The 1138997-nt window shown below is 43.6% G+C and overlaps 16 protein-coding genes, 1 long non-coding RNA gene, 1 other non-coding gene and 3 pseudogenes across 49 annotated transcripts; 10 read left to right on the top strand and 11 right to left on the bottom strand.

The window, feature by feature from the left end:
- The first annotated feature begins 9646 nt into the window (after positions 1–9646).
- Positions 9647–41448, top strand: EIF2B2 (eukaryotic translation initiation factor 2B subunit beta). 4 transcript variants are annotated; one of them, XM_060135995.1, is made up of 9 exons: positions 9647–9894; positions 10014–10134; positions 10275–10423; positions 11382–11545; positions 12603–12698; positions 13320–13457; positions 13595–13767; positions 14536–14602; positions 39435–41448. In XM_060135995.1, the coding sequence occupies exons 1-9, from the start codon at positions 9732–9734 to the stop codon at positions 39447–39449; spliced, it is 1086 nt and encodes a 361-aa protein (XP_059991978.1). In that variant the 5' UTR covers positions 9647–9731; the 3' UTR covers positions 39450–41448. The 4 variants fall into 4 exon arrangements, with proteins under 4 accessions (XP_059991978.1, XP_059991882.1, XP_059992152.1 ...); XM_060135899.1 differs by lacking the exon at positions 39435–41448 and adding an exon at positions 15900–16459 and having other exon boundaries at positions 9648–9894; XM_060136169.1 differs by lacking the exon at positions 13595–13767 and having other exon boundaries at positions 9648–9894.
- On the bottom strand, positions 27152–55290 carry MLH3 (mutL homolog 3). Of its 4 annotated transcripts, XM_060135488.1 has the most exons (12): positions 50469–53817; positions 47926–48024; positions 47137–47222; positions 46281–46385; positions 45178–45250; positions 40237–40308; positions 38843–38954; positions 37676–37835; positions 30753–30776; positions 30569–30647; positions 28516–28667; positions 27152–27554 (listed from the first exon to the last, which is right to left on the bottom strand). In XM_060135488.1, the coding sequence occupies exons 1-12, from the start codon at positions 53752–53754 to the stop codon at positions 27432–27434; spliced, it is 4371 nt and encodes a 1456-aa protein (XP_059991471.1). In that variant the 5' UTR covers positions 53755–53817; the 3' UTR covers positions 27152–27431. The 4 variants fall into 4 exon arrangements, 2 of the variants coding, with proteins under 2 accessions (XP_059991471.1, XP_059991558.1); XM_060135575.1 differs by lacking the exon at positions 47926–48024; XR_009537780.1 differs by lacking the exons at positions 27152–27554; positions 28516–28667 and adding an exon at positions 55188–55290 and having other exon boundaries at positions 37676–37758.
- A 1725-nt stretch (positions 55291–57015) lies between these two features.
- ACYP1 (acylphosphatase 1) lies at positions 57016–69733 on the bottom strand. Of its 3 annotated transcripts, none has more exons than XM_060135182.1 (3): positions 69487–69733; positions 64805–64902; positions 57016–57426 (listed from the first exon to the last, which is right to left on the bottom strand). In XM_060135182.1, exons 1-3 carry the CDS (start codon positions 69647–69649, stop codon positions 57211–57213), a joined length of 477 nt encoding a protein of 158 aa, XP_059991165.1. In that variant the 5' UTR covers positions 69650–69733; the 3' UTR covers positions 57016–57210. The 3 variants fall into 3 exon arrangements, with proteins under 3 accessions (XP_059991165.1, XP_059991258.1, XP_059991339.1); XM_060135275.1 differs by lacking the exon at positions 69487–69733 and adding an exon at positions 65220–65374; XM_060135356.1 differs by lacking the exon at positions 69487–69733 and adding an exon at positions 65311–65335.
- A 1167-nt stretch (positions 69734–70900) lies between these two features.
- ZC2HC1C (zinc finger C2HC-type containing 1C) lies at positions 70901–79838 on the top strand. The gene is made up of 2 exons (XM_060135767.1): positions 70901–72223; positions 78990–79838. Exons 1-2 carry the CDS (start codon positions 70901–70903, stop codon positions 79251–79253), a joined length of 1587 nt encoding a protein of 528 aa, XP_059991750.1. The 3' UTR covers positions 79254–79838.
- Positions 79839–81029: 1191 nt separating this feature from the next.
- NEK9 (NIMA related kinase 9) lies at positions 81030–119829 on the bottom strand. Of its 2 annotated transcripts, none has more exons than XM_060134959.1 (22): positions 119455–119829; positions 116852–117029; positions 115083–115138; positions 114463–114533; positions 112718–112823; positions 110639–110770; positions 108723–108833; positions 107609–107673; positions 105247–105297; positions 104603–104795; positions 102813–102957; positions 101986–102186; positions 101044–101090; positions 99708–99863; positions 98216–98324; positions 97546–97707; positions 93613–93783; positions 92838–92897; positions 90238–90446; positions 89170–89331; positions 87444–87653; positions 81030–85210 (listed from the first exon to the last, which is right to left on the bottom strand). In XM_060134959.1, the coding sequence occupies exons 1-22, from the start codon at positions 119671–119673 to the stop codon at positions 85088–85090; spliced, it is 2937 nt and encodes a 978-aa protein (XP_059990942.1). In that variant the 5' UTR covers positions 119674–119829; the 3' UTR covers positions 81030–85087. The 2 variants fall into 2 exon arrangements, with proteins under 2 accessions (XP_059990942.1, XP_059991028.1); XM_060135045.1 differs by having other exon boundaries at positions 89218–89331.
- A 6545-nt stretch (positions 119830–126374) lies between these two features.
- Positions 126375–171089, bottom strand: TMED10 (transmembrane p24 trafficking protein 10). Of its 2 annotated transcripts, XR_009537634.1 has the most exons (6): positions 170809–171089; positions 152104–152215; positions 146728–146801; positions 130002–130128; positions 129352–129566; positions 126375–127744 (listed from the first exon to the last, which is right to left on the bottom strand). XR_009537634.1 is itself a non-coding variant. In XM_060134679.1 (5 exons), exons 1-5 carry the CDS (start codon positions 171031–171033, stop codon positions 129445–129447), a joined length of 660 nt encoding a protein of 219 aa, XP_059990662.1. In that variant the 5' UTR covers positions 171034–171089; the 3' UTR covers positions 126375–129444. The 2 variants fall into 2 exon arrangements, 1 of the variants encoding a protein (XP_059990662.1); XM_060134679.1 differs by having other exon boundaries at positions 126375–129566.
- LOC132511556 (aurora kinase B-like) lies at positions 162426–163570 on the top strand. Its single transcript, XM_060134833.1, is given in 2 exon segments — positions 162426–162832; positions 163051–163570. Coding segments are annotated over 2 exon segments (912 nt in total). The 5' UTR covers positions 162426–162440.
- Positions 171090–246731: 75642 nt separating the features above from the next.
- FOS (Fos proto-oncogene, AP-1 transcription factor subunit) lies at positions 246732–250177 on the top strand. Its single transcript, XM_060134596.1, has 4 exons — positions 246732–247038; positions 247821–248072; positions 248502–248609; positions 248733–250177. Exons 1-4 carry the CDS (start codon positions 246898–246900, stop codon positions 249372–249374), a joined length of 1143 nt encoding a protein of 380 aa, XP_059990579.1. The 5' UTR covers positions 246732–246897; the 3' UTR covers positions 249375–250177.
- Positions 250178–305159: 54982 nt separating this feature from the next.
- Positions 305160–306530, bottom strand: LOC132527717 (glutamine synthetase-like; annotated as a pseudogene).
- Positions 306531–361365: 54835 nt separating this feature from the next.
- JDP2 (Jun dimerization protein 2) lies at positions 361366–402550 on the top strand. Of its 2 annotated transcripts, none has more exons than XM_060166384.1 (4): positions 361366–361546; positions 371145–371368; positions 392948–393052; positions 401437–402550. In XM_060166384.1, exons 1-4 carry the CDS (start codon positions 361366–361368, stop codon positions 401620–401622), a joined length of 696 nt encoding a protein of 231 aa, XP_060022367.1. In that variant the 3' UTR covers positions 401623–402550. The 2 variants fall into 2 exon arrangements, with proteins under 2 accessions (XP_060022367.1, XP_060022376.1); XM_060166393.1 differs by lacking the exon at positions 361366–361546 and adding an exon at positions 361815–361951.
- Positions 402551–452723: 50173 nt separating this feature from the next.
- On the top strand, positions 452724–473718 carry BATF (basic leucine zipper ATF-like transcription factor). The gene is made up of 3 exons (XM_060166369.1): positions 452724–452836; positions 455140–455244; positions 473251–473718. The coding sequence occupies exons 1-3, from the start codon at positions 452774–452776 to the stop codon at positions 473458–473460; spliced, it is 378 nt and encodes a 125-aa protein (XP_060022352.1). The 5' UTR covers positions 452724–452773; the 3' UTR covers positions 473461–473718.
- A 26314-nt stretch (positions 473719–500032) lies between these two features.
- FLVCR2 (FLVCR choline and putative heme transporter 2) lies at positions 500033–567521 on the top strand. Of its 3 annotated transcripts, none has more exons than XM_060133837.1 (11): positions 500033–500966; positions 530402–530543; positions 531635–531709; positions 533052–533192; positions 542995–543062; positions 544261–544364; positions 554898–555008; positions 555816–555921; positions 556072–556183; positions 556767–556822; positions 567255–567521. In XM_060133837.1, the coding sequence occupies exons 1-11, from the start codon at positions 500298–500300 to the stop codon at positions 567279–567281; spliced, it is 1611 nt and encodes a 536-aa protein (XP_059989820.1). In that variant the 5' UTR covers positions 500033–500297; the 3' UTR covers positions 567282–567521. The 3 variants fall into 3 exon arrangements, with proteins under 3 accessions (XP_059989820.1, XP_059989729.1, XP_059989908.1); XM_060133746.1 differs by lacking the exon at positions 567255–567521 and adding an exon at positions 560833–562494; XM_060133925.1 differs by lacking the exons at positions 531635–531709; positions 567255–567521 and adding an exon at positions 560833–562494.
- Positions 552738–553375, bottom strand: LOC132529615 (ras-related protein Rab-15-like; annotated as a pseudogene).
- On the bottom strand, positions 564486–571267 carry ERG28 (ergosterol biosynthesis 28 homolog). 5 transcript variants are annotated; one of them, XM_060134235.1, is made up of 4 exons: positions 570343–570822; positions 567963–568053; positions 565353–565471; positions 564486–565229 (listed from the first exon to the last, which is right to left on the bottom strand). In XM_060134235.1, exons 1-4 carry the CDS (start codon positions 570473–570475, stop codon positions 565150–565152), a joined length of 423 nt encoding a protein of 140 aa, XP_059990218.1. In that variant the 5' UTR covers positions 570476–570822; the 3' UTR covers positions 564486–565149. The 5 variants fall into 5 exon arrangements, with proteins under 5 accessions (XP_059990218.1, XP_059990297.1, XP_059990386.1 ...); XM_060134403.1 differs by lacking the exons at positions 564486–565229; positions 565353–565471 and adding exons at positions 565487–566609; positions 567310–567466 and having other exon boundaries at positions 570343–571267; XM_060134314.1 differs by lacking the exon at positions 565353–565471 and having other exon boundaries at positions 570343–571267.
- A 2060-nt stretch (positions 571268–573327) lies between these two features.
- TTLL5 (tubulin tyrosine ligase like 5) lies at positions 573328–881784 on the top strand. 6 transcript variants are annotated; one of them, XM_060133277.1, is made up of 34 exons: positions 573328–573466; positions 574772–574940; positions 581076–581182; positions 593132–593214; positions 594936–595042; positions 606426–606556; positions 613831–613913; positions 620697–620766; positions 621208–621292; positions 630560–630661; positions 632474–632565; positions 633334–633441; positions 644982–645063; positions 646663–646724; positions 647891–647985; positions 650758–650799; positions 658645–658758; positions 659034–659125; positions 671081–671143; positions 676313–676351; positions 683792–683949; positions 684877–685183; positions 689710–689830; positions 692509–692655; positions 693764–693867; positions 695387–695514; positions 698022–698105; positions 698674–699075; positions 705819–706006; positions 732984–733138; positions 782300–782495; positions 800066–800283; positions 823233–823315; positions 881130–881784. In XM_060133277.1, the coding sequence occupies exons 2-34, from the start codon at positions 574867–574869 to the stop codon at positions 881150–881152; spliced, it is 3945 nt and encodes a 1314-aa protein (XP_059989260.1). In that variant the 5' UTR covers positions 573328–573466; positions 574772–574866; the 3' UTR covers positions 881153–881784. The 6 variants fall into 6 exon arrangements, with proteins under 6 accessions (XP_059989260.1, XP_059989346.1, XP_059989524.1 ...); XM_060133363.1 differs by having other exon boundaries at positions 705822–706006; positions 881130–881538; XM_060133193.1 differs by having other exon boundaries at positions 573330–573466; positions 574752–574940; positions 881130–881538.
- On the bottom strand, positions 588299–625157 carry LOC132511351 (uncharacterized). Its single transcript, XR_009537603.1, has 4 exons — positions 624978–625157; positions 621491–621580; positions 620186–620310; positions 588299–588364 (listed from the first exon to the last, which is right to left on the bottom strand). It is a non-coding gene; the product is annotated as an uncharacterized LOC132511351 (long non-coding RNA).
- On the bottom strand, positions 750894–751608 carry LOC132529612 (small ribosomal subunit protein uS5-like; annotated as a pseudogene).
- A 1349-nt stretch (positions 881785–883133) lies between the features above and the next one.
- Positions 883134–998279, top strand: IFT43 (intraflagellar transport 43). 3 transcript variants are annotated; one of them, XM_060132978.1, is made up of 12 exons: positions 883134–883685; positions 885033–885150; positions 885486–885581; positions 891082–891172; positions 912571–912663; positions 942649–942713; positions 974041–974073; positions 974723–974769; positions 996898–996970; positions 997221–997296; positions 997814–997876; positions 998008–998279. In XM_060132978.1, the coding sequence occupies exons 4-12, from the start codon at positions 891170–891172 to the stop codon at positions 998128–998130; spliced, it is 576 nt and encodes a 191-aa protein (XP_059988961.1). In that variant the 5' UTR covers positions 883134–883685; positions 885033–885150; positions 885486–885581; positions 891082–891169; the 3' UTR covers positions 998131–998279. The 3 variants fall into 3 exon arrangements, with proteins under 3 accessions (XP_059988961.1, XP_059988874.1, XP_059989045.1); XM_060132891.1 differs by lacking the exons at positions 883134–883685; positions 885033–885150; positions 885486–885581; positions 891082–891172 and adding an exon at positions 909746–909808; XM_060133062.1 differs by lacking the exons at positions 883134–883685; positions 885033–885150; positions 885486–885581; positions 891082–891172 and adding an exon at positions 909862–909996.
- TGFB3 (transforming growth factor beta 3) lies at positions 884594–912841 on the bottom strand. Of its 3 annotated transcripts, none has more exons than XM_060132754.1 (7): positions 904202–905622; positions 896660–896823; positions 896238–896367; positions 891042–891149; positions 889115–889283; positions 886762–886915; positions 884594–885824 (listed from the first exon to the last, which is right to left on the bottom strand). In XM_060132754.1, the coding sequence occupies exons 1-7, from the start codon at positions 904686–904688 to the stop codon at positions 885666–885668; spliced, it is 1371 nt and encodes a 456-aa protein (XP_059988737.1). In that variant the 5' UTR covers positions 904689–905622; the 3' UTR covers positions 884594–885665. The 3 variants fall into 3 exon arrangements, with proteins under 3 accessions (XP_059988737.1, XP_059988715.1, XP_059988652.1); XM_060132732.1 differs by lacking the exon at positions 884594–885824 and adding an exon at positions 912498–912841 and having other exon boundaries at positions 885833–886915; positions 904202–905420; XM_060132669.1 differs by lacking the exon at positions 884594–885824 and having other exon boundaries at positions 885833–886915; positions 904202–905628.
- On the bottom strand, positions 918573–918645 carry TRNAE-CUC (transfer RNA glutamic acid (anticodon CUC)). The gene has a single exon. It is a non-coding gene; the product is annotated as a tRNA-Glu (tRNA).
- A 69976-nt stretch (positions 998280–1068255) lies between the features above and the next one.
- On the top strand, positions 1068256–1128952 carry GPATCH2L (G-patch domain containing 2 like). 6 transcript variants are annotated; one of them, XM_060132140.1, is made up of 10 exons: positions 1068256–1068317; positions 1070972–1071643; positions 1085256–1085320; positions 1089740–1089916; positions 1091440–1091519; positions 1094804–1094871; positions 1095865–1095919; positions 1097844–1097929; positions 1114672–1114766; positions 1127058–1128952. In XM_060132140.1, exons 1-10 carry the CDS (start codon positions 1068256–1068258, stop codon positions 1127216–1127218), a joined length of 1521 nt encoding a protein of 506 aa, XP_059988123.1. In that variant the 3' UTR covers positions 1127219–1128952. The 6 variants fall into 6 exon arrangements, 5 of the variants coding, with proteins under 5 accessions (XP_059988123.1, XP_059988208.1, XP_059988295.1 ...); XR_009537313.1 differs by having other exon boundaries at positions 1068280–1068333; positions 1097903–1097929; positions 1127058–1127189; XM_060132225.1 differs by having other exon boundaries at positions 1068280–1068333.
- The last annotated feature ends 10045 nt before the right edge of the window (positions 1128953–1138997 follow it).

Here is a 1138997-nt window from a genome sequence, read left to right as displayed (position 1 = left end):
ACCCCTCAAGACCATTCCTCCCACTACAACATGAAGGATATAGACGTTGTGGAGTTAGCAGGCACTGTGGAAGTCACTGGAGAAGACCAACCTGGGTTAGAAGCTAAGCTCTGTCTCACTGGCTATATGCCTGGGCATGGCATTTAACCTCTCTGAGCCTTGGTGCCCTCCAGTGTAAAATGAAGAAGTTAACATTTACCTTGGAGAGACTTGGACGGTTTCGATGTAATTAATACACAGCCTCTGGCACAACGCAGGTGCTTAGTAAGTGGAGGACACTGTGATTCTTATTACTCAAGCCCTAAGAAGTGAAATTAGCTGATATTAGAAAGAACTTTCTGGGACTTCCTTGGCGGTCCAGTGGTTAAGAATCCGCCTTCCAATGCAGGGGATGCGGGTTCGATCCCTGGTCAAGGAGCTAAGATCCCACATGCTGCGGGGCAACTAAGCCTGCGTGCCACAACTACTGAGCCCACGTGCCTCAACTAGAGAGAAGCCAGCATGCCACATGAAGATCCCGCGTGCTGCAACTGCAACCCAATGCAGCCAAAAATAAATAAATAAATATTTTTAAAACAATAATTAAAAAAAGAAGAAAGAACCTTCTGATCTCAGTACTCAGTTCAGTTCTCCCCATCTGCCACATTCTGCACAATGTAGACAGCACGCTTGAGAAGCCTCCTTGCCTCTCCTTTTTCCACTCTGGTCAGGAACCAGTTAATCAAACTACCCTCTGCAGTTAGACAATCACTGTCTGTTGTTAAGGATGTTCCTGGCCACAGGCCTCAAACCAGGGATAGAAACTATTCCAAGGAAAGAAGGAGGGGAGCCAGATGGGAGACGGTGGGCCTTGGGCCCCTGCAAGCCACCAGCAGCCTCTGCCCATAGGTTAGTTGTTAAGTGTCACTTATGCCCCAAAAGTGGTAGGAAGTGCTAGCACCCAGGACCCAGGCTTCCTGACTGGGCTGCCCCATCATGCAAGGTCTGTAGCTGTTCTGAAATACTCTCAGGTAGTTACACTAACTGATTCATTCTTGAAGAGAGGAGTTATAGAAATAAAAGCGAGCATTATTTTTGTCTGGACTATCTGGTCTTCAAAATTCTAAGTACACCAGAACCACCTTTTATTAGAGATTTAAAAAATTCTCTTGATTACGGGTATGGGTATCCAGACCTACTGCTTTAAAGATCAATAGTAGTACAATGTCTCTGAATCTTTAAGATCACTACCCTTTATCAAACGTCACTGTTATTATCATCTCCACTGACAGATAACATCACTCAGTTTCGGAGGGGCAGACCTAAGATTTCAACTGCGATTTACATGACTTCCAAGCCCAAGCATTTAAACATTTAACATTCCATTACACTGCTACCATAGCTAAGAGGATAACTGTGGGCCTTGGTCTCCACATTTTTTCCCCCAGAATCACAGACTATTTGATTTTGTCTACCTATGTGCTTGGTACAATTCTCACTTAGGATGGACCTGTCAATTGTGGAATAACTGATCTCTTGACCAGAGCCAGCCCACTTCATAGGGGTCTTTAGAGACCAAAAGAGATAAGGAATATGAATATCTTTAACTAAAAGGCAAGATCCTCTAACTGTAAGGGATGCTGCTGCTTATTATTACTGAGTCTCCCCTGCTACAGGGGCTATTTTCCAATATGCGATGTGGTGCTTATATTTATTTATATGCTCGATAAATATTTGTTGCCTATTGAATATGTTGTTCTATGAAGAGCAACTGTTAATACAGTCTTAATAACAATAGTGGTAGTAGTTTCTTCTAATCACACTCTCTGGGACTACCACTGTGTCTGTCAGTAGAATTTCCCTCCAAATTCCTAGCAACGAACCACATTTAAGTGCCAGGGAATCTCAAGAACAGAGCCAGTTTCCAAAAAATATAAATCCACATTTAGACCAAGACTAGTTTCTAGTCTAGCAGAATCAATCAAATAATAATAAACTCCTACCTTAGCTGAGAATAGGGTTGGGTCTCTTGGAGGACAAAAGAGAAACATACTCAAGGCTCTAGCAACTCAACAATTTAAGCCAAAGGGGAATATGTTGAGAAGTCCAAGGGTGGCTCCACCTTCAGGCTCCATTTGCTCTTTCCCCTCTCGCTCTAGGACTTGGCTCTGCTTACTTCTGCTTCTCCTGGAGCAGTTGCCTGACTTTCTCCTTCAGACAAGCTTTTCTCCATGACACAGGAAAGCTGGCCACTGATAGTCCAAGCCAACTTCCCTAGAGCAGATTTAGAGGAGAGAAACCTGCTGTCTTCCAGGTCTGTATAGCAAATCACAGGGAAGAACTGAATGGCTTTGCAAAACCAGCCATCATGGAAGTGGGTGACTAACTAGACCTGGGTGGTGTGTCATCCCTGTGGTGAGGGGCCATGCTGGACACCAGGAGACCCTGGGATTGACAGTTTCACCTGAATGACATGGGATGAGGAGGGGCAGTTCCCAAAGGAAAGGGGGTGCAGGGCAGACAAAAACAACAGGTGTCCACTACAATAGCACTTGTTCTCAGGTTGCGTAGAGACATGACTTATCCACCAAAACAATCAGAGAAGGATAAAAACAGTAGTGCATTCACATGCCCAAGCCTTGAGTCAAAGCCCTTCAGGAAAAGGAAGTGATCTGATGGCCTAAAGGAGATTCTTTAGAACAGGAGAAAGACACAAATATTTTGGTCAGCTTCCCTCCCCCTACTTGAGAATTATCATCATAATCACCTTATTCTCCAAATTAAGTTTGGAAACTGCATTTGATAATCATGCAGACAATTAGCCAGAATGTTTGAGATTGGGATCCTTTGGGAAAACCTGGAAGATTTGGTCAACATAATCTTACTCATTGAGAGAACGGGCCTGATGAAGGATTTTTTTCTTTGACTTACAAATAACTTTTCTTTCTGATTATAAATGGGTGTGTTTATTGCAGAAATTTTGGAAAATACAGAACAGTACACAAATGAAAATAAAAACCACTCTTGCATTTGTTAGGACTGGGTGTGACTGCAAGTGAGAGGAACCCCAAGATAACAATGGCTTAAACAGGAGTGAAGTTTATTTTGCTCAAAGCTACACGAAGTCCAAAAGTCCAGGCTGGCATGGGAGTTCTCACGGAGGCCTCAGGATGCCCAGGCTCCTTCCAGCTCACTACTCTGCCTTCCCTGCAGTGAGGCCTGCATCCTCATAATCTAAGCTAGCAGAGCAGAAAGGAAGCAAGAAGAGAAAAGGATAAAGAGGCCAAGGACCCATGACGGCTATCTCCTAGGGAAGGTTCTCATAAGTAGCAACACAACACGTCCATACCATCCCATTGGTAAGAATGTAGTCACATGGCCACATCTACCTGCTGGGAAGACTGGGAAGTGTAGTCTTTTTTCTGGGTGGCTATTTGCCCAGGTAAAACCCTATTATCATAGAACAATGGCTTTTGAGGCAACTAGGGGTCTCTGATAAACCTGTAACCATTAACACCCAGAGATAACCACTGTTAACATCTTGGTATACGTCATTTATACACACATACAAAACCACACACACACCTGCACATAGAAAAATAGATATAGGTATATGTAGACATATAGATAATGATACTTGATGTATATATGTGTGTGAGTGTATAGATGTGTGTGTGTGTAAGTATATATGTGTGTGTATTTTTATAATTTATATGAACATATAAATATTTTAAATGAAATTGAGATCCCACCAATTATACTATTTTCTCATCCTCCTTTTTTGAAAAATTGCAGACCTTAAATAAATTCTCTTTTATTATCTATTTTAGCACTGAGTCATTTAATAATTACAGTTAGAATAATGTAATATTTTATGATTTTCTTTTAAATACATGTTTTTCCTTTATAAATCCTGGTTCATGAAGTTTTATTTATTTTGAAATCACTGTAGATGCACAGGAGGTTGAAAGTAAGGTACACCAAGGCCCATGCATTCTTCCCCTGCCTCCTCCAATGGTAACATCTTATACAGCAGTGGTACAGTATCAAAGCCAAGATATTGACACTGGTACAGTCCATAGAACTTATTTAGATTTCACTAGTTATACATGGACTCATGTGTAGCCTTACATAACCATCACCACAATCAAGAAACTCAGTTCTACTATCCTTTGTGTCATGCCTTCAGAGCCACACCCATCCCATCCCCCCACTCATCCCTAACTCTTGGCAACCAGGAATCCATTCTTTATCTCCATAATTATGTTTTATCATTAATGTTACACAAATGGAATTAGGTAGTATGTATACTTTTGAGATTGGTTTTCACTCAGTGTAATTGTCTAGAGGTTCATCTAAGTTGTTGCATACACCACTAGTTCCTTCTTACTGCTGAGCTGTATTCCACGGTATGCATCCACTGCAGTTTGTTTAAACATTAACCAATCGGAGAACATTTATTTGGGTAGTTTTCAGTTCGGGGCTATCATGAATAAAGCTGCTATGAACATTCATGTACAACTTCCTATTTGGACATAAGTGCTCATTTCTCTGGGATAAATGACCAACAGTGTAATTGCTGGGTTGCATTATAAGTCCATTTTCAGTTTTGAAAGGAACTGCCAAACTATTTTCCAGAGTGATTGAAACTTAACAGTATGTTGTCAACAATTCTCCTTATCATTAAGCACTTCCTATGTCATTAAATATTCTTCTAAAACATGATATTCCATTGCATGGCCATACTATAATTTCCAAACAATTTCCTAATTTTGAATTTTAGGAATATTCTTATTTTTGTGTTATAAATAATAAAGTGAAAAATATTGTGGATAAATCTTTGTGCCTATTTCTGATTATTTCCTTAGGATAAATTTTTAGACATAAATATGCTGGTTTAAAGGGTATGAAAAAAAATTTTAAAGTCTTTTGCTTTTTTTTTTTTAATTGTCCTATTAAAGGTTTCAATTTACAATCCCACAGCAACATATGAGAATTGGGCAAAGTTTCTAAAAATACTCATATTTCAACATAAACTGCAGTCAAACAGTTGGTATCCTTAATATATAAATATATCTTATAAGTCAACTAGAAAAAATAAATACCCAAAATCAAGATGCTTTGGGCTGCAAATGACAGAAAATTCCAATTAAAATTATATAAGCAATAGAGAAATTTATCACTTCATATAATAAGAAGTCTAAAGGTAGGGCAACTTCTGAATTTGTCGATTTCACACAACTTTAAGAAAAAGGCACCACGATATATAGACTAATGGTGCAGGCTCTGAAGCTAGATTGTTGGGTTTACATCCCAACCCTTCCATTTACTGAGTGTGTGACACTGAGCAAGTTACTTATCTTATTTATGCCTTAGGTTCCTCTTTTAAAAATGGTTATATTAATAGTATCTGTCTCAAAGGATTGTTTTAAGGATGAAGAGTTAATATATGTAAACTATCCATTAAGTATTGACATTATCAAGAGTCTAGGTTCTTTCTGTTTTTCTGTTCTGAAATCCTCAGAATGTTAACATTATCCTCAGTCTTAAGACCTCATGGTCACAAGATAGCTGCATTAACTCTAGGAATCTCATCCAAGAAGTCCAGAAATAGAAGAGATTACGTAGTCTGTTTCTTTCTTAAGAACAGGGAAATCTTTCCAGGAAGTCCCAAACAGATTTTCCTTACATCTCACTAACTAGAAAGTGTGTTATTCTACACCAATCTGTAAAAAAAAAAAGTAGAATGGAATTACTATGATTGGCTTAGACCAATCAGGATTTATTCATAAGCTAAAACCACCTTCCCTGTGGGTAGAAACAAAACAAAATCAGTTATTTTTAACAAGGAAGAGAAAAATGGATATTGAATGAACAATCAGAATGTCTGCTATACATCATATTAGAAAAATGGGCAAACCACATGCACCAGTAATTCATAGGAGAAGCAATGCAAATGGTAAATAAACATGAAAAAGGCTCATCTTGATTAATGAGCAAAGGAATGAAAATTAAAAGGAGTTTCTGTATTTTCTCTACCAATTTGGCAATGATGAAAAAGAATGATAATCATCTACAGTAGTGACAAATATATAAGATGCCTAGGAATAAATTTTATACACAAGATGTGCAAGACCTAAATGGAGAAAATTTTAAAATTTTACTGGACAACATTAAAGAAGACCTAAATAAGAAGAGATATACACCACGTTCATGGATAGTAAGACTCAGTATCTTAAAGATGTCAATTGTCCTCAAATTGATATAGAGGTTTAAAGCAATGTCAGTCAAAATCTCAATACAGTGTTTTGGTTTTTGTTTTGAGAAATAGACAATTTATTTCTAAAATATCTATGAAAGAGCAAAGGCCCAAAACTAGTCAGGACACTCTTAAAGAAAGGAATATGGTAAGGGAGTTTTTCTTACCAGAGAGCAAGACTTAAAAAAAATAAGACAGTAATAATTAAGATAATGTAATACTGCCTCAGGGATAAGCAAATTTAGCAATGGAACAAAATACAGGGCCCCAAAACAGACTCACACAATATACAAACTTCACATAGTACAATGGTAGCACTGAAAATCACTGAAGAAAGAATGGAAAAAGAAAATAAAATTGGATCCCAGCTCTTACCCTACATAGAAAGTAATTCAAAATTATGTGTAAAGGCAATTTTTAAAATACAGGAGATTATCTTTATGCCTTTATATTAGGGAAGGATTTTCTAAATAAAACACAAAAAGCATTAACTATAAAAGACAAGATTGATACATTTAATCACATTAAAATCAAGAACTCTGTTCAAAGACATCTCAAAGTGAGTAAAAAGACAAGCCATAAACTAAGAAAAAAATTAGTATTCAGGATATACAAGGAACGCCTACAAATCTATTAGAAAAAGATTTTTTTTTAACCAAAAGCAAGTAGGTAAAAGACACAAGTAGATATTTCACAAAGCAGAAAAAACACATGGCCAATAAACATATGGAAAAAGAAAAAAAAGAACAACCTCATTAGTAATCAGGAAAACAAATTAAGATTCCAATGATATATCCTTTTATATCCACCTGATTCCACCCCCACCCCCCAAAATAGTTGATAATACCAAGTGTTGGTAAGCTAGAACTCTTTAAGCCCTACTGCAGGGAGCATAAATTGATTTAACCACTTTGGAATACTAGCACTATTTGTAAAGTTGAATGTTCACATAGCCTATGACCCAGCTGTTCCACTTGTAGGTATGCCAAGATATACAAAAGAATATTTATAGTTTATATTCTCTCACCCCCCAAAAAGATTGGAAACAACCCAAATATCTGTTGAAGGAAAATGAATACATAAATTGTGGTATAGTCACATGATGGAACATTACACAGCAGTGCAAACAAGAGAACTACAGATACATATAACAAGATGGATGAATTTTAGCAACATCATACTAAGTAAAAACAGCAACTTGTAGAAGATTACATTATAATACCATTTGTAAAAAAACTCCAAAACAAGCAAGATTAATCACTATGTTGTTTAGGAATTGTAAATATAAATTATTTTTTCATAAAGCAAAGGAATATCAATCAAAATTTAGTTTAGTGGTTATCCTTGGGTGTGGTAGAAGGCAGGGAAATGGGTTAGGAAAAGAGCACACACATTGATGTGATGGTACTGGTACTTTCTGTGTCTATGAATTTGAGATTTTTAGTTTTCAAGTTGACAGATGGGCCCATGGGTGTTCATTTTGTTGTCAAGTTTCATAACTTGCATATACATACGCACATATTCTTTTGTATGTATAAAATAGTACGTACCTTATTTTTTAACGGCTTTATACCTGGAAAAATAATGACAATATCCAAAATTGGCCAGAACATAAGTGCCAGCAAGCATGTAAACGCATAGAATTTTTTGGACATTTTAAACTTAACACACAGTAAAATTGACAAATATTTTATGGCTTTTGGGAGCTACTATGTTTTCAATCTTGGTTTCTGATTATTCATCAGTAGTATACAGAAATATGATAAATTTTTGTGTGTTGACCTTGTATCCTTGCTAAATTCATGTATTAGTTCTAGGAGGCTTTTTCTTATTATTGTTGATTCTTTGGGAATTTCTATGTAGACAATGATGTTTTCTGTTAATAGGGACAGTTTTCTTTCTTTCCAGTCTGTATGTTTTTAAAATTTCTTTTTCTTGCCTTATTGCACTGGCTAGATCTTTGAGTATAATATTAAATAAGAGTAGTGAGAGTGGACATCCTTGCCTTGTTCCTGATCTTAGAGAGAAAGCAGTCTTTCACCATAAAGTATGACGTTAGGTATAGGATTTTGTAGATGTCCCTTATCATGCTGAAGAATTTCCTTTCTATTGCTAGTTGTCTGAGAGGTTTTGTGTTTTTTTTTTTATATTCAATGGCTGTTGATTTTTGTCAAATGCTTCTTGCATCAATTGATATGATCCTGTGGTTTTACTTTTCAGAATATTAATATGGTTTCTCAAATTGATTTTTGAATATTAAAACAGCTTTGCATTCCAGGTTTAAATTCTACTTGATAATTATGCATTAATCTTTTATGTATTGATGGATTTGGTTTGCTAATAATTTGTTGCAGATCTTTGTATCTGCATTCATGAGGGACACTGGTCTGCAATTTTCTTTTCTTGTACTATCTTTGTCTGATTTTCGTATTGATATTTTTTTTGGAGGGCAATTTGTCAACTGTAACAACAGTCTTAGAAATGTGTGTGCCCAAGGACTTCACTTCTAAGAATTTATCTTAAGGAAATAGAGATTCTCATTACACACAGACTTTGGGTTCAGACACACCTGGATTTAAATATAAACGCATTCCCTTACTAACTGCTTAAGTTCTGTGGCTCTGTTTCCTGATCTGTAAAATGAGGATAAGAGGACCTACCTCACAGAGATGCATTAGATGAGACAATTCACACACAGTATCCAACACCTAGTAAGCTTTAGGTAAATGGTAGCTCTTGGTGTTATGTTATACTCTCTAGTCTCTGTAGTCTGTCCAGATGGAAGGATATCATCTTTGCTCCCATATTAACTCCCACTCTGAATCTCCTTATTGGTGGGTATTCGATCTCCTCATCCCCGATTCCTGTCTTATATTATGCGTGCTAGACGTTTAAAAGGAAAGGGCAAAGGCAAACAAACAAACAATATATATATTGTCCCTGCCGTCAGGGAGCTCAATCTATTAGAAAGACAGAGGCGCAAACGAACCAGTAACACGCAGTGTAACAGCATTATCATGGGGCGTCGGCCCATGGGGTAGCTGACCCTGGACGCACACTCTGAGCGTCTGTGTCTGGAGGCTGGGCCGTCACCGGAGCTGAGGGACCGGGAAAGAGGGCGGCAACTTCTCCAGCGTAGCCTCGGGTAGTGGTGGGGGTCGTTCAGACTGGCTGTTTCCACAACTGGTCTAGCCACCCTCTTGAGGCCTCACTTGCAAGGTCTTCAGCGTCTGAGGAAGCAAGAATGGTCACTTCCGGTCCTCCAACCTCGGAGGCGCGCGGACGCTCGGCCGTAACTGAACAACTCGAGCTCCAAGTCTCTGATTGGCTCTGGCAGGTGTGGGGGCGGGATGTGGCAGCGAGAGGCGTGGCCCTGCCGTCTCCCAAACTGGAGTCTTCCTCGCAGAGCGGAAGCCGACCTCTCCTGCCCCGGAAGTGCAAGTCTGGAGGTCGTGCAGGTGTGGATTCCGCCGGCGAGGCGGGTTTTTTCGAGATGCCGGGGGCTGAGGCCAAGGGCTCGGAGTTGTCCGAGAGGATCGAGAGTTTCGTAGAAGCACTGAAGCGGGGCGGCGGGCGGCACAGCTCCGAGGACATGGCCCGGGAGACCCTGGGGCTGCTGCGCCGGATCATCACGGACCACCGCTGGAGCAATGCAGGTGAGGCAGGCCTAGCTCCATCGCCTCCCTCGCCACTTTCCGTTTCCGATCCCCGGGCGGAAAGTCGCCCAGGCCCCACCGCGCCCTTGCCGCGCTTACCCTCTCTCTTTGGACGACAGGGGAGCTGATGGAATTGATCCGCAGAGAAGGCCGGAGGATGACGGCCGCTCAACCCTCAGAGACCACTGTGGGCAACATGGTGCGGAGAGTGCTCAGGATCATCCGGGAGGAGTATGGCAGGTCAGGCCCACGTCCTGGGCCGGGGGTTGGACCCAGTGACGCTTTTTACATGGAGCCTTTATTGGAGCTGAGCAGCTGTTGTTACCTTAATGACCACGTCTCTTCCCCACCTCCCTCTTTGGGTCTTGTTGCCTCCATAGACTCCACGGACGCAGCGACGAGAGCGATCAGCAGGAGTCCCTGCACAAACTCTTGACATCCGGGGGCTCGAGCGAGGATTTCCGCTCCCATTATGCTCAACTCCAGTCCAACATTATTGAAGCAATTAATGAGCTGCTTGTGGAACTGGGTGAGTCCTGATCCCTAGGTGGACAGGACAGGTGGCAGGCAGATGAGGGAACAGAAGACCCTGGAAGTTGTCATCAGCAGAGATGGGAGATTACCAGTCCTCTGGTGCTCGGAAGTTTGCCCTCATCCTGATTAGGAAGGGTTGGAATAGGTGGCAGACTAAGATAACCCTCTTTACATTTCCTTACAGACTAACCCCTTATCGACTGCAGATCTGCTGTGGCGGAGACTCTATTTGGGAGGAGCTTTATTTTTATTTTAAAGATGAACCCCCGAAAACCACAGTTGATAGACCCTCCTTCACTAAACTTCCTCTTGAATTTTTATACAGACACACATACACATATACATACACATACACATACACACAGGCCACCTTCACCCACTTGTCTATGTGACTCGGGAGAACTGTAGATACTTATTGCAATCAGCGTTCCCAGGGGAGGAAGAAGCCGAGTCTGTCTGTGCACTGAGCTGCTGCTTCCAAATCCACCCCCCCACCCCACCCCCAGTTTTTCTACCGTGACCTCCCTGTCAGTTGGAGGTGTTGTGGCCACCTTTTGGAGGAGGAGTTCTTTGGGGGGAAGCTCTGTTTACCCCACGCTCAGCACTTTAGAATTTCCCAAATTGGACCATTTCTTGCCTAAATTCATTGTCTTCATAGTCAATTGTAAAGAGCTGGTGTTGGGACCCGGCAGGGGCACAGGGAGTAAGTTGATGAATAGGGGTACTGCTGGGCAAGAGGGTAGGCTGAGAACTTGGGAGATGGAAGATCGTGGAGGAGCAGGGCTTTTAAGGAAAGGTGACATTCCACATTAAGTCCATTGACCACATGTTACGAGGGTCTGCTAGGTGGGCAGTCTAGAGAAGGGTGCACATCCCTTTCTGTTTTCTGTAGTGTCTGTCTGTGTTGTAGCATAGCAGTGTCATATTTTTCTTGAAAAACTGGCTTCTTGCAGAAGGGACAACGGAGAACATCGCAGCCCAGGCTCTGGAGCACATCCACTCCAATGAGGTGATCATGACCATTGGCTTCTCCCGAACAGTGGAGGCCTTCCTCAAAGAGGCTGCCCGAAAGAGGAAATTCCATGTCATCGTGGCAGAGTGTGCACCTTTCTGTCAGGTACGGGGACTGCTGGAGTTGCTAAGAAAAATTTAAAATAAGGAGAGAATAAAGGAGGGGTAGGTGGGCTCCATGCCATCTTTGAATTGATAAGCAAGGCACAGTGAAAAGACAAAGTAAAACACTAAGGGAATTTTCAAGTTCATCCTGTTAACATTCTTAAACATTGGTTTAGGAAAGTTGGGTGACATATTTTTCATACCATATAAAGAATGAAACCTTTGTTTTTAACCTTCAAGACCCAGTTTAGATATCATCTCCTCTGGGAAACTGTTTTTCACGGCTGTTCTTCTCCCCCTTCTCCCCAACCCTTCCAATAGTAAATGAATCAATTCTAGCTCTATACTACTTCCTACTTCAGTACCTCTATTATTATATCTATTACTGCATGTTAAAGTTTTATATATATATATGCCTCTCCTAAAAACTCCTTGAGAGAGTCAGCGGTATTCACTTCTGTAAAATAAAGGCTCAATAAATGTTTTCATAGAACTGGGTAAAAAAAGAAAAAAAAAATAAGAAAGTTGGGTGAGCTGCTAGGCCCAAGAAAAAAATAAATATTGGTTGTTTTAGGAATCAAAATAGGGTAAATTACCTTGAGGATGACTGATGCTTGGTCTAACCTCACTCAATCTTTAGGTAAATAATAGGTCTCCAAAAAAGTAAGTATGTAGGGAAGTATGTAAGGATGTAAGTATGTAAGGATGCAAAGGATGTAAATAATAGGTCTCCAAAAAAGGAAGTATGTAAGGATGCAAGTATGTAAGGATGCAAGGATGTTGTAAAATAATGAGCTAGGATCTGTCTTGTCAGCTCTGCTGGATTATGCAAGCAAGTCATATTTCCAGTTTTGTGGCTGTCCTAGTGCTGCTGGGGAGTAATAAACATTTATTAGAGTCCCCTGGGCTTCCTCCTGCTTCCCAGAGAATACCTACCAGATGAATTAGTTATCTGTTGGAAATTGCGCGTTGGATATGCCCAGTATCACAGAATCCCCAGAGCTCTTTCATTCTCTCTCACTCTTCCTCCCAGCATCAGCCTTTCTCTCCTATTGCAGGGTCATGAGATGGCAGTCAATTTGTCCAAAACAGGTATTGAGACGACTGTCATGACGGATGCTGCCATTTTTGCTGTTATGTCAAGAGTCAACAAGGTGGGTGTATTTAGGTTATAGTGTGTCGAATTCATGAAGATTATACTTCTAAAATGTTGGTTCTCCACCCCCACCCCACCCCTAATATCCATGAGAAGGGAGGAAAGTTTCTAGCACCTTTTAAAAATATATACATGGGCCTTTTTAATCTATTAACTGATTTTGTTTCCCCCTTTATCTGAATCATTATTCCTCACTTGGAGGAGCCTCATTTTGGTTAAAGCATTGAAAAGAATTAAGTGGGACTAAGGTAAGTGTGTCAGCTGCTAGGGATCTGGTAAAGGGCTGCTCACTTCTGCTCAGAGAGCTTGGCGGTGGAGGATGGTGGAAGAAAGGCTCCCTGCTTCTCAGGAGGTATGAAAGATAGATTTCCAGGAAAGACAGGGCTAAGAACAGTAGATATTGCAGTTTCCTGTCCTGTACTATGTTCATTCTTCCCTTGCGAACCCACTTTTATGCTAGAACTTGTGGTCTGAGCCTAGACTCCCTTTCCCTTGGGTGTACCAGCGTGTGACCCCCCAGTACACCAAGACTGAGGCTGAGCATTCCGGCTCTTGTGCCTAATGGCCTGTTTAGGGCTCTATTCCTAGGATGGCTAACATTTTCTTTCCTGTCCCAAAGGTGATCATTGGCACAAAGACCATCCTGGCCAATGGTGCCCTGAGAGCTGTGACAGGAACTCATACTCTAGCACTGGCAGCAAAACACCATTCCACCCCACTCATCGTCTGTGCACCTATGTTCAAGCTTTCCCCACAGGTATGTCTGTCTGTCTCCATCTGCTCTCTCATCTGTCTCTAGCCAACAGAAGGAAGTCAAGGTGTAGGTCTGAACTGTGGGCCTTCAACCTTATCACTCTGGGGCTTCTCTTTGTCTGCATTTACTCAATGGATTAGACCCAGTGGAGGCTGGAAAAAGCCACAGAAGTCTTGATCCAGGAAAAGCCATTGATAGTTACAACCTGTCAGCTTCAGGAAGTCAAAATTGTAAGGTCAGGACAATATGCAGTTGGGGAAGGCCCTTTGTTTACATTGCCACCACTCGCTGACACCATTTCTGAAAATGCCAAGTAAGTTGAAACTAGAAACATAGAATTGGTTTTATTTGTTCCAGGGACTGTCCTCTGTAGCCTGAATACAAGAAGTTACTAAGTGAAGAGCAATTTCACCAGTGATAGAAACTACTTGCTTTGAACATATCAGCCTATCTATAGGTGTCTACGTTTTTAAAAATTGAGGTGAAATTCACATAACATACAATTAACCATTTAAAGTTGTATAGTTCAGTGGCATTTGCTACATTCACAGCATTGTGCAACTACCACTCTCTAGTTTCAAAACTTTTTCATCATCCCAGAAAAACACTCTGTACCTATTGAGTAATCACTCCCTATTCCTCCTTCTCCCCATCTCCTAGTAATTGCTAATCTGCTTTCTGTCTCTATGGATTTGCTTATTTTTGATATTTCACATAAAAGGAGTCATACAACATGGACCCTTTTGTTTCTGATTTCTTTCACTTAGCATAATGTTTTGGGGCTTCATCTGAGTTGTAGCACAGTACTTTGTTCCTTTTTGTGGCCGAATAGTATTCCATTGCATGGATATACCACAATTTAATTATCCATTCATCTGTTGATAAGCATCTGAGTTATTTCTACCTTTTGGCTTTTGTGAATAATGCTGCTGTAAGCCTTTGTAATCAAATGTCTGTGGATGTATGTTTTTTATTTCTCTTGGGTGCATACCTAAAAGTGGAAGTGTCAGATGAGCTGACACTCTCTTTTTTTTTCTTTTTCCCTAATTCTTTTTTTTCTTTTTCCCTAATTCTTTTCCAGTTCCCCAATGAAGAAGATTCATTTCACAAGTTTGTGGCTCCTGAAGAAGTCCTGCCTTTCACAGAAGGTACAGAAGTTGCTTGAATGTATGCGGCACACGCGCTTGTGTGTTTTGGGTTTTTGTGTATGTGTGTTTCGGTCTTTTGGTTTTGGTTTTGGTGGCCAATGGGATTGAATGCCGTCAGGTTGTGGTTTTTTTATCATACTTCTTGTGGGGACTGTTCTCTTTAGCAGCTTAGAGTGCTTGGGGTCCTGATCTAGTCGATGTTCATTTTCTTCTAAAACTAATATATTTTAGCTGCGTTATTGGGGCCATGGCGGGTTGGATCACCCAGCACTGACTGGGTTTGGCCTTGAAAGTTCTTTGAGACACAGGCGACAACCCAATGAGAAAATGTTCTTGTTTTCGGCTGCTGCAGGGAGTCATTTTGGTAACGTGACTGCCAAAGAAAGCAGGCTCTGAAATGTTACTTCTGAAACTCGCCTGTAGCCTGGACACCTTTGTGTGTTGGGGTCCATTTCTCTCACATATTCTGAAGGCAGCTTTGCTCAGTGAGCCTGCTGCCTCATCAACAGTTCGCATGGGCTTTAACACCCTCCTGGAGCAAAGCATAGTACTTGGGGTGCTGATTCTTCTTGGAAATTGAATAACTTCACCATTTATCCAAACATTCATTCTTTCAAGAAATATTTATGACTATTGAGTACCCACTGTGTATCCAACACTATTTCAGGCACTAGGGATATAACAGTGAATAACATAGATAGGCCCTGCTCCCCCAGAGTTTACATTATGTTGCAAAAGACAGACAAGAATATGTCAGGTCATGGGATGTTTTAGGAAGAAAACAAATACGAAGGATGAGATGGAAAGTGACGAGGGGACTACCTTAGTCCGGGGAAGGGACTTAATGAGATGGCATTTCAGCTGAGTCCTGAAGGAATACAGCCTGCTATGTGAAGATGAAGGAAAGAGTTTTCCAGGTGTTGGTGCAAAGGGCCTGATTTAGGTACATGCTTAGCCAGTTGGAAGAACATGGCCATGTGGCTAGAGAGTAATGAGCAAGAGAGAGAGTAATATGAACTATAATTAGTGTAGTGTGGTGGCGAGGGGCCAGATCTTGAAGGTTGCAATCCCAAATTTGAATATTATTCTAAGGGTTATCTATGGAAAGGCATTAGACAGTTATAAGCATAGGGTGTATCATGATCTGAAGTCATCTCTTCTGGTTTGTATGTTGCTGCAGTTTCCCTTCCTTAGGGTGGCGAGTGTACTTGCATTACTGAGCCTAGAATCTATAAGGTACTTAATTATTAGAACAGGAGCCTTGGTTTTATCTTTCGCTCATGTGATTACCTTTCAGGGGACATCTTGGAGAAAGTCAGTGTTCATTGCCCTGTGTTTGACTACGTTCCCCCAGAGCTCATTACCCTCTTTATCTCCAACATTGGTGGGAATGCACCTTCCTACATCTACCGCCTGATGAGTGAGCTCTACCATCCTGATGATCATGTCCTATGACCACCACTCGTCCTAAGCAGAAGCTGCTTAGGCAAACACAGAATGGAGTGGAGACTTCAGTGCCACGGCTGAAACACATCTTCCTTGTAATGGGGGAGTGATCTGGAGTCAAGCTGAGAAAACTTGATACTGATACTGTTCCCCACCGTTTCAGTCATCCTATAACCAGGATGCAATCCAGGATGATTTTTTGCCTTTCAGGTCTCAACAGAGCAGCAGGGCTTGACCTATTGATTTTGTAGCCTCTTAGTGACTTGGGGCGTCTGTTTCAGGAACTTAAACTTTCTGGTTCAGTGGTGTGTTAAACACAACACTGCAGACCTTGGTGGGCTACAGGTTTTTGCTCAGAAATGACTACCACGCCTTTTCTGAGGCTGTGCCAATAAAGGCTGCTCGAAGGTTCCTGAGTTGGTTTATTTACTGTCCTACTCTGACTGAAGCGCCTGCAACAGCAGAAGCAGAGCCCTTTGGTGTTTTCATAGAGGGCAATAATCAGAGGTAACAGCCTAAAACAGAAATGCAGATGAAAGTGTTTATGATTCCTTTATAATTGACTGGAATTCATCCCAAACAACTTGTTAATAATCCAAGACAATGGTTCCAAAATCACTGATCATCAGAATCATCTGGGAGTTTGAGAAAATATACAATCCCAGACCTACTGCATCTGATCTCTGGGATGGCACATGGGAATCTACTTAGAGTGCCCCAGAAAAGGACGCCCTCATGTACTGTTAATAGGATTGTAAATTGGTACAACCTTTTCCAGGGCAATTTTGAGTCTTCTAGAATTATTTTTACAAGCACACAAAGACACAGACAAGAATGTCCATTGTAGCAGCTGTAATGTCACAGCCTAAGTGTCCAGCAATATAGCATTTTGTATTCTGTTAGTTAAAAACAAGACAGGTTTTAAAATAAGTATGATGTACCATGGAACATTATGTATACACTGCAACAGAGGTTTCTAAGGGTGGCTTGAGATCAGTGTCTGGATTAGACATTTTAGATGGTTCATCTAGTATTTAATTTGAATTATTTACCAGTATTTTAAAATCTGGAGGTTACACATTAAACAAATTCAGATTTCTTGCTACTCCTGAAGATTTGGCAACTCTGGGCCCACATTACCAAATGGCAGCATTTGGCTATAGTTGGGTAGCTTCTAATTCCATTAAATGGAAAACGCCCAGTTTTCTGCTGTTCCAAGCCATGTCCACTAAACTCATTTATGTTGTCTGCCGAACCCTCGTAGGCATCTGAGTGGTGACCCTTGTGTTAATGAATGGGATAGATTTGTAAGCAAGTCTGTTTTATATTCTGTATAAAACCAAAATCAAGCTGGGAAAACAAGCTGCAGAGCAATCTACATGATATGACCCTAACTAACTTCCTTAAAACAAAATATATGCATGCATAGGCTAAAAGTCTGGAAGAATAACACCAAACGGTGGCAAGAAGGAGGACAGCTTCTAATTTTATTTAGTGTGTTTGTATATTGTTTCTATTTTTTATGTGTACTACTTTAGTAATTATGATTTCAAAAAGTCTCCCCAGGTTATCCAGATGATCTGGATGCCATGTTTGGGAAGTTTGGTCCAAAACAGGGGTCCAAGGTCCACTGAGTGTGCAGGGGGAACCCCCTGGGATGCTTGTCACAAGCCAGCCTCCTGCCTCTTGCAGCAGTGTCTATGAGGTATGGGAGGAAGTTCTAGGAATCTGCATGTTTAACAAGCAACCCAAGGGATTTTAACAGGGCATTTGATAACCTTGTTTTGATAAACGCTGGCCAGAGGTAGACATGAGGGAAAGGGCTCTACTCTCTGTTAGCTACTTGACATGGGCAGATCTTTTCCTTAGGATTCTTATCTTCCCTGAGACAGGGAAGAAGCAAGACTGAAGAGGGTCAGTCTAAAGGACTGACCTAAAAGCTCTCTGACACAGAAGAGCCTGGCTCACTTAGGTCTCTGTCAGTTATTTCTTAAAGCATCTAAGACCCCACGCTTTCTCAGTGAAGTGGCTTATAGCTACCAATTTCGAGCAATTGTCTCCTCTGAAGGCACCAGTTCTTGACGGCAGCTCACTTGGGTACGACCATGTGCTCTGGGGTAAGAGCAGCAGTGAGTCAAGGAACTTAAATCTGTTTCTGGCTCCAAAAGTGCTTTATGATACTTGTCCTTTGTGCATCTTGGTCCCTGGGTCTAAAATTAGCACCAACATCCTGCCCAGGCAGAACTGAGATGGACGAAGTTTACCAGGGTAGAGGCTGTCTCTTTGGTCAACACTTACAGTGCCTAGAACAGAACTGCACAAATGCGTACTCTTTAGAACCTCAGTCAAGTAAATCCCACAAAGCTGTTTATATGCCTGGTTTTTCTATTTCTCTCTCTCCCTTTTCCCAGTTGAGGAAGAGTAAATATTGGAAAGGGAGAACCTGATCTGAACAGGGAGAAGCTAAGGTGTTTGTGTCAGCTTCCTACCTTATCAGCCTTTGTTTGGGCTTGCCTCTCACCCCTGCTTTTGCAGCAGAATCCAGAAGCTCATTTAAAAACTGTTGTAGCTTGGAAAATTAATAGAGGATTACATGGACGTGGAAGTCTTCCTGAATATGCTTAATAAACCAAGTTAGATCACTTACTCAATACAGTTGTAAAGACGCTTTTTCCCACGGTTTATGTCTTCCAATTTGGACGGAGGGCAGGAAAGGCACAATTCCTGGAACTCAAATAAGGAATAGAAATTCCCAACATAGCCTCTTAAGAGAAGTCTCTGAAAAATACTCTACCAAGAAAAACTGAAGTGTAAAGTGATACCTCAAAGAAAAAAATGCCGTTACTCGTAAGATCATAAGTTTCACAGATATGCTTCAAAGCCATTTCTCAAAGTAATCTGTTGCAGCAGTCTTTGGGTTTATGAAGGCTGCCAGGCTCACAGTTCCACCATTGAGCTCAATGACTCTGTAATACCACATATGTAGAACTCAGTACATCAGAATGCTTTGCCATAAAGATAGTACCAGATGGTGATGTAATTATTGTAAAGGCCTACACTATCCACCTGTCCTTGCAAAAACTCCCTCTGCAGACATGCATCTAGTTGACACAAAGGAGCTATTTTGAAATGTGGTTTGGAAATGTTTTTTTATCTCTGCTTTGGATTATCCTTTCATTCACCAAACAGTTGTTCCAGGATGTTGTGCAATGGCTAAGTGATTACAACCAATAAAGAGCTATAGTCTAAGCTTTCAGTCTTCACAACACACAGCAGAGGGCTGCCTTCAAACCTAACCACACTTGAAACGACGATCGCCTAATGTTTAAATTAAATATTGTGCTGACGAGAAGGGGCCTTTCAGTAGTGTTTTTGCAGGCATGTTAGTTACATTTATTTATTTTATAAATTTATTTATTATTTATTTTTGGCTGTAGGTCTTCGTTGCTGTGTGCGGGCTTTCTCTAGTTGTGGTGAGCGGGGGCTACTCTTCATTGTGGTCCACGGGCTTCTCATTGTCGTGACTTCTCTTGTTGTGGAGCACAGGATCTAGGCGCACAGGCTCAGTAGTTGTGGCACACGGGCTTAGTTGCTCCGCGTCATGTGGGATCTTCCTGGACCAGGGCTCGAACCCATGTCCCCTGCATTGGCAGGCGGATTCTTAACCACTGCACCACCAGGGAAGTCCCTACTTACATTTAGAATTAAGACCTGCCTAGAGAAGAAGGAAGCTACTTAAAAACTTGACAAGATTCCAAAGATTCATAATTTATATGTAAAATTCTGCAGTTAACTACTATAAAAGAGAGGTCATGAAATACTTAAGTAATGATAAACTAATAGCAGTAGCTAACTCCAAACTACCATTTTTTTTCTTTTTTGATCTATTGGATGCTCCTTAGAGCAAGTTGTTTAGTCAGGCAAGTTGTACAGGGAAAGTCTGGCCAAATCCAGCTTCTTCACACCGCTACTTGAGTCATGCTAGCTTGCTGGTTCGATAGATGGAGACACTCAGATGTAAGACACTCAGATTCCCACAGGCTTTGATCAGGTTGCCTGAACTTTATCAGATGTTTCTGGATAAGATTGAGTGCTCTGTGACAAATGGGCATGGGATGAAAGTGATTCAAGGTCTTGAAAAATCCTAAACCATAAGATAACTTCTTTTTTCTTTATCTCTTCCATAATTTCTGCCTCAATACATTTAGAAGGGACTCACTACATGTTACTGAATGATAAATAAATGAATAAATGGAGAGATACAAGGAAGGAAGTGTTTATTTCATGCAGATTATCCAGATTTTTGGTTTCCCAGACTTTCTTTTCCTCTCTTCTGAGCCCACCTTTTTGCCATCTCACTGTTGATGAGCAACTTCAGCTGAGAAGGGGTGAAAATTGGCACGATATACAGTGGCAAACATACCAGTCAGTTCTCATTGTTAGCTTGCTTTTGTGAAGGGTTTTGATGGAAGGAGGTGCACTTCAGTGGAAAACAGGTAGGGAGAGTCTAGTTCTTTGTGCCAGAAACTGCTCTTCCCTTCCTTCAGATACGCCGGTACTGGCCCCCACCTGAAGCTCGGGCTGAGCCTGGTCGTCAGTGCTGTCTAGGAACTGATGGGCTGCATCTGTTCTTACTTGGCATGGCTTCCTCAGCCCCCTGCACATCTCTAGAACTTGGCCTTGGGCCCCTTCCTGCTCTGACCTGTTATGGTTGCCTTGTTGTTTTTATGATCTGTTAGGCTCAGATCCCAGCTGTTCATTTGTGTCTGACCTTTTGCCTTGCTCTGACGTCTGGTTGCTAGACCCTCTCCGTTCTCAACTACTCATGGAGTTCCAGATCCCCAGCTGGGTTCTGGACTTTGCCCTAGCCCCCTCCCCAGACTCTCCTTTTCCTTCTAGCCTACATTCTAAGCTTCGCCTTAAGCTTTTCTGATACTAGCTCCTATTGCCATCTATATAGCCTTAATTCTGACGGTAGAATTGTTAATTTCCATTTATTTCAATAATAAAGACATAGCTGTAACTCAGGGTGATCCCTACACTTAGAGGAAGTTACCTAGTCTATCATTAGTTTCCTTGTCTCTCTCTCTGACTGAAGCTAAGCTTCTTGAAGGTATGCACCTTTATTTCTCAATACAATTCTGATGAGTGTTACTGACAAAGGAACTCGTTAAGAATGGCTTCGTTACACATCTCATCTCTCAAGTTAACAAAGCCTCCGCTAACCAGAATCAAGTACAGTTAAACCACTAGGTTTACAAACTGATAAATCCCTAATAAATTAAAAAGATATAGGGCAGTGTGGGTAATGATGGGAATGTGTGCAGTGTGAAGTCCTACAGACCTGGGCTGGAATTCTCCCTCTCAGCAAACCGGTTAACATCTCTGAGGTTTAGTAGTCTCACGGCAAGAGAGAGATACTAGTTTCCTAAGAGGACCGTTGTAAGGATTAGAGATCATGTATACAAGGCATTTGGTATATAGTGAGCCCTCAGTAAATGGAATCTAGTATCAGGACTTCCCTGGTGGTCCAGTGGTTAAGAATCCACCTTCCAGTGCAGGGGATGCAGGTTCGATCCCTGGTCAGGAAACTAAGATCCCATATGCCGCGGGGCAACGGAGCCTGTGTGCCGTGACCACTGAGCCTGCACGTTCTGGAGCCCACATACCACAACTAGAGGAGCCCGTGACAAAGAGCCCGTGTGCCACAACCGGGACCCGACACAGCCAAATAAATAAATAAACATTAAAAATAAAGTAACATCTTTAAAAAAAAATGGTAGCTAGTATTCTTGTTCTTGGAGCCAGAAAACTTGGATACCACTCTCAGCTTTACTTATTAGCTATGTGATCTTAGAGAATATTTTTCAAACTTACTTTCCCACTTTGTAAAATGGGGAGAATAATACCACCTTACCTCATGGGTTGCCAAGAAATTCAAATAAGTTATGCAAATATTATTTGTAAACCTTAAAACACCATATAGGTGTTAATGATTACCGTCATGTGTTTGAAGATTAAATGTATCTCTGCTCTTATGGCACCTGAGTTAAAAAACAAAACAGAATGAAACAGAACCCTGACAGGCAATAAAAGCAATGTTAGATATTTTTGGCTAATTGGTTGGTTTTATGCTGATACATGCTACTGAGTTCATAAATTATTAAGATAGGATAATTATCTCTTGCATTGCTAGAGTCAGGCTGGGCAGGATGATTGGTTACATGATTTTTGGAGAACTTTTTCTAGTCCTCTGCTCTTCTCAAGAACACAGGGGTTTGAGATTATTAGCAAGACCTTGTGAAATCACACCCCATCACCCTAATATAAGAGGTATCGTAACGCTTTTTTTTAATCGTACAGATTGGTCTGACCTAAAAAGATTTTTAAAACTCCTGGGACAGCTGACCTCCATGTAGCTCTGGAGAGGGGAGACAGAGGTCCAGAGGCCACGGCACCCCACCGGGCCTGGAGGCTGAGCCCCTGAAAATACCCTCCTTTCTAAGGCTAGCCCTCCCAGTCTGTGAAACCACTTATACGTATTTAGAAGAATAAAGGCCAGTGGTGCCTATTCTTCAGGGTTCCAATTACGTAATTCTACAAGGATCTACGAGGATCCCCTTGAAAACCAGTGAAGGCTTTCCCTAAACCTTCTGTGAATGCACTACTTCATCACTCCCGTAAGATTCACTGCAGGGCTGCCGGCAAACGAATTTTCTCCCGTAAGCACAAATTTGTTTCCTGTATTAAAAAACGAAGAAAATCATTCCATTTGCTACAAAGACCAGTGGGAGCAGGCTGGTCAGGAAATACAAAAGTAGATATTCTCATTGCAACATCTTTCTCATTGTATGGCATCCCAGATGCAAAAAACATTACCTGCTGTTTTTTTGCTTTTTTTTTTCTTTTATAGGACTTTAGTCTTTTGAGTCTTAGTAACCAGAAATCAAGTCATCTAAAAAGGTAGGGGGAGTACGGATTAAGAGTGGCATAACAAGCATCTGCAGAAAGATCAGTCCCGGTCCCAAATGAAGTTATGAGGCCATTAGTTAGGCATACTGTAATGCAACCAAGATACAATTGGAAAGGGACCAAAGTAACATTTATCTCCTGAAAAAGTGTAGAGAATACATCTGGCTAGGTTGAAAGAATAAATGCTGCATTTTTGATATGAAGATTGCTTTCACATAGATACTTAAGTACAAAAAAATGTTTTCTAAAACAAGTTCATAGTACTTTCACCATTTTACTGGTTTGGGATATGAACAATATCAGTCTCTGAAAGGAGGTTTATTTATTTTCTTGTCTTACATTCTTTTATTTTTTACATATATGCAAATATGTTTTATGTACAATAATTGGTTCTACCAAATCATTAGACCAAGACATTCTATTGGTAATCTTCCCCAAAATAGATTCAGGTGAAATCAGATATTCGTGCATTTCGTGGACTACCAGAACTTGAGACTTCATTATTGATTTCAGTTTTGAGATCATATACATAATTCAAAATATACATGAACTGGGTTAAGGTGATAAATGTGGGCTGAAAGAAACCACAGGATTCAGAACAATTAAACTGTGTATTTTGCTGGCATTTGAGCCACACTGTGAACAGCACATGTGTGTATCCCATAGTTCTTTTACTGTGGGAGAGGGGAAGCAAACAGCTGATACGACCTGGCAGAGGCTTCTTCACCAAGGGCTCCTTTCTTCTCCGCCTCTGCCCCCTTGGGTTCTTGTTTCCCTGTGTCATCCGCCAGGGCGGCCTGGGCTGCACCTTCAGCCAGCAGGGAACAGTGCAGCCACAGGAGGAAGGAGAGTTCCTTGGCTATGCCCGTGTTTTGTTTTTTTAAAAAATTAATTTATCTTATTTATTTTTGGCTGCGTTGGGTCTTCGTTGCTGCGCGCGGGCTTTCTCTAGTTGCGGCGAGCGGGGGCTACTCTTTGTTGCGGTGCACGGGCTTCTCATTGCGGTGGCTTCTCTTGTTGCAGAGCACAGGTTCTAGGCGTACAGGCTTCAGTAGTTGTGGCTCGCTGGCTCTAGAGCACAGGCTCAGTAGTTGTGGTGCACGGGCTCTAGAGCGCAGGCTCAGTAGTTGTGGCGCATGGGCTTAGTTGCTCCGCGGCATGTGGGATCTTCCTGGACCAGGGCTCGAACCCGTGTCCCCTGCATTGGCAGGTGGATTCTCAACCACTGCGCCACCAGGGACGTACCTATGTCCGTGTTTTGTTTTTTTTTTCTTTTTAAAGGAATTTTACCTTTTATTTATTTATTTATTTTTATTTATTTATTTATTTATTTATTTATGGCTGTGTTGGCTCTTCGTTTCTGTGCGAGGGCTTTCTCCAGTTGCGGCAAGTGGGGGCCACTCCTCATCGAGGTGAGCGGGCCTCTCACTATCGCGGCCTCTCTTGTTACGGAGCACAGGCTCCAGACGCGCAGGCTCAGTAATTATGGCTCACGGGGCTAGTTGCTCCGCGGTATGTGGGATCTTCCCAGACCAGGGCTCGAACCCGTGTTCCCTGCATTGGCAAGCAGACTCCCAACCACTGCGCCACCAGGGAAGCCCTATGTCCGTGTTTTGATGGTCAAGTCTTCCTCTGCCGGTTCCCTTTTACCCACGGGGTGGCTCACCGGCTGGAGGCAATCGGAGCCACAGCCAAATCTTAAACCTGGCGCTCGTCCCCTTTTCATCCACTTGAATCTGGAATTTCATTACGTCACCATGTGTACAGCCCCCACAAATCCAGTCCCAACATGTTTAGATGTCTTGTCAAGGGACCCGTTTCTAGAATTTTCATATGATCAACAAGCTTGTGACAGAGCGGGGCTGGAGCTGACAGCTCCTCACGTGGGCAGGCGGAGGCTCCGGAGCTGCGTGCCACCTGGGGCGCCAGCTCCAGCCACCGCCCCTTGTGGGCTTGCACCTGCCTGAAGGGTTTTTTTGTTTTGTTTTGTTTTGAACATCTTTATTGGAGTATAATTGCTTTACAATGGTGTGTTAGTTTCTGCTTTATAACAAAGTGAATCAGTTATACATATACATATGTTCCCAGATCTCTTCCCTCTTGTGTCTCCCTCGCTCCCACCCTCCCTATCCCACCCCTCTAGGTGGTCACAAACCACCTAGCTGATCTCCCTGTGCTATGCGGCTGCTTCCCACTAGCTATCTATTTTACGTTTGGTAGTGGATGTATGTCCATGCCACTCTCTCACTTTGTCACAGCTTACCCTTCCCCCTCCCTGTGTCCTCAAGTCCATTCTCTGGTAGGTCTGTGTCTTTATTCCTGTCTTACCCCTAGGTTCTTCATGACTTTTTTTTCTTAGATTCCATATATATGTGTTAGCATACGGTATTTGTTTTTCTCTGACTTACGTCACTCTGTATGACAGACTCTAGGTCCATCCACCTCACTACAAATAACTCAATTTTGTTTCTTTTTATGGCTGAGTAATATTCCATTGTATATATGTGCCACATCTTCTTTATCCATTCATCTGCGGATGGACACTTAGGTTGCTTCCATGTCCTGGCTATTGTAAATAGAGCTGCAGTGAACACTGTGGTACATGACTCTTTTTGAATTATGGTTTTCTCAGGGTATATGCCCAGTAGTGGGATTGCTGGGTCGTATGGTAGTTCTATTTGTAGTTTTTTAAGGAATCTCCATACTGTTCTCCATAGTCGCTGTATCAATTTACATTCCCACCAACAGTGCAAGAGTGTTCCCTTTTCTCCACACCCTCTCCAGCATTTATTGTTTCTAGATTTTTTGATGATGGCCATTCTGACTGGTGTGAGATGATATCTCATTGTAGTTTTGATTTGCATTTCTCTAATGATTAATGATGTTGAGCATTCTTTCATGTGTTTGTTGGCAATCTGTATATCTTCTTTGGAGAAATGTCTATTTAGGTCTTCTGCCCATTTTTGGATTGGGTTGTTTTTTTGTTATTGAGCTGCATGAGCTGCTTGTAAATTTTGGAGATTAATCCTTTGTCAGTTGCTTCATTTGCAAATATTTTCTTCCATTCTGAGGGTTGTCTTTTGGTCTTGTTTATGGCTTCCTTTGCTGTGCAAAAGCTTTTAAGTTTCATTAGGTCCCATTTGTTTATTTTTGTTTTTATTTCCATTTCTCTAGGAGGTGGGTCAAATAGGATCTTGCTGTGATTTATGTCATAGAGTATTCTGCCTATGTTTTCCTCTAAGAGTTCGATAGTTTCTGGCCTTACATTTAGGTCTTTAATCCATTTTGAGCTTATTTTTGTGTATGGTGTTAGGGAGTGTTCTAATCTCATACTTTTACATGTACCTGCCCAGTTTTCCCAGCACCACTTACTGAAGAGGCTGTCTTTTCTCCACTGTATATTCTTGCCTCCTTTATCAAAGATAAGGTGACCATATGTGTGCAGGTTTATCTCTGGGCTTTCTATCCTGTTCCATTGATCTATATTTCTGTTTTTGTGCCAGTACCATACTGTCTTGATTACTGTAGCTTTGTAGTATAGTCTGAAGTCAGGGAGCCTGATTCCTCCAGCTCCATTTTTCGTTCTCAAGATTGCTTTGGCTATTCGGGGTCTTTTGTGTTTCCATACAAATTGTGAAATTTTTTGTTCTAGTTCTGTGAAAAATGCCAGTGGTAGTTTGACAGGGATTGCACTGAACCTGCAGATTGCTTTCCAAAGCTGAAGGGTTTTAAGGAGGCAATAAAACAAAGAACGAGGAGCAGTGCTTTATAGTTGCTCTATTCCATCCTGGTCCTTGCTTCTCTTTGTCAGCCGTTTTTATCCTTAAAATAATCCAACTATAGGCCTGGTGGAAGACTACCCAGCACGTTTTTAATGAGCATGGAGAAACTCTTTAAGGCTGAGATACAGAATGTAAAGCAGCAGCAGAGGGAAGTGGAGGAGGCTGGGGGGGGAAGGAGGGGCTGTGGGAGCAGGCTGTGGGAGGTCTAGGGAAGGCAGGCTTGACCCCTGGGAGTTCAGCCTCAGGTAGATCACATCAGTGCAAACTATGAGGCTGGAAAAAAATTGCAAAACAAAACCAAAAAACCCCATCCCATCCCCCCAAAATCCCACAAACAACCAGACAATCAAACAATTAATCACTAGATTTTATCCCCAAATAAATTACAAAAAGTAGATATTATAGGGCAACCTCCAGTGTCCATGGATGCCAATGAATGAACTGTCTTTAGGCTTGAATTCCATCTGGCTACTTAACTGGAGGGATCATCTGCTCAGGGAAGGTGGAGATGCTGATTGGTGCCCTGGGCCCATTCAGTCAAGACCTTGCCAGTGCCTGCTGCTCACAGTCTCTGCCCAGAGGCCTACAGTCAGCATCCCTTTGGTTCCTTAGAGACAATAATTCTGTTCTCATGGCAGCTCACAAGGAGGCGCAGATGCCTGCAGGCTTTGCCCTGTATCACATCCTTCTGCTTTTCCAAAGAGATGCCAGGCCTGAGCCATTCTGCGAAGTTTAGCAAGATTGGGTTTAATCTATGGGAAGAAAGAGAATAACTCCAGTTAGCAGTATGAAAAGCCAAGGAACATATAAGTATTTCCTAATTATGGCTACTCAAATCAGTTTTGATTTCTAATTTCTGGATTGGGAAAGGATTATAGATTTCCTTAGGATAAATGGGACTTAAAACTCAGTCTAGAGGCACATCTGTTTGGGAATGGAGACAAAACTTTTTTCATTTTTTTCACTGTCATATGAAACAAAAAGTTCTTAATGGAGTAAAATGTACTAGATGAGTCAGAAAACATTATCACCTGAAAACTCCATGCAATAAAAGACTTTATAGCCCTTGACAGGAAAGGTAAGCAAAATAAAAGATTTTGGAAAGTGGCAACATAGACATTCCTATGATGCTCTCACGTTCTGTTTCATTTAAGATTATAACAAGGACAGAAAATGCTCTTTAGTTTAAACCACTCGGTGCCTTTATTGCATTATCCACATCATTGTTCCTGGACTGCTGAGCAATCAGGGCCAAAGCATAATGTGAAATGTCCTAAGCTTGGTTTCCTGCCTGAAGGTCCTCAAATCGTTATTCTAGAGATCCCTGGAGATGGCTACCATTTCCAGTAAGTACTATCAAGCAACTGGCTGTTTCGGCTACATTTGCCAGCAGTGAATTTGCTGTGTTTCTACCAACCTTCTGTGGCCCCAGAGAGAACTTCTGCATCTTATCAAACCTAGAGCCCGTAGGCAACAAATGTTCAGGATACATCAGTCTGTACATGTGGTAAACTTATAAAATACAAAGGCATCATATGTATAATGAGATACTTCAGCCTAAACTCCATTTTGAATTTGAGCTACAAGATGAAATGGTGAGACTTCCAAGAAAACTTCCAATGCATATTTTTCAAAACTCTCATAATTGGGAAAGGATTAAGACAGATTACATTTGGTTAATAGGAGCTAGTCTCCTGTTAGTCATTGCTCCACCTGTTTGTCCTGCTCCAAGTGGTCAATGTCAGCTAATGGCAGCATGGAGGGCCTGCCATGAGCACACTGGAAAGGCAGCTGGCACCAGGACAGAGCTTCAATAAGGCGACAGCTCTCCTCTAGGCTCAGGTCGTCATTAAACTTAATGGCCCCTAAACAAAAGACAGAAACAAGAGGGTATGGTGTGTACGGTGGGAAACCGGTGCTGGCCCTGGGGTCAGAGCCAAATATCTGGGAAGAGCAGCGTGGTTCTGAGGCTCCTTTCATGTGACTTTAATACTGCTTGAAATTGGCTTCAGGACAGACCTGCGCTCAGCTTTTCCTTATGGAGTCACTGTCTGTCTAATCCCTGTAGCAGGCATCCCTTAACTTGTTAGGATTTTGCCTGCAGAGTTTTTTCAAAGAGGCAAGAGCAATATTTTTGCCTACGTCTTAGGTTTGTGAAATCAAGGTCATCTTTCATCCAGAGCCAATCTATCACCAAGATCTCTAATTGTTTCCCTACAGTGTCCATTTTATTTGCTGCTTTTTTCTATTCCTAGCATAATCTTCTTACTCTAAACTCTCATATTGTCAGAATCTGCCTTTATGCATACATTAATTCACTCAGTCAACAAATATTTATTAAGTATACACTCTGTGTTGGAGGTGTGCCAGGCAGTGAATGAGATGGATGCCCTGCACCCCCATGATGCTTACAATCTAATAGGTGAGACAAGCATTAAACAGTTACGCAATAGTTTAAATTATAAGTACTATAAAATATAGAATATCGAAGAATATATAACCGGAAGACCAAACCCAGTTTAGGAGGCTCAGGGAAGGCTTTCCTGACAAAATGATATTTAATCTGAGATCTTAGGTTAAGAAAAACATGGCTAATTGAAGAATGAGCAGAAGGGCATTTCAGACAGAGGAGAAAGGCAAGCGCAGAATTTAGCACACAAGACCAAGACCAAGGAAGCAGGCTGGAATGTGAAGGGCAAGGTGGAGAGGGATGTGAGAAGAAACTGGAGAGGCAGGCAGAGGCTGGACCATGAAGACCCCTGCAGGCCACGGTAAAGAATAAAATGTTCATCCTATGAGCAATGGGTAGTCATTGTCAGGCTTTTGGTAGAAGAATGACATGCTCAGAGGAATGTTTCAAAAAGATTCCTCTGGGTGTTGAGGGAAGAATGGCTTGAAGGGGAGCCAGAATAGATGTGAGGAGACTAAGTCAGAGGACTCAACAGCGGCAAGAACTAGGGATGCGGCAGTAGAAACCGATCACATCGGAGACATTTAAGATACACTTTGAAGGCAGAGATGATGAAATTGGGGATGGAGTGCTATGAGGAGTAAAGATAGGATAAAGGGGGGAAGGAGTTTGTGATATTCACAGGAGACAAACTAATGAGCGACTGAGGTTACAAAGCCAGAAAAGACAGGAAGTGAAGAGAGGAGAAGGTTGATGGGGAGAGATCAAATGGAGGGAGGGTGTCTGGAGTGGACACCCCACCATGGTCAAATGATAGTTGCAGGGGATTCTGTGGCTGTCATGATCCCTAAAGTAAGTTCCTCCAATACCGTTTTCTATATTTTATCATATTGCGCTACTCAAGAACCCGCAATGATTCTTGCCCTCTGTATAAAGTCTAAAGGTTTTGCTGTGACCTTCTAGGTTTCTGTGTTTCCTCACCAGCTTAATTTCCTGATATTCTTTGCTGCTCCTCATATAACTAATTTATTTCTGCCTCTGGATCTCTGCACAGGCTATTTCCTCCCCTGTAGTAATCTCTCCCTTCCTCTGAATCCACGTCCCACAGCTCATTCAAAACTTGACTCAAAAATGCAGTTACTGCTCCACTCATATAAGTCAGTCTGCACTATGGTCCAATATATATGGTGGTATTTTGCTTTGTAAAAGTAATTTTTAGTGTACTGTTTCCTGATCCAAACTGAACCCTCCAAGAGGCAGGTGATAATCGTGTCTTCTACTTCTTTCATAACTGCTGAACCCTGCCAGCGCGCAGCACGCAAAGGCACTCAATAGCTAGTGTGTCGAGAGTCTTACCATGGCAGGCTTGGGATGCCAACACCTTCTGGACAGTCAGTGGCAAAGTCCCTTGGATGCCTCCTGTGGTCTGGAGTAGCTAATGCATAAACACATCCTTTATTAATGGAAAAGCAAATGGGACAATGGAGCTTTCTGTGTGCGGTGTCTCTGTGTGAAACCCCAAAATAAGAGAAAAGCTTACCTCCAATTGTTCTTGAATAAATTCCTACGAGGAGAAAAAGGAAAACAGGCATTAATCGATTGCTATGTTATAATAGCCCTTTGATAATTTACAAAATATTCCAATTTTCTTCTTTAAAATATGCCTCCCGAAGAAAAGAATTCCAGCAATATAGCACCTAGATGCAAATAATTTACTTGTTGTAAGGCACTTTGAATACGAAATACCAAGACAACTGAAAGAACTCTTACTGAATGGAGAATGTATTTAGCTACTGAAGCTTTCTCCAGAGATAGCTCATCAACTCATGAGGTTATATAACTGGTAGCCTAATGACTCAACTGAATAGCAGGGAGGTTTCTCACTAAGAGGCTCTCTGTTTGCATTTATAATCTTAGCTAGAACATGTTTAATACTGCACATAAACAGAATAAATACACGACAATCATCGATACAACTATGCACTCAGTATAACACTTGTTTAAATATCATAAAAATAAGTAGTCACGTAGTTCCCACAGGCATTTTTTTGTGTGTGACAATTCCCTTCAGGTCAAAAAGCTTGCTCTCTGAGGCATTTTGTTGAGAAATTTCTCCTCCTTTGCATATCTCTGTCCCTAGGGTAGCCTTTTCAATAGTAACATCCCTGCAGATGTTAATATTTACAAAAGGACTAAAGAAATTTAAAGCAGACACTATTTCGTGCTACTAATTTGTTTACCCTCTGGAGGTTAAAAACTGTTTTGAGATATGGCATATTTAATAATTTCTTTATAAGAAAACACAGGATTTCTTCACTCCTAGAAATGGCTACGTATAAATTAGCTTCCTGGGAATACCCTCGTGGTCCAGTGGTTAGGACTCAGAGCTTTCACTGCTGGGACCTGGGTTCAATCCCTGGTTGGGGAACTAAGATCCCACAAGCCAAGCGGTGCGGCAAAAAAAAAAAAAAAAAAAAAAAATTAGCTTCCTAAGATTACAACATGATAGACTTCTTTTTAAACCAGACTCAGAAAGTTCTCTTCCCGAAAACTTAGGAAAAACACTCTTTGATATAAACCACAGCAAGATCTCTTTTGACCCACCTCCTAGAGTAATGAAAATAAAAATAAACAAATGAGACCTAATTAAACTTAAAAGCTTTTGTACAGCAAAGGAAACCATAAACAAGACGAAAAGACAACCCTCAGAATGGGAGAAAATATTTGCAAATGAAGCAACACACAAAGGATTAATCTCCAAAATATACAGACAGCTCATGGAGCTCAATATCAAAAAAACAAACAACCCAATCCAAAAATGGGCAGAAGACCTAAATAGACATGTCACCACAGAAGACATACAGATGGCCAAGAGGCACATGAAAAGCTGCTCAACATCACTAATCATTAGAGAAATGCAAATCAAAACTACAATGAGGGACTTGCCCAGTGACGCAGTGGTTAAGAATCCACCTGCCAATGCAAGGGACACGGGTTGGAGCCCTGGTCCGGGAAGATCCCACATGCCGTGGAGCAACTAAGCCCACAATGGAGCAATGTGCCACAACTACTGAGCCTGCACTCTAGAGCCCACAAGCCACAACTACTGAAGCCTGCATGCATGCCTAGAGCCCGTGCTCCACAACTAGAGAAGCCACTGCAATGAGAAGCCTGCGCACTGCAATGAAGAGTATCCCCTGCTCGCTGCAATTAGAGAAGGCCTGCACGCAGCAACAAAGACCCAACGCAGCCAAAAATTAATAAATAAAAGTAAATTTTAAAAACTACAATGAGGGCTTCCCTGGTGGCGCAGTGGTTAAGAGTCCGCCTGCCAATGAAGGGGACACAGGTTTGTGCCCCGGTCCAGGAAGATCCCATATGCCGCGGAGCGGCTGGGCCCGTGAGCCATGGCCGCTGAGCCTGCGCGTCCGGAGCCTGTGCTCCGCAACGGGAGAGGCCACAACAGTGAGAGGCCCGCGTACCGCAAACAAACAAACAAACAAACAAACAAAAACTACAATGAGGTATCACTTCACACCAGTCAGAATGGCCATCATCAAAAAATCTACAAACAATAAATTCTGGAGAGGGTGTGGAGAAAAGGGAACCCTCTTGCACTGTTGGTGGGAATGTAAATTGATACAGCCACTATAGAGAACAGTATGGAGGTTCCTTAAAAAACTAAAAATAGAATCACCATATGACCCAGCAATCCCATTGCTGGGCATATACCCTGAGAAGCATAATTCAAAATGGGCAGGGTGGGATAGGGAGGGCGGGAGGGAGGCTCAAGAGGGAGGAGATATGGGGATATATGTATACATATAGCTGATTCACTTTGTTATTCAGCAGAAACTAACACAACATTGTAAAGCTATTATACTCCAATGAAGATGTTTTAAAAAAAAAAAAAGACACATGTACCCCGAAGTTCACTGCAGCACTATTTACCGTAGCCAGGACATGGAAACAACCGAAATGTCCAACAACAGATGAATGGATAAGGGAGATGTGGTATATATATACAATGGAATATTACTCAGCCATAGAAAGGAACGAAATTGGGTCATTTGTAGAGATGTGGATGGACCTAAAGTCTGTCATACAGAGTGAAGTAATCCAGAAAGAGAAAAACAAATATTGTATATTAACACATATATGTGGAATCTAGAAAAAAAAATGGTACAGATGAATCTATCTGCAGGGCAGGAATCGAGACACAGATGTAGAGAACGGACATATGGACATGGGGGGGTGGGAAGGGGAGGGTGGGACAAATTGGGGGATTAGGATTGACATATATACACTGCCATGCGTAAAACAGATAGCTAGTGGGAACATGCTATAGAGCACAGGAAGCTCAGCTTGGTGCTCTGTGATGGCCTAGATGGCAGAGGGAGGTGGGAGGGAGGTCCAAGAGGGAGGGCATATAGGTATACATATAGCTGATTCATTTCATTGTACAGCAGAATACAACATTGTAAAGCAGTTATGCTCCAATTAAAAAAATAAAAAGAATTTAAAAGTTTAAAACTTCAAAACAAAAAAGAAAATTCTCTTCCCTGCCTCATTTACAGACTAGTCCACCATACTTATAAATGAGCACAGTTACCAAGAGCTAGTTGGTAGATACTATGTATTTTTTAAAAGCCACATATTTTCCCAAACAAACCTAAATAGAAAGATGTCTCATAGTACCTGGCCCACTAACAAAGTTTAGTGTGGATACAGATCAAACCTAACTTCTTTGCTCTTCTCTCTTGTGCTTATGTATCTGGGACTTGTAAAACATCAGTCTGTAAGCATGGAGAAGGGGAAACGGATCTTATTCTCTATTCATTTCACATTTCAAATGTTCGATTTCAAATTGAACACTAATGCTAGATAATTTAATATTTAAAAGGCTCATGCATTAGGCTAGAGGATAGAACTTTACAGAAAGATGTCTTAGTGATCTTTCAACTGCTAGATCCAAGTAACTACTGCTTTTTCAAGATACCAGAACTGTTCCAGCTTCTTTCAGAATCAACAAAATCTCTCCTGATCAGCCTGAATTAACATAATCAAGACTTGCTGAAACCATAAGCCTTGTTTCAGTTTGAGGTAAACTTCTTGCCAGTACTCTTTGAAGTCACTTTAGGAAAAGTTTTCATTATAATTTTCTCATTAAATACTTAAGGATTGAATTACTATAAAAGATTCTAACAGATCCTATCTCTTGGATTTAAGACAATTTGGAGGAGGAGCCTTGGAGAAAATAAGCTCTGTTGGGAGAAAAGAGCGCTGCTGAAAGCCAAGCAGAGGTGGTCTGATCAAAGGGCAATTCTGGGAAGGGTAAAGTCAAGATGATCCCAAAGCTGGCATGTTAGCTGCCTCTTCCTCTCAAATGTCTTCTCACACTTAGACTACAAACATGCTCAAGTCTCTCCCATCTGAAAAGAAACAAAAACCTTTCCTCCACCTGTGTCCTGCCCCACACTTCCTGACACCCTTAACCTTTAGCTGTCGCCCCCATCTCTTTGGTATGTAGCCGAAGTCCTGGAAAGAGAGGGCTCCTTAGCTCCCCTTTCTCCCTTCCCTCACTCCTGACCCCCTGCCCACCCCTAGGAACAGATTCCACAAGGCAGGCAGTGTCCCCTGACAGCCAAATCCAACTCCTCAGGCTTTACTCTCCGGCCACTGTTGACCATTCCCTTCTTGCTTAAAACTTCCCTTGGCTGTGGCAATATTACTTTTCCCTGGTTTTCCTCCTCCTTCTCTGACCAAATATTTTCAATCATCCTTTACAGTCTCTTCTTTTCAGCAGTAGCTTTCTGGACCTTTGCCAAAACATATACACCCTGAATGCTGGTGTTCCACAGCCTCCATGCTTGGCTCTCTTTTTTTCTTCATATTCTCCCTGAACAATTGCACGTCTGTTAGACCCTTCTCCAGATTCTGATATTATCAAAATATATACAATTGACCCTTGAACAACACAGGAGTTAGGGGCACCAACCCTCTGTGCGGTAGAAAATCCTTGTATAACCTTACAGTTAGCCCTCCGTAGACGCGGTTCCACATCTGGGAATTCAACCAACCGCAGATCCTGTAATAGTGTAGTGTGTATTTTTTGAAAAAAATTCGAGTATAAGTGGACCCGCACAGTTGAAACCCATGTTGTTCAAGGGCCAACTGTATACTGTTAACTCCCAAATAGATACTACAGCCCTGACTTCTTTCCCAAGTGCTAGATCTCAAAGTCTGTCCATCCACTGGACATCTCCATTTGAAGGCACATTCAATGTGTCTAAACTAAGGCTCATAATCTAACTCCCTAGCCAGGTGTACTTCTCCTCCTCTGTTTCCTTTTTCTGTCAACGGCACCATCCCTCTAGTCATCTGAGTGAGAACCCTCAGAATCATTACTTATCTTTTCTCCTTTATCTCTTTTATATTCTTTTGCTCACCAGGTCCTCTTGATTCTACCTTTCAAATATGTCCCTCCTCTCCATTCCCATTGCTACTGACTTAGTCAAATCTTCATACTGTCTTACTTGCACCAGTGCACTAGCCTCTCAACTGCTCTCTACCTCAAATCTTTCCTATATCCATGTATCCCACACTTTATCCACTAAATCTATCTTCTACTTTTTATTTTTAAATATTACTAAAGTAATTCAGATTTCTGGAAAAAATGATAGACTGAGTTGATGTGGATTTTCCTGTGCTCCAAACAGAAAGAGCTAAAGAAGGAGTTAAGAAACCACAATGAATAAAAAAGGACACCATGAAAAACGAACAGATAGATCTGAGAAAGAGCCAAATAAAACTTCTGGAAAAAAATAACAGTCATTGAAATAAACAACCCAGTGGACAAGTTAAACACCTAATTAAACAGTAGATGAAGAGTGAACTTAGTTTACTGGAAGATAAATGAGGAAATTTCCCAGAATACATCACAGAGAGATAAAACCATGGGAAATATGAAAGCGAAGGCAAAAGACATGGAGAATAGAATGATAAGGTCCAGTAGACATCTGATAGCATTTCTAGGAGGCAAGAGAGAGAAGGGGGGAAGAAGCAATGTTTGAAGTGATAATAACTATATTTTCCAAATTGAATATGTAAGATGAATCTCAAGAAGGAAATCAAAATAAATCCACACAAAGATATATCATAGGGAAATGGCAGAACACCAAAGACAGAGAAATCTTAAAAGCAACCAGAGACAAAATCAGGCTACCTACAAAGTAATGATAATAAAATTGACAGTGGACTTCAGTAGCAAAAATAGAATGTCAGAAGTAATAGAATATTTTTGAAATGTTTGAGGAATAAATAAGAAAATGGAATTCTACTTTTAGCTAGACAATCATGCAAATGTGAAGGTGGAATAAAGATGTTTTCAAAGATATTTTATTCTTGGACTCTTAACAAAAGAACTTTTAAGAGATTTACTTCAGTGAAAAGAAAAATGAACACAAAGAATAAATAGGATGCAAGAAGCAATAATGAACAAAGAATGGAAAACATTTTGGTTAAGCTAAATAAACATTTACTATAAAATTAAGGTCTACCAGGGGAATTAAAGACAAGGTGGAATTAAAACAGGCAACAAAATGGAAGATGGGAGAAAAGTGGTACAAGAGAAAGGGTGGTAAGGTTTGTGTACGGTTTATGAAGAGAACAGAAGAACAAATTACCTTTAAACTGTGTTATATATGCAAGCTAAAATTCCCCTTCTAAACCAGTAGAGGGGAAAAAAAGAGAAATAAAGAAAACTCTAATAGAAAACAGGAAAGGAGGAAAGAAAAGACAACAAATACAAAATAAATTGTTTTAAAAAAACGAAACACGTCAGTAAAGTATTTAAAATGCAGTGCTAAAGTGTATTTTGCTCTTCTTCACTGGCTGCCTACAGGATGAAATGCAAACTATTCAGCTGAATATGGTAAATCCCTTTATGAGTTGGCCTTGACAACCTATCTAGCCTCATCTAGGCCCACCACTACCTTGTGTGTATCTTAATTCGAGCCATGTGTACTGGTAGTTCCCTAAGCACGGGATCTGCTTCAAGTCTCTGATATCTGTTATTCTGTCTAGAATGACCTTATCCCCTCTTCTGTACTTGGCAGGCTCCTACTGTTCTACAAGGCTTTTCCTGAAACAAACAAACAAAAAAACAAATGCTTTTCTGTGATAGTTTCCTTGACCTCCACCCTCCTGGGCACAGTAAATATTCTGTATTTCCATAGCACTTTTGAACATACCTCTGCTGGCCAAATTTCATTATAGTATAATTATTTAAATGTCCTTCTCCCTCACCTTGAGCTAATTCATCTTTGAATCTCTGGCACCTGGCACCCAGCAGGTTATTTCATAAATGCTTGTTGAATAAAAGATGAATATAGAGAATTTCTGAACAAAGTAGGAGGTTATTAGCACTCAGCAGTTTTCTCGGCTTTTGCAGCTGTGTCTTACCTCCACAATGCTCTTGGTCACAGTAGATCTCCCTCTTCGAAGTTCACTGGCTTCTCTTTCCACAAAACAGAGTGGTACTTTTCCTACAAGGACCAGAGAATCACTAGTGTCTGGAAATATAATTTTAAGGCCCAGATCTTCCAGATTTTTGTGGTAACACCTAAAGAGAGAACCTCAAATGTAAAAGAATTACTTCATTCACATTTCAGTATCAGTTCCAAATGCCTGATAGTTTCTCAAAAGCTGCCAAAAGCTTTAAAACGTACAATATTTTTCTCACACTCATGGTTGTTTATTTAGATTTTATTATCAAATTTCCTTTTTGAATTACAGTAACCTTCATTTTTTTTTCCTCTTTTCCGTTGAGAGAATCAATTTGTTTCTATGTCTTGTTCCTAAATGTTTTATTCTTCACTGAGGAATTGCTAACTTCCCCTTGCTGGCACTTAAAGAAGTTTGGCACAAATAAAAGGGTTAAGAATGTTTTGAATCAGCATTAAAAGCAGGGAGAAATTAACAGTGGGAGGAACTGAGAAGTCCTAATTAACGGAATGTAAATAAATGGATCTGCCTCTAATATAAATTATACCCCAGGGAAAAAGATTTATTGGCAGTGGCATATCCCAAACTTTAAATAAATTTAGAGACAATTCTCTCTTTTTTATTTCCAATAATTTGTGCCACCCCGAAGTAGGAAAATGTCCTATCTTGTGACTCATTGTATGATTTGCCCCCTCCTTGTGGCCTGGTGTTTTACTTTCTTCCCAGTATGATTATGGTAACAAAAACTAAGAATCTAGAATGTACCAAGGCAAAGCAGAATGGAAGCAATTACTGCAGTAACTTCACTTTCAGAAACAGCACAGCATAAATATTGACCGTTCCAAGAAATGGTGAGAGTACTCTAAGCCAACTGCTGGAAAAAATTATCAGGGAAACTCTATCCTATACTCAATAGCTGTGATATAGTGGAAAGAACAGCATTTGGAGTCAGACGACCTGCATCTGAGCGCCTGCTCCACCACTTAAAACTTGTTATGACCTTGAACAAGTCATGTAACCTCTCTTGGTCTCAGTGCCTCAACTGAGATAAGCAACAATAGTTATGCTTATACCCTGGCCAGAGAATGTACATTAGCAACATCACAACCTCATGGTGGTACTAACGATAAGAGTCTCCTTTGTTCCTCTGTCACTGTTATCTCTAGTGGAGGACTTATAGTGGAAGACAGTAATTTTTTTCGACCAGAACCTTGTGGCTGTTGCTTCTCATAGGAACCTATTGAGAGAAAGATGAATGGGTTAAGAGCAGGAAGTGAAGTCTTCCAGATTCAGATAAAAATGAAGACACAGTCATGGAATTATTATAATGCTTAGCAGCATGTTCAGTGTTCAGTTTTAGGCTCTGAATTTCCATTATTAAAGTCAAACTAGTAAATATCTAGTTTGTTTATTCATTTTAGCAGTATTTTCTTAAATAAGAAATATAAGACTTAATCTTACATTCAAATGAACAATGCGATGTTCCTGTAGATAGTCAACAAATGTGGTTTCAGTAACAGAGGCTGACTAATATGGATTACTGGGGAGATAAAAGGGGTTTACTTCACAACCCGGTGGCTCAAGAAGGCTCCCTCATTCTTCCAGAAGGATTTCCCAGGCTCTGAAGAGAATCAGTCAGTACTATTCTCAAATGGTCCAGGGCCTAGAGCAAGAAAGTTTTTCTAACACTTTTTATTGTATCTTTCCCAACTCTTAGGTCTTCATTTTATAAGGAAAAGTGAACATGGAAGTAACATCACTGCCATTCTAGTCCATGAAATACCTCCCTAGGTCCTCAACTAACTCTACAACATTTGGGTTTTTTATTACTTGACCACAGGAGTAAAGATTTTTCTGGTATTTTACACCTTGGGGAACAGACTGCCTCATATGAGAAAAATGGGTAGCAAAGATTAAAAAGCACATATTGACTTTGGAAGAATCCATAACAAATCAGTGATACAGGTTGCCTCTGGGGAGAGAAACTAGGTTGGATGAAGGGCAAGGGTAGAAAAGAGACCTTATTTTATTCCCTTTTGTACCTTTCAGACTTGAGCCTATTGGATTATACTACCTATTCAAAAACAAATTAAATTTTAAAATAAAAACAATATATTGGACCTTCTGAGCTGCTTGGTAGTCTCTGCCTGATGGACTGTGAAGGTAAACCAAGATCACATGGGCATGTGGAGGGGCGTATCTTTGTGCTGAAAGTTGTAATAAAGTAGCCTTATCTTTAGGGTTGATGATAAGGATACAGCAAATATGCCTTTGACCATGTGTTAAGACCCACATGTTTGAATTAGTAAAGTGAACTACTACCTTCTTTCAGTTATAAAAGAAGCCATACCTGCAGGCTTCAGCTTCATTTTTTCTTTACAGTTTTTTTTTTTCAGCTTCATTTTTTAAAACGTACAATTCATCTTTTTTCACAACAGTCACAGTTAGAAAAACTCTTTCAGGTACATTAACTCTGCTGGGGCGTCTCGAATCTTTCCTAGTCCTCAGCAGATCCTTACCAATGGTCAGCTGCTCCAGTCGGATGCGCTCATGGGCAGCATGCTGGTCCACCAAGACTAGCAGGTTTCCACCTAGAAGACCAGCAAGCACCACCGGCTTTCAAATTCTCAGGTCAAGATTAAAATAATCATGTTGCGTTGAGGGAGAAAAAGCTTAATTCAAACTATTTAACAACATGAGCATAAGAGAAGCATACAAACTGAGCAATAACAACTGTATCTTTTATTTCCTACAAAGTTAAAGTTATGGGAAAAACGAAAACAAATGTATCCCTGATGAAAAACTCTTTAGTTCATTAGTATTTCATTTCTAAAACATGGTGAAAGCCCTACATTCTTAATGTTTAAATACTGATTTTGCTTTATTAATTCAAATTTGATACAATGAAGGATCATTAAACCACACATTTTATAGTCAGCTGACCTTGATTCGCAAGCTGCCCCAGAACCCATGAAGCATTCTACTACACTTCAGATCACAGGTCAGCAAGATTTTTCTGTGAAATGCCACACAGTAAATATTTTAGGCTTTTGGGACACATGGTTTCTGTCACAACTACTCAAATATTCATTCTGAACCAAAGCTGCCATAGACACGTGAATATTGTAGCTGTGTTCCAATAAACTTTTTACAGACACTGAAATATTAATTTCATATAATTTTAATGTGTCGAAAAACATAACTCTTCCTTTGCTCTTTTTTTACTATTTAAAAGTGTAGTATACCTGAAACTAATGTAACACGGTAAATTAACTACAGGTCAATTAAAAAAAAAAAGTAAAAACCATTCTTATCTCCCTGGCTGTACAAAAACAGGTTATGGCTGGATCCGGCCCCCGGGCCACAGTTTGCCTAGCTTTAGACTCAGGCTTTGCAAACTTTGAACAGCAGACAAATCACCTGGGGATCTTATTAAGATGCAGATTCTGATTCAGTAGGTTAGGGGTAGGACACAAGATTGTGCAAGTCTAACAAACTCCCAGGTGATGTTATTTACAGACCTTGATTTTGAGTAGCAAGGCTTTACACTCTCAGGTACAAGAGAGAAGCAGAATGTCCTGACCCCAAAGCCAAACCTACAGGGAAATAAATCCCTTTCTCACTGACAGGAGGACTGATTCTCTATTACATTAGTACATCTTTTTAGCTTGTAATTTTATTACTTTTGGCCAAAGGGTTGAGGTTTATTGTTACTGATTATATTGAAATAAAAGTTCTCCTCTTGAATTTGATCAAACTAGATAATGCCTGTTTTTCCTATTTCTACTAAAGATTAAAAAAATTGTTTGTATGACACCATCAAATTCATGGCGTAAGAGCTACTGACTTGAAAAATAAAAAGATTATGATTTTTCTGACAGCATGTTCAACCACAGAACAGGCCCCAAAATATTGAATTTTAAACTCCTTTGAGGATAGGAGGAGTTGCAGCTGGTTGTGATGAATACTGAACATCCTGTATTGGGCAGAACAATGGAATAAATAATAAATTATGAGGGAGTAACCTCAAACTCAAAACCTGAGCCAATGTGAATCACCAAGAGTCAGGGACCCTACGAAATCAATCCTGCACCTGACTCTGGAGGAATGATTTATAGTCTACAAAATGTTCATGGTATTTTCCATTCATTGAATGAAGCAGAATATATGAAGGTAATTTACTCATGTCAGAGCTGTATTTTTGATATTCCAAAATAACAGAATAGAATCTTCATCAGGGCAAGAATTTTTGTCTGTTATATTCCTGGCATGTATAATAGCACTAGGCACATAACAGGCACTCAGTAAATATTTACAGAATAAATGAATGAATCCTTATTCTTTAGAGGATCATAACTGAACAACTGTATTTTATTATAGGTGGAAACATGCAATAAAAAATGCCATTATATGGCATTAATTTCACAATAATGTAAAACAATAGTATATTTATCCATTAAAAATATGTGCAAATATTAAAATAAAAGTAACTCAATTATAGGAATAGGTTGCTTTTGGTATTTGTGAACAACAATAAAAATACTTACATTTTGATTTCGAAAAATTCTTTATATAAAAGTACTCCTTGATGGCAGCTAACCAATACCGTAACAATCCAGAATCTCAAGAGAAATTTAACTGTCTGGAGATTTTGTGGCTACACCCGTCTCAGGTGCCATTAGTAGAGATTTTGGTGTTAAACAACAAAGAATTCCAGGTAATCAAAACTTTAGGGGCTTCCCTGGTGGCGCTAGTGGTTGAGAATCTGCCTGCCAATGCAGGGGACATGGGTTCGAGCCCGGGTCTGGGAAGAATTCCACATGCCGCGGAGCAACTGGGCCCGTGAGCCACAACTACTGAGCCTGCGCGTCTGGATCCTGTGCTCTGCCACAAAAGAGGCCGTGACAGTGAGAGGCCCGCGCACCGCGATGCAGAGTGGCCCCCGCTCGCCGCAACTACAGAAAGCTCTCGCACAGAAACGAAGACCCAACACAGCCAAAAATAAATAAATAAAAAAAAAAAAAAAAAAAAAAAAACTTTAGAAAACAATCTATTCACTTTCTAGAAGTAGTAAGACTACTAGAATTTGACCTTCACTAATTCTATATTTATGATAATTACGACAAAACTTTTGGTTACTTTACCTTTGATCTGTGGTGACATTTACTAAATAAATTTATACTGTAAACAAGATAAAAAAGAATATTTTGAAGTACAAAGAGAATGAACTGCTTTCAAACTTTAGAAGCTCTCGCCTGCAGGTCTACCCATCGGGAGCCACCTCCTCCAGTGGTGCTCAGGACTCAGCCACTCAGGCCTTTTCCAGAGCCTGACAGGATCAAGCATTCCTTGTAAATGGCTCGAGAGTCTCCCAGTTAAAAAAAAAGCCTTGCACCCTCACTCTCCTTAGTCCCTCTTCCATGTCACAGATTTTGGAGTCTCTCCTGTCCTATGTCTTCTCTGAAACAGCTCTCATCTGAAGTCCCTGACCTCCACTGTCTGGAAACCTAACAGATAATTTTGGTCCTCATCTTAACCTCTCGGCAGCACTTAGTACAAAGTCTTGGCTTTGCAACACAACCTTTGCTTGTTTTCTTCCTATTTCTGTTGTTTCATAACCTCTCTTGCTGGTTCACCCTTTTCTACCCAGCTATTAAATGGCGGAATTACTCTAGATTCAGAATCTCTCTTCCCCTCCTCACTCTTCATTCTTCTTCTAGGTGATAAAATTTATACACATGACTTCAGTGACTGACTTTATGCTGACAGCTCAGATTTAGATCTCCATGTCAGAATGCTTCTCGCATCCTAGACCTGTAATATTCCTGACACATTCTTGAACATTTCAAAGGGATTTCAGACTGCACTCATGATTTTCACCCTTCTTGCCTGCTTCTTCTCCAACCTCGTCGTCCTGCAACATCATCCACTCAGTTACATAGGTCAGAAAACCAGGAGTCATCTTTGATATACCTTCCCCATATCCAATCCATCACCAAGTCCTGCTGACTTTATCTCCTAAATATCTTTCTCTCTAGGTCACCCTGATCCCAGCTAACCATCATTTCTTAGATATTGCAACAATCTCCTAACAGTCTCTCTGCAGTTACTGGGACTCCATCTCGACACGCGCTCCAGGCTCCACACTGCAGCCAGAGCAGTATTTTCAAAATGCAAATGTGATGTGACATGTGCCGCTGCGAAAACAAACAATAAAAAAGAAAACAAAAAGCCTTCAATTGTTTCCAATTGGTGTTGGGAGGAAGACAAAGCTTGTAACTGGTCTTTAAGATCTGGCTGCAACCTACTTGTCTAGCCTGTCTCCTGCTCTCACACAAGGAAGCGCTTGCCCTGCTTCCTATCACTGAAGGAGAGGAAAGCACAAATTGCATATTATTCCCTCTGCCCAGAATACTCCTCCCTCCTTTCCTTACCTAAACTTATACTTCAGATCTCACTTTACCCACAAAACCTTCCCTGACCTCCCTACTAAATCAAATCTCCCAATACAGATTCTTACAGCATCTTGTTTCTCTCCTCCATAACACTAGAGTTAAAATTTTAATTGTTTGTGTAACTATCTGTTTCTCTTGCATGAATATTTTCTCCCACCATTGTATCCCTAGCACAGTTCCTGGCATGCAATAGGCACTCAATCAATATTTGTTGAATGAGTTAATGTTATTATTTACAAATTCTTGTTGTTTTATTAAAGCAGGTCACCAAGAGATTATATGTAACTCTTGATAAATCTATCAGAGTTCATCATATAAACTTTCTATTATTATAAAGGGAACACATTAAAACATTATTAAAAAGTCAAAGACTATAAAATATTTTAAAGAGTAAAAGATGAAATTTCCCCTCTGCCCATTTCCATTCGCACTCCCAAGGTAACCACTCTTAATAGTTTAACATGTATATACATGTCTATGTATATAAAACTAAATGGACTTTAAAACTGTTGTTTCATAATATTAATTTAGATTGGTTTTTCCTAATCTGTCCAAATCATTGAAACTGTGTCGTATATAAAAAAAGTAACCTTAAAAGGAGGCTGTCAGAAGACCAGCTGGGGCTTCCCTGGTGGTGCAGTGGTTAAGAATCTGCCTGCCAATGCAAGGAACACAGGTTCGAGCCTTGGCCTGGGAAGATCCCACATGCTGTGGAGCAACTAAGCCCGTGCACCACAACTACTGAGCCTGCGCTCAAGAGACCGCAAGCCACAACTACTGAAGCCTGCGTGCCTAGAGCCCCTGCTCCACAACAAGAGAAGCCACCGCAATGAGAAGCCCACGCACCACAACGAAGAGTAGCCCCTGCTCACCACAACTAGAGAAAGCCTGCGCATAGCAACGAAGACCCAACGCAGCCAAAAATAAAAACAAACAAACAAATAAATTAATTAATTAAAAAAAAAAGAAGACCAGCTGGTTACTGAGGCTAAACCTCATTCTTACCTGCCTCGCCATTCTCTTCAGTCCTAGTGCTCATTACACAGGCAATAAACTTGTTATCCACTTGCTGGAGAACCTGCCATACATTCAAATAAGTGGTACAACACTAAATAAAGATTAACAAAGGCTTATCTGCATAGAGAGAGACAAAACTGTACTTAATTTAAAGTTGTTTGCATTATAACATTCATATCTAAGACTGAGGACAGGTGCTGATGAACCTGAGGGAGTCATTAGGAAGGAAAAAAGAATAGGCAAGTAGAGTGATCAGAAGACAAAAGGAGAGACTACAAGGAAACAGACTGAGGCATCTAAGAGGATTAATGCTAATAAAACTTTCAAGTAGATTTGAAATGTTCCCAACAGAATGACTCTTATTAACAGGTGATATGACTAGAGATTTATTAATACGACCAGAGATTGCTAACAAATAGGTCTGAAAAAAAATTGGAAAAATGTATGCAAAAGCAAGGAAACCCATCTTGTAGGAGCTAGTCCTTAAAGCAGTAAGTTAAAAGCCACCGGTGGCTTCAGACCTTGGTGGCTCTGCTCTGCCTAGATCGGTCTAACCTCCTGATTTGTTTCCATACTGAAAATAAGGAGATGAAGACAGCCTGAGTGGCGTAGAGAGAGGGCAAACTAGAAAAGCAGATGAGAGAAGGGGTCCCTTCTGTTAATGGAACTCCTCAATCTGGGGTCTCCTAAGCCATATCATTTGTAGCCTCATACAATAGAGGGTCATTTAAAAAGGGGCATTGTTGCACAGTTAAGGACAATTTCTCTACATTACTTGGTTGATTTACAAATACAAATTATTGTCAATATAGAAAGTCAATATATAATCCTTGAAACTGTGAGCCTGAATCCATAATTCATCCCTCCAAACCTGCTCACACTACAAAGGACACTTTTTTCTTTGTAATTATAATTAATCCTTCGCTTTTTCTTCTGATGATAAAAGTTTCAGTAAGATTAAAAAGAACACATGTGCCTTGACCAGGATGGTCTATATCATCCAATAAATCCAATTTCACAAGAGTTAGTCTAGCTTAGGTCTTATATATATATATACATATTTTAATGAGATTTTACAGTCAATCTTTTACCTGCATGGAGTGAATCATTTCTTTGGTGAAACGATAAGGATACAAGATGTTGTGAATTTTAACTGCTAGGCTCTCAGCCTGGCCGCTGCTAACGTCAACAGCAACCTAGAAAGACCCAGATCAAACGTCATTTACACTGTAATCTTTTATGTCTGCAGAACTGTTTTACCCAAGATCTCAAAGTGCCTTACAAACATTCATTTTCACAGAACCTATTAGAGGTGGGTTGAATTCACGGAACTTATAAAAATTCAAAAGGCTTTATGAATTATTACTCTTAAATAATAATTTTTGTTTATACAGAAAATTACTGACAAACACCAATACTTTCAGAATAACAATTTGCCTGCGCTTCATGAGCAAGTCCTTAAAGACATCTTAACTGATGAATCAGTAACAAATGCTCATATACTCTACACCTGTATCACAACACACAAAGCGCATTGTGTGATAACCCACTGAGGAGAGGATGCATACTCAGGTCCAGTGGTGAACTGTTCCTCTAGCAGAAGATCCACTGCTTTATCTAATGATAACAGTTTTTATTACCACCACCCTAAATACTTGGCCAAAGCTGCAAGTCAGGATTTCTGAGAGTGGTAAACACACTCACTATTCACTAACCACTATTCAAAGTGGTTACACGTGTATAATCCAAAATGTCCGAGCTTCCAAACTGCTATGAATTCTGATTCCTCCTCTCTACAGTAAATATTAATTTCCAAAAAAATTATTTGGAAACATGCTCACTTGCCATTCATAATTACAAATGAATATAGTCATTCGTGTCCATACCCAATTTAAATGAAATTCAAATTTTCAAATAACAAGCAAAGAAAAATTGCTGCAGACCTACCTCTGGATAACGGGCAAATACTGGGTTGTCCCATTCTGAGAACAAAGACTGAAGCGATTCGGGACCAACAGCACCGTCCCCAGTAGCTACAGCAAAAGGGGACAAGTAAAGTTGGCATCAAGAGCCTCAGGGAAGTGGGTGAATGGTGAATGGTGTCTCATGCTTGGTGTGGTGCAGCCTCAAGACCAAAGATCAGACACAATGTTCCCACATACTGCAAATGTGCAGCGTTTGCTGTATCTCTAAATTGTTTTGATCTGTTACTTTTTAAACTAAACTTGATGACTGTATCTTCTGGCACTATAGCTTTTTCTCCAAACTATTTGCACCAGATATTTCAGAATACAAGTCCAGAAGAAAAACCAGTTCAAATTAGTAGCCTCACTTCTTTTAGGTAAAAATATACCTTATCTATTTTTAGAAATGAAGAAAAGAAAAATGATAAATGTCTGTAGCTTTTTTTGCAGATAAGAATTTTGCTTATATAAAACTAATGCAATATGGACTCAGCTCCAATCTTTACAAATAAGAAACATTTTCTCAATCACAAGGCACCGCAGACTGCATGATCACACAGTATTGACCTCGTCTGGAAAAGTAATTTCTGATCTAAATGCATGCACTGAATTACTTAGTTCTGCTGTTAAACAGGACCGTGGGGAATTCCTGGTTCCAGGAAGGCACAGCTGGCACTGATCAAGCTCAATAACACAACCCTGCTTTGTTTTCTTTAAGCTAGGTGGCACAGTATGTACTAGGTGTTCTGGCAATCTCTGTTAATGCCCCTACCTCTGTTATTCTGTCTCATCACAGTCCTCTCTTCCCGGGCTCTAGGAAGGAAAGGAAGAACAAGGTCGCTTCTAAAAGGATGACACCTGTACTGAGATCCTAAATATAAAAAAGAAAAACGTAGACATTTGAACTCAAAAAATAAACTATTAAAAAATTAAGTTACATAAAATCTCTTTCTGCACAAACTGAATTAAGACATAAGGCAGACCACTAAACAACAGATTGAGTCAGAAGTTCTTTAATGAAATTATTCTGCTAACTTAGGAATCTGCATTAATGCTTAGTCCTATTAGCCATCTATATCAGACAGAATGAGGAAGAATAGATCCCCAATTTTCCTGCCTCTTATTCCCAATATATGTGTCTCTCTGTATGTGTGTGTGCCCAGTATGTGTCTAACATTTATCTCATCATATTATAATTGTTTAGATGGCTGTCCTCCCTAATAGACTGTGGACTCTTGAAAGCAAAGCCATTTAATCTGCAATGTGGCAGCTCCAAACACAGTGTGAATGACCAGCAAATGAGTGAATAAGTGAATAGATGAATGAATGAAAGGTTCTCAACTTAAATTCCAAAGTCCAGTAAGATCTGGCCCAAATTCTACCCTCCTCTCTGAAGGATGATAAGATTTGAGTTTTAGGAACAATGCTGAATTTGACAGTTTTCAACAGGGGCAAAACATGATGAAACTATTATTTCAAAAAGATAAACGTGTTGGACAAAAACTGGAGAGAGATAAATTCAGAATGATAAAAGTAAAGTGTGAGGTGAAATAAGGTTGTGTCGCTATTAACAGAAAGGACAGCGTTAAAGACATTTTAAAGAAAAAAACTACCAGGGCCTGGAGACTTGACACTATTCCTTAAAATTACCTTTATAGATCCTCTCTTCTGTCCAGTTAAATTTACCTCTTAACAGTTCATCTCATGTGATGTTTTATGGGTGGTTCAACAAGTCCTACTGTTCTGCTACGCACCAGCCATTTCCAGCCATTTCCTCCCTGTGAATGGAGGGTGCTCGGAAGCCATCTTTTCTTCGAACTAGTTTCTAGACCCTATAACTACTTAATTTCTCATTATGAATCTCTGACTTAACATGACTCAAAAGTTCACCACAAGACTTGCTAACGCAGGCGTTGAGCAGGTTGAAGTGTTTTACACATCTAGATTTGTTTAACAGGAGCAGATGTTTAGGTTGAGCATGGCAGCCAAGATTGCCCCCCTTTGTTTTAGCAACAACCATCTCAGTTTAATGTGATCCAGTTATTTTTTGTCACCACATCAGAAGCAGTTGCATTTCAGGAAGATGAGGTGCCAGTGCCTTAGATTTACCTCCGATAAGCATTCACTATAAATCAGGACACAAAACTACATACGTTGAAAAACACGTGTGTCTTTACGAGCCGCCTGCTAGTCTCAGGAGCAGTACTGAAGAAAAGGGTTTTCTTCTATTTAATATTTTGAAAGTTACTACAGTGATTATTTTTTTCACAAGGAAAAAAACTGGAAACCATTGAAAAATAAAAGCCTTATTTAACCTTAAATAAATCAGAGCCTCCTGTTAGAGATACTTATCCTAGGGAGAAATTATAAGTTAATTTGCAATTACCTTCATACTATTTACATTCTTTTGCAACATTCAAGACTTTTAATACAGATGAACATTTAGTGTTTATCATCCTGATGCAAAACCAAGATTATTGCCAGATGGAAATCAGTTTTACCATCTCCCAACATCTGGCTCTCAACACGCTGCCAAAACAATGTCACTTTTAATGCTGACTGAGACCTGGGAACTCAGAGTCCTAGCCTAGGCTCCAATGTGGCCTTGTGGTCTGATCTAAAAGCCACATTATTGTCTTTCTGAATAACAGCCACTTATACAGATCAAGATTATTAGCATATGTATTATAATAAAGTACATTTGAAATGTATGATTATAAAAATACATAAACTATATTCCCCAAAATTTATGGTCAAGTTTTTTTCTTTAAAAAAAAAAGTTTATAAATATACTACTGTACTGAGCCATAGATTTTCCTGGGAAACCTAGGATGATTACAGGATCATTCTGGCCCTTTACCTGGGAGCTGCAGAGAGCAACTTCCAGAAAAATACCACACTGGCATTGCAGGTGCCTTTAAAGACAAATTTCTTAGAGAGTTGTGTGTTTGGGAGAGAGGGGAAAGTGGGGTAGGGAAACACTATAGATCTTCTCAACTATCAATAGCACTGTCTCACCCTCTTGCACATACCTACACCCATAGGTAGGTATGTGCCCTCTTTAAAACTGTCTCACCCTCTTGCACATACCTACACCCATAGACACGTATACATACACTTCCATTCTGTATCATTCTTTCACTGTATTTTTATGTTTAAATAATAATAGACCTGGAGAATTTTCACATACATTTTATAATTAAGCTTCAAAATATTCTATCTGCTGAGATAATCTCTTTGAACATGATTATCTTACTCCTCAGCCATTATTCCCACCTTCCAAAGCATTCATGCCAGTGAACACCATCTACTTACCATTCTCAAGTAGAACATCCACAGCCATAGTTGTCAGGTCTTTAGTACAAGCAGCCCGAACGTCCTCAGCAGGAGCAGTGAATGTGCTAAGTCCTGTTAGCTTGTTGATGTAAACCATTCTTCCCAGGGCTACGTCAAAATGCTGCTGCCAATCCAAAGAACATGTGTTGGACTCTTCATTTTCAGAACAAGTTCTTGCTATAGATTCCTCACTCTGACAACAAGTTCCATTTTGGCCAGCTGTGGAATCTTCTCCGTGACTCACTAACATTCTACTTGGAGAGTCAGGACTTCCAATCTGTTGTTCTGAAGCTATAAGAACATCTGAATCCTTACCGATAACTGTAGAATGATCATAGGGCAGTACTAAAGGAGTTTCTGACATCACAGCGTTCTCTGTTGTATTGCTGTTAGCATGTGTTTCACTGTCTTTATTGAAGGGATTACCCCGTGTGACAGAGTCCGACACTGGGATGTTGCCACTTTCTGGTTTTTTATGCTCATTTTTAAATAACTTACAAGAATCTAGGGTTAACCCACTGGACAAGTCACTGTCTTTCCTACTTGAATCTGATTGTGAAAGTTCATTAAAATGACTCGTCATCTCCATTGTTTGGGTCTCTCTTTCGGAGCCTTTCAATCTGGATAATTTAAAGGCTAGTGATTCAGGTGACTTCTCAACATCCAAAGGCTTTCTGTTAAAATGAGATAACTCCTGTAGAGGTATAGGGCTTTCTCTTAAGCAAGGCATCTGTTCTTCCAAACAACTGTCTTCCTTGGAGAATGGTAACTTTTCTGAATAAAACATGTGACTTACTGGTTGACAACTACTATTTGAATCATCATGTTTCATAGTAGTGATTTTACAAATACCAGAGTTGTCTAAGTGGTTTTGGTCTTTCCACAGAATGTCAGGTTCAACCTGAGGACTGAGATCGGTAGTGATTTCTGAAGTGATACTTTCCTCCACTTCTGTATTCGGAGGATTTTTAACCTTCCCATATTGCCTCTTAAACTTCTCTAAAGATCCTAGTTGTGAACTTAAGCTTAGCTTCTTATGAGCTATGGGTTTGGCAGAACAAATCAACTTACCTGTTTTCTTACTACCATTTGAACCATGTCTACCCCAAGTGAAAGAGGATGTGTCAGGTAGTGAGCAACCTGTGTACGATGTTTTACTACTTTCCTGAAAAATAGCAAAATTTTTATAAGTTGCTGTAGGTTTGTTCTCTAGCCCATAACTTATATTTGTTCTGCACAATCTTTTGTTGGGCAGTTGAGCAAATTCTTTACTTAAAGTGGTGGTTAAATCTTTGGTGTTTGGAGTCTCAAATGAATGGCATGTTCTATTTCCAAATGTTTCTTTGGCACTCACAAAACCAGGTTGAACATAATTGTTAAATAAATGTTCTGTTTCAGTTGATTTAGTTTGCTCATTTTGTACCACATGAGTTATGAAGCCAGTGGAACATAATTTAACTTGCCCATAACTAAAAACATTTATTCTTCCACAATTACTAGGTTCTTCTTTTCTTTTCTCTTCTCTCTGAGCACCATGTGCTCCCGATAATGTTGTCTCAACAGGCAATGGTTGGCATCCCATTTCAGTAGCATCTTTAAATCTCTCTGGTTGATTCTGAATTCTATTATTTTTCAGGATGTTGGCAGCCATGCCATTAGCAGTAGTACTTACTTTCTGTATTTCTAGACCTTCTCCACTACCCTCAAAGTGAGAAAGTGTCTGAAAAGGGCTTGCAGACATTTCTGAACTGGCTCCACATGGATTTTCTGAAGAGTTAAGTTCCAAGCAAGACTTTTTATGTTTCTCATTTGCTCCTGATTCTGATGCTTCAGCTGTCTCTTGTTCTAAGATCCTTGACTCTGAGCAAGCGCTATCTTCGTTTTGTAAAGATGACTCCATTTTACTATGGGCTGGCCCATCGGATTTGTAAGTATACAAAAATGAATCATTTGTCTTTTTTCTGATAGCTTCCGAATCCCTAGAATTCTGTGTGCTTATGTTTTCTACAGGAGCTTTTCTTTTCACAGCTTTTGATTGCAAATTAAACATTTCACAGGAATCCAAAATATTATTACATGCTTCTTGGAAATTGACCTGGTCACACTTCTCATCAGAGGACACTTGCTTCTGAAGAGTGGCACTAAATAAACTAAACTCATTTTCTTCACTAAATTCCTTAAGGTCTTCACTTGATAATTCCACAAATAATTTTTCTTTCTTTAAAAATATTTTTATTCCTTCCTGAATACAAACCAAAACAGTATCCCAGTTCTGAAACTCAATCAGAGTTTTTGCTGGCTCCAGGCACACGTCATACTCACAGAAGTGGCACTGCATGTTGATTACATATATACCATGGAGTTCTGGGCTAGACCGAGGCCGAGGACTTGAATTCGTTTGCCTACTGGCAGAGCCGTTCTTTGGCTTGCATATAATGCTTTCTTTCCTTAATAAAAAGTCAATGAGTTTATGCAACTTTGTCCTTAAAACTAGCCTCTTGTTCACAAACAAAAACTGCATATTCTTATTATAATGTGCTTCAGAGCTGATATAGCCACTAAGCTCAAACTCCTTGTATTTAAAATCTATTTCTCTTAACTTTTGGGACTTACCCAGTCCATAGATTTGACAAAATCGGGAACATATGTCTTTGGTTTTAGGGAGCTGAAGAACCATGGAACCAGAAACATCATTTCTCAAAGAGAAAGAAATGGAAGGGTGCATGAGTGAGAGAGCTTCTATCCTCTGCCTAACCTTCTCAAACTCCAGTCTAGGATCCATGCATTTCCTCCTTACAGGTAACTGATAAAATAGGTTATATACGGTGACTGTTGTCCCAGCACTTGGTCGAGTCAAGTCAGCTTCACAAGCTTTCAGGACTTTTCCATTCTGAAACAGCTTCACAAAAGTTTTCATTGACTTGTTTTTCTTGGATGAAATTTCCACAGCACTGGCCATGTCAGCTATACTGGCCAAGGCCTCCCCTCGGAAACCATAAAACCTCGGGTTCTCCAAGTCCTGTACAGAGTCGCATTTACTAGTGAAATAACGATTTCCCACCTTGTCTACATCATCACTCCCCATCCCAAATCCATTGTCTATCACCTGAACTTGGAAGGTTTCCATGTTTACCCTGACAGCCACACATTTTGCCTCAGCATCAATACTATTGAGGGCAAGCTCCTCAACACACTGGCCTAAGGAGCATATAGCCAAACCAGAACGCAACCTGGCTTGTACTTCAACTGACAAGCACTTGATCATGGCAGGTAGAAAGCTGGTGAGAAAGCCAGGCACTGGTTCCCTTTTCTGACTGGAAATAATTGCCTATGGGAGGAAAAACAAAACAAAACACACACACACACATTTAAAGCTTCGGAGTTACACGGCATCAACCATTTCTCTCAAGCTTTATAAAGAAATATTTGAGGTAAATGAAATCTCTTACTAAACCACATTGTAAAACAAAACAAAACAAATTATAGCTCTGATCTCTAGGCAGATCACACAGCTCTTGTTTGGTGCAGTGATTTTAACATCCAAGACAGCATTCATAATTTCATAATTTTTATTGCTCCTCTCTAAATCCCATATGCCCTAAAGTGAAATCATAATCACACTTGAAGTTGACCTGCAAAGACATGTTCAAAATGCTAATCACTTCACCAAAAACAGATGCCTAAATTACGCTAAGAAACATTAGCTAGAAATTATTCATGAAAAAAAAGTCCAAGCTAGTTTCACAACATTTATACATTACACAATAACCATGACTTTTAGAAAAAACTTATAATGAAGTGTTAAGACACTGTAATAACTAGGGTGAAGGAACAAAAGGAAATAAAATCAAATTATGTCAAGAAGAGATTAAGATTAATAATAATAATTATTATTATTGGCTAAATGTAGTTATCTCAGGGGAAACAGACTAAGAATGGGAAAGGATAGGACAGGAAAATTCCTTGTCATTGTAAGCCGTTCTGTATTTGATTTTTAAATCTTGTTCATGTATTACTTTGATAAGTTTTCAGAAGGCCCTTACTATTATTTTGTATTTTGGTCTTTACAGATGGCTTCAAACTACCTTGGCAATAATCATGATGGCAAGGGGCTGTTTAAACTTGATTTTAACTTTTCTGACAGGTAAAAAAAATAAGATTATAGTGCAATTAAAGGTCCCCTCCCTTCACAGCTGAGAGCAGCATGGGGGGGACCTCTCGCAAGTGGTAGGGCTAGTTTTTCAAACCCGGTAAAATCAGAGCGATAATTGCAGATCTGACGATTTCTAACATCATGAACTTTGCAGCTGGCAAAAAATGAGAGGTAAACGTTTAATAAGTATTCCGACTGCTACCCAACTCAACGATTTCCTGATTATATCCCAGTCCTTTCAGGGCTCCTGGGACAAACGGGACGACTCCATCCGGGTTCCGAGCTAATAAGAAAGCTTCGGGGAGCAGGGCGGAGGCCGCCTACCCCGCCAGACCCAAGCTCCACCCCCATCCCCTACCCCAGCCGGCAACCAGAAACCCCAGCCTGCCCAGGCTCGGGCGCCCCGCTGAAGGCAGGCCAGGGGGCCTCCCGGAGCCCCTGCGCAGCTGGCCCGTAAAGTTGGCCCGCAGCGGTCGCCAGGGCCCTTCTAGTGGTAGAAGAGCTCCCGGAATCATCCTTTCGTCGCGTGCTTTTCCCCAAGTCACCTCGTATCGCGCCTCAACAACTCCCTGACACCAACCGCCTCGGACGCCGGACGCGCGCACGTTGGCTCGCAAGGCTCGTGCACGCGAGGCTCACGCACGCGCGATCCCGCGAGCATGCGCTTCTCAGCTGCCCCGCCGAGAACACCCTCTAGTCCGTGACACCCCAATGCGCATGCGCACCAGGTGTTCCCGGCTTCGGTATTCATGTGTCCCAAGGTCTCTTCTCCCTAGTACCCCGAATTCTCAATCCTTTTCCCGTTTTAGCATGGCGTGAAAAGCTGTTTCTAGCAATTTTTACTTGTTTTTTCTTCTTTCCCCTTCTCTTATCTCTCCTTTGCACGTACGACCATTTAATTCAATATGTATTTTATTTGCTTATCGTCTATCTTCTCTCACTAGAATGTAAGCTATATGAAGGTATGGATTTTGTCTATTTTTGTTTGCTGCTGTATCCCCATGGCAAGAACAGTGCCTGGCTTATGTTAGGTACTCAGTTAATTAATAAATCCAAAGCCTTCCATCTAGAGATCTATAGTATTATTTCAGAGCTGGAAAAGACCAAGAAACTATATAGCTCTATTCTTAATTTACAGATGAAGACAACAAGACTCCCTTCATTGACTTTTCTGGTATCTTCCCAATACCACCGCAGCTTTCTTTTCTAATGGAATGAGAGTGGAACTCTAAGGGCATTGTGAGAATAGGTGTTATGGGACTCGTTAACCAACCTACAGTTTTTGCTTTGTCCTGTTTTCATTGAAACCTTGTATTTTAAAAAACTGGAATTTATGATAAACTTGTCAAACTCAATTAGCATTTGATATATACTTTTTTTTTTTTTTTTTTTTTTTGCTCTACGCGGGCCTCTCACTGCTGTGGCCTCTCCCTCCCGTTGCGGAGCACAGGCTCCGGACGCACAGGCTCAGCAGCCATGGCTCACGGGCCCAGCCGCCCCGCGGCACATGGGATCCTCCTGGACCGGGGCACGAACCCGTGTCCCCTGCATCGGCAGGCGGACTCTCAATCACTGCGCTACCAGGGTAGCCCTGATATATACTTTTTTTAATGGCCGACTAAACCAAATCAGGAGATATCTAAGTCTGATGAAGCAAAATGCTTATTGCTTGTATTAGTTTGCTAAGGCTTCCATATCAAAGTACCAAACTGGGTGGCTTAAACAACAGAAATTTATTTTGTCACAGTTCTGGAGGCTAGAAATCTGAGATCAAAGTGTTGAAATGATGATTTCTTCTAGGGCCTCTTTCCTTGGCTGGTAAAATTGCTGTCTTCTCCCTCTGTCTTCACATGTTCTTTCCTCAGTGCACACAGGGCTGTGTCCAAATTTCCTCTTCTTATAAGAACACTGGGGCATATTGGATTAGGGCCCACCCTAATGACCTCATTTAACCTTAATTACCTCTATAAGAGCCCGGTCTCCAAGTGTAGTCCCATACTGAGGTATCCAGAGTTAGGACTCAACATATGAATTTGGGGGGGGATAATTTAGCCCATAATATCAATTTATGTGAATTCCTTACGCAGAGGACAGGGATGACAGCAGAAACTCCAGAAAATGAAAAACAATTGGTCCAAAATATCATTTGAACAGCTAACAAACTGAACTTGTGGTATTTGTTCTTATTAGGTACAATTTCCTGAAGAAAAGTTCATGGAAACTATTAAAAAGAAATGATTAAAAGTAACTGCTTTTTCTTTCAGACTTCTTTAAATTACCTCAAAATTCTCTTCCCAAAGATGTTTATTAAGTAAATACCTCTTATTTTGCCCAAAATGAAGTTTACCAAAAAGAAAATAAGTATCCTACACAGAAGGTTCTGTGTTTTTATTGATTAGAATTGTGTAGTTGTAATCCTTCATACACATAATATACAGTAACTATCAAATATCTGATACTAAAATAACTTACTTACAAATTCTAATATTGAACACAGAATAATTCTATCCCTATTAAAAATAAAAATACAAAACCACTGAGTATCTTGGAAAATTTAAATTCAGACCGTTATTTCACAATTTGGAAATCTGAGTAATCCAACTTTAAGATGACTTTCTCATTGTTGAAGCTTGCTCTATCAATGTGCGATTTGGGACTTCCTCTTGTCTCAAGCCATTCCTGCATATGACGTACTTTGGAGGTGGGACCTTGCAATTGTCCTTGCACTGTGCCCTGGTCAGTGTTCTGGACCCAGCCTACTAATCCGAGTTTTTTACCCTCAGCCTAAGGGAAAGAAAAAGACAAGAGAGAGAAATCCAGTGAGATTGAACAAAACAAAATTAGACTACAATCTCTTGCCAGAATCTTGGCCTAGAATCAAGCCACTGAAACTAATTTGATATTGTCCAGAACAGTCAAAACAGAACTACAGCAAGGAGAATCTCATTGCTGATCTTAACATGCAGTGTTGACCACTTGACTCCATTTCCTTCTTCCACCCTATAAAACCAGGCACCAGAATTTTTCACTATGTCGTCAATTTGGTTAAGTACTAAAGATTTAAGACCAAATCAGATGTTTTCAAAATGATTCCCTAAGGATGACTGTTGTTAGGATACTGGAGTATATCTTGTTCATTTTCCGTCTCCTAATCAAGAATCTACTGGGTATATTAAATAGAAAAAGCATGAAGCTATTTGATCCTTCTTTTTTTCTTTAACCAAGACCACACCTAAACAAATCCAGATGATTAAGTGTCCAATATCTCTTTAAAGATCATTCGAGAGTATTTTACAATTTCCTGGGCAAGGCAATCCACTGTTCTCACTGTGAAGAAACTGTCTAACCCAAGGTCTTTATGTTGCACCCAAAGCCCACTTTCTCTCATCCTCCTAGAGAAGGAAAAAGCAGCTGGTGATCAGCCTCTAAACACCAAAGTTTCATGAGGCTACATTAACTATTGTTTTCACTTGACTTTCTTCTGTCGAAATAATCACAATGTCTTTAATGTTGCATAAGCTTATGAAAATCATCTAATCACTGTAGTTGCTCTTTTCTTAGACTTTCCAATGCTCTTTCCTTTAAATCACTAACTGTGGAATGACTGAAAATTGGGGAAAGGTAGCAATGTTTTAGAGGCAATTTTATTTTTGTAAAGTTTCCAATTAAGGATATTATAAAAGTTATTGACTGTTACATTCTATCTAAATAGAAGGGGTTAGATTACAAAAGAAAACGGGAGTTAACTTGATTGCATGTCCAAATGCCAGAGTAGTGACCTAGTAAATATGGGAAATTGCTGGAGTTGGCCAAAGGAAATGTTATGCATAGCAAAACTATGTTTGATGAGGAACTGAAGTATTCATCAAATCAGTTACGTTCAAAGCAAAGACATGTTTGCATAATGAACAAGAGACTTTGGTCAAATAAATAACAGTTTAAAGGATACAGAGGAAATTAAGGAATGGAGAAAAATAAGAGATACCTACAGCATGATTGAGTGTTGTAGATTGTGGCATTAAAAAAGAATGCAGAGAATGGATTTGAATAAGACTCCACATCCAGCTGACTTTGTGTAACAACTGCACTCTTCTACTTCTTTTAACCTAGGGGAATGGGCTATCCCTAGTTCTTAGTTACCTTATATGGTAATTAGCTATAGGAATGATTGTGTTGAGTTTTGAGCAGGAGGTTATAACAGCACTGCTCAAAACTAATTTATTTAAATTTTAAATTGCAATATGATTTATCCGAACTCTGAGAGTGAACAAAACACTCCCAACTTTGACTGGTGTTGAGAATGGGGATTTCGTATGGGTTTTATTTGTGCACTCGATTCTGTTCTTATTTTATATATATATATATACACACATTTATATGTATATTTATTTATTTGGTTGCACCAGGTCTTGGTTGCGGCAGGTGGGCTCCTTAGTTGCAGCTCACCAGCTCCTTAGTTGTGGCATGCAAACTCTTAGTTGTAGCATTAATGTGGGATCTACTTTCCTGACCAGGGATCGAACCCAGGCCCCTTGTATTGGGAGCACAGAGCCTTATCCACTGTGCCATCAGGGAAGTCCCTGTTTTTATTTTTAAATAAGATAATGTTGCTGAGTCATGTTCAGTTTTGAATATATATCTAAACAAGTAAGCAGTGTTTTCTCCTACGAAAATTCCAAAAAGCTAATTCTCCCTCATAATAATATTTCTGCTTGGATGGTCATCTGGAAACATTTTTTTGTTTTTTTTTTGCGGTACGCGGGCCTCTCACTGTTGTGGCCTCTCCCTTTGCGGAGCACAGGCTCTGGATGCGCAGGCCCAGCGGCCATGGCTCACGGGCCCAGCCGCTCCGCGGCATGTGGGATCTTCCCGGACCGGGGCACGAACCCGTGTCCCCTGCATCGGCAGGCGGACTCTCAACCACTGCGCCACCAGAGAAGCCCCTGGAAACATTTTAACGAATATAATCACCAACTCTAGTCTCAATCTAAAAAGAAAGTACCCTCAAACCAATAACCTAGACTTCCACCTTAGGAAACTAGAAAGAGAAGAGCAAACAGAATCCAAAACAAGCACAAAAAAGGAAATAATAAGGATTAGAGCAGGAGTTAACAGATACAGAAAAAAGAAAAAAAGAAAGGAAGGAAGGAAGGAAAGCAGGAAGAAAGAAAAAAATAAATGAAACCAAAAGTTGATTCTTTAAAAAGACCAACAAAGTTGTCAAATCTTAAGCTAGCCCGATCAATAAAAAAAAAGAGAGAAGGCTCAAAGTACTAAAATCAGAAATGAAAGAGGGGACATTACCACCAACCTTACCAAAAAAAAAAAAAAAGGATAATAAGGGAATAATATGAACAGTTGTATTCTAACAAATTAGATACCTTAGATTAAAAGAGCAGATACCTAGAAAGACTCAAAAACTACAGAAACTGAATTAAGAAGAAATAGAAAATCTGAATAGACCTATAACAAGAGATTGAATTAGTAATTAAAAACTGCCCATGATATGTCAATGGACATTTAGGTTGGTTCCATGTCCTGGCTATTGTAAATAGTGCTGCAATGAACACTGTGGTGCACGTCTCTTATTGAATTATGGTTTTCTCAGGGTATGTGCCCAGTAGTGGGATTGCTGGGTCATATGGTAGTTCTATTTTTAGTTTTTTAAAGAACCTCCATACTGTTTTCCATAGATGTGGCACATATATACAATAGAATATTACTCAGCCATAAAAAGAAATGAAATTGAGTTATTTGTAGTGAGGTGGATGGACCTAGAGTCTGTCATACAGAGTGAAGTAAATCAGCATGAGAGAAACAAATACTGTATGCTAACGCATATAGATGGAATCTAAAAAAAAAAATGGTACTGATGAACTTAGTTGCAGGGCAGGAATAAAGAGGTAGACATAGAGAATGAACTTGATGACATGGGGTGGAAGGGCAAAGCTGGGGTTAAGTGAGAGTAGCATCGACGTACATACACTACAGAATGTTAAATAGTTGGCTGGTGGGAAGCAGCAGCATAGCACAGGGAGATCAGCTCGGTGCTTTGCGATGACTTAGAGGGTTGGGATAGGGAGGATGGGAGGGAGGCTCAAGAGGGAGGGGATGTGGGGACGTGTGTATGGGTGTGGCTGATTCGCTTTGTTGTGCAAATGAAACTAACATGGTATTGTGAAGCAATTATACTCCAATAAAGATGTATTAAAGGGCTTCCCTAGTAGCGCAGTGGTTAAGAATCCGCCTGCCAATGCAGGGGACACAGGTTCGAGCCCTGGTCTGGGAAGATCCCACATGCTGCAGAGCCTGTGCGCCACAACTACTGAAGTCCACGTGCCACAACTACTGAGCCTGTGCTCTAGAGCCCGCGAGCCACAACTACTGAGCCCACGTGCCACAACTACTGAAGCCCGCGCGCCTAGAGCCCATGCTCCGCAACAAGAAAAGCCACCGCAATGAGAAGCCCACGCACCACAACAAAGAACAGCCCCTGCTCACCACAACTAGAGAAAGCCCGCGTGCAGCAACTAAGACCCAAAGCAGCCAAAAATAAATAAATAAATTTATATTTTAAAAAAATGGGCAAAGGATTTGGAGACATTTCTCCAAAGAAGAAATATTTTCTTCCATGTGCCAATAAGCACATGAAAAGATGTTCAACATCATTAATCATTAGAAGGCAAACAAAACCACAATGAGGGTATACACATACACCAGAATATTACACAGCCTTAAAAAGGAAGGAAATTTGAACAGATGCTACAACATGGATGACTCTTAAGGATGTTATGCTAGTGAAATAAGCAAGTCAGGAAAAAAACCAAATACTATATGATTCTACTTATATGAGTTACCTGGAGTAGTCAAATTCATAGAGACAGAAAGTAGAACTGTAACTGCCAGGGGCTAGGGAAGGGGAATCAGGAGTTATTGTTTAATGAGTACAGAGTTTCAGCTTTGCAAGATGAAAAGAGTTCTGTGGATGGATGATGGTGATGGTACCATAACAATATGAATGTACTTAAGGTCACTGAACTGTATACTCAAAAGGGTTAAAATGGCAAATTTTACATTATGTATATTTTACCACAATTAAAAAAAATGTGTTCTATAGTTTCCAAATATTTGGGAGTTTCCCAGTTTTCTGTTATTGATGGCAGTTTAGTTTCATTATGGTCATAGGAGAACATGCTTTATATGACGTAAATCCTTTTAAATTCATTGATAACTCAAAACAAAACAACAAAAAAACACAATGAGATACCACTTCACACTCACCAGGATGGCTATAATAAAGCAGACAGACAATAACAACTGTTGACAATTGGGAGAAATTGGAATTCTCATGCATTGATAGTGGGACTGTAAAATGGTGCAGCTGCTTTGGAAAACTGCTTTGGCAGTTCCTCAAAAAGTTATACATGGAGTTATCATGTGACCCAGCAATCTACTCCTAGGTATATATACCCAAGGGAACTGAAAATAATGTTAAATAAAAACAGGTACATAAATGTTCACAGCATCATTATTTATAACAGATAAAAAGTAGAAACAACCTAAATGCCCATGAATTGATGATTGGATATATACAATGTGTTATATCCATACAGTGGAATATTTTTTTAAACAATTATTTTATTATTTATTTATTTGGCCACACTGCAAGGCTTGTGGGATCTTAGTTCCCCAACCAGGGATTGAACCCAGGCCCTGGCAGTGAATGTGCCGAGTCCTAACCACTGGACTGCCAGGGAATTCCCCATACAATGGAATATTACCCAGCCATAAAAAGAAATGAAGTACTGATATAAGCTACAACATGGATAAATCTTGAAAACATGTCAAGTGAAAGAAGCCAAACACAAAAGGCCACATATTGTATGATTCCATTTACATTAAATGTCCAGAACAGGCAAATCCACAGAGCTAGAAATGAGGTTAGTGGTTGCCAGGGGCTGGGAGGATGAAGAGTGAGTGCTAATGGGTGTAGGGTTTCTTTTTGGGGTGATAAAATGTTCTGGAATTAGTGTACATCTTTATGAATACTAAAAAACCACTGTATTATACACTTTTAAAAAAATAAATTTATTATTTATTTAATTGTTATTCTTTTTTGGCCACGTTGGGTCTTCGGTGCTGCGTGTGGGCTTTCTCTAGTTGCAGGGAGCAGGGGCTACTCTTCGTTGCGGTGGGCAGGCTTCTCATTTCAGTGGCTTCTCCTGTTGTGGAGCATGGGCTCTAGGCACGCGGGCTTTGGTAGTTGTGGCTCGCAGGCTTTAGAGCACAGCCTCAGTAGTTGCAGCGCACGGGCTTAGTTGCTCTGCGGCATGTGGGATCTTCCCGAACCAGGGCTCGAACCTGTGTCCCCTGCATTGGCAGGCGATTCTTAACCACTGCACCACCAGGGAAGACCTGTATTATACACTTTAAAAGGGTGATTTTAAAAAAATATTTATTTATTTATTTTATTTATTTATTTAGTTTTGGCTACGTTGGGTCTTAGTTGCCTTAAGCGGGATCTTCGTTGCAGTGCAGGGGCTCTTCGTTGCGGTGCGCGGGCTTCTCTCTAGTTGTGGCATGAGGGCTCTAGAGCACGTGGGCTCTGTAGTTGTGGTGCATGGGCTCAGTAGTTGCGGTGAGTGGGCTTAGTTGCCCCGTGGCATGTGGGATCTTAGTTCCCCGACCAGGGATTGAACCCATGTCTCCTGCATTGGAAGGTGGATTCTTAACCACTGGACCACCAGGGAAGTCCCAAAAGGGTGAATTTTATGGAATGTGAATTATATTCTAACTTTAAAAAAAAATCCCTTCAAGTATTATCACTCATTCTAGGAGTGATGGAGTTAAATTAAGAGGCTAGATGATATCAACACATAAAAAGACTGTAGCAAAACAAAATAATTGTTAAAATGAACATATATAATAAAATGATTATAAGTAGTCAAGAATAAACTACAAGTCTAATTAAGGGGAAAAAAGGATGACATTTTCCTTGCAGTTTTCCAAATCAATATTTGTTTTTCTGCATTCTTTTATTCTCTCTTTAAATTGAGGGGTGGGAGGCGCAGTAGAGAAAGATGGAGTATATTGTCATCTGGTCCTTTTCGCTCAACAACTTTAATTAATCTTTGAGGCTGCCACCTCCATTTACTAAATCACAGGAACTTACCATACGTAATTAGTAGCAAAGCTAATTGGAACATAGCTCTTGCTATGACTTTCTGTAATTCTTTTTTTCCAATAGGCACTTCACATATGAGCATGAAACAGGAGGAAATGATTTGCAAGTAATTGGAAAAAGAGGTAGTGATATTTAACATTCATATTTCAAAGATTCACGTTTGAATTTTAAGTACCACAGTCCCCGGAATGTGACACTTGGCAAGTTCTGCAGTCTTAACTCAGTATCTTTGGGGTTGGAGATACACTGGGAAGGCAATAGCCTGATACCCCTCTATAGAAGACAGAAGGCAAACTGAGATTGCATCTGTGTGTGCCCACTGAGGGAGGATTAGTGATATTAAGACAGAGGCTGTCAATAGTTTGTTCATCCCCTCAACTACTCCCTAATATCAAATAGGAATACCAGGCTCCATGTTCAATGTTACCATTACTTACCCTGGAATGGATAAAGTATTTTCATTAGAAAAGCTTCACCTGGAAAAGGTAATTGTTCTTTAAAAGCTAAAATGAGCGGAAAGGAATTACATAGGGGAATGGGAGAGGTTGAAAAAGGAAAGAGGTCTGAAGAAAATGCAGCAGCTGCAGAGGAAGCAATTAAATGTCACAAGGTCACTTAAATGCCATCTCTTTGATCAATGTTAAACTTTCCTACAAGAATTGTGACTTGGTTTGATGATGCCACAACAGGGAGACTGGGGAAGCCCTCTATTCCCCTTTGGAAAAGAGAAGCTCACCCATGTGTCTAGGTACTCAAGTACCACTGTTAGAAAAGACCAATAATAACAGCAGACAAATTTTCCATTTGCATTGTGTTTTATCCACTGCAAAGCATTTTCATACCCATTGTTTTACAAACCACCTCTTTGCCATCCAGCTACCAAACAGAAAGGTTCTCCAATGCATATTTTTCAGGAACATGTCTCTTGTTCCCATGCTCGTACCCTAGGTATGTCCCCAAAGCCTGTAAGCCACATACCTGAGTGTACTTGCGGAAAAACACACCTTGCACTTTCCCAAAAACTTCATAATCCACTGATATCAGGGTGTCCCGTTCTGCCATACTCACGCTCAGACCTGTCAGAGACCATGAAAGCAGAAAAGTAAAGGACTCATTATCCTAAACCCGGACCCCCAATCCTGAGGCAGAAAGGGTCACACACACACCTCTCCATCTTTAACCACTGTGACCTCTCCCTGACCTTAAGGTGCCAGTACTTCGGAGTAAGTAAGCGGTCACGTGTAAGCGCGGGTGTGTGAAGTTAACAGGAAGACACCCGGGCAAGGGAGCCCACAGAGGCCTCTTTTGGGGCAATTACCTGCTTATCCAGTTACCTCCCTACACCCATCCCCGGTCCCGCTCCCTCTCCATCCTTCCCTCTTCCCACGCGAACCTGGCTTCCGCGCCCCCACCAGAATGCCCTATTAATATTTTAGGGCTAATCGAACTGATGAGCACGCCCCGGGGCCCTGCCCCAGGCTCACTCTCCTGGTCCTCCTCTCCGGCGGACTACCCGGGAGACCAGCAGGCCAACTGTTTCCCCGGTTGCGTAACCGCCGCGCCCGGTAGCTTAGAACGCGGCTCCTCCTTCGCTGTCTCTCAGGCCCATCACCTGCGCCGGCCAATCACGCACGGCGCGCTCGGCCCAGAGCCCGCCTAGAGGGTGGGATTTCGGGACGCCAGTGTCTAGTAGCCCCAGAGCCTCCGATTGGCGGGGGGGCGGGATCTGTCCAGGGTCTCGGCTAGGATTCTGCACACCGAGCCCTCACCCCACCACTGTCACTAAGCGCACGCCTTTTTTCATTTTCTAGCGGGGACAAAGACGAAGAAACACTTGAGATAAATCCAATCATTCTGTAAATATTTACTGAGAGCCTCTGTGTGCCAGGCACATTTCTAGGTGGTTGACAGACGTTAATGAACAAAAAGGATCCCTGGACCGGAGGAGATTAAATTCTGGAGGCAGATGATAAACACTAAACATCATAAACAAACAGACAAACAAATTAAATAGAAGACATACAACTTTTCTGCCCTTTTTCTCAGTTCTCCTCCAATTCTGAGTCATGCCTAAGTCTGGAATTGGTAGCAGCGGAGATAAGTGTATAGGAGGTCCCAGTGGAGGTTATTTCTCCCTCTGTGATTCTGGAAGCGGCCCACCAGAGTCTACCTTACTAAGAAAACTACAAACAATGCTTATCTAAAGCAATCAATCCATCAATCACAAGCACAAGCAAAATAACCCATAATCACAACTGAATCAGTCAATCTAAGCCAAGTGACCAAGTTGCATAAATTTCTTTTGGGAGAAGGGAATTGTCAAGGGGAGTTGTGGGTGATGATTGTTAAAAATAGGGTCCCCTTGGGCTTCCCTGGTGGCGCAGTGGTTGAGGGTCCGCCTGCCGATGCAGGGGACACGGGTTCGTGCCCCAGTCCGGGAAGATCCCACATGCCGCGGAGCGGCTGGGCCCGTGAGTCATGGCCGCTGATCCTGCGTGTCCGGAGCCTGTGCTCCGCAATGGGAGAGGCCACAACAGTGAGAGGCCCGCGTACCGCAACAACAACAACAACAAAAAAAATAGGGTCACCTTATAGATAACTAATGAGAACATACTGTATAGCACAGGGAACTCTACTTAATGCACTGTGGTGACCTAAATGGGAAGGAAATCCAAAAAAGAGGGGACATATGTATATGTATAGCTGATTCATTTTTCTGTACAGTAGAAACTAACATAACACTGTAAAGCAACTATACTCCAATAAAAATTAATTTAAAAAAAAAAGTAGGGTCACCTTGAAGGCATTTGAATACAGATACCCTTAAGATTAAGAATGTGTATGAAGGAAAACTGTGGTGTTTATTGTTGCTCTTTGGAGTGCTTGTGTACCTTACATCCCTTCATAACATAAGATGCCATTTGTGAATATGCCAGGTTGGCAGACTTGGCAAGGTGAGATGGATTTGCAATGGGAGCCATTGAGATTCATTATTCCATTAGCTGCCCACGACAAAGTGAGGATCCAGATCCTGGAGAATCATACAACCTCAGTGCTGGCGTTGGGGTGGGAGTGGGGTGGGAAGCTGAACTGAATTGTTACGCTTGGTAATATTTGAAAATAATGCTGAACAGAGTAACTGGCTTATATTATTTAACATTTATTTTTTAAAAACTAGTTTCTCTGTAGAATTAACCTATTGAGTATCTACTATGTATATACACTGCAGGATATACAAAGATGGATGGTATATAATCTTTGCCCTCAAAGAGTTTTTTATTTAGTGTAAGGGACAAATACGCGTGCAAATGATGACAATACAATGCACAACATGCTAATTCAATTCCACAAGCATCCACTGAGAGCTCGTCATGAGCCAGCCCTGTGCTAGAACAAGGACAGAAAATATTATGAGAACACAAAGGAGCAAAGAGATTCATTCTGGCTGGGAAGAGTGGGAAAGCATTCTTGGAGGAACCAGCATATTACCCAAGGTTACACAACCACAAACAGTACGTGATGGAGCTGGGATCTAGTTCCAAGCAGTCTGAGTACAGAACCTACTCCCATGAATGCTATGCTCCACCACCTCCCAGTACGTGGAGCTTGGAGTAAGGCCACTGAGGTAAGAAAGTGCAAGTAGTCAGGTGTGGCTGGACCAAGGTTTCTCAACCCTGGCTGCACATTAGGACCTTGGGGAAAGCTTTGTAAAATCCTGATACCCAGGCCTCACTCCCAGAAATTGCTTTCTAGGTAGTCCTAAAGCACAGCCAAGGTTCAGATGCCCTGGACCAGCCTCTGGGGAGGCAAGGCTGGAAAGGTAGGCTGGACCTAATCTGGCAAGCTGAAGTTCCATGCTAAGTTACACATTTCAACTTTATCCTATAGGTAAAGAAGCAGCCACTGGGTAGGAGAATTATGGGGTCAGAAGTATTCAGGATAATTATTCTGGCAGCAGCCAGAAGGATAGGTTTGGGGAGCAGATGAATAGCAGTTAGGAGAGTGGTGTCATCCCAGTGAGAAGTGAGGGAGGAACTCACCTAGGGTTGTAGAAACGTAAAGGAGGGGACATATATAAGAGACATCGCAGGGTAACTTCAACAGAACCTGCTGACCAGTTAGAGAGAGGGGGTGACAAAGTGGGAGGAGTAGAAGATGACTGATGCTTTCAGCATGAGAGGAAACACTGGAGAAGTAGATTGGGGAATGCGGAGGTGATCACAACTTCGTTTTCTGTCATATTGAGTTTGTGGTTCCTGAGGAACATTCACATGCAAGTGCTACATGGGAATTTGGAAATTTGAGTCCGTAATTAAGGAGAGAGAACTAAGCTAGATACCATTTAAACATAGGTGAGACCTGAAATTTCAGCATTTGGCTGAAATCATTAAGGAAGAGAATGTCTGAAACTACATTTATATGAGAAATACGAGGGCCTTGGAGAACACCTACATTTGAGGGGAAGGTGAGGAAAAGACATAAATGCAAGGACATGAAAGAAGAAACCAAGAAGGCACACAGGAGCAAGTGAGAAGAGTTCCAACGGAGAGAAAAATCAATGTCAAATGAGTAGGCTGAAGAAATAGCAGCTTTTGTCTTTAGGGTCATTGGAAGGTCACTGGTAGCCTAGCAGTTAAATAAAGCGGACAGAGGGGAACCAGACCACAATGGACTGGACAATGAGGGGGAGTTGAGGAAGTGGGGGCAGGAAATGTAGAGTTTTCTATTAAGAAGTGGAGAAGAGGAGAAAGGAATGGGACCCTAAGGTGAAAGATGTGGCCAAGGGAAATGAGGCTTTTTGTGCAGGGCAAAGTTAAGCATATTCTAAAACCACAGAAGCGTGTGTGGATAGATACAACTTGAAGTTAACAAGATGCAGGGGTAAAGTGAGTCAGTTCCTGGAGGGTACTGAAAGGGACTAAGTCAAGAGAACTCAAGGAAAGACAAAGATTCCTCTTCCTCATAAACAAGAGGGAAAGAAGTCAAGATGGAGGGAGGCACCCTGGGAAATTCTGCCAGGCTGGAGGGGAGCTTCTGGAGTTGATGACAGGCAAGCCCCATGCTGAGATAACTGGGACCTTGAGAAGAGTGGGAAATGTCTGAAAATGCATACATAGAGAAGGCATTGGAGAGTCAGCTAGGAAAGAAAACAAGGCATAAAAGGACTGCCTTGGAACACCACCAAGGCATTTCTTTATAACATGTAAAAGCTGTATTATGACATGTTGAAGTATTAACACCGACCACTGCTGTCTATATTATTTTCCATGTGCATGAATCTTTTAAGTAGTTACAGGGAAAAAAGTAAGCTGCCTGTTCCAAACAGCTTACACAAATGAACTGAAGTATGAAGACAAATAAACTCTCTTCTGATGTTAGCAAGTTATGGAGTATCTTTAGTGTTGAAACCAGGTTATACTGAGCATTTTCGATCTGGTAGTTAACTTTATTATCATTACACTTGTCTGAGTCACTCCTGGGCCCTAAGAAGAGAGGGCCAGAGTTACCACGTGAGAGTAAAACATTATATCAAAATAATTAGATTGGCTACAAAAATTTCCCCCCTTCTGCGTAGCAAAACCTAGCCGACTTGCTAAAATTTGACGCAAGCTCCAAACTATTTGCGAGGAAAAGCATGGAGAGATAATATACAGCCGTACCTGGGGCCCGTACAAGGCAGCCGAACGTGCTAAGAAAGGCTATCAGCAGGCCCACTCCCGCTAAGGGGGCAGACACCGGAATCCGGCGGCAGAATGACTTGAGGGCACATCTAGGCGCTCCGTCTTTTGCCAGAGAAGGGCACACCCCAGGATCTGAGACCATCGCTCTGAGAAAAATCCAAGCTCTTTGATGGAGCCCCAGAAAAGCCTCTCCCACCCCATTCCCCCGTCCCCTAAGGGCAGAGCTGGAAGGAGCTGCAGAGTTGGCGGGACACCGGGTCAGGCGACACTCTGGTCGACCGCGCCCGCGCCCGGGGCGGCGCCCGGTGGTGTGCGGACTGCGCTTGCGCACGCCTCACCCACCCACCCACCGCGGAATTCGCGGCGAGGTGGGGCTGGGCGCCCACGCTCTCCCGTCTCCAGGCAACGGGAAAAACAGAGGCCAGCTGAGAGCGCCTGCGCGGCCGTCGGTGGAGGGAGGGTTCGTGGTCGGGAAAACTAAGTCCTGGGGTTTCCCCTGAGCAACAGCTGTCCCCGAGAGCCTCAGGTACGCGGAAGGGCGGGGAGACATGGGGTCAGCACCTTGACCTCCCAAGGGCCCGACAGATTGTAGAGCGAGGGCTTGTCCCCAAAGCGGAGTCTCCAGTAGAGGCTTCCCGGTTGAGCCCTCCAGGTCAGAATGCGACTTAGGCGTTACGGATCTAAAACCCGCGGCGGCCAGATCAGGTGGTCCCCGCCTCTCGGATTACAGACCTGCCGTCTGTGCCGCGGGGACTCCTTGGGTGAGGGTTTGCCAGTCAGGCACCTGCTGCAGGCCCTGAGCTGCAGCAGCTGTGCTCTTTGGGGTCAAGCATTGTTTCAGCAGGAGGGAAGCCCCGAGAGCTCTTTGTGCCAGTCACTTAGCAATGGGCCGCAGTTTTCTCACCTATAAAATGATGGGGCTAGACTTGGAGTCCTAAGGTCCCTAAATTCGAATCTTGTAACTCTGAGAGAACCCCTCAGTTTACAGGTGAAGAAACTGGAGCCAGCGAGGGGAAGCTGCTTGTCCTGTGTCACAGGCCTAAAAACTGACTTTCAGTCCAATAGCTCTTTCCACCTGCTACAGAGTATGCTGTGTATGGCAGCGGCTGGTACTGATACAAAGGAAAGCCAGGTGACAGGAACACCTGTATCACATTCCTTTTTCTATCCTCAGGACCTAATAAGCACCCGCAAGACATAATAAGTGTTCACCAAATGCTTATTGAATGAAAGCTCTGGCAGACCCAGCACCACTGTCCCTAAGAAGTCTAAGGGAAAATGTGGGTAGGACAAATGTAGAAACAGTTTACTTTAGCAGCCGACATGAACCTCAGACAAACTCCTCACATACATCTGGTTTAAATCTCCCCTAGGCTTTCAGTCCATGCCCTGAATGGCTGGTCTCCAGTTGGCACTGCCTCTGCCTGTGGGCATTATGCTCCCACATAATAAAACGGAAGCTCCAGAGCTCCACTCAGCTAAGCAAGACCCCTCTGAAAAAGGTGACTCTTCCCAGCGGTCCTCTATGGGGCACCCGAGGAACAATGTCCAGCAGAAGCTTTTGAGCAACCAAGAGCAGACGCTGGATAACCTCTACACTCACCCCAAATGGAACACCTGCACGAAAGCCCAGAGCTACTCTTATCCCTGCTGTGCTGGAATCAGCCAGCAAGACTCAGGAAGCAATCCCCAGGGCCAAGCAAAGTGTTTATTTTACTCACCAGGCCCTCAATCCCAGTATCCCAAAGCAAATAACCAGGAATTCATCCCCTTTACAAAGAAGCGAGTTGGGGTGGACCGGGCATACCCACTGAAACCTGTGTTTCACCGGAAGCTACATAGTACAGGTGAGGCTGGCACTGATGGGGACCCGAATGTCTCTCCAAGACCCCCTGAGCCAAGAAAGTTTTCATACAATAGCTTTGGTTCAAGGAACTGGGTGAATTCATCTGTGGTTGGTACAGTTGCTGCCAGTCAGGAGGACAGGGTCATGGCAAACCCCAACAGGACGGAGTGGCTGCAGATCCAAAGACTAGAGGCTGCAGGGGAGAGTTTAGAGGAGGAAATCTGCAGAAAAGAGGCTCTTCTGAGGGAAAAGCTGAAGAAGACAGAGGAGGAACTCAGAAGGATCCAGAAGGAAAAAGAACAGGCTGAGGAAAATGAAAAAAGAGAGCTGCAGAGAATGGTACTCCCCGGGAGGAGAGTTAAAGGCAATACCACATACAAACCTATCTTCTCCCCAGAACTCATGTCTGAGGAGGTCTTCAGTAGAGACACAGGAGAGGATGAAACTTGGGGACGGTCTCAAGAAAGATCTAGTCCATTCCAGTTCTCTGATTATGGAGTTCAGAAGCTCAAAAGGGAAAGACTGGTGGCAAGCAATAACAACATCCGAGACCGAGTCTCAGGGCGATTGAAGGAGACGTTTTCTCAAGCTTCAGAAGCGCCGCTCAGTGCTTTGCGGAGGTCCACCAGCAATTCTAGCTCGTCTAGGGCACCACACTCCTCGGGCTCTGGCTGTTCCACTGAAGAGCCAGAACTGGGTGAGTGCAGCCACTGTGGCCGAAAGTTTCTCTTGCTCAGGCTGGAGAGACACTCCAACGTCTGCCGCAGGATGCAGAGTTCCAAGAGGAAAGTGTTTGATTCCTCCAGGGCCCGGGCCAAGGGCACAGAACTAGAGCAGTACTTGAACTGGAAGGGACCAGCCTCAGTCAAGGTAACAAGGGCCTTATGGATTTGCCTTGAGTGGGGATCATTTTAAGAGCCTGTTATATACTCAACCGTTTTCTTTAAAAAAATTTCATGTGTCATATGGGGAGAAAGTGAGAATTAACGTTTGACTTATTGATTACTACTGTGTGCCAGTCACAGTGATGGGAGCTTTTCATATGATCCTCACCACAACCCTGTGAAGATTTCATTATCTTTTATCAGTTCAAAAATCAAGTGTCAGAGAGGTTAACTTGCTTGAGATCACAAACAGTCTTAAATGACAGTCAGCATATAAATCTGGGTCAGAATGACTCCAAAAATCTAGACTTAAAAAATATATGTCCTTGGGCTTCCCTGGTGGTGCAGTGGTTGACAGTCCGCCTGCCGATGCAGGGGACACGGGTTCGTGCCCCGGTCCGGGAAGATCCCACATGCCGCGGAGCGGCTGAGCCCGTGGGCCATGGCCGCTGAGCCTGCGCGTTCGGGGCCTGTGCTCCGCGGCGAGAGAGGCCACAGCAGTGAGAGGCCCACGCACCGCAAAAAAAAGAAAAAGAAAAAAAAATATGTGTGTGTGTGTGTGTGTGTGTGTCCTTTTGATTATAAAAGTAATAAACACTTACTTTAGAAAATTTAAGAGAATGAAAAATATAAAGAAAAATATTATGAAGCATTTCACTACCCTGAGAGAATTCTTCGCTCTCTGCAATATATTCTGCCCCCTCCCAAGATTAGGACTTGCTACCACTCCTATAAGCTGTATCTATTTTTTCAAGATTGGCTAATTTTGATATACCTTCTTAGTAAATACATGAAACACAATTGTTTGGAATTCTTTTTCTCCCCATTTAGAGAGTAAACACCTTAAGGTTAGAAGACTTTATTTTATTTTTTTAATAATTTTTATTGGGGTATAGTTGATTGACAATGTTGTGTTAGTTTCAGGTGTACAGCAAAGTGAATCAGTTATATGTATATATATATATATATCCACTCTTTTTTAGATTCTTTTCCCATATAGGTCATCACAGAATATTGAGTAGAGTTCCCTGTGCTATACAGTAGGTCCTTGTTAGTTATCTATTTTATTTTTTAATTTTTATTTATTTATTTATTTATTTTTTGCGGTACACGGGCCTCCCACTGCCGCGGCCCCTCCTGCCACGGAGCACAGGCTCCGGACGCACAGGCCCAGCGGCCACGACTCACGGGCCCAGCCGTTCCGCGGCACGCGGGACCCTCTTGGACCGGGGCACGAACCCGCGCCCCCAGCATCGGCAGGCGGACCTCCAACCACTGCGCCACCAGGGAAGACCTATTTTTATTTTTTAAAACTTATTTTTGGCTGTGTTGGGTCCTCATTGCTGCGCACGGGCTTTCTCTAGTTGCGGCGAGCAGGGGCTACTCTTCTTGCGGTGTGCAGGCTTCTCATTGCAGTGGCTTCTCTTGTTGTGGAGCACAAGCTCTAGGCACGCGGGCTTCAGTAGTTGTGGCACGTGGGCTCAGTAGTTGTGGCTCGTGGGCTCTAGAGCACAGGCTCAGTAGTTGTGGTGCGTGGGCTTAGCTGCTCCGTGGCATGTGGGATCTTCCTGGAGCAGGACCCAAACCTGTGTCCCCTGCATTGGCAGGAGGATTCTTAACCACTGCGCCACCAGGGAAGTCCAGTTATCTATTTTATATACAGTAGTGTATATATCTCAATCCCAATCTCCCGATTTATTCCCCCCCAGCACTCCCTCCTGGCAACCACAAGTCGGTTCCCTATGTCTGTGACTCTATTTCTGTTCTGGAAACAAGCTCATTTGTACCTTTTTTTTTTTTGGTTTAACCATATACCATTCTAAGTGCTCTAGATTACATATACTATCTCACATAATTTCCCAACAATACTACTACTATCCCATTTTAGATATGAGGCAAGAAGTTAAGTAACATGCCCAAGATGACACACACACACACATATATATATATTTTTTTTTCTATGTCATAATATTGACATTCAGTCCAGTAATCTTCCACTGCAACAGCTCCTTTACTTTGCAGTGAAAATTGATTTGTATATTTTTTGCCTCTGAGTCCTTGTGGGATTTTTTTTTTAAATTCAAACAGAAAGTCACTAAAATTATAATCATCCTCATCAGTTCACTCTGTCCCATGTAATTAATTTTTTTATCTTGATCTTTTGTTAGCACTTTTATGAGTTCATCAGTTTTCCATTAGAGTTCTGAAAATGCTTATCCATTCAGTTCAGCAGTATAGTCAGTTACCAGAAGCCTGTACTTGTCAGAGTCTTTTCCATGAATTCCTTGAAGATGAAACCCTTTTATAGGAACATTTTTGCAAAAGCATCAGAGTACACCCAGAACTCTCTGTAAATGACCAAAGACTTAAAAATGACCACGGTTAAAGATTTGATGAAAGTTCATAATAATGCAGTTGACAAGGAAATTTAGTTATTTCTGAGATATACATTTTAAAGTAATAACTAGAATTATGACTTATAACATTATACCAGAACATATAAGATTTTTAGAAATTTCATGTAATGTCTGAAACATTTATATTAACATATTTCCATACAAATAACCCAAAGAAAGTTTAGTATTAGTTGTTTTTTTGGTTTGTTTGGTTTTTTATACTGCAGGTTCTTATTAGTCATCAGTTTTATACACATCAGTGTATACATGTCAATCCCAATCGCCCAATTCAGCTTCCACATATAAGCGATATCATATGATATTTGTCTTTCTCCGTCTGACTTACTTCACTCAGTATGACAATCTCCAGGTCCATCCATGTTGCTGCAAATGGCATTATTTCATTCTTTTTTTTATAGCTGAGTAATATTCCATTGTGTATATGTACCACATCTTCTTTATCCACTCCTCTGCTGATGTACATTTAGGTTGCTTCCATGTCTTGGCTACTGTAAATAGTGCTGCTATGAACATTGGGGTGCATGTATCTTTTTGAATTATGGTTTTCTCCAGATATATGCTCAGAAGTGGGATTGCTGGATTAGAGGACTTCGTCTTTGGTGAACATTCCTAGCTGCAGAAAAATGTTGTGAAAAGTGACTTTGAGACACTTCCATACATTTGGGGGAACTTCATAGGCACATTTGGATAGTCAGATCTGGAGAAGATTGTCTGGTGAAGCTTCTACCACCTTGTCAAGGTTATAACACTGGGGTTGTAAATGAGTGTTTCTCAAAGTGTGGCATGCTGACATGCATTTTTTATTTCAGTAATTGTAATCTGTATTAGAAAAGTAAAACATAGTAAGCCCTTAATTTCTAGGAATCATGAATTTAAAGAAAAATAGTAAGGGGGATGAAGTGAAAGTGGTATGCAAATGATCAAAATATGCGAAAGCCTAGACCACATGATCTCAAAGCCCGTCCAGCTCTGAGTCTTGTAAACTATGAGAGTGTTATTCTATTTTCATTTCCTTCCAACCCTCCCACTGCCACGCTAACACCTCTTGTCCGTTAGCACTTTACAGTTTATGTGTGTATTTGCGGGGCTTTTAAAAACTCACCTTTATGTGGTGGCTGTTAAGAGAAGTCTTTTGTAGTCTTAATTATTTCTTTCAATACGATATGGGAGATCACTACAAGAAAGTCCTTTCCATGTTTAGCGGCGATCTCCCTGAAATCGGGTTTCCAACGAGAAGTCAACATTTTGCCCTTGCAGATAATGATATGATCATCAGTTCCTGTTCTATCCTGTTTTTTTTCTGGTCAACCCAATAATCCACTTGGGTATTCTCTGTCCCACTATAGTGGTTTATTTCTGGCCAGAACCTAAAAGAATCTTGTGTTTCTTAAATTCCCAACTACAGTAGCAATAAAGCAAAAAAAAAGGGTTTCTGAGATCAGATGCCCTAGCTTTGTGGAAACTAGTTTGAGGAAATATGTTGCATTGAGGACATCAAGGCAGAAAGGATCTGGATTGAGATGGACTCCTCTCCTTGGACCGTCCCAAGTTTTATTCCAAAGCTTTGTGCCTTTGTAAGCTGAGTGGTTTGTGTCTCTCTGTTATTCCTTCAGTGTACTTGCAAGAACAGGTGATTTTTCTTTTATCCTTTAATATTCACATAACTTCCAGCAGACTCATACTCTTGTCTACTAGACCTTATGTATTTGAGCATAGAGACTATATCTTTGTGCTTTGTGATTAATAAGTGTTAATTGAATAAACTTCAGTACAATGAAGAATCAAAGTATAAGTATCATATAGTTGAGGAACTTTCCCCTAATTCAATTCTAAAGGTTCCTAAATACCATCTCTAACACTCTGATTCTCTTGCCTTGTCTGTTTCAGTAAGATTTTCCTGATGGATCCTTCCTTTTCCTTTGATAACATCTCTTCCTATATTCATCACCAAGCAGCTACTTGCTTTTCTTTTTTCTTCTTTTTAAAATTAATATTCTTTTCATCTGTGTAGTATTTGAATACATTTGAAAAATCATGCAGTACTGAGTGACCTATAATGCAGATCAACAGTATTTTGCCTCATCCCTCTCTGGCCCCTCATCTGGCTCCCACAGGCAGTTCTGATAGATGGCTCTTCTGGTATGCATTTCCATATTTCTAAATAATATACTTATTTGCTTGATGTATCAATTTTGCACATTATCTGTTGACCTCTTATGGACACTCTGGGTTCTTATGCCCTCTCCTCCCACTTTTCTCCTTCCCTTATCCTTCCATTGTAGTGATATCACAGTTTGGGGTTAAACCAGTAGTCAGCTGTTTATGTGATAATAACCATATAAATTTTGTTCACTGCTGAGTGGACAGATTCTGCCCCTGCCCACATTCACCCAGAGTTAATAACTGACCCAAGTTTTAATTTGCTTGGTTTCCTACATACCTAATTGTGTTTTTTTCCCCCTGAATGATCTGCCCAGTATCAGACACCTGTTAATGTTTTTCTATCAGTTTGACTTCTTTTTCTTCTGGAACCTCCATCCCACCATTCTTTTTCTTCCTGCTCCAGTCCAGACTGGTTCTTCTCCAGGCCTGGTGCAGACCTGTTGTTTGGAACTTCTCTCTGCTTCTCTCCTGTTTCCAGCACCCTGTGTCTTCCTTTTTCTTGCTTTACTCCTTGCTTTGCTGAAGCTTTATTAAGAAAGGTGCACGGGAGGCATATTTTTTGTCTTGGGATGAATTAAAATATCGATATAATTGCTTTGTTTTTGATTGATGAATCGGCCAGGTAGAGAATTCTAGCTGGAAAATTATTTTCTGTTAGAACTTTTATGGCATTTCCCCACTAGCTTTTAGCATCCAATGTTACTGTTGAGAAATCTGATACCATTTTGATTTCTGCTCCATTATATGAAACCTATAGATTTTTTTCTTTTTCTTAAAACGTATAGGATTCTCTCTTTATTCTACAATGATTGTGTTGGATAGTGGGTAGGCCATTTCAATCTCAAGGGTAGTGATATTTATTTCTAGGAATGTTTATTGTCTTCTTTAATAATTTCCTCCTTGTGCTTTCTGTTTTTGGAACGCCTATTAGTCAGTGTTGGACTTTCTAGATTGACTTCCTAATTTTCTGATCTTTTCTACTTTCCATCTTGATCCTTTTTCCCATTCTGCGTAACTTTTCTGACATTATTTTACAACAGTTCTATTTTTAGCTATTGCAGTATTAATTTATAATAGTTCTTTCTGGTTCTCTCATTCCTTTTTCATAGTATATATATTCTTGTTTCATAGATAAAATCTCTTCTAACACTACTTTGATATTATGATTTTTTGTAAAAAAATTTCTTCTGCTACCTGCCTTGTTGCTACTTCCTGAGCGTGTATGCATGTGTGTTCCTGTACTTGTTTGGTCTCTTCCTTGTTAGAGCTTTACTGACTGTCCGTTCATATTTAAGCTTAAGTGGGGCTTGTTGACTGAGGGCTTTCATATTAGAGTTGTCAAACAGTGAGCCTTTTCATTGGGGTCCCTCAGAATCAGCATCTCAACTTTTCTCTCAACTGCTTGGTGCATCCAGAGAACTCCTGCCTCCTATGAGGGTGCCTGTGTCTGGTACTCTGGGAGCTGAGTGGGGGAAGGAAGCTGACAGTTAATTCCACAATACATTGCGTACACTTGCCCTTAATCTCCATTTTCAGCCCCTAGATTAACCCTGCTCTCCACTGTGCCTGGATGTCCTGAGTCTGAAACCTGTCTGGTTCAATTTCTCCAGAGAGGGTGCTGGAAGTGTTGGACACTTGGATGTGCAAGGTGGAGAGGAGCCCTGGGAGCCAACCTGTTCACCTCCCCCTTCCCACTACCTGTATTTCCAAGCACTGAGCCTCCCAGGGGTTCTGCTGGGAAATAGGCTTGCCTCTCAGTACTATAGGCCTTTGCAGGCCCTTAGTTTAAGTCAGCGGTCCCAGACTTTTTGGCACCAGGGGCCGGTTTTGTGGAAGGCAGTTTTTCCATGGGTGGGGTGGGGAGGGGGATAGTTCAGGCGGTGATGCGAGCAATGGGGGAGCAGCAGATGCAGCTTCGCTCGCTGCTTGCCCGCCGCTCACCTCCTGCTGTGCGGCCTGGTTCCTAACAGTCGGTGGACCAGAACCAGTCCGCAGCCCCGGGGGTGCTGGGGGCCCCTGGTTTAAGTGCCTCCACTCTGGCAAGTCAGTTATCATTGTCGCTTCTTTCCTGTTCTCTTTGACCTTAATTTCCTTACTGTCATTCTAATGGAGACTCAGGAAGGGGATGAGATAGACACCAAGTTAAATGATCAGTCTTCCTTCAACTTACAGGCTGAACCTCCTTGGAAGAGCAACTGGAAACAGAAGCACGAATCTTTCATCCGTACCCTCCGTCAGGCTCGAGAGGTCCAGCAGATAATTGCCAAAGGTGGAAACCCCTCCGACCTGCCTCCCATCCTGCCTGCAGAAAATCCAGACTATATTCAGTGTCCTCACTGTAGCCGCCACTTTGCTCCCAAGGTGGCAGAGTGGCACATTCCTAAGTGTAAGACCATCAAGAACCGCCCTCCACCTCCAAGGAAGCACTGCAGTTGAGCAGACAACAGTGGAAACTTCCTTGATAGTCCAGAAGGCTCCGCTTCTCTTCAGCAGTAAATGGGAGTAGAATAATTTGATGCAGAGCAGAAAGAACTAAAACTTTTACATCTCCCAGGTCTGCCTGCAGAGCTGAAATCGGTGAAGAGAGAGAGACCCATTGCTGAGCAGCAGGAGGCGACAGGAAGCCTCAGCTTCCCACTAAATCACTGCCTGCGGCTGGGGCGCCTCATGTTATTGCCCTAAGAACTGATGGGTGAGGGCACGTAAGAGTAGCGAGGCTACATTAAAGCTCTCTTCTTGCAAGCCTGATTGTGGTTTGTGCTAGTTAAGTGCCTGCATTTGCTGTGCCTTCTTGCCACTGCCTCTGCATGTATGTCTATGGCTTCTGTTAACTCCTCTTGTTCTTGCAAGAAGTTGGCTCGTTGGTATCAGAGGAGAGGATCATTGTATCTTATAAAAAATACAGTTTTGCCGTAAGACAAATGACCTCTCTGATACATGGTCCTGGCCAAAAGTCAATACAAGCATGGAAGATTCAGGCGCCAGTATGTCCTAAAGCCTCCCCACGTTGTACTGTGTAATAAAGGGAACCTCATCTTTATGTACAATACTTTACAGGGTAGGGATGGGGAAAAGCACACTATGTCTCTGCAGTTGTTCCTTCCTAATGGATTTCATATGTCAGAAAAAAAAAAGGAAGGAAGGAACTTTAGTTTCAGCTATTGCTAGCACTCTGCTTTCAAATCAGGTTGGTTTAATGACTTTTAAAATGAAGCAGCAAAATATACCATCAAAGCAACCTGGGACATTCTGGTGTCACATGTCCCTGCTGATCACATCACAGTAAACTTCTATTCTAGAAAGTAAACTTTGAAGGAAAAGATAGTAGATCTAAAATTTTCTCTGGGCAGAATCATGCCTACTGCAAGTAACCTTCATAATTAGGCCTTCAATAAATGGGTTTGGGGAATTTAAAATTAAACAAATAATAAAATGAGTGAGTCTTAGACTTGTCAAATGGGAGAAGTGATAAGGTAATGTCTGATGGGGGAGAAGCTATCAGTTCAGGTAGGATGAAGCTAACACAACAGATCTGAAATACTAGTAAGATTACTGTCCTGAGAGTATCACTCAAATTGTTAGCTTAAAACACTGGATAAGCTGTGACAAAGTGGCATGGACATATATACACTACCAAACGTAAAATAGATAGCTAGTGGGAAGCAGCCGCATGGCACAGGGAGATCAGCTCGGTGGTTTGTGACCACCTAGAGGGGTGGGATAGGGAGGGTGGGAGGGAGGGACACGCAAGAAGGAGGAGATCTAGGGACATATGTATATGTATAACTGATTCACTTTGTTATAAAGCAGAAACTAACACACCATTGTAAAGCAATTATACTCCAATTAAGATGTTAAAACAGAAAAAACAAACAAAAAAAACACTGGAGAAAAATCAACTAACCTGACCTGGGCAAAGGGGACTGTGCAGACCACAAAACCACATTTACTAAACTACAGATGGCCACTCACTCTTGTTCCATTTCCTCTGCAGCTTCTGCTGAGTGGCTGGGCTAACAGATCAGATCAATTTGATATGCAAGTTTAAGGCTTTAGCTGTGAAACTGCTAGACGCTAGGCTAAAAAAATGATGTTTTAAAAAACTGCATGTATTGCTTTATGCTCTTCATAACTGTTACAAAGAAAGAGAGGTATCACATAATAGGGCTTTTTGGTTGGTCATTCAAAGAAAACTCACAGAGAGACACTGGATATTTAACCCAATATATACATTCTCCAGTCAAGTTTAATGAGGTACCCACTTTAAGTTTCACACTTGATGGTAAAAGCAATAGGTGACTAGAATAAGTGGTGGCCAAGGTCACACAGTGGTAGCCTGTGGACTGCTTTGCCCCACAGGTATGTTTTATGTGACTGACATAGTATTAAAAATATAAGCTGACATTAAAAAATTGGGATATGGAGCATCTTTTGAGAAACTGGAAGTTCTGGAAACCCTGGGCCTGCACCCTGTATAGCACCAACTGAGTGGGATTTAGAATCAGTTGCTCCTTCCAGACGGGGTGGAGCACGATCACCACAGCCCTGCCTGGCATGCTTCACTTACTTGCCTTGTCTGCCTGGCCTGGAACCCCTGGATGACATTATAAAGGTCACAGACCAAGGGCCTCCAGGGAGAACAAATGTTGTGTGTGTGGGGAGTGCTTTCTTATGCTGCTAGAGGAACAAAGAATAGTCAATGCCATAGTGTTCCCTTCGATCTCAACATGTTTAGGCCTTTGATTATATCAGGAATATCTATTAGCCTTTTAAATTTAGCTTGATCGGATCTTTGGGAAGAAGAACCTTTTTCTATCTACATCTCTTCCTAGATAGCAGAGGATGACAGAGGATAAATAAATGCTGCTTGTTACTGTCCGTGTTTTATACTACTTTATCCAAGAAACTTCAGTGCAAGTAGATGTTATAAATTTTAAAGCTCAAAAGGTTAAGCAATGAGAAAAAATCTTACCGTGAAACTCACTTCGTTAAAAAGTATATGCAGTGTATTGAATGCAGCACAGCACCTTTGGCCAACATTTGCTTTAGGTCATCAGTTTGGCACTTTTCACAACTACACAGGAGGCAGCAGAGATGTGATATAGTGTTTTTCTCCCTAATGTTCGTAATTCTGTGAGGTTTAGTGCTCAGCATGTTTATTTCCATAGTTAATCACTGAAGCAATAAATGATTTTTTTGCTTTGTGGCAGGAAGGAACTTGTTTCGTAGTCCTGACTACAGCCCACTCTGCCCTGACACTATCATGAATAATATTTCTTTGGGGGCCCAAGGATGCTCATTTGAAATAATTCATTTACAATACATCCTTGCACCAGAGTTGTTCTATCATGAATGTTTCCAAATCTACAGCAAAATCAAATGAAATGTGAGTTAAGTCTGCTCTTGCTCTACACTTTAGCGAACTGTTCAGCCAAGAGAAGTCACAACTTGGCTGTGCCAGGGAGACCAAATACACTTCAGCCTTTGTGCGGGAAAACAGTTTTACAAACATAAACTGGCAGTACCTTGAAAAAGCCCACTGTGGAGATAAGTACAAGACATGACCCTTCCTCTTTTAATGGCTCATCTTTTTCTCCTTCTGCATTTTAAGCACTATATTTTAGAAGTTTGGGGAGAAAAAAAGTTGTAGCAGCAAAAATGACTCTATTAGTAAGAAAAAGAAACTGGCAAGAAGCAAAGATTATTTCTGTGCAAAAGTCCCTTGCATTGTTTCTGTTACAAGACCATTTATTTCTTTATTTATATAAAGACTCACTGAATCAAAAATTCACGAAGGCCTAGACTCTGTGTGTTTTATCCCCAGTGACTAAGGTCGATGCGTAGGCTCACTGAGGCATAGCACTGATTGAGAGTTTAAATGTTTATTTAAAACAGAAATGTCAAACTACTCCACCCTCAACCTTCCAAACATCTGGCTAACAATAAGCTAATTCTTCAGCAACAATGTCAGAGCAGAGGAGTAACTCAGGTTATACTATAACTCAAAAGCAATACTACTGGAAAACTTAAAACACCTAGCACTACATAAAGAAGAAAAGTAGGTTGCAATTTAAGAGAATTAGCTACAGAAAACCATTCAAAGGCATTTCTGCTGCCTCACCTTTTACTTTTCATCTGATGCATGGCTACCACCTTTGAACTGGTTTCTGTTTGCGTAGCTTTTTGGTGGGAAAAATCATATGGCTATCCCAGGCACAATTTGGCAAAGTGCAACTTGTCTCTAAGGCACAGAACTTAGATTCTCAGCCAGATTAACAGCAAACCTAGACTTCCCAAGGGAACGTGCTAGAGAAAACGACCCCAGCGTTCCACTGCTAGAGTGACTTCCCCTCCGGACCAAGAGCCCAGCTCTCACCCTCCCTTCAGTGCTCACTTTCATCCCATAGTCTCAGCAACATGCCCATGTTCCTCGGTTCCATGGCAGAAGCAATACTCATGATTAACACCCAAAATGACCCTGCCTCTCAGGCCTGCTGAGGTGGTGAGCATGAGGGATACAAGAACGTGAAAGGCCAGTCAGTCCTTAAAAAAAAAAAAAAATCAAAGTTGCATTTACATGATGAATCAAAACCCATTGTTAGGGTTTGTTGCAAACCCCAAGTCCCCAGAACTTGTAACTTTAATCCAGGGTTGGCCCCTTCCCTTATTTTAAGAAAAGGCTTCAGTGATTACATTAGTACCATTGTACTAGGCTTCCCAGAATTGAGAAAACAATGGGAATATTAAACCAAAGAAGATCCCATTGAATAGAGTTGCCCATCCCCAGCTGAGGGGTTTTCCCAGAGCAGCAGCCTTTACACCACCAGTTTTAGGGAAATGGCATAATTTTCATTGCACAGGTCCTTCCAAAATATTAAACAGATATCAAACATTCATTTTTGGTTGGGGAAAAATGAAACAAAAATTAATTTAGCTCTTTCTAGGGAGGTAGGATATGAGACTCATCAAGGCAGCTCCTGTGACTCAAAATACTAAAGGCTAGGTGGAAACACAATGCTCACATCCTTAAGTAAAACCATCAAACGTTTCTAGGACACTTTCTCTCTCCGGGAAAGCTAGCTTGCTCCTGTCTACAAGGACATGAAGACACGGGGATCAGAAGGGAGCTCTCAGCCAAATTCCTCTCACTTGGCAGGCTCCTCCTGTTCTGCTAGGCTTCAGGGACTACCTGGTCTGGGGGCTGGCTTTGGGCCACTCAAGTAGGAAAGATGATACAGATTCACTGATATGGCTTCATAAAACACCAAAAGGGGAAACACACTGACTAGACATACAGAAAGGGAGCGGTTGGAGCTGCTGATGTCAAGATTAGAACCCTAAGAGCCATGAAGGCAGAGGCACAAAAAATCTTCTCAGGGGCAGAAGACTCAGTCACTCTAGGCCCTCTCGAAGACACCGAGTAGAGGCAGCTGAAGGAGGGCCTCCCCTCACAGTTTCCTCTGAAGTCCATTCTTACTGCCCCACAGACTCAATTCTCTACGAGACGCCTCATCTCTCAGAGGAATCTTCCAAAGCTAGGAAATCCCACCCTGCGTTGGCCACAGCCTCACACTTCTGCTGTGTGACGAGGAGGGACCTACCCTTCTTTCTCTACTCCTCACTGAAGAAGTCTCACTCAACCCTCAGAGGAAAAGCAACCTAAGCCCACTGCTCCTCCTCAAGCATTTAGCTGCACAAAATAATTGAACTTTCTGAAAACAAGCTGGAGATTGACTCCACCAGACATACTTTCCTGGACCAAGGCTCCTGAGAGGGCTTAGAACACTTCACCACTCTCCAGATGACCCTGGATGGGCCACACCTGGTTCCAGCCCACTCCAGCTTTACACTTTAACCTCCTCCACCCAGAGGTGCAATGCCTGGTGTTGAATTCCCAAGGCAGCTTCCAATTAATGGTGAAAATGGTAAGTGGGATGTAAGCTGCTACCAGCAAAATTAAGGTGAGCATTGTGTCTCCTCTTCAAAGGTGGGATCACCAGATGAGGTACAGAGCTGCTGTTGCTATGGCAGTCACTGAGGACAAAGCCAGGGCCATGGGGCCCTTCCATTCTCCAACACAAAACCACTCCTAGATCCTATCTAATAGGCAATGCTACTCTCCAAGTGTACATGGAAAGTGCTTCAGAGCCTCCGCCTCGCGCTCCTTGTCTGCAAGTGAACGAAGCCAGGAAAGCGCTCTCTGCGTTCAGTAAGTGTGCTGTGAAGGTCTTTGGATTCCAGTTTCCTGGAGGCTATACAGGCTCAGGAGACTAGAGGCTGGGTCTACAGGAGTCTGTTCCCAGGAGGCACCAGGAATCTGAATCTAAATCAGGCTTTGGATCCATTTCCATCTCTTCCTTTGCTGTCTGAGTTCCTTTGGAATGCATCCCCACCTGTCCAGATAAAACACAGTTCCAGGTTAACAACACTGCCACCTAGTTACAGCATTTCAGGACTGGATTTTCAATGCCCACCTCTAAGAATGTGTAGCCATGGTTTTGTGAGAAGCTCATACTACTACCTTAATAATAGGACCTTAGATAAAGTCCACACCTGTACATTTGTTGCAGGTAGGGTGACCAAGTGTCGTGGTTTGCCCAGGACCGCAGGATTTTCTGGGATGCAGAACTCTTCAGTTTTAAAACTCAAACAGCCCTAGGCAAAACAATCCTCCTCCCTCCTACAGCTGCCAATCACTCCATGCTTACTTCAAGTGTGTATATTACTTTCCAAAGTACGTTCATAGACATTATTTCATCTAATTCTCAAAACAACCATACAACAACTATTTTCTTCTTTCAGGTGAGAACCAGGGCTCAGAGAAACAAAGTAATTTGTCCAAACACATAAACCTGGTAAATGGCAAAGCCAAGGTTGACAGTGTTTCCCTAACCTAGTTCACTCTATATAGAGCAATACTATGGCCCTTTAAGAACGACTCAAGGGCTTCCCTGGTGGCGCAGTGGTTGAGAGTCTGCCTGCCGATGCAGGGGATACGGGTTCGTGCCCCAGTCTGGGAAGATCCCACATGCCACGGAGTGGCTAGGCCCGTGAGCCATGGCCGCTGAGCCTGCGCGTCCAGAGCCTGTGATCCACAAAAGGAGAGGCCACAACAGTGAGAGGCCTGCGAACCGCAAAAAAAAACCAACAAAAAAACGACGCAAGCAGCATCACCGGTGAAGTATTTTTACCAAAAATGTTTTAACTTGAACCTAATCAAGCCTTAAGTCTAACTTCCAGTTTACAGAAATGACAGGGTGACAAAAGAATAAGATAAGCAATGTCTCAGGAAAATAAGGCAAATCCAGAATGTAGGATATTCTCTTAAACAACTGACCCTGTTTCTTCAACAAACCAATGCCATGGGAATTTTTTTAAAAAACAGGGGTAGATGACAACAAAAATAATCGCACAAGACTTCTAAGAAATGATAAAACTTTATGTAAGAACATAAAGGAAGACTTGAATAAATAACTATTCAAGGCTGGGAAGACTCAGCATTACAGACAAGTCAACTCTACTCAAAGATATAATTCAAAGCAAATCTAATAAATTCCAATATAAATACCAAAGGGAGTTTTGAGAAACTTCACTTTTGAGGAATTCTAAGATTCATACAGAAGAAGCAATGTGCAAAAATAGCCAATGTAACCCCAGAAAAGAACAAAAAGGAGCACAGGACTTTCCTTACTGGGAATCAAGACATTCAAAACTCTAGTATTTTAAATAGGACTAATTAAATAGCTCAAGGCAACAGAAAAGAGAGCCTAAAAATGAACCCGTGTGTATTTGGATATTTACAATATATTAAATGTGATCTTTCAAATCAGTGAGGGAAGTATGGATCACTGAATAAAACAATTTAAAAATGTTAAAAAAAAAAGGGGGGTAGAAGTGGTGATGGAATTGTTCTAGATTAAAAGAAATGAGAAACATAATAGTGTAAAAGGGGGTTCTTGACTGGCTTCTGGTCTAATAAAAACAGTTATAAAGGACATTTTTATGGGAAAACTGGGAAAATCTGAGTATCAACTGGGTACTAGATGAGAACTGAGAATACTAGTGTTATTTTTGTTAAGTGTGATAACAGTACTGTGGTTCTCCAGAAGAATGACGTCTTTATTTTTAGATATGTGTAATAAAGTATTTAGGGAGGCTATGTCATGACTTTCATAATTTACTTGAAAATGGTTTAGCAAAAAAAGAAAAAGGAAAAAATATACATGCACATACACACACTCATACTTCAAATACACAGATAAATACCTACACATATTTTAAACATACACAGACACAAACACATTTGAAATAATTACAGCAACATGTTAACAACGGTTGAACCTAGATGGTGGATGTATGGGTGTCCACTGAACTGTAATGTTTAAAGTTTTTCATAATAAGTAGAAGAAAAAGCAAAGGTAACAAATATACAATGGAAGTTAGGTGATGAAATGATTCAATCCAGGTGCCTGAAGAAGGACCAAGCATCTGGGATTAATTACAAACATTACATCATCAAAAGGTAAGTACTTGCAAAGAAGTAAGCCTATTTCAGGCACTGGTGTTTTGTTTCTGTGATTCTTCAAAACAGAATTAGAAATTCAATTATCCTTTTAATGCTCTCACCTGCTGCCCTCCTTCTAATTTCTTGTTCAGCTTCTGTAGCTGCGTAAAAATCTGAAGGTTTTCTTGCTGTAACTTCTGTTGTTCAGCCAGACACTTCAACACCAGACCCTGCAATCTCTCAACCTCCACCTGCAGAGTGCTGCATGCACAGGTAGGAGTCAAGGGTGTTCCCTTCCCAGCGCATGTTCCTGCGGGATTCAGCCGAGGTGGCTAGAGAGACAGGAGAAAAGGGTCATAGGAGGTTCTGCCCGGATGCTACAGCTCCCCAATCCAAATGTCCTCTAAGTGCTACCAGATTTTACTTTTAAAGTAACAATATAAAACACATATACACGAAGTAAATGGAAGAGAAACTGAAAACTGCTGGGATTACAATAGAACCTGGCTCATAACAGAGCAAGAGAACTCTCAGTGCCTCAGTCTGCATTATGGTAAGGTAAAAGAATAATCATCTATTTTGGAGAACTTTGTGAAAAATTTTAAAGTCATTGATATCTTCCTATTTAAAATGCTGAAGTGAGAGAATGCACAATTTGGTTTGGAACAAGTTTTTTTCTTTTTTTTTTTTTTTTGCATGCCAGCTTTCTCTAGTTGTGGCAAGCAGGGGCTACCCTTCGTTGTGGTGCGTGGGCTTCTCATTGCGGTGGCTTCTCTTGTTGCGGAGCATGGGCTCTAGACGTGCGGGCTTCAGTAGTTGTGGCACACAGGCTCAGCAGTTGTGGCTTGTGGGCTCTAGAGCGCAGGCTCAGTAGTTGTGGCACACTCTACTCTATGTGCTCCACGGCATGTGGGATCTTCCCAGATGGAACAAGTCTTTCTGATCACAGTGAGGGTACCATGATTCAAAGGGTCAATATTCATGAAATGTAGTGGATCACACTTTAGAAGAGATTTAAGAGGTGTTCAGTAAATAGGATCACCAAAACAATTCAAGACAGCTAACTGACAGAGGAATTAAAATGTTTACCTTGAAGTTTCAAAGGCTTTATTTCCTCTTCTGGGAAGTTTTTCAATTATCCTAGCCTGGATTTTTCTCCCTTCTTCTACTGTACTTTGTTTATAGGAAGGGTCAACAAATGATAGCCCATGGGCCAAATCCAGCCTACTGCTTGTTTTTATAAATAAAGTTTTATTGGAACATAAGCATGCCCATTCATTATGCATTATTTTTGGCTGCTTCTGTGTTATGATATCAGTATTGAATGGTTGCAAGAGACTGTATGGTCCACATAGCCTAAAATAATTACTATGTAGCCCTTTAGAAAAAGTTTGATGATCCCTGGTTTACAGTTTTGTTGAGATATTTACCACAATTTGATTTCTACCAAAGTTAGGTATACATGCATTGCTCCCCCAGTAGACTACAAGTATTATTTCTTACTTACATTTAGAACCTCCAACCTACCCTAGCAGTGTCATGAAAAGTTGGATTTGAATTTTGGAATTTCAGTTTTGGTACTTCTAAGGCAGAGAGGAAAGAAAGACAATCATCTGGTATAGAAAGATGGGGGCCTGTCAGAAATGTGAAAAGGTAGATACTTTTCCACAGAAATCAGTTTCGCCTTGCATACAGGCTTTAAGCACTACTGAACAGACAGTATGAGTTGATGCTGGGCAGCTGGGAAACCAATGAAGCTAGAGGGGAAGACAGTGATGCCAGGAGAAGTGGGCAGAGCTTACAGCCACTGTTTACCTAGTTGTGATTTAAAGGCAAAAGCTCAGTTACCCAGACTCCTTCTGGGGGCTTGTGTTCCAAAGGAGCTTCAGAGCCCACCTTGAGTCCTTGTAGCTCTTCGTAGGGCAGAGTATCTTTCTCAGATTCTGAAAAAGCTGCACTTAGGGGGGATGGGCTGTCAGGCATAGGGATGAATTCTGCATTTTCCAGCTCCTATGTATAAAAGAAAGAATCTCATCAGTTCTGTTTGAGCCATTTACTTTCGACCAAATTCCCTTCTTGCTATAGCTTTCACTCTGTCGTGACATCAGCACCCTCTAGTGGAGCAGGACAGTTGTGGTTACAACATAGCTCGCCCTACCTGTCAACATCCTGCCATTCCTTCCTCTGAGGAGTGAACAGTGAAGCAAATTCAAACTCAAATCCAAGAACATTTTGGAGTGTCTGACATGTTTCTCTAACACACTCAGTCTACACAGGCTATTCAGTAAGTTGGGAAGCTCTTAGGTAATGGCAGTGAGGCCAACTGCCAGGTTGCTAAAGGCTGACCTAAAGCTTTAGATAGAACTGTGTGCTGCTTCCTCCATTCATATTCCTATGTAGCTATCAAGTTTAATCTTATTATACAGGGAGCTTTAAATCTACACGCTCTCTCTTTGGTTGGGGGTGGGTACAAAATTTAAAATTTCTCTAACTATAAATGTTGACTGTAGAAAATGTGAAAATACAGATGGGCAAAGGGAGATGATAAAAATCACCAGTAATTCCATCACTCATAGATAACCACTGTTAAGCATTTCTCTACCATAAGGCATTCCAATTGCCCCAATATTCTACTTCTACGAACCACAGTACAAAATCTAGAAGCTTAACCTTTGCATGCATGCATTACAAAAACTGCCTTCAAGGAAGGCTGCATTAATTTCCATTCATTTAAGTAATACAGGTATGAGCACATCTTATACCTTTTCTTGTCAGGAAGAAAAAGGATTAGAGATTTGGTGATTTCGGTTCAGGTAGAAATCAGAAACCTAGATGCCTGCTGCAAAACGCTTGGATAGGACATGGGAAACAGATCCTTTCTAGTCCCTACAGAGGTACGTCTACCAAAGGAATTACCTTTCGAAGCCAGCCAGGACAGGAGCTGCTGGCCCCACTACTGATCCTCACGGCCTCCGTGGGACTGACTAAACCTTCCATTCCTCGGTCTGCTTCCATTGTTCCTCGGAAGCCTCCACTTGGATCAGGAGTTTCAGATTCCTGCTGACTGTCCTCCTCTTCTCCCCTACCGCCACCGCTGCCACCTCCTGGGCTAGAGCTCTGAACCACTGACAGATACACAGCACAGAAATAGAAAGCTTTGCTATGCAGCAAGATTTACCATCTAATAGCCCCACCGACCCCCGGAGAGGTTCCTAGAGTTGCGTGAAGCAGAACAGCAACAGTGTAAATCAGATACTTGGGACTAAATTTTTAGTTTTTATACAAGGTATTGTGTATCAGTATCTTTATAGCAATATTCACTTCTACTTTCCAAACTTGCTTATCCTTATGTCCACAGCAGATTATCAATGTTCTACCGCATTACTGAATACTCACCCCAACCACAGCATCCATGCCTTAACAGATATACCCAGACTCCAGCATCCTTCATAAGAGGTTCACCTTATATACAAAGCTTTTTCACATTTGAGCCAAACACCTCTTAAAGTTGCCAGATAAACTCACCATTAACTCCCTTTCTGGGGAAACACCTGAATGGAGAAGTCCTCAACCATTAAGTTCATTAAATTCTTTAATGACTATTCGTAAGAATTTTAAAAATATGATGGCTGGTTCTTTAAATATCATGCAGCATATTCCAAGTTACATTTAATGAAGATGAGCTGATGTACAGTCAGGAAATGACACTGAGCTTTAATATGAGCCAAAGAAAAATATAACTAAGAAAGTAATTTGCCAAAGCTAAAAGAAAAAAAAATTGCATGGTATATTCTAAAGTTAAATGTAAAAGCTTATTTACGATCACCAGCTAACCTGGCTTGAGGACTGACTATGCCACACTGTGATCCTACCAAAGCCGCAGAACTGTAGATGCCAAAATAACCTCTTAAGCTTGCTTTTTTGTTTTAAATGGCTTTTAAAAATTATGTTACATTTGACATACACATTAAGACTATTTTTAACATATGTGTAAGTTTTGATGCCTAACAAAATAACCATACATGCATCTACTACATGAAAGTACAATTAGTTTCCAATACGGTAGCCATTAGCCAAATATGGTTATTTAAATTTAAACAGAATGAAGAATTCAGTTCCTCAGTCGCAAGAGCCACTTTCAACTGCTCAACAGCCACATGTGGCTGGTGGCTATTACACTGGACAGCACAGACACAGAACATTTCCATTATCGCAGAAGGAGCTATGGGACAGGGCTGAACAAGAATAATACCTGTTTTGCTCCATCTGCCTTGTGAATTCCTTCCTTCTCTGGCCTCCTACCTATATATAACTACTCTGATTAATTTTGTATTTTTCATTTCTTCTTGCAAAAAAAAAAACTTTATCACATACTTAGGTATCCTTAAGCAATATATTATCTATTTTGCTTGTTTTTGAACTTTATAAAAAGGCATGTAGTCTGCTGCAACTTGCTTTTTACATTTCACATTATGGAAATATTTGTAGATGTTGTTCATTTTAACACATATAATATTCCATTGGATGGTTATAACATAGTCAACCAACAAATATTTACTGAGCATTTACCATTTGCCAGGCATTCTTCTAGGCAATGTGGATAAAATTATTGAATAAAAAAGACAAAAATCGTTGCCCTTACAGAGTTTATATTTTCCAGACAATGGACATGTGCTTTTAATCTTAAGTTTTTCCTTTAAATACTGTTCTAGTAAAACAGAGCTGTAATATAACAGCTGTGCTTAGCAAAAAGGTATTTTATCATTTGTGACAGATATTAATATGCACAAACAGATACTGAGCAATGGATTACTAAAGGAAACTAATAAAAGGTATGATGTGTGTTTGTGTAAACTAGAGCTCAACAAGTCTAGATCAGATTTTCAACTGTCTTTTTGGAGGATTAGTCTGCTTTCATTCTGGGTCTTCATCTGTTTTGATTGCACAAAACATCAGAATCCAGTTCTGAGACATCAAAGACTACAGGTACCCTAGCAAATGGAAAACCAGAAGGAACACAGATTCAATTTCCTAGCATGGCCCCAGATAAGAGAACCATGAAGAAAGCAGCCAAAGGAAAAGTATTAGAGAGGTTTGGGCTGATTTTCCCAACTACATTGAAAGTTCAGCCAACTTTTAATTCTAAGGGCTTATTCTGAAGGACTACTTCTATAGACTGGAATACCCCTGGGAACACTATGGAAGTAAAGGGTAGACAGAACCCATAGCCCCTAGCATTGAAAGGAAAGGAACAGTACGTAAGTCACAATACAATGTTGGGCAAGCCACGTAATTACTCCCACATGTGTGGTGGCAAAGATGTACTCTCCCTCTGACCGCAATGTAGAAGTCATAACTTATTGTGAAATCTACCAAACTATGACCTTCCCTCTTGATCACTGTATTCCTCATTTCCCAGAGATATTTCCTATTTCCTTTTTTGGGAGACTGCATGGAATTCAACCCAAAGACTCACACCTCAGAAAACCACTGGTACCTGAGATGCTGCTACTTACCAGTTCCGATGGATAAACCACTGCTATTCGAACGGATGGTCTTAGAATTCAATACTTTCTCTGAGGAAAAATATTCAGTAGGTAAGCATTGTTTACAGCCAGAGACAGGAAAAGTGACAGCCTAGGATAGGGAGTTAATCTAGGAGATAACTGCTATCTCTCATACCAGATAAAAATATTATAAGCCAAGCACCAATAGCTACTCTATATTCAACTATGTAGCAATTCTCCACCTTAACTATTCTTTGGAATCACCTGGGAAGCTTTAGAAAGTAGCAATGCCTAGGTCCCACCCCAGAGGTTCTGATTTAATTGGTCAGGACAATGGGATTTCTAAAAACTCCTCAAGGGATTCTAACGCGCAGCCAAGGTTGTGAACCACTGACCTAAAGAATGAACTTGTAAACCTTCACACAGACCTTTATAATTTGTTCATAACAAAGGAATCTTTATGCAGGAGGCAGTTATGATTTAGTTTCTTTTTAAAGGTGTACTGTATGTTTCTCACAAAAGCATGAGCACAGATAAACTAATTAGTGGACTACTAGAAGTAAATTCTACCGCGAGGGGGTCAGAGCCCTTATGTTATCATAAGACAGCAAACAATGTTCTATTCCTACCACTAGATATGGTATCACTGACAATTATTAAGACTTACACGAGTAGCTTCTTTTCTTCAGGACACTTCTGTTTGCCAGAATGTGACCATTAGTAACTTAGGTGTGGGTCTATCCTCTGTCAAAGCCATCCTAACCAACACATATGGAACCCTTACCAACAATGAGAATGGTGTGCCAGCCTCGGCAAGATAAGTCTGGGACGTGATGCAGAGATCCAAAGATAGGCCGAGGCCATGAAGTGCAGATATCAGAGCCATGCGGTCTCTCTGTGGGGGTCATTGCCAGGCGACCATTACCACCATTGCCCCAGGCAAAAATGTGATTATCTAGACAAAAAAAATTAAACAGCAGACAATTGAACAGAACACTGGCTTCCCAACTCTTTTGGGTTCCCCATCTTTATGCCCTAGAGCTAAAAAGATTTTCCACCATGTACAAAACAAGGGAAAGCTATTTATTCCCCTATATAAAGCCTAAACAACTCCTGATGCCACCCAGGTAAAAATGACCACCGCTCCTACATACTGCCATCCATTCATTCACTCATTCAACATTTTTGGTCATTCATTCAAATAATTATTGGGCATCTACTTCATGACAGGCACTGCTTGAGGTGCTAGGAAGAGAGCAGAGAACAAAACAAAGTTGCTGCCCTTGTGGAACTGACATTCTAGTGGGAAGAGACTGATAAATAAATTACTTCAGGTAGCATTAAGTGCTAAGAAGGAAGATAAACAATAAAGAAAACTGGAAATAAACAATAATAGTAGGGTATCATTACTTTAGACAGGGTAGTCAGAGAAGTACTTGTTGATACTTGAGCAGAGACCTGACTGAAGTGGGAGAGAACCAGGTGGATATCTAGGGGAAGAGCTTTCCAGGCAGAGGGAATAGCAAAGTGCAAAGTATGTATCACAAACACAACACAGAAGTCCTCTGCAGCTGGAGCAAAGTAAAGGAGGGGACGGTGGCCATAGAAGAGGTCAGGAGGTGACTGGAGTCTGGGTCATGCAGGCCATTCCAATGACTTTGGTTTTTACTGTTTGAGATAGGAAACTAGTAGAGATTCTGAACAGTAGGTATTTAAAAGGATCCCCTAGGCTACCATGAGGAGAACTGACTGCAGGGGCCCAAGGATGGAAGCAGGGAGATCAGTTGTAATAGTGAAGATGGTAAAAAGTGGTTGGATATATTCTGAGGATAATCTATAGAATTTGTGAATGGATGGGACGTGGGGTGTAGGATAGAGGTGCCATTTTCTGAAACAGGAAGGCTACAGGAGGAACAGGTTTGAAAAGAAGATCGGAAATTTGATTTTGAATACAGTAAGTTTGTTTGAGATGCCCATTACCTCTTATCCAAATCAGGGCATTTTTTAATGAAAAGGGGGTGCTATTAATGATTAAGCCCGGACAGTAGGCATGAATCAGGACCAACCTGGGAAGACCGGGCTATAAAGCCACTTTATCTTTAGACATCCAAATCAAGGGACTGTTGAATCAGTGAGTCTAGAAGTCAGGTACAGTAATTAAAGCTATCAGTGCACAGGGAAGATTTAAGGTAATAAGCTCAATTAGATAATAAAGGGAGAGGGACTTCCCTGGTGGCACAGTGGATAAGACTCTGTGCTCCGAATGCAGGGGGCCCGGGTTTTATCCCTGGTCAGGGAACTAGATCCCACATGCATGCCACAACTAAGAGTTCACATGCTGCAACCAAGGAGCCCGGGAACTGCAACTAAGGAGCCCACCTGCCACAACTAAGACCTGGTGCAACCAAATAAATGAATAAATAAATATTAAAAAAAAAAAAAAGGGAGAGGATTGTGCCCTGGACACTCCAGGCTTTAGACTTGGATACTACAATCATGGCACTGAACCTACCTGACTGCACTAATCTGTCTATATGTATGTCTCCCCTACCCTACTAGACTGTGAGTTCCCTGAGGACAGGGGCTTTCTGAAACTTTTTTTTTTTTTTTTGCCGTACGCGGGCCTCTTACTGCTGTGGCCTCTCCTGTTGCGGAGCACAGGCTCCGGACGCGCAGGCTCAGCGGCCATGGCTCACGGGCCTAGCCGCTCCGCGGCATGTGGGATCCTCCCAGACTGGGGCACGAACCCGTGTCCCCTGCATTGGCAGGCGGACTCTCAACCACTGTGCCACCAGGGAAGCCCCGTCACTTTTTTTTTTAATTGAAGTATAGTTGATTTATAATATTATATTAGTTTAGGTATACAACATAGTGATTCAATATTTTTATAGATTATATTCCATTTCAAGTTATTATAAAATAATGGCTATATTTTCCTGTGCTGTTCAATATATTCTTGGTGCTTATTTATGGTATACATAGTAGTTTGTATCTTTTAACCCCATATCCCTATCTTGCCCCTCCCCACTTCTCCTTCCCCACTGGTAACTACTAGTTTGTTCTCACTCTCTCTGTAAGTCTGTTTTTGTTTTGTCATTCTCATCCATTTGTTTTATTTTTTAGATTCCACATATAAGTGATAACATAGAGTATTTGCCATCCTCTGACTTATTTCACTAAACATAATACCCTCTAGGTCCATACACATTGTTGCAAATAGCAGAATTTCATTCTTTTTAATGGCTGGGTAATATCCCATTTACTGTATATATGTACCACATCTTCTTTATCCAGTCATCTGTTGATGGACACTTAGGTTGCTTCCATGTCTTGGCTATTGTAAATAGTGCTGCTATGAATACTGGGGTGCATGTATCTTTTCGAATTACTGTTTTCCTTTTCTTCGAATATATGCCCAGGAGTAGAATTGCTGGATCATACAATGGTTCTATTTTTACTGAGACTCACTTCTATAGTCCCAGAGCCTAAAGGAGGACCTGGAGCATAGCAGGCACTCAGTTTATGTCTGCTATGTGAATGAGGTGATCAAGTACAGTTTAAAGGAGTAGAGGAACATTTATCAACAGGTAATATGCCCAGACACAGAGTCTAATTCTATACTCGTCATTCTGAAGTTTAACTTGAGAAGTACACAGATACTGAAGAAACATTACCTCTCTGAGGACCTGTCAGAAAGTGCTACTGAACTTGCTATACTATTTTTAATCCTCAGTGACATCCTGATTCTGTCTTTCTAGGTACCATTTCCATTTATCTAACCTGAACTAACCAGTCTGTTCCCTAAAACCACTTGTTTTGGGACAAGCAGGGAAGGTTAATGTGCTACTCTGAAGGCTGGTTCACTTAATTAAATATGGTAAGAGATCACTTATCTGACACTATTGCTGGACCTCTCTTGTGTAAGTAACAGACACAGACTGAAAGAAAACAAAGATGTCCCAGAGCATGAGCAATAACAAAAAAAGCCAAAATGAGTCAAAAGATAAGAAGATGAAATATGTTTTTTTGTTGTTCACTAGTCACAAGAAAGAAGTGGCTACAAAAATCAAGAGAGTTTAGAAGGTGATAAAGGAAGAGAGAAAAAAGAAAAAAAGAAAGCACAAGAAAGAGGAAAGGGAGTGAAGGCTAGCAGAAGCTGCGATAAAGAAGAGAAGTGATAGGAGCAGGATGCTGAGGAGAAGAAATAGCTGAGAGGAAAGAGAGAAGAAAATTCCATTAGACCAATTCAGAAAGTTGAGAAACACTGGTATATAGCCCTTCAAGCCTTAGCAGTCCCTAAAGACATCACTGCAGTGCAGCTGACCCCAACCAAGGAACAAGGTTAAATTATGTTGTTCTCCTCTCTAGCCACCCAACATTTATTGGAACCAACATGGTACTGGGCAAGGTATATATATATAAGTATTTAATTATTCTTAAAACATTGTACCAAAAAAGTTAAAGTAAAAAAAGTAGGGATTTAAGAGTACTAATTTGCCATTTTCTAGAAATCTGACCTTTTTACAGCAATCACTATGTTGGACACATGAAAAGTTAATGAAGCTCCACAGGCACAAAAATTGGCCACCAATTTAACACAGAGAAAAAAGTAAACATATGATCCAGCTACACAAATAACCAGTCCACCTCTTTTACAAGCAAAAATTAAAATATAGCCATCCATCCAGAAAGCCTGAAATAACATGTACAGACTCACCATCAGTGGCAGCAATGGTAAACTCATCACCGCAGGAGACTCTGATCACTTGCTTTCCACCTAGGGGGCCCCCTAACAGGTTGATTCCTAGACGCTTCTTATAATTTCCAACACCCAGCTGTCCACACTTGTTGCAGCCAAAGGTCAGCAGCCGGCCTCGCTCTGAGACAGAAGCAAAAATAAATAACCAGGTACAAATGGGTCATGAAACAGGGAAAATGCAGACAATGCAGAGTCCCATAGACTAGCTTCTGGTTGTTAGAGTATTATACAAATATAAAGCTAGCTACACAATCCTGGACCTAGGGCAGCTAGGGCATCTAGAACTATGACCAATTAGACCCAGGAAGTGATTCAATATTATATATTTTATTTTAAATGTGGAAAATGGGTACTATTTAACTTAGAAAACTTATAGATGGTGCTAAATACGAATAGCAGTTGCCAGAAATTATAGGTGTGGTATTCTCATTAAGGAACGTATTGATTATATACTTATAATGATTACCAACAAAACATTTATTTGAATGCCCAATTTGTTAATGAGATAATACTGGATGATGGGGGAAATCAGGAGAATGTGTACATATAGTTAAGAAGCACTACTACTTGATAGAAAAAAAGAGCCTGAAATACTAAGGCCTGTGTACACAGTCGTACATCAACTCACCATCAATAGCAGCAGTGTGAGTCTTGCCTGGGGCAATTGTACGGATCTTATAAAAGGACAACTGTTTGGCCAAGGTAAAGGAGGTTGTGTAGGGGACTTCGTGGTATGCCTGAAACAAGGTAGAACACAAAGCAAAGACTCATGAAGTAAAAAATGGAGGGGAAACAGGCTGAAAATGTTGTCGTGGTGATCAAAAGGCCTTTCAAGCGAATCATGTTATTAAGAAGGTGCCAGGTAGCTTTTCATCTCCAATAGAACAAAAGAAGAAATAAGCTCAATATGTAATCAAAGAATTTAGTATGAGACAGGACTTTCTGACCACAAAAGTTTTATGATTCCTAAATTAGGGTATGCACAACATGAACTCTCCATCCCAGAAGGCATCTATATAAGGATAGAATCATTGACTTTTGTCTTGGTTATACACTCTACATACCTAACAAAAGCAGGGGAAGGAATTAAAATCCTGAAGACTCTGTCCAGCCCATCAGTTTACTGTGATCTAATTTTACCTACAATATTCTCAACTTGTTAAAAACGTTCCTTTTTTTTGTTTGTTTTTTTTTGCGGTACGCGGGCCTCTCACTGTTGTGGCCTCTCCCATTGCCGAGCAAAGGCTCCGGACGCGCAGGCTCAATGGCCATGGCTCACGGACCCAGCCGCTCCGCGGCATGCGGGATCTTCCCGGACCAGGGCACGAACCCGTGTCCCCTGCATCGGCAGGCGGACTCTCAACCGCTGCGCCACCAGGGAAGCCCTTAAAAGTTAATTCTTACCTTTTCCATTGAGACAGCAAACTTGTCTCAATATGACTCTTTAGAAAATGACAAAAACTCATCATACTAACACAAAGAGGGGACTAGTACTTAATATCAGTGGCGAATTTATGACATTCTTGAAGGAGGGGAATGGTAATTACATTTAATAAGCCTGTATAGGATCAGTGATTTGAGAGTAATCATAAAAACTCCCTAGAGAGGTGATACATGGAAAAATGTTTCTTTTCATAATGTTAATTTTCTTGTATCTACTTCAGTGATAAGGTAGAATTTGAATTCCGTCACTGATTGTTTGTAATCAATTTATTTATTGAGGTATAACATACTATACAATATTGTACAGCTTGATACATTTTTCTAAAGGTATATAAATGTAAAACTACCATCCAGATCAAGATATGGACCATTTCCATCACCCTAGGATCCCTCCTACTCTTTCTGTTAACACCTATGCCCCTCTTCCCAGAAGCAACCACTGTTTTGACTTTTGCCATCATAAGTTAATTTTGCCTGTTCTTAAACTTCATATAATGGGCATCATATAGTATGTACACTTTTGTGGCTGGCTACTTTACTGGACATAATGTCTGTGAGATCGTCACTTTATTCTTAAGTCAAATTCCACAGTCACAAACCAATAACAGCATTTCCAAAGAAATTCCAACCTAGAGAAGTTCTGATGATGTACTTAGGATACCAAACGGGGTACTCACTTCATGATTGATGATTCCCGACATGCACTGATTCAGACCCAGTTTGTTGAACTCATTGAGTCCACAGGCCAGCACTTTGCCTGACTGGGTCAGCAGAAATGTCCCATCACAGCCACATTGAACTGCAACAATAATCAAGGCCTTGGGAACATCCACCTGCAAGAAAAAAAAAAATCAGAAAATCTCCCAAACATAACTTGTATTAGGGAAAAACCCTCAAATTCTTTCAAAAATGATGCTCTGCATTTAGCAGAATGACTACAGGGAAATAAAGGTTGCTCTATTTTTTTCAGATTTGCCCAGAAGCTTAGAGGCTACTGTTTTCAACAAGGAGCTCAAGTTTTATAATAAAGTAAAAGAAGGCAATTCCAGGTCAGCTAAAAGTTTTAGCAATAGGTCCTACTTAGGAAGACTTCTCAGAAAACACTGGGAAAAGAGAAGCTTCGATCTATTACTGATTTAGTCCTCTGAGATGCAGAGATCCCATGATAGTTATAGAAGAAACTCAGTAGCCCTATGGGGTGCCAGTCTGGTCATATAATAAGTGAGGTGACCAAGGATTGAGGCAGCAGCCAAGACTTCTGAAGGCTCACATCCCTCTGCAGCTAACTAGACAGGGCTGAAGAATCGTGGGGGGACATGATGGATGTCTGTGAAACCTGAAAACTCAAACCTCAAACCTTCTCCTATAGTCTTTTCAGAAGAAGAGGAATAACTGTGAATCCTATTGATTGAGAATGGTCCCACAGATATACGTTAATTTTTAAAATGTAAATAAACATTGTTAATAGTGAACAGTGGGTGAGCCTGTGTCCTAGGGTGCATGTGACCGTGCTCTCTCTGCTTGTTCCAGCTCCCGTGCCAGCTCTCACAGTGCCAGCTCTTGCAGTACTGAGAGGAATTAGATATTACATTTCAGACAATATGACCCCTAAATACAAACAACTACTTCATTTGGTATCCAACTGTGGGAAGGCGAAGGGAAATGGCTGTGCTGGGTTAAGGGATACTCTATTGCTTTCCAATATTTCCCATCCAGGGTGTGTTTAGCTTGATGTGACTTTTCCGCTATACATTCTGATTTTAGTGCTCATCCCCAAGCAAGATGTGACTCCAGAGTGTCCACAGTGGCTGCATCTTCTTTCACAACTTTTTATGATTTACTCAGATGACAAGACCACATAGTGCTAAATTAGGAATCCCGGATTGTCAGTCTCCCAGATAGGAAATATTTCAGGGATAAACACCTTGATATGAGGAGTCAGGTAAAGAGGACATATTACTGGAGTCTGTGTGACCTAGATAGGCTCTAGGAAGAAGTTGCCTCTGATTTTACCTTTTGTGGTGTATAATAATCCTCTTCTGAATCCAAACCCAGCCTTCCTGAGACACACATAAGAAAGAAAATCATTAAAATGAGGGCTTCCAGGGACTTCCCCGGTGGTGCAGTGGATAAGACTCCGTGCTCCCAATGCAGGGGGCCCGGGTTGGATCCCTGGTCAGGGAACTAGATCCTATGTGCATGCTGCAACTTAGAGTTCGCATGCTACAACTATGGAGCTGGCGAGCTGCAACTAAGGAGCCCGCGAGCCGCAACTAAGGAGCCCACGTGCTGCAGCTAAGGAGCCGGCAAGTGGCAACTAAGGAGCCCACCTGCTGCAACTAAGACCCAGTGCAACCAAATAAATAAATAAATAAAAAAGAAAGAAATCAAATCAAATCAAATCTACTGTACCCCTCAACTTAAAAAAATAAAATAAAATAAAATGAGTGCTTCCTTCCCAACGAAAATAGTCTATAAGATTCTCTTTTACTGGACTTCCCTGGTGGCACAGTGGTTAAGAATCTGCCTGCCAATGCAGGGGACATGGGTTCGAGCCCTGGTCTGGGAAGATCCCACATGCCATGGAGCAACTAAGCCCGTGCGCCACAACTACTGAGCCTGCACTCTAGAGCCCGCGAGCCACAACTACTGAGCCCGCGTGCCACAACTACTGAAGCCCACACACCTAGAGCCCATGTTCCGCAATAAGAGAAGCCACTGTAATCAGAAGCTCACGCACCGCAACAAAGAGTAGCCCCCGCTCGCCACAACTAGAAAAAGCCCACGCGCAGCAACAAAGACCCAATGCAGCCAAAAAAAAAAAAAAAAAAAAGATTCTCTTTTACTGAATTAACACTTCTCAAATAGAGGCTGCATGATGTGTTTAGAGGCACACAAGCAAGAGGTCAGGCTGTCCGCCTGGGAATAAGTGGACAGAGTCAAGGCTATACCTACCATATTCACCACAGCCCCAAGAGTAGACTTCTTTGCTTCGTGTCAAAACCACCACATGATTATCTCCACAGGAGACCTGCTCCACTGGATTGTTCAGGAAGAAGTCCAGCTGCATGGGTTCTAATAGTTCAGGGCCAGCAATCTTGTCCATGCCCATGCAGCCATAATAGTCGGATCCAAACGCATAGAGCTGACCTTCATCTATGAAAGGAAGGAAAGCAGAACCCATCAAAGGAATGACTTATTTTGTCTCATCAGAAAGCTGGGCAGGGCTGGAATAAGGATGACCTCAGCCAATGAGCTCACATGGGATGATTATATCAGAGAAATCTGACAGACTGTCTATCAAGCCTAGAGTTGTTGGTATTTAGGGGGTCATGTGTACTGTTACAGTAACAGTTAAAAAAAGAATGGTGGGATGATATATTAAAGAGGCTTAAAATTTTACCGGGGCCATCTCTATTTTACACATCATAAAGTGAGTAATGGCAAGACCCAAACTAAATTTGAGCTCCTAATTCCTGACTCAGCGTTATCTACACCTGACTAGGTAGTGAGGTTATTTCTGTTCCCCCCACAACTGGGACATACGATATATTTCTCCTAATCCCACCTCTTCTCTGTTATCCACCTGCCTTCTCCTTGCTCATCACTACTCTAATGCTATAGCAAGTTGGGCATGTTGTTATTAATGTGTATAATATTTGCTCACTGTCTTTGGTTCTTTGGATACTGTCTTTCGTTGTAAAATCCCAACTAAAACTGCATAGAATTAACTAAAATACCCCACATTAAATGCACCTGGGTGCTTTCTGCTGCTGGCTTACCTGTTACACAGACAGTGAAGTCATCGCCACATGACACCTGACGGATAGCTTTGCCTTGCAACTTTTCCACGTGCTTTGGCTGTCGGTAGGAGGCTTTGTCTCCATGGCCCAGCTGACCATGGAGTTTAGTACCCCCTTGCATGTTCTGTGAAATAAATAGGTCTTGTGAAGTTTTAAACTTTTCACGCCAAATCTTTAACCTAATCTGTAGTATCACTTATTAAGAAAAACAGTAGGAAAAAAATCAGTTGGAAATATAGAAACGGGAAAAAAAAAAGGTAAGAGGATTAAACCTTTTAATGGTAGATAGTAAAAAACCCCTGCCAACAGATAAAGATTGTTAAAGTATCCAGACTGATATCCATCGGGCCTTAAAAGGACCCATTCTCAATTTTGTCTTTCTTCTTCAAGTCTAAGGTGAACTGTCTATTTAATTATGGGTGATGATGAAAAAATTCTTTACGTAGTCTAATTTGATTGTTTTTTTACAGGAGTACAGCCTCTTGGAAATCCTTATAAAAGTTTTACAAATTTTGGTCACAGTTTCCCTGAAATATGTAACAGTCATAAGGAATCTGGTAACATCAAAGACGCTGCTGTAAAGCACTGAGAATAGTCCTACATGACTTTTCAACAGTTCTAAAGATATAAGTAATTCTTCCCATCCAATAACTCAACTGTAAGTCCTTACACAAATGTTTTTTAAGGCACTAATTTCAATCCACCTCTGGCAGCCCCCCAGAAGCTAGTTCTTTAAGTGAGAGGATTTTAGGAAATAACAGCAAGTTAAAACTCTATAACAGAGGCCAAATCACTCATTCTTTCTCTTTATCAATCAATAGTTGAGTGTCTACTCTGTTACACACTGGGGATAAAGCCTGTCCTCATGGAGAAGTTATCTGAAACTACTGGAAAAAATGAGCTCCCTCAGGAAGGAGGAAGAGTGGGAAGAACCGAGAACCTAAGATAAGACAAGGTCAGGTAAAGAAAAAGCGGCCTGAAGTGAGCCTGAGAAGGCACAGCAGAAGAGACAGGAGCAAAGTCAAGAGAACATGCTCTTGCGGAAGCCAAGGGAAGACCAGGCTTCAAGGAGGGAGTGACCAACTATGTCAAATACTACAGGAGATCAAGCAAGGACTCAAGTGTACCTATCTGTTTTATTTTCACAATTTATAGGTCATTTTGTCAAGAGTAGTTTCAATTGAGTGGAGGGATGGAAGCTGCACTGTAGGTGAATGAGGAATGAGTGGGAGATAAGAAAAGAGACAGCAAATATTGGCAGTTTGTTCGAGGTGAGAGAGAGGATAGAATCTAGAGGGGAACAAAGGAAAATTCTACTCAAGATATTCCATCTTCAATCACTGATGGAAGTCTTAGAATTTTCCTGACATGGTACACTGCTTCATTTGTTTACAAAGCTATTTCACAGGTATGAGTTGCTCTGAAATGCATGGTAATAGAACAGAGTAATTAAGTGACCTTCTGAAATCACCCAGTGGTAAATGAGAATGCAATCTTCTGAGTCCAAGCCTTTTAATTCTTTCTTTCTTTCTCTCTCTTTTATTCATTCATTCAAAAAACATTTATAAGCGACCTAACATGTACCAGGCATTGGGGATACATCAGTGAACTAAACAGACAAAATCCCTACTCTCAAAAGAGCTTACATTCCATCATCCCATGCTGCCACTTCTGCAGCACATGTTCAACCAACAAAATTCTTAGACAGCCTGGGCCCAGTAAACAATGAGGCGCACGTCACTGTTCTAAAGTACGTAGCTTTCACTTACCACCCAGGTGTATAGTTCCTTCTCCACTGTGACCACAGCAAAGTGGGTATTCCCTGCACACACCTGCCGGGCACTACAGCCACTCTTGATGACATCCAGTTTCTGGGGAGTGGATTTCCCACCACCCCAAACATAGACTTCACTGGTTCGAGATGTTACCACAGCAATGGGTGCTTCAGTCACAGTGCTTGACCTGATGACAACCCCCAGAACAAAGGAACATTTAACATAAAAATTATATCAAAGAAAAATGCTTCCAGTCTTTTCCCTGAGAACTGCCAATTATGGTATGAGAAAGTATGTTCTTTCTCGATGACTTATTTCAACCCTCTAACATAGCAGGCTTTGCAATTCCTGCCTTAAGACTTCATCACAGCTCAGCCAGATCAGATAGCAGTCTGATCCATAACACCTACACTTTTCAACTTTTCAACATTCATCATGATAATGATGTCCACTTTAGCATGACGGTAAAATTATAGCTTTCCTTTTCTCTGAAATGACTATTTGACATTTAAGCAGATGTTGGCTTCTGAAAGGATGCCAAAGGCTTCTTACTGGGATCAAACAATGTCCAGACCCAAGAAAGACCCCCTGGTGGTAATTTAAGATATATTACTTTTCAAGAGTCTCTTGAGCATTACCTTGGTCTCTTTGTAGGTGCATTAAGCAGTGTGACTTTTTCCTCCATCTCTCTACCAAAAGAAAAGCAAAGATACATGAGAGAAATAATAGGTTCCTATATTGCACTAGTGTCTCTTTAAAACCTTTCACAGACTTAATCTTCTATAAACCATATGCCTCCCACAATGTTACAATACTTTTAAGAAAGTACTTCGATACAACTGAAACAGTTCTATAGGCCTAGCATTAGGCAATTCATTAAATACAAGGGGGACAGCAGTCTGGGGCCATTTGCTTTCTGTCTCTGAGGAATGTTCCAGGCTGGACCAGAGAACCTTGAGAACCTCTGATGCTCGTTTTTGGAACCTGCTGACATCTTCCTTTAGTCTGCCCGCCGACTCCCTAAACTCAACATCTCTAAAGCTCAGCTCATTGTCTTTCTCCAATACAGCTTTTCTTTCTGACTCTCCTAATTCTATAACTGGCACCCTCTATTCTCCCAGTGAACTAGGTTTAAAACTTCAGTGATTTTGGACTCAGATGTCGTCCTTTCTTCAATATTCAAGTTTTATAGATTCTACTTATACAATGCCCTTTCACTCACGTCTCCTTCCCAGTCTCACCACCTTGGTTCTGGGCAGCTTTACTTCCCAACTGGGCTGTGGTAGCACCTAATTGGTCTCACCACAGTTTCAATCCACTTTAATCAGTCCTATACTGATTTAACACTGATATTATGACTGCTAAATAACTCTTCCTAAGGCGCATCTCTCACCACATGAACTGCCCTCTCATAAATAACCAACACTTCCGTACTATTCCTTGAATAAAGCACAGATTCCTTCATCTGGCATTTAACATTCTCTGCCTACCTTTCCAGCCTTCCTTCCCTGTATCCACTCCCATGTGCTAACTCAGGGTTCTCATTCTGCCTAAATCAATTATAGCTGAAGACCTGGGGTGGTGCTTAAGAACAAGCATTTTCTTTAAAGTTCCTGAGGTGTTGCTATTGAGAACGCCAGGTCTAGAACCTCTAGCCAAACAGGACTTAGTGCTTCCTGAATAATTCCACAACTCCCTGTGTCTGTACTTTATCTTGAAAGTTCTTTGTCTTCTGTTTTTCCATCAAAGAACAAAGTTCTAACAAAGTACTACATGTAAATCTCCAACTCTCTCAATAAAAATTGCATTATCAATGGAAATATTTAAATAAGAGATTTAAACAGTGAATATATTGTTGGAAAATAAGCCAGATAAAGAATTAGAATATGCTTAACCAGCCCTAAAGGGTGATATTGCCTGAATACGAAAAGAACATAAATGGAAGGTTACAGTGCTGCATCTGGAGTATTATACATAATTCTATGCACTAAAACACTGGCTGGAGATCAACTGGAGAACCAGAAAAAGATTAATTTAATACAACAGAATAAAGGTTACTGACCAAACAGCAGAGATTATGGAATTAGGTATCACTTAATGCATCTAAGGGCAACACTTGAAAAAGAGCACAGTACATGTTTGAATATTGGGAAGATTCAAAAACAAAGAACTGGTAGAGGAGGAAGAAGGGTTGTTAGGCAAAAATAGTATAACAGAAAAAAAAATAGTATAACAGGATGAAATAGAGACTAGAGCATTTAACAAGGATGAAGAACACCTCTTCCTCTGAGTTAGGGTTTGAAGCCTCCTACAAAAAATGAGGGATAAAGGACCTTCTTCCTACCTCTAGAGATCTTTAACACTAAATAAACCTCAGGAAATAACCTGTCAGGAATCAATCAACCTCGACTACAGGAAATGGGCAAAAGGTATCTGAAGAGGACCCCTCCAATTGCAATCTACCATCTAAACAAATGCACTAAAAAGCAAAGACCTGGTCCAAACCCATACTACTATCCAACAATTGTTGAGCACCTTGTGCCAGGCCCTGGGCTTTATATGTTGAGCACTTTATATGCATTACCTTCTTTAATCCTCACCCTACCTCACTTTATAGAGAAAACGAAGGGACAGAGATGTTAAATAACTTGACAAAGGTAATGACACAACTCAGATACAAACATAAGGATGTCTGAGTCCGGAGCCCTCCTCTCTTAATTACTACACTCTAGTGCCCAAACTCTAGATTAGAACTCACAGAAGATGGGGAGGAGTGAAGGGCTCCAGGGTCTCATCAGTATTAATTTAGAACAAAGTAGCACAGGTTAAGGAGCTGAAAGTCAGGAACTACATCAAGCAATGAAAGCAGAGATGTTGGAAGAAAATAGCAGCAGAGTGGCAAAGTCAGGAAACACCACCCTCTCTTTGTAGTACTCTAGTCAGGCTTCTAATAGTCAGCCATCTACAGAAAGAAAATGAAGCAACTTCTTTGCTCTTTACCTTCTGCGTTTCCTGAGAAGGGGGCGATCCAGAAGTTCATCTGCAGTGGGTCTCTGCTCAGGATCCTAAAAAGTATCAATGGGTTAGTTTTAACTTAAAGGGAATGCGCAAGGGACTTCCTGGTGGTCCAGTGTGTAAGACTCCATGCTCCCAATACAGGGGACTGGGTTTGATCCCTGGTTGGGGAACTAGATCCTGCATGCATACTGCAACTAAGAAGTGTGCATGCCACAACTAAGAATACATGTGCCCCAACTAAGAAGCCCATATGCCGCAATGAAGATCCTGTACGTCACAACGAAGACCTGGTGCAGCCAAAATAAATATTTAAATAAGTAAATGGAATGGGCAAAATGGGATTTAAAGACGCATTTTACTTCCTCTTAGAAGCCTGGAGGTTTGTTATTCAAAGATCACTATATACCATCCTTCTGTTTCAAAAAACCTATTTCTTATGTCACATTCTATGCTTCATGCTCACTATCATCAACACTTATATGTGAATGAGAATGTACCTTCCTCACTTGTTTTAACTGTCAGGGCAGTGGTTCTCAAATTTCAGTATATATAGTACATAAGAATCTCCTGGAGTGCCTGTTACAAATAAAGATTTCTGGGCTTTATCCACAGAGATTCTGATCCAGTCAGTCTGGGGTGGGGCCCAGGAATCTTCATTTTCTTCTTGTAAAACTCCCCCATCCCCTGGCGATTTTAACGCCTGTGGTTCCTGGACCACCTTTGAATAATACTGACCTAGAGCTGCACTGCAAGGCAACTGTGACATTTAGAACTGTAAACATTCTGCACATTAGGAATTCTAAATTACCTCTATTATTTTATGAAATCAATTTAAAAAAATTAATCTTGATCATAAAAAATGGAGCACAATTTAGATGGTAAATTCATTTCGCAAATTAGTAAAGGAAGAATTTGTTGGCTGAAGCACACAACTATCATGAATTGCCAATGCCTATTCTCCCGGATACAGCCCCAAATACATCCTACCCTGGGGAAGTGGATGTGGTTTTGTGCAGGTTCATCTATGCCATACTCCAAACACTGAGGCTGGAAGGGAAAGCACTGAACTGAAATCAATATGTTAAGTCACACTTACCTGGTCAAGGCATGCATGGACCATTTGGATCAATTCCAAAGAGTACTGGTTAGAATCAACTTCCATGGCCCGGATTCCTTGTACAATCTTCACACACAAGTTGAGTGGGTTCTATGAGAAAATGATTATTGTATTGTCCTTGGTTATATAAAGATGACATTATAATCTACTAGCAGGGGCTTTGAGATGCCTGTGACTATCATATAAAGAAATGGCAATAGTTCTGAATTAGGTCTGACTTCTTTTTACAACCGTTGGTATATATCAGCAAGAAATGGTTAGGGGGGCTTCCCTGGTGGCGCAGTGGTTGAGAGTCTGCCTGCTGATGCAGGGGACACGGATTCGTGCCCTGGTCCGGGAAGATCCCACATGCCGTGGAGCGGCTAGGCCTGTGAGCCACGGCCGCTGAGCCTACGTGTCCGGAGCCTGTGCTCCACAACAGGAGAGGCCACAACAGTGAGAGGCCCGCGTACCACAAAAAAAAAAAAAAAAAAAAAAAAGAAATGGTTAGGGATGCATTACTGCTGTCAGAGAATGAAGCCAACTGGCCAACATGGAGCCAATAGAATAATATGCGACCAATAGAATAATACTCAGAGTATATTATAATCTGACCCTTCAACTGAATCCTAAGAAAAAGGAAAGCAAGGTTAGCTATGCTCCTTGGCTTTAAGTATGTCCTTTGCCAACTAATTTGCCTCCTAATTTATATATCCGAATAATGGTTATACAGGTGATACTCTGCTGTAACAGACAAGGCAATGAATAATAAGTTCATAATGATAAGAAATTATTATAACAGTGCCACCACCACCTTTACTGAGACCAATAGAAACATAAGTTGCACATATAATGTTTTTTAACCCTTGCAAACACCATGCAAGGTTATCATTACCAATTCAGAGACGTAAAGTAACTTGCCCAAGACTACACGGATAGTAAAAATGGAGCCATAATTTCAACCAAAGTCTATCTGACTCCAAAACTCATTTTCTTTCCACTATGTTATTTAAGAAAACTAGACGAAGATCAGAATAAACTTCAGCACTTAGAAAAATAAACAGGTCTCATAAAAGGCCAAAGAATTCTGCATTATCTTATATTTGCATTTTCATATACATTAGCAGAGCATCTCTATGAGAGGAATATGTATTTTTTCCCTTGTTATAGCTAATGAAATAGAGGATTAAAGACATGAAGTGATTTGCCTAAGTTCTCACATCTGGTTTGTAGAGGATATTGGATGTGAATCCACTTCTGCTACTCAAATTGTGACCCATGGACTAGTAGCATCGGCATCATCTGGGAGTTTGTCAGAAATGCAGAATATCAGGCCTAGCTCCAGACACACTAAAATAGAGTCTGCATTTTAACAAGATGCGCAGGTGATTTCCTATGTATATTAAAGTTTGGCAAGCACTGCTTTATACTGGGCTTTACTTAAGAGGAAAAGAAAAGAGACTTAAAGGGATTTGTTGTTTATAAAACAGTAGCAATCTTTAGTAAGAGTCAGGGTGTAATTTTTCATAAAAAAGATCAAAACACTTTAATGAGTATTATATAACTTGCCTTAGCTTTTATAAAATGATGTAGCTGAAGCATAAGAGATGAAATAGCTTATCTAAATTGCTGCATTACACAGTCGATCCTAGAGCCAGTTTTAAAATTATAGTCAATGGATTCAAGGACCGTGCTCAAACTACTTGATTATGATTATTTCAGTGGGGAATTCAAGTTGGAAATAAATCTTGTCTATAGAATTTTAGTAATACACTACTAAGCCAGTGCCTGAATACTGGTTATTTTTCCTACAGCTGATTTCTGTTCAAGAAATCAGAAGCTCAGGGATAAAGCTGATTCTCTCAACCAAGCTGTACCATTTGCAAGGACAATGCAGGGATAATACATCAACTTACTGTAGCATCAAACGTTCTCTTTAGCGTAAGCAGTTCAAAAATGACACAGCCCACTGCCCAGATATCAGACTTGAAATTGTATTTAACTCCTTGGCAGAGCTCTGGAGACATGTAATATGGAGTTCCCACAAGCTGAACAACAAAGAAAGCAATCAAAGAATAACTTCTTTTCTGAGGTAACTATATTAATATTTCAACAACTAAATTAAATTTCCTAGAACTAGTGATAACAATTACAAAACATTCATCAGCATATCCCAAAATGGTTGTTATGAGATGATGCCACTATGAAGAGAAATCTTATTCATATCTGATCTCTTGGGCCAATTATAAAGGGACAATCTCTGTGGTAAAGACCTATGGTAATTTGGGAGACAGAAAAGCTCTGTGATTCCTGGATCACAGAGGATTTAGGCATTCAAGACCCACTTAAGACTTCACAGACTTTATAAAAAGCATACTTGGTAAAAGTTCACTAATGGAAAAAAAAAACTGGTAGTGCAGAGATGGTAATTGAATAAACAGGTTAAAAGTTCTAACTGAAACGCATAGTAGTGAAACTTTGTAAATGACTCAATTTAACATTTGTAATACTAACACAGCTAGTGAATTTCTTCCAAATTTAAAAAGACCTTCTGAGTTCAAGAATGTGTTGGAAGGAAAAAAAATGCCCTGAATGGAGGTCATGCCTCTCCCAAGATGAGAGACAATGAGTACCCTGGAAATTCTAATAAAACTGACAGCCATCTTTCATCAGCAAGGCAAAGCAGTTTTTCAGATGGCTTACATATCGTTCCTTCTTTGCATTTAACTGGGTTAAAAAAGTTAAATCTTGGTTTTATCGGATTACTCTTGATGAGAAAAATCCATGCAACAACATGACTACTTCCTCAGAAACTCAATACGGCACCGTCATACAAGCAAACTGAGTCCCTGAAGCCGACTCCCAACCTTGGCTATCAGTATCCTTGGATATTTCTAGATTGCTTGTAGGCACATCTCAACATTATCAAAAATAATCATCAGGACAAAATTAATTTTATTAGTTTACATTTTCAAGTTCTTTTAAAGACAAAGCATTGTGAAACTAGAAGAGTAATAATTGGGTTTTTTAAGTCCTAAAAGGATCAGATTACTGTCTTTAAAGATCAGCTTATGTCTACTCTTTACAAATGGTCTTTCATAGGATCAGGTGAGAAGGGAGCTCTGCGGTTCAGACTGTGTATCATATTAAAGATGAGATTGGGGCTTCCCTGGTGGCGCAGTGGTTGAGAGTCCGCCTGCCTATGCAGGGTACATGGGTTTGTGCCCCGGTCCGGGAGGATCCCACGTGCCGCGGAGCGGCTGTGCCCGTGGGCCATGGCCACTGAGCCTGCGCGTCCGGAGCCTGTGCTCCGCAACAGGAGAGGCCACAACAGTGAGAGGCCCGCATACCGCAAAAAGAAGAGTGACAAGTACTAGTAGCAGCACCAGCAATGACAGCATCGCTCAAGGCAACAATAATAAAATTCTAGGTTTGCAAATATTTAAAAAAAAAAAAAAAAAAAAGATGAGATTGTTCTTTGGGCATCAGCCTTTATTTGTAATATAGGGTTTCTGAACCAGAAAAAACCAAAGGAAACACAGAGATGTCTAACACCCTAAGAACAAACATTAAATGAGAGATAAAGTGAAATCTACTAAAGATCCTAGGCTGGAAAAAATGGTAAAGTATTTTATTGCTTTTAGAAAAGTCTCTAGTCAGTGTTGGAAAGGCCAATGATGTCAGAGCTGTTATGTGGACAATGGCTCTTGAAAAAACACCTGAGCATGTAAATGACTGTTAGTGGGTCCAGGAAAAAGACTCCTGAAGACTTGCTTTAGAAGCATGGAGAACTTGTAAAAATATTGAGAAAAGTGTGCAAAATTTAGGGGGTACAGTTATATCTCACAGTGCAGGAAAGGAAAAGAAAAAAACTACGTTGGGAGGAATTCCCTGGCGGTCCAGTGGTTAGGACTTTGCTTAAGATCCCACATGCTGCATAGCGCCACCAAAAAAACAAAACAAAACCAACCAAGTCAAGGATAACACATACTTACCGTCTCAGCCATGGAATACTCAGAATTAAGTTTCTTTGCTAGGCCATAATCTCCAAGTTTTATCAGGTTTGCTTTGGTCAGAAAAATATTTAATGTCTTTATATCTCTGAAAAAAAAGATGCTGCATATTAAACCCATATACTCAACTATTTTATCTCATCCCCCTTCCCGCCCCAAATTATTACAAAATAAAAAGAGTGTGTTACCACCGCTCAGGTTGTTACGGGATCCCAAAGAGTGGTCATCACTTTCTCATACATTTTAACACTGAGAAGGGGACTTGGGGGAGTGGAGGCAGAGAATTAACTTCATCCTCCGTGGTTTTGCAGCACAGGCATGTCCCCCAAAACACTGAAGTCGTTAGGAAAAGTTGAGAGGGTCAGACCAAAAAAAAAAAAAAATCATAATTCCTATAAGGTGTACTGCCTCTTCAATTAACACTTGTGCCTTGACATAAGTGATTATCAAGGCAATTTTAACACTTGGTTGGTGCCAAAGTTTCAAATTTGTTAAGGCAAGAGAACAGAAGAGACAGAACAGAAGAGACAGCACATCCCAGCAGCAAAATGATTAGGCTATGCAGATCACCTAAATAAAATCACTATCTTTCTAAAGATGAACTGACCATAAGTAACACAAATAAACTGTGTCTAGTTCATACTCTGGCTTCCTTTACTGAAAGATGTGAAAAAAACAGAACAATATTCTTTGTAATTGTCGAAAAGAAAGTAACAATACACAACTGTAGCCATTCGACAGCTATCAAGAAATATATGGTAACTGAATGGACAAATCAATAAAAAGGGAAATGCTAGTGTATTAACATTAATCTCTAACAATGGTCCATGACTCACTTAAGCAGGGTATAATGACGTGGAAATGTTCTTATAATGGTTCTCTCCTATAGCTAAAAGTGAATAGAAAGCTGTTTCCCCTGGCCAAAGCTCTGGTAAAACTGCATAATTAATTGTACAAAGTGAATAAGCTTTTTACTTAAATTATTTATTTATTTATTCATTTATTTATTTTTGGCTGCGTTGTGTCTTTGTTGCTGCACGCGGGCTTTCTCTAGTTGTGGTGAGCGGGGGCTACTCTTCGTTGTGGTATGCGGGCTTCTCATTGCGGTGGCTTCTCTTGTTGCGAAGCACGGGCTCTAGGCGCGTGGGTTTCAGTAGCTGTGGCACGTGGGCTCAGCAGTTGTGGCTCACGGGCTCTAGAGCGCAGGCTCAGTAGTTGTGGCGCACGGGCTTAGTTGCTCCATGGCATGTGGGATCTTCCCAGACCATGGCTTGAACCCGTGTCCCCAGCATTGGCAGGCGGATTCTTAACTGCTGAGCCACCAGGGAAGCCCTTTTTACTTAAATTAAAAGACTTAATTATAAAATTAAAAACAATTGCCCATTTTATTGCTCAGAGAAAACATTTACTATGAGTTCCAACCAATCTAATACCACTTTTATTGTGGCTTTCTAGGCTTTACTGATGAATTAATGAACTCACCTCTAAAATACTTCTTAAAGAGATGACTGAGCAGTACTTAGCTACTGAGGAGATTCTTCCTAGATCACAGTTTACTTTAGGAAGTGAAGATAACGCCCCTCATTACTCACTGTTTCCTTCCTAAATTATATCAACGGAAAAGCCTTGACTGCTTAATCAAGAAAATAATAGTGCTGATGGGAGGTACCCAAGGTGAGGGTTGGACTGGTGGAAAGGAATACATCCCACATTCTTTCACTCATTACCTATGAAGGATTCCAGCTTTATGGATACAGCTCACTGCTGAAACAATCTGAAATAGGTACCATACCACCATCTGCAGAGAAAAAATAAATTATACTTGGACTGGAAACAAACCAAAAAAAACCATATAAATAAACACACACACTTGAACACACAAAACAAAGGAAGCTGCAACCAGAGGTTATGATTCAACATGACTTGACATTTCTTGCTTGTAGGTTGAGTAGGCAAAGAAAAGTGGTAGGGGTTTAAAAAAAAAAAAAAAAGCAGGTCATTATAAAATAGTTCCAATATTGTTATATAGTATGATGAAGCAGACTTGTGGAAAGAAATCCAGGAAGAATGCAAAGGTATAGAAAACTGGGCATACCAGTATGCAGTAACAGAACCAGGAAAGAAAGCTCATAGAGAATCATGATGTGGAGGTAAACCATTTAGGAAGCAGCTATAGTCAGCTTCCTTGTTAGAGGTTTCCTTTCTCATGAATATCAATCAGAGCCTGGAAGGAGTCTGAATAAAAGGAAAAAAAACACTCTTCATTGTTGTAAGCGTAAATACAGAACTAGAATGCAAGAATCACAACATTACAATTCTAGCTTCCTTCTACAGAAATATGAATTACCTCTTCCTCAAACAACTTGTCCTTCTGACGAAGGATTTTGTCATACAGGTTCCCTCCTGCAATAAAACAAGAAACAGGTTTGAATTGCTTAATAGAGATCAACGCTCCTAGGGTTTTAACAGGTGCCACAGTAAGTGAAGGATTCCGCTTCCTCTTAAAAGATACCCCTTCTTCATTCTCAGCTCTTGGGTACATGGGTACAAAACTCTTCCCATCTGTCAAGGACTATATCTAAAATATTCTTCAGAGATTCCCCTCCCTAACAGAAGAGACTCAATATGAAAATGGGAAGTACAGCATTTTTAGAAAAGATGAGAGTAAAGACACTTTCTATAGTGCCCTAATTTATAAAATTACTTTGAAAGTTTTCAAAATCAGATGATTTTCTTTTCCAAAACTGCTTTTAAAGGAATCTGCAATATTTTGGTAACAACTCTCTCAGTGTGACTATTAGAACATTTGGGTTACAGCTGTGATGTGATGTTTTGTATATACAGGTGTATATCATCAACTTCTTTTTCTTTCCACTTCACGCTGAAAAAGTTTCCCAAAATTTAGGGTAGACTCTATAGATTGTTTCCAATCATTACTCCCTTTACTAACTCCTTCCTGCAGAGTAAGTCTGAATTTGCTTCTCCCTTTCATTATCAAGTAATACAGACTGCAAATGATGATGGTTCATTTTATTTCCTACCTGCAGCTGTAACTTACACTGTAGTCCTGGTTAAGTTTCACAACTTTTTTCCCCTTGCAATTTAGTAACTCAGAGTTTCAATAAATACACCATTCATTCTAGTTCCTCCTAACCACAAAGGAAGTTAGCTACTTGAGGCTTCTGCTACTTCAAAAATTTCTAATATAATCTCATACATTTAGGGTTGAACACAGGAACAATCATGGTACACAAGAATCTAGTAAGAAAGTTAGAAGTCTAGGAGCTTTCTCTTAAGAGATTTAAGTGAAGAATATGCTGGGACCTCTTTAGCATGCAGCTCAAGAAAGGGCTTTGGGGGTTCTCTTACGTAATAAGGATAATAGCTTGTACAGTATTTATCAAAAATTTGCTACATATCAAGTACTATGCTAGGAGCTTTACATATTCATTTCATACAACAACCCTAGGAGGTAACTATTGCTTATCATCAAGCTCACTTAAGATAAGGAGGCTGAGGCACAGAGAGGTTAAGTTGCTAATGTAAGCTACAGAGCTAAAAAGTAGTGAAGCTTAGGATATGGGCTCAGGGTCTACTTTCTTAACAAACAGGCTATACTGCTATTTTACAAGCAAAAGTGTTCAAAGAAATCATTTTCATTTTCAGTCAGCTATGATCTTTGGACCACTTTTCAATAGGATGGCTTTAGTTGAAGTCAATATAAATAAATATTACCTATAAGATTTCATTATATATCAAGCCATTTCATTATATATCATATCAAGTGTCAAACCATGCTATGTCTCTAATGCCTGACTAATGTCATTTCATAAGGAAAAAACCTTGAAAAATGAATGTAAAATTCAACTGAACAAGTAATTTGAAGATGGAATTATCATCACAAAGGAGAATCTGAGTATGCAGGGTAAAAATCCCTCCCCTCATTTTGTAGATCATTTCAAAACTCTCCAGGGCCTGAACTATTTCTCTTAAACTCTAGAAATCCATTTAAAGTTCTTATTCTTTGTATGTGTATCTTCTTTTTCTCTCCTCCTTAAGGTAAGTATAAGCACAGGAATGTCTCACTGGAGGAAGTCCCACTGAATTCTACCTTACCATTACAATATTCCAGCTCAATCAGCAGGGTGGTGTTGTCCATGAAGTGATTGTAGTAGGCAATAATGTTGTCATGCTGCAGCAGCGCCAGAATAACAATCTCATTCAAGGCATCACGACGTTCCTTCTCAGACAGTCGGGTCAAATCAACTTCCTTCCACACGACCAATGAGTCATCCTGTAACACAGTAATACAGCTATCATGCTTTCCTCGCGCCTGGCAGAGAATGAATCCACACCCGGATCTGTAAGCCTAGAAAGAAAACTTCCTAGACTGACTCCTTTTTTTCCTTTAAACATGAACAGACTTTAAAGGTTCTGCATACAACCAAGCATCATAATTTACTGCAGGCCTGGGAAAGCATTAAGATGCTGTTACAGGGCTTCCCTGGTGGCGCAGTGGTTGAGAGTCCGCCTGCCGATGCAGGGGACACGGGTTCGTGCCCCGGTCCAGGAAGATCCCACATGCCGCGGAGCGGCTGTGCCCGTGGGCCATGGCCGCTGAGCCTGTGCGTCCAGAGCCTGTGCTCCGCAGGAAGAGAGGCCACAACAGTGAGAGGCCCACGTACCGCATAAAAAAAAAAAAAAAAAAAGATTCTGTTACATTGTTTCTACACTTAATTTACATGATGTCAATTCCAGGTAAAAAATATGGGATGGAGGTAGGTCTCAAAGATTCTATTGAGGGACATTATGAAAGACTGCTAGTCATGATGAGGATTGTATTGGAGAAATAGAGAACTGGAAAATGGTTACCTATGGCTGACCACAGTTTCTTGTAAAATAGAAATGTTAAAATTGCCTCTAATTTTATAAATTTAGATTTCTCTCTAGTGATTTTCATTTATCCTTTCTGGATAAGAATAAGCCAGGTCTAAGGGCTCTGAGTTCACTTTCCTCACCCTGTCCCATTCTGCAGCTCTCTTTCTACTGTCACTTTTATGTTATCATGTTTTCCTCTATTCATGAAGACTTACCTGTGTCTCCCAATATTCACTCCATTTTATAACATCTCTAATTCCTTACAGATACTGCTCCCCAGCCCAGGAGCATCCCCACCTAAATAACCCTCTCTATCCTTTAGAATGGCTTCCTTAGGCCTTTGAAACTTTGAGGGAAGATCAATGAACCTCCCACTGTGCATTTCCTTAACTTTCAGAGCTCATACACTAAAATATTTGTCCATTCTTTTCCCCTTATATACACATACAACTTAAACGCTATTTGTTACTAACAAGACTAACATGTCTTCCCAATGAAATATACGCTTCTTGAGAGAAAGGGCTGCTTCTAAATAAACCCTTGTAAGTTCACAGATGTAATAAACATTTGGTGTTATGGATAATACTGTGCAATTTTAGGGAAAGTGCAATCAAACTTAAAACAACCTTGGTAATCAAGTTCAACATGATAATAATGGAAAGGCATGGACAAGGAGATGTGAAACTCCATTCTAGCCCAGGATTTGCTTCTAATTTAAGTGGGCAAGTCCTTAAATATACTATCTTAGTTTCTTTAACTATAAAATAGGAATGCCAAAGCTCATCTCCTCATTCTCATATTTTGAGTACAAATAAGAAAACAGAATACCAACAGTAACTCTAACCTTATACATTAATCTTGCAACCACCTCTCTCCTCCTCCATCTTTTAGCCTTAAAAGTACCTTGGAACACACACCAGAACTGCAGACAGATAGATCACTGATAGATCAATCGCCTTCAGCAACCCCAGCAAGTTCTCATGGATGCTTACATATTCTAAAACTAGAGTTTTAAGACTTTAGTGATCAAACCCTGTTTATGATTAGTTTTTGGAAGTAGACTCCTCAGTATAGGGTTTTAATCAGTATACATTCTGAACTTGAGGGTCAGTAATCCACAAATCTCTTCAAAGGATTTGTATGTGCGCAGTAGTGGACTGGGGGGAGGGTATGTTTACATTAGATTCTCAAAGGAGTCCTGTCCCTCCCAAGGTTAAGAACTAATGGCTTAGAATATACCAAAAATAAAAAAGTATTTCCCACGCATAAACGCTGCTGGATAATCACTGAAGAAACTAACACGCTACAATCTTCCCCATGATCTTCAAGAAAAATCTCCAACTGCGTGTTCATATCTGAACATAAAGATACGGCAAAGGCAGAGGAGCTGCCACGGATGTGGGAATTTTGAAGCTATCCCCTCCTCTCCACCTCGACCTTGGAGAGCTGTACAGCACAATAGGGAGGACGTTTTGACAATACCTCACATTCATAAACTACTTTAATTTACAGTTTGCAAAGTATCTTTGTTCGATTCACAAAATAACCTTAAAAAGTAAATACTACGTTTAAGGTACGTAGCTATCACTAACTCCAATTTACAGATGGGGAAACTAAGGCTCAGAGAAGGTTCAATGACTTGTTCAGTTGCCTGATTTAAACAAAAACGACCAGTCAGTAAAACCAGTGCTCTAAGGAACTCCTAGTGCAGGAGAGTTGAACGAGTGATGAAGACCCCGAGACAGATACCCTGCGGGGCCCTAACACTAAGCGAGGACGACGAGCAGGGAGAGCAGGGCCGCGCAGGCGGGGCGGGGGCGGCCGGAGCCGGGGGCCGCTACCTCGGTGCGGCGGTACAGCGTGGCCTCCCCGAAGGCGCCGCGGCCCAGGATGCGGATGGGGATGTAGTGCAGCTCCTCCTGCTCCGCCGCGCCGCCGCCGGCTCGGGGCCCCGGACCAGCGCTGGGCCCCGGGCCCGAGTCCCCGCCACCCCCGGACTCGCTCCCAAAGTCCGAGTTGAGGGAATCGCAGTGTCGCTCGTATTCGCCCAGCACCGACATGGCGGCGGCCGCGGGACCCGCCTGCGTGTCCCGGGCGGCGCTGCGCCTCTCCCGCTTCAGACGCCAGCCCGCGGCCCCGTCAGCCCAGCCACCCCGCCACCCAGCGAGGCTCCATGGCGGGTCCTTCCCCCTTGACCCGGAAGCAGTTCTGGGTGCTTCCGGCCCAGCGGGGTTTCCTCCGCTTTCTCTGGTCGCTTGTTTAGCCTAGCGGCGAGGCTGCTTTTCCTCCAGGCGGTCTGGGAAGTCGAGGCCTCGGGCAGTGGTGGCGGCGCCTGGTGGAGACCGCGTGGAGTCCAGTGGCTCTGGCGGGGGCAAGGGCGTCATCGACGGGTCTGCAGACCCCTCCCCTGATTGCTGGCCAGGTCCCCAGACAGTTTTTTTTAAAAATAGATCTTTATTGGAGTGTAACTGCTTCACAATACTGCGCTAGCCTCTGTCGCACAACAAAGTGAATCAGCCACATACATCCCCATGTCCCCTCCCTCTTGATCCTCCCTCCCACCCTCTATCCCACCCCTCTAGATCGTCGCAAAGCACCCATTTGATCTCCCTGTGCTAGGCAGCTGCTTCCCACTAGCTAGCTATTTTACATTTGGTTGCGTATATATGTCCATGCTACTTACCCTCCTCCTACGTCCTCAAGTCCATTCTCTATGTCTACGTCTTTATTCCTGCCCTGCCACTAGTTTCATCAGTACCATTTTTTTTTTTTTTTAGGTTCCATATATATGCATTAGCATACGGTATTTGTTTTTCTCTTTCTGACTTCACTCTGTATGACAGACTCTAGGCTCAGACAGTTTCGATGTCCAGAGGTCATCCAGTCTCATATGGGCGCCAGGCCTATCTCAAGGGCAGTGACTGGGGAAACAGTCCCTTCCAACATCGCACAGCACTCTTTGTTTAGTAAGCAATTTATACCTTTTCCCCTCAATTTATACCTTCCCCGCCCCCGCCAGCGGAAATACTTACCTCCTGTCATCTCAGTCAGTGGGCCCAGTTGTTTCTTCCAGACCTACCCAGGACTACGCTGGGTCCCTCCAACTTCCACATAACTTAAAGAATATTTTAAGTCAACTCTCCTGACACTCTCTTTCCAGATTTCACATTCTCCTTCTACGTGTCTTTCCAAATCTTTGACCAACTGACCTCGTGCAACATTCTTTGCGCACTGCCAGATACTGTATCTGGAGGTGGGGAATCTGCAAAGGGTGCTCCCCGCCCTACAGTCACTAAAAAAATTGCAGTGCAGTGGAAAAACATATTCCATCAGTTATGTGACCTTGGGCAACTTTACATCTCCAAGGTTCCTTTTTTTTTTTTTTTACAGTACGCGGGCCTCTCACTGTCGCGGCCTCTCCGGAAGCGCAGGCTCAGCGGCCATGGCTCACGGGCCCAGCCGCTCCGCTGCATGTGGGATCCTCGCGGACCGGGGCACGAACCCGAGTCCCCTGCATCGGCAGGCGGACTCTCAACCACTGCGCCACCAGGGAAGCCCCAAGGTTACTTTTTAATCGTAAAATTGTGGGAATATGTCCTACAGAGATAACAACTAACATTTATTGTTATATTCCTGGCACTATGCTAAAGGTTTTCTTGGGACTTCCCTGGTGGTTCAGTGGGTAAGACACCCCACTCGCAATGTAGGAGGCTTGGGTTCAACCCCTGGTGGGGGAACTAGATGCCACATGCAGGCTGCAACTGAGAAGCCCACATGCTGCCACTAAAAAAGATCCGGCATGCCACAACTAAAACACGCTGCAACAAAGATCCCACGTGCTGCAACTAAGACCCGGACCCAGCCTAAATAAATAAATATTTTTTAAAAATTAAAGGTTTTCTTTCTATGTATAATCCCGTTTAATCCTCATAGTATTCCCATTCTACAAAAGGAACTGAGAGAGAAGGGTTAAGTAACCTGCTCTGTGTTACATAGGTAGTGAGGGGAGCTGGGAGTCAAAGCCAGCAACATGGCTCCAGATGTCTTTCAGAGAGCAGGATGTTTGAGGGCTAAGAGAAGGCAATGTGGCTGGAGGCCATGGCATATGTGGGGTAGAAGCAGAAGACAAGGCCTCAAATGTTTATTTAGAGAATTTGGCTTTTCCTGTGGGCAATGGAAAATATTGGAGATTTTTAAGCAGGGGAGTATATGATTTGTGTGACTATATGTCCTGATTTGCTGGGGGATGTGATGTCCCAATTTATACCTCCCCCCCTGCATAATTAGTAAGTCTTCTTTTGCTCATGTGCCCAGCACAGACAAAAACCAATATGATCACCTTACATAGACCAAAGCTATACTTTACAAAGAACTCTGATGACAATATGGAAGACAAAGACTGGAGGCTGGGAGACAAGTGCTGAGGTACTATCACTGTGAGTGGAAAAGGGACCCAGATTTAAGAAATCCATCTGAGGAACATTTAGAACTTTGTGCTCAGTTAGGATATGGTTGGTGAGGCAAATCTGCGTCCAGGAGACTCACATCTAGGTTTGTTTTTAGGTAGTGACAGCAAATAGAGGAGGAAGAGAATTGGTAGAATGGGGTGAAGGGTATGAGAGCTAATGAGCTCACATTCCTCTGACCTTTCTAGAATTCATCAATGTTCCTTTTTTTTTTTTTTTTTTTTTGGTACGCGGGCCTCTCACTGTTGTGGCCTCTCCCGTTGCGGAATACAGGCTCCGGACGCGCAGGCTCAGCGGCCATGGCTCACGGGCCCAGCCACTCCACGGCATGTGGGATCTTCCCGGACCAGGGCACGAACCCGTGTCCCCTGCATCTGCAGGCAGACTCTCAACCACTGCGCCACCAGGGAAGCCCCATCAATGTTCCTTTTAAAGTATGATATGCTACACTCTGCATAACCTTCCACATTGGGTCTGAATAGGAGGGTACAAGGGACTTCTGTCTTCCTTGATCTGGATCCATTTTTTCTATTATTGTACCAGACTTCATGATGATCTACTTACGCTGTGCTTGTATTTAACCAAACCTCTCTTTTTCACAGCCAATGTGATGCAAAGTAACACAGCTCTCCCACCAGATCACATCACCCCTTATTTTCTTTACAATGTTTATCTATAAAATTGTTGTCTTGCTTGTTTACTTTATTGATTATCACCATTCATTGGAATATAAGCTCCATGAGAGCCTGGATTTTGCCCTCTTGTTCACAACTATGTATCATCAGTGCCTAGAAAAGTGCTTGATATTATAGGCCTAAAAATTATTTGTTGAAAGAATATCAGGTCGTTATTATTTCATACATATATAACAGTTTTTAAACCAAAATGCAAGACTGACTGACTGATAACCCCTGTTAAATTTTTTGTTGGTTTCATTCCGGGGTTCTTAGATTGTACAGATAGTTTTCAACTTTCAATTCATTCATCCAACAAACACTGAGTACCAACTTGTGTCAGGTACAAGAGAACAAAATAAACATGGTTCCTACTCTCCTGGAGCTTACAATCCATATAACAGACAAATAAACAGGCAATTACAACCGTATATAAGTGCTATTAAAAGGAAAGTACAGGGCTTCCCTGGTGGCGCAGTGGTTGAGAGTCCGTCTGCCGATGCAGGGGACATGGGTTCGTGCCCTGGTCCGGGAAGATCCCACGTGCCATGGAGCGGCTAGGCCCGTGAGCCATGGCCGCTGAGCCTGTGTGTCCGGAGCCTGTGCTCCGCAACAGGAGAGGCCACAACAGTGAGAGGCCCGCGTACCGCAAAAAAAAAAAAAAAGGAAAGTACAATCTTCTAGAAAGGTATTTAGGAGGGGCACCCTTCCAAGCCAAACTAGCTGGGTTAGTGAAGGCTTCCTGGAGGAATATCCAAAATGTTAAGTCAGTGGTGGCTAAAGAAAGTACGGAGATCATGCTGGAGAGAGGACATTCCATCTACCTCCTCCTATTAATTAGAAGGCACTTTGAGTGAGGATAGGTATTGCTTCTTATTTATCTGGGTCTACTCCAGAGTTTAGTTCAGCACATTAAATAGAATAGATGATCAATAAGTGATTTTTGAGTTGAATGGAAAAAACAATTACTTATAGCTAGAAGTGCTGACTTTCATTCAGAGGAGCTGAGTAGGTTTCAGCCAAAGCTTAAAAATTCACTTTTCTGGCATCTTTGCAATATGGAACTAGACAGTTTTCTATAACTTGGTTAGCCTGATATTATGTTCTAGTTAATAACGCATCGATAAAAAGCTTAGCAATTATCCTGTTCCATCTTAAAGAATACAAAACAGAAACTCAAGTTCAGCACTTCATTGTACTAGATAAAAATGAAACTAAATATCTGACTTTGGAATATTCTTAAGTCCAGAAATACTCACCATTTTAAAGGTATAACTGATTTCAAAGTGCTTCTGGTAAAAAACAGTATTTCCATTTTATATTTTAACAAGTGAACAGTTAGGATGCTATATAGCAGAAGTTCTCACTTGTGAATGGATGATTCCCAGGGGCCATAGAGTTACTGGTAATATTAAAGAAACTACCAAAGTACTTAGCAAAGTCTATAGTTTCACTGTCCAATGTGGTAGCCACTAGCTACACGAAACTACTGAGCGCTTGAATTGTGGCTAGTCTGAAGTAAGACGTGTTGTAGCCGTAAAATGCACACCAAAGACTTTATATGGAACAAAGAATGTTAGATATCTCAGTCATTTTTACATTTTTATATTGAATTTTATGTTGACATTCTATTTTGGATATATTAGACTTAATGTATTGTTAAAATTAATTTCACAATATTTACAATAACCAGGACATGGAAGCAACCTAAATGTCCATTAACAGATAAATGGATGAAGATGTGGTACATATATACAATGGAATATTACTCAGCCATCAAAAAGAACGAAATAATGCCATTTGCAGTGACATGGATGTACCTAGAGATTGTCGTACTTTTAAAAAATATTTATTTATGCATGCATGCCGTGCCAGGTCTTAGTTGTGGCATGCAGGCTTCTTAGTTGCAGCATGTGGACTCTTAGTTGCAGCATGCATGTGGGATCTAGTTCGCTGACCAGGGATCGAACCCAGGCCCCCTGCATTGGGAGCACAGAGTCGTACCCACTGGACCACCAGGGAAGTCCTGAAATTGTCATACTGAGTGAAGTAAGTCAGACAGAGAAAGATAAATATCATATGATATTGCTTGTATGTGGAATCTAAAAAAAAAAAAAATGGTACAAATGAACTTATTTACACAACGGAAACAGAGTCACAGATGTAGAAAACAAACTTATGGTTACCAAGGGGGAAAGGGATAAATTGGGAGATTGGGATTGACATGCACACACTACTATATATAAAATATCAGTATATAACTAATGAGAACCTACTGTGTAGCACAGGGAACTCTACTCAATACTCTGTAATGACCTATATGGGAATAGAAGCTAAAAAAGAATGGATATATGTATGGGTATAACTGATTCACTTTGTTGTACAGCAGAAAAACACAACATTGTAAATCAACTATACTCCAATAAAAATTATTTAAAAAATAAAATAAATTTCAACTGTTTTTTTTACTTTTTAAATGTGGTACTAGAAAAATTCATATTATTCATGGGGCTCATGCTATATGAGATATCATTGTAGCAGACTGAATAGCTAATAATTTGTAGAACATGTACAACTATTCAACATATATACTGTTGAGACAATTAAATTTAAATTCACTTACACATTTTGCTGAATTCATTCATTATTTATGTTCTATAAAATATCAGTAAGAAGTAAGACATTTTTGATGTTAAAGTATTTACACTTAAACGTTGGGAACCACTACTTTATAAACTACAGATTCACTGACATAATTTATTAACTGTTTTTTGGGGGAATGGAGGTAGAGGGTAAATAAGAGGCCAGCTAGTCAATGTGTAAAGCACTTCAGGTTGACTCTTAAAAAGAATCTTTATGGGGCTTCCCTGGTGGCTCAGTGGTTAAGAATCCACCTGCCAATGCAGGGCACACGGGTTCGTGCCCCGGTCCGGGAGGATCCCACATGCCGTGGAGCAGCTGGGCCCGTGAGCCATGGCTGCTGAGCCTGCGCGTCCGGAGCCTGTGCTCCGCAACAGGAGAGGCCACAACAGTGAGAGGCCCGCGTATCGCAAAAAAGACAAAAAAAAAAACAAAACAAAAAACCCCCAAAAAACCAAAACTACAACAACAAAAAAAATTTAAAAAAAAAGAAGCTTTATGGAAAAGATTCAACTGCAAGTAAAAGGAATGGAGAAAATGGCCTTTACCTGCTGGAGTGGGGTTTTGCATAGATGTGATGGGTCAAAAAAGCAAGTCCTGGGGGGGTTCTAAATTGGGAGGGGTATTCTAAAGAATGGAGGGAAAGGGAGAAGACCCTCTGTAGGAATAATTCCAGTAGCAGTTTCTAAAACAGAGAAGCTACAGAGAATTCCTGGCTTACAGAACCCTATATGGTCTTTCTGAACATGTATAGTTATTATTACTTTAATATACATATTATATACAGTTTATACATTTATATATAAAGTATAATAAACTTTTACTAGCTCACATAAACTTTATCCATCTGGAGTAAATTACAAACATTTTTTCTCTAATTCGTCACATATAATTTGCCATACTTTAATACTGAGGAATATGGAGGAATTATTGCCAATCCAGACAAAGAGATACTCGAGTAACAGAAAAATACACCTAAAATAGTTTCTGCTAGCCTTTATTTGAGAAAATTTACACAAAAATCCCCAATCCAACACTTACAAGTGAATCTGTATAAATCCATAAATCCCACATGCCTCTTTCCATTAAACAAACATAAAAACAGCTTATGACAGGGGTTTATGACAATGGTATAACAAAGCTTACTTAAAACTATCACTTTCATCAATAATTTACAGGCTTTGTTGAATAACAGGTTCAAAAATGGAGGAAAGCAGATAACATCTTCGTTTTTAAAGCTGATTTGCTCTTGCACTAGTCTTTTATCAAAGGCAAATAATTTTACTTTTTAGATAAAATCAACCTGTGATATCAATGAACTTTAAACCAAAAGCACAAATTCCAAGTTTGTAGTCTTGGCATGAGTAAAAGGAAAGGACAGGAAAGAATTTCAGTTTCACAAAGTCACATGTGGGAACAAAACATCAGCCAAATAAAGTATTTTCCTCTCCTATCTTCTTCTTTGACATTTTGTCAGAACAGAAGACTACAACCAACTGAGTAGCTTTCATTGTTTCTAAAAAGGGAAAAGGCACCAGTCAGAAATATGAAAGTTTCTTGTTAGGCTAATGGTACAGAACAGTATTTCACCTTTAAATGTCTAAGGATGGATCTTAACTCACAAATTTGGTTATTCTCTTCCCTGCTTGGATGTATCCTCTGTTGTTTAGTATATGTAATACCACAGATAGACTTTCTCAACATCTGCTGCCCTTATGGTGAGATTTGGCTGCCAGGTTCTCAGAAACAGTATCTATCAATTCTTAACAGCAGATGGCAATGTTGCACAAATTAATGACAGAACTACTTTTATGCCACACCAGAGGAATGCACAGAGGGAGTCAAAAGGGGGGGAAAAAAGGCTTTTGGGTTCACAATAGCTAGAACATTTACAGAACAGCCTGGGAGTTTAACAACATAACTCACTCCCTCTTTCCCCTTTGTACTTTATCCAGGTCATGACAGCACTGTTCTCTGTTAATTCCAACATGCTGCTTCTTAACTGCAAGCTGCAGAGCCCTAAGTCCTGTAATGCTTGTCATTGCGATGGGACAAGCCCTGTAACAGTCAGCAGGGTTAAAAAAAAGAGATTACAGAAAGGACAAACTCCCACCCACTTTATTGCGAGAAGTGGGGCAAATATCAAGTGATGTTATTTTTTCACTGTTGTTTATGAACATGATCATTCGTGTCCACTCTTTCTCTTATTTACCTTAGTATTGGCCTTTAGGCACCTCATATTCCCAAAGTGATTATTGGATTTGCTTTTATAACATATATTTTCAGGTATTTACTCGATTCATGATCCTTCCAGATGTGTTACCTTTTAATACTTCATATGTCTTAATTGTCTAGATGGAATACATAAGAACAGAAATTAAGTCAGTGACTTGCCATGTAAGAAGACTTCGTAAATTTTACTTATATTTTCCTTTGTATAAGTTATGTTAAAAATTTAAGCAACCACATAACTGACAAAGGACTTGTATCTAGGATATATAAGGACTCCTCAAACTCAATAGTATAAGTCAACTATACTTCAATTAAAAAAAAACCTCAGTAGTAAAAAGAACACACAATCTAATCATAAAATGGGCAAAGGAACAGATATTTCATCAGGAAGAAATACAGATGGCAAATAAACACATGAAAGAATGTTCAACACCATTTACTAATAGGAAAATGCAAATTAAAACCACAATGAATATCATTACACACGCCTCTCAGAATGACTAAAAAAATTAAAAAAAAATAGCAAATACTGGTGAGGATGTGGAGAAACTGGATTGGTCATACATTGCTAATGGGAACGTAAAATGACACAGTCATTCTGAAAAAGGCAGGACAGTTCCTTACAAAAATAAACATGTGTTTACCAGATAACCCAGCAATTGCTCTTTTGGGCACTTATCCCAGAGAAATGAAAATTCATGTTCACATAAAAACATGTACATGAATGTTCACAGCAGCTTTATTAGTAATGGCCCAAAACTGAAAACAACAGTGATGTCCTTCAGATGCTGGTTAAACTGTGGTACATCCACACCATGAAATGCTAATGAGCAATAAAGAGGAACAAACTAGTGATATATGCAACAACCTGGATGGATTTCAAGGGCACTATGTTGAGTGAAAAAAGTCAATCTCAAAAGGTTATATCACATATATATATATGTGATTCCATTTATATAACATTCTTAAAATTACAAAATTAGAGAGATGGAGAACAGATTAGTGGTGCCAGAGGTTGGGGCTTGGGGTTAAGGAAGGAGGTGACTGTGGCTATAAAAGGGTACCCCAAGGGATCCATGTGATGAAACAGTTGTGCATCTTGTGGTGGTGGTCACACATCCATACATGTAATAAAACTGCATAGAACTAAACACACATAAATACACAAAAAGAAAGAAGTTCAAGCGGCTGAGCACAAATATTTTAATTCTCTAAAATGAAATTTTCTTTAAGAGTAATCTACAGTTCAAAGCTCATTTCTATGAGGTGTCACATCCATTACACTTTTAAGAGACATAAAATTGTGAAAGGGTATCACCAGAAGCTATCTAAACATTTCAGCTAAGGGTCAAGAGAAAGTTAATGGTATTGTCACACAGAAATCCAAAGAGGACAATCAGAATGAAACAATTTCAACATGGTCATACAAATGTTGGTAAAAGAACTAGAGTGGAAGCCCAAGCTGGTGAGCAAGTGGGAGAAGGAAAGAAAACATGGTTCAAACAGATCATACGAGGAAACCCAGTACAAATGCTGGCTTTGGCATTATCTAGGTAACCCCTATTTTTTGTCATAGGTGACTCTAATAATAGTCTTATTGTTGCAAAACCAGTCCAAATCCTACCAAGTTAAAAAGAAGTCCCTCTTTGACTTATTGGGTGTAGGTGGTAACCCACGTCCTCCCACACCAAAAGACATCAGTTCTAGCAAGAAAGCTCCAACGTGCCTTGATGGTGTTGCTGGTAGGATGTCTTAGGCCACGCACATCCCAGCGATGTTCTGCTGGCTAAGATACAAGGTGGGAGGAGACTGGGCTTTATTACTCAATCAACTTCTTGGCCTTGAAGAAGCGACGCAGGTAGAAGACCTGCCAGGTGGCTAGACCAATGAGGCAGAACATTGAAAAGATGCTGAAGTACAGGACCCGAGTGTTTGTGGACTCTAAAAAAAAAAGCAAAAGCAGTGTAAATGTAATGAAGTGAGGCTCAGTAGGCTAAATGGCCAGGGGGAAAAGGCAATTAATTAGCTTCACTCTGCCCCTAGGCCTTACAGTAGGATCTCAGATAAGTTTTTTTCTTAAATTTTCATTATCCTATACATAAATGTTAAAAATTACAAAGATTAGTACTATTAGTTTGATACACTATGAGCTGACTGAGAATATGGTCAACTGCTTATCACAGAAAAAACTGCTATTCCCTTGAAAATCTAACAAGGCTCATTTACCTGTAGAGCAACAACACGGAAGTAAGCAATTATCCTTCCACACAACCCCCTTTGGCAAATCTGAGAAAAAGGTACACCAGAATTTAAAGTTTGGGGATCTATCTCCTTTACAGTGCACGTACTGAGAAACAAGAGCTTCCCTCCCCTCACCATTGGTATCACGCATCTCTTCCTCTCGCTTCTTCATATAGGCAAAATCATTAACAATAGATTCTGAAAGGTCTTCTAGGCGTCGTAGCTCTACCTCCAAAGGTTTGAGCTTCTCAACTTTTGCAATCTGGAAAAGAAAGGAATTATGAACACACTCCCTGAAAAAACTGCTACAGTCAAGAACAACATAACAGAGGAGTCTTTTTAAAAGTTTCGCCAAACTTAAAATTTCTTCTGTCATTATTCTAACACATTTTAAAATTTGGGCTTCTTCCCTTCCCTACTGTCTATATGTTTCCATCTCAGACATTTTTTATACTTTAATTTTGATTAAAACCTCCTTAGTAGTACTATAATATGGTAGCCTATAAAATAAGATATATTATTTTTCCAAGATTTCTGACTTTAATAATGCATTTTACTTTGCCTTTCCACTTTTGTCTAAGAAATAAGCAATATTATTAGCATAAGTGTGAGCGTCATAGTATTAGTCAAATGTGGTTTTGAGAAGAAAACACACCAAATTCCCAATAGGGAATGCACAGGAATGAGAGAGTACATATAACTATAACATTAAGATAATAACTCAAACTGCAAAATTAGAGAATTCTGGTTTGCTCATTTAAATCCCACAACGCTTTAAGGTTTGTAACAGAGCTCTAGAACCCAGATGAATCCTAGCTCTGCTTAAAAAAAAAAAAAAAAATCCACTGAGTGTTTTTTTGTTTTTGTTTTTTAACATCTTTATTGGAGTATAATTGCTTTACAGTGTTGTGTTACTTTCTGCTGTGTAACAAAGTGAATCAGCTATATGTATACATATATCCCCATGTGTTTTGTTTTTAATTACACAGCCAGTTATCAAAATAAATCTCCAAGGACATCACTGTGTGCTAAGGAATGAAGGGTATGAGAAATAAACTGTCTTCCTTTTTCACCCCAGACCACTGTGAAACCTCCAAGAGTATCTAGTAACTAAAGGCATATATGATCAGAGAAAGGATTTCATATTCTATTTGTTTTTTCTTTATCAATCTTAGATTATGATTTGTATTAAAATGGGGATATAACACCAGAGCATTTCAGATCTTAAAATTCATATACCAGTTGCTCTTACATTTTTTCCACAGAGAACTCTTCAAAAAATATTTCTACATCTGCTTCTTTACTCCCTATACATTCTCTATACAACTCCCCACTTTTTCTTCTCTTCTGTTCAATTCACCTTCCTTATTATTTTCCTCTGTTAAATGTTAATAGCAGTTAATGTGGGATGAATGGGAATAGTTTGAGGGTGTTCTTGTGTTCTCTTCACTAAACTATATTCTTCATTGAACCTGTGAAGAACAAGACACAGTTATTTAAAATAAAAGAAAACTAAAAACTGCTGTTAAGATAGGGATATAAAAATTGAGTTTATATTTAAGGTACCTAATTTATTAATTTTTAAAAATTTATCTATTTTTGGCTGCACTGGGTCTTCATTGCTGTGCACAGGCTTTCTCTAGTTGCGGCGAGCAGGGGCTACCCTTCATTGCGGTGTGCGTGCTTCTCATTACGGTCGATTCTCTTGTTGCAGAGCATGGGCTCTAGGCACGTGGGCTTCAGTAGTTGTGGCGCGAAGGCTCAGTAGCTGTGGCTCGTGGGCTCTAGAGCTCAGGCTCAGTAGTTGTGGCGCACAGGCTTAGTTGCTCCGTGGCATGTGGGATCTTCCCAGGCCAGGGCACGAACCTGTGTCCCCTGCATTGGCAGGAGGATTCTTAATCACTGCGCCACCAAGGCAGTCCTAAGGTACCTAAAATATAGTGATGGATTTGTAATGATCCACCTAAGTTTTCTTTCACTGGATGTACATTTTCTTACAATTGTAAAATGTTGGATACAGTTAATAGCTTGACTGACAGCTAGCTACAGAACAGAATAAAGCTAACTGGGTATAAGATTTACAATGGTTAGTTAATACACTGAGCTAACACTCTTAGCTGAATACCCAAACACCAGGTTTTGCCATTAACCTACAATATATATCTGTTAATTGATTTCATATAGAGGTGCAGAGCAAAGAAATCCCCCCAGGAAAAAGATACAAGACATATATAATAAGCTGAACCTTTGGCTGTTTAACATTTTCCCTCCTGGTATATGCTTTCCCCTCCAAAGCTTCTTGAATGAGATAGTATGAAGGCAACAGCATGATACCTCTTTAGAGATAAGTGCTTTAAGGCTCCTTAAACAGAAACTTATAAAAGGAACTGCAAGTGAAACTATGGCTGTACCTCTCTCTGCCAGCTGAAAATAATATTCTTAAAAATTACTTTGAAGACTACTTCTAACTCCCCACCCTTTTTTTGGTTAAATGACAATAGCCCAAAGGCCTAAAACCCCAAAAAGGAGGATGGAATGAAAATAAATTTGGTACTGAGAATAGTCTTTGTAGAATACAGTCCCCCAAACCTGTCCCAATCCTTTTCCTTTCTGGTGTTTCATTTATTTTTTAGCTATACAAGAAACATATAAATATGTTCCCTTACTAAAGAATTTAAATTATTCAGAAGCAAAGGAAACAAAAACAAAAGGCCCATCTTCACAGCTCCTCGATCCCCACATCCACACATTCCTTCCCAGAGGTGGTTATGAACTTGGTGTATATCTTTCTAGACCTTGTCAGAAGATAACACACTATTTACGCCTTTGTATGTATATAAATGTACATAAGAAAATATAATTAAAAACATACTTATAAATGCGATCATAATGTATATGTTGTTCTAAGGCCTCCTTCTTTTCATTTAATAAAATCTTTCCAAAAACTTCAGTGCTGGGCTTCCCTGGTGGTGCAGTGGTTGAGAGTCTGCCTGCCAATGCAGGGGACCCAGGTTTGTGCCCCAGTCCGGGAAGATCCCATATGCTGTGGAGCGGCTGGGCCTGTAAGCCATGGCCGCTGAGCCTGAGCGTCCGGAGCCTGTGCTCCGCATGGGAGAGGCCACAACAGTGAGAGGCCCGCTTACCGCAAAAACTTCAGTGCTTGTAGATTCACCTCATACTTACTTCTTAACTGCTACATAGTACTCCATATGGCATATGGGCCACTGTTTACTTAATCATTCAATTTCCTAACCCCTTTTCTAGTATAGGACCTACTGTAGACTCTATACTTCTATTCATAACATATCATCCAAGTCGATTTCATTTTCTCAATGAAATCCCTACTCAATCCTGCCCTTATTTCAGTAAATTATTTGCAGACTTCCTGAGTGGGATGAAGGTCTCTTTCCCTAAAAAACATCTCTGCCTGATAACTACCTTTATTCTTGATATTAGTTTAAAATCCAGCGAACGTAAAGAATTGCCAAAAGACTAAAACAATATTGAAAACCAACTTGCTATTTCAACCATCTAACATATCATGGATACTCAGTGGAAATAACAAAAATAATGAATATATTTCTACATTTAATCTAAACCTAGAAATCAAAACAAATGTAAAAAGGTTTTTCTGTTTTGTTTTTTAACATGTTAATACCCTAACAGTGTTTTTTTGAGGGCTTATTATGTGCAAGGCACCAAGATAAATTATGATCTCTGCTCCTAAGAAGCTCAGAGTCTCGTGGAGAGGCTCACCTAAAAAGCTACAACCATAATATAAAGCACTATGTATTAACTTCTACAACAAAGGTACACATTGAAAGTGGAATGCAAAGAAAGTAGCACGAACTTAATAACAATTGGAAGAATAAAGGAAAGCTTAACAGGAAGTGGGGGAGTTGGGTCATACAAGGTGTACAGGAATTTAAGAGATGGGAGAGACAGATATTTAAGGCTGAGGGGAACCTGCAAACCAAAACATGTAGGGAAGAAAGTGCAGGCCCTGCTTAGGAGGCCATGAGTAGCCATAAAGTAGGTAGATGTGCGTGTGTGTGTGCGCATGCGAGCTTGTGGGTAGGTGATGGGTAACAGCAAATATAAGCCTCAAAAGTTAGGCTGGGGCTTCCCTGGTGGCGCAGTGGTTCAGAGTCCGCCTGCCGATGCAGGGGACACGGGTTCGTGCCCCGGTCCGGGAGGATCCCACATGCCGCGGAGCGGCTGGGTCCGTGAGCCATGGCCGCTGAGCCTGCGTGTCCGGAGCCTGTGCTCCGCAGCGGGAGAGGCCACAGCAGTTAGAGGCCCGCGTACCACAAAAAAAAAAAAGTTAGGCTGGAGCTAAATTGAGGATGAGGATGAAGAAGGTAATATAATGAATTAGACCTATTACTATATACCCAGAATGTGATCCGTATTTTATATCTTATACTCTCACTTAATCCTCATAACATAATCCTATATATGGTGAATATTATTATTCCTAAATTTCTCAGATGAGGAAATTAAGGCTCAGAGTGTTAAATAACTTGCCCAAGGTCTCAGAGCTTGGTTGAGCTAGAATTGCAATCCAAGTCTGAGTTTATATTTTATTCTGTAGGAACAAAAAATTTGGTGAAGAAAACCAGATGACTAGACTAAGTTTTATCTGGATCAAAAGTGAAGTGAATGTGCTATAGTAGACCACAAGGATCTGGGTAAGTTGTCCAGTTTATCAGTCAAGCTTCATAGGTTTCATACTGCATTACTCTAATTTTTATAACTAATAGAATAAAATTTTAAAACAAATTATCCTAAGTATTTTAAAGTAGACCCTCTTCGCTTGCCCAGGACTAAGCATTCAAAGAGTATCATCAAGGGACTTCCCTGGTGGTCCAGTGATTAAGAATGCGCCTTCCAATGCAGGGGACGCGAGTTCGATCCCTGGTTGGGGAGCTAAGATCCCATACGCTGCGGGGCAACTAAGCCTGTGCACCACAACTACTGAGCCTGTGCACTACAAATAGAGAGCCCACGCGCTGCAACTACCGAGCCCACGCACTGCAACTACCGAGCCCACGCACTCTGGAGCCTGCACACAACTAGAGAGAAGCCTGAGCGTCACAACGAAGATCCCACATGCTGCGACTAAGACCCAATGCAGTCAAATAAATAATAATAATAAGAGTATCATCAAGACTTTATATCAGTCAGTACAAAAAGCTAATAAGAAAACCTCTATCAATATCCCCACTGACTGTTATTCTGCTATTCAAAACATCTGATTCAATGTTCAAAGTGTCTGTAAGAATGTGAAATTACACATCTCACGAAGGCAGGCCATTATTCTGGTCTACTTTTCTCTTCCAAGGTTGGAAGGATGATGTGTGTTTTGCCAACAGTCTGATAAAAGCAAACCCTATTTGCCAATGTGTACCATAGGTTCTCCGCTAGGAGGTAGCATTTCCCTTGTAGGCTGCATTTAACCATTAAATAATCAAAAATATCAGAGCTACCAGAGACTTCATTTTACAAATGAGGAAACTCATGATTCCATAAAGTTATTCAGTCCTTTGAGGGGAAGACCAAGACTAGCAGTACCACGGTCTCTTGACTCCCTACCCAGGGTCACCAAAGCATTTAGCATCAAAACTGCAAAGCTCTGCTGTAAAATGTAAGCAAAAATGAATCCCTGACTTCCAAAAGCATACACACGCAGTGTATCCAAATGGTACCTATCTTTCCAGCCTTAACCATGAAGCCTCCTTTAACCACTACTGTTAACACTGATTCCCTCTTCCCTAATGCCCTACAACACTCAGACTGTGTCACACAATTAACACTCAATCATATACTGTCATATTCACATTGTTTTTGCTTTTTATCCTTTTCCCCCACACTAGTTTGGATCTTGAACTCAACAGAATTAGAATGATATACACCTTGTGTAGTTCCACATGCCTGATACATGGTACACACTTGTAGCAAACCCATTAGGTTCATTCTACGCCTTCTTTAAGGAGCCAACATTCTCATAGCAGCTATGTGCTGCTGGTCCCCTGAAGCACACACTCCCTGTATGTTAAGAGCACTCTGCATTTACTTTCACTCAGCATTCATCTTCACCAGGCACACTGCCTAGGAAAAAGTTCTCTCTACCACAATATCTATCACTCTTCATCTGTAATGGTAGGTATTGCTTGGAAAAGCTTTCCCTGTGTATCTACGACACCTCCAAAATAACCGTAAAATTACTCTTCTTAAACCATATCCAAATCTTCCATTCCTCTAATGATGATCTGAATCTAAAGAGTTCAGAGTTCTATGTAATTGTACCAAGGAAGGGTATTAAATCTGAAAGACTGCTTCTTAAAACACACATGTGAAACCAGCCTCTAGAGAATCACTAGATTCTTTCCCTTGGTGGAACACTGAGAAACTCAAGAGAGAAGCTTCTTGAGGAGAGCCAGATTCAGACAAATGACTCTGTTATCTCCACACCCCACTCCACAGCCCCTGCAAATTTTAGAAGCATAGCAATAAAAGTGGAGACCATCCAGTCTAACACAATCAAGATAATGAAGACAGTTGTACACCCAAAGGCAAGTCTACTTATACATGGGGGCATGTGAATCACAGGCTTCTTCAACGAAGGTCAAAAGGTCAACAATGTGCAAAATAAGTCCAGCTAATACTGCCAACCTTAGGGCTAAAGGAATGAAATTTAGAAAGATCCTATTTACTCGGTCATAGCCATTTGGCAGTTTCTAGAAGGGGTAGGAGAAGGGAACTAAAATCTACTGAACTGATCACCTATGTGTCAGGTGCCTTACCCATGGTATTTCATTTAACTTATGTCAAGAAACGGATTTTGGATCAAGTATATAAAACCAGAGTTCCTCCTTCATGAGGGCATTCAGAGAAACAGAACCTTTGGAAAGCCTTCAGCTGTTGCTCCAACAAGTGCAACTGTGTTTTTGGTGTATTTGTTGGTAGCAAATGGCATACTAATAGACCCCTAGGCAAAACATGACTTTAGTTGAGTTGAAAATGTGGACATCCAAGCAAGAGGGGACATACACAGCCCAAGAGTTAAGAGGATATGTCAGACAGCTCGTTCTTGGTGGGATAATTGCCTTCATTCCCACAACTGTAAGATTAGACAGTAAGTCCCTCCAAACCGCTGTTCTAGTTCACAGACCACAAACTAAAAAGAAATGGCTCAATTCACATACTGATTCTACAAAAATGCCACCCTCTGAGGGGCAAATGCCACCCTCTGATAGGGGTGAGAGGTCCTTAAAATACAATGGAGGGAATCAAAAGTGCTTTATTTCTGAGGAAATACACATTCTTTCTCTTTAAAGAATTCAAACTACAAGCCTATGCTTCTTTACAAAATGGCAACCATTCTGCCTTCAAATAATTTCACCTTACATTTGTATCGTGTTTACATAGCAATTCACATGCATTAACTAATCCTCCATAACAATGTAGTAGGTAGTGTGGTACTCTGTCCAGCTATTTAGACAGCGATTACTACTGAATCTTACAGGACCACATGGGATTTCAGAATTATGAAGTCCGCAAATGTGAGGGAGAGCTGTGATGTGAAAAACACATTAAAAGAAATGTGCCACCTTCCTGAATCTAAATACTGATGCTGAAGGGCCGCAATCCTCTGGAGATAAAGTCTCTCCCTTGTCTCAAGGGCCTGAAATTAAATGCCTCAAAACCTCTACATAGGCTCAGTGCTCTCTGGTAATTAACCACTCAACAAGTGCTTCTATTATCCATGTTCTTGTCACAGGCGTTAGCCCAGAGACAACTAATAGCTATTTCTGAGCAAGGTTTAAGGCAGTCTAGCCACAGACTGAGAAAAGGGCTAGTCTTTGGCCTGTGTAATAACCACTTGTCCTCCTCTGTCTCAGTCTGATCTGCTTTTTGTGGGGTGGGGGAGTGGGGAGGTAGACCACCGAAGAAAGCAGTGGGAGGAGTTTCTTGGTTAAGAAAGAGAATTTAGAGTTGTGTTGTAACCATGTGCGTAAAGAAAGGCTTAGGACGTGCCAGACTTCCGAAGCAGGAAGCAGGGAAAGGAAGCACTGTGGTTTCCTTTCTGCTAGGGATTCCCCTCTTGGGTTAAGTAAAAGGTCAGGAAAGATAAAGGCCCTTTCCCAGTGTCAACAAAGTCCAAGGATGATGGAAATTCCAGGAGGTATGGGGATTCTAAAATGCCACGTGGGGGGGGGGCGGAGTCAAGATGGCAGTGTGGGAAGACGTGGAGTCTGCGTCTCCCCAAAACTAGGGTGCCTGCGGGATGCTGGTGGGGGACCTCCACGCCCAAGGTGACGGGAAGAAACCCCAAGCGAACTGGTAGGATGTGGGGGGACTGAGAGGGGAGAAGTGGAGGCCAGATAGGACCAGCGCTCCGGAGGGGTGGCTGAGGGGGGAGGGTTTCCCACGCCTGGAGGGACCTTTGGGGGCTCAGATCAGTGGGGAGCATGCTATCCCCTGCCCAATCGGCAGAAGTCTGCCTGGCTCTCGGGCTGGTTCCTACCCCCTCAGAGGCCCCCTCGGGGCTGCGAGGGTCCTGGGGGCATAGGAGGGAGGCCAGGGAGATCAGGAGAGGCAGGTGGGAGGGGGCCCTCTGGGATGGCCCTGCCCACTTGAGCCCGGAGACCTGCTGAGCTCCCAGGTGGGGTCCCCCATCCTCTCAGCCCCTTCTGTTCCTTGAGCCTAAGCGCCCCCACTCCCACCCCAGGGCCTTTTCCAGCCCTAAGCATAAGTCCTAAGCATAGGTCCCACCCACCACCCAAACCCCGCCCCTGCTTAGGTCCCACCCTCCACAGCCAAGGCCTTTTCCACCTTTCTTTTTTTTTTTCCCTCTCCTCCTTTCTTACTACTGTGGTTCTGTTTTACCTTCTGGTTGTTTCAACTATATTTTAATTTTTATATTCTTTATAACATATCTGCTAGTTTCCTAGTCTAATTTTATTTTTTTTCTTTGTCATCGTTCTCCCCCCTCCCCTTTTTTTTGCCACTCCGTGTGGCTTGCAGGATCTTGGTTCACGAGCCAGGGGTCAGGCCAAAGCTCCTGTGGTGGGAACTCCGAGTCCAAACCACCAGACTAACAGAGAACCTCAGACCCCAGGGAATATTCATCGGAGTGAGGTCTCCCAGAGGTCCTCATCTCAGCACCAAGACCCAACTTTACCCAACAGCGTACAAAGTCCAGTGCTGAAAGCCTCAACCAGTAAGACAGGAACAATCCCACTCATCCAAAAAAAAAAAAAAAAAGAGGAAACAGCAAAAAAATATGTCACAGATGAATGATCAAGGTAGAAACCTAAAAGATCAAATAAATGAAGAGGAAACAGGCAATCTACCTGAAAAAGAATTCAGAGTAATTATAGTAAAGATGATCCAGAATCTTGGAAACAGGATGGAAGCACAGATTGAGAAAATACAAGAAATGTTTAACAAAGACCTAGAAGAACTAAAGAACAAACAGAGAAGAACAACACAATAACTGAAATGAAAAATACAGTAGAAGGAATCAATAACTGAGGCAGAAGAACGAATAAGTGAGCTGGAAAACATAATCGTGGAAATAACTGCTGAGGGGCAGAATAAAGAAAAAAGAATGAAAAGACAATCTCACAGACCTCTGGGACAACACTAAACGCACCAAAATTTGAATTATAGGGGTCCCAGAAGAAGAGAAAAAGAATGGGTCTGAGAAAATATCTGAAGAGATTATAGTGGAAAACTTCCCTAACATGGGAAAGTCCAAAGTCACCAAGTCCAAGAAGCACAGAGAGTCCCATCCAGGATAAACCCCAGGAGAAACAGACAAAGACACATATTAATCAAGCTAACAAAAATTAAATTCAAAGAAAAAATATTAAAAGCAGTGAGGGAAAAACAAAAAATAACATACAAAGGATACCCCCCTATAAGGTTATCAGCTGACTTTTCAGCAGAAACTCTGCAGGCCAGAAGGGAGTGGCAGGATATACTTAAAGTGATGAAAGAGAAAAACCTACAACCAAGATTACTCTATCCAGCAAGGATCTCATTCAGATTCTACAGAGAAATCAAAAGCTTTTCAGACAAGCAAAAGCTAAGAGAATTCAGCATCACCAAACCAGCTTTACAACAAATGCTAAAGAAACTTCTCTAGGTGGGAAACACAGAGAAGAAAAAGACCCACAAAAACAAACCAAGCAAACCCAGAACAATTATGAAAATGGTAATAGAAATATACGTATCAATAATAACCTTGAATGTAAAATGGATTAAATGCCTCAACCAAAAGACACAGACTGGCCAAATAGATACAAAAACAAGACCCATATATATGCTGTCTACAAGAGACTCACTTCAGACCTACGGACACATACAGACTGAAAATGAAGGAGTGGAAAAAGATATTCCATGGAAATCTAAAGAAAGCTGGAGTAGCAATACTCGTATCAGATAAAACAGACTTTAAAATAAAGACTGTTACAAGAGATAACGAAGGACACTACATAATGACCAAGGGATCAATCCAAGAAGATATAATAATTATAAATGTTTATGCACCCAACATAGGAGCACCTCAATATATAAGGCAAATGCTAACAACCATGAAAGGGGAAACTGACAGTAACACAATGATAGCAGGGGACTTTAACACCCCTCTTATACCAATGGACAGATCATCCAAACAGAAAATAAATAAGGAAACACAAGCTTTAAATGACACAACAGACCAGATAGATTTAATTGATATTCATAGAACATTCCACCCAAAAGTGGAATACACTTTCTTCTCAAGTGCACACAGAATATTCTCCAGGATAGATCACATCTTGGGTCACAAATCAAGCCTCGGAAAATTTAAGAAAACTGAAATCGTATCAAGCATCTTTTCTGACCACAATGCCATGAGATTGGAAATCAATTACAGGAAAAAAACTGTAAAAAACACAAATACAGGGACTTCCTGGTGGCGCAGTGGTTAAGAATCCACCCGCCAATGCAGGGGACATGGGTTCAAGCCCTGGTCCAGGAAGATCCCACATGCCGTGGAGCAATTAAGCCCGTGTGCCACAACTACTGAGCCTGTGCTCTAGAGTCCGCGAGCCACAACTACTGAGCCCTCATGCCACAACTACTGAAGCCTGCCTGTGCTCTGCAACGAGAAGCCACCACAATGAAGAGTAGCCCCTGCTCGCTGCAACGAGAGAAAGCCTGCACGCAGCAACAAAGACCCAATGCAGCCAAAAAAAACCCCAAAAAACCCACAAATACACGGAGGCTAAACAGTGCACTACTAAATAACTAAGAGATCACAGAAGAAATCAAAAAATACATAGAAACAAATGACAATGAAAACACGACAACTCAAAACCTATGGGATGCAGCAAAAGCAGTTCTAAGAGGGAAGTTTATAGCAATTCAATCTCACCTCAAGAAACAAGAGAAATTGCAAATAAACAATCTAACTCTACACCTAAAGCAACTAGAGAAAGAAGAACAAAGAAAACCCGAAGTCAGTAGAAGGAAAGAAATCATAAAGATCAGAGCAGAAATAAATGAAATAGAAATAAAGAAAACAATAGCAAAGTTCAGTAAAACTAAAAGCTGGTTCTTTGAGAAGATAAGCAAAGTTGATAAACCGTTAGCCAGACTCATCAAGAAAAAAAGGGAGAGGACGCAAATCAATAAAATTAGAAATGAAAAAGGAGAAATCACAACCAACACCGCAGAAATACAAAGGATTATAAGAGACTACTACAAACAACAATATGCCAATACAATGGACAACCACAAAGAAATGGACAAATTCTTGGAAAGGTGCAATTTTCCAAGACTGAACCAGAAAGAATTAGAAAATATAAACAGACCTATCACAAGCAATGAAATTGAAACTGTAATTTTTTGTTTTTTATTTATTTTTTCTTATTAGTCATCCATTTTATATACATCAGTGTATACATGTCAATCCCAATCTCCCAATTGAAACTGTAATTTAAAATCTTCCAACAAACAAAAGTCCAGGACCAGACAGCTTCACAGGCAAATCCTACCAAACATTTAGAGAAGAGCTAACACCGATCCTTCTCAAACTCTTCCAAAAAATTGCAGAGGGAGGAACACTCCCAAATCCATTCTATGAAGCCACCATCACCCTGATACCAAAACCAGAAAAAGATACCACAAAAAAAGAAAATTGGAGACCAATATCACTGATGAACAGAGATGCAAAGTTCCTGAACAAAATACTAGCAAACAGAATCCAACAACATATCAAAAGGATCATACACCATGATCGAGTGGGATTTATCCCAGGGATGCAAAGATTCTTCAATATACACAAATCAGTGTGATACACCACATTAACAAACTGAGGAATAAAAACTATATGATCATCTCAATAGATGCAGAAAAAGCTTTTGACAAAATTAAACACCCATTTATGATAAAAACTCTCCAGAAAATGGGCATAGAGGGAACCTACCTCAACATAATAAAGGCCTTATATGACAAACCCACAGCAAACATCATACTCAATGGTGAAAAACTGAAAGCATTTCCACTAAGATCAGGAACAAGACAAGGGTGTCCACTCTAGCCACTCTTATTCAACATAGTTTTGGAAATCCTAGCCACGGCAATCATAGAAGAAAAAGAAATAAAAGGAATACAGATTGGAAAAGAAGAAGTAAAACTGTCACTATTTGCAGATGACATGATACTATATGTAGAAAATCCTAAAGATACCACCAGAAAACTACTAGAACTAATCAATGAATTTGGTAAGGTTGCAGGATACAAAATTAATGCACAGAAATCTCTTGCATTCCTATACACTAACAACAAAAAATCAGAAAGGGAAATTAAGGAAACAACCCCATTTACCATCACAACAAAAAGAATAAAATACCTAGGAATAAACCTATCTAAGGAGGTGAAAGACATGTACTCAGAAAACTATAAAACACTGATGAAAGCAATCAAAGATGACATAAACAGATGGAGAGATATACGATGTTCCTGGATTGGAAGACTCAGTATTGTGGGAATGACTATACTACTCAAAGCAACCTACAGATTCAATACAATCCTTATCAAATTACCAATGGCATTCTTCACAGAATTAGAAAAATATTTTTACAATTCATATGGAAACACACAAGACCCTAAATAGCTAAAGCAATCTTGAGAAAGAAAAACAGAGCTGGAGGAATCAGGCTCCCCAACTTCAAACTATACTACAAAGCTACAGTATTCAAGACAGTATGAACCAGTTTTCAGGGCAGAAATAGAGACACAGATATAGAGAACAAACGTATGGACACCAAGTGGGGAAAGTGGCGGGGGTGATGGTGGTGGTGGTGGTGTGATGAATTGGGAGATTGGGATTGACATATATACACTAACATGTATAAAATGGATAACTAATAAGAACCTGCTGTATAAAAAAATAAATTAAAAAAAAAAAGTATGGGTACTGGCACGAAAACAGAAATATAGATCAATGGTACAAGATAGAAAGCCCAGAGATAAACCCACGAACATATGGCCACCTAATTTACAACAAAGGAGGCAAGAACATACAAAAGAGAAAAGACAGCCTCTTCGATAACTGGTGCTGGGAAAACTGGACAGCTACATGTAAAAGAATGAATTTAGAACACTACCTAACACCATACACAAAAATAATCTCAAAATGGATTAAAGACCTAAAAGTAAGACCAGACACTATAAAACTCTTAAGAGGAAAACATAGGAAGAACACTCTTTGACATAAACCATAGCAAGGTCTTTTTTTGACCCACCTCCTAAAGTAATGCAAATAAAGACAAAAATAAACAAATGGGACCTAATGAAACTCAAAAGCTTTTGCACAGCAAAGGAAACATAAACAAGACGAAAAGACAACCCTCAGAATGGCAGAAAATATGTGCAAATGAAACAAGGGACAAAGGATTAATCTCCAAAATATACAAACAGCTCATGGAGCTCAATATCAAAAAAACAAACAATCCAATTAAAAAATGGGTGGAAGGGGGCTTCCCTGGTGGCACAGTGGTTGAGAATCTGCCTGCCAATGCAGGGGACACGGGTTCGAGCCCTGGTCTGGGAAGATCCCACATGCCACGGAGCAACTAGGCCCGTGAGCCACAACTGCTGAGCCTGCACGTCTGGAGCTTGTGCTCCGCAACAAGAGAGGCCGCGACAGTGAGAGGCCCGTACACCGCGATGAAGAGTGGCCCCCGCTTACCATAACTAGAGAAAGCCCTCACACAGAAACGAAGACCCAACACAGCCATAAATAAATTAATTAATTAATTAAAATCATATGGGCTTCTAAGAAGACCTCTGCTTAAAAAAAAAAAAAAGAAAAATAAATGGGTGGAAGACCTAAATAGACATTTCACCAAAGAAGACATACAGATGGCCAAGAGGCATATGAAAAGATGCTCAACATCACTATTAGAGAAATGCAAATCAAAACTACAATGGGGTATCACCTCACAACAGTCAGAATGGCCAGCATCAAAAAATCTACAAACAATAAATGCTGGAAAGGGTGTGGTAAAAAGGGAACCCTCCTGCACTGTTAGTGGGAATGTAAATTGATACAACCACTATGGCGAACAGTATGGAGGTTTTTTAAAAAACTAAAAATAGAACTACCATATGACCCAGCAATCCCACTACTGGGCATATACTAAGAAAAACATAATTCAAAAAAAGACATGTACCACAATGTTCCTTGCAGCACTATTTACAATAGCCAGGACATGGAAGCAATCTAAATGTGCATCAACAGATGAATGGATAAAGAAGATGTGGCACACATATACAATGGAATATTACTCAGCCATAAAAGGAAACGAAATTGAGTTATTTGTAGTGAGGTGGATGGACCTAGAGTCTGTCATACAGAGTGAAGTAAGTCAGAAAGAGAAAAACAAATACCGTATGCTAACGCATATAGATGGAATCTAAAAAAAAAATGGTACTAATAAACCTAGTGGCAGGGCAGGAATAAAGACGTAGACATAGAGAATGGACTTGAGGACACGGGGTGGAGGGGGAAGCTGGGGCGAAATGAGAGTAGCATCAACATACATACACCACCGAATGTAAAATAGCTAGTGGGAAGCAGTTGCATAGCACAGGAGATCAGCTCAGAGCTTTGTGATGACCTAGAGGGGTGGGATAGGGAGGGTGGGAGGGAGGCTCAAGAGGGTGGGGACGTGGGCATGTATGCATGCATGTGGCTGATTCACTTTGTTGTGTGACAGAGGCTAGCGCAGTATTGTGGAGCAGCTATACTCCAATAAAGATATATTAAAAAAATAATAAAAAAGTAAAATGCCATACGATAGTGACGTCCACATCATTCTATATGTAAACTCACAATAATACCATCTGTTTTAGAGAAAAACAAGCTATGTCTAATATGCAATCTGAGGTTGAGAATATAGCAGCAGTACTCAAAAACTGAAAATCATTTTACCTATTCTTCTACCTCAAGATAATACAACATTTTTCGTAGTGTTTTATACCGTACAACAGTGCTTTAACTTACATGATCTTATTTAGATATAATTAGGATTCTTGGATTTTTCAGTTTACTCTTAAGTTCATCAAACAAAGAAGCTCTTGCTTTATTTCTTTTACTTAAACTAGCCTGGAGACAGAAACAAGCAAATCAAAGTCTCCACTAGGAATTGTCTTCCATTCACAACTGCATCACTTGCTCCTGTTTATTCCCTACAAATAACTCAGTCTAGTTTTGTTCAGTTGAACACACACATGAACTAGGAAAAAAAGAGGAAAGACCTGGAGAGCTGCAATCATTGTAGTACTACTTCCTGTCGTAGAACCAGCCAGTCGCTTCCAATCTTCCATTTTAGGATATTTCCCTTCCAAGTTCTGACCAAAGATAGAATAACTTCTCCTGTTCCAACATTCCTAGAAAATTCTCTTAAATCACTTAAAACAACTTTCCTTTGTTTATTCAGTTTACATTCTTCAAAAGCCATTTACATTTCCTGTACCCCACCTCTTCTTCATGCCTTCAGGTACTGCTGTAAAAAGACTGATCTTGGTACAAACACTCTTATCTTTCTGTAAAGATCAATCCTCCAGTCTTAAATAGTTCTTGTGGTTTTTCAAAGGTGCTCTTCATTTGAAGAACCATTTTGTGCTGCCCTCAGAGTCTCTCACAATAATTGAGATTAAAAGGGCTTGGTCTCCCTTCCCCTAATTCTATGCACACTTCCACCTCCCTACCACCCAAATAAATGCCTATTTTTATTCTCTACAATACTTCCTGTCAGCAAAACTGCTAGTCTCTTGCAGTTTTTTCTTCCATCTTGCTCTCTCTTTGAAATTATTTTAACTAAAAGCTACTTTTGATTATTGTGTTTCTCAAAGACAGCACAACTGTTCAAGTCTAAAACAGCACTGAATCTATGCCCTAGCTATATACATAGCTGTCAGTCGGGGAATAAAAGCCATAGGAATTTTTTTAAAAATCACTTTTCTTAACCTTGAACATTAACATAAATGAATTCCAGCTTTTAAAAATTATAAATATATATCTGGTTTCAGACGACTCAAGAGCATTAATGGCATATGCTTGGGTTTTATCACACCAACATTTCTATGGGACAGTTGGTCCAGTCATTTGGCTGACAGCACAGCCAGAATTATTATTCAAGGCTGTTAACATAACTTTTTATATCAAGCTGGTTATCACATGACTGCTGAGAAAACCACAGCCTCCCGGGCAAAGCACAGCCTGTTGGCCTGACTAGGTCACAGAAACCTCACAGAACAGCAAGCTACTGCCTCTACTGGCTGTTACAGCAGGACATACCTCTTCGTAATTTTTCGCCTCCACTCCATGCTTCATGTCTAGGATCACGAGTTGGTCAGGTATCCGCCCTGTTCCTGAGAAAGAAATCAAAGGATTCATTGTGCGGAATGTTTAAAATTCCGGGAAATCACCCACCCACCCTCCCTCTCCCTAAGCCCTACCCTCTCAATAGAGGGAAACAGCGGCAACTCCTCCCCCTACTCAGCTGCAGAAAATTCCTGGCTCTGGCTAAAAATCACAAGCATTCCAGACAAAGCCTCTATCTGTGTGGGGTGCCAGAAAGTGACAAGAACATGCTGCTGGCAAACATCTCTGAGGGAGCAGGACACAAGATACTGCAGCTGGTACTACAGAGGAACAGAACAGGGCAAGAGAAAACACACAGGCTCACTGGATTAGGAAATGAAAGTCACAACAGCACACAATTGAGTGGCATATAGACCAATAGGTAGAGGGCACCAACTTAGGCTGAAAAGGAACATTTCCACATCTGAAAAGGCTGACCTGTGAAATTCTGAGAGAAAGATTACTCGGTATATGCTAAGCTTGAATTTACTTAATACAAATATGAGTACTGAAAAGTACACAGGATTTGTCTACTATTCCACTTATTTCAAACATTTTGGTCAATGTAAGGCCATTTCAATAGGTAAATAAAGTGTTATGGGACTATTCCCACAAAGCCTTTAGAAGAGCCCAAGAAGAAACTTAACAGTAAGAGTAAAATTCTCAGGGATACTTCTTACAAACAGAAAAGTCTATTTGGGATAGTAGGACCAACAGAGCAATGTTCATATTAGAAAAGATAATCTGATTCAGCTTGATCAAAAGGAATTCTACTCAGGCTTCCCTGGTGGCGCAGTGGTTGAGAGTCCACTGCCCCGGTATGGGAAGATCCCACATGCCGAGGAGCGGCTGGGCCTGTGAGCCATGGCCGCTGAGCCTGCGCGTCCGGAGCCCGTGCTCCGCAATGGGAGAGGCCACAACAGTGAGAGGCCCGTGTACCGCAAAAAAAAAAAAAAAAAAAAAAGGAATTAATTCTATTCTTACCTCATCAAGTAGGAGAAAGGGAAAGATTCAAAAGAGGCCCAGAAAACTGCTCAGTCTCAATCTCCTGGAATTCACCTGATTACTTTTGTATAATTAAAAACTGCCTGCATGAAATTAGGAGTTTTGGGAAATATTGCCAGTTAAGCATCGTGGTTCCTGAGGCCATAAGCCATAGAGAATGGTACTGTACCCTGAGAAACACTGGAGATTTTCTGAAATGTCAATTCAAAAACTACTCATTGAGAACTCACAAGGCGCTAGAACAGAGATTGCAATCTCTGCCTTCAAATAATTCTATGGGCATCTAAGACATAAATATGCATACCAGCTACAGTAAAAATGCAAAGCATATAAAACTTTAAGGAAAAAACAAAAATGGTTCAGACAATCCCAGCTATGGAGCAAAGGTTAGAAGAGGGAAGAGATTAGTTGTGGACAGACTTCACTTGAGAGGTAGCACCTGACGGCAGACAAAGTAATCTGGACAGAAGGGAACACATGAACAAAGACAGCTATTGAAAGGATTGTGGCATGTTTAAAAGACAGTAAAGAAGTTCTTTTGGATAGACTAGAAAGATCAATTTGAAAGCTTATAAGACTGAATAGGTAGGATCAAGAAACTAAGCCAAGGACTTCCCTGGTGGCGCAGTGGTTAAGAATCCGCCTGCCAATGCAGGGGACACCGGTTTGAGCCCTGGTCCAGGAAGATCCCACATGCCGCAGAGCAACTAAGCCCGTGCGCCCCGACTACTGAAGCCCACGTACCTAGAGCCCGTGCTCTGCAGCAAAGAGAAGCCCCCGCAATGAGAAGTCTGCACATGCAATAAAGGGTAGCCACCGCCTACTGCAACTAGAGAAAGTCCGCATGCAGCAATGGAAACCCAATGCAGCCAAAAATAAATAAATACATTTATTTAAAAAAGAAAAAAAAGAAAAAGAAAGAAACTAAGCCAAGTCACAGATACCTTCTGAGCATTAAACCAATTAGGTTTCCAAAAAAGAAAGCAAAACAAAAAGTGACACCCAGAAAGGTATCTTCTCCCAAATATAATGTGCAATCCTGATCACAGCACTGCCCGTAAGAGATTCAATGCAAATATTTGCTTCTCCTTCCTCACTTAAAAAGTTGTGAAATCCAAGCAGCTCACAGCTCCGCCTGGTCGGAATGATCAAGATATTCTCTTCCTAACAGACTCTTCTCGCTATCTCTGTTTGCCACAGCACAGCTTTAGCATTATTCAAACACGAATGAAACCACAAAACCACAGACCATCTGAGTCCAGACCATACAATTTCTTGCACAGAACAGCCAGCCCATCCCCTTAATTGACATCATGGCCATAAAGGGTCTCCTTCGTAAAAACACCCTTTGAAATTTCTCTCTGCCTGACAAATAGACAGTCTTTTAAAGGTGCTCCAAAGACTATAAGGTATCAGGTCTCCACATCAGAATAAACAGCTGAATAAACACAAATGAAACTAGAAATTGAGCGCTGGCTATAACGTGTGTGTGTACACATACATTTATACGTATATACACACACATTTTTGAACTAGTTCCTAGGCATTTACATGCACGGCATCAGCATATAAGAAATTCAGAACAAAGGATAATCTCTGCCTTCAAAGAGTTCAAAATTGGGAATGTAAGATATATACACGAGACACTTAAACAACACAAGGCTGTGTGTGTGAGATATATATATATTCAAATACTTAAATAAACAATCCAATCAGTAAGTGATGCACTATTCAGAGGAAGCCACACTGACCTCCTTGCTGTTTCTGAGACATGCTCAACATCTTAAGGTGTTTGCTTTCTCTCCAAAGCCCTCATTACCATCTGACTTCTTTTTTTTTTTAATAAATAAATAAATAAATTTATGGCTGCATTGGGTCTTCGTTGCTGCACGCGGGCTTTTCTCTAGTTGCGGCAAGTGGGGGCTACTCTTTGTTGTGGTGCGCAAGGCTTCTCTTATTGCGGAGCATGGGCTCTAGGCGCACAGGCTTCAGCAGTTGTGGCTCGCGGGCTCTAGAGCACAGGCTCAGTAGTTGTGGCGGCGCGCAGGCTTAGTTGCTCCGCAGCATGTGGGAGCTTCCTGGACCAGGGCTCGAACCTGTGTCTCCCGCATTGGCAGATGGATTCTCAACCACTGCGCCACCAGGGAAGCCCCCATTTGACTTATATTTGTCTATTGTCTGCTTGCTCCGATGAAAATGTAAGCTCCACTGAGAACAGAGACTTCTGTTTTATTCACTGCTATATCCCCAACACCTAGAACAGTGATGGATGAATCAATCAATTGACTGAGATATCAAGCAGACTAGAACGGCTGAGGGATGCATTCTAAAAGAACTAAAGGTAGGGACTTCCCTTTGGTCCAGTGGGTAAGACTCCACACTCCCAACGCAGGGGGCCCAGGTTCGATCCCTGGTAGGGGAACTAGGTCCCACATGCATGCCGCACCTAAGAGTCCACATGCTGCAACTAAGAAGTCTGCATGCCACAACTAAGCACACCCCAACAAAGATCCCACGTGGGGCAACTAAGACTTGGCACAGCCGAAACAAACAAATAAATAAATATTAAAAAAGAAAAACAAAAAACCCCCAAAACTAAAGGTAAACCTATGTTCATATGGGAAGAGAGCATTCCAACAAATGAATAAATGTGACATGTTTAGAAGGCAGAGCAAACCAGAATGACTGGGGCCTGATGGGCAGAGGAAGATAAGGTTGGATGGAGCAAGAGTATAAAGACTATTAAAAGCCATAATGCCTAAAATCCCTTCTAGCTTGAAAATTTCATGATTCTGTGTTTCATTCTATAGAACAGGAATATTACTGCCACTACAAAGAAGGGAAAGCTTTTGAAAAAGGACTGACATAATGAAAGATGTGTTTTAGGAGATAAATCTGGTGGCAGTATTTGGATATATTAAAAGCAGGGATATCAGTTAGAAGGCTAATGACAAGATCCATGATTTGAAAGATTAGAGTTCAGATCTGTGTGGTGGCAGATACAGGAGGTATTTTGAAAGAAGTATCAGCATAACTTGATGACAGACTGGAAAAGACAAAAGTATGTAATTTCAAATATGTGAGCCCAAGTAACTGGAAGGATGGTGTTAATACTGATGAGTGAGGGGAACTAATTTGAAAGAGTAGGTCATGAATACAGTCTTAGATGTCTGAGTTTTGAGGTAAGAATAGCACAACCATGTGGAAATGTCTAGAATACTGTTGAGACATCCTGGAACTAGCAGGGGTGGGAGCAGGGAGAAGGGTATCAGTCATGAAATCACTATTACAGTCTTTTAATTTTCTATTCTTAATCTATTATTCCATTTACTTCAGGCAAACTCCCTTAGCTTTTAGGCTAAACTGACCCACTTTAGATCAGGGGTCAATTTCTGGTTAACTGTTAAAAGCAGCTGGTTCTTTTGCTATTCCTGGGAATATGTTGGAGGTGTTGGCAAAGGTGCTTGCTTTTCTTCTAGGATCGTATGTTCTGAACATTCTATAAATGTAAAATTGCCAGGAGTCCTTTTGCTACCATACGGAGAAAGCGTGAGAATAAAGTCAAATGGAGGCAAAAAGAGGAAGCACTAAAAACAATGTAAGGTTCCAATGATACCGTTAAAACCCCAAGATACAGCCCTGCCTGAAGTCAGTACCACACTGTAGACCTCCCTGTTCAGAGAGTCACATGGTCTTTCTCGTCTTCCTCTTTAAGCCAGTTTGAGTTATGTTTTTGTGTCCTGCAGCCCCTAAAGGGTCCCAAGTAATATAACAGGTATAAATGCATACAGCTTTTAGAGTCTGGTGTCCTTGAAGCTGAAGAATAGGGAGTGAAAAAGTCCCCAACCACTGAGCACAGAAGCCATCAGGTAATCAATCAGCCTAAAAGTTACTAAGGACTCTTGGCCTTGAGATGCACAGAAGAAGCCACAGCAAGTTATCAGGACTAGGAAATAGCAAGTGCCCTGGAGATCGAAACTGCTTCTGACGATACATTATTTGTCAGACAGACCCTACTTCTAATCCCAAAGAAAACATGTCACTAGCATATAAATGCACTATTTTCTAGCATCTATACCAAATTCAACTCTATCATTCAAGACAAGTATATCACAGGATTCAAGAAATGCCTTCTCCTGCACATGAAGAACTCTACCAATTCGCCAACTTTCACTTATATGTGTGTGCACTCCAGCAAATGTAGTTTTCATTTCCTCTTCTTGCCCAGACCAAGAGAGAAAGTTCATGCTCTAACTTGCTTAGAAGATGATGCTTAATTCAGGGAAAATACTCTGATTTACTTACCCTTGCTCTCAAAACACACTTCGAACATGTCATAATCTTCAGTGGTAAAGGCAAATTTCCCCTTGGTTGCATCTTCCTTGGAGTACAGAATATGGCCAGCAGAATCTGTAATCTAAAAGTAAAAAGTAAGTAAGAACAGGCAGCAAATAATACTTGGGAAGAGAACTTATAGAAATTGGAGAAATGGAAAGAAACACTGTCTATAAAAGACAGTCTAGGGCTTCCCTGGTGGAGCAGTGGTTAAGAATCCGCCTGCCAATGCAGGGGACACAGGTTCGAGCCCTGGTCTGGGAAGATCCCACATGCCGCAGAGCAACTAAGCTCGTGCGCCACAACTACTGAGCCTGCGCTCTAGAGCCCGCGAGCCACACTACTGAAGCCCACGTGCCACAACTACTGAAGTCCGCGCGCCTAGAGCTCGTGCTCTGCAACAAGAGAAACCACGACAATGAGAAGCCCATGCATCACAAAGAAGAGTAGCCCCCGCTCGCTGCAACTAGAGAAAGCCCGTGCACAGCAAAGAAGACCCAATGCAGCCAAATAAATAACATAAATAAATTTATCAAAAAAAAAACAACACAGTCTGTTATGATCACTATGGTCCAACCATTCCCAAAGAGAGGAATTGGATTAGAAGGTGAAACCCAAATACAGCAAATTTCACACAGTTGATAATAGTTGATATAAAGTGGGTTTATTAGCAAAAGTTCACTTTATAGAATGTAGATCAGTATCATTTCCTAGAAAGGGAAAATGGAAGTGGATAATTACTGAAAGAATATACAAAAAGGAGAAAGATACATATGAACACATTTCCTGTTTAAAACAAATCTTGACACACGGTTGGGGGGAGGGGTGGAGAGTGGAAATGGAGCACCTGACACAAGGAGTGAAGGAAAAGAAGGCATGCCTGGAGGAAAAATCTGGCAGAGCTATTCCTGCAGATTTTATGTGGATTATGTTAATGGCTACAAGGGGTGGGGGAAGGCAGGGGGATAAACAAGAAGTTACTCCTAAAAAAGACATCTTTGGCTTCCACAAATGATAATTCCTGTCTTCCAGGTTGTTGCCTCTAGTTTTCCAAACTTTAACCGCTCCATTCCTACAGAACGGCCTGTAAGCACAGACGAAGCGGCATATATTGGTAAGTGAACGGTCGCATATAAAGCAAGGGCTTGACACAGTAATATGACAGACCGGGTCTCAGGCTTCTTTTCTAGAGCACATGGTTGTCTTGGCAGAAGGCACATTTCATGACCTAAGACAGGAAGCTACTTGAAATGTAGAACACAAAAATAGTGGATTAATTATATTAAACTGGACGTTCTAATGCTGTTTGTAAAACAAGATTCAATTATAGATGAGATTTTAAATATAAAAATTGAATAGTATACATATAAACCTATATATTTAAAGCACTTTAATAACACTAGTTATTTCTGAGCAGTGAGATTTCTTTATAATTTTTTTTTCTACAAAGGCATGTATCACTTATGGTCAGAAATAAAGTTATTTCAGTTTTGTGAAGAAAAACATAACGAAAGAATAGTTACCACTGATAGACAAATTTGAAATGATGGGTTAATAAAAAAAATGATGGGTTAATAAATAAATGATGGGTTAATAAAAAATAAAAAATAGACAAATTTGAAATGATGGCACATCTAAATTCCCTAAGAGTAACAGCAGTAATATTAACCAAGTATCTTCTGCCATGAATGATGTTGATCATTCATTAATTTGTCAAACATTTAAGATGCCTGGATCTGCACTGGTCACTGGAGAAATAGGATGTGGAAGATGGTTCCCATCTTCGAAGGGCTTAAGAGTATAAATAGGAGAAGAATAAGAAATGAGACAACTTCGCTGCAGTGTGGAGAGTGCGTCTGTGCCATGGGATTATGGAGGGTCACAGAGTGTATCGTGGAGGAGGTGACACAGGAGCTGAGTCATGAAGGATGAGTTGCAATCAAGGGAAGAATAGGAGTAAAGACATTCAGGGTAGAAGAGACAGCAAATATGAAGGCTTAGGTCCAGAAAAACAAAACAGAACAAAAACATGGTATCATCGTAACACTAATAGCTAATATTTATTAAGCACTTACTAAATGCTGAGCACTGTGCCAAGGCCTTTATATGCATTTTTTACTTGATCTTCACTATAACCCTACAGGTAAGAAGTATTTTTTCTCCCATGTTCCACAGGAGGAAACTGAGGCACAGAGAGGTTAAGTGGCTGGAGAGATACTAGCCAGATCATGTAGAACTACAACATCATGCTAAGGAGTTTATTGTGCACAAAGTGGAAAAGGCAATGAAGAATTTGAAACCAGAGTGATGCGATTCAACTTGCAGTTTAGAAAGATAAATCTGATAACACTGTGAAGACAGACTCAAGAGGGACAATACTAGAGATAAGAAGATGTGTTAGGACACTAACCCAGTACTCCAGGTTAGAGATGATGAAGGCTTTGTGTATGGAGAGAAGGGGCCACATCTGAGGAATTTTAAAAATGGAGAAAAAAAATAAATTTAAATAAATAAATAAATAAATAAAATAAAAACGGAGAGCCCAGGGACTTCCCTGGTGGTCCAGTGGGTAAGACTCTGCGCCCCTAATGCAGGGGGCCCGGGTTTGATCCCTGGTCGGGGAACTAGATCCCGTATGCATACCGCAACGAAGATCCCGCACGCCTCAACTAAGGCCTGGCGCAAGCTAAATAACTAAATAAATACTTAAACAAACAAAAAAACTGGAGAGCCCACAGGACAAGACCAAAAAGTGAATGCCCACAAAGACCAAGCAAGCAGCATACACTGAGTCTAACGGGCCAGCACAAGTCCACGGGGTGTGGTGAACAATGTGGCAGACAGGAGATAGGCCGGTCTCAAGGGAGAAACCAATTACTACCATGGCATGCCAGCTTTTCAGACAATCTAATTCTCCAAAAGAACCTAAACGTTTTAACTGTTATTTGAAATCCTCACAACCAATCCCAACATTTGAAAAACTATCTCAAGGCCAAACAAAAAATGTCTATAGGGGCTTCCCTGGTGGCGCAGTGGTTGAGAGTCCGCCTGCTAATGCAGGGGACGCGGGTTCGTGCCCCAGTCTGGGAGGATCCCACATGCCGCGGAGCGGCTGGGCCCGTGAGCCATGGCCGCTGAGCCTGCATGTCCGGAGCCTGTGCTCTGCAACGGGAGAGGCCACAGCAGTGAGAGGCCTGCGTACCGCAAAAAAAAAATGTCTATAGAAACAACTTCTGGGCCACCGACATCTGACCTCTGCATAGGACGGGAAGAAAGCTGGCTAAAATCACACAAAAGAACTGTTGGGCAGCACTGAGGTGAGAGCTGAGATCAGGGACCATGGATTTCTAGTGGCCGCACCTAGCAGCCAGGATGCAGGAGCAAAGAAAAGTATTATATGATTTAGGTCTGGGGTCTACAACTGAGTGGTTTGGAAGGATACGGCGATTAAGGAATTATGTTATAAACTTTACCTACATAGTCTTTAATCCTCACAACAATCCCAGAGAGGCCAGTCTTATTATCCCCATTTTACTGAGGCAGAAACTTAGTAACTTGTTCATTATCACAGAGCTAATAAATTGTGTAGGTAGGTTTGAAGATAGGGTCTAAAACCTATGCTCTTTCCGCATTCCATGTTGCAGCCCCACAGCAGGAATGGCTGAAGGAAGTGGAATGCACAGAAGCCAAGAAAGACTAACAGAATCTGATGGATTCTTTGGGTTGGTGCAAGTCAGAGAGTCTGAGAGTCCTCTTGAGTGGGACATGGCACTGTTCAGTCTGCATTCTCCACCTTAGAGGGATTAGCAGGCAGCCACAAGGTAGAGGCCTTGAAGTCAGCAATAAATAAACAATCTGCATGGGAATATTTAGCCCTGAAAATTCCTAAAGGCCTCTTGTTCATGTGATACTTTTCCTGAATTATCAACTAAAAGAAAAAGCCAAACAAAGGACAATTCAACTTAATCAGACTTACAAGACTTGGCATAAATTTGCCCAACCAGGTTATTTCCTAGAAGAATAGCTTATGATCTCTTTGCATTCTCCTAAGATTTTTTTTAATACCTGTGCCCTAGAATACTTTTATTTATTTTTTATTTTAAATTTATTTATTTATTTTTATATTTTTTAATTTTTTGGCTGTGTTGGGTCTTCGTTTCTGTGTGAGGGCTTTCTCTAGTTGTGGCAAGCGGGGGCCACTCTTCATCACGGTGCGCGGGCCTCTCACTATGGTGGCCTCTCTTGTTGCGGAGCACAAGCTCCAGACGCGCAGGCTCAGTGGTTGTGGCTCATGGACCTAGTTGCTCCGCGGCATGTGGGATCTTCCCAGACCAGGGCTCGAACCTGTGTCCCCTGCATTGGCAGGCAGATTCTCAACCACTGAGCCACCAGGGAAGCCCCTCTCCTAAGATTTTAAAAGAGTTCTTCAAAAAAAATTATTTAAGGACAGGAGCCTCTTTAGATGACAAAGGATCCTAGGTACAGGTCAGAAAACTCTTATTAAGCAGTGGCAAAAATCCTTCATTGAGTACTTTGCAAAATGAATTAAGAAGTCTCCCATGTTTTTCTGAAAGACTCGAATACAATCCACACTTCCAACTGGTTCTCGGAAGGAGTAAAAATTGTTTAAATTGTCTTCTTCTACACTGTACTGAGGAACTATAGTCATGGTAGAACCACTTGCATTGCTGGTTCTTTCTATGACATCTGAAAATGTACTAAAGACGCAAATATTTTACAAGAGGCTGAAGGCAAAACACCCATCACTGCCTATACCATTTATCAGCATGAAATTTACCTCCTGGAAATAGTGTGTGATAATGATCACATTTCCATCAGTGTCTCCACATTTCTATACTCCCTATGACCTTCAGATGACACAACTATATAAGGGTATCTATCCAGATATCTGGAAATCCAGACAGGCAACTTGACAATTTAACCTTCATGTTAGGCTCTTATGGACAGTTGGGGATTCTAACAGATCCCAGAATTTTTCTGAAAATCAGAAGGTTTCCCACGTAGTTCATAACTTTGCAGTTATTAAGCAGCCAAGCCACTGACCTTAAAAAAGAAAGAAAAGGGCTTCCCTGGTGGCACAGTGGTTGAGAGTCCGCCTGCCGATGCAGGGGACACGGGTTCTTGCTTCGCAACAGGAGAGGCCACAACAGTGAGAGGCCCGCGTACCGCAAAAAAAAAAAAAAAAACTGGGCAAATCTCAGTGACTAGCCAGAGCCGGCAAAGTCTAATAGGCCAAAATAATGGTTTTAAATTTCTTTAATTAAAATGTTCTGATTACAGATCACTTTAAAAGATCACCTGGTTTCTCAAAAATTAAGAGATTTTATTTTTTCTTCTTAAATTCTACTAGAGAACCACCTTGGTAATATGATAACTGCCACTTTCACCTACTATAACAGCAAACCCTTAAAGGATTCCCCCTTAACAATAAAAACATAAAACTTACTGTAAAGTTCTTAACCAAAGGTAATATCAAGGCATAAAATTTGCCCATATGACATCAAGGAATGGGAAGTAATAAAGATTTCTTTCTAGATAACACCTTCTGAAGAAAAGCAAACCAAAGTTCACAACTTACAAAGTAGGGAAGAAAGTGTTAATTGTATGTATATGCACAGTAGCTGATGTCAAGAATATGTGAATACTCACACCAAAACCATCAAATAAGTGAGAATACAGGTCCACTGGGAAAACAAGACTTATTTAGAATTGGATTTTCTTGGACGATTCTAGGCAGTGGCCAGAGAAAACAGGTTCTTGAGCAGTTCTTCTGCTCCTGAAGCCTGCCCCCCTTCCTTGACCACACATTCAAGGTAATACCCTGCCTACTTCAAAAGGATCTTTAAGTAGCTTAGGCCCAAACACTAGGCAAATAAAGCAATTAGGAATTAAGGAATACAGTTCACCTGGAGGAAGAAACTAATAGGCACTATCAAGAACCTGAACTAAGCAAATGGTATGTGCATAATAAATTTGGCTCTCAGTTTTCTGGAAGCCGAGACTAAGAGAGAAACAAGTTGGGTTACACATCATTTGTTTCCTGATGAAAGCTCACAAATTTATCTTCAGAGATAATTTTCCTGGAACTAAACAAGAACAGTTTATCAGGAAGGTTCTTGTGAAAGGACTGTGACCAATATTAGACTCTCCACTTTCAACCACAGCCTTGCTAAAGACAGAAATACAATTCACATGGATGCTTTTAGTGACCCTCCATAACAATCTGCCTGACCTAATAACGCAGAGGTGGGACCTGAAGGAACTGGATGAACGCTCGCGAACCGCGGGCCTCTGCTCTTTAGCACCACTTCTCTCCCCATCCTAGCTCCTCTTGCTGCTCAGGGAATTCTCAGCCTTACTCTAAAGCTGCAAGAAGGCTGGGACTACTTTTGGCCACTTTCTACTACCACAAGTGTGTTTGAAAAAAAAAAAAAAGTGTCAGGAAAAGATACCTTAAAAATAATACTACCCATCCAGATCTTGGTTTCTAATACCATTCTCCAATAAAAGGGAACCAGGGCTCCTTGGAGAAATGGCTGACCCCAGGACTGGGACAAGAAATACACAAGATGAGCCTGGGGCATCTTGTAGTGCCAGAAAGTAAAGAAGTGCTGGAAAACAAAACAAGACAGAAACAACAGGGGTTTGTCAAAGGGACACAGGAGCCAAATGAAAGAGCTCCCAACAGCCAAAGCTGTAACAATTTGCGCAACAAAATAAAGCAGTATTGGATTGTAATTCAATATATAAATACCCAGGAATCCATAATGATATAAATGATTAAACAAGCAAGCAAACAAACAAACAAGCTGGGAGAGAAGAAGAAAATCTCCCATGCAGAACACTCTCAGATAACATATGAAATTTTAGAAAAAGCACCCTCAAGGAGGTCAAGCATACTCCCCACTCAAGTGTGGGCTGCACATAGTGACTTCCAAAGAGCACAGCATAGAAAGGGGGGGGGGAAGTAACTTTACAGTGGACAAACCTGACAAACACTACCTCTGCCAGATGATCAAGGTCAATATAACAGTGATAATTCATGTTGACAATATGCTCCCTTGGCATGATATGATGAAAATGACCCTTTACCTTTGTGGTCTTCCTCCCCAAAACCCTTAATTCCAGTTTCATCATGAGGAAAACATCAGACGAATCCCAATACAGGGGTATCCTACAAAATACTTGACCAGTACTCCTCAAAACTCAAACGGCTGTCAAAAACAAGGAATATCTGAGAAACTGTCATAATCTAGAGGAGCCCAAAGAAATACGACTAAATGTAATATATCCAGGGACAGGAAAAAAGGACATTAGGTAAAAACTAAGGGAATCTGAATAAAGTATAGACTTTAGTTAATAATAATGTATAAATACTTGTTCATTGTGACAGACAAAATGTATCATACTAACATAAGGTATTAACAATAGGGGAAACTGGCTGTGGGGTATATGGGAACTGTATTATCTTCACTGTTCTTCTGTAAATCTAAAACTGTTCTAAGATAAAAAGCTTATGTAAAAAAATACTATTCAGAAAGATGAAGTCAAACACATACATACACACACACACACACACGCACACACACACATATACACCTCCAGATTCTCAAGAAATTTATAATCAAAGCCAAGCAAGTAAATAAACATTTTCATATACTTTTTATGTTGTAAATACAAATAGTTAATTTGGACAAGTCTATACCTACCCTTATAAAATGACATATGATCTACGGTGGAGGTGGCAAGTCTGTGTATTTCTAATGTCACAGGTCACACATTGCTTTCATTTGCTGAATCAGCTCCATACCCCACCAGTCCAAGAATATGTTAAAAACCAAAAGCCAAATCCACGTCTTTCTGGGTGTGCTACCATAGCAGCAAAGGTCAATCAGCTTGCAGCTTTAGTGAAACTCTGAAGATATAATTTCCTTCACACAGGCTCCTACCTGCACTCTGTCTTCCTCAGGTTTATGACCAATCTGGGGTATAATACTGAGTATACAATGTGTACATATTATTTTAAGGCTAACCATAAACCTTGTAACTCCTGAATGACTAACTCAGGAATTCAGAAACAGCCAAGTCCCTTGGAGAAGCTCTATACATTGAACAAAAATGAACCAAAACAGAAACACCTACCCTTTTCTCCTTTTGAGAGATAGTACAGCATAGTAGTTAGGCTGAAGGCTCTAGAGTCAGGCCTCAGGTTGGTGTTCAAATCACAGTTGGGCCACTTACTAGCTGTAAGGCCTTGGATATGTTCCTTAACCTCTCTGTGCCTCATATGTAAAATAAGAACAAGAGTATGTACTTTACAAGGTTATTGTGAAAATTAAATTTAATAAAGGTAAAATTAAATTTAATAAAGGTAAAGTGCCTAGAACAGTGTTTGGCAGCTGGCAAGCACTCAGTAAGTGTAATTATTAGCATTGTTGTTGTTACTGTTAGCATTTTTGCTATTATGGTAACTGCTTGTCAGTGATAACTCAGAACTCCACAAACAATTAGGTCACTAACCATACTTTCAATCTAAAAGTGCTAATAGATGGCAAACTAGATAAAGTAGTCTGCATCGACTAAACCCAGGGGTGACTAGGGCCTAAATGGTTGTTGCATGGAGACAGGAAAAGACAGACAGGTAAACCTTAAGGAAGCAGCAGTAAGATTTAGAAACTGAAGAGATACAAAATGCCTAACAAAGCAGGTATTCAACGAATCATTTTAGCTGCTAACAGGGGATAGAAAGAAATACCAGATGACTTTAGCAATTCCTGCAAGTGTTTTACCCAATAAGTAATAAACTACATGAAGGACCCAATAACATTAAGTGTGGGGAGAGGAGAAGAGAGGACTGTGGGTGCATATATAATGATCAGGGGGTGTGGGTCTATACGCTTCATTTGGTAATAGTTCACGGTGAATCTTAAACTGTGGGGTCCAATCAGAAAGAACACCAAATCACTGAAGATGCTGTAGTTTTACACTAGAAAAATAGCATCAGAAATACTTGCAAGAGACTACCACAAGTACTACACACTAAGAACATGGACGACTGTCAGCCCAGAAGCTATATTTAATGGGCAGAAAACAAATTTACTCTGATCTTTCAAACAAGAGCAAGTACCAAGTCTACCAACAGCACCCCTGAAATCAAAGGATCACATCTAGATTTTACCCAGAACAAAGTCAAACTTAGAAAGGCCATAAGCAGCATTTAGCAACACTAAATTCTTTCAAATTTCCAACACAATTCAGCAATGGCAGAGCACAGCACAGAAGTAGTTTAAGAAGGCTTATAGAAGTACTGAAAACTAGACATGGAAGATTTCCAGGTACTGGTATGATAAAGGATAGATGCTCTCCTCCTGCTTCTATCAGCATTTACGACATTAACTCAACATAGGCAATACGTCATACTTGACCGGGGGGGTGGGAACTGCGGGGTTGCGGGGGTGGGCGGGGGGAGAAAGCTGGAGAAAGAGAGGGAGGAAGGGAGGGGAATGAGAAGGAAAGACCAGTTGCTGCCCTAACAATACTGCTGCGGGGGTGAAGCCAGATCAAATGTTTTTTTTCATACTGTTCCAAAGTTATTTACGGTAAAACCTCCAGCGTGACCCTTTCAGGCACAAACAAAGCCTTGTTCTTTCTTAACAACTAGTCCCTTGATTTCCCACACGTTGTGTTGAACAATGAGGTTGGGGGCACAGAATAAAGCAGATGACATCAATCTCCCTCAAGTCGGAGGCTTGTTTCAGAGCCCGAATTCTGGTCTGTGGCCAGCTGGCTGATTTCACAGAGGGCTCTACTGTCCAGGATGCCAGGCTGCATATGCATTTGGGGGCCATGGCTCAGGATCAACCACCAGTTAGCAATTCACACAAGAAACAACACAGAAGTCACTGCATCTCACTAGATTACCTTTATAAATCTGTTCCCTTTTCCTAGAAACTAGGCTCAGTCTTCAGAAGTCATCATAAAGATATGTATAGCAATTTCAAATTCTAAGCAGCCCCCTTCTCTAGACCAGTTGAAAAGAGAGAAGGCTGGGGACAATTGTTGAACAAGAGAAATTTAAATGAAGTAACAGAGGCAGGTTCAGTCATTTGCCAGTTTGCCAGTGGCCAGGGGCATGGGCTGTGCCATGGGCTCCAGTTCCCTCCCCTTTTCCCTCTAAGGATCCATAAGGAGACTGTCTATGCATGGCCCTACGGCCAGCAGATAGCTCAGTCTGGCCTCAGAGAGTCCTCCGGAAGGAGCCTGTAACCCCATCTGCACTTGTCCTCATGAGCCGCTCCAACGCCCAGCCCACAGGTGCCCCTGTCCAGAAGGTGGTGGAGAACAGCAGTGGGACCCCACACTTCTCAATGCGTTCCTTCCCAATTGACGACTTTGAGACTGGGAGTCCTCCGGGCAAAGGCAAGTTTGGAAATGTGTACTGGGCTTGGGAGAAGAAAAGCCATTTCATCGTGGTGCTCCAAGTCCTCTTCAAGTCTCAGGTACAGAAGGAGGGTGTGGAGCACCAGCTACGCAGGGAGACTGAAATCCAGGCCCATCTGCAGCATCCCAACATCTTGCGTCTCTACAGCTACTTCTATAACTGGCAAGGATCTCCTTGATTCTGGAGTATGCCCTCCCGGTGGGAGCTCTACAAGAAGATGCAGAAGAGCTGCACTTTTTTTTTTTTTTTCTTTTGCAGTATGCGGGCCTCTCACTGTTGTGGCCTCTCCCGTTGCGGAGCATAGGCTCCGGACGCGCAGGCTCAGCGGCCATGGCTCACGAGCCCAGCCGCTCCGCGGCATGTGGGATCCTCCCGGACCGGGGCACGAACCGGTGTCTCCTGCATTGGCAGGACTCCCAACCACTGCACCACCAGGGAAGCCCCCAGAGCTGCACTTTTGAGCAGTGTACAGCCACGACCATGGAGGAGCTGGCAGATGCTCTGATATACTGCCATGGGAAGAAGGTGATTCACAGAGACATAAAGCCACAGAATCTGCTCTTGGGGCTCCACGGAGAGCCGAAGGTTGCCGACTTCGGCTGGTCTGTGCACGCCCCCTCCCTGAGGAGGAAGACAATGTGTGGCACTCTGGACTACATGCCCCCGGAGATGATTGAGGGGCGCATGCACAATGAAAAGGTGGATCTGTGGTGCATCAGAGTGTTCTGCTATGAGCTGCTGGTGGGAAACCCCCCCTTCGAGAGTGCTTCCCACAACGAGATGCATCGGTGCATCGTCAAGGTGGACCTGAGGTTCCCCCCTTCCATGCCTGCAGGAGCCCAGGAGCTCATCTACAAGCTGCTCAAGCATAAACCCTCAGAACGCCTACCGCTGGCCCAGGTCTCAGCCCACCCTTGGGTCCGGGCCCACTCTCGGAGGGTGCTGTTTCCCTCTGCCCTTCAGTCTGTCCCCTGAATTGTCCCTGTCATTTTCTCAGTTGTGTCTGTATGTCTGCATATGTGTAATTAAGAGGAGGGGATCCTGGCCTGTTCCCACATCTATCTTCTACCTCCTCTTTATTTAATAAACGCTGAAGCTTTTTGTACTAAATAAATAAATAAAGTAACATATTGTTTAACTTTTATGGAGAAGGAAACACAGAGTCAGGTTTTAATTTAAAGCTAGAAATCTGTATATAATACAAAAATAAACTAGATTTTAATATTATTAAATTTTAATGTACCAATTAGCCTTCTGTACTAAACCATCTATTTATTGACCTGTTTCTAACCCACTGGACAACAGTCACATCAAATGTAAATTTGAAAAAGACATATTTTTCCTAACAGAAAAAGATCAGCCCTCAGTACAGACAACACTAATCATGAGCTGAAGTGTAACTGTTCCAAATAAAATCAATTAAAGCTATAGCATAGGGACTTCCCTGGTGGCGTAGTGGTTAAGAATCCACCTGCCAATACAGGGGACATGGGTTCAATCCCTGGTCCGGGAATATCCCACATGCCACAGAACAACAAAGCCTGTGCACCACAACTACTGAACCTGCGCTCTAGAGCCCACGAGCCACAACTACTGAGCCCGTGTGCCACAACTACTGAAGCCCACGCGCCTAGAGGCCGTGCTCCACAACAAGAGAAGCTACCACAATGAGAAGCCCGCTCGCCGCAACTAAAGAAAGCCTGCGTGCAGCAACAAAGACCCAGTGCAGCCAAAAATAAGTAAATAAATAAATTTATATTTAATAAAAAGCTATAGCATACACACACACAAACACTCTTTTCATACAGCTTTTAGTGTGAAAAAATGTTATAAGCCAATGGTTTCCCAACTGCCAAGATCCTTCTTGATAATTTTTATGCTTAAGTTGTGATAAGCGTACGACTCAAGGCTGAACTCTCCAAATGATCTTGTTTGGCTTTCTCATCTGTAAGCTAGCTGGGAAACACGGGGACCATAACTGAGTGTAATATCCAAATAAAAGATAATCTCATTTAGCAAAATGAATTATTAATAGCAACAGCACTCTTGAAGAATGACAATGAAAATAAACCTTAGACCAATAAGATTATTTGGAAGAGGTTAAAAAAAGTATAAGTGATCTAAATTACCAGTAGGCTTTTCTTTCCTTTCCAGTGATGATTATGACATCTCCTCACAATTGCTTTCTCTCTTTCTGTATTTCCAAAACATAAATCACCCTTAGGCAATAACTAACTCATCTCATCCCCTAAAATTAATTCATCCTCCAATTTTCACCATTAACAAGCATTCTAAATAATAAATGGTACTAGAATCTATTAAATTATTATGGTATCATCTAGTCTTTATGAAAATGTGGTTTTCAATTCACAGATTCTGAGTCCCTACAACGGGCTTTTATTATGGACCTGAAGTAATGAGGAAACTTCTACATTCACTATGAATGATGAGTTGGTACTTCCTGCTTCAATTCTGTGCAGCAGTCTTTAAACCTGAAACTATTTAGCCTGGTTTAGCCTCATTTTATGAAATGAGTAGGGAAGGGATAACCTCAATTGGAAATCTTAACACAAAACACATCCCAACATGGGCCTGAAGGAGAAATCTTTGCGGAAAGAGTCCCACCCATCATTTCAATCCATTTCTCTCTCTATTCAGAAAGGCCTTCGCTGGCCACTCAAATACTTTACCCCATTAATCACGCCTTACCACCTACTGCTTGATTTTTCATTATAGTACTTACCACTGCCTGACATTGTGTGTATTTTTTTTAACTTGTATTTTGTCTTTGTTCTCCACTAGAGCTCAAGGACCTTGTCTGCAATTCATTGCTATAATCCCAGCTATGTATGGCATATACTAAGTATTAAATAAATATTTATTGAATGAATGCGAGAATCACAAAAACTCAGAATTCCTCTCATTAAAATATTCTTTATGTGGTCACTGCAATGACATAGGGTGGGGGAGTCAGATAAGCAATTCAATTTTCATTCACTAGACAGGGAAGAAGAGTACCAACATCTATGGCCCACTACAATGGGCCCTGAACAATTAAAGAAACCACCTCCATTAGCCCTTCTAACAATTCTATGAAGTCTATCATCCCCATCTTACACATAAGAGACCCAAAGAGAAAGGTTAAGTAATTCCCCTAAGACCATACACCCTTTAAATGGTGGAGCTGATGGGATCTGAACCCAAATCTGTCTGATTCCAGATGCAGGCTCAATAAGACTAAGATATTTAACTCAGTTGTACAACAATGCCTACGTAGTATATTAAACCGAAGACACAAAGATGAATAAGACAGCAAGGAGTTCACAAAGTAAGCTGTGTCAAACAGGATGTAATGGAAGCACACAAGAGGGGTGTACAGGCAAAAACTGGTCCAGGTTAAGAGAACACTGTGTTCAAAGAACTGCAAGATATTCAGAACAGCTAGAGGCAGGAGGAGACAGGTGAAGAGGAAGGAAGAGGTAAAGATCAGAGATGAGGCTAGGACAGTGTCAATTCATTTGTTCATTCATTCCTTAAGTTGAAGTCCTACTATGTACCAGGCACTGTATTAAACACAGGCATTTCAATGATGATTGAGACACAGCCTCTGCTCAAGGAGCTTAAAGTCTACCTGAGGAGATGGGTAAATACAAAACTACAACACAGTGTGATACATGATAACACTGATGTATTCACTGGACATTAAGGTGCTCCTTGATAGGAAGATGATGAACGAGACAGGTCTATCAAGGCACTACACTCACAAAGATCCTTCTAAGAGAAACTGCCTCAATTAGAGCAATAACTAAATGCCAAGCCCAGTTGGCCAAGTTTTGCACTTCAGAAAGTGTCCAGTTCTCCAAACCTCAACCCAAACCACAGCTGCTTAAACCAGGGGTGGATATATGACCAAAGAGAAGATAAGCAACAGGCTGTTCAGAGACTTAGATATAAAAAAGGAGCTGAACCAATGAGATCCTTGCACTCTGGAGTCACACCTCAGAAGCTGAAATGATGCATAGAGAGAATCCTTGAGGCAGAGTCTGGGCCACGAGTGGTCAAAATTAAAGACAAAGCAGAACTAAGTGGACAGAGGCTATGAAAAAGTGGCAAACTATGCTAAGGAGTGGGATCAAACCACAGATAGGTCTGTGGCCTGCACAATATATTAAACTGTTAAAAATGACACCCCCCAAAAAAAAAAAATGACACCCAACTTAACGGTCTCTAAAATACCATTTCTCACAAAAAGGAACCACAACTTCTTGGAGGAATAGCTGCATCCAGGTCAGGGGTTTGACATACAAAAGATGAGCCTTCGGCACCTAGTTGTTCCACACAACAGGGCAGCTATCAAAGCCTAATAGGATTGTGTCAAAAGGATACAGGAGCCAAAGAGACAAGTGAGCATAGAGAACGAATGCAAATGACTAAAACAATGACTCCAAAAATTGAAATAAACAACAATAAAAAATGATCTCAGTATAATACTTAAAACAACAAAAACAACCTTCTTCAGACTACACTGGAAATGACAAGGGCAACTTCCTTACTCTGAAAACTGTCAATAAGAAGGAATAAACCCTGCACTTACCCCGACTTTCCTTCCTGAATTATAAATTTTAGGGTAACCAAATGGCCTCAAGCGATGAATTCTTTAATAATTCCACAACAAATATGAAAGGAACAACAATTAGAAAATCATCATTTCACAACCTTAATGAAACAAGTAATTTACATAAGTCATCAATGGCTTCCTAAGTGAAAGATTAATTGGAAGTTTTACATTGGAGGCTTCGGGCTGTTACCATCTTGGTAGGCAGGATAATGTCCCCACCCCCAAGCGATGTCCATAACCTAATTTCCAGACCTGTGAATATGTTACCCTACGTGGCAAAAGGGGTTTTGCAGATGTGGATTAAATTAAGGGTCATTATAAGGGAAAGAGGGAAGCAGCAGAGTCAGAGTAGATGAGATGATGGAAGCTGAGGAGGGAGACAGGTTTGGGTGGGAGAAAGGAAGAGAAAGTTTTGGAGATACTATGCTGCTGGCTTTCAAGATGGAGGAAGGGGTCACCAGCCAAAGAATGCAGGTGGTCTCTAGAAGCTGGAAAAGGCAAGTAAATGGATTCTCCCCTAGAACCTTCAGAAGGAACACAGTCCTGCTGACACCTTGATTTTAGGACTTCTGACCTCTAGAACTGTATGATAAATGTGTGTTGTGAGCCACTAAGTTCATGGTAATTTGTTATAGCAGCAGTTGGACACTAATACACCCAACTGAACCCACTGATCTATCTTCGCAGCACTAAGGGGTACAAAAAGTACTGTGTGCTCTGCCGTGATGCCACATGAGGTACACAATACCACCCTTAAAGTAACCTCACCAAAAGATAAACCTGAATCTAGTTACATCTTTACAGCTGATTCCTTTTACAAGAAATATGGGGGAAAGAACTCGTTAAATGACACCTCAAGGAAGCAGAGACAAATCCAAAATGTAGGACGTGATTTAAGGACCTCTGACTCCAACAATACAATTTCAAGCATATAAAAAAGGCGGGGGCGGGGAGGGAGAGTGGACTGCTATAAATTAAAGAGACTTGAGTGATACAACAAATTAATTTTAAATAGATATTTTTGAGACAAGTGGAGAAATTTGAATATGAATTGGGTATTATTAGATGGCATTATGGAATTATTGTTAACTTTGCGAGTATATTATAGTCACATACCATTGTGATTAAGTTCATAATTTTTAAGAGATTCATCCTGAAGTATGAAGGACTGAAATATCACGATATCTAGGATTTACTTTAAAACAGTTCAGCATAGGGACTTCCCTGGTGGTCCAGCGGATAAGACTCCGCGCTCCCAATGCAGGGGACACGGGTTTGATCCCTGGTCAGGGAACTAAGATCCCACATCCCACATGCCACACGGCGCGGGCAAAAAAAAAAAAAAAAAAAAAAAAAAACAGTTCAGCATAAAATGAGAAGGGAGAAATAGTTAAGATGAAACAAGTGTGACAAAAACCTGATAACTGTTGAATCTGGGTAATGTGTACACACTGGACTGACTGCACTCTTCTCTATAAAACTGAAAATAAACAAATGCCAAAATTGATTTGAATTAGTTGGTGACATTTTAAAATCAGGAGCTTTCACATAAAAATCTGGATTTCTGACTTCATTTGAAAAATCAGATGTGGCAACAGGCCCTCATCAAGAGATGAGTACTGGCTACTCCAAACTGACAGTTTCCACTACTCCCAATTATCTCCCATTTAACATCACCACTGTTTTTCTTATAGCTGGCCCAATTCATTCATTTACATTACCTACTTGGCGTTTAGGTTAAGGACCCCAGGAGTAGTCCGATTAAGCTGGCGAGTGGCAAGAGAACAGAGCAGACATGGGGAGAGCAACTGTGTGATGGTAAAATGCTAGTGCGTAGATGCACAGAGTCCTGCTGTCAAGGTCCCTTCAGCATCCTTGGATACAGATGTAATTCCCATAAGACTATGCTACACTATATGCTTTCTGTATTCAGTGCTTACTAGAAGCAAGGCAGTATGCCTGACATTCTGAAAAATACAAACATGAAAATAATTCCTGCCCTCAGGATACTAACAGTCTAATGAGGAAGACAAGATATAAATATAAGTAATTACAATGTAAGATGAAAATAAGTGAGTTTAGGGTACTGTTCAGGGAGGTTCATATGTAAAATGCAAAGTGAGGAGTGACAAAGCATACAAAGCTTCAGGAACAGGTCATGAAGAACGCTACAGAGTACGCTGGGAAATTTACATTTTACCAGATGAAGAATAATCAGCCAAGGGAGAGTTTTAAAACATAAGTACAAATCAGAGGGGGCAACACTAAAGATGAGAGTAAACTCTCATTGCTCAAATTCTCTGATTCTATGCACTACACATCCTTTGAAGAGCCAGAAGCACGACCCCCAAAATGTTGTATCTAAGCATATAAAATTATGCCATCATCTCTTTCTTGGCCAAAGGTGTTTGGTATCTGAAGAGAATAACAAAAGGCTGGCTCATGGTGCAACAGCACTGAAAATAGTTTATCTCTCTCAAATAAAGTTTATATAAACTGCATCTGTTACCACTACTGGGTTCCAATACCTTAAAAATAAACTATGGTCTTATTATACCTGAAGCTCTATTAAAATGTAAAAATGTTTCTTCCTGTTTAGTTCAAGACCCATTCTGTTAAAAACAAAAACCACGTGCTTATAATGAATGAATAAAATTACCTAAAATACAATCGAATCTTGACACATATCAAATTATATTAACGTTTCAAAGATCAGGCCCGGTCATCCTAAATGTAATATGGGACCAAACGGCACTACAGTAGTAGTTGTCACCATCCAAGAGTATCACTGAAATTTACTGAAAACTTGGCCAAGTCCAGACTCTGGGGTACCAATAAGGAAAGGACTAGAGACTGAAACCGTTTTGTGACCAGTAATCGACTTTAATCAATCACAGGAATTACAAATAAAAAACAAAAAGAGAATAAGATTGCAGCACTTTTCTGTCACCTTACTTAACTCCCAAACTAAGAATCAATTCCAGCTCTGACACCAATATGTTCTATTACCTCTATGAGCCTCAGTCTCCTCGTGTGTAAAATGAGGCTAACAGTATCTACTTCGTAGGGTAGTGTATGAACTAAATGGTAATATGTGTACAGTAGCACAGGACCTGACACACAGCTGATGCTCAAGAAATAACAGCTTTTTGTTATTCACAGTAAGCTTCAGTGCTTCCGTCGTTTTCCTGCAGGCATCCATGTGTCTTAAGATGCCGGTCCCTACACATAATCAGCATCCAAAGACTTCTTTGGAGACCCTAGTTACAGTTCAAGGTACCTAAGACCAAAACAGGTATAGGACCGTGACAAGGACCCAAAGTCAAGGCCGTCGCCGCTCAGCTGTCACCACATCCGCCAAGGCCGGGCGGCCCTTCAATGGGCTCCCAGCTTTGGCGCCCAGCCCCGCCCCGCGACAGCCAACAAGCGGGGTGAGGGGGCGGTCTCGACAGCTCGCCCTTTAGCGCTCCGGGAGGCCAGACCGCGCTCCGGGAGGCCAGACCGCCCTCCAGGCCTCCGCCCGCCGGACTCTCGGGTCCTCAGCTACCTCGCCGACGCTTTCAGTCTTCTCTCCCCGCCCCACCCAGTACCTCACCTTAAGATGGGTGCGTAGGCCGCCGGCGCCCCCAGACTGGTCGGTGATCTCGTACGCGCCCGTCACCAGCAGGTCCTTGTGGATCTCTTCGCGGAGGCACTTGCGGGAGTTAACAGGCAGATGGAAGGAGATGGCGAGGACCGAGGTGGGGCCAAGCAGGAGTAAAAGCAGCAACGCTAACGGGCAAGGGCCACGCTGGGCCTGTGGGCCAGAGAAACCAGACATCGTGCCAGAGACTGTTCACCACCCTGGGCCTCTATCGCGCCGGAACCGGGAGGGATCACGTAGCTCACCTCTGACCTTCTAACGCCGTCGGCGCCATTTTGGAGGCTGGCAAATAGATGAAAAATGTATAGTGAATCTTTTTAAAGGGAAGAAGGCGTATGATACCACGTAATGCCTTCAAATTAAAGTGGTTAAATGAGGTTTTCTAGAAGCTTCCGGAAAAAGTTTCATTTTTTTAAGCTCTGTGACCGCCCAGTCGACCATAGCAAGTACGGGCAGCCCAGGAAGCAATTCTCCTCGAACATCCGGAAGTAGCGCCCGCGAGTTTTAAGGTCGGTGATACCATAGCAACCAAGCCCCAATAGGAAACAGCCACAAAGCCCATCGCTGGGCCCGCCCACCAACCTCCCAGGCGCACCGGACGTGGGGCAGAGGGTGCGTTGTCCCAGCGCTTTGGTGACATCTGGGACATTGAGCACTTGAGAGGAAGACTTCGAGAGGCTGAGAAAAGATTCTAATTTGGCTATTAGGCGAGCGGGGGCCAGAACCTCAGAGAAGGGGTAGAGGTCACCTGGTGAATGTGAGCTGGAGGTGTCCAGTTCATGCTCCTGAGCCGGGTATTTGGGCTGGAATAACTGATTTCTTTTCTTTTTTTAAAAATAAATTTATTTATTTATTTTTGGCTGTGTTGGGTCGTCGTTTCTGTGCGAGGGCTTTCTCTAGTTGCGGCGAGCGGGGGCCACTCTTCATCGCGGTGCGCGGGCCTTTCACTGTCTCGGCCTCTCTTGTTGCGGAGCACAGGCTCCAGACGCGCAGGCTCAGTAGTTGTGGCTCACGGGCCCAGTTGCTCCGCGGCATGTGGGATCTTCCCAGACCAGGGCTCGAACCAGACCAGGGTTCCCTGCATTGGCAGGCAGGTTCTCAACCACTGCGCCACCAGGGAAGCCCCCCTGAAATAACTGATTTCTGAATGTGCATCTTAGTTAGCAAACATTGAGCACCTACTCTGCTAGGTACTATTCAAGCTAAATTTGGATTCTGTATTTAAATTGAATAAAACCTTGTTTTAGCCCACTGTGGGAGATGAACCTAATGCAGTTTACCAGATAAACGTTATGCAGGGAAAGCAAGTATTGGTGTGTTTTAAATGTTTAAATTACTTTAGGGATCAAATTGGCTAGGCTATAGTAAGAAAATTTACATGGTAATCATTCATGCTTTCATTTAACACATATTTACTGACTACCTACTGTGTGCCAGACACTACAGCATGCATGCATACTGACATGTTTATTGATTTAACAAACCATTATGGGGATGCTATCAAATATTCAGGGCTGAAGAAAATAGGAAGATAAAAAAGGAGTACTCCACAGCCTATGTTTAGAATTATCTACTTCGATTCATGTTTATTGAGCATCTACAGAAATACCCAGAAGATGGACTGTCTGTTCTTAGTAAATTAAATAATTGTTCTGTATTTATAACTTCTTTCAGTCTTTTCCTGGAACTGAAGTCCCACAAACAAAACAAGAACAAACATAAAGGAGCTGTAAAGCATTTTAAAATTTGACAAATGTCATATAATAATTACCTTATGAGGTGTCTACTTAGGAACATTTAGTTTGATTATTTTATCCCTGATCTAAGATATGATTGTTCATCTACTCACTACATCCTGATAAGCTGCACTGGCCTTTTCCCTGCCAGTGCAGGGAATCAGAACCAAGCCGTTATCTAATTCATTGTTTACTCTCAGTCCTGAGGCTCTGCTGACCATCAGCAAGAGATCTGCAACCCATAAAATACCTGTGTGTGTTTTCTTTAAATTTCTTACATTTAAATAATAGCTTATATGTTTTAAAATATTTTCACAAATACTAATGATCTCATTTGGCATTTTCAAAACCCATGGGACATAGGCTGGGGAAATCTGTTGATTTTACAGATGAGGAAACTGAGGTTCTGAGAGGCCAGAGAACTTTTGTACCCAAAGTCCCATAGTTTAAAAATGACAGAGTCAGTCTGAGGGCCTGAACCATCTTCAGAAAGGTGCTATTACATATTATTTTACAGGTGAAGAAACTGAGACTTAGGGAAATTGAGTTACTTTCCGCAGTCACAGCTCTTAAGTCCTTTCCTGTTCTATATTCTCGCTTATCCTGGCCCCCAGCTCTTTCCTGTCCCCCATTCCCTCCTTTATATTTTTCTCCTTCATACTCATCACTATCTAGTTTCTGCATACATTTTACTTATTTATCACACTTACTGATCTGTCTCCCTAACTAGGATATCTGTTTTGTCAGGGGCAGGAATTTTTGCCTATTCTATTCATTGCTTTATTTCCTGAATCTAAAATAGTGCCTGGCACTTAGAAGGCACAATAAATAATGGTTCAATGAATGTAAGATTAATTCCTTAGCTCCTAGCAGAAGGTCTAACAGCAAATTTCTTCCATTATTCCTTAGCTGTTTTCAAACAAATTTATTTAATCCATAATGTATCCAAAATGTAGGTACTAATTCAGTTTCACAAACAATGAGCATATTTTTTTAAATAAATTTTTTTACTTTTATTTTCTTACTTTTGGCTGCGTAGAGTCTTCATTGCTGCGTGCGGGCTTTCTCGAGTTGCGGCGAGTGGAGGCTACTCTTCATTGCCATGCACGGGCTTCTTGTTGCGGTGGCTTCTCTTTGTTATGGAGCAAGGGCTGTAGGCACACACGCTTCAGTAGTTGCAGCATGTGGGCTCAGTAGTTGTGGCTTGTGGGCTCTAGAGTGCAGGCTCAGTAGTTGTGGCACACGGGCTTAGTTGTGGGATCTTCCCGGACTAGGGCTAGAACCCGTGTCCCCTGCATTGGCAGGCAGATTCTTAACCACTGCGCCACCAGGAAAGTCCTCATATCTTTTTTTTTAATTGAAAAAAATGTGATCTTGTTTCCATATAAGGACAGAGGAAAAAAAATCTACCCTCTGTGCTGTGTAACTAGAGGGCAGAGTAGATATTCCTAGGGAACTAGAATTTTTGAACTCTGCATCAGCGTTAAACAAGGTACCATTTTACATCTGTTTGGGGAAAAGGCCTCATTCTGAATTGGAGAGCAAATGGAAAGTGTCCCTCAACTAGAGAAACTGTTTTTTCCTGGCCTAACAGTCCTCTGCCATCCCATCATCCTGAAACTTCCCCAGCCAGTCTCACCTAAGATTCCTGAACCCCCACCCCCCCACCCCCCAGACTGTGGAGGTGAAGAGATGTCACTAGGACACACCCTCCACCCAGTCTATCCTTAAGCCACAAGTTTCGCAAACTTTTGTTTGTATGAGAGGGAGTTGGTTTAAAACACACCTCACTCCAGACAGTGAATCAGAAGCTTTTATTAAAAATCTGCATTTGTAATAACCTTGCTGGGCAATTCTGTGGTTGGAAGTCCCTGGAAGAGCTATGGCCCTTTGATGCCTCCTTTAACCAGCCTAATCCTCTGGTGTGGCTTGAGGATCCCCAGCTCCAACGCAAAAGCTGTCAAGGAGTCCTAACTCCAGTGCCCCCGTCCATTCGTTGGTACAGTCCCACTCACAGGGTGTATTTAAATAGCTAAAACAAGATGCATTCTGTGAAGAGGCAAAAGACCCTTTTGGAAAACAATTTGTCATGTGTCATACTCTTTGACCCAGAGAGTGATTCCAAGGACCTTTTCTATGGGTCCTCTAAGTTCCAGAGTCCCCCAGGAGCTGGTTCTGGAACCTCTGCACTGCACTCTGTGTGATCTCATCCAGTCCATGACTTTAAATGCATCCATAGACCGATAACTCCCAAATGTGAATATCCAGCCCTGACCTCTCCCCTAAACTCCAGAGTCTATATCAGGCTCCCTAATTGACATCTCCACTTGAATGACTAATAGGCAACTCATACTTAACTCTTGATATCCCCTCTCCCCCTATTCCCAAATCTGCTGCTTCCCCATCTTAGTAAATGACACCACTTTTTACTTCTTCACTGAGGCCATCCTTGTTTCCTCTTTCTCTTAACCCTACCCCACACAGAGCAGTTCATCAGCAAGTCCTACCAGTTCTGTGTCCTAAATATATGCTGATCAGTTTCTACTTCTCTCTAAGCTAGGGGTCGGCATACTACTGCCCAGCTGGTCAGGCCTAATCCAGCAGGCAACCTCCTGTTTTTGTATCACCCAAGAGCCAAGAATGGTTTCTACATTTGCAGAGGGTTGTTAAAAAAGAAGGAGGAGGGGCTTCCCTGGTGGCGCAGTGGTTGAGGGTCCACCTGCTGATGCAGGGGACACAGGTTCGTGTCCCGGTCCGGGAAGATCCCGCATGCCGCGGAGCGGCTGGGCCCGTGAGTCATGGCCACTGAGCCTGCGCGTCTGGAGCTTGTGCTCCGCAACGGGAGAGGCCACAACAGTGAGAGGCCCGCGTACCGCAAAAAAAAAAAAAAAAGGAGGAGGATCAGGAGAGTGAGGAAGAGAAACAGAATGTGTGCAAGAGAGCTTAACATATGTACCATCTGACCCTTTACAGAAACGTTTCTTCTCTCACCTAGATAAGACAACAGCCTCCCTACTTACTGTTGTCTCTGTTTCCATTCTTGCACCACTATAATCATGTTCCTTAATACACCTCAAGTGATTTTCTTTAAAAAATATAAATCAGGCCAATCAGAATAAAGCTCAAATACCTTTCCACAGCCCCAAAGCCACTGCAGTCGGGCTCCTGCCTACCTCTCTAATCTCATCTTACCCAGTGATCACTTCTTCCTACCACCCACCCATTCACTCTCCTACAGTCACCTGGCCTTCCAAACAATGTAAGCTCCTACCTGCATCGGGCCTTTGCACTTAATGCCTACCTGGAACTCTCTTCTCCACATCTTGTCCCATGGATTCTGGGCTCTGCAAACTGCTTCTGCTGTTCAGGTCCCAATTCCAATGTCACCTCCCACCTTACATAAGTAACCCTGTCCCCAGGTTACTTTCTATCACATGATCTGGTGTTATTATCTATATAGCACTTGTGACTATTTGAGAGTATCTTGTCCTTCCTTTCTTTTTCTCTCTTTCTCTCTCTCTTTCTTTCTTTCTTTCTCTCTCTCTCTTTCTTTTCTTTCTTTCTTTCTTTCCTCCTTTCTTCCTTTCTTTCTTTCTTTCTTTTTCGTTTATTATCACCCAACCCGAATGGAACTTAAGCTCTAAGAGAGCAAGGTCTTTGCTTTGTTCCCTGAGGCCAGGCACAATGTCCTGTACACACTGGGTGGTCAACAAATATTTGCTGAATGAAATACTGCAACATAATATAAAGCACTTAGCACATTGACATAGAGCAGTTGCTCCATAAATGCTAGTTCCTCTATCTAGTACTTTAATTGTCATTTTTTCATCTGGAGAAGCTGAGGTCCAAAGCTGTTTAGTGACTTGCTTCAAGCCATATGATGAGTCAGTGTTAGAGCTGAGAATAGAAATGAGAGCTCCTAACTGCAGACCGGTTTTCAGACATAATTACATTTGATAAAACATGATCTTTGTTATTTAGTTCCCACTCTACTAAGAAGTTTTAGATTCTTCTGGGTTCTCTTTTTCTACCCTCACTTATATTCAAAATACAACTTTTGTGGGGTTTAAGTAAACTTAAGTCTTTCAGAAAATCCATAAAGATGTTAATAGTTAATGCAAAACTTGTAGCATCAATTAGCGTCTCCCCTCAATTCACTTTGCTTGAAAAAACAAGATTTATCTTCCTCTCCAGATTCCCATGATGCTGAATTTTTATCTTCCTAGTAGGAAGCATGACCTCCTCACCAACCCTCCATCACAATTAATGCCCTTCATCAGTGTTGTCTCTAGAACATTGTCGAGTTAAACTATCAGGACCCAGCCTTTAAGTTACAGCCTGTAAATCCTTATTGCCAGGATCAAAGTTCTTCTAGTGATATATATGAGCTGAGAACATTAAGTCTGGATTTAATAAAAAATTACGAGGAAGAATTTTAGAAATGATGTAAGCAAAAGATAAAAAATATGTCCCCAAAGAAGAAGTTCCAGAAAACATAAGAACCATGACATGCACTGTCACCACTACCCACATGTCTTGAGAGCAAACCAAAGCTGAAAAGAACAGGAATAGAAGGTAGGTGTCACCTCTGCGCCATCAGCACTGTTTGCTTATGGAGAACACCAGCCGCAGAGCCCAGGGCAGAGAGATGAAGTCCTGGAGGCCAGGAAGGCAGAATCCCAAGACAGGAATGAGATGAAAAGAAATCACTGGACCAGTTGGAGTGGAAGAACCTAGGGACAAAAAAAGAAGAGCTGTGAAGATGAGACTCTAGTGGGGGAAGGAGGTAGGTTCAGGGAGGTAAGATGGGAACTGCAGGGACCCCATGTTTACCTTATGTCTGTAGCCCCTTACGCTTCTGAGAAGAAATAAAAGTATTGAGAAGGAAAGAAAGAAATGGGGAAATTGCTCAGTGCTTTGTGGAAGTAGCCCCAGAGTTGAGGCACTCCAAAGGAGGATTAATAGAGAGCCAAATGGCATCTACCCCCAAACCCCTGGAAACAGCCATACCTGAAGCCTGTACACATGCAGATCCTAAGAGCACTTGGGATTACTTCAAAACTGTTTTGAGACCTTAAAGCCTGGTGACCTAGAGCAGAGGATTACACCATTTTGGGCCTTCACTCCTGGTTCTAAGGAAATTTTGTTTTCTCTCCAGTGCATTTTCCTTGATAGGCTACTAAGTGGTCAGCATCTGGTGTCTACCATCACCAGCTGTCTCTGAAATCCACCAAAACTCTTTCTCCCTCTGCAAAATCTCCATCTTGTGAGCGATTACAGACCATATAGATGGGGAAAGACCACCAGCTGTGGGCATCTTGATAATGCCCACATGCCTTTCCTTTTATTATTTACTTGAATCACCTTTGCACACTGAAATCACCTGGCAGCTTTTTAAAGACTGCCAGTGCCTAGGACCCACCTAGGACCCAATGCAGACCACTGAAAACAGAATATCTGGGTCTTGTCCAGGGCAATAGCGTATTTCAGTGGTTCCCTAACTTTGCTGCACACTGGAACCATCTGGGGATCTTTAATAAACACTGACGTCTGGCTACTTCCACTACACCCCCCCAGACATTCTGATGTAAATGGTATGGGTGCATCCTGGGCATTTGGATTTTTTAAAACTTCTCTGTGATCCAACATGCATCCGGAGTTGAAAACTAATACTCCACCTAACCCGTGGCCGTTCCTATTTCAATACCTAACCTTTCCACGCCTTCCAAGCAGTGTGCACTCAATAAATGTTTCTCAGTCTGACTTACATCCCTGTTTCTCCTGCTCAAGCACTGCTGTCCTTTCTCCTGGAACACGACATGAAATTAGACCTCTGGTAAGGAGAGTATCTGGAACACCAGCTTGGGGACAAGGTTCATTCCTGGGCCAGCCACGTTCTGCCAGCTCAAGTGTTAGCAAAGAGGGAGGAATGGGAAGCCAGGGCTTCAGATGAGGAGGAAGCTCTCTCCGCAGACACATGAGGGAGGCTCTTATTTTTTCTTTCTTGCACAAAATCATTGCGGCACGTGGGCAAAGGAAGTATTAATAACCTTTCTAAAGAGGTACTTCTCCAAGATTTGGTGTTTCACAGACCACAGCCAGTGCTGTCAGTTCTACAGATGGCCAACTTCTGCAATTTCAGATAGCGGCTTCTGAAGATAGCTCAACTTGCATCCCTAAAGCAGAAGACCCAGCAGTGTGGAAGGGAACCATCAGAGTCTCTAAGCCAGAGGTCAAAAGCCACTACCTACATGTTGGTCAGGGGCAAAGAGACTGACCACCAAGCAAAATCATTAGAGAGAATCGACTCTTTTGGAGTGAAATTAAAGTAACAACATTCCAGCATTACAATAACCAGGGCTTCCTGGCAAGCCCACACTGAGAGCCATGAACTGGGCTTCCCACGAGAGGTGTGTGCTCTAGATAGGGGTCCTGGCTCTGCCCTGCCACCCACTCACTGGGCGACCTGGGGCTAGAAATTACACCATCTAGGTGTTGACTTCATCCTTTGTAAAATGTGAAGCCAGAGACTGAGAACAGAGCCTTTCTTTGACTTCTTATAAGCATGCGTCCAAAACATAGTGGAGAACTCGCAGGCTCGCAAAGGTGAAGCTACCACGTCACTCGCTGCACTGTCTATGTGTTCCCCTCCCGCCTCTAGACCACCTGCATCAGAATCACCTACGGAGTCTCCCTTGCCCCAGCCCTACCACTCTCACTGCTGCCAGAGTCAGGTTTTCTGGGCATGGCGCCCCGGTGTGCACATTTTAGATCACCTCCCTGGGAGATTCTGGCGCAGTAGAGGTTTGAGAAGCCCCGTGCCTTGCTGTGTACTCCATGACCAGTTGTCTGCTGTATCTCTAGATGTCTTACATTTATTTAAGCAGATGAGAGGCAGGATGTAAGTGTGTGGTCCTGGAATCAGAATTCCCGAGTTCTGTTACCCATTAACTGTGTGACTTCAGTCTAATTACCCAAACTCTCTGCTTCCTCATGTAAATGAGGAAAAGTATAGTGTCTATCTCCTAAGCCTGTGATGAGGATGAAATGAAATAAAATATTTACAGCGTGGAGAATAGTTTCTGGCACATAGTACGCACTCAGTAAATTGAAGTTGTCATGAAACAGAATAGGCTGGCAGTGGCTTACTTCTTCGCTGTATTCCTAGCTTCCTCCCTCCCGGGAACATACCTCACCATCACCGACTACTGCTAACATTTATTGAATCTTTTTCTTTTCTGGGCACAGTGCTAAACTCAGTACATATCTCATTTTACCCCCTCAACAATGGTATAAGGCAGATGGTACTATTATCTCCCATTTTATGGATAAGGAAACTGAGGGTCAGGCGGGTTACGTAACTTGCCCAAAGTCCCACAGTCAGTGAACAGTGAGGCCAGGATGTGCAGCATCCGCTCGGGTCCCCACTCCCTCTGCTCCCCTGCACCTCTACTTTTGTGGTCCCCCCGAAGGCACACCCTGTGCCCTCATCAGGCCCAGCCATCTCTCGGAACAAGCTCCCCATATCAAGCTCCACCTTTTCTGATCCCTCCAAACCATGGTTTTCCATGCTTTGCCTCCTTGGTCTGGGGTCCTCCAAGAAAATATCTTCTCCTCAGAGGTGTTGGATCAAACCATATTTCTCCTGCATCTTCCTGGGGAGTACCTTCAAAGCATTATATCTGCCCCCAGCAGCTCCCAAACCCAAATCCCTTGCCTCAAACACAGCCACTCCCTCAACCCCCAGGTGGCCCTGGTGTCCACTGAGAGCATGCCTCCCTCTTCCCTCCCTGTCTCTGTAGCCCCTTTAGGTGGTGGAAACCTGTAGGCCTGGATGCCAGGGAAGCAAAGCCAGTCAACCTTTGGGATGCTGCTCCCGTCCTCCACTAAATCCTAGGTCTGTGGCCTCCCCCCCAGTACTCCCTTCAGCCGCTGTCAGGGAGGCGCCTCTCGCCAGGCTCCACTCTGCTGCCCACCCGCCCACTTCTTGTCCCTGGCCCAGGGCCTGGGGCTACCATCAGGCACACAGGCCTTATCACTACACAAACACTTCCTCTTTCCCCCAATGCTGTTCCTCACACAATAGGTAATCAGGGTAAACTTCCTCTGACAATTTACTGAGCAAACACTCACTACACCCCTGCTCTATGCTAAGGCTTGTGGGGAACCCCAACCTGGTCTCCACCTTGAAGAGCTGTGAATCTGGTCAAGATGAAGCACACACAGGAGCATCAGGTGCCCTGATGCTTTGTGGCCCGGCACACCTGGATTCTGATCCCTTTTCTGCTCTTTACTAGCTGTCCTTACGTACCTTGGAGTGAGCTACTTACCCTTTGTGATCCTGAGTTTTCTTAGCTGTGAAATGGGAATAATGCTGCCTAGGCTGACTGTGGGAATTAACTAAGATAAAAAGGCCTGGCAGAGCCCCTGAGATAATGACGTTAGCTCCTGAGTTCTCGCGGGAGGTGACAAGGCTCTGCCAGGAGCTGGAGGAGGCTTCCTTCAGGTGGGAGAGGATCGTGGTTATAGGAATGGCTTCCTCCAGGGACTGAGTTCTGCGGTGAAAGCAAAACAGCATAAAGAATGGCTTCTTTCTCTAGTCCCTGCTCTTTTGAGGTCTAGGAATAGGTGTGGTGCTACCTTTCAGGTTTCATTTGAGTGGTCCTGGTATACAGATCAGCCAATCAGTTAGTCAACAAGAACTCAATAGTAACTCAGATGTTGGGGAACACAGATGGAGTATAGAACATCCTCCCTCAGTTTAACATGAGTTGGTGGCAGTGGTTGGTCATAACATGTCCATATGCAACGACAAGAGAACATTACAGGGGCTTCCCTGGTGGCGCAGTGGTTAAAAATCTGCCTGCCAATGCAGGGAACACGGGTTCGAGCCCTTGTCCTGGAAGATCCCACAGGCTGTGGAGCAACTAAGCCTGTGTGCCGCAACTACTGAGCCTGAGCTATAGAGCCTGCAAGCCACAACTACTGAGCCTGTGCTCTAGAGCCCGAGAGCCACAACTACTGAGACCGCATGCCACAACTACTGAGGCCCACGCACCTAGAGCCCGTGCTCCACAACAAGAGAAGCCACTGTAATGAAAAGACCGTGCCACAACAAAGAGTAGCCTCTGCTCGCCGCAACTAGAGAAAGCCAGTGCGCAGCAACGAAGACCCAACGCAGCCAAAAATAAATAAATTCAATAAATAAATTAAAAAAAAAAAGAAAGAGAACATTACAGGATAAGCTGATTTCCTAGGTAAGTGCTAATACTGTGGGCAGAGCCTTTAAAGGAGAGATCATTGGAGGCCTGGAGCAGCTGGGAAATTTCCCACGGCTGAGGAGTCAGCATGCAAAATCATAGCAATGCTGGTAAAGCGATGGGCTACATGTCAAAACAGGAGTGAAACCAGTTCCCTCCCTAAGCCCTTGCATCAAAACATGCAAGCAAAATGGACAAATTTTCAACCTCCATGTTTGGGTTTTTTCTGAATACTTTAGGGCTTCTTCGTGCTCTGGAAATATGGTCGAGGAAGAGGAAAGAGGGGCCAGAAGAGGCTGGGCACTGGCAGAGGGCACCCAGGGAGCAGAGGCCCCAGAGTGATGGGCAATAGGTAGCAGGAATTGGAGAGCTGGCTCCTGGCCTCAAATTGGGTGACTTGGGGAAAAGGTGATGCTGATTATCCGTCTACCGAAGGAAGATTCTAGAGAAGGACACCAAGAGGGAGCATGGTACAGTGGTAGATGAAGGCTGAGCCCTGGGCACTGATCTGCCGTGTGACCTTGGCCAAGTTACTTTACCTCTTTGAACCTCAGTTGCCTAATTTCTCAATGAGAAGAACAGCATCTGTTCCATGGAGCTTTTGTGAGGACTGTAAATTATAGAACACAAAGCCTGCCAGAATGCAGTTGATCAAGTTCCCTTCCCCCTTCTCCAGCTTCTAGGAATGCCCCAGAAATACAAAACTAACTATATTTAGTGTCTGCTCCCTCCCCCACCCACCGGTAGTTAAGTTAGAATTAAGCTACTTATGCTAAAGCCCCTTCCAGTTCTCAAATTCTCTGGTAGCACGTGTGGACTGGGTGGGAGAGGACAGTCATCAGTTCACCTCCTGGTCACGTGTTCGCCACTGCTGCCACAAAGCTGGGCTCTGAGCAGCCTACACAGTATCCCCGGGTGCAAGAGCCTGTTAGATGGGGCCCCTGCAGGGGTGGGACGGGAGGGTGCCCAGAAGCCTGACAACTCCTTCTTTCCTATCCAAGGTTTCCGTACTTCCTTCACTCCCCTATGCCAAAATTTGCCTTGGGTGATGGTGGGTGTGGCGTGCAACAATGGGGGTGAAGGTGGGGGTTGGGTAGAAGAAAGAGAGTTGCTGACTGGCCCCCCAAGAGTGGGTGTACAGGGAAGCTACCCAGGGGCTGATTTTTAGCCTGCTCTGAAAAAGAACATCATAGTAATGGGATGTCAGGGAGCAGAGAGAACTTGGGCCCTGGAGAGTTCACCCAGCCACAATGATTCTCAACTCTGAATATATCCCGGGGAGTTTTGTTAAAAAAAAAAAAAAAAAAAAAAATTCCATTAACCTGGCCCCATCTTTGAGATTCTGATTCTCTTGGCCTGTAGTGGTGGCTGTGGATCCTTGAAATTTTGTTAGTAATGCCCCCAGCTGATTGTGCAGGTGGGGATGAGGACCTGTGTTCCCCAGGCTGGTGAGCCCCCCCAGTCAGTCATTCCTGCATATGCATCTCTGGACCAGAGCTCCTCTGCCCTCCTTTCTAACTCTGGGAGTCCACGTGTCCGGGGTGATGTGCTGTAGTCACGTGGACTTGCTTCCATCCTGGCCTCTTGTAATCCACTGAGACACAGCAGCCACAGTGATACTTTTTAAACATAAAATCGGATCCTATTCCTTTCCCACTTCAACATCTCTGCCCTCTGCCTGGGGTGCTCTTCCCTGGTCTGGTTGCAGGTTGGCTCCTCCTTGCCCTCTGGATCTCACAGGCCCCCTCTTCAGAGAAGTCTTCCCTCACCTGCCCAGTCCACGTGGCACTCCTCCGCCACACCTACGCCTCCCTGTCACATCACTCCCCTCCTAGAAAGTAGGACCCATGAGAAAAGGGAACTTGTCTAACTGGTTTAATCACAGTGCCTGGCGCAAATGGATTCTCAATAACTATTTGTTGAACAAATGAATGAATATGTAGATAGAATATGTTTATATATTAAAATCACTTGTTTTTATGTACATATACCAGTATATAAGGTGATTAGAGGTCCGGAGTGGAAATTAACAGATGTTACTAGGGAAGAGGGCGTTGGAGGAGAAGGGGAAGGAATACTTATGGAGCACAGACTCAGAACAAGGCACTAGGCTTGGCTTTTCATACGTTTGATCCTCATAGCAAAATTCCAATGATCCACAGGCACCACGGACCAACGGAATCAGAATCTTGGAGATGGGGGACAGTGTTATTGTGCCCATTCCACAGATAAAGAAACTGAGACTTAGAGAGGGAAAATAACTTGGTTGAAGTTAAACTACTAACAAGTGCCAGAGTAGGATATAAACCCCAGTTTACTGGACTCCAAGGTTGTCTTGTTCATTGCATCATTCTTGAAGGAGAAATTACCTTAATCATTACCTCTCTCCACTATCAGGGAATATAAAATCTCTGGTGAATGTGGCCCCAGATAGCAATGGCTAGTTGGTGACTGGAGCTAATAATGTTAGCAGAGGGACCAGGACAGATAAGGAAGGGAAAGAGAATTTGCTGATAGTCTTGCCACCAGTTAAGTTATTTTTTGTTAAGATCAGTTAAGAATTTTTTGTTTAAAAAAAAATTATAGACATCTTGATTTAAGTTCCCAGAACTGAGCACTTATGAGTAAGATTTCGTGGGTCATCAGGATGTCTTGATGGTACAAATAACCTTTCTGAATACCCAAAGGCATAACTCAGAGGATTATAATATATAAATCCAGGAGCATTTGGCCTCATTGAGCATCAGTTGGGCCCTCTATCTTAAACTTCCAAAGCTAATTCCTAGCCAAAGGAATAGGATATGTCCTTTAGTATATACTTTTAAAAATATCCCCAGAACTTGGTTGATACCCAGATTCTCTGTAATCTTAGTGTCTGGGAAGTATTTCTGCTCTGAGCCACAGGATGCCTTCTCTTACTTTTAAATGTCAGAGCTAGTTCTCAATTAAATCTGATCGAAATACGTCAAGCCATCTGGCATAGGACACAAATGAGTTAGACCTCGTTCTTGCCCATAAAATGCCAACAGTCACATAGCTAGCTCCCAGGGGATTGTTACACAGGGGCTTAAGCTTAGTTAGGGAAGGGCCATTACGTGAGATATAAACACAATGTGGAGAATCTGTAACACAGGATGAGAAGTTAACCTGCTTCATTCTGTAGATGATGGGGAGCTGTATCATTTAGGGCTCTTTAGCTTCAGAAGACTCTGTGTTAGCTGAAATGAAAAAGAGGACAATCTGTTGGAAGGACATGGGCGAGTTTACAGAATTGAAGGAAGAGCTGACCAAGCGAGAGGGGATCTCCAGAGGATGAATCTATGACTCAACTTCAAACCTCTCATCCCTGAATCCCCACTCAAAGTTTAAATTCCCAGGACAGAGTCTGATTGGCTTAGCTTGGGTCATGTGCTTACCGCAGAGGCTTTGGGACTGACTGTCCTACAGAATCCTGCAGAACAGGGAAAGGGAGAGATGGAAGAGATGCCAAAGGAAGAGATGCCAGCTTGACAGACCAGACAAGACATGTAGGCTCCAGTAGCCATTGAGTGCTTCTGAGCACAGAAATAATGTGATTAGCTTAGATTGCATGTCACTAGGTGTTTGAATCAATAGTTTTGTTTGATCCTTATAACAAACCAGTAACGTGGGCACATTTATTAACCCCTGTTTTTAAAGATGAGGAAAAGTGCAGTTTTGAGAGGTTACATGATGACTTTTCCCAAGAAGGAAAGCTCTTTCTGGACACTAAATCCTATTTCTCTTTACTGTATGATTTTCCTGTCCTTTGGAGTCATTGGTTTGGCTCTAAAGTGTTTTAAGATAAGAGAGGGGCAGGGAATGTGTTAGCGAGCTTTCAGTGTCAACCAACATGGAAGAAATGAACCAGGCTGGGCCCATGGGGAATGGAAGGAAGCAACGAGACACGAGTCACAAGGTCTCAAAAAGTAGTTTGAAAAGTTGATTGAACATCGGAACTGTCAGCGCAGCTTGTTAAAAACACCAATCCTGAGAGTCCATCTCTGACCTGAACCAGAATGCTCTCTGGGTGGTGACTGGGAATCTACAATCTTAAAGCACCCACCTATCCTATGGTGGTTATCATTTTGCCATATATAAGTATATAAATGAACATGTTGCACACCTTCAACGTACACAATGTTATATGTCAATTATATCTCAATAAAGCTGGAAAAAATATTTGAAACACTCATCCATCCCCCATTTATGTGATCATTCTGTAGCCAGCTGCACACTGGTCTATAGACCAGCATTTAGAAATCACTGACCTATTAGACCCTTTTTTCTAAATGTCCTCTAATCCAGTTTCTTGTCTTATCTCTCTGCTGGTGCAGTTAAGCTTTATCAAGGTATAGCTTTTGAGTAGTTGCAATTTGTACTCATTACATTTAGCGTCATACATATCTGCAGTATCTGAGGTTTGAGGGATGAAAACAAGGACAGAGAAGTAGGGTGGCTCCTGGATGTCCCCTTATTTTGTTAGTGTGTCTGGGGTTTGTGGCTTTTGACAGGGGCTCTTGGGAGATGACTTTGCCAGCTTTCCCTTTGAGAATAATCCTGGGTTCTTACCCTCCCTCTCACTGTAGTAAGTCTCCATGACAAACACACCCAAGTCTGGTATTTCTGAACTTATGGCTCTGTGCTGAATACACGCTGTTCCTGGAGCCAGGCTCATTCTGCAATCTCTCCTCCCCACCCCACCCTTTGGTTCCACTGATGGGCTGATCCAGCCTTGACGTGTGATAACCCGAAGGTTCTGGGTGTTCTCTCTGTGACGTTCCAGAGGAATATAGACTTTCCATCATATCTGGAGTGAAAGAGAATGGTGATCTTTGGGATGGGGCCTGGTATAGGTTGGAGCACAGGATTTATGGTCTCAAGTTGCTTCCCCTCATTCATACGGTGAGGGGACTCAAGAATGAGCTACTAAAAAAAAAAAAAAAAAAAAGAATGAGCTACTAGGAAAGGGTTTTCCAAACCTCAGTCACTTGAATACCGTCTCCGTGGTTTTTGCCAAATCTGTGTGCCATCTGTCTATTTTTCCTTCCTATTTTTCTTTAAATTAATTAATATATTTTGCTGGAGCTCTCACAATCCACTCTCACCTTCCGATAAGCAAGATATTCATGAAGTCAGTGATTCATGAAATCAGATTTGATATGCTACCTGTCCATTTTCTTCTAGAACATTTAAAAATAAATATGCATCCATTAAAACTGTGTAAAGTTCACTCATGTACTATCTAAAATCCTCCCATAGAGGGAGGTCTACGTATCATTAGAGGTATACGCATCACACCTTGGGAACGTTATCCTAGAAAAGCCCATATGCTAAGAGACATGTCGTTCCAGACCCCTCAATTCAACACAGTTTGGACGTCAACCCTAAGAATATTTTTTGAGTCTATTTAGTGAAAAACTATGCTTTTATATCCTCTTGCTGCAGAAGTTAAGGTTCAGAGCAAGAAACAGAAGCCACTCAAGGAATTTTAAACCAGAAGAAAATTAATAATTTTATAATTTTCTGAAGGGTTGGAGGACTGAGCTTCCTCTTGGAATGAAAACCAGAGCACTGCAGAACTGACCTGCTGGGGGAACCATGACTCCTCCGTAACCAGAAGGCTACTAATGAGACTGCTCGATTTAAGATACCATCATGGCTGTAATCCAGGGATCAGGTACCATCTCTGCCACCTCTGCCCCAAGTTCCACTTGACACTCATGGATCTGGAAATTGAACACTGGACTGATGCTGCTGTAGGTGTCTACATGGCTTTGACATTGCTCTTCAGCAGACATAGCCAAAGCATCAGAAAGGTGCCCCCTTCCTCTCTTCTGCCATTTAAATCTCTCATGAGTGCATTTAATGGATGGAGCCTAATGTGCATCAACCAGAACCCTAGCCACGAGGGATTCGGAGAAACAAAGTTTATAGCTCTCTCACTTTTAAGAAGACTCAGTAAAAAGTGGAACTGGATGCTGAAAGCCAATTAATCTCACCTAATACATTACCTGTCAGTGGCAGCTCTGCTGCTGATTCCCAGTGAACTAAGGAATCACTAAGCCCAAGGAAAAAAACCAAGATCAATGCAGGTTGTTAACAAACAGTTGCTCTTTTGTGAATTGGAGGGGTGGGTGTGTGTGTGTGTGTGTGTGTGTGTGTGTGTGTAAAGGCGGGTTTTGTATAATCTGAAAGTATACGTTTGCAAACGTACTGGCTAAGTCAATAAAAAGTGACCTTGGTAGCACAAACTGACATGCCGTGCCGAAAACCTCAATGGCTACTCACCGCCTGTGGAAGGGAAGTCCCATAATTGCCTTCTGTTCTACGCCTTTTATCAGTTGGCCTTGACACCCAGCATGTTCTGTGACAGGACACTACTCTAGTCGAAAAGGTCTGGTAATTGACAACAAGCCCCAAACCGTCCTCCTCCCTGCCTTTCCTGTCAACAGGGCTCTGCTTGGAAAGCAGTTTCTTCTTCTTCTCTACTTACCTGAATCTTAATCTTCCTTCAAGGTCCAGTTCTGTGCTTCTTCGCCTTCTAAAACAGGCTTTGCTCTCTCACTCTCTGCTCCTTCTTTAGTAAAAATGATTCCCCTCAGTTGGGACCTGATTTCCACCCTCCTAGGCTCCCTTTCCAGTCTTCCGCTCCCTGTAACCCACTAGGGGAAGGGCTGCAACCCTGTGCTCTCCCTATACTTGGCAAATCCACCCACAGCATGTGAAATCACCTCCCCCTTCACTGCCCTGGAAAGAAAAAGACTTGGGAGGAGGGTGGTCTTGACTTAAGGACTGAATCTGGTAGATCTTTACAAGTGGTGACACCAAAGCTTTAGCCAAATCATCAGCTGTGCAGAAGAAAACCTGGAGCTGTTGAAAATGGAATTGCTCTGCATATGATAAAGGGAGACATGGGGTTGGCTTCTGAGAGGCAGGAAGAGGTAAAGTAGTGCAGGATGGGAAGCTGGAGAGAGGAGAGAGAGCCAGTCATCATGAAGGGCCTCTAAGGAAAGAAATGCTTAGTGCTCTTGGGGGGATGATAGGGTGCATGTCTCAAACCTTGGTAAGGTCTGCTGCTCCCACCAAGGCCACAGTGAGTGTCTTTTTGGGCCAAGACTGAAGCGGGACTGAGCTCCAGATCTGGGCTGTCATGGAACAGAACAGAGACCCTTCACAGGGATGGCAAGAAGATTCACAGACTGACTTAGTTCAGGGGAAGGGGGAGCTTGGCCCCAGAAGTAACCATGACAACCAGAATCCTTCAAGAGATCAGATAAACCATGGGGTTTATGTGTGTGCAACCGCTGACTGTGTGCAATCGGAATGGTGCAAGGGCACACCTCCCGGGAGCTCATCAGAAGGCAGACTCCACTTCCACCCTCACCATAAGCCTCATGTGGAACAAAGACCTGCCAGTTAGGATTCCAAAACTCCATCTGATTCCTAGGTCCTGTAGTAGTCAGAATTTCTAAAATGGCCCCTGACCCCACCTCCACCCCCCCACAGAGAGCCTAATCTCTGCCTATGATGAGACATGACTCCTGTGATTATGGCATGTTATATGGCACAGTTGACCTTAAGACAGGGAGATTCTCCAGGTGGGCCTGATCTAATCACATGGTCTCTTAGGAGCAGAGAGTTTTCTCGGCCGGCAGCAGAAGAGGATGTTGGAAATTCAGGGCATGAGGGAGATTTGATACACTGTTGATGGCGTTGAAGATATAAGAGGCCACTTGGGTGGTGTCTAGAAGCAGAGAGTGGTCGACCCTGGCTGGCAGCAAGCAGGGAAACTGGAACCTCAGTTCCACAGCCACAAGGAACTGGATTTCGCCAATACCTGGATGAATTTGGAAGTGGGTTCCTCCCCAGGGCCTCCAGATAAGAGCCCAGCTTGGTTGATACCTTAACTTCAGCCTTGCGAGAACCTAAGCAGAGAGCCCAACCAAGCCTGCTGGGCTTCTGACCTACAGAACTGTCAGCTAATACACGGGTTTCATTTGGAGCCACTAATTTTGTGGTGATTTGTTATGCAGCGGTAAAAAATGAACACACTTCCTGTCCCTTGCCTAACGTTGACCTCGGCATCACCTTCTGGCCCTATGGGACTCATGCATCCTTTTATTACAGGATGATTTAGTTGGGACCCCTTTTCTTACCCACTCCATATTTGTCACACTCTACTGACCCTATGTGAACGCAGGTCTAGCCTCCCTTGGACTGTTCCATCTGGGGGATCCTTGAGCTGTACCTGCAAGGTCCCTGGTGTACTGTGCACCTTTCCCCTCCAGTTGTTTAGGTAATTGCAACATTTAACTGACCTGGACTAGAGTCCCATATCTAATGAGACCATGATATTTATTACCTATATGCCCAACACCTAGCACAGTGCCTAGCACATAGTTGGTGCTCAATAATATTGTTGATGATGCTGGTGAATACAGAGAGAAGGAAATCTCTGGATCTTCCCCATCATACATTCCCAGTGTTGGCATTTGGTGCTCCAGCCATGTTGCGCTATGTGCAGTTCCCAGGAGACACCATGGTCTCCCTTGCCCCTGAGTTCCTCCACCCCTAACCTGATTTTCCTCTGCCCTAACCCCCTGTACCTTCCTCCCTCTTTCAACTGGCTAAATCTTCTTATTTTTCAGTTCTCAGCTTAAATATGACATTGTAATTGTCATTTGGCTTGTCTTAAATCCCTGCTAGGTGGTTCTTTGTTCTATGACGGTGAGATATGCTTCCCTTTTTCTTTTGTGACTCCAGCACATTTAGAGGGTAGGTTCTCAATAAACATTTGCGGAATAGCCATGCTTCTTCATCACCTGGGAATCCGGTTACAGTGCAGATTCTGATTCTGGGTGGGGCCTGAGATTCTGTATTTCTAACAAACTCCAAGTGACGCTGATGCTGCTGGTCCGTGAACCACACTTTGAGTAGCAAGGTAATAGATAGGGTAGAGACTCCCACCATTACCCCATTGCGGCAAAAAGTTTGCATTTGAGAGAAGCTGAACGAGGTTTAGGGTGCAAATAATGGCCACAGGACAAAATTTTCCCTGTCACTGCTAAGCCGGCTGACTCATTGACAGAGATGGAGCCAATAACCTTGGCCTTATTAACAACTGAGCTAACTGCCACAGACCAATAAATAACAACATTTGGCTGATTTGCATTTCAAAATTGTTTCCTTCCCTTATTCACACTCTGCAGCAGGTGCTAATGAACCATGAAATGTCTGAAGCATTGGCAGCAAGGAAGAAAAGAGGAAGAGTTGACCCATGCCTAACAAATAATGATCCTTAAAAAACAAGAGCTACAAAATTCAATGTGGTATTCTGGATTGGATCCTGGAACAGAAGCGAGATATTAGCAGAAAAACTGGTGAAATCAGAATAAAGTAGGGAGTTTAGTTAATAGTAATGTACCGATGTTAGTTTCTTAGTTCTGACAAATGTACTGTTAGGAGAAACTGGGCAAGGGATATATAGAAACTCTCTGTATTATCTATGCAACTTTTCTGTAAATCAAAAATTAGTCAAAAATAACGTCTCGCGCGGGGCAGGCGTTGACAGACGGTCTCTGGCTGGATTTTGGCGGCCGGGACTGCGGAAGAGGCTCCTGAGGGCGGCCGCGATGCCCAGCCCACAGTGGATGCCTTTGGTGCTTCATGAAGAATGTTTCTAGATATATCACAGACATTAAGCCTTTGCCACCCAACATAAAAGATAGACTGTTCAAAATAATGAGCGTGCAGGGGCAGATGACAGATTCAAATATCAGTGAGATTTTACATCCTGAGTCCAAACTCTAGATCTACAAAGCTGTGATATTTCAGATACTGCTCTCCTGCACCTATGTAACTGCAGAAAACTGAAGAAATTAAATTCCTCAAAAGAAAACAGAATTTCCATAACTTCAAAAGGAATAAAAGCTGTGGCTTCACCTTGTTCTTACCTGCACGAAGCTTCTTTGAAAAGATGCTTCAATCTCACTGATGAAGGAGTCCTTGCTCTTGCACTCAATTGCCGGCTGCTAAAGATAGGGACTTCCCCTAGTGGCACAGCGGTTAAGAATCTGCCTGCCAATACAGGGGACACGGGTTCGAGCCCTGGTCCGGGGAGATCCCACATGGTGCAGAGCAACCAAGCCCGTGCGCAGCAACTACTGAAGCCTGCATTCCTGAACCCATGCTCCGCAACAAGAGAAGCCACTGCAATGAGAAGCCCGCGCACCGCAATGAAGAGTAGCCCCCGCTCTCAGCAACTAGAGAAAGCCTGCACAGAGCAACGAAGACCCAACGCAGCCACAAATAAGTAAACGAAATTAAAAAAAAAAAAGATCATTGACTTAGGTGGCTGCTTAGATATTACTAATGTGTACTTGCAGACATTAGGAGAAAGCTGCCCATTTTTGCAGAGTTGATTTTTCAGCTACTCAGGTATCTCACAGTGGTGTGGTTGTGCTTGTTAGTGGACCTTGTGCCAAGAAACTAGAGGAAACTCATATGGGGTATTGTGTGAATGTGACTGATAAGGCTGTAGAAGCTGTCCTTACTTGCTGTCCTCAGATATGTATATTACTCTTCCATGGAGGCCCCCTGATAACAGACCATTCAGGAGAAGTCTTGGAGCAATTAGTAGGTCCAAACAAACTAAAGCAAGTGATGTGGACTGTATATTGATGCTTATTGAAGCTTATCAAAGCTATGATCTTCATACTACTTTCCCAGGAAACAATGATGTAGAGATTGGCTTTCCAATAATATGATTTATGCTTTGAAGTTAACCAGACTCTTAAACATTTTAGTAGTGCTATTATTTCTAAGTTTGTTTGAGGAGTGATTGTTCTTGAAATGGCAATCCTAGCATGCCCTCTGATGTACTTGGGGAAGATAATGTGTTTGTTTCTTAAATAACAAAGTTTTAAATTCCATGTTTTCCCTGGAAATGTCCTTCTCCTACCTAGATATTTGAGCTGCTATAAGAGAAATTTACCAATATGGATAAACATTAGGAGAATTCTAAGTAAAGGTATTTCTAAAAGAAAAAAAAAGAAAAAAAATTAGTCAAAAATAAAAAGTTTCTTAAAAGAATCAAGAGCTAGACTGTATTGGTTTTCTTTACTTTGCATAATGGTATTATAAGTTTCTGAAAATGTAAAACAATTGTCATTGACTTAACAATAAAAAATTGGAAATGTGTGTTCATGGGAAAAAATCTCCAACTAAAACTCAGTGGCAGTCAAGTAAAGAGTTAGAGGATGGCTGGTCCCAACGGCACACCTGCAAGGCAGCATACCAGTGATACCTACACTCCAAATTGCTTTGCCGTACGTCATGACTCCAAGATATTCTGACTGCTATTTGCTCCTGATTCCTACCTTCATTTATTCAGCATATCAGGAGTTTCTTCCATTCCTGAGAAGCTCTTGATTCTGCACTCAGGATTCAGGGTATCTTTGTTTGTTTGTGTAACACTATTACCTTAAAGACTTGATCATGGTATCACATTTTGCCTCAACTGTGTTTGCTTATATACCAGAGATTCTAAGCCTGGTGAGGCCATAGACTTGAACTGATCCATCATTGCATGTCCAGCACGTGACTCTTAACTGGGCAAATAATGATTTGTTGGATGGATGAATAAAGGAGATGCTTCAGCACTTGAAGTGAATTCTTGCCTGAAAAACACAAGTTTTCCAATGATATTTCATTATGTAAATATATCCCTTTGACGGAACTTGATGAAAGTTGCAAGGCCTTCAGGTCTTGTAAAGGAACATCATCAGGCCTTTTTCCAACTCTGGTGAATTCATGGAAAGTCAAGAAGATCCTATTAACTCTTATGGAAACAATGGCTTTAGCTAGAACAGTGTAGAATGAGTGTGCTCTGGTTTCAAGGGGCTGCTCCCTGGGATCTGCACTGAGGCCCAGGGCCTGAGCTGGCCACAGAGGTATGGTCAGATGCTGTGCTGTCAAAGGTTTATATATGCATTGCTTTGTCTGTCCTGCAGTACCTGCTTCCCTAACTAAGCTGCTCTGCTCCCACTCCAATGTGCTAGGAAAGAAACTCACAACTTGTCTGTCTCCCTGGTAGGCCTGTGGCCCCTGCCAGTCCAATCAGAGACTTCTCTGTGGTTTTTACAGCTTGAAGCTGGAGAAGTGGCCTTTGCCTTTTAGAGCATGGAATTGGGAGGAGGTGATGCAAGGGCAGGTGTCAGCCTCCTTCCCTGTCACATGGAGAAAATCTACAGAAGGATAGAGGAGCCTCAGTCAAGATACAGAAATGCAAAGAGAAAAAGAAACCTAATATCCACGGTTAAGGGTCTGGTTCCAATTGCGCTTTAGGCCACCTCATTCCCTTAACTTCCCAGTTATGAGAGCCAACAAATGCCCTTTCTCCTTAGGCTGATTTGGGTTTTTGTCAGTTGCCATGGAGAGTTCTGCCATGGAGAGTTCTATAATCCTGGCGAAAAATGTGCAATTTCCTTCCCACACTTAATGGGGACTAGTACCAGCTCAGCTAGGGAGACAGCTCTGTGGGCCTCTGCAGAGAAGGCCAGTTGCCCTCCCCAAACTCAGGCTCTCCCTTCCCTTGCAGACACTGTCACTGGGGGATTGGCACCTCACACCCAGACTATACTTCCCATCTCCTCCTACGTTTAGGTGGGAACGCATGGTAAGCTCTCACCAAGGGAATGTGAGTGGAAGTGACGTGTCAATTCCAGGCTGGAAGGCAGTGAAGAAGCAGGGGTTCCTCACCATTCTCTCCTTTTTGTTGCTCATTAGCTGGATAAAGAGGGTTCTTTATAAAGAGGGTTCTGGATAAAGACCTTCAAGGATAGCAGAGCCACACTTGGAAGGAGGCTTGGTCCTGCCTTAAGGCCAGGAAAACCCCCCTTTGACTGTTATGTGAGTGAGAAATAAACTTTTATGGTGTAAACCACTGAAACGTTGGGGATTTGTTTGCTACAGCAGCTAGCACCACTCTAATACATTTCCAAGAGCTGGGTTTAGTTGAAGATTTTGTAAGTACAAAGAGTCACAAGCAAAGCTTAAGAGAGAGAGGCCCAGAGCTGAAACAAGAGCTGAATTCTATGGTCAAGTCCAAGGAATGATTTCAAGGATGGAAACAGAAGACAAAGTCGGATGGTCAGCCACCAGGTTGGCCCTGAAAGAAGTAGTGAGTGGGGAATTAGAGCAGGGACAGATACGAGGTGAGAGCCAACCAAGTGGGATGCCTCTGGCTTGGTTTTTGTGGCTGCCAGCAGCGTGGAACACGGGTGGGTCTTCCTGGTGTAGAGGGCCAGGGGCAGGGTGGACAGGAAGCACAGGTAGCCTGAGGGAATGGTGCCAGGTGTCCAACCAGAGGGATGAGTAGAATCCACAAACAGGAAGTCAGTCATCACATCAGAACCTTCAAGTCCTGGGAACATGTCGGGATGTAGAACAGGAAGCAGCTCAAGGTAAATGGTTTAGAACTAATGACAGAGCTATTTTGGAAGCCTCATTCTCTGTGGAGTCTTGGGATGGGCCTGGTAGGTAAAGGAAGGGGAGGTAGCAGGCCAGGTGGGGATGGGGCCAAAGGATGAGCACACACCCTGTCCAAAGGGGGCAGCTGTTGCTCAGCTCCTGCACATCATTGCAATGTGGACGTGGAACCCAGTGTCTTCAGATCCTCCAATTTTTCAAGAAAAGCAGGAAATCCGGATTTTTTTTTTCTTTTTGGTGGGGCAGGGGGGAGTGAAATCTCCTGATTTTTAAATGCCGGCAACTAATTCAAAAATTTGAAAAACAGCCTGTAGGCCAAAGAAAACACATTCACAGTCTGAACTGGCTCACAGGCTGCCAGCTTTGGGCCTCCGGCTTAAAGGAAATGGGCAGAAACAAAAACATGTAAAAAACAAAACCAGAAAACATGAAAATCATTCATAGTTTCCCCTGATTTCCAAACACCACAAGATACTACTAGAAGAAGAGCTTTGAGACAGCCACTCACAAAACCACAATGTGTTTGGTCTTCAGAAAAGCTATGGGCTTCTGGAAAGCTATGGGCTTCTGCCAGAGAAGTACCTTGTAGTTCCCCAAATCTGTAGCCGTTTTCTCAAAATTCGACCTATAGATTTGACGGAATGAGCTAATTTTCTTTCATCTTTCTCTCAGGCACACCAGGTTTTCTTTTGTTGTTTTTTGTTTGTTTTGGTATATCAGTTTTTAAGTTTACTTTCTTTTCTGAAAGGCCATCTACTCTATCTGGACAGCTGTGTTTCCAGTAAGAGCAATTACCTGAGTGAAGGCAATTTAGAGAAACAGTACGGGAGCCAAATAAGTGTTTGGCTAACGAAATTTTATGATAGGAAATGCTTCCAGGCCAAAAACCTCAAAAAGTGATCAAAGGTTTTCAAAGACTGGATCCAACTAGTTCAGTTTATTAACCTTGGCCTGTGTCCAAGCCAGGGTTTTTAGAGGATGCTCAGAGGATGTGGCAAATACAGAATCTGACTTTTTTAAGATGTGGTCTCTTAGGGGGTGTGTGTCTACATGACTGACTGCTGAACTCTTCATTTTTGATGCCCCAACTTAGTATCTAGCTTAAGGCTTTGCACATCCCAACTGTCATATTTGCCCAGGACTGAGATGTTTCCTGGGATGTAGAACTTTCAGTACTAAAACTGGGACAGATTGGGGCGAACTAGGACAGCTGGTCACCCTACACCCCAAGGTCCTTTTCTCAGGGTTCATGCTGTGAAGTCTTGACAACTTTTGACTGTCCCTTAAAAAAATAATAAAAAACAAAAAACCAACTACAACAGTGCTGCACTCTCCTGGTTTTCTTCCTATTTCTCTAGTTGCTCTTACTCAACTTCTTTGCTGCCTTCACTTCCTCCCCTTCCCCCTCAACTATGAATTGCACCTCAAGGTCTAGCCCTTAGGCTTCTGTTCTATTTTCTGCCCATGAGTCTCAGTGGACTCATCTTTACGTGGAAGATTTCCACATATAGATCTTGAGCTCATAGTCCTACTTGAGATTGAACCCTCCAGCTCCAACAATTTCACGAACAGTTTCCATTGGGACGTCCTTGATCATCTTCCAGCCCCATCCAGCTTGCACTCACTCACCTAGTATCTTCTTCTATTAGAAGCAACGGCGTCCTTGTCCTTTGCTGGGTGATGGGTACATTGTTATTTTCATGTGCTGTATATGTCTGAAACTGTCCACAATAAATTGTTTTTAACAATTAAAAAAAAAAGAAGAAGAAGAAGCAACAGGAGAGTGCAGCACTGATGTAGTTGGTTTTTTGTTTTTTATTGTTTTTTTAAGGGACAGTCAAAAGGTGTCAAAACTTCTTTTCAAGCTTTCAGTCTCAAATCCTAAAGATGCTAATCCCAAATTAGCATGCATGCACTGTATTATGTATCCACAGCAGATACTATACTGCCAGGCACATTGGAGGGACTCAGTAAATGCTTGGTGAACCAAATCAGATCTTGGGAAAGGAGTCCAAGGAGGAGGACATGTCATAGCATCCTACCAGAGGCTCAAGATATCCAAGGAAGTGCTCAAGATATCCAAGGAATTACCCAAGATTTCCAGGGAGAAGCCAAGCAAAGATCTGGCAGATGTGGTCCCTGCAGACATAGTAAAGTCAAATCTTCGCTGAGGCAACTTCAACGACAGACATTTGACCACCTATTAATTGAGTTAACTCAAGTGTTATTAAATTTCTAGTTCACTTTGTATTATGTTGATATATTTTTCAGGGGCATTCAAAGATATTTCCAAGGTTCCAGACAATGATAAATGTTAACATGACACATATAGATTCTATTCCTTTGCTTTACTTGCTGGGTTCCTGACAAAGAAGTCTGCCTTTAATTACCAAATGCTCAGAACCAGAGGAAGCTAGTGGCCAGAATCTAGGTCTTTCTCCTTCGTCCTCTGCTCTTTCCCACATTCTTTTTTCTTCTTAAAAAAAAAAAGTATTTATAAGGTAATAATTTATTTTTTGTTATAATTTCATGTTTTCTGATAATCTCTTTTTTTTTGGCGGTACGTGGGCCTCTCACTGCTGCGGCCTCTCCCGTTGCGGAGCACAGGCTCCGGACGCGCAGGCGCGGCAGCCATGGCTCACGGGCCCAGCCGCTCCGTAGCATGTGGGATCTTCCCGGACCAGGGCACGAACCCGTGTCCCCTGCATCGGCAGGCAGACTCTCAACCACTGCGCCACCAGGGAAGCCCTGATAATCTTTTTTATTGAAATATAGTTGATTTACAAGGATGTGTTAATTTCTGCTATACAGCAAAGTGATTCTGTTATACATACATATGCATATATATATATATATATTCTTTTTTTAATATTCTTTTCCATTCTGGTTTATCACAGGGTATTGAATATAGTTCCCTGTGTTATATAGTAGGACCTTGTTGTTTATCCATTCTGTATACAATAGTTTGCATCTACTAACCCCAAGCTCCCAATTTATCCCTCCCCCACCTCTTCTCCCCTTGGCAACCGCAAGTCTGTTCTTTATGTCTGTGAGTCTGTTTCTGTTTTGTAGATAAGTTCGTTTGTGTTATATTTTTAGGTTTCACATATAAGTGATATCATATGGTATTTGTCTTTCTCCTCCTGACTTACTTCACTTAGCATGATAATCTCTAGGTTCATCCATGTTGCTGCAAAAGGCATTATTTCATTCTTTTTTATGGCTGAGTAGTATGCTGTTCTATATATGTACAACATCTTCTTTATCCATTCAAGACAATCATTTATTTAAAACATACTTTTGAAATAGAGCTATACCATATTTTTTTTTTTTTTTTTTTTTTTTTGCGGTACACGGGCCTCTCACTATTGGGGCCTCTCCCGTCGCGGAGCACAGGCTCCGGACGCGCAGGCTCAGCGGCCATGGCTCACGGGCCCAGCCACTCCGCGGCACGTGGGATCTTCCCGGACCGGGGCACGAACCCGTGTCCCCTGCATCGGCAGGCGGACTCTCAACCACTGCGCCACCAGGGAAGCCCGAGCTATACCATATTTTGAGGGGGGCCAACAGCTTGGAAACATTGCTCTTATCTTTAGGAAAATCCTCCTCCCAGTGGGTCTTTGTTTTCCCCAAGTCCGGGGATTCCCCAGAGTCCTTTTTCTTTGCATCTATAACTCAGATAACAACCCTCAGACTCGAATTTCCCAAGGTTGGCACTATTGACATTTGGGGCTGGATAATTCTCTGATGGGGAGGGTGCTATTCTATACATTCTGAGATTCTCAGCAACATCTCAGGCCTCTACCCTCCACATGTCAGCAACACACACACACACACACACACACACACACACACACACGCACCTTCCAGTTGTGACAACCAAAATTGTCACCAGACATTGCCAATATCTCCTGGGGGCAAGCTGCCCATGGTTGAGGATCCCTTTCCTTGATTCTTTTACTCAGAAATGAAAGCAGGGCCTGTTAGCCTGCACCCCTGCAACTCTCTTTCCCTTCCGGCCAGGTCCCAGCCAGCTGTGTTCCCAGAGCTGGGAGGAGTGGATTTTCTGCAGGCAAGGTTCAAGGCTAGACTTGACAGGCCTATCAATCTAGGAGGCTCTAATTGGACTCATTATCTGAGCAAATTCTCCTTTGTAAGATCACCCCACTCCAAGTGCCTCTAGAATAATTTGCCTTTCCTTAGGGGGATGGGATGGAGTGGGGTGCTGGAGAAGGGCTGGGCTCTGAAATGCCATCAGAATGGGTGGCCTGAGTCAGTGGAGCTGCTCTGGGCCTCGGGGATTTCCAGGGGGAACCGTGTGGACAGAATTCCCCTTGGATGATGGTCTAGACAGGGCTCACGCTTCCCTCTGCTCACCAGGAGCTTCTGCTTCCCCTTTAGGAAGAGGAAACACACTGGCTGTTTATTTTGGGACTAAGGATCTGTTGTGAATAAGTCCCAGGATGGGCAGCAGGACAAGTCTCCCCTTACGTGGGGCATCTCAGGAAATAGCCTTGTCACAGCGCTCCAGGGGGACCATTGATCAACTAGGAAAATAAAGGAAGGACAATGCCTGAAATTAAATCCAGTAAATAAGAAAAAGTAATTTAAAAACCGATTAGAATTCTTGCTAATTTTCCCCATCCTAAAACCAATCTATTTTTATTAAAAAAAAAAATCCCACAGCCATTGACAGCCATTATTGAAGTAACTTCCATGAGCAAATTTTTTTTTAAAATAAATTTATTTATTTATTTTTGGCTGCTTTGAGTCTTTGTTGCTGTGCAGGCTTTCTCTAGTTGCAGCGAGCGGGGGCTACTCTGGGTTGTGGTGCGTGGGCTTCTCATCGCAGTGGCTTCTCTCGTTGTGGAGCACGGGCTCTAGGCGCGCGGGCTTCAGTAGTTGTGGTTCGTGGGCTCTAGAGCGCAGGCTCAGTAGTTGTGGTGCACGGGCTTAGTTGCTCCGTGGCATGTGGGATCTTCCTGGACCAGGGCTCGAACCTGTGTCCCCTGCATTGGCAGGCGGATTCTTAACGTCACCAGGGAAGCCCCTTCCATGCGCAAATTAACATAAAGGGCTGGGCTCATATTATACATACTGTTACCTAATTTTTTCCCACTGAAAAATATGTCTTCTAAACACTATTTCATGTTAATAATTATGTATGTTCTTTTTCATTTTTTAAAGACTAAAAAATTCATTTCTATGGTACAAATATGCCATAACTATTTTAAGTAAAATCTATACCTAAACATTTTAGTTGTTCACGTTTTTGCCATTATAAAGTATGCCTGAAACAAAAGTATTTGTCCATTCTTATGCTTTTCCCAACTGCCTTGTGTAAAACTTTTTTTTTTTTTTAATTTTTTGGCCATGCCACGTGGCATGTGGGATCTTAATTCCCCGACTAGGGATCGAATCTGCGCCCTCTGCATTGTAAGCACCGAGCCTTATCCACTGGACCGCCAGGGAAGTCCCTGCCTTTTGTAAAACTTTTAATTCATTTTCTTTCTTCTTTTTTCCACCTTCCTTCTCTCTTTCCTGCACCCTCCTCCACCCACATGAATGTTGACAGCATGGTGTATATATTCTACACCTTTCTCTATCCCCAAGCAATGATGTACAGTCTACATACACAGAGAAGGATGATTCATTTGGCCACTTGTTTATGAGTAATGGAATGCTGCTCCGTATTCTTAGTGACTTGGTTTCTCTCTCTCTTTTTTTTTTTTTGCGGTACGCGGGCCTCTCACTGCTGTGGCCTCTCCCGTTGCGGAGCACAGACTCCAGACGCGCAGGCCCAGCGGCCATGGCCCACGGGCCCAGCCGCTCTGCGGCACGTGGGATCTTCCCGGACTGGAGCACGAACCCGTGTCCCCTGCATCGGCAGGCGGACTCCCAACCACTGCGCCACCAGGGAAGCCCAGTGACTTGGTTTCTCTCTTGATGAGAAACCCTCTATCTCTACCCACAGGTTGTTTCCCAGATGCGAGCACCCAGGGTTTCAGGAGATCTGAAAAATGTCTCTTTCCGTGTCTTCCACTGCTACTTGGAGGCCTTGGATAGAAGCCATTATCTCCTCAGATTTTTAGTTTCCCTGCCTATGAGATGGGAGCTGCTACTGCCCCATTTACTTCACAGGATTACTCTGAGCAAAACTTTTGAGTGTATAAAATAAGCCTTTACTTGTTAGCCATTGGTGGTCAAGACACACTGTGTGCTTCATTTGCTAATTTTGAAACATCCCTTATCCTTTGCTGCCTCTGTGCCTTTGCTTATGCCATTCACCTTGCCTGGAATATCCTACCACCTGCTCCCTTTATCCCAGTCTGACCCACCCCTTAAGGCCCAGTTCAAACCCCATTTCTTGCATTGCCTCTGATAGGAGGCAAGTCATCTCATCCTCCTCAGGACCCTTTATTTTCCTCATTACTCACTCATTTCCTTGGAGTATTCTGCTTTAAGGGTTTTTTTTTAACATCTTTATTGGAGTATAATTGCTTTACAATGGTGTGTTAGTTTCTGCTTTATAACAAAGTGAATCAGCTATACATATGCATATATCCCCATATCCCCTCTTTCTTGCGTTTCCCTCTCACCTTCCCTATCCCACCCCTCTAGGTGGTCACAAAGTGCTTTAAGTTTTTAAAATCTGAATTTAAAAGCTCCTGAGGACAGGAATTGTATCTTATATGTCTGCTATTATCATAGGGTCCAGCAATCATACCCATTATGCACTCAAATATTTGTCAAACAAAAGAATGAATGCATCGAATGAGTGAGTGAATGAATGTTCTCTTGTCACTCCTGCACAAACAGTCCCCTTGGCCATGGCTTCAGGAACAGACTAGAATCGTGAAAGATATTTTAGAGATTCTTTATAATATTTTGCCCTTGTTGGAAAACGCTGCATGGTGGAAAATACAAAAAAGCACAAAGATAAAAATCACTCATAGTTTAGCCACCCAGAGAAAATTCATCTTTAATATTTTAATGTATATCTTTTTAGTCTTTCTATGCATATACATACTTATAAAATATGACATATATGCATTTATGTATATATACTCCCACACACACATACATATATAACTTTAAAAAAAAATCAGCATTTGTGTTCTGTGGGGGAGGAGGAGATGGGAGGAGCGACTCTTGGACGCCCTGGGCACTACTCAAAGGTTCTGGTTATGGGAGGTCCAGAAGTATTTCCAGTAAAGACAAGTTGAGGCAAGTTCCTGGGGCCCTTTGTGCTCACTGAGTCATTGATGGGTGGGGAGGGACCCTGAGCAAAGAACTGTGAGTGCCTGGGGTCCTGCGACGCTGGGTCCAACGTAGGACAGAGGAACAGAGCCCACAGTCGCCCCTCTTACTCCTCTCTCATTCTTACCCCTCTAGGGGGAAGTCCAGGTCCCCCAGGACTTCTGGATCTCACTCATCCGGAGAAAACCTTAGCCCTGGGGTGACAATTTCCCTGCTGTCTGCCCCAGCCCTTCCTACCGGAAGCACAAAAAGTACAGGAATTACCCAAGAAATGAGTGGGTGAATGGGTTCTCCCTGGGAATTGGGACACTCCCAGGGGAGGGAGAGATGTACACCCACTCCCCAGGAGGGAGCCTCAGACAGACTGGCTGGTGGGTTGGATGTGTCATTGGTGAGGCAGTAGATAGAACTCTCATTCACTGTGCCTTGACTCTGTGCCAGACACTGCTGGCCCTTCACACACTTTCTCATTTACCCTCCAAAACAAACCCTCAGGATTGTACCATCATGCCCATAGGACGGAAGAGGAAACTGAGGCTGATGCTGCAGCCTCTAAAGTAAAACTGTGTGAGCAAAGCTGACTCCACCTGGTGTCACGTATGAGCGCACTGCTATTCACCCGCTGGAACTCCCTGACCACCTCTCCCCTGCCACGGCCTCCCTCATTCAGTAAGAGTGACCTTTCTTCTCCCAGGAGTGTCTCTGACGCCCTCAACTCCACCTCCAGGCTTTCAGCAAGGCCTGTGGACTCTGGCTCCAAAGCATCTCCCGTGTCTTCCACATCCTTCCGTCTTCACTGCTCCCCAAACACCCCCATTCTCTCCTAAACGATTGCAGTAACCCTGCTGCCGGCAGGTTTATTCTCCACACCACGGCCCAAACTATCTTTTAACCAGATCATATCACCCTGCTTAAAAGCCTCTAATAGACTCCCAACAAGCCTTCAACAAAGTCCAAACTCCTTGCCTTGGCTTATAAAGCCCGACAGGATGTAGCCTGCTTGCTCCTGCCACACTGCCCATCTCCCCGTTCCTCCAGCAGCCTAGCCGGCTCCCTTCTCAGGGACACTACGGTTGTTTCTGTTCACATCTGGACCTCTGGACTCTTTCTCCCCTCAGCTGCCCATGTGACTGTTTCCTTCCTGTCACGCAAGACTCAGCTTAAAGGTCACTTCCTCTGGAGAGGTTCTCCCCAACCACCTGTTCTAAGTAGCCATTTAATCATTTGCTGTCACATCATTCTGTGTTAATGATGTGCATAGTACTTACCGCTCTGGGGTCCTTTAAAAATTTCATTCATTCATTCATTCCCTGTGTCCTCCCAGTTAGAATCTATTCCCAGTGCCAACAGTGCCTGGCATATAGTGGTTGCTCAATTAGTCTTTGTTCAATAAATTTGTGAACGAATGAATGACATTTTCCTCTAATTAATTAATGAAATGAACATTTATCCTCTGTTAGGGGTCAGATGTTTAGCTAAGGGCGATGTGAAAAGTAAAGATGAACAAAGGACTTCCCCGGTGGCGTGGCGCAGTGCTTAAGAATCCGCCTGCCAATGCAGGGGACATGGGTTCGAGCCCTGGTCTGGGAAGATCCCACATGCCGCGGAGCAACGAAGCCCGTGCGCCACAACTACTGATCCTGCACTCTAGAGCCCGCGAGCCACAACTACTGAGCCCATGCGCCGCAACTACTGAAGCCTGCGCACCTGGAGCCCGTGCTCTGCAACAAGGCAAGCCTCCGCAATGAGAAGTCCGCGCACTGCCACAAAGAGTAGTGCCCCACGCATAGCAACAAAGACCCAACACAGCCAAAAAAAAAAAAAAATTACAATAAAAGTAAAGATGAACAAGACACATCAACCCTCAAGAAGTGTTTGATTTATGATGCTTGTCTGAGATGTACCTTCAAATAATCTAGGGTGGGGAAAAGAGGGAGAACAAATGAAACAAGCTGGCCTAATGTTGATGACTGCTGAGGCAGCATGATGGGAAAAGGGTGGTTATTATATTATCCTCTTGACTTTTGTTTATCTTTGAAGATGTCCAAAATAAGAAGGGTTTGGTTTGGTTTGGTTTTTTCAAGAAACTATGATCAAGATGGGAGAAGTGTACACAAATAACTACTTTGCTCCAGACTGCTGAAAATTGGATACATGAGGGAGTTTGTCAGTGGATGAACACTTATTACATTGACCAAGCATCTGGTGTGTGCCAGGCCCCGTGCTAAGTGCCAGGGATATAATGATAAATGAGACACGTGGGGCCTGCTTTCATGCAGCACACAGTCTAGCCTACAGACATGGGGAGAGGAGCTGCATAAAAGGACAAACACAGTGTGTGGGGAGAGTGTGTAACGGGGAACACTCACTTGGGGTTCAGGAAATTGAGGGCAGGGACAGCCTCTCAGGCAGAGGGAACAGTTTACACGATGGCTCAGCAGTGTGAGAGAGCGTGGCTCATCCCAGGAACCAGGGAAGGCCAGCATTCTAGAGCAGACAGAGCAAGGAGGCAAGTGGAAAGAAAGAAGGCTGGACCAGTGAGCAGGGACAGACCCCACAGGGATATGAGGGTCCTATTGAACATTTGGGACTTTATCCTCTACCACTGAAGGAGCATGCAGGAAGGTTTCTTGAAGTAGGCGACCTATGAACTAGGCTTTGAAGCCTGCGAACAATTGCGACAGGCAAAGGTAGACCCAAAAGGCATTCCTGGTGAAGGCAACAGAGTGAACTCTGATCCAGAGGGAAAGAGTTCAAGGTCCTGAGGAAATAGTGGGTAGCCTGGCATGGGAGGGGCACAGGTGCATGCAGGGGTGTAGAGGGCAATAAGCCTAGGCAGGAAGGTCAGAGACAAGTGCCAGACCTGGTAGGCAAAGGAGTTTGGACTTTATTCCTTAGACAATGGGGAGCTGCGAAGAGTTTTTTGATTATCGGACGGATATGATCAGAGCTGCCCTTGGGAAGGATGGATTTGACAGGGAAAGCAGGTGAGAGATTATGGATGTGATAGGCAATGTGGGTCCAGCTTTAACACTCAACAATTTATTGAGCACGTACTACGTGCCAGTCATCAAACTGAAAGCTGGAGGTGCAAAGAGGACAAAAGGATTGCCTCTGTCCTGCCCCACCGAGTTCATAGATGGGTAAAGGGACAATGATAATACATAGTGACACAGTGACCTGACCAGTCTGTAAAGGAACCCTTAAGAAAGGGGGGCACTGAACTCTGCCTGAAGTGGGGGCAGTGGTCAGGAAAGGCTCTCAGAACCACATGAAGCCTCTCTGAGTCTTTCTAGAGGGATGAGTTACTGGAAAAGTGTGGAAAGCAGCGTTTCAGGCAGGAGGGGCAGCACAGCGTGAGCTTTAAGAGCAGAACGCCTGCAGACTTGGGCTGAGGATGGGGAGGCTGGTGCTGGGTCTAGAGAGAAGACCAGGGAGACGAGAGGGAGACAGGGTGAGGGCTTTGCATATCAAACTAGTTTGTTTCTTATCATTACGATAATGGAAATTGATTATCCCATATTCTTCCCTTTGTTCCCACAGCCCTGGGGGTGGGCGGTAACTCCTCCCTAGAGTTGCTGCCTCAGCGATACCTTGACCTTCTCTCTGTCTTTTCAGTTGACAACTTTAGACTTAGTGAACAATTGATCTGAAATTAATCTTAAATCTTAAATGGGCTCTGCTAGATCAGTTCCCTGGCTGGACCCTGACTGATAGAGAGGGCTTGAGGGATTTTTAAGAAGAGATTTACATTTTAGAAAGACCTCTCTAGGGGCAATTACGGAGAATGAAGCCTGAAGGCAGGGGGCCCTATCAGGCAACTGCTGCAGTACTGCAGGGGAGGTAGGCTGCTGAATGCAGACGGACTGGATGAGATCACGCAAGGAACATGTGGAGGTGGATGAGAGAAGAGCGCTGAGGGGGGAACCCCTGGAATCCCAGCACTTAAGAGATGAACTGAGGAAGAGGAACCCACAGAAAATCCTGAAGAGAAGCCTGGGAACCACAAAGATACTGGAGGGAGGACCAGGCGGGGCATTCATAAGGAGGATGGAGCCTCGGCACCCTAAGGAAGTAGGCTTGGCAAGGGGGGTGTTATAGGCACACAGATACATATGCAGTTTTAAAGTAATTGCTTCCCATACATTTGGAATATTAAGCAGAAAGTTTTTCACATCAACCCTGAGGCCACCGGTAACCTGGGTAACCTGGCCCAACCCTTCACCATTGTCCATGTGCACAGAGCTTTCAACATTGTACCTGTTTCTCAATGTACCTGCCTGTGTCGTTTTAACTGTTATTTGTTTTTTGCTGCTTTTATGTTTGTCATTTTTTATTTCAATTTCACTTATTGCTAATCAGCCTACAAAATATATATATAAATATGATTATTTACTCTGATTCTTATTTCCACTTATTAAATGGACTTGGAGAGAATAAATATATCTTCACACACCCACAGAGACAAACATCTGCCAATAGTTAATCAAAACTTGCTATCGTCCATAAACATCAATTGCATTTCTATATACTAACAACAAACATATGGAAACTGAAATTAAAGACATAAGACCATTTACAATCACTCTAAAGAAATGAAATGATTAGGTATAAGCTTAACAAACATATACAGAATCTGTATGCTGAAAAATACAAAATGCTGATGAAAGAAATCAAAGAAGACCTAAATAAATGTAGAGACTGTTGTGTTCGTGGATTGTAAGACTCAATAAAGATGTCAATTCTCCCCAAACTCATCTATGGGTTTACTGTAATTCCTATCAAAATCCCAGCAATGCTTTTTTGTAGACAGAAACAAACTTAATCTAAAATTTATGTAAAGGCAAAAGTTCTAGAATGGCTAAAACAACCTTTTTTAAGGAAATGTGTTAAGTGGAAGGAATCATCCCTACCTGATACTAAGACTTAATATATAGATATAGTAATCAAGACAGTGTGGTATTGATGAAGGGGTAGAGGCATAAATCAATAGGATAGAAGAGAGATTCCCCAAAATAGAGCCACACTTTTATTATGCAAAAGTTTCCTTTATTCTTGTGTCAAAATATAGCATTTTTGTCCTTGTCACTTTTTTAAGTCTACCTTACCCCCTTTTAGATGTTATAAATATGCTGTTCTATTTTCTTCTAGATTTTGTTAATATTTTTATTTTCATATTTAATTCTAACCCACCCAGAATTTTTTTGTAGGGTCTGGTGTGAGATACAAATCCAAGTTAATTCAAATAGTTTTCCCTATTCCTATTTTCATAGTGTTTCAAATCACTTTCTAGAATTTTTCCTATTCAGTTGCGTCAGGAGAAGCCACCTGGCAGGAAGGAGCCAGGTGGAGCTGACAGTCTTATAGTCAATAACCGGTGATAAGGCCGAATGTGTGGCAATATCAAATAATCAAGAACCAGCGTCATCCCAGCTAGCAGGTAGGGGTCAGCTGTCTTCAGCCAGGAAACAAGGAAGGGGTGGAGGGGTGTCGCAGATGCTTGGGAGGGGAAGTGGGAGGGAGCGCACATTTATGGATGGGGCAGGCTCTGTGCTAGGCTCTTTGTATGTTATCTCAATTAACCCTTCCAGAGCCCTACCCCTTTCAAAGATAAGGAAGCTGAGGCTCAGAGAGGTTGAATAATGTGCCCAGGGTCACATAATAACTGGGTGATCTAAGATTTGAACCCAGAAGGCCAAAGCCTGTGCTGTTTCAAATGAGCCCTTGATCTCCAACTAAATCTATTCCTCTGGTGACCCGAAGGGCCACGTTCTTTTCTATTGGGGCCACTGAAACAAACCTTCCCATTGCAGCTTGAGCTGAATGATGGCTCAGCGCCCGATCAGTGGCCTGAGGTCGGTGTTCTACATGAGTGGTTCACTGCTGGTGCTTGCTTCCAAACCAGACTTCCTGTTTCATCATTCACACCTATTGTCTCACTCCTGGGTTTCTTGCCAAACGCCTTCCTTGCCACTCCCAGTTTGAGGGTGAGGTGACTGGAGAACAGGCTGTCGTGAGGAGCCTGTCAGACCTACTTACCTTCCAGAGACCTGCTGAGCAACCAGTGGCTCTGGGGGCAGGCCTTCCACCCAACTTTTTAGACCCTGAAAGACGCCCTTTGAGCTTGATTACCAATCAAATCATGATAATAGCTAAAGGGCACTGGGTGGCTTTCTATGTGCCGAGATGTGAGCTGTGTGCCTTACATGCATTGTTTCATATAATCCTTAAAACAACCCCATGAGGTAAATATGATTATTACATCCTTTCGCACACAAGGGAGCAGGCTCAGAGAAAGGTGTGTACACCCAGTAAGCATCAGGAATGTCTGAATAAAAGGCACAGAGAGGTGCCTGACCCGTCACCCTCACTTCCTCTTCTGTCCCTGCCCCCAAGGCCTCTGGCTTAGATTCCCTCATCCGTGAGAAATCTCTCTTCCTTTTTTTCTAAGGCCAAGGAACGCTGACCAGCGGTGCACAATGGCGGCAAAGGAAATGTGTGCCTTGGGTGTACCCAGAGTCCCATTCAGGAGCTTTTACTCCATAAATCTTTTTACACAGAGAGAAATAAAAAGCTCTGTGCCCTGCTACAGGTATTTTATGTACCGGTGGAGCCAATAAAGAGGGGGTATGTGTGCATGCAGGTCTAGGTCTGTGCATGCACACACACATGTATATGAGGGTGGGGTAGCATTTAGGCAAACCAACCTCATAGAACTGTCCCATGTTTCTTTGGTCATATGTGGCTTCAGTGACTGCATTTTCTAAACCAAAAGTCAGAACATATGGACCGGCTGGTATAATTGTCTCTGAGGGGAAAACACAGCAACAATGAAACTGGTACCATCCGCATGATATATATAGGCTGTTGGCTAACAGTTCAGCAGAGATGCTCTGGTGTGTCTGGGGGATGTCCTAGAGGCCTCTGGGAGAGACAAGGTTTGAATAAGGGTTGAGACCTGGATATATGTAAGTAGAGGCTCTCTAGCAGCTCACAGTGCCCTAAGGGTCAGCATTATTATATGTGATTTTAAAGACGCTGTTATGGAGCATCTGATATTCCCAGAACATTCAAGAGAAACATTATAGTCTAAAGCTGGAGGGGAGATCTAAAACAATATCTTGTTTTAGGGGTATTATGGGATGCATTCCATTAATAATTGCATCTATTTATATACATACAAAATGTCATGGAGAATTGAGCCAGCCCTGCCCACAATGAGGTAAAAAAGATTACCTCTACTTAAAATAGCCAGTGAGTGGAGATAAAAGTGATCTTCGTTTTTGCATGACATGAATTCAACAAACGTATTACTTCCTACTATCACTACCTATTGGCTTCCAGATACTGGGTGTCAGGCAGGTATTTTATACCAAAGAAACATGGGACAGTTCTATGAGGTTGGTTTGCCTAAATGCTACCCCACCCTCATATACAGGTGTGTGTGCATGCACAGATACTGGGACTAGGATTGCAATGACAATGGGATGGCAGATGTGCAGGGGATTGTTATGATATGGTATGAGGAGGGTTATGATACTGGCAAGTACAATATGCTGTGGAGTCTGGAGGGTGATTAATTAGTTCATGGGTGGGGGCTGATATTAGTTTTCTATCGTCACATAACAAATTATCACCAACTTAGTGGCTTAAAACAACAAATATTTATTACCTCACAGTTTCTGTGCACCTGTAGTCCTGGCATGGCTTAGCTGGGTTCTCTGCTCAGGCTCTCATCAGGCTGTAATCAAGGTGTCTTTTGGGCTGCATTCCTTCCTGGAGCTTGCATCCTCTTCTAAGCACACTTGCTTGTTGGTAGAATTTAGTTCCTGTGCCTGTGTGATTGAAGTCCCTGTTTTCTTTGTAGCTGTCATTGAGGACCATTCTCAGCAACAAGAGGCTTCCCTTAAGTCCTTGTCAAATGGCTCCTTCCACAGGTTTTCTCACAACGTGGCAGCTTACTTCTTCAAGGTCATCAGGAGACTCTCTCTGATTTCAGGGAGGGTCCCAATCCCTCTTTTGAAGGACTCACCTGATTAGGTCACCTACCCAGGATATTCTCTATTTTGATTAACTCAGAATCAACTGATTAGGGACCTTAATGACATCTGCAAAATCCCTTTGGTTGTAATCAAGGAGGTGATATTACATCATCTTTATAGATCCTACCCACACTCAAGGGTATACAAAGGTATACAAGGCATGTACACCACAGGGTGGGAATCTTGGGGGTTATCTCAGAATTCTACCTACCAAAGGTGGGGGAGGGGGAAGGAAGAGGGAATTGCCAGGATAGGTAACCTTAGAGCTGAGTGTTGAAGAATGAATCTGAGTGCTCTAGGCTGCCAAGGTAGGGAGGGAAGCAGGAAGGGTGGAAAGGGCATTATGGAAAGACAGAAGACCACAGTCTTGAAGAAACCTGTTCAGTGGCAATGGAATTGTTCAGTGGGGCCATAGATTGGGGTGTGTGTGTTGGGGATTGAGAAAAGGTAGACAGAATATTAAGTCATGAAGACCCTGTTCTTTCAATGAGTTCTTGGCCTCAATTCCTGGTGACTGTACAGGGTGGGCAAGAGACAAAACCGTCAAACAACAAAAATTTCACTTTGAAGCTCCCTCCACTTGCATTTCTCCATCTCCACCATCCCATCTCCTTTAGAAAAGTCCTTTCCCCAGAGGTCTCTCTCCAGGGATTCCTGATCTCTTCCATCAGTGCACCACAGTCTGTTTGTCTAAAAAGATGGATATGCACACTCTTCCAGACCCTTATGTCCAGGCTTCCAAGGGGGAACAGCTTCTTGCTTAGAGTCAGCTTCTGTATGCTCCTTTTCTGTGGGTGGAGAGGCCAAACAGTGGGCAGACTGGGGAGGTCTAGAAGAAGTCAGAGATGCTAGTCAATCTACACCAAAATAAAGAGTTAAGAGAGAAGAAGCTGGGAGAGGGTGAGAAATATCCATGAGGGCTTGGTGTCTGGAAGTTTTAGGGGGCTCAGAGCAGCCATAACATTTAAGAAGGAGAAGAAAGTTTCAGAAGGGTGGCTATGTTTACTCATCAGATCCTTCTTCTTCTTTTTTTTTTTTTGTCTTCTCAGTATTTAAATAAAATGGGAATTAATTTTAAAAATAGTTTTTAATTAGTTTAGATTATTTCTCCTGTGTATGTATGTGTGGTTTTGTTTTGTTTTGGAAGATGATACTGTGCAGAGCCTGGGCCACATGGGAGCTCAGGATTTATTTGGGTTACCTTAAAAGGAAAGGGATCTGGGAATTCCATGCTTCCACTGCAGGGGACACTGGTTTTATCCCTGGCAGGGGAGCTAAGATCCCACAAGCCGCACTGTGCAGCCAAAAAACAGGAAAGGAAAGGGATTTGATAAATCATTGATACCTCCTTGTGAAATAGTTCAATATGTTACCACTCTGTGAAGTATTTACTTAAAAGAGAACTCCAAGGACAGAAAACTATCCCACCACCACCCCTAGGAAATGAATGTGTACTAGTAGAATTTCAGAGGTAATGGTATAGGATGATGACTCTTTCTTCAAAAAAACACACCCAGTTTCATGTTGTCTCATCTGTACTATCCATGTAATTTCTCTGGTCTCTGGTTCTTGGGGTCAGCTGTGTTTCCTCCCTTGGAGTTTATGTCTGGTACTCAGTGATCAAGACAACAAACTTATAACTATGTGCTGGTGTTGTTGTTGTTGAAATGAATCTTTTGCCCTGTCTTCCCGCAAGCAAAAAAGAAAACGAATCACCCAGTCTTAGCTGGGCAGCATTTCTGCCCACTACAACTGTGAGCAGGGATCATGGCTTCCATACGAGGTCAAGGCCCCGAGGTCTACAGAATGGTCAACTGGATCTACCCAGCCTTGTCCCTCCTTTGATTTCTTGGTACAACCTTTTAATATCCAGGTGTGTGTGTTTGATTGGGCTTAAATAAACACAGTGGGATTTGGTTTTGGTTTTTGTGTTTTGAAGAGTGGGGTTCTAAGCGGGGGTGGGGGGTGGAGGGAGCATTCCAGTCAACCTTGATCCCATATAGGCCAGAGAGAAGTGGTATGGAAGGAAGTGAAGAGGAACTGGGAGGTAAAATGGGGTCTAGTGTGGGAACTGACTTCCTCCGGAAAAGCCTGGAACATCCTTCTCAAAGCCCAGCACAGCCAAGCTCCTTGCACTAGCTCTCGGCCACTCCTTTGAAATGTTCTCTTTAGAGCAGGGCTCCCCGTGGTGCACACCTACAACCCATGCACAGGAACACACACACACACACACACACACCTTTGTCTGGTGATAGACTGGGCCCAAAGAATCTGGCAGTCTGCGTGGCCGATGGCAGAGTGTTGAGCCTGTTCCCACTGTCTCCCTGGAGTCCCAGTGCAGACGCAGGTGCGCGTCAGTGCCTGCTCTAATTTTATCCCTGGTTGATGGAGGAGACTAACTGAGCAGCAGGGAGGCTGCTATTTTGGGTCTCTCCGTGGCTCTGGGTTATATAAAGCCCATTGCTGTGACCTGCATTGCTTTGTGGCTGTGCCTCACTCCTGTGCGTTCTGTCACAATATGTCATCAGTTCAGACATTCACACACACCCCCCAGAGCTCTTGGGGAATGAGAAGGGAGGTGTGTGCTGGAGGAGTGTGTGTGTGTGTGTGTGTGTGTGTGTGTGTGCACGCTCCTGCCAGCTCACTGGGGGAGGAGGCCTGCTAATACGCCTGGGAGGGGGGATTGTACATGAAGGAGGTTTGTTTTCGAAGGAAACGGAAAGATCTCTCTGATGGAGGAACGTGAGTGTGCTGTGCTTTGAGCTTTAGGACAGAACGTGTTTGTGAGATGATGTTGTGGGTCTGCTGTTGGCATGGGGATAAGAATAACTTCTATTTCAGTAACTCTTTTCATTTTGAAGGAACCCGAGAGTTTCATAAATTATACACAAACGATTTTGCCTCTGAATGGCAGGGATTTTTTCCCCTCTGGAATTAGGAGCAAGCAGCTCGATGAACAAACGTGAGAGCCCGAGTTTAGGGATGGGTTGATGGCAGAGGATGGCATTTCCTGCATCACTGGGTACAAATCTTACTGGGAAAATTTTCCTTGTAGATCAAAAAACCCTTATAGTGCCAGTCCTGGGACTACTGTATAAATTAGGTGCTGGCTAATTGAGTCATGTATGATATCTAATTTATCTTTGTCTCCCTCGGTATTGAATCTTAATAAATATTTTTAAATATGTAAATTTTGATGGATGAACATACTACAGCTCATTAGTCTATGGATATGAAAGAACCAGTTTTCCCAAAATAAAATTATCCACCCAGAACAAGCCTAACAGAGCCTGATGAGCTTGTCACACAGGTATTTGTCCTGTCCCTCAATAAAGCAGGGGAAAGGAGATGTATTTTACTTGGTGAACTGCGTGTCTCCCATATATAATCTCAGGGTATATTCTGGTTGACATGATGGAGCCCAAAAGGCATCCAGTTCCCGGGGGAGTGAAGATTGGACATGGATACAGCTTGGCTCTTGGAGCCCAACAGAATGTGAGCTCTCAGGCTGGCGCTCGTGTTTCTGATTTGGGTTCTTCCATCACCGGCAGCTACCACAGCAGATGGGGCTCCCATTACTAGTAATTTGATTGCGACACTGTTTCTTAGCTGCTCTTTGAAAGGTATTGAAGACCCTTCTCTTCCACCGGTCAAGGCCCTTCTAAGGGATTTTAGAGAGAAGAACTCGGGAGCTCTCCGTGAAGAAAACCAGAAGAATCTAGAAGCCTGCTAACATGGGCTGAAGAGAACCGGCACCTCAGAGCCTTCCAGAGAAGGGAAGCAGGAAAGGGAACCCAACCAGAATCAAAGACAGGGCTTGTAGGGGCCGGATAGGGAAATGAAGCTAGGAATGGGGAAGGTATAAATGAATCACTGTGTGTTTAGTTTATTCATAATTGACTTAAGCAGACTCTCGACACTCATGCCCCTCCTCCCACCCCTGCCTGTGAGTACGAGCTCACTGCTCTGGCTCCTTGGTGGTCTCCTTGATGACCTCCAACTCCCCCTACCCGCCCCCCACGCCCCCCGCAACTGGTGTCAAAGTGACCTTTCTAAAACACAAATCTGGTCACCCAACTGCATAAACTTCTTCAAAGACTCTTTATTTCTCTCTCCAGAGAAAACCCAAATGCATGAGCACACCAACCTGGGGCCTGGTTATCTCTCTGGCTTAGGTCACATAGCAAGGCTCTCAACCCTCCTCAAAGTGGTCCTCCTCCCACCCGCCTCATTCCACTCCCCGACCCTTAAACCTTACCGAAACACTTCTAATCCCCTGAATGTGCTAAACCCTCTTGCCTCCTATGTGTTAGTGTGGACTGTTCCATCTACCTGGAATGCCCTTCCAGTCATTTTTTTCCCCCTGAGCTTCCCTCAGGCCTCAACTCAAGCATCAACTTCTCCAGGAAGTTGTGTTAACCCCTCCATCCCTGGATCAATTTCCTCTCCTCTGGCATTTTGCTCACCTCTACCCTGGTACTTAAATGCTCTGCAGTCTGTCTTGCCTAGACTATGGGTTTCTAGAGCACAAAGACTCTGCAGCTCCTGACCTGGCCTGCTGCTTGGTCTTCAACAGTGTTTGTTGAATGAACTACTGAATTTAAGCAGAAGCCACACTTCAGAATTAAAAGTTCCTCAAACATCATGAGAGACAAAGTTGGTGGGAAATGCCGATGAAGTTGAAGAGGAAAGGCCAGGTCCTGGGAAATCTGACCATGAACAATACCAGTGAGCCCGCGATTGTCTCTGAAGCCTAAGACAGAGGACTGCCCTGCCCCACTGCTGTGTCAGGCAGGTAGGACTGTTGCTAGGGGTAGAACAGTTAGTGTGATGCCGGTACCCCCATGATGATCGGCCATCACTGATCAGCATCTCTCCCACGGTCTACACAGGGTCTGCTTTTTCTGCCATGCATCTGTTGGGGGGGGGAGGGGACTTGCATATGGACCTCGGTGACTCTCATGGAGGAACCCAGGCCTCCAGCCACACCCTCCCCGTGGACACACCAAGAACCATCGAGGCAGCTGTGATTCCACCACAACCACCGGAACCTCACGGCTCCATCCCACTGGACTGGGTGCTCCTTTTGCTATGTCACACCCTGGAGAGGCTGGTCTGGGGCATAGGAGAGAAGCCAGCATGCTGAGCACCTCGCACTTGACCAAATTAGATTATGAGAAAGTGGAGACAAGTTTGGAGGTGGCCGCATACTATAGATCAGATCTCAAATGCACTGAGACAGGCTCTTTGATTAAATCCCTGATTCAGCCTTCACGTAGGAAGTACTTTTTTAGAAGATGGTTAGGGCTTCCCTGGTGGCGCAGTGGTTGAGAGTCCGCCTGCCGATGCAGGGGACACGGGTTTGTGCCCCAGTCCGGGAAGATCTCACATGCCGCAGAGCGGCTGGGCCCGTGAGCCATGGCCGCTGAGCCTGCGTGTCCAGAGCCCGTGCTCTGCAACGGTAATCACCACTTAGTTCATCTGTTTCAATATTCCCATTTTCATTTATTGGGCTTTATTAGAGTCTACATTTTCTACATTCTCAAGGCATCACTACCCCAAATATTTCCGTTTAACACTGAATTGGAAGCTGCCTACTGATCTTCCAAAGACAATTCTGTATGTGTGTGCACACGCGTTCTCCTGAGTCCTTTGTCCCTGTTCTCAGAATTGCCTCATGATAATAGAATAATAATGATGTGGACCCAGGAAGAAACTGGCGATGGGGAAGGTAGGAACATAACCTGCATTTTCTCGGAAACTTTCAGAATTTTAAACAGTGCCTTTTTTTAGGCTGATGAATCCTGCCAGACAGTCACCCTGCTGTGACAGAGAAGGAGTGGAGAGAGCCTGGGTGAATGGGAGCCGGGGGAGTAGAGAGGAAAGGAGGGTGGCTGTGAGCATGCTCACAAGTTTAGAACAGCTGTGGATGTTAGAGTAGCTCCCCCTGAATGAGATGACGCTGGGCCACTAAGGAGAAAGGAAAAGAAAGAAGATTCTGCTGCTGATGACGGTGACAAGGAGAAGAGGTACTTGGTTTACACAGTGGGTGGGTATTAAAGGATTATGTATATTAAGCACTATTCCCATCACCCAGAAAGGCCTGTACTTTAACTGCCAAGAAACCAGTAATGAATGGAACACCTTCCAGGGATGAGAACAAATTAAAACAATGTATTCTGTGCTCAATATGTAAGATATTTAGAAATCGGTAGCACATTTGGCCTCATGGGGCATTTTCAGGGAGAAATTGTAGAGAATCTCATGTTTGTCATTTCTCTCTCTCTTTCTTTCTTTCTTTCTTTACCACACAGCTTGCAGGATCTTAGTTCCCTGACCTGGGATTGAACCTGAGCCCTCAGCAGGGAGAGTGCTGAGTCCTAACCACTGGACCTCCAGGGAATTCCCTCTCATTTATTTTAGTTTCTATTTAAAAGTCACATTACAAGACTCTCCTTAGTGAAGATTTAGTTAATGTTTATTGAGTGCCAGCTGCATGCTTGTTGCTCTTCTAACTGTTCTGCGTCCATCAACTCAGGTAATCTTCACAACTTTATGAGCTGGGTACTCTTTTTTAAAAAATTTATTTACTTTTTGTACAGCAGGTTATTATTAGTTATCTATTTTACACATATTAGTGTATGTATGTAAATCCCAATCTCCAGTTCATCCCACCACCACCACCACCCCGCTTTCCTCCCTTGGTGTCCATACGTTTGTTCTCTACAACTGTGTGTCTCTATTTCTGCCCTGCAAACAGGTTCATCTGTACCATTTTTCTAGATTCCACATATATGCGTTAATATACGAGATTTGTTTTTCTCTTTCTGACTTACTTCACTCTGTGTGACAGTCTCTAGGTCCATCCACGTCTCTACAAATGACCCAGTTTTGTTCCTTTTATGGCTGAGTAATATTCCATTGTATATATGTACCACATCTTCTTTATCCATTTGTCTGTCGATGGGCATTTAGGTTGCTTCCATGACCTGGCTATTGTAAACAGTGCTGCAATGAACATGGGGTGCATGTGTCTTTTTGAATTATGGTTTTCTCTGGGTATATGCCCAGTAGTGGGATAGCTGGATCATATGGTAATTCTATTTTTAGTTTTTTAAACTAAAATGTAAGTTTAAACTCCATACTGTTCTCCATAGTGGCTGTATCAATTTACATTCCCACCAACAGTGCAAGAGGGTTCCCTTTTCTCTGCACCCTCTCCAGCATTTGTTGTCTGTAGATTTTCTGATGATGCCCATTCTAACTGGTGTGAGGTGATACCTCATTGTAGTTTTGATTTGCATTTCTCTAATAATTAGTGATGTTGAGCAGCTTTTCATGTGCCTCTTGGCCATCTGTATGTCTTCTTTGGAGAAATGTCTATTTAGGTCTTCTGCCCATTTTTTGATATTGAGCTGCATGAGCTGTTTGTATATTTTGAAGATTAATCCTTTGTCAGTTGCTTCATTTGCAAATATTTTCTCCCATTCTGAGGGCTGTCTTTTGGTCTTGTTTATGGTTTCCTTTGCTGTGCAAAAGCTTTTAAGTTTCATTAGGTCCCATTTGTTTATTTTTGGTTTTTATTTTCATTACTCTAGGAGGTGGGTCAAAAAAGATCTTGCAGTGATTTATGTCAAAGAGTGTTCTTCCTATGTTTTCCTCGAAGAGTTTTATAGTGTCCGGTCTTACATTTAGGTCTTTAATCCATTTTGAGTTTATTTTTGTGTATGGTGTTAGGGAGTGTTCTAATTTCATTCTTTTACATGTGGCTGTCCAGTTTTCCCGGCACCACTTATTGGAGACACTGTCCTTTCTCCATTGTATATCCTTGCATCATTTGTCATAGATTAGTCGACCATAGGTGCGTGGGTTTATCTCTGGGCTTTCTATCCTGTTCCATTGATCTATAGCTCTGTTTTTGTGCCAGTACCATACTGTCTTGATTACTGTAGCTTTGTAGTATAGTCTGAAGTCAGGGAGTCTGATTCATCCAGAGCTGGGTATTCTTAATATTCCCATTCTACAGATGGGGAAATAAAGCCACAGAGATTAAGTAACATGCCCAAGACCACAAAGCTAGTCAATAGAAGAGCTAAGATGTGGACTTAGGCAGTCTGACTCCAGATCCCAAACTTATAACTGCTTTTTTTTTTTAATTTAATTTATTTTTTTATACAGCAGGTTCTTATTAGTCATCCATTTTATACACATCAGTGTATACATGTCAATACCAATCTCCCAATTCATCACACCACCATCCCCGCCCCCCACTGCTTTCCCCCCTTGGTGTCCATACGTTTGTTCTCTACACCTGTGTCTCAATTTCTGCCCTGCAATATAACTGCTCTTCTATACCATATTTGTAATAGCTCATGTGCCCTTTTAAAGCTGTTGATGGTATGCAAGGTGTGTGTTTTACCTCAGTGCAAAAGAATGTGGGAAACGGTGTGGAAATCTTGTATAGACGACAGCATGACATCATTATTAATAAATGCTTATGGAACTAGGTCAGTCACGTCACCTTCAGGGCTTAGCAGCAACTCCACAGAGGACTCAAAGTGAGTCTTATTTCTAGATGCCCTGCCCCAAAACATTCAACAAGTGATCCCTTTATCTATTCACTTAATAAAATTTTATTTAGCACACTGTACTAGGCTCTGGAAATAAAACTGGGACTAAGACACAGTCCTTGCCCTCAAGGAGCATGTAACACGTGGACATCTCTCAACCAATGGCCAATAGGTTAGAAGTGCAACAATATCCTAAGGGCTGATCCTGTTGTCCATTTGTTACTTGCCTCAGATGTGTGGATAATCCTTGTTTGCTGGAGGCCTTAGGGTCAGCTCAACCACCAGCCAAGTGGGCTGTCATCCCTGGAAGTCACTTGTGTCCAGAAATGTTTCCCTAGCCTTCTGCCAAGAACTTGAAGTTCCCATTAGGGAACTGACATGGAATGATGTCAAAGATGGTAGTCAACTATTTGTAATGAGGTGGATAGACCTAGAGTCGGTCATACAGAGTGAAGTAAGTCAGAAAGAAAAAGACAAATACCGTATGCTAACACATATATATGGAATTTAAGAAGAAAAAAAAATGTCATGAAGAACCTAGGGGTAAGACAGGAATAAAGACACAGACTTACTGGAGAACGGACTTGAGGATATGGGGAGGGGGAAGGGTGAGCTGTGACAGGACGAGAGAGAGTCATGGACATATACACACTAACAAACGTAAGGTAGATAGCTAGTGGGAAGCAGCCGCATGGCACAGGGATATCGGCTCAGTGCTTTATGACCGCCAGGAGGGGTGGGATAGGGAGGGTGGGAGGGAGGGAGATGCAAGAGGGAAGAGATATGGGAACATATGTATAACTGATTCACTTTGTTATAAAGCAGAAACTAACACACTCTTGTAAAGCAATTATACCCCAATATAGTGTTAAAAAATGTTAAAAAAAAAAGATGGTAGTCAAGACAGATGACTGCGAAGCAGAATGTGTGACATTGTGAATGCATTGTTTAAATAAAATATATAGAATAAATATATAGAAAGGTTTAGGACTAGTTTCTAGGGAGCAGCTCATGGAACTGAAAAGTCCAGAGGAGTCTGTGTCAGGCAAGGCTTCATCTAGGAGCTCTAGGACTCATCTGTGGAGTGAGAGGTAGAGACAACTCCATTTAAAGCACAGGGATTGCGAGCAGGGAGGTGTGATTCCCTGGAGGAAAATGAGAGTTCAGCTGCCAGGAGAAGCAGGAATGAGTGTTGGGAGGCAAAACAAGAGGTCCACCACATGAACCTAGGAAGATGTATAGTTCAGAGGAAGATCTGATGGGGCCATATCACCTCAACTGATTTGTTGCCTTGAGAGTTTCCTTGTCAGTACCTCTCACATCCAGACCTACCTTGGAGTGGAGCAAAGAAATGACACACTTGTCTTCTGCTCAGGCAGATGATGAACAACTGTCTAGATCTGGGGTAGCCAGCACTAGTGACCTGGAAATTAGGAGCCTCGGGCAGGGAGGAATAGGTAGAAGTGAAGGCTTGAATATATGGAAGGCCAAACTCAAGGTGTCAGGAGCCTATGAGACCTTCTCCTCAGAGCGCCAGCTTTTTGACTGCCTTTCAGATACACAGGATGCAAGCCTGGAATCTCAAATGCCCCCGGGGCAGGCAGGTAAAACAAACCAGTGTGGTGGGCTACTGCACGGAACCAACGACACGTGCACCCCTGAAGGGGGCAGCTGTCACCACTATCACCATTTTCCCCCCAAGGGAAGCTGTAAACCCAGACTGGACATGCATGTGCACACACGTGAGAACTATTTCTAAACACTGGCAAGGAATCACATTTAAAAATACATTATGTGGGCTGGAACAGAAAAACATGTCCATAGGTCAGAATCTGCCTGTGGACCCCCAATTTGTGACATCTGATAGAGCCATAGTGTCATGAGCGAATGAAAATCCCTTCTCTGTTTGTGCAATATTGAATCTGTGTGTCAACCTATGTCCAAGTCAACAAATGCCCAGTGACAGCCCACTGCCCACAGTTCGGCCCTTTCATCTGCACTATCTAACTAAAATCTGAAAAACACCGTGTCAGCCACGAAAGGAGAGGGAACATCACTGTGAGAACTGTACTTTCATTTCCTGGCGGGGGTGTGGTTACATTCACAACTTCAACGTGATACTAACGGTCGGAGGGTTTTACATTCGATTTCCTGTTTCCTTTTCTTAATAAAGGAAAAGCGGCCCCCGCAGCAACGGTAGGCTGAGTTCCATAGGAAGACACCATGGGGGTTCCGACTTGGCCACAAGCAAAAACAAAACGTAACCCCCGAAAGCCGGTAAATAACAATATGCAGGAGAGCTGTGGGTCATACGGTTGCGTAGGATTGTTTTGATCACCTGCAGCAACTTTGCGTCTCACGCTCATAAGACCAGTGACCAAAGTCCTCTATGTTCGAGTTGCTGGAAACATTTCAAAAGGTTTAGAAAATAATTAATGGTGATGATGATAATGATAGTAGCTCTGGTGTGCCAATGACTGTGAGAGTTTCCTCGCATGTCTCTAATGTCATATAAACTCTCCAAGAATTATCCCCATTTTACAGACAAGAAAAGTTGGAGGAGACTTGGAGGAGTTAAGATAATTTGCCCAAGTCACTCCTAAGTGATGCAGCTGGAGTTTCATTCTTTCTTTCATTCCTTGAATATTTATTGGTCACCTATTTAGTGAGCCAGGCACTGCAAAAATATTTATGGCTGAAAGCATCTAAGCTCAAAATGATTCTCACCTGCAGAAAAGGACCTCTGTGTAGAGGCCACGTTTGGAATATTGATCTTGATCTTTCTTTCATTTGTTCAGACACTTTGTGAATATCTACTGTGTCCAGAGTTCTAGGCTGAGTGCTGGGGGAATACGCTGACCTTGACTTTTGGAAGCTTGTAGTTTAGTTGGGGAGACAGAGCCTAGGCAAGAAAACCTTTGAATAATAATATAATGCATAATGAAGTGCCAAAGGAGATGGTCCAGATGAAAAAACTCAGAGGGATGAAAGGCTCCTTCGGGCTGGGATGGTTGGGGCAGTGGAACAGAGGAGCCGGTCTTTGAGGGATGGATAGAGTGGAGACGGACACAGTACACACAGGTGTGCGGTAGAAAAGGGCAAGGCGCAGCATAAGCAAAGGAGGAAAGATATGGTGAGGCTGCATCCTTTGGTGTGTAAGTGCTCAGTTTGGGCAGTCACGTGATATGGTCTTGGGTGTGAAATCCGGAATTGACACCTTTCTACTTGTGTGATCCTGGATCAATTCCTTTACTTGTATTGAGCTTCAGTTTCCTAACCTGTGAAGTGGGCATCGTGAATGAAGGAGGCAGGTAAAACAGTGCCTAGCACCTGGCGAGCCCTCAGGGGCAGCTACTACTATGAATATGGTCTCTTGGTGGGGGTACCTCGCGGCCGTTCCATCTGAAGAGTGGAGAGAGATGTGTGGCCAACCCGAAACCATAACGTAAGAACCGAAAAGAGGACTGGAAAGTCTACAGCCATGAACTGAAAGCAGCGTGCCTCAGCCCTAGAATCGGATAACACAACTAAACCGCAAATGTGCTGCTCCGGGCTTTGAACTTCTACAGCAGGGCGAGACCCACTGTAACTTACTCTGTGATGGAGTCAAACCACATTTTTTTTTTTTTTCTTTTTCTCATCAGATTTCACAGGAAATACACTCCTTTATTCAGATTTGAGATAAGGTACCCCTCCACCTTAACTCTCCTTTGGGGCATTAACTCACCCATTAAGTGGCTCACTTTCTATCCTGGGCCCATATCATCATCAGCTTATATTTAATAGGCACGTGGGTTTGTATTGCCCTTATGTTAGAAGTTAAATCTATTCAGACATGGTTTGTAGTCAGACTGAGATAATAATCTAAGAAAAGGAAGGTGAGAGTCTCCTGGGGACACAGCCAAGGGGGGAGGGTTAGATTTAAAAAAAAGTTATTCTTCCATCAGTAATCACCCACATTGCTGTTGCTCAACAATTATTTTAGGCTTCATGACTTTCAGCCTCACCTCTGTGCCCAATAGGGAGAATCTATACCGAGGTGTTGGCAACAATTTCTCAGCAGCTGTTACAAATTAATAGCTTTGGCTGACTTCCCAAGTTGACCCATTAAAATTCTCAAGAAAATTGGCTTTAAGGAATTTCCCAAAGACCCCTGACCTAGTCTAAAGAGCCTTTTTCCTCATTCTAAGAGTACTCATTCCTGGATCTCTTCAGGAAGGGTAGGAGGGGTATAAACAATAGCTTAGTGAGTGTTAGTTTAGTCAGTTTTCAACAAATATGTATCCAGAGAAAGAAGGATGCAAAGAAATAATAAACTATCACAACAGTAATAATGCCTAACATTTAGTGAGCATTTGCCACACACTTTTATTATCTCAGTGTCCTCCCAACCACACTATAAGGAAGGTACTATTGTTATGCCCATTTTACAGATAAGGAAACTGAGGCACAGAAAAATTAAGTATTTTGGAAGATAAATACTTTGCAAATGAGTGGCAGAACTAGGATTAGAACCCAGGGAGTCTGGCTCCAGGGCTGGTGTTTTTAAACGTTCCAAGGTGTGTGTGTTTTATTGGGAGGAGGTGGAGGAAGAGGAAGCGCTATAAAAATGCCAGGAATAGAAGGGTGCCTTAGGGGTTTGGGCTTTGGCTTTGGCCTGGTATGATGCTGTCCCACTCACTGAACAGATGGACAAGGGCATATTCAGACAAATACCCAGAAATATGACATAGTTTTGTACCTAGTCTCTTCCCCTATCCTTTTCTGCTCTTGTAGGGTCAGCCAGTTTCCAGCCCAGTTTTAGACTTTTAGCATGGGACCTAGTTAGCCTAAGGGAATTACTGGAGCCATCCCTGGCTCATGGAGCTCCAGAGAGGTTAGTGAGAGCCTGGGGGCTGGAATCAGATGACACTTCTTGAGGTGTGGACCTAGTAGTCCCGAGGATCCCCAGGTAAACCGGACTTTGGGGCTTTGAATCCCCCAGTCCAATATGGAAATGTCTCAGAACTTCACCCTGGTCCCATGTCTCCACTGGCTCTGAAGGAAGGACCTCCATTTTGCTTTGGGTAATTAAGAGTACAGTCTCAGAAGTCAGCCAGCCCGGGTTTGAATTTCACTCACCACCTCTGCAGACTTGGGGAAGTTAACTTCTCTGTGCCTACATTCTTTCATCTGTCAAGTGGGGATAATAATAGAACCTACTTCATAGGGTTGTTACAAGGATTAAATAAATGAATCCGTACCAGCCACATAAGGCATGCTAAGCACTCCATAAATGTGGGCAGTGGTAATAAGCTACACCTTGTCTCCATTTAAGAAGTAATTCTAACTGTCTCAAGCTCACAGTGTACATTATCACACCCTGCAGGGAGCGGCCTGGTGAACAAAGCCTGTGGCCTTGCCAGGCCCTGCAGCCATGTGCTTGGGGCTCTCTTGAAGAGGAAATGGTTTCATCACCCGCTGTCTAGGCCAGGGCCACTTTCTTCAGGGAAGGGCTCTGTGGCCTTGTCTGCTGGACAAGGTTGGTGCTTGGTTACGCCCAGCACCCTAGCCTGGCTCTGCCACGCCCCCCAGCCTGCGGAGAGGCACGCACCACCTGCCCAGTAGAATGCTCCTTCATGCCAGGCTCTCTGGGGCAGGTGAGCCTCCTATGGAAGCTAGCGTGCTTCTGTAGGTCCTTCTATGGACCTGGCTGGATGACCATGACTGTCACCTTCACCTAGGAAATGCCTGCATTCAACAAAAGGTTATCCAAGGGTCCAGGGCAAGGGCAGTTTCTAGACTTGGTAGAAAGGCCCTTTTCAAGTTGACTTGGGAACCTCGAAAGTAAAGTCTGGAGATGACAGGGTGGGAACCGGGAACTATGTCTGTGCCTGTTCCCCATGGCATCTCTAGCCACTGCCATGGTGTTGGTTCTCTAGGAATGGCACTACCACACAGTGGTTAAGCACATCGGTTCTGGAGCCAGACTACCTGTGGTGGAATCCTGGCACTGTCTTATTAGCTGGGTGACCTCTGGCAATTTCCTTAACCTCTCTGTGCTTCTGTTTCTCATATGTAAAAAAGGATACTAATACCTCCTCACCTCTTTACGTTGTTTTGAAGCTTACATGAGTTTTCATAAAAATGCTTAGAACAGTGCCTGGCATGTGGTAGCATAAGTGTTAGCTGTTATTTCCCACATGCTAAAGATTTCAGTTCTAGATAGAGGCTCAGATAAGTAACAGGGCAAATCCAGAGTTCTAGACTACGTCTATTTGTCTTGAAGTCCACTCTCTTTGAATGCTACCCCCGTGTAAGAGAAGAATCCCTACTTTGGATGCTCTAAGAAAGTCCAGATTTCAACTTCAGGAACATGAGTACCCCAAAGTAGAACACAATTGTCAGACCTTGGATTTTTGTTTTATATCCAGAAGTTAAAGTGCCTATGGGTTGTAGGGACTTCGGGTAATCCAGCCCAAAGGAACATGATCAACCATCCCCTGGTCCCGGATCCCAGGGCGATGGAAGTCTGGTAAGTCTGCCCTTTGACCTGAATCTGGGTGATGTTAGTAATACAGGAATAGGTGAAATGCCAGCCACACTTGGCTGGCCCATAAAAAGGAAATACTTCCCACACCTTGCTTTTGCACACCGAAGGCCTCCAGGTAAAGGCATCCCCACTACAAGCCTCTGGCTTTAATGTCTGGGTGTGGCTGCAGGAACCACCCAGTACAAACTAGAGTGAACCTGCTGCCTTTTCCCTTCCCAGCTGCCAAGTCAAACAGAACACAGAGAACACAAATAGCATCGTCACAATAAACCAGTTGTTGGAGGGAGACACAGAAGAACCCACTCCTGGCACTGCCACCCCCTTCGGGGGCCCAGACACGAGGTGCTCCAAGAGCTGAAGAAGGTGTGGCCCATGGGCATTCCTGTCCAGCAAGAAACCCTCTGGCTTATGTGATCCCTCCAGGAGCTGTTTGCCAAGATGGGAGGGAGGAGGGTCTCCCCCAAGCCCTAGACCAGGAAATGACCTTCCCACCCACTCGACCTGACAAATGCCAAGGAGGGAGCTCTATAGACACTTTGAAATCCTAAAGGCATCTGAGGTTTGGAGGAATTCGTGCTGGACATGCTTCTTTGAAGGGTCAGGAATGGGGGAGGAGAGAGGGGAAGAAGGAGGGGCCAGGCCTAAGTGACAGCTTCAGATAAATCTGGGCAGAGCTCTCCAGGTGCTGGTGAACTCAGGTGGTGCCCTCCCTAACCTGGGGCTGGTCAGAGTCTCCCAGAACTTGCCCAAATCTTTCTGCTGTGTGTGCTCTGGGGCATGTCTCTCTTTGCCTCTTGGATTTTGAGCCAATGAGGAAACATAGGTAAAAAATATTGCAAAATATTTTACAGAAATAAATTTTGTGGGAATTCCCTGGTGGCGCAGTGGTTAAGAATCTGCCTGTCAATGCAAGGGACACGAGTTCAAGCCCTGATCCGGGAAGTTCCCACATGCCGTGGAGCAACTAAGCCTGTGCGCCACAACTACTGAGCCTATGCTCTAGAGCCTGTGAGCCACAACTACTGAGGCCCGCGCACCTAGAGTCCATGCTCTGCAACAAGAGAAGCCACCACAATGAGAAGCCCGCGCACCGCAACGAAGAGTAGCCCCCACTCACTGCAACTAGAGAAGGCCCGCGTGCAGCAATGAAGACCCAACACAGCCAAAAATAAATAAAATAAAATATTTATTTAAAATAAATAAATAAATAAATACATTTTGTGAAAAGGGGCTAGAGCCTCCCCGTGGAAAGGTAAACTTGTGAAGTGACCCAGGTGGAGGTTTTCTGTGCATTTCACCTCATCTCATTGGGATGTAGGAAGAGCAGATACTCTGAAAAAGGACACCTGAGTTGGAAACCTGGTTCTGTACCACATCCTTTGGCAAGTTGCTTAACTGCTTAAGCCTCAGTTCCTTGGGTTGTCAAAATGGGCACAAGAAGACCTAGTTCAGAGATGTTGGGAGGATAAAATGAGATCACATATATGAAAGCAGAGAACATTCTATATAGTTTGGCACATCAAAGGACTAGATCAATCTTGCCTTCAGTTATTTTCTTCCTTCACTTCACACTCTCTGTCAGTGGCTTGCTAGGCTCTTATTTATTTATTTATTTAAAAAATATTTATTTATTTGGCTGCATTGGATCTTAGTTGCAGCATACAGGATCTTCCTTGAGGCATGTGGGATTCTTTGCTGCGGCGAGCAGGCTTCTCTCTAGTTGTGGTGCGCAGGCTCCATAGCGTGCAGGCTCAGTAGTTGTGGCGCACGTCCCAGGGCATGTGGGATCTTAGTTCCCTGACTGGGGACCAAATCTGCATCCCCTGCATTGGAAGGCGGATTCTTAACCACTGGACTACCAGGGAAGTCCCACTTGCTGGGTTCTCGATTGGCCTGAAGAACTGGAAAAGAGATCTAGAGATAGAATCTTACAGTAAACAAAACTGTCTTATTCTAACTTAACTCTGAGTTTAAAGTAAGGAAGATAAGAAGGACTGCTACTCCACTTTCTTTCTAGAGGGTAAGGTAGGTTATTTATACGTCTGGGGGTAAATCATATCAATGCTTTACTTTCCCATCTGAAACAAAACACAAACCACTTCACTCCCACTCCCAAACTGATTCAATCTAATCTACTCTCAAGTCGGGCCTTCCCATTAACCTAACTTGAGGTTTCTCCCTTTACCATATGCTTTATGCTCTAGGTGGAGTATTGCAGGGAGGTAGAGGGGAGTATAACTGATACTCGCAAAGGGGTCTAGTTTGGCCATCGGTTGACAGAAAAAAGTAGAAACTATCATTACTTCCCTGAAAATGTCAGAATTAGTAAATTGCTGCCTTGCCCACAGTCCTGTGACAAGCGGAATCTGCATAATGCTTGAATATGTGTCATGGATCTCAACTATTATCTGGGGATTTTTTTTTAAAGTGCAGGTGATGGCTTTGTTCAGTTCACTATGCCCTTTCTCCTGTGTTTAGCCTACATCTGCAAAAGGCTGCAGTCTTTTTTTTTTAATTTTCTCTCATTTTATTTATTTTTAACATCTTTATTGGGGTATAATTGCTTTACAATGGTGTGTTAGTGTCTGCTTTATAACATGCAGTCTTTTATTAAGTAAGGACCAGACAGGAAAAACATTATGGTGGAGATGGGTGGGTGGGACAAGGGTTTGGGGAGTGCTGGTCAACTGGGTACACAGCTGGGGAGAGGCAACAGACCGCTAAGGGAGTTGAGGGAGAACTGTTTAGAGAAGGGTGTCAGGGAAGTGAGTAATAAGTAGGTCAGAGGATGGAGCAAAGGAATGTTGAAAGGGAACAGATATGCTCTGTGGGAAGGTAGTAAGTATCTGAATGGGAGCACAGGGAGGGCTAGCATGGAGTAACAGGGAGGGAATCCTGAGGTGCTGATTTGTCAGAGATGGAAAACGGGGTTGGATGTGTGTTGGTGGAGGAATGGAGGAATCCCAGAACAACTCCAGACACCATTCATTTTAATGAAATCCTTCTTCTTTATGCTTCTGCCATCAGAAATAGATGCTATGTGCTCACCACCATGGCTTATTTTTAATTCCAGCAACTCACATCCTTTTTGCTTTCCCTCAAAAATAAAAGACATAGTTTAAATTCAGCTAAGCTTGAAGATTATGATATTTGGAGAAAATTCAAAGTCTTGGACCCTTCAGCTGTGCCATATCATTCAAAGTTTACTTTCTGTTCCAGGTGGTTGCCTTCACATGGTCATCTCAACCCTTCACTCTGTTAGTTGATCTGGTTTTGCTTACCATTTGTTGCTGCAACATTCCTGTAACTGTTTCCAGAATTGTGTGAAGAATAAGGAGGCTGGCAGGCTATTTCTCACACTCAGCTATCTTGTCAGCTATAGTCAAGACAAAATTAAGCAATGTAGAAATCAAAGCTTCACTTCCTATTGACCTAGGTTTTTCAGGCCTTCCCATTTTTCAGTATCACAGTCCTCAGGGGCTTCTAAATTTTCTGTCCCTTTGAGAAGAACTCTTCTTGAACAGGCACCCCTCCCTCAAGTTCTTCAACGAAGCTCTAAGGAATGAAGGTCTAAAGTACTGCTGCTTTTAAACTATAAAAGATAAATCCAAACTTCTTTATGATTCCGCTTGATTCGGGGGCTTACTCCAAGAGTGGGGAAGTTTTCTACACTGGGTTTTGTTCCTGTCTCCTGGGCAAGGCAGTTTGGTCAGTGGTTGTTCTGTGGGCTGCCGTCTGGAGGAGACGGCGGTTTCGGAGGTCACCCTGACAATTATGGCCAACTAAGGGTGGAGGGAGTGGTCTGGGTTTGGCCCTCAGTCTGGAGTCCCAGGCGGCACAGACAGATCTTGGCTCAGGACCTGGGGCTGAGGCGTGTTGGGACAGCCTAGGGGGTGTCCTGGCTTTCCAGGGTCTGGGGAACCCTCTCTGGCCCGGGGGCGGGAGACGCTGTTCCAGAATCGGTTCTGGCTCCACTGCCGCCTCAGCGCTTTCTAATTCCAGCTCCAAACAACAACAGCCGCGGCTGCAGCCACAGCAACAGGCCCCGCCCACCAGGCCTGGCTCCCGGCATGGAGCACGTGACGGCGACGCCGGCGTCGCTCCCTCTGCCCCTGGCGCTGCGGGAGGGCGGGGAGACTTGGGCGGGGGGTGGATGACGTTTACTCAGTCGTCTCCATGGATATAATGCATAGACGTCAACGTCGCCCAGTGTTTAGTGTGTAATGTTCCTCCGTCTCCATGGGAACGTCAGGCGGCCAAACACCGGCCCCAGCAACAGGCTTCCGATTGGCCAGGAACTTCTAAAGGCGGAGCTTCATCTCCCGCTTCAGTTCTGCTGTGTTGCTGTTTTGGTTGTTGTCTCCCACTTGTTTATTTCTCTAACAGATCCTGGAGTCTGAGGTCTGGATCTGTCGCCGAGTATGGGATCCAGGAGAAAACGTGCTCAACGTGCAGCTTGCGCCTACCGATTACAACCCAACAGATGACATAGTTCCCTTATGACCAAGTCCCTTCTGGGAGTCCCGGCCCTCAGGCCCAGCATCAGTCACAGCACAATACTTGGCGTTTCACCCTCTGACCCCCCCGCCCCCCCCCAACCAGCATCACATCTGAGGCTATTTACCCTTTCAGCCTCATGCCAGAGTCTGTGTTGCCTTCACACTTACATTTGTTTATGCTCGCAAATCCAGACGGGGGGCGGCTTTCATAAATAATACCAGGATTCAGTGCTACTCCCTGCAGGATTTGGCTACATTTTCCCGTCTGGTCTTAATTCTGTTGAATGACATCATTTATCCGTATTCCCACCCATATATGCCCAGATTTCCTGCAGCCTGAGCAGTTTGTGGGCTAGTTGAATATTATGCTTTTCTCTCTGCCCATTTTAATTCAAAACAGGGGGCCATTTGACTTCTCCAAAAGAGATAGAAGTAAATCGAGGACAGAGATGGGGGAGTGGGTGGGGGAGAATTCTGGTCTTAAAACCCCCGATTTCTTGATGTATATTACCAGTATACGGATGAAGTTAAACATTCTGAGGCGCAAATGTCTCCAGAAACAGTTTTAACCTACCCTGGGCTCCATCAGCGAAACCAAGTTAACATCTGACAAGAGATAGTGATCTAGCCTCAGGGTTTTCAGTCAAGCTGTGCCTAAAAGAATTCCTTAAAATCTTAAGTTATGGTGTCAAATATAATAAATCTTTACCAGCTCATGCGCATACAAGTCTGAGATGTTTCATAAAAGGTTTAGATGACCCGATAATATGTTTTCAAAACCCAGAAAGAGAGAGAGAGATGCTGGTGCAAACCTCAAGTTAAAAACAAGAAAGTAAAATTATTTTTGTAGATTGGAATCGATAAGGAGTAAGGAGGGTATCTATTCTCTTTTCTAATCTTAACCTACTACCTCCTTTTCCCCTTTATCTACTCTGGTGAATAGCCTGGCTAACTGTCCTCCCCTTACCCCTAGGCCAGCCTCATAGCCTATAATTTCCTTCAGAGATGAGAGTGAAATTAAGTGAAATCGGGAGCATGCTTAATGCAAATAGGACCAAAGGGCACAGCCCTTTATCATAATGAACTTCATTCTGATTAAGTCACAGGGACTGCAAGTGCTTACTATTTACCCAGTAAATATATTAAATTGCCAGGCAAGTCTCCTTCATGTCCTGACACTCCCAGGGAATATTTGAAAATCTGATATAAGATCATTTTTAAACGATCAAACATCCCTTCCTAATTCTATCATCTCTCTTCACGTTTCCAGGAATACAGAGTGTCTTGGTCTCTGAGAGCCAATATATCTGGGTATATTCCTACGAAAAGAGGAATAATGAGGCACTCTTTGCATTGTACATTGAAAATGACCTGAAAAGCTGGAAGAGGTGGCTGAGGACATTTTCTCAGTGTGGATGAGGAAGAGGGGAGGAAGACGGAAGATGACAGTCTCCAAGTGCCTAGCTTTGACTCTAACACAGAAACTGGATTTTATGATTCTTTCCAAGGGCATCGGTTATAACCTTAGAGCTTCCATGTCTTTTTCCATCTCCCAGACTTGGCTCTTTTTTTCTTAGTTCTTTTTTTTTTTTGTTCTTTGGACCATGACCCAAACATGGTCGTGGGCCATGGTGTGCAGCCCACGGAGTGTTTAACCCAGGAAATACCAAATAGATTATAGTTTTGATGGTGCTGAAAGCAGCAGTTTGTTTCATATGTGCTTACGTGCACACACACATGCACAGACCCTTTCTGCCCAGTGGTTTGGCTGAGCTGCTCCATTTAGCTGACCAAGTTCAACTTAAGGACTGTGATGTCCTACTATGCTACTGATTTCTTCAAACCACAAGACAATTAATCTCCCCAGCCTACTTCCTCGTCTATAAAATGCGGTCTGGAGAACTCATTGACCCCACATGCTTGCTTTGACCTAAGAGCATTGCAATGATATAGTGATTATTAGTTGGTACTGTGGAAATACCAAATGGTATATAAATACTTGATTACTATTAATGGGTACGATTTCCCCCAACACCTCCTGCTTTAGTGCTGAGTGGAGCCTCCGCCCACCAGGTTTCCACAGCAAAGAGGCCTTGGCCCAGGCCAGGAGGTATAGGAGCAATGACCTACATTGTCTTCCAAGGCCCAAGTGCACACTGGGCCTCTTGCACACCCCAGCCATGACTGAACTCCAGCCACGACAGAATTCAGCTCTGCAGTTCATATTCCTCAAGTCTGGCTTTCCTCAGTTGTAAAAATTAAGACATTTCTATCTGCCCTGCTTACCTCTTAGGACTGTTATGAGGCTCACTCTAGGTAATTCTATTTTTTTTTTTTTTTTCGGTACGCGGGCCTCTCACTGTTGTGGCCTCTCCCGTTGCGGAGCACAGGCTCCGGATGCGCAGGCTCAACGGCCATGGCTCACGGGCCCAGCCGCTCAGCGGCACGAACCCGTGTCCCCTGCATCGGCAGGCGGACTCTCAACCACTGCGCCACCAGGGAAGCCCTCTAGGTAATTCTTGTGAAAGGGCTTTGAAAACTGTAAAGCAGAAGGCATTTTCAAGTTTAAAAATGTCTTATAAGATGAGTGACCTGTAAATGGATCAGTGTCAAGGTGGGCTTGAGGGGTGTAATTCACAGACAGGCCAGATGAATCCCCACCTGTGTGATTAGATACGTCCTATATCAAGGCATACTCCCTTACTGTCCCTAAAACTATCCATTTTCAGCAATTTATGCCTTTGGAGTAAGCATTTGCCTCTCTCTTCAGGTCTTAGTTTTGGAATACAGATTCTTTTATGAGTAGTAAGCTCCTAAAGTTGAACATAAGTGAAGTTATCAGATGGTACCACACAGGAGCACTGCGCTCTTGGGTGAGTCTGAGAAACAGCATGCTGGGAGCCTAGAGAAGACTATTCATCCTGTTCACAGCCAGCTGTCACAGTTGTGCCGGTTGCTGATAGAGGATCCTCAGAGCCCACCCAGCGGACCTGTAGCTCTACTCACACAGGCGTGGGAGATTTTTCTCCCTATTCTCACCCGAAACCTCGGAGGACACTACTGTACAGTAACCCAGGGCTTCCCACACTGTTGGATGTCAAGGGCCAGCAAAGTTTTTAAAAAGTTGGTGAACTGACATAGGTTGCCAACTTTTTTTTTTTTTTTTTGCAGTACGCGGGCCCCTCACTGTTGTGGCCTCTCCCGTTGCGGAGCACAGGCTCCGGACGCGCAGGCCCAGCGGCCATGGCTCATGGGCCCAGCCGCTCCGCGGCATGTGGGATCTTCCTGGACCGGGGCACGAACCCGCGTCCCCTGCATCGGCAGGCGGACTCTCAACCACTGCGCCACCAGGGAAGCCCGGTTGCCAACTTTTAATTCTACCAAATGATAACAATTACCATGTATTATTACTATCGTTTCATAAATGAGAGGGCATTTTAATACTCAAAAAGTCGAAAGGACATAGACTGGAGGACTGAATATATGTAGCTTTATGAAAACTCCTTGCTTTGTCTTTATTTCTCCTATCTTCCTTTGACAGTTCTATTCATTCTTCATTCTCCATAGGGTGGTATTGATAGTGGTGAAGAGCAGACAGAGAAACCAAGGAGAGGTAAAAATCTGATTCAAGAACCATTTGAGTTTCCCGATCAAACTGACTACTTCTTCTTTTTCTTTTTTATCATTTAGTTATCTATTTATTTGGTTGCACCGGGTCTTAGTTGTGGCAGGTGGGCTCCTTAGTTGTGGCAAGGGAACTCTTAGTTGCAGTATGCATGTGGGATCTAGTTCCCTGAGCAGGGGTCGAACCCATGCCCCCAGCATTGGGAGCGCGGAGTCTTATCCACTGTGCCTCCAGGGAAGTCCCTAACTGACTACTTCTTGCATTATGCACCTTTGGGTCACCAGTTTCTTTGGTAAAGGCGAGTAAAATAATCTCACCAGATGGGTTCCTGGTAGTGGGAATATAACATATTGAGTAATTCCCTTGGAATTACTTCCACTCTGGGACAGGTCAGTTTGTTTCTAGTTGGTCTGTTCCTTGCTTGGCCATGCCCCACCCACCCAAATACTTCTGGTTTTACTCGGGGAGGTGAGATTAGTGACTGTCTTATACCTGATTCAGCCAGATCAGATGGAGCTGAATGGTGGAGACTGGCAAAGTTCCCAGAGGAGTGAACAAGCCTGCCTTCCAACTGGTGTCACAAGCAGGTGCAGGAAACACTGGCAGAGCCAGTTTAACCAGCATCTTGGGCAAGATTTGACCAGTACTTTTTTCCTGTTTCTAATTTCCTCTGGCAGAAGTGGGAACTCTCCGTGTTCTGTGGTTGCATGTTAATCTAATACAACCAACACACTATCTTTTTTTTTTTTTGGCTGCGTTGGGTCTTCGTTGCTGCTCGCGGGCTTTTCTCTAGTTGCGGCGAGCAGAGGCTACTCTTTGTTGCAGTGCGTACGCTTCTCATTGCAGTGGCTTCTCTTGTTGTGGAGCACGGGCTCTAGGCGTGCCGGCTTCAGTAGTTGTGGTTCACGGGCTCTAGAGCACAGGCTCAGTAGTTGTGGCTCACGGGCTTAGTTGCTCCGTGGCACGCGGGATCTTCCTGGACCCGGGCCCGAACCTGCGTCCCCTGAATTGGCAGGCGAATTCTTAACCACTGTGCCACCAGGGAAGTCCCCCAACATTATCTATCTATCTATCTATGTATCTATGTATCTATCTATCTATCTATGTATCTATCTATGAATGATGTATAATACATATATTTCCCTCAAAAGCCCAATGTGAATAGAAGCTGAGACTATAATTTAATTCTAAGCAATTTAAGCATAATTAAGGCACCTGAGACTGAGTTTCTCTCTCATCAGCCACCAGAGAGTAGACACCTAGGGAAATAAATGCACTTATTCAGGTCCCAAGACACTACTTACTACACTGGGGAGAAAATTTAGTCCAATTATTATCTATTGCAGATTAGAAAATTATAAGATCATTTTTTTAAACAATTATTGAACCTAGTCAACCAAAATGGCATAATATACCTATATTATTGAATTTTGGTGACTATTAAATAACATAATATCTCTAAAGCACTGAACATAATTCTTGAGCAAGCACTCGGTAAGTATTAGCTATTGTTATTTCCATGCATTCAAGAAGTACTTTTTGAGCAGCCTTTATTCTGTCAGATGCTGTGTTAGGGGTTAGAGAGTCAATGATGAGTAAACAGGCAAGATTTCTGTCTTCCTCGAATGGGGAGCTAGACACCAAACAGTCAATCAACAGTTAACAGCTACCAGGGCTTTGCTAGATGCTTGAGGGTCCATCAGTGAAGAAAACAAAAATCTTTATCCTTGTGGAACTTAACTGTTTTTTTTTTAAATTAATTTTTTGGCTGCACCACACAGTATGTGGGATCTTAGTTCCCTGACCAGAGATCGAACCTGTGCCCCCTGCAGTGGAAGCATGGAGTCTTAACCACTGGACCACCAGGGAAGTTCCGGAACTTAGTTTTTAGATATTAGCCCAATTGCTTTCTTTTTATTTTATTTTATTTATTTATTATTTTTGGCTGCGTTGGGTCTTCGTTGGTGCGGGCAGGCTTTCTCTAGTTGTGGTGAGCGGGGGCTACTCTTCGTTGCGGTACATGGTCTTCTCATTGCGATGGCTTCTCCTGTTGTGGAGCACGGGCTCTAGGCGCGCGGCTTCAGTAGTTGTGGCGCACGGGCTTAGTTGCTCCGCGGCATGTGGGATCTTCCCAGACCAGGGCTCGAACCCATGTCCCCTGCGTCGGCAGGCGGATTTTTAACTACTGCGCCACCGGGCAAGTCCCCCAATTGCTTTCTAAATAAGTATATATTATTACAAATGGTGTTTAGTGCTATACATGCAAAGCCTAGGGTAGAATGAGGGCTTCTGAAGGGTTCCTAGTTCAGCCTGGATGCTCAAGGAAATTCTCTATGAGGTTATGACATTTTAAATTTGAGATCTGGATAAGAGTAGATCCAGTTGAGGAGCAGAGTGGGAGATGGGGGCAGAGAACATATGTATAATACTAGTAACTCATATTTAATTCATGCTTTCCATGTTATGATGCCTTTTCCCAAATGTTCTAGAGGCTGAGACTGCCAAAATTGGGAGACAGTCCCTGCATCAGAAGCTTGCTTCCAGATTGAATTTAGCTCTCAGTTTCAGAATGCACAGCAGCAGCTGCCTATAGTTTGCTCCTTCCCGGGAATCACTGACAGTTGACAGTCACTGCCTCAGCTTCCCTTGGTCTCATTGCCTGGAACAATTAGTACCAACTACAACAGGAATGACCTCTGAGAACTGAACTCCGCTTCTTTGACTTGCTGTAATGATCGTCACCCTAGTGCCCCCAGGAAGGTGTCAGCATACGTTTGCTGCTGGATTTAAATAATCAAGTTTGGGCTGAATAATCAATCTCTGAGGGTTGAACTACTCTCTTCCCCTGATACACGCGTAATCCTTTAGCCCACTTTTCTCTTTGCTACTGAATTTTCTCCCATTTAAGTTTTAACGCTCTTCTTCTGTCATTCCCATTAGCAGGTTTTCACAGTCTGGTTCGTATTCCAGCTCTGAAATAGTTCACATAGTTCTGTGCAGACATAATATTTATGGGAACTGAAGATGGGTGGATTCTGATAATGGCTTGTGGGACAGTCTCCAGTGCAGTGAAAATAACAAAGAATTCAAGAAACTAATACTATGAGAGTTTAGTCCCCTATAAACTTCCCAAATGTATTTGCTTAAACCCTGTGTAAGTATTAGCAGAATACAAGGAAATGTCACCCTGGGTGAGAAAGCTTGGTTTGTTCAGTGTTCTGTTTTACAGCACAAATTCTAAGCTGAACTCTGTTTATTGTCAATAGCTCTCTAACAAAGAGCAAAATGGAATGCGCCCGTTTTTAAATTCCTGTAAAAAAGGGCCCTGGAAGACCTCAAAGCCTGACTGAGGGTAATTTACATCACTATTTTTCAGTGCTTTCATTGAAGTCTCTCTAAGTTATTGAAAGAGAGCTTACCAACCATTGATTTTAGTGTGTAGCCATCTATAAGAAGGATCCATATGGGTTGTTATTGTGTGAGAATGGAATAGAACCATCCATGTCCTGTTTGAAGGATAGCGACAGCTAGGGAGGAAACTAAACTGGGAATAGCTGGGACATATCCAAATTTGGTAGCACTGATCCCAAAGTTGGTGTTTATGGTCTGGGGGAGGGAGAGATGGTTTTTGGTAACTAGGGCTTGAAATGCACCTTACAAAGACAGAGGGTTGCTGGGCTCAGTGATATTTCTCAATACTTTACCTTGGGAAGCATTTCCTCTACTCAGAATGCTCTGCTCCCTGTCCTTCTGTGGCTGGTTCCTTCTTGCCATTCACTTCTCATGACAAATGTCACCTTCTTCCACCTAATCCAAAGGAGCAACACAGTCACTCACAACATATCCCTCCATTTTAATTACCTGCCCAGCACTTTACTTTTATCTGACATTTGTTTATTTGTTATTTGTTTTTTACATTACTAGACTGTGAGCTTCATGTCAGTAGGAAGCTTGTCTGTTTACTATGGATTCCACTGACTGGCACATAGTAGGTGTTCAATAAAGGTACTGAATGAAGAATAAGGAATAGGATAATTGCCTCTGTACAATCTGAGTGATGAAAGGATTAACTTTGTAGAGGCCATACCCTAGTATCTGCAGGTAACTGTTTTTTCTTATGCAAGATAATAATAATTTGAGGTCTGTGAAACCCCTTTCTTTCCTGGACTGAATTCTGAAACCAATGGAAAAATGAAAAGCAGGATAGAGATATCTGATAAGAATATTAGTAAGTTAATCTCAAACCAGATGTGTGAAATTAACACCTCAGGGCTGCTCTTACGTAAAAATACAATCTAGGGAAGATCCCACATGCCGCGGAGCAACTAGGCCTGTGAGCCACAACTACTGAGCCTGAGCGTCTGGAGCCTGTGCTCCAGAACAAGAAAGGCCGTGATAGTGAGAGGCCCGCGCGCGGCCATGAAGAGTGGCCCCCACTTGCCACAACTAGAGAAAGCCCTCACACAGAAATGAAGACCCAACACAGCCAAAAATGAATAAATAATAAATATTTAAAAAAATATAAAATCACTTTATTTGAAACTCTTCCTTTTTCTCTATTATTATCATTATTATTATTATTACTATTATCATATATCTTTTTATGTGTGTCTCTGGTGCTTTTAGCATATGGGCCAGAAATGGATAAGAGATGTGGAAATATTAACTGTTTGTGGCTTGGAGCTATAGTTCTGTGAGTTTGTGGATTGGGGGGGCCAATGAATGGAGTGCTATTTGCATCAGGCTTTCTTCATTTCCCCAGCCTATTCACAACCCCTTGCTTCTCTCTTTTCCAGGTTCCAAAGCTCAGGCAGACACCAGCTGGATGAAGCCCTGGGTTCAAATAAACTTGACTTGGATGGCGAAGTATTAATAGCAAATGAAGTCCCAAATCCTCACCTACTATGAAGTTTCCCATTCCTGGCAAACAGACTAGTGGAAAGCAAATATTCCTCACCCACAGACACACCTCTGGGCAGGAGACCCTTGATTTATTCCAAACCACTTGATTAATCTGGAGAAAGAAAGAGACTGGTTCTGTCAAAGATTCAAATTAAGAATCCCATCCCTTGGTGCAAAGCATTCTGCACAGATCAGGAGCACATGGTGCTCTGTTTATAACTGCAGAGATCAGCTCCAGCCCAGACAGGGCTGATGCAGGTGCTGCATCCAGGCCTCAGGTGATCCTGTGTTATGTGGTACTCTAGTCCTGTCCAGTGCATGCCAAACAATCAGCGAATACTGACCTGGTGGCAGCCACATTCTCAGCCATGGCCGGATTGCCCAAGAAGCCAAGGAAGCCTGTGCTGGGGTCGGGGCAGGGGTGGGGGGGTGGAGAAAGATTCAAAGAAGAATCAGGAAAACTGTATTCATCGTTCTATGTATTGCGTGCTTGCTATTGTGCCAGGCACTGTTCCAGGCACTGGGGAGCCAGCAATTTTTCCATCCCTCATGTTGCGGCATGTGAAATCTTTAGCTGTGGCATGCGGGATCTTTTAGTTGCGGCATGCAAACTCTTAGTTGAGCCATGAGAACTCTTAGTTGCGCCATGTGGGATCTAGTTCCCTGACCAGGGATCGAACCCTGGCCCCTTGCATTGGGAGCGCGGAGTCTTAGACACTGGACCACCAGGGAAGTCCCAATATTGTTTTTATTTTGAATTACTTGGCAGGGTATCATAATCATTTTAGTATTGGTGCCATGAAAGTTTTATTATGGCCCTATTCCCAGTGCTTTTTTTTTTTTTGGCTGCGTTGGGTCTTTGCCGCTGTGCGCGGGCTTTTCTCTAGTTGCAGCAAGCGGGGGCCACTCTTCACTGCAGCGTGCAGGATTCTCATTGGGTGGCCTCTCTTGTTGCAGAGCACAGGCTCTAGGTGCGCGGCCTTCAGTAGTAGTGGCACTCGGGTTCAGTTGCTCCGCGGCATGTGGGATCTTCCTGGATCAGGGCTCGAAACCGTGTCCCCTGCATTGGCAGGCGGACCCCCAACCACTGTGCCACCAGGGAAGCCCCTCCCAGTGCTTTTAAACTAAAAAATTGGTTACGTTTTTTACCTCTATGCCCAAATATTTTCTAAAAAGTTGCTTGTGGTATTAGGCTGAGTTTGTGGAAAAGAAAGGATTTAGGGGGATAACCCATCCCAGATGAAATTTCTTTTTGTGCTGATCACTGTTTCTGGGCGGGATGGTTGTGGATTTAAAAATATAGCACCCATACCCTCTTGAATGGCAGCTAGTGGAAGCATTAATACGCAGATATGATGGGTCCATACAGTTCTAAGGATGGGTATACCCCTTGGGTTTATAAGCATCTAAATTATTATGCCTGGTAAAGAAGGTGCTGATCAGGATTTTGGTTCCCCTCACCTGAGAAAGATACAGGTAAGAAGTCACCCATCAAGCCCCTTTATCCAAAAAGAGAATCCATGCTGCCTTCTCAGCCACATGAACAATAGATGATGAGGTTTCTGTTTAATGTTCCTGCATTCCACAAACATTTATCGAGTACCTACTAGTGTCAACAAGCTAGGTCCTGAGGATAGATACCTATTGAATAAGACAGATAAGGTCCCTGCTTTGGTGGAGCTTGTGGCTTAGGAGAGGAAGACAGACAATGAAAAAGTACATAAATAAAAAAACAAGGTAACCTAGTGATAAGTCCTTGATAGAAAATAAAACCAAGTAATGTGACAGAAAGTGACTGAGGTACAAGGAGGAGGGATGCAACATTGGATGGGGGACAGGCTTCCTGGAGAATGTGAGACTGGAACAGATATTGATCATGAGGATAAGTCAACATGTCCAGATCAGGGGGAAAGAGGGAACAGTGAATACAGAGGCTCAGCTCCTGAACCAGACTGGCATATTTGAGGAATCGAAAGAAGGTCAATGTGGCTGGAGAGGAGTGAAGGAGGGAAAGTTGTTCAAGATGAGGTTGGAGGGTGAGGCCAGGCTGGGTCACACAGATGTGGTAGACCTCTGTAAGGAGTATAGATTTTTTCCTAAGTGTAATTCTGTATATTGACCACTAAACAGGTTTGGAGAGATTTATGATTTAGTGTTTAGTGTTAAGATTTAATTCAGAGCCCCACTAAGTGGGAGAGGAGATTTTCAGTGTGTGATCTGTCCTTATCTGAATTGATTACCTCACAAACTCGGGTGGGTCAGTCTAAAGGTGGAATTCTTCAGTTGAGTCAATTTGGGGATTTTCACAAGGGATCTGTAACTCATTGACACTCCAGTGGAGAAACATCAGAACTCAGTGGAGAAAATCAGAACTCAGCTGGGAGCTGCAACCAGAATTTTCTCACAGAATACAAATCAGATACTAAACTGAGACACAGAGTGTCCACATCTGAGGATGAAACTATGATCTGTAGATCAGAAGGCAGCATAATCTGAATTCCTACATACTGGTCAGCTGATCAGGATTCTCCTGGTTTGGGAAAGGGGATTTATTTTTTTGCATTACAATTATTAACTCTCTTTTAAAGAGCTTTCTTGCTGTTCTTGTTGAGTAAGGTGGTGGATAAAATGGTGTAAGCAATGCTTGAGATGTCTTAACATCCTGAAGCTCATCACGTGCCAGCCCATTTGAGCCATCCCCAGCCTTGCCGTGAGATTTCCCCATTGGATGGGAGCTCTGTAGTTGAGGTTTATTAGTCAGGGTGTGTTGTTGTCCTATAGGTTTAGTGACGTAGATGGGATTCCTTTGGAATTCTAGCAGCTAAATCCACCAGAGCCAAAGAAGGTCAGCTCAGGACATCTGGGGAGCTGACAGCCTGGACAAGACTTACTTGTCTGAGGATAGGGAACACTTGTTTCTGCAGCGAGGTTTGGCATTACTGACCGAATTGGGGGGGGGGGGGTCCGAAGCTGCTGGTGTGGTGAAAGATGCCATGAGCTTGGGCTGAAATACATCCTTCTTAGGCACCATAGCTGTTCCCCAGTTTCCTCAGCTCCAGAGGGAATGTGTCCCAGGGACCACACAGACCACCACTTTGTTTAAATGCTTACATTAGCAGAAGGATGGGGATCCCATTGAATCATTACCTCCTGTCAAAAAGCCAAGAGTTATTCAGAATGAAAATTTTTCCCAAAGAGGTGAAATCTCTCTTACTAATTAGTGGTGGTGATGGCGGTGTGTGTGTGTGTGTGTGTGTGTGTGTGTGTGTGTGTCTGGTGATGGTGGTGGTAGTTCTGTGCCTCCCACTGTTTTAAAGTAGGGACAGTCTTTGCTCACTGTCTGAGCCGTGGGGTGAGTAACCTTGACCCCTAAGCCCCTTCACTGGATTCATGCGAGTGTGTGAGTCCTGAGGGAAGTGTGGAACACTTCTCTTCCTTGGGTCTAGACATTTAGAATGAATAAATTAGAGGGCGGTGGTAACACGGCCATTGTCATTACAGACAACGTGGCATTTATGTATGGGCACCAGCTGTCTTTCTCATGGGGCTCAATTACAAGAGTAAGTTCGATCTTTCATCATGAACCACTGGAGTGTTCTTTACTGACAGAGGCTGCACCAGCTGAAAATAGCCCAAACATCTTGTTATTTTCTCTTTCCCAATCTTTGCATATTCACGCCCAAGAATAAAAGACTCAGCCTGTTCAGCCTTTTCAAAGAGTTAAAGAACATTCTCTATTTGACTTCTTAGTACCCAGAAAGGACAATAATATATACTTGCCTTGCTTGGCTGAGGGCATTCATTCATTCATTCATCTGTTCAATACATGTTTATTAAACACCTACTGGGCCAGGCATTGGGCTACGTGCTAAGTGAATATTTGCATAGGAAAAAGATAAAGGCCAAAATTATGTAGATGTTAAAACAAGTCTTAGAAGCGACTTCCCCAAGTCCCTGAAGGAGTTGAATCTGCTATGCGCATCTTTCTGACTTTTGGTCCCGTGCTCTGACCACAACCCTTCGCCACTAGACCACACTTCTCCAAATAAACAACTACTTCTGCATGCTGGGGACGGGTTGTGTACGGCAGCATTTACGTAGGCAGCATAGACAGTAGCCTTTCACTTAATGTTGCAATAACACCAGGCTAAACAATGTGCACTGACCTCCAGAGTTACTGAACAAAAGCTTGCTGTGGGTCAGGTCTCTTAACTCAAATGCCAGAGAAGTGCAAAATATGAAAAGTCTTTATCTGATAAGAAACAACTGCTGGGAAAGAATGAATCTGTGTTTAATCTGGGTTAAAATCGGATGTGGGAGTCTACCCTCCTGTTCACTTTTGGATCCTCAGATAGGGGGAACTCAGCACATAGATAATCACAAACTATGTAAGTTTTGGTTTTCCACGCTCAGGCTTGTCCAGAACGTGGAATCCCTGCCCTGTTGGAAGGCAGCACTGTGCTCACAGAGGCACACACACATTTGTCTTAAAGTTACCCTGACCTTGGCAGATGGCAAAGATAATTTCACAGGTTGGGTCAGATTTCCCTTTATTTTTTTATTATTATATTTAAAAATTTTATTTATATATTTATTTATTTATTTTGGGCTGTGTTGGGTCTTTGTTGCCGCACGCGAGCTTTCTCTAGTTGCCGCGAACGGGGTTACTCTTCATTGCGGTGCGCGGGCTTCTCATTGCGGTGGCTTCTCTTGTTGCGGAGCACAGGCTCTAGGCGTGCGGGCTTTAGTAGTTGTGGCACGAGGGCTCAGCAGTTGTGGCGCATGGGCTTTGTTGCTCCGTGGCATGTGGGATCTTCCGGGAGCAGAGCTTGAACCCGTGTCCCCTGCATTGGCAGGCAGATTCTTAACCACTGTGCCACCGGGGAAGTCCAGATTTCCCTTTATTTTAAGGCTACATCACTTGAGCTCCATATTAAAAATGTGATTTGGCAGTCCTGAAATGGATACCATGAGTATATTGAGATATGAGAGTATGTTGGAATGATTGCAGGTTCAGATATTAGCGGGGCAGGAGAGGAATTCTGAGATTATATCATCTGATACTACTGCTTTGGGTTGAGCACTTGCTTCCTAGATGATGCTCTGGCCCCTTTTGATCTTTATCATGTCATTTCCCAGAGGACTGTGGATCCAGATCCTGTCTCTGTATTGCAGTCATTTCCTCTGATAACTGTCCCCAAATCCTCTTCTGTGTTCAATAGCACCCTGTTATTAGCCCCGTCAAACCACTTACTGCTGTCCTGCAATTCTCTGATGACTTGTCAGTCCAGGAGGCTGGAATCTGTCTGACAGTAGGGGCAGGTCCACCCTGTTCATTACAGTGAGTGCCAGCCCCCAGCAAGTGCCAGGCCATAGGAGGCTCTCAATAAGTAAATTCTTCATTAAATAAATAAAAGAATGAATGAATGTGTGATTCTGTCCTTTTCAGAGGATGGACTTATTAAGTCTCCAACTCTCTAGTCATAATGTTGCCAGGAAGGAAAGAGTTAAGCTATGTGGAGGAGACAGGTTTATCCAAAGACCTTTTTCCTTTTTCATTGGCAAGGGCAGGATAAATGATATATGAGATAAATCCTGGATATAAAATCTTGACACATCCTTTGTCTGTTGGCCTGAGCTGCTTCAAGACTCTGAAGGGGAAGTAAATGAAATCATTCTAGGTTTTCTCTTAAGTGGCCTGAGATCCAGTTATGAATGCAAGGCAAGGCCAGACCCAGGAATTCAAAGCTTGACCTACTTTGCCCAAAGCTAATAAGAAGAAGAGAGATGGATTTGCCTTCTTAACTTTTTTTTTTTTTTTTAAAGAATCAAGTACAGTGAAGTAGCCTGACAGACAACAGAACTAGGTGAATGGAAGGCAGCAGAATTGCTTTAGGAGTCAGAGCAGCTCCCAGAAGTCTGTGTTTACGTATTATGTGTTTTTCCTTTTTTCTCCCCTTTTTCAAGTGAGAGAAAGAAAAAAAAAAAGCCGCCTAAATTCCCACCAACATAAACCAGTGACATACAATGATGAAACTCTGTTTTCACCTCTGCTTGTGACAGGGAATGCAAAAATAGCAAGTGGCCCAGTTCCACGAATCCCCGCCTCCCTGCCCTCCCAGCTCTCGCCGGGTTCGCATCTCTAAGAATGGAGGTTAGCGCCCAGCCGCGCGCAAGCCGCACTCAGCCCCCGGACTGGGCAGATGAGGTCAGGCGGCGGGAGTGGCTGCTGCCGGGCCGGGGAGGCCGAGGCCCCCGTGGAGCGAGGAGGGAGGGCGGCCTCGCCAGACCGACGGCGCGCCCGGCCGCTCGGCGTCGCCTGGAGACTGCCCTGGCGGCGCAGTGTTGCTGTAAACAGCTGCTTCCCTGTTTCTATCTATAGCAGGATCGCCTGGCTCTCGGGTGCGGCGGCGGGAAGCAGGTCGGCGGTCCCGCTCCCCGCGCGTCCCGAAGGATCCGCCCGCAGCCCTAATCCCGCCTCGCCCCTCTCCAGGTGACCACCGTGACCCCCGGGCCCGAAGAGTGGGGGAAGGGACACAGGGACCTGTGTCTCTACGGGGACTTGTGGCTTCGCGTCCCGGAGGTGGCCGGCGCGCTGGGACCGACCCGGGGCAGTTTGACCTCGGCTGTCCTTTGCATCCGAGCAGGAGGCTGGGGGCTTCTGGGGGGCGCAGCGCACTATAGAGTACCTTGCTGCCCCAAAGCCCTGTTTTCCAGGCCACCGAGCGGTGCCTGAGGCCCCAGACGCCGAGGATTCCGGCCTGGGCGCTGCTGGGCACGGTCCTTCCAAGCGCCCCCGGTCCTCCCCCCTCCAAGTCCGTGCTGGAAAATCACTGGCTGCGGGCTCCCAATCACCAGCTTCCTGGGGCACCGAACCACCCCCACCTCCCCAGCACGGACTTGCGCTCCCCCAAGAGCTCACTCCATCCGGTACCCAGAACTGATGACCTTGTCCACATAACACCCCCAGGCCCCGGGCCCAAGCTCAGAACCAGGCAAACGAACCCTCCAGACACCCTTGCATGGAGGTTCTGCAGAATGTTTATTGGCTAGTTTCTCAGGGGTTTGACAGTAACACTAACATGTCATATATGGCCAAGAAAAAAAAAATGCGCCTTTTTCCTTAAAAACAAAAAAATTAAAATGAAAATTCCCAGCATCGTAGGTAAAGTAGGTTATCGTATTCTCTTATTTTGGATCCCCCGACTTTCTGCTTCCAAACGCAGTAACAATCCTAGTAGTGCTGGAGTCCGGGGGCTTGAAGCGAGGGGCTGAGGGTCTGCTCCCACAGTTTGCCCTAAATTAGGGCTAGAATGGGGAATGGGGGTGGAGGCGCATTCCTTCGGGGGCCGAGGCTTAAGCCCTCGGGGCTGTGTACCTGTTTCGTCTATACCAGAGCCTCAGAATGTGCCCCGCTTTCCGTAGAGGGGTAGAAGGGCGCCCCCACCCCATCCTCCCACCCCGGGAACAAGGGTCCGCATTGAACCAGGTGCGAATGTTCCCTCGCCTTCTCCTCCTTTCCCTCCTCCCCTCCCCCTGGCCGCGGCCCCCGCCTCCCCCCGCGCTGCACCCTCGGTGTTGGCTGCAGCCCGCGAGCAGTTCCCGTCAATCCCTCCCTCCCCTTCACACAGGATGTCCATATTAGGACATCTGCGTCAGCAGGTTTCCACGGCCGTTCCCTGCAGTCGTGGGGGGAGCCATCCCCGAAGTCCCTCATCTCTGGGACTCCAAGCCACCCCAAGACCCAGATTGCGAAACGCTCACAAGATAAAGAAACACGACAAGACGGGAGGCAGGGATCTGCGAGGGCGGCGGAGACGGCAAGGAGACCGAAGATGTGGCCAGGCCCGCGCGACACCCCTCGAGAGCCACAATGGTTGCGCCCCGTGACGTGTAGGGCTCATTCACAAAAGGGTTATAAAAGCGGTGGCTGCGGCGCCTACTACTCCCAACCGCATCGGCAGCGAGCAGCTAAGAAGCTGAGACTGAGCTGGCGGCGGCGCAGCGAGCGAGCAGCAACAGCGCTCCTACCTAGCTCTGCCGCACAGCTCCTACCTACCTGCCTCCTTCCCTCAGCCCCTCGCCCGGCTTTGACTACCCGCGATCATGATGTTCTCTGGCTTCAACGCCGACTACGAGGCGTCATCCTCCCGCTGCAGCAGCGCCTCCCCGGCCGGGGACAGCCTCTCCTACTACCACTCACCGGCCGACTCCTTCTCCAGTATGGGCTCTCCCGTCAATGCGCAGGTGAGGCTGGCTTCGCGCTGCCGCGGGGCCCGGGACTCAGGGCTCGGGGCTCGGGGTCACCGGGGAGGAGAAACCGGGGAGGGACGGCTCAGGAAGACGAATCGAGGAGCCCTTTCGCCGGCGGGGAGGGAGGCTTGCCCCGGCCAGAGCAGCCCTACCTCCGGATTCCCGAACTTGTTCGGAGCGCACGGAAGCTTGTCATAATAAGAATTGGTTGTCCTTTCCCGCGGCAGGCTCATTCTGAGCTGCCCCCGGCCCGCCCTCCCTGACTGATCTCTGACATTAGCTGGGACAAAAGTGTCCCAAGCAAAGACTCGCCAACTAGAGTCCGGCGCCTCTGGGGAGGCGGCAAAAAGCGGCAATCTCCCCTCCCCTCGCAGCCTGGAGCAAGGAGGAGGGGTGGGGTGAAGCAGGCGGGTGTGTAAGGCAGTTTCATTGATAAAAAGCGAGTTCATTCAGGAGACTCCGGCGCGGCGCCTGCGTCAGCGCAGACGTCAGAGATATTTATAACAAACCCCCTTTCAAGAGAGTGATGCTGAAGGGATAACGGGAACGCAGCAGCAGGATGGAGGAAAAAGGCCCTGCGCTGCGGAATTCTTGGGAAGAAAGGGGGAAACCTTTCATCCAGGATGAGGGGCATGTAAAAAGACCTGAGCAGTCCATGGCAGAACGGTTTCTCCTCCCTCTCTCCCTGCTGCATGCGGCACTGGGAACTCTGCTCACCCCACCTGCGTCCAGAATCTGCTCACTCACGTCAGCTTTCTCCTTCTGTTTCATTCTAGGACTTCTGCACCGATCTGGCCGTCTCCAGTGCCAACTTCATCCCAACAGTGACCGCCATCTCGACCAGCCCGGACCTGCAGTGGCTAGTGCAGCCCACCCTGGTCTCCTCCGTGGCCCCATCCCAGACCAGAGCCCCCCACCCCTATGGAGTCCCCACCCCCTCGGCTGGGGCTTACTCCAGGGCTGGAGTCATGAAGACCATGACCGGAGGCAGAGCTCAGAGCATTGGCAGGAGGGGCAAGGTGGAACAGGTGAGTTCTCAGCACCTTCCCTGGGGTGGGCGTAGTGTGGCTTCAGCACTGGTGGAGGTGGGGAGCCCAGCGGACAGGGTGAAGCCATTGATGGAAATGACTAGATATCCCGAACAGGGAGCCCTGGCTCCAAGCCCTTTCCATCCCAAGTTAGGCTCTGATAGTCCCACTCTAAGAAATACCCTAATGTGTAGTGTCTTCCCTAATAGGTTCCTGTCTCATGTTTTCAGTCTGGGCTCTTCTTTGGCTCTTGCTGAGGTTCTTATTTTAATGCAAGTCACACTCAGCTTGCAACTGCAGGTTAGAAATGGCTTCATAGAAGAGGTGTTAGGAGCTGGGAAGCTGCAGGAGCCAGTGTCACTGGGGTGGGTGAATGGAGCTGAGGGCAGACACTGATACTGAATGCTGTTCTTCCCCCCCCACCCCCAGTTGTCCCCAGAAGAAGAGGAGAAAAGGAGAATCCGAAGGGAAAGGAATAAGATGGCTGCAGCCAAATGCCGGAACCGGAGGAGGGAGCTGACTGACACACTCCAAGCGGTAGGTAGATCCCATGGCTCATTTCTTTTTAAAACTTAAGGGGAAAGTTGGAGATTGGACATAAGGGAGCAGCGTCCTTGAGTAAGATCGTGTCTTATGCTTTGCTTTGTCCTCTCTATCCAGGAAACAGACCAACTAGAAGATGAGAAGTCTGCTTTGCAGACTGAGATTGCCAACCTGCTAAAGGAGAAGGAAAAACTAGAGTTCATCCTGGCAGCTCACCGACCTGCCTGCAAGATCCCTGATGACATGGGCTTCCCAGAAGAAATGTCTGTGGCTTCCCTTGATCTGAGCGGGGGCCTGCCTGAAGCCGCCACCCCCGAATCTGAGGAGGCCTTCACCCTACCCCTCCTTAATGACCCTGAGCCCAAGCCCTCAGTGGAGCCTGTCAAGAGCATCAGCAGCATGGAGCTGAAGGCTGAGCCCTTTGATGACTTCCTGTTCCCAGCATCGTCCAGGCCCAGCGGCTCTGAGACCGCCCGCTCTGTGCCAGACATGGACCTGTCTGGTTCCTTCTATGCAGCAGACTGGGAGCCCCTGCACGGTGGCTCCCTGGGGATGGGGCCCATGGCCACAGAGCTGGAACCCCTGTGCACCCCGGTGGTCACCTGTACACCCAGCTGCACTACTTACACGTCTTCCTTTGTCTTCACCTACCCTGAGGCTGACTCCTTCCCCAGCTGTGCGGCCGCCCACCGCAAGGGCAGCAGCAGCAACGAGCCCTCCTCTGACTCGCTCAGCTCACCCACGCTGCTGGCCCTGTGAGCAGGCAGAGAGGGGAGGCAGCAGGCACGCACGTGCCACTGCCCGAGTCGGTGCGTTACAGAGAGGAGGAACACGTCTTCCCTCGAGGGTTCCCATAGACCTAGGGAGGACCTTATCTGTGCGTGAAACACACCAGGCTGTGGGCCTCAAGGACTTGACAGCATCCATGTGTGGACTCAAGTCCTTACCTCTTCCGGAGATGTAGCAAAACGCATGGAGTGTGTATTGTTCCCAGTGACACATCTGAGAGCTGGTAGTTAGTAGCATGTTGAGCCAGGCCTGGGTCTGTGTCTCTTTTCTCTTTCTCTTTAGTCTTCTCATAGCATTAACTAATCTATTGGGGTTTGTTTTGGAATTAACCTGGTGCTGGATATTTTCAAATTGTATCTAGTGCAGCTGATTTTAACAATAACTACTGTGTTCCTGGCAATTGTGTGTTCTGATTAGCAACGACCAATATTAAACTAAGAAAAGATATGACTTTATTTTCTGGTAGATAGAAATAAATAGCTATATCCATGTACTGTAGTTTTTCTTCAACATCAATGTTCATTGTAACGTTACTGATCATGCATTGTTGAGGTGGTCTGAATGTTCTGACATTAACAGTTTTCCATGAAAACGTTTTATTGTGTTTTTAATTTATTTATTAAGATGGATTCTCAGATATTTATATTTTTATTTTATTTTTTTCTACCTTGAAGTCTTTTGACATGTGGAAAGTGAATCTGAATGAAAAATTTAAGCATTGTTTGCTTATTGTTCAAAGACATTGTCAATAAAAGCATTTAAGTTGAATGCGACCAACCTCGTGCTCTTTTCATTCTGGAAGTTTTGTAAGATTCCGGAAGGTATCATTGGAGACCAGTTTGTCAAGAAGGGTAGCTCCTGGAGGGGACACACCCCTCTGTTTGATCCCTTATCAAAAAGAGAGAAACTCTGGAGCTGACGTTGGAAAATTGTACAAACGCGTGTCTTCACCTTGCAGTGCTGAGTCTCCCCTTAGAGATTCTCGGAATGGGAAACTGCTTTGTAACAGCTTTTGTGAGAACACGTCTTCCTTTTTCTGTTTTAAAAGTCAAAGAGGGGCATGTTTAAGTCTAGTTGTGCTAATACTAAATGTCTTGGTCTTCTAGGAATCCTTTTAGCAAACAATTAAGTTTTGCACGAACCACTTTAACTTTTTGCCACAAAATCATGTGAAGGTTACTCCCTCCTTAAAGGAGAGCAGATTGAACGGTTAGAATGATGACTTTCTCAATATTCCACTATTGGGATTGGAATCTTAACTTCATTCATTACCCTATCCATCAGGCTGAACTGCCTCTTAACACTTGGTTTAAAAGAAAAAAAAGTTTTCAGACTTCCCTGGCAGTCCAGTGGTTAAGACTCTGCCCTTCCAATGCAGGGGACGGGGGTTTGATCCCTGGTCCGGAAACTAAGATCCCACATGCCTCGTGGCGTGGCCAAAAAAAGAAAATGAAAAAGTTTTCACCTGGTTAGGAAAAAAAATAAACACACAACTTTTCAGTCCTTAACTCTTCAGTCCTTAACTCAAACAGACATACATTTAGTTGTATTCTTTTTATTCTCAGAAAGAAAGGAGGGGGGTTCTCATCCCTATCCATTTGTAATACATGCATTGTAATTTCTGAAGTTTCTTTAACATATGCCTGACATTCACTGGGGAAGAAAAAGCTGGCTCTGAGAATTCGAGAGATCTCAAACAGTACAAACAATGGTCGATCATTCGGTAAATAAAAAGTTACATGATAGCTCGAGAAGGAGAAGTCAACATGACTGAATACTCTTTAACTTAGAAACTTTATCACCTTAATGAAGAACATGACCTTTGTCTGGGACACCTCTGGTGATGGGGTGCTTCCATGCACAGGTACCAACCACAGAGAGAGGAGGTGGCGTCCTTCCTCCACTGCTCTCTGCTATCACGTGGGCACCAAGCTCGGAAGCCAGAGCCCAGGTTTGCACCCGTGCCAGGTGGAAGAGGAGCTTCAGGGCCAGCCTTCTAATGCTTTGGTGATAGTAAAAATCACTGGGTGGTTATGGGATGTCATACTCAGCCAAGTTGAAAGTTTTAATTTAAAATGACAGTTCCACTGAGGGTGGTGTTCACACCTATGATCTCCCAGCTCCTCACATAATAACTGACATTTGAAAGCAACTTGCTTTAGGCTCTTAAGAGCACTGACCTCTCACACATCACTTGCATATTATTTTTGCCTGTCGGGCAATCATGAAAATGGCCTTAGACTCCCTGTTTGCTGTCCAGAGGGTAAATTTTCTGTAGCCTTTAGATAGGACCTAAACTGGATACAGAATTACTGTAACTAACACCTAGATCTGAAGTAACAAGAAGATATCTGAAGGAAACCAGCTGGATCCCCTACATGTACAGTAATAACAACACGTGGAAGCAGATTTCTCAGATGGGGAAGGGAAGCTAAACCTCTAGCCCTGGACACTGAACTCCTGGGGACCGGACTAATGGCTTCGGTCAGCCCCGTGCTGATTAGAGAGAGAGGCTTGCTTTTCACTTGACAGCTCCGACCTCTGCCTGCACGCAGACCCTTCTTCTAGTTCACCATAGCCCAGCTGAGACCAGGCTGCTCCATCAGCAAGCCTGCATTAAAGGCCCAGGAGAGGGCCTCGCACACAGAGAATCTCTTTAACAGGCTTCTCAGAGGACTTATAGGGTCCGCCATTGGGTTGACATCCCACCAAGCTCTCTGCCCACCATTCTCATGGGGTCAAGAGAAGAAAGGAATTCCCTCTCTTTCTAGCTAAAGGGGCTCCTTCCAAATCCTCTTTTCCTGGCTCAGGATTCAACAACTCCCATGCATGATGAACATTGGGAATGTCAACTTTCTTTTGGGAAAGACTATCACTACCCACATGATATGGCCTTACACTGGTCTCAACAAAATGACTATCTCAGGGCACCATCGTTCACTGATACAAAAGATACTCATATAATAGCAAGAGATGGAAATAAGGATGCAAGGGGGTCATTTCTTTATGGGGAGAATGTCTAATTTGTTCATTAATGGATCCCCAGACCTGGCTTAGTGCCTGGCACATAGTACAGGGTAAACAAATATTTGCTGGGTGGATAAATGAATAAATTCTGCACTATTTCCACAAGCAGAAATATATTCCACACATACTCTCTCAATTCTCCTATTCCAGGCCCTGTTATGATATTAAGCAATGGGGATTTCATATCTTTTATGTCTGGCTTCAAACATATACCCCAGTTCCATCTTTGGCTCCTGGAATTCCTCCGCTGCCTCCCTGGATTACTCCTGCCAATTCAACTTCAAAGTGAATGCACTGCCTTTGTGCTTCCAGCTCCAAATTAATTTTAGATGGAAAAAGGGTAGAAGAAAAGAGAATTATCTTTATATAATAGTGGATTGTAGACTCTGCATCATCTTTGCACATCCCTGCATCTTGTGTAATTCTCAAAATTAAAGGGTAGCATTTAACAATTTGTTCTAATAACAGTAATTTTGTATCAACAGCAACTTCCCATGCATGAAAGAAAGTAAATCAATTATGCTCTCTTTAATTAATGGACAAAGTAGAGACAGAGGCAAAGTAAAAGTTTTTAGATTACTCTAAGGAAATCAGCTGAAGTTTTTATGTTTTTCAAGTAAAAAAAAAATCGAAAACAAAAATTCAGTCTTTCAGCTGTGTGTAAGACTTCCTCCAAACACAGAATAATCATATTCCTCACAAAATAAATGAGATATGAGCATCACTTGAATGCTGAATCTCAGAGCATTTTAAGCTGTGCTGTTTTGCTATAAATATTAAAGAGCTCACTCTTGACTCCTCTCCACCACCATCTCCTGTCCTTCCGTGGACACCACTCTGCTCACTGACCTTCCTTCCATGCCTGACACATAGCATGCCTGTCCCTGCTGCAGGACCTTTGCACTTGCTGTCCCTCTGCCTGGGCTTCTTTTCCCAGGCTGGCTCCTTCCTGTTGGTCAGGACTCAGTTCAAAGAACATCCCCTCCAAGAAGCCTTCCCAGGTCGTTCTATCACTCTCTGCAACACCTTATTTATGTTTCTTTTCCCTTTTTAACAAATTTCTACCCTTCACCACTGCCTGTAAGTTCCATGTGAGCAGGGACCTTTTCTGTCTTGATCACCTCTCTAGCCCCAAGGACTACTAGGGACTCAAATGCTTGTTAAATGAATGGAGATGGATGAATGAATGAAGGTGGATTAAACTGACAAAAACATCTAAAGGGAGATAACTAGAACTTAACAGTGAAGATGAGCCGTGTTCTTCATAGATTTCTTCCTGAGTGAAAGAGCAAGGCTTCTTGTTTTTTAAAAAAAATTCTTGTCAAGAGTTCTACAATATTAAGGCGACGAACTAGCTGGCTTGGGAAGGAATTTTGAGGGGTACCCCAAAATACAAGTATGCTGCAGGTCAGTGACGCTTCTAGACTAATTACAAATTGAGAAATTTATTTCAATACCAAATGAAGACTAGATGCATATGTAGATTTAAGTATCATCATCTTCCAGGAAACAAACAAAACGATGTTTTTCACTCTCATTGATATAAAATAAAATTTTCAGACTATCCCACAAATGCATTTGAGTTTTGGATCCTTGCACTTGGTGTGCTAAATTATAAAACTTACAATTTATTCTGCATGAGAAGAGAAGAATAGGGTTAGCGGCTATCACGATCATTACCAATATCAATATCATTATCACAATCATCATTTACAAGAATATGCCCAGACCTGGGCAAAAGCAGATGGGAATAAAGTGTACTGCCTCCAGATGAACGAGTTCAAAGTCCCTGAAGGGTGCTGGCGTAATAGAGGTCCACTTTGCACTCAGGTGAATGCAACAGAAGCATAAACTGGCTTAGCTGTAACGCAATTCATTTCAACGGCTCCACACACCGATCCACGGGCTGATCTAAGCTGCCTTTCCTTTGCTCTTCTCGAGCACTGTTCAACTGCCCAAGAGAACAAAGATCAGAAAGGGCTCTGGCTGTTGTCCCAAGGAGGCTGCCTGTCCTGATGCATCGGATCTTCTTAACTAATAAACTGTTTTAACTTTCAGCTCAAACTGACACGGTGCTGAGGCTTGGTTCATTCAGTTGATGAGAATAAGAACCCGGAGAGGTTTGAGCATCAGCTACGTTAGAAGCAGCTACATGTAGGAAGGGAACGCTGCTGAAGCGAGTGGAGCAAAATGCAGCACCTCCAACATGAGGGTAAATGGCACAGGCCCCAGTTGCTCCCATGTTCACTTTGGGGAGCAATTTGTGGTCAGAGCTACAGAAACAGTGATTCATTTTCAGGCTTTTTAGTCAATCATGAGACTGTCATTGCAGCTAAATTTATCAAAGAAAAATGATAAATTAATCTGGATTTGAGGAATTGGATACAATAGAGCAGAGTGGTTCAGAGCATGGACTCAGCTTTGAATCCTGGCTCCTTGACCTTGGGCAGTTTACCTCTCCTCTCTGCACCTTAGTTTCCTCATCTGTGAAAGGGAGATAATAATTGTACCCACCTCTGTGGTTGTTGTGAGCATTAAATAAGTTAGTCTGTATGGAGCTTAGTACAGTGCCTGGGCACACAGGAGTATTATAGAAGGGTGAGCTATTATTTATTGCTTTATAATTTAGGGAGATGGGGGTCAAGGGAGAAAATATATATCCTCTGGAGCAAGCATGGACTTCATCTCATTCAATAAAAAGTTTCCAGGGGGCTTCCCTGATGGAGCAGTGGTTAAGAATCTGCCTGCCAATGCAGGGGACACAGGTTCGAGCCCTGGTCCGGGAAGATCCCACATGCCGTGGAGCAACTAAGCCCGTGCACCACAACTACTGAGCCTACGCTCTAGAGCCCGCGTGCCACAACTACTCAGCCTGCGTGCTGCAACTACTGAAGCCCATGAGCCTAGAGCCAGTGCTCCGCAACAAGAGAGGCCACCATGATGAGAAGCCTGAACACCACAATGTAGAGTAGCCCTTCCGTTCGCCGCAACTAGAGAAAGCCCACGCGCAGCAATGAGGACCCAACACAGCCAAAAAAAAAAAAAAAAAAAAACTTTTCAGGGAATTCCCTGGTGGTCCAGTGGTAAGACTCCATGCTCCCAGTTCAGGGGGCCTGGGCTCGATCCCTGATCCGGGAACTAGATCTCACATGCATGCCTCAACAAAGGTCCCGCGTGCTGCAACTAAGACTTGTCACAGCCAAACTAAATAATAAACAAATAAATGTTAAACAAAAAAAGTTTCTGTATCAGGTGCTGGATTCATATGCAAAGAAGGCACAGGCTGGAGTTCCTGGCCTGGAAAGGGAGAAAGACACATAAACGTATTACACACACTGTAGCAATGAAAATCGACAAGAGATGTGCAGGGGTTATGAGAAGGAGGGAGTGATGAACTCTACCTGAGGGAGTCTCTGGGAAGGTGACCGCTGAGCTGGGCTTCAAAGATGGATGGAATTTGCTAGATGAGCAAGCGGCAGAGGGAGGATTCCAGGAGGCAGAGGGATATACGCTGTAAAGGCACAGACCCAGAAGACAACACAGTTAGTTTTGCCGGACTATAAAATGCAGGGCTGGGGGAAGAGTGGGTGGGAGATGTAAACTATAGAGCATCGTATAAGTACAGTTGATTTCATTTACATCAATATTGCCACATCAAAGTGGAGGGGGCTGGAGACAGGCCAACAAGAGGTAACTGTGGCCAGGCCACGAAGAGCCTGGTATTTACTTAGTTCAGTTGTGTGTAGGTTGAACCCAGACAGTGGTGATGGGAACAGGGAGGGAACAAGAGGTAATTAGCAGGTAGGACTGTTGGGACTTGGTGACTGAGTAAATGTGGGAGGTGAGGGAGAGGGAGGAATCCAAGCTCACTCCCAGCTGTACCAGGCTTGACCCACAAGGAGGCTTGTGGGTCCCCCAATGACTTTGTGACTCTAGGAAGAAGAGCAGGTTTGGGGGATAAGAAGGTAAGTCCTGTGTTGGACACATTGAGCTCAAGATACCTGTGGAATAATGGGGTGGGGAGGGGATGTAGGTGGTTGGAATTACATGGTAGAGGTTCTATAATGTCAATTTATAGAGCTTGTCTGGAGGCATGTGGTTGGGATAGAACCTAGGATATAATATTGATAATGGTCAGCATTTCACATGTGCTTGCTACGTTCCAGGCTGTGCCATGTACTTTACAGGCAACACTAAGTTGGAGACCAGATTTGCTTTGCTAATCATTTTGCCTCTAGCAACTAGCACATAATGGGCACACAGTAATTGTTTTGTTGAACGGATACTCTCATTTAGTCCTCACCACAAACCTATGAGGCAGATACAATTAGGATCCTCATTTTACCAACAGGAAGATGATCTAGGAAAAGTTGAGTTAACCGAGGTCACACAACTGCTAAGTAGCAGATCTGAGATTTGAAATCAGCTCTTTGTGACTCTAAAGTCCAAAGTGCTTAACTGCTTTGCTAGAATGTTAAATCTGCCCCTAAATATGTACTTCTATGACCTAGGGTGACACTCTAACCCCTCTGAGACTGTTTCCGCTACCAAATCAGGAGTGGGTTTCAAAAATCTCAAACCACCCCTACAGCTTCAAAACATTGATGACATCAGATGACGACTGTGGCAATGCATTGAAGAGGCCCACACCGCATCATTTAGGGTAGAAGGTCTGAGCAGCATATGCAGTGCTACAGTGGGACACCAAGCAAGTGCTAGGTACAGGCAAAGAGGGTGGATTAGTGTTCTGCTTCTGTATAACAAATCACAACAAATCAAGCAGCTTAAAACAACACGTATTCATTATCTCACAGTCTCTGTGGGTCAGGAGTCCAGGCACAGCCTAGTTCAGTCCTCTGTTCAACGTCTCACAAGGTTGCAATCAAGGTGTCAGACAAGCTCATTCTCAGCTGGATGCTTGAATGGGAAACAATCTGCTTCTGAGCTCATCCGGGTTGTTGGCCGGAGGCCACCCTCAGGTCCTAGAGGCTGCTCATAGCTCCTGGCCCTGAGAGCTTCCTCAACATGGCTGCTCACTTCCTCAAGCCCAGCAGGAAAACCTACTAGTGTGTGCTAGCAAGATGGAGATATATATATATATATATATGTACATACCACGACATAATCTAGGGGTGACATCCCATTACCTTTTCCACATATTCTGTTGCTTAGAAGCAAGCCTCAGGTTCTACCTCAAGGGGAGGGAATCACACAAATTCCCAACATGGACACCAGGAGGCAGGAATTACTGGGGATCACACTAGGGTCTGTCAACCACAAAACACACACACTGTGTGTCATCCACATTACCTGCTGAGAATTTAAAAGTAATAATAAAACCAGTTCAATTTGGTCTGCTTTTTAATTAACACCATGAACTGGCAATTCTAGACATCATCAGTGACAAAATACTCTTTCCTGAAAAAAATCTTTTGTTGTTTTAAGTTCTAAACAGTTGCTGGGATTACTGTTTTCTTTTTTAAATACATTTATTTATTTTTGGCTGCGTTGGGTAGGCTTTCTCTAGTTGCGGAGAGTGGGAACTACTCTTCGTTGCAGTGCACGGGCTTCTCAGTGCAGTGGGTTCTCTTGTGGAGCACGGGCTCTAGGCACACGGGCTTCAGTAGTTGTCACACGTGGGCTCAGTAGCTGCGGCTCACAGGCTCTAGAGCGCAGGCTCAGTAGTTGTGGTGCACAGGCTTAGTTGCTCCGTGGCATGTGGGATCTTCCTGGAGCAGGACTCAAACCCGTGTCCCCTGAATTGGCAGGCAGATTCTTAACCACTGCACCACCAGGGAAGTCTGGAAAATTATTTTTAAATTATTTATTTTAAAACTAAAAAACGAACAAAGAAAAAACCCATTACATCATCAGTAGTATAATTTAGTAGTTGACTAAACTACTAACCCACTGTTGTGTTGCTTAGGAATAAAAATTAACAGCTGGGCTTCCCTGGTGGTGCAGTGGTTGAGTCCGCCTGCCAATGCACGGGACGCGGGTTCGTGCCCCGGTCTGGGAGGATCCCACATGCCGCGGAGCGGCTGGGCCCGTGAGCCATGGCCGCTGGGCCTGTGCGTCTGGAGCCTGTGCTCCGCAACGGGAGAGGCCACAACAGTGAGAGGCCCACGTACCGCCAAAGAAAAAAAAAAAATTAACAGCTAGCACTAATTGAGGTTCACAATGCGCTAGACACTGTTCCAAACACACACACACACACACACACACACACACACACACACACATTTATATTAACTCATGAATCCAGGTAAGTCCTGCTATTACCCTTATTTTATAGATAATATAGTCCGGGGGCACAGAAGATTGTGATCTGCTCAAGATCAGCCAACTAGAGTGGCGGAGCTGGAATTTGAGTCCGGGTAGTGCGGTCCCAATGTGTGAATTCTTAGACACTAGTAAGGAAAAACAAAGAAACACCAATATCCCCAACAACCTTGCAGGCCGTGGAAGCCCTTCAAAAAGGACAGGAAGGCTTCTTTCCATCCAGGAGGGCTTCTTTCTGTTCCTGACCTGCCCCTGCTGGATCCTGGGCTGAGGGAGAGCCGGCTTCCCAAGGACCTGTCAGAGGGGGTGCTCTCTCGGCGTCCCTTCTCCGCCCTCGGAGCACCCTCGCCGCGCCCCTGCCTTCCTCTGCCAAGCCCAGGTCTCTCCCGGCCCTTCCCAGCTTCCGGCCCTTTGCTTCAGGCCAGGTCGCTGGGTCGGGCCGCGCCAGGAGCTCGCAATTCCTCTATTTACTGTTTGGTTTCCATGGTGAGACGTAGGTGCCGTCAGCGCCTCCCGTCATCGGCCCCGCAGCTCGGCCCCCACCCGGCGCCGTGACGTCTGCCCGCTGCTTCCGCTCTGCCCATATTTGGCTCAGCCACGGCGCCGCCCGTCTGGACTAGGCTGGGAGCCGGACTCCCGCCTTCCCCCGCCCTCTGTCCACGGCCACGCCCCCGTGGGGCTGCTGCGGGCCGCTCGGTTCCACGCGACCCCAGACCCATCCCCGACACCCGAGCGGAGGCGAGGGGCAGGGGCGATAGGGACCCCGAGGGAAGGCGTGGATGACTGATGGATGAACTCTGGGGTCCCAAACATTTGTCTTGTTGAGGCTGTAGCCAAGATTTGGGCTGTTTCGTTTGTTTGGGGTGGGAGAGCTGGGATCACGATTTTCTCACTCTGTGCCCGAAATCATGGAAACAGCCATCCTTCGCCTCACTATTTTACATTTTATAGGCTTGAACTTAAAATTCTCGTCCATGGCGCAGTGAAAAGCTTTGAAGGCCGAGGTTCTGGGATCAGCGTTGCCCCTTGGGGGATAAGTGACCTTGGGAAGGTCACTTCCCTTTACGTAGCCTGGTAAAATGAACTTCGGGGGTGGGGCTCTGTGTCGTCAGGCTTGTGAGGGGAGATCGTCCATCACCTTTTAGTTACAGGCGTTGGCGGGGGGGAGCGAGGCATTACATAATTGGAATATCAGTGAAGTTCTTTGAGGACCCCTACAATTCTGACCTCCATAGTAACTGGATTTGTGCGTCTCTTTGCGCCTTGCTCGTATTAGGCGCTTAATTAACTGTTGCTAACTGATTATTGAGTGAATCCCAGGCAAATTACTTTCGGATTTCACCTTCATAAATCCAGACCCCCGCAATTCCTCTTACAGGCGGAACCAGGAATATTGCGGCGATGGTTAATAATCGCGCAGTAGGGTTGCTGATGTAAAGCGATTTGCAGATGTAAAGGGCAATAAACATTCCTGGGAGGAATCCAGCGAGATTCCAGAAGTCTCGGAGGGAGCCGTGGGTGTGCGCCGCCCGGCCATGAGGGCGGGGGTGGGGCGGGCAGTGCCGCAGTGGCTACTGCCGGGGAGCCGACTGCAGGGGTGGGGTCGACTCTTGAGGCTGCTTGGTCGCGGCTACCGCCCTCCACCCTCAACCCGCACCCATTCCCCAGTTCCTCTGGCCAAAGGAGTGTGTGTTTTTCAGAATTTCAGAGCTAGAACCCACATCAGGTACGATTGCTCTAATTCAGCCTTTCAATTTTACAAATGGGGGAAGGAAGGCTCAGGTTCACTCCGGCAAGTTGCACAGCTAGTCAGAGACAGATAAAAGCCAACATGTCTGGCTTCAAACTGGTGTCCCTTCCACCTCCCCTCTAGCCCCCTCGGCTCTTGTGGCTTCAGGTTGCCTGGCTCAGATGGTGGAATGTACAGTAAAGCTAAATATTGACTTCAGGGCTCCTCTAAAGGGTGCCAGTGGCATGCCTACTGCCCCATACAGCCCACAGCATGACACCAGGGCCTGGGGTGATGGCCAGGAGGGTCGTACTCCCCAAACCACAAGAGTTCCTCATTCCAGTGGCTGGAATGGCTACCCTTGTCCAGAGAGCCCGAATTGGCTGTCTTGAAACCAGTCTTAAACTAGCAGTTGATTATTTTTCATAGTTACCCAAGCCTCCCATTAACTTTTCTCAGTCAAGACAACAGCAGAAGGCATGGGTAGCCTGAACCCATGGAGACCCCTTTTCTGCTCATTGGAAGGTCTTTTCATGGTACAAAGAGGTTAGATCCTGTGAGGGAATGCTTCTTTAATGTCTCTCTCTCTCTTCCCTTTCTGTTTACCCAACTTCCTCTTACATTCTATATTCTATTTCCTCCCTGACTGTAGGCAGCTAAGACTGAGAAGACTGGTGCCCATCGCTGGCCCAGGGCCGTTCCAACCTGCTGATTTGAGGAGGAGTCTGGGATCCTTCACCTTTCTCGCTGGATCGATATTACTTGGAGCTCTAGCGACAGAAGTAGCAGCTCTGCCGCCTGGTGGACATATGAGGCAGAGCACCCTTCTTCAATTCCAGAAGCAGCATCACGGCTAGGGGAAGAGATTTTCTTTGTTCACTGATGGAAATAGCAAAACTTGGCAGAAAAAATAATCCCAGTTTTTTCTCTCTTTAGTTTATTTCTGAGGAGCTGAGTGATTTGGATGCAGAAAACACTTCTGTTGTTTCTCTCGCCCGGACTGCTTTTTTTTCCTTCTGCCAAGTTTTGTTATCTCCATCAGAGTGAACAAGGTTTCCTTGCCCCTTCTCTCAAACCCTATTTCAAATTCCATCTCCTTCATAACAACTTTTCTGACTCCTCTCCTGTATATCTTATGAAATACAGCTGTGCACAGACCCAGCACACAGAGCACAGCTTACATGCTGTCTTTTCTTTTTTTTAAATTTATTTATTTTTGGCTGTGTCGGGTCTTTGTTGCTGTGCGCGGGCTTTCTCTAATTGCGGCGAGCGTGGGCTGCTCTTCATTGTGGAGCACGGGCTTCTCATTGCGGTGGCTTCTCTTGTTGCAGAGCACAGGCTCTAGGCACATGGGCTTCAGTAGTTGTGGCACGTGGGCTCAGTAGTTGTGGCTCACGGGCTCTAGAGCGCAGGCTCAGTAGTTGTGGTGCACGGGCTTAGTTGCTCCGCGGCATGTGGGATCTTCCCGGACCAGGGCTCGAACCTGTGTCCCCTGCATTGGCAGGCAGATTCTTAACCACCGCACCACCAGGGAAGTCCTACATGCTGTCTTTACTGTTGTTTCCTTGAGAGTTGAGGCCAGGTCCTGGATGTCTTTTGTGTTCATAGATGCCCAGCACAGGGCTGGGGACAAAACCTGCTCTCAAGCCCTTGCTGATTAATTGATTAATTAATTGATTAATTTCTCCAAAAGCAACTCCAAGCCTTTGCTTTGATAAACCTTCCTCTCAGTTCTTTGGAAATCTAGATAATGATCTAATCAAAGACAGCCTTGCACAAGAAATAGTTTCACAAAGCAGTTTCACAAGAGAACACCACCACCACCCAGAGAGGGATGAGGAAGTGTGGACTCTCCCTGAAGATGAGGAGGGTGGTGACATAGGAAAGTCGGAGGACAAAGAACTAGGAGAGGCGAGGCCTCTGCTCCTGGGATCGGAGAGGCAGCACACCGTCTAGAGCTGGGTTTCTGTCCAGACCCCACCACTTGCTGTGTGGCCTTAGGCAAGTTTACTCTGTTCTCTGTGCCTCAGTTTTCTCATCTGTAAAAAGAACTACTCACCTCCTAGTGATATGAGGAGGATAAATTGAGCTGATATATGCAAAGTGCAAGAACAGTGCCTGGCACATAGTAAGTGAAATACAGCAGTTTGTTGATCTGTTTTCCAACGTAGCTGTTTTATAAATGGAATGGGGGAAGGTTATAAAATCTCTTTGCTCCCTTCTGCACCGACCTTCCCGGGCAGTGCATGAGCTATGTGGTCATGCAGGTCTGGGTGGATTCCTGTCTCTGTTACTAGTTGTGTGACCTTGGGCAGATCACTCTACTTCTTGGGGCCTCAGTTTTCTCATCTGTGAAGTGAAGATAATTGTGTCTACTTCCAAAGACTGCGGGTACATTACATGATTATAAAACGCCTGGCATATCAGGAGTTTAATAAACAGAAACTATAATAATATAGTTATAATATATATAATAATAATAATAATATATATTATATAATATAGTTATTATTATCTATGAGAGGAGCCACATCTAAAGGAGAAGAGACTCCCCGAAATCTTTGAGGTTTCAAGAAAGATTGAACGTTCTGAGTAGCAATGAGACCAGCTCAACTCCTGCAGCTTGGGGTTGGGAGGGTAGGCCCTGGGTCTGGGCCATGACTGGATATCACAACATCTGAAGAAACCAGGAATGGTTTGGCTTGCGTATCAGCTCTAGGGACATTTCCTGCCTGAGGACTGCGCTGAGGGTGTGGACCTAGTCGGGTCAGGTGCCGGCAGCGGGGGACCCATCCTTCCCACGAGGTGGGACTTTAGGAAAAGAGGGCGTGGGCAGGGTGGGCCTTGGAAACCTGTTGTTGTTGAGTGTGTGTGTGTGTGTGTGTGAGAGAGAGAGAGAGAGAGAGAGAGAGAGAGAGTGGCCCAGAGACATCCTTCCCTGGAACTGGCCTCCCAGGCCTGGTACAGCCACCCTCATGGCAGAACTTGCCTGCACAGCTCCTCAAAGCTGCCATTCCCAGCCCTGACCCAGGACATCCCAGAGTGATTGCCCCTAATTATCCAAGGGATGTGGGGAAGGAGGGTTGTCATAGTCTTACAGCCAATGTAACCTTAATTCCCTTCAGCTGCATGGATGGAAAAGTACTAAACGGCACATACAAATCGTGCAGTCCTTTGGGTTCTTTTAGAAGGGCAAAGGAGGGTTGCAAAATCCAACGATGATAGAGTGTCGCAACCCCAAATATGTTGGGAATCACTCTTACGGCTCTCACCCTTGACGGCTCTCGTCCCCTGTGACCCACAAGGAGTTGTGCGCCCTGACAGGCTGGGGTCTACACTAAGTGAGTTGTCGTTCTGGGATCCCAGACGGTCTTAGGAGCTCTTTGGGGATCACAGAGGAATCTGTGAGCCTCATTCCAAACTCATGTTTCCAGTCGTGGCAACGGGGGGCGGGGAGCACCCAGCGACTAGTACCTGGAGCAGAGCTGAAACGTGGCTTGTGAAGAGTTACGAAGGTGCTAATGTTGGTTGTCTCTGGGGAGAAAGGAATGTGTTTTTTGTTTTCTTCTCTTTGCTTGTTTGTACTCTCTGATTTTTCGTTTTTGGCGAGCACACAGATTGCTTTTGTAATAAAAATGTTTTTTAAATGTTCCCAGCAGAACAGTATGTTTGTTTTTTTAATAGGTAACGATAATAAATGGAAAGGCTCAGAACTCAGACACCTCCTGATTTTTTTCTTCCACCCCTCCTTTCCAAAAGAAATAGATGCTCCTGGTGAAACCTTTGAAAATTCAGATAATCAAAATAAAGAAAATAAAAATCACCTGTAATCCCATTACAGAGGTAATCACTGCCAAACGCGGGCCTCTCACTGTTGTGGCCTCTCCCATTGCGGAGCACAGGCTCCGGACGCGCAGGCTCAGCGGCCATGGCTCACAGGCCCAGCCGCTCCGCAGCGTGTGGGATCTTCGCGGACCGGGGCACGAACCCGTGTCCCCTGCATCGGCAGGTGGACTCTCAACCACTGTGCCACCAGGGAAGCCCTGCCAAAAGTTTTGATTCTCCCTTTCCAATATACACTTTAGTTTTATACTTTTTAATTTATACATTGTAGTTTTCATGAACATAACACCAGGCCAGAATACTGTTTTATAATCTTGTTTTTCTATACCATAGATCATGAACACAGACAATTTTTTCTACGTGATCACTTTAATAGCTAGTCACATAGAATTCTAAACATCCAACAATTTAACCAATCCTGTATTCTTGGACCTTTGGGTTGTTTCTAAATTTTTTGCTATTATAGACAAGGATGCAAATATCTTTGTGGTTAAATTTTTGTGCACATCTGAGATTTGTTCGTTCGAGCTGGGCCCAGGGGGTATTCCTTTTTAAGGCTTTTGAAACATAGCTGTGCAGTCAGTACACTGTTACATAGGACAAGTGGGAAGGGAGTATTGGCTCAACCAGTTTCTAGCTGTGCAGTCTTGAGGAAATGACTTACCCTCTCTGCACTTCAATTTCCTCAAATGTAAAACTGGAATGGTAGTAGCTATGGAATGAGATTGTTGTGAGGATTGAATGAAAAAAAGAGTGTCAAAAAAAAAAAAAGAGTGTCATGTGGTGCCTGGCACAGCACAGGATGAGCCCTCAATAAACGGTGATTTTTTCTGATTTATGGATTGTCTTTTCTTCAGGGGAAGAAGTTGTCTTGAGGTTGAGGTCTGGTTGCCTGGGAAAGTTGCGGGGAGAACTCGAGCAGGTGTACATGGTGAAGCGGGAAGATGCTGGGGAGTGGAAGGCAAAAGAGAACAAGTGATAGAGAAGAAGCTGATGGGGGGTAGGCTGAGGAAAGTTTAGCAGAGAGGAGTGTGGGCGTGGGGGAGAATGGGAACCCAACGGACACGGGTGAGATGTCCACATGGGCCATTTGGAGCAGGGACCCTCCGAAACAGAGCCAGGTGCCAGTCCCTGTGCGGCCTGGGAGGCCACCTCTATAAGATCTGAGATGGAGCCTGTGTCTTTTGGTCCCTGGCCCCACGAGGCCGCTTTCTGCTTTCCTCTCAGTCCCATGTTGCATTACTCCAGGCCAGTCTTCTTTCAGTTCCTTGAGCGCGCCATGTTCCTGCCTGTTGGGTGAACTTTGTGCGTTCTGTTTCCCCTGCCAGGGATGCCCACTCTTGCTGGCTAATTCCTAGCACCCTTCAGATCTCAAGCTTAAAACTCACTTCCTCACAGAGGCTTTCCCCGGCCATTTGGTATGAACCAGCCCCCTTGCTCCCGTTATTCTCTCATGGCCCTCTGTGCCCTCATAGCAATGCCAAAGTTTGGTGTCTTCACTGGGCTGAAAGCTCCATGAGGGCACGAAGAGGGTCTGTTTTTTGCTCACTCTTGTACCCCTGATGCCCAGCACATAGTAGACACTCAACAAACAGTTATTGAAAGGGAAGAAGAATAAGACAGTTCATCTGTGACCTGTAAAATGCCTTTACATCCCCTCCTGTGGCTTCAATCCCATCCTAATTGATGCTGGCTGGTTGGCTGAAGGAACAGGAGACTTGAGGGCTGCGAGCAATGCCTTAGCCAGCTGCTCTCCCATCCTTCTCTCCCTTGAGGAAGCAGGCTTCCCTTTCTAAGACTAGAAACTTTAAACCAGTGCTTCTCAAACTTAAAGGTGTATATAAATTACCTGGGGATCTTCTCAACATGCAAATTCTGATTCTGGGTGTCTAGGGTCCACCTCAGGGTCAGGTCCAAGACTCTGCATCTCTAACAAGCTCCCGGGTCAAACCCATGTTGGTCCCAGGACCTCTGAGCAGCAAGGCTTTCAGTCTACAGCCTCTTTCTGTTTAACACACCACCGATTCCCACGCCTAAGTTTGAGTCGCTGCGCCCTCTGCCGGCCACTGAGGGGCATGGCAATCATTGACCAAGTATTAGATAAAGACTGCACGCATGAATTTTAAAACTCATGCAAATTTCTTGGGGAACAAGATCTTCTCCTAAAAGCAGATGGGCACACAGATTCCAATAGCATTAGGAAAATGTACTCCTTTTTTTTAAACATCTTTATTGGAGTATAATTGCTTTACAGTGTTGTGTTAGTTTCTGCCATATAACAAAGTGAATCAGCTATACGTATACATATATCCCCATATCCCCTCCCTCTTGCGTCTCCCTCCCACCCTCCCTATCCCACCCCTCTAGGTGGTCACAAAGCACCGAGCTGATCTCCCTGTGCTATGTGGCTGCTTCCCACTAGCTATCTATTTTACATTTGGTAGTGTATATATGTCCATGCCACTCTCTCACTTTGTCCCAGTTTACCCTTCCCCCTCCGCGTGTCCTCAAGTCCATTCTCTACGTCTGTGTCTTTAAGGAAAATGTACTCTTAAGAATACACTCTGGGGCTTCCCTGGTGGCACAGTGGTTGAGAGTCTGCCTGCCGATGAAGGGGACATGGGTTCGTGCCCCGGTCCGGGAAGATCCCACGTGCCGCGGAGTGGCTGGGCCCGTGAGCCATGGCCGCTGAGCCTGTGCGTCCGGAGCCTGTGCTCCGCCATGGGAGAGGCCACAACAGTGAGAGGCCCGCGTACCGCAAAAAAAAAAAAAAAAAAAAAAAAGAATACACTCTGTAGGGACTTCCCTGGCGATCCAGTGGTTAAGACTCTGTGCTTCCATTTCAGGGGTCCTGGGTTCGATGCATGTCGCAGGGCCAAAAAAAAGAATACACTCTGTAAAGGATCCCATCCATGCTGAGGCAAAGAAACTCCCGGAACTGAAGGATGTTAAGACTGGGGGAGCCCATCTCTGCAGCGATTTTCTTCTTTTGCCACTGTTGGCTTTTCCCACTCTTGTTTTTTTTTCTTCATCAGGGCTGCATTATGACTTTCGTGGGCCCTGGACACTTTGAAGTCCCCTTTCTCTATAAAAATTAATTAAAATTTTCATTTTATGACTGCATTGTTATAAAGATGAATCGTCGGAGGAAGATGAATATATAATATATTGTCCTTTTGGAAATAAAAGTTAATTTTTTTCTTCTGATTTTTAGACGAAATTAAAACATTTTCGTGGGTTTCTAAAAATAGCATGGGTCCCTAGCCCAGTCCTCTTGTATCCGCCCTGTTCTCCACGAGGTGGCAGAGAGCGCATTCTTAATGCTATCTGAATCTGTGTACCCACCTGCTTTTAGTGGAAGATCTTGTTCCCCAAGAATTTTGTGTGTTTTAAAATTCTTGTATGCTGTCTCTCTACATACGCCCAAGACTGTACTAGGTGCTTTGAGGGCCACTGTGCTGTTCAAGTAGGTGACCAGATTGAACATGTTAAATGACTTAGACATATAATATGTGGAGTGTTTACAATGTGCTAAGCGCCTTAAACATCTCTCAAGTTTCAGAACAGCTACTATCCACATTGTACCCAGGAGAGCACCAGAGTTGAGAAGGTGACATCATTTTCTCACATTCCAGGTGAGTAGTTGGCAGATCTGGGATTTGAACCCTGGGTCTGTCTGACCCTCTCCACAGGCTGTGACAGGATATCCAGTGAGGTGCCTGCTTGGATATATATTCCCGAATGTATGTTACACTATCAGGGCCACCAGGGGGCAAGATGTCAGGGAGGGCTGGAGAGTCTTAGGGAGGAGGGAGACTGAAGGTCGGCTTCGGAGCAACAGTCATTGCAGAGATGAAATGGCAGGGAAAGGCATGTGAGGTCACAGAGGTGTGGAGGTGGGCCCCTGGTTCAGGGGGGGCCATGAGGAGACTTCCCAAGTGGGAGGGAACTCGAGGTTAGGAAGCAGAGGGCGATGAGGCAGGGTGTGGCTATAGGGGGTGAGGAATTTGGGCCCAGTCTAATGTTCAGTGGGAGGGTCTTTGTTCCCTTGAGTCCTAAAATTTAGTCCTGAATTATCAATAACCTAGCAAAGTTTTATCCATCCTCCCTGTCTCAGTTCCTCATCTGTCAAATGGGAGTTATGAAGCTTGCCCTACCCTCTGAGATGTCAGGAAGTTCAAATGACTGTCAGCCCCACAAGGATGGGGAGCCTGTGTCTGATTCAGGCTGTATCCCCCGGAGCCTGGGTGCTCAGCACACATCTGGTGAAGGAATGGGCATGATATCCCACAAATCCCTTGAAAAGCAGCGACAGGAGACAGCGTGGCTGGAGAAAGCGCCCGGAGCCAGAACAGGGCGTGCTTCTGTGAAACAAAGTTTGATATAAGAAACCACCAGAATCTTTCTGCAGGATTGTGGATTGAGAATTTGCAACCCTAGGCTTTGCTTTTAGCTTTAGGATGTAGGAGGTCAAGTCATTCCATTCTAAATTCTTTTTTTTTTTTTTGCGGTACGCGGGCCTCTCACTGTTGTGGCCTCTCCCGTGGCGGAGCACAGGCTCCGGACGCGCAGGCTCAGCGGCCACGCCTCACAGGCCCAGCCGCTCCGCGGCATGTGGGATCTTCCCGGACCAGGGCACGAACCCGTGTCCCCTGCATCGTCAGGCGGACTCTCAACCACTGCGCCACCAGGGAAGCCCCATTCTAAATTCTTGTATCTAAACCTACCTTAACTCTAGTATCCTAACTAGGAAAAAAGGCTAAAATGTAGTTTGTCTTCTCTATTTCATGTTCTCCTAACACTTTAGGCACTTAGTACAGATGTAATTTTTTTTGGGGGGGGAGCTTAAAACAGCAACCAATCTATTATATCTCATTATTTCCTGGGTCAGGAATTAAGACAGGAATTGGCTGGGAAATTCTTCTGCTCAATATGGCAAAGACTGATGTCCTCCGTGGTATTCAGCTGGGGGAGGGGCTGGTCTGGAGGGTCTGAGATGGCTTCACTCACATGACCAGATGCCATTTAACATTTTGTGTGATTATTTGATTAATAACTGTCTCCCTCACTAGTCCAGAAGCTACCAAAGGACCGGAACTGTGTTTGTTTTTGTCTATCATTTTATCCCTGGTGGCTAGCACAGGACCTGGCCCACTGAGGCTTAGTAAATAGTATTTGTTAAATGAATCAATGATGCAATTCTTTTTTTTTTTTTGGCGTGCTGCACGGCTTGCGGTCCCCGACCAGGGATCCAACCTGGGGCCCTGGCAGTGAGAGCGCCAAATCCTAACCACTGGACTGTCAGGGAATTCCCAATGATGTAATTCTTATAACAAGTGTCAGGATCCTCAGAAAAAAGGCATAGGTAGGAGTTAATGATGATGATGATAGTAGCTCAGTAAGTGCCAGGACTGAGCTAAATACTGTGCAACCTGGCTGGATGGCATTATTTATTTACCCCCATTTTACAGATGAGGAGCTGAGGCAGCCCTGATATGGCTTCAAAGGGCAATGCAAGAGGAGCCCCTTTTATGTCCCAAATCAGAGGATCTGGGGTAAAGTTATTTAAATGAGTCATTTGAGAGATAAAAACCTGATGAAATGACAAAAGGCTGGAAGGTATGTTTTCAAATTAGTCACAAACAATGTTCCAGAGTCCCGCTTCTCCATTATCCAAATAAACCATCCCCAGCGATGAGGTGAAGGTTCACAGGTTCACTCTGTCACCGCATTCTCTTACCCTGTTCCTCAAAATCCACATAATTGTTTCTTCTTCATCCTGGGTTTATTTATTTTTGATGCTTCTGCACAGCTGGACTGTTCTGCCAACGTGTTGTAATGCTTCCTTCGTTTCATCAAACAACAGGCTGGCTTGTCGTCATGAGAGTAGCATCCCAAAGCCAACGTGGGTTAGTAATAGTGCCCTTGATGGAAGTTGCCTGCGGGGTCAGAGTATTAGCAGATTATCTGATACCCAGGCTTCTTGTGGGCTCTGCCTTGCATGAAGGGCTCTTCTAGATCGTGTTACTGTGATAGGGGAATACCCAGGGTACCAGGAAATTCCTGCCTGGGCAGGGAGCTGACTTCCCGGCACCCCAGGGATTCCAAGCCCAGCCGCCTGCAGCCAATCAACAACGGAGCTGCCTCACACTGACGAGCAAAACGAAGCCCAACAAAAGCAGCTGGAACCCAAACAAACAGACTTGGGTGAGGTTGGGAGGGGGGTCAGGCCTGGCGTCATCCAGGCTCTGGGCCAGGCCGTTGTCTTGGCGACGGCCAGTCAGTTTACCAGCGGGCAGCGGAGCCAGTTCTCTGAGAGGGAAGCCCGAAGAGGGGGCTGCGGTGCCTGGGCGGGGTGCGGTTGGGGGGTGGGGAGCTTCTCCAAGTAATAGAAACCCACAGAGAAGGTACTGGGCATTTCCAGAGAGTGGTTTCTTCTCTCAGGAGCCAGGCAGGCTGCCTGGGGGTCAGTGGGCTCAGAGAGGCTGGCCAGCCTGAGAGGGAGGGAAGTGGTCACTGAACTAGCAAAGACGCCTCTGGAAAGGCTGGAAGGTGGATTTACAGCTGTCTTAGCTTTCTGGGCAAAGCATGAATTGAAGTGGATCACAGAGTTCTATAAAACAAAAACCAGAAACAATACATACACACAGCAGCCAGTGGAGGAGAGGCCTTTGTGAACCTCAGAGGTGGCACATGAAAATGTTTTATGTCCTTCTCCAGGAGCTTTTTTTCTTTTCATTTTCTTTCTTTCTTTTCTTTTTTTTTTTTTTTTCTGATGACCACAATTCAAGTCATTGTCTGGAGGAATGAACAGCATTCAATGAAAACAAAACGTTAGAAAACCTCTGTTTTGCAGGGTAGGGCCTAAAAGGTGTTCATGCCCGTGACAGCAGGTTACTTTAGGGTAAATAAGAGACTCCCTTTCTGGCTAAAGTGAGACGTTAGTCAAAATAAATGCAATGGAGGAAAGAATCTTGGTACCTTCCTCCAGAAATCTTGCTGCAAAAGTACTTGTCATACCAAAGGACAAATACTGTATGCTTCCTTCCACATGAGGTTTCTAGGCCAGTCATTTCATAGAGACAGAGAGTAGAATGGTGGTAGCCAGGGGCTGGGGGAGGGGAGGATGGGGAGTTACTGTTTAATGAAGATGGAGTTGCAGTTTGGGAAGATGAAGGAAAAGAGCTCTGGAGATGGGTGGTGGCTGGCATTTGCCCAATGATGTGCTTATACTTAATGCCATTGAACTGTACACTTAAAAATGGTTAAAACGGTAAATTCTGTTATGCACATTTGCCTATATACATATACATATATATACATTAAAGTGTCTGTCACTTAAAGACTGTCTTCTAGTTGTACCAGGAGACAGTGGCGTTTGCTTGGAGGCTGACCCCCAAGGCGTGTTGGCTCAGCTGTCTGAGCCTCTGCTGTGTCATCCATTAAGGAAGGATGCCGGTAAGGAAGAATGGACATGAGGGCATTTAGTGAACAGAAATACACCACAAGAACGTGAAACGTGATTAAGATATTATTTCAAAATTCATTTTTAATGTATCTAAATGCCAGGGGGCAAGTTGAAAGGGGAAGGGGGGAGCTTTGAGGAAACCAAGGAAAAGATTATATTTGGCAGTTATAGGAATTGGAAAAAGCCCAAATATTTTATGAGAGTAGAAGAGAATTTTGGGCTCATTCTCAGAGGCCAGAAGGTATGACCAACTTGGGCTGTCACAGCGATTTAAAATACTTCTCTCTTTTGCTCTGCCTAAATTGAGAAACCATTTAAGCCCACCCATCAGGAGGAAATGAAATGAAATGAAACAATGTCAAAACATCACCTCTCAAATTTCATGAAGGGAAATGGTACAGTTACAACACCATGCTGGGTCAAAGTTTATGGGATCTCAAACACAAATGCATAGTGGAACTCAGGTTACCATCAGAGAGTCCCATTAACTGTCAACAATCTATTCAAAGCAATTTTTTTCTCCCCGTTTCAAAGATATACACCATTCAGGGACTTCCCTGATGGCATAGTGGTTAAGACTCCATGCTCCCAGTGCAGGGGGCCCAGGTTCGATCCCTGGTCAGGGAACTAGATCCCACATGCATGCCGCAACTAAGAGTTTGCATGCCTCAACTAAGGAGCCGGCGATGCGCAACTAAGGAATCTGCCTGCTGCAACTAAGGCCCAGTGCAACCAAATAAATAAATATTTTATAGAAAAAGATATACTCCATTCACCACCACCACCACTTATGCAACGTATGTTCCATTAGCATAAGTTAGCACATGCCAAAGCACTAATCTAAATGTGGTGCATTCCTTATCTTTTCACTCCTTAGAAGAACCACGCAAGGCGAATCTTTTTTATAGATAACAAACTGAAGCTTGTGTTTGAAACTTGTTCTTTCAAGTTTCAAGAGGTGGAACTGGGATTTGAACCCAGGGAGATTGGCTTCAAATTCTGTGATCTTTTATTCTTTTCTTAATTGGTGCCCCCAGATCACCATGTGAGAATTGATAGAATTAGTCTCCTCATTCTGTGGAGAGTCTGTGGACAGTGTGAACACATGTGGCTAAGACAATCAGCGCTCCTTAATTAAACATTAGCTGAGGTAAGCCGCCATTGCTGGCCTTGTGGTGTATGTGCGATTTCTATCAATTTAATAATTATTAAGAATTGAAAAGATTGCTGAAAAAATCTTATGTTTCACGTTTGTGAAATGTGTATGGGCAAAATGGTTTCATTGATAGTTTTTCCTCTAAAACTGTGGACTGCCTACAGATGACCAGTATCTATGGATAAGATGTTCTCTAGGGCATGAGGATGGTCTGATTTCTTTGAGGTAGTATAGCATTTCCCCTCTTTTCTTTCTCCAACTGCCTTCCTGGGGTCTGTCGCTTTGAAGTTGAGGAGAGCAGAAGGAGGTCTTTGGTAATGCCACTCAAGGTGGAGGAGGACTCTGAGCCTGTTACTATAGCAACACAAAGGAGAGAGTTATCCATCCACCCCTCTAACAAATGTTTATTGAGCACCTGTTATGTGGCAGGCACTGTTTTAGGCATCAAAAACTCAATGATGAGTGAGATAAAATAGTTCCTCTTGTGGAGCATCTATTCCAGTGGAGAAAAGAGACATCAAATAAATAAACATAAAAACAATACAAGCCCAGATAGAGATAAGGCTATGAAGAAAATAAAGCAGGAAAAGAGGAAAGAGAGTGACTGGAGTGGAAGTGGAGGCATCTTTTAGACAGTGTGGCCATAGAGAGGGTCATCTGAGGCTCTGCAAAGAGGTTAATCTAATTGCACAAAGAATCTGATTCTCTTATACATACTCCATCCCAAGCCCAGACCCCACTCTCAGTAGGACCACTTTCTTCTTGTTCACCTTCTCCCACAGAATCTGAGGGGGACCCGTTTTCCTAAACCCTCAGCAGCAGAATGGAGGTGGATCATGGACATTTTAGGAAGGGGATAAGGAGAAGGTGAAGCCAGACCGTGGGGAGGGAAGGAAAAGGTTCAAGGGCTTGGAGACCCAAGGGATGAAAAGTGTAGTGAGTGTTCATTGATTACCTATTCAATATCCATTCCTCTTCTCCCCACTTCCAAACAGCACCCAGACTCTCCTCCTGGGTTTGGATGAGATGTCAAGGGGGAGTCCTGACTGTTTTAAGCCAATCAGGAGAATATCAATCCGTTTTCCTCCATGATTGGCTCAGATGGAAGTGTGATGCTTGAGTCTTCTGATGCATATGGAAGTGAAATTCTCTCCTCTCTAGGGGTAGACACGGATACAGGTGTAGGTCCATCTTGTGACCTTGATGGAAGCCATCCTGAGGACAAAGCCACCACATGGAAGAGGGCAGAGAGCAGAGAAGTGGAGCCAGACTCCCAGTTGCTTTTGAAATCCCTAGCACTGGATTTTTCCCTTTGTGAACCAATTCATTCATTCAAAACATCCTATATGCTTGTTATTTGCTAGACACTTTTCCACATGCTTGAGAAAAATCCCCGTCCAGTTTTCTTTGGCTTTCCTTTTACTAGCATGGGAGGAGTGATGGGCAGATGATCATCAGAGTCAGACTGCTTGGGTTTAAATCCTGGCTCCACCACTCCCTGGCTGTGTGACGTCAGGCAAGTTATTTAACCTCTCTGTGCATCAGTTAATACATGCAAAAGGAGATAATTCTAGTGTCTGCCTCATAAGATTGTTGTGAGGATTAAATGAGATAAGGTAAAGGGTGTAGGACAATACCTAGTCTGTGACATGCTGCCCCAATCACACCTTGGGAATAGAGGACTTATTTCTCCAGCTACTGGGAATGCTCAGCTCCAGGCCTTTACAACGATTGCGCCAGTTGAAGGTGATCACGTTACTCAAGGCCATGACCTCTTTAGGAGAACAGTTTACATCCAGTGATTGGTCTATGGGGAGCTATAAAGGCCTGGACCCCCTGCCTCCTCTCAGGACCACTCTGAAAGGCCACCCCAGTTCTAGAGCTCTCAAGGGTTGACGGAGGCTCTTGTTGGGCTTCCATCTCAGCTCTCTTTCTCCCTCTGCCCAGTCCTGCTTCTTTTCCCTCCCTTTCTGCAGGTGTTGATCCAAACAGCACATCCTGCAGGCTGGTCTCAGAGTCTGCTTCCTGGTACCCCACCTATGACTCAATAAACGTTAGCTGCCATCGTCATCATCCAAAAGCATCCTGGGTGAGAGAGAAAATAAGAGAAAGGGTGCAAAGGGGAGAGGTTTCCCTACTAACTGGGAGAGGTCACGTATATGGTTTTAAAGTTTCTTGGGGGCAGGATTTTGTTTTCTCGAATCTGGAGAGGTATCAGGACCCTGGTGTTCACAGTCTGAATCTGGGCAATAAAACCCGGGATTTAGCTCTAAATCCTTGTCCGAGCTTTGCTAGAGGAGGAAGCCTGCTTCTGTCCTCTGGCTTTTTAAGTTAAGTGATGGTGATGCAGGAAAACAGGCTGGCTGTGCCCTTTTTTTTTTTTTTAACATCTTTATTGGGGTATAATTACTTTACAATGGTGTGTTAGTTTCTGCTTTATAACAAAGTGAATCAGTTATACATATACATATGTTCCCATATCTCTTCCCTCTTGCGTCTCCCTCCCTCCCACCCTCCCTGTGCTTTTTTTTCTTTTTGAAATTAATTTTTATTAAAAAAATTACATAACACATTGTTATGGAAAATACAGATATTTTCTAAAGATGGTCTAAGTGTATTCCAACATTTTTTTTAACATCTTTATTGGGGTATAATTGCTTTACAATGGTGTGTTAGTTTCTGCTTTATAACAAAGTGAATCAGTTATACATATACATATGTTCCCATATCTCTTCCCTCTTGCGTCTCCCTCCCTCCCACCCTCCCTGTGCTCTTTTTTAAATGTCAGTAGATTCAGTTGAACCCCACAAGCATCATTGGAGGGCCTGCCATGGGCAAGCACTGTGTTTGTGCTTGTGCATGTGCATGTGAGGGCGGGGCTGGGGAGAGGGGGAGAGAGAGAGAGCGCGAGCGTGAAATACAGAGATAAGAAAGATAGACTCCCTACCATTTGCAGGGGAGATAAGCCATGTTCCCAAATAACATATTGCATAGCACGATGGTGTGTGCATCAAATTTAGAACCAGATGGACCAGTGCTCAAATCCTGAGTTGAATCCTAGTACTGTTACTGAAGAATGCAGTTTTATATCAGGGGTAGCACAAAGAGTGATGGGGACCAATGCATAGGAGACAGTAATTCTGGAAAAGGGCACTGTCTTGTGTTCGCTGTGTAATTTAAGAATATTCAACTCTGCTATAGAAAACAAGAGAAGTTATGTACAGAAGGAAGTCGCTTATCAGCTATTTTAGACACAGATTAAACAGAATGTGTGTGTGCTGAAAATAGATAAAATGATGAAAGAAATGAGAATGTAACTTACTGACAGAGGACTACAAAGACCAAGTAAACCTCAAGCATTTACAAGGCTTGGATCGTGTCTTCTCCAGGTGGAAGCAATGTCACTCCCAAGATGGCCGCCCAATGGCGACACTCATTATGTCCAAGAAACATAGATGAAATCCATAACTGCTCAGCAGATTAACTGGGGTGCTGCAGTATGACCTGGGTACCTGCCCCTGAATCTTCCTGACAGGGACAGTTTGTGCCTTGGCCCCAGGCGCCACCTTCCAGCTGACCCCCTTAGCTTGGCTTCACCTCTGAGCCCTGTTGCCACACCGTTAGGAGGGAAGGCTGCTGTGGCAGAGAGAGAATGAGATATGTGAATGTGTGTAATCCAGGATTCAGGTAGGTGACCCTTCTACCTGCTTGCACTTACCTTAAGTGTGTTTGCCTGTTTCTTGCTTCTCACCGTGTTTTAAATTGATTAAATAAATTGTGTGATTCAAGTATTGTAATTTGGCCTGCAAGCCTTTCTGCTCTGTGACCTCTGGGATAGCCTGCCTGGAGGTATAGTTGGATGATACCGTTGCTTCAAGGTAGCTTCCCAGATGACAGGGGAACGTTAGGTGAGGCTTCCTGGAAGCCAAGCCCGAGCAAGGGATTCTTGTGGGACTGATTTTCGAGGGAGTTCTCTCCAGAGAAAAAGTGTGTGACAAAGTGAGGAAAACAGGATAGGAGCTGGGAAGAGGCCACACAAATATGAGGTTCTGCTGAAGTGTAACCTCAGCCCGGCCCCGTGCAGAGTTCTGGAGTGTAGATGGTGCCGCAGACTTGGCCTCCCTGAAGGCAAGAGGGCCAGTCTTTCGTACCTTGTACTTGGGGATGATGTACCAGCTTAGAAAAGGGGGTCTGGGGGGGTACCAGCAGCATCTGCTACAAGTGATCAGCCCAGGTAAGTCGTAGGGTCAAGGGAGGGAAGACAGAACTTAGTAGGTTGGGAAAGTAGTGGGAACAGGGATTAGAAAGACAAGGTACAGTATGACTTGGTGGGGTCTGGAAACCAGAGAGAGAAGTTAAGACCTGATTCCACAGGTAGGGAGCTATAGGGAGCCACATGTGTGCTCTTGGGCACGTGTGTGTTTTGGAGAAGAGCTTCGGAAGAGCCATGTGGCGGTGGCATGTGTTAGGCAAAGAGAGCAGCTGGGCCTGGCTGGGCAGTAGTACAGGTAGCTTAGAGCATCTTCCTCCTCTGTGGCCTTTGGGTAGCTCTATACACTCAGAAGGCTACTTCCCAGGGTCTAGTATGCAGTCATCTCCCTGGCCTCCATCTTACAGAGTCTCTGTTCTCTTAAGAATCAGCCTTGTCTGGAAGGAAAAGGGACTGGTGCAATATGCCCAAGAGGTAAGCCTCCCTAAGCCAGGTGTGGGGGGGGGGCAAGGATGGGGAGAGCTACATTGCTGAAGGCTCTCCCTCAGAGAAGGACACCTCATAAAAAACTCAGCAGCACGTCCAGGCTGGCTGCAGAGCGCTGACTAATGCCGGAGTTGTTATGCGAGTTGCCAGCTCGCTCCAAGTGGGGTTACCTGATCTCTAAGTAATATAGAGTTGTTAAGCCTTTGGCTTTTATCCGAAGCACTGTGGCCACCTGGTCAGTGGCAGACTGAAGATTCTTGGCCTGAGACCAAGCCACCCTCCATGAAATGATCCTTCCTCTGTGCAGAGGTTTTGACTGTCTATCAAAGCCTTAAGAACAGTGGTTCTTAAACTCCAGCATGAGAAACACTCCCTGGAGTGCTTTCTAAAAGCGCAGATGTCCGGGCCCCACTTGCAGAGATTTGGACTCTGTATGTCTGGGATGGGGGTGAGGGATTTGCATTTTAAATAATTACCCTGGTGACCGGGAACAGATGGTCCAAGCAACATAATTGGGGATAGGGAAGAAGACCCAGCATTTATTTACTTAGGAAACCCAACAGCCCTGTGAAGTAGGTAATATTATTTTCATTATTCTCAATTTACAGATGGATAAACTTAGGTTCAAAGGGTGTCACTAAACTGCTCAAGGACTCAAATAGTAAATGACAAATCTAGGATTCTGACCCACTGAACTGTGCTGCTATGTGAGATCAAGAAAAAGACCAATAGATCTAGCTGACTGCACACATAGGTAGGCTTGTGTCCTGACACTCTCCAATATAAGCCCACTATAGTCAGGCCAATGGTATCAGCTAGGAACAAGCTGGGTTACGCTGCAATAACAAGTGAGCCGCCAAGTTCATTTCTTGCTCACATTACATGGCCATTCAGACCAGCAGGGGGGTCATTACGGTAACTCAGGGATCCAGGCTGATGGAAGCTCTGGCTTGACATGTGCTTCCGCTAATACAGAGGTAAGGAGAGGGGACACTGGTTCTTGAGCCATGCATTTCTGTCTGGAAATGACATGGGTGTCACATCTACTCAAATTTCGATGGCCAAGTAAGTCCCTGAGCCATGCCTGAGTTCATCAGGGTGTAAAAATGTAAACAAGAGGGTAGTTCACCAGGCCAACCTGCTCATCAGATCCTGACATGCTTGCATCTGTCTGAACCGGCCTGGCCCTGAATGTCGGCCAGCCTAACTGGACCCGGGTATCTAATTCTAGATGCACCTGCCACCAGCTCTGGGCAGCCTTTCCCAACCTACCCAGGCTGGTTTATGTTCTCTGGTGTCCAGGCCCTCAGAGGGCCCTGGGCTGATCCCCATTAGGTCACATGTCATGTTGCATTGCAGCTGTTACTCATCTGTCCCCCATCCCACTGGGTTGAGGGCTCCAGGGAGATGCGGGTGTGTAGCAGTGACAGGCCTTGCCGCTCTAGCCCCTGGAAGGCAGGAGGTCAGAGTGATGAAGAGCTGGGTTCTGGCCTTGTGGGAGCTATCCTCCTTTCCCCACAGGAACAGGATTTCAAGGAGCCTTAGAAAATGGGGAAGAGGAAGGCAAGAAATCTATGACTTCAGGATGAAACAGCTGCAGATGAGGAAGAAGACCCCCTGCAGAGGGAGTGGGCTTTTTCCAAGGCTTCACTGCCCATCATGGAAAGACTCGTCTCAAACCCAGGTTAGTCACTGCCTGGAGCTGGCTGTGTCACCACAGGGTGAACTTCAAGTCTAAGTGGAGGGCATGCTGCAGCTGGGGGAAAATCCTTGCTGTCCTAGCTCTGGGGTCCCTGATGCCCATTAAAGGCCATTGTTAGCAAAGGGCCAGCTGTTAGTGGTTTCCTCGGAGAGAGCTGCCTGTGTCCTGTCACGTCACAGCCTCTGGGGCCTGGGGAAGGCTATTTGGGGTCAAGAACAGGAATCAATGCCCGTCTAGCAGGGGCATTGACATGACTCTGATGCGGGACTCTGCAAGGTCTGGGTCACCTCTTGGGCGCTCACACCTGGAGTAAACACAGAAGAGAGGCAAAGACCAGGACTGTGCATGGGAGTAAAGCACGTGGCCTTGAGCTATACAAGGCAGGGTCCATCGCTGCCATCCTGACCTCAGAGACCCTCTTCCTCCCACTTCCCACCTCACACTTTGGGCTCTGGGGGATGAACCATTTTTCAGTTCTCAGGGTACTGGGGGATGAACCATTTTTCAGTTCTCAGGGTACCTCATGCTCTCTCACTTCTGGGCCTATGTGTGCTTTAACCCCGACACAAATCTCAGCCTCTTCGCTTATTTTTCCATAAGAAGTTAAACTTTCAAGTGTTTTGTCTCTTTGTGGTGTGGCTTTCCCTGAAGTTTGAGGGAGGGGACTTTTCTAGGGCGGGTCCCGTTGCACAGTGTCCAGCTAACCCCTTCCTTCCCACCAGGGAAGTCCCTATATATATTCTTTTTAAGATTCTTTGCCATTATAGGTTATTACAAAGTATTGAGTATGATTCCCTGTGCTACACAGTAGGACCTTGTTGTTTATCTGTTTTTATTTATAGTAGTGTGCACATGTTCATCTCAAATTCCTTGGACTTCCCTGGTGACGCAGTGGTTAGGAATCCACCTGCCAATGCAGGGGACACAGGTTTGAGCCCTGGTCTGGGAAGATCCCACATGCCGCGGAGCAACTAAGCCCGTGTGCCACAACTACTGAGCCTGGGCTCTAGAGCCAGTGAGCCACAACTACTGAGCCCGCGCACCTAGAGCCCATGCTCCGCAACAAATAGAAGCCACGGCTATGAGAAGCCCAAGCTCGGCAATGAAGAGTAGCCCCCACTTGCTGCAACTAGAGAAAGCCCGTGAACAGCAATGAAGACCCAATGCAGACAAAAATAAATAAAATTAATTAATTAAAAAGTAAATTAATTAATTAATTAAAAAACCCTCAAATTCCTAATTTATTCCCCACCCCTGCTATCCCCCTTGGTAACCAAAAGTTTGTTTTCTATGTCTGTGAATCTATTTCTGTTTTGTAAATAAGTTCATTTGTATCCTTTTTTTAGACTCCACGTATAAGTGATATCATATGATATTTGTCCTTGTCTGACTTACTTCACTTAATATGATAATCTTTAGGTCCATCCATGTTGCTGCAAATGGCATGATTTCATTCTTTTTTATGGCTGAGTAATATTCCATCACATATATGTATATCGCATCATCTTTATCCATTTATATGTCTTGGCTTTTGTAAATAGTGTTGCTATGAACATTGGGGTGCATGTATCTTTTAAAATTAGAGTTTTCTCCAGATATATGCCCAGGAGTGAGATGGCAGGATCATATGGTATGTATATCTTTTCTTATTCATGGGATTAGCTCCCCAGCCAAATGGGAAGTGTCACCTCTTCTCCAGAGGAGTAGGAAACTCCGTAACCATTGCCAGGCCACATACATAAGTGTACCACTGGGCAAGTGGCAATGGGGAAGCTCTGATCCAGGCTGCCTCCAAGGCCAAGGGCACAGGTTCGTCAGTCACACTCAGCCTGCAGGGCTTCTGTCTGGCCTGCAGATGCCTTTCTTTTATTTAAAAAATACAGCCAACATTCAGAAACTGACACATTTCACAAAACAGCTCAGCAGATCTGGCCACAGTGGGACTGTGTTCCAGCACAGCACAGTCCCCGAGCTGAGAAGCTGTCCTGTGTTAGCCCAGCTCTCCGATTTGCCATGGTCCTCACCATTCCTGCAATATTTGCTTTGGTGTCATCCGAAATAGAGCACACACATGGTAGCTTTTCTCCTTACTGTAGCTGTGGGATTAGAGCAAAGCTCTCAACTTCCCTGAGACCCCTGTATCTGCAAGATGGAGTTCCCCATTGCTCCCCTGAGTCTGGGGTGAGGATTGGATGAGAAAGTCCTTGGGAAGCAGAAGGTACTCTGCTCCCTCCCCCATGTGCTGCTCTTCTACTTCCTCTCCCCTTCCCCCGGCTTCCCAGACCCCACTGCGTCAGCTTCCCAGACCCCACTGCTTCCCTCTATGGAAGCTCCTCTCTGCTCCCTAAAGGGCTCAGGTGGCTCCTTGCTTGGCAGCTGGATCTGCCTTCCTAGGATGCGAGGGCTGGAGGAAACTACTCGCTGCTGCTGTACCTGCATCAGTATGAGGTCTCTAGCCAGGAAGGATGCGTATGTCACGGGGAAGGGGTGACTGGGGTGGAGGGGGGCTCTGATAGCTGGGCTTGGCCTCAGAACAACTAAAAACAAGGTTTGAAAAGTAGCCAACCACCTCCCTCAGGTGACCACCAGATGGGTGATTACCACTGAAAAGTCTTTCCTTTATAATCCTGAGGTCCTTGTTCGAGAACGAGGTGTGACAGCCACTGCAGAAGAAGTCAGCAGGGTTTGCTCAGCGCTGCTGGGAAATAGCTACTTCTTCCCTCCTGACGCTATTAAGCTAGCGGACCTTTTGTGTTTTTTTTTTTTTTAACATCTTTATTGGAGTATAATTACTTTACAATGGTATGTTAGCTTCAGCTTCACAACAAAATGAATCAGTTATATACATACATATATTCCCATATCTCTTCCCGCTTGCGTCTCCCTCCCTCCCACCCTCCCTATCCCACCCCTCCAGGCGGTCACAAAGCACCGAGCTGATCTCCCTGTGCTATGCGGCTGCTTCCCACTAGCTATTTACCTTACGTTTGGTAGTGTATATATGTCCATGCCTCTTTATCGCTTTGTCACCGTTTACCCTTCCCCCTCCCCATAACCTCAAGTCCATTCTCTAGTAAGTCTGTGTCTTTATTCCTGTTTCACCCCTAGGTTTTGTGTTTTTTGTTTTTTGCGGTACGCGGGCCTCTCCCGCTGCGGAGCACAGGCTCCGGACGTGCAGGCTCAGCGGCCATGGCTCACGGACTCAGCCGCTCCGCGGCATGTGGGATCCTCCTGGACCGGGGCACGAACCCGTGTCCCCTGCATCAGCAGGCGGACTCTCAACCACTGCGCCACCAGGGAAGCCTCATCTAGAGGACCTTTTAAAAGGTTTTAAACTTTTATTATTTCTTGAAATAAAGTATCCTCCCATTCCAAAATGAATTGGGCTTCAAATGCATTTCCCCAAATTTTCTTTGTTTTGATTACAAAAGTAATCCGTTCATGTTCATTTACAGAAAAATTTGGGAAATGTATAAAGACACAGAAGGAAATTAAAACCTCTCATCATCACTTGTTAATATTTTGGTTTATGTCATTCCACATTCTTTTCTTTGTACTCCCAATCATATATATGTATATCCATATATGTATTTTCCACATGTACATGTTGGGTCTCATTTTACATACTATTTTATAATGCACAGCATAAGTCCTGGCAAAGATTAGGCAATAAATATCACCAAGGCTAATAAATATCACTTATGGAGTGCTTACAATATGCCAGGCATGATGTTAGGTGTTTTATATGCATTATCTCACTTAGTCCTAATAACGATGCTATGTTACAGGAACTTACTCATGTCTTACAGATGGGAAACTCAGAGAGGCTCAGAGAGGCCCAGAGAGGTTACGTCACTTGCTACAAATGTAGTCAATGAGATGGACAAATACCGTTTCTGGTATTTTGGTATGAACAAAATGCACACTTGCTGGTTTAAAACTTTTTAAAAAATGATTTAAGCAGTGCCTTACCACCTACTCAGGTGAGAATTTTTACTGAGAAAGATGTGAAAACGTGTTCTGGTCTTGGAGGCAGGAGGTCTGGCTCTGCAACTGACTAGTTGTATGATCTGGAGTAAGTAACTTAACCTCCCCGTCCCTCAGTTTCCTGGTCTACAAAATGGGATTTGTGTGGGGAGAAGGGTTAGTACTGTGTCTGGCGTAACAGAGTGTTGGATATGATCGACAAATGTTGATGACAGTTGGAAAAACATCAAGAAATCAAAGGTACATAACGTGAAGCTTGCTCTAAAAGGCTCACCCATGACATTTCGGGGCGATGTCAGCCAGTGTGGGGCTGATGAGGACTGTGATCTTGGCTGGTGGTGAGTGTCTCCCCACCCCCTGCCCCGAGGCCATGTTCACCTTCTAGGAAGGACTTCTGAACTGCAGCAGTAAAACTACTTATCAATTTGTCTTTCAGAAACAGGTAATATCTCAATATGCCCAATTCCTAAAATAGCACATTTGCATCTCTAAACTTTTTGTGGTTTAAATAAAAGTCAATGGCTGGGGAAAATGAAAAAGCACAGGATACCTGAATTTGAATAAATTTGAATCGTATTGCAATTAAGGGTCTTCCAATTTCCCTCCTTCTTTGTGGCTGTTTAACTTCTCTGAGCCTCAGTTTTTCCAAGTGTCAGTACTACCTCCCTCTTCAAGATAGTGTGGGGCAGGGCTTCCCTGGTGGCGCAGTGGTTGAGGGTCCGCCTGCCAGTGCAGGGGACACGGGTTCGTGCCCTGGTCCGGGAGGATCCCACATGCCATGGAGCGGCTGGGCCCATGAGCCATGGCCGCTGAGCCTGCGCGTCCGGAGCCTGTGCTCCACAACGGGAGAGGCCACAAGAGTGAGAGGCCCGCGTACCGAAAAAAAAAAAAAAAAAAAAAAAGATAGTGTGGGGCAAAAAGCAATAGGCGTGAAGGTTTTAGCTCAGGGTCTTTGTCATAATAAATAATACCCTTTATGAGGCTGTATATATGAGGTGGTCTAGAACACAGGCTTTGAGGTTAGATCTGGGTTAGAACCCTAGTTCTGCCTTTCACAAGCTCTGCCACCTTGGACAAGTTATTTTGCCTCTCTGAGCCTACCTCACGGGGTTTGCATGGCCTGAGCACTTATGTATGTAATACCTGACCCGGAGTAGGCATCCAACACCAGATACTGTGATGAGGTCCTCCTTGCTGTCTCCTGGTCACTCTGCCTTTTTGATCCTGGTAGAGCCTGAGCTGCGTGACATAGCCCTTGATTATACACTGCCTTGTATTGTCCTCTTGTTTTTTTTCATGCGCTTTAACTCTGGCTCTTTTCACGAGGCTCAGACCCTTGAAGGTGCCATTTGGAACCTAGACTTCTTTAGTATTCCTTCCAGGGACTCACATATGTGTGGGCTCAATAAATCTTTGCTGCCTTGAGTTGCATCTGATGGATGGCTCTTGCCCTGTTGATTTCTCAAGGTTTCTCCCAGACTGAGCTAAAACCCTTGGGGACAATTGCAGCAGCCTGCCGGAGTCCCCAGTGCCCTGAGCTCTTGGCTCTGCTGAAAATGACAAATGGAGAAGCTGCAGGGCCTGAGTGCCACTGCAGGCATCTGACAGCGAAGGAGAGGGGCCGCTTAGCCTCCCTCCCTGACCCTCCCAGCCACCTGACTCAGCAGCAGTGCCTGTGGCTTAGTGGCACAACTGTGGCCTTAAATGGCACTAGAGCTTAAGATGCTTCCCTTATTTACATAGCTGCTGTTTTAATGACTAGAGTAGGTCCTTCTGTGGTCCCAGCAGGTAATGGGAAGGAAAAGTTAAACAGACATGAAAAAAGTGAGGGAGGAGTAGAGTGAGGACCTGGCTGTAGATTTTCAACATTTGTATTTCATTTCCCCAACTGAGTATAAGTCATTAAAGAGGGGAACATCCCACCCTCACAATTCCTCAATTATTTCTAATAGTTTTACCACTAGAAGAGGGACCAAAGACTCACTAAAGTAAAATAATTGACATTTGGTGTCAGGGCAGAGCTGAGGGGTGAGTATGCTAATTTGCATATCTACAACTGTTTGTGAGTGTAGTTTCATCATTCAAGTCTGAGTATTGGGCTACTTTGTAGAACAAATAACTTGTCTGATTTTAGGGATTGTAAGGTCATTCGTTCATTCATTTAACAAATATTTATTGAGCTAGGGGCTAGGTTCTGTGAATACAGAGATTATTCATTGGGCAAATATTTGCTAAATCCCCTGCACCTGTCTGGGGATGGACCCGTGAAGGAGACAGGCATGGGCCCTAGCTTTGCAGACCCAGTGGGGAATAAGTGGCAAATGAGTGGCCAATATAATATACAGTGCAAAGTGCTAAGAGGGATTACACAGGGTGCTGAGGAAGTTCTCAGTAAGAATCCCAGACCTAGACTTGGGGGTTCAGGAGAAAGCTAAGCTAAGCCTGATAGAAAACAGGAGTCGGCCAGGTGTGGAGGTGGGCGTAGAGAGGCAGGAGGGAAAATTGTTACAGGCAGAGGACAGACCAAGTGCAAAGGAACTGGAGGAGATAGGCTAGGTTATGCTGCAGTTAAAAAAAAACAAAAGCCTCAGCCTCTAAGTAGCTTCACACAAGGAAAGTTTCTTTCTCATTCAAGAGAAGCCTGATGTGAGATCGGGGCAACTGTCTTCCATGGGGTGACTCAGTGATCCAGGATGCTTCTGTCTCAAGACTCCACCATTTCAACATATGGCTGAGGAAGAAGAGAGAGAGAGAGAGAGAGAGAGAGAGATGAGCTGGATATTCAATGCTTTAGTCTGGGAGTAACCACATGACTTCTGCTCACAACCCATTGGCCAGAACTAGTCACATGGCTCCATCTAATTGCTACAGGATAAGAAATGTAGGTGAGCATATTTAACATTTGGTGAATGACACTGTCTGTGCCATACAGAGAGTGTAAGTCGCACACTGGGAAACAGCTAGTCATTCCGAATGGCTGGAGCTTATCGTGTTTGTGTGTATTGGGGGTTGGTGGGCAGGGCTGGGGAGAGAAATTGTAAATAGTGAGATAAGCTGAGGCCAGTCACAAAGGGCCTTACAATCCATTTTAATGTTGAGGAATTTGGACTTTATGGAGACATGGTAGAATTTTATTAGGATAATACTGGCATTCCAGAAAGTTCATCTTAGAAAGATCAGGCTTTCTTATAGAGACTGAGAGGGAGGCGGCAAGATTGGGGAACGGTTAAGAAGTTTTTGCCGTTGATCGGGTGAGAGATGATGGTGCTTGAACAGGAAGGATGAGATGTGAGGATGAGAGAGGTTGGTGCATTCTCAAGGGAGACTCTGGCTGGTGGTGTTAACTGGGGAGTCATGAAGGTATAGAGGGTATTTGAAATCAAGACTATGGAAAGTTGAATTAAAACAAAATCCCTGCTCTTGAGTAGCTAAAAGTCTAGTGTGGGGTGGGAGCCAGGCATAAAAACAAATATTAGAATTCAAGGTGAATGGTAGAACACTGAGGAATGTACAAGGCTTAGTGATGGCACAAAGCCTGCAGGATCAGAGAAAGCTTGACAGCAGAGGGCAAGACTGAGTGAGAGTTAGGTAGGTGGGTCAGGGAAGGGCAGCCCCTGTGGAAGGAACAGCATGTGCGAAGGCCTGGAGATGTGAACGCAGCCTCGCCCAGCCAAGGCAAGGCTTGGTTCTGGAGCATTTCAAGTGTGCTCATCTAAGAGGAGAGGCAGCAGCTGCCCTGGAGGCCTTGAGGAAACACCTGTCCCTCAACATCTCAGCAGCGCACCCTAAGTAGGAGAGCAGTTTTACATGATTGAAGAATTCAGGAAAAGGTAGCATCTTTAAAAAATTTTTAAACATTTAATTTTATCATGAAAGTCTTCAAACATAAAAAAGTAGAGAAAATAATACAGTGAACCCACATGTATTCATCACCCAGTTTCAGTAATTCTTAACATTCTGCCAGTCTTTGTTCATTTACTTATTTCCCTCTCTCTTGATTACTAGAGTATTACTTTCAGCTTTCTACTATGAAGAAAGATAGTGGAGGAGAGTATAATGAACCCTCATGTACCCATTACCCAACCCCAGGAAACATCAACCCAAGGCCATGCCCCCATCTGATTACTCCCCTATCATCATGTCATTTCACCTGTAAATACTTAAAAGAATATATCTCTAATAAGGACTTAAAAATATAACTGCAGTATCATTATCACTCCTAACAAACTGAAAACTACTTCATAAGGTAGCATTTAAAAAACTTTGGGGAGGTGTTTGGTAAAGCCAGAAAATCCTGTGACTGATTCCTTCAACCAGGTCACACCGACCAAGCCAGGATCCGATTGGGGGTGGGTGTGGGGGAGAAGGGGTTGGAGTGAATTTAGGGAAAGGTAGGGTTGTGGGTAGGAGGCTAGTTCAGAAGTCAGCAGCCTATGGGGCAGGAGAAGCTCTGAGCACACCCAGGGAGCCCCCTCAACCCTACTGGGTGGCCTTGGCAGGCAGGAGGCTTCCATCCAAGGGAGAGAAATTCGGAGAAGAAGGGATGGAGCAGGAAACAGAGAGAAGGGGGTGGGAAGAGAGAGAGGGGCTGATACAGAGAAAGAAAAAGAGGAAGGGGAGAGCAAAACTAAATAATGACGGAACGCCCACAGCGTGCCAGGGGTCGGGGTCCTACCTCTGCCCCCCTCCTGGCTTCCAGGAGAGAGGCTCCCCCAAACCTGCCTGGTCTCTTGCTCATCCCTTTAGTGAGTTACTGTATCTGTGGTGGGAGGTTCGGAGCAGGTATGTACGTATCTATTAGCAAAGAGGGTTCTGTGTCTTTGGCAGAAGAGGGGAAGGGCTCCACCAGCACCAGCGGGGCAACCTGCATCAGGGCCTTGGCAAAGCTGAGGAGGTGCTGTCTGCAGGGTGGCATCTGCCAAAGCAGGGAGAAGGAAGGCAGCAAAAACGAAGGGGTTGAACCTCCCATCAGAGAGGGACCGCGAGGGTGCTGTTGAAATCCCTCCCCTGGGCTCCGCTGAGTGTGGAGAGTGGCACACTTGGTTTTGACCTTGAGCGCCCTTTCTAGGCAAAAGCAGCGCAGGGTGTGGGGAGGGTGACCTGGGTAAATAGGAGGGTCTTGGGTTTGGGTAAATCCGCTGGGAGAGTCTCCGGACCTCCTCCCTCAATGCCCACCCACGGTGCGGGCACCGGGCAAGGGGTGGGCAGACGGTACCCTGGCTGCCCCAGGGCTCCAAGCACCCCACTGCCCCCAGTTCCTGATGAAGTCCTGGGCCTGCGCCTCCCGGAGCTTTCTAGTTCCATCTCAGTCAGGTGCTCATTTTCCAAACCCGGCGGAAGTGCCCCCAGGAGCGCAGAGACAGCGGTTCCTTAATGGCCAGTCGGCCGGTTGGCGCCACCCTGAGTGCACTTTTGCAGAGCGCTTCCTTCTGGGACGTCTGGGATGGATTGCCAGAGGCCCCTGGTCCGGTGAGGAGCCTGACCCAGGGAAATCTCTTTCTGCCCTTTCATTCTAGGCAAGTTACAGGCTGGAGGTGAGTCGCGTTGATTAGAAACTGCACAATGGGCTGGTGGCCACATGAGGCCCAGGGGATGAAATCACCAGTGGTGTGGCTTCCCAGATAGCAATGTTGGTGAACACATCGCAAAAGGAAGCAGACTAAATCAATCCGATCTGGGGACTTGTCTTCATCTGTAAATAGTAATAATTAGCACATTGAATTCTTATTATGTGCTGGGCACTGTTCTGCTAAGCATTGTTCTAATGCATCTCGTGCCTGTTTTAAACACGCATTATCTAATTGCATAACATTATTCCTGATTTTACAGATAAAGAATCTGAGCCACTAAGAGATGACATCACTTGGCCAAGGTCACACAGCTTCTGGGGTCAGTGCTCTGTTTCGCCTTTGTGAAGAAGTGGGAACATGCATTGCACTTTTCTGAAGGAAAAACAAGCTGATGTCAGGAATTCTTTCAAGAAAGCAAATTTCAGGGCCGTTGCTGAGATCACCACCCATTCAGCAAATGTCCCAAACGCTGAATGGTCTTCTGTGTCAAAGCACTTGGCATAACTGCTGTTCACCATGATGACCTGCAACCACCCAAGAAAGGTTAATTTGTGGTCTCCAGATCTGTTTAATAAGGTGGGGGAGCAAGTAACAAGCTTTGAAAAGGTCTCCATCAAAACCAAATTAACAAAGTTAAACACTTATAGGAATTAATCCCCCTCTTTGAAAAATCTTAGCTACTCTGGTAACTCATTCTAGAGGATGCTTAGTTTTAAACATTGTCCCCTCTGGAGGAGCTCTGCTCTGATGTCACCAGTGTTGCTGTTGCATCTGCGTAACAGGAACAAACAGGGTCTCTCCACTATTTCCCTGACAAGGACTTCCGGAAGATGGCGGGACCACGTGGTGAAGTTCTTTTTCTTCCACCCATCTCAGTCTGAAATTCCCCCAGAGCTCGGAGCCCTCTGATGCAGCCGGCTGTTTCCCCAGCAGTTGCTCTGGCATCTTGCCCCCTTTACACAAAGCAATCACTGTTGCAGAAAATGAGGGTCCTGTGACCATTTGGCACCATCCACTGCCTGGCATTTGTGTGGGAGAAGGAACTTTTTCTCCCTGACAATAGATTCTGATCACAAACCAGGCCCGTTTCAGAGAAACGGCTTCCACAGAATGACTTTGCCTAGAGGTAAAGAACTGAGTGGTAGAACAGAAATGATTTCCTGCGGGAGCCTGTTCACGTCACTGAGACATGAGTGAGGGCTGGGAAGGCCCCATACAGCTTTCCACCTCCCACCCTGACGGCTATCAACTCTCGCTCAAGGTGTTCTCCCTTAACTCTGGTCCTCTCCTAGAATTTGTTTCAGACAATGGCATATCTGGTCCCTGGCCACTGTGATGGGCATCCTGTAGTTAGTGGTCTAGGATTCCAGCCTTACCTCTGAACGCAGGTGTAACGATCCTTTCTTACAGGTAGCATTTCCCCGGGTTACTTTACTAAGAAATTAACATTAGTATAATACCATTAACTAAACTACAGATTTTCTTTGGATTTCCCCAGTTTTCCCACTAATGTCTTTTTTCTGTTCCAGGATACCAGATTGCATTTAGTTGTCAAGTCTCTTCTGATATGTGAAAGTTTCTCAGTTGTTCCTTATTTTTCATGACCTTGACGCTTTCAGGTGTTTTACTGAATGTCCCTCAATTTGGATTTATCTGAGTTTTTCTCAGGATTAGACCAGGGTTATGGATTTTCTGGAAGAATACCACAGAGGTGAACTGCCCTTGCTTTTCACACCATATCAGATGGTACATGACACCAACATGACTAATCAGTGGTGAGGTTAACCTTGATCACATGTGTAAGGTGGCTTTGTCAGTTTTCTCCACTGTAAAGTTACTGTTTATCCCTTTCTAGACTCTACTTATTGGAAGTGAATCACCATGTCCAGCCCACTTGCAAAGGGAGGGATATGAAGCTCCACTCCTTTGAGGAGGAAGAATCCACATATAAAGAAGATTTGTCTCTTCTCCATGACTTGGTTATTCAATTATTTATTTACATCAGCACGGACTCATGGAATTTACTTTATTCTTGGAGTTATAACCAATACTTTCTCAAATTGTTGCAGCTTTGGTCATTGGGAATTTTCAGGTTGGCTCCTGTGTCCTTTTGATGTATCCCCCATTTTTTTCCCTTTCTTTACTTTCTGGTACTATAAGATGCTCCAGCCTCACCATGTATTTTCCCTGCTCCAGCCCTACAATCAGTTCTTTCTCTGAGGAGCCCTTTACTGGAGAATGGATTTAGAAACCAAGTTCTGAGCTCCTGGTGTGCTTTTTGCTACTGGGGTGTCACTGCTTCTACACCCTCTCTGTGGACAGAGTTAGGAAATATATATATGTATACTTACCCATGTATATGCACATATCTGTATTTATTTCAGTATCTATCTGCATATATATGTAAATAAAAATGACTTCATACTGATATCTCCAACTCTGATCCAGCACTGCAGGATTCCTTCTAGCATTCCCTCTCTCTTCATTGTCACTTCTTTCTCTGACAGTAAGAAACCTGGCTCCCATTGTCTGTATATTATACAGTTATTTGTTCAACCCTATTGTACATGTAGTTTCAGAATTGCTAACCCATATCTCTATGAAAAACAAAATTTTGACTAGAATACTGTGTTTTTGTAGAGTTCTTTTTGTCTTTAGCCCAGTCAAAACATCATTTTCCAAAGTTACTGAGGTCAGTTCTTTTTTTCCTTTCTTGATCCCATCTTAATATTCTCAAAGCATTTCCACATCTGGCTTCATCTTTGATCGTATCATTACTGTTGTGTGAGAGAGGACAAAACCATGACACGTGGAGGTTGGATTGGTTGCCTATGGTCACGTGATCAGTTGGGTCCATGATTAGAACTTGGTACTTTGGGCTATGCTGGACCACACTACTTTCCCTGGAGCTGCTGTTTGCAGGGTGGGCCTGGGCCACAAAGACAGCTGTTACATGGGATGTCTGGTCAAATGAGAAGGTCAAGTATGGCTGAGCCACTTGTCCTTTTGTTGATCAGGCAGAGTTGTCAGGTGTCAGGGGAAAGGAAGCTTAGAGATCTCATGACTCCAACTACTTCCCTGACAGATGGGGAAACTGAGACCTAGAGGGGTGATGTGACTTGTCCGAGATGAACCTGCTGGTGAGAGACATAAGCGGGAACAGGAGCCAAGACTCTGCATTGCCATATCTGTGCTTTTCTCATCACTCTGTGAGAAGAGGTTTTCAGAAAAAAGCCCTTTGAAATTGTTTAAACAGCATTGGGAGAATTCACCACTGTTTCCTGAATAGAGAGGTAGATCCAGGAAGATTCCTTCATACCTTGTACCTCCAGAAATAGGGGGAGGGTTGCTTAAAAAATGACTGGAGGGTCTGGAAATTTGATCCTTACATGTCACACAGTAGTGACTACATCTAAAAGTGGCAATTTGAGGGATCTTGTAAATTCCAGAGCTACCATTTTTTATTAGAGTCATATCCTGTCTTAATTGTCATCTGCCTAGTATCTAAAATGCTGAGGAGAGTAGTGTCTGTCCTGCCCAGGTCATGAGTTATTTTAAGGTTCCCTACCTAACTGGAAGGAAGGAATCAACCCTTTTTCTTTTCTTTACTGACTGCTGATTTCCTAGTCTCCAGCACAGTACATGGAACACAGTAGGAATTCAATAAATATTTATTAAATGAGTGAATGATCATACGCAATGCTTCAGGTAAAATACCTTGTTATCTCTAAAGCACTATACATACGTGAGGGAATGTTAATGGCATTAACTAACGCTCTGACCTTGGGGAAGTTGCTCAACCTCTCTGGACATCAGGGTCCCCATTTGCAATACAAGATGCTCCAGGCTCATCTTGTATTTTGAATTAAACTAGATGATCTCTAAGGTCCCCTTCAGATCTGTAATTCTGTAATTTCTGTGTTCACTGTTATTATGAAGAGTATCGTGAGATCTCCAGATTGCTTTGGGATACCAAAGTATCGCATACTGTCATGGGCTACAGCAAGGATGACAAGTTGATTTCTTTTCTTGTGTGAATCCCATTCGATTGGTAGTGGCTGCCTGGAATGCAATGTTGAGAAAGGCTCTGAAGGTCCGTGATATAGCATTATAATGATTGATTAGTGATGTCTGTCATGGGCACAGAATATAAAGCGTAGCAAGCATGTCAAATATCTGCCATCTCCAATCTAATGTTCAAAACAACTGCCCTGGAGTTTCTGGGAGAAATGTTATTTTTCTTTGATTTTGCATGATAATGGAGAGACCACTTGGGTGAAGCCAGGGTTTCCTAGAGGTAAACCCAGAGCTCTACAGACTTATAATAAATCACCCTTCTGCCTTTCATTGCCTTTCCTTTCTATTTATTAGGCAAATAAAGAAAATTGTCATGGTTGACTAATTCATTGTTGAGAAGTGAAATACAGACTCAAGAGTCTCTACCACCCTGAGACTCAGACAGCTGTATGGTCTCTGTTCTTAAGGAAAATGAGAACGTAGAATGACATAAAAATTCTACACATAAACATAAACCCATTCACCCAGTATGTATGTGTTGAACACCTACAATGTGCCAGACAGGCCCAGGTAATGCATTGTGCTGAAAACACAGATGATTTCTCCAGGGATAAGGCATTTCCCCCTTCTCTTATTTCCTTAAGAGTGGTGGCCAAACCATTGACTGGTCACTATGTGTGGGTCCATGAGTTTTCTGAATGTAACTCTTATTTCCCCCAGTCTACCCTAGTGATGAGGAAATAAGTTTTGGGTCTGACTTCCAGAATTCCTGAAGGAAATATACAAATAAGGCCCCTTAACTCTCCCATTGCACACGGGGGACCCTAGCCAGCCAAGGAGGGACCTTCACAGCCCTCAGGTACCATTCTGTTGCTCAATGTGCTTCTGAAATGCAAGGATGCTGTGAACTTGAGGATGTTCCCGCTCTTCCCTGCCTACATGGAAGTGTGGAGAGGCCTCTGCATCTTGGCTTGGGGGTCATGTGTATTGATCTCCACCTGTCATCATTTCATGGCTGTGCAAACATGCGTCACATGGAGGAGCGACATGGCAATCCCTTGCCTATCTTCTCCCTCCAGGGTGGTCCGGGTTTGCTGTGGCAACATCGGCTTCTAGTTACCCTCCCTCAAGTTTCATCTTTCTCTACTGTCTGAGCGGTTCCTGAAAAGGCTGCATTAACTGAGTGAGTGATTACTTCAAGACTTGAAATAGCTTTTTTCCTGTCCCAGATATGACACAGTCACTTCCTCAGTAGAGCCATCACTCCAAGAGGAACAGGATGTCCTTGTAACGGAGCCAAGAGGGTCACATGATCAGACAGTCGGGGGCCTCCTGGGACCTTGTTTCCCCTTAAGCTGCTGGTCAGGACTTGTCCACAAAAGCCTCTCTGCGACAGACCCTGGCAAGCCATCCTGAACCTATCCTCTTATAGGGTTTCAGTCCAGAGCATTTCTCTAGGGAATAAGTGTTTGATGAACGAACACTAGAAGGGTGATAGGGAAGAATTCCTGTGGAGTGTCTTTGGTGGCCACGTGGAAATAAAGCCAGAATGCATGCGTTTCTTCACTAGAAGAATTGGGGAATCCCAATTGCCTGGTATCCTCGTCCCCCATGGCACCCTTCAAGGAGACCATAAAGTTTGGACGGGCAGCCGAACTTGCTGATTGGGGAATTCTTGTCTTAGTCTGGAGCCGGCTGGAGTAGAGAGTGGGAAGCAGAGGGAGGAAAGGGTTACATTAGAATTCAGGATCAGGCAGAAGAGAAAAAGCATTTATGAAGGTTGACCCCCAACCCTAAACCCAGATCCAGACCCCAGACCTTGCAGACACATGGTCAAGTTTTATTGGGAAGTCACCAGCCACTCCAGGGGAAAATATGATTTAGGCAGCTGTGCAGGAGCAGGGGTGGGGGAGCTGAGAAAGGTCTTCAAGCGGCCCAAAAAGGGGAAAATTAGCTGAGTCAGAAGCCAACAAGAGGAACCTGAACTAGAGGAACTTGGTCTGTAGGGTCAGAGGCAGCCTCACGCTGGGAGAGAGATTTGGGATTTTGCTTTTATTTTTTTTAAGTCTTGAATTTCTGGTGCCATAAAAATCTTTATGAGACACAAAGTGATTTCATATTTATTTAGTGAAACCTTCTAATCAACTAAAAGTCACCTTTGGGGTGAATGGGAAAGTCCCCAGTCAGACCAGGAAGAAGTTCCAGAATGCCAGGAACCTGAGCAGATTTTCCAGGGCCACCTGGTCTTGCTGCTAAACCCCACTTCTTCCCTCCAAGAGTGAAATAGTAGATAAATCCAAAAGCTCCAGCGCTTTGGACCTCTAGAAGAACTGAGGCTGGCCATCAGCCAGGAGAGGTCACATAACTTTGACTATTGCCTGGGACATGGGGAAAGCCACTGGGTCACACAACAGACATCAGTATTGCACTGGTCAGAGCACACAGTTGCAGACAACAGAGTTCACTCTAGCTGGTTTAAGCAGGAAGGAGTTTATCTGGGGACATTGGGAAGCTCGTAGAATTGTCAGAAGGGCTGGAGGAGCAGGTTTTAAGCTGAACCTCTAGGAACAGTGCCTGGAACCACCCTGCAGGATTGGGTTGGTAGAGAGCGGCTGCCACTGCCAACCACGGACCCATGCTTGCCTCTGCTGCAGGCAGGGCGCAGCCACTGCAGCTCCACTCCCAGAAACCTCCCAGAAGGATGCCCACACCCCTCCTGTTTCCTCAGCTGACTTCCAAATCAAAGTCTCTTGTGGGTGCATCTAAGTGACAAAATCTAAGCCACATGTCTGTACCCAGGAAGGTGAGAAATGTCTATACACACACACACACTCAACGTAAATATCTTTAAAATGTGGAGAGATTACGCAAAGACTCGAGAAGTTGGGAAGGGCAGATATCTGCTACCAGGGGTCTGTGAACTGCAGCCTGGGATGCTCAGGAAAAGGTCGTGCTCCGTGTGTGGGTGAAGTGATAGATTCCTTGGTCGGTCTCCCTCAGCAGCATTCCGCTCAGTTGGTCTTAGGCAAAACAGAGAAGCTGTGCTTGCCTTCTAAGCTCTTCACATGACCAACCCAAACTGTCATCCATTTATTTAGCTTTAAGACACTTTCAAAAAGAGATTTGAGTCAACCTGGGTGTTGTTTTGCATAAGCAATGTAGTCCATTATGGGCATTGTGCAAGACACAGTTACACACAACTTCTAGTCTTGATGGGGAGTCAGGAAAACATACTCGCACCAACAGTACAGAAATAACCACGTTATGAGAAGCATCGCGTGAAGGGTGCAGAGCTGTGGGCTGGTCAGTATGGCTTTTTGGAGGAGACAGGATTGGAGCTGCTCCTTGAACAATGGGTAGGATTTAGATAGGCAGTCCTGGAGGATGGGAATGAGGTGAGTGATGCTTGGAGTGGGTGGGGCGTGTGTATACAAAGGAGATCCAGTCAGTTACAAGTCTGGAAGCAGTGCAGGGTAGGAGTAGAAGAACTGTAAAAGATAGCAATAGATACTTGAATTGGGACCGTGTTTTGGAGAATCTTGATTGCCCTGTGTATTAGTCAGAACTATTTTAGTTTTAATCGATAGAAATACAACTCAAGTTACAACTTAAGAAAAAAGGGAATTTATTGTTCCTTCTAATTAAAAAGTCCAAGGGCATGAGTTTGAGACCCGGCTAGATCCAGGTATTCAGATGATCTCATCAGGACTCAGTATCTCTCAGCTCTGGGTTAGTCTGTGTCAGTTTCATTTTCCAGCAGGCTTTCTCCTTGTGGTGGTCCCTGGCAACCCCAGGCTTACATCATCTCAGTTTAGAAATCTCTTGCCCAATATTTCTAGCAGAATTCTCAGGTCTGAGGTTTATTGATTGGCTCAGCCTGGGTCATGAGCAATCACTCCCTATCCCTACCAGAACTATAACCTTGATCAAGGGAATGAGGGGTCTCTCACTGACCAGATCTGGGACATGGCCCAAGAGGGCAAGTTCACCTTCACCCCAACCACATGGAGGGATGGTCACTTTAGCAGATGCTATAGGTTCCTCATCCTTTTTCCCTTGGTCCTTTCCCATTTCAGTGAATGCTGGCTCAATTTCCAATTGTTAACATCTGCCTCTCTTTACCTGAAGCCTTTCTCGGACCACCAGAGACCACTTGCACACATTCAAGACAGGCCAGAGAGCCAGGGAATTAACATCTCCTAGGAGCAGTCCTCAACGAATGGCTGATGGGATTGGTGTATAAATGCCACATTAGTATTTAAATTATATTTAATAGTAAAATAATAATTCAGGGACTTCCTTGGTGGTGCAGTGGTTAAGAACCTGCCTGCCAATGTGGGAGACACGTTTCGAGCCCTGGTCCAGGAAGATCCCACATGGCGCGGAACAACTAAGCCTGTGCGCCACAACTACTGAGCCTGCACTCTAGAATCCGTGAGCCACAACTACTGAGCCAGTGCACTACAACTACTGAAGCCTGCGTGCCTAGAGCCCATGCTCCGCAACAAAAGAAGCCACGGCAATGAGAAGCCCGCACACCCCAACGAAGAGTAGCCCCTGCTCGCCATGACTAGAGAAAGCCCACGTGCAACAATGAAGACCCAACGCGGCCAAAAATAAATAAATTTTAAAATAATAGATAAAATAAAATAATAATTCACACTAATAGAGGCATGCTAATTTTAAGGAGGAAGAAACCTGTAGGGCCTCTAATTCACATTTTCTGAGACCCAGTTCAGTGGGAGAGCACATCTCTCTCCACCCCATACAAGTCCAGGCCTGATGTGCATTGGTTTCTATGGGGCCCCATCTGTCTTTAGACCAATTGCTGTGGTGCGGAGAATGGAGTGTGCCGACTGGGTGGGAAGCCAGATCCCATCCTCCATCTGAGGCTCTGGCGCTGAGAGTGGGGGAGCAGGTTCTCCAGGGGAAATCAGGGAACCATTCCTGAAACTAGCACGAATAGAAGCTAGGTGGCAAAAACAGTAGATTCCTGAGACTCAGTGCTCTTCCAGAAGTACGAGTATCTCCGTCAGGTTCTCCAATATGTTTTCCTGTTCCTCTAGTACAAGAACGTACTATCAGTGGCCTTCGGTTCTCAGCTCCTTGGGTAGGGGTACAGCCACCTTGGCACCAGAGAGGTGAAGACGTCAAGAGTCTGGTACACAGTGAGATAAAGGACGCGGCCTGGGGTCTGTGAGAAACATTTTTGAGACAATTATGTGTGCCAGGCTCTGTGCTAAGTGCTTTCCCGGATTATCACATTTTATCATCCTCACGGCCACTCCAAGGTAGGTGCCATTACTAATCTCCCCATGGCAGAAGAGGAAACAGAGGCTTACGGAGGTGACGTAACTTTCCCACACAAGGACACATGGCAGAAAGTACCAGACCAAGAGCTCGAGCTGAATGGCTTGGTGTTTAGACTTCCCGAAGCTGATCATCCCGGGGAAACTGAAGCAGCACCTGGGCGACCCTGGCTGTTGGCGGCAGGAGCCACCCCTCCCCCCCAACCCATCGGGGATGGTGATGCTGTTTTTTAAATTAATTAATTAATTTATGGCTGCGTTGGGTCTTCGTTGCTGGGTGTGGGCCTTCTCTAGTTGCGGCGAGCGGGGCTACTCTTTGTTGCGGTGCGTGGGCTTCTCACTGCGGTGGCTTCTCTTGTTGCCGAGCACCGGCTGTAGGCGCACGGACTCAGTAGTTGTGGCTCACGGGCTCTAGAGAGCAGGCTCGGTAGTTGTGGCGCACGGGCTTAGTTGTTCCGCGGCGGGTGGGATCTTCCCAGACCAGGGCTCGAACCCGTGTCCCCTGCATTGTCAGGTGGATTCTTAATCACTGAGCCACCAGGGAAGTCTCGGTGATGCTGGTTTGAAGCGCTGGAGACAATGTTTAATAGGCAGCTCTTCTGGACAATGGCTCCTTTGCAACAGGTGAGGGAAGGGCTTCTGGAAAGATCATTCAAACTATACCAAGCTCTCTTTAAGGAAGAAGGATGGATAATGACAGCCCACCTCCTCTTCCCCTCCCCATCGCACCCCACTTTGCGTTAAGGCACAGCCACACGTAGTGTGTGAACGTCCTCCTCTAGACTCAGCTCCCTCACCTCTGGGAGTGCTGGTGGCTCTTGTTCTGTGGCCTCCTTCAGGGAGGCCTTACCTGACACTCCAGTCTGGATGGAAGCCTCCCACCCCCTCACTCTACTTTATTTTTTTCATGGCACATGATATATTGCTCAAGTATTGTCTGCCTCCCTCAGTGGAATGGAAGCTCCGGAGGAAGAGGATTTTATTTTGTTCAGAGTTGTCTCCCTAGTGCCTAGAACAGTACTTGGCACAGAGTAACTGTTAATAAATATTTGTTGAATGCATGCCTGTTTCCCCGGCACCGTGCTAAGTGCTGCCCATGCATTATCTCACTGAATCCTCAAAAGCCTATGAAGTTGCCCATGCTGGGCTCGAGAACCGATTTCAGCAGATAGAGAAGTAGATATGGCCCCCCTCGCCCCTGCCCGCATTCTCCTGCCAGGACCTGGTGTCAGGAGCCCTCAGGATAGACCAACCAGACTTAACCAGCGTCTGGGGGGTTTCCACCCTGGCTGCTATTAATAGCACCATCTGATCCCAGCACCTTCACACCTCCCTTGGTGTGAAAGTCTTTGGGGGTATAGGACAATCTCAGGTCCCAGAACCTTCTTTCCAGAAATTAGCAACAAACCAAAGAGGAGAGAGCTGTCCATGGAAGAGCGGGAGGGATTTGCTGCCTGTGGACCCTGGGGAGGAAAGATCTCAAGGCAGTGGGGGTGGGGAGTGGGCTTGGAGTGGGAATAGAAGAGGCTTCCTTGGCCTCCTCTCTCCTCCACTCTTGCTGCTACCCCACCACCACCTCAGGAGCAGCGGGAACGAGGGCTTTGGCCTGGTCAGAGTTGCCCCACAGAGGGCCCAGCCCTCAGCTAACCAGGGGCTCCTTTCCAAGGCTGGGCCTTTTGAGACAAACAACAACTTTCACCATGTCACACCCCAAGAGCTAATAGCCTCCCCCTGTATGTAATGCATTTAAAGCTGGAGAGGCAAACAGCAGCCTAGGGTGGCTCACAAGCTTCCTGGGGTGCATGCTTGTGGTTCTGGAAAGGCTACAACATTGACCTGCCCCGCAAAGTGGCCCCTTTCCACATCCTTCATTTTGACTGTAGTCATCTTTTCTCTGGCCAGACCCTCCACTCACTATTTATTTATTTATTTATTTATTTATTGCGGCAACGCGGGCCTCTCACTGTTGTGGCCTCTCCCGTTGTGGAGCACAGGCTCCAGACGCGCAGGCTCAGCAGCCATGGCTCACGGGCCCAGCCGCTCCGCGTCATGTGGGATCTTCCCGGACCGGGGCACGAACCCGTGTCCCCTGCATCAGCAGGCGGACTCTCAACAACTGCGCCACCAGGGAAGCCCCATTCACTATTAAAAAAATAAATAAACTTCCTCTCACTCAAAGGCTACCTCCTTTTTGGTTAATTGACAAGTATACAACAAATATTTATGGAAGGCTTCCTGGATGTCAAGCCACACCCACAACAGTGAGCAAGACAGACAAAACCCTGGCCTGCTTGGGCCTTCCAATCCAGTGGCAGAATAATGAATTCGGTCCACAATGCAGGCCTAGTTCTGGGTTCTTAGCGTACCCTGGTTTAGCCTCTAGATGCGTGTGGCAGAAACACATCCATAACTTGTTAGAATTATAAAAGTGTAACTCAACCCTCCAGAGGAGCCCTGCCACACACAGCATTTCACCCAGCTCTCCTCTCTTCCCCTTTAGTCTTGGAGGTTGCATTTCTGTGCTAGGAATATCAGGACTTAGGAGGGGCTTTTTCTGAGTGTTGTGTGGCCAAGACTGCAGCCGGTGAACATTCTCAGGGGCCGCCCAATGCTAGAGGCTCCAGGGGATTGGAAGCCAGAGGAAGAATCCAATCTTATCCTCGATCCAGGCTTGCTGCCTGGGCCTCCAGGGGTCTGAGCTGGCAGGTGAGAAAAGGGAAAATCATCAGCCTCGGGAAGCAGCCCCACTCCTCCTGCAGTGGGCGAGCAGCACGCTGTGAATTTGCTGTGTGGTTTGGACCCGCTCGCCAAGTTTTCTGCCTTTTGTTACAATACTATCAGCTGTTCCCTCACGGTTTCAGGGTATGAACATCGCTCTGTTTATACTCGGCAGCACAAAGGTCTGTGAGTTTTTGTACACAGGAGGCCACCAAATGTCTGGAGAAGGAGGAGGGAGGCGAGAGTGTACAGACATTTGCCAAAGTGACAATGAGATTCAGTTCTTACCTAGGAGGTTGGTCAGAGGTTCCCAGCTTTGGCACTGGTGCCAAAGGGCCTGTGTGGACACGACAACAGCCTGAAGTGGCTTGGGGCTGGTCAAAGGGAAAAGTCCTAGACATTCAGCTTGGAAGTTCTCTTTGATGTGACTCTGGCCTAACCCTGCTCTTTCACAGCATAGCAGACCGAGATTCAGACACATGAGATGACTTACCCAGGGTCACACAGTCAGTAGAAGAGTTGGTTTGGAGTTGAGGATGCCTGTCTTTTAATTCACTGCTCTTTCACCCCCATTTTATACTAAACCCATCAATAGTAATTTAATTTCATACAGACACATGTCTATGTTTTCATGAGCAAAAGTATGAGCAATATATTTTTTTGGTAAGAGGTTTAAATATTCTTAATAGCCTGCAAGGAAAAGAATACAGCTCTTCCCAATGTCTGTATCACTTTCTCGGAGAGACAATGCAAGCCCATGCTCCCAAGTACAAGTCTTAATATAATAAACCTGAACCTGTGGTAATTGTCAGTGCTTTAATGCCTGATCCAACCCTCACACCTCAGAAATCTTTGTGCGGTATGCGTGGATACCTGCGTGGGTGCGTTGTGTGGACATGTGTACACACTATCAAAGGATTTTTGTTGTAATTGCTTTTGTTGCACTGATATCTCAAATGAATTTCTGGAAGAATTCATTGCTTCCAGAAGTGACCGCTTCTGGAAGAGTCTGTCCTTCTTTAGATATTCAGGCATGACTCATCGCTAGTGCTGGCCAGAGTTCCTAATTTGTGCTTTTCGTGTGTGTAGGTGACATTGGATAGGAAGTACCCAACTTGCTATACCAGAAGTTCAATTATAAAGTGGTGATGGGAACAGGGAATACATTTTCCCAAAAAACCCATGTCATGTATGGCTATGTGGTTTAGTTAATCCTTGAAACTTGTTTAACTACATATATATTTGAAATATTGCCTGTTTTGAATTAGTACAAGTATGAAACACTGCTTTTTCACCAACTGTGCTTAAATAGAAGAACTATAAAACCAAATAAGAATTCATTTTTAATTATCATGAATGTTGGTGGTGAGGGTGAGCAGTTTTATTAGAAGTGCAGGTAGATGAAGGCTTTGTGAGAACTGTGGATGGGACCTTTAGATATTGTTGATGGTTCTGGTATTTGAGTATGGTTAATTTGACTTTTACACTTGTGGCTTTCTCTTTCTTCTGTAAGGCATTATTATTCTTTTTCTTTTTTTTTTTTGCGGTACGCGGGCCTCTCACTGTTGTGGCCTCTCCCGTTGCGGAGCACAGGCTCCGGACGCGCAGGCTCAGCGGCCATGGCTCATGGGCCCAGCTGCTCCGCGGCATGTGGGATCTTCCCGGACCGGGGCACGAACCCGCGTCCCCTGCATCGGCAGGTGGACTCTCAACAACTGCGCCACCAGGGAAGCCCCTGTAAGGCATTATTATTAGCCACACTGTTTAAGTTGATCAGATGTGATTAGGGCTTGGGCTTTTGTTGACAAATGGAATAAAGTGGAGAAAGAGGGAAACATTGTTCCTCCCGAGATCACTAGGTAGGAGTTGGAAGAAAGTGGACAAATAAACTGCCTGTGTACGTCAGCAGCAACGCCCGCTGTGTGTGGGTCCCCTGGCACTGGATTGCTTTTTGGCGGGGGGAAGGGGAAGGAGCAGAAGAGAACTGATGCACAGCGCACCCAACGGCTCAACCCTCATGGTCAGTGGTGATTCCTGATAGCCCAGAGCCCTGTACTCTCCCTGTGTCTGATGTGAGTGAGTCACTCCAAATCAGAATGTCAGCACCATTCCAGAAGCCCAGTCCCATGCAATCCCATGAAAGGAATATCTTGTTAGCCAGCAGGAGTTACCTGCTTTCACTGATGTCCTCCTGAAACCTGGACCCAACCAGAACCCCAGGACAACTCCATAGACATGAATTCTGGAATCCCTCAGGATATCTGGTCAACCCCATATGTTTGGGGAGTGGGAAGAGGATAGGGTGGGCAGAGGGACTGGAGAGTACCCCAAAGAGAAGGTATGGGGTCTGGGGCAAAAGAGGGGGGCATGAGCTCTACTTGTCTAAAAGCAGTAATGCATGAGAAAGCTATCCTGAGATGGGCCCAATTAGACCTTGAATGGTTAGTAAAGGGGGCAAAAGAGAGAATGTGACATTGTAACTTTTCCCTGTAAGAGGAGAAAGTGCTGGTGGGGATGAGGTGTGGTCACTTCCCTGCACTATCCAGCAGGGACATTGACCCTACCCCTGACTTGGCTCAAGTTAAAGCAAATAGAGTGATGTTTAACTAGCACCACAAGTGCTGGTTAGGGGGAAAGCATCCATAAACTCGTGCATACAATGCTTACAAATGCTTGGTTTAGAGAAATAAAATTTGATGAGGATGGTCTGAAGGTTATACAGTTTATGTATTCTTTCAGTTCTTAAAATCTCTCTTTGAATCACACCAGCTGTGGATCTGGATTTCGGTCTCCAGTGGAAATGCTTTTTAACAAACTCAGATTTCTGAAGAAGTCATCAGCCTACATTGAGAGGTTGTAAGAGAAAGACTTACGGAACTCCTTGTCATATCTCTGGTAAGAATGTTTTCTTTATGAGGAGCCATGGAAGAAATTTCTCTTAGTTCTTCATTCCAGGAATAGTTGTTTTTCCCCTAAACACCTGGCTTTTATTTTATGGACACTATAGATCATATAACTGACCATGTCTCCCCCTTTTTCTGCTTATATTCAATTTTTTTTTTTTTTGGCTGCCTTGAATCATCCTTGCTGCGCATGGGCTTTCTTTAGTTGTGGCGAGCAGTGGCTTCTCTTGTCGCAGAGCAGGGGCTCTGGGCATGCGGGCTTCAGTAGTTGCAGCATGCGGGCTTCAGTAGTTGCAGCATGTGGGCTTCAGTAGTTGCAGCATGAGGGCTCAGTAGTTGCAGCTCACGGGCTTAGTTGCTTCACGGCATGTGGGATCTTCCTGGACCAGGGATTGAACACATGTCCCCTGCATTGGCAGGTGGATTCTTAACCACTGCGCCTCTGGAGAAGTCCCTGCTTATATTCAAATTTGAAGCAATCTTGAGCCAGCGTACAGATCCTCATAAGCTGCAGAACTGAATTTCACCCTTAGCATGTTCATCTTCTGTTTTTTTTCTTGTTTTCCCCTTTAAAATCTTTCTTGTATATCTATTGTTTTGCTTTATTATATTGCATGTAATTTTAAAAAGTCATCTTAAATTATTCTGAGAGCAAGTTGCTTAAATAAATACAAAGGTGGTGAAGGGGTGCTAGCTCACGCGAGTCCATTTGCTGACTGTGGTTGGGTGGCTTGAACAACAGGCTATTCATAAGTACAGGAAATTTGCAAGACTGATGTTAGAAACTGGAAGTACCTGCACTATTTATAGTTGCATTTTTAAACAAATTCTTGAATCTGAGCAGTGAATATGTGCTATTCTAACTGAAAAGGTAATTATCAAATTCCTTAGTAGTCACTTGGCCATGGGGTAGAAGTAACTCGACTCTCCGCCCAGGGGAGATTTCTGGTAATTTCTTTCATCTAAGCAGCACTATTTTCTTTTTAAGGTTAATTCCATTCAAAGATCAAAGTCCAAATACTTAATCAAAACCACTGATTTTGCAAATGCACAGCCCATCTTGGGCTAGATTTGCAACCACCAAATACTGAAGAAAGCAAAGCAAAATGGAACCAGGCCCTTACAAAATACATAGTGTGTTGAACTTTTTTTTTTTTTTTTGCTAGGTATCACTAAACACTGAACCCTGCTGCTCTTCAAACTCTCTCTTTTCCTTTTTTTTAGGAATAAAAAAAGACCTTGATACCCCATCCTTTGAGTTACAGCTATTAGGACAATGGAGAGAGGGACGAGAGTAGGAGCGGGATGTAGTATTAGGAGGTGTTTGATGGCTGCAAGTCTAGTCCACTTAGGTTTTGTACTGGATGGGCCCATTGCCAGTTCCATTGAGAAGGCATGTGCAGATGAGGGCTTCTGTCACTGAAAAGGGGTCGCAGTTGGCAGAGGAGTGATGGTATTCCCAGTAACCCTTCTTCTGGCCGACAGTCCTGGGAATGTGGATGCTAGCTCCAGGGTTGGCCACGCCGGCAGAAAAGTCATTGAAGTTGGAGGTTTCGTGGAGTCGAGTTAGGTGCCGGGCGTTGTCCAGGTCCCCCTTGGGATCGTAGGCTCAGATGCAGGTACTGCTCGCTCAGTTTCTCAATGGCCTCCTCAAGGTGTTTCAGACCATTGTCCTCTCTCACGGCCTTGGTGATGAAGTTAGTGTGGCAGCCTGCACCATTCCAGGTCCCAGGAATGGGCTTAGGATCAAAGGTTGCTGTCATTCCAAAGTCTTCAAATACATGACACAAGATGAAACGGGCCACCCAGAAATGATGTCTCATATCCATTCCTTCACAGGGTCCTATCTGGAATTCCCACCAGGCAGGAATGACCTCGGCATTCCGTCCCTGAAATCTTAACAGAAGTGTACAAGCAGGCCTGGTGGTAAGCCTGCACAATATCCCTGCCACAGGCTTTGTCTTCTCCCACACCACAGTCATATGGACATTGGGGCCCAGGGAAGTGGCTGGAAGGCCAACCAAAGGGGTGTTCGTCTGTGCCCGTGAGAATATATTCCTGCTCCATTCCAAACCGGGGGTGCTGGTTGCTCACCATGTCTGTGACCCATTTACAGGTGTGCCTTCAATTGGTCTCTGTGGGCTTCCGGTTGTATTTGAAGACTTCACAGAACACCAGCTTGGGGTCCTTGCAGAAAAGGTCCTGAAACACGGCAGCAAGGGTGAGATACTTGTCACTGTTGGAGCTTCAGACTGAAAAGTACTAGAACCATCAAAATGCCACTCAGGCAACTCATCTAACACCGTCAATCCAGGTATGCATAGCTTGGGCTTCCTCACCCTGAGACAGGGACATGCCCACCTGCTGGATGCCTTCTTTCAAGTGGGAACTCGCGGAAGTGGCCGTGGTAGGAGGTATCCTGGGAGGCAGTGCAGGCAGGCGGTGAGAATGAGGTGCAGGAGGAGAGGCAAGGAGGCCGGGGATGCTGTGCAGATGCTCTGCTCTTCTCCCATCCTCAGCTCTGCCCTTCTCCCATCCTCAGCTCTGCCAAAATTATCGCTTCCTTCTCGAGCCTAGAAATGGTTTGAATGGGGCAATGGGAGGGTGTCTATTTCCTAAATCCCCTCTCAGTCTAAGTTTTCCTTCTATTCCTCTCTGGGTCACCTAGTCTCAAGAGGAAATGGTGATGCGCTTACCTGTTTCCAGATGGCACAAGCATTGGGTACCATCTGGACCCAATTGTACATGGTCTCCTTTGTACCACAGTGATGATGGCTCAGTGTCAGGGGGAGGGGGAGACAGAGCAGAGGCATGATTTATGGATGTGATTCCGTCTTCTTGGGCCTGCTTCCCTACAGGACTAACCAGAGGCCAAATTGGGAAGAAGGAAAAGATTCATCCTGGTTCCTTTGGCCCTTTTCCATTGGGAGTGATTCTGACTCTCACCTGCTTAGAATTGAGGATGCCAAGGAGCTTTCTGGTACAAATATTAACAGTGTGGAAAATTGGCCCTGAGTATAAACAGGAGTTTGAAAAGGAAAGAATCAAGCCCACTGTATTCTTAAAGAAAAGACTGAAAAAAAAATCACAACTTGTAGGTTTCAAAAGACTATCTTCTTTCCAGTTTTCCGTTTAGAAAATATGGATATAATAAATACACATTTGTACACCCTTGCCTTGAGGAAAGCGCCTCAGAAACGCATAGTGGTTATCCTGAATGGTAAGATTCCAGGAGATTGTTTTTATCTTGTTTGGATCTATGGTCTGATTTCCCCACAGTGAATGTGAATGGCAATGTTGTTGGATGCTAAGTGAAGGTCAGGTTCTAAAGTCATATGTAAAGAAGAAAATCATGTCCCCTAAAATTACCCCTTGAAGACTACTTCCCTACTAGAATGGGATATATGTGGCTTTGTGTATCACAAAGTAGTTGTCTTGAATTTAGGGGCCAAGATATATGAAAAGATACACATGTTCATACATCAGAATCCACTCAAGGTGCTGAAAAGGTGCTAAGCTTTGTGGGAACTGAAACCAGCTGCTGAGGGAGTATCTGTCATCTTGCTCTGCGTTCCCTGGAGCCTCTACTCACTGAGTGGAATGGCCTGAGGAAGCATCTTTACTCTGCAGATTGCTTTCTCTCTGTTTCTCTCACTGTTTCTCTCTCCTCCCGGGATGTGGTGAGGGGGCTTGTCTTAGAGCTGCAAGGGAAGCCATTATATTCACTTAGATTGCATATTCTAGATCAATAAAATTAGCATTTTATTCTAAGGTGGATTCATTAATTAATTGAATTGAATTTATTGAATTCTAAGGTGAATTTATTCCCACTTCACGTAAAGTTAAGAAAGCTTTGTGTACGGTATGGGGTGGTTGGAATGGAGGAGGTCTAGGTATAAAAGCAGGAACTTTGAGGAGACCAGGAAGGGCCTGCCCACTTTTGCTTGGAAATCCAGCCTGGAAGCTCTTAGCTGCCGCAGCAAGCTGTTGGTAAAGGTGGCTCTTAACTCTGGGTCACTTTCCTATTTGGGGTGGTGGGCAGGAGGAGAGATCAATTGGAGGGATGGAATAGAATCTTTTTTTTTTTTTTTTTTTTGCGGTACCCGGGCCTCTCACTGTTGTGGCCTCTCCCATTGCGGAGCACAGGCTCCGGACGTGCAGGCTCAGCGGCCATGGCTCACGGGCCCAGCCGCTCCGCGGCATGTGGGATCTTCCCGGACCGGGGCATGAACCCGTGTCCCCTGCATCGGCAGGCGGACTCTCAACCACTGCGCCACCAGGGAAGCCCTAGAATCATTTTTATATGTCTTTCTCCCTCACTTTCTCATTCACAGATAGAAACAGGTCCCCACAAGACTGGTATGCCCCTGGGAGATGTCTGGGGTCCCTGGCAAGGGAATATTTGCCCAACACTTACTTATTGAGCACCTATTATATGTGAAGCACTGGGATAAGTATTGAGTCTTCTTGGGGGCAGCCTGTATACCCTCCTTCCTCCCTGCCATGGGGGCAGGAAGAAAGTGAAAGAGAAGACACAACTATGGCTGCCCCATGCCCTCTCATTTGGTGATTTGTCCAGCCCTGTGGATCCGGTGGAGCAGGACAGTGGGGTTAAGACCTGGGTTTTAGAATCAGACAGGCCTGGGTTCAAATCCCACTTCTGGCACTTGTGAGCTACATGACCTTGGACAAGTTATTTGGCTTTTCTAAGTCTCAAGCAAGTTATTAAGTCATTCTGTAAATGGAAAAGATACTTACTGAGCACCTACTATGTGCAAGGTACTGGGGATAAGTACTAAGCAACGTTCTCTGCCCAAGAGCCTTACAACCTGTGGGAAAGACTGACGTTCATATTTGTAAGTACAAATTGTGGTAAGTTCTCCAAAGGGAAAAGGAAGAACCTTTTGAGACTGGAGAGCTGAAGCCCTCATTTGGGTCGTTTCAGGGGAGGGCTTTAAGAGAAAGGCTCTCTGAAGAGCTGCTTTAAGTCGAGAACTGTGGGATGAGAAGGTGCCGGAGTACGAGTGTGGGAGAGAGAATTCCAGCAGAGAGCAAAGCATTTGTTCCACCTTCAGCCAGTGAGATCCACCCGCCAATCCCCTTAGAGCAGAGGAAGCCCTTCTTAGCTAAAAATAAACTTGCTGAGCCTCAGAAAATCCTGTCACTGCCCAGATCCCCCCAGAGAGACGATTCTGTGGCTCTAACCCTCCCAGCTGCACCCCGCAGGATGTGTGGGGCTGGTGGTCTTCGAACTGCAGCCCCCAACTTTCCCGGCTAATTGTGCCTCGCTGAGAGTGTGTCTCCAGCAAGGCTGGGCTCCCGAGCTGGGCGCCCGCCAGTCAGTCTGGCCAGGGAAGGAACTATTTTGGGAATTTTTATGATGGAGCAATATTTTTTCGGTAAACAAATGGAAAGCTGTTACACAGGGACGGTCACCCTGTAGCTTGAGGTTCACCTTTCTCCATGTGGAGCTGTCACAGAGGCAGCACTGTCCAGTGCGGAGAATGTCCCCAGGGCTACCCACCTTCATTGCACACCTCATCATTTCTCTTAGATTAAACAGCTACTGAAATTGAGGAGGCTGCTCCCTCCCCCTGCCCTATCTTGGATTCTTTGAGAACAAAAGCTCTGGTGTGGTCTCAGGTAGTGGGGCCTGGCCAGCCTGATTAACCCCTTAGGGCTTGGAGATGGGCTGTTAGCTTTGGAAGGGACCTGCCATCCCCCTCAAGTGGTGAAGGAACCAAGGCCCAGAGAAGGGAAACTGCTTTCCCAAGGTCACAGAGCTCATCCACTGCAAATGAGGTTGGAGTCCCAGTGCTCTTCTCTTCCTTTAGGAACAATAAGCCAGACCTGAGGTCAATAAAAGGAAAGGGTAGAGCCCAAGTTTGGTGTTTTGCAGAGAGCCTACAAAACTATACACACATCGCAAGTCATGAATGTACTAAGTTCCTAAGCACTGACCCCACCCTCAATGTCTCCTGGGAGAGGATTCTCCTTATATCTGAGGACCAGTCCTTCATCCCAGTTCTGACCTCATCTGGCCTGGCCTCTTCAGGCACTTGCCTCTGATTGGCTGCTTGGTGGCTGGGACTTCTTTACCCAAGGTCCCTCCCCTTGTTGCTGGGAGACTATCCCTGCCCAAACGTCATTCCTCCAGCGGCTCCATCAACTCTTGTTCTGCCCCAGTGGCTCCCGAGCATCCAAGCTGCCTGGGCCCCATTTTCTCAGACTGAGCTATGGCCATTTTTTAATGTCTGAGCTCAGAGAAAGATAATCAGGGCCCCCAGATGAAAACAGGATCAATGCATTGCCTTCCCCCTACTGACAGAGCTAGGAGGCCACTATATTGTTATGGTGATAATAGCTGCCTCTTCCTGAGCCTCCGCCAGGCCCTAATAGATATCTTTTCATTTCATACTCACAGCGGCCATGCATGGTATGGGTTATTCGTCCCACTTTACAGAGGAAAATGCTGAGGGCCACAGAAGCCCAAGATCACACGACTGATGAGTAAGTAACGGAGCCGAGATTCACTCCAGGGCTGTCTGGCTCTAATCCCTCAGCTCTCCCCACCAGGCAGCCTCCAGGTATGAGACAAAGAGGGTCTGGCCAGGATGGTGGCAGAACTATGTAGCGGAAAGGACTCTGTTTACAAGCTCCAATAGATCAAAGGCTGGAGTTGAAAGCAATGGACAAATAGAACATATCACCTAAGTTTTGAGTCTTGAATTGGTCAGGAGTTTTCCATTTTTAGTTGATAGAAACCCAACTCAATCAGCTTATATACAAGACGGCTTACCTACATTTGAGTGCCTGGGAAATCCGGGATTACATCTGGCTTTATGAACAGCTTGATCCATGAAAGTCTTTCTCTGCTTGGCTTATTCTTCAAACAAGCTTTCTCCACACGATGGTATCAGTCGTTGCTGGAACCCCAGCATCAGATCCTCTCAGCAGAAAGGGACCGTTTGGGAAAGGGACCGTGGTGGGAAAATCCCAGAAGGACTCCTACTGACTGGCTTGGGTCATATGCCCATTCTCTGAGCCAATCACTGTAGCCAGGGGGATGGAGGAAGCATGTGCTCCTCAGGGAAACCAGCTGAGCTTCGGTGTCTGATGAAGGGGAGAATATGTTTGGGGAGACAGAAACAACAGATAAGCTTAGGCCACGGGACTGGGAGAATGTTGGCACCCATGACAATCAGAGGGAAAAATCAGGAGGAAGGGTTACTTGGGAATAATAATACTAATTACAACAACAGTAATAAGTAACATTTATTACAGCTTACAAAGCCCTTTCGCATACCTTATTTAGTCCTCATCTAACCCAGAAAGGAAGGCAGAACAGGTGTTGTTACTGACCTCATTTTACAGATGAGGGGACAGGTTTGGAGAGGATAAGGGATGTGCCCTTGGCTGGCAGGCGGCAGGTCTGGAACTCTGATGGTGGACTCTCAGGTTCTCTGAATCCCAGTTCAGGAGGGGAGACAGGTTGAGTGTGGAGTGCCTGGTGTCCTGAAGGCCTCTGCTGCTCTCAAGGTGACAAGCATACCTGACTATGTCACTTTGGGGTCATTTACTTAGTGTGAGCCCTTGCTAGGTGTTACACGCCATGTGGGCAGGGATCATATCTGTCTAGTTCACTGCTCTACCTTAGTGCCGAGCTCTGTGCTTGGCACCCAAGAGGCACTGAATATAAAGTGATCCAGTAGAGCTCTGTTGATGACCTGAGTCTCCCTGGGAATGGAGGATGGGGACCAGAGATCCAGGCTAAGGACTGAGCCTTGGGGAGTGAGCATGGGGATAGAAAAGTAATGGGAGCCTAAAGTGCAGCACGGTTGGTCCCAGCCCCAGACAACCTTCACCAAATGCACCACAAGCCTCGCATCTGCTGGGCAGACCAAACTGGACATATGGGACCTACAGACTCTGAAAATCCCATTAGTACAACAGGACTGGGTTGGCAACCATGTGAGTTGTGACTTCTGGGACCTGTCTTTGCTGTGCCTGATTGCACTTCTCTTTAAGTTCAAGTTAAGTCAATCAAACTCCATTTATTGAGCACCAACTATAAGCCAGGCATTGTGCATATATTGGGCACCAGGTGTATGGTGATAAATATAACACAATTTTAAGGGTCATTTTAAGGGCCACTCATTTGTTTAACCCTCATTATTTCCCAGATACTGTGTTAAGCACTGGGTGTACAAGATTTGGTGAAAGTCTTATTCTAGACAGGGTGGGGTGACACATTTATGCCCAACTGATTACAGTACAAACAATGTGATAAGTGATGTGATCTGCATATAAAAAAGTGCTTTGGGATTATAGAGATAAAAGTGACTAATTTTTGTTTGAGAGATTCAGGAACTCTTGCTGAGGAGATGCTTTCTGAGCTAGACTAGCAGAGCAAAGGAAAAAGGTAAGTGCAGGGTGTACTTAGAGGAGGAATGGTGAGCTGCTTAGAGTGGGGAGACTCAGGGCTCGGGGGAGGTGGCGGGAAGTGGAAGGTGGGAAGGAGGCGAAGCTTGAGGACTGGTTCAGGGATTTCCACTTTATCCTTAGATGCCCTGGCCCCTTGGCAGGGAAACCCTTGCCTGGTATCTGTCTATGTTTTGCCATTCAGTCATCTATTGGTTTCATACTTTGTTCTCTGGTCAGCATGTCCTATTTATGTTTGTTGCCTCTTAAAATGTGAGCTACTAGTGGGCAAAGCCAGTTTCCATGCATTTTTAAAAAAAATTTATTTATTTAATTTATTTATTTTGGTTGCATTGCATCTTCTTTGCTGTGCGCGAGCTTTCTCTAGTTGTGGCAAGCAGGGGCTACTCTTCGTTGCGGTGAGCGGGCTTCTCATTGCGGTGGCTTCTCTTGCTGCGGAGCACGGGCTCTAGGCGCGCGGGCTTCAGTAGTTGTGGTGTGTGGGCTCAGTAGTTGTGGCTCGCGGGCTCTAGAGCACAGGCTCAGTAGTTGTGGTGCACGGGCCTAGTTGCTCTGTGGCATGTGGGATCTTCCCGGACCAGGGCTCGAACCCGTGTCCCCTGCATTGGCAGGCGGATTCTTAACCACTGCACCACCAGGGAAGCCCCATGCATATTTTTGCGTGCGTGCTGAGCCCAGTATAGTATGGATCATAACCAGATCCTCTGGCCAAGAGAGGCTGGCCATGAGCTCTACTGAGTGACTAGGGAGCAAACTCAGAGCTGCTGAGACTGAGCTCCCCCCGAGCTTCCCTCATCTACCACCTTTGGGGTCACCCATAGTGTACATGCTGGAGTGCACTGATTGTCCACTGATATCCAATCCCTTTTGTTTGATAATAGAACTGAGTTTGAACCAGACACACGCCACCCAGCCTCCCTTGCTACTTGGTATGTCCATACACCTGTGTTGCAGCCACTGGGGTGTGAGTAGGAGTGAGTTGGCCATAAAAGGAATGCATGATCCTAAAAGGAATTCATTAGCACAGTGAGATCAGCTCTGTGCTTTGTGACCACCCAGAGGGGTGGGATAGGGAGGGTGGGAGGGAGATGCAAGAGGGAAGAGATATGGGGATATATGTATACATACAGCTGATTCACTTTGTTATACAGCAGAAACTAACACAACATTGTAAAGCAATTATACTCCAATAAAGATGTTTAAAAAAATGTTTAACATTTTCAAATGTCACAAGAGAACCTGGAACTGTAATAGCAAGCATTGCACATTTGGGATTTAATTTTGTAGTTCTTTGTAACATTAACCTTGTTAATCTTTGGTATTAATCTCCTTTTTATTCGTTTGATTTGCTTTGGGTAAAACTTTAAAAAATCCTTTATTTTGTATAAAATCTATAGTTTATATTTGAAACACAGAATTTCTACTTTGGTTCCCATTTGTATATGTATATCAGATCACTGAAGTTTTCAAGCCTGTATTGTACATAGAATAAATTTATCTAAAATAAACTTATTGGATAAAGCCAAAAGATATATATATATATATATATATACACAATAGAAAACTAGAATTAACTAATTGGAATTTATTTTGCTGTGAATGACTAATGAACATATAATAAAATTAACTGTAAACTAATAAGCTTACACTACTTATTTATTTTTAATAAATTTATTTATTTTATTATTTATTTATAGTTTTTTGGCTGTGTTAGGTCTTTGTTGCTGTCCGTGGGCTTTCTCTAGTTGAGGCGATCACAGGCTACTCTTCTTTGTGGTGCGTGGGCTTCTCACTGCGATGGCTTCTCTTGTTGCAGAGCACAGGCTCTAGGCACGTGGGCTTTAGTAGTTGTAGCATGCGGGCTCGGTAGTTGTGGCTCGTGGGCTCTAGAGCACAGGCTCAGTAGTTGTGGCACACGGGCTTAGTTACTCCACGGCATGTGGGATCTTCCCGGACCAGGGCTCGAACCCGTGTCCCTTGCATTGGCAAGCGGATTATTAACCACTGCGCCACCAGGGAAGCCCCAAGCTTACACTATTTAAAAACATGTTCCTTATATTAAAAAATCAGAAATAAGGAATAAATTAATTAATACAAACTTTAAACATTCATCTCTAAAAATAAGAGCAATCATTTCATCGACTAAAAGTAAAAAGTAGGATCACCACATTACGTTACTGGAAACAAAGTTGGCTATCAGACATCATTATTCTTTAATTACATGATTCTTTAAAAAATTATTAGGGCTTCCCTGGTGGCGCAGTGTTTGAGAGTCCACCTGCCGATGCAGGGGACATGGGTTCGTACTCCGGTCCGGGAAGATCCCACATGCCGCGGAGCAGCTGGGCCCGTGAGCCGTGGCCGCTGAGCCTGCACATCCGGAGCCTGTGCTCCGCAACGGGAGAGGCCACAACAGTGAGAGGCCCGCGTACCGCAAAAAAAAAAAAAATTATTTGAGTTATTTGAATTCTTTCAGATTGTATGCATAAAGTACGACTTTATTAATATCTAATATAATACTATTTAAAAGTTACAGAACTGAAAAATTCCATTTCTTCAGCAAATAATTTGCAAGGAAAAATAGAGAATAGAGAAACTATACATTTAAAAAAACTGAAGAAACATCAACTAAATGCTAGGCTTTATTGGATTCATATTCAAACAAAACAACTGTTAAAACATTTTTGTGAGACAATCAGAAAAAATGAACAGTGACTATATTAAGCTATTATTTACCTAATTTTAGGTGTGGTAATGGCATTGCTGTTATATTTCTAAAAAGTTGTTACATTTTAGATTTTCATAATAAAATATTTATCAATGAAATTTAAAAAAATAAAATGAATGCATGACCACTCCCCTGCCCTTTCCCCCTTCCTACATCAGGCGGTGAGGACACCTGGAGAAGCCATCTTGGACTCAGCAATGGGAGCTGTGTGTTGAGGAGGGCAGCGTCACCTAATGGCCTGGACCACCTGTCTGTGTACTGGGCATTTTTAAGTATCTTTGTTATGGCAGCTTAGTCTATCCCTAGATATGCTTAGTAGAGGGAACCTTGGACAACCAGTTCTTTATTTCGTGGTCTTACACAGGTCACCTTATCTTCCTAGGGCTCAGTTGCCACATCTGTCAGATGGGAATATTAAGAACTCTTTCCTTGCTCCATGGCAAGCATCTAAGAGCTGCAGATGTGGCTATGATTTGAAAACCGCAGGAGCAAGGCAAGGGTGCGTGGGGAGCAATGTCGGGGTGAGTGAGTGATGGTCTCTGATCATGGTTTATCACTCAGTCATTTCCTCTTAAGGAGTTTTGGAGAAACTCAGTTAAACCATTGGTCTAGCTAAGCAGAGCCGAGGAGGACCCTGTGGGAGCTCACCATCTGCCCAGAATAATTCTCCCCCAAATTTAAAGTGCTCAGAAAACACAAAGTTTGTCTTGGCCATAGTGGGCCAGACCTAAGGAAGTGATCTGGGGCGAAAGGCTTTTACACAATTGTAAGTAATGGGATGTGTTGAACCCAGTTGAACCTCATTAAAATGCCACGGCGGGTTGAGTGTTTATGTTTCATGCTCATGATGTTTGAATGTTTAAATTCACATGAAAACCGTAAGCACTGAGATGAAATAACTGGCAGGGCCTGGGCCACTATTTCAGGACGAAGGGTACTTGATGGCGACAGCGGTGTTGACAGAACGTGCTGCCTCTGAAGTACACGGAGGGCCCCAGCTCAGATGGGCCCAGGGCTCCCCACTCTGCTAACCTACCCATTAACATGATTTGCTTTTCCTCGTGTAACCCACTGCCAGGCACTGGTGCTTGTTCCACACACCCAGGTTGACTTATGATAAGTGAAGGACAGAGTCTGTGTGATTTGGGAAAGGCCAGCAAAGAGCAGAGTGTAAGGGTTTGTTGGGGAAGTTGATTGAAAAAAGAAGGCTGTCTAGGAGAGAGAAATAAGACAATGTGCTTGAAAAACTGGAAACAAATTCCTTAAATACCTCACAGTAAGAGAATAGTAAGACAGATTATGGCCTAATCATGCATTCTGTTCATTAAAAAAATGTATGAATTGTCTACTGTGCACCAGGGACCTGTGTTATTAGATTCTGGGACAAAATCCCTGGCCTCATTTTATGCAGCTATTTAAAATGATAGTTATGAAGCTTAGGTAACACCATGGAAAATGCTTATGATATAAATTTAGCAAAAGATGCAAGTGTCCAAATTTATGCACAGTGTGATGACCACTAGATTAAAAAAAAATAAAGATGGATGTAGAGGAGAATGAAGTGAGAGAAAATATGGCAAGGAAGTAATGACTGAGTTGGGGGGCACGTGGAGTTATGGCCAACCTGCCTTTATTTTCCTAACTTCCTGTACAGTAGTTGTAGTCCATTAGTAAATTTAAAAAAAAGTTTTTTAAAAAATAAGGGACATCATCTGACCAAGCGATCCTCCCACATTAACCACTGGTCCAGCCATCCTTCAAGGAGTACTTCACACTGGACCAGCCGGTCTTCCCGTGCCAACCGACTGCTGACCTTCTCCAGGTGTCAGGCTCTGCTCCTTGGATTCTGAATCATAGATGTGAAGGTTTGGGAGGGGCCCGGATATGCAAAAGTGCACTCCTCTTCTCAGTGATGGCAAATTCAGCAGTTCTCCAGTGGAAATGGAGAGGGCCCCAATCCAGCACAATGCGGGGGGCTGGTATTTCCCCCACTCTCATGGCCCAGGCACCAGTCCACTTAGGCCATGAGATGAAGGACTTGGCCAGCTTCCCACCTTGGGAATGGATGGGCCAGGTACCGCCTGCCAAGCCACAGCCAGACACTCACAGCTGTGCCTGTGCCCCCGGAGAAAGTGAAGGCTCTGCGTGCTCACTCCGAATAGGCCTGCCTGGGGCATGACTCTGGGATGTAGTGTGGAATCAGACAACCCAAAATTTTATTTTAAATTTGCAAGTATTTAATCGAAGAACTACATGCACATGGTTAGGAAAATAAAATAGTACAGAAGGCTTATATTTAAAGCAGACCTCCGTTGCACTGCTCCTTGGAATCAGTCTTGTCTCCCAGAGGCAACGGCTTCTGTTGCCGTTCTTGGTTCTGCCAGTTTCTTTCTGAGTAATATAATATACTAATCCTGCTGTGTCCTGGTGGTTCCTTAGGGAACTTTATCTATTGTCTCCCTGCTTGAATAAAGCAGGATTTAGTTCATCTGTACGCTTGGGTAGACGCGGAAAAGAGCCATCCAGGCGCTCCTTTCAAAAACCAACGTGCAGACCAGCCGTGTGAATAGTGGTCAGCAGACAGCCACCAGCTGCCAGCCCCTTTAGGGTCAGCCTCAGAGATAACACAGCGCCCTCGCCCAGGCCATGCCCTTTCTGGGGCAGCCTGCATCCAGTGCATCACATGAGGGAATAAGGTCAGGCCATTCCGCTCCATGCAGGACTCAGATGGTGAACGCTCACTTCAGTGCTCCTGGCTGGTGGCAGGAGGCTTTGTAGAGTCTGCATCGTAGTTTGACTTGTCCCTCTGTCCAAACTGCTTCCTTCCCATTTGGTTAGCAGACATTCTGTCCACACCAAAATGTCCTTCATATTTGATCCTGTCTAAAACATCCACGGAGACATTTGGTCCATGCCATAAAGTCCTTGAAATTTGGTCCTGTCAAAAGCCCTGTGACATGGACCATTCATGGTTTATTCATGGATTATTCATGGATTATTTTGGCTAGGACCAAATTTCAAGGACCTTTTGTCATGGACCAAATGTCTGTAGACCAAATATCCAACGGATGTTTTGGAGAAGACCAAAGTCCTGCAAGGTCCCACTCTTCACAGGTGCCAATCCTAATAAACATCATGTGCCCCTAGCTAGCTCAATGTCTGCTTCCAGGGACCCAATCCTGTAACAATTGTCCTTGTCCCTCTCCCAGTTTTTCAGAGGATATCAATTTGTATATACATTGTCAACTTAGCAGGCACTATATTTCCCAAAATTCCCTCCCCATCATGGTTCCAAGTTAGGGTTAGCCATGAAGGACGTTTGTGCAAAATTTGGAAGGTGGAAGTGAGGCCACAGCCTTTTTTACTCTCTACAGGTTGGAACAGGGCCAGGTGCCATTGCAGCTCACATCTGTCACTGACAAGTGGCTCACCTTGTTGGCCTGCTGCCTGAGGTTCCTCCACTCCTTCCAACTTTCCTTCAGCTCTTCTGTGTCCTGGGCTGGACACATGTGTAGCTCCATGATGAAAGTCACTCACATCATGGCGATTGGAGATGTAGACAGATACAGGTTTCAGGTTGTCCGTGTGGGTTCCAGGCTGTCCTTCCTCTTCCTTGCTCGCATCTTTTCTTCTCCACTGCTGATCCCGCTGACCACAGATCCAACAACAGACACAGAGGCAGTAGGCTTACATAGACGATTTAATCAAGTCCCATGACTGTGTACTCCCCATAACAGTTCCTTTTTTCTTGAATTCTAACTGATACAGTCACTATTTCTAGTTCCTCTATTGGTAACTTTGTTTCATTAGCTCTCAATTGTATTTGACACCTTACCCTGTAAGGTAGGATATTAGCATCACCATCCTAGTCTTCCCCTCTCACCTCTTCTATCAGCTATTTTAAAATTTCTACATTGTTAAGTGTGGTAACATTATATCCTGTCCTAAAATCATAGTGATCTTTTCCCTTTTTTGTTCATGGTCCGTTCTAAAAGTGGAAGATCAATAAACAGCAACTGGAATAGTGTATTTTGTGTGGGTAAATGGGCGCAGGGCCTGGTGACGGTCAATGATCACATTTCTTTTCCTGTATATCCGAAGGCAGACACCAGTGCCACTCCAAGGACAATATTCTTAGCCCCAGGATCCAATAGATTTTCTTACTTTATGTGCCACCATTTGCTCAAATGCATCTTACCTCTTATGTTGTCTCATTTTTGGACCATAACTTTCTTGTTCAGTGGTTTGTTTTTCCCTGAGTTTTTGATTGCTTCCTTTTTTCTCTTTGGGCAAAGAAAGCTAGGTCTTTGCCATCATGTCTCAATTTTATCATCTAGGTTTTTCCTTATTTTATGTGTGTCTTGGATGCATTATGTTCTTCTAGAAGTCTTTTTCCTTGGGACTCACTGACATTTTATTGGACACAATTTTCTTTTGAGGCTTGCTAAACAGCTGACTTCTGGGTTAATCCCATCATTTCTTGTATTCTCACATTACCCTTTTATTGCCCTGATGTTCACTCCACTTTTCCTGGAGTACATTCTCATTTAGTTTATTCATAAAGCATATACAAGAAGGAAATATCAAGGATAGTTGACCCTTGAACAACGTGGGGAATAGGGGCACCAACTTTCCCTGTGCTTATAAAGCTTCCGTTATAGTCAGCCCCCCCACATCCAGATTCAACCAACAATTGGGTAGTACTGTAGTACGTATTCAGTGAAAGAAATCTGCACTTAAGTGGACCTGCACAGTTAGAATCTGTGTTGCTCAAGGGTCAACTGTACCTATGTGAGGATTTAGCTGTGTGACTTGGACAAGTTTCTAACCTCTTTGTACTTCAATTTCCTCAACTACAACATGAGGATTATGTCATGTACCTCATGAGATCACTGTGGGATTATATGTGATAACATTTGTAGAGTGCCTGATCCTTGGTGCTGAGCAACTTTTGGTTTATTTCCTTAATTAAGCCACTTTTTGGCTAAGATCTTAAAATGCTCCCACTGCCTATGGAATACAGTCCAAATTTTTTAGCACAGCCCAAGGCCGTCCTTCCATAATTGGATCCTAATTGACCTTTTCAAACTTATTTCTTATTACTCCCTTCATGTACCTTGTGCCCTGCCGAACTCTTCTCCCAGCACCTGTGTCTTCCAGCCATCGAACCTTGACCGTCTGTGTTCCCTCTGCCTGAAAAGCCTTTCCTATAATGTCTGTTTGTCCAAACCCATTTCCCTTCTCAAGTGCCCTCTCCACCATACATCCTCCCCTGATCTCCAGCTATAAGCAATCCAGCAGTCTCTGGCTTTTGTCTCTTTCTACTGGATATTAGAGTTGTTTTGGCCACACAATTGGCTGGCTGCCTGTGGACAGACCAAACCCTTTTAATACTTCTATGCAGCTGGGGCAACCACAGCAGTGAATGACCCTCTTTTTGCAGGCTGGGCAGGATCCAGGCTGCCTTAGGCAACATTTTCAGAGAGCCAAGAAACTACTGCTTCTTTCTTCTCTCCTGCCAGTGCAGCTTTCCTCCCCCATGAACAGCCCCTCCCCACCTATACCCCATGGAAGGGCCAACTTTAGTTTTGGGAAACCACCTACTTGGTGAGGTCTTATGGCCCCTGGGAAAGTACTCTGCCACCAAATATCTCTTCCATTGGGATTTAACTCCACCAAATAGGTCGTTTCCCTAAAAGTAAAGGGCTTGGGTGAAAGAGGATCCACAGAGTAGTGGGGTACCAGAGATGGATTTTTCTCAATTTCACAGGTTAGGTCTTAGGTATGATGGAGCCCAACTGGTCACCAGGTGAGGCAGGAGGTTGGGGAGAGGGTAGAAGGGAAGGTGATGCAACCTATGAATACGGGGTTTTCCCCATCCCATTCATGCACCATACTCTCTCCTGACCTAGGTGAGACCCTGGACAGCTCCTTGTAATATTACCTTTGAGGGAACCACAGAGAAAGGGAAATCCCTTAACTCACCCAGCCATTTCTTCTGGGTGCGATCCCCAGCCATTTTTGTTCATTTTCAGGATAGACGTAGGAAAAGAAGGGTGGCCCAAGCTGGTGCTCATCCCAGGCCCTTCTCTTCAGAGCCAGGCCCGACCCACTCCCTATGACCTCGATCAATGTAGAGGGCATCCAGCACTGGAGGTGCAGAAGCTTGGAGTTGTGTGTTTCTGAGCAGACTTTGCAGCCTATTAAGTTTTGAATTCCGTCTGGTGGTCACATCCTGGACTGGCTGCCCCATGGCAGACAAAGCTCCTTTTGTAACCAAGGGAAGCGGGAAGCTGAGTTCTTAATGTGGCCAACCAACTTCCAGCTTATACCAATAAATTTCTCCTTGGACCTTTCCAGTACAAAGACTTGCTAATATGGAGCTGTGGGGCTGCGGGAACTGGCTGAGGCCTGGCAGTGTCCACAGACCCAGTTCTCCTTGCCCTTGGCCAGATCCAGCTCTGTGGCAATCTAGGGCTCAGGCAACAGAGTCTTGGGATCCCAGGCATCTAATTAGGTTTTTGTGTTATGTGCCCTATCCAGGAGGAAGGCTGTCCAGGGAGGCCACCCACACCTGAATCAAAGAACACAGTTTCTTGTTGCTGGAAGGGTCCTCAGAGAAAGCAAGTCTAACCCTGCTTCTTTTTCACAGGGAATGGGGTGTGTGGATATTGGACCTCTGTTATCTACAGAGACAGTGACTAGGCTGGGGCTAGACTGCGGGTCTCCCTACTCCACATCAAGAGATCCTTTTGCGTACACCATGCATGACTTTTCTTCTGGAAATGTGTATGCTTCAACAAAAAGACAAAGGGAACAGGCCAATGAGGTCTAAAGAACCAACTGATGATGGTCAGCATTAAAGCAAAGTGATTGGCCTATAGGCCAGGGCTGCCCTGGTTCTCCTCTACATCACGCTATAGACCACAATCTGCTGTAAGACCCAAGGGAGCTGTAATTCCAGTAGGAGTCCAAAGGCCTGAGAACCAGGGCAGCCGATGTTGTAAATCCCAGTCCAAGGGCGGGAGGAGACCATATCAAGAGGTGTGTACCAGCTCAAACAGGCAGGTGGGAAGGGAAAGGGACAAATTCATCTTTCTTCTACCTTCTGTTCTATGCAAGCCTTCAGTGGATTGGGTGAGGTCTACCCACACCAGGGACAGCAATCTACCTTAGGGAGTTCACTGATACAAATGTTAATCTCATGTGGAAATACCTTCACAGACACACCCAGAAATAATGGTTAACCAGCTCTCTGGCTAGTCAAGTTGACACATAAAATCAACTATTACAATGTTCTTGCTTTTCACCAGTGTCATAAGTTTGCTTTTGTTTTTTGTTTATAAAACCTGGCTCTCAAATTTGAAAAGGAGTCAACTACAGCTCCTTATTTCCTTTGTACCTTCCATACATACCTAGGGCTTCCCAGTGATGCAAAGACTACTTGGGTGGGAGCCAAACCGTGGAGCTCATTTATGATACACTTACAGACAATTACCCACTGGAAAGTTAAACCCCAGCTAGTTGTTCTGTTACTATGACAGCAAACGGGGACTAAATTGATAAATAATTTCAGGGACTTATGCATATTGGGGGAGGCAATAGAGTCAAGTCATTTAGAAGATAGGCTGTGGAGCCAGATATAGACCTGTGTTCAAATCTCAGCTCTGCCATGATTTACTGACTTTGTGACCTGTGGACAGTTACTTAACCAACTTTTGCACCAGTTTCCCCATACGTCAAATGGGGATAATATTAGGGTTGTTTAGAAGGATTATGTGAATCCATCCATGTGAAGTATTTAGAACAATGTCTGTTACATAGTAAGTGTTCAATATGTGTTAGCTGTTATTATTATTGGAGGAGTGAGTGAAAATAATAAACATTTGTTGAGTGTTTGGGTGAGGTATCATGGATGCCAGGAGCTTTGGGAGATAGGAGGGTTAATAAGAAGAATAAGAGGTGGGCCCAGCTCTTGAGGTGCTTTCAGTCAACAAGAAAGAGAAGATACTAACATGTCAAACAGAAGGAATGCCATGCAAGTGAGACCAATAGTAACAACTGAGTTTCAGAAGGGGAAGAACAGAAATCAGGCCAGAACCTGACCATTCTGAGATCTCAGAGATGGGAAAATTACCTTGAGTAATTTGGGGGCGGTTGGAAAGTGAAAGTTTTTTCCAGTTAGAGGCCTGGGGTATGTGTGTCTGTGTGTGTGTGTGTACACCTATTTACAAAAAGAAAGGCCATTTTTTTTTTAAAGAAAAGAGAGAAAGGAACATTTCCAACACCCCCCTGTAACCTCATTCCACTAGGCCACTTCAAGAATTCATTAGCACATTGGCTATGGCACTTTTGTTTCAGGTACCCCAGCTCCCAGGATACCTGGGGGAATTCTGAGAGGCTAGTTTTGCCTCTCAGAGAGAGAAGGAACCAAGCAGAGATTTCCAGGTCAGAGCAGATTTGGACACCTATCCCTAAGGGAGTGGACTGGGCACCCAACCTCCTGATACCAGAAGGAATACGGTCCAGGGGCCATTCACACGGAGCCTGATTTATGTATAAATTTCTATACTATGGTTGTTTTCTTAAGTAATAACTAAGGAAAGGAAGGGAGGACTTCAACCTGATTTAGAATCTCTTTATTCAGTTACTTTTTAGCCTTTGCAACCTCAGCTATTTGGAACCCCAGAGGGATAAGTTGTTTTAAAGGGTTAAAACTTGGGTGCCCAAACTTAAGTCATTTTGATGGGCTTTAAAAATGTATGCACGCTTCTTTGCTTTGTTTAGTAGAGTATTTGGAACATGATTTAGCCTTTTCTACCAGAGTACTCTGTCACCCTTATGATCTTGTGTATTGGATAACTTGACCCACACTAAGTAGGCCCAGATTACTATGTATTTTGAACTTTATATAATTTTATTGAAAAAAAAAGCTCCAATAGACTTCTGGAATTAGCATGTAAAAAGCTTAGAAGTTGTCATTCCTGTCTTTACAACAAGAAAAAGTGATTCAAACTGAAAATCAATGACTTTTCTTGAATTCTTCACAGAATTAGGGTTGCAGGGCAAATCATCACCCTGAAATCTGTAGAGACATGTGAATACAGAGGAACACAGCTGTGATCAGCTTACCTGGAGCAGATGTTGCTAGAGCCATAAACTGGTGGGAACACTTAAGTGATAATTTGACAAATTGCTAGCGATTGAATGTGGACTATCATGAGAGTGAGAAATTCTTGGGGGCCACGGACTTAGGGACCCCCACACTCTTGTGGGTTTTACCTCCAGGAACTGCCAGATTCTCACAGTGAAGAGCCAAGAAAGAGCCCCTTGTGACTCTGACAGGGAGAGGGGAAAAGTAATCATTCAGAGCATTCTCTATAACAAAGGACTACTCTCCTGGGGAAAATACTTTGCCAGAGCCTTAGCCTACCTGGAGGGAGTGTGTTTGCCCAGCTCCAGCCCCCTTTAGCCTTCCTGTCTCACCTAAAGGGAAGGAGAAAGCTAAGAAACATTTGTGAAGGTCACAGCCCAGAGGCACAGATCCACTAAAAGACTGAGTTTAAATCATAGGATTATATAACGCTTCCTCTCCTCACACTTTGCCAACACATCAACAGGGCTCCTGTGTGATGACAGTGAATTACAGCTGAAAGAACTGTAAGGTGAAGACTCCGTTTAAGGAGGAGTTCTTAGGGAAGCCCAAAGACAATGGAAGAGACAAAAACAAGGACACTAGAGAAATCTGAAGCCTCTGGCACCTACAGTTACAGCCCAACATTAAACACAGCCCAACTCTTAGCCAGATTAACATAAAGATTTTTCACTCAGTTCCTATTACTGTGTATATCATGTGTAGCTTTCAACAAAAAATTACAAGGCATGCTAAAAGACGGTAAAAAACAGACGTAATAAAACGAAGAATGCTTTCCTGGTGGCGCAGTGGTTGAGAGTCCGCCTGCCGATGCAGGGGACGTGGGTTCATGCCCTGGTCTGGGAGGATCCCACATGCCGCGGAGCGTCTGGGCCCGTGAGCCATGGCCGCTGAGCCCGCGCATCCGGAGCCTGTGCTCCACAATGGGAGAGGCCACAGCAGTGAGAGGCCTGCGTACCGCAAAAAAACAAAAAACAAAGAAAGCATCAGAGCTAGACTTAGATATGACACAGATTCTGAAATTATCAGACAGGGAATTTAAGATAACTAACATGTTAGGGGCTCTAATGGAAAAATTAGACAACATGCAATAACTGATGGATAATATAAGCAGAGATTTGGGAACTCTTAGAAAGAATCAAAAGGAAATTCTAGAAATTAAAAAAAAAAACAACATTGCAAAAGAATGAAGAATTCTTCTGATGGACTCATCAGCAGACTGATGATGACTGATTGAGGAAAGAATCAGTGAGCTTGAAGATATGTCAATAGAAATTTCCCAGACTGAAATAGTCAAATACTTAGAGTCAAGAGTGGAATGGTGGTTGCTACTGCCTGGGAGGAGGGAGAAATGAGGAGTTACTGATCAGAGAGCAAAATGTTTCAGTCAAGCAAGATGAACTAGCTCTGGAGATCTGCTGCACAACATTGTACTTTTAGTCAACAGTAATATTTTGTACACTTAAAGCAAAACAAAATAGAAATTTCCCAAACTGAAATGCAAAGAGAGAGAAAAAAGGAAAAAAACAAACAGAACATCCATGAATTAGTGGAACAATTTCAAAAGATATAACATACATATAATTGGCATGCCAGAAGGAAAAGAAAGAGAGAACAGGGCAGAAGAAATATTTTAAGTAATAGTGGCCAAGACTTTTCCAAAATTAATGACAGTCTTCAAACTGCAGATCAAAGGAGCTCAGAGAACACCAAGCAGGATAAACACTAAACATATCTACACTTAGGCAAATCGGTATTCAAACTGGGGAAAACCAAAGACACAGAGAAAATCTTGAAAGAAGCTGGAGGTGATACACACTTTACCTACAGAGGAACAAGGATAATAATTATAGAATATTTCTTGTCAGAAACAATGCAAGCAAGAAAAGAGTGGAAAGAAATATTTAGAGTATCAGAAACCACCTCCCCCCACCACCAATTTAGAATTCTATATCCAGTGAAATTATCCTTCAAAAGTGAAAAAGAAAGACTTTTTTTTGACAAACAAAAACTGAGGGAAAATACTTCCAGTGGATCCATCCTGCAAGAAATCTTAAAAGTTTTTCAGGGGAGAAGGGAAATGATGTATGACCAGACGTACATAAAGAAAGGAAGAGCACCAGAGAAGGAATCAATGGATGTAAAATAAAATTTTATTTTTCTTATTATTCATTGATATAAAATATAACTGGATGGCTCTGGCACATGGATAAGTGAAATGAATGACAACAATGTTATAAGGGATGGAAGGAGATATTGGAAATATTTGTTGTAAGGATCCTGTACTATATGTGAAGTACTATAGTGTTATTTAAAGGTGGAGTTAAATTAGTTGTAATTGTATGTTGTAAACTCTAGGGCAACCACTAAAAAATTTTAAAAGAAGTGTGATTGATATACTAAGAGAAGACATAAAATGGAATCATATAAAATGTTCGGCTAAACATTCAGTGAAGGCAGAAAAAAAGGGGAAAGAAAAAGAAAGATCAAGTGTAACAAGTAGAAAACAGTTGCAAGCATGGTAGATTTAATCCAACTATATCAATAATCACTTTAAATGTAAATGCTATAAATATATAAATTAAAAGATAGAGGTTGTCAGAGTGGATAAAAAAACACAAAAATAAAACAAGACCCACTATCTGTTGTTTATAAACAACTGATCTTAAGTATCATGACTCAGATAAGTTAAAAGTAAAGGGATGGGGCTTCCCTGGTGGCACAGTGGTTGAGAGTCCACCTGCCAATGCAGGGGACCCGGGTTCGAGCCCTGGTCTGGGATGATCCCGCATGCCGCGGAGCGGCTAAGTCCGTGAGCCACAATTACTGAGCCTGCGCGTCTGGAGCCTGTGCTCCGCAACAAGTGAGGCCTCGATAGTGAGAGGCCCATGCACTGCGATGAAGAGTGGCCCCTGCTTGCTGCAACTAGAGAAAACTCTCGCGCAGAAACGAAGACCCAACACAGCCATAAATAAAAATAAATAAATAAATAAAATTTTAAAAAAAGTAAAGGGATGGAGAAAGATATACCATGTTAAGATGAATCAAAGAAAGCTGGAATAGCTACATTAATTTCAGTCAAAGCTGATCAGAACAAAAAAAAATCAGGAATAAAGAGATGAACTGATTAAGGAGTCAATTGTCTGAGAAGACATAACAATCCTTTGTGTGCACCTAAAAACAGAGCATCAAAATACATATTGCAAAACTGATAGACCTTCAAGGAGAAACAGATGAATCCACTATTATAGTTGGAGACTTTAGCACTTTTCTTTCAGTAACTGATAGATCAAGCAGGGAGAATACCAGTAAGGATATAGCTTACCTGAATAGCACTACCAACCAACTTGATTTAGTCAACATTTATGAAATACTCAATCCTCAACAACAGAATACACGTTCTTCTCAAGATGACATGGAACATTCTCCAAGACAGACCACATTCTGACCTATAAAACACACCTAATACATTTAACAGAATAAAAATCATACAAAATATGTTCTCAGATCACAGTGGAATTAAAGTAGAAATCAAAAGAATGATAGCTGGAAAATCCACATTTGGAGATTATACAACACACTTCTAAATAGCACATAGGCCAAAGAAGTCTCAAGAGAAACTCGAAAATATTTGAAAATGGAAATACTACTTATTAAAATGTGTGTGGTCAGTGAAAGTAGTGCTTAGAGGGTAATTTATAGCATTAAATGCATATATTAGACAAGAAGACATATCTAAAATCATTGATCTAAATTTTCATTTTAGGAAACTAGAGTAAGAAGAGCAAATTAAGCATAAAGCAAGTAGCAGAAAAAATAATAGAAGAAATCAAGGAAATTGAAAAACAGGAAAACAATAGAGAAAAATCAATGAAACCAACAACTAGTTCCTTGATATAAAATTGATAAAACTCTAGCCAGGTTAAACAAGAAAAAAATAGAGAAAACACAAATGATTTAGAAACAAAAGAGGTGTCATCTCTACTGATCCCATGGACATTAAAGGGATGATAATGAACACTATGAACAACTCTATGCTCACAAATCTGATAACTTTGATAAAATGGATCAATTCCTTGAAAGACACAAACTATCAAAAACCACACAAGGAAAAATAGTTTGAATAGGTATATCTATTAAAGAAGGAAGCACTAGGTTCAGATGATTTCACTGGTGAACTCTACCAAGCATTCAAGGAAGAAATGATACTGCTCTCTACAACCTCTTCCAGAAAATGCAGGCAGAGAGAACATTTCCTAACTCATTCTATGAGGCCAGCATTACCCTAATGCCAAAATGAGAAAAGACATTACAAGAAAGGACAATGCACGACTATTATCTTTCATGTACATAAATGTAAATATAAAAATCCTCAACAAAATATTAGTAAATCAAATCCAACAATGTATAAAAATAATTATACAGCATGAGCAAGTAAGACTTATTCCAGGTTTGTAAGGCTGATTCAGCATTCCAAAATCAATCCATTTAATCCATCACATCAATAGGCTAAAGAAGAAAAATTATACCATTATATCTACTGATACAGAAAAAGCATTTGACAAAATCCAACATCCATACATGATAAAAACTCTAAGCAAACTAGGAATAGAGGGAAACTTCCTCAACTTAATAAAGAACGTCTACAAAAAGCCTACAACTAACATACTTAAGGGTGAGAAATTGGATGCTTTTCTCTTAAAAGCAGGAACAAGGCAAGGATACCCCCTATCACCACTCTTATTAATATTGTACTGGGAGTCCTAGCTAGCACAATAAGATAAGAAAAGAAAAGAAAATTTATACAGACTAGGAAGGAAAAAATAAAAGTTTATTCACAGATGACGAGATTGCCTATGTAGAAAAACTAAAAAAATTGACAAAAAAATCCCACAAGAACTCCTGGAACTACTTAGCAAGTACAGCAAGATTGTGGGCTACAAGGTTGATATACAAAAGTCAATTGCTTTCCTACATACCAGCAAAGAACAATGGAAATTTTAAAAATGTATCATTTATAATAGCATGGAAAAAATGAAATACTTAGGTATAAATCTAACAAAATATGTTCAGGATCTATATGTGGAAACTACAAAACTTTGATGAAAGAACTCAAAGATCTAAATAAATGGAGAAATATTCTATGTTCATGAATTGGAAGACTCAGTATTGTTAAGATGTCAATTATTTCTAACTTGATCTATAGATTTGATATAATCCCAATCAAAATCCCAGAATGATTTTGTAGATATCAATAAGTTCTAAAGTTTATATGTAAAGACAAAAGACCTAGAATGGTCAACACAAAACTGAAGAAGAACAAAATTGGAGAGCTCACACCACCTGATTTCAAGACTTCCAGTAATCAAGACTGTGTCATATTGGTCAAAGAACAGACACATAGCTCAATGGAACAAAACAGAGATTCCAGAAATAGAATCAGATAAATATAGTTACATTATATTTGGCAAAGGAGCAAAGGCAGTTCAGTGGAGAAAAGGTAGTCTTTCAACAAATGGTGCTGGAGCAATTGCATGTCTACATGCAAAAAGAGAATCTAGACACAGACTGTACACCTTTCACAAAAATTAGTTCAAAATGGATCATAGACCTAAATACGAAATGTAAAACCATAAAACTTCTAGAAGAAAACAGGAGAAAATCTAGGTGACATTGAATTTGATGATAAGAAAACAACCAACGACCAGATTCTCAGGATTTTGGAGACAGAGAGACGGCCAATTGGTTTGACTTGGTCCCTTGAATGGAGGAGATAGGAAGGGATGTGTGTGTGTGTGTGTGTGTGTGTGTCTTTCTGTCTGTCTGTTGGGGCTGGGAGGGCAGAGAAACAAAGTAGGTTGGTTTGCAGAGAGAGGAGATGAAACAAAAGCTCAGAGAGAAGTGCAGGTGAAATATGCAAGGAGAGACACTGCCTATGGTTCCTGGTGACTTTCTAGTCCTTTGGTTTCTATCCACTGAGAAGACTTCCTATGGCTTCCATGGATACTCCAGGATTCTTCTAGGAAGATTTCTTATCACCTATGCAAGTTCAAGTGTTTTCTATTGACTAAGACTCCTGTTAATAGGGTAATAGGGCCCTACATGAAAATCTTCACATAGACTTGTACCTCAACCTCCTCTGTCTCCCTCAAATCAATAGACACTTAGATATATACATTGTATTTCCCCTCAGGTCCAAATACAAAATCCCTTTCTGAAGCTTTCCAAGAAGGCTTAGCACGGCTGAAATTTCGTTCTCTGCCGCTGATAAAAGTGGTCCATACATGTGTGACTGGCCTGGTACCACAGCCTGGATTCCAGAGCTGTACCTTTTAAACTTCCTGATCACCTCCCGTTTTCTCTTCTCATTTTTTCTAAGTTTAGCTCTGCTCTGTGCCAAGCTTTGCAGCTATTCTTGCTACAGATAAAGTAGTTTAGTAAATAGGGTGAGGGGTTTCCGTGAGCAAAAGACAGACAGAAAGAGCCAGAGGCAAAGTTAGAGTTTGGGCCTTGGTGAGTAAGCCTGGGCCCACTTTCTGATCCTCTCTCAGCTTTACATGGTTCAGTAGTTTGATATTATCAGTTCAGACAAAGATGACAAGGCCCAGTGAAGCACTGTCCAGTAGAAATATGATATGAGCCATAATGTAATTAAAAATTTCTAGTGGTAATTTTTTATTTATTTAAATTTTATTGTAGTTTAGTTGATTTACAATGTTGTGTTAATTTCTGCTGTACAGCAAAGTGATTCAGTTATACCTATATATATATGTTCTTTTTCATATTCTTTTCCATTATGATTTATCACAGGATATTGAATATAGTTCCCTGTGCTATACAGTAGGACCTTATTGTTTATCCATCCTATGTATAATAGTTTGCATCTGCTAATCCCAAACTCCCAATCCTTCCCTCCCCCATCCCACCACCCCTTGGCAACCACTAGTGGTAATATTTTAAAAAGCAAAAAGAATAATAGGTTAACCCAATATATCTAAAATGTTATTATTTCAATATGTACTCAATATAAAAATTATTCATGAGATACTTTACATTCATCTTTTGGAGTACAAAATCAAAATTCGGTATGGATTTCTCAGTTTGTACCAGTCACATTTCAAGTGCCCAGTAGTCACATGTATGGAACAGTACAGTTGTTAGGCTAGAATTAGGTTTGCCTGCTAGTGTCAAAAGTGGCTTAAACGAGAAAGAAGTACATTTTCTCTTATGTAAATGTTCAGGTAGGCATTGAGGGCTATCTTAGATGGCACTGTGGTAATATTCAACCCAGGCTCCTTCTATCTTGTTGCTTCTGTCCTCTACATTGTTGCTCCACCCTGCATTGACTTCCTTTCCAAATTCCTCAACAGTCCAATATGACTGCTTCAGCTCCAGCCAGTGCATCCACATTCCAGCCAGCAGAAAGGGGAAAAGGAAGGAGAAGGAAACATTACCCTCTTGTACTGGTACTTCCAAGATGTTACACATTACTTTGACTTACATGCCATTGTCCAGAATTTAGTCACATGGCCCTACCTAGCTGCAAGGGAAGCTGAGAAATGTAGTCTATGTTTTAGGTGACCATGTGACTATCTAAAATTTGGGGAGTTCTGTGACTGAGGAAGAGAAAGAGAAGAGATATCAGGAATCAACTGGTAGTGTTGGTCTCAAACCAATCCACACTAAAGCAATGTAGATCAGAATGATAAACCAGAAAGCCAGTTTATGAGGATATTATGAGATTGTAATTGCCAACAGGGTGGGTGTGCGTGGGTCTGCTCTTGCAGTCTCTTCCCAGTAGGATAATCTAAATGGTTGGAAGATTAATGGATCAGACTATGATGGCCTGAGAGACCTCTTTCCATTTAAGGGTATACTGACCTGCCAAGTGAACTAAATCATTCCTGCCAACCTGTGAGGAAGCTCCCTCTCTGGGATGATGCTAGAGACACTTGGACAAACTCCTGCCCTTCATTGTTCCTTTATCTGAACTTCCTGGGGGCTCCATCCTTCCCTCATCCTAGTTTTGCACATTACAAACTCTGCTTACATTAGTTACATTTTAGACTTTGGGAGGAGATTTTGAATAAACACTGGCTCCTTGCTATAGGCTCTGGAAATACTGTTGTCTCATCGGCAACATTCATTCACTGGACAAGCATGTATTGAGCACTTACTGTGTGCCAGGTATTGCATTATGCTGAGAGTGAATAAGAACCTACTTTCTGTCCTTGTGGTGATCACAATATCTAAAGAATAGGGAAGGTGGGGCTGGCTTCCCTAGTGGCACACTGGTTGAGAGTCCGCCTGCCGATGCAGGGGACGCGGGTTCGTTCCCCGGTCCGGGAGGATCCCACATGCCGCGGAGCGGCTGGGCCCGTGAGCCATGGCCGCTGAGCCTGCGTGTCCGGAGCCTGTGCTCCGCAACAGGAGAGGCCACAACAGTGTGAGGCCCACGTACCGCAAAAAAAAAAAAAAAAAAAAAAAAAAATAGGTGTACACTGAGTACCAGGAGTGAAAAGGCATCTGTGGTACTGTGATTTATAATATGCGAAATCTATATTTGATCCTTGTCCATTTCTGGCACAGAGCTCCTAAAACCCTTGTAATTTCCTGAGTGATGAGAACAACAAAGGTGTTTTTGTTATGTTAATGGGGTGACTTTTGGACAAACCTAAGGATGGGGGCTGGTTGCCAGGAGAATCAACCTTGTGACTGGAGGGTTAGAACTTTCCATCCCACTCCCTGAGCTCCAGGGAAAGGAGAGGGGCTAGAGGTTGAATCAATCACCAATGGCCAATGATTTAATCAACTATGCCTATAAAATGCAGCTTCCGTAAACACCCAAAAGGACGGGGTTGGGAGAGCTTCCAGGTGGGTGAACACATAGAGATATGTGGAGAATGATGTCCCTGGGGAGGGCATGGAAGTTCTGTGCTCCTTCCCACATACCTTGCCCTATGCATTTCTTCCATCTGGCTGTTCCTTAGTTACATCCTTCTATAAAAAATCAGTAATCTAGCGAGTAAGTGGTTTCCTGAGTTCTGTGAGCCACTCTGGCAAATTAATGGAACTTGAGGAGCGGGTCATGGGAACCTCCAATCTATAGGCAGTCAATCCGAAGCACATGTAACTATCTGGTCTTGGGATTGGCCTCTGGAGCAGAGGGCAGTCTTGTGGGATTGAGTTCTTAGCCTGTGGAATCTCATGCTATCTCCAGGTAGATAGTGTCAGAATTGAGCTGAATTGTAGGACACCCAGCTGGTTATTGTTTGTGTGGGAGCCCACCCCTGTCCCAGCATGCCGCCCTCCCAGACACACACATTGGAATTGGTTGCAGAAAATGCAGCATCCCGGGTGGAAGTGATGGACAGCAGGTGCAAAGGTTTAGAGACATCAAAGCACATGACAGGTTTGGGAATAGGAAGTAGCTGGGTGGGGCTTGAGGGGAGGAGGTGCTGGCAGGGTGCTGCAGTGGACACTGTGGTGGCCTCCTTAACATCCATTCCCTTTTGGTAACTACCCCATTTTCCTTTGGGTATCCACCCTCCCTCCACTTCCCATGTACTCTGGAGGAAGTTGACTCCACCCCAGCCCTAGGGGTGGGGGCAAATAGCCCCAGTATAGACTCATCAGCAAAATCCCTTCTTGCCTGAGAATGAACAAGTGACCCAGTTCTGACCAAAAAGACTGGAGAAGACTTTGCTGGCAGCTTCAGGAAAAGACACTCTCTGTCTTTCTCTTTCTACATGGCATGGAGTGTGGGTGTGAGGCCAGGAATTACTGCAGCCATTTTGTCACAAGAAGAAGAAGGCTGCCCGAGGTTAAATACAGCACCATGGATGGCAGGGAGGACATCCAGAAAGAAGCAGGGGTGTTGACGGCATATTGAGAAGTTAAGTCAAACCTACCCTGAAGCCCACTCTACCCTTAGGTCTTAGGCAGGTTTGGGCCACAGTGTGAGGGACCTTGGTGTTTAGCCTTTATTCTGGGGGCAGAGGGAAACAGTGGAAGGTTTTCAAGCAGGGGAGTGAGCTGATTGGACCTGAGCTGTAGGAAGCTGCCTCAGGGAGCTGAGTGCAATGAGAACCTGAGCCAAGACAGGAGAAGGGGACAGTGTGAGGGGCACTCAGGTGACTGAAGCAGACTGACTGGATAAGAGGGTGTGAGGACAAGGGTGTGTTTGGGGAAGATTCTAAAACTCTTAGCCTGAATACACGAATGGAGAAGCTCTCTTTCTTCCTCCTTCTACCTCCATCACTGTACCCCCATGAAATCATTTCCACTGCCAGACTCTTTATTCTCCTTCTTTGTGTATTCATCCGTCTGATTACAGTTCCTCATGGGCATGCCTGGTCCTCTAGAGCAGGGACCGTGCTTCCTCATCTTCACATCCCCAGGGACCAGCCTGACACATGGTTGGCACTTGATCAACCCTGAATTGGACTGAGTTGATAGCGTACCGGTTCTTGCTGCGCTAGGCGTTAGCTGCACCCTCCTCCCGCCCCCAGGGCTTAGTCATCTCTTTCGTAAGTAGCCTCCAAAAGCTGCAGCCACGATACCCAGCTTCCTTGTTGCTGGCGGGTGTCGGCAGCCTGAGTGCCAGAATGCTGGGAAGCCAGCCGCTGGGAAGAGCTACGGTGGTGAGAGGGAGAGAGTAATCAGGACTTACACACATTCATGCCAGGCGTGTGTGCTCCCCAGGAGATCTGTAACAACACCTCCTCTCCAGGAAGTAGAAACCAGCCCTCCTTCCTTTCTTTTTTCTCACCTGTCATGTCCTGTGGCCAGAAATACATTCATTGGCTTTCCATGCTTCTAAAATAAATCAGTTTCGGAACCACACCCTTCCAAGCTACCCCAGGTTTGCTCTCTGAGAAAGTTAACCTTCCCATCCCTCCAAGCATAATATGCTGGGGTTCCACTTCATAAAAATATTAACCCTTTAGCTCCTTTCAGAAGAGGGATCTTGGTTTTCCTGAATGTCTGCTCCCCACTATTTCCCCCTCGGCTAATAGTTCATCCCATAGGATATTGACTGTATTTTGGGACAGTCACAGGCTGTGGGGCATTGAGGAGAATTACATTAACCTTTTGCCAACTTTGCAGGGCACCCTTCTTTATTCCTTTTATGTCAACCTCCGATGGGTTTTTGAGACACCCCTTGTTCTTCCAACCCCAATGTTTTCCTCATCACCTCTCCAAGATTTCAAGCTTTTCCCCTGGTCTGTTTCGCCATGGAAATTCCCAGCCCCCTGCTAGGCTGTGCTTCTCAAGGGCTCTGAAATTCAGCTCTCATCTGCCCCAGTGTTATGTTGTTTTCCCTGTCACGATGGCAGGGATTAACATGTGCCAGGGAAGGAGGGCGGAGGGAAGAAAGTGAGCAGAGAAAAGCAGGACAACGATGGGAGAGAGCCGGATGGGAGGGTGTCTGAGGAGGAAACAGAGAAATAGGCTGAGTGCATCAAGGACGGAAAAGGGATTTCTGTTTTGTTTTGTTCTATTTTGGTTTTGGTTTTTTAGTTTGGGTTTGTTTCTGGAGGTGAGGAGACATATATTTACTGCTGAATCCTGCCCCCAATACAGTCACAGCAAAAGAAATCCTCTCCCGTAGTCAATAATCCAGAGACAATTTCCAGACCCCAGATCTAGTAGGAAAAACTCTCAAAAGAGCTTCCAGTTATTCTCGATGCACTGAGACAGGCCTGCTGGGTCAGTGTGACAATGTGACCCAGTGCCACCCCGAGACTTAGGTAAGCAGGCCCTGACCTTTGGAGATCCCTGCCCTGGCATCCCTGCATTCCTGGGGTGAGAAGTCCTCAGGACCAAGGGAGAAGCCCAATCAGAGCCTACACCCATGCCCACGCTTACCCTTGTCTAGACCTTGTTCCTAGTATCCAGGACCCCAGATTCTCTGCCCAAATGGTCCGAGCCTGCTTCCAGGGCCCATGAAGGCCTGTTTTCCTGGTCCAGGGTGCCCAGTGCAGCCAGTGGCCAAAGGGTAGCTGCTTGCAGCACAGGCAGTGGACAGAATGTGGAGGTACATGCTGGCATTAGGGACATGCAGGTGGGCAAGATCCCCCGCTCAGGGTCGGAACAAAAGGGGGACAGGCCCTGATCTGGGACTGCCTGTCCCTGTGCTGCCACACTGTGGTCCGAGGGGCCTGAGAATTCTAAATTCAAGCTTGGCCTTCCAAGAGTGTTAGGAAGGTATGTTTGTGAAGGTAGGAGGAGCAGACATATTTTATTTAACAAGTTGTTAGCTTGACTAATAGCTTTTAAATATTTAGATACATGGTATGTGGGTCTTTATTTGAATTTTGCCCTGGTCCCCCAAAGCTACAAAACAACAAAGATTTGCCTGTCGTGGATGCCTCTGTTTTCAGCTGTACCTCTGAATCTCTTCTTCTCCACGTCCCGGGTCTCCTCTGGTAAACGCCTTTGTTCAAAGGCTCCGTACTATGAGGATCAGTTAATAAAGCTTGCCTTAGTTATAGTGAGGGCAGCAGTAATGGAATAGTGGCTATCTTGTTTTCTCTGTTGACTCTTTTTTGTTTATTCTTCTTTTTTTAAACATAATGTACTCTTTTTTTTTAATTAATTTTTTTTTTAAATTTTTGCCTGTGTTGGGTCTTCGTTGCTGGGCTTTCTCTAGTTGCGGCGAGCGAGGGCTACTGTTCATTGCGGTGCGCGAGCTTCTCATGGCAGTGGCTTCTCTTGTTGTGGAGCACAGGCTTTAGGTGCATGGGCTTCAGTAGTTGTGGCACGCAAGCTCAGTAGTTGTGGCTAGTGGGCTCTAGAGCACAGGCTCAGTAGTTGTGGCGTGTGGGCTTAGTTGCTCTGTGGCATGTGGGATCTTCCCAGACCAGGGATCGAACCCGTGTCCCCTGCATTGGCAGGTGGATTCTCAACCACTGTACCACCAGGGAAGTGGTGTTTTTCCTTTTTGGTTACCTAGATTCAGAACCCCCTTTCTGAATTTGGGAAATATCCCATCCTGTACACACACACTTTTATGAGCCTTGGTCACATTCCTGTATGGAAGACAAAAATGCTAGGAACTTGCTATGGCAGACACACCAGCCATCTCTCCTGATATCTGTTCTCTCCATCTTTAATAAGAGAACCCCCGATTTTTAGCTGGGCACATGGCTACCTGCATCGAAGACTACATTTCCTAGACCCTTTTATGTCTGATTTGGCCAAATGATCAAGTTTCAACCATTGAGCTATGAGTAATGTTTATGAGTTTTGGGAAGTGGTAGTAAAGGAAGAGGTCATCCTTTTTTGCCCCTTTCTCTTTCCTGATGGCTGGGATGTGGACTTGATGGCAGCCGCTCAAGCAGCCATATTGGTCCATAAGGCAGCACACAAAGGCAGAGTTGAAGGAGCTTCAGAGCACCTTGCATGCACTCTTTGCCTTAAACTTTTTTTACGCAGGGAGAAATAAATTTCTATTTTGTTTGTGGTTTATTTAAAACTACAAGTATTTTGAGTTTTCTGTTATGTGGTGTGGAACCCAAGCCTGAATAATTCATTTGTCTTCCCAACCTCTCTTGCAGCTAGGGTGCAGCACGTGACCAGACTCTACCAAGGCAGGCTCTTTGGTCAAGGCAGCCTCAGCAGGGAGCTTGAATTCGTGCAGTAGTTGTTGCACCTAGTGTACAGTGCTGGGGGTGGGGGCAAAGCAGGATGAAATGCCCAGTGCTTGGTGGTGGCAGCAGGTCCTCACCTCACTAGGCCAGTTTTGTCTCATGATTTTGGGTACAATTTTTGGCTGCACGGTCTCAAACTTAGTCTGCCAGCCCACCTGATGATTCTGTAAGTTATTCAATAACCTGTCAATAAATCCTCTCTCTGTTCACATCTGCCAGCGTTGGTCAATAACCCACAGTAAAAATACTTTTTAACAATAAGAGTTCACCAAGATGGTTGGTTTTTGCCTTCAAATGAGTTTAACTCAGACTCAATATGAGACACGAATCCCATCTAATAAAAGTCAGAATTTTCCAATACCCTTGTTTCTAAAGATGCTTCTGGGGGGGCGGGTTGAATGAGGCTCTTTGGAATATGTGGTGTCTCTTGTTACAGGGATACATACCATCTGCTAGTCGAAGCTATGGTATTTTGGGAGGATTCCAGCAACCAAAATTAAATAGGAATTTAATTACATTTAATACAAAATTAAATTATACTCAAAGAGCAGCAGTACTTCACTTATTCAGAGGTGATTTACAAAGCAACCTCAGTTATTTGGAATACTGTCAGAAACCAGAGAAGAAGCAGAACTAAACAAAACCCCAAAATGGGTAAGGAAACAACCAACCACCCTCAAAACAAAATAAAACAAAAAAGACCATTCACAGTCAAAATGAATGTCATCGGATTCACGCTCTGCAGTTTATGTATTTACTCATAGGCGAGGCATTCAGACCCTTCTCCAGGGTCCATTTACTCTTTGTGCAGACACAATTCAAGGGAACATTTGGGTAAAGAATTTCCCATTCCACAGCAAATCTGAAAAGGCACCTTAAAAATGGAAGGGTGAAGGCTAGTGGAGACTTGACACTCTGATAGGAATGACAAGGTGGTCGTTAGTTTGTGTTAAAGGCAGAGACAAACCTAAAATCAAAAGTAAGCAGGAGAGCACAGTATGGCCTCTGAGACCATTTAGAGTAATAGGAACAGCGCCATGTTACAGTCCAGCCCAAGAATGGAGTGTGGGAGCATAGTGGGTGCTATGGTCTGAATGTTGGTGTCCCCTCAAAATTCATATGTTAAATATTAACCCCCAAGGTGATGGCATTAGGAGGCGGGGGCTTTGGGAGGTGATTAGGTCATGAGAGCGGAGCCCTCAAGAATGAGATTAGTACCCTTACGAGAGAGGCTCCAGAGAGATCCCTGACCCTTTCACCATGTGAGGCTATGATGAGGAATCTGCAACCCGGAAGAGGCCCCTCACCTGACCATGTTGGTACCCTGATCTTAGACTTCCGGCCTCCAGAACTGAGAGGTAACTTTCTGTTGTTTATAAACCATTCAGTCTGCGGCATTTTGTTACGGCAGCCTGAATGGACTAACACAGCGCAATTCATGAAAACTCTGGGCATCATGGAGAGTCAGGGAAAATTACAAAGTGGGCCAGTATCCAGTTTTGGTGAACATGTGGAACAACAGGGATTCCCCCACTGCTGGTCAGAGAATGACCGCTTAGGAAACTGGTTCGGCAGCACCTTGCAAAGCCAAGCACATGCAGAATCCTTGACTCAGCAGTTCCCCTCCTGAGTAGGTATAGAGAGAACCCTGGCACATGGTTGTGGCAGACTCATGCCAGAAAATTCATGGCAGCACAGTTTGTAATAGTATTCAAAATACCTCAGATGCCCATCAAACAGTAGAGTGAGTAAATGCATTGTGACATCATCTGAGATGGAATCTTATACAGCAGAGAAAATGAACAAACTGCAGATGGCAATATGGATGAATCTAAAAAACACAGTGTTCAACAAGAGAACTAGTCACAACATAATACATAAGTAGAATTCAATTAATATGAAATTCAAGAACAGACAAAACTAATTATATTGTTTGGGGTTACATCCATATGTGGTAAAACAATAAAGAAAAGCAAGGACATGATTAACACATACCTTGGTGTAGTGGTTACCTCTGATGGGGAAAGAGGGAGCTCCTAAGGTACTGTAGTGTACATTAAGTCCCCTACATACAAACAAGTTCCGTTCCGAGCGTGTTCATAAGTCCGGTTTGTTCGTAAGTCCAATAATATTAGCCTAGGTACCCAACTAACACAATCTGCTATATAGTACTGTACTATAATAGGTTTATAATACTTTTTATAATACTTTTCACACAGATAATATATAAAAAACACTCAAAAAATAAAGAAAACATTTTTAATCTTATAGTACAGTACCTTGAAAAGTACAGTAGTACAGTACAATGGCTGGCATACAGGGGGCTGGCATCGAGTCAACAGGCAAAAAAAGTTACTGACTGGAGGAGGGAGACGAGGTGGGAGATGGTAGAGCTGAAGGATCGTCAGCAATAGGAGACAGAGGACAAGCTGCAATTTCACTCAGGCCTGACTCTGACGGCAGAGGTTCTGGTTCCTTGCTGGATTCAATTCTATCTACCCTCTTGAAAAAATGACCTAGTGATGGCTGGGTAGTAGCTCTTTTTTTCTCATCATAGATGACTTGGTAGAACTGGATTGCATTCTGCATGGCTGCTGCAACCTTCGTGCACCATTCTAAGTTTGGGTCCTGTGCCTCAAAAACTGCCTCCTCAAATAAAGAAAATCCCCTTGCCATTTCCTGTGTCGTGAATCTCTTCAGTTCTTCAGTTGCTTCTTCTTCCTCTTGTTCTTCTTCGTCCTTTCTCTGGGCCTCCAACTCCAACAGGTCTTCATTAGTAAGCTCCATGTTCGCATCTTTGAAAGTTCGCAACTTGAAGATTCTGATAAATGGAATATTTATAAATGGACTATTTCCTGCCATATCAATAAACAAAGGACTTCACAGTCATCCATGATTGCAACCCTCCAACGTGAGCCGGTGAGCCCTGAGGAAACTCAGGGCTGAAAAGAATACCTGCTGTCTAGCAGCCATCAGACTGCAGCCACTCCCTGAGGAAACAGGATGTGAAAACACAGGATACTGGCCCCAGATAGCTGAGGTGCATATCAAAGGAATGATTTCAGAGAGCCCAGACTCTTGCATCTTCCCATGCATAGAAAAGTGCTAAATTCCTTAACTTGAGATATCTGGTTTTCTTTAATTAACAATAATCTTTTGATGTCCCCCCCCTACTACCTTCCCTTGGTTGCAAAACTCTTCTATATCCTGACTCTTCCACCCCCTCCATCCCCCACCCCCACCCCCGCCTCCCCTCCTTGGAGCAGTTTCTGAGAGTTATCTGAAACGCTGTCTCCCAGGCTGCAGTCCTCATTTTGCCCCAAATAAAACTTAACTCCCAACTCTCATGTTGTACATTTTTAAAAGTCAGCGTTTCACATGTAGGGGACTTACTGTATTCTTTTTCTTATCGTGGTGGGTCTATCGGTATTCACTTGATTTATATTCTTTAAACTGTACATGTGTGCTTTATACATGTGTGATATATTTCACCAACTTTTTAAAAAAAGAAGTTAAAAAACCCCCCAAGAGTCAGGTTCTGTCCGATTTACTCTGTTGAAGAAGGCAAGATAGCATTTAATAACATTAGAAACATTTCCACCAAGAACTATTAAAAGAAAAACAGTTTGGGGCCCTTGGAAGGCTACGTTTCAGTGATCTGGAAAGTTCATTTATGCGTGACAGCTCATCAGCTTCTTTTCCATACAATGAGATACTTCAGTACTGACCTGGAGTCCCATCTCTTTTCAAATGACTTTCTGATTTCGTATTGGCTGAGAAAGAAAAGAGAGCGCAGCCTTAGTGGGAGCTCTTTAGCGGCACAGAAGCCCTTCACCAACCTGCTCTAAGGCTGCATTTTGGCCTCCTTCCCTCTGGCTGCTTCCCCATGGCATCATCTGGGAGCCTGTTACAAATGCAGAATCTCAGGCCCCACCCCAGACCTACAGAATCAGAATCTGCATGTGAACAAGATCCTCAGGGGCTCCAAATGCACACTGAAGTATGAGAAGCACTGCTCAGGTCAAGACCATGACCAGGGACCAGATACTCAGCTCTTTATAATTTTAGGAAAAACTGCTCTTTGAACAGTCTCAACATGGACACTTCTTGTACTGAATTCCATGCTGCAGTAAATAGTGTTCAGAAAAATTCAAATTCATTCATTCATTCCATTAATATTAGGATGAATTGTATGAAATTGTCATTCAAAAATGGTTGACTATTGTCAGTTTGATACGGTCTAGCTCTTAATATTTACTGAGCTACTATTATGTGCCAGGCACAATGTTAGGTATTGGGGAAATAGCTTCTGGCAAAACTAGCTTTGGTCACTGCCCTCACAGGGCTTACAGTCCACTGGGAGAGGTGGTCTTTAATGAAAAAAAAAAATCCACACGAATAGATGCAAAATCACAATCACCTTGTAATAGTTACACGGTGGAGGCCCCTCACACACGCACTGTCATGAGTTGATGTATTTCAGGGAGGGGGTCAGTCAGAAGAGGCCTCCCTGAGGAAATGTGGTCAGAAGTGAAATCTGAAGCAGGTGAGTGAGGAGCGCGCAGACTCAGGGAAGAGAATTCCGGGCAGAAGTCACAGCAGGTGCGAAGGCCTTCTGTAAACGATTCAGTGGAAGGCAGAGAGCCCACCCTGATGGCAGGACCCAGCCGGCCAGGTCTGGGGTCTCTGTAAATAAATGATCTTGCCAGCAAGGTAGACACATTTGTCCACAGCAGCTCCCCAGGCTTTCTGCTTCTCCTGCAGCCTCTGTGTTTAAAGAAGCTTCCAGGGCTTTCTCTCCCCGGGGGTGGGGGGTGGGGGTGGGACTGGTAGACCACGCTTTAATGGTCTTGCTAGTCAAATTTACTCACTCACATTTGTGTGGCCTGCTTTTGATCCTTCTTGTTTGAATAAACTTTGGTGGCCTCGGGGAACTTCTTTTAGTTCCCTGAAGGCCAGTGATGCTCTGTCTTGCTGCTAGGACTTTGCACATGCTGTTCCCTCTGCCTGGAACACTGCATGGGCAGCCGGCCTGCCTCCCTCCACTCCAAATACCGGCTTCACTCCCACTCATTGTCAGTACCCATCCCGGAAGTCTTTTTTACCCCCTCCCCCCACAAACCTGATGCTGCTCCCACAACACCCTGCACCTAGACGTGTCAAGGGCTGATTGCCCACAGCACCAAGTCTGATATGACTCACCAGTGCTCTCCAGCACCCAGCTCAGGGCATAGTAGGTGCTCAGTATTCACTTGTTGAATGAATAAATGGAAACATCGTATTTAACCTGATGTACAGCTGTGGCCCACACTGTGGGTTGGCTTCCTCAACTGCCATTTCTCCATTTCTTTCTTTCTTCCTTGCCTGCCTCTACTCTCTATAGAGGCTGGTTTGCTTTCCCAGCCTCCCTAGTACATAGAAGTGACCATGGGACACAGTCATGCCAATAAGATATCTGCTGGGGATTTCGGGGAAATTTTTTCCTTGTTTATAAAAGGAACACGTAGCTGGTGCTGTCTCCTTCTTCCTGCCTGGAGCTGAGCTGTGATGCTTGGAGCTGCAGTAGCCATGTTTTAACCATGAAGGAAAGGCCAATAGAACCAAAGACACAATAGTCTGGAAGTTGCTGAGCCACAGAACCAGAACAGTGGCTACTTGTCTCTGGATGTCTCCTTATATGAGGAAAATGAATGCCCGTTTAGACCATTGTTAGATGGATTTTCTGTTATTTGCAGCTTATAGCATGCCTGATAAAATGTGTCTTGATGACTGCCACCAGGGATGTAGGGAGAAGGAGAAAACAGTAGGGAGAGTGTACTCTTTAGCTTGTCAAAGAAGGAAGTTAGGGCTTCCCTGGTGGCTCAGTGGTTGAGAGTCTGCCTGCTGATGCAGGGGACACGGGTTCGTGCCCCAGTCCGGGAAGATCCCACATGCCACGGAGCGGCTGGGCCCGTGAGCCATGGCCGCTGAGCCTGCGCGTCCGGAGCCTGTGCTCCGCAACGGGAGAGGCCACAACAGTGAGAGGCCTGCGTACCGCGAAAAAAAAAAAAAAAGAAGGAAGTTAACATTTGTTGAGTGCCGATCTGTCCCTGGTTATTACACTAGTTGCTTCATATATATGACATTTAACCTCACAGTTCATCCAAGTAGAAGTATCCTGTCATTACACAGATGAGGCAACAAAGGCCCAAGACCTACATGAATCCCCTCGGTTGGCAGTGGTAGAGCTGGGGTAGGGCCAGGGTCTCTCTGCTCCATCCCACTGCTGCCCTGAAGGGGAGAGTGGTAGCCTTAGCAAAGTCAGCCAAGTGTTATGGGAGTGAGAGCACCTGGGGGCTTGTCTCAAATCCAGACCTCCCCCCAGTCGACTAGGATTCTTCTAGCTCAACATCCTTTGTGTCTAGTAGCTACACTAGCTTTATAAATGCCAATCCATTTATCATAGAGATAGTCATACATCACTAATTTTAAAACGGCCACTGCCATTGCCAGAAACTTCCTGCAGAGAAACAAGTCCTTTGACTTCAGCTCAAGCATGTTACTCAGCAGGGCTTGTGTCTTGGAGGTCCCCAGTGCCTGGGCAGGTGGTCCTTACTGCTTCCCTTTCTCTGTCCCCCGAAGCACCTCCTCTCTCTCTTCCCTACCCGAAGGGCCTCGTAACTTCATGCTATGTCAGTCTCTACTCCTGAGAAAAACAAACGAACTTACAAACATATTGTATCGAAGTGTTGGCTATTTAACTTGCTCCTTCTTTCAGGCCCCTCTTCCCCTCCATTGTCTAGCCCTGGTAGCTGGACATAGTGCTACTAATAAACACCCCAGCCCAGGCCCACACTGTCAGAACCGATCCTGGTCTTTGGCTGGGTTGCACAACAGTCTCCTTGTCTGGTCCTACTTCGGAACTTGAGACATTGTGCCAGGCTCTGTGCTAACAGCCATATGACTTAAGCATTATGACCCCACTTTACAGACATGGGAACTGAGGCTCCTACCCAAGGTCATACAGGGAGGACTCAAATCCAAACCTGTTGGACAATAAAACCTAACTGTAAGACTTCCCTCGTGGCGCAGTGGTTTAGAATCCACCTGCCAATGCAGGGGACACGGGTTCGAGCCCTGGTCTGGGAAGATCCCATATGCCACGTAGCAACTAAGCCAGTGCACCACAGCTACTGAGCCAGCGCGCTGGAGCCCGTGAGCCACAACTACTGAGCCCGCGGTGAGACAACTACTGAAGCTCGGGCACTTAGAGCCCGTGCTCCGCAACAAGGGGAGCCACCGCTATGAGAAGCCCGCGCACTGCAATGAAGAGTAGCCCCTGCTCGCCGCAACTAGAGAAAGCCCGTGCACAGCAACGAAGACCCAGCGCAGCCAAAAATAAATAAATGAATTAAAACAAAAACAAAAAACAACTGACTGTAGTCTTCTTGGTAAGGGTGTTTCTCACCTGGTCCCTCAGCCATCTCCTTCCTGCTTCCTACTCCCCGCTACCATTCCCAGGGAGCCTGAAGATTCCTCATTAATAGATTTATTCCTTGATGCTGAAAGCATCTTGATTTTCAAGAGTCTCCATTAAAATGCAGAAGCCCCTGGGAAGTAAAGTCCCCTAAACCTTTATTTTACAGCACTGGAGTAGGGAGAATTTCACGTACAGGTCCTGTGGGAGGACAACTAAGGGAGGGCCTGGGGACGGGAAGGAGAATGAACGTGTCTAATTGGCTCAGAGCCCCTTTCCCCTGGGGCCTTGATGAACCTAAGGTTAGCTTCCTACCCGAGTCCCAGGGGCCCCAAGGCTGATCATTTCCAGTGAGCTACTTAGGGAGGCCAATTATGCTGAATGCCTTCACCTCCTTCTCATATTTTACTGTGGCTTCTAGAAGCCCTGAGCTCGGAGTGCTGCGTTGAGAGGTGGAGCTGAAGGGCCCCACACTCTCTCCTAACTACGGGACCCAACGTCTGTGGCTCAGAGAGCCGGGGTCCCTGCAAGGTGGGTATGAGGATGTGGTGTGTGCACATGCATGTGGGGAGGGCTTCAAATGCTACTAGCCCCCCTGGCCCCTGGGTTGTCGTGGCAACCTTTCCTTGAACCAATCTCACGTTGGTCTGGGTGTTTCTGAAGGCAAGCCTTCCTGGCTGACAGTGCTGATTCAGGCTGGGCTGAGCGCCCCTCCAGATGAAGGGACCATTGCATTTCTGCTTTGACACCTCAGGCTTCCAGGACTGAACCTCGAGAATCAATATTTTTATTTCTGGCTCAGCGCGGAAAGTCTCTTTGCTGACCTACAGGAATAAACCTACCCCTCGGCATTCTGTGTCAGGGCCTGAAGACAGATGACAAATGTCCCCTGAACTCAGAACGTCCCCTGGACTCCCCTTCACTGTCTCCCTCCCCTCGCTGCTTTGGTACTGGATCCACTGCTTTCTTTTCCTGCATATTTTCAGAAAATAAGAGGCAGGTTATCCTAGTGAGGACTGAGGAAGAGTTCATCAACATGCCAGACATGGTGGTCATACCTTACACGCCTCATTTACCCTCACTCCGGTCACAGAAGGTGCAGACGAGGACTCGTTTTACGCGTGAGGGCACTGATGTTCAAGGAGAGTTAGCAGCTTGCCTGGGGTCATGGAGCCAGGCTGTAATAAAGCCTGGATGGGAGCCCAGTTTGTCTGATTGTGAAGCCGGTGCTAGAACCGCTAGCACACTGCCTCTCAGTCTCAGTCCTGAGAGCACTGTCTTTGGTGAGTTGCATAAAATTAGCTGCAAGGAATATAAATGCGGCCCAGGATAGAGGTTTCTCCCTGTCACTGCCACTGGAAACCAACGTGTCTAAGTGTAAAAGGACCCTTCCCAGGATTTAATGATCTGGAAGAAGTATCAACGTGTCTCCTAAATAAAAAGTTCGCATTTTGTTTAAAATAGCAACACAGTGATTTCCAAGCTTTTTAGACTTGCAGCGCTCTGTTGCTTTTGGTTGTTTGTTTTATTATTTTAAAATTTTTAAAATTTTATTTTTATCTTCCTGCAAAAAGCCCTCCTAGAATATCAAATCTGGGAGCTCTGCGGGTTTTTTCTTCATTGGCATCACTCACAAGATGCAAAAAGAATGGAAAAACTACCCACATTTTCCTTCTGGTAGAGGGAAGGGAAAAGACATGAGAAGTTCATGCAACGTGCATGCAGCTAGAGGAAGAGGAAAACCCAAATGAGCCTTGCATCTTACCGGGGGTTACATCTACTGCCTCAGTGCAGAGTGCCTACCCCAGAGTGAGGCCGGCGCCCCCCGTTCCCCCCCCGCCACCAGAGCCCCAGGACGACGCCACTGTCCCCACAGCCACTGCTGCCGCCCGTTTTATTATTGTAAATATCACTTATGTAAAAGGACATTTATCTGTGATATGAGATTCAACTTTAAAATGTTTGCTTTGAAGTCTTCATTGAACCCCCTTAAGACAACTGGAGAGGCCTAAGATGTTACCTAAAGTAAGTGGAGCAGGTTACCCGACATGTCCACTTCGTGAACATTCATTGAGCTGTACACTTGAGATCTGTGTGCTTTTTTGTTTGTATGCTATAGTTCAATAAAAAAAAATTCCCTTAAGTATCAGAATAATAAAAGAGTGAGGGCTCTGTCTGAATGGTGTGCAAATGAGAACAAGTGTGTGGGCGCCCGTGATCTCTGGTTTTTGGTGGAGCTGACGGGCTCTGATTTGGGGCCTCGCATATAGCTCTCAGGGCCTCTACATGGGCTGCCTCACCGTCACACCCTTGTGAAGAGCTTTCTCTTAGCAGCCTCCTGGAGATCCCGTGTCCCTGCCTTTCAGCTTCCAGGGCTTCAAAACATAGGGTTTGCACAGGGTCGACTGTAAAGAGCCCAGTGCCTGTGTGCATGCACCCGCACGTGCAGGACACAGGTTGGCCAACAGCTCTGACAGCAATTAGGTGGTTTTTATTGGCATGGTGGCTCCAGCTCATGCTAGCTGTGTGACCCTGGGCGAGTTTCCTAACCTTTCTGAACCATAGTTTCTTCAGTCGCAGATGGAAGAGGATAATACTGCCCACATCATAGGATTGCATAAGGAAGGATTACCTAGGATGCTGCATGTGGAGGGCTTAGCCCAGGACCTGGTATACAGTAAACACTACAACCGTGTACGGAACGTCTGGGGATGAAGCTCAGGCATCCAGTTTTTAACACGCCCCGTCGGTGATGCTGATGTACAGCCAAGGTTAAGAATTATACTCTGACCTGGCTTCTGCCCCCACCCTGCTGCACCGTGGAATGTCGAAAACGTTAATTCTCTTCACTCCCTGTTTCACAGATTAGAGCAGAGGGCAGAGGGGCCTGCCCTTTGGAAAGGGTGCATAGACGCCAGAGGAAAATCATTTCTTCCTCTCTCCCACAGACATTCGCTGAATGTGTGCCAGAGGTGTGAGGGAAAGACAGACAGATGGCCAGGTGTGACTCCTGTCCTTAGGGAGCCACCTGCTCACAGAGGAAATTGCCTGATGACACGCACTGTGATGAAGAGGCACTGAACTCTTGGGCTCTGGTTCCGGCTTTGCCCCATCTGAGTGTCTCTGGGCCTTATTTTTCACATCTGTAAAGTGAGGGGGATGGACAGGGTCATTGCTGAGGTCTTTCCATCCCTGACACTCTATGAATCCATAATTTTATCCTTAAAAATGCTGTACTGTAAAACTCAACAATAAGAAAACAAACAACCTAATTAAAAGATGGGCAAAAGCTCTGAACAGACACTTCACTGAAGAAGATATACAACAATTAAAATAACGAGATACCACTACACACCTCTTACAATGGGCAAAATCCAAAACGCTGACAACACCAAATGCTGGTGAGGATGTAGAGCAGCAGAAATGCTCATTCATTGCCGGTGGGAATCAAAATGGGACAGTTACTTTGGAAGAGACTTTGGCGATTTCTTACAAAGGTAAACATACTTTTACCATACGATCCAGCAATTGTGCTCCTTGGTATTTACCCAAATAAGTTGAAAACATGTCTGCATAAAAGCCTGCAAAGGAGTGTTTATAGCAGCTTTATTCATAATTGCCAAAATTAGGAGGCAACCAAGAGTCCTTCAGTAGGTAAGTGGATAAACTGTGGTATATCCAGACAGCGGAATCTTATTCAGCATTCAAAAGAAATGAGCTATCAAGTCATGATATGACATAAAGGAAACTTAAAAGCATATTACTAAGCGAAAGAAGGCAGTCTGAAAAGGCTACATACAGTGTAATTCCAACTATGTGACATTCTACAAAAGGCAAAATTATGGATGCAGTAAACAGATCTGTGGTTTCTGATGGTTAGTGGGGAGGCAGGAATGAATAGGGGGAGCACAGAGACTTTTTAGGGCGGCGAAACTACTCTGTATGGTACTATAATAATGGATATATGCCATTATACATTTGTCCAGATCCATAGAATGTACAACATTAAGAGTGAACCCTAGTGTAAATGATGGACTTTGGGTAGTAGTCATGTGTCAGTGAGGGTTCTTCAATTGTAATGTATCACTCTGGCGGGGATGTTGATAGTGGAGGAGGCTGTGCTTGTGTGGGGGACAGGAAGTATATGGGAAATCTCTATATTTTCTGCTCAATTTTGATGTGAAACTAAAGATGCTCTAGAAAATAAAGTCTATTAAAAAACAAATAAAACACTATATTGTATATGGTTAAGAGCATGTACTTTTGAGCCAGACTGTCGGCGTGTGAGTCCTAGCTCTGCCCCCTAACTAGCTGTGATCTACAGCAAATGAGCTAAACATTCTGTGCCTTCATTTCCTCATCTGTAAAATGGGTATGATAATATGCCTGCTTCATGGTCTTCTGTGAGGATTAAAGGAATTAATAAATCTAAAGCATTTAGCACAGTGGTTGGCATATAGTAAGTACTCAATCAGTACTAGCTGCTATTAAAAATGTGAACCTCTTTAAGAGCTGATTCCATTCCATCAGCTGTTGCCACCATTTGGCCATAGCAATCCCTTGCACTCAGGAGACACAATCAAATGCCTGGCAGAATGGAACTTCTCTCCACTGTACGTTGGGGCAGAAGATCTTTTTCAGAGCTAGAGCTTTCAAGCCCACGCATGCTCTGAGGCCCAGAGAAGATGCCTCTTAATGGGACCATGTCAATGTATCAGGCAGGGAAAACAGCAATGTACCTACATTTCATTTGCCTGAGTGACCTGGCAGATTCCCCCCATCCCCATTCTTTCCTTCACCAACCAAACACTCTTCTGTTTCTGATGTCACTCTGGGGAAGAAACCTCAACGATTAACAAAGATTCGTGTTCAAGTTTGAGGTGATCTTATCTTTGACCACAGCAAACACCCTTGAGCATCATGACACCTGAGAGATTAGTTGAGAACCATTGACAAACTCGGACATTTTGTCGCATACTTATAATGCATTTAATGTTTATTGGACATTCTCCCCAATAGTTCTAATGGCATAATTGTATTTGGAATTTACACATATGCATTTCAACACAATTAGTTTGCATTGCAATTTAGGATTTTTTTTTTTTTTTTTTTTTTTTTTTGCGGTACGCGGGCCTCTCACTCTTGTGGCCTCTCCCGTTGCGGAGCACAGGCTCCGGACGCGCAGGCTCAGCGTCCATGGCTCCCGGGCCTAGCCGCTCCGCGGCATGTGGGATCTTCCCGGACCGGGGCACGAACCCGTGTCCCCTGCATCAGCAGGCGGACTCTCAACCACTGAGTCACCAGTGAAGCCCAGGATTTTTTTTTTTTTAAAAGGGTCTAAGAACCTTAAATAATATATATTGCTTTCAGATAAAGAATGAGCCAGGTATTAATGTACTTAAGAACAGGTACTATAGTTGACCTTGGCCAAAAAGAGTCACTTGGCCACGGCCTGTAGAGACCAAGAAGTGACTGCCCCTAACAGGCAACTCCAGACACTTTCCCTTCCATAGAAGATACGTTTGCATCACCATTTCACTGATAATGATAACTGCGATAGAGGACACTCTATCTCAGGGGATGTTAAAGTCTGCCAAGGGCTTGCATGAACGTTAAATTACCTTGTTTAACCCTCACAACAGTCTTGGTAGAGGAATTTGAGGCTCTCAGAAACCAAGGTGGGAACCCAAGGTTTTTCAGTTGGTAAGAGGCACAATTTGGACCCAGCTCTTTGGCTTCAAAGCCACGCTCGATCCCTTAAGTTTTTTTTTTTTTTTTTTTTTTTTGATCCCTTAAGTTTTAACACTTCCTCCCTTTGCTGGCTGTAACTGGTGGCTGGACTTGAGCATCTAACAGCCCACCTCTGCCTTCCCGGCTGGCAAAGCTTCAATTTATTTAGTTCCCATCTCCACACTGCCTCCAAGTGATGAGGCCAGTCACCATCAACCCAGCACCCTGGCCAGGGATTGGTCTAGTGTTGAGCATGTGACTAAATCTGGCCAATGAGTTGCGAGGGGATGTCTAAGGAAGGGGTTTTTCTGACCTTAAGAATTGAGCGCGGAAGAAACTATCTTCTTCCGCTGATGGGCAGAGCTCTGTCTTTCCACGGTTTTATTTTGATTCCTATTTTACTGATCATGATCTCTTTTAAAGAGCACCTGGCTAACTTCCTTGGACTTGGCCTGTGGGCCTTGGCTCATCTCTGATGACACCGAGACTGGGTCCGCGGTTTGATGGTGCTTGGCTGCAGTTCCGCACTGGCCCAAGGCAGGGAGCCTACCCCAGGGAGAGGGTGCAGCTGTCCCCTGTCGGATGAGCCTGAGTGGCTGGCCCAGTGGGAGCATTTGTGGACTCAGGCCCCCCAGTTGCTCTCAGAGGAGGCTGGCAGCCAAGCCCCCGACCACACATGCGCTTTACTCCAGTGCTTCGGGAACAGCGCGGGGGAGGGGTGACGGGCAATGATGACTCCTTAAGCGAATTTTCTCTGTGAGACCATGATTCCTAAGCACTGTGGCTTGGAAAAGCCCTTTCTTCTTTGAGAGACCAAATCCCAAGTGAGAAACCAAGAACCAGAAACGAAGTTTTTACACATGGACATTAACTCCTTAGTTTCTAGTACCTTGGCCAGCTGCCCGAATGGGTTTAGTAAATCTTAATTGGATGGGGAACATTAACAGCACAGAATGAGTACATGGCATTTCTATTTTCAGAGTGCGTCTTCTGTTGCTTCCTTTATTCTTCTGTCAACCCAGTGGACAAGGTAAGGAAGGAATTACCAAGCAGTCACATGACACTGGGAAATGCCTTTATGTGTACCTACCCAGCTATACCCAAGCTCTGGGTTAGGTGCCTCATGCGTGGTCTTGCTTAGTTCTCACGGTGACCCTATTCAGCAGGAAGTCCTACCTTCACTTTACCTTAGAGTATAATGAACCTCAGAGAAGAGCATAAATCCTGGGGCTGGGATTTGAATCTAGCCCCTGCCACCTATGTCACATGATATTTCTGGGTGTCCATTTCCTTAGATAGAAGATAAAAGTGTTGTAATACGGACTCTCTAAGGTCAAGTTTAGTTCAAACTCTATGATGCTATGAATATTATCCTCTGCCTTTGAAAAATGGAAACAAAGCCTAGAAATTATCTTTGTTCGGGGCCACATAAGACGCTGGAGGTAGGTGAGCCCGCTCAAAACAAGGTCTCTGGGCTCCCTTCTCATTGCTCGAGGAACAGACAGTGGGAGTGGCTCCCCGTCTCAGGGAGTTGAGATCAACATACCCCACATCCATCTGGCTTCACTGCCCTTGTCTGTCTAGCTTCCAGGCAGTCTTCATTGCTGTCAGTATCTCATCTCTTTAAAAAAGGTCCAGCCTCTCCTCCCAGGCAAGCAGCGGCCTGAGCCTCTGACCTGGGCTGGGTTCAGACCAAGCCTGGACACCTTTGTCGGGGAAGATTCAAACTATAGCATCCAAGAGCTCCCTTGCTGAGCCCTTACTTGTGCTAAGCACTGTTCCAAGTGCTTTATAGGCAGTACTTCTTTGTATATTTATATATTGAAATCTTTATAATATCCCTATGGGTTGGGTATTACACACACACACACACACACACACACCCCGTTTTAATGATGATGAAATTGAGCACAGATCCATTCATTAACTTGCCCAAGGCCACACAGTTAGTATGTATCAGAGATGGGGACAGTCTGGTTCCAGAGTCCATGCTCTTTGCCACTATGGTCTACTGCCCTGCACGATGCATTAACCTCAGACCAGGTAACTAGATGAAAACCTTGTATATGGATGGCCATGGATGACAACCTGAGACCCCAAGATAATGAAGAAGTCTGGCAGAGTTAGGGCTAGGCAATGGAGCCTCAGGAGACCCCCTGGAGCACTGAAATTTTGACGTATGGGAGGAGGGAACAAGTTTTTATAGGACACCTGCTCCTGTGCTTGAGAGGAACAGGCCTGGAGCACCAAGCTGATTTGGATAAGAGTCCCTGACAAGTAGAGAAAGTTGATTCTGATGGTTTTTCTACCTATCTCGTAACACTCCCTAATTCTCCTTTGCACAGTTGTAATTATTTAGTTAATTAGCTAATTATTCTCTCACCAAAGAATTGGGCCAGCCTCTTTCAGGATTGTATTGCCGCAGCTCTGCACATATAATCAAATATTTGTTGAGTAAATGAATGAATGAAGAAATGAATGAAAATCCGGCCCTGTGATCTAAAGCATACTTTCAGTCAGAGCTCTTGGGAAGGTTCTTGAAGGGGAGGGCACAAAAATAACAAGTTGGCATTTGAGGAAGTATTTGAAACGAAAGGCAGGCTTTAAACGGGAGGAAGGAGAGGATTAGGGAGGTGTATTTAAGAGATAGGGGAACACTGGCAGGAGACAAGGGTAGGGAAATGTGGGCATAAGACCTGAAAGGGAGTCTGTGAGCCTGGCCAGGGCTACCAAAGACGCCTTGTCCAGAGGCCTCCCTCTGCAGGACGCGCAGCCTCCCTCACAGCCTCGTCCTGAGGCCAGCCTCCAGATGTCTCCCTGTAACAGCAGTGAGTTCTAATTGTAAACGTTTTATCTTCATTGCCCCAGGACAGCAGATCCCCCCAGGTTCCAAGTGTGGGGAACTTTTATGCTTCTTGGGCTGAGTTTCTGTTAGCCTGGCCTGGGGACAGGTACAAAGCTGGGAGCTCTTTGGAAGGCACCCTTGGGCCAACTTAGGGCGGTGTGCTTAAGAAAGCAGGTGTCCAAACCTGGCCTGGATTGCCTGGAGCTGGAAGAGCTTTTCTAGAAGTGAAAATACCACCCCTGCCCCCGACACTGGGGCTCACACAACAGCCCAGTCATAGGACCCCCTTAGCTCCTTCCCACACCTCTCTCTACCACACCACCAAAATTATTGAGTGTAAGAGGAAATGCCACCTCCCGCAGAAAACCTAGGGGACTTCTTTTTCCCTTCAATAAACATTTGCTGAAATAACTTTTTATTGGTGGTTGTTTTAAAACACAGAGCATAAAAAGAGTCCTGAGAATTATTCCCATCATAACTTTTGTTCAGCTAGACCTGTGTCATCAATGTGGGCCTCAATTTCCTCATCTATAAAATATGGCGTCCCTTCCTCACTTCAATATTCTGCAAGTGTGTGCTGTACAAGGAGTGACTGATCATTGCATTCTGCTCAGCATCTGTTTGATGAATATTCTTCAAGTGTCAGGAGCGCAGACTGCTTTTGACATTATTGGGGATACCAAAGAAATGATTTTCTGGCCCTTGCCCATCATTTATTTAAGTATCCATTAAATGCCAACTATAAAGTCAATATACAGTAGGTGCTATAGGAGTTTTAAAAATGTAAGATGTTGTCTCTACATCTAAGGTAAACTCAAGCACATTGGAATGACACTACATGTATGAAATAAAGAGAAGATTTTAAAATAGCATATGATTACTGTTAGATGGGCAGGGATGTGCTACTTAAGGTTGGAAGAGGGAGAAATCACTCTGGGTTTGACAGATTTGAGAAGACTACCTAGCAGTAGGGCTTGGGTTGGCTAAAACTTAATGTTGATGGTGATGATTGTGGTGATGATGGTGATGAGGAATACAGCCAAATTTACTGAACTCTTAGCATGTGGCAGGTATTGATAGGGTGCTTTATAAGTATCATATTTAATCCTCATATCAACACTCTAATGTAGGCACCATTATTGTCCCCATTTAGCAGTTGGGGAAACCAAGGTCCAAACATTTCATCTGGGAATCCGACCAATACCATTGTAACACCTTCTAGGTTTGGGGGGACAGGGATTAAGAAGAAAGGAAAGAGTGGAGAAGGGTCCTCAATCCCTCTAGAAGCAGCATTCTGTGGGTGCTAAGTGGAAACATCTTCATAGCATAATGTCTACATTTTCGGATTAAACTCCCTCTTTTAAGAATGACTTGAGGGGCTTCCCTGGTGGCGCAGTGGTTGAGAGTCCGCCTGCCGATGCAGGGGACACGGGTTCGTGCCCCGGTCCGGGAAGATCCCACGTGCCGCAGAGGGTCTGGGCCCGTGAGCCATGGCCGCTGAGCCTGCGCGTCCGGAGCCGGTGCTCCGCAACAGGAGAGACCACAGCAGTGAGAGGCCCGCGTACAGCAAAAAAAAAAAAAAAAAAACGAATGACTTGAGACCTCTTGAATATACATCCCTATGTTTATAATGTACTTTCTAGATCTGAACGAATACAGTGGACTCATCTCAGATTTTCTCTGTGTTACATTTGACCATACAACAACCCATTTTGGCTTCCATGGCAGTGGGGAAGCCCACTCCTGTGTTAAGGGAGAGGGAAGTTGAGGGACGCTGAGGTTCTGTGCTTCTGTCTGTGCCTTCCTTTCTGCTATCTTCTGGGGTACTCTTTGTCTGCTAAATTCTTTGCCTCCTCTTATATCCCCAGTTTGTTAATTATCAGCATCTCCTAAGACTGAGTCCTAGGCCAGCTTCTGTCTACTCATTCATTAACTCAAAATTTGTTGATCACCTATTATTTGCAATTTAATACATCTAAAGACCATCTTTAATCTAAAGGAGTTTGGTGATTCTACCTACAATCCTGGTGTCAACTTCAGGGAGTACCTATATATATGGATGACTTACGCAATGACATCCCCACATGGACCTTTCATCTTCTCCCAGGTGTTTTCAAGACATGTTTTGAAACATAATATTCTGGGAGCAGAATGAATCAGCATCTCCCTAGATCACTCAAGTTCTCATTTCCCCATGTTAATGAATATCATCTGTCTTCCTGGCCCTCTACTCTGTCATCTTTATGGGCACAGATGATATCTTCTTTTTGCTTTGCCCCCTCAAATAAGGTGGCATATAGCAAACATTCAAACAAGGTTGTCTGACTAAATTATTTAAATGACTAACCAAACCCTGAACTGTAAGAAAGCAGCTCAGTGTAGTTCTGTATTCAGTCTCAGGTGGTTGAGTGGCATTTGATGGGTGGGGCAAGAATACTAAGCAGATAAAATTCTACAGTGTCATTTCAGCAACCTTTTATAAGCTTGACTTTGGGCCATTTTATTCATGATTTTTTCAACCTTCTTTGGTGGTTAAGAGGCAGAAAACCCTCAAACTACCTTAGTAAGAAAGAGAAAGTGGATGTATTGACTCCATCACCATGAAGTCCAAAGACCAATTCAGCGTGTTCTCATGGCATGTTAGGTTCAGGAACTCAAATGATGATCTCATGGTTTTTCTGTCTTTACGAGTCTTGGCTCTCTTTTCCTCTGTGTGTTGATCCCATTCTCAGTCAGGCTCTTGTCACATGATAAGAAAAATGGCCACCAATGGCCACAAACTACATCCTTACACTGATGTTTAAAGGAAAGAAGCTCCCCTCTTCCTTAACATTCACATATCAAGTCTCAGGGAAGACTATGATTGGCTCTGTTTGAGTCATGTGCCCATCCCTGAACCAATCACTGTAGCTTTGGAAATGGTCTGTTTTAATTGGCCAGCTGAGGCCACACACCCACACTTGGGTGGGGATGATGAGGCGCCAGGATTGACATCCTTCCAGGGCCTCAGGGAGAGGGAGAGAAGTGGTTTTCCAAAGAAAGGAATGCTGAGGAGAGCAACATACCTCCACTACACCCCTCTTCTCCTAACCCCACCTGGCCCAGAATTTTAACTAGTGAATTGTGTTAGGAGATTAAGGAGAAGATGCTGGGCTTTCCCCAGAGATGGCTGTATTTCCATGGGTGCTGATTTATTATTAAACCTTTAGACATGTTGCCTGTTGTTTTATAAAAGTCTCATTGGTGGTTATTGGAAGAGAAGCAGTTCTGTTCCCAACTCAAGTTTTCTTCTCAAATACTTCAGTCATGAATATATATACATACATATATATGGGAAATTTAAAAAACTTTAAAACAGACCTCCCCACAAAATTACTACCATATATCTTCTCCTCCTACCCTAAGGGAGAGAGTGGAAGTCTCATTTCTCCTGGTCTCTCCTGGTAGGTATTTGATTGAGTGAGGGAAGAGTAGGAGGAAGAAACGATCATACACAGGTCTCCATAATTTGCAGACTATATAACAGCTAGTCTCAACTTCTTGTTTGATTTTGTGGTACCATCCTGCCCTTCATCTAAGAATTCTCTGTGGCATTTTTTTTTTAATTAGCAAATTTTAAAAACCCTGTTTTTGAAAAATTTGTGATAACCCCATGGATCACCAGGGACACTGAAAGACTGATATTGAGATTGGCTTTGTTTATAACAGAAGCTGCAAAATCAAATGCCCCCAGAGGCTAGGCAGGCCATGTAAATGCCCTGGCAGGCTGGGTGGAAACTGTGTCAGACTGGGGTGTTTAAGTCCCATGCAAGGCGGCAGCTTCAAGTGGGCTACGGCCCATTGTTGCCATTAGGGAGGGCATGATGTGGCAAATATTGACTGTTCACTAATATGTAGTTCCCTTCTCCTCCTCGTACATAGGAGGACTGAACGTCCCTGCCTCTTTGAAATTAAGGGAAATGGCCATGTGACTTGTTTTGGCCAATGAGATGTAAGCTAAAGTGTTAAATGTTACTCCAGGAGGAAATATTTAACTGCTGGTGCCTGGCCCTCTCTACCTCTCTCTCTTTCCATGCCATCCTGACCAGGGATACACTTGCTGCTATGGAGGTACCATACTGAGCCAACACCTGCAGGACAGCTGCCTTGAACAGTCACCTCAATCCACAGTTGTCTTGTGAGGGTGAGAAATAAACCCTTATCGTGTTAAGCCACTGAGTTTTGGAGGATGTCTGCTACTGCGGCATAACCTGTCCTAAACTGACTTTTTTTTTCTTTTTTTCTTCTGGAGGAAGAATCTAGTCCTTTCGATTTTTTTTTTCAGGAAATAACTTTTTAATTTTATATTGGAGTATAGTTGATTAACAATGTTGTGTTCATTTCAGGTGTGCAGCAAAGTGATTCAGTTATACATATACATGTATCTATTCTTTTTCAAATTCTTTTCCCATTTCGGTTGTTATATAATATTGAGCAGAATTCCCTGTGCTATACAGTAGGCCCTTGTTGGTTATCCATTGTAAATATAGCAGTGTGTGCATGTCAATCCCTAACTCCCTAACTGTCCCTTCCCCCCCACACCCATAGCCATAAATTCATTCTGTAAGTCTGTGGGTCTGTTTCTTAAACTGACTATTATATGTTACCTGACTGATTTTTTTCAAGAGAATAGAAATCTAGATTTTTGTGTGTAATCTTCAAGTTAAAAAAAAAAAGAGAATTTGGCCATCAAAGCCAAGTTCAGCCTGGCAGCTGCTAGTTTGCAATTTTGGGTCTACACAGTTTGAGTAGAGAATGGAACAATTAACAAATGATTTTTCTATTGTGCAACAATCCTGTCTGAACTCCTACAGTGCTTATAGTTGGTGTCACTTAGTAGCTTTTAGTTACTCTTGGTCTAGCTGTTTATTAGTGTTCAAGTTATTCTTCCTAACTAGATGGGAAATGGGGACAGGTGAGGAATCATGTCTTAAAGTTTGTGTATCTCACAGGCACAAAATATAGTTTCCATAAATCCTAGCATAAAGACTAGTCAATTGGTTGTTTACTCAGAAATACCACTTCCTCCATTGATACTGGAGAAACAGGTGTGGGGAAATAATTATTTTACCTTGCTGGTTCACTTTTTCCTGTTTGCAAAGAGGTTGGGATTCATCAATGTCCATTAAGCTTTAAAAGGCAATATCTAAATAAGTCAGAGACACAAAACCCAGTGTATTAATCAGGACTTTTCTAGTTGCAAGTAATAGGAAACCTAAATTCAAACTGCCTTAGGTAAGATATAATTTCTGTAATATAGAAATTATATTATATTATATAAATTATAATATAGTTTCCTATAACTAAAAACTCCAGAGGTAGGGATGATGTCAGGCATGTCTGGATTCAGGAACGCAGACAACGACATCTGAACTTGATCTGTCTTCCCCTCTGTTGCTGGGCTATACTCTTCTCTACTCTTCTTTGCATTAGCTTCACTCTCAGTAGACCCTTTCCACGTGGTAGCTTCAGGCATTTTCAGGTCCAGCTTCTGTCCGCTTCTCTTCCTAGCAGATCCACAAAATTCCTAGTGTCATCAGACTCACTTGAACATATGGCAATCTCTGAGGCAGCCCATTGGCCAGGGCTGGATGTATTAATTGGGACTTCTTTAGTTGCAAGCAATAGGAAACCTAAATTTAAACTGCCTTAGGCTGGGTCACTCGTCCATCTGTAAGAGCCAGTGGTAGATCAGCTCCAATCAGCAAGGCAGGGAGAAGCAGACCAATGTCAACATAAATGGGCCAATTTATGGTCTCTCTCTCCAGCCACTTCCAGGGGCAATAACTACGTAGAGAGGCCTAGTAGGGGGCAATGTGGCTGTAGGTCTTGAAGCTGTGTTTACATAGCATTTTATATAAAGTTAAAAAGTATGCATATCAAATAATGGAGGAGACCTAATGGATATTATAGGGAGATTGAAGGGGCTAAAGACCTCCAGGTTACCCCTCGGTGCACCCCCTGTAGTATATTTAATTTGTGAGTGAAGCAAAGGCCCAGTCAGCCTGCCGGTGGCCTAACCACGTCCAAAGGCAGCCCTGGAAAGGATTGCTCTAACCACGCACACTAATTATCCGTCCCTACACATAGACCAGTGTAGTTTTTCCAAAGTTCCAGACGAAGACGCATAAAGTAACATTGCCCCCATTCAGTGTTTTCTTCCATATAAACGTCCAAACCTCAGGCTCATGGGGAAACACTGTAAGGCGGTTTCACAGTACCCAGGTTTGATGTTTCTGCTGTAGTAAAGGTGTAGTTGGCCTTTCTGGGGCTGAGAGTCATGTTCTTCCACAAGACTGTCAAATTACTACTCATTTTCTACTGTACCTTCTCTTAGGACCTTACTTTCTTTTTACTTACTAACTTCAATGCTTCATGGGAGAGAGCTGACAGTGAAGGTGAAAATGGTCAGTCGATGTCATTGGGACCTGCTCTGTCTTTCCCTCCATAAGACCAGTTCTCTGATGCAGAAAGATTTCCCTGCACTGGGAATAAGAAAAGGAGCTCACTGTCCTCAAATTGAAGAGACCTGCTCACTGGGCTCTGCTCACTTGCTTCCATCGGTCTCAAGGCTGGTTGTTTCTTTCTCTCTGAGCATCTGCACTCCAAGAAGGCATGAACTTTTTCTTTCACTTCCTTTCTTCAATGGGTGATGATCTGACATCACTCTGAGGAGGCTGAAGGTCACTGAATATAAACACTGTCACTCCTCGCTGGCTGAGGCAGAAAGGCAGGGGGTTGGCTGAGCAACCAGGGGGTCTGGAGGAAGGAGATGCAAACCGGAATGCCAAGGTCTCAGGTGCCACACGTGTGCTTGAGGGCTCGGTGTCTCTGTGCCTTTACATACTGAAGGCACCGTGGAGGACGCATTTCCTCTGGAGTCACCCTTAACCATCTGCCACTCTTAGGAGGATGAAAGGTAGGAGTTCAGTTGGCAATGGAAGTTGTTAAGGGAAAGAAGGCCATTCGGGGTGGGCTGAGGGCGGCGGCTGCTCACACGGGTGTCCGCCCGCGCGTCCGTGAGCGGAAAGGAGAAGCCTGCTGGAGTGTGATAAAAAGCCCAGGGGTCAAACTGTGCAAGCCATGGGGAAAGGGAAAGGGGTGGGGGGCTCAGGCTGCAGTCCAAGGAGGGCAGGTCTCTTGCAGTGAACCACCCCAGGGCTGAAGGGCGGCTGTGGTGGCCAGGTGGGCTAGTAGGCGGGGGTAGAGGCACCCAAACGCCTTGATCCTCTGCCCATCCTTCTGCCCAGAAAAACGAAACAGGCTTGCGAGATCACTTCCTCACTCAGTGCTTAAGTGTCCAAGGATGAAAATGTGTTGAGATCCTCTCTCTCTCTCTCTCTCTCTATCTCGGTTTGGGAAAAAAGAGCTAAGGACTGAGGAAGATGGTTCAACACAGGCTATGTCTGCTTCCAGGGCCTTTTGACTTGTCCGGCCGCCACCTTCTCATTGCTTTCGGCCCGAGCTGTGTCTCGGGGTGGAAGCCGGGCGGCTGTGCGCTGGGGATGCTCTTACATAATCGCCCGCCGCGTCCTGCTTCCTCGCGCGCTCCTGCACCGCCGGCTGGGAGAGCCGGGGGCCGCGATGGAGTCAGGGCCGCTGCTGCGGGGCCGGGGCCGTCCCCGCGGGGAGCGGACCGCGAGGAGCCGCGGGAGGAGGGCGCGAAATGCGGCGGGGGAGGTGAAGGTCAGTGGGTGTGAAGCGCCGGATCCACACCCCCCTCCTCCCCTGTCCCCTCCTTCCCTTCCTCTCCGTCCCCCTCTGACGTCTGGAGCTGGCAGCTCGGCCGGTTCCGCATTCCCGACCCCTCCCCGCCGCCCAGGGGCCGCTATATAGCCGGGGCTGATGCAACCCGTCCCGCCGCCCGCCACAGCCTGCGGGAGGGACGCTCGGCGGCCGCGACGGGGGGGCGCTGGCGGCGGCGGACGCTGCAGCGGCGGCGGGGCTGGCGCCGCGGCGGCTCCCGGGCCGGGACGGGCCTGGGCACCGGGCGGAGCTCCGCGGCCGGGCGGCAGCGGCGCTGAGCGGGCACGGCGCCTGCAGCCGGGTCCCGGTCCCGGGGGCGCAGCCTCCGCCCTCGGCTTCTGCTCGGTGGGTGCGAGGGCACGCGCTGGGGGCGCCGGGCCGGGCTGGGTGGGGCGCGCTGGCCGCGGGCACCTGGGACTGCCGCCCCCGCGCGGGCGGAGAGCGCCGGGCCCCGAAACCCGAGCCCCGCGGGGAGGCTCCCGCAGCTCCGGGACCTCGCGCTGCCCCGGAGGGGGACGCTGCAGTCCGGGCCCCTCCCGCCAACGGTCCGAGAGCCGGTGGCTTCCCTTTGGTTCCCACCCTGGGACGGGAGGCTCCGTCCGCTCCCGGGGCAGCCGAGGCTCTCTCTCCGTCTCCCTCCCGTGCTCTCCTCCCCCGTCCGTTTGCAGGGAGGTGCTCTCCTTGCGCGGCGGGGAAGGCGGGTGAGTGGGGGAGAAAACTGCCCGGGGAGATGAGCCGCGGGGTGGAGATGGAGGGTAAAAGGCCAGGGAAGTGCCGGGTGCTGGTGGTGGAGGGATGACAGGGACCTGCTGGCAAGTCTTGCCCGCCCCAACCCCGTCGCAGGGAGGAAGCACGGCCCCCTGAGGACCTGGAGGAAGGCACTGAGAAGGGCTGGGGCTCTCCATACAATGAAGAGGGCTTCTCTCAGGGCCATTGCTCCGGGATTCCCCTTCTGGGAGGGGGTCTCGGGGTGGCTGGGTCCCCTTTGGTCTCCCCCAGCTCCCAAGCCAGGTTACATAAGGAGGCCAGCCGGCTCCTCTAGGTAACGAGCCCAGACGGCTGTCTTCTGCCCCCCCCCCCAACCAAAAGGAGCCTGAGCGGCTGTGGACCCCTGACCCTGCGGTTGCAGACCCGGTTTTGCCTGGGTCAGTGGTGGGGTAGGGGGGACAGGGAGGCCTCCGCACCTCTGCAGGGATGGATGGGCCATCCCTGCGGCTGGAGATGGAGAGGCTGGTAAAAGAGGAGCTCAACTGACCCCTCGGGTCAGCTCCCGTAGCAAAATTGCCTGACCCTTGCACTGGGCCTCTCCCCCCCACCTATCCCCCATCCAGGGCATTGGGCTGTGGCTGACCACATGTGCTCAGGGGAGCTGGGCTCAGGTCTGCCTCTCTAAAAAGGGCTTGCAGACTGTGTGGGTGTGTGTTCCCAGGTTCAAATCTTCGTGGACTCCTCAGGGTCTTAGTTTGAGGAACTGTGAGAAACTGAAGCTTTGAACCATGCTTGGGTGCCTGCTTGTCCTTTAAGGCCTTGCAGTGAACTGTGTTCACATGTTATCTCCCTTCCCCCCAACCTCCCTTCCCTGAGGGTTTTTTAAAACACCTCCCACTGTTTTCATCTTTCCAGCCAATCTGGCTGCAGTTTGGATGGACGCCTTATCTTCCGTTGCAGGTTTCTAGGGGAGAGTTTAACTAGGTATCAGGTGTGAGCATGGCTCTGATTTTATATAAACCTGACGACCAGGGAAGAGAAGCAAGATCTATTCTCGTGCCTCTGGCTGGTTAAGGTTTTGCCTTGTTTAAAACAGGGAGGACGGATTTCTCAAAGACTCTTCTGTTTCCCTTCTACTTTGGCTTCGGTTCAGAGTTGCAGGCAGCTCCAGAATTTTCCTGAAGAGCTGGGCGCTGTGAGATCTGAAGGGCAGCTGGAAGGCATGGATGTGGAGGCTTCTGACTTTTCTCCTGGGTGGGCTGCAGCCACCTCCAAGGGGATGTGTTGATAACTGGTAACAGTGTCCCCTAAGGAAGAATCTGGACAAGGATCTCTCCACTCACTCGCCACCTGGCTTTTGCAGCTACCACCCGTTTGCAGGACGTGTGGGCATCTTTTCCAACCTGCAGAAAACTCGGCAGAAGGCTGAGAAGGGCTAGGCTCTCCAGGCCTTGTTTGTCATGGGGCTGCTGGTGTTGCGACTGTCCCTCGCACAAGTGTCTCTGTTTCCAGCTCTGTTCTGGAAGAAAGGGGCCAGTGCAGACTCTAGGTTGGCCTGCTCTGTATTCATTCAGCCCCAGCTCAACTTGAGCGATCAGAGCCAGGGCTGAGGGCAAGCTACATTCTTTTCTGCTTTTCTGCTGCAGGATGCAGTTTGCTTTTTTTCCATGTGAATGAATTATGTTGGAAACCGAAATGGGAGGAAGAGAAAAATAGAGTGAGTGTATATGGGTATGTGTGTGTGCATACCCTATATAGGCAGGGGGAGAGCAGCGGGCACATTATTTTTCCATTTTCCTTTAATTAAGGCTCTGTGGAGGTGTGTTTGAAAACAGAGGGTCTCCTATGCCTTTGAGGAGGGTGAGAACACTGTTTTGGCTGCGTCCTGGGCCATATGCAGTGTATGGTGGCCAATGAAACTGGGCCTGGCTCAATCTGTTGCTTGTCTTGGCAGTCGGTTCTGTGGCTTGTGTTACCAGCTCTGGAACTTACAGGCTGCCAAGCTCCGTGTGCCTGTGTGTGTGTGCACATACGTGTGTGCACACGCTTGCTCTTGTGCGTGGGTGTATGGTTTGGCCTCCCAGAGCTCAGCGGAGACAAACGCGTTAGCGACCCCCGGTTGGAATTTTCAGCCTGTGTTTCTTTACACTAACCGCTGCGGGGGGCCCGGCCAGAGCCCACCATTCTGGGTTTTTTTCAGTCTGTTTTCTTGCTGCAGCCCTTGGGATTCCATTCGTGGAGCTCCATTTCCAAAGCTTTAACTGGCCAATGGCGTATTTTTTAAAAAGGGCCAAAGGATCGGTCACATTCTGTGTGTGTGTCTGTATTATGTATGAGGCTATGAACTCCTGGCACCAAGGAACAGAGATGGGGTGAGGTGGGAAGAGAGTCTAGAAGTCTGGCTGCCGGCAGTTCTTTCCCAGCGTATTCTCGCTGCTCAGGATAAGGATCCTGGCAGAAATGACTTACTGTGTTTTTATTGAGCACCTACATTAGGCAGGGGAGAACGCTGTGTTTACAGGCAGGGCTTGTCAAAAGCATTTCCCTGGTCTCCAGGGAAGAACATTTCTTGGGGAGAGGTTCCAGTTTCTTCTATGGCTGGGATGGCTATTCAGGGATCAGGTTGTGTCAGTGGCTTCTCCTGACACCCACCACATCGCATTCTCTTATGAAGATCTGAGGAGTGACTCCTTCTAAGCAGTGCAGGGTTACAGTGGATTGAAGGACACAGGAGATGCTGGCGCTCTGCTTCTGGAGGCGGGCGTGGAAACCCAGCCAGCTGGGAGTGCCCTGTTGCCAGTGATCTGTGCAGTTGTCTTCTGGCCTGTGAGATGGAGGAGGACTTAGGAGAAACTGAGGCAGAGGGCAGGTGCTGGGTCTCATTTCTGCACCTTTGTACCCAGCCCTGATCTGCCACCTGTTGTTTCTCTTCTGCAATAACTGCGTGGATGCAGGATGGTCCTGCCTCCTTGAGATTTAGATTGGAAAGTGGGAGGGCAGAGAATTCTCTGGACTGGATCTCCAGAGAATCCTCCGGGGATCCTCCTCATGGCCATAGGAACGGGAGACCGGTGTTAGATGGGAACTGGGAACTGTGCAGAAGGGACCTTGAGGGGTCATCAAGCACTAGTGTTGCTCCAGGAAGGAAGGCCCTTGAAGCTACGCTGACTTCACACTCACCAAGTGCAGGTGCTGCTCCAGGTGCTTTCCAAGTATTAACGAATTTAATCTTCTTCTTAGCCTTACAGGGCAAATAATGTTATTAGTCCCATTTTGCAGCTGAGGAAAGTGAGGCACAGAGAGTCTCGGGAACTTGCCCAAGGTCACACAGCTAGTAGGGGCAGAGCTAGGATTCACACCCAGATGATCTGGCTCTGGAGTTTCCACTTTAACCTGCCTCACTCTCCTGCCTGCAGAGCTGAGCCAGCCATCGGAGATGGTCTTTTGCTGCTTGCCCTTCTCTCCATCTCGCAGCTTTCACCATCCTTTTGCTCCCTGCCTCCTGGATCTCCCTGTCTTTTGGAAGCTGGGTGACCTGCATCATTTCAGATTCCAGGAGAGAGGTCATCCCAGGTGATTCCTTAGCTCCAAGAACAGATTTGGTGTTTAATTCTCCAAGATTCATGATAGTTAGTTCTATGCTCTGTGACGACTGGTCTGGTACCTTTCTGCCCTCTGCCCCCCCGGCCCCTGCCATGGACTGCTGCCCTTCACACCTTTCTCCTGGGAATCTTCCCAGGTTCCAGCTCCCAAGACCTCCCACCCGTTGATTTCAGTTGCCAGTTACTTGCTCTTGACTTCCAACCCCACTAGTGCTCCTGGGGCCTGACCCTATGAACTCCCTTGCTCCTTGACCTGCCCTCACTCACCTCCACTTTCTTGTAGCACCAAGCCTTGCAGCCTTAGGCTATCTGCACTCATTTGCACACCCATTCTTGCCTCCTGATGCCAGTCCAGGCCAGCTGTTTGCCTGGAGGGGAGCAAACCTTCTCAAAGAGACCCAGGGATTTTAGAGCCTTCCTTAAACTTTTTTTCCTGTGGACGGACAGAAGGTGCATGATGCAGATCCTAACTTTCTCTTGATCTGTCTTTAAAAAAGAAAACCTATCTTTGCCATTCTAGATGAAGATGCCAATTACTGGGCACTTTCTAATATGAGTAACCTTTTACGATTTTGACACGTCAAAGCAAGACTATTGTTTATTTATAGATACTCCCATTAAAGAATATGATACTATCTTAGATTTACATACAGTAAACAAGAGAAGAAAATAAGATGGAAAAACTTAAGTTTTTAAGTTATCTCTTCATTCTTTTGGCTGAAATGACTTCATCTTAATATCTCCCAACAGGGCCCATTTTCTGGACTTGAAGTGTTTTGTGACTTTTTTTCCTACTTGTACAAGGCAGCATCCCAAATCGTGTGCCTACAAGTCCCTGAGGAAGTCAGGCCAGAGAGATACAGATATCAGATTTTTTCTTTAGGTTCTTTTCCCTCGGATCCACCTGGTCCCTGTTTCTTTCAAGCTGCCTCTCAGGAAGCTGCATCAAACCACCCCGAATCTTAGTCTCAGCAGCACCTTAGGGTCCACTTGTGACCTCCAGAATGCTTTCTGTCTTATTCATGCCTTGCTTGTCAGTCTCATCTTTGATCTGTGCATTACCCAGTTTTTCTTCATCGGCTGTTTTCCAAGTTGTTCCTGGTCAGTGTCCTGAATTGCCAGTCTTTTTTTGAATTTATTATTTATATTTATTTATTTATTTATTTATTTATTTATTGAGGTACACGGGCTTCTCACTGTTGTGGCCTCTCCCGTTGCGGAGCACAGGCTCCGGACGTGCAGGCTCAGTGGCCATGGCTCACGGGCCCAGCCGCTCCGCGGCATATGGGATCTTCCTGGACCGGGACACGAACCCGTGTCCCCTGCATCGGCAGGTGGACTCTCAACCGCTGCGCCACCAGGGAAGCCCTAAATTAATTTTTATACGGCAGGTTCTTATTAGTTACCTATTTTATACATATTAGTGTATATATGTCAATCCCAATCTCCCAAATCATCCCACCACCACCCCCCTCCCCGCTTTCCCCCCTTGGTGTCCATTCGTTTGTTCTCTACATCTGTGTCTCTATTTCTGCCTTGCAAACCGGTTCACCTGTACCATTTTTCTAGATTCCACATATATGCGTTAATATACGAAATTTTTCTCTTTCTGACTTTCTTCACTCTGTGTGACAGTCTCTAGGTCCATCCACGTCTCTACAAATGATCCAGTTTCATTCCTTTTTATGGCTGAGTAATATTCCATTGTATATATGTACCACATCTGCTTTATCCATTCGTCTGTTGTGGGCATTTAGGTTGCTTGCATGACCTGGCTATGGTAATAGTGCTGCAGTGAACATTGGGGTGCCAAAGTCTTTTTGGATTCTAGGCCTGTCTTTTGAAGCACAGGCACTATTTGCCGATATGGGTCTTCTGCCAGTGTATAGTGTTTGCTCTTTATTTGTGCATCCCAGTTACTAATGGAGACGTGGAGGGTGTTTATCTTCCTTATGTTGTGTGTACTTCTCTTTCTCCCACTAAATTACTTCTGTATGGAACAACCAGTGTGGGAGATGATTTCACATCTTGTCATCTTTCCTCTGTCTTCCTTGAAGTGGGTAAATTCCTCCTGGCTGTTATTGGTTCCCTGCCACCCGCCCCCCCCCCCTGCCTTTTATAGATTCCTAAATCACATCAAATTGTTTTATTTTTCGAAGCACCCAAGTTGCCTTTCAGCCTTGGCTCATCAGTCAGCTCCTTCCAGTTAATGGGGATCCAGTTATGAAAGGCAGCTGCTTTAGCTCCTCCATCTTCGGCCCCCCACCCCCGGAGCCCTTTAGGATGACTTCTCGCTGGTGAATGTCAGCTGTTGTGGTTGTCTCCTAGGAATGGCATGTGTTAAGGACTTTGTGGTTTGTATCTGAGCAGTTAGGGGCACCCTTGAGAGGAAAGGCAGGAGAGGGGGATCTTTTGCCCCTGCAGAGGAAAACCTGGTGCCTAATTCCCTGGCTGAGGCTCGTCAGTGGGACAGGTTCACAGGGGAGCAGGAATGGTAAGAATTCATGGGGCTGCAGCTCCCAGTGGGTTCTCGCTCTGGCAGAGGGGTTCTCACAGTAGCAGAGAATTCATTATATTTTGGGATCATTTGTTAGTGTCTCATTTATACCTTCTGTTTGAAAATAAACAGAAGCTGCAAGCCGAGCCTATCATTCCCGGAACAGAGTGGGGTCTGGCTTCCATCTCCTGAGATGGCTCTGGCGGGGAAACATACAGAAGCCTCTGGAGGATTTTTCTTGGGGTCTACCGTGGGAACGAATAATCTGGAGGTGGATAACAAGCATATAAACTTCCAGAGACACATCCTTACCCTACTCACTGAATTTTGCTCCGCCATGAATTTATCATTCGTTTCTTCGTTCATTCATTCGTCAAGTGTTTGTTGATTATCCTTTCTGCGCCAGAAATGTGCATGCCTCACCCCTTGAAATCACCCCTCCACTCGCTAAGTGGCCACATGGCACATTTTGCCACACATGAATGGGTCCTTACAGTATCGGGAGGTTCTGGGGCTTCTGACCAAGGAGGGGATTTTGCACTGTATTTTTGCTTTGCTCCATACCTGAGGTGTGATGCCTCTCTCCCCTGGTAGGGCTTTGTGTCCAGATGAAACACCAGGCATAGGACATTTCAAGCTTCCCATCTCCTGTCCATTTTGACTAGCTCAGTTAAACATCCTTCCTGGGGTTGCTGACTCCTTGTAGCATCAGTTCAGGTCTAGAAGGGGGAGTTTTGTAGGTTTTTTTCCCCTCTTCTGAGGAAAAGGTATGAGTTTCCTTTGTCAGTTTGGCTCAGGTAGCCTGAAATCACCCCCCTCCGCTCCCCACCCCCACCCCCCACCGCCTGCCAAACATCCACATGGCTGGGTCCAGGCATCATTTCGCCGCAGAGGAGTGAGTCCTTACACTGGCCCCTTTCTTATTCTCCCTGGAGGAGTTCCGGGGAGACAAGTAGCTCATCCACCATGCCCCAGAGCAGCCTCCTGGCGTGGCAGCCTGCAGCCCTCTCTGCATTGCAGGCCTGGCTCCAGAGGGTGGAGGGAGTGACTTTCTCACTGAAAGTGGTCTGACGGACATCACATCTTCTCTGTCTTGCCAAATGCACCCCTTTCTATGGGAAGAGAGAGTGAAGATAGAAAGATAGGTCAAAGCTTCTCCCCCAGGATTTCCAAGACAGATGAAGTTTTAATTTTATAGCCCTGTGCAGCGAGGCAGGAAGGGGGAGAAATGATTTTTTTTTTTTTTTAATTTTTGACTGCGTTGGTCTTCGTTGCCGCACGTGGACTTTCTCTAGTTGCGGCGAGCGGGGGCTACTCTTCATTGCTGTGCGCGTGCTTCTCACCGTGGTGGCTTCTCTTGTTGTGGAGCACAGGCTCTAGGCTCACGGGCTTCAGTAGTTGCAGCACGTGAACTCAATAGTTGTGGCACACGGGCTCAGTAGTTGTGGGTCACGGGCTCTAGAGCACAAGCTCAGTAGCTGTGGCGCACGGGCTTAGCTGCTCCGCGGCATGTGGGGTCTTCCCGGACCAGGGCTCGAACTCGTGTCTCCTGCATTGGCAGGCGGATTCTTAACCACTGCGCCACCAGGGAAGCCCGAGAAATGATTTTTTTTTCCCTTAGGGTTAGAATCCAGAGGCAGTTTTGTACTAAAATGCTACTTACAAGGCTGTTTAGAAGCCAGCACTGTGCACAACTGACCTCTAGTGTTCTCAGTGCCGCTTGGCTCATAGTAGGTGGTTGACAATTGGATGGACGGATGGATGGATGGGTTAGGTAGGAGCCCTGTAAGTGGCCAGAAAGTCTGGCTTTATTAGCAGACAAGCTTTCTTCCCTGCCATCTGTGCCTTGAAGGGATAGTTTCTTACCCATGAGCTTCCCCCAGTGAAAAGAAGGAAAAAGAATTCCCTTAGTGTTGACCTGTCTACTTTATGTCTTTCTTTCACGCCTGAATCTGCCTTCCTTTGCAAACCTTCTGGGTCTGGTGGAGCTAGAATATGTGTTTGCTTTGAAAGTGAAGAGCCCGTGGAGGACTTTTCTCGTACTGGGCTCCACTGGGGAAGCACACGCTAATTAATTCCATCTCCCGTGCCGCAGTCTCTTCCTCATAGATGCCAGATGCACACACTCACACACACATTCACTGTTAACTTAGATCTGCTTCATCTCGTATTCAGGGTGTCTTAACAAGTGTGCGGAATGGGATGTGTGATTTGAGGGGAAGCACCATGACAGCCCCAAAATAGCTCCCTCTCAAACAGGTGCAAAGGTGCTTGAGTTGCCTCCATTCTGATCCATTCTCTTCGGAGGCAGCGTGTTGCAGTCTAAATCCAGCTCCTCCAGTTTTAACTGTGTACAGTCTGGAGCGAGTTCTTTTTTCTAAGCCTTGGCTTCTTCCTCCGTGTCATGGTCTCTGACCCAGTCTCATGGGACTGATGGAAGGATTACCGCAGTGCCCAGCCCATAGCAAATGCTGAATCAGTGTGGCCTGTGATTGGGTTAAGCATTGCCTAAGTGCCAACAATAACCTTGGTGTGAATTAACTGATCAAGTTTCCCTCAATAACAGAATGGACTTAAGGGCAGGAAGAGCACCTTAAGGTGGGGAAGGGGTTTAGGGGGACATTGGTGAAAGAAAGGGTGGGGTCCTGGTGAGACACAGGGACTTAAACCCCTCATGGAACCTCTCACCCGGCTGACAGTGCCTGTCCTGCTCTTCTCCTGTCCACTCCAGGCTGGACTGCCGCTCCTCCTGCTATGATGCCTGGACAGATCCCAGACCCTTCCATGACTGCGGGCTCTCTGCCAGGGCTCGGCCCCCTAACCGGACTCCCCAGCTCGGCTCTGACTGCAGAGGAGCTGAAATACGCCGACATCCGCAACATTGGGGCCATGATTGCCCCTTTGCACTTCCTGGAGGTGAAACTGGGCAAAAGGCCCCAACCCGTGAAGAGTGAGGTGAGTGAGCCCTGTTCCCCCAGGGCAGGATCCTGGGGGGAGGGTAGGACGCCTGGATTAGTGTCCTAGGTCTAGCCCTAAACTCACCGTGTGACCTAAGCCTTGCTGTTTAACATGGGGTCTGAGGACCAGTAGCATCCATGTCAGTAACATCTTGAGGCTGTTAGAAGTGCAGGATCTCAGGCCCCACCCCAGACTGTCGGAATCCGAATCTGCGGTTTAACAAGCTCCCCTGGGGTACTCAGGGCCATGTTAGCATTTGAGAGGCACTGGGCTAGGGCAGGATGCCCAACCTGTCTCTGGTTCTTTGAGGGGCAAGGGAAGAGTGATTACTAATAAAAGTATTGAGTAATAACATTTGGCCATGTCTCTGGGGTGCTGGGGGTGGGGTCAGGGGAGATAATGGGAATGTGCACATGCTTTGAAAAGTATATAAGGCAACGCCAATATTGGGTTAGCTTTAACAATTATTATCATTAGTCACATCATTGTCTCTATTGCTCTTGGCCCCAGGCTGGAGCTGAAAGCAGGAACTTGGAGGAGGGGTGGTGTGGGCTCCCTTCCCAAGCGGCTGCCAGAGCTGGACTTGGCCTCAGTTGCCCGGCACCATCTGCCTTAGCTGGTGTTTGCAGAGGACCCACGCGTGGAGCACGCCCTCCTCGGGTCCCTTGGAGCTGCAGTGCTCGTGAGCCGTACTTGTAGAAGAGTAGCTTTTCCCTGGGGACTGGGGAGAAGCAGAAGTCCCCAGCGTGGGTGAGCATCAGTGCTGGGCACGCCCCCGGTCACTTCCCCAGGGCTGGTGATTTGTCCAAAGGCCTGCCCCAGTGAGGTCCCCAGCAGGGCCATTTCTTCAGAGGCCAGACAGAGTAGCTGCCCGCCCGGAAGGGAGAAGGAGCCGGTGGTGGGAGCTGGAGAGCTGGAGAGGCGGCTGGGCCAGAGGCCTGGGGGGAGGCGGCCAAACGCAGGTGCTGGGCCGCCCTGCGGGGAGGGAGCATTCACAGACAGAGGTGCGCCCGGCTGGGGGCTCATCCTGTAGGATGGAGCTCACAGGGCTGGACGTCCCAGAAAGGGGGACTCTTAGTGGAGAAAGGTGTCTGGGTACCGGCAGGGGGGAGTTGGGTATTTTAATGCCATTCCTGCTCTGCCCTCCCTCTCCCCATAAGTACCATAAAAATTGCACAGAAGGGCTGCTGGGGAGCTCGGCCGGGGTGGCACACTGGCTGTTGGCGGGCCGGATGTGGCTCTCAGGTGTGTTTTGTTTGGCCTGCGCAGTGTTTTAAAAGAAGCTGGAACCAACATTTCACTTGAAAATTTGGATTTTAATCTTTGATTACAAAGCGGGAAGATGTGGCCACACCGTGCCCTGTTCTGGCAGGGCCAGGAGCGGGGGACCCGCTTCACTCCTTTGCTCTCTCCAGCCTCCCACAGGCCCGGCGCCTCCCTGTTCCTCTCGATTTCGTTTACGCTGTCAGTTTTGCTTTTGTTGCCGCCGGCTGCCTTCGTTTACCTTGGGCCGCGTGGCCCCTACTGTAGACATTTATGCTGGAGACACCTGGATTAGGTGCCCTGTAGATGCCCACTAAGACGGTTGATTACAAGATGAGAGTTGACGGGTAATTATATTCTTCTGAATTGATTTTGTCAATGAGCGTGCTGTGGATAGCACTTCCTGGCTTAGTTAGTGCTCTGTGTTCTTTGTGGAGAGCCCTTATCTTTGGTCTTGTGCTATTTTGCCTTCCCAGGCCCAGAACTTGAAAGCATTCATTTCTGGGTCATTCCATAGTATTTAAAACTAGTAGCTGAGCAGGGGCACTGAGGCTGTGGGGTTGATGAGGGGCGGGTGCTTTGGTCTCTGAGATCTGCCTGGAGGCAGGGGCTGAGTTACCACCTCCCCACTCCGCAAAAGGCACCGGAGGAGCTTTCTTCCTTTCTTTCTTCCTTTCTTTCTTTCTTCCTTTCTTCCTTTCTTTCTTTCTTTTTTTTTTTGAAAAGGCCTTTATTTGGATTGGGTATTTTTACATTACACAGCCTCCCCCAAATTGGTGACATATGCCCTGTACCTGACAGTGACGTGCCGTCCTCCCAAACACACACCATCCAGGCTGTGAAAATAACAAGCCATTTTTAGGGCATATTTGCATGTCCCCTCCCTCGCTGTCAGACTGCAGCGTAGTGGGTGCTGGCGTCGAGTAAGTTCAGCCCTGCACCGGGAACCGACCTCCGATGTTCTGGGTCAGACCCAAGATGGGTGGGGGTTCATTCTGAGAGCAACTGAAAGATAAAGGGGGTTGGGAGAGAAACTTGCAGCTGGAGAACCTTATGTCCCGAAGATTTATTTGCATACGGCACACTGCCTTTGGTGGATTTTCACACTGGCATTTTGGACTACTAAAACTTTCTTGAATAATAATAAGATACAAGCTCACATTTATTAAACATTTAATATGTAGCAGGCCCTGTGCTAAGGGCTCAACGTGTAGAGTCTTGTGTATTCCTTACCTGATCCTGGTGATCTGGTTCTCCCCATTTTAAGGAAGAGGAATTCCCTGGTGGTCCAGTGGTTAGGACTCAGCTCTTTCACTGCCGTGGCCCGGGTTCAATCCCTGGTCAGGGAACTGAGATCCCGCAAGCCACGCGGGACGGCCAAAAATAATAATAATAAAATTAAAAAATTGAAAAATAAATAAAAAAATAAAGAAGAGGAATTTGAGGTCCAGGGAGGAGGAGGTCAAGTCACTCGGGGCCGCACGGCTGGAAGGTGGCAGAGCTGGGCCCCGCGTGGGCGAGACGGTGCTGCTGGGATAGCGGTGTGCACCAGGCGCAGTGCTGGGTGCTCTCTGTGCAGCATCTTGTTGAACTCGCATGAGAACCCTTTTGAGGTCATTATTATTGCTGTTGTTATTGTTATGTCCACATTGTGGATGCAGTCAACAAGCCTTGGGGACATCCAAGGTCACGCAGCTGCGAAACGAGGCCAGGCAGTCTGACTTTTCAGCCAAAGCTTAAACCTTATGCTATGCTGCCTCCTGTGCTCTCTGCCAGACTTCCAGGCCTCTAATCAGTACTCTATTGGGCTGGGGAAGCCGGATGAACCTGGCCCCAGAATCCTCCATCATTTTGATGACACGCCCAGATTAACGCTGAGCCCGTCAGTTCTGCAGCCGTATCATCTCCCAGGCCCCCGGAGAGAGGACGGGCCGAGCCGCTGTGCAGGCAGCTCTGTCCCAGCTGGCTCTTGGACTGTCCGCCTTATGGAGGCCAGCAGCCTCTTGGGCCATGTCCAAATACATGAAGCAGTTGGGTAAAAGAAAATCAGAGGAATTAAGTTAAAGGACGCGTTTTGTAAATGATGAAATGCTTTGTGCTGATGTTTTTATTGGCTTGGCCAAAAAGTTCGTTCGGGTTTTTCCGTAGGATGTTACGAAAAACCTGAACGAACTTTTTGGCCAACCCAATATTATAGGGTTGTCACATCACGTTAAACTATTTTTGTGGAGGTGCTTCCCCGCAGTCCATTTGTCCAACAGATACATGCTAAGCACCTACCATGTGCCAAGCACCGGGCCAGACACTGGGAACTGAACCATAAGCAAAGTCGACAAAGTCCACCTTCTCTTGGACTATGTACTGGAGTGGGGATATCCAAAAATAAGCAAATTCATATACAATATAAAAGGCCAGGTAGTGGTCAGTGTCGTGAAGAAAAGCTAAGAAAACCAAGTGGATGGGCCAGACTGCTCGTTGTGAGGGTTGGCTAGGGAATCTGGGCATGTTATATTGGGATTTTTAGAGCCGATGCTTCTCTCTCTCTCTTTGTTCTTCTTTCCTTTTCAATACTCCTTTTCAAGACAGCTTTGCTCTCTGGCTTTCTCCAGAGCTTTCCTTCCTTCCTCCACTTTTTGTTCTGCAGCCCCTTAAGCTGGAGTCCTCCACCAAGCACTCTCTGTTGTCCTGGAGATCTCGGCCCTTCCTGGGTGGGTCATCTCCGAGTGGGCTGCAGTGGCCATGCCCTGCCTCTGGGCCTGGAATGCATTTCCAGTAGTGGCGGAGGGAGGCCAGAAGCCCCGCCCTTGTGTGTGTGCATGTGCACGTGCGTGTGCAAGCACGCATACACACACGCAGAGCAAGCAATGACCTAACAACCTGCTGGATGGGACCCCTCACCCTCTGTGTCACTCTGCAGTGCTCTAGAGGGGACTCAAGTTCAAGAGAGTCTGGATGACCTTTTAAGAAAGAGATTGCAAACTGTCATTCCATGGGCAGGAGTCAGCCTACAGATGAATCTTGTTTGGCCCTCACAGTGTGGGGTTTTTTTTTTTCTTCTTCTTTTTTTTTATTGAATGAGTTGCTATATTTAAAAGCCAGGAAATGTGGACTTTTTGGCTTCTTTAAAAAACCCAGAATATCTGGGCACTCTAGACCCACACCCTTACATGCAACGAGAAGCTGGAGCTGAGCTCACTGTATTGGCATGTGGTCCTCATTTCTCCGCAGTCCCCACCACCTCCTGTTGCCTTTCCCAGCCCGTTTCACAATGCCTATTGTCACCAGCCGGCTTTTGAGTTTGTGTCCTGTGCTTAGGTCCCAAGGATGGGGACTACATCTTCCATTCCTTTTTACTTCCACCAGTCGGTGGACAGTGCCTGGCCTGTATAGACTGTTTAACACATGCTTGTTGGTTTGAACATTAATTAGCTGTGTCAACTTGGCAAGTCACTTACACTTTCCATCCCTTGGTTTCTATATCTCCCAATTCTCACCTCCAAGCATTTGTCCCTTTCTTTTTCTGTTTCTGAACATGAGCGACTTCAGGCCAAAGACAAGAGGACACAATGAAAATCAAACCAACCATTCCCAGACTTGGTTGATCATCAAAACCACTTGGCAAACTTCTTATGAATCCGCATTTCCAGACCCAGCCTTGGGCCCATGAACTCAGAATCTCAGAGGGCAGAGTCCAGGGAATCTGTGTTTTTAGTAGGCCCAGAGAGTACTTGGCTACATTTGGGAACCTGACTTTATCTGTTTGTACTTCTTGTTCTCTTCTGATCCCTATCAGGGAGGCTTCTGAGGGTGTCCCCTTGAGGAATCAGTGTGTGCATTCCATCGTGGATTCTGTCTCTCCAGCACATCCTGCATGTAGCGACAAGATCCTTCTCCTCTCCTCTTGAGAACAGGAGAGGAGACTTAGCTGTTCGTGGATTTCACATTGGCCATCTCCCAACTTCTCCAGGGGCCCTAGAGAACATTTAGAAGGCTTTCGCCTTTGGAAGAAGTGGGACTTCGAATCTATGAACTACAGTGTGGTCTTGGAAGGTGTGCTCACCCTAGGAGTTTGCTCACCAAAAAGACCAAAATGTTCATCCATGTTTAGCCTGAGCATAAAGTTTCCCCAAACCAGCTGATGTGCTGGGTAAATGTTGGCATAAGCATGCTTATGTTTTTAGTGATTTAAAACATAAAGGCAGCCCACTGACATTTTTTTAGCAAGCCTTGCATAATTGGTTTTTAATTTGTGGCTCTTTGGAATAGCATTGGCCTTCTTCCCTCTGACTCAGACGCTTTTTCTGTCTCATACTTGCTTGGCAGAGAGATCCAATCTGTCCCTTCTTGGAATAGAGTCTCCCAACTCATCTTTGAAATCCTAAATTTCCACTTTAGTTCCGTCACTTTGTTAGCACATTTTCCAAAGCTGTTAGCTTTTTTTTTTTTATCTTTAATCATGTAATTTGAGGGCAAACGAGTGATAGCTAAAGGCAACCATGCGTGTGTTTAACTCTGGTCCCTGTGGTATTGAGTCTTATTTGATACCATACCCTGAGCATTCACGAGGGTTCCAAATCTCTTATTTAACATCACAGGTTGGTCACACCCGCTGTTGTCCTAGCACTGGGTTCCTTGGAGAGGTGGTCGTAGGGACATGGCTGGATCTGTATGTTCTTAGCAGATATCAGACACTTCTGAAAAGTTCAAGGAGTGCCATGCTGCCTTCTTACATCTCTGTTTTAAGATGGGGATAATGATAGCACCTACCTTCTAGTGCTGCTGTGATAATTAAGTGAACTAATGCAGGTAAAGAAGGGCTTTACATATGCCTGGCACTTAATAAGATACACAACAAATGTAAGACATGATTGTGTGGATATGTGTGGATATGTGTGGATCATATGTGTGGATCAGGCAAGTTAGTGGGTTTTTTTTTTTTGCGGTACACGGGCCTCTCACTGTTGTGGCCTCTCCCGTTGCGGAGCACAGGCTCCGGACGCGCAGGCTCAGCGGCCATGGCTCACGGGCCCAGCTGCTCCGTGGCACGTGGGATCTTCCCGGACCGGGGCACGAACCCATGTCCCCTGCATCGGCAGGCGGACTCCCAACCACTGCGCCACCATGGAAGCCCAGGCAAGTTAGTTTTTATAATTGATTCAAAAACTGTTCCTTGGGCTTTCATTTGCTTGAGGTATTTTGCCCTTGGATGTGGTGGGTGGCCTGAGTGTTTGGAGGTGTCCAGGTGTCGTGGGAGTGGGGCACCGTCCTGGCTTTCTAACCAGACGGGCTGCTTCTTGGGCCTGGGAAGAGCTCTAGGCTTGGATTCAAGCTTCTGGGTTCAAAATCCAGCTCCATCTCCCACTCTCTGTATGGCCTTGGACAAGTCAGCTGGTCTTTTTTGAGCACAGTTTCCTCATTTGCAAAAGGGGGAAACTGATGCTCATAGAATTTCATTGTGAAGTTTACTGTGTGTGAAGATAACCTCGACTACAGTGCATTACACCTGTAGATCACCTTTACTAGGGACTGAGTCCACTTGCAGTGAATCACACTACAAATTCTGACAGCACTTGTCTTTCCAATGTCTTGTACCCGTGACCTGGGTTTCAGGGAGGCAGGCGGACCTTCCTGTTTCTGTTTATGTATTGATAGTTTAGATGCAGCCACAGTTGCAGTTACCATCACCAACTGTGAATGAAAAGGCCCTTCAGCCCTGTGATTTCCACTAAGCTGCCCTGTGTGACCCCTTATCTTGTTTCCTGTGGTGTTAAGAATTCTCATGAATCCTTAGTTCTTTTAGCAGCCCTATGAAGTGGCCTCTTCTATCAATGCTGGTCATCTTACGTTGGTGTCCCCAGACCCACTGGTAATATGGACTCAGAGTTGGGAAACTGAGTCCCCTCCCGGGTCCTTCTCTGGCTGAACAACTCTGGAGCCAGCCAAATCTCTTTCCCTTCAACTGTGCCCAAAAGACATAAGACAACTTCACTTGAGCTTGGAGCTCGGAGACCTAGAAGGACACTGGGGCAGATTCGGGTAGGCTGCAGAGATCCCTGGAGTGAGGTCGATGGGTCACCTCTGGGTTTAGCGACCCCGTGAGCCCGCACATGTCCTGCCCTCTGTGGGGCTCGTTGACTGTGCTCTGCTTTTTGGCCGCAGGGTCCCCCTTTACTGAGTACACTGCCTGTGCCTGTCTTGGGTGGCAAGCTCCTCCACGGCTTGCTTCCGTGGCCCTCCTCCCTGCCTCTACCACGAGCCACCACCAGTACAGAACCGTGGCTCTTTGGAAGCCATGTAGCCAGGCAGGACTGCTGATCGGAACAGTCTGGCTCTGGAGGTTACTAGACATTTGAGCTTCAGCTTCCTCCCTAACTCCAAACGTATACAAAAATTAGCTCAAGTTGGATCAAAGACCTACTGTAAGAGCTAAAACCACAAAATTCTTGGAAGAAAAAGCCACAAATATTTGTGACCTTGGATCAGATATGACACCAAAAGCACAAGCAACAAAAAATAAATTGGGCATCCTCAAAATTAAAAACTGTTGTGCTTCAAAGGACAAAAAGTGAAAAGACAATCCCCAGAATGAGAATTTTCTCAAATTATAGATCTGATAAAGGACTTGTATCTAGAATATATAAAGAACTATTACAACTCTAATAAAAAGACAAATAGCCCAATTAAAAAGTGGGCAGAGTATCTCAATGCACGTTTCTCCAAAGAAGTATAAGCACATAAAAAGATGCTCAACGTCATTAGCTATAAAAGAAATGCAAATCAAAACCACGGTGAGATACCACTTCACATCCACTAGGACGGCTATAACAAAAAGGACAGATAATAACAAGTATCAGTAAAGGATGTAAAGAAGTTGTAATCCTCATAGACTGCTGTTGGGAATGTAAAATGGTGCAGACACTATGGAAAACAGTCGGGCAGTTCCTCAAAAGGCTAAACATAGCGTTACCATATGACCCAGCAATTCCACTCCTAGGTATATATGACCAAGAGAAATTAAAACATATGTCCACACAGAAAGTTGTTCAGGAATGTTCATAATATCTCAAAAGTGGAAACAACCCAAATGTCCCTCAGTTGATGAATGGATAAATAAAACGTGCTATATCCATACAATGGAATATCATTTGGCCATAAAAGGGAATAAAGTACATGCTACAACATGGTGAACCTTGAAAACATTAAGTGAAAGAAGCAAGCCATGGGACTTCCCTGGTGGCGCAGTGGTTAAGAATCCACCTGCCAATTCAGGGGACATGGGTTCAAGCCCTGGTCTGGGAAGATCCCACATGCCACGGAGCAGCCAAGCCCCTGCGCCACAACTGCTGAGCCTGTGCTCTAGAGCCCATGACCCACAACTGCTGAGCTCACACGCCACAACTGCCGAAGCCCGCACGCCTAGAGCCCGTGCTCCGCAACAAGAGAAGCCACCGCGATGAGAAGCCTGCGCACCGCAACGAAGAGTAGCCCCTGCTCGCCACAACTAGAGAAAGCCTGCATGCAGCAACGAAGACCCAACGCAGCCAAAAAAAAAGAAAGAAGCCAGTCACAAAAGACCACATATTGTATGATTCCATTGATATGAAATGTCCAGAATAGGCGAATCTATAGAGACAAGAAGGAGAACCAGTCTCCTGGTGCCCAGGGCTGGGGGAGATGGGAGGAGTCAGGGGTGATGGCTAAAGGGTATGGCGTTTCTTTGGGGGGGGGGTGATGAAAATGCTCTAGAATTGATTGTGGTGATGGTTGCACAACTTTGTGAATATACTTAAAGCTGTTGAATTTGTGTAGTTTTAGTGGGTGAATTGTACAGTATGTGTGAATTTTATCTCAATAAAGCTATTGTAAAAATGGGCAAGAATAATATCTACCTCACCCAGGTACAGGGAGGATTAAAAGTGATAACGTATGTAAATCACCCAGCATGTATCGGTGCTCCAGAATTAGTAGCTGTGGTGATTAAAGCCCCCCTTTTAGGCCAACAGCAGTGAAAAAGTCAGGGTCCGGTTAGGGACATTTTTTTCTCTCTTTCTCTTTTGTTGCTAGTGGCCATCCAGAAGCAATGGGAGCAGCCCGGCAGGGTTTTGTGTGGAACTCGGGAGGAAATATGGAATAATCTTGGTTACTCATTAGCATCCCCTGGAGAGTGTTTAAAAAATACTGACATTCAGCCCAGAGATTCTGCTTCAGTTGGTCTGGGTGGGGCGGGCTGGTGGTTCTAATCTGTAGCCATTGGTTGAGACCCGTGGTACCTTATAAACCAGCCCAGGTCTTTGAAGGAGTGAGGATGTTTGCCTTCAGGACGGAAGGATCACATGAGCAGTGCACTTTATGGTTTGACAACTGCCTTTGTAGAGATTATCTCCTTTGATCTGTTCAAAAGCCTTGTGAGGTAGGTGCTTTCAGTACCATTAGTTGTTAGGGAACCAGGGCTCAGAGAGATTAAGTAACTTGCCATGGTCTCATTTTTTAAATTTATTTTATTTTATTTTATTTTTGGCTGCGTTCGGTCTTTGTTGCTGCGTGCGGACTTTCTCTAGTTGCGGCGAGTGGGGGCTACTCTTCGTTGCGGTGCGCAGGCTTCTCATTGCGGTGGCGTCTCTTGTTGTGGAGCCCGGGCTCTAGGCGCGCGGGCTTCAGTAGTTGTGGCACATGGGCTCAGTAGTTGGGGCTCACGCGCTCTAGAGAGCAGACTCAGTAGTTGTGACACACAGGCTTAGTTGTTCCACGGCATGTGGGATCCTTCCCGGACTAGGGCTCAAACCCATGTCCCCTGCACTGGCAGGCGGATTCTTAACCACTGCACCACCAGGGAAGCCCCCAGGGTCTCATTTTTAAGGCATAATTTTATCTAATCTGTTTTTTAGAAAAAGCAATATCCACACCCATGCTCATACCTATTAGTTATCAAATCTAACACTTTGGAGAGCACTGCCAAGGTGACGTCTGGTGCCAGGTTAATCTGTTTTGCATAGATTTCAGAACAGAGCTCTTTCTGCTACTTCTCTTTACTGATGAGCATCCTGAAAGTGCAAGGCAAACTGAAAAAAACATTATTTACATATGTGTGTGTATGTGTATATATGTATACACATATATACACATAAACACCGTTTGTAACTACTGATCTGTGTGTGCAGAGAAAACATAAGACAGGAATAATCTGGATCTTGAAGCTGTCAGAAACCTGCAAATGTCCCTCATAACCTCTGAGTTAAAGATTTGGCATCAACCACATCTTAATGTTCTCACTGAATGACTATAATAAGTATATGATACAATTTGAACCCCTTAATAAAATGCCACCTTTATCTATTTAGTATATCGCAGTATCCTTTGGAGAAGAGACTTCTGCTGAAACCGATCTGAAGTCCACTGGTTTACATCAGCCCTATTCAAAGTCGGGTGCACAGACCAGCTGGCATCTGGGAACATGTGAGGAGCACAGACTCTTGAGTCTCACCCTAAACCTACTAAAGCAGACTCTTTAGAGGGTAGAGCCCCCCAAATGTGTGATGTAATAAGCCCTCCAGTGGGTTCTGATGCTCTCAGAACTGAGCGTCCCTTCCAGCTCTGACTGGCAATGATTCTCTCTGAGAATGGCTACTAGGGCCTAAAGCCACATTTTTCTCCAAACCTATCTCAAGCTTCCTGGAGCAACCCGCATGCCATCACGTGGTACCTGAATCTGTGTTAGGCAGGGTTGCTCTCTGCGTCTGCAAACACCTTAGCATTTCCAAAGCAGTTATTTCCAGGTCTTGAGTTGCTCCTGCTGCCAGCATTCACACCCGAAGGGACTTGCCGATTAATTAAGCAGCCGAGCTTGTCAATAGGCCAGCTCCTTTATTGTTTTAGAAGAGGGAGAATCGGATAAACTGTTCGGATGCCAAAGGAACCTTCGTTTGCTGAATCTGGCCCAGAGTCTCAGCAGCTCTGGTCTGAAAACTGGGACGGGGGGCTGCTCTCTGCCCCCCTCATCTGTCTGGGTGCTGTGAAACCCCTCCTTCCCCCCTCTATGAACTTTAGCTGCATCCATTTCATTGCATAAGTCACGCATGGTGAAAATCACCCTTCCATCCTCCAGGCCGGGCATCTCTGGTCGTGCGTTCCTTTGACCATTGTCATCTGAGTGGGATTCTTATCAGCTGGCGTTCTGTTCCCTTGAAGTAGAGTTCGCCATTCTGCTTAGCGATTTGTCGTCTGTACCTCGTGCCTGAAAGAAATTGGCCGAAATCTGTGTTTCAGCTGCACACTCTGCGTACAGATTAAACAGAACCGCGTTGGTGGAGAATAATTAAGCCAAGGACCTTGTTTTTCACCTTCATGATGAAAGACAAATGACTTCCAAGGCTTTAATAGGATGATGACACTTGAAATGTTCTTCTACTTTGGCCGGCTTGGGACTTTCAGAACAGCCCTGTTCATAAATATTCTTTGCAACAACTGCATTTTCATTTAATTGTAGACAGTCATTTTGCAGGAGCTCTTGTCTCTGTTTTTTTGTTGTTGTTATTGGTGTTTTGTTTTTTTTTTTTTGTTTTTGCCCTGGTGTAATCAAGGCATGCTACACTGCTTCTTGTTGTTGCTGTTGTTAAAGACCCAGTTTCAACTGTATGGTTAACTCTTTTTGAGAAGAAAATGGATTTTTCCCTGCCAGATATATTCTGCTTCTTACCAGTCTTTTGGGGGTGGGGAGAATCTTGTGGGGGCCACTATTTCTCTCCTTTTCTCATCTTTTTGAAGTGAGTGTCAATTGGGCAAGAAAATTGATTGATTGCCTAGTGGGAAACCAAACCTCCCTAAACCATAAATATGAAACGGGCCTGTAATAGACGTATTTCAACAAAAAAGAGCCATCATTCTTCAGACAGCTCTTGTCCACAGAAGGATATCCTGGCAGCCATTGTCCCTTTTCTCTTCAATGTTACGTTTCTGCCGGAGCCAAGGTGATTTTTCCTGTCTCCTCGCCTCCCCCTCACTTTTGCAGTAACAGTGTTTGCTCTCCGCTTAGCAGGGCGGTCCACAGATGGCTGCCACCCTGCCCAGCCGGCTTTTTCAGGCTTTGTTCCAAACACAATGCTGCCTTTTCTTAGCAGTGGAAATGGGCTGTTCTCCACTGCTTTCTGAGAGAATGGCCCTTTCCTACTCTGTGCATATAAACCAGGCCCAAGCCTTGGGCAGCCTATTGTTTTATGGGTTCTCTTAATCCAGGAGGAGGATTTTCTGAGGACCACGGGCGTAAGGGTGGGGGTTGGGAAGGCCAAGGTCCAGAGTTGCTTCCTCTTGCTGAGACGTGAGCACTCAGGTCAGTTTGGATGGATCCCCCATGGCTCTAATGCAACCAGAGTGGGGGCAGGCTTTCAGTTTGTAAAGGAGGTGTTCCCTGCTTCTTTCCAGAAAGCAGTGGTGTTCTGGTTGGTCTCACTGCTGTCTGATCCAGAGACCTGGGCAGACTCACTCTCCTTCCCTGAACTAGAGTTCCCAGGCCTGTGGATGCAGCAGGAATCAAGGATCTCTAGGTCTTCTTAGTTCCAGAACCTCAGGATGGAGTTACTTTTCAGCCCTGCTGCTCCCCACACTTTCCTGCAGAGGCCCAGCGCACCGAGCCTTCGCTTCTCCACCTGCTCGTGCCCCCAGCTGGGAGAGCCGAGTGCATCGTCTTGGCAGGTGGAGCCATTGCCTCTGCCAGCTCTTGTTCAGAGCCTTCACCTGGTGGTTGGCTGGGCTGGAGCTTTGAGTGAACAGGGCGTCCAGATGTGTGGGTTTGTTCATAGGTGAAAATGTTGGATTACAGCCTGGCATTGGGAGCAGTTGAAAAGGGCACTGGACTGGGAGTCAGGAGTCCTGGCTTCTTGTCCAGATCACCAGCTCTGTGGATCGGGCCTCCCTTAAGCAAACATTTATTGAGTGCTACTAATGGCCATAAACTCTACAAGATGCTGGGCACACAGAAAGTCAACAAGACATGGACTTTGCCCTCATGGAACTCCCAGTTCAGTGGGGGCAGAAACTGAGGCTAGTATATAGCACAGTAGAGGCCAGGATAAACTCAAGGTTCTGTGAGAGCCCAGAGCAGAGGGACACCTCCCCAACTTGGAGGTGATGAGAATCAGGGAGGACTTCCTGTAGGAGGTGATGCTTGAGCTGAAGGTACAGCGTGAGAGTAAGCCAAGGGGACAGCAGAGGCAAAGGCATGAGGCCAGGGCAGTGTGAGGTATAACAGAGGCTCCAGGTTGCAGGAACATGGCGTGTAGGGTAGGAATAGATAGGAGGTGAGACCACGGCAGGTGGGGCCCAGTCACGGGGAGCCTTGCTGGGTACATTAGGAGCTTGGGGTATTGAGGGTATTGAGGAGGCCCCTGAAGGTATCCTGAGGGTATTGAGGAGGCCCCTGAAGGCCAATAACTGGATCATATTTGCATTTTAGAAAGTTCCCTCCAATGGCTGGGATAGAGGATCGTTGTGCAGGGTCAGGAGGCCTCCTAGGAGGTGTTGCAGGAGAGAGAGACAGAAGTGGAGAGACAGAGACAGAGACAGCGAGAAGAGAGAGAGCCTGGAAAGTGGCAGGGGAGATAGAGAGTGGGGAGCAAATCTGAGGAAGGTTTAGGATGTAGAATTGGATGGCCTGTCTGGTCAAAACTGGAGATAAGGAGAGGGACAGGTGAGGGGCGAGGCCTGAGTTTCTGCCTCCTTGAATGACTCGGCAGTGGTGCCAGGTGGGGTGGAGAATAGAGGTGAATCCACCAATTGAGGATAAAGACTTTGAGGGGCTGAGGGACATCTGGATTGAATGTCCAGCTGGCAGTGGAGCTTTTGGTCTGAAAATAAAGATTTGTTTGGCATTTGAGAAGAGGTGGTGGCTGAAACCACACGAGTAGATGGAAACGGTGATCCGGAGGCAGTATGTATAGAGGGTCCCGGGCAAGAGACAGGAAAGGAGAGTCAGAGAAGTAGGAGACCACACAAGGTCAGTGTTGAGCGTCCAGGGCGGAGAGAATTCCAGAAAGAGGGTGTGATGCACAGTCGGTGGAGCCAGGAGGCCCAGGGACTGACCCTCAGTGTCCCTTGGACTTTGTGAGGACCCAGGCCCTGCCCTCCAGCGTGAGCCTTGGAGCGAGCTCTCCCTCCCCTGGGCCTTGGTTTCATCATCTTGGCCTCAGTGTTGCCAAGAGTCCCCTTCCCACACGGCCCTTCCTCTCCCCTCAGTAAAGCCAGTGCTGCACTCGTGACCCCTGAGGGTCACACGAATGAAACCCCAGGGAGTCAGAGCTGGCTGGGGTTTGGGGAGCTCTTGGTCCGGCCCAGTGTTGGAAGGCAGTGTGATGTATGGAACTGAATCCCTGTTTTTCCCCAGCTTGGTGGCCTTGGGCAGACACTTTGCCTTGGTTCCTCACCTGTAAAATGAGGCCCCTAGCACCCACCCTGTAGAAGTGTTTGAAGGTTAGGGGAAGTGGGAGCCTTTGTGTTTATTAAAGATGCGCCACGGGACGGGAGGTGGGCTGATTGACCCAAGGTCAGAGAGAGGGGGCAGCGCGGTGACTGGAACCGGGTGTCTGGTGACCAGCCCCGCCGGGGTCTGTCTCTGGCCAGGGATCATACATTAGTAGCCCACGGCCGGGGCAGCCCACAGATGTGTTTTGCTTGGCTCCTGCAGCGTTCTTTTCAAAATGGAGTTCGTTGCCAACCTTAAAAATGGGGAGATTTTACCCACAAGCTCACATTTTCAGCTAGACTTGAAAACTTGGAGGATTTGGCCACACGGAGCCCTCTCTGCCCTGGGGCGAGTGGGGGGTGTCCCCTCTGGGGGCCAGACCCTCATCCGGCCATCCTCCCTCGCTAACCTTGACCTGCTTGGCTCCTGGGGGTGGCTTGAGTTTGCAACGCCAGCCCTTTGACTGACCGTTTGTCCTGAATTTTCTTACAGCCTGGCCCACTGTTTACTAAAACTGTCCGGTATTTCATAGCTGAGGTCCATACCTTGGCCGTTCGGAGTGAGAAGATGGGACAGAGAGGAGGGTGGAGTCTCCGACGGCTCAGCCCCAGGAGAGATACTGGGGAGAGGGCCTGTGCCCTGCGGGCTGCAGGGGGTCAGCAAGGGTGCTGGACAAGGGCCCCTGGCATTTCCTCATTCCTCCCTGCAGGGGTGGCAGGAGGCAGAGGGGACTGTGGGCCCAGCCTGGCCGGCCTGGCCGAGGTCTTGCCCCTGGACTGGCCCGCTTTGTTGATGTCTGAAGGGTAGGGTGGTGGAGGCAGGGGGTGGGGAGGTTCTGCAGCCCCTGGCTCCGGGCAGCCGTGCTTATGTGGGAGAATGTCTGGTATGTTTGGTATCTGGGTGTTTACTTCCCAGGGTGCTCCTGGGTCCCTGGTGTTGAAATGTGGCTCCTCCATGCAGGGGGGAGGGCCCTCAGTGGGCGTGGCCAGGGCTAGATTTGGAGGCAGCAGGGCAGTCACTCCAGGCCTGCCCACTGACAGCTCGCGTGCCCTGAAGCACCTCCACTCTGCACCCGCCCCCCCACCCCCAGGTCTCCTTTTATGCCAGATTCTGTCTGTGCGGGAGGCTGGGTGGGCCCCGGGCAGCCCTGGCCTCACCTGGGAAGACAGGCAGGGAAGCTGGCATTTTCAGAGCCCTTCCTGGGTCCCCGGCTCTGGGCTGGAACTTAGTCCCCATGACGACCCTGTGCGGCAGGGCTCAGTGCCTTCCTTGTACAAGCGAGGGACGGAGGCTCAGAGAGGCGGAGTGACTTGCCCAGGAGCACACAGCAGAGCTGCTGAGGGCGACCCAGGCCTCTTAGACCCCAGAGTTCATGCGGACGAGCCTGATGCCCTGAGTCTCAGATAAGCCTACTTCTCTCTGCCCGTGAGACAGTTCTTGGTCTGAATGAGCCTCTCAGACCTCCACTGCTCTCCTTAGTGCCGGGGGTTTGGTTTGGTTTTCTCCCCGCTGTCTATTTCTGCTTGTCACCTGCTCTATTGCTCTGTTCTCTATTGCTTTGTCCATGTGAGAGTTTCTGTATTTGCAGCGCCTGGGGTTAAAAAGTGTCATTGCTCTTTCTCATCCTGTCTTTTTGTGGGTCTCGCAAGATACATATTTGGAAATGCTTATGAAATGTCAGAATTCAGAATCACATCTGGGTGACTGTTGCCACCGTGTGAGAGCCACGTGGCTGGCAGACGGGGCCTGAGAAACATGACCAGGGAAAGGGGAGGCCCCCCTCCTGCTTTCAGCGTTACACATTTAATGTTAACTGTGCAAAAACTATTTTTTATTTAAACATACCCAGGTAGGAAAAAACAAAATGGTCATCGTGCTCAGAGTCAGACGCTTCTGCTGCTGCTTTAGGGTGCCATCATCAGGGTGGAGCTGAAAGGGTGGGGGGCTTGTTACCTAGGCCACCTGCCCTCCAAGAGCAGAAGACGCTCAGGCCCTGGGGCCAAAAGGCCTGGAATCAAAGCTGTCACTGACCTTCTGGACAGCCTTGATATCTTTAGTTTCCTCATCTGTGAAAGTGGGGAAGATCATAGGCCTGTCCTGATTGGTTTACTGAGGCCATTTAACCCCCTGGGACCCCTGATACCCGAGATTTTCTGCCTGCTGAGGTGACCCACCTCTGTTCAAAGGCTCTTCTGCATCCAGGTTCTGCCACTTTCCCAGCTGTTCTAGAAGCATTGCTCCTGGGTAGGCCTTCTCCCCTGGATCACTGGGGACCACCTTCTGCATCACCTGACTTCACAAGGGTGGGACCCTGGTGTCCCAGGCACCTTTCAGTGGCAAGAGGCAGAAGCCTTCTCCAGCTCCCTTCAGGCCAAAGGAGGCATTTCCAGGGTAGGTTCAGGTGTACCCATCACAGACCCCACAGAGATGAAGCATAGTCAGGCCTCTCCGGGGTGGAATCAGAAGGACCAAGAGAGCTTCTGTCTATCCCTCTGTCTGTACCATCGGCCTGTGGCCATATCCCTGTGTTTCTCTCTCTGTGTCTGCCTTGTTCCCTCTGTCTCTCTCCACCCACCTTTGTCTCTCTGTGTTCCTCTGTCTCTCCTCTCTGTCTCTGTCTTTACCTTTCTCTCTCTGGAGCTCCCTCCATCTCTCGGGGTCTAGACAGGGTGAGGCAAGCCAGATGCCCAGGGCATGGCATTTAAGGAGGCACCCACCCTCAGGTGCTGACCCTGCCCTGGCACAAGCCCCAGAGTGAGTGCCTCCTGAAATGGGTGCCCTGGCTACCTCGCTCACCACGCCCTATCCAGGCCCTGCTTCTCTCTCTGTCACCCGTTCCCTCTCTTTGTCCGACTCCCTCCTATAGCTGAGCGTTGGTTTCTCTCTTACCGCGTGGTCTCTGCTCACCTCTACACATCAGCAGCCTGATCTTTCTGCTTCTCCGGGTTGAAATTGGTTGTCTAGCCTGTATGCCTCCCAGTCCAGCAGTTCAGTTTCAAATTTCTAGTTGGTGAATACAGCCCAGCTCGGGTCACCCGCTCACACCTCATCCAGTCACCTGGGCCAGGGGCTTGGGAACAGGCTGTCTGAGGAGGGACTGCTCAACAGGAGGGCACCCTTGGCCGCGGATCCCCAGGTCTGTCCCTCCCATGTGAAGGGTGGTGCAGGGGCCCCCCTCACTGCCAGAACACAGACAGCTTTGTCCTTGGGCCTTCCTGGGAATTGGGGATAAACAGGGCCAGGATCCAGTTTGAGAAGAGGGAATGATATGCTTACTCCACCCCTGCCCCCATCTCATGGTTTTTAAATGTCTTGAGCCCCAAGCTGCCTCTTCCTCAGACATGCTGGATCTTCCCGCTGTATCTGCAGAAAAAGTCATATCTCCCATTTGGGGTTCCGGTTTTAGATGTCTGAGCTGTGGGTGGTGAAAACACTCTGCTGTCTCTCACCCACGCGGGACCAAATGCTTCAGAGAATCCGGGGAGCAGCAAGGAGAAGGCAGCAGCCTCAACTCCAGGGATGAGCAAAGGCCTGGGGGAGGGCTGCGCCGGTCCAGGCAGCTCCAGTCAGAGGACACAGACCATGCAGGCCCAGCGAAAGGAGCCAGAGTGAGCCCGTGGGGCTGGAGAAGGCCAAGGGCACTGCCCAACCTCTGTCTTATTTCCAGCAGGACCTCAGCATCCGTTTTCTGTGTGCCCTGTGGGAGGCTCTTAAATAGCAGAAGGAGGATTTGGGGGAGAGGCAGCACAGTTTCAAAGGGGAAAGTGTGACGATGGGGTTTGGGGGCCATTTCTTGCTTTATTGGGAGATATGAGCCAAGGCATGGGTACAGGAAAGGCTCAGGGATGGACGTGGAAGCCAGTGGTGCTGTGGTGCTGGGGGCTTTAGGCTTAAGTGCACAGCCTGGATCCTTCCAGGGCCTGCTTGGGATTTGTGCACCCCACCCACCACAGCCATCGGTGGTCTGCACCCTGAAGTTTTTTTTTTTTTCTTATTTGGCTGCGTTGGGTCTTCGTTGCTGCGCTCAGGCTTTCTCTAGTTGTGGCGAGCGGGGGCTACTCTTCCTTGCGGTGTGCGGGCTTCTCATCACAGTGGCTTCTCTTTGTTGTGGAGCACAGGCTCTAGGTGCGCGGGCTTCAGTAGTTGTGGCACACGGGCTCAGTAGTTGTGGCTCGTGGGCCCTAGAGCGCAGGCTCAGTAGTTGTGGCGCACGGGCTTAGTTGCTCCGCGGCATGTGGGATCTTCCCGGACCAGGGCTGGAACCCGTGTCCCCTGCATTGGCAGGTGGGTTCTTAACCACTGTGGCACCAGGGAAGTCCCTGCACCCTAAATCTTGACACCCATCTTTGACCAATGTGCTTCTGGGGATGGCAGCACCCAATCCCCAAGATTTGCTGGCCTCCTGCAGACGGAGAGAAGAGGCCATCCCTGGCAGAGACAGCTCCTTATAAGCACTGGAGAAAAGGTTATGCAGATGCAAATGTAGGCAATAAATCACTTTTATAATTATAGAATCCAAGCCTGTGGCGTGTTTCTCTTGAATTTTTTATTCCATTCATTCATTTGACTAACATTTGCTGTGCCCCTATTCAGTGCCATGTTCTATGCCAGGTGCTGGGGATACCCAGGTCCCCCATTCTCCAGATTAGCAGGGAAGGCCGCTACTACATAAGCAGAGAATTACCAAGGGGTATGATAGAGACTCTTACAGCGGGGAACTCAAAGTGCTGTAGCAGCATAGAAAAAGCAGTTAATTCTATCTGGGGAGTCAAAGGAGCCTTCCTGGAGGAGGTGGCATTTGCTCTTGAGGGTTGTAAGAGTTTACAAATAGGAAAGGAAGGTCATCTCAGGAGGGCCTGGCTGGCTTGGAGAAGGGTGAGACGTTTGGAGTCGAGAGGAATGGCAGGAGGAATTGATGTGGCTGCGGAGGCAGGGTGGAGCGGCCCCCCATCTAGGTGTCATCCTGGCCCAGTTGTTGTCTTAAACTTCCAGCGTTGAACCTCTTCGCGTCTGCTGCTAGCGCAGCTTCCGTTGGCTTCCAGCTTTATGTAGGATGAGGCCCTGCGCAGGGGTGGGGTGGGGAGGTGGAGGACAGAGGTTGTGTCTCCTAGGAAACGGCGGCTCTGCCAGAACCCCAGAACCCTGTGAGCCTGGCAGGGCCCAGGTTGCGCACATCACCTTGGCAGTTTGTGGGCAAACCCTCTCGGCCGAGGGGAGATTGCACTGCCAGCCACTTCCTCCAGTTCCTTCCCTCTGCCTGTCGTCACGGTTACCTCGGCCTTGTTGGGGGTGAGGTAGAGGTTGGGTGGAATCAACTTTGTCCGGGTTTCTATTTCCCCAGATGCGGGTCAGCCAGAGGAGCTGTCACTTCTGGTTCTGTTTCAAAGGAGGCCAAGGGGCTGGGAGGTGCTTGGGTGCGGCCGTGTTGACAAGGCGCCTCTCCAGCCAGCCTCCCAGGCAGGGTGGGAGTGGGTCAGGGAGAAGCTCCAAGGTGGTGGAGAAGGAGGAGGGGCTGCCCGGCCAGGGCCTGTGCTGAGGGCCGTGGGTCCTGTCTCCAGCCCAGGCCCTCGGTCTTGAGCTCCTAGAGCATGCCGGGAGTGCAGGCAGAGAGGCTGTTTATTTTCCTGGCCTGAAGCCCTTTCGGCTGAGACCTTATTCCAGGCCTCAGGCTGCCAGAAGCACCCGCAACTGGCTCCAGAAGTGAGAGAGTTGGCAACCCAACCCTTCTCCAGCGGCCTCGGACTCTAGGCCGTTCCCAGACCGGCTGGTCCTGTGTATCCTCCAGATTCTCCTGGTGGGTAATGGACAGTGAGAGACATCACGTCAAAGTGAGCCTAATGGGCTGGGGCTGTGGTCAAGAGCAGGAAGGCTGAAGTCAGAGAAATCTTGAGTTGGAAGCCCGACTCTACCGTTTCCTCGCTGTAGCGCCTTGGGCAAACTGAGCTGGTGGGCCTCAGTCTCACCATCTGTGAGATGGGGCAGTCATAGTCCCTTCCTCATCAGACTCTGTAAGGTTTACACGACCTGTGTTTAAAGCCCTTAGCAAAGTAGGCAACAAATGGCAGCTCTTGTTATTATTATTAATGAAACAACAATAACTGCAGCTTTGAAAGGCCGTGTTGGTGGGCAGCGAGCCTTCTCCTTCCCATTCTACGGGCCCTGTTTCATGCGTGGTAAATTTCCTAGTGTGTCTCGGGGAGAAGCAAGCCTGGAGACTCCAAAGGCCCCTCTGTCTGTGTCCCAAGCAGGGCACTTTAAGGAGCCCATGGGATCCTGGGATGCAAGTGGGTGTCCTGGGGGAAGACCATGCAGAGGCAGAGAGAAGGATGAACCCAGGTGAGGGGGCTGGGGAGAGTTTTCATCACCAGGAGATAGATCTGAGGGTTTGGAAGGACCGAGAGGGAGGACAGAATACCTCCCTCAGGGAGGTGACAGTGGGGCAGAAGGTGAAATCAACACTCGTGCCCAAGGTGTTTTGAAAGTGCCACGGAGCCACTGACCTGGAAAATAATGCCCAGAGGGCTTGGGCCAGGCAAGAGAACAGACTGCCACCGCCCATGGGGTGTCACCTCTGTGTGAGGAGAGCGCCAGGCTCTGGGCCTCCTGAACGCTGGCAGAACCCAGGTGGCCCTGCCCTCCTGGGGCACTGACTTCTCCCAGGGATGCCCACCTACTCCGAGAGCATCCTCGGGCCGGCTGAGAAACGCTGCCATCCCACCCGCCAAGAGGCCAGCGGGCTGGCAGTGCGGCTCACTCACGGCGAGGTGTGGGTTAAGTTGTCCATCTGCCGGTCTGAGCGTAAGGAGGGAAGCTGTACGCCAGGCTTGCCTCAATGTCTCATCCGTGGCTCTTTGCCCTCACAGCTAGACGAGGAAGAAGAGCGAAGGAAAAGGCGTCGGGAGAAGAACAAAGTCGCGGCCGCCCGATGCCGGAACAAGAAGAAGGAACGGACGGAATTTCTGCAGCGGGTGAGCAGGGCAGTGGCCAGGGGGGACCCCGGCCTTGTCCTTTAGTGGCTAGTGTGCTTATAGACCAGGAGATGCCATCGACTGCCTGCAGAATCAATGTGTACTCGCTGGCATCTGCCCAACCGGCCTCGACCCCTCTGCCTTCCCTGCCTTCTCTCCGATGCCCCCTCCCTGAGCCAAGACGCCCAGGGGCAGCCAGCAGCCGTTCTGCCCACCCAGATCCCTGGACCGCCATAGAAGGTGGGAGGAGCCAAGTTCCCCGCCTCTAACTGAGGTCAGACCCGCGATGCTAATGGGCCCAGAGGGCCCAGGACTGGCACTACCCATGCCGGTGCGCTGAGGGCTGCCAGAGTTGTCTGGCGCGGGTGCAGATGAAGTCAGTGAGAGCTCCCTGCACGTGGGCAGTGGGCGTAGCGATGGGGCAGAGAAAAGTTCCTCCCTCACGTGCAGGAGGCTCTTCTGGCTCTGCCTCCCATCTGCCTGGCCTCAGCCCCACCGAAGCTGACCCCCGAGCTCTCGGCTGTTGCCTCTGGGACCAGAGGTCAGCTCTGCGTGCCAAGGCCAGTGGAGGGCCGCCTTGCCTCATGGCCCTCGGAGCACATCCCTGCCCTTTCATTTGGAATGTGCCAAATGGGCCTTCCCTGCTCCTCAAAAACGGTAGATGGCTGTGAAGGGACATGACCAGAAAGCTAATTAGTCCAGGCCGGTGGTCTCCAGCCTCCCCACCCCCAATCCCTTGTTGATTTCTAAATAACAGTAGTAACACCATAGAATAATAACATCACAGGTCAGGCTCCCTTCTACAGCGTGCAACCGCTAACACTAGTTGCTAACGTGTGAAGTGGGGCCCTGTGCAAAGCGCAGTGTGCATATTAGCTCATTTTATTGGCATAATAACTGTATGAGGTAGGGGGCTGCATTATTCTCTGTCTGCACACGGGGACACTAAGGAAGGCACGGGGAGTTAAGTAACTTGCCCAGGTCCCTCAGCAACTAAGCAGTAGAACTGAGATTCGGCCTGAGGCTAACTTCAGAGCATCCGTCCTCAGCACTCTGCCCTGCTGGCTCTCATTCATTCATTCGTGGGTTTGTTCATTCCTTTGTTCATTCATTCTTTTGCTCGTTCGTTGATTTGTGGACAAGTAGTTTTAAGCATGTACTGAGTGCCCAGCCCTGTGCTAGGTGCGCTGGGGACACACAGGAAGGACCAGTCGTGGTCCCTCCTGTGGGATCTGGAGAGACAAGGCCGGGCTGGACTGGGTTTTCTCTGATACTGGGGATCTGTGGGTCTCTTCTCATGCTTGCAACAAGCAGAGAGCAAATCTGAGATCATGGGTGTCAACACCGTGGGGCAGTGTGTACACCTCCGGCTGTGAGCATCTAGGGCAGGGGAAAGGTCAGTGGAGGTGGAGTTAGACTCCTGGAGCTGGGAGCCCCTTGGAAGAGATGGTGGACCAACACCAGGCGGGAAGTTTTCAAGAAAATTCTAAGACATGGGTCTCACATAGGCCTTTAAGATAGATGGAGTGTCACACCCCTCATTTCCAGCCCTGAGTGCCTGTGGAGTTGGGCGAGGCATAGCAGGGAACAGAGAATCTCACATCCCATCCCCGCCTTCAAGGGCCTGTCAGCCAGCCAGCAGGCAAGAAGGGCCAAGTGAACGCACACCAGTAACACACTAGTGCAGCGAATGGTCAGCGCCAAGTGAGCGGGACGAGCTGCTCCACACATTCCAGTAACACCGGCTGAGCACCTACTGTGTGCCAGGCATTTCCCGTATCTCGTTTAATCTTACAACATTCCACTGAGCTAGACATTGATGATCCCCATTTTAGACACGGACCCGTAGCGCAGAGAGTCAGGTTACTTGCCTGAGGTCACACTGCCAGTGTGCGGTGGAGCCGGGACTCACCCAGCTGTTCGCTGACCCATCTGTCCATCCTTAGTGCTGAGTGAGTGCCCGCCACACAGTGGGCCCTCAGGCCATGGCTGCAGTGGGGTGGCAGGCAGGCAACAGGGATGGGATATGTGCTGAGCGTTAGGTTGGGCAAGCGTGGCGGGCTGTGAGCACAGACGGAGGGGCCCTGTCTGAGTCTAGGCTGCAGAAAGACTGCTGATTGAGACATAAGACAGGAGCGGGAGGCAACGCGTGGAAGGACAGGGCTGGAGGGGTCAGTCACCACCAAAGCCAAAGCAAAGGCCAGAGGCAAGAGGTGTTGTTTAAGGATGCGGTGAAGGGAGTGAAAAAAATACCAGTGTAGCTGGAGTGTACAGCCCATGGAGAGAATAGGGCCCCAGAGCCTTCACCTGTCGGGCAATCCCTGTGCTGGGCTGTCTGGGGCGGTCCCGGTTGGTGCCTGCCGGCCGGGCCTGATTACTAATGGTACATTCTTTCACTCTCTCACGTGTCCCTGTAGGCTGATGAAGCGTGTTGGTCATGGAGAGCCATGGGAGGGTTTCGGGAGGAGAGAGATACGCCCTGTCGCTGTGGCTGCAGCGCGGGGCGCGGGGCGGGGAGCTGAGAGTAGAGCGGGAAGACCGGTTGTGTGGCGGTGGTGCTATCCTGGCGAGAGGAGCAGGCAGCGGTGGACCAAGAGAAGTGCAGGCCTCGAGGACGGAGGTCTCGGGAAGTCTGTCAGGGCTCAAGTCCAGCCCCCCTCAGCCCCACGCCCACCTCCTCCTCCCCTCTGGCCTTGGAAGCAGAGGCCGGGTGTGAGGTTTAGGGCGTGAAGGCAGATGGCTGTGTGCACAGTCAGGACCCGAAGACATGGGGGATTCTCTTGTAATTAAGTAATTAGTTTATTTATTTATTTATTTAACATCTTTATTGGAGTATAACTGCTTTCCAATGTTGTATTAGTTTCTGCTGTACAACAAAGTGAATCAGCTATACGTATACATATATCCCCATATCCCCTCCCTCTTGCCTCTCCCTCCCACCCTCCCTATCCCACCCCTCTAGGTGGACACAAAGCATGGAGCTGATCTCCCTGTGCTGTGCGGCTGCTTCCCACTAGCTATCTGTTTTACATTTGGTAGTGTATATATGTCCATGCCACTCTCTCACTTCGTCACAGCTTACCCTTCCCCCTCCCCATATCCTCAAGTCCATTCTCTAGTAGGTCTGTGTCTTTATTCCCATCTTACCCCTAGGTTCTTCATGACCTTTTTTTTTTTTTCTTAGATTCCATATACATGTGTTAGCATACGGTATTTGTTTTTCTCTTTCTGACTTACTTCACTCTGTATGACAGACTCTAGGTCCATCCACCTCACTACAAATAACTCAGTTTCGTTTCTTTTTTATGGCTGAGTAATATTCCATTGTATATATGTGCCACATCTTCTTTATCCATTCATCTGTTGATAGACTCTTAGGTTGCTTCCATGTCCTGGCTATTGTAAACAGAGCTGCAATGAACATAGTGGTACATGACTCCTTTTGAATTACGGTTTTCTCAGGGTATATGCCCAGTAGTGCGAGTGCTGGGTCGTATGGTAGTTCTATTTTTAGTTTTTTAAGGAACCTCCATACTGTTCTCCATAGTGGCTGTATCAATTTACATTCCCACCAACAGTGCAGGAGGGTTCCCTTTTCTCCACACCCTCTCCAGCATTTATTGTTTGTAGCTTTTTTTTTTCCTTTGTGGTACGCGGGCCTCTCACTGTTGTGGCCTCTTCCGTTGCGGAGCACAGGTTCTGGACGCGCAGACTCAGCGGCCCTGGCTCATGGGCCCAGCCGCTCCGCGGCATGTGGGATCTTCCCGGACCGGGGCACGAATCCGTGTCCCCTGCATCAGCAGGCGGACTCTCAACCACTGTGCCACCAGGGAAGCCCTGTTTGTAGCTTTTTTGATGATGGCCGTTCTGACTGGTGCGAGGTGATACCTCACTGTAGATTTGGTTTGCGTTTCTGTAATTTATTTTTAACACGTCACATATTTACAAGGCTTGGAGGTACCAAGGTATATGTATGTGTATGTGCGCGCGCGCGCACACACACACACACACACACACACACACACACACACACACACATACATACGCATACACACATAGACGTATAATGTAAAAAGTTACCCTCCCATCCTTGGCCCCTGGACACTCAGAGCCACCCTGGGAGATTCCTGTAGCCTCTCAGAGTTCACCTGCCAGGACCAGCCACATCCCTGAAGGAGGCAGGCCTTTGTGGGGGTCAGATCCACGCCCTGCAGGCCCCAGGCCACCTCCGCTGCCTGCATTCGGGAGCAGCGGCCCCTTGGCTCCCCACAGCTGTACAGCCGGCCTCTGTAACCCCGCTGTGCCCGACACAGCTCCCTGGGTGTGGGCATCAGTGACACAGTCTCACACCCTCACAGCGTTCCTTGCTCTTCATAGCCACTCTCTCCCTGATGGTCACGGTGACTCTGGAGGAGGCAAGGCGCCCTATTCCACTGACTGGCATCTGAGGTTCGGAGGGATGAGAGTTGCTCAGCGTCACACAGTGGCCGAGTCAGGACCGGAGCCCAGAGCTTCCTCTGTGGCCCAGCACTCTATTCAGGTGCCCAGGCTCCAGGACTTAGGAATCTTGTTCACAGCAGTGTAGCTGGCCAGTGGCAGAGTCAAGATTTTAACTCAGACAGGGCTTTTGTGCTCAGAAGTCTGCACCAGGCTTTTTCTTTTCTTTTTTTTTAACAGAAAGAGTTGGGAAGTGGAGCCCTATTTTAAGTGCATTAGGGTAACTTTTTAAAATAATAGAGTCAGAGAATCTTAATGCTTAAAGTTCCCTGGGCCAATTATTATATTTTAAGGGGGAAAATGAGGTCCGGAGAAGGGAAGTGACTAGTCCAAGGGCACACAGAAGGATGCCCAGCCCCTCACCCTGTGGGTTTTTTTAAAATTAATTAATTAATTAATTTTCATTTTCGGCTGCTTTGGGTCCTCGTTGCTGCACGCAGACTTTCTCTAGTTGCGGCGAGTGGTGGCTACTCTTCGTTGCTGTGCACGGGCTTCTCATTGCGGTGGCTTCTCTTGTTGTGGAGCACGGGCTCTAGGCGCGTGGGCTTCAGTAGTTGTGGCACGTGGGCTCAGTAGTCGTGGCTCACAGGCTCTAGAGCACAGACTCAGCAGTTGTGGCGCACGGGCTTAGTTGCTCCGTGGCATGTGGGATCTTCCCAGACCAGGGATCAAACCCGTGTCCCCTGCATTGGCAGGTGGATTCTTAACCACTGCGCCACCAGGGAAGCCCCATCACCCTGTGTTTTTTCTGCTCCTTTCACTGACCACCGTGGAGGAGACATTAACCTCCTTCACTTGCATTAATTCCATTCTGAAACGACAAATGGTTTCATTTTCTCTAGGGCAGTAAATATCTACCAGAGGCAAAACGATAAACAAAAATGCAAGAAGGGTTATTCATTTCATACTTAAGGTGCGAAGATCCTAGCCCACGTTCCTGAGTTTATTAGGAAAACAGATCAGGCAATTGCTGTTCTAAAACTACAAACCACTTCTACAATCATGGTTTAAAAAAAAAAATTCCTCTGAGCTCAACTTATACTTACACATTAAATAAATACATAGCACCAACTAATGAAGAAGAAAATAAAATGAAAAAGCAGTTAGTTACAGTCTGATAGCCAGACTGTCAGGGGTCAGGATAGTCTATGAGGTACCCATACATTTTCAAACCAGCAAAACATCATGCCATTCCTATGATACACGCACAGGGAAGCAAGTCGCCACATACCCACTGGGTCTTTTTGTGCGATACAGGTGTTCACGTGTAAGGTGGGTTTGACGTGCGGTCTTTTCAAGGACGAGGATGTATATGCAGGGCTGCTGGACCCTGCCCCTTGCATGTCCATTGTAACTTCCATTCACTGTGCAACCCAACTCGTTCCTTGCCCTCCCCACTGCTCTCCAGAACAACTCCCACCTCCCTGCTTCCTTGGATACCCCCCACCCCAGGCTCAAGGGCAGCTCACCTCCCAGCTGCCCATTCTGCAAATGCAGGCAGTCTCCAAGACCTGCCAAGTTTTCTTGGAAACGGCCTCCTCCTCTGCTTCTCCTCCTTCTTGTCTTCATATTCCCTTGCTCATGGCTTAAAGTAAAAATTCCTTAAGCCTCCCTAACCCTTCAGTTTACAAAATGCTTTTCCCATGTGCAGTCATTTAATCCCCAGGATCATCATCTTTTTACCGATGAGATAACTGAGGCTCAGGGAAGTTAGGAAACTTACTCTTGACTCTGATTCCAAACCCCACCAGCTTTTCTGGTTCTGGCTATAAATCCACCTTCCCAGCTTTGTACCCTACTATATCCTAAAGTGACCTATGGTCACAATGGAGGATTTTTATCTCCTAAACACATCTTAAGCTTTCCCCTGTCTGCGTCCTTGTTCACTCAGGGCTGGCTTCTTGAAATGCCCCCCACTCCTACCGACTTTCTCTGCTCAAGCAGAGTCAACCCATTTTTCAAACCCAAGGTCAGACCCGGCCATTTAGCCCACTCTCTCATGGTCTTCTAACCCTGGATGGCTGATGGACACATGATAAGCTCTGCCCTGCTCTAGAAATCCTTCTTCCCCTTAGAGGGGAAGCTGTGCAAGACCTGTGTAGGGGCTCATGGGCCTCTGGACCCCCTAGAGCATTCACTGCACACAGCAGGTTCTCGGCACACGCTTGTGGGTGGGTGGATTGAACCGAAACTCCTGGAGGCAAGAGGCTCAGAGGCTTAGAAGTTGGAGCTAAAACCCTGACTGGGGGGAACCGCACGGTCAGAGACATTCCCAAGGTCACCAGGTTGTAGACCCAGTGAGCAGGCAGCTAAGATGGGCACCTACCTGCCCCAGACTTATGGTTTCATGTGAGGTCTCTCCTGGCCCGCAGCGATGCTCTTCTCTCGGAATTTGGAGAACCCTGGACCAGGCCGGCCTCCCTGTCGCGCTTTATCCGGCTGAATCCAAAACCACCCTAGCTGGCTTTTAATATTTTCCCCTGAGCACTTTTTCCTTCTTTGAGGCTGTTCTCCCTCAGCGTCTGGTCATGAGGACTGTATATCTCAGCAGTTCTGAGTCCCCAGCACTGGGCTGCCTCCGCAGACATGAGCAAAAGGAACAACTCAGTCAGCCTGGCTGGTGTGGGGAAGACAGCAGCCCTGGGGCCCTGGAGAGCCCCGAGGGAGGCTGCGCTGCTGGGCCCCCAGGCGGGGCCGTTCAGCCCATCGCAACCACAGCCCACACTCGGTCTGATGCAGGTTGCCCGGCCTTGGCACTGTGGACGTTTTGGATTGATAGTTCTTGTTGTGGGGTCCTGTGCATTGAAGGATATCTAGGATCATCCCTGATCCCTACCCACTGGATTCCAAGGGCACCCACCCTCCCCAGTTGTGACAACAAAAATGTCTCCAGATATTGTCAAATGTCTCCTGGGAGGCAAGAATTGCTTCTAGTTGAGAATCACTGGTCACCCTTTGCTGGCCCTTGAGTAACTTCCAACCTCCAAACTGGTCATAAGTTTTTAGACAGAGTCCAAGAAATACCATTCCGGTGCCTCTGTGTTTTCCTGGGTTGACCCCCAGAGCCTTGAATTGGTACGCCCATCACCTGTCATCATGCACAGGTAAACCCCCCTAAATCAAATCAACGTTGCTTCCTTGCCCTGGAGCCTCTCCAGCTGAGCTGGAAGTTCTCTGGAAATCTCACTTGAGGGCTATTTAAAGCCACATTTTGGATCCAGAAGGATGACTATTGATTGCCTCCCAGTGGGCAGAGGTTCTAGATATCAGGGGATAAGGAAGAGGCTGTTTAAATCATTATAGACTAATAACCAGGAAGCACATGTTTTAGGAGGAATTACGTGACCACACTGGGCCTGTGGACCCTACAGGCCAATATATCCCCAACATACATTTATCATACGTAAAGCACCTTGCCATTGCACTGCCATCGTGGGCCACCTTTAACCCCTCCGTGGACCCTCCATGCATCTGTTCTGGATACGCTTGGCCTCCATTCCTGTCCCACCCTTTGTTTCTTGTGCAAAGGCCCTGAGGCAGGAGAGTATTTGGCGTATTTGAGCAACAGCAAGGAAGCCACTGTGGCTGGAGTGGATTGAGTGGGGAAGAGAGGTGGGACATGAGCCAGGCTGGCCCCAGGATATAACCTGGGTTCATCCCACTAGCAACACAGGCCAGTGTCACAGGTGTGACAGGCACGGCCTAAAGAAAGTCAGTTACCCCGGGGGACTCGATAGCAGATTCTGTGCTTCCTCTAGTGGGAACCTGGCAGACAGAAAACAGGCAAACGCCAGCCTGCTGTGCCCTGTGCCTACCCAGAGGGAGAGTCTCTTCCCGGAGCTGGTTCCCAGTGAGAGCCTAAAGCCATGTGTCTGTTTTGCATGCAGGAATCCGAGCGGCTGGAACTCATGAACGCAGAGCTAAAGACCCAGATTGAGGAGCTAAAGCAGGAGCGACAGCAGCTCATTCTGATGCTGAACCGGCATCGCCCCACCTGTATCGTTCGGACGGACAGCGTCAAGACGCCTGAGTCGGAAGGCAACCCGCTGCTTGAGCAGCTAGAGAAGAAGTGACCGTGGGCTTGGGAGGAGGAGGAAGAGGAGGAAGAGGAGGACGAGGAGGAGGAGGCCACCAGAGGGCCCTTCCTTGGTGCATGAAAAACTTTACAGCAAGGCTCAGCACAGCCAGTAATTAGTGGGGCTTTTTTGTGAAACTCAGATCAGCCGCATAAGGGGAAGAGCAGGCTGACGAAACCCAGAAGGACCAAGCGCTGAGACCAAAGTAGACTTGAGGGTGGGGCTGTCCTGCTGGGGCCCAGCGCAAACGAGGCAGGACAGAGGCACCCAGGCCGGAGAGACGCCCAGCCAGGCAGCCTTGGGCACTTCTCCGGCCTCTCCGCCAGGCCACCTACCCCAGGGACCTCCGAGCAGCCAGGAAAAGCCATGAGTTACAACCAAACACGGCTGAGGATGGAGCTGAGTAACACTGCCATCTGCCTGCCCCAGCCCTGACCCCTGACCCTGATGCGAGGCCGGAGAGGGCCGTGATGCGGGGCCCGGTGCGGCCTTGCTGGGGAGTAGCAGCCGGGTGCACCCTCGCCGGCCCTGCTGGAGTTTGCTGCGGGCACGAGGCGCGGGCGCCCTTCCAAAGCACATACTCACTGAATGTTTACAGACTGGCTGTCCTGGCAGGGCTTTCAACTGCACATGTTTTTTATCTTTCTTTTTTTTTTTTTTAATATTTTTTACAAAAAAAAAGATTTTATACAAGCAATATATATATGGATTTCTATAGTCACTCGATGTGATACAGTATAAATATGTTATGGTTTGTCTGTTACGAACAGATATCCAGCAGTTATGGCCGTTGTGTGTAACTCCTAAGTACTGTAGTCTCTGGGTGTTGCGGGGTGTCCGGGGAGGGGGTGGGGTGCGTTTCCATCCTGGTAAACCCTTCATAGTACTCAGTCCTGTATCGCTCAGTAAACGTTACTCTTACTTACCCAGCCGCCTCTTGTGGTGTCTGCCCGGGGAATGGGGTGCAAGGCACACCTGGTGACCTCCCGGCGTGCGGCGTCGGAGAATGTTTGGAGCATCTGCTGTGGGCCCTTGGTTTTCACAACAGCCCTCCCAGGTAAGTATTTACATGCCCATTTTATAGACGAGGAAGTCGAGGCTCAGAGAAGTTAAATCTGCAGTACTTACTTTGCTCATTCACTCGACAAATGTTTCCTGAGTGCCAGCTGGGTGTGCGCCGGGTGCGCTACAGGGGGCTGGGTAGTCCCTGGGGAATAAAACAAACCTAGGCCCTGTGCTCATGAGCTAAATCCTGTGTGTGCTCCACACACTGTCTCTGTTCATCTTCACAATGGCCTTATCAGGGAGCAGCCGTTGTCCCCATTTGTAGATGAGGAATTCTAGGCCCAGGGAGTTTAAACTTGCCTTGTTGAGGACTTACTGGGTGACCAGCATATATAGTCTCATTCACTTCTCTCAACAGCACAAAATAGGCATCATTACCCCCATTTTAAAAATAACTGAGGCTCAGAGAGGGTAAGTGGCTCATCCAAGATCACCCAGCTCGTGAGGAGCAGAGCTGATGTTTGAACTCTGCTTCCAAAGGCCCATGACTTTCTCCACCTGTGGCCAGCTGACTGTGTGATTGTCCCCGTGGTGGAATGTCTCACCTGATTAGAACAGGAGGCCTATGAGGCCATGCTTACAGATCTAGTTTCTGGGAGGGCTGGATAGAGTTCCAGGCTGTGCCACGGTCATGGAGTGAACCAGTGATGTGAGCAAATGGTGTGAATGGATACTACCTGCCCCCCCACCACCAAGAACAAGAACAGCTCAGTGCCATAGGCAAGAGCTGCCAGTTACGTGGCATGTGATGGTTCACAGGGCACTTCCATGCAAGTTACTCATCTGATGTTCCAGCTCTATGAGGCAGGTGGGATAGGTGTTTTAGTCCCATTGTACTGCTGTGCAAACTGAGGCTTACGAGGATTAACGTTCACCCAGCTGTAAACAGGCAGACCCAGGAGCTGAGCCCTACTGTCCTACCTTAGACTTGTGTGTTCTCTCTTCTCCATTACTGGGGCTAGATAACTAGTTGCTGAGGCTTCATGTCAAGGACAGCAGTGAGCTTGGGTTGCTTCTCAGATCTTGAACGATTCCTTCTGGGATGGACAGGAACCAAGAATAGGTCATTAGTACACCTTTGGTTCCTTACTGCCTTATCTCAGGTCCCCTCTACCCAACACGCTCGGTGCGCCACGCCCAGCCCTCACCCTCCGAGCCCTGCCTTGGAAGCAGTGCCTGGTCAGCTCACTGGCAGCTGTGGTGGCACACGGCGAACCCTCAGGCTGTAATCCTTTGACATTTCCCAAGCCTTGAGAAAAGTGAAGATGTGGACTTACAGGCCCCTCACGTGACCTGGTGGACGTTCCTGCAGGACCACCGCCTGCCCTTGGCTGTGGTTCCTCTGGTCCTGTGCTGGGTGCCGCGAGCCTGTACCTCCAGGACAGAGCCCTCCTTCGCCTCCGAGGACGGGCTGTCTCCCGGAATCAGTGGCATGTGCTATGCTGCGGCCCACCTTTCCTCATCAGGACCACTGCTCCCTGCTGTGGGAAGCCAGAAGTCAGTCAGTCACAGTCTGCCTCCTAAGGGCTAATGTTCACATGTTTTCTGTGTGCCTGACAGGTTAGATGTGCTACTGCAGCCAGTCCGTACTACGACCTTGCTGGGAGGTAGATGCCATCATTCCCATGTTACAGATGAGAAAACCGAGGCACAGAGATGAAGTAACTTGCCCAGATCACAGTCCTTTGAGTGACGGAGTCAGGATGTTCTTACAGTCTGACTCCAGGTGTAAAAAGCTGGCCTGGGCCTCACCCTGGGGGAAATGCTCTGTGTTTGTGGTGTGACCTCAGTTACTGGGAGAACTTGCGTGCAGAGGGCCAGGAGAGATGGCACAGGTTGAGAATTCCCAACTCTCAGACACCCATCTCCAAGTGTACATACAGAAGACATAACTTTAAAGGCAAGTAGGTTCAAGATCCAGTCTTCTACTGACCAGCCATGAGCCTCACTTTTCTTATCTGTACAGTAGGAACAGTAATCCAACAACGCCCTTATGGGGTTGTTGTCAAGGTCAAATATGGAATGCATGTGAAAGTGTTTGGTGAAATACAAAGCTCCACAAAGTGGTGATTATCTTGCCCTCTGTTAGCGGGGATGGTTGCTATTTACCACTAGTACTGATTACTTGAATATCTTTTATTCTCTAAAAGTCGCTGCAGAGTTACTGTTCTGGCCATGTATCTGGTTCCTGTGGCGATGGGTGCCTGGGATCCAAGACTCCTGGGTTCTTTCGGCTCCTGAACGGCCACAGCCAGCTGCGTTGGGCTCATCATCCTCTCCCTGGGCTTCCTTGTGCCCTCCTGCCAGGTGGTCATAGATGAGACTTGTGCCACATCTGCCCAGGGTTGCTGTGAGAATCAACTGGGCAACCCGAGAAGGACGAGACCCATTAGCTATCAGAGAGGCAGCAACTAGTATGTATTGGTCAGGATTCAGGTTAAAGGGACCTTACCTACACTGCCAGTGGGAAATTGGTGTGACTACTGTGTAAAGCGGTTTGGCGATAACCGGTGACACTAAAGCTACACACATCTTTGACCTAGCAATTTCCCTCCTAAAGATACACCTTTAGGAGGAACCCTGGCATAGGGGCACAAGGAAAAGTACAAGCACGTTTACTGAATGTTCGTCTGTAATAAAGATAAGTTGCAAACAGCCTAAATACCTATGAACAGAAGAGCAGGTAAACAAATTGTGTTTTCATAAAATCGAGTATTACCCAACAGTTATAAAGAATGAATTAGAGCTACAGGTATCAATGTGGGTGGACCTCAGAAACGCACTGTTGAGGATGGGGAGCCAGCTGCGGAAGCATGTATGCGGTACACCATTTATACAGTGTTTCCAAACATGGAAATTGATACTTTATTGTTTATGGGTACACACAGATCTGGGTAATAGAGGTACAAAAGCATGCACAGGAATGCTATCAACATCAAAATAAGTAATAGGGAGGCTTCCCTGGTGGCGCAGTGGTTGAGAGTCCGCCTGCCGATGCAGGGGACACGGGTTCGTGCCCCGGTCCGGGAAGATCCCACGTGCCGCGGAGCGGCTGGGCCCGTGAGCCATGGCCGCTGAGCCTGCGCGTCCGGAGCCTGTGCTCCGCAACGGGAGAGGCCACAACAGTGAGAGGCCCGCGTACTGCAAAAAAAAAAAAAAAAAAAGAAAAGAAAAAGGAAGTAATAGGAAATTACTCCTGGGGGGTGGGGAGGAAGGGGTTTGGGGATGGTATCTGCAAGGCTAAAGAGGACACTGGGTTTCAACTGTATGTGTAACATTTCATTTTTTTTTTTTTTTTTCTGTACGCGGGCCTCTCACAGTTGCGGCCTCTCCCGTTGCGGAGCACAGGCTCCGGATGCGCAGGCTCAGCGGCCATGGCTCACAGGCCCAGCCGCTCCGCGGCATGTGGGATCTTCCCGGACCGGGGCACGAACCTGTGTCCCCTGCAATCGGCAGGCAGACTCTCAACCACTGCGCCACCAGGGAAGCCCCATTTCATTTATTTTTAAAAATTTGAATCAAATGTAGAATAATCTTAGAATTTGTCAGGGGTGAGGGATACGCACACAGACGCGGGTTATCTTCTTCATGCTTCTCTGTATGCCTGGTATATTTCCTAATAAAAAGAACAAGCCACAGACACCACAAATAGAAGGTTTTGTTTTTCCATTCTTTCCTTGGCAAACTCAGAAAATAAAACAAAATCTGAAATTACAATAGAGTTGCAGCATACGTTCTTTGAATTTATGCAAATTTAATTGCATGCCTTGAGGGAGAGAAAGATGATTCAAAACGTGTGGTTTGTTTAGCTGGCCCTTCCAGTTAATAAGCCGAGTGCCTGGTGGCGAGGGTACCCCGGGGTGAGGGCACCTTGGGGAGTGTTTATCTGTACCACTGCAGCGGGTCCTGGTCCCTGCCCTCCACATAATGAGCCATGCAAGTTATGTTCAAGGTTAATTCTGACTCTACCTTTTCTTGTTACATCCTGAATATTCAACCCAATCCCTGTGTAAAATGCAACTCCACCACACCTTTAAGTGCAGCTTTAAAGCAAAGGGGGAACCTTTTAAAGACCCAGGTGTCACAGGTGTATCGGATTCCTGTTGCCACTATAACAAAGTACCACAGATTGAATGGCTTAAAACAACACAAATTTTAATATCTTAGCGTTCTGGAGGTCAGAAGTCCAAAATGGGTCTCACTGGGTTAAAATCAAGGTGCCAGCAGGTTGCGTTCCTTTTTGCAGGCTCTGGGGGAGAATCTGTTTTCTGGCCTTTTCCAGTTTATGGAGGCTGCCCACATTCCTTGGGCTCATGGCCCCTTCCAACTTCAAAGCCAGCACTGGCTGCTTGTGTCTTTCTCCTGTTGATCATTCTGACACTGACTCTTCTGCCTTACATCCTTTAAGGACCCTTGTGATTATATTGGCCCCACCTGAATACTGCTGGATAATCTTATTTTAAGGTCAACTGATTAGCAACTTTAATTCCACCTGCAACCTTAATTCCCCCTTGCCACGTGACATAACATAGTCACAGTTTCCATCTTTGGAAGGCCATTATTCTGCCTACCACAGTAGGAATTTACAAGTTGGAGAATCTTTTTTTTTCTTTAAATTTATTTAGGCTGCGCCAGGTCTTAGTCGCGACATGCAGAATCCTCGTTGCGGCATGTGGGATCTTTTTAGTTGCAGCGTGTGGACTCCCAGTTGTGGCATGCGTGTGGGGTCTAGTTCCCCCACCAGGGATTAAACCCGGGCTCCCTGCATTGGGAGCATGGAGTCTTACCTATTGGACCACCAGGGAAGTCCCAAGAGTTGGAGATTCTTAATGGCAGCCCTCCTCACTCCCTGGCAAGATAGACTGTTTTCCGAGTAAGTGCCTTAAGGATGGAGTCTCTATACAGACATGCCCAGTGCTTGGCACTTAGTGGATGGTCAATACGCACAACACACGATGAACACAGACGCCACACACAAATCCACAGATATACTCAGACATGTGACACAATATAGGCAGAGGCAAACACAGTTACATACACAACACACAGATATATAGACACACATTTATTCATATAAGGTGTGACTAAGTATAAAGCCATGAGATTGATGCCAATCTTATTCCTTTATATTACATTCCTGTAACTTTGAAATGAGCTTGTTCTCCATACTGGCAAATTGTCTTTCTTTGGCAAGAGCTAAATTATGGTTAATGATCAGGTTAATTAATCCAGGCATACTGTTTTGGCTTAAAAACTAAATACAGTAAGCGACTGAGTTACTCATTTAGGTCCTAAACTGGCTCTGTGGGTCATTCCTAAAGAAACGACTCCCAGCGCTTTGGAACGACTTCAGTGAAGTTATACTTAAGCATCAGCTTCTGCTGTTCGGAAGGACAGTACTCACCTGGGTGGACTGTACTGGGTACCCGTCGTGCCCCATGTTAAGTCCTCTGACCGCAGCTCTATCACGTGACCAGTTCTGAGCAGGTGTGAACAACTTCACACATATTGCACACATATTGTGCCTCCCACCTCTGTCCCGGGGACATCCATGACTACCCCCTTGGCACCTACACATATGCAACTTGGAAATTCGGGGGAATCAATGCCCATAGGGTCCCCTTTGACTAATTGGGGGGAAGAATCAACGGATAGATGCTTTCCCCTTTCATCCTCCAGGTGGAGAGTTCTGAGGCATGTTTCCTAGGTTCCTCAAAAGGTCTTGCAGGATTAAGCAAGACCTGCAGAAGTGACTGATAGAGGTACCCAATTCAATAACACACCTTGTATTGGTTTCCTCTCTTTCTCTGTTTCACTCCTCTCACTCCCACATAAACTACCTGAGCACAAGCATTTGTCTCAGGTTCTGCTTCGGGGGGACACCCAAGTGAAAAGAGGTGGTATCAGAAGTAACCCTAGAAATCAGACCCTCAGGGATATTTAGGATGGGATATTTAGAGCTGAGTCTATTTGCCAGTCAGGTGGCAGTGACAGTGAGTGGGGTGGGGAGAATCCCTGACCTGCTGTATTTACTCAGACTCTCCTGTGTGGATTGAGATGTGATACAGGTGGAAAGGGAAGTGATTGCTGTGGCATCTGAATGGTATGGGGATAAGTTATAAAGCTTGAGTTAGTTGCCTTTTGTTAACCATTTTGGAAGCCTCAGAAAAAGAAAATGCAAAACAGTTCAGACAACTATAATCTCAAGATGTGCTGTGAAAACCAGACTGCATCTCTGGCAGTATTTAAGGAGACACTTGTCTCTCCCAGTCCCAGGGCACACTGTGCTGAGAATCAGGCCCAGAATCTAATTGTAAGGCTGGCAGACCCATTAAGGAGAACCAATGTCCATCCTTGACAAATTTTCAATATCAAAGTCAGGATGCTAAAAGGGAAAAATGTAGGACCTTGAGACCTGAAATGGGGCATCTGTGTAAATGAGACTTGAACCTCTAGGATCCCTTGAGCCCTCTGGACTGGCAAAAGCGGCCCCCTGCCCCTTAAAAGCAGCCTTCCCTTGCTTGGAGACCGTGGAAAGATTGCACTCGAAGCAGGTACCCTGCAGCGTGATGTTTACCCTCAAGATCCACTGCTGCCGCACTCATTACTGCCAGGCGGATAAATAGGGTCACATCTCAGTTCAGCCCAAGTAGGGGAAATACAGTCCCTGCTCCGGAGGGAAATCACTTATCTGTTGAAGGAACTACAGGATGTGGCTGATCCATCTTAGCAAGCAGCAGCAGAGACATACAAGAATGACTGGGTCTTGAGGGGCCCAGAACACAACTGGGAAGGGGATAAGTTTTTTACATGGAAAAACTCACTTGTGGCTCAAGGTTCAATGCCATGGCATTGACACCTGGAATGTATCTTAGTACACGGCCAGTATCGCTCCTTGAGGCTTACCCATGATATGAACTTATACAGTGAATGAGGTGGAGATGCTGCACTGCATTGGCTGAGAATTAAGGAAGAGTCAGATGGTCCGGGGAGGAGGCCCTAGTTAGATGGATTTGTTATGTGAGACTGGGGGCCCCATCACCTGACCACGCTCCTCAGGAGAACCAGAGTGTCACTAAGGCAGTGATGAGGTACTGGAGAGGGGCCATAGATCCTTGGAGAGGCCCTGAACCGGTCACCTCTGCAGGCCAGGCTGGACAGCAGGAGTTGCTGCCGTAGAACTGGGGCTCCCTAGTGTCAATGGGGATTATGCAATTCTAGAATAGTAGAGGCCAGGTGAAGGCAATTAACTGGTATCATGGCCAGCAGGGCCTCATGTACTTTCTAGATCTAAGTCAGTTCACAGACCCAGAGCCCATTGATTGAAGGATAGGCTGGCTCCCCTTGAGGAAACCCCCTGTGTTACCATCACATGTATTCAGTACATTATTTAATAAACAATACATTTATTGAGTAAACACTTCCCTGATCCTTCCCTAAAGGTAACTATATATAGTGGGGAAGGGAATTCTCACATCTTTTGAGGAGCATTGAATCCCAACATCCCCGTTAAAATTAAGGGTATGAGATGACACTGATACCAGGGCACCTGCTATTATGCTCTTCCAGAGTAGCTGGAGATGGGTTTGTGGAGGCCAGGAGATAAAAGATGTTCTGGCCCAAGTCTGCCTCTAGTGGGTTTAATAGGCCCACAGACCCTCCCTGTGGCTCTTTCCCCAGCTCCTACTGATAAGAGGGTTTTGGTAGGAAAAGCTGAATGCAAGTGCTTGAAACTATACCATCCCCAGCCAAGATGGCAAATCAGAAATGACTCTACATCCTAGGTGCAACTGCACAGAACAGCACCACCAGCAAAGACTTAAAGGATGCAAGAGGGTGCTGGCTGTCCATATCATCTCCCTGTAGAATTCACTCATTTGATGTCTGTGAAATCAGATGGGTAGTGGTGAGTGATGGTGGACTACTGTAAACCTAACCAAGTGGTATTCCCTCTCACTACTGCCATGCTTGGGGTGTTATCATGATTAGAACAGGTTATACAGTACCTGGCCTTTGGTAAGCAGCTATTAATTGATAAATGCGTTCTACTCAATTCCCATCCATAAAGAAAATCAAAACCAGCTCACTTTTACATGAGAAAGGCAGAAGTGCCCATTTACTGTCTAGCCCAAGGGCTATATTAACTCTCTTGCCCCCCATCAGAATATAATCCACAGGAGCTTTGATCCCCTTGACATTCCAAAGAATCCAGCTGCTCCCATTATATTGATAACATGGTGCTGATAAGACCTGCGGAGCAGAGGTGGCTAACATCCTAGGAAGGCACATGAGCATGAGAGAGGATTGGAAAGAAACCCCATGAGGATTCAGGGGCCTGCCGCATGGATGGTATTTTTAGTGGTCCTGCGGTCTAGGGCATTTGGAAGCATCCCTTTCAAGACAAAGGATAAGTAACTGCACCTGGCACTCTGCTACTGAGAAAGAGGCACAGGACCTAGTGGGCCGCTTCGGAATTTTGGAAGCAGCATATATACCTCACTTAGGAACACTGCTCTGACCCACTTCTCAGTGGCTTAGAAAGCTGCTAGTTTTGAGTGGGACCTAGAGCAAGAAAGGCTGCGCATCAGGGCCAGGCTGCAGCACCGACTGCTCTGCCGCTGGTACCGTATCACCATATACGCTGCCACCATATCACCTGGCAGACCCAGTGAGGCTAAGAGGTACCATGGACCATAAGGTGCTGGCTGTTTTGAATGCACAACTCAAGCTAAATTCACAACGTAATATGTTATCTCCCACGGTCTCCTTGAAATGTATCCAACGAGGATCACCTTTCCTTGCCCCAGGTGAAAATTCCAGCAGGTCAGGAACTTTTCTGCTGACTCTCAGGTGAGAGACAGTCCTGTGCCATTCTAAGTCTTCAACTCGTTCATTAGAAGGTCCAGTCTAGAACTTCCCTGGTGGCGCACTGGTTAAGAATCCGCCTGCCAATGCAGGGGGACACGGGTTTGAGCCCTGGTCTGGGAAGATCCCACATGTCACGGAGCAACTGAGCCCGTGTGCCACAGCTACTGAAGCCCGTGCTCTAGAGCCCGCGAGCCACAACTACTGAGCCCACACACCACAACTACTGAAGCCTGCGCGCCTAGAACCCGTGCTCCGCCACAAGAGAAGCCACCGCAATGAGAAGCTCGCGCACCGCAACAAAGACCCGCCGCAGCCAAAAATAAATAAATAAAAAACCCAAAAAACGAAGGTCCAGTCAAAGAAAAAAATGGAAATGCCAAACTTGATCTGCTCAAGTACTCTCCCCTCACCAGCACAGGCCTGCGTCAGGCTGACAGCCTGTAGCCGGCAGAGACAACTGGGTGTCTCTTCTCCATTTCTCGCGTCACCTGTCTCTCTTTTCCCTTCCTTCACCCCAGGCTGACTGGCCAGTTTCTGGCCCCTCCCAGGGATGGAGCAGGAGCTTGGAGCACTGGCGAAGGGGTAGGAATGGCCTACTGTCCTTGAGCTGTCAGGGTCCTAAGCTGGCTTTGGGTGCGCTGGGCCTGGCCAATGTTTAAAGCTGATTCTTTCTTCATAGGTTCTGTCTCCAGGGACCTCTCCTGCATGTCCCTCCACCTGGGCAGATACATCTGCAGCGAGCACTTTCCTGAGGCCCAGAAGACTGTCTCTCACCTCCAGCTTCCTGCTGGCATATCCAGGATCTTCTAGGGCCTTATTAGACAGCCTCCAGCTGGCCCACACCAGCCCACACCGGCCTTAGGAAGCTCTCAGTCATCTCCTGCCCAGAAATACTAGGGCATGTAGACCCAGCCCGGTACAACCGTTCTTCAAAAGGCCCCATGGCAGCCCCCTTCTCACTTGGCTTTAGGAAAAGGAGGCAGCAGCCTCTCCCTCCGGCCTGGTGGAAACAAGGACTCCGCACCACAACAGTTTTCTGTTTTCAAAGAAATGGCATTCTACAAATGCTTTCCCCATCTCTCCATGCCTGGAGCCCCTTTTATATTCACAAATTGGATAAAGGTCCAGTCATCTTGAAACCAGTTCTTTAAAATTTGTGAAGTCTGGGCTTCCCTGGTGGTGCAGTAGTTAAGAATCTGCCTGCCAGTGCAGGGGACACGAGTTCGATCTCTGGTCCGGGAAGATCCCACATGCTGCGGAGCAGCCAAGCCCGTGCGCCACAACTACTGAGCCTGCGCTCTAGAGCCCGCGAGCCACAACTACTGAAGTCGGCGCGCCTAGAGCCTGTGCTCTGCAACAAGAGAAGCCTGCGCACTGCAACGAAGAGTAGCCCCCGCTCGCCACAACTAGAGAAAGCTCGCGCGCAGCAATGAAGACCCAATGCAGCCAAAAATAAATAAATAAAATAAATTTATTCAAAAAAAATTTTTTTGTGTGAAGTCTGCACTTGGTGATGTGACCTCACATATGTTGTGCTTTGGTGTCTCAGTCAAAACTTTAATATCTTGATACATTGTTTTCTGAGTTAAAGGGTAGATATTGATTATAAAGTTTCACAGACTTATGATTCCATAGCTGTAAAAAAGAAATTACTGCACGACTGCAGCAGATAGTATGACTTCACAGTGAACTAAAGGACAGATACTAATTTTTACTGAGTATGTACCATGTGCTAAGTTCTTACAATTTTATGTCCCATTTTAATGATGAGGAAACTGAGGCAGGTAGCACTACTGGATTCAGTCCAAGAACATTTTATTGAACCAGGTTGGAAGACAAATAGGGACCTGACAGAATCCCTGCCTTTAAGGAGGTCACAGTCCTTTGGGAAGGTGGCAGGGGCAGGTCTAGGGCAAAAGGTAGGGAGATTCTACCTTGGGTCAGGTGACCCTCGGGCCTGTGCTCTTTCCTTCTGAGGGAAAATAATATCCCATTCTGGCTGAGCATACACTTGGTGTGGGACCATCTTAGTTTGCTTCCCCAAATGTAGTTTTCATGTCAGTGTTTTAAGCATTTTTTTTTTTTTTTTTTTTTTGCGGTACGTGGGCCTCTCACTGTTGTGGCCTCTCCCGTTGCGGAGCACAGGCTCCAGACACGCAGGCTCAGCGGCCATGGCTCACGGGCCCAGCCGCTCCACGGCATGTGGGATCTTCCCGGACCGGGGCACGAACCCGTGTCCCCTGCATCGGCAGGCGGACTCTCAACCACTGCACCACCAGGGAAGCCCCAGTGTTTTAATCTTTGACAGCAGTCCTGGCCCCTCTGATCCCTGATGGTCAGCCAACAGGGCAGGAACCCTTTCTTCATCCCCTGGTAGTGGTGGCCATGTCCTCAGGGAGGATGTTCTAATTGGTTCCCATTCCAGTCACTCAATCCCAGCTTCTCCTGTCCTTCCTGTGAGAAGTACCGCTGACACACCAGCTGTAGGCCTCACAGCTGACTCAAGCTCCCCAAAGGCCCCCAATCCTTCCCTTTCAGTCCTATTTACTGTGGTATTTATAGTCCAAAGGTGAAGGGTATTCATTCTCCTTCCCTTCCTTTCCTTGCTTAAAATAAGAATCAGTCCACCTTTCTATTAAGCCAGATTTGCATAACACTGCCTGAGAAGAAACCTCCTCAGGGCCCAGGGACCAGAGCCTCTGAACTCTCCGTCTTTATACAGGGCTTCTGAAAAAGTTCTGTTCCTCTTTGAAGGCACAGGGGGAATCAGGAGAGACTTCCCTCAAATGCTTTCCCTTCAAGTAGCTGAACCTTTGCATTTCTAAGCAGCTTCCAGCCCAATCTCTACAGAGTCCCTTCCCTGAGGAGAGGGGGAGTCCAAGGTCACCACTGTGGGTCTCATGAAATAAGGTCAAGTGAAACATTCAGCTTCTTAGGGAACTGATTTGGAGGGCCTGGTCAGGTACCCCCACACACACTCTGCATTAAGTAGGTGGAGGGACAGGTAGCCCCTCACTCACCCTCCATCCCTGACTGGGCTCCCCACCAAGGAGAAGTTGACCCACAGAGGTGACCTGGGGTCCACAGTTTCTACCCCTCCCCCATACCGGACTGCAGTTCTTTAATTAGGCCTTGCTAAAAAAAGTGGGGTGAGGGTTCTTTCATCATAAACTATAGATAAACAATGAATGGGATTTAGTAAATTAGTTATAGAAATACGAAAAGTGTTTAAAAGTATAACACATAGGCGTGGATTCCTCCTCACTAGGAATTAGTTCTAGTCATGTAACCAGGCAAGAGAGGCTAAACTAAGTCATTCCTGTTCACCGTCATCTTCTTTATTTAAACATTTACTTGAAAAATACAAAAGTGAAAAATGGCTTATAATTAAGAGAATGAAAGCCACAGACTGGGAGAAAATATTTGCAAGACACGTATCTGAGGAAGGACGTGAATCCAGAATCTACAAAGGCTTCTTAAAACTCAACAATAAGTAAACAAACAACTAAAAATGGGCAAAAGGTCTGAACCGGCACCTCATCAAAGAAGGTATACAGACGGCAAATAAGCATATGAAAAGATGCTCCACGTCACCTGTTATTAGAGAATCACAAATTAAAACAGTGAGCTATAACTACCCACCTATTAGAATGGCCAAACTCCAAAACAATGGCCACACCAAATCCTGGTGAAAATGTGGAGCAACAGGAACTCTCATTTAGTGCTGGGGGAATGCAAAATTGTATAGCTTCTCGGAAGACAGTTTGGTGGTTTCTTACAAAGCTAAACACACTCTCACCGTACAATCCAGCAATTGCTCTCCTTGGTATTTACCTAAATGAGTCGAAAACATAGGTCCACCCAAAAGTTTATGGCAGCTTTATTCACCATTGCCAAAAACTGACAGCAATCCAGATGTCCTTCAGTGGGCGAATGGATAAACAAACTGCAGTACAGCCTGACAGTGGAATATTATTTAGCAATAAAAAGAAATGAGCTCTCAATCCATGAAAAGACATTGAGGAGCCTGAGGTGCATATTACTAACTGAGAGAAGCCAGTGTGAAAAGGCTACATATATATAGTTTCAGTTATAGGGCATTCTGAAGAAGGCAAAAGAGACAGTAAAAAGATCAGTGGTTGCCAGGGGTTCAGAGGGGAGGTGGGGAGAGATGAATAGGTGAGCCCAGGCTATGATTAGGGTGGTAAAACTATTCTGTATGATATTGTAATGGTGCACACGTGACATTATACATTTGTCAAAACTCAAAGTACTGGCATTTCCCTGGTGGTCCAGTGGTTAAGACTCTGTGTTCCCAATACAGAGGGCACAGGTTCGATTCCTGGCTGGGGAGCTAAGATCCCGAATGCCGCAATGCAAGGCCAAAAAATGAACAAAGATAAAAAAACAGAAAAAACCCCAGAACTCTAAGTACCGTACAACACAAAGAGTGAACCCTAATGTGAAACTAAGGGCTTTAGCTAATAATAATATACCAGTATTGGTTCATCAATTATAATAAATATACCACACCAATACAAGGTATTAATAATGGAGGGGCTTCCCTGGTGGCGCAGTGGTTGAGAGTCCACCTGCCGACTCAGGGGACACGGGTTTGTGCCCCGGTCCGGAAAGATCCCACATGCCGCGGAGCGGCTGGGCCCCTGAGCCATGGCCGCTGAGCCTGCGCGTCCGGAGCCTGTGCTCCGCAACGGGAGAGGCCACAGCAGTGAGAGGCCCTCGTGCCGCAAAAAAAACAAACAAAACAAAACAAACAAACAAACAAAATAATGGAGGAAAGTGTCTGGAAGGGACTCTGGGGGAAAGGAAAGGGAATATATGGAACTCTCTATACTTTGCTCAATTTTTCTATAAACGTAAAACTGCTCTAAAAAATAGTCTATTCATCTAAAAAAAGATCTATAATTCCACTTCTTTTAATCACATAAAGTTAGAAGTAGATATTCCAGCCTATTTCATTCCCCGCTCTACGCATTCCCAGTAAGGTAACCATTGTTTATAACTTCATGTATATGCTTCCTGATTCTTTCCCTAAGTTTCTACAAATATATTGATATTTATACCTATCTAGCATCACACATCAAAAAAAAAAAAAGATGAAATCATGTTTTACATATTAGTCTGCAGCTTGCTTATTGCACTTACATTAAGGACCTCTTTCCAGGACGTGCATGTAGATCTCACTCTTTCTTGGCAACCACAGCTGTTACCATCTCATGGACACTCACCGTGGTCATTAGGCAGAGTTTGCCTGTTAAAGAAGAGTCACAGAATCCAATTGACAGTGCTTGCAAATCTACAGTTTATTGCAGGAAAAGTATTAAAAACATTGAAGTAAGACAGCAAGGGATCCAGAGGCCAGGTATAAATTCCTACTGTCCTCCCTCTGTAAGAGCCATACCAGACACTTTCTCTTTTGGGTCACAGGTGTGCCACAAAACACCTCAGACCTAGGAAGCCCCAGATGGAGTTTCCACCAGGGCTTCTTACACCCTGCTGGTCACATAGGCATATTTCTTGCTGGTTTACCATCCCCAGCAGCAGAGACCTTCAGGGGTCTTGCCAAAACCAGGTACAAATCATCAATTTCACTATTGTCAACAAACAGTGATGAACAAAGTAAAAGTAAAAACAAAAAATAAACCCTGCTGACCAGTTGGTACCAATTCCTCAGACCCGTGGTTACAAAGCAACACTATTAATCAGTACATTTAATGACTTGGCCAGGGGTCTGTGCTATGCACAAACGTCTCTTATTTCAGTAAATCAGCTTGAGCTAATTTCAGTCCTGCTTGAATTAACCCCACAATACACCATGGTATGTATGAACATACTCTATTCAACCATTCCCACGTTGATGAGTGTTTAGTCTATTCCTCTCCCCCATCCCATGTCCCACCCCAACCGCTATCATAAACCTGGCCGCAGTGAACATTCTCATACATATACGCCTACACGTATCGTATGTTCGTTTCTGTAGCATACAGCTCTCAAATGAGTCACTTTCCTTTGCCCTTCTTGATCTGTCTTTCCCGTCTTCTTTCCCTGTGTTTTAGGAGGATGGGGACTCACTGTGTGGCACTGCTGGGCTCAGATGCTCACATTCCTGTTAGGGTTTTGCTGTGCTCACTACAGATTCCCTAAACTGTCAGCTTGAACTTCAGCTCTCTGCACCTGCACTGGGATCCCCACTGTCCTCTGGCTTTCTGCCTCTCAATTCTCCTACACTTTTCCTCCAAAGAATGTGATTACTTCTCTCAAAGGTCAGGGCTCTCAATCTCTCTGCACAGTAAAAGGGATCGTTTCTCTAAGGCACTTCTATTATTTTGAAAGTAGACTTTTCCTGATAGAACCTACGCCCACAAGCATGAGTCTAAGGAAAACAAAACAAAACAAATCTACTTTATGTGCTAATTAGCTGCTGTAACAGAGAAACTCCAAATCTCAATGGCTTAACATCAGGAGAGTTCAATTCCTCTCTTCTCAGCCCACATGGCTGCAGAGTGGGGAGCTCTTTACACCCTGCTCAGGGATCCAAGTTCCTTCCATTTTGTGCCCTTCTCTTCCTCCAGAACTTTAGAGTCCTCTCCACTCAGCCAGCAGATGGAGAAAGAGAGAGGAGGGCCACACAAGCCTGAATGTGCAGCAGATTGTGGTGGTTTAAAAATATATCCACAGGGACTTCCCTGGTGGACCAGTGGTTAAGACTCTGCACTCCCAATACAGAGGGCACAGGTTCAATCCCTGGCTGGGGAACTAAGATCCCACATGCCTCACGGTGTGGCCAAAAAAAAAAAAAAATCCACAAATTCTTTGATATACCTTCCTTCAGGAGGTGGAGTTTAGTTCTCTTCCCCTTGAGCGCAGGCTGGACTTAATGAGTGACCTACTTCTAACAAATAGAGTTCAGAAGTGAAGGTCAATTTCAAGATTAGGTTATAAAGAGACTGCAGCTTCCGTCCCAGGTGCTGTCACTCTTTCTCTACCATCACTCACCCTGGAGGAAGCCCCGTCTTGAGCAGTTCTGTGGGAGCCCATGCAGCGAGGAATGGAAGAACCCCCAGTCTCGATCAAATCTTCAGAGGCTGCAGCCCCAGCCAATAGATGGATGAGAGACCCTCAGCCAGAACCATCCAGGTAAGGCACTCCTGGGTTCCTGACTCTCAGAAACTGTGTGAGGTAGTAATTATTTGTTGTGTTAAACTGTTAACTTTGGGGATAATTTTTTATAGAGCAAATAAATAACTTGCTTTAGATTGCTGAGTTTGGGGATACTTTGTTACACAGCAATAGATAACTAATATACATATCCACCTGCATTTCATTGGCTAGAACTCAGTCACATGGTCATATAACTGCAAGAGAGGCTGGGAAATACAGTCTAGGTGTGTCCCCAGGAAGAAAAGGAAATAGATGTGGTGAACAGCTAACTTGTGTCTATTACTTCATAGAACTTCCAGGATTCCTCTCCCACTTGGCAGAAAAAAAAGTCAAGTCCATCAACTCCTGGGTGATGATAAGAGCCAAAGGTCTCACTTTTGACTACTCATTCCTTGTTTTAGGTGCATTACAACAGCCTTGGATATCTAGAAGGAAGTAAGGAATGCTAAACCCAAATTTACATTTTATTTTATATATTTAAATTTTAGACCAATAATTCTAATTGTATTATTGATTGTTTTTCTTAAAGCTTCTGAAAAATTGTCTACACAAACAATTGTATTATTTATGATCTCAATGTTGCAAGAATAAATATGTATTCATATGCCATGAAAAGGGATTGGAAAGAAACATACAAAATATTAAACATGTTATTCCTGCGTGGTGAGATGATCACTGACTTTCACTTATTTTGTGTGCATGTGTATTTGTATTTTCCAATTTTTCTAAGATGAAGATATGTGTGTTATTTTATAATCAGAAAAGATAATTATAAAAGCAAAGAAAATTATAAAAGTAAAGATGATAAAATAAAAACAATATAAATAATGATTATAAAAAACAAAAAACCAATTCTTCCGTGTGAGAGCCGCACAAAGTGAGCAGGCAGGGGTGGGGTTCCAGCTGAGAAGCACCTATTCTGTTCAGGTTGAGCCTGGACCACACTTGAACTCCGGGGAGCCCTGTCTCGGCTTGTCAGTTCCCCTACCTCGGGGAGACCTGAGCTGACCGGCTCCCCAGGGTGACTGAACCTTTGATTCACTGCAGCCACAATCACTATCATGCTTGATGTGGTCAGATTATTCTCTCTACCTAAACTTTCCCCCCTTCATGAATGGAAAGCATTTGTCTATGGGGAAGACTTCTCCCTAGTGATTTCCTGTCTCCTCGATTTCACAGCCACCTACTCACTAAAATGAACAAATCTTCATTTCAGTTTATCAGAATCGCATTGAGGGGTGGTTTCCTCTGCTCCGTGCATCCTCAGGTACCTGCTTCTTTCCCTGTCTTGTCTGCCAGGCTCTGAGCTCCATATCACAGCTAGAGGCTGTGGTTAAGAGCACAGGTTCTGGGGTTCAAACACACACACACACTCACACACACACACACACACACACACACACACACTGCCACTTCCTACTGTGTGATTTTGAACAACTCACTTAACCATTTAGTTTCTTCACCTGTAAAATGGGGCTAAAGCCCTTCATAACTGATGTCACACATTTAAAAGCTTCAGAACAATGCACAGCACATAGAGCACTGTAAAGGTTGTGGGTGGGAAGCATGAAATTAGACGGGATTCCCGCCTCTGCGGAGCTTACAGCTTAGTGGGGAAAGACAGACATGGAATACATAATTAGAAATGTGACGTGACAGAAAAGGAGGGGAAGTAGGATTCAGTGACCTAGGAGGTTGGATTTATCAGATGAGCCTTTCTTCAGATGAGAAAACTGGGGCTCAGGAAAATTAAGTACCTTTCTCCTGATCTCTCTCTTAGCTACGTGGTGGAGCTGGGGTTCAAACCTGATCTGTCTCACTCCAAGCCCTTGCATTCAGGACCACATTGTGACATTCTTGAGTGGAATGCACTTTGCCTCTGTGGGCCCCTTCCTCCATTAAAAAAATATATTAAAAATCATATGTTTACAACCTCATTGATATAAAAACAAATATAACCAAGATTGGGTTATATTCATTTTTTTCCTTTTGATCGTAAAAGAAATTAAAACATTTTCAGGGGCTCCTAAAAGTATTGTGGGCCACAGCCCTGTCCACACAGCTTATCACACAAGCTGAGTATGATACGATATGATTCTGGACCGCCAAGGAGCTTCCAGTTCAATGGAAGCTATAAGAACAAAATGACTAATATTAACAATAATTCTAGCTCAGATGTATTGAGTGCTTGCTTATCTCATTTAAGTCTCCCAATAACCTAAGAATTAGTAAATAATATAATATTAGCAAATTATTAATAATAAAATTTATTAGTAAATAAAAAATACAAAATTTATTAGTAAATAAATAACATTATTTTTCCCTTGGCAGGCAAGGAAATGGAGTCCCAGAGGGTTGCCATCACTTGCCCACGGTGATGAACACGTCAGGGACAGGGGCAGGATTCAGACCCAGGTCTGCGACCACATGCCTGGATACTTCCCTGTCTGGAGCCCTGCTTCCCATCTACAGCAGGGAAGGCAGGATGAAGGACCCACTGCAGTAGAGGCGCCAGCGAAATGCTGCAACTTAATGATGGGTGCTGACAGAGCATGGGGAGAGGCCTGGGTGCACTTAGATCTGGGGGAAACTGCCCCGACCATCATCTCTCTGTTCAGTGCCCAGATGTCCCCAAATGCCAGGCAGGAAGCCTCTTTCCTTTGCTCCCTCTGGCTTACCTCCCCGCTCTGCCACACCAACTTGACTAGGCTTAAGCAGGACTGAAAAAGGTTAAGAAACACCCTCTGAGCTGTGAACCGTGACCGCAGTGGATCTGAGAGGGCAGGAAACACATACGCTGGAAGTGTTTCATGGGCGTGACTAGGATGCAGAGTCAGGGTGGGGACCCTCCAGGCTGCACCTGGGAGCCAATAATGGTCACTCAAATAAGAGAACAATGCCAGTGACAAGTATATTTCTAGTTTACAAAGCTCTTCCTCCAATGCGTTTTGTTGGTTTTTACCAAGACCCTTGTGAGATTGGTAAAACAGGTAATATTAAATGTATATTTATATATAAATATTAATAAATGAATATTGATTTATTAAATATATAAAAATATATTTTCTTATTTTTATTTTTTGGCCATGCTGTGTGGCTTGTGGAATCTTAGTTCCCCAACCAGGGATTGAACCCCGGCCCTCTGCAGTGGAAGCATGGAGTTCTAACCACTAGGCCATCAGGGAATTCCCTAAATATATATTTTTTAAATGGAATGAAAGATTCTTTAAATTCTCCAGTGCTTTACAATTGGTAATATATATATTATTGCATGATTTAGCCTTTACTTAAAATCCGGCCATAGCTCCTGGTGGCCTTGCCTGGTGTGGCAACCAAGGCCATCCTCCTGGCTCCCTCCTGCTCTGGCTCCTCTCATCCTGGACTCCAGCCAGACTGAAGAGCAGATGCTTCCCCCAAAACTATTCCGACATTCTTACCTTGGTCCTTCCCTAGAATGCCCAGGGTTATATGATGACATGCCCAAGAACACACAATCAGGAAGTGATGGAGTTGATTCAAAACCAGATTGGTCTCACTCCGAAGCACTTGCCAAAGAGAATTCTCTTGGGGGCTCAGTGGTGTACCATCTATTCCTGTGAATGAAGCAAGTGTTAGAAATCCAGGCGGTGTGATACTCCCTCCCTTCACCTGGTGAACACTTGTGTCTCATTTAAGACTCAATTCAAGCACCGCTGTGCTTTCAGTGGGTTTTTTTAGATTTGACGTTCACCTCATAGTGATCAAGGGGGTCGCAGAGTAAGGATGCTGATGCATTTCTCTAGGAAGAGGTGGTCGTACCCAAAGACAAAGAAATGGTGTGGAGGCTCTGCACTGGGGGAGAACAGGCACGCCTGTGGCTGGATTCCCACCATCATGGTGCCTGTGTCGCGGTAAAAGGATGATGTGCTGCTGTGGATCCAGGAAGTGGTAACTCCTTAAACCTTGTCACTGCTTCGCATCTTCAGTGTGACTCATTTTGATGAAATTCAGCGAACTCTGAGCACCTGCTTACCGAGTGGAGCCTTTTTTAGCTAGAAATCTCCACGATTCCCCTCCCCCAAGACTCAGGAAGCTTAGACCCAGACTGTGAAGAGACAAAGCAGAGTGACCAGTGAGGCTCAGAGGACACTGCTCCTGTTCCAGCCATCTCTCATCCCCGTGCTGGGTGCAGTGGGGACTGGGTTTCAAAGGAGCTCACAGGTGAGCAAATGAGAGACACTTGGACAAAAGAACGACACATATATACATATACATACACACCTTTTTTTTCTTGTTGGGTTTAAAAGTCAATCACCAAAGTATGTATAGTACTCACTTTATTGCAGTGGTCTGGAACTGAACCTGCAATATCTCCAAGGTATGCCAGTATGCTGACTGATAGTTTCATGAAGCCAAAATATGTGTAAATATATACCTTTATATGTATATATATGTAACGCTACATCTATCCAGAAGGATATTCATTGAAATACTAACTGATGGCAGTTTTCTCTAGATGGTGGGATTATAATGGTTTGATTGACATGTCTCTGTATTTTCCAATTTTTCTGCTATTATCATGCATTAGTTACATGATCTGAAGAACAAGTTCAAAGCCCATTCTCTTTTAAAAGGCTGGGATTCCAAGTCTAGGGGATGCTTTCTGCGTGAAAGAAGAGGCCTTTTCTCTTCTTGTCCACCTCCCATCCTTTGAGGACGGTTCTAGACAGAACCTCAAACAGAAGTTCCCTGCCTCTGACCAATGTCTTTGCTGCCCTCTGGTGGTCATTTGAGACCTCAGCAAGTCCAATAACCAAGTTTGCCTTCCTAAGTCCCATTTCTTTTTTTTTTTAATTTCTTTTTATTTTTGGTTGCGTTGGGTCTTCGTTGCTGCGCGCAGGCTCTTCTCTGGTTGCGGCGAGCGGGGGCTACTTTTCGTTGCGATGCGCAGGCTTCTCATTGCGGTGGCTTCTCTTGTTGCGGAGCACGGGCTCTAGGTGCGCGGGCTTCAGTAGCTGCGGCACACAGGCTCAGCAGTTGTGGCACATGGGCTTAGGTGCTCCATGGCATGTGGGATCTTCCCGGACCAGGGCTTGAACCCGCGTCCCCTGCGTTGGCAGGCAGATTTTTAACCACTGTGCCACCAGGGAAGCCCAAGTCCCATTTCTTATAACTGTTTTTGACCCCCTGAGGTTGAGCATCCTTATTAAACTGAATGAGATTTGCTCCAGTGCAAGCTTCTTTAAAGCTCTTGTGAAAATGTCATTCTTGTCAAGACCAAAGCCCCCTCAGCCTTGACTGCACAGCCAGAGGGCTTGAGTTACATCATGTGAAGGGCCCTGGTGCGCACTCAGCTGCTGCTTTCTAACAGTCGATCAAAGCAGTATTTGGTTTTGGTCAGTATCATTACTGTAAAGCCACCGGCACACCTGCTGAAACGCAAAAGGATGGTGCTTCTCACGGTCCGAGAACGCCCTGTACTCCCACGGAATCACAGTAAGTAATGGCTGGTTCCAGGGCCCCAACCTGGGACTCGTTGAGATTGTGTGGCTTTAGGCAAATTGTGTCACTTCTCTGTTCCTTCATCTGTAACAAGGGAATTGTGGCCACGCCTGTCTGGATTTAAACCCCTGCTCTACCACTTATCACTTGAATGCCTTACTTAACATCAATGTGCCTCTGATTCCTTATCTATAAAACTGGGGGAAAACAGTGTCTAATTCACAGGGCTGGGAGGATGGAATTAATTAATACATGTGAGTGATTAGATCAATGCCTGGAACATAATTAGTTCTCAATAAATTTTTATTATTATTATTACAGTTACCAGTTACCAAAGCATATTATTAGTTAAATGTCATTCTAAGAATGCATATAGTTAGTAGTAAGGGATTTATTATTTGATAAGTCTTTTATGTCTTAGAAACCATTCTAGGTACTGTTTATTTAATACTCACTGCAACCCTTCAAGGAAGGTGTTATCTTCATTTTACAAATGAGGAAACTAAGATTCAAAGAATCTGTTCTTTCCCGTCTGGCTGATTGACTGCTGCCTCCTAAGGCAGCTTGTTTTTACTAATATGTTTTTCTGAAATACTTGGTTATAAGTTAAGGTGATGCCAGTTGCTGTAACAGATAAAGCCCAAATCTCTGTGGTTTGCGAATAGAACTGTGTTTCTCATGAATGCAATAACTCATGAGAGCAGTCCCATTTGGTGGCAGGCCTTCCACATGGTGATTCAGGGATCCTGGCTCCTTTCTATCTCGTGGTTCTGCTCTCCCCAAGGGCTTTGGAGTCCTCTGCATTTAACTGGTGAGTGAGCAAAGAACATGGACCAGGCCTGGAAGTGACATTTCTCAACTCTGTCCATATTCCATAACTTAAAGCTCAGTCCCATAGTCACACTTAACTGCAAGGGAAGCTGGGAAATGTAGTCTAGCTCTGTGTCAGGAGGCAGACGAAACACAACTTGTCAGCCAGTCTCTGCCATACCTAGCTTATGTCTTTTGTTTAATTCTTTTTTTTTTTGGCCACGCCACACAGCTTGCGGGATCTTCGTGCCCTGACCAGGGATTGAACCCAGGCCCCGGCAGTGAAAGCACCGCCAGGGAATTCCCCCTGGCTTATGTCTTAAATAGCCTTGAGGTCTCGGTTTAAATTTCAATTCCTCCAGTAAAAAAGCCTGGCCCCTCGAGTCTGGATTGGGTGTCTCTCCTGTGTACTGCCTTTCTTGTGTCATTCGGTGCGTGTAATTGTAACTCTTTAATCATCTGTCTCCCCATTATTCTATGGGCTGCATTCGAGCAGGGGCTATGCTGATTTCCATCACTGCTGAATTCCCAGCTCTTACACAGAGCTGGCACATAGTAGGTGCTCAATAATTGCTGAATGGATGACATCTGTTGCAAATGGTTGCAGGGGCAGAAGAAGTGGTTGGGAGTGGTCTCTTGGGCTCCCCTCCTACCCTGGAGGCACTGAGTTTCAGAATCATGGACGGCTCATCCGGGAACAGGGCTGGAAAGCCCTCTGAGGTTGAGGTCGGTGCGTCTGTGCTTTAAGAGTGGAACTGAGACACCAAGTGTGGTCACAGGTTGTCTGTGCCTCTGCACCTGCCCTCAAGGAGGACTCCATGCAGACCTCTCCTCCTGCACATGTACCCAACAGGGCCTGGCTTCAAGTTTAGGAAACAAACCACTGCCACAAAGGTAAAACGATGCAGCGCATTTATCTATCTGTTGACGATTTATATACTCTCCACTTCCCCAAAGACTTTGCAGTAGCTTAGAAAATGAGCACGATAAGAGAGAGCAACTTGAATGGCAGGGAAAAACCAGTCCTGTCCTGGTGATATTAGATCATTGAAAATCTGGTAGCTCCAGACATAACAAGATAAGTGTTTTTTCCTTACAATCCAAATCTCTATTTCGGGACAATATTTAGAATGTTTTACTCTTGGGCTCTTTTTGTTCTTCTCTCCCCCTCACTGTCCCTGGGTGTCTGCTAATGATAAGCCTTGGCCTGTAGCTGAGGCTGGGATTGGGGCGGGGACTGTGAACAGCTCATAGCCTCTCTTTTCAGGATTCCAAGCCGCTCTTCAGCTCCAACCCCTTGAGCTCATCCCCACTCCTCTTCCCTTGCTACAAACCCCCTTCCACAGACTGGCGCTAAGATGAAGGTAGTAGCAATGAGCAAAAAGACAGTCCTGCTATGCTGTCAACTATCCTCAGATGAGATGAAAAAGCCAATTTAACAAGACAGAAGGGGGTTGTTGGCAGGGGGATGGGCAAGAATCCCAGCCTGGAGCCTGCTGGCAAGTCACTTCGTGCTTCTGAGCTGCCATCATCTCATCTATGAAGTGGGATAACTGAATCCAGATACCCTGGGTCGGTATGAGAGTTGGGCTAACCAAAATGGCCTCAGAGGGGCAACACACTTTGCAAGGAACTCCTTAACAAGGGCAAATGTCTAAGGTTACTGCTCTCAGTACCAGCTATGGGAGGGGGGCAAATGAGGGGGAGATGGGATCGTGGGGTCACTTAGCTCTGGGCTCTTCCTGGGGAGGAGTCCAGGGTAGTCTCATGACACCCCAGGGGAAGTTGAGTTATGGGGAGGAAGACCACCGTTCCCTGCTGACGTCTCCCTTCATTAAGGCGTGTGGATTACAGGGACCCTCTAGGTTGCCTCTGGGATTTGGGGACTGAGCTTTGTCTCTGAGCCCAGCCTCCTGGGCACAGGGAGGGCGGGAGGCAGCCTGAAGCCTGGGCTGAAGCAAGCCTGGACCAGTGAATCTGAGAGAGTCTGTAGGCTGAGGAGCACTAAGACCTCAGCAAGATTTGTATTCCAGAACCTTCTCTGGCCCACATAGGCCAGTTCTGTGTTGATTCATAAAAGGGAAAGAGAAAAAAACCCTGGGTTCCAAAGGAGCAAATTTCCAGTCAGTTTTAAAAAGAACCAAAGCCCATCTGAGCTGGAGAAGGGGTTTCCCCCAAACTCTCCCTCCACACACGACAGCAATTGACAAGATGCTGAGAAAGTGCCGGGAAGTGGGCCGGGAGAGAAGGTGGGGAAGGGGAGGGGCAGCTGGAATGGGGGGCACTTATCACCAGGCTGACAGCCCATGACCCTTCCCCCATAGGCTTCCTGGTTCTATCACCCCTGGGGTGTTTGAAATCAACTTATCCATCCTGTAGTATAGTGCACCGCTGCATGAAAACAACAGAAATATTTACCAAGGAGAAAAAAGGTCCCATAATCTTATCACCCCACCATATTAACTGTTTTCGTTTTTTGGGCTTCCTTCCATCCCAATCTTCAGAGTTTAATCATAGATCTACTGCACTTATGATATTAGCTTCTTTCTTTCTTTCTTTCTTAACATGGTGTGATACTGGGCAAGTTTCAGTTTCTTCATCTGCAAAATGTGACCCTCTCAGCATCCACCTCACAGAGTGGTGTGAGCCTTGAATGAGATCATGGCTGTAAAGTGCATGGCACGTAGTAGTTGCTCAGTAAATGGTAGTCACGATGATTATTTCTGGAAGCATCTCTCTGGTTTTCATTATAAATTCTTCTGTACTGCTAGAAATTCTGAACTCTTTATATATATTAATGTGATAAAAGAAATTGGAACTACGTACTTATTTTAAAAGAAGTCTGGTCACAGTGAAATGTATTATAATTAGTCTTTAAAGATTCGCATCAGTAGGTGCCTTTTCCGGTACCTCTGAGGTCTTTTCTGGCCTGAGTGGATGGTAGCAGGCCACGCTGATGTAGCTCTTTTTTCAGATACGTATTCCACCACCCACTCTCTCCATTCCTGTGATGATCTGGGAATAAGAAGCACAGGGCCCCTGGGAATCCCCACTCAGGTGTCTATTCACTATGTGTTCCTGGAGAAGTGACCTTTAGTCATTGGTGCAGGGAACGCAAAGTGCTGGGCTCTTTCTCTATCAGGCTGCAGAGAAGGGGTGGTGTTGGGAAATTGTTCATTGGTGCATCTCTGCAGAGATGAGAGCCTGAGCTGGGACGTGGGCTGCTGGGGTCACTTTGATTTTAAGCATGGCTTTGGTGAGCCCAAGGCTCCCAGGATTGATGTCCATTGCAGGTGTTTGTGCTGCCATTTCCAGCCCACCTAAGGGTGCATTGGATTACAGGTATATCTGGGAGGATAATGGGAAAAAATTGATATAGATAGATAGATAGATGATGGATAGATAGATAGATAGATATGGAATTTAAGACTCAAGATAGTCAACCCAAAGTCCCTCTCCTTTTGGGGACTCAGTTCTTTCAATAGTGAAATTCAATCTGCAAAAATGACCAGCCGTGGAGTTAAATTATTCTTAGCTCTGGGAGGGAACTGGGAAGTCACTGGACATTTGCTCTCAAGACTTGTCACATGATGCAACACCTCTTCAAACTCTTTAAGTTGGGGGACTTTAGAGGGGCCAGGGCAGTTTGGTCCAGGGCTTCATCAATTCAATTCGTTGAATGAAAGCTCTGTGCCTAGACCACGCCGGACACTGCTGTGAATACCAGGGACAACCATGATCGGCCCGGCTGTTAGTGGGCACACAGTCAGTTTGGGAGAAGAAACAGGATATTGCCTATGGCTGTATCAGCAATAGCAGCGGCTGCCATTCACCTAGGGTACCAAATGTAAAAATCTCATGGAATCCTCCAAAAGGCTCCATGATGTATATACTGGTAACATCCTCATTGTTCTGGTGAGGAAACTAAGGTGCTGAACTATGAAATAATTTGCCGGAAGTCACATGGCTAGCTAGTGGTGGAGCCGTGATTCAATTCAGTCTATCTGACTCTAGATCACCACCACCCCTCCCGGTTATAGTTGTTAACTGAAATAAAAATGCTCACTGTAAAAGTTGTGGGTTAAGTTTTATTCGAGGACTTTCTGAGGACTAAAGCTCAGGAGACAGCCTCTCAGATAGCTCTGAGGACCTGCTCTGAAGAGGTAAGGGAGAAGCTAGGGTCTATATGAATTTTTTGCTGGGAAAAACATGTAGTCAAACATCAAAAGATTACTGCTAATCACAAAGAACAGACATCTCAAGCTAATGATTTTAGAGCTTTTCTATGTGTGGGAAGATGCAATTTCTTTTGACATAATTTCACATTAAGCGTGTGCACAGATGGACATAAGAGATAGCTCAAATCTCAATGTAAAAGGGTTTCCTTTCATATTATTCCTCTCAGTAGAGTTTCAAGGCCCCTCTATTTTGCTGACATTTGATATTTGACACCTTGAGATTTTATCTACAGGCACAGAAAGTAGCAACATCATCAGTACATAAAGACCCAGCTGGGGACTTCCCTGGCTGTCCAGTGGTTAGGACTCCGTGCTGTCACTGCCGAGGTCTGGGTTTGATCCCCGGTTGGGGAACTAGGATCGCATGAGATGCATAGTGTGGCCAAAAAAAAAGAAAAAGAAAGAAAAAAGACCCAACTGCATGAGGTTGCAGTAGTCACTGCCCAGTCCTGAGGACTTAATTACTGCTTTATTATTTTGTCTCAGATTTCAGTGCCATTTTCTTCTTCTATACCTCCTCCCCTCTCCCTTTCCCCCTCCTTCTTCTCCTGCCCCTTCCTCTTCCTCTTCTTCTATAAAGTATCAAGATATTTGAAAATACTTAGGACTTCTGTTCTCATTTCTCTTCATGCATTAAAGTAATGGAAGTTGGCAGATTTCCAGTTCCACGACCGCCCAAACATTCACATGATCTCATTGAATGGGATTTCTTTAACATTATAATTCCAAGTTTGGCAACCATCCTGGTCCAGCATTAGAGGCTGCAGGCTTCAATTTTCCAGAGTAGACCTTCTGTCGTAATGCCAGTCAAGACCCCAGATGTAGCTGGGGAAACACAGGTGTTACTTGGATCATCCAGAGATGATATGCTACCAGGTGTGCGAAATCCCTGGAAGTGGGATAAAGCCAGTGACACCTCAGGAAGCAGCCAGATAGTCCATTCTCGATCATTCTGCAATAAGAAGAGACCATAGAGCACAGACAAGTCTCATCCTCATGACCCACAAATTTTTTTCACCTTGAAATAGTTCACAATACAACAATTAGAAAAGGAATTGTAAACGGTACTGATGAACCTAGTGACAAGGCAGGAATGAAGATGCAGGTGTAGAGAATGGACTTGAGGACACAATGGAGGAAGGGGAAGCTGGGTCGAAGTGAGAGAGTAGCATTGACATATATACACTACCAAACGTAAAATAAATAGCTAGTGGGAAGCTGCTGCGTAGCACAGGGAGATTAGCTCAGAGCTTTGTGACCACCTAGAGGGGTGGGATAGGGAGGGTGGGAGGGAGGTGCAAGAGGGAGGGGATATGGGGATATGTGTATACGTATAGCTGATTCACTTTGTTGTACAGCAGAAACTAACACAACATTGTAAAGCGATTATAATCCAATAAAGATATTTAAAAAATCAAAAAAGAAAAAGGAAAAGGAATTGTGTCGCATGCACTTCACAATCTAAAGAAATTCCAAGGAGTTGAAGATGAAAAATTTCATAGACTCTAAGAGTTTTGAGGCTCCTCGAAGGCTTCCCCTCAGTAGATCAGCGTCCTCAGCCCATGGATAAGGCAACTGATGCTGGACCAACGATGCCCTCAAGGTTATACAGCTAGTTGGTGGCAGAGGCAGGACCAGGTCCCTGGTGACTGATACTCAGTTCTTGGTTCTCTCTGTGCCACCACATTACATCCCTCTCTACACCGAAGTAGGTGTGGTGAGGGAAGCCTTCACAGAGAAGGAGGAACGTGACCTGGGCTTTGAAGGATGCATGGGGCATGGGTGGGCTTGGAAGAGGGGCCAGGCTTCCTAATGCCAGTTTAGGCTCCTCTGTGGCTTTGCTAACTGAACCGTTAGCCCCCAGAAGGTAGGCATTTGTCTCCTCCACTTTCTCCCCATTTCTGAGTTCCTGGCGTGGGGCTGGTACAAAGGGACTGTTGGGGAGATGAATGAGGCCAACTTCTCCATATCCACTCAAGATCTGACTCCACGTTTTAAGAGAATTGCTAAAGCACTTGGCACTGAATAGAAACGCAGCTTATAGTTCCTCCCGCTTCCTTCCTTCCTTCTTACGGATGACACTTTTGAGAGTGTGTGCTTACTTACAGTCTCTGAGAGCCATCCAGCCCCCCGGCCCCCTTAGGAATGGGCCCTGGCAGCCATGTTTGTAAGACCAATCCCTGACCCTGTGAGTTGTGAGTGGCTGAGTGACACAGGGGTGGACCCCTGACGCAAACTGCACCCATGAGACCCTCTATCCCAATTTGGAATTGCAACTTTGAGGGGTTCCTCAGGCTTCTCTAATGGTTTGCACTGAGGTGATGGTAGCTTAGGAACTGGGAGACAGCCATCTTCAGACATGGAGAAGTCCCGTGCGGGAAGGCGGGAGATGAAGCAGATGCTGAGGGGCAGCACTGCCAAGAAACCCCAAGACCCAACCGCCCTGAGCCGGTGGAGGCCCCCCCCAGAGGAGGCCTTCACCTCTTTGTGAACGCCCTCCTCCAGTCACACGAGAAGGACAGTCTGTTGCCTGGAACCCTCACCGTGCTCTGATGTTATCAAGTTTCTGCAGAAGGGACTCACTCAGCCAGTCTCTGACAGGGGAAGTCCTTGGCTGTGTTTTGTGTTAGAGGAAGCATACTCTGGAAGGGGGGAGTGTGGGTGAAGGGGAACTTTCTTCTCTTTCTCAAAGGGAGATCCTTGGCCTGGTGGTCTCAATTTGACCCAAGCTCCAGAAGGAATGGGACTCTGGAAAAGACGTCAATTTTTTTTTTTTTTTTTTGCAAAGTTTTTTAGTCAGTGGTGTGAATGGGAGAAAAAAGACCCCAGTGGTCGCTTCAACCATTGTGCTAGGTACTGGCGACCAGAGACAAGATAGGACCTTCCTGCCCCATGGTTAGTGAGTGAGGCAGATATGTGGTTAGAATTTCACAGCAATGAGATTAGACGTAAACGTCATGATAAAGAAATGCACAGGCAGGGATGGTCCTCTAAGAACATCCAACGTGGGGGGTCAAAGAGGGTTTCCTGGCAGGGATGACAACCAAGCAGGAGCCTAGGGGTGTGTAGGAGTTGGCCAGGCCAGCGGGGTAAGGGACAACCCAGAGGAAACAGCAAAAATAGAAGAGCAGAGTCGAGAAAGACAATGGTGGCTGCCGAGAAGTACAAGTGGCTAAATCACAGCTGGAGGGTGTGACTTTTCAAGGGAGCTGGGGCTTCTGCAGAGTCGTGATCTCTGAACCTTTTCAACTGTGTGCTTCATCTGTTAAATTTTTTTGAGCCTGCAAAAAGTTTTAATTAGCACGTTTAATTGTTTGCAAAGCAACATTGTATATTTATCTACAAAATAGATACTTGCTCTTGTACTAATATGTTAAAGATTGTAGCTTAATTTCCTTCTGACCTTTTCTGGGGGGTTAAAAATAAATACCCATAGAAATTCTAAACTATTCTCCACACCTGGTAACGCATATGGAGAATTGCTCTGCAGATGTGATCAGGAGCCCCTGCAGAATGTGGGGCACCATCTCCCTCCTCCTCTGGCTGTACACCAGCCAGATGTGTAACTGCAGCCCGAGCTGTCCCGGCCGCAGCTGACAGCCTCTGTGCTGGGTGATTCAGATCAGGAAACCTCAGCTAGGTCCGGGCTGTGGGTTGCCTCAGCCTAGACTTCTAGAAATCCTTGTGCCTGGTTTTCCCAGTCTGAATTTCTGGATGTGCATACCACCGTGACAGCCCTTTTTTCTTTTTCTTTTTTTAAAGTTAACTGAAAGCTGGACTTTATGGCTTGCAGGCTGACAGCAGAGAAGTGTAGAGCTCACCTGGACTGCTGTCTTCCTGTCTACTATTCACTTTCTTTGTCTCTGAGAGTAAAGACTTTTGAGGCACTGGGGCCTCATCTTGTCCTAGGGGCTGAGCTCCTCCAGATGAGATGCCTAATGAGGGCTTGCAGAATGACATCTCCCTGAGCTCTTCCTGAGGACTTCAGGAACAGCTGTGACAACTAAACAATAGCACAATGACACCAACACCACCGACACAGCGTGGTGACCACATGCACCATACTAATGCCTCTTTATATAGTTATCGTCTAGTCTAACTCTCCCAACAAACCCGTGAGCGGCTACGCTGACAAGCCCCACTCTACACACAAGGAAATGGGCCTGGGAGGGGTTGACTCCTTGAGTCCCGGTCCATGGGGACCTGGGACAGTCAGGATCCCCGACTCCCAGGCTCCTTCCCACGGTAGGAGGGCTGGGCTTTGGAACCTCATCTTCTATCCTCATGCCTTTGCAAGTTGCTATCGTTTGAGGTTCTGCTAATCAGGGTGGGACTAAACCAGGTCAGATGAAAAGAGAACTCATAAAAGGATGGCCTGATGATATTTACTCAGACCTGTAGGGCAACGAATAGTTAAGTAAAAAAACCCAGCAAATAAAAAGGTAAAAACTTTTTTTAAATGTATAGCTTTATTGTGGTATAACTGATACACACAAAAAAACTCACATATTTAATGTAAACACTTGGATGACTTTGGATATATACAAACACCCATAATACCATCACCACAATCAAGGTAATAAACATATCCGTCACCTTCAAAAGACTATTTGTGTCCCCCGGCTTTATGTATCTGTGTGCATGTTAAGAACAATTAACATGAGAGGCCCTCTTAACAAGCTTTGAAGTGCCCAGGACCCAGCGTATTTTTCACTATAGGTTCTGGGTGGTATAACAGGTCTCCAGGACTTACTCATCTCATCTAACTGCGACTTTATATCCATTGAACAACAATTCCCCATCCCACCACCCCCCTGCCCCTGGCAACCACCACCGTTCTATTTTCAGCTTAAGGACATAAACACAAAGTTAAAAATAAAATAAGAAAAAAATTTTAAACTCTAGGGCATCTTGTAAAGCCTGGTCATTGTATGCTTCCCTGGCAGGAATGAGGTGCGAGAGGCCATAGGATCAGTTCACCTGTAAGAAGGAGGGAAAAGGAAAAACTTTTTCCTTGCGGTTCCTAAGATGGAGTATTTGCATTGTCGCTACTGTTTTTAACTACCATAAAAATGGCTTATATCCCAGGTCATAACATTTCAAACAATTACAAAAAGGGTAAAGAAAATGTGAAAGTTCTCCGCATCTCCAGGCCTACCCCTAGGCCCACTCTCCACAGGCAAACATTTGAAATCACATCTGGGTTTTGTGCTTCTAGTGGTTACATTCAGAATTCAAAAATATGTTTATACTTCTGTTTCTCAGCTTATCCACTTCAAATATTATTTAAAGACCCCCTCACTTTAAATAATGTGGCCATTGAATATTGAGGAATTTAATTCCATGATATGTCACCTCATTTTTCCGCTCCCAATGTTTCCTTATATTTTTGGTTTTAGTCTATTGGTAAATCTTTATCACTTGAAACAATTTGCTTAAATCTATATTTCTTGGTCCATCACGTTTTACAGTGTCTTTTTTACGGTATCTCCCGCTCTCATTATGTAAGTCACTTGAAAGTCATTTCAATGGGATTTTCCTGTCAAGCACCTGGGCTCAGTCCATCTTAGACCAAAGGTATAAGGGCGTTTTGAAAGTAATCTTTAGATAATAACAGACTTGGAAAGTCCACTGGTACATCTATTTTCTCAGCCCCTAACCGTAATCCTACCACGTGACTACATGAATTCAAGGAAGCTACACTGGCCAGTAGAATGAGAGAGAAATAATACTTTTGTATCCTCTTAGATATATCCTTGAGGGTGATAGTGAGCACAGAGGGACTGTTATATACTCTATCCCATCTATGTCCAGGTGGTAATACAGATAAAATGCTCCCTAAATGAATTCCACAGCTAATTCAGTACCACAGGATTCTATTTACAAATACATTCATGAGAGGTTTCTCATTTACACGAATGCTTCTGTGTTTCAAAGAATAGCTCACAAGGAAAAATAGTCCTTCCACTCCTGTGTAGCATTTAGTGAGGCTACATGGGCCCGACCACGAGTCTGGTCATCTAGATTCCCGAGGACAGGATGATTACCTCTACCACGGGGCAGATAAGATTGAGGAATTGCACAGGGAACACAGGGAGTATGGGAACATGTATGTATGTCTGTCCAAACACAGAGACATTCTGTTTGCTGAGACACCAGAGTGATGAAAGAGTTCCTAGGGACATGAATTGGGAAACTTGACAGAGGGACACCTGAGGCTGATGGACAGGAGGGTTGGGAAACTTGACAGAGGGACACCTGAGGCTGATGGACAGGAGGGTTGGGAAACTTGACAGAGGGACACCTGAGGCTGATGGACAGGAGGGTGACCAGTCTTGCATAAATTCATCGGTTTTGTCGAGCTATACAAACCACCAATCCATCCATACCACCATCTCCCTCAAACTGCCACAGACTTAGAAATGTATGGAGGTACTCTGGGACTTCCCTGATGGCGCAGTGGATAGGACTCCATGCTCCCAATGCAGGGGGCCCGGGTTCGATCCCTGGTCAGGGAACTAGATCCCACATGCATGCCGCAACTAAGAGTTTGCATGCTGCCACTTAAGACCCAGTGCAACCAAATAAATAAATATGAAAAAATAAAAGAGGGCTCATGTCCTTTGCTTTTTTTATTTAAAAAAAGAGAAATGTATGGAGATATTCTAAAATACCAGTCTCTTGTATGTACGTAATAGTTTAAATTCATTTTTCTTATTATTACAGTGTACATGTTTACTAGAGAAAATAGTTGTTACCATTCTGGTGTAGAGTCTCCCAATTATACACATACCGTTCATCCCACAGTTCAGTCTCAGCAGCCTTGCCTCTTTGATTAGTCTTTTTGTGCACCTCTTTAGTATTTTATTGCATGTTGCCCATGATGGTTAATTCTGTGTGTGGAGTGGGGGAGAGTCTGATATTTGGTCAAACATTATTCTGGCTGTTTTTGTGAGAGTGTATTTACATGGGTTTAACATTTAAATCCATAGACTGAATAAAGCAGATTGCCCTCAGCTGAGAGTTTAGCTAAGTTTCTCCATAGCATTGCTGCCTCAACATCCATTTTTGGCCAAGTGGCCTGAGGGGGCCTTGAACTAACACTAGCCCTGCATGGAAAGGCACACCCTAGGTAACAGCCCACCAGGTCACAAGTAAATGCGAGTTCCTGATATGACTCAGCAGCCCTGTGATTAACAGCCCACCCCACTCCCCTTGCCCTGCCTGCCCAGCACCTTCCCCTTGTGTTCCACCTTAGATAAGACCCCCATGGAGCTTCCCAAAACCCTGCTCCTTTTGGTTTAAATTGACCAACCCAGCTTTAGCCTGGGGACCCCAAAGCACAAATAGAGGCATGTGCCCCAGGTCCTGCCACTCTTCCTGCTTTCGCCCTGCCTTGACCTCCCCTCCAGGTGTGCCCTGTGCTTCCTCCAGGACCTGTGAGTAATAAACTTCTCCATTTCGATTTCTCTTGTGGTCTTTTGTGGAACCAGGGCTCACCATCCTGTACCCAGTGCATCATTTAACAAATGTTAATTTAAGAAAGTTGTAACACCTCCCTAATCTGGTGGGCCTCACCAGATCAGCTGAAAGCCTGAACAGAACTAAAAGCTTCATCCACACATGGGTATGAGGCGTTTCTCCTGCTTGACTGCTTTCAAGCTGTCTTTTTTTTTTTTTTTTTTTTTTTTTTTTTTTTTGCAGTATGTGGGGCTCTCACAGTTGTGGCCTCTCCCATTGCGGAGCACAAGCTCTGGACGCGCAGGCTCAGCGGCCATGGCTCACGGGCCCAGCCACTCCACGGCATGTGGGATCTTCCCAGACCGGGGCACAAACCCGTGTCCCCTGCATCGGCAGGCGGACTCTCAACCACTGCGCCACCAGGGAAGCCCCTAAGTCTTTTTTTTTTTTTTTCCTGCCTTCAGACTCAAACTGAAATATCAGTTTTTCCTGGGTCTAGAGCCTGCTGGCCTTTGGACTGGAACCACACCATTGGCTCTTCTGGTCTCCAGCTTGCCAGCTGTAGATTTTGGAATTTGCCCTCTATAATTGTGTGAGTCGGTTTCTTATAATAATTCTCTCTCTCTCATATATGTGTGTGTGTGTGTGTGTGTCTATATATATATATATAGGTTCTGTTCTGTTTCTTTAACTAAAACATTGCCTCTTTCCTTAAAAAAAAAAAAGTAAAGACTGGAAAAGTGAAAGTGCTGTACTAATCACAAGAAATGTAAATCTTCTAACTTTATAGCAACTGAGATAAAAAGTGGAAATCACTGAGCGTGTTGAGTGCAGCAAAACTTTACCCAGTTGATATAAATCAGTCCAATGGATATTCAGTTATAAAGGGGGAAATATACATAATTAAATAATAGGGTTGAAATGCTAGAAATATAACATCAAAGATGTGCCTAACAATCCAAAATTCCATCAACAATCAAATGGATAAATAAATTAATTATATTCATTCATTGGAATATCAACATCAGAAGGAACCAACTACAACTACACTCAATAGACAAATAAACAGAGAAAATGTACAAAGAAAAGAGAAAAGCAATAAAGTTAAAAGTTTATTCTTTTAAAAGATCGAATAAACCAACAAATAGGGAAACCTATAGAGAAAGTAGATTAGTGGTTGCCTAGGGCTTGAGGTGATAGAGACAGGTGAGAGATTTGGGAAGTGATGGCTAAGGGGTACAGGGTCTCTTTTTTGGAGTAATGAAAATATTCTAAAATTTATTATGACGATGGATGCACAACTCTCTGAGTATGGTAAATGCCATTTATTGTACACTTTAAATGGGTGGATTGTGTAGTATGTAAATGACATCTCAATAAAGCTGTTAAAATATAACGGCAAAATTAAGATATTCACAGATAAACAAAAGCTGACAATTTATCACTGGTAGACCTATCCTACAAGAAATACTAAAGGGAGACCTTTAGGCTGAAATGAAAGGATGCAAGACAGTGCCTTGAATCCACATGATGAAAATAAAGAGGACTGGTAATGGTAACCACATAGGTTAAAAGAAAAAGAAAATTAAAATTAAAAGGGGGGACTTCCTTGGCGGTCTAGTGGTTAAGACTTCACCTTCCAGTGCAGGGGGTATGGGTTTGATCCCTGGTTGGGGAGATAAGATCCCACATGCCTCACAGCCAAAAAACCAAAACATAAAACAGAAGCAATATTGTAACAAATTCAATAAAGACTTAAAAAAAAAGGTCCACATCAAAAAAATCTTTAAAAAAATTAAATTAAAAGGAAATTAAGGACTTCCCTGGTGGCTCTGTGGTTAAGAATCTGCCTGCCAATGCAGCGGACACAGGTTTGAGCCCTGGTCCAGGAAGATCCCACATGCTGCAGAAGCAACTAAGTCAGTGTGCCACAACTATTGAGCCACTGCGGAGTAACTAAACCTGTGTGCCACAACTATTGAGCCGGTGCTCTAGAGCCCGCGAGCCACAACTACTGAGTCCCCATGCCACAACTACTGAAGCCCGTGTGCCTAGAGCCCATGCTCCACAACAAGAGAAGCCACCACAATGAGAAGCCCATGCACTGCAATGAAGAGTAGCCCCCACTCACCACAACTAGAGAAAGCCCGTGCGCAACAAAAAAGATACAAAGCAGCCAAAAATAAAAATAAATAAATAAATAAAATTTAAAAAAATATTGTAACAAATTCAATAAAGACTTTTAAAAAAACAAAAACAAAACAACAACAAAAAATGGTACATTAGAAAATATTTAACCCCAAAGCAGGAAGTAATAGAGGAATAGAGGCACAAAAAAGACATAAGAACATAAGACATGTAGAAAACAAGTAGCAAAATGGCAGACATAAATTCTACTTTATTGACAATTACATTAAATGCAAATGGATTAAACACTCCAATCAAAAGGCAGCAATTGGCAGAATGGATTTTAAAAAATGTGATCCAACTACATGCAGTCAATAAGAAGCGCACTTTATTTTTTTCTTGCTATTTGCCACAATATTTTTTTTCATTTTTTTAAATTGGGTTATAGTTGTTTTACAATGTTGTGTTAGTTTCTACTGTACAGTGACGTGAAGTAGAGTTCCCTGTGCTATATAGCAGGTTCTTATTAGTTATCTATTTTATACATATTAGTGTATATATGTCAATCCCAATCTCCCAGATCATCCCACCCCCCCACCCCCACTTTCCCCCCTTGGTGTCCATACATTTGTTCTCTACATCTGTGACGAAATGCACTTTAGATTAAGACATAAATAGATTGAATGTAAAAGGATGGGCAAACATATGCCATGTAAACAATAGTCAGAAGAAAGCTGGAGTAGTTATGATAATATCAGAAAAGAAAATAAACCTTAAGAAAAGTATTAGCAGGGTGGCAAGGAAGGATATTTTACAATAATAAAAGGATCATTCTCTCAAGAAGACATACCGATTATAAACATAGATGCATGTAACAACATACTCTTTAAAATACATGAAGCAAAAACTGACAGAATTGAAGGGAGAAATAGAAAATTCAACAATAATAGTTGAAAATTCTAACACCCCACTTTCATTAATAGATAGAACTGGACATAAGATTAACAAGGAAATAGAAAACTTGAACAACATTCTAAACCAACTAAACCAGACATTGATAGAAAATTCCATTCAAAAGCAGACACATGTTCTCTCAATTGCACCATGGAACGTTCTCCAGAATAGGCCATTTATTAGTCCATAAAACAAGTCTCAATAAAGTTATAAGGATTGAAATCATACAAAGTATATTTTCCAACTGCAATGGAATGAAATTAGAAATAAGTAACAGGAAAAAATAATGGAAAATTCACATACATGTTGATACTAGATAACACACTCCTAAATAACCAATGGATCAAAAAAGAAATCACAAGGGAAATGAAAAGATAATTTGAGATGAACGAAAACAAAAACATAACACACCAAAACTTATGGGATGCAGCTAAATCATTACTTAGAGGGAATTTTCTAGCTGTATATGTCTATATCAGAATAGAAGAGATATCTTAAATAAATAACCTAAACCTCTACCTTAGGAAACTAGAAAAAGAAGGACAAACTAACTGGAAGGAAGCAGGAGGAAGGAAATAATAAAAAAAATAGAGCAGAAGTAAATTATATAGAGAAGAGAAAAACAGTAGAAAAATTCAAGAAAGCCAGAAGTTGGTCCTTTGAAAAGATCAACATAGATGAAAAACCTTTAACTAGTCTCACCAAGAAAAAAGAGAGAAAAGACTCAAATTAATAAAATCAGAAATGAAAGGGGGCATTACTATTGATCTTACAGAAATAAAAATGATTATAAGAGAATAATAAAACAATTTTATGCACACAAATTGGATAACCTAGATAAAATGTAAATTCCTAGAAAGATAAAAACTACTGCAACTTAATCAAGAAGAAATTTTAAAATCTGAATAGAATGAAAACAAATAAAGAGACTGAATTAGTAGTCAAGAACTTGCCACCAAGAAAAATCTAGGACCTAGGTTTCACTGGTGAATACTATACAACAAAATGTTTAAAAAGAATTAACATCAATCCTTCTCAAAATCTTCCAAAAATTAGAACAACATATGAAAAGGATTATACACCACAACCACGTGGAATTTAGTCCAAGAATGTAAGATTGGTGCACCATACAAAAATTAATCAATATAATCATATTATTAGAATAAAGAACAAAACCCACATGATCATCTCAATAGATGCAGAAAAAGCATTTGACAAAATCCAACAGCTTTTCATGATAAACTCAACAAACTAGAAGTGGAAGAGAACTTTCCCAACATGATAAAGGACATCTATGAAAAACCCATAACTAACATGATGCTCAATAGTGAAAGACTGAAAAGGATATCGACTCTAACCATTACTATTCGGCATTATATTGGAATTTCTAGCAGTGAAATTAGGCTAGAAAAAGAAATAAAAGACCTACATATTGGAAAGAAAAAAAGTAAAACTATATCTACAGATGACATGATCTTGTATATAGAAAATCCTAAGGAATTCACACACAGATACAAATTTGTTAGAGCTGATAAACAAGTTCAGCAAGGTTGCAGGATACAAAATCAATTTACAAAAATCAATTATATCTCTATACACCAGCAACAAATGATCCAAAAATGAAATTAAGAAAACAATTCTATTTATATTAGCATCAAAAAGGACTAAATTTAACCAAAAAAACCCTGCAAACTTTACACACCAAAACTACAAAACATCATTGAAAGAAATTAAAGAAGACCTGGATAAATGGGAAGACATCCCATGTTTATGGGTTGGAAGACTTAATATTGTTAAGAGGCAATACTTCCTAAATTGTTCCTACAGATTTGATGCAATCCACATAATTTTCCAACTACCGTTTTTTGCAGAAACTGATAAGCTGATCCTAAAATTCATATGGTATTATAAGGGTTTCAGAATAGCTTAAACAATCTTAAAAAGAATAAAATTGAAGGACTCACATTTCCCAATTTCAAAACTACTACAAGAAAACAAAACAAAACATACTACAACACAGGGTACTACTGGCATAAGGATAGACATATAAATCAATGAAGGAGATTTTAGAGTCCAGCAATAGACCCACACATTTATAGATAATTGATTTCTGATAAAGTTTCCAAGACCATTCAATGGGGAAAGAATGGTCTTTTCAACAAATAGTGCTGGGACAATTGGATATCTACATGCAAAAACATTAATTTGAACCCATACTTCACACCCTACAAAAATGAACTCAGAATGGATCAAAGACTTAAATGTAAGATCTACAACTATTAAAACTCTTAGAAGAAAATGTAGCTGTAAATCTTTGTGACCTTGGGTTAGGCAATAGTTTCTTAGATATGACACCAAAAACACAAGCAACCAAAAGAAAAAAAAATTACGTAATTTGGACTTCATTAAAATTAAAACTTTTCTGCTTAAAAGGGCCCTATCAAGAAAGTAAAAGACATTATTTCAATAGAAAAAGCAAGTCATCAATCCAGGTTCAGCTTTAATTTCAGCAATCCCATTCTAAGCGACTTGAAAATATATCTCCACACAAAACTTGTACACAGATGTTTCTAGCTTCATTATTTATAAAAGCCAAAATGTAGAAACAACCCACATGTCCATCAAATGATGAATGGACAAACAAAATGTAGCTTATCTACACAATGGGATATTATTGGGTCATAGAGAGGAATGAAATACTATACATGCTACAACATGGATAAACCATGAAAAGATTATGCTAAATGAGAGAAACCAGTCACGAAGCCTGTGTGACTCTATTTACATGAAATGTCCAAAATAGGTAAACCCACAAAGATAGAAAGTATGTTAGTGATTGTCAGAAAGGGAGGGGAGGAGGGAATGGAGAGTGACTGCTAACAGGTACAGAATTTCTTTCTGAGGTGATGAAAATGTTCTGAAATTAGATAGTGGTGACAGTTGTACAACTCTATGAATACACTGAATTTTTTACTTTAAAAGGGGAAATTTCATGGTGTGTCAATTATATCTCAATTTTAAAATCTGCTAAGAAGTATGAGCAAATAAAGTAATCCCAGGAATGCAAGGTTGGTTTAACATTCAAAAATCAATTAATGTAATTATCATAAAATGGAATAAAGGGGAGAGATCATGGAATTATATCAATAGATTAAGAAAAAGCATTTGACAAAATTCAACAAACATACATTCAAGATGAAGGCTCTCAACAGACTAGAAATAGAAGGGAATTTCCTCAACCTGATGAAGGAAAATCTATAAAGTATAAAACTGTATAGGTTACTTTCTACTTAATGGTAAAGACTGAATGCTTCTCTCTTCAGATCAGAAATAAGACAAGGATGTCAACTCTCAATACTTTTATTCAACACTGAACTATACACAAAGCCTATGCAACAAAGCAAGAAAAAAAGGCAGATGGGTTGGAAAGGAAAAAGTAAAACTGTCTTTATTCACAGAAAACATAATCATCTAAGAAAATCCTAAGGAATATACATAAAAGATACTAGAACTAATACATGACTATAGCAAGGTTGCAGGTATTCCTAACTAGGTAGTCACCCAAGAAAAATGAAAGCATATATCCCCCAAAAGACTTTTACATTTAATATGCATAGCCACTTTACTCATAATAGTCAAAACTTGAAGACAACTCAAATGTCCAACAACAGGCGAATAAATAACAAACTGCCCTTGGAGGAGACATCTTTGTTCAGGGGCCAGTTGCTACTGAACCTTTGCCCTATGGAGCCAGGAGTGGGTGGAGAGGAAGGCAATGGGACAGTAAGGTAAGTGATACTAATCTGGCCTGGCCAGCCTAGGAATAAAGAACACTTGGTTGGGAGGTAGAGAGGAGAGTTGCTTAGCAAGAGAGGAGTGAAGGTCTCAGACAGGACTGTGAGATTTGGGAAGTAGTAACAAAGATCCCAGAACAGAAAGGATAGCCTGGTACAATAGCTTTGAGGAGAGTGAGTCTGGGGAGAAACAACTGTGTAAAGAGGACTTCAGAAAGTTGGTATGTGATGTGATTCCCTCTTCTTTTTTTTTTTTTTTTTTGCGATATGTGGGCCTCTCACTGTTGTGGCCTCTCCCGTTGCGGAGCACAGGCTCCAGACGCGCAGGCTCAGCGGCCATGGCTCACGGGCCCAGCCACTCCGCGGCATGTGGGATCTTCCCGGACCGGGGCACGGACCCGTGTCCCCTGCATCGGCAGGCGGACTCTCAACCACTGCGCCACCAGGGAAGCCCGTGATTCCCTCTTCTTAATACTTCTTTTGGATGAGACACTGTACTGGGATAAGCCCAGATCTATTTGGGCTATATAAAATAAATACAACAGCAGTAATATCTATAGGCACCAAATGCTTACTAGGCACCAATCATTGTGCTAAGCAATTTAAATACGTTCAATGTTATGAGGTGGGCACTGTAATTCCCATTACATAGATGAGGAAACTGAGGCACAGAGTTTTATGTGCTCTGCCCGAGATCACATGGTTACTAAGTGGCAGAGACAGAACATTTGATTGCATATTCAAACCCAAAGCTAAGAAGCTGTTTCCCTTTTCTCACCTTCTTCCATAGAGCTTTCTCCACACCCTTTCAGGGTTGGGTGGGTGAGGGAGGGGTGCTGAAAAGTGATTTGGTAGGCCTCATATTCCCAAAGCACCTTATGTCCAAATGAGGTCATATATCCAGCCAGAAAGACTCAGCCAGGCCTGAGAGAACGTTCAGGGATCCATCCAGCATTGAAGCTACTTCCCACTGCCAGTCAGTACCACCTCCAGCGAGCCATGAACTAATAATTGTATAAATACCATAATTATCTGGTTCTAGTGCAAATATGTTGCTTTCAAAATACACCATAATTTTTATTACCTTGTCTTGATATACCTTCATTTTTTAATCCAGTTGGCAACTAAAAAATGGAATGGCCTCTCTCATCCTTTGAGAGCCCCTGTTCCCTTCCCTCTGGTCTGTAAGGGGCAGGTAAGAGGGGAGCCTGCCAGAAGCAGCTCTGATGCTCACCCTAGGAGCTGCCCGTGGCTCCGTGGTCAGCATGGCTACACCCACAGGCTGAAGTAGGTCCAAAACCTGGGGACTCAGAAGCTGCATGGAACAAAGCGTATCTGTCTAGAGGTTTCCTGAGCTTTGAGGGGGTTTGTGAGGAGTTTACCAGGTCCAGGTTGATAGGGGGCATTGCTGCTTTAGGACGCATGGTCTTTAATCCATTGGTTCTCACCTGGCAATTTTGATCCCACCATCCCCCCACCAAAAGGACATCTAGCAAGGTCTGGAGACTTCTTTTAAAATTTATTTTATTGAAGTATAGTTGATTTACAATTTATGATGTTTTGTTAATTTCTGCTGTACAGCTAAGTGATTCAGTTATACATATATACATATATATATTCCTTTTCATATTTTTTTCATTATGGTTTATCACAGGATATTGAATATAGTTCCCTGTGCTGTACAGTAGGATCTTGTTGCTTATCCATTCTATATATAATGGTTTGCATCTGCTAATCAAGGTCTGGAAATATTTTTGATTTTCATAACTGCGGAGTTTTACTGGCATCTGGTGGGTAGAGATCAGAGACGCCGATAAACAGCCTACAATGCACAGCATAGCCTCCCACAACAAAGATTTATCCACTCCAAATGTCAAAATGCTGAAGTTGAGAAACCCTATTTAACCCTTTGGGAACAGCACATTCATGGCGGCCACTCCCACCTAAGAAGCTTCCTACAGACCTTTATCTGGGTTTAAAGCCTAGATTAAATGGTTGGACTACAGGCCCTGCCCATGCCCTCAGGGGGAATTTCCCTATCATCACCTGGCCACCCACTCTGGCCCCTTTGCTGGTGGGCTCTGCCCTCAGGTAAATATTTTCCCTACTTGTTTGGGAAACTTTGAGAAAAATCCCCTTTTGCCATCTTGTAAGCCTTGAAGATGTACCATACTCTGCTTTGTGCTTTACCACCAAAAAAAAAAAAATTTTTTTTTTAATAAGGCAGCTAGGGGATTTTTATTATTTTTGCTCAAATAACTATAAAGAGTTGCAGTCAGTTCTTAAGATTTCAAAGGTGGCACATCCAGCACGGTGCTCAGATAGAGCTCAGAAAAAAGAGTGGGTTTGGTGTCAATGCATTAATGGTCTAGATGGGAGGGGTGATAACCTAGAAATTCTGACCTGGGCGGGTGCAGCCTGGAAGGATGAGCAGCTGCTGATGGGAAGGCCTCCCACCTCCCCCCAGCCTCCAGCCACCAGTGAGGGGCCCTTGGGGACCCCGGGGACATTTGCCTGCCCTCTCAGGAGACTCTTCTTTCCTCTTCCTGGGTTTCGTCTTTACTAACTAGACAGTGAGCTCTCAGGGAATGTGAGGCAAAATGCTCTAGGAATGTGAAACTGCCTCTCAGAGGAAAAGGCACAGGGGCCTGAAAATGCAGCCCGTGGAGCCAGGTGCCCGCTGAGGGCACCTGAGCATCTTCAAGGGGAGGGGAGCACACCTAACCCTTCCTGAGCCTCAGCCCCCTCCGCGGCCAGCCCCCCTTTCCTGGCTTGCTTCGGTGGACTGAACCCTAGGGTTCACGCACCCAGGTCCTGTATCAGCTCAAAGCGGGTGAGGAAAGTAGATTTGGAGCCTGTTAACCCCAGGGTGTGAGGGTCTGTGTGTCCCAGAGTGGGTGAGAGAGAATGAACAGAGAGGAAAGAGCTGGGCCTGGAAGCTTAACTGGACTCTGAGGCCACAAAGTGCCCCCTCCTGGAGACATGTGCTCCACGATTTCCCCTCCATGCAATGGCTTCATGTTAGAACCATCAGGGGAGCTTTTAAAAAATACCTGAGCTCAAACCAATTAAATCAAAATATCTGAGGGGTGTCCCAAGCAAGTACTTCCTTCCTTCTTTTTGACATTGGGAGATTTCCCACCTCCTTCCAGGGAGGGAAGCCTGACTCCTGAAATCACTGTCCTGAAGGAAAAGTACCTAGTTCTGTAGTCAGCCACCCCCCAACCCCCCCACGCCGGGGGACATGCCACAGACACTCAGGAAGTTTCTCCTTTGCTAGGTTTCTCAGTTTCAATCCATTTTCTTAACAATTTGGTCAGAGCATCTCTGCTTTCGTAAAACCCGGGTCTTGGAAATGAGCTGATTCAGTAGGGGTTGGACTGAAGTCTATATTTGTGCTGCCACTGGCAAGAGCAAAGGACCAGGAGAACTAGACTGGTGTGAACATGGCAAGTTTGTGGCACTTAAAAAATATCTATTTTCAATTACCTTAAGAAGCCCATTTGCCTACAACGTATCCTGATAATTTTAAACAAGGCGGATCTAATAGGCACTTGTATTATGATACTAGTTATTTAGACACTGAAATACATACTGGCAAATGGCTGCTGTCTTAAGTTCCCAGAGTTCCCTTCCCCCCACTTACCCCCTCCCCTCCCTCAGGACCACCCCCTCTCCCACCTCTGTGATCCCACCACTCAAAAGTTATTTGCTTTCAAAGAATTACACTGCCTTACAGTGTGCCTCTCTCTCATGTAATTGGAGAAACTGTCAGCCTATCACAGGTAAAACAATGTAAAAATGTTTCCCATACTTATTATAAATATGACTGTAATACTGTATGCCTTAAAATTTTTATACCAATTTGTTCATTAGCATATAGGCTAGGCTACCATAAAGCAATCATACTGCTACTTCTTTGTTACCCATGAATGAATCATTATACCTGTGAATAAATAGGAATTTCTTCTTTTTCACATTGTCTTTTTTAAAAAATATTTTTATTTATTTATTTGGCTGCATCGGTGTTAGTTGTGGCATGCAGGATCTTTTGTTGTGGAGAGGAGGCTCTTCATTGTGGCTTGTGGGCTTCTCTCTAGTTGTGGCATGTGGGCTCCAGAGCGTGCGGGCTCAGTAGTTGTGGCATATGGGCTTAGCTGCCCCATGACACATGGGATCTTAGTTCCCCGACCAGGGATCGAGCCCACATCCCCTGCATTGGAAGGAGGATTTTTGTTTTTAATTAATTAATTTTTATTTTTGGCTGTTTTGGGGGTCTTTGTTGCTGCGCTCAGGCGGTGAGCAGGGGCTACTCTTCGTTGTGGTGTGTGGGCTTCTCATTGCGGTGGCTTCTCTTGTTGCAGAGCACGGGCTCTAGGCGCACAGGCTTCAGTAGTTGTGGCACATGGGCTCAGTAGTTGTGGCTCGTGGGCTCTAGAACGCAGGCTCAGTAGTTGTGGTGCATGGGCTTAGCTGCTCCATGGCATGTGGGATCTTCCCAGACCAGGGCTCGAACCCTTGTCCCCTGCACTGGCAGGAGGATTCTTAACCACTGCGCCACCAGGGAAGGGAAGTCCAGAAGGAGGATTCTTAACCACTGAACCACCCAGGGAAGTCCCCTCACACTGCCTTTTCATTTTTGATATCTAGTGTTAGTAATATGTATAACATCTACAGTCTTTTGTATCATATAAGACAATATTGATGTAGGTATTGACAGACAATTCATCTTATAAGCAGATGATGTAAACTTACAGTATCGATAAATGAAATATAGTACTATAAACATATTTTCTCTTCCTTTTGATTTTCTTAATAACATCTTCTTCTAGCTTACGTTATTATAAGAATACAGTATATAATACACATTACATACAAAATAGGCGTTACTCGACTGTTGATGTTATTGGTAAGGTTTCCAGTCAACAGTAAGCTATTAGTAGTTAAAGGTTTGGAGGAGTCAAAAGTTATATGTAGATTTTTGACAATGCGGGGGTCAGCACCCCTAACCCCTGAGTTGTTCAAAGGTCAACTGTACTTACCTCCTGTGACGGTTGTGAGAATTAAATGAGTCATTTTATGTGCCTGATATATAGTAAGTGATACACAGCAAGGGTGCTGGGTACAGTTGTACAAATTGTTCACTGTTCAAGAGCCCTGACCTTAGAAGTCAAATAGGAGCTCACCAGTGGCCTGCAATTGCCTACCAAGAGGTGGCACTGTTTTCTAATTTGTACCAGGGCCATGCATGAGCCAACAATTGTCGTGATAGGTGTTGTTAGCATAAGGGATTTAAGTTTCTAGCAAATGCTGCCTTAGCGTTATCCTTAGGCTCTGGGCTGATGCTAACTGAGCTGATGCTGGCTGTTTTACAACAGGTACTTGGAGGCTTTGTGGTGTTCTCAGAACACCTCCGTGAGAATGCCTGTATTCCAAGCCTTGCGGTGACCATTCAGATACTGTGTAATAAAAAATAGAAATTCAATGTAAAAATATTGGCAATGTAAAAAGTTAAAAATCATGCACAGCAGCACTCTGTATTGCTTAGGTATACATACAGATATGGTTCAAGTATAGAGAAATGCATAAGAATGATAAGAACCACATTCTGGTTAACGGTTACCTGGGTGGAGAGGGAATGGGATTAGGGAGGATATACAGGGGCCTTCTGTTCTATTCATAACTTAATTAAGCTTAATGGTGGCTATGCAAGAGTTTATTATTCTTTAATCTTAAATATTTAAAAATAATTTATAATCAGTACTATTGAAGAGACCATCTTTCTACATAAGAGCTAATTTTTCATTTCTCTTCTCATTAGTCTCTGTTAAATAGTAAAGCAGTGTGTTGATTTGGAACCACTGAATCAAGCAATCATTCATTCAACAAGTATTTACTGTTGAATGGTAGAAAGTTCAGAGTTAAGCCCTTCACCTGAACATTATATAACACTTCTGATAGCCTTTTTGGTTATTTGACTTCTTTCTAGGAGGGCAGGGTCTCTGTCTTATCAGACTTACAATTTCTGCTACATAATAGGGATTAATAAATGTTAAATTAAATCGAATGAAACACAAACATGAAGGTTTTTATCTTTACAAAACTTTCTGTACACTAAGGGTGAGAAAAGTTATAGGACAAGGTAGATAAGAGTCATAAGTTATGAGCAAAGTTCTCTGGGAATTCATTCAGATATTGATTCCATTGACAACTATTTATTAGGTATCTACCAGGCACTGGGTATATAACTGTAAACAAGAGAGTCACGGTCATCAGTTATTATATGGCCCACTTCTCACCACCTTCATCATTACCTCACTGGTCACTGCCACCAGTATTTTTAACTTGGGTTCTTAAGATAATCCAGTGCTGTAATCCTAACTGGTCTCCCTACTTCCATTGGCTCCTCTACAGTAAATCTCAACTGTGTCCAGAGAGATCCTGTTAAAACCTGAGTTAGCGCTCATCACTCTTCTGCTCTAAAACCTCCAATGGCTTCTCTTCTGTGGGAGACCACAGACATGGCCACAATTCTTTAAATTCGTCCCATCAAGAGGTGAAGGCTCTTTCTCAACCCAGAGTGCCTGGGCTGGCCTTGTGACTGTCTTTGTCCAGTAGAATGTGGCAGAAGGACCACGGTGGGAAATCTGAGCCTCAGGGGGCTTTGAATGCTTCCACTATTCCTCTTGGAATCCTGAAGGGCTATGTTAATGACCCCCGGTAAGCACGTTGGGGGCGGAAAAACCACGTGGAACAGAACTCTCCTGGGGAAGGCCATCTTAGACCAGCCAATGATCAGCCAATTTACCAGCTGTCTGAGGACACAGGATGCAGCCCTGCTGGAGATCAGCCTAGCACAGCTGCTACCAGAGGAATCTTCCAGATGACCTGCCAACTCACAAGCTAACTAAATGGCTGTTGTTTTAAGCCACTGAGATTTTTTTTTTCTTCTTTTGTGGTTTGTCAGGCAGCAAAACTAACTGATTCATCATCATCTCATTCAGAGAAACAGTCAAAATACTAACTGTATCCTCCTTAGTTAGAACCTCCTACAAGGTAGGTGCTCAATAAACATTTGTTGAGTGAAATTCACAAATGGAGCTAACATTCTAATGAGGGAAGCCAGGGGAAACAAAGTAAGTAGTTACCAAGTTTTATAAGTGCCGGGAAGGGAACAGACAGTGACTGAGGTAGAGAATCACAGCGTGGAAATGGGAGGGCAGGTCCTCTAGGGAGCTCCCCACTTCTTTCAGAACAAAAGCCGAACTCCTTACAGTGGCCTCCAAGATCCGAAGTGAACTCCTGGTACCTCTCTGACTTCACCTCCCGCCACGCACTGCTTCTCACTCCAGCTACCCTGGCCTCCCTGCTGCTCTTCTACCAACCAAACACACTCCCACCTCAGGTCCTTGCTGGAATGTGCTTCCCCTAGATACCCATACCATTCACTCCCTCCTTTCCTTCCGGGCTCTGCTCATATATCCCCCTTTCACGAAGGCCCTCCTGACCACCCTGTAGAAGTAGCAACCCACTGACCCACAGAATTCCCTACCCCTTACCTGCTTTATTTTCCTCCATAGCACTTGTCGCCATCTGCTGTATTAGATATTAACTTCTTTGTTTACTGTCTGCTTCCGTCACCCGGATATAATTTCCACGGGGTAAGGAATTTTGCTTTGTTCAACTTACCTCTAGGACAGTATTGTCTTAGGGCAGAAATTCAGCCAGTGGACACAACATCCTTCAGGGGCCAGACTTCCTGCCAATTAGGACTAAGCAAGGCAAGTATTTAGCTTTGAGCCATGCTGGGAATAAGGCAAGACAGTTTTTAAAAGCCAGAATGCCCAGGTGTGTGTGGGATTGCTTACTGAGACCTATTCCAACGTGCTGACGGCCAGACAAGTAACAGCTGACTTCATGACATATTTTATAGTCTGCTGGGAGCCGTCTAATCCACACTCTTATTTGCTTCTTGAAACAGCCCTGAGGGGTAGGCAGGGCAGGTTCTATCATTCTCCATTTACAGATAAAGATAATGAGGGGTATAGAGTTCAAGTGAGCTACCCAAGGCCACAGTCAAACTAAGTGGTAGAGGCAGAATTCCTGGTTGTTTTGACTCCAAGTACAGTGATCATTTCACTCTGTGTGTGTGTGTGTGTGTGTGTGTGTGTGTGTGTGTGTGTGTGTGTGTGTGTGTGTGTGTGTGTGTGTGTGTGTGTGTGTGTGTTTAACTGTTTCTCCATTCTGGGATCTGACCTTGTGACCTTCTTGAATCATTAAGATTCCAGGTCAGTCCTGACCCCCTGAAAGACCTTCAACAGAGGAGGCATCTTTTCTCTAAAGACAGCACCTGCCAAGAGTCATAGGTGATGAGTAAGCATTTAGAGCATCAATTCCAGACCGGCCCCTGTGGCTTTCAGACCTACCACAGTCTCTTCTGTCTGATAGTCAGGAAAGGACCGTGCCCTTGGGCCCCTTCGCCCCTAGCCCACCCCAAGGCAGGCCGGGCTACAAGGGGAAAGGGGAAGGCCTCCCGCAAGACAGGACCGGCAGCTGTTTTCAGGTGAAAACCAGAAAGAAATCCCAGCCCCGCTGTTTTATTTTGGTTTAAAAATCAAGTCGGGTGACAATGGAAACTTTCCTTGCTGTCCTCTCCTTTCTGCCCATGTTGACAGAAGACAGACCTGCTAATTCTGGCTGGGGTTTTTCCCTCCCTCCGCTGTTTTTCTCTTTTATCTCCATCAATTGAAGAGAGCTGTTCTTTCAGACTGCCAAAAGGTATCTGGGGTTTTGTGTATTTTTTTTTTCTTTCTTTCACATAATTCTGTGGGTCTTTTCCCAGATATGTATTTTCTCTCAAGTTAACTTCTAACTTGTTTAAGTTTCCGCCCATGTGACTTCCAGCGCGAGTTACCAGAAACCACAAGAGAGAGAGAGAGAGGGCGCAAGCCCCAAAGCAAGCGACATGTCCCTGTGGGGAGCAGAGCCTCTGCACCCCAGAGTGAGGAGGCCGCTGGGGTCAGAGGTGGCTGCAAGGCGGGCTAGAGGAGGGCCCTGCGGAGGGGGGGTGGGCTGGTGGCCCGGGAGCAGTCAGGAAGGGAGGCCGGCTGGGGACAGGAGAACCCAGAGGCGCGAGGGGCTGCGTGGAGAGCCCGGAAGACTGCAGCCATGCCTCACAGCTCCGACAGCAGCGACTCCAGCTTCAGCCGCTCTCCGCCCCCCAGCAAACAGGTAGGGTCCTGCCTTCTCCTCCTCCTGCCTTCTGATTCTCCGGGGAAGGGCGGGGAGAGGGCCGGGCTGCCTGGGCCTGCCCCGGGAGCTGAGAGGCCAGGAGATGGCTGGTGGCAGGAGTTAGACTAAAGACACAGGATCTGCAGTGAGGCTGTGCATCTTGGCGGAGACCCTCGTCCTTCCACCCATCCTGCCAAATTATGTCCTCCTCATCCCCCGATGGTGCGCATCGCCTCCACCTCACCTGGGGTCCCACCCCATGAAGCTTTCGAGGAAGCCAAGAGGAGAATTAGCACCAAAGAACTCTGGTCTCTCAGAGGAAAGAGTCTTCCTCTCTCCAAGGCAGCAAAATGAGAGGAGGAGTCTTAACGCGGGCTACGGGCACGCACACCCTGAATGCTAGATGGTTGCCCAGGAGACAGCCCGCAGGACAAGAGAGGAAAGGGATGGGGGTAAAGTAAAAGGCGGCAGAAGAGCAAGTTGAAAGGAGCAGGACCCCGTGCCAGCTCAGAGGATCTATCTTACCTCCTGGGCATGGCTGCTGTTCCTAGCACGGGTGGCGGAGAGAGGGCTGGGGGAGGAAGGAAATGAATCAGGAGATGGTTCTGGGGACTCGGAGACATTCCTTAGTAGCTCAGCTCAGCTCTGGGGAAACCAGAGAGATGAAGGTGGAGATTCTGGGAGCATTGGGAGTCTAGGTTGTGACTTCCACCTCAAAAGCTTTCAGCTTGAGGGTTGCCAAAAACAAGAAAACAAAAACGGGGCACCCTGGCTGCCTTTGCAGCTCCTGGGGCTTTCTCCTCACTACATCCCTCGACAGCCCTCTCGATAGGAAGCCCTCTTCCTTCTCATCTAATACATCAGTGGAGGACAATTCCTTATCCAACTTTGTGGTTTAAAAACTGCATTCTTTCATTAGCCTGGATATCCAAGAGGGCTTTCAAAATGCTGCAGACCAAATAACAGTATGTAAACATATACTAAAGCTTCTGTCATCAACATCTAACGGGAGAGCAGCAGGTAGGAAGGAGTCCTAGTGGAGACCTCTAGAGGACGAACAATCCAGTCCTCTGCTCAAGATGGTATCAGAGGGATTCAGACTACCTGGAAGTTTGTACTCTTCTTAGGAAGGAAATTACTCATGGCTTTCCTGGTAACCTCCTTCCCCATCCCCCTTAGAGAAAGAGCACTTCCTTCCTATCTAACCAATTGCCCTCCGACTGCAATGGCCTGGAAGTATTGGGCACATTGGTGAGACATATGCTTGGTGGGCAGAGTCTTGCCCGAGGAACTGTGTCCCTCTAGCCTGTGGGGTCGTGAGAGGGGACAGGGCCGAAGGTACAGAAGGGTTTCACTCAGATTCCCCCACCTACCCTGCAGCATCTGGGGGAAAGCCGGAGCTAACCTCTCTGCGCACGTAGAGCACATGCCCATCCGTGGGGTGCACTTAGAGAACACCCAAGGTTCCCTGTGTCCTCCTAAGCACCCATCCACTATCTGCCGCGGCCAGGAAATCTCCACCATTAAAACTGTTCTTGGTCTCCAGTCTGTACTAGGCATTGTGCTCAGGGCCATGGGGGATATCAAGGTCACTGAGCATAATGAAGGGAATGCAGGGGAAGAAGAGGCAGATCTGGGATAGGGACCTCGGTCCACGGGCACAGCAGAAGACACAAGGGGTACAAACCAGGAGGGTAGTGGTGGCAGGGGCGGGGGTGGTTTGGGAAGGCATCAGACTTAGCATTGGAAGATGTAACTCTCAGATTACTGTGAGCTCTTGGGCAAGCTCCTTGAGCCTCAGTTTCCCCCACGTATAAGATGGAAATAATCGTATCAACTTCACAGAATTGGGGAATTCAACAGGAGCACCTCTGAGAAAAGGCACTTGCACAGAAGCTAGCACATAGTAGGTACTTAACAGAGTTTTGGGGAAAAAAATAGCAAGAAGGTTCTAGGCCAAAAGTTAGAGGGTGAGGGTGGAGCAGACCTGAAGAGGAGAGGTGATAAAACACACTTCATCGCCTTAACCATCTTTTTCCAAATACGGCCCTATTGAGTTCTCAAGCTCTTTTGCCCTCTTCCTGTATCTTTTGGCCAAAGTTATAGAGACCTAAGAGAGTGTAACAGAGTGTGGAGAAAAGTTCCCTTTTGGGTTCAGCCTTTTGGTAAATAGGGGGGTGGACGGGCAAGTAAAGATGAAGAAATGGAAGGGTGGACAGCAGGATATCAAACACCATGAGAGCCTGCCTCCACTCAGAAGAGAGGGTTAGACTCCCCTAATTCTCATCATCTCTGCTTCCCAGGACTCATCTGATGATGTGAGAAAAGTTCAGAGAAGGGAGAAAAATCGCATTGCTGCCCAGAAGAGCAGGCAGAGGCAGACACAGAAAGCTGACACCCTCCATCTGGTGAGTGTTCAGACCTTTCTTCACCCTCTTGAGCCGTAGGCGTTGCTCCCCACCGCCTGTGGACTCCTGGACCATAGCTTTGAGTCTGCCTGCGTGGGGATGTGTATGTGGGGGAGTTGGTGGAGGGATGCAGGTGAGGCAGGGAGGGGAGGCTCTCCTGTGAGTGCATTGAGAAGATTCCAAAACAGGGGATGGGCCAGGAGGCTGAAAGAGAAATGAGTGCCAAGGGGGCACGAGGAGTAAAGGAGCTGAGTGTGGGCAGCCCAGAGGCTGGTGGAAGGCAGATCTACATGCTAAGAGATGGGGTAGCCTGAGACAGCTCCATCCCTCATGAACCCAGAGAGCAGAAGGCAGGACTGCCTTTGGGAGGAAGGTAGAAGGTGTAGAGGAGCCCATTGTCCCACAGTGCTGGGAACACATATAGTCCCATCCCCCGGGAGGCCAGTTGGGCAGCCACCTTGAGGTTTGCATTTGGGACAAGGAGGTCCACAGGGTGCTGCACCCCATACCTCTTTTCTGAACATTATTAAGGTTTGATTTCGAAATTTCTATTTTGATGATATCCCAAGGGGTCTGTGAAAGATACAGTTTCAGGTGCACGTATCTGGGATGGTCACCATCCTGGTTGAGTTGCCTCCAGTCTCACACTTTCTAGGGAAGCCCTGATCCCTGGCTTGAGCAGGCGCCTTGGGTGATCTGAACTGCATTTCCCCCAGCAGTCCAAGATCCTGGTCAGTGTTTCTAAATTCTGGCTGTGTGCTTCATAAAGCAAAGCTTCCTCCTCATCTCCCACACCTTACCACCTCTTTTCTCTTCGCTTTGCCCCTCAATTTGCTCCCTGTTCGACCAGCTCTTATTTCACTGGCTCCTTCCTCTTCCGTCCCTTCAGCCCTTCCTCTGACACCTCTGCCTTCTCGTCCCTCCTCCTGAGCCCTTCCCAAACCTCTGGCATCCCAGTAATTCATTCCAATGGTAAAAAGGGCAATTGACACCAAAAATGAATATGCTTATGGTTATTTGAAAGATTAGCCTGGTAATTGGCCAGTTAAAGAACAGTTGTTTTATTCCTGTCAAGAAAAAGTAAGATGTAGTTTTAGGTAAAAAGATGCTGCTTTTAGCCTTGTAAGGAAGCAGAGAGCAGGCTGCACCAAGATCTCTGATTGGATGCTCGTGTTTCATTTGAAATATATTCAACATGTCTTCCATTGCATACGAATGTAGTTTTATGTTCATGAATATTTGTTGAATTGAAAGAAAGAATGAATGAACACCAAGTCTGTTCTTCTCTTTGATGACTGTGATCAGTGGTCTAAATGTTAAGTTGGTGGTGGCCCTGCTTCTTATATGTTCTCCATGATTTCATTATGGCTTAGGGGCTCACAACACTCCAGTTTATTATTTTAAGCTTGAAAATCTAGGATCACTCACTTGTCTCCATCACAGTCTGATTCTAATTCAATATTGTTTGGAGCAAGCAAATGAACAAATACATAGAAATCAGTAAGGATAAAACCTACCTTTTTGTAGAAGTAGACAATGTCCCAAGACTGGAAATATGCTATAAGCTTTATAAGTTTGTAATATTAAAAAATAAAAAACTCTGGAAACTAAGTATAGCTCAGCAGTGCCACAGTCATAAGGACATGGTTTGAATCCCAGCTCTGCCATTTGTTATCCGTATGACCCACCTTAGACCTTAGAGATGTTCTTAACCTCCCTTAGACTCAGTTTTCTTATTAGGAAAATGGGACAGTAACTACCTACCTCATAGAGATAGTGCATATAAAGAGGTCAAGCGTCAGTCACTGACATATCATAAATATTCAAAAGTTTTGAGGATAATAAGAGTAATATTAATAATAGTTACTATTAGAAGAAACGATAATCACAACTAAGATTTTATGTTTATGAATTTATACTTATATATAAATCACAGGATCTCAGGGCTGAGAGATTTCTTAAAGGCTGGAAAGTTCAGACACACGTTTGATGCTTGAGGCTCTCTACAACACCCTCCGGAAATGGTTCCCAGTGTATTGGTCACTTCTAATGATAGAGAGCTCCCTGCCTCCTAACAGGAGCAGAGGAGTCTTCCTTATCTCGAGCTGCGCCACTGTCTCCCTGGAAATTCAACCCCCTGGTCTTCCTTCAACCCCTTCCTTCCTTCAACCCCTTCCTTCAACCCGTATCAGTGAGGGTGACATGTATGTTTCTTTGATGTGGCAAGGTTTTCAACACTAACTAATCTGTCTCTCTTTGCAAGACAAGAGTTAGAACCAGAAGATTTAGCCCATCTGATTATACTAGTCATGGCTCTATTGGGATAATCTCTGGGGGTTGGGGGTCCCTGGAGCCCCCAGTCATGTAGTCACCGCATCCACACTCAAACCCCCAGCCTCAGTCTCTAGAATGTTCGCATCTTTCCCACACCTGGACACAAACTCCTCCCCACTCCTTTCTTTTGAGCACCCCGGCACTCATCTTCAATTTTTGCCCAGTGAGTAGGACACCTCAGAGTTTACACAGCAAGCCTGAGGGTTGCAACCAATGCGACTTACGTTTCTTGACTTTGGGTGGAAGCTTTTGGCAGCAACAGGTAAATCTGCCACCATCAAACAGAGGGTTTGGCTGTGATCTGAAATGTTCATTTCCTCTCAGACAATCATCACCCATCTTCTGCATCCATTATCCTCTTAATTATGTTTGTGATTCAGGTAGAAAACCTTCTACTTTACCACCAGCATTCTTAAGGTTGGGTGCTTGGTTTGCCCTTCACTCCTTTCTGTGCTTGTCTCCACATGCTGAGGCTCTGGAACCATTCTCTGGCCCTCAGACATAGCCATAGGACTCATCTACAAGATGTTAAAGACCAGGGTTTAGAAATTACTGAGCGTACAGTACCAAGTTTGTATTAGTGTGCTAGCCTCATATATGCTGGGATAAACATTGATTTCTCGGTTTCAACTTTGTCACTGTTCTCTCTCTTAAAATACCAAAAGAATTATCCTGTTTCTCTAGTGAGAGTGTGGGATACCTATTATTTAACGTTTTCAGTATCTATCCTATAAGTGGTTTACACCGAAACACTGTATATTGATTGCTTTTGAAATAGCAGAGTAGGGAAGTTGCTGCTTTCAGCAATGTGTTTAACCTCATGCCAATGTTATAACATCTCTGGCCTTGACTATCCCTCACATAAACCGAATCAGATGCTTCTTTTCATACTTGTGATTATCAACAAAGTCCACATTCCGTGGGGTTTTTTTGCTTTGTTTTTGTCTTTTTTGTCTGCACCTCATGGCGTGCGGGATCTTAGTTCCTGGACCAGGGATCGAACCCATGACCCCTGCAGTGGAAATGAGGAGTCCTAACCATTGGACCACTAGGAATTCTCCCACATTCTGTTTTAATTCTCTTTTGGTTGGTGTTTCAAACAGCACTCATCGCACTCAGTTCCTTTTCTCTCGCAGTCAACTATAGAGTCCATTAGGCATAGTAAAGGCATTGATTAAAAGGAGAAGGTCATATCTTGACCCGTTCACTTTCAAAAGATATTAGTAGCTAATAAGTGTATCCAAGATAGTCAGCTGAAAAACTAAGAAAAATAATAGGAATCCAGTCAGCTTTCAAAGTTAACACAAAAAGTAATAACTTTTCCTAGGCAAATTAGATTACAAAATTTAATAGGAAAAAAGATTCTGTTTATAATACCAAGAACAGCAAATGGAAGGAAGGACTAAATTTAACAAAAAATATGCAGGGTTTAATTTTTTAAACTTCAAAATTATTCTAAGTGATTAAAAAAACACTCAAATAAATGGAAAGATATACCTTATGTAAAGATAGCAATTTTCCTTAAGTTAATTTAGAAATTGAATTAATTTAATATGATCTTAATAAACTAGGATTTTCTGGGTATTGGAGGAAAACGAAATTAGCTATTCTAAGTACCTGGAGAAAAATAACCATGTGAGAGTTTCCAGGAAAATTCTAAAGAAGGAGGGTGATTAGAGACGATTAGCTGAATAAGATATTAAAGTGAATTACAAATATAGATTTCAAAGCAGTGTGGAAAAGACAAAACATTGGACAGAACAGAACACAGAAATAGACCCCCAAGCAAGCTCAAATTTAAGACCCCAATACATATGTCAGTTCCTAAGACACAAGTACAGATGCAAAATGTCTAGGATGGCATTTCAAACCAGAGAGAGAAAGATGAATTATTCAATAAATAGTGTAGGGACTAAATAAATAGGGACAACTGGCTAGTCATTTGAAGAAAAAAAAAAAGGTAGAGTTTTCATTTCTTATACAACACACACATAGATTAAATGTGGGAAAAAATTAAAGAAATTTGAAAAAATTAGCATTAAAATATTTATCTTGGAATGAAGTCTTTTCCGGATAAAATGCAAAACCCTGAAGCCATAAAGGGAAAGATTGATATACATTACCTTTATACATGAAAAGTGAAAGTGTCTATACAGCTCAAAGTACCTAATATGCAAAATCAAAGGCAAGTGAAGACTGGGAAAAATACCTGCAACACAAATGACCAAAAAAGGGCATATTTGCTTAATATATGAGAGCTCTTATGAATAAGAAAGCGCTCAACAACCCAAAAGAAAAAATGAGCGATAATTAGGAATAGGCAATTTACAGAAAGAGAGAAATAAATGGCAAATAAATATGGAAAAGGTGCTAGACCTTACTTAGTTAGGGAAATGACAAAGCAACAGTTAGATCCCCTGCCAGATTGGCAAAGACAAAAAATGTTGCTAATACACCATGTTGCCAAGGTGATGGATAAGCAGGTACCACCACACACTACTAGAAGTCTAAGTGCGTACCGTTCCGTTAGAGGGCAATTTGACCATGTCCATCCAAATTACAAGTGCACATACACTGTAACTCGGCAATTTTACATCTAGGTGTCTGTTTAGAAACATACCCACAGATTGCACAATTATGTACATGTAAAGATAACCATTGCTGCATTGTTTTTCATAGCAAAGACTGGAAACTAGCTAAATATTCATCAGTAAGGGACTCAAATAAACTATCGTTTGTTCATTCAGTGGATACCACGAAGGTGTTAAAATAACGAGTTATATACAGATGTGCTAATCTGAAAAGATTATCTATATACTCTTAAGTGAAAAAGTATGAGTATGGTATATAGTTGTCTCCCATGCATATTTTTAATAAAAAGAAAAACATATGTGCATATGTGTATAAACTTTAAAATTTTCAAATAGGTTTCCCCCCAAAATTGCTAACGATATATATTTCTGAAAAGTAGGACAAAAGGTCTAAAGCAGGAGAGAGATACTTTGCATTTTTTTTTTACCTTTTTATATAGTTTGGATGTTTTTATCATGTGCTTTTATTTTTATAATGTAGATATTTAAATTCCCAATATCGATCATTATTACATATGCATTAGGATGATTTCTTTTCTAATTTGATTTCAAACATTGAATAGTCTTCCATTGTGACACTTTATCCCTTGAACATCCTACATAAATATCTCAGTCCTTTGGGACAACCAACTGTCAGCTGGGATTTGTAATGAGTAATCCTAAGGTCTCCAGCGCTAGTAAGAGATGACAGACCAGTTTCATTTGTGTGGTTATCCTGGTAATTGTAGGATATCTCTGGTGCCTTGGAGCAGGAAGGATTTTGAGTCTGTATCCCAGGTTAGCAGGAGAGTTGAGATCAGTTGAGAAACTTTGTTCATGAAAAGGCTAAAAGTAGAGGGGGTGGTGGGCAGACAGCAATATTAGCCGAGAGCTGTGATGTTGACAAGTCAGACCTGGCCTTGAGGGTGGAACTGGAATAAAAGTACAGTAACAGGGCCAAATCTGGAGCTGGAACTTCAGGTACTTAGATGGGGGTAGGACAGGTGCTTGCCTAGGGCTGGCTCCTGAAGGAGTCTCACATTCGTTTAAAATAAGAAAAAGATTTACAGGTTCCAGGGTAGATCTTTAATGCCATATGTAACAAACATCATGAGTGTAAATTATGCCTGAAATTAAGCTGTGAGAAATAAGGTATTTACAATTGGAGGAAAACTGAGTAATGGAGGAAACGAAGCTCAGCAAAGATATTAACTTCCTGGGCCTTCTTAGAAAGAGACACTATTGTTCTTGGTTTTCTGGGAAGGCCTGGGAGAGAAGCCTGTTCATGGTCCTTTTTCATTCCGTCAGTTATTTTCTCTCTCTGGGAGACCATGCCATAAGATTTATTGGCATAGAGAAATCACAGGTAAAATAAAATAAAATAAAACAAAACAAAAAGCTAGAAAGTATGTTTTAGCTAGTTCCACCCTAAAGAAGTTCAGTGTAAAATCAGTGAACTTTCTGTGGAAAAGAGCCATTTCTCTTGGGCCTCTATTGCTATGAACTTCTCTTTATTAAAAACATATTAATTGTATTAGGTTAAGTAACTTGTCTGAGGTCATACATCTTGTAACTAGGTCTGTCTGACTGAAGAGCCCATCTTCCTAACCACTAGGCAACACAGCCTCTTCCTTTGGACTCGCATGAAGATGTATTCATCTTCCCTAACTGATCCTCCTTGAATCTCTTCCTGCATTTTTTTCTCTTGTTCTTTAAGCAACATCCTCCAAAGGTGACACTTTTCCTCCTCCATCATTAGGCCTAGTCGAGAAATTAATGATGTCTCTAAGCAATAGATTGATATAGCCATTGAGACCATTTTTAAATAAAGCTGTGTAGCAATAACTATTAACATCTTGCTCTTTGGTGCAGCAATTCCACTTACAGGAATTTGAAGAAACAATGATGCACAAAGATGCTCAATTCATCATTATTTGTGAACAGTAAACACTTTATCAATACTATAAAATTGGACATATACCCAACTACTGGAGATTAAGTATATTACGACACATTCATATGCTAGAATTTTATGCTGGCAATAAAAATGACTAAGTGGATCTGTATTTATCAACACAGAAAGATGTCAATTACATAGCACTGAGAGAAAAAGCAAGTGACAAAGAGTATGCAGAGTATAATTCCGTTGATGTAAAATTTGTGGTTTGGAGGGCATGTTTGCATGCATAAAGAGATGTCTGGAAGAATATTCTCCAAAATGATAATAATGGTTATATCTGAGTGGTTGAATTTTGAATAGCTCACCTTATTCCTGGAACTTTTCTGTAATTCTTTTTATTATGATGAATGTATACCATTTAAAAAATCAGAATAAAAAATTAGACTATTCTCATTTGGGAAGGAAAAACACACTAAGGAATTCACCAGCCCTAACTGCTTGTCCTACTGACAATGGGTCAGTATGGTTATGGTCGGGAGGCATGTTTGAAAGGAGGCCAGCTTCTCACCAGTCTTGGCATTATAAGGAATTTCTGTCTAATGGGATTACATGTCAGAAATTGACGACACCCATTCAGCTGAAGTCTTCATGAAGCTGTTCTCAGCAGCTACCAGACTACTTTCTCTTGGAAAGGATGAGGGAGCCTCTCTAAACCCCAAGCTGCTCTGGGGTTTTCCTTAGTCTCCTCTGTAGGACTAGGTCTGGCCCTCTGAGTCCTAAGGGGTTCCATAGATTGATTCCACAGGACAAAGTCCCCTTCAGATTGTGGGGTATCTGTAGAGGATCCTGCCATGGGTTCACATGGTAGCTTGTGGAGGGAATAACAAAAACTGTAGTCATACACCATTCTTGATGGAACCACAGAATTAAAAGGAAACTCAGAGATACTCTAGGTCACCCTGCTGTGTTACCAGTGAGGACACTGATGTCTTCCTTAAGGACACCCAAGAACCCAAACCTCTTGCCTTCCCACCTCTTGCTTTTGTTTTTGTGCCACTTTGCTGAACAGTACTTTGCTCGGCAGATGGTGCTGCCCTCACATGTCCTTTTGCAAAGGGTGAGCCAAGAAGTAGGCCATTAACTAGGACACGTAAACGGCCTAGGCACTCTTCAGCAACAAAACCCAAGCACACAGCAAGAGACGAAAAAGGCAGAGAGTCCCAGGCTGAGAGGGGCTAAGTTTAAATGTTCCTTTATTTTAAAAAGGTCCTAAAGTTGTAATCCAAAATCAAAAAGGATGATGACATATTGGAGGAAATATTTGTGTCAAATTAAATAATTTCAGATTTAATATTTTCTTTTTTAAAGAATTTTTTTTGATGTGGACAATTTTTAAAGTCTTTATTGAATTTGTTACAGTATTGCTTCTGTTTTATGTTTTGGTTTTTTGGCCGTGAGGCATGTGGGATCTTAGCTCCCCGACCAGGGATTGAACCTGCTCCCCCTCGCACTGGAAGTCGAAGTCTTAACCACTGGACCTCCAGGGAAGTCCCCTTGATTTAATATTTATACTATAGAAAGAACATTCTTTTTAAGAAAAACATCAAGACTCCAATAGATAAGTGGGCAAAGGCTATGAACAGAAAGCTTACGTAACATTTTTTCCTACCAAAATGAAAATAACCCAATTTTCTATTCTGATTGTGCAAACAATATACACTATGGATTTCTCAACCTCAGCAATATTGACACTCTGAGTTGGACAACTCTTTGTTGTGTATGTGGGAGGGGGTTGGCCCCCTGCACTGTAAAATGTAAAATCTACCCACTAGATGCCAGTAGCACGACCTCACCCCTCTAGTTGTGAAACTCAAAAATATTTCTAAATGTTCCCTTGGGGGGCAAAATTGTCCTTGGTTGAGAATGCTGTACTAGCAAATAGACATGCAGAAATCTTATTCTTGGTAATTGATAACTTGTAACATTAAAATGAAATTAAGAAACCTTCAAAAAGTTAGTTGGCAAAATAAATTATTTAAAATTACGACACCTAAATCCCAACGAAGTTGTAGTAAAATTAATATATACATTCACTGCCGATGACATTGTATATATTACATAACCCTTTTACAGCAATACTTACATGAACTGGAAGATGTTCACTGCAGCATTATTTATAATAGCAACCAAAATGTCCAACATTAGAAAGCCATGTTAAGTAAATTGTGGATCATCTATTTGTTGATGTCACCATTAAAAGAATAATTATGGTGATTTTTTAAGTATGACAAAATTATGACAAAAAGGAAAATACAAATTGTATATGTACTCTGAGATTTTATAAAAATAAGTATCCATGTTCGTTAAAAAGGACAAGATGGCAACATATACAAATGAAAAGAGTCACGTTTAGAGGACTGTGATCATGGGTGGGTATACTTTTTTAAAAATGTCTTTAGTTATACTGTATATTTTTTATTTAAAAACATAAAAAAAGATCAAATAGAGCGCTGAGTGAATTCTGGTAGAAATCGAGGATGAGAACAGAGAGGGTATCATTGAGTTAGAACTTGGGGGGCAGGCTTTGGTAGGAGATCTTATCATTTATCATCCAAATAGGAACACTTTTGAGTGAAAAGAGGCACTAGTAAAAATTACACTAGGAGGGTAGCTATGAACTGAGACTGTCCCAGTAAACATCTGGTCACGCTAGATTTAGGGGAACCAAGGAGGGTGACCTAAAGCTCTTAGGAAAATTCAAGAGTAGTAATAAATTTCAGAGCCAAGCAGAGGGGGCTAGATTCCTGGTACCAAAATGCAATTTCCTGCACTAGATAACTCTGTAACTAACATATTTTCCAGGTACTCAGCTGGCATAAGACTATGCCTTATTGCTAAGAGTTTGGGGAGGTCCAGAAAATGACAAAAGCAAAGGCCATACTCCTAGTACTAGAGCTCACGTCAGCAGAAATAATTCATTCTGCTGTACAAGTATATGTGAAATGCCTCCTACGGGCATTTTTTCTAGGCGCTGAGAATTCAGCTGGGACAAGACACACTAAGTCCCTGATTTCAGGGACCTTACGTTCAACCAGAAGTCAGACTGGAAAATCAACTGACCAATCGTTATTTATTGTTTCACTAATGACACAAAGGGAAGAGGGCTTTGAAGAAAACCAAATAGTGCAATATTGACAGTGACTTAGGGACAGGGATGGGGACAGTGATCAAGGAAGGTCTTTCTGAGGCCCTGACATTTGAGATCAAATACGAGTCAAGAGAAGGAGCCTGGGAAGATCTGGGGAAAGGATGTTCTCTTGCAGAGACTTCAGGTCAAACTGTGAGGGGCCTGTCAGGGTCAGAAAGATGCCTTGTGGGGCCTGGGACTGTGAGAGCATGAGGAGGAACTCAGGAACAAAGGCCACTGTGCTGCAGGGAGCAGGAACCAGATTGGGGGTGGGGGGTGGGGGGAGGGTCAACAGAATGAATTCAGATTCAGTGGGGACAGAGTGGGGGCAGATATATCTGAAGCTAAATTCTGATCTACAAAATGGGAAGCAATTACACCTCACTGGGCTGTTTGAGAGTTTGTTCTCTGAACAAATGTAAAAACAAAGCAATAGTGCATTTTTTGTCTGTTTTGCATTGGAGAGAAGACTTTATTTGCTTAATGCAGAGAGGCTGGCATTTTCCTATAAATCAATCAGGTAAAGATATCAGATGTATTATCATATATGAAAACATATGCCCTACTTTCCAGTTGTTTATATGAACTTTAAGAACACAAAGGGACTTCCCTGGCTGTCCAGTGGTTAGCGCTCCGTGCTTCCACCGCAGGGGACACAGGTTCGATCCCCGGTCGGGGAACTAAGATCCTACATGCCAAAAAAAAAAAAAGAACGCTAACGGTTTCACTGGCTGGGCTTTTCACCACCACTGGTCAAGTCTCCTTTGCTTGGTATGGTTCAGACAGGTCAAGTTCAAGCCAGGGAAACTGTATGCAGGGTTCTCACAGTGGTGTGATTCTGCTGTCCCCACTCCATAGCTTCGGTTTGGGGAACAAAAGCAGGGGTTTGACTGGGCCTTTTTTAAGAAAATGAATATCTTACACGCACTTGTAACTATCCTAGAGTTAAAAGTAGAAGCTATAAAAGTACTTAAATGCTTGGTTAAGCACTCCCTGGGGAATTTCATGGCCATCACAAACAGCAGACCCTTCAAATGCAGGTCTCAGATTTTAGTAAATTATTATAGACTCCAAGGAGGCAATCAAGCAACACGATTTTACTGAACACCTACTATGTGCCAGGCACAGTCCCAGTCACTGAGGACAAAACAGTGAAGACAAGGATAGCTCCCGTCCTCATGGAGCTCAACAATCTAAAGGACAACTAATTTGATAAAGTTATCACTAATGAGATTCCAATAAATGCCTTACCTCTCACCTTTCTGTAAGAATGAACTATCCTGGGCTACTTGAAATTTTCACCAAATATGATTCTTTGCCTTAAACAGTCATTAATTTTTTTTTTTTTTTTTTTTTTTTTTTTTTGCGGTACTAGGGCCTCTCACTGCTGTGGCCTCTCCCGTTGCGGAGCACAGGCTCCGGACGCGCAGGCTCAGCGGCCACGGCTCACGGGCCCAGCCGCTCCGTGGCACGTGGGATCTTCCCGCACCGGGGCACGAACCCGTGTCCCCTGCATCGGCAGGTGGACTCTCAACCACTGTGCCACCAGGGAAACCCAGTCATTTACTTTTAGAAAAAATTTTTGGCTTAGAAATGTCCTCCTTCTTTAAAGGTCTTTATATTATAGTTATATTATTCATACTATGTTATACAATAAAATTATTTAATAAAATAAAAATATATAAATATATAACATATGGTATAATAAATTTAACAAAATCAAACATTGTATATATTTATATTGTTATATTATTTTAAAGAGGAATCCACTATGAACATAATTGTCAAGCTAGTTCCTCATTAAGCTCACCTGGGAAGTGTTTTTTTAATCTTGATGCCTGAGACCCAGTCTGGAACAATTAAATTGGAACCTGTCAGGGGTGAAATCGGGGAATTAAGTTTTTTTTTGTGTTTTTTTTTTTTTTTTGCGGTACGCGGGCCTCTCACTGTTGTGACCTCTCCCGTTGCGGAGCACAGGCTCCGGACGCGCAGGCTCAGCAGCCACAGCTCACAGGCCCAGCCGCTCCGCGGCATGTGGGATCTTCCCGGACCGGGGCACGAACCCGTATCCCCTGCATCGGCAGACGGACTCTCAACCACTGCGCCACCAGGGAAGCTCCAGGAATTAAGATTTTTTATAGCTCTTCAGGCAACTGCAGTGTACAGCCAGGGTTGAGAATCAGGGAGCAGTGACATTTGAAGCCTGTCAGGTGCGTGTGGTGGAATGTGTCCAGTGAATTTGGGGCAATTTTGTGGGTATATACCCAGACAGTCTGTCTCAGAGGCCCGGCAGCTTAAAACAAAACAATTCAAACCTTGATGTTGATGGCAATGATTAGTTGTTTGTTTTTCAAAATTGGACTTGCTAGTGATAACCTTTCTAACTTGAGGTATCAGTCAGGATTGCATGCTGCTATGAGTTATAGAAAAACTATCAAACAGAGGCATCAACAAGTCACCATTTGTATTTTATATTTTTCTCATATACTAAGAAGTTCAGAAGTAGACAGTCCAGGGATAGTGCAAGGATGTCGTCAAAGAACCAAGCTCCTTCTTTCTCTCTGCACAGCCATCCTCAGTATGTGAATGAGTTTTCATCCTCAGGGCTGCAAAATGGCTGCTGAACCTCCAGGCATCAATCCGTGTCCAGGGAGGGTAGCCTTTGTCTGGTGAAGCTCTGCCTTTTTCCCTGAGGAGAGAAGCTCGTCCCCTCCCTTCCTACCCCCAACCCCCCCCCCCCCCACCATTTCTGCTTATGTCTTATTGGTCAGACTCTGTCGCATGGTCATACTTACCTGCAGGGGAAGCTGGGTAATTGAGGAATTCTTTTCCCAGCCTCTCTAGAGGAAAGCAGGGGGAAGGAGTTTGGAACAGATATTGAGTGAGCCAACCTATAGTGTTTCTCACACATAAGGTCAATGAAATCATAGCCCTGAAAGTCAAAGAACAGGAGACAGGAACCCAGGCAGGGGCCTGAGGGGCATGGCTGATGTGGCTAAACATCAGTGGATGATGAGGTGCTGACGGCCCTGGAGTTTCAGCTTTAAGGTATGAAAGTGAAGATTTCTCCAGAATTATTCAGTGCAAAGACCTGTGGTTTAGTGATTCCTCTTCTCTTCTCATCCGGTGAGGAACAGGAGTTGGAGTTAATTTCCCCAGGATTCAGGGGAAAGGTAGGCATAGATCCCACTATGGCTTGGGATGTGCCCTACCTCTCAGTTCACAGACTCCTCCAGGAAACCTGGGCTCCACCCTATGTCTGCATGGGGGACAGGGGTCCGAAACTGCTGGAGACTGAACAAATAACTGGGTGTGAGGGACATGAGCTTGACACACTACTCTCGCATTGAAGTGTGGGTGGGAGCTGAAAGGTCACCTTGCCAATAAATGACTGCATGTTCTGTTGAGGAGGAAACACACAGGGACTATTTTCACCCTTCTGGAAAGTGTGATTAGAAAATTCAAGGAGAAGGTCAAGGCACAAACCAGAACTGGCAGGAAGGAGGACCAAGCCCTGCTCAGAAGGCCTGGAGAGGCCCTGCCAGAGCCTTGGGTCAGGGCCTGTCCTCAGCCTTGGTTCCAACTGGCTTCCCTGTGGGTAAGGGACCCACCTGGGGATTCCCCCATCATTCAAGCGCTCTACAGTGACCCGTTACTTGGCCCCTCCACTAGGGAATTTCCCAGAATGTTCCCACACCCCCAGAAGCCTCCTCCTTAGCCACCCCCAAGCTGCTTGTGGTTCCTGGTAGGGGTGGCATCAAGTAACCTCACAAGTGAGTGTGAACTGTGAACATTAGCAACTCAATTTGCACGAGGCGGGAAAAGAGGGAAGATGAAATTGGAAAGTCAACCAGGCTGAGGCCTCACAGGAGATAATTACCAGATACCATAAGATTTAAACAGACTTCAAAGGCAAGAGAGCATGGTGGGCACAGACTCTGAAGCCAGACTGTCTCAGTTCAAGCACTGGTGCTGCAACTGACAAGCTGTGTGACCTTGAACAAGTTACTCAACTTCTCTGTACCTTAGGTTTTCCTCTTCTGTAAAATGTGGCTAATAATATTATCTACCACATAGGATTGTTGCAAAGATTAAATATAATGATAATTGTAATTATGTAATTGGGCACATGGTAGCACCCAATAAATGTTAGTTACTATTAAATCAAACTGGATTATTCTTTTAAAATTTTGGTTTCTACTAATCTTTCTCATATAAATTGAGTCTATGTACCTCTGCTCCCAACACACCTACCCCTTCCCAACAGTAAGAGGCTCTGGTTGGCTAATATACACAGGTAGTCAATTTAAAATCTGAAATATTTGAGCTGCAGAGGGCTTGGAGATCTTCTAATCCTGTGGTTTTCAACATTCACTGCACATTAGAATCCCCTGGGGAGCCCTTAACAGCCCAATGCCCAGGTGCACCCAGACGGATTAAATCAGAATCAGGCATCAATACTGTTAAAACTTTCCAGGGATCCCCCTGATCCCAGCGTGTGACCAAGGCTGAGAATCATTGTGTTGGTCCAGTCTTCCTGTTTTAAAGTGAGGCAACTGGGGCTCAGAGTGGGAAAGGGAGTCACCGAGGGTCACCCAGCCAGGACCAGGACCAGGACCCCTGGCCACAGTTAACTGATGGAGCCCACCATTGTCACGTATTTCGGACCTCACTGTGCATCTGGGGAAGGTCTGGCCCCGAGTTAACCCTCTCACAGAGTAGCTGGACAGGAGATTCCCTCCCAACTCAGGTCAGGAGGCGATGATCAGCTCTGTGATTGGAAGAGTGTAACCAACTCAGGGTTCTTGTACTGTGTTTAAGGATCACCCAAAGCAAGACCCAGTTTTCTCTTGGAAGGCTACCGATCTTAGTGACCTTCAGAGACCCTAAGTCACGAAGTCTCTCAGGAGAAGCCATGGGTGTGTTAAAAGGAGCATAGGGCTGAGGATGGGGAAGCCCTGAGCCCAGCCCTGCTCTGCACCTACATGGTTATGGGGCTTTGGATGAATCACTCAAAGTTTCTGGCCCTCTGAGAAAGTAGGTGTCTTGAGGTGAATCTCTAGCCCTTTGCCCTAGCAGCTGCTGCCACCAGCCTGTAATAATTTTGGGGGGTGTGCGCAATAGGTTTGTCCCAGGGTCTCAGTTGGCCTCATCTGTAAAGTAGGGATAATAGCAGCTGGCCTTGCATAGCCACCTCAGAGGGTTACTGTGAGGAGCCTGAAGTGCCTAAATGAATTCCAAAAAGTAAAAAGCAGGTTACTTGGAAGCCCAAGGGCAGGCTCACCCCTCCCCCATCACAGGAGAAGACATGCATGTTAGAAGCCAAAATTTACTTTCTAAACATTACTTTCCTTTTCCCCTTGAGTTCTTGGTTTCCAGCCCCCACTGGGAATTCAGGGGGAAATTAGAGGGGTGTGATCATGGTACCTCTGCGTCAAGAGCTGCTCCCATGGCCACCTTTGCCATCTGTCCCCGTGTGAGAGCCCCTTCCACAGCATGACGGCCCCAGGGAGGGTCAGAGTGGACCAAGCAGTGGCAGGTGGGGATGTGGAGGGATGAAAACCCCAGATCAGCCACTTCCTTCTGCGAGCGAAGTCAAACTCTTCCTCTGCTAAGTGTCTGGCTGGCGGCAGGTCCCCTGGGCTGGCAGTACTGCTTTCTCTGGGGCCCTGGCGGGAAGCAGTCTTGCTTCCCAAGGTAAAGACAAGTTTCTTGTTACAGTTGGTTATTTTCTACTTAGAGGCGGTGGCGGTTATGAATGCTCTCCTAGCGCTCTGGGATCTCCCAGGAGGGCGGGGAGAGGGAGAGGAGAAAGCCAGAGCTCAGCAGGGCTCGCTGAGGGAGGAAGAGCCCGCTGTCACTTCCCGAAAGCTGGGCCGGCCTCTAGGCGGAGAGAAGGTCAGAGCGATTGGTCCCTGCGGCCCGCCTACCCCACCCCTCCCTTCTGCCTCGGGGTTTGCCCAGGCTCTTTGGAGCACAGAACTTACAGTAAATGTTGTCACCAGTGGAAACTCTCAGAGGGGGTGAGGAAAAGGGCTAGAGGAAGGGGCCAGGACTCCCGGCCCCCAGTTCCCGTCTTACCAACACCCCCCCCCCCCGTCTCATGTGTTGCTTTATCTTACCTTTTGGTAAAGAGGGGATGCCCTCTCTCTGGGATGTGCCCGGAAACAACCAAATGGTAAGATGAATGAGCCGGTCACACCCCGCAGAAGCGGCAGCCCATGCCCCTAACTCTATCATCATGGCTGTTGGTATCCCAACTCCCCCACCCCATTTTAGAGATGGGGGGTTTCTCTGTACCGACCTAGGCACATTTTCTAGCTCAGTGCCACATACAGGAAATGCCAGGGTGAGGCTGAGCACGCTCACACTTGTTCTGTACAAACGGATGGAATCTGGCTTGATGGATAAGGCCACATTCTCCTCTACCACTTAAAAAGAACCCCCAGGTGCATGGGTTAGGGCAATTGGCAGTGTAACTAGCTCTCATTAACCTGTAGCTCATGCTCCTGATGGATTATCGAAGGCAAATTTTAAATGTCAAGTTATCTCACATCTGCTCACTCCCCACTGTAATTCTGAGTCAACTTCTGGTCCAGCCGTTGATGTCATCAGGCAGCCAATCGACAAACACTTGAGTTCATACTCTAGGCCAGGCACTTAATAAGTGCTTGAATAATTAAAATAAATTTATTACCATATTTAACATTAATATCTATTGTTTTCAAACTTGCCTGATCATCAGAATAATCTGGGGCACTTGTTAAAACTTCAGATTCCCAGAATTCACAGAAAATCCCAAACCCACTGAGTTCAAATCTTTAGATTTGAGGAAGGGCCTGGAACTATATTTTTATCAGGCCCTCAGATTAATTCTAATGATACAGCAAGTTTGGAAAATACTAACCTAAGTGAAACAGAACTAGAAAAATAAGATCTGGACTCCAAATATTAGGTCGCTTTTTGAACTGAAATGTAATTTATTTGCATCTCCAGTGCTATTTTTCCTTCCTCTGTGGGTACCAATGATTAGCCCAGAAGGTCTATTTGAGTCAAGGAATGTGAACCTTAAAATCACATTGGAAATGAAATTCCCCTGGGTTTTCTGAAGGTGGGATCGTGTTCCAGTAAATGCTAATTACCAGGGTGTCATTGTTGATTAATTAATGATGTGATCAGTAATTAGCACTCTTTACCCTGAGTTTTTCTGATTAGCATGTTATCTGATGGTTCCCTTAAGCAACAGGGGAAAGGTGGTTCTGGAAAAAAGGAAGCACAGGTGCTTGGGACACACCCAGAGTACTACAGAACAAGCTGCTGGAAGAGCAGAATGGTGTGGAATCGAACGCTGTGCTGGAGTTTGACTATTTACTATTTAGAAATACCCTAAACATTCTAGAATCTGGGTGAAGTAGACAATTAACCGTGGACTCCATTTGTAAGACTAAATGCAAATGGTAACGTTAGGAGAAGACACCGTATAACATAGAGAGGAAAAGACTGAAATTAGTTTAAGACGGTCTCACAAACTCTTTTTGATTTTTGCTGGGATCTAGCCTCCCAGCCGGTTTCCCTCGACATATACTTGCCGCTCTCAACCCTCGTACACACTCACAGAGATCTATGCATGTGCACGTGCACACAAAGGAGCACACATGCAAATTCACGCATGCCTTCACACACACGTCTCTTAGTTGGGACCATATGAAACCGCCATTCTTATAGGTCAAAACAGACAAGTAGCAATTTCATATGGTTCAAGCTAAAAGCTATGCATATACATGCACAAATATACGTGTGCTATAGATGCACCCATCCACACACAGGACACATACAAATATATATGCACACGTGCACACTCGCATGTGCAGAAAAAAATCACCGATGCCCTTCTCCATGGCTGTGCTAGTGAAAATCTAACGCAGACTCCCGCTTCACAACGCCCCCCCGCCCCGCCCCCGCAATCTTGCAGAGCGCTGACATTAACCTGCAACGCCCATCCTTTCCGCTCGCAGGAGAGTGAAGACCTGGAGAAACAGAATGCAGCGCTGCGGAAGGAGATCAAACAGCTCACGGAGGAGGTGAAGTACTTCACGTCGGTGCTGAGCAGCCACGAGCCCCTGTGCTCCGTGCTGGCCCCCGGCGCGCCCTCGCCCCCCGAGGTGGTGTACAGCGCCCACGCCTTCCACCAGCCTCACGTCAGCTCCCCGCGCTTCCAGCCCTGAGCTCCCCGAGGGCGGGAGAGAGCGGAGCCCCCAGCCCCGGCTGCTCCCAGGCCTCGGGAGGGGCACGCAGACTGTGGCCAGCGGCCCTCGTCCCTCAGCGCCCTCTCTCGACCCGGAGACCCGGAGGCGGAGGCCTGGACCGGGATGGAACACAGGACGCAGCTGCTGGACGTGTGAACGGCCTCCCGAAGCGTGGCCAACCGCCCGGCAGCGTGGGCTGGACCTTCACGTGGGTGGGAGGCCGGATCCAGAGCTATGTCAAGCATAACGCCCAAGTCCCATGGCACAGAGGGAGGAGGGGTAGGGAAGGGTTATTTTTCTAAATAAATGTCTTAAAAGAAACCAGTCTGGCCAGGGCTTGAAACCTTAAGTTCTGTGGGGTTGGGGTCGTTATTGGTTCTTGGCCTCAGGAGCCCTTAAAGCTCCGGAGATTCAGCTAATATTGCTTCTTTTCCACGGCTTGTTAATCTACTTGGGAAGCTGGGTTTTCTCAAAGAATCTTCAATTCTCCTTCTAGGCATCTTCTTGATTTTCCTCCCCAAATCATCTCACTGTGACCTCTCACTTTCCATTCCTCATTGCATCATGCTTTCTAGATTGTCTAGACGTTTCTAGGGTCCTTCTTTAGACAAGAGAAGGACCAGCGCCAGATGCTGTGGAGTGGGATGGTCATTCGAGTTGGTACTCTCATCTCCCACGACTACACTGACTCAGCCCCGGCCAGACGGCCAGCGCTGGAGGATGCTGTGTGCCAGGCCCCACGCAAGGAACTCCAGCAGCACAAGGAGCACCTCACGTGAAGGCGAGGGCTTTCCTCATGCTCTCGTGGGGCAACATGTGGTTCAGAGACACAGGCGCTGCGTGTCCTGCTGAGGACTCCACCTCCCCTGGGAAGCTGTGATAAAGCACACACGACTTTGCCGTCTCCACAGGCTGCCATTGTGAGCACGGTCTGAGGGCAGCAGTGGCTCAGATAACACAGGGCTATCTTCAGGGCTTCAAATCCACAAGGGCTGGCAGAGCTGAAACCAGTGTGCTCTGCTTCCCCTGCTCTGATGTCCAACTGCTCCTCAGACATCCCCAGGCTAAGTGCCCGCTGGCCTTACCCACACCACTCCCCAAGAGCCGTGGCAGGGCCTTCCCACACACATGGCCCCTGCCGAGCCAGCTGGGGCCCAAAGCAACAGGGATCGCCACGGAAGGTGTCGGATGCAGCCCCTTCAGCAGCCTCCCCATCTCACCCCTTGGTCCTTCAGTGGGACTACCACTGCCTGCGGACCCCCTGCTGGTGGCCGTCTTGGTGAGCACAGGAGAAAGAGAGGAACAGGCCGGCTCCGCTGCGCCGGCACCTCCTCAGCCTGCCCACCAACAGCTCTGGTTGGCTTGAGGCAAGGCTCTAGACCTCCCCTGCCCAAGTGTCTCCTAACCCCTGGGATTATGCCGATGTTGTGCTAGTGTGATTACTAACCTCTGCAGAGGCCTGGAAAAGCTGTGTGCTAGCACGTGGGCATCTGACTTCCTTGCAGCCTAACTATGGGAGGAGTCCAGCCCACGAGCCTCTGAAGGCACACTGCCATCGTTGGGCTGCCCACCCCTGAAGCCAGTGCCTGTGGATGCCCAGAGTACGGGAAGTGGGCTCAGAGCCCTGTGGGAGACAGGCCAGAAGACCTTCCCCAAGGATCAGCATTGCTTCCCGTGCAGAATCCTGCATTTTAACCTTTCGTCTCCCAACAAAACTTGGTAAATGAGGCTCCCCTTCCAGTGCACGGACTCGGTGTAGACTTGGGTGTGTGATGAGGGGCTACAGCAAGGAGGTTCTCTCTCATCAGTTTCCTTAGGGCTTGGTTCCTGGTAGCTGATGCTCAGGGTAGCTCCTTCCCACCCCTGTTGTGACAGGCAAAGCAAAGAAGCCTATGGTCACTTCAGATGTGGCCTGCGTTGAATAGAATTCATTTTTCTTTCTTAGTCTTAGGAAGCGGAACTTTCCAGCTAGTTCTACCTGCACCAGGCCTCTCATGGGCCTCCTTCCAATCAGAGATGTTTCTCCCCCCACCCTGCTCTAGTGCTGTGATTTCCCCCCAGAAACCCCCGCAGAAGGCACATGACCAGTACTGAGCATCTTCAGATGACATTCAGAGCCAGAACCAGAAACGCAGAGCTCACATGTGCGGCTCGCATCTCTCGGAAGGACTTCTCTTCCCCTTTCATTCTCTACTTTCTAATGACCTGGGGCAGTTCCACTTCTCCTTTCTGATCAGTCTGACAGAGGCTATAGAAGTCTAGGGTGAGCGCCAAAGCTGACTTCGTTGCCACACAGGGAAATTGGAGGGGCAGCTGCAGATAGGTGTGCACTTCCAGAACCTTGACCACGGATGTCGCACCATCCAGGTTCTGTCCCAGCCTCCTACCCATGACAGGGATAGTTCCCTCAGGCTGGTGGACCAGTGACACACAAATGCCTCCAGGGCCCAGGCAGGGACTATAAATACATGAAACTCACCGGGAGCAGGACAGTTGGGAGTGGCAGGGAGTGTGGCAAACCGAGGAGTGAGTGCTTACCTGCCTAAAGCAGACAGCCGCCCCTCGGTTCTATCCCCTGCTGCCGTGGGCAGCACAGGAAGCACAGGGAGAAACAGCCCCCAGACTGCAGCCTATTCTCTTCTCGTCTCTCCCCCGGCTTCTCCTCAGCGGCCTCACGTGCATGTTGGTGGACATACCAGCTTACAAAACTGGTCCATCCACACTCCTCCCCCACAGCACCATCCCTGGGCCACCCCGTCAGGCCCAGGGGTGCACCTACCAGTGTCTGATCTACTCTGGCAAAGGGTTATCCAGGGAAGAGGACTACAGCTGCTGGAAGCCAGCTCAGGGGCACGGACAGGGGATTCCGATCTGCTGGGTATACGGAGCTTGGTCTAAAGAGAACAGAGGGCTCTGGGTAGGCATGTCCCCTTGGTCCTCAGGACTACTGGCCCCATGAGAAGGGCGTCGCAGGGGGAGGGGAGTCCCTGTAATGTGGGGAGTCCAGAGCAGGGGCCTCTTTTGCTCGGGTCTGAGGGTGGCCCTGCAGAGGTCTGCCAGTTTGTCACTCTGATCTAGGTTAACGATGTCTCCGTGGAAAGCCCAGGTGAGGGGAAGGCTCTGTGCAGCAAGAAATGGGCACATCGCTATCTATCAGTTTGACGTGGGGGTTCCTGGGGAATGTTTGTTTCCCCACCTGCCGTCTCACTGTTTATCTCCTACTCGCAGTGTTCTTCCCCAAGTTAGTGTCAAAACAAATGACAGGAAAGCCAGAATTTTTGTCTTCAGGTTGAGAAGTATGGGTGGGGAGAGAAAGGGAGGCAAATTCAACTCAAAGGTCATGGGGTTGCCATCTGCTGGACCCAGACTTCCCAGCAGTGTTTATTCATACCGCCAGCCAATGTCCCAGCTGCAGCTGTGGCTTCACAGTGAAGGAGCAGAGCCAGCTGGGGACCCCACTTCTCTTCAGGACAGACAGGCCGGCTCAATGTGCTGCCCTGGCCTCCTTCTCCCTCACAGGATTCAGTGCCCCCAAGCTGCTCAGGAATTCCAAGGGGGGCAAAGGATAGTCAGGTGAACTAAGACCAACACTAAGGTGAGAAAGATTGAATCATCTTTATCTCTGGCAGAGGGGATTGGCATTTTATGAGGTACCTAAGGAGAGTAATGCCTGGCCCAAAGGAACGATGCCTAATGGGGCATTTTAGTCTCGGCAGCCAGCGTGTATGTGATGGAATTCTTGCCATGTGGATGACAGGCTACCGCACTGGCCTTGTGTGGGTACCAGGCGACTGGGGGCTGGGGGCTGGAGAGGAATATAGACGTATCCCTCCTGAAAATCTTGTTTCTCAACTGCTTGATGTGTGATTTGAGTTAATCTACTTCCAGGAAGATGGAATAAAAACTTGATCCTGGTTTAAACAATCTACCAGCAGGCAGAGATAAAGAGCCCCCTCTTAGAGGAGAAATTTACAGAGGCAAATTTCATTGCTGCTTAGGAAGTTTGTCTGCCTCCTTCTGGAAGCTTCCTGGTGAGAGGTCAAGGTTAGGAGCAGTGGCAGAGACCGACAGTTGACCTCTCAATGCCATTCTCCCCTTTTCCCTTACTGCAGAACCCTCATTTTGTCTAGGAAGGCAGTGTGCCCAGCTAACAAGATTACATTTCCCAATAGGGAGGGTGGGAGGGAGGGAGACGCAAGAGGGAAGACATATGGGAACATATGTTTATGTATGACTGATTCGCTTTGTTATAAAGCAGAAACTAACACACCATTGTAAAGCAATTATACCCCAATAAAGATGTTAAAAAAAAAAAAAGATTACATTTCCCAGACTCTCTTGCAACTAGGGATGGCCATGTGATGCAGGCCAATGAGATATAAGCAGAAATTGTTGGGTAGGGCTTATGGGAAAGCTCTTTAAAAGGTGGGGCCATCTCGGGACTTCCCTGGTGGTCCAGTGGCTAAAACTCCATGCTCCCAATGCAGGGGGCCCAGGTTGGATCCCTGATCAGGGAACTAGATCCCACATGCATGCCGCAGCTAAGAGTTCCCAAGCTGCAACGAAGATCCCGCATGTCGCAACTAAGACCTGGCATAGCCTAAATAAATATTAGGTAAAAAAAAAAGGTGGGGCCATCTCAATTGGCACATGCCTTTCTCCTTTCTGGAAGGCAGGTGCAATGTAGGAGGTGGAGCAACCATTTTAGGACCATGAGACAAGCATGTATACAAAGGAGGAAAAGAGATTCCAGATCCCTGGTAATACTGAAGAAATGTGATGATACAAACTCTGGAAGGCCTGTCTCTGGGTTTCTTTTAATTGAAAGTGGATAAGAGTTTATTTGGTTAAGCCACTATGCATAGCAGTATTAAATGCCGCTTACCTTAGTCTGTCTAATGCAGAAGCCAAGAGAAGCAAACAACCAAACAAGGAATTTAAACCATTACCCCAAGTCAGTGGTGCTCAACTCAGGGTGATTTTGTCCCTCGAGGGATATTGGGCAATGTCTGGAGACAGTTTTTGTTGTTACAACTTGAGAGACAAGTGTTACTGGCATCTAGTGGGTAGAGGACAGGGATACTGCTAAACATTCTGCAATGCACAGGACAGATGTCACAACAAAGACTTATCCAGTCCCAAGTGTCAGTAGAGCCAAGGTTGAGAAACCCCACAGCTAGGGAATTCCCCGGCTGTCTAGTGCTTTGGACTTGGCACTTTCACTGCCGAGAGCACGGGTTCAATCCCTGGTCGGGGAACTAAGATCCCACAAGCCTCACAGCGTGGCCAAAAGAAAAAAAAAAAAAAGAGAGAAACCCTGCAGCTAGCACTGTGCTTCCAGAGCACTAGACCTTAGCCTACTAACCTGCCCTGGCACCCTTGTCCATCCCTCTTCTCTTGGAAGCAAACCCTGTATACTGGCCAGGCTGAAAAATTCATGTCCCTGACCATATCTTGCATTTTCCTTTCGCTAAGCCTTTGCTCATGTGCTGTTTCCTTTGCCTAGAATCCCTCTATCATCTCTTCAGTCAGTCTTTAAGTGAGTCTTCATTTTTAATAAGATTCCCTGTTGTTTCTCATATAAGTAGCATGAGGTGAATCTCATCGAAATGGCATGAGATGCATGACTTTACTGTGCCACCTTAGTTTTTTGAAAATCTACCTGTTTTTCAAAGTTCAACTCGATCACCACAGGGCCTGCCGGGAATGCAAGATGATTTTAAATGATACTCAGATAAAACTTATTTACTTTAGTCAGTATATATATTTTTTCCAATAAGGTTAGAGGTTTTCCATTTCTTATAATGATATATATCTTCCTTTACAAATAAATTTACTTTCATAATAAAGTGAAATGATTTAAAGAAACATGCTAAAAACTACAGTCGATTAGGAAACATCACTTGTTAATGTACACAGTATGTAAATATTTGCTCTGTTTTCTATGTTGTTGCTTTTTAATGTGCATTGAAGACAAGGACGAAAGGGGTAAAAGAGAGATGAATAAAACTTCCATGTTGACCAAAACCAACTCTCTCTCTCTTTCTCTCTAGATATCCATATCTATATATGGATATATATAGATTAGATAGATAGATTTAGATTTTTAAAGCCGGGAAATATAAGGTATAAATACTAAAGTTTGGAAGCCCAGCAGCATCTCTGAAATTTCCCCTTTCTGTTTTCTCTAGAGAAACATACAAGTCTGAAAAGTGAAAAACAACATATCTCATTTCCCCATCTGGAGGCATTTCCAGACAATCTTGCTACGGTGCAGTCATAGATCAGCTGTGGAGACTGGCTCTTCATAGCTGTGCATTGGAGCAGTGAAATTAGGTTAAGAGTCTCCTCCGTATCAAGTCCCGCCCCATCCCTATTAGTGCATCTTCGCTGAGTGAAGTCAGCGTTATTCATATCAAATGCTTATCAACTGCCCACTGGCACAGGGCATGTTTGGGGTGTAATAGTTACTCCAGGTGACTATTAAGGTGAAGACCCAAATCCTTGATGGGACCCTGGTCATCTTACAGCCTCTACCCTCCAGCTCATCTCACACCACCCTCATCTCCTCTGTACTGGCCTCTGTCCCTTTCCCCAGTTCTCTGTCCTCCCTCCAACTTCAGAGTCTTACTCATGCTGTTCAGTGTCAACTGACCGCTCTTCATCCCGTACTGCCCCTTCATCTAGTTACCTCCTACCTTTTCTTCAAATATCGGTTTAGGGAAGTTTTGCCTGATTCCTCAGCTAGATCCGATTCCAGCTATCACATGGTTTCATAGCACCACACACACTTCCTTCATAGCCATTAACAGATTGAAATTTCACACATATCTGTGTGGTTATTTGGCTAACGTTTGTCTCCATTCCTAGACCATGAGGTTCTATGAGGGCAGAACCTTGCAAAAGTTTTGCTCACCTTTGTATTCTCAGCCCCATGCACAGTAGCAAAGAGCCTGCCACACAGTAGCAACTCAATAAATATTTGTTGGCTGAATGAGTGAGAGAATGGATGGACGGATGGATGGATGGATGGATGGGTGGATGGATGAAGCACAGTGCCTGCCTTTTAGGAATGTATAATCCAAGACAATTCTTATTCTGACAGTGGAATACGAGCAACAAAATTACCATTCGACCAACAACATATGGAGAGTAAGCAACATTCAGATCTTTTAAGAGCAGGAATCAAGGGAAGGGACTCATTCCTGCAGAGATGGTAGAAATTGGGGACAGGAGCCCTAGATGGGGCCACAGGAGACATAGGTGAGCTGTGTCTCTTGAGTCACACTGTCGTCTAGCTTTTAGTCTTGTTTCTAGATGTCACCAATCAGAGGCAAGGATCAAGATCAAAGTAAAAGCAAGTCCGAGTCCTAAACAGGACTCTAAAAGGACGTTTGTGTCTGTCTACCCTCATCAGTCTCTGTTCTATTCCTCAAAGTCCTGTTTCCATGATAATGTACAATGGAAGTTCGCCTGCCTCCCTGTCCAGCTGGCTCTCCATGCCCTCACCCCCTATACATGCGTGTGTGTGTGCGCGCACACACACACACACACACACACTTCCTCTCTATAAACCAGTCCTCTGACCCTGAAAGAAAGAAGACACATTCTTAAGCAACCTCTTCAATTGGAGCCTCAAATATGACTGCAAATACATTGGTTTCTCCTGAGAGATAATGATAAAGACAAGACATCCACCCATATCATGGACAAAGCCACCAGTGGTGACTAATGGTGGACAGTCAAATGGCTGTCTAAATAGGCCATTCATAACCCATGAGCAAAGGCAGAGACTGTCTCTGTCTTGGTTACTTCTATATCCCTAGTGCCCAGCAAAGGAGACACAATATTTGTTTGTTCGATAAATGAAGGAAGGGAAGAAGGAAGGACTTCTTATAGTATTTTTTTTAAAAAAATTAATTAATTAATTAATTAATTTATGGCTGCGTTGGGTCTTCTTTGCTGTGCACGGGCTTTCTCTAGTTGCGGTGAGTGAGCGCTACTCTTCGTTGTGATGCGCAGGTTTCTCACTGTGGTGGCTTCTCTTCTTGCAGAGCATGGGCTCTAGGCACATGGGCTCAGTAGTTGTGGCTCACAGGCTCTAGAGTGCAGGCTCAGTAGTTGTGTGCATGGTGGAATCTTCCTGGACCAGGGCTTGAACTCGTGTCCCCTGCATTGGCAGGAGGATTCTTAACCACTGCGCCACCAGGGAAGTCCACATCTCACAGTCTTAAGGCTTGTCTACTTCAGGTTAAAGTTGCGTATAGCCCCCTCAGATGCTGTCCCATTGTGTATCCCCAGGGGTAAGAAGAACAAAGCTGTAGGAACCTGAAATCCTGAGGATCCAAGCTGACTGGGCTGATCCGGTGGCCTCCAGGAAGTTTATTAGGATGGGGATCTAGTTCTGTCTGGGTCTAACACCTGGGAGCTGAAGACAGGGTGTCATTTGAGCTGTGACCTAGAACTGAGATGCAGGTGCTTAGAAGGGTCATTTTTCACCACCCAGAATCCATGCCTCCTTCTTTTGGTAAAGCACCCTAATTTCCTTTTCAAGAGCTGCCTCTTTCCCCTGTGTAGAGCTGTCAGTCAGGTGCCTTGCCTCATCTGTCCAAGGTGTAATCATGTGACCCAGGCTGGTCCAATCAGACTCTGTCTTTGGAATGACTCTTGAGCAGAGCAAAGGCAAGACCCAAAAGAGGGAGGGAGCCTTCCACTCCCATTGTGAACCCTGACTAGAGACTTCTATGGTAGAGAACTATCCTGAGCCCTGCCTTATTTTGAGCCTTTTCTTCAGCATTCCTTTGGATTCTGTGAGCCACACCATCTCCTTCCAACAAAGTCACTTCCTCCTTAAATCAGCCAGAGTCACTTTCTATTAAGAAACCCCAAACTCAGGAACGATGACTCATACCTGGGTTTCCCAGGAAGGCAGGGGGCACTGGATCCTAATTCTCAGGGGCCAAAAGGAGTAGACTGTATTCTGAGAGGGTTCTGGGATGCCCTGTGCCCCAAGAGACGTGGGCGTTCAGCCATCCCTGCACCATCCCTCCATCCCTGGAGTGCCTGACCTGAATAAGACCCATCAATGCCTCTGGCAAGAACCAAAGGCTCTAATTTGAAAACCATCCCTGAGATGGACTTTGCAACTCAGCCTCCAGGCTGCACTCTCCATCCCCCTTAGTTGATTCTGTGTGGAGTCCAGCCAACCTGCTAGGGGCAATATTCAAAATTCAGGCCAGGCACTGGCCAATCAGATTGGATGTTGATGCTAGAGCAGAGTGGCGTGTGCTCTGCACTGCAGCAGGGAGCAGCACGAGGGCAGGGGTTATTGACCAGTGAGAATGTAAATATGTTAACGCTTTAACAACCGGTTCAGCTGCACTGGGCGCACACCACCTGGGTATCAGCTCGGCGCCTACAGGACCGGGAACACCTCTGAGGGAGGACTCTCTCCAGTGTGTATAATTCTGCTCTCCCCTGGGAGTCCCCTGGTGGTCCAATGGTTAGGACCGGGTGCTTCCACTGCAGGGAGCCCGGGTTCGATCCCTCATCAGGGAACTTAGATCCCACAAGCCCCGTGTCAGGGCCAGAAAAAAAGAAAAAATTCTGCTCTTCACTCCGTTTGCACACCCCACCTCTGACCTGTCCCTACCTAGTCCAGGGCTTTGCATTTGCCAGAGCAGGTGGTTAGCATACATTTGTAAATAAAAAATAAAAATCCCAGGGTAGAAGAAAGAAAATGACGAGAAAGAAAAGGGGTAGAAGGAGGGAAGGAAGGGGAAAAGTTGAGTCTGTTCTAGGAAAATCACACTGGACCTTCCCCCTGCCCTCCCACTCCCTCAACCCAAAATGTTTATCTATGTGCTTATTTGAAGTAAGCATCAGGGATGCTCTTGAAAGAGGAAAAGAGGCACAAAATAAGAGTGATAAAAGAGTAAGGGGACTATGCTGTTTAATTTTCTTACTGGGGGCAGGGATGATAGTGGCTGCCACTTAACAAACATTTACCGTATTGTCTGTTCACTATTATTTTAGGAACTATTATTATCCCCATTTTACAGATAAAGAAACAGACTCAAAAGAGGTAAGTGGTTTGCCCAAGGTTACACAGCTATGTGCAGATACGGGACTCAAACTTGCCCCTGTTGCCTCCGAAGCTGGAGCTATATACCAAGCTTGAGCGCACGTGAGGGAATTTCTCAAGTCCCAGGTTACAGGCAGGATTATGGGGACAGCAGCCTTGAGTTGGTGCTGCCACCTAGTGAAAAGGCAGAGAACTGTGGAGACAAACCCCCTCCTTCTCTTTCCTGGATCCATCCTCACTTTCCAGCTTGAGAGAGACCTGGAGAGTTTGCATTCTACCTCTAGCAGCCAGCCATTTCTGTGTTTCTGGGATACAAAGAACTGACCTCTAGATGCAAGCTGGTGCCTCATCAGGCTTCATAGCGCTGTAGAAATGTCTTTTGAATAAATGAATGGCCAGGGATGCAAATCTCTACAGGTCTGGGGATCAACCTGGTCTCCATAGAAAACATCTGAAGACGCTTTACTGTGAAGATCCGGGTTGATCACATCCTGGTCTAGGGGCAAGACTTCTGCCTCATTGTGAGTCCTGCACGATCCGTCTCATTGAGCACCTTCTACTCCTTGGGCCCATGTTCATGCAGCATGTTTTGCGTTATCTAATTTCATCCGACACTCAAAGAGATCAACGTGGCAGGCCCAAGTTCACAGGGCAGGGACTGGAACCCAGATCCTGGGACTCCAAGTGCAGTGTTTTTCCTGCTCCACCACTCTGCCCTGCCACCCAGCTTCCCACCAATTCGACTCACCCCCCGAAACCTTGTTTTTGTCAGCCTAGTCATCCAGATGTGATGACTCAAGAGTTGTGGGGCACACCGCCAGGGCGAGGAGGCCTGTGTCAGCACAGCGGCTTTCCTGACCTTTAAGGTAGCAGGGAGTTACCTCAACCTGAAACGTGGGGCTGACAAGCGATTTCGGTCTCGACCGTAATAGGACATCATAGCTGGGCAGATAAGCAGAAGCAATTCCCACTCCCTGCGCTTCCCACGGCTCTTTCTGGGTCTTCACCCAAACACAAAGTCACCTGAAACATGAAAGCCAGAAGCTAAGTTTTCCTTTGAGACCCGGTTCTTGGAATCTTGTTGGAAATGGAGAGAGAATAAAGGGTCACCTTCTAGAAGGCAGGAATGGTTTCACGAAACGTGCTTCACTCTGCCCAAAATTAATCCAGTCACTTCTCTGTTTAGTCCTCAGAGGTTGCCTCCAAAGTGCATCATTTGTGTCAGCAAATCCACTTAACATTTGGGCTATATAAACTGGTTGCCCGTAGTGATGAAATAAATGTAACAGAAGAGTCAGCACCTAACGCTGTGTATCTAGTGAGGGCAGATATTAGGTGGAATACTCCAAAGTAGACTTTTTTTTTACCTGAAATATCTGATTACCCATCGAAACCAGTGATTTTGATCTCAGAGAGACAGCAGTGAGCGGTCCTGAAGAGAGATCTCAGTTCCCTGCCCAGGAATTGAACGTGGGTAGCCTGGATGAAAACCAGGAATCCTAGCCACTAGACCACCAGGCACTAGAGGCTAGAAGAAAAATTCCCCTGGCTCTTACCCCCACTGAAAGCAAGAATGTTTCAAGGAAGCAAAAACTCTACAAACAGGTACAAAGTTTATTATTAGAGACACAGAATAACATGTGGGAGAGCACACAAAGAAGCAGTTTATTTAAGACAGAAGCAAAGCAGAAATACACACCTGGAGAGAAAGGGTATGGGCGTCCTCTCTAATGAGGAGTAGCACAGTAAAGAGGTGTTTTAGGGCTTCCCTGGTGGCACAGTGGTTGAGAGTCCGCCTGCTGATGCAGGGGACATGGGTTCGTGCCCCCATCCAGGAAGATCCCACATGCCGCGGAGCAGCTGGGCCCGTGAGCCATGGCCGCTGAGCCTGCGCGTCTGGAGCCTGCGCTCCGCAGCCGGAGAGGCCACAACGGTGAGAGGCCCGCGTACCGCAAAAAAAAAAAAAAAAAAAAAAAAAAAAAAAGTGGTGATTTAAATCACTTACATAGGACGGTTCTTCTGGGTCTTTGTTTACCTTTGGCGAATCATCTTGCTGCTTTTCTCACACCTGACCTGCCCTAGGACCCTCCCCAACGTGCCTGTGCAACTTTTTGTTAAGATGGATCCCACTGCACAGGCCCGTGGGTGCATGTCCACACTTACTATGGGGTGGCGCCCCTCCCTTTTTGACCCCCAAGGAGCCTTCCTGTGCCTGTGCAGACAGGGGCGTTTTCCTTGACCTCAGGAGTGGTCATCTTATCTCTTTACTCCAACAGAGCTCAGCTTCTGCCATTAGCTTTGTCCTTGGAGTGTCTGGGGGAGAACAGAGCTTCAATTTTACTCCGCTTGACAAACACCAGCTGTCCAGCCCAGGGGCCCATCTATCTCCTACCTCAATGTCTTACATTTGGGGGCCATCGGACTGCTTTGAAGAGCTGATGAAAACTAGGCATTCCCCCTTCCCTTTACCAAATATATAGGTACTCACCAAATCTGTATTATACGATTTCAGGGGTTGATAGACTCTTGAAATCTATTTGTAGACCCACCGGCCAAGATAAAAACAATTCATCAGTTGACACAGCAAGCACCTAAGATTCAAGAAACTCAGCTGCTGGTAGACAGTGTGGTCCAGGGCAGGGAGTGTTCAATTGGCAATCAAAAGTTCTCATCTGTTGTCGCTATTTAGTGAGCCAGGACAGCCTCATACTTGCGAGAAGTAAACTTACTTGACATGAAGCAGAATGTTTGACTCAAGGGCCATTTGGATCTGGCAACTCTAATACAATGTGTCATAAATGGTGAGAAGGAAGGAGTTGGGGTGAGGATGGAATGAGGTTCAGGGGTGGAAGGAAGACGTATGTTAAGTATTTTGCTTGATAATTTTATAATGATTGGAAGCTTAATAGTTTTTAAAATAGTATATAAAAATGTCCCTTTGACACAATGCTCTTGTGCTAAAACAGCCATGTCAAGTGCCTTCCAAGTACAGTGAATGAAAGATTAGGACAACCTTTGTGAGACAGGTGGCGTTCATAGAATCCAATTACAAGGGCAGAAGAACCCCAGACTTTGTTCCTGTGGCTTAAGGTCTTTATTACATCCAAAGTACAAATTCTCCCAGTAAGAGTAATACTTTGGGGCTTCCGTGGTGGCACAGTGGTTGAGATTCTGCCTGCTAATGCAGGGGACAAAGGTTCGAGCCCTGGTCTGGGAGGATCCCACATGCTGCGGAGCGGCTGAGCCCATGAGCCACAACTGCTGAGCCTGCGCGTCTGGAGCCTGTGCTCCGCAACAGGAGAGGCCACAATGGTGAGAGGCCTGCGCACGGCGAAGAAGAGTGGCCCCCGCTTGCCACGACTAGAGAAAGCCCTCGCACAGAAACAAAGAACCAACACAGCAAAAATAAATTAATTAATGAATAAACTCCTTCCCCCAACGTCTTCTAAAAAAAAAAAAAAGAGTAATACTTTGTCTTATCAGCCATTTACACTGTAGACAGGATTTTTGCCTCTTCCTTCACTGAAGGTCTTTTGTCTTTTGAATTACAGGAGGTTAGAGAGGGCATGAGAATGCTAGAGATTGGAGGCAGTGGTATAGGAGGGCGCTAAAGGCATTGAAACCGAATTGAACATGTCATGATTTCTATCAGGATTGATCCTGATTTCAACTGAGACTCATTTGATTGAGTTGATTGAATCGCTTGCCTCAAGGACAAATTCTGGCCATCTAAATATTAGTCCCGGTTTTTACTCCAACTTCAGTAAGTGTCCTGATTCGAGATTTTATGTAATCAACATATCTTTATGCTTCACAGCGAGAGACACTGCTGTTACTGCTCTGTGTGTATGTGTGTGTGTGTGTGTGTGTGTGTGTGTGTGTGTGTGCGCGTGTGGCTTGAGACACCCAAATAACTGGAGACGTGGCTCAATCTCTTCGGTGCTGAGTTACATTTCCACAGAGGGATCCCCCATTTTTGACAGTTGGTGACATGACCCACCCAGCCCACCTGTCGATGCCTCTTACCCCAGAGCAGACACTTCTGCCCCCTCCTTCCTCCCTTGCCAGGGTCCCCCAGCTGCCCCTCTGCTTCTACCTTTGCTCCCCTGTCTACTCCCCATATGGCAGCCAGAGTGATCCTTTTTCAGTGCAAGTTGACCACCTCAGTCATCTACTTAAAACCCTCTCCTAGCTTCTTACCTCAGCCAAAGCCCAAGTCCTCCCCAGAGCCCACAAAACCCCATGCAAAGTGGCCCCCACTTACCTAACTGACCATCTGTCCTCCACTCTCGTTTTCAGTCTCTCTGCTCCAGCCACACCCAAGGGGAGACTGAGTCTGGGCTCCTGTGCCAGGGAGGCTGCAGGGGATGGAAACAGGGTTTGTGAGTAGTTTCATGTTGTGGTTACCTGATTCACAGAAAGAGGGGCTGTGCCAACAGTGAAACGACGTGACACAGCTATTGTCACTGTATGAGTCTGGTGGCTGTTTTCCATCTGAGTTTATACCCATTCCTCTAACTCGGTATTTCCCACACTGTAGTCACCCACATACCAGCACCACCATTTCTGCAGCATCCATGAACTCTCTTCACTATGACTTCATTTTTTTAAAAATTGAAGTACAGTTGATTTACCATGTTGTGTTAATTTCTGCTGTACAGCAAAGTGATTCAGTTATACATATATATATACATTCTTTTTTTAATATTCTTTTCCATTATGGTTTATCATAGGATATTAAATACAGTTCTCTGTGCTATACAGTAGGACCTTGTTGTTTATCCATTCTATATATAATAGCTTACATCTGCTGACCCCAACCTCCCACTCCATCCCTCCCGCAACCCCCTCCCCCTTGGCAACCACAAGTCTGTTCTATGTCCCTGAGTCTCTTTCTGTTTTGTAGATTGGTTCATTTGTATCATATTTTAGATTCCACGTATAAGTGATATCATATGGTATTTGTCTTTCTCCTCCTGACTTACTTCACTTAGTATAATATCTAGTGCATCCATGTTGCTGCAACTGGCATTATTTCTTTCTTTTTTGTGGCTGAGTAGTATTCTATTATATAATATATATGTACCATGTCTTCTTTATCCATTCATCTGTTGCTTCCATGTCTTGGTTATTGTAAATAGTGCTGCTATGAGCATAGGGGTGCATGTATCTTTTTGAATTAGAGTTTTGTCTGGATATATGCCCAGGATGGGATTGCAGGATCATACGGTAACTCTATTTTTAGTTTTCTGAGGAACCTCCACACTGTTTTCCACAGTGGCTGCACCAATTTACATTCCCACCAACAGTGTAAGAGGGTTCCCTCTCCTCCACATCCTCTCCAGCATTTGTTATTTGCAGACTTTTTAACGATGGCCATTCTGGTGTGAAGTGGTACCTCATTGTAGTTTTGATTTGCATTTCTCTAATAATTAGTGATATTGAGCATCTTTTCATGTGCCTATTGGCCATTTGTATTTCTTCTTTGGAGAAATGTCTATTTAGGTCTTCTGCCCATTTTTTGATTGGGTTGTTTGTTTTTTTGTTGTTGAGTTGTATGAGCTGTTGGTATGTTTGGGAAATTAAGCTCTTGCTGGTCGGATCGTTTGCAAATATTTTCTCCCATTCTGTAGGTTGTCTTTTCATTTTGTTTATGGTTTCCTTTACTGTGCAAAAGCTTCTAAGTTTAATTAGATCCCATTTGTTTATTTTTGTTTTTATTGGGAGACTGACCTAAGAAAACATTGGTACGATTTATGTCAGAATGTTTTGCCTTTGATCTCTTTTAGGAGATTTATGGTGTCGTGTCTTATGTTTAAGTCTTTAAGCCATTTTGAGTTTATTTTTGTGTATGGTGAGAGGGTGTGTTCTAATTTCACTGATTTACATGTGGCTGTCCAGCTTTCCCAACACCACTTCCTGAAGAGACTGTGTGACTTCATTTTTTAAATCACCTTACTTTCATTACTTGAATACGTGGATTTGAAAAGGGAGCTAGCAGATAAGGGAGAACAACAAGAAACGTGAGAGCAGCCTGAAGAAGGAGGAGCTACCTGCGGTGCAGGCGGAGAGGGGCTGGGAGGGGGAGGCAGGTCCCAGGGGCTGAGCAGAGGGGAGGAGGAAGGGGCAGGGGAGAGGCCGCAGGACCCTGGGAGGAGGGCAGGAGGAGGGTGCAGCGTGGGACTGAAAGCTGGGCTTGGGAGGCTGTGGAGGGGAAGCTGAGGGACCCTGAGGTGGGGACGGATTTTGGGGTGCTGCTGTGGGGGATCGGGGAGCTGCGCTGGGGGTGAGACAGGGCGGAGGCCACGGGGGGCCTGAGGAGGGCGTGGAGGAGAGGAGGGGGCTGCAGGGGGAGCTGGCAGGGGAGGGGGTGAGACAAAAGCAGGCTGAGGAAGGGTCTGCTGGAAGTGGGGCACAACGAAGGTGGCCCTGAAGAGTTAAGGGAGGAAGGTTGGGGGACGCGGAGGAGAAAGCGGAGGTTGAGGGATCACACTGGGGTGAGCCAGAAACGGGCTTGGAAGAAGGGCAGTGATGGGGAGAGACGGCGCTGGGTGTCCCCCTTCCCGGATGGGCCTGGCTGTCCTCCTGGGACTGGACAGTGAGTGTGTTGGGCTCGGCTGGGCGGCAGCCGTTGTGTTGCTCACGTCTGAAATGGGCTCACAAACCCCTGGTATGGGGACCCCTACTCTAAAGGAGGTCCATCAGGGAGCTTGTGGGCCAGAAACCCATTTGTGCTCTCCTGCTGGGCAGATAAAGGAGGTCTTGGGAGCACCGGGGACTAAAGCATGTTAAAGAATGAGAAAGAAGTGGGGGAGGACCAGAAAGATAACGTTGTCACAGGGAAGTGAAATTCCAACAGCAAAGACACGAAGCTGTGTTTGGATTCTAGAGTCATCATTATTGTGCATGAGAAATTGACACAGGCAGCCTCAGGTGTGGCTGTGATCTTGAGTCGTTACTCTGGAGAGTGTGATGGTGTTTATTAGGAGATGCTTCCAAGCACCAAGAAGAGGGGAACTAGCTACCTCACCTCTAAAGGCCCCTGATTCTCAATTCATATGAGTTAACGGCCATGGAAGGCACTGCTGGTTTTATCTCCTGGTTTCATCCCCTCTCTTTATGGGAACTGTCCTCCTCGACTCCATTGTGACCCCCGTGGAGCTGGCTCCCTTGCCCCCATGGTTATGGTTGATGGGTCTTGGGATGGGCATCTGGGAGTTCATGTTTAGGACAGAAAATCAGGACAGCCTTTCTCAGGCAGCTGAAGATGTCAAGAGGTGGAACTCCAGCTGGAAAAACCTAGTCTTCAGGAAGAGAGACAAAGAAAGCTGACATGCAGGATGCTATGAACTGTTTGTGTCCCCAAAATTTATATACTGAAACCTAACCCCCCAAATGTGATGGTGTTAGGTGGTGTGGCCTTCCGAGGTGACTGGATCATGAGGGTGTGCCCCCACGAATGGGATCAGTGCCCTTATAAAGAAAAGTCCCCGGAGAGCTCCCTCACCCCTTCTCCAGGCAGGAACATGGTAAGAGAAGCCTCCTAGGAAAAGGAAGCGGGCCTCACCAGACATGGAATCTGCCAGCACCTAGAACCTGGGACGTCCCAGCCTGTAGAACTGTGAGAAATGAATTTCTGTCATGTAGAAGGTATTTTGCTTACAGCAGCTCAGGGGGACTGAGACACAGGGAGTCTCAGAGAAGGAAAGAGTCCTGAGCACCGTCCAGCCCTTGGTTGGGGCGTTCCCAGAGCGTCAGCCGTGCTCTGCCCCTTCTGCCACTTGACTGGTCACCTCCTCCTTGAAGTGTGTGAGCTCCCCCAGCGCCCTCAAAACACAATCTCTTTGCACCTAAGCTGGTTCAAGTTGGGCATCTGTCCTTTGCAGTCAGTGCAACGATAAAAGGAAAGGGTGATTGAAAAAAGTGGGGTGCAGTCAGCATTCTTGGTCTCCCCATTTGAGACACCAGGAAGCACTTTCAAGGCTGCTCAGAGCTCAGGGCAGCTGACGGCATCAACCGCAGGGACCTCACCCAGCTATTGACTTGGGAGAACTTAAGGGAATCCATAAATCCTTGGGTTTCATTTTGGACTTGCTTGTTTCTTTCTCATTAATCTATTTATTCACAGAATTAAGGTGAACCTGAGCCAAGTGTCCCGCCCTGAAGTCTCAAGGGGGTGTGAAGCCAAAAAGTGAAAGATGAAAGGATTTACTTTCCGTACGATTTGATGATTGGATTTTCATGGGAATCACGCTCTGAATTTAGAGCAGCTTCTGTGGCCTCTGGACCTTGCAGTGGCTGCAGCAGCTGCAGGAAGGGGAGGAAGGCACAATAGGGAAGCAGGAGAGAGAAACAACTCAGGGCAGGGTGGCGCTGGGCAGGGGGTGATAATACAGGGCACTTTTCCTTTACAACTTGTCTCTCTGCAAGATTTCCGGGAGGAGGCTGTTCCTCTCCCTCCAAGGGCATCATCCTGAGTCCTCCCTCTGCCTCTCCTTCCCCATCCAATCCCATCCAGCCCTCGCTCTCAATGCCCGCTGCTCCTCATCCTCTCGTCATTACCCGTGTTCAGTTCACAAACTCCATTCTTACCTGGGTGACCACGGCAGCCTCCTGAGAGGTCTCTCTGTCCCCTCACTCACCGCCCCCCCGACCCCAACTGGGTTCTCCAGGAAGTCACCAGAGCAACCTCTCTCAGTCTGACGATGTCCCTCATCTGCTCGAAACCTCTCAGTGGCTCCCCTTTGCTCTCAGGATAAAGTGAAAAGCCCTTGATGGTTCCTGCCCCACTAGCTGCTGCCTCTCTCTCCAACCTTGTCCTCACCCTCACTCTGCTCCACACATGTGAACTTTGTTTAACTCCTTGAAGGGCTGTGCTCCCTCCTGCCTCAGGGCCTTTGCATGTACTGTTCCCTCTGTCTGGAATGCCTTTCCCCTGTCTGTCACTTACAATGTTCTCACTCTTTCTTAAGATCTGCTTTAAGATCTAGCTCCCCTGTTCTTTATAAATTCTTACAAATAACCCTCATGGCACTTATCCCAATTTTACTTATAGGCGTGACTGTTGGATTGATGGCTGTCTTCCCAACTAGACTGCAAGCTCTGTGCAGGGAGGGAGGGAACATATCTGTTTTGCTCACCACTGGACCCTAACTCTGCCACAGGCCCTGGCCGAGCCTTACCTGCCCCTCAAGATTCTGTTGGAACATCTCTCTGAGGAGGCCCCTCTGGCTCCCTGCTCTGTCAACCGTGAACCAGCATGGATCTCTACCACGTGTTCATGGCACCGTCCTGCAATGATGTGCTCACACATCTGTCTCACCTCTAATCTGCGGGTTTCCTGAGTGCAAGAACCGTGGTCTTTGTTGTGTTGGTTTCCCTGACACCCAGCACTGCACTGGGCGTGTGGGAGATGACTGTGAGAATGAAGGAATGATTGTGAAGACAGCTCCCCAAGCCCGAGAATATCACTATACAGCGAGAGGCCGGACCAGATGTTTCTGTCTCTTCTATACACTGCGGTTCCAACACCACATAACCCTGCCTGGTCAGCACCCCTCTGCTTTGTCACCCTGTGTGCTTTTAACTGTTGCCCAGGCAATCAACAAATCTCGCTGCTAATGCGGGTCCTCTATATCATTATGCAAAGAAAGCTTCGCACCTCTGGGCTTTCTATAGATTATGCAAAAAAAAGTCATTTTAATATTTCCTTCTTCTTTGACTCATGTTTTTTAGTTAGGGCTTCCTCGTGTTTGTGAGCAACTTTTTTGGTTTTCTAATTATTAAGAAGTACTCAAAACGTATAAAAAGGTATGAAGAACAACTTAGTGGGCACCCAAGAACATACACAAGGAAATAAAATGGGACCCAGGTACATGGCCTTCAGGGCTGATACCATTTGCGGCCTCTTTAGATGCAGCCATGTATTACCAAGGAACTCAAACCGTGCGCCCAGGGCAGAGCCTGGCATCTCCACGTCCAGGAAGGAGACTCTCACCCTGTCCTCTCTTCTAAGGAGAAGGGGTCTCCCTCCTGCCTTAGGCCTCAGCAGGCCTTGCCCTACATCCCCTTCAAGATGGAGACTCTCTGAACTGAGAGGACCCTAGAGAGGAAGAAATCCAGAATCCCCCTCGGCACATGAGTGCCCCCAATCATCCTGACCACGGGCTCCATGAGATGGGGGGGTGCAACTCCCATGGGGGAGGCGCCTCAGGAAAGAAAAGGGCAAAAAAAATAGAGGAGACGTGAGCATTCAGGACAGCTGGACCTGCTTTCGTTCATGCTGAGGCCTCTGGAGAGGGGACTCATTAGGAGTTGCATCTCAAAAGTCACTTCAATCACATCTTCATGTCCCCTCTGGGGGCCAGACAGCTAGCTAGAGGTTGGGGATTGAATATGAATGGAAATGATTCATAACTCGAGGGAATCACAGTAAATGGATGACTTACTGAAGAAAATCAACATTCATGCTACACTGAGACAGAGGGTACCATAAAGGTGGACAGGCAGGGTGTGAGGGAAGCCTCTGAGTCACACTTAGGACACTGGGGAAGGCTTCCTGGAGGAGGTGATGCTTGTCCTGAAGTGAAGCATGGCACATGCTAGGTCTGATGTGTTCATAATGCTGGCAGGGAGCTGCAGGTGTGTCCACCCTCCTGGAGAGGAAGGTGGGAGTGGGCAGTGGTGGGAGAGGTGGCCAGAGCGACATCACAAAGACCTGTGTGCTAAGTCGAAGAGCGAGAACCTTCTGCAAGCTAGAGGCGGCCCCTGGAGGACACAAGGCAGGGGAGAGGCCCAGAGAGAAGCGGAGAGCCCTGTGGAGCTGCATCATGGGGAACAGGAGGAGTAAGAACAATGAGGAGGGGGCTTCCCTGGTGGCGCAGTGGTTGAGAGTCCCCCTGCCGATGCAGGGGACACGGGTTCATGCCCCGGTCCAGGAAGATCCCGCATGCCGCGGAGCGGCTGGGCCGGTAAGCCATGGCCGCTGAGCCTGCACGTCCGGAGACTGTGCTCCGCAATGGGAGAGGCCACAGCAGTGAGAGGCCCGCGTACTGCAAAAAAAAAAAAAAAAAGAACAATGAGGAGGGCGTCGCAGAATCAAGGTGAGATGCCATGAGGATCTGAACTAAAATGGTGAGGAGGTCAGCACCCAGTGGACAGAGTGATGGGCGGTTCTCAAGGTTTGGGTTTGGCTTGACTGGGAGCTGACACAAAGGATTCCAGGGGAGAAGCAGACCTGGGCATGGCCTTTGGGTGCTGGGGCAGAAGTTGAGTCATAAATAGAAGGAATTAGACCCCCACAGAGTTTGCAAGCCTGAAAGTCACTAGAAGCAGACAGAAGGTCAGAGAAGGGTCAAGACTTGGGTGTGGGTAACAGGGCCTCTGACCACACACTCACTTTTCTAAGGTGACACCCCAGCACAACGTTGGAGGACACAGCTCGACTGAAAAGGCATCCCTGAGGCTCCAGAGTTGGAGTCTTGGGTGTTCATTTCAGCACCAACATTATAAAGTCCAGGATGGAATTGACCTCACCTCTGGATGTCACTTGTGGGCCTCAGTGGAGCAGCTCAGTCTCCATTCAATTTGATTCCATCTTTAAATTTTAGAATTTTTTTAATGAAAGTTATATATAGTTTAAAAAATCAAATAGTCATGTAACAAAAAGATCATTGCTTACCCTGCTTTCCTGGTTCTCTGAGGCAACTACTTTCAGCCATTAGTAGATGATGTTTTGGTATTTACCTCTATAGCTCTGAGTAACATGGGCGTATTGATGCTGTCTGATTTTGTCCATGTTAGGCATCATCCACTGACTTTCCAGTACGGCAGATGAGGATTAGCTCTGCTCACCCCACCCTCATCTCCACCACGTACATATGCCCACTTCCCATTCCCCCATCCTCCAAATATAGTTATGTCGTATTTGATTATATCAATTTTCAGTCTTTACATTATTATGGTTGTGTTCATGCTGTTCACAACTGAGTCACTTAAAGTAACCATGACTTTGTTCCCCTTTCCTCCATAGCTTTTTATATTTCACTAGAGTTCAAAACTGCCTCCCCCTCCCTATTTATTTAGTTATATTTGTGGTACTTATCACTAGTCCAACCCTAATTCTCTCCCAACTCTGTAAACCCCTCTCAATATTTTCAAACACAATCCACTCAGTGTCATCTTTTTGATAAATCTCTCCTGTAGTCTTTGATCAGCTTCAATCTGAACAGGCTGCTTCTGTGCCTGGCTGTCCACTTGGGATGCTCCTTTACTGCCATCTTGGTGATTCCCATCACCTGCCCTCATGTCCCAGTTTCCTGGATCTTACATCTTACTCTCTCTAGGTTTCCTCCCTTGTTTTGGTAGAGCACATCCTTTAGCAGCTTCCTGAGAGAGGATATGCCACTACCTTTTTTTTTTTTTTTAAATAAATTTATTTATTTTTGGCTGCATTGGGTCTTCGTTGCTGCACGCGGGCTTCTCATTGCGGTGGCTCCTCTTCTTGCGGAGCACGGGCTCTAGGCGCATGGGCTTCAGTAGTTGTGGCACACGGGCTCAGTAGTTGTGGCTCATAGGCTCTAGAACGCAGGCTCAGTAGTCGTGGAGCATGGGCTTGGTTGCTCCGCGGCATGTGGGATCTTCCCGGACCAGGGCTCAAACCCATGTCCCCTGCATTGGCAGGCGGATTCTTAACTACTGCACCACCAGGGAAGTCCACCACTACCTTTTAAAAAAACTATTCATGTGTGAAAATGTTTGATTCTTTTCCAATAATTTTTTTTGGTAGTCTGGGTGTAGGATTCTAGGCAGGAAATGATTCTCCCTCAGAAGGCATTGTTCGACTGACCTCCAGGTTCCTGGCTTGATGATGACATTCTGTACCTGTTTTCTTGAAAATGTTTTATGAAACCTGTTCTTATATCTCTGAAAACTCATTGGATCTCTTCTTTGTCCCAGTTTTCTGAAATTCGTGGTGATGTGGAATTCAGCTTAACTCTGTGGATAGGTATTGAGACAGGCATGTGTCGTGGAGCTTCCCTCACTCAGGGTTCCAGGCTGTACAGACGTGCACAAGAGCTTAGAGCTGGAATATACGGGAAGTGCGGGAGGTGAGGCAGACAGGGTGTGGGTGAGTGTGCAGTATTACACATGTAAATTACACATACAAGATGTGTAAGGGCAGCATTTTTTTTTTTTTTTTGCGGTACGTGGGCCTCTCACTGCTGTGGCCTCTCCCATTGCGGAGCACAGGCTCTGGACGCGCAGGCTCAGCGGCCATGGCTCACGGGCCCAGCCGCTCCGCGGCATGTGGGATCTTCCCGGACCGGGGCACGAACCCGTGTCCCCTGCATCGGCAGGCGGACTCTCAACCACTGCGCCACCAGGGAAGCCCAGGGAAACATTTTTACAAATTCCAAGTGTCAGTATTTTTTAACGGGGCCTCATCCAGGGTCTCAACCTGATTCATTAGCCATTTAGCCTTCCCATGCCCTCCCCATGCTCCATGTTCCCACATCTACAGCTCCTGTGGAGGTGCTGGTAAGCTGTCAAAAACGGTGCCACAGTTTGACTTCAATCCAGGAGTAGTTGGCCTCTAGGGAGCAGACTTTGCTACCTTTCTGTAGAGAGCCAGGAATGCTTGAGTTCAAGGCCAGCTCCCTGGGGAGTAGGTTGAAATAGAACCAGGAATGAGGGCCTCTTTTTAGGAAGCAATCCCTGAAATGTGCTTCTCCTTCTCCCTGCAGTGTGCCCATCAATACCGATAGATAGACATACTGAAAAATAGATGTAACATATAGTAAGCTGCTCAATAAATGTTTCTTCAGTGGATGAATACAGAATATTTCTCTCAATGTAAAATCAACCTGACATTTGTATACCTGTCCTGCCCCTGGTGGGAACCAGCCAAGAGACAGCACCACCCAGGTAGGTAGCTGCCAGAGTATCATTACCGAAGCAATGGGCACACGTTATATTAATTCATTCTCACAACAACCCTATGAGGCAAGTAGTTTTTAATCCTCAATTTACAGATTCAGAAACTGAAAGCCAGAGAGCTAAAGTAACTCGTCCAAGATCCCAAAGCTCATAAGGGCAGAACAGAGCTTCAAATCCTGAGTAGAAAAAAAAAAAAAAAAATCCTGAGTAGACTGAATCCAGAGCTCACAAGAGATCAAACTCGCTCCTCCCCAAAGGCAACCCCAAATATCACTTGAATCTCAGGTTAGACCCCTTGGGAATTGTCACCAAACTGAAGCATTGCCCCCGAGGAGCACATGGGAGAGATGTGTGGAAGGGAACACAGGAAACCTGTCTCACTGTTGCTTGTTCTGACGCGAATTAGCTGTGGGACTCTGATAACGCACTCTGACTCTGGACCTCAGTTTCCAGATCTGTAAAATGGAGTTAAGAATGTATGTGCAGAGTTTTAGGACCGTGATAACCGAGGGAAAGAAACAGTGAGAGGTCTCAGAAGGCTTTCCGAGAGAATGGAGGTTCTGTGTTCCCTGGAGAAAAAGGGAAACACTGTTGGAATTAGAGAATAGGAGATGTGAAATTAACGTAGAAATTTTTAGATGGGTATGAGTTCCCTCTTCAAACATTTCATTATAATCCAAGGCCCCATAATTTCTACCAAAAACTGGGTGCCTCCAAGCAATGTTCCCTCTCCTGGGAACCAGCGATTCTAACACCACAGGGGTGCTCACTCTTGGCTGCAAATTAAGATCACCTGGGCAGCTTTAAACATGCAGATGCTGGGGTCCACCCTCAGATATCCTGATCTGGCATGTGGCAGAGGCATTGGGAATGTGAAGAGTTCCCCATGTGATTTTTTTTTTTTCCCCATGTGATTTTAATGTGAAACCCAAGTTGAGAATCACAGCCCCAGAGCTTTAAATTCTTCATTTTGGGTGTGAAGATTTAAAAAGAAAACAAGAAAGCACACGCACCCAGTGGCTCTTTAATGTTCAAACAAATCACCTTGAGGTCTTTTAAAATGCAGCATCGAATTCAGTAGGTCCAGGGTGAGCCTGGGCTTCTGCCTTCGTGACAAGCTCCCAGGGGATGCCCACACTGCTGTCCCCAGACTGCACCTGAGTAGCTAGGCTGTAGCTTGAAATGATTATGAGAGTGAGAATTATGGCTCTTCAGGTCAGCGGAGACTTTAAGAAGTAACTGCGCTTCCATGAGGGTCAGTTTTCTGATCTATAAAATGCAGACAACAGTAACTCTTACACCACAGAATTCTTGTGATGCTTAAATGAGGTAATAAAGTAAACACAATATAAATGTTCAATTTTTAATTGTTAGGATATCTGACACTCCTGAAATGCTTACTATCTGCCAGGAATTTTCCAAGTGCTTTCAAGCCTGAACTCATTCAAGCCTCAAAACAGCATTGTGAGGTGTGTACTATTATTTCATCATCAGATTTTCCAAGAAACTGAGGCACAGACAGGTGGTGTATCTCAATTTACATAACACACCAAGAGCAGCTTAGCCAGTGTTTGAACCCAGGGAAGATATGGGCTCTTATCCCTCCCCGGGGCTGATCAATCAGTGAAGGCCTGACCTTCTAGAGGCCCTGACTTGGGGGCTTACCTTCTGGAATGGGCTGTGGACCAGCAGGTGGCAGCCTAGGGCTACGTGGGTGCGGAGACCATTTACAGCCTAAGCCCAGAGCCAGCGCTCTGCTGGGCATTTCACCACAAAACAGGGTCTTCAGCGTCTCCGAACTCGTCTCTTCCCTCCACCCTCAGTTCCTCGCCTGAAGGTCGCCCGGGGATCCATCAGGAAAGAAGAGTCCTAACGAACAGGTTCAGATCTGAGTTCCCCAACCAGGTTCGCAGGGAAATCGAGGAGCGAAGCGAGTTTTCCGCAGCTCGCCTTTACTCCCGGCCCCAGCCAGCCCGGGAAATCTACAAATGTCTTTTTATACCGAAAGTCCAGCAAGGGTTGGGGAGCCCAGCCAAGTGCAAAAAGTCGGGAATCCCTCTTGGATACCACAGAGCAGTTTGGGGGCGCCTGGCATCCGTGTGGGCGCTCAGGGCATGCGGACCGGCAAGGAGGAGACTCTATTTAGAGGATCACCTCGGAAGGACAGAGGGTCTTTTCTTGCGGAGTCCCCCGGGAGGGGACAAATGAATTTGAGGGGCAGTGCCCGGGTGCGGGTTAACCCGGCGGTTTCCATGGTGCCCGGGGCGTGGGGGAGGAATGCACCCGCAGGCGGTGGCGAAACCACTGTATGGCCGGGCCAGCGGCCGGCGAAGGCGGGAGGGGCAGGGGGCGGGGGCGGGCGGGTGGGTCGTGGGTGGGGAAGCCGCGCGGGGCGGGGGCGGGGCGGTCACGTGCGCCGAAGGGGGCGAGGCCGCTAGTCCGCCCAGGAGCGACCGGAGTCCCGCGGAGTGGCTGCGCCCGGAGAGAACTGTTTCCAGGACGGAGGAGTGAACGTCGACAGGCGCTTCGGGAGGACTCAAGGTACCGAGAGCCAGGACCAGGCTGAGGCGTCTGAAGCTGGGGGACAGCAGTCAGGGACAGAGGACGCCAAGGAAAAGTGAGAGCAGAAGCTTGGGGGTGAGCAAAAGAGCCCCACTCGCGGCTTTTACGCAGGCTGGGGACTCCATTTATTCCTTCCGGGCGGGCCGGGTAAGTGCTACGTCAGCTTTAGGTGACCAGACGACGCCACTAGAGTCCTCAGCACTTGTCTAGGGCTCCAGGAGAGGCTGTGGTCATGGTGAATGAAGAGCCTAACCAGCAAGAGCGCGATGGTACCCCTTCGCAGACTTCCGCCCTCGGGGAGAACCCCAGCCTCTTGGCCCATCCCAGCGTCTCAGCCCATCCCAGCGTCTCCATCCACCCCAGTGTCTCTGCGCACCCCAGTAGTTCGGTCCAGCCCAGTAGCTTGGATCTACCCAGTGGCTTGGCCCACCCCAGTAGCTCGGGCCCTGAGGACCTTAGCGTGATCAAGGTGAGCAAGCGCCGATGGGCTGTGGTCCTGGTGTTTAGCTGCTACTCCATGTGCAACGCCTTCCAGTGGATCCAGTACGGCTCCATCAATAACATCTTCATGAACTTCTATGGGGTCAGTGCCTTTGCCATCGACTGGCTGTCCATGTGCTACATGCTGACCTACATTCCTCTGCTCCTGCCGGTGGCCTGGCTCCTGGAGAAGTTCGGCCTGCGCACCATCGCCCTCACTGGCTCTGCTCTCAACTGCCTGGGGGCCTGGGTGAAGCTGGGCAGCCTGAAGCCACATCTCTTCCCAGTCACTGTGCTGGGCCAGGTCATCTGCTCCGTGGCCCAGGTCTTCATCCTGGGCATGCCCTCCCGCATTGCTTCTGTCTGGTTCGGGGCTAATGAGGTGTCAACAGCCTGCTCCGTAGCTGTCTTTGGCAATCAGGTGGGTAGAGAGTGGGTAGCGTTCCCTGTGGGACTGAGTGTGTTGATTGTACCGCACGCCTCCCTGTGTGGAGACTGTAGTTTTCTGACTTCAGTGTGTTTGTGACTCTGGGTGACTGTGGCTGGGTGTGACTGATAGGGTGAGTGAGTGATTGTGACTGGGTGACTGTGTAAGAGAAGTGGGGAAACAAAAGGAGGGACCTTTGCTGTCACTCACAGTTTCTCCTCCACCAGCAGAAAGGGTGCTTCTGGAACACATGCTGTTTTTATGATCTCATTCCTGAACTTCACCAGCTTGGACAGGAAAGCTGTTCTTTCCCGGGGAGCAGCCCCTGGGCGTCAGACTATTCTGTGTCATCAGAGGTTGGCAGGTGCTTTTTTCCTGTCCAGCCAGCTTTTCCTAGAGCACAGTATCTCCTGCACCACATGGAAAGGCAGAGCAGGGCCCTGGTGGCATTGGCGCTGCTCTCACCTTCTTTATACACAGCTGAAGCCAGGACAGTGGGAACAATGCTTTGTGCCAACCTCCTTCCCTGGGGTTTAGAGCCAAGGGCAGCAGGATGGAGTCGAATTCTTGCTCTGAATTTTCAAGGCCTAGAAACCTTGGAAAGACCTGGAAAGCTCATATCTTACTCCTTTGTCTTTCCTTCTTTTGGGAAGGAGAATTTCAAATTCTTTGCATCTCAATGTGGATATGACCCAGAAAGGTGGGCATGTCGTGAGTCTGATTGCTGTCTCTGAAAGGTTGAAGCAACTACTTTCGGGGCCCTTCTTTATCTGGACCACTGCCTGGCGTGTCACTTCTTCCCAAGCACATGCATTTGTGGCTATGCATTTAACAAATGACCAGTAACCCTTAGTTCTTGTAGGCTTGTTTTCTCTCACCTGTTCATTGCATTTAGAATATTTAAGCTTTCATCTAGGAAGTTCTTATTTGAGTCAGAAATTTCCAAACTTCCCTAAAGGTAAATTTCCATTCTGTTCATCTTTGCCACCAAAAAGGTAACTTGAGCTAAATTTTTTCAGGCCAGTAAGGCCTGCCACTTGGGTAATAGTTTAAGCAATCAATGAAAGCAACAGACAGGGCTTCTTCAGCACAAACAAGCAACATAAAATCCTTTACCCAGTTTTCTTTAAGCTGTGGGTTTGAATGTTCAGCAGATTGAATGGATTTGAAGTCTGGGGATGAAACAGGTTGGATCTTTTTGTTCAAGGCAATTAAAAAAATAGGTATTAAGGGTGACATGTACCAACCCCCTCCTGAAGGTGATGTGACTGTGAATTTGAACATCTCATTGCAGCTTTGCTGGCAGGTTTGACATTATTGGATGTTTTCTTCATAGGAGGGTAAAGCTGGGGAGCGATGCGCAGGACTTCTCAAGCTTCCAGAGGGTTAAATCTCACTATTCGCAGCCCCAACGGGATTCAGACAGGGTCACTGCAATCCCAAACCCATTGTTTGGGGAGGGCAGAAGAGCTAACTGGGCCCTCAGGTGGCCTGGTGAGATAAGAGAACCCAACACTTTTTTTTGTTCACCATGGAGCAAAACCGAATTGGTTTTCAGACCCCTCTGCACACAGCTGTAAAGGAACTTAAAACCAAATATATCTTTAAAATTGAGTAAGAATAGTTACTCATTGCCCATGCCTACTCCCCACTTAGGTCAGAAAATGCTAAGAATTTTACATTTAAAAACACCCTGACAGCATATATTTGTATCACAGAGCCATCAGTTTAGTGTGTTCTTTTAGGCTTAACCCACTTTGCTAAGTTAAAAAAAAAAAAAAGAAATATGAAAAGCTGACTTGTTTATGCTTCCTCACGTAGAGGTGACTGCGTTTGGTTCTTGGCATATGTTTTAACCTTTCTCTCTGAGGAGAGCATGGCCGAATGGAGAAGAGATATTAACAGAACACCTTGCGCTTTGAAGTTTAAAAAAAAAAAAAAAAGGCTCCACAAAGCTGTCTAAACAGATTGGAAGCATCTTTCCAGAGAATAACTCTTTGTGGCCGCAGACATCACACTGATCAGCCAAACCCCTGTTTCATGGTAATTCTGACCCCTCTCTTCTAGGGCTTCGCTAATAGGCTCCACGAGGCGCCAGTCCCTGCTGGCCTAAATCCAACACTCATTCCTTCTCTCAACAAGCACCTGCCTTGCCAGACGCTGTGCTAGGGCTGCAAAGAGAATCCCTGCTTCGCACAGTTCTCCTACCACCCTCTTAAATTGTATCAGGCACCAACATTCAGATTTAAAAAAGCACACATACAGGAAGCAACCAGATGAGAGTATAGAGGATTTGTTTTCAGTTCGCCATGAGGTTTTTAAGTATCTTCTTCGTGGCATTGCTATGGGAAGATTGAAGGGGAAGGAAGCTAATATCTATCAAACACCTATTATGTGCAAGGCACTTCTTCATGCATTATTTAATTTTTTTAAACTTGAGGTGGGTGTGGTTGTCCCTGTTGTTATAGGCGAGGAACTTGAGACCAGATAAACGGAGCAACCTTATCCAGGGTCCTACTGGTGCTGACTGATAGAAAGGAGGTTTGAAGCTAGCTCCACCCCCAGAGCCCCTGTCAGTGGGCCATTATTGAGTCTTCAGGTGGACAAAGCATAAATTAAACAACAACAAAAAAAGGCAGGATTCTGAGTTTCAAGTTTTGGCCCTGTGTCTCTAGGGTTGTGGGTTGTCGGTGGTGATAAAGTGTCCAGCAGTTTCTCTAGAATTTGAGAGCTAGCACCTGCCTTCTGTTTTGAAGTTCCAGGCATTCGCAGTGCCTCCCCACGTGCTGGTCGCTGAGGGGCTGGTTCTCCCTCTCTCAGCCTCAGGAAGGTGGGGCTCCAGGCTCTGGGGAGAAGAAACCAGTGGATCCTGAGCTGGCATGAGGGAGGACAGGGAGTCTTGGACTGCAGCTGGGGCACTTCCCTGTGACCATCACACAGGTGGTAGCAGCCCGGCAGTGTTAACAACACTGGTTCCATTGTTTCCAGGGAAGACCATCTGGGGTTTTGAGTGATGTGGCCACATGGTTATTGAGCAAGGCTGGGAAGAGAGCCTCGTGTGAGAGTCTGGGGACGGCTTGGTGGCACAGGGCGAGGGAGATGTGGGAGTGAGAAGAGATCTTCAAGGCAGCCCCAGCCCCGATGAAGAGCTTCCAGCCCTGAGACCAGAAGGGAGTTCCTCCGGGACCCTTGGGCAGGTCATAGCACAGCGCCACCCAGAAAAAGTCTAGAGAGAATCAGTTTGCTTTTCGAGGAAAAGAAAATACAGTCACCTGGGAATTCCCTGGTGGTCCAGTGGTTAGGACTCTGAGCTTTCACTGCTGTGGCCTGGGTTCAGTCCCTGGCTGGGGAACTAAGATCCCTCAAGCTGCACAGCATGGCCAAAAAAAAAAGAAAAAAAAATTACGGTAACCTTACAAAATCAGTTCTATAGTAGCCACGGTCTATCTGTCTGATAGACATATAATGAAAGCCACAAATGCAAACCACATATATGACTAAATTTTCTAGTAGCCGCATGAAAAGCAGGTAAAATGAAAAAAAAAAAACCAGGTAAAATGTAAATTTTTTACCAAAGTAAAACAAACAAGTGAAATTAGTTTTAGGACTATATTCGGTTTAACTCAACATATCCAGAATAGTATTTCAACAGGTAATCAATATAATAAAATTACTAACAAGCTGGTTCACATTCTTTTCCTATGGCGAGTCTTCGGAAGTTGGCATGTATTTTACACTTACAGACTAGCAACATTTCCCACCATGTCTGGAACAATGATGCTAATTGTAGGGGAGGAAGAGGTTTTCCTTGACTGTCTTAGAGTCCCCAGCTAAAAATTAAATTGACGAAGTCAGATTAATAAGAGAAAATCATCCATAATTATTTCCTATAAGTATTAGGTGACACGGGAGTCTTTGTAAGGAAATGAAGGAAGAGTTAGACTTGTGCGCTTCTATGCCAGATTTGCTGGAGAGCAGACAGTGGTGGAGAAACGTGATAGGTTAAGGAGTCTGAGGTCTGTAGAACCGGGGGGCCACTGAGCAAGGCCTGTTTGTCAGGATTCTTGGAGGAAGTGCCTCTTTATCTCCAGAGACAAGGGTCTTGAGAGACAAGGATGAGACAAGGATGCTCCCTTCCTCTGTGACCAGGAGGGCACCTCCCACAGGAGGGTTTTTATTTATTTATTTATTTTTTTGCGGTACGCGGGCCTCTCACCATTGTGGCCTCTCCCGTTGCAGAGCACAGGCTCCGGACGCGCAGGCTCAGCGGCCATGGCTCACGGGCCCAGCCGCTCCGCGGCATATGGGATCTTCCCAGACCGGAGCACGAACCTGTGTCCCCTGCATCAGCAGGCGGACTCTCAACCACTGCACCACCAGGGAAGCCCCACAGGAGGGTTTTAAGGTTTGTTTCGGGGGAGGGGGTCAGAGTGACCGTCCTGCTTTTCAATTCTCTCAAATTGCTTCAGCTTAAAATATTCACTGTGCCAAGGTACCAAATTTGGGGGTATTGTGTCCTGAACCCCATCGTATTTCAAGCATTTGGAAATCAGGTTCTAGCAGACAAAGATGGACTCTAGGAAAGTGAGTCCAGTCTTGAGGAGGTTGCGTTTACTGGACTGGCCGATCATCTGTCACCCAGCGAGGCTGGGTGGTCCAGAGGCTGACTCAAGAGTCCAGGTCATGAGGCGAATGGCCAGCCTCATCTTGTTCCAGACTCCTGGGCACTTGGGTGTGTTAAAGTCCAGGCTTATCAATCTGGCTGTTGCGATGTCAGAGAAACCTTCGAGCTCTGAGTGACATCTGGGGAGGTGAAGGCAAGCTCTTCTGTGCTTTCATTTGTTGTCATTGTCAAGGCACATGAAGCACCTGCCCATGTGGCTGACCACTTGCTGGTCTCCCCTTCGGACTGGAAGAGAGGACCAGGCAGGGGCTGGGAGAGCAGAGCAAGGCTAGTGGAGACTGAAATGAGAAGGGGTAGAACCAGGACCAACCCTCAAATGCTCATAGGGGCATCCAGGTCGTAGAAAGTGTGACAAAGGAAAAGTGACATTGGAGTGTGGAGGGGTCACAGCACCGTAAGAGCACGTGTCCCAGCTGAAGGTGGCAGCCGCTTGAGCCTCTGCCAGCTGTTCCCATACACAGCATGACCAGTGCTGTCAGATCGTCTCATTTGTTTTTTCTTTAAAGAGAAACCAGAAATCCAGATTTTTATGTGAAATCTGTTTTTTTAACTGCGGTAAAATAGACATATTTATAATTTTAACCGTTCATAAGTGTACAATTCAATGGCATTAAATAGTTTCACAATGTTGTGTAAGAATTAGCAGTGTCTATACCCCAAATACTTTTATCACCCCCAACAACTCTGTGCCCATTACACAGTAAGTCCTCCTCTGTAACCTCTATTCTACTTTCTATGTCTATTAATTTGCCTATTCTAGGTACCGCATATAACCAAAATCATGCAATATGTGTCTTTGTGTCTGGCTGATGAAATCTGTTTTTTAAAATGCGGATAAAACTCAAATTTTTTTTTTTTTTTTTTTTTTTTTTTGCGGTACGCGGGCCTCTCACTGCTGTGGCCTCTCCTGCTGCGGAGCACAGGCTCCGGACGCGCAGGCTCAGCGGCCATGGCTCACGGGACTAGCTGCTCTGCGGCATGTGGGATCCTCCCGGACCGAGGCACGAACCCGTGTCCCCTGCATCGGCAGGTGGACTCTCAATCACTGCGCCACCAGGGAAGCCCCAAAATTTTATTTTATTATTATTATTTTCCATGTTTTAAAATTGTGGGTCAGATAAAACTTCTAGTTTGAAACTTCTGGGGAAGGTAAAGTGGAACCGAATTCCAGTTCTGGTTTCTCCTTCATCACAAAGCCCTCACCAAAGATGCCGGTCGGCAGGTGGATGAGCTTAGAGTCTGGCGACTCTGGGAAGGAAGCTAGACCAGTGCTCTCCCAGATGGTGACCATTTGCCTCACCTCTGGGGCCAGGACCAAATACAGATGCCTGGGCCTTCACCTGGACTTCCTAATCAGCCTCTCCAGGGGAGGGGCCCAGGCTCCTGTGTTTTTACCTGGCTTCCCAGGTGAGGCTCACTATTAGACTTGCGATCTCTAGGAGAGAGGAGCAGCGTGCTGTGGGAAGGCGCCCTCCTGCTTGGAGCCAGGCTCTTGTCAGGGCTGGTGTGTTTTGTGCTGCTGTGTGATGGGTCCAGTTCCCAGGCAGATGCAGCTGGGAGCTCAGCCACTCACTCTCCAGACTGAGGGGAGAGGATGGGCTTGGGGCGGGGCTCGTAATTCTGATTCACTTAAGGTTCTGAAATTAGAACCTTAAGAAAATAGAACCTTAAGGGCAGCCCTGAAGGCCTGTGAGGTGGAACCATAGCAGAAGCTCCTAATCCTTCTGTTTCTTTGACCTTCAGCTCAGTGCGCTACATGAGAAGAGGCTGTGGCTGGCCTGGCCTGACTTCTGTCTTGGCCGCGTTGCCTTGGCAGACATTCTTCAGGGCCTGACAATTCCGTGGAATCGAGTCTGAGTGTCCAGTTTAGCATCCAGGACCCTTCCTCCCTCGTCCTTCACATCCAGCCTGTCTCTTGTTCCCTCCCAGCCTTGTCTCTGCTCTGACCAGTCTGGCTTCTTGATTCTCTCCTTGAAGATACACTGTTTGGAGGTTTTAAGCCTAAAGCCTCAGAGAGTGACATCAGTAGATGGTGGACCAGGAAGCTCCAGACCCTTGTTCCCCCACAGAAACATTAAATAAACTAGAAACTTGCTAAAATATCTTCCCTATGGGAGTTTTGGAAATCAGTCAAAGATCTACAGCAACCAAGTAAACGCCCAACCAAGAAAAAACCACGTTCAGAATGGTAGAAAGTTTCATGGCCATTTTGCTCACCCTTGCCCTGACCCCACCCAACTGCTGTGCCTCCCAGTACCCAGTTCCTTTCTGCAAACCTGAGAACACAAAGCAGACCAAATTTGCAACGTTTTAAACCAATTGTGTTTTGTTTTTTTTTTACATCTTTATTGGAGTATAATTGCTAAACCAACTGTGTTTTTATACACTAACAATGAAATATCCACAAAGGAAACTAAGGAAACAATTCCATTTACAGTAGCATCCAAAAAAATACTTAGGAATCAGTTTAACCAAGGAGGTGAAAGACTTGTATGCTGAAAACTATAAAATGTTACTGAAAGAAATTAAAGAAGTCACAGATAAATGGTAAAACATCTGTGTTCGGATTGGAAGACCTAATATTGCTAAGATGTCAATACTACACAAAGCAGTCTATAAATTCAGTGCAATCACTATCCAAATCCTGATGATGTTTTTCACAGATGAAGAAAAATGCATCCTAAAATTCATGTGGAAGTTTAAGGGATGCTGAATAGCCAAAACAATTTTGGAAAAGAATCACAAAGCTGGAGGTCTGACACTTCTTGATATCAAAACTAATAACAAAGCTACAGTAATCATGATAGTGTGGTATCAGCATAAAGGCAAACAGAGAGACCAAAGGAATAGAGAGTCCAGAAATAAACCCTCACATATATATGGTCAAATGGTTTTTAATGAGGGTGTCAAGACCATTCCAAGAGGAAAAGGACAGCCTTTTTAAAAAAATACACTTTACTTTTTAGAGCAGTTTTAGGTTCACAGCAAAATTAAGAGGAAGGTAAAGAGATTTCTTACATACTCCCTACACCCCCTTCTGGTGTAGTCTCCCCCATTTTCAACACCCCCACCAGAGTGGTGTGTTGGTTACAATTGATGAACCTACATGGACACATAATTATCATCAGTCTCTTCAACAGATGGTATTGGGAAAAACTACAAAACTCTTGGAAGAAAACATAAGGAAAAAGCTTCATGATAATAGATTTGGCAGTGATGGCAGTGATTTCTTGGATGTGATACTAAAAGCGTCAGCAACAACAGCAAATAATTGGACTACATCTAAATTAAAAGCTTTTGTGCATCAGAGGACACTATCGATAGAGTGAAAAGGCTGTCCATGGAATGGGAGAAAATATTTGCGAATCGTATATCTGATATGGGGTTAATAGCCAGACTATATAATGAATTCCTGCAGCTGAACAACAACAGAAACACAACCCAATTGAAACATGAGCCAAGGACTTGAATAGACATTTCTCCCCCCAAAAAAGATACATAGACGGTCAATAGGCACATGAAAAGAAGCTGAACATTAGGGAAATGCAAATCAAAACTACGATGAGGTGCTACTTCATACCTCTTAAGACAATTATCAGTAAGAAAAAAGAAAAAGAAAAAAGTAAGAAGTGTCGGCAAGAATGTGGAGAAATTGGAACCCTGGTGCATTGCCGATGGGAACGTAAAATGGTGCAGTCACATGGAAGACAGTATGGCATTTCCTCAAAAAATTAAAAATAGAATTACCATATATTTAGCATTTCTACTTCTGGGTAGTTACCCAAGAGAATTGAAAGCAGGAACTTGAACAGATATTTGTACACCCATGTTTATAGCATCGTTCTTCACAGTAGCTGAAAGGTGGGAGGATCCCAAGTGTTCATCTATGGACGATTGTTAAAATATGAAATATACATATGATAGAATATTATGCATTCTTGAAATTCTGACACGTGCTACACATGGCTGGACCTTGAAGACGTCATGCTGAGTGACATAAGGTAGTCACAAAAAACAGATACTCTGGGATTCTACCTGTCTTTGAGCTGTCTTTTTTTCTGACACCAATCAATTCTTCACTTTTCTAACACCAGCTGGCTGTCCTACAATTCAATTCAGTTCAACTCTGACACTAATGACTTAGTGCAGACCCCACAAGTTAAGAGCTCAGTCCCGTGAGACTGTCTCCATCTGCAAGTCCTGGGGGCCACCCAGACTTCTGACTGACTAGCTGTAAGTTGGGGGTTCCCACGAGCCCTACTCAGGTTCTGTAATTTGCTAGAATGGCTCAGGGAACTCAAGTAAGCACTGTTTTTCTTGGTTTATTATAAAGTCTACAAGTCAGGAACAGCCAAATGGAGGAGATAGATGCCAGAGCCTCTGTGGGCCACCCTCCCAGCACTTTGATGTGATGGGTTCACCAGCCTGTAAGCTCACCGAATTTCCTTGTTCAAGAGTTTTTCTAGAGCTCAATTTCCACTTCCCTTTTGCTTCTCAGGGGTGGGGGGAGGGTGGGGCTGAAAGTTCCCAAACTTTATCACTTGGTCTTCTGGAAACCACCTCCATCCTGAGGCTCTAGAGGGGTCCCACTCTAAGTCACCTCATAGCCTAAACTCAGGTGTGACGGAAACAGGATCCTTATGAATAACAAAGGACAGTCCTTGGAAACAGGATCCTTATGTATAACAAAGGACAGTCCTATCACTCAGGAAATGCCGAGGGTTTAGAGCTCTGTGCCAGGAACCAGAAATGAAGACCAAATATATTTTTATTATACCACAGATGATCTCGAGTAATCAAATTCATAGAGACAAGATGTATAATGGTGGTTGGGGGGCTGGGGGAGGAGGGAATGAGGAGTTAGTGTTTAGTGGGTACAGAGTTTCAGTTTGGGAAGATGCATGGAGGTGGTGGTTGCACGATGATGTGAATGTACTTAATGCCACCGAAGTGTACAGCTAAAAATGATTAAAGTAGTAAATGTCATGCTATATGTATATTGTACCACTGGCACCAAAAACAAAAAGATACACTGCTTGGCAGGTGTTCCCTCTGGCTGGGTACCTGGGTAACTGCTCACCCCTGCCGTCATCTCCTCAGTCTCTGCACTGGAGGAAAGCAGTCCTTGCCCTTCTTTGTGCTTCCTGAGTTTCTGTGGATACTGGCCTTCTTTTTTCTAGGGTTTGTGTCTCCCCCTCTTCCTCCACCTCCTCTTCCTACTAAATGGGAAACTTGTCAAAGGACTGGAACCTTGACTAATACATCTCTCCCATATGTCAAGGCTCTGGGCATAACAGGTGCTTAAAAATGGATGGACAAATTAATAAACAGGTATTCCTTTCCTGAAAGGAATTAAGGTGACCACTCAGCTGAGAGCTCAGGTGGTTGCAGGAAGGGACTCTCATGCCTGGATTGTCTTTCTGACGTGACTCAATCTTACTCTTTCAGTGGAAAAAGCTATTCATTCCTTACGGGGTGCCTTGAACTCTGCTGGACCCAGGGTAGTTGAGAACACATCTTTAGCTCTGCTGTGTACCCTTGGACAAGACCCTTAACTTTTCTAACTTTCGGCTTCTTCTTTTGTAAGATGGAGATAATATTGGCTCCTGCAGTAGTGGAGGAGAGGAGTAAATGAGACAGTAAGTGGAGGGCACTTAGCCAGCAGAGTTTGTCTGCTAAATGAAGAACAGATGCTGTCCCTACTATATCATCAATAAAGGTAATTGGCCACTGATCTAGAAGGAGAGGCCAACACTTAACTGCTCCCAGTACCACCGTGTGGCAGGCTTAAGGGTACATGTGCCCAGGACATTCAGGGGTCACAGCGTGTGGGAGGGAGGACACACCCCAGAGTGAGTGTAGCGGGGAGCCAGCGGGACTGCTTCCCTTAGGAGGTGATGGTTATGAGCCGATTCTCAACAAGCGAAGTGACCAGGAGTTGGGTGAATAGGGGAAGGTGGGCCTTTCTGGAAGTTTCCAGGCAGTATCTTGATGGAGACTTGTTCCTCTTGAGAGCTGCTCAAACTAAGAGCTGTGCTGGTGCCGGGAGACGGTGTTATCTTCCCAGTATGTGGTTGATGAGACCGGTTGTCTGTGGTGAAGATTTTGGGGTCTTAGGGATGACATAGGTACTGGGCCAGTTCCCGTCCCTGCACATCAGACCTTAGGCTTACAAACCTAAGACTCTACTGAAGGAAGTGGGGTGCCCAGGCTTATCAGGTGGACACAGCTGTTTTCCACTGCCTGATTCTTGATCTTTATCCAACAACGCTGTTAACAGGATGTCCTTCCCTTGCCTTCACCTCCCCCAACCCCCAACATCAAACAGCCCCATGCGAATTGGTTAGCTCCCCATCGGGGATGACGAAGAACTATAGGGCTAAGGTGAAAGCGGGTGTTTCCTCTTCTTTCTTCTCTGTCTCCTGACTTCTATCTAGCACCATCCCAAACTTAACCCAAGGGAGCATCTCCTTTCTCTCTGTTCTTCAGGACGGAGGCCTTTGTCTTTGCTGAGTCATTCAGAGGTCAGAGGTCTCCTGCAGGTTCTGGAAGCCCATCCTGGCTCTTCTGCCTCCCCACCTTATTCCAGGCATCTCTCCTTTAGTAGGCTTTGCAAAAACTGTAGCTTGGCCTCTGAGCCCCATACAGTTCAAGATGAGGTCTTGCCCCAGCGGAAGGGCAGAGAGCACCAGCACCATGTGTGTTTGCGGGAGGGGGATGGGAGGTAGGGCTGGCCCTCACTTGCTTACCAACTTCTCGGGATTAGACAGTGTGCCTCGCAACCACGAGTGGAGCGGTGTTTGCTTTGGCTCCCATCCGATTCTTTCTCTAGAGAGGAGGTGAACACAAGCCCTTTACAGTTCCAGGAGATCCCTTTTGACTAGACAACCCTGCCGGCTCCAGAAGGGAGGGGGCACGGAAGCTGGAGCAAGGTTGCAGGTTATTTTTCTTCCTTTTTGTTTTTTTTTTCCTTTTCCTCTCCCCTGGAAGTTCCTGATTTCGGCTCCATGTTGCGGTGTTGGCATGGCTGGGACTCCCATGCTGGCTCTGGAAGTTGCTGTCTGTGCTCAGGGCCATTTGCTGTGCCCATCAACTCAGAAATATAGGAAGTGAGCCTCCATGAGTCATGGCGTTAAAGCAGGGTCCGTCGCAATGGGCTGTTTGTTTGGGGTGGTGGCTGCCCTTTGAGCAATCCTCTCCTCCTCAGACCTTTGTCCCGAGCTTCCTGTTTAGGGCTGGACATGTTTGTGGAGCCACTCGATGAACTCAGGGGCCGGTTGCTTCTCTACCGAGGAGCTAGGCAGGAGCACACACTGGTCCCACCATCTGTCCCTGCCTGGGATGCCGAGGGAAGCCAGCAGCTGAGAATTAGCTCTTGATTTCTGTCCTTGGGGCAGTGGAGGTCAGTTGTCTCTAAGTGTGCTCCATGAACCACCAGCACCACCTGGGGTGTTTGTTAGAAATGCAGATGCCTGGGCACTGGGGCAGATTCAAGGAATTAGCCTCTCCAGGGTGGAGCTCAGGAATCTGTGGTTTTGATTATCTGCCAGGGATTGTGGTGCGCCCTGAAGTTGGAGAACTCCTGGTGTGGGAGCCATGAGACCCTGACCCGGCTCTGCTGACCCCCGTATTTGGGGCCTCTGGCTAGACACCTGCTCTCTTTGGGCATCAGCTTACCTATTCTGTAATAAGGAAGCCGGCCTCACAGGATGGACACTAAAGTCAAAGGGGTTGCGAAAGTTCCTGAACCAGATGAGTCTCCGCAGACATTCCCTGAAGGCACATCCGTCTTCTCCCTCCCCGCCAGACTCCAGAATCTCTGGATTCTGGGCCTTTCTTTCATCCCAGCTGCTGTCCTGGGAATATTTGCTGACAGATCCTCCTCCCTGACGCCATAGGTCAGGAACTTAAGCAGACTTGCCTGTCCAGTCTCTGCTGATGAGTTAGGTTGGGGCTGACATCACCACCCTTCTAGAAATAGGTCACCCCCCTAAAGACCTTGCTCATAGGACACAGGCCGGAAGAGGCCACATGCCTGGCACGCGGTGGGGACTGAGAACATGTGAATGGAAGGATGGACGACTGGTGTTCTGGTATTACGCTTTGGGGAATGGTCTTCTCATTGCTGACGGAAGATTCCAGAGCATATTCTGTGATTGCCATCGAGTAACATGTCAGCTGTGGCCTCGGGAGGATGGGGGTGGTGGGTGGGGGAAGAGTGCAGCTTGACCCAACCCTCTTACTAATCTTTTTCACCTTTTATGTGTAAGTGGGCCTCCTGAAAAAATCCCCTCCACCTGCTTCCTCAACTCTACAGCCTTGGAAGCAGGTCCTCAGGAAGAGCTGCAGGTGGTAGAGCTCCTCCCTCTTTCGGGCTGGCTGACTTGAGGGGTTAAGGCCTGGGAAGACCGGGCCACCAAGAGACATTCTCGGCCTCTGGCCTTGGGACAGGCATCTTGACAATGGTTTGCTTTATTCGTGGAGCAAGGAGAGTCCTCCTTGGGAATGTTTGGTTCTCTCAAGGCTACTGTGGGGGGTAGGAAGTTGTGTCTGCAGGGCCCAGCTCACCAGTGTAAGTTTGTTGAGAGACTCCGGGAGACATTGATGTTCTCTCCACTCATTGCACTGCCTCTGACTCACTGTCCAGAAAGAACTCTGGTAAGAGGTACAGAGTAACTGTTAGCCATTTTATGATGACCCAGATGCATTTCTCAGTTACATAACAAACCCCATTGCAAAGGACCCCATCAGACCCTGGTTCATCTTGGGTCTCAGACCACGTCTTCTTGGGCTACGTGGCTGATTGGTGGCTTGTCGTGGCTCAGCAAAGCTCTGTGGGAAGAGAGCAGGGCTGCGAACGGGACCATCAGAAGTCCCGATGTTACCTCGCTGCTGATCTACTCTGTAACTTCAGCAAGTTGAGCCAACTCAGTTACAAGATGGAGAAAAGGACGGTCCCCTCCCAGGCTCTGTGCCTCTCCTGTGCTGTGGGCATCCGGCTCGTCACCTCACTGGATGGTTTTGAGGCTCAGTTTATATGCTGGATGTGCAGGTGCCTTGAAAACTGAAATTTTGTGCAAATGTGGGCTTTTACGTGCCCTTAAAAAAAAAGACAAAAGGACTCTGGACTTGCCTCGTGACACTCAGAGAGCGAAAGGGCTTCGTGTACATAAATCAGGTCCTGTCCATCTGGTAAAGAGCCACCTTGGATTCGGGGGCCATGCCCTCGGTTTACAGCGTTCAGCATTCTTGGCTTTGGAGTCAGCTCTTCATTTCAGAAAAAGTTCTGGTCGTTCTGGCTGTAGGAACCTCTCCCAGAGCTCCTGGTTTCTGGAGCATCCCTGCTGATTTGGTCCTTTTGACTTGAGCCGTGATGCAGCTCCTAAGGTCCTGGGGATCATTCTAATTCCTTTTGATGCCAAGAAGGGCCTTTTGCCAGAGATAGGCACAAAGCAGCTTTTTAATCTCTGTGTGCCTTGGATGGCTCCTCTCTTCAGTGTAGGAAGTGGCAGTGGTGGCAGAGCACAGAACTGACTTAGCCCCTGCCATCAGGGGATGGGTCCCGGGAGTAAGAAGTCTTCTCCTAAGGGCCTGGTGTCCTGATGTTACCACATTTTCTCCCAGGCCCCTTACATTTAGCAAGTGGCACCGACCCATGGTAACAAGTGGGGACTGGTGGGGCTCAGACAGCCCTTGTGACTGTGATAATTGACTTTCCTCTCTCTGGAGTTCTTCTATCTCTCCTTAGGGAAGAGGGGATCCCATGATTTGCGCAAGAACGCTGGCCCTGTATTCTCATGCTACTCCACAAAAATCCAAGTCCTTTACAAGGGTGCCCCCACTGTGGGCCAGATCTCTGTCGCTTGCGAGTAAACCACACAGGCCCCTGGCCATCCAGTCTTTGTTTCTCTTTGAATTCTGCTTGTCCTGGATTGCATCCACTCTGGCCAGCCTCCAGGTGTCTCCCCAGTTGACAGCAGGTAATGGGACAAATGAGAGTCAGTGAACGAAGGCTCTCACCCCCTTGGCTGTCTATCTCATGAGGTACAACCTCAGATTAAGGGCTATACTCTCCATTTACAGTGCCAAGCACTCTGACCTTTATGTCAATTCTTGGGAGCTGTGGTTTCTTTGAGGCAGTGCACCACAGCCTTTATTTATTGTTTGAAAAATTTTTATTGAATATCTACTCTGTGCCAACCCACGTTCTGAGCTCTGAGGTTACAGTAGTGAATGGAAAAGTTCCTGAGTTCACACTTAAGAGGAGAGGGATTAGACCGTAAGGCATTACTTATGGAGTGACTAGTGGTGGAAATGTCAGGCCAAGTAGGAGGGGAGATGACCTCATGTATGTAGGTCCTGATTAACTCCCTAAATCCCAGGGCGAGAGCTGATGGTGTTGCTTTCTTGGGGTGGTGGTAGGTATGGGTGATTAATAGTTTTCCTGGTGCAAGGTTTAGATTTCTTTTTCTCTGCAGATCTCTCTGGGATAATGAGGCAGGGGTAGTTGCCTTATGAAGTTGGCTCTTTGGAAAAATCTACTTAGAGCCCAGCCTGTTTCTGGATGTGCACCCTGAAGTGGGTCTGGCTTGTGGTAGCACTTTAAGAAATCACTCTTCCAGGGCCTGCCTGTGAGTAAACCCCCTGGTCTCAGTTTCACCTCTGAAAGTTGGAAGGGGAGAGCTGTCACCAAGAAAGCCCAACCAGACTCAGAAGAAAACTTGGGAGGATTAGAAACATGTTTTGTCACATGAATTACTTTTAGGAATGACAGCTCGTGACATATCAGACAAAGGAAACAGTTCTTCTGGTTTCACCATCTGTCACCAGGCAGGGAGTGGTAAGGTTGAGCGCAGCAACACCACACAAGACATTTGGGTTCATCTGTTGGCTGCTGCAAGCTGGCATCTGGTTGGGAGTTGGTGGAAGTGCCAAAGCATCTGCCTGGAGCTTTCCACTTTCTCCAAAAGTTCGAGAAAGTATGGTCTGCATCTGCCTCTTCGCTGGCCTGGTGATTGGAAAGATGTCCCTCATCTTTCCTCTTCCCCGGCTGAGTCACTGGGGAAGTTCTAGGAGCCTATGGTCGTTGACTGTCAGCTCTGTCGTGAGAGGGACCTTTGGGTGGAGAAGCCGGCAGTGAGGTGGGCGCTCGGGGAAAGGGGAGCAGAGGAGCCTTGGCATATGGTCTCACCTAGACCAGGACTGAGCCTTTGCAGATGTTGTCACAAGGACAATTTCAGGAGGAACACCTACCCTTAAAAGGAGGCATGTGTGCACTAGGAGCCTCTTGAGTTGATGACTGAAAGCAGCAGGTTGCTACTGTGCCCAACTTCTTTGCTGTAGAAGAAACTGGAAATTCTTGAGTTACTTTTGAGCTGCACAGTTCTAAAAGGCTTCTCTTTATTCAGAAGATACTTCCTGATCCCCATCTCTGTTCTTAGCATTGTACTGGGCGCGGGGGGAGGGGGTCACACAAGGAAATGTTAGTCAATGTCTCTGTCCTCACGGTGCTAAAATCTAGCTGGGGAGACAACAAACACCCTACATGGAAAACAACCAAAAGTCAGCATCGCATAAGAACAAGGAACCCCATAGGGTGTAACTAAGTGGTCAACAAAACAGACTATAGCCGGACACACCTCTCATGGTCACTTCCTCCAATAGCTAGACAAACGGGGGACACTTGAATGATAGAATCGAGTGTGTAAGACTGGAGATATTGTCAGGTCCCTGAGGCATTTACTTCCGTGAAATTCACCTGTTTCATCAAGGGGTTTGGAGTCAGATTGCCATGGGCTTGAATCTCAGTTCTGCCATTAGAAGCTGGGTGAACTTGGGCAAGTTACAGTTTTCTCATCTGTAAAAACCAAACCAGAGATAATCCTGACAACTTTAGGGAGCTGTTGGAAGGGATTAAATGAAATAACGTGAAAAATCATTTAGCAGCTGCCTAGCACACAGTAGGTGCTCATTATGTGTTAGTTTCCTTCCTTCTAGTTTGAATAACAGCCAAGACCTGAACATTCAGCCAAATGGTGAATGGGTCAAACTCTAGTACCCGTGGCCTGAACTTGAAGCCCAGCATAGAACACTTGCTGTTCTATGACCCTGGGCAAGCTACCTAAAGGCTAGTTTTCTCCATTCAAAAATAGGGATTAAAAGAGTGTGTGTATATGTATAGCACTTAATAGTGCCTAGGCCAGTAACTGTGGCGAGCACAATGGGTCAGCCGTGGTCACTATTCTTACCTTCCCTGGGAAGCAGTGATTACAGGCTGTCCTGATTTCACTAGTGCTCTTCTTGCCTTTCCCTAACCTCTTTACCCCAAAGGACTGAGGAAATCCAAGCTGAGGTTATATAAGCCACCAGCACAATCACAGGTTTGAAGACAAACCCTGTGATTGGGGAGGGACTCTAAGAAAGTCTGTAGTCAACCAGCTGTGACCCTGCTTCCCAAGTTCTTAGGGACCTAAGCCTAGCCTTTTAAATCCATAAAGCTCTTTCATGGGCGATTTGCCCCCAGGTCAGTGGGATTGTTTTTGTTCCTGAAGGTCTGCTGCCTCCTTAATCCTCAGTTGGCCTTTTTAGAAGAAGCCAAGGGGTTGGATTTGGGAATTTCAAAAATACGATCATGTGAGCAGGCTTTGCGTGCACGTGATTGCCGACTGCGGTGTGTTCCTAGACGCTGCCTGGTGGTCCTGGGTGGCTGGGAGCTTGTCCTCATGATTAAGCTGTAGTTCAAGTTCAGTGTTTCCGTGCCCAGCAGCCACCTCGCTCTCCTTGCTTCTTTCTGGGGCATCCAAGCCTCAGTCCCAGGACCGCCCTCTGAGCCTCCTCCACATCCAAAGTTGGCTTTCCTGCCATGTACCTTCACTCTAACGGAGACCCACATTGGGGATCCTGGAACCTTTGTTTGTGCATCATTTTACCCAAATTAGTTATTCTTCAGTCACTGAGGTGTAGTGTTTTCACTGAGGTGTAAACACACGTCTAAGTTTACCTGGCACTGGCCAATAGGAGCAGAACTATGTAGCGAGTTTGCACACTTGCCTAGCAGCACCACTTCGTGGTGTTTAAATGCGCACAGCAGGGTGTAGGGATGGGCCGTGAGTGTTGAAGTCACTTCCGAGCGCTGTGTATAATTCCCACGTGGACGTGGGCCTGGGAGACAGGTTGTAGTGGTGGCCTCCCTGCTGGTGGCCCCGATGGCCACGCCTGAGGTACCAGTGTCCAGACACGCAGCCCCAGGAGAGGGTGGGCGCGTTTTGTATGGGATGGAAATTAGACATACTATAATTGTAGCACATTTTAGTGCCCATAAATTCTGCATGGACTTAAGTGACCCTTTATATAGTCACATTTTCATACATTTGCCTATGTAGCTAAGTTTTCCTCAACTGTTGTACTCTGTGACACTTAGCGTCTGATTAATCTTTAGATCATTAAGATCCTTGCTAGTGTACATAGACATGTATAGATACACACCTGTATGTGGTCACCCATCACATAGAAACACCCTTGTGAGGGTGGCATCCTGCCGTGTGCTTAACGTTGCTCATAGGGGTTGGTCAGCTTTGAGCAAACATGGTGTGTGGAAATCTAGGTTGAACCCAAATTTATCTTTCATGTGGTGCTGATTTTAAAACAACCCCCAATGATGTTTTTTTAAATAGCATACTTTCTCTGAGAGTCTTGTCTAGATTTAAATTTCCAACGACATCTTTCCCCAGATCTGGGCTCATGGCTAATCTGGAAGGGTAGTGACGTTTTCCTGACATGCCAGTTAACTGCAGCCCATTCATTCGGTACCCATTTATCGAGTAAACTCCTTTTGTGTTTACCAGGCACCAGACTAGTGTCACAAATAAGGTTGAAAACCAAAGGATTAGAGGAGTTAGGGCAAGGAGATCAAGCCTCACTAGCATGACCAAGGAAAACTCAGTGAAGGAACTGAGGGTGAGATGGGCTCTAAAAGACTCAAGGAGGGAGACCTTTGCAAGCAATGAATCTGCTGGGATAAAGGTTGAGACCAGTCGATGAAAGGTTGGACTTGTGAATCATCCAGTCCGGGGACATCCAGGGAAGCAGATGGAGGTGGGACGGGATGTGAAGAAAGCTAAGAACAGCAGGCTGAGGGGTGTGGATGTGGTCCTCCCTGGGAGAGGGCTGGCTCCTTGAGGGTCCTTGAGCAGGACCGCGTGGTCAGAGCAGCGCCGAGGAAGGTGCCCCTGAACACGCTATGCAGGCTGGTGGGAGACAGGTCACATCATCTGAAAGGGGACGGGGAGCTGATGCAATGTGGACGTCCAAGGACGGCGGGGGAGGGTCGGACAGCGTGGTTGTGAGAGGGCAGAGGCCAGGGGGCTGAGAGATGAGAAAGGGCAGAGAGAATGAGCAGAGAAGGATGAGGAGAGCCAGGGCAGGTGTCTGTGGGGCTGCCATTGGTCAACCAAGCACATCTTGTTTGTCCCAGTGGCCTCTCCTCCCCTGCCTGTCGCCATTGCTGGGGGAGAGCGTGCGGGGTGGGAGAGGCAGGCTTGCAGAAGAGGAGTGAGCCCTCCTGGTGTAAAGCGTTCTGCAGAGTAGTCCACTCAAATGGGCTCACTAGGCGTCAGAGCACCCCCCTGAGCTAGAGGGTGTGAAGTAGGCAGTACCTTCCTTTGTGAATTAGGAAATAGGCACAAAGAGGGGAATTAACTTGCCCATGCCAGACATCTCCTAACTGGCAGAGCTGGTATGTGAACACACACCTTTCTGAACTTGGAGCCCTAGGCCTTAACCACTGTGTAGAGTGACGACATGTCTGAGGGATGTTGGGGTGGAAAGGAGGAAGGGGGAGGGGTTCACTTCAAAATGAACAATGTTCACTGTTAAAATGAACCACATGGGTGTGAGCTCCTTGAGGAGCATGGTGACCCTCCGATTAGGTCATAAGGAGACCAACTTTGAAGCAAGCCTTCAAGCCCAGGAGCTTTGCTGCAGGGAAAGCTGCTGGCCCAGTAAGGGGACATTTTTGACCCTTGACGCCAGAAAGCCAGCTGTTGGGAGTCCTGAAATGCAAGAGACATGCCACCCTGATCGGGTGACTGTGCCCAGGGGGAAGGAATGAGGCAATGGGGACCCAGCCATGGGGCTGAGAGTGGGCGCATCTTTCTCTGATCAGCAGGCATGCCTGGGGCAGGAATGCACCGAGGAGGAATGAGGTTGGGCGGGTGAGAACCTGCTTGCTGATGTGGTTGCCTCCTACCAAGATGAGCAGGATCCTGCTGGCCAATACCTGGGTCTGGAGGATGAGGTGCCTGGGACCCTGGAAGAGGGTTCAGATGGGGACCAGTGGTCTGTCCTTGTTCCAGAGGACTAAGCGCTCACCATGGTGTTGACGCAGAGCTCCCTGCCTTTTGTGAAAGCCCCAGGGTCTTCCTTTGATGGTCTGGGCATGTTCATGACCAGGCAGCACTGGGAGGGCAGCTTTTTGCCTGGATTCAGTTGTGACTTGGGGCTTTGCAGGGGTGCCCCACATGGATGGTGTTGCGGACAGTAGTTCTGTGGATCTCAGAGCCAACATAACACGTGTTGTGTTGTGTTGTTGGTCAAGTGTGGGCATCTTACCCCAGATGCAGCCTAGTGGTTTCTGGGTTTATTTTGGCTCTGCCAAGTGCGTGAGCTGGAGTGACAAGTGATGCATGACACAGAGTACGGCTTCTTCCTGTCACCCGAAGCCCTCAGGCTGCACAGGCATGTTTTTAACTGTGACATTTGCTCTGGAAGTGCTCGTGACCGCTGCTATTGCAACAGTGTTTAAATATCACCCTTGAGTTTGCAGAAAGGGCAAAAATCAAATCGAAAACAAAAATTGAGTATCCCAGTCTGCCTCTCCATCCTTTATTCACCCCATTTTGGTAAAACATCTTCTTTTGGGGTGAAGTGAACCATTGTGATTAGGCTCATAGGCTCTGAAGAGCGGAGACTGTCTGTGTATTGTGTATTTTGCTCCTGACTGTATTTTGTTGAGGAGGATAAAACTACAGAACAAATGCTGGGGCATAAGGCAAGTCAAAACCAGTTAATGGTGATTTTCAATCCCTTACATTCATAGTCTGGGTCTTTGTTTTTTTGTGAGTGTGAGAAAGGTACGGATCCCACCCTTGGGAGCAGCATTCCATCAACTCTTTAAATGATTCTTGTCCTGACTTGGGCTGCGGGTCTCTGGTTTTTACCCTGGTGGTGTTCTATCAAATGCGAGACAGAACTCAAAGGAGTGAAAATACAGGCTTCCGTGTTGACTAGTGTCACACCAGTAGCATTTCCTGGTAGGCAGGAGGTGAGCTGGAGCCTGGAGTCAGACAGAACTTGTTTAGGAGCCCAGCTCTTCTGCTACCCGCCTGTGTGCCCATAGGCTGGCTGGGTGCCCACCCCCAGTTTTTCTCATTTTTGTCTTTGTTGCAAAAGTTCATGGGCTGAATGAAAAAGATAAACTCTATTAGATACCCAGTGCCTAGTGGATGCACAAAAACCAGTCAGCCATTCTGCCCTCTTCCCAGTCCCCCATGTACCCATTTTCTGCCCTTACCAATGAGAGGACAATGTGGTTTGTAGAAAGAATGTGGTCCTTAGTGGGCAGACCCGTGTATTTCTGCCAGCTTTGCGTAGACAAGACCTTCCACCAACGTCCATCTGTCTGTCTGTCCAGCCAGCCAACATCACTGAGTTCCTGCTAAGGGACAGACTCAGGAACTAGGAGCTGGGTATAGAGCTGTGCACGATCACTGAACACAGCTCTCAAGAAGTAGGAAAAAATATGCCCTGAAAAAAACAGAAGAGGCAGCAGCTTACAGTCCAATCCCTATGTTTTGGTTTCCACACTGGGCATGAAAGTACTGCCAAAGCCGATTTCCTCCTGGAGAAAAGTCACTGTGGGATGGCGTCGATATATTTGAAGTGATGAGAGGGAAGAACCTACAACCAAGAGTAATCTACCCAGCAAGGATCTCATTCAGATTTGATGGAGAAATCAAAAGCTTTATAGACAAGCAAAAGCTAAGAGAATTCACCACCAAACCAGCTCTACAACAAATGCTAAAGGAACTTCTCTAACTGGGAAACACAAGAGAAGCAAAGGACCTACAAAAACAAACCCAAAACTATTAAGAAAAAGGTAACAGGAACAAACATATCGATAATTACGTTAAATGTGAATGGATTAAATGCTCCAGCCAAAAGACACAGATTCACTGAATGGATACAAAAACAAGATCCATAAATATGCTGTCTACAAGAGACCCACTTCCGACCTAGAGACACATACAGACTGAAAGTGAGGGGATGCAAAAAGATATTCCATGCAAATGGAAATCAAAAGAAAGCTGGAGTAGCAATACTCATATCAGTTAAAATAGACTTTAAGTTAAAGAATGTTACAAGAGACAAGGAGGGACACTACACAGGATCAATCCAAGGAGAAGATATAACAATTATAAATATATATGCACCCAACATAGGAGCACCTCAATACATAAGGCAAATGCTAACAGCTATAAAAGAGGAAATCGACAGTAACACAATAATAGTGGGGGACTTTAACACCTCACTTACACCAATGGACAGATAATCCAGACAGAAAATTAATAAGGAAACACAAGCTTTAAATGACACAATAGACCAGATAGATTTAATTGATATTTATAGGGGATTCCATCCCAAAACAGCAGATTACACTTTCTTCTCAAGTGCACATGGAACATTCTCCAGGATAGATCACATCTTGGGTCACAAATCAAGCCTCGGTAAATTTAAGAAAATTGAAATCATATCAAGCATCTTTTCTGAGCAATATGCTATGAGATTAGAAAACAATTGCAGGGAAAAAAGCGTAAAAAACACAAACACATGGAGGCTAAATAATATGTTACTAAATAACCAAGAGATCACTGAAGAAATCAAGGAGGAAATCAAAAATACCTAGAGACAAATTACAATGAAAACACGACGATTCAAAACCTATGGGATGCAGCAAAAGCAGTTCTAAGAGTGAAGTTTATAGCAATACAAGCCTACCTCAAGAAACAAGAAAAAAGCTTCCCTGGTCGTGCAGTGGTTAAGAACCTGCCTGCCAATGCAGGGGACACAGGTTGAAGCCTTGGGCCAGAAAGATCCCACATGCCATGGAGCAAATAAGCCCGTGCGCCACAACTACTGAGCTTGTGCTCTAGAGTCCGTGAGCCACAACTACTGAGCTTGTGTGCCACAACTACTGAAGCCTGCTCACCTAGAGCCTGTGCTCCACAACAAGAGAAGCCACCACAATGAGAAGCCCTTGCACTGCAAGGAAGAGTAGCCCTTGCTTGCTGCAACTAGAGAAAGCCTGTGCACAGCAGCAGACCCAATGCAACCAAAAATAAATAATTAAAAAAAAAAACAAGAAAAATCTCAAACAATCTAACCTTATATCTAAAGGAACTAGAGAAAGGAGAAAAACAAAACCCAAAGTTAGTAGAAGGAAAGAAATCATAAAGATCAGAGCAGAAATAAATGAAATAGAAACAAGGAAAACAATTTAAAAGAAAAAAAGATCTTGCTGTGATTCATGTCAAAGAGTGTTCTTCCTGTGTTTTCCCCTAAAAGGTTTTTTTTTTTTTTTGTGATACGCGGGCCTCTCACTCTTGTGGCCTCTCCCGTTGCAGAGCACAGGCTCTGGATGTGCAGGCTCAGCAGCCATGGCTCACGGGCCTAGCTGCTCCGTGGCATGTGGAATCTTCCCGGACTGGGGCACGAACCCGTGTCCCCTGCGTCGGCAGGCGGACTCTCAACTGCTACGCCACCAGGGAAGCCCCTCCTAAGAGTTTTATAGTGTCTGGTGTTACATTTAGTTCTTTAATCCATTTTGAGTTTATTTTTGTGTATGGTGTTAGGGAGTGTTCCGTGTAGCTGTCCAGTTTTTGCAGCACCACTTATTGAAGAGACTGTCTTTTCTCCATTGTATATCCTTGCCTCCTTTGTCATAAATTAGTTGACCATAGGTGTGTGGGTTTATCTCTGGGCTTTCTATCCTGTTCCATGGATCTATATTTCTGTTTTTGTGCCAGTAGCATATTGTCTTGATTACTGTAGCTTTGTAGTATAGTCTGAAGTCAGGGAGTCTGATTCCTCCAGATCCTTTTTTTTTCCCCTCAAGATTGCTTTGTCTATGTGGGGTCTTTTGTGTCTTCATATAAATTTTAAGATTTTTTGTTCTAGTTCTGTAAAAAATGCCATTGGTAATTTGATAGGGATTGCATTGAATCTGTAGATTGCTTTGGGTAGTAGAGTCATTTTCACAATATTGATTCTTCCAATCCAAGAACATGGTATATCTCTCCATCTGTTTGTACCATATTTAATTTCTTTCATCAGTGTCTTATAGTTTTCTGCATACACGTATTTTGTCTCCTTAGGAAGGTTTAATCCTAAGTATTTTATTCTTTTTGTTGCAGTGGTAAATGGGAGTGTTTCCTTAATTTCTCTTCCAGATTTTTCATCATTAGTGTATAGGAATACAAGAGATTTCTGAGCATTAATTTTGTATCCTGCTACTTTACCAAATTCATTAATTAGCTCTAGTTTTCTGGTGGCATCTTTAGGATTCTCTATGTATAATATCATGTCATCTGCAAACAGTGACAGCTTTACTTCTTCTCCAACTTGGATTCCTTTAATTTCTTTTTCTTCTCTGATTGCTATGGCTAAAACTTCCAAAACTATGTTGAATAATAGTGGTGAGAGTGGACAACCTTGTCTTGTTCCTGATCTTAGAGGAAATGGTTTCAGTTTTTCACCATTGAGAATGATTTTGGCTGTGGGTTTGTCATATATGGCCTTTATTATGTTGAGGTAAGTTCCCTCTGTCCCTGCTTTCTGGAGGGTTTTTATCATAAATGGGTGTTGAATTTTGTCAAAAGCTTTCTTGCATCTATTGAGAAAATTACATGGTTTTTCTCCTTCAATTTGTTAATATGGTTTATCACATTGATTGATTTGCGTATATTGAAGAATCCTTGCATTCCTGGAATAAACCCCACTTGATCATGGTGTATGATCCTTTTAATGTGCTGTTGGATTCTGTTTGCTAGTATTTTGTTGAGGATTTTTGCATCTATGTTCATTAGTGATATTGGCCTGTAGTTTTCTTTGTGACATCTTTGTCTGGTTTTGGTGTCAGGGTGATGGTGGCCTCATCCAATGAGTTTGGGAGTGTTCCTCCCTCTGCTGTATTTTGGAAAAGTTTGAGACGGATAGGTGTTAGCTCTTCTCTAAATGTTTGATAGAATTCGCCTCTGAAGCCATCTGGTCCTGGGCTTTTTTTGTTGGAAGATTTTTATTCACAGTTTCAATTTCAGTGCTTGTGACTGGTCTGTTCATATTTTATATTTCTTCCTGGTTCAGTCTCAGAAGGTTGTGCATTTCTAGGAATTTGTTCATTTCTTCCAGGTTGTCCATTTTATTGCCATAGAGTTGCTTGTAGTAGTCTCTTAGGATGCTTTGTATTTCTGCGGTGTCTGTTGTAACTTCTCCTTTTTCATTTCTAATTTTATTGATTTGAGTCCTCTCTCTCATTTTCTTGATGAGTCTGGCTGAAGGTTTATCAATTTTGTTTATCTTCTCAAAGAACCAGCTTTTAGTTTTATTGATCTTTGCTATTGTTTTCTTTGTCTCTATTCCATTTATTTCTGCTCTGATCTTCATGATTTCTTTCCTTCTACTAACTTTGGGTTTTGTTTGTTCTTCTTTCTCTAGTTCCTTTAGGTGTAGGTTAGATTGTTTATTTGAGATATTTTCTTATTTCTTGAGGTAGGCTTGTATTGTTATAAACTTCCCTCTTAGAACTGCTGGGAACTGCAGCTGTTTGCTGCATCCCATAGGTTTTGAATCGTCGTGTTTTCATTGTAATTTGTCTCTAGGTATTTTTGATTTCCTCCTTGATTTCTTCAGTGATCTCTTGGTTATTTAGTAACATATTATTTAGCCTCCATGTGTTTGTGTTTTTTACGCTTTTTTCCCTGCAATTGTTTTCTAATCTCATAGCGTTTTGTTCAGAAAAGATGCTTGATATGATTTCAATTTTCTTAAATTTACCGAGGCTTGATTTGTGACCCAAGATGTGATCTATCCTGGAGAATGTTCCGTGTGCACTTGAGAAGAAAGTGTAATCTGCTGTTTTGGGATGGAATCCCCTATAAATATCAGTTAAATCTATCTGGTCTATTGTGTTTAAAGCTTGTGTTTCCTTATTAATTTTCTGTCTGGATTATCTGTCCATTGGTGTAAGTGAGGTGTTAAAGTCCCCCACTATTATTGTGTTACTGTCGATTTCCTCTTTTATAGCTGTTAGCATTTGCCTTATGTATTGAGGTGCTCCTATGTTGGGTGCATATATATTTATAATTGTTATATCTTCTTTTTGGATTGATCCCTTGATCATTGTGTAGTGTCCTTCCTTGTCTCTTGTAACATTCTTTAACTTAAAGTCTATTTTATCTGATATGAGTATTGCTACTCCAGCTTTCTTTTGATTTCCATTTGCATGGAATATCTTTTTGCATCCCCTCACTTTCAGTCTGTATGTGTCCCTAGGTTGGAAGTGGGTCTCTTGTAGACAGTGTGTGTATGGGTCTTGTTTTGTATCCATTCAGTGAATCTGTGTCTTTTGGCTGGAGCATTTAATCCATTCACATTTAACGTAATTATCGATGTGTTTGTTCCTGTTACCTTTTTCTTAATAGTTTTGGGTTTGTTTTTGTAGGTCCGCTTTCTTCTCGTGTGTTTTCTAGTTAGAGAAGTTCCTTTAGCATTTGTTGTAGAGCTGATTTGGTGGTGCTGAATTCTCTTAGCTTTTGCTTGTCTATAAAGCTTTTGATTTCTCCGTGGAATCTGAATGAGATCCTTGCTGGTAGAGTAATCTTGTTTGTAGGTCTTCCATTTCATTGCTTTAGATATATGGTGCCACTCCCTTCTGGCTTGTAGAGTTTCTGGTGAGAAATCCGCTGTTAACCCTATGGGAGTTCCCTTGTATGTTGTCATTTTTCCCTTGTTGCTTTTAATAATTTTTCTTGGTCTTTAATTTTTGTCAATTTGATTACTATGTGTTTCGGCATGTTTCTCCTTGAGTTTATCTGGCCTGGGACTCTCTGCGCTTCCTGGACTTGGGTGACTATTTCCTTTCCCACGTTAGGGAAGTTTTTGACTATAATCTCTTCAAATATTTTCTCGGTTCCTTTCTCTCTCTCTTCTCTTTCTGGTACCTCTCTAATGCGAATGTTGGTGTGTTTAATGTTGTCCCAGAGGTCTCTTAGGCTGTCTTCATTTCTTTTCACTCTTTTTTTAAAATTCTGTTCTGTGGCAGTGAATTCCACCATTCTGTCTTCCAGGTCACTTATTTGTTCTTCTGCCTCAATTATTCTGCTATGGATTCCTTCTAGTGTATTCTTCATTTCAGTTATAGTATTATCATCTCTGTTTGTTTGTTTTTTAATTCCTCTAGGTGTTTGTGAAACATTTCTTGCATCTTCTTGATCTTTGCCTCCATTCTTTTTCTGAGGTCCTGGATCATCTTCACTATCATTATTTTGAATTCTTTTTTCTGGAAGGTTGCCTGTCTCCACTTCATTTAGTTGTTTTTCTGGGGTTTTATCTTGTTCCTTCATCTGGTACATAGTCCTCTCTGCCTTTTTATTTTGTGTATCTTTCTGTGAATGTGGTTTTTGTTCTACAGGCTGCAGGATTGTAGTTTTTCTTGCTTCTGCTGTCTGCCCTCTGGTGGATTAGGCTATCTAAGAGGCTTGTACATGCTTCCTGATGGGAGGGACTGGTGGTGCTTAGAGCTGGGTGTTGCTCTGGTGGGCAGGGCTCAGTAATAGTTTAATCTGCTTGTCTGCTGATGAGTGGGGCTGAGTTCCCTCCCTGTTGGTTGTTTGGCCTGAGGCGACCCAGCCCTGGAGCCTCCAGGCTCTTTGGTGGGGTGAATGAGGGACTCCGGGATGGCTCATGCCAAGGGGTACTTCCCAGAATTTCTGTTGCCAGTGTCCTTGTCCCTGTGGTGAGCCACAGCTGCCCCCCGCCTCTGCAGGAGACCCTCCAACACTAGCAGATAGGTCTGTTTCAGTCTCCTGTGGGGTCACTGCTCCTTTCCCCTGGGTCCTTATGCGCACACGACTTAGTGTGTACCCTCCAGGAGTGGAGTCTCTGTTTCCACCAGTCCTGTCGAAGTCCTGCAATCAAATCCCACTAGCCTTTAAAGTCTGATTCCGGAAATCCTCCTCCCATTGCCAGACCACCATGTTGGCAAGCCTGACGTGGGGCTCAGAACCTTCACTCCAGTGGGTGGACTTCTGTGGTATGAGTGTTCTCCAGTTTTTGAGTTGCCCACCCAGCGGTTATGGGATTTAATTTTATTGTGATTGTGCCCCTCCTACCGTTTCACTGTAACTTCTCCTTTGTCTTTGGATGTGGGGTATCTTTTCTCGTGAGTTCCATTGTCTTCCTGTTGATGATTGTTCAGCAGTTAGTTGTGATTTCTGTGCTCTCGCAAGAGGGAGTGAGCACATGTCCTTCTACTCGGCCATCTTGAACCAATCTCCTCAAATAGTAGATGCTTTAAAGATCAGTTTGATTTGTTGATTGTATACAGTGTACATTGGAACAACCCTGCACTGAGCCTATTGATGATGACTTTTGAGAGTATTTCAGAGCTGAGAATCGCTGGTGACCACTCTGAGTGGCTATAATTGACAGGCTGGAAAACCAATAACGATGATCAGCACATTGGCAGCTGGTGAATGGTGTTGGCCTGAAAGCAAATTGCTTCTCTACCTGCGGTTGCTTTCAGGTTCAATAAAGGAAACATGGGACCTTAACACAAAAGACTTACTCAGTTTCTCTCACTCTTACAATTTGGACCTGGGTATTTCGTGTGTTCTCACACTATTTTCAAATTTCCACCTTGGTATTTTGTGTGGCAGAAGGGTTTGGGGAGTTCTATCACAGCTAGTCACTCCTGAATCAAGGCATTTCTGCCCTCAGAAACACCCAAGGCATGTTATCTCAGGTCACTGGAGTTTGAACTGCAACGCAGATATAAGATGTTTCAGTTTGTTGGGTTGTGTTTGTATATGTATTTATAGCCACTTTGCATGTGCCCATGTCCTGTGTGTATAAATTTATGCAGTTGTGTGACTTCACACCACAGATGCTTTATAAATTACAAAGTTAACTTACACAATGAACTTAAGCTTCTGTGTTTGTAAATGTGGTAGCGACGTTAGGCTTCTGTCTCTCACTGAATGCAAGTTCTTGGGGTTGTAGGGTGTAGAATTTTTCCCTTAGCTGGTCTCTCAGCTCCAGGTGAACAGATACAGTGAAATCAAGAATTTAAATGGCACAAAAAGCAAAACCAGCATTGTTTTACTCTACCATAGAGATGGGAGTATAGGGACCATTCTTCATTAGTTTGTAGCTAGAGAAAAGCCTGTCAGCGTTGAGAACCCCAGCTATAATCGTTTTCACAGACTGTGGTAGTGAGGGTGGTCAAGGGTGTGTGAGTTGAGCTGTCAATCAAAAGAAAGATCTCTGATGTCTTGAGGGGGGAAACAATCCCTGTTTGAGGTTTAAGAAGGGCTGGAAGTTGGGGATTATGTTTCTAATTAGGAGGCTCTTAAATGTGTGCTGTCACCTCTGGGCCATTGATACAACGATTGATTGTCTCTGTCTTCTATAGCTTGGAATTGCCATTGGGTTCTTGGTCCCTCCTGTCTTGGTACCCAACATCAAAGACCAGGACAAGCTTGCCTACCACATCAGCATCATGTTCTACATAATAGCAGGTGTGGCCACTCTGCTTTTCATCCTTGTCATCATCGGTAAGGTCATTAATAGGCTCATGGGGGTTGGGGAGGCAGGGAGGTCCTGCTGACTTGGGTGAGGACCTTGTGACTGTGGCCCTAGAGCAGCATTCTAGGTCCCATGTAATCTATAAAACATATTTATAGAAACTGGAAGCCAGGCTTCCAATGGTCTTCAAATGTTTTAGCCTGAGTAGTTGCTGCCGATTCAGTGCTAGCTGGTCCTGTGTACTTTGTTAGCTGTTCAGTAAAGGTTAGTTGTAATTAACCAGTTCCCCAGTATGACCTCATTAGAATGAATGGGCAGCCTGCTGATCCCCTTGATGAAGCCCTGGTGAGCACTTACGATGTCACAGGCCCTGTGCTGAGTGTGCCTGATCTCACTGACTCCTCAATGGCCCTATAGGGGAGGTACCAGCCCTATAGGGGAGGTACCAGCATCAGTCTCACTTAACCAAGAGGAAACAGTGACTTACGAGGAGATAAGGGAATTATTCAAGATTAGACAGTGAGTGGCAGAGGCTGGATTCCAGCCTAAGGTTGTCTAACTCCATACCCTAAATTTCTGGAACACAAGAAAACAAAATAGGACTGACCCACAAACACTAATGCTCTCATACATTCACCTGGGAATGCCTGGGACCCACATTTTAAAATGCTTTTTTAAAATGTGTATAAGGTACGCTCATTATGGAAAAAATCCAGAAAATACAAAAAAGCATAAAGAAAAGAATGACCATTAACTTAGCCTTGTACCTGTTAATCCCAGCCACCAGCCCCAGAGAATTAATGATTATTAATATTATTAATATTCTATGTATGTATATGTATGTATATTTAATCATTGAGGTATTTGGTTCATTTATATCCTTTTTTCTCTTCTGAGTGCTATCACATGGGCTGTGATAAATTCAGTAGAGGTTTTCATTTTCAGTGAGTCATTTGTCTTTAAAAGTTAACCAGCTGTCTTCCTAATATCTGAAAGTTCCACCTCACACGTTAAAGGTGTCATTCCTTCCTGCTGGCCTCAACTCCAGAGTCAAACAGTTTTATAATCATGTATGTCATCCAGCTATTCTCACTGTGTCATTTCCTCCCCGGGGTCCAAGCTGAGGAAGGGCTGCCTGATGGCTTTTCAAAGCTCACAGGATCTCTTGGACGGAGAACTTGGTGTTCCTGGGAAGGTGAGAAGCCTTGAAGCTGTGGTTGAGAACAGGAAAGAACCATCTCGGCCAGACTTGAAGTTTCAAATTGTAATGTGCTCAGCTCCAAATTCTTGTGTTTGTAGCAGATGAGGGCCTGGTTCTTTGCAGAGATCCTGGAGGTAGGCCGTTTCTACACTTTGCGTTTTCCTAGTAAGCACAGACGGTTGCTCATTGAATAAAGAACTGAAAAATCTTATCCAAACTGTGGTTTGTGGTTGCCAAATCCTTGAGCAAACAGCTGCTGTTGCCGAGATTAAAAAAAACCTCTTGCCTTGATTTCTTTCCCCTGATAGAAGGGGAGGTGAACAGGCAAGACAATGGTTGAGAAGTACCCAGTGGTGGGAAGTTACCCAGGACTGTTTCCGGAGAAGGAAGGAGCAGGGCTGTGAAGTCAGGGCTGGAGGGTTATCTGGATGGAGGGGGGAGACCTTTGATCTTCAAGAGACTAAACCTCATTTCCAGAGCTTCCTCCAGCTGGAGGCAGTTTCCTGACCTTTCAGAGGTGTTCTCATGGGGGCTGGGGACACACCAAGGTGCTTCTTTACTTGGACCCAATTGGGGGACCAATTTAGCCAAACAGCTGGTTAAACTGATTTGGCCCCCAGAGAACTGAACTGCCATCAATGCAGTCAAATGGATTGTACCAGTTGTACTGAAAATAGAACATAAAGCAAATGGTTTTCCCACTGTCCCTCCCCAGTCCTTCCTATCAGAGTGGTCACACCTACAGGAGCATGTGTTAATCCTCTGGTTTCTCGTGGGGCAGATGTCTGATTCAGACTTCGAGAAGCTAGGGATGGACTCCGGGTCTTTCCAATAGAAGAAGATCCTTTCCCTTATTCGGGGAATGTTTATTGGCAGCATGTGCCAGGCTCTGTGCTCAGCATGGGCATCACAGTCCCTTCCCCCCTGGGGGGAGCTCTGGTGCTGAGTCCTTAACTGGACTCACTAATCCCAGAGCCTCAGCTCTCACTTCCCTCCTATCTCCGTGTTACTACTGAATTTCTTCAGTGCTCTGCCGTATGTTATTCCCCGGTTGTTACTCGGCTCCTTGATCCTTGAATACTGCCTGGGAAGCCCAGTGATTGCAGCCGTCCAAAGGCCATTAAGAAAAAATAATCGAAGGCACAGTCACGGAGCCACAGACAGTGAGATGCAGCTTCAAGAGAGGAGACTATAAAGGATTTAATTGAAGAATTAATATTTCCTTTTGGAGTCTTCGTTCCTTCTCAGATGAGGGAGTCAGCTGTCGTCCATGTATCAGCTCTGCAGGGTGGGACCATAGGGATTTGCAGTGATCTCTCTGTTTCTTTCCTTTCAGTATTCAAGGAGAAGCCTAAACATCCCCCCAGCAGGGCCCAATCCCTAAGCTATGCCTTGGCGTCCCCTGATGCTTCATACTTAAGTTCCATCGTCCGACTCTTCAAAAACCTCAACTTTGTGCTGCTTATCATCACCTATGGTAAGATACAGATGTGTCCAGGAGTGTAATGGAACTGGGAGTGTGAGACAAGAGGCCTGATGTGTCTGTGCATCTTACTGTTTCCAAATCCCAAATGTATATGTGAAGTCGTCGTTTAGGGTCAACCAGAAGAGGCAGCTCTGTCTCAGGGCCTTCGATGTTGGGTTACCTAGACAACCATTCCTTCCCATATCAAGTTGTCTGGCAAAACGCCTGCCGATCCTCCGAGTCTCATCTCAGTATGACTGCTGTAAAGCAGTATTAGGCGACCTTTCCTCTTTTATTGTGCTGTTCCTGGTACATCTTAACACTTAGCATTAAAAAAAAAAAAAAGATCATTTCCAGGTCTGTTTTCCCACTAAACTGGGAACTCCCTGGGAGTAGGAATTTATGTCTTTTTATCTTTATAACTCCTCAGCAGTGGCCAACCTGGAGTATACTCCAAGAGTTATTAAATGAGTGATTGAGTGAGCGGGTGGGTGGATATTTATATGAGTCTTGTGACATGATCACTCCCCAGCCAATCCTTCATCTTGGAACATTGCTCCTTCTTTACCTGAATGCAAGACAACATCCCTCTTTCATTTCGCTTTCTTGGCTTTGGTAAGATAAATTTCAACATTTATGCTGGTGTATTGGCTTGCCTTTCCAGCAAGGTGTTTGCTGCATCTTCATTCTAACGTTTAATGAGAATGTTGTCCTAGACAGGGGCAAGGACAGAACCTCAGGGCATCCCATTAAAGGTGTCTTTACAGATCCACCCAGCTCTGCTGCTATCCAGCTTACCCCTGACCATTTAACCCTCCAGTTTGTTTGATTAAAATCAAGCGTGTATATCACGCTCAGTAACCAGAAGAAGAAAAGAAGTGAGATTGGTTGACGTGACTTATTCTCAGTGAAACCCCAGTTGGCTATAACCTCAGATTTTCTCTAGGCTCACAAACTGTATCTTACAACAATACTAGCATTTACTACGTGCCAAGGCTTTTTATATATTATTTTATTTAACTCTCACCACACCGGTGAGAGGTAAATAGTATAATTTTCCCCATTTAACAGATGAGGAAACAAACTCAGAGAGATTAGGTAATAGCTCAAGAACACACAGTTTTCAAAGGGCAGAGCCAGGATTCAAGTACAGATTTGTCAGACTCCAAAGCCTACACTCCCGATCCGTGAGTGCCTATGCTCCTTCCTTGACTTGTACCAGGGCTTCACTTTAGGCTTATCAATGCCCTTCACCTGAATTAAAGTGTTTATCTGCGGAGGCATTAGATAAGAGGTGGTATCATCCACAGTAGAGAGGCACACCTGGTTTTCAGGCATAGGCACAGATTAGGTGACCTCTCATCTGGAATAGCCCCAGGTACCCACGTTAGTCTCCAAGGCCTCTGGTCTCCATTCCTCCCTCTCTCAGAACAGCTTCTCAGTTCTGAGTATGCCTCTGCACTCATTCACAAAACAAAGAAAGTTTCCAATACTTAGGATGGCCAGCTAAAGATACTATGGGTTGCTCATCACTGAGAGGTATTCAAGTGTAGGTGGAGCCAACCACTTAGTGGGGATATTGTGGGGAATATCAGGCTATAGCTGGATAGTGAAACCTGATGATCTTTGGGTTCCCTTCCAGACTCAGCATTCCATGCCTCTAAGAACTTTCACTTTTCCCTAGAGTTAAACATCTCGAGTGCATCAACCTTTGACCACCATAAACCTTATGGCACCTGACAACAGGGCGTTTGAGGCTTACCTTGGAATTCTAGGGCAGATGAGTGCTTAATAAACATCTTCTGTGAACGAGAGTGGTGATGGTGGCAATAACGGGGCAATGGCCTTATTCCAGAGGCCGCGGTCTTCGGTTCTGGACGCTGTTTATGGCAGGGTCAGGTCACTGACCCATGATAGCAAGAAATAAGAACAAAATGTACCAGGAACAGTGTTGCTCCTGGTCGCTGTGGCTCAGCTCCGGGCCATGCTTTAGGGGCAAAGCAACTCCTTTTCCTTCCATCTTGTACGGCTGGTTGCTTATATGGTCTTCAGTCTGGCAGGTGGTGTTAATCCTTTGGTTCTGGACACTCTTCCTTAATCTATTTGGTTAAGTGATAACACAGGGAATAAATGGGTTAGCACTTCTGGAATGGTGGAGTGAGGACCTTGCATCATCTGTTCCTCCATGAAAACAAGAACACCACCGGCAGACGTTATCAAAATCAGTTGTTTCAGGGTTCTTAACCAAAGGCTTGAAACAATCCAGTGAGCATCTATTCAAGACAAATATCTGAATAACAGTAAAGTCGCAAGCTTTGTGTTTTAACTTGTCCTATTCCGATCCCCTCTTCCAGGCTCTGTGGTAGCCTTGAAAACCAGCAGCCTCACAGCCACTGGAGGGGGCCAAACAAGTTTGGAGCTCCCCCAGAAGTCCCATCCCTAGGTCACTATTTGACTTCTGTGGCAGTTCCCTGCAAAGGCCCCATTCAGAGGATTTGCCTATATTTGACCTGACTCAGAGCTTTCTCAGTGGGAAAGCGCTATTTCCAGGGCATTTGTTGAAAGCGATCACTGTTTAACATCACAGCTGCCTGAGGTGGCAATACCGGTTGGGGTAAGCAAGAGGCTGACCAAAGGTCTTGAAAGGAAAATCTGGAGAATGAGATGTCCAGGGGGCTTTGGAAAGCTCTGACATATTCTTAGGAATCTAGAAATCCACATGCACATGCAGAGTTGTGCACATGCCCAGGAAAGACCTGAGAAAGCCCTGAAGTCTCACCTCTGGCTGAACTGGAGGCTCTGTGTAAGCAGAAGGTGAAGGCTAAGGCAGAGTTGTCACCACCCTGCTGGAGCATCACAGGCGAGTCCCAACGCACACATAGAGGTCCTCAGCAAAGGTGGGACACTTGTGGGCTTAAAGTATTTAAGGAAATCTGTCTAATCCTTAGTTCAAAACTAAGCTAGTGGAGCAGAAACCTCAGTGGCTGCACATGACAAAGAGCACAGACTTTACAAAATGAGTCCAGGAAAGTCAGTGAACAAACAGCAACCACAGTAACGAATCCTGGGGAAGGAGGAGAATCTCATTTCTAGAGTTGACATTATATTTAAAATGTCCAGTTTCAACAACATAAAAAATGAGACATGCAAAGAAACAGGAAAGCAGGGCCCATACACAGTTAGAAAACTGTTCCTGAGGAAGCCCAGAGGTTGGATGTAACAGAAGAAGATAGTAGCTCAGCTGTTATAAATATATTCAAGAACTAAAGGAAACCAGTGTGTAAAGAATGAAAGAAAAGTAGAGAATGATGTCTCACCAAATAGAGAATATCAAGAAAGACAAATCAAAAAGAACCAAATATAAATTCTAGAGTTGAAAATACAATAACTGAAATGAAAAACTCACTAGAAGGCTCAACACTAGATTTGAGCTGGCAGAAAGAAGAATCAGTTAACTTGAAGATAGGTCAAATGCAATTATCCTGTCTGGGGAACAGAAAGAAAAAAGAAAGAAGAAAAATGAGCAGATCCTCGTAGACCTGTGGGCAACCAGCAAGCACACCAACACATGCCTAACAGGAGTCCCAGAAGCAGAGGAGAGAGAAACAGGTGGAAGTAAATTGCCCTCAGAAAAACAGTCCACTTCTGCGCCTCTGGAAGCATTTGACTATGTTGTGTGTAGATAGAATTTATTAACATTCTTCTCAAAGGCCTGAGGTGATCCCAGTGAGGAGTTAAACTAATCTGGTTGTTTGTACACACTTCATTATAGTCAGAGAACCACAAGCCTTATTTTTGTGGTAGAGAGTTGGACTTGGTGACAGGGATCTTTGCCTACAAGGAAATGATGCTTAGGCTGAATCACAGATTTGGGAAAACGTGTTATTGAGCCTTTACTGTGTGTCAGGCACCATGTGAAGTGCATGCATTATCTCATTTAGTCTTCAAAAGAAACCCATGCATTAGGTGTTCAACTGCTCCATTTTATACCTAAAAAAACTGAGGATCTGATTGAGCTCCTCGTCCGTAATTAGACAGCTAGCAAGCAATAGAGCTTAGATATAAACTTCTGTCTGTCTGATATCAAAGCCTGTCTTCCTAACCACCACACCATCTTGCCTTCCTGTGCAGAAAGGAGCCTCTTGGAGACAGAGCCAGGGGTCTGTTTTCAACCTCACTCAACTGAGTAGCCTCTGGGTCTGTCTAGCAGGGGTGGAAGTGGTGTATGTCCTTCCTCAGATTCAGTCCTCAGACCAATGGCCTTTCTTCTGAGATGAGGGTCTGTAGTTCTGGGGTTTAGAAGCAGGACCTACCTACACTGACCGGCCATCTTTGGGACTTGGGGATGGTGAGGTTTCATCCGTAGTGCATCTCTCTGAGGGTTACAGGTCATGTAAAGGCACTCAGTCCACCTGAGAATCCCTGCTTTCTTCTCCCACTATCTTTGCTCCAGATTAAAAATGCACACACAATCAAAAAAACCCTCTATAAATTCAACTAAGTCCTTTGAGACCTCCCAGAATGCCTCCCACCTTCCATGCAGTTTCAGGTTGAGCTTTGAAGAGGGAAATGGTTCACAGTTTATATATACACACATATAACCATATAGTGCATATGTACATTACATAGTACATATGATGTTCCTATTTTCCTCTGAATTATAAACACTTAAGAGCATGTAGTTGGGAATCAAGCAGTTGATAGTGTTCCATGGATGTATTTTCTGGATTTGGGTGGACATGTTTTGGAGTAAGAGCCTTGGCTGGGGGACCAGTGAGTTCAGAGTTGGTACGTAAGGAATATAAGGTCTAAGTTTTAGTGTCAGCTCTGCTAATTACTGAGTGTACCACCTTCACCTGTGCTTCACCTGTGCTTCATCCTGTGCTCATCGTGTGTCTCTCTAAGAACCACCCCTCAGAAAAGAGTAATAACATTTGCTTCCCACTGGAGTTCCCTGGATGGAAATGAAAGCTTTTAAAGTAATTGTGAATCAAAACACTGCGTGCAGCCATAATGCTGTTGTGTTGGGAAACTTGACCATTTCCTACAGTCTTTTTGTTTTTTGAATGAAGTAGATTTCGACACGTAGGGAGTAGCTCTCGTGCAGCCGGTGGGTTGTCCACTATTGTACTGGTAGTGACTTTCCAAGTGCTTCTCCAAGCTGCTGAGTCAGCTGCCCCGAGCTAAGGTGCGGTGGTACAGTAAAGGCTTTGGAGGAATTCCAGTGCGGCTGCCTTTTCCCCACGGGCTTCTGGCCACACTCTTAGAGGTAGGTTTCAGACAAAAATTAAGGGCCGTCCGGCTAAGTTGGAATTTCAGATCCACAACACATTCTTTTTTAGTATAAACATGTCCCACAACTATTTGAAGCATTCTTACGCTGAAATTCAAATTTAATTGGGTGTGCTGTTTTTGCTTTTTACTAAATCTAGCAGCCCAGTTTAGAGAGAAGGAGGTGCAGAGGCTGGGTTTGTGCTTGATGTTGCTGAAATATCACAGGAATGAGAAACTACCACCTCCTCTAGCAAAATACCCTCCCTGTTCTAACATGGCACCGCAGGAAGACACAGGGCTGGAAGCAGATTCCCCGTGGGTCCACCAGAGCCTGGGGCTGGGCAGGTCTTGTGGTGAGCGTCAGCCGTGGGCGTGGGGTGGGGTGAAGTAAGAACCTTTCTTTGGCTCCCCCTCGGATCTCCAGGCCTTGCTTTCACATGGCTTCCCTAACGTCTTTGCATTGATGGCTCACGACTGCCCTGGTAAACAGACTGGTGAAAGGCTCCTCTTCTGGACAGTGTCCTCCAAGGGATTGCTCTTCCCTGTCATCCCCCAGCCTTGCCTCCAGCTATGCTTCTGAAGAATCTGTGCAGTGTTGGGCGTCTGAATTCAGAGCCTCAACATGTGTCCTGAGGACACCTTTCCTTGGGGCTCTCAAGGGCTTTACACCGCCCGACCTGGGCCTGGGCAGGGGCTTTGTGCCCCTTCAAGATGCTGGCTTCAGGGTGGGTGTAAGGTCCTTCTGGGATTCCCTGGAGCTTTTGCCGAGGTCAGGCTGGCCCTTTAAAAAGAGGGTTTTCTACAAGTTCAGGAAGGACAAAAGGGAAATGAACACAGAGTAACCAGAACCCAGAGATGGGATCTGGGATCAGCGTTTCCCACGCTGGCCTGATGATAGAGTCCCCTGGGGTGCTGGGTGGTGTGTGCCTCGATTCCTGCCTCTCTTCTGGAAAGTCAAATTCAGATAGTCTGGTCCGGGCCTGGGAATCTGCTTTGCACAAGCATTCCTGGAGATTCTGGTTCGCAGCAGGGTTGAGAACCTCTAGAGTAGGTGTGCTATGGGTGATTCTCTTGAAGCCCCTTCCCATCCCAGCTGCCTCCATGTTAACCCCAGCCTCTGAGGGCCTGGGCCTGGTCTGTGATCTTCCTATGCCCAAGGCCATTTATCCCCAAGTTTAAGAAATGCCAAGGGCTTTTGTTGTGTTGTTGTTAAAATGCGGATTCCTAGCCCCAATCCAGGGGAATCAGATTGAGTTGGTCCAGGGTGCAGCCCAGGAATCTGCATTTTTAGACTCTGAGGCTTTCTAATGCCAGTGGTTTCTAAATGCCACCACCCTTTGAAAAAACTTAGTCTTGACACAGGAGAGAAGCTCAGAGTGATGACAAGTCAGTCCCTTGTGCCTTCCTAAAGCTCACCCCCTCAGTGACCTGCACTTCTCCCAGGTGGCTGATACCAGGGGTGACCAGGCCTTTCAGGGGCCATCACATTTCCTCACCTGGCAGGCTTACCTTGTTGGGGATAATCACACCCGAATATAACACAGTCACCTGCATTCCTGTAAGAGGTACTTATGCACAGGGCAGAGCACACGTGTCATTCCTGCCCTTCAGTGTGGACACTGGACCCTTTGGTTTGGGCAGTGGAGTGGACTTGTGCCATTTAACTGTGTCTGGCAACCTTTGGCAATATGGGAGGGACATCTAGATTCAAGAGAGAGAGTCAGAATTTCTAATTCCTTTAAGGTTGGACTGTAGAAAGAATTGGAAAGAATGGTAGCCTTCCAGGATGAACCCCTGCCCCCTCCACATCCTCCCTACCTTAGCCCTGATTCCATCTCCTGTCTGGCTGGGAGCAGGGGATGGTGATTGGTAAACCAAACTAGTCTAGCAGAGCCAGTAGGTCTCAAACTTTGAGCCTTATCAGAATTACCTGGAGGGCTTGTTCAAACACATTGCCTGAGGAGCCCCACTCCCAGTGTCTACAGCAGGAGGTCTGGGTGGGGTCAGGATTTGCATTTCTAACAAGCTGCCAGGGAGGCTGATCTGGAAGTGATTTCTCTAAACCTTTAAGCCTCAGAGCTGCTCAGCCTCAATAGCCTGGGTTAGCCTGATCAGGACTGTTTCTCTCCACATTTTTCAGGGTCAGGAAAGTGCTGGTGTTTGACGTGGGGTGTTTTTTCGCCCAGTCCTCCTGGATAATTTCGCAGTTTCCTGAAGATTCTGCCCTCCTTGTTCATTCCAGGTGGGCACAAGCTGAGCTTGGCCTCGTGTATGCCCTGGCCCCTGGCCCTGTTGGGCTGAGGGGCAGGAAGGGGGCTGAGTTCATCCTCCTCCCTGCACGCTTCTTCCCCACACCCGCCCGCAGTTCAGGAATGTGACTCCTTGTGGGCTCTCTTGACCCAGGAATGGAATTTCCAAGTGGCTGGGTGTGTGGTATGAAGGTGCGGCCGGTATGCTTGTTGGGTGAGAAGTTGCCGAGAGAGTCTCAGAGTCCTCCTGACCATGAGTGTGGCAGTTGCAGTCACATCTGGTCACACTTCTGGGTTTGCCGACTGACTGTTGGCCCTGTGCCCCTCAGCAGGTGGCATTGAGCTCAACCTTGTTGCATCCCTGAGGTGACCTGCTGGGAGAGGCTGGGGCACGAAATTGCCAGTAACCTGAGCTGGGGAAATCACTGAGGATCAAATCTGTAAGGATATGAAATCAACGGTTTAAGATGGAGGACCTGGAGTCCATAGTCTGGGTTTGAATCGAACCCTGCCTCTTACTACCCGTGTGATGGTGGGAAGGGCAAACCAAACTCCCTTCCCCATTTTGCAGGAGAATTTGACCTTCACTTAACTTTGTATCTCATTCCCCTGGGAACCTGACAAAGGGAGTAAGTCAACTGCATTTAGGCAACATTGCTTCTGATAAGAAAGACCTATTGTGATATAAATGACTGCAGGTGGACTGGGTGATCTTCTTACCCCTGTTGGGAAACCATTCTTTGTGCTTCTCTGAGCACAGTGACCCTTTCCACTGGCCTGTCCTTTATGGAGATCCTGGTAGCTATGCCTGTGGATGAGTCAGCAATAGTGGCTCCTGGGAGGGGTTAAGCCAGGGTTGGGTGCCATGCCCACCTTTCTCTGCACTGAGCTGTCACCTCGGGGGCAAAAGAGAATAGCTTCTGAATGGCTCTATGGACTGGGGTTTTGTGGACTGGCTCCAGTGAAGAGGAGCTCCTGCGGCTGCCCTGTCTATGAACTGTGTCCTCTCTTACATGCTGCTAAGTGGACCTAGTGCCAGGTATGCCAGTGGTAGTTGTGTGAGCCTCAAAATTAGTTAAAATTAAAAAGACTCCTGTGGGCCTTCCAGAGTGACCTCTGTATTTGTTTTTAAAATCTGTGTGCATTTTTCTTACCTGCAAAATGGGGATGAGAATATTAGGTACTTTCTAGGATTGTTATGAGGATCGTAAGGTGTTTAGATTGTAAGGTGCCTAGTACATGAGTGTATGCTACTGCCATCACCACCACCACCACCACTACCACCATCACTACCATCATCACCACCATCACCACTACCACCATCACCATCATCACCACTACCACCATCACTACCATCATCACCACCATCACCACTACCACCATCACCATCATCACCACCATCACCACTACCACCAGCACCATCACCACCACCATCACCACTACCACCATCACTACCACCATCACCACCACCACCATCACTACCACCATCACTACCATCATCACCACCATCACCATCATCACCACCATCACCACTACCACCAGCACCATCACCACCACCAGCACCACTACCACCAGCACCATCACCACCAACATCACCACCATCACCACCATCATTATGAAGGGAAGGCAGAAGGCCCTTCTCCTCTGGATCAGTTTCAGTCTCACCTTAGTCACTAAGTCACTGTACGGCTTTTGACAAACAACCTCATCTTCTAAGGACACAGATTCTTACAGTATATGCTAGGTGCTCCATTTGTTTCTTGGATGAATCGATAAATTAGGAGAGTCAACTAAATGCTCTTTAGGGTCTTTTATGGTTTTGAATATAAGATTTTGTGTGATGTTGAATCTGAGAAAAAAGTTGGAGGGATGTGGAAAGAGGTGAGAATCTACCTGCAGAGGGAGTGTTGTCAGGGGTCAGAGGTCTGGAGCATTCTGGTGAGGGGGGACAGGTCATCAGGAGGAGGTGGAAGGGGTCCAGTACTTCTGCTGGCCCCTTAGGTCAGGTCAGCGCTTAAGAGGAATGTAGATGGCTCTGACCTGGGAGTAATACTTTCTGGAGCCTGTGTTTCCAGGACAGGGATAAAGGGATGAGAGGGCAGTGGTGTGTGGCTAAGAAGAGGTTCAAATGGTTAGTTTTGGTTGTTTTGGAGTATTTCTTCTTTGAAACATTACCTCCAGTGGCAACAAGGATGAGGATTTCTGACCTCCCTCACCACTGTGGGGAGAAGCCAGCAATGACCCCAACAGGAGAATGACCCTAATGCTGTGTTTCTCCCTCCCTCCTTCAGGTCTGAATGCTGGTGCTTTTTATGCCTTGTCCACTCTGCTGAATCGCATGGTGATCTTGCACTACCCGGTAAGGGTGTTCCCTCAGCTTGCTGGGCCCTGAGAGAAGGAGGTTTCTAGTCTGTCTGGGCAGGAGCTGGGGTGGCAGCGTGGTACGGTGTGTGCTCCTGAGATTTGGAGGGAGGCGGCCCTGGGTCTCAGCCCCAGCTCCGGTGGCCCTCAGCTGTGTAATAAGCTGGTTAGTGTCTTTGAGCTCTCATTCTCTTTTCTGTAAAGGAAGCCTAATTACTTACTGAAAGATTGATTTTAGAGTTAGAAAGTAAATAATAAGGTTTATATATGTAAAGCGCATAGCATGGTGCCTGGCAACACAGTAGGTAAACATATATACAGTAGAATCACATATGAAATAAATTAAGTTGTGAAATGTGGGCAAGGTTTAATTTTAACGTTTTATTTACCCAGCAGAAAGCATGTTTTAAATGTTTCCAGAACCAGCGAGGGCTGGATACTGGGAATGGAACATTGAGTAACCAGGAGTCGGGATCCCGGGTCCAGCCCTCTTTTGAAAGGTTAAGGCTCTCACGCTTGTGGGAGGGGTGAGCCACTGTGGCTGAGCGTTCCAGTGTTGGCGGTTGACAGGTCTGAGTTCAAATCCTGCCTCTGCTCTTAATAAAGGCCTCATGACCTTGGGCTAGTCGGTTATTTTCACTGTGCCTCAGTGTCTTCATCTGTAAAATGGAGAATATTGATTAACCTTCTGGTGGGGAATTAGGAGAATTAAATGAGATGATGATATAAAATCATCAGCATGGTGTCTGGCTTTGAATAAACGCTCAAAAATATATAATTATTATCTTCCTATCTCTTCAACAGTGATAACTGAAAAAACCTAAGTATGGAATGTTTCGATATACATAATTCAGTTTTTCCATCTGTGAAATGGGAATAATGGTAAAGGTTTGCTATAAGGATTACATTTTTAAAAATCCATCTAAAAGTGGTTTCTAAGGACAGAATTTGGTTCACCCCAGCATCCAGTATCATGCACACACATCCAGGGTTATATTATGTTGGGAGGAGCAATTATTCTAGGATTCTCTCTCCACTGGCAGCTTCTTACAGGCCATTTTGTCCTGATACTTTCTGAGAATTGGCTCTAATGAAGCCGGAGTTACTTGCCTTTGCCCCTTTGCCTTCTGCTGACTGCGCCCTGTCAGATATCTTGTCCCATCACTGAGCAGTCACTGGGGCTGTGGTTTCCCCAGGGCGAAGAACTGAATGCGGGAAGAATCGGCCTGACCATCGTCATTGCAGGAATGCTTGGGGCTATGATCTCAGGCCTCTGGCTGGATAGGACCAAAACCTACAAGTAAGTGACTCTTCCTCTTGGACTGAATCGGGGACCCCTGTCTTGAAATGACATATTCATTAGCAACACGGCTCCAAAGATGTGGGTGTGGCAGCTGGGGGTCTGAGTGGTCAAGCGGGGAGTTCAAATATATCTTCTCTGAGCCTCAGTTTCCCCATTTATAAAATGAGGGAAGCAATGCCTGCCCTGTGGGGATCATAGGAAGATTAGAGATAGGGGACATGAGGCCTGTCAGAGTTCCATCCCCCAAGTAGCTTGCGGAAGAAGCAGAGGAAGGAGAAAATAAATGTGGAAAAGCATCAACAGTCGGACAGTTTGTGGAAACTCCACGGAGTGGGGACGAGGAGGTGGTTCCTCTGCCCTGTTCCCATAGCTCCCTCGTGGACCGCATGGGGTCAACCAAGGTGCTCTGTGCTTCCAACAATTTACAGTGTGTCATCTTGCAATTGCTTCCACTTCATTGGTAAGTATTACGACATGCTTTATTCCTGATTGCCCAGTGCATTCCTAAGAGCCACGAAGATTTTAGTGGATGTCAGGCTAATCCAGGACGCTTACTAAAAATACAGATTCCTGGGCCCTACCCTCATGGATGCCAATTCAGTAGGGGAATCTGCGTTTATAAAAAAAACTAAAAATAGAACTACCATACGACCCAGCAATCCCACTACTGGGCATACACCCTGAGAAAACCATAATTCAAAAACAGTCATGTACCAAAATGTTCATTGCAGCTCTATTTACAATAGCCAGGACATGGAAGCAACCTAAGTGTCCATCGACAGATGAATGGATAAAGAAGATATGGCACATATATACAATGGAATATTACTCAGCCATAAAAAGAAACGAAATTTAGATATTTGTAGTAAGGTGGATGGACCTAGAGTCAGTCATACAGAGTGAAGTAAGTCAGAAAAACAAATACCGTATGCTAACACATATATATGGAATCTAAGGAAAAAAAAAAAGGTCATGAAGAACCTAGGGGTAAGACGGGAATAAAGACACAGACCTACTAGAGAATGGACCTGAGGATATGGGGAGGGGGAAGGGTAAGCTGTGACAAAGTGAGAGAGTGGCATGGACATATATACACTACCAAACGTAAAATAGATAGCTAGTGGGAAGCAGCCGCATAGCACAGGGAGATCAGCTCGGTGGTTTGTGACCACCTAGAGGGGTGGGATAGGGAGGTTGGGAGGGAGGGAGATGCAAGAGGGAAGAGATATGGGAACATATGTATATGTATAACTGATTCACTTTGTTATAAAGCAGAAACTAGCACACGATTGTAAAGCGATTATACGCCAATAACGATGTTAAAAAAAAAAAAAAAATCAACCCGGATGCCTCAATTCAGTAGCCAGCCTTGGGGAAAATGCTCTGGAAACAGAGGCCCAACTTGTGTCTTTCCTGTGCTCCGCATGCACTGGGCACTCAATTAGTGCTGGCCAGTAGGGCAGCTGCCAGGCCAGGGTTGTCCTGCTCTGGGGCAGATCAACATTCTGGGCTGCTTTGTCAAAGCCTCCAAAGTTCCCAGTGTCTGGAGGCAACAGACAGTGGCAGACCTGTTCTCTGCCACACAGATCCGCTTCTGTGAGGCTCTGGTCAGACCAGGGCTCTCTCTGTCTGCCTTTGTCAAAGGCCAACCCTGGGGATGTGGCTGCCTGGCTGGACACGACGAGGAGCCCAGCTGGGCTTAATTACTGCTGGTGAAGCTGGGCTGCTGCCTTGTCTTTGCCATATGTCAGTTGTTTGCTTTGGGTAGTGAGGACGCCACTCCCGAACCAGGATACAGCAGCGTCCCCTTTTCTGGGCTTGCTGTGTGGCAGGAGAAGGGAGAGATTGGAATGTTGCCTGGGCGGGGATGTGGGCAGCCAGATGATTCAGGTGAACTAGAAAATATGGTGAAAATACAGTGAAAGGGCTGGGGAGGACACTGCAGAATCCTGCTGCCACCAGTTCCTAGTGTCACACGATGTCTGCATCCTGCAGTCAGCATGGGACAGTCTTCTCCCTGCTCTACTACGTAGGCAGAGAAAGGGCAAGAGAGCTCTGTCATCTGGTCACTTTGGTGCCAGTTCCCTTTTCCCTGAGCCTCCCAGATTTGTCCTGTTTGGTTTGGAGGCTGGAAATTGGATGGTCAGGTCCCTTTATCTCTGGCTGAGACTACAGTTTTGTAGACAGGCTAGTGGTTTAAGAAGAAGCTATATGTAAACGAATATGGGAAAGATGAGCTTGTGGGGTCAGTGAGGGAGATGGGTGTCCATGGAGTTGGGTTCTGCAGAGGGGGAGGGACTGGATGTGGGGAGCAGGGGGAGGAGGGATGAAGCTCCTCTGCCCTCAGCAGCTGCTTTGAGGACCCAGGAGGGAAGGGCGTCCTTCAGAGGCTGTTGGTCTTTCCCACAGATGCAGCCCCATCCTGTGTTAGTATTCCTGTGTGTGGGAGCAGAGGGAGCACAGGTTTCAAATCCCACCTCTGGATTCGAATCTTAGCTGTGCACTTCCTGGGCAGGTGACTTTGGACAAGTAACTTGACTGGTCTGAGCTCAGTTTCCTCATGTGTCATATTAGGGAGAGTCATACATCTCTTTTTTTCCTACCAGTTTTGTTGAGATATAATTGACATACAGCATTGTATAAGTTTGAGGTATACAGCATAATGATTTGATTTACATACAGCATGAAATGATTGTCGCGATAAGTTTAGTGAACATCCATCATCATATATAGATACGAAATTAAAGAAATAGAAAAAATTTTCATAATGAGGACCCTTAGGATTTAATCTCAGCAACTTGCGTGTATAACATACAGCAGTGTTCATTATATTTATCGTGTTGTACATTACATCCCTAGTACTTACTTATCTTATAACTGGAAGTTTGTACATTTTGACTGCTTTCGTCCAATTCTCCCTCCCCCTACCCTATCCCCACCTCTGGTAACCACAAATCTGGTCTCTTTTTCTATGAGTTTGCATGCTTGTTTGTGTTTGAAGTATTATTGACCTACTACACTATGTTAGTTCCTATACACAACATAGAGATTTGATGTTTCTATACATTTCAAAACGATCCCCAAGATAAATCTAACTTGCATCTGTCACCATACAAGGAGGTTACATAGTTATTGACTGTATTCCCCACACCATACATTTCATTCCTTTGACTCATTTATTTTCTAACTGAAAGTTTGTACCTCTTGATCTCTCTCACCTGTTTCTTTCCTCTCCCCCATTCCCTCCCCTCTGGCAACCATCTGTTTGTTCTCTGTAACTCTGTTTCTGTTTTGTTTGTTCATTTGTTTTGCTTTTTAGATTCCACATATAAACGATATTATATAGTATTTGTCTTTCTCTGTCTAAATTATTTCACTTAGCATAATATCATCTAGGTCCATACATGTCGTTGCAAATGGCAAGATTTCATTCTTTTTTATGGCTGAAATATATGTGTATGTACCCACATCTTCTTTATCCATTTGTCTGTTGATGGGCACTTAGGTTGCTCCCATATCTTGGCTATTGTACATAATGCTACAGTGGATATAGGGGTAGTACATATATCTTTTTGAATTGGTGTTTTCATTTTCTTGGGATAAATGCTCAGGAGTGAAACTGCTGGATCATCTGGGTGTTCTATTTTAAAATTTTTCTGAGGAATCGTCGTACTGTTTTCCGTAGTGGCTGCACCAATTTATATTCCCACCAGCAGTTCACGAGGGTTCCCTTTTTCATGTACTTGTTGGCCATCTGTATGTCTTCTTTGGGAAAATGTCTATTCAGATCCTCTGCCCCCTTTTTAATTGGGTTGTTTGTTTTTTGATGTTGAGTTGTATTAGTTCTTTGTATATCTTGGATATTAACCCCTTATCAGATAGGTCTTCTCCCATAGTGCGGTAGGTCAATAATACTCCCAGTAGCTGGCCTTTTAATTTTGTTCATAGTTTCCTTTGCTGTGCAAAAGCTTTTTAGTTTGATGTAGTCCCATTTGTTTGTTTTTTGCTTCTGTTTCCCTTGCCTGAGGAGATATATCAAAAAAAATTACTAAGACTGATGTCAAACAATATACTGCCTATATTTTCTTCTAGAATTTTTGTGGTTTCAGGTCTTAAATTAAATTTAAGTCCAATCCATTTTGACTTTATTTTTCTGCATGGTGTGAGAGAGTAGTTGAGTTTGATTCTTTTGTGTATAGCCATCCAGTTTTCCCAACACCATTTATCGAAGAGTCTGTCTTTTCCCCATTGTATGTTCTTGCCTCCTTTGTCGTAGGTTAATTGCTCACATAAATGTGGGTTCATTTTTGAATTGCTATTCAGTTCCATTGATCTGTGTGTCTGTTTTGTGCCAGTACCATACTGTTTTGATTACTATAGCTTTATAGTATAGTTTGAAATCTGGGCAAACTGATACCTCTAGTTTTGTTCTACTTCCTCAAGATTGTTTTGGCTATTTGGGGTCTTTTGTATTTCCATACAAATTTTAGAATTATTTGTTCTAATTCTGTGAAAAATTTCATTAGTGTTTTGATAGGAATTACATTGAATCTGCTGATTGCCTTGGATTATGTTGTTTATTTGAGATTTTTGTTTGTTTGTTTCCTGAGACAGGCTTGTGTCACTATAAACTTGCTTCTTAGAACTGCTTTTCCTGTGTCCCATATATTTAATTAATTAATTAATTAATTATTTTGACTTGAAATATTCTTTATTTTGTAAACATCTGTGTTTAAAATAGATGAACCCTGCTCACAATTCATATCCTGGACCCAAGACACAGCACACAAAGTTCACGGGGAGATGGTGGGGCTCAGGAGCAGGTGGAGTGCCTGGGGCTGTGCCGAGTCTCAAGACAACAGGTGCAAAGGTGGTGAGGAGTCAACAGGCAGGTGCACCTGCTCAACAGTCTAAGGCCAGGTCCCAGGCTACCTCCGGGACTGGAGAAGTTTAGGGGTGAGAGGCTGACTCTGGTACCTCATGAGCATAGCTGCACCCTAAAATCCCAACCCCTCTTCTGCCCCATACTTCTCCCCAGCTGTGGCCCTTATGGATGGGGCTTCTCAGGCCATAGAATCCTAACCCCAAGTGTTCCCTTCCAGAACCCGTAGGGTACAGTAAAAATATAGTCCCTCTTCCCCGAGGGGGCTAGGAGAGAAAGGCAATGGTGCTCGGCCAGATCTTCAGGGAAAGCAGTGACACTGACCACAGGTTGGAGCCAATGGCCAGTATAACTTCCGCTCCCTCGAGTCCCTGGCTGAGGGCACACTGAGGGTTGGCACTGCTGACCTCCCTACCCCAGGGTGATGCTGCATGTTTTAACACCTGAGGAGTTAGTCCTCAAGGAAACATCCTCAGCTCTGGTCGTGACTTCGTCCTAAAGAGTCAGCTCTTTACATTTCTCATTAGCTGACGATTTATAACTATTCCTGCCTTCCTTTTCCTTCAACTATGATAACTTATCCCCCATTCCTTCATCCTGAGCTACTCTCTCCTGCTCTCTCCTGATTTGATAAGAGTCAGAAGAAAAGGTTTGGTGATTTCATCCCCCACGCTTTTTTTCAGAGGAGTAAGGAAGTGGGGCTCTTAATTCTTCACATGTGTGTGTCCTGGATTTTAGTCTTTAATTAGTGAATGTTCGATGCCCAGTTTTGTTTTCGCTCCAGCGCCAGCCATGCAACGCAGCTTAAGACTGATCCTCCTCCCTAGGCTTCTCCCATCTTGGGAAGGTGGGGAGGAACCCTACTAGGGCTGGTAACTGACTTGTTCCCTCCTTAAAGGGCCTCCTGCAAACGACTATTGGACCATATGGGGTTAAAGAAACTTCTTCCTGAAACAAAGGGCCCTGGAGGAGGGAGTCCACTTCCCTCCACCTGTAGCCACAGTGCAGTTGGCAAACCCTCATGCCTCTGAGTCAGAAGCTGAGGAACAAGATGAGCGCTTGGTCTTGAAGGCTGAAGGGAACAGCACCAAGCGTTCCTACCCAGGGCTCGCCTGCTTTCTGCCCGTGAGCCCCCTGCCCTTCTCCCACAAACTCTGGGTCTCGGGAAAGCCTTGAGAGCGGAAGGCTGGGCTTGGTGAAAGACCACCAGCATGGTTCTGTCACCTCTCACCTGCCGGGGCGGTGGGGAAGTGCCCGTCTTACATAAGAAATGGAAGATTGCTTTGGCTATTCGGGGTCTTTTGTGTTTCCATACAAATTGTGAAATTTTTTGTTCTAGTTCTGTGAAAAATGCCAGTGGTAGTTTGGTAGGGATTGCGTTGAATCTGTAGATGGCTTTGGGTAGTATAGTCATTTTCACAATGTGGATTCTTCCAATCCAAGAACATGGTATATCTCTCCGTCTGTTTGTATCATCTTTAATTTCTTTCATCAGTGTCTTATAGTTTTCTGCATACAGGTCTTTTGTCTCCTTAGGTAGGTTTATTCCTAGGTATTTTATTCTTTTTGGTGCTCTGGTAAGTGGGAGTGTTTCCTTAATTTCTCTTTCAGATTTTTCATCATTAGTGTATAGGGTTGCAAGAGACTTATGTGCATTAATTTTGTATCCTGCTACTTTACCAAATTCATTGATTAGCTGTACTAGAACTACCATCCGACCCAGCAATCCCACTACTGGGCATATACCCTGAGAAAACCATAATTCAAAAAGACTCGTGTACCACTATGTTCATTGCAGCTCTATTTACAATAGCCAGGACATGAAAGCAACCTAAGTGTCCATTGACAGATGAATGGATAAAGAAGATGTGGCACATATATACAATGGAATATTACTCAGCCATAAAAAGAAACAAAATTGAGTTGTTTGTAGTGAGGTGGATGGACCTAGAGTCTGTCATACAGAGTGAAGTAAGTCAGAAAGATAAAAACAAATACTGTATGCTAACACATATATATGGAACCTAAAAAAAGATGGTCATGAAGAACTTAGGGGCAGGATGGGAATAAAGACGCAGGCCTACTAGAGAATGGACTTGAGGACATGGGGAAGGGGAAGGGTAAGCTGGGACAAAGTGAGAGAGTGGCATGGACATATATACACTACCAAATGTAAAACCAATAGCTAGTGGGAAGCAGCCGCATAGCACAGGGAGATCACCTCAGTGCTTTGTGACAACCTAGAGGGGTGGGAGGGAGGGAGACGCAAGAGGGAAGAGATATGGGGATATATGTATATGTATAGCTGATTCACTTTGTTATAAAGCAGAAACTAACACACCATTGTAAAGCAATTATACTCCAATAAAGATGTTAAAAAAAAAAAAAAAAGAAAAGGATGATGGGGCCCAGGAATCCCTGCTGCTGCTGAATTCCCCTCTGGTTTGCAAACTGTTGTCCGGGCTCTTAACCTGGTATATAGGAGCTGGCCCTTCATTTCCAAACCCTCCCCTTCCTGGAGTGTGTGGTTGGCCCCAGGGCTCTCCTTGCTCCTGCAGTGCCCTCAGGCCTTGGTCCATATCTTTAAATTTGGGAGCCCGGGGGCAGGGAGAAATAGTGTATGTGCTGCAGGGCAGGTAGAGAATTGAGGTTACTTCTCATCCCTGCCACCCCTCATCATTTTTTTTCTTCTCTGAAGCTCAGTTCCCCCAAGAGGCAGGAGGGCAGGCAGCCAAGTGCAGCGGAAGCTGGGTACGGGGTGGGGGGGGTGGGTGGTAGGACAGCCCCAGGCATGGGGACCACCAGTTTGGGCTGTCCTTCCTCTCCTCTTTCCCCAGTCACCGGGGAGGCAGGCCCATGGCACAAGAAAGGGCGGTGGGGAGGAGAGGACTGGAAGAATTTCCCACAAAGCGGGGTGGTGCTTCTCCCGGAGCAGAGCAGGGAACGTGCCCCTGGGCCTGAGTCCATTCCCTCAGCCCGGCAAAGAGGGAGGAATTGAAAGGTGCTGTACCAGCAGCCACACGGGACACGTGTGCGGCCGGGGGAGGGCTTTGGTAGGAACACAGCAGAGGGGAAGGGACAGAAAGAGAGGTGGGAAGAAGCGAGGAGAAGCGGAGAGGAGACCAGATGCACTGAGAGAAGGAACCTCCAGTGGCCTTGACTCCGGACTGGGCCGTCGCCTGGGACCTCGGGGTAGTGAGGCGGTGCTCGTAGTACATCAGGGGCTCGAGGCAGGCCTGTGGCTGGGGAAACAGGCTGGAGGGGGCCATCCCGGGGGGAGGGCGGAGGGGGTCGAGGCTGCTCGGACAGGACAGAGGAGCTGCTCCCCGGAGCCAGGCAGGAGGAGGAGCAGCGGCCGAGATTCCACAGGGTCACCCGAAGGAGAAGAGACGCAGGGCAAAGCCCAGGCTCCCTGTGTGCCCGTGTGCCGGCAGCCCTCCTGCGGGGAGAGGGGACTGTGCGGGGTGGGGGCGCTCCACGCAAGATGCTTAGCACCAGCAGGTTTTCGAAGAGTTCTCCGGGCCCTCGGGTTTGCCCTCATCCTCCTCCAGCTCCGCCAAGGCCAACTCATCGTTGGCGGCTGTCCGCAGACCTTCCAGCTCCCTCCTGTGGGCCTGCAGCACCAGCTCCGTCAGGCGCGCGAAGGACTCTTTAATGTGGAGGCTGGTGCAGCACTTGCTTCATAGAAGTCCATGCCGTACTCTTCGGCCAGCCGCTGCCCTTGCTCGCTTCCCACCTGCCGTTTCTGCTCTTCATCAGCCTTATTCCTTCTAAGGGTCTTCTGGACACCTTCTGGTGCATTCTCATCCACATCACTGACCCACTTCATGATGTGCTGGCAAGAGCGCTCACTGCTAATGTCGCAGACTAAAAATATTCCCTGGGCCCGTCGATAGTACTGCTTTGTGATGGTCTGCTATCTCTCCTGCCCTGCTGTGTCCCAAATCTGTATCCGCACTTTGATGCCATCTACCTCTATGGTCTTTATCTTAAAGTCGACACCGGTGGTGGAGATGTGCGAGGAGTGGAACCCTTTGTTGGTGAAGCCGCGCAGCAGGCAGGTCTTGCCTACCCCAGAGTCCCCGATCATTAGCAGCTGGAACAGCACATCGTACTGCTTCGCCATAGCTGGGCCGGAGGGGCTGTGGGCTGTGGGCAGGCGGGCGGCGGGCTCATCCCCGCTCGGCCGGGGCCATCGCGGAGCGCTCGCGCCCGCCCGAGAACAGCGCCGGCGGCGAGAAGGAAGCGGGGTCGGCTCACGCCGCCTCGCCGCCCGCCGCTCGCTCGGTGCCCGGAAGCGTGTCCCATATATTTTATATTGTTGTGTTTTTTGTTAATTTGTTTCCAGGTGTTTTTAAAATTTCTTCTTTGATTTCTTCGGTGACCTGATGGTTGTTTAGTAGATAACTTTAGCCTCCGCGTGTTTGTGTTTTTGGCAGTTTTTGTAGTTGATTTCTGATCTTATAGTTTTGTGATTAGAAAAGATGCTTGCAGTTTTCTTAAATTAGTCATACTTTTCTTGCATGGCTTTTGTAAGGGTTGAATGAAATAATAAACGCGTGTAAAGCACTTAGCAGACTCCCTGGCATCCAGTAAATGCAGTGTTAGTTTCACATAACCACAGTACACACCTGTTGGCAACCCCTCTGTGTTTCTGGCTTCAGCAGAGATGAGTGAGGGCTTTGAGCTTTCATAGTCTGAGTTCCCACGTTCGTGGCCAGAGCGCAGAAGGATGTGCAGAGTCCCTGCCCTCAGTCAGTAGGACAGAGAGGGATGCAGGTCCCAGTGCAGAAGTCAGGGCCGCAGCAGAGTCCTGAGTGGGCAACAGGGGGGGAGAGGTGTGGGGAGGGGCACAAGTAGGGTGAGCCAGAAACAGAAACCAGCACGTTGCTGAGGGTCCTTCTGAGGGACCAACAAGGGGAAATGCAACTGGGCGTGGGCGGAGCTTTCTCACCTCGGCTTTGGAGTCAAGGACTTAGTTCAGGGCTGGAGAATGTTCTCTCTTAGTTGCCACGGTCAGGAGCAGAGTAGTTCAGATTTAGCAGGAAAAACGGTGCTGGACGTGTGCAGGTGGCAACAGGAAGAATTCAACGATGACAGAGACTCTCACAGCCAGGGCTCTGCCCAGCATTGTCCTGGGGTCTGGGGCCAAAGCAGACAAGCAGAACGGGCTTCTGGGGTCGTCTGCATGCCACTGCCGCCTGACCACAGTTGTTGTGTGTCCCGTTTGTTTTTTCAGTGGGGGAGGAGGAGAGGCAAGGGTTATGCCTTGTTGCTTGTGGGTAGGACGTGACAAGTCCAGGTGCAGCGCGATCTTGTTGAGAAGGTTTTGCAGGAGAACACACGGGCCGCAAGATGACTTCATACTGTCCTACTGGCCTGCTTTGTAGCTCTGACCACAGTGTGATCATTGGTCCGATGTCCATCAACCTCATGGACAGAAAATTCTATGAGAGCAAATAGCTCACAGAAGTGGGCTTGGCACGCAGCACGTGCCCAATAGATAGAAGGTGGGACGGAGGGAGAGAGAGAGGAAGGAAGGAGGGAGGGAAGGAAGGAAGGAATGGAAGGAAGGGAGGGAGAGAGGGAGGGAAAGATCCTGTTAAAGTCCGCAGTATATGACTCAACTTCGTTGCCTCTGCTTGTAGGGAGACGACTTTGGTGGTCTATATCATGACTCTGGTGGGCATGGTGGTTTACACATTGACCTTGAACCTGGGACACCTGTGGGTAGTGTTCATCACGGCTGGTGCAATGGGGTAAGTTTCACCTCTAACCTGCTTAACTGGAAAGCTCCACCCATGGTTCCTGAGCTGCCAACATCCTAGGAAGCAATAGGTATCCCTCTGCTGCCTTCTCACTGACCTCCTGAAATGTGGAAATGGTGGCCAGAGGTCATGTTCACTTGTAACACTTTGAAAGCCCACCTGGGACTTCCAGGCCCATCCATGCTGTTGGGATGGACTGTGTCCTTCACAGATCTCTGGGAGGCTAGGAAATATATGGAGTCTTTATTAGCCCCGCTTGGGACAACATGGGCTCAGAGAAAGTACACAGGGCTGGGAATCAGAAAGTGTGGGTCCTGATCTCAGTTTTGCTGTTGACTATCTATTAGACCACAGGCACCTCCCATAATCACTCTGAGACTCAGTTTCTTCATCTGTAATTTAAGATGAGTGGCCTGCCTTGTGGAGTTGTTGGAAAGAATGAGAGAGATAGCGGATGTGAAAGCAGCAGGAAGTGTGGTGCAGGTGTAAGAGATCAGAGCTGGAATTTTCTAGACTTGATGTATGAGGAAGTGTAGGAAAGGGTACCTCTTCCACAGGGGTCTCTACTCAGCTTCACCTCCCACTTATTTTCCTGTGGGCAGTACGTGTGTGTGTGTGTGTGTGTGTGTGTGTGTGTGTGTAATGGCTGCGTAGGGGATGGCCTGATTTTCAAGGGCCTGGCATGTCTTGATGGGGAGAAAGAGACTAGGAAAAGGAGTTGTAGGGCAGGAGGTAGGCTCCCTTTTCTCCTCATTCCGGAAGTTCTCCATCACCTTGTTTCTGTGATCTGGGCTTCAGCTTCTTTATGACTGGCTACCTCCCGCTGGGATTTGAGTTTGCTGTGGAGCTGACATACCCAGAATCAGAAGGCATGTCGTCTGGCCTCCTCAACGTGTCTGCCCAGGTAGGCCTCTCATTTCGTGGTGGCCCCAGAGCCCTGGCTCTTTGTTCCCTGCTGGGCTTGTCCAGTGCAGACACTACGTTATGGCAGCTCAGCTCCCCCGTGGGCTGGTTGGCTGGCCCCTTGTTTCCAGTCTTCTCTGTGCCTTTGCAGGTATTCGGGATCATCTTCACCATCTCCCAGGGCCAGATTATCGACAACTATGGAACCAGGCCTGGGAACATCTTCCTGTGTGCGTTCCTCACCCTTGGAGCAGTCCTCACTGGTGAGTCAGGGCCTCAGGACAACATGACGCTCTGACTGCTCATGGGTTTAGGCTGTTGGCAGTTTGGCACCCGGTGCCTCGATTGATCATACAGTTGGGCATTCCTGTGCAGCGGGGCAGACGAGAGGGCTTGTTAGGACGTCTTTGGGGAGGCATTAGCATATTTTGTTGGAGTGAGCTTGGGTTTTGGCCCCGAAAGACCCTTTTTCGAATCCTAGACTGTGACACCGACCTCCATAGCTGTTTGACCTTGGGCAAGTGGACCCGCTTCTGGGAGCCCCACTTTCCTAATCTGTAGAATGGGGATTGTTGTGAGGATTGGAGCAATGTGTGCAAACTCCCTGCAAATATCAGGGATCTATAAGTGAAGGGCACTGTCATCACTGGCTTCTGCCTGTCAGGGACAGCAGTGGTCCCCAGGCTTAGCAAGGCTGACTGAACCTCAGATCCCTGGAATATCTGAAGGAGGTGGGATACCTGTGGCCCTTAGGAGAGTGAGGGCTCCCTCTCGTGGATGAACGTGACCATTGCTCTGCTTGGTAACTGCCTCTTTTGCCCTTCCTTCTGCAATCCTGGACCTCAGCATTCATTCGGGCAGATCTCCGGAGGCAGAAAGCAAACAAAGAAACTCCTGAGAATGTGAGTATGTGGGGAGCTGCTGGGCTGAGATCCGGGTCCCGGCTTTGCTGAGGCTGCAGCAGCAGGGGTGGGGGGTGCTCCCAGAGTGACGGGTGGCTGTGAGAGCAACTCAGCATCACGCACGTGGAGACAAAGAGTTTCCTTGGGAGCTGCCTCAGCCCTGCTTTTCTGCTGCCCTGTCTGGGCTCTTCTCCTGCTTCCTTCCCTTCTCCTGGCCTCCCTGCTCTGGTCCCCGGAGCTCCTCACTGTGTCACAGTCTTCTGAGCAGCAGCCCCCCCCACCCCGCCCACCGGATCCTGATACATGTCCTCAGGCCCTGGGTCATCTCCTTTCAGCCTGGGGTTGGTGACTGGAGAGGAAGGGTAACCACCTGGGGCCCCCCCATTCGGTCATGGTGGTGGTGGCCTCGAGACAGTGGCCCTCTGGGCATGTGACAGCCCCCCAGGCAGTGCCATGGGGATAGTGGGACCGGGGCCAATGGGTTGCCATCAGGGCTCTAAGAGGACAAGTCAGGAAGCAGGAGTTGATGGTCATGGAAGGAGAGAGGACCAGCAGTTTGATCTAGAACAGAAAAGTGTTTCCCATAGCTCTAATTGGCTGGGAAGTATTTTAACCAAAGTGTTAAGTGTCAAATCTGAGCCAGGATGAAAGGAATTTCAGCTCAAAGAGCGTAGTAGGGTTTTCTTCAAAAACAGAACAAAACACCCAAAACTTATTACAGAGGTAATACATATTCTGTAAAAAAATACAGAAAGGTGTACAAAATTTAAAAGTCATCCTGTAATAGCGTCAGCTAGAGATGAGATGCTGTTTTTCTACATTTTCTTATGCATGTCTGTGTCCACGTATGATCTATACATATAGATATATGTTCGTATTTTTTAAACAAAAGTGGAATCTTGTTCTATGTGCCTTTTTACTTGTTGCGAGTGCGTTATCAGGTCATTAGTCTCTTACAACATACTTTTAATGACTGCACAGTGTTCTAATGACCGCACATGGATAAACATGATTTGTTTAACAGTTTTCCTGTCCGGGAACACTAAGGTTGTTTCTGATTGTTGTTATAAATGATACTGTGATTAATGTCCTGGAGCTGAAACTTTGGACACGTTCTTAAGCACAGTATTTCCCCAAGAAATGGATCAGTGGTCATGCCCATTTTTAAGCTTTGATGTGTATTGCCAGACTGTCCTCTAGAAAGGTACTGTCAATGCTACCAATGCTCACTGCTCTCGCAGTGTATGAGGCCAACACTGAGTATTTATCATTTTTAAAAACCTTTGCCAATTTTCTAAGGCAAAAATGTCATCTGAAAGAGGTACATTTAGTGCTTTAAGAATACGTGTTGGCAGATGGATGCTAATCTTTAGTTCCTTACTGTTTGTCCTCTGATCTCACACTCTGGGGTTGGCAGGTAGCAGCAGGGAGCAGGTGGAGGGAGGTGGCTGGGACTGGACATTCAGTGGGGACACAGGGAAAGCCTGAGACAGGAGTGTTATTCTCAGGAGCCTGTGAGAACTGTGGCATCACCACTGTGGAGATGGGTTTGCCCCTGTGCCGTGGATGAGGAAACATGTGATTCGGGACACTTTGGCGAATATATCCTGAGCCTGGGAAAAGGTGCCCGTGATAACAGGATAGGTTTCTCGTGAAAAGGTTTCAATTTGGAATGTGACGCCTTGTGTCAAGTGATATGTGATTTTGCTATGTTTACTTTATAATCTGTATTTCCCTGGGCAGATAAAGGCAAACAGAAGAAAGTAAAGGTCACCTATAGTCCTAGCGCCAAGAGATACCCTAGTAACATTTCGTCATTTCCCAGTGTATTTTCTATGAATATGCTTGTGCACATTGGGTTTTCTACCCTGATTGTTTCCTTACTAGAGCCTGGCAACCTTTCTACACCATTGCACCCCCCAAACGCCACATCTACGTATATACATTTCCATTTCCTCTCGTTTGCTATTTAGGTTGTTCCCATATTTCACTATTTTACAGCCAGATCCTTGTCCACTAGGACCAGGTTTGTTAATCCAGGATGGAGGTGTTGGCTCATCTGAATGGACTGTGGGAAATAGCACCGAGTAGGACCAGGAGGCCAGTCCGGTGCTGGTGCTCAGCTTTCGGTGTCCTGGATACTCACTGTGTGTCTCCGCACCTCCCTTGCATCTGGGGGAGCCTGGTGGGATGGGGGGTGTCCAGAGTCATGCTGGGCTAATGCCCAGGGAAGCCAGGGCTGTCAGAGGGCATCCCTGCAACGGCTGTCATTTGACACCCCGAGGTGGTGGGTGTAAGTGGGACCTGCGAACTGTCACAAGGATTCACTCTCAGCTCCAAGTGAACGCAGGGCAGGCAGCGCGTCTGGCCAGAGCCGCTCTTTCTTTTTTTTGTTTTTGCATCTTTATTGGAGTGTAATTGCTTTACAATGGTGTGCTAGTTTCTGCTTTATAACAAAGTGAATCAGTTATACATATACATATGTTCCCATATCTCCTCCCTCTTGCGTCTCCCTCCCACCCTCCCTATCCCACCCTTCTAGGTGGTCACAAAGCACCGAGCTGATCTCCCTGTGCTATGCAGCTGCTTCCCACTAGCTATCTGTTTTACATTTGGTAGTGTACATATGTCCATGCCACTCTTTTTGTCCCAGCTTACCCTTCCCTTCCCCGTGTTCTCAAGTCCATTCTCTACGTCTGTGTCTTTATTCCTGTCCTGCCCCTAGGTTTTTTTTTAGGTTCCACATATATGTGTTAGCATATGGTATTTGTTTTTCTCTTTCAGAGCTGCTCTTTCTAATCAGTGAAGTGTGTCATTTTGGTAGAAAGAGCCAGAACTTCTGGCTGGGGGGTCATGACTGACCTTCATAGCAACAGTCTGCATTTGGGTTTCCATTCTTCTTCCAGTTATTAGTTCTTGGCCACAGAGGCACTAAGCCCTGTTTGATTGTGATTTCAAGGTGATGGCTCTGGAAGAGGCGCGAGTGTGTGCATGAGTGTTTCAGAGAGAGGAGACAGCCCGTGTGGCTGAAGCTGGCTGGTGGCTGCCTGAGTGAGGGCTTCTCAGGGCTGAGGCCGAGCTGGTGCCAAAACGTTAGCGGGATGGAGAACAGGAAGCTGGATCTACTGCTGTTATCTCTGCCACAGGTTGCCCTGAGAGTGTCCTTGGAGAGGGAGCGCCATTTGTCCAGCTGACGTGTCCTGGATGTGCTCCTCCAGCCTCGATGGTGGGGGCTGTGTGGGGTGGGGCCTGTGCGCGAGGCCTTGTTGGGAACTGGATGAGCCCCTGATGGAAGAAGCAAAGTGTTCCTAAAACGGCAGACCAATGCCCAAGTTGGCCGCTGGCACCTAGGGGCCTCACAGAATAATCTCCATATAAAAATCCCACCCAGTTAACAAGTGTGACCCAGAAGGTCTTCTAATCCTGTGCCGTCCGCCCCCAAGAAAACTGAAGACAAACTGACCCAAAGTCTCTTTTTCTATGTGGAAATTATATATACATTATTTTCAGCTGATATATGCCATTAAGCGTCCTGCCTTTATAACAGTTCTCTGCTGCAGCTGTTCCACCCACATGGTCACAGTATTCCTCATCCTGGGGCTGCCCCCGACCGGGGGTGGTCAGCAGTCCTGAGGGAGGTGCAGACCTGGCCCTTTGCACAGCCGCCTGGGGGTCCGTCCAGGTGGGCTGAGGCTGTCAGAAGGGGGAGAAGGGTGAGCAGAACTCAGTGGCACTCGCAGTGAGGTGGCCCGTGGTGGCTGCGGTGTCACAGAAAGCTGCCTTCTTGTGCTTCCTTTGATTCTGTCGGGATGGTGTGTGTGTCTGAGGAGCACACTTGTGGCCGGGCCGGAGCTTCTGTTCCTGTTCCCTTTGTTCGCTGTCAGGGGTGCTGAGTGCCTGAGACTCTGGTTTTCCCCGCGGATTACAGACTCCCTGGCAGGCAGATGCTCCGGTCTGGATGGAGTCCCTGCCTCTTCACCTCAAGGGCTGCCCACTTGTTTGCCTTGTAGAAACCCCCGGAGGAGGACGAGAGCAAAACCAGCAAAGCCCCCACTGGTGTATTGGAGGAGCACTTCTGAGAGAGAAAGGTGGTGAGACTCAGGGAACACGGACCACGCCCACCTCTTCAGCCAGCACAGCTCTCCCTCCCAGCACCGCGGGCTTCACCGGAGCAGCTTTTGGAGGGAACCAGGGGGCATCGCTGTGGCTTGGACGGCAGTGCCTCCGCCTGGAACCCACCGCAGAGCTGGTGTCGTCTGCGTGGGGGAGACTGCACTTTTCACCACGTGCCGATCGGCTCCCCGCCCCTCCCCCACCCCTCCCCCACGTAGGTCTGGGAGCTGGTGGGCAGGGGCAGAGGGAATCCTGGAGTCAGTCCTGGCCGGCTGCCTTGCCTTCCCTCCACCCCATCCCTCGGGAGAGAGCCTGCAAATTATCACGGAAAGAAAGCTTATTCCGGAGGTTAACTTTTCCTAGTGTCTTCAGACCCTCAGGAGCCCAGTTCTAAGGAGCAGCAGCTGCTCTGGACGAGGGTCATTCTTGGGCCACCAGACTGACCGCTAACGTTCTGTGGGAGAGAAAACACCATCAGGACAAACCCCTCAGGACTCTGGGACCAGGTTCTCCCGGCTCACGTTGGCGTCTGTCTCCAAACCCTCTTTCCCAAGAGCTGATCAAACCAAACATCAGTAAACTTGACAGAAACTTTGCTGTGGCTGTGAAGGAGAAGCCGGTTTCAGAGAGCTGACCTTCTCGGGATGTGAGGGTGCTTACGAATTTGGGGACTCTGGTCCCTAAACGATTTGGGAATGGAAAGGTTCTTTTCTACAAAAGATGTCCTGGCCTAGGGCCTTGTGTGTGTGTCACTGTCACCTCTGCTGCTGTCATCTGGACGCTGCCCACGTGTTCTCCAGAGGGAGGGCAAGCCCAGCCAACTGCCTGTACCTGTTAGTGAAAACCAACCTGGATACCTTCCCCCCTGCGAACTCCAAAACGCTTCTGAGAGATGAAAGGGGCAGAAGGTGGCCACTGAACGGGACTCAGGTCTGCTGGGTTAGATAAGTGCATTCCATCTCTGATGGGGACAGTATTTGCATCCCCACCCCTCCCCTCACCCCCTTCTTTAATAGCAATAATTTTTTCTCAGATGTTCTGAATTTAAAGATTCCCCTTCAACCAGCCCTAGCTGACCTCTCCTGCTTTGCCTGCTGTCTGGCTCTACTCGCGGGCTTGGGTAGTATTTCCAAAAATAAGACGTCTTGGTCATTTCTCCTGTGCGTTGAGTTCCGTGATCATGACCCCCGTGCTGCCCTGGCCTCAGCACACTGGAGCAGCCTGTGTGGCAGTGGCGCTGGGGTGCTTGAGCCACTGCCCGAGGGGAGCCAGGGGTGTGTGTGTGTGTGTGTGTGTGTGTGTGTGTGTGTGTACGTGTGTGTGTGTACAGATATTCTGTACATAATAAAAGAAGTTCACACTTCTGGTGGGAGGACTGAGGTAGGGGCGGAGGGGAGGTGGAGAGTGATAGCGCCTTACTTTTTGATAAGGAGAAAGTGTTTACTCTTCAGCCCCTTAAAATGTATCAACAAAATGTTTACTGAAACCATTGATCTATTTAAAAAACATAATTAGTATTTTCTACTTGTTAATGTCAGATGTTTTAAGGCAATAAAAGATTCTCCATGTGGTCTGCCTTGTCATGTACTGGGGCAGAGATGGCTTTGGTGGTGGGAGCGGTCTGGAGGGGTGGGGGCTCGGGGTAGAGGAGGTGCTCCCGTGGCCTCCGTACCCTGGAAGGTGGTCTTCTGCTGACACAGATACTGCCATCCTAGTGGGTGACTTTTAAAAGATGAGGCTGCAGGGGTGACAGCTGGCCTTTGTGGGGGACTGCAACTCAACGTCTGACATGTGACGGGGACTGCTTTCCCTACAGCATCCAAAGGAAGACAGTTCACCTGAGTGTGCTTGCTGCCCAGAGAGCCCACTGTGGTTTCTGGCTCTGCCTCAAAGGGTGGCTGCAATGTCTGTTCTATAATCAGAGCAGTCACTCACCAGGTCGCGCTGGCCGGGATCCAGTTTTGTCATTTGCAGTTCTTCTGAATCGTCCCCCTTCCTGCCACTCTTCCCTTTGCGATTGCATTTACCTTATGTGTGTTACGTGAGTGGGCTGCAACGATCAGTTCCCTGCACATTTCTTCTTTAGAGAGTTGCACTGTGTCTGTGGCATTCTGGCTCCGTATCTGCTAGCAGTTCTTAGGTGGAGAGACAACACTGTGATTCCACTTTAAACCACCTGGGAAGGGAGCCAAGCCTGGGCTGTTAGAGAAATCTTATACTCACAGCGTCTGCCAGTACTCTGTATCATGTCTTTAGATCCTTCGGGATCTCGTCTTTATTTATCTGGAATCATGTTTCTGTGGTGCATGCCTAGAGGATCCACATACTCTTATGCTTTCATTCATTCCTTTCTTAGGTGGGCTCCCCGTGGACCTCCACTCATGTTAACGTTCTGTAAGATCATTCCTTTTCTTACTGCCTCCTACGATAGCTGGTAAGGGAAAGATGGTTCGTACACTGAGCTATTTTTCCAGGTGGGGACGTGAGGCCTGGAATCGTAACAACCACTTTTGGCACCATAATCATCATAAAGGAAGCCAGCCTGTGGATGAAGCCAATGTAGGAGGGTAGAGCCAAAAGAATCCCAGAGAAATAGAGCTCAGTCCTGATCAAGCCATTCCTGAAGCCTGCAATCCTTTCAGTTTTGTGAGCCAGTGTTACCTTTATTAGTTCAGCTAGGTTAGGGAAGATTTTCACCTGAAGAGCCTTAACTGACTGAGAATTCCCAACTGAAGTATCAACTTCAAGCTTCCTGTCAGGCGCTCACAAGCCCCCTGCCTCCCTTCCATCTCCTATCTTCCACTCCCTAACCTCACCATTCTGTAGTTACAGTGATTGTAGTCCTTCAACAAGACTAGCTGCTGCTCCCTCTGCCCTAAATGCCCACCTCACATCTTAAGACATAAGATCCCTGCGATTCAAGTCTCAACTCAGATCCCAACTCCTCAGGGAGGCTTTTCCCGATGATCTAAGTTGTGCACCTCCCTCCCCTTCCTGATCACAGTACCTTGTTTTCTAGAGTTCTTATCACTGTCTGGAGTTGTTCTTTCAGGTATGGGCTTGTTGATAGTCTGTCTCCTTGACTACAGGGACACTGCCTGGGTCGTTCATCTGTCTTTCCCAGGTGTCCGGCATGCAGTAAGTACTCAATAAACACCTGGTTGTGTTTGGATGGCAGCAGTCTGCTCCAGTGCCTTGTCCTTGGGCCCCAGTTTTCTTCTTTTCATGGTCATACGGCTGTTTCTTCTATGCTGCCTGGTTCTGCTTTCTCAAGAATCTGTTTCTTCCTTGGGAAGAAAACAAGAGAGGGTCCTGGCTGTTCAGCTGTGAACTCAGAATCTTTAAGGTGGGGGTGGAGAGCAGGAAGATTTGACTTCCCAAGAAATGAGCAAGGGACAGAAGGCAGCCAGGTTTGCCTGAGTCTTGAGTTGTCCTACTCATGGTATATTTGACCAGCAGAAAGCTGTGATTCTCCTCTGCTAGGCCTCAGACGAGGGGCAGGAGCGCTCTGGGCTTAGGGGAGGCCAAAGTACGAGGACTGATCAGAGCAGAAGGTTTTTCTATTTATTACAAATCTCATTACACAAATACAGCTGACCGGAAGGTCTAAAAACAGCCCAGACTCTTCCAACCCTGATCCGCCTGTAGGCACAAGGGTAAGGAGCCATGCTCACTTGCAGGGGAGCCCTTCTTCTCAGAAGAGCTGCCTGTCCCTTGGATGGCTCAGAGTCCTGGGTCCAGCAGCAGAGAGGAGCCCCACGTGGGTCGACACCCCCTCGAAGCAGCCCTTGGTGGCAGCTGCTGTGGGTGCGCCAGCAGCTTTAAGTTTCGCAGTTCACGTGTTCCCACCATACACGTCAAATCGTCGGGTGAAAATAAAAGGAAGACAGCAGAAGGCCGGACAAGGGGTCCTGGAAGAGGCTGCGGGTGGGGGAAGGGCACACAGCAGGCTTCGGATGTGCCGGCGATTCCTTGATTTGGATGGAGGGACAGAGTATTCACTTTCAAATGATTCTTTAAATGGTACATACATTTAAATGGCACCGACTTGCCGTAGGCATATTTAAATATCTTAAAACGTTTTAAATTAAAGAAAAAAAAAGGAAAGGCCTAGAAGTGGAAGATGAAGCAGAAAAGAAATTTAAGAGCAAAGAGGGTGAAGGAAGAGGCTGGCAAAGGTGGAAGATGAAGTCTCGGACATGGTGATGTTGGCCTCAGTTTCTCTTCTTCTGTCTGGATCCTGGTTCTGCTTCTAGGTACCGGAGCCCCACTAGCATTCCCAGGATTGAGAAACCTTAATACAGAGACAAGATTAGTGGCTGACATAAGCACGGCATTTTCTTATACTGCTTGTATGAGGCTCGTCCCTAGGGCTGGGACAGCTCCTGCAGGAGTTCTAGGGTCACTGGATGCTTACTTGCCACCATGAGGGGTGCCAGGACGCCAATGGTGGGAGCTGCGGTCCCATATACAAACAACTCGGAGAGGAAGTGCCCCAGGGCGAGGAGGAAGGTCCAGAGCGTGATGTGGTAGAGCCTACAGTGGAGCAGACAGAAACGGGACTGAAGGTACAGCTTGTTCAGTGCAGAGGAAAAGCAGTGATCGGACTTGAAACACGCAAATCAAAACCCAGGAAATGACTATGGCTAAAGAAAAAGGAGACTTGGTCCTGGGAAAGACCTCGCTGCTTGATCACATCAATGTATTCACATCTAGGGCAAAATTGAAGATTTCAACTGCTAAACTGAGAGGAGAATGGTCCAGGCAACCAGAGGGCCTCTGCAAGTCTTACTTAGCAAGGTGGTGAAGCCAGCAATAGCAAAGCAGAGTCTGCAGTATGGCAATCCTAGGCACTGTAGACAATTCTGGACCAATCATGCTTACATATTCTACTTACTCAAATGGGCTTGACTCTAGTCCAAGCCCGCGTGGCAGATGTTTGGCCAGGGGCTGGTCAGTGCTCATATGATGGATGCCATAGAACGAAGGGCATGTGTGGGGAAAGGGCAGGAAGGACCTTTCTGGGGCCTTTAGATGCTCTTGCAACGTGGGGTGGATATTTTGCATCTTAATCTAGCAAGACGGTCAGATGGAGGACACAGTGACAACCTCATGGGAAGAGGACTTGTTCCTCGGCTTTGACAAGGAGGTGGAGAAGAGAGGATGACCGACCACTTAGATTGCTGGTACCTTTTTTTTAACTAAGAAATTTTAAAAATTATGAAATACTTCAAATATACAAAAAAATCTGAATATTTTGACATTTTTGCTTCAGATACTTTTTTTCTAAGAAATGAAATATTCGGATTTCAGTTAAAGCCTCCTGTGTATCCTTTTCCCACCCTGATCCCATTCTCCTGCCTCCTTTTCCCCAGAAGGAATATCTTAAGTTTGATTTTTATCATTCCTGTGCATGTTTTTAGACACTTAGTAAATACGTATGTATGGGAGTTGTCTTTTTTTTTAAGTGAAAGCAGGTTTATTTAGAGATATACACATTAAATAGGCAGAATTTCTGAGAACAGACTGTCTCAGAAAGTGAGAGCAGCTGGGAGTTGATTTTGAGTTTCCAGTTAGGGAGGGAATAGAATCAGAGTGCATATCAGAAGGCCTTGGACCAAAGTCCCAGGCTTTCAAAAAATGCTGGAAACAGAAGTCAGCATTTGCAGCTGTCCTGTGTTGAATGAAGGGGTAATGGTAATGAAAGGGTAAAGAGGTAAAGGTAAGTCTCAGCTGTCTCTCCTCATCCCCAAAGCACAGCGAGCAAAAGACATACCCCTTATACTTGACAGCAATTCTTCATCATGGTAAAGGCCTTTAAAATGATTATTCAGCCCTTACTTCCCCCCAGTCACCCTGAGAGGCAGAACAGATATACCAGTCTCATTTTATACATGAAGTGACCAAGATGCAGAGAAGGTCTATAATGCACTTGCTGCTACAAAGCTAGTTACCAATAGAACTGAAACCGGAGCCTATTTTCTTGTTTTCATTCTCGGGCCCCAGGCTGTTTCCATTAAACTGCACTGCTTCCAAAAATACGTGTCAATCTAGAACAAGTACACCAGTTTCAGGTTCAAAAATATGAAAAAATAAAGCTGGAGAGATCACAGTGCTAATAGCCCTGCTTCAAATCCTACTTGAGTCAGTCTTCCTCCATTTAAATTAGTTGGGTCTCTTATATGTAGATCTACAGAATCAGCAATGAAAATCACTGCTTCCCAGGGCTACTAAGAGGAGACTTAATCAAGGCCATGTGGATGGAAGCATCTGGCATAAGAGGGGCTCAATAAATATCATTATCTCCTCTCTTGCCCAGATGCTGAGAGTCTCGGTAAGACAATAGTATGAAGCTGGTGTTTTGGTGGCCTCACCTGGGGACCTGAGCAAACTTTCCACCTTGACTGTGGTGACGACTGCTGTTGGGAAGAAAGCTCGAGCCCCCTCCAGTGGCCGGCACGGGTTACAACATTATCTAGACCAGAGGCTGTGATTGCTTGCAACTGTTCCACATTAGTCCATGTGAGTCCCCTGAAGAGGCAGAATACAGAGGAGTCCTGGGTTCTCTGTCACCCCCACCTCCTGACTCTGCATAAAGCATACAACCATTTAACTTGTGGGCTCATTTTTTTCATGGATTGTGATTTCTGTTCATTCCTGCTTCTCAAGGAGGAATGTAAGAATAAGGTATGTCATGGCCTCTCTAAAAAGAGCACAGTACCTGTGTAAAAGAAAGTAAAAGAAAGGCTGACTCTTTAGTAAAGAAGTAGAGGGGTATGACGCAGGCTACTGGATCATGACATAACCAGTTTGCTGTGTCAGTTTCAAAGAATTTTCAAACTTTAAAGACCTTCAGGCCTATTATGTTTTTTAGGCCTGGAAGGAATGGAACCTATTAACCTTTTATTATCCACATCCAAGGCTAATGTATCAAAATTGACGGGTCTCCAAGAGAGGACCACAGTGTGTATGCTTAGCACCTGATTTCCAACAGAAGGCAGCTAACGCTCTTCCCTTTCTTACGTACATCTTGTTGTGAATGTCGATGGCGCAGAGGCAGCGAATCACTGATGAGAGTAGCGTCCAGATTCCAAAGGTCCGAGCTTGGAGGCCATTCACTGTGCAGCAGAAAAAAGGAAGAGTGTTGAGAAGGGGGGGTCAGGGTTCCCTCCAAACTCTTCCTACTTCACTGAAGGGGGCAGGGAGCTAGGCCTGAACTCCCCTTGGCTGGGCACAGAGGAGGCTCTGGTGCTGCACATGGGAACTAGAAGGAATGGAAAGAGTTCCAGAATGAGAACTGGCTCAGCTCCTCTTCAAACGCCTACAGCTGGGTGGGCGAGTTCCAAGAGTAGGAGCCCAACAGCCAGCCCACTTAGGCAGTAACTCCTGGTTGCAGTAGTTTACGGCTCTGCCCTGGAAGCCGCTCTGGTGTTGGCGAAGCCCAGTGAACCTGGATCCGGACAGGTTTGGGGGAACGTGGTGGAGAGTGGTTCTGTCAATACAAGATGCCTAGGAGGTCAGCAGACTTTCAAGGCTGATACAGGAGATAACTCAGAAATACTGGGCTCCATCTAGATGCCCACACTTGGTCTTTAAGAGACCCAAGTCCCTGGGTCTGCTGAATCTTATGTGAACGAAGCCCTGACCAGGCTGGTTTCCTGTGCATGTGGGAAGGGAACAAAGCACTGTTTCTTTGGCGTTTGCTGGGGCCACGCTGCTTTTGCTAGCTTCATCCTGGCACTGCTGTATTGTCCCGAGTATGCATCACAGTCCATCATAACAGTGCTTCTTGACCCTGGACATTTATTAGAATCAATTGAAGACATTTTATAAAACTACCACGACCTGGGTACCAGAACAGTTAAATCATACACTCTGGAGGTGGGCCCAGGGCCCACCTGGTATTTTCTAAAACCTCCCTGGCCTTGGTGATATTACTGTACCGGCATTGATCTAAGGCGTCCAGTAGTGGGGAGGGGGAATACCAACACGGTGAAAGCAAAGATACATTCTTTGCTGGCCTACTGAGCAAGAGAAATTTTAAGGGACAACATTGACAACTGAAAGGTCTTTCAGGATTTTGCTTTAAGGATTTTTCAGCCTTTGGGAAACCAGACGGCAATACCAAATTCACAACCTTGAAGACCTTTAGATGGTAGTAAGGTGAGAAAAAATTCCATATACCAAACAAATATCTAACGGTTAGCCCTGGAGGGCAACATTCTTTATAAAGCATTTTGATAGCTCTTCTGATTAAAAGGCAGGAAATTCCTCTAGTGAGTGAGATACAGAGGTGGAATATCTCACCAACCCTAACTAAATTAGGCATCAGGTGAACGGGATGCTCCGGGGTCCTGCTATGATCAGAAAAGTACCAGGACAGTCCCCAGGTCATGAGGGAGGAGGCATTTTCTACCCCTGGGCTTCTCTGTGTCAACTTTAAATTCAAAGGGCTAGACCAGACATCCTTTAAACCCTGTGAACCTATACAGGGTTCCTGGAGCATCTGAGAACTGCACTGGAGGGTGAAAAGTGGAACTGTCCTGCCCACTTTTCCAGGTTCTTTACAGCCATTGTATTTGAGATTTGTTCAAAGTGAGCCTTAGCCTACTTAGTTTCATTTTATACTCAGATATTACGGAAAAATGAGTTAGGTCAGAGCCTGAATCTGGGTTAGCTATAAATGTGACACAGAATTATCAGCTACTGTGAAATGGTGCTGCAGCTCAAGCCTCCCCACACATCAGTGCAACAAAGTGCAAGCTGAAGTGTGCAGACACGCTCAGCAGAGAGGCTCAGGACACTGGGAGAGGCCGCCACGCGCCCGCGGAAGTTCAATTTGGGAGACCAACTTGGAGGGATTTGGGATGTCTTCTCAGGTCTATGTCAAGGTTTGAGAAGACCTTGGATTAGTAATTCTCCATCTGCAACGTAGGGTATAAACCATGTGCGCCACGATCTGATTTCTGAAAGGGGGCTGAGCTAATATGAAAAGCTTCTTTATGGTTTTCTAGTCGGGCACCACAGAATCACCAAGGAACTGTTTCCTCACTTGCCCTTGTAATGCTTTTTGTACAGACTAGCTACCTAGGGCAGTGTAAAATGAATGAAAAGGTATTCAGAGAAGCTTGGGGGAAAAAAGGACCAAGTGCTATCCACTACATCTCTTACTCTATTGGCTGCCTAAGGCTAGATTAGGCAGCATCAGATTCACCTGGGAAGTTTTTAAAAAAGACTCCTGGGCCCCACCCAGGGGGTGAAAGTTTCAGTAAGTAGGTCTGGAGAGGGAAATGGCCACCTGTGCTTTGTTTGATTTTAGTTTTTCTAGGTTATTCTAATGTATAGCCAGACGTGGGAACCACAATTTAAGCCACTCCCACAAAGGATGAAGGTCTTTGCTTTCTTACCGAGGTCTGGCTTGCCAGTGTAGAGCTTTTCGTAGAGAAAGGTGTGGTCTCGGAAGCTCTGTAGCGTGTTCCCCATGGCGATGATGGACACCATAACCAGCCAGCTTCGTAACACATTCAGGAACCGGCTCATGGCTCCCCTCAAATCTGAGAGAGCTTTTGCTTCGGAAACAAAGGCAAAGGGCACGAGACAACAGTTGGTTAGTGTACTTCAACCATAAGCTCACTCTCCTCTGTAGTTAACCTGTGTCCCACCCATGAGGGCTGTACTAAGCTTACTTGATCAGTCATTTCATAAACTCCTCTCCAAGTACCTGAGGCTCATCCACTCCCAGTTACCCTTCACAGGGTTCGCACACTGCCTTTGAATACCTACCTTAAATCAAAGTGTGCTGACCTTTACCCAGAGTGAAAAACGCTAAATAATGCAGTGGGTAAAAATGACAAAACCAGTGGAAAAAATGGAGAGAAGAAAGGGAACAGGAGAAAGGGAGGTGAACAAATATCACTATAAAGAAGTAAAATGGACTTCGGTGTAAGACTTACAGAAATTGGTCTCAATATTTAGTCATACTAATAGTGGTGAGTCAACAGTATACTTTGCAATAAGTAGCACAGTGCTTATTTTTGTCTAAGGAATTTCTCCAAAAATGTTAGCTTAAATCAGAACTCTCTTTCTTGGCTGGAATCAGTCCCCTGGGATCTTTACTTCTAGCCTGGCGTTTCATGTCATTCCTTTGTAATGCAAGTGGCTCAAAGGTGACTATAAATCTACTAACAGATACCTGCCTGGCTACTGGTGACAGATCCTTCCAAGCACAGAAAAGCCTTGTACATTTGAGTGGAATCTATGGTGTGAGGGCAATATTTACATCCTTAAGTTTTCTCTACTGTGGTTCTCAGGTACACCATCCTCCGTGAACTAGGAGAACAATCTAAAAATAAATAAATTGCAGGGACTTGAGAACTAGTAAGAAAATCATATGGAGAAGGAAACAGCAATGTTGGTGTTGGGTTAGCTATTACAATAGCTAACAGTTATTGACCACCTGTATATGCCATGCACTGTGCCAAGTACCTATCATATATTATCTCATTTAATCCTTAAACAAGGTGGATACACTTAATATTTCCACTTTACAGATGAGGGTTGGCACAGAGAGGTAAGTGACTGGCTTGAGGTTACACAGTAATAGATGGCAGAGCTGAGATACGAAGCATGGTCTGTTGGTCTATATGTTGCAAGACTGTCTAACTGTTTGAGAATATTTTGATGAAGTTTCCATTTTTGAGGAAGACAAGCATACCACAGCCACTTCTGTCTTCAACTTGTATAGAAAATACCATCAGGTCATGTACTTTTTGTTTAAAAAACAAAACCTTAGATCAACCCTTGCTGAGCACTCAGCTTGGTTTAAGTAAAAACCATGTAGATAAAAAAAATCTTATCATGGAATTGCTTCTTGCCACCTTCGTTATGTTTTCTTGGCCCATGGTTTATCTGTTGTCAGGTTAATTTCTTGGGCCTGAAGTGGCGATAAATTATCAGGCTTCCTTTGTCACTTCGGCAGTAGATGTTTCGTTATGGTCCTACACTACCCAGCTGAAACAGATATTAAAGTCAGCAATGGCTCAAGACAGTGTGAAGCACCAAAAGACAAAGAGTCCTAGAGGAGGAAGGGTCAATGGGTGAATCGCTCAGTGAAAATGGGTCACAAAAGTGGACTCTGTCCCAGTCCAGAGAGACTGGGGTTCTACTGGAATCACAAGCAGTTACAGCATGGGCCAAGATGTGCACACTCCCCTCCCCTGCCATCCTCCTTGTTTTCTCACCCTCCTTCAGCAGGAGACTCAGGCTCTCTCAGGGTCAGAAAAGCCGCATGGATGGCCTCCCTCTTTGACAGAACTTATGCCTGTTTCACAGAAGCTCTCAGAAACCCCAGCAGATAACTGATGAACAGAGCCTGAGCACTCTTCCGAACTGCTCTGCCAATCCTTCAGCACAATTTCCCTAAAGCTTTGGAGGGAGGGCCCCCTAGAGCATCCAACACCCATTCTCAAATTTTGCCCTGGCCCAGGCCAGCAAAGGTGTGGTATTTAGTAGAGTTGGCAGTGAGAGGTTCCTTTCTTGGCCCTACCATTTAGTAACTGTGTGACCGTGGGCAAGTAATTTACACTTTACAGCCTAGGTTTCCTTACCTGCAAAATGGAGATTAAAAATACCTATCTCAAGGGTTATTATAAGAATTACATGAGAAAGTAAAGGTTCCTCGCACCGTGCTAGGCTCAGAGTGGCCGCTCATTCGTTCATCCATTCACTAGTTCCGAACCTATCAAGCCTTCTTCATCTTCCCAGCTCCCTCTTCTCTTGGTCTCTGGAACCTCTTTTCCCCCACAAGGTGCCCTCCCTGGTATCTTCCTTCTATCCCACATCCATTTTTCCAGACGGTCCGGATCCTCTCAATCAGATGCCACACAGACACCTACCTCTTCTCCTCCACATTCACCTTACCTAGCGATTGGACTCCCAAGAACAGCAGCAGCAGCAAGAGCAAGAAGCTTCCCCAGCACAGTTCCAGCCCTGAATCCACCTGAACCACTTGTCCCCGCCCCCACTCTCAGCCCGTCTCCAGGATTGGGTCGTTTCCATCAGTCCTCGCTCTGATTGGCTGTTCTCGTTCTGCTCGAGCAGGAGATGGGGCGTGAACCCCTTCACTGCCAATCAGCGGTTGCCGCTGCCCAAGCCACACCCCCGGTACGCCACTCTTGCAGTGACCCCTCGTGTTGAGCATGGCGGAAGAACTCCAGGTTCGGAGCCAATCTTTTTGCGGCAGAGGTAAAAAGAGCGGAAAAAAGAAGTCAAGACTTCTGCGGAGAGCAGGGCCCTGCGCCTGCGCTGCGCGTCGGTGACGACAATTGTCCGCGCCCGAAGCCGAGCCTTGTCCGCGCCGGGTGGCGGGCGCCTGCGCAGTGGCTCCGAGCGGGCGGTTGCTTGTTGGTTGTTGTAGTAACGGGGGAAGTAGCGGTCGGCGGCCGCCTTGAGCCGGGCTGGGGAAGGAGGAGGGAGGTAGGCGCAGAGCGCTGTCCCCGCCTGCCCACCCCGAGCCATGGGCAGATGAAACAGGTAAACGCCTGCGCCAGCGCATTCCTCTACCCGAGGGAGATGCGCTCCCAAGTCTGGGCGGGCGCCATCCGCTGCGCTTCTCTCTCAGAGTCCGGGAGCAGCTGCTGGCTTCCGGGCGCGCTGGGCTGAATCTCTGCGGCGGAGTCTCCCGCGTCCTTACTGTAGGGAGCATCTGAGGACCTACCTGGATTGGAGTGAGCTGGGGGTGGGACTGAGGGCCCGATCCCTTTAGGGCGAGAACGCTCCTTGGGCGAGTGCCCTTAATCTTCTTCCGATCGCCCTGTCTCTCCCTGCTCTGCTGGCAGCCTAGGACAGGTTGGCATCCCTTCCTCGCTTGGAGGTTTTGTTTGTTTTGTATTAATTTAAGGGACTTGCAACATTTTGGGAAATACTGAGAGGTCCCGTTGGGGATACTCGGAAGAACGCCTTTGAGATTGTTAGATATTGCCCATTTCGCTGAATATGTGTAAGGATCGTTATCGGAATTGGCATTTTTTGCCCTATTTACGTTCTTATCACATATATTAGTGCATTGAAAAATGAGGTTTGGAAAGATTGACATTAAATGGTTATCTTTGAGTAATGGGAATATGGTCATTAAAACATTTTCATTTTCTTTACCTGTAATTTCTATTCCATCCAAAAACACACGCAATGAACATGTACCTTTTCTCTATTAAAAATATTTTAAGTTAGAAATATGCTAATTTTAATGTCTATTTGATATTTGGATCATAGTTTGTGATTTTTAGTAAGGGCGAATAATTTTTGAGAGTGTGGAAGGACAGTTTTTTTTTTTCCAGCTATTTATTACTTTGATTCAGCAGAATATATTCATTTTTTGGTTTAGTGGTTGAATTTGTTTTAGCGGAAACATGAGAGTATTTTACCTGTGCTTGGCATAGAATCTAAAGAAATGCTTGCAAGGATCTTAATACTTGCGTTTTTATTTTTAACTCACGTCAGGATTTTCTAGCAAGGAGTCTATGTTTTAGGCAATCAGCCACCTACCTCAGGCTTTCTTAAGTAAGTGTATCCTTTTGTTGCACGTTAGATTTATTATGTAAAAGAAAAACGAGAAACTGAAACTTCACAGCAGCTTTTTAAATACAGAGGACAGACAGTATGTGTGAAAAAAAAATCTTGATTTTTGTGGCATTTGTGAAGCACTGTGAGAGAAGGTAAGCCTCTAGAGGTTTGACACTATTTAGGTAAATAATTCATTTTCATTACTTGGAAGATCATCATCAGTAATGAACAAAAAGACAACTGCATTGTGTTTCAGGTCTTTTGGCTTTCTTGCAGGAATCTGTGCCACCCAAATTGTATGATCCAGTGAATCTGCAAGTAAAGGTCTCTGAGGCCCCCGTCTGCTGACTGCATGACAAACTCTAAAGGAAATGCCAGTCGTGATGGCCCGGGACCTGGAGGAAACAGCATCATCCTCAGAGGATGAGGAGGCGGTAAGCCAAGAGTAAGTAATAGCAAGCCTGCTTTTGACCCTTTGCGTTCAGGATGGAAAATAGTTCTCTTTTACTCAAATCCTCTTTTACCCAATATCCTTCCTTTGGTGTTGTCTGACTCTGGTTTTAGTTTTCATACATGGTCTAATTCAAGATCTTATTATTGAGTGACCATCAGCTATCTGAAATGAGACAAGGCTCTGTTTCTGGGTTCATGAGTGAACATCAGCTCTAGACGTTGCAGGTAGTAGCTCTTAGTCAACTCTTGATAAGAGCTCCTAACAGGAGATTTTGAAATTTTTAGATATTGAAGAAAAGTAGGTCTCTCAATTCTGTGACATTGGGTATTTTCTCAAAAGCCTTTAGGATGATAGAATGGTGATAATAAGAAGTTATTTGAGGGCTTCCCTAGTGGTGTAGTAATTAAGGATCTACCTGCCAAGACAGGGGACATGGGTTCGAGCCCTGGTCCGGGAAGATCCCACATGCTGCGGAGTGGCTAAGCCCATGCGCCACAACTACTGAGCCTGCGCTCTGGAGCCCGCGAGCCACAACTACTGAGCCCACGTGCTGCAACTACTGAAGCCCACGCGCCTAGAGCCCGTGCTCCACAACAAGAGAAGCCACCGCATAAGAAGCCCACGCACCGCAACAAAGAGTAGCCCCCCACTCGCCGCGGAAGCCTGCACGCAGCAATGAAGATCCAACACAGGCAAAAATAAATAAATAAATAAATTTTAAAAAAAAAGAAGTTATTTGAGTAAGTGTGGAGCAGGACATTAGAATTCTGTAGCCTGTGCTGAGTCTGTTGAGACACATGGCTTTCCTGAGTTCTTTTAGATAAGAGTCAAGTTTCTTCATTGCTGGATTCTCATAATAATATAAATGAATGATAGTGATAAGTGTAGCTGTTATAGGTGACGGTAAGAGCTTTAACTGCTGTATCTCATTTAATCTAAAGATGTTATTATTCCCACTTTATTAAGTTCAGCCCCACAAATATCAAAGAACTTCCTCAGGGATGCACAGAGAGTGATAAATTGAGATTCAGACCTAGCTTTCCTGGATTTTGAAGCACTTAGATGTTTTGCCTCCTTTAACATTAATTATTACTTGCACAGAGAATAAAGAGAGAATCTGGCTTAAAGGTAACGTTAATTTTTAAGATTCTCTGTATAAGTCCACTAGGATTCATGTGCTATGTAACCTGAAAAGTGGGGATGATATCTCCCAGGCTGTTTTTTTTCTTTCTTTTTACAATTTATTTATTTAATTTATTTATTTTTGGCTGTGTTGGGTCTTCATTGCTGCACGTGGGCTTTCTCTAGTTGCGGCGAGCTGGGGGCTACCCTTCATTGCAATGCGCGGCTTCTTACTGTAGTGGCCTCTCTTGTTGTGGAGCATGGGCTCTAGGCGCACAGGCTTCAGTATTTGTAGCACGCAGGCTCAGTAGTTGTGTCTCGCGGGCTCTAGAGCACAGCCTCAGTAGTTGTGGCGCACGGGCTTAGTTGCTCCACGGCATGTGGAATCTTCCTGGAACAGGGATCGAGCCCATGTCCCCCGCATTGGCAGGAGGATTCTTAACCACTGTGCCGCCAGGGAAGCCCCTCTCAGGCTGTTTTTGGGGGTATAGTTAGGATCAAATAGAATAATGTGTATGAAATTACTTTTACATGATAACGTGCCATACAAATGTTAAGGCATTATTTTTATTGGATTTTATATTGAATTTAAAGTGTATTTCTTATTATAAAGTAGAAGATTACATTATTTAATGTAATTTGAAAAAAAATTATTGAAGCATTAGTAAAGCTTTGGGGAAAGGCTTCTCATCACTATTAGATCATAGAAAATAATAGAGATTTGATATATTTGGGTCATTCTCATTCAGGATAATTAAATGGATAATTCTCTCTTGTCACTTTGCCTTCTTGTGACTTTTTGTTTTCTGTGTGCTGCCTCTTACCCACTTCACAAAAATTTTAACTTCTGCTTCAAACATCAGTCTTTCTGATTCAAGATCTTTTACTTCATGACTGTCTCTTTTATTAGTGGTCTTATAGGTTGGGCCCAACAAGTATTAGGTTGAACTGTATGAAATTGCTATTTTGGTAGGTCAAAAACAGTCAAATATTGAGAATTGTAGGTGGTTCAACCTAATATTTTAGTAAGCACTCAATAAATGCTTGCTGACTGAGTGACTAACTTATTGAGTAAATAAATGGAGGCTTCCTGCTTTAGATCACCTTAGGTCTTTTAAGTGCTTAAAATACATTTCATTACAAAGAATACCAATTGCATTGAGGTGCAGTTATCAGGATTTTTTAAAAAACCAAACTTGTGGTATAATAATATGTACGTTTTTATTAATACATTAAATAACAAGATCATTCATTTAAAACATGAGAAAGTTAGATTTTATTTTCTAAAGACAGGAACATGAAGACTGTTTTTGCTTAGTTTGCATAAGACCATCATACTTGGGTGGTCTTTGATTAACAATTAAAAGTGGGAAATACCAAGAAACATCATAGATGTCTGGATCACCACTGTGAAATGTCACCATTTGGTAGCTGAATGATTGCTTGAGAGTGGAGAGTTGCCAAATTGTTGTCCATCCTCATCACACCAGATGAGACGACTGTAATCACAGGTGATCTAGTGGCAGTTTTAATAACTACCATAACTTATAAGCAGTGATAAATGTCAGTGATATTTTGAGATGTCTGCAACAACTGTAATTTGGTATAATAGAATCTGTAATTTCAGATAGAGTCAAAAACACAGGTAATACTATTATTATTGTGTTTGGTGCCTGTATTCGTAATTGAGAAACATTAAATTTCTAGTAGAAGTTAGTGAAAATATAGGTGTCATTCCACCTTCCCCCCCGCCCTCCCCATCCAAATTCACAGACCTTATGGCTCCTCTTCCTTTTAAACTCCTACTGTTGAGTTTTGATTGTTAATGTTCCATCAGCTCATGTCTATCAGATACTTGTTTTATACATTAGGAATCTTAAGTCAATCTTGTTCACACCTGGAACAACATGCTTACATTTTTAAAGTTTTGGAAGTTACAGGGTCTTAAATCATCTAAGGATGTTGACTTGATCCAAAGATATATATCCATGGGTATCTGCTAGATCTGCTCAGAATCCTAGGCTGTATTAAAGTATTGATGCCGTGCAGTCCTGGACATTAGAGCTAGAAACTGTCCAGGCATCCTTGTTTTGCATGGCATTATTTCAAATAGTAAATGTAAAGGGCCTCTTTTTCTGTATTTTGTTTGGGGTTCCCAAATATAAATTTATATAGAGATGTGGAAACGTTAATTTGATGTAAGGTTTCTTTAGGAATTAAAAAAAAATTTAATTCTGATTGTAAAAGCTGGCTTTAGATCAGTTACAAAGATCATCAACAAATGATTATGTAGTGAGTGCTACAGTTCAGTGAAAGAATACATCACTGTGGGCTGGAGGAGCTAAGGAAGGCTCCAAGGAGGTGGTGAGGTGAGCTGGGCTTTAGAGAGTGGGATTAAATGAACAGAGAGAAGTGGGGAAGGCATTTCCAGCAGGGACATTGGTATGAATGAGGCACCGAGGCTTTGAGTTATGTAGGCTGGATCCCAGGAGTGAATAATATCTATTCCACATGAAATTGCTTCTTAAAAACCAAAACGTTCTTAGGCTTTCAGTAAAGTAAACCATAAAACTGGTCTACTTTGGTTATTAGTCATCCAAGTTTTTTGTTCTTTTATGTCTGTAAAAGCATAATTTCTTAAAATGTACCAGTTTCTGGTGTAAATGAAAATTTAAAGTCCCAATTTTCAGCTTCCTAATCATTTTGAATCTTTTTTCTTTAGCACCACCTGGTGGGAGCATGCTTTTAATGACAATGCAACGTCTGCCTTAAGTGTGTTTGGGTCGACCTTACTGAACTAATGATTTGTCTGCTACCTCTTTTCTCTTTTCAGAGGTTGTAAGTGAAAAGATTCTGTGTCAGGGATTTGGCTTTCTGTAGACAGTACGGTTAAGGGCTTGGCTCTTCTCAGCTGTGTATGTTTATTGTGTTCCTGACTCTTGTCAGGCATTTTTACCTTTTATCCGTAATCCATTGTTTGTAAGTGCTAAGGCACAGTGGTGCCAGTTTGCAGCTAGAGATGGATTGACAAGGAACTTCCGATAGTTTCCAGGGTTTCTGTCTAAGACTTGATAGTTTAGGCTGCCTAATTTTTCCTCTGTCCTCCGACTTAGAAATATAGTGAAAAAAATTCAAGTTGGAAGAGAGCATAGGAATCATCTGGCCCTATACCCACATTTTACAGGCGTTTAAGATTAAAAAGCAAGCAAACCACACACAAAAAATCCTTCTTGCACCCTATAAACACCAATTTCTCACAAAAGGGCGCTGTCACCCAAGTCAAATTGCAAGAAAAATAAGCATCCACATTCCATTTCTAGAAACCAGGAAGTGAACTAGGTATGGTTTCTCTGCTTTCCTCAACAAAGCTCTTGGCAGCTCATCCCAAGTCTAAAGGCTGCCTCACCTCTAAGATTGGTAGCCTGGCAGCCTGTGCATTCAAAGCATGGATCTGTTTAAACCTGTATTGGGAGAGTCTAACTTGGCCCTGAGGTTTGTGGTATGGCCTTTGTTAAGGAGTGTGGTCATGTGAGTTTTTGAGAGCAGCCTGAATCTTGGCTAAATGGATCTTATTCCATAAAAGGAATTGATTAATTTCAGTTCCCAAAGGGTTGAGTTTAAGGTGTTTATACAAAAAATCACTGAAATGTGTGATTAGGGAGATGGAAGGGTGGAAAGAGCACAGACACTTGGGTTCTAATACCTGTTCCTTTGCTTAACCAGTTGTATGACCTTAAGCAAACTGCTCAACCTCTCTGAACACTTTTTCTTCAGTTCATAGTACAGGCAAGAGGATTAAGTGAGATAACATGTGAAAGCTTTTAGTGTAATTCCTGACACATAGTAGGGACTCAGGTCATTTCTTTCCTACCTTCATGCACTAAGGCAGTTGGAGATTTTTCTCATCTGTGAATAAATACACATCTGTCTGAGATTGATTAAACAGAGATTTCTGGAAGATAGGAAGAGAATAAAGTCAGAGGTCCTTTTCTGGAGGAAAACATTGTTCCGTTTGGTATAGGCTTCCTTTAAAATATGTGGTTTTAATGGGGGTACGTGTACTAATTTAGGGTTCCTAGCTCAGAATCTTAGGATGGATCATCAAATTGGCTTAAAAAGGGACTATAGGGTGTAAAAGTGGTCTGTCAATTATTGTGACTATTTTAGTTAGGATTCTTATTTGTGCCAGGGACTAAGACATAAATTGTCCTAAATAATAAAGGGAATTTATGAACTCATATTTAGGAAAGACTTGATTCTGCAACTGCACGTTTACCACTCAGGATCTCATTTCTCTTGTTCTTTCAGTCAGGCTCCTGCAGACTTTCTCCTTTACCAACAGCTCCAGGCTCTCCTTCCAAGGTCACAAAATGACACTTGCACTTCCAGACCTCATTCTCTTTTTTTGTGTGTGTGGTACGCGGGCCTCTCACTGTTGTGGCCTCTCCCGTTGCGGAGCACAGGCTCGGACGCGCAGGCTCAGCGGCCATGGCGCACGGGCCCAGCCGCTCCGCAGCATGTGGGATCTTCCCGGACCGGGGCACGAACCCGTGTCCCCTGCATCGGCAGGCGGACTCTCAACCACTGCGCCACCAGGGAAGCCCGACCTCATTCTCTTACACCATCAAGGGGAGGAGGCCATTTCTCCTGCAACTGCTACAGAAGAGAAAGCATCGCTTTCTTAGAGGGTCACATGACATACCTCCTGACACACTGGCTCCAGCTGGTTTATGTCCTCATCCCTGAACCAGTAACTATAACTGGGGGATGGAAAACCCTGATTGGCTAAAGCCAGTCAAGACCCATCCCTACAGCAGGAACGGAGTTAATCTTAAACAGACCATCTGACTAAGAATGGGAGATGAATGGTTTCCCATAGGACATTTGGGATGCTTGTTCCAGAAGAAGGGGAAAGGTGCTAAGCACCAAACCACACTGATCTGCTTCAGTTGTTAATTCAGATTTTGAGCTGTAAATTAATAAAGTCTTTTATTACGGTTGTAGAGATCATCCATGTATCATGTGGACTGGAGGCTGCAGGAAAATTCCAGTTTTGGTATTCCATGCTGAGGCTATTCTGACAAAGGACAACAATGTTCGAGTAATTGGAGGTAGGTGTGACCTTCCCCACTGAGGGAAGGGCTGGGCATGGCCCTGATAACCTCATCTTACAGAAAGTGATAACCATATTTAGTTAGGGAAAGGGCTTTGGTCATGAGAATATTCTGTTGATTTTTTTATACTTGAACGGATTATTTGTGATTTCTTAAATTGTTTTCTGCTTATTAAATTATTTTTCCTCTTTTTTTTTTGAATTACGTGTACATGTGTTTATATTTTGTTTTTTTCTTCCAGTTTTATAGAGAGATCATTGACATACACCACTGTACAAGGTTAAGGTGTACAGCATAGTAATTTAACTTACATATATCATGAAATGATTATCACAATAAGTTTAATGATACTGTTTTTTATAATTATGGTAAAATACACATAACAAAATTTACTGTTTTTACCATTTTAAAGTATACAACTCAGTGGCATTTAGTACATTCACAGTATTGTGCAACCATCGCCACTGTCTAGTTTCAGGACATTTTCATCTAAAAGTAAACCCTGTACCCATTAAGCAGTCGCTCCCCAACCCCCTTATCCCAGCTCCTGGCAACCACTAAGCTTTCTGTCTCTATGGCTTTACCTAATCTGGATATTTCATGTAAATGGACTCATACAATACATAGCCTTTTGTGTCTGGCTTCTTACACTTAGCATAATGTTTTCAAGGTCCATCCATGTTCTAGCATATGTCAGTACTTCGTTCCTTTTTGCGGCTGAATAACATCCCATTGTATGGATATACCACATTTTGTTTATCCATTCATCGGTTGATGGGTAAGTGTTTCCAGTTTTTGGCTCTTGTAAATAGTGCTGCTATGAACATTCATGCACAAGTTTTTGTTTGAACACCTGTTCTTAGTTCTTTTGGGTGTATACCTAGGAATGGAATTGCTAAGTTGTATGGTAATTCTATGTTTAACTTATTAAGGAACTGCCAAAGGATTTTCCACAGTGACTGCACAATGTTATGTTCCCACCAACAATATATGAGAGTTGAAATTTCTCCATATCCTCAGTAACATTCGTTGTTTTCTGTTTTTTAGAATATAGCTATACTAATGGGTGTGAATTGGTATCTTACCGTGGTTATGATTTGCATTTCCCTAATGATTAATGACATTGAGCAGCTTTTCATGTTCCTTTTGGCCATTTATATTATCTCCTTTGGAGAAATGTCTGTCAAGGTTTTTGCCTATTTTTTAATCGGGTTGCTTATCTTTTTGTTGTTGAGTTGTAAGGGTTCTTTATATATTCTGGATACTAGACCCTTATCAGAAAAATGATTTCCAAATATTTTTTCCTCTGTGGTTTGTCTTTTCATGCTCTTGATAGTGTTCTTTCATGGGGAAAGGTTTTTCATTTTGATGATGTTCCATTTATCTACTTTTTCTCTTGTTGCTTATGCTTTTGGTGTCATATCTAAGAAACCATTGCCTAACCCAAAGTCATGATCCCTATGCTTTCTTCTAAGAGCTTTATAGTTTAAGCTCTTAAATTTAGAGCTAAATGGTCTTTGTTCCATTTTGAGTTAATTTTTTTATATAGTGTGAGATAAGGGTCCACCTTCATTCTTTTACATGTGGATATCCAGTTGCCCCAGCATGATTAGTTGAAGAGACTATTCTTTCCTTACTGAATAATCTTGGCACTATTGTTGAAAATCAGTAGACCATTAGATGTATGGGTTTATTTTTGGACTCTTAATAATTCTGTCAGTCTGTTTGTTTATCCTTATACCAGTGCCATATTATTTTTCTTACAGTATCTTTGTACTAAGTTTTGAAATTGGGAAGTGTGAGTCCTCTAACTTTGTTCTTCATTTTCAAAATTTTTTTGCTATTCAGGGTCCTTTGCAATTCCATATGAATTTTGGGATCAGCTTTTTCATTTCTGCAAAAACGGCTGTTGTGATTTTGGTAGGGAGTACATAGAATCTGTAAATTGCTTTTGGAAGTATTGCCGTCTTAGTGTTAAGTCTTCCAGTCCGTGAACATGGGATGTCTTTCCATTTATTTACGTCTTCTTTAATTTCTGTAGCAATGTTTTATGGTTTGCTGTGTGCAAGTCTTGTAGCTCCTTGGTTAACTTTATTCTTCAATATTTTATTCTTTTTGATGCTATTATAAATGGAATTGCTTTCTCAATTTCATTTTTGGATTGTTCATTGTCATTGTATAGACATACTATTGATTTTTTAAAAATAAATTTATTTTATTATTTTATTTTATTTATCTATTGTTTCTGGCTGCGTTGGGTCTTTGTTGCTGTGCGAGGGCTTTTCTCTGGTTGCGGGGGCTACTCTTCGTTGTGGTTCGCAGGCTTCTCATTGTGGTGGCTTCTCTTGTTGTGGAGCACGGGCTCTAGGCGCACCGGCTTCAGTAGTTGTGGCACGTGGGCTCAGTAGTTGTGGCTCATGGGCTCTAGAGCACAGGATCAGTAGTTGTGGCTCACGGGCTTAGCTGCTCTGTGGCACGCGGGATCGTCCCAGACCAGGGCTCAAACCCATGTCCCCTGCACTGGCAGGCAGATGCTCAACCACTGTGCCACCAGGGAAGCCTTACTATTGATTTTTTGTATACTGATCCTGTATCCTGAAACCTTGCTGAACTCATTTATTAGCTCTACTAGTGAGAGAGAGTGTGTGTGTGGTGTTTATGTGTGTGTGTGTGTGTTCTTTAGGATTATCTCTATACAAGATCATGTCATCAGTAAATAGAGATTTTACTTCTTCCTCTGTAACCTAAATACCTCCCTACCTCCCTCTCTTTCTTTTTCTTCTGCTTTTTCCTAATTGCTCTGGCTAGAACTTCCAGTACAGTGTTGAATAGAAGTGAAAATGGGCATCTTTGTCTTCTTCCTGATCTTTGGGGGAAAGCTTTCTGTCTTTCACCATTCGGTATGATGTTAGCTATGGGTTTTCATAAATGCCCTTTATCATGTTGAGGAAGTTCTCTTCTATTCCTTTGTTGAGTGTTTTTATCATACAGCGGTGTTGCATTTTGTCAAATGCTTTTTCTACATCAATAGAGATGATTTTATGTTTTTTTTCCTTCATTTTATTAATGTGGTGTATTACATTGATTGACTTTTGTATATTGAACCACCCTTGCATTCCTGAGATAAATCTCACTTGAGCATGGTATATAGTCCTTTTAATATGCTGCTGGATTTGGTTTGCTAGTATTTTGTTTAGGATGTTTGCATCTGTATTCATAAGGGATATCGTTCTGTAATTTTCTTTTCTTTTGATGTCTTTGTCTGGCTTTGGTATCAGGGTAATGCTGCCCTCATAGAATGAATTCCTTCCTCCTCTTTGGAAGAGTTTGAGAAGGATTCGTGTTAATTCTTTAAATGTTCGATAGAATTCACCAGTGAAGCATCTAGTCCTTAGCTTTTTTTTGTTGGAAGGTTTTTGATTACTAGTTCAACCTCTACTTATCTGTTCTATTTTCTATTTCTTATTGAGTCTGTTTTGGTAGTTTGTGTGTTTCTCTAGGTTATTTTCCATTTTATTTAGTTTATCTAATTTTGTTGGCATACAGTTGTTCATAGTATTCTTTTATAATCCTTTTTATTTCTGTAATACAGTAGTAATGTCCCCACCTTCATTTCTGATTTTAGTAATTTGAATTTTTTCTCTTTGTTTTTAGTTAGTCTAACTAAAAGTTTGTCAATTTGGGAATCATTTTAAAGCGCAAACTTTTTATTTTGCTTACTTTCTCTATTGTTTTTCTATTCTTAATTTCATTTATGTCCACTCCTCTTTGACTTTAAGCAGTGCTCTGAATCCTGGTGTTAGCCTGTAGCTGTCTTCAAAGGTTACATACTGTGGATCCAAACTTTTGTGCGATATGGTGGAAAGGGTCTATACATGGGTTCTCAGTCAATATTTCAGATCCCAGCTTTGGCATTTACTAGCTGTGAGTCTTGTGCAATCACTTAAACTCTCTTAATCTATTTCATTATTATAAAATGGAGAGAATAGCTACCTTGCAGGCATTGTAAGAATGAGATCACTAATGTTCAGCACACAGCACGCATTCAGAACTTGTGCTGCTTACTCTATTTGTTGAACAGGATCTGCTCTACCTTGACATGACTTTAAGGTCTGTCCTTGCCCCATAATAAGCCAGAGTTCAAAGGACGGTGAGCACCTGCTTCTGGGATTTGAATTCTCCTCCTTCCCCAAGGGTCTCCGTGTTCTAATCCCCTCAGCAAGTTGCTAGGTTACCACTTAAAGGAACATAGTTCATTCATGTTCTCTGAAGCTGGAGTCTCTGAAGATTTACTAACATTTGCTGAGAGTCTCCCACTAAATATGATTAGAGTCAGAACATCAAAGGTGCATAAAAACAACAGAAGTAAATAATCCTCTCCCCCCCCCGACATACTTCTTTTGGTTTCTTTGGATTCATAAAAGAATCCATGTATTCTGTGGCAACAGACCCTTCCTTTGTAGAATACCCAACATTTATAGGAAATTAGCATCCATCAATGTAATCATGCCATTATTCAAGCAATCACTATTTTCTAGAACCTCTAAGTCTTTGGATTATTTTCCTGTACATCTTCCTGTGTTTAAGGAAGAAGCCACTAAACTTTTTTCTCAAACTCTGTTTTTTTTAAATTTTCTGTATATTCCCAATTCCTTGAGGTTTAATAATTTTCTTCACCTTCCTTTATGAAAAGAACAATTTGAATGAGTTTTGTTAGTTGCTACCTCAGATTTCTGAATTGTTAAACACTCTTGGTCTATTTTTTTTTTTCTCTCTCTCTCTTAAATAGCTGACATAGATCTGCTCAGATCATAATACTGAGTTAAATGCCCTTGAGAAGTGTATCTGGGGCATTAGTTATCTTCTGTTGATCTTAGAGTGTTAGATTCCAACCTTGTTTTTTCTGTTATCTGTTAAATGTTTCATTGAATTCACTGTTAATATTTTGGATACAATAAGATTTCATATGCTTTATTTGTGAAATATTCCAGGAGTATGTTTTTTTCCTCACCATATCCATGTTTTTTTTTCAAAATTGTGTATACTTTGAACATATAAATGGGATTGCATTTTATTTATTTATTTTAAAGTATTTATTTATTTATTTGCTTGTGCTGGGCCTTAGTTGCAGTAGGCAGGCTCCTTAGTTGTGGCACGTGGGCTCCTTAGTTGTGGCATGCGAACTCTTAGTTGCAACATGTGGGATCTGGTTTCCTGACCAGGGATTGAACCCGGGCCCCCTGCACTGGGAGCACAGAGACTTAACCAGTGCGCCACCAGGGAAGTCCTGGGATTGCATTTTAAGGGCAACAGATATTTTCAATTTAATCTTTTCCTAGAATGAAGTATTTTGTATTTTGCCTCTGAATGTGTCAGTTTCATAAATTTGGATTTGTATAGACGAGCACTGTCCAACAGAAATACGATGTAAGCTGTATATGTAATTTTTCAGTAGCCTTATCAAAAAAATAAGCAGAAATAGGTGAAATTAATTTTAATAATATATTTTATTTAATCCAAATTATCATTTCCACTTTTACTCAGTATAAAAAAATCGTGAAGATATTTTACATCCAGTGTGTATTGTACACTTTTAGTACATCTCCATATGGTGCAAAATTTTCATTGGAAGCATTTGGTCTGTATTTAGATTTCATAAATGTTATAGTTGAAATTGTAGTCAATTCCTATGTTCAAGTTGTTCCAAACAAGTTTTCCAATAACTGAATTGAGTATCAGTTTTAAAATTGAAAATAGAATTTATTAAAGTTAAATAAAATGGGAAATTCAGTTCCTTTGTCACACTAGTCACATTTCAAGTGCTCAAGTTACATGTGGCTAGTGACAACCGTATTCGACTGTGCACGTAAGGACCCGGTTTTCTGACAGTAAGGCAAGGATACACTGTGTTGCCATCGAAGGGGTTATTCTTGTATTCTAAAGTCAAAGGAATGTTAGTTTTATCTTCATTCTAGTTTCCCATGCTAGTTTGGACCAAACCCCTTAGGGTGCTTCTGTGCTGACAGTTAGATTATTGGTTCCTTGATTGTCTTTACTCTGCTACAGTCAGTCCTGGAACTTGCCAGGGGTCCTAGTTCTTCAGATTGTCCCCTGCGATGCATGTGAGTTGTTGAAGAGGAAATTCTGCAGTCTCATAGTGGAATTGATGAGATGCGTGTGTGTTCGGAGGCTTAGATGTTGGGTGTTTTGCAGTTTGCTAGCAGGACCGTGCCCTGCCTCTTGTTTTTTTATGGAAGAAAACATGGCGAAGGTGGTTCTGTCATGAACAGTCGAACAGGTTCAGTTTGTAGTTGCAGTTCTCCATTTGACTCTCGCTAGGGAGAGGGAGCCCAGGCTTACCAGCTATTTCAGGAGAAGCCTAGAAATCTAGATTTTTATGTGACTTCTTCCAATTTTAAAAGGTTAGCAAATAATTCAACTTAATACTGAAAACACCACAAGGGATGGACAAACTGTCTATAGGCTGGATTTGGCTCCTGGGTTACCATTTTATAATCTCTGGTCTAATATGCGCTGGTAATCAGCCTTATTGGTTGTAGGGCCATTGAACACAGAGCATGAATGCGGGTTAAAATCCCTAAAGCAGTCACAGTTGCTTTCCATCATTCCACCCTGCCTCTCTTACACTCCCCTTTTAGAACATGTTCAATGTATCTGAGCTGGGTTACAGTTAGTTGGTTTGGATTAGAAGTAAGTGGCCAGGGACTTCCCTGGTGGCGCAGTGGTTAAGAATCCGCTGCCAATGCAGGGGACGCGGGTTCGAGCCCTGTTCCGGGAAGATCCCACGTGCCACGGAGCAACTAAGCCCGTGCGCCACAGCTACTGAGCCTGCACTCTAGAGCCCCCAACCAACAATTACTGAGCCTGCAAGCCACAGCTACTGAGCCTGCATGCCACAGCTACTGAAGCCCATGCGCCTAGAGCCCGTGCTCCTCAACAAGAGAAGCCACCGCAATGAGAAGCCCACGCACCGCAACGAAGAGTAGCCCCTACTCGCCTCAACTAGAGAAAGCCTGCACGCAGCAAGGAAGACCCATCACAGCCAAAAATAAATAAATCAATAAATTTATTTAAAAAAAAAAAGAAGTAGGTGGTCACTGCTTACATACCATGAGAATCAGGTCTGCCATTGAGCACAGTGATGACTGCATTTTACTTCTATATTAGAAGTAGGAGAAAGAGTATTAATAGCATTTTTATTTTTTAACTTGCTATATAAAATGTATAATTTACTGTGTATTATACTATGTATTTATATGTGTATTAGTAGCTATTTTACTATGTGTTTACTGTTTTACTGTATGAAATTATTTTTCTATGTATCAGCAAGCTTTCTTTTCTCGGGGGTCTGCACCGTGCAGCTTGCAGGATCTTAGTTTCCCAACCAGGGATTGAATACAGGCTGCAGCAGTGAAAGCGCCGAGTCCTAGCCACCGGACAGCCAGGGAATTCCCGTATCAGCAAGCTTTCCTATTCTAAAAGCTCTACATGTATTAACTGATTTAGTGCTTTTAACTACCCTGTGAGATAAGTACCTTTGTTATCAACCCCATTTTATAGGTGAGGAAATTGGGCATAGTGAAATTAAATAACTTATTTAAGACAGCAGGCAGGAAGTAGTAGAGCCAGGGTTTGAACCCCGGCAGTTCAACTCCAGAGACATACTCTTTCTTTTATTATTCCCCTTCTCCCCCAGTCCCCACATAATCATTCTCTGTTTTTCCACACACCTGACCAATCATCTCCGTGGCCTGGGGCAAGCACTGCAGAACAGTCAGCGAATCGGGCACAGTCCTGGTCCCCAGCAGTTGATGAGGCTTTGGCTTTTTATGTGCAAAAATGGAGCTGTCAGTGATCAGTTATCACAATGAAAAAGACCTGGTTTTCTTTTAGTTTTCTGAACATTTTATTTAAAGGAATAAAAAAACCGTCTGGCAAGTTATAAGTATAGTACAATGAATTCATGTATACTATTTCCTTGCTTTCACCCGTTATTAACATTTTGCCGTGTTTGCTTTACCTTCTTTCTCTCTCTGAACCATTTGAAAATTAGTTCACATACTTCAGACCTAAATACTTTATTCAACATGTTTATCCTAAGAACAAGGGCATCCTCTCTATAACCACAGTACACTGATGACACTCAGGAAATCTGTCATTGCTAAAACACTCTTATCTAATATACAGTCCCTGCCCAGATTTCCTCAATTTTTCCAATTTTGTCCTTTATCTTTTTTTTCTTTCAAATCCAGAATCCAATCAGAGATTGCATTTAGTTGTCATATTTCTTTAGTCTCCTTTATATCTACAACCACTTACTGGATTTTTTTTTTTTTTTGGTCTTTCATAACATTGGCATTTTTAAAGATTCCAGACTAGTTGCTTTGCAGATGTCCTTAAGTTTGGGCTTGTCAGATTGATTCCACATGTTTAGATTAAAAAGGTTGAAAAAGGTTAAAAAGAATAAAAAAGTTGAAAAACATTTGTAGGAATATCATTTAATGAAGTCATGTCCTCAGTGTATCACATTAGAAAGCATGTGATGTCATTATATTGCATTACTGGTGATGACAAGTTTGATCATTTGGTTAAGATAGTGTTTACCAGATCGATTCATTGTACAGGTACCCTTCTCCTTTGTTAAAAGCATTCTCTGGGGTGATATTTTGAGATGTGTGAATATCTTGTTCTCCAGTAGTCTCTGACTGTTGGAATTCATTGATTCTTGTCTGAAACACTTACTATTGCAGTTTTTGTAAAATGGTGATTTTCTATTTCAGTTTTTCCTTCTACATTTATTAGCTGGCTTTTCTGTAAAGAAGAGTTTTTCCTTCTATGTGAAAGTAATAGTCTCCCAAAGATGTCTACCTCCTAATCCCCAGAACCTGTGAAAATGTTACCTGACTTAGCAAAGCAGAATTGAGGTCATAGATGGAATTAAGGTTGCTAATCAGCTAACCCTTAAGATAAGGAGATTCTTCAAGTGGGCCCAGTGTAATTACAGGAGTCCTTTAAAGTAGAAGGAGACAGAGGAAGAGTCAGACTGTTGCAGTGTGAGAAGGACTAGACCCGTCATTGCTGGCTTTGAAGATAGAAGAAGAATAGGGGCAGCCTCTAGAAGATGGGAAAGGAAAGGAAGTGGACCCTACCCAGAGCCTATAGAAAGGAACGCAGTCCTGCCAATGCCTTGATGACACTTGTATCGTACTTCTGACCTAGAAAACCAGTAGTATACCTTCTCACTTTCTTAGCAGTGTGGATTCATGGGTTGTTTTCTTTCTTATAAGTGAGTTAAAATCTTTTTCTGTCAGTATTCATTTTTACATTCAGATTGCCTCAAATTTGGCCTTGGGGAGCCCCTTCAAGATCCTTGTGCCAAAAAAAAAAAAAAAAAGGTCTTCCCTGGTGGCGCAGTGGTTCAGAGTCTGCCTGCCGATGCAGGGGACGCGGGTTCGTGCCCCAGTCCGGGAAGATCCCGCGTGCCGCAGAGCGGCTGGGCCCGTGAGCCATGGCCGCTGAGCCTGCGCGTCTGGAGCCTGTGCTCCGCAACGGGAGAGGCCGCAGCGGTGGAAAAAAAAAAAAAAAAAAGATCCTTGTGACATGTTCTCAATCCTTGTGACTGTCCTCTTTTTTGGCATAGCAAGCTATTCCACACCTATCTTGTACTTTCCTTCCCCAACTTGGAATCAGAACACAAACTCCTTTTTTTATATCTTATTAGATTTATTATGTTCATATATCTCCAAAGATTGAATGTGTCCTGGATTGAGCTATCTTACAGTCTTAATGAATATACAGTTGAGCAAAAGAATAAGAATAAATTAAAATTTTTATAAATAATAAACATAAAAGTAAAAAAAAAATCCATTTCTTCATAATATGAATTGAGCGTTTACAAAACTAATTGGTTCATATATCCATGGTTGAATATTGCTTATTGCTAGAATGAAACAGAGTTCAGCTGATTTCTCTTTCTATTGATTGTTTTTATAGAGGTAAGCTTTAGGAAACCTTAGAACACAAACTCTTGAGCAGTGCACTGTGCTGTTGCTTACATTAAACTCTGCACTGTTTTTCTTATAAAAATATTGCAAAGACAACATACTAGTGATTGACCATTGGGAAAACCTTGTAACTGGGCTTTAAAGTTTGCCGCAAGAATGAGAAGTATGGAGTGTCTGGCCTTATCATTCCAATCCTCCTGTGTCTGCTTGGCATGGTGCTCCTGCCAGGGCTGGGCAAGTAGCAGCAGGGATTTATGAATATTTTCACATAGAGTTATAAAAAGAAATGCTTATCTTTGACTGTAGAGGCTGAATTTTGTTCCAGAGCCTGTCCATAAGTTTCTGTATTATACTCACTCAGAAATGGTTCAGTATGCGGTCCTTTAAAAAAATTGTTCTGTAGAATTCTTAGCTAACAGTTGATAGTGATGCATAGAAAGAGATTGAATGTAATGCGCCAGAGAAAACTTTAGTCTTTGGGGATATATAGAAACCTCACATGATTACAGACATTCCTCTTAGACAGGGGTCACAAGCACAGAATGCTCTCAGGGGCCTGGCAGGAGATAAGAATGAGTGAAGCAGGTCAGGTGGGGACGGTGCTGAACTGGACAGCGCAGGCCTGTCCTGCAGGGAGCACTTGCACTTCTCTGGTTGACTCTTGCCTTGCCAGAGAGAGAGCCCAGGGTTGTCAGGGTTTTCAAGAGAAGTCCAGAAATCTAGATTTTTTTTTTTTTTTTTTTTTTTGCGGTACGAGGGCCTCTCACTGCTGCGGCCTCTCCCGTTGCGGAGCACAGGCTCCGGACGTGCAGGCTCAGCGGCCATGGCTCACGGGCCCAGCCGCTCCGCGGCACATGGGATCTTCCTGGACTGGGCCACGAACCCGTCCGTGTCCCCTGCATCGGCAGGCGGACTACCAATCACTGCGCCACCAGGGAAGCCCCCAGAAATCTAGATTTTTATATGAATTCTTCCAATTTCAAAAGGTTAGCAATTAATTCAATTTTATTTTTAAAGCACAAGGAGGAACGAACAAACCATGTCTGCAGATTGGTTTTGGCCCTTGTGTCATCCGTTTATAACCTCTGGTCTAAGATATGCTGGTAACCAACATTGTTGCACATGAGGGCTATTTAGAACGGCGTTCTTAGCCTTTTTGGTGCAGTGGGTGGCGTTGGCAGTATGGGGAAACTTATGGGTCTCTTCTCAGAATAATGTTTTCTAAGTGTATTTTAAAAATACGTAAGACTACAAGAAAATAAATTGTATTAAAATATAGTTCTCAAAATATTTTTAAAAACCAAATTTGTGATATGTATGCCTTTTATTAGTGCATTAAATAACATGATCTAGTGGTAGGTCTGTTCACTGCCATAATTTTTAAATACTGTGGGAGTAAGTGATTTTTTTTGGCCGTGCTGTGCAGCTTTCATTATCTCAGTTCCCGACCAAGAATTGAACCTGCACCACGCAGTGAAAGCCCGGAGTCCTAACCACTAGGCCACCAGAGAATAAGTGATTTTTTTTTTGAGAATAAGTGATTTTTTGAGATAACTGTAACAACTGTAAAAGAATGTTAGAATACCTGATATCTGTTGGTGGCAGAGTCACAGGCATTGCTCATACTATTCTCCTTTGTTGCCTACATTCCTAATTGAAGGTAATGTTAAATTGGAACTAGAATTTGGTGAAAACAGGGATGTCATTCCCCCCGCCCCACCCCCATCCATGTTTAGTGACAGTCAGTGAATCTCAGGTTTAGGACCCTTAGTCCAAAATAATCCTCAACCTACTTATAGTAGCCTAAGGATAACAGTATTTTGTTATTGAGTGTAGTTAGTCCAGCCACCATCTTACAGTTTATTTCTTTCTCTATAGTTAACTTTCTGGTTACTGAACTTGATTCTATGTTTTTCTTTAGAACGTTATCACTTGTCTTACAAGATCGTACGAACAGACAGTCGCCTGGTTCGCAGCATCCTGACAGCCCATGGATTTCATGAAGTAAGCTCATTTTTACTACCTTACCTTATCTGCTCAAAAGCTGAAAATCCTAGCCACCTAACTGACTGTCAGCTAACAGGGCCAGCTCTAGAAAGTACACGGGACCACTCCTTAGTGATGATGCAGAACTTGCATTGACTTTCTGACTTTCTGAGTCACTTTACCAGTTTTTCCTTGAAATACATGGAAAACATTTCTACAAGATTTTGTGGGGCTTTTTTTTAGGGGAAAAAAATTTTTTTTTCCTTGCTGTATTTTTAGGCATGGGCTAGAGGCAGAGTTTCCCATAAGGAATTGTTTAATACCCAATTAAACCTCTTTGATTGCAAGCAACAGAAACAGACTCTGCCCAACATAAACCAAAAGGGATTTATAGTTAAGATGTACATAGAATGGCTAGCAGAACCAGAGGAAAAGATGAAAAAGCAGACCTTTGGAAGAAGAGAGAATGCAGTAGCTCCAGGGATCTGGCAACAAGTCTTCAAGACCACCTTTACTGCTGTGGAATGAATCGACTGCATTCATTGTCCTCGTGCCTTTCTCTGCTAAAGAACCATATTCTGGAGATAGAATGATTAGCCTAGCTTGGGTCAAGGGTCCACTCCTTGGGGGAAGGGAGGACCAGGTGATTGCCAGGTCCTTTAAAACCAAGGAGTATGTTATTCCCAAAGAAAATTGGGAAAATGGGGATTTGACATCAAAAGGCAAAGGCAAAAATGCTGGATGGATTTCCACTGTGGATATTTTGAGACAGTTGATAAAAGTCTGGTTGCTCGCTTCTTATCCTAGGTTGAGGTATGAAGTAGACATTTTGAGGAAGTTCTGATACCAGTTTATATACTGTCTTTGTTGCTGTTTTATTTCCAGGGCTTAACATGGTACCTGTCACATCAGAGGCAGAGAGTACATAATTGTTGAATGAATGGACAGATGAATTCTAATGAATGAATGAATGAATTCTAAGTTGGTTTGCTACTATAAGGTTTTAGATCTGATCATCACTTTATACCCAGCATCTGCAAGGATATAAGGACAGTCTGAGAAGGGAGTTTTGGGGTTGGGTCCTCATCTCTCACTTTGATATGCAAGAATATTTAGAGATATCATGGACTTCTATAAAAGGATTAATTCTACTTTTTGCATGTGAGACTTGTCCAACTCTCTTATTCTTTAAACTTGCTTATCCCTCTGTTCTGTACACTCAGCTTTTGTCTTACTAAGCTCACATCCTAACTGACCCACCCCTGTGAGTGCTCTGTGGATGAAAAATCTCTATGACTTTTTACTTCCATCATTCTTCCAGGGGCTGTCTCTGGTGTTTCTTTCTTTTTTTAAAAAAATAAATTTATTTATTTATTTTTGGCTGCGTTGGGTCTTCATTGCTGCGTGCGGGCTTTGTCTAGTTGTGGCGAGTGGTGGCTACTCTTCATTGCGGTGCACGGTCTTCTCATTGCGGTGGCTTCTCTTGTTGTGGAGCACGGGCTCTAGGTGCACGGGCTTCAGTAGTTGTGGCACGTGGGCTCAGTAGTTGTGGCTCATGAACTCTAGAGCGCAGTCTCAGTAGTTGTGGCGCATGGGCTTAGTTGCACCGCGGCATGTGGGATCTTCCCGGACCAGGGCTCGAACCCGTGTCCCCTGCATTGGCAGGCGGATTCTTAACCACTGTGCCACCAGGGAAGTCCCTCTGGTGTTTCTTATCTTGTCTTTTTATCTGCCCTTAGGTTCACCCAAGCAGCACTGACTATAACCTAATGTGGACAGGATCCCACCTGAAGCCCTTTTTACTTCGCACCCTCTCTGAAGCACAAAAGGTTAATCACTTTCCCAGGTAATGCTCTTGTAGCTACTTTGCTCCATTTAAAGGTACCTGACATGAGGCATGTAGCCAGCAGAGATAATTAACATCCTTTAAAAACAAAAGAAGTCTGTGATATAGGGCAGCAGTCTGCAAATCAGACTGAGGTGTTCACATCCCTGGACATACCTGAAGACTTCGCAAGGACTCTGTAGGATGGATGGTTTTAAAATACACTACTTCTGGATTGCAAATCCCATAGATTCTCTTTCCTAAAATTGAGCTGCTTGTGAGCCCCTCATGTGGATAGGTTCTCCCTTCTCACCTTCTTTTTCATAGTTACTGTTTTTTCCCTTTATAAAAGAACGGCCCACCTAGAATCTTAATATGGTGCATTGTCCTGGGGTGTAAAAATTTCAAGGGTTCCAAAGAAAGGAACAAAAATATTGGTGTTTAATTCAGGTAATAGCATAACGAATCTTTTTGCATGGTAATGATTTCCATTTCTTTGCTTTAACAGAATTGAAGAAGGACATAATCAAGTAGTCAGCTGATAGATCATTAAATATAAGATTTAAAGATAGGTCATCTTGTGACTTTTGACATATAATTAGAAAAGAGTTCAAAGAATTGAATGGTATTGCTATATTAAACTTCAGCCAGTCTCACTGGTTAACATCAGCCTAGAGAGGCAATATTGCCTAGTGGCTAGAAGCACGGGCTCTGCAGCCAGCTAACCTGGGCCCAGATCGCAGTTCTGCTGACTGATCTTGGGCAAGTGAGCTTTTTGAGCGTCAGCTTCCTCATTGGTAAAGAGAAGGTACTAATGACACACACTTTGTAGGACTATCGTGAGGATTTAATAAGTGCTTAGAACATCACATGCCTGCCACATAGTAAACACTATATAAGTGTTAGCTATTATATTTGTGAACAAGGTTTATCAGTGTTTACATCTATGAAAGAGAAAATAGGAATAGAATTGATGCTGAAACGCTGCCTTATTCTAGCAGTGAGTAATTTTCAACTATGGAGAGATACATGACCTACTGGAGAAGAGGGCAGCTAATCTCATCTGTCTAATGAAGAGATGCATATCTAATAGGAATTTTGTTATTTGCTCAGTGGTTGAGTTATATTTTATTTCCAGGACTTATGCCCCAGGTACTCACTCATGCTAACAAGTTTTGTTTTCGGTCACTTCATATACTTGTCTCCTCATTTTTTAGAAACGAAGGCTCTTTCTTGATTATTCAATTCTACTGTCTTATACTCAGTCAATGTGTATAAATACCCAGCCTATGCTGTCTCTAATGTCAAATAGTTTCTTCATAATCTTAGATAAATGTATATTTTGAATCTTTATAACAAGTTCCAGTTTTATTTTATGTCTGAGCTTCATGGGCAGAAAATAATTTAAACTTTATTTTCTTCCTTACTGCCTGGAAGATGTGGATTTGGTTTTCTAAATGTGTGACTGGGTGCTTGAAGTGAATCAGATGCAACTATTTTAAATAGGTATTTAAACAGTCTTAAAATAGCTCACAGTAGAGACTGCATTCCTAATTCCTGTTAGTAGTATACTATTTATTTCGATAGTTTTTGCACTATTCCTGTAGGTGTATAGGAATTCCACCTCAATTTGGACTCAGTCAGTATTAATAAATTCTAACCTATATTTTCTTCACTTCTCTTTGAATGTGTTGTACATGTATGTTTGGGAATATTAATAATCCATTACCTAAATGCAGTATACTTTGTGGCTTCTGGTGCTCTGTATTTTCTAAGAAAATACAGAGCACCAGAAGTTAGAAGTCTTTTTTAATCCAGAGACTTCTAACTCACATGCAAGAGGAATGGAAACACTTGAAATGTTTCCAATATTATTGTGTACTCTTCTTATGTAATTTTTTAAAAAAATAATTTTAGACTTTTAGAAAAGTTGCAAAAATAATATAGAGTTTCTATGTGCCCTTTACCCAGTTTTCCTAATGTTAAATCAGTTATAACCATAGTATAGTTATCAAAACGGAGAAATTGATGTTAGTATAATGTACATTTTAATAAAAATTTAAAATATTTACGGTGTTTTGATGAATTGTGTACTATGTTCTTACAATGATAGGTCAATATATGTATAACAAGTACGGCCTTATGATCACAGGACACTTAAAAATATTAAATGTAATTTGTATACATATTTTCGTTGTAGAGAAGGTATAATATAATGTACAAGACTTACAAGCATTAAATATGTTCTGTTAGGCTAAGCTGTTCTTTGGGGGAAATGGAATGGAAGAAGTAAAAACAAAAGTGAATTGGGGGATGTCTGGGCAGGAGTAGGGGAGGCTTCTGGGGTGCTGGGAATGTTCTATGCTCAGTGGTGTTCACACAGGTGACCGAAATTCATCATGCTCTGCAGTTGTGATTTGTGTACTTTCCTGTTCATATGTTACTTTCAGTTAAAAGTATAGTATTGTAAAAAGTGAAAAATTTACTGACAAAAAGAGCCTTTTCTTTTATAGTACTTTTAAAATGTACAGTGGCTGGTGAATCCTGATGTTATTTAGGTTCCCTTGAATATACTTAAAAGGATACTGTTACAGTTTTATTTTAAAATTATATTTGCCATTCATTGGATCCCTTGGAACATTTTAAATTTATGATGAAAAACCTTAGATGCCACCAACAAAAAGGATACAGTTTCCCAAAATTTGTATCGGGAGCACCAAGCAAAAATGTTTGGAGACCACTAATACTGGGTAACTGTAGAAGAATTTGTTGTTTTTCTTATCCTCTGGTTCAGTGTTTGCTTTTTTTTTTTTTTTTGATTTTGACATACCCTTGCATTCAAGAGTTTATTTTATTTATTTATTTATTAAAAAAATTTTTTACAATCTTTCTTTTCTTTTTTTTTGAACTTTTGAATTTTATTTTATTTATCTTTTTATACAGCAGGTTCTTATTAGTCATCCATTTTATACACATCAGTGTATACGTGTCAATACCAACCTCCCAATTCATCACACCACCACCCCTGCCCCCGCCGCTTCCCCCCTTGGTGTCCATACGTTTGTTCTCTACCCTGTGTCTCAGTTTCTGTCCTGCAAACCAGTTCATCTGTACCATTTTCTAGGTTCCACATGTATGCGTTAATATACGATATTTGTTTTTCTCTTTCTGACTTACTTCACTCTATGACAGTCTTATTAGATTCATCCATGTCTCTACAAATGACCGAATTTCGTTCCTTTTTATGACTGAGTAATATTCCATTGTATATATGTACCACATCTTTCTTATCCATTCATCTGTCGATGGGCACTTAGGTTGCTTCGATTTCCTGGCTATTGTAAATAGTGCTGCAGTGAACAGTGGGGTGCATGTATCCTTTTGAATTATCGTTTTCTCTGGGTGTATGCCCAGTAGTGGGATTGCTGGGTCATATGGTAACTCTACTTTTAGTTTTTTAAGGAAACTCCATACTGTTCTCCATAGTGGCTGTATCAATTTACATTCCCACCAACAGTGCAAGAGGATTCCCTTTTCTCCACACCCTCTCCAGCATTTGTTGTTTGTAGATTTTCTGATGATGCCCATTCTAACTGTTATGAGGTGATACCTCATTGTAGTTTTGACTTGCATTTCTCTAATAATTAGTGATGTTGAGCAGCTTTTCATGTACCTCTTGGCCATCTGTATGTCTTCTTTGGAGACATGTCTATTTAGGTCTTCTGCCCATTTTTTGATTGGGTTGTTTGTTTTTTGTTGTTGTTGTTGTTTTGCGGTACACGGGCCTCTCACTGTTGTGGCTTCTCCCATTGCGGAGCACACGCTCCGGATGTGCAGGCCCAGCGGCCATGGCTCATGGGCCCAGCCGCTCCGCGGCATGTGGGATCCTCCTGGACCAGGGCAGGAACCCGTGTCCCCTGCATCGGCAGGCAGACTCTCAACCACTGCGCCACCAGGGAAGCCCTGTTTTTTTAATATTGAGCTACATGACCTGTTTATATATTTTAGAGATTAATCCTTTGTCCATTGATTCGTTTGCAAATATTTTCTCCGATTCTGAGGGTTGTCTTTTCATCTTGTTTATGGTTTCCTTTGCTGTGTAAAACCGTTTAAGTTTCATTAGGTCCCATTTGTTTGTTTCTGTTTTTATTTCCATTACTCTAGGAGGTGAATCAAAAAATATCTTGCTGTGATTTATGTCAAAGAGTGTTCTTCCTATGTTTTCCTCTAAGAGTTTTCTTGTGTTTTTTTTCTTAGATATCTTTTTTTTAAACATCTTTATTGGAGTATAATTGCTTTACAATGGTGTGTTAGTTTCTGCTTTATAACAAAGTGAATCGGCTATACATATACATATATCCCCATATCTCTTCCCTCTTGTGTCTCCCTCCCTCCCACCCATCTAGGTTGGCACAAAGCACTGAGCTGATCTCCCTGTGCTATGCAGCTGCTTCCCACTAGCTATCTATTTTATGTTTGGTAGTGTATATATGTCCATGCCACTCTCTCACTTTGTCACACCTTCCCCTTCCCCTCCCCATATCCTCAAGTCCATTCTCTAGTAGGTCTGTGTCTTTATTCCCGTCTTGCCCCTAGGTTCTTCATGACCTTTTTTTTTTTCCTTAGATTCCATATATATGTGTTAGCATACGGTATTTGTTTTTTTCTTTCTGACTTACTTCACTCTGTATGACAGACTCTAGGTCCATCCACCTCACTACAAATAACTCAATTTTGTTTCTTTTTATGGCTGAGTAATATTCCATTGTATATATGTGCCATATCTTCTTTATCCATTCATCTGTCGATGGACACTTAGGTTGCTTCCATGTCCTGGCTATTGTAAATAGAGCTGCAATGAACATAGTGGTACATGACTCTTTTTGAATTATGGTTTTCTCAGGGTATATGCCCAGTAGTGGGATTGCTGGGTCGTATGGTAGTTCTATTTTTAGTTTTTTAAGGAACCTCCATACTGTTCTCCATAGTGGCTGTATCAATTTACATTCCCATCAACAGTGCAAGAGGGTTCCCTTTTCTCCACACCCTTTCCAGCATTTATTGTTTGTAGATTTTTTGATAATGGCCATTCTGACCAGTGTGAGATGATATCTCATTGTAGTTTTGATTTGCATTTCTCTAATGATTAATGATGTTGAGCATTCTTTCATGTGTTTGTTGGCAATCTGTATATCTTCTTTGGAGAAATGTCTATTTAGGTCTTCTGTCCATTTTTGGATTGCGTTGTTTGTTTTTTTGATATTGAGCTGCATGAGCTGCTTGTAAATTTTGGAGATGAATCCTTTGTCAGTTGCTTCATTTGCAAATATTTTCTCCCATTCTGAGGGTTGTCTTTTGGTCTTATGGTTTCCTTTGCTGTGCAAAGGGTTTTAAATTTCATTAGGTCCCATTTGTTTATTTTTGTTTTTATTTCCATTTCTCTAGGAGGTGGGTCAAAAAGGATCTTGCTGTGATTTTTATCAAAGAGTGTTCTGCCTATGTTTTCCTCTAAGAGTTTTATAGCATCCAGTCTTACATTTTCGTCTCTAATCCTTTTTTTTTTTTTCGGTACGTGGGCCTCTCACTGTTGTGGCCTCTCCTGTTGCGGCGCACAGGCTCCAGACACGCAGGCTCAGTGGCCATGGCTCATGGGCCTAGCCGCTCCGCAGCATGTGGGATCTTCCCGGACCGGGGCACGAACCCGTGTCCCCTGCATTGGCAGGTGGACTCTCAACCACTGCGCCACCAGGGAAGCCCTCTCTAATCCATTTTGAGTTTATTTTTGTGTACGGTGTTAGGACGTGTTCTAATTTCATTGTTTTACATGTAGCTGTCCAGTTTTCCCAGCACCTCTTATTGAAGAGACTGTCTTTTCTCTGTTGTATATTCTTGCCTCCTTTGTCATAGATTAGTTGACCATAGGTACATGGGTTTATCTCTGGGCTTTCTATCTTGTTCCATTGATCTATATTTCTGTTTTTGTGCCAGTACCATATTGTCTTGATTACTGTAACTTTGTAGTATAGTCTGAAGTCAGGGAGTCTGATTCCTCCAGCTCCACTTTTTTCCCTCAAGAGTGTTTTGACTATTCAGGGACTTTTGTGTCTCCAGACAAATTTTAAGATTTTTTGTTCTAGTTCTGTAAAAAATGCCATTGGTAATTTGATAGGGATTGCACTGAATCTGTAGATTGCTTTGGGTAGTATAGTCATTTTCACAATACTGATTCTTCCAATCCAAGAACATAGTATATCTCTCCATCTGTTTGTATCATCTTTAATTTCTTTCATCAGTGTCTTATAGTTTTCTGCATACAGATCTTTTGTCTCCTTACTAGGTTTATTCCTAGGTATTTTATTCTTCTTGTTGCAATGGTAAATGGGAGTGTTTCCTTAATTTCTCTTTGAGATTTTTCATCATGAGTGTATAGGAATGCAAGAGATTTCTGTGCATTAATTTTGTATCCTGCTACTTTACCAAATTCATTGATTAGCTCTAGTAGTTTTCTGGTAGCATCTTTAGGATTCTGTATGTATAGTATCATGTCATCTGCAAACAGTGACAGTTTTACTTCTTCTTTTCCGATTTGGATTCCTTTAATTTCTTTTTCTTCTCTGACTGCTCTGGCTTAAACTTCATGAACTGTGTTGATTAATAGTGGTGAGAGTGGGCAGCCCTGTCTTGTTCCTGATCTTAGTGGAAATGGTTTCAGTTTTTCACCACTGATAACAATATTGGCTGTGGGTTTGTCATATATGGCCTTTATTATGTTGACGTAAGTTCCATCTGTGCCTACTTTCTGGAGGGTTTTTATCATAAATGTGTGTTGAATTTTGTCGGAAGCTTTTTCTGCATCTGTTGAGATGATCATATAGTTTTCCTCCTTCAATTTGTTAATATGGTTTATCACATTGACTGATTTGCCTGTATTGAAGAATCCTTGCATTCCTGGGATAAACCCCACTTGATCGTGGTGTATAATCCTTTTAATGTGCTGTTGGATTCTGTTTGCTAGTATTTTGTTGAGGATTTTTGCATCGATGTTCATCAGTGATATTGGCCTGTAGTTTTCTTTTTTAGTGACATCTTTGTCTGGTTTTGGTATCAGAGTGATGGTGGCTTCGTAGAATGAGTTTGGGAGTGTTCCTCCCACTGCTATATTTTGGAAGAGTTTGAGAAGGATAGGTGTTAGCTCTTCTCTAAATGTTTGATAGAATTTGCCTGTGAAGCCATCTGGTCCTGAGCTTTTGTTTGTTGGAAGATTTTTAATCACAGTTTCAATTTCAGTGCTTGTGATTGACTTGTTTATATTTTCTGTTTCTTCCTGGTTCAGTCTCGGAAGGTTGTGCTTTTCTAAGAATTAGTCCATTTCTTCCAGGTTGTTCATTTTATTGGCATAGAGTTGCTTGTAGTAATCTCTCATGATCCTTTGTATTTCTACAGTGTCAGTTGTTACTTCTCCATTTTCATTTCTAATTCTATTGATCTGAGTCTTCTCCCTTTTTTTCTTGATGAGTCTGTGTAATGGCTTATCAATTTTGTTTATCTTCTCAAAGAACCAGCTTTTAGTTTTATTGATCTTTGCTATTGTCTCCTTCATTTCTTTTTCATTTACTTCTGATCTGATCTTTATGATTTCTTTCCTTCTGCTAACTTTGGGTGTTTTTTGTTCTTCTTTCTCTAATTGCTTTAGGTGTAAGGTTAGTTGTTTATTTGAGACTATTTTTCTTGGTTCTTAAGGTAGGATTGTATTGCTATAAACTTCCCTCTTAGAACTGCTGTTTGCTGCATCCCATAGGTTTTGGGTTGTCATGTTTTCATTGTCATTTGTTTCTAGGTATTTTTTGATTTCCTCTTTGATTTGTTCAGTGATCTTTTGGTTATTTAGTAGGTATTGTTTAGCCTCCATGTGTTTCTATTTTTTACAGATTTTTTCCTGTAATTGATATCTAGTCTCATAGCGTTGTGGTTGGATAAGGTACTTGATATGATTTCAATTTTCCTAAATTTACCAAGGCTTGATTTGTGACCCAAGATATGATCTGTCCTGGAGAATGTTCCATGAGCACTTGAGAAGATAGTGTATTCCATTGTTTTGGGATGGGATGTCCTGTAAATATCAATTAAGTCCATCTTGTTTAATGTATCATTTAAAGCTTGTGTTTCCTTATTTTTTTTCATTTTGGATGATCTGTCCATTGGTGAAAGTGGGATGTTTCAGTGCGCTACTGTTATTGTGTTACTGTCTATTTCCCCTTTTATGGCTGTTAGCATTTACCTTATGTATTAAGGTATATTGGGTGCATAAATATTTACAATTGTTATATCTTCTTCTTGGATTGATTCCTTGATCATTATGTAGTGTCCTTTATCTCTTGTAATAGTCTTTGTTTTAAAGTCTATTTTGTCTGATATGAGAATTGCTACTCCAGCTTTCTTTTGATTTCTATTTGCATGGAATATCTTTTTCTATCCCCTCACTTTCAGTCTGTATGTGTCCCTAGGTCTGAAGTGGGTCTCTCGTAGACAGCATATATACAGGTCGTGTTTTTGTATCCGTTCAGCGAGCCTGTGTCTTGTGTCTTTTGATTGGAGCATTTAATCCATTTACATTTAAGGAAATTGTTGATATGTATGTTCCTATTACCATTTTCTTAATTGTTTTGAGTTTGTTTTGTAGGTCTTTTCCTTCTCTTGTGTTTCCTGCCTAGAGAAGTTCCTTTAGCATTTGTTGTAAAGCTGGTTTGGTGGTGCCGAATTTTCTTAGCTTTTGCTTGTCTATAAAGGTTTTAATTTCTCCGTTGAATCTGAATGAGATACTTGCAGGGTAGAATAATCTTGGTTGTAGGTTTTTCCCTTTCATCACTTTATATATGTCCTGCCACACCTTTCTGTCTTGCAGAGCTTCTGCTGAAAGATCAGCTGTTAACATAATGGGGATTCCCTTGTATGTTATTTGTTGCTTTTCCCTTGCTGCTTTTAATATTATTTCTTTTCTGTTTGATTTTTGATAGTTTGATTAATATGTGTCTTCATGTATTTCTCCTTGGATTTATCCTGTATGGGACTCTCTGTGCTTCCTGGACTTGATTGACTATTTCCTTTCCCATACTACGGATGTTTTCAACTATAATCTCTTCAAATATTTTCTCAGTCCCTTTCTTTTTCTCTTCTTCTTCTGGAACCCCTATAACTTGAATGTTGGTGTGTTTAATATTTTCCCAGAGGTCTATGAGACTGTCCTCAGTTCTTTTCATTCTTTTTTCTTTTTTCTGCTCCGCGGCAGTTATTCCCACTATTTTATCTTGCAGGTCACTTATTCGTTCTTCTGCCTCAGTTATTCTATTGATTCCTTCCAGAGCATTTTTTTTTTTGGCTGTGTTGGGTCTTTGTTGCTGCATGTGGGCTTTCTTTAGTTTCGGTGAGCAGGGGCTACTCTTTATTGTGGTGTGTGGGTTTCTCATTGTGGTGGCTTCTCGTTGTGGAGCACAGGCTCTAGTTGTGGGGGCTTCAGTAGTTGTGGCACGCAGGCTCAGCAGTTGTGGCTCACAGGCTCAGTAGTTGTGGTGCATGGGCTTAGTTGCTCCACGGCATGTGGGATCTTCCGGACCAGGGCTCAATGCCGTGTCCCCTGCATTGGCAGGTGGATTTTTAACCACTGCGCCACCAGGGAAGCCCCTTCCAGAGAATTTTTAATTTTATTTATTGTGTTGTTCGTCACTGTTTGTTTGCTCTTTAGTTCTTCTAGGTCCTTGTTAAATGTTTCTTGTATTTTCTCCATTCTGTTTCCAAGATTTTGGATCATCTTTACTATCATTACTCTGAATTCTTTTTCAGGTAGACTGCCTATTTCCTCTTCATTTATTTGGTCTGGTGGGTTTTTACCTTGCTCCTTCATCTGCTGTGTATTTCTCTGTCTTCTCGTTTTGCTAAACTTACTGTGTTTGTGGTCTCCTTTTTGCAGGCTGCAGGTTTGTACTTCCCATTGTTTTTGGTGTCTGCCCCCAGTGGGTAACGTTGGATCCGTGGGATGTGTAAGCCTCCTGGTGGAGGGGACTAGTGCCTGTGTTCTGGTGGATGAGGCTGGATCTTGTCTTTCTGGTGGGCAAGACTGCATCCAGTGGTGTGTTTTGGGGTGTCTGTGAACTTATTATGGTTTTAGGCAGCCTCTCCACTAATGGGTGGGGTTGTGTTCCTGTCTTGCTAGTTGTTTGGCGTGGCGTGTCCAGCACTGTCGCTTGCTGGTCGTTGAGTGGAGCTGGGTCTTAGTGTTGAGATGGAGATCTCTGGGAGAGCTCTTGTTGATTGATATTATGTGGGGCCAGGAGGTCTCTGGTGGACCAATGTTCTGAACTCGGCTCTCCTACCTCAGAGGCTCAGGCCTGACACCCGGCTGGAGCACCAAGACCCTGTCAGCCACATGGCTTTTGGGAAGTCTGAGGTCTTCTGCCAGCGTTCATTAGGTGTTCTGTAGGAGTTGTTCCACATGTAGATGTATTTTTGATGTATTTGTGGGGAGGAAGGTGATCTCCACGTCTTACTCCCCCACCATCCTGAAGGTCCCCTCAGCCTGGTTCATTGTTTCTAATTCCTTAATGATAAGCGTCACTTGGGGTACTTTACATTCATAGGTCTTACTGCAGATTCAAGGAATCACCATCTTCAGGGAAGGTGTGTATTTAAAAAGCACCTTCTAGGTGCTTAATCTTTCTAGGCAAATGTAGACCTAGAAAGTTATATATTTTAAAAGCAATGAGGTAATCTGTATCTCAGTCAAGTTTGGAAATTACTGATCTAGACTAAATCACTGTTACATTGTGGTCTCCGGACCATCTGTACCAGAATCACCTGGGGTCCATGCTTAAAATGCAGAGCCCTGGACTTCACCGCAGAATTTTGAGAGATGTGACCCTGGAACATTCGTTTTTAAAGAAACTCTATAGGTGATTCTTATGTACACTAAAATTTGAGGACCTCTGCTCTAGATCTGAAGAGGACAGTGGGTAAGAAAGAAGTATTGGTGATACCTACATTTGGCAAAGCAACCTTTGATTTTAAGAAATCAAAGTGAAAATTTTGAACTGAGGAACAGCTAGAATGCAGTTTTAATGGTTACAGCAAAGATTCTTAGATGGTTTTTAAATAGTGCAACAAACCACAGACTCTTGAATCCAGTCGAGGCCAGCTGAAGTGCCTTTTTGTAGTTTGCCAGATTACACTCCCTGATAGGCAGCATTTATCGCCCTAGTTTTAAGGTGATCATTTCCTTGACAAAGTGATAGATTTGGGATATAATACTATCCTCAGTAACTGCTCATGAACTGTGAACTCTTTAGTATGTGATGACACAGGATAACCTCTGAGTCATAGCGTACTGAAATGGAAATGCTTTTATGAAATTTAGGTCGTATGAACTAACCCGGAAGGACCGACTGTACAAAAACATCATTCGAATGCAGCATACGCACGGATTCAAGGCTTTTCACATCCTCCCTCAGACCTTCCTGCTGCCAGCTGAGTATGCGGAATTCTGTAGTAAGTGCTTGACTCCTGATGCTCCATTCTCACCCCCATCCCCTATCCCCCATCCCCAGCAGCTGAACTTGGGGCAGATTTACTCCAAGGGCTGCCTCAAGTCAGGAACCAATCAGGGCTTTTCAGATCCTTAAAAAGTTGTTTCTTTAGTAAAACAATTGCAGAGATAACTTTAAAACTGTTTTATTCTGAGCGTGTATGTGTGTATTTATTCTCAGTAAGGACATTTATGTAAGGACACATTGGTATTGTATAAATGTGCTCCTGTTTATTACAAAAAGTCTCTTTTTCATTGACAAGAGATAGTGCCCATGTAAGGATGGATATACTTCTGCATATGAACTACATATGCATCCTTTTCGGTATCTCTCTTCCTCTTGTCATTTAAGGAATATCCCTGTCCCCTCGATTTTTGGACTTGTGTGACTTATGTTCTTTGGGGTACACATATCACGCATCTTTTGGTGTTAGGGTTTAGAGGTACCAGTTAGTCACACTCTCTCTCCTTGGAGTACAGACTAATTGAAAAATATTCATGGGAGCGAAATAGGCACATGAACGTCTGCTGTATTGGTGGTAAAGCTAGCTGGGAATGCATGGCCTGCATCCAAGTCTCATTGCTTCTTTTGTCTTGAAGTGAACTTACCTCCCCAGGTCCAAGCAGAGGAGATGGGCTATTTTGGACTCTCCCCCCATGGTGGGCAATGCCTGCCTCAGTAGGCTTAGAGCACAGAAGAGGCACGAATACAGAGAAGGTGTGAGGCAGGTCTTTTGTGAGAGTCTAAATAGGAAAAATAATAATAGCTAACACTTAATGAACATTTCCCTTCTGTTAGGCCCTCTTCCAAGTGGAGCCTCTATTCTGAGGTAGGTACTGTTACTGTTCCCAGCTTTATAGGTGAGGAGACTAAGGTACAGAGAGGTTAAGTAACTTTCTGTAAGTTATGTGGCTGCAAATGGTGGGATTAGGATCCAGACCCTGCAGTTTGGCTTCAGAAGCCAGGCTCCTCACCACTGTGCTTTGTGGCCAAGACAGTGGGCGTATGCACACAATGACCATTTCCCAGGACCACCTATGGGAGAAGTCACTTCTGTGAGGAGGATCAGTTATGACACACAGAGAGGACAGCAAGACAGTTTTCTTCTCAATAAGTCCAAGAAAAAGACTTTTCCTGTCTTATAGGTAGAGGAAGCATGGAGAGAGGAAGAGAAATTTTTCTCTAGACTTCCTGACATTTGATTCTTTTAACCTGTTGGACCTAGTGGTCTGGTCTGGTCACGCAGTGCGGTGTTCATCCTCTGGGACTTGCATCAGGAATGGTCACAGGGTCTCTTGCTCCCACTTTGGGGAGGCCATTCTTCTGAGAGCACTTGTTTACCCCGCTGGGACCAGTGGTTGGCAGTTCAGTGTTTGCCCACAGAAGGCTCTGAAATGGGTCAGAGTAGAGTATTCACTAGATGAATTAAGTTAACTTCAAAGCTACAGTGCACTCAAAGCTGAACATTTACAGTTAGGAATTTTTGTTATGGGATTTTTAGCCATGTTATTGAAACCTCCTGTGCCTTAGCTTCCTCCTCTGTAAAATGGGACTGTTACTAGTACTGACATTGTAGTGTTGTTGGGATGTTTAAATAGGTTAGCACATGGAAAGCACTTGGAGTGGTGCCTGATGGGTACTTAATAAATGTGCAATAATATTTCCTATTTCAAGTTATGTAGAGATGTATTGTTATATAATAAAAGTAAAAAATTGTGTAATAAGCCAACATGATAGCATAAAAATGCTTCAGCTAACATGTTAGCAACGTAAAAGCATTCCTGATATGAACTCCCTGCTGTTGAATTCCTATTGAGAAATCAGAGTCCAGAATAATTTCCTAGTAAACACTAAAGGGATATTAAGTTGAAAATTCCCTTTCTCCTCTCTGCTGTCTCTTATTCTGTGGTTCTTCCCCACCCTTTGGAGGCAGTTTGAGGGCTGGATGCTCATTCAGAAGATTGGATAGAGTTAGAGTTCCTCCATGCGTTCAAGCCTGACCTGTGTTTCAGTAGAATTGTTTCTTCAGCATATTTTTTAAAAATAAATTTATTTATTTTATTTTATTTATTTTTGGCTGCTTTGGGTCTTTGTTGCTGCGTGCAGGCTTTCTCTAGTTGCAGCAAGCAGGGGCTACTCTTCGTTGCGGTGCACGGGCTTCTTTTGTTGCGGAGCAGGGGCCCTAGGCACGTGGGCTCAGTAGTTGTGGCACATGGGCTCAGTAGTTGTGGCGCATGGGCTTAGTTGCTCCGCAGCATGTGGGATCTTCCCAGACCAGGGACCGAACCCCTGTCCCCTGCATTGGCAGGTGTATTCTTAACAACTGCGCCACCAGGGAAGCCCCGTTTCTTCAGCATATTATTCAAACTCTTACAGTTTCTACATTCTAACAAAAATGAATTCAAAAGGTCAGTAGCACACATAGAATGAATATAGCTGCAACCCAAAGCCACCACATTGAGCCCCAGGGCAGTTATTACAGGCAAATGATGTTCTTCAGTCTCAAAACAAATCCCTCATTGCTGTTGCCTCCCAAAGACCACAGCAGGGACTTATTGTGTGGTAGAAGAGGGACCAGGGAAGATGTGATGGTAAAGAGGAAGCTTCTTGGTTTCAGTCCTGCCAGGATGCCAGTCATTCTTTGCCAGTAGTCCAGAGTCCATGACCTCTACACTTAAATCCACTGGGGAGAAATCCAGCATTAGTAGGTCAGTTGTGTTGCTAAGTTTACATATTAGGGGAGAAACTTGCCTCCTCCTACCACTTCCTCTTTCAAAGAGACATTCCTCTTCCTCCTAAAGTCTGTTTTAAGTTCTCTTCATTTCCTCTGCTGTCCACCTAGCATATTATAACTCAGAAATTCCCTTTTCTCCATGACACTTGTGTTCCTGACCTTCCAGTGCTTGCTTGAGCGCAGACAATAGGATATTTTTGAGAAGGCAAGTGACATGAACTGGTTGGCCTTTAGGAAAATAACTGCATGAAATGAATTGGAGGGAGCAGGGGGAGGAAACACAGTGGTCGCTTTGGAAGTCATAATCCAGGTAAGAAGTGTAGATAGACTGAGCTAGGTAGCTGGAACGGAATGGAGGCGGTGGAAAGAATGGTAGAATAAACACAGTTTACTAAGTGGCTGTGAGTAGTGAGGCAGAGGTCAAAGGTGTGAGTCTGAGAAGCTGGGAGGAGCATTAAGTCTTTAACCAGGGAGTGTCACGAGGAATGTAGAGCAGGGGTCCCCAACCCCTGGGGTTCCTGTTAGGAACCGGGCCGCACAGCAGGAGGTGAGCAGCGGTGGAGCAAGTGAAGCTTTACCTGCCGCTCCCCATCGTCCCCACCGCTCGCATTACCGCCTGAACCACCACCCCTGCCCCCCACTCCCCAACCCCTCGGCCGTGGAACCACGAAACCAGTCCCTGGTGCCAAAAAGGTTGGGGACCGCTGACGTAGAGGAAAAGTGTTGAAGGGCGAGAGGAGTGTCACATTTTGGACCTGGTGTGGATTTGAGGTGCCTACAGGCCTCCGTGTGGTGATGTTTTGCAGGCAGTTGTAAAGGCAGTTTTGAGTTCTGGCCAGTTATAGGCTCTGGAAGTTGCAGATATGGAGGTGGGTGTTACTACCAAGGAAGGGAAAAAGGAAGAGAAGAAGAACTACAGAGAAATCAGAGGGGAGAGAGACCTTGAAGATATGAGCAAGGGAATGAGGTCCCAGAGGAGGCAGGAGAGGGTTTAGTCAAGAGCCCAAGTAGAAGGGTGAGCTTCAGGAAGCAGGGCGTGTCTCTCCCCTAAAAGGAGAGAAAGAAGAAGGCTAAGTGGTCATCCAGGTAACATTTGAGATGGAGAGGAAAGCAGGTGAGTGGGTTTATGTTACAGATTCCCAGCCTTCTTGGTGAGAGGGTGATGAGGGCACATACCAGGAATGAGGGGCTAGGGATGGGTTTGGGTGTTTGAGAGGAGCAGAAAGGCATGTGACTAGCCTGTGAAAGAGCCTTTGAAAGGGAACTGATAAGGAACAGATATGAGGATTGCCTGAAGACTCTAGAGAGACCAGCCAAGGCGGATCTCATGAATTTGTATAGCTTTTTGTTCTAATAAGAGAAAACCTGAAATCCATCTCTGTAGAGACCTAGCCCAGAGACCAAACACTGCCTCAAGAGATGTGAAAGCCTGGATACTGCCAAACTGTTCCCAGTAATTAAAATGTGGGGCTTGCAATATACAGACCAGATCTTGCTAGATTCCTGGTGCCACTGTTGCTAGTGTAACAGTATATAGTACGGTCGGAGGTCTGTGACCCCGAAGAACCTAACTAAGAATCTTGCCAACTGCAGCCACTCCCCAGCTGTGGACAGCTTTCTAAGCAGGGAAAAGGAAACAACAAGGAAGGCAGGGTGGCGCCAATATCAGAAAAGCAGAACTTTCCCCCCACGCCCTGGCAGATTTCTGTTCACTTCTCACTGCCCAGAATTGCATCCTCTGGTCATCTTTAGTTGCAAGAGAGACAGAAATAATTCTAAGGAATGAGCAAAACTTTAATGTCAGCCAGTTAATTTCAGATGACTGGATTTCAAAGTAATCAGTAAATTTATAGAATCATAATAGTAGGATTATGAGAGATCTCATAATTCAAATGACTAAACCTCTCATTTTAAAGATGAGACTGGATAATTTAAGCAAATTGCCCAGAATTAGAAAAGTCAGAATTAGAACTCAGATCTTCCTACGCCTGGTTCAGTGCTCTTTCCATTAGATTGAGCATGCTGCCACCATAGGACCTGGAAGGCACCAGAAAGAGTTGCAGGCCCTGTCTAGTATATCTCCATCCTGACAGGCTGCCAAGCTCTTTGCCTTGCTTTGCTTCTGACCCACATTTTTGGAACCTGTGAAAGAAATCAATCCTTGTTCTGAAATACAGCAAATCAAGGAGAAAGGCCTAGCATGAAGACACTTTTTTTGATATTTAGAATTTCAAGAACATGATAAAAGTGAAGCACCAGAAACTTCTGATAAGCCTAGTCCACAAAGTAAGATTTATTAAACGCGTTAGATGGCAGAAGTTGCATTTAGCTAGATTTTCCCTGTTCTGAAAACGAGCATTTTCTGCGTCCGTTTGTCACCACAGGGGGTACCGTCTTCAGACAGGTCTGGTCATTTTCTTCGGCATTGCTGTATGTAGCTCCCTCACTTCCTCTTTGTGAGCTCGGTGTGTCTAATTACTTGCTTAGGGCCTGCCTTTCTGCTGTCTTTTCACTTCTGCATGCCCCCATACTAGCAAACTGCGTAACACGGGTTGGGTACTTAGAAGTATTGAATGAATGAATGAAGTTTAAAAAGTTTTGTAATTTTTTTGTTTTATTTTACTATTAATTGTTCCTTTTGTTCTCAAACTATTGTATCCTCAGAATTTGGGGAAAATGGCAAAATGGAAAAAATATATAAAGTGTATATATATATACATCTATTCAGTGACTTCAGTTTATAGAGATTTAAATTGTCTTATATTAATATGCCATCTATTGCAGGAATTTAAAATTATGTAAATGATGTAGGTAATATAGTCACGGTACCCCCCAAAACATACAAAACAATAATCAGTGAAAAGCCTTTTTTCTCCTCTTTTCCTCAGTCATCCAGTTCTCCCCAGAGGTGATCAGTGTTATTAGTATTTTTACATATCCTGCTAGAGGTATTCTCTGCACTTACTGGCACATGGCTTGAGTGTGTATGTGAACAGATGGGAGCATACAATACCCAGTGCCCTGCACTTTACTTCGTAACACTCAACAGTCTCTTTGAGCTCATTCCCTCTCTGTTCCTTAATAACATTCTCATTTTGTGTGTCTGCTTAATATTTCATTATGTAGAGCAGGTGTCTGCAAACTACAGCCCTTGTGTCACATCTGGTCCTATGCCTTTTTATATGTATCCCAAGAGCTAAAAATGATTTTTACATTTTTAAATGCTTGAAAAAAATCAAAAGAAGAATAAAATTTTGTGGCATGTGGAAATCATAGGAAATTCAGTGTCCATAAATAAAGGTTTTTGGGGGCCCAGCCATGCTCCTTTGTTTACGTATTGTTTATGGTAACTTTTGAGCTACAATGACAGAGTTGAATAGTTGCATGGCCTGCAAAGCCTAAGCTATTTATTATCTGGCTTTTTACCAAAAAATAGCTTTTGCCAGCCCCTCATATAGATGCAATATAGTGTATTTAATTAGTTGATGGATGTCTTTTGCTATTAAAATGCAACACTGAATAATCTTCTACAAAGAATGTTCCAGTATGTGTGAGTAGGACCAGAGAATACATTCCCAGAAGTGGAGTTGCTCACGGAGTTTTACATTCTGTGTGGCACGTGACATTTTTTCTAATTCTGTGAGGTCACATCAAGGGAAAAAGCAGGGGAGGGTGGCGGAGAGAAGACAAGGAGGTCTTCTTTCTCTCCTGGTGAAATGGTTTGTGGCACCGACACAAATCAAGTTCCTGTTGGGAGGCCTTGAAAAGACAGTTTGGCTCCTATCAGAGGGAGAGTCCTTTGTCTCTGCTTCTCTCTCGTGTCCACTGACCTTCCCTAAGTGGAGGCCGGAGCCATCTGCAGGCCTCTGGGACTCCTCATATTGGTTGTGTGTTTTCTTTTCCTATGACCCAAAGGTATTTAAAGCGTAAACCTGAACCTGGGAAAGGAACAAAAGTAAAGGGCACCTTTTAACCACTCGTCAATTATTGTCCTACCTTTCCACTCACATTGTTTTATTTAAGGCGATTTTTTCTTATAAGCTCAGAGAAACTGCTTGAGGAAAGTAACCATATTAGGGGATCTGGCCTTTGACTCGCGTTGTCACCGTCTGCAGTGTGAGCCTCTGGAGATCCTTTAGTTAAAGGAGGCGAGGATATCAAAGATTCGTGAAGGTTGTTTGTGACAGTAATAGACGAACATCCCGATATTTGCCTTATTTTGTCTTCATCCTCTCATTCAAGAGGGGAAATGGTGGAAGAAATATATTATGTAATATTGCTGTTTCTTCCTCTCTTTCCTTTCTCTCTCTTTCTCTGTTTTCATTTTTAAGGCTAGTCCAAAAATACAGGTTATTTTAGTTGCTGTCCTCCACTTAGAAATTTGGAGAATTCTTTGGGTACCTGAGTAGATAACTAGTATTAAAATTTAAGATAATAAACTCATGTCCCTTCTTTCTCTTTGTTTCTTTCTCCCCTATTTTGTCTCCCAATATTTTGAGCAGATTCATATTCAAAGGACCGGGGACCTTGGATAGTAAAACCAGTGGCCTCTTCCAGGGGGCGGGGTGTCTACCTGATCAACAATGTAAGTATGCAGCGGGTGGCATACTTCGCTCTGTGTTTGTTCTTCCCTGCTTCACCCTTTGTCTTAGCTACTAAGTCTGCATTCAGAAGTGTGATTTGAGGAGGGGTATGAGTCTACTATTCACCTTACTGGCAGTAACCTCCTCCCATGCCAACAGTTACTCTATGGCTAATAAGTCACTTGATTGAATTTGGGGGGAGGGCAGCCTTTGGTGTCAGCAGAAAAGAGGTACTTTTTCTGCTTTCAGCATTCTGCCTTGCTAATTCCTTGGCAGTAAGCATTAATTGGTAGCACATACATTTAGTTTCTGTTGTGAGGAGAACTGTGGGTTCCTACCCTCAAGGTCATCAAGCAAATTAACCTTAGTCTGGCATGGCATCCTTGCTGCTCCTGGCCCCCTCCGTCCCCCCTCTTCTTCTTCCTCCTCATCCTCTTCTTTTTTCAAAAGTCATTAATATCTTGATTCTTTGCAAAATCCTCATTAAAAGTTGTTTTTCAGTTGAATACATATACAAAGTAAATGAAATAAAATCCCAACCCCACTCTCACTGGCTAGACTAACAACAGTAGTAACCTAATACAGTTGATTTATGTTTCTTCTTTTCTCAACTTTACATTTTGTTTCTAATTCTCAGTTTGATATTCACTGCACTCATATCACCCCCTACCCTTCCTTCCACATTACATCTCTAGCTTTGATTACTTTTTATTATTTTTATATTTTAAAGGTTTATGATATTTACATTCTCTTCAGTAACTATGATTCAGTTTCTTTGCTTTATCTATAAGTTGAGTAAAAAATTTTAACTCAATAGAAACTTTACAGATGGGAATTCTGAAATTTAACCAATATTTCAGTCTGGGTCTTTGTTCATTCTTCCTCCTGGACCTTTGGTCAGCCCTTTCAATCTGGAAGCTAGTGTTTTTCTTTAGTTCAGGAAAAATCATTCATTTTTTGTCTATGCTTCTGCTTCTGGAACTTCTTTTTGAGGCATTCTGGGTGTTTCCTTCATGTCAACTTTTCTCTCATTTTAAATTCTCTGTCTTTTCCCATCTTTACCTTCTGGATCACCAGTGTGAGCTCTGTCCATTTTATCGTTCATTCCATCTACTGTATTCCTATATTGGCTATCATAAGGTACAAACACTCTTATTTTCTCATTTGCCTTTTTTTTTTCTTTTGTGATAACAGCCTGTTGTTGCTTAGTAGATGCAGTTTGCTGGCGGGTCTTTCTGAGGATACGAATTGAAAGTGTTTTAAAGTTCTCTTTTGTTTCACCAATTTTCATGGGATCGTGGTTTTTTTTCCTGCTGTGGGGTTTTCTCAATTTCAGTGACCTTAGATGTTGAGTCACACTGATGAACAAGACTAGACTGATTCAAATTTTGACAGCTGGCCTGGGTTTCCCCTACTGTTGTGTAGGACTGATTCCCTAATAACATCTCACTGGACAGGAGGCTGACTGTGCTTTGTGTGAGGGCAAAGTGTGTTGAATGTCAGGCCGCACCTTAGGTGGATATGGGTGAGGAAGCATGCTTCTTCCTTCCCCCTTGCCAAAACAGGGCCTGCCTGATTGTGGATATAAAGGAAGAGTTGAGTGATTTCCTTGTGGGGCGGTGCTACCTTTCCTCTCTCTTCACCTTTGTGTCTGCTGTAGGGATGCAGTGACCTCAAGTTCCACTGCTCTGTGGCATGCCTGTGCCCACCCGCAGAAGATGTCCTCCCAAGACAGTTGTTAGGTTTCATCCTGAGGGCAAAGCTTTGGTTGCTGGAGAAGAAGGCCTGTTGGCCGCACTGTTTTAAATGCTGTTTGTTATTTAATTAATTATCTGATTCTTGTCCATTGGCTCCCTCTTGCTCTTCGTGTTAGTTCACTGCCAGCATGGAACTTCTCAGAAGTCTCCTTGGGAAGATCACTCTCACCTCTGATATTTGGGGCTGGGCTTCTTCTGCTCTGTTTCCTCAACCTGTTCCTATCTTCTTTCTGTCTTTCAGGATTTCCTTAAACCTTTGGTCTTTTGTTGGCTCCTTTAACTGTTTTCTAGCTTTGTTATCATTTCAGACGTTTAAAAATGTCTACTCTGGAGCTTCCCTGGTGGCGCAGTGGTTGGGAGTCCGCCTGCTGATGCAGGGGACGCAGGTTCGTGCCCCGGTCTGGGAGGATCCCACATGCCGCGGAGCGGCTGGGCCCGTGGGCCATGGCCGCTGGGCCTGTGTGTCCGGAGCCTGTGCTCTGCAGCGGGAGAGGCCACGGCAGTGAGAGGCCTGCGTATCACATTAAAAAATAAATAAATAAAATGTCTACTCTGTCCTTACGGTGGAACCCTGGAAGGGAAGAGGGGGAGGCGGATATGTCATGTGCGTGGTCGGTACACCATCCCAAATTCCCCAGTTCTCTTTCTTTTCACATGGTCTGAGCTATTTCCTATATGTGCAGAAACTAACTTTCTAAGGGGTCTTTCATATGGGAAAATCCTTAAATTCAGTCTGGACTAAAAACTCTACAGTAAATACTGATGGCCAGACCTTTCATGCTGAAGAAATACAGGATCTGGTTCTGAGGCAGTAGCTATACAGCCCCAAGCCCAGGCTACAAGTTCTGCTACCTGACCCTGGGTCACTCTGGAGGGCCTTTTGCCCTGGGTCTCTTGTGACAGAAGGCACTGCTCATAAGCCTTGGATCTCTCTTTTCTTGTCTCTCTTCTGACCTTGGTGTGAAGGCTCCTGTCCAACAGCTTTTCCTTCAGCTTCGTGCCAGGAGCTCCAGTGTTGTTTGAATCTCATAGACGGCACTAGTTTGGGTTTGGGTTTTAGCTGCCAAATGGAATTGCTATTGAAAGTCAACTGTGGTACAAGTTTGCTTTTTATTTTCTTAGACATGAGTCAAAAAGAATAGGATCTATTCCCAGCTCATCTGGGACTTTTTTCTCTTGGAATGCTCTTTTGCCCTGGTGATTTGTTATTTTAAAACCAACATCATAAAGAATAGAAAAGTTAAACTTTCTTTGGTGGGGCTGAGAACCCCATGCCCTGACTCTTCCCTGGATGCCGCGCGCATCTCATACAGGGGGTGACAAGTCTTTAGAGAATGCACTTGGCAGGCTCTCCTTCTCCCTCCCACATCTCCCTGGGCTGACTCCCTAGAGACCCCCTGCAGAGATCAAAGTACTTGGCAGGACCCTTTGCCTGCCACCTCCCGCTCAGTGAAGCTTTGGAATGAGTCTGATTCTTTGAGGTCTTTGGTGGAAGTGCCAGACAGAAGCCTGGGAAGATGCCAGCAAGCACCAGGGGAGCTGGCAGCATGTGGACATAATGGCAAAATATTCCCACTTTTCTCCAAATCTGGAATTTTATCACCTTTTACCCAGACCTACAAACCATGCAGTTAATACTCTTCTCTCCCTCCTTACACACAAGGCCTAACCATCTCCTCTTTTCTATACCTGGATCCTTTCCCATGGAATATGTGACCCATTAGCCAACTGGATGAAGTAACTCTTTCCAAGGCTGCTGCCTGCTTTCCTTTTAGATTCAAGGGGGAGGGAGAGGGAGTGCTCCAGTGGAGGGTCTGCAAGCAGAGCTAGTGTGAGTGGGTGAGGGATGGGGGAGGGAGGGCAGAGTTAGGTGTGAGGGCCAAATAAAAACATCTTTCCCTGTCTTCCCACTGGAGTGAGGAATGAGAGGGCCTCTTATTAAAAATTCCCCATAATAGTCATAACCTTTTGGAAAATATCTGCAAGTAGCAACTTTTACCACTATGAGAATAGGATAAAGGATAGAAGAAGGATTACTTTTATGTAATACTGAAGAGAGAGGAGCGTGAGCTCCTACAGATGGAAGCATCTTGGCTGATTGGCGAACGTGGTCTCTTAATGATGTGCTTTTAGCTCTGAAAATACAGCATAAAGGAACAGAGTTGTGTTTGCTCCAGCTCCTGCAGTAACCGTGACTAAATGCCATATTTTCCCAATTTAGTATATTCAAATCGAGGAGGGAAAAGATCTGGTGTTTTCTGATTAAGGTATGAATTTGATTTATGGAAGTCAAATTTAGTCATCCTTGTCTCACACATTATTCATGGTAAATAAAATATTAGTGTTTTCTCTGAGATTTTGAAGTATCAGGAGAGTATTTTGGTCACTCTTTTCACTCCTATATTTGTGAATATAATTCCGTACAGCTCTCTTGTTTCTATTTGTTTATGTTTTCTTAGGTGCTCTCCATTTTTTCTCATTGTTCAACAAATATTTAGGGAGTCCCTGTTGTGTGCCAGGTGCTGCCACTCCTTAAAGGCTTTTCAGGAATAGGGATCATCTCCTAATTCTTATGTATCTTCATTATAAATCAGTGCACTGCTCTGAGCAGAATGGCGTGTGGCACGTCGTGAGGAATGCTGTTGAGTTGTGGAACTCAGTAAATGGAACCACATAGATACTATTGAGTTTGCAATAATACTACTAACTGATATTTCTTGAGCATCTACTATGTGCTTACCACTGTACCTTCCAAATATAATCTCACTTAGACTTTATGAGAACCCTAAGAGGTAGTTACTATTCCTTCCATAGTAAGTGAAGATTTTAACTCGTCTTGCTGATTCCAGAGCATGCCCTCTTAACCACTGTACCAGTCTACCTTATAATAACTTAACAGATACCATGAGCTTTAATCTTAAAGTTGAATTAGAAAAATGGATGGGTTTCCAACTTTCCCAACAATTCAGATTCTTGCTTTAGCATACTTGGGAGGGCAATTTGAGCTTAGAATTGACATCATTTAAAATGAGTTAATTGGGGATGGATGAAAAGGAGACAGGCTTGAAGATGTCAAAAATTTCGTTAGTTACTTGTCAGTATATTACACTATACAAAAAAACTGTACTCAAACAATTCTTTTCTTCCATGAGCTTACAGTTTAATTACTAGTGCAGATAGAAATGAGAGGTATAGACCATTGAACAAATACTAAAGTTACCGAAATAATGTAAGAGATTATGTTCTGCATAATTCAAAGGACAAATGTATATGATGAGGAAGAGAAGAGAGGAAATGGGCATGGATGTTAGATGTGTCATAGAGTGAAGACCATTACCATTGTAGTCTCTGGTTCCAAGTAGAGTTGGGTGGTTACATATCTGTTGTAGCCTGTAGGTGTTACTTAGTAGAAAAAGAGCTGCAATTGTTTAATTTTAGGTTTGGAAGCCTGCAGCTTACTTCTTTGTACTGTGATTGCATCAGTTCTTACATACTAAGCTGACTCAAAATAGAGATAGCATGTGTGAGAAACTGATCAGGAAATGGTGTGGGTCACCAAGTCCAGAGCATGAATCAGTAGTGATGTTGTAGTGTCCGTATGATGCATAGAGATGGCTTGTGAAGTTGTGTTCTGAGTTTGAGATGGCAGCAGTGGGAAATGAGAGAGGAATCTCATTATCTTGACCCCGGAGTTGCTTCTTGTGGTTGTGTCTGATGTTATGGGTCACACAATTATCCTTATTTTATAACTGTAGTACTTGGGATAGCAAATGCATTATTATAAAGGCAAACTTTTGGGTCTGGACAGTTATTTTAGGTCAGAACTTGTGAGAAAAGGTGCAAATAGTGCTTAAGAATTAGGCTTCTGAGGCAGACTGCCTGGGTTCAAATGGTGCTCTATCACTTACTAGCTGTGGGACTTTGAGCAGATTCCTAACCCTCTCTGACTCTTCCCTCATCTGTAATATTTGGATGGTGTTATACCTACCATGGGTTGGATGAAGATTAAATGAAATAATACTTGTGAGGGATTAGAACAGTGTGGGCACATAACAAATCTTCAGTACATTTATTAAAATTTTTTTCCTGCAAATGTTAATAGTGTTTCTGTTGTTGCCACTATAGCTATTATCATCACAGTTATCATTATAGCCACTTCCCTTTTGGAGTTCTTTTGTCCTGTATGGATTGTGGTGACTGACAACTGATTTTTCTGTTTTAGTCTCATTTGGAATTGTTCTTCCAGATCTCTTTCCACTCTGCAGCCTCACATCTTGCACTTGTAGGTGTGCTGCTTTGTGTTCTTTTAAATTCTATATATTTGCTGTCCCTCTACTCAAACATCAAACTCTTTGCGAGTAGGGATTGGGCTCTGTGAGGGCAGGGATTGCGTTTGTTTTATTCATCACTGTATCCCCAGTGCCTTATACAATACCCATCATACTCATCATTATTTATTGTATAGACAGCTCTTCTTCATTGAAAAAAGTATTTAAAAGATCTAGTTCATTCTTTACCTGCAGTGGCATAGCAAGCACTATGGAGTGAGTCAGTGAAATATCCATCCCATTTCACAGGGAAAATGCCAGGATCCATTGTGGAAAGATCTGTAAGTTCTCTGAGCAACTTGATGAAAGCCTTCCTGTAAGAATAATGGTAGTATTCTAAAATATCCAACATGCTTTACATTTGGGAGAAAGCAAGTTTTAATTTATTTTTTAAGTAGCTTTTATTTTCTTGGCATGTAAATATTTAATATCATGTATATAAATCTTTAAAGCTGTTTAGGCTCTATCATGAGAGGTGCTGTGTAAATTTTGTTTTCTCCCATTATAATTGGATTCTCACAGTGTTTATGGAAGTGGTGTGTTATATGGCCAATTAATATATGGGTAGCTTAGAGGAAACCTTTCCTTAGAGTTTTAGTTTTCCATATTATCATTTCTAAATGGTTAAGAACTTTGCTTCTTTATTGTAAGTCAGGATTCCTTTGCATTTCTACCTTTCATTTTTCTCTTTACTCAACAGCCAAACCAGATTTCCCTGGAAGAGAACATCTTGGTCTCCCGTTACATTAACAACCCCCTGCTCATAGATGGTGAGTTGTGATTAGGTCTTTGACTGGATTGGGCTAGATCGTACTAAATTTTTCTTTTTAACGTTTTTATAGTCTTCTCTATTAAGCCTTTATTAAGCTAGTGTGAAATTCTTGGCAACTGTGGCTCCAGAGATGAAGCTGGTTCCTTTCCTACCTCACGGTATTATTTTGAAGTTGATTTTGACATAATGAAAAAGAAAGTGCTTTATATGTTATAACAGAAACAAATATATATGAAAACTGTACAATGCATGTATATATATATTTACAATGTATGGTATAATTATTATTTATCCTCAAAAGGGAAGGTGTGTGGGCAGTGTATGTTTCATGGGGAGAGGAGGACTGTCTTTCATATTTCTTTGTTACATTGTACTATTCATTCTGTAACAGAAGACAAATGAGCTTAGCTTTTCCTGTGTACCCCAATTTTTTTTCCAGATTTCAAGTTTGACGTGCGCCTCTATGTGCTTGTGACTTCCTATGATCCTCTTGTCATCTATCTCTATGAAGAAGGACTGGCTAGGTAAGAGACCTTGAGCGGAGGGTGTTTATTCGAGTTGACCCATTAAAGAGTTAAGATCAGGTTGTTTTTTCTGTTGTATTCAACTCAGGAAAATAAGAGTGTCCCCAGATGGGCTTCAGATTACAGAAATCAGTCTTATCACTTCACAGTCTCTCTTGCATATCCAAGCATAACAAGCATTTGTATGTAAATACACACCTTTCCCAGCAGGGATCCAGGGTCACATTGTATTTTCATGCAATGGCAATTGGCATGAAGGTCCTAGGGCCACTGTTGTTCACAAATGGTCTAAAAAGGAAAAAAAAAAGAAATCTTTCATGTGTATACCTGTTATATACCAAGCATTTATTTTAATGCTCACAACAACCTTAAAGTCATGCATTTTTGCAGTTGCGGAAACTGAGACTTTGCGTAAGGGAACTTGAAATCACTCCCCTGAGGTCTCCAGCAGGTGGATAGTGGAGTGGGAATTTGAACCCCTGGATCTGACTCCAGAGCTGAAGGCTTGAGCTGTTTCATGCCCTCTTGTATCTAGGGTGGGCATTAGCTGCTTTTTTTTTTTTCACCTACAAGTCTGTAATATATTTTACAGTGATTTTATATATATATATATATATATATATTATATATATATATAATATATATATATTTCTGTTTTTCTTGAGGTACTTCTTAAGTTTTAAGGTAGTGTGACTTACAAAATAAAGTTCAACTTATAATAATTTGAATTTTCATTTCCCATATCCGTAGGATTTTACAGGTGACAGTGTTTTTTTTAGACCCTTTGAATTGTTTAAAATAAGTATATAACTTTGGTATGCTTGTGTTCTTTTCTCTCACAAAGCTAATATATATATATATATATATATATATATATATATATTTTCCCCACAAAACTTATATATCTATTTTACCAAAGAACTCTGAAGTTCTTTTTATGCATAGTTTTCTTATAGAGCATAGCAGTTTAGGAGGTGGTTTGCATCTGTAAAAAGCATGGCCTATATATGTTTCTGTATTTTAGGAAATGTACATCAAAGATGGGAAATACCGTGGATAAAAGAAGGCTACATATTTAGGTGTAGGTGCTTTGAGACATATCATTGTACTCTGACAGCTGTTCTTTTAGAATCGGATTTCAATTATTTTAATTAGTTTTTAGACTAAAATTTTTTGATGCATCGTGTGACTAGAGTCAGAGGGTGAGAACAGTTAACCAGATTCTACCTGGTTGAGCTATGTCTTGCCTTCACCTCTAGGTGGCAGTGACAGCATCTATAAGCGTGGTCACATTCTTAACTAAGATTTGAGTTTGAACCCTGGGAACACTGAAGGCCACGGAAGCTCCCTAGTTCAGGCCTCCGGTTCCTTGAAAATTGAGGAGGGAGAAAACTAAAATATTTCTCAGTTTTTAGTTAAAGGGCTGAACCAGGTAATTGGGCACAAACTACTAATCTAATCAGATTTTCATCGGAAAGAAGTTTTCTGTAGTGTTTTTAGACACATGTGCTCTCATATTTTGAAGTATAGGGATAAAAGCTGAGTCTCCATATTATCTAGAGCAAAAAGAGGGTGAAATAAGGCCTCTTATTTCTGCTCAGATGTATAAGATGCTGAGGATTTTCCATTTTGTAATATGAGATGTCTGAGCTTTCCCTCCTTAGTATCATGAGCTTCTTCACCCTTCTCCCTCCGCTCATCCTCAACCAGCTTGTCTCCTGTATCCTTCTCGGAAACCGATTATGTCCTGCCATGAACTGGACTTTTTTTTTTTTTTTTTTTTGCGGTACGCGGGCCCCTCACCGCTGTGGCCTCTCCCGCCGCGGAGCACAGGTTCCGGACGCACAGGCCCAGCGGCCATGGCTCACAGGCCCAGCCGCTCCGCGGCCTGTGGGATCCTCCCGGACCGGGGCACAAACCCATGTCCCCCTCATCGACAGGCGGACTCTCAACCACTGCGCCACCAGGGAAGCCCTGAACTGGACTTCTTGAATAGGGAAAAGACCTCAAGTTTATGCTTACTGTGTCTCAAGGATATCATAGCAATATGTTCTGCAAATTATTCCAAAGGTATTTCACCCACAGTATTAATAGCCCTTGCTATTGGTAAAACTCGGCATTGTTTTAAAGCCTCAATGGCTCAGATGCAAAATGAGAACGATATTAATATTTATTATAGAACTTACTGCAGATGTGCTAGTGCTTTGGCTATTGGCTGTGTGTTGGAAGTCAGAACCCACTGAATTGAGTAACTCTTCTCTTGCCTCCAGCAGGAACTGAGTATATATATTTGTATATTTTAAAAATGGATGCTCTTTCTTAGAATAATTTGGAAAACAAATTTTTAAAAATTTGGATTAAACTGAAACAAAAGAAAAAGAATTTTCAGGGTTTTGGCTATTTTACCTAAAAGTATAGGCGAATATGAAAGCTTTACAGTAGTACATTATGACAGGCTATTAGCCAGTCCTGCAAGGGGTGCATTGCTCTGCACAATAACTTCCATGTGCCTAAGTCCCTGTGTCTTAACCACTGTGTATCTTGGCACTCATCTCCTGCTGTTTAATCCTCAGAAGCCATTCGACTGTGTCATGACTTTCAACAATAGTCTACAGCATCTCCAGATCTGCAGCCTCTAGTAATCTTGGGTCACGTTTGTTTTAAATAGACATTACTGAAGGTAATCAGTTTGGGATGAGATCACTAGACCATTTTACTTTGAGGCTCAAAAAGGAAAACCATAATCTTTCCTAAAGAGACAGAACTGGTGGCAGTGTAATTGGTTTCCTTCTTCAGAAAAGAAGGGTCTTATCCCATGTCACTTCTGTTTGGGGCCTCAGAATTCATGTTTAATGACAGAAAGATTAAGTTGATTTCATAAGACGGTTCTGTGAAGTAAGAATTTTGTGTAAATTCTTTACCTTCTTAAATTTACTAAAGAAAAAGACCCTAAATAGTTTCTTTCTAGATTAATCATTTCAGTTGTCCTTGCTTTATTAACATAGGAAGTAGAAAGACTCTCATTATTTTCTTATACGTGGGCACAATATTGAGGCGTTTTAAAAAATTGTCTTAGTGGTGTTTGAGTCCAGTGTTTTGCCCCTTCCTACTTTTTGAGTTTCACGTGTATGTTACTGTTTTACACCAGCAGGGGGCGCTCAAGTTTCCAGAGAGGGGTGCTTTTCTCTACCAAAATGGTGTAGGGTTTTTTTCCTGACAGAGGTGGAATCCAAAAAGACTTTGTTCTGGATTTTACAGTTTTAGGTGGATCCAGTACGTGGTCTAAATGATTTGACGAGGCCCTTTTTTGAGACAAAGCTAATAGCCAGATTTTCACTGAAACAGGAAAAATTAAAAGTTGAAAAAAATTAAAACAAAATTGAGTTGAAAATCAAATGTGCTATCATATTAGAGATCCAAAGATAGGTAGCACTGTCAGCTGCAGGGAAATGAAAGTGCCCGTCCAGAGAACTGGGAGAGATCCATCCGCACGGTGGGTTGCGAAGATGGGACACTGAGAAGGCCCGGGTCAGGGACCGCCTCTCTTCTACTCAGCCATATTATTCAGTGGAAATTCAGAAGAGATCCCAAAGCATTTGTAATGCCTCTGCCTTCCTCCCCACCCCCAGTTACTTCTTCAGTAGCCTTCCTTGCTAATTAACACTGGCTCCGCAGGGATATTTACCTTTTCTCTGCTGGATTCCTGTGGTTTTGAAAGAATTCAGGTACTTGCCGGTTGCCAAGGAATTCAGATTACCTCACAGGCTGCACACTGTCCAGAATCTGCCATAGCAGCAAGAGGGGGAAGAGACACCAACAAGGGGAAGAAACCCCTCTCCAGTGCTCATTGTCACCCTCCCTGGCAGGCCCTTGCTGTTTGTGAAGTTTGAGTCATTTCTGGCTCTGAAGACCAGGGGATCAGGCTGGTAATCCCCTCCCAGACGGCTCCGCAGGGCGCTGCCTAGTCACTGCAGCACTTTGGCAGTCTCCCGGCCGCAGCTGGCTGACAGCAGATCAGAGGGCTCTTGGGCCTCTTGTTCTCTTCCGTAAGATTTTTCTGGGTCAGGCCAGGATGAAACCCAGTGGCTCCTGGCAAGGCTGCCTGAGGTGCTGTCTCTTCATCCTCCAGGCCTTTCTGGCGCTGAATGGTTACACCTGCTGAAAGATAACACATGTGCCACAGCCAGGGTCTCCTGAGAGTTGGCCTCCCTTACTTTGTACATTTGTAGTGAATGTTTGTTAGAACATGTAGCTATCAAAGCGGGGTTGGGGGGTTCGGTTTAACTGTCCTACATCTAGACTCACCGTAACTCTGACTATGGTGTCGTATTCATAGAAGAACAAAGTCGTTTTTGAACGGGGGAAGAGAGTTCCAAAGACCCCACTAACTCTGCTTTCCTTCTTGTTTGAGTTCCATGTTGGTAAAGTTCCTGAACAAGCAGCTCAGCTGTAGTTTCGGTTAGTGCTTATCAGGTACCTACTGTATGTCTAACATTGAAACCCTTCCTTCACATACACATTCAAGAGTTTGAGACAGTTATCATCATTGTATTGATTCTCACTGAGAAACATTAGAAAGCAAAAAGGAAATGTAGTTTTTGATTTAAGAATTTGTCAGAATAAAGGTTATCTATATATATCTTAATGTGGCAAAAAAAGAGAGAAAAGGGCATATCATTCTCTGTTCATCATAGGTGGTGAAATAGAGCTCAGGGTTTCAGATTTACAAAGAAAGTAGGAACCCCCCCCATTCCTTTGTTCTTTTTTTGTTTGTTTGTTTGTTTAAAGGTCAAGGCTATGAAATTCTGTCATGAGAGCTTTTCCTAAATCTTGATTTCATTAAGAGGGAGGTTCAAGACTTAATTCATCGTGTAAATTTCAGTATGTGTTAGGAGCAGTGTTTGCAAACTTGGTTGTGGGCTACCTAGTAGAGAATTACCTCTTTTAGGTGTTTCTAATAAAGAAATTGTGTTGAAGCTTTCAGACCTAAATAGGGTGAAATTTGATATGTGAAGATCTAAATCACAAGTCACAAACTTAAATGCTTACAAGGACATTCACTGAAAAGTTTGGCCCAGTGGAGACTGGAGAACCAGAGATCACATATCCCACTTAAAGGGTATTTACTATTCATTGGCAGCAAGTCATTGATATGTGGTAGTGCTGTGGTCTGGATGCTACCTCCCGAGTTCATATGTGGAAATCCTAACCCCCAAGGTGATGGTATTAGGAGATGGGGACTTTGGGAGGTGATTAGGTCATGAGGGTGGAGCCCTCATGAATATGATTAGTGCCCTTTAATATAAGAGGCCCTGGAGGGATTCTTTACCCCTTCCACCCTGTGAGGACACAGCAGGAAGGTGCTGTCTGTCTGCCTGCATCTTGACCTTGGACTTCCAGCCAACAGAAATAAATTTCTGTTATTTGTAAGCTACACAGTTTATGCAGTTTATAGTATTTTGTTACGGCAGCCTGAATGGACCAAGACAGGTGGTATTGCCAGATCTTCTGGTTTTTTAAGGGAGGCTGAAAAATCTAGATTTTTATTGAGAAACTTTTGTTTGTAAACTTTCAATTTTGAAACCATTTCAAAGTTATGGGAAAGCTGTAAAAATAGTATGAAGAACTGCCTTTTAACTTTCCTCTAGAGACCACAGTCAAATTTGGCCATCTGTCCTGATAATGTTCTTTGTAACAGAAAGCTCCAAATCCAGGATCACATGTTATATTTAGTTGTCAAGTCTCTTCAGTCTCCTTATATCTGGAACATTTACTCTGTCTTTTCTTGACTTTCATGACTTCAGCATTTTTTAAGATTTAGGCCGGTCATTTTTGTAGAATGGCCCTCAATTTGTGTTTGTCTGATATTTTTTCATAATTAGACTGAGGTTATGTATTTTTGGCCAGAATGTCACAGAAGTGATGCCATGTTCTCATTGCATTAGATCCGATGGTACATGATAACTATTTAGTGGTGTTTGAGCACTTAAGACAATGTCTGGCAGATTTCTCCACTGTAAATTTACTTTGTTTTCCCCTCTGTAATTAATAAATATCTTATGAAGAGATACTTTGAGACCATGTAAAATCTCATTCTTCATCTCACTTTCACCCAACAATTTTAATATTCATTGATGTTTCTTGCCTGAATGAATTATTACTGTGATGGTTGTGGAATAATGATTTTCTAATTCCATCATTTCTTTTACTTTTATTATTTGGCATTTTACTCCCAGGAAGAGTTTTCTCTCCATCCTGTTCACTTATTCATTTGTTTATATACACCAATGTGGACTTAAGGATTCCTGTGTTATTTAATGGGTTGTAATCCTTTACTATCGTGATTTATTTTGATGCTCAAATTGTCCCAGATTTGGCCAATGGGAGCCCGTTTAAGCTGACTTTTGTGTCCTTCTGACATGTCCCCTCATTCTTTGTGCACAAGATATTTCAGGCTCATCTTCTTTCTCTGTCCCAGCCTGGAATCAACTATTTTCTCCAAGGAGCAGTGGTTGCTTTTAATGGAGGATAGTATTTAGACATACAGATCCAGGTGCTGGATATGCTCATTGTTCTGGGGTGTCTCTGCTATCAGGTCCTTGCAATGGACATACCTAGGAAATACGTGTATAGATATACGTACATGTACACATACATACACATTTACATCTATATTTATTTCTGTATCTCTATATTGAAAATCAGGAGTTCATACAAATACCTCCAATTCTAGCTCAAAACTACAGCATTCATTCTAGCTTTTTCCCTTTCCATATTTTTTATCTTTTTTCCAACAGTGAGAAATCTGACTTCTATTATCTTCAACATATTTATTTTACTCAGTTCCCTCGTATGTAGCCAGTCTCCCAACCTCCCTGTCACTACCCCATTCAGATGCCCTCCTTGTGTGGACTTTGACCCTTGTGGGGCACCACCCTGCTTAGATAACCTCCTTGTACTGCCTCTGGGCTGCCTTCCCGTCCTGTCCACCATCTTCCTCACATGGGCCCTGGCTGCCACTGGGCTTCAGGAAGGAAGGTCTGAATTTTAAATGCTGGCCAAGTTATTCAAGTTTAAAAACAAAAAACAACCTTTGTAGGTTAATTAGAACTTGATTAGTAGGCCAGATCTAAGACTAATGGGACCTCTGATCTAGAAAATAAGAAGAAAATGTTGGAAAATGGTGATCAGAGCTGAACGTGGTTTGTTTAATCCAGATTTTAGTGAGAACCATAAGCTCTTCCTGCGTTAGGAGGAAAGATGAGCATATACACCTGCCTTTCCTCTACATGGTCTTCTGCATTCCTTGTTCAGCTGACTGAAATAAAGAGTGTAGCACTTTTGCCCTTTTGGGTAACTTTTCCACTGAGCTTAGTTTTTTGTTTCTGTTTTCTCTAATTCTTACTTCTTCTTATACTTAGAAGAACTGTAACATTAATGATCTTGTCCTTCCTGAGTTTCAGAATATAAATGTCCCAGCTAAAAGGAAGACTAGGAAGAAGAAAATTTATTTTTTTTAGAGATGCAGTCCTATTGAAAAAAGGAGGATAAGAATGACAGATGTGTTGGGTACCAGTTTACAGTTAACTGCCAGGCCTTTGCCAGTCTTTTCATGTTGACCAAATTAGATCAGGTACTTGTATTTAAAAGAGAAGAAAAACCTCTTTCTCTGAAGCAGAACCTTTTCCCTCCCTCTAAATCATTATTTTGGGGGAGAGATGGCAGGTGGTATGTCACTGTGAGGTAATGTCTGGTTGAGGCAGGCAGCCTCTGTGTGGCCTGCCTGGGCCCCCTTCGCATTTCACAAGAATTCAGAGAATGACTATTTCCCGCTTGATTGGAGAATCTCTGACGAAGGAAGATTGGGATGTATAGGTAAGGTTTACCCACCACGGAGTGACATGGGTGAAGTTAAGTGATAACTGCCGGAAGTTTCTGGAAAATCTGAGGTCCTTCTCATGCATAGACGTCATGCTCATCAGACTCTTGCCCCTTAGCCATACATGCCTGGTCAACATTTTCTCTTTGTCCACATCCTTCTTCCTGGCCTCATGTTTGTTTATTTTAGTTTTGGGGTTTCTTTTTTGGTTTTTTTTTTAATTTTTCCTTTTTCCACTCTTCTTTCTTTGGCTCTTGTAGATTTCTAGTACAGGGAATTAGGGAGCAGAGATAGTGGGTGAATGAGAAGAAATAGAGGAGAAGAAAAATTTTACATGCTGCCCTTCAATGTGGTAAAAATTCACGTTGACTTCATAGTCTGAGTAAGCACATGTAAATAATTTGTAAATCATGTGAAAATAAACTTGTGGCCTTCCAGGATTTTTTTTCACACACTCGGTTGTGCCTGTGGGGAAAACCACTTTAGTGAAGGGTGATACGGTTAGCGTGGTATGTAAACAGGGGGTGATATTTACCATAACCGTTCGCCTCGAGTGTACTTTTGTTGATGCTGAGCATCACTGGAAAGTTTTCTCTTTCCTCGGCTACTTCCTTCAGAGGCACATATATTTTATACTTCGGTCTTCTTTTGACAACAGTCCAGGATATCAAATTGCTGCTCTGTTTTCAGTGGGCTCCGTGTTTAATCCCCCTTTTTGCCGTCATTCCAAATTCAGGAATTAATCCACTCTACACTCGTATTTATGCTGTTCTGCAGACTTAGGCTTTGTATGCTGTTAATGCTGCCATTATTGTTCTCTTAATTTTATAGATCAGTTCTGTTTTTTCCTATGGATGTGAGTTCTAAGTCTTTATATTATTATGCTGTCCTTTTTTTCTTTTTGCATAATATTTTCCATAGAATGCTTTAGTACCAGGCACTGTGTAGGCACTCAGGTGTTTCTTGACAGGCTAATGTCCCATCATCCATAGCATCCTATACACGGTTTCCTTGACTGTGAATAACTTTGTTTTCACTTTTCATCTTTCCTATCCGTGTAAGGTTCTGTATCAAAAAAGCAGCATCTCGTGGTTAAGAACGTGGGTTTTGGAGTCAGTGTGATTTGGGGCAAGTCACTTAATCTTCCAGATCATATTTTAATGTTCATATCCGTTTTAAAAATTAGACATAATGGTACCTCCTTCAGAGAATTGCTTTAATGATTGAATTAAATGTGATATTGTACATGAAACACTTAGCGTGGGGGTTGGCACTTAATAAGCACTCAGCATTTGAGGAGGATGCCACCTCCCTGCATTAATATCTCATTGATCCTGTATTTTATCGAAGCCCTGTTCCTGACATTTAACCTGTGCCTTTTCTTTCAGGTTTGCCACCGTACGATATGACCAAGGAACCAAGAATATTCGGAACCAGTTCATGCACCTGACCAATTACAGTGTGAATAAGAAGAGTGGAGACTACGTCAGGTACTGGCTGCGCCTGAGCCAGGAGCCAGGGAAGTCGGTCTCCGAGGCAGACATTGGAGAAGTGCAAAGTTAACTTGTTGCACTGGAGGAAAACTTTACGCTCATATCCATGTAACTTAGAGCTATTGGAGTCATTTCATGTAGTTCTGAGGCTTACCTGCTACAGCTTCTCTATTGCTTGCCCACCTACAATGTCCCCTTTCTCCACCAAAATATGCCTTCCTTCCTGAGGTTCGTCTGCCTCATTGTCAAGTTCCCTCACTTGACTTAGAGGTAGGAATTTTATAGGCATATGGAACTTTTTTGAAGTCAAGAAATTAGGTCATTTCAGCACTTGGCAAAATGTATCAAAAGCTTCAAAAATGCTTGTGCCCTTTGACCCAGTAATTCTATTTCTAGGAGCTTAACCTTAAGAAATAAAGGACTTATACACAAGATTAGAAACAAGAATGTGCATCACTGTACATTGTCAGGTGGAAAAAGCAAGTTACCACACAGTACATGCAATTTAATTTCTTTTTTGAATATGTAAGATAACTAAAGCTGTTTTTCCCCCCCGAGGGGGTGTGGGAGAGAGAAGAAAACTAGAAGGATATATCTTAAAATGTTAGCAGTCTTTAACTATAATGGATGGGATTTTGGGTGGGGGATGTCTGTCTTCTTTTCTGTACTTTTATGTTATTTCCTAAGTTTTTCTAAAAGAAACACTTTTATGATCGGGGGAAAAAACGTTAGGAATAAATTAAATAAAAAAAGAAATGAGGCCATCTCAGAAAAAGATTCAGTGGAACGGAGTACCAGCCCAGCTGTGTGGAAATATTCTTTCTGCTGTGTTTTCTTTCATCCTGATAATTTTGCCAGAAACTGGAAAAATAAAAAAGAAACCCAAACAGTTACTTTCTACTCAGACTAAAAATAGGTGCCTAGAAGGTCCAAGGAAAAAAAGAAAGGAATCTGGAAGTGATGGCATAGTTGCCGAAGCGATATAGATTTCATTGAGTGTCCTGTGACCGGTGTTAGGAATTGGTTGAAGATGCAATATCCTGCACTTTGGAAGATGAGCAAAGATGCAGCTGGTGGGTTGCGGGGTGGTGATAGAGAATAAGGGGGCAGCTGTAAAATACAGGTTTCAGATTGCAAGACCCTTCCAACAATCTGGGAATGTGCCCTGTTTGCCACTTTGTTGCTGTAGTGGTGGTGTACTTCATTACTTCTGTTGTTGCTCTAGTGCATTCTCCCTTGGGTGATACCTCAAAAGGTATCCAAAAAAGCCGTGTCTATCACTAGATAGAAGGGAGCTCGCTTCAGAGGCCAGCGCAGTTCTGTCCAGGGTTAACTCATTAAAATGCTGCGCTAGATTAGCTTACTAGCCCATCTAGACTCAGTTCTGGTCTGAAAATGGCATTAGAGGCCGGTTTGTCAGCTCATGTGACATTTACCTCAAAGACAAGGTTAGTATCCCCAAGCATTTCAATGTGTTAATATTTTGTAGCCATTCTTAAATTTGTTTACATTCTTTCACAAATTTCTTCTACTGGTTCATGATGCATAATTGTTTGGTTAAGGAGGAATTTGCCTTCCTTTCCCCTACCCACCTCATTAAGGCAAGTTATATGCATTTTCATTTCAATGGAAGAAACTGGTACAAAAGCGTATATGACAGAAAGGACCAAGAAAAAGTGGGTGAGTGGAAGTCAGCAAAGGGAATATTTTTCTAAAGACCGATAAGGAAAGAAGGCTATTTGTAAAAAATCTTGTTTCTAGAGCCAGGCCTAGTTGCATATGTGACATTGATCCATGAATTTGTTTTAGTTGTGATGATCCGGAAGTGGAGGATTATGGGAACAAATGGAGCATGAGTGCTATGCTTAGGTATCTGAAACAGGAAGGCAAAGATACAACTGGTGAGTACCAGGGCTTTTTCCTTTTTGACTTCTCTTCTTCGTATAACTGTACTATTATCTCTAACCAGGAGTCATTCTCTCGAATTCTAATAGTGTTGCTGAGATGTCTGATGGGATCATTGTTCTTGGTGTTAATTTTTCCTGCCCTTTACAAGATGGAGAACAACAGGCTTACTTACCATGGCTCCCCAAATCTCTTCTCTTGTTTCTAGTTTGGAAGACAACTTTTTCCTTTAGTTTTTAGGGAATTTATCCTTCTTGAATGTTGAACTGCTCACTAAAATACGGTCAGCTTTTTACATAACAAATTGTCTATCTCCACATTGGCCCTGAGTTCACATTTTCCTAAGGCAATCTCTTTCATTCCTGTTGATGAATTGGAGAATGGACAGTGTCAAGTTTGAGTACAAAGGCTTGGAATCAAAATGGACACTGTCGCTGAGCCTTGAGCAGAATGGGAAGCAGTGTGCCGAAAGGCCTATCTCAGTCCACAAAGGGAGGGTGAGAGGAAGAGAGTGAGAAGCGGGGAAGGCTCCTTTTCCAGTCTGTGTCTATCTCTTGTCATAGGAGACCACTTGACTACATCCCCCAGCACCTCCATTCTTGCCTGTGTCCCTCTGTTCACAGACACGCCTTCTCCTGGAGCACCCATTTGTAAGACTGCCACCTGGAGACTTCTTTGAATGAGCACATGTGCTGTTATAATTATATTGTGTTCTGGAATCCAGTCCTAATTCATGCATTATAGTGGTTTTTTTTCTTTTGTAGCATTGATGGCCCATGTAGAAGACCTGATCATTAAGACTATAATCTCTGCTGAACTAGCTATTGCCACAGCCTGTAAAACTTTTGTTCCTCATCGCAGCAGTTGTTTTGGTAAGGAGACTCAAGAAGCTTAACATATTTTGTGAAAAGGGGCTTGGGAAAGTGGGATGGGATACTGGGGTAGAGAGGCTTAGTGATTCTACAAGAGTAAAAGGTATGTGGTGGACTTTTATTTCTTTCTAAACTCACGTAGCGTATGAAGAGGCCGGTGGTGAACTTAGTTGGAGGTCCCCTGAGGACTAACTAGCTTTCGGTGTGGGAAGCAGGGATTGTAACTAAAGTGTGGGTCTCTTTGTCAGAGCGCAATCAGAAAAAGTCTGCAACGGACTGTACAGGAATCCAGCTCTAACAAATATATTCCAGAGCTCTTTGGCAGCCAGACTGGGAACTGTTCCAAGAAGCTCTGGCTGGTACCAGTATGTGCTTTCTCCCATTTTCCAATGGCTCCTCCTTTTTGTTTTAGTCTTCTTTCTGGTGGGTTCCCCACCCCCACCCCTTCTTTCTTCCATTCCTCTTCCTCCTCCCCTTCTCTTCTCTCCCACCCCTAATTCCCTATTTGCACAGAGAAGGAGTAAGAAGCAGATCACAACTACTGGACCAGGAAGCCTGTTGCTCACTGACCGGCTAGTTGTGACTGTAGCACCGAGGGTGCCTGCCCCCGTTTGCTGTCTGTGTGGATGTGAGTCCTTAGTGATTGCTGGTATCCATGTCTGTGCAGTCACACAGGCTTTCAGCAGGTGGCAGGCTGTGTTAGTAAAACACAGTAGGGTCATTGATGGGGGGATAATTAAAGGAATACAGTAGGAGACAGCGTAACAGAGAAGTAAAGAACATGGGCTGTAGAGCCTGACAGACTTAGTTTGAGACCCATTTGTACCCCTTATTAGTTTTCTGATTTTCAGCAAGTTACTCTAATCCTGTTTCCTCAACTATAAAATGGCAGTAATGATGGTTCCTACCTTCTAAGTGTACCTTGAAGGGCAAATGAGATGACGTACGCAAAGCACTATTTGTACTCCATAAAAAGTTTTTTTTTATTATTTTTATAATTAGACATTATGATTCTTGATCTCTTTAATCGATTATCATAACAGCTTGTACTTGAGGGGCACTAAACAAAGGGAAGTGTTGAGACTCTGAATAGAAGATGGTAGATAAACCAGGACCTAAAATTATACAGGCAGAGAAGAGGTTATGATATGTGTATATCTTCTTAAAATGCAAATATGTTCATGTCTTCTAAAACCCTTAAATGGCTCCCTAGACTTAACTTGTAAATAGATACTTGATAGGACTTCAGAGCTTCCAAGGATCTGACCCCAGCTGACTTTTCTAGAATTCCATTTCCCCTCCTACACCTTAGAATCCAGTGGTGCCACTGAGGACTCCATGCCTTTGTGCCTCTCTGTAGGTCCTGCAGTCCAGCTAGACTCTGCCCCTGTCTGCCCTACACACTCCTCTTTATGTTCTGAGACTCAGCTTGACGTCTCCTCCAGGAACGCTTGCCTAACAAAGTGCCCTGTTGCGTCTCCTCTCTCCTGCTGTTCTGTACTTGTTCCATTATGTTCTCTTCCTACCGGTAGTCACTGAGCTTATCATCTTGAATTCTTAGTAGTCATTGTGTCTCCCCTTCCACTCTCACCCTGTTTCTGCCGAACCAAACCTTTTATCATCTCTTTTCCTAACCCTTTGCCTTTGCACCTGCTTTATCCTGTGCCTGAAATATCTTTCTCATGTTACTTTACCTAAAAGATAACTGACATCTTTTCAAGATAAAGTCAAGTATCACTTCTTCGGTGACGTTTTCCCTAAGTCTTCCCATCAGAGTTAGCCACCTCGACCCCAGCACTCTGTTCAGTCTCCAGCGACGCCTGCATGTCCTTTAGTTTCTGTTTACGTGTCTGTCTGCCCCACTGGACTGGAAGCTCCTTGAAGACAGCAACAGCGTCTCCCTTGTTTTTGCGCCTTCTGTGCATAGCAGCATTTTTTGCTATTGAAGGATGTCCAGGAAATGTCTGTTGAATGAATGATTGGTCTTGATTTAATTGCCTTTTGGTGGCCTGACAGTAGGCTTCCCAATGGATCTGGTGTGGTAAGGGCCAGGGGCTCTTAGAATTATTGCAGACTTTTTGAGGAGGGAGTGTGGGAAATATGACTCCAACTGCAAAAACCTTATTAGATTAAAAAAAAATTAAACATTTCTTTTCTACATCTACTTGGCTCTTCTGTGAGAGTAAACTTCTAGTAGCTCTTAATGTAAAAATCTCTGTTCTGGAAATCATCACAAGCTCTTCTGAATGTTTCCTTTTCTATTTTATTTCATTACCAGATTGCCTTTTGGAAGCTTAAGAATTTCTTGACCTTAATGGCATTAGAAGTTCTGATGTGAGAGAAGCAGTGACTTTCTCTGACTCAGTGAAATGCCGCCTAAGACTATTTCATCAGCCATGGGTCTCCAGCCCCCTCCCTGCTTGTGTTCAGTTTTAATAAACTGAGTGCATCTGGAGTTTTTTAAACTGTTGACTATCTTCTTGGCTTTTGTGGTTCTAATTCCACTTCCTGTCAGCCCTGGGATTTTGTGTGCTTCGTTAACTTCCCCCCATCAGAAATGATTTTGTATACGTGCGTCTATTTGTGTGACTCTCTTTGCCTCCCACTGGTTCCCAGCCTCCCCCGGGGTTTAAGTTACAAGGAATAATCTGGGTTTTTTCTTTTGTTTTTCATTTGTTTTAGAGTAAACAGGAATTGAGAGCTTCCCAGAAGAATTTGGCTTGAACAGAGCATTGGTGTTTTAGAGGAAGCTAATAGTCTGGTGATGGGGTTCACTATATTCTTTTGGTTGTTGTTTCTGCCTTTCCACATTACATGGATCTTTGCCAGAAGCATTCCATTCGTATCTAAGTGTTTCTGGCCTATGATTTCTTTCCCACCCTCCCACCTGTAGTGTCCAGCTTTGTATCCAGGTACGGTCAATATTCCCATTCCTTTGTTTATTTATGTAGTTAACTTTTCTCAGTGCCTGCTGTGTTCAGGGTGTAGATTATGAGTTTGTTCCTCTCAAACCAAATTTTACATGGGATGATATATACAGATACCTGCATTGTATTAATAGCATTTAAATGTAGGCTTAGGAACCCTCACAAACTACCAGAAACTTAGCCATTTGATGCTTTTTAATCGATTTGTACATCCGGAAAGGACCTCAGAGAATAATTAATCCATATAAAGAAATTGAGGCCCTGAGAAATTAAGACCCTTGCCTCAGGTTCTAGAGCTACTGAGTGGGAGAACTCAGATGAAAGAGACTCAGCTTGGAGAAAGGGGGTCAGAAGATGGGTTTTGGCAATCAAGTCATCTTGGTCATAAGACTCTTGATCAGTAGAACTTTTGATGCCTCTCCCAATAAAACAGACTTTTGACAGTCTAATTTTTACTGCCTTCAGAATTCTGAAAATGTGGTACCATGTGAAGTATATGCTTAAACAGCAGCCCTATAAATAGGGTTGCTTAGGAAATTGGCGCTGTGAGATTACTGGCTATGAGAGCAGCTTTTTGTTTTTTTTTTTTTTGAACAGTTGGAGAAAAACAGCCCCAAACAGGATGTTAGCTATCCTTTAAAGATGCTGCTGCTGACAGTGGTTTCATCTATGTGTGTGAGGATGGCTGAAGTGACAGGCTATGACCATGGTCCTCTCTAGCCTGAGAGCGTATGAACCAGCTGTCCTGCCACTTGTAGACTTGATCAGACTGGCCTTGTTTAGGTAAGACCAGTGACATCTTTGTTCAGGACAAACCGTGCTCAGTATACCGTGTTATGTTGGATGGTTGCTGGTTTGGCCTTTTATTGGTATTGTTTAAGACCATTTCACAGGGTAAGCTGACATCCTTAAAGTGGGAGTGTCCGTAAATATTTGTTGGAGGAATGGAAGTAGGCAGCATACATTTTATAATGGAAACTACTTGACCAACAAGAAAAATAATGAAAGTCATCAAACAGTTCACTTTTTGAGATAATTTTCTTTTCTGGCTTATCTCATGCTCCTGTTTAGATGGGAAGTTTACTGTAGAAGGGACTTAGAAGAAAGTACCTACTGTTTGTCAGGCACACTTCATTGGTTATTTCCTTTAGTCCTCTTAAGAGTTTTGTTGGTGTTTAGTACTCATGTTTTATAGACAAGGAAAACAGATTCAGAGAGGTTAAATCATTTGTCCCAGGTCATGCTGTTAATAAATGGCAAAGCCAAGTGTGAGAGCCAGGTCTCTCTGGCTCATTTTCCACCCACATAAAGACAAGTTCTGATGTGTCCAGCCATTTTTGGCATGCTCCATATCCTGGATTCTCCTTCTGCTCTCCTGTAACTAGATCTCAGGAAAAATGATGTCATCCTTTTTAGCAGATCAGGCCTAAAAAAGGGTACTCTTTCTGCTCTAATCAGCAGTACCTAGTTCTAGATATTCCTCTCAAATCTACCTTTGCATATGGTAGCCAGATACCATATTGATTTATTGGACTAGTTAACAAATTGGCTCTGGACTTTTTCTTTTATTTAGTTCATTTTCCTGTGGGATTTTGGTCTGTTTTTTTTTCCAGATTTTCCTTCTGGACCCCAGATAAAGACTTCCTCCCTAGGTTTTCAACTCCAATCCACAGCCAAGGTGAAAAGAATTTCCTTCATACAATAGCATTTGACTGACAGCAAGAACTGGCTAATGTCAGCACTTTCCAATTTCAGGGATTACAGCTTCAGCTGGGACTTTATTTCTGGGGCGGGTTAGTGGGTTGATTCCAAAACTAGTGGTGTGACATGTTTAGTAATCTCTTAGGACCTGGATGCATTGTTATTTCCCTATCAAGTCTTTTCTTCCTCCCTCTCTAGACCATCTTTTATTAAGTTTTTCCTTAATATGTCTTCATATGTAAAAATCTTAATGAGAATTTCTCTTATTTTCTTGATGATTGGTGGCTTTATTATGAGTATTAAGTTTATTATGAGTCTTGCAGTTAAGGTCATTTTTGGGAAGTAGCTGCAAATCATTTTGTCTTTCTCAAAAATTGTAGTGTTTTACATTAAAAATTTTTTTAATTAAAAATTTTTTTTTCTTCTCTTTTTTTTTTTCTATCAGTATTTTCTTGATTGCTCCCTATGTGCTTTGTGTAGTGCAGACTGTTTGCTATAGAGCAGTGCACGAGACATGGCCCCTGCCCTCAGGTAGTGGGGAGAACCAGACATGAAATGACACAGGACAGCACAAGCAGCAGAGTGACTCGGGTGCTCTCGGAATACACCAGGAGTTACCAGCTATGCCTAGAGGAGCCAGGGAAGGCCGTTCCTAGCAGAGGGAATATGACATGCAAAATACAGTGTCATGACACGATGTGGCATGTTCTGAAATGGAAAGTTCAGTGTGACTAGACGTAGCCTGAGTTGGATGAGGTGGCGAGTGATAAGGTTATGGAAGTAGCTTGGGGACCGACTGTAGAGGACTGGCACATTTAAATTTACCTGCAGACAATAAACAGCCATCAGAGTTGTTTGAGCAGTGGAACAACAGGATTATTATTTTTCCTTTAACTTTTATCATGACTTGACCCAAAGCTTGGTGTGACAGAATTATAACACAGGGAATACTGTACGACATTATTAGAAGTGCCTAATTTAAAATCGTCCAGGAACCAACTTGACATCAGCGTCTGTTGCTGGGCCAATTCACTGCCTGTCTTTCTGACTGTTAGGTGTGTGTCTTAGAAAGGTAATTCTGGGCTTCCCTGGTGGCGCAGTGGTTGAGAGTCCGCCTGCCGATGCAGGGGACGCGGGATCGTGCCCCGGTCCGGGAAGATCCTACATGCCGCGGAGCGGCTGGGCCCGTGAGCCATGGCCGCTGAGCCTGCGCGTCCGCAGCCTGTGCTCCATAACGGAAGAGGCCACAGCAGTGAGAGGCCTGCGTACCGCAAAAAAAAAAAAAAAAAAAAAAAAAAAAGAAAGGTAATTCTGATGGCCACATGGAGAATGGACTACAGTGGGGAGAGACTAGTGCTAGGGAAATGATTTGGTGGTAGGAGGTACCCAGTGATAATATACACTCAGTCATGTGACCCAGCACTCCCACTCATAGGTATTGACCCAAGAAAAATGAAACCATACGTTCACACAAATACCTTTACACGAACGTTTATAGCAGTTTTATTCATAATCGCCTAACATTGGAAGCAGCCCAAATGTCTATCAGCTGTTGAACAGATAAGCAAATTGTGGTCCATAAAATGGAATACTACTGAGCAGTAGAAGGAATGAATTACACTACTGATATGTGTGACGACATAGATAAATCTCAAACGCACAATGCTAAGTGAAAGAAGCCACTCTCAGAAGGCTACATACTGTGTGACCCCATTGATTTGACTTTCTGGAAAGGGCAAAAGTCAGATCAGTGATTGCTGGTGGATGGGGAGTGAGGACTGACTGCAGAGTGGCAAAGGGAATACTTGTGATAGAATTGTTCTGCATATCGACTGTGATGGCACTTAAATAACTATACATTTGTCAAAACTCATCAAACTTTATAATTTAGAAGGGTAAACTTTATGTAAATTATACCTCAGTAAACCTATCTTAAAACAAAAAATAAAGATAGGTGCATGAACCTCAAAAACATGCTAAATGAGAGAAGCCAGACTCAAAAGAGTGTATGCTTCCATTTATATGAAACTCTAGAATAGGCAAAAATGATCTACGGGATAAGAAATAAGAATAATAGTTGTCTGGGGGCGAGGCGGCAGGGAGCAGGGTATGTGCCAGGGAGGGGCACGAGGGATCTTTCTGGGGTGATGGAAATGTTCTGTGTGTGTTGATATGAGTGTGGGTTACATGGATGTATCAAGACTCACCAAATAGTACACTGAAGGTCTGTCCATTTCATTAAATATATAAATTTTACCTCAAAAGGGAATATAGAAGAAAGGCTGGATTAAAGAGAAACAAAGAGAGAAAGAGATCTGGTAATGTGATGGATTGGGGAGGTGGTAAAGAGAGTGTTTCTAGCTTTGGAGACGAGCGCTTGGGGTTTTCGAAGATGAAGAATAATGGGAAGCCAGACAGGTTTTGGGAGAAGATAACGAGCTGTGTTTTGTTGAGTGTTAAGTACCTGTGGGATATCCTAGTGAAGATGTCTGCAAGGCATTTGGAATTATGGATTTGGTGTCCAGGAGACACTTGACTAAAGATACAGATTTGAATGTCATCATCATAATGTTAATTGCAGCCATGAGAATACATGAGATCACCCAAAAAGAGAAGAAGAACTGAGAAGGAAAGAGACCCGAGGATGCTACCCTGAGCAAGCCTACCAATGACTAGCTGGGCAGAAGAGAAGGAATGAAAGAAGGAGAGAAAGGAGGAGGACAGTCAGAAGAGAGCAGTGTCCTGGAACCAAGGGAGAGGGAAGTTCCAATAAGTAAGGGTTGTCAACAGTTTCAGATACTTGGGCTTAAAGCAGCAAGGTGGTCTTTGGGGATCACAGTGAGAATAGGCAATTATTAAAGAGTGGCAGCAGAAGCAAATTGTTATGGGCCAGGGAGTCAGTAGGCGTTAAGAAAGTTAGATTGCTTTTTCAAGAGGCTGCTTGAGGGCTTCCCTGGTGGCGCAGTGGTTGAGAATCCGCCTACCAGTGCAGGGGACATAGGTTCTGAGCCCTGGTCCGGGAGGATCCCACGTGCCGCGGAGCAACTAAGTCTGTGCGCCACAGCAACTGAGCCTGCGCTCTAGAGCCCGCGAGCCACAACTACTGAAGTCTGTGCACCTAGAGCCCATGTTCCACAATAGGAGAGGCCACCACAATGAGAAGCCTGCGCACCACAGCGAAGAGTAGCCCCTGCTCAACGCAACTAGAGAAAGCCCCCACGCAGCAACGACGACCCAACGCAGCCAAAAATAAAATAAATTTAAAAAAAAAAAAAACGCTGCTTGAAAGAAATAGGGGGGTAAGGGCGCTAATGTAACATATGAGGTGGAGTCAGGCTTCTTACCATTCACTAGTCATTTTCAAGTTTGTTTTGATTTGGCTGGGGGCTGAAGGAAATATATCTCACCAAGGAAAATTTTCTTGAGGAAACGTTGAATAAGGTGGTAGCAACAGTCCTTTAAAAACACTTGCTTTTCTGTCACGATGAAGACAATGCAGAGGAACAAAGAAAGTAGCTCTCAGAACTGGAAAAGCCTAGCTTGCCTACACCTTTAAACGACAGGAACACTGGTGTAAGCTCATCCTGGATACTGAATTTTTGAAATTGTAGACACTGCTGCTAAAACACACAACATTAAAAGGTGAGGAAATTTAATATTCTCAGTACAACCTATTGATACTTTTTACCGTTTAAAATCTTTAATGTCCTCAGAAAAGACCAATCGTCAGTTAAAAGGGTCATTATAAGGACTCTAGTAGCCTGCCAAGGACCCAAATGCTTTTGATTAAGCTGAGTTGATTGTTGTAAGAGATAAACCTGACACAAATGCTCTCTTTTTCACCCCAGTCCTCTCCCCCAGTTCCCGCCTCTCAGGTGAGCTGGGCTTTGCGCTGTGTTGCAGTGCTATCACATACCCGACCCTCAAGTGATGGTAGATCCAGATGTTAGTTAGATTCAAAGCTGATTTTGAGATCGTTTAGCCCTGGTGGGATTTATTCACCTGAGTGAAAATTAAGTTGCACTGTAAAGGGTGTTTTCTTTCTTTGGGTTGTTTTTTTGTTTTTGTGTTTTCCTTTCCCCTTACTTTCCACATTATTGGTTCTCAGCCTTTCAGCTTAGATTCTTGGAATCTGCCTCTTAACTGGGGAGACAGTAAAGTAAATGTGTCGGTTGCTTATTGTGAGGTGTTTAAATAATGGGTCTTATTGATCGTTTTTCTGATTTCAATTTGTGTTCATTTGTGGCTGATTCTGCAAATCTGATCAATATGTGCACCAGTCATTATTCTCACTCCATTCCTTACGCTATTATTATTAATATTACCACTTTATGAAATAATTGAATCCTGTGCTTTAGCTTTTAAAAACTGAGGAGAATGTTATTTTTCTTGAATCAGACTCATTATACTTTCTCTGCTTGTGTAATTCTAACATGGATTTGTAGTTTTTGTAATTAGGTTTTTCCTTTTAAATGCCTTTACTAGTGCTGTATCATAGAAAGGGGGGAATATACCATGGGATGACTGAAGATCAGGTTACGAGAATGTACCAGCTATAAAAGCCATGAATGTGCTACCAAAAATAAGATAGGTAAAGGAGCTTTCTTTTCTTTACACCTTTAAAGTATAGATAGTATATGATTTTTGTGTGGTTACATGAAGGTGAATCCTATCTCAGACTCTCATAGTTTGTGATTATTTTTGCAAATTAAATGGAATCCTAAATAAGTACTATGGAAACCAACTCCTTCATGCAAACTTTACCTGAGAGAGAATTTGAATATGACTGTCTACCTGAATCTATATTGCCTAAATAGGAATTCTGGGTATAGGTTAGCTGAGCATATGGAGATTGACAAATGGTGACTAATAAAGAGAATAGGGGAAGCCAGAGGGAGCTAATAAAGTATCAGAGAGAGAGATGATTCCCCCACGCTCCACAGTGAATAAAAGGTGGTGTGGTAAGGAGGATCCAGGTCTCTAGATTCCTATTACACCAGACTTCATGTTCTAGAAGAGAATCTTTGGCACTAGCTTTTTAGAAGCCTACATTTGTTCTATGTTTTTGAGAGGATTGAGAAATGGGAAATCCTTCTTGAAGTAAAGAGATATGTTTCAAAGTGCATTTCTGGAAAATACCTGGTTGTGTTCCATGGCTGTGAGCTGTGTGGCTTATGACCTCTGGTCGAACTGTAAGGAAGCTAGTCTTTTCTCTTGGGAAGAAGGTGTGTGTAAACAGTTTATCTGAGGGACACAGAGTGGGATGTTTGGGAACGAGTGGGGCTTCTGAAAGTCTGATGTATTTGGTGTATGTATACTAAGGAGGGCTGTGGAGAGGGCCTCATTTTTTTTTCTTCTTTAATATTTATTTATTTGGCTGTTGTGGGATCTTTATTGCGGCCTGCAGGATCTTTCGTTGCGGTACGCGGGCTTCTCTCTAGTTGTGGCACGCGGGCTCCAGAGCATGCAGGCTCAGCAGTTGCAACATGCAGGCTTAGTTGCCCTGCAGCATGTGAGATCTTAGTTCTGCAACCAGGGATCGAACCTGTGTCCTCTGCTTTGGAAGGTGGATTCTTAACCACTGGACCATCAGGGAAGTCCCCAAGAGGGCCTCATTAATAATAACAATGAGAGATTTCACTGGTGGCTCAGTGGTTAAGAATCTGCCTGCCAATGCAGGGGACACGGGTTTGATCCCTGGTCCGGGAAGATCCCAAATGCCATGGAGCAACTAAGCCCGTGCGCCACCAAGCCTGCGCTTTAGAGCCTGCTAGCTACAACTACTGAGCCCGCGCTCCACAACTGCTGAAGCCCACGCTCTCTAGAGCCCGTGCACTGCAGCTAATGAGCCCATGCGCTGCACCTACTGAAGCCCACGTGCTCTAGGGCACGTGTGCTGCAACTACAGAGCCCACCTACTGCAATTACGGAAACCCACGTGCCTAGAGCCCGTGCTGCGCAGCAAGAGAAGCCACCGCAGTGAGAAGCCCATGCACCACAAGGAAGAGTAGACCCTGCTCACTGCAACTAGAGAAAGCCCACGCGCAGCAACGAAGACCCAATGCAGCCAAAAAAAGTATAATAATGATAATAATGAGAGTAAAGTTTGCCAGCTGAGGTTCCAAAGTTAGCCTCTCATCCCTGCATTCTGGGAGAAGAGCCTGCTAATGGTTCTGGCTTTGGTCTTTGTAACAGTTGGGGACTTAGGGGACAAGAATCAGTAAAGAATCCAGAAGCCATGGAAATTTGATCTCTGGCTCCCTCCTTTATGGCTCGTCACAGTCTTGCTTGGCTGCCACTGGCTCTCTCCTTTCTCTTCTGTCTTTCTGTTTTGGGCCAGTGTATTTTATTTTCTATCTTCAAAGAGGAATTGAAACCATAGAGGGGAAAGAATATGTTTTGTGCTTGGATGTTTTCTTGACCTAGGTTGCAGAAGTAAGGTCTTGGTTTAAGAAAGTGTGATGGGAAGATCCTAGAGAGGTGCCTTCTGTAGATTTTCCTGTTTTCAGAGTGTGGTGGGGGAAGTAGTGGGGGAGAAGAATCTAGAACAAGCCCAAAGCAGCATTGATATTGGAAGCACATGTTGCATTCCTTTTCCTAACATTTTTTTTTTTTACCCTTCCAGACAGCAGCAGAATCATGCTGGTTAACTTCTAGAGTCAGGTCACTTTCTGTGTAGAGCTCAGGAATGTCAATAGAGTGGATGATAGAAACTGGAGTTTTATAGCATTATTTTCTTATCTCTAGAACTTGATTTCTCTTGGACTTGAAAGTTCTCTACTTCTATTGCCTCTTGATACTTAGCAAATTTCTAGGCCTTTGATGGGAGTTGGTTGGATTGAACCTTCCAGATCTTTGTTCGCTTGTGACATGGAAAATGATCTTGTGTATTGTGTTATGTTGTACTTCTAGAACTCTATGGCTTTGACGTGCTCATAGATTCTACGCTGAAGCCATGGTTGTTGGAAGTGAATCTCTCTCCCTCTTTGGCCTGGTAAGTAGTCTGTTCCATCAACTAGAAAAGGATGAACCTTCAATAAGCAGCTCTAAGACACTTTTTTTTTTTTTGGTCATTTCTCTTGGCGCTGGGAGATTTTTTTCCCCATGGTTATTAGATTGAGATGACTAGAATTTCTAAATTTGGGGGATTTGTGGTATATTGTCAGAGTCCATATTGCAACCATGGACCCCTATCTTACTAGTCAATTTGCAATCTCTGTTTACTGTCTTATTGGGCTTCTAAGGGATGCTTCTTTCATTTTTATCCCCAGTGCGCTTCCTCTCGCACTCTCTTTTTTTAAGCTTTGTAGGTGTTCTGCTAAGGGTAAAGAAATACATGAGATATTGAATTTCCTTCGCCACCAAAAGTTTATACGTACTCTAATCCACATATACCGTAAAGGTATAGAGCTGGGCCTAGGGTAGTGTAGATAATATCTGGTCCTTTTATCCTGTCCACGTCCTGGTGTTATCCATCCAAGATTAAAGCCTAAAGACTTCAAACAATCTTTAAAAAAAATTTTTTTTAACCTATCTATTGTTTAGAAGAAGGAAAGAAACTTATTTTTCAATACCAGAGAAGATTCTGCTTCTATCTGTGGCTACAGCCAGAGTTTCTGTTAGCTCTGTGCTTCTCTAAACAGCTAGAAAACCCAAGAGATTTATGACAGAGACCACCCAGCTGCTGCATTTTTAACAATGAGAACTTTTGGGAAAATGCCAAGTAATCAAATAAAGACAGACTGACTACTTTGTAGGGTGGGAGTTTGGCTTAACCCCAGTAGTAAGGTGTAGCGCTGGATAATACAGATGCTTCAGATGTTGTGCTACACTTTGGTTAAGTCAACGTTTTGCAGATTTCCCAGCAATGTACATTATACAATGTTAGAGAGCCCCAGGATAAGGCATTGGGTCAGCAGCCAGAGGAATCTGGTTTCTGGAGGAACACCTCAACTCCAAAGCCAGTATGGCATCACTGCCATAGGGATGCCCCCTGCTTTCGGACCATGTTGTTTCTGTTTCCGTGTGGGTTCCTGCTGCATCATCTGGTGATATTTTGGTATAACTTGTATTTTTTTTTTTTGCCTTCATTTGCAAGCCTGCAAGCTTAAGAAGATGGATTTAGAATGGAAAATGAAGCCTTAAAAAATGTACAGAGATAGCCCAAGTTTCTTCTCTTGCGTGTGAATGTGATTTGACTATCACAGCAGTAAAAAAAAAAAATTGAACGATGGGCACACTCATCAAAGAGCATATTAAAAATCTGAACCTCTCAAATCCACAGTGATAGTGAAGCAGTGTTATGACCTGTGCAAAGTTTGAATTGCACAATACCTTCTGGAATAAAAAGATTGCATGTCAGGGGATAAGCGCCTTAGATCTGGGCCTGCCTTGCAGAGGATGGGTTTGATGCCAGGCTTTTATTTCTAGAATTTTTGCCCAGATGTTTTTTTTTCCCCCATGGATTTGATGTGCTTTATGTGTATCTCCTCATTGACATTTGGTAGCTTTGCTGTATTAAGGCCTGTTAGGGGCAGCTATTCTGTTAACCTATAAAATTATTGATTGCTCTTTTCTTTCTTTGTTCTGTTAGTGATGCACCTCTGGACCTAAAGATTAAAGCCAGTATGATTTCAGATATGTTCACTGTTGTAGGTGAGTAGTAGTGTTTTCTGAAAACTCATATAAAAGTTAAGCAGTGCATCCATTTTGTCAGGTTCTGTAGGTGTTGCCAACTGGCAGTTTCTCAGCCATGCTAAATGTTTTGTACTAAAAAATGATATTTTCAGGGAAGTGTTTATATGTTTCTATTCCCCCTGGCTCCATCCTGCCCTGAGGCTGAACCACAACTAGGGCTGAGACCTAATTCCTGGGGCACAGGAATTAGGAGCTGAGGAAGAGAATTAAGCAAAGATCTGGAGAAAATATATTTTTCTCTGAGCTGAGATAGTGAAACCCACTGAAGAGGCTTTGTTACGAAGGAGACTGGCTGTGTTTCTGCTAGGCAGTCTCTACTGGTGTCAGCGCTCTTCTGTAGTGGTTATAACTGAAGCAGCCAAGGAAGCAATCCCTTTCTGAGTAGATAAGCCAGAACTTTGAGATGGAGATGGGCAGCCAGGTGGGTATGTTTTGGGTTTGGAGTTGTTGTTTTAAGTACTCTAAAAAGACATGATAAAATACACTTGAAATGAACTAACACTTGGTGTACCAGCAAATGCTGTAAAACTTTGCTACCGTGTTCTCCTTAGATGAGAATTTGCTTCCTTTTAGGAAATAAGTGAAATTGGCCAAAGCTTAATTTCTTAAGCAATGGGTAATCTACAAAGCCCATTTTGGAAGTTGCCAATAGACCACCTTTAGCAGTTCCAGAAGTGGATCCTATAACAGGACAAGAGCCCTCGCTTGCTTCTGGGTTCTCCTGGTAAACAACATTATTTTCCAGTCACCATCCAGGAAGCCACTTTGAAATAACTTGTCTTTATTAACCACTGTGTGTTTTTAAGTGGTGGTTTGCACTTTTACTCTGAAGTTCATCAGAAGTCTACATCTCTTCTTCCATCAGTATCACATTTCAGCTCCCCAGCTCCCCGAGGAAGGCTGGTTTATCTGCATATATTCCTTACTTGTTTGCTGCAGTTGTGGTGGTTCGAAGTTCAAGTGGAGTATGTGTATGGGAGAGTCATGCCTAAACCTCCTGAGGATGGATCTCTGTAACGTTTATGACAGTGAAACTGAGTTTGTCCATCTAAAGGAAAGGTGCAGCTAAATCTGCTAATTTCTTAGAAAATGGCAGGCTTTAATATTTCCCATTCCCCATTCAGGGTTTGTATGTCAAGATCCTGCCCAGCGGGCCTCAACCCGGCCAATTTATCCCACCTTTGAGTCTTCCAGGCGAAACCCTTTCCAGAAACCTCAGGTAAGCAAATTCAGCAACAGGAAGCCCCAAGGAAGCTTATTGCAAAGTGGCAGCTGTTGTCAAGGAGTGAGCAGAAGTGCTATGATTATAAGGTCACTTACAGCCGGAGAATTGGGGGACCGTTCTAGACAGGAGGCAGTTATATTCAGCCACAGCTAATAGCTTATGCTTTTAATGCTTTCAAACCAACTTACTCTCTGCTTTTTTCTTTCTTTTCTTTTGGCTTCTTTTTTCATTGTCTTTTCCTTTTTTCTTTTTCTCTCTTTTTAAAAATCACTTTCTGTTTTCTCAAATTGATATGCTCATAAACGAGGCACAGAGAGGGAATCTACAAATTCCTCATCATTACTCTGTTGTATTCTTTTTTTTTTTTTAAATTAATTTATTTATTTTTCGCTGCTTGGGTCTTTGTTGCTGTGTGTGGGCTTTCTCTAGTTGCAGTGAGTGGGGGCTACTCTTCGTGGTGGTGTGCAGGCTTCTCATTGTGGTGGCTTCTCTTGTTGCATAGTACGGGCTCTAGGCACGTAGGCTTCAGTAGTTGTGGCTCGCAGACTTCAGTAGTTACGGCTCGTGGGCTCTAGAGTGCAGGCTCAGTAGCTGTGGCTCACGGGCTTAGTTGCTCTGAGGCATGTGGGATCTTCCCGGGCCAGGGCTCGAACCCGTGTCCCCTGCCTTGGCAGGCGGATTCTTAACCACTGAGCCACCAGGGAAGCCCTGCTGCATTATTTTTGCTCTTCAGACTAGCTTCGCAGAGAAGATGCTCAGTTGAAATAGTATCTTCTCTACATGTGAGTCTCTTCACAGGGACCCTCAATGATCATGAGGTGTAGATTGAAGTTAAATGAGATAAATGCCTGCAGAAAACTGTGCATGGGTGTCTGAAACATCATCTGACCCAGTGTGGCGCCAGTCTGTGTACTCTGCATTTTTGTTCCAGTTAAACCAATCAGCTCATCATTCTGCCTACCTATTCCATCATCTGATCAGTCCCCGCCCATCTAGACCTGGCTAGTTTCCACTTGTGTTTCTTTGCCTCTAGCGTTTCTTCCTATCCAAAAGGTCCACTTTCCTCCTGTCTTCCCATCTGGATTGATTACCTCACCTGCTCAGAAGTTTGGAGATCGTTTCTTATTAAATCCATTCCACTCTGTCATGACCTTTTCTTTTCATTGCATCATTATTTACTGGTTCTTTATTGCATTGTTTTGCATTCATTGACTTGTTGCCTTTAAATTGTCCAGTACTCCTCTGCTAGATTGTAAGCTCTTTGAGGGCAGAAACAGCTGCTGCTTCTCCCTGTCCCTCCCCTTTCCTTTACTTCGCCCCTCCTATGTTCCCCCTACCGCCACTTTAGCCCTCCACCTCTCCCTTTTTTCCTCCCACTTCTCTTCCTTTTGCTCGCTGGTCCCGTGTAGATTACTGCTACTTCTGTTTGCTAAGCTTATGTACCATTATTTATTCACATAACTTTTCATTAGAACAGGGTTTACAAACTCAGATGCCTCTAGGGGCTTCAGAGAGACAATGTGAAAGGGTAACTAGGGCCAGGTATGAGACATCTGAGAGTGCTGTGACTGCAGTAAACTGGGCAGTGCATGCTTCCTAGCAAAAGGGCAGCTCTTTTACTTACGTGCTCTGGCTGATCATTGCCATGCGTGAGTGTGGGCCAAGTGTTGTTAGATCTTCCTACTGTCAAGAGAAATCAGAAATCTTATTTTAAAATACTGGCAACAAGAGTTCAGTTTAAAAACTAATACTTTGCAGATGAAACATAGCATGTCCTTGAGCTGGATTCAGTTTATTGGTTGCCTGTGACCTCTTGCCTTAGAATTATTCCCTATTAGCATTAGTGCTGTGGTGTGGAACAGGGTGAACTATATTTTAAGGGATATTATCTTAGATTAGAAGTGAAACCAGGCAACAGGGTTGTACTTGATCAGTACATCACAGATCAAAGGGTTTTCTTTAATTTTTTTTTTAAATTGCTTTACAAAGGTGTCTTAGTTTCTGCTTTATAACAGTGAATCAGCTATACATATACATGTATCCCCATATCTCCTCCCTCTTGCGTCTCTCTCCCACCCTCCCTATCCCACCCCTCTAAGTGGTCACAAAGCACCAAGCTGGTAGAGGGTTAACCTAGGCGTACTAGGAAAACTGAATTTAGGCAATCGCGTTCCTTTGCAAATTGTTTTCTGCAGTATCTGTGGCAAGAGCCACAGGACTGTGTATAAAGGATTACGAATGTTTCCGTGCATCATTGACAGTTTCTGCAAGTTCCACTCTAGGAGTAGCTGTATGTCAATCTTGGATGAATTGATCCCTTTTCTTAGCTTGCCTGTCAGCTTTTACTGGTGACTCTTTGCACGTAGTGGAGACTCTATTCACTGTTTGTTCTGCATACTGGTGGGTAATGGCATGACTTCATCCATGAGCAGTCCACAGGACACTTACTTAAAGGCTAAAGAAGCTATAGATTACATGTACTGTGTGAGACCATTTTATCAGGTAGAATAGTTAACTTCAGGATCTTCAGTACGTGACAGTAGGATTGAGTTCTCAGTGGTGAGAAGGTGAAACTGGAATGGTTATACCGCAGGAGAATGCAGTGTGAACGATAATAAATGCTCTAATCTTTTAAGAGCAAAATATAGGGCTTTGGCTTTTGCTGTCTGCTTGAAGATTATTTTTGTCACCATAGATGTAGGAGTTGGAAAATACAGGCATGTTAGGAAAAGATAAGGCTTTATTCCATTTTTCTGTCTTTTATAGCGTCCAGTATCTGCACAGTTTCAGTCCTCAAGCACCAAACAGGTAAGTTCTGGATCGTTTGGAGATTTCATTCAAAGTTTTATCTCCATTCCCCAAATGAAAAGCCATTTAGCTTCACTGTTTCACAGTACATATTTCATGCACCTGCTTTTTGAACAGTTTAATAATGTAAAATAGAATAAGTGAAAGTGAATGCACAGAGATCTTTTTGGATGTAGTATATAAGAGTAGAGGTTGCAGGAATTTATGAATCCTCTTTTTCTGATGGTGATTATGCTGTGATAGAGGCAGTTGAATTTAAATGATGAACAGAGTTTAGAGGCATATCTATTGTTCTGACCAAAATATTCCAGGAAAGAAATATCATAGTGCACAAGTAACCTTTCATTTGTGCAGACATCTTATGAAACATACCCTTGTCGGTAGCTTAATATTGGAAATGTTTTCACATTGGGTATTGGGCTGTGTTTGAGTTTTTTAACAGATGACTTTTCTTATATGTAGTAATTTGCAGTTTTATGAATCTTAGAAACTCTGCCATATTTGGTGTCTCAGATGCTACGTTTAAAATAAAGACAAAATATGTTATCTCAGTCTCTTAATGATCAGCATTTGTCCTCTTTCTATTCTTGTTAGCAGTATGTGAAATAAACTGTCGCTTTCTTCTGTGCAGATTTTTTTTAACATCTTTTGAAGTGATAGGATTTGATGCTTTGATATGAGTGATGTAGATGTTCTCATTTATAAGTGTGTCACTTGCAATTATTAGTTCTTTAGTAAAAAGCCCCAGTATATTTATTTTGGCATTTGTAGATAGTGTTTCTGGTAAGCTGGAAGCTGGAATTATAACTTTCTTAGCTACTGTTTTTGATAAAGTGATTTACATGGTTTATATGAATCAAAGAAATGAAAAAAAGACTCACTGGCTGTGTTGTCTAGTATTTGGTAACTGATTAGTATGGTTTTGTAACACAAGTTTTGTTGTTTAGTTGGTAGAATTCAAAACTCTGTAATAGTGTTTTGTATTCAGCAGGTACCTAAGTGTGCAAGCTGCTCTCTGTGGCAAACAAAAACCAAGGCTGTTGACTTCAAAGAGCTTGCACTCTAAATATCTCTTGACCTAACCTATTTAAGGAGAACATTAAAGTACTGTTTCATAGCCTTCTGAATTTGACTCCAAAGAAGTGTCTTTGACGTGGAAATCTAATCTTAATGTCCCATTACTCATTTTAATTCTATTCCACCTAGCTCCATTGCTTGAATTGCCATAAGTTGCGAATAACCTGTGGACGAGCAAGGCCTCTTTTTAGTGGTTATTTATTTCAACACTGCTCACATGACACAAAGGCTTTCTGGCTTTATTCAGCCAACCTTAAACATATTGAATTCTTCGACTCTTACTGTCCTTTGCAATGTTCTACCTTGTCCCTATCTTTCTATTAATGAAGCACTCTCAAATCCACAGTAGTTTCATCAGAGCTAAGTGAGAAAAGAGAAGAAACTTTCTGCTCAGGCCATTTAGACCGTGTAAGCTTTTCTTTTTCTGGTGGTGTCAGATTGTGAAGTCACAGTTTTTTGCTTGTTGTCTGATGATTCTCTTTCTACATTTCTCCCTTCCCTTGAATACCTATGGTTCAACATTTTTCACGCCCCAGAAATTACATTTCAGTGTTCAAGCAGGTGATATGGTTTTGTGGGAAGAATGAGGACTTTGAAGTCAGATAGACCTGGGTTCAAATTTGAACTCTGTCAGTAACTGTTAGACCTTGGGCATGTTCCCTTACGTCTCAGGCTCACTTCCCACATCTGTCAAATGAGGATAGTAATAACGTACATGGAGTTATGCTGAGAAAGGAATGATCAAAAGTAGGTAAAATATTGGGGATACTTTTGGACACATAGTTTACCCTCAGAAGATTTAGTCTCCTTCATACTTTTGAGTACTGTTTTTTGTTTTTTGTTTTGTTTTGTTTTGTTTTGTTTGCGGTACGCGGGCCCCTCACTGTTGTGGCCTCTCCCGTTGCGGAGCACAGGCTCTGGATGCGCAGGCTTAGCGGCCATGGCTCATGGGCCCAGCAGCTCCGCGGCATGTGGGATCCTCCCTGACCGGGGCACGAACCCGTGTCCCCTGCAGCGGCAGGCGGACTCTCAACCACTGTGCCACCAGAGAAGCCCTTGAGTACTGTTTTGATTTCCCTTTTTGCATTGTCAGTATCTGGTGTTATTTTGATATTCATTTATCTATAGTCATGTCTTTTCACATTTACTGTCATCAACAAATGCAAATCAACCCAATTAAATAAATAAATAATTAATTATTCATCCTCCCAGACATCAATACAGATTCTAAATAATGCTTAATCACTACCTGATCACTACCCAACTTGATTCACTGCTTCTTATCTTATCCTACAGTTGCATCTTTTAACTGTGTTCAGCTTTTGTTGGTATATTTTATTTATTATATCATGATGCTAAGTCCTGATTGGAAATATAATTTAAAATAAAAACTATATGAAGTTTTCACAAATGCTTCTCTAAAATCCAAAGACATTAAATATATTTGCTCTATTCCCCCTTTTTGTTATTTTGTCCTAAATATCAAAATTATAAAGCATATTTTAAAATAAATAAGCAGTCTCTGTACTACTATTCTTTATGAGCCCATTAAACTCTAAATGTTTATGGATTTTTTTCTTTTAATATTTGTTCCATTATTTTACTAGGGATTCAAGTTAGACTCACCAGGCGGTAATCGCCAGAAGCATACTTCTTAAATTTTTGAAGATTGGTGTCTCATTTTTTTTTTTTTTCCTAATCCTCTGGTACCTCCTTAGTTCTTCATGATTTTTCAAACATAATTGTAAGTGGTTTTGGTAAATTTTTTTGTTTTTAAAGCCAGTTCTGTTAATAGCAAGATGCATGTCTCTCAGACCTGCTGACTTACATTTAGTACAGATTTTCAGATGCTGCATATCTTTTTTTACTGTAACACAAACCTACTTACTTGCTTTTTTTTTTTCCCCTAATTTCAAAGTAGTATACTTCCGGTTATCATTATATGTAAGCCTTCTCTATTAGCCATTTTTGGTCTGTTTCCACCCAGATTTATTCATATGTGGTTTTTTTGTTCATTTTCTTTTGTTTGATAGAACTGATTCATTTTGCTTTTTAAACTTGACTTTTTATTTTCTGAGTGGCAAGATGCATCACATATAAACTGAGCTATTTCTAGTCCATGTATTTTTAACACAGAATTCTAAACTTTGTAAAGTTGCATTGGGAGGCTTTTTATTCTTTGTATGTGTTCTCTGTCAAGCAGATTTTTTTTTGCCCCTCAATTTTGATATCTTTGAGGATACCTCACCGTTTTTTTTCATATTCTACCTCTTGTCCAGTTCTCCTTACTGGTACTTGCCAGCTTTCTTTAGGGTGAGAACCATTTTTCTGATTCAACACCTGTTTCTTACCGCTGTGAGTGGGGGCAGGTGATTCCCTGTCTCAATAATTTCACATTCTCAGCCAGTTCTTCCCTAGCAATGAAGGTTAGATGCATATTGGTTTCTTCTCTGGGTATATTTCTGAGTCCTACGTTGTCCTAATTATAACTTAACAACTTTGATGCATGTTGCATGGTAGAATTTTTACTGAGACAGTTTAAAGTCTATCTGAGAACCCAGTAGTTTAAATCTTGTGTAACTAGCCAGGGGCAATGGTTCCCTTTAAGTTTAGAGGAGCTTTATTTCCTTAGTGTATTTAGTCAATCCATTGGAGTATGTGGATGTATTCTATCCACTACCCAGAGAACATAGCTGAGCTGATGTGCCCAAAGTCAAAACCACAGAATGGCTTGTATTTGAACTGCTTTGCTCTTGACAGTCCTGATGGCCTTTCAAATCATTCTGATTCCTTTTTTTCTTTTGCTTTGCTTTTAATTTCCAAGTATCTCCTTGGCACTCATAAGCATTTCTGGTTTTTTTCTTTTTTTTTTTAATTATTATGCCATCTTCTCCCCTTTTCCCTCTGCTTTTTCTCTCATCTGTGTCTATAATTCATTTGTTAAGAGTTCATTTCATTAATAAATATTGGTAGGTTTCAACCAGTGGTCTAGGATAGTAATGCTTTGTTGTTCCTGTATAAATACATTCCTGTATAAACCAGTACAGCAGATATTATGTAGATTTAAAAAATTCTCTCGTCTCAAATTTATTGAAAAGCTGAGATTGGCAAAATATTTTTGACTTTCTAGTCTGATTATTTTCCACTGGCTTCCCCAAAGACACAGGAAACCTGGGTGGATTTTAGAGAGGCATTTGAGATACCTAGACTTCGAGAGCTACAACTTTTCCTATTTTTCTCCCTCTCAGCCTTCTTAATAGTTGACATTGAAGTAAATAGGTGAAGAGATTAAAGGAGTTTCTAGCCACATTTTTTTTTCTCTTTTGGAGTAGCATTGACCTTTTCTTTGCGCTCTGGTGGTATTTGTGGCAATAAAAGAATAAAACAGTCGGTTTATGGGAGTTAACAGCTGAAGCATTCATCTAACAAGCACCATTACCCCTTCCTTTTCTAACCTCCCAAAAGCCCCAGCCAGCAGCACCTGCTTAAACTCCTACCCACCCCACCCAAATAGCCCTCATGTAGGCACACAGTGGCTAGAGTTAGGACTGTGGACTGTGAGTAACAAAAGAGTGGTTGTGAATGTATGTAGGAGACAACTCTTTAAAAATGACTGCGAGAGTTTTGGAGAGCTAATTCATTGTTTGGGGGAGCAGGTTTAGATGAATAGAGGAAGATTGCAACATCATTGTAATAGTCTCAATCTCTGGAAGCCAGGAATATCATGAAGCAGTTCCACAAAGATGAAAATTAGGTCCTAGAAAAGCAAAAAAAAAAAAAAAAAAAAAGTTAAAAAGATAAGAACGAAAAGTAAACAATAAATAAGCAAACAGAAAAAACCCCTAACAATGAAAAAACAGATAAGAGACTGAACCAACAAAAACAAAACAAAAGGACAAAAAAAAGGAAAATAATTTTTTAAAAATTGGATGTGCTCATTAGATGTTATTCAGTAGTGACTTGATCCATGTTCTTATAAATATGACCATTCCTTAAAACTATTCCTATAGGTAATAACTATTTCTTAAAATATTTTTTCTTATTAACCTGGTAATACAGTTAATCAGCATCTTAAAATAACATTCTTTCTATTCTAAGATGCTTAATCTTTATTTTTATTACATCATTAAAATGAATGCTTACTTCATATTGTCTTCTTTCACAATTTCAGAGGACTTCAAGATATTCTTAAATAGTGTGAAGTGATAAGGCAGCTTGACTTTGGAGGATTTACTGCCAGTGGCTTTCTGATCAAAGCCATGCTGTCACATGTGAGGTAGATAAGTCTTTTTAGCAAACAATAAGTAGTGTGTGAAGATGACAGAAGTCCTCAAAACATCCATTTAATATTTTGGCTTTTCCAAGTTATATGCTAAATAAGAAGTCACACTTTAAAAAATTTTTTAAATGATTCTATTACTTATATTGATTCCCTTCTTAAATCTTAAACATTCTTCTTGATTTCCAACATGTGCTGTATAATGTATTTCCAGAGATCAGAAGGGAGTTAAATTTTTTCCCAAAATCCTCTGCAAAGTTTAATTCTAACCATGGTTGATCTATGTGTCAGCACATTATTCATTTACTTATTTGTTCAAAAAACATTTATTGATCTCCTACTCCATCCCAAGTACTGTTCTAGATGCTGAAGATACCACAGGAAAAGTTAAAGAGATAAAAGTTCCTACCTTCACTTGGTGCTTGTATCTGCTCATTTCGTGGTTTTTCTTCCATGGAGTTTCCTATCAGAAAATCTGTGTTTTATAACTCCATGCTAACTTTGAAGATTAGTATATATTGGTCTCCCTTGTGTCCAAAGGTAAAGCCATTCATGGTTGTTTATGTACAGGTGTGCATTAGTCTGCGTGGGCAGCCATAACAAAATACCATAGACTGGGTGGCTTAAACCACAGAAACTTATTTCTCACAGCTCTGGAGGCTGGGAAATCCAAGATCAAGGTGCTGGCAAGGTAGGTTTTGTTCTGAGGCCTCTTCTTTTGGCTTGTAGGTGGTCACCATCTTGCTGTGTGCTCACATGACCTCCTTGTGCTTGCTCAGGCAGAGAGAAAGAGGGAGAGAACAAGCTCTCTGGTGGCTCTTCTTTTTTTTTTTTTTAAATTAATTTATTTATTTTTGGCTGCGTTTGGTCTTCGTTGCTGCACGCAGGCTTTCTCTAGTTGTGGCGAGCGGGGGCTACTCTGTTGCAGTGCACAGTCTTCTCAGTGCAGTGGCTTCTCTTGTTGTGGAGCATGGGCTCTAGGCCAGTGGGCTTCAGTAGTTGCAGCATGTGGGCTCAGTAGTTGTGGCTCGCGGGTTCTAGGGCACAGGCTCAGTAATTGTGGTGCATGGGCTTAGTTGCTCCACAGCATGTGGGATCTTCCCAGACCAGGGCTCGAACCTGCATCCCCTGCCTTGGCAGGCGGATTCTTAACCACTGCACCACCAGGGAAACCTGGTGGCTCTTCTTTAAAGGCTATTAATCCCATCAGACCAGGGCCTCACCCTCATGTCCTCATCTGACTCTTATTACTTCCCAAAAGCCCCATCTCCACATACTGTCACATTGTGGGGGTTAGGGCTTCAACGTAGGAATTTTGGGGCAACACAAACGTTTAGTCCATAACAATGAGTATTGCTGAAAATGTCAAAAGTTAGTTGTCAAAAAGCCTTTCCATAGACTGTGTATACAAAAAGAAAAATAAACAATGGTTCCTGATGGTAGGACTTCTTCTGTCTGGTCAGAGTTACTTCCAGGACTCTAGAGAGACAAATTATACCCCCATTTCTTGGATTATTCCTTATTCTTTGTAGTTGGCAGATTTATTTGCCTTATTTTATCAGTCATCTTTTTCAATAATAGTGTGTCTTCTGCTTCATACTATTTGATTTCCTTTGTTACCTTTGTATTTCTCTGCTCTCATAACATCAAAATCTCTTAAAAGTTTTGTTCTCCAACAGCCTTCCTGATCATCATTCAGAAGCTGAAGTAGCCAGATCATCTTTGGGGATCCATAAGGAACATGACCCACTTGGCTGCCTCCTTGGAGTACCCAAGGCAGTCATCCTAGATCCAGTTTCTTGTAGTCTAGCAACTACAGTGTTTCTCAAGTTGTAGCCTTTTGCTCACAGCTCTCTTCTGTGTCACTGATAACTTTCATCCTAATATTTCCCCCTCAAGTTCTAAAACATCCCACTGTCCAACTTTTTCATCTGTGACATAATAGATTGCTCCTGTTTCTCGGTCTTTTTTTTTTTAATTTTATTTATTTATTTATTTTTATTTTTTGGCTGCGTCGGGTCTTCATTGTGTGTTTTTCTGTTTTATGTCTTACTTTTCCTAACTTTACTTCCCCAGTGCTGAAAAGAATATAGTTACTTACTGAAATAAATACATATTTAATCTTATGTTGAGGTTATTTTCAGATTTTTTTCCCATATCTTTCAAACTATTAAATGTATTCTAAAACCAAGATTAGGAATAAGTTACTAGCTTACAAAGCCACGTGGACATCTTTCTTTCTTTTTTTAATTTGTATCTCTCTTAACCCATAGTGTTTTCCTACTATTCTATTTTCTCTTCTTTTCTTTGAGTTTACTGGCTTTCATCTATTTCCCAGGGTTTCAGGCTAAGAGATCAATTACAGAAAATGGGCTTTGGATTTGAGCTTATACATGTTATGAAACATAATGGTGTTGAGGGACTGACTAGAGGGAAATGAAGAAAGGTGATGAAAAGATATTTTTGTTTTTCTTTTTTCTTCTCCTTAGCGTTGCCGTCCACTCTCTGCCAGTGACGCGGAAATGAAAAACCTTGTGGGCTCAGCGCGGGAGAAGGTGCCGGCGAAGTTAGGTGGTTCTGTGCTTGGTCTGTCAATGGAGGAGGTAAAGATAACTCTATTTCAGGCCTTTACGGGTTAACATAGGCTTCAGTGAAAATTAGTGAGTGATTCGTAATATTCATGACCAACTCATATCTTATACTGAACATGGGAGAAATAGCTTCTCAAAAAAACAGCATCTTAAATGGAATTAATTTCTTCCTTCATGCTTCTTTTGTATTCTCGGTTCATAACTCTCTTCCTCTGTCCTATTACCACATGGATTACAGTTTTTAAAATAGGTACTCATTTTATTTTATTTTCTCTTCCTCCGTGTAGATCAAAGTTTTACGGAGGGTGAAGGAAGAGAATGATCGGAGAGGTGGATTTATTCGCATATTCCCTACATCAGAGACATGGGAAATATATGGGTGAGGTGACTACCTTTCTTTTAAATCTGTACTTCAGGTCAAGAGAATTGGATTAATTGTGACACAGTATCATCACTGCTCTCCACATGGTGCCTTTCTTACATTTTTTTGTTTATTTATTTATGACAGTATGAATATTACCCAACCCTGCATTATTCCTCCCTTTTTTCTAGTTCCCTTCCTTCTTCCTAACTGCCCCCTAACCCAGGGTTAGACACTGTCCTAAATTTTGTGATTATCATTACCTTGATTTGAAAAAAAAAAAATTGGTTTATCATCTATATGTGTGCTTAAACAATAAATTACTTATTTTTAATCATCTTTGAGATCAAGTTTACATGCAGCAGCATCCATTTTAAGTTTGATGATGAATTTTGACAAATACAGACATCAGTTTAATCACCACAATTAAGATATAGAACATTCCATTACCTCCAGATGTCCTCTCATGCCCCTTCACTGTGAGTCCCCCCATTACTGTGAGCCTCAAACATCTACTGACTTGCTTTATATCACTATAGTTTTTCTAGAATTTTATATAATAGAATCATACATTATATATTTTTTGATGTCTGGATTCTTTTGTTTGGCATAATGTTTTTGAGAATTATCCGTGTTGTTGTGTGAAACAGTAGTAGTTCATTCCTGACTATTGTTATGTACTATTTCATTGTATGAATATAGCACAGTTTGTTTATCCATTCACCTGTGTGGAATATTTGGATTGTGTCCAGTTTTGGGCTGTTCTGAAGAAAGCTGCTATTATGAACATTTATGTACAAGTCTCTGTGTGGATATATGATTTTATTTTTCTTGGATAAATACCTAGGGGTGGAATAGGTGGGTCGTATGAAAAGGGATAAGAGATAGAACCATTTTACATTTTGCCAATGATGAATGAGAGTTCCATTTGCCTTTCCATCCTTGCCAACACTTGGTGTTGTCAGGCTTTTTAATTTTAGGCATTCTAGTGTGTGTGTAGTGTTTCTCTGTAGTTTTAATTTACTGTTCTCTGATTAATAATGATATTGAGCATTCATGTGCTATGGGCCATTTATGTATCTTCTTTTTTCCATTTTAAATTTTAAGATTTTTATCTTTTTATTATTGTGTTATAAAAGGCTCTTGATACAAGTCCTTTCCCAGATATTTACATTATAAATATTTTCTCAAAGTCTGTGGCTAGCTTTTTCTTTTTTATAACAGTGGCTTTCAAAGAACAGAAGTTTTAAATTTCAATGAAGTCCAATTGGCCAATATTTTTTTAAGGTTTATGCATTTTGTGTTTTCTAAGAAAACTTAGAAAAGAAATCTTTACCAATGCCAACTTCACAAAGCTTTTTCTCTTTTGTTTTCTTCTAGAAGTTTTGTAATTTTGGCTTTTATATTTAGGTCTATGATATGTATTGATTTAATTTTCATGTATGGTGTGAGGTAAGGGTTGACTTCCATTTCCTTCCATATGGATGTCCCTTTGCTCCAGCACCACTTTTTGAAATTATGTTATTGAATTTAACTTGGCGTCTTTTTTGAAAGTTAACTGAAATATATATGTATGTATATTTCTAGACTTTATTCAGTTTCACTGATCTACATGTTTGTCTTAATATCTGTAGCTTTATACTAAGTCTTGAAATTAGGTAGTGTTGTAAGTCTTCCAACTTTGTTCTTTTTCAGAAGTATTTTGACTATTTTGTGTCCTTTGTATTTCCAAAGAAATTTTAAAATTTCTTTGTCAATTTCTACACAAAAGTCTGCTGACTTTGGATGGGCATTGCATTGAACATATAGATTAATTTTGGGTGAGTGGATATTTCAGTAACGTTGAATTTTCCAATCCATGAGCATGATATATCTCTCCATTTATTTAGGTCTTCTTTGATTTCTCTTAGCAATATTTTATAGTAGTTTCCAGTGTAAAGATCTTGAACACGTTAAACTTATCACTTAGTATTTCATGCTTTTGGATGATATTGTAAATGTTATTTTTAACAGCTTTATTGAGTGATAATTGACATACAATAAGTTGCATGCATTCAAATTGTACAATTTGATAAATTTTCACATATGTATATATCTATGAAACTACCACCACAATCAACACAATGAACATATGCATCACTACCAAAAGTTTCTTTGTTCTCCTCTGTAATTCCTCTCTCCTGCCCCTCCTTTTCCCTTCCCTGCCTATTCCTGTCCCCAGGCAGCTACTGATCTGCTTTCTGTCAATAAAGAGGAATTTGCATTTCCTAGAATTTCATAAATAGAATTCTGTTGGTTGTTCTCTTATTTGCTTTTCTTTTTTACCTGGCAAGATTATTTTTTGATTCGTACATGTTACAGTATGTATCAATGGTTTAATTTCTTTTTATTGTCAAGTAGTATTCTGTTATAGGCATATATCAGAATTTGTCTATCCTTTCATCTGTCGATCAATATTTAGGTTGTTCCCAGTTTTTTGTTATTGTAAACAAAGACTCTATGAACATCTATATAGAAATTTTTGTCAGAACATGTGCTTTCATTTCTCTTGGAATGACTGGATCATATCATTGTATATGTGTAACTTTTTAAGAAACTGCCATATGGTTTACCATTTTACATTCCTATCATAAATGTATGAGAGTTCCAGTTCCTCCATATCCTCACGAACAGTTGGTATGGTCAGTTTAATTTTAGCTCCTCTAGGAGATGTGTAGTGATATCTCATTATGGTTTAATTTGCATTTTCCTAATGATTAATGATGTTGAGCATGTCTTCATGTGCTTGTTTGCTGTTCGGTGAGCAAATATTTTGCCCATTTTTTAAATGAGATTATTTGTTTTCTTATAACTAGTTTGTGAGAGTTCTTTATATTTTCTGGATATAATTCTTTTATCAGATGTGGGCTTTGCAAAGATTTTGTCCCCCAGTATGTTACTTGTCTTTTCATCCTTTAAACAGTGTCTTTTGAAGAGGAGAAATTTTTAATTTTGATTAAGTCCAATTTGTCCTTTTTTTCTTTTAATTACTGTGCTTTAGTATCTAAGAAATCTTTGCCTATCCCAAGTTTTCTTCTATTTTTTTAATAGAAATGTTGTAGTTTTAAGTTTTACATTTAAGTCTGATCCATTTTGAATTAATTTTTGTATATGGTATAAGATATGGATCACAGTTCTTTTTTTTTCCAGATGGATATCCAGTAGTTTTAGCATCATTTTTTGAAAAGACTACCCTCTCTCCATTGAGTTGTCTTTCACTTTTGTGGAAAACTGTGTGGGTCTATTTCTTTATTTTTTATTCTTTCCCATTGATCTTTTTGTTTTTGTGCCAATACAGTGCCACACTGTCTTGATTACTGTAGCTTTGTAAAAAATCTTGTTCTAACTTTGTTCTTTTTCCAGGTTGTTTTGGCTATTCTAGGTCATTTGCCTTTCCATTTGGATTTTAGAATTAGTTTGTCAGTTTCTACAAAAAAGCCTGCTTGGGATTTTCATTGGGATTGTATTGACTCTCTAGATCAGTTTGAAGAGAATTGACATCTTAACAATATTGAGTCTTCCAACTCATGAACAAGGTATATCTGTCCATTTATTCAGGTCATCTTTAATTTCTCTCAGCAGTGTTTTGTAGTGTTCAATGTACAGGTCTTTTACATTTTTTTGTCAGATTTCTTCCTGAGTATTTAATATGTTTTGATGCTATTGTAAATGATTTTTTAAAATATTTATTTATTTATTTGGTTGCACCAGGTCTTAGTTGTGGCACGCATGTGGGATCTAGTTCCCCAGCTAGGGATCGAACCCAGGCCCCCTGCATTGGGAGCATGGAGTCTTAACCACTGTGCCACCAGGGAAGTCCCTGTAAATGATTTTGTTTTGTTAATTTCAGTTTCTGATTGTTTGCTGCTAGTACATAGAAGTACAAATGATTTTTCCATATTGATCATGTTCCTATAATCTTGCTAAACTCACTTATCAGTTATTGAAAGTTTTTGGAGATTCCATTGGATCTTCTACCTAGTTGAAAATGTCTGTGAATAAAGACAGTTTTCCTTCTTCATCTCCAATCTGGATGTGTTTTATTTCTTTACTCTTGTGTGATTACACTGGCAAGAACCTCCAGCACAGTGTTGAATAGGACCAGTGAGAGCAGACATCCCAGTCTGGCTCCTGCCTAGGGTAAGCAATTAGTCTTTTGTCATTAAGTATGATGTTAGTTTTAGGTTTTTCATAGATGCCCTTTATCAGATTGAGGGAGTTCCCTTTTATTTCTCTTTTGCTAAGAGTTTTGATCAGAAATTGTTGTTGGATTTTGTCAGTTGCTTTTCTGCATCACTCGACATAATCATATAGTTTTTCTTTTTTGGTTTGTTAATATAGTGAATTACATTGATTTTTGAACGTTAAACCCAACATTTCATTCCTGAAATAAACTCTACTTGGTCATGATACGGTATCTTTTTTATATATTGTTGAATTTGATTTACTGAAATTGTATTTGGATTTTTACATCTATGTTCATAAGAGATACTGATCTGTAGTTTTCTTATAACGTCTGTGGTTTTAGTATGAGGATAAGATATATAAGATATTTCAGTCTTTGGTTTCTGGCCTCACAGAATGAGTTGGAAAGTGTTCTCACATCTTCAATTTTCTGGAAGAATTTATGGAGAATTGGTATTATTTATTTCTTGAATGTTTGATAAAATTCACTAGTGGAGCTGTCTGGACCAGGAGTTCAGTTTCAGTTTTTTTAACAGACATAGGACTGTTCAGGTTATCTATTTCTACTTGAATGAGCTTTGGTAGTTGGTGTCTTTTAAGGCATCTGTCCATTTCATATATGTTGTATTTATAAGCATAAAATTGTTCATAATATTCACTTATCCTTTTAATATCTATAGAATCTGCAGTGATGTTACTTTTCTCATTTCTGATATTGGTAATTTGATTCTTCTTTTTATCCTATTCAGTCTGGCTAGAGGTTTATCAATTTTATTGATCTTCTAAGACACCCAGTTTTTAGTTTCATTGTTTTCTTTTCTATTTCTGGTACATTGACTTCCCCTCTAATATTTATTATTTCCTTTTTTTAACTTACTGTGGGCTTCATTTGCTCTATATTTTTCCCCTAGTTTCTTTAGGTAGAAGCTGATGTCATTGATTTGAGACCTTTCTTCTTTTCTATATGTGTTTTAAGAGCTATAAATTTCCTACTAAGTACTGTTTTTGCAGCTTCCCATACATTTTGATTGTTGTATTTTCATTTTTATTCTGTCTTTGGCCTGTGGGTTATTTATAAGTGTGTCATTTAGTTTTAAAATATTTGGGAGTTTTTCTAGAGGTTTTTCTTTCAGTGATTTCCAATTTACTTCTGTTGTACTGAGAACATACTTCGTGTAAGTTGAATATTTTAAAATTTACTGAGACTTGTTTTATGGTTCAGAATTTGATTTATCCTGGTACAATGTAACATGTACATTGAAATATATATATCCTGCTATTGTTGGCTGATGTGTTCGATAAATGTCCATTAGGTCAAGGGATTCGACAGTTTTGTTCAGATATTCTCTATTTTTAGTAATTTTATAATTATCAAGAGTCTGGTGTTGAAATCGCCCATTGTAGTTGTGACCTTGTCAGTTTCTCCTTTTGGTTCTGTCAGTTTTGCTTTTTATGGATTTTGGAACTCTGTTATTAGGTACATCTGCATTAGATTTGTTATGTCTTCTTCATAAATTGACTTCTTTATTGCTATGAAATGTCCCTGTTTATCCTGGATAATGTTCTTTGTCCAGAAGTCTATTTATCTGCTATAATATACCCACTCTAGCTTCCTTTGGTTTTTTTTTTTTTAAGTTTAAGGTGTATAGTATAATGATTTGACTTACATCATGAAATGATTATCACAGTAAGTTTAGTGAACATCCATCAGTTCATAGAGATACAAAGTTAAATAAATAGAAAAAAGCTAAAAGAAAAACTATAGAACTCTTAACTTTCATATATAACATATAGAAATGTTGCTTCTGTTTATCATGTTGTACATTACATCCCTGGTACTTATTTATAACTGGAAGCTTGTATCTTTTGACTGACTTCATCCAGTTCCTTCTCCCCTCACCCCTATCCACTCCAGCTTTCTTATGGCTAGTGTTTGCATGCTGTATCTTTTTTCATTGTTTTACTTTTAATCTATCTTGTGTCTTTATAGTTAAAGTAGATTTCTGTCAAAGAAGGAGGTCCTGCCATCTGTGGCAACATGGATGAACCTGCAGGGATAATGCTAAGTGCAATAAACCAGACAGAGAAAAACAAATATTGTATGATTTCACTCATATGTGGAATCTTTTTTTAAAAAAGAAAGTAGGGCTTCCCTGGTGGCGCAGTGGTTGAGAGTCCGCCTGCCGGTGCAGGGGACGCAGGGTTCGTGCCCCGGTCCGGGAAGATCCCACATGCCATGGAGCGGCTGGGCCCGTGAGCCATGGCTGCTGAGCCTGCGTGTCCGGAGCCTGTGCTCCGCAACGGGAGAAGCCACAAGAGTGGGAGGCCCGCATACCGCAAAAAAAATAAAGAAAGAAAGAAAGTAGAACTCATAGAAACAAAGAGTAGAATGGTGGTTGCCATGGGCTGGGGCAGGGGAAATGGGAGCTATGGGTCACAGGGTACAAACTTTCAGTTTTAAGATGAATAAATTATGGGGATTTAATGTACAGCATGGTGATATGGTTGAGTTTAGATATGCCAAATTACTATTTGTTTTCCATTTGTCTAATGTGTCCTTTGCTCCCTTTTTATTTTCCCCTGCCGGCTTTGGATTAACTCATTTCTCTTGCCTCTTTGGTTTGCTTTTTTTAAAGTGTGGTTGCTCTAGGGTGACAATATGCATCTTTTACTTACCACAGTGCACCTTAAAATAATGTTATACTATTTCAGGTATAATTTAGAAATTTTACAACCAGTATAATTCGATTTCCCCCTCCTGTCCTTTGGGCTATTATTGTCCTGCATTTTATTTCTATATGTTATAAATCCCATAGTACATTGGTTATTTTTGTGTTGAACAGCTTAGGGAAATTTAAGTATGAGGAAAAGTCTCATAATTACACATTTACTACAATTTCCTCTGTTCTTCCTTCTTTTATGTTGATCAGTTTTTTATCTGGCCTCATTTTCTTCCATCTGGAAAACTTCTTTTAGGATTTATTGTAGTACAATCAATTCTCTCAACTGTTGCTTGTCTGAAAAAGTCTTTCTTATATCAATACTTTCAATTTTTGAAAGATTTTTTTCAGTGGTTGTAGAGTTCTGGGTTGGCACTTTTCTCCCGACACTTTAAAAGTGTTTTGTTATATTTTGACTTGCATTTTTCTCATGAGAAGTGTGCAGTAATTCTGTGTTCTTCTGTGCATAATGTGTCTCTTTTTCTCTGCCTGCTTTTTAAAATTTTTTTAACATCTTTATTAGAGTACAGTTGCTTTACATTGTTATGTTAGTTTCTGCTGTATAACAAAGTGAATCAGCTATACATATATCCCCACATCTCCTCCCTCTTGTGTCTCCCTCCCACCCTCCCTATCCCACCCCTCTAGGTGGTCACAAAGCACCGATCTGATCTCCCTGTGCTATGCAGCTGCTTCCCACTAGCTATCTGTTTTACATTTGGTAGTATATATATGTCAGTGCCACTCTCTCAGTTCTTTCCAGCTTATCCTTCCTTCTCCCTGTGTCCTCAAGTGAATTCTCTACATCTGCATCTTTATTCCTGTCCTGCCCCTAGGTTCTTCAGAACGACTTTTTTTTTTTTTTTAGATTCCATATATACAGTATTATACAGTATATACAGTTAGTATACAGTATTTGTTTTTCTCTTTCTGACTTACTTCACTCTGTATGACAGACTCTAGGTCCATCCACCTCACTACAAATAACTCAATTTTGTTTCTTTTTATGTATCAGCCTGCTTTTAAGATTATTTCTTTATGACTGATTTTCAATAGTGTGATTATGAGGTATGCCTTGGTATCACTTTCTTCTTGTTTCTTCTACTTGGGATTTGTTGAGCTTCTTGGTCTGTGGGCTTATAGTTTTCATCAAATTTGGAAAACTTTTGGCCATTATTTCTTCAAATTTTTTTTCCATTTCCCTCCTCTCCTTTTGGTACTCCGGTTACATGTTAAATTGGTTGATGTTGTACTATAAGTCTGGCTCTGTTCATTTTTTTATACTTTTTCTTTCTTCGTTTTGGATGGGTTTCTGTTTCTCTGTGTTTGTCAGTTTAGTCATCTTTTTGTCTGCAGTGTTAAATCTATTAATTCTATCCAATTAAATGTTCATGTCAGATATTTTACTTTTCATCTTTACAACTCCCATCCATTTCTCTTTATATCCTCTTTTTCTCTTTTTTTACAATTATTTTCAGGATTTCCTTTAGATTCTTGTGCATATATTGTGTTTATAGTAGCTGTTTTAAAATCTGGTTCTATTATCTCTATTGTTTCTAAGTCTGTTTCTATTGACTGATTTTCCTCTTGTTAATGAGTTATATTTTTCCTGTTTCTTCACATGTACAGTGATTTTTTTTAATTAGATGTTTTAATTGGACATTGTAAATGTTGTATTGTTGTGTTCGGATTTTATTGCTTCTGTAAAGCCCATCGAAAGTTTTTTTTGTGGCCATACACTTAAGTTACTTGTAGATCAGCTCAATCTTTTTCAGCCTCATTTAAAAGCATTTGTATGGTTTGTTTAGAATAGCTTTTTGTTTAGGTGTAGGATAGTTCCACTACTGAAGACTCTTTTGGGGTGTCTATTAAATGACCCCCATATTCAATGAGATCTCTCCATTCTGGCTGGTGGGAACTCAGTCAATTGGCAGCCCTGTGTGAACTCTGGAAAGTATTCAGCTTACACTTTCTCCTTAATGTTCTTTATCCTGACAGTTGCTCCTTGCACAGCCTTGTGGACTTTCACCCTATGCCTGAGTAGATCTGTATTCACCCAAAGACTCAAAGGGTCCCTTGTGATGACTTTTTTGATTTCCTCTTATGCGTAGTTTCTTCCTCTCCAGGACATAGCTTTGAAAATTTTAGCACTTCCTAGAACTTTGATCTCTGTCTTCTCAACACAGAGACTCTTGGGTTCTACTTGAATTCCTTCTTTTTCTGCACTGTCTGGAATTGCATCTAGGTGGGAAGGTGGAGCAATCAGAGGGCTCCCTTTATTTATTTCCCCCTTTCAGTTATCACAGTCCTGCACTGCCAGTTGTTTCATGTCTGGAAACAGTTTCATGTATTTTGTGCACTTTTCTAGCTGTTTATGGTGAAAGGGCAGGTCCTATAGCAGTTATCATATCATATGTAGAAACAGAATTCTGTTGATAAGTTTGTATTGCTTTTGAACTTCTTCTAAAAAACAGTATGTATTCTTCCTTTTTCATTCAGTATTATATTACTAAGGTTCATTTTGTTACATGTAGCTAGAATTCATTCTTTTTCAGTTTATTTTATTCTTCTGTGTGTTTATACTGCTGTTAAATTTCCCATTCTCTTGTTGATGGTATTCGACTTCTTTCTGGTCTTCTGCTGTTAAAGACTGCTGTGCTCTGAATATGCTTATATGTGTCTCCTAGGTATATATCTAGGGCTGGAATATATCTAGGGCCCTAAGATATGTGAATGTTCAACTTTAAAATATAATGCTAAAAAAAAAAGTAATGCTAAATTGTTTTCCAAAGTGACTATATAAATTTATACTCCTGTTAGCAGTGCCTAGGATATCCCGTTGATCAATATCTTCTCTAACACGTGGTACTGTCAACTTCTTAATTTTTGTCAAAATACTGAGTGTAATATGATATCTTATTTTGGTCTTGATTTGCATTTCTCTGATTACTAGTAAGATTGTACTTCATTATGGGGAACACATTTTTCTTCCTCTGGTGACTGGCTTCTGGTTGGGACATTAGTGGTTCTAAGTAGAGCCAAAACTTAGAGGAATAAAAGAAAGAACTAGTTCTTGTCTGTTTTGTTTTGAAAACCCAGCTGTTCATAGAGAAATCTTTTTATCTTGCAAAATATTCTATCCATGTAGTTTAGTTACACCTTATAAAGACCCAGGAATTCAACAAAAAGATATTGCTTGGCTTTTCAAAATTAGACTTTTATCTTTTGATACGTTTTTGAAGAGGTTGAATATTTGCAATTACTAGACAACATATCTTTTAATTAATGAAAGTGGAATCCTCTTAAGTTTTCAAGAGGCAGGACCCTAATTTGAGTACCTTTTTCTAAGGAACCAATCACAGATAATGTTGGGGTTTCTTAGGGAGTCCAGTAATGATGCCTTCCTTTCCTGGTTTGGTTTTGAACCAGTTGAGATGACAAAGACTAAGATAGATGCAGGCCAAAATATCACTTTCCATACTCCACATTGATAAAGTCTAGGTTGGGAGACTTGATTATATCTATCTGCAAGTTAATGCACTTTCTGTTGACCCTCAGAATTGGACAGATTTACATACCCATTTTTAGGCAAGGTTGGTCTGAGCTGTGCATCAGGAATACCTGACCCTGTAGGAGCACCAGAGGATATGTGCTTCCTAAGGAGAGATTATCTCCCCAGAGAAAGAAGGGAGAAGCTTGTTGAATTTTTCCTAAATTACCAACCTGGTAAATCACTCCACCTCTCCCGGGACCTTTGAGAAAAGTGGAAGAGAACACCAAGACTTTTAAACTAACTGAGTTATTTTCATGTAGTGTGGGAAAGATGTATTTATCTGCTAACAAATATGTCTTTTTAATTAATATATATTTATTGAGTATCAACAAGTAACTAGCACTATGCTTGGTGCTTTGGAGTAACAAATATTAGATGGGGTCCCGGTCCTTTGAGAGTTAACAGTACTGATGATGGAGAAATTACTTATACATGTAATAAAAATAGCTCATATTTGTATAGCTCTTTGTAATTGTGATGTACTTTATACACATCATTGTTATTCCTATTGTAATGATAAGGAAAATAAGCCTCAGTAAAGTAATGTGACTTATCCATGATCACACAGTGGGACTTGATTCAGGTATTTTAACTCCAGATCCTGCTTTTCCCCGCTGCATCATGCTGCTTTCCGAGAAGAGAAATTTTACTCTATGAGGCAGCGTTTGACAAGTCCCTTAGGCATACAGTGAAGGCAGAGGTAGGAGGCCGGGACAAGGGCACCTCTGTAGACTTGGAGCAGTCATATCAGGGAAGGCTTCATGCAGCACAGTGGACTTGAGCTGCTTCTTGAAGGGTAGATTATGGATAAGTAGAGAGGGTGTGAGGAGAAGGTGTCCAGACAGAGGCAAAAGGACCAGTGGGAGGTGTGGTGTGAGAGGGTTATAAGGAGACTTGTCTGACTGTACTTTAGGACCCACGTTGGGTCTCTGTGTGGAGAAAGGGTGAATGAATTGATGGTATAGATGACCCAACTTTTGAAACCTTGTAAGAGGAAGTATATGCCTCCTGCAGTTGGCATCAAGGAGCCATTGAAAGCTTTTGAGAAATAAGATGATTGAAACAATCTGTCAACATTTTCATGCCCTTTATGCACCTCCCATTCCCAGCTTCATTTGACCTCTTTTCTAGCTATACGTGATTTTTGGTGGTGGTTTTATTTTTGTCTTTCAGTTGTATTCTCTGAGTTTAGTATATCAGCTTTTATTAGTCCAAGAATTCCTGACTTTTCTTTCTTTTTATTTTCTAATTTAAGTCCTCTTTATTCTTTTCATTTTATTGTATTTTCTGCTATTCTAGTATTTTATAATATGATTTGAGCAACTATCTCCTCCTTTGTCACTTTAGAGACTATATATTTTTAGAAACAGTATATAAATAACCTGTCACTCTTGTGCTTGATTCATGTTTTTATTTCTGTATTTTCCCCTTCAGCTAAGCTTTAAGAAATAACCAGTTCCTCTCTTTGTCTTTCAGGTCCTACCTTGAACACAAGACCTCCATGAACTATATGCTGGCGACACGTCTCTTCCAGGACAGGTGGAGATTTGCTAATCTTATAAATTTAGTAGGACTAGGTCACAAAATTAAGAGAAAGTACATGCAAAAGAAGAAAAGAGGCCTTATAAAAGTCTTCAGTAATATCTGATAGAAAGAGCCTTACGGAAAACACAATATAAAACCTCATTTTTTCAGAATTTGTTAACTCTCAGCACTTTGTAATATTTCCAGATGCTACAAAATTAAACCGTAAAGATCTTTAAGCAATCTTAACACATACCCTAAAACTTGTCCTTCTTAAAGGAAGGACTTTACTCAGTGCCTTTTTACTTTCAGACGCAATTTTAACAGACATGATTATCTGTTTTTCTAGACTAGACGAGATTAGAAGGATCAGATTAGAAAAGGTGGAGGGGTGGCAATTCACAAAATAAATACAGTGAGAATTGTAAGAAATGACAACTGATAACCTCAATACAAGGGAAAATAGGGGAGAAATGATGGAAAGCAGACATTGGAATTCAACTAGCACAGCAGTCAGGGACTGCTTAGTCCCACATACTTTTGTTGCCCCTGAGACATAGCTGCATTACAGTACAGTTCAGTAATTGACTAACAAGGAACCTTAGTTATTTAAAGAAATCTGCATTATTTTCAAGGTATGTGTGCTTTTTTTGTGGGATTCTTAAAAATAGATACCCAGATTCCAGCCATTTCTTGTAATTTCATTATCCACTATCAGGATCTATATGGGATTTCCAGTTTCTCTCTGTAAATTTATGGTTATTACCATTGAGTAATTACACTGTGTAGCTTCTAACGAAAGAGATCTTGAGATTTACTTGGAAGACACAGAAGCTCAATTCTTTATATATAACCTGGTCCCAGTGCCCCACCCCCTACCTCCTCCCTGGAACATTTTACAAGGCTTCTTTATCTTTACTTTTCAGACATTATACCGAGGTGTGTTCTGGCGTGTTGCTTTTCATTATTTTGCTTTTGCGGTGGATGAATCCTTTCAGTCTGGAGATTTAAGTCTATTAACTGTGGGAAATATTCCCCTTATCCTGTCTTTCCTCTCCTTGTGGAACTTCTGTTAGATGAAATTTGGATCTTTTGCTCTATCCTCTGTATTTCTTTACTTTTTTCTCATACTTTTGATCTCATTGTCTCTTAGCTTTAAATTCTTGGAGATTTCTTGAACTTTGTCTTCTAAAATTCTAAATTGATCTTCAGCCTTACCTATTTTGTTACTCAGTACCAGCACAGAAGAGGGTTGTTTGATCTACTTTTTTTTATTTTGGCAAGTATGATTTTAACATCCAAGAACTGTTTTTGCTTTCTGACTAGTTTTCATAGTCTATGGATATAATATTAAATTTGTTCTGGTACCAATTCCAATGTGGAGGAGGTAGGGTGTTTCCCCTACAGCACCAAGCAGTTGCACCCTTCTGTTGTCTGAGAATTCAGTTCAATTCTGATACTGTCTACCTGGAGATTAGCATCAGATTCCACAGTTTAAGCGTTCAGTCCTACAAGATTCCACCCCCATAACTTCAGATGCTCGTCACAGGCCCAGGTTGTTACCTTTACTTCTACCTACTGGCTGTCTATCAGAGCTTCCCACGACCCCTTCCTTGGGTACTATTAATTTGCTAGAGCGGCTCACAGAACTCAGAAAAACATTTAACTCATTAGATCACCAGTTTATTATGAAAGGATATAACTCATGAACAACCAGATGGAAAAGACGCACAGGGCAAGGTATAGGGAAAGGGTACGGAGCTTCATGCCCTCTCCAGGTGCACCATTCTCCCCACATCACCAACCCGGAAGCTCTCTGAACCCCATACTCCTGGGTTTTTATGGAGGCCCCCTTACATAAGCACGATTGATTAAATCATCAACCATTGGTAATTGAACTCTATCTCTAGCCCCTCTCCCCTCCCAGGAGCTCAGGGGGATGGGACTGAAAGTTTCAGCCCTCTCTTCACAGGGTTGGTTCCTCTGGTGACCAGCCCGCATCCTTAGCTGATCCAAGGGCTTTCTAAAAGTCACCTCATTAGCATGACAAAAAACTCCTCTACCACTCATCACTTAAACATTCCAAGGGTTTTAGGAGCTCTGTGCCAGAAACAGGGATGAAGACCAAATATATGTTTCTCACTATAAATCACAGTATTACAAATATCTTTTTACATCTCTCTGACTATCATAATTACTTTATTTAAAGTTCCTTTCTATTTTTTGCACTGTGTTTAATTCTTCTGGATTACTTCTATTTGTTCATCTCATTCTTTCTAGTTTATGCTATTATATTTCCTGAAATATCTGGTGATTTTTGATTGTCCAGTCATATTTATAAGTAATGGACTGTTTGCTTAGGATTGGTAGTTTGCATGAGTTTCCTCAAAGGTTGTGTCAGTCTGTTTCTGAACTGACATGGACTCTATGCTTGAGGCTAGATCTTTCTGCAGTTGATCTTCCCGTGAGGTAGAAGGAAGGTGGAACAGGCAGTCTGGGAACCACCACCAAAATTAGGAAGCATTCTTTTAGGGGGGAGCATAGCAATTAAAAAGATTTGAGATGTAATGACATATGTGCTTCTCTATTAACACATTCAATGATGTGTTAATAGCAGTGGGTCTAATAACTACCATAATTTAAAAAGTGTGATAAGTGTTGGCAATATTTTGTGACCCTGGAACAGCTCTAAAGTAATATGAAAAAACGTGTTATTTCTTTTGGTAGCAAAACCCCACTTATATAAAGACACAGACGTAGAGAATGGACTTGAGGACCTGGGGAGGGGGAAGGGTAAGCTGGGACAAAGTGAGAGAGTGGCATGGACATATATACACTACCAAATGTAAAATAGATAGCTAGTGGGAAGCAGCCGCATAGCACAGGGAGATCAGCTCAGTGCTTTGTGACCACCTAGAGGGGTGGGATAGGGAGGGTGGGAGGGAGGGAGACGCAAGAGGGAAGAGATAAGGGGACATATGTATATGTATAACTGATTCACTTTGTTATAAAGCAGAAACTAACACATCATTGTAAAGCAATTATACGCCAATAAAGATGTTAAAAAAAAATCGCACTTATACTACCGTGGGTGGTCCCCTACATGTATATGATGCTAAATTTCAGATAGAGGATTAATCATTTTCCCCATCCAAATTGGTGCCCTCCCTGACTTCTCTCTTAAGGCTGCAGTAACAACTCCTGCTTATAAAGCATTCTAAAAACTTTGATTCAAAAAACATGAATTTCCCTGTTTAGCAAAGAAAGGCCCTCCTGATTTGCTCTTGCCTATCTTTTTAGCCTAATCTCCGCTTTTCAATACCAACCCATGGCCAATCAGACCGTATCTACTGCTCTTTCATGCCTCTTTATCCTCACATTCCCTTGGAATTCCCATACATTCCCTTGGAGTGGCCTTCAGTTTATCCTGAATTCTTATTCTAGCCATGGCCTTCATCTTCTTACCTAGACTAGAAGGAAGTTCTCCCCGCCCTTCTTATCCCTCCATCTGATTTAGATTCCCATATTGTACATATTGTATTATAATTGTCTGTTTACTAACTACTCTGTCTAGTTTCAAGTTGGCTTTAAAGAGTAGGTACTTTGTTATGTTCATCTTTGTCAGTATCAAGATCCTACCACGTGGTAGGCACACACACAAAAACATGCCTTAAAAAAATGAAATTGTGTTTGTTGCAAGCCCTAACATCCTCCATTAAATCTGTTCTCTTCAACCTGAACGGATGTGTTCTCTCTTGCAAATCCTGTTGCGTTACTGTCAGAACTACTTTCAAGCTAATTCTCTAATCATTTCATTTCATAATTGGTTCATTTTGTCTGCCTTCTCTGCCCTCCCCGACTCATCCCCCACTTACCCACCCTGCCCTGGCAAACAGTGTCATACCTACTGTCTCACAGCATGACAGTAATTTTAACCCTGGCTGCATGTTAGTAACACCATATTTGTGCCCTAGCCCTTCCCAGACTGAAGTCTTGTACTTACTAAAAGCTGCTCAGGTGATTATAATGTGAAGCCATGATTGCGAATTACTGGTGCAAACCATTATCTGATAAAAAAGTTAAAATAATAAAAGTTAAAATAATTTCTGATAATAAGTTGACAGTATTAGGACACTGGCACAGATAGAAGACACGGGAAGGAAAAGATAAAACGTTTCGGTGGAGACAAATTTTTCACTTGATTTTTCTATGGATAGAAGATCTTGGTATTGATTGCATCCATCTCCTTTTTAATAAACCAATATCATAGGTTACATGTTGTATGATTCCATTTATATAACAATTTTGAAAGGATAAAATTTTAGAATGGAGAACAGATTAAAGGAAGCCAGAGGTTAGGTTATAAAAGGGCAACATAGGGGGTCCTTATGGTGATAGGATTGTTCAGTATCTTGTTTGTGGATACATGAACATACACAGTGATAAAATTGTACAGAACTAAATATACACACTCACAAATGAGTACAAATAAAACTGGGGAAATGTTTTTAAAAAAAGAGAGGATCAAGTGAAAGGAATTTGAATGAAAAACAAAAGCCAGTTTAAACCTGAATGGTACTTATTTCCTGTGCTTAGACCCCAACTCTAGTTTAGAGACAATGAAGAACATCTCTTTTTTAAAGAGATTTTTTTAATTATGGAAAATCTATTTCTCATGAGCATCTTTTTTGAACCCCACGAGAATTGAGATTGGCTTCTTTCCCTAATACAGTTCAGTGCAAGTAGAAAGAACATTGGAGTCTGAGATCAAAGTTAATAGGTTCAACATTAAACCCTTTAAAGCTCTGACATTGGGCATGTCACAAAATGGTCTTATCCTGCTCCTTTTTATAAACGGGGCTCAACAGTTGTTGTGAAGAATAAGTGTGGTTAGATTTGTGGCGAGATACACAAATGCAAGTAATTGTTAGAAATTTCCTCTAGAATTCATTTGTCCTCTTCCTTTTGTTTTTTATTGATCCTCCCTAAAGGTTATGGTACTCTGTTCTTGTCTGAGCATGTTCTCAGTTCATCTGTCTGCTTCTACCCCAAGATGCCTTCCCTGGCATAATTCTGTGTTGAATTTCTGTAGTACAAATCTCAGAAGTGTGTGTGTGTGTGAACTCAGGAGAGAATGAATATCTGTGTAGTGCTCTAACCCACTTGTCCTTTCTAATTCTGTAGGGGAAACCCAAGAAGAAGCTTATTGACAGGAAGAACACGGTAACTGATTTTTGAAAGTTGAGAAGTTCTTTCTATGTGCATAATATGTGACCATACACAGGCTAAGCATGATACTTTATATAACCATTTCAGTTTGACTCAGCTTAAATAGTAACATAAAAATGTTTTCTGTTGAAGCACTATTCCATGGCAACTTTTTACAAACTAAGTTTGGGATTTATAATTTTATAACTACAATATGTCATTTCAGTGATAATAATAGTATTCTTGTTTGGCTATGTGAGAGAGCCCAAAGTATTAATGAGATTTCAAGACCTGTCTCATGCTAAATTCAAAGAAAAGGTTATGTTTTGGCCTTGACATACCTGGGGCATACAGCTTTGCACCTTATGGGACTGACCAGAGTTGCTTCCACTTTGCCTTGGAACTAAAAGTGTGAAAAATACCTGTGGCTCTTAATTTTGGCAGAGGAGAGAAAGGTCTTAGAAGAACCACTGGGATGGCCTTGCGCAACTGAAGACTGCAACTAGAACAAAAACTCTTAGCCCTAATTACACATCTTCTGGTTTGAGAGATTATGTAAATCCCCTTTGTGCTATTTCTCTGTACAAAGCAAAATGACAATAAGAAAGAAACCTCCTATAGCTAGCTTTTTGTTTTACATTTAAAAATTAAGATAAGGGGGGCTTCCCTCGTGGCGCAGTGGTTGAGAGTCCACCTGCCGATGCAGGGGACACGAGTTCGTGCCCCGGTCCGGAAAGATCCCACGTGCTGCGGAACGGCTAGGTCCGTGAGCCATGGCTGCTGAGCCTGCACGTCCGGAGCCTGTGCTCCGCAACGGGAGAGGCCACAACAGTGAGAGGCCCGCGTACCGCAAAAAAAAAAATAAATAAATAAATAAAATAAAAATTAAGATAAGGGCTTCCCTGGTGGTGCAGTGGTTGAGGGTCCACCTGCCAGTGCAGGGGGCATGGGTTCGTGCCCCAGTCCGGGAAGATCCCACATGCAGCGGAGCGGCTAGGCCCGTGAGCCATGGCCGCTGAGCCTGCACGTCCGGAGCCTGTGCTCCACAACGGAAGAGACCACAACAGTGAGAGGCCCGCGTACCGCAAAAAAAAAAAAGATAAACTTGGTTTTCTCTTCCAAATCTTTTGAAGCATAAATCTAATCCTTATTTAAAGAAGGAAAATATGATTGCCATTTAATATAGGGAAAACTGAGAGAAATCAAGTTTTGTAGCTTGTTTCCAAATGAAAGTCATGCTTAGTTTATAGATTTTCTCCAGTTACTAGTCAAGGAATATACTTCTAGAGTATACTACTATCAATTTGGAAATTAGAAAAAAATACTTAAACAACCAGAATATTTAAAGATCAGTGGGTTTTGTCCTTTCTTTAGGACAATTTATGTTGCCATCATTATGGGTTTTCTGGTGGTATAGAGGTATAAGCAAATAAAAGGTGGCATATAACAAACCTTATGCTGGAGCATGAAACAAGTCTTAATACGTTTGAAAGGCTTAAAATCATACAGAGTGTGTCCTTTGACTACAGTGATATTAGAAATCAATAACAAATATTTGGGAATTAAACAACACGCTTCTAAATAATACATGGGTCAAGGAAGAAATCATAAGGAAAATTCAAAACATTTTGAACTGAACAATAATAAAAATATAACATTAAAATGTGTGGGATGCAGCTAAAGTACTGTTTGGTGGTGTGTGTGATGGGGGTGACTTATAGCTTTATTTTTATTTATTTATTTTTTAAACATCTTTATTGGAGTATAATTGCTTTACAATGGTGTGTTAGTTTCTGCTTTATAACAAAGTGAATCAGTTATACATATACATATGTTCCCATATCTCTTCCCTCTTGTGTCTCCCTCCCTCCCACCCTCCCTATCTCACCTCTCTAGGTGGTCACAAACCACCTAGCTGATCTCTCTGTGCTATGCGGCTGCTTCCCACTAGCTATCTATTTTATGTTTGGTAGTGTATATATGTCCATGCCACTCTCTCACTTTGTCACAGCTTACCCTTCCCCCTCCCCATATCCTCAAGTCCATTCTCTAGTAGGTCTGTGTCTTTATGCCCGTCTTACCCCTAGGTTCTTCATGACATTTTTTTTTCTTAGATTCCATATATATGTGTTAGCATACGGTATTTGCTTTTCTCTTTCTGACTTACTTCACTCTGTATGACAGACTCTAGGTCCATCCACCTCACTACAAATATCTCAATTTCGTTTCTTTTTATGGCTGAGTAATATTCCATTGTATATATGTGCCACATCTTCTTTATCCATTCATCCGATGATGGACACTTGGGTTGCTTCCATGTCCTGGCTATTGTAAATAGAGCTGCAATACTTAATCAGAATATTGAATTTGTAATCAAAAACTTTCCTACAAAGCAAACTCCAGGTAGTTTCACTGGTGAATTGTTTCAACATTTGAGGAAGAATATACACCAGTCTTACGCAAACTCTTTCAAAACCATAGGCAAGGATACTTCCCAATTCATTTTATGATGCCAGAAAAGTATGACATGAAAACCTGACAAAGACATTTTAAAAAATTATAGGCTAATATCTACATGAACATAGATACAGAATTTCTTAAAAGAATATTAGCAAATAGAATCCATCAGTATATGAAAAGGATAATACAGATGACTAAAGTGAGATTTTCCCCAGTAATGCAAGGTTGATTTAACATTTGAAAATTAGTCAATATAATTCACCATATTAAATAAAGGGGAAAAAAACAGATCATCATTTTATTGCTGAAAAAAAAAAAGAAAAACCCATGTGTGTTAAATTGATGAAATTCACCACGTTTATGAGAAAAACTCTTACACATCAGGCATAGAAGAGAAATTCTTCAGTCTGATAAAGGCCTTCTATGAAAAACCTACTTCTAACGTCATACTGACATAATGAGGGTTACTCTATGATTAGTGATAAGGCAAGATGTCTGCTTTCACCACTTGTATTCCCTTTATACTAGAGGTCCTAAGCAGTACAATAAAGCAAGGGGAAGAAAAAGAAGTAAAAGGCATACAGATTAGAAAGGAAGAGGTTAAATATCTTTACTCTTAGATGACATGATCAGGTTAGTAGAAAGTTATAAGGCATACACAGAATAACTACAAGAACATTCAAGTGCACTTAGCAAGGTCTTGGGATACAAGGTCAATATACTAATATCTGTTGTTTTTTTAGTATACTAGCAGTAAATGGAAAATGAAATTTAAAATTCCATTTATAATAGCTTTTGAAAATATGAAATTCTTAGGGGTAAATTTAACAAAATATGCTCAATACCTATATATTAAAAGCTCCTAAATATTACTTAAAGAGATTAAAGAGGACTTCCCTGGTGGCAGAGTGGTTAAGAATCCGCCTGCCAATGCAGGGGACACAGGTTCGAGCCCTGGTCCGGGAAGATCCCACATGCCGCGGAGCAGCTAAGCCCGTGCGCCGCAGCTACTGAGCCCGCGCTCTGGAGCCCACACGCCACAACTACTGAAGCCCGTGCACCTAGAGCCCGTGCTCTGCAACAAGAGAAGCCACCGCAATGAGAAGCCTGTGCACCGCAGCAAAGAGTAGCCCCCACTCGCTGCAACTAGAGAAAGCCTGCACACAGCAATGAAGACCCAACGCAATTTAATAAATAAATTAAGAGATTAAAGAAGATCTAAATAAGTGCAGAGATATGTCATGTTCATGGATTAGAAGACTTAATATTGTAAGTATTCATTCTCCACAAATTGATCTAAAGAATATTCTAGTAGATTTTTTTGTAGAAATTGACCTTTTTTTTCAATGTATATGAAAATGCAAAGAGCTTAGAATATCCAAAGTAATCTTGAAGAAGACCTAGAGTACCTAGAAGAAGAAATATTATAACACTATAGTAATCAAAACTGTTGCAAATTGATCAATGGAACAGAATAAAGAGCCCAGAAATAGGCCTGCATGACTTTAAACAAAAGGCCTAAAGTAATCCAATGGGGAAAGGAAACTTTTTAATAAATGGGGCTGGAACTGAATATTGTATTTTAAAAAGTGAACTTCAACCTCTGTCTCCCACAAAAATTAGAGGTGATTCATAGACATAAACGTAAAAGCTATTAGTCTAAAACTTTGTAAGGAAAATATCTTTGTGACTTTGGGCTTGGCAAAAGTTTTTAGACATGACACAGTAAGTAATCAGCAAAAATGAAAAAATGATAAGTTTGATTTCCTCAAAATTAAATATTTTTGTTATAAAGACACTATTAAGAAAATTACTAGACAAGCCATAGACTGAGTGAAGATATTCATCAAACATATCTGTCAAAGGACTTGTATATAGAAAATATAACAAACTCCTACAACTAAATAATTATAAGACAATCAGCCCAGTTACAAATGGGTAAAATGCTTGGACATTTTAAAAGGAAGATATATGAATAACCAATATACTAATGAAAATATGCTTTACAGCCTTTGTTATAAGAGAATTGCAAATTAAAATCATGAGATACCACTAAACATCCAGCAGAATGGCTAAAATTGTATCAAATCATTACATTGTACACTTTAAATACCTTATAATTTTATTTGTCAATTATACCTCAATAAAACTGGAAAAAAATGGCTGACAACATCAAATAGTGAGGATGTGGAGCTCATGGAGCTCTGATAAATTGTCGCTGGCAGCATAAACTGGTACAGGCACTTTAATACTTTTTTTTTTTTTTTTTTTTTTGCGGTACGCGGGCCTCTCACTGTTGTGGCCTCTCCCGTGGCGGAGCACAGGCTCCGGACGCGCAGGCTCAGCGGCCACGCCTCACGGGCCCAGCCGCTCCGCGGCATGTGGGATCTTCCCAGACCGGGGCCCGAACCCACGTCCCCTGCATCGGCAGGCGGACTCTCAACCACTGCGCCACCAGGGAAGCCCGGTACAGGCACTTTAGAGTCTGGCAGTTTGTTAGCCTAGAAAATTCCACTCTGAGATCTTTACTCAGAAGAAATGAAAAGCATAACCACAAAATGACTTGTACAAAAATGGTCATAGCAGCTTCATTCATAATATTCCAAAACTAGAAGCAGCTTCGGTGTCCAACAATAGGGGAATAGGTGAACTGTGGATTATTCATACACTGGACTAATCCTCAGCAAAAAAAAGGATCCACACTGATACTCACAACATGGATCAATCTCAAAAACATGCTGAATGAAAGACAACACAAAAGGGTTCATACTATACTATTCCATCTTTATGAAGTTCTAGGACCGGCAAACCTAACATGTGATGCAAAAATTCAGAACGGTTTCCTTTGGGAGTATGAGGGAGGGATTTACTGGGAAGGGGCATGAGAACTTTCTGAGGGGATAACAATGTTAGAGTTTGGGTCATATAGCTCTAGGTCTCATCAGATGGACATATGGACATTTAATATTTGGATGTTTCACTGTGTGTCATTTTTAGCTCCCCCCGCCCCCCCCCAAAAAAAAAAGAAAAGAGAAAAAACTTTCAAAGCCCTATAAAATATTGAACTCTAGATCCTAATGATTTGAGTGTTAAAGTGTTCAGGAGTGAAGTGCACTGATGTCTTTGTGCAACTTTGAAATGCTTTAAAAATGAAGTGGACTGATGGATGGATAGAAGAAGAGAAGATTGGATATATAGGTGATGAAACAAATATAGTAAGATATTCACTGTAGAAGCTGGCCAGTGGGTGTATGGATGTTCACTGTATAATTCTTTAAACCTTTCTATTTGTTTAAATATTTCATAGTAAAAGTGTAGAAAATGAAATAAAGTAGACATAGATAAAAGGTATTACAACTTATGGGGAATTCAATTGTTTATTAATTCAGAAGTATTTATGGTATGTCAGGTGCGTGCTGAGCACTCTCATAAGCATCACTGACCCAATGAGAAACAAGACAAGCGTGGGCCTTGCCTCTATAGAACTATAATTCTGTTTCTTTCCCCAGCATTCCCTACCTCCATTCCTTGTAATAGTTGTGATTTATATGTCTGTTCAGGGTTTCTTAGAAGCTTATAGTTGTTATTTTAAAATATCAGATTTGTTTTATTTTCTTTATTATTTAATTGGCCAAAAATCTATTTTCATAACTGTGTGTGTGTGTGAGGGGGTAATGTTCAGTTGTTGAGACTATGATAAACTGGGGTTGAACTATTTTTAAAGTTTATTAATTTGCTTCCCTTTTCTGCACCCCGTATCAGGACCCTCCCAGTTCTTGGTTCAATTTCCCGCTTTAGAGGGGAGGCCTTCAAAATACTTACTATCCAGTCCATCCACCCAGAAATCTCTAAAAGTCCTAACTGGACCAAAAGACACAGCCTTTCCATCATACTCAGGGACTGAAAACTCCCAGAGGAATGAGGATGAATTTCCACCTCAAAGGGAATACGCTTTGAGTTGTGAAGAGTTCACAAGAGAGAGAGTTCAGAGCCAACCAGTTAGATCTTGAGTTCTGGGTATACAGAGTTGGCTGCCTGCTTTCCGACACTAACATGGATACGTCTTTTCTGACTTAGTGACCGAGAACCCTGTCTCTCTTTTGTGACCTGGTTATCTCTGCCTGTGCTGTACTTTGCCCGGTCCTTGTGTGGATTGGGTCTGATTCCTGTCACTTAACCTAATGTATGATTTATTTTATCTAATGCCTAATGTACCTGTAGCCATTCCCTCTCCTCATCCCATTTCCCATCCGTGATCTGATGGAATTTGGTGTTGTCCTGCATCTGCTGCCTTCCCTTGTCTGTGCCTCTGACCCTAACTCCTGACCTGTACTCAATACCTGGAGAGTCCCTGCCGCCTCTCCCCAGCTCCTCCTGTAACCAAGTACGCTCTAAGGGACGTTCCTCCTGTAGGAGCACTTGAGGCTTGGTGCGTCCCAAGGTCTTGGTGACTTTTCTCGAAGATGCTTTCCCTGTGAGTCTCATTCAGCTCTGTGCTGCCATATTCACAGATTATCAGCCATTCCTCTCATCTCAACCTGTGCTAAATCTGTATTTATTAAATACTATATATGTCAAAGGAATATTTGTGTAATTCTGAGTAAGTTATAATGAATAAATAAAATAATAAGTACACCTCTAGCCATCACCAGCTTAGTGAGAATTAAAGTGTTAACCAGTATCTCTAGTCATTCTTAAGGCATAGTTGGGTAGCACTTTATGATCTCTGTACTGAATAGTCAGCCAGTATTACTGAATACTTAAAAATACTTAAACATTGTCTTCAGATATATTTTCGTTCAGAACATTTAACAAATTCAGATAGCCCATTAGTGAAATTCTAATGTAGATTCCAGTATTCCCATTTCAAACATTTTAGAATTCACTAGAGTAACCATGCCTGGCCTGACATCATTACAGAGTCCTGTCAAACTTAGCCTTGGAATAAAGGAGAGAACTTTCTGAAGGCTCTAGCTACCATGTTTTTTCCCATAGAATTGTGGTTGATGGAGCACCGGAATTGAAGGTAGAGAGTATGAATTCAAGGGCCAAGCTGCACGCTGCTCTTTATGAGAGGAAGCTCCTGTCTCTGGAGGTGCGAAAACGTCAACGACGGAGTGGCAGATTGAGGGCAATGCGGCCAAAATACCCAGGTACCGGCTGGTGAGCTTCCACCAAGCTCTATGATCTGTGTCCTGTCAGACCGATTTAATCAGCTTCTTAATTAACACTTAATGAATCAGAACTTTCTGACCCCATGCGCTTACTTTTTTTGATATAGTCTTTTTCCTCGGAAACTTGTTTCAAAAGGATAATAAGTTTTAAACCTTCCATTCTGTGATATTTGTATTGAAGAGTATCCGAAGTGCACACATTTTGGCCTTTGCTCTTACTCTTACAGCACCATTTAACTACCTGATACTTAGCTTAAGTTTAATGGAACCCAATGAGCATCATTGTTTGGGTTTTTCATGATTAGGTATGAAGTCCAGTTCATCCTTTGACATTGCTGAATTGTGTAAGTATTTTAAACATGAACAGAAAAAGGGGAATTTCTTTCTCTCCTAGAATCTCCCTTGTTACAGATCTGTTTGTCACTGACGAATTGACTTCCTTTTTCTCCCTCCTTCTCTTGTTTTTGTATCAAGCACATTAGTCACTGGGGTTTCATTGGTGAATAAAAAAGCTATGGTCCTTGTCCTCATAGACCTTCCAAGGCAGTGAAAGAGAAGGATAATGGATAAACATATGATAGAAAGATATTCCCCTGCTTATTGTACCCCCGTGAAAGATGCCCTTCTGAAAACCTCTAACACGCTATAGAGATTACTCTACTAAAAGGGTTTTTGCCTTAAGTTATGAGAGAACCATTGGTATTACCATGAGAAACATCAACTCTAATGAAGATCATTAATAGGTTTTTAGAATATATAAGAGGGACGTGTGTATGTTGTTAATTTTGTGCATTATTTGTGGTCTGATTTAGAAGTGGGTTTTTACTGAAAAGATAAAAGGAAGGTATTGGGAGAGAGGAAAATTTAATCCTTTTTTCAGCAACATTAGTGATTCTTCGCATTTAGTGATTACCCAACCAGCTGAAATGAATGTTAAAACTGAGACAGAGAGTGAAGAGGAGGAAGAAGTTGCGTTAGACAGTGAAGATGAAGAACAGGAAGCTTCCCAGGAGGAGTCTGCAGGGTCCCTCGGAGAAAATCAAGCCAAACACACACCCTCACTGACTGTTATGGTAGAAAATTCACCCAAAGAAAATGCCATGAAAGTTCCTGAATGGAATGACAAAGGTGAACAGTGCTGCAAAACCGAGACTCAGGAACCAGAGCCTAAATTTAACCTGATGCAGATTCTGCGAGATAATGGCAACCTTAGGTATGTACCTTTCCTAATTATAATAGCAAAACTGAAAACAGCTAATTTGTACTGTGTACCAGGGTATTGTGCTTGTGGCCTTATAGCCATTTTTCATTTCTTATGCACAGGAATCCTGTGAATTAATGACTGTGATTTGATATTATTACTATCAAGGAAACTGAGCCTTAGAGAAGTTGCTTGTCCAAGGTCTAGAACTGTGATACAAACCCAGGTCTCATTGGCTCAACAAATATTTGTTGGGTTTCAGCATTAGTGACTTAAGAGGACAAGGTGACTGAGGCAGGGAGCTCAAGCAGTTCATGGCTTAGAGTGGGGACACTTAAAGAGTGGGGGCTATGACCCCAGTATGGACAAAGGGCTCTTAGGGCACAGGAAAAGGAGTGATTGGTCTTGCTCGGGAGGGCTAGAGAGACATTAGGGAAGAGGCAATATTTGAACCAGGCCTTCCCCGATAGGTAGGCTTTCCGGATTTGGGAGGTGACAGCTAAGTATGGGAATGCTAGTAGAGGGAATAAAGGCACAGAGGGGTGATAGTACAGTCATTCATTCAGTCCCTCAACAAATATTTATTGAGCACTTGATCTATACCAGGAATTGTGCTGGGCTGTATAGTGTTACGGTGGAGACCAAACAGTCGTGGAGCCCACAGTCTAGTGGGGAAGACTGACAGTAAACAAAGAAACAAGGTAATTTCAGGCAGTAAGAAGTGCTGTGTAGACAATAAAATAGGGTGTAGTATTAGAGTGTAATTGGACAGAAAGTTTCTGTAGCTTCTGGTGCTTTGGGCATGGAGAGGTGAGCTTTAAGGTGAGTCCTAAATGATGAGAAGGAGTAAGTCATGTGAATATCAGGGAACAGAATATTCCAGGCAGACCGGCAAGTATAAGGAACCTGAAATTGGAATGAGCTTGGCAAGTTTGAGAAATACAGATTAGTGGTGTGACGTTACATGGAGAAAAGGGTGCAATAAGAAGTGAGACTAAAAAATTGGATGTCATTTGATCATAAAGTGCCATAGAGGAGCCTGGACTTTATTTCCTAGATGGATAATTTTTAAGCAGATGTGTGATATGGTCAGATATGGGGACGTATGTATATGTATAACTGATTCACTTTGTTATAAAGCAGAAACTAGCACACCATTGTAAAGCCATTATACTCCAATAAAGATGTAAAAAAAAAAAAGAAAAGAGAGTAAATTCTGGTTGCATTGTGGGAAAGTGATTGATAAGAGGAGAACTAAGGGTAGAGAGCTGAGTTAGGGACTGTTAAAGTAGTCCAGAGCCAGGAAGATGAAGGTCCTGATCAGAGCAATGGCTATAGGAATGAAGAGAATGGGTTGGAGTTAATGAAATTTGCAAGTTAAAATTGGTAGGGCTTGGTCCCTGTAGATGCAAGAATTCCAAAGAGACTGAATTTTCCAAGTTTGGTAACTTGGTGCTGCCATCAGTCAATATAAGGAGCACAGGAGTTGGTTCCATGATAGAAAGAATGTGTTTTATTTGGGACACGGTGAGGTGGAAGTGCTCTGGGATGAAGATGATCAGTAGATAGGTGAAAATACAGCTTTGAAAGTCAGAGTTGAACAGGACTGTACAACTTCAGAGTAGATGAGCTTGTCCATTTCAGTTTAGTTCAGTAGGCATAGACAGGAGAAAAGGAAGAGAACTGAGGCCTGGGGAAAACCAGTGTTTAATAGTAAAGAGACCAAGAAGTAGCAGTTAGAGTGGTAGCTATAAAACTGGGAGGAGACAGTATAGAAAAGCTACAAGATGAGAGTTTCAAGCTATAGAGTGCCTCTGGCAGCGCAAGTTAGGATGAGACCTGAAAAGAGTCTCCTGCATTTATGACCTGGGGGTGGACTTTGTGGGTAGAAGAGAACTTGTGAGTTGAGCAAATAGGAAAGCAAGTGTGAACTAACTCTTTCAGAGAGTTTGACAATGAATGAAAGACAGGTGAGAACTCATCAGAGAGGGAGCAAGCTAAGAGAAAAACGATTCTGGGATTCTGGAGCTTATTTAGAGATTAGGGGAAGGCTTTGATGGTAAAAGAATTAGAGATACAGAAATGGATATATTGTCCTAAAGGAAGGTAGGAAGAGGCCAATGGAGGGGTGTCTCTTCCTGTAATGAATGCAGTAGTTAGAGGTTAAAGAGGCAGGAAGTGTAGTTATATAAGCATGACGGCCTTTAGTTTCTAAGCTAGAGGTCAGTTCTTATACTGCAAGGATGGAGGGTGATATTGGCATTTAGGGGGTTGGAGGGTAGAGTTAAAGTTTGGAATGCTGCGTGGAGAATGAGAGTAGTTGCGTTAGTGGAGAGCGGAGAGGGCTCTGTCAGAAGACTTGACTCTGGCTTTTCAGTGCTTGCCAACTGGCAGTGTGACCACAGGCAAGTTAGAGAGCTTCTCTAGGCCTCAGTTTTCTTTTCGTTAGGCCAGGGTATGGGGTTAGACATAGACAGGTTTTTCAAACTGTGCTCTCTAGAGAGGAAGGAGGAGTCCACTGAATTGAAATAGAACATTTGAAAACCACTGGACTATATTCTAATGTCCTTTCCAGCAATAAAATTCTACTTAGATGTTGTAGAAATAAATTAGTTATTCATAAATCTTACGGATCTTACTTTTAAAGAGTAAATTCTTGTAATTGCAGGGTGTGTTAATGTAATAAATCAGTGGTTTTCAAACTGTGTTCCCTGGAGCTGCCCATAATTCTGTGGAGCATCTCAGTGGCTACTGAGGGATCTGGGGGTGTTCCATGGCAAGGATTCAAGGCTCCAGGCCCCAGCCCACTAGTTGTATATTTTTGTATGCTGAGGATCTCCATAGGCTTTTATTTTTGTTAAATAGATTTCTTTGGTGTAAATTATTCTATTATTTTGGTTTGTCAGTTACAGGTTACTAGCTGACCAATGTGTCCAATACCTTAGGGACAACCTCAGGATTAACATCCCACAGATCTCTCGTAAGGTTTTTAGAGATGGAAAACTCAGTTCTTGTTCGTTTGATTTACAACAGTGATTTGCAACAAAAGGTTGATTGAAATCTCAACTTCCAGGCAGTAATTCCCTTATCCAAAAGACCTTCATATTTTAATATTAGGGAAATAGTCAATAAAATTGGGTATTTTGCTACATTTGGAGGTGTCTGAAACATGCCATTTTTAGCTCACTTTATTGCAAGTGAATTTGTTGACCAAAATGGAGAGTCTTTTGTCATTTATTTTGACCTGAAAATAATTAGCTTATGGGAATGGTTGAGGGGAAAGTGTATATGGTCTCCAGAACAAGGATTTTAAGTGTTCTTCTTGATGAAAAACATTTGAAAATATGAATTTCAAAATCATGTTGTGCTCCCATAAACTATTCCTATTAATAACAAAGATGTAGCCTTATATTTCATACTCTGAAGAGCTTGGAAAGCAAATCTACTCCCCAACCTGACTCCTCTCCCTTCCAGCACACACATAGAAGATAGATGTAGACCCTCCTAGGATTTCCAGTTTACTCTGGACAAGTCCTTCGTCCTAACCTTGGGGGAACAGTGAGTAGAAAGCATTCAGTGATTGCATGTGTGAGGATTGTAAACAAAGTTTGTGTTGGGCCCTAATCTTCGCTGATGTAATTTTGGCTAGCATGTCAGAAGGCCAAGCAGCTGAAGTAACTACAGTCTCTCCTGAAAGAAAACAGATCCGCTGCAGTTAGCAGCTGAAGTGAAAGTCATCAGTGTTTCTCTGGTACTCCTGTCTTCTAAATGATAGCTTGATCAGATTTCCTTGTTTCCAACCTAGACCACCAAGCAGAAATCAGCTGGCTTCTTCAGTGATGTTGCTGAGGTGCTTTTTACTATATGTGAGGACTTCTTTTACCCCCTGAACATCTGGGCTCATCCTAGCCGGTCAGTGCATCTATGCCAAACTCCGTTGGACCTCACTCATTTGTTCTGGGCTCCAGCCACTCCCGTCTTGTAGTTGAGAAAAGCCTGACCTTAAATTTGGTCTCAAAGTTCCTTTGTAGGATTTATCTGTTTCCTGCTTTGGAGGCTTTTGCACACCAGAAATTAGTTGCTATAGCAAAAGCCATACTTTTGTACTAACTGATAAGTATGTTTTTAAGGGCTTCCAAGGCAGAAAAACCTTTCTGTATCGATACAAAGGTTCTTGTGAAAATTCGGTACTTTTCCTGTCCATTTCCCCGAGAAAGTTGTTTAAAAGTTCCAAAAGATAAGGTATAAGAGTAGGAAACATGATTCTCTATTCTTGCTTGATTTCCCCCCTGCTCCCCACGCCATGGTAATAATGAGAAAATAAGTAGGATTCTCCATCTCTGATTCTTTAAATAGAAAAAAAGAAATCTCATGTACTGGGTAGAAGGAATCTTTACTCAGTGACTGTATGATGGGCTTCATTTTTCTTAGCCATCCTAATAGAAGGATCCTCAAAGGCCACTTTGAGAGAGGCAAGCACACATTTGGTAGGTGCACCATTCTGTCTCATAACGGTATGTTGTTTTGGATTTCTGTAGCAAAGTGCAGGCCCGAATAGCATTCTCTGCCTATCTCCAGCATGTTCAAATCCGACTGATGAAAGACAGTGGAGGTCAAACGTTCAGTGCCAGTTGGGCTGCCAAAGAAGATGAACAGATGGTGAGGCTCTTCTTGTTGGAACCTTTTTACTTTCTCTTACTCTCCCTCCCTCCCTCCCTCCCTCCCTCCCTTCCTTCCTTCCTTACTTCCTTACTACCTTACTTCCTTCTTTTCTTTTTTTTCCTATACTAAGATAAAGAACAGTATACTTGTGGTGAAAGAATTATTCCACAGTACAGCTTGCAGATTTCTCTTACTTTTCTGTGAAGTGAATCTTGGATCTGGAGCCATGTTCATCACAGTATGTGTTGAGGGCATTAATTTACTTCATTCAGAAAATGGAAATTGATCGCTTATTAGATGTCAGGCCTGTGCAAAGCCCTAGAAAGGAATAACAATTTGCAGAGTCCTTTCTCAAGCAGCTTCACATTTTATTAATTCTTTGATATAGGCACTGTCATCTCCATTTGCAGATGAAGAAACAAAGACCTAGAGGAAGGGGGTAACTTGCCTGTTGTCCTGTAGCTCATATGCGCTGAAACTGGAACTTAAACTCAGATGTTGCAATTGCACATTATTTGCTCTTGCACTATTTCCATGGGTCATAAGGCATTTATTTTCTGTCCTGGGGTGTCAAGTTAGCTCTTTGAAAATCAACACTTTATCATGGGCCCTCTGAGAATGTACCATCCTCCATTTTAACGTTTTTTTCTTTACTAGTTGTCACTTTATAAAAGTCTTAGATTACTGGAAACAAACTTGTGTAATAATTTTTACTGTATATTGGTCATTCGAACCTGCCTAAAATTTAATATACTAGCAATGTTTTTCTTTTTGAATCAGAATGACAGGAAACTTCAAGCTCTTTGGTAAGGTCAACGCATATAGAAGAAGCCACAGCCCTTCCTTAGGCTTTTTAACCACAGGGATCTGTCACTGAAAAGAGAAGGACCATTAAGTCTGAGAAAGCTGCATCCTTTGTCCAGCTCAGTGGTGATCCTACTGTAATTTTCAGTTCTCCACATATAAGAGGCGTACAATATGCTGGGCTTATTATAAAAGCATGATGGATATCCCAGAAAACAACTTGTGAATTTAAAGTAGCCAATACAACCCAGAGATAAAACCTTGTGTGTTGTGAGTAATTTTTCAACCATCAATGGAAAATGTTAGCTCTGCTCTTTCCAAGTGGAAAATTGAAACTGCCTTTTTGAGAGTCAGTTTGTCTGCTTCACTGTGAAAAAATAATATTTTAATATAACAGCTTAAACCAGCCTATAGTAAAGACAGCAGGGTAGACCTATGAAATCCAACCCTCTGGTTATGAGACTGTTTCTTTATGTTGGAGTAAATTGTCACCAAAGGACAGTGAACCAAAATCAAATTCAAGAAGAAAAAAATAGCTCAGAAGAGAATAACTATTGCAACTGCTGACTTGGGATTCACACAGGATTTCTATGGGGCTTTTTATAAGAATATTTAGGATCATCACTGCAGAACTTAGTATCAGTTGTGTGCATTCCTGTTTGAAAATCTATCTAAACAACAAACCCTAAGGCATTACCTGATGATTGTGGCAGTGATCTTGTTTATGAGGAAGGTAGGTGTAGAATTGCCTTCTCTGATCCAGGTTAGGTTTAGAGCTTCTTTATCACGTAATTCACAGAAGGCACATCGACAGAAGTTCCCCAAATCCATCATCTTCAGGCAATTTTACTGTGTTTGGGGGTTGGGTGCGGGGAACTACTATCTTTAAGGCCCTTGGCCCTGCAAGAATCTCTCTTTGAAGCATTTGTGATGTTATGAATGATCTGATTTGTATCTGTTCAGATTTCAAAATCCTTTGCCCCATCTCAAGTGAGATGTATCCCTGCTACCCCTTAATGACCTTTCACTATGCCCTCTTTGCCAACCCCCAACTCTAAAAGCATCCTTATTCTTGGGGAAGAAAAAATAAATAAAAAGCTATCGCCTTGCAAGCCTGGTAACAGTTCTTTCTTTCCTTTAGTCACTAAACTTTTTAAATCAGTAGTTTCTGCTCTTCACCTGTATTCTTCAGTATCCATTCGTTTCTTAACCTCTACTTTCTGTTGCCTTTACTCTGCTGAAAGTGGTTGTGGTCCTTTCCTGCTCCAGCCTCTTGGAAACTGTGACATGGGAGCCTTCCTCCCTTGGCTTGCATGACACTGTTTTCTCCCGTGTTTCTTTCTACATTTCTGATGTTTCTGTCATGGTTTGTTGTGGTTGTTGTTTGTTTTTTTCTGATTCTTCCTCCTCTTTCCGACCTCTGAGTGTCAGTATTTCTGTATTCTTTCTCTCCCTTCTCACCTTTGATGACTTGATCCATGGTTTTAGTTTCCTCTACCTATTACTTTCCCTAAGTATCTCTCTCTGACCACCCTATTGGAAGTGATAGCTGCACTTTGAATTATTATAGTACTATGTATATATGAATTGTACTTTTACAGCTGCTACTTTATTACATAGTTATTTGCACACATACTTGATTTTGATTTTCCCACCGCCAGCTTGTTAAAGGAAGAGGATATGTTTGTTTCATTTTGTTCTTGTCTTACTGTGTCCTTGCTATACCTAGTATGTTTGCTCTGGGTCTTATTTGTTGAAGTGTATAGTATACCTCTTCTTATCTCTCTATTGTGTAATCCCCTTGTAGCTTGTCTTCTGTTGCTTAAGCACAATGCCTTCTTTTTTTCCCCCAATGACTCTTTAATTTATAGGAGCTAGTGGTTCGTTTCCTCAAGCGAGCATCAAGTAACCTCCAGCACTCACTGAGGATGGTATTACCCAGTCGGAGACTGGCACTTCTGGAGCGCAGAAGAATCCTGGCCCACCACCTGGGTGAATTTATCATTGTGTACAACAAGGTAGGTGGTTCATCTGTTAGTCTTGTGCTTTGGATCACCACGCACTGTCAGAAACAGGCTAGAAGCCTCTGTCCAGCTGAGCGGAGAGGTTCTTCTTCCCTTTTAGCATTATCACGTACTTTGTGGGACGTTATGGGGAGCAGGACGTCACTCCCTAACCAGCTGGTCTGAAAAGCTACTTTTGACTACTTGTGAAGGCCCAGGGGCCGTAGTTCACTCTCATCCAAAGGCACATTCCTTTTGAGTGCTGTTGCACCTGAGATGAATCCTGGGCTATGTGAATTTGCATTGTCATTATTGTGCCTGGAGACAGTGGTGAATTGACTATTTGAGAGCAAATTTGAACTGTGGATTTAATACAGCGACACAGTCTTCCTTCCTGAGTGAGTTACACTTTGTTCTCTAGAACATTTTAGATAGTGACTTCATTTTACAACCAAGCCCAGAAAATAGACTATTTAGTGAGAATAGTCTGCAAAGCACCTTTTATCCAAGGGTCTTAGAATGCTTTAGAAATGTCATTTTGGGGTGGGGGGAGCGGGGAGCATGGTCATTTTTCAGAAAGGAAAGCTGAGGTCTGGAAATTTAAATAGCTTTTGTGAAATGTGTGGAATGGTCGGTACAGTATCAACACACCAAATCCATAGCTACATAGCTACTCCAGCTCTGTTGAGAATTTTGGGACAACTTACATAAGTGAAGAATTTACTCAATTTGGATGCTACTATAGGAGTATCTTCCAAGACCTATCTTTCCTCTCCCTAACTGTAACAAAATACAGTGTCTCTGTTGTCATTCTATTAAAGCTTCAAGTGTGACCACAGACATTACCAAGCTCTTTTTTCACTGGGCTACCTGAGTAAAAAGTAAAAACATGATAAAAATTTATATTTATTATGCAACTCTTACTTGGAAACTCTAAAATGTTTCATGAAATAATGACAGAAAATAATATATCAGATTTATAGGTGGCAAAAGTACATGGAGGAATTAAATGTCTTTACTATAAAGACAAATTAACCCAAGGGTAATGAAACCAGACGATGAAGTATGCATTTATCAGGAGTCAGTTTTATCTTGTTTTTCTGTGGGGTTGGGGACTGGATAGGAAACAGAACAAATGGCTGGAAAGAAATCGAAGAAGAAACTTGAGGAAGAAGAGGAAGATGGGGTGAATACGGAAAACTTTCAGGAGTTCATCAGACAAGCAAGGTAGAAGACATTCTTAATAAAAAGTATCTTATTCTGCCTTCCACACTGCCCCATTGATTCCCAGTAGCCCCTTGTTTCTAACATATGGATGTGAGTAAAATCACTCTTAGAAGGAGAAGAAGGGTTTCATAGGCTTGATCTCTCTATATCTCAGCCAATTATTGGCTGTTGTCATGGTTTTAGTTATCAAAACACTGCTGCTGGGCATCTGGGCTGTATTTCTAGACAGCTTCAAAGTATACACCACTTTAAGGGCTGAGGGAGCACTTCGGAAAGCTGAAGTTAGAGGTGTCTAGTGTTTACTGGATCTGAATTTAGCCCTGACCTACTGATGCAGTGGAGATGACTACATTTTGCCTACGTTGAATGGCTTGAGGAATGGGCAGTTTCTCAGCACTGTAAGGGTTACGCCTAATGTATATAAAAGAAAACAAGTCCTTCATGCTTAAGGTTAGCTTTTAGGGGTTGAAAAATCTCAGCATTCAGCTCTCTATCTTGATCCAATTAGCCAGGCCATTCTTTGCTACTTTGGAGACCTTGGGGTTTACTCTGAGATCCATGGGAGCAGTTTCCAAGGTTGTCGTTACAGTGTATTCTGAAGATAGGATATAGGTTCTTTGTAATATTGCAGGAATATTTTGCTTATTTGAAGGCCACTTATCTGGAACATAGCCAGGCTCCAGGAAAAAAATGCAAAAGGCCATTGAGGAGCTGCTACAGATTTTACAAAATCCATCATAGTATGTTTACTGGAAGAATTCTATGGGCCCTCATCTGTTTCCTTACACTTTCCATTTTGTGGGTGTTCGTAAAAAGTGCATATCATTTCAATATTTGAAGTGACCTAGAGACCATCTGGTTCAGTTTCCACTGTATAGATGGTTAGGGAAATCTTGGTTACGCTGGTGAGTTTCCGTATTTATGACAAAGTGGCTTCTTTAGTGAATATACTCCAATTATCTGGAAGTGGGGTGGACAAACTGCCAAGGACCAGATAATAAATGTTTCAGACTTTGTGAGCTACATGTGGTCTTTATAGCATACTCTTCTTTAAAAATATGAAAACCGTTCTTAGCTGGGAACCATACAAAAACAGCCTGCTGGTCAGGGTTGGCCCACTGTCTGTAGTTGGTTGACCCCTGATTTAGAACATGGCTGTCCAATAGAACTTTCTGTGTTGTAGCTACTGAGTACTTGAAATGTGGCTAGTGTAACCAAGGAAATGAATCTTTAATTTTAATTCATTTAAATCTAAATAGTCACATATGACTAGTGGCTACTATATTGGACAGTGCAGATGTAGAATATTCACTGTGGAATGAATAAAACCTTGTCATGCTTTAAATTTTTCAGACTGCTTCATTTATATTTCTTTTTTACCATCTATTAATAGGGAGTTTCCAGCTTGTGCTTTTCATTTTCCCCTTCTTCAGCTTACTCCATTTTCATAATAAAATCTGGTAGAAAGATTTTCCAGAACACCTTCCCCTTCTAACCATACTTTCTCTCCCCATTTCAGTGAGGCTGAACTGGAGGAGGTGTTGACTTTTTATACGCAAAAAAACAAGTCTGCAAGTGTCTTCCTGGGGACTCACTCAAAAAGTTCTAAAAACAGCAACAGTTTTTCTGATAGCGGGGCAAAGGGTGGTAAGTATATTGGTTAATTAATGAAAAATAAGAAGAACAAGTGAAAAAATGAGATGTGCAAAGGGGAACCAAAAATAATATGTTGCCTAAGCACTAATAGACTCCAAGGTGGTAAAGTTTTGCAGTGTGTGGGTAGGGGATGAGGAGGCCTTATATTTTTGTCCTAAAAGCGCAAGAGGGACGTGGTCTAATTTTTTTTTTCATGAAAATTAACATCAGAGAGCTGTTTTCAAGACAAGCTAATAATACCTAACAGTTAGTGAGCGCTCATATTACTGTCTACTGGACATGATCTTATTTTTTTACTTCCAAAAACCAGATGGAGTAGGTGCTATTATCAAACTTCTCTACAGATGAGGGAACAGAGCTGAAAGAGACAGAGTAACTTGCCCAAGGGTGCCCTGCACCATACAGTGGAACAGGAATCTGAACTTTAGTCTACCTGACTCAAAGCTTGTGCTCTTAGTCTCTGTTCTTCTGCCTCTCCTAATGATTATTTCTCACTCCTGTTAAATTTTTTGGTTCCTCCAGCTCATCACCATTTGCATTTGGGGTAGGAGAATTCTTTGTTGTGTGGGACTATTCCATACCTGGTGGAATGTCTAATATCCATAGTCCCAAGCCCTAAATGTCACCATCTTCCTTCAGTCATTGTGATAACCCAATGTTCCCACGCATTTCAAAAATTTCTCACTGCTGGGGAACTCCATGATTGGGGATTTGGACTTGATGTGGACCAAACTATCTAGTTCATGTCATATGATCAAAAAATAGCAGCAATACTCAGTTATAAACAAAGTTTGTGCTTCAAGTGTAAGATTCATTTAAAATCTAGATGGAAGCATAAGACATAGATAATATACTAATTTTGTAGTATGCTAACCCCTAGATTCAAAGATGTAGATTTCTTTGCTACTCTTAAGGCTATCATAGTCTAATGTGGAAAGAGCTGGGGATATCGGTCATTTAAAATGTAGAGTGAGTTTTCCCAAGGAAACGATGTTACTGTTTTAATAACTGATTAGCTTCAGAGGTTAGTCTACAAAAGCCTATTTAGCTCACTGTACACTTAAAGTATTGTATTAGTAGAAATACTTCTGAGTCCAGCCCTCTTCTTTGAGCTTTCCTAACTTATCTAAGTTCTAAAGCTAGTTTGTTTATCTGTTCATTCATTCCTTCTACATATTTTTAATGAACACCTATCATGTGTCAGACATGGTGATAGTTGCTAGAGATACAGGGACCAGGACTGTCACAATTCTTGACTTTATAATATTTATTGTCTGCTGGATGAACTTGGGTGAGTAAATACAAGAAGAAGGTTGGTAGGATCTCTGAAAAGACCCTCTAACAGTGTTGGGAAAGGGAGGCTGAGGAGTTTTTGTAATGAGGTTGGGGTAGGGAGAAGTGTGCTAGGCAGGTGAAGTCCTAGCTTGGCATTCAGGTAGTATCTTCTCCCCTGGTAGTAATGGAGAAGCCCTAACAGCATGTACTAGCAGCACCTGTTTGTACAGATGCGTCCTCGGAAATTCTGGGCTTCATGTGTTAAGGGCTACCTTTACATAATAATGTCTGTACCTAGCAATACCAATCAAGAATAACTAGAGGGGCAGTAGGAAGGCCTCAATCAAGGGAACAACAGTATGACATTTGGTAGTATCTGGACTTGTTAAAAACATGAGCAAACAAATGTGTGACAGTATTACCTGTGCTGGTGGTGATGGACAGAACAGAATTCATATGTCCTTATTCTTTCATTCTGAAAGATGATCTGTAAAATGGCCTGTCTTAAGTTTTTGTATGAACCTGGCCCTTGAGAAAGATTTTTGGAATATTTCTCTAAGTATATGATTAGCTCTGGCTGTTCTGTTTCAAAATTCTGTAGTAGAAAAAAAACCTAATTTATTACGGTGGAAATTTATTTTATTAGAGTGATTTTGTTATTGAATATACTGATCAGTCAGTCTAATAAGCAAACTCACTCAGCTTATTCAAGTAAAACCAAGGAGATTAAGATACAGAGCTGTTGTGGTAAACAGGTATCTTGCCAACAAATACTGGGGCTGTTCTTTCTATCTCTTGGCAGTTGCCTGGTCCATATATATTACGACTTCTTTGTTCCACTGTGTACCACCGACCAGTTTGGTCTCTTAGCTCCCCAAGTCTGAATTCTTGACAGAGGCATCTTACTGCCCTTACTCATTTTCTTTCCCAGGCATGTTCTAGCTTGTTGGCAGTCCATGGATGGCTGCCCTGGGTTTTGGTATCTTTTCCTGATTCAGTCAGCTGGAGCTGGGGTTAGGACTAGTTGGGAATCATTTGGTTGGTGTCCCACTCAACAGGGCTGTGAGCGTGGCCATCCTTGGAAAAGTGTGGTGAGAAATGCAATGGTTCCTAGCATTGATTACTAGTTGTGTTATATTTTGGAAACAAAATTATGTGTAGAACAATGCTGTAGCATTTGATTAGTAACAGAGCCTAAGCTCAGTATTTATTTCTTATTTCAGATCACCCTGAAACGATGGAAGAAGTGAAAATAAAGCAGCCCAAGCAGCAACAAGCAACAGAAATTCACTCTGATAAATTATCTCGTGAGTGACTTCAAACCTACATAGATTTGCTGCTCTCTGATAAATCTCTAAATGAAAAAATGTCATCAGATATTAAATGATTTTCGGGCGTGTGATATTACTCCAAAAAGCTCCTTTTCTTTGTTTTTCCTTTTCCCTTAGAATTTCCTTTTGTCTACTCATAGCCTATTATCCTTCCAAGGAATTTCTCACTTTCTTAATGTTTAAAATTCTGAGCACTTTTTTTTCTAGAACGGTGAAAATCAGAGGGAGAGGAGTTAGCTGTCATTACCAGAAACTTTGTCCTGAGGCCCTAACATTTGTAAAGCACCTGCTCTGGTTGATGGAGGTAGTCCCAACACCAGCTTTCAGAAGGGACTAAAAATAAACTGTTTCCATTGCCACATTGTCTCAGTGGGCAGTATTCATTAGGTTCATGATGAATCTCCCTAAAGTTTGTATTTTTCATTATGTCTGTTTCATGCTAAGATTATTTTGATGTTTAAAAATGTTTGCTTCATGTTTACATACAGAATTTACATTAATTTTTCCTAAAATGATCTGTTTTTGTTTGGTTTTGTTTTAACAGGTTTTACCACTTCAGCAGAAAAAGAGGCTAAATTAGTCTATACCAGTTCTTCCTCTACTTCTTTCTCTGGTCCTGCTGCTACTCCTCTGCAGAAAATTCCCAACACCCATTTGTCATCTGTTATTACCACCTCTGACCTCTCACCAGGGCCAGGCCACCATTCTTCTTTATCTCAGATTCCTCCAGCTATCCCCAGCATGGCTCACCAGCCAGCAATTCTACTGAGCACAGTCCCTGGCAGTGCTTCTCCCTCCATCCATCCTGGGACACAGAACATACTGAGCCCCGCCGGCCTGCCGCACTGTCGATCAGGCAGTTACACCATTGGCCCCTTTTCCTCTTTCCAAAGTGCTGCGCACATCTATAGCCAGAAACTGTCTCGTCCCTCTTCAGCAAAGGCAGGTGAGTGAGAGAATGAAAGGCACTCCACAATGTCAGCTTCTCCCTAGCCCCAGTTAAAAAAGAATGCCATCTCTTCCCGTTGGCTTTTCTTTTGAAAGGTAAAGGGACGCAGGGTGCATAGTTCTGATGTGACTAAGGAAGAGTCTTGCATTTGGTCCAGTGGCACTCATTCACTGGTAAGAAAATGAAACAACTTCTTTTAGGTGCTGGGGGTAAAGAAATGAGTAAGACAAGGCTTCTATTTACTGGGAGCTTACAGCATAGTCAAGAGATAATTGTGATATTTGTCTTTTTACTGTTGAGTTGTAAGTGTTCTTTATATATTCTGGGTACAAGTCCCTTGCCAGATGCATGATTTAGAAGTATTTTCTCTCATTCTGTTGAGTATGTTTTTCCTAAGAATTTTATAGTTTAGGTCTTTTATCCATTTTGATATAATTTTTGTATATGGTGTGGCATAAAGGTCTTAACATCTCTTTTTTTGCATGTAGTTGTTCAGTTGTCCCAGCACCTTTTGTTGAAAGACTGTTATTTTCCTGTTGAATTGTCTTGGCACTCTTGTCAAAAATCATTTAATCTTAAGTGTAAGGGTTTACTTCTGGAGTCTCAGTTCTATTCCACTGATCTGTATATCTGCCCTTATGCGAGTACCACGTTGTCTTCATTACTATAGCATTGCAGTAAGTTTTGAAATCACCAAGGGTGATTCTTCCATCTTTGTTCTTCTTTTTCATATTGTTTAGGCTATTCTGGATCCCTTGCATTTTCGTATGAACCTTAGGATCAGCTTGTCAATTTTTGCAAAAATAGGCAGATGGGATTTTGATAGGGATTGTGTTGAATTTGTAGATTAGCGAGTATCTTAACTTTGGCCAGATTTTTAAACACCTGAGTAATATCCACGTTAAGGTGAGTTACAGTTAAGCTATGTTTTATAAGTAGCCAATCTATATGTCTTAATCATTGTCTGATTTCAAATGAAATGGATATAGTAATATGGAGCTTGAATCAGAGATATGAAAGGGTCTACTTTAATAAGTCATCATATGAATATGTACGTATATATGTATTAGTGCTAATTCTGAGTGATTATTCTTATGATTTAATCTTCTAAAATCAATAATAATTATGCTCTGGTTTAAATTTTTTCTCCCATGTGAGAGAAATTCAGTAAGGTCAGTGTCTCCAGTACCTTGTGGCTGTCATCAGAACTTCTTTTTTAAACCTTCCTTTTTTTCATACCTATCGCAGAGGAGGATAAGGAACGGAAGAAGCTAGTCAGTTCAAAAATATTTCCTAATTTCCGTTGTGATTTCTTTCTTGACCCATGGATTGCTTATAAGTATATTGTTTAATCTTCACATAGTTGGCATTCTCTATTTTTTGTGATTGCTTTTTAGCTTATTTCCACTGTGGTCAAAGAACATATTCTGAATGGCTTAAACAGTAGTAGACAACAATATATAGTTGGCAACAATATACTTGACAACAATAATATCCTATAAGTGATTGGAGTCAAATTTTTCTGTGGTCATTGAATAGTTTGGGGATGAGATTAAGATGTCATTTATTTATTTATTTTTTCGGTACGCGGGCCTCTCACTGTTGTGGCCTCTCCCCCTGCGGAGCACAGGCTCCGGACGCGCAGGCCCAGCGGCCATGGCTCACGGGCGCAGCCGCTCTGTGGCATGTGGGATCCTCCCAGACCGGGACACGAACACGTGTCCCCTGCATCGGCAGGCGGACTCCCAACCACTGCGCCACCAGGGAAGCCCAAGATGTTATTTTGAATTTAGACTTTTTCAAGATAAATATACAGTATCAAGTTTCAAAGGTCACCACTGAAAAAATTAAAATATGGAAATTTAAACATGTGGGAAGAAGAAAAATGGATCGGGTCGGGGGAAACACCCACAAACATAGAAGCACACAAGTGCAAAGCTTAGAAAATGCAAGAAATGGAAGCTTGAAAGATGGTAAACCAAGTCCTAATATATCAAGAATCAAATAAATATAAATGGGCTGAACTTGTTAGAAGAGTGTCAGATTGAATTTTTTAAAAATCTAACTGTATGTTGTTTACCAACGAAAGACATATATAAAGATAAGGACGTAGAATGGTTGAAAGTAAAAGGATGAAGAAAGAAATACCATGTAAATACCAACCAGAATAAAGGTGGTGCTAATATATGCTAACTTAATTTAGTATATATTAGCTTATATTAGGCTTTAAGAGAGGAAGTTTTCCTAACAGATACAGAGAGTAATTACATAAAACAGAAAGTTTAGTTCAGCAGAAAGATAAAACAGTTCTAAGTGCAGCTAACAAAATAACCTCCAAATAAATAAAACAAAAATTGATACAACTAATGAGGAATCTACAAATCTACTGTCTTAGTGGGAGATTTCCACATATTTCTGTCCAATACTAGTAGATACACAGATTTTGTAAATCAGCAAAGATAAAGACAATTTGAACAAGATGATAACTTTATCTATTGCTCATTCATAATACTCTGTACCCAATAATTAGAGAAAACACCTTCTCAAGCACACATGATACGTTTATAATAAACAGTCATGTCCTACATCATAAGACAACAGATTTCAGAGTTGGTATCATATGCAGCCACATTCTCTGTCCATACTGCAATTAAATTGAATGTCAACAGCAACGATACATAACAAATCCTTATATATTTAAAAATTTAAAAGAGTTCAGAGAAGAGATCATAATGGAAATAAATGTAAAACTATTAGAATTGAAAGACAGTGAAAAAACTTCATGTTCAGATGTGTGGAGAGCAATGAAAAACAGTATTTGGAGGGAAATTTACTGCCTTAAATACTTATATTTGAAAAGAAGAAAGGCTAAAAATTAATGTGCTAAATATCTATTTCAGATGTTATAAAAACAGCAATATTACAAATCTAAATAAAGGAGAAAGAGAGATAAGAGTAAAGATAAAAATCAAAGACAAGAGTAAAAATTACAGAATTCAAAAATAAGGTACCGTAGAGAAAATATTGGAGCCAAAATTTCTTTGAAGAGCCTAAGAAGGTGGACAAACCTCTGGTGAGACCGATCAGGAAAAGAGAGAAGATATGGATAAATAATGTAAGGAATGAAAAGCAGACAGAAAATACAAATTTAGCATAGGTGACAAAAATATTAGAATACTGTTAACCACTTTATTCCAATAAAATTGAAAACCTATGCAAAGTGGATAATGCCTACAAAAGTAAGTAAAATTGGTTCAAGAAGATGAAGAGGGACTTCCCTGGTGGTCCAGTGGTTAAGACTCTGCATTCCCAATGCAGGGGGTCCGGGTTCGATCCCTGGTCAGGGAACTAGATCCCTCATGCATGCCGCAACTAAGAGCCTGCATGCTGCAACTAAAAAGATCCTGCACACAGCAACGAAGATCCCGCGTGCCCCGACTAAGACCTGGCTCAGCCAAATAAATAATAAATAAATAAAATTTTTTTTAAGAAAAGAAAAAATTTATTAAAAAAAAAAGATGAAGAAAGCCTGAATGGTCCTATAACTATTAAAATAAGTTATACAGTAGTTAAAAAATCTCACAAAGAAAACTTGAGGCCCAGATGGTTTTATAGATAAGTTTTGACAATCTTTCAAGGGAAGGATAATTCCAATCTTAAACTCTTCTAGAGCATGGAAAAAGAGACAACAGTAATAACTCTGTGTGGCTAGTTTAATCTTGATAACAAAACCAATTAAGGACAGTATTAGAGAGGGAAATTATAGATCAGCTTCATTTATGAACACCAATGCAAAAATTCTAATCAAAATATGAGCCAGCCACATCTAGCAATATATGAGAGAGATTAGATCCCATGAACAAGTTTATCCAAGGAATACAGAAGGGGGTTAACAGAAAATCTATAAATGTCGTTTGTCACATCAGCAGATTGAAGGAGAAAAACTGTATTTATCCTCTTAGTAGATGCAGAAAAAGAATTTGGTAAAATTCTGTACTCGTTCATGATAATAACTCTCAGCATACTAGGAAGAGAAGGAAACCCTCTTTATTGAAAATGGGTGTCTGCCAAAATCTCACAAGAGATATCAGTGTAAATGGGGAAATGTCGAAAGCATTCCTTCTAAGGTTAAGAGCAAGAAGAGGATGCCCACTGACATTTCTTCTACTCAGTGTTTTACTGGAGGTCAAGAGCCAGTATAATAAAACAAGAAAAAGAAATTAAAAGCATAAGGATCAAAAGGGAGGAAATAAAATTTATTTATTTGCAGATAATACATTATCTACATAGAAAACTGAAAATAAGCTACAGATACACTTGTGGCATTAAGTGCATTCACATTGTTGTACAACCACATCACCAAGAGAACAACATGCATAAAAATGATAAGCTATCTAGGGATAAATTTAGGAAAGACTTTTATAAGGAAATTTTATAAGACTTCGTTTAGAGACAGAGAAAACCTAAATAAATGAATAAATAGGATGTGCATGGATAGGAAGACTTAATATCATAAATGTTTCAGTTCTCATCAAATTGATCTCTGGATTCAATACAGGTTCCAACCAAAATCTCAAGTTTTGTTGTTGTACTTGACAAGCCAATTCTAAAATGATAATGGATAGGCAAAAGACCAAGGATAGTGAGAACTCACTGAAGAAGAGAAAAGGGTGGAGGAGTATCTTATTAAGAATATAAAGATATGATCATTAAGAAAATATAGTATCTGAAAAGGTACAAAGTGACCAGTGGAGCAGAATAGAAAGTTGGAAGCAATCATACAGATAGATGAAAGTTTGATATATGACAGATGGCATTGCAGATAGTGGAAAAGGATGCATTTCTCAATAAATGGTGCTGGGATAATTGGTTATCCATACAGGAAGAAAAGTGAAATTAGATCTCAGCCTCCTACTATCCATGTAATCAATTTCAGGTGCAAAACTTTAAACTTCTAGAATAGAATAAGGGAGACCATCTTTAACACCTTATTGTAGGAAACAAAAGTAAAAACATAAGCAAGATTCCTTCAGTAAGAAAAAGACAACCCAATAGTGGTATCAGAAAAGAGGTAACATGTGCTCAACATCATTATTAATCAGATGAATATAAATGAAGAATGCAGTGAGATTTTACACCCTCTTAAAAGAGGGAAGAATTAGGATACTTGACAGTACTAAGTGTTGGAGGGGATGTGGGTCAGCAGGAGTGCTTATATTTTGTGGCAATGTACACATACATTTGAAAATTCACATAAATTTGAAAATTGTTGTTATCACATACATTTGAAAATTCACATACATTTGAAAATTCACATACATTTGAAAATTGTTTTTATCACATAAATTTGAAAGTTCACATAAATTTGAAAATTGTTGTTATCACATGCATTTGAAAATTCACATACTCTGTGACTCAACTCCTAGCTGTATACACAAGAGAAGTTCTTCCGCATGTGCACCAGGACATGTATGCAAGAGTGTTCACAACTGCACTGTTTATAATAGCGATAAGCTTGAAATAGCCAAAATAGCCATTAATGAGGGAATAGAAAAATAAGTTGTAATGTATTTCCAAAATGGAATACCAAGCAGCAGATAAAGTTAATCAATTTCAGCTATACTTAGAAAGGATAAATCTCAGAAGTATGGTATTGAGTAACAAAAGCAAGTCCCAGGAAATTACTACGATAGATACCATTTTTATAGAGCTCAAAAACAAACGAAATTAACTGTATTTTGTTTAAGTATGCAAACACACACAGAAACAAAGAATAAAACTATATTTAAAAAAAAAGAAGGGGGTGAATGATAAGGGAAGATTAAGGATGAAGAGGAACACATGGGTTGATAATGTGACTCTTGAGTTGGGTAGTCAGTTCATTATAATATGTTTTATAACTTCTACATCAATTGTAAATAGTATTTGGTATGTGTCAAATAACATAATAAACATGAAAAAATATAGATTTTTTAAAAAGTAGTGTCACCAAATTGTATATACAGAATGATCGTGGTTATATAAGCATTAATAAGACAGAAAGGAAACACATTAAAGTGTTTCCAGTTTTCTGGGTTTTTAATATTTTTTCAATGGGTTGTGTGACTTTTATCATAGAAAAAATATTAACCTTGATTTTATATTAAGTAATTTCATTGTGCCAGAATTTCAGTGCTCGGAAATAATGGAATTCTGCGATATTATAGTTGAAAGAAGAAAATAGAAGTCTGAAAGGAAAATCAATTGAAATTTTATAATATAGGATTATTGCTGTTTTTCCAAATATACTGTTTTGCTTTTGTCCTTCTTTCCTTTTTGAGCTCTGTAAGGAGGACTGTGCACGATTTGACAGTGTGTGCCGTAAACTACTGACAAGTACAGTCACATAACAAGGAAAACAAGAACTATAATGAGTTTCAAGGCTACACATTTTTTATTCATTGATTCTAGGATCAATTATTCCCCACTACATATGATGAAAATTCTTTTTTTGTGAAGGATTCATAGTATGCAAAAACACAGTAATAAATGCAGGTAACAATTTGGTGGTAGGAAGAGTTTCTAGAGTATGGTAAGGATTTCGTTTTACTTTTGTGAGCATCTGAGGATAGTTTACTGCTCCTTATGTTGTCAGAGATCCCTAGGAGTCAGTAAAGTATCTGTTGGCTGAGATTTTGCTGTCATCATCCTAAGTTTTTCAGGGCTTTTTTCCTAAGTGGATGAAAACTTTTCTTTTTTAGCAGGTTCATGCCATCCAAACAAGCAGCATTCAGGAGTAGCCAAAACACAGAAGGAGGGAGAAGATGGTTCCTCATACAGCAGACGGTACAACCCAAGTACGGTTACAGCTGAACTTCAGCGGCTAGCTGAGAAGCAGGCAGCAAGGCAGTATTCTCCATCCACTCACGTCAGTGTCCTCACCCAGCAGGTATGGATAGTTCGGGGTGCCAGAGAGTTCTTTGGATCACTGGATAGGGTTAACTACAGGGTACTCTGTCCTTCCCTGTCTTTACTAATGCCCATATGCTGTTGCTTGTTGAATGAATATTAGTTGGTTTCAAGCTAAAGAATAAAAGCATTCCTTCAGCTTTAAAGAAAGGGTTTCTGTCACAGGTATTGCAAACTTAAGTGTGCTGCTAGCTATGATGTACTTACTTCATGGATAAATAGACTTGAATGTTCAGCTGTAAATGCACTTTTAAAGGATCTTTAAAAATAACTTATTTCTCTGGTAAAATTTTCCAGTGAGTTCTAGTCTTATAAATCTTTTTACCAGAATGCCATAACATTACCTTTTACTTTTTTTTACTTTTTTTTTTTTTTTTTTTTTTTACTGCCTTTCATCTCATGATGTCAGGATCTTTTCTGGGCACTGATTAATGAATTTCAATACACCCTCATCCAACACATATCGTCCTCACATTTTACAGATGGGGGAAACTGGGGCTGAAATGAGTGATGTAGTCAAGGTCACCCGGCAAGCTTGATGGATACCAGGATTTTGACTTTGTTGTATATATACTGACAAGCTTACAACACAGTGAAGTTAGATGAACCTTTTAAGAACTTTGGGATTCTTTTTGCCCTTCTTGATGATTATCCCCATGGTATTTAACTGGAAGTAGAAGCCATGTTTTTTTCCCTTTCCTTAATGCAAACGGCATCAAAGTCCTCCAAAGGAATTATTCTGATTTAACTCCACAGTTATATTTTGCTATATCTTTGTGGTGTCATGTCCCTTAACTGGTGGCAACTCTCTAGTGATAATTGAGTCTAGGAAAAAGTGAAGCTGTAGATTACTTCAAGTGCATGTTAAAAGTAGGCAACATACTGCTCCCTGGTGGTGCCCTACTTCTCTGTGTAAAATTCTGGACCACAATTCAAAGTAAGCCTTAGCTTTACTTCAGCCTCATCCCAGAGTGTGAGGTTGTAATTAATTTTCTTTTTCAAATCCCTGATAGTTTGAAGGGAGTAGATAAGGAAGTCTAATGTGAATTAGGAAGTGAAGAATCTTATACGGTAGTGTTGAGACTTGAAGGGAGTTAATAGTTAGATTTTAGTGACAGAATGATGGGAAAAGGAAACGGAATATCATGGCCATGGTAGAATGGGAAGGAAGTGTGAAATGTGAAGTGGCTATGAGGAAGGGAGAGGGCCAATGATCTGCTACACTTTTTTCAGTGGGTCACTGACTAGAGTATATGTTCCAATTTTTAATGAGCAGCTAGAAGCACCAAGACATTAAGAAATTTTCTTTGCAATTATAGTAAAAAACATAGCCAGTGTTAGTGTTTACCTATTTTCACCTCCTATCATTTGGTAGACAGCAAAGCTTGCCAAAATGAGGGGATCCTGATCCTTTGGGAATCCAAGGTGATTGTATCCTTACTGGAAAGTCATTCCCCTTCAGTCTGTCTCATCTAAGAAGAATTTCAGTGCCAGTGAATTAAAATTCCATCAGACTTCTCTTCATAGAGATCTGAACTCGCCATTAGATGTCAGTCTTAACTTTTAGAGCCTTGGTAATAAATAGGGTGGTTAATCCTTGGTGCAATACTGAGGGAGGGACTGTAGTATGTAATAAGCAGGGTGCAGTAGTGGGAAAAGGGCTGGATTAGCCATATAAAGACCTGCTTTCTTCTACCACTTACTAGCTGTGTGATCGTGGGCAATTCACTCAACTTCCATTAACCTCAGGGTCTCTATTTGTTGATGAGGAAAATACAACAGGGTCATGAGGATAGTATGCAGAAACCTTTCTGTAAAGTCTGAATGCCATATATTGATACTTGGAAAAGATTGCTATTTCAACCGTAAAAGGCTTTTAATAATAAATGGTTTCTAATTTGATTTGAAATCAGTTTTTGGATAAAATACTGTGTTACCGAAATGAATGTTGTTATTGAAAAGCTCAAGTATGTGTTATTTGTGTTATTTCCCCTTGGAGAAAGTAGTTCCTTAATTTGGAATTTGGGAAATTCTTCTATTGTTCTTTTTCTGGTAAATAATAACATGTTATAATGGCTTAATAAGGGCCCTGGGACGTCTGTTTACTGGCCATTTCCTTTTACTCCTAGCTGTGTTTGAAAGAAAGTGCCTTGGTTCCTTACTCACTGAGGCAAGTGGTAAGGTGTCTGTAGTCCTGGTGAGAGGCAGGCATCCAGACAGAACGTGCTGAAAGCTCTGCTCTCCTCTCTGGGCTTGGAGTGTGAAACCTTCAACTCAGCTCCACCAGAAATAACTCTGTGTCCAGTAGTCACTTTAAATGTTTTTTATTTCCTCTTACCTGTGATTATTTCCTTATTTTCAATTCCTATTTTGCGTTTTCTTTTTTTCCACATATCCAATAGGGTTAATGAAGATTTTCTTTCCCCCTTCCCTTTTTTTGATAGGATATATTTATTCATTCTGTTGTTTTATTGTTTGTTAATTGGTTATCTTCTTGTTTTATCTCTGCTTAACTTCCTTCCTTCTGTTTTCTCTAGCTTTATTTTGTTATTTCCTCCCAGTTTCTTGAGTTGGGTACTTCATTTATTTTCACTCATGTCTTGTTTTTTATTATATTTAAAGCTATGGATTTTCCTTTGAGTATTGCTTTCATTATATGCCATAAACCCTGATATATCTTTACATTGCTTTTCTGGGCAAAGTGTTAAGAGACCTTCCACTAAATAAGGTATGCTGATTTTAAATTATTTGTGCTATTTTGGAAGATGAGTATAAAAACCCTGAAATTTGGGACTTCCCTGGTGACCCAGCAGTTGGGACTCTGTGCTTCCACCACAGGGGGTGTGGGTTTGATCCCTGGTCGCGGGGAACTAAGATCCCGCATGCCACACAGTGTGGCCAAAAAAAAATGAAATTTGAGGGAATTTCTGAAAAATCACTTTATTTTGTCTATGATTTCAACTACTTGCTCATGAAAGCTTTTAGTGGCATTCTCCATAGAACTTTTTATTCAAATGTATCCTTTTAATTTGTTCATTCAAAAACATTTTATTACGCTCTTGAGAGTGTTCCAGGCCTTGGTACTAAGCCACAGGGATGATATAAGACATAGACCTCTGGGGCTTCCCTGGTGGCACAGTGGTTGAGAGTCTGCCTGCTAATGCAGGGGACACGGGTTCAAGCCCTGGTCTGGGAAGATCCCACATGCCGCGGAGCAACTGGGCCCGTGAGCCACAATTACTCAGCCTGCGCGTCTGGAGCCTGTGCTCCGCAAAAAGAGAGGCCGCGACAGTGAGAGGCCCACGTACCGCGGTGAAGAGTGGCCCCCGCTTGCCACAGCTAGAAAAAGCCGTTACACAGAAACGAAGACCCAACACAACCATAAATAAATTAATTAATTAAAAAAAAAAAAGACATAGACCTCAGCGTGAAATAACTCACAATCTGGTAAGGGTGACAGCCACATAAACATATGATAGTACTAGCATGGCATCTGCAGAGGTGTTTCTAGGGAATAACAAAACCACCAAAGGGTATCTAACCCAGCCTTGGGTGGGAGTGGGAAGGCCATAGCAGCCTTCTTGAAAGAGATTACACCTACACCGAATCTTAAGTGTAGGCTGGTGGGTGGCAGAAGAAGGGTAGGGCAGGCTCCAAAATAAGCTAGCATGTGTGTATGTGGGGAAACAGAAAGCTGGTGGTTAGTGGTGTTGGAGGATAGGGAGCAGCTGGGATGGAAGCTGGAGGAGAAGACACGGGCTGATTCAAGGAGAGCTTTGAATGCCCTGTGAAGGAACTCGCTCTTTATCTAATAGATGACCAGGAGCCACAGAGACAAATGGGCCTTGCCTTTTAGCTGCATCACTTAGGTAGCTGGGAGGAGGATGGATTGCAGGATGAAGCAATGCCATCCCCTTTTCCTCCCTGCTCTCTGTTGAAGATGCTGAGGAGCAGTGAATTAGCCAGAAGAAAAGAAGCAAAGTACTCTGACAACCCCAAAATTTGATAATAAAGCTTGAAGTTCCCTGAATTTCCATTAGAGGCTAGATTCTTATGAATTTGTATGGCTAAAAACAGAACCTCATTTATCTTGCAATTACTTTTACTCTTTCTGCTACGATTTAACTTTATTTATAGGCTAGAACATATGAGAATATTGAAATTTCCCTGCCACACGAAGTGGCCACCGTGGCCACTTTGGAAGTGTTTGCATATGCTGGAAATAGAGAGACACGTGTTCTTAACATATGATTATTCAACAAATACCTAACAAATCTGAGCAGAGAGCAGGTCAAATTTAGTTCTTTCCCTTGGCACGTGAGAAGCTGGTTATCTCTGGGGACTGGAATCCTTTGGAAATCATACATCCCTGAAAGCAGGGTTTTCTAGAAGCGTCTTTCTCTTGTGGGGGAGAGTGCTATGGTAGCTGAGGTGGGTTGGCGTAGAGCTTGAGTGTGAGGTCTCACTATCTCTGCCTCATCCAGTGCCGGGAGAGGTGTGCTTTAAAACTGTAGCCCTCTGCACGCACAGAAGTAGCCCTTTGTGGTCACTGCTGTCAGCGAACAGGAGAATGTGGCGAAGTAACCCAGCTCTGCGGTGAGGAGAGGGAGAGGAGAGGGAGCCCTGGCCTGTCTGTGCGGGCCAGTGTGAGATTGCAGGACCCAGCTATCATTAGGAGCAGCGCCAGCTCTTCCAGCCTGGGAGTTTAATCAAAGGAATAACAGCAGACCACCCAGGCGAGGGCTCCGATGCTTGCGCATGTGCTGTGTCAGGCTCTGTTCCCAGGCCAGCCGGTGCCCGGGATGTGGCCAGGCCTCCTGGAAATGTGCTGACAGATACATAGGAGGGAGGAGATGCTTTTTGCTTCTCACATTTTTCATTTAGAGGGCGAGTGGGAAAGAAAACCGTTCAATTTCTTTCCCCTTTTGCTCCTTACCCTGATACTTTTCTGCCTAGTCCTAGAGGAGGGCATATGTTGAGGTAGAGAATGTTTGCTTACACTGCTTACTCATTCACTCGCACTCATTCCTATACAAAGGAATTCTTGTATCATTTCTTCTGCTTCAGCGGTTACCATTGTGATCATGCTCATTTCGTCAGGGTCCACAGTGGACCTGAGTCAATCTCAGTTTCAGAAATATCAATTTGAAGTTGAAACTGGCAGAGAGGAAGCTAAGTTTTTTGAAATGGTTACAGTTTTCTAGGATTGGAGCCAGTGGCCCCCAGTTTATCACAAGCTTGGGCATTTGGCACTGGAGACTGTCTTCCTGCCTCCTCAGTGTATCTGGACACATTTGAACTACTGTACATTTGTGTTCTGATTTTGTAGTTTTTTTCCCCAAGTCTAGCTTCTTTGGTTCTGTATTTTTCTGGGTAGAAAAATTGTACTTCTTTGTATTATATACATTACTTTTTCCCATGTCTAGAAACAGAAAAGGGTAAATAGAAAAAGCAGAAGCTCTTGAGTCATCGAGACCTTGGACAAGTTATCTAACTTCCCTGTGCCTTGATTTTCTTCTCTGTCGAGTGGGGTAACTTTAGCATCAAGATGAATTCTCCTGCATCTCTGTGCCTCCCTGCTCTAGGTTCTAGCTCCAATTGATCCTATCTAATTCCCTAGCTCTTCTATGTCTTTTTAGGCTTTAAACCCCCGGTTTTCCTTAGGTCCTTGGCCTACTGATGGTCTCTTACTCTAAAATAACCTTTCTTTTCTCTTACTGTATCGACCAACTCTCTCTCAAAGTCACTGATGACCTTGGAATTGCCAACTTCAGTCACCTATTTTTAATCCTTACTCTCTTTTTTAGCACATGACACTATTATTGACTGCCTCCTACGTGAAAACTTCCCTTAGCTTCTCCAGCCTTCAGTAAGTCCTCTGAGAGCTCATCCTCTACTTACCCCCGAAAAACTAGATACCAGTTTCAACATTTTTAAAAAGCCACTGGTATAGAGACCTGAAATATAGAAACTGACACCAGCAGAGTCTCTCTGATTAAAGAAGGGGGTTGATGCCTGGGCATCTGCTTCTCGCTGCTCTTCATAGGTATCTTCCAACATGCCTCTGAATTCCAGAGCTCAACCGAACTTCTTTCCTCTCTATAGTCTCCCCTTGGGTAAACTTTCTCTTCCCATAGCTTCATCTAGTGCTGTTCTGCAGATTTCTCCCAAATATGCATCTTTAGTTTGAACCTGTTTGCTGAGTGTCATGTCCAAATTTCCAACTGCCTGCTAGACATTTCCACCTGACTGTATTACAAGGATCCAAAATATTCAACATATTTTAAACATGCTTTGAAAATATTCAAAAAATATTCAACATATCTAAAACCTATTTGTTCTTCTTCCCTTTTCCCCTTTGTATTAGTGACACTGCAGTTCTCCTAGGGAGTTAGGTGTGGAGCCTTTGATTTCTCATCATCTCTCTTTGCTTCTTCATTCTCCCTACGTCCAGGCAGTTGCCAGTTCTCATTGATTCTGACTCTATAATGTCTCTGATATATATCTTCTCTGTTTCACTTTCACATCTACTGTCCTGCTTAAGGACTTAATTATGTCTTGACTGGACATCTACAATTACCTCCTAAGTGGTCTCCTGGCCATTCTCCTCTGTTCTCCCTAGTCTTTGCTCTAAAGGAATCTTTCTAAATCACCAGTCTGATAATGATACTCCTCTGCTCAGGAATCTCAAAGGGGCTTCCTGTTATCTTCAAGGTGAAGCCCCAGCTATTGAATATTATTCAAAGCCTTTGTGTGGAATCTGGCTCCAGGCTATTTCTCCAGCCTCTCTCCTTCCCATCACATATGTTTTTGTGCAGCTCACCCAGAATTTCTCTCAGTCTCCATGCTTAGTTTGAGCTATCTTCTCATGGGAAACGTTCCCCAGTCACCATATCTAACTGTTTGCATTTGTCCAGGCTCAACAAAGGTGCCACTTCACTTGTACACATGACATTTTACTTGCCATACAGCTATCTCCTTTAGTGGACAGTGAGCTCTTTGGAGGCAGTGTCCTTTGCTGCCTCAGAACCTGACTCACAGGTAGTACTCAGTAAATGTGCTGATTCTACGGGACTGTAAGGTACTTGATTAAAGATGGGGAGATGAGGGGCTTCCCTGGTGGCGCAGTGGTTGAGAGTCCGCCTGCCGATGCAGGGGACACGGGTTCATGCCCCAGTCCGGGAAGATCCCACATGCCGTGGAGCAGCTGGGCCCGTGAGTCATGGCCGCTGAGCCTGCGCGTCCGGAGCCTGTGCTCCGCAATGGGAGAGGCCACAACAGTGAGAGGCCCGCATACCACTAAAAAAAAAAAAAAAAAAAAAAAAAAGATGGGGAGGAGGTGACCATGTCCATTTTTTCACCAGTTTTTTCCAGCGTGGTATATAGTGTGTATTCAACACACATTTTTTAAAATAAATAAGTGAAAGAAGAACCCCCTGCTGCCCTAGCCAGAAGTCATCTTTCCATTGTCTATGTCCCTTTGGCCCTTCATTAGTCACTCTCTATAATAAATCTGTTATTGTTATTTTATGTCTCTTCTTTCCTGTTGAGTTATAAACTATGTGATGGCTGTTCTTTCTAACCCATCACCCAGCACAGCAACCTTGCCCTTGGTAGGCACTTATCACATGCTTGCTGACTTGAAAAGAATTTCTCTTCTGTGTTATGTTGGTTTTTATGTTCTTTTTAAAAACTATTCCTCTTCCATTTTTTTTGCTGACAATGCTGCACCTGCCCTTCATAATAAAGCAGCTGACATTAGTTGAATGTCTGCTTTGTACTGGGCACTGTGCTAAATACTTTATATGCATTATCTCTTTAACCTTATGAAGTAGATACTTAATTTTTTTTTACAGGTGAAGAAAATAGCCGAAAGGATAAGTGACTCTGCTAAGGTCACATAAATGCCAAGTAACCGCACCAGGACTCAAACCCAAGTCTCTTTGACTTCACACTCTTTCCATCAGTGTTTTTCTGTCTCTTCCTGTTTGAAACAGGACTCTCACCCCTCATCAGACTACAGTGATGGAGCTTAACACTGCTGTAGAGTCGTAGCCAAGCCAGCAGATTATTTTGTAGTGAAGTCAACTTCAACACTGTGCAGCCTTCTTAATCCCCAGGGTTGCAGTGGGAATGGATCTATTTATCGTGGTGGTGGCAGCCCCTATCGACTCAAAAACTGAACGTATAAATTGGAAGCGCTCGAAAGGGATGTGGCCATCTTGTAAGGTTTTCCAAGAATATCTTTGGCAATTCTTGATCTGGTACTCTTTGTAGATTTTGGAACACCAAGTGTCTATATGCGTATGTATATCATGTAAATGACAACGTTCAAGAGAGCGGGAAGGTACGACAGGAGAACTTACTGCTAATGTAGCAGAACTGCAGACATTCCTTGCTTTTCCTAACCCCTTTAAAAATGTGATTAATGTTATAACTCTTATCTCCCGGTGATTGGAGTGTAAATTTCTTGAGGTTCACTTTATCAGTATCCAAGAATTTATAAAGGAGTTGAAGCTGCCTTAAAACATGTTGGTTGTTGTGACTGTTGATTTAATACCTGCTCAGGAAGTGCCCTTGGAAGAATGGTTAAAAAGTAGCTGTTTAAGGATGATTCTTTTCATGTTCTTGATTGAATATATTCTCTAATATTTATCCAGTGATGAAAATCGTGTAATAAGTACAGATCTGGCACTTTGGGTTTTCATTTTCTTTTTTCTTGAGTGAAACAGGTCTTGGTCCACTGGTGTTTTTTATTCAAGGATTGCCTCACATGGTAAAAACAAGTCAGGCAGGACTAGCCACTGCATTTCCCTATTCCAAATCATTCAGGGCCCTGTGGTCACGGGAATGAAAGTTCCACGACAGGCTCGGCTGATCCCATCATATTCTGATGAGCCTTCATATATGAGTGACACAGAGAACGTTGTTCTCAAGATGATATTGGTGTAGTTCTGAGTACAGTATGAATACAGATTTAGAAAAATTTATCTCCACATCAGTGATATGAAGTTATTTTTAACCTTTTTTGGAGTCAGAGTTCCCTTCGAGTATTGAATGGAGGCTATAATTTTTCTCCTGAAAAAAATATGCACCCACACTTAGAGATGTGCATTAATTTCAGAGGGTTCATAGACACTCCCTTCCCCTCCAACTTGACTCCCTCTTGATGCCCTATGGGCCCATGGTCTCCAAGTTAAGAACTTCTGAAAACTTTTAGGTAGCATGTGGTCATTAATATCAGTAATTTCGCCAAAAATGATCACTCCAAATTTGTGATTATGTTTGCTTAACACCTTCTTTGTATATTTCAGTGATAACCCCTTCTAGGCCATAATCTCCATGAAGGCAAGGATTTTTGTAATTTAAAAAAATTGTTCTCAATTCTCAAAAGAATGCCACAGAGTGTCTGATAAATATTTGTTGGATTAATGAAATAATCTTGTGGAACCCCATCTCTAGACCTCATCAGACAAGACTTATTTAAGATTTTATGGACCATGCTATAATGAGGAGAGTGAGCTGTGCCAAGATTGTTAGCTGCACTGGGAATGCCATGCCACTGATTTGCTCACGTGTTAAGCGGTTACCAAGTCTTTAATGTTGAATTTCCATCTCCATTTTGATAAATAAGATACATGAAATTTGCAAACTGCCTTAGTGAACCTGAGGTTCCCTAAGCGAATCTCAAAAAGGGTGTTAGCCCTTTGCAGTTTCAGTGCCAAGAAGAAACAGATATAGTATATTCATTGTGTAGACAAGGAACAAAATCTGTACGTCTAAGCTATTATTTCACTCATTTGAGAACTTTGCCCCAAACTTCAAGACCAGGCAGAAATCATCTCTAAAATTATGCAGGGCGATATAGCAAGAACAACACTTATCCCTCAGTCTAGTCACTGATTATTTCATTTCCCCTTATTCCAAAGCAGTCCTTCCCTTGTGGTATTTGTAAAAAGAGGTAATTTGGAACCTTTAATTTCCTTGCTAACCTTCCAGTGACATGAATCACTTCTCTACTCACTGGTGAAACTAGCTACTAGCTGGAGATTGAGGGGTGTGTGTGTGTGTGTGTGTGTGTGTGTGTGTGTGTGTGTGTGTGTGTGTGTGTGTGTGTGTGTGTGTGTGTGTGTGTGTGTGTGTGTGTCTTTGGGACTAGATGAGACCCACTTCATTTATATAAATGCTTTTGTGCCTACTGGGTAAACTCTAGGGGTACAATGGAATAAGATACAGTCCCTGTCCTAAAGGAGCATGTAATCTGTGGGGCAAGGTAGGCGAATAAACCTGTAATTATAATACAGTGCAAAACATGGCATGAAGCTTTTCAACTCTACCATTATGTTCTTTTTTTTTTCTTTCTTTCTTTTTTGCGGTATGCAGGCCTCTCACTGTTGTGGCCTCTCCCGTTGCGGAGCACAGGCTCCAGACGCGCAGGCTCAGCAGCCATGGCTCACGGGCACAGCCGCTCCGCGGCATGTGGGATCTTCCCGGACCGGGGCACGAACCCGTGTCCCCTGTATCAGCAGGCGGACTCTCAACCACTGTGCCGCCAGGGAAGCCCTACCATTATGTTCTTGAAGCAGTGTAGTGGCAAGGATCCTTTACAGCTGAGGGAGCTCTTTCGTGAAAAATAAATCTAACATTAGGAAGTAAAGCACAAGATGGTAGCAACAAGATTTCAGGATACCGCTGTGCTGAAGTGGTGTGAAAGACCTTCCTAGGGCTAATGATGAAACACCAATTAAGCCTCTCATTTTTCAATTTCCAGGTTGGGAATAATTCCTGCCCCTCCTGGCATAGCTGTAACTCTATGTGCTGCTTGTGTTTTCCCAAGCAGCAATGATACACCTTGGTACTGTGTTAAGAAAGGTAAAAGTCATGTGAAAATCCATAAGCCCCAGTCAGAGAAGGGTTTTTGCCACTACATTTGTAGACATACCGTAGAAATGCAGAATCCTGGGTTCTGCTGTGAGTGGAGAGTATCTTGTCCTTGAGGGACTGATGGCACACGCATACACAGAGGTAGATGCTGGTTCATGTTGCTCTGGCGGAGGACTCGGTATCACAGTGGATACCGGCATCTTATTTTTTTCATTAACCCGTGTTGTCTTTTCAGATATATACTAAAACCTCACCATCCTTAAATGTCAGTTTGTTTGGTTTTGTTGTTCCATGGTAGATCTAGAAGTTACTGCACGTGTGGTCGTTAAACACTGATTGAGAGAGAACGGTGGCCGGAATCCAGATTCTATAGCCGCTAACTTGAGGGTCAGGAGAAGATGCCCAAAGAGGATCCTCCAGGACCAAGCTTCTCTTAATTACTATAAGATTTTTGGCCCCAAACTCCTGAGTGGAATTCCTAGCTTTGTTGACGTGGGCTAGATGATCCAATGTCTTCTTCTGCCAGGCCTCAAGCCTAGACTGAAGCCATCAAGTCAGCCTCGTGGGCACTTCCCCCCCACCCAGGCCCACCCACCAGTCTTGATCCTCAAACCATTTTACTGTTGAAGAGAGGCATGGAAAGATAAATCTAAGGAAAGGTGTATTTTCCCATGAGGCCCTAGAATAAAGCTGTCCTAAGATGCCCACTCTTTGGCCTTCCGTTCTTAAATGGCAGGCAGTGCCACCTTGCCTTGCCAGCCGCTTGGGAAGATGTAATACAAAAGAGGGCTGATCCAGAAAGAAAACATGAAGAATGAATACATGAACTTGAGAGCTTTTATCATCATACTCCGAACGCAGTTCGAAGGCCCAGCACTCTTCTTCAGCCTCGGGGGAAATGAGGAGAGACCATCAAGAGTGTGTCCTGCGTCCCAGCCTTATTATCTCTCACCTGACTGTGGTGACTCTCAACTAGATGTCTCTGCTTCCACCACAATGCCGACATAGCACTACATAGCTTACTGCCGTCTACTAGATGGAGAGCAGAATGAGTGGCAAGGTCTGTTCCTGTCTTCCATTACTCTAAATGTTAGCCAAATTAGAGTGCTTTCTGTTTCTCAGACATTCTTCCTGCTTATCTGGCTCTGATTTTTACTCCACCTTTTCTTTTCCCCTAGGAACCACTACCATTCCACCAGCCCCATACCAGGCCTACTACCTATCCTTTTAGGCCCGGTTCAATTGCCGCCTTTGAATTTCCGTAACACTTTTTTTTTCTTTTTTTTTTTTGTGTGTGTGGTACGCGGGCCCCTCACTGCTGTGGCCTCTCCCAATGCGGAGCACAGGCTCCGGACACGCAGGCTCAGCGGCCATGGCTCACGGGCCCAGCCGCTCCACAGCATGTGGGATCTTCCCGGACCAGGGCACAAACCTGTGTCCCCTGCATCGGCAGGCGGACTCTCAACCACTGCACCACCAGGGAAGCCCTCCTTAACACTTTTATTATGGCAATTATCATATTCTGGAGGCCTTTAATATTGCTATTTGTCTAGGTGTCTGTCTCACTAGATTACCAATTCCTTCATGGCTTAGGGGCAAAGGCCACATTTTAGTACCCATTCTCTTAGGACTTTACCCAAGGCTTTGCCCATGATCAGCAATATGTAAATATTTATTGAATTATCTTTGAGTTCTGGACTTCATTCGAGCATTCAGGACCGTAGCATTTCTAGAGCGTGCGCCAGTAGAGCAATAGTGATTTAGTTAGGCCTGACCCTGGATCCTCTTTGGACACCAAAAGGTTATGTATCTGGGTGGGTGGTGGGTATATTCTGGGAAGCCATCAGGGCAATACTATCATATTTTAATTATAGCACTGGCAGCAGCGCTACTTTTAGCAAACAGCAGTAACAAGCAGTAACACTTGGGCGGGCCAGCCACCGGAAATTGGCCTCCCCCTCTGTGTTTCTTCTACCCCCTCTTTCAATCCATCACCTGTATTTATTCCTGCTGTAATTTAAACACCTGTCTAGATGGAATGCGTGCAATGTGTCCCTACCCCACACATTCAGATATTTGCTCACCTGCCTTATTCGGAAGGTTGGCTCTAAAATAAACAGAGTTTTGGTACTAAAAGAAAAAAATGCACTGAGGTCACCGTGGCAGTGGACATGAGGAAGGGAATGGGAGTGGTACCTCTGGAGAAGCCGCTCCAGGAGAGAGGGAGCAGAAAGGAAAGAGGAGGAGGAGAGCAAGGGGTGAAACATCTCCCAGCAGCCCCTAAGGCTTAGGCCGTGATACAAGCTGGTGGCTAGATTTTCCCACAGACCCTCATTCATTTAGCTAAACAACTAGAGAAAGGCAGGGGTGGAAGAATATTTAACAAGCTGGTTGTTAGGAGGCTTAAATGTCTTGGTTTATTATTTTTTTTAATAGATCTTTATTGGACTATACTTCACAATACTGTTAGTTTCTGTTGCACAACAAAGCGAACCAACCATGTGCATACACATGTCCCCATGTCCCCTCTCTGTTGAGCCTCCCTCCCACCATCCCTATCCCACCCCTCTAGGTGGTCACAAAGCACTGAGCCGATCTCCCTGTGCTGTGCTGCTGCTTCCCACCAGCCAGCTATTTTACATTAGGTAGTGTATGTATGTCCATGCTACTCTCCCTTCGCCCCAGCTTTGCCCTCCCACCCCTTGTCCTCAAGTCCATTTTCTATGTCTGTCTCTTTATTCCTGCCTTGCAACTAGGTTCTTCAGTACCATTTTTTTTTTATTCCATATATACGTGTTAGCAATGGCCATTATCAAAAAATCTACAAACAATAAATGCTGGAAAGGGTGTGATGAAAAGGGAACCCTCCTGCACTGTTGGTGGGAATGTAAATTGATACGACCACTATGGAAAACAGTATGGATGTTCCTTAAAAAACTCAAAATAGAAGTACCCTATGACCCAGCAATTCCACTACTGGGCATATACCCTGAGAAAACCGTAATTCAAAAAGAGACGTGTACCACAATGTTCATTGCAGCACTATTTACAGTAACCAGGATATGGAAGCAACCTAAATGCCCACTGACAAATGAATGGATAAAGATGTGGCACATATATACAATGGAATATTACTCAGCCATAAAAGGAAACGAAATTGAGTTATTTGTAGTGAGGTGGATGGACCTAGAGTCTGTCATACAGAGAGTGAAGTAAGTCAGAAAGAGAATGTCTTGATTTATTTTTAATGACCACTATTTCTCATGGCAGCATAGTGAGTAGACCTGAAATTTTAGAAGCTTGTCCTAAACTGTTTTATCCACTTTTGCATCCTTGGCATATTTAACAATTATTCATATTAATGTTTGAACATCCAAATAGCAATGAGAAATAGTAAAACCTCAAAGTTCTTGATAGAATTATTATCTCTACGTCTTCCTGTTGGTTGTTTTAATATCTTGTTCCTCACTCTGTTCCGGCATTTCTGCTAGTTTTTAGAAGATCCCCTGAGCTTTATGGAGGAGAAGCATTGGAAGGTTTTTCTTTCCTGTTCTTTCCTTTCCTTTCCTACCATCCCCTGTAGCAAGTGCTTCTCATACTTTAAGATGCATATGAATTACCTGTGGCTCTTGTCAAATGCAGATTTCTGTTCACTGGGGCTGAGGCTGGATTGAGTCTGCATTTTTAACAAGCTCACAGGTAAGTGCAGATGCTGCTGGTCCCCAGACAGAATAGTAAGTTCAGGTTCAAAGGTATGAGGCAGTGGGAGTAACACAGTGGTTAAAACTACAAGATTGGGAGGTTTTGTATCAGGCAGGCCAGGAATTGAAACTAGGGGCTGACACAATTATTTGTTCTTGAGCAAGGTTTTTACCTCTTAAACTCAGTTTCCCCATCTATAAATGAGGGCAGTAATTGTACCTAACAGATCTGTCTTGAAGATTGAGTTAATTGCTTAGAACAATGCCTGGCAAAAACAAAGTGTTCATTAAATTTAGCCATCATTAGTGCTAATATGACTTTGTTGTTATTATTACTGTTATTGTAGTGGAACCTGAGAGATTTCATATTTGCTAAAAAATTAATTATGGCAGAACATTTTAGAGGTCCAAACATAGACTTATAAAATTCTTATAGGCAACATAAAGATGTTGATATCCATTATCAGTAAGGCATGTTCTTCAACTCAATAATTAAAATGAGTTTTAGTTAAGTATCCCATCTTCCAGACCCCTTTGTGACCAAGGCATAAATTCATGAGTTGCCCAGCCTAGATTTAGTAGCATAGTCTCTGATTATTAGCCCAGAGAAGCCAACTGGCCCAGTGGCGACACCCTCTACCTTAATAGCCTAATACTCTTAACTAAAACGATGAGCCTCTGTTTTGGCACTGGCGCTGTGTCTTTATGTGCTGTGAGCCTGTCTTTTTAAAAAAATTCTCCAGCGGTGAAATGTTAACCATTGTTGCAAATCAGGTATACATAAATGCCATTTTCCATTTTCTCTTCATCTGTTCAAAGCTGGTTTTATTATGTTATCTGGAGAAATGTAGGTGGACAGAGAAGCAGAGGCAGCCTGGTGACAGGAATAGTCATCATCCTTCTGTCCTGTTAAGGAAGAAACCTCCAGGTGTGAACTCTAACTGGCTTGTAGAGTGTCTTAAGATCTGTCCAATGCTGGGAGATTAGCCCTGCCCTTTGGTCTTTCCTAGTAAAGACAAGGTGCTGCTAGGGCCAAAATTGATGCTCTGGTCCATTTTAGTTCAGTGACTTCTTCTGCCTATTCTAGAAAAAACTGAGAAGCTGAAAGGAAGGACCAGAGGCATTCTTAATTCATTTAATCTAGAGATAATTTGCTTAGACTGAACTTTAGCCAGGCATAAATCTGTACCCATAAAATTCAGTCAGATCTGGTTGAGGCTCTAGAGCTGTGCTGTCTTTTAAGGTGGCCACTACCTTCATGTGGCTTTTTAAATTTAAGTTAAAGTCTAAAACCCAGTTCCTCAGTCACAGTCACATTGCAAGTGCATAATAGTCACCTGTGGCTAGTGGCTACTGTATTGGGCAGTGCAGATTATAGAACATTTCAATCACAATTGTTAATGGATGATGGATTCCATCCATTTCTATTGGGTAGTGCTGCTCTAGAACAAGGATTGAAAGTACTTGTCTCCCCTGTCAGTTCTGATTGTTTAGTGACAGCTGCCCGGAGGACTGTGTAAAAAAGACTCTGAGGCCATATCTAAGTGAGCCCCAAATTGTTTGATTATTCATTAGCAATGTATGTCCTAGGAAGACAGAGCTGGGTGGAATGGAGGTAGTTCTGGGCTAGGCACTGAGTGTCTTCTAGACAAAACCACAGAAGTAAGAGTAGAATATTTTAGAGGGTCTGGTTGTTATTATTTAATAGAGATAGGTTACTTTTCTTTTGGCCGCGCTGGGTCTTTGTTGCTGCGTTCGGGCTTTTCTCTCCTTGCAAGGCATGGGCTCTAGGTGCACTGGCTTAAGTAGTTGCGGCACGCGGGCCCTAGAGGGCAGGCTCAGTAGTTGTGGTTCACAGGTTTAGTTGCTCCACAGCACGTGGGAGCTTCCTGGACCAGGCATAGAACCCACGTCCCCTGCCTTGGCAGGCTAATTCTTAACCACTGTGCCACCAGGGAAGTCCCGGTTACTTTTTTCTTTTTTTAAAGTTAAAACATTTTATTTTGCTCCTACTCTATGGGCGGTACTATGGTTTTTATATAATAAATGTTCCTATTGTGGCATCCCAGTTAGAAAATTTTGTACATAAGAGTACTGTTGATTTTAGCAAGTGAGTGCATATGTGAATCTCTGGATTCGTTATCTGCTGCTCAAAAAGTGCACTATGAAAGGTAGAAGATCTGTGTAAACATGCCTGGCATCTGGCAGCTGAACTTGGTAACATAAAGTCTAGCAAAACTTTATTATTCAAATGTATAATGTATTACTGAAAAGAACTACTTTTCATAATCCACTGAGATGCATTATCCAAGAGGATGCTAAAGGTGATAGTAAGCTGCCATTTCCCAGGCATATGTCATGTGAGGGGCACTTAGTGCTGTGGCCGATAATACATATGATCCCTGTATTTCCAGAGAGACTTAATTTATCCCCCCACACCCGCCATCCCCCTTCGTGTCCATACGATTCTTCTCTACATCTGTGTCTCTATTTCTGCCTCGCAAACTGGTTCATCTGTACCATTTTTCTAGATTCCACGTATCTGCGTTAATATTCGATATTTGTTTTTCTCTTTCTGACTTACTTCACTCTGTATGACAGTCTCTAGGTCCATCCACGTATCTACAAATGACCCAGTTTTGTTCCTTTTTATGGCTGGGTAACATTCCATTGTATATATGTACCACATCTTCTTTATCCATTCGTCTGCTGATGGACATTTAGGTTGCTTCCATGACCTGGCTTTTGTAAATAGTGCTGCAATGAACATTGAGATGCATGTGTCTTTCTGAAGTATGGTTTTCTCTGGGTATATGCCCAGTCGTGGGATTGCTGGGTTATACGGTAATTCTATTTTTAGTTTTTTAAGAAACCTCCATACTGTTCTCCATAGTGGCTGTATCAATTTACATTCCCACCAACAGTGCAGGAGGGTTCCCTTTTCTCTACACCCTCTCCAGCATTTCTTGTTTGTAGATTTTCTGATGATGCCCATTCTAACTGGTGTGAGGTGATACCTCACTGTAGTTTTGATTTGCATTTCTCTAATAATTAGTTACATTGAGCAGCTTTTCATGTGCTTCTTGGCCATCTGTATGTCTTCCTTGGAGAAATGTCTGTTAAGGTCTTCTGCCCATTTTTGATTGGGGTGTTTGTTTTTTTAATATTGAGATTTAGTAGCATAGTCTCTGATTATTAGCCCAGAGAAGCCAACTGGCCCGGTGGTGACACCCTCTACCTTAATAGCCTAATACTCCTAACTAAAACGATGAGCCTCTGTTTTGGCACTGGCGCTGTGTCTTTATGTGCTGTGAGCCTGTCTTTTTAAAAAAATTCTCCAGCGGTGAAATGTTAACCATTGTTGCAAATCAGGTATAAATAAATTCCATTTTCCATTTTCTCTTCATCTGTTCAAAGCTGGTTTTGTTATGTTTTATTATGTTATCTGGAGAAATGTAGGTGGACAGAGAAGCAGAGGCAGCCTGGTGACAGGAATATTTTCTCCCTTTCTGAGGGTTGTCTTTTCATCTTGTTTATAGTTTCCTTTGCTGTGCAAAAGCTTTTAAGTTTCATTAGGTCCCATTTCTTTATTTTTGTTTTTATTTTCATTACTCTAGGATGTGGGTCAAAAAAGATCTTGCTGTGATTTATGTCAAAGAGTGTTCTTCCTGTGTTTTCCCCTAAGAGTTTCATAGTGTCCGGTCTTACATTTAGATCTTTAATCCATGTTGAGTTTCTTTTTGTGTTTGGTGTTAGGGAGTGTCCTAATTTCATACTTTTACATGTAGCTGTCCAGTTTTCCCAGCACCACTTATTGAAGAGACTGTCTTTTCTCCATTGTATATCCTTGCCTCCTTTGTCATAGCTTAGTTGACCATAGGCGTGTGGGTTTATCTCTGGGCTTTCTATCTTGTTCCATTGATCTATATTTCTGTTTTTGTGCCAGTAGCATATTGTCTTGATTACTGTAGCTTTGTCATATAGTCTGAAGTCACGGAGTCTGATTCCTCCATCTCCGTTTTTTTCCCTCAAGATTGCTTTGGCTCTTCGGGGTCTTTTCTGTCTCTGTACAAAATTTAAGATTTTTTGTTCTAGTTCTGTAAAAAAATGCCATTGGTAATTTGATAGGGATTGCACTGAATCTGTAGATTGCTTTGGGTAGTAGAGTCATTTTCACAATATTGCTTCTTCCAATCCAATAACATGGTAGATGTCTCCATCTGTTTGTGTCATCTTTGATTTCTTTCATCAGTGTTTTATAGTTTTCTGAGTACAGGTCTTTTACCTCCTTAGGTAGGTTTATGCCTAGGTATTTTATTCTTTTTGTTGCAATGGTGAATGGGATCATTTCCATAATTTCTCTTTCTGATCTTTTTGTTGTTAGTGTATAGGAATGCAAGAGATTTCTGTGCATTAATTTTGTATCGTACAACTTTACCAAATTCATTGATTAGCTCTAGTAGTTTTCTGGTGACATCTTAGGTCTCTCTATGTATAGTATCATGTCATCTGCAAACAGTGACAGTTTTACTTCTTCTTTTCCAATTTGTATTCCTTTTATTTCTTTTTCTTCTCTGACTCCCATGGCTAGGGCTTCCAAAACTATGTCGAATAAGAGTGGCGAGAGTGGCCATCCTTGTCTTGTTGCTGATCTTAGAGGAAATGCTTTCAGTTTTTCACCATTGAGAATGATGTCTGCTGTGGGTTTGTCGTATATGGCCTTTATTATGTTGAGGTAGGTTCCCTCTTTGCCCACTTTCTGGAGAGTTTTTATCATAAATGGGTGTTGAATTTTGTCAAAAGCTTTTTCTGCATCTATTGAGATGATCATATGGTTTTTATTCTTCAGTTTGTTAATATGGTGTATCACACTGATTGATTTGCGTATATTGAAGAATCCTTGCATCCCTGGGATAAATCCCTCTTGATCTGGTGTATGATCCTTTTAATGTGTTGTTGGATTCTGTTTGCTGGTATTTTGTTGAGGATTTTTGCATCTATATTCATCAATGATATTAGTCTGCAATTTTCTTTTTTTGTAGTGTCTTTGTCTGGTTTTGGTATCTGGGTAATGGTAGCCTCGTAGAATGAGTTTGGGAGTGAGTTTCCTCTGCCATTCTTTGGAAGAGTTTGCGAAGGATGGGTGTTATCTCTTCTCTAAATGTTTGATTGAATTCACCTGTGAAGCCATCTGGTTCTAGACTTTTGTTTGTTGGAAGATTTTTAATAACAGTTTCAATTTCATTACTTGTGATTGGCCTGTTCATATTTTCTGTTTCTTCCTGGTTCAGTTTTGGAAGGTTATACCTTTCTAAGAATTTGTCCATTTCTTCCAGGTTGTCCATTTTATTAGCACAGAGTTGCTTGTAGTAGTCTCTTATGATGCTTTGTGTTTCTGTGGTGTCTGTTGTAACTTCTCCTTTTTCATTTCTAATTTTATTGATTTGAGTCCTCGCCCTCTTTTTCTTTTCTTTTTTTTTTTTTAACATCTTTATTGGAGTATAATTTCCCTCTTTTCCTTGCTGAGTCTGGCTAAAGGTTTATCCATCTTGTTTATCATCTCAAAGAACCAGCTTTTAGTTTTATTGGTCTTTGCTATTGTTTTCTTTGTTTCTATTTCATTTACTTCTGCTCTGATCTATATGATTTCTTTCCTTCTACTACCTTTGGGTTTTGTTTGTTCTTCTTTTTTTAGTTCCTTTAGGTGTAACATTAGATTGAGATTTTTCTTGTTCCTTAAGGTAGAATTGTGTTGCTATAAACTTCCCTCTTAGAACTGCTTTTGCTGCATCCCATAGGTTTTGGATGGTCGTGTTTTTCTTGTCATTTGTCTCTAGGTATTTTTTGATTTCCTTTTTGATTTCTTCAGTGATCTCTTGGTTGTTTAGCCTCCCTTTGTTTGTGTTTTTTATGTTTTTTTCCCTGGAATTTGTTTCTAATCTCATAATGTTGTGGTTGGACAAGATGCTTGATATGATTTCAATTTTCTTAAATTTAATGAGGCTTGATTTGTGACCCAAGATGTGATCTCTCCTGGAGAATGTTCGTGTGCACTTGAGGGGAAGGTGTAATCTGCTGTTTTTGGATGGAATGTCCCATAAATATCAGTTAAATCTATCTGGTCTATTGTGTCATTTAAAGTTTGTGTTTCCTTATTAATTTTTTGTCCGGGTGATCTGTCCATTGGTGTAAGTGAGGTGTTAATGTCCCCCATTATTATTGTGTTACTGTCGATTTCCTCTTTTATAGCTGTTAGCATTTGCCTTATGTATTGAGGTGCTCCTATGTTGGGTGCATATATATTTATAATTGTTACATCTTCTTGGATGTTTGTTACATCCAAACATCCTTGGATTGATCCCTTGATCATTGCGTAGTGTCTGTCCTTGTCTCTTGTAACATTCTTTACTTTCAAGTCTATTTTATCTGATATGAGTATTGCTTCTCCAGCTTTCTTTTGATTTCCATTTGCATGGAATATCTTTTTCCATCCTCTCATTTGCAGTATGTATGTGTCCCTAGGTCTGCAATGGGTCTCTTGTAGACAGCATATTTATGGGTCTTGTTTTTGTATCCATTCAGTGAATCTGTGTCTTTTGGCTGGAGTATTTAATCCATTCACATTTAAGATAATTATCAATATGTGTGTTCCTATTACCATTTTCTTAATTGTTTTGGATTTGTTTTTGTAGGTCCTTTTCTTCTCTTTTGTTTCCCACTTTAGAGAAGTTCCTTTAGCATTTGTTGTAGAGCTGGTTTGGTGGTGCTGAATTCTCTTAGCTTTTGCTTGTCTGTAAAGCTTTTGATTTCTCCATCGAATCTGAATGAGATCCTTGCTGGGTAGAGTAATCTTGGTTGTAGGTTCTTCTCTTTCATCACTTTAAATATATCATGCCACTCCCTTCTATTTGTAGAGTTTCTGCTGAGAAATGAGCTGTTAACCTTGTGGGAGTTCCCTTGTATGTTATTAGTCATTTTTCCCATGTTGCTTTTAATAATTTTTCTGTGTTTAACTTTTGTCGGTTTGATTACTGTGTGTCTCCCGTATTTCTCCTTGGGTTTATCCTGCCTGGGACTCTCTGTGCTTGCTTCCTGGACTTGGGTGGCTATTTCCTTTCCCATGTTAGGAAAGTTTTCTTTTTTAAAAAAAATTTTTTTATTTACTTATTTATTTTGGGGCTACTTTGGGTCTTCACTGCTGAGTGCAGGCTTTCTCTAGTTGTGGCGAATGGGGGCTGCTCTTCGTTGTGGTGCGCAGGCTTCTTATTGCAGGGCTTCTCTTGTTGCGGAGTACAGGCTCTAGGCACGTGGGCTTCGGGAGTTGTGGCACTTGGGCTCAGTAGTTGTGGCTTGTGGGCTCTAGAGCACAGGCTCAGTAGTTGTGTTGCATGGGCTCAGTTGCTCCGCAGCATGTGGGATCTTCCTGGACCAGGGCCGAACCCGAGTCCTCTTCATTGGCAGGCAGATTCTTAACCACTGCGCCACCAGGGAAGCCTTAGGGAAGTTTTTGACTGTAATCTTCTCAAATATTATCTCGGGTCCTTTCTCTCTCTCTTCTCCTTCTGGGACCCCTATAATGCAAATGTTGGTGCATTTAATGTTGTCCCAGAGGTCCTTAGGCTGTCTTCATCTCTTTTCATTCTTTCTTTTTTAATTCTGTTCCATGGCAGTGAATTCCACCATTCTGTCTTCCAGGTCACTTATCCATTCCTCTGCCTCAGTTATTCTGCTATTGATTTCTTCTTGTGTATTTTTCATTTCAGTTATTATTGTATTGTTCATCTCTGTTTGTTTGTTCTTTAATTCTTCTAGGTCCTTGTGAAACATTTCTTGCATCTTCTCGATTTTTGCCTCCGTTCTTTTTCCGAGGTCCTGGATCATCTTCACTATCATTATTCTAAATTCTTTTTCTGGAAGCTTGCCTGTCTCCATTTCATTTAGTTGTTTTGTTGAGGTTTTATCTTGTTCCTTCATCTGGTACATAGTCCTCTGCTTTTGCATTTTGTCTATCTTTCTACGAATGTGGTTTTTATTCCACAGGCTGCATTATTGTAGTTCTTCTTGCTTCTGTTGTCTGCCCTCTGGTGGATAAGGCTATCTACCAGTTACTTTTTTTTTTTTTTTTAAAGCAGGAATGCTTTGGAAGGAAAGATGAAAAGCTTTAAAAGTTTTCTTATTCCTGGGCTTCCCTGGTGGCGCAGTGGTTGAGAGTCCGCCTGCTGATGCAGGGGACATGGGTTCGTGCCCCGGTCCGGGAAGATCCCACATGCTGCGGAGCGGCTGTGCCCGTGAGCCATGGCCGCTGAGCCTGCACATCCAGAGCCTGTGCTCCACAACTGGAGAGGCCACAACAGTGAGAGGCCCGTGTACCGCAAAAAAAAAAAAAAAGTTTTCTTATTCCTTACATAGTCTCATATTTAAGCAGTGGTCATTTTTGCTATTTTTCTCAAAATAAATTAAGGATGCTTTGCTTTTATGTAGAAGGAAATCATAATGACTACCAATTTTTGGTTTATCCATGAAATGCATAATGGATGTTACATGAAAAAACAAACTCACCAAGAGTCCAAAATTAGTTTTATGTTCATGCCATCTTTTACTATATCTGCTAAGAAATGAAACTGACTGAGGATGTTGTTTTTTTTAATAAATTTATTTATTTATATTTGGCTGTGTTGAGTCTTCGTTGCTGTGTGTGGGCTTTCTCTAGTTGCGGCGAGCGGGGGCTACTCTTTGCTGCAGTGTGCGCTCTTCTCATTGCGGTGGCTTCTCTTGTTGCGGAGCACAGGCTCTAGGCACACAGGCTTCAGTAGTTGTGGCATGCGGGCTTAGTAGTTGTGGCTCGTGGGCTCTAGAACACAGGCTCAGTAGTTGTGGCACACGGGCTCAGTTGCTCCGCGGCATGTGGTATCTTCCCAGACCAGGGCTCGAACCCGTGTCCCCTGCATTGGCAGATGGATTCTTAACCACTGCGCCACTACGGAAGCCCCTAAGGATGGTTTTGTTTTGGTTTTTTTGTTGCTCTACTTATTAAATATCCTCTGGTGAAGGGTAACAAGTGGGAAATAAAATTTAAGGAAAGGTAGAAAATGCTGGAATAGTTAGGTATAATCAATCCCTGTATAATCACTGTTTTCCAAATTTGAGGTCTGCATCTGATTATATTTTCAAAAATCTCTAATAATCAAGGGTAACTAGGACAGTTTCCCTACTAGTTTCAAAACTAGAAAATGGATTTTAAAACAAGAGTACCAGTTCTGCAGCTGTTATGTGACCGTGAACAAATTGCTTACTGTAACTTCTCTGACCCTTTGTTTCTCCATATCTGGAAAGGGAGTACTGGGGGAATTCCCTGGCAGTCCAGTGGTTAGGACTCCATCCTCTCACTGCTGACGGCCCAGTGTTGATCCCTGGTTGGGGAACTAAAATCCCACAAGGGAGTATCACAGTATCTACTTCCATGAGTAATGGATAAGGAGGGAGATATATTGATAAAACCTCACTTATAAGTGCCTGACACTTCCACTGTAAGGACTCAGATGTTAAGCCATATTATTTGGAAAAAGTATTCCACGTGCATTTGGAGGAGAACATTCTCTGTTCTAATCTTGGCCCTGCCACCTACTAGGTGTGTTACTTTTGTCTAATTGTTTACCCTCTCTAGACTTTAGTTGCCTCTTCTGTTAAATGGGGGTAACAATAGAACCTCCTTCAAAGGCTTGCTCAGGGTTAAGTGAGATAATACACGTCAAGATAATGCAAAGACATCTAAGCCCATGGCACATGGTGAGCATTCAGTAAGTGTTCGTGATTATGGTGAAAATGATGATGTTTCAATTAAGGGCAGCCTGGACAAAAGAGAGAAGATGTACCAAATCTGATATCTCTTCTCCTTCCCATTCACTAATCTCCAGCTATACTGTTTATACTAGACATGGTAAAGTATGTACCTTTTGTTTATTTTCCTGCTGTTCCACTATAAATTATTAATAGACCTCTTTTATGAGGTTCTTGTCGCAACTGACTGAGGCAGTAATTGGAGAATCTGTTAGTTATCATAAAGACCTTTCCACTTTGTAGTATCTTTATAAGCTCCAAGCTCATGTCTAATTTGAAAAGCCTAATATTTAGTGCCAGGGGTCAGGGCAAGAAGGAGGGAGGGCTCAGTATGGGACGGGGGTGAGTTCAGTCCTACAGGGAATCTGTTTGATCGTCTGAGAACCTGGCCTTTGTTGCCACTAGGTAGGGTGCCGGAAGAAGGACAAGGCTCTTCAGAGGCCCTGGGGGCCAGAGAACACTGCCCTAATCTGCCACTCTGTCTTCCCCACCCTTTCATCAGCATGGTCTTTCTCCTCCCCTGGTAGTGGCAGAAGGGGGTCAGAATTGACAAGCCAAGGTTGGCTCCTGAGGCTTCCTCTGAATCTGGGGCCGCACTGGAGTGTGCAGTCTGAGTGTTCCGGCCCCCAGCCTCCACAGACACCAGAGATCACTCCTGACTTAGAGAAAGTGGCTTTCGTCACAAGAAAAATATTTGGGTCCTTTGGTGTGAAGACACAGTCCTGGGCTGTTGTCACTGAATTCTGTAACTAGGAATGAAGCACTATACTGTTACTAAAAATGACTTATTTTCTTTCAGAATTATCAGATTTTTTAAAAATCCAAAATTCTTCTATTTGTAAATGTCAAAATTGTTAGCTTCCTGGGACACTTCATAGGAGGACACTTTTCTTGGAATTCATATCTCCTCACTTCACTATTCCTTAGTGTCTCCTACTCAGCACCCTGCATTCAGCTTTGAGTACACCCCCTCTTTTCAGCATCCCCTGTACATCTCATTGGAAATGCTTCTTGAACCATCCTTTCCTTTCTGATTCCACTCTTTCCAGCCAGGTTTTAAGGTTATCACGTCGCACCTGTATTTTTCATAATAACTTACATTTTTTTCTTTTGGATTATAAAAGTAATACATGCCCTTTAGAGTTTGTGTCTGTGTTCATTTAAGGAAATTGCTTCTGCCCTCTGTACAGTTTCATATTGTGATTTGTTTTTTAACTTGAGATATCAGCATGTTACTATATCGCTAAGTATTCTCCAAAAAAATTCTGATGGCTACATAATATTCCCTTATATGTTTAGAGCAAAATTTTTTTAACATATTTATTTAACATAATTTATTTAAATACTCTCAGCCATTTAGATCTTTCCTTTTTCAGTATTAAAATCAATGCTTGTTTTCAATTTCTATTCACAGCATAGTGTAATGAGTAAGAACATGCGATTTGGAGTTTCAAAGACTATGGTTCAGATCCTGGTTCTGCCATTTATTCCTAGGCCTCAGTTTCCTTCTTGGTAAAGTGGGGATTATAATAGTACTTGCCAATAGCATTATGACAGTTTGAATGAGATGCATGTAATATACTCATTTATACAGAGCTTGGCACATTGTAAGTGCTGCTACATAGTAACTGCTATTATAATACTCACCTCATTAATGATCTGCAGTTGTTTTTTTAGCGTAGTTCCTATAAGTTAGAGTGTAACATCAAAGTGTACAAATATTTTGATACTTTTAATAATATATTGACAAATTTATTTGTAGAAAGGTTGTACCAATTAATAGTCTCATAAATCGTGTAAGTACATATCTAATATCACCTTTGCCATGGTTAGGGTACTATATTTTTGGTTATTATTTATGTCAGTGTAACATATGAAAGTGTTATCTTATAATTTACATTTCTTTGATTGACAGTGGAAATGACTAGTTTTAATTGTTTAATTGGCTAATTATATTCCATTTTTGTAAATTGTTTATTGAAGTCGGTGCCCACTTTTCTATTGCCTGTGCATCTTTTTTCTAAATCAGTGAGTTCTTTATACAGTATTTATTATTAATAAATAAATAATAATAAATATTATTAAATATTATAAATTATTATTTATTATTAATAATTATTATTTAAACTAAAATTTATCGAGCGTTTAGAACTTTCATATGACACAAGGGTCAGAAAGGACTAAGTAGTTTGCCTAATTCTTAGAACCTTGTGTGACACAGAGTAAATACTCAGTAAGTACTTGCTGTTTTTGTTATTAATCTTTGTATTTCACAGCACCTCGCATAGTATGGTGCTTTGCACATAGTAGGGGCAGAATAAATACTCGTTAATTTGTATTGACACTAGCCACCCTCACCTGTGCTCTTGGATGGTCACAGAAGCCAGCCTTTAATGAGTGCCTTTGTGGCAACCACTGTTTAAGCTCAGGTGGGTCAGCATCTCCTGGACTCTACATGATTTTCCCCATTATGATTTTAATGATACTTTTCTAAAACTCTGTAAAATCAGGTTATTTCCCTCACTTCATTTCTAGGTAACAAACCTGAATTTGGCAAGTGGCGTCATAAACGGAAGCAGTGCTTCAACTCCCCACACACTTCGGCCTGTCATCAGTCCTAGTGGCCCAACATGGTCAATACAGTCAGACCCCCAAGCTCCTGAGAGCCACTCCGCCCCTCCTGGAAGCAGGTATGTCAAGGGCCATGGAGCCGGCATTTGGGTCACACAGGGGCAGCCTGGATCCTAAGCAAGTCATTCTCACTTTGAGTTCCCTGCACAGGCACCAGCAAGACAAGTGCCTTTCCCCTCGTGTCCTAATCCTCTGGTGCTTGAATATAGGGCCTCATTTCACTTGTAAGACAGTTTGTGGGCAAATCAAATGAAAAGGAAATTTCTGATACAGTTCAGCAAGTTCACTTCTGGGTGAAAGAGCAAGAATTTATACTATGCTTAATCCTCGCTCACAGTCAACATTTTTGTGTATTGACTTTTGACATTTTCTCCTTGTCTCCTAATTCTTTTTTTATACCTTGTATTACATTGTGTTTCAGTAACTTTGGACTCCTTTCTTTTGAAGCACATATTTTATATGTTTTTATGTAGGTTATCTAATTAAACTCAAACAGCCTCCCTGGACAATGTTCATTTGGAAAGTGGGAAGGAAATTCCCTTTATGTAGCTGAGCAAAGTGGCAGAGGATAGATCCAAATAGATTCTGGCCATAACGTCAGCAACTTCTGATTTAAAAAAGAAACCACTGTATTGGATTCTAGTATTTCAAGTTCCCCTGTATAAAAAACGTAAGAAGAAACAGATTCCCAGTACATCTTGCTTTAGTGGCTATTAAATATGGGTTTAATTGCATCTGTCCTTGAGTCAGATGAGCTAGAATGGAATGTGACTATTACAATGAAGTATTCCAACCAGCTGAGATATTGTTCCCTCCAAATAAAGACACTGTGCCACAGGTGTCCCACCAGCTCCCTACCCCAGGCCAGCACATCAGCCTCTGCCAACCAGCCACCTCTTTGGATGCTGCCCTGCCCTGAGGTTGGAGGGGTGACCGAAGGCTTGGGCATGGAGGAAATACCTAATTGTTGTTCAAGTATCTGTTGGTGTTAGAATGATTACTTAAGGAACTAATTTGGGAAGCAGAGACTCTGCCCAGGAAGCAAGATAAACATAAGCGCATTACATCATGCTCTGGTACGGTGTCTTTCATACCAGTGATCATTGTGGTCAAGGGTGAAAAGAATCATCTCAATTTAGAATTATGAAGAGTTGAAGACCAAGAGGCAGGACTTTTGAAGACAGGACATCCTCCCACACTATTCTCTTCATAGGAGAAGTCTGTCCTTTGGTGATTTATGATTCCAGAGTAACCGCATTCCTAAAACATAAGTCGTAAAAAAGAAATTCTGTTTATACCACAGAGCTTTATTTTCCATATAAAATATTTCCAAATATTCCATTTTCATTTTACAATCAGAGGCTTGTTTCTATGGAAAACACTTTCTCTGCAATCTTGGATATATTGTCTATATGACAAGGCTGCAACCGTTTTCCATACGGTAAGCAAAATGTCAAGACTATGCATTTTGGAAAAATAGTTTTAGCTTTTTTTTTTTGGCTGCACCACAGGGCATGCGGGATGATGAGATCCCCAACCAGGGATCAAACCCGTGCCCCCTGCAGTGGAAGCTCGGATTCTTAACCACTGGACTGCCAGGGAAGTCCTGAGTTTTAGCATTTTTCATACTTGTGTTTGGAATAAAAATTATGGCTGGGTTTTGAGCCTTCTCTTGGTGACACCTGTTAATGCCGAGACACAGAAAGATGAAGGGGTCCATCAAGGTCAGAGGCAGGACCTAGGGTGCAGTGCTGTGAGTGACCTTCTCCCAGCCAGACTGTGCTCATGGGCTGTGGTAGAATGCCACATGATACGATCGACTTCAGAACCACTGGCACCAGGAAGTAGCCCCTGCAAAGCCCCCTGGTCTTTCCCTTTGGGGGTTAGTTGTACCCATAACAGCCGTCTCTTCACCTACTCTTCAAGCTCGAGGGTCAGTTCTCAGGCCCCATTCTAGTCCAGGGTAGCCCTGGAAAATCTCCCTTCCCCCCAACCCCCAACACCACGCAACCTCTGGTTGCCATGACAGCCTGCAAGCTCAGCTTGGGAGTTCCAGTTCCATGTGGAATTCCCAGAGATACCCACCCTAAAGAGCCTTAAATGAATTCTCAGAGGTCCATTCGGAACTGGCTATGACATGGGCCCCAGCCAGACCTCCCTCAGGCATTCGCTCTGTCCCATGCCCCAGTTTTTTTATTTACCTGGTAAGTCACTGTTTTGAGGATATTTATTTAGTCTCTTGTTGTTCCTTCCTTAGTAGTAAGGGTGACTAAGTTTAATGAATAAGGGATTAGTAGCTTAGAGATGTGAGTTTTATTACTGATTTTTACACTAAGTGACCCTAAACTATTCATTTAATCTTTTTATTGGATAAGCATACTTATGTATAAACTGGCCTGTTTTGGGAGCTTTTAGGTTGTTCTTAAAGCACTTTGATCTCCCTGGAAGTGGGTGCTAAGTAAATAACATGTCCTCTTACTTGTACATCTACAAAAGCATCAGTGGATTCCAGTGCTGATAAACTCTCATAATTCACTCAACCAGGGGCTGCCCTGTAAACAGTAAAAAGATGTAAAGAGAATCCAATGCTGGCTGTACTTTTCATCTGCATCTTGGAGGATTCAGTGACTTGGTAGCCACAGGAATGAAAACTGGTGACTCACAAGAACTCAGCAAATAGTGTTATTTTTCATTTCCCTGTGGCGTTGCTATTGTTCTCAATTTTATGGATCACACAAGTTTTCACCAGACAACCTTGTTCTTCCCCCGCTGCTTTGAAACCACCCCAAATGTAGCCCAGGGCTGTCGTCTCCCATTGGGTCAGTGTGAGCTCAGCCCAGCTCCTCAAATCCCTCGGTTCCTTTGGTCTGTCTGGAGTCCCTGTTGGAGCTTTGTTGTGGGAGAGGAAGGCAGAGAGCCCACGCCTTGCCCAGACAGTCTGAGGCCTGGCCGTGGAGCTTGCAGTTCCCTAGACACTTGGAGTTGGACTTGGCCAGCCATTCCTCTGTTGTTACTTTTCAGAGGTAATAAGTGAGATTAATTGCAGGCCATTCTCCAGAAGAGAATGTAGTCAGGGCCAAATACAGTCACATGTTTAGAAGCCTGAGGTGTGCCTTCGAGCAAGGCCAATTGAGAATTATACAATCTGGCCTCCAGGATGCAGGTACCGAATGTCCGCGACCTCTTTTTTCTTAAAGGGATTGTATTTGATTTCTAGATGCTGATACCTGGGTACTAAGCTTTTCTTTAGCCAATGAAATGGGTCGGGTTTTTCAAGCTGCCTTTTAATTCTCTATTTTTCTGGGTACCCGGGGAATTGTTAGGAGCTGAGATTGATGTGCAGAGGCATCTCCTCATTACCACCAGCCTTGCACAGAACTGGACCATGTCAGGGAGGAGCATTTTCTAGGTGAGGAGAGCATCTTTCTTTGGGAGACCTGGAAGGGTTACTGTAAAGTTCTGGCTGCTGCTTGGAATGATTTGGGAAGGACAGGGCCTCAGACGGCTTGGCAGGAACCTGAGGCTCTGTTTTTTTCCAGTCCAGCCCTTCCTCGTGGATCGAGCTGTCAGGGAATCCCACGAATGTCTGGCTTCTGCCCCTTTGTATGTTTTTCCAGCATTTGTCATTGAATTATTTTTATCCATCTCTGGTTTTTTCACACATGCAACCTGGGGATTTATCTGTTCCTCGATGTTAAAGGTGAGGGAGGTTGAAGGCACAGTCATGAGTTTGTTCCTTCTTTTTGTGACAGGGCAAGACATCGTGGGCCTAGGCTGTGTGGCCTGGTAACCTCTACTCTGGAAAACAGCTGTATGTCAGAACTTTAAATTCTGTACTGGGGAATGGGATACAATGAAGCCCCAAATCTTGGAAAATTGGGTGATATTTCATGTCACCTTGTTCCTCTGCCCTCTTACTCTTTAGTAATAAATTATAGTCTGGTACCTTTCTTTACATAATTTTTTGAAACAGATTTTCAGAGATTCTGATACCAGTTTAACTAATATTTTTCTCCCTTGTTTTAGATTATTTCTTTTTTAAAAAAAATACTTATTTATTTATTTTTGGCTGCATTGGGTCTTCGTTGCCGAGCGCAGGCTTTCTCTAGTTGCGGCGAGCGGGGGCTACTCTTCATTGCGGTGCATGGGCTTCGCATTGCAGTGGCTTCTCTTGTTGCAGAGCACGGGCTCTAGGCGTGCAGGCTTCAGTAGTTGTGGCTCACGGGCTCTAGAGTGCAGGCTCAGTAGTTGTGACGCACGGGCTTAGTCGCTCCACGGCATGTGGGATCTTCCCGGACCAGGGCTCGAACCTGTGTCCCCTGCATTGGCAGGCGGATTCTTAACCACTGCGCCACCGGGAAAGTCCTAGTTTATTTCTCACGAATGTTGCTGGAGATTCAGGACTCTGACTTCCCATCTTTTCATTTTCAGTTCTCAGAAATATTGAGTTTATTGTCTTTAATAAAACATGTTCTGTTCATTTTCTATGTGTCAGGCATTGTGTTAGCTGCTGGGAGTAGCGACAAATAAGACAGAATCGTCCCCAGTCTCCCAGAGTTTACTGTCCAGGATGTATCTTCTATGCTCTCGGCGTAGTGCTGAGCGCTGGGTAGAGTCTAAAAGACTTTGAAGACCTGGTGTTGGATCACTAAGAGGTTACCGTCTAACAACGAGAAGGAGCCACATACACATGGAACAGTTAGGAAACAGTGTTGGGCAGCACATAACAAAAAGATTTAAATTGTGCGACCCAGGCAATTAGAAGAAAGAGAATCAAGAAGAGGGTGTAAGGATTTAACCCTGTCACCGGCTACAACATGGCTGAACCTTGAGGACATAATGCTAAGTGAACTGAGCCAGTCACAAAAGGACCAATACTGTATGATTCCACTCCTATGAAGTATCTAAAGTCGTCTAAATTGTAGAAACAGAAAGCAGAAAGGTGGTTGCCAAGGGCTGGGGGAATAGAGGAGGGGGAATTAGTGTTTAACGGCTATAGAGTTTCAAACTTGCAAGATGAAAAAGTTCTAGAGAACTGTTGCACAACAGTGTGACTGTACTTAACACTACGGAACTGTAGTCATAAAAATGGTTAAGTTGGTAAATTTAAAGTTATACTTTTTTTTTTAAACCACAATAAAAAGAGAATAGAAGGAGGAGTGTGTGAGGTTTTAAAAGAGAGCCCCATAGTTCTGCAAAAATTATTCAGCAACCAAAATGCTAAGGCTTTGTTTCCATTTTCTTCCTCTGTTTAGGGGAATTATTCTGAAACTAGTCCTTTAAATGTTTCTATTTCTTTAAAAGTATGTTTACTTTATTTATTTATTTTTTGCGGTACGTGGGCCTCTCACTGTTGTGGCCTCTCCTGTTGTGGAGCACAAGCTCCGGACGCACAGGCTCAGCGGCCATGGCTCACGGGCCCAGCCATTGCGCGGCATGTGGGATCTTCACGGACCGGGGCACGAACCCATGTCCCCTGCATCGGCAGGCGGACTCTCAATCACTGCGCCACCAGGGAAGCCCAGTATGTTTACTTTATAGGAAAGGAGGCCATCAGCCCCTGTTAGGAAGATGGCAGGGTATAGTGAAAAGAGAAGGGACTTCAGGGTTTGCCTTACTGAGTGTATGACCTTGTGCGAGTTGCCTAGCTTCTCTGAGCCACAATTTCCCCATCTGCTTAAAAGTGCAGATAATACTACCTACCTCATTAAGTTGTTATAAGATTTAGTAGAGTTGTGCATGTGAAAGTAACCAGTATAGTGCCTGGTTTTGGTGTAGGTTCTTGATACCACTTAGTTCCCTTTCCAGGAAAAAAAAAAAAAAGGAGAAACTTAAAATTGGACTTGCTTGGGATGTGGGATTGCTACACTCCGTGTTTTAGTATCTGGTTTAGAGGAAACTGGCCATCAGCCATATGCAGTGCACTCCTGGAGCTGGATCGCAGAGATGTAGCCTTTCCAGCTGAGGAAGGGCCATCAGAGTGGGGCCCACAGGAGACTCTTCCTTTTCTTTGACCCCTTTGTTGAAGGGTGACTTCTTTCTACTTAACAGGCCCTTCCTCTCTGCTATCTTCTTCTGAATGTTGAAATTTCCATTGCGGCTCAATGTTCCAGCCAGTAAACACTCATATTTTCCATCCATCCTGGGGGTCGAGCTTTGGGAGAGCTTTCCTCTGGAGGAGTTTGGAGCTTATAATTTTGTACTTTATCCTGTTATATAAACAACACTCTCTAGCCAAAGAGCACAATCACAAAAAGAAACCACTTTTGGGGGGCCTAAAAACAAAAAGAAACTCTTTCTTGTTCAGAGTTATGTAGAAGGGCTATTTCTCTCATCCTCCTTCCTTCCCATAAAACAAAGTTTACCTGACCTCCTTCCTCCTGAGTCTTAGCTCTTAACCACTCCTTCCCCTTGAGAAAAACGCTTCTGTGGCACACGGGTGATAAAGGCCTGAACTTCTATCTGAAATTCCTCTGCTTCTTTTCTCACTCAGCCAGACACATAACCTCTCAAGGGTTATGCTCTGTGTCAGTTCAAGCTCTGTGACAGATTCTACAGTTCCTCCTTCACCAAGAGAGCTGAGTGCTGTAGGTGTTTGTACCAAGGCCAGAATCACTGGACTTCTGCCTATTGAAGGAATGTTGGTAAACTTTGGAAATGTGTCAGAGATCGCTGGCTGGACATCATACCAAGGCCTAGGCAAAGTAAGTTAGGGAATGTTTGGGCCTAGTATCAGGAGTGGAAGACGGGGATCTTTTCTTATCTGCAAGCCAGAATAAAATGCAGCTTGCTTTGTGGTTTGCCAGTGTAGCATTTTTCCAGTTTCGTTTGCCTTCTCCCCTCCCTCTCAAAGCATTAAAGATAAACTACCTTATATACATTTCCTCAGGATTAACACACACACATGCACACTCGGACACATACACACAGAGTCATTGTTAGAGGCAAGACTCTGTCTTATTTAGCTGTTCACTTTGTAATTTGATATCCATCCACAATTGATGATTATTTTGGTTCTAAGAGGACTGAATGACAAAAATCCATGTACAAGCTGAGTGAGACTCCTTTTCTAGAATTAGGAAATTTTATCACAGTTACTTAATTCATAATTCAGTTTAATTCTCACATGGTTTTTCTGTCATCTTCTATCTTTCCAACATAGCTGTTTACCAGCCCTAAAAGAGTTTGGAAAGAACCACAGTGGTGAAGAAACACTATATCTTTCTTTCTGACTCTTGTAGAGGAACACTGATGATCCATTTTTAAAGCTTACTTAATGTTGACTCAACAAATTTAGGACAACCAGCTGGCTTCACTGAACCTTTAGCTAAAGACCTCATCCTACCCTCCTGCCCATCTTTCTGCTGAAAGACTCTCAGCATATATTACTGACCGAGTACAGCTAAAACATCAATGCTTTTTTTTTTTTTAAGTCCTAGGATTTAAGAGGCTAAAAGGAAAAAAATCTTCCTGTATCTATATTTTAATAAAAGAAAACAATAGACTCATACGGTCTGAAAAGGAGTACAGGTTCTCTCGTCCCTGCAGCCCTTTTGAGGAGCAAAATTTTGGTGTAAGTTCTGGTTTTGGTGTAGTTTCCTGATAACTCTTAGTTCCCTTTTCAGAAAAGAGAAAAACATAAAAAATTAGACTTGCTTAGGATACGGTATTGCTACACCACTGAGTTCAGATACAACTGGCCATCACTTACGTGCACTGTCATATCGTATCACGGTGACAAAAGCAGTTATACCTAATCACAATGCTCAGGTGTACATTATTTGTTTTTATAGTGAAGTAAGGATCTATATATTAAAATTTTGATTATAAACTATTAAAATGCTCCTAAGGAAAAATAAGAGAAGCTAAACTTAAAAGGTAACATTTTAACATGGAGCCAAGCGTTCTTTGGGAAATGCGAGTAGGGCTAGAGTGAGAGAGGCAATATATGAGAGCTTAGGAATTCAAAATATCACATCATGTGGCAGGCCCACGTGTTAGTAACAAGTAACAGTAGAACTCTTGTCCTAATTGGACCATTCTTATGCTTCAGAGGCAATAAAGGGGTGTTTTTTGGCTTTCATGAATTATCAGGCTAAGACTTGTATTAATTTGGCTTCAAAGTCAATAATCAATGCCATGTTTTGCCTGGTTTTTTAAAAGAAGTTTTACTATCTTTCTGTAATGAAAATGAAATATGGGTGCATCTCAGTAATGTGACTATAATCTAGAAGGCTTAAGATAAGAAAATTAGGCTCTCTGGCACCACAGGTAAGGAAACCATAAGGGGGGTGGGTAATAAATAGGTTGTACCTAAAGGCTACAGGAAATCAAATTATGTTCTTGTGAAACTGGGTTGCACCAAGCAAAACCGAGCAGATGAAAAAATCTGTCTATATTATTTGTATTCTCAAATATCTTGCTAGCTGCTTGAACCCAACACTGACCTTTGAAATACAAGACCCTAAGAGTTTTTTTACCTTCTTCACCAAATATTTAGTATATTGAAATACTTGAAAAAGAAGAAAGGTGAAACTGGTAATAAGTAATGTTCCAGCTGGAAAATGGCTTCATCTGGTAGTTGTTAAAACAATGTTATCCTAAAAAAGTTAGCATGTTACTGAATATCTCCTAAATGCAAGGCTTGGGGCTCACTCTGAAGGAGGTAACAGACAGGGTCTCACTCTGTCTGGAGGAAAGTTGATAGTCACTTAAGTTACTAATGCAAGTATTGTAAGGCAATATGTACTTAATTGTTGATGAAGAGGATTATGCTGTTAAGTGGTACAAGTTCAGAGGAGAAATTGATCACTCTGACTGGAGAAAGTGGCAAAACCTTCACGGAAAAGAAAGGTGTGTGAGCTGACTCTGGAAGGGCAGCTGGGGCTTGGGTAGGCAGAGAGGCTAAAATTAATCAATCAAGAGGTAACTGCACATTTACTTTGTGCTCCGTGCTTTGCGAGGATCTAGGAGAGGATCAAGAAATGTGCTCCACAGTCCTGTAAGTTAGAGCTGACACTCAGCAGGGCGGTCTAGAGAATACTGCCCTGGAAGTTTGCTTATTTTTGGCGTGTGAAATATAGAGCGAGTGATTAAAGGGGGGGCATATGGACTCTGTGGAGCTCGCAGTTCAGCAAAGGTACTAAAGAAGGGTGGAAATCTAAGGCTCTGCAGAGGAAGGGTTTAAGGTAGAGTTTAAATACATCCTAGATTGTATATAGGCTGCAGACTCTTGCAGAAAAGGAGAGGAAGAAAAAGAGAGCTAATGTACAAGGTGTTTAAGGCATTTTCAAGGGAGAGTGAATAGGAACCAGTCCAGCTGATAAAATGTATTAGTCAAAACACTTTGAGTTTTGGGGGGGGTTTTTGTAAATTTATTTATTTATATTTTATTTTTGGCTGTGTTGGGTCTTCGTTGCTGTGTGCGGGCTTTTCTCTAGCTGTGGCGAGCGGGGGCTCCTCTTCGTTGCGATGCACGGGCTTCTCGTTGCAGTGGCTTCTCTTGTTGCAGAGCGCGGGCTCTAGGCGCGCGGGCTTCAGTAGTTGAGGCGCGTGGGCTTCGGTAGTTGTGGCGCACGAGCTTAGTTGCTCCGCGGCATGTGGGATCTTCCCCGACCAGGGCTTGAACCCGTTTCCCCTGCATTGGCAGGCGGATTCTTAGCCACTGTGCCACCAGGGAAGTCCCAAAACACTTTTGAGTTTTAAGTGATAGAAGCTGAAATCATGCTGGATCCTAACTGTAAAGGCGATTTTTCAGTTCATACAACTAAAAGGTCTAGAAATTGATGTTGGAGGCTTATGAAGCATCATTAATCATACTTTCTACTTGTCTCCAGGTCTTGCCTCCACAACTAAATGAGAAATTATAGAAAAATATCAAAGATAGCAAAATACCGACTTTATTGCTGATAAAGATAAATTGGAGAATACATCTTGGGAATATGGTACAATTCTACCTTTCATGGCTAAGTCTTTCTCATTTGTCTTATTTATTCTAAAGATTTTCTTTGTTGATATTTTGTTAATTTTGATAATTAAAACAAAATTTTTAAGGAAGAAATAAAAAGACCTTCTAATGTACCACAAAAACAAAAAATAACTTGGCCTGATTTTCCAGGTGAATATCTGTATTTGGCCCCAATCTACCTTTCAGTTTTATTCTTCACACATTTAGTTCCAGCCAAACTCTATGGATCAAAAATAGTACATTTTCCCATCACTACATCCTTATACCATTCTGTAGCACTTATCCTATTAATTTACTGTAATTACTTCATGAAAGTGTAAGTTGTCTTATTCACTGTTGTATCCCAGTGCCTTGGTAAACAGCAGACACTTAAACATAAAGAACAAATATTAAGTAAAAGAATGAGGGAATGAACAGACCCCCTGCTCCTCACCTGTATGTTTACATGTTCAAACCCTTTTCTCCTACAGGGCTCAGCTCAGCTCAGCCTTTCTGCAACCTTCCCTGATGACATCCCAAGCAGATGTCATTAGGCTTTCTCTTCCTTCTGTTCTTCATCCCCTGGACTCATGTTCCTAAAAGATGTAACTCAGAGGAGGCTCTGGCTAAATGCACAGTTTTAATTCCTAGAGAATGAATTTTTGTGGCTCTTCCTATCCTAGTGATCTGAAAACTAGAGAAAAAAGCCCTGTTTCGTCTCCACTGAAGTTTTTTTTTCCTTTTTTATTTTTATTTTTTAACATCTTGATTGGAGTATAATTGCTTTACAATGGTGTGTTAGTTTCTGCTGTATCACACAGTGAATCAGCTTATACATATACATTTATCCCCATATCTCCTCCCTCTCGCGTCTCCCTCCCACCCTCCCTATCCCACCCCTCTAGGTGGAGCTCACACAGCTGCCTTCCCAAGTCATCAGGTCCTTATTGCTTCTCCTTTGAACCCTATTCAGTTCTTTCTAGTTATCCAAGATTGAAAGTGCCCTACAAGCAAAAGACCCTTTGCATTTTAGGGGGTGGGGGCGTGCTGTTGGAAGAGGCAGGGTGTGGAGGAAGAGGAAAAGGCAGAGACCGTTCTTTTTACCCTCCTTCTCCCCACCCCACCTAACCCTCAGGAGTCTTGAGAGCCACTCCTAGAAGGTGCTTAAACAGCCCAGTCAGTATAGGATGACTATCTCTTTACTCCAGCCTTTTAACATTGGGTGACCACTAAGTCATGGTGTGTACTGAATATGTGTGATATTTCAGATTTTTGGTGTTCTCTACAGTAGTTCCTCTCTCCTCACTGTCCTTTATTTGATAGACTTATAGTCGGCCCTCGGTATCCACAGGTCTGCATCCACGGATCAAAATATTTAGAAAAAAAAATTTCAGAAAGTTCCAAAAAGCAAAACTTGAATTTGCTATAGTCCAGCAACTGTTTATATAGCATTTACATTATATTAGGTATTAGAAGTAATCTAGAGATGATTTAAAGTATATGGGAGGATGTGTGTAGGTTATATGCAGATACTGTGCCATTTTATATAAGGGACTTGAGCATCCTTGGATTTTGGTATCCACGGGGGTCCTGGAACCAATCCCTTGCACATACCAAGGGACGACTGTACTGGCATCCCCTACCTGGGTGGCTAGTATGGGGAATGCATAATGTCAGGCCACCATCTCCCTGCTCCAAGTTCTAATATCTGTTTACCTCTGCTATGACACATACCACTCCTCTTTGTATTATTGTTGTTTGTATACTTGTCTTACCTCCTGTATTAGATTGTAAGCTTTTGAGGGTCAGAGACTGAGTCTTACACATCATTATGTCCTTACACTTTCTTGTACAAAGTGCTCAGTAAATGTTTGGTGAATAAGTGGCTAGATCAGTGCCGTCCAACATGGTAGCCACAGGCCACGTGTGGATTTTAAATTTTTAAATCAATTAAAATTAAATAAAATGAAAAGTTCAGTTCCTCAGTCATACTAGCCACATTTCGAATACTCAAAAGCCACATGTGGCTCGTGGCTCCCATATTGGACAGTACAGGACAAAATGGTTGTCCCAGAAGATTCAAAGATGTGTAGAGACCCAAACTTGGTCAGTGGAAAAAAAAAAAAAAAAGAAGTACAAAGTAAGGCACATTCTTGATTATCCTCTTAGGCTCTTTTGTAGCTGTCAAGCCTCTTTTGCTTAGATCTAGAGATTTACCACAGATGCTGTTCTTAAACTAATTTGTGGTACTGGGAGGGGCATATTTTAATGCCTTGGGAATCTCAACAGCTCAGAGCTTCTGAATTACTAGTGTCTAACCAATCAGAGCTGGGCTGGCTGAGAGGAAGGGACTTTTAAAGCAGATCCTAGCGTTACCGTTTTATTTTCTGAGATATGCTCATGACTAGATACTGGGGAGAGGTCTTGCTTCCCTACACTTACCTAGCCGCCAGCCCCCCACCTGCTTGGCTGGCAGTTCTGACTTGGCTTATAGAGCTGCTATAGCCCTGGGGAACAGAGCCAAACATGCGGAAGTGGTTACATGTACCAGCTCCCAGGGAAGCTGTGGGCTAGCAGGGGGAGTGGGTGGGGTCCTGCCTGATGGCTTTTCAAAGAAGCCAAATCTTTGAAGTTTTGTTTTAGCAGCTGCCAGGTATGCTGTTTCAGCACTTCACAGACTCTCTCACTGTGTTCCCATATCACATTTTTTCTTTACTATATGTGCATAGTATATACAATGGAGCTTGGTTGTTGGGAAGGTAAATATAAAATTGTGGAGTAAGGTGCTAAACACAACCCGCTTTTTCTTTTTTTCTTTGACTCTGCTGTGAAATAGCCACTTTTAATGCTCCCTTTTCCCTTCTCAGCTCTGATCTTTTCTGATCACCTGCCAAAGGAGAGGCAAACAGAGTCCTCTTCTATTTGAGAAAATAGTAAGTTTTGAAAAACTGGAGCTCCTACATTTCTCTGATGAATTAGAGCATCATTCTGAGAATAGAACATCACCCTTTTCCAAAAGAACAGTTGACATCCCCAGCAAGCAACCCTGATACTTTCAGACTTGGAGTAAATTTCTTGAATGTAGATCTTGCGCACCACTGGATCCTCAGCATTTAGGGTAATGTCAACCATAAGTATCTGTTAAATGATTGCACTTGCAGCTGCTAAGCTGGTGGGGGGAAGGACTGGGTAGGTAAAGCACCCCTCTAAAGCCCACACTCCGAGCGTTCTCTGCTTCCTTGCTTCTTTGCTTAAATAGTCCCTTTCTCCTATCCAGTCTACAGTTAGCTCAGACCTTTTCCAGCGGCCCCCAAATTTGCTCCTTCCTCTGAACTCCACTCTTTTTTGAGTATAGTATATACTCCCCTGAGGAATCATCTTCTATGCCTTTGTTCTTGATCTCCTGAACTGTAAGTCTGTTAAAGGCACAGGCTATGTTTTATTCCTACCCAAAGAACCCTGGAGCGGGAACAGGAAGACCTAGGTGCCAATCCCAGGTCCACCTGGAACTTCCTGACTGGAGGTAAATCATCTGACTGAACTTAAGCCTAATTTTGCCAGGTGGGAAGCAAGGGTGCTCGGATTGTCATGGGAGTTCAATGAGATCATCTACATGAACATGCTTTGTAAACTACAAAGTACTACACACGACTAGGTCTTTTCAGTATTAATAATACTTATTATCACTATAAAATAGTAATGTTTGTTTACGCTGCTGATGATACAGAGACTAATCTCTCCCAGAGTTGAGGTAAATCACAAGCTCAATCCCCCATTACTCAGCTTGGCACAGGTTTAAAGCATTAAAGGGTCCATTCCAGGCACTCTCTGTCATCACCTCTCTTTCAGTCTGCAGGTTCTTCTTTTCAGACCTGTGGGGTCATTGTTTTTCTTACTAGTCTCCCCCTTTTTCTCCTCTCAGGTTCAGGCTGAGCTCTCTCTTTTAACCCCCTCAGTTCTTAAAGAACCAAACTCATCCCATCCCATTTCCCAGTTTTGGCTGGAATTGCCTTGCTGGTGGATCCTTCTCTCCTCAGTGTGGCCATCCGCTTCCCATCGCTCTGCCCATCAACAGCACTGGGCTCCGTCATCATCCTCCCCCTGTCCAGCCCCCCATCTTCATCCTCAGCTTGGCTCAGCACCCCTTCCTGTTTTCCTCTCCCTTCCCTTGCTTTTCTGCCAGGCTATATCCCTTTAATCCTCCCTTTCCATTTATCTCATCCTGCATTTTCTTTCTTTCTCTAGGCTCAGACCTTTCATCCAGAAAGGATGTTCCCCCTTTTAAGACTCTGTTTGGTGCATTTCCATGTACCTCTCACCCTGTCCCTATCACCTTAAGGCATCTCCTTCTCAGAGAAAAGTAGATAAAAAAAGCACTGCCATTTTTTTGTTGTTGTTCTATCATATGGCTTCAGGAGGTCCAAATTCTTTTACTTTAAAATATCTACACTCTCACATTTAAATGTTGTAACCTAGTGTTTGAGAGCAGGTATTCTATACAGGCAGACCAATTTGGATCCCTCCCCTTTTTAGCCACTTACTAGCTATGTTGCTTAGGGCAAGTTCTTTGAACGTACTGTACTTATGCCTAAATGAGGATAAAATGCCTAATTCGGGGCTTCCCTGGTGGCGCAGTGGTTGAGAGTCCACCTGCCGATGCAGGGGACACGGGTTCGTGCCCGGGTCCGGGAAGATCCCACATGCCGCGGAGCGGCTGGGCCCGTGAGCCATGGCCGCTGAGCCTGCGCGTCCGGAGCCTGTGCTCCGCAACGGGAGAGGCCGCAACAGTGAGAGGCCCGCGTACCGCAAAAAAAAAAAAAAAAAAAAAAAGCCTAATCCCTAGGGATGTCCTAAGCAGCAAATGAAAATTAAATGACATAGGAAAGCATTTTTACAGGGCCTGCCTCTGTAAATGAGAATTACTGTAAACCTGTCCACATCATCTATCCATACCCTGTTTTACAGGTATGAAAAATTGAGACCTAGAGAAGTAAGTGGATTGTGCAAATTCTCATGCCTACCTGGTGGTAAAACAAGGTTGAGAACCTACTTATAATTCTCGGCCTGATGAATTTTCCATTTGATTCCTCTAACTTCTCAAAGGGTTATTTGTTCTAGTTTCCCTTCTTCAGGTGGAACATAGGACTACTCCAGAGAGAGGAGTGTTCATTTCTTCATGCATTTGTTCATTCAGCAAACACTGCATGACTGTGACATTGCCAGGCTTTGAGTGGACAAAGACCAGAATGATGACCAGCCTTAAATGGTTGGTCCAGTGAGTAAGAAATAGTCGTTGTGAAGAATAGTCACAGTACCAAAAACATGCCAGTGAAGGCATCTTGAGACCTCGAGAAATAAGCTCTATCGGAGGAAGACCGGAGTAGACTTTGCAGAGGATGGATTATTGTTTTTTAACTAAGTGAGCATCACAGAGCCTTGTGTGAAGGCAGGGAGGTATGGAAGAGCATGCCTGAGTGCACCATTGTGGGAGCATGGCGTGCGCGTAGGGGAGGGTTGAGGATGAGATGGAAAAGTTCAAGTGCCTGATACGCCATGTTAAGGGGATTTTATCCCATTATCTGCCCTTTTAATTAATGTCAACCAAAGAATTAAGCAGAGTTTTGAGTTTTGGGTTTCTTTTTTTTTTTAACATTTCTGGGTTTTCATATGTACTACTTCCATTGTCTTTCCCTTCCCCATTCATATCTGGCAAATTCTTTGTGTCATTCTGGATCAAGCCCAGTTCCAACCCTTACTCTGTGCACCTTCTACTGCCATCCCACATGGAGTCTGCCTACTTGCCTGTAGCTGTGTCATTTCCATTGTATTACAGATTTTCATGTCTTTCCCTTACCACCTCCTTAGAAGTCCGAACGTATACATCTTTATATTCCTATCTCTTAATGTGGCATCTGACACACAGTATCCACTAATTTAATGTATGCCAAATGAATTTAAATATCTAGATTCATAATCACAGAGCAGACGTCCACCTAGGCAGCTCTTTTACTAATACCTGTCTTGGGTACCACAGAAATTTAGGTGGATTAGGTTAAGACTTTCCTCTTTAACCAGCCACAACTCAACGTGCTTGCCATCTTTAGTATTTGAGCTTTGGCTGCCTCTAGACAAGAACCCTAACACTGAGCTGGTTAAAAACCTGCTGTGGGAGCAGTTGTCACCTGTTTTACACTTGAAACACACTTCCACATACTAGGATTTTCCTCAACACACTTTAAGGAGTTAAAAGACTCAAAACAGTACTCAACCAGGTGAATTCCACGTGGTGGAATCAGTTTTAAAGTAGAGTAATGTCTCACAGTGTCCATTAAGCTGCTGAAATTTTACTCCTCACCTGGTCATCCTTCAGGACTGTGTGGCTGTGTGAGTGCTATTATTTATTTGCTGCCCTGATTAGACTCTAATATACTCATGAGGAAAAGTTTCTCCGTAGTCTAACAAACACATAGTATCTGTACTTGGCACCAGCTCGAGGTTAATTTCTCCTCTTACATATTGCAGGTATACTGTGCTGTACACCCTGCTGCCAGCTCAGCGTTCATCTGCCAAACAGAGCCAGAACACTGTATTAAGATACGTAGTTAAATATACTTTATATACCACTCATCACACTTTACATTCTTGTGAAGTTTTCTCAGTACAGCATAGTTGAGAATCTCTCTCTTAAGGCTTTAGTGAAGAGATGCATTGTAACCTAGCAGCACGCCATCATGATAACGTACCCTGATGCGTGCTTTGGTAGAATAGCAGGCCACTCTGATAGGATAATGCGTTAAAGCTAATTTCTCTTTTCCTTTTCAAATTTATCTAAATAGTTGCATAAGTCATCTATTGCTGCCTAATAAATTATCTCAAACTTTAGCAGCCAAACAATAAACATTTATTATCTCAGTTTCTGTGGGTCAGGAATCGAGGAGCAGCTTAACTGTGTGGTTCTGCCTCAGGCTCTTTCACGAGGTGATGGTTAAGATGTCAGCCAGAAGGGCTGCAGTCATCTGAAGGCTTGCCGGAGGCCAAAGGATCCACTTCCATGGTGCTCACCCTCACGTGGATGATGAGTTCGTGCTGGCTATTGGCAGGAGGCCTCAGTTCTTCAACAGATGGACTTCTCCTCAGGGCTGCCTGTGTGTCCTCATGACATGGCAGCTGGCTTCCCCCAGAATGAGTGACTTAAGAGAAAGACAAAAGGCACGTGTCTTTTATGACCTAGCTCAGAAGTCATACACAGTCTTTTTTTTAAAAAATTTTTAATTGTGAAAAAGTATACATAACATAAAACTTACCATTTTAAGTGTACAGTTCAGTAGCATTAAGTGCATTACATTACTGTGCGTCACCACTGTCCACTTCAAGAACTCTTTTCATCTTGCAAAACCGAAACTCTGTAACAATTAAAAAATAACTCCCCATTCTCTCTCTGTCAGCCCCTGGCAACCATCCTTCCACTTCCTGTCTCTATAAATTTGACCACTCTAGGTACCTCCTATGAGTGGAATTATACAATGTGTGTCCTTTTCTGCCTGGCTTATTTCGTTTAGCACAATGTCCTCAAGGTTCATCCATGTTGTAACGTGTCAGAATTTCCTTTCTCTTAAGGCTGAATAATGTTCCATTGTATGTCTATACCACATTTTGTTTATCCACTCATCTGTCGATGGACACTTGGCTGGCTTCTGCCTTTTGGCTCTTGTGAGTAATGCTGCTATTAACGGGTGTAAAAATAGTTGTTCATGGCCCTACTTTCAGTTCTTCTGGATATACACCCAGAGTGGAATTGCTGAATCATACGATACTTCTGTTTTTTTCCAAGCTTAATTAATTCACTTTATCTTTCCTGTATAAGTACTCTACGTGGTGACCATAGCTGGAGCTTGGGTCTTCTTTGCAGAGACTCTGGTATGGCTCTTTACTAAATGGTCAGTGAATTCCTGATGGGGAGACTTGGTGAACATGGTCTCTTTCTAGAGGTCAAGGTGAGTAGCTGTAAGTCTTGGAGATGGCATCAGAGGTGGCCGTGGTAAAGTTGCACAGGCTGGCAGTGCAGCCTGCAGACAAGGTGTACTAGTCCTTGATACTGGCCACCAGCTTCTTGGGCACAAGAGCCCAGAGCATGCCGGTGCCTTTGGGGTGGGGATGAGATACACCAGCACAGAGCCACAGTTGCTGGTCACCTTGCAAAGGACAGTGTGGGGCTTGCTGATCTTGCTTCCTCAGTAGCCTCACTGCCTGGCTACAGGGGAGAGTTTGGCCAGGGTAATGGCCCCATGGACGGCCGTGGCTGCCTCCTTGGATCGCTTACCAAAATTGACATGGCCCTTGTAGTCCCTAGTGGCAACAGATGCCTTGAACCTGGTCTGCTGGCCAGTGTGGGTCTGCTTTTGCACAGGTGTAGTCTTCAAGCTCGCCCTTTAGGGTCAGCCTCAGGAAAAAGTCCGTGATATCAGACTACGTGACGGACGAGGAGAAGAGATGTATTTCCTCCAGGGACTTGGTATCCATGTCCGTGACCAAGCAGCCTGGCTCGGGGACCGGGAGCCACTTCTTGTCCTCAGCCTCCCCTCAACGAGCTCTGTGGCCTTGGCTCCAGCCTGAGCGTAGCTGCAGCGCTGGCCCCGGAAGCTGCCCCCATTCCTCTGTGGAGCTGCTGCGGCCACCTTCTGGTCTCCTGGGACACCAGCGTCATCCACCATTTGGTGTTTTCTTGGAGCAGAAAGGCAATTCTATTTTTAACTTTTTGAGGAATCTCCATACTGTTTTCCAGAGTAGCTATACCATTTAACGTTTCCACCAGCAGTGCACAGGGGTTTCGGTTTCTCCACATCTTCGCTGACACTTTTTTTTTTTTTAATAGTAGCCATCCTGATGGGTGTGAGGTGGTATCTCATTGTGGATTTTCACTTTCCCTCATGATTAGTGATGGTGAGCATCTTTGCATATGCTTCTTGGCCATTTGTGTATCTTTTTTAGAAAAATGCCTATTCGGGTCCTTTGCCTATTTTTAAATCAAGTTTGGCTTTTTGTTGTGGATTTAGGAGTTCTGTATGTATTTTGAATATATTTGGATTATCAGATGTATGATTTGAAAATATCTTCTCCCATTCTGTAGGTTGCATTTTTACTCTGTTGATAGTATTCTTTGATGCACAAAAGTTTTTAATTTTGATGAAGAACAATTTTTTAATTTTTTCTTTTGTTGCCTGTGGCTTTGGCATATATCCAAGAAATCATTGCCAAATCCAATGTTGTGAAGCTTTTTTGCCATTTGTTTTCATTGAAGAGTTTTATAGTTTTAACTCTTACGTTTAGGTCTTTCAAACACACTATCATTTTTGCGATATCCTACTGTTTACACAGGCCAGCTCCATTCAGTGTGGGAGGGGATTACCCAGGATATGAATACCAGGAGGTGGGGATCATTGGGGGCCATCCTGGAAGCTGGTTCCTACAATCATTCAGGTATATAGTTTTTGTTTTTGTTTTTATTTTGCGGTACGCGGGCCTCTCCCGTTGCGGAGCACAGGCTCCGGACGCGCAGGTTCAGCGACCATGGTTCACGGGCCCAGCCGCTCCACGGCATGTGGGATCTTCCCGGACCGGGGCATGACCCCATGTCCCCTGCATTGGCAGGCGGACCCTCAACCACTGCGCCACCAGGGAAGCCCCAGGTATATAGTTTTAAAAGTTAAGTAATTCTATAAAGTTTATAATGAAAATGGGAATCCCCTGCCCCTTCTTCTCCCACTGCTACCAAACCTTAATTTCCATACTCCAGAGATAACTGCTTTCAGCTTTTTTTTTCCAGCTGTTTCTTCTGTTACTTGCCTTCATATTTCTAAATCATATGTTTATCTGCCATTTGGGGGCTTTTTATTTTATATATTATTTATTTATTAAATTCCTATCAGAAGGTGGAAGTTGAGAATTCTTGTGCTGCCTCCTCCTGCCCCCACCCCCAACCACACACACACACACACACGCACGCACGCACGCACGCACACGCACACACGCACACACACACACACACACACACACACTCTCCCCTTCCTCCCATCCCTGCAGTGAACACATAGTACAATTTGATCAGTGTTTACTGTTTTCATTATCATGACTGGGCCCTTGGAAACTTTTGGGCCTCTCAGAATCATCATTTCTTCTTTCCTATTGATCCATTTCTCTGTCATTTTGTCTGACTTGGTACATGTTGTGAAGTTAAGAAATTTTCCAAGTTTCAGATTTCTTGCAGGTTAAGACAGTTTACACAGGGCTATATGGGAGGGGAGGATATGTATATGTATATATATTAATATATATATACACACATACATGTGTATATTATATATGTTCCTATTTTCTATTGACTGAAATATTTATGTTCATACTTTATAAAAGCTAAGTGTACAAGTAATACACACATGTAGCCACATCATAAAATAATCTAACAGAAACATATACAGATTATGAGGAGATTAAGCCCCCTCCTCAGAGGTAGCCACAGTTAAAAGGTTGATCTGTATATTTTTCTGTGACTTTTTTTCCTCCCTAATGTCGCCATGTTTCTCTGGTTTGTTTATATAAGCTTTTCTTTTTTTTCTTTGGCCGGGCCACGCAGCGGGATCTTAGTTCCCTGTCCAGGGATCAAACCTATGCCCCCTGCAGTGGAAGCACAGCGTCTTAACCACTGGACCGCCAGGGAAGTCCCTATGTAAGCTTATCTGAATATTCTTAACCACTATGTAGTTTTCCAAAGGATGAATATACCATAATTTATTTTGCTATTCTCCTATTAAAGAGCACTAAGTTGTATCCAATTTAGGCATCTGCAGTGAATGCCTTGTACATATATCTTTGTACACATGTGCAAGTATTTCCATGGGATACATTCCAAGAAGTGGAATTCGTTGGATCAAATGATATATAGACTTTGAATTTGTATAGATACTGTCAAATTGGCCTCAAAAGGGCTGTAAAAGGGCTGTACCACTACCCCCTCCAATCTAGAGCGTGCTCTTTCTTCACACACTTGCCAGCATCTATTCTACTAGACTATCACTTATTCCTTTCCTGCAAATTCTCTCCTTTTTTACTGATGATGAAATTAGGCATAGACCTATCTTCAGATATATTATTTTAGAGATGCTTTGTTTTCAGGCAAGAATATAACTGAGATGGGGCCAAGAAGCAGGAAGGTAAAAGTATTCTCAGTGGGCTCTTTCTTTTCTTACTATCAATTAAGACCAGGAAGAATCCCTACGTGTTAGCTTCTTTCCCCTACACTGCGCTGCTGAAGTGCTTTTCTCCCCTGCTTTTGTTTTTGATTGATTTCATCCAAGAGGCTTACCCTTTTCCCTCCCTCAGTAATGAATAACCAGAAAAGTCACAGAACCAGGCAAATTGAGTGAAGGAAGCTTAAGGAAAATATTAAAAAGGAAGAAAAGTGTTTGATGTACTTTTAATATAAAATGTGGAAAAAGTAGAAGAAGGGCGGGGGTTGGGGAAAGAGGGCGGAGAGAGATTATTCACGGTAATGGGAACCAAATGTTGGCCGGGAAAGCTGCAGCATTCTCACACTCTTCCTGTAACGCCATGGCTTTTCAAAGTGATAATAATGGAGCACCAACAGTACAGGACATGCCTTAACCCTTCCATACCTGAACAGCCCCAACTCAGCTTTTCCGAGGCGGTGTCAGCTTTGAAGTCCTGGCACATGGACGATGTCTGTGTCCCGCTTGCCATCAGGGCAAAAAGAAGGAAGGTGGAAGCAAGTAGTAGAACAGTAAGGGAGCACTCGCTTGCTGGAACTCCTCACAGTACGCTACATTTCTCTTTCTGTGTGTTAGGCTTTTCTACTGGACAAGCAGCAGCCTGCTTGACCGTAGCTTGCCAGGTTTGGATGATGATATCTTCTCCCCTTGCTGCCCAGAGCTGATGAGAAAACCCCCATGGGATAGGCAGGCAGCCTCCCTCCATCAGTAATGATCCCACAACATGAAAAGGCCTCCATGGAGACCGAAGTCCCCCCGCCGCCCCGGGTGCCCGTGTGCAAGTACAGGCGCTCCTGTGGAGGCCCCGGCCTTTATTTTCTTGGAAGTCCACACCTGCCGCTGTGGAATTGAGATGTAAAGACTGTTTGCAGCCGAAGGGCACTCCCTGACCATATGACCTCCAGGTGGTCAAGGACAGGCACTTGCCCCTTGGCCTAGCCATTTATCTATGGAGGGCGAATGAAAAGGGGTGAAGGAATGAATGAAGTTCCTGCTCCAGCTGGCATTTACTGCCATCTTGATTCAAATTTTGTTCAGGTGCCTTTAAAAGTCCATTGTGCCTGAGAAATAAACCTTATTTTTTAGGTCAAATATTCACCATTTCAGAGGGGAGGCACTGGTAGCAGTCGGGCAGGCGGCACCAGGGCAGGCAGGTGCTTGGCTCTGCAGGTAGCTGGGCGGCTCCGGAACTCTTCGGCAGCAGTTGTCTCAGCTGTAACAGGAGACAGCTGTTAGTCTCTGCCTCCTTGGCATGTTAAAGGTTTCAGGGAGTTAAGGCATGGAGAATATTTAGCACCCCACCTGCCACCTCCTCTTCTCTTCTCTGTCTGCTGGTACCCTCATATTACCTACAGCTAAAACTGAAACATCTTTTTTTCAAATGTTTTCCAGAATCATCCTTGGGACGATTTTATAGTTTTACGTTTTACATTTAAGTAAACGTTTTGAATGATCCATTTTGAATTAATTTTTATATGAAGTCTGAGGCTTAGGTTGAGGTTCCTTTCTTTTGCCTGTGGATGTACAATTGCTCCAGCACCATCTGTTAACAAACAAATGGCTTTAAACAGGTTATCCTTCCTCCATCGTATTGACTTTTCCAGCTTTGTCAAGTTAGTTGAGTATTTTAGTGTGGGTCTTGGATGATTTTGGTATTCCGAAAACAAAGGTCTATAGCAGTAATAATTTGTTAGAGACTCTTTAGCAAGGAGTGTTTTAGGTTCTAGTTTTCTTCCTTGTACCTTTGGAATCGTACAGATTTAGGTTCAAAAGTGGCTCTTTCACTTACTGTGAGTGAAGTTAAACCTAAGTCATTTAACCTAAGCCTCAGTTTTCTCATCTCTAAAATGGAATGGTAATAATACCTTTCTCAATGGGTTTCTCTGAGGACTAACCAAGGTAGGGCATATAAAGGGCTTAGCTTGAAATCAGGCATTTGGAAAGCCTTCAAGCTAATGTTGGTGATGGTAGTGAGACTTAGCTATCTCTGTGCTTGGCCATACTAAGACACACTTACTCATGCCCCTTGCCTTCCCCAAACCTTAACTTTACACTTTTCGTTATAGTTCATCATGAGCACATGAGTGATTCCAGTTAAAGCTGCTGTGCTGGGCCTTACTTAAATGGCGGTTTTGATCAGTAACATTGGTGTTTCTGAATATACGAGAGATCTGTCTTACAGCTGTAATTGCAGACTACCCCCATTGGGTTTCCTGATGCTTCCTGCTCTTTCATATGCTCTTCCTTCTACCTGCAGTGTCCTTCCAGTTGTCAAAGTGCTGGTCATCTTTTGCGACCACTTCTACTTTGACGTCTTCCTTGATTTCCCCCATAGGAAGTTGCTCCCCTCTCTTGTCTTCTAAAGCCAGTGTCCTGTTCCCAGCACAGTGGCATACAGAGTATGGGGAGTGGCAGGAGTTCTTTTCTTCATTAAAAAAAATACACGTTTTAAAAGTGCATAAATAAATAAAGTATATCCAAATATGCTGACATGAACATTAAATGATAAAAGCAGGATAGTATAATCACAATTTACTATATATTTTCATAGTCAGCATGCATTAATTTTTAAATTGATTTTTATATTGCTTAAAGTGCCCTACAATTTGCTATTAAGTCAGAAATATTTCTCCCTTATTTTGAAATGATACGATTCTATTCTGCCATTTGTTAAAGAGAGGAACAAGAGGAAGGGAAGGAGAAAGGGACTAACGTTCACTGAGTGCCCAGCTCACGCCAGGTCCTGTGCTTTGTATGATTTACCCTGTTTACTCCTGAAAACATGGCTGTAACATGGGTATTGTTACCCTCAAGTTCAGATAATGAGATAGCCTTAGAAATGTTAACATTTGAGTTCAGCTTTTTCTGATGTGAAAGTTCATGCTCTTTTCACGGCTTGAACTTCCCTACTTGTGGGAAGAGGAAAATCAGTACCAGTCTTTTCACAGTGGCATCCGAGGCTAGTCTAGACCCATTTATTAGTGATGATAACATGCAAAGGAGAGGTAGAAATATTTCTGAAGATAAACTCTCACTGTTGGAATGTAAGAACCAGTATTTCTGTGAACAAAAGTGAAGAAAAATGTCCCATCATCTATGAACATGTACATTATTTTACTTTTATGAGACACTAATGTCATGCTTCGTGTGTGGGCAGAAAACATCAATAAGACTGAAGCAGCTAACTCTAAATATATGGCTTACATTTACAATTTTGGATTAAATTTCTTCTTGCTTTGTATGCTGCCTCTTCTGGATATAACTTAATTTCTGTCACAGATTAGAACCAGCAGGTCAGGCGGATTAGGATGGCTGTTTTGAAGGTGGGTAATTCCATACAAGGGAAATATCGTGACTCTCGGGGATAGAAGTTGTAGATTTTTTTGGTCCTCTTGGTTTCTTACAATGGCCTGATCATACAGGTGCTGGTCAACACGTCTTATAAATGTGATTTGTCATTTTAGCTGTGGTTTAACATATGTTCAAAAGCTTTGGTATTTTAGAAGAGAACCATTGCTTCTTGGACTTTTGGCTACGATCAAATGTACAAGGGAAGGAACCAGAGTATCATGAAAAGGATGTAAAGCAGAAGAAGTAATAATGGAAGATGTCTCTTTTAGCCTCCAGGCTATTTATGGACTCAGTGTGTGGGGAATCTGGCCATAGACAGACACAGAAATGAATCATACATTTCTTCATCAGTGTAATCATATATTACACTTCATCAGCAAGTGTAATGTCTGGAATTTGAGCCCTAGAGGTAAAGAGTTTTGTTTGATTCATCCCTAAAATACAAATTCTGTATTCCTATTTTTATTATATTCATACTACAAGTGATTAGCTTCTCCATACCAAGAGGACACAGTTTACCATGTAGGAATATGGCCTGCCTGTTGATTTGTGAGAAATCCAGGTTACATCCCACTGAATCTCAAAAATAAGATGATACATAAGAAACAATAGGGGGCTTTCCTGGTGGCGCAGTTGTTAAGAATCCGCCTGCCAATGCAGGGGACACGGGTTCGAACTCCGGTCCGGGAAGATCCCACATGCCGCGGAGCAGCTAAGCCCGTGTGCCACAGCTACTAAGCCGTGTGCCACAACTGCTCAAGCCCGTGCGCCTAGAGCCCGTGCTCCGCAACAAGAGTAGCCACTGCAATGAGAAGCCTGGGCACCACAATGAAGAGTAGCCCCCGCTCGCCTCAACTACAGAAAGCCCGCACACAGCAACGGAGACCCAACACAGCCAAAAATAAATTAATTAAATAAATAAAATATTTTTAAAATGCTAAAAAAAAAAAAGAGAAAAAATAGTAACATGCTAATAGTAACATTCAGTGCCTATGATATGCCAGGCCCTAAATGCTTTATGTACCTTAACTCATTTAATAGCTAACTTTTACCTTGTGCCAGCAACTGTTCTCAAAGCTTCACATGTATTAACTGATTTAGTGCTCCCAGATCCTCTGTGAGATAAGTACTGTTATCATCCCCATTTTACAGATGAAGAGACTAAGCACAGAGCAATGAAGTGACTTTCCCAAAATGACGCATTGGTGAATGGCAGTCAGGATTCAAACTCAAACAAGTGGTAGCAGAATCCGTGCTCTTAACCACTCTGCCGGTGATTCAGTGAGATGCATCAGAATCCCTTGAATGGCTTGTTAAAATAAAGATTGCTGGGCCCAACCTCAGAGCTTCTGATTTCAGTAGGTCTGGGGTGAGGTTCAGTTATTTTCACTTTTAACAAGTTCCCAGGTGATGCTGTGCTGTTGGTCCAGGTACCACACTTTGAGAACCACAGTCCTATGCTGTGCTGCCTCTGCTAGGGCTGGAAAGGAATTAATATTCAGTGCAAGCAGCTGAGGACCAGGATAATGAGTTTCAATGGTCTGATCTTAACAGAGGTGGGTGCCTGCATTTGGTGGCAGCTGTGACCTAGAACTGAACCCCTCTAGTAAATTTTTTTTTTATTATTACAGGTAAAGCAGATAACTTTTAATGAAATGGGTGAAATCCAAAATGGAAATTATAAGACTTCAAAAGTTTTTTTTTTGTCATCTGCCACCACCCCCCCATCCCCCCACCACTCTCCCCCCTTGGTGTCCATATGTTTTGTTTTGTTTCTTTTAATTTAATTTTATTTATTTTTTTATACAGCAGGTTCTTATTAGTCATCACTTTTGTGCACATCAGTGTATACATGTCAATCCCAATCGCCCAATTCATCACACCACCACCACCACCCCCTACCGCTTTTGCCCCTTGGTGTCCATACGTTTGTTCGCTACATCTGTGTCTCACTTTCTGCCCTGCAAACCATTTCATCTGTACCATTTTTCTAGATTCCACATATATGCGTTAATATACGGTATTTGTCTTTCTCTTTCTGACTTACTTCACTTTGTGTGACAGTCTCTAGATCCATCCACGTCTCTACAAATGACCCAATTTCATTCCTTTTTATGGCTGAGTAATATTCCATTGTATATATGTACCACATCTTCTTTATCCATTTGTCTGTCGGTGGGCAGTTAGGTTGCTTCCGTAACCTGGCTATTGTAAATAGTCCTGCAATGAACATTGGGGTGCATGTGTCTTTTTGAATTATGGTTTTCTCTGGGTATATGCCCAGTAGTGGATTGCTGGGTCATATGGTAATTCTATTTTTAATTTTTTAAGAAACCTCCATACTGTTCTCCATAGTGGCTGTATCAGTTTACATTCCCACCAACAGTGCAGGAGGGTTCCCTTTTCTTCACACCTTCTCCAGCATTTCTCGTTGGTAGATTTTCTGATGCTGCCCATTCTAACCAGTGTCAGGTGATACCTTATTGTAGTTTTGATTTCCATTTGTCTAATAATTAGTGATGTTGAGCAGCTTTTCATGTGCCTCATGGCCATCTGTATGTCTTCTTTGGAGAAATGTCTGTTAAGGTCTTCTGCCTATTTTTTGACTGGGTTGTTTATTTATTTATTTATTTATTTATTTATTTTTGCGATACGCGGGCCTCTCACTGTTGTGGCCTCTCCCGTTGCAGAGCACAGGCTCCGGACGTTCAGGCTCAGCAGCCATGGCTCACGGGCCCAGCCACTCCGCGGCATGTGGGATCTTCCCGGACTGGGGCACGAACCCATGTCCCCTGCATCAGCAGGCAGACTCTCAACCACTGCGCCACCAGGGAAGCCCCTATTTTTTTAATATTGAGCTGCATGAGCTGTTTATACTTTTTGGAGATTAATCCTTTGTCCATTGATCTGTTTGCAAATATTTTCTCCCATTCTGAGGGTTGTCGTTTCTTCTTATTTATGGTTTCCTTTGCTGTGCAAAAGCTTTTAAGTTTCATTAGGTCCCATTTGTGTATATTTCTTTTTATTTCCATTACTCTAGGAGGTGGGTCAAAAAGGATCTTGCTGTGATTTATGTCAAAGAGTGTTCTTCCTAGTTTTCCTCTAAGAGTTCCATAGTGTCCAGTCTTACATCTGGTCTTTAATCCATTTTGTGTTTATTTTTGTCTCTGGTGTTAGGGAGTGTCCTAATTTCATACTTCTACATGTAGCTGTCCAGTTTTCCCAGCACCACGTATTGAAGAGACTGTCTTTACTCCATTGTATGTCCTTGCCTCCTTTGTCATAGATTAGTTGACCATAGGTGCGTGCGTTTATATCTGGACTTTCTATCCTGTTCCACTGATCTATATTTCTGTTTTTGTGCCAGTAGCATATTGTCTTGAGTACTGTACCTTTGTAGTATAGTCTGAAGTCAGGGAGTCTGATTCCTCCAGCTCCGTTTTTTTCCCTCAAGATTGCTTTGGCTATTCGGGGTCTTTTGTGTCTGTGTACAAAATTTTAGATTTTTTTGTTCTAGCTCTGTAAAAAGTGCCATTGGTTATTTGATAGGGATTGCATTGAATCTGTAGATTGCTTTGGGTAGTAGAGTCATTTTCACAATATTGATTCTTCCAATCCAAGAACATGGTATATCTCTCCATCTGTTTGTGTCATCTTTGATTTCTTTCATCAGTGTCTTACAGTTCTCTGAGTACAGGTCTTTTACCTCCTTAGGTAGGTTTATTCCTAGGTATTTTATTCTTTTTGTTGCAATGGTGAATGGGATCATTTCCATAATTTCTCTTTCTGATCTTTTTGTTGTTAGTGTATAGAAATGCAAGAGATTTCTGTGCATTAATTTTGTATCGTGCAACTCTACCAAATTTATTGATTAGCTCTAGTAGTTTTCTGGCTGCATCTTTAGGATTCTCTACGTATAGTATCATGTCATCTGCAAACAGTGACAGACACTTTTACTTCTTTTTTTCCGATTTATATTCCTTTTATTTCTTTTTCTTCTCTGATTGCCATGGCTAGGACTTCCAAAACTATGTCGAATAAGAGTGGCAAGAGTGGGCATCCTTGTCTTGTTCCTGATCTTAGAGGAAATGCTTTCAGTTTTTCACCATTGAAAATGATGTTTGCTGTGGATTTGTTGTATATGGCCTTTATTATGTTGAGGTAGGTTCCCTCTATGCCCACTTTCTGCAGAGTTTTGATCATAAATGGGTGTTGAATTTTGTCAAAAGCTTTTTTTGCATCTATTGAGATGATCATATGGTTTTTATTCTTCAATTTGTTAATATGGTGTATCCCAGTGATTGATTTGCATATATTGAAGAATCCTTGCGTCCCTGGGATAAATCCCTCTTGATCATGGTGTATGATCCTTTTAATGTGTTGTTGGATTCTGTTTGATGGTATTATGTTGAGGATTTTTGCATCTATATTCATCAGTAATATTGGTCTGCAGTTTTCTTTTTTTGTAGCATCTTTGTCTGGTTTTGGTATCAGGGTGATGGTGGCCTCGTAGAATGAGTTTGGGAATGTTCCTTCCTCTGCAGTTTTTTGGAAGAGTTTGAGAAGGATGGGTGTTAGCTCTTCTCTAAATGTTTGATAGAATTCACATGTGAAACCATCTGGTCCTGGACTTTTTGTTTGTTGGAAGATTTTTAATAGTTTCAATTTCATTACTTGTGATTGCTCTGTTAATATTTTTTATTTCTTCCTGATTCAGTCTTGGAAGGTTATACCTTTCTAAGAATTTGTCCATTTTTTCCAGGTTGTCCATTTTATTGGCATAGAGTTGCTTGTAGTAGTCCTTTAGGATGCTTTGTATTTCTGCAGTGTCCGTTGTAACTTCTTTTCGTTTCTAATTTTATTGATTTGAGTCCTCTCCCTTTTATTCTTTTTTTTTAACATCGTTATTGGAGTACAATATCCCTCTTTTTCTTGATGAGTCTAGCTAAAGGTTTATCCACCTTGCTTATCGTCTCAGAACCAACTTTTAGTTTTATTGGTCTTTGCTTCTCTTTCATTTATTTCTGCTCTGATCTTTATGATTTCTTTCCTTCTACTGCCTTTGGGTTTTGTTTGTTCTTCTTTCTCTAGTTCCTTTAGGTGTAAAGTTAGATTGTTTATTTGATATTTTTCTTGTTTCCTGAGGTAGAATTGTATTGCTATAAACTTCCCTCTTAGAACTGCTTTTGCTGCATCCCGTAGGTTTTGGATGGTCATGTTTTCATTGTCATTTGTCTCTAGGTGTTTTTTGATTTCCTCTTTGATTTCCTCAGTGATCTCTTGGTTATTTAGCAATATATTGTTTAGCCTCCCTTTGTTTGTGTTTTTTACATGTTTTTCCCTGTAATTGATTTCTATTCTCATAGCGTTGTGGTCAGAAAAGTTGCTTGATATGATTTCAGTTTTCTTAAATTTACCAAGGCTTGATTTGTGACCCAAGATGTGATCTCTCCTGGATAATGTTCACGTGCACTGGAGAAGAAAGTGTAATCTGCTGTTTTGGGATGGAATGTCCTATAAATATCAATTAAATCTAACTTGTCTATTGTGTCATTTAAAGCTTGTGTTTCCGGGCTTCCCTGGTGGCGCAGTAGTTGAGAGTCTGCCTGCCAATGCAGGGGACATGGGTTCGTGCCCTGGTCCAGGATACCCCACATGCCGCGGAGCGGCTGGACCCATGAGCCATGGCCGCTGAGCCTGCGCATCCGGAGCCTTTGCTCCGCAATGGGAGAGGCTACAACAGTGAGAGGCCTGCGTACCGCAAAAAAAAAAAAAAAAAAAAAAAAACCTTGTGTTTCCTTATTAATTTTCTGTCTGGATGAATCTGCCCATTGGTGTCGGTGAGGTGTTAAAGTCCCCCAATGTTATTGTGTTACTGTTGATTTCCTCCTTTATAGCTGTTAGCATTTGCCTTATATGTTGAGGTGCTCCTATGTTGGGTGCATTTATATTTATAATTGTTATATCTTCTTCTTGGATTGATCCCTTGATCATTATGTAGTGTCCTTCCTTGTCTCTTGTAACATTCTTTATTTTAAAGTCTACTTTATCTGATACGAGTATTGCTACTCCAGTTTTCTTTTGATTTCTATTTGCCTGGAGTATCTTTTTCCATCCCCTCACTTTCAGTCTGTATGTGTCCCTAGGTCTGAAGTGGGTCTCTTGTAGACAGCGTGTGTATGGGTCTTGTTTTGTATCCATTCAGTGAATCTGTGTCTTTTGGTTGGAGCATTTAATCCATTCACATTTAAGGTAATTATCGATATATTTGTTCCTGTTACCTTTTTCTTAATTGTTTTGGGTTTGCTTTTGTAGGTCCTTTTCTTCCCTTGTGTTTCCCACTTAGAGAAGTTCCTTTAGCATTTGTAGTAGAGCTGGTTTGGTGGTGCTGAATGCTCTTAGCTTTTGCTTGTCTGTAAAGCTTTTGATTTCTCCATCGAATCTGAATGAGATGATCCTTGCCGGGTAGAGTAATCTTGGTTGTAGGTTCTTCTGTTTCGTCATTTTAAATATATCGTGCCATTCCCTTCTGGCTTGTAGAGTTTCCGCTGAGAAATCAGCTGTTAACCTGATGGGAGTTCCCTTGTATGTTATTTGTTGTTTTTCCCTTGTTGCTTTTAATAATTTTTCTGTGTCTTTGAGAAAACAATTTGCTTACCGTTTGTCCCGCGTGTTTCTCCTTGGGTTTATCCTGCCTGGGACTCTCTGCGCTTCCTGGACTTGGGTGGCTATTTCCTTTCCCATGTTAGGGAAGTTTTCGACTATAATTTCTTCAAATATTTTCTCAGGTCGTTTCTCTCTCCCTTCCTCCTCTGGGACCCCTATAATACTAATGTTGTTGCGTTTAATGTTATCCCAGTGGTCTCTTAGGCTGTCTTCATTTCTTTTCATTCTTTTTTCTTTATTCTGTTCCACGGCAGTGAATTCCACCATTCTGTCTTCCAGGTCACTTATCCATTCCTCTGCCTCAGTTATCCTGCTATTGATTCCCTCTAATGTATTTTTCATTTCAGTTTTTGTATGGTTCATCTCTGTTTGTTTGTTCTTTAATTCTTCTAGGTCTTTGTTAAACATTTCTTTCATCTTCTCGATTTTTGCCTCCATTGTTTTTCTGAGGTCCTGGATCATCTTCACTATCATTATTCTGAATTCTTTTTCTGGAACGTTGCCTATCTCCCCTTCATGTAGTTGTTTTTCTGGGGTTTTATCTTGTTCCTTCATCTGGTACACAGTCCTCTGCCTTTGCATTTTGTCTATCTATCTGTGAATGTGGTTTTCGTTCCACAGGCTGCAGAATTGTAGTTCTTCTTGTTTCTACTCTCTGCCCTCTCCAAAAGATTATTCTGATGGCCCTTTAATTAGGATGGAAGTTCTATGAGAAACTCTTTGTGATGGGCTGTGTCATGCTGGCCAGAAGAACTTTGAAAGATTTTTATGAGGCTTCTGTTCTATTCATGAAGTGAGAAAGTTTTCCCAAGCCAGTGAAACATGGAGTACCCTTCTAGTGTTGGAGGGTCTCCTGCAGAGACAGGAGGTGGCTGTGGCTCACCACAGGGACAAGGACACTGACAGCAGAAGTTCTGGGAAGTACTCCTTTCCGTGAGCCCTCTGGGAGTCCGCCATTAACCCCACCAAAGAGCACCCTCTAGTAAATCTTGAGGGCAGCAAATTTCAGTAGACTTGTCTTGACACAACAGAAGGAGGTGCCAATGTAGCCTTGTTGTGGACTTGATGAATAAGAGACCAGTTCCTAGTACAATGAAGGGTTGTTTCCATAGATTGTAGTTGAAGGTAGCTTGAGAATGGGCTCTTGGATGCAGTGCACACACACACACACACGGAGTGGTAAGAAAAAGTCTTGACTATTATACACATTTTATTTTCCCCTCTTTAGCCCTATAGCTTTAAAAAAAAAAATCTCCTTTCTTGTGATTTCCCCAGTATCTTCCCTATTTTATAAAAACATCATTATTTATAAAGAAAAGAAAAAGGACAGGTAGAGAAGGTTACAAAATAAAAAAGAAGAAGAAGAAGAAGAAAGGAAGAAAGGTGGAATTCTGGCATTGTCTCCCATTTCCCTTGGCCAATTGAGAATGGGGGCAGAGACAGGTTAGTGAAACGAGAAAAGCTATAGACTTGACTTCCATATCGCCAGCTGTTTTGCTTCCCGGGGAAAATAGGAGAAACGAAAGGAGCCTAACTGATGTGATGAGGCAGGAATTCTAAATTTGTGACACTTTGCAAGCTGTTTGTGTGTACTAGGTTTGAACCCAGCTACAATTCACTGTAGAAATTCTTGGAAACTGGCATGTCAGCTGCCCTAGACAATCTGCACATTAACTTTCACTTTGAAAACTTTTCCTGGCTTGTCTCTGCAGGCTGTGAAAGCTAGGTGATGGTGGTCCAGTTTTACAAGGCCCAGCTGTGCTTGTGTGTACCTGTGTTGTTGTCGCAAAGGCAGCAGACTTTTCCCTTTATTTTATAAATATCCTGCTGAGCTGGATCCAGTCTTCATTGTTGAATGAACTGGTGTCAGGGAGTTCTCTTTTGGCTTTCTTAAAGGTCACCCTTTGCTCACTTCTTTTTAAGTTCACAGCTCCATTTTTCAGGCTTCATGTGGTATGCTGGTTATGCCAAAGTAAAGAGCTGGATCAAAGACATTTCTTGTTAATAAGGCTAAGGATCCATCTGTCTTTGCAGATCCAGACTGTTAATAGATACAGGACCAAGGAACCTCCATCTACAAACCTGGCTGACTCCCAGAATCCTAAATTGTCTTCTAGAACAGTGCTGTGAACTTAACCTTTTGAAAGGTTTGGTTTTATATCCAGCCTTGTGTTCCGTAAAGCTTGCCCCCAGATTCTCTGCCAGATGTACTGAGAAATCCAACTTTGTCCTAATTTCCTCCTCCTGGGGATCATTCCATCAATCATGGAGTGGTACGAGTATGGAGACAGCAGAAGTCTGGTTCACATTCTGAATCCATTGTCAAGTCCAGCTGGCTGGGATCTCACTGTACTTTTAAAGGGCAGGCATATCAGCTCTTAGCTTTTTGACTGGATACTTCAGTGTGTTCTTTCCAGATGTATGTCCTGGTCACACAGTATTAATAAAACCAAAGTTAAAGTTAGCCAGAATAATCCCCCTAGACATTTTTCAGTCATCACTACCGCTTCCTTTTCCTTTTCTATGTATCTGCTTATTGAATGAATGATCAGAAACCTCCCCTCTCAATTGCTTATAATTCTGTATTTCAAAGTATGTATCTTACTTGGACCCTGCTCATGTTCTTAGTCTCTTTTGAGTCTTGCTTGTTTTTTTCTTCTTTTCTTCTGATTGATTTTGAGCCACCTTATTTTAATGTATTGTCCTGCTTCCCCTTTCGGCATGTGTAGTAAACAATAGATGATAGATTTATTTTGGGGGTGCCAATTGATATTATACTGATACTAAGAACCCTTATCTAGATTCTTAGTTTTCAGGGCACATCTTTGTCCTATGCAAACCCTCCCTTTATTCCTCAAGGAAAATGAAGCTCACAAAGGTCAGGCTATTGAATCAATCTTATTTTCTCTACTTAATAATTGAATTACTGTGTCCAAAGAGAAGCAGTTCTTATGATTACTAATTCATGATTTACGGTTCTAGTCCTGTGATTGTGATTCAGTGTATGATTTCATGTGCAACAAAGGAGCTCATACACTGGGAACAGAAAAGAAGAGATAGAGATAAATTAGATGCTGAATATATTAACTGATAACTGAGATGTCAGTTTCAAGCCAAAATCTAACAGATTAGCAAACCAAGGATTTGGCAGCCCTTAGAGAAGGAAAAGGGAATCACTTAAGCCCAGCATTGATTCACGAAAAAAATAAGTCATGCTAGACTAACCTCATTTCCCTTCATGGTAGAATCACCTTAGTAAGAGAAGATCAGGGGGACAAAAGAAGAATTACCATAACTGCGTTTCGACAAGTCATGATGATATCTTGTGAGCACGAAAGAGAAATGTGAACAAGATAACAGTGTCATTAAGAATCTTTGATAACTAGACAACTGTACCCAATGAATCAGTGTAAGATTGAGAATTAAGTCATTGAGGCTCTGTGATTTGCTCAGTAGGTCACCATTTTTTAATCAATGAATTTATCCATTCATATTTATTTAGGTGCCTACTATATACTAGGCACCTACATATCTAGAAGGCATACTAAACCTATTTTCAGTTGACATGAAGTAGGGTGGGATACTGAATACCTTGGATGAAAATCAGAATTCACAATGATTTAAACAGGGTAGAATGATGAGTCTAATTCGTGGAATTTAATAAGAAAAAATATGAAAGCTCTTCACATGGTTTCAGAAATGCAAGTGAAGAAGGTTTAAGGGTTTAAATTGACTTTAAGCGTAATAGAAGTTAACAGTTGAATAAGACTGTCAAAACCAGTACTATCATGTGGGAAATTTTTTACAACATATTGCCAGATTGTAAAAGCAGATTGTAAAGCAGGTAGTGCAGAATCACTCTGTTTGTGTGAGGGAAATACACACAGAGGAAGTATGTACCTCAGAATGTTGACAAAATGTTCATAGTAGCCATCTTTGGTTGTTGGAGTGCAGATGGATGACTTTTGTTTTTTACCTTTCTATCTTTTTGTGTTTTTCAGGTTATGACATTTTGCTCCTAAACAAAAAAATTGCTTTTGTTTCATTTTAAAGAGGTGAAAGGCAGTGTAGCCAGTGCTGATAATTCAGGCTTTTACTAGCAGGAGTGGGGGTGGGGAAGAAGGATGGTGATAATCTCCATCATTCATCAGTGCCTGAACAGCTGCCCCTCCCTGGTAATCCGCATTATTAGTAAACACCCACTTCCCCACAGGGGCAGCACCCTGCCTATGGTTAGAGCATTCTCTGGCTGGCTTGGTTTGGAGCAGCAGGTCTCCATCATGAGGACGCGACCTCAGGTGAGGACTACCATGCAGTGGCCGTCTCTAGCTGGGGAGACCTGGCTCCCTGGCTCACACACACTGAGTGACTCCTGAGTCCTTTTTTCAGATCCACTAGATTGGCTCCCCCGTTTATCACCCAGGTTACCCCACATGAACATAGTACTTGGTAAGGGGAATATAAATACTTCTTTGCTTCTCTTCTTTCTGAGAAGTGATCGAGTTGCTCACACCTGTTCCTTAGCATCCTTATTGTTTGTTTTCACAAAGGTTTGGATTCACTTTCCATAGGAACAATGTTAATAATAGCAGCTCACATTTATTGAGCGTTTATTATGTGTGCCAGACATTGTGCTGTGCTTTAGATAGATTATTGCATTTAATTCTTGAACCAGCCCTGTGAGATGTGGGATTGAGTTTTATTCCCATTTCACAGCTGAGGAAACCAAGGCACAGAGAGGTTAAGTATGTTGCTTTAAGTGGTAGAGTTAGGATTTGAACCTAGAAGTCTTGTTCAAGAGCCCAGCTCTTCATCATTAAGCTGTGCTGCTCCTGTTCTGAGAGTTGTCCAGTTCAGAACCTGCAGTGCAGATCCAGGGGCACAGGGTCTCTGCTCTCCCTCCAGAATTCTCTCACTTACCCAGCTCTTGCACTGGTTTTGATTCCTTTCCAGCATCTAAAACCTTTTATTTCTTCTTGCCTTCTTTCTTGGATTATTTCTTTAATCCTTTCCCAAGAGCCTGTCATCCGCTCAAATAAACAAAATATTTAAAGGTTTTTAAGCTTTTCATCCTGTTCTCAAGCAGGAAGATCAGACCGCATTTATAATTTCATATAGTTCTGTGCTTTTGACCTAGCATACAGGTTGTCAAAAGTTCACATAGTTTTTCCAGATAATTTCTGAACTTTTCTGTACCTCTGATACTACCTCTGTTGTACTTCAACTCTTCCTGCAAAGGAACCATCTCAGTATAACTCCATAGATTCAAAATAGAAAAGATAAAAGTATAGTCTTATCTCAAGGAACAAACTCAAAGGTAAAAAAAATAAATTTTTGCCTTTAACACTTGCATTTTTTTTTTGCAGCACTTGCATTTTTAGAGATTGTTTTAAAATAATTTTCCAGCACAAAATTTCTCTAAGCAAGGCACCCGTCACCATGAGCATAAAATCTCTTGGTCTGTCTAATTCATTCCACTTAAATAATTTAGGCACACATTTCATTTGGCCAGCTATCACTGTTCCCAGTCAGCAGTTACTAACAGCAAGCCTTAAGACTTACTAGTAGACATTTTCAGTATTATTTATTAAATTTATTAAATTGATATCTATTGGCACATGCAATTCGACTTTTATTCTTTCACTAATGAAAGTAGTTCTCATTCAATGGAAGCCTTTCATAAGCATACTTTTTTTTCTTGGAGACTACAGTATGCAATTTTAATGCTAAACTTAATTATCACTGACCTTTTGACTCTCTTCTAACTACATATAACTTTTATTTATTTATTTTTTAAATAAATTTATTTATTTTTTAAATAAATTTATTTATTTTTTGCTGTGTTGGGTCTTCGTTGCTGCATGCAGGCTTTCTGTCGTTGCGGTGGGTGGGGACTTCACTTTGTTGTGGTACGTGGGATTCTCACTGCGGTGGCCTCTCTTTTTGCGGAGCACGGGCTCTAGGCACGCAGGCTTCAGTAATTATGGCACGCGGGCTCAGTAATTGTGGCTTGCGGGCTCTAGAGTGCAGGCTCAGTTGTTGTGGCGCTTGGGCTTAGTTGCTCTGCAGCATGTGGGATCTTCCTGGACCAGGGATTGAACGCGTGTCCCCTGCATTGGCATGTGGATTCTTAACCACTGTGCCACCAGGGAAACCCATAACTACATATAACTTTTAATTTCATAATAAATCTTCAGGCTCAGGTTCCCAGAGCCAACAATTCTTTCTGCCTTTCAACCAGAGTGCTCATTTACCATCATTACTGTCACTCTGCTTACATATCTCTCACTTCTTCAGACCTTCTGGCCAGCTTATTTGATCCTTCAGGGGCTAATGTACTTTTCCTCACTGTTAGTATCATGTCTGCTAGCTCCCCTTGAGTCTCTGTCCAGTGCTGTTCCCCCGAGGCTTTGAATCTCTCTTGAAAGTGTCACCTATTCCAGAGTCCTGCCATCCCTGACTTTCCTCCACCTCCTAATCTTCCCTGGGGATTCACCTAAACGAGTACACTTCCTCCAGATTATGAGCAGTTTGAGAGCGGGAGCTTGTGTTTTTCTTCTTGGTAGTCCCTGCGCATCTAGGAACAGTGTCCAATAAATGCATGTTGAATTTCGCTGAAATGAAATAACTACATAAGCATGTATTTTTACATACGATTCCAGTATCGCAAAATTCATGAAGAGAACAAATAATTTTATAACTAAAATCAAGTAAGTTGAGAAAAGAGATATAACATACACACGAACAGGAAATACTGATAATTAGGTTTTTAATGAAAGATAAGGGAAAATGCATAACTTTTTATTTGCATATTTGTCTTTTTTTAAAAAAGTACTACCTCCATTTCTTGAACCCCAGGACTGTCTGTGGTTTCTCTAATGTTTATTGTCACTTTAAAAATGTAGACTTCCAATTCAGTACTCATAAGTGCAAACTCTAAGCACACTTTCTCTTTGTATGCTTATCTTATAAGAAATAGAGAACTGAGGTTCATGAACTCACCGTTCTCTCTTATCCTTCAGGTCTCCCCCCACCACCACCCAAATTCATGATCCCATGATCATATAATTAATATATACTAAAAAAATTATATGAAGCTTACCTTCCACATTATTTTTTTCATGAAGTATAATTGACATATAACATTAGTTTCAGGTGTACAACATAAAGATTCAATAATTGCATATATTGTGAAATGATCTTTTTAAATTGAGGTAAAATTTACGTAAGATAAAATGCACATACCTTAAACGTTCAAATTGATGTTCTGACAGGTTTATATATCCACCGTACCACCACTCAACATATGATATAGAACATTCCCATCACACTCCAAAATTTCCTTGTGTGTCTTCCCAGTCAATTCTACCTCTTCCCCCATAATCATTCTTTTGACTTCTCTCATCATAGATTAATTTTCCTTATTCTTTTTTCTTTATTGTGGTAAAATACACACAATATGAAATTTACCATCTTAATCATTTTTTAAGTATACAGTTCAGTGGTATTAAATACATTCATAGTCATGCAGGCATCACCACCATCGATCCCCATAGTTCACACCACATTGAGCAGTTAGAACTTACATAAAAATCCAACATAAAAATCCAAAGTCTGTCTTGACAACCTGGAGGATGGAGTTCAGGACAAGCACACTTGCTAGGGAGTAAGAGGACAACTTTGGAAATGAGGCAACCAGAAACGGGCAACCTAACTTCTATGTATAAATTTCACCCAAATCTTGGGCTGACCTCTGGACAATGTATATGCAAGTTATACTCCAAACTATACAGCTGAAGCTAGAAGAACTGAACATAGATCTGAGCCACAGCCCACCGAGGGGAAGAAAGAACTGCAGTTTGAGTTCAACCAGGTTAACTGCCTATACACACACACATACATACTCACTCTTTGGAGCAACATAATATAGTCCAGTATCTACAACGTTTCACAATATCCAGGATACAATATGAAATTATTCAACATATGAAAAAAGTGGGAAAATAGGACCCATTTTTAGAATAAAAGATAATCAATGGAGACCAATCCTAAGGAGGCTCAGATGGTAGAATTAACAGACAAGGATTTTAAAGTGGCCATTATAACTATGAACAAGGGTATAAAGGGAAATAGGCTTTAATGAATAAAAGGTAGGAAATTTCAAGACGAATTTCCAGATGGAAATTTTGGAACTGAGGAAACCAATATCTGTAATCCAGAATAAACATATTAACAATATTGAATCTTCCAATCACTCAAGATATGGTATACCTCTGTACTTATTTAGGTTTTGTTTGATATTTATCATTAATGTTCTATAAATTCAATGTAGAGACCTTATACATTTTCCAGTATATTTATTCTTAGATATTTGGTGTATTTTTATGATATTGTAAATTGCAATGCTTTTTAAAATTTCACTTTGAATTAATTTATTACATTGAAATTTCAGTTGTGTATTACTGGCATATAAAAATATAATTTTATTCTGTTTATGGACTTTGATTCCTGCAACTTTGCTTTTTTTTTTTTCTTATGACACTGACTAGGTCTTATATTACTAATTTTGTATAGAAGTGGTGAGAGCATACCTCCGTCCTTTATTCCTGATCTTAGAGGAAAAGAATTCAGTGTTTCACCAATAAGTATCATGTTAGGTATAGATTTTTCATAGATATCCTTTATTAGGTTCAGTAACTTTCTTTCTGTTCCTAGTTTACTGAGAGTTTCTGTCATGAATGGAGATGAATAAATTTTGTCCAGTGCATTTTGATATCTAATAATATTCTTATATGATTTTTCTTCTTTATTCTCTTAATGTGGTGAATTACATTATTGATTTTTTTTTAACCTTAAATCACCGTAAATACCACTTGGTCATGATATATATCCCATACGTGAGACAGATAGATTGATTATATTTGCTAATATTTTATTAAAACTTTTAGTGTGTATGTTCACTAGGCGTATTGGTCTGTAATTTTCTTGTAATGGTTTTGTCAAGTTTTTTTTTATATCAGAGATGTGTTAACATCATAAAATGAGTTGAGAAGTTTTCCCTTCTCTTCTCTGAAAGATTTTGTGAAAGATTGAAATTATTTCTTCTTTAAATGTTTGATAGAATTCATTGAAGCCATCTGGGCTTAAAGTTTTCTTTGTTAAGAAGGTTTTTGATTACAAGTTAAATTTATATATTTAGATTTTCTCTCATCGTGTCATTTTCAAAAAGTTGTATTTTCAAGGATTTTCCAATTCATCTAAGTTGTTAAATATTTGACATAGGGTTGTTCATGATATCTCCTTTTACTTTTAATATCTATATTCTCTGTATGATGTTCCCCCGTCTTCATTTCTGATATTAATAATTCATGTATTTTTTTCCTTGTGATCAGCTTGCTTGGAATTTATCAACTTTTAAATTCTTTTCTTATAGCCAACTTTTGATTTCATTGATGTTTCCTGTTTGCCCAGTTTCTGTTTCATTGTGTTAAAATGTAAACTGAAGTACATTAAATTTTCAAAGAGTTCATTTGAGCACACATTGATTTTAATTGGGCAGTGCCAAATTGAAAATGGGTAAGAGCACTCCACTGGCAGAGACTAAGGGAAAGGCTTTTTTTTTTTTTTTTTTAATAGAGCAGACTCTTAAGCAAAGTAAGCAAATTATTTGGCTATAGCTTAAGTGGTTGCCTTACTTGGGAAAGCCTAGTTGGCTGTTTGTAATTGGTTGTTCTTAAATTTCACTTTTCAGATGTAAGTGCAATGACTCCGGCGTGGGTTTTGGTTTGCTTACACAGACTGCCAAGACATTAGAGTGACCTCAGTCTGATGGCTTCCTTGTTTAATTACTCTATTGGTTTCTGCTCTTATTATTTTATTTTTTATTCTCCTACTTTGTTTAACTTGCTTTTATTTTTCTAGTTTCTTAAAGTGGAAGCTTAGAACATTGATTTTACATATTTCTTCTTTTCTAATATAGACATTTAATACTATACATTTCTAAGGGCTCTTTTCACTGCATCTCAGATTTTGTTTGGTTGTGATTTCATTACCATTCAGTTTGATACATTTTCTAATTTCTCTTGTGATTTCTTCTTTGAACCATAGGTTATTTAAAGTGTGTTGTTTAATTTCCAAATATTTGGGAATTCTCTAGATATCTTATTGTTTTAAAGATATAAAATTAATTGGTTTTTAATTTAATTTAATATTTTAATTTAATTTAATTTAATACCATACTTCTGGTTGGAGTGTACTCTGTGTGATTTTGATCTTTCAGTTTTTATCGAGATTGGTTTTATGACCCAGCATTTAGACTGTCTTGGTGTATGTTCCACATGCACTTGAAAAGAATATGTATTCTGAAGTTGTTGGGTATAGTTTTCCATAATTATCAAATAGATTGAGTTGGTTGACAGTATTGTATAAATGTTTAAGTCTAGGTTGGCAGTTCTTTTTGTTTTCCTTTCAGCACTTTAAAGATAGCTCACCAGTGTTTTCTGGCCATCATTTTTTAATGATAAGTCAGCTAATCATTTGCATTGTTGTTCCTTTGTATGTAATATTACCACTACCACCGAGCACCCCGCCACCCTGGCTGCTTTTAAGATTTTTTTTTCTTTATTTTTAGTTTCAGCAGTTTGACTGTGATCTGCCTGCGTGTGGATTTCTTTGTACGTATTCTGCTTGGGATTTGCAGAGCAGCTCAGGTCTTTAGGTTAATGTCTACAGTCAACTTTGGAAATTCCCAGCCCTAATCTTTTTAAATATTTCTTCTGCCCCATTCTCTCTTCTCAACTGCTGGGATTCCAATTTTATACCTGTTAGATACTCTCCTCTACTGTGTCCAGTCTGCTGTTAATCATTTTGAATGCACTCCTCATTTCTGATTTTATATTTTTTCATTTCTAGGATCCTTGTTTGGTTGTTTTTTGAAAGATTTCATCTCTCTCTTGAAATCCTCCATCTGTTTATATGTGTTTCCCACCTTTTACATTAGACTCTTTTACATATTTATCATTGTTATTTTGAAGTTCATGTCTGCTAAGTCCAACATCTGTAACACCTCTCAGTGTCCTTCTATTGACCATTTTCTTACATGGGTCATATTTTCTTGCTTCTGCATGTCTTTTATAATTACTAATCGTATGCTGGACATTTTAGGTAAAACCACAGACTTAAGTAAATAATGTTCACACACATACACCCTCGCCCCCCCCCCCAAAAAAAAGCCATGCTCATCCTTTTCTCAGGCTGCTAATGTGTGGGAAAGGGGCAAAGGGAGAAGGGGTTGAGCCAATCTGATAATTAAGCTGGGTCTGGACTTTGTTGTAGCTTTAATTAGATTAACTTCACCTCTGGCTGCAGATGTCTTGGGGCCCGGATGGGACCACCAGTAAGATTCTAAAGATCCTTTTGTGCAAAGAATTTTGAAAAACTTATATTCACCCCTATGAATCTGACACCTTCCTTCTGGTGAGATTGGAGTGATACTAACAAATATGGTTTTTTAATATTGTATAATGAAATATGTCAACATTTGGAAGGTCTGCATCACTCAGTGAACCAGTATTCCTAAAGACTAATGCTTGATGTTACAAAAATCTTGTATGGATACAAGATCCATTCAAAATGCAAGATAGACCAACAGAGTATGAAAAGCTCATTGATTTGGTTTCAGATTCTACAATACTAATGTTTAGACTATACTACATGTTGAGTTTTGGTGAAGGTCAAAGAACAATATCCACAGTTTCTCTGAAAGGGACTTTAATCAGTCCCTCCCCATCCCCCAGCCTTCAGTGTCCCCATGCAACTGATGAAAGAGTTGATGGGTGGCTACAGATTCGTTCTATGCTGGGGCTTCTAAAATATCATACCAGCCCACGTGCAGGTGTTAAAAGCTCGTCAGCAGTTTAGCTGGTAGTGCCTTAACCCCCGTCTATGACACATTCCTCCTCCTCCCAGGGGCCATCCTGGCTAAAAGTGAAGAGCTTGTCACTTCCTGGGATTATATTCATTTAGGTTTACTGTATGTCCTCGGCATTTTGTTAGGTTTGAAATAAGTATGATTTAGCAGCTTATTCAGCTTATTATTATTTTTCTTTCTTTATTTTTTTTTTTTTGCGGTACGCGGGCCTCTCACTGTTGTGGCCTCTCCCGTTGCGGAGCGCAGGCTCAGCAACCATGGCTCACGGGCCCAGCCGCTCCGCGGCATGTGGGATCCTCCCGGACCGGGGCACGAACCCGCGTCCCCTGCATCGGCAGGCGGACTCTCAACCACCGCGCCACCAGGGAAGCCCAGCTTATTATTTTTTTAAGGTAAAAGTGACAGTCTCTTGAAACTTTCTACTTGCTCAGAAGCATAAGTCCAACAGAAACTTTTGAATGTTTTCTGTTTTTTGCCTTTGATTTAACCACAAGATGGTGAATGCCGGAGCTATAATAAAATAGAGAGGGTTCTATTTCCTTATTTCTGAAAGTGGAGGGTAGGACTCCCCTTTGGGATCATGAGTTTTAGGAGTTCCAGAGGCCTGTCCAGTTCACTCTCACTCTCCCTTGAGCACCGTCTAGAACAAAACAAAGGAAGCCACTATATTTATATGGATGGAAACCACGCTGAAAGACTGGGGAGAATGTTAGGACAGAAACAGGCAGTGTAAACAGAAAGTCCTTTCTCTGAGGTGGCCAGTGAAGAGTAGAAGAAGGTAGACTGATGGCTGCTTGTAGATCACACCTTCTATCTCTGAGATGATCGGCTCTAATGGAGGATCAGGAAGGAGGATTGAGCAGAAAACTGACTGCTTACAAGGGTAGATTATATAGGTGCCCCCTTCACTTGTGGATTGAAGAGGAGGAAAAATCCATCCCTTTCCAGATAACCTGTTTTAGTCCTCAGCATAGAGCATTGCAATACAATTATAATAACCATTTGTATACACTATACATCAGGGCTTTTCTTTTTAGTAACTTGGAGCACTTTTGACCTCACAACAAATACTGTACTCATGACTAGATTGTGTTAACTTTGCAACACAGAATCCTCTGGTGGAAAATGGCCAAATTTATGTTTTCTATATACTAACTTAAAGAACTGTAGGGCAGCAGTGAAATGGAATTGTTTGGGAGGGGAATGAATAGTGATAATAGTAGTAATGGCGGTGGTGGAAGTATATTTTTGGATCCCTTCCTATGTGCCTGTACTTTCACTTGTGTTCGCTCTTTAATCCCCACAATAACCCTATGAAATAGGTACTATTATCATATCCCCATTTTACAGAAGAGGAAAGTTTAAGAATAATAAAGATAGAGAAGTTGGATGTAATAAAGGCTGCAGTAGCGTCTGTCTAGTCTCTCCTCATCCATTTGGTCTTTGTAGATGTGATCCCACCCCAGCTGCCCTGGGAAGGATTAGGAATGGGACACACAACACTCCATGAAGAATCACTCTGATTTTGTCCTTGGAAGTACCCCCCAAAGCTAAGGGGGTTCCCCACCACATTTTATAATGACTCTCTGATCACATAGCTTCCTTATTCTGGCCAGCACTGCTTTGTACAGCTCGTGGGAGTTCTTCTCTCATTTGTAGGATTTTGGGCATTTACAGCACCTTTCCAGCACTTACTGTGTGTCCCAACTACTTTGTTTGAGATTGAAAATTTATAGGCAAAGAAAATGTAGCCTCTGCCATCCTTGAATATCTATACATTCCATAACGTGTAGTGCAATAAGTGCCATGGAGGTGGGTAGATATTCTTTCTTACCAAGAAATAGTAAGATTGTCCCCAGAAAGCACCTCCTTCATGGCCTTACAGTGTTTCTCATTAGAAGCACCATTGGCATTTTGAGAAGCACATATTTTCCTAGCACAGGGCTGGCTTTTCCTTATATTTTTTGATATTTGGCACACTTGACCTCTACCTATTAAATGTAAGTAATCCCCCACCCCCATTATTAGGACAATTGAAAGCACACCCACACACTTGCCAACTCCCTGAAGAGGGCAAGGGCGTCCTCGTACGTGGTCGCTCAGGTTTTGCTCAGACTGGGTGGAGGAAGCTGGGGAAATGGACGCGGAATCATACTCTTTGTACAGCTATCACATTCCTCCATCTCATCCCTACCGTACCATCTTGAGACATCACATCATTCTTGGGAAATCTTTTTTTTTTTTTTTGGCTGTGCCGCGCAGCTTGCAGGATCTTAGTTCCCCCACCAGGAATCAAACCCGTGCCCCCTGCAGTGGAAGCACGGAGTCCTAACCACTGGACCACCAGGGAATTCCCCATTCTTGGGAAATCTTGACACTGAAAGCATATCTTTATGAAGAGGGCAACAGCCTGCTCAGGAGTTTTTGCTTTGCTAAAGACCCATGCATTTTACAAATTTCCTTCGAGTTCCTTACAACCAACATCCATTTGATGGAACAGATATTAAACCAGAGAGAAAGACACAGCCCTTTAGTGTGTTTTGGCTAGAAGTTGGAGGGGATAGGGCATGCTGCAGGAAGGGCAGTGATGGTGAGAAACATTTAGCCCTGCAGTGCCACGGTGTAATACAGAAAGTAAGACAACGTTCTAATAAGAGGATGCGTGGTTTAGAAAAATTCGCCGTATTGTTGGCAATTAGCTGCATATGTAGTCAGGACAAGATACAGCATAGTTCACTTTGAATCTTTGAATTTGAATCAGTTGTTAAACATCCAGGGCATTCCCACAGCTAACTCTTTTGAGTCTGTCTGTCCTACTCTAGAAATAATAAAGAAGTGTAAGAAGTTATTTATAGGGAACATATACAATATTATATGTTAGTGTTGAGCAAAGAATAACATAACAACTAAATTTTATAGAGAATACTTGAATCTCAAAAGTTTGGTGGGAGTAGAAAATGTATTACTAGTAAACTAGAATGAACTGAGGTTCAAGAAGATGGAACGGAATTTTGGATGGAAATGGAAACTCATAGCTGCCATAGAAAGGACTATGTCAATATGTAATCTCAGGCAAAACCCAAGTAACAGTGCACCTGGTGTCCTCCGTGTCAGTCATTACAACACTTGCATATTGTAAACCCCCAAAGCCTGTGCTTTAACTGTGAGATACCGTGCCCTGAGTAACACCCACTGGAATTCAAAGCAAGCAGGTTTCTCATGGCACTGACCACACTGCCTTAGACAGCTGAGCACTCCTGCACCCATCCAGTGTTGCACTGTAAAAATTCCTTCCTCTTTGCTAATAGCCTCCACTTGCTTAAGCAACTTCTTTCTGTGACTTGGAGACTGCACTTATGTTACTGATGAGATTAAAAACAGCTTTCACTACAAAAGCTTATGTTGTTGCAGTCTGTTCAGTGTGTGTGCAGTTGGACGAATAAACCTCCTCTATCCAGAGTCCCTTGTTTGATCTTCTCTTGCCCACTGTCCTGCCCCTTACACATCCACAGACCCCTGCTGAGGCTCTGTCCCTGGTCACCTCCAAACAAGGGGGCCTAGTTACAGACTCTGATTTCTGATTACAGCAGGAAGGCATTAAAGTAAATGCCTGCTAGGAATATTGGTTATGAAAGCAGGTTTTAGAAAGTAAAACCAACCTAGCTAGCCCGTGAGGTGAATTCTGATATAAGCTACATAGTTATATAAATCCTTAAATATCAAATCCCTAAGTCTGGATTGCCTCTTGTGGCTACAAACTTCTGTAACCAGCGAGCCAGGAATGGAAGCAGAATCACAGTTGATGAATTTTCTAACCTTGGGCCCAGTTATCATAAATAATAGTTTCATTCTAGATTCAAATTCCTGCCTTAATTGGTATGGAAATCTCAGAGTTATTCATCCAGGCAGTTCCTGCTGTATTATCTGTCTCTTCCGTGTGTTCACGTGTTCATTGGATCAGCTCACTCCTGCCTTGAGCCTGCTTTTCATTTACACCTGAATACCTTGCTCCATTGCCTCGCCTTCCACTCAGAGCTCACTTGGTTCCCTTTGCTATTTGCTGTATCTTCAGTAAGCTTTTCTCTTCCCTCACTAATGAGAACAGAGATCATGGTTTCCTCTGGCCCCTCCCTTCTTAACCCCAGAAGTCCTATTTGACTCCCACTCAGCACTTCACTTTGTGAATAATATTACCATTTTATTCACATAGTCGGGTATTTATTTACATGTGTTCCTTGGTCTCCACATTTCCTCACATCTCTAGAAGCCCCTTGGGAAAAATCATGTCTAATAACACGCACACTGAGACAATTCAAGAGGGATCACGGAAGATCAAATGTCATACTAAAAAAAAGTTAATAAGCAAGCTCTGAGCTTTTTGGTACTGTCCTCCAGGAAGATTAGCTGAATGTGTGTAATTGTGCAACTGAACTGTGGGAGCCAAACTGTGGGAGGAGGTGAGCAAGGGATGTGACATATCAGAGGTGAGATTATGTGAGTAGAAAACCTTTCATCCGTGGACTTCAGAATATATTACACAGACTTTCCCTTAACTCTGTGTCTGGAAATCTCTTTGAGAGAGGTAGAGAAACCAAAGCAGAGACCCAAAATGACCAAGCTATGAGAGAGAGGTCCCCCCAGGCAAGAGAGGAGCGTAGGCTTCTGGCCTCAGAAGACATCCCACTTTGCTCCCTCCCACAGGGCTCTGTTGAGGTCACAAGGACCCAGGCTGTTAATAACCAGGCAGCCGTAGGTCAGGACTCAGGAAGGTTCTGTGTAAACTCACCCCATGTGTTGTTGCATCTCTGCCACTGAAATGACCATTAACACCAAAGGATATTTACAAAGGGAAGAATAACATGATGATTTAAATCACTATGAATATGTCTCTTGAATTAGGCACTGTTTTATTTCTCTAAGCACCATTCATCAAGGTTTTGGGATAAGGTTGTTCACTATGACACTCTTTGTGTTTCTTCTGTGTACAATTTTCTGGTCACTGTAACTCTAAAAGGAAAAAACCAAAAATACTAGGTAGTTAAAGAAGGTTCAGAGATGAATAGCCAAAATGTTAAGGAGATGGAAGGATTTCCAAATAAGACTGTTCTAAAAATAAATGGGGACCTTTTCAAAAAAACTGTGGTAAAATAATACATAATATAAAATTTACCATTTTTAAGTGTACAATTCAGAGGCATTTCATACATTTACAGTGTTGTGCAACCGTCGCCACCATCCGTCTCCAAAACTTCTGTCATCATCCCAAGGTAAAACTCGACACCCATTAAACAATAACTCCCCATTCCCCTGTCTCCCCAGCCCCGGACAACCACCATTCTACTTTCTGTCTCCATGAATTTGACTATTCTAGGACAAATCATACAATATTTGCCCTTGTCTGGCTGACTTATTTCACTTAGCATAATGTCTTCAATGTGTGTAGGCTAAATGTCAACCTGGCTGGGGACCCTGATGAGATGAATTCAGAATAAGGAAAAATGTATCTTCTCACACCAGTTATGTTATCCCATGATATGGGGACATAAGCTCAAATACAAACACTTATTTTAAAAATTTAGGTACTTCACTAATGGGTGGCTAAGAAAAACCAAGACTCTTGCACAATTCACCCCTATAATTTTGAAGTTGATGTTTAGATAAGATGATTGTTCCTCTGTTCTTACCTTGAAATAACCTACCATCCTTCATTTGAAGCTCTCTGGGCTCCTCTTCGAGGTCCTTTTGACAATCACAGGGGAGTGAAATTGCTATTTTAATTATTTAACATTCAACAGATATTTTTGTGTGCTGAGCACATGCCAAGCCTTATGGCAAAGCGCTAGGAATAGAATGGAGAGCAGAGCAGCCCGCCTTTGTCTTCATGGAGCTGCGATTTCATAGGCAAGTCAGATAATTTATCCCACAAACAAATTTGTAACTCCAAACTGCTTTCAGTTCTATAAAGGAAAAATAACTGAAATATTTCTCTCCTTACCTTCATTGTTCACACAACCATTCTAAGAAATCTGCTTTCTTTTCTCTTCAGGAGCCTCCAAACAGGTGGCTTTGCCTGGGAGGGAGAGGTAAAGAACAACGCGTATAGCAAGGCTACAGGGGTGGTCCCGCAGCACAGGTGCCACTCCACAGTAGGCAGCTACCAACTCCATTTTGCCCTGCAACAACTGGAACAGCAAAAACTTCAGTCCCGGCAGCTTCTGGACCAGAGTCGAGCCCGGCACCAGGTAATTCAAGATAAGGCTTTTCCATGTGCTAATATCTTCCTTCTGTGGATTAAAAAAAAAAAAAAAAAAAAAACTTTTTTTTTTTTTCATGAGAAATGTGGGGATAGTTTCTCAAAAGTTTACCAATGCCACCATGGCTTGAATGGTTCATGGGGAATCTACCCACGGGGAAGAAATGTTCTGAATCTACATTGGCTTTGTGGGAAAGTGATCTCGAACCAATTTTGACATTCTTTCTTTCATTTGAATGAATGTTCCTCCACAAAAATCTCTTTTGTAGTATTTACCCTTTCTGTTGCCTGATCTTAGTTCAGTAATTTCCCAAAGGGTCTAATTCCCAGATACCTAAAAGCTAGCATTTTTAAAATTTTTTTCTAAATGTACTACTTCCTTGCCTTCATTAACTTGATCTATTTAAGCACACATTAATCCTTTATGGCCTATCAAGATTTTCAAGGAATAAATAACTTTCAGGTTCTTATAGGAAATGGTCTTAATCTAGGTCGTTGGTCTTCTGGTTTAACAGTTTGTACATAGAACAACGTATACAAAAATGTAACAATAGACACAAAGATTCTTGTTGTAGTGGAACTTACACTCTACTGAAATATTAATTCCCTACTCACTGTCTATAAAATGACAAACTCCTGAGTATATGTGTAAGGGAATTATATAAGTATATTGCACTAGCGAATCAGTATGGCCCCAATTACAGAGAAAGGATGACTTCACAAAACAGTCAGGCCGTGAAGACTTAACTTTTTCCTGATAACTCAGGATCATCATTAGAATCAGTTACCGTGTTCTACATGTTCTGCTGGGCTGAATCCGTACTGATTCTGTGAGCTTCCCTGACACTTGGTTGTGTGAAGAAATAGCTTATATCAGCTTGATCTCTTGTCATTTGCTCTTATAAAAATGTAGTGTGCATTAGTGTGTGCAAAATTAATATTCACTCAAAGGCTAAGGTAATGTTCCCAAGTTTTTTTTTTCTTCTATATAAAACAGTTATCATCATGCTCTCTCTCTTTGTTTTTTCAAATGCCGTCCAGGTCCAGAGAAATTTTTATTTTTTTCAGTGTCATTCACCACTTGATCATCTTATCTGTGATAGTATAATCTGTATATTATATTAATTCATTGGAATTGAGAAGTCGTTAAGTGCAGGCATTTGTTTAAGGGTTTGCTTGTTTTTTTAAATATTTATTTATTTATTTATTTGGCTGCGCCAGGTCTTAGTTGTGGCATGCTGGCTCTTCGTTGCAGCATGTGGGATCTTGTTCCAGGGACTGAACCCGGGCCACCTGTATTGGGAGCGCGGAGTCCTAATCACTGCACCACCAGAGAAGTCCCCAGGCATTTGTGAAGTAGCTTTTTAGGTCATTTTTACTGGAGAAAAATCCAGACTTCTTATCTGTAAAGCATGGAATATAGCATCATCACACTGCCCTCTGCCATGTAGAAATTTCCTTATTTAAATAGTCTTTGGGATAGCGGAGGCATTTAGGCCAGTTTACAAACAAACAAAAAAAAATGCTGCACGGCTTGTGGGGATCTTAGTTCCCTGACGAGGGATCGGCAGAGAAAGCATGGAGTCTCAACCACTGGACCGCCAGGGAGTCCCCAAGAGCTTTATTTGGGGTCTTAAGGATTCCAATTCAAGAGACAGATTTGGGTAATACCAAAAGATTATTCCAAGGAAGAGAAAAAAGTCAGGGGCTTACAAAGGCAAAAGCCACAAGGTTGTTCAAGCATTATGATTGATCCTGATGCACGAAAGGAAATATTTATCCTTAAAGGACAGGCAGTTATGAGTTATTTTAGGGTAAGGGTCCAATAAATAAATAGGCTATCACAAGTTGGTTTAGAGTGTAAGGGTCCACTAAGTATCTTGAGTTTCTGGAACATTGGGCAGATGTTCTGGATTCCTATGTTAAGACAAGAAGTGGTCGAAGTTCAAATTCCATCCCTGCTGAGATGTGCAAAAGTCACACTTCCTCAGTGGCCTCCTGGCTCCATTTTAGAGAGCCCTCTTAGCAATAACAACTCCATTTAAATTTTTCTTCCGCAGTATATCTTAGTTTTTTTTCAATCTGTGTAAATTTCTTAAAACTTTTTAAACTTCTGAACCCCCTGCCATTCAGATTACTTAAGAATGCCAACTTAATCAGACGCTGGATAGTGGAAATATATATAGCCTTATTCCCCTTGTTTGAGTATAATCTGTGGCTCTAATGCATCTAGACAGTTGGTCCCTTTTAATGCTTCCATACCTTGAAATGGTGGATGATTAAAGAAAAAAAAAAAGGAGGTGATTTGCAGAGCACTGAGGTTTTGAGGAAAGAGAGACAGTTTTGCTGATTTTCACTTTTAGAAACTGCTTCATTTATAAGTCCTTCTCATTCTTTTGATTAGCTTCCAGCAAGTCACATTCCTTTGAAAATTCAGAGTACTGCTATTCTTGTGTGGATTTTTTTTTTTTACTGAGGATTATACTGATTGAGTTTCACTGAACTATGAAGTATATGGAAAATATGTTTTTTAGAATCTGTCAGAATGCCTGTTTTAGGGAGGAGTCAGCACTCCCAAGAAGGGAGTTATCTCGTGTCTTCTGGAGAGGGAACAGAAAATCTTTTATCATAATTTTATATATGTTTATAACATCATTTTATTTTTTCCCCCATTCTTCTAATCCACAGTTGACTTAGGTCAAAATGAGTAAGCGTGAAGTTTGGGACTGTGGGGGAGAGAGAAGGAAACTAAATTCTATTAGCTTGAAGAGTTTATAACTAATAAAATAGCAAATAAGATAGTAAGTGTTCTAACATGAAGAATAGTACCTTAGAGCGCTTTATTTCAGAGGACATTAAGAAACACTCCACAGAAGGAGCAAAGCCCTAATTAGATTTTTAAGCCTGTGTTTTTAGCTCACCTTGTGACTCTGCTAGACCTGACCCTTATAATTACAACCAAATGATTGCTTGAAACATGGTTTGCCTTCTCCGGATGTCCTATATGTCTGTCCTTGGGTTAACCCCTTTAGATAGAGGTGGTTTCTCTGATGAACTTCTTATGCTTTGGATTCAATTTTCTAAAGTGTAGGTAGCCATTGATATAACTAACAATTTGGTTAATTGCCTGTTTGAGAGCAGTGAGTAGAATTGAAATCTGATTTACCTAGTATCCATTCACAAGAGAGATGTGTTTATGGACCAGGACATTAAAAGGGGCCTTGTATTGTATTGTATTGTATTGTATTATATTATATCATATCATATCATATCATACATGGACAGACAGTGCCTTCCATAGTGATCTCCTAAAAATATTGTTGGAAAAATAATCATGCACCCTTTCTTGCATTACATGCAGAGGAAGTTCTCCATCCTTTCTGCACTTAGCCAGCTTTTTTTTTTTAATTAATTAATTAATTTATTTTTTAGATAGCTTTTTGTAGGTATTAATTTCAAGGAGGAAAACTCTGATTCAGGATATGAGTTTTGAAATGGGCATCTCTAACCATTCATGCAGTGTAAGCTTTGATCCTCATTTCTGTCTAGCATTTCACTCATAAATCTAGGAATTTTCATGTACCGAATCACCCCTACAAAAGACTGGTCCTGCAGCATGGACCTGGGAGAGGAAAGTCACCTGGAGCCATTGGCGGAGGCTTCCAGGGCCAGAGGTACAAGGAAATAGGTGTGATCCAGTCCATTTGATAGAGAGCATGATAAACAAAATAAGACAAAATTGAAACTATGAGCTTTTACACACTGATGGGTAAAACTAGCAATTTAAAAAAAAAATCATTCTAAATCAGAGCAAGGGTCAGCAAGCTTTTTCTGTGAATGGTCATATAGTAAATATTTTAGGCCTTGCAGGCTGTACGTAGGGTCTGTGGTAACTACTCAGTTTTACCATGGTAGAATGAAAACAACCATAGACAACATGTAAATGAATGAGTGTGGCTGTTTTCCAATAAAACTTTATTTACAAAAAAGATGGCAGGCTGGATTTGGCCTGCAAGCCGTAGTTTGCAGATCCTTGGCTTTGAGCAGCAGAACCTCTTGGAGGGTCTCTTAAAACACCGATTGCTTCCCTGACTCCATTTCTGATTCAGTAGGTTTAGGATGGGCCTCAGTTATTTCCAAGTTCCCAGATGATGCTAAGCCTTTTCTTCTGGGGCCCACACTTGGAGAACCATTAAGCTAGAGAGAAAGAGATTAGAAATGTCTCCCTTTTATTTGTCTTCTGTCTTTTGAAAGGGAGGCTGGATTTGTTAAAATTTAGTGTTGCCCTTATAAAATTTCAGGCAATCTTTTTTTTTTATAGGAACTTTGTTTCCATCTTTTTCACTTCATCTACTACAGTTTCCTTATCAATAAATTTTCCAAACTTGAAAACTTCCTGTTCATTCTTCTTATCAGGGTACATTCTGCTCAGCAACCACTGCTCCCAGGATTCAAGTTTTATGATGGATGAGAGATAAGTAATGGGACAGATTCCTCCCTCTTTGTTTTAGTAAGAATAGCCAACTCTTAATAAGCACTTACTGTGGTCCAAGCACTATTCCAGGTGCCTTACATATATTAATTCATTTAAAATGAGTTCCAGGATAGTTGAGGAAATTGCAGGATCTTGGTATTCTAGGGATGGTACAGTGACTCTGTGTGTTGATACATCTGAATGTGTCTTCTCTCCGGTTTCCCTCATTGCTTCCCACTTCCTTCTCAGACTGGCTTCCTGCCCCTGAAGGACAAGGATAAAAAAATTTTCTGTCAGCTGAATGGGGGGACTTTCTTGGGCAGCAGTGACTGCTGGTGACATCAGCATGAGTAGCTCTCCCTGCTGGGGTCTGTGAGGAGGGCTACACCGGCTCTGAGGCCTGACTGACCTGATTCTAATTGCCAACGCTGAGCTGATGTTATTCTTGGCCCAGGGCAGAGCGATTACTCAGTAGTTTCTGTTAAAGTGATCCTTTGTTAAACCTCTGCTCTCAACCCCCATCTCCTGCCCTCCCACTCTCTTCTCTACCTACTCCAGACTGAAAAAAGCCCCAAAAGCAGAAAAATTAAGGATATTTTGATGGCCAAGGAAGAACTGCTGAAATTTCTTTTAACAACAAAGGGGGAGAGAGGGGATTTTAAGTACATCTTAATTTTTCACTGGTTTCCAAAGCCCTTCAATTTTTAGTAGACTTAATTTTCAACATCGTAAGGTAACTCAAGGTAGGAAAAAACCGTGCATCCTCAGCTCCTCTAATCCTTCCACTCTGTGCTTTACTTCCCCCATCCCAAGATGGCCAATTTCACCAGACTAACCCAGATTCGGTGAGGGGCAACAGAGACTAATGTCCCCAGACAAGCAGGGCAGGGGGGGCAGCTCAGTGTTCACCTGAAGGGTCCTTTCCGTACAATAGCAGCATCTTGAGGGCCAAGTGTAATGAGCTTTTTGCTAACGGCGTGTGTGTGTGTGTGTGTGTGTGTGTGTGTGTGTGTGTGCGCGCGCGCGCGTAGTCTCGCAGGTGTGGAAAGGATTCCCGTATAAACCCAGCCAAGTCTTGTTATTCTGCTCCTAAAAGTTCATTGCATGTGTCTAGAAAAATTCTGCCCCACCTGCAGCAGTGAATACTGTTTCTCCAGGCCTTCAGCTGCTGTGTGTTTGTGTTGTAGGGGAGGGGAAAGAAAGAGAAATTCAGCAGGCGCCGGGCTTTTCCAGGCAGCCAGCAATAACACGCTAGCCCCTCAGCGCGGCACAGAGAGAGCAGGCAAGCAGACTGGCTCTGCAGGGGGAGTCTTTTTACGTCTTTCCAAGGAGAGTACCTGGGAAGAAGATTGGCTGGGGTGGGGGTGGGGGCGGGGGTGGGCACGACCTCAGGCGTAGCTCCTGGAGCAGGTTGACTTGAACGTTCTAACATACTGCTGCTCTGTTGTTTTGTTTTCATTTGGTTTTGGGGTCTTTTGTTCAATTTTATATTTGCTTCTGACCTGTATCAGAAATTCATATAACACTTAGTTTATAGCTTGTTTATGATTATGATTTTCTTAGAACCATTTGATTTAGCAGATTTTGCCAAGCCAGACTCTTTTCTTCTTACCTAATGAAAAGACATTGAAAATACGTGAAATAATACATGTAAAACTACATTCAGCTGTTTAGAAATAGGCACTGTGGACAGGCTTTGCAGTCAGATAATCCTGAGCCCATAACCTGCGGCAGGTTATCTGAACTTCCTTGAACCTCGGTTTCTTTATCTCTAGTATGGTGATGTTAATGTATATCTGTGGGTTTTCATGAGGATTATATTCCTCAGGGTGTTACCATGTGCCAAGCACTGAACCTGGAGTGGTATTTGTGTTATCACAGTGAATCTTCACAGCTGCCCTCTTATTAGCCCCATTTTCCAGATATAAAAACAGAGCATCACTTATGTGACTTTCCCAGGCTCACAAAAGTAATAAATGGAAGAGCTGGTGTTTTTGAATCCAGGGGTGTCAGCCTCCGGCATCCTAGCTCTTGGCTATCATGCGCTATACTACCTCTCTGACAATATTCAGGCGTTCAATAACTAATAGTTATATGTATTGTTACATACATTTTATTTTTATTTATTATTATTTTTTTAATTTATGTATTTATTTTATTTATTTAGTTTTGGCTGCGTTGGGTCTTCCTTGCTGCGTGCGTGCTTTCTCTAGTTGTGGTGAGCGGGGGCTACTCTTCGTTGCGGTTCGCAGGTTTCTCATTGCGGTGGCTTTTCTTGTTGCGGAGCATGGGCTCTAGGCACGCGGGCTTCAGTAGCTGTGGCTTGCGGGCTCTAGAGCACAGGCTCAGTAATTGTGGCGCACGGGCTTTGTTGCTCCGCAGCATGTGGGAACTTCCCGGACCAGGGCTTGAACCCTTGTCCTCTGCATTGGCAGGCGGATTCTTAACCCACCAGGGAAGCCCTACATACATTTTAAATTGCAATTCATGCGTTCGACAAGTACATCGACAAGTACATATTGACACCTATAAAACTGTATTTGAAAAGTTAATCTCAGGTATCTTAACTAGTCTCCTACTAGTCAGATACACTGTTGCAAAAGAAAAGGTTTACTAAACTTTTATCCCAGTTACCTCAAATTCTTAAAGAGATGTCTTAATAAGGTCTTCCAGGACTTAAAACTCTTAGAAATGCCCATACTCTATGCTCCCTTGTGCTTTTATTATTTAGGAGCAGTGTCAGGAATCACTGAGTCTTGTAGAATCCTGAAATATGTTCTAGAAGTTTGGAGATTCAGGGCATGTGTGTGGGTTGTTATTGATAACATAGGAATTATCTCTTCAATAATCACTTCATCCTTTCAACCCTGTTGTTGTCATTGGTCATACTGTTTAATTTTGTTTCTATGATGGTGTTTTTGAGAATACTGTCAGGAAACACAACAGGTGTCTACCAATGTGAATAACACAGATTGACACTTTTGCATGATTAATATTATGCTTGCTTTTTCAATACCATAGAAATCTGATTTTTTTTTTTAATTTATTTTTGGTTGCATCGGGTCTTAGTTGCAGAGTGCGGGCTTCTCTCTAGTTGTGGTGCGCAGGCCCTAGAGCGCGTGGTCTCAGTAGTTGCAGTATGCGGGCCTAGTTGCACCGCAGCATGTGGGATCTTAGTTCCCCAACCAGGGATCGAACCCTGCATTGGAAGGCAGATTCTTAACCACTGGACCACCAGGGAAGTCCCCAGAAATCTGATTCTTAATGCATTATTTCAATATAAACATCAGTTCATTATGCTGATTCCTTACTACTAGTAATAGAAGTCCCCTGGTTACCACCAGGGTGTTTTCTAAGCTGTTGCTAGAGTAGGGTCTCTCTGGAATCTTGGAGGGAGGAAGGTGAAGGCAGTGAAATGGGTGTACAGTGAGTGCCTCTTGTATGCTAGATATAGTATTATATCCATTCCACTGATGAGGAAACTGTTGCTCAGAAAGTTTAAGTAACTTACACAAGGTTGCCCAGCTGGCTTATTGCAGTTGTAATAGCTAAGCCAGGTCAGAGGCTTCCAAAGCCCTATTCCACTCTACCTCCCTCCCCCTTGAGTAAGTGACTCTTCATTTTCTTCTTGTTTTATACATTTATCATCAGTCAGATAAGACATTCCAATTTTATTGTTGCTGCTGCTATACACCCATACACACAAGTATAAAAGAAAAGGTCAACACAATGAATCAAAATTCAGAACTCCACTTGGTTGTAGGTTTGTTAAGAGGCAGCTCTTCACCTACCAGCTGCTTGGGATCGACCTTGTTTGTTGTATATCCTTAAAATGTGGTTTCGCTACAGCTGCCTGGTGGCCAGTTTCATTCCCTCCCCTCACTCTGTGACCTGTGGCTTTTTTCTGTTTGTCTGTGGGCATATGAGGGACTCACAGCAGTAACTTTGTGTGAGATGATGAAAGACCTCATCTTTAAATGTAAAGAACCCCACCCATCTGCAATGGATGCAGCCACAGGAAAAAACTTATCAGGTATATACGACAGCAAAGTCTATGTAAGATGAACAACAGGTCAATATGTGATATTCTGAGCCAAGTAAAACAAACTAAACATTTGAAGACAAAGACAAGTTAGATATTTATAAACTCTGAATTTAAAGTTGTAAAGAACTCAGACATTGCCTTGTCTAATTATTTCATTTTACTTATCAGACGATGTAAGACACAAACATTATTAGGAGAACAAGGGCCTTACTAAAACTACTAGTAAGTAAAAGATAAAAGAGACAATTGAAAATGAGGCTATGAGTTATTTTTTTTTTAACCAATTGAACTCTCAATCTGGGGTCATTGCTGATCTTTTGAAGTTACCTTTATTTATATATTATACACGCACAGACTCACATACGCATACACTTACATATTTTAACTTTCAAAAGAAGTAACAAAGATTTGCTTACACACAAATTTTTTTCAACCTTTTCTTCCTGGAGTAAAGTCAGGGAAATCTCTGTCTTTTAAATGCGTCTGGTGAAAATTGGACACATTGCTGAGTTTGCTTTAGATTTGCTTTGGAAGGGAGATTTGATTTCAGTGGATTTGCTTTAAAAAGGGAGTCAGCATAGCATAAATGAGGAAGGCAATGTAGTACAGTAGGGCTGTGAAATCAGACTCCTCCGACGACTTGGATCTCACTTTCTACTTGGTAGCTTTGCCATCATGGACAAATTACGGAACCTTTTTGTGCTCTGGTTGCTTCTTCTGTGTATGGAGGTGATGATGGGACCCACCTCAAATGATTGGGAACGTGCTATAACATGTAAAGCACTTAGAGCAATGCTAACCATGATAAAAGCTCAATAAAAATTCATTTCTCTTATTATTATGCATTACTTTTTTTCCATTGTGGTAAAAAACACATAACATAAATTTACCCTCTTAACAATTTTTGTGAATTGTACAGTATTGTTAACTATATGCACATTGTTGTACAACAGATTACTAAAACTTTTACATCTTGCATGACTGAGTCTCTGTATGCATTGAACAGCTCCGTTTCCCCCTCCCCTCAGCCCCTGGCATCCACCATTCTGCTTTGTGTTTCTATGAGTTTGATTGCTTTCGATACCTCATATCAGTGGAATCATGTTGTATTTGTTTTTTAGTGGCTGGTTTATTTCACTTAGCATAATGTCCTGAAGTTTCATCCATTGTAACTTATGCAAGATTTCTTTCTTTTTTAAGGCTGAGTGATGCTCTATCACATGTATATACATTTTCTTTATCCATTCATCAGTTGATGGGCATTTAGATTGCTTCCACATCTTAGCTGTTGCATTATAATTTCAATTTGGGGTTTTAGTTAAACCCCCTGTGCCAGAAGCAGAAATTGGCTTAAATGATATTCAAGAAGGTGGTTTAGGAGAAGTTCAAGGCTCGTAAAATACTAATTAGCTACACCTTTTTAAACTAATACTTACTTGTTTGGACAGCTGAAAATTATAGCAAATTAATTTCACAATTGCTAGAGAGAGATGTGAGGAGAAAGAATGATTAATAGCACCATGGTAAAACGATTAAAAGAATATGTTTGTCCAAAGGCATAAATGTCTTATAAACGTTAAAAAAAAAAAGGAGAAACAGCATTAGCATCAAATTATGAGCCAGCTTTCCATGGGACACGTAGTATTTCCTTATAATAATCAAGGAAAGGTAAGGGAATTATTCTCCCAAACATACTGACAGAAATGTATTTGGTACAGCCTTTACAGAGGGCAGTTTGAGAATATGTATAAAAAAGACAAAGAAGAAGCAGCCTTCTGATCTAGCCCTTCTACTTCAAGGAAATTACTTTAAGGAAATGATCTGGTATATGTCAAAAGATATAAAAAAATAACATGATGTTTATCACAACAGTATTCTTAAATAGCAAAATGAACTGGTGACAGCCTTACTATGTGTGTGGTTTCACAATGGAAGTATAAGATTTTAGGGGGCCTACTTTTTCCCACTTAAAAATGTTTTAGGAACTTATTTCCTTAACTGCAAATATAGATCTACTGTGTCAGTTTATAGCATTCTACTATTGGTGATTGGTTAAGTAAATTATGATAAACCATGATAGAAAATACACAGCCATTAAAAACAATCATCTAGATCTACCCTTATATATATGGAAAAATGCTCAAGATAGATATTTGAATGAAAAAAAAGTCTCCAAAACATCAAATATCATATACCATTTTTGTAAGCCCATGGAAATGCATGTATATGCAAAGAAAATAAGTGACTATACACAGAAAAAAGTCTAAATGTTACCAGAGGTTATCTCTGAGAGTAGAATTCGAAATGACTTTTTTTTTTTTTTTTTTTTTTTGCGGTACGCGGGTCCCTCACTGTCGTGCCCTCTCCCATTTGCGGAGCACAGGCTCCGGACGCACAGGCTCAGCGGTCATGGCTCATGGGCCCAGCAGCTCCGCAGCATGTGGGATCTTCCCGGACCGGGGTGCAAACCCGTGTCCCCTGCATCAGCAGGTGGACTCTCAACCACTGCGCCACTAGGGAAGCCCCGAAATGACTTTTAAAACTTTTCCTTTTTCTAATGAACGTGTTTCAAAAAAACAAAAAACCTTTGGTCTGCCAAATATTGCTGGGCATTGTGAGAGAAAGAAATAGAAAGCAAAGCAGAGTCTACAGTCATAGGAGTCTAAATTTGCCATCAGACTATGAGCCTCTACCGATGTATGACTATTAGTTCTGTTGTCAGAATGGGGGGTGGGCCTGTAGTGAGGAAATGTCATCCATGTGATGTCTTAGGGCTAGTTTCACTGGGTTTTCTGATCATGGGCTGCAGCCCTGGCCTTAGCCAGCTGCCTCATAGTTGGACTTCTTTGGTTGTAACACACACCTAGCCCAAGATCTGTTCAAGTGTCTCAATGCTATTGAAAACCCAACTCAGAGACACTGCTGGTATCTTTGGTTTGCGTACATGCAGGAGTCTGAGGCATGTAAGTATATTTGAGTATCTGTTTTTAATGGCCTGCATTGTTTCTCAGATGTTAGAAGGTACAGTTGATTTAGGGGCTGCCTGAAGCACAGTGTTTTCAGTTGGTTGGTGAATAATAGTTTCTTCTAAATTGTTCTGTCCACGTAAGCACCTATATTCACATCCTTTAGAATAGGTGATTTGCACTAGTAAGAGCCTTCTTTCCTAGTTGCTATAGGAGAAGTAGCTTCTTCATTTGTTTTAGAAGTGGAAGGGAATGCCACAGGACTTCCAATCTCTTTGGCATCTCAAAGTCCTGTCTTAGGTGCTTGTGTCCTCAGTCTCTCTGTGTATGAACGGGAGCATCTTCAGGGTTTCTGCCCCATCCCTGTCGAGGTCCTAGCATTGCCCAGTGCCTTGTTGCAGTACCGGAAGTTGTATTCTTTCTCTTGCTCGGCTTTCAATCTTGTTCCAGCTGACAAACATTGTGAATGGAAGACAGCCAAGAACTGCATGCAGGGTGGGACAAAGGCCTTTTGGAAGCTTGCTTTTGCCAAAATAGAAACAGCTACCCTCACCCTCACCCTGGACCTGAGCTTTTTACAGCATCATACGGTTGCACAAAAGACGAAATGTGTTCTTTGCATTGAACAGCTCTCGGCCTGGTTGTAGCAGGATGAGTGCTTAGCACCTTACCTGCTCAGGAAGATATACCATCCCAGTACTTGAGCTGCCAGAACTAGAAGTGGCTTTGTATGCTACATAATGGGAACTTTATCCAAGTTACAATAAAAATCTCATATGGGGAGAATAATGCCCCAAATGTTTGGTCTTCTGATATCAGAGTAAAAGGGGTACAAAGAGACATTAACCCCGCTCAATAGAGGTTAACATTTACCTGCTTCATCCCCCTTAATTTTCAAAAAAATGAATTAGAGAGTTATTGATATTTCACCGCAGGGAAGCATCCAGCTCTACTCCATCACCAAGAAGCCTGAGTAAAGGCTAAAAGGGGTGTTTCTCTGGAAGGAATTAAAACACACACACACACACACACACACACACACACACACACAAACACACTCCCAGAATTTAATCTCTGAACAGTGTTATCTTTCTAGTAAGAGAGCTCAGATCTTGCTTCCCTGTGACCTTCCAAGTTTCAGTCTGTGTTCTGTCTATCAGAAATTCCTCCTTCCCACCCACGAGTACCCTTCTGTTGTGGGAGAAGGAGGGCCTTTCCAGTCTTTTGTCTGTGGCCAAGCCAACGCTCAAACTGTGGTTTTCTCTGAGTCTCCTTGCTGAGGCATTGCTGTTTCCCACACCCAATAAGGAAGCAAAGGGCTTGTGCTTGTTGACCAGGTCTTATACAGCTGGTGCTTATACAGTTCTCACATTCCCAGGACATTGACTGATGACGGTGCAGCCCCCATCCCTGGGTTAACCCACAAGTGCAGAGTGCTAATACTGTATATCCAAACCTCACATTTTTTAGAAATTATATGGAGAGAACTTTATATAATTCTTCTGCTTATTTTTGAATGAATATCAGGACAAAACAGTTCATACAATCTGTCATTGGTAGAGTTGTAGGATTAGGGCCAATACAGGCTACAGGGTGTACCTGGGGAGGCTGATTTCTGCCAGTAGTCTAAAAACATCTATTTATATGTCTGCCTTTAACATTACCTGAATACTTTCCTGGTTTGCTTCTTAATCAGATTTGATTACTTTAATCTCATTCCACTTAGTCTTGGCTTTGGTGAAACACCTGGGGACTTGTCCACATTACTGACTTTTGGGAGTTTTGGATGGCATAGAGTTGTAATAATTTCATTACCCATTCAGTATATGAGCATATGATCACCAAAGAACAAATGAGAACCTGGAAGCTTTTTACTGTATTTGGAAAAAGTATCTGCTTTTTTGAGATGCAGCACATGTTACATTGAGGCTGAAACAGGCTTGACTCTTTGGTAGATTGAGAATTATATCTCAGCTCAGTTAGGGTTCCACTTGGCTGCATGTAATAGGGCACCCCCCCACACACACACCCATGGCTTAAACAAGTTAGAGGTTTATTTTCTTTCCCCAGTATAGTCAGAAATCTAGAGCTAGGTGCTCCTAAAGTCCCTGGTGCTATCAGGAACCCGTGCTCCTCCTGTCTTTCTCCTCTGCGGTCCGTTAACAAGTAACTTCCACCCTATGGAAGTTACCTATGCCTGTCCACCTCTAGGTAGATATCCATGTTTTGGGTGGGGAGAAGAAGAGCAGTAAAGGGCAAAAGTTGTGCACCAACCAACCCAGTCTGCCCCCTTTAAAGAGCTTTCCCAGAACCCGTACCTGGAAACTTCTGTTTACAACTCAGAACTAGGTCACATGGTTATCTCAAGGTACAGGAGAGATTGGGAAATGTAATTTTTTAGCTGGGCACACATTATTACCCAAACAAAATCAGGGCAGTTTTATTGGGAAGAAAGGAAGAATTATTAGTACCCAAGCAAGTGAGTCTCCTAAGCAATAAATTCTTCTGATTTATTTTATTTTGTGTTTTGAGATAAAGACTGATCTTATTACTTATGGAACATTGGTGTCTAAGGTCCTGCCACAAAATTTGCATCTAGGAAGGTGAATTTATTTTTGTTTGGGGTCTATAGAAGGGCTTACTTACATTTTGTGGCTGAGTATAAGTTGAACACATACCACGCTAGGCACTATTCAAACTCCAGAGAATGGTCCTATTACAAGATTACATCTCTATGTAAACACAAACTTGCCTATTTTCTTGTATAGGAATTTAACTGATGCTTAAAAAAAAAATCAATAGTTGGTATAATGTGAGTTGGTTTTTTTTTCCATTCATGTTGTAAATGCTTATTAAGCACCTTTTATGCACAAGGCATTCTACTAGGCAGTTAGTGAAACAAAAATTAATCAGATATAAATCCAGGCATTTCCAGTATGAATTGTTCAGAAGCAGAAAAAAGTACATATATAAGTGCCTGTAATACAAGGTAGAATGTGCTAAATGTGATAAGACACATACAAATACATTTTTATAAGCATTTAGAAGAGGGAAAGATCATTTCTGCCAAAGAGAATTGAGTAAATATGATCTGGGGAACCTACACATATGTTTTCACTTTAAGAGTTTGTTTTTGCAGCTAGTGAGCATCATTATAAGACTAGAAAACTATGCTGAAAAACGTAGAACCAACTACCATTCACAAGTCATTACAGATAAGCACTTACATATCAGCCCGTCCTTTGGTTCCTCAGTAAAAGGCAGTAGTTTGGGAAGGAAGGGAGCATTTCAGTTTCTACTGTGTGCCTGGCACTTTGCTTTATTTCAAGAAACCTTTCCTGAGTGCCTGGGCTACATTTACTTATGTGATCTTCATTTAATCCCCAACAATCCAGCCAAGTGATTATAATTGTTTTATGAGGAAGCTAAAGCTCAGAGAGGTTAAGTAACTTGAAAAGGCCACCCAGTGTATAAGTGACAGAGCCTGCATTTGAGCCCAAGCACATTTGGCTGCAGAGCCATGCTCCTTTCCACTTACCTGAGTGTCTCCTTTTCGCTGATGACCTAATCTGGTTTTGTAGCCATAGTAAGTGTTGAACAGTCACTTCCTTCTTCAACCCAGTCTAATGGCAAGTCCTAGAACGAGCTGCCTGAAACTTGGTTTTCATTTGGATACTTTGATTTGTACTCAGAAAGTTAATCTGTTACCTGCTCAAATCTTGTTAGAACTTGACTTCCTTTTGACTTTTCAATAATTGATTTTTGTAATAAATAACTACATATAGATGGTACAAAATTCAAAAAGGTACAAATGATATATAGTAAAAAATTAGTTTCCCTCTCCCCCTGACCCCTAGCTAACAGTTCTTTTCCATGGAGGATGCCAGTTATTTTTAAGTGCCTTTCAAAATTGTTCTGTGCAGATACCAACATTGTATCTATGTTTGTGTGTGTGTATTGGCATATAAATGTATGTTTGTATGTATTCTTTTTTACTCAAGTAGAAGCTTACTATACTCACTGTTCTGATCTTGCTCTTTTTATTCACCTTTTTATTTGTATTTAGATGTCCCAGGAAGATTTTTTAACAAAAGAAAAACTCAATGAATTTGAAATACGGTTGTCACCAGGGCAACATGTATTGAATAGATGTTCTTACTGATGGCAGTTCCGTCACAGTGTGAAAAATCTAACTCAGTAAAGAATGTTTTTATTTCCAAGAGCATTTCACTAACAGTGGTTTTCCTCCTCTACTACTCATCCAGTGAACGTGTTTATGGATGGTCGACATAGGCCTCTTCAGCCCCCATTCTGAGTTCTGGTCTTCTCCCCACCCTGAATGAGGCATCTTTCAAGCACTCTTCAGTCTAAGCTCACTTATTGGGAGGAAGTGGTGAAAATAGAAGCCTAGGTTAGCCCTCTCCTGCCTCCCTCCTTCCTCCCAGTTGAATCTCTCCCACAGATTCTGAGGCCCTCAGATATGGAAACAGTGCTTGAAAGGAGTGGGTTTGTTTTTGAGCCAGTCCCCACAAGCTGGCCTCTGCTGCATCCCTTGGTTTCTGCAGATCACCCAACCCCTCGCCTCCCCCACTCCCATGTACACCCCCATGTACACACTCTGCAGCCCCGGGCTCCTGGCTTTGCCCCTGGGCTCAGGTCTTCCTCAGCTCCCCTTCTGTGGTCAGAGATAGAGGCAAGCGAACAGCTCTTCAGTTCCCTTTCGGGTGGTTTCCAGAGACGGGGAACATCTCAGTCCAGTTGGTCTGTGTGAAAAAGCCCCAATCCTCCACCTCTGAAATCACTGTGCTCTTTGTCAAGCCTCTCAGCCAAACACATTCCCTCCACACAAGACCCCCTCCCTGATCCCCACTCATACCTGCCCAGCCCGGAGCCCTTGGACACAGTTTCCTGAAATGGGACCTTCCAAGGCATGAGTATAGAAGGGTTGGTTAACATTTATTTACTAAAGCTACCCAGTTTGTCTCTTATATCTTAAAAAATAAGTTTACCTGGTGAAGTTCACCTAAAAGGTGAATGTAAGAGCATCTGAACTTATTCCTTTAGGCCTTGCCATGAGGAAATGACATTTCTTCCATGCCTCTTAAAATGTCGTGCCTACAAATAGATATCAGTTGCCAGAAATCCTTTTAATAAAAAGTCCTACGTATTTTGTCAATTATACTATTTTCCTCCTAATATTATTTTACATTTAAAGCTTTTATGAAGCAATGCATATTGAAAGCAGTGTTAACACAATTGAAGAATCAGGAACAAAATTTGGGACACAAAAAAACTATTTCTAATGGGGTGAATTAAGCTGTAAGAGTTTTTTTAAGCCTCTCCCTGAGGAAGTGTACAATTAAATACATCCTTACTGCAGGTACATGTTGGTGTTTGTGACATCTAGATGGTTTTTAGGTCATTATTTAATAGTTGTAGGCTTACCCTCTGAGCGAAAATACCCTTGTTTTGCTCTGGTATTTGTATATAGTAACTACTATTCATGTAGTAATTTTACTTTGAAAGTGTTTTCAAGTGTAGTTTTATGTTAATCTTTAGGTCATCAAGGTGTTACTACGCCACACTGGCTCCTTCCCTTTCCTCCAAGGTACGAACCTTCTAGAGGAGTTCAGAGTTCTGGGAGTGGGCTGGAATTGAGTCAGGCTTCAAGTCACTTTTGTTCTGTGCTGTATTTCTAGTACTCGATACCCAGCAAGAGGCATTCATTAAATACTTGTTGACTTTAACAATGAAGGGATACTAAGACTGAGAGAGACCAAATGCTTCTCTAGTTCACGCATATGGACAATACATAGTACCCAGCCGCCCTGAGTCCTACTCCAGTGTACTTTCAGCAAGATAATCTCAACTCTCTGCTAAAAGAGATTTTCCTTCCCTGAACCTAAACCTGCATTGGCTTTATTGGAGGAGAAGTTTTTCCTTAAAAATTACTTAATTTTAACGGTTTCCCATTTCCTTTTGTCCCACGTCAGGATTGCAAACCAGTTACTGACTTACAGCAAACTAATTCGTGAAGGGCAGCTCCATCTTTCATTTTTTTCTTTTTCTCGTAGGTGATCTTTGGCAGCCAGACACTACCTAACTCCAATTTATGGACAATAAATAACGGTGCAGCTTGCAGAATTTCAAGCGCCACAGCTAGTGGCCAGAAGCCAACCACTCTGCCACAAACAGTGGTGCCGGCTCCAAGCTCTTCCTCTTCCCTGGTCCCCAAACCCCCGTCCAATCACAAACAAGTCCTCAGAAAGGCAGCATCCCAGAGGGCTTCCAAGTAAGTTTTCAGTAATCTTCTGTTCAGTTTCTTCTGAGTTGTGTCAATTCTATGCAAACAGTACTCTCTATTTCTGGAGGCTGGAGAGTTTGTGCTGAAATGTTGAAAAGAACACCTGATGGGGAATAAAGGCTAACTGGTTCTCAGCCCCTGGCTACAAATTAGAATCACCTGGGGAGCTATTGCAACATGGCCAATGTCCAGGCTGTGTCCTGTGGGAGGGGCAGGCACTGCTCTTTTATGTTCCCCAGTGGTTGTGATGAGTGCTGCCACCGGCAGGGTTCAGGGTCATTGCTAACTAACTCTTCTGGCCTCTAGCAGGAACCTCAGTCAGACAGTGCACTGGGTAACAGTGCTGAACTGTGGGCTTGGAGGGAGGAAATGAAAACTTCCTCCTGGATGTGTTTTTCTTTTGGTCATTCTACAGAGTTAGATCTTTTCATATGTATTTCAGATAAAATGCAATACTCTTCCCTCACCCCCACCCTTGTTTCTTCATTTTTAGGCATTTGAAAGGGAAGACATAGGATTGGGATTTCATTAGAGGGATTAACTTCATTGACCTTAGTCATCAGGCTCTGTGTAGCAACAATGTTTCTAATACCTTTTGTCATCTACCTGTTTTACCTCAAAAAAGACATTTCCGTACCTGAATCACGTTTTTTAGGTCATGTCCTTCACGGTACCTCCAACCATCTTCCCTAGTAAACCAGAAATGGACTGGTAAAAGGAGTGCTGGTTCTAACAGCCCCTCTCCATTTAAAATTGGGGAACTTATCAAAGATGTCTGGAAGAGGCAGGCATTCCCTGATGGATAAAGGCCTAGAGGAGGTTTGTGTATTTCTCTTGTTCTCACTGAGGCTCCCCATTCATTTGTCCTTCACAAAATCAATTTTAGTTGTAAGAAGGAATCCTAGGGCATAGAAAAAGCAGTTAGTGCTTTTCCCCCCTTGGATAATGAATCAAATTCTGGATTTGGATCGAAAACAATCCCTCGTGGTTGTTTTAATAGTATTGCTGCCATTATTCATTTATCCAACAAACGTTTATTCAGTGCCTACCAAGTGCCAAGCACTGTTCTAAGAATAACAGGCATCGTAATGACTTTATAGAACTATCTGGAGCAGTAGGAGAGGGCAGTGGGAAGGCTGCAGTTCGTGGTTGAGAGCCAATAGCACGATCAGAAGGATGTATGGTCCCTCACCCTAGAAAGAATAGCCTTGAATCCTTAAGAGTGCAGCCTCTGGAACCAGCCTGCCTGTGTCCCATCCCACCCACCCCCCCTACACACACACACACACACACACACACACACACACACACACACACACACTTTATTAACGTGAGATCTTCCACAAGTTACAAATTACTTAAACTCTTGACTTCAGTTTCCTTATTTGTGAAGTGGGGATAACAAAGTGTATTTGCTTCATAGGACAGTTGATAAATATTAGCAGACTTAATATCTGTAAAGTACATAGCACAAGACCTAGCACACTTAAGAACTCAGTAAGCCTTAGTAACCATTATAAGCATTCCAAAACCACACTTTCATTCCCAGGTTTGAGAAGCCCACAGTTAGGTGGGAATATCAGTGAGTTGGATATGAATGTTGAATTTGCCAGTGTGCTCCTCGTTTGTGGCTGTTCCAATCATTGCTGAGATGGCCCGTGGTGCCCCTGTGGCTAGTCTGCTGGTGGAGAGGGGGGCTCCGTCAGCAGGCAGCAGGGCTGGACATTCGAGGACCCCACTCACTGCCCTGAACTCACTGCTGGCAGGAAAGCACTTCAGGCTTCTGAGATGGAATTGCAGCTCTATGGACAAACTTTGCTTTGCTGCATTTTTGTGGTTTCTTCTCTCTGACGGGCAGGAGTGTGGGAAAACCGGAAGCAGCTCAGCACCAAAAAAGCACAGAAGAGGGGGGGAAAGCAAGATTTCTTCAGAATTTAAGAAATATAATCCAAGTATCAAAAGGCATGCTATGAGGCGTTGTTCCAGGAAATAGTTTCCAATTTGCCTTTAAAACTCTAGCACAAGTCTCTGAAGCTAAACAAGTTAGCACTAATGGAGACCTGAACATCCTTTCCCTTATATGTAAACTGTAGTGCCGTGAGGCCCCTGCTGTTTTCAATATGCTTCCAACTCTTAGGAAAAAGAATAGCATTGTTTTTCTCTGAACTGACTCAATGAAAAGTTCCCCCTAGGAAGTATCTAGATAAAGTTTTTAAAAATAATCTTTTTATTTAAGAATTATTTTAGATTTACAGAAAAGCTGTCAAGATAGACACATAAAGATAAATAAACCCAGTTTTCCCCACGGTTAACATCCTATACTGCCATGGTACATTTGAAGACTGCCATACTAAGAAACTGTCATCGGTACATTACTATGAACTAAACTCCATAGTGTATTTGGATTGATGAAGTTATTTTTAATCTAGAGAAACCTTTCATGGCTCCCGAAATCAGGATCCTGAGTATCAGTCGATACACTACTCTTATTGTTCTGAAGTAATTCTTGTTCCTAGCAAGCGTAGTAAGTTACTTAACATCTGTGGGACTCAGTTTCCTATTTAAAATAGGGATAATAATAGTACCTGCCTCATGGGGTTTTTAAGAGAAATAAATGAATTAATGAATGTCAAGCACAAATACAGTACCTGGTACATAATAAATGCTAAGTAAATGTTAGGTATTATGGTTAATACTAAGTTGGCACTTCAAGAAATTTTCATGTAGTTTTTTACTTTCTTCCTACAAGATGTGTTGCTTCATTTGCTTGGAGCTTATTGCGGCCTTTATTCGGGCTCAGTTCAGATGAATCAGGAACCCTCAGTTATGACTGGAGGGAGATACAGAGTCACACTCAGGAATGCCATAGTTGTCCCAAGAGACACAGCTAATGAGAAGTCGTGATGAGCTTTTGACCGTGCCAAGCCCTGTGTTTTTGGTTGAACTTCAGGCTTCTCCTAGCACAGCAGTTGGCACTGGACAAATATAGAAGCAATTTCCAAGAGCATCAAAGTTTCCACATCCTAGAGGGTTGAGTCTAGAGAACAATGGAACATAAAAGATGGAATGTCGTTTGGATTTTGGTGCAAAGGGAATTGAGAATCAGAACAGTGGGGTCCTGTTTCTTTATGATAGTAGTCAGGCCACTTTTCCTCTAAAGGTTTCAGCTTCCCATCTGTAAAACAAAACCCACTGTCCCCACTGAATAATTAACCAAAATAACCTGTTTTCAGTCTATTCTGTTGAAAGATTTTTAATGAACACGTTTGTTTTTTAATATTGATGCTTTACGGCCATTTTCCTCATCCTTTCTTGGCCCAACAGTTCTTTGTTACAGTTCTCAAATTCATATATTTATATTTCCTTTAGCTAAATCTCACTTGTCAATTCTGTGAAGAGAGTGGTTTAGAATTTTTTTTTACCTTATCCATGGTGCCAATACCCTTTTTTGATTTTCCTCTTTAATGTTTGTAACACTTCATAATTTAGTACCAACTTCAGATCCTCCTTTCAGAACTATTTGTGGTATTTCTTCCAAGCAGTCAGCTGAACTAGGAAGGATGACAGCCTGTGAACAACTGCATGCATATGAACTGTTCCTTCCTTGTAAAAGACCTCTTTTTTTTTCAGAGCCAGAATCACACTCTCCAGGAAATATGGAGAAAGAAACCTGAGATGATTAAAGTTTTCCAGGGAGGTGGGCAAAACTCATAGACTAGAGATGAATTTGGAAGGGCAGGGTCAAAGCTGTTTACCTTGGGACTTCTCTGAAGAAAGAAAACTGTATGAGAAACACCAGACTTAACACATTTTTGACCGGAGACATATTACGGCCACAGGCATTAGTTTCTGCAAAAATCCCCCAGTCAATAATGTGTTAACTAAAGGACTTTTCTTTAAATAGCTAGGGTTACCTTTCCTTGCCAGGTTTTAGGATATCCTGCCTCAGGGTGACCTCAGTAGAAATTGAAGTCAACTGCCGTTCAGTGTCAGCACCCAGGACAGTGGTGTTTGCTAAAGGCTGCTAGGGAGTAGGAAGGAGGAAAGCAATCGAGAGCCCGGGAGCATGTTAAACCACATACCAATTAATGTGACCGGAACATTTGGTGATGTCAGCAATGTGACGGAGGTGTCAGAAAAATATAAAAATAAGGATCAGGAAAAAAATATGCTATATCTTTTTAACATATGAGTCATTAACAGGAGGCAAAGTGATCAGGAGTTACAATGGTCCAAAAGTAGGGTCTTGATGTGAGCACTGAAGATGTCATATTATAGGTTAACCATCTTCTCTCAGCCTTTCAGCCTTTTATTATGTCTAGTTTCAAGAAATATAATTGAATCTGTAGCATATCCATCCTTAAATATAAGATTTCTAAATTATGCATTTCCCAAATATATAATCATAGACTTTCAGTGCTGGAAGATAAAGGCCTGGATGAAGGCACAGTGTCGGGCTTTCAGTGTAGCAAGGTATACAGATGGTCAGTGGCAGAACCAAAGCCAGAATTCATATCCCCCACTGTGCTAACCCCATACTCTTCTCAGTAGACCACTGATTTCAGACCCCTCCCCCACCCCCCCACCAGTCCATTCACATCCATTCTGTACAGCAAGTGGCAGATTAATCATCCTAAAATACTGCCTTTGGGAAAATGCAGTGTCAGCACTTAGGAACTCACTTCCGTTCCTTTCCACGCCAGTTTTACCACTTAAGTGGCCAATGAAATACTCAAGAGGAGGAAGAATTAGTGTCACCCTCATACTGCAGTGTTGGGGAAATGTCTGTTAGATGTAGCACAAGAAGGATTGCATAGAACAACAACATCGAGGGCTTTATATACTGCCTGTCTATGGGAGTGCAGTGTAGGAAAATACTGGGAGCCCTGGAATACACCAGACAATGCCCTCTCACTCTGAGGTGTAGGCCTGGGGCTAGAAAGAGCTAAGGGCCAGTTGAGGAGTCACCACTTAGACTCCCTTTCCTCTACCAGGCCTCAGCGTTTGGACCTCAGTGGTGGCATTAGGAGATCTTAGAAATTGGTTTGGGCATGACGACGATGACATCAGTCAGAGAACTAGGTACTAGTAATCACTTCTAACCAAAAGTTGCCATTGGGATATGTATGGTCCAGTGGGGAGAGAGATACGTGAGAGTCATAGAATGATGGATCTTCCTTTGGTGATTCATACGTAGGTAATTTAAATTAAAATCTTACTTCTCATTCCTGCTTGCTGGGATGTTAAAATGGTAATATAAATGTTGGGTATTTCCCATCTCTCACTTCCCTTCTTTCTTATCTGATTATGAAAATCCCTTTTTTAAAGGTTTGGACAGAAACTTAAAATAGCCTTTGATAGAATTCCTATCAGTTTCTCTGTAATCCTGTGTCCTTATTAGCAAACTTAGACTTTCTTCTCCGAGGATGAGCAAATATTTTAAAATCTTGGGGCCTGGGAGTAGATAGTATAGCTTAAAAGAAAGCTCCGTGGAGAAGATTCAGAGGAGCTGCCAACCTCCAAAATAAGTTTAATCAAGAAAGAAAACAACATTTTAGAAAATCCCTAATGTGCATTGGTGTGTAGAGCTAGAAAAATCTATCTAAGAGAGAGCAAGCAGTCTGGGGTCAGGAACGATTAAATGGAAATGAGAACACCTGAGTGAAAAATTGGGTTGAACACAGTGAATCGAGATTGGGCACTGCAGAAAATTGAATTGATGAAATTCAGGACAGATTTTTAAAATTCTTCCAAAATTCTGAGGAAAAGGTATAATAAGGTAAAAATGATGAGAGAAAATATAGGTTCAACCTAAAATAGTGAATTCCAGAATGAGAATAGAATAGTCACTATTATAGGCAAAATAGACCTAACATAAGGACATAAAGGGTTTTGAACAATACAATTAGTAAGATTAAATTAACAGACATGCAATTTTATGCCCTGCAGAGCTCCCAGGGAGTATTTTTCAAAACGAAACTATCTCAGTGTAAATCCTAAAAAAACGGAAATTATACAGTCTTCATTCTCTGACCACTTTACAATAAAATGAGATATTAAAAATATAGACAAATGTCCAAATAATTTTAGAATGTTAAAACATTCTTTTAAGTAACTTGGATCAAAATTATTTTGGAAACTACCTTGAAAATAAGAATGTACATATCAGAACAAGACAAGAAAGCCCACTCTAGCCGCCTTTATTCAGCAGTTAGGCAAGAAAAAGAAATAAAAGGCATCAGTGTGGAAAGTAAGAAGTAAAACTGTCTATTTGCAGAATGCCACTATTTGCAGACGACATGATATTGCATACAGGTTGCATACAACCCTAAAGACCCCACCAAAAGACTGTTAGAAGTCATACATGAATTCAGTGAAATTTCAGGATACAAAATTAATATACAGAAATCTGTTAAATTTCTCTACACTAACAATAAACTATAAGAAAGAGAAATTAAGAAAAGAGTGCCTTTTACAATTACATCAGAAAGAATAAAATACCTAGGAATAAATATAACCAAGGAGATGAGAAGATCTGTTCACTGAACGCTATAAGGCACTGATGAAAGAAATTGAAGACAAAAATAAATGGAAAGATATTCCATGCTTATGGATTGGAAGAATATTGTTAAAATGTCCAGACTTCCCAAAGCAATCTACAGATTCAGTGCAATCCCTATCACAATTCCAATGGCATTTCTCACAGAAATAGAACCAAAATCCTAAAATTTGTATGGAACCACAGAAGACCCAAATAGCCCAAGCAATCTTGAGAAAGGAAAACAAAGCTGGAGGCATCATGCTCCCTGATTTGAAATGATATTACAAAGCTACAGTGATCAAAACAGTATTGGCATAAAAACAGACACATAGATCAATGGAACAGAATAGAGATCCCAGAAATAAATCCAGACATGTATGGTCAATTAATTTACGACAAAGGAGCCAAGAATATACAAAGGGGAAAGGACACCATTAATAAATGGTGTTGGAAAAATTGAATAGCCACATGCAAAAGAATGAAACTGGACTACTATCTTAAAACATACACAAAAATTAACTCAAAATGAATTAAAGACTTGAATGTAAGAATGGAAACCATAAAACTCCTAAAAGAAAATATAGGCAGTAATCTCCTTGACTTGGTCTTGACGATGAGTTTTTGGATTTGACAACAAAAGCAAAAATAAACAAGTGGAGGGCTTCCCTGGTGGCGCAGTGGTTGAGAGTCTGCCTGCCAATGCAGGGGACACAGGTTCGTGCCCCGGTCCGGGAAGATCCCACATGCCGTGGAGCAGCTGAGCCCGTGAGCCATGGCCGCTGAGCCTGTGCATCCGGAGCCTGTGCTCCGCAACGGGAGAGGCCACAACAGTGAGAGGCCCGCATACTGCAAAAAAAAAAAAAAAAAAGAAAGAAATTTGCTAAGAGAGTAGAACTTAAATGTTCTCACCCAAGGAGAAGGAGAAGAAAGAAAAAGGTAAGTATGTGAGGTAAATAACTAGATAGGGGAATCCTTCCACAATGCATATGTATGTCAAATCACCACGATGTACTTTGAATATCTTGTAATTTTATATGTCAAGTCAATAAAGCTGAAATAATTTTTAAAAACAAGAAAAAGAATTATATGTATCAAAACTTATATTTGAAATTTAGGCAAAGATGCACTCAAAGGTAAATTCATAATTATTTTCAGTGTTAAATATGGAAAGATTGTAGAGAGATTAACCAAGATACAAATGGCAAATTATCTTCAACCAATATAGTGGTTTCAGCTGATTACAGCAGAGTGTCAGGTTAAAAAGAATTATGAGGACTTCTGTGAGCTCAGCAAGACAGAGTGCTGTGATAGATTAGTAATGTCTGATGTTGAGCTTAGTGAATATGCACGCCACATATTTGTCATACCTGAACTAAGCTTCCATCTCTAGAAGTTAAAAAAGGGTCAATAAAACAAAGCTAAGAAAAACAGATCAAAGGAAATCAAGAAGAAAGCAATATAAACTGAAAAGCAAGCAGCAAAATTAGTTAAATCCAAAACCTTGTTTAGTTCGGGGTAGAGGGACAGGGAAAGAGAAAATAAACACAGTTCTGCCAGAAAAATAAGAGAATTAAAAATAGAAGTTTTTAAAAGTAGATATAGGGGAGATTGAAAAATTATGAGGACACAATCATATGCTACTAAATTTTTTAAACTGGATGAAAGATAATATTTTGAAAAATATGAACTATCAAAATTGGTTCTTGAATAAAAAAAAAAAACAAGTAGAACAAGGTAGAAGTTTTTAAACTATCCAAATGGGTTCTTAAAGAAATAGGGTACACACATAGGCCTAGGAAGCAATTTTAAAATATCGTCTTTAAAGTAGTTCTTTGAACCTTTTTCCTGAAATATTTGGAGGCTTCCAGCTGCCTGCAAAGTAAAGTTGAGAGTCCTTACTCTGGACATTGAAGCCCTCTGCAGTTTGTCCTCCGTCCTGTCTCCAGTCTGCTTCACACATGGCTCCATTCATTGTTCCTACCTGCTCATGTCATGCCCCCTGCACAGAATGCCCTTAACTATCTTGAATCTAAGTCCTGCCTTTTATTCAAGATCAGGTTCTAATTTATCATCTTGACACAGCTTGACCAGATGCCCCATTCTCAGCTCCTCAGCTGACTCTTCCATCTGCCTCCTTGTCTTATTTTTCCTTTTCATATGTGTTCTGCTTTTCGTTAAGTCTATTAGGGACAGATATCTTGTCTTCATCCTTTTATCATATATATACTGAATGTGCACTGCTGTGCATTGCTGTAAATATTGGTGATGACACCAGTGGACGAGACAGACATGAGCCCTCTTTTCATGAAGGTTGTTTTTGAGAGACAAGAGAGAAGTTCAGCCCCTGATATGGCTTATATTCATGATAAGTTCTCAGGAAATGGTAGTGAAGGAGGTGGTGGTGAAGACAGAGATGGTGGCACCATAGTATTTTGCATCAAGGTGAATGCATCAAGGATCACTAAATAACAATTATCTCTTCGTTAGTTATTTAGACCATGTAGAGTAGTGTATGGGAGGCAGTAGAGTACAACTGCTAATACCCCAAGATTTCGAATTAGACTTGAATCCTGGCTCCTTTACTTAATTGACTGTTATTTAGGGATACCTCTAAGCTTCTGTTTTGTTATCTGCAAAATATTACCTACGTCGTGGAGCTGTTCTTAGGATTAAAGGAGATCGTGTGTTTCCCTGACATATATTAAGTGTCCATTGCATGCCGGTTGGTGTAGTTAGTAATTCCTGCTGCCGTTATTGTTCCCTGTTAAAAGAAATCTCACTTTTGTTGTTAGTAAACTGATATTCATAAGTATGATTTGGCTCTAGCTAGCAAGGCTGTGGAAATTCACACACATTCTGATTTCCTGAACACTAATAACTCTAATGACTACTGAAGGCAAAGGCTTAGTTTCAAACAAAACAAAAGATTAGATTTGGACTTACTGACTTCCAGTCAAGTTGGCTCCGTAAGTTCTCACTTAGTATTCTGCCTCTGCTTCAAATAGCAGTGATAGATAAAAAGCTTAAAGAAGAAAAAAGAAACAAGGGAAGCATCTCCTTGGCCCCAAAGTGTACAGAAATGAATAGCAATCAGTGAATGAGGTTGAAGCAGCAAGTTTTCTGAGCCCTGCTGTGGAAGCAGGCGGTGGCAGCCTGGAGCTCAGCTCCTGTGGCATATTGGGGCCTGAGAGTACCCTACCCGAGAGGAGAGACTCCTTAGTAGAAAATAAAACAGTGATTTTTTTCAACTGGAGATGATGTTGCCCCCCAGAGGACATTTGACAATGTCTGGAGTCATTGGTTGTCATAATTGAGCGGGGGGAGGGGGGAGGGGGAGGGGTGTTGCTACTGGCATCTAATGAATAGAGTCTAGGGATGCTACTAAACGTCCTGCAAAGCACAGGACAGTTCCCCACAGTGAAGAATTACCTAGTCCAAAATGTCAGTAGTACCAAGGTTGAAAAATCCTGAGCTAAAGAATGCACTGGGCTCTTCTACAGGGAGACTGACAAAGCTGACATGGACCCACTGGCTGAGGCTCCATCGTTATATAAGGCTATGGGCCTACAGAGTTAGAAAGGTAATGAAATACCCTTGCAACTGTTCATGTCTCAGAACTCACCTGGATTTCTATTTATCTCTGAGGCAGGGGCACCAGAATACCACTGTAAAGTCTGGTTCTGGACTGGGGTCAGGGGGACTGGATAGAGGCAACTGTAAAATCTTCAGACTGGGAGGGGTGAGCAAGTAGGGAGACAAAGGGGGGAAGTGATTTCTATTCAAAATGAGCCTGCAAACCAAAATTCTAAAACGCATGAATAAATCTAATATTAAGAAGGATTGCCAGCAGAATCAGCAACTGGGCCATGAATTCCTTGCAGATGAAATTAATATTTTTGAATGGTCAGACATATTAGATCATGTATCTAACAGTATCTTGTGGAACATGACATGTGACTCTGATAGGAATATCAGAAGAGAGAGCTGAAGGATAGATGAACAAGCAATACTTTAAAAAATAACATCATTAATCATTAGAGAAATGCAAATCAAAACTACAATGAGGTATCATCTCACACCGGTCAGAATGGCCATCATCAAAAAATCTAGAAACAATAAATGCTGGATAGGGTGTGGAGAAAAGGGAACACTCTTGCACTGCTGGTGGGAATGTGAATTGGTACAGCCACTATGGAGAACAGTATGGAGGTTCCTTAAAAAACTACAAATAGAACTACCATATGACCCAGCAATCCCACTACTGGGCATATACCCTGAGAAAACCATAATTCAAAAAGAGTCATGTACCAAAATGTTCATTTCAACTCTATTTACAATAGCCCAGAGATGGAAACAACCTAAGTGTCCATCAAGAGATGAATGGATGAAGAAGATGTGGCACATATATACCATGGAATATTAGCCATAAAAAGAAACGAAATTGAGTTATTTGTAATGAGGTGGATGGACCTAGAGTCTATCATACAGAGTGAAGTAAGTCAGAAAGAGAAAGACAAATACCGTATGCTAACACATATATATGGAATTTAAGAAAAAAAATGTCCTGAAGAACCTAGGGGTAAGAGAGGACTAAGGACACAGACCTACTAGAGAATGGACTTGAGGATATGGGGGGGCGGGAAGGGTGAGCTGTGACAAAGCGAGAGAGTGGCATGGACATATATACACTACCAAACATAAAATAGATAGCTAGTGGGAAGCAGCCACATAGCACAGGGAGATCAGCTTGGTGCTCTGTGACCACCTAGAGGGGTGGGATAGGGAGGGTGGGAGGGAGGGAGACGCAAGAGGGAAGACATATGGGAACATATGTATATGTATAGCTGATTCACTTTGTTATAAAGCAGAAACTAACACACCATTGTAAAGCAATTATACTCCAATAAAGATGTAAAAAAAATTTAAAATAGCTGAGAATTTTCTGGAACTGGAGAAAGATACAAGTCCTCAGCTAAAAAAAAAAAAATCATTTCTTGTACCAAAATAAATGCATCTCTAGACACATCATAGTGACAGTGCAGACCATCAAGCATAAATGGGGAGTCTCACGTATTATCTGAAAGAAAATTCACTTTAACTACAAAGGAAAACAGAATACCAGCATTCTTCTCTTCAGAAGTAATAAGTGGCAGAAGACGAGAGCTAATAGCTTTACAGTGTTGAGATAAAGTAACTTTGAGTCTAGAATTTTATATATAGCTAAATTGTCATTCAAGAAAGAAGGCAAAAAATAATAATAATTTGAGGGCTTCCCTGGTGGCGCAGTGGTTGAGAGTCCGCCTGCCAATGCAGGGGACATGGGTTCGTGCCTCGGCCTGGGAGGATCCCACATGCCGCAGAGCAGCTGGGCCCGTGAGCCATGGCCGCTGAGCCTGCGTGTCAGGAGCCTGTGCTCCGCAACGGGAGAGGCCACAGCAGTGAGAGGCCCGCGTACCACAAAATAAATAAATAATTTGAGATATTCAAGGTCTAAGAGTATACCACCCATGGCCTTCACTGAAAGAAATAGCAAAGATAAAAGTGAACCCAGAATAACATGAAACAGTGAAGTGCAAAAATTTTATAAAATGTCTATAAATGTTAGTGACTATAAAAATAATTGTTGGTCTTCTTTAAGAAGATAAAACACATTTAAGACAACAACAGGATTCAGGGACAAGAGTAGTCAGTGGATAGTAAATGTATAACAGATCTGTGTCAAGTTTAAGGACAGGACAGGATACTGAATGGCTTTATACTTTCTTAGAAAATAATAGCTAAATAATTAATATACAGTCTATTGCTTTCAAACCAACAGAGGGGAAGAGAAGGGAATGTAGAAACTCTGTGAATCCAGTGGGAGGCAGGAAATGAAGGGGAAAAAAAGCAAAGGAAAAAGATGGTAAATGGAAAATTTAAACTAAGATAAAGTAAAACACATGTGTAATCACAATAAATGTTAACAGATTATACTCTTCTATTAAAAGATAGATTACCAAATTCCATTTTTTAAAATGCTCAGTTATAAGCTGCTTAAAAGAGACATACCTAAAGTAAAATCTTGCAGAAAAGTCAAAGATTGGAAAAAGGTAAACCATGCAATACTAAGTAGAAGGAAAACTAGTATATCCATAGATAAAATTAAGCAAACATCATTGATAGGGATAAAGAAAAGCACTTGTATGCACTTAACATAACTTCAAAATATATAAATCAAAAGCTAACAAATTATTTAAGAGAAATTCACAAATTATCATGGTGAGTAATTTATTTAAATATACTTCTATCATTAACTGACAGGTAACTCAAACAAAAATTTCTGAAGATTTTGAATATTTGAAATGGAGAATTAACAGTTTGCTTTAGTAAGTGGCTTTTAATCTTTTTTGACCACCACTCATAATTTAAAAATACATCTTATATGCAACCCAGTAAAAATATCTCTATGTATATGAAATAAAAGTTTCACGAAATACTACTTCCTATCCTTTTAATTTATTAATTATTATTTTGTTTTCACAGACATTATGCACTGAAGCATAATTACACATGAAAACACTTGAGAGAGTGTACCTAGTCTGTAAAGTTGGTGATGATCCTATTTCTCTCACTGGGATTTTAAACTCTCCCTAGGATATGACACTTTGGAACTATAAACTTCGTAGAACAGGTGAAGCCACGGAGGCCAGAACAGTTCACACCAACTGACCCATGGTCATAATACCCAAGGGAGAAGAGCCGTAGTAATTGTTCATGTTCATTCAGGCTTACCCAAATCTTCCTGACTGGATCTCAAGTGAGATAGTATTAAGTGCTGGCTCCTTCTTTATTGTAGAGTTTGATATTTCAGTCTCAAGGTGTTATTTCTAGGACTTGAGAAGCTAGATCTTGCGAACAGCCTCGCGAAAGAAACAGTACTGGGTTTAAAGAAAGACTGTGATGTCTGCTCTAATCTAAAGACTTGTGTTTTAGAAATGACTTTTTTTTTTTAACATCTTTATTGGAGTATAATTGCTTTACAATGGTGTGTTAGTTTCTGCTTTATAACAAAGTGAATCAGCTATACGTATACATATGTTCCCATATCTCTTTCTTCCCTCTTGCATCTCCCTCCCTCCCACCATCCCTATCCCACCCCTCTAGGTGGTCACAAACCACCTAGCTGATCTCCCTGTGCTATGCGGCTGCTTCCCACTAGCTCTTTTACATTTGGTAGCGTATATATGTCCATGCCACTCTCTCACTTTGTCACAGCTTATCCTTCCCCCTCCCCATATCCTCAAGTCCATTCTCTAGTAGGTCTGTGTCTTTATTCCCGTCTTACCCCTAGGTTCTTCATGACCTTTTTTTTTTTCTTAAATTCCATATATATGTGTTAGCATATGGTATTTGTTTTACTCTTTCTGACCTACTTCACTCTGTATGACAGACTCTAGGTCCATCCACCTCACTACAAATAACTCAATTTCGTTTCTTTTTATGGCTGAGTAATATTCCATTGTATATATGTGCCACATCTTCTTTATCCATTCATTCTTTTATCTTTATTCTGCTCTGCAGTAGTTATTTCCACTATTTTATCTTCCAGGTCACTTATCTGTTCTTCTGCCTCAGTTATTCTGCTATTGATCCCTTCTAGAGAACTTTTAATTTCATTTATTGTGTTGTTCATCATTGTTTGCTCTTTACTTCTTCTAGGTCCTTGTTAAACGTTTCTTGTATTTTCTCCATTCTATTTCCAAGATTTTGGATCATCTTTACTAGCATTATTCTGAATTCTTTTTCAGGTAGACTGCCTATTTCCTCTTCATTTATTAGGTCTGGTGGGTTTTTACCTTGCTCCTTCATCTGCTGTGTGTTTTTCTGTCTTCTCATTTTGCTTATCTTACTGTGTTTGGGGTCTCCTTTTCGCAGGCTGCAGGTTCGTAGTTCCCATTGTTTTTGGTGTCTGTCCCCAGTGGCTAAGGTTGGTTCAGTGGGCTGTGTAGGCTTCCTGGTGGAGTTGACTAGTTCCTGTGTTCTGGTGGATGAGGCTGGATCTTGTCTTTCTGGTGGGCAGGTCCTCGTCTGGTGGTGTGTTTTGGGGTGTCTGTGGCCTTATTATGACCTTAGGCAGCCTCTCTGGTAATGGATGGGGCTGTGTTCCTGTCTTGCTAGTTGTTTGGCACAGGGTGTCCAGCACTGTAGCTTGCTGGTCATTGAGTGAAGCTGGGTCTTGGCGTTGAGATGGAGATCTCTGGGAGATTTTCGCCATTTGATATTACGTGGAGCTGGGTGGTCTCTTGTGGACCAGTGTCCTGAAGTTGGCTCTCCCACCTCAGAGGCACAGCACTGACTCCTGGCTGGAGCACTGAGAACCTTTCATCCACATGCCTCAGAATAAAAGGGAGAAAAAATAGAAATAAAGAAAGAAAGAGGATAAAATAAAGTAACGTAAAATAAAATAAAGTTATTAAAATCTTAAATAATTATTAAGAAAAAATATTTTAAGTAAAAAAAGAAAAAAAAAACAGACGGACAGAACCCTAGGACCAATGGTGAAAGCAAAGCTATACAGACAAAATCTCACACAGAAGCTTACACATACACACTCACAAAAAGAGGAAAAGGGGAAAAAATAATATATCTTGCTCTCAAAGTCCACCTCCCTCCTCAATTTTGGGAAGATTCGTTGTCTGTTTAGGTTTTCCACAGATGCAGGGTACATCAAGTTGATTGTGGAGCTTTAATCCGCTGCTCCTGAGGCTGCTGGGAGAGATTTCCCTTTCTGTCCTTTGTTCTCACAACTCCCCGGGTTCAGCTTTGGATTTGCCCCACCTCTGCTTTGGATTTGCCCCACCTCTGCGTGTAGGTTGCCTGAGGGTGTCTGTTCTTCGCTCAGACAGGACGGGGGTTAAAAGAGCAGCTGATTAGGGGGCTCTGGCTCACTCAGGCCGGAGGGAGGGCGGGCTACGGATACAGGCTCCTATCCTTTTTAAAATGCTGATTGTGTCTCCTAAATTGATTTTACAACCCCCTTATGAGTCACAACTCACAGGCAAACATTAATAGCCATGCACAGACTCCTGGGCCCAAAAGGGATAATATACATTCTTTTAAAGTATACGTGGAATATTTATAAAACTTCAGCACATACTGTGTCACAAATGAAGGCTCCACCCATTTCAAAACATCAATATCACACTCTATAACTATAATAAATATACTTAATTTAGAAATAATAAGATAGTTTTTTTTAAGGCCTATGTGTTTGAAATTTTTTTTAAATAGGGTAATACGCAGTTGTTAAAGAGGTAGTCATAAGGAAAATCATAAAACATTTAGAACTGAATGGCTATGAAAGTATGACATATCAAATTTGTGGGATAGCCAAAACTACTCGAAAGTAAATTTGTAATCTTAGATACATTTATTACAAAGACAGGAAGGACTGAAAATCAGTGAGTTAATCATTTAACTTGAAACGCTATAAAAGAAACAACAGAGTAAATTAATAAAAATAAAATAATAAAAATATAGAAATCACTTAGAAGAGCCTGGCACATGGGAGAACATGAGAGAACAGTGCCTCAGTCAGTGTCTGGCACGTTAGGTGTTCATTAAATACTTGGTGCAGGAATGAATGAAATTGACAGCAAACAATAGCGAGGCTTACCTCTGCAATGACTAATAAATAAGAAAAAGAGAAAGTCCCACATAAATAATATTAGGGATGAAAAGGAATGTACCAAGAAATATGATGGATTCGATAATGTGTAGTATGTTTATAAAATGAGTCCTGTGCACCACTACTACACACAAGTTGACCTCACTAAGTGTTTCTTTCTTTTTTTTTTTTTTTTTTTGCCGTACGCAGGCCTCTCGCGCAGCCTCAGCGGCCATGGCTCACGGGCCTAGCCGCTCCACGGCATGTGGGATCTTCCCGGACCGGGGCACGAACCCGTGTCCCCTGCATCAGCAGGCAGACTCTCAACCACTGCGCGACCAGGGAAGCCCACTAAGTGTTTCTTGAATTGGTTTTGGAACCAGACCCACATTAACAATGTTCTAATTGTTATTTGCTAAGGAGTAACATGTTAGCTTCTGTTTGTGAAATGCATATGTAATCCCTGGACAGGATTACACAAACAGTTTTGTGCACGTAGGTATGTTGTAAGGAAAATTATAAGACATTTAATCTGTGAGTAAATGTTCACTAAGAAAAGTCAAAGTCTTTTTTTTGGAATTCAGTTCTTTAACCTAACTTGCATCTTAGGATTTCCTCTGTCCTTTGAGAATTGAAAAGTGGTTGATTGTCACCGGTATTTTACAAAAATGATCAAGTTTGAGGGTTTTTCTTTTCAGGACCCTCACAGATGCCACCGTGGCCACTTGCCACACCCTGACAAGATCAGCATTTCTCGCTCTACTCTTTCTGTAGAATCTTGAGCATTTTCCTTTTGTATGTCCTTCCTTCTACAGAAGGGTCGTCCCTGATGTGGTGACATGAATCCAAGGTAGACTTTCACTAAATAGAAAACTAGTACCTCTGTGTTAGAGATGTGGAAAGCCTTGAAATATAGCACCAAACCACAGTCAACCTTGTGAAGTAATGAACAAAACAGATCTTAAAGAAAGAATATCACTTCCAGGAAAGCTTCCACTGATTAAAATAATGGCCTGGGGTGGGGTGTGGGGAGGAAACCACAAATAAAGGAAATACAGACCCATGAAAAGACACATCACCCTTACCAGCAAAATGGATAATGGGGGTTTTATTCATTATAACCCTCCTTGGTGATGGCATGTTATATAGGCCTGCTGTATGGTGTGGTCTTGATGCCAGTGGAACTGCTAGCCAGCCATTTGATCAGCTTGTATTCCCTAAGTAGAGACTTGCACTACAAGAAGTCTTTCAAAATAATAAATGCACTATTTATTAAAGACAATATTTCCACTTACAGAGATATGATTTGTTTGTAACGTATCATTGAACAACATCTTTGAAAGGCTCAGAAGAGCTGTTTCCCCTCAATGCCCATATCAGGATCTTTCTTGGGCTGCAGGAAAATGGAAGAGGCAAGAGGAGTAGAGAGAAATGGAGCAAGTGAATTGAATTCTGGGTTAGGAAGTACATATTTAATTTTTAAGGAAACTCTTCAGGTACTAGCTATGAACACGTCCCAAGGAAAGTTCCTGCCTTCATGGAGATGTCACTGTTAATGGAGGTCTTCTAATTCTTCATTGCCACTGTATATGGCCACATATCTTATTTCAGTTTTTAAGTGGCTCCGTCAATCAGGAATCCTGTCCTTCAGCAGCTTTTGATGATTAGAGACAGGTCACCTGCAGAGAAGGGTCTGAACTAAGCCCATTACCACAGCTGAGATTGTAGTAAGCCTCTAACACTCAACCTTTGACTACATCTCCTTTCCGTCTCCTAGAACTTGCACCATTTCCAAGAATAACAATTAAGGAAAACTACAGGATCAGGTAGTCATACCTAGCACTCTTCTTGGTTTGAACTCTAACTTTTGTGTGATATAACGTTAACGGCACCTTTCTCATCCCATCTTTTCAGTATTTCTCACCGCAAAACTCTTGAACTTTTTTTTTTTTAATTTATTTTGGCTGCTCCAGGTCCTAGCTGTGGCTTGCAGGCTCTTAGTTGTGACATGGGGACTCTTAGTTGTGGCATGCGTGCGGGATCTAGTTCCCTGACCAGGGATCGAACCCAGGCCCCATGCATTAGGAGCGGGGAGTCTTACCCACTGGATCACCAGGAAGTCCCTGCATACTTTTATAACTCATTTTTCTGAATTCATCTTTAGCCACCTCTTTGTATTCCATTTGTACTGTGATCAGAACGCCACAGGTAATGTAGCTGCATCCAACACACATTTAACTTTGCACATTCAGCTATTCAGAGAGAAAGAGAAAGAGAAAGAGAGAATTTCGATAGTGGCTGATTCTACTTGATATTCCCCTCAGGACAAGATGGGAGATGCATGCTTCTCTTATAGGAAGAGCATCCCACTGTACTATGTGTAATTCTCATGCTTAAAGACGCATATTCTATATGACAAGCCAGCTACTTCATTTGGTGCACAGTTGAAGAAACAGTGATTAATTCTGATGCTGGCAGGGAAAAAAGGTGTGTATTAGCTTTATTAAGAGACAGGTTGTCAACCTCAAATGAGACCTCTCTTCCAAAGGGAGTTTAAGAGTAATTTTGACTGATTTTGATTTCTGACTGGTAGGTTGCCAATAATTACCTTTTGACTTCAATAGCAAATCACTGTTAAGTTGCAAGTTCTGAATATCTGTGGTCATTCTTCTACAGTTTAGCACCAATAATCCATACTGAATTAGAATCAATGAGTCATCCAACTTAATATTTTTTATGTAGATAGGCTTATAGTGAATGCAAAGATTGTCAATATTCCTAAGTAAAAATAAAAATACTAGTAATAGTTAATGTTTATTTAGCCCTTAATGTAAAACCCAACACTGTACTAGGATGTGCTTTACATCCACCATCTTATTTAATCCTCAACAACCCTATGACATAGGTCCTGTTACCTTAATGTCAAAGCCCAGTAACAGACTTAGAAACAACCAAGGGGGGTACTTCCCTGGTGGTGCAATGGTTAAGAATCCGCCTGCCAATGCAGGGGACACGGGATCAATCCCTGGTCCTGGAAGATCCCACATGCAGCGGAGCAACTAAGGCCGTGCACCACAACTACTGAGCCCACGTGCCACAACTACTGAAGCCCGTGTGCCTAGAGCCCGTGCTCCGCAACAAGAGAAGCCACCGCAATGAGAAGCCCAAACACCACAAGAAAGAGTGGCCCCCACTCGCCACAACTAGAGAAAGCCAGCACACAGCAACAGACCCAACACAGCCAAAAATAAATAAATAAATAATTTTTTTTTTTTTTTTAAAAAAGAAAAGAAACAACCAAGGGGACATATACATACCTTTCTATGTAAATACTTCCTAAAACACAAGTACTTTCAGGAAAGCAGCAAAGAATCATTGCAGAAGCAGATCAGCAAGTGCAAATTAACATACAGCCTCTAGACAAGCGATGTTTTAAAAGTTCTCATTTCGGAGTGGTTTGTCCAGAAGTTGGAACATATTTTCCCAAGGAAATGATGTTATCACAGCAAAAGCATATTTACCCATGATGTGCCTAAAGTTGTAATAACATAAACCCAAACCATTTTGTGTACCAGTGTCTCTATGGAAAAATTTACTCTGAGTTTCCCCTTGGACATCTGTGGACACATTTCTCCTCCACTGGGGAGAAGGGGACCTCGTGCGAGAAACAGTAGGACCGTTCAGAATGTTCAAAGTCGGAATCAGCAATGGCTCCTGAGGCCTGTGGTGGGAGTTGCTGGAGGGAGGAGGATGGAAGAGTGAGTAGAACTGGGTACAAAGGGGACACAGGGGCAGGAGATCTTGGGTGAGGAAGAGGAGGAAGCCTATAAAGGTGAAGGGTGGGAGAGGAATTCCAGAGAGGAGAGGAGAAAGAAGTCACTAGCTCTAAACCCCCAGGGACTCTTCACATGCCTCCGGAAGCTTTCTGTTCCCTGCCCGTATTCTACTGCCTCCAAAATGTCGCCTGCCTGCTTCCCTTTTTACTGCTAACACTAGGGCTTCCTCCAGGACACTGAGATCAGCCCCGTAAGTTTTCTTGACTTAGCTTCTCCTAACACAAGTGAACGGGCCTTTGGGTTTTTTAACTTTTATAAAGGGAAGAGCCCATCCTAGGCCCTCCAGAACTTTGCCTTTTTCACTTGGACCTGGAAGCACAAATATCGGCCTACAGATGCTTTGGATGTTTTTTTGGGTCCATAAGGGGCTCAAATAAATTGCATACGCATTCCAGATGTAGCTCTCCGAGGCTGAGGCTTGGGAAAAGGGAAAAAGCCCTCTGCTTCTTTCTCTTCTTTTTGCCTCTATGGTTCCCCTGTCCTCAAAGCGAAAGTGGAAAGGAGTGGGCAGCGCCCAGATCGAGGCTCGCTAGAGGGGAAGGGCTGTGAGACAGTGTGATCCTTGCATCGCTGCTGGGGTGTGTTCTCAAGTGGCACATCTCCATCAGGGGTGTAGGGACCACCTGAGCACCTAAGCCTCTCCCAGCGCTTCCCATCCCACCTTCCTCTACTCACCAGTCAGTGTTTCCCTGACTTCTCTGGTGATATGAATCACCTGGGCACCTGGGGCGCTAAAAAAAGCCTGAGTTCTCAAGGCCTATCCCAGACCACTGAATCAGAATCTCCAAGGGAAGGGCCTGGAAAGCTATGTGACTGACAGGCGAGCCCAGGTGATTCCCGTCAGGGATGTTCGGCAAACACTGCCTGACTAACCACCACCCACGGGCACACTCTGATGGTCTTTAAAGTCTCCCAGGACATTCTAAGCCCCTTTCTGCCTCAGAATCATTAGATGGACATTTCTTCTCCGTGAAAGGCTCTTTCCTGTTCCCTGCTCTTGGCCAGTGCCTGCTTCTCCTGACTTCAGGACGTGCCTGAAGCACGATTTCCTCAGAAAGGCCATCCTTCACCACTCTCCTCACCATGTACACAACTAATGGTTTTTATTTAGTTAGTTAAAATTTCATTTATTTATTTATTTTAAATTTTTCATTCATTTATTTTTGGCTGTGCGCGGGCTTTCTCTAGTTGTGGCGAGCGGGGGCTGCTCTTCGTTGCGGTGCGCGGGCTTCTCATTGCGGTGGCTTCTCTTGTTGCAGAGCACGGGCTCTAGGCACGCGGGCTTCAGTAGTTGTGGCACACGGGCTCAGTAGTTGTGGCATGGGAGCTCTAGAGCGCAGGCTCAGTAGTTGTGGCACACAGGCTTAGTTGCTCTGCGGCATGTGGGATCTTCCTGGACCAGGGCTCGAACCCGCCCTTGCGTTGGCAGATGGATTCTTAACCACTGCGCCACCAGGGAAGCCCTATTTATTTATTTTTTGAAGAGGTTTTTTCTTTTGGCCGCGCAGCGTGACTTGGGGGATCTCTGTTCCCTGACCAGGGAGGGGTTGATCCTGGGCCACGGCAGTAAAAGCCTGAATCCTAACCACTAGGCCACCAGGGAAATCCCTTTCTCCTCACCATCTAAATCAGGTTCCCTGTTTCATTCTCTCATAACACCTTGTGCTTTTTCTCCGTAGCATTTATCACACAGTTTGTATCTTATGGATTTGCCAAATGCCTACCTCCTCACTAGCACAAAGCTAGGAATGCTTAATGAGTATTTTTTGCTTGAGAGAGTAAATGGAAAAGTAGTGTTGGGCGAAGGTACTACAGGTTGGGTTGGATGCTGCTCAACAAATAAAGAACCGAGTATGAGAACTTGAATCTCCCAGGTAAAATTGTTACATGTCAGCTAAAGTCAAGGGAGATGGGCCTAACAAATAAGTGTATTAATGGGGCAGTGGGTGAGATTACTTCAAAAAATATTTATTAAGTACCTAGTATGTGCAAAATGCAATATTAGGAGCTATGGATACAACACTGAATGAGACTGAAGCAGTCTCTGTCTTCATGGAACGCACATTCTAGCAAGGATGACAGCTGTTAAGCGACCAGTTACACGGTTCTATAATTTTGGTAAATGCAATGAAAGAATGACAAAGCTGTAAGAGCCTATAACAGGGAGACCTGGCGTGGTCTGTAGGGCATCAGGCCGGTCATAGAACTTCTAAGACAAGTGGCTGGGGAAACTGTGCCCAAAGAATCTAATATACTCTGTCCTATCTCTTGTCAACGGTGGCACGAGGGGAGGTGCCTCTGTATATGGCTTCTCAACCTCGGCACAGTTGACATCTTGGACCAGAATATTCTTTGTTTTGGGGCACTTCCTAGTGCACCGTAGGAAAGGCTTAGCACCATTCCTGGCCTCTACCCACTGGATGCTATAGGCCCCGCAGTTGTGACAACCACAGATATCTCAACATCACCAAGTGTCCCCTGTGAGAGGGTGGGGGGAGGAAGCAAAATCTGCCCCCCTCCCTCCCCCAGTTGAGAATCACTGCTCTACGTGAAACTTTTTTTTTTTAATGTCTTTATTTATGATTTATCCAAGTCAATACCAGGAACTTAATTTATTCATTCAGTAAGTATTTGTTGAATGCTTAGGCACTGGGGACACAGTAGTGATCAAAGCCCGTGCTTTCTCGAAGCTGTGTTCCAATGGGGAGAGATGAACAATAAATTTTAAAATATGTAACATTTCAGAAGTAGGGGATAGGTTGGTCTTAGAAGTTCTTTCTGAAAAGACGACATTTGACTTGAAAGAAGAAAGGGAATGAGTGGCAACACCAAAAGCAAGAGGCAGAGCCATTGCAGGGCTGTAGTTGACCTCACCTTTCTGTCTGCAGGTCTAACCAAGCTGCTTGTGTTTCAGAGCGTCCTCCACAGAAGGGCAGCTGGACGGACTCCAGAGCAGCCTTAACTCTGCAGCCTTTGTGCCCATCACCAGCTCCACAGGTCAGTTCCAGGTGGGACAGCGGGCAGGGTCTGGGCCAGCAAGTTCTCTCCTGCCTCTGAAGAGAGCTCCAGCTCAGAGAACGAAGCATCCAGGCCTCTGGAGCACTGGCAAGTGGGCATTTTGTTACTCTCTTCTTCCAAATGACAGCGACATTTTAGGATGAAATGGTTTTCCAGAACTAGTTTGGGGTAGGCAAAATTTCCCCGTCTGGTAGAATGTTATCAGATTTGCAGCATTTAGTAAAAAGCCTGTATTTGACTGGTGTTTTACTGTTTCTATGGTATTTCCACATGTAGTATCTCACACTAAATCCTCACCACAACCCTGTGAGGTATAGCTTTGTCACCTCCATGTGAGAAAACAGAAGCTCAGAAAGTCAAGGGGCCTGTGGGAGACGATCCAGGCATGCAGAGCTGGAGCTGTGGTCTAATCTGCGTCCTGTCATGCTAATGTCATAGTCGGTTGCCAGGTAGTTGCTGAGGACCTCAAGCCTCTCAACATAGAAGTCAGGCATCATTGGTCCAGGGATAGTTTTCTGTGAGGAATAATTCATAAAAATACACTAATAGGTAATCAGAAGATTGAAAGCAAATCCACTTGGATTCAACTCAACAAGTGTTTTTTTTTTTTGAGCACCTCCTGTGGAGAAAGTAACATGCTGGGCACTGGGGTGCGTAAAGGGTGAACTAGACAGTCCCTGCTGTCAGGGAACCTCGAGGCTGGGAGAGAGGGAGGTCAGCGGGAGCCTGCTGTGTGGGGTGGGGAGGGATGTCTGGCACTGGGGACGCAGAGAATGACAATAGACAGCCTTGGCGCATCGCTGTGTGTCAGGCACACTTCTGAACGCTTAACGTTTGTTCACAAAGCATGCATATAACGTAGCAGCTGTAGTCCTCGTTTTACGGCTGAAGAAATAAAGGCACAGACAGATTATGAAACGTTATCTCAAATCTCACAGCTAGTGAATGGTGAAGCAGTGTTTGAACCCAAGGGCCAACCTGACCCCGGCTCTTTAGGGATTGGGGAGGACTTCCTAGAGGAAGAAGCATCTAAGCTGGGGTTTGACTGTAGACAGGTCAGCCAGGAGAGGGGAGGTGCGGGGTGGAAGGAGTTCCAGGAAGAGGGAAAAATGTGGGCAAAGGCCAGTTGAGGGAAGGGGGCGGGTGGTGAAAAGGTGCTGTGTTCAGGGAGCCCTCGTCCTGAGGACTGGGATCTGAGCCAGGAGTGGCAAGAGAATAGGCTGTAGAGGTAGCAGGGCCAGCCTATGAGCCGGGGAGGGAACTTGTTCTTGAGAGCAGTGGGGAGCCATCGAGGAGCTTAAGGGCAGGGTGTGTGTGTGTGTGTGTGTGTGTGTGTGTGTGTGTGTGTGTGTGTGTGTGTGTGTGTGTGTGTGTGTGTGTGTGTGTGTGTGTGTGTGTGTGTGTGTGTGTGTGTGTGTGTGTGTGTGTGTGTGTGTGTGTGTGTGTGACGTAATACACCTTCAAATGATTACAAGATCGCTAAGGAGCCTGGTTAGTTTGACTGTATTATGGGGATAATTCCATATACCTCATAGGCTTACTGTGAGGTTTAAAGGAAGCAGTATACAGAGAAAGGCTCTATAACTGCACCCAAGTCAGGTAATAATATGAAAAGAGTATAAAGATTTTGTTTTCCACTTAAACTCTTTGAACCTGAATTCCAGAAATATTTGATGGGAATATAAACCCCCCTTTCCCCAAAAAAAGAATTGCTAGAAGATGGTAGTTATTTTTAAGGAAGTGAAATTTCCACCTTGGAACTCTTATGGCCTGAGAAGTGAGTGGCTAAGAGAACCATGGACTAGTTGCAGGGTTTCCATGAGAGACGGCTTTTAGAGCCTCTGTAGCTCTTCAGATTTGCTGAGGCTGGAGACGCTTCCAAAGCTGAGGAGATCCAGGAAACCTGCGTATTTCATTTGTGTGTCTAATTGATACATTAAGTATGGAATTGAACTCTTTGCGTGCACTCTGGGTGAGCAAGTTGGAAATTTGAGGGACAGGTGGGTCATACTTTCAGCATCTTGATCATGAATTAGTGTTTACCGACTGTTGACGGTACTTAGAAGTTTTTGTAACAGTTGTACTGAATTTGGTATCAGTATAAAACCACAGAGCAAGGAGGAGTTGTACTTCTCCCTGGCTTCTAATATCTATCTTTTCTCCCTGCTTCTACCTTAAGGTAAGTGCAGTATTCTTCTCACCTTGTTTAGGTAGCCTGCTGTTTACTGCTGTTGTCTCCAAATGACTCTGGGCCTCTAAAGTCCTTTGAATTTGTTCCTCTTCTATGACTTTCCTGGTGTTCCTGATACTTAAAGAAATGCTGATGAACATGATGTAGCAAGGTTCAGGCACTTTCCATACTTCCCAATAAATCTTTTACCTTAGCAACATAATAATAACTAGCCCTGTTAGAGTCATTTATAGAGCTAGTAAATAACTACCTGGCACTTAAGTGTTTTACCTACAAATTATGTTTTTCTTTATTACACATAGGTTTAAAGGTGTTATTCTAGGGGTTTAGAAGCATGTCCTTTAACAGGGAGAAGGTTAGGTTGCTATTAAAAACATTTTTCTTTAAACCCACAAGAAGGAAGAACAACCCCTAATAAGTCAAAACGTTTACACATCTCTCTGAGAGCTGGGAAGTTTTGCGTGTATAGGAATCACTAAACTGACTATGAAAGGTATTTAGCCCCTGTCTGGTCTGGTTAACTCAGTTATTGAGTCCGTGAATATAGCAAAAGTCTGCTTCCTGACCCCTTGACCCTTCTTTAAGTCTAGCCCAACCAGGCCTTCAAGCTGTGCGACCTTGTTCGTCAGATAGTCTGAATGAGATAGATAGTGGTTCATCCCAGGGCGCTGTTGAAAAGCAAGTCAGTCCTTTCCCGCTGATGGTGGCCTAGTGGCATTCTTGTTACTATGAACATTAAATGAGGTAGTGAATGGGAAAGCTCTTAGCAGAGTGCCTGGAATGCTCCATGAGTGTTAACTTTCCTTGACTTCCCTACCTCAGGCTATATATTCTGTGTTTGCTATAAAAGGGGAAGGTGTAGAGTCAGCAAATTTGGAAATCTGAGAAGGAAGCTGGAGTGAGGGCCTTTGGCTCAAAGCCAAAGCCATTGGCCTTCCTTCTTTATAACCATGGTGTTCTTCTTGAGGTCTGAAGTGGTGATGGTGAACTAAAATAGCAGAGAGCAACAGATTAGATAACTGGCATTTCTCTCATGCTGATTTGATGGTGTAAACTACCATTGTTGTAGGGCCTGAAGCCATACCAGCTGCCCTCATCCCAGCCGCTTAGCTTATGCCTAAGCTTTTCCTGTCCTGGAGCCCAGCCTCTATATGCACTCCGCCCAACTTTTTTTTTTTTTTTTTTTTTTTTAAGCTCTTGTAGATCTATAGTTGGAGGAAGGGACCATACCACCTTTTGAACACCAATGCTGGATTACATCTACAAGGAGTGAGAAGCAGTGTCCCGCGTTAAGCGTTTATCATTTCAGACCCTGGTAAAATTCAGGGTAGCTTTATGCTCTTTGCGTGGGGACAAGGCAGCAGCACGTCACTGTGCCTCTGCCTGCCCACTTCGTTGTCTCTAAGTGAGACAACAAGAGAAAGGAACTTATTTTAATATAAAGTAAACCCAGTGGAGCCCAAACCCTAAGGATCTAGAAATCACTTTGACTTTCAAATGAAATTATTTGCCTGGCAGCTCTCAGCAGACTGACCTATTTTCACTATCAGATTCTTGTTCGTTTCACATGCGTTGTATAGTTGTTGGAGATCCCGGGTGGATTTGGAGTATAATAAATTAATAATAAAAATAAACTCTTGAGATGCTTGCCCTAGTGTCTTATACCCTTTATTGCTCCCAAAACGTTCTTCTCTCCCCAGAGTCAAAGGGACAAGAATTTGGGTCTACTACCCACTTTTAATGATGTTAGAAAGCGAGAGAGAGAGAGGATGGCTATGATGTTTGGCTGGAAATGGCACGCCAGCATCGGGGAGAATGATGATCCCCTAAAGTCTAATTTTAGATTTGACCTCTTGTCCTTTCAGCCAAGATTAAATAAAGTGTTAAGTGGGGATTTTTTTTACATTTTTCAGGATCTTTGGACGCTCCCCAAGTTATTTTTGCCAGATCCAAACCCTTGCCCACACAGTCTGGAGCCCTTGCTACAGTTATAGGACAGAGAAAATCAAAGTCGGTGAAGTCAGGGCCAATTTAAGGTAACAGTAAGAAATAAGAGCATTTTTTAAATTATAACTTGCTGACTTTACGCCACAGCAAGAGACTTAATAGCTGTCAAGAGAAGTGATATTTTCTCAAAATGACAAGGAAATTGGCATTTTATAAAACCAGAGCTCAGAAGGACTCCAAATCTGTGGGTCAAACTACTGCTAGCTTGCTTCTATGTTGACCTACCAGTAGGTGGCACTGTGGCAGTAAGAAATTTCCTTACTATTATGGAGGCATTTGATGAAAAGTATGGGGACATTCAGGCCAATCAGAGAAAGAAACTAAAGCCAAAATTGAGTTATTCATAGGTAAAATGTAACAGACTATACTGAAAAGCATGACATTTGAAGATCAAATTACAATATCATCTAAAGAGAATGAATATTTTTTTTTTTTTTTTTTTTTTTTGCGGTACGCGGGCCTCTCACTGCTGTGGCCTCTCCCGTTGCGGAGCACAAGCTCCGGATGCGCAGGCTCAGCGGCCATGGCTCACGGGCCCAGCCGCTCCATGGCATGTGGGATCTTCCCGGACCGGGGCATGAACCCGCATCCCCTGCATCGGCAGGCGGACTCTCAACCACTGTGCCACCAGGGAAGCCCGAGAATGAATATTTTTTATTAAAGATATTTATTATTAAAAAGGCTTTTAGACTACCGCTGGATAGTTTGTGAACTGGATTTTCAGCTAATGGGAGACAGGCAGGGAACACATTTTTTAAAATTTTTTTGTGAGATTGATTAAGTTTCTTTCTGAGTTACTTAATATAAGCATATACTATAATTGGCAGCAAAACGAACTATAAACCCCATCCTACCACTCATCCAAAAAAAAGCTCCTACATTAAAGAAATGGCCTGACTTTGATCATGTGAGGCTGTACCCACACTTCATCAGTGCTACCCCCAGTATTTTGTTCCCAGCTATCGCCTTCAAAACTTTCCAGAAAATTCAATGAAACTGCAAAGTTTTGATGATTTCTTTCCTCTTTGCTCTACCCTACACACTAAAGCATTAATGGCACACCTGCTATGAGCTTAATACTCTTCTTACCTCTAGGAGAATATTTATAAACTTATTTGAGAGGCATTATTCATCAAACTACCCCAGGAGAGCAAAGGAGGGAGGAAAATTATTTACCCACCACAGGATTCATTTACATTGGATCAGAAAGCTTCAAATATCTTTCCCCAGCCCATCTAAACTCTTTCCAAAAAGGAATGAGAAGAGAGAAGGGAACACCAAATCCATGGCTTGGTCATCTACCTACCAAAATGTACCAGAGAAACTGAAAACAACCAGAGTTGCATTGGTAATACTTAACCAATGGTCCTTTAATCCTGATACTAAGCAGCCTATCCGGTGATGTGTTCATCACTAATAACATATATTATAGAAAGCTAAAGCAAGAAGGTCAATATTTCCTTCAGGAGACTGGCAGCCAGAAGAATGAATATGACATCAAGCTCCAAACCAAACCAGCAGCCTGCCAAGAAGCACTAATGTCCGTCCGTTTCCAGGACTGTGAGACTTGGACTTGCCTCAGTTGTAATATCACTTTCCTTGAACCTATTTCACTAGTATCCCTTAAAATCCACCCAGAACATTACATGGCAAAATAGGATCATCAGCAAAAAAGCCTTGGGAAAGAGCCCATCTCTCAACACTTAAATCTGTGTTGCAAACACAGCCCCACTGAGCCTGAGCTGTACATAAAGATGGGGGATGCTGTATTGAGGTGGTGAGACCACATGCCAGATGTGTGTGAACCCAGAGACAGTAGGTGCAGCATACTGCTGGGAGACTCCAGGGGCAGGCCTGGCAGATGGCAGATGGCAGTGGGCTGCCTCTCCTTGATCAGGGGAGTTAGGTAGTTTACAAAGTAAAGAGGCAGAACCCCAGAGTCCACAGCCCATCACCCAGATGCATGCTTTATTTTTGTTTAAATGCAGTGTAGACAGAATCACTGCTTGGGCAGAGACCCCTTCATCCCATCCACAGTCATGAATGAATGTCACCACCAGCTGTGACAGTCCTAGAACCTCTTCATATATGGGTTTAGAGAGGCAGTCGGGTTAAATTCAAGGATTTGACATGTGTTTGCCTAGCATGTTATATATAAGACTGACAAAGCATCAGTTGTTCTTATCAAAGAATGAGAGGTGCTGAAGGATATTGGGGACTCAAGACTATTTAAGACCCCCAATATGCTGCCCCAGGCAAGTGTCGTATTTAAATATATGCATTATTCTGTGTCTTCTTGGATTCTTTATTGTCAATTTGACATCCATTCGTCACAGAGTCAAGTATCTTAACTATATTTTCTGTATTCTTATTGCTTTGGCATTTGGGGACCTTACAGACTGCCCCTGCCAGGCGAGCTAATTCCTAAAGATAATAACAACTTGCCCACAAGCATGCCTTTCACACACAAACCAGCCAATCCTACATTTATATCCCCGACCACCTCCTTATCTAACTCTCACATGGCAAGTCAAAATTTCCCTTGCCCTAAATCACTCCAGCGCCAGGAGCCAGGCAGCTAGAGACCACCCCTATAGCCCAAAGCCCGCCCGAATTATTTAAACTAGCCAGTCTTAAGCTGTTTACCCTGCCCTGCCTAGCCTTTCCCAAGGAAACCCCAAATAAGGCTCTGGCCTAGACTTTCCCCTCACTCCTGTCTTCTGTCTCCTGAGCACGCTGATATTTGCCCCGTGACCCTGCGTGGCGTGCAGTGACCCCCTCTCTGGGACCTGCAAGTAAAATCAACTTCTTCCTGCCAGGCCTTGTTCTTATATCCTCCTTGGCCGTGCGGACCGTTGCACACCATACCCGACATGTACGTTCTTAGAACAGACATCAGCAGGAAGAATAACTTTGATTTGTAGTACAAGGAACCAGGAAAGAATCTGAATCAATTAGGTTTGTATCACCCAGTTCTAAGCAACTGGTCACAGTACTTACTTCATTATAGGCTGTATTGCACAAGTGATGTTTTAACAGTATGTGTTTTGCTAGTCTCAGTCTGGCTGCAGCCACACAAGAAGGATGTGGATCCCTCTACATGGCAAGATCGCCTGGCTGCCAGCCATTGAAATTTCATGCTTTCCTGTCCTGAGGCCTCTTTCATTTCATTTAGTAACTCTTTCTACATTCAGCAACAAAACTCAAACATAGCTGAACAACCTGGTTGGAAATGGGGGAGGAAACAGCCTGGATTTCAGTTTGTGGGGGAAAAAGGTGGGTACTTCTAAGAACCCACCCAAAGGGAGTTCATTTGCCTTAAAGAAAACCAGGGAACTCTATTTCTGAAACAGATTAAGAAATGGACTACTGAGATAACATCTGAAAACTGATATTGTCTCTTGCTGAGCTGGCAAAGCCCCAAAAGAGGAGTGATGATTCTTCAATTGTTAACAATTACTACTTTGTTACTAAGAGACAAGGGAAGTGCATTGGCTCCTTTCTCAACTTACATTTACGTTACAGAAGCACACATGCCTCCTGGAAAAAATGCCTGGCACCGTGCACTGTTAGAGCTGTACCTGCCACTGCATCTTGTAGCAGATTTGTGCTGTCCTGTGTAATATCCATTCACTTTGAGTGGAAAAAGATCCTGTTTGTTCTTGTAGTTCTGAATTGGGCAAGTAACCAGTATAACGTTGCCATACTCTGGGAGTCTATATACTTATCACTACAAGTTATCAATCTATACTCTGTGGTTATTCATCCCATGAACCCACACATCGCGCTTCTAGCTTCAATGAGATGCTTGTTATAGGGACATACCTTTGCTTTACCATCCTTTTATCCGTAGGACATAATTGCCCCTAAAAGTTCTAAAGAAAGAAAACAGCATGCTAAGCCATGCCTGTCTTTGGAAAAAAACAAGTTTTGCCCATGGAAATATTTACAGCTCTGCTTGCCTGATCTGTAGAATTTGAACTGGGTCGCAAAGAGTGTAGGTAGGTAATGCAGGGCGTGGAGAAAGGTGACTTGCAGTATATTGCCCTGTTGGCATGGTTGGCATTGGTATTTATTCTGTATCCTTTCCAGTTATGATTGTAAGGCAAAAGACTCAGATTCTCTTAAGTCCCCAGAATGAAGAGCATCACTAGTAAAACAACAGTCTCCTGTAGTTCTTTGTTCTTGCCTTTTGGACATGCAAGTATGTCCATTCAGGGCTTCTGTAAGTATCAAGGAGCCCTCTTCTCTTGAAACTTAAACCCAGGATAACTAGTTATGTGATACCAGAGAGGAGCAGCTTGAATGTGTGGAATGTCCCTTTAGCTACATCAATAAAACATAGCACGTATCCCCAGTATAAAATGGGGATATACCTGGGAAAGCCGACCTGGTTGTAAGAGGGTGTGAAGAGAAAAGTCAGCTGGTTAGAAGTTGCTGTTTTAGTGTTACTTGTTTGTTGGTTGGTTTTTGTTATTGGGTAGACAAATCACTCTTTTTTTTATATCAGCTGGACTGAAAAATGACTTTGAGGTTTTTCCCCCCCGCCATTCACTTCTAATTTGCTTCCCAGGGAAATTAAGACATGTGACAAGTTCAAAATGAAGATATTTTGGAATTTGACAAGCTATTTTTTAATTTCTTCATGGCTGAGCTGCAAATTTTATTAGATAATGATTTGTTTATAGTTACTCATCAGCCATTGTAATGTGCAATGTTTAGAAATGTGACTTCTCTCAGGCCTTCTATTTTATATTTACTCCTCCCTTCTGCTGTTCTCCAGTGTAAGTCACCATCATGCATGGTACATATTCTTACCCTCCCCTTTTTATGCAGAGGGTTTGGGTTGTCTACAGTAGCCTTTTGATTGTTGAGACGAGAGATACCCTCAGTTTACCTCTGTTACCGAAAGTTACATAAGCACAGGGAAGAAACGGTCTCAAGAACCAGACCTCATGAAAACCTACAACATTACCTGGGACAGTTAGCAGCTATAGTGGCTAAACAGCGAGTCTGTTAGTCCATCCTATGACCAGTTGCTCGGCAACTGGCTTCCGTTGTTCCCAGGTTAACAGCTCTGCCATACTCACGGCTCGACCTCTCTCTGTGAGATTCTTTCTCTCCCCACTTTCTGCATTCAGCTTTAAAAGACAGAATCAAAATATTTTCCATTCATTCATCCAGCAAAGTGTCACTGGTGTGCAGAACAAAAGGTAGGCGGCTGCTGCCTTCCAGATGCCAGGCTGCTTCTGCTGTTAGCACGATTATGTGATGAGAAGTTGCCAACGTATGCATTTCTGGCAGTTTTCTTCAGGTGAGACTGTAGCTAGGCAGGTACAGCATAGACTTTTCATCTCTAGCAGAGTCTTAAAATATAAAACCATGTGTAATAGAATAATAAAATATAAAGGGAAAATCAAGGCCGAAAAAAGATATTTCAAAATTTCCAAATATGAGACCAAAGAAAATTACTATAATTGAGGTTAAATTTGGTTCTGAATCTCCTAACAACCAGGACCAAAAGGGAAGTGTGATAAATAAAAGTATATAGTTCTCATTATAAAGAAGGGAAAAATACTCTGGGGGAAAATTAAGCTTTTTCCTAGCTCTTACTCCAAAAGAAGTATTTTCCTACTTTAGGTAGAGGACACTGAATGAAGTAATAGTGCCCTCAGCAACCTAACATAACAGAAGTAGGTCGTCTTTCTTGGCATGACCAACATGAAGGCAAAATATTTCAGTGCAAATCAATGAAGACGGTTTTGTGAAGGACAAAACTAACGTAACCTTAGTTTCTTTGTGGTCCAGCATAATCCAAGGGTAAGATAATTGGTTATTTAGAGGACTGGATGGATTGCGTGTGCCTTAGACAACCCGAAAATACAACTTCTCTCAATTGATTGCTTAGTAAGAGCTCGCTGTGCTCTTAGGCAAAAGCCCGGACACCTAGTCTTCTACTTTACTGGTTGAAGATGCATCTATATGCTTTGGAAAGCAGGTGACACAGGTGACATCTTGTGAAAACTGTGGAAGCTAAGCGATAGTCTCACCCCAATCGTACGGCGTATTTCTTCTCTGTGCCTTTATTTGTATGTAGTTTCCGGTGCCTGCACACCATTGCCTCCTCTTGCCCATTCGCATGCCCAGTCTGATAGAGACACTTTCTGACTGTGCTCCAATGAAATTCTGATTACCTCTACTGTGACACTTACAACACTCTAGTATCCTTAGGGATTACTTGACTGTTTCCTCCATTAGACTGTAATTCCCTGGAAGGCAAGGGTCAGCTGTGATTTGACTCTGAAACCCCAAGGCTTAGCATAGTGCCCAGCCCATAGTAGGGACTTAAGAAATTCAGATCGAATAGATGAATGAGAGGATTTTCATATTTCTTTCTTTGTGTATTCTTTGGCCATATCTGGAATACCTATCCACATATGCAAATGCTTCTTATCCTTTAAGGATCCAGTTAAGTTTTGTCCCCTCCAATAATCCTTACTCACATAATTCCATGTATCTTGCCATTTTTTAAATCCCTAGAGCACTTACATTTTATATCACAACGTTCAACACTTCGCTGTTTTTTGTCATCTTTTATCACTACTTACTTCTAGGGTGAACTGTCTCTTCAGTGTGACCAGAAACTCCTTGAAGGCAGGATTACGTTCTGTAAATTTCTTAAATTCCTAGCAACATCTAAAATACTTCATTACTTTGTAATACCCGCCCTTAAGAAAAGAATGCATAACACACATAAAATTTTTTTGGAAAATAGTTTATTCCCTCTATTCTTCTGGCTTCAGGTAAAATGCTTAACCTCAGAAGATGAAATCTTTCAATGAAAATTTCACAAATAATGCATTTTATTATTAAATAATCTTCAAAATTAGAATCACACCTACCTTATAAATTACCTAGTATTTCTAACCTATTTCTGGCAATATTTTAAAACTACTTCCTATAAAATAAAGAATGACTGGTCATTACCCTTCAGATAACAACCTCATACACATTCATAACCTTGCTATATTCTGTTACAGTGAAGAATTCAGGATAAAGATGTTCTATTTTAGACCACATCCAAGGATCTCATTATAAGGGAACAAAGTTAAAATGAGGTTTAGTTTTTGAAAAACATTATCCTTCAGCTTTTTTTTTTCTCTATACCAACGAATTGGGGCACTTTAACTTTATCACACAGATTAGGTTTTGCTTTTCAAAACTGAACTGTCTTTTTTATTCTCTCCCGAGCTCTCCATGAATTCTTCAGGCTCCTCTTAAATTGTACAGTACCTGAAACTGGACACTGTACCCTAATATTAGAGCTCTGCCTAGTATTGATTATAGTTTAAAATTTATCATTATGGTTCTGGAGTCATATGTTACACTTTTTGTTTGTACTATGTTCTCGAAAACAAAACTAAAGTTCTCTCAACCCTTATTACCTTTCACCTTCCTTCCTTCCTCTTCCTTCAAGTTCAGTGCCGTATGGTAGTATCACTGTCATCATTAGTTACAATACCTAACTTTTGTAAGAATTCCAGTGTAAACTAGGAAGAGCATAACTCTGAAGTTAGCGTGGCCTGTCTGGGCTCCACCACTTCCCAGTTGGCAACCATGGGCTAATCACATAACCTCTTTGAGTGTCAGTTTTCTCATCTGTACAATAAGCATAAAAACATCAATCTTGCAGGACTGATGTAAAGATTATAGATTGCCTCAACAACAAAAACCAATCAACCTGATTTAAAAATGGGCAGGGGGCTTCCATGGAGGCGCAGTGGTTGAGAATCTGCCTGCTAATGCAGGGGACACGGGTTTGAGCCCTGGTCTGGGAAGATCCCACATGCCATGGAGCAACTGGGCCCGTGAGCCACAACTACTGAGCCTGCGCGTCTGGAGCCTGTGCTCCGCAACAAGAGAGGCCGCGGTAGTGAGAGGCCCGCACACCGTAATGAAGAGTGGCCCCGCTTGAGGCCCGCACACCACGATGAAGACTGGCCCCCGCTTGCCACAACCAGAGAAAGCCCTTGCACAGAAACGAAGACCCAACACAGCAAAAATAAATTAATTAATTAATAAACTCCTACCCCCAACATCAAAAAAAAAAAAAAGATAAAAATGGGCAAAGGACTGGAATAGACATTTCTCCAAAGATATGCAAATGGTCAATAAGCACGTGAAAAGATGCTCAACATCACTAATCATAAAAGAAGTACAAATCAAAATCATAATGAGATAACACCTTATACTCATTAGGGTGGCTACTATTTTTTAAAAAAACAGAGGGCTTCCCGGGTGGCGCAGTGGTTGAGAATCTGCCTGCCAATGCAGGGGACACGGGTTCGAGCCCTGATCTGGGAAGATCCCACATGCTGCGGAGCAACTGGGCCCATGAGCCACAACTACTGAGCCTGCGCATCTGGAGCCTGTGCTCCGCAACAGGAGAGGCCGCAACAGTGAGAGGCCCGCGCACCGCGATGAAGAGTGGCCCCTGCTCGCCACAACCAGAGAAAGCCCTCACACAGAAACGAAGACCCAACACAGCCAAATAAATAAATAAAACGAATTTATAAAAAAAAAAAAAGATTTAAAGAAAAAAGCAGAAAATAACTAGTTTTGGCAAGGATATGGAGAAATGGAACTCTTGTGTGTACCATTGGTGAGAGGGTAAAATGGTACAGCCTCTTCTGGTGGCTCCTAAAAAAAATTTAAAACAGAATTACCATGCAATTCAGCAATTTTACTTCTGTGTATGTGCTCAAAAGAACTGAAAGCAAGGTCTTGAACAGATATTTGTACGCCCATACTCATAGCAGCAGCATTCACAATAGCTGAAAGGTAGAAACAACCCAAGTATCCATCAATAGATGAATGGATAAACAAAATGTGGTTATACACATACAATGGAATATTATTCAACCTTAAGAAAGAAAGAATTTCTAACACATGCTGCAACATGGATGAACCTTGAGGACATTATGCTGAGTTAAATAAGCCAGTCGCAAAATGACAAATACTGTATCATTTCCACTTATGTGTGGGACCTAGAGTAGTCAAATACATAGAGACAGAAAGTAGAATGATGGTTGCCAGCAGCTGGAGGGAGGGTAGAATGGAAGTTATTTTTTAATGGTACCGAGTTTCAGGGTTTTTTTATATTATTTATTTATTTATTTATTTAGGCTGCACTGGGTCTTTGTTGCTGCGCGCAGGCTTTCTCTAGTTGCAGTGAGCGGGGGCTGCTCTTTGTTGCGGTGTGCATGCTTCTCATTGTGGTGGCTTCTCGTTGCAGAGCACGGGCTCTAGGCGCGCAGGCTTCAGTAGTTGTGGTGCATGGGCTCTAGAGCGCAGGCTCAGTAGTTGTGACGCATGAGCTTAGTTGCTCTGTGACATATGGGAACTTCCCGGACCAGGGCTTGAACCCATGTCCCCTGCATTGGCAGGTGGATTCTTAACCACTGCACCACCAGGGAAGTCCAGAGTTTCAGTTTTTTAAGATGAAAAGAGTTCTGGAGGTAGATGGTGGTGATGATTGCACAAACATGTGACTGTACTTAATGCCACCAAACTGTTCCCTTAAAAATGTTTAAGATGATACATTTTCCCCCTCCCCTCACTTCTGACAACCACCAATCTGTTCTCTGTATCTGTGAACTTGGTTTTTTGTTTCTGTTGTTTTTTTTTTTTTTTTCAGATTTCACCTATAAGTGAGATCATACAAGTATTTGTTTTTCTCTGTCTGATTTATTTCACTTAGCTTAATGCCTTCAAGGTCCATCCATGTTGTCACAAATGGCAAGATTTCATTCTTTTTTATGGCTGAGTAATATTTTGTTGTGTATACCTACCACATTTTCTTTATCCATTTCACCCACCAATAGACATTTTGGTTGTTTTCATATCTTAGCTATTGTAAACAATGTTGCAGTGAACATGGGTTGAATATATCTTGTCCAGTTACTGTTTTCGTTTTCTTCAGATAAATACCCAGAAGTGGAATTGCTGGATTATATGGTAGTTCTATTTTTGATTTTTTTGAGGAACCTCCATACTGTTTTCCACAGTAGCTGTGCCAATTTACATTCCCATCAGCAGTGTACAAGAGTTCCCTTTTCTCCGCACCCTCGCCAACACTTGTTATTCTTGTCATTTTGGTATTAGCCATTCTCACAGGTATTAGGTGATAGCTCATTGTGGTTTTGATTTTCATTTCCCAGGTGATTAGTGATGTTGAGCACCTTTTCATATACCTGTTGCCCATTTGTATGTCTCCTTTGGAAAAGTGTCTATTCAGAGTCTCTGCCCGTTTTTAAATTGGATTGTTTGGTTTTATTGTTATTGAGTAGTATGAGGTTTTTTATGTTTTGGATATTAATCCCTTATCAGATATATTATTTGTAAATATTTTCTCCCATTCCATAGGTTGCCTTCATTTTGTTGATAGTTTCCTTTGCTGTGCAGAAGCTTTTTAGTTTGATGTAGTCTCGTTTATTTTTCCTTTTGTTGCCTTTGCTTTTGGTGTCTAATCCAAAAAATCATCACCAAGACTGATGTCAAGGAGCTTATTACTTCCTATGTTTTCTTCTAGGAGTTTTACAGTTTCAAGTCTAATGTTCAAGTCTGTAGTCCATTTTGAATTAATTCTTGTGTATGGTATAAGATAGTTGGTCCAGCATCATTCTTTTGCATGTGGCTGTCCAGTTTTCTTAACACCATTTATTGAAGAGATTATCCTTTCCCCATTGTATATTCTTGGCTCCTTTGTCCTAAATTAATTGGTCATATATGCATAGGTTCATTTCTGGGCTTTCTGTTCTGTTCCATTGATCTATGTGTCTGTTTTTATGCCAGAACCATACTGTTTTGATTACTGTAGCTGTGTAGTATAGTTTCAAATCAGATAGTGTGATGCCTCCAACTTAGTTCTTTCTCAGGATTGCTCTGGCTCTTCAGGGTCTTCTGCAGCTCCATACAAATTTTAGGATTGTTTGTTCTATTTCTGTGAAAAATGCCATTGGAATTGTGATAGGGATTGCATTGAATCTGTAGGTTGCTTTGGTTAGTATGGACATTTTAACAATATTAATTTTTCTAATCCAGAATTCTTCTAATCAGATATTCTGAGCACAGAATATCTCTCCATTTATTTATGTCTTCTTCAATTTCTTTCATCAACATGTTATAGTTTTCATTGTACAGGTCTTTCACCTTTTTGGTTAAATTTATTCCTAGGTATTTCATTCTTTTTGATGCAGTTGTAAATGGAATTGTTTTCTTAACTTCTCTTTCTGATAGTTCATTGTTAGTGTATAGAAATTCAACGATTTTTGTATGTTGATATTGTATCCTTAAACTTTACTGGATTCATTTATTAGTTCTAATAGTTTTTGGTGGAGTCTTTAGGGCTCTCTGTATACAATATGCCATCTGCAAATTGTGATGGTTTTATTCTTGCTTTTTGATTTGGATGTCTTTTGTTTCTTTTTCTTGTCTGACTGCTCTGGCTAGACCAGTACTGTGTCAAATAAAAGTGGGCATCCTTGTCTTGTTCCTGATCTTAGAGGAAAAGCTATCAACTTTTCACGGTTGAGCATGATGTTAACTGTGGACTTGTCATATATAGCCTTTATTATGTTGAGGTATGTTCCCGCTATACCCACTTTGTTGAGAGTTTGTATCATAAATGGATGCTAGTTTTGCCAAATGCTTTTTCTGCATCAATTGCAATGATATAATTTTTATCCTTCATTTTTTTAATGTGGTGTATCATGTTGATCTGTGGATGTGAAACCATCCTTGCACTCCTGCAGTAAATTCCACTTGATCATGGTGTATGATCCTTTTTATATATTGTTGGATTCAGTTTGCTAATATTTTGTTGAGGAGGATTTTTGCATCTCTGTTCATTGGGCCTGCAATTTTTGTTTTCTATGGCATCCTTGTCTGGTTTTGGTATCAGGGTAATGCTGGCCTCATAAAATGAGTTTGGAAGTGTTCCTTCCTCTTCTATTTTTTGGAAGAGTTTGAGAAGGATTAGTATTAATTCTTCTTTAAGTGTTCGGTAGAATTCACCAGTGTAGCCACGTGGTCCTGGACTTTTGTTTATCGAGAGGTTTTTGATTATTGATTCAATCTCATTTTATGTTACGTGTATTTTACCACACACTAAAAAACTGTAGATTCTGTATGTAATGCACCTAGTACAGTGTTTGGCACATGATAGTTACTCAATAAATGGTAGTTCTACTGTGGTGTCACCATTCAATGCCCATGGCTTCATTAGCTCCCATTATGATCCTTGAGGTCATATTGTTGTTAAATATTATTTAAAAAGCTAGGTGCCCTAGAAAACAAACTCTAAGATGTAGATTAGCTTGCAGGAAGTTTATTAAGGAGTCCTCTTGGGATCAGCACCTTTAGAAGGAAAGGGAATGGAAGGAAACGGGATTGGACAATGCGAGAAGTTGCCCTGTGATGCAGTGACAAAGAACACCGAATTTGGCCCCACAGGACACTATAAAACTGAAATGGCCTTTCAGGTTTGTGAGTTGTGGTGAGGGGGCTGGGATACAGCTTTTATACTTAATCTGTGTTTATCTGTCCTTGGATATGGGCTGCCTGGGAAGAAGGACATGCCCTTGGGTAATGGGGCAGTTTCCAGAGAGAGCTGAGAGCAGCAGTGGAGATGGGGAATGTCTTTCATTACTGAAGGGAGGAGAGAAGGGAATGTGCATTACTACAACAAAAATTTAGAACTAAAACTCAGGTTTCAGTGCCTCCTAGTCCATTCAGGCTCATTTCTAGTCCTCTGTATTCATGAGTAAAATTTCCATGTTATCATTCACATCATTAAAGAAATAATTGGGGAACTTTCAACTGACTACAGCAATGCTTTTCAAACCATTGGTGGTTAAGAACTAGTTATTTTCCTTTCCAGTCCTTCATGGACTGATAATTTTATAAAATACACAAAAAATAAGTTACTGGATCAATTAAATAAGAAGACATCTTACAGACAAGCTCAAATTTATTATTATTAGATTCAACAGACATAAAATTGCTGTGACAATTTGCTATAAAGGTTTTAACTGCCTACTTTCAATCTCTAAACTTGTATCATGTAGTCTAATAACAAAGAGTTCTCAAAACTGGTACCAATCTAGGACTCCACTCTAAATAATCCTGAGTTACAGGATTCTTATAAAACATTGTTGGTGTTCTAAATTGACATTGGCGATATATTGGATTAAATGAATGTTATTCTTCAATCTAGAGATCTGATCTTTGCTGTTCGTGGGCAATCCATAGTTCTCTTAAAGCCTGGCCTGAATCTAGGACTACTTATACCATCAGCATCACAGCTTCCAGGTATAAGTCGTCCTAAGGCCATTACTTACTCAAGGATCTAATGGATGAAAGGAACAAAGACCATTTTCTTGTTTGACAAAATAAGAGTCATCAGTCCTATTCCCAGGACTAGGAAAAGTGACTCATCTCTTGTAATGCTCTTGGGACATATGATGTAAGGGTAGGGAGATAAGAGAACAGGGAAAGGAGAGCTGACAGAGTATATCCTTCAGTAAAGAAGTACTGGTAAAACAAAGGGGTCATGATACATTCAAAGAGTTTATAAAGCCTTCTTATCTAATTTGGGGAGTATGACCTAAGAGCTGTGGCCCATGGTTGTAGCTTCATTGATCTATGAATCCCCTGAAATTGTATACAGAACATCAGGTGTGCTGCATCTGTGTCTTTTTGGAGAGGATTCACAGAGTGACCCAAAAACTCATAATCATTGACTTACCTTCCTAGTTTGAAACGTGGGTTATATTTCCCTACTTGCAAGGATTCAAGCTCAAGTTACCAAACACTCTCACTTGGATCTACTGTACTGGTTTCTTAATGCATCAACCCTTACCATCTCTCTTCTACCTCCGTTCCATTCTCACATCACTGTGGAATGAGCATTTCAAAATGCAAACTGTTTCTAACAAATACATACACACACCACCTGAAGCCCTTCAGAAAAGCTTACCATTGTTTTTAGGATCAAGATAAAACTAGATAAAAGGTCTTACATGGCCTGCCTACCTTCCATTCTTACCCCACACCACCCTTCCTCCATGCTTTCTCCACACGAACCATCCTGGCCTTCTCTGAACTCCCTACAGTTCCTCAGTCCACAGAGCCTTTGCAGATGGCTGCTGTACCTGGAATGTTGTTCCCCTACTCTCAAGTGCATTTCCTTTCTCTGGCCTCTCTGATTAGGGCATGTCCCCCTTTTACAGAGACCCGTGTAGCTCTCCTTTGTAGCGTTTGTTACAGTTCCTTGTGATTTTCCATTAGTGTATGTCTCTCTCACTGGACTCTGAGTTCCATGGGGACAGAGACTGTTTGTGTTATTCACCTTCACATGCCCAGGGTTGAGCAGAGAACCTGTAGAGCAGGCCTGACGTAGGTGTTTATGACCGAGTAAGTTAGCAATTTTGTCCTCACTTAACAGAGAAAATTACGGTGTAGAGACTAGGAAACAGCCCAAGTTCACATAACTGACAGATGGTGAAGCTGGGTTTTAAACCTAGATTTGACTTCCAATCCCTTGCTCTTAACCACTGTAATCACAACAGCAGTTAAAAAACAGTCATCATTTTATTGTGCACTTGTTATATGCCAGGGACTATGCTAAGCATTGTGTGTTTATCACATTATATCTTCTTCAGCCCTATAAAAGTATGTGGCTTTGTTATCTCTGTTCTGCATATGAGACTAAGGCTGAGAAAAGTAACGTGTCCAAGTCACACAGTCAGCAGTGGAGCTGAAATTCAAACCAAGGCAGCTTTATTCTAGAACCTGCTGAACTGCCTCATCATATCAAAACTCTAGGCCCCTCTAGTTGATTTCATTTTCCCAACTTCCTTTCCTAATGCAGCTAAGTGGCTGGTGACCAGGCCCTGTGGCCTGGACCTCCCTGAAGTGCCTGGTGGTTATCTCCAGTTGCTCAGCAGGGGATTCCTGGCAGTGTGGGGACATCTGTGGGTGAGGCTGGCTTGCCTTTAATCCAGCCATTCAACTTTCCCTCATTTGGATGGAGCCAGACCTGTGAAGGGGGAGGATAAGGATCAACGTGGACCTTCTGCCTCCACTCCCAAGGATGGGGTAGAGGGAGCAAGAGGTGGTGATAATCTTTCCCATGCCTCCAGAAACGCCTCTGAAGGGGCAGCATTACTGATTGGCAAGGAGCCTGGGACCTCCACAGCAGAGGGTGGAGCTGAAGGTGGGAGGTGGGAGGGTTGGGGAGGAAGGAGGGGTGGCTTGGGAATCACCCCTGGATTAGTTAGGAGAGCATTCCCTGCAGGTAACAGAAACTCAGAAAATCAGTGGCTTACGTAAGTGGCTTTCTTACATATCAAGAAGTTCAGAGGCAGGAAATCCAGGGGTACTGCAGCTCCTCAGAGACATAATGGAGGAACCAGACTCCTGTCTTCGACTTGACTAACTCTAAAGCATTGGCTTTTTCTTTTTCTCTCTTTTTTTTTTTTTTTTTTTTTGTCATAAGGTGGTTCCTATTCCTACTGGCATTGTTTCCATGTTCCAGGGAAGAAAAGGGTGGGAAGTGGGCAAAAGACAGATGCCTATTAAATCTGTCCACTTGAAAAATATGGCTTTCTTGGAAGCCTAGCAGTTCCAACTAATATGTCATTAACCAGCTCTGGGTCCCATGCTTGTTTCTCCCTAGCAACAAAGGAGTCTGGAGAGGTAGTCTCTTAACTGGACACAGGGCCTCCCCAAGCAATTGAAGTTCCCTTATAGAAGAAGAAGGAAGAATGGTGTTGAGAAACATCTACCAGTTTCTGTCATAACACGTTTTCTTTCCAGAGTCTCCTCCTCTACTGGATAGAAATCATCATCTTTCTACAGCCCCTCTCCACCAGCTTCTTGACTGCTGCAAATAGAAATGCCATTACTTGACCCTAGTTGCTCCAGACCTAGCTCTTACCCCATGGAGTTGGAAGGGGTGACTGTACCTGAAGGTTTCAGGAACACATAAGAGTCCCCATCTTCATGGAAGATGGAAGAAATGAGGCATAGAGAAAAAAAAAGAATTCTATAAATATGTTTATTAAAATGATAAATTTCCTGTAAGTATAATATAAATTTATGACATTCCACACCGTTTACATGAATCGTTTACTATTTGCTCCTGGTTATTCTGCAAAAGAATGACTGGGTATACTCAAATTTTGCATATTAAGTTGCTATAAGTTTAATTTTATTACAATACTAAATTCTATTCATGTATGTTGTCTTCCTAAAATTTTGCTCACGGTATAGCTGCTTTATAAAACTGAGAGAGGTTGTTAACGGCCCCTGTTTCATTTAAAGAAAAGCTTATGTGCTTCAAGAGGATATTACACTCATTAACATATATGAACCCAATACTGGAGCACCTACATATGTAAAGCAAATACTAACAGACATAAAGGGAGAAATAGACAAAAATACAGCATTAGGGGACTTTAATCACCCCACTTATTATCAATGGACAGATCATCCAGACAGAAAATCAATAAGGCAATAGTGGTCTTAAATGACACAACAGACCAGTTGGACTTAATAAATAACTATTGGACATTATATCAAAAACAGCAGAATACACATTCTTTTCAAGTGCACATGGAACATGCTCCAGGATAGGTCACATGCTAGACCATAAAGCAAGTCTCAGCAAATTTAAGAGGATAGAAATTATCTTAAGCATTTTTTCTGACCACAGTGGTATGAAACAAGAAATCAGTTGCAGGGAAAAAAAGGGAAAAGAACAAATATGTAGAGACTAAACAACATGCTACTAAAAAACCAATGGGTCAAAAAAAAAAAAAAACCAATGGGTCAATGAAGAAATCAAAGAGGAAATCAGAAAATACCTCAAGACAAATGAAAATGGAAACACTGCACTCCAGAATCTATGGATGCAGCAAAAGCAGTTCTAAGGGGATGTTTATAGTGATACAGCCCTTCCTCAAGAAACAAGAAAAATCTCAAGTAAACAACCTAACCTACCACCTAAAGGAATTAGCAAAAGAAGAACAAACAAGGCCCAAAGTCAGCAGAAGGAAGGAAATAATAAAGATCAGAGAGGAAATAAGTAAAATAGAGACCAAAAAAAATAGAAAAGATCAGTGAAACCAAGAACTGTTTTTTTTAAAGGTAAACAAAATTGATAAACCTTTATCCAGTTTCACAAAGAAGAAAAGAGGATCCAAATAAACAAATTAAGAAATGAAAGAGGAGAAATAACTGATACCACAGAGATACAGAAAATCATAAGATAATTCTATGAACAGTTATATGCCAACAATTTGGACAACCTAGAAGAAATGGACAAGTTTCTAGAAAAAAAGAACCTGTCAAGACTGAATCAAGAAGAAATAGACAATTTGAACAGACCAGTTACTAGTACTGATATTGACTTTGTAATTAAAACAAAAAAAAAACTCCCAGGGCTTCCCTGGTGGCGCAGTGGTTGAGAGTCCACCTGCCGATGCAGGGGACACAAGTTCGTGCCCCGGTCCGGGAAGATCCCACATGCCACGGAGTGGCTGGGCCCGTGAGCCGTGGCGACTGAGCCTGCGCGTCCCGAGCCTGTGCTCTGCAACGGGAGAGGCCACAACTGTGAAAGGCCTGCGTACCGCAAAAAAAAAAAAAAAAAAACTCCCAGCAAACAAAAGTCCAAAACCGGACAGCTTCGCAGGAGAATGCTACAAAACACATAAAGAACTAATACCCATTCTTCTCAAACTATTCCAAAAAATTGAAAAGGATGGAACACTCCCAGATTCATCCTACTAGGCCACCATTACCTTGATACCAAAACTAGGCAAAGACATTACCAAAAGAAGAAAATTATAAGTCGAAATCTTTGATTAATATAGATGCAAAAATCCTCAGCAAAATATTAACAAATCAAATCCAACAATATATAAAAATGATCATACAACATGATCAAGTTGGTTTGTTTCAGGGACATAAGGATGGTTAAGGATGGTTCAACATTTGCAAATCAGTCAATGTGATACAACTCTTTCCAATCCTCTTCAACACGGTATCAGAAGTCCTGGTGAGAGGGCAGAGAGCAGAAGCGAAAAGAACTACAATCCTGCAGTCTGTGGAACAAAAACCACATTCACAGAAAGATAGAAAAGATGAAAAGGCAGAGGGCTATGTACCAGATGAAGGAAGCAGGTAAAACCCCAGAAAAACAACTACATGAAGGGGAGATAGGCAATTTTCCAGAAAAAGAATTCAGAATAATGATAGTGAAGATGATCCAGGACCTTGGAAAAAGAATGGAGGCAAAGATGGAGAAGTTGCAAGAAATGTTTAACAAAGATCTAGAAGAATTAAAGAACAAACAGAGATGAACAATACCATAACTGAAATGAAAACTACACTAGAAGGAATCAATAGCAGAATAACTGAGGCAGAAGAACGGATAAGTGACCTGGAAGACAGAATGGTGGAATTCACTGCTGCGGAATGGAATAAAGAAAAAAGAATGAAAAGAAATGAAGACAGCCTAAGAGACCTCTGGGACAACATTAAACACAACAACATTCACATTATAGGGGTCCCAGAAAGAGAAGAGAGAGAGAAAGGAGCCGAGAAAATATTTAAAGAGATTATAGTAGAAAACTTCCCTAACATGGGAAAGGAAATAGACACCCAAGTCCAGGAAGCACAGAGAGTCCCACACAGGATAAACCCAAGGAGAAACACGCCGAGACACATAGTAATCAAATCGGTAAAAATTAAAGACACAGAAAAATTATTGAAAGCAGCAAGGGAAAAACGACAAATAACATACAAGGGAGCTCCCATAAGGTTAACAGCTGATTTCTCAGCAGAAACTCTACAAGCCAGAAGGGAGTGGCATGATATACTTAAAGTGATGAAAGAGAAGAACCTTTCACAACCAACAACCAAGATTACTCTACCCAGCAAGGATCTCATTCAGATTCGATGGAGGAATCAAAAGCTTTACAGACAAGCAAAACCTAAGAGAATTCACCACCACCAAACCAGCTCTACAGCAAATGCTAAAGGAACTTCTCTAAGTGGGAAACACAAGAGAAGAAAAGGACCTACAAAAACAAACCCAAAACAGTTAAGAAAATGGTAATAAGAACATACATATCAATAATTACCTTAAACATGGATGGATTAAATGCTCCAACCAAAGACACAGGCTTGCTGAATGGATACAAAAACAAGACCCATATATATGCTGTCTGCAAGAGACCCACTTCAGACCGAGGGACACATACAGACTGAAAGTGAGGGGATGGAAAAAGATATTGCATGCAAATGGAAATCAAAAGAAAGCTGGAGTAGCAAGACTCATATCAGATAAAATAGACTTTAAAATAAAGAATGTTCCAAGAGACAAGGAAGGACACTACATAATGATCAAGGGATCAATCCAAGAAGATATAACAATTATAAATATATATACACCCAACATAGGAGAACCTCAATACATAAGGCAACTGCTAACAGCTCTAAAAGAGGAAATCGACAGTAACACAGTAATAGTGGGGGACTTTAACACCTCACTGACACCAATGGCCAGATCTTCCAAACAGAAAATTAATAAGGAAACACAAGCTTTAAGTGACACAATAGACCAGATAGATTTAATTGATATTTATAGGACATTCCATCCAAAAACAGCAGATTACACTTTCTTCTCAAGTTCACACGGAACATTCTCCAGGATAGATCATATCTTGGGTCACAAATCAAGCCTTGGTAAATTTAAGAAAATTGAAATCATATCAAGCAGCTTTTCTGACCACAACGCTGTGAGATTAGAAATCAATTACAGGGAAAAAAACGTAAAAAACACAAAAACACATGGAGGCTAACCAGTACGTTACTAAATAACCAAGAGATCAGTGAAGAAATCAAAGAGGAAATCAAAAAATACATAGAGACAAATGACAATGAAAACACAGTGATCCAAAACCTATGGGATGCAGCAAAAGCAGTTCTAAGAGGGACATTTATAGCTATACAAGCCTCAAGAAACAAGAAAAATCTCAAATAAACAATCTAACGTTACACCTAAAGGAACTAGAGAAAGAAGAGCAAACAAAACCCAAAGTTAGCAGAAGGAAAGAAATCATAAAGATCAGAGCAGAAATAAATGAAATAGAAACAATAGCAAAGATCAATAAAAGTAAAAGCTGGTTCTTTGAGAAAATGAACAAAACTGATAAACCATTAGCCAGACTCATCAAGAAAAACAGGGAGAGGACTCAAATCAATAAAATTACAAATGAAAAAAGAGAAATTACAACAGACACTGCAGAAATACAAAGCATCCTAAGAGGCTACTACAAGCAACTCTATGCCAAAAAAATGGACAACCTGGAAGAAATGGACAAATTCTTAGAAAGGTATAACCTTCCAAGACTGAACCAGGAAGAATTAGAAAATATGAACAGACCAATCACAAGTAATGAAATTGAAACTGTGATTAAAAATCTTCCAACAAACAAAAGTCCAGGACCAGATGGCTTCACAGGTGAATTCTATCAAACGTTTAGAGAAGGGCTAACACCCATCCTTATCAAACTCTTCAAGAAAATTGCAGAGGAAGGAAAACTCCCAAACTCATTCTATGAGGCCACCATCACCCTGATACCAAAACCAGACAGAGATACTACAAAAAAAATTGCAGACCAATATCACTGATGAGTATAGATGCAAAAATCCTCGACAACATACCAGAAACAGAATCCAACAACACATTAAAAGGCTCATACACCATGATCAAGTGGGATTTATCCCAGGGATGCAAGAATTCTTCAATATATGCAAATCAATCAATGTGATACACCGTATTAACAAATTGAAGAATAAAAACCATATGATCATCTCAGTAGATGCAGAAAAGCTTTTGACAAAATTCAACACCCATTTATGATAAAAACTCTCCAGAAAGTGGGCATAGAAGGAAACTACCTCAACATAATAAGGGCCATATATGACAAACCCACAGCAAACATCATTCTCAATGGTGAAAAACTGAAGGCATTTCCTCTAAGATCAGGAACAAGACAAGAATGTCCACTCTCACCACTGTTATTCAACATAGTTTTGGAAGTCCTAGCCACAGCAATCAGGGAAGAAAAAGAAATAAAAGGAATACAAATCGGAAAAGAAGAAGTAAAACTGTCACTGTTTGCAGATGACATGATACTATACATAGAGAATCCTAAAGATGCCACCAGAAAACTACTAGAGCTAACCAATGAATTTGGTAAAGTTGCATGATACAAAATTAATGCCCAGAAATCTCTTGCATTCCTATACACACTGAAGGAGAAGTTAAGGAAACACTCGCATTTACCATTGCAACAAAGAGAATAAAATACCTAGGAATAAATCTACCTGGGGAGACAAAAGACCTGTATGCAGAAAACTATAAGACCCTGATGAAAGAAATTAAAGATGATACCAACAGATGCCAAGATATACCATATTCTTGGATTGGAAGAATCAATATTGTGAAAATGACTCTACTATGCAAAGCAATCTACAGATTCAATGCAATCCCTTTCAAATTACCAATGGCATTTTTTACAGAACTAGAACAAAAAAATCTTAAAATTTGTATGGAGACACAAAAGACCCCGAATAGCCAAAGCAGTCTTGAGGGAAAAAAACGGAGCTGGAGGAATCAGACTCCCTGACTTCAGACTATATGACAGAGCTACAGTAATCAAGACAATATGCTACTGGCACAAAAACAGAAATATAGATCAATGGAACAGGATAGCAAGCCCAGAGATAAACCCACACACCTATGGTCAACTAATCTATGACAAAGGAGGCAAGGATATACAATGGAGAAAAGACAGTCTCTTCAGTAAGTGGTGCTGGGAAAACTGGACAGCTGCATGTAAAAGAATGAAATTAGAACACTCCCTAACACCATACACAAAAATAAACTCAAAATGGATTAGAGACCTAAATGTAAGACCAGGCACTATACAACTCTTAGAGGAAAACTAGGAAGAACACTCTTTGACATAAATCACAGCAAGATCTTTTTTGATACACCTCCTAGAGTAATGGGAATAAAAACAAAAATAAACAAATGGGACCTAATGAAACTTAAAAGCTTTTGCACAGCAAGGGAAACCATAAGCAAGACGAAAAGACAACCTTCAGAATGGGAGAAAATGTTTGCAAATGAATCATCAGACAAAGGATTAATCTCCAAAATATATAAACAGCTCATGCAGCTCAATATTAAGAAAACAAACAACCCAGTCCAAAAATGGGCAGAAGACCTAAATAGACATTTCACCAAAGAAGACATACAGATGGCCAAGGGGCAGATGAAAAGATGCTCAACATCACTAATTATTAGAGAAATGCAAATCAAAACTACAATGAGGTATCACCTCACACCAGTTAGAATGGGCATCATCAGAAAATCTACAAACAACAAATGCTGGAGAGGGTGTGGAGAAAAAGGAACCCTCTTGCACTGTTGGTGGGAATGTAAATTGATACAGCCACTACGGAGAACAGTATGGAGGTTCCTTAAAAAACTAAAAATAGAATTATCATATGACCCAACAATCCCACTACTGGGCATATACCCAGAGAAAACCATAATTAAGAAAGACACTTGCACCCCAATGTTCACTGAAGCACTATTTACAATAGCCAGGTCATGGAAGCAACCTAAATGCCCATCGACAGACGAATGGATAAAGAAGATGTGGTACATATATACAATGGAATATTACTCAGCCATAAAAAGGAACAAAATTGGGTCATTTGTAGAGACGTGGATGCCATCTAGAGACTATCATACAGAGTGAAGTAAGTCAGAAAGAGAAAAACAAATATCGTATATTAACACATATATGTGGAACATAGAAAATGGTACAGGTGAACCAGTTTGCAGAGCAGAAATAGAGACACAGATGTAGAGAACAAACATATGGACACCAAGCAGGGAAAGCGGCGGGGGGTTGGGGTGGTGGTGTGATGAATCGGGTGATTGCAATTGACATGTATACACTGATGTGTATAAAATGGATGACTAATAGGGAAAAAAAAAAGTCCTGACCACAGCAGTCAGACAAGAAAAATAAATAAAAGGAATCCAAATTTAGAAGGGAATGGGCCTTCACTGGTGGCACAGCGGTTAAGAATCCTCCTGCCATTGCAGGGGACACAGGTTCAATCCCTGGTTCGGGAAGATCCCACATGCCACGGAGCAACTAAGCCCGTGCACCACAACTACTGAGCCTGTGCTCTAGAACCTGTGAGCCACAACTACTGAACACATGTGCCACAACTACTGAAGCCCACGCACCTAGAACCCATGCTCTGCAACAAGAGAAACCACCACGATGAGAAGCCTGCACACCACAACGAAGAGTAGCCCCCGCTCACCACAACTAGAGAAATCCCACGGGGAGCAACGAAGACCCAACGTAGCCATAAATAAATTAAATAAATAAATAAGTAAATGAGGAAATTGTTCATGTTCAGAGCAATTTAAAAAAAATAAATACAATAAAATAAAATTGCATCAAACAGAATAGGAATAAACTTAACCAAGGATGTGAAAGACCTATACTCTGAACACTATAAAACACTGTTGAAGGAAATTGAAGCTGATACAAAGAGATGGAAAGATATCCAGTGCTCTTGGATTGGAAGAATTAATATTGTTAAAATGGCCATACTACCCAGAGCAATCTACAGATTTAATGCAATCACTATCAAAATACCCATGACATTTTTCACAGAACTAATGAATTAAATAATCCTAAAATTTATATTGAACCATAAAAGACCCTGAATTGCTGAAGCAATCTTGGGAAAAAAGAACAAAGTTGGAGGTATCACGCTCCCGGACTTCAGACTGTACTATAAAGCTACAATAATCAAAACAACATGGTACTGGCACTAAAACAGACACACAGATCGATGGAACAGAATAGAGAGCCCAGAAATAAACCCACACACCATGGTCAATTAATCTACAACAATGGAGGCAAGAATATACAGTGGCGAAAACACAGTCTGTTCAATAAGTGGTGCTGGGAAAACTGGACAGCTAATGTAAAACAATGAGATTACATTTCCTCACACCATATACAAAAATAAACTCAAAGACCTAAATGTAAGACTAGAAACCGTAAAACTCCTATAAGAGAACATAGGCAGAGTATTCTCTGACGTAAATCATAGTAATATTTTTTGGATCTGTCCCTAAGGTTAAAGAAATAAATGCAAAAATAAACAAGGGGGACCTAATTAAACTTAAAAACTTTTTGCACAGCAAAAGAATCATTGACCAAACAGAAAGACAACCTACTGAATAGGAGAAAATATTTGCAAATCTTATGACCAACAGGGGGTTAATATCCAAAATATATAATCAGTTCATACAACTCAACATGAAAAAAAAAAAAAAACCCAGTGGAAAAATGGGCAGAAGACCTAAATAGACATTTTTGCAAAGAAGACATATAGATGGTCAACAGGCACATGAAAAGATGCTAAACACCACTAATTATTAGAGAAGTACAAATCAAAATAACAAAGAGATATCACCTCACACCTGTCAAAATGGCTATCATCAAAAAGTAACGGGGCTTCCCTGGTGGCACAGTGGTTGAGAGTCCGCCTGCTGATGCAGGGGACATGGGTTCGTGACCCGGTCCGGGAAGACCCCACATGCTGCAGAGCGGCTGGGCCCGTGAGCCATGGCCGCTGAGCCTGCGCGTCCGGAGCCTGTGCTCTGCGACGGGAGAGGCCACAACAGTGAAAGGCCCGCGTACAGCAAAAAAGAAAAAGTAACGAATGTTGGCAAGGATGTGGAGAAAAGGGAACCCTCATATACTGTTCTTGGGAATGTAAATTGGTGCAACCACTGTGTAAAACAGTATGGAGGCTCCTCAGAAATCTAAAAATAGAAATACTGTATGATCCAGCAATTCCACTCCTGGGTATATATCCATAAAAAACAAAAACACTAATGTGAAAAGATACAGGCAGCCCAGCATTCATAGCAGCACTATTTACAATAGTCAAGATATGGAAACAACCAAAGGTTTCATCAACAGATGAAAGGATAAAGAAGTTGTGGTGTGTGTATTTATTCACATATATAAATATATTTGTGTATATATATATATATATATAGTTATTTATAAATATATATATTTCAATATATATATTGTTCAGCACAGGGAATTATAGCCATTATTTTGTAATAACTTTTAATAGAGTATAATATATAAAAATACTGAATCACTGTGCTATACACCTGAAACAAATATAATATTATAAATCAACTATACTTCAATTTTAAAAAAAGAATTGAATGAAGCCCTATACAAAGTGAAAAAAAAATTATGTGCTTCAAAAGTCACCATCAAGAAAGTGAAAAGAGCCCACAGAATGGCAGTAGATATTTGCAAATCATGTATCTGGCAGAGGACCTATATTCAGAATATGTATGGATCTCTTCCAGCTCAACAATAGAAAGACAGATAACCCAGTTTTTAAAATGAACAACGAATTTGAATAGATATTTCTCCAAAGAAGACTTACAAATGGCCAATAAGCACATGAAAAGATGCATCATTAGTCATTAGAGAAATGCAAATCAAAACCGTGATAAGATACCACTTCACACCCAATCAAAAGACAGGTAATAACAAGTGTTGGTAATAACAAGTGTTGGTGAGGATGCAGAGAATTTTGAGAAATTTGGCAATTTCTCAAACAGGTAAACAGAGTTACCAAATGACCCAGCAGTTCTCCTAAGTATAAATCCAGGAGAAACAAGAACATGTCTGTAGAAAAGCTGTACGTGAATGTTCATAGCAGCATTACTCAGTAGCCAAAATGTAGAAACAACCTAAATGTCTATCAGATCATGAATGGATAAGCAGGGGCTTCCCTGGTGGCACAGTGGTTAAGAATCCACCTGCCAATGCAGGGACACGGTTTTGAGCCCTGGTCCGGGAAGATCCCACATGCTGCAGAGCAGCTAAGCCCATGTGCCACAACTACTGAGCCTGCGCTCTAGAGCCCGCGAGCCACAACTACTGAGCCCACGTGCCTAGTGCTTGTGCTCCTCAACAAGAGAAGCCACCGCAATGAGAAGCCCGCACACCTCAACGAAGAGTAGCCCCTGCTCGCCGCAACTAGAGAAAGCCAGCGCACAGCAACGAAGACCCAACACAGCCAAAAATAAATAAATAAATATATTTTAAAAAAAAAAAAGAATGGTAAGCAGAATGTGATGTGTACATACAATAGAATATTATTCAGCCATAAAAATGAAGGAAGTACTGGTACATGCTTACAACATGGATGAACCTTGAAAATGTCATGCTAAGTGAGTAAAGGACTATATATTGTAGATTCTGTTTATGTGCAATGTCCAGAATAGACAAGTCCATAGAGACAGGAAGGAGATCAGTGGGTCCCCCGGACTAGAGCTGGGGGGAGGAGGAAGGAGGAGTGACTGCCAGTAGTCATAGGGTTTCTTTTTGGAGTAAAGAAAATGTTCTAGAAGTAGGTTGTGGTGATGGTTACACTAAAGACCACTGACATATACACTTTAAATGGGTGAATTTTATTAGTGTGTGAAATATATCTCAAACCTTAAAAAGTTGATAGTTGATATCTGAAAAGTTAGAAAAAAAAAACAGAACAAAAAGCCTTCAGTGTGTAAGCAGTCAAATTGTATTTACTTCTTAGGTAGCCAAATTCTTTAATAAATACTTATAAATACAGTAAATGGTTACTTATTCCTATTCATTAATTCAACAAATAATTGACTGCCTTTTTTGTGCTAGGTGTGCTGTCAGGTGCTAGGTAGAAAGATGCCTCACCTCAGCTTTGCCTCTACTTCTTTAGGCTTCCAAGTAAGGTGGTACGCCTGGGGGACAGCAGCTGTCTCTGTGCCTGGCCTCACTTGCATTTTCCCCCGTTTGGAAAGGTGTCGGGTATTTCTGATGCCTTAGTCAGCACAGAGCAAGGAGGACCTTGACTATAGTTTCAGAGCCTTAAGCTTCACCTCATGCTCCAAATCCAAGACAGAGCAGCTGAGAATGGAGCTAGCTGTGCCACCAATTGCTTCTCTCCCATTGTTAATCCCTTTAATTCTGCCGTCCGCAGGCACCCCTCCCTTCACACTGTCCTGTTGCCCACTTGTGATATGACTGAACAAGTGGTTTTGGCTTTGAAAGGTGATTCTTAGAGACACCTCAAGTGACCCAGTCCCTGGCTTGTGGGGATGCTCTTGATGCTCATTACCATGGGGCACCAGAGATCTGTGGGCTAATAACACTTTCAAGGTAGCTGCTGCTGACTCCCCTGAGATCCCGACCTCGCTGCCAGGGTCATTAGAGGGGGCAGCATTTCAGTGCTAAGGGCAAACAGTGAGAAGCCGCCAGTCTCTTTTGGTTCTTACAGAAGGGTTTATCCTCTGGCACTTGAGTTATCAAATCGCTTTAAAGCATGGGACAACTAGCTTAGTGATGATTTTATACGTGTGTGTGTGTGTGTGTGTGTGTGTGTGTGTGTGTGTGTTATACGCTGTATTTCTGCTTTGCTGTGTCATTCCCTGGTCAAGGCATTATAGTTTATTTTAAAATTTGTCTATCTCTTTCACAAACCTTGAGTTTTATGGCCAAAAGGAAAAAAAAAAAGTGAGCCACTTTTCAGTCTATGTGTACTTTTTTCACGGAGCCCTAGACTTAAACTAATTCTAATTTCTCTCTCCCCCCAAATTGATGAATTTATCAGTATCCTAAAACGCTCATTACATTTACAAAAGAATGCTTCCTGGTGGCATGTGGATGGAGAAATCCAGCTGGGTTTGGGGGGTGAAAGCTCGTGTTGGCCCTTAGTCTGCCATAACTGTCCTGCCTGCCTCTCTAACCACCACCCTCAAGCTCCTGGTGCCTGCAGAGCATAAGAAAAGCTTCTTCGCCCCTGCTGGGCTCTCCCCTCATTGCTATAGGAGGGGAGTAGCAGGAAATGGAATCTGCCCTGGTCATGGGATTTTTTTGAAAGAAACAAAGCATGATCTGATGAAGAGCAGGTTAATCCTGCTATTTCATTTCCCTTTCAGAAAGGGTGGGGGCAGGATTGTGATATGAAGTATTTGGTTTCACATCTGTTCCAGGAATTATCCTCGGCATAAATCCACTTTTCTTTCAAGCATCCTGAAGCATCCCAGGGAGCTCCTCCTCCCGGGGCATGCTCCCTGCCCCCACAGTTTATTTCATGGCCACAGAGCAGCTGACAGACTCCCCGAGAAATCATCCTGTCATTGCTGTAGGAGGAGTCTTGGAAGTCAGAATTTCTGTGTGTCAGTGATATCAATTTTGTGCTCTGCTCTCCATGAAGGGTTTAGGGTAAAACCTAAACCCAGCAGTGTGGTATAATGGAAAGAGGACCCAATTTAAAAATCAAAGGAACTGGCTCTCATCTCCCCTTGGCTACTATTTGTGTGATCTCGGGCAAGTCACCAAACCTCTTCAGGCTCAAAGCCCTCATCTGTGAAATTAACATCTTGGCACTTTGAGAAATGAAGTTCAACTCGAAAATGATACAAATCTGTAATCTGTTACATGTTATGTTTATCAACCTCAGTTTAAAGTAACTTTTCAACTTTCAAATCTTATTCATGGGAAAATGAAAAATAATTTCATATGTGGCAAGGTGACTTCTAGTTTTAAAACCTGAACTTAAGGGCCAACCAAAGCAATTATTCAAACAAACACAGGCTTGTAACTAGAGTTTTTTAAAAGTTTTCTGGAACTTCTGTTTTCTGTTTCCATCTTTGAGGTGTTTAGCATTCTCATGTGGCCTTTGAGTGTATGGTAGGAATTTTCTATGAATAATTATGTTCCACACACTATAAGGTGCACATAAGGAATAACAAACTAAGTGAAACACAAGATCCCCAACCTTAATTCAGAGAATAAACATATATACAAGGAAAAACAGAATTTCAGATTTCAGAGTGAAGCAAAAGACAAATTCATATTTTGACAAATGTTAGTATATGCAGATGGTCCCCAGCTTACAATGGTTCAGCTTATAGTTTTTTGCCTTTATGATGGTGTGAAAGCAATATGCATTCAGTAGAAACCATACTCTGAATTTTGAATTGTGCTCCTTTCCTGGCCTAGTGATTTGCATTACAATCCTCTCTCATGATGCTGGGCAGGGAACACAGCCCCCAGTCAGCCACGTGATCATAGGGGTCAACAAGCAATACACTTCCAACCATTCTCTACCCAGACAACCAGTCTGTTTTTCACTGTCAGTAAAGTAGTCAACAAATTACATGAGATATTCAACACTTTATTATAAAACAGGCTTTGTATTCGTTGATTTTGCCCAACTGCAGGCTAGTGTAAGTGTTCTGAGCATGTTTAAGGTAGGCTGGGCTAAGCTATGATGTTTGGTAGATTAGGTGTATTACGGCAGCAATGTAAATAAAACACACAGTTCAAGGAACAACTGGACCAAGGGTCAGACGGGAGATATATGGGGGGAAAAAATGAGAAAATAAGATCCGGCAAAGGCAGTACTTTTAGTAACATGAAAAAGTAGTGACTTCACCTGGTATAAAATTATTCACCTGAGGCTGAAATTAAGTTCTGACTAAGATCAACCATAGCTGGACAATACTAACATCATTAAAAAGTATGGCTAATAATAAACCTTGTAAGGAATGAATAAGGATGGTTTACTTAATCACTCAATTTGGAGAAAAATCCACATCTTTAAAGTGTTAACCTTTAATAATATTGAGTTTTTGGTAAGGTTACCTTTCCTCTTTCTCACCTCTCTGAAAAATCCTTCTTAGTCACTCTTTTAAAGCTCTTCATCCTTTGCTTACTTGTGAATTTTCCTTCTCTAGAATCCTGCCTTTGAGAAAGGTTTATTGCAGGGCCAAGCAAGGAGAATGGGTGGCTCATGCTCAAAACTCCTAACAGTTTTTGGGGAAAAGTTTTTATAGGCAAAATTTGGGGTGAGAACTGCAGGGTGTGTGACTTTCTTCTGATTGGTTGGTAGTGAGGTAGGAGGGCGGTGCTCCAGGAATCTTGTGCTCAGCCTGAAGTTACCATCCGCCACCTGGGTGGGGGCCCTAGTTCTTTCCAGTAGTTTCAACTGACCTCCATATTTGACAGTTCCAAACCTGTACCTCCAGCCAGGGCTGTCATGTATGGCTTCACAGATTGGTTGTGCACTGCACAATTCTGGAAATAACATATACATAAAACAGGTACGTAGCAGCCCTTCTCTACCCAAACTTCTCCCTGGAGCCACCTCTAGACATCTCTCCTGAATCTCTCACAGTCATGTCAAACCCAGCACGTCCAAAACTGTGCTTGTCATCCTCTCAGACACACTCCCCTTATGGTCCCTCCCTGTTCACCTTCAATAAAGTAAAGCCAGAAACCTAAGAATCATTCTAGCTACTCCCCTCACCCCACATATCCCATTGGTTATCAATTATTATATTTTTCCCTTTAAACACTTCTCAGATCTTATGTCTAATCTCATTCATTTCCTCTGACTTAATTCAGACACATACCACTTTTTGTTTGAATTACTATAGTGTTTTCCATACAGATCTTTTTGCCCTCGGCCTCATTCTGATTTTATCCTCCACACTGCTAGTAGTGGTCTTTTAGAAACAGTTATAATTATGATACTTCCCCACTAAAAAGTTTTCAAAAGCTTTCCTTAAAGTACAAATTCTTCAGTGGGTAACCAGAGCCCTTCATGGCCTACTCCCTTCTCTACCCACATTTTCCACTACTCCCCCAACACGTACCTTTAAATTCCAGTCATTCTAAACTACTTGCTACGCTACCTCACACTGCCGTGCCATTGCACAAGATGTTTCCTCTTTGTAGAAGTCCCACCTCCCCTTGGCTAACTCCGGCCATGCTTCCATTTCCAGATCTTGTCATCTCTTCCAGAGTCCTTCACCGACCACAGTACCCACTTCCCCCTCTTACCATTAACTCCTGTAATACCCTTTGCCTTCCTCTGTAACAGAATTTTCTAAAATACATTATTATATTTCATTTGTTGACCTCTACCACCAGGTTATAAACTCCCAGAAGGATTAGGAATTATGTCATTCACCTCTATATCACCAGTGCTTTTCATAGTGCTGGGCATTTAATAGGTATTCAGTAAGTGAATGTGGGATAAAAGATCAGTTTCTATTGCTGTTATAAGATTTAACATTCACTAAATAAGTCTCTGGACAATGTTAGATTAACTGTGCAGTGTTCACATCCTGTAAATTTGGGGTATTTTAATAACTATGTCTATGCTTCTTTCTCTTCCTTGGACTTCTGAGAGGAAGAGAAGAAACTTCATGAAACTTCATGCCATTTTTGTAATCAGCTTTTTCCTGGTGTTCAAGGGCTGTGTTCTTTGATTCACCCAGAAACCCATGTGGGGAAAAGAAGAGGCATATAATAGAGTACCTATCTTTAATAAGCTTAAGATGTTAAATCCACTACTTGTTGACTTTAAAAAGATAAGGAGATGTAAATACAAATCTTCCAGAATTGACTCAGTAGCAAACTACTAGGGTGTATGTGCCCATACCTTATGAATTGATCATTTTCAGAATGTAGCTATTTGCTTATAATTACTTTTCATTCACCTATCACAGCCCCTAAAGGGGGAAAAAATGTAAAATAAAGTATCAGTTAACTGTAATTTTTATTATTTTTTAAAAAATGTTTTTACCCATAACTTCAAGGAAGAAAGATGCAAATAGCAAACATATCAGGTGACATGGTACAATAGGAAAAAATCCTGGACTTGGATTCTATTACCATACTTGCCACTTAGGAACTGTGCAACCTTGAACAAGTTAGTTAACTTCTGCAGGCTCAGTATAGTCATTTGTAAAATGGAAACACATTCATTTAGAAGGTTTTTTTTAATGCCTACTATGTGTCAGGTGTTTTGCTTGGCACCTGAATTAAAATACTGTAGCTGCTATGTCTTCTTCATGGAGTTGCTGTGAAAACTAGATGAGATATTGCATGTGAAAATGTTGTTGGTGGTGGTGGTGGTTTTTCTATCAAGCAACACCTAGAACAGTTTCAATCTTCAGTCATCAAAGACATAATTTGGGGCAGAAAAGTACACTGATTCATTTGCAGCAAGGTATGAAGCAAAGGAAAATTGGGCCTTAACCCCAATTAACAAAGAAGTTCAAGTAGCCTCAATATTCTTTGCCCAAGCATTCCAGCTAAGACAGGTTTTTCTTTGTTGGTACATGAGGTTATTGGTAATATTCGTTATCTATTACTGCATAACAAATTTTACCCAAAAATTATGGCTTCAAACAACAAACATTTGTTATCTCACAATTTCTATGAGTGAGGCATTCTAGCTTAGCTGGAGACCTCTGGCTTAAGGTCTCACATGAGGGTATATCAGGCTGTCAGCTGGGAGCTGTGATCTCATCTGAAGGCCCAACTGGGGGATCTGCTTCCAAGCTCACTCATATGGTTATTGGCAGGCCTCTTTCCACTCAGTCCTCTCCAAAGGGCCTCTGTATGAACTGAGATATGCCCCCTACCACAGGTTCATATGTGAAATTTTAACCCCCCAGTACTTCAGAATGTGACTATATTTGGAGATAGAACCTTTAAAGGGGTGATTAAGTTAAAAGGAGGCTGTTATGGTGAGCCCTAATCCAGTCTGACTGGTGTCCTTAGAAGAAGAGGAAATTTGGACACACAGAGAGGCATCAGGGATTCACTCAGAGGAAAGACCCTGTGAGGACACAAGAAGATGGGCATCTGCAAGCCAAGGGGAGGGGCCTCAGAAGAAACCAAACCTGCCTACACTTTGATCTTGGACTTCCAGCCTCCTGAACTGTGAGAAAATAAATTTCTGTTGTTTAAGCCAACCATTCTGTGGTATTTTCTTATGCAGCCTGGGCAAACTAATACAGCTGACTCACAACATGGCAGCTGGCCTCCCCTGAACAAGCAATACATGAGAGAATGAGAGAGCACCCAAGGCAAAAGCCACAGTCTTTGTACAATTTAACCTTGGAAGTGACATCCCATAACTTTTGCTGTATTCTCTGTAAGAAGAGAGTCAGTAAGTCTGGTCTATACTCAGGGTGGGGAGATTACATAAGGGCATGAATATCAGGAGGCAGGAATCACAGACGATCTTAAAGGCTGCCTACCACACTAGTTTTTTTTTCAATAAAGTAAAAATAAAAAATTAAGAGATGGACACATTGGCAGTTTTTACATGGTAAAGTAGGTTCAACTTCATCAAATACACGAGCACTCTGACTGATATAGTCTGTAGGCCATACTACTATTCTGTGAAGCTAAGGTTCTCATCTGGCAGATAGAAATTTTTGACATTTAGGACAAGTTTTTCTGGGAGTGAAAAACGGCATTTTATGGACTAGATGGAAGAGAAATGGTACAATGGAGCCTTAAGTCTATGTGTACTGCAGTGATTCTCAACCAGCGGTGCATACCAAGAGGGAAAAGAGGAGGGGAGTTACCATAAGTTTAAAAAAAAGCATAGTCAAACTGTAATATAATTATGTATGGAGAGTGATAAGAAATTTACAGCTTTCATAAAACAAACTGCAGAAAGTAAAATGGAACAAAATCTCCATCTGGCTGATGGAGCATAAGTCATAAAAGGTCGAGAAACTACTCTCATCATTCTTTTATTGTTAATAGACAAAAAGAGGGATACAAGACAGTAGCTTAGACATGGGCATGCAATGAACCATAATACCCAGAGAGATGATACACTTTAGAAAATCCAGTGAAAAGTAATAAAAATGATTAGTGGGCCATATGGATTAGTTTAGAAGATAAATGTAAAGTAACAGACATATTCAGGAGCCTTTCGAGAACTAATAGGAAGATCTTTACAAGAGAAGGGTAGATGATAGTTAAACTCAAGCTTTATTTCAAAGGATCCAGAGGACATGTGCTTTGTGGTGATAGTGAATTGACATCGGATTCCTCAGAAAGTACACTGAGCTGCCAATAGCTTTAGCCTCTAAATTTAGTAGCGCTGTCAGCTTGATTGTCTCGTGTTTGTCTAACCATCAGAGTCTATGTGGCAAAGCTGTCATTATTCCCACCTAAGGTCAAACTTCTTTTCACCTACAGCCCTCTTTTTGGTCTCTAAAATGATGCTAACGTGAGGTTAAACTCTCCCTTTCAGAGCACTCTAAGAGCTATCACTTGTAATAACATCTCCACATATTAAGCTCCAATAATTTGGCTCCTGCTTTGCTGGAACTCCCCCTTGGGTGGCCCTTTGTTTTAAGAGAGGAAGAAGCTGTTTCCTGTTATCTCCTGGTTGCACAATAACAAGATGACAGACAGGTTCTAGGGTCCATTTCAGTTTTCCTTACAAAAAGGTGTGGAATTAGAGGGTGAGACACGGGAGGATCTCACAAGATGACCCACGCTAAAAAGGTGTCTTGGAATTTGAATAATATTTTTATGGATTACCTAAAGAGCTCTCCTGAAGTAAATGTTTATGTTGATATGGAACAATTTTTGAAATATATTGTCAAGTGAAAGATTTTGTTTTTAATTCCACTGTAGATTATGCTCCCTTCCGTGTAAAAAGGGGAGAAGGAATTTATGTTTATCGTATGTTTGCTTGTATGTGCAAAGACTATTCTGAGACGGATACAGATACACACAGCAGTAACATAGCAAAGAGTCTAGGGTAGAAGAGACACTTTTAACTCTACACCCGTCTGTGTTGTTTAATTTTCTTTTTTTTTAAATTTGTGCAGAGATTACTTTTTTTTTTGGTTGCGCCAGGTTTTAGTTGCGGCAGGCGGGCTCCTTAGTTGTGGCTTGCCGGCTACTTAGCTGTGGCATGCGAACTCTTAGTTGTGGCATGCCTGTGGGATATAGTTCCCTGGCCAGGGATGGAACCCGGGCCCACTGCATTGGGAGCCTAGAGTCTTAACCACTGTGCCACCAGGGAAGTCCCCCAGATTACTTTTTAAAAATACAAATAGGAACAGTTTTTTAAGTGTGGTCAGATCTTTCTTTCTCTCCGTCCCTCTCTGCCTCTTCTTTCTCTCCATCTTTTTTCATCTCTCTTCATGTCTCTTCACAGCTTCATTAACCTCCCTCTTTCTTCTTTAAATGGTTTCTTCCATGTAGCAAGGTTAGACGGAGGGTAATTTGAGCAGCAGCTCCAGCCTTATTCTTTGCAGTTTAATGACCACAGGGTGAAAAGGACTCTTCTATGTTAGTATATATACATCCTAAGGAAGGGCTGTGACTGGCTTGGCTTGGATGACATGACCACCTCTTAAAGCAATTGCTGCGGGTAAGGGGATGGGACTCTGGCCAGTTCTGGGTCATCTGCCAGCTTTTGTGATAGAAAGGGTATAGGAGGAACATCTGTAGTCTGGCCGTAATCACCTGATTGGAATAGAGGAGGTAGGGTTATAGTTTTCCCAGAGGAAGTGAAAGGAGCTAAAACCATAAGCAGATGGGAAGGGACGCTAGGCAGACAAAAACAATAGATTTCCCCCTGCTTTCCACCCTTCCTAGCATCTATACAGATATAGGGTTACATAAGACAATGTATGCAGTAAATATCAATACTTCATATAGTACCTGAAACAGAATAAGAGATAGATCAATATATATTATTATTCAATATCTCCTTTTTAATTGTGAAAAAACACACATAACACAAAATTTAGCATTTTAACCATTTTTAAGTGTACAGTTCAGTGGATTAAGGACATTCACATCATTGTACAACCATCGCCACCATCCGTCTTTAGAACTTCTTTATACCTTGCACAATTGAAACTCTGTACCCATTGAACGCTAATTCCCTGTTTCCCCTCCCCCACTCCCTGGCAACTACCATTCTGCTTTCTGTCTCTATGAATTTGTCTACTCTAGAGACTGCATGTAAGTGGAATCATACAGTATTTGTCATTTTGTGACTGGCTTGTTTAACTCAGCATAATGTCCTCAAGGATCTTTTGTGTTGCAGCATGTGTCGGAATTCCTTCCTTTCTAAAGGCTGAATAATATTCCATTGTATGTGTGTACCACATTTTGTTTATCCAGTCATCCATTGATGGATACTTGGGTTACTTTCACCTTTCGGCTATGTGAATAATGCTCCTGTGAACATGGATGTACAAATATCTGCTCAAGACCCTGCTTTCAGTTCTTTGGGGTATATACCAAGATGTAGAATTGCTGAATTACTTACATCAGGAAATGGTTATCATAATATGTGTAGGGAATATTTATCATCTCATATAGATACAAAATTAAAGAAATATTTTTTAAAAATTCTTTGTGATGAGAACTCTTAGGATTTACTCTCCTAACATCTTTCATATGTAACACACAGCAGTGTTCATTGTATTATCAAGTTGTACATTACATCCTTAGTACTTATGTATCTTGTAACTGGAAGTGTGTACCTTTTGACCACCTTCATCTAATTCCCCCTCCCTGCCTCTGGTAACCACAAATCTTATCTCTTTTTCTATGAGTTTGTTTGTTCCTGTTACACAAAATAGTGATTTGGTATTTCTTTACATTTCAAAATGACCACCTTGATAATAAGTCTAGTTATGTCACCATACAAAGGTATTACATGGTTATTTACTTTATTCCCCACACTGTACGTAGCCATATATATATATATATGAATGATTAATTTGCTGGTCTCTTAAGTTCAAACACATTTTAACAACTCTGCATTTTTACTGCCCCTCCCTCACATTTACTGTTTTTTACATCATATCATACATCTTTTTGTTTTGTGTATCCCTTAACAACTTATTGTGGCTATAGATGATTTTACTATATACATTTGTCTTTTATCCTTCCTACTAGCTTTATACATGGCTGATTTACTACCTTTACTGTATATTTGTCTTTACCAATGAGATTTTTCCTTTCATAATTTTCATGTTTCTAGTAGTGGCCTTTTCTTTTTCCCTTAGAGAAGTCCCTTTAACATTTCTTATAAAGCTGGCTTGGTGGTGCTGAACTCTTTGGTGGTGCTTGCTTGTAAAACTTTTGATCTCTCTATCATATCTAAACGAAAGCCTTGCCAGGTAGAGTATTCTTGGTTGTAGGTATATCATGCCACTCCCTTCTGGCCTGCAAAGTTTCTGCTGAAAAGTCAGCTGATAGTGTTATGGGAGTTCCTTTGTATGTAACTTGTTGCTTTTCCCTTGCAGCTTTTAACATTCTCTATCTTTAATTTTTGCCATTTTAATTACAGTGTGTCTTGGTGTGATCTCCTTTGGGTTGATCCTGTTGGGAGTCTCTGTGCTTCCTAGATAGTATTTTAGAAGTCGAATTTGAGATGATGGCTGAACATTAAATTCAGAAAAGTCTTCTCAAAAGCCAGGGAGAAGTGAGAGCCGGATGTAGAGTTTGGCAATCGTCCTTGTATAGCTACCTGTTAAAACTGTCAGTGGATAAATTCTCTGAAGGAAAGGATGTAAGAAAGAGCAACAAAGTGCAAAAGAGAAAAGGAGGCAGTGGAGGAGTCCAAGGAACCAGCGTTGAGAGGAGACACCTGGGTGTTTCAGAATCTCAGAGGACCACATAGGAGAGATCAAAAGGGTGGGAATGATTGATGAACTCAGATGCTAAGATAGATGATATTTAGTTGCCTGTGAGTAAGATTTTGTTAAATGTAGTCATTTTCATACGAATACTGCCCTGTAGATTCCTTTATGATTTTCAGAATGTTTTCATGTGAATTATCTTCCAACAATCCAGTGGAGTACGCAAGTTATTATTCCTATACGAGAAAGCAAAGGAAGCTCAGAGAGACTGTGATTTTCCTAAGGTTTCTCCTGGCATCTCTCACTTTCCCCAGATGATCAGTCTTTGGGAAGCTGAAGGCACTAGTTCAGAGATGCCTGAGTCTGAGGAGGCGCGAGGGGCTGGTTGTTCCCCTCTGGTGCCCAGGCAGCTTGTCATCCCAGCGCATGTGCTCTCATTCAGTGCCTCCTGGGAACAGTATCTACTGGTCTCTCTCAGCTTCCTGTGAACTGCTAAGGAATTTGATTGTCTAGACTCTAGAGCAGTGGTTTTTAAACTGTGGGTCATGACCTACGAGTGGGTCATCAAATCAATTTGGTGGGTCACAACCAGGCTCACGAGAGACCGTGGTGCATGCCTCTTCTCAACCCTGCCTTCAATAACTTCACATTGCTTACTTGAACTCGGCTGTAGTGGAAATCAGCCAACAAGACAAAGTCAGGGCTTTTGTTTGCTTATTTTACCACAGAGGGCCAGTTGTTAAACAATTACTAGCATACCACTGGTCATAACCATCAATTCTTCCTCCCTCCCCCCACAATGGAACAGAATGGAATAGAAAGGAAAATACCAGGTCCATCTATCATAAAAGTAAGAATTGTTCTGTGAGACTTTAAGTCATAAAGCTATTTATTTGAGTGTTCATATGAGATGTATTTTTTACATCTATGCATTGCAGTAAAAAAAAAAAAACAGAAAGTTTGAAAGTCACTGGTTTAGGGTCCCTTCATTTACTTTCCTCAGGTAGTTGAACATCTACTGTTCTCCTGATCCTTAGGCAAAGAACTGGTATCCAGCGCCCAACTGGTATCCATTTTGAATTAATGATGCATCTACTATAGGAGGAATGAGACTGAATTTTTATCAGGCTAAAAATAATTGTTCTAGAATAGGAAAGGTCCCTCTGTACATCAGTTCTTTTGAACTCAAAGCTATATAAAAATTTGTTCTTAAACCTCACCAAAGCTTTTCTACAGTGAGCATGAATTTATCCTATAGTCAGAAAACAGTAATCATTATTAAATTCCAAAGATTAGAAGGCTGGTGAATAGAAGAAATCAGGTTAAAGTTCATAGTATTGTGTTACTCTATCCCTCTTCATTTCTAGAACTCTCTATAAAGAAATTAAATCTTTTTTAAATTTTATATTGTTACTGTATTTTTTATTAATTTTACTGAAGTATAGTGATGTACAATGTTCTGTTAATTTCTGCTGTACAACAAAGTGATTCAGTTATATATATTCCTTTTCATATTCTTTTCTGTTATGGTTTATCACAGGATATTGAATATAGTTCCCTGTGCTCTACAGTAGAACCTTGTTGTTTATCCATCTTATATATACTAGTTGGCATCTACTAATCCCAAAATCCCAATCCTTTCCCCCACAACTCCCCCCTCCTCCTTGGCAACCACAAGTCTGTTCTCTTATGTCTGCGAGTCTATTTCTATTTTGTAGATGTGTTCATTTGTGTCATATTTTAGATTCCACATATAAGTGATATCATATGGTATTTGTCTTTCTCTTTCTGATTTACTTCTCTTAGTGTGATAATCTCTAGGTCCATCCATGTTGTTGCAGATGGCATTATTTCATTCTTTTTATGGCTGAGTAGTATTCCATTTTATATATATATATATATATATATCACATCTTCTTTATAAATAGTGCTGCTATGAACATAGGGGTTCATGTATCTTTTCGAATTATAGTTTTGTCTGGGTATATGCCCAGGAGTGGGATTGTTGGATCATATGGCAATTCTGTTTTTAGTTTTTTGAGGAACCTCCATACTGTTCTCCATAGTGGCTGCACCAATTTACATTCCTGCCGACAGTGCAAGAGAGTTCCCTTTTCTCCATACCCTCTCCAGCATTTATTATTTGTAGGTTTTTTAAATGATAGCCATTCTGAGCAACATTAGATGGTACCTCATTGTAGTTTTGATTTGCATAAGAAATTAATTCTTTTTAAGAAAGTAAAGAAACTTTTGGTGAAATAAATCATTTCCCTTTTAATGATTTAGTGATTTATCTTATAAATCCAGATTATTTACAGGTATATTACATATAAACATTTTATATATAGACATTATATATAAACATATAAAAATATGTAAACATATATATAAATATATATCTCAGATATGCTTACGTGGATTATGCTTCAAAACTAAATAGATGTAGATAGATCATAGAATTAGATCCCAAGGACTTTGATTTAGATCAGCCTTGCAATTCTTAAATTTTCAAAAAAGGGAAGTTATTAAATACTCTTATGCCAAAAAAAGCTCTATGTAAATGTGTTAAATGGTCTGCCCTTAAGATACGTTATCTGAATGTAGTTAAAAAAAAGAAACACTTTTCACTGAGTGATGTCTGAAAGTCATCCAAATAGATGTATATCTTTCTATTCCGTGCTGTAACTTTATCATGCTCATCTTAGGGTTTGCTGTAATAAGAAAGTGAACCAGAGTAAGGGTAATATGGTTTTTACAGATATGTAAGAATTAAATATACTTTCAGAAATCAGTTGCGTATAATTTTCTTAGAAGAATTAGGCTTATTGTCTACATGACTTTAGTTCTTTATAGTAGAATTCCTTAAAACGGCATTTTATTAAAACTATTCAATACTCATTTGCAAGTAGGAAGTAAATCTCCCCCATGGATGGACACTTGAGCCCATGTTGGTTTTGGCATCAAAGAGTTACACCAGGTGCTTGTATTCTTCATGAGAATTCAGAAGCATTTCTGGGAGGGCATGAGCGCTTGACGGTGCTGCTGTGGTCAGCAGCTCCCTCTCCCACGTGACTGCATTTCAGCGTCACTCAGGGGCTGCCTTTGCTCTACACAAACCCCTTGCAGCTGTGCGCAGTGCCTTTGTGTCACCCAGGCAGGGTTTCATGAAATGGATCTGATGCTCTTGTGCCTGTGTTGTTCATTCCTGCATACTAGAGCTGTGCCCAGGAAGGTGAAGGGCCAGCAGGTTGGCCCTCACTCCCCAGCTGTCCCTTTCTCCTAATGTCACTCAGGATATAAATAAAGTGATTCATTCACTGTCTTTCTTACCAAACCAGAATGCGGCCAGAGTGTACTACCAGAGCCACTCAGATCCATTGGAAAGGCCTTAGGGACAAATCTTAAGGCACAATTTAAAAAGTCTTTGCATTTAGGTAATTTTAAAAATGAATTTAATTTTATTTCTCCTAATCATTTCAGACCTTGGAAGGAGAAAAATAACTCCAGTTTTATGTTCACGTTGTTTGAGGTCTGGGCCTTCTTTATTAGAATGGAAGTCATGATGAATTTCTGTCTTTTCTAGACTAGAAAAGCCATGATCAGATGACCTCATGGGAAACTTGCCTCCCTTTCCTCCAGACAGCTGATGGGTGCTAGAGCACTGGTCTGGGGTGTGGATTGCGGATCACACGGGGCCTTCTGCTGTTTGCAGAAGCATAGTTTGTATTGTTAGTTGGAAGTCTTTTACTTCCCATCAGGAACGCTGCTGTGCTTCTGCTCATTTCCACAGCAGTCAATGGAATATTTACCAAGCAGTCCCCCTGTAAATATTTACATGGCAAAATGCTATGAGCTTGGGCCTTGTAAGGATTTGTAAGACACGGTCTCTGCCCTGAGAAGAGGGTAGCAGGGGAAATGAGGGACACGTGCAAGACAAAGTCCCCTCCCCTCCACCCCACCCCCAAAAGTTTAAGAAACAATGTTTTAGGTAATTTAGGAAAGTCTGTCCACCATTCTGCTCGGGGAACGTATACCTTAAAGTGAGCATGGAGCGTGAACCTGCTGTGCCTTCTCCACTCCTAGGTGCCTCTCATGGTGTATTTCACCTTGGCAGAATGTCAATCCATGTTTAAAAATATTTTTATTCACTGTGTAACACAAGGCAGTTACTTTAGTCTGGTGCTAGGCTGGGAGAAAAATTGGGTTTGTTGGACTCTGGTAGTTGCCAAACCAGTATAATGTATTTTACAGGTGCTTTAAGGTTGTCAGAAGTAATTCTGATTTTATGTTTATGTTGCTTATTGACTTTAGAACTAACCTAATAAGATGTAACTGTTTATTTGATAAATGCCAAGTGAGTGTGTAAATAGGCAGTATGATGTATAGACATTTGACGAAAAAACAAGAAAAGTTCCACACTAGGACATCAAAGTAAAAAAGAAGATGGGATAACTTCAATGGCTGTTTTTTTAAAGTCCTACAAAAAAGAGCTGGCTTCTGATTATGGCCACAGAGGCAGTGAGGGGGGAAATGCAATAACATTATTATTCCATATATCCTTCCTGCCCTAATTACCCCAGCACTGGGTCACCAGCCAGGAGCAGGGATTAAAGCAGCTCTAGACTAGAATTATGGCAGATGTAAGGGACAACTGGCAAATCTCAAGGTGAGAGTCTAACTGGAGACCTTTCACATAAAGATGGGACCCCAAAGGGCTGTATTCTCCATGTGAAGGTTAACCAGAAATAAACCTCCCCTCCCACCTGTGCTCTACCCGCTTAGGCACTGAAAGAAATTGCCTGTCTTGAACCTTGGTGGTGAGTGAGATGGAGTAGAGGACTCTCCCTTTTTCATTTATAACCACACACTGGCTCTCATGTAATGGGCATGAATCGTATTCCCTAGGTGCTCCAAAAAACTTCAAACTGAGAATCTTGTTTAAGGTGGTCCTAAGCTAGTGGTGGCCCCAGGCATCCAGTAGCATTAAATGCATATTTTTTCTGGAGAAATCCTCCTTCAACTCAAATCTCAAATAATTCCCACAGGTAACATTCTGAGAACTGTGGTATCACAGTTTAAAATTACAAAACAGAAAAGGAAACACAGCACCATAAGCAAAAGTCAGCAAAAATAACAGATAACAATATCAGACCTGCAAAGACTAAGATATTGAAATTATCAGACATACAATTTAAAACAAAAAAATTCTCATCTGTTTAGAGAAATTAAAGGAGGGAATAAAAGTATGAGTAAAACCAAGAGGTTAAACTTACGACCAAGCAGATTTGAAAAAGAACTAAGTAGCACTTTCAGAATTGAAAAAATATAGTAAAGTTTAAAATTCAACGCATAGGGCTTAGCTGCAGATTAGATCCAGCTGATGAGCTGAAGATGTATTTAAAGCAATTATCTGGAATGTAGCACAGAAAGAAAAAGTGGTGGAAAACCCAAGTGAGAAGCCCTAATAGACATCTAACTGGAGTTCTGGAAGAAAAATGGGGCAGGGACAATATTTGAAGAGCTCACAGCTAGAAATTTTCCAAAGCTAATGAAAGCTAATGAAAGATACACAAATTGCAGTGAATCACAAGAAATCCACACCTAGACACACCATACTAAAACTTTAGAATACCAAAGACAAAGAAAAGATGTTAAAAGCAGCTAGAGAGAAAAGAAGCCTTACCAAAGGAATGCCAATTTGGTTGAGAGCATACTGCTCAACAGCAAGAGTGGAACCCAAAACGCAGTTTAATCTTGCCATTGATGACAAGAAACAATTACCACACCAGAAATGTACTTAAAGCAAAAATACCTTTCAAGGATAAAGATGAAATAAAGACACTTTTCAACACACAAAGCCCCAAAGAATTTGTCCCTAGCAAACCTCCACAAAAGGAAAGAATTTAAAGAATGTATTTCAAATAGAGAAAGATGATACCAGAAAAAGGTCTGAGATGCAAGGAGGAATTATGAGCAAAGAATGTGTAATAATATGGGCAAATGTAAACATAATAACCAGTGAAGTGATAATTATGTTCTTGTGTGGTTAAAAGAGAGAGAGGGAATGAAAATATCCAACATCAATATCATACAAATCAAGAGAGAGGGTATGATCAGAGTTAAAGTAGTCTAACCTGACATTGTACAATAAAAAGGTGAAGATATTGATTAACTTCAGCTTTACATAGTTTATACAAATGCAAAAATGAATAGAGTAACTACTAAAAGATTAGAAATGTGAAACTTCCAAAATAGTCAAGAGGAAATGAAATGAGAAAAATAATAAATCCATAAGGATGAAAAGAAAACACAGAAAAGGTAGAGCAAATAGAAAACACACTTAAGATTGTAGAAATAAATAAAAATAATAGTAATTACAATAATTTGAGTGGACTAAATGTTCCAGTGAAAGTCAAAGACTGATTCATTGGACAGATATTTACTGAGCATCTACTATGTGCTACACACTACTGTCAGCACTAGGCACACAGCACAGAGCAGTGAACAAAACAACCAAAAATCCCTAATGGGAGAGAGAGACAACAAACCAAATATAACACAAATAGTACATTAGGTAGTGGTGAGTGTTCTTAGAGAAAAAGAAAAGCCATGAAAGGAGATAGAGAATAGGAGAGGCACTATTCTAAACAGAGTAGTCAAGAAGAGTGTCATTTGAATGAAGCCCTGAAGGAGGTGAGGGAATGAGCTGGTGGTCATGAAGGGAAGGGAATTCCAGGCAGAGGGAACAGCATGAGTACATGCCTTGAAGGAGATCATGGCTGCTGTGTTTGGGAAAGACAAGCACACCAGTGGGGCTGCAGTGTGGGGAGCGAAGAAGAGAGTGGGCACAGATGGGCCTCAAGAGATGACAAGGGGCCAGACTATGAAGGACCCCACAAACCAAAGCTGGTTAAAAGAGACACATCTCAAATATAAGTATATAAAAAGGATGAAAGGAAAAGGCTGGAAAACGATATACCAGGGGAATGTAGCTATAGTCATCAGACAAATAGATTTTTTTTAATATAATATTTTTTGAACATCTTTATTGGAGTATAATTGCTTTACAATGGTGTGTTAGTTTCTGCTTTATAGCGAAGTGAATCAGCTATACACATACATATTTCCACATATCTCCTCCCTCTTGCATCTCCATCCCACCCTCCCTATCCCACCCCTCTAGGTGGTCACAGAGCACCAAGCTGATCTCCCTGTGCTATGCGGCTGCTTCCCACGAGCTATCTGTTTTACATTTGGTAGTGTATATATGTCCATGCCACTCTCACACTTCGTCCCAGCTTACCCTTCCCCCTCCCTGTGTCCTCAAGTCCATTCTCTACATCTGCACCTTTATTCCTGTCCTGCCCCTAGGTTTTTCAGAACCATCAAAAAAAAAAAACAACCCAATCCAAAAGTGGGCAGAAGACCTAAATAGACATTTCTCCAAAGAAGATATACAGATAGCCAACAAACACATGAAAGGATGCTCAACATCACTAATCATCAGAGAAATGCAAATCAAAACTACGATGAGGTATCACCTCACACCAGTCAGAATGGCCATCATCAAAAACTAAACAAATCGATTTTAAGGCGAAAAGCATGTCAAGAAATAAAGAGGGGGCTTCCCTGGTGGCGCAGTGGTTGAGAGTCCGCCTGCCGATGCAGGGGACATGGGTTCGTGCCCCGGTCCGGGAAGATCCCATATGCCGCGCAGCGGCTGGTCCCGTGAGCCATGGCCGCTGAGCCTGTGCGTCCGGAGCCTGTGCTCCGCAACGGGAGAGGCCACAACAGTGAGAGGCCCGCGTACCGCAAAAAAAAAAAAAAAAAGAAATAAAGAGGATCACTACATTATGGCTAAAAGTTCTAAAGATTCACCAGGAAAGAATTTAACTTTTTCTTGTTGACTTATTTTAACTAGTATATTTACTGACTTTTAAAATTAAATACAGTGCATACTTATGAAAAATATATTGGGCAAAAATGAACAGAACCGCAAAGAGAGATAGACAGACCCATCTTCATAATGGAATGTTTTAATGTAACTCAGTAATTGGTAGATCAAGCAGTCTTAAAATCTTGAAAACATTTTAGGAAATTTGAACCACACAGTTAACAGGCTTGATATAATAGATATGTATAGAACATCACACTAAGTAAGTGCGTAATACACATTCTTTGCAAGTGTCTGTGGAGTATTTGTGGAAACTATGTAGTAGGCCTTAAATCACATTTCAAAGACCATATTCCCTGATCACAATGCCATAACAAAAAGGTAACTGGAAAATCCTCATGTGTTTAGAAATTAAGAAAGAGTTAACTCATCAGAAAAATCATAATTAGAAAATACTATTTATCAAAACCTGAGGGATATTAAAAAGTAATATTAAAGGAAAATTTATGCAGTACTAGGGAAAGAGGAGAGGCTGAAAGTTAATGTGCTAAGTATCTGACTTAAGAAGTTAAAAAAAGAACAACATAAATTCAAAGATAATAAAGATAAAAGAGGAAATCAATAAAATAGAAAATGAACTCACGGTTGTGAGGAACAAATAGGGACATTATTATACATCCTTCAGAGATTAAACAGATGGTAGGAAGATACTATGGATAACCTTACTTTGATACATTTTTTAAACTTTGGTGAGATGGATACAATTTTAGTATTTAGCTTATAAAAATTTACTCAAGAAGAAATATAAAGCCCAAATATTCTTTTAATTATTAGGAAATTGAATCAAGAACAGGTCTTACCACAAATTCAACACTAGGCTTTTATGGTTTTACTGGCCATCCAAGGATCAGATATACCAATCTTCCACAAACTGTTCCAGAGTAGCGGAAAAGAGGGAACACTTCCTAACTCTTATTATCATCTTAATATCAAACCCTAACAAAGACAGTCCCCCACCCCCCAAAAGTTCTAAAATTATAAGATCTTAATTGTGGGTATAAATGTGAAAAAGTCTGAATAGAACATTAGCAAACTGAGTCCAGCAATTTTAAAAAAGACATCATGATCAAGTTAGGTCCATCCCAGAGATTCAAGATTATGTAATATTTAAAAATCGACTAATGTAATTTTCTGCAGTAACAGATTAAAGGGGGAAAAATCATATGCTCCTCTCAATGGATACAGAATGAGCACTTGATAAATTCAATACCCTCATGACTTTAAAAAAAATCCTACCTAAGTAAGAATAGAAGGGAGCCTAATGATAGAGTGTCCCTACAAAAAAGCAGCAGTAACTATCATGCTATTGGTTGGGAAACCTTGAAGATATTCCCTTTAAGATGCAGAGCAAGACGAGGGAACCCATCACTTCTATCGAGTGTTGTACTGAAAGTCCTAGTCAGTAAAGTAGAACAAGGAAAATAAATGCCCTAAGAATCATAAAGGAAGAAGCAAATCTGCCATTATTCTTACATAACGTATTTGTCTGATTGGAAACCCAAAACGAATGTTCAAGTAAATTATTAGCTCTGTAGCTGATTCACTTTGTTATAAAGCAGAAACTAACACACCATTGTAAAGCAATTATACTCCAATAAAGATGTTAAAAAAATTATTAGCTCTATAGGAGTTTTCCAAAATCAATTACATTTCTGTACATCAGCAACAAACAGGTAGAGCGTGTGATTATACAAAAGATACCCTTTGTATCAAAGTTATAATCATCAAAACATATAATGTACCTAGGGAAAAATCTAACAAAAGATATGTAAGACCTAGTATTTAAAAAATTACAAAACCCTATGGAGAGTCACTTAAAAAAAATTAATGGAGAGAGAAACATGTACATAGATTAAAAGTCAGTCTGGTAAGATGTCGGTTCAGTATATGCAAATCAGTCAATGTGATACACCATATTAACAAATTAAGGAATAAAACCATATGATCATCTCAATAGATGCAGAAAAAGCTTTTGACAAAATTCAACACCCATTTATGATAAAAACTCTCCAGAAAATGGGCATAGAGGGAACCTACCTCAGTATAATAAAGGCCATATATGACAAAACCACAGCAAATATCATTCTCAATGGTGAGAAACTGAAAGCATTCACACTAAGAACAGGAAAAGGACAAGGATGTCCACTCTCATCACTCTTCTTCAATAGTTTTGGAAGCCCTAGCCACGGCAGTCAGAGAAGAAAAATAAATTAAAGGGATACAAATTGGAAAAGAAGAAGTCAAACTGTCACTGTTTGCAGATGGCATGATACTATACATAGAAAATCCTAAAGATGCCACCAGAAAACTACTAGAACTAATCAATGAATTTGGTAAGGTTGCAGGATACAAAATTGATGCACAGGGCTTCCTTGGTGGCACAGTGGTTAAGAATCCACCTGCCAATGCAGGGGACACAGGTTCGAGCCCTGGTCTGGGAAGATCCCACATGCTGTGGAGCAACTAAGCCCATGTACCACAACTACTAAGCCTGCACTCTAGAGCTACGAGCCACAACTACTGAGCCCGTGTGCCACAACTACTGAAGCCCATGTGCCTAGAGCCTGTGCTCCACAACAGGAGAAGCCACCACAATGAGAAGCCCATGCACCGCAATGAAGAATAGCCCCCACTCGCTACAACTAGAGAAAGCCTGCATGCAGCAACAAAGACCCAACACAGCCAAAAATAAAATAAATAAATTTTTAAAAAATTGATGCACAGAAATCTTTTGCATTCCTATACACTAACAACAAAATATCAGAAAGAGAAATTAAGGAAATAACCCCACTTACCACTGCAACAAAAAGAATAAAATACCTAGGAATAAACCTCCCTAAGGAGGCAAAAGACTGGTACTCAGAAAACTATAAAACACTGATGAAAGAAATCAAAGATGACATAAACAGATGGAGAAATATACCATGTTCTTGGATTGGAAGAATCAATATTGTGAAAATGACTATACTACCCAAAGCAATCTACAGATTCAGTGCAATCCCTATCAAACTACCAATGGCATTCTTCACAGATTTAGAACAAAAAATTTTACAATTTGTGTGGAAACACAAAAGACCCTGAATAGCGAAAGCAATCTTGAGAAAGAAAAACAGAGCAGGAGGAATCAGGCTCCCCAACTTCAAACTATACTACAAAGGTACAGTAATCAAGACAGTGTGGTACTGGCACAAAAACAGAAATATACATCAATGGAACAGGATAGAAAGCCCAGAGATAAACCCACGTACCTATGGTCACCTAATTTATGACAAATGAGGCAAGAATATACAATGGAGAAAAGACAGCCTCTTCAATAAGTGCTGCTGGGAAAACTGGGTAGCTACATGTAAAAGAATGAAATTAGAACACTCCCTAACACCATACACAAACATAAACTCAAAATGGATTAAAGACCTAAATGTAAGACCGGACAGTATAAAACTCTTAAAGGAAAACATAGGAAAAACACTCTGACATAAACCACAGCAAGATCTTTTTTGACCCACCTCCTAGAGTAATGAAAATAAAAACAAAAATAAACAAATGGGACTTAATGAAACTTAAAAGCTTTTGCACAGCAAAGGAAACCATAAACAAGACAGCCCTCAGAATGGGAGAAAATATTTGCAAACGAAGCAACTGACAAAGGAGTAATCTCCAAAATATACAAACAGCTAATGCATCTCAATATCAGAAAAACAAACAACCCAATTAAAAAATGGGAAGAAGACCTAAATAGACATTTCACCAAAGAAGACATACAGATGGCCAAGAGGCACATGAAAAGATGCTCAACATGACTAATTATTGGAGAAATGCAAATCAAAACTGCAATGAGGTTATCACCTCACACCAGTCAGAATAGTAGTCATCAAAAAATCTACAAACAATAAATGCTGGAGAGGGTGTGAAGAAAAGGGAACCCTCTTGCACTGTTGGTGGGAACGTAAATTGATACAGCCACTATGGAGAACAGTATGGAGGTTCCTTAAAAAACTAAAAGTAGAACTACCATATGACCCAGCAATCCCACTACCGGGCATATACCCTGAGAAAACCATAATTCAAAAGGACGCATGGACCCCAATGTTCATTGCAGCACTGTTTACAATAGCCAGGACATGGAAACAACCTAAATGTCCAGCGACAGATGAATGGCTAAGGAAGATGTGGTGCATATATAAAATGGAATATTAGCCATAAAAAGGAATGAAATTGGGTCACTTGTAGAGACGTGGATGGACCTAGAGTCTGTCATACAGAGTGAAGTAAGCCAGAAAGAGGAAAACAAATATCGTATATTAACACATACATGTGGAATCTAGAAAAATGGTACAGATAAATCTATTTGCAGGGCAGGAATAGAGACGTACATGTAGAGAACGGACATGTGGACCTGGGGCAGACGGGGAGGGTGGGGGAAGAATTGGGAGATTAGGATTGACATATATACACTACCATGCGTTAAATAGCTAGTGGGAACATGCTATAAAGCACAGGAAGCTCAGCTTGGTGCTCTGTGACCACCTAGATGGGTGGGATGGGGGGGTGGGGGTGGGAGGGAGGTCTAAGAGAGAGGGGATACATGTATACATATAGCTGATTCACTTCATTGTACAGCAGAAACTAACACAACATTGTAAAGCAATTATATTCCAATTTTAAAAAATTATAAAACCCTATGGAGTGTCACTTAAAAAAAAATTAATGGAGAGAGAAACATGTTCATAGATTAAAAGTCAGTTTGGTAAGATGTCAGTTCACCCCAAAATTTATCTATAGATTGGCCAGGATATTAGTTGTTCTTTTTTTTTTTTTTTAACTTAAGTTGGTTCTGAAATTTACATGAAAGAGAAAAGGATCAAGCCTAACCCTTATACTCTTAAATAATGGGAATGAGAGATAGGGAGCCATGTGTGACTTGTCTTACTAGATACCAAAAATTATTATCAAGATTATTATCAAGGGAGACTTCCTTGTGTGGGAAAAAAATGAAAGTAGATCTGTTCTTCATACCCTACACAATTTTAGTTTGAATTAAAAGCTTAAATACAAAAGGCAAAAGTGTCAGTATTTTTGTAAGACGTTATAGGACAATACATTATGCATAATGTAAGGGAAAGATTTCTTAAATTAGACCCAGAAAGTGCAGACTAGAAAGGTGAAAACTGATCAATTTGACTTCGTTCAAATTAGGAACTTCTGTTCTAAGACACCATAAAGATGTTGTGGGGTTTTTGTTTTGTTTTCCTTTTATCCTTAAGTTCTTCTCTATTAGAAATACATGCTAAAGTATTTATGAGTGAAATGATGCGTTATCTTGGGTTTTCTTTGAAGTAGTCCAGGAGAAAAAACATGGGGAGAGAGATGGAACAAAAATGGTAGGACGTTGATAATTATCAAAGCTAGAGGATGAGAACAGGAAGGTGTCATACTATTCTAGTTTGTGTGTATGTTTGAAATTTTTTATTTTAAAAAGTTTTTTAAAGAAACCATCCATTTTTATGGTGACTGCCCTGTGTTTTCTGGAAGTTTTAACATTTAAAACAAAATCATTTTCTGAAAAGGTCACTTGTTAAGTGTATATCTAAATGCAATCTAATTTTTATCTCTGAACAGGACTTTCCTTATAAATTAATAAATCATGAAACAACCTCTTCAAAAAAAAAAGATACCCTAAAGAGATTGAAGAAACAAGTCACAAACTTGGTGAGGGTGTTTGCCACACACCCTCAAAATTAGTATCCAGGTATTAAGCAAAGAACTTTAAAAATCAATAAATAGTTTCTTAGATATGACATCAAAAGCATAAGCAACAAAAGAAAAAGTAGACAAACTGGACATCATCAAAATTTTTAAATTTTGTGCTTCAGAGGACACCGTCGAAATGACAACCCACAGAATGGGAGAAAATATTTGCAAATTATGTATGTAATAAGGGACTTGTATCTAGAATATGTAGAGAAGTCTTAAAACTCAATGATTAAAAAGACAACTCAATTTTTTAAATGGGCAACGGATCTCAACAAGGCATTTCTGCACAGAAGATATACAGTGTCAATTAGCATATGAAAACATTCTCATTGGCATTAGCTACTAGGGAAATGCAAATCAAAAGCATAGCAGAATACCACTTCATACCCACCAGGATGGCAGTATTCAAAAAAAGACAATAACAAGTGTTGAGGATGTGGAGAAATTGGAAGCTTCATACTCTGCTTGTGGAAATGCAAAATGGTGCAAATGCTTTGGGAAACAGTTTGGCAGGTCCCCAAACCATTAAACATAGAGTTACCGTTATAACCCAGCAATATGTATATAACCCAACAGAAATGAAGACATATGTCCAAACAAAAACTTGCACTTGAATGTTTTCAGCAGCATTATTAATAATATCCAAGGTGTAGAAACAGCCCAAATACCCATCAACTTATGAGTGAATAAATAAATATAGTATATATACACAACAGAGTATTATTCAGCCATTAAAAGGAATAGCATGCTGATGCATGCTACCATGTGGGTGACCCTTGAAAACATTATGGTAAGTGAAAGAAGCCAGACACAGAGGACCACATATTATATGATTCCACTTAATATGCAATGTCCAGAATAGGCAAATCTATAGAGACAGAAAGTAGATGAATGGTTGCCTAGGTCTGGGGGGATGAGATGTATGGGGGTGATGGCTGAGAGGTGGGTTTCCATTTCCTTTCGATGAATATGTTCTAGACTTGATAGTGGTGATGGATGCACCCTGAATATACTAAAAGTCACTGAATTTTACACATTGAATGGGTAAATTGAATGGTATGGAATTATATCTCAACCGAGCTGTTCAAAAACATCAAGAAGCAACAACTCAATAGGAAAATAAGCAAAAGGCATATCTAGGCATTTTGCAGAAGACAAAACGTGTGTGTAATACTAGGTACTTGAGAAGATGCTCAGCCTCATTCCTAATCAGTCAGATGCTAATTAAAACCACAGTAGGATACCATCATATCCTCACTTGATTCGCAAAAATTTTAAATTCAGGCAACACCGCTTCTCCACATGTAGAGGAGGTTGAGGTTGGGGGGGAAGCTCATCCACTGGCAGAGGGGGTATGAATTGGTACAATTGCTTTGGAAACTAAGCTGGCATTATTTTTAGAGGGTTGAAGATGCAAGTATTTATGACCCAACAATTCCACTCCTAAGTATCTATCTAAAGAAATTCTTCCAGTTGTGTGCTGAGATCACATACAAGAATAGCCACATAATAAAATAGCACTATAAAATTCAAAACCACAGAAAACTAAAATAAAATGTGTAGGGATATAAGTATATGTAGTAAATAGACCTGTTTTTTAAAAGCAAACAAGGGGAAGATAAACCCAAAATTCAAGATAGTGGAAATGAGAAAGAATTGGGAGGGTCTCACAGGGGATTTAGGGTAATAGTAATGTTCCTTTTCTTAAACTAGATGGAGAAATGTAGATGTGTATTTTGGGGGTGGAGGCAGGGGGTACAAGGCAGACTGTTATCTGATAACCCAGCACGGAGGGAAGATTTAGACAAACTCTAGAGCGTACATAGAGCAATTTTTCCATGTGGTTCAATATTGAATGCTAATAATGCTGATTCTGAGTTTCTAGAAAAGGCTAACTTACTTAGCATCTTTTATTTAAGAAGCAGAAGGGATAAAATGTTCTTATGGGGGGCCGGGAGAAACTAAGAAAACGACACAACAAAGAAGCAGCAGCAGGATGGGAGTGTTTTAGAACCGTTTCCAACAAAAGTAGTTAAAATTAATAGTTTTTTACTTCAAAGTGATCTTCATTTATTTGGGCCACAGCTACTTTATTCTTCAGTAATGCTAACTAATCCAAACATTCCTGTAAATTAGTAAAACCCCACGTGCTCATTTCAGACACTCAGTGGTTGGTTGACTTCCTCTTTTTCAGATCCCGCTCACACTAAAAGATGAAGCACAGACACGCGGAGGAGGAACCTGTCCACTACTCCACTACTCCTGGGTGCGTGACTCCAGTGAAGCATCCACCAGTGCTGCAAGGGGTCCAGAGTATTTTTTTTTTTTTGCTGTTTCAGTCCCCAGTGCCTACCAGCAGAAGTGGCAGTAGATTGTTGCCTATCAGCCAATCCAGACTTTTCCTGAGACGACAGGAAAACATGTCAGCTCGGTTTCACTGGAACTTGGCAGTGGGGACATTCAGCGGAAGCGATGTATACCCCATCAGAGCACACGTGTATCTTTTACCCCTTTCACCCCCTCTCCCACCTGCTTAGGTCTTCTCTGTCCCTCTCCTGCTACCACACAGAGATGATATAAAAGAGGCTCTTTGGCTATTTGCATTTTGCTTCCTCTTCTTTTCCAGATTGCAGTATTAAGCTTTACCTCCTAAAAGCCTAAAATCCCAACAACATTATGTACCAAAGTTGTTCTTCCCTTGCAAGAGGGTTTGGGGGAAAGGGGGAGTTTATATCACAAGTTTCCCGGAGAGTGAAAAAAAGTCCGTGTGCTGCTGACCACATGAGCCATGGTAAAGTCACCCTTTGGAATTACTGATTTCTAAAATTAATAAAGTAAGTCTATTTTTATTTTCTTTTTTTTCCATTTACTAAGTTCCAAACAATCAGTATTCACAAACGAGACTGAAATAGGCCCAACTTCTCATTTGATTTCATTGCTGGGCAATTTTTTAAACTTCAGGTAAGAAATGTGAGCTATAAAGAGATGTTTTATTCTTATATTTGGTTTCAACAGATGGTGGGCCCAGGCTCTTCCCCAGGGGCAGCTCCAGCACCTGGGAGGCTGGGGCATGCAAATGTCTCCATTTTCAGACCACAGCAGACGGGTCCTCCAGTGGCACGTGAATCTGTATCCAGTTGCACAGTGTTTACCTAAACAGCTCATCAGAAAGATGCAGCTCAGCCCCCTGGTTGCTTTCTGCTTTACCTCTGCTTTACCTCTGCTTTCTTGCTTCCTCATCTGTCCTAGGTCCTCTCTCTGGCCTCCACTGGAGAAAAGGTTGAAAGGTGACTGCAGAGCCCATTGAAGGTTGACTTAGCTGCCACAAGGAGTTATTGGGGGAGAATCCAGCATCTGGGGTTTCCACAACAAAGTCCTATAGATTCAGCATTGAAATCCTAAAAGAAAAAGTACCCCAAAAAAGGCAAAGAGAAGAAGGGCTCTAGTGCCTTCCTGGTGAATGAAAACAGGTTTGAGCCCATTGAAGCATTCTGTTTGCTTGTGAGGGATGAAGTCTGTCAGTTGCGGGAGAAATGAGAGCATTCCAGGTGTTCCTGTGACTTCTGGTTAGTAGTTTGAGGACCATCTTAACTGTTTTGCTAATTTGGTTATGAATTGGTTAGTAGACAAATTAGAATTCCTTCATAGTCCCCTGCTGATGTGTAGAATTGGGAAATAAGGTGTTTGGGGAGACTCACCATACGGTTCTTTGTAAAAAAGCATAAGAGGGCATGAGTCCAGTAAAAGAACTTTTAGACCAACTAGAGTGTTTGGAATTGCCCTAGGTAACCATCAGAATTGAATCCTCAGGCTGAATTTCTTACTGCATTCACCACGTGCTGATCAGGTGTAAGACCAGACTCTGGATCTCTTCCTTCATTTACCCAAGTACTTTAGTGTCATTATTATTGGTATTGGACTTCTCTTGGTAACAAACCAAGCAAATCATATGATCCTCCCTCCAACAGTAGTGTCCCTCCTTACCCTTCCCCAAAACAGGCACGTATTTTTACAGGTGGACAGACAAATGGTTTAAGTTTCTATAGTGCCTGTAAGTGACATGTCGAATGGGGAGGCTGGGAATGCTAATAATGCTGACTCAGAGTTTCTAGAAAAGGCTGAAGACCCCTGCCCATATTTGTATCAGCTAAGATAAGAATAGAGTCTAACATAAAAGGAAGATTTGGGATCACAGTGGGTCTGTTTCCTCTGGGATCCTTCAGGAAACACTGCTCATTGCCTTGGTTCATTAGGATGAACCCTCAGGCCAGCGTTCTAATGATGTCTGATGGGGTTGCATAAAAAGGAGGGTTTGGGACTTACCTGGCGGTGCAGTGGTTCAGACGCTGCACTTCCACTGCCGGGGGCTCAGGTTTGATCCTTGGTCGGAGAACTAAGATCCCGCATGCCGCAGTGCGGCCAAAAAGAAAAAAAAAATGTTTATTCTAGGCCCTGTAAGATTATTTCCCTCTTCCTCATTTAAGCCTCAAGGACCAACGATGTCAGGTATAAGGCACTGCTTCTCAAGATACAGTTTTTAGGTAGGCTGGACCTACCCCAGTCCTAAAGTCATCTCTAAAGCTGCAGCCGGAAATTGTACATTTTAAATAAGCACCTGAGTGATTCTTCTGCCCGTTGAAATTTGAGAAGGACTGCCATCAATGGAGAGACTGAAATTTGGGCTGGCTATGGCCATGGCTGAAGAGCTAGGCATGCTGCATCCCCTCTTCAGACCCACTGGCTCCCTTGGGTAAGATAGAGCACAGTGCCACCAGATATGATTTTACAGCAGGGACATAGTTCCTGAAATAGAGTGGAAGTAAATGGGTGCCACATAGGCTGAAGTCTGAGAGAGGAGGCCTGAGAACTGCCTGAGCATAGGGGAAGCAGGAAAAGAGTCTCAGGGACCAAATTCAGGAGTTTAATTTGGGACTACTCCAGACACGGACATATTGTACACATCCTTCCACCTTCAAAATGTTAGCTTCAGATAGACTTCTTTTTTACCAGTGGTAAAGTAATTTCTAGAGGAACATGTTTTTCAGGAGCTGCTCGATGGTTCCTCACTTACTGCAGATGGTTGCTTCAGGTGGACGTGAAGCCGCAATAGAATTCTGCATTGCTCTGGCATCCATGACCTCATAAGAGAACTATGGGATTGCGCTTTTCTTGCCCTCTCCCGTTCCCAAATCCCTGACAAGAGGCCCATCCTCTGAAAAGGAGTCCCTGGTGAGCTCTTTTAGGCTCAACCTGGTAACAGAATTAGCCTCATATTCTTAGGCCGTCTGCCACAGGCAGTTTCTCTAATTCTCAACTGAATTTATAGTGAATGTACAAACCAACACATTTCCATACGTGAAATCACCCCAAGTGACTTTGCCCACAACTAAATGGAGGTCAAATTCATATGCTATCTGCACATCTGAGCCACTGCCTCTGTGTGTCTGAGGATAATGTATCCAAGACGGAAGGGAACACAAACAGTAGTGCAGCCCTCTCAGATGGCAGAAGGCAGTGCAGTGTGTCACTGTCAGGGGAATTCACGGTCAGCAATGTTTCGATGTTTGAGATTTTCAGCCCCCGATTCCAGTTACCTCTGATCATTAGATGTGAACATGGAATTAAGAAGAGGGTAATTAAGGACACATTGAGTCAGACTTACACCTTAGAATAAGGCTTTTATTGTTTAGAAACAATCTTCCAGAAAATGAAATGATCCAAGATTCCCCAAAAATATTTATTTATACAAAGATTTTGAGAGTAATATTTGTATTTGTCTTTATACCTCAGTCTATGCGTCTGGGGCCAAGTCATTGTGTGGCACTTGTGCAACTTCCCCGCACGCCTCACACGTTGTAGCACCTGCCTACAGGAACACCAGATGAGCACAAGGTCTCGGGGGTCAGGAGGGGAAACCCATAATGCCCAAAGGCTGCAGAGACCCAAAATCCAGATACGTGCACCCTGACCTGGAAGGTGTCTAGCCAAATGTCCAAGGAGAAATACGATCTAGGAAGAAGGTGAGAGGAGGAACCCAGGGGGCAGACCAGAAAGGGTTAATTCCCACCCTCTGCTTCTGAGTTCAGCATATCCATAGGGCCCAGGAACTGCATTACCTGGATTCCACCCTCCCCCTCAACCCCGTAATGACCCTTGATGCTGACTGACGTCCAGGGGACAATTTGCAAAACTAACAGATTTGTCCATAATCCCAGGTAAGTATGAGATACAGTTCTGGGACTTTGTCTTGGGAACCTGCCTGAAGAAAAACACTTGCCTTGTATGACGTAATCCAGGTCCCCTCGAGCAGACGTGGGGCAGCGATGGATGACCAATCTGACCTCAGCTCCAAGTGTCTTCCAGTCTGGCCCCCCGGCCATTCTCTGCCCTTCCTCCTCCCTAGGGTATCCCAAATCCCATGGCCCTGCGACGTGTCGACTTGCCATCCCTCTTCCTCTGTCCCCACCACCTCTGTCTGTGACACAGAAAATCCATGTGTTCCGTAGAGTTCAACCTTCCCCTAATCAAATCCACACTTTCTTTACTACAGTGATTCTCAGAACCAGCAAGAAAGAGAAATGTTCCAAAAGGGAACCCCCATCTCAGCCATCTGCCTAGAGCTGAAGGTTGTGGGCCAGGCCTCAAGGTGAGGTCCATCGCTCTTGTGTTTCCCGAGGAGCAGGCAGGCAGGCAGTGGCAATCCCTCCTCTCTCTCTGTAGCAGGCGGGCCTCAGCTGCACTTGCAGGACTTCACCACCATGTTAGAGAGCTGCTCCACCTTGGCGGTCCTCCCGACATAGTACAGGATGGTCAGGGGCTCCAAGTCCTGGGGTACGCAGCAAGGGGAGGCCGAGGCTTCAGGGTTCAGGGTGTTGTACAGTCCCAGCACCTGGGGAGGGAGGCATCATTGAGAGGTTGGAAAGCTGAACCTCAGGCCAGGGGCCCAGGGACTCTACAAGGTCTAGGGGCTGCTCCAGAGACTGAGCACATGGTAAATGGGCCACTGGTGCTCCTTCAGAGGAACTGGCGGAACCCAGTTCGGGTGAGTGGCGGGTTACTGTTCATCCACGCGGGATGCAGCACGTGGCGTCTGAGCGTTATCGGTTTAAGCATAACCCCCATAACTGGGGGACTTGGAATTGATCATGAAAGTCTCTTGGCTGTGAAGAAGCCCCCCTGTATTGGTTCATCCTAGCCGTAACTGGTCACTTCGTTGAGAACCATTCTCACTAAACATTGCCTTGAGCCATTTACTCAGTGCCAGAGTATAGGGCCCCAGACAGGATGCAGAAACAAGGAGCTATGAGGAAATACGCTTCACAGGTTACTGCCCTATCTTGGATTCCTCTTGAGGGAAAGACAAGCTAGGTTCGGTCGTGGACTTCCCTCTCTTTCCCTTTGTTTCGTACAGTCTTCTTCTGTGTGCTTTACATTGTCTTTTAAAATAACTTTTCTACATTCAAGAGGCCAGAATTATTAGAGTTCTTTATCCAACAGTAGAGGCCTTTCGGCCCCAATATTCCTTGCCAGCCATGTGCATCTCTGACATAGGGGGTGGCATGTGACAGTAATTAATTTCCATATTACAAAAGCAAATAGACAAAGCAACTTAAACGTCTGGGTGAAACTAGGGAAGGAATTTTAAAGGGTAGAATGTGGCCCACTAGAGTTGGGCCAGGTGCCAAGATCGGAACCGTCACCAAAGGGATTTTACACCCCAGGTCATCCTCCGCTCGTTCAACATGCAGCCCTTCATGCATCCTTTTTAACAAGTGGCGTACTTGGCTCAGCCCCACCCCCCCACGCGGCATGACCCTGTTCCATACTGAGCTGTGGGTCGTGTCTGCGCTGCGGAGGTATGGGCACGGGCCTGAGCAGAAGTTGGCGTAGTAGCCCTTAGGTTCATGGACCCATTTCCAGCCCAGATCCTGTCGGAAGTCAATGTAGAGAGGGCGCACACAGCAGTTCTCCTCCAGATTGCTACAACAACGACAACGAAAATGATTTAAAAATCAACCTAAAGGGAACTCACCAACATAAAAAACTTCACAAATAGCCCTCATATTTGCACTTGGAATCCTTCCTGGTCATCATAAGAGGTGGCTCTAATCAGTGGACTCCCAGGTTCAAGTGCATTGAGCTGTACTAACTATAAAAGCGTTTTCCTCTGTTGAAGACCAGAATCCCAAGGACATAGTAGACGTGGATATATACATACATAGATAATGTATGAAGAAGAGAAAAAAGGCAGAAGTGGCCATGCCCCTTTTACAGCATGAATCAAAACAAAGACTTGAAGTGTTCCACATAAAACCAAGCACTGAATGTTACTAGCAAACTCAACTTTGTTGAGGTTGGTTTTATTGTTACCTGCCTAATGTGCACCCAACCAGAAATAAACTCTAAGCTTAGGCACTTATGTACTATAGTAAATGACTGCTTAGTCTAAGTCTAGAGGCTATTGAATCCAAACGAGACATATCCTTCTATTAGATTCATGATTCCTAGATTACCCCAAATGTGATTATCAGGCCACTTCAATTCCGTTGCCTGCAGAAATCCGTTTGGCAATACCCCTTGCCAAGTGGGCGTCTGGCCTGTCCTTCAGTACCTGCTGGGACCTAGAGCTTGCTACTTCCAAAGGCAACTATTGGCCAAAATCTGGCTTCTTGTGGGTTCCGAGGGTAAACCGTGGCAGACATTCTCATTTTTCTACTCAAGAGCCATTCTTACCCTGCCTTCTCTCTTGCCACCGCCCATTACAGTCTGGAACACCAGATACTTGTTCTCCTGGCCTCCCTTGCAGGTAGGGATGGTCATGTAACCCAGCAATGACTGATCAGACATAAGCAGAAGTATGCAGTGGGCGAGGGCAAATTCTGGCAAAGGTATTTGATGCTTTGTAAGTCACAGATGGAAGAGGAAGGCTGCTGGTTACCTCCTTCCCTCCTCTTGTCTTGCGCATGGACAGGATACCTGGAGCTCTAGCAGTCTTGCTATGTGACCATAAGCAAGGGGATGAAAAGCCAACATACTGAGCGTGGCAGACTGGAGAGAGAGAAAGCCTGTGTCCTCAATGGCATAAGTAAGCATCCAGACCAACCTTGGGCCTGCTGCTACACGCTTCTTATGAACAGGAAATCCCCTGTGGTTTAAGCCACTGTCACTTGCAGCCAAGAACATCCATTCCTAACTGACTGAGAGCCACACAGAACAAATCTACGTGCCAGCCTTCAGTTGGAGGCAACCACGCTGCCTTTCCTATACCTTCTGTTCCGCAAGCTCAACATCCCCAGTTCATTCCATCGTTCCTCAGAAGACATGGCTTTAGATCTAAAGATTTCCCACTTCATCCTCCCCAGCTCCCTTCGGGCATCCTCCTCTCCGGCCAAGCTGACCCATTCGTGCGCCTTCCTCTACCCAAAGTGCTTCCTCCTCCCACATCCCTACATGCTCAAGCCTCACAAAGCCCTGAAGACTCGGCTCAAATTCCACACCCTTCAAGCCTTTCCTGCGTCCATAGATGAGCTCCTTGTTCCAAATTCCTTAAAGTACTTTATCTTTCAGACCTTCTCATGGATGTGGCCATTTTCTACCTTTCAGTAATTGCTCTGTGTGCTTTCTTAATCCCCCTCCCTTATATATATAAATGAGAAACTAAAGTATTCCTAAATAAGATGCTATTTTTTAATCTCTTTACAATGGCTACCCAACTATTTCCAAATGAGTTCATAATTTCCCTAGCTCCCATTCCCCACTGCAAATGGAGACTGTCCTGTTTTCCCTCATCCAGTAGCATCCTTGGACCCTTCACAGGGAACTGAGCCCTTCTTTAATGGAAATCTCTGCATTAATCTCCCTGCCACACAAACATACCCTACAAGTATTTTAAAGCATGAAAACCATGGAGAGGCCAAGCCTCTAATCCAAACCGTTTTAGCAACTCTCTCCCCCTCCTTTACTTTGTCCAGGCCCTTACAGGGCTGGGCTGTGGGAAAACAGTGGGGCTCCCAGAAAAAGATTTATAAGAGGTTCTAAATCTCCATTCCTGGGAGATGTTTGTGAAGAGCATCAGGGACCCTCAGTTGGGGGTGGCTTAGGCCTGGGGCCTGACACATAGAAGGCGTGCAATCAATGTGGTCTCAGGAGTCTGTGGGTCTTGCGTGAGCCCAGGCTTACCGGAAGCAGTAATTGGTGTCCAGGGCCCGCTTCTTCCTCTGACCTCCCTGGCCTGGGTTGTCCAGCCGGTCTGGGGGAATCATCATGAGGATTAAATGAGGGCTGTGTTCCTTTTTCTTCTTCAGTCGCCCCAGATCTCCTCTGCCTGGATCATCCTCACTGTCCACACCTGTGGAAGGGAAGGAAGATGATGGTCTCCTGTCTAGGGAAGGCAGGGTGGCTGCTGCTTTCCCATCCCATCCCCCCACTCTTCAGGAGGAGGGACAGTGGGGTCTACAAGGAAGGGGTGGGTGAGATGCAGCGTCATGCTAACGTCCAGCTGCAGGAAGGGGAAGACTGGGTGGAGGAACCGGTATCTAGGGACGCGCAAGATGCCCCGGTCAGACCCCCTCGTGACTCCTGTGCATACATCCTTCAGAGGGCAGAGAGCCCTTCCCGAGATGCTTCCTAGGGAATCCACAGGGATTCATGAAGCATCCTTGTCACTAGGCAGCTCTAACACATTTTTTTGAGCTGTCAGTTTAGATTCTGAGACTTAGAGCTTGGGATATGAGTTTCCTCTTATAATCTGAATTGGTCAAAAATAGCACAGAAGTCCTACCTATGATTTCAGGTGTCACAATTTAAGACAGTTTGAATGGGAGCCAGAAGAACAAGAATGAGTAATTGTTAACATTCGCATTGCACTTATAGTTTCAAAAGTGTTTTCTCTATAAAACTCAGATAAGACCATGAAGTGTATGGTAAACAGCTTAGGAGACAAACTGGAAAGGAAACCTGCCATTTCATCTGCAAAGACTGAAAACTGAATTAGAAAGAGTCTCAAGTAAAAGAAGATCTATTTTGTGACGGCCAGCTGCTGGCTGTGGTCCATCTCCACCAGGGACAGGAACGTGAGGAGATGAATTTGCATGGTGACAGGAGGGACTTGGACCTCACACAGGGGCACTGGGACTGGAAGATAAATGGGAAGATGGACCTCAAACTTCTTTTTCTGAAAATCTTTATGAACAAGATAACGATTAGTGAAGTAGGAGGATTTCAACCCAACCCGGACTGCAGGTAGGGTCTCCAAGGTCTTTTGAGCTCTGAGTTTCTGTGATTAGGATGTCAAATGATGTGCTTTTAAAAAAAATTAGGCTCTGAAATAAGGCCCATGAAGGGTCAAAGGACTGCTCAGGGCTGGGAGTCAAGAGAGGCCTGTACCTTTTTCCAGACACGCCTCTGACCTCAGGCTTTGAATTGGTTGGTTTGACTTTGACAAACCTCCTGGCCTCAGGTGTGCCTCAGTCACCCACAACAGAGCTTAGAAAGGAAAACAGTACTTCCCTGGAATCCAGAGACTGTCTAGGCTGAGTGCCTTGGAAACATACTGGAAAACCAGAAATGACTCTCAACTATTTTGCCCTCAATGCATATACCCTGAGGCCCAAAGCAGTCATTCAAACCCGGATGTCGGATCGCGTGGGCTCTGCGACATCTGCAAAGCCCGATAGTCAGAGTGCTCATATTCACAGCCACCAAAGTTCATTTCTTTTAGGGAAAGCAAAGACAACTGTCATTTGCTGAGCATCCGTGCACTCTATTTTACATTCGTTATCGCATTTGATTTCATGACAACCTGGTGAAAGAGGTACTGTCATCCCCAGTTTGCTGTCTGAGCTCAGAGAAGTGGACCAGCTTGCCTACATGATTTCACGGCTCTTACTAGCATAACACTGTCTTCCAGATGCTAATGTATTTCTCTATAGAATAGAGAGTTCTTGCTTTTGGGACAAAGCAGAATCCCTCAAGTGCAAAACAGTTGGCCATCTCCATGAGGGAGCTCACTTGGTCCCTTTCCTTGGGGCCTGGTAGGGGTTTCCTGTTCCGTCTTGCTTCGTGAACTCCCCCAGCCATTCTACCACATACACATCCATTTTGTTACCTTTGAACTTGATTTCCATCACCTCTTGAATGTTTTCCAGGATATCCCCATTGGGCTGAAAGGTGTGACATGGACAATGAATGCTGATTTCCAGACCTAAGTTGGATTCTGCAAAATAAGACACAGCAATGGTGAGAAAAGCAGTTTGTGTGATGAAGAAGGGTACCCACCAGTCACACACAGAAGAGCCAGGGCCTCTGCCGCCACAGGCAGTCATAGGAACTGAGTTAGACTGAGGCTCACAGGTGACAGAAAGTGCTACCAAGGCGATAGCAGACCTTCGCGCTCACGCTGCCACATTGCACAGATTTCTGTCGGGTTACAGACAACCAAATGGAGGTATAAACTAGTGGGCACCACGAAGGAGAACTTTAATAGTCATCTATTTTCAAAGAATGGTTTAGGAAAAAAAAAATGTCACCAGCCTACTAGGGGGCAAAAGGATGAGGGTCCTGGCAAGGAGAAAACCAGTCACATCCCATACATGTCGGTTTAGAGAGGAGATATTCTAGCTGTGAACGGACGGAGGAGAGAGGCAGAGTGCCTGGAAGAGACCAGGGAAAGGGGAAAACTAAAGAATTGTGGGGTAGAGAGGCTGTGATTCAAAAGGCCACAAGATGGGAGGAAGGGGCACAGGCTGAGCTCTAGGATTAAAATTCAGAAAGCAAGGCTAGAGCAAGGTCTCCAGCAAGCAAGCAGCAGAATCAGTAAGGTGGAAGAGGCCACCATTTCTACCAGGGCTACAACTGTAGACAGACAGAGAGAGGTAGATTCCAGAGGAGATAAGATGCAAATCTCAGTTATGCTTGGCTATATTTTCCTTAAGGAACAAGGACATGATGAGGTCCAGATTACTTAGAGTTTCTTCTTTGGCAATCCTTGTTCACCTTAACGGGGGAGTTGTAAATGTATCCAGCGGGGCTGTGGATGGCTCATTGAGGACAGCCACTGGCTCAGGAAGATGGTTGTGAAATTAGAGAACAGGCCGGAAGAGAAGGCAGAGGGCCATGGCCGAGGGCCCAGATGGCATGAGCTCGGAGAAAACAAGTGTGAGGAAGCCTGGAGGCACCAGGATTTGGTGGCTGATGTTGTGGGGCAAGAAGGCCAGCTCTGGCCCTTTCTCCTATTGGCTGTGGGATCGGGTATTTTGGTAACTAAAATTGGGAAAGCAAGGAAACTAGTAAAAGGGGTTGCATGAAGTGGAAGGAAAAAAAGGAGGAATAAGGAATGAAAAATTTGAACTGAATCCAGTAGTTTTGTGCAGGGAAACCAGGTAGTCTGGTATCATGTCAGTCCTGGTGGGTAAGACTCAATCGGGGAAGCTCTCTTGATCCGGGGCAGCAGCCAGCTACGGTGAGGTATGGGAGAGGTCGTGGGGGGATGACCTCTGAAGTCAGGGTCAGCGCCTCAGGGATCTGATTGATGCCCTGCTCTTGGAGGTCACCCTAGTTCTGTGTGAGCATCCAGCCTTGGGGCCAACCTGGGGTCTTCCAGAAATCTGATGTCAGCAGGGAAAACCCCAGAGTCCAGGCCACCTCAGCACCCTTCTCATGCACAGAATGGCCCAAGCCCAGAGATTCCAGTCAGCAAAAGGCAGACCTGGATGTCCCAGTTCTACTAGTTAAAAACCAGCCCAATCCCTTCTCCCATAAACTCTAGATCCCAGCTTCATTTGTTCTCCCCCAGTCAGGGCAGCCTCTGGGACACACTGACACCTGCTGAGCTTGAAGATTTCTGTCCCAGGTTGGCTTTGGTGGGCTGGGGAGGGGCCAATATAACAAGGAGGCTGAGCCCCAGATGGAGAACAAGAAGTGGATAGAGAGGGATGTATAAGGAGTGTCCTCTTTCTGAAAGAAGGAGCTAGAGTAGCTGAAACAGGCTACATAAAACATAGTACACTTCCTATTACCCAGAAAGGTTTAAGTAGTCCGGGAGAGACCTAGAGTGGACAAGTCCTATGAGTCTGTGAGTTAGAAAGTCAAGACGCAGACAGATGTGTTGGGGAGAGTTAGGGTTAGGGTGCAGGCAGTGCGTGTGTGATGGTGCCTGGCTTGGCTAGCAGGCTCTGTCTAGGTAGAGGGCTCAGAGAATGATGACGATAATCACCAACGTTTGTTGAGTGTTGCTACATGTCACGCACCGCTCTAAGACTATGAGTGCATTAAGTCATTTACGTAATCCCCATACTAATCCTACAAAGCAGGAGCTGTTATTACCCCCTCCCCGCATTATACAGATGAGAACACTGAGACTTAGGGAAATTAAATGGCTTGACCGAGGTATCCAACCAGTAAGTGGTAGAACCAAGATTCAAACGCAGGCAGCCTGATATCAGAGCCACGTTCCTAACTGTTAGAGACAAAGAGGGACCAAAGAGAGCCCAGCCGGGACCATCAAGGTAGATGCCCACACAGTCACTGAGATACAAAACGCCTGTGTATTCCCAGTGTGCCCCCTGTCCTGAGCCATGGTGCTGGGCGTGTTCCCTGCCCGGCCTGCTTGGGGAGGCCAGGCTCTGCACACAGGGGAGCCAACAGATTGTGTGGAACAATAGCACAGGGGTGTGAAGACCTGGGCCCACAGCCCTGGAGAGGGCTCCAGCCGGCTCTGGGCCCAGAAAGCAGCCTGGGAACCGGTGCACAGTAGGCTCTTAGATGTTTGCTGAACTAATACAAGACTGTATATGTGACTCAGTTTCCTCACAGTCCACACTGCCAACTGCTCCATTTGGAGTCCATTTACTGCCTTGTTTGGGGCCAAGAACCCTCAAGAGACTCAGGAGCTCTGCAGAAGTAAAGGTCTGTGTATGACTCCCCCGTGCGAGGGGTGGGCAGCAGCGGCCAGAGCAGGAACTGAAGGTTCCAGTGAAGAACTAACCTCAGAACTGGCAGCGGTGGGGACGGTGGGTGGGGAACCCATAGGTTTTATTACGAAATTATCTTTTTGATGTCTCAAGGAGGATGGAAATCATTCTCAGTGCAAACTTCTCATTGAGTTCTGCAGCTGTGAAAATAAGAACTCCTTCAAGTGCCCAGGGCTTCAAAGAGATCCAGGTGGAGCTGATCAAAATCAGACAGGGAAGCTGAGAGATTCATTTCCCCAGCCTCTCCTCTCTGTAGCCATGTCGGGCTCTAGGCAGAGTTGAGTCAGAATTCCCACAGTGCTGCTGTCAGCTGGTGCACATGGGTTCTCCCAGGTTTTTGCCTTCATGCTCAGTCAGGGAGATAGGAGGGAAATCCCAATACCCTTGGAGCTGAGGCAGGACCTCCAGCCCCCTATCTGCCAACTCAGCCACCAGGTTACGCCCCTCAGATGGGGACCTGCACACTCGGATGCCTACAGAGCCCAGCAGGTTATGTAAGTGAGCAAAGCGAGCCAGTGTATCATGCTGAATTGGACTGCCAGCCGCACCCTTGGGAAACACTGGGGAATGGCAGGGCCTGTGGTGACATGAAGAATGCATGCCCTGCCTCAAGAGGTGGCCCTACTCACCTCTGATGGATTGTTACCAGGAAATCTTCCCATGTGTCAAGAAAAGCCAGAAGTCTAGGTTTTATGTGAAATCTCCTGACTTTAAAACAAAAACTGTTGACCACTAGTTAAATTAAAACAATATTGGTAGGCCAACCAGTTTGTGATCTCTGCCTTAGAGCTTCAACCCCTAATTTCCTAAAACACTGAGGACAAGGAAGGACCCACCTGCCCAAGGGACTCTGGGTATCAGTACGTGGATGGATGGACTGTGGCTCCCCAGCAGCTGATGAGAATAGAAAATTCTTCACAAGAGGGATACAAGGAACAGACAGGACCACCTTAGATACCCTCAACCCACTGAGCACCAGACCAGGCAGTACCACCAAGCAAAGAAGGGAAGAAATAGCAGAGCGTGATGCCATGAGGCACCATGACTGTCCATCAGGAGACTCAAGTTCTAATCCAGGCTGGATGACTCTGGTCAAGCCACTTAACTTCTTTGGGCCTCCATTTCCTCGTCTGACCTAATAAAAGCGTACTCTCCCATAACAGGCCGAAAACTTGGAAGTTCTCTTAACTACAATGGATCCTTAAAATAGCTCTGTGAGGCATGAAGGGAAGACACCATTACCTGTTTTCCAGGTGAGGAAGCAGAGCGAGTGGGTGAGAGATTTGGGACGTGTGAAGTTGGATATGCCTATTGGACAGCTCTACCAGGATGACTGCCAGGCCTTTCAAACTTAATCGGCCAACATGGAACCTGCCCCCAAACCTGCTCTTCTCTCAGCCTCCCTATTTCAATGTGTTACCACATGGGTGTTCAGCCCAAAATCTTCAGTCATCTAGACTCCTCTTGTGTCCTCTCACCCCATATCTAATCACCAGTCAGTCCTATTGGCTCCACCTCCAAAATACAGAACAAATCCATATCATCTCCACACACGTGGCTACCGCCCCGGACGAAGCCCATGTTGCTCTCACGTGAGCTGCTACAACGGCCCCTGACTTCCTCCCTTGACCTCATGACAACCAGAGAGTCTTTGAAAGATGTAAACCAAATCACCTCACCCCCACATCCCCAGCCCTGCTGTAGCCTGCCCAGGACGTCTCATCACACTTGGAATAAGTCCTGACACCTGACCGTGGCCTTACAGTCCTACATCGTGTGGCCCCAGCCCCTCTCTGAGCCCCAGCTCACCCTGCTACAGCCACACCAGTCAGGCTCCTGCTGCTTCTCACTGGTTTTGCTTAGCACATCCTTTATCCTGACCTTCACAGACGGGGCCCTTCTTGTCCCTCACATCTCAGTGCACAAATTCCTTCTTCAAAGAGACTCCTTGAACATCTGATGTTGGACCCCACCCAGTCATTATCGCTTTGCCCTCTTTCTGTTTTTCCTGGCACTTATCACTATAATATATATAAAAGTCTTATTCATCAATATGTTTACTTGTTTACTACGTGTCTCTCCCACTGAAAGGCCCATGAGATCTGGGACCTCACCTGCCTGGTTCACTGCTGAATCCCCAGGGCCTGGCTCAGAGTGAGCATTTAGTCAGTATCAGTTGAGTGAACGAATAAAGGACACATAACAGGTCAATGGCAAAGCTAGGATTTGAACCCAGATCTGTGTCTCCCCTAGTTCTGGCCTCTTCCCTCTGTGTCATGAAGGACCAAGAGACCTGAGGTTCCTTCCAAAATGCTCATCCTGAGTCCACCTACCTCTTCGTAAGAGCCATTCACGCACAGTGTCTGTGACGTCGAAAGACAGCCACTCAGCAGTGCCCCGCGTGGGCAGATTCTTGCCATCGAGATAGCGCTGCTTGGCTATGTGCTCATCCGGCTGGAGGATCTACAGGGCAGAGGAAGGAATAAGTCCCGAGGCCAGGACGGGGCACCCGCGTGTCATGATGTAGGAGGACGGAGAGGGGCAGCAACAGCAAACTAAGACTTCTTAAATGTTCCTTTGAGTTCCTCGGTTAAGTCTTAATCCTCTTAACGACAGACACAGATACAGAAACTAAGGCTCAGAGAAGGTAGGATTCACACCCAGGTCTGCTGAACTCTGAGCAGCGTGGAGGCCCAATCTGGCCAAGGAACCAGCTTTCCCGCCTGAGTGGTGTCTGTCCTGGGAGGGGGCTCACCTGGAAGAGCTCAATCCTCTGCTCGCTGCGCTTGGAGCTGGGGTTGGGCATCCGCAAGACCCGGAATTCCGCTCGGAACAGGTTGGTTTCATTTTTCTCCACTGAGGACACGTTGAAGCGGAAAATCTTGGACGTGATTCCTTTGGGACAGACGGCCAGGTCATCTAGGAGGCAGAGCAGTGGGGGGAGGCACAGCATGAGCGAGACCCACAGGGACAGTGTGCTGCCAGCAGACACTCACCAAGGGGCCAGTGTTCCACCTGTGACCTCTCTAGAAGCTTGAGGCCTCAGACCTAAAGGTGGAAAAACCCAAGGAAGATCCGGGGTGGCCCTGGAACCACACATAGGCCTCATGGTGAAGCAGGACATGGTGCCCCAGGACATGGCACTAACAACTGGCCCCTCCAACGCCTCACCTCGCCATCCCCACTCTGGCAGGCTCTCCAACCTGCTTTCCTACTCTTTTAGAAAATACAGATTCTCCAGTGATATCAGCAATTTCCTCTAGCAGTTTAATCGTTGTTAGCTAGTTGATTCATTCATGCGTTTGTTCATTCAGGCATTCATTCATTCATCAGACATGCAGTGAACAAATGCTATGTGCCGAGCACAGGCTAACACTGGGAAGCAAAAAGGAAGAGACAGGGCCCCTGCCTTCAAGGAGATTAATATCCAGGGGAGGCTGTTAGTACATGGACCAAACAACAGGACCAGAGGGAAAGTGCTAAGGGCCTTTGGAGAAGCCTAGGAGTTGCTGCAAACAGGTCAGAGGAGGGAGAGGGTTGAGAGCACTTCGTGGAAGTGGTGATTATTTAATCTGGGTGATTATTTGATCTGGGTCCTGCAGGAGGAAAGGGTCTAAGGATGCAGAGGAAAGAATTTTACATGAAAGGACTGCTGGAAGCACAGGCAGGGAGGGGAGCAAACACACGTGGGTAAGAGGGACCTGAAGCAGCCAGGCTGGAGCCCGTGAGACAAGGTCAAGACAGTAGATTGGGGTCCACCTGTGGGGAGGCTGAAACGTCAGACCGAGGGGCTGGATTTTATATTATTAACAGTAGGCAGTCATAGAAAGTGACACTCTGGATCTAATGAGACAGCACTGGTGTGACAAGGAGCCCACACATCTGGAGCCTGGCAGACCCCCCAGATGTTTCTTCAGACTAAGCCGGTCTATCACCATTGGCTCCTGTCTCTCTAAGGGTTACTTTCCCTGACAGCACACGCTATGCCAGCCTCTGTCACCCTGCTGGCCTCTGAACCTCCATCCACAAGACAGAAGGCCGCACATGCTCTTTCCCACCCCCTCAGAGCCAGATAAAGGAGACAGGAAGATCCTGTCATTTCTTTACAACCTCAAGGTCTGAGCAGCATTAACACCCAGAGAAAAACTTTCTACACAAATGGTAACAATAGCCAGAACTTGAAACTCAAGCCCAGAGACCCAGATTCCACACATAATGAACATGGCTGGAACAAGCCCATAATCACCCCAGGGGGGGTTTAGGAAGTCATGGACAGGGCGGGAGATCAGAGGCCTGGACACAGGCACATGCGCTACTGAGCTGTAGGAAAGGATGAGTGAGTGTTTCTCGAAGTTGCCATCTGGTGGGTCTGACACTGGTTCTTAGAAAATTAATGGAACAGATGTTGGGAAAACAAATGTGTGAATGCTAGCTAATGAAGCCCTGATTAATAACTGGCTTTGAAAGAACGAATACTGCCAACTATTCCTTAAACCATTTCGGATAAAACCAGAAAGAGGGATCATGATGGCCGTTTAATTTTTGAGTTTGCAAGTCTGTAACCCTCTGGACATGGGTAAGCTCCTGGGAAGGGAAACCTTCTCAAGTACTGACATATTTGGGTCTCGGAGGAGCTGTCATCAATATGGCTTCAGTTAGACTAGTACCTCCAGTAACTGTTGAAAGAGGGAATAAAAGATACGTCAGCACAGTGTGTGCGTTGCTATAAAAAGGAAAAGGGGAACAGAAAATGGCCCGTGCCAGTGAGGAGAGTCAGACTGGGGGGCAAGACAGTGGGGAGCCAGGGGACGGGGGATGATGAGCCAAGAGGGTCTTCAGGACACCCTCGTCACCCTTCCTCCTTGTTTCTTCCAGCCCATCAATCAGGTATCTGTTCCCCAAGCTAGACTCCTCTTGGTGGGAATTTCAAGGAGATTTCAAGGGGATGAGAAAGGTCATATTTTATCCCTGGGATCTACAGATTTCTAACAGACTCAGAAGGGACATTAGGGGTCATCTAGTGCAACCCACTTCAGATAAATTCGTGCCCAGAGAGGTCTTGGCCAGGGTCACACATGAATTAGTTGACACAAGCAAACTGACACTAGCAAGCAAAGCTCAGACACAATCATTAGTGATTTTAAAAGAACAGTATAGGAGAGGAAATAAAATGTAAACATAATCTTCCTGACAATTAAATCCACGCTTTAAATAATTTGTGGAATGAGCCAGAGTATAAGTAAATAAACAAAATGTAATAACACTATCTTACATTTCACAGAACTTCTATTAAGTCATCTGACCCTCTAACAATCCTTGAGGAGAATGAGAATAAGTAAAATTTATCATTTTACAAATGAGAAAAGTAAGTATCAGGAAAGTTAAATCACTCTTCCGAGATCACTCACATAGTAGGTGGCAGAGGTGGGATTTGAACCCAGGTCTTCTGACCTCATTTACTGAAGCAAAGACTCTGGAAGTTGGAGGGGACCTCAGAGATCATTTAGTGGAGGGGTGATTTCACCAACAAACTGTAGCAGGATTCCATGAAATGGGGCTAGAGTGCCAACTTATGCCTCAGACAAAAACCACTTCCCAGTTTTGTGATTAAGCCATGCTTCTGCAGAACACTAGTAGTATTGAGAGCTGGCCTAGGAGGTCCACCTTTACAAATTAAATTATGACCAACTTTTTCTATTGCACACAAAGTACATATATTAATGGGTGCTATTTTCTCCTTTTTACTATAGGGAGAGAAAACTAAGCAAAGAATATTCATGCAGGGTATTCATGGAAAAATCTGGAAACAGCTGACCATGTTTAGACCAGGCATTTTTTAATGCTTTCAGACACCTGGGCTCCTAGATGTACTTCTGCTTGTGCTCATCATTTCTGCTAGTAAAATTACTTCTGGTTCCAATGATGGGACTACGTATATCAGTGTGGCAGTGCTCCTCTACCCTAGCTGTTCCTTAGAATCACCTGGAGAGCTTTAAAAACAGATGATGCCTGGACCTAATCCCCAGAGATTCTGATTACCTCTGGGTGGGTCCAGAGCTTTTTTTTTTTTTTTTTTTTTAAGATCTCCAGATGATTCTAATGTGTAGCCAGGACTGAGAACCACAGTTTATAGTGCTCTGCAAAGGGTACCATGGCATCCAGATGTTCTGATAAACCACAGCTTTAAGGATTCAACCTTTAAATAGGTTAACCTTTAAATGTTAACCCGTTAAAATATTGTTTGGCCAATGCATTGTTTTGTAAAATTTTGAATTAGAAGCCCATAAACATTTTAAGCCCAGGTTAAAAGTTGGGAAATTTCACAGAAAGATTTTCTCCTCTTCTGGGAAGCAGTTAAGATCTAGTCATGGTGGACCCACATTCCCCAATGCAAAAATTGGCAGGAGCTGAGTGGTGGGTGCCCTCTTTTAATGGGACATGGGCAGTTCCAAGTCCCCCCGCCACCAGTCTCCCTATTCTCTCCATGACCCCAAAGCCAAGTGTCCTGTGCAGTTTGTCATGGTCCCTGTGCTGCAGCCTTTCCTCTAGATCATTTGCATCAGCGGCCTGGGCTCTGTGGGCTCTTGTGTTTGCAGGCCTTCTAAGGAAAGGTTTTGCCCTCGTTCACTGAGTCTTAAGCGTCAGTGAACTTAAAAATCAATACAGAGCTTGTTAAAAATACAGATACTTCAAGACGACACCCCCAGAGATTCTGATTCTGTAAGGGTAGGCTAGGGACTGGGAATTCATGTTTTTCACATTGACCTAGTCTCTAGTCCACACTTGGAGAAACACTGACCTAGCGTGCAGAGAGCATTGGCACTTAGATCAAATGAGTTCTTTCAATAAGAAACCTCTTTTAATTTTCAGAATGAACAAGATCTAAAAGTAGCATCCAGAAAAGAAACGCTAAAATATCGTTTTCTCTTTGCTCATGAACTCTGGGTTCGCTGGTTGTCTTAGCGTCAGACCTCAGATGAAAACAAGAGTCTCCTGCCAGACACAGATAATTACAAGCCAGAAGTTAAAACAGCACCTACACTGCTGATATCTTGATAACAAGGATGACAAAAGAACTGAAAAGGCTGTGTGCTTCCCCACCACGTGGGTCAGAGAAAGCCTCTACCCACTTCCCATAGCAAAATCCTGGAGAATTATATAGGAATAAGATATACATGAGTCTTGCCTTCACTCCCCAGCAGAGACCTGTTGAGTCATCCCAGATGTATACAAAGAATTGTCTCAGCTGGAAGGGAGCGTGGAGATTATCTCTGACTTTACAGATGAGGAAACTGAGGGTCAGAGGTGTGACTAGCTCAATTCCACATGGTGTAGTTGCTTAACCTGCTTGAGAGTCTTAAGCAGATAATGAAAACACTTTTGTTGAATTTGGGAGAACGTTTGTGGCAGTATGAATCTCCAGGCCATAGAAACAGGCAGAGCTAAGAAAGAGCACACCCAGGGATCCCTAAGCAATCTGCCACCAGGGTTACTAACATACAGTAATAGCTCCTACGCCCACCTGCTTGGTCCAGCATGTGACTCCTTCATATCATAAACCAAAGTTCTCTTGGAGCCCAAAGGTTAAAGGTGGGACTTACAATGCATATTTTATGTTTTGCATTATTGTTTAACAGCATGCATTCTCTAGGGAGAATGTCTAGGTTACAGCCCTGGTTCTTTTGGGGCAAATCACTTAATTGATGCATGTTGCAGTCTCCTTATCTGGAAAGTAGGGAAATCCGGGTACCCATCTGACAGGGCAGAGCCAGAGAACGGTCTTATCCTCTTTGCTCTCACCTTGATGCCCTTTCCCCTACGCCACTGGAAGTTAGTCCTTCTTGCACTTCGCACTCCAGGCACCCTTGTCTCCTTGCCCCAGCTCCTGCTGTCACTTCCCTCTGAGAGCCTGTCCCCTGGGTACCGGAAGGGGCTGGGAGTGATGAAATGTGGAAGGGAATGTGATCTCATCACCTCGGCAGCAGGAGCTCTGGCACTCAGATCCTACCAGTGCCCCACCCATAGGCCCCGGCCCACCCTCAGGAGTTCTAGACACTAGGCTTCCCTCGCCCTGACCTTGGAGGGTGGCTCTCCGCTCCCTCTCAGCATCTGTTAGACGTTTGCATCTGCCCACTGCCTCTTTATAATTAGTGTGCCTCGTGCATCTGTCTCTCTGGGACTGGCTCAACACCTGACCAGCCGGAGGGCAGGCCAGGCCTGCGTCTGCTCAGCCTCTGTGTCACCTCCAACAGCTGCAGAGTCTGGGCCTGCTTCCTGTTTGCACCTGCAAGGCTCACTGGCATCACCCGTGTCCCACAGGGCCCCGGACCCTTCATGGTATCTCAAGTCGCATCCTGCCCACTGTGCCAGGTTTCTTCCTGGCCTGATCATGGCTCTGTGGCCCCAGGGCCACCCTCACCTACTGCAGTTTCAAGGAAGGTCCTGGCGCTGCAGCCTGGGGCTGCCCAGCATCTGTGCAGCCCTGTCCTGGCTGTCCCCAGGGCTGTCCACTAATTGCACTCTGAGCCTCTGCACACATGTCCACTGGCACCTGGGTGCCCTTACATCTCTCTGGCGCATTTGTTCTCAGCTTGGGATTCCAGGCGGCGTGGGCCCCGGTGACGTAGATCCCTCTTCCCGGGACTCCTCCTCCTGGCCCGGATCCTTAAGGCCCGGAGTCTGTTCCTCTTGCCCTGGACTCTCCTCACACCTCTCCCGCAGGCGTCAGCTTTCCACCCTTCTCCGATGTTTGGCCACCATGTCCTGCCTTTGTGGGTGCCCAGGGGGTTGGGGGTTCAGCCATTCAGCTGCTGGTGCCTCTGGGAACCACAGGCCCCTGAGGACCCTGAGTCAGCCTCACCTAGAGAACCCTGGCCAGGGAACACTAGCTGTGCTTCACTGTCCGGCCACCACCCCACACGGGAGCCACCTCCTAAGGCAGCCACAGGAAGCCGGGGCGGGAGCCCCTCGCCAGCAACCGCAGGCTCCTGGGCCTGGCACGGGCCAGCTCCCGGTGAGGCCTCTGGCAACTTCTGCCAGAGCCGGTCCATCCATCGGCTGCCCACTCCTCCTTCTCTCTAGCCAGGTTCCTCTCAGCCCCTGCAGTACCCCCGCTGACCACCCTCACCTTGCCTGTTCCATCCCATCCTCCCACCCCCACTCTGGGCACTGCCCACCTCTCAGGTGAGCCAAGGCTGAGGTAGCCTGGGCGTCGAGGACACCTGCTGGTAGGAAAAGCAAACAGAGCTATTCCCAGAGTCCCTGGCCTGTGAGTGGCTCACATTCCTCCTTCCTGGGCTGTCAGTTTCCCAGCATCTGCCAAGTCTCTCTCTGTTGTATTGAGGTTTTTTAAATCCCCGTTCAGTAAATACACATGACTTCCACACGTGTACAAACACACACAGACGTCTCACCCAGAAGCCTCCCAGCTTCTCGGCACAGACGGGAGCTTCCTGGGAAGACACACTCCCAGACACACGTCCCCTCTGTATCCACAGCCACACCTCCCACCCACTCTTCCCCTGACACGCAGACACAAAAGGGCTGCCGGCCGTCATCTACACATCCAGAGCCACATCCCCGCTTTCCCCGTGTCCACGGGCCCGGAAGACGCCCATTTTGCACCCATGAATCTGTGTACCGTACGAAACCAGACTACACATCGCTTTAAAGCACACAGCCACGTGAACACAGGCGCATCCCCTTCCCTCACGCACACAGCTCACATGGGTCACAGGCATGGTGTGGACTGAAGGGCCTAGGCAGCGAGAAGCTGTCCCTTGCCTGGGCCTCAAAAAGCTGGACAGACAATAACTTGGGGCAGGTATACTCTTCTTCCCCAGAACTGGAAAAACAGAACGTGAGACGTGTCACAATGAGGTGTGAAAAGCAGGGAGAAGACCGAGGTCTCCAGCTCATGGAACCGCACGGCCTCTCTCATGAGAGAGCCAGCCCTGCCCCTTTATGGCACCTACATGCACCCATCTGACCACACGTGCCACAGCACGCGTGCTAACAGGACAGCGCAATGTCACTCCAAATTCATGTGATGTGAGTTCAGCAAGCTGCTCAGCTCCGGGGCCCCCGGCCTCCCGGCAGCACTCGACTCCCACCAGAGTGCCTCTGTCTCCCTCCCCACCCACCTACCCAGCCCCAGCTGCGCATCGCACCTCCCCAGCCGGTGCGGGTGAGCCCGGGGCACCCTGCTGTGTGGCTACCGCTAGGCCCCCCTCTGTGGAGCTCCCCACTCCAGGTCAGACCCTCCAGAGCAGACACCCCAGCGGGAATTTGGACTTACTGTGCTCCTCCAGCCCGTGGATCATGTCGAATTTATAGATTTCTTTGGCATAGTACTCCGACTCGGTGTTTTCCTGAGTGCAGTCGTCTCCCCTCTCCCCGTGCACCTCTTCCAGCAGCTCTCGGGTGCTGTTGTAAAGGTCCAGGACCTGGGTGGGGATGTTGGCCAACACCGATGGATCGGGGGGACTGGTGAGCCTGAGTTTGCTCAAGATCTGTCCCCTAATGGCTTCCACCCGCTTCCTCTTGATGTGGTCGAAGTCCAAGGTGGTGCAAGTGGACATGGAGAGACTGACCGTGGCAAAGTTCAGCAGGGCCAGGACCACCAGAGCCCTTTGCAAGTGCATCTTCATGCGTGAGCAGGGGAGAGAGGCCCGGGGGCTGCGAGGCCTGGTGAGGAGGAGACCCCAGCAGACGTGCAGAAGGAGGGAGGAAAACCAGGCGGCCTCCCTAGATCCCGAAGACTGAGGCTTGGCAAGAAGGTGCATGAACTCACTGCACTGCGAGAGCTTCAGGACTTCCAGGAAGCGCTGGCAACCCTGAGCACGAAGACGCCGACTGTGTGCCTTGAAGCTCTGGGTTTCTTCTCCATTTGTCTAAACAGGTTCTGCTGGGCTCTGACTCCCAGCAGGCCAGGTGGAGGGCAAGCAGAGGGCTGGGAGGGGTGGCAAGGCAGCTGGGAGTGGGAAGGGAGCTGGAGTTTTTCCTTAGGTAAAAATAAATAGAGCAGATATCTGATATTGCCAAACGGCCGCTTGGCGATGGGGAGAAAGTGGGTATTTTAAAGAAGGAGCAGAAGGACCATGGCTGGGTCCCAAAATCAAAATCCTTGCCTTGCCCTGAAGGAGAATAAGAAAAGAGGATGGAAAAGAAAAGAAAAAAAAATTAAAAAAAAAAAAAAAGATCACCAGTGAGTAGGTGGGGAGAGGCAGGGCTAGGCCGCTGCTGGCCCAGCTAAAGATGGGGACAGCACAGGACACACTTGTCTCTCGGGCACACCATTCATGCTTTCTCTTTTGTTTACACTTCCCCGGGGGCTTTCTAAATGACTCTGTTCACGCTGCCTCTCATCTTCATTGGCTGGGATGTGGGCTTATGTGCAATTGGCAGGCAGGGGGGACAGCCCCTGGAGAGCAGCCCCAGTAATCCACTTGGTCGCCCAGGTCACCAGCACCTCGGCTTGTCTTCTGCCTCGGCCATTGCTTCTGTTCCCTGCTTCTCTTTAAAAGATACAAAAGAAAAGAAAAAGAAAATAGAAGCCAGTTCACTGCACGCCTCCTCCGGAAAGCTGTTATTCCTTCTTTCTCATGCTTCTTCCCCTATCTCTCGCCTCTCTTGCTCATTCCCTTGGACTTGGCTTTCTGGTTCCCTCCCTTTCTCTCCCTCCAGCTTCCCTCTCTCTCCCTCTCCCTCTCCCTCAAGCTCCTCTCCCTCTCTCTCACACACTCACATGCACACACACTGCTTTCTCTATTTCTCTCCGCTGAAATTTTATACCTCCCTCCCATGACGTTTCTGGCCCGGGGCGGGGTGGGGGGGAAGGGGGCGAGGGGAGGTGGGGGTGAGGTGGGGGGAGGGGTGGGGGGAGGGACCAGCGCACGCAGCCTCTTTTGCGGCACGATTTTAATGTTTTAAACAGGCACAGGAAAAGCCGAGCCCATTTGAAAAATACTTCGCGAGTCCTCTCGATCGACGTGGTAACTGAACTTTTTTTACCCTCTTGGAGTCACTCCTGCTACACGTTGACTGTTTTTCTGGAAAGTTACTCCGATGAATCCCCTCCCTCCTTCTACCCCAACTCCTTCGCCCTCTCGCCAGCTGTCAGTCCGTCCTCTCCTCGGCGCGTCTCTGCTCCCTCCCAGGCCCCCCGTCCAGGCCGCCCCCCGGGCCTGGCGGGACACTGGGCAGGGGCCGGCGAGCGCGTGGGGCCTGGGCAGGGGCGGCCGTGCCCACCCTCGGTGGGGCTGACGCCCGGCCTGGGCGCGGGGTTGGAACTGGGTTCGGCCCCGCGGCGATCCTGGCCCCGATTCTTCATTGACAAGATTGGAGTCGGGTGGCTCGCGGAAGCTTGGAGATGCTCCAGGGGCATTGAAAAATGGTGGCGTTTTCCGGCAGATCAAGGGTGCCCTCTGGCGAGGCGAGGCCGCCAGTGAAGGAGGTTCCGCGGGTCGGAGCCGGGAAGGCCGGGAGGGCCGGGGGTGGGGGTGGGGGGTGAGGCTGGGGGCCTGGGGAGAAGGGGCCGCGAAAGAGGACGAGGAAAACAAGACCGAGTGCCCTGGGGAACAGCTTCCCTCTCGGCCCGACGTGCGTACAAGTGCACTTCTCCCTTCCCGGTCCCGCTCTGCAGCCCCTCTCACAGAAATGTCCTCCAGATGTTCGCGGCCTTCCTCCCCGCCGAGGGTTCCGCGGGGAGCTGCGCCAGCCAGCGCAGAGTCAGCAGTTGGCCCGAGCCCATTTCCCAGATGGGTGAGGGGAGGTTTTCTCTCCGCTTTCGTTCCTTTTCTCAGCCTAAGTTTCTAGGTCTTTTCCCATCAAAAGCTTAGGGAGGGCAAGCCACCATGCCCGAGCCCGTCCCCAGGATTGTCTCTGAATTGATCACTTCCCTGGGACTCAGCGCTGCTCCCTGCCACCCCAGCCCACCTCGCCCTAGCCTTCCAGACCCTTCCTGCGAGGTCTGGTTCCTGCCCCTGGCTCATAGGCAGATTCTCTGCATCCCCAGGGCCCTGGTTGATCAGTTTAAGTTGAGGACAGTGAGGCATAGACCCATTTAAGAGGCTACACTGCTTGTGAGTGGTGGAGGTGATATTTAACAAGGGCTGTCTGGTTTGGAAGACATTATATTTATTTGCATAAAACATGAGGAATCCTAAGTGTAGAAAGCTTAAGGTAACTTGCTTTTGAATTACTTTTAGGTCATAGAGTCAGTGGGTGTCAACACTGAGATTTGGACCCAGGAAATCTATTGCCAGAGTCTATGCATTTAACTACTGTGCTCTACTGACTCTGGAATTCAGCTATCATTTGAGAAATATTTTTGACGTCTACTTATATGCCAGGCACTGTTCTAGGCTCTGTAGATGCAACAGTGAACAAAGCAAACAAAACCATTCTCTTATGGACTTCACATCTAGAAGTGGCAGTAGGGCCGTGGGAAATGCAATAAATGAGCTAAATATGTAAATAATGTAGTATGATCAAAGGTGAGTGCCACGGTGGAGAATGAAGCAGGGAAAGAGGAGACAGAGTGCCTAGGCTGGGGGGACGCTGCAATTTAAAATCAGAGAAGGCCCTACTGAGACCTTCAAGTAAATACTTGTAAAATGAGAGGGAAAATTATTAAAGTGATGTCCTTCTGCACCCCACCTGTACCAAATCAGAGTCTACAGGGACGGGGCACTGACACATGTATTTTTAACAAACTTCATGTTACTGGGTGCCAGTAACATGCACCAGAGGAAAATACTTCAGTAAGATCTGGCGATTCAGGTGCCCAGCAAGGTTTGGAAAGCCCTACTCCAGGGCTTCTTTCTGCCCAGAACGTGCACCCTTTGCTTTCAGGAATTTGGGGAAGAAGTGGGAGCGGAGTCTTGGAAATTAGCTCTAAAGTGGTGGTGGTGTGGCTATGAGCAGTGGAAGGAAAATAGAAATGGAGTCGGTATTGCTAAGAGCTCTCTAAAATGGAACCAGAGGCCTTTGAGGAAGTGTGAAGTATGTGAGTCTCAGCCTGGATAAAATCTGACCTTTTGACCACTTATTGTCCTAATGAAGGCATTCAGAAGATCTGCCAGAAACTCAAGATAGTTATCAGACCCCTACCTTATAATACCTCGTGACAGCCTATCTACTGATCAGACCCTTACTCTAAAATAACTCATGATTCCTTAATGACAAATATTTCCTTTCTCGTGTCAGAGTACAGCCTTGTGGCTTTTGCCTCTGTAAGCCCCTGACCCTTTCTCTTCCCTGGAACACTCTTTTGACTTTAGCAGAATCTGTGTCTCCTGAATTGCAATTCTTAAGACCCCCCCCCAATAAAGCTCTTTATTCTTTGCTGCCTCGATATTGATTATTGTTCAACAGAGATCACAAGAAATGGAATAATCCAAAGATTAATCCCTTCTTCCTCATCTGGTGCCAAGGAAGAAGGGAACAAGGGCTTCACTGGAGCCTATATTTCATCCATCCTGGGTTTTTGGCAGTGAATGTTTCTTCAGGTTAAAATCTAACAGGGTATTTTTCTCACTGAGAATCAGAGTTCGTGAGTGAAAGATTTTAGGGGTAATCTCTAAGAGCCACTACAAGGGAGGAAGCTGAGGTCCAGAGAGGGCTCTGCCTGGCTACACAGGTAGTTAGCAGCAGAGCTAGGATGAGGCTTCAACTCTTCTGACATCCAGGCAGTACTGTTGTTGTCACAGGCATGCTAACGCATAGCCCTACCCAGTAAACATGTATTGATAAATGGTTGAACTGAATAATTTACTAGGCATTTAAGAAATCCTGCATTCCTGTTTTAGAGTCATTAATCCCACTTCCAAGTCCTCGCTTTTAAGAGGTAGCCATCTAAGCCTTACCCCAGGCACGGTGTTGGGGACATTGTTCACTTTCAGGGTCATGAGCCCATCTTCTGGGGTCCCGGCTGGGGGTCCTCAGTACTAGGGACTGGTCAGTGGCATTGACGTGGGGATCTTACATGGAGAGTCAATGAAGACTCAACTCGCTTGTCCCATTAGACTGGGAATTTGGGGGCCGTCTTCCTCTGCTGGCCCAGGAGACTGGCTGGCACCCAGTAACATGCACCAGAGAAAAATTCTTCAGTAAGATCTGGTGTTAGAAAGCACCTGGCTCTGCTGCTTAACACTCAGGTGACTTTCCTCAAGGCATTGCTCTCCACCTGAGTGTCTTCAGTTGTTGAATAGAGATACTGCTCCTGCTCACTTCATGGGGTCTTGGAGGGATTATTTGTACTTTTGAAAGTTATTAGTACACAGGTTTTTGATGTGTTGCTTCAGCGGCTCTGTATTCTTGAAGGCAGAGTTTATGTATATTGCACTTTTCATTATAAATCATCTATTGGCACCTGACCCTCTGTGTGCCTGTTCTTTCATCTGTCCATTGGAGACAATACAACTTATCTTGCTTCCCACACAAGGTTGTTATGCCCTTCCCATGAGCTAATAACTGTGAAGGTCCTCTGTACATTGCAAAGAGCTTTACAAATGGAAGGCATCAGAAAAATTACTACTATTACTAGCAGTGCTTTGCACTTGACAACTTATGTGTTTGAACAGAGCTACAGATGTAGGCAGTTTCTAAAGACTAAAACTGTTCACTGTCCCACAGGAGCACCCTTATCAGGATTTAATATCTGGAGATTTTTTCCAGATGTCAAAAAAGGCAGGTTTAGGATAGGTTTGGTTTAAATTGGAGGTTGGCACGTAGACTCCAGGAACGATGCGGCGGACCCTTTAAGTATTGGGATGGAAGGGCGGAGCCGTCGTCAGGGACGCGACTGGGCCGCTGGGTTTCCAGGAAGTGACGTCAGGCGGCCGCAGAGATGGAGGACGTGCTGGACCTAGGCGAGGAGCGGCGTCGCGGCTCGGCCACCTCCGTGAGGACCGACTCGGGGGGCTTGGGGCCAGGAATTAGCGGGTGGGGAGGAGCGACCCCGCCGGCCCCGGCTTCCCTGAGTCCCCTCGGCCCGGCCTGTCCGTGGCGGCCTGAGCGGGCCGGCTGTGAGCCTTGCGGGGGTGAGGTCGGGGAGGAGGCGGCCTCCCTCGCCCCGCCCCTGAGGCAGCGGTGAGCTCCTCGGCTGTTGGCCTAGGGTTTGCTTTCTTTAAAATCCTCAAAGAGTGGAAAACAGATCCTGCCCCCGCCGGCCTCTGGGACCGGTGGGAAATTTCCCAGCTTCTCTCCGCTTTCTGGAGCTCCAAGTGCCAACTCCCCTAGAATGGACAGATCTGAGGGTGACTGGAGGGGCCCTGGCCAGAGTCACGCTTGCACTCATCCTAGTGCTTTTCCCTTGGGACATCTCATGGCAGAAGTTGATGTAAAAACCGTACTGTTTTATGCATGGAAGGAAGGAAGGCGTTAGACAGGGAGGTCCTTTCTTGCCACTAATCCCCAAGGGGAGGTGGGCGTTACCTCAGTTTTATAGTTAAGGAAATAAAGATTTATAACGCAGGGGAGTGGCTAGGTGCTCGGGGGACCCAGAGGTCAGAGGGCGTATAAAGCTGTTGCATGGGTTAAAAAAAGTCAACCTCCAGGAACCTCGATTTCCTATGTCTAGAATGGAGATGTTAATGTCTACTTAAAGGGGTTGCAGTGAAGATGAAATGAGGCGTGCGTGGAGAGCATTTAACACAGTGGCTGGCATGTGCTAAGTTATTAGAAGAGGTTAGCGACTGTTGCTTCTGAGGCTGTGATTTACCCAAGCTTATATATAAATAAGCTGAGCTAGATTCAAGACCCAAGTTCAGTGTGTGTGTGTGTGTGTGTGTGTGTGTGTGTGTGTGTGTGTGTGTGTGTGTGTGTGTGTGTGTGTGTGTGTGTGTGTGTTTTAACTCCAACACAGCCTCATCAAGCCTTTTTACCTTTAAAATTATCAAAGATGACAGTCACTAAAAGATTGGCCCACAGGGCAGGTCTTTAGTTTCTGCTGTGGAATCTCTACGTGTTTTGAAGTGCCCTAGTACCATCGGAGATCCTCTAAGTAATTGGAGAGGAGATACGAGCATTGGGAGCAAATTGTTCTACGAAGAAGCAGGTTGCTTGACTGACCGAGGAGAATATTATGTCACCAAGCCTTTCTGATATGTGAGCTTTTTTAGTACCAGGGGATGTGAATGTAGTTATAAATTCATTCTTTCAGCAAATATTTATTGAGCCCCTTCTGTCTGTCAGGCATTGGTTGTCCTAGGTGCTCGGGATATACCAGTGAAAAAAACTAAGTCCCTGCCCTCATGGGGCTTACATTTCAGTGGCAGAAGATGAACAATAAACAGACTATAGATTTAAAACATGTAAAACCAGGTAGTAAAGTAGGTTTTCTGCCAGTCATTCCTGTGGATTTATACAGGGTCTTCAAAAAGTTTAAAACCTTAAAATACTTGACAATTATTAGAGAAACCGTCTACAAACAGCATTTAAAGACAAGATCCTTGAATTTTTGTTTGAGCACAACTCACTGCATGTAGTATGCTGTATTCAGAAACCCAACGTTATGATAAATGGAAAAGGGCAGCCATAGGTGAAGGAGTGCAGTTGTCTGTCTTGGGAAGAAAACGAGCTGCTTATTGTCAGAAAGCTTGTTTCTGTCATCCCTGAAACCTAAATGACTGATTAGAATTAGACATGTAAATACTACGTAAGGGTTTTTATGTAGGTATCATGTAACCGCTCTCAGTTTATTGATGCAGTCAGGTCTTAGAACATCTTAAAAGAAATTCCAGCAGGGCATAGTGGAAGGAACTCAGGATTTGAAGGTAGAAGAAGATTTAGCTCTTAGATTTATCTGCCACTTAATTGCTTTCCTGGGTCTCAGTTTCCTTATTTGTAAAATGGCCTGAATCCCAGTCACTGTTACTGTGAAATCAAATGAAGCTACATCAGATGAGATCGAAAAGTGCTTACATTAATGCTGGCTTTTTTTTGTTTTTTGAGAAAAATGTAAACATTTCACCACCTACTAGTCTGCCTAAAGAATGTGTTGTGTACGTGCTGGGAGGTATTGGAGACACAGAGCCTCCACCCCAGCAGGGCTTTGGGAAACACGTGCAGATGGTTCATTTGATGACTCAGAATTTGAAGTGGTCTGATGTCCAAAGCTAATGTCTCAAGATTCTTGTAAGATCTTTCCTTTAATGACTGTAAGTGCAAATCCAAGTAGTGTACACGTCAAAGCAAATGCTATCTGTATTTCTCTGGTTTCAGTTACCATGGAATTTCTTTCCCCCCCAAATGCCTTTTGGATAACTATTTTCGTGCCAAGCTACAGCTTTGAAATTAGGCCTTCATAAAATCCCACATAGGAACATGGGAGCCTTGACCACACTCTTCCTGGGCTATGGCATGAGGTCCTTGCCCCCTTTAGAGGAATTTCTAGCTGCATTTCTTTGGGTAGAAAAGGTCTATGGCCATTAAAAGAAAACACTGTGATCAGTACATGAATTTCCTGCTCTACTGTATAGAACTGACCATGGGCACTTTGTTTTAAGGGTTTGGAGCCTTTTCTAAGTATATACTCAAGTTGCTCAAATCCCATCCTCCACCATGTCATCATAAATGCAGTCCTTGCTTACCTTGGCAGGATTGTCTTCCTCATAGTGGCTCAAAGACGTTTGGGTCAGCAATGCCCCTCATCTCTCCTTACAGGGAGCCAAGATGGGGCGCCGAGCTCAACAGGAGTCAGCTCAAGCCGAGAATCATCTCACTGGCAAGAATTCCTCTTCGACTCTGACTGCAGAGGTGAGTGTTAAAAAATTCTGAAGAAATGCACTCTAAGAGTTAGCGATTACTCAGTGAGCAAGGATTTGGTATTTCATTTTTTTTTCTCCTTCTTCTCTTTAATGTCAGCCATCCTCCTATCTTGATTTGGGAATTCCCTTCCTCGGCATTTGTCCTGTTAGCAAGAAGTGAAAGAGGAACTTTTTTCTTTTGATGCCAGAGTAGTTTCTGTGCATTGCTTTATATTCCCAGTGAAGAAGTTTTGTACGTTAACTGAAGCAAGGGACTGGGAGGTTTCAAAATCCAGCCAAAATCCGGGTTTTTATTCCTGCCAGATAAACGCCAGGGAGGCATGCTGGTGACGTAAAGTTGGATTACACAACTGGACATTTGCTCTTGGTGGTGACCTGCGCTTTCTACAGTTTTCAGGCAGGAAGGGGATCCGTACTGGACTTACTTTCCTGGAAACTTTTCCAAGTGGCCTGGAATCGTGGGAATTTATCCAGCCTCTTTGCAGAGGGTGGGTAATCTTGATGAGCATTGCTCTTAATGCCAGGGCACTATTTTCAGCGGTTTACTCAGAACTTCTTTTCACCCTCCTCTGCCCATTTGAAAAAACTCTGCCCTTTTCAAGAGCTGGCTTCAGGGTAATCCTCGCTGTCAGCTCTTCCTAACTTCTCCAGGCCGACTTAGGGCTGCTACTTCTCAGTTCCCATAGTACCTGTTATAGAACATCTCACATTATGCACTAATTTTCTTTCTATGTGCCTGGCCCACTAGACAGTGAGTTTCTGGGCAACAGGCAACCTGGCTTCTCAGTTGCCCAGCTCATTGGCCTACAGTAGGTTTATAACAGATGAGGGCATCTCTGCTGGGAGGCCTTATGGGCCATGCAGGTGCCCGAGTACAGCATGCTGGGGACAAGATACAGACACATTTGACTTACATATCACATAGGTGGGAATATCCTTCACTTTCATCAGAAATAAGGTATCTACCATGTCTTTAAGTGTTCCACATGGACCTTTAGTTTATCTTTCATTTTCTCACTGATTGTAGAAATATGGGTACAGAGAATCATTCCTCCTCTCAGATAACAGCCATGCCAACACAGAAAAGCTGGTGACTGAACCTTGGCCTCATTGCCTGAAGACGGTAGGGAGAGACTGTGGGGGGATTGTGGAAAAACCAGAGGCCACGTGTACCCTCCAAAGGGTAACCACTATCTAGCCACAGCCAGCTGATGCTGTGGGGAATATAGGTCCAGTACTGCCAGCTCTTCTGATTTTTCCAAGAGATGGCAGTCTAAAATTTTATGTGAAAGCAACACGTTTTTAGAGGTTAGCGACTAATTATAAGATTTAAATCACCATATGGGCTAGATTAGGCCTGAGGGTTGTCAGTTTGTCACTTTGACCATAGCACCTCCATTGTAGAGCTTATTACATTGTATTCTAATTATTTATGTGCCTGGCTCCCTCAGAAGATGTGAGCTTTTGGAAGGCGACGGTTGTGTTTCACCTTCGTCCGCCTTTGTTTATCGCAGTGCCTGGCACGGAGCAGGCATGCCATTGACACTGCACAGGGTGAGGGGGTGAAGTACATAGTGTGTGATGAGGGGCTCTTAGAAGCTAAATAAGAGCGTCACAGGGTCAGGGGTGGCAGACTGTGGCACACTGGAGACACAGTTAAGGGGGTATAATGGAGTGAGATAGTGAAAGACGATATACTAGACCCAACCCTGGATCTCAAGGAGCTTGAACTGCAATGGATGGGCAAGCCAATGACTGGATCAGTGGAAGTCTACTCTTGGCCTTTGGAGGATCCGTCCCAACACCAGATCATTAATTCATTGATTTAACAAGTATTTACTGAAGCTTACTGAGTGTCAGGCACCATTTTAGGGGGTTGGCATATTTCAGTGAACAAGAGCCAAATCCCCTGCCGTAATGGAACTTATATTCTCGTGATCACTGGCAGTCACAGAGGCTAATTACAAGCCTACCCAATTGTGAAGGAGGTTATAGCCACCTTAGTGGTGAGGTGAGTGAGTCTGAGATGGGCCGGGATGTCCTGATGGCCTTGAAGCCTCTGTGGCACCCACACCAAATCAGCTACCAAGCTGGGGTCAGTAGGCCTGGTTCACCTACCTGTGCCCTTCCCCTCGGCTCAAGGGAGAGTCAGTACTGTGAGCACCTAACTCCAAAGTCGCAGACTGTGATGAACCTGTCAGGGTTTCAGCCTTTCTAGAATACCTACTTATTTCTGCAGAGGCATGTACCTTTTTTTTTTTGGCCCCATCTGGTCCTTAGTATTTTTTCTGGAAGATGACAAAAAGTCATTCTGGGGACTACCCTGGTGGCACAGTGGTTAAGAATCCACCTGCCAGTGCAGGGGACACAGGTTTGAGCCCTCCGGGAAGATCCCACATGCCACGGAGCAACTAAGCCCGTGCGCCACAACTACTGAGCCTGCGCTCTAGAGCCCGCGAGCCACAACTACTGAGCCCACGTGCCTAGAGCCCGTGCTCCGCAACAAGAGAAGCCACCGCAGTGAGAAGCCCACGTACCGCAGCAAAGAGTAGCCCCTGCTCTCGCAACTAGAGAAAGCCCGCATGCAGCAGCGAAGACCCAATGCAGCCAAAAATAAATAAATTTATTTTTTAAAAAAAAGAAAGAAAAAAGAAAAGTCATTCTGTTCTTCACCCAGCTGGTGCCTCTGACAGCAAAATGCCAGTCAGAATTCCAGGATTCCTTCTCTCCCTGAATTGAGGTTTAAAGCAGCGTGGGCAGCCTCCCCTGGGGCCAGATGCACATTGTGCTGTGTGGGCCTTTTTGGCTGTTTCTTTCTAAGATTAGATTCTAAGACTCATGTGTGTGTGCCCATTTACATTCCAGTTCTGAATGTATTACTTGATATATTTATTTTTGTCCTTTCACTGACTATATTCTAGGATGAAGCTATTCATGAAAACGTAAATATGGTACCTGGGGGCTGTCAGACATATTGGAGTTACTTTAGAGTTATATAGGAATTAGTTCAAGCAAATGATGATTTTAAAGTGAGCTGGCGGGATGGGGAGCTCCGTGGAGGAAGCGGAGCAGCTTCCAGGTGTGCTGGAATAGCGGGAAGGCAGGCTTGGCATCTGAAAACCTGGGCTTGAGCGTGGGCTCTGCTAATTGCCTGGGTCTTGAACAACTCCACTAATCTCTCCAATCCTCCATTTCATTATCTGTCAAACAGTGGTAACAATACTACCAAGTTGATGTGAGGATTAAGTGAGATACTATTTAAAAGCACTTCAGTAAACTGAAAGGCGCTGTACAAATGTTCATTCATTCAGTAAGTAGTGAACAAGAGAATATTTGGATGGAGCTCTGCTCTTGTTATTAAAGGGCCGCACAGAAGGAGGATGTGAGCCTGAGTCTCTTTTTTTTTTTTTTTTTTTTGCGGTACGCGGGCCTCTCACTATTGTGGCCTCTCCCGTTGCGGAGCACAGGCTCAGGACGCTCAGGCTCAGCGGCCACGGCTCACGGGCCCAGCTGCTCCACAGCATGTGGGATCCTCCCGGACCGGGGCACGAACCCATGTCCCCTGCATCGGCAGGCGGACTCTCAACCACTGCGCCACCAGGGAAGCCCCTGAGTCTCTTTTAGAAGCGATTTGGAAGTCTCTCCAAGGGTTGCTACTCATTTCTCCACAGGCTGACTAGTAGTGACCTGAAGCAGGTTTTGGGCTTCCAGATGCAGCGGGCATGCCTCCTGAAGGGTGGATAAGAGCACAGGCCTTGTGGTTAGACAGCCCTGGGCTGAAATCCTGGCCCTGCCACATGTTAGCTCTATGGCTCAGCAAGTTACTTAACCTCTTCAAGCCTCAGTTTCCTCATTGATAAAACAGGGTTAGTATTACGTACTTGATAGGGTGGCCAGAAAGAAAAAACAAGGTAACAGGTATAAAGAAAGCCCTTAACACAGTCTGACCCATAAGTGCTCAGTATATAACTGCTCACCATTATTGTCTCTCCAGAGCTCGGGTGTTCTGTTATTGTGCCTTAACCCTCTCTACGGTTAAAAACTGGTGGCCTTCAGGCTGAATTTTGCCTACAACCGTGTCTTCTTTGATCTGTACAAACTTAAACATTTTTTAAAACTTGGTTGTTATCATTTCTAAATTAGGAAAATTGACGTGAAAGTCCAGATTTAGGGCTCCTCTTCGAAACCAGAAGTTCTGGCACAGCAGGAATGCTGGGCTGGCATCCCCACGCGGCAGCAGTTGGCTGCAGCTGAGAACGGTGCTTGCGTACGCTGGGCCTGCCCTGTCCAGCTCACCATTTCTTACTTGAATACACCTGGTCAGATTTACTGACATCTGATCTACCTGGCTCCTGTTTCCATTCAAGTTAAAACTCCTGCTCTTTTAGGATGGATTGATTTTCAGGTATCCTTATCGGCATTGAATTTGGCTATATGCATCAGAAACTCAGCCCCAGGGTTTGGAGCAGGCAGGAGTGATTTTTCTCACAGCAAGAAGTCCGGTGGAGGGCAGGGTGGGTGCGGTCACTGGAGAAGGTCCTGCGTTACCCTCACCCCGTCTAGACACTTGCTCTGCCATCTGGAACTTGTAACTTGTTCTCATGGTTGCTGACACGATGGCTGGTTGTTCCCCAGGGATCCAGTCTGTATTTTAGGTGAGGAGATGGGGAAGAGTGGAAGACTTCAGGGTTCATGCCAACGAAGTATGTCCCTTCTTATCAGGAAAATGATAGCCAGAGACCTCACCAAGTAGACTTCTAGTTACATGTCATTGGTCAGAACTGGGTCTTAAAGCCACCTAAATTTCAAGGGCTTTCTCAGCTGGGCACGTTGCCACACCCATCACATTGGGGTTTTGGGGTTAAGGAGAAGAGGAATGACTGTTGAGTAGGCAGTTTGCGACTGACATATCAATTTTAAAAAAAAAATAGAATTTATACAGAGTTTGTTTTTTGTTGTTTTTTTTCTTATAGGCTTGGGTATAAAAGGAAAGAATTATTTTTAGTAGCAAAAAAAATAAAAATAAAAAATCCACATTCCTCTCCCATTTTCTAATTTGGGGTTGTGTAGAGTTCAGTGAAAATTTGTATGCCCTCAAGTTCCAAGACATCTGATGCAGTTGCCTGTGTCAAATCTTGCCTCCATCTTTTCCTTCTTCCTGTTTTCTCAGTAACCCCTCGGGGCTTTCTGCCTGGAGGATACCTGTGGCTCAGCCCAGGTAATTAGACTCTTCCTCCCTCTCTGAAAGAAGAGGAAAGGTCTCTTTATTGCTTGGTCAATCTGTAAATTTTCAAATAATTTCAAAGAATTTACCTGCCTAATCATACTGATTAACCAGAAAGATGAACTCTTCCTGTAGTTTCACTAGCTCAGAGTTGCTTAGCGTCATGCCTGCTTCTTTCAGGTTGTTGTGCAGGTCAAATTAGGTAATGCACGTAAAGGTGCCAGCACACAGGCACCTCTCAAGAAACGGTAACTACTAAGAAAGGTTATGACTGCATCCCTCTGCTTTTTTGTGTTTGTTTTTTTTTACCACCTGTCACAAATCAGGCTTGGATCCCTAGATGCGTAGTTCAGTTAGCAGTTCAGGTTGGCATTACAATTATGGAGACTTTGGTGCCGTGATGAGCATCTTCACATCTGCAGTGAATAACTTTTTCTGGGCAGAGCAGCTCTGAGAATTAAACTGGATTTCTATGCCTGAACTTTCACCTTCTATCATTCAAATGATGCTTCTCCTACACAACCTCAAGAAAAGACCTGGACGCTTTCTACCATCAAGTTACACTACCATACGCTGAAGCTGGGAAAAAGGAATCTCAGGGCAAAACCCCTCAGGACTGGCCTGTTTTTTGTTTTTATTTTTGGGGCTGCCGCACGTGGCTTGTGGGATTTTAGTTCCCTGACCAGGGATTGAACCCAGGTCCTCGGCAGTGAGAGAGCAGAGTCCTAACCACTGGACCACCAGGGAATTCCCTGGCCTGTCTTTTGGATGAGCATTTCTCACTTGGGTCTAAAGCAGTTTGTAGCTTAACTTCCATTTTGCAGATTGTCCTTGTAATAATAATAATTATAGCTGACATTGGGACAGTTCCTACCTCTCTGTCAATTATACACACTAGCCTATTTAAGCCCCGTGGTAACTCTTAAAGTAGTTACTGTACTTATTGTCTCATTTTAGCTGTGACGACACTGAGATTTCAGGGAGTCGAGTGACTTGTCCACAGTCATTCAGCTGACGTCTGGCTGTACTCCCTGAGACTCCAGACAGACTCTTAAACACCACCTAACTTTTCCTACCTGCTGGGTAGTTAGATGCACAGACCTCCCAGTAGAGAAAGGCTTTTGGCGGGAGCTGAGAGACTTTTGGGTTTTCCTCTTGGAATCCTTTTGGTGAGGGAGTAAGTTCTCACTTGATTATCCTTATTCGTCCACTTGTCTGGAAAAGTGTTTGAGACACAGCTGTTCTCTTTCTCTTCCTCCTCCGCCCCCCATCTCTTTGGTGCTCCTCCTAGGACGCAGAACTGACACTCAGCCAGATTCTCTTGCAGGAATCTGAGAAATGCTGCTGGGCTCATGTTCCCAAATTAGGCCAGTTTCCTCATCCCCCAGCAGCTCTACTCAGCTGGAGCTTCCCTGGCACGTTGCATTACGTCTCTTGCCCTCTGCCTGTTCCTGACTGGTCTGCCAACGGGCAGTTATTTTCAGCCCAGCTAGGGTTATCTGCTGACCCTTTTTGGTGACATTTTTCTTCTTTCTCACAAAAATAACTTTCCTAGATTAGTCACATTTTTCAGCCTTTTTCGTAGTCCCTCTCCAATGGGCTGGATTGAATGATGCTTCTGATAACGTCGTAGGAGAGGGATGCGGGGAATCCGACGTGGAACCCGTTGACGAGGAATGCGTTTTCCACACTTCATCTTTAGGTCATGCTCCGTATGCCTCACTTTTGAACTCTCCCTCGGGGTGGGCAGATGTGCATTCCCGACCCATCCCTGGGGCTGGCCACTATGTGGGCGGGAACGTCATCCCCGGGGTAGATCATGCGATTGGAAATAGCGTCTCAAGATTCTCCTCCAGCGCTTACTCGGTCTCTTTCAGCGCTGCAGTACGATGCCTCGTGCCTCCTTCTACTGTGTATTACGTGTAAAGCTGGCTTCCTACCAGAAATATGGTGCTTGAAGATCACTTAAAATTCTCTCCCTCACCTGTGGGGAGGGTTAAGTCAGAACTACATGTAAGAGTTTATTTAGCTCAGTGCTCCCTTAAGTTAGCCACTGTTATTATCTACACAACCTAAGAAGTAGAAACGATGATCATTTTGTCTTTAATCCCAGCTCTGCCAATTCCTCGGTGTATGTTCTAGGCAAGTTACTTAACCACTCTGAGCCTGTTGCTCATCTGCTGAATGGAATAATAGTAGTAGCTATCTCCTAGTGTTGCTGGAGGATTAAATAAGAGAATGTACAAAGCTCTTAGGACAGCGCCCGCCGCGTGCTAACTATTATTGTCATTAACTGTGTCACATGAGAATTAGAAGGTATTTTCAGTTTATCTTCAATTGCCGTTCTGTTCGAGATACAGAGATATTCTTATTTCATTGAACTAACTGGCTCTTAGGGCAAAGAAACATTTGGATGAAAAATCCTTTTGGTGAGAATTCTTTGTGCTGCTTAAGACCCATTTTGTGTGTCTCCTTGACCAGTTGTTTGCTAATACCTTTTCATCTTCTTTTCAAAATCTAACCCTCTGTCTAGAGATTGGCTGTCTTTCCAAAGAGTGATCCTTAGTTGCTGACTTAACATCATTTTGTTGTTCTGGGGCATATGGGTAGAAAAATGAGGAGGGCAAGGAGTGACCTTGGTGACCTCAGTGACCTTGGAGTAGAAGGTAACATCCACTCATTTCTTCCTTCATTTGCTTATGAAACTTGATTGAGAGCTTTCTGTGTGCCAGGCATTGTGCTTGGCACTGGCAGTACAGTGACAAACCAGACATGCTCCCTGTCCTCTCTGAACCTCGATCTGGGGGCTGCAGAGAATTAAGTGCCAGGTGGGGGTGAACACAGAAAGATATGCGAATGCCTTCATCGAGGCCTTTTACTTTTGGGGAAATCTGGAACGGTTTTCTAGGAAAAAATCATGTTTGAGTTGAGACTTGAAGGATGACTAGAAGTTAGCCAAGGGAAGGGGCCAGGATGGGCCAAGGAGGGGAGAACATTCCAAGTAGAGGGATGAGCATATGCCAAGTTTTGGAGGCCAAGGAGAGAGCATGGCACGTGGGATTTGTTAGTGGAGCAGTTGACCATACAGGCGATGGAATAGTGGTCCTCAGTGACTTTTACAAGCAGTGTGATGTTTTTCAAATATTCAAAAACCAGCCCCCTTGCCTTTTTTGAGAAATGAACCATGTGAGACCAACATTTCTTATATGACACTGAAATAATTGGTAATATTATGAAGTTTAGACTGTGACCTTTCAATATTTTTCTAGCATTGTCTTTCACTGATGCATCTTCAGTGCAACCATTACACTTCTCTCTCTATGCGTTTATGTTTTCTGGTCAGGAAACCTCTGAGAAGTGCTTGAGTATAGTATTGATGGCTTGGAACTCTTCTGGCTCATCCTTTTTAAGGGGGGGCTTAGTAGATCAGTAGTTTGCAGTGTTCACACTTAATTTATGTCCTAAAAATTCCTCGGTTCCTCTAAGGATAGATTTTGTGTGTGTGTGTGTGTGTGTGTGTGTGTGTGTGTGTGTGTGTATTAGATCCTGGTAACTCTAGGAGAGAAATCATGGAAGTAATTTTGAATTAGTCATGATCTGATAGGATTTAGAAAATGTCTTTTGATTTCACAAAATAAGAGATTGTCACCCAGATTCTAGTAATTACAAGTGTATGCTAGATGCTTAATATAAGTGTGTGTAAGTGGATCAATGATACAAGCCCAGTTAGTGCCTGTGATCTATTACTACTGCGTTGCCTCAAGTAAGATGAGAATACCTGTTGTAGTCTTCTCAGTGTTCCTAATTTGCATACACATGATTAACAGCCATAGGTCATACCTGACCCATTTGGTATGGGTCAGATATGGAATCATAGTATTGGAATTTGGTTTGACTTCTTTGGGGGTAAGTAGACTACTGGCTTATATTTAGAGATTTTTTTTTTGGCATGTGAAAATTTTCATGGTAATGATACTTTTGTTGCAATGAAAATTGACTTATATTCAGGCAAGGTTCCCAGAGCAAAGACTTCTCAGAATCTTTGGCTGTAAATAGTATTCTGTTAGGAAAAAAATAAATTGAGAATTAGAGAAATGGCTTAAACCACTATAAACTCTCCTGGACTGAGTCAGTTGCCTCATAACTGGTCTCTCCTTTTGTATTATTGCCCTCCTGCAGTCAGCTCTGGTGGTTTTATAAAATACGCATCATTCATTTCACACTCAAAACCCTTTAAAGGACACCCATTGCCCTTAAAACAAAAAATCCCAAATGCTTACTTTGCCCCTTTGTGATTTGGGCCTTCCTATGTATGTCTCCAGCCTCATTCACAGCGGCTACCTTGTGGCAGTCACAGGGAGTCGTTACTTTGCTTGTACAGTTCCCTATTCTGGTTCCTTAGAGTACTGTAATTCCCCAGAATAGAACAGAGTAGAACAGAATAGAATATTCCCTGGAATACTTACCCATGCTCTTTGCTGGGCTGACTCCAACTTCTTCTTTGGGTTCAGCTTGAATATCCCTTCTTCTATTTAATGAGAATATTACCTTCTCATTTAACTTAGCTCCCTGCATTGTATTCTGGTAGTGTTTTTTTGTTGGTGGTGGTGTTTTCTTTTTCTTTTTTACTTTTTTTCCTGTCACCCCAACCACGGTTTGTAACTGTATGTCTGTGTAATTATTTGGGTCCATCTCCCTCACTAATTGCACACTCCAGAAGCTCCTGTTCGCTCCCCTGAGCCTGGCACTTTGTAGGTCCTCAGTGAATGAGAACCAGGCGTGGAGCATGCTGTGTTCAGCTCAGGGGCAGATTAGCTTGAGGGGCCTGTGGGACCACCATCTGGAGATGTCCGGGAGGCTTTGATGTGTGGGACTCATGCTTTGGACTGGGCTCTGAGCTGGAGCTAAGGGTTTGGGAGCCATTCGTATCGAGGTGGTGAATGAGAGCCCAGCTCTGGAAGGGAGAGTTTGTAGAGAGAGAAGAGGAGAGGCTCTCAGCCAGAATCCGAGGAACCCCCATGTTTAAGGGACACACGGCCAAGGAAGGAGGAGGAGTGGCCGGAGGGGAGAGGGCGTCACCAGGCCCCTGTGCTGTCCAGAGCGCAGGTAAGGGACAGTGTCAGGGACTCAGGGGTCAGGAGGGTCCAGGAAGGCGACACCTTCCCTCTGGAGCAGGGTCTGTCTGATTGAGCAACTAGGGGTCCCTGTATTCACAGGGGAGCAGTCAGAGAAGGGGCCATGTGCACCTGGCACAGGACCACACAGCGGGCAGGCTGTCAGTAAATATTTGCTGAAGGAATTCAGTGGATAGGTTACGATGCTTGTGTACTCACCACCAAATGTAAAGGGCCTCCCTGTCTCCTTCCCAGGTCTCTTTCTTCCTTTTCCTCTGTTATTGAGCCTTCCTCTGTTTCTCCTTTTTTCCCTCCTCTTTCTCTTTTTCCCATATCTCTTCCTGTTTTTTATTCTTCACCAGCGATAACAGAGGACTCCATCCCCCATACTCCTTTTTGCCCATCCATTCCTATATATTTTTATTGATGTATTTAAAAGTAGAACTTTATTCCTTCATTTATTTATTCACTTATTTATCCTACATTTAATATAATATACACTTTCCAATGCAAAAATGAATAAGATAACTTCGTATTCTAGTTATATCGACCCACACACTTAGAGCAAAAAATTATGATATTTAAGTGGCATCAGAGAGTGGGAGCACAGAAGGAGCAACCAACCCTGCCTGGGACTTAGGGATGGCATCCCAAAGGAGGTGACCCTTGAGGTGGGTTGCAGTGAACGAGGAGGGATTTGCCAGTAAGAGGGAAGGGCAGCGGGAAAAGCCTGTTCTAAGGCATGCGTCAAGGGACTTGGTGTTTCCAGGGCACAGTGAACAACTTAGTGTCTTAGGAATGAAGGCCTTGCATTCCAAGTGGAGGAGTTTGGATTTATTTTATATGTTGTAGGGATTCCACAAAGATTTTAAAGCAGGGAAAATGTTATTGACTTTGTTTTCTAGGAAAGTGAAGCTGGCAGCTATGTGGAGGATAGTCTAGAGGGCGAGAACTTGTTGGCAGGGAGACCAGTGGGAGGTGGTTGGAGCATCTCCTCCTGAGATGATGAGCCATGAACCAGGCAGTGTTCCCAAACTTCAGGCATTCCCAGACCGTTTTTACAGTTTCGGGTATCCACATACCACTCGCATTAGTGTTAACAATTTTCTTTAAATCACCTCCCTTTTTATACTTAAATGCGTTTATTTTTGAAAAGAAACTACAGTTTTTGATAGTTATGTTTTTCCCAGGACACATTAAAATACACATATGGCTATTTTTAAGAGGCACATCCACGTGCCACCTCCAGTCACCTTGCTTACACCAGTGGCGTGCGTACCTTACTTTGGGAAACGATAAATAAAGCCTGGCAGAGAGGTGAAGAGGAGAGGGCAGTGCCCAGAGACATTTTTCAGGGAAGATGGGTAAGAGGTAGTAACAGAGGGACTGTTGGAAGTAGGAGAGAAGGAATGTCTGGAGTTGACTCCATTTGTAGCCGAAAAGGCTGAATGGATAATGATATTTCTGAGACTGAGAACTTAGAGTCTCAGCAGTGCGGGGACCAAGAAGAGATGATTGTTTCAATTTTGGGCATGTTGAATGTGAGTTGCTTTCAGGATTTTCAAAGAGATCTGTTGAGTAAACAGTTGAAAATTTGGTCTGGAGCTTAAGAGAGAAAGTTGGAAACGAGTGTTAACAGATGTGGGAGTTACCAGCATATATCATATAATCTGGGGTCTCTAAGAGGAACATACAGGAAGAACTTCTGATTCCTTTGTGTGGCACATAGACCCTTCATTATTTCCAGGTGCAAATGTATGAGGATTTTAAGCAGAGAAGAGAGACAGATTTGCATTTTAGAAAGAGCACGTTGACAGTAATTGGTCAGGGATGGATCCAGGTTTCGTGGGTCCTGAAATTTATACAATTTAGAGACCTTCTTTAAGAAAAAAAATTCAAAATTATGAATTCAAAATGGATATGAAAGTAAATAGTTGTAATGAGAAAAGAAATCACAGCCAAGTTACTAGGCCTTGGACATTCAGGTTTCTTTCTTGGAGTTCTTGTTAGAAATGCTTGCATAGACACGCCTCCTGATTGAGAGCTAGCTTCTCCTCCCTATCTAGAACACTGTAACTCCTGTCTAGAACTCTCTGTAACTCCTAGGGTCCTGTGCAGGCAGGGGTGGAGTATAGACTGGAGGAAGGTGAGACTGGAAGCAGGGAGCCCAGGTAGGACCCAGCTGAGAGAAGGCAAAACATGAGCTTGTGAAGCCTTAATTTGCATGGTTGTGCGGTTTTCTCCAACACCCCTCAGTAGGCTAGGTATTGACGCAGTGAAGGCATAGGATTGGCTTGATCCAGGTTCAGGGGAGCTCTAGGGGAAATGTAGGACATGAATGCCATCAGGACCATGGAAGTGAGCTGGGTTGATAGGGAAGGAAGAGAAACCAAGAAGGAAGTTCTTAGATCAGGAGGGGAGGAAGGGACTAGGTATTTCAGATTGGAGCAGCTCCAGCGTATGAGTTCGAGAAAGTAGCAAGGCCATTGGCATTTAAAGGATCAGGGAACTATGAGGCTAAGCATTAGATGAACTGTTCATGTGAACCTTGACTTGACTTAGAATGATGGCACTAGTGTTGGGGGAGGAATGCCCACGTTTTTGCTCAATGTGTGCTCAGGCAATTATTTGTGACAGGGATGAAGAAGGTAAGAGATGCAATGTAGCTGAACAATATGAGTTTCAGAAAAATGTTCCATAATAATTTGAAAGAGTAATGGTCTAGAGGAACTTTGGGGAGCGAGACAGGAGGGTTACCTTGGGACCCTTGTTCATGGGGTTTCAAAGAATGAACAGGCTCTACTTGAAAGAGCTGCAGGAGAAATGAAGTCCATGGGGGAAAGCCAGGATTTAAGAGAGGCAAGGAGATGGAAAGAGTGGGCTGTGAATAGAGAATGTCTAATCTGCTTGGGAACCATAGGATGGTGGGCAGAAAGCCTCATTGACATCATTAGCTAGGCTAGATTTCTTCTCATTATGTGGCATGTCAGTAATTACTGAGAAGGAGCAGAATGATAGTAAAATATTCTCTTAATAATGATACTTTACAGGAAAAGGGTTCAGACTAATGTTGAATGTGATTGGTGATAGACTGAAACATTTCTGGTCACATGCTTTTACCCAGCATGATAGAGAATTAGGTCACCGTGTTTGGCCGATTGCTTTTATATTCCATTTTAATCCCTCTGTTGGCTTTTTAGGTATAGCTTTTTATACTGTTTATTTAGTGGTTGCTCTAGGGATTAGAATATGCATCCTTAACTTACCACTGGCTAGCTAGTGTTAGTATTATATCACTTCACATAAAATGTGAGACCCTTGTGACAGTATAAATCCATTTGTCCCCTTTTATCGTTTGTGCTAGTAATGTCATGTACTTTAAAACTACATACTTTATAAACCCCACAATACAATTGTCATTTCACTTTAAACAGTTGTCACTTGGAGAAATTAAGAAAAAAGATAGCCTTTTTTTTGGAATGTTATTTATTTATTTTTTATACATCAGGTTCTTATTAGTTATCTATTTTATACATATTAGTGTATATATGTCAACCCCAGTCTCCCAATTCATCCCACCACCACCGCTTTCCCCCCTTGGTGTCCATACGTTTGTTCTCTACATCTGTGTCTATTTCTGCCTTGCAGACCGGTTCATCTGTACCATTTTTCTAGATTCCATCCACATATATGCGTTAATATACGATATTTGCCCTTTCTCTTTCTGACTTACTTCACTCTGTATGACAGACTTTATGTCCATCCACGTCTCTACAAATGACCCAGTTTCGTTCCTTTTTATGGCTGAGTAATATTCCATTGTATATATGTACCACATCTTCTTTATCCATTCGTCTGTCAATGGGCATTTAGGTTGCTTCCATGACCTGGCTATTGTAAATAGTGCTTCAGTGAACATTGGGGTGCATGTGTCTTTTTGAATTATGGTTTTCTCTGGGTGTGTGCCCAGTAGTGGGATTGCTGGGTCATATGGTAATTCTATTTTTAGATTTTAAGGAACCTCCATACTGTTCTCCATAGTGGCTGTATCAATTTACATTCCCACCAACAGTGCAAGAGGGTTTCCTTTTCTCCGCACCCTCTCCAGCATTTGCTGTTTGTAGATTTTCTGATGATGCCCATTCTAACCAGTGTGAGGTGACACCTCATTATAGTTTTGATTTGCATTTCTCTGATAATTAGTGATGTTGAGTAGCTTTTCATGTGCCTCTTGGCCATCTCTGTGTCTTCTTTGGAGAAATGCCTATTTAGGTCTTCCACCCCTTTTTTAATTGGGTTTTTTTTTTTAAATATTGAGCTGCATCAGCTGTTTATATATTTTGGAGATTAATCCTTTGTCCGTTGACTCATTTGCAAATATTTTCTCCCATTCTGAGGGTTGTCTTTTTGTCTCGTTTATAGTTTCCATTGCTGAGCAAAAGCTTTTAATTTTCATTAGGTCCTATTTGTTTATTTTTGTTTTTATTTCCATTACTTTAGGAGGTGGGTCCAAAAAGATCTTGCTGTGATTTATGTCAAAGAGTGTTCTTCCTGTGTTTTCCTCTAAGAGTTTTATAGTGTCCCGTCTTACATTTAGGTCTTTAATCCATTTTGAGTTTATTTTTGTGTATGGTGTTAGGGAATGTTCTAATTTCATTCGCCTACATGTAGCTGTCCAGTTTTCCCAGCACCACTTATTGAAGAGACTGTCTTTTCTCCATTGTATATTGTTGCCTCCTTTGCCATAGCTTAGTTGACCATAGGTGCTTGGGTTTATCTCTGGGCTTTCTATCCTGTTCCATTGATCTATATTTCTGTTTTTGTACCAGTAGCATATTGTCTTGATTACTGTAGCTTTGTAGTATAGTCTGAAGTCAGGGAGTCTGATTCCTCCAGCTCCGTTTTTTTCTCTCACGATTGCTTTGGCAAAGATAGTCTTTTATCACCCATATGCTTACCATTATAATTGTTCTTCATCTCCTTCTGTAGATCCAAATTTCCATCTAGTGTCATTTCTCCTTATCCCGAAGAACTTCCCTTAGCATTTCTTGCAGTACAGATTTGCCAAGAACAACTTCTCTATTTGCTCTATCTAAAAATATTTTTATCTCACCCTCATTTTTTTTTTTTTTTTTTTTTGCGGTACGCGGGCCTCTCACTGCTGTGGCCTCTCCCGCCGCGGAGCACAGGCTCTGGATGCGCGGGCGCAGCAGCCACGGCCCACGGGCCCAGCCACTCCGCGGCACGTGGGATCCCCCCGGACCGGGGCACGAACCCGCGTCCCCTGCATCAGCAGGTGGACTCCCAACCACTGCGCAACCAGGGAAGCCCTCGCCCTCATTTTTGAAGGATCTTTTCTATCTCTATAGAATTCAGAACTGAACATTTTTTTCTTTCAGCACTTTAAAGATCGTCATTCCTTTGTCTTCTGGCCTTCATTGTTTCTGATGATTGTTCTCCGTTATGTAAGTCTTTTCTCCTTCCTCTGATTGCTTTAAAGCTTCCTTTTTATCTTTGGATTTCAGCAGTTAGTTTGACTGTGATGTGCTTAGCTGATTTGCTTTGTATTTGTTCTGCTTGGGATTTGCCGAGATTCTTAGGTCAGTAAGTCAATATGTCTCATGAAATTGGAGAATTTTAGGCCATTATTACTTCTAATATGTTTTCTGCTCTGTTTTGTCTCTCCTTGTTCCTGGGACTCCAATTACCTGTATGTTAAACTGCTTGATATTGTCCCTTGGGTTTGTCCTGTGTGTTTTTTTTTTTTTTGTCCCTGAAGCATTGTTAATTTTCCCCTTTCCTTTATCTTTTTGTTCTTCAGATTGGATATTTTCTGTTGATCTGTCTTCAGGTTCACTGATTATTTCCTCTGCTGTCTTCAAACTGAACTTTTCATTTCAGATACTGAACATTTAAATTCTAAAGTTCCATTTCTTTTTTTTACATAGCTTCTATTTCTCTATTAGATTCCCCATTTGTTCATTCATTATGACCATCTTTGAAATCCTTGAACATATATTTATAATAGCTGCTTTAAAACCCTTGTCTGTTAATTCCAATATCTGGGGCATGTTGGTGCCAGTTTTTATTGTTTTTACTTTTGACTATAGGTCATGTTTTCATGTTTCTTCACATGTCTAGTAATTTTTGTTGATATGCCGGACATTTTGGATAATACATTGTAGAAACTCTGGATTATGTTACCTTTCTTTGTTGATTTTTGTTTTAGCAGGCAGTTGAATTATTTTCAGATCACCTTGAATTTGTGAAGACTTGGTTTTAGGTTTTGCTAGGTCAGGTCTGTTCTGGTTTTGCCTTTAGTCCCAGAGCAAATCCCATAGACCCAGGACGTGGTCTTTACTCCTAAGGTGTGGTTTTTCTGGGAGTTCAGTGGAAAATCCAAGGTGTGTATCAAGTACTTTTAACTTGGAACTCATATTCCAATCTGTGTCTTGCCTGCAGTGGGCAGCAGCTGAAATTTTACCTCCACTCTTTTTTATTTTTAGCCCTTCAGCAATTGCTTTTCACTGAGTTTCTTGGAGTCTCCTCCATGACCAAAGGATTTTAGGGGAGTTTATATGCAGATTTGGGGCTCACTCCTTCCCAGGATTTCTCCCTGTCTATCTTTAGTGACTCTGGCAGCCCCAAATTTGTCCTCAAACCAATAAAACTGCAGCTTCTTGCTTGAATTCTAGCTGCTCAGTTGCTGGCCAGACTGGAGAGTGCACTCAAAGGGAAAATCCATTTAAACGTGGATTTTTACCCAGCGCAGTTCTTGTCTTTCAAGGATCAGATCCCCTCCAGTTTCCCTACTGCTTTTGTTTGCCCACTAGTGCCTTCAGATAGTTGTTTTCTATATTTTGTCCAGAGTTTATACTTGGTATCTGTGTGAAGGTGAGTTGAATACAAACTGCTCCCCCATTACTGGATCCAGAAGCTGTCAGTTGCTTTTGGATTGTTTCAGACTACACTGTGGTTTTTTTTCAAGTGGTACTGTTGGCAAGAAACGAATGAGAGTGGTTGGTGCAGAAACAACAAACACTTTCTCTTGGAATAACTGACGGGCATTCAGGTGCCTTAGCTATTGAGACAGGAAGTGTTCTAACATCCCTGGTGATTTGGGAGTAATGATCAGAAACATGGGTATGAAAGAGGCCCAGAGACATGGGATTCAGTCCCCATGATGTAAGAGCTAATCCTTGCAGGTGCTGTGCTGAACACTCTGTAAAGGTAGTCGAGAAAGAACTCTGAAGTTATAGATACAGAGAACAAACAGGTGTTTGCCTGAGGGGAGGGGGCGGGGGAGGAAATAAATAGGTGAGGGAGATTAAAAGGTAACAACTTCCAGCTGCAGAATAAATGAGTCACGGGGATGAAATGTACAGTGTGGAGGGATATAGTCAGTAACTATGTAATATCTTTGTATGGTGACAAGACTCATCGTGGTGATCATTTGGAAAAGTATAGAAATATCGAATCACTGTGTTTTGTAACAGGAACTAACATAGGTCAATTATACTTCAAAAACAAGCAGACTCATGGAAAAAGAGATGAGGTTTGTGATTACCAGAGATGGGAGTGGGAGTGGGGGGACGGGGAGTTGGACAAAGGCAGTCAGAAGATATAAACTTCCAGTTATAAGATAAATAAGTTCTAGGGGTTTAATGTACAACATGATAAATACTATGAACCCTGCTGTATGATATATATGAAAGTTGTTAAGAAAGTAAATCCTAAGAGGTCTCATCACAAGAAAAAATTTTTTTTCTATCTCTTTAATTCTGCATCTATATGAGATGATAGATATTCATTAAACGTACTGTAATAATAACTTCATGATGTGTGTACATCAGATCATTATGCTGTACCCCTTCAACTTATACAGTGCTGTACGTCAGCTGAGTAGGAAGATTTACGGGTTACGTGTACCCAGGCCATGCCTTTTGCACCAGGCCATTGTCACCTGGGAGCAGTCGAGCGGATGGCCTTACGCCTTTCTTGTTTGAGAAAGGGTGGGAAGAGAGCCTGAGAAATCAACCTTGGGCTTGGACTGAAAAGCTGAAGAAGAGAGAGAGCATAGCATGTCTTAACACTGGTCTAGGAGGATGTTTTTTTCCAAAATGAGAGCACCAAGAACAATGTAGCACGTTTTTCATAAACTAAATTTATTCACCATCAAGGACCATTCTTTATTCTGGTTTGTGTCCTTCCTAATTTGGGGAGCTTGAACAGATCCCTTCTTTAATGAAATAGTGGTGAGAGGAAATAGTGGTTTTTTTTTTTAAAGATTCTTAACAAAATTAAAAGCTGTAAACTCGATACTGCCAACCACATCCCACCCCCACCCCCACAAACAAAGTTTGTTTTTCGAAATATTGGCTGTCCATGAAATCTGGAAGTCTAGGAAACACAGTTCTGGAAGGTTAAAACAATTTTTTAGGGTTGCTGGGCTCCCTTGAAATCTTGTGAGGGGAGGTAGTGAGGTGTGTGCTAATTTGCCAGCCATGACTTGGTCTCGCCCAGAGCACCTTCCCTCGCCTCCAGGGCCACCGCAGGGTAAAGAACTGCAGTGCGAGGCCTGTGTTGTCTGTCCGTGGTCTCACAGCGGTGAACAGAGTAGGGATTTGGACGGGCATTCCTCTCTGCATCCCACTGGTTGGGGAATATTCCCAAATGTTCCCACGTCCCCTATCATAAAGAGACCCAAATCCCATATTTCAATACACAGTCCTCAAACTGCCCACTTCAAATGACGAAAGAGTTAATATTCTTCCATGCTCCCTCCACTTCTTTTCCATCGATGCCCTTGAGGGATTGTGAGAGATCAGGTTTCCTAAAGCAGTGAGGTTACAGCTTGCTCCTCTGCTCTCCTTTTGTTCCAGGTTATCCCAGTCTGGATTGCGTTGAGGTAGCAAGTCTAGGCTCTGCTTCTCCGGGAGGGCTCGCTTCCTGGAGTGCTGGGAACTCACATCCTCCACACTGTGCGTCCTTCCGGTTACACACATGCACATGGGTTTTAACAAACTGAAAGGAGTTACGAGAATGACAAAAACTATAGGTTTTGATTTATGATGCAAGTTGAAAGGAATGTTTATTTTGGCTGAACCGAAGAAAGTCTGGGGGAACAGCGTATTTCTTTATAAGTGTGTGGAAGGTATAGACCCAAGAAAGCTGGTTTCGGATGACCCAGAGGGATGTAATTGAGATTAAGAGGATGCCACCCAAGGTAAGAACATCCAGGATGAATTTTAGGAATGATTTTGGGGGCTGAAATCTGTTCTCTTTGGATCAGCCTCTTTAACAAATGGCTGGCAGCCCTATCCCATGAGTCATTTGAAGTGGGCAGTTTGATGACTGTATTGAGATATGGGATTTGGGTCTTTTTATGATAGGGTACGTGGGAATACTGGGGGGAGTGTGACACCACGAGAGTAATCGCCAGATACTGTGGTTGCCTGAACATCACATTCATTTCTCAGTGAGCAGAGGGACTGTGACTTCCTCCTCTTGGTTCAGGCAACTTGAAAGAATTTCTCTCTGTTCAGGGAAGCTGGACTAGGTAAGAGCTGGACCCCTGGAATGAAACTTGTGCAAGGCAGTCCCAAATAAAAGGCCCTGCTATGTTTACCTCCCCCAATCTTCCCGTTGTCTCAACCCTGGGCATTAAGGATTTTTTTCCTCCAAAGGCTGCATTTCATTACTTTTATCATTTCTTATAAATAATATAGTAGCCACTGTCACCAGCACTTATTAAGTGTTTGCTCTGTGCCCAAGATTGTCTCCCGTGTTTACAGTGGGTCTGTAAGAGACTCGTGATCACTCTCATTTTGTGCAGGAGGAAAAGAGGCTTAGTGAAGGTGTGACTAGCCCAAGGCTACCTAGCTTAGAAAGTGAGGATTCTAGAATCTGAGCCCAGGACCATCCCTCCTTTCCCTCCTGTCCCTCTCCTCCCTCCCCTCCCCCTTAAACTATAACTTGAAAACTATAGCTTTCCCTCTTTACTTCTTTCTGGCAAACTCCCTCCCCCCTGCCCCCCAGTCACTCATTCTTCAAAGCTACTGCGCTGTTGGTATGTGGAGAGTATCTGTGACATGCAGTAAAGAGACAGCTACTTTCTAAGTACAGAGATTTATATTAAATTCAGCCTAACACAGTTTGGCATAGTGCTCAAGCTGTTAAGGTTTATTTTTGGCATCACTTTTTAATCCTGACTTTACCCTTAACCCTTCCCTCATCTTGCCTCACTAAAGAGGTAAGGGTTAGACCAAGCCTCTTGCTGTTCCTCCTGTCTTACTGAACATATTTATATTATCAGTACATATAGATTTGGTTCCAGGACACCTCCTCTGACTCCCCGCCATGGATATCAAAATCGGTGGATGTCAAGTCCCACAGTCCACCCTCCGTATCCATGGTTCCTCATGGATTCCACCAACCACGGATCGTGTTTTACTGTATTTCCTGAAAAAAATCTGCGTATCAGTGGACCCGCATAGTTCAAACCTGTGTAGTTCAAGGGTCAACTGTACTTTGTGCCCAGAAGATACATGAAGGAGGTGGTCCTTTTGGTTTGGTCTTCCCAGGTCTTAACCTTGTCATTGATCTAGTCTCTCTTGTTCTTGGGCACTTTGTTCCAGTCCAGACAGATTCTTTTCTGTAGCCGCTGTGTCCTTTCACTCCTGTTCTAGCTGGCATGAACCTAGCGTCTGGGAAATCATGTATCATCTGGTTCAGTGCCAAGCTTTGGTGTCAGAAACCAAATTGGATTTGAATCCTTGCTTCATTTCTTACTGCTAGGATGATTTTAAATTAATCTCTCAGCTTCAGTTTCCTCGTGGGTAAACTTGTTGCACAGTAGTGGACAGTTCACAGGGTCTCGGGGATTCTGCAAAGTAATCCTTCTAAAGCTTTGGCATAGAGTAAACCCTCAGTAGATGTTGGCTGTTATTATAATTACGAGCTATCAATTAGTTAATGTATTCTTTCTCATTGGCTAGGTTGGCTTATTCACCACTGATCAAATCTGTGTGCTTACGTATTCTCGTTTCTCCCTGTAACCTTTTCTTCTCTGTTTTTTGTCCCCACCCGCTTCGTACAAGTTCAGATTGAATATAAACATTTCATGTCATCGTTTACATCTTTTTGCCTAGATACCCTCTCCCTGAATTGAAAAATACAATTCATAGACTCAGAGAATCACAGAATTGTAGAATTGGGAGGAATCACTTCTACTATGAGTTAAAATCCAGGATCATGAAACTAGTTAGTGGCAGAGTCAGGACTAGAGCCCAGACTAGAAGCAGTCTGGTCTAGTGTTCTTTCTACCACATTTTTTTTCCTTACCCAAATTTCACATATGCATATATGCACAATTAAAACACAATCCACAGCAAATTGGGGGTGGGGTGAGAGGTGCGGGGAGGCACTTTTATTTAGAAACTCATTCTCCCGTCATGTCTAGTCCTGGCAGGGATCTGACCTTACCTTTTGGGTGTAGAGTTGTTTTCTGGCCCTCAGGGTACTGGTGTTCGGAGTTCCCAGCCACAGAGTGGAGAAGGTCCCTGTTCCTGTTCAGCACAGGTCTTCATTGAGCAGATACACCTACGAACAACCCTCGTACTGATGCTCTCCTCTTCCCCACCCCTGTCTTTTTTCTCTTTTGTTAATCTGAACTTCATGCATCTAGTTTTTCTTTTTTACCTTTAGCTTTTCATTAAAATTTGAAACATCCAGAAAAGTAGAAACAATAGTACAATGAACAACATACACCCACCACCTAGGTTCAATTGTTTTCAACATTTTGCTGTATTTGCTTGAATGATAATTTTTTAAATATTTTAAAATATGTATTTACATGTTTTATATGTAACTTTTTGCTGAGTTATTTCAAAGCAAACATCATGAAATGTCACTTAAATTCTTCAGCATATATCTCTGAGAAATAGGGACATTTTCCTAGAAATCCACAACTCCACACCTAACAGTATTAGCAATTCCCTAATACCATCTATTACCCAGGCCATATTCATTTCCCTCAGTTGGCTCCAGAATATCTTTTATAGCTGACTGTTTTCAAGCCAGGATCCAACCAAGAACCACTCTACTAAGTTTCTCTCTCTTAAGTCTCTTTTAAAAAATTTGGAATAGTCTCCACCCCAGCCCCCTTTTTAATGGTATTAACTTTTTGAAGAGTTTGGGCCAGTTATTCTCAGAGTTTCCCTTGTGCTGGCTTTTCTGATTCTTTCTTCCTAGTGTCACTGAACTCCCTCCTCTTTCACCTGATCTGCAGTAAGCCGGAAGTCAGATTGGAAGGCTTGCTTACAATCCAGCTGAATGCTTGGGGCAGTATCTTTTCCTGGGTGGCACTGTATGCCTCAGGTGGTAGCACATCACGTCCCCATTGTTGACGTGCTAAGTGTGATCACTGAGTTAGGGTGCTGACAGATATCTCTGTTGTCAAGGAACATTTTCTCCCTTGCACCTGGCACATAATGTGTGGGGCGATTCTTTGGCATCAAGAGAATGTCCAGTTCCCTGTCAATCAGTCTTTCACCTAATGGCTTTAGCATCTATTGATGATCAGGTTTCTGTCTTATACTTAAAATAGAGTTCGCATTTGCTATGTCCATTTCAGCTTGAAAGAGCCACATTTACTCATAAGGGTTCAGTTATAAGCTTGCATGCTCCGTTACCTGCCATGGCCTTAAACCCGTGAGGGGAAAACTCAGGTCTGTGACGAATTAGTTGTCAGACCCAGGCTGAGGCTGGAGGAAGAAATTGGCAGAGATGGAACTGTGCCTGGTGGACAGATCTGAGGAATAAATGCAGCCCCTGTAGTGTGCGCACCTATTAATAAATGTTAGTCTCCTCTCTCCTCAAGCACATAAGAGCAGCTTTCCTGGGTCTTCCGTCAGGTTGCTGGAGAAAGGAAAGGAAGTTTGTTTTTAGCCAGAAATCAAGGGTTGGACATGGGAGGTGGGAGGTGGGAGGTGGGAGGTGTGCAGTGGCTCTTGCTTAACTGAATGCCTTTTCTTTGGGGAATTCATGCGTGTGTTTGGACTGGCTTTTTGAAACAGGCTGCCGTTTGGATTTTGGACTGATTCACATTGTGGGGTTTCTCCAGGACTTCTGAGAGTGTGTGAGAAGTTTTTAAACTCGAAAGGCTCCTTTTTTGGCACTGCAGTATCTTTTCTATTTCGGCATCTTAAGAATCTGGGGGAACCATATAAAGATCAGAAACAAATCTAGCCCTAAAGGCTCCCTGTGACTTGGTAATTCCAGTTAGTTGAATCCTGGCCCATTCGGATGAGACCATATAAAGTGGCCGTTTCCTGAATTTCCTGCTCTCTGCCTCTCATCGGCTCCTTTTTGTAGAAAGCTGGTATTTCAGGACCGCAACCACCAGTCACGTGCTTCCACCCCTTTACTCGCAGTCGTTTCTGCCCCTGTTTATTTTTGGAGAGAGCACATTTTTGCTTCTCTCCAGGAGCTATGCGGGGTCCTGCCCCCTCCGTCCATCAGGCGGCAGCCCCGGCAGGCTGTGCTGCTTTCCCACACTCGGAGACGTGACTCCAGCTTTAAGAGAGAACACGAGGGATGCACTGCTTCAGGGCTACCGCCACCCGCTCCTATTTCTGTCCCTCCTGGGGTTGCACATTTTAAGACTCTTTCTTTTTTAAAAACAAGTTTGGGTAATGTTACCTGGCGGTAAATCTGCCAAAATTGGAAATCGTTTTCCCAGCAGATGTCTTGGGGCCATGCCTTATTTAAAGGATAAGCCAGGACTTTTGAATTCTAGGTCTAGGTCCTCTCTTCTTTCTGGCTTTTAAGATCATTCGAGCTCTACTCTCTCTCACCCATCTGGGTTTGTTTGTTTGTTTGTTTGTTTTTCCCTCCTTCCTAACACAGGGATAGGAAACAGATTTCTTCCAGAGTCATACCTCATACAGATGGGTAATGTCTTCCCAGGTGCTTGGTCAAGGAGGATTGTGGAGTTGGTGGGCTCGGTGAAAAAAAAAAGCCACAGCTGTCTTAGACTAAGTTTCTAGTTTCAAGGATGGAGCAAGAGTAAATTCCTTTTTCTTTAAATGCCCAGGTCATTACACAGAGAACCCAGACGCACAAGATTTGAGAAATAATAACTCACACATTCATGTCTCCTCTTGTCCTACCCACACCTGGTGGGCAGGAGAGGGAAGGACCCCTGGCCCAAATGGTGGGGTCCGTAATGAAGGGTGACAACTTCTCAGCACTTTCTGTGAGGACTGGGCTCTGACAGTGAGCTGGGGAGGGCATTCAGGCTCCCAGAGCCGCCCAGCATCTGATCTGTCACCACAGGCAGGGAGAGCACAGCAATTCTGGCAGCTGATTCTAAAAGGAGCAACAGCAGGGTCTTGGTCTAGAGTGTGTCCTGTGTTTCACGTCGTCGTGGGGGGAGGGCCGCGGCGCTCTTTCTGAAACTGTGCTAACAGGTGTCTCGATGACGTCGTCATAGCTCTTAGGGAGAGCAGCCAGATATTCAGGGGCTGGACTGTCCATGCAAAAGAACCCACCAGACCTTTGAAATTGTATTGTGAAAAACCAGTCACCCGCTTACGTTTCAAAGATCATTTGCACCTAATTTTAAACTACTCCATTGTGATCAAGTTGCATCAGCTTTCGCTTCCAGCCTGCATTGTACAGTGATAGGTGCTGAGGACCTTGGACCCTGACCAGTACAGTGATCAGTGAACAGCATTTGCTACAGCCTGAGTGTTATGTGCTATCCTGGTGTCACTGCACCTTGCATCTGGTTGCTTCTGGAATGCTTTTCCTTTACATTTCTGCTTATCTTTCCAATCCAGGGCCAGCCCCACTTATTCCATAAAGCTTCCGTCAACCTCCTCGTCCTCAGCACTTCCCACGCTGGTACGATTCTGTGTAGCCTTCAGTCAGGCCTTGCAAACGTATGCACGCTTGTCAGAGCGCTGTCTGAATGATGCCCCAGGAGAGTGTGGCCCAATAAAAACCACCAAAGGTGACGAGAAAACTGCAGAGTTTAGTGGAACTGCCCCAGGGCTGAGGGATTCCTCCTCAGCTTCACCTTTGGACCCTGATGCAGCCTCTCGCTGGAAGGACTGTCAGTTCCTCCATCCCTGATACCTACCTCCCCACTCCAGTGTGGCTTTGGCGTTTTCAGATTAAGCCCAATGTCCATCACATAGATTTCATACAGACCTGATACACCCTGAATTCTGCCTCTTTCCAGCCTCATTGGACCCGGGGTATCATTTGAGGACAGGGATGACGTCTTCTGCTTTTTCTAACTCACCTGATGCGTGTAGGACAGTGCTCAGCTCCCCACATAGGAACAAAGTTGAATTCTGGGGAGAAGCCTTTGTCACTTGGTAATAATGGTTAATTACATCTGTCTCATGGAGACAGGGTATTTGTGTTTTTTGTTTTGGTTTTTTTTTGCGGTACGCGGGCCTCTCACCGCTGTGGCCTCTCCCGTTGCGGAGCACAGGCTCCAGACGTGCAGGCTCAGCAGCCATGGCTCACGGTCCCAGCCGCTCCACGGCATGTGGGATCTTCCCAGACCAGGGCACGAACCCGTGTCCCCTGCATCGGCAGGCAGACTCTCAACCACTGCGCCACCAGGGAAGCCCGGAGACAGGGTATTTGTGTGTGCCCGTAACAAGACTCATAGTAGGGAGTATTTATTAAAAAAAAAAAAAACGAAGAATTTCTTATCCTAGGACTCAGAGTATTAAATCATGACCATAAGGATTCCCCATCAGGAGAGACATCTCCCGCCAAACACCCAAGCCCTACCTTGCAGAGAGCTGAGTTCTGCCCGCCCCCCATCTCCCGGCCACCTCAGTGGTCTCTCAGAGGTTGGCCAGGACTCCCAGTGGAGAGCAGGGAAGGCCACTATAACCCTGCCCCATTTGGTGCAGAGAAGTACTTTGTAACTCTTCCTCTCCCAGGTGATCTCAAGGAAAAGCAGCCTATACGGTTTTTACAACATTATGTCAACTCCGGAAGTCTTCAGTTATTAGTGCAAAAGCCCCTTTGATTTGGGGACTAGTTGTTAAATTCTTCGGCTGCGGAGGAGTGACTCTTGTGTGGTGGTCTTTCTGTTTCGAAGCTGCTGTCCTAATTTAGCAGCTGGCACTGTTTCGGAGTGGAAAGAAGATGAGAAAAGAAGTGTCTTTGTGTTACGTCTAGGCCGAAGGGATTCTCACTCATCCTTCCAATAGCTGTGACTTTCTGGGGTTTGTGGTTAAAGAAGAGAAAGCAGATCATTTGGGGGTTTGGAATCTTAGGGAACTTTATTAACCACATGATGCATCAGTAGTCAAAATGACAGCTCAGGCCAGGCTCAGAGGAGTCTTTATTCCCCCTCTTTTCCAAATGGTACAGTATATGTTATTACACGTGGCCTAACCTTTCAAATATTGACATTAGTGATGCTGCTGCTGCTGCTAACAGTAAAGATATAGTACTTGTTATGTGCCAGGCACTGCTCTAAGCATTTACCATATAGTCACTAATTTAATCCCTCAACAGCTCAGTGGTTACTCAAAGGAGTGAGTTTTGACCTAAATTTATGTCACTTATGCTCCTTTTCCACGATGCCTAATCTTTCACAATCCCTCCCCAGTTCAATCCCTGCTCCTCTTGTCCACCACCACCTTTTTTTTTTTTTTTTGCTGCATTGGGTCTTTGTTGCTGTGTGCGGGCTTTCTCTGGTTGCGGCAAGCAGGAGCTACTCTTCGATATGGTTCGCGGGCTTCTCATTGCAGTGGTTTCTCTTGTTGCGGAGCACGGGCTCTAGGCGCGCGGGCTTCAGTAGTTGTGGCTCATGGGCTCTAGAGCGCAGGCTCAGTAGTTGTGGTGCACGGGCTTAGTTGCTCTGCATCACGTGGGATCTTCCTGGACCAAGAATTGAACCCAAGTCCCCTGCATTGGCAGGCGGATTCTTAACCACCGCGCCACCAGGGAAGTCCCCTCCTGTCCCCCTTGTCACCTACACCCCATGGCAGAAAGCAGAGGTGGGGTCAGGACACACAGGTTGAGGAACCTTGCCAAGGCCACCAGACCCCTTCCCTTCTTCTTGTAGACTATCAGTGGAAAAGTGCCAAATAGGCCTGGGCCTCCTGACACCATGGCAACACGGATTTCACGTGGGTTTATTCTGTCCAACACCCAGAGCAAAGAGCAGACAACAGGGGATCCCAGCTCTGAGAAGCTAGTTCCAGGGCCACACACTCAGATGCCACAGGGGCTAGGCAGGGCACCTGGGTGAGTGAAGTGGGACTGGGGGTTAGACACAGGCATACCTGCAGTGTGCACACTGACGTGGTAAGAAAAGATCTCACTTCCACCCAAGAAATATGCTTGTTCCCATTTTTGTCAAAACATCTGACATGGCTTTCATTTTCCCACTTCCAGTAGGCCTAGGAAGCGAGAGAGAATTCTGTACTGGAAGAGAAACAACAGCACAACCGCCATCGTAATAGATGTCAACTGGCACCTGACTTCAGCAGGAAGGAGAGAGACAGAGCGGGTGGGGGCCGTGGCGAGCTAGAATGCACGTGTCCAGTCACCAGAGGGCGGCTGCTTCTCAGCCCCAGCATTGCTAGAGTTTCCAGTTTTCCGAGAGAAGCCGGAGAGTCCTGTTTTGTGTGGAAGTCTTACAATTTTTAGAATGGTAGTTTAAATTTAAAAACAGACAAAAACCACTGTATGGCCAAACCAAATATGCAGTTCCTAGTTGTGACCTCCAAATTCAGGAATGCACATTGTCACAAGATGGTCCTACCCTTGGGTAAAGGAAAGTGGGATGTTATCTGCAAAAGCATAGGGAAGAAAGCTGTGGGCCAGATTCGTTTAAAACCTCCTGTAGGGGCCCGATATGGTTCAGTTCCAATCTCTTTAACATTTGCAATGCCTTCCACATGGTAAGAGCTGAACAAGACAACGTTCTTGGTCTCTGCTTATACACAACTTTGGCTTGTGGTAGTTTGGGCTTATTCTGATTCCAGCTGGTCCTTATAGTTCCAACACTCAGTGCTGTCTGAGCAGCCTAACCTCTGAGCTTCAGTTCCAGATTCCTGGGACAGAGAACTTGATTGGTTGTGACTGGCTCTGACTGGTGCAGCCCTGGTTCAGTCACCTGTGTCTAAGGGAAGAGGGGTCCTGGGATGGAAGGCTTCTCCGTCCAGCCTGGGGACCGGTGATTGTGTGTGGCAGGGATACTAAAAAAGGATGCATGGACTGGGAATTAATGGTGGGGATCTCTTCGTTCATCTTCTTTGGGTTCCCCCCGAGAGAGACAAGCAATAGTGCGTTTTCTATTTCTACATTTTTGTTGTTTCTGAGAGTACAGAACCTCATTACTCAAGTTTGTTTTCTCTAAAGTACTACTTAGGTTTCCCAGGAGCTAAGTTGGATGCAGGCTTTCCAGGACTTGCCTTCTCCTCCATCAGGCCTTTCCAATAGTTTCTGCTTCATCCCGCAGAAAGACTCCGTCTCTAGATGGAACATGTCCTTGGCAGGCTGGGGTGCTACCAGAGAAGCAGGAAAGGAAACACATCTTGGTGTAAAATAAAAATATCAAAAGTTAAAAGGTATTTCACCATATTGAGGGAATGTTTTCTTAAAAAGCTGCAAGCTAGGTTTTAAGCAACAGATTGAAAGGGCATTACAGTGATTTTAGCGCAGGAGTCTGCAGAATACTTCCCGCCAAATTTGGCCCACTGCTTGTCTCTGTAAAGTTTTATTGGAACACATTACACCCAGGTGTTTACTTCTTGTCTGTGGTTTGATTGCCCTGCAGCTTCAGAGTTGAGTAGCTGCAACAGAGACTGTGCGGCCCACAAAATCAAAAATAGTTACAAGAATTCCTGCACTTGGGTTTGTGGATGTATCTATTGCAGGTGAATGCTTCCTGCCCAAATAACTTGAGTAGCTTTTTAACCCACCACTTGAGTTTGTGTCTTTGAAGCAAGCCTCTCTCTTATATTTTTATTTTATTACTTTTCTTTTTATAAAAGTGATATAAATTGACGGTAAAAAGGAATTGGAAAATGCACAACAGCATAAAGAAGGAAAAAGGAATCGCCATAATTCTTTCACTGGATCCTCTCATTCATGCACTGATAGCTGATTAACGCTACGTGTTCTGTGTTAGTGATCTTTTCACAAAATTAGAAGCATATAGCTACTATTTTGAACATGTTTTAAAAAGTTAGCACATGTTGAACTTTCTCATATCATTAATTCCTTTTTAATACAGTTTTTTATTATTGCATAGTATTTTCACATGTGTATTCCGTGATTTACTTAAATTCCTTATTGACATCCAGTTATTCATTATATTCAAAAATGACATTGTGTTTCTCTCTGATTATTTCCTTGGGATAAATTCCTGGGGTTAGAATTGCTGGCTCAAAAAGTGTGAGCATTTCTAAGGCTTTCAGTAGACGTTGCCAGATTGTCCTCCAGAAGGGTACGAAAGCACCCAGGTTTCATAGTATTGTATTTGCATTTGAAGGTTTCAGAAGGTTGGTTTAGGTTACCTTAACCTCAGCCCTGTGTGCTTGAACGCTGGTCTTGGGTGACTGTTTTGTTGACGTCTCTTCCCTTGCAGGCTCCCCCTCCCAAGCCACCACGCAGGCAAGGAGGCTGGGCAGATGACTCCATGAAGGCTTCCAAGTGAGTGCTGGCAGGTCACGGGGTGGGGGGCGGGGGCGGGGGGCGGGCAGGGGACACTGTGCTCCTGTGTTGTTCTTTTATTTTTTATAACCGCTTTACTGAGATGTAATTCATATACCTTACAATTCACCCCTTTGAAAGGTACAATTCAGCTGTTCTTAGTATATTTTCAGAGCTGTAGTGTCATCACCACAATCACTTTTAGAACATTTTTATTACCCCCTAAAGAAACGCCATACCCATTAGTAGTCACTGCCTGTGTCCCCCTGCAACCTCCCCAGCCCCAGGCAACCACCAACCTGTTTTCTGTCTCTCTGATTTGCCTATTCTGGACATTTCATGTAAATGGAATCATATGTTACGTGGTCCTTTATGACTGGCTTCTTTCACTTGGCATGTTTTCAAAGTTCCTCCGTATTCTAACATTCTGTGTTTTTCTTAAAGTTACTTTCTTTTTTTTTTCCGGTACGCGGGCTTCTCACTGTTGTGGCCTCTCCCGTTGCGGAGCACAGGCTCCGGACGTGCAGGCTCAGCGGCCGTGGCTCATGGGCCCAGCCGCTCCGCGGCATGTGGGATCTTCCCGGACCAGGGCACGAACCTGTGTCCCCTGCATCAGCAGGCGGACTCTCAACCACTGTGCCACCAGGGAAGCTCTTAAAGTTACTTTCTAAACAGAATGGACTTGCCTGTTAGTTACTGCTGGATTACAAATCATTTTGGTCTTTAATCCCTTGTAGTAAGTCTCAGACGAAAGGTAAACCAATATACATGTATGTATGTATATACGTTTACTACACCAGTGTGATGGCCAACGATAAACTCAGGGAAGGAATTTCTTTTTCTCAAAGAAGAGTCATTACTTTTGTTCAGAATTTCCTTCAGCAGTTGTTACCTTCAAAATAGCACTATCGAAAATATTTTTTTCCAGTTTTCCCCCCTTCCTCCTCCCTTCCACTCCCCAGCTCTAAACACACACACACACACACACACACACACACACACACACACACACGTGCATACACCCTTTTTTTCTCCCCTGAATCATCTGAAAATAAGCTGCAGTCATCATGATATTTCACCTCTTAATATTCCAACATGCATCTCTGAAGATTAAGGACATTCTCTAAATAATCACATATAATGATCACATCTAAGAAATTTCATAAAGATTTAATAATATTTAAAATATAGTCTATATTTAAATTTCCCCAGTTGTCCCCAAAATCTCTTCTGTAGTTCCAGGATCCAATCAGAATTCACACATTATGTTGGTAGTTCTGTCTCTTTTTAGGCTCTTTTAGTCTCTAAAATAATTCCAGCTCCCCTTCGCCCTACTACACCTCCACCCAGTATATTGACTTTTTTGAGGAATCCAGGTCAGTTGTCTTGTAGAGCGTCTCACATTCTAGATTTCTCTGATTGATTCCTCATGATCAGATTCAAGTTAAATGTTTTTGGCAAGAACAGGTGATATTGTGTACTTTTTATTGTATCAGAATGGTATAGAAAGATATACTCAGAGATATCTCACTCCCATCCTTATTCTTTCTACCTCATTCCCATCCATCTCCCATGGGTAACTTCTTTATTAGTTTCTGTTTTATCCTTCCTGTACTTCTTTTTGCAAAAAATAAGCATGTATATATAAATTTAAAATGGATCCCTATTTGTTTCTATATGTTAAGATTCAGCAAACTGTGGCCCACAGGCCAGCCACCTGCTTTTATACAATTTTTAAAGGTTACTTTCCATTTATAGTTATTACAGAATATTGGCTATATTCCCCTTCTTGTTGTACAATACATCCTTGAGCCTGTCTTACACCCAGCAGTTTTACCTCGCACTCCCCCACCCTATATTGCCCCTCCCCACCCTCATTCCCCACTGGTAACCACTAGTTTGTTCTCTGTGAGTCTGCTTCTTTTTTGTTATATTTACTAGTTTCTTGTATTTTTTAGATTCCACATAGAAGTGATATCATACAGTATTTGTCTTTCTCTGTCTGACTGATTTCACTTAGCCTAATGCCCTCCAAGTCTATCTATGTTGCTACAAACAGCAAAGTTTTGTTCATTTTTTTAATGGCTGAGTACTATTCCCTTGTATCTCTATACACCACTTCTTAATCCATTCACCTGTTGATGGACATTTAGGTTGCTTCCATATCTTAGCAATTGTAAATAATGCTGCTAAAAAAATTGGGGTACTTGTATCTTTTCAAATTAGTGTTTTTGTTTTGTTTTGTTTGTTTTGGATATATACCCAGGAGTGTCATTGCTGGGTCATATGGTAGTTCTATTTTTAGTTTTTTGAAAAACCTCCATACTGTTTTCCACAGTGGCTGCATCAATTTATATTCCCACCAACACTGTATAAGGGGTCCCTTTCTCCACATCCTTGCTAACAGTTGTTATTTGTATTCTTTTTGATGATAGCCATTCTGACAGGTGTAAGGTGATATCTCCTTGTGGTTTTGATTTGCATTTCCCTGATGGTTAGCGATGCTGAGCATCTTTTCATGTGCCTGGTGGCTCTCTGCATTTCCTCTTTGGAAAAATGTCTATTCAGTTCTTCTGCCCATTTTTTAATCAAGTTGTTTGGTTTTTTTTGATGTTGAGTTGTGTGAGCTGTTTATATATGTTGGATATTAACCCCTTATTGGTCATATCATTTGCAAATATTTTCTCCCGTTCAGAAGGTTGTCTTTTCATTTTGTCGATGGTTTCCTTTGCTGTGAAAAAGCTTTTAAATTTAATTAGGTCCCATTTATTTATTTTTGCTTTTATTTCCTTTACTTTAGGAGAGGATCCAAAAAAAATATTGCTGCAATTTATGTCAAAGAGTGTTCTGCCTATGTTTTCCTCAAGTTGTTTTATAGTATCTGGTCTCACATTTAGGTCTTTAATCCATTTTGAGTTTATTTTTGTGTATGGTATTAGAGAATGTTGTAATTTCATTCTTTTACATGTAGCTGTCCAGCTCTCCCAGCACCACTTGTTGAAGAGATTGTCTTTTCTCCATTGTATACTCTTGCCTCCTTTGTCATTGATCAGGTGACTGTAAGTGCACAACCACCTGTTTTTATATATCATGTTTTATTGGAACACGACCACACGCTAAGTCTACATTTTATTTATTTATTTTTGTTGTTGTTTTTGAAGTAGAGTTGATTTACAATGTTGTGTTAATTACTTCTGTACAGCAAAGTGACTCAGTTATACATACATGCATTCTTTTTCAAATTCTTTTCCATTATGGTTTTATCACAAGATATTGAATACAGTTCCCTGTGCTATGCAGTAGGACCTTGTTGTTTATCCATCCTATATATACCAGCTGGCATCTGCTAATCCCACACTCACAGTCCTCCCCTCCCCAACCCCCTCCCCATTGGCAACCACCAGTCTGTTCTCTATGGCTCTGATTCTGTTTCTGTTTCCTAGATAGCTTCATTTGTGTCGTATTTTAGATTCCACATATAAGTGATATCATATGGTGTTTGTCCTTCTCTTTCTGGCTTTGCTTAGTATGATAATCTCTAGTTACATCCATGTTGCTGCAAATGGCATTTATCCATTATCTTTATCCATTCATCTGTTGATGGACATTTAGATTGTTTCCATGTCATGGCTATTGTGCATAGTGTTGCTAGGAACATAGGGGTGCCTGTATCTTTTTGATTTAGAGTTTTGTGGGATTGCTGGATCATATGGTAGTTCTATTTTTAGTTTTCTGAGGAACCTCCACACTGTTTTACACAGTAGCTGCACCAACTTACATTCGCACCAGCAGTGTAGGAGGGTTCCCTTTTCTCCACACCCTCTCCAGCATTTGTGATTTGTAGACTTTTTAATGGTGGTCATTCTGACCAGTGTGAGGTGATACCTCATGGTAGTTCTGATTTGCACTTCTCTAATAATTAGCGATGTTGAGCATCTTTCATGTACCTATTGGCCATCTGTATTTCTTCTTTGGAGAAATGTCTCTTTAGATCTTCTCCCCATTTTTCGATTGGGTTGTTTGTTTTTTTTGTTGTCAAGTTGTATGAGCTGTTTGTATGTTTTGGAAATTAAGCCCTGTTGGTTGCGTCGTTTGCAAATATTTTCTCCCATTCTATAGGTTGTCTTTTCGTTTTGTTTATGGTTTCCTCTGCTGTGCAAAAGCTTGTAAGTTTGATTAGGTCCCATTTGTTTATTTTCGTTTTTAATTCTATTGCCTTGGGAGAAAGACCTAAGGAAACATTGGTACATAAATGTACATTTTAAAATTTAGATCTCTGATCCATGTGGAATTAATTCCAGTGTACAGTATGAGGTGCAGATCCAGTTTTATCTTTTTTCTAAATGACTATTGTCCCAGCACCATTTATTTGAAAATCCATCTTTCTCCAGTGAATTTAGAAGCTACCTTTTCCATAGTCTGTATCTTTGTATGTACTTGGGTCTGCTTTTGGACTTGCTATTCTGTCTGGTGGTCTTTCTGTCTATTTATATGCGATATATGCCATATGCTATTTAAGCGCCACACTGTTCCTTTGGTGAACATAACACTGCTTTTTCGTGTTAACTAAGAAGAAGAAGGTGACTTTGAAGTATGCTAGTGAGAGGCTAATTGAGGAGCCCTACTTTTCTAAGTTATTAGGGGATTCTAGTGTTTATATTATCTGGAATTTATTTTGAAATATGGAAATGAGTCAAATCCTATATCTGCTTCTTAGAGAAAAAGAAAGAGAATCTCAAGTGTTAATTCCTCGATGAATATATTAAAGATTTTTCCAGATCAGATCCATTTTCCCTGGGAGGGAGTGCTCTTCCATTTCCGGTGTTACTTTTCAAGGGATCCCCTTGCTTGGCTCCTCGGTCTGCCGCCTGGTCCTGACCCCTCAGTGTCTGTCGGCACGCCCAGGGCTCGTCCTCCAGCCACCTCTCCTCTGTCGACGCTCGCTCTCGGCATGCTCTCCATCCCTTCTCGGGCGTTTTCCTATCACCTGTATACTGATAACCCCAGAGTTTGTATCTCCAGCCCAGTCCTTCCCCTGAGCATCTAGCTGTCCACATGACCTTTCCACCTGAATGTGCAACTCAATCCTAACACATCCAAATCGGTCCTCTTCATTTCCACCCCTTCCACCCCGTCTCCCAATCTGCATCTCCCCAAGGCCCCTCAGGTCTCCATAAATGGGCTCCACCTTCCCTGTCACTCAGACGCTGAACTTTGGGGTCGTCCTGGACTCCTCCATGTCCACTCAGGTTCAGTCTGTCAGCAAACCTGTTCAGTCACAGTTGAAACACACCTGTCGTCTGCGCGGCCAGTGCTACAGGCAGTGTCGTTCCTGGTGCTGACTCAGGCCAGGCTCTCCTGACTGGCCTCCCCCTTCACCCTCGCCTCCCTTAGTCTTATCTGCAAGAGCCAGAGTGACCTCTTTATAACATAGGTGAGGTCATTTCACGTTTGTCTGCTCAGAACCCTCCAGGGGCATCCCCCACCCCCACCCCAAAGTAAACCCCCCAGTCTTTACCATGGCTTCCCAGGCTCCACCTGACCTCACTTTATACAGAATAGCACCCCTCATCAGTCCGTGTTCCCCATCTCCTGCTGTAGGTTTCACCACCTTACATATATCCATACACACACACGTGCACATACACGTATTGTCTTTTTCTCTCTACTCTCCTGTAAGCTCCGTGAGAGGAGACACACCCTTGTTCACATACCCCCAGTGCCTCAAACAGTGCCAGTCCATGATGAGCACTCAGTGACTATTTATTGAACACATGAATGATGAGGTCAGTAGTTTGGTTGGTCACTTACTGTGTCGGTGTGGCACATGGCGCTCTAGACGGCTGGGAGACCTGTTGGGGAGATGATGCTCTGTGTGAAGGGTGATAAGAGCCTGAACTGGGGCAATGTGTGTGAGCATGGACAGGAGAGATTTGGAGACATCTTGGCGGTAGACTTAAGAGAAGTGCCATTAGTTGGATGCAGGGCAGAGGGTGGAGTTGACGGTCCACTGCAAGGTGCCTGGCTTCGGTGACTGGTTGGGTAGTGGTGCCATCACATGGAGAAGGCAGGAGGAGAGACCTGACTTGGGGGCGGTGGCGGTCCATGCAGATCGTCTCCATGGTGTGGGAGTCCAGAAGAAAGGTCAAAAAGCAGTTACAGTTTGAGCCATACGTACAAATAGAAGACAAGGACAGAACCTTGGAGTTGGCTGTTTGGAGGTTACTAGGGGCCTTTGAGGAAGTGATCACAGTGATTTGTGTTGGGACAAAAGCCGATTACAGTGGGTTGAAGAGGAAGGTGGAAGTGAGGAAATGGAGACAGTGGTACAGGCTCCTACTCTGAGAGGGAAAGGAAAGAGGTGGGGCGGTATTTGGAAGGGGGAGTCTGTGTTGAGATTCGTGTGTGTGATAAACCTGGGGAAAGAGTGATTACAGATGAAATAGGGGGGTGTGAAGGAGTAGGATCCTGGAGACATAGGATAAGACCTTCCGAGAGAGACTAATTAACCTTGGACAGGAAGAGGCAGGGACATTTTTCCTCCAGGACAGGAGGGAGCTTGGAAAGGCTGGTAAGTTACCAAAAAAGGCTGAGGGGAGTAGGGAACTGGGGGAAGAGGCCATTTTGAATTGGCCTGCGTTTTTTTTTTTCTTCTTCTTTTTTCAAAGTGGGAAGGCAAACAGTGTTGAGCTTATTGGAGCAAAGGAGAGCTGGCATCTGGAGGCAAGTAGAACACATTTGAAACAAAGAGGAAAGGGGGCCAACTAGCGGTCAGAGAGGTGATTGTTGGGCTGGATTGAGGGTCTGCCCCGTGAAGGCTGGAGAACGTGAGCTCCTGCTATTTGCAGGTGCCCCAGGGGAGCTCTGTGCTTCCTGCCCTGCAAGAGCTTTGATTCCAATTAGGGAGATGAGGCATTCTCATTCACAAAAGTCAGGATCGGCAGAAGGAGCACATCATAAGTGAGAAACTAACGGAGTGGCCAACCCTGGTATTGTGACGTCAGAGGAGAGTATTCGCAGTGGTCAGGGAGCCCCTTGCGGAGGAGATGGGGGTCAAGCTGGAGGAATTCTGATGGGCAAAGAGCACTGTGAGGAGAGCATTTTGGTTCAAGGATTGGTGTAGGCATAAGTGTTGGGGGGTGGGGAGCAGTAACCACACTGTCAGTCTGGTTAGAGCAGAGAATTCACACTAAAAATATTGTTCTCACCTTAAATTCTTTTGGAATGATAATAGTGGTACTGTACTAGATACCTGTCTCAGCCAGTTCAGGCTGTTATAACAATATCATAGAAAAGATGGTTTAAACAACAAGCATTTATTTCTCGCAGTTCTGGAGGCTAGAAATCTAGAGGCTGGGTTCATGTGGCCTTCCTTCTGTGCACACACAGGGAGATCTTCTGTCTCTTCCTCATTTTATGAGGGCACTAATCCCATCATGGGGGTTCCACCTGCATGACCTCATCTAACCATAATTTGTTCCCAAAGTCCCCACCTTCAAACACCATCGCATTGGAGGTTAAGGTTTCAGCATATGAATTTGGGGAGCCACACACATTCAGTCCATAGCTACACCTTATATGTGCAATACACCAACCCCATTGGGTAGGTTTTAGTTTTTTAAGGTAGGTACCCCTCTACAAGGGAGGGAGGAGGAAAGTGAGGCTCACCGAGGTCTACATTGTCACCAGTGGGAAGTAGGCGGGCTGTTTACAGATCTGCCTGAGGAGCCCTCAACCAGGGATGTGAGTTTCTGGGATGCCTTTGTTTTGTTTGCATAACACTGCCCAAGATAGAGAGCAGGACATGTGTCACCCACCTCACTGGCTAGAGCCGTTGACTGCTGGAACCCAAATACTCACCCCGAGCCACAGGAAACGGCTGTATTCAGGAATGGCCTGGGACCTGGGATCCTGTCCCCTCTCTTGGCACCACAGTCATAGCTATGCCAAAGATTCCATCTTGGAGCCAGGCTGGCCTTGGCTCCAAAGTTGTCTGAGGTGGGGCACTTGTAGTCGGTGGGGAATAGAGCTGAACGAGAGTCAACCAGACTTGGGAAAGGGAGGAAGGAAAGGTAGTCTGATTAAGTTTTGTCTCAAAGTGTCTGTTTTGGGGTTTGTCCCTGCCTTGATCTGCAAGGGAGTGAGGTAAGTAATGGCCCCTCGGGGACTTTCAGGACTTTGCTCTCAATGTCAACCGTCATTTTCAATCACCCTCTCCCTCCCAGCCATTAATTTTGGCCCAGGATCATGGGGACTTGTCCATCTATCACTCCTAATTGACACTAAATGATCTGTCAGCTTATTGATGAACGGCAGGAGTGGAATTGTCACAATATATTTTACTTTCTAACAACTCCTCCTGACAATTTTACCTTGTCCATCTCACTCTCCTCACATAAATCTCCGTAGGCCGCTCATTCCTTCTCATGGGCTGTTCTGGTGCCAGCCACTTCCACACCATCTGCACGTGTCAAGGGCATCAAGATGGCGGTAGAACAGCCGTGTGCTGGTCCTGAGGTTGCCCCCTTCCCTCCTCCTTCTCTCTTTCCCTCTTGCTTTTTTTTTTTTTTTTTTTTTAATGGCATAGATGTTCCAAGAATACTAAAGGGCTTCTGCCCTCTCCCTCTGTGTCATTGTCATACCAGAGTCTCTTTACCTTCTTGTTAGCCACGAGTAGTTAATTCTTATTAGGCTACAAAAGTGTAAAAGGCAAAAATTCAGAGCTGCCAGGCTCCTAGATCTGTAAGCACAGTTGCAGACACGTTTTGTCCTCTTTAAAGCAGCTCTGTTATAGGCTGTCCATCTCCTTAGAAGTCAGTTTCTTAGAAAGATGTCACAGAGGGTAGGTTAACCAGAGCTTGCCCACTGATGTGCTGTGTGCTGCACTGTGAGTGCAGGTGTACCAGGATGTGGGTGCTCTGTCCTTGGACCTTTTGGGCCAGGCTTAGAGCTGCCAAGGCCTCCAGGCTGTCACCAGTAGCCACCAGCAGTCTCATCCGTGCACCCCAGTTTTCCATACAGCTGTTATTTTTAAGTGCCCCAAGTCTTGAAAAAGATGGGGAAGTGCTGGGTTAGATATATATAAGGGTATATAGTTATTTCATCTTAAGAAGGTGTACCTATGGGTGTGTAAAATCCTTTATCCTTTATGAGGCCAAGGATGAGTAGAGGAGCTTGACAACGTATTAAAATGTCATTGCCCTCCTCCCTCCTTCCTTTCCTGCTGAAGATAATTTTTGTTAACTGATAGGGACTGTTTTTGTTTATTAACCATCATTCCATTATCATGCCTATCAAAATTAATAATGATTCCTTAATGTCATCTGATGGCCAGATCATATTCAAGTACTTCCATTGTCTCAAAGATGTCTTTTTATAGTTGATTATAAAAAGAGCAAATCAAGGTCTGCACCTGTATTTAGTCATCTTTGGTCTCTTTCATTCTGCAGCCTTCCCTACCCCACAACCACCTCTTTTTTCTCCCATGTCATTGGTTTTTTTGAGAAACTTGTCCTGTAGAGTGTCGCACATTCTGGATTTGGCCTATTGCTTCCTAGTCAAGGTTTCTAACTTGTTCCTTTGGCGCTCATGTTCCCTGTGAAGCTGGGGGTTACATCTAGATCAGCTGGGGGTTAGACGCAGACTCGCAATCTTGGCAGGAGTACTTTGGAGGCAGTGCTGTGTACATCCCACTGTAGCGCATCCATAGGCTCAGGTGTCCGGGGTTCCACTTTAAGTGAGGCTGTGATTGATCCTGGGGGTCAGGGGTGTGGCCTCCATGTTAGTTCCCCACCAGACTCCTGCCTGCTGGTTGAAGCATCCATTGATGATTGTTGCCTAGAGCCATGATTTCATTAAAGGGTGTCAAGTGGTGATTTTCTTTTTTTAAAAAAAAAAGATTTTTTTTAAAAACTAATTTATTTAATTTATTTATTTTGGGGCCGTGCAGGATCTTCGTTGCTGCGCAAAGGCTTTCTCTAGTTGCCGCAAGTGGGGGCTACTCTTCATTGCGGTGCGCGTGCTTCTCATTGCGGTGGATTCTCTTGGTGTGGAGCAGGGGCTCTCGGCACGCTGGCTTCAGTAGTTGTGGCACGCGGGCTCAGTAGTTGTGGCTCGTGGGTTCTAAAGCACAGGCTCAGTAGGTGTGGCGCACGGGCTTAGTTGCTCTGAGGCATGTGGGATCTTCCGGGACCAGGGCTCGAACCCGTGTCCTCTGCATCCGCAGGCGGATTCTCAACCACTGCGCCACCAGGGAAGCCCAAGTGGTGATTTTCTAATTCTCACTTATTAACAGAAATTCTTTCATAAGGAACTTTCTCTCATCAACTATTTGGTTGCCTGAAATACAATTTATTATACCTATAATCCTGCCTTTTGCCCGCTCCAGTCTTTTTATTTTGAAAAATTTCAAACCTATGGAAAAGTTTGAGAATAATACAACAAAACATCCTTCTGACAATGTTTCACTGCATGTGGCTTATTCTCTATTTTTTTGTTTTTACTTTTTACTGAACTGTTTGAGAGCTGTAGCTACCTTTGCATTTCCATTACTTAACAGCAAATAGTTACTTTGCAAGAGATTTTTGTCTATACCGTTTGCTTCTCGGTCTGTAGTACTTGACACATATAGGTGTTCAGTACATATCTGATGATTGAGTGACTTTTGGACATTTCTTACAGAGCTCCAGTAATTAAAAAGGGACCAGGTGTCCCTGAGTCCTTGACCTTCAGATTTTCATCAGTATGTATGATTTTGTTGAAGTATTGAGAATTTATTTTCCACATGCTGCCCTGAGCCACAAAGATCCCAGAATTGGTATGACATGGCAGGGGTCCTGGGCATCATGGGTGAGCAGTTATTTAGTTCTCAGCGAGGTTGGTCAGGTATCAGAGATGAGTGTCCAGTATTGGATGAAATCAGATGAGGCGGTTGCATGTGAGATGGTTGAGCAGGGAAGGTCTTAGGTAGTTTATTGTGCATCCATTTCCAACAAATGTGCCCAGGGCTTGGGCACCATGTCCCTGTTTCTGTGGCTTTTGGAGATGCCCATGAGAGCCCCCTGCTTGAATCTCTGTCTCAACTTTATCATCATTGCTCCTGCTTGCATATGTGCTTTTCCTCCACGTGGCTTCCAAGACCAAACAGATTCAGAAAAGGTGGCTTCAGGGCCAAGCAACAACATATCTTTTTTATTGGAGTATAATTGCTTTACAATGTTGTGTTAGTCTCTGCTGTACAACAAAATGAAACAGCTATATGTATACATATATCCCCTGCTTCTTGAGCCTCCCTCCCACCCTCCCTATCCCACCCCTCTAGGTGGTCACAAAGGACCAAGCTGATTTCCCTGTGCTGTGCAGCAGCTTCCCACTAGCTAGCTGTTTTACATTTGGTAGTGTACATATGTCAGTGCTACTCTCTCACTTCGTCCCAGCTTCCCCTTCCCCCGCCCGTGTCCTCAAGTCTGTTCTCTACGTCTGCGTCTTTATTTTTGCCCTGCCACCAGGTTCATCAGTACCATTTTTTTAGATTCTATATATGTGCATCAGCATGTGGTATTTGTTTTTCTCTTTCTGACTTACTTCACTGTGTATGACAGACTCTAGGTCCATCCACCTCACTACAAATAACTCAATTTCGGGGTTTTTTTGGCTGAGTAATATGCCATTGTATATATATGTACCACATCTTCTTTATCCATTCATCTGTCGATGGACATTTAGGTTGCTTCCATGTCCTGGCTATTGTAAATAGTGCTTCAATGAACATTGTGGTACATGTATCTTTTTGAATTATGGTTTTTTCAGGGTATATGCCCAGTAGTGGGATTGCTGGGTCATATGGTAGTTCTATTTTTAGTTTTTTAGGGAACCTCCATACTGTTCTCTATAGTGGTTGTATCAATTTACATCCCCACCAACAGTGCCAGGAGGGTTCCCTTTTCTCCACACCCTCTCCAGCATTTATCATTTCTAGATTTTTTGGTGATGGCCATTCTGACCGTTGTGAGGTGATACCTCATTGTAGTTTTGATTTGCATTTCTCTAATGATTAGCGACATTGAACATCTTTTCATGTGTTTGTTGGCAATCTGTATGTCTTCTTTGGAGAAATATCTATTTAGGTCTTCTGCCTATTTTTGGATTGGGTTGTTTGTTTTTTGATATTGAACTGCATGAGCTGCTTGTATATTTTGGAGATTAATCCTTTGTCAGTTGCTTCATTTGCAAATATCTTCTCCCATTCTGAGGGTTGTCTTTTGGTCTTGTTTATGGTTTCCTTTGCTGTGCAAAGGCTAAGTTTCATTAGGTCCCATTTGTTTATTTTTGTTTTTATTTCCATTACTCTAGGAGGTGGGTCAAGAAGGATCTTGCTGTGATTTATGTCATAGTGTTCTGCCTATGTTTTCCTCTAAGAGTTTGACAGTTTCTGGCCTTACATTTAGGTCTTTAATCCATTTTGAGTTTACTTTTGTGTATGGTGTTAGGAATTGTTCTGATTTCATTCTTTTACATGTAGCTGTCCGGTTTTCCCAGCACCATTTATTGAAGAGGCTGTCTTTTCTCCACTGTATATTCTTGCCTCCTCTGTCAAAGATAAGGTGACCATATGTGTGTGGGTTTATCTCTGGGCTTTCTATCCTGTTCCATTGATCTGTATTTCTGTTTTTGTGCCAGTACCATACTGCCTTGATTACTGTAGCTTTGTAGTATAGTCTGAAGTCAGGGAGCCTGATTCCTCCAGCTCCATTTTTCTTTCTCAAGATTGCTTTGGCTATTTGGGGTCTTTTGTGTTTCCATACAAATTGTGAAATTTCTTGTTCTAATTCTGTGAAAAATGCCATTGGTAATTTGATAGGGATTGCATTGAATCTGTAGATTGCTTTGGGTAGTATAGTCATTTTCACAGTGTTGATTCTTCTAATCCAAGAACATGGTGTATCTCTCGATCTGTTTGTATCATCTTTAATTTCTTTCATCAGTGTCTTATAGTTTTCTGCATACAGGTCTTTTGTCTCCTTAGGTGGGTTTATTCCTAGGCATTTTATTCTTTTTGTTGCAGTGGTAAATGGGAATGTTTCCTTAATTTCTCTTTCTGATTTTTCGTTGTTAGTGTATAGGAATGCAAGAGATTTCTGTGCATTAATTTTGTATCCTGCTACTTTACCAAATTCATTGATTAGCTCTAGTAGTTTTCTGGTGGTATCTGTAGGATTTTCTATGTATAGTGTCATGTCATCTAACAGCATATCTTTTTAATGTACATCTTACATTTGTTTGTTCTGTGTTGGCTCCCCAGCGAGGAATTTCTTGCTTTGCTCTCAAGTTATTTTCAGAGCCTGGATGGAAAGATGGTAGAGGAAGAGCTAAAGAAGTTTTTACTTTAGTGAACTTAGAGAATTCACAGGGTTGTTTTTGGTTTGTTTGGGTTTTCTTTTTTAGAAAATTGGAATTTAATTGTGTTGTTTATCACTGTAAGTCATTTACATTCAGTAGGATCTGAGGACAAAATAAATAATACCAAAACTGTGTACAATTGAAATAACTAGTGAAAAATAATTGACCCCACGGAACAGGGAAAGCGTGTGATTTGTCGAGCTCATTCGATCCTTACACCCTTCCTGTCTTCAGACACTTGTGTTGGTAGCTATTAGGTAGGGAGGAATGAGAATAAGGGTCAGATGATGGCAGGACTCAGCTGAGCTGTCCTTTCCTACTCAGCCCCAAAGTGTCCTCAGCCGTAAGGTATTTACTGCAAGTCACCCTGCACGGGCAGAGGTGAAGGTGAGCATTTGTTGATTCTGCGGACATGTGGACAGAGCACTGCCCCTTGACTAGCACGTGCCCCCAGGTCTATCTTTGGCAGACAGAACCCCTTTTTGGAATGACGGTATTCTGCCTTTTTATGGAATAAGGTCTATTTGACCTTAAAGCTCAAATGTAACTAAGTTGAGAAAGGTGAATCATTTCCTGAAGAGGATTGTGAGAAAGAGTAGGATGCAGAGGCAATACAAATCCTTACATTTTAGACATTGTGTGACTTCATGTCATCTTTTGAGACAATAAAACTCTTAGTGAATTTTTACTTTTATTTATTTTAAACAAATTTTTAAAAATCATAGTATAGAATTCAAAACACAAAAAAGGCTGGGATATAAAATGGAAGTTTCTCTCTCCCTTTCTTCTTCTTCCCAGGCACCCAGATTCTTGGAGGCAGCCACTGTTCACCAGTTTTTTTGAGTTCCTCCCAAAGATACTCTATGCCTTTCCAAAAATATAAGTTAATGTATTCTTTTACTACCCATCCCAGCATAAATGGTAGCATATCTATTCTGCATTTTTCTTTTATCATATTACAGTATTTCTTGGTGATCTTTCAGAATCTCAATACAGAGTAGAACTGCCTCATTTCTTTATTTATTTTTGAATTTTATTTTATTTATTTTTTATACAGCAGATTCTTATTAGTTATCTATTTTATACATATTAATGTATATATGTCAATCCCAATCTCCCAATTCATCCCACCACCACCACTTTCCCCCCTTGGTGTCCATACGTTTGTTCTCTACATCTGTGTCTCTATTTCTGCCTTGCAAACTGGTTCATCTGTACCATTTTTCTAGATTCCACATATATGCATTAATATATGATATTTGTTTTTCTCTTTGTGACTCACTTCATTCTGTATGACAGTCTCTAGGTCCATCCACGTCTCTACAAATGACCCAATTTCATTCCTTTTTATGGCTGAGTAATATTCCATTGTATATATGTACCACATCTTCTTTATCCATTCGTCTGTCGATGGGCATTTAGGTTGCTTCCATGACCTGGCTATTGTAAATAGTGCTGCAGTGAACATTGGGGTGCATGTGTCTTTTTGAATTATGGTTCTCTCTGGGTATATGCCCAGTAGTGGGATTGGTGGGTCATATGGTAAGAACTGCCTCATTTTTAAGGGCTGCATAGTACTCCAGAATTTCCTATCTCAATGAAAGTAATTATGAGCAGATGAAAGGTATGATATTGATATTTTCCCAGGCTGTAAAAGGAGACTTGCAGTATTTATTCATGTAATAACCGTAACATGACTCTTTGGAAAGTATCATAAAGGTTTCAGATGTGGTACCTATGGATTCCATAGGCTAGGGAAGAGAGAGGAAGCATGCAACAACCTTTTTCCCACTGAGGACTAGGGAAGGGGCATTTTCATGCATTTACAGTTGGATTGATAAAAGTGATGTTCTACATTATATTCATTGCAGTTTAGGGCCCTGGATGGCTAGTCTAGTGTCACAGAACCAATTTACTTATGCAAATGACTAACTATGAAATAATTGGAATCTTGCAATTCTGTCAAGTGCCTCCCAATTGAAGGCGATAGCAGTCTTTTCCCGTAAGCCCCATGTGTGGTAGCATTTGGATACTTCCCTTCCCACTCTGAAAAGTGGAGCAGTCTTCCTGACAAGTGGCCCTGGTCAGTCCCTCCCTGGAACAGAGGTGAGCACCGGATGCCCAGGGAGATGGGGAGGGGCACATGCAGTGACTTGAGATGAACTTGTTGCCTATGCTTGTGCACCAGGGAGAGGACAGCTGAGGCCCAAGGCTGCACAGCACACAGGAGCTGTGTTTTTAGGACCGAAGTCAGCAGTACTGCTCCCAAGTTGCCTGAGGGGAGACCTGTCACAAGGGCTGCAAAGTACGGGCTCCGATCCCCACCTCATCCAGAGCCTGCTCCCAGCTCCCCTGCAGGCCTTCAGCTTTCCTTGACTAGCTTGAGTTTTATTTTTGTGATTGAAAACCAGGAGTGGTTCTAGAATGGGTTCTTAGTGTGTCCTGTGAAGGCTTTGACTTTTAGCCCTTTACAGTTTCTAGTTTGGCAGAGGTGCAAATTTTCCTATGCCTGGAGCTGGTTCTTTCTGGGAACCAGGGGTAGGATTGTAAAGGAGGAGGGTCAGGAAGGAACTGACAGGCCCACCGAAGTATCCTTTAAATGTCACCAGCCAAAAAGCACAGCGTCCTATGGAATATTCCTTTGTCTCTCTGGATTATCACTTAGTGCAGAGGTCTTGAAACTAGAAGTTTCTGTCTAATCTCCTGTCAAATTCTGGTGTCTCTACAAGTGCTGGTCTGGGGTCTGCCTGAACCCCCTCTATTGCTGGGGAATTCAGTGGAAACATTTATATTTTTTATAAAGTCTGTTTTAGTTGTACAAGCAAACCAAAGAGACTTTAATGATATAAAAATTCAAACAAGATATGAGGCTAGATTTGTCTGAAACTACCATCTCCTCCAATCCTAGTCATCTCTCTAGAAGTAACTACTCATAACAGTTCATTAGTATTTTTTTTTATAAATTTATTTACTTATTATTTTTGGCTGCTTTGGGTCTTTGTTGCTGCACATGGGCTTTCTCTAGTTGCAGTGAGCGGGGGCTACTCTTCGTTGTGGTGCACAGGCTTCTCATTGTGGTGGCTTCTCTTGTTGCGGAGCATGGGCTCTAGGTGCACAGGCTTCAGTGGTTGTGGCACGTGGGCTCAGTAGTTGTGGCTCGCTGGTTGTAGAGTGCAGGCTCAGTAGTTGTGGCGCACGGACTTAGTTGCTCCGCGGCATGTGGGATCTTCCCGGACCAGGGCTCGAACCCGTGTCCCCTGCACTGGCAGGCGGATTCTTAACCACTGCGCCACCAGGGAAGTCCCTCATTGGTATCTTTTACCAACAGTAGATACATAACATATTTTTACACGATAGATATACTTACAGAAATATATATATGTAGTTGTCCCTCAGTATCCAAGGGGGATTGGTTCCAGGACACCCCTGGATACAAAAATCGTCAATGCTCAAAATGGTGTGGTATTTGCATATAACCTACACACATCCTCCCGTATACTTTAAATCATCTCTGGATTACTTATGATACTTAATACAACTTAAATGTGAATAGTTGTAAATACATTGTAAGTGCTATATAAAGAGTTGCCGGAGTGTAGCAAATTAAAGGTTAGCTTTTTGAGATTTTTTTTTTCAAAGATTTTCAATCTGTGGTTGGTTGAATCTACAGATACAGAACCCATGGATATGGAGGGAGGATTATATGTGTGTGTATTTATATGTGTGTACCCATATATACATACACACAACCTCCCCGCTCTGCGATGTTTCTTAAACAGTTCATCTTTAGGAAATTTGCAGCTCCATCCTCTGATCCAGATTCCATCTTCTGGGGCCACACTGCAGAACCACGTAGGGACAGCCCACATGTCTTGCCCAGCCCTCTTGTATGGATGGGAAAACACACACACACACACACACACACACACACACACACACACACACACACACACACACACACACACACACACACACACACACACACACACACACACACACACACACACACCATTTAATGTGGCTTTTGTGCTGGGTGCTGTGCTAAGCACAGTTGTCTTACTTTATCCTCAGAACACCCCCATGAGGTAGGTGGTGGTATTATTCTCGCTAGCAGGTGAGGAGGCAAGTTCAGAAAGGCTAACTCACCTGCTCATGCTTACACAGCTAGTAAGTAGCCAGCAGGATTTGAACCCAGGTGAGTCTGACCGCGGGGTCACGTTCCTGTACTTTGTGCCTCGCCACCTTCTGTTTTGTGCCCTGGAGCCCTGGCAGAGGGCCTTTGCACTGGGTGGAGCCTCGGCGGGTGTTCCCGAGGGCCGTCTTGTTCCCTTGTGGGCAGCGCAGCAGGGGGTTAATGCCTGACCTCGGCCTCTCAGCCTCCCCAGCCAGCTGCCTGCAGAGCTGGCTCCGGGCAGCCAGCCTCCTGGCCAGAGGGGAAGGTGAGCGTAAAGGACGCAGCCTGCCTGTCGGGACGCGAGCCAAAGCCATGCCAGTCCCGCCGTTAAAAGGCCTAATTAGGCTCATCATTAAGTTCAATTAGGCATTGAAATGACTGTTGCTTCTAAGCCTGCCGTGCCCTCCAAGAACTGGACCCATTCCCAGGCAGCCAGCTCGGGGGCCAGTTCTCGTTACGGGTTTAGGCCATGATTCCTTCCAAGGCCGAGGGCAGAGTTGTCCGGGAGGCTCTCGGCCCAGAGCCGGGAGCTCCAAGTGCGCGTGGAATGCGGGCGGGCATCTGCCCTGGAGGCCATTCCTGAACCCGTCTCCACTCACCCTCCTTCTTTAGGGCCCCCCCTTCCCCATGCACGTGTTAGGAGTTGGGATATCTGCCTGTGTGCTAGTCCCCCTGCCACCCACCCGCCCTATGACCTTGGCACAGGTCATGTGAACTCTTTGGGTTGAGGTTCCCGAGGGGTTTGAACTAGATGATCTCAAAATTCCCCTTTCAGCCGTAGGATGTCACGATTCTGGTAAATCCCAGATGTTCAAGCCCTGTGTACCCAGGATTTCTTTCCACTGAGCGCTGACTGGGAGAGAGAGGAGGGGAGGTCCAGTGTCACCTGGGGCCGCCAGCTCAGCAGCCTTGGGCTCTGTCTCTTCAGCGTTAGAACTGAGTGGTCTCAAAGGCCCCGCACAACTCAGAAAGAGTGTTTGCCCTTCTGAACCGGGCTTTCTAGATGGCCGCTTGAAATGATTCATTTTGGTCCATGAATCGTGGCCTTGAAATGAAACAGTTGACAAACCCTGAGGCGAGGCAGACCTCCCAGGCACAGGGGCCAGTGGAGGAGGCATGGATGTGCCCTGGTGTGTTTGGAGTGCGCAGAGCGGGGGGCTGAGTCCTGGGATTCGCCTGGAGACGTAAAGGAAGTAGATGGACAAGGTAGAGAAGGGCCCGCATGCAGGGCCTTGAATTCCAGGCGTGTGCTTTACAGTGTTGGGAACGAGGACCCACTGACATGTTGACAGGTGTGTGACCCGTGGTGCAAGGGACACATGATCACACCTCTTCTGCACGCCTTTTTGATGTGGCACGATCTTGGGGTATTTGCAGATACAAAACGACATCCATTTCTCTCAGTGTAGAGGCCTCCTCTTAAGTGTTGTCTCAGCTCCACTCTGTATAGTGAGTGAGCTCTTGTCTTTCTAGGCTGGATGGAGTTGTAGAGGGGCCTGCTCAGCTTTTCCCCTGAGTTTGACACCTTTTCTTCTGGCAGATTTTGGTGATGTCACTCACCCGTTGTTGCCTGGGAATTGTTCTCCTCTTGTATCCATTTCAAATCATTGCTTTCTCTTATGAGACTGTATGTGGGCCTTTGTCATGACGCTCATGTCTCGTGGTTGTATGATGGCTGCTGTACCTCCAGGCCTCACTTCTGTTTTCCAGGCAGGAAGAATGGAGGATGACATGGAGGTGGAGGTGAAGGGCTCTTTCTTAGCAAGAATTTGTCTTTTGGAGGCGAGGGGCCAGGATATGCTTTCCAGGGACTGCTGCATCTTTCTCACTGATCAGAAATATGGTGTATGCTCACCCCTCAGTGCGCAAGAGGCTAGGGAATGGAATATTTTTAGCTGGGCTCATTGCCGTTCCAAGCAAAATCAGGGTTTGAATCGAGAGGAAGGGGACATGACTTCTGGGTAGGTACCACGTTGCTTTTTCTGTGGTCGACCCCATCAGGCTGAGCTGCAGAAATCACTGGACAAGACTGTCCTGCTGAGACCGTCGTGTGATGTAGAGGGTCAGGTGTGCTAAGGAACATAAAAAACAGTCTCACCTAATTCTGGAAGCTTCTCAGATGTGAGGAATCCTTTGGAAAGGACTTGAAAGCCAGAAAAAGTTGCTTTTTAGACAGGGATAAACAAAAGTGGCTGAAGTGAACGAAGGGAACCAGGAGGCAGAAAAAGGAAAAGCAGGAGATGGATAGCACAAGAGGGGTGCACAATGAGAGAGCTGGGAGGTAAGCCTGGAGGCTAAGTTAATGTTGTCATGGAAGGCTGTGGACAGCTGCCGCAGAGGCTCTGTGAGCCGGCCCAAATAGTTCTTATTTGGGGAAGGGGTGTGTAGATGGGCGGCCAGGTTGGGAGGATACGTCTCCAGGGTAGGCTGCCGGGCATGTTGGCTGAGGGGTCCAGACAGGTTCAGCCAGAGGCAGCAAGAATGTGGGAAGCAGGGGAACGTCAGGGGTCTAGAGGCAAAAAGTAGGAAGCACTGGCTGGGCACACCTGGCCAGCACCCACCTCTGGGCAGGGGTTCAGTTACAGGACTGAGGAGGAGAAAGACAGCATCTTGAGCAAGGATTAGCGGCACAGGGAGTAGAGACTGGAGAGAGAATAATAATAATGATGGCAGCAGCAGTGACTGTTCACACGTCCTGTGTGCCAAGTGCTGTGCTTGTGTGAAATAACTTATTTGATTCTAACAACCCTGTGAAGCAAAATGTGGTGTCATCGCCAGTTTTGCGGAGTTTAAGTGACTTGCCCCAGGGCACAGAGCCAGTCAACGGTGACCCTCTGATCTGAGCCCTCTAACTCCAGAGCCCGTAGTCAGAGCCAGCTGAGCCCGGACCTTAAGTCCTCCTGGACCTGGAGAAGAGAGGGCTGAGTTCTCGGGTGCCCTCTTGGGAGGTTTGCAGGCTCAGCAGGTCTGAACAGATACCCTCTTTGCAACTGCTTAGAGGGAAAGGAAGTAGAAAGGAGTCATAGTAAGGAGGAAGGAAGCAGCTGGGGAGGTTATGAGTGGGTGAACTGTCTAGGAGAGGAGAGTGAAGGGGAGGTAGAGGTTCTCCATGAAGCTGGGAGAGTGGTGGCCCGTTTTGACAGCACCTAAGAAAAGAGAAGAGAGGACCAAGGAGGAAAATGTCTTAAATTCTTTAGTAGGAAGAGAGTTTGCGTTAACTTTGTTGTCTCTAGAAATGACTGAATAGGGAAAAGGGTTTTTGCCCCCTTCCTTTCCCTCCTCCTTCCTTCCTCCCCTTTCCTCTTTGGTGTGTCTCCCCCGCCATGCTGACTTTGGGATCTCCATACCAGCACATTACAGGGATTGAAATGTTAGGGCTGGATAAACCAGCTGTGGGAAAAGGGGTGGCTGGGAAGTATCAGAATAGGAAATGGTATTAATAGGAACAGATGAGGATGGGGGCCAGGATCGGGAGAGGCAGGGTCAGTGTCATTCCCAGAGCCGGGGAGGGACCTGAGAGGTCATGGAGCGTGGCCCCTTCGGTTTAGAGGTGGAGAAGATGAGGGGTGGGCCTTTGAGCGGCTCAGGTATAGAATCGTAAGAGTTAGAAAAGCCCTCAGATGTCACCTTGCCCCCCCCACCCAAGGTCACACAGCTAATTAGTGTAATAGAATGTGCCTCTCTTTCTGCAGCCGTGCCATCCTGAAACCTTGAGAGCTGCATGCATTTATCTGAAGTTCATGAAAAGGCCGTGCACTGCACTATTTGTGCAACAGCGAGTCTGTGAGAATAAAACTCTCTTTACTGCAATCCTCTGGGACTCTCGCAGAAATGAGATGTTGATCATATGAAGCAATCTCAGTGAACAAAAAAACTTTCAGGGAAAGTTGTGTCCCCTGAGCCAGCCAGTCTGCTGAGGGGGACACGCGGCTTCGCAGAGTGAGCGGCTAAAAGCCAGCAGGGAGTGACTAGGGACGCCAGCCAGCCATTGGTGAAAATTCTCCTGACATAAACGATCTCCTTGTTCTTCCTTTGATGGATTCAGTGTCTCAAAAATAAAATGCATCTGTGAACATCATACCTGCCTCTTCCCTTTTCTTTTTAGCCCTTTACTGAGAAGTAACTGAAAGCAGTTTTAATTGTAGAGGCCGCAGCCCAGGCGGACATGGGTATAAATATGCACAGGAGATAGAGCCCCACTCATAAAATCTAGGTTTTTTCTGGTCTCGTGGGGCTGCCGGTGACTTTACTTTTTGTCCCATCTACCATCCCCATGGCTGGTTACCGGGGGCTGTGCAGGTTTCTCCTGGTTTCACAGTGGTCATTGCATAAGAGGCCATGTTTAGCAGTGCCAGGGTGTCCTTGGTTCATCCATACCGGGGAGTCCCCAGGAGGCTGCCCCACATGATGCCCTGCCCGGCCCTGGGGGCCTCGCTCTCCGGCAGCTGGAGGGGGGCCCCTCTAACGGCAGGCACCACCTGCCCTTCGAGCAGCTTATTACTTGGGTCAGTCTCAGTGTAATCGTGGGCTTTTGGGGGATCACAGGCTGTAAAAGGGCAGAGAAAACAATGGGTTAGTGACTGGAGAGAAATCTTTACAGGTTCCTTTATTACAGTGAAGAAAATTCTGTCCAGGAGAAGTAAAAGACCCAACCCATTCAGTGTAAATCCACTATACTTCAGTTTTTTTAAAATGGACTGAAATAAAGGTTTTCAGAAACGCTGATAAAAATTTGCCCCCTGACTTTTGGAGCCATGATTTCGCTTGTTTTGGTCACCACATCCTACGTCATTTCACTCTCCATCCTTATGGCCACATTTCCCAGAGAACGGCCGTGAGTCACAAAGTTACTGTCTCTCCCATCAGCTTTCAGGCCCTCGGATCATGTCAATGGGAAAGTCTCAGTTTGCACCTAGTCTTTCCTTAACACCTTTGTAACCTTGCTAATCTACCTTTTTAACAAAGAGAGAATATGCTCAGACTTCTGGCAAATAGCAATATGTGGCTATAATAAAATAAATTTTGTGTTTTATTTAAATTCTGTTGTTTTTTATAATTACCTTCTATATGGCTGGTGATGCTAAATTTCCACTGAGAATATAAAGTTTTCTTTTAAATAAATTTATTACAGTAAAAGTAAGGAATCACCTTAAAGAAATATAATCAACTTAAAGAAAATATAAAGTAGATGCAGAAAGTACACAGCTACAGCAAAATTCATGAAGGTAGAGTTTGAAAATTGCAGACGTTTGGGAAACACTGCCTGATAGCACTTCTTCCCAGAGGCTTTTCCTCCCCATCCTTCCCCAGCAGGAGGGATAACAGAACTTCTTCCACTTAACCCTCCGTGCTGGCTTTTATATCACAGGATATGCGGTGAGTTACCTATCGTTCATTGCGTCCTCTCTAAATTGCCGTAGTAACTTGAAGGGAAAAAAAGGAACCCAGTGAAAATTTCTAGCCCCATAGTTCCCTCCTGGTCCCAGACCAATGTCAGCGTCTGTGTTTTTGGAGTTGATACCAATGTGTAAGAGCATCTTGTTCCAGTCTGGCTGCGCACCCAGCCAGCTCCGATTCCCTTCTCATTTTCAGCCACCACCTCATCTGTATTTCAGCCACACACAGCACACCTGGGCCTTTCTTGCCTCCCATCTTTATTCAGGTTGTTTTCTCTAGCTGGACATCCTTCCTGTAGCTTTTCTGCCAGTTGCAAGCCTGCTCAGTCTTTCAGTTGGCGCGTCTTCTAGGAAGTCTCCCCAGATTTCCCCAACCGGAAGGGTCCGTTCTCTCTCTTTTTTTTTTTTTGGTAATTTTTTAAAATTAATTAATTAATTAATTTATTTTTGGCTGTGTTGGGTCTTCGTTTCTGTGCGAGGGCTTTCTCTAGTTGCGGCGAGCGGGGGCCACTCTTCATCGCGGTGCACGGGCCTCTCACTGTCGCGGCCTCTCTTGTTGCGGAGCCCAGGCTCCAGACGCGCAGGCTCAGTAGTTGTGGCTCACGGGCCTAATTGCTCTGCGGCATGTGGGATCTTCCCAGACCAGGACTCGAACCCATGTCCCCTGCATTGGCAGGCAGATCCTCAACCACTGCGCCACCAGGGAAGTCCGGGTCAGTTCTCTCTTTAGTGCTACCATGATATTTTGCTATAACCTCTCTTGTCTTGTTAAGAGTAGGGCATAATAGAACCAGCAATAGATGAGGGATTGTTGGTTTCTAGTTCCAGCTCTGTGTCCAGCTAGCTTTGGGGCTGTAGCGAGGTCGCTTCAGCACCTCTTCGTCTCTGTTTCCTCACCTGGAAGATGAACAGGGGGGATGGTGGCAGTAGTCTTTCAGTCACTGCAGTATGTGAGTCTTCTTGAGGCATTACTGTTATCTCTACAGTGTTCCTTTCTCCAGCCAGATTGTAAAATCCTGAGCAAAAGGTCCCAAATCCCAACACCTCCCGTTTGCGCCTAATAGGTAATTAGTTACCCAATAAGGTTTCTGAATAAAATAATGTTCATTTGAGATACCTAACATCTAGAGATCTAAACTTTACCACTTTTTAGTTTATTCATAGCAGAAATATACATACATTATTATATGTTCCCATAATTATTTTTAGCTACTAAAACTGTTTCTATACATTTCGACCCTTTTTCCTCCTGATAAATGCTTCTTTAGAGTTTGAATTGGAACAGAGATGTTATTTTGAATCTGACCAGCAGGGGGCAAACTTCACCCAGGAATTGCCATGTAAATCACTATCGCTTCAATTTGATAGGGCTTGGGAGTCTACAGATAGGATTTGGAAGTTGGTTTTCATCTTTCTACTAGACACCTTGTTGTTGATAATGCCAGCAGGAGCTAAATGTGCTCTAATATGACCTAAAACCCCAAAGTGCCAAAATTGGGGTGCTGGGGAGTTCTTGTTTGTCTGTAAAAGAAGGGAGAAGGTACAATACCTGCAAATACATCTGGACACTAAACATGAATGGCAAGAATTAGGAACTGAGGGGGAAAAGAGTGGAGACTTCAGCTCTCAGGAGAGATTTCAATGAGGAGAAATGTATTGGCCAAAGAAAACATCAGTTTATGAAAAATATCTGGTTTTTAATCAGTATTATAGTTGGGGAACATCTTAGAGCAGGGGATCCCCAGTTAAGCAGTCCACTGCCTGATGCTGAATGAACCTTGTAGCCATGATGGCAACGGCAGACTTCTCCTCTGCTCAGATTTGGGTTTCCGCTGTGAAGGCTCATTTGGTGGGTCACACAGTTGATAAAGTAGAGCCTTGGTGTTAGATGCAGTGCTAGTGATGTGTTATATGATCTAGGACAAATGACCTCCCCTCTTCCAGGCCTTTGTAAAACTGACCTCAATGAGGTTTGGATGCACTTGTGAGATTTTTATTGGACATTTAAGAATTATGAGGGTAGAAAACGTCTCAAGAAAATGGTATTTTGACTGCTTTTCTTCCAGAGGAGTGATATGTTTTGAAAATATAAGGTAGCTTTGGCTTCACTTTAGCTGGTCTCTCATTTCTGCACTTCTCCTTGCTAAGTGTTTATGAATTTGGCCCCTGGCTGCAGAGTTTCTTCTTTCTGTCATGGGAGCCCTGTAAGCTCCTTACTGTGGCTTTAGCTCTTCCCTCATGGGCAACAAGTTGCGCTAGTAACCATTTGTCCAAACCCTTCACATCACTCTCTGGTTAGAGGCCGTGGCCCAGGCAGGATGGTCCAGCAGGGGGCCTTCCACTAGGACATCAGGGCTCTGGATGCCCGGCACTTTGCTCTATTTTAAGCCTGTGCTGTCTTGCAGCAGGGAGGTGAGTCTAGGGCCCAATATGTGCTGTGGATATTAAGAGACTTCAAGGACACTTCCCCCCATTTATCCCAGTTATGTCCCCTGCTAAAATAGGTTAACGGTATCTAATTAACCACTGAACATTGTCATGCTGCATAAAGATAGCATCCTGGCTGTTCTTTGAGCCATGGTACTTTATCTCCATTTAGATCTCTGCAGTATTCCATTAAACTCGAGAGCAACATTTTAACCAAGATGATGTCTACATTAGGGCCGCCTTTCACCCTTCAGCACGTGACCCGTGTAGGCAGCAGCTGAGGCCTTCTGTCTGATGCAGCAGGGCAGGCAGAGGAGACTGGCTCTGCAGGTGGGGAGGGTCCTTACATTACAGTCCTTCTCTGCCACTGAGCCCCAGAGTAAAACTGAGGATCCGGGATTGGGCAGTGGTTCTGCGTGGCTGCAGGCGCAGGATGTGACAGCGCCGTCAAGCTTGTCCTTCACTGACCAAATCATGCCCAGTGCACGTCAGCGTGGTCTGTAAACGTCAAAGGAAGGGAAGTGCATCTGAGCAAAAGAAGTTAGAAAAAGCGAGTGCCTGGAGGAAAGGGTGACCTGGCTAGGTGGGTTCTCCTTTCTCCCATGACGCGAGCTGTCGTGTTGTAAATTAACCAACGTTAACTACCACATGGTCAGGCTGACGAAGCTACAGTGCTGCTGTAAGTTGAAAGTATGTCATCTCATCATGGAAAATGTTAATTGAATTTGAAGCAGAGTCTGTAGAATGAGCCTTTCCCCCGGTGTAGAACTGCCTGCATGCCTGTATCATGTAGGGTTTAAGAAGTGGGCCTTGTATACTGGCCCGACCCCTTTCTAGGTGGGTGACCTTGGGCAAGTTACTTTACTTCTCTGAGCCCCAGTCACCTCATCTGTAGAAGGGAGCACGTTTAAACAAAATAATGTGATAATTAAATAAGGTAACATATAATACTATATATAATAGTGTTATATAATAGTAACATATAAATAAGATGATATAATAACAATGCTTGGCACCCAACAAACTCAGTAACTGTTAACTGTTATCATCAGTCATCAGTCCTCCTGTGACAAGCCGTGGGGGCGGGGGCCTGGGAATGGACTCTCCCCTGAGAATCGAGGGTGGATGTGTGGAGCCCAGGCCGAGTCACCTAGTGTGGATTGTAGAGAAGCGGGGTGAACACCAGGAGGGGACTGGTTGAGTGCAGAACTGAAGGACTGGGCTTTAAAGGAAGGTGAGGATAATGAGACAACGCCCTTACCCTTGAAGTCTCCACATGTTTAAAGAACAGACGGCTTCACGTGAGGCTGAGAGATCTTAGCGACTTGGAAAGCACCACACAGAGAGGGCCGTGGTTCCCCTCTTGTCAAGTCACTGACCAGGTCCGGCGCATCCCTTGCTGCAAAGCAGGAGGCCAGGATGCCCTTACTCCTAACACCCCGTGTCCACAAGGTGGGAGGTGAGGGAGGACGCTTACTCTCAGTGTCCGAAGTTAAAGCTTTGTTCTTCAAAATGGCCAAAGTAATCAGCAAGTGATGGAGTAGCTCTTGAAAAGAAACCTGGCATTTAATTAACTTTTCAAAGTGCTGGTTCAGCAACCTCTATGTTTTACATTTTGAATATTGAACAAGCATCTCTAATCAGATCTGAATTGCTTCTGGGCCTCCCCCGGTGGACGGCACCTGCTGAGCTTTTATGAGCAACACAGAATCCTGAGTTTCAGGAGGGCCAACTCAGAGTCACTCGGAATGGAGCCTTCAGTCTGTGAGGCCGTTTCCTTCCTCCCCTCAGCCTGTAGGTCAAGTCAGAGTTCGTGAACGCTTCTGTAAGAAGAAAGTAGGCAACTCGGAAGGACAATGCAGCAAGGCTTACATTCTGCTGCTTAGCGACAGAGAGTTCAGTCTACTCTCTGAGATGAGGTTTCGGGCAGTGGTTCTCACATACGTGACTGGGCTTCATTTCTAGAAATTACTACCTCAGGGGGCCTGTGATGCAGCCTAGCACACGGGTGCTGCAGAAGCTTCCCAGGTGTGATTCTCTTGTGCACCACTGGTTAAGAACTCCTGGTGTAAAGGATTCTCTCCAGCTTTCAATTAGCTATCTGTTGCCTCCTGTAAGTATGGAAAACCTGTGAGCACAGTAAATCCAACCAGATGTCAGGGTGCCCGGAGGACATCTAAAAATCAGCGGGTATCTGCTTTTGAAAGGGCTTGGGGCAGTGGGTTTGGGAGATAAGGATTCTCGTTTCAGCATCGTCACTAACCAGCTCTGTGGACAAAGCACACAGCGCTTTGGTGGGTTGGTGCCCACTGTCCCAATCTATCGGTATATATAAGACGGTGCTCCTGAAGCCTGCTTTGCCTCTTTTCCAGAGCTAATGTTGATAGACATGAAAGTCTCTGCAGGCTCCCCAAAAGTGCCCTATCTCTGTACATTGGTCTCGCCAGTATTAGAATTGTCAGGTTCCCAAACCCTCTAACGGCCACTTCTGGGGAAACAGTCATGTGGGCCACGGGGGGCAGTAAGAGACCAGAAGCCCAGGGTGGAGCTGGCAGTCCTCCTGCCATAGGCCTGGGCCAGCTCACACCGTTTCCCCGGAAGTGTGTGATGACCCAGAACCTGCAGTCCTCTCCCTCAGCCTCCACCGACCTACACAGTCTGTGGGAGGCGGGGCTTTAGCCCACATCCTTCTTGGGTTACCTACCCTGCTGGGCAATGATAGACCACCAGGTTTTCATTATTTTTTAACCTGTCACCAGCAATTTAAAAATGCGCTCTGCATCGTGACTGGGTATTTCTGTATATAAAACTGAAAAAAATTTTATGTAACATTTATCCTTACTATTTGCAGTACACTCTCTTCACTGTTCTTTGCTATTGGAAAAAAAAAAAGACAAAAAATAAAGGCTGTTGGTGATCCTCTAAATTGATTTCATGGCTCACTAATTGTTCATGACCTGTGGTTTGAAAATCCTTATGCTAGGTTCCATGTCACTGCATGGTCTGAGGTGCGTTTGGGGACTAGACAGGTAAAGTATAAATCTGTGGAGTGGGGGATTATTTCAAAATAGCACGTTAAATTATATCACTGAGATACATAGACAAGTTATTTGCATATTCACAGTTCTATAAAGAAATGTACTCTCTGCCTCTTCTCCTAAAGCATGCTTCCCACTTCCTTTTGCTTTCTCGCTTTTGGTAGCGGCAGAGCTACAGGAAATACTTCACTAGCCTCTTAACTTCTGTAAGAAAAGCAGCAGTGCAGGTTCAGCGGTAAAGAGCTAGTAGGGACCCCCAGGTGCCAGGGAGGGTGGGAGCTCAGGCTTGGAGGGGGTGGGGCACAGCCCAGCTTCCCTGAGTTTTTCCTCGTGGGAATGCAGGCCCAGTGTGGCCAGGGTTTGTATCTGAAGAATTCAGAAATCCGGACTTTTTTGTACAAAATCTCCCAATCTGGACAACAAATTAATGTTAAAACAGAAAAAAAATTAAACCAAACCAAAATAAGCAGCGGTGTGGTGCCGCCCAAACTTATCTGCAAGCTAGGGACAGCCCAGAAGTGGCCAACTGCTTCAAAGGCAGTGTTTCCTGATGTTTCTCCAGGGCCCCGCCCAAGTTCCCACTAGGCTTTCCATCTCCCGAGCAGAAGGCTCTCCCAGAACCTGCTCTTTCTAGCAGAGAGATTGAGAGACAGACGGACAGGCAGACAGACAGACAGAACGCCCCGTGGGGCATCCGTGCCCTCCATCCTTGAGGGCTGTCTCTTGTTCTTGCTCCTTCCCTGCTGCGGGAGGACCCTGGGCCCCCCCAGGGTGACAGGGAGCAGGCTGTGGGCTCAGCGGCAATTATGCTGAAGATGGACCTCAGCCCCTGTTCGGATGATGAGTGGATCAATGGCAATTCATCAGCCTTCCCCCAGAAGAGTAGTGTTGTCATTATTGTTTCCTTCAGACAGAATCACCGCTCCTTTTGCCCCAGCACGTGGCTTAGGAAGGAAGGATTCTGTCCTACCTGCCGAGGGTGGTCAGAGAGGGAGCTGCCCCTTCCGCGCAACAGAAGGCGCCGGCCTGGGCTGCCCAGCCTCTTGAATCCCGTTATTCTTCTGTGACCCCCGTTTCCATCCAAGCTCTTCTGCCCCTAGTGACATAGGACTGGCTCATTCGGACAGTGGGTTCGGAGTTAAGCCTCACCAGGACAGTTAGAGGCAGTGGTCCCTGGGAACTCAAGCCGGGAGCAGAGCCTCCCCTCCACACAGACAGAAGGCGGCCGTGCTGGCGGCGGGGGCCAGGGCGGGGGCTGCGTTCAGGATTCCTTTGACTTTGACTTAGAACAGGTCATAAACCTGGGTAATCTGCCATCACCACGGTGGGGATGCCCTGGGTACCCGATGCAGTTTATCTTTGTGCCCCACCTGCTGCCCTGAAGGTCCCACTCGCCCCTCTACCCCTAGTTGCTCCGTCTCTTCAGTTGGCCCTTTAAGAGTTGAAAACTGCAGCCTAGGAGGTCCCCTCAGAGTTGTTCCATACTGTTCTTCCAACTTTACCTACCTGCTCACTTCCCCCTCTCTGACTTCAGCCAAAATTAATCCTTTCTACCCTCCTTCCTTCCTTCCTTCCCTCCCTCCTTCCCGCCTTCCTTCCCTCCTTTCTTCCTTCCCTCCTTCCTTCCTTCCCTCCTTCCTGCCTTCCCTCCCTCCTTCCCTCCCTCCTTCCTTCCTTCCCTCCTTCCCACCTTCCTTCCCTCCTTCTAGCCTTCCTTCCCACCTTCCTTCCCTCCTTCCCACCTTCCTTCCCTCCTTCCCTCCCTCCTTCCTTCCCTCCCTCCCTCCCTCCTTCCCTTCTTTTACTCTGTCTCTTTCTTTCTTAACAGCGCAGTTATAGTCTAACTTTCATGGGAAGTAGTCTATTTAGACTTAGGTTTATGATTCTACTCTTTGGGGATTATTTGCCTTTTGCGGAAGGTGCTGGTTGGCCCCCATGCAGCTCTTACTGGGAGGCCTTCTCGGCCTCCTGCTGGCCATTATGACGCCGCCACCACCCTTTGCCCTCGATCATCATGGTGATTGATTTCTGACTTAAAAGAATTCATAGAAAACGAATACTCTGTTATCACAGAAATTTTCACACATACGGGAAAGTTATGTCCGTGTAACCCACACCCAACTTTAAAAATCTTCAGCGTTTAGCAGATCTCATTTAGAAGACTTAAGATCAGTGTTTCTCAGAGTATCAGTAGTGACCCTCTTGGATTAGAATTACTGGGAATTGGTTTAAGATGCATATTCCTGGGCTCCCCACCCCCCCCCAAGACCAACTGATCCAGAAGTCTCTCGTTGCTGGGTCCAGCAATCTCCACGTCTGACAAGCTTCCCAGATGGTTCTTACACACGTTCAGCTTGGGGAACCAGGACCTCACATAGCGACTGTGCAAACAGACTTCCTGCTCGTGGAATGTCGTACTTGCCCACCATCACTCACAGGGCCTTCCAGTCCTTCACGTGGAGGAGACAGAAAGTCAGGCCTGAACTGAGCGGCTAGTTCGTCCCCTTTTGCTCACGGGAAGATACACATGTTAGCACAGCAGCTTCAGATAAGACCCAAGGCCTCAGTCCTAAGGAAGTGCTCTGTAAATTGGTCAGTTAACTGTTGAAAGGAAGGCACCATGTCATCTATACCCTTTTGCGTTTTGAGCTTCTCACTCAACTTGCACTTAAGCTCAACAACTTAAGTTGGAGTCATGCTGAAATAAGGCCATAGGAAGGCATTACTGTAATTTTCTTACACTGGTTGTGGGCCTTGGTCTATAAAGAGGAATCTAGACAAATAAAGTGCTTGGGTTATGCTAATTTGCTCCCACTTTTGAAACCCCCTCCAGCAGGCCATGTCAGCGCAGGAGACTAGAGGGTTCTCATAAACCTTGTCTCTCTTTTTTTCAGGTCAGGAAGGAGGGCTTCTGAAGAGATAGAAGAGTATGTTTCCAGTATTCTTACAACATCCTGTGGTGACCATAGTCAACAGTGCAGTCTGGGTGGTGCTCATCTGTTCAGCCTTTATTGAACACAGCATTCAAAGACAGACAGCAGGAAGTTGGCCACGGGCTGGGGCTGGAGTTAGGAACACTAGTCAAGGGTTCGGTTAATGCGGCGTCCTCAGCTGAAGGGCTGGACTCTGGCATTGATGCTCATGTCGTATCTCCCGCTGCGTGGTTTTTAGAATTGTATGTTCAGGTATCAAGAGTACTGACCCATGGGTTCTGCTTTACTGATGCAGATGGGCAGAAGCAACTCCAGCCTTCTAAACCTAGCCCCTTCCCCTAAGACTTATATCAAAAAGAAAGAAGGAAGGTTTCTGGGTAAAGATGGAATGGGAAGGTAGGGCCATGGATCTCATAGCTGCGGGGTGGATGGAGCATCCCGTCCTGGTCGGGGTGACGCTGCCTGTGGGATGTAGCACCCCATGGCTCGTGTGGCCGTACGTGGCAGACCAGCTGCCAAATCAAGTCTGACCACGTTGGTGGAGGGAGTGGGTCCAGAAGCATTTTCATCTAGAGAAAGAATGGAAGCAATGACAATATAGGGTTTTCACTTTCTGCTTTCCTTTCCTTCTTTTTGGGGGCAGTCACCGCCTCAGACAGCAGAGCCTGGATGGATCAGATGAGGGAGGAGGTAAGATGTCCTTGGGGAAGTCAGAAGGGCTTCCAGAGACGTCCCAGAGCATTTCCTGAGCTACAGTTAAGGCGCCATTTGCTGCAGGCTTACTGGAAACATCCCCTGTGGCCTCATGCTAGCCTTTTGTTTTGCATCTCTGCGCCTTGCTAAGTGCTCCTGCCCCTGCCTAGAATACCCCACCTTCTTTATCCACTAATCCTCTTTGTCCTTCAAAACTCAGCTGGAAGCATCACCTCCTCTGAAATGTCTTCCCTTCCATCCCAGCCTTTCTCTGAGTCTGATGTTCTTTCTCTGTACCGGCAACCTCCTGGGCAAACTTCCATTGTAACACACCACCATGGCAACAATAGCTAATACTTATCAGGTGTTTATTATATCTCAGGCACTGTCCCACCACTTTATAGATGTTAAAGCGTTTCATTTCACAACAACCCTATGAGGCAGTACTATTATTATCCATATATTTTTTTTTTTTTTCCTTGCAGTACACAGGCCTCTCACCGTTGTGGCCTCTCCCGTTGCGGAGCACAGGCTCCGGACGCGCAGGCTCAGAGGCCATGGCTCACGGGCCCAGCCGCTCCGCGGCATGTGGGATCCTCCCGGACCGGGGCATGAACCCATGTCCCCTGCATCGGCAGGCGGACTCCCAACCACTGCGCCACCAGGGAAGCCCTATTATCCATATTTTATAGTTAAGGAGACTAAAGTACAGAGAAGTTAAGTTGCCCATGGTCACAGAGCTACGTGATTATCACACTTTAATTCTTTATTGGCTTGATTGTTCTTCCAACCAGGCTCTAAGCTCCTTGATAGTGGACACTGTGTCTTATTTATCTTTGCATCTCTCATGCACTACACACAGTAGCCAGTTAAAGGCTGACATTGTAAATGAGGGAGAAACAGCACTTACATGTCCAGCAGCCATGTCACAGCTGAAACCTGTGTTCAGAAACTCAAGAGAAAAGGTAAAGTTTGTGTGTACTTTTACAAGAAACCTACTAGAGTGGAGGTTATCTTCAAGACCTAAATGATCAAAGCCTCTTTTTGAACCCACATATTTACCATTTCCACACTATTCCTTTGTGCAGAATTCAGTTTCCATCTTGTATCATTTTCCTTGTGCCTGAAGCGCTTCATTTAACATCTTTTTTGTAGAGCAGGTCCTCTGGCAACAAATTGTCTCAGCCTTGTTTGTCTGAAAATGTCTTTACTTTTCACCAGATACAGAAGTCTGGGCTGGCAACTCTGTTTTTCCTTTGAGCATTTTAGATACTTAGTTCATTGTCCTCTAGCTTGCACTGTGTCTAAGGAGAGCTCAGTGGTCCTCCTTATGTTTGTGCCCCTGTATGCAGTATATCTTTTTCTCCTGCTTTTAAGACTTATTTCTGCTTATTTGTTATTCTCAGCAATTTGGTTATGATGGGCCTTGTTGTGGTTTACTTTGTGTTTATCCTACTTGAACTTCTTGAGTCTGTGCATTTATGGTTTTCATCAGATGCAGATAATTGTAGCCATTGTTTCTTTTCTTTTTTTTAAATTGAAATATAGTTGATGTACAATATTATGCTGGATCAGGTGTACTATGTACTGATTTGACATTTGCATACATTAATGAAATGATCTTCATGATAAATCTATCTGTCCCCATACAAGTTATTACAGTTTTATTGACCATATTCCTTATGCTGTCTGTGTATTACTTCCCTGTGGCTTATTTATTTTATAACTGGAAGTTTGTACCTCTTAATCCTCTTTCCCTATTTCACCTCACCCACCCCTGCTCTGGCAATCACCTGTTTATTCTCTGTATCTGTGAGTCAGTTTTTGTTTTGTGTTTGTTTTGGTGTTTAGATTCTGCACATAAGTGAGATCATATGGTATTTGTCTTCCTCTGTCTGACTTATTTCACTTAGCGTAATACCCTCCGGGTCCATCCATGTTTTCACAAATGGCAAGATTTCCCTTTTTTCATGGCTGAGTAATATTCCACTGTATATATATATACCGTATCTTTCTTATCCATTCATCTACTGATGAACACCTAGGTGGCTTCTCAAATTCCAGCCGCCTTAGCCCCCTAAACTTTGACCTCTGCCTCCTCAGCTCAGCCAGACCTCCCTCCCCATGCTCCACTTGGGGTTCCCCACCCCTGTGCCAGTGTCCAGGAAGCATCTCAGGCAGAAGCCAGGGTGACTGCAGGGCCCACTTCATTTGTTTCCCTTCCCTTGGGGATCACAGTTCTGTGCTACCTCTTGTCCACTGTGTGAAAACAGTTGTATCTTGTATTTTTTCCAGTTTGCTAATCGTTTATAGCCGGAAGGCAAGTCTGGTAACAGTTATTCTCTCGTGGCTAGAAGTGGAGTCCCAAAGCCTTCTATTAAATAACCTTTGCTTGCAACTACAGAGTGGAGGAGAGAATTAAGTCTGTAGAACGTGGATGATTCTCTGTGCCTTAGCTACCTCACAGGATTAGGGCGAGGATCATGTAGGACAATCGTGAAATATTCTGGGATGGTGGTTAAAATACAGATTCCCAGGCCACCCACAAAACAGAAGCTGGAGTTGGGGCCCAGTGATCTGCATTAATTTAAGTAAGCTCCCTGGATAAATATTTCGCACATTGAAGTTTGACAACCCTGCTGTAGTGCCTCCAAAGCCAGGATTGAAGACTGGAGGGGGAGTTGTGTGCAAGAGTACTTCTGCCTCATCTCCTTCCAAAGGGGTTTGAAGGTAGAAAGGGAGTCTCTGGAGGTCAGGAATTCAGCCTGCACTCTAGGAGTTAGTAAGAGCTCCTGGGCCCGCTGCTCCCATTGTTCTTCAGCACTTCGCTTTTCCATTATCTCTTATTGACAAGCTCATTTCTTTTTGCCAGATATTCCTCCTTAACTCTGCTCACTAAATTCCTCTCAGCTGCCAAACTTCTCCACCCACTAATAATTCCCAGCGGCCCTGTTCAACAAGGTATCCTGCACTTCTTTTACCAGAGTCTGCTTTCCCAGATGTGTTCCTAGGATGTCCTCTGCCAGTGCTACACTGGCAGCTGTGATGCTCAGTGATTGGTGGCTACTGCCACCCTCTGGGTTGGCCTGTCCTCACAAACACTCTGTTGCTTCAGCCATTGGTTGCATAGGGCAGCAGGGCAACCACCCAGGAGGATGTTCCCTGGACTCAAGGAGGCAGGTCCCTGCCAGACATGAACAGAGCTGTTTGGTGGTTAAGGCGCAGTGTGCTTGGAAATTGTGATGCTGATGAATCTGAGGTGCTCATTCAGTTCATGGTCTACAGAAGGTTTATTCAACTGGGACTTTTCTCCACACCTCTCCCCACCCCACCTTGGACCTCTTTCCAGCTCCCCTCAAAGGACCTCTGAAATCCCACCTTCTCCATTTTTTTTCAGTGTGTGAACATGCTCCATTTCAAGGAGTACCTGTTAAATATTACAGCAAAACCCTCTGAATACTGAAGTTTACACACATCACAAATGCATTATTAGAAGGTTGTGCTGGCCGCCATTGTGACATCATCACGTTAGAATCAAATTGTTGCAGGGGTTTTTTTGGTAAATTTATTTATTTATTTGTTTATTTTTGGCTGTGTTGGGTCTTCATTGCTACGCACGGGCTTTCTCTAGTTGTGGCGAGCAGCGGCTGCTCTTCGTTGTGGTGCTCGGGCTTCTCATTGTGGTGGCTTCTCTTGTTGCGGAGCACAGGCTCTAGGTGCGCGGACTTCAGTAGTTGCGGCACGTGTGCTCAGTAGCTGTGGCCTGCGGGCTCTAGAGCGCAGGCTCCGTAGTTGTGGCGCACGGGCTTAGTTGCTCTGCGGCATGTGGGATCTTCCCAGACCAGGGATCAAACCCGTGTCCCTTGCATTGGCAGGAGGATTCTTAACCACTGCGCCACCAGGGAAGTCCCAAATTGATGCAGTTTTAAGCAAGTCTATAGGCCACCTTGTCCAAACCTGCCATTTGACGTGTTAAGAGATTGAGCTTTACAGATTATTATACAGAATCTCAGGACTCAAAGGGAAGCTCTGATCTTCTGACTCTCAAGGGAACACACACTCTGCTGTCATACTGTGGTGTCCACCAGCATCACTGCCATCACCAGTATTACCAAACATTTACCGCGTTGTGTAGTACTTCTTTTTTCTCATTTAATTCACAAAACAAATCTATGGGAAAGTTCCTTCAAATCAGTTTTATTGAGTTCTAATTTGCATACAGTAGACTGCATCCATTCAAAGTACACAGTGTGAATTTTTATACATGTATATACCCAGTTAAATCTCCACCACCATAAATATACAAGACATTTCCATCACCCCCAGAAGTTTCTCATGCCCCTTGCCAGTCCACCCTTCCTCTGCCCCTCCAGGCAGCTATGATCTGTTTTTTTGTTTTTTTTGTAGTTTCTAGAATTTTATACACATTGAATCATATGTTTGTACGCTTCTGTGTTTGGCTTTTTCCGCTCACTGGAATGATTTTGAGATGCATCCAGCTTGTTGCATGTATCATTACCCTGTTCATTTTTATTGCTAATATATGGACATAGCACATTTTGGTTATCTAGTCACCTGTTAAAGGACATTTCAGTTGTTCGTTATCCCCATTTTAAAGATGAGCAGACTAAGGCAAAGAAAGGTAACCTTGCCAAAAGTCACACAGCTAGTAAATGACAACATCAGGATTTGGAAGGCAGCTGTGCTCACCACTCTATTACTAACGCAGCGTAGCTCAGCACCGGGCTTTGAATGCAGGTCTTGGCTCCAGCGTCCTTGCTCTTGGCCTCTGAGCTGTAACAAATGGTGCGACCCTCCGCTGTGCTGGCATCTCCTTGCACAGGTTGGTTGTGTCAATGTCAGTTCCCAGGTGTGTAAGATAGAGTGCTGGCATTACTGACGGGAGGCTTAATACAATTTCATTAAGGAAGGGGAGAAGAAAGATACTGTTTTCAGAGAATACCCCTACTATTCTTTTCCCCTTCACAAACTTGGAATGTGAAATTTGTGAATTGGCCTTAATTTTGGCTCCAGAGGTTTGACGCATAAAACCCTTTCTTGTCAGAGTGTACTTGATGTTACCTTCTAGGAGGTATGCCTCTTCCCTGGCATAAATCTGTTTTCCATGCAGTTATGCCTGAGTGGCATACTGTGCCTGAGTCCAGTAGTGGAAAATCAGTTCATATGTTCCACTTCACACTCGACTTAGTCCATTTCACTGTATGTGAATGTTTAGAATCCATTAGGCAATAGGAATCATATGTTACATATAACTAGTTTCTAGAATTATCTTTGCTCAGGGAATTACTTGGTTGGCTAGTTAAGGCTGCTCCTTTGAACTTAGAATAACCAGTGGGTGGGGAGACTCCACGAAATGATTGCCCTGAACCATCCATGGACGCTCATTCAGCAGTGACATTAAACAGATCTCTGGGCACCTGTGAGGGAACCTGCTGGTTTCCTTAATAAAATCACATCCAGTTCCTTGAGGTCATCAGTGAGGAGTATTCTCACCTGGGAAGAGACTGCTCGTCTTCTGGTACTTGGTGGGGGTGGGCAATTGACGAGTCATCTCAAAGGAGAAGATGAATCTCCAGGAACAGAGATGAGAAGCCACGGTCCAGGGCCTCCTCCCAGCGCCTTGGAGGTGAGTTCCACTGAGGAGAGCCAGGGGGTCTTCATGCAGCGCCTCCTGCGGCTCGTGCTGCTCCCATGCCGACGGTGATGAGTGAGACAGCCCGTGCCCTCCAGGATTCTCTGACCTAGTGAGAAATGCCCGCTCTTCTTTCCTCCTCTTCTGTTTTTGTTTTGTTTTTGTTTTGTTTTGTTTGCGGTACGTGGGCCTCTCACTGTTGTGGCCTCTCCCGTTGCGGAGCACAGGCTCCGGACGCGCAGGCTCAGCGGCCATGGCTCACGGGCCCAGCCGCTCCGCGGCACGTGGGATCTTCCCAGACCGGGGCACGAACCCGCGTCCCCTGCATCGGCAGGCAGACTCTCAACCACTGCGCCACCAGGGAAGCCTATCTTTCCTCCTCTTCTTTTATAGAAGACTTTGAGAAGCCATGTCTCTCGAGATATATTTCTCAGCATTCAGCCTCCCTGGATCACTCTTGATACGTGGTGCTTCTTCTTCCCTGGGGAAGAAGCCGAGGGAGAGAAGAGAAGCACTTCCTCCCATCCATTGACCCCTCAGGCTTCCGAGGGAAGAGAAAAGAAAAACAGAAGAAGGAAGGAGCTGTTGAGATCGGGTGCGTTTTTTGAACGAGAAGCGAAGAGTGAGTGCCGTGTAGGGGTGGTTTGGGGGATCTGTTGGTTAACCAGAATGTATTGGCAGCGGGACTGTTTGCAAGACCAAGGCATGCTGAGCTCAAATGTTTTTAGGGGCCAGGCAGGTAATATAAACACTTGAAACAGCAGAAGTGTTCAACTATAAAGAATGGTGGGGCCTGTGGTGAGCTTGGAGGAGAGATGGCATGACCTGAAAGTTTTCAAATTCAGATTTCAAAAAATGACAGAATTTTAAAATATCACTTTATGAACAGGACAAAATGCATCTGCAAGTTGGATTAGGGCTTTGGGAAGGGATTTGCAAATCCTTCCTAAGACATTGGAGGGCTCTCCTCTAGGGGAACACAGGACTTTGTTGGGGAGACAAAACATGAAAGATGGAAAGCATTACAAGGGTTAAATAGCTTAGACAGCAGTGTACTGAGTGACAAAGGTAGCAAGTAGTTGTTGCTATATTGGTGATTTATGTTATTAAGGGCTGTGAGGTCAGAAGAGGAAGTGATCCCTGTAGGCTGAGGGCCCTTCAGGAAGAAGGAAGAACTTGCCTGGGTCCTAAAGGCTGGATAGGATTAGGTTAGGCAGAGAAACACGTGCACAGCCTTCCAAGATAAGTTGCCTGGCATGAGGAGCGACTCCACGTTGAGGATGAATAAGGGGTTCATTCACCATAACCAGGAGGGAAGCTGCTTCTGCAGAGTTAAGCCCTGATTCTGGTCCATTCTCAACTACAGATAGTCAGCATCCCCACATAAACTGCCTTTCATGAAGGTTAAAGATTGCCAATCATCTAATTTGCTGATTCTAGGTAGATTTGCTCACAGCTAGAGCTGACACCGTGCTTTGGGGAAGTTGGGATTCGTGGTTCTGGAGAACAGCTAAGAATAATGGACAGCCAGAGCCCCCGAATGACCTCAGGGTCCCAAAATTGTAGGATGGCAAAACGGATCTTTCCTTTAGTGGCTTAATTATCCATTCCTATTCTTGGAATCAAGTTTCTGGTTTGCCCTAGGCCTTCAGACTTCTTCTGTCATGGAAGGTTGTATGTTAGAGAAAGAACATTGGATCTGGAATAGGAGTGAACCCAGTCTCTACAGGTGACATTGGGCAAGTCATTCATTCACTCATTCCTTTAACCACCAGTTGTTGAATACCTGCTATGTGTGATGCTTGGAGCTGGGCACTGGGAACATGATGGTGTACAAACCATTCTTAGTCCTTGCCCTCATACAGCTTACAGTCTAGTCGGGGATATGGGGACTAATCAAATAGTCACACACTAAATAAGTAAGGACAAATTGCAGTTGAGTCCACTGAGGGAAGAGTCTGGAGTGCCATGAGGGAGAATAACGTGGAAACCTGTTTGGGGTTGGGAACTGAGGGAGGGCCACTCTGAAGAAGTGACTTTCAAACTTCGACTTGAAGGAAGAGTAGAAGTTGCCAGCAGGGACTTCCCTGGCGGTCCAGTGGTTAAGACTTCGTGCTCCCAATGCAGGGGGCAACAGGTTTGATCCCTGGTCGGGGAACTAAGATCCTGCGTGCCACGTGGCATGGCCAAAAATAAATAAATAATTGCTTGCCAGCGGAAGGAGTGTGGAGGCTGGGGGTTGGGAGGACCCTGGTAGAGGAGACAGGAGGCACAAAGTCCTGTCATCTCTCTGACGCCAGAAGTGTTTCCAGGCCTGTTTGGTCTCTTCCGGCTCTAAAATCCAGCTCTCAGAAAGTGAACTCTGGATGGAAAGTGAAACTTCAAAAGGGGCACTGAGAGGCACACAAATGGGAGAAAAGAAATTCTTTGTGTTTAAAAAAGGTAAACAGTATTCAGACTGAGATCATCTCTTAAAACACAATTAGATGTGGACTCAACTTTCAAAAAGTTTATCTCTGAGGTAAAGTCAAGTTAAGAAAGAACTTGTGAGCCCCCCAAATAATGGCTTTAAAAAAGTGGAAAGTCTCTGAAAACAGGAGCTTAAAAAAAAGGATTAGCTCTTTCTTGCCTATAACCATCGCATCTTGGTGTAACCCAGGACTGTGGGTGGAATTATAACTCCCTCTTCCTGGCATCTCCCAGTGCCTCTGGGGCATGCCACCTCCCCACTGGAGAGGGCTGTGCTCTTTGCATCCTGGGGTCCAGGTGTGACAGAATCGAATACCTTAAAACCTTAGGAGTGATAAATCCTATGGCCAACCCAAAAGTGTGAAATTCCTGAAGGACAGGCTGAGTTGAGCCACTTCTAGCCAGGGGCAATTGGGGACTTAATTCTGCAAGTGTAGCAATCTGGATGATCTGAGAGCTCCAAATTTAAGGGTAATTGCTCAATTTTCTATCCATGTCAACAGGGAAAATAGGTAAAAGTGGCTGAACACAGCCAAGCAATGAGGCTGGATGAGATGTGAGATGCTAGACTGTCAGTGGAATTAGAAAAATGCTATATGTAGTGGGATATCGCTTTGTCGCCCCTCTCCCCGTTCATCTCTGTCTCCGGGCTTTCTGACTCTCTTTTGGGCTCTTTCTCATTGCCTGCTTAATCCTTCCACCCTATCTTTCATCCGTTCTCCTGCAAGCAGCAGTCACTATTGGCCCAAGCAGTTTTAATGTGGAGAAAGAGAAAGTGGAAAGAATTATTTAAGTGCAGATAAATTGGAACCCTGATATCTCAATTCTTTTCTCTTGCTTAGTATGAATGTTCCGTTATGTTGGCATTCCCTTCCTTAAGCTTACTGCAGCACACTGGACTTATTAGGTAGTACCCAAACCTAGTTCCTTTGCCTCCCTCTCTGTGCCTTGTTAAGCTTCATTCTGTTTATAGGATACTGGGTATGAAATTTGAAAAAGAAGTCCTTCTTATAGGAAATGGTATTGATAATCAATGTTTGTAAGTGTTTACCGAGAGCCAGGCCCTGTGCTGCTTTACCTGCAATATTTCAGTTAATCCTCACAACATTTCTATGAAGAGACACTGTGATCACCACCCTTTTACAGAAGAAGAAATTGAAGTTTTGTGATGTTTAGTAGCTCACAGAGGTCACATGGCTAGTAAGCAATGATGTGCTGGGAAATATTTAACAACCAGCTCTCTGGGGGAGAAAAAGTCCTCATTGGTAGAGTTTGCCGATTTCTGTGGTGTAAATGCTCCCATGAGGGCTGTTTTCAAGCTCCCAGCATGACATCAGTGACCACAGAACTGGGAAGAGATGGACAGTAGCACACCAGTATGTTTCCATCATACAGGTACATTGGATGTAAATAATTTCAAGAGCATAGGCAAAGTAAAATGTAGTAAAATTTAGGAAGTGGTGAGTTTTGAGTATTACCTTTGTTTTTAATATAATTTATTTAATTATAAGGATGTATAATTTAATCTTTAATGATGTTTATGTTTAACAACCTGCATGCGAAATTCCTCAAATTTTTAGCCAGCATGAGCTGCTCCAGGACATCACTGCTAGTAAGTGATGGAGCTGGAGTTGGGACATGGCCTTTGTGACTCACGATCACCTGTTCTCACCACCTTCGTCTTTGCTCTCAAAGTGTTAGGTTCGTTTCTCAAGCCTGCTTATCCAGGAAGCTTGCCTCCACTCATAGTCCCACTGCCCTGTTGCAGATTTGTTATCCTTTCCTGACTCTCAGATTAACCCACTGGCCCCTGTCCTCAGCTCTGCTGATCCTTTCTCCGTGAAGTCTTGGCAGCAACATCCAGGCTGAGCAGAGAAAAGCCAGAGAGACCAGGTCTTTAGGGCTCTGCGACATGAAGCAGAGTCTTCAGGTTGGACCACGCCTCTCCTTCATGTTATGTTTTCTTTTCTATCAAATCCATTGGGATTGCTTTTAGATAATGAATTCTCTCCTGGGTCCTTTGGAGAGGAGAGCCTATTTTAAGGGGAGAGGAAGGAGTGTCACTGGGCTTGTGCAGGTGTCAGGGTGAGTAGTGGGGAGTATGGGAAGTTTGGAAGAACAGAGACCCCGCAGGGCACTCCCTGGGCTGTGGCGGGCTATGGCTGGAGCTCTCCCACCAGCGCAGTGCTCTGAGACACAGCTGAGGGAACAAACTGACATCACAGAGACTTGGGACACTCAAAAGACTGCATGGAACGTCAAAGAGCCCCAGCCAGGGGTGTTGGATCATGGTGCCAATACTGAGCTGAGATCATCATGGGCCACAGGTGGACTCTGTGCAGGTTCATTTTAGTATAGAAAATAAACTTTCTGTAAAGTGATTCTCTAAACAAAAGACTTGGTGCGCTTTACCTGTAGGCCATGTCTGTGGCTGGGACATTTGGAAAGACTTCCATAGGCAAATATGACAGTCAGGTGTTTTTGGGTTTTTTTTATCACTAGGTATATGGGAATGGACAACCTAGAAATAAGGATGTCGTAGAGATAGAAGGTACCTCATTTTGGTGATGAGGAAACTTGGGACAAAAGTTGACAAGTAACTGCACATGGTCAGCAAATCAGGGGCAGATCTGGGACCCAGGTTTCCTACTCCTACTCAGGTGGACCCTCTAGTACAGCTCTGTGGACCAGGAATCTGGGTTCAGTTCTTCCCTGATAGACAGTTAAGGCCACATTCCTGGCAGCAAGAGAAAAATGAACTCTAGTAGATGTAGACTCTTGGGGCCCCAAGGGCAACTTCTTTACTCCCCAGTGTGGGTTTGGCCCCAGAGTGAGTGAGATGCCAGAGGAGTTACAGGGGACTTGCCAGAAGTTTCTTTAATGAAGCAAGAAAAGTTGTTTTGACTTGCTGTTGTTTTCTGCAGGAGGTAATTCAGGGTCCCATTCCCCTACCGTGGGACAAGCATACACCATCGTGGAGTAGGTATCTAGGAGCTGATGGGATGGAATGACTTAGCTCAGCACACATAGTAGAGACTGGTTTGGCTGCGCTCTTCTTGCCTCTTGAAGAGGCAGAGAGTCAGGGGAGCTTCTGCAAATGGAGTTAAGCTTGGAGCACATTTTGGTTGTTCTGCTTTGTCACCTCAGTTGTTCCGTACCTCGCCCTGGTCCAGCTGCAAAGCACAGCCCAGAGCGTTGACCAGACCTCCTGCTCTGCTGGCAGAGCTGGAACAGAGTGCTCTAGGCCCCTAGTGGGCCCCTACAATCTCTGGGTCACACCAGCCTTTCAAGCTTTCCGTCACAAACAGCTCTGCCCGAAACGTGGTTGACAGCGACCTCTCTGGGACTCCATTTTCTTTGTTCACGTGAGCAGCTTACTGGGATGTCCCCGTCTGAAGAGGGAGAGTGGGGAGCATGACACAGACGTCCTGCACCACGCATGCACGCGCATCGTAAAGGAAGCAGGTTGTATTAACCTTCCTCCAGGAACACAGAGAAAGCTCTGTCAGCATTCCATCGTGCTGTAGTCGGTTTGGAGGAATGTGGTCAATAGTAAATCATCCAACATTAAGCACTGACAAAAGTAAAGAGAGTTAAATCTCCCTGAAATAGTTGTAGAGATCTGGGTATTTATTCCGTAACTCCTTGGATTCTGTCCCTGTTGAATATGGAAGACGGGATCAGGGTAGGACAAAGCCAATCCCGTTTAGTTTCGTGAGATGGTCCTAGATGTGATGGTGAGCTCTGATCCAGCTTTGGGGAGAGGCACAGGTACTTCTCCGCACAGCTGTGAAAGGAGTGGTGGATGAGGGCAGAGAGGAGATGAGGCCATATTGATGAGAACCATTGCCCAGGGACATCTTAGACTCAGATTTTTATGTGACTAGAAGGAGAGGCTCAGTGCTTTAGGATATCTGTTTCAAGTGACGGGGACTGTATAGAGAAGAGGCATGGCGTTCTCTGCCACACACAAAAAAAAGACAGGTGGATTTGTGGGTTGCTCCAAATAGTCTTTGTAACCCAAACCACAGCAAGCTGTGGCCTGGGGACTGTGCTCTCCAAGCAAACGGCCGTGATGCCTCGCTCATCTTGAAGTCTGACGGTCAGATAGTGCTTAGGTGAGACAGGAAGGGACAGGCGTGATTGTTCATCTGAAGTTGGACTCAGTGCATCACTTAGACCTCAATTGAAGTCTTTCCTTCCAACACACGGGGATTAGTTTCTAAAGAAGAACCTGAGATAACAAAGCCTAGGTATAGCAGAAATCCAGGGGAGCGGTGACAGGGGACCCTCTTACCCTAGCGAGAGACGAACTTGATATGGCCAACTGGTAGGTCTTCCTTTCCAGCTTCAGGTCCTCCCAGCTTTCTAAAAATGCCCAGATGTTTGGTGTGTGCATGTGTGTACTCGCCTATATATATACACACACGCGAGGGAACACATACTGGGAATGTGATTCCTGAGTGCATAAGCGTGGTTGATGGACTGGGTTTACCTAAAAGACCCTTTAAGAGGAAGCTCTTGAAAGATGATTACAGAATTGAGACACCATCATTTAAAAGTGCCCGAGGCAAATGCCTTTGAAAATTGCTGCAGCGGAGGGACGGAGAAAGAACCCGGCAGCCCTTGATTGTTGCCCCGTTCCCTCAGGACCCGTCCCCCCCTCCCCCTCTGTTTCTCATCTGATGAGAGAGAGAGCAGCAGTAAGACTCCTCATCTATCTTATGAAAATCCGATTGGGAATGGCTGTGATCAAAACCAGCTGGCTGTCACCGGCAGTGGCCTTGCGAGGAGGGAACCGCTCAGAAGCATTCTGTATGTGGCGGAGTCACGGCTGGCACTGATCAAAGGAGCATTTTTGTAATAAATATATATAAGGAAAAAATACAAAACCTAAGGATTTAGAATAAAAGCAGGGTAGTTTGTCTTGTTTTTTTCAGCGTAACACGGAGAGGATGAAATAGAATCAGATATGCCTGGTTTCTAACACAGAAGCCAGGCATATCTGGCGGCTCTGAGAAGGTGCTCTCTGTCACATTAATACCATATCACTGATCTTGGGCCTTATTGAAGAGAGTGGAGAGTTCCTCACTTTCCATTCCTTCCAGCCACTTCATTCCTCGTCACCTTTGAAGTCGCTTACCACCCCTCGTCCTTAACACATCTCTACGGATCAAAGCTGGAACTGCCACGAAGCTCCCAGAGAGCTCTTGGGGTGGCAGGGAGCATCCCTGTTCATTGTTCTTCTTTTCCTTCAACTGTCGGTAACCACTGTGCGATTGTTCCCTAGAGACCACTCCAGTGCGTGACACCAGGGTCCTCCCAGTGTCAGGCTCCTGGGCTGAACAGGATCCTTCCCTATGGAGAACCCCTGTTGGGCCGTGCTTGCCTCCCATGAGCACTGCCTTTGAATTGCTCCAAAGGGTCAGTCCTGGCTGACGACCCTTTGCGCGGTCAATACTGACTCTTCCACAGCCCCTGGTGGACTGCGTGGGGTGATGGGGCAAATCGCATTCTAGGGGATTGCATTCATGCTCCTTCCGGAGAGTGCCACCACCCCTCTGTGGGTAATATGCTGAGGCCGGGCCTGCACACCCACAGTAGACCGCGAGCTAAGTCACCACTCAGCACAGCCTCCTGTCTGCCCACCACCCAGCCGGCACCACACCCCCTGAGGCCCAGCTTGTCTCAGAAATGGACTCAGTCCAAGCCCTCCCGTCCAGCCCGTCGTCAGCCAGGAGAGTGGCCACGGCGTGGGTGGCTGGGAGGAACAACCGGCTCTTTCGATGTTCTTCCTGAGGTCGGGGATCTCTTTCCCCAGCAGCAGGAGGAGGGGGTGGGTTTGGCAGGGGCATGGAGACATCTCAACGTACGGGACATAGATAAACCGCCCCCCACCCAAGCCAGCGCCTCAGGACGGACATCTTCCTGCCCCTGTCATTCGCTTCCTCAGGGACCTGCTTGGGCACCTTTTGCTCGTGATCAGTCCTGTTTCTCGGTCCCTGCAGTGGACCTTCTGGCCAGCAGCATCACAGTTTTCAGACTCTTCTCCCATGGCTGCCTCACTCCTCCCCTCCCAGTGACCTGGCCGGATCAGGTGAAATCACCGGGGATCGGTCCTCATAAAGCAGACCCGCCAGGGACCTGCAGATGCATTTTTGCCCCGGAACCCCCGTGCGTCCGGGGAGTGCAGGGGCCCAGGAGCTCCTCTGAGACCGTCCCTTTCCCTTGTTCCTTCGGGTGTTGGAAACCTGTTGCCTACCACTTTCCCCTTTTCTTCTCCCTTTAAAAAAATTCTCCATTTTTTCACTTAGAAAAAAAAATTATTTATACGATTGAGATCCACTAATTAAAGCCATTTTCTGGTATTTGGTTACTGGAGTGTTTGATGTCTCTCTGACAAGACCATGAAATGCATGGAGTGTCCACAGGGACAGAATTTGCTGAACACGGCTCTTTGTAAATGAGGGGACACAGTGTCGCAGCAGCTCATGAATATGAAACGCCCATGATGCCACCTCAGTGGACTTGGGAACACAGATGAATCCTGTCATGTGCTAAATGAGACCAATTTCTTTCATTTAACTTCATCTTCAATCAGACCTTCTTCCATTTGCCTGTTTAAAATTCCCCATACGTGATGCAGAAGGTAACAGCATTCAGTAAAACAAAGTTTTGCAGCTGCAGAGAAAAATTATAATGATCTCAGGTGTAAAGTTGCAATCTCCTGGAAACATGGACATTCTTTCCTTTCGCTCACGAGCTCTGCTGAGAGTCTGTTGACTTTGAGTGCAACATTGGGGGTTGTGTGGACTGCTCTTCTTGGGGTGTCCCTCCACAGCGTGTCCAGGCCCCTTTCGGGTGGGTTACTGAATGTGGCTGTGAATTATGCAGGGTGGACGTGAGCCCTCAGCAGCCCACGAGTGCTCTGCTGTGGCCAGGGCACTGGGCGGGGGAGCAGCTCCGGGAAGAGATGGTGTGGGACCGCTTGGGGCCTCTGCCGTGGGGGGCACAGTTAGTGGGTGAAGCGAGAGGGGCAGATGTCATCATTCAGCACCCGGAGGAACCTGACAAGGTAGGCCAGCCCCTGGTATCGTTTACTAAGGCGTCAAGGTCAGAAAGTGCTGGAGTTAGAAGAGACTTTATGTAGCTCTCTAGAAACCCTTCTGGCCACGACCAGAAAATTCCATTCAGAAACCCCCAACCAAGAAAATCAGCAAAGAGTAGAACCTAAAAGGGACACAGAGAGGAGGGGTTCCCTGCCTGAGCCATCTTTGCCTGGGTGGGACCGAGGGCCGGATCAGGGTGCCTCCTTCGTTCTCTCCTTCCTCTGCGCCAGGGAAAGAGCCTGAGTAATGCTCAGGGTGTACTCATTACAAGCGGAGCCTGATCTAAGAAATCACTTTCTGTTCTTGTACCAAAACAAGCCAACAACAGCTAGATGTGAAGGCAGGCTATCGTGAAATACGTTGCAGAGATCTGGGGCCAGGGTCTTTGCAGGAGGCAGGCAGGCTTCTTGCTGTCGAGCCACAGGGGCAGAAAAGGATCCCTCTGGGACTTCCCTGGGTACTTAGCATTTTAGTGTGCGGGTGTGATGGTATTACGGGCAACGTGTGCATTTCAGGGCAAGTGGCAGCTTCTCGCATCTTTGAAACCAGTTGTAATTGATCCTACTGGTGTTCCCACATGTTTCTATTATTTATTTCTATTACTTATTTAAGCACCGCTCATTTATTTCTGTGGTTTCATCTGGTAGTTGGTTTGTTGGTAGATCTGTTGGCAGGCTAGTATGCTGGTATCTTGATGAGTTTTCCATTTGGCAACCTCTCTCTTTGGAATTAGCTCTTACTGCTGTTGCTGTTCATTAACAAGCCTTTACTGGGGGCTCCCAGAAGGTGGCATGATGGAGTGGGGCACGCTAGAGATCAAGAGGAAGCCCAGGGTGAAGAGCAGTGTGACCCAGCCTCAGGATGGAAGCCCAGCAGTCCATATGGACCCAATTTGGATGACTCTTCCTCTGTAACTTTGTCCCCATTCCTCCATTGTTTCTTGTATATGCACAGGCCCTTCCCAGGAGGCCTTGCAGCTCTCAAGTGAGGCAAAGCCTCTGTTGTGATGTCATCAAATCCAGGATGTATCTAAGGATTGCTCTTGGTGGTTCTTGCGAAATGAATCCTGCCCAGGCAACTTTGGGACTCAGTAACACTTATACTATAATTAGAATGATATAGAGAAGATGGACATGGCCCATCCATGTGTGTGCCTTGCAGATTTGAGGGGCATTTATTGATCCAGTTCCGTTCAGTTGTCCTTTAGTTTGCCCATCTTTGGGAATGCAGAAGTGACTGGGACGTGGTCTTCACCGTCCACTAGTCCAGCATCTAGGAGGCAGGCCGAGGGCAAATTTCACTTGCTCTACCTACAGCAAAGTAATCAGGTCCATCCTGTGTCCTTGAATATAAAGCATTGTGGAAAGGTAGAGTAGGAAGCTCTGAATTCTGCCTGTTGGGTTCCAAGATGATTCACAAAGGAAGGGATGTGCATTTTCCTTATTCTGCTCATTTATCATCATTTTTTTAATGTATAGACCCTCCCTTTGCAACTTTTCCATGCTGGGTCCATCTTGGTTTGCCCCTAATATGCCTCCAAAGAGGTCTTGCCTATAGCAGGCACCCAGACGTCTCCTGGCCGGTTGATGCAGGTCCTTGCTCACCTGGCATCTGACGCCCTCTCTCCTGCTTCGCCCCGAGCTGCTCTCTCCTGGGCCCTGCACGCCAGCCACGCCACCCTTTTAGCGAGTTCCTCCTCACCTCCTAGCGCCTTTGTGCACGTTGTCCCCTGCCTGGCTTAGTCCTGTTTATCCTTCAGTGGCCCTGTCCTAGTTCAGAGACCTTCCCTAACTCGACACTCCACCCCCCCAAAATCCTGAATTAGATCCTCTCTGGACTGAATTAAGGGCATTATGCAGCATCCATTCGATAGAAAACTAGATGGTCATTTAAAAGAATAAGATGCACGTGTACATTGAAAAGGACAGATAAAAGTAAGCCGCAGGACTTCCCTGGAGGTCCAGTGGTTAAGACTCCATGCTTCCGCTGCAGGGGGCATGGGTTGAATCCCTGGTCGGGGAACTAAAATCCCGCATGCCGCATGGCACAGCCAAAAAATAATTTAAAAAAAAGAAAAGTTGGGGCTTCCCTGGTGGCGCAGTGGTTGAGAGTCCGCCTGCCGATGCAGGGGACACGGGTTCGTGACCCGGTTCGGGAGGATCCCACATGCCGCGGAGCGGCTGGGCCCGTGAGCCATGGCCACTGAGCCTGCGCGTCCGGAGCCTGTGCTCCGCAACGGGAGGGGCCCCAACAGTGAGAGGCCCACGTACCGCAAAAAAAAAAAAAAAAAAAGTTGTAAAACAATGGATACGTAACATGATGCCATTTGCAAACATTTTAAAAGGACATATGTGCTGTGTATGCAGAAATTCTTTTCGGTAAACATATATGAGAAATGGTTAATAGTGATCACCTCTAGGGAGATGGCTGGGATTCATATAAGGAAAGGACATTTTTCATCTTAAACTTGCCTACAGCATTTGAATTTATTACCACATATGATATTACTTTTGCCATTAAAAATAAAACATTAGGTCTCCCTGTTATTTTGGTCTCAGAGTCCAGTTAGCTCCCTTCACAGTGTGTGTTTTCATTTACAGGCAGCACATTTATTTGTGTTTATTGCTATCTCCCACTACACTGGTGCTGCAGGAAGACAGGGCCCATGTCGGGTTTATCTGCTGTTGTTACTGGCACCTCCTAGCACGGTGCCTTTCACAGAGGGGCTGCTCCATTCATCCCTTCAAGGATGAATGGATAAACGAATGAACAAGTGAACAAATGCAGTTTCCCCACAGTGTGGCTAATTGGGCAACACGTGGGATACAAGCAGGTGAAAGGCAAGTGAGATGGCTGACATGAGAGGCTGGGAGCAAATGCAAAGAGCAGGGAAGGCCCGTTTTGTTAAGGAGTCTGAGCTGGGAGAGAGCAGCGGGTAACTGGTCAGCAGGGGGCGCTGTCTGGGGGAGCTGAAACGAAGGATGAGGGCACCCGCTGCTGCGGCACTGACGTCTCAGCCCTTTTGCCTCGCCGGCCCTTTTCCTGGGGCCGTTCGAGGCGTCCGTTCCCCTCCTTCTCCACGCAGCCACCGGGTCTCCAGTGTCGGTCCATTTTTCTCTCTGCACCATTTGGCCTTGTTGTAGGGAAGTAGCCAGTCGGCCATATGGTGAGGGAGAGACTTCCCTTAGTTATGGTTATTGGGAGACAGAGAAACACGGAGAACAGAGGACACTCGGTCGCAGGCAAAACGAAAGCTGTCCCAACTATAGGCGGTTGTCTCACCTCTCCACTAGTAGAGGCGTCTTTGAAGTCACTGGACCTTTGCAAAGAAAGCCTCTGAGCAGGGGTGGGGACAGCCTTTTTGGGAGGGGTGCAGTTGAACTGGAGCTGGAAGCCTGCTCTGTCCATTCTTAATGACTCACTTCACGCAAGCTACTTCATCTTGCTGAGCCTCAGTGTTCTCATCTGGAAGATGGTGACAACTGGGCAGGATTAAATGAGAAAATGAGGGTAGAGCCATATAGTTTCTCTCCATGCTCAGTGTTTTATCTGTTAAACAAATAAGAATAATATAGAATATTTATTACTTACTAAGCATAGTGCTTGATATTTTAGATGATCGCATGTAATACAGCAACCCTGTGAGGTGGGTGTAGTTATGTTCCCCGTTTTACAGCTGAAGAAACTGAGGCACAGAGAGGATGAAGCCTCACAGCTAGTACACGGGGGAGCCAGGCTTCAAATGCTTCCAGTGCCTGCACTCTTAGCCACTGGACAGGAGTCTTACCCATATGCTTAAGTAACCCATTGTTTCTGTTAATGTTCTTATTACAAGCAGCATCGAAGAAAATGAAACTAAAGTTAACATAATTATTGAATTTTTTAAAATAGTGGCTGTTTTTCAATAGTCCTAGAGCATACTTCTTTGTTCCTCTTACTGTCTCTATTAGAATTGTTGCTTTTGAATGTTAAGCTTGACACCCTGAATCAGACACTAGGTCACTGGTTTCAGGCTTGCAGGTCAAGTAGCCGTCACTGATTACAGGCAGGGCCGGATCATTCCATGCAGGTAATTTTGTGAAGGAGCGGATTGATTTCTCAAGCCCATTTTCTTTTTCTAGGTTGGGTCATCCTGCATGTGTGTGTATGAGAGAGAGAGGTGGGTGGAAGGGAAGAGAGAAAGAGGACAGAAACTCCTGGGAACACGTTATATATATCCATAAGCAAGCACTTGTCTGTGATTGTAAATCAGAAACTGTAAAATTAGGAAGTTCTTTGAAGTTTGCCCGAAACCTGCTCCACGGCCACCTGTTCCACTGGGGCCGGCAGTTGGATGGCCAGGCTCTGCGGCGATGGCTCAAGCTGTCACTGCACCGGAACGCTCCAGCCTGCCTTGGCCTGGCTGTCATCGCTGGCTTGGTCCCGCTCAGGCAGTTCACCAGTTTCTGTTGGACACCAGGCTTCCAATTAGAGAGAAGTCCCACTGTGTGGCCAGCCCCGCCAGTGCCGCTCTGAGCGGCCCCTTTGCCAAGGCCCGAGCTGACCTCCGCTCTGTCACAGATGGGCCAGCCCCACGCTCCTTCGTGCGCATTTGGAGGAGGGGGGTGGGGACAAACAGGGAAGCCACGGGGACTCAGAGTGGATAGTGGGCAGAAGTGCAGCTCCTCAGAGCTGGGAGAAGCTGGGCAGAGTTGACAGGACCCAAATGCTGACATTGCAGAGCAAGAGGGGACTTGGGGAAGACCCCGTCCTGAGCCCTGAGCACAGCAGGGAGCATTTTCTTACCAACTTCTGAATATTCATCTCAGGCTGGGCCTCACACCGAGGAGAGCCAGGAGCAGCTAACTGCCTCACGCCGGACCTGTCACACTGCTGATGGCGCATGGCACGGCCAGCTTCCGCCCTGCCCCACTGCAGGGCCCGTGCAGTCCTGCCAGCCTAGGAGCCCTCTCGGCCTGTACTCAGGGCCGGTGCCATCGGCAGCCCTCACATGGACTGTATTCTTCACTCGGAGTGAACAGGGACGAGCAAGCTGAATTTCTGTTAGCATAAGAAATAGAAAATTAGAGAACTCCATCTCTAATTCTCATCTAAGCTCTGCACTGCGTCTTTCTAGATAGAGGACTTGCTGAATGTGATTCATTATTTCGGGGCTGGTGTATGTGTCTTCTTTATTTCCCTATCAGCATTTTCTTTTTATTTTCATCCCTTTAATCACTCTCTTTCTCTGCCTGTCTCTTTCTCTCTGTCTTATTTTCTCTGTCTCCGTCTCTCCCTTGCATGCTTTCTGTCTCTCTTTCCAGGTACGGCATCTGTAACCCCTCCATTGGAAGCAATAATAAAGACGCCAGGCTGGGAACTGACATTTATATACTCGGGCTTAGCTTGACGGGAACCATCGCAAAGTCTAAATAATGAATAGCCTGAAAGTGGCAAGGGTCTTCCCAGCTGTTCTTGGAATGATTCTGCGTCTCTTAAAAAAAAAAAAATGTTTTTTTTTTTTTTAATTTAGTCCATGGAAGCAAAAACGAAGGGTGGGGGCTTCCCTGGTGGCGCAGTGGCTGAGAGTCCGCCTACTGATGCAGGGAACATGGGTTCGTGCCTCGGTCCGGGAAGATCCCACATGCCGCGGAGCGGCTGGGCCCGTGAGCCGTGGCCGCTGAGCCTACGCGTCCGGAGCCTGTGCTCCGCAACTGGAGAGGCCACAACAGTGAGAGGCCCGCGTACTGCAAACAAAACAAAAAAACAAAACAAAACAAAAAAAAAACGAAGAGTGTCTTCACTGCTCTCTCCTCTCTGGAATTTTTCCTCCTTTTAATATTTGCAGTTGGTTTGGGAATTCCAGGACTGTCTCTCCCTGCTTGGCCTTTTTTTCTGCCCCATCTCTTTTTTTCTCTATGTAGACTGGTTAAAACAAAGAAAGCCCCTCTACCAGTCAGTGATACTCACTGAGAGAAGGCAGTACTTCTTTAAGGTGTTAGGTTATCCCCAGGAGAAGATGGACGATTTTTCTGCTATAATAAGCAAGTTTCCACAATTAAGTGACGTGCTGTCTCTCTGTTTCTCCACTTGCATGACTTTGTTAGATTGACAAAGGGAATGACCTCATGTCTCTTCCTATGTTTGTATGTCTGTCTCATGTGGAGAGTTCAGAGGAGGAGAATCTCCAAGAGACAGCAAGGGAGGTGTCATCTTTAGAGTCAGTGTTGTTTATTATATTAGACCCGGTAAGTGGAGACTCTGATCCTGGACACACTGCTGGGAAGCCAGGTCACATCATTAGGCGTAAAGTGACCTTCAGATACAGGCTCAGGCCTTGCAAAGACTAGGACGAGCTGATGCAGGTGTGAACCTTGGTCATGAGGAGGTGCACTCATGGTGACATCCACCTCGTGACACTACGCTTTCCCACTTCCTCTGTCTCTGACCACGCCAGGTTCATTCAGCTCCTCTTTTCTTTTCTCTCCTCTAATAAAAACACTTCCCCAAGTGCTGTCTGGGACTTTCTTCTCATTTCTTTACATTTCTCCTTAGAGAGCCACGCCAGTGGCTTCTAACCTGGAGCAAACGTCAGGATCACCCAAGAAATCTTAGGGAAAAATACAGACGCCTGAGCCCCACCCCACTAGGAGATTCTAGTCCAGCAGGTTCTGGGGTAAAGCCTGAGATTTGGGAATTGTTGAAGTTCTACCTTTGATTCCCATGCGCACCTCTACTTCAGTTCCACAGCCCTAGACTGGGGTCCTAGAGGCCAGAGACCATTGTGTCCATTCTACCCAAAGCCTGTAGCCCTAACTGTGGCCGGCACGTTGAAGGTGGTAAGTAGCCAGTGAAGAAGCAGGCAAGATCCCCCATTCGTGCTGCTGACATTTTTGGCTTCTCCTCTCATTGCAGATATTCCTGTTATTCCGGACCTGGAAGAAGTACAGGAGGAAGACTTTGTTTTGCAGGTGGCAGCCCCTCCCAGGTATGTTAAATTAATATGAAGTTGGCAGGAGGCAGGGACCATGCCACACACCATCTCCAGTGGTGCTGCCCCCCAGGGGAGATCCAGATGTCTCTGGATGGGCTCCATCCCAGGGTTCCCATTTTATTAGACGTTTTCTCCCCATTTTGGTCCTTCCCAGCTGCCTACGAGGCTCTGGGTTGGTGGCCCGGCAGCACTCCTGGCACTGGTTCTGCCTGTGGTTCCTCCTCACATTCCGTCTTTCTTGCAGCATCCAGGTCAACCGGGTGATGACCTACCGTGACCTGGATAATGACCTCATGAAGTACGCAGCCTTTCAGACCTTGGTGAGTGAGGCAGCTTCTGTGCAGAGGAGCAGGCTCCAGGCAGCATCCGTAGGGAGTTCTCAGTTTCTCCAAAGCCTTTCAGCCTCTCCTCCGTGGGTCTCTGAGGCTGCTGGGCAACAGTCCCTTTGCCAGAGACATCATCCTCGGGTATTACAGCATCCCTGGACCCAACATATTCCAGCGTTCCCAGGGCCAGTCTCCTTCCTGCTTCCCTGGCTGCCCCCGTGGCATCAGTAGATATGCTGCTGTCATGCCTGCCATCCTGGTATTGACCTTCCCCCAAGGAGTGCCCAACCTGTAGGACATCATGGTGTTCCCTCAGTTCTCAGTGGCATTGGGGTCCACCCACAGTTTTGCTCTTTCACAAGGCATTTGCAATTTCGCAAGGCATTCTGGATTTGGGAAGTTCCACCACACTCAACCTGGCCCCCCTCTCTTTGCCAGAGGTCGTTGTCCGAAGGCCTCCGAGGTGCACAGCCTGCCTTTTTTTTCTTTTTTTTTCCCTGCCCATTCACAGGATGGAGAGATCGACCTGAAGCTCCTCACCAAAGTCCTGGCGCCAGAACATGAGGTTCGAGAGGTACGTAGCGGCGGCAGTGCCTGCCCCTCATTCCCGGGAGCAGCTGGCTCCGAGGCTGGCCTCGGCAGGAGTCTGGCTGTGACCGAGGGGACGGCGTCCCCCAGCTCACCCCGCGATGCCTGTCTTGGCAGGATGACGTCAGCTGGGACTGGGACCGTCTGTACACTGAGGTGTCCTCAGAGCTCCTCAGCGAGTGGGACGTGCTGCAGACGGACAAGGAGGACCCCGTGGGACAGCAGCCCTCGCACACCTGAGGCCGGGGGTCGCTCTCCCTGCACGCGGTCACCTCTGCTTTGGACTCGAGACACAGGCCATAAACCTAAAACTAAAGAAGCTTGCAAGCAGCTCAGAATTTTTATGTGGACTATTTTGTAATAAAAATACCTATTTTCAGTAGACCGCATTGGATCGTCCGACTGTAAGAAATCGCTTTTTTCTGTAGCCCTCTCTTCCGTTTCTTTCCAGCAGTCCCTTGGAAAGATTCGTCAAGAGTGAAGGAGGGCATCTCTCCCCATCGTTGAAGCTTGGGAGGGAAAGCTAGATTCAGGGGGAGAAGCGGTGGTGCTCCTGGAAGCCGTTCGGTTCACAGAAGCCACAGCAGCTCCCCGGAGCATCTACCTGTGAGCACCTGGACGCAGGGATACGGGAGGTGGCATGCGGCTGCCTGCTGGGGTCCTGGGGAGGGCCTGGCCACATGCCTTTCTCACTTTGGACGGTCAGTTATGTTGGTGAAGTTGCGCTGTCTCCTTCGAGCTTTCGGTGGGCGCGATCAGATGACCCACTGCCCACGTCAGTGGGTGGCTCTTCTAACAGCACGCCCCTTTCCCCCCTCTTCCTGCAACCCATGCCTGGGGCTTCCAAAGCACATGTTTCCTTTCTGCCACAGGTTCCCAGGGCCTTGTTTCTGGTTCTTATTAGCAGGGGCCAGCTCAGCAGCCCTGAGACGTCCACAGAAACACTCTCTCAGGGAGCCTGGGTCTCCGCTGACCTTTCAGAGGTGTAGCTGTTTGTCTCCGTTGCTCCCCCCAAGCATCATCACTGCCAGTTTCCAAAATGTGCCAAGATCTGGAGCAGAGCCCAGTCCTTTTTCTAAACAGAGACATCTTTTGTTTTTGTTTTTCTCTTAACTCCCCAAGACATCTCATCTGAGGACAGGACGTCTCCCCGCCCACCTCTCCTAGATGCCACTCTGGGTCAGGCCCGCGCAGTCTGGCGGCAACTAACCAAGCCCCACTCCTGGCCGTGGGGAGTGCTGAGTGCTGAATGCTGCTCTCACCCTGCCTGGAAAGCCCTTCATTAAAATTCAGAAAAACAAAGAGGCTCAACACTTCAGAAACACACTGGGGGTTATTTTTTTCTGACTACAGTGCCCTTCCCTGGTGGGCCACCGGCTCCGGGGCAGGCAAAGAGAATACTTGTCTGTTAATTATAAACTCAGGGATTTAGTGGCTTTGGGGTCTCGTTTCCTCCTTTTCCAGAGTCACACTTTTAGCCCAGACAGCCCCTCTTTGCAATAATTCCCATGGTCACTGAGAAGTTTCCGTCCAGGCTGGTTTTTCTTGAGCCTGCAAGACTCTGAAACCCAAAGGAGGAATTGCTGTATTTCGGAGTACCTTAATCACTGGCAAGTTCAACTGCCTCAGGACCCTGATAACCTTGAGGGTCTTCAGCCAGCCCAAGCAGGGCCTGGGGGTTGACTTCCTTCCTCCCTTTACTTCTCAGACACCTTTATGTTCCAACCAGTGTTGTCGCCCACCCGAGACTTCAGAGGGCCTCCCCAGAAGATGGCCCAAGAGGGATGATAGAATGGATGAGCTTCGACAGGTACCTCAACGTGGTTTTCCACAGACACCGGCGGGGGGGTGGCGGGGAGGAGGTGTGGAGTGGGCCTCCTGCATGTGGCGGATTGACTGGGTCCTTACCAGTTTCTCCCAGACTGGCTCGTGTCTGAGAAGCCCCAGCTGGTCTCTGGCAAAATCTCCCGTGGTGTCTTTGGCATGGGGCGGTAGCTGCAGAGCTGCTGTTCATAGGCCGGGCCCTGGTGGGAAAGTCGGTTCCCTCAGGAGATTCTGACTACCACGTAGGACGCACCAGGCGCTGTTCCAGACACTCCAAGCAAAACTCCCTTCTCTCAAAGCGCTTCCGTTCTGGTGGGGGAGATGGAGCAATAAGTAAGATAGAGAGGGCGTCAGATGGTAATCAGTGCTATGGAGAAAAATCCAGCAGGACGGGGAAGGGAGTGCTGGGCTCGGGGTGCAGTGTTAGGTGGGCGGTTAGGGAAGGTCTCACTGAGAAGGTGACGTTTGAGCAAAGACCTGAAGAAGGTGAAGGAAGGAGCGGGACTGGTCCCTGGGGAAGAGCATTCCAAGGAGAGAGAAGAGTATTTGCAAAAGCCAAGAGGGGGGCATAGGCCCGGCTTCTTTGAGTAGCGGCAGGAGGCGGTTGGTTGACTGGCGGGAGGGGACCAGGGGAGAGGAGACGCTGTGTCTTGCTGGGCCCAGCCCTGGGCCCACCACAGAAGAGGCCTCTGTGCATGTAAGGTCTGCTCTCCCCAGTGACACGCGCACCCTCAGGCTCCGTGGGCTCGTCAGGCCGCCTTTGGAAAACTTTCCTCAGAAGCCTGCACGGCCCCTCCATGCCTCGGCCTGGGAAGAAGGGTTGATGCCTCATCGAGGGAGAGGGGAACCGTGAGCTCTTCTGCCACAGAACTGAGGCCAGGCGGCTGCTGCCAGCTCCCGCAGGCGGGGGCATGCCGTGTGTGGGGCAGATGGCAGTACCGTGAGGCCCCTGAGTGCCACGCTCCCTGGAAACTTGTAGTTCTGATGAGAAGCTCAAGCAAGAAATTCTTGTGGGCAGGCCGGCCTGTGGCTGAACCCGAGGCCATCTCCACCCATGATGGTTGGCTCGTCTGCTAAACCCCAGGACACCCCAGACAGGCTTCTGGAGCTACATGCTCCAGACGGAAGTGGACTCCAGTGCGGGCCCAGTGTTGCTGGACCCCAGAGTGCTGCTCACAGAGACCAAGGCCTTTCTTGCTTAGTGGTGAGGGCGGCTCCTGGGAGCACTGGTGCTGGAATGAAAGGTAGGATTTGCCACAGCAAGATAAGAAAGCTTAGCATCCTTGCTCTGCTTGCCCAAGCAGTGCTATGCTTTTCTCCCAGAGGCCAAAGAGTCAGTGGGGAAGGGCGTGAGTGGAGGGGGTAAGGAGCAGTGTCAAAGAACACAGATTCTGGAATCAGGCGGGCCTGGGGTCCAGTCGCATCTCTTCACTTAGTCGCTGTGGGTCCTTGAGCGAGCTGCTTTCCCCTTCTTTTCTTTTTTTTAATATATAAATTTATTTATTTATTTGTTTATTTATGGCTGAATTGGGTCTTTGTTGCTGCGCGGGGGCTTTCTCTAGTTGTGGTGAGTGGGGGCTACTCTTCGTTGCGGTGCGCGAGCTTCTCATTGCGGTGGCTTCTCCTGTTGTGGAGCATGGGCTCTAGGTGTGAGGACTTAAGTAGTTGAGGTACGCAGGCTCTAGAGCGCAGGCTCAGTAGTTGTGGCGCATGGGCTTAGTTGCTCCGCGGCATGTGGGATCTTCCCGGACCAGGGCTCGAACCCATGTCCCCTGCATTGTCAGGCGGATTCTTAACCCCTGCGCCACCAGGGAAGCCCCTGCTTTCCCCTTCTGATCCTGTTTTTTCTCATCTATAAAATGGGGATAATCTTAGGATTGTAATGCCTGGTAAAACCTGACTGCTATTCGATTTTGGAACTGATGGGGTGGAAAAGTGAACCTAGGGAAAGTCACATTGGATATTTTATTGCAACAACAAACATCTGCCTCTCTCAAGGAGCTCCCACCTCCGTTTCCCCTCCTGCATCATCTTTCAGCCATGGATAGAGAATGGTTTGGTACCAGGGTTTTTTGTTTTGTTTTTATAACAACTTTATTGAGGTTTAATTTGCATGCCTTAAAATTTACCCCCTGAAAGTATACAATTCAGTGATTTTAGTAAAGTTATGGAGCTGTGCAACCATAACCATAATTCTGTTTCCGGAACATTTTCATCATCCTATAAGGCTCCCTTGTGTCTGTTGACAGTGAATCCCCACTCCCACTCCCAGCCCCAGGCAACCACTGATCTGCCTGCTGACTCTTGATTGGTTGTTTCTGGAAATTTCGTATAAATGGACTCATATAGCATGTGGTCTTTTGAGTCTGGCTGCGTGCACTTAGTGTATTTTCAAGGTCCATCCATGTCGTAGCATGTGGCAGTGGTTCATCCTTTGGAATGCTGAATGTTACTCTGTTGTATGGACACGTACCACATTCTGTTTATTCCTCAGTTGATGGACATTTGAGTTGTTTCTAGTTTGGGCTTAAGAATAAAGCCCCTGTGGACCTTCATGGCCATGTCTTTGTGTGGACAGATGTCTTCATTTCTCTAAGGTAGATTCCTAAGAGTGAAATTGCTGGGTCGGATGGTGTGTTTATGTTTAACTTTTAAGAAACTGCCGAAACTGTTTTCCAGGGCATTGGTTTTGTTTGTTTGTTTGTTTTTCAGTGCTTTAGAGTATCAGGATTAATTCAGTAAAAATTAAGATTCTTTTTCTTGTCTCCTTTCCATACGTGTTTCAAAGGTCACTGCTAAGTTTATAGGAGGCACAACCTCCTGATTCCTCCCTCCCTGACTTCTTTCTGTCATTGAGCTTATCTCTGTTGAGAGCACAGAGCTCATCGGTCTGCTCTCCCCACCAGCCTGTAAGCTTCTTCAGGGTAAGGCCGGGTGTTCTTTGAGTTTCTGTCAAGGCCTTTGCATATTCCAGGAGTTCAAAGTCACATAAGACATGGTCCTGACCCCAAGGAGCTTACAAGCTAGTAGAGAAATAGACAAGATTCCTCTGTGTTCTCAAAGCATTGGTTTTGCAAAACAGAGGCTTTCCGGATGAGTGGAGGAACCCAAATGATCCACTGCAAAGTGCAGGTGAAGAGAGAGAAAGGGAGCTTGGTTTTTCCACTAAGAAATACAGAGGTGGGTTGGTTTGCTTAAAGCAGGGGTCAGCGTACTACAGCCTGTGGACCAAATCCAGCCCGCCACCTGTTCTTGTTAACTTTTACTGGAACACGGCCATGCTCCTTAATTTACATACTGTCTATGGCTGCTTTGGGGCTGCAGTAGCAGAACTGAGTTGTGACAGAGACCATGTGGCCTGCAAAGCCTGAATTATTTACTCTCTGGCCCTTTACAGAAAAAGTTTGCCAATTCCTCCTTAGACGGAAGAATGAAGGTGAGAAATAACAGCCGCAGACTCCCAAAGTTCAGCTGCTTGTTGCCGTTCAGAAACGCAATCGCAGTAGGAGTGATTGGAGTTAGATGTAAGGAAAGACTGGAAGGGTGGGAAGATTCTGGCTCCTAAAAGAGAGACACAAATTTCCCTTAAGAAAAGGAAAAAACAAACAAAAACCACTTATCAGTTGCAGCAAAGTTGGGACAGAATCCATCTGGAGACAAAAAGCTGGAAAGGGTGACTGGGTTCCTTGGCCTTTGATCCTGTTTGAGATGTGGGGTGAGGGGGGTCTCTCGGAATCAAATACCTTTGGCGGCAGGCTCAGAATAATGATGAGGAAGCCCAGTGGAAGGGGGTTAGGAGCAAGGGAGGGAGAAAAGCCCGATTTCTCCTTTGGTGAAGTAGAAATCAGAAAGTAAGGGTGTCGGGAGCAGCGAGAGAAAGAGGCTGCCCCTCTTGTGGCCAAGGCGGAGCGAATTAATTCCCGGCATATGTTCCCAGCATCTGTCGTGGTGACCTGGACCGGAGGGGTCAGCGAGAGAGGGGACCGTGCCAGCGCCGAGCATTAGCCCAGAATTCCCGGGCCACAGAGGCTTTTGGCTCCCACAGAATGATGGCTGTCCAGCTCTCCTAGCAGCGTCTGCCGCAGCTGCAGCAAACAGTGCTGTGGGGGGGGAGGGAGTGCTCCCCACAAGAGAACACCTGCTGTGAAGGGGCTGGACGAGGACCAGAAAGAGTCCTGCAAAAGGCTGTCTCTTCCAGGTCTCGGGCTGCAGTGGATTCGACCCGCCAGACGCGCGTCCTGCCAGCAGACTGGAGGTGATGCACAGGACGGCACTGAGAGGGGCAGGGGCAGGGGAGCCACAGCCCTGGATGGAAAGAGCGCACAGGGTTGGGACGCCCTCCTAAGTGCCAGTCTCAGAAACCCCCCGCATACTATTTGGGCTGCTCGGTGCTAAAGTGTCCCTCAGGAATCAGAGGTCAACCCGGAGGGGGCAAGGTAAGAGGGCACGGAGGCTAAGAATGCAGACGATGCCAAGTTCAAGTCCCTGTGCTTCCAGGTCACAGCTGCATACTTCCTCGTGCGTCCGTTTTCTTATCTATAGAGTGAGGTAGAAAACAATTCCTGTCTTTGTTGTAGAATTATGATGATTAAACCACATACTATACATCAAGTGTCCGGCACGAAGCAAGCACTCGATGGTGATTAGTTCTGATCACACTGGGCGGACAGGCAACATTCCCCCTGATGGCAAGTCACGGGCATTAGGAGCTGACAGCACCTATGTGGGCATCTAACCCAAGGTCGTGGGCTGGAGGCCCACGGACTGACTTCGACCCACAGGACATGATTGATTTGGCCAACACATAAGTTTGTTTTTTTTAATTGAAGTATAGTTGATCTACAGTGTTGTGCCAATCTCTACTGTACAGCAAAGTGACTCAGTTTTATACATATATACATTCTTTTTTTTTTTTTTTTTTTTTTTTTTTTTTTGCGGTACGCGGACCTCTCACTGTTGTGGCCTCTCCCGTTGCGGAGCACAGGCTCCAGACACGCAGGCTCAGCGGCCATGGCTCATGGGCCCAGCCGCTCCGCGACATGTGGGATCTTCCCAGACCGGGGCATGAACCCGCGTCCTCCTCATCGGCAGGCGGACCCCCAGCCACTGCGCCACCAGGGAAGCCCCATATACATTCTTTTTTAATATTCTTTTCCATTATGGTTTATCACAGGGTATTGAATATAGTTCCCTGTGCAATAAAGTAGGACCTTGCTGTTGATCCATTCTAAATGTAATAGTCTACATGTACCAACTCCAAAGTCCCAGTCCATCCCTCTCCTTCCCACCCCCCTCCCCATCCTGGGCAACCACAAGTCTGTTCTGTGTCTATGAGTCTGTTTCTGTTTTGTAGATAGGTTCATTTGTGACATAGTTTAGATTCCACATATAAGTGATTCATATGGTATTTGTCTTTTCTCTTTCTGACTTACTTCACTTAGTATGATAATCTCTAGTTGCATCCCAACACACAACTTTTTAATTATTTGGTTAATTACCAACATTTAAAATGGAAAGATTTCATATTAAACCCAGATTTCCAGCCTCTCTTAGGAAATTGGGAGATCTGTCCACCTTGGGGCCACAGTCACTAGGGCAGTGACTGACATGAGCGGAGAGGCCAGAGCTCCCCTGGGTAAGGGCAGGTCAGCACGCCCCACCCCACTCTCACCCTCACCCTCACTTACATTTCTGCCTGGACACTGCAGGCACTGACTTTGAGACACCTGCCCCACCTCCTCATTTTGCCCGTAAGGCTCCTGTTCGCCAGGGGCACTCACCCAAGGTCATGGATACTGGAACTCAAGTCCTGACTTGCAGGCTGGCCAGTGTCCTTTGTCAGTAACCAGGACCCCCTGCCTGATGGATAAGCTAAAACCACACGAGCTCTGGAGAAGATCCAGTTTCCCTACCCTGGAGTCATCCCCCTCTGATCAGGAAGCTTAACCCTGTTTCCATCATGGGTCTGACAAGAGTTTGAGCAGAGTCCTGGGATATTTCCAGGGCCAATAACTGGACCCTCCGCCATTTGCCCTCCACTGAATTGTTTAAACTCTGCCCTGGAGCTGACGGCATTTGCTCGGGATGAGGGTCCAGCTCAGCAGACAAAGTTAGCAGGTTTGCCTTCCTTCCGTGGCTGCCGCCAGTGCGTCAGTCGTGCGACTGAGGTGTGACGGAGAAGGGAGCAGCTGAGGCTGCAGGGAATGTGTCTGGCTTTCAGGCTTCAGGGACAGGAGAGCACACCCCATCCGCCGGCCAGCAGGGTCCCCGTGCCGAGCTCAGGAGGAGGGACAGCCCTGGCTGCGCCACTCAGCTCGCCCTTCAGGAGAACTTGCACAAGGAGTGATGTGCCTTCAGGGTCAGCCTGCAGGCTGAGGCCATGAGCTTCCCAGGCAGCAGCCAGCCAGTTGCTGAACGTGGCGGCGGTGCAGGGCTCACCGATCCTGGCCAGCACAGGACTCCTCTGCGACAGTCTTTGCACCAGAGCTCCCCTGGGTCTGACCAGGGCTTTCTCAGAGCTGCACAGCGGTCTGAGACCCTTGCTATCCAATCCTCCTTCCTCCCCTCTCTCTTCACAGCTGTCAGACCTTCATCACCACCTGAAGCCTCTCCCTGTTACCTCCTGCTTCCTCTCCCCTTTATCTTTCTGTCCTGGTGTCTCCTTCTCACAGGACCCAAACAGTGGGCCTGGGGTGGTCCAGCTAGACTTGGTGAGGAAAGATTCCCAGGCAGGGCTGAGAGGAGACAGCTGGTTAGGGGTGTGGGTAGCGGCTTCTCCCCCAAATCCATATGCCTCCCAAACCCCAGTGGCATGGCTGGGGTGTGGGCTGGGTTTGGAGAGGGATAGACGGGGGTTGACCAGAGCTCGATCCCTCTCTCACTCATGGAAGTGCCGACTTAGAACCCAGTCCAGCTGAGGAGGCCTGAGAAGGAGAAACTGAAATCCCACAGTGGACATTTGGCAAAAGAATCTGGTGTCCTCTCAGCAGGAGAAGACGATAGCTCCCTTTCTTTGCTGGGGTCGGGCACGAAGAGCCTCTGTTGGTGGCTTTATGGGCAGAGAACAGGGTGGGTCACGGTTACCAGGCCTACCAGGAGACAGGGTGTGCCCTCCAGAGGGCCACATGTTACCCATCATGGTCTGGAGGCGTCACTGCTGAAGGTGGGAGAAGAGATGGTGTTTAGGCGACTGTGCCGAGATCTCTCCAGGAGCAGGGACCTGGTAGCCGAGCCCCCCGTGCCACACAGCGGTCGGGGCGGCATGCTGTCCGCCGGGGGAGGCTGCCTCGGGCTTTGTGAAGGGCCAGGCTCATTCTGACTGAAGCCCAGTGGGCAGCACCACACTGTACCTAAGGCACAGCACCCTCCAAGGTGCTCGTGCAGTTTTAAGGACAAAGACACTGCAACCAAGACTGAACAAGGAAGCCACCTCCCAGGGTGTAGCTGGAGGAGATAGCACTTGGTAGGGGAAGCTAAGCAAAGAGAAGAAGTCAGTTTAGCTCTTTAACTAGAGAACAGAAAAAACAAGAATAAAACCGAAACCTGGATAAGGCAGGGCGGGGCAGAGCGGGGCGGGGATGCTACATAGGGGCAGGAGGGAACCTTCTAGGGTAATGGAAATGTTCCATAATTTGATTGTGGAGATGTTTACATGTCTGTTTATAAAACTCATCAAACTATCCACTTCAAAAAGGGTGGTTTTTTGTTGTATGTAACTTGTACCTCAATAAGCATGACTTTAAAAAGATTCTCCCCATCAGTCCCTCATCACCTCAGGTAGCCGAGCTGGCCGAGTTTCTGTTTGTCCCACAGCATCGTACCAATTTTTGCAACATCCCCTGTGCCATGGTGCCCGGCAGCTTGGCCGTCCCTGAGAACTGGGTCGGGAAGCAGAGAGGCCCTGCAGTGCCACCTCCACCCCTGCCCCTCAGACTAGGGGTCTGCTCAGACTCCGGAGCTAGCTTTAAAATTTTATCTGCAGTTTAATTTTCCATGATTTTCTATGAAAGGGAAATACAGCAAGTTTGACTAGGTATGCAATTTGTAGTCCAATTTGAAGTAAAATACAGGCATTTGGGAATCATTTTTGACTTTCTAATGGGAACGCAGGTCCATTGAACACAGAGCAAGGAAGGACACAAGGAACCTTGAAGACCCAAGACCTTTTAAACTAGATGTGACCCTAGAGAGAGCAGGCTGTGCCATGTTTTGCATTGCAAGACATCTTTAGACCTGGGGGATGAGCAGAGACGTAGGAACATCTGATGCCCAATCTTTAAAAAAAAAAGTTTCTCTCTTTAAAAGCTTACAAATCCCATTTAAAAAATATGATCTTTACTAACATATTCACCAAATTATGCATATACATATATACACAATCACTAAACTAAAAACTATATATCTAAATATAGTGAATATCCCTATTACCCTGCCCTGCCCCGTCTCATTTCACCACCCTCCCCAGAGGTGACCATGATGTCCTTCCAGAGGTTTCTGTGCACCTGCATACACATGGACGTACAAATAGGGATCCAGAGCTTGGTTTTATTTATGTAGTAGTGACCATTCTGCAGGCATGGCCCACGTTTTGCTTCATCCACTTCACAGCACATCCTGTGGAACCTTCCTCTTGGTACCGCTCTTCCGCATTCTTTTCAATGGTGGACATTATTCCGTAGGTTTCGCTACCCCACAGTTCCATCCCCTCATCAGCCCTTCCATGCGATGGTCATGCAGACTGAGCCCACTTCCTTCCACCCTGACTGCTCTGAAGGACCCTGCTGCCCCCCAGCGCTGGCTCACCTCTCAATTCCTTCTGCCAGCCTCCCATCAAGCCCCTGGAAAGACAGACAGCTCTTCTACTCGTTCCAACCACCCATTGGGTAAAAAATGGCAGAGGGAACACCAGTCCCCTGGGGTGGCTAGTCCAGGGCAAGGGGACTGAGGAGAGCGGGTGTGAGGCCACAGGGAGAAGACCCGGGTACCCGTGGTGGAGACAGGGGAGGCCTGGCTTGAAAAGCTAGGCCAGTCTGTGTGGAGGGGGAAGGTGGGGCTGGGCGTGTTCTGTTCGTTCCCAGAGGGAAAATCAGAGTGGGAATCCGCTGCCGGCCTCTTGATCACGTGTCTGACACACTGGTGAGTTCTCTGTGGCCAGGCACGGTGTCAGGCGCTATTCCCTGAGATAGCTTTGTCCCTGGTTAAGACTAAGAGCTAAGTCCCTGCTCTGTCGCTGTTAGCATGTGTCCTAGTTCTTGTTTATCTCCAGTAATAGTAATAGTAGTCGCTGTCATTTATGAAGCCCTTACCAGGTTTCAGGCAACATATGCAATGCTTTCTGTACATTATCTCACTCAGTCTTCTCAACTCCACGAGGTGAGTACTGCAGTCGTGCGCATTTTAGAGGAAAGAGAAAGTAAGGCTTAAACCCAGGCCTTTCTCGTTTCATCCTCATGAAGCACTAGATGAGGTGGGCAGTGTTCATTCCTGTTTTGCGTATATTCAGTGTTCTGTTGGTTCCTCCTCTGGACTGGGGCCACAGTGAGGTTCTGAACCCACACCGGGGTCCCCTCAGTGAGGGGCAGTAGATGTGCCACAGCGATGCCAGACCCTTGAAGCTCTGCCATCCACCCAGCATGACAGGAGCACTGGGCATAGGGTGACAAGGACATCAGGTTTGCCCTGTGCCCTCTCTTCAGTGGGCTGTCTAAGGTATTATCCTAGAGTCTAGAGGCACAACGACAACACTTGCAAGCCAGGGTTTCTCAGAGGTGGCCACCTGACACGGACCACCTGCATCTGAGGGCCCTACAGAGCTTACCAAACATGCAGGTTCCTGAGCCCCGACCCGCTGGATTAGAGTCCGGGCAGGAGACACCTGAGTATATGCATTTTAAACAAGCACCTTCCCAAACCCCCAACCCTATTCGAGAACCTTGCAAACTGCCGGCTCACAGGCTGAAGTCTGCGCTCACAGTATACTGGCTAAAACAGTTTTCTTGACATTTTTACATTAACGGTCAATATTTAAAAATCAGGAGTATCACAGGAAAAACGAACAGACCTCTGCTTCTTGGAAAGATCCGGCAGTGCCAAGCCCGCTTTCCCTCACCACACTACCTGGAGGGGACAGGACAGGGCTTGGGGCCCCCAGCGCCCCCAGGCCCTGCTTCTTTCCTCTGGCTTCCATGGACATTTTGAGTTTGTGACCCCTGGGCAAAGGAGATGGCAGTACTTGTGTCTGTCAGTGCCAACACCAGGTACCAGGGCTTAACAAGCAAGGCCAGTTCTGGTGCAGCGTCCTCCCTGTATGTAGGCCCACCTTCGCCCTGCTTTGCAGAGCTTACGTGGACGGCATCGGTTCACCCCTCCTCAGCCCTCTGCTCTCTGTCCTTAGGCAGCTGCTGCCAGATGTGTTTTCGGAAATGATCCAAACATGAAATGTGCCCCCTGTACCTGGTGTAGAAATCAGTGTTTCTAAAAGCGTAGTTCACAGACCACCTGTGTGGACCCTCCAGGGAAGGCTTACAAAATGCGGAGGCCTGGCCACCACCCTAGACCTGGGGAATCAGAATCTCTGGGGCGGGACCTGAGAATCTGCATTTTAAATGTGGTGCCTCAGGTGATTTGGGTGCCCCTTAAGGCTTTAAGACCTGTGGTCATCTAGAGGGAGGAGAGTGACTGTAGGTTTAACTGGGCCCTGGGTCAGATCGGCCTCTTGGGTCTTTGGCCTCCTTGAAGGAAGACAGTCCTGTCCTCAGCCCTGAGCCTCCAGCACAAACACAGCCTGCACCCCACCCCCAGGGCAGCAGGCCCCCAGGGCTCGGCCCTCTATCAGATTCCATCTCCTGTCACTTTCAGAACCAGTTCATTATTCCTTTATTATTCTTGTTCTCCTGCTTATCATTATTAATAATCATTCTAGACAGGCCGGGGTGCTGACAGCTCCCCCCTTGTCCATTCTTTCTGTCTGTTTTAATCCTGTCTGCTTATCTGGCATTAACCTGATCTTTTCCCCCATTTAATTAAGCCACATTGGTCAGCCCACTACTGCCCACGTGGAGACGGGCGTGAGCGGTTCTCCTAATAGGCAGAGGAGTGATGGGCTCTGTGGCCTGGACATTCCACCTCCCCAGAGGGGCCTGAGGGCAGGGACATGAGTCCCAGGCAGGGCCACATCGGGTCTGGAGGGCTGGGGAGGCAGGGCTGGTTGATGACCAGTACCCATCGAAAAGCAATGCTTCTCAAACCTTAGCCTCAGAATCACGGGGAGGGCCTGTTGAAACGCAGATCCCTGGGCCCCATCAGGGATTCTGATTCGGAGGCAGCCGTGAATGTGGAATCCTAGTAAGCTCCCAGCTGGTGCTGATGCTGCTGGTGTGAGGACCACGCCTGGAGTAGCCCCACATCCACAGGCTGACCTCAGCTTAGTGACGTACACTGGCCAGGCCCAAGTGTGCCTCGATGGGAACGGATTGAAGAGGAAGAGACTTGAGCAGGGGGGGAATTATTTCAATTCCCCGATGTTGGTGAGGGCCTGAGTCAAGGGAAGCTCGGACTGAAAGGGAAGGGATGTATATGGATTCAGTACCTGCTCTAGAGAGGCAAGCGGGTCTCAGTGACAGTAGGAGCAGTGAAGGAGAGAAAGTGAAGACACCTCCGTGGTTTTGAGTAACTGGCAGCACAGTGGTGCTTGACAGAAATAAGTACAAAGGAAATGCATGGGGGCGGAGTACGGATACGCTGAGGTCAAGACAAGCTACCGAGCTTGCAGGGCGTAGTGAAAACTGAAAATGCAAGGCCCACTGTTCAAAAATGATTAAGAATCTCAAGATGGGGAGAACCGCGCATTAGCCCAAGCGTGGGGCCTTTCTAAAGTGCAGGGCTCTGTGCAACTACACGACCACATGCCACAAAGCCGGCCCTGGCCAGATTCCCATGGTAGCTCCATAGCCAGACAGAACGACCATCACCTTGGCGGCCTGCCGGTCACTCTATGGGTCTCTTAGGGGACTGGAACGTCCACTTCTGACGCCACTGAGACTAAATGAGAGGTCATAGGGCCTGAGTCACAATTAGAGTCTTATGAGGGAAAAGGCCCAACTAGGAAAACACAATGGGTTAATACCTCAGAGAAGTTGCCGGTAAGACACAGGGGAGGGTACCATGGCCAGTATTTATATGAAGTCACGACGTTCAGGACAACCGGACAATGTCTGCGGCTGGACCTTTAGTTTTTTAAGGCACCACTGATGGTGCATCTCCCCTTTCCAGGCATTGCACAAAGTCCTTTAATGTATTACTTTAGTATCCTTGCAACTACCCCATAAAATGTATATTACTGTCCCTCTTTTACAGATGAGGAAACGGGTGGAGAGAGGCACAGTCACTTGCTAGTGAGGGAGAGAGCCAGCTCCTGAAGCCTGAGTGTGCGTCTGGGGCTGGGGGTTGCACAGTGCAGACAACCAGAGAACTGGGGGACTGATGTGGCGGGGGGGCGGGGCGCCAGGGGACAGAGCTGTGCACGTGCCTGGGTGTCACAGGGAAACGCATAGACACCCAAGTGCCCGCCAAAGATGGAAGAATTTAGAGCAATTAAAATGTTTTGCCTGGGAGCTGTTTGGAGCCTTTTTGGGTTTTTTTTGAAGCGAGAGTTTTCTGACTTCAAGGTGTTAACAGACTCTCTAAATGGTTTTGTTTTTTAATTGCAGAAAATGACTGTGGAGCCATTAGATTTTTGCCTCTCTGCAGTTGTTTCTGAGCCCTTTCAGTCCTCCTCCTTCTATTTATTCTGTTTAATTCAGTCAGGTAGCTCCGGGGCAATGGAGATCAATACTCCTCTTTGATAGGAAAGAGTCAGGTTTGAAACCTAGAGATAAAACTGACACATTTTGTATAAATTTAATTAAAAATGCACCTTTAGTGGCTTGTTGCAGGCACAAAGCCGAGAGTCTATCTCTCCATCTCCCTCTCTCTCCTCCCCCCACCTCTCTCTTCCTCTGCCTCTCTCTCCGTCTCTCTTTCCTTTCTTGTTCCTGACAGAGAGATCTCTAACTCTGCCTCGCCACAGCCTCGTTTCATGAGTTTGGACTTGAAACTTCTGCGCTGAGGGACACTGAGGGAAGGGGATGAAATTCTAAGCAGATCAGCCCGCCTCCTTTCCCCAGAGTGGGCTGGGGAGAGGGATGCTGCAAGGAGAGGACTTCGGAGCAGAAGCCCAGGCTGGGATGGGTTTGCTTTTCTTTTTAAAACCCTTTTTCTTTTGGTCCCGTGGCCTGCAGGCTCAGAGGATCCTCTGGTCCAGAGCCTGCAGCCCCTACTCCTGTCTCTGTGTCTCTGTCTCTCTCTGTCTCTTGATGGTTTTGACCTGCCTGCCATTGCAGCTGCTGGCGCCTCCTGGGGTCCTGGTGGGGTCGCGAGACAGCAGGGAAGGTACAGAAGGCCCCAGCCCCTCTCCAGTAACCCCAGGGCTGCGGCACACATTTGTCTTGTGTTTTACAATCCACCCCTTCACCTCCTTCCCGCCGGCTCTCCCCCTATCGCTCTCTCAATCCCATTTGGCTTTCCTCATTTTTCACTTGAGTGGGTTTCCTATCCCCGACTCAACTCTGGCCTCACTCTGCTCAACACCAATAAAACACACTCAACACGGGTGGAACAAGGTGCCCGGGCCCCTGTGACAAACGGCTCACCAGCCCTCTAAGCGCAGCTGTAAATCGCCCCTCCCGTGGCCGGGCGGGCCTGGTCCCGGCAGCCCGGCAGTGGGGATGGGGCAGCCAGGGGACCAGCATTTGGCCAGCACCCCCAGGCCTTCCTGGGATCACGGGCGTCCAGGAGGGAGCAGGGGTGGCGAGTGGGAGGGAAGGGGCCCCTGAAATGTTTACACCTGTGGCTTTGGCTGCAGCAGCTTGGCCTTCCGCCCGTATTGAGCCAGAACTCCAGCAGCTAGCACTCGCTGCATGCTTACGTGTACCAGGCACCACGCTGAGGCTTGCCATCAACTTGTGTAAAATCCTCGCAAAAACCCTACAAGGTGTAGTTACCAAGACCGTCCCTGTTTCACAGATGAAAACCCTGATGGAGGCCTAGCAAGGTCACGGAACTCGCCCAAGGTCATGTGGCTAGTAAATGGCAAGTCAGGATGAGGGCAGACTTCCCGGACTCTAGAATCAGGGCTTCTCACCACCACGTCCATCCCATGTGCATGGCATCGGGCTGGGCACGTTGGGGAGCAAGATGTGATCTCCATCCTCCAGGGACTTTATGGTTTCGTGCTGAGGGGACTGGGGGTCCTGGAGGAAGATCATGGATTCACAACGGGTTTCCTTCTCTGCTTCGTGAGGATCCTCCTGCCGGCTCCACAACCTGTGGGCAGGGGAGGTGTGTTGCTGCTTCTCCCCAGAACGACTGATCAGAGGTGGGGAAGCCCCTGCTTCTGCTCTTGTCCATCCTGGAGCAGTGAGGGTGCCGCCAGCATGGAGAAGCAGGAGGGGGCCTTAGCACTGGGGGAAGCTGAGGAGGGCTGCTCTAGCATGTTCTGCTGCCAGGGGAGCCTCTGGTGCCTGTGGCTCTCTAACCTCGTCCCCTGGGCATAAGGTAGTGCGGTGATGCGACGTGTTCCAGCCGGTCTTGTCTTTTGCTTTGGGTGCCTTTAATCGCTGCAATTGCAAGTTCGGACAGGAGAGGCAGGCATCCCGAGTTTGAGCCACTGGGCCTTCCTCTCTGCATCCTTCCTTGCTGGCGATCACAAACACCGGCTTTGTGTCTAAAATGGCCGAGATAATTGAAACGGAATTTGGAATCAGGGCCCTGCAGGCAGCACTTGTTGAAAGAAGAAATAAAGATCGTTTGGGTCACATCTTTTGTAATTTGCGTTTAATAATTGTACCAGGAGCTGCTCAGGGAGGAGAGGCGGCACGTGAGGCAGCTCCCAGCCCACCAGCCACCCTCCCTCTCCCTGGCCCTGCTCAGGGGGGAGGGGCGGGCAGGGAAGGGAGAGCTCGGGAAGGAAGCACACACACAAGTTGGAGAAAGTTCTCTCCGTGCAGCGGTGGCAGGAGAGAGGGCACGGCTTGGGGCGGGCCTGAGAGGCTGAGATGAAGGCCGAGTCAACATGCTGGGTGCCCTCACCTCCTGCACACCCTCCACTCACCCCCCCATCCCCCTTTGAGGGGAGGCTGACTATCAGTGAGGTCACCGGGGCCCAGGAGACTGCTGGAGTGATTTTGAACAGACTGCAGTGGGATTCTGTTTGGCTCAAAATCTTGGGACTCTGCCACTACTCAGTTTTGCTAGCCACACGTGGAGCTGGGGCAGAAGGTGCTGCCCATTGGAGGGCAGATGCAGCCTCCAGGCTGTGGGGCTGTGGGCAGTCTAGAGTGTCCTCCGGGAGCCCTCCAACCCATTATCCCCTAGACTCACAGACAGTCATGTTTGGTCCTCAAGAAATGTGCCGCTGTTACACTGAAACAACCCCCCCTCTCCTACCAACCTCATGTGCTATCCGTACATAGAGTCACCCCTCCACCTCCAAAAACATGTCCCCCCTTCCCTGTGAGGCTGCCCTTTCCTGTCTGCAAGAACCTGTGGGCTCAGGATCTCAAGGGCTCCCCCAGTGCCCACATCATCATGGGGTAGGGGAGGCTATGAGGAGCTCAGGCTTGGAGGTGGAGAGACGGTGCTATGAGCTGAACTGTGTCCTCCGAAAATTCACGTGTTGGCGTCCTAACCCCCAGTACTTCAGACTCTGACTGTCGTTGGAGATAGGGCCTTTGAAGAGGTGTTAAGGTAAAAGGAGGTCATATGGGTGGACCCTAATCCAGTATGACTGGTGTCTTTATAAGAAATGGGAGAGACACCAGGGATGCTTGCACACAGAGGAAAGGCCATGTGAGGACACGAGAGTAGCCATCTGCAAGGCAGGGAGGGAGGCCTTAGGAGAAACCAGCCCTGCCCACACCTTGATCTTGGACTTCCAGCCTCCAAAACTGTGAGAAAGTAAATTTCTGTTACTTAAGCCAGCCAGTCAGTGGTACTTTGGTATGGCCGCCCTAGCAAACTAACACAGATGGTGAGTGGCAGGGGGACCTTGCCTGTGATGCTCCTTGCCCTGGGTCCCCTCCCTCCCTGGCCCAGACATGCATAATGTGTGCTTGAAAGTACCAAAGACAGGAACTCTAGCTGCTTCCCTTTCCCGATGGGGCCAGAATCTAGATGACATGTGGCTCAAGGAGGAGAATGTGCATGCCAGCCTTTGCCCAGGGTTCTTCCTCCGAGACTCAGTGCTGCCCACCACCAGGCCCTGGGGATGGGATGCTCATAGCTCTGTGAGGCCCAACTTCCTTCCATGCCTTCCTTCTGCTCTTAAGCCTCTTCCCTTTTTGCCATTGGCCACAAAAAGTATCCCATGTTGGTGACACAAGGGCCTTTGCAGAAGCCAGAGTCCTCATACATCTGGAACTACCCAGTCAGTAAGATTCCTGAACAAAGAGCTGTAAAAAAGGAGGCGTAAATGAAGAGCTTTCCAAGGTCTGAATGTCTGGTGTGAGCAGTGGTGAACTCCTCCCAAGGGCTCCGACACGCTGGACACACCCCTCTGAGGGAAGGCCTGTGGCCCTAGGGGCCCAGGGTGGCCGGAGGAGCACACCCTGATCCTGGGTTCTCCACAGTGCATGGCTTGGACCTTCAGACGAGCAGGCGCTGGGGAGCAGAGGTGACCCAGGGCTGGGAGATGGAGGAGAGGTGGCAGCAAAGGATGGAAAGGGACAAACAGTGTCCAGGACTTTTCAGCTTGCAAGGGCTTTGTGGGGAAGAATCATGGCCCTGCTGACATTCCGGAGGACTGTACCTGCTGCCAAGACCTGACTATGTGCTCCTGAATCTTCCCATTTTAGTCCATGCTGGTGGGGGCGGTGGGTAGATGGTGGTATCTCCATTGCACCTGGGAGATAACAGGTTCAGAGAGGTTAGGGGACTTGCTTGTGATTGTGCAGCTAAAAATGGCAGACCTGTAATTCAAATCCAGGACTTCTGGTCTCCCGATCCAGGCTTTTCCTTCTAGAGCAGGAGCTGGCAAACTGCCACCTGCCACCCATTTTCACGTGGCCTGTGAGTTAAGAAAGGTTTTTACATTTATAAATGGGGAAAAAGAGGAAAAGAAAAAACAATACTTAATGACAAGTGAAAATGATATGAAATTCAACTTTCAGTATCTAATATTCACAGATATCTATAGATATGCTAATATTTATAGTTTTATTGGAAGACAGCCACACCCATCCATGTACATACCATCCGCTGCTTTCATGCTGTGCTGGCTAAGTTTGTTGGTTGTGACACAGACTGTATGGTCTTCAGAGCCTCAGATATTTACTTTCTGGGCCCTTACAGAAGTGCTTGCCAGCTTCTGCTTTAGAGTCATATAACTTGGGAGATGGAAGAGGTTTGAGAAACTGTAGTAAACAAAACCTTGCCTCTCTCTTACTCTATTCACCCAATTTCCAAATAAGCAGCATGACGCCCATCTCATCCGAACAGCTGCTTTCCAAGGCTGCCCTCGGCTCCAGGTCCCCCTGCTCTCAGGAAGCTGGGCTCACGGCTGTCTACGCTGGGGCTGGAAAGTAGGACTCTTTGCTCCATGGTTGTGCCTGATGCTTTCCTGGGCCTCCTTTGGCACCAAGTTAGCTGCATCCCCAGGCTCGGGAGCTTGCAGCCTGGGGGAGGCAACAACTTCAGGCCCCAGAGGTGACCATCACCTGTCCAACAGGGAGAGGCACACGTGGTGAAACTTGGGGTACACTTGGGAGCAGTAATGCTGTGGTTCATGCAGGTTCAAGTCCTGGCTCTACAACTGTGACCTTGGGCGAATTACTTCAACATTCTATGCCTCAGTTTCCTCACTTGGAAAATGGGGGAAATAATAGCATTTACCCCATGGGGCTGTGTGAGAATTAACTGAGTCAGTGCATATCAAGTGCTTGGAATGGCACCTGGCACATTGTGTTGTGTTCAGTGATGATGATGGTGATGATGATGGTGATGGTGATGTGATGATGGTGATGATGGTGATGGTGATGGTGATGATGGTGATGGTGATGTGATGATGGTGATGGTGGTGATGGTGATGGTGATGATGGTGATGGTGATGTGATGATGGTGATGGTGGTGATGGTGATGGTGATGATGGTGATGGTGATGGTGATGATGGTGATGGTGGTGATGGTGATGATGGTGATGGTGATGGTGATGGTGATGATGATGGTGATGGTGGTGATCATCAGCCCTGTTCTAGCCAGCTCATTATTCCAGCCCTACTAGGTTTAAGCAGAGATTTTTACTGGGTCTCCTCCTACAGGGACCTCCTTCCCCATGGCCTTCACAAGACCATCAGCTGCAAAGAGAAACAGGCCGCAGGTCTTAGCTTGAGATTTTCTGCCGAATTTCCCATGGAGTCTGTGTCTGGGCTCAGGGGGATGGGGAACCCAGAGGCTCAAGGCCATAGACTGAGCTCTCTGTTTGGGGACTGAGTTGCTATGAAATATATGGGCAAGATGGCAGGGAAGGCGAGTGAACTGTCAACATGCTTGAACCCCATAAATATAACATGGAGCCCAAAGAGCAAGTTGCAAAAGAAGATGAACCATGCGGTGGCCATTTATGTAGAGATTTAGAACATGCAAAACAAGTGTGCATTTTTGGTTAGGGATACATTCATATATGATACAAGTCTAAGGAAAGGTACAGGGATGATAAACACTGCATTCAGGATAGTGGTTCCCCTGCGGGGAGGAGAGGCCACGTGGAGAGTGGTGCTCGAGGGCCTTCACTTAAATTTGAAAAAAAAAAAAGTGATACTTTAAGCTGGAGGGTGAGTGTATGAGAGTCCCTCATATTCTTCTTTTTTTTTTTTTCCTCATATTATTCTTGATACATTTTGGTAGGTCTTAAGTATTTTATGATACATATATCTTTAATGTAGGCAAGGCTAATTTTGCAAAACCCAGTAGAATTTTGGAGGCCATAAAATTTACCAAGAAGCCCCATGGTTGGGTCAGTAGGGACGAACGCATCGGGTGGACAGTCTGCCCTCGTGGTGTGCGGGCATGCCCCTGACACTCTGTTCCCCTCGTCCATGCCCACCGGTCCCCTCGCCCACACACATCGCCGGCCCCTCTCCCAGCCTCTTCGCCTGTGCCTAGCAGCCCTTCCCCATCTGCTGGCTGTGTTGTTCCTTGCCCAGCCATGTGTCCTCTCCGGGCTGGAGAGCCGGCAGAGGCTCTGGCCCCCTCCCCGCTGAGGCAGAGGGGCTTTGGAACATGTGTTTCGGGGTGGCAGACACCAGCTGGCTGGGGAGACATTTGCATATTCAACTGAGCCCCCCAGAGCCAAGCCAGGATTGTGAGGAGGAGGCTATGGCAGGACAGAGGGAGAGGGAAGGCTCTGGTCAGCTAGGGGTCAGGCGGAACAGATTTTGGATCGGAGAGACAGATGGTTAAAGTAGAAAAAGAGAGAGGGAGCAAATCCCGACTCATACATGAAGAAAGGCATTCAAGAGCCCTGAAATATCTTATATCTTCACAGGGCTTTGTGGGTTTTGAAGCATTTTCATCTCTTTCATTTGATTCCTCACTGCAGTCCTGCAAAGTAGGTATTAATATCATCCCCATTTTACAGATGAGGAAACTGAGGCTCAGAAAAATTAGACCCCCGATTCAAGATCACAGGGCTAGTGCGTGGGAGAGTCTCTGGACTCCTGGTATAGTGCTCTTTTCACTACGTCTCAGAGCTAACTGAATTTGCCATCTCCACTTGCTCACCTTACATACTTCTCTCAACCCTCTCCAGAGGGGTTTCTGACCCCTCCACTCCATTAAGACTGTTCTTCTCTAGGTCAACATTGACCCCTCTTGATGCCAACTCATGGTCACTTCTCTGTGTTCAGCTGTCTTGACCTTTCTGCAGCACTCGACAGAGGTACCACTGACTTCACCCTTCTTTCTGGGACAGCCTCCTCCTTGGTTGCCATGACAGTACAAGCTCCCATTTCCCTCCCACCTCCTTGGCTGCTCTTTCTCTGTTCTTTTGCAAGCTCTGTTCCACCTTCAAATGTTGGCGTGCTCCTAGCTTGGACCTCGGCCCTCTTCTCTTTCTTTTCTCTCTCTATGCATGAAGCCGAGCCACCTAGTCCGGCCCTGGTACTTCATATATCATCTGTGTTTAAGATTTTCACATCTATTTCTGCAGCGTTGCCCTTGCCTCAGGCTGCCTTACATGGTGGTCAAGAGCACAGACTCTGAAGTCAGACCACCTGGATTTGGATCTCAACTTTGCCACTTATTAGCTATGAGACCTTGGGCAACCTTTCTATGTCTCAGTCTTGCCATCTGTGAAAGGGGAATGATAAAGCCCTTACCCCATAGGGCAGTTGAGAGAATTAAATGAAACGTAAATGGCTTAGAACATTGCCTGGCACATAGTAGGTGCTCAGTAAAGGCAAGATATTGTTACTTGCCATCTGTTCCTCCAATATGCCAAGCATCTTCCTACTCCAGGGCCTTTACACTAGCCCATCCCTCTATCAGAATGTTCTTCCCTTGATTTTCCTAAGGCTGACTCCTTTTAATTCAGATTCCCCAACCATCCAGGCTGAAGTAGTCCCCTAGTCAGTGACTGTCACCTAAACCATTTAAAATTTTTGTATGTTATACAAAATTTTTTGTATGTGTTACTTTCAGGTGTATAGCTTCAGATTCTTTTCCATTATAGGTTATTATAAGATATTTAATATAGTTCCCTGTGCTATACAGTAGGTCCTTGTTTATTTTATATATAGTAGTGTGTATCTGTTAATCCCAAACTCCTAATTTATCTCCCCTCTTTCCCCTTTGGTAACCATTAGTTTGTCTTCTATGTCTATGAGTCTATTTCTGTTTTGTAAATAAGTTCATTTGTATCATTTTTTTTTTAAGATTCTACATATAAGTGATGTCATGTGATATTTGTCTTTCTCTCTCTTACTTCACTTAGTATGATGATCTCTAGGTCCATCCATGTTGCTGCAAATGGTATTATTTCTTTCCTTTTCTGGCTGAGTAATATTTCATTATATATATATATGTATAATATATATATACACACATCACATCTTCTTTATCCATTCATCTCTTGGTGGGCATTTAATTTGTCTCCATGTCTTGGCTATTGTAAATACCGCTGCTATGAACATTGGGGTCCATGTATCTTTTCGAATTGGTATTCAAGTCTTTTCTGGATATATACTCAGGAGTGGGATTGCTGGATCATATGGTATCTCTATTTTTAGTTTTTTAAGGAACTTCCATACTGTTCTCCATAGTGGCTGCACCAATTTACATTCCCACCAACAGTGTAGGAGGGTTCCCTTTTCTCCACACCCTCTCCAGCATTTATTATTTGTAGACTTTTTTATTCTGTATTTTTTAATTGAAGTATAGTTGATTTACAACGTCGTGCTAATTTGTGCTGTACAGCAAAGTGACTCAGTTATACACATATATACATTCTTTTCTTATATTCTTTTCCATTATGGTTTATCCCAGGAAAGTGAATATAGTTCTTTGTGCTATACAGTAGGACCTTGTTGTTTATCCATTCTCTAGTAATAGTTTACATCTACTAACCCCAAACTCCCAGTCCATCCTTCTCCCTCCCCCGTTCCTCCTTGGCAACCACAAGTATGGTCTCTATGTCAATGAATCTGTTTCTGTTTTATAGATAAGTTCATTTGTGCCATATTTTAGATTCCACATATAAGTGATTCATATGGTATTTGTCCTTCTCTTTCTGACTTACTTAGTATAATGATCTCTAGTTGCATCCATGTTGCTGCAAATAGCATTATTTCATTCTTTTTTATGGCTGAGTATTCCATTGCATATATGTACCACATCTTCTTTATTCATCTGTCAATGGACACTTAGGTTGTTTCCATGTCTTGGCTATTATAAATAGTGCTGCTAGGAACATAGGGGTGCATGTAACTTTTTGAATTATAGTTTTGTCTGGGTATTTGCCCAGGAGTGGGATTGCTGGATCATATAGCAACTCTAGTTTTAGTTTTTTGAGGAACCTCCATACTGTTTTCCACAGTGGCTGCACCAACTTGTATTCCCACCAAGAGTGTAGGAGGGTTCCCTTTTCTCCACACCCTCTCCAGCATTTGTTATTTGTAGACTTTTTGATGATGGCCATTCTGACCTGTGTGAGGTGATACCTCATTATAGTTTTGATTTGCATTTCTCTAATAATTAGCGATGTGGAGCATCTTTTTTTTTTTTTTTTTACATCTTTATTGGAGTTGGAGCATCTTTTCATGTGTCTGTTGGCCATCTGTATGTCTTCTTTGAAGAAATGTCTATTTAGGTCTTCCCTGCAGAAGACCTTTTAAAAGGTGTTTTCAAAGGTATCATAATAATGCCCATGGACTTTAGGAAGAAAGCTAGACTTGATAGTTCAAAGTTCAATGGAGGCAGATGACAGCTTAGCATAAAGAGGAACTTTCTGTGACTAATGGATGGATACTCCAAATTGGAATGGGATATGGTGATGGAGGCATCGAGTCCCCACCATTGGAGTCATCCCTCCTGAAGCTGGATGTTGTAGAGAAGACTCAGACATCGGGACGTTTGAGGGTCTATCTTTAAAGTTGTTAAGTTGAGCAGATGGAAATGAACATGAGGCCCCACCAGAGGGGAGCATCAAAGCCCATCCCACACCCCTCCCCCGATCCTGAGGGAAGGGTTTCTGCAAGTTCCTATGTAAGAATAAAAGGAGGAGGCTTGGTGGGCCTCGGAAGGCCCATGGCTTGTGCTGGACAAGCCAACTCCTGCACACGCATGGACCCTGCACACACGTAGACCCTGCACACGTATGGACCCTGCACATACGTGGGCCCTGCACACGTGTACTGAGCTGACCCTCCTCCCCATACCATGCAGCCCCAAATGGGTCCCCTGAGGGCTGACCCGACCATGCCCCAGAGCTCACCAGTTTCCTGAGAAGTGTGGGTCCCCTGGTGAGGTCCAGGCAGAGGAAGCATGAGGCACACTTTCTAGCCCCGTATGTGCCTCCGTGTCTTCATTTCTAAAACGGAGAGACAAATACCTACCTTAGAGTCTTGATGTGAGACTCATGGAGATCTCGGAAAGCCTAGAACCGGAAACCGAGGCTGGGGGACTTTCAGCCCTCCAGGTCACCCAGCCCTGGACACTACTCAGGGCTCCTGAACCCAGCCGAGCTCCCCGGCCAGAGCACCAGGCTGTTTCCCACCCCTCAGAGAACAGCCCATGCTCCGGGCCCACAGGTTGCCGTGTGGCTCCTCGGTTCCCACGTGGCCTTGCCCCCGCTTTGCCCACTTGGGGTTCTGAAGCAGGGCCTGATGGCAGCCGGCTGGGCGGCCGAGCTCTCTTCCAGGCATCCATCACTAGAGGTCACTCTTCATCTGTGTGTATAGACTGGAGGGCAGAAATGAGGCTGCTGAGTGAGTGCTGGGACCCCAGGCATCTCCTGGGAGGGTTCATCCAGGCCTACCTGGCTAGGAGTGAGAGTACCAGCCCTTCCCAACGTCTGGGCCTGAGAGGGCGTGAGCTGTTCCCCTCCTGCGAGCCAGGCCAGCCGAGTGCCTGAGCTTAGGTGCGCTGGGAGGGCCTGTGTGATCCCAGGGCAGCCTAGCCGGCCTGAGGCTCTGCTTTACCACTTCTGGCTCCCCCTGTGGCAGGAGCGGGGGAGCGAGTCTGAGGGGAGAAATCACACAGCAGGAAGCCCGGATTCCCGCCTACTAGTCCCTAAGCCTTACTCATTGTGACCTGTATTGGAGCTCACTTTTCTCCCAGGGGTGGCCTCGCTGAGCACTTTCTCTTCTCCAGAAACATTGGCCGCCCCTGTGCCTGCTAAGCCCTTTCCTGCCACAGGGCCTTTGCACTTCCCTCATTCTGAATGCACTGCCCCAGATCTTCATATGCACTTTAGTCTGAGATCAAACGCCACTTCCTCAGAGAGAGATTCTCTGACCTCCTAGTCTAAATTAGCCGCCTCCCAGCTTCACCCGGTTACTCTTTATCTCACCATCCTGATTACCTGCTCCGTGGCACGTACTACAACTGTAAGTACCTCCTTAGTGAGCTGGTTATTGTCTATCTCCCCCACATACCCCCGACCATTGCACCCGCTCCATAAATATTTGTCGGAGGAATGAACTCAAAGGTCTTAGAAAGCAGACTGTTATTATTGTCCTATTTTATAGATAAGGAAGTTAGTGAGAATAAGAGATTTATCACGACCACATAGATCGGAAATCATTGAGCCAGGAACTCCATCCCGGGTCTTTGAATTTGAAAACTCTCTCTCCCCGCCCCCAACCCCCATCAACCTCTGAAGTTTCAAGACCTGAGGCCAGATGCCTCATGAGTGTACCCTGGTGGAGGGTCAGCAGACCCAGGCTCACGCCTCTCCACCCCACCCTTGGCTATCTGGGCTAGGAGCGGGGTGAAAAGTAGAGACAGAAAAGGGAAAACGAGGTCTTGGGTTGAAGGTCATGCTGTGGCTCAGTGACAGCACACGCCTCTCTCAGGAGATCTGGGGACCCCTGAGCCCCCATGTTGTATTTTTTTTTCAGGAGAAGAAAAAACATGTACGAGGGGCACAAACCGCTTTTAAGATGAAAAGTGCAGAAGTGACCACATTTCAGTGCTTGTGTTTACGCGGGTCGCTTCGCTGCACTGGCTGTGGTAAAGTGCCCCAGCTAGTTCATCCTAAAGCAGCCCCACTCGCCCCACACCTGGAGCAGCTGTCCAGCTCAGCACAGCCTGAGGATGGGCTTCAGGGCCTTTGAGGGCCCCTGCAGTTGTGTAAGCACATTGTCCTGTTTTCACTGGCCCCTTCTAGCCACGGTTTCACAGCTAGGCAGTAAAAGAAAAAGTTCAACTTAGACTAATTTTTTCATCTCCTTAATTTCCCAAAGATTGGACATGTCTTCCCCACCCCCAGCCTCCTGCCCTAACATCCCACAGCAACCCTACTTAGTCTCATCAGATTCACCACTCATTTGCTTCACCTGTGTTCCCCACTACCCTTGAAATTGAATCCTGGCACGTGTTCTGCCTGCCAGGCTTGGAGAAGTGGGCCGAAATGCTAATGGAGGGACTGCTGGAGGTTGGGGGCTGATGGAGTGTCCCTTTTCCTGGTAGATGGAAGAGAGAGAAAGTTGGTTAGCTCTGGGGCTGCCAGTAGCATCATAGGGGTGGGAGAGCGGAGTTGGAACCATGTAGACCTAACGTGAGACTTCCAAGGGCACAGGACCCAGCCCACTGAGGGGAGGCCCAACCCAAACCAATAAACATGAAGTTCATGGAACCAACCTGTCCTGGCTCTGCCTTGGCCTGAGCCTGATTGGAAGGGCCCTGGACTAGGAACCCAAACACCTGGGCCCTAACTTCAGTCCTTCCCTTTAACTAACTGTAGCCTTGGGCTGTGCACTTAGCTGCTCTGAAAGCTAAGGGAAATAATATAATAAAACATAACATAACAAATGATATGCATTTATAAATAATTCTGCTGCAGCAAGAATCGTTAATGCAGTAACGCATGTGATTAAGCTCAGGAGATGATAAAGTGCTGTAGAAATGGATGGTGGGCCCAGGCCTTCACCTCGCATTATCCATCTTCTGCTGTGCCTACTGCAGCCAGGGGGTCAGGTGTCACCAGGCAGGGGCTCGGCTTTTGGCCTTAGTGCTTTCCAGGCATTCCAGCTGTTCACCCATATCCCACTCCTCTCTCTCTCCTGGCACGTGGGACGATTCTCCTTCTCCACCCCCATGGGCAGGGTCCTATGATTAGTTCTGGCCAATGGGTTGTGGGCAGAAGTGCTACGTGTTGCTTTGAGACTGGAGCATTTGTCTGCTAATGTGAGACCCTCCAGCTCTGCTCGTCACTGGCATGGCAATCATAGAAATCTGGTCTAGATGGAGTTCTGTCAGCTGGGTCTCTGAGTAACATCAATGAACAGAGCCTCCGGCCAATCCGCTTTGGGCACGTAGATGCAAGAAGTGAATTATTGTTGTGAGGCTTTGGAGGTTGTTTGTTATGACAGTGCAGTGCAGCCTAACCTAACTGATATGAGGTTCCATCAGCAAAGTTTCTCAGCTTTGGGGTTCGGGTACCTACTGCCTCAGAATCACATGGAACACTCTGTTAAAAATGCAGTTTCTCGGGCTCCACCTTAGACACACTGAGTCAGGATGCCCAGGAGTGAGGCCCCAGGATCTGCAGTTCTAACCACAGTGACTTCACCTTCAGAGGCAGCAAGTGTATAACCCAGGCCTTGGGAGCGGTAGAGCAGGCCTCTGCTCCCTCCACCCCTCACCTGCTTCCTCTGGATCTGAAGCAGGCCTGCTCCCTGGTGGGTGCCTGAGAGGTCCCTGCCCTCAGCTTCCTGCCTCCTCTCTCCTCCCACGTGGCAATGCAGCAAATCCCCTGGGCCAGGCGCTGGGGGAAGGGCTCACAGAGTTGCCGCAAAGTGAGAGCGGTAGCAAGCCTTCGTGATGGATTGAAGGAGACGAGACCATTCCCGGCTGATGGCTGACGTGAGGAGGCAGTGACAGGCGGCAATGTTTGTGCTCTGAACCTGCAATCTCAGCTAATGGGAGAGATTGAGGAGTTTGGAATGAGACGCGTCATGGGACACAGCCCCATGGGCCAAGATGCTTCTTGACGAGGTAGCACGTCTTCGTGGCTTCCTGAGGAGGGAGTGGGGGCCACATTCCTGCCCCAGCCCCTGGGCGGGTGGGAGAACAGCTCTAGGTCGCTGGGAGCTGGGCTAACCCGGCAGGTCCTAGGCTGCCCCTTTGGCTGCCTGTGGGAGTCAGGAGGGCCAAGCTGGAGCTACAGGAGGGGCAGGTAAGAGGGCTTCCTTTTTGCACCCTGAGCAGTGCCCCACCCCCCAGCGCCTCCCACAAGGGGCTGAGGGAGGAGGGGGCCAAGGCAGAGGCCAGAGCAGCCCTCCAGTAACTCCCCCAGCCCCAAGGGAGCTTCAGGTGTCCTTCTGGGCAGGCAGCCTGGTTAAAAAGTAAAAGAGTCAGGGCTTCCCTGGTGGCGCAGTGGTTGAGAGTCCGCCTGCCGATGCAGGGGACACGGGTTCGTGCCCCGGTCCGGGAAGATCCCACATGCCGCGGAGCGGCTGGGCCCGTGAGCCATGGCTGCTGAGCCTGTGCGTCCGGAGCCTGCGCTCCGCAATGGGAGAGGCCACAACAGTGAGAGACCCCCGTACCGCAAAAAAAAAAAAAAAAGTAAGAGTCAAAAGCTCAGAATCAGAATCAGCTCATAAACCTCCCAGCACTTCTTCTTGGGTTTAAAGCCACATTGCCCTAGGCTCAAATTCCAACCATTTTCTACCCGTGACCGTGAACAATGAAATTCACCTCCCTGGGCCTCAGTTTCCTGTCCGTAAAATCTGAACGGGGGGGGGGGGGGGGGGGGGGGGAGAAAACAAAAACCACTTTGTGGGAATGTTGTACTAAGGACTGAATACAACAAGGTGTAAAGAAGTGGCTGCGAATCACCCGAGGATCTTATTAAAATGTAGATCCTGACTCAGCAAGGCTAGGACAGGGCCTGAGAGCCTTCATTTGCAATAAGCTCCCAGGTGATGCGGATGGATCGCAGTTTTACTCTCAAGGATGTAGATGATCAGGGCAGGTGCCTGGTTCATAGTGAGCACTCCAACAATGGTAACTTTGGTTATTATTGTCATCACTGCCAAAGCAAAACAGTTGAGACTGTCCCTTTCCCTGCCACAGCCCTCGTCCTCCTTCACAACTTCCTGTTCCATTTAAGATTTCCCTTGAGGACACCTGGACACAACTTTTGGAGGGGTCCAAAGTGGGGTTTATTGCAAGCCTCAGCTCCAGGGCCAACCGTGGGTGGCCCAGTGGCCAGCCTGTCCATTAGGCATCTTCAGAGGCAGCCACTGCCCCCTCACCCAGAGTTTGATGCGTCTAGTCATTGGCGCCCTCAACTGTGCAAGCTGGGACAGCAGTGGATGTTGCCCAGCCTTCCTCACTGCAGCCATCAGAGCTGCCTGAGGGTAGGACAGAAGTCACTAGCATCCCTATCCTGCATCCCCCAAAAAGACACTTGCTCTCCTCTTTCCTCATGGGAGGGAAACCTAGGGCTTCTGGGTTCCTCTAGGAGTAGTAGAAGCAGCATGACTCAGTGGTTAAAAGCTGGGGACCTTGGGCAACTTGTTTAATTACTCAGCCTCAGTTTCGCCACCTGTAAAATGGGCTCACACTACCACCATAGCTTTGGTGTGAGCATGAAATGAAACGATGGATGTAAAACCCTTTTCACATGGTGTGCACCAAAGGCATGTCATTTTATGATCATTAGTGTCTCCATAATTCTGGACCGTGCCTTCTCATCACCTACCACCAAAAGCTGGCCCTGGAACCGCCCGAGCTGTGACAGGAACCGCGGTTTTGAACTGGCTCTCTCTAAATTGGTGGTTCCCATGCTTTGGAGCCAAGTTACATGCAGTGGAAACATGAAACCAGAGGAACCAGAGGAGGACACCAGCTGTTATAGCTGTGACTCAGGTGAGGAGGGCAAGCCATGGGCAGGGGAGGAAGAGAGAAAAGGGGAAGAGAAGGGGGAAGAGGCAGATGCAGGGCCACCCTCAGCTGAAGGCTGATCTGTTCAGCATCTGGGGGAGTCTGGGGAGGCTCAGGATGTGTGGTGGATGAGGCTGCAGGGTGTGTGTTCGTGGCAGGAGGGCCAGAGACAGATGCTGAAGGCTTGACACCCAGATACACTACAACCCTCTCTGGGGACACTCGCTGCAGGCCTAACTGTTCCAAACCCTTCATTCCTGTATCGATACTTGTAGGGAAATACACATCTTAACTATTTTAACCATTTTCTTTCCTTTTTGTTTATTGAGGTATAATTGACATACAACATTATATTAGTTTAAGGTGCACAACATAATGATTTAATATTTGTATGTATGTATTGTGAAATGATCACCACCGATCAAGTCTAGTTAACATCCATACTATTCATAGTATCAGAATTTTTTCTTGTGGTGAGAGAACTTTTAAGATTTACTCTCTTTGCAACTTGCAAATATGTAATACAGTACTATTACTATAGTCACTATGCTGTACATTACATCCCCATGACTTATTTATTTTATAACTGGAAGTTTGTGCGTTTTGACTCCCTTCACCCATTTCGTGCTTCCCTCACCTCTGACAACCATCAATCTGTTCTCTGTATCTATGAGTTTGGGTTTTTTTTTTTGTCTTTTAGATTCCACATATAAGTGAGAGTATATGGTCTTTCTCTGTTTGACTTATTTTACTTAGCATAATGTCCTCAAGGTCCATCCTTGTTGTTGCAGATATTAAGGTTTCTTTTTTTATGGCTGAATAATATTCCACTGTGTGTGTATGTATGTGTGTGTGTATATATCTATCTATCTCACATTTTCTTTATCCATTCATCTGTTGACGGACATTTAGGTTGTTTTCATATCTTGGATATTGTAAATAATGATTTTTTCCTTGATCATTAGCGATGTTGAACATTCTTCCATGTACATGTTGGCCATCAGTATGTCTTCTCTGGAAAAATGTCTATATAGATGCTCTGCCCATTTTTTAAATCAGATTTCTTTTTGTTTGTTTTTGGGGTTTTTTTTGCCCTGTTGTATAAGTTGTTTATATATTTTGGATATGAATTCCTTATCAGATACATGATTTGCAAATATTTTCTCTAATTCAGTAGGTTGCCTTTTCGTTTTGTTGATGGTTTCCTTTGCTGTGCAGAAGCTTTTTAGTTTGATGTAGTCCCGTTTGTTTATTTTTGCTTTTGTTATCTTTGCTCTTGGTGTCAAATCCAAAAACATCATTGCCAAGACAAATGACAAGGAGATTACTGCCTGTTTTTTCTTTTAGGAGTTTTATGGTCTCTATACTTTCATTCAATTTTTTAATCTATTTTGAGTTAATTTTTGTGTATGGTGTAAGATAGTGGTCACTTTCATTCTTTTGCATGTGGCTGTCCAATTTTCTCAACACCATTTATTGAATAGCTTGTTCTTTCCCCATTGTATATTCTTGACTCCTTTGTCATAACTTAATTGAAATATATATCTGGGTTTATTTCTGAGATCTCTGTCTGTTCCATTAATCTATATGTCTGTTTTTATGCCAATATCATACTGTTTTGATTACTAAAGCTTTCTAATATAGTTTCAAATCAGAGAGCCTGCTGCCTCCAGCTTTCTCAAGATAGCTTTGGCTATTCAGGATCTTTAGTGATTCCATACAAATTTTAGGATTATTTGTTCTATTTATGTGAAAATGCCATTGGAATTTTTATAGGGATTGCATTGAATCTGTAGATTGCTTTAGGTAGCATAGGCATTTTAACAGTATTAATTATTTTAATCCATGAGCACAAAAATATTTTTCCATTACTTGTGTCTTCTTCAGTTTCTTTCATCAGTGTCTAATAGTTTTCAGTGTACAGGTCTTTCACTTCCTCGGTTATGTTTATTCCTAGGTATTTTATTCTTTTTGATGCAATAGTAAATGTGGTGGTTTCTTAATCTATTTTTCTGATAGTTCATTATTAATGTATACAAACACAACACATTTCTGAATATTAATTTTGTGTCCTGCAACTTTTCTGAATTCATTTTTTTAGCTCTAATAGTTTTTTGGAAGGTTTTCTACATATAACATCATGTCATCTGCAAATATTGATTGTTTTACTTCGTCCTTTCCAATTTGAATGTTTTTTATTTATTTTTCTTGCATAATTGCTCTGGCTAGGAATTCCAATACTATGTTGAGTAAAAGTGGCAAGAGTGGGCATCCTTGTCTTGTTCCTGATCGTAGAGGAAAAGCTTTCAGCTTTTCACCATTGAGTATGCTGTTATCTGTGGGCTTGTCATATATAACCTTTATAATGATGAGGTATGTTCCCTCTGTACCCACTTTGTTGAGAGTTTTTATCACAATTTGATGTTGAATATTGTCAAATGGTTTTCTGTATCTATTGAGATAATCATATGATTTTGTTAATGTGGTATATAACATCAACTGATTTGAGGATGCTGGACCATCCTTGTATTCCTGGAATAAATCCCATTTGGTCATGGTGTATGATCCTTTTACTATATTGTTGAATTTGGTTTGCTAATATTTTATTGAGAATTTTTCCATCTTTATTCATCAGGGATATTGGCCTGTAATTTTCTTTTCTTGTGGTGTCCTTTTCCGGTTTCAGTGTCAGGGTAATTCTGGCCTCATGAAATGAGTTGGGAGGTATCCCCTCCTGTTCTTTTGGAAGAGTTTGACAAGGATTGGTATTAGTTCTTCTCTGAATGTTTTATGGAATTCACCATGAAACCGCCTGGCCCTGAAATTTGTTTCTTGGGAGGATTTTGATTACTGAGTCAATCTCCTTACTAGTAGTTGGTTTATTCAGATTTCGTATTTCTTGATTCAGTCTTGGAAGGTTTTATGTTTCTAAGAATTTATCCATTTCTTCTAGGTTATCCAATTTTTTGGCATATAATTGTTTGTAGTAGTCTCATGATATATTTCTGTGGTGGCAGTTGTAATATCTCCTCTTTCATTTCTGATTTTATTTACTTGTGTCCTCTCTCTTTGTTTCTGGGTAAGTCTAGCTAAGGGTTTGTCAATTTTATTTAACTTTTCAAAGAAACAGCTCTTGGTTTCATTGATCTTTTATTTTGTCTCTTTAGTCTTTATTTATTTCTGCTCTGATCTTTGTTATTTCCTTCCCTCTACTAACTTTGGACTTCATTTGTTCTTCTTTTTCTAGCTCCTTGAGGTATAAAGTTAGGTTGTTTATTTGAGATTTTTCTTGTTTCTTGAGGTAAGCATTTATTTCTATGGACCTCCCTCTTAGAACTGCTTTTGCTGCATCCCATAAGTTTTGGTATGTTGTATTTCCATTTGTTTCATTTGCCTCAAAACGTATTTTTTAATTTCTTTTTTGATTTCTTCATTGACTCATTAGATGTTCAAAACATGTTTAATCTCCACATATTGGTGAATTTTCTAGTTTTCTTCTTGTAATTGATTTCTAGTTTCATAACATTGTGGTCAGAAAAGATGCTTGATGTGATGTCAATCTTATTAAATTTGTTAAGACTTTTTGGTGACCTAATATGAACTATCCTGGAGAATGTTCCATGTATACTTGAGAAGAATAGGTATTCTGTTGCTTTTGGGTAGAATATTCTGTATATATCTATTAAGTCCATCTGATTTAATATCATTGGGGCCGATGCTTCCTTATTGATTTTCCGTCTGGATAATCTATCCATTGATGTAAGTGGGTATTAAAGTCCCCTACTATTATTGTATTGCTGTCTATTTCTCCCTTTAGGTCTGCTAATATTTGCTTTATATATTTAGGTACTCCTAAATATAAATATATAAACATAATATAAAAATATATAACCATTTTAAGTGTATGATTTAGTAGTGTTAAGTACCTTCATATTGTTCTACAACCAATCTCCAGAACCCTTTTCATCTCCCCTAACTGAAACTCTGAAAATCTGACTACTCTAGGTACATTGTATGAGTAAAATCATGCAGCATTTGTCTTTTTGTGACTGGTTTATTTCACTTAGCCTAATGTTCCCAAGGTTCATCCATGTTATATATTTTGTGTTTTTAAGTCCAGCTTTACTAGCTGTTCTCGGAAGCTGGGTTGGCCAGATACAAGCTAGTTGTCCAAAGCTAGAAGCAGTGCAGCCTCATGGCTGTGAGGCATGGGACCAGCTCCCCCACTGCAGCCACCATCACCTGTAGGAGGCTAATGTGAGAGACTCCCTCCCACTCAGTACCTCATTTGTGAGGAGTAGCTCCAAGAACACCAGGCTGGTGAACTCAGATGGTTTAGTGTGGGCTCATGAGGTCAAGTTCATGAATTTGCTGTCTCCAAGGACAGTATTGTACACTGATGGGGAACATGAGTTCTGGGGTCAGGCAACCTGGGTGTGAATCCTGGTACTGTTACTTACTATCTACTTGTTCGTTCATAAAGGGGAGATGATGACAGGGTTGATGTGGGGATTTGATGAGATGGGCTCTCTAAAGTGCATAGCCAGGCCTGGCACAGAGGAAAGGCTTGGCGGAAGCTTGAAATGACTGATTTGACCAGCAGTCCATGGGTTAGGTTAAAACCTCCTCTCCATGACTTCTGATACTGTCCAGCTTGGACTGAGATAAGGAAAATGTAGTTGATCCCAGGCTAGTTTCGTGATTTTCAATTTTTGTGTATTTGTAAAGAATAGAACACTTTGGGCAAATCCTTTTGTGTAGCCCCAATACTAGGGTGGAAAAGGAGGGTTGCTCCAACTGGGGAGTAGAAATTCTGGCCCTCCCTGTGCCGGCACAGGCACAGCCACCTACACACATGTACACACACACACACACACACACACACACACACACACACACACACTCTCTGTCTCTCTGTCTCTCTCTTTCTCTCTCAGCTTCCCCACTGCCTCCTCCAATGGAACTCCTGTAAAGCCCTGGGAGGGATGGAGCTGGAAATCACTACTTTGTGGGAAGGCCCCTCCTTGTGGAGAGTCCTGGAGGGGTCTCTAGGTCCCTGTGAACAAGGAAATACTGGGCTCAGTGGGGGGCAGGACAGGACCTCTGCCTGATAGGGCCTCAACCTAGTCATGGGCAGACTGGGCTGCCACGGGCTTAACTGGGGCCACAAGGAAGCAATGCTGTGGGTCCCTGGGTCCCTTTGTCTCACCTTCTCTTGGGTCCTCACAAAACACCTTTCCCTCACTTCTCAAGGGGAAATGTAGCTTCCAGACAAGGTCTCTGATAGTAGGTCTCATCTGCATGAGCTGACAGTGAGTTTGTTTCTGGCACTGCATGTCTCTAACACTGGCTGAGCCAGAGAAAGGGGTGTGTCAGATGTGAGTAGTGAATGTGTGTGTGTCTGTGCATGTGTGTGCATGCGTGACTGTGTGTGCCCGTGTATGTCCTTCCACATGTTTATGTGTCTCTGTGTGTCTGTGCATGTGTATGCATGCATGACTGTGTGTGCCCGTGTATGTGTGTCCATCTACATGTTTATGTGTCTGTGTGTGCGTATGCGTGTATATATCCGTGCCTGAGTGTGTGTTCACGTGTGTGTCTGGGCATGTGTGCATGAATTCTCAGAAAGGTCCTCAGGCTCATCATGTTCCCCTGGAGAACTTCTGATTACTTCACTAATTCACTCACTCATCCAGTCATGCATTCCTTTAACAAACTAAGTAACGAATCTTAAAATGGTGAATTATAATTCTGTTAAATACCGTGGTGCCATGAGAGCATATGCCCATGATTTTGTGCTGTCATAGGCCCTGAGGTCTCTGTAGGTCTCTCTGATCCAAACACTGCCAAGTAGGTTACCACCTGGTTCCTGGCACCCCTTGCAGCTCTGTGGGTTCTCTCTGAGCTTTATTTATATGTAGAACCCTATTTATCCTGCATACCTGTGGTTTGGGACCATCCCTGAGAGCACGGCAGTTCCTCTTCCTGCTTTTTGCTACATTAGGTACATGGATCCCATCAGAGGGTTCCCGTTTCAACTCCAGCTGTACGCATGTGACCCTGGATAGGTGTGTATACCCCCTTGGATGTGGGAAGGGGTACTCTTGGGTGTGAGGTCTGGGGGAGACTGAGCTCCTTCTGTGTGGCGTATCCCTGAGTGTGTGAATGTAACTCTGAGCTGAGCCTGGGCCCGGACCCATTCCCAGCCTGCCCCCAGAAGCCCCCACTGCGTTGTCCTGCCAGTAATTACAGCAGATAAACTGCTCCAGTTGAGGGCTGCTGTCCCCGGCTAGCTGCCAGCCGTGCGGCCCCAGGCTGCGCTGTGGGAGTCCATTCATTTTAATAAGAGGTACACCCTGTGTTATTAAGAAGAGTGTTTATTACTGTCGCCATGCACTGACAGCAGCTTCCATCATCGTTAAAGAGCAGATGGGGGGAGGGTAGGGGGGCTGTGCACTGCAGCTCTTCCAAGGCACTGGCCCAGCTGGTGAGGCTAGGGAGGGAGGATCCCTCTCTCTCCTCTCTTGCCCCAGGACAGCATGGCAGCCCCTTTTCTAGAAAGAATGAAGCCATTCAGCTGAGTCTGACCCTGCTTGGGGTATGGGTCGGGGCTGGCGGAGGGAGGATGGAGGGAATGCTGCTCCAGGTGCTGCCCTAGACAGGAAAGGGGAACCTGGGTTTGGGTTTCTCTCTAGGGCCAGGCAGGGCGACCCGTTGGCCCACCTGCCAGACTCCTGGCTTTGCCGGGAACGCCCCACCCAGAGCTTTTTTCAGTCATTGAGTAAATGAAGCCTGGCCAACTCCCTTACCCTTCCTGTCATCTGTCAGGATGTTTGGATGTGGACAAGTGTCGGGCACAATAATGAGAAGTGTGATGAAACAGAAGGAACAGAGGTTCCTAAACTTTCTCGGTTCATGGCACTCTTACTGTCTCAATATTTTTTCACAACACCCCTTGGTCAAAGGAAATACCTAAAACTTCTGTTTCTTAAGTAGTTAGGTCTAAACAACTTAAGTATTTGTGTTTTCACAGCTGATTAGCCATTTGAAAAAAAAAACAGTACCTGTAAATGTAAATTTAAAAGGTTTTATTTCATTGTTAACTGCAATTACATCCAATGGGACGTGTGTGCCTCTTGGACACTGCACGTCTTCTCAGACTCTGTAATAAGATGGCCCACCACCACCCCCCTCATTCGGTTCTGCTTTGATTTTTATCACAGCAACCACTGAAAATACAGCTTCTCAAAGATATGCTACCATTGCAAAGAACGTAGAGTGATCTAATGTTGAAACGGTGAACTACTTCCGCCTGGTAATTCACACGGTGTCTGACAGATGTCAAGCATTTCCTCAACACTGGCAGATGTTGAGTGTTTGTTCAGAAAGTTTAAAACATCCTACTGTGCCCCTGTGCATGTGCTTCAGTGCCCAGGAGCACCTTGGTCCACAGTTTGGAAACCAGGGTGGTAGAAGACCTGGGTTCAAGTCCCAATTTGTTTGTTTGCTTGTTTACATATCTATTTATTTAGCAAACAGTTTCATAGTACTGACTCTGTACCAGGCCCTGTTCTAAGGACTTTGTAAGTATAAGTCATTTAATCATCCTAACAACCTTATGGGATAGATAGTAGTCTGTGATGGTTCGTTTTATATATCAGCTTGGTGAGGCTGTAGTGCCCAGTTGTTTGGTTAAGCACCAGTGTAGATGTTGCTGTGAAGGTTATTTTTTTAGATACGATCAACATTTAAATCAGGAGACCTTGAGTAAAGCAGATTGCCCTCTATAATGTGGGTGGGCCCCCATCTAATCAGTTGAAGGCCTTAAGACTGAGGGTTCTTGAAGAAGAAATTTTCAGGACAGCCACGTAGAAATCCTTCCTGAGTCTCCAGCCTGCTGCCCTTAAGAGCTGGAATTCAAGACTGCAATATCAACTCTTACCTGAATTTCTATGCTGCTGGCCTGCCCTACAGATTTCAGACTTGCCAGCTGTCACAATTACATGACCCTTAAAATCTCTCTCTCTCTCTCTCTGAGAGAGAGCCTAGCTTTCACTAAAACATATCATTATCCTCATGTATGGATAAAGACACTGTTCAGCTACTAACTAGTTACTAACTGGCAATGTGGCCTTGGGCAAATCTTTTTCTCTTTGGGCCTCCGTTTTATCATAGCCAAGTGAGGGAGTTGGACAAGATGAATTGAAGGTTAATTCTAGTGCTAACATCTGGGCTGGGGGCGTGAGTGGACAAATAGGACTACCATCTTGCCAAGGATGTCGTGGTAGACCTTGTTTGTTGGCTACCCAGCAGCCTTTCCTAACCCAGTTATCCCTTGCCACCACTCACTGTACAATATAGATACTCTTGTTCCTAGCCTCACTTGTAGATAGGGGTAGCCATGTGACTAATGATGTACAAGGGAGAAGGGCGCTGGGGACTTGTAGAAAATATATTTTGTAACCCCATAGGAAAAGGAAGAGAATTCACTGGTGCTGACCTTTCCACTTTCTTTGTGCCTCTTAGAAGGCCGTGACGTCTAGAGCTGCAGCAGCAATCTTGTAACTATGAGGCACAAACCAACAGATAAGGATGGCAGAACAGAAACAAAAAGAAGCTGGGTTCTTAATACATGGTTAAGCTGCTAAACCAATGCTAAGACCTGCCACCTCCGGACGGCTTGGTATGCAGGCTATACCAATCCTTATGGTTAAGCCATGGTGACTGTGAGTTCTGTTACTTGCAGGTCATAGCATCTTTAACTGATACAAGTACCTTCTTTATTGCTTAGCTTGGTTCAGAGAGTGATCAAGGGAAGGGTCCTGACTTTGGGGACTGTTGTTTTGGGCCTCAAGGAAACTGAATTTACTCTTTTTCATTGAGTATAACTTTGACTCCAGGAACAGAGACACTAATACCATGTTGTCCCAAATTTCCAATAGGCGGCCCCACATATTCTTGATCAGAAAGATTGATAGTTGCCAGTTTTAGAAGAGTGTGCTTATCGAGTAGATGGATTTGGAGCTCATTGAAAGGAATGTGGATCACAAGGGACCAGCATTGTTCACACCAGCCAAAGCTCACTTTCTGTGTTTTATAATATTGATGAGGGGAAAGCCAGAGATATCCATTCTTGTATGTCAAGGCATTTGATAAAACCTATCACAAGAGACTTGGGCCTGGTACAGAAAATGGGGGTTGAATGATAGCACAGTTCTAGTTCATCTCTCTTGATTAATAAAGTCCCAGTTGTCTGTTTAGCGAACACTTTCGTATTACTTACCACGTGCTAGGCCCTGTTCTAAGAGCTTTACAAATATTAGCTCATTTAATCATCATGACAATCTTGTGAGATCGGTGCTATTATTATTCTCACTAAAGAGATCTGATCATTGAATTGATGTCAGACTGGATGGAGTCTCTAGTGGCAGGCAACAGGGCTCTTCTCTTAATCCTGTCCTGTTAAGCCTTTTTTGAAATCAAGGACTTGGATAGAAAACACATGGACACAGTTTAGGACTGCCAGAGCTAACGTATGTTAGATGATTCCAGTGGGCTGCAATGATGGGACTGGAATTATTAAGCTTGGTTGAATAGGACTACACCTTTGTATTTTAAAAAAAACCCATTCTACTAACACAGAGGTGGATATTGGTGGCTAAGTGGCAGTACATGTGACAGGAGACTGGGGCATGTCAGTTGCCTGCAGGCTCAGGGGACTAGAACTTCACTGTGGTCACATAATAGCAAATGGGACACTTCGTGTGTGATGAGAGTAGGGTGTCCAGGAGTTGGGTGGGGTGGACCTGGGACCTACTTTTCACAGTTGACACCACATATGGGAGATTAGGTTCTACTCTCTGAACTATACCCTTCAAAGAAAAGAAACACACACAATGCAGACAGAGAGAGTGACCAGGATGGGATAGACCTTGAAACCATGACTACTACAGTGAGCAGAGGTGGTTTGGCCCAATCTCCATCCTGCCTGTTCTGGAAAGTGCTCCATGATTTTCCCTAGGGGACTCACCCCACCTCACTGGCCATGTCATGTAGGTGAGGCCAACCCCTGGAGGTGGCTTTATGACTCAGGCTTGACCATTCAGAGATGTGCATCTTTCTGGACACAGAGACTGGTTCCGGGGTGGACATGTGACCCAAGCTCAGCCAAAGACAGTCCTACCCATGACATTTTCTGGAATTATTAGGAAAGAGGAAGTCTTATTCTGTCGCATTTGATGAGCTGGTGGGCTTTAGGCTGAGTCTGTCAAGGGCTGCTGCATCAGGAGCTCCTGCCTGAGACCGATGTCAGTGCAGAGGAAGGCAGAGACAAGAAATGGGGACATGCTCCTCAAAACATTGTTTGAACCCTTGGATCCTGTAGTGGCTAACCCTGGATCTTGCCAGTTTCACATGTCAATAAATTCCCTTCGGGGTCAGGTTTTGTCCCGTGTCATTCTGACTGACACAGCAACTGAGCCTGTTGAGCCTGACAGAGGTCTCCAAATTCTTCAAGGGGGCGAGCTTCTTCTACGTGGATCCTGACAGGAGCAGAAGAGCCAATAGTGGTGGTAAGAGGACCTCACAGGTTTGGGCTCCAGGAAGATGAGGAAGAATTTTCTAAGGGCAAGTGCTGCCTGAGGATGGAGGTGGTGAGTTCCTTGGCCACATGGAACTCTGAGCCCTGAGGTGGTGAGTTCCTTGGCCACAGAAGGTGCCAGCAGGGGACATCTATGCTGCGGTTATCATGGAGGCGCTTTTTGTGAACGGCAGACGATGGGACCAAATAGCTCTTGAACTCTGAGATATGATGATTCAACTATAAATGTATATGGTTGGGTGTGGTGGAGGCAACGATTCAGTAGAATTATGGTCTGGTGGAAAGAGACATCTGCAATCAGATGGGTCCTCCCTCCTCCCAGAGGAGGACGCTGGGTCCTCCTCTCTCTTTCACTGATCAGTTGAGTGGCCCAAAGCAAGCCAGTTACCCCTCTTACTCAGGTTCTCTATCTGTCCAGATGGGTATGGTGCTATCTGCTGTCTGAGACTCAGGTGAAGTAAAAGCTATAAAGGCTTTGAGGAAGTTAATGCACTGTCCGGATAGATGTGGGAGGTGAGATGGAAAGGGGCCACAGGCAGGATGGAGGGTCTGAGTGGGACAACCTGGATCCAGGCCTGGGCTGCAGGGGCTTCCTTGGGGGTCATGCTCCCTATGGGGAAGAGGCAGGTGACGTAAATGACCGGAACTGGGATGGAGTGAGATGGCAGGTGCCTGTGGAGTGTGGACTGAAGTGAGCCTACCCTGTCTGAAGAATTGCAAATTCTAATTTGATAAAATAACTAGAGACCAAATAAAAGACATCTGTGGGCCGTGTTTGGCTTATGGGCCCCAGTTTGCAGCCCTGCAGCTAAATGAACAGGTAAAGAAGGACTTGGGAGGCAGCTAGTCTTATGAATGAGCGTGTTTCAGAATTATCAATTCATCCGCACTACAGGGTCCACCCATGGAAGGGGGACATTCCTGCCCAGCTCAGGGTTCCAGGCCATCAGATGCCCATTCCTTCTCAGATGCTTTAGTGGGGACAGATCCCCTCATGCTAATTAGTGAAGCTTGGAAAGGCCCTGATGATTCCTGCATGCAACCTGTGAAGTCATCCCCTCGATGTTCTCTGTTCAGGGGACTTCTCACCAGGTAGGGGGCACCACTCCAGGCTCTCTCTAGAAACTGGGGAGAGCTCTAGGCCTAGTGATGCTCCTGCCCTGTCCCCTGCCTGGAAGAAGCTCCTGACCAAGTTGCTCAAGGAGCCCCACCCAAGGAGGGGCTGGGCCAGGGGTTGCTCTGCTTGAGGCTGGTTCTCCTTCCTCCCTTCTGCTCAGGGATGCAATAAGCCAGCCTAGGAGCCAGCTGCCCTTGCCCGTCCTGCCTTCTCTGGGGACTTCGGGGTAGACGTGACATTGGGGCTCGTGTAGAGGCTGCTGGCTTTGGCAAGGTTGACTGGGACCCACATGTCAGCCTGGGCCACATTCTTATCACCGTAACTCTGTGCCGAATAACAAGACCACGGGAATCTGCTAGCGCACTCCATTACTCTCTTTTATTCACCCTGGAGATTTATGTGGCCTATCTCCCTTCCCTTTGTCCACCTGCGAGGCCCTATAAGTCATGTCCCCGGGCTGACAGGTCACAGGGTCTGTGCTGCTGCTCTGTCAGAGTGAGTGATGCTGGGGGGTGATTAAAAAAGAGGAAGGGTGAAAGGTCAGCAGCAGACGGCATGATGGGAGTTGGGGATGTAATTATCACTCCCGTGACATACTGCTGGGTTGTTCTCCCCTTTCTTGTAGTAGACATACACACTTGGGCGCAGCTCAGAGAGGGAGAGGGTGTGATGCTAAGAGATGCCGGGAGGGCCTGCTGGAAGGGGCCGTGTGTAGCAGGCCTCACAGGTGCGCTTAGAGCACTGGGGATGGAGGAGCACCAGTGGGTCCCCCAGACAGCAGCCCCCTCCCTGCAGTGAGGTAGTTCCCCAAGTCCGCAGCGCAAAGCCTGGGGCAGAAGAAGCAGTACTTGCCATTGTGATTGTGATTGCTGTTAGCTCTGAAGGACATGATTAAGGAAAGGCACCTGCAGAGCAAGCGAAGAAGGTAACAAAAGAAAACTCCCCCAGATGGCCTGGACTGAGGGGTCTCTAATTTTCTGGGCAGCTTGGCAGTTCCCCCTGGCATATAGTCAGTCAGGGGCACAAAGGAACATAGGTGACCAGGAGATGTCAAGCCCCCACCTGCTCAGGAACCTCTCCCCGACCCCCTTGCTGCAGCGTCTGGAAGTTTCACCAAGGGAGCTGCTCCGGAAGACCACTGCGGCCTGGGAGGTGGGAGGGCCAGGCCCAGGACTGGCCGGGGCTTATTCGCACGCTGCCTGCAGGGTGAGCACAGGTCAGTAGGGCCAGTCAGTCCTGATGGTGAGTTTTAATGGGAGTTGGAAAGGGTTATTCTGGAGGGTGGGTTTGGTAGGGTCCTGGGGAGACCAGGCCTTACCATAGACTGGGTACTGGGTGGAGGCTGTGGAAGGCTTCAGACACAACCCTCAGCTGAACAGCGGCGTCACCCAGGCTCGGCCACTCCCTAAATGCAGGACAGTCACGGCTTCCAGATGGTGCCTTGCTGGGTGGGGTGCTGTGCCTCTCTGATTCACACTCTGGTGTGCTTCCCTCTCCCACTGAACCTGAGCCGGCCCACGACTTGTGGCCAAAAGGAGGTTGTGCAAGTTCTAGGCCCAGGACCGAAGAGGCCTTATGGCTTCCACTTTCATCTGTTGGAGTTCTGAGCCACAGTGTAAAAAAGTCTGGGTCATCCTGTTCGAAAAATCACACGCAGGGAAAGGCCTAGAGGATGAAAGGCCAGGAGGAGAAGAAGTTGCAGTGTCCAGCCATACCCACTGAGGGGCCAGGCATGAGAGGGAGGCCGTTTTGTACATTTCAGCCCAAATTGCAGCCACGGACCAAGCCCAGGCTGGGATGCCCTGGGCAAGGCTGGGGTGTTCTCTGACATGGTGGCCTCTTCCTCAATTCCTCTGGGGCTTTTCCTCCACTTTTCACAGCTACTCCAAGAAGTGGAATCTGCCTCTTTTCCTTTTGCAACATTGACATATAGCGCAGTGGTTAAGTGGTGCTGGAAACCTGGGCTCAGATCCTAGCTCTGCCTGTAATAGCAGAACTATATGACCTTGGACAAATTTCTCAACCTCTCTTTGCCCTTAAAACAGGATTAACAATCGCGTTGCCTCATTAAAACTGATGCGAGACCCAAATGAGTCAATATATATAAAGAACGTAGACTCTGGCATGTATTTTTAATTATCTAATGAACTCTAATAGAGCATTATGGGCAGGACATTAAGAACTTGATAAATATTAACTCATTTAATTCTTCCTACAACCTTGTAAGGTGGGTACCATTATTTTTCCTATTTAACAGATGGGAGACCCAAGACCCAGAAAGGCTAAGTGACTCACTCAGGATCACACAGCTAGCATGTGGCAGGGCCAGGATTCAAACCCAGGTATGTCTGCCTCCCAGATATGAATTTAACATCTACATAGGGGTGTGCTTAGTAAATGTCAGCTATTATAATTTTACTCAGTTTCCCTGAATATACTCTGGGGGTTCCTCTATCTCTGTCTCTACTTTTCTTCCACAGAAATTATACTAGGGACCCCTTTGGTATAAGTAATCACATGAAGAGAGAAAGAAAAATTAAAGCAGGTACCATTTCCCACCCTTCAAATAGGTAAATATTTAAAAGTGTAGTAATATCAAGTATTATCAAGAATGTGGGGACATGGGTATTTTCGTATACTGCTGGTGGGAGGGTAAATTGTAAAGCCTCTTTGAAAGGATTGTTTGGAAGAGACAATTAAAACCATGCATTCTGGGCTTCCCTGGTGGCGCAGTGGTTGGGGGTCCGCCTGCTGATGCAGGGGACGCGGGTTCGTGCCCCGGTCCGGGAGGATCCCACATGCCGCGGAGCGGCTGGGCCCGTGGGCCGTGGCCGCTGGGCCTGCGTGTCCGGAGCCTGTGCTCCGCAACGGGAGAGGCCACAGCGGTGAGGGGCCTGCGTACCGCAAAAAAAAAACATGCATTCCTCACGATCCACAATGCCACTTCTTGGTGTCTATTTTAGAGAAACATGTGCACAAGGTGACATGGGCGTGATGTCCAGTGCTGCACTATGGTAGTGACAAACCAGGAACAACCTAAGTGTCCATCAACAGGGGATCTCTACACAAAGAACAGAACCACATCCTGCCCTGCCCACTATGGAGCACCAGGCGGTGGTGAAAATACTGTGGTAGTTCTGTAGGCCCTCACATGAAAGGCTTTCTAATATTTCATGTTTGTTCACTCATTCATCCAACTAACAAACATTTACTGAGCACCTACTATGTGCCGGGCACTCTTCTAGGTCCTGGGGCACAGCTGTGAACAGGACAGACAAAAATCCCTGAGCTTCAGCCATAAAAAGAAACGAAACTGAGTTATTTGTAGTGAGGTGGATGGACCTAGAGTCTGTCATACAGAGTGGAGTAAGTCAGAAAGAGAAAAACAAATACTGTATACTAACACATAGATATGGAATCTAAAAAAAAAAAAAGGTTCTGAAGAACCTAGAGGCAGGACAGGAGTAAAGACGCAGATGTAGAGAATGGACATGAGGACACAGGGAGGGGGAAGGGTAAGCTGGGATGAAGTGAGAGAGTGGCATGGACATATATACACTACCAAATGTAAAATAGATAGCTAGTGGGAAGCAGCCGCATAGCACAGGGAGATCAGCTCGGTGCTTTGTGACCACCTAGAGGGGTGGGATAGGGAGGGTGGGAGGGAGACGCAAGAGGGAGGAGATATGGGGATATATGTATACGTATAGCTGATTCACTTTGTTATAAAGCAGAAACTAACACACCATTGTAAAGCAATTATACTGCAATAAAGATGTTAAAAAAATTTTTATAAAAGCAAGTTGTAGAACAACACATAGAAAGCTATTTCTGTAAAAATAAAGCCACACCACAGAACAATGACACATCTTTTCCATGGGTGTTCATATATGTATGTAAGTACATAAAAAACGTACTGAAAGTTTACATACCAAATTGCTAATGGCAATGACCTCTGGAAGGTCAAGAAGAGACTAAGACTTAAATTTGGTCAAACATTATCAATAATATATTTTTTTAGAATGATTATTTTTGTATTACTTGTATAATTAAATTTTAATACGGAAGTGGGAAAAAAATCTATCAAGGAGTGTGGCTTTCTATGGTGTAGACCTCGAACTTAGACAAACCTGCTATCTTAGTTTGTTCAGGCTGCAATAACAAAATACCACAGACTGGGTGGCTTAAACAACAGACATTTATTTCTCATTGTTCTGGAAGCTGGGAAGCGCAAGATCAAGGTGCCAACTAATTCAGTTCCTGATGAGGGCCCGATTCCTGGCTTGTACAGAGCTACCTTCTTGCTGTGTCCTCACAAGGAAGAGAGAGGGAGAGAGCTCTGTTTTATCTTCCTCTTCTTATAAGGACACTAATCCCATCATGGGGGTCCCACGTTCATGACCTCATCTAAACTAATTCTCCCCCAAGGGCCCCACCTCCAAATACATGGGGGGTTACAACTTCAACATATGAATTTTGGAGGGGCACAAACAATTCATTCTCTAACACCTGAGTTAGAATCCCAGTCATTTACTGTGTGGCTTTGGCAAATTATTATTCTCTCAAGCTCTGTCTACTCAGCTGTAAAAATGGAGCTCACACCCTTCACTTCACTGGAGTGTGGTGAGCTTTGAAACACCCGTATGAGAAATGTAAGACCTATACATGTGAATCCCATTTTCCTGGTGACTTGAACCCTGTTCCCTGCTTCCCTTCTGGACCCAGCACACACATACTCCTGACAGCTTCCCTCACTCATGCACACCACTTCCTGCCGTTGAGCCTCTGCATCAAGGTTTGTGAATGGGGGAAAACACAATGCGTGTGCCAACGTCCCCAAGCCAAAGCCATCAGGAATGTAACTGTAGTTGAGCAAAGTTGGATCACTGACTTGCTGCAACGAGGCCGAATGCACACTGTGGGGCACCATGGGCTGTCTGGACAAGGGGGTGTTAGAAATGAATTATTATAGGATTGGGACTCATGGCAGGTGATATGAGGGAGGGTTCAAGGAAGTGGGGCTTTGCTCTGGGTTGGATGCTGACAGGAAATTGGGCTAATTCTATGACTGGGCATCTTCATGATCTTATCTAGAAGAAGACAAGACTAGATCTAGGCTAAAGCTGTAATTGACTGAGAAGCCGCAGTCATTCTATTGGCCAGCTGAGGGGGTGGTTGGTCATTTTGTGCTTTGGATAATGTCCTTGCTTTTGTCTGTGTTCAGATGTAATCTTGAAGTGGTCTTGTTTTCACCCTGATTCATGATGGTCATGGAGTGGCTTTGTCTGATGTTGGTGTTCTGTGAAATTGTTTACAATCACCGGGAAAGCACCACGGTCTAGCTGTGAGTGCCAGCCCAGCTCTTTGATGTCAGAAGCTGCTTTTCTCCTTTCCTATGTGAACAACTTTGCGGTCAGTCAAAGTATTTATAGGGTCCTGGATCAATGAAAAGAAAGGAACTTTCTTTTAATTCTGGCTTGGGTTGGAGGAAGAGGATAACATAGCCAAGCTTCCCTCTCTTTCTTGTTCCTCCACCTTCGCCCAGGAGAACTCTGAAGTACCGCCCACCCCACCCCCAGGCAGTCCCCAAGGTGATACCCAGAGATCAGGAATTTGTACTCTCAGCGGCTGTCAAGGCAAATAGGCCTGAAGTTAGAATGGGAGTGGAGGGTGGTGGGGAGGTAAGGAACACTCTCTGTTGAGAAGGTGGGACCCCTTCTCCCAGCCCAGTGTGGCGCTCAGTGAAGGTGGGAGAGAATGAAGAAGGTTCTGTGGGGACAGACAGTGGTCAGGGAATCAATGCATGCTAGTGCTACAGAGACTGGAGCCAAAAGGAAAGCACAGGCTAGTTTTAGCTTCAGAACTCTTTCTTCAAATAAAATCCTACACAGAAACCCAGTATATTACCCAGATAAGACTGAAGTTGAATCAGAGGAGTTGGGGTCTGGAGGCCCACCAACTCCTGTTCCTGGAGCCCCTTCATCAGTGTCCCTAAAGCATCTCTGGGGATCCCTTAGAACTCTGAGGATTGCAGGGTTAAAAAGCCTCATCTTACTCAACATTCCACTTTCTAGACGCCTAGAAAGGGGCAGTGACTCCTCCAAGGGATGCCCTCTCTATCAACAGTCTTGATGCTTCTGGGTCCTTCATGGCCTGAGGGACTTTGCTCAAATTTCATCCAGCTCTTCTTCCAACAAGATTTTTACCGTCCAGACTTTCCCTTTGGGGGATGTTGGTCAAAGGGTAAAAAGTTGCAGTTATATAGGTTTATTCAGTCTAGAGATCTAAGGTATAGGCATGGTAACTATACTTAATAATACTTTGTTGAAAACTGGAAATATGGTAAAAGGATAGATTTCAGGTGCGCTCATCAATTAGCTTGACTGTAGTAATCATTTATATATGTGTGTGTGTGTGTGTATAAAATCATGTTGTACACCTTAAATATATGCAATTTTTATTTTTAAATTTGTAAATTCTAAACTTATATATTACCCCTTGCTGGTGAGGGGACATGATGGACCCTTCTGGGGTGCTGGAACTGTTCTATATCTTCATCTGAGTGCATGAGTATACTGCACAATATACAGAGTGGTGCTGGATCCAACTCAAATTGGCTCACACAGCATCTCTTCCCAACCTTGCATTCAGTGATGTCATGTTAGTGACTTGACATTGGCCATGGTCTGAGTATTTACACTACAGTGATGGGCAAAGTTACAATCAGAGTTTTTTTTCCCTTGAAGAGCCAGTTAAACGTTTGCTAGCACAGCGCTGGTTGTATACATATATAAATATACAATGAGATGTACACCAAAATTTGTGCACTTCACTGCATGTGTGTTATACCTCAGAAAAATATCTGGGGTCTCCAGACTCCTAGTTCCATAGTTGCAGCCTAAAATGGTCTTACTGATTGTCTTCTACCGCCGCGTTCCATGAGGAATTTGTAGGGTGCTAATGCAGGTTGGGCTATTCCAAGGGCGTGCCTATCCACGACCTGCCTTGGTTGATACTGCTGAGCGCTGAGGCACCCATGGGAGTGCCCGCCACTGATGCCTCAGCAGCCTAGAACTGCAAGGTTGGCATAACTGCTTATCCCCACTACTCTGCCGTATTGGAATATTTGCCTTCTTCAGTCCTCTTCTACACCCTGTAGATAGAATTAACTGCTGTTTCCTCTCTGGCTCTTTGCCTGTCTCTCTACAGAGCACTTCACTTAGCCCTGTGATACAGAGATTGGGGGTCATGCCTGTTTCCCCTGCAAGGTTAGAGGTTAATAAAGACCATGTCTCCCTCGTCTCTGCATGGATAAGACTGGGGTTTACAACCACCAGGCCTTAACAGGGGCCTGTTGAATGAGTGAAATGGGCTTCAAGAGAAGAAGAGGGAGAAGGTTTGGAGGAAGAATAAACTTCCCCACTGACAAAGTCACACATTGCTGAAACAGCGGTGACCCTTCAGAAACTGGAAAGGCCAGAGTGGTTTGGGACGTGACCCTGCTCAGTGGTGGGGGTGCTGACCAAGTAGCCTTTTGAGATCTTTTCCACCCTTGGAGCTCCCACTATTCAAGGCAGAGGAGATGGCTGTGAGAATGTGCAGAAGGTCAGAGGTCCTCCGCCATGCTGGCTGCCCTGGGCTGTGTGCTTCCTGCAACCTGACACAGAGACACTCCCCTCCCTCCCCACAAAAACCTAGACCCCTCTGGGTCCTCCAGACCTGAGGAATTTCACTCACGTCTAATCCTTTCAGCAAGAGTTTACATATTCAAACCTCTCCCTAACTGGGGGTGGGGGTGGGGTGTAGAGGGTGGGCAGGGGGCAGCAGGAGCCTATGAGGGAGGGGGCTCAGGTGCTGGAAATGTTCTATAGCCTGGTCTGGCCGATGGCCACAGGGCTGGTTTTATATATATGTAAGTCACTGTGCCCTACACCTAAGAATTGTGCGTTGTGTGTGTGTTATGCCTCAAAGAAAAGTAAAAGAAACACAACCAAAACCCTCCCCCTGTTGAGGAAGTCACTAGCCCAGTGAGTACCCTTCCGTCCCTGCAGGGGACCCTGAGCCAGGTGCCAGCAGGGACCGAGGACACCCAGAGGCTGGCGTAGCCAGGAAAGAGAAGGCGAGGAGGTGGCAGAGCCTCTCAAGCTTCCCAGGGGAGACAAGGGCACTTGGGCTGTTCGCGGTCAGGCCTGGGGAAGGCGTTGGGCTTGGAGGAAACCCTTGGGAAGGCGGAGGGCGGAAAGGGGTCGGGCGGGAGCCGCGGCCCGCGCCAGCCCGCGGGGAGATGCGGGGGCGCGGCAGGAGCCAGTGTGCCGACCCCCGCGTCTCCCAGAGGAGGGGAGGGGGAAGACGGCATGACTGCGTCTGATCTACAGTGACGAGTACCAATGTTAACTGTCACCTCTCATCTCCAAACTAAATCACACCTGGAATTGGAGGCGCCGAGGAGCTGATAGAGTCAGCCTCACGGAGGCGACAAGTCAATCAGCGCGGAGATTCGCGGGGAGACACCGGCTCCTCGAGGCCGGGCGCCTTCATTCATTCTGGGATTTACACTTGTCAGGCTGCCGCCTGGGGGTGGGCAGGAGGAGGGGTGGGCAGCAGACTGGGCTCACTTCAGCTCCACTTACTTAAAATGGGAGGACTGGCGACTTTGGCGGCTTCTCCCCCAAAGAGAAGGGGGTGGGTGGTGCTCTGCAGGCTGGGTCCACTTGCTCTTGCTGCCCCTCTACTTCATCCTGTGGGTCATTCCCGGGGGTCAGTGGACTTCAGGCTAAAGGAGTGGGAAGAAGCCCAACAGTGGGAAGATGAGGACAGATGGGCCATCTCAGAGCCAGGGGTATTGCTGCCCAAGCGACTCTGTCATGCTGGGAGCACGTGAGGGCGAAAAGAATTCTGTCCTGGGCACCAGGCTGTGTGTTTGGGAGGGAGCCATGGGGCCTTGTGGGGGATGAAGGATAGATTTAAGCTGCCTACTTTGGGACAATTCTATTGTCGTCCAACGAAATGGAAAAGGTCTTTATTTCTCCTTTCACTCATTCCTTTACTCATTTAATAAATGGTACTCAGTCAGGCTCTGTGTGAAGTGCTGGGAATTCAACAACACAGAGCCCCCCATCCTGCGAGAAAGGGGAAAATTAAACTGCTAAGGACTTCTCGGGTTGCCATTTCCATCTTAGTGAATGAACCTATAGTCCCCCTCCATCACTGACCGCACCGTCATAATCCTCAGTGCAGTCATTTATAAAGTGCTTTTCACATATAAACATAACTATGCCAAGTGCTGTACCAAGGAGAATGCCTGGAGATATAAATTCCAGATGGAGAGAAAAACACTGGGTCTCCACTGCTGTTTAAACATCTATTTTATTTCTGTCACTATGAAAATAATATAACTTCATTACAGAGCATGTGGAGCAATAGAGAGGGGGAAAAAATCACCTAAAGACAAAGCTAGCATTTTGATATGCTTCCTTCTAGTCTTTTAAAAAAATTTTATTTTATGTCAGAGTATAGTTGATCTGCAATGTTGTGTTAGTTTCAGGTGTACAGCAAAGCGATTCACTTGTATATATACATGTATCTGTTCTTTTTCAGATTCTTTTCCACTAAAGCTTATTACAGAGTATTGCGTAGAGTTCCTTGTGCTCTACAGTAGGTCCTTGTTGATGATCTATTTTATATATCCTAATGTGTGCTTCCTTCTAGTCTTTTTTCTTGTATCTCTTTAACTTTTTTTTTTTCTCAAAAGCACCTACTCCAGGGCATGTCCTATGTCATGCGGAGTTAGGTGGAAGTTAGGTTGGAAGCTTTATTTTCTCCCCTGACTCCCATTCAGAGAGGTGCCTGAGGACAAGGCTTCATTCTGCTTGGTGCCCGGGCACAGAAATGGTGATACAGGCATTTGGCAGGCTGATCTCTTAATCCAGATTGGTGTAGTCATTTGAAACTGAAAGCAGCTCCTTTTTATGTCTCCTGCTTCTCAGCATTAACTTCTCTTTGATGTAATTTTTGCTTCCGCTGCTCTCTCCCTTCATGGGTTAGATTAGTGTGAAATTGGCCTGGCTCCTCCAGAGACTGCAGTGTTAAGCTTCAAATACTTGGTCCTTATTGGAAATCCTTAACCCACATCAGGGGGAGAAAAGTGGCAGCATTACTTGGGAGTGTGTGAGTGGGAGGATTGGGTGTTAGGGCAAGAGGGAGAGGCGTGCATGTTGGCAAGGGGAGGATGGGGAAGTTGAGACTCTTCTCCATTTATTGACTGCTGAAGATCTGCTCACCTTAATCTTGGGGCAAGGGAGGAGGAATAGATCTTAGGTAACTTGAAAATGCAGTGCTGGGGGCAGAAAGCCTGTTTAAGTAAGTCGAACCTCTGGCTGGAACTGTCCAAAGGCCTTGGTGCTGAAAAGAAGAGGGAAAGTTGATAGTGTCTGGGAAGATAACAGGGTAATGTTACATAACCCTTTCTAGACCCCTGGGGTTATGCCTGCTCCTATAGGTGTTTCTTCTGGCTCAGATGTGACCTTGAAGCACATACAAGATGCAGTTACCAACATTCTGTGAGGACTGGCAGGACTGGGTCCCTTTACCAGTTCTGCCCTGCTTGCTTGCCCACTTCCCATGTGGCAGAGAAGAATGGCAACTTGTAATTGGGCCAGACTGCTAGAGGGAGGTACTCAACTGCAAGGGAGATTCACCGGAACACCTGACCCAAGGGAGGGTTTCCCCCCACTTTTAAGACAGAACTAGGGGGGAAGGAGGGTCCTGCTGTGACTTGGACCCATCCAGACTGAAGAGATACTCCAGGCTTTAGATCACACCCCCAACTTATCTCCCTTAACAACAACCTCAGACCCTCTGTCCGCAGATTCGGATTGCCGCCTGAGGCTATCACTGGAGGACAGAAGCTGCCAAAGGTGATTCTGACAGCCAAGCTGGCCCGCGCTGCCCATAGAGGAAGCAATCACCACACATCAGGGTGTTCTGGGGAAACTTCAGACTCGCCATTCAAAGACAGTTTAGCTCCAGATAGTTCAAGTTTGTTATCAGCCAACATATACTTTCCCCCTGCAATCCCCATCCGGCTTTCTCTGCCAGATGACCTTGACCTTTACTTGTCCTCCAGCTTCTGTCTGTTTTCTTCCTACAATGCCTCATCCCCAAGCCTCAGCCCACTATGTCTGTGACCTTTCTTTTCCTTAGCCTGTTCTCTGTTCCTTCCCCTCACTCCTAGTGGGTCCTTCCAGCCACGTTTCCACCGGCCTGGGCCCCGGACTTTACCCCCGCCTTCCCCCAGTCTGGCGCACTTTCCCCACTCAGTGCCTCTACCCGGTCCCTGCGCAGCTGGAAGGGCCTTGGCCCTCGCTGGTTTAGCCTTGTGGCTCCTTGTGCATGGGCCCTCCTCTCCCCTTCTTGAGTCCGCAAATCACTCCTTCCAGTGTCAGCCGGCAAATTGGTTTATCCTCCCCCCAACCCGGCTTTCATTACATTGCCGAAATGAAGCGATATCTCCTCTGCGGAGGCTTCCCGTCCGTGCCGCCGCTGGCATAATAAATGAAGACAAAGTGCCGGCGGCATAGACCATCTCTCCCACCGCACCACCAGCCGCTGCCGGCTTCATTATTCGCTTAAGTTGCCGGAGAGAATTACTTAACCCTGACCCGTGTATTAGGGGCCTGTATTAATGCTGCGACAGGCGCCTCTTACGGCAGAGAACAATTTATTAGTGCCGAAACAGGCTGCTTTTCTCTGTCATTTTTCCAATCTGAGCTTTGAACACACATCATTAAACTTGTCTGACTCTCTCCCCTTCTCCATCATTCCTTTTTCATTTTTTTTTTTTTAAACAGAAAGCACCGTAGAGAATGGAGATTGTTCTGAAAATCTCCAAGTGCCTCTCCCTCTCTCTGTTCTCCCTTTTCTTTTCTTCTTTCCAGTTCTTTCTTTGGCCTCTTTTTGGTCTTGGGCTCTTTGCTGGTGGCTCTCCTACTTTTGGTCGGAATCTGATGGAAGGGAGCATTTGGTTCCTGGAAGAGAATCCAAATGTCCTTTGGACGTGTGGGGTTGGGGACAGAACCACCGCAGCTGCTTATCCCTTGAGCCCACATCGGCTTTCTCTCCCTGGGATCCCTTTGCCAGAGGCAGCCTCTGCCTCTCTTTGTGCCTCAGCTGGGAGCATCTTACTTTGAAAACAGGCATTGGGATTGATTCTGGGAGCTAAAGGACCTGAACGTGAGGACGGACTGGGCAGGGTTCCTATTTGTCATGGGGACTTTATCATGTCCACATTTGGAAGAGATGGTTGGGAGGGGGTTGGAAGCACCTAGAGATGGCCATACAGTGTCTGAAGCACGCTGAGCCCCAGTGCAGTGGCTGGCCACCACCTGGGAAGTTGGCCATTGGGCTGTGCTGCCACAGGGCTGCATACAAAGTTCTCCCTGACCAAGGCAGACAGAGTGTCAGTTTCTGGGTGTTCTCATCTCTGGCTCTCCATGTGGCTTTGTCTCAGTAACTGAGTACAACGTACAGCTTCCATGTCTTCCCTGGCTCCTGGTCCTGGCTCTTCTAGCCTCACACATGCCCTTATCTTTAACACCACTGCTGCCCGGAGCCACATGGAGCCGTCGCTGTTTGTGGTGCTTGCCACTTCTCGCTGGTGACCATCTCCTGCCGTGTATTGGGGACACACCTGGCCACTGTCTTAATTTGTGTTCCCGTGAAAGCAGAGCTTGAACAGACTTGGGCATAGATAGTTTGAGAGATGACATCAGGACGCAGGAGTGAGGAGTGGAGAAAGTGAGGGTGATAAAGAGGAAAAGACAATAAAAGCATGAGTCAATGAGGGAGCTGTTTGCTGGCAGTGGGGCTTGACTCCACCAGGCCCTCTGAGCCAGGTACACAATGCCTTCCACAATTGTGCTTCTGGAAAGCCGGGGGTGTTTGTTCACAGGGCCCTGTGCCCCATTGGCTAAGGGTTGCCCCCAAGGGTATAAACTCTCCTGTACTTTTTTTTTTTTAATTTTTTGAAGTTCATTTACAATATTGTGCTAATTTCTGCTGTACAGCAAAGTGACTCAGTTATACACATATATACATTTAAAGTCTCCCATACTTCTCCACCATGCTTGTGCGTGGGTGATAGGTACTGCTGAGCACCTTCTTCTTGGAGAAATCCCTAGGGCAGAAAACTGGAGAGAAATGTGAGGCTCCTTCCTGAGATGGGTTTGGTTGGGATGGGCTCACAGGGACCTGACCAGCACAGCTATCGCTGAAATCAGAGGTGGGCCAGGAGGAGGGAGGTGGCATGAATAACATCTACTCCTGCCACCATCCCACATGCCCACCTCCTCTCAACAGCCCCTCCCTCTCAATACCCAACCCCCAGGACCTCCAGTAGTACACAAATGCTATCACAGGCCAGGCAGGGGTGCAAACAAGTGAGGCAGGATGGGGACAATAAACAGGAACTGGTGGGAACTGGCAAATCAGAGAGTAGAGACAATCTTGTAAAGACAATAACATAATTTTAAAATAGCGTAAGTTTGTGCTATTAGACAAACTTGTAAGGGGGCTAGAAAATTTCACCTGTAGACTATCAGTTTAGCATCAGGATGGATGAAGTCTTTGGAGAAGGTATGACTTTTGCAAAGTTTTCACTCACTGTTTAGCATTTTTCCCAGCTCTAGCTGTTGGCTTTGGGAACTGTTTGGAAGTGAGTAGCGGGGAGAGGGGTGGAGGGGGCAGAAGAAGGAAGGCCCATCTAAAGGCCAGTGGCTTTCCCCCCAGCCCAGTCCTTCCCAAATTCCCTCAGCCTCCAGATCCCTGCAACCCTCCCTCACACTTAGCTCAATAGCTCTTGAAAGTTCTCTAATCACCTCTCTGCTTCCTGCATTAATGAGCCTCTCATCTCACTGATGGCAATCAGAATATTTGCTTATGAAAGAGACACGGTTAATAACACGATTGCTCCCCTCCACCTTCTTCCTTCCTCTCCTTCCCCCTCCCCTTCCCTCGCCCTCCACACAATTCTCTCAATTAACGATAGGCAGAAATTAATTTTTCCCCTCGATTGAAACAATTGCAGGGAAGCGGATTGCCAGCGTCGCTTCAGATAGGGACCGCTCCCAGCAGAGTGGAGAGAAAGGAGGGGAGATGGAGGAGATATGCACGGCCCTATCTGCAGGCACAGGACAGAGTAATACAAATGTTATCCTTAGAAATGTACTTAAAGAGGATATGTTTATAATTCGGAGGGGATCTTCAGGGCCTCTCCTGCCCTCCCTCCCTCTCTGGGGCACTCCACTCCACGCACTTCGGAATAGCAGAACCCAGAGTTTGTTGGGAATTTTACTCCTGCTGCCTCCGTGAATGGAGTGGGCCTGGGGTGAGAAGGGAGATCAGGTTAGCTGGGGGCATGGTCATGGTCCAGGGGCCCAGGGCTTAGGCCATTACCGATAGTGCTGGCTTAGTGGCCAAACGCCAAACACCAGGTGTTAAATCTGGCTGTTGTGTGGGCTTTCCAGGTGAAGGCCTTGCTCATTTGCCACCTTTACCATCCCTTCTGCGTCTGCCTGGACTTTTGGTTTGGGCCTCCCTCTCAGTCCATCGCTCCATCCAGGCAGAGAGGCAGGGGCCTCCGTGGAAGCCAAGATCATATCCTAGCAAGGTGGTTTTAAGAACACGGACTCTGGAGCCAGACAGCCTAGGTTTGAATCCCAGCTCTGCTGCTTAACAGCTCTGTGATCATAGGCAAGTTACTTAACCTCTCTGTGCCTTGGTTTCCTCATCTGTAAAATGCGGATCACATCTACCTCATAGGGTTGTATAGGGATCAAATGACTGAATGTAATTTAATAACATTTTAATTTAATGTAATTTACTTAGAATAGTACCTGGGAGGTAGCAGGTGCTATTTATATGTTTGGGAAAGAAGTAAAAAAACACACAAAAAGAAAAACAAACCTATATTCTAGTGGCAGTCAGGAATTTGTTGATCTATTCATTCAACAAACATTTACTGCATACTGATCCTATGGAGGATATAGACATTTTAAAGATTGGTGGTTTCTATACTCTGGTTGTGAACAACCATATCAGCATGGGCAGAATTCAGCACATAAAGGTGGTGTGCAGACCGCTATGGGATTTCAGAAGGAGAAGGGAGGGAAATTCGGGCAGGACAGGGCAATCAGGGTTGGCTTCACAGAGGAGGTGGCATCCAAGCTGACCTTTGAAGAGTAAAAGTTGAATTTCCTATAGGTTGGGAAAGGTTGCTGCTGGGCAGAGGGGGCCAGAAGAATGAGAGTATCAAGTTGTAGGGCCAACTGGTCAGGCGGGAAAGTTGGGACATTGGGTGGGGGAGAGGGGATTAGAGCAGAGTATAGTCCCTTCTGTCATCTCCGCCCTTCCGTGTTCACTCAACCCAGCCCCACCTGTCCCAACTCTCCCGCTTCTCTCAACATCCAAGAAAGATTAACTTCTCTCAGTGCGAGAAAGTTATCATTAGCAGAGAATTAAAAGAGTGATTAATCATGCACCCCTCCCCCCACCCCACAGCCCTTATCTGGTGGCGGTGAGCAGGACAATGCGGCGGGTGGGGAGGGGAAGAGAAGGAGAGGGAGAAATGGAAAACAATAAATACCAAGTGCAAGAAAAAAGGGAGCGCAGCGCTGTTCCCACTTGTTAGATTGAAGGCGCCTCTCCAGAGGGGGGAAGGATCCAAATTGCTAATTAGCGCCTCTGAAAAGGCCTCGCTCCGATATGTGCGCCGCTGAAAGGCCGCCGTTAATGAAGCTGCGGCGAGCCCGCTTCCCTTTGACTGGCCTTCATCCCTCCTCCGAGCCCCGGGCCCCCTGAACAATGAGGCGGGGAGCAGCGGCTCCCCCAGGCCTCGCCGGGACGGCCCGGGCAGCGCGCGCGGGGAGCGGCGGGGCGCCAGCGAAATGTGGAGGGGGAGATAAGGCCGAGCGGAGGGAAGAGGCTCACTCCCAGGGGCCCAGGGAAAATTTGCAGTTATTATGAAGGAGATGAGACAGATTAAAAGCCCTCGTGTTCGCCGCTCTGCCCCTTTATTTAGTGGCTTCATCTAGGAGATGAAAGAAGTTGGAAATGACTTTCTCTGCTTTGCGCTACAAGAAGCTTCATGGCACATTTCTTGACTTTATTCCTTCTTTTGTTTCTCTCTTCCTTGCCTTTAATCCCTGAAAGACTTCACTGTGTGGCCATAGGCACTGGAGGCCAGGAAACAGGGACCGGTAGGGTCCAAACCCTATTGACCACTGGTAGCCAGACCTTGGAGAGCCCTGGCTTCTGGCTGATCTCTGGGGGCAGTGGCTGAGCTAGGGAGGGATGAGCTTGCCATCTGTCCCTGGAAGGCCCCAGGAGGAGGCTGGATGACCCATTATCCAAATGGGGAGAGGGGTAGAGGCTCCATAATGCCCTGGGCCTGTTCCCAGAGGGCAGTACAACATCGTGCACGGGGACTCCACAGCCAAATTACCTGGGTAGAGACACAAATTCCACCACACATGAGCTGAGACCTTGGGCAAATTATTGAACTTCCCTGTACCTGTTTGCTATCTGTTAAATGGGGACAATGATAATAATACTGATATCTACTTCATAGGGTAGGATAGACTGATTGCATTACTGGCCTGGTTTTTCATGCCTCCCTGTACGTATACCCTTTGTTAGTGCCTTTTCATGCTGACTCTGGGCTTCGCCACATTGCTAGCTTTAGCCAGTGGCTCGGTTAATTACAAGCTTGATTCGAGCAGAGTCATCGCTGCATTTTTCCATCTTAGAATGTGTACTTCTGTGTGTACCTCTCAGAACACTACCGCAGTCATGAGACTACACCAGGGCTAGACTCTGGTCATGATAACATGACTGTGCCAGCCTGCTGGAGGCATGTGGAAGATAGCCAACTTGTCCCAGAAAAAGATATACTAGAGCAGCTAGCTCCTTGCTGACTACGGGTTCATGAGCAAGCCCAGAGATCTGCCAGTCCTAGCCCAGATGGGCAATGCTATCCAGTCAGCCTATGGACTTGTGAGAAATAAATAAGTGGATGTTGTTTTAACAACTAAATGTTGGGGTGGCTTGTTATGCAGCATTATTCTGAAGTAGATAACTGATACACAGATTGGTGCTTAGAAGTTTGATGCTGCCAAAAACAAAAAATAAATCAAAACCCAAGCCTAAGATACAAACGTTGGCTTTGGGATTGGAAAGCAAGTAGGAAGTAGAGACTGGAAAAGATGATAAAGATACTGCTATGGCAGGTTGGAAAAAAGGTAGCCCATATTATGTATGCTTAAACAATCAGTAAAACTGTTGTCTGAGGTAATCTGGACAGTAGAAAAAGTACTTAATCAACTTATAGATTTGAGTAATTTTCAGGTAGAGTCCTGAAAGGATCAGCTGGCTCTTACTAGCTGAATACTATAAGGTACTATGAGAAAGAGGTGGACTAAAAAAGGAAACTAGTTTGTCAACAGAATTTAGAGGGAATATAAAGGGGCCAGAACTTCCTGGACTGAAAAATAATCTCTAGTCTCCCAAGCCAGTAAAATATTCTCAATGTAATACAGGGCCTGGGACTTCTGCTTCTGGCATTAATGGAGTAATAGGGACTGTATTTACTCTCCCACCTTAAATAATTAAAGGAATACAAAGTTTTCCAGTATCCAACAAGGTAAAATTAGAAATATCTGAAAACAATAAAAAAATTTACCAGGCACAAAGAAGCAACCATAATGTAAAGAAAAACCAATCAGTAAAAACAGACTCAGAATTACACAGATGACAGAACTATTAGATGAGGATATTAAACAGCTTCTGTAACTATATTTCATGTTTAACAAGGTAGAGAAAAACATGAGCGTATTAAAGAAAGTCATGGAAAGTTTTTAAAGCCCCAAATCTAACTTCTATAAATATACAATGTCTGAGATAAAAAATATATTGGGTGGGATTCACAGTAGATTAGACAATACACAAGAAAAGATGATGACTCTTAAGACATAGTAATATAAACTATCCAAAATAAAACAGAAAAAAAAAAAAACCAACCAGAAGACAGCAGCAACAAAAAAAGAAAGAACAAAAGAACAACTTAAGGCAATCTAAAATATGTGTAATTGGCGCCCCAGAAGTAGAGAGGAAGTGAGAGGAGAAAAATAATATTTGAAAAAATAATAGCCAAAAACTTTCCAAATTGAATGAAAATTATAAACCCACAGAACCAAAAAGCTCAATGAATCCCAAGGACAAGAAACATGATAAAAATGACACTAAGACACATCATAGTCAAATTGCTTAAAACTAGTGATAAAGAGAAAGTCTTAACAGCAACAACAGTATAAAGGCATGGCCTATATAAAGAAAAAAATAAAAAGATAAGAGTGACAGGAGACTTTATCTCAGAAATAATGTGAGCCAGAAGACAATGGAGCAAAATCTTTAAAAAGTACTAAAAGAAATGCACCGTCAACCTAAGATTCTATACCCAGCAAAATATCTTTCAAAAATGAAGATAATATAAAGATTTTTTTTCAGACAAACCTGAAGGAATCATCAACAACATACCAGAACTACAAGAAATGTTAAAGAAAATAATTTAGGCAGAAGCAAAATTATACCACATAAAAATCTGGATCTACACAAAGGAATGAAAAGCACCAAAAGTGGTATTTGTGAAATCATAATTTTTTTTTCTGATTAAAAAAAAATCTCTTTAAATGATAATTGTCTGCTTAAGGCAAACAAAAAGAATGTATTGTGGGATTTCTGCCATATTTAGAAGTAAAATGTGGGACAACAATAGCACAAAGTGTAGGAGAGAGGAAATGGAGGGATATTGTTGTAAGCTTTTTTTTTTTTTTTTTTTGTGGTACACGGGCCTCCCACTCCTGTGGCCTCTCCCATTGCGGAGCACAGGCTCCGGACGCGCAGGCTCACTGGCCATGGCTCACGGGCCCAGCTGCTCCGCGGCATGTGGGATCTTCCTGAACTGGGGCACGAACCCACGTCCCCTGCATCGGCAGGCGGACTCTCAACCACTGCGCCACCAGGGAAGCCCTGTTGTAAGCTTTTTATATTAGGTATAAGTGTTACAGCATTACTTGAAGTCAGACTAAGATAAGTTAAAGATGTATACTATAAACTAAAGCAAACACTAAAAATATAAAACAGAAGTATAACTAATAAGCTAACTAAGGACATAAAATGAAATAAAAAACACTCAATCAAAAGAAGGAAGAAAAAGTGGGAAAAAGAACAAAGAATAGATGGGACAAATAGAAAATATATAGCATGATGATAGATTTAAACCTAACTGTTATGGGCTGATTATATCCCCCCAAATTCATATGTTGATGTATTAACTCCCAGTACCTCAGAAAGTGACCATATTTGGTAATAGGATCTTTAAAGAAGTGATTAAGTTAAAATGAGATTGTTAGTGTGAGCCCTAATCCAATATGACTGGTGTCCTTATAAGAAGTGGAATTTGGGACACAGACACACACATAGCAAAGATAGTGTGAGGATACAGAAGGAAGACAGCCAACTACAAGCCAAAGAGAGAGGGCACAGAAGAAACCAAACCTGCTGACACCTTGATCTTAGACTTCAAGTCTCCAGAATTGTGAGAAAATACATTTCTGCTGTTTAAGCCACCCAGTCTGTTATGACAGCCCTGGCAAACTAATACACTAACCATATCAATAATCATATCAAATATAAATATTCTAAATAACCCTTGTCTCCACCATACCACCCCAGCCCAGCCAGACCATACTGTCCTTTTAATCAGTACATCTCTGGATGAAGAGGAGTCACATTTAAGGAGCTGCATTTGGTCCTAATGTAGATCACAACATCTTAGACTCGTAGCCCAGTGCCGTGGTTGGATGAGACTTTTGGGTGTCCTGGGATGGGGTGTGAATATTTTGCATGTGGGAGGGACATGAATAATTGTGACCCTCAGGAGGACTGTGATAAGATGATGCCATTAATGACTCCAATTTTTCATGTGTCCTCCAAAAAGATATGTTCAAGTCCTAACCTCCAGCTAACTTATTTAAAAATAGAATCTTTGCAGATGTGATCAAGTTAAGATGAAGCCATACTGGATCTGGGTGGGTCCTAGTCCAATAGCTAGTGTCCTCACAAGAAGAGAAGAGACATAGTGACAGCCACACACTGAGGGAAGACTGCCTTGTGAGGATGAGATTGGAGTGATGCATCTACAAGCCAAGGAATGCCAAGAACCACACGAGAAGGTAGGAGACAAGGAAGGACACTTCCCTAGAGTCTTTGGGAGGGACCCTACTCACACTTTGATTTTGGACGTCTAGCCTTCAGAACTGTAAAAGAATGAATTTCTGCTTCAAGCCACCCAGTTTTGGGTACTTTGTTATAGCAGCACTAGGAAACTAACATACCACCTCATGACCCCTGCCCTAACTGTTCCCTCTGCCTGGAGTGTTCATCCCTGAGATGGTTGGATGGCATACTCCCTGCTTCCTTTGAGGTGTCTGCACAGATGAGCCCTTGTCAGAGGCACCTATCACAGATAGCAGCAAGGCCCCAAGTCCAGCAATCCCTTTCCCCTCATCCTGCTTTGTTATTCTCATAACACCTCCACCACCTGACAGTTCATATATGGATCTGTCTATTGTTTGTCTTCCTCCCCCGAGAAGGGAAGAATACTGAAGGCAGGGACTTTGGTCTCTTTTGTTCACAGATGGACCTTCAGTATGTAGGATTTGGTACGCACTCACTAAATATATCCTGACTGGCCGAATGAATGTCAGTGCAGGCAGCACCTGCCAGATGCCTCCCAAAAGGGGAGGAGAGAGTGTAGTGCAAAGAGTAGCCTTTGCAATCGGATGCCTCGTTCTGACCAGTTATTTCACACGCCAGCTGTGTGACTCCAGATAACTTCTCTAAGGTTCAGTTTCCTCTTCTGTGTAAGTTAGGACAAAGCGCTTTCATTAAATGGTTATTATGAGGATTAATTGAGTGATTTTATTAATATATAATAGAGGTACAAATCTCTGTATAGTCAACATAGGTCTAACAGTTAATGTATATCATGGTTGTGTGTACATATTGCTATGTGTCATGCAGTGTGCTAAGCACTGCTATTCAGTTTAGGGGCATATAATTCAGTGGTTAAGGACATGGCTCTGCCTGGTTACAGGCTTACCAGTGTGTGGCCCTGGGCAAGCTACTTAACCTCTCTGTGACTTAGTTTTCTCATCTGTAAAATGGAAATAAGAATAGTACGGTAAGGATTATTAGGTTTATCCATGTTAATATTTAGAATGGTGTCTGGCACCTACTGAGGACTCAATAGATATTAACTACTATTATATTATCATCTAACTTGATCTTCTATGCATTTCTGAGGCAGTTTCTGGCACACTGGTGCCCCATAAACACTAATTTCCCTTTCTGGCCCCTTCATAATTCAGTTCGAGCGGCCTTTACAGCACATTTCCTCATATGCTCTCCAACGAGCTGCAGCTTAAACAGTCTCGGCCCAGCCCTCTGAACACTCCGGTTTCTTGCTTATTGTTATTTCCAATGCCTTCCATGTCAAAGTAAGCTCATCTATGCTTGGTTACTTCAGCCCCTCATTACCTGTCCAGACAGGCCCTACATCTTGTGTGAGCCCCTTTTGAACAGAACTCCAAGGATTTGTATTGTCTAAGCTCTCAGTGGCTGAACAACTTTCATGCATGTCAGGGCAGAAGGTTGGGTGCACATTGCACTGTCACTTCTGTGAAGGGAATGCAAGAGGGGCATGAGTAGAGGAGCTGCACATTTTGCCAGCCTTAAGTGGTAGAGCAGCTTTTGGTCCCAATGGTGGGCAACAAGATGGTAGTGGATACAGAGCGTGGCCTGAATGGTGGGCAGGTAAAAAGCTAGGATGCTCTTGGCTGCAAGCAACCCAAAGTTGCTTAACATACATGGACATTTGGTATGTCACATAACAGAACACATAAGTTCTGGAACAGATCCTTCAGGGTTGGTTGTTACCTGAGGTCCAGGTTCTTTTCCTCTCTCTGCCCTTTTATCCTCAGTTTTGGCTTCATCCTTGGGATGTTAGCAAGAAGGTTGTAACAATTCTAGATGTCATATCTAGACATAACAATTTCCAGAAAAGGAAGAGACATGATGTCTTCCTACGATTCTCTCTAGAGTAGAAACTTGTCTCAGAAGGCATCCCCAACAATTCTCCCTTCATGTCTCCTTGCTCGTAGTTGGGTGATACGCCTGCTCCTGGAACAATCTGCATGGGGAATGGGATTCAACAACCCTTGAGATGGGGGTGTGGTCAGCATTTTCCGAGCACACGGATTAGTGGGGAGCTGTGGGCTAAATTATGTCTCCACGCAAGTTCATAAGTTGAAGCCCTGAGCCCAGGACCTCAGAATGTGACTGTATTTGGAGACAGGGCCTTTAGAAGTGATTAAGTTAAAATAAGGCTGTTAGCGTAGGGTCCTAATCCAATCTGACTGGTGTCCTTATAATAAGAAGAAATTGGGACATGCAGAGAGCCATTAGGGGTATGAAGAAGCAGCAAGAGGGTTGCCGCCTGCAAGCCAAGGAGAGAAGCCTCAGAAGAAACCAATACTGCTGGCACCGTGATCTTGGACTTCCAGCCTCCAGAACTGTGAGAAAATAAATGTCTGTTGTTTAAGCCACTCAGTCTGTGGTATTTTGTTATGGCAGCCCTAGCAGACTAATATAAGGGGGAAGGCTCCATTAAAAAAAGGAAGGGGGTTGTCTGGTAGGCAGCCAGTAGCATTCACTGCAGTAGTAGTGAGAGGAAAGGAAGGGGTAGGAATAGGTGAACACAGCTCAGAGATAGTGTGTACCAGCTTTGGAGTCAGGCAGAGCTGGATTTTGGTCCTGACTCTATCCTTTACTGGTTGTGTGAATTTAGGCAAGTTTATTAGCCTCTCAAAGCTTCAGTTTTGTCATCTATAAAATGAGGATCATATAACACTGTGATAGGCAGAATAATGGCCCCCTGGAATCTGTGAATATGTTATCTTACATAGCAAAAGGGACTCTGCAGGTATGATTGAAGTTAAGGACCTTGAGATGGGATGATTATCCTGGATTATCCATGTGGGTGCACATGGGTTCCTAAAAACAGAGAACCTTTCCCAGCTGTGGTCAGAGAATGATGTGATGGCAGAAGGAGGATAAGAGAGATTCGCCATTGCTGGCTTTGAAGATGGAGGAAGGGGCCACGAGCTGAGGAATGTGGGGGGCCTCTTGAAGCTAGAAAAAGGAAAGAAATGGACTATCCCCTAGAAGCTTCAGAAAGGAACAAGCCATACTGGCACCTTGATTTTAGCCTAGTGAGATCCATGTGGAACGTCTGACCTACAGAACTGTAAGATAATAAATTTGTGTTGTTTTAAGTCACTAAATATGTGATAATTTGGTATCGAATCAACAGGAAACTAATACGTACACCAACGTCAAAAAGGTTCTGGAGAAGATGAGATGAAATAATGAATTTAAAGTCTTTAGCATGATGCCTGGCCCATAGTAAGCCTTCAATAAATGTTACCTCAACGACCCCCCCCCCCCAGTTCTATAGAGTTGAGGAGGGTACGTGAGAGAGTACGAGAGCTGTGGCAGAGGTGGAGTTTGGCAAACTTCTGCCATCTGCCACCTGCAAAAGAAAAGGCATCAGGTGTCTGGGGCCAGGGAGGAGGGCAAGTTTCAGGGAGTCACTCATTTTTTCAGGTAAATGCAGACACTTCCTGCCCTCCTTGGTGGACATGGCTTCTATTAGGAACATCTCTTCAGTGACTATTGGAAAAATTTCTGGAAAGATTCCAGAATATCTTGGATCAGTTTAAAGAGAAGCTCTGAGCAAGGAAAAGAATTGTGGAGGGACACGAAGGCAAAAAGAAAGACAACGTCCCTGTTCTTATGATATTTATATTCTAGTGGGAGGTGACAGAATATAAATAAGTACACACCAAATAAACAAGGTAATGTTGGATTATGATATAGGCCATAAAGGAAATAAAGAAGATGATAAGATAGAAAATGGTTAGGGGAGTAGGATTTCTTCAGATGGTGTTAGAAAAGCCCTCTTTATGGAAGTGACATTTTAGCCAAGACTTCAAAGATGAGGAGATTCCTTGACCCTCACCTGCAAATCCCCATAGACAGGTATTCTTGGTTGCAGGAAAGCATATGCCAAGGCCCTGGGGTGGGAGTGGGGAGAAAGGGAGGGACAGCTTAGTGGGTTCATATTAGGAGCATGGGGCAGGGACCAGATCCCAGGCTGTGCAGACCATGATGAGGACTTTCAGCTTATTATAACCGCAGGGAATCTAATGAATCAGCAGAGGTACTTTTTTTTGGTGGGAAGGACGAAGGAGGGAGAAGCTTACTGTGTGCAGATCCTTTTCAGCTGGTGATTTGCTCATTCAACTTACAGTTCCACCCTGATGGTCAATTGAGGGAAACTTGTTGACTAGACTGTCTTCCTCTTCTTGGTAATTATTAATGTTTTTGGAGTGCTTACTTTGTGTCGGGCTCTATATGAAATGCTTTGCATTCATTATTTCATTTAACCTCCACCCAGGAGATGAGTACGTTCTGTTATTGTCTCATTTTACTGATGAGGAAGTTAAGCCGTCAGCGCTGGACACAGCTAGGAACGTATGGAGCTTCACCCTTGGCTTCTCTCCCGCCTCCATTATACCTGCTCCAAGTCTGCTCACAACTCGCATCATCCGCTATCCTCAGTGCCTGCTTCAATCAGCAAGTGTGATGGCCTTTCCTGAGAACTATTCCTCCCCAATTTTCCTTTCGGTCCTCTTTTTCTTAAATGTCACCCTTCTCTGGCTTCTGTACACTGGTTATCTTCCAATGCTCTCTGTCCTTTGAGCTGGCCACCTTGTTCTCCACAGGCTTCTTCTCTTGCACCCTTTTTCCTAGAATGGCCCTGCCCACAGATCCCACCATCACTAGCTTTCATTTACATTTTCTCTTAAGATTGAGACAAGCACTTCTAATTTCCTGTTCCAGCATAGTAAACAAATATTTGTTTTTTGAACTGACAATAGTTTCTGAGCACCTAGCACGTGCAAAGAACTGTGCTAGGAATTGGTGAGAATACAATGGCTAGGACGGGGTCTCTGGGGCAATGGAGTGTAGGCTTCATTTTTGTTCACATAGCTATGTCTCCAGAGCTTAGTTAGTGTAGGGCCACACATGTCGTAGGTAGTCAGTAAATATTTGTTATATGAGTAGTTTAGCTGGGAAGGCAAACTTGCACATAAATGGCTCAGATTCAAGGCTGAATGAAGAAGATGATGTAATAAAGATACCAGCAAGTGCTGAGAGAGCCCAACAGGGTAGACAAGCAAGGGGAAGTCTTCATGGAGGTGACATTGGCATTAAGCCTTTATTTTTTAAATTAACTTATTTTTTTAACATCTTTATTGGAGTATAATTGCTTTACAACGGTGTGTTAGTTTCTGCTGTATAACACAGTGAATCAGCTATACATATACATATATCCCCATATCTCCTCCCAGCATTGGGCCTTTAAATCCCCTCAAGTCCCAGGGGTGTTCAAGAAAGAGCAAGTGGTCTGGTGTGCCAAGCATGATACAGGAAGTAGTGGAAGACGGATGACGTGAAATGGTGCTTCAGGAATCTCAGTCTGGTGCCAGTGTAGAGAATGACTTTTGGGGGAGAGACTGGAAGTGGCAAGACCAGTAAGGAGGCTGCTGTACCATCCAGAAGAGTGGTTGCCTACCCAGATGTGGCCAGTGGCAGACAGAAAGCAAAGGAGGGAGGGTGGATGCAAGAACACTATCGAAATAGAATCCTCAAAGCTTGGCATTTAATTAGATGAAGAGGTATGAAGGAAAAAGCAGGAACTAATGGCTAATTCACCTGGGTAACTGCATGATGGTGCTGACATTTCCCAAACTGGGAATAGTGGAGGAGGGGCAAATATGATAGAGACTGTGGGAGAAACTAAGATTTGACATCTTAAATTAGAGATGCTGGTCAAGAAAATAAGTGGAAATATATAGCATAAATCTGAAAACAAAAGCTGGATTTCAAGAAATTTGGGAGCTTTCAGTGCTGATGGAGGCAACTGACACCATGGGAGTGGATATGATTTGTGGGAGAGAACTTCACTTAAGCAGAAAAGAGGGCTGATGGCTGTGGACACCTCTTGAACATTTCCATCTTTTTGTCCTGTGGGAGTCGCAAATTCAGCCTGTCCAAAGTGAACCTTTTTCTCTCGTCGTCTCTCGCTGTGCAAATGGCACCAACCACTCTGTTAGTCATTCTGGCTCAAAACCTCAGTCTTTGCCTCCTCCCTTAATTCTTTACACAATGTTTCACCTACAGAAAATTCTGAAAATCCACAAAAGCAACAGGTAGCAGAGACAGTCCCTTATAATGGAACTATTTTGGATGATAGGTAGTGTATCATTCGGGTCATATTCCTGTGCAAGTATAGATTTAGTTTCCTTTATGTATGAATAGAGTCATAAGCTACATTTTTAGACTAACCTTTTTATTAAGGTACAACCATCATACAGAAATGTACACAAGAAATTGCTGACTTTCCATGTCATTAAATATTCTTCCACGGTCAATTTCAAAAGGCTGCAAGGTATTCCATCCCATAGACGTAATTTGATAACTAACCCCTGTTGTAGGATGTCTGGCGTTTTTCTAGTCTTCTCACTCCTTCCTCCACGATGCTACAAAGATGAATTTACCTGTATTTAACATTTCTGTGCCCATTTCCAATTTTTTCTTTAGATAAAATTCGTAGAGGCAGAATTTCTGGGTCAAAAGGTATGTGCATATTTAAAAATAAACTTTTTATTTCAGAATAGTTTTAGGTTTCCAGAAAAATCCGAAAGTACTACAGATAGTCCCCACATACCCCATATTCAGTTTCTTCCGTTATTAACATCTCACATTAGTAGAGCACATTTGTCACAATTAATGAACCAGTGTACAGACATTATTATCAACATTAACTGAAGTACATAATTTATCCAGATTTCTTAATTTTTACCTAACGTCCTTTCTCTATTCCAGTATCTCATCAGGATACCATATTACATTTAGTTGTCATGTCTCCATAGGCTCCTCTTGGCTGTGACAGTTTCTCAGACTTTCCTTGTCTTTGAAAATCTTGACAATTTTGAGGAATACTGGTCAGACATTTTGTAGAATGCCCCTCACTTGGGGGTTGTCCACTTTTTCCCTTTTGATTAGACTGGGGTTATGAGTTTTAGAAGGAAAGTACCATAGAGATAAAATGCCATTCTCATCATATCATATCTAGTCCACATACTGTCAACATGATTTATCACCGTTGATGTTAACCTTGATCACCCGGCTGAGGTAGTGCTAGTTTCTCCACTGGAAATGTTACTCCACTGTAGTTGTTTCTCCACTCTAAAAGTTACTCACTTCCCCCCACTTTCCATATTGTACTCTTTGGAAGGAAGTCACTGCACAGTCCACATTTAGAATCAGGAGTTATGCCTCAGGGTGGAGTATCTATAAAAATTGTTTGGAATTCTGCACCAGAGACTTAGCTCTTCTTTCCCATTTATAAATTTATTTGTATCAGTAATTGATTTATACCAGTTTGACTTGGATATTACTTTTACACTTCAAGTTATAATCCAACACTACTTTGTTTTGTTACTCAAGCATGTGTATCTTTAATAGTCTGAGCAACTCACTCGTGCTACCCCCCCCCAAAGGTTGTACAATTCGCATGGTTAAGAATGAGGACCCATTTCCCCAATTTCACACACCCTGTATAAAGTAGGTCAGCGATCAAGGGCAAGGCCGACGCCCCTCCCTAGTGCCCAATTTCCTGACGCCTCCAAGGCAGATGAGGCCTGCATGGGTAGGCCCTTCACCAAGATGGGCACCTCAGCCCCACGGGAACCCCCGCTCCAGTCAGCCCCTAAACACCGCCCCTCCTTACCCCCTTGCTTTTTTTCCGGGTTCTCGCGGCCCCGCCCCCAGGGGGCGGAAGTGGGAGCGGCCGCGAGCAGGAAGCGCTGGGCCGGGGCGGGCCCTCTCGCGCAGCCTGTCCCTCCCATTCCACCACCGCCCCACCCCACCGCCTCAGACCGGAAATGAGGTCACAGAGGGAAGCCCCGGCGGGGAGACTCGGCCCCGAAAGCCGCGGCCGTCGGAGGTGACTGCGGCAGCGGGTGAGGGGGACGGGGAGTGAGGGGGTCGGGGCCCAGGGGCCCCGCGCCAGCGGGGATCGGCGCTCCGGGCCGCGGCGGAGCGGCCACGGGCGCCATGGGGCCCCGGAGGCTGGCGGGAGGGGAGAGGGTGGCGGGGCCTTGTTTTTCAGGGCCTATCTCCCCGATCCGAGGGATGAGGGTCGGGCCATTTCCCGGGCGACAGTCACTCTCTCTCTTCTCTAGTGTCTGGCTCTTTTGAGCTGGCGACAGCGTGAGGGCTTGGTGTCCCGAGTCGTGGTCGTCCTAGTCCTCGGGGACGGGCCCGGGCGTGGGGGAGTCCTTCGAAACACGCTTTTTCTCACGGATGTGGCCACGTTGCGACCCTTGAGCACTGAGGGAGTTTAGTCGCCAGGACTTGCGTTTTGGCAGTTTCTGCCCTGGAAGGGCTGACCCCCTGCCCCTGGTCACCCAAATTGAGAAGTTGCCTCCTGCCTCCCCCAGCCCCTCCCCCAACCCGGTCCCCCCACCCCACTCGACCGTGCGCCTGCCTGCCTCTCTTTTTACTTCTGCTAGTTTCTCGTTCCTTCCGTTGCGTGCCTTGGACAGCCTTTGTCTCCCCGAGTGCTTGCCTGGCCCCGGGACCCTCTCGGACTGTGCCTCCAGGGAGGGTGGGAGTTCCAGGGTTCTTCTGTCACCTCCTGTTCGAATTGCAGCCTTTGAGCCTGGCATTCGACTGCACAGTCAACTGCAAGTTGTTTGGTAACTTCGTTTCACGTTAAAGTTTGTACAGTTCTGCTTGAGCTTTTAAAGCAGTAGTTCTTTATTAGGGAAATAGATTTAGATAAGTGCGTCCCCACTTACCTATATTGGTTTTAGAGACAGTTGTTTCCCAAACCCCAGCCATGGTGTTTTAAACTACTTGTTGCTTAAATGAGTGTGGCTTTTGACACTTCGAGTTTTGTTTGGTTGGTAGTTTGGGACTAGGTGTCCCCGTTGCTCCTCCTGCCTTTAAATTGCTTGGCATAAGGATAGCATAAAAATAGATTTTAGAAAGTCCTTTGCAAAATGTAAACTGTGTGAAGGGAACTATGGTCTGAGAGTGGTGCCACAGAGTTTTAAGCTCTAATTATGGTCTTGAAATACGTTGGACTTAACAAGGGCTAGGGAAAAGGTGCTAATTTAAAATGGGTTGTTTTTTTTTTTTTTTTTTTTTTTTTTTTGCTATACGCGGGCCTCTCACTGTTGTGGCCTCTCCCGCTGCGGAGCACAGGCTCCGGACGCGCAGGCTCAGCGGCCATGGCTCATGGGCCCAGCCGCTCGGCGGCATGTGGGATCTTCCCGGACCGGGGCACGAACCCATGTCCCCTGCATCGGCAGGCGGACTCTCAACCACTGCGCCACCAGGGAAGCCCTAAAACGTATTTAATTAGATGTACGAAGTATATTAAACGTTTCACTTTAAAAAGGCCTTTTGAAAATCGATCCTCCTGCGCTCAGCCTCTGGAAGGTTTGCCTATGAAGTGATCCCTGAAGTATGATGGTTTGACAAGAATGAGTTGAAAAACAGGAAATTTTGGAAAGCTGTTAGCTAGAAATCTTAGAGACTCCTCTTATCCTTGTCATTTCAACCTCAGTTATAAAGTGTTTTTGTGTGACTGGCACTAAAGCACAAAACTTGGATAACAATTTATTTTCTGAAGGATGGCAAGAAGACTTAAAAGTTGCTAATTATTCACAAATATATGACATACTCTTTAAGGCTCTTTACCTGGTAGCTTCTGGGTGGTAGTTGGGACCAGAATGGGTGCAAACTTGGTCTTTTTTTTCCATGCAGAGTACAAACCTGGGTCACTACAGATTCTTGGAACACTAAAACTGCAAGCAGCCTTCCGTAAAGTGTGTCACTAAGTTGTCTTTCTCTTCCTGCCACACACATTCTTATTAGTGACCCCAGACCATAGAACGGTCTTTTCATCCATGGTTTTGAAGTTGAGTGTTTTTCTGCTCCTGTTTGGACAGATGAGACATTCTCTAATCTTTTTAGATCTGATCATCAGGTAATTTAGTTTAGCAAGTTTAATTGGGGGAAAAGGGGAATGACTGATTTATTCCCCTGAGTTTGCTTGTTTTTACTAATAACCCAGTTGTCATCTGGTGAGTATTTTGAGTTTTTGTGCTTTAAGAACATGCTGATTTCAGGCATTTAACAAGGGCCACATACCTATTCTTAATGGCTTAAGGGAGTATGGATGGTAGGAATAGAGTCTAAGGGTAGCCAGGTGAAAGGTGACTTTATTTTCTGTAGACACGGTGGACTCTGCAGTGCCATGATCTGTTTGAAAAATTATTCAAAAACAACAGATCCTGGGCTTCCCTGGTGGCGCAGTGGCTGAGAGTCCGCCTGCCGATGCAGGGGACGCGGGTTCGTGCCCCGTCCGGGAAGATCCCACATGCCGCGGAGCGGCGGGGCCCGTGAGCCATGGCCACTGAGCCTGCGCGTCCGGAACCTGTGCTCCGCCACGGGAGAGGCCACAGCAGTGAGAGGCCCGCGTACCGCAAAAAAAAACAAAAACAAAAACAAAAACAAAAACAAAAAAACAACAGATCCTATTCAGTCTTTCTTCTTCTTTTTTCTCTTTTTTGAACCTCCTTTTGGCAGATGTGGCCTCATGGATGAGCTGGTACATGACTTAGCCTCAGCCTTGGAGCAGACATCTGAGCAGAATAAGCTTGGTGAGCTGTGGGAGGAGATGGCGCTGAGCCCTCGGCAGCAGAGGCGGCAGCTTCGCAAACGGAGAGGCCGGAAGCGCCGTTCAGACTTCACTCACCTGGCAGAGCATACCTGCTGCTACAGCGAGGCCTCTGAGTCAAGTCTGGATGAGGCCATCAAGGACTGTCGAGAAATGGCCCCAGTCACCAATTTTAGTGACTCTGATGACACTATGGTAGCCAAACGGCACCCAGCTCTTAACGCCATTGTTAAGAGTAAGCAACATTCTTGGCATGAATCTGACTCCTTTACTGAAAATGCACCTTGTCGACCGCTGAGGCGCCGACGGAAGGTGAAGCGCGTAACATCAGAGGTGGCTGCCAGCCTTCAGCAGAAGCTCAAGGTGTCAGATTGGAGCTATGAGAGAGGCTGCAGGTTCAAGTCTGCTAAGAAGCAGCGTCTGTCCCGGTGGAAGGAGAATACTCCCTGGACCTCATCAGGTCACGGGTTGTGCGAAGCAGCAGAAAATAGGACTTTCCTAAGCAAAACGGGAAGGAAAGAAAGGATGGAGTGTGAAGCAGATGAACAAAAACAGGGCTCTGATGAGAATATGTCAGAATGGTGAGATCTCCCTTACTAAGTCATAGATTTTCCTGGTTAACTTTACCTAAAGCACAAATCCACAGTCTTGATGAGTTCAACTTTCTTTCAAACCAGGCTTTGTAATACTGACTTTGTAGCTCTAACCACTAACTGCTTTAACCAGTCAGGTTGTGTGTAGCTTCTTAAAGTACACTCATGATCCTGTTTCCCTACATCAAGAAGGCTATATTTTATAGAAACACATTTGTTTCTAAAAATCATCTAAAACGTGTACCTCTTATTTTAAAAAACATTTTGCTGCTCTTTGTGCCACGTAGTTCATACACAGATACTGTTCTTTAGAACCAGGGCCTCAGTAGAGGCTGGTGTGTATATGTATGTATGAGAAAGAGAAAACGCGGGTGCCAGGCATATGGAGTTTGTAAATGTTCTTGGTAAGCTGCCTTTACCCATTTAAGAATCATGGCTTTAGATGTTTCTGGACTATAATTCTGTTCTCTGCTACTTACAGTTTGACTGTATTGAGTTTAACATTCAAGTTGTCTGAACACATGGTAGGCTTTGAAAATAACAGGGCTAAATCCCATCAGTCTTACACCAAATGTCATCGAGCCAGAAAAATCTGTCTTGAATGGGTGCATGTTTAAAACGTCAGTATAGTTTTTGGTGACTTTTAATTTTTTACATCTCAAATAGATAGTCCTAGGGACACTGATACTCCCCAGCTTGATACTTTAATATTATTATTAATATTAATGTGTGATATCTGTTTCTCAGTGTGGATGCTGTTGGTGTTTTGGATGGGGCAGTTCTTTGTGGTGAGGGATGTCCCATGCCTTGTAGGATAGTTGCCATCCCTACGTTGTTCCCATCACCCTTCACAGTATCAAAACAAATGCCTCCATGGGTGCTCCCTAAGTGGGTTGAGCAGTCCCAATTGAGAACCAGTGTATTCTATTATTGTTAATATTAGTTAGCATTTATTAAGCACTAACTGTGTGCCAGGCACTGTACTATTGTGTAGAACATATATTCTTTAATGTTCACAACTCCCCTGTCTGGTAGGTACCACTATTTGTATTTTATAGAAGAGGAAATAGAGGTTATGAGTGTGGAGATAATTTGCCCAAGGTCACCTAGTAGCAAAACTGGGAATCAAACCTGATTCCAAAGCTCATAGTTAACCACTATGTTTTGCTATGCTTTGAGCTTGCCTTTGCCATGGCACGTTTTCTGTCTCATCTGAACTTTTACAACTGCAGAACAGATGACCTTTCTTAGGACTTGGCTTCTTCTGACGTTTGTCTGAAAAACAAAGGCATAAATCTTACAGACTTGAAGGTGAGGTTTTGTCAGTAACAGGAAAAGCTGTTCAGGTTTGTATGCCTGTACTTTTCATGGGTGGTTTTAATCAAGTTTTTAAAATTTTTCTTAACTAACTTTATATTTGCCAGGCTGTGCAACTAGGTAGGCTTATAATTTGGCTTTCCTGATTTTCCTCTAATGTATATTCTAAGGCCTATTTACCCAATTTATATGTATAATTTTGGATTATAAAGCTTTTTTCCTTATCATGCTATTTTTAATCAAACAAGAAATGCCTAGTTAACTTGTATCCTTCACACTGTTGAAACCCTCAATTGAGGTGTTCAAGTTTGTTTCAACGTCAAGCTCACATACCAAATAGTAATCATCGTACTGTTAAGAATGTTTTGGGATGATATTTTTGGATATATGTATTCCCCAGAATTTCTTGCTAAGCTATGACTTAATTGTGTGTGTGAGTGACTGTTAACTCTGTCTTCTCTAAGATCACAGCCCAAGTGTGGTTCCAAATGCAGAGCCTGTAACCTTGCAGTGAGGCACTTCAGTCTTTCTAGGTCCTTCTTACCCCAGATACATCTGTTGCACATTATAGTCAGGTTGTGATAATACACATCTAGAGCTTGGAGAAATTGAGGTAGGCAGCAATTTACTCTTTCAAAAATCTGCTTGGATGTGCCAGTTTGTTTGCATACAGATCCAAGTGTAGAACTTTGTATCAGGGGTATTGAGGGTTGTCAGAGTATATGATCCAGCTTGTGAAATTATTAAGATGAAGTGGATCATTAAGCTTTACTTAGCCTAGTCAATAGATAGAGTTCTTTTAAAAAGCATATGTTGGGCTTCCCTGGTGGCGCAGTGGTTGAGAGTCCGCCTGCCGATGCAGGGGACATGGGTTTGTGCCCCGGTCCGGGAAGATCCTACATGCCATGGAGCGCTGGGCCCGTGAGCCATGGCCGCTGAGCCTGCGCGTCCGGAGCCTGTGCTCCGCAACGGGAGTGGCCACAACAGTGAGAGGCCCGCGTACCGGGGAAAAAGAAAAAAAAAAAAGCATATGTTAGGTGTTTTAGGTTTGAAAATCTGTGTCTCAATCAGAGAGCTTTATTTCTACTTTCCTTAAATTTATTCTGCTAACTAAACATAGAGTAATTTTAAGCTTAACCGATAATTCTTTTCGCTTTTCTGTTTCTGTTCTTCCTTCCATTCTATACCAATCAATTCCTCAGGCGTTCTGAGGAACTGAAAGTGGTTATGATGTAATAGTTTTTTAAAGCCTTCAAAAAGCTCAGTTATTATTTTAATATTTTTCTTTGCATGTGTGTTCCATTCTAAAATGGATCAACTCTTTTGTAAGATTACTTTCTACTGATCTTTATTCAAATTGTCTATATAGCAGCTATTAATTAGGTGAGTTATAGCCTAATTTTGCTTTATTCTTCACTAATACATCATTCATTTGTTCCCCTTGAATATAATTTAGCTTCTTTTCTTTCATAAGTGAATTGGTTTGGTGATGGCCTGAAGTCACAGTCAGGAGCCTTCCTAAGGTGATGTATTAGAAGCTGATCTCACAGGAAAGAAAATATTCCCTTCTGTTGGAAGCCGAGTGACAGAGATAGAGTGCTAAACCTTCCCCCTCCTTCTCTAGCCCAAGCTGACCTTCTGCGCCCCTTGGTGCCTCTTGTTTTCTTATTTTTATAGAAAATCAATATCCTTTCTGACACAAACAATAGCTCAGAAGCAAGAATAAATGGTAGAAAGCTGAGATCTCTGTCCATCACCTCTCACTTTAACTCCCCCAAACTCTTTAATTATGAGGGTGCTTTGCTCCAGGTGTTTGCAACAGTAAAATTGCTAAATGAGGACCATTTTAACCAAAGATTGGGTGATCAATAACACTTTATAGCAGTAGCTTGTTGGATCAATAGCGTTCATTATTTCATGGTTAAGGTAAGTAGCCTCCTTTGCAAGTGGAGGTCATTAATCAGGGGTTACTGGAGCTGTGGAAAAGACTCTGTGTGGTAGGTTGAGGATGTTCTGTTTTCTATTCTGTAAATAGGGATGCTGACCAAGAGGATATTTACCATTGTTGAAGATAGTACCATTGCATTTGAGAGTATTGAGTAGCTAGCATAGAGTGCTTCTGTAGATTTATTCAAAGCTCTGCTACTATATCCTTAGGAACAACTGAGGAAAACAAAACAACTTGGGAGATAGATTTGATACTATTGTATTTGAAGATCTGTCTCTTGAAAGAAATGTTAGGATTATTCTGTGACTCCAGAGGAAGGAACTAGGACTCATAGGTAAAAAGTACAGCATGTGAAGTGTTGCCTCAGTATAAAATAAAACATTCTAAAAATTAGGACTCTATAAAAATGAACTGAGTTGTTTTACCAGGTGATGAGTTCTATATCACTGGAGGGATTCAAGCCTGGGCTTGGTGACCACTTACTGAGTTGTAGAGTTGGAGAGTTAGAACTGAATGACTTCTAAGGTCCCTTGCAACACTGAGATTCTGTAATTCTTTTCAGTCACAACCTCCTTCCCATCATTGTAATTTCATATTTTAAAAAGCATCTGATAAGCAGCCTCAACTGCCCCTAAAATATTTATGAAGACATAAAGCATTGCAAACTCACATCACCAGAGATCAGGACTTACAGCTGGCTTACTGCCAAGATTTTCTCAAAGTCCGAGGCTGATAGAACTGCGCTAGAGAGTGCAGTTGGAAGCCCACAGCAGTGCTGAACCTGCCCTGAAGGTCGGTAGTGAGGCCCTGCATTCTTTCTCTATAGTCTGCCCTTGGTTCAGAAAGGCAGGGTCCGGTTCAGTCAGAAAATTGGGCAGCTACAGTTTGAGCCAGAGTGTTGTTCCACCCTTTACTTGCAATCAGTTATCTTTCAGTTTCTCTTGGGAGGCTGTAACTCCCAGAATATACTTGGATAGGGAATTGTAGTGTTTTCTGTGTGTGTATTTGTTTTGAGGGATAGGAGGTAGTCATAGCATATTGAGTTCTGAGAAATAGAGTCTCCAAGAGTAGTTTACTGTTGGCATGGACAGAGAAGGAAAAAACACTCTTAGTAGTAGTGCATCCTGGAAACTGGAGTGTTTTGTATAACTTCATTTATCGTAGACTCCTGGAATGGGCACAGAATTAGGCAGTGAGGGTCAGAAGAAAATCCTTTCTCAGTCCCACATAGCTACATGAGACAAAAGCCTACCAGTGACACTGGGGATTAGGCTAGGGGCTCTGCACATCCTCTTGGCCAGTTGTAGATATGACAAGAGCTTGTTACCTGTATCCAAGGAAGTAGAGGATGGAACCAGGGGTAATTTGCATACCCTTTCTGTTGGCAAATACCAAATTTTAGGTAAACCGGTTCTCAACAAGAGGCTTTTGGACAAGTTATGCAGAATGAGGGAAAGGGAACATCATCCTGAATGTTCAGTGGAAGAACACATCTTTGAAAATGACTGCCAGTGGAAACCAGAAGAACATTTTAGAAAATCTTCATTAGGATGCAAGGAGATATAATCACTTTGAAACAGGATCAGTAAGTCATAAGGACAGAACGATAGCTATTTGAAGCCCAGTAATATGGAAGGAAAAAGTGTAGGGAAATTTGAAATGTAATTGTAATGTTAAAATGAAGGACAATTCTTTCTGCAGAAAATTGAGTTGATGATGTGGAAAACTTTGGAAGCCCTCCCAAAATGCACAGAGAGGAGATAAAAATGAGAGAGAAGGTGATAGATCTGGAACACAGGGGTAGAGGCCCAGTCTGCAAGTATGTAAATACTCCCAAGGAAGAAACCAAAGCATAGGGATAGAAGAGTGATTTTAAAAATATAACTGAAGGGAAAACACGTTCCTGTGTTGAAAAAATTAAGTATACAGATTAAAAGGGAAAACTAATGAAAAGAGACCTCTACCTAGACATATCCTGGCAATATTTTTGCATTGTGCATTGGTGGTGGGAGGGGAGCAGTTATAAAGAAAAATCTTTAAAGGGATGAAAATAAGGTTGATGTTGATCCCTACAGTACTAAATGTGAGGGGCTATCGACTTGCCTGTAGAATTTTGATGGCAAAAGTCTCCCATCTTCCCACCGTGAATTTATATATAGCTAAGATAGATTTCATATGGAAAGGCACTAGAAAGACATTTTCAGATATCAAGTCTCAAAATATATGCTCTTTAAAAATTTACTCTGAAAAGATATTTCATCTAACTGAGGATGAAACTGTTAGTTCTAAGAAAAGGTGAGGCTTAAAAGGATGGGTGGACTTCTCTAAGGCACAGCCCGCGGCTCAGTAGCAGAGTCCTGACAAAAATCATTATCTCTGCAAAGTATACCTGATTGCAGTGGCCACGCTAATGAACCTGTGAAACTAGAGAGGTTGCTGCCTTCTTTTGTGGTGCCATCTGAATGAAGCTGAAAAACAAACTCCTTCGTTATGCATTCTCATAACTTACTGTGAGAGTAATTTTGCGGTTGGTGTGAGATATTTCTCTGAAAAACCTGTCCCTCAGTCCTGTTTACTTTCAGAATCAGAAGTCTGATTACATATAGTTACAAGTGTACCACCTCAGTCCAGAAAAAAGAAGGAAAAAGAATTGAGTAGAAATGTTTTGGGTGATAGGTCTAGGAGTGACCTTTCCGTTTTTTGTAAATTCTAAGACAATTAAAAATTTTTGTTAAGTGTATTACTATTTAATAAAAAAATTAAAATGAAAACCCCTTAGTTTTTAGCATGATAAAGTAAGACATTAACTCTATCCTGCTTGTTTCTTTTAAAATTAGATGTAAAAGACACCTCATATTTAATAATCTTAAATGGATGAGAAACCCAGGTGGTAAAGTTAGTGATACCAACTTTTGAATATAGATGGTAAACTAATTCTATACCTCCTTACTGAAATTGTGACAAGTATAAACTACTTTGACTCAGTTCTAAGTTTACAGTCTTATGTGGTTAGGAATATGAAAGAATTAGCAAGCTCTCGGGTCAGAGGACAAGCTGTGTTTTCCCCTTCTCAGCTGTGGGAATTCAGAGATTTAACTTATAGAAGTTAGAAACGTCTTGTTAGGGCTAGAAAGGAGGGAATTATTTTCAAAAAAGCATTCATAAAGATGCTGTATTATCTGTTGCTGAAGAAAAAGTTGCCCTAAAACTTAGTAGCTTTATAAAACATTTATAGCCTTACAGTTCCTGAAGTCAGGAATCTGGGAACAGTTTAGCTATGTGATTCTGGTCCAGAGTCTCTCATACTTTTGCAATCAAACTGTTGGTCGGGACTGCAGTTGTCTCAAGGCTTGGGTGGGGCTGAGGAGTCCACTTCCAAGCTCACTCACAGGGCTGTTGGCAGATCTCATTTTCTTATTGGCTGCAGGATCAAGAGAGTCTCAGTTCCTTTCCACGTGGGCCCCTCTACAGGGCTGTTAGCATTCTTAAGATATGGTAGTTAGCTTCCCCTAGAGCAAACTGTCTGAGAGAGGGAGAGAGCGAGCTCTCACTCAAGTACCCAAGGTAGAACCCTAGTGTTTTATAACCTAGTCTCAGAAGTGACATACCTTTAGTTACATCTGCCTGTGCTACTGGTTACACAGCCCAGCCAGGGTGTGAAATACCAGGAGGCTGGGATCACTGGGAGTCATCTGGGAGTCTGGTTACCACAGGTGACCACTGGTCTTCTGAAAATTTTTCCTAACTTAGTGTGGAGCTAAATTCAGGAATAGTATTCTCAAACTAATTATTTCCTCAGAACATACTGAGAGAGTATTTTTACTGTGATTTCAAAGGAAGGGCATTCAGGAACTATAAAGGCAAGCAAGGTATAGATCCCTGAGAATGTATTTTAAGTAAGTATACTGAAGATGAATGTTTACTTTTTAAATTTAAGATATGGCATTAAGGGAGAGAGCTTCTTTCTGAAGTGAGTTTGTAATCCACTTTCTTGATGTTCAGCACATATGATGCATTTTTAGCTGATGAGCTCCTGAAGGCTGGCCCTATCCAGCAGAAGTACACAGGCTCCTCTCCTCCTCTGAAGTGGTTTCCCTTAACCATGATGTCCCACCCCCTTCATCCCTCCACTTTGTTCATCACTCTAGATGAGGGTTCTCACCTTTTGGGCCAGATAATTCTCTGCTGTGAGGCCTATCCTGCGCATTGTAAGATGTTTAGCAGCAACCCTGTCCTCGACTCGCAAGATGCCAATAGAATACCAGTTTCCTCTTCCCCCCTCCAAGTCCTGACAAACAAAAACTTTTCCAGATACTGCCAAATGACCCCGAGGGCTGGGGTGGGGCAGGAAGGTAGGAGGAGGGGGACAAAATTGCCTCCAGTTGAGAACCACTGCTCTAGAAGTTTCTGGTATTGAGATTGGGTTTTTACCTCATTGACTCTGCTTTTACCAACAAGTATGAGTTTCAAGTTAGAGAACTCAGTAAGACCAAAACATTGATCTCTTCTATAGAATAAAAATACTGTGATTTTAAAATGGAGAGTTTTGGGCTTCCCTGGTGGCACGGTGGTTGAGAGTCCGCCTGCCGATGAAGGGGACACGGGTTCGTGCTCCGGTCCGGGAAGATCCCACATGCCGCGGAGCGGCTGGGCCCGTGAGCCATGGCCGCTGAGCCTGCGCGTCCGGAGCCTGTGCTCCGCAACGGGAGAGGCCACAACAGTGAGAGGCCCGCGTACTGAAAAAAAAAAAAAAAAAAAAAGAGTTTTTGCTAATTTGAAAACAGTACCTTTAATTGCTCTGAAAAGGGCAGACAGTTCGTTTTCAGAACTTGTAAATAAGAGCAGTTCAGATGAAAGCATTTAAAACTTTATATCAGTTTACAATGTTTAGCTAACTCTTTGCCCTGGAATTAATTATTTAAATGGACAAGAGGTATCAATCGTGTTTTATTAGGTTTGATTCCTAAGATAATCCACCCCTCTGAAAATGAATGTGATACCCAGTCATCTGGTCTACCCAGAGTGCCCTGAATTACAAGGATGAGGTTACAAGGTGAGGTTACAAGGTGAGGTTAGATGGATGCATGTGTGACTAAACAAAAACAAAGCAAAATGTTAATTGCAATATCTAGGTGATGGAGTGTGAGTGGTAACTTTCAACTTTTCTGTATGCTTGAAAGTCTTCATAATAAAATGTTGGGAGGGGCTTCCCTGGTGGCGCAGTGGTTGAGAGTCCGCTTGCCGATGCAGGGGACAGGGGTTCGTGCCTCGGTCCGGGAGAATCCCACATGCCGCGGAGCAGCTGGGCCCGTGAGCCATGGCCGCTGAGCCTGCGCGTCCGGAGCCTGTGTTCCGCAAAGGGAGAGGCCACAACAGTGAGAGGCCCACGTACAGCCAAAAAAAAAAAAAAAAAAAAAAAAATGTTGGGAGAGGAAAGCCGCTGGAACTGCTGGTTAGGTTGACTTTCTTCTTTACATTTACGTTATTTCAGTTGGATGTGGTTCAGTTGCTTCTAACAATGTTGTAATAATTAGATAATACAATTAATTGGTAGTCCAAAATCTAGGCTTTAATTTTGTTTGTCTTATTTTAAATGATGGCTATGCTGCTGAATTGTGGAAACATTTTTTAATTGAAAACCATATAGAGAAGTGCGATGTGTTATTACTATTTTTACTCACATATGAATATTTTTGAGACGTTTTCTGGCTTCTAAAATGGGGTGACTTTCTCAGTATTATAAGGTTAAATTCTAGGCTTGCCCCACTCCTTATTTGGAGAATTTTCTTCGTTGGAAAGCATTCTTCTTTCTATGTTTTCACACTCTTCTCCCATAGTCTAAGTTTTTTTATAAAATGCATGCAGTTAAATTGTGGTTGACATGTTTCTTTGTTAGTTTTAGTGCTGGTTATAGCAGGGACTGGAATATAGTAAAACTTAATAAATGCTTACTAAGTGAATGAGTGAAAATATAGGGGAAATAGTAGGGGAAATCCTTCCTCCTCCTCCTCCTGTTAGAGACTTTATTGCCCCAAGGTAGAATTGAGTTTTTTCTTTTTTTTTTTTTTACGGTACGCGGGCCCCTCACTGTTGTGGCCTCTCCCGCTGCGGAGCACAGGCTCCGGACGCGCAGGCTCAGCGGCCATTGCTCACAGGACCAGCTGCTCCGCGGCATGTGGGATCTTCCCGGACCGGGGCATGAACCCGTGTCCCCTGCATCGGCAGGCAGACTCTCAACCGCTGCGCCACCAGGGAAGCCCCTGGAATTGAGTATTTTTGAATGACATATAAATTATTTGTAGGGTTAATACATTTCTACTCAAAAATATTTTAGAAATATTCTATGAAGACTTCTTTTTTTTTTTTTTTTTTTTTGCGGTACGCGGGCCTCTCACTGTTGTGGCCTCTCCCGTTGCGGAACACAGGCTCCGGACGCGCAGGCTCAGCCGCCATGGCTCACGGGCCCAGCCGCTCCGTGGCATGTGGGATCTTCCCAGACCGGGGCACGAACCCGTGTCCCCTGCATCGGCAGGCGGACTCTCAACCACTGCGCCACCAGGGAAGCCCTATGAAGACTTTTATATGCAAACTATTTATAGATTAGAATCATGTGAGAACAGGGAGTATAGAACAGTTCCCAAGGCAAAGACAGGAGGCATTGATGCCTCTAGGAGTTGCTGTCATTTTACGAAAAGACAGGATTTCATTACCTACTTACTATCTTTGTGGGCTTTGTCTTGTTACTTTTTCTGAAGATTAATAAAGGTTGAGTTTCTGTATTCCTGACTAAGTTTCAGAGGACCATAGTGGAATGGACAGTAAGGATAGGATCACATTTCTTTTTCCTTATAAAAATGAGTAACAGAGCTTTTTTTCCTTGCCTAATAAAAATGCTCATAGCAAAAAAGTTATAAACAAATTTGACGGTTTTGGCATAGGAAAAATGTGTAGTAGCCTGACATCTTTTAACTTTTTGACCTTGTGATCTACAAGGGTACTAAAAGAAAATATTTTTTATTGAAAGATAGCTTATTTTTAACAGAGTATTAAACATTATGTTTAATTAGCTATATTAACATTTTATAGTTGACTAAATCACTATTAAAATCCTATGAATCTGATTTTTTTTAAAAAATCATAATCTCTGAGTCAGAAGTGAATGAAAGCTACAGGACTGGATAGCTTTGGCCTGTAAATTGTAAGGGGAAATATTTACTTCTGCTTCATAGCTAGCACTACATATTTGCATGCTGTATCATGGTGTTTATGTGCAAATATGCCATGAAGTTCCCATTTTTTTCCTCAGAAAATTATGCTAACAGTTTCTTACATATAATTAGATTTCCACAATGCAAGTTCTTCTGAGGGAATAAGATGCTATCAGATGAAATAGTCATTTCCAGATATTGATGGAATGATGATACTTTTATGTAATAAGTGTTCTTTAAGGCATAAATTATTTTCTCAGTGAAGAAAATATGTATCTCCCTTGAACACAGTCTTAAAATCCTGGTGATATTTCTGTGACATCATTGCCATTACTCTAATTAACTTTATAGAAAACTTACAAGTTTAGTCCAATCTCTTTAAAGAACAGTGAGTCTCTTTAAATACTGTTGACAGAAATAGAAAATGTACAGGGACAGGAAGGTTTTAGGTTACCAATACCTTTCTTGATCCAGCAGGTTTCTTTGCGCTTACCCCCTTTATTTAGAGTAAATATGAGGAGAGAATGGAATCCATGCAAAAAAGGATCAGAGAAGCACTGTATCTTGTAGTGCTTACAGGTGGCTGGAAATGAATGAGGAGAAGAATCCATAGACTTCGTAATAAAGCAATGGTTTTAATTTCTTACTTGGAAATATTCAAATAGAGGAAATATTCAAATAAATATTCAATAGACATTGCAGAGTAGACCTTGTAATACACTTAGAGCAGAGATCAGCAAATTTCCTCTGTAAAAAGCCAGATAGTAAATATTTTGGGGCTTTGTGGGTGAGTTGTTCTCTGTTGCAACTCCTCAACTCTGCAGTTGTAGTGTGAAAGAAGCCAGAATGGACAGGTCAATGAATGAACCTGGCTGTGTTCCAGTAAATCTTTATTTATGGTTACTGAAATTTGAATTTCGTGTCATATCCATATGTCACAAAGTATTCCTCTTTTGATCACCACCACCCCCACCCCCTGTGATTTAAAACTATAAAAGCTATTCTTAGCTCACAGGCTATACAAAAATGGTTGACGGGCGGCTGTTTGCTGACCCCTACATCTCAGTTACTGATACGCTAACCAAGAAAGCATGTAACAGTGGTGGAGTAGAATGTCTGTCTTATGGCCTGATGTGCTTTTTAAGCTCTCCTTAATATCAAGAGGAACTAAAAAATATAAAATATGCTTTACCTTCGAGGCAAGATGAGAGAAATAAAGTAGTTGATATGAGAGAATGTGTATTAAGACTCAGTGGAGTTAGAGTTAGACCACTACTATTCTTAGGAATTTGCTAAAAACATAAAAACAACACCATAAAGTTCAGCAGGCACAGTTCCTTAGATTCAGAAGTAGGAAGAATACAGTACCCAGTGAGGATGTCTTCCGGATTTAACTGCAGAGCTCTTTGAAGATTCTAAGTCCATCAGAATCCAGCGGTATAATTTTGTGAGACATTTCTTATATTGACATCTAAGAATGTTCCCACTTATAAGTATAGAGGAAAATAAAATGAAAGAACCTTTAAAGAAACCAGGTATGTTTTATTGGCTCTTGCTGAGACAAATTTCTTGGATCTGTTACCCAGAGACAAGCTTAAGTGAGGAAACATTGCTACTTAATTTAACCAGCATTTTTAGGATTTAGTATTGGCAAGATATTTGGAAATATTGCAAAATACAAAATATTTTCAGATATTTGATCCAGAAATGTAGACTGGGATTTTGCCAAGCCTGTTCTTTATGCAGCATGGTGAGAATGCTTCTTCCGTCTTCTAGAGCACGTGAACAAAATTGACTAGCTTAGAAGGAAACATCCCAATCAAGGAAATCGCTAATATTGTAAAGAACAGAGAAATTTTTCTTGAACCAGATAAATCAAATTTGATGATTAGGTGGGAGAAATGCAGCATCAGAAGAGGCAGAATCAATTGTTGGAAGTAGCTCAAAATGAAGCTGACTTGGACAGAATTCTATGGGGCAAAAGTTTTATTTCCGTTTATTTTTTTCCATGCATATAAACAAGATGGGTTGATGGATGGATAGGTGGAGAGACGTGTGATAAAGGAAATAGAGCACTGTGCTAATTGCAGAATTTACGTGGGGGGTATATGATGGTTTACTTTACAATTTTTTAAAAAATGTTTATTTGTTTATTTGGCTGTGCCGCATCTTAGTTGTGGCACGTGGGATCTTTGTTGCCGAGTGTGCGATCTTTAGTTGCGGCATGTGGAATCTAGTTCCCTGACCAGGGATCGAACCCGGGCCCCCTGCATTGGGAGCACAAGAGGCTTAACTACTGGATCACCAGGGAAGTCCCTAAAAGTTTTATTTCAGTGAGTTCAAATGGAGTTTGTTTTTTAATTTTAAACCTCCTTTTTTGCAGGTGAATTTTGCTGTATCCATTTGCTATCAAGAGACATTAATTTTAGAAAATACAACTTTCGTCATACTGATTTTTTTTTCCTGTTCATGGATTTTTGTTTGCTGCTTTATAAATGGGAAAACTTGAAAGATGCTGGATGTCTTAAAGTTGCATGGCTTCATTTGAAACCAATAGTAGACAATATTTTAAAATAAAATTGGTTGGTAAATTTGTGTTGTTTGATATACCAAAGCAGGTTGAGATTACTTCTGTGAGCCTTAATAAATAACTTTCTAATGCTAAACTAACAAAGTGACTTGAGATCTTTTAAAAGTACTTTAGGGGCTTCCCTGGTGGCGCAGTGGTTGAGAGTCCGCCTGCCGATGCAGGGGACACGGGTTCGTGCCCCAGTCCGGGAAGATCCCACATGCCGCGGAGCCTGCGCACCTGGAGCCTGTGCTCCGCAACGAGAGAAGCCACAACAGTGAGAGGCTCGCGTACCGCAAAAAAAAAAAAAAAAAAAGTACCTTAAAATATAAGTAAAAGTTTTACAGTTCTCCTCTTCTTACATTTCTTTCATTTTGGGGCAAAATAAACTTACCTCTGTGACTTAACTATGAAATTTACATTTCTGATTGGCTAATGAGCTAGAGTGAAATTAGGGAAACTTGGAATCTTTCAATTTGAAAACCAGAAGACATAATGGACAGTGCTTTGTTTTTGACTGGAGCTGATGCATTCTCTTGTGTTTTACTCTTTTTTCAGTGAAACCAGCAGTGTGTGTAGCAGCAGTGACACAGGGCTCTTTACCAACGATGAAGGACGGCAAGGTAATCTTGATTCCAGCTTTGGGACATTGGTTCAGTGTTTCTGGGAAGATTCTAGTGGTTCTAGGAGTGCCTCACAGAGAATATGATGGTTGTCTATGAAAGTGGTTTTCAAACTTTAGGGCACAAAAGCCACATGGGGGAACTGTTAAAACTTCAAGTTCCTGAGCTCCTGGAAATCAAACTGGTCTAGAGTTGGCCCCTGGAATCTGCATTTTCCACAAGCACCTGTGGTGATTTTTGTGCAGGTAGTTCAGACTTTGAGAATCATTGATCCAGGGGGTTATAGTGTCAAAGATGGAACTTTGGGAAGTTGCTTTTTATTAAAACTAAAAAATAACCTTATGTATTACTGGATGTTAAGACATTCTTATTTTCACATATGGAGGATTTATTTTTTTAACCTTATTTATAAGTGCCCATAGTGTTCTAGGTGAATATATTATAGAAATTCTTTCTGAAGTTTAGGAGAGAGCACTGTGAATAAGGCTGGTGTATGTTAATTATCAGTTTTTTATTTTTACTATTTAAACAGTAATTTGATCCTGTCCTGTACACTTGCTTAGTGCCACAGTAAGTGTGTACTAATAAGAATTTCTTAGAGCTTCTTTGGACTGTAGTTTTCTTAATCTGAATAAGGGGTTTGTAGATCTTCTGAAATCCAGTGATTTTTCTCCAAGGGTTAAGTGATTGAAGGACAGAGACATGGCTACATGTCTAGGTTGATCCAGATAGGCTCCTTAGTAACTGAAGGGATCCTGGGACAGTGAGAACTTAGGTTCCAAGTCCTAATTTTGGAGAGAGACAGTGGGGAGGTGTCTCACCCATGCCTCAGAGTTGTGGGCATAGATGGAGTTCTTGAGCTTCCTACTATAATGGAGGCTGTTGTGAGTACATTTCTGTTCCTTTCTGATTCCGAGGGAGCTAGATGTCATTAGAAGCTGTGTGTATATACTCCCCGGTGGGCTCTAGCTAGGGTCTTGATTCTCTTATCTCGTACCAGGAAAGTCTGGTTGTCTTTCCATGGATGAACTGGAGCATACTTTCAGAATTACTTTTTCTTTGCTTTTACTACAGTATCCTAATGCATCTCTTAAAGTTTATGATGTGTATACAGGGGTGTAAGAAAGTGTGGACCTATTACAACCAATTAAGTTTTGGGCCTTTGGAAAGCCTTCCACTGATAAGGAATCCTTGGTATATTATGGAAGGTTGTAGAATGTTTTATAGCCCCAGCTTTCCTCTTTGTCTCTGCCTCAACTTCACACATTTTGGTGATATTTAGATACTTAGAGTTCTCAGCACAAAGCTATGTTACTTCCTGCTTCTATGTCTTTGTTTATGTTGGTCTCTGTGCCTGAAATCTCATCTTCACCTTTCCTTGAATGGCTGGTCATCCTCCAAGACAGTTCTCATTTTGCTCCTCTGGGGCATATTTATGGACTACATCTGTGAGTTTTCTTGCTCTCAGTTTCTTGTTGGGTTTGGCCAATAGGAGGCAACAGCAGAAGTATGGAGGGAGGAAGGTGAAAGAGATTGGGTGTATTAGTCAAGTTTTTATTATGCTAATACTGCTTAACAACCCCCAGATTTCAGTGGTTTACTACATTTATTTCTTGCTATGGGGCTGTGGGTTGGCTGTGGGTCAGCTGATCTTGCCTGGGCTCAGCCTGTCTCCAGGCTTCAAGTTAGGTTTGTATCTACTCATTGTTTTCTTATTCTGGGACCTAGGCTAAAGGAGCAATGGCTCTATGTGGCATGGACTTCTTATGGCAGAGGACATAAATGCCAAGTGACCAAACCAGACCATGCATGAATATTGAAAGCTTTTGCTTGAATCACATCTGCTAGTGCTTTACTACCTAAAGCAAATCAGATGACTGAGCTCCATGTCTGTGTCTGTGGAATGAGGAAGTGTGCTCTGCCTCAAGGGGAAGGCTCTGTGGAATCCCAGGGCAAAGGAAGAGGGTGTGGATGTATCATTCTATTATAGTGAGGTAATAAAGAGTTGGAAACAGTAATGCAGTGTTGGATTAGAGCTGTCCCTGACTCCCTTTCTGTTGGACTGCTGGTTGGTAGGGGTTGTGTTCTCCTGCTGAAGGCTACCTCTCCTCTTTGGGCCCTTCTCCTATAACCACAGTTCTCTCTCTGTGCTCTGGTAACCATTCTATCCCCTTGCTTCTTCAGATCTAGGAATGGTAAAGACTCCCTGCTCTGCTGGCTCCGAATGCTTCAACATCCCTTTGGCTTCTCTTAGTACTGTCTATACCTTTGTAAATAATCACTAAAGTCTCAAATACCCCATTCAAATGTACATGTTTCCTAAAGGGATTCTGACTGATACACTTAGTGTAGGCGTCATCTCCTAGAACCCTCGACTCTTCTTTCCCTGTACTTACTGCTTTCTTATCACTTACCATATTACACTGTTGTTTATAGATGCATGTCTTTTCCATTGAAGCTTTTCAAAGGCAGGAGTTTTTTTAAATTTTCTACCACAATAAGTAACACATTGCCTGGCATATAGTAAGCTCTTAATAAATAATTATTGGGGAACCCAGATAAGGGGAAAATTCTCCTTTTTCTCCCTCAAACAGAAGTGTACATAGAACCTCAAATTATAAAACAACTAAACTTATTTTGGTTAAAGCAAGATCCTAGAGGAGCAGGAGGTCTGGAGCCTGATCCACTCAGCCTCTTCCTTATTCTCTGGCAGCACTCTTTTGAGGAGCTCCTGCATTAGGCATCCTAGTGAACCCAGGTTGAAGACTACTGGTCTAGATGAGATCTCACGAGGTTCCTTCCAGTTCAGTGAGTCCCTTTCTGTATTCTCAAAAATCTTGAGTGAATGCTTGAGAACCAAAAAAAAAGAAAATTCCTGTATAGTCTGACATTTGTCATCAGAAAATATGATCTAGCTAAATAATACTATTTTAATAAATGGCCTGAGGAATGCTTATGAATAGGAAGGAATTAATATATTGACTTGCAGTGAAACTAATCATGGTTAATTCTGATGTCTGTCTTTAATTCATCCTTGTACCTGGTTTGGTGAGATGCTTTTAGAGTAGTGGTTCTCAAAGTATGGTCTCCAGACCAGTTTAGCATCACTAGGGAACTTTTTAGAAATGAACATTTTTGGTCCTGTGTAGGCCAGAATCAGAAACTTTGTGGGTAGGGCCCAACAGTCTGTGTTCCAGCAACCCTTCCCAGTCCTTTTGACGCACACTAAAGGTTGAGAACCACTGTTTTAGAAAAACAGCCTGTTGATGTGTGTTTTTATAAGGGAACACTTGGAGCAACTTCTTTAGTGGCTTCTTTCCCCTTTTAGAGATCTCTGCAGTGATTTAAGACTTATCATTCTCCTGGGTGTTAGTGGTCCATGAAACTGATACTTCATGAGATTAGCATGGCCTGAGCAGCTTCCTTGAGATCCAGTACCCATTAGAAAATGAATGCAATATGAACTCTTTAGATGTTCTAGTAATAATTTCCTTCATCCTTGCTGTTTTGAAAGGGGTGTGGGGTAGCAGACATAAAGTTACCCATCTTACTCTTTGTGGGCAGGAATAAGCTCTTTGGGAAATTGAGATGCTATCATTGTAGCCAGTAGAAAGAAGTTTGAACCAAGAGTCTGGGCTATATGGGTCTAGTCTTGACTTTGTCAATAATCAAAAGTATGGCCTTGGGCAAATAGTATAACTTCTTGACAAGCCTTGGGGGCTTATATTGTCTTTGTGGTTAGTTTTTTCCTGGTAGCTTGGATTGCTACTGTCAAGATGATTTTGTGTCCCATTAATGAGACATCAAGGAAGAAACAAGGTATGGATACACATTCTTTATTCACCTATTATGAGAAATACAAATATCGCAAGAAATTCTTCAGGAATAGCTAGTTTTGAATTGAGAAACATTTGTGGGCTTTGAACCTCCAGGTTCATTTTTACCACTTAGAATGGTACATGGGAGGCAGTTTATTTTTGTGTTGAAGGCTTTGGAGTTAGTCAGGTTTGGGGTTGAAACCATGGCTTCATCATTTACTAACTTGACTTTGACTTCTCTGGGCTTTAGCTGCCTAATTGATAAGTTGGAGTTAGTGTAAGGTTTGGAAGAGGTAACAAATTTACAGATTTTTAGCATAGATTCTGGTAGGTGGTAAGGACTTAGTAAATGGTAGCTTTATTAGTTTTTACTATCAAAAGCAGTCCAGTGTACCACAGTATGACATTTATGTGGAACTAGTTTGATGTCCCAGTTTTCATCAAAATATGGATCAAGAAGAAGTATCAAAACAAATTTTTTGTATTTTGGCTTTATTTAAAAAGTATAATCAAACCTATAGCACTGAGAAGTCATCTTCCTATTTGGTTTTTCATAGAGCATGTTAAAATTCCAGCTTATGATAGGATCTCTTTACTTTAGGGGATGACGAGCAGAGTGATTGGTTCTATGAAGGAGAATGTGTCCCAGGATTCACTGTCCCTAATCTTCTGCCCAAGTGGGCTCCTGACCATTGCTCTGAAGTAGAGAGAATGGATTCTGGACTGGATAAACTTTCAGATTCCACATTCCTTTTACCTTCTCGGCCAGCTCAAAGAGGTGAGTTCTGAGGAGACCAAAATATACTTCACACTTACATGATTCTTTCTGGGGAGAGTCTCCCCATGGCAAGCATACTCATGCCTGTAAGCATGCATTACCTATCTGAATTTTAGAACTAGTCCAGGGATTTTTCTAGAAGATTCAAGGGTGAGTCTCAAAGCTTGAGGTTCTCTCCATTCTTACCTAAATCAATCCATGGAGGCTCTTGGGATATCTATTAGCAGGGCGTTCCTTCAGCTTGCTATTGCCGTTTGTGCCAGATTTAAGGAACCTAGCAGCCTGTCACTGCTGCTTGTCCTGCTGTGAAACGGATGGGCTACTGAGTGCTCAGTGGAAGCCTGAAGTAGTGGATCTTGGAAGAGAACAGATTTCAGTAAAAACACTCACGTACCAGGTATAATGACATTTTAAAAATGGATGATTTAAAAATATTTTTAAAAATATTTTAATAATTCTATTGTGGACTGTAACGCAAATACGTATCCTTTCCCTTTGCTTTCCATCAATTATGATGTAGCAAAGTGAAATGTAAAGAGCCTAGGACGGGGAAGGAAATGTGGTAGTACTCTGTGGTAATACTGTCTGGTACTGTCTCCCTAGCTCTGTGACTGTGGCAGAGTCACTTCATTTCCTAGGGACATCAGGGTCATCACTTAGGATATCGTGACATGGAACAAAACTGTTTCAGAGGTTTCCTTTAGCTCTATAAATTTATGATGTGAGGATTCCCAGTAATCAATAGTCAACCAGTTAGTCAGTTACCAAGTATATGTTGAGCATCTATTGGTGATCTGTAAATTCCTATTCTGTAGCATTTCGTTGTGATAAATTTGGGTGATTGAAAGTCCTTCTGAAAGCAGTTGGTTCTTGGTAATGATGCTTGGCTGAGGCACGTTGTTTGCTACCTTAAAACTTTTATAAACATTTCAGTGACCATTTCTAAAAGTTCTTTATGGACCACTTAAAGTATATGCAAATAAGCAAGAATAGGAAGAAGAAACTTCTATAATCCCACACCCAGAGTCATTGATAACATCTTGGTGTGGATTCTTCCAGTTGTCTCTTCTATGTGTAGAACATATACAGCAATTAGAAAAATGGGATTATACTATACATGCTATTTTTAGAATTTTTTAAGATAATAGCTAACATTTAATTTGCAATTAGAAATTGTTGATAATACCTTATATTTGTGTAGTGTTTTCAGTTTATAAAGTACCATTCCATGTGCTATTTCATTGAGTCTTCAAAACAGTCCTGTAAAAGAGGACTGAGCCAGTGATTATTCTTTTTTTATAGATGAGGATGCCTAGGTCAGAGGTAAATGACATGCCTAAGATCATACTACTGGTGACAAAGACATGGGAATAGTAAATCATTGGCAAATAGCCTAGTGATACTAGTTTAAGGGTCATTTTAGTAAGATCTTGGGGAGGAAGGCTTTTGGTGTACTAGAAGCATATCATTGCTAATGAATCTTCTGCATTCAGTTACTGAGGTCTTTCTTCTTTTTTATTTAGGGTACCATGCTCGCTTTAATCGTCTGCCTGGAGCTGCAGCTCGATGCCTCAGAAAGGGGCGAAGAAGGCTTGTTGGGAAGGTGATAGCTGTCATTGTTTTCTAGGCTCACTGGGAATAATATTCCCTATAAGATTTGTGTACATTGTTGATAATCAAAGGTGCTGCAGAACTCCCTGGGGTTAATTAAGCCAGGTGTATTTTGCAAGCTCACAAGAGTGAACATTATATAGGGCATGAATGGATGCACACATAAAAGATGAAGCTTGATTCATACAGAAGTTCTGACAAAGCGAACACTGTCATGACAGTGTCTGCTGTCTGTAAATCTACAGGCCTGATCTCTGGCTCTTCTACTGTTTTGATTAATCTTATATTATTATTATATAAGTTGAAATACTTTTGGCTTCTTTATGACTCCTTGAATTCATGAATGCTTCTTTTGTTCTAACTTTGGTCTTTTATTCTAGAATTCATTTAAAAAGAAAACTGGGGAAAAAAACCTGTTATCAAATTTCAAAAGCCCCTCCTTGGCCATGAGGGAGGGATATCTACCATTTACTCAGTTCTGCCTTTGCCAGGGACTGTGCTAGGCACTCAGTTCACTTAATCCTCCCAAAAATCTTGTAAAAAATGTGATATTCTCTTTAGAGGATGAGGAAAATGGGTTCAAAGATGTTAAAGAATGTCTGATGTTACCCAGATAGAAGTGGCAAAATATAGGAAATTGAACCCAGGTCTACTTCTTTTTTATCTTTTTCAATTTAAATTTAATTAATTATTTTATTTATTTCTTACTCTGGCTTTGAGATTGAAAATAGGTTAAGGCTGGGGTTCATACCCAGTCAGAGAGGATTGTGGTGGACAAAGAATAAGGACAGGAGAGGCATTCTAGATCATTAATGTGTGTGTTCACTCAGTAAGCATCTAGAGTGCCTATGTGTGTCAGGCTCTATGCCCAGCCAGGTATACAGTGGTCAGACCCACAGTCTGCCTGCCCTCAGGAAGCTACTGTTTCATAGATTAATCTGGGAACTGTTTTCTGCAGAAAAAATGAGGCTGTTTATTTTCAGATGAATTCATATTCTTTTTATCTTTCAATTCAACTTCAACTCTCTAATTAGAAAGACATTTGCTTATTGGAAGAATGATACCTCTTCTTTTGGATTACTCATTTTATAGGCGATAAAATGCTGCATTTGCTATTCTGAGAGCTTATTCTTATGAGGACAGCTAGCAGGGTAGGAATACATGAGGGAGGCAGGAGATTCGGAGTGGGGAGCAGAGCACTGGTTTGACTTTTTCTCTTTATTGGTTAGGCTTGACAGATGATGATCTCCCTACCACCTACCTTACTTTGTTTCAGCTCCTATAAAATAAGAGCCTTCCGCTTCTATGGAGGTAAATCATTTCATCCTGGAGGCTCCCTTTAGCTTGCATGGAAGGAGAGTAGGGCCTATTGGATGTGTCTTTAATGATTTCAGATGAATAGGATAATATTTACTTGTTTAATTCATCTTCATCACCTTAAAGGGATATTTGTCATTTCTACCAGAGGTCACTGTTCTGCCCCCCTTCTTCTCCCTCCCCCATCTCTCTTCTCTTTTTCTAAATTGTAATCATAAATAATGAGTTTCATTCACAGCTCCCTGCCAAGCGAGCTGCTAATTACGCAAAGTACTGCTTGTAATTTACACAGTAATAAACTGTAAATTTAAACATTATGGCACTTTAAGTTAATAATTTTTCTGCTGTAACAAATAGCTCATTTTTCACCCATCTTTTCCTTTGGCCCCATTACCATGGCTTTGTCTGTGACCAGGAGGCATAGGTGTAAGGAGTGAAGAATATGAAGAATACAGTATGTGAAGCCTTTTCATTTAGCTCCAATCCCACCTGAAATCTGACCTCAAATTAATTTTTCTATAGCCAGTTCTGCTAAAATGTGTACCCTAATATTTAGGCTAATCCACACACATAGACAAATGCAGATAATAATGTTTGCTCAGAAACAAATGTGTTTGAGTACCAGGCTTGACATTTTTGACATTCATGTCTATGACTTACGCTCTCTCATCTTAACACTTGCTCATATGCGTGTAACTCTTGCTCCTGTACTGTTGGTACGCATCCCAAGGTTCTGTGATAGATGTTCACTGTAAGTGTACTCACATTAAATGTAGGGTGAGTGCCTTCTGCCATTTTCCAGTTTTTTGGATATGATTAGTTTCTGAATTGCTTGTGGTGTTCTGGATATGATTTCATATTACAATCTTGAGAACCAGAAATTTAAGAAGCAATTTATACAGACTTCTATTTTTACTTTAGGACATGTTTAACAGGCAAAATACAGGGTGACGATTTTTGTAAGTTACAAAAGTCCTTTGACATGTATACATTTAGTTAGTAGATACTTAGGTGTTACCAGTGAGGACTCAGTAAATATACCATTATGAAGGCTCTTGAGGCTAAAACCATATGACTCTAGGGATATTGGTGTGCTGGCCTGTTAAAAATTGGCTGCTGGGCTTCCCTGGTGGCGCAGTGGTTGAGAGTCCACCTGCCGATGCAGGGGACACGAGTTCGTGCCCCAGTCCGGGAAGATCCCACATGCCACGGAGTGGCTAGGCCCGTGAGCCATGGCCGCTGAGCCTGCGCGTCCGGAGCCTGTGCTCCGCAACGGGAGAGGCCACAACAGTGAGAGGCCCGAGTACCGCGAGAAAAAAAAAAAAAAAATTGGCTGCTGTTGGATTTTTTTTAAAGTGTTTCTTTTTTTTTTTAATTTTATTTATTTATTTATTTATGGCTGTGTTGGGTCTTCGTTTCTGTGTGAGGGCTTTCTCTAGTTGCGGCAAGCGGGGGCCACTCTTCATCGCAGTGCGCGGGCCTCTCTTGTTGTGGAGCACAGGCTCCAGACGCGCAGGCTTGGTAATTGTGGCTCACAGGGCTAGTTGCTCCACGGCATGTGGGATCTTCCCAGACCAGGGCTCGAACCCGTGTCCCCTGCATTGGCAGGCAGACTCTCAACCACTGCGCCACCAGGGAAGCCCCAAGTGTTTCTATTTTGATACACTTTAATAACTCTAAGAGGTATTACTCACTATATTAAAATACTGTATATAGTAAAAAAAAAATGTTTATAATGACTTTTTTTTGATCACTAGAGAAAAATAAGTTTATAATAACATACAGTACTTTAACAGTAGAGTCCCACAAAAAGGCGCTGTTGGATTTTAAGATTGACAGTCTGACTTGTGCTTTGGGGTTGCTGGTATAATTATGGGAAAACATGAGCTTGATGACAGATCATACTTACATATTTGTTTCTGTGGTTAGATGACACTGTTATCTTCTTTGCCTTTTCAGGAGTCCAGCATGAGTAATTTGGGTACTGAGAGGATAGGCCACCTCATTAGTGACCCTCGGCAGAAAGAGTAAGTACTTATGTATTTACTGGCTATCTTAGCCTTTTCCTTGAAGGAGGCAGCAAGGGAACGTTTTATGAAAGAACCTAAAAATTCGATTGTAGAGCTGAAAAAGAAGGTTTTAAAGATGGGTACTTTATAACAGTTAAAATGGCTAACACCCTAAACTCACGAGAGTGATTTTTTTTCCTTTCTAGACTAGTTTTTATTTCTTTGCTATTTATGTCTATAGGTGCTGCATTATAAAAGTAGCCTCCAATAAGGATATTATATTTTAAATTCATTTTTCTGTCGCTTAAAAATTTTTTTGTTCAAAATGGCTGATTGCCTCTGTATTCTCCTATATGGTCTTCCCATTTTTAGACCTCTAGACAGAGAGATATCTTTTTGTTCTAACTACTGTGATAAGTGCCACTGGAAAGCCTATGTGTAGCTATAGGAAAATCATTCCACCCTTTCTTGTGACAGCCTTGTCCCCTAACATGATTGGCTCTTTGGTGTCTCCACTACATGTCATGGTCAGTATCCAGTTATACTCCTATACCCATCCAGCCTGGTTGAAGTTTTAATCTATAAAATAGGCAAGATGTGGTTTATGCCTTTGTTGAATTGGGGATCCTGTTCTTATTGCACAGCTGAGAGTACATGGGTGTCACACCACCATCTTGAGTTTTTTCAAAAGTGTCTAGTCTTCTACATTCCATTAAAAGGCTTTTTACTTTGAAGAGTTATTTTCTGCAAAAAAGTTCATACACATTTAACATCTCTCTCCTTTTCTCTTCCAACTCCATTTTTTTCCTCATTTCTTTGTCTTCATTAACCCAACATCTTTTTATCTTCTCTCTAATAATGTTCCTACCACTTCTTTTATTGTTTTCTTTGCTCTTATTCTCTCCCTCTCTTTAGTTTCTGGTTACCATCAGCTGGGAAAAGAGAACGAAATCAGGTGAGATTGCTTTTCTTTGTCATCTTTATTTTATCATTTGATTTCCTTTTCTTTAGAAAGAATAAAGCGTTGGCTTCTGATTTTCCTCACATTTCTGCTTGTGCACATGAGGTAAGGTTCTTGTTCCTTATGTTATTCTGATTTTCTTGGAGGACTGTTTTCCAAGAATATCTAGTATTCACTGATAAGAACTGTCACTAATTCCCCTTTTTAGTTTCAACTTGTGACCTTCAGTTTATTACTTACAACACATATTTCATAGGAATGCAGTTGTCATTCTGGTTTCGAACTTTGCAGTAAGAAATCAGAATGCATCAGCATCCTGTGCTGAGAAGTACAGTGTTGAATCCTAAACATATGAAGCAGAGGAAGGTAGAGCTACTTTGGGTAAAGTGGGATCGAGGCCTAGAGCCTCTTACTCTTTTACCCTAGCTACCCCTGAGGGGGCCCTTGGCATGTCTAATCCTTTATAGGGGTCATAATTTTAAAATTACTGACAGTGACTCTCAATATGTTCCTTTAACGTTTGAGGCTTTTGAGTTTTGCTGGGAGAGAGGTTGCTTCACCTTGATGATTAGTTGTAAAATAGATGAAGACTGATAGGTAAAAATTCTCAGGCTTTCTATCGCTCCATCGTTTTTTTGTTTTGTTTTGTTTTGTTTGACTGCTTATTAGCTTGTTAAGTTGATAAACATTTTAGACTTGGAACTTTCATCTTGAAGTTACTGTTTCAAAATGAACTAGAACAGTGGTACACCTAACTGGTGTGTATTTATTATATGATTTTAGATGGCTTGTGGATACAGAATTTTTACTTTAAGTTCCAATAATTTACTTTAGAAACGTGATCATTCTATCAAACTTGTTATTTCATAGAAATATAGTAGGACAAGGGTGAGTAAAGATAATTGATATGAAGAAAAATATTAAATAAGAAGTAGAGCAGGTGGTGGGCAGATAAAGAGAAGTCATTAAGGTGGGATGTGAGAGATTGCAGTTTGGGGAACACTAAGCTAGGGTATTAATTGTGTTTGCATCAGAGGATCTAAAGGCAAAGAGACCTGTGATGATCACCTAGTCCAGATCTGTTATTTACAAATGAGATGTGTTATTTACAAATGAGGTTTAAGCTATTTGCCCAAAGTCATACAACATTGAGACTGGAACCTCTATGACAGAACAGTTGCTTAGTTTGTATACTTTTTAAGTCCCTTTGAAATTACCATTTCAGTGTTCTTCTAGTGTTGATATATATTTACTTCTCAAATTTTGGGGAAGGAGTACTTATTGTGGAAAAAATCCAAAGAAAGGTAGCCAACATAAAGTGAGGTACTTTTATTACAGTGTCCTAGTTGATCCTTACAGCCCCCTTTTGAGGTGAATAGGTGTTTTACAGATGAGAAACTGAAATAACTTGTTAAACCGAAAGTAATATTTTATGTAGCCCTCACAATAATCCCATAAAATAGGTAAGACAGATAGTGATACGTCTATTTTACAGATGAGGATAGTAAAGGTCAAAGAGATTTTGTGGTTTTTTAATATATGGCAACTCAGTTGTAGGCTGGAACTAAACGTTGGGTATTCTAATTCTTAATCTAGTTCTGTTTCCACTACACTGCTGCTGGTATGTGCTAACCAGTTATTCACTGGAAACATCTGCCAGGATAAGGAAATGAAAAGGTAATTTCATGCTAGTATTCTTGGGAACAAGGGCTGATAATCAGTAGGCATGAGTTCCCTTTATGTTAGTTAGAAAGTACTATCTTTTGCCATTTAAGTAATTATTGTGTATCAGAAGTTTTTGAAAAATTGTTGCTTACCAAGGAATAGTCTGTTTTTTGAGGCGTGCTAGATCAGTTATGCTACATTCTTGGGTACACTGTTGAATATGCACAGCTTTATTGAATGGTGTCTGTGTATGGCAAGAGAGTTGAACAGTGAAAGGGCAAAAGTAAGCAAGTAGCAGGTAGCCCTTTAGGATCAGGTCTGTTTCATATAAGCCATACTGAAATAATCTCATTTATTCCTGCAGTTTAATCCTCTTTCTCCCCTTTACTCCCTGGATGTTCTTGCTGATGCTTCTCACCGAAGATGTTCACCAGCACACTGCTCTGCCAGGTAATTGTCTTCGAGTGACTTCTTTTCTAGATGATACTATTTCCTTTGTATAACACTTTGCAAATTAGAGTATGTTAGTGTATACTATCCAATTTGATCTTTTCAACAACCTTTTGAGGTCAGTAGTTGTTTTATAGGTGCAGAAACTGAGGCAGAGTGTTGAAGTTCTCTCCTTTGGTCACATGGCTAGGATGTGATTTAAATCTCAACTTTGACCTAAGTTCTGGCTCCTATTCCGTATTCCTTCTCCTAGAAGCCCCTTCCTCAAAGAACATTATTAATAGTCCTTGCCATGACCTGCAAAACCCTGCATGATCTGACTCCTGCCTTCATGTCCAGCCTCCTTTCATAGACTTTGTCCTCCTCATGGGGAAGAGATCCAGCTGCGCCAGGGAGCTCCATTTTGTTCTTCAAAAATTGCAACCCTTTCCTGCCACTGAACCTTCACATGTGTTCCCTTTGCCTGGACTGCCTTCTTAGAGCTCTTCCCATGATTGGCTCCTTCTCACCTCAGCTCAGGCCACCTCCTCAGGGAGGACCTCTCAGACCGCCCTGTCTAAAGGGGCCACCTGTGCCACTCACCATTCATTATCTCTTTCCTTTAGAGCTTTAGTCACAGTCTGAAATGACTTTGTTTTTTTTTTTTTCTTCCTACTTCCCCCCCGGTTTCTCATTAGAATATAAGCTTCTAGGTTCTGGGACCTTGTCTTGTTCCCTGATATGTCCCCAGTACCTAACACAGTGTCTGGCACTTACTGGGCATTCAGTATATATTTGTCAGAAAGAATCCTGCACCTGCATAGCAGAATGAAACCAGTGCCTCTGAATATAAATTCTCTTAAGTTGGGTGACATGCAGAGTAAATATGGTTTCAGTGATGGCATGCCCTAGCAGGTTTTTGTGCACAAGGAGCAACTAATAGGCTGAACCATAGAACTTTTATTACTTCTAGTGGCACAAAGAATTTTTTTCCAAGGTTCTGATGATTTTTTTTTTCTGTTTTTCTTCCTAACATATTCTTAAGTGGATATGTTCATAGATTTGGGGTAAAGGCTGCACAAAGAAATTATTCTTTCATGGATACAGTTAGAACTTCTGCTGTGGGCTGTAATAATAAACTCTGCACTATAACCTACTGCCTAGCCTTCTACTGGAAAAGTAGTATTTCAATAGGGAAAGTCATTTGAAAAGAGAGACTATCACACATGGTGTTAACTAAGAACTTGGAGGATTAGGGGATCTTAATAAATTGCTGTAAGGCCTTTTCTTCAGTTGCATGCTGTTTAGTCATCATTCATTCATCATTTGCTGTGTGCCAGGCACTTTGTTTAGGTACTGCCCCTATCTATCCTCATGAGCTTCTATCCTCATGGGAAGGTCAGGTGTGGAAATGGAGAACTACAATTTGTAGTGACAAGTGCCTAAAGGTGTGCACCAGAGTGATAGCAGCACAGAGGAGCAGCTCCTCACTCAGGCTCAGGGAGCTTTTCTTAGAGGTGGTGGTGCTCAGGCTGTCTTGGAAGATGAGATTTCAATCCATACGAAAGCAGTCCTCCAGCTATTTGTCTTTTTTTTTTAACATCTTTATTGGAGTATAATTGCTTTACAATGTTGTGTTAGTTTCTGCTGTATAACACAGTGAGTCAGCTATATGTATACATATATCCCCATATCTCCTCCCTCTTGCGTCTCCCTCCCACCCTCCCTATCCCACCCCTCCAGGTGGTCACAGAGCACTGAGCTGATCTCCCTGTGCTATGCGGCTGCTTCCCACTAGCTATCTATTTTACATTTGGTAGTGTATATATGTCCATGCCACTCTCTCACTTCATCCCAGCTTACCCTTCCCCCTCCCTGTGTCCTCATGTCCATTCTCTACATCTTCATCTTTATTCCTGTCCTGCCCCTAGGTTCTTCAGAACCTTTTTTTTTCTTTTTTTTAGATTCCATATCTATGTGTTAGCATACGGTATTTGTTTTTCTCTTTCTGACTTAGAGTCTGCAGACTCTAGGTCCATCCACCTCACTACAAATAACTCAATTTCGTTTCTTTTTATGGCTGAGTAATATTCCACTGTATATGTGTGCCACATCTTCTTTATCCATTCATCTGTCGATGGACACTTAGGTTGCTTCCATGTCCTGGCTATTGTAGATAGTGCTGCAGTGAACATTGTGTTACAAGCCCCTTTTTGTTTTTGTTTTGTTTGTTTTTTTAATAAATTTTTAAATTTTATTTTTATTTTTGGCTGCGTTGGCCCTTCATTGCTGCACGCAGGCTTTCTCTGGTTGGGCTCAGTAGTTGTGGCTTGCGGGCTTAGTTGCTCCACGGCACATGGGATCTTCCAGGACCAAGGCTCAAACCTGTGTCCTCTGCATTAGCAGGTGGATTTTTAACCACTGCGCCACCAGGGAAGCCCCATCTTTTTGAATTACGGTTTTCTCAGCGTATATGCCATATGTATATGTATCCCATATGTATCCCATATGTATATGGGATTGCTGGGTCATACGGTAGTTCTGTTTTTAGTTCTTTAAGGAACCTCCATATTGTTCTCCATCGTGGCTGTATCAATTTACATTCCCACCAACACAGCTGTTTGTCTTAATACCAAATAAAATCATGGCTGTGTGTGGTCTTTGGAAGGACTGTATAAGTAACACCATGTCATGTCAGATGCTGAAAGTGTATTATTTGCCTTTCTCCCTTTACCTTTGCTGCCTAGAACTGTGCTGTGCTGAGATTGGTATCCATGCTTTTATCAGGTTTCCTGTTGCCTTTAAGGCCTTATCCTGGTTGGAGTGGGTGTGAGCTTCTTGTTTCTTTGTGTATCTCATTACCCACATCATTGTCTTCGTTCTTTTACCAGCAGTGCTGGTGGCTGGACTTGGAAACATAAGGAAGCCTAGGCTGTGTTTCTGGTGCACTCAGCTCTAGGGAAATATTGCTTATTGCTTCAGACCATTGCTGAAAGCAAGATGAGAGAATGTGGGCAATTATAGCTCATCCTTGTCCTGCCTGACATCATTCCTGGGCCAGTGGATACAAAGTAGGTTGCAAACATGAAGGTTCTTTGGGGTAGAGGGAAGAAATTTAAAAAATTTTTTAAATGTATTTTAAATAAATACAGTTACTTATTATCATCCTTAAAATTTTTTTTTTGCTTTCAGTTGTACATATATTAGTCTAGCAGCACATATTTTTGTTTTATGTGTGTGTATTACATATATAAGGAGGGTTTGTTCAGATTTTTTCCTGGTGAGGGTGCACAATCAATGGTTTGGCAACCCCTGATCTGTGGGAAATGGTCAGCACAAGTGACCTATGCAGGTTTTAGGAAATGTGGATGATGGTCTCACTTAGCCCTCGGGGCTCCCTGTTTTCCCTAATAGCAGGGTCCCTGCCCGCTAAGTAGTCAGTAGAGAAGGAGCAGTCTAGCTCCAGTGTGGCTGACTGATGAGATCAGATTCACAAGTGGATGGTGGGCTTTGTAAAGAGTGGACTGTTTAACAAAGCCTGGCACCTAGGAAGGAATGTTAAAGAGTGCTGGTGGTAGGGAAGAGGCAGGTGAATGACCGTATGAAAAACTGTTTCGAATGGAAATTTTATCTTTTTCTTATTCTATTTTATTTGTAGTAGGAAAAGATTTCTTTCAAAGCATCTGGGCAGCATTGGGAATTTCATACCCATTATTAGAACGATTTGTGTGTGTGTGTGTGCGCGTGTGTGTGTGTGTGGTGACTATGTTATCATTAGGGGTATAATTTTATTTTGCGAAGAGAGAAGTGTTTCCTGTTTTATCACAGCTTTCCCCGAGGAGGGCTGGTGTATTAATTTGCTGTATTGCCTCCTGGCTGTTCCCAGGCTGTTTTTCCTCTTCATCATGGAATTTTTAATGGCCCTACTGCCTCTTGGGAAGCATGTGAGGAAGAGTTCCTTGGGGAGTGCTTCCCTTTTTTCACGTGCCTATAATTACTCTCCTGTAAGAGCACAAAGAGTTTGATAATCATGCCTGAACGGTGAAGATTTCCTCCTTTCGGGTTACTGAGCTGAGGCTGCCTGCTGCCTGGACATGGCCAGTTCCACTCCCCCAAACCCTCAGCTGTGTGAGAGGGAGTGCTCCTCAACAACCTCCTTCCTCACTGCTGGAGCCTTAACACAGCTCTGGTTCTCTGAGTGAGGCTTGGGGACCGCTGGGGGGCGATGAGTGACCTCAAGGTACTCTCTTGTTTAGAATTTCATTGCTATAAACAAAGAAATAACAGGACCTTGATTTTAAGAGAACGTTTGATTGATGTGTCATTTTAATACAGCCCACATGGCAAGTGCAATGAGAGCGAGTCTTTGTACCACCTAATCGATTTGTGGGGCTAAGCGGTTTTCAGAAGTGCCACTCTAGAAATAAGTAAGTTTGGTGGTTTTCATCCCTGGCCGTACTCTTGAATCACCTGAGAAGCTTTAAAAAATATATCCATGCTGGGCCACCAGGTCCCAAGATTCTGATTTAATCGGCCTGGGATGAGGCCCAGGCATTAGCAGTATTTTGAAGCTCCCAGGTATCTCTAATATACAGCCAGCGTTGGGAACTATCACCCTAAATGCATGTGGTTTTATGACTGGTGCTTTGTAATTTGCTTAGCAGGAAATCCCATTTCATAATTGGTATGAGCTCTGTGCTTTGCTGTTCTGAGCACAGTTCTATATGGGAGGTAGAACCCTGGGCTTCATGTAGCTTTGGAGAACTGCTGCAGGTGAGGAAGAGAGTGCTAGGGTCTAGTGCAGTGCCCAGCACATAGTGATTAACAAATGGGCAGAGTTGGTGGGTGGGTGTGTGGGTAGTGGGCAGGGTACCCAGATGAAATTCGTAAACCAGCTGTTTTGGTTTGGTTGTTTTGGTTGCTGGTATTGGGCTGTTGCTATTAAAGTAGTAAGACTTGGTTCCGGTATTAAGGATTGCTGCTGCTCCAACAGCAGATGGTGTGATTGGTGTTCTGGTAGAGGCGGTGGTATTGCTGTCAAGGACACAGTCATGGAATGGTAATAAGGAACTAGTGCTGTAGGCAGCTTTTCCCAAAATGAGAGATTTATTGATTGTGAAGGATAGCTTTTTTTTCTTTTTTAACCATTATTGTCTTAGAAAACCATAACTGGAACTTATCAATTGCTACATCTCTTTGTGTGATACACAAGTCACCAGTTGTAGTTTTTGAGTATCTTGCGGCAGTTTTGAGTTTTCTCCAACTTTCCTGACGTTTCCTCTATTTTGGGTGGTGACTTGGTAATGTATCACCATTTCCATTTATTCCTTCTTAATCTCATATTAGTGTGAGGCAGACTCAGGTAAGAATCTTGGCTTTACCTGGGTGAAAGACTTAACCTCCCCATACCTCAATTTCCTCACCTTGAAAATGAAAATATTAATATTTTGGGGGCTAGTGGGGCTCAAAATGAAATAATATATTTGAATATTTAGCATACTGGTAGCTAAAATTATTATTTTTGTTATATAGTTACCACCCTACACTGTTCTTAGGATAATTGCAGTTTTACAAACCTTGAGTTGGCTTCCAGAGTTGTTTGCTAATGAGAAGTAGTACAGCTTCCTGAGGTGCTTAAAATGACCTCAGGTGGACTATAAGAGGAGTCATTTGGACAGTGCTGGGTGAAAAAGAGAGACCTTCCTGCCCGATAGAGAGTTGAAATGTGATAGGCTGCACTCATTGTAATTCATTTTATCTGTTCACAAACGTTATGATCTGCATATCAGAGTTGTGTGCCCAGCTGGCTGTGCCACTTGACAAGGAGTTTCAAAGAGCAAAAAGAAGACTCAATTCATACTGTTTATTTTGACCTTTGGAGCCATAGTAAACAGCCTCAGGTTTTACCTCAGGGCTTGGGGGAAAGAACCTTTTATTAGTCCTCTATCTGTTGGGATGCTGTGATGCACAGCAGCTCTTGCTCACCTCTTTAGTGCCTTGGTTTTGGTCATGTGTTAGAAAATGTTTCTGCTCTAATGTTGTCCATAAGGCTGCCCAATCCTACTGGAATTCCCATTATATAGTACACAGTTCTGGAATCTTTTGTCCGCTGTTGGACAGTCTTGTTTATAGCAGCTCTCAGCCAGCTGGCATCTTACTGCCAGAGTGGAATGATGAAAGCATTTTCTCTCTCTCTGTTTTGCTATTGTAATATACCCATCCTTCCAACTGATGTGAAACTATTCTGTTCCTGTGGGTGACATGAAACAGCTTCATGATATGCTAACCTTGGCCCAGCCAAGGGAAGTAGATTACGGAGAATTTTCAGGTGCTAGTGAGCAGTTTGTTGTAGACTGCTGAGGGTTAGTTAGGTTTGCGTGAAAACACTAGTGGGATTGCTAGGATCTCTTCCTATTAGATAAAGCTCCTTTGTGTCCTCTAATTGTGAGGTCGTTTTCTCTCTCTGGCTGCTTCTAGTGTCAGAAGGCCTGGATCCTCTCATACGTGCAAGTCTGTGAAAATACATTTCCCCTACTGGGTGTTTAATAAATGTCAGTTAAGCCTGAAGGTAAAAATCATATGCGAGGAAGGGATTTCTACATCCTTAGATTTAATCCTCTTTTACCACAATTTACCTTCACACTTCCCTTGTTCCTTGATTACAGCTCAGTGTCTTGTATCTGTTAGTTCTTTATGCATTGGCCTCCCTCACTATGTTGTGAGCTCCTGGTGGACGGGCCCTTGGCTCAGTCATCTTGTATATAACCTCTCCACATCAAGCATAGTGTAGGCTTCCATAAATTTTTGTTAAAAATAATTGAGATGGGGCTTTCCTGGTGGCGCAGTGGTTGGGAGTCCGCCTGCCGATGCAGGGGACACGGGTTCGTGTCCCGGTCTGGGAAGATCCCACATGCCGCAGAGCGGCTAGGCCCGTGAGCCATGGCCGCTGAGCCTGCGCGTCCGGAGCCTGTGCTCAGCAACGGGAGGGGCCACAACAGTGAGAGGCCCACGTACCACAAAAAAAAAAAAAAAAAAATTGAGGTGAATAGATTAGTAATTAAGGAGAATAATTGGAATATATGATGTATATGACCTATGGTCCTTAGAAATATCAATAATTTTTTCCTGATGTTACTTATTTGTGTGTGCTTAAGGAAAAGTACAGCAAATAAATACCTTTTCCCAATAAATTTTATTTTTATTTCATACCAAAAACTGAACTTTTCAATGAGTTTTTAAAATGAGTGATTTTTGAAGGTGAACCATTCCTTAAATTCGCTTGCCATCGGCAGATAAAGATTGTTTTCTTTCCTTAGGAGTGACTCTAAACATCTTTGTTCTAAATCTAAAGCAGTCACTTCAGTTATTTTTTTGCCAACATTGGTTCTATTAAACATGCATGTATTTCTCAAAGTAAGTTTTTTTTTTGTTTTTGTTTTTCCCTAAAAGTACATTCCTGCCCCAGGGACATAGTGATATGCCTAGTTTCCTAAGTAACACTGCAGTTTTAACAACTCACCTGATCTTTTCAGTTACCTGCAGTAAAAAATGAAATAGATTTGTTTTGTTTATGTGTGGATATACAGAATACTCTTTCAATTAATTGTTAATCTTCAGCATTCACCTTCACATTTATGAAGTGAATTTACTGATTTTTCCTGAAGTAAGAATTTTTAAAGAGTGTATTTATTATTTTTAATGTTCATTCCACCTCCACCTCCCTAAGTGCTTTTCGGGAAATGCTGCTGAATGTGATGCTTTTAGGGGAAGTACTGACCTGGCATTCATGCTGTGAAAGAAGTAGTGCCCAAAGAGTACTGAGGCCCAGATCAGATGAAACAGAAAAAGAGTGAGCTTCGCTGTCTGTCTTTTCTCTGGGTTCATTGCTTGCATACTGGGGAACAATACTTTTATCTACATTTATATTCATTTAGCCATTCTGTTATTCTTTAAGTTAAATATTTAGATTTGTTTTATGGACTAGCTTGGCTTTGGGAATTTGGTCTATTTTTTTTAGCTCAGTAATTTTCACAGTAGGTAGAAGCTTATGAGAATTACCTGAGGAAGAATTTCAAAATAAACATTACAGATTCTTCTCCCATCCCAGCATGGTGGGAGATGTGTATTTTGTGAAAGTTCCTTACATGATTCTGATAACCATATGCCACTTCAACTGAGAAGGAAGTTTTAACTTGGTAGAGATTTTAGCTTAACTAATACTTAGCCTTTTTTGCCCCTGCATAATTGAAAGGTCCTGTCCCTCCTCACACAGTACATGGTTCAACACAAAAGCAACTGAGTACTGCTCTTAAAAAGAGTTTTAAAAAATCTAGTTAAATCTTCTGCCGTTCAACCTATAAGGATGGGGGTTTGTGTGTTGGTGAGAAGGGGAAGCTCACACTCGTCTCCTGTCCTTTGTGATGCCTCGCCTGCGTGTTGTCCCTTTTCAGTTTCTGTCTTGTGAGACAGCGACACAGAGTAAAAGAACACAATTTTCTTTTTGTTCTTCAGAATACAAAAAAGTAGTTTAATAACGAAAATAATGTAGTAGTTTATAATAACCAAAATATAAAAGGTCTACAAAAAAGTAACATGATACATTCGTGCCCCGGTCCGGGAAAATCCCACACGCCTCGGAGCGGCTGGGCCCGTGAGCCATGGCGGCTGGGCCTGCACTTCTGGAGCCTGTGCTCCGCAACGGGAGAGGCCACAACAGTGAGAGGCCCACGTATCGCAAAAAAACAAAACAAACAAACAAACAAACAAAAAAAACCCAGTTTATTTTGGGCTTCCCTGGTGGTGCAGTGGTTGAGAGTCTGCCTGCCGATGCAGGGGACACAGGTTCGTGCCCCGGTCCGGGAGGATCCCACATGCCGCAGAGCGGCTGGGCCCGTGAGCCATGGCCGCTGAGCCTGTGCGTCCGGAGCCTGTACTCCACAACGGGAGAGGCCACAGGAGTGAGAGGCGCACGTACCGTGAAAAAAAAAGTAACATGATACAAAAATAAAACAACACGAATTAAAGAAATAACACATTAAACAGAAAGGGAGCCAAGTGGTTAAATACTTCTAAGTGAAAATGGGGGTGGGGATAGTTCAGTCTGTTTTTCTTTCCCTTCCTTAATGCTTTATGTCTACAATTTATAGATATGGAATTTTGGGGGATAAACAGAAAATTGGAACTGCCTCTTGAATAGGAAGCTGAGCTGCAGCAGTTGCCTGCCGCCACGCACAGGTCCCCAAAGAACACAAGGGGCCCTTCCAGGCCACACAGAGTGCTCTCCACTCCTGTGCAGGCCTCTCCTAACGTTCTTAATGTGCTGCACAGCACGGCAGGTTCATCTCCTGTCTCCTTCAACCCTCCTGCTCCGAGCACCCAGCTTCCTCTTGACTTTCCCCTGGCTCGTTCTGAGTTCTCGTCCTTCTTTGTCCTCTAAGGCAGCGGTTCCCAACCTTTTTGGCACCAGTTTCATGGAAGACAGTGTTTCCACAGACAGGGTGGGGGGATGGGGGATGGTTCAGGCAGTAATGTGAGCGATGGGGAGCGGCAGATGAAGCTTCACTCGCTTGCCCGCCACTCACCTCCTGCTGTGCAGCCCGGTTCCTAACAGGCTGCGGACTGGTAGCTGTCCGTGGCCCAGGGGTTGGGGACCCCTGCTCTAAGGTTTTTCCCAAGTAGGGAAAATTAGATTTCCCCAAGCTGTAAACTCTACCATTACTAGGGTTCACTTGGACCTGTCCTACTGTAACAGTTCGGCTGTGTCTCATCCTCCCTCCCCATATCTTTACTAGGAAGGCACACAGAGAAGATATACCTTCTGTACTCAGCCCTAAGTTGTGAAGTTATTCTACTTCTTTTGAAATAGCTCTCCAACCTGGAAATGATCTTAAGAGAAATGTTTTAAGAGGGAAGGAGCACTAAGCTGAATTTTAGGAATGAGCATGACTTCTCTTTATCTCTGCCTCAGTTTCTCTCTTATGCAGATTCTGTAACTAGGAAAGCTGTGCAGCTGGAAATGGGACTAGGCTACAAGCCCATTAGGGAAGAGACTGTCTGTTTTGTTCACCACCGAACCCACCCAGTGCTCAGTAAAAACTCAGTAAACAATGAAAGGAGCAAAAAAAACCCCTCCTGAGTAGAAAGGCAATAGTCCACACAGAAATATATACTTTTACAACAAAATAAGGTTATTGACTTAATAAACTGTGTTACCTGGTTTCAGAAAGCCTTCAGTTCTTTCCTAAGTTATAACCAGAGGAATTTACAAAATTTGAAGGCGTAACAATTAGGAGTGGGAATGGGGTGGTAGAAGTAGATCGTTTACTGCAGAGGAGTTACAGGCTGAAGGCTTAGCAGTCAGGGTGGGGGGTCGTTTAACGTAGGGACAATTAACCCTGAAGCCCTTAACATCACCGAGCAGGGACGAGTGGGGATCCAAGAAGCAAGGCCTAGAGGGGCTGGTAGTGCAAGGGCCACCTAAGCCTTTGAGTCCACAGCAGCCTTCTAAGGACATTGCAGAATATAGTGCAGTGAATAACTATGTGCAGAATAGTAGGTAAGTAATACTTATTTTCATTTTACTGAAATAGATAAGCATTTAAAAACTACCATATTTCCATTTAAAGCGGTTAAAAATGTAAACATTTTGGTACATAAATGGCTTCATCTTTTTACTCCAAAATGTGTCATTCCTGGAAAATGTGAGATAAATGTTACTTACTAGGTCCATAAAGGAGTGATAATATGTGCCTTCAACCGTCTTACTGGCATACATCAAACATGCAGAGCTGTGAAATGATGGATGGTGTGTAAATAAAAGGCAGTATTTATTTCATTTAGCTCAAGTTGATACTTTGAGAATTACTATCTTAAAACCCTTTTGAGTGCTTTTCTTCTGCTTGTTATTTTGCATCTGTCAAAACTTAGCATTTTATAAACATTGATTGACCTTGAAGAGCAATATTTTTTTATATATAAATTTATTTATTTTATTTTATTTTATGTATTTATTTTTGGCTGCGTTAGGTCTTCGTTGCTGCGCGGGCTTTTCTCTGGTTGCGGCGAGCCAGGGCTACTCTTTGTTGCGGTGCGCAGGCTTCTCATTGCGGTGGTTTCTCTTGTTGTGGAGCACAGGGTCTAGGCACGCGGGCTTCAGTAGTTGTGGCATGCGGGCTCAGTAGTTGTGGCTCACGGGCTCTAGAACACAGGCTTAGTAGTTGTGGTGCACAGGCTTAGCTGCTCCACAGCATGTGGGATCTTCCCAGACCAGGGTTCAAACCCGTGTCCCCTCCATTGGCAGGCAGACTCTCAACCACTGCACCACCAGGGAAGCCCAAAGAGCAATATTTTTTAATTAAACTTTTTATTGAAGGATAATACACATACAGAGAAGTGTACAAAGAAATATACACCTGATGAATTTTCATGAAGCCATATCCAAGTAACCTAGCATCTAGATCCAGAAACAGAACATTAGCAGAAAGAATCCCAAAAGTTCCCTGTGCCTTTTCTAGTCACTGTCCCTCTTCCCCCACTACCCACAGCTCAAGGGTAACCACTGTCTTGTCTAATAACATAGTTTAGTTTGAAGAAATGGTGTTAACATTTAATCTGAAAAGTTTTGGAGAGTCCTTTAGTGAGCTTAAGGTAAAGAAGAAAGGAGCATGGCTGTAAACTGTTACCCTTTGTTTGACTTGTTTCTCTTTCTGAAGGTCTTTAGGAGAAGCATGATTGAATTAGAGCAAAGAGCTTGGATAGTTTATACTCAAGTACCTTGTTTGTGGAAAAGATGGAAGTTCTATTCTGTACATTTTTCTGTTTTGAGGAGAAACAAAATTTGTAGTGTCACTTTCTTTTCTGCCTGTGTCTTTGGCTTCAAAGGGAATTATCACCTCTGCATTTAGACCTGTCTACCTTTGATGTTCTGTCCTCCATGTTTCTAATTATTAAATCAGCATGCTGATTTAGACTTATTCCCAGGACTCTGTAGGATATGAAAAATGGATTATTTCCCTATTTTACATGTTTATACTTACATTTCACTTTGGGGTTTCAGAATTAACTATTCTTGGAGTACCTAACTTACAGTTAACTCTTTTGCCGTATAGATGTAAATGATCAATATAAGGTGATTTGGTGGAATTTTCCAAACCACAGGCTTTATATTGTAAATATCTACCTGTTGTAGTGTTCTTTGCATTCTAAAAGTTTTCTTATGATTTCAGTCAAATTCTTTTATTTTCTTATTTATAAGTTGAATTGACTCCTAAGCTTTTGCTCTTTAAAGAGTGTGTGTGTGTGTGTGTGTGTGTGTGTGTGTGAGAGAGAGAGAGAGAGAGAGAGAACCTACGTGCATACACAGGCCCATATGCGTTTTTAAAATTTATTTTTTTTATTTATTTATTTTTGGCTGCGTTGGGTCTTCGTTGCTGTGCTCAGGCTTTTGTCTGGTTGCGGCGAGTGGGGTCTACTCTTCGTTGTGGTGCATGGGCTTCTCATTGGTGGTGGCCTGTCTTGTTGTGGAGCATGGGCTCTAGGCGCGCAGGCTTCAGTAGCTGTGGGTCACGTGGGCTTAGTTGCTCCACAGCATGTGGGATCTTCCAGGACCAGGGCTCGAAGCTGTGTCGCCTGCATTGGCAGGCGGATTCCTAACCACTGCACCACCAGGGAAGCCCTCCATATGCTTTTAAACTGTGGAAGTTGCCAGATTGGGGACCTCTGAATAGGAAAATTTGCCCATTCAACAGTAGTCTTGTTGCCTTGCCAACTAGGTTCTTTTAGATTTGACTGAGGTTTCAGTTTTAAGACTATTAAGCCATGAGATTGAATCCCCAACTAGGACTACGAATTAGGAGTTCATCTGATATAATTTTATTAGAGTCCTTTTTATATGTTTTGTACTCTGGCTATGTTTTAAAAATTGTGGTAAAATATCATAACATAAAATTTACCATTTTAGGGAATTCCCTGGCAGTCCAGTGGTTAGGACTTGACACTTTCACTGCTGTGGGCCCGGGTTCAATCCTGGTGGGCAACTAAGATCCTGTAAGCTGTGCGACATGGCCAAAAAAAATTTTTTTTTACCATTTTAACCACCTATAAGTGTACAGTTGAGTATTTTGTTTTTAGAACTTGTAGTCATTCGTATCAGTTTTATTCAACAGATATATTTAGTGGGGATCAGCTATATGCCTTGTGCAGAAGTTGGTAGGTCACTGGAAAATTATGAAAGAAATGTAAATATAGTCCCTGTTCTCAAGGAGATTAGCCTCATTAGGGAAAAAAGATATGTATACACCGGTTAAATAATGATTCATGGTAGATAAGGCCTAAGATGTTCAAGGAAAGCTTTGTATAAACGTGAGGCTCAGCTTGGTCCTTAGTCAGGGGTAGGATCTATCTAGGTTGAGAGGAAGGAGGAAGTAGGGAACTAAAATAGCATACCAGCGTCCTAGCTATGGCAATCAGAGAAGAAAAAGAAATGAAAGAAATCCAAATTGGAAAAGAAGAAGTAAAACCGTCACTGTTTGCAGATGACATGATACTATACATAGAAAATTCTAAAGATGCTACCAGAAAACTACTAGAGCTCATCAGTGAATTCTGTAAAGTTGCAGGATACAAAATTAATACACAGAAATTTCTTTGATTTCTGTACACTAACAACAAAAGATCAGAAAGAGAAATTAAGGAAACAATCCCTTTTACCATTGCATCAAAAATAATATAATACCAGGAGTAAACCTACCTAAAGAGGCAGAAGACCTGTATTCCGAAAACTATAAGACACTGATGAAAGAAATCGAAGATGAGACAAACAGATGGAAAAATATATTCTTGGATTGGAAGAATCAGTATTGTCAAAATGACTGTACTACCCAAGGCAATCTGCAGATTCAGTGCAATCCCCATCAAATTACCAATGGCATTTTTCACAGAACTAGAACAAAAAATATTAAAATTTGTATGGAGACACAAAAGACCCGGAATAGCCAAAGCAATCTTGAGAAAGAAAAACAGAGATGGAGGAATCAGGCTCCCTGACTTCAGACTATGCTACAAAGCTGCAGTCATCAAAACAGTATTGGTACTGGCACAAAAACAGAAATACAGATCAGTGGAACAGGATAGAAAGTCCAGAGATAAATCCATGCATCTGTGGTCAATTAATCTACGACAAAAGGAGGTAAGAATATACAATGGAGAAAAGACAGTCTCTTCCATAAGTGGAGCTGGGAACACTGGACAGCTACTTGTAAAAGAATGAAATTAGAATATTCTCTTAACACCATACACAAAAATAAACTCAAAGTGGATTAAAGACCTAAATATAAGACCAGATACTATAAAATTCTTAGAGGAAAACATAGGTAGAACACTCTTTGACATAAATCACAGCAATATCTTTTTGGATCCACCTCCTAGAGTAATGAAAATAAAAACAAAAATAAACAAATGGGACCTGATTAAACTTAAAAGCTTTTGCACAGCAAAGGAAACCATAAACAAAACAAAAAGACAACCCACAGAATGGGAGAAAATATTTGCAAACGAATCAACTGACAAGGGATCAATCTCCAAAATATACAAACAGCTCATGCAGCTCAATGGCAAAAAAAATAAACAACCCAGTCAAAAAGTGGGCAGAAGATCTAAAAAGACATTTCTCCAAAGAAGACATACAGATGGCCACAATGCACGTGAAAAGATGCTCAACATCACTAATCATTAGAGAAATGCAAATCAAAACTACAGTGAGGTACCACCTCATGCCAGTCAGAATGGCCATCATTAAAAAGTCTACAAATAAGAAATGCTGGAGAGGGTGTGGAGAAAAGGGAACCCTCCTACATTGTTGGTGGGAATGTAAGTTAGTGCATCCACTGTAGAAAACAGTGTGGAGGTTCCTCAGAAAACTAAAAATAGAATTATCATATGATCCAGCAGTCCACTCCTGAGCATATATCCAGAGAAAATGAGTCTGTCATACAGAGTGAAGTAAGTCAGAAAGAGAAAAACAAATACCATATTCTAACACATATATATGGAATCTAGAAAAAAAAAAGGTTTCTGAAGAACCTAGGGGTAGGACAGGAATAAAGATGCAGACATAGAGAATGGACTTGAGGACACGGGGAGGGGGAAGGGTAAGCTGGGACAAAGTGAGAGAGTGGCATGGACATATATACACTACCAAGTGTAAAGTGGATAGCTGGTGGGAAGCATCCACATAGCACAGGGAGATCAGCTCAGTGCTTTGTGACCACCTAGAGGATGGGATAGGGAGGGTGGGAGGGAGACACAAGAGGGAGGAGATATGGGGATATATGTATATATATAGCTGATTCACTTTGTTATAAAGCAGAAACTAACACACCATTGTGGAGCAATTATACTCCAATAAAGATGTTAAAAAAAAGATACATGCACCCCAATGTTCATTGCAGCACTATTTACAATAGCCAAGGTATAGAAGCAACCTAAATGTCCATTGACAGAAGAATGGATAAAGAAGATGTGGTACGTATATACAGTGGAATATTACTCAGCCATAAAAAGGAATGAAATAATGCCGTTTACAGCAACATGGATGGACCTAGAGATTATCATACTAAGTGAAGTAAGTCAGACAAAGACAAATACCATACGATATCACTTTTGTGTGGAATCTAAAAAGCTATACAAATGAACTTACTTACAAAACAGAAACACGTAAAAAGCAAATTTATGGTTACTGAATGGGAAAGGTTGTAGGAGGGATAAATTAGGAGTTTGGGATTAACACATATACACTATTATATATAAAATAGATAATCAACAGGGACCTACTGTATAGCACAGGGAACTCTACTCAGTATTCTGTAATAACTTGTATAGGAAAATAATCTGAAAAAGAATGGATATATGTATATGTTTAACTGAATCACTTTGCTGTACACCTGAAACTAACACAATATTGTAAATCAACTATACTCCAATATAAAAATAAAAGTTAAAAAAAAAAGCTTACCAGCTATTTCATTGTTAAGTCCATTGCCTTTCAGAGAATCTTTTGCTTTTCTAGCTTTGAAGCTCTCACTCTTTTTTTTTTCTTCTGGCCGCGACGTGTGGCATATGAGATCTTAGTTCCCTAACCAGGGATCAAACGCACACCCCCTGCAGTGGAAGCGCAGAGTCTTAACCACTGGACCGCCAGGGAAGTCCCCCCCCCCCCTTTTTTTTTTTTTAAATAAGCTGAATATTCAGTTGAGGGAACATATTTTTGCCACATAATGTTTTTAAAAATCACAGAAACTAAACTTACTTATTATGTAATATAGACACTATTAAAAATCCAGATTTATAGTGATAGAAGGGTTAAACTTCCTATTAAAATTCTGTGCAAATATCTGTGTTCATGTAATGTTAAACTTTTCAATATATTACCAGTTGGGAATAGGTATTTCATTAGTGAGTTTAGAACAATTTCGGTTATAGTTTTTATGAAAAATAATTGTACAAAAAAGAGCATGTAATGAAATACATACTTATTGAAATTAATCATGAATTCAGATAAGAAGTTTACAGTGGGTATATATAGTATATAAAGAATAAGTTATGATTAATTCTGAATAAACTTGTACTGACACTTGATGGCAAAGGATGGTGCCCATTTGGTTAGTCTATGTCTATAATGGGTCAGGGGTTTCATCTGGGCTGAACATATTCTCTTACAATAAGAATTACGAAGTTAAAACAGTATTTTTTCTTTCTCATATCTGCAGACAGGCAAACATACACCTAGGACCGCCATGTTCACGTGACATCAAGAGGAAACGGAAACCTGTGGCTACGGCATCTCTGTCCAGCCCAAGTGCCAGTAATTATATATGTAGTTATCCTTTATTGACCACCTACTGTGTGTCAGGCACTAAATTATATGTTTTATATACCTTTTCATCTCTGACCCTGAAGTCTGTGCTTTTCCACTGTGTCTTACAGCTTTCTTGAGTTTGAATCCCTATATTCCACTATCAACAGTCTTCAGTCATCTGTACTTTTGCTCTAGCACAGACAGGAAATTAGGTGTGTGGTAATGAAAATCCTGGTAGGGTGGCAGTTTAGTCAATAGCGAAGGAGCCATATGGATTTATTTACTTTCATGTTTGGTATACAGCACAATACATTATCACTGTTTTAATGTCTAGTAGAGTTCTAATATTCTACCATTCAAGAAATTTCTAATTAAGTTTTCACGTTAAAACTTAAGGTTTTCTAGGCAAAACTGGTTCATAGAAACCAAAATAATGGTTATCTTCAGTGGGAGGTAGTGACCAGAGGAGGACATAAAAAAGTCTTCTGGGATGCTGGAAATACTTTATATCAAGAACTTGGTGGGGATTACATGAGTGTGTATACATGTAAAGATTCACTGAGCTGCACATTTACATACATACAGGTATGTTATCCTTAAATGAAAAAAGGGGAATAATTATGTATTTATATCAGCAAGAATACTGGATGTCTATAGATATTTTTCTTTGAAGTTAAGAGAAGATAATTAAATGTAATTATTAATCATAGGAAATAATACTTTGTGTATTTCAATACATTTTGGGGTGAATTGCTCTGGTTAAAAAGGGCATATCTGCTTGTAGGACCTATCAGAAATACCTATGGTTATTTTCTTGATGATGGTGAATTCACTCTGAGGGAATTGAGCATATCATAAATTATTTTATTTTCTTCAGAAAATACTATATATTATATAGATCAAAGCAATTGATGCCTGAGTAAAGAGTAGACCTCAGACAGATAGGAACTCTTATTTCTCTAACTTTACTTAGTAAGTTTCAGCATACTCTGAAATTGACCTGTTTGAGCTTCTGTTTGGAATGGTTGCTTGGCAGTGGTTCATACTGAACATTCTTAACCATGGGTCTGATGATTGTAGTAAGTTTTTCTTAGGGATTTTCACATGGCCGTGCTCTGAGCTGAACATTTTACATGAATTATTTCACTTAACCTTTGCAACAACTTTATAAGGCAGATGCTGTTTTTATTCCCAGTTTACACATGGGAAAATTAAGGCTTAGAGAGGTTAAATCACTCACTGAGGTTATATGGTTAATAAATTGTAGAGCCAAGATCAGACCAATTTCCCTATGACTCTTGAGCTGCCCTCTTAAACACTGCAGGTGTTTGGTCTTGTATACGACAGAATTGGTTCCAAACCATGACTCCATGTCAAAACCCAGATCCTCATCCAGTCTGTGGAATTGGAAGCAATAAAACACAGTCTTTATCTTTTTGTTCTTTTTTTCCCCCTTAATATCTAGCTCTATTTTTAGCTTTTAGTTGTTTATAAGAGAAGAGCTGTTGAGAAGTTTATAATCCTTATTCCATATTCAAATCAGGAAATGTACTGGGAAGTATTAAACAAGACTTGAGCATTCAGCATTTCCCCTACTGAGCCCAACTCCTCTCACTTGTTGACTCAGGCCTGCTTCACTGAACATTTTTTTTGTTTTCTATCCACAACCTGAGTGCCCCATGGAGGTGAAGGACATAGCCCAAGCCCACGCCATCAGTCAGTAGAACAAATGGGCTTGCTCTGCCTAACGTCGGGCCATCTCGGATTCCACCTCTTTTATAGAAATGAGTGATGAAGAGAGGTGCGTTCCGCTTTCCCGCTGTATTAATACACATCAGGGGCCAGCTCCTGCCATTAAATCATGCTCCTGCATACATCTGTTATCGGACTCCTCACCAGTGTGATGAACAAGACTGCAGATAGAGGCTTCCTTGTGTCATTCTTTATAGGATTTTCCTAAAAGAATAAATAGCTCAGATCTCTGCCAACACTCTCTCCTGTCACTGTGATGAATTCAGCTTCTTTCTTAAACATGCAGCCACAAATCTTTTCCCTTTTCCCCTCCCCCACTAGTGGAAAGTTTTAAGTTGACTGCATTTAAAGATATTAATAAGGCTAGAAAGGTGAAGAGCAAAAGGGAATAACATGCCTTCCTGTCTTTTTCGTACTAATATTAACAAAGGCCAGGGAAAAGGACCTTTTCATAGGGTCATTAGGTAGATCCATCTTGAAAGTGTAGCACCTCTATTTTCTTCACTTTATCTCCACTCCCCTTCCATCTATGGCTTTATAACATGCAGGTGCCTGGTGTACAGATCCACCCCTGGATCCTAGTGAGTAACTGTGTTAACCTGCTTTTCAGATCGATACACCAGAACAGGGAATGCCCACCAATGTCTCCCTCATGCTGAAGTGTACCAGCTGTCATATATTTTCTTAAAGATTGTAACTGGAAGAGAAAAAAGGGTTATTTTCTCTAAAATTTGAGAGACTTAAGTAGTTATAAGAAACGTAAGGAACTCAGATGAAAACATGACTTCTTTTCCTTGAGATGATTTTCTTCATTAGAACGGCAAATCAGAGCTTTGGGTGGGCAAATCCCATTCCTTCATAAAGTAAACACATGGGGCTTCCCTAGTGGCGCAGTGGTTGAGAGTCCGCCTGCCGATGTGGGGGACGCGGGTTCGTGCCCCGGTCCGAGAGGATCCCACATGCCGCGGAGCGGCTGGGCCCGTGAGCCATGACCGCTGAGCCTGCGCGTCCGGAGCCTGTGCTCTGCGGCGGGAGGGGCCGCAGCAGTGAGGCCCGCATACCGCAAAAAAATTTAAAAAATTAAAAAAAAAAAAAGTAAACACATGGCTGTAGGTGAAGGAGAATTGGGATAATAAGATATTCTGTTAAGAGCCCTGACTTTTTTTTTTTTTTTTTTGGCGGGATCTTACTTCCCTGACCAGGGATTGAATCCGTGCCCTCTGCAGTGGAGGCGCGGAGTCCTAACCACTGGACCGGCAGGGAATTCCCACGAGCCCTGACTGTTTTGGCCATCCAAGAGCCATTTCTGACCTTCTTCACCCTGGGATAGGATATGTGTCCTTAGAAGGGTACCCAACAGTTAACCTGTTAATTAGTTACATAAGATTTCAAATACCAGGCCAGCAATGCTAGCGATGCATTCACAAGGGCAGGAATTTTTACCTGTCTTGCTCACTGCTGTACCCCACTGCATCTAAAAAATAATGCTCCACACATAGAACAGTCTCTAGATATTTGTTGTTTGAATAAATGAATAGAATCTTAAAGATGAAACAGTTATTCTCAATATTATTCTAATCCTGTGATTGGATTCAGTAGTAGTTCCATTTCAGGTTGGCCCTTGTCTCAGGAGTCATAGGGCAGACTCTTATTGCCTACTGTGCCTTTTAATTAAGTTTAAATGTTTTCTAAAGTTAAAAATGTTTTTTAAAATAAATATTGAATGGCCACAAAAGAACATTTATAGAAAATGTATAAGATATAAAGAAAACCAATACAGCAACTATCCATATACCCACCATCCACTTTAAGAAAAGGAACATCACCTTTAAATTTTTCTTCCCACTCTCCTCAGAGGTAACCATTATCCTGATATATATTTTTGGTTAATCATTTGTCATTCTTTGTTTTTTTCAACTAGTTTTGACAGACATATGTATCTCTAAGCAGTATATTGTCTAGTTTTGCATGTTTTTGAACCTTGTGTAATGGAATGTTGTATTTTATGTTACAAGTTTCACCCATTTATGTTCTTGAGATTCATTCAGGTCTTATCCTACCAGAATCCATTCATTTTCTTACTGCCATATGTATGGTATTCCATTTTATCAGTTGACAGATATAATACAATTAACTGTTCTTGATGAACATTTCAGTCATATTCTTATGCTGTTTTACGCTATTGTGAAAAGTACTGCACCATTCTTCAGGTGAACATATGCAAAAGTTTCTCTTGGCCATTTCACAGTTCTTAGGATAGCTATATCAAAAAAAAAGAAAAAAAGTTGTTGTTTGAAGGATGTGGAGAAATTGGAAACCTTGTGCATTGCTGGTGGGAATGTAAAATAATGCAGCCACTGTGGAAAAAGATACGGTAGTTCCTCAAAAATTTAAACATAAAACTACCATGTGATCCATGGTAGTTCTGCTTCTGGATGTATACCCAAACGAATTGAAAGCAAAGATTCAAATAGATATTTGTACACCCATGTTCATAGCAGCATTATTGACAGTAGCCAAAAAGTAGAAACAACCCAAATGTTCATCACTGGATGAATGGATAAATAAAATGTGGTATATACATTCAGTAGGTTATTATTCAGTCTGAAAGCCTTCATTATAAGAATGAAATTATGAATGTTACAACATGGATGAACGCAACGTGTTAAGTGAAATAAGCCAAACACAAAAGGATGAATACTGTATGACTCCACTTATAAGAGGTACCTAAAACAATCCAATTTGTAGAAACAGAGACTAGAATGCTGGTTGCCGGGGGCTGCAGGAGGAAGAGAATGTGGAGTTATTGTTTAATGGGTAGACAGTTTCCATTTGGGATGATGAGAAAGTTCTGGACATGGATGGTGGTAATGGTTGTGCAACAATGTGAATATACTAAATGCTACTGAACAGTATGCTTAGAAATTATTAGAATGGTACATTTTATATATATTTTACCATAATAAAAAATATGTAGCAAAACAAAGTTTTTCTAGGACAGAGTTTTTTTGTTTTGGTTTGGTTTTTTTAACATCTTTATTGGAGTATAATTGCTTTACAGTGGTGTGTTAGTTTCTGCTGTATCACAAAGTGAATCAGCTAGCTATACGTATCCATATATCCATATATCCCCTCCCTCTTGCATCTCCTTCCTACCCTCCCTATCCCACCCCTCTAGGTGGTCACAAAGCACCAAGCTGATCTCCCTGTGCTATGCAGCTGCTTCCCACTAGCTATCTATTTTACTTTTGGTGGTGTATATGTGTCCGTGCCACTCTCTCACTTCGTCCCAGCTTCCCCTTCCCCTTCCCCATGTTTTCAAGTCCATTCTCTACGTCTGCGTCTTTATTCCTGTCCTGCCCCTAGGTTCTTAAAAACCTTTTTTTTTTTTTAGCATATGGTATTTGTTTTTCTCTTTCTGACTTAGAGTCTGCAGACTCTAGGTCCATCCGCCTTCACTACAAATAACTCAATTTCGTTTCTTTTTATGGCTGAGTAATATTCCATTGTATATATGTGCCACATCTTCCTTATCCAATCATCTGTCAATGGACACTTAGGTTGCTTCCATGTCCTGGCTATTGTAAATAGTGCTGCAATGAACATTGTGGTACATGACTCTTTTTTTTTTTTTGCGGTACGCGGGCCTCTCACTGTTGTGGCCTCTCCCGTTGCGGAGCACAGGCTCCGGACGTGCAGGCTCAGCGACCATGGCTCACAGGCCCAGCCGCTCCACGGCATGTGGGATCCTCCCGGACCGGGGCACAAACCCGCGTCCCCTGCATCGGCAGGCGGACTCTCAACCACTGTGCCGCCAGGGAAGCCCCTGACTCCTTTTGAATTATGGTTTTCTCTGGGTATATGCCCAGTAGTGGGATTGCTGTGTCGTATGGTAGTTCTATTTTTAGTTTTTTAACCTCCATACTGTTCTCCATAGTGGCTGTATCAATTTACATTCCGACCAACAGTGAAAGAGGGTTCCCTTTTCTTGACACCCTCTCCAACATTTATTATTTGAAGACTTTTTGATGATGGCCATTCTGACTGGTGTGAGATGATACCTCATTGTAGTTTTGATTTACATTTCTCTAATGATTAGTGATCTTGAGCATCCTTTCATGTGTTTGTTGGCAATCTGTATATCTTCTTTGGAGAAATGTCTGTTTTGGTCTACTGCCCATTTTTGGTTGTTTGTTTGTTTTTTTTGATATTGAGCTGCATGAGCTGCTTGTATATTTAGGAGATTAATCCTTTGTCAGTTGCTTCATTTGCAAATATCTTCTCCCATTCTGAGGGTTGTCTTTTTGTCTTCGTTATGGTTTCCTTGGCTGTGCAAAGATTTTTAAGTTGCATTAGGTCCCATTTGTTTATTTTTGATTTTATTTCCATTATTGTAGGAGGTGGGTCAAGAAGGATCTTGCTGTGATTTATGTCATAAAGTTCTGCCTATGTTTTCCTCTAAGAGTTTGATAGTTTCTGGCCTTACATTTAGGTCTTTAATCCATTTTTGTTTTACTTTTGTGTATGGTGTTAGGAAGTGTTCTAATTTCATTCTTTTACATGTAGCCGTCCAGTTTTCCCAACACCACTTATTGAAGAGGCTGTCTTTTCTCCCTTGTATATTCTTGCCTCCTTTGTCAAAGATAAGGTTACCCTATGTGTGTGGGTTTATCTCTGGGCTTTCTATCCTGTCCCATTGATCTATATTTCTGTTTTTGTGCCAGTACCATACTGTCTTGATTACTGTAGCTTTGTAATATAGTCTCCAGTCAGGGAGCCTGATTCCTCCAGCTCCATTTTTCGTTCTCAAAATTGTTTTGGCTATTAGGGGTCTTTTGTCTTTCCATACAAACTGTAAAAACTCTTGTTCTAGTTCTGTGAAAAATGCCATTGGTAATTTGATAGGAATTGCATTGAATCTGTAGATTGCTTTGGGTCGTGTTGTCATTTTCACAGTGTTGATTCTTCCAATCCAAGAACATGGTATATCTCACCATCTGTTGGTATCATCTTTAATTTCTTTCATCAGTGTCTTACAGTTATCTGCATACAGGTCTTTTGCCTCCTTAGGTAGGTTTATTCCTAGGTATTTTATTCTTTTTGTTGCAGTGGTAAATGGGAGTGTTTCCTTAATTTCTTTTTCAGATTTTTCATAATTAGTGTATAGGAATGCAAGAGATTTCTGTGCATTAATTTTGTATCCTGCTACTTTACCAAATTCATTGATTGGCTCTAGTAGTTTTCTGGTAGCATCTTTAGGATTCTCTATGTGTAGTATCATGTCATCTGCAAGCAGTGACAGTTTTACTTTTTCTTTTCCGATTTGAATTCCTTTTATTTCTTTTTCTTCTCTGATTGCTAGGGCTAAAACTTCCAAAACTATGTTGAATAATAGTGGTGAGAGTGGGCAACCTTGTCTTGTTCCTGATCTTGTGGAAATGGTTTCAGTTTTTCACCATTAAAAACGATGTTGGCTGTGGGTTTGTCATATATGCCCTTCATTATGTTGAGGTAAGTTCCCTCTATGCCTACTTTCTGCAGGGTTTTTATCATAAATTGGTGTTGAATTTTGTCAAAAGCTTTTTCTGCATCTATTCAGATGATCATATAGTTTTTATCCTTCACCTTGTTAATATGGTTTATCACATTGATTGATTTGCGTATATTGAAGAATCCTTGCATTCCTGGGAAAAACACCACTTGATCATGGTGTATGATCCTTTTAATGTGTTGTTGGATTCTGTTTGCCAGTATTTTGTTGAGGATTTTTACATCTATGTTCATCAGTGTTAGCGGCCTGTAGTTTTCTTTTTTTGTGACATCTTTGTCTGGTTTTGGTCTCAAGGTGATGGTGGCCTCGTAGAATGAGTTTGGGAGTGTTCCTCCCTCTGCTATATTTTGGAAGAGTTTGAGAAGGATAGGTGTTAGCTCTTCTCTAAATGTTTGATAGAATTCGCCTGTGAAGCCATCTGGTCCTGGGACTTTTTTTGTTGGAAGATTTTTAATCACAGTTTCAATTTCAGTGCTTGTGATTGGTCTGTTTATAGTTTCTATTTCTTCCTGGTTCAGCCTTGGAAATTGTGCTTTTCTGAGAATTTGTCCATTTCTTCCAGGTTGTCCATTTTTTTGTCATAGAGTTGCTTGCAGTAATCTCTCATGATCTTTTGTATTTCTGCAGTGTCAGTTGTTACTTCTCCTTTTTCATTTCTAATTCTGTTGATTTGAGTCTTTTCCCTTTTTTTCTTCATGAATCTGGCTAATGGTTTATCAATTTTATCTTCTCAAAGAACCAGCTTTTAGTTTTATTGATCTTTGCTATCGTTTCCTTCATTTCTTTTTCATTTATTTCTGAACTGATCTTTATGATTTCTTTCCTTCTGCTAACTTTGGGGTTTTTTTGTTCTTCTTTCTCTATTTGCTTTAGGTGTAAGGTTAGGTTGTTTATTTGAGATGTTTCTTGTTTCTTGATGTAGGATTGTATTGCTATAAACTTCCCTCTTAGAACTGCTTTTGCTGCATCCCATAGGTTTTGGGTTGTCGTGTTTTCATTGTTATTTGTTTCTAAGTTTTTTTGATTTCCTCTTTGATTTCTTTAGTCATCTCTTGGTTATTTAGTAGCGTATTGTTTAGCCTCCTTGTGTTTGCATTTTTAAAGTTTTTTTCCTGTAATTGATATCTAGTCTCATAGCATTGTGGTCAGAAAAGATACTTGATACGATTTCAGTTTTCTTAAATTTACCAAGGCTTGATTTGTGACCCAAGATATGATCTATCCTGGAGAATGTTCCATGAGCACTTGAGAAGAAAGTGTATTCTGTTTTTGGATGGAACGTCCTATAAATATCAATTAAGTCCATCTTGTTTAATGTGTCATTTATAGCTTGTGTTTAATTATTTATTTTCATTTTGGATGATCTGCCCGTTCGTGAAAGTGGGGTGTTAAAGTCCCCTACTGTGATTGTGTTACTGTTGCTTTCCCCTTTTATGGCTGTTAGCATTTGCCTTATGTATTGAGGTGTTCCTATGTTGGGTGCGTAAATATTTACAATTTTTATATCTTCTTCTTGGATTGATTCCTTGATCATTATGTAGTGTTCTTCTTTGTCTCTTGTAATAGTCTTTATTTTAAACTCTAGTTTGTCTGATATGAGAATTGCTACTCTAGCTTTCTTTTTTTTGTTTGTTTTTTTGGTTTTTGTTTTGTTTTGTTTTTTTTGCAGTACACAGGCCTCTCACTGTTGTGGCCTCTCCCGCTGTGGAGCACAGGCTCTGGACACATAGGCTCAGCGGCCATGGCTCACGGGCTCAGCCACTCTGCGGCATGTGGGATCTTCTCAGACCGGGGCACGAACCTGTGTCCCCTGCATCGACAGGCGGACTCTCAGCCCCTGCGCCACCAGGGAAGCCCCCTAGCTTTCTTTTGATTTCCATTTGCATGGAATATCTTTTTCCATCCTCTCATTTTCAGTCTGTATGTGTCCCTAGGTCTGAAGTGGGTTTCTTGTAGACAGCGTATATATGGGTCTTGTTTTTGTATCCATTCAGCAAGTCTTTGTCTTTTAGTTGGAACATTTAATCCATTTACATTTAAAGTAATTATCGATATGTATGTTCCTGTTACCATTTTCTGAATTGTTTTGGGTTCGTTATTGTAAGTGTTTCCATTCTCTTGTTTCCTGCCTAGAGAAGTTCCTTTAGCATTTGTTGTAGAGCTGGTTTGGTGGTGCTGAATTCTCTTAGCTTCTGCATGTCTGTAAAGGTTTTAATTTCTCCATCGAATCTGAATGAGATCCTTTCTGGGTAGAGTAATCTTGGTTGTAGGTTTTTTCCCTTTCATCACTTTAAATATGTCCTACCACACCCTTCTGCCTTGCAGAGTGTCTGCTGAATGATCAGCTGTTAACCTTATGGGGATTCCCTTATATGTTATTTGTTGCTTTTCCCTTGCTGCTTTTAATATTTTTTCTTTGTATTTAATTTTTGATAGTTTGATTTATATGTGTCTTGGCATGTTTCTCCTTGGATTTATCCTGTATGGGACTCTCTGCACTTCCTGGACTTGATTGACTATTTCCTTTCCCATATTAGAGAAGTTTTCAACTATAATCTTTTCAAGTATTTTCTCAGTCCCTTTCCTTTTCTCTTCTTCTGGGACCCCCTATAATTCAAATGTTGGTGCATTTAATGTTGTCCCAGAGGTCTCTGAGACTGTCCTCAATTCTTTTCATTCTTTTTTCTTTATTCTCCTCTGTGGTAGTTATTTCCACTATTTTATCTTCCAGGTCACTATCTGTTCTTTGGCCTCAGTTATTCTGCTATTGATTTCTTCTAGAGAATTTTTAATTTCATTTATTGTGTTGTTTATCATTGTTTGTTTGCTCTTTAGTTCTTCTAGGTTCTTGTTAAACATTTCTTTTATTTTCTCCATTCTGTTTCCAGGATTTTCTATCATCTTTACTGTCATTACTCTGAATTCTTTTTGAGGTAGACTGCCTATTTCCTCTTCATTTGTTTGGTCTGGTGGGTTTTTACCTTGCTTCTTCATCTGCTGTGTATTTCTCTGTCTTCTCATTTTGCTTAACTTACTGAGTTTTTTGGGTCTTCTCTTCACAGTCTGCAGGTTTGTATTTTCCATTGTTTTTGGTGTCTGCCGCCAGTGGGTAATGTTGGCTCCATGGGATGTGTAGGCTTCCTGCTGGAGGGGACTGGTGCCTGTGTTCTGATGGATGAGGCTGGATCTTGTCTTTCTGGTGGGCAGGACCATGTCTGGTCGTGTGTTTGTGACCTTATTATGATTTTAGGCAGCCTCACTGCTAATGGGTGGGGTTGTGTTCCTGTCTTGCTAGTTGTTTGGCATGGGGTATCCAGCACTGGAGCTTGCTGGTCGTTGAGTGGAGCTGGTTCTTAGAGTTGAGACGGAGATCTCTGGGAGAGCTCTCGCCGATTGATATTACAAGTGGCCGGGAGGTCTCTGGTGGACCATTGTCCTGATCTCAGCTCTCCCACCTCAGAGGCTCAGGCCTGACACCCGGCTGGAGCACCAAGACCCAGTTCTTGGAGAAGGGGCCTTGCAATTTCTAAGGAGCAGGGTTTCTTTGTAACTGCTGTGTCCATGAGATCACAAAGAAAGTTCTCATTTTCTGAAGGAAATGTATCCAGAGAAGCAGATTGCACAGTTTCCATAGTCTAATTCCTCTTCTTTGGATAGGACTCCTCAAAAAGGTAACAAGCCAAGAATCTAGGACAGTTTTTTCACCATGGTTGGTGAGCATCTAGTAATGGTAGTTATAGTTTTATGAAATTTATTTTCACTTAAATAGGAGTGAATGAGCACATGTGTGTGAGAAATAGAGAGAGAGAGAGAGGTTTGGGTGGTGATGTCAGATGTATTTCTTGCTGCTATGGTTGAGTTTCCAAAATGTTTGAAATCCACTACCCTCTAAAAACTCTTGTATAGGTGCCATGGAGTTAATAGCTTTCAAGGTTTTTTTTTTTTTTCTTTCTGAAATTTATGTTTGAATGTTGGGTGTACCTGTAAATCTGAAATAAACCCTTGGGTGCACTATGATATAATCTAATCTTTTTCATTAAGAAAAAAAAAGTATTGGTCATGACCCACTACATTGATTTTGTGACACATAATTTGAAAATTACTTTTCTAGGTTATATTCCTAGGAATGGAATTATTGTAACAGGATAAAAGCGAAACTTTTTAACATTTTGCTCTATTTTAGTGTCTATATTTGTTTTCAACAGTGGGGGTATGATGGTGGTTTGTACTGCTCTGCTCAGGGGGCATTTGGAGATGTGAGGACAGTGTTTCATTGTCACAATGACTGGGGAATGCTTTTGGCATTCAGGGACAGGGTCCAGAATGGTAAGTGTCCTAAAAAAAATAGGACAGCCCTGCACAAGCAATGATTATCCTGTCCAGAATGTCTTAATGTGCTTGTTGAAAAACCATGGGCTTGGTGTGTGATTTTTCTACCATTTGCCTTATTATTCAGTATTTATTGGTGACACCGTCATATTGGAGGCATAGGATGTTGTAGAAAGAGCAGAGGGCTTGGAGTCCAGTATATGAGTTTGAGTCTTGCTACTTAACCAGCCCAGTTGTGTCCCTGAACAAATTATCCGCTTTCTCTATGCCTTAGTTTTCTGATCCAGGAAATGGAGATGACGATACCTACTTCTAAGAGTTTGCATTAAGAAATAAGATTATAAGTATACGTTGTTTACACAGTACAGTGCCTGGCACATAAATGCTTAATAAGTGATTATTACTGCATTATGAATTTGTACTACTGAATTTATTCATTTGTTCAGTTAAACCCATTTTCTGAGGTGGAGAAATACAATACTTATCTTACTTAAATCTTGCCTTTATTTTTTGGTTTAAAAAAAAAAGAAACTTTATGTGGCCACTTGGTTTAATAGGACATAAAGTATAAGAATTAAGAAAGTTTTGTGTTGACATCTCTCTCATTCTAATTTGTCTCCTTTTGGCTTTTTTCCTCCTTACTTTTATTGTAACACCCTTACCAGTTCACATGGATGCAGTGGAGCCAACCATACCAGCATCACAGGCCCCCAAACCTCCGAACTCTGAGTGGTTGGTCAGGACCTCTGCTGCAGAGAAAACCACTGACTCAACTGCAGCTACATTTTTTAAAATGCCACAAGAAAAGAGCCCTGGATACGGCTAGACAGCAGAATTTCACCCACCAAGAGCCGACTAGATGTTGCTGAAACAAATATTAGACTTTGTATTATATTGTCTTGCATATCTTAACTGACGTTCCCAGTCCTTTCGCCACCAGGACTGACTCCTCTTCAAAGAAGTGGACTCTTTCTCTTAGAAAATCATATTGTGAAAATCTTTTTTTTTTAATTGTAAAATATTAGGACAGCAATTTTTTTAAAAAAGGTCATCCTATGCTCTATTTGTTACATTGCTATTGCTGTCCCAACAGTTACCTACAGCTCTGTTTACAGAGCTGTTGCTGTTTTGCAGGTATGTCTTTTTTCTTGAAGAACTAGTAACTGCTTTTGCATATTTTTTGTGTAGAGCTTTTAATACCATTTGAGGAAGTTCCAAATTTGCAGCCAGTTCCAGACAAAGTTAAACACAGATTTAAGATCTGTGTGTGGAATTGTTTGCAGGAGATAAGGCTTGCCTTTGAGCCTGGTCTTGATTCAAGCAGAGTGCCAATAAGATAAATCCACCAAGTACTCAATTTGGAGCCTCAGAAAAGACTACCAGCAGCATGGGCCTTGGAAGCTTACTCCATTTTTCTAGATGTCCTGTTGGAATCGCCAGCAGCTGCGTTGTACTTTGCCTCATCTCCAAAGTCTGTGTTCTACTGAAAGAGGACCTATATATATACACATACAGATCGGTGTCATGAAGAAGGTGCTTTAGGTGTACAGCAAACTTAAAACAGTGGATTGTGTCTTAATACTTCATGTTGCGGTGTAAGCCTTTATGTACTAAACAAGACTTTTATTGTTAGTATTATAGGTCAATAACCTGTAGCAGAAATTCATACTCTATTATAATAATGGCTTTTTGAGGCCATACTTTGGGGAGGAAAAATGTCTTTTTGACATACCTTTATACTTGGTATGTTTATGACGGCTCAGCTGCATGAAGAGTTATATATACAGCCATGCCTCAAGTTGGATGCTCCTTTGTCAAAATGAGGAATAAGTGACTGCCTAGAGCTTCTGAAGAAAAGCCACCCTTTCTAAAAAAGTATTATCAAGATTGTCTCTCATTGAGGGACCTGGTTGGCAGAAGGGCCCTTTTTTGTACAAATTGAATGCTTTTACTCTGAGATACACAGAAGCCATTCTCAAGTGTCCGCCGCTCTTGTGACATTCTAGAGGAACTCCCACCCCTGCACCTGCTAGGACAGAGCCTCCTTTCTTTCCCTGAAGCGCAGTTGTCCTTTCTCACACACAATTTAATGGTGGGCCGCTCTGTCGTATTCCTTTAAAAATTGTTGTCCTTATCAGTGGTAGCGCCAGAATGTCCTTGTCAGTGGTGTGGGTGTGAATCTGGTGGGAAAGGGGTACTGGAAGCTAAGTTTACATAGTACTTAATGTAAGACTGAGAACATGGCAGTTGTCCACAACAAGGAATATGGTGGAGGGAGGGGCGGGTGGAGATTACGGCATGAGGAGTAGTGCTAAAGCCAGCCCAGCATCCCTGGGAGCCACCCAGATTCTTGTGCAGTCGCGAGTGTACTTCCCTTCCTATGGCTGCACCCGTAGCAGAATAGAAAACATAATGTCTGTTGAATATAAAGTGGTTCTACTCAGTTGTTTTAGTGATGAAGGTATCTTTTTGTTGTAATATGTGCATTCTTACCTAGTCCCAATAGTGTCCCGAGGCACACATTTCTAACATAATTTGTTGGATTTAAGGGAGAAATTCATGAACATAATAATTTTATTTTCTTTGCACTAAGCTCCATGGCTCATTCAGAGATCAGTCCTGTGATCATCGCCTGTTAAGACCTCTGTAGTTCGGGTAGCATCTTTTTCTTCATGACATGTAGCCTAATAATTCTCCTTTCTACCTGTGATTAAAAATCACTTATATGTACAACTTTATTTACCTTTTAAACATCTATGATGTAAAGGTAGGTGATTGCTACCATTTTATAGAGTCAAGAACAGTCTTAGTGACTTGCCCCAAATCTCATAATCAAGTCAAGACTAAAATCCCAGACTTACAGACTTTCTTGGCCCTGGGTTATAATCTTTGGGTTGTCATTGATAGACCTGAGTCACTCTGAGACTCATATTTTTGAAACAGTATGCCAGATAAACAGAATGTTTATCATCTTTCTTGTTCAAGCTTTCCTGCATATTTTGAATACTTTCAATGGGGAGCAACCCAAAATGTCATATCTGTAATAACTAGGAGAGAAAATTAATTGCCTAAGAGAATAGCCATTAAGCACACAAATATTCTTCCAATACAGGGTTGTAAACTGTGCTCCTTATTTTAAGCTGCTGCATGAGCATGCTTACAGAATTATTCACCGACTTATTCTGCTGTTTTTTATATGAGTCAATTCCAGAGGAATACTCTTAGTATCAAGTGTATTTTGAATCTTAAATTTTAAATTTCCTTTTTATATGGCAAAGTGTATAATGTCATAAATTAAGAGAAATCTGTTACCTTTCAACAAAAGGTATAATTTCAAAATCGGGTTTTGAAATCTGTTGAAAAAAAATTATAGCTTGGCTTCTTTTGAGGATAATCATTGAGCTCACTTGTGTTTGATCTGCTCAAAAGTAATAACCGAAGCAGAGTTCCACAGTTCTTCCTAATTTCAGGATTCTGATTTATCCCAGCTTGCTGTCCAGCCTGCTTGTCTAAATCCTAATCTTGGGTATTTTTCACAATGGGCGAAAACATTATGTACTTGCATGAGCATCATTCATAAAGGATAGTTTTGCTTACGGGTTTAAGGGAATTTGAGATTATTTTTCAGGTGCAGTATTTTAAAGGGAACAACTTCATTTGCATCAAAACTTGTGTTGCTTTTTGGTAAGAACTGTTCAGAAGAGTTAATAGCTGTTTACATGGTGCCGAGTTTGGAGGGGCAGAGTATGATCTTTATTGAGTGGTGTGTTCTCGATAAATAGGCCTCATTTAGCCTTGAATTCTTTAGAAATCAAATGCAGTTGGAAATTTCAGGTGACAAAGTTTTGCTGGGCTATAGAAACAGGCTGCAAATGAGGCCATTTTGGCAGCAAAATGACCAAAAGCTGAAATAAAGCTTCTTAATCTGTGATGCTTATGGCATCCTTTGCTAAGTAAAGCTCAATACCTAGGAGAGGTAATTTAAACTACTTGTGAATCCCAAATAGGTGAATCTGACATATCTCTACTTTGGAACCAGAAATGCAGTCTAGATCACAGCATAGCAAGTTCTGATGCTAAAAGTACAGGAGCAGAGTTATCATAGCAGTGAGTCATTTAGAGGTGAACGAGTCTCAGAGTGTCACGTGAGGAAGGAGCTAGGTGGCACTGTCATTGCTGGTGTGATGGGTTCTCCACTTCGGCTCTAGGAAAAGGCTCCTGGGGATGCCTGATTCATTTCAAGCCTTTGCTTTATTTTGGCTTCACTACCATGATTCTGAGCCACAAGCTTTTGTATTTCCTGGGGATTAAGCTGTGTAAAAAAACAGCATTAGCCGTATTCAGCATTCTGTATATTTGGTGAACCTTATCTGAGCTGGGATGAGAACAGAGTGGCTTTCTCTAGCAGCAGTGGGTACAGTCTAGTTGGGGGCATAGCTTATAGGCTGTATCATGGTTCATGGGATGGTGGGAGGGGTGGCAGAAGCGGTTTGCTCTTGCTGTCAGCTGCTTCCTTTGCTAATGTTTCAGCTGCCCATTTTACTTGGCAGTATTTCCTTATCTCCCTCTCCAGTTGTGACAGTTAGTGTCGTTACTGATAGTGACAGCAGTCAGCTTGGGTTCCTACCCCATGAGAAAACTGGCACAGAGGAAAAAAGGTGAGGAAATTGGTGGGTTCTGCTATTAGCACTAAACACAGTGGCCCACACATGCTTTCATGAAGATCACGAAACAGATGAACATCAAGATCACGAAGCAGATGAACATCAAATGCCTGGAAATAGCAACATGGAAAAGAAACAAAGGAAATTGAGTGATCTTGCCGAAGAGTGTGGATTAGAAGGTTTTTAACAAGCCCAGCAAAACAAACTTATGGCCAAAAGAAGTTGTCCTGCCACTGCCCTGCACTGCACTTGGTAAATTGTCAAATGTGGGGGAAAAAAAATTTTCCAAGCACAGTATTGAAGAATGGGGCAGATCCTGAAGATGTTCACCAAGGAAAGGAATCTTGGCAAGGTTCAGACTGGGAAGGCAAGGGGAAGAGAAGGAGATGCTTAGAGCAGGGCTGCTAGGGCCCCGAGATCAACAGCATGCATACATTCTCCCCCCACCGCAGATCTGCTGAATCAGAAACTCTGAGGGTGAGGCCCAGGGGTCTTTTACCAGCCCTCCAGGGGACTTGATGTTTAAGAACGATGCACAATGATGTTTAAGAACCGCAGGCTTTGCCACAGTTAAAAAGAAGTGTTTTAATATACTGGTGTCCCCCCCAAGCTCTGAGGTGCTCTTATACTTTACTCCATAAGTATGGAGATGTTTTGTATATGGTTCTTTGCAGAAACTGTTAAATGTCTTTATTTCCCATACTTTTTCCCTCAAGTTCCTGAAAGATCTCCTGGAAATATTGAGAAAGGATGATGTGGAGAAAAATGCCATTGAGGCCATTTTTAGATAGATAGAAACAACCTTTTAAAAGTGGATTAAAGTATAACAATGGATTTTTAGTCTGTGAGTGATCATTGATTTTCATAACCGACAGTAAAACATTTGTGTAAGATACTGCCATCCATGATTTTATGATACCTGTTCATTACATCTTAGTTTCATGGGAAAATGTCATATATTTTCATAATGATGAAGTCTTTAAGTATGGCTCACAAAAATGAAAAAAATAATTGGAAGGAAAAAACACCCTGAGTACATAGCTATTGTGTAATAAATACCTGTTGAATTATTGGTAATCTTTTGCTGGGAATTAATCTCAGTACTTCAGAGCATGTAAAAATCAATTTTCAGTGATCCCACTTAATCACACCTTACTGTCTTTGTTTTACATTTTCAGCTAGTGATTCCGCAGGGGTTGGGAACCAGTAGTAACAACATGTTGTATTTTTTTATCGTCTGACTTAACGATTCAGTGTTTCAGAAGACAGTACTCTAATCTTAAAGCTTTGAAGTGGTGGTATGGTCATTTTTTCTTTAGATTTTATTTGTGTGAATTGGCCTAGGCCCTACTTTATTACTAAAGCCTATGAACCAAATTTCTCTTGGAATATGTGTGGCTACGGAGGAGTTCTCTAGTATCATTTCCTCAGATGCCCATGTTTCGTGCCTGGATTTTTATTTATAAAGGTGACTGATGACGCGGAAAGGTCAGTGCCATTGAAAGAAAAGTCTAATGTTACAGTTCCCCTAGAAACAGGAGGCACGGTTTGCCATGCAGGGCCACAGGACAAACACCAAGCTTGGGTCAGGAGGCAGAAGACGGGAACAAGTGATAGGTTTAGGCCAGAGCCATGATCAGGATTTTCTTGGCAAAGCAGGGCAGGGAGAACAGTATAGGCATGGCTAGTGAATAATTCCAGGGCCTTAGGGCTACAGTGTGGGCTCCAGTTGCCTGGTGCCTGGCCCTGGGATGACTGTGTCCTGGGGTGTGCAGGCCAGATGGAGGAGGTGTGGCTCCATCAGACGTGGTTAGTTTGCACATCAAAAGCATGCTGCAGGCTGAGTCCTTTGCCGGCTCTAAGAACCGGCCAGCCCTGAGACGGGTCATCTTTCCCCATCCAGAAAGTTTTTTTAAGATGTCAAAACATCATAATATATTGGAAATATAAAACATGATTAATACACATGTATAGACTGTTTAGCTCTCCTTTCAATTTTTGTAGTCTTTTAAAGCACCACATAATTTTTCTTTTCCGTCTTGAAAACCATTTGAAAGTACCTCTGGCCAAAAATGTTAGCGTTACTAGATATTATCAAGGTGTGGGAATATAAAAAATTTTAAGATGTAAATTATGAAAATAGTGTTTTCTTTCGCTAGAAGTGAGTTCTGATCCTTGCAGATCCCTCATTCAAATGTTTAACTGAAAAAGGGAAGAAAATATCAGAGAACTTATAAGTAGCCTTGGTGACTGACTTAAATCAACCCGTTTCACTACATATAGACTCTACACCTTGTTCTTCCCAGTGGGCCATGTATTTCTCCATGAAAATCTGCTACCCCAAAATCATGGTGACAATTTGAATTGCTCTAAATATTTATCTTGCTCAACCTCCCACCTATTGTTAGCAGCTATTGCAAACTGGCCATTTTAAACCCTTTCAGTCCCCACCTTCTCTCAACCCCAGCAGCTAATCTCACCTCTCCCCTAACAGATAATAGAGCATTAGATGGGGAAACTCCGCTTACACACCTTCACATACACCCTTCCTCACCTCTTTGTCTTGAAAATTCCTGTCCTCCCCCTAACAAATCCCTTCTCTTACACTCAAGGTCCTCTCCCTTGATCAGATGCCTTGCTCAATACAGCTTCTCACTCCTGACACATATGGCTTTGCATTTAAACACGTTCAAAGACTCCCTCTTCAAACAAAAATGCCTTTCCTCCACCCTTTGAACCCCTTGACTAGCACTAAATACTGTTCTTTCCTGTACTTTGTCTATTAATTCTCAGTTCACTGAAGCAGTAGTTTTTAACCCTGGCTGCACACTAGGATCATCTGGGGAGATTTTTAAAAACCCTAATTCCCTTGACTGAACCACAAGCCAGTTACAGGAGAATGGGGTAGTGGGACAATCTTTTTAAAGCAAAGACATTCAGCCAACGTGCAGCCGAGGCTGAGAGCCGATACGCTAAAACCTGGCCGCTACACTCGCCGCCATTAAGATTGTTCTTGCTCGGTTCACCAGTGACTTCTGGTTGCCAAAGTTTAGTCCTTAGGTTGATTTTTATGTCTTGATACCATATAACTGCTTCCTTTCTGGAATTCTGAGTCTTCTGACCCTGCTCTCCTGATCTTTCTCCTGCTTTCTCAGCCTCTCAGGCAGGGTGGTCAGTAGGTCAGTCCAATGCAGACTGAATGTCTGCCTCTGCCCTCCCCTCCATTACTTCATCAATACCCATGTGCTAGTGAGTTCCTTTGCCATGCCGCCTTAATGTGCTGGCTTAAAGCACAGATGGGAGTGAAGCACTTCCATTCATTGATAATTACCGTAAACTAGGAAAGCCATCTCAAGGTGTCTGCTCCTTTCCTCACTTCTCTTTGCTCCTCCTTCAAGCCCACTGAAGTAGGAAGAATTGCTAACCACACTAGTCAGTTTCTATGATGGATAGCCCCTATTTACTAGTGGGTGGAATTGTTCTTCATGAAGAGTCAGGCTGAACTGTGGTCCCTTTTCTGCTTTCTCCTCTCCAGGGTCTTGGGCTGGTAAGGAGGCCTGGGCCCACTTCTACATATAAGAAGGCTACCCGCCATGTAGTACTTGCTTCAGTTTTTTTACTTGCTGCTGTTGGTAAGATTTTAGTTTGAGTTTAGGGGAGAGACAGACCCATTTCCTCACCTCTTTTTGACCTTGGGTGCCATGTCGGAGCTTACTTTATCAGAAAACTTTGTTGGAGTCTCAGGCATTCTCCCCACTAATAATAAAGTGGAACTTGATTTTCCACATCACTGCATGCTGCCTTTGGAACTCTATGTAGGGGCTCCACCCTCACCATAAGGGACTGTGTGTTTCTGGCTTCTTTACATCACTAGTTTCTGATTTAAAATCTGGGATAGGTGGATCTGATTGTCAGGTGCCTATGTCCTAACTGCAGGAAGTGAGAATGAGGTTATCTGGAAAGTTTAGCTTCTACTGGGGAGAGATGAACTCCTTAAACACAGTATGTTTTAATGTCTGGGAGAGCTAGTCCCCTCATAATTTCTCTTTTTCAGTGTTTTTCTGGCTATTCTTACATGTTTGTTTTTCTATATAAACCGGCGTAACTCCATTTTGAAAAAGTGTGTTGATATTTTTATTGAGATCGTATTACATTTATTAACTAACTTAGAGAAAAGTGGCATCTTTACAGTGTTGAGTCATCCTATCCAAGAACAGGGGATGTATTTCTACTGTTCAAGTCTATTTTTGTGCCTTTTAAAGACTGTTTTAAAATTTTCTTTGTATAAGTTTGTGTTTCTTGTTAAGTTTATCCCTAAGTATTTAATCTTTGTTGCTAGTAAATGGGGTTTTCTCTGCCATTATGTCTTCTACTTTGTTATTGTTCTTATATGTGAAGGCTGTTGATTTTTATATGCTAATTTTTTATCCTGATAACTTACTGAATACTTTTACTTTTGGGTTTAGTTTTATCATTGATCATTGAGGGTCAAAAAACATCTTTCTAAATGCACAGAGCAGTGGAAAGAAATGAAAGAATCTGTAGAGGTCAAAAAGGGATGTGAAAGCTCGAAACTTGGGAGGCAAGTAAGATGAAAGCCAGCTTTCACCCTGAAGGTATCTGCTGAGAGCTGGTCTCCTTGAGTCTCTGTCACGATGACTGTGATGCTGCGTGCAGGAGGTAAAGCAGGGTCTGCTCAAGGCAGGGAGATCTGAGGTCTCCCACAGAGCGAGGACCCTCAAAGTGCTACACTTACAGTGTAAGGGTAGATACTAAATAAACCCACCAAGCAGAAATAACAGCAAGGGAACATGCCTTTCTTGACCTTGGCCCTGGATGGAGGAAAAGCTTTTATTTTAACCTAAAAATTTTTAACAAGTTGCCCCTTATAGAGGTTTATGGCCCAAATTTATACTACTCGTGTGGTCCAAAATACTGCAAGTGGGAATTTAATTTACAATGGACCCAGGTAGGTGGTAACCCCAGATGACTGGCAGAAGCAAACACATTCTCTCTGGAGGAATGAAACTTCAATCTAGGTATCAAAGAATTCCCACAGATAAAGTCACAAAGAATATGGGTAGCTCACAGTTAAAAACCACAAACCAAAGAAAGAAATGAGTACCATGAGTGCAAGTCATCAGAAACAACATACAGGAGAATCAGACTCACAAATAACTTAGATATTGTACTTATTAGCACAGAATATAAACATGTTACACATGTTTTAAATATATTTCAAGAAGTCAAAGAGAGGCCTCAAAACACCAGGCAACAAAAGCATATACTTTTGAAAGGGGTTGATGAGAGTTACATGTCCTACCGCCCTTTAATTTTTCAAGAGGAGAGTAAAGAGTCTTATTTGTTAGGGACTTTAGGTAAGTAGATCTGTTAAAATATTTGGAGTAACTTTTAAAATAATAAATATAAAGAATATAGCATTTAAACTAATAATGGATAAAATGAATGATAAGAAAATAAATTAGAAAGTTAAGAAAAATAAGAAGTATACAATAAGATGGTAAAAGGATTCAAATATAGTAGTAAAGTATAAATGAATTACTCCAGTTGAAAGATAAAGCCTATAATACTGGATTTTAAAAATCCAGCTATATGCTCTTTATAAGAGACATATCTAAAACTTTAAAGAAAGATTGAAAAGGAAAAGGATGGAAAAAATATACGAGGCACATATCAGAGGAAGTAAGGATAATCTCTACAAAATAATAAACATTGGTTCAATTACTGATAAATGGTTCAATTTGTCAGGGGGATATACTAATTCTCAACTAATCTTAATATAGCCTCAATATACATAAGCAGAACTAAGTTTAAAATATACTCTTTCAGTAATTGATATAACAAGTGGACAGAAGTGGTTATGAATATAGCATATTTAAATAACAAATACGCTTAGTGTAATGGACATGAATGGGAATCACACCCAAGAATATGAAGAATTACACATTATTTTCAAGCACAGATTGAACATTTATAAAAATTGACTCTTAGGCCATAAAGCAAACCTTAGTAAATTCCAAAGATTAGAGTCACATAGATCACACTCTAATCACAACGAAAGTAAATTTAAAAGACAATAGCCAAAAGGGGGGGAGGTGTGATTTTCTAATGCATTTAGAAATTTAATAACATATCTAAACCAATGAATCAATGAAAAAATCCTAATGGGTATTAGAAAATACTTATAACTGGGCTTCCCTGGTGGCGCAGTGGTTGAGAGTCTGCCTGCCGATGCAGGGGACACAAGTTCGTGCCCCGGTCCGGGAAGATCCCACATGCCGCGGAGCCTGCGCGTCCAGAGCCTGCGCTCCGCAACGGGAGAGGCCATAACAGTGAGAGGCCCGCGTACCGCAAAAAAAAAAAAAAAAAGAAAGAAACTACTTATAACTAATTATATAAAAATCCTATGCATTAACACTCTTCAGATACAGCTAAAGGGATAGTTAGAGGAAAATTTATGGTCTGAAATGTTTTGAGTTAGAGAAGAAGAAAGGACTGAAAATTTATGGGGTAAGCATTCTACATTTACACTTACTAGAAGAACATTATTCTTCTAGAAAAGAATAATAGAGAAGTCAAAAGTAATAAAAGTTGTGAGATCAGAACTTAATGCTATAGAAAATGAACATGTAATTGAGAGATCAACAAAGCCAGAAATTAAGACAAATAATATAAGCAAATCTCTAACATCATTAATTAAGAAAAACTAGGGAAGGCACAAAAATATTAGGAATCAAAGGGGTATATAATTATAGATTTAGAGATTTAAAAATTAATAAGGTAGTGCTATGAACAACTTTAGCCAATAAATTTGAAAGCTTAGACAAAATGGACAGATATCTAGAAAGATATGATTTACCAAAACTCAACTGGGAGAAATAGAAAGCTTGGTTAGTCCTGTAACATTAGACAAATCTAGTCAATACTTTAAAAGCTGAGACTGTATGTTCTTCGTAGAAAGCTTTTGTGTGATCCACTGAAAATGCTGGAAATGTCTAGCTCTTTCTGGAGCTAGGTATGTTAATTATAAAGTTCATTTGGAAGAACAAGTGTGCAAGACTAACCCAAGAAAACCCTTAAAAAAGAGCATTTGGGAAGGGAGGGTATTAAAACATAAAGTCTCAAAAACTGAAAATGAGGTATAGGCACATGCATAGACCAGTGGAACACAATAGAAAATTCAGAAATAGACCCAAATACATATGAAAATTCAAGGTACAATAAAGGTGGTTAGTTCAAAAACAGATACATAAATCAGTGGAACAGAATAGACAACCCAAAAATAAACCCACATAACTAAGGTCGTTTAATCTACCACAAAGGAGGCAGGGATATACAATGGAGGAAAGACAGTTTCTTCAATAAGTGGCGCTGGGAAACTAGATAGCTACATGTAAAACAGTAAGATTAGAACATTTCCTCACACCATACAAAAATAAACTCAAGGTAGATTAAAGACTGAAATGTAAGACCTGAAGCCATAAAACTCCTAGAAGAGAAAATGAGCAGAACACTCTTTGACATAAATCGTACCAATATTTTTTTGGATGTGTCCCCTAAGGCAAAATAAATAAAAGGAAAAATAAACAAGTGGGACATAATTAAATTTAGAAGCTTTTGCACAGCAAAGGAAACCCATCAGAAATATGAAAAGACAACCTACTGAGTGGGAGAAAATATTTGCAAATGAGATGACCGATAGAGTTAATATCCAAAATATGTAAAACACCTCTACAACTCACCATAAAAAAACACACAACCCAGGGCTTCCCTGGTGGCGCAGTGGTTGAGGGTCCGCCTGCCAATGCGGGGGATACGGGTTCATGCCCCGGTCCGGGAGGATCCCGCATGCCGCGGAGCGGCTGGGCCCGTGAGCCATGGCCGCTGAGCCTGCGCATCCGGAGCCTGTGCTCCGCAACG

Source organism: Lagenorhynchus albirostris, chromosome 1 (genome assembly GCF_949774975.1).
Source record: "Lagenorhynchus albirostris chromosome 1, mLagAlb1.1, whole genome shotgun sequence".
NCBI classification, from domain to species: Eukaryota; Metazoa; Chordata; class Mammalia; order Artiodactyla; family Delphinidae; genus Lagenorhynchus; species Lagenorhynchus albirostris.
Note: the sequence above shows the minus strand (reverse complement) of the source record. Positions and strands in the feature narration are given on the sequence as shown.

What these genes read in the sequence shown, in the direction of transcription:
- JDP2 (XM_060166384.1), top strand. Translation starts at nt 361,366, where the DNA reads ATGCTCTTACATAATCGCCCGCCGCGTCCTGCTTCCTCGCGCGCTCCT. An exon ending in CCCAACCCGTGAAGAGTGAG is followed by an intron (nt 371,369 to 392,947) that starts GTGAGTGAGCCC and finishes TTGCCCTCACAG; the next exon opens with CTAGACGAGGAAGAAGAGCG. An exon ending in GGACGGAATTTCTGCAGCGG is followed by an intron (nt 393,053 to 401,436) that starts GTGAGCAGGGCA and finishes TTTTGCATGCAG; the next exon opens with GAATCCGAGCGGCTGGAACT.
- BATF (XM_060166369.1), top strand. Translation starts at nt 452,774, where the DNA reads ATGCCTCACAGCTCCGACAGCAGCGACTCCAGCTTCAGCCGCTCTCCG. An exon ending in CTCCGCCCCCCAGCAAACAG is followed by an intron (nt 452,837 to 455,139) that starts GTAGGGTCCTGC and finishes TCTGCTTCCCAG; the next exon opens with GACTCATCTGATGATGTGAG. An exon ending in AAGCTGACACCCTCCATCTG is followed by an intron (nt 455,245 to 473,250) that starts GTGAGTGTTCAG and finishes TTCCGCTCGCAG; the next exon opens with GAGAGTGAAGACCTGGAGAA.
- TMED10 (XM_060134679.1), bottom strand. Translation starts at nt 171,033, where the DNA reads ATGTCTGGTTTCTCTGGCCCACAGGCCCAGCGTGGCCCTTGCCCGTTA. An exon ending in GCCTACGCACCCATCTTAAG is followed by an intron (nt 152,216 to 170,808) that starts GTGAGGTACTGG and finishes TTTTACTTTTAG; the next exon opens with ATTACAGATTCTGCTGGCCA. An exon ending in AGAGATGCGTGATACCAATG is followed by an intron (nt 129,567 to 130,001) that starts GTGAGGGGAGGG and finishes TTTTTTTTTTAG; the next exon opens with AGTCCACAAACACTCGGGTC.
- IFT43 (XM_060132891.1), top strand. Translation starts at nt 909,755, where the DNA reads ATGGAGGACGTGCTGGACCTAGGCGAGGAGCGGCGTCGCGGCTCGGCC. An exon ending in GACTCCATGAAGGCTTCCAA is followed by an intron (nt 942,714 to 974,040) that starts GTGAGTGCTGGC and finishes TCTTTTTTTCAG; the next exon opens with GTCAGGAAGGAGGGCTTCTG. An exon ending in ACGCAGCCTTTCAGACCTTG is followed by an intron (nt 997,297 to 997,813) that starts GTGAGTGAGGCA and finishes GCCCATTCACAG; the next exon opens with GATGGAGAGATCGACCTGAA.
- ACYP1 (XM_060135182.1), bottom strand. Translation starts at nt 69,649, where the DNA reads ATGGTCTCAGATCCTGGGGTGTGCCCTTCTCTGGCAAAAGACGGAGCG. An exon ending in CTGCCTTGTACGGGCCCCAG is followed by an intron (nt 64,903 to 69,486) that starts GTACGGCTGTAT and finishes GGTCTCTGACAG; the next exon opens with GTCTGAGCGTGAGTATGGCA. An exon ending in TTTTCCGCAAGTACACTCAG is followed by an intron (nt 57,427 to 64,804) that starts GTATGTGGCTTA and finishes TCTTTCCCTTAG; the next exon opens with GCTGAGGGTAAAAAACTCGG.
- FOS (XM_060134596.1), top strand. Translation starts at nt 246,898, where the DNA reads ATGATGTTCTCTGGCTTCAACGCCGACTACGAGGCGTCATCCTCCCGC. An exon ending in GCTCTCCCGTCAATGCGCAG is followed by an intron (nt 247,039 to 247,820) that starts GTGAGGCTGGCT and finishes GTTTCATTCTAG; the next exon opens with GACTTCTGCACCGATCTGGC. An exon ending in GGAGGGGCAAGGTGGAACAG is followed by an intron (nt 248,073 to 248,501) that starts GTGAGTTCTCAG and finishes CCCCACCCCCAG; the next exon opens with TTGTCCCCAGAAGAAGAGGA.
- ZC2HC1C (XM_060135767.1), top strand. Translation starts at nt 70,901, where the DNA reads ATGGCTGGTCTCCAGTTGGCACTGCCTCTGCCTGTGGGCATTATGCTC. An exon ending in AGGGACCAGCCTCAGTCAAG is followed by an intron (nt 72,224 to 78,989) that starts GTAACAAGGGCC and finishes TTCAACTTACAG; the next exon opens with GCTGAACCTCCTTGGAAGAG.
- TGFB3 (XM_060132732.1), bottom strand. Translation starts at nt 904,688, where the DNA reads ATGCACCTTCTTGCCAAGCCTCAGTCTTCGGGATCTAGGGAGGCCGCC. An exon ending in CCACGGGCTGGAGGAGCACA is followed by an intron (nt 896,824 to 904,201) that starts GTAAGTCCAAAT and finishes TCTGCCTCCTAG; the next exon opens with ATGACCTGGCCGTCTGTCCC. An exon ending in GATGGAAATCAAGTTCAAAG is followed by an intron (nt 889,284 to 891,041) that starts GTAACAAAATGG and finishes TCCCTTCCACAG; the next exon opens with GTGTGGACAGTGAGGATGAT.
- TTLL5 (XM_060133277.1), top strand. Translation starts at nt 574,867, where the DNA reads ATGCCAGTCGTGATGGCCCGGGACCTGGAGGAAACAGCATCATCCTCA. An exon ending in GGAAGGCAAAGATACAACTG is followed by an intron (nt 632,566 to 633,333) that starts GTGAGTACCAGG and finishes TTTCTTTTGTAG; the next exon opens with CATTGATGGCCCATGTAGAA. An exon ending in CGAGATAATGGCAACCTTAG is followed by an intron (nt 685,184 to 689,709) that starts GTATGTACCTTT and finishes GGATTTCTGTAG; the next exon opens with CAAAGTGCAGGCCCGAATAG.
- FLVCR2 (XM_060133746.1), top strand. Translation starts at nt 500,298, where the DNA reads ATGGTGAATGAAGAGCCTAACCAGCAAGAGCGCGATGGTACCCCTTCG. An exon ending in TAGCTGTCTTTGGCAATCAG is followed by an intron (nt 500,967 to 530,401) that starts GTGGGTAGAGAG and finishes TGTCTTCTATAG; the next exon opens with CTTGGAATTGCCATTGGGTT. An exon ending in ATCACGGCTGGTGCAATGGG is followed by an intron (nt 555,009 to 555,815) that starts GTAAGTTTCACC and finishes TCTGGGCTTCAG; the next exon opens with CTTCTTTATGACTGGCTACC.
- EIF2B2 (XM_060135899.1), top strand. Translation starts at nt 9,732, where the DNA reads ATGCCGGGGGCTGAGGCCAAGGGCTCGGAGTTGTCCGAGAGGATCGAG. An exon ending in AGTGTGCACCTTTCTGTCAG is followed by an intron (nt 11,546 to 12,602) that starts GTACGGGGACTG and finishes CTCCTATTGCAG; the next exon opens with GGTCATGAGATGGCAGTCAA. An exon ending in AGTCCTGCCTTTCACAGAAG is followed by an intron (nt 14,603 to 15,899) that starts GTACAGAAGTTG and finishes ATTACCTTTCAG; the next exon opens with GGGACATCTTGGAGAAAGTC.
- GPATCH2L (XM_060132140.1), top strand. Translation starts at nt 1,068,256, where the DNA reads ATGAGGTCACAGAGGGAAGCCCCGGCGGGGAGACTCGGCCCCGAAAGC. An exon ending in GAAAGCCGCGGCCGTCGGAG is followed by an intron (nt 1,068,318 to 1,070,971) that starts GTGACTGCGGCA and finishes TCCTTTTGGCAG; the next exon opens with ATGTGGCCTCATGGATGAGC. An exon ending in CAACGATGAAGGACGGCAAG is followed by an intron (nt 1,085,321 to 1,089,739) that starts GTAATCTTGATT and finishes TCTTTACTTTAG; the next exon opens with GGGATGACGAGCAGAGTGAT.
- NEK9 (XM_060134959.1), bottom strand. Translation starts at nt 119,673, where the DNA reads ATGTCGGTGCTGGGCGAATACGAGCGACACTGCGATTCCCTCAACTCG. An exon ending in CTTCACTGTCTGTGTAACAG is followed by an intron (nt 102,187 to 102,812) that starts GTAAGCCAGCAG and finishes TTCCTTTCATAG; the next exon opens with ATGAAGGTCAGCTCTATGCG. An exon ending in ATTATTATACACCACAAAAG is followed by an intron (nt 99,864 to 101,043) that starts GTAAAATCAGAG and finishes TTTTTCTTGCAG; the next exon opens with GTGGATGTTCCCAAGGCCTT.
- ERG28 (XM_060134046.1), bottom strand. Translation starts at nt 570,475, where the DNA reads ATGAGCCGGTTCCTGAATGTGTTACGAAGCTGGCTGGTTATGGTGTCC. An exon ending in CACTGGCAAGCCAGACCTCG is followed by an intron (nt 568,054 to 570,342) that starts GTAAGAAAGCAA and finishes TCTGCTGCACAG; the next exon opens with TGAATGGCCTCCAAGCTCGG. An exon ending in ATCGACATTCACAACAAGAT is followed by an intron (nt 567,467 to 567,962) that starts GTACGTAAGAAA and finishes CTGCCTCTTCAG; the next exon opens with GGGACTCACATGGACTAATG.
- MLH3 (XM_060135488.1), bottom strand. Translation starts at nt 53,754, where the DNA reads ATGATCAAGTGCTTGTCAGTTGAAGTACAAGCCAGGTTGCGTTCTGGT. An exon ending in GATGAGACAGAATAACAGAG is followed by an intron (nt 47,223 to 47,925) that starts GTAGGGGCATTA and finishes CTTTTGCTGTAG; the next exon opens with CTACTGGGGACGGTGCTGTT. An exon ending in ACTGGAGCAGCTGACCATTG is followed by an intron (nt 38,955 to 40,236) that starts GTAAGGATCTGC and finishes TTCTCTCAATAG; the next exon opens with GTTCCTATGAGAAGCAACAG.